We start from the raw sequence: 1,152,196 nt of genomic DNA on the forward strand, positions 1-1,152,196 counted from the left end.
CCCAAAACAAGAAAGAATAGAAGAGATGCCTCATGTAACCGTCAAGTGAAGTCCTAAACTGTGTGTTTCTACACAGATAAATTAAATAAAAAGCAAATCCACAGATTCAGTTTGTCATCACACCGAGCTCATGTAAAATTGCAATGACTTAGAGGTTTCTAGAGGCCACTGTCAGCTCCCAGTGACTGCCTGGAGCCCTAACCACTGCCCCCTCATTCTACAGCAGCCTGCTCCATGTGCCCTCTGACCTTGCTCTCTGCTATATTAGGGGACTCTTGGGAGAGAAGAGATCTCTGGAGTATATATACCACATCCCCGAGCAGTTCAGAGTTAATAATTTCCTTATTAAACCTATGAACCCTTCATGTTTTTGAATTCTGTTTTCCCCCACCCTTTTCCAAGTTAGTTTCTAGGCAACCGATAAGCAGTGAATTACATTAAGCTCTTTATTTCAAGGCTGTGGTTCAGGATTTTGCTTCATACTTTGCTGGTTCATTTATAGAGACTGCAGCATAAAATTCATAATTCTGTTTAATCTTCAGTTGTGGAGCGATTCAGTTGTGGAGCACATTACCTGTCTCTGTGTTTCATGTTTAAATCTCCCCAATGCTGTGACACTGTTTTATATGTAGATGATGCCAAAGGGCTGTGAATTCTAATCTGGAAATACAGCAGCAGAATGTTAATGATTTACAATTTTTAGTGATCATTAAATATTTTGGGGTTAGTCTATCAGGAAATTAAAATTACCAGAAACTCCTTATGTTGGGTAAGTACCATGTCCACAGCTGTTTTTTTTTTATTGAATATATTCCTCATTTACATTTTAAATGCTATACCCTTTCCAAGTTTCCCCCTTCCAGAAAACCCCTACCCTATCCTCCCATCCCGTGCCTCCAAGAATATGCCCCTCCACCTAACCCACTCCAACCTACACTCCCCCCCCCCCCCCCATTCTTAATAAAAGATAGAAGAGCTTAACAGTTTGGGAATAGTCTAAAACATGATAAGCCTGTTTCTGTTTGCTTTAACAAATTAAGATTTTGAGTTGAAAGAGAAGATTCTGGAAATATTTTGTAGGATTTAGATGTTAAGAAATCAGGAACCCAGTATGGAGGGATAAAGAATAATGGACTAGAAGCATTTGAAGAACTCTTCCAAATCCTTAGTCATCAGAGAAATGCAAATAAAAATGACCTTGAGTTTCCACCTCTCACCAATCAGAAGGGCTGAGATAAAAAAAAATATATTGTGACAGCACATACTGATGAGGATGTTACAAAAGAAGTACACTTCTCCAGGCTGGTACTACCACTCTGGAAATCAAACTGGCATTTTCTCAGAAAATTAGAGGTAGATCTACTTGAAGACCCAGCTATAACAGTCTTCGGGATATACCCAAAAGATGCCCCACTATACCTCAAGGACACATGCTCCACTATTCTCATAGTAGCCTTATTTGCAATAGCCAGAAGCTGGAAACAGCCCATATATCCCTGAACTGAAAAATAGACACAGTAAATGTGGTTCATTTACACAATGGAATACTATTCATCTATTAAAAATGAGGATATCATGAATTTTGTAGGCAAATGAATGGAATTAAAAAATATCATCCTGAGTGAGGAAACTCAGACCCCAAAAGACATACATGGTATGTGCTCTCTGATTAGTGTATATTTGCCAAAATACACACTAATAATACCTAGGACACAGCCCACAGACCTTAGGAAGTGGTAACAATCAGAAAGTCCCAAGTGAGGAGGTTTCAGTTACAGTTAGAAGAGGGAAGAAAATCATCAGGGGAGGCAGAAAAAAGGAGGGACCTGAGTGTGAGAGAGGAAGGGGAGGGGAAAGGGGAAACAGGATAAGGTATGGGGGGTGGGGAAAGGAGAGAAGCCCAGAGGGCCAAGAGAATGAATAGTGATAAGCAGCAACACGGGGTAAGGTGGGGGGAGGGCATTCTAGAAGGTACCAGAGACACAAGAGGTGAGAAACTCTAAGGATTCAATGAAGGTAACCTTAGCCAAAATGTCCAACATTTGGGAAAGGGAACTCATAGAGCCCACCTCCAATAGATACACAGGGCCTTAAGTGGAGGGGCAGGGTTATTAACTCAGAGTCAGTATTTCTGACTCAGAACCATTCCTGCCTAAGAGAACTGCATAGACTAAAATGGAGAAGAGACTGAAGGAAGGGTGGTCCAATGAAAGGTCCAACTTAGGACCCATCTCATGGGAGAACGCCAAGGCTATTACTGATGCTAAGATGTGCTAACAGATGGGAGCCTGGCATGGTAGTCTCTTGAGAGGCTGTACATGCAGCTGACTGAGACAGAAGCAGATAATTATACCTGAAGTCTTCTTTGTTTTGTTTTCTGTTTTATGTATTTGTTTGTTTGATTTATTAGATATATTCTTTATTTACATTTCAAATGACTTCTCCTTTTCTGGTTCCCCCCTCCACAAAAGTCCCATAAGCCCTCTTCCCTCCCCCTGATACCCAATCAACCCCCTCCCTCTTCCCTGTGCCAGTATTCCCCTACACTGCTGCATTGAGCCTTCCCAGGACCCAGGAGCAGGGGCCTCTCCTTCCTTCTTCTTGGATATCATGTGAGTTTTATCTTGGGTATTCCAATCTTCTGGACTAATCTTCCAATCTTCTGGACTAACATCCGCTTATCAGTGAGTGTATACCATGAGACTTCTTTAGGATGATATTCTCCAGTTTCATCCATTTGTCTAAGTATTTCATGAATTCATTGTTTTTAATGGCTGAATAGTACTCCATTGTGTATATATACCACATTTTCTGTATCCATTCCTCTGCTGAGGGACATCTGGGTTCTTTCCAGCTTCTGGCTAATATAAATATGGCTGCTATGAACATAGTGGAGCATGTATCCTTATTACATGCTGGAAAATCCTCTGGGTATATGCCCAGGAATGGTATAGCAGGTTCCTCCAGAAGTACCAGTTTCAGTTTTCTGAGGAACCACCAGACTGATTTCCAGAGTGGTTGTACCAGCTTGCAACCCCATCAGAAGTGGAGGAGTATTCCTCTATCTGCACATACTTGCCAGCACCTACTGTCTCCTGAGTTTTTGATCTTAGCCATTCTGACAGGTGTGAGGTGAAATGTCAGGGTTGTTTTGATTTGCATTTCCCTGATGACTATGGATGTTGAACATTTCTTTAGGTGCTTCTCAGCCATTAAATATTTCTCAGGTGAAAATTCTTTGTTTAGCTCTGTACCCCATTTTTAATATTGTTATTTGGATCTCTGGGGTCTAACTTCTTGAGTTCTTAGTATATATTGAATATTAGACCTCTGTCGGATTTAGGGTTGGTAAAGATCTTTTCCCAATTTGTTGGTTTCCATTTTGTCCACAGTGTCCTTTGCCTTACAGAATCTTTGTAACGACATGAAGTCTTAGACCCCTATGGTTGAATTAGGGGAAGGACTAAAGACAATGAAGGGAAGAGTGACCCCATAGAAATACCAGCAGGCTCAACTTTTCTGATGTGAGGAAACTCCCAGAAACTGAGCTATCAACCAGGAGCATACACTGTCTAGCCCAAGGTCACTGGTACAAAAATGGCAGAGGTCTACCTGGTCAGGCCTTAGTAGGAGAAGATGTGCTTAATCCACAAGAGACTTAAGGACACAGGGAGGGGAAAGGTATAGTGAGAGGAGCACTCCTGGAGACAAGGCGGGGGGGAGGAATGGGAAGAGGAACTGTGGGAGGTGGACAGAGAGAGGGAGGCCATGACAAGAATGTAAATGAAATAATGAAAATTGAAATAAAAACATATACAGTCAGCAGAGGTGTTTTTCATTTTGATTGCTGAGTGTTAAATATTTCAAAACATGGTTTCAGGAGTAAGTATCTCTCTCTCCCTTTCTCCTCTCCCTCTTTTCAAACTCTCATCTTTCCGTCTGTCTCTCTCTGTGAGTGTGTGTGTGTGTGTGTGTATATATGTATGTGTGTGTGTGTGTGTGTGTGTGTGTGTGTGTATTTATGTGAGAAATGCAAAGATATAGAAAGAAAGATAAGAAAGAAGGAAGGAAGGAAGGAAGGAAGGAAGGAAGGAAGGAAGGAAGGAAGGAAGGAAGGAAGGAAGGAAGGAAAGAAGGAAAAAGAAAGGAAGAACTAGAGAGAGGTGAATAAAAGATGGAGAGACAGAGGTGGGAACATAAAGCACTCTGCTAAATCAGAGTGCATCATATCTTTACTTCATTATTCCTGAGAAAAATCATGAGGAAAAAAACTAAGTGTTTATCTCTTGTCCATTTATTCAAAGCACAAAAGAATATCTAATAGAAAAACCAAATAAAATCCAGTCAAATTAAAGCCTGATGTAACCTTATCTCCTTTATCTGCTTATTTCTGTGTAAGGAGCCAGCATCTATGGTTGTGTTTAAGCCCACTAATCACATAGGGACCTAGCAGGGAATGGCAGTGTCCACCATATCATAGAGGACAAGCTGCCACTGCATCAAGTGCTTATATATTGCTCTTTGTATCAGAAAAGTACTTCACTGCCCATCCTGTTGGCACTTATGACGTTGTCACTGGATTTGTTTCAGCAGAATGTGGGCAGAAGAATGAAGATTGCCATTCCTAGGTCTGCCCTATGTGAAACCCATATGTTCTCACATCTCTCTCATCCGTCTCTCTGCCAATGGAATGTCAGGAGCTACTTCACTACCATGGGCACTCAGATGTCTTGGGAGAATTAAGCATCACTGGCTACACACCCTGACAACCTCTGAGAATTTGGGCATATGAGCCCCAGAAACTACCATTACCTTAACTGATAAACCTGTCATTCATAAACCATTAGCATAAACTGACGTCAGTCTGAAGAACTATATCACCCTTGACTGACTATTGTGTGCTACCCTTTGTAGATCCCAAAGATTCAATAGTAAACAAACTATGAATAGACGTTTTAGTCTCAGGAGAAACGGAGATCTAGCACACATTATTTTAATCCACTAACTATGCAAAATATGTCAAAAAGTTATTCAGTTCTTGTTGAGTATGCAATATCATAAATTGTAAATTATACTGGGATAGAAAAAGTGATTGTATGTGTTGTTTCCAAATGTTATTATAGACTAAAATCCATCTTGATTTCATAATTACACACACGGAACTGAGAATAGAGCAGGCAAGCTGACTTTGTGCTTAAATATTTTTTTAAGGCAGTAGCATCTTTCTTTCATTTTCTTTTTTTCTTTATGTTATAATGACACTTGGAAACATTTCATTTGACCTTCCCTTTTACTGATGAGAAAAAATGTCTTTACCAAAATTCTAGACCATTTTTTAAAATAGACAAAAAATTTAGTTGTGGTAATATCTATTTTTAACAACTGTTAATTGTGAAATCCAAGATCTAACAAATCCACCACAGCTTTTTAAATGAATCCACCATAGCCACAAACAATATCTAGGTTAATTTTCTATTTCAGGGGGGCAGGAATATGCTTACAATAATTAATTCCCATATCTCATCAACCTATCCTCTGAAGATTATAAGTACATCCATTTTCTTTATAATTTTAATACATTAGCCACCTCCGAAATTACTGCACGTTGGTGGGAAGCTGGAGAGACAGCTTATTTGTGTTCTGGTAGAGGACCAGAGATTGATTCGTAGCACACATAACAAGCAGCTCAAAATTGGCTACAATCCCATGCACATGCACGTGCATATTCATAAATAAAATCAAATTGTTTAAAATTACTCTTCAGTCTCTCTTTCTATATTCAAATACATTGATTAATAATAAAATATATTTTCTATGTAATTTACTCAACTAACTCTAAAGTGTGCACTTCCTTCCTCCTTTGTAAGATGATTTGAGTCTTCCTAATATACTGCATAAATATAACAGAGCTTAATAAACTGATTAAAATTTACTTTATCCATCTCACTGTACGTGCCATTTGGTCAGACTGCTGTCAAAATCTCAGTTCTTAAAAATCTTATACCTATTTCTTGTCCCAAACGTGTGAAGATATCCATCTTTCAGTTTATGCATTTATTTATTTATTTATTTATTATTTATTTATTTTTGCCTTTGTGAATTTCACATCATGTCTTCACCAATAGGGTGAACCAACTCAAAGGCCTGGATCAGGACTTGAGAGGTATGTGAGCTAGTCAGCTCACCAACTCTCCTGCAGCTCATCCACACCATGGCTCCCCAGCCCTGCCTCCAGCTAGGTCGTCCAGTGTTGCAGTCAGCAAGGGGCAGCACCAACTCTTCCACTCTCATGCATTCAAGGCTAGCTGATCCAGGTCCACACCATCAGGGACGACTCTACTGTTCTACCCAGGGGAGGTGCAAGGCCTGCTCTCCCAAGTGCTACACTAAGTGAAGGGCAAGTCCAGCTCTTGGCATGGGATGAGGGAGGCATCCCTCCTTCTCCCACATCACCATGAGACAAACAAGTCAGCCATCCAATCTCACCCATCACCTCAGCCTCCCACAAAAGTCTCACAATTATTTGTCAGAATATAACAGAATTCTCATTTCCATCTGAAGCCTCAATTGCATTTCCTTACTGTGCCCATCCCTATCCACAGTCTGGTCTCCTAAGAGGCCCGAATTGCCCAGTTTCTCTACTTACCACAGGATAGGGTTATTTTTTTTGGGGGGGGGGTATATCAAGAATCTACACATAGTATCCAATATCTTTAGGACAGATTGCAACTGACCCATGTAAACAGCTTGAGTCATCTGATTACATTCTGACTGATTATTATTTTATATTTTGTGGCCTAAGCTGATGCTAAATGGAAACAGTGAATAGGGAAAGCAGAAGTTTGCCATCTTCTCTGGAGAATGAGTACTCATTTCAACTCATTTAGTTGTTAGTAACATGGGTGAGATGGTGGGTTGACTTCTTTGCATTGGTTTTATTGTTTCTATTTAATTACATCTGAAACCTGAAACAACTTATTTTAAGCTCTAAGTAGCTTGCTATCATTTTATTATAGACTCAGTTTTGAATCTGTCATTGAGAGTCCTGAATACTACTTTTATTTGCCTTTTTCTATTTGCTATGAGATAATTTTGTTCCTATTGGTAGTTACCTTCTTTGTATTTTACTCTTTTTCTCAATATCATTCCTTCTTTGGCCTCCCAAAATGTAGGCCAGCAGACATGGCATCTCTTCTTTTCTGCAAGTTGTGCATAGTGTTTGTGACAATTACTGTCCCGAATAAAGGCTCCATAAGTGATTATGAATGTGAAAGTAAGGAATAAGAAATAAAGTGGGCTTCAGGGGTGGAAGAAAGAAGAAAAGAAAGGTATTTGCTTAGACTAAAGTGTAAAATACACATCCACTTGAAAGAAACCATTGAAAATTGTATATGGCAGCTATAAATGAGAGGCCATACATGTGACTATATAAGAAGTCTACAAGCAATCCAAAATATACCCTATCTTTAAAGGTTAGCAACAAACAGTACTTGCACACAGTGACACATACTGGAAGCAACCAGGGAAACCTGAGAGCTGGCAATTGGGGGGTGGTGTGACCAACATTTTAATTTTCTGTACCTCTGTGTCAAGTTGTATGTTTATGATTTCCCCCAACTGATGACTCTTGTGCATCTCACACAAAGACTCTAAGTGAAAAGTGACCCTGGGTGATAGTAGGCATGGGAACAGGAGTGAGCCTGAGTTATTAGCTCCTCTTGTCAAAAAACAAATAGACCAAGAGAGAGAGAGAGAGAGAGAGAGAGAGAGATCACCATTCAATACTCTCACATTTATTAAGAGGAAATTAGATAACATCTGCAGTTTAATGGGGACAGAGTACTTGGAGTAACCATGAGAGGATATTTAATCTCAGCATGTTCTTCAAACTTATCGATATTGCATGGAAAGTACAAAATGTCCATTCTGGCAAGGACCCACAAGAATGTGTAGTGAGACAAGATTAAAAATGCTCTCTATGAAATATAGACTGGAGCATATGGCTAATCCCAGGCTTAGGAACATAGGTGAATTGCAAGAAATGATCTGTGCTTTATCAGTAAAATTTGTATGTGCTTAAAAAGCAGCATGAGTAGCAAGATTCAATAGAAATGCCATGTGACACTTTGGGGTTATAAAGAAGGAAAATTTTAAACATTTGAAATGTCAAAGCTATATATTATTCTTTCTGGTAGTAACAATTTCTAATCATTACAACTAAGGGCAGACCCTTTTCCTTGAAAAAGGTGACATCCGTTTTACCATGTTAGCTGATATGGAAAATTACTCCTCTTATAGACACTCTAGTAAGAATATAAAGTGAGGAAAGGAGGGCAGTTACTGTGTCCTACCAATACCAAATTCCTTTTCTAGAGTCATTGCAAAGGAAATAGTGAAATAGAGCAACCCAGGAAGTCCAGGAAAATTATACAGGAGAGTAGCCAGTAGATTGCAAAGGGAGAAAATATGAGTATATCTGAGTAAACACACAAAAATGACTTTGATGTGATGACGATGACACCTAAATGGAGCAGAGAAAGTGGGGCAGAGAGCTGCCTCTCATCTGTGAGAGCAAATAGAGGGAAGAGCTGCACAGGGTAATTTTGCTTGGTGGTGAACTTAATAACTCCCTTCCTTTTCTTCCATTTTAAAAAAAAAATGCAAAATTACCCATAGTAGAAGAGCTATATCCTCTTCTTCCTCTTAGCTGAGTCAGCACTCCTCAGCATTTATGGATCAAATTCCAAGGACTACAATATCACAAGCAGATTCATTGTGTTACCTTAGAAAATGCATTGAGCTTTCTATTTCTCTGACCTTACCATCATCATGATGTAGAGGTCATAAATAGATTGTGTCTGAGCAACAAATAGATTTAAAAACCTAATGGCATCAAGAGGCTGATCTACGACTGTGCTCAGCAATCCATTGCTCTGTGACCTTTAGCACACTCAATTTCCCCACTGGAATATGGAAGAAAACTCCCCTGACCCAACTGGAGTCTTCCCAAATATTTAGAGCAATGAAATAATTAACTATAGTCATCCAGGGTGTGGGGAGAGGCTAAAGGAAAAGCCAGTCGAGAAAAAGCCCTGCAAAATTCTTGTTATTCACTAGGCTAAGAATGTAGCAATCCTGAGGTAAATAGCTCAAGCCAAGATATTCAGAACAAACAGAGAAATCCCTTGTCATCATCATCGTACAGTGGTCATAAGTTGAAGTTGTGTCCTTAGCCTATCAGAGTTCCAACACAATATGCTTTATTGCTTTAGAGATTTAAATTACCCCTATTGTAATTTTTATTTTTTTACATTAGCTTTACCTTATAGAATCTTTCAATACTCTTTTTAGATTATATTTAAATTTTTATTCATTTTATTATGGGCATATGAGGGCAGAGTATATATGGGTATCCACAAAATCATTAGATCTGGAAGTGCTGGACTTATTGGTGATTGTGAGTTGTTCAACATCGCTACAGAAAACCATACTGAGGTCCTATTTAAGAGAAAAATGCACTTAATCAATGACCCATCTCTTCAACCACCGTATATATACATATATATGTATATATATGTGTGTGTGTATACATATATATGTGAATGTATGTATGTATGTATGTATACATGCATGTATGTATGTATGTGTTTGTCTGTGTCTCTATCATTTGTGTAGGGGCCTATGGAGGTTAAAAGATGGAATCAGAACCTATGGAACTTTAATTACAGCAGGCTATTATGTGTTTCATGTAGATACTGATAACTCACATCCTCTTGAAGTACAGAAAGTGCTTTATACTACTGAGACATCTTCCCAGCCCTTTATGTATTATCAAATAAAAAAAAGCATACAAGAACATTGTAATGTGTTTAGGAATTAGTAACCCATTGATTGATATACTGCTTCATTATCATTATTAATATCTTTGTCCTTATTATTTTCATTGAAACCTATATAAGGAGATTGTAAAAACTTTCCAACACTGTAACAAATATTAAAATTCAAAGTTATGCCTATAATATATTATAAAGTTCTAGTACTTTCTTCCTAGTCTCTGTGGGCTTCCCATATTTTGTGGGCTTTTTACATATCTCTAACATTCCAAGGTTTAAATTGCCTATGTTCCCAGGAGTGTGTTGCAGTGAAGTTTTGGGGAGAGACTTTCCTCATGATTTATATAATAGTCTTTTAATGGCACTTCCTATGATATGCCTTTCTTTCTACTAACAAAAACATAGGAGACTATATGAAACATTGTATGTACTGTAATATGTAATTTATGCATCAATCCTTAATGAGGTTCTATCTTTACCTATGGACTGTATGTGATGTGAGTCACAGGCTAAATGAATTGCATTAATAAATTTTTACTGAGTACAAAACTCTAAGGGCTGCAGATATGGCTCAGCCATTAAGAACACCCCCCATTTTTGCACAGACCTCAGTTCTGTCCCTAATACCCACACACTGACTCATGGCCATCTGTAACTTCAGTTCTCAGAAATACAGTGCCCACTGCCCTCTTTGAGATTTCACAGGCACAATATGCATGGCATGAGATACAAATACATACATTCAGGCAAAAATACTCAAACATGTAAAATAAAGCTACATAAATCTTGAAAGAAAGAAAGAAAGAAAGAAAGAAAGAAAGAAAGAAAGAAAGAAAGAAAGAAAGAAAGAAAGAAAGAAAGAAAGAAAGAAAGAAAGAAAGATAGGAAGGAGGGAAAAAAGAAAGAAAAAAAGAAGAGAGAGAGAGAGGGGGGAGAGAGAGAGAGAGAAAGGAGAGAGCAGGTAAGAAGAGAGAAAGAAGCTATTTTTAAATTTAAGTGGATGAGCATGTGTCTACATCATACGTCAGCCAGAGGCAGAGCTGCTGCAGAGCCCCTTTTGAGATAGTACACTGGCTAGGTGGCAGGTCTGTGGGCTGCTGGTAACAGAGTCAGTCAAAATAGGACCGTTCATCATTTCAGCTGATTATTTATCCTTCCTTGCATCGTGGTGGCCTCATATAAATCAGACTTCTTTTTTTAAGACTCCTTATAGAGACCCAAAATAACCAGGCAGAAACTGTGACCTGAACTACCTATCTTCAAGGCACACATAACATCATCTCTCTCATGATCTTTAGTCAGGTCAGATTCAGGAAAAACAGCAAAGACCGTCTGTCACTAGAGAGTTAAGATGGACTTCATAGTAAAAGTACAGCATGTGACTCACTTTTAAACAGGTGTTCTCATAAAAATATAATTCTTACCTTACCTACTATAATATCTCTACTAAGTAAATACTTGTCCATTGAGTGAATCAATTCAATGAGTGAAAACAAATGAGTAAATCAATATCATTATCTTAATCTCTGTCTTTTCTAACATTGATTTGTGGTATCCAGATCGGTTCCTGTCTTGATTGTTTTTCTTTTATTTTTTAATCTGGGCATTTACTTTTGTGTGCTTACAGTGAATATCAGTTTTAAACTCCTCTAGGGACTAAGAAAATGATTACAAAGGAAGATTTGCCATGCTTTTGAGAGCAGTAATTTAAATAAATGAGGGGGAATTTGATTGTAGAGACTTATCAAGTCATCAAAGAATATTATAAGAGAGGAAAATAGTTCTAAAAGAAGGAAATAATTGAAGATGAACCAGTGTAGTTGGGATAAAGGATGTAATAGAATGACAAGTGATCATGAAGCTTCTAGGGGAACAGCAGCCAAAAGGAACATCGGCACAAGGATGTTTAATTAATGAATACTAGCCGAAGAGGGTGCTCTGAAAAGATTAGAGATAGCAATTGAGGCTGTACCTCCTGGGAGATACTGGATGACTGAAGTGCTTCTGTGTGTGATGTGATTAAAATAATCAGCAAGAATGTTGAACATCAAGTCATGAATTTAAAAGATTTGATGTGCCCATGTAATGCAGTAGAGAACATCCAACTATCAGTTCTGATTCATCTCAGAGTGGTCAGGGAAGAGACCCCAGGAGAATGGCTCTTTTCTTCAGTTATTCTTAGCAATGTAGATATCCAGGCCCAGTTGTGACTTTAGCTGTGTCTTTATTATTATGAAATGTATCATAACCACTATTAGAGCTTGAACAATTATGACAAGTCAGGGGTTATTTTGTAACCCTTTAAATACGTTTTAAAATATATTTATTAGATGTATTCATTGGGGAAGTATGGAGATCAGAGGACAGTTTGCTTAAGTCTGTTCTTTACTTCTACCACCTGTGTCCCAGATATAGAACTCAGGTTATAAGGTTTGAGAGGAAGTAAATTTACCTGTTAAATTATCTTCCCAGCAAGTTTGTTTATCCATTTATTTATATCCTTAATTGTTTGCTGACTTTTGAGACAGGCATTCACTATATAGATGTGGGTAGCCTAGAACTCACTATGCAGAGCAGGATAGTCTAGAACTAACAGAGATCTACTTACCTTGGCTGCCCCAGTCCTAGGCTGGAAGACCTGTGCCAGCACAACCAGCTCCCTAATATTTTCAAATTTAAAAAAAACAAATAAAATGATTTTTTCTACCATAATAAGTGGAAGCATGCCCATGAAACTCCAGAAAAGGAAAAAGGCAACTAAAACTGAAGAAATTACTCGTGGTTATTGTACCCAGAGCAAGTATTTTCTTAGAATCTTCTGGAATTATTAATATTTGTCAGACCATGAAGTTAAAAGTAAAGATTTGGCTTTCTATCCTTTTTGATCATCCTTTTATACTGTTTTTTTTTTTGTATGAAGTATCAATGTGCCACATTTAGCTGTTAGTTCTGAGATCCACAGTGAACTCCAGCACAGCCAGTCATCACTGTACAATTTGACTGATCCCTTGTGCAGCTGTCACTGGGAATGACCGATAACTGCATCTTGGTCTTTTTCTTAGTTCACTGGACCACAATAAACTAATGATATAAAAGGTTGGATATGAGGGAAATTTTGCTTACTGAGATGGAATTATCCTCCTTTGTACATTATAGTATAGAGTTCTGGAAATGATAATATTGTTGCTGTCTGTAAGAAAAGACTGACAACAGTCGTGCTTTAACTTTAGATTTTCTATAAAGAATTTAAACAGAATATGCTTCATATACAATGGCTCGGTAGTCAATAATCTTGTATCTTCTAAATCATGTTTGAATTGATGCTGCCTACTTAGTAAAAAGCTGGCTTATGCTGTGGACATAACATAAGCATTTTAATTGTGAGGGAAATATGTGAATTGCTTAGTGTCCTTTGGATTTTCAGACTGAAACATCTAAAGTCAGATGAGTGTGGCTTGGCTAGATGATAATACTCAGTGGGTGGATGGTGGTTTCTAATACAACCTATGCTTGTTGCAGATGAGTGTGCAGAGCAATACTCTAGTCAGCTCTTCAATATGACTCATTAGTAGTCTAAAATATCACAGGAATGTATGACACAGCACTTTCATAACACATCAACTCATTAGCAGTGTATATCCATATCACATCTCAAACCAAAACAGAAATGAACAAGAATGAAATGAAGGAATGGAGGAATGAAGGAAGGAAGGAAACAAGGAAGCAAGGAAGGGTGGAAGGAAAAAAGAAAGAAGAAAGAAAGAAAGAGAAAAAGAAGGAAGGAAAGAAGGAAGGAAGGAGAATGGAAAGAAAAGGAAATAAAAAAGAAAAGACTTCTCTCAGAGTGAGAACAACTAATAATTGTACTGTTGCTTTGTGAAAGTACAACATACAAGGAAAACATGCTTGGCATACCCACTGGTTACAAGTGCAAATGACACTGTCAATAAGACAAAAGGGAAACACACAGATTGAGCAATGAGCTTTACTAATCCTACATTGTATAGAGGGCTAATAACCAATATATACAAAGAACTTAAGAAGATAGACTTTAGAAATCCAAACAGTCCTATCTATAATGGGGTACAGAGTTAAACTAACAATTCTCAACTGAGGAATGCTGAGAAGCATTCAAGGAACTCTTTAATAAAAGAACCGTGTGTGATTTGCTGCCCCTTTTCCTGGCCCTAAATCCCTGGGACCATATCAAGAGCTATGCATAGAGTAAAACCTTCATTTATTTTCCGTAAAGGGATAAGAGATTTCATTGGGTGAGAGCAACATTGGGTCATCCTCAATCCTGAGATGCAGGTCATTGATTTACTGACAAGTCAGAAGCATCAGTACCCCCAAACCTGCCATCTCTCTCTCTCTCTCTCTCTCTCTCTCTCTCTCTCTCTCTCTCTCTCTCTCTCTCTCTCTCTCTCTCTCTCTCTCTCCATGTGTGTGTGTGTGTGTGTGTGTGTGCATGCACACATGTGCACGCTGGAAAGTTCTTTTCTGTGCATTTTTGCATGTGTTTGTGGAAGCTAAGACAAAGAAAAAAAACTCTCAGGTGCCAAACCCTAGAATCTACCTTGAATATTTTGAGATATGATGTCTTCTCTGCCCAACATTTCATAGAACAGGCTTGAGAATCCTGCCAATGAAATCCAGAAGTCTTCCTGTCTCCATCTCTCCATCTTTGAGAATATAACCTATATTTTACATTTTTAACAAATTCATGTCCTCATGCTTACGCAGCAAGATTTTTACCTACGGAGTCATGGCTTCAGTGTTTGAGGATCCTCAACTTTTTGAGGTGTCTTACATGCTGCAGAGAGTCCTGTGGTACAAAGGAATTCCTATATAATATAGCAAGAAATAATGATGAATAAAATCATAAAATCTATGGAACCCTCTTATCTTTTAGTGTATAGGTGAAATACACAAAATATTGAAGAAAATGTTAGAACAATTCAGGTTGTCAGTAAAACAGAAGAAAAAGATTATATATTGATGCCTTTCTTCCCACCCTCTTAGGTATCACCTACAATCCCTGCCATACATAGCACTTTAGCCAGAGAAGGCCATCAAAAATGAAAAACCAAAACAAAAAAGATATTGTTCACTCTGTCATATTTGGTGTTTGGAGGCACAGGATGGGTCACATGGGAAGTGATGGATTTAGAACTTTCTAGCCTTTTGGATTTGGCTTCATCCTGGCAATAATATTTATAGTGTGGCCACTTCCTTTAACTGGTATATTGGTTTCTACCCTTATAAAGTATTTTTATTATATTTGTTAAAATAATGGTATTCTTATAGTCTATGAACATATCTGTTGAACTTCCTGCAAGGAAAATCTTTACAAGCAAATATAAAGTTAAATTTAATCTTCCCAATACTTGCATACCATCCCAGAACTCCATAAACATAAGTGTTGTATTGTAATTCTTTAAATTCTTCTATGGCTTTAACAAAATTCTCAATGAGACCCCATTTTAATGAAAGCCCAACAAACTAGAAAATATAATCCTGAGTGAGGTAACCCAATCCCAAATTAACACACATGGTATGCACTCATTAACCTAAAAGCTCAGAATACCAAAGATGCAATTCATAGACCATGTGAAGCTCAAGAAGAAGGAAGATCAAAGTATGGATGTTTCAGTCCTTCTTAGAAGAGGGAACAAAATACTCACAGGAGGAAATACAGAGACAAAGTGTAGAACAGAGACTGAAGGAAACTTCAGTCCAGAGACTGCCCCACCTGGGGTCCATCCCATATACAGTCACTAAACCCAGACATTAATGTGGATGCTAAAAAGTTCTTGCAGACAGGAGCCTGGTATAACTGTTTCCTGAGAGGCAATGCAAGAACCTGACAAATACAGAGGAGCACGCTTACAGACAACCAGTGGACTGAGCACTGGGTGCCCAATGGAAGAGTTAGAGAAAGGACTGAAGGAGCTGAAGGGGTTTGTAACCCCATAGGAAGAATAACAATATCAACCAACCAGAGCCCTCAGAGCTGCCAGAGACTAAACCACCAACTAAAGAGTACACATGGAGGGACCCATGGCTCCAGCCACATATGAAGCAGAGGATGGATTTTTTGGGCATCAATGGGAGGAGAGGTCCTTGGTCCTGTGAAGGCTCGATGCCCCAGTATAGGGGAATGCCAGGGCAGTGAGGTGGTAGTGGGTATGTGGGTGGGGGAACTCCCTCATAGAAGCAAGGGGAGGTGGTAGGGGATTTCCTGGAGAGAGGGAAACCATGATAGGAGATAACATTTGAAAGAAAAATAAAGAGAATATACAAGATCTTTCATAGTATTTGTGGCTTTTGTGAAGGGAGTTGTTTTGTAATTTCTTTCTCAGACTGTTTATTATTCATATAAAGGAAGGCTACTGATTTATTTGAATTAATTTTATATCTGAACACTTTGCTGAAGTTGTTTATCAGCTGGAGAAGTTCCTGGGTAGAATTTTTGTCTCTGATTTTAGTGGAATTGCTTCAGGTATGTCTCCATTTACTTTGACATTGGAGGTTGGTTTACTGTATATTGCTTTTATTATGTTTAGGTATGGGTCTTGAATTCCTGATCTTTCTAATACTTTTAACATAAAGAGATTGTATTTTGTCAAATTCTTATTCTGCATCTAAAGAGATGACCATGTGATTTATTTATTTGAGTCTGTTTATATAGTTAATGAATTTTGGTATATTGAACCAACCTTGCATCCCTGGGATGAAGCCTTCTTGATTGTGATGAATGATGGTTTGATGTGTTCTTGGGTTAGGTTTGCAGGAATTTTATTGAGTATTTTTGCATCGACATTCAGACCAAGCAAGATTGGTCTGAAGTTCTTTTTTTTTTTTTTTTTTTTGGTTGGGTCCTAGTGTGGTTTAGGTATCACAGTAATTTAGGCTTCATAGAATGTGTTAGTTAGTGTTCCCTCTGTTTCTAAGTGGATGGAATGAGAAAATATCATCCTGAGTATGGTAAATCAGACCCAAAGACATGCATGGTATGTATGCACCAAAAGAGAATATTAGGGGGAAAAAGTACAAAATATGCAAGATACACTCCACAGAACTTAAAAAGTTCAACAAGTTGAAGGGCCCAGGTGAGGACACCTCAGTTCCACTTGGGAGGGAGGAGAAAGTACCCAGAAGTGGGGAGAAGGGAGATACCTGGGAGGAAAAGGGGACAGGGAGGAGAAGAGGGGAACCTGATCAGGTACTGGGTGAGGGAAAAGGACAGAAGGGCCAGCAGGAAAAAAAAAATGGAAACAGGCAACCTTAGGAGGTAGAAGGGTGGGTGACCTCGAGAATGCACCAGAAACAGGGAGGTGAGAGATTCTCAGGACTCAAAGGGAGGGACCCTAAATGAAATGTTGGACAATAGGGAGAAAGAACTTATAGAGCCCACCTCCAACAGGAAGACAGGGCATCAAATGAGAGAGGGCTTGTCATCCCACAGTCAAAACTCTGTGGGATACCAGAACCCATACAGAACCCAAAACAAAACCCATAATTGTTTCTGTCTAAAAGAACTGCAGGGAGGGAAATTGAGAGGATCCTGAAGAAAAACAATGCTCAAGGAACAGGTCCAAAGTGGGATTCAGCTCAAGGGGAGGTCCCAAGGCCTGACACTACTACAGAGGCCAAGGAGCACTCACAAAATGGGGCCTTGCATGATCACACTCCGAAAGACCCAACAACCAGCTGAAAGAGTCAGATGCAAATATTTGCACCCAGCCAATGGTGACAGAAGTGGCTGACCCCTGATCTCTAAAACACTGGACCAACAACAGCAAATACCAGCTGATATGAGGCCCCCAACATACATACAGCTGAGGACTGCCGGGTCTGTACTCAATCAGAAGTAATGTACCTAACCCTCAAGAGACTGGAGACCCCAGGGAGTTTAGAGGTCAGGTTGGGTGGGAGGTAGGAGTGTGGACATGAAGACAGGGGAGTGGTGGGGGAAAATGTTATGTGTAACAGTCAGAGGTGGACAGGGTGGAAATAAAATCTGGAGTATAAAATAAAAATAAATTAATTAATAAAAAATGGAAATATCCAATAAAAAATAAATGGAGCTCCACCATAGCATCCAAAGCACAGGTTCTTGTTTCCCATGATGTGATCTTACTTGTTCTAAGCAGCATTTTATGGAAATGCACCACTGTATTTGGTACCTCTTCGGACTTCCTAAAAGAGCACTTTAAAAATATCTCTTTTCTCAATCTCCATAACACCAGAAAAGGTGAGGCTCTCACAAGCTTAACGGGAGAAATAGATCAGAAGCTTTTTTTTCTTTTTTTGTCTAAATAAAGAACTTATTTTCATGGTGCCTGGTCTGTCTGACCTAAATTGCAGTAATTCAGTATGTGTGAAATTACCTTTTCTAGGACAAGAAGATCATAGCAAAAAGAGAGAGGGAGAGAAATGGCAAGAGGCAAAAGAAAAGAATACACAATGCAGGCAAGGGTTCTGACAGCCAGAAAGAGCCTGAGACTAGCAAGACACTAACTGGTTATGACAGAGCAAAGCTAGGAGTGGAAACCAATAGCAAGGGCTAGCAATTATCTCCAGTAGGCTTTCACATTGAACGGGGTCAGAGGGCTTCCGAGAGCTAAAAAAAAAAAAAAAAAAAAAAAAAAAAAAATGGGAACTAATTGAGTTCTCTATTTCTAGGACTTCTTTTTATTAATCTTTTTTTTTTATCACTTTTCACCTCATGATGCTGGTCTAGCAGATTTATTTTTGTAATTAAATGGAATGTTATTTACTAGCTGACATAAAGGTATCAGGAAAAGATACACATTAAGATAGTTTAGACTTTATGAATTATTAGTAAGAACTGATGAATGGGACCATTGCTTCTTTTTCTACTGGTTCACATTCTTGGCTCTAAATACTAGCATCAGATAAGAAAAAGTCAGTTACCAGCAATTCATGGCCATCATTTCTGCTGCTTCTGCATTTGTTTCTGCTTCTGCTCTGCTTTTATTCGTCCACGTTCTCTACCCTCTTCCTTCCTCTACTCCACTTCTATGTCCTTCCCCTTCCCCCTGGCTTCCTTAGCCTTCTTTTGCTCCTTCATTCTTCCTCCTCCTCCCCCTCCCCCTCTTCCTCCCCTTTCCCCTCCCCCTCTTCCTCCATTTTTCCTTTCCCCTACCCCTTCCCCTCCCCTTCCTCCCCCCCTCTCTCTCTCTTTTTTTTTTTTTAAATCAGACATTTTAAAAAATGACTAAATGACTAGTCACATGGCTTAACAGACAAAGGCACTTGATGACGATCTGAATTCAGTCCCCAGGACTGATAAGACAAAACCAGAACAGAGAAGTGGGAAGGGATGGGTGGGAGAACAGAGGGAGGAAAGGGGGCTTATGTGACTTTTGGGGAGTGGGGAACCAGAAAAGGGAAAATCATTTGAAATGTAAATAAAAAATATATCGAATAAAATTTAAAAATAAAGAGAGAGGGAGAAAATGTAAGCTGCCCTCTGATGCTCATATGTGTGGTTTGGTACATCTCTCTCTCTCTCTCTCTCTCTCTCTCTCTCTCTCTCTCTCTCTCTCACACACACACACACACACACACACACACAGACACACACACACACACACACACACACACACAAACTCACACACTAAAAAAGTATAATTGCATTTAGAAAGTTTCTCTCACTAAAGATAAGTGTTTCCCTAATGATGTGGTCTGGATTTGAGCAAGGGAGTTACAGTCATAATATTATCACTCTTCAGTATGATACTGTGGGTTGAATTTGTAAACTGGAGTTTTCTGTGTGGGAGCAGCCAGTGGGTTATCAGAGTTCCACATGTGAGCGGTGGGTGGTGTATGTACAAGCAGGTTCTACATGAGTCAGTCTGATACAGAGTTGGCAATTTTTGCCTAGTGAGGCAAGTTTGAAATGATAATCATGATGATTCTATACACAGCACCCAGAAGGATCTCTACACAGTATGAAAAATCCTCCATGTTATGTCTTTATCACCTTGTTCTATGACATATATTTTTGGTTAATTTGTTCAAATGACATAACTTATTAAATCTACTGCTGTTGACCAAATTTAGTATAATGACAAAAAATAAAGAACATATTTTTCAGTTTGAGGCTTTAGTTAAAGACATCACAAACTGTTCGAGTTTATAAAATAAGATATTTTTAATTATTCTATTTTTCTTTTTTATAATAACTGTAAAGTAGTTAGAGTTAACAGGTTAAGTTTTGTATAGAATGAAATGTGAAGAAAGGAATAGAAAAGTTAGGCAATCAATTTGTTTATACACTCTCTGTAACAGAATAAGATGATTCTGAGGTTCTAACAAACATCTGCAACTATCAATAGCTCAGAGTATTAATACCTTTCCCTTACTATGTGTCTGGCTTCTGTCAACCATAATATGTCCTTTCTATTTTCTTTAGAGGCATAGGTTATCAATTCCTTTTCCTTTGGAATATCACTGTTACCTTGGAGGATGTAAGATATTGTGAAGATATGTATATTAGCCACTCATCAGTGTTCTATAATGCCTAGCTCAACAGTAGTCGTACACACCTTAAATACCAGCATTCAGAAGGCAGAGGCAGGATCTCTGTGTTTTTGAGGCCAGCCTGGACTATGGCATAAGTTCCAGAAAGTCAGGGCTAAATAGAGAAACCTCCTCTCCAAAATAAAAGAAAGCAAAACAAAAGCAATTAAACAAAACAAGGATTCCATATTGTATGTTATATCTGAGCAAGTTATATGGGATCCCAGGATGTGGTCCAGCCACAAAGAATCACGGGTACATTCTATCCCACATACAGAATGAACAGGGCTGGGACTGAGAAGCTTGTAAATAACTAACTACCTCAGCCACAACCTATCTTTTCTGAGTTGACCATTTTACTCAAAAATGTGCATGGCACTAACCTTTTTAAATCCTCCACTATTTTTTTTTTATTAACAAACACTTCTGAATCACAAGAAGTAGTTTCAGAAACTAACACTATTGCATGAAAATTTTACAGAATCATTTACCCATCCTTTTGTTTGATAGAATAGAGGAGGAAAATGTGACCTAGTTATATACAGTTATTTTACTGTATAAATGGAGTTAATGGCCAAGGTGATTCCCAGTCAGCATCTTTTTGGTTATAATCACATGGTGTGCATCAGTTTCCTATAGCAATGACTGTACTTCTGTGAGGACATCTAAAGGAATTTCTACATTAACAAAACAGAATTTTGAGCATTAATTCTCCATAATGTACTATGCTCATACTCAAATACAAACTCCATAATAAAGGTAAATTAAAGAGATATATTTCATTACCACCAATTCTGCCAGCACCAAGAATAGTATCTTGCACATTGAAGGTATATCCCAATAGTATTAGTATGTTAGAAAGATTGGATAGTAGTAGTTCAGAGTGACTAGTAGTTGAATTTCTTAGAAATAAACATTCAGAATCGAAGTATAAAAGTTCAAAAGTTGAGTTGACTCAAACATAAAAGATTATGAGAGGAGTGAAACTCTAAGGTAAAGAATCTATTGATGTCTCTTCTAGTAAATTCTCTCAGCATTTCTTTGACATTCTTGCAGTCAACATGGACATGGTCCCAAGTATCCACACTGTTTGGCTCCCAACTGCCTTAATTGGCAGCTCCAGTAGGATCTGCCACTTCCTTCAGACCTCCATGAGTTCCTGCATCCATGTGTGCACACTCACATACAAATACACTTACATAAAAGCAAACTGAATCATCTTCTAACACTTGTTAGGTTCCTTTATTTCTGTTTGGCTTTTGCCTGCCTATTCATTTATCCTGCTATATAATGGGCTCAAGAGAGTTCTATTTGATTCATTCATGTAGAATGTGATCCCTAGTAAAAGGCCTGGAAAGTGGCACACACTTAAATTTTGTGATGAATGAAAAAAAATTAAAAGAATTATAAGGCACCATTAATTTGTGCTAAATATGAGGACCACAAGGGAAATCTGAGTTATATGAAAGTCTAATTTATAATGCAATTTTCAAATGAATCTGAAGTTATTTTAGTTTCTATCAATTATAACAAAGCTAAGTATGACACTCAAAACATTCATTTTCCTGAATTAGATAGGTTATATGTAAAAACTTACCAGCCCATTTGAAATGGGGTGAAGTACTCAATGATCATACACCATATCTGCTTATCAAGTTCTCATAGGCCTGCTTTAGGTACTATTTTATATGCCTGGAAACCATTTAGAAGACTTGACCAATTTATGTGTAAAGTATGAAGGTGGACTTGAGTTTAATTTATTAAAATCATTGTATTAACATTTTCCTTCGAACAGCTTCATTCATGCTTAAGTTTAGCATTCTTCAGCATGGACTGCAATTGTCTTTACAATGTTAAGTTTTATCTTTAAATTATATAAACTGCCTATTCAATTTCTTGGAAGTAAACACTCAGAATCAAAGTGTAAAAGTTCAAGAATTGAGTTGACTCAAACATAAAAGATTATGAGAGATGTGAAACTCTAATATAAACAATCCATTGATGTCTCTTCTCCTAGTAAATTCTCTCAGCACTTCTTTGACATTCAGCAGACTCGATTTGAACCTTCTGGCTTTCTTGATCATCATCCTCCTCCTCTTTGGAGATGTGTTAGCTTAGTGTAATGGAGTGCTGTGCTTTATGTATTGAAATGCTAAAGAGGGGAAGATTGTTTAATACTTTTATTTCCAGGTTGAAGAATGTAGCTGGAGAGATGACTCAGAAGGTAAGAGAGCTTGCTGAACTTCTAGAGAACCTAGTTCAGTTCCCAGAACCCACACTAGGCTGCTTATAACCTGCTGTAACTCTGGTGCCAAGGAATCTGACGCTCTTTCTGGGCCTGACCACAGGTGTACAAACTCATATATATATGCACACATATACATAATTGATGTTTGAACAAAAGAAATCATTCAAAGAATCCAAAAAAGAACTGGTGGTATAGCTCAGTGACAAAGCATTTGTCTAATGTGAGGGAAGTTGTGGGTTTTCAGTAGTGAGTGAGTGAGTGAGTGAGTGAGTGATGATGATGATGATGATGATTACTAATAAATTGTAATAATAAATAATTTATGGAGCCTCAAGAGATGGCTTAACAGTTAAAAGCACTTTCTGCCTTTGCAGAAGATGGAGTTAAGATTTTAGCACTCACTCCAGATGGCTCACAACTCCTTGTAACTTCAACTGCAAGGGATCAAATGTCCTCTCTGGCATCCATGGGCACTTAAACTCACTTACATGCCCATACCAACAGACAAACTCATGTTTATACATATAATTTTAAAAAAAGAAAAATAAATCTTATAAATAATAAAAATTATTATCCACTGACTTTATCATGCTTGTAACAGTCATTGTTAACATACATGAGCAAAATATGACAAACACTTCTTCAAATTACTAAGAAGTAGACCCTAATGGCCTTACATCGTAGATAAGCAAACTCTGGAGTCTAGTAATGAGTAACGGGGATTATCCTGCCTTGTCATGAAGACTTTATAATGCAATCTAAGACAATGCAGGAGTGAGCATTGTAAAGGTATCTACATTTTCATTTAATTCCTTTCTTATGTTACCTCTCAACAGTCCTCTGCAATCTTTATAATTAGTTACACCAGTTTTAGCTTTCTTTACCCTTTGGTCTCTTACCTCCCCACCACATCCCCAAGATGTGACAACAACATACCCACACATACCTGCATGTGCACACATTCATGTACTATTGGTATTATCTTTTATAATGTATTTTTTCATTATTCCAGTAAGGATTCTCATCAAAACATTGGGTGACATAACAGACACCTCATTTTATAAAGAAAGAGAGACTGTTTCTCACAAGTATTTTCTTTCCGTTTTAATTTATTTAGAAATCCAAACTCTGATTCATGTCAAAATTTGTCGCACACTTGAATTAATTCATCCAGTCCACAAATGCTTAATGAGTGACAAAATGTGTCAGATATTTTCCAAGAGATTAACTTCAAAGTCAATAATGACTTTCAAATTTATTGGGGTTTTTTTTGTTTTGTTTTTGTGTTTACTAAAAAAAAATAAAAAACACATTTTTAAAAAGCTGTTCTCAATCAGCATTTACTCTGCTTACTGCCTGGTGTGGGAATGACAATGTATAGTAATGGTGCTAAAAAAAGACAGACAGTTTTCTTGGACCTATGTAGACACACATTAGGAAAATAAAAACGATGCTCATGCTGGCATGTGGACTATATTCATAATCACTACTTTGAAGTAGTAATCAGATAATCGGAACTTTTCCTTTATAATAAATCTAAATGAGCTAAATATTGTGTAAGCGTGCCCTTTAGACAACTCACTTCTATTATGACTTGTGGATCTATTTCTGATATCTCACAGAGTAACTGTGTGTACAACATAAAACCAAAAGTCATATTTGGAAATATCTGAGGACAAAAGTTGATATATTTACTATCTTAGCATTATTTTTCCTACTTTTACCTATTTATATAGATTAATTGAAATAAAATTGACAAGTAAAATTCACATATAGGAGCTAGAGAGGACTCAGTAGTTAAGAGCACTAGCTGTTCTTACAAGAGACCCATCTTCAGTTCATAAACACCCTAAAGATGAATAACAATGATCTAAACTCCAGCTCCAGATAATCCAATATCCTCTTTGGCTTTTGTATGTCCCACATACATGGTGTCCGTATACATATGCAAGCAAAATAAAAATAAATATTAAAACTGACATATGTTCAAGGCATCTAGAATGATTTGGTATGCATCTACACCAAGAAATTATTACTAGGATTAAAAGGACTAATAGCATTTTTTCCCTCATGGCTACTGAATGAAACAGGCAAGGATGCTTATGAACCACTCCGCCAATCTCAAGTAAAGAGCACAGTACTGTTAACTACAGTTACTGGTGTTACTTTTGTACAGCCCTTTGCCCGTTTCACCATGAGATATATTTTCCTTGTAAGGGAATAACTTCTTCCTGCAGTATTCAAAGAAACATGCACTTGTCTTGGAAACAGTTATTTTAACTCTGTTTGGGTACACATGACTGCTAATAAACTATTTTCTTTTTTCCCGTTTTTATTAGATATTTTCTTCATTGACATTTCCAATGTTATCCCCTTTCCTGGTTTCTCCTCCAAAAACCTCCTACCCCATACCCCCTACCCCATACCCCCTACCACTGCTCACCAACCCACCCACCTATTCCTGCTTCCCTGTCCTGGCATTCCCTTATACTGTGGCATCAAGCCTTCTCAGGACCAAGGGCATCTCCTCCTTTTGATGGCCAACAAGGCAATCCTTTGCTACATATGCAACTGGAACCATGAGCCCCTCCATGTATTCTTAGGATGGTAGTTTAGTCACTGGGAGCTCTGGAGGTACTGGTTGGTTCATAATGTTGTTCCTCCTATGGGGCTACAAGCTCTTTCGGTCCGTTCTCTAGCTCCTCTATTGGGGACCTTATACTCAGTGCAATGGTTGGCTGAGAGCATCCACCTTTGTATTTATCAGGTACTGGCAGAGCCTCTTAGAAGGCAGTTTTCTTTGGGAAAATATTTATCAGGTAAAGTAAATTGGCCTTTTTAAAAATTACATAGACCGGGCCAAGGAATTGGTTCAGCAGTAAGAGCACTGACAGCTCTTCCAGAAGACTCAAGTTCAGTTCTGAGCACCTACATGAAGGATCATAACCACCTGTAACTCTAGTTATATGGGATCTGACAGCCTGGTCTAGCATCCATGAGCACTGCATTCCCTTGATGCACACACATACATTCAGGCAAAACACTCAAACAAGCAAAACCTAAAATGCATGGCTTAGAAATTCGGTCTTTCAAAAAAATGTACATAAAATCATTTAAGCTCTTCTCTTGCTGTGGGAGAGTAATTTTAAGGGTTATCACTAACCATAAGGTCCTTAACAAAAAATACAAATGCAAATGGCTTTAGAGATGACTCAGCAGTTGAGAACAGATACTGCCCCTCTAGAAGATTGTAGGATAGCCCTAGCAACCATGTTCAGTTGGCTCACAGTCACTTGTAATTCCAGTTCCAAGAGTATAAAACTCTACTGGCTTATACAGAGGTTTGCACCTGTGGGTGCAAAACTATATACAAACATACATATACATAACTAAAAGTAGTGAAAATATTTTCAATATACTTACATTTATGTTAATATTTTTGACTCAGTATTGCCATTTCCCTTGGCTACCCCTTACTCAAGCTCCAATGTTATCATTTAAGATGGGCTGGAGAGATGGTTCAGAGATTAAGAGCAGTGACTGCGCCTCTTAGAGTTCCTGAGTTCAATTCCCAGCAACCACGTTGTGGCTCACAACCCTCTGCAATGGGTTCTCAGCCCTCTTCTGGTGTGTCTGAAGACAGCTACAGAGTACTCACATACATAAAATAAATAAATAATTCAAAAATAAGATAATAGCTGAGTTTTGGTAAATAATTGATTTTCCCATTTCTAATAAGAAATCATATACAGGTAATTTTCTTTGTCTTTGGACCAAATAGAAGCAAGCACATTAATTTCTTTCCAAATCACAACTGGACTGTGGGTGAAAAATGAGAATTTTGTTTTTGTCAATCACTCCATTTCATTCTATTCTCAGGGTCATCTAGCGTAATGCCTGGATTTCTCCCATTTCATCTCCAGCCAAGAGATAATTGCTCAAACTCAAGCCTAGACTTGCAGTACATATTGCCTTCCTTTCGGGAATGACACTCAGAGAACAAGTTAATTCCTGGGTTTTGATATAACTGCTTTATTAAGCTCTTCGCTTGACACTGATGATTTCTTACTCTCTGCAATTTGGGGCATCAAGATGCATGACAGAGCGTATTAGAATCCCTCTATAGCGACAGCTTCAGACTGTGGGGCATATGAAGCAGTTCATGCAAAGGACAGATGTACTTTATGTGTCTCAATTGAGTTTCTGCTAAAGAATATTTTTCTAGTGTATGGCCAACAGCAAATTCAAGAGTGTGCCATTCACCACACACCTGAAATAGCATGAGATTATATGTACCAATTTTAACAAAAGTTTTGGAATTTTTTCTCTTAATTGGAAAATAGGTTAATGGGGCACTGAAAAAAGATGGGGGACTTTGGTTGGGAGATGGTGATGCAATTAGGAGTACTTACTGCTCTTGCAAAAGTTGCCAGTTCAGTTCCAAGCATCCATGTGTGGTGATACACAATGGTCAGTAACATCATCTCAATCTTCAGGGCAACTAACACCCTCTTCTGGCCATCATGGCTGCACACATACACACAATGAAGAAGAAGGAGAAGAAGGAGAAGAAGAAGAAGAAGAAGAAGAAGAAGAAGAAGAAGAAGAAGAAGAAGAAGAAGAAGAAGAAGAAGAAGAAGAAGAAGAGGAAGAAGAAGAGGAAGAAGAAGAGGAAGAAGAAGAAGAAGAAGAGGAAGAGGAAGAGGAAGAGGAAGAAAATAAATCTTTTTTTCCTAATTGACAGAGAATATCTTGGAGAAATGTCTTTATCATTAGTAGTTATGGCCACTTCACTTGTATTTTAGCATTCTCTAACCTAACAAAACACAATAAAAGTAGTCCACTGAGTGGTTACTAAGCTCCGCCTGTTATATATAAGTGCAGTTAATGAATAAATAGGATTTTCAAAGCACATTTTGTTGCACAGTCACTTATAATTATAATAAGGTAAATAATATGTGAATGCTTGAAATTTTGTTGCTTTCTTTATAAACACTTTGAAGTCAGCAATTCACTTCAGTGGATGCCACATTTTAAATGAACATCTATGAACACATAGCAGCCCTCTTCCTCCTATGAGGGCCCATCTGTTTCTCAGAGATGAAAGCTACTCACTGCTTTTGGACTCATAAGACATCTGTGAAACATCTCTTTCTATGAGACTTAAATTTAATCTGCCCCCAAATGGAATGATGATAACAGATGAAAAAATAGCTCACTTAATCCCATCTGATGAGCAAAATGAGTTCATGGGGGCTTGTCTACAGAGAAAATCATAACTATGGACAACTGCATTTTGAAGCTCATTACCTGTCTACTTTCAGGGCTCTCACCTTACCTGAAAATCTCTTACATAAGGAGAACTGAAGGGTATTCATCAAGCAAACAAGATGATTTTAAAAGCTCTAATATGAAGGAATGCACACACATTTCCAGACAGCTTTGTTACAGGAATATAAGTATTTATAGATTATCTGTCAGTAGGTCTGAAATGACTAATAAAAAATATCTGGTACAGAAGTCATGGGTAATGTTGTTAATCCCATAGGAAGAACAATATCAACCAACTGGACCATGCAGAGCTCCCAGGGACTAAACCACCAACCAAAAGGTATGCATAGAAGGAGCCGAAGCTCCAGATACATATGCAGCAGAGGATGGCCTCCCTGACATCAGTGGCAGGGAGGTCCTTTGTCCTGTGGAAGCTGGATGTCCCAGCATAGGGGCATACTAGAGCAGTGAGGCAGGAGTCGACGAATGGGTAGAGGAGCACCCTCATAGAAGTAAAGGGGATGGGGGAGAACAGGGATGGGATGGCATAACAGGGAAGAAGGATGTGGAGGGGTAACCAGGAAGAGGATATCATCATTTGAAATGTAAATGAATAAAATGATTAGTAATAAAATGATTTTAATGTCTTGCTTATGAAATATTTCTACATATGTATTATATCTATTATCTATATATCTAATCTATATTTACCTTAATATATGTGCATATATGCAAACACATATAAATATACATATATATATAAAGTATTATCAACTTATACTTTTTAAAAATGTTTTTAATTAAAATTTATTTTACTTGTGTCAAAATCCTTTGTGGTAGTAACTAGGAAAATGTTGCAAAACTACTACAAATTATGCTGTTCATATCAACTCATAAGTAATATTTACCCTAAATGAAAACTCCACCTTGTTTAATTCACTGAATTCACACATTAAAATCTAAAGAGAATCCAAGGAAACCATCACAGCTCCTCTAATTCCTTCTCTCCACCTGTCCTACTTCCCTGTGTAAAGGCCCAATGAAATCCCCTATGTGGGAATGTAGGAATGGGCAGTTATTGGTCTGTACCTTGTATAAATACAGCTTCAAAGCAATGAATGTATATTCTGAGGGTGTTAGAGGAAACTTGAATCTTTTGAATGTTTCTTACTACTGTCAGAGTGAGAAACTCTTAACCATCCAACACAAACTCAAAGGACAACAAAACACCAACAAGCTTCTTTCTCCAAGGAAGAATTAGAACTGGTTGGGAGTGTCCTCAGTGTTCATAGCTGCAATTAGACTTTCTTTTAAGTTATTTAAAATAGATTATTTTCTCATTCAATATATCCTTATATATTTCTTCTCCCTCCATTTCTCCCATTTTCTCCTTAATTCTCCTCCCCTCCAGATAACTCCTTTTCTGTCATCTCATTAGCAAGAATAAACTTCTAAGAAATAACAACCAAACATGTCAAAATAAAATGCAATAAAATGAAGCAAAAACTTTCATATTGAAGTTGGACACAGCAACACAACAGGAGGAAAAGAATCCCAAAAGCAGGCTAAAGAGTCAGAGACCTACTTGCTCTCGTAGTCAGGAGTCTCATTTAAATCCTAAACTAATAGGTATAATATATGCACAGGTTGTGGTGTTGTCCTATGTATGTCCTGTGCTTGCTGCTTTAGACACTGTGAGCTCATATTCACCCTACTTAGGTAATTTAGATAGTCATGTTCTCCTGGTGTTCTCCATCCCTTCTGACTCTTATAGTCTTTCTGCCTCTTCTTCTAAGGGATTTCCTCAGCTCTTAGGAAGGACTTTTATGAAAACCTCCAGTTTAGATTCTCTCTCCATACAATGTCTGTCTGTGGACTCTGTATCTGTTCCTTTACGTCTATATCTCTTTCTCTACTGCTGCAAGAGGAAGCATATCTGGTGATGACTGGCCAAGGCACTGAACCATAAGGATAGAAAAATAACATTAGAAATTTCTTTTGTCCAGTGGTATTTGTTTTTACCCTAGGTCTTTGGGTCATCTAGTCTCTGCATCTTGGTTACCCATGCAGTGTTAGTTATGTGTTTCTGCTTGTGGAGTGGACCTTAAATCAACTAAGTCTTTGGTTGACTGTTAGCAGAAATTCTGTGCCATCATTGCCCTAGCATATTTTTCAGTAAGGGCAGATTGTAGGTCAAAAGTTTTGTAGGTAGTTTATTGTTCATGTTCTCTCTTTCAGAAGCTTACAGAATACAAACACACACACACACACACACACACACATACACACACACACATTAGCTTTTATGTTACTCGAGGGAAGACCACATGGCATCATGAGTATGAAGACAAACAGGAACTGAGTTATTCTGAGTTCAAATAATTGAACGTTATTGGATCATACATTTCCAATGGATAATACATTTCCACCAAGGTATATTGATAAGGCAGTCATTTTTTTCTAGAAAATGTTAGAGAGAGAGAGAGAGAGAGAGAGAGAGAGAGAGAGAAAGCAAAGGAGGAATGAATGAATTAAAGAAGAAGGAAAAAAGGAGAAACTTACCAGAAATCAATGGTCTCTGGGACCATTTCCAAGTCTCTGGGAAATGTTTTATGGTATTATGTGTTAGATCAAAGTCTCTTTCCACTTATTTGATAAATTCAGGGGAAAATCTATTTAAGAAGAAGAATTATTTCAAATTATTTGGCTTTACTGTTTTTGCAGTTGTAATAGGACTACATTTTCTTTCTGATTTATTTTGGTTTTGCTTTACATATTTGCTGTTTAAAGAATTACTTTTTTTCTGTAAGTAAGTCAACAACTTATTATTTGTCTTTTAATTTCATGTTGCTTTTCTTTAAGTGAAGTTTGGAATAACATAGATTTTTTTTAAGCAATTAAAGATTAGAATCTTTATAGATTTTTGAATTTTTCTCACCATCTTTTAAATCTTTTTTATCTATATAGTTCAAAGTTTTTCCCCCAGATTCCTTTATTAGTATTTTGAAACCATAAATAGTTTTCACAGAAACTCCTTCTTTTGCAGGTTTATAGTCTTTTAGATTTTATAAATAATGAAAGAAGTTACAAAATGTATACCTATAAAAAAAAAAAGCAAATTCAGGAAGACGCATTGATGATTCTTGTTGAACAAACAGCTTGTTTAGTGCGGGAGAAAATTAAGAATACTGGATCCTAATCCTTAGGCTGTCCTTAGGCAATGAATATAATTTCCAGGGTTTGTGCTAGAAATTGAGTTTCTGAGTTAATTTGAAAGGTTGGTTAGATGCATGCCAAGAAAAATAAAAGCCAAACAGACACTGAACTATATTTAAATATTTTTCTATGATACTATCTGTCACACATATACATGTTCTTCTCCCATTGTCTTTTGCCTTAGCAAAATCCTTTTTCAGTTTCTAGACCAAATAGTTTGTTACTCATTAGCAAGTCAAAGTTTAGGAGGGACTCATTCTTTGAGTACAAGAAGGACCTAAAGAGCACATAATAAATACTCATCTATACTTCTACATATCAAATATCATTAGGAAAAAGTAAAAGTAATATGAATTCAACTACTAGAACTAACCCTCTTCTCACATATATTCATGTCAACTTTCTTTTCAACTTTTTATTACATAATTTAAATTGAAAATGTGAGAACACTGGGTGCCTTTATCACTGATTATTGATCTATGAGAGTTTTAGAGTTATATATTTCTTTTCTTATATTCTTTAATCCTACTTAAGAAGATATTTGTAGAACTACCTGGGCCTCATAAAAGACTCTTTATAAATTTGTCTCTAAGAAAGCCTGGTGATCACAGCAGGAAGCAGCCTGGTGCTTTTCAAGTTGTTTTTACACATGTCATATGACTGGCTCTTAACCTCTCAGTCAGTGCTAACAACAAGTACAATTTTACTTCAGATCCCACAATTTCAGACCAGGATTCTGCCCGCATTACATCCTCTCTAACTTTACTTCCTATTTTCAATATTTACCTCTAGGCATAAAATGATAGGCTTAGTTGGTAAGAGCATGTAGTCCTCCTGCAGAGATCATGAGTTTGGTTCCCTAGGACCCATTCCAAATGAGGTGATGCCCTATTCTGATCTCTGTAGGAATACATACACACCACACCACACACACACACACACACACACACACACACACACAACCTCACACTAATTCTTTTTATGAATTCATATGTATATCATAGAGAAGCAATTAGGATGAAGAATTAAAAGCAACACATTGGAAGCAGACCTTGGGTGCTAGCTCCCAAGCTTATAACACCCAGATGAAGCTTGACTATCAGGCCCTCTAACAAGTTCAGGATCATAGTTGAGGTGGCCACAATATCTATCCTTACACCTGGAGTAACTGGGACCAGAAGGGACCCAGGGATTCCCCTGAATGGCCAGTGGCCTGGGTTCCTTCTGGTCTGAGCCTCTGCCCTAAGCAGACCTTGGATGTTAGCTCCACATTCAGTCCCACAGCACCCAAAAGAAGCTCGACTCTCAGGTGCTCTAATACACCCAGACTCACAGGAACTCAGGAGTTTGGTCACACCAGGATTTGAGCATCCCAGAGGCAGCTTTATTCCCAGGAGGTCTGAAACAAGGATCTCAGGATCACAGGATCCCAGAATCACAGGATCACAGAGACAGCAGGATTCCTAGGAGTTCTGATAAAACCAGGATCATAGTAGGGACAGGCTCCAGTCAGAGACAATGAGGGCAGGAAGCACTAGAGATAACCAGATGACAAGAGGCAAGCTTAAGAATAAAAGCAACAGAAACCAAGGTTATTTGCCATCATAAGGACCTAGTTCTCCCACCATAGCAATCCTGGATATACCGTCACGCTGGAAGAGCAAGATTTGAATCTAAAATCACTTCTCATGATGATGATAGAGGACTTTAAGAAGGACATAAATAACTCCCTTAAAAAATACAGAACACAGGTAAACAGGTAGAAGTCCTTAAAAAGGAAACACAAAAATCCCTTTAAGAATTACAGGAAAACACAACCAAAAAGGTAAAGGATTTGAACACCACTAACCAGGACCTAAAACAAGAAGAAAAAGAATAAAGAAATCACAAAGGTAGACAATCTGGAGATAGAAAACCTTGGAAAGAGATCAGGAGTCATAGATGAAAGTATCACCAAGAGAATACAAGAGATAGAAGAGAGAATCTCAGATGTAAAAAACACCATAGAAAACACTGACTCAACAATCAAAGTAAATGGAAAAAGCAAAAAGCTCCTAACACAAAACATCCAGGAAATCCAGGACTCAATGAGAAGACAAAGCCTAAGGATAATAGGTATAGAAGAGAGGGAAGATTTCCAGGTGAAAGGGCTAGTAACTATCTTCAACAAAATTAGTGAAAAAAACACCCCTAACCTAAAAAAAGGAGATGCCCATGAATATACAAAGAGCCTACAGAACTCCAAATAGACTAGACCAGAAAAAAAAAATCCTCACATCACATAATAATCAAAAACACCAAATGCAAAAAACAAAGAAAGACTATTAAAAGAAGTAAGGGTAACATAGAAAGGCAGACCTATTACATCAGACTTTTCACCAGAGACTATAAAAGCTAGAAGATCCTGGGAAGATGTCATAAAGACCCTAAGAGACCACAAATGCCAGTCCAGGCTACTATACCTAGTACCACTCTCAATTACCATAAATGAAGAAACCAAGGTTTTCTAAAACAAACACAAATTTACACTATATCTTTTCACAAATTCAGCCCTTCAAAGGATAATAAATGGAAAACTCCAACAAAAGGAAGGAAACTGCACCCTAGAAAAAGCAAGAAAACTGAAAAGATAGCCACATAATCATAATTCTCTCTAACAACAAAAATAACAGGAAGTAACAATCATTTTTCCTTAATACCTCTTAACATAAATGGACTCAATTCCCCAATAAAGGGACATAGACGAAAAGACTGGGTTCATAAACAGGACCCAGTATTTTGCTGCGTACAGGAAATGCACCTTAGTGACAAAGACAGACACTACCTCAGAGGTAAAAAGGCTGAAAATTTTTTTCCAAGGAAATGGTCCCAAGAAACAAGCTGGAGTAGCCATTCTAAAATCAAATAAAATCGACTTTCAACCTAAAGCTATCAAAAAAGATAAGGAAGGACACTTCCGTACTCATCAAAGGTAAAATCTACCCAGAAGAACTCTCAAATCTGAACATCTATGCTCCAAATGCAAGGGTACCCACATTCATAAAAGAAACTTGACTAAAGTACAAAGCACATATTGCACCTCACACAATAATAGTGGGAGACTTCAATACCCCTCTCTTAGTAATGGACAGATCATGGAAACAGAAACTAAATAGAGACACAGTGAAACTAACAGAAGTTATGAAACAAATGGATTTAACACATATTTATAGAATATTTCATCCTAAAACAAAAGAATATACTTTCTTCTCAGAACCTCTTGCAAACCAAGCCAAGAAGATATCAAAATGATCATTCACCATAATCAAGTAGGCTTCATCCCAGGGATGCAGGGATGGTTCAATATAAGGAATCCATCAATGTAATCCACCACATAAACAAACTCAAAGAAAAAAAAACCCATGATCATTTCATTTGATGCTAAAAGGGGTTTGACAAAATTCAACATTCCTTTATGTTAAAAGTCTGGGAGAAATCAGGAATTCAAGGCCAATACATAAACATAATAAAAGCATTGTGCACCAAATCAGTAGCCAGCACCAAACTAAATGGAGAGAAACTTGAAGCAATCCAACTAAAATCAGGAAGAAAACAAGTTTGCCCACTCTGTCCTTATCTATACAATATAATACTTTAAGTTCTCACTAGAGCAATTAGATGACAAAAGAGGTCAAAGGGATACAAATTGGAAAGGAAGAAATCAAAATGTCACTATTTGCAGATAGTATACTTATGTAACCACAAAAATTTCACCAGAGAACTCCTACAGCTGATAAACAACTTCACCAAAGTCGCTGGATATAAAATTAACTCAACCAAATCAGTAGCCTTCCTCTACTCAAAGGATAAACAATGTGAGGAAGAAATTAGGGAAATGACACCCTTCACAATAGTCACAAATAATATAAAGTACCTTGGAGTAACTCTAACTAAGCAAATAAAAGATATGTATAACAAGAACTTCAAGTCTATGAAGAAAGAAATCTAAAAGATCTCAGGAGATGTAAAGGTCTCCCATGTTCATGGATTGGCAGAATTAATATAGTACAAATGGCCATCTTGACAAAAGCAATCTACTGATTCGATGCAATACCCATCAAAATTCCAACTAGATTCTTCATAGAGTTAGAAAGAGCAAGTCTAAAATTCATTTAAAATAACAGAAAACCCAGGATATTAAAAACTATTCTCAATAATAGAAGAATGAAGGGAATCACCATCCTTGACCTTAAGCTCTATTACAGAGAAATAGTGATAAAAACTGCATGGTATTGGTACAGAGGCAGGCAGGTAGATCAATGGAATATAATTGAAGACCCTGAGATGAACCCTCACACCTATGGTCACTTGATCTTTAACAATGGAGCTAAAACCATCCAGTGGATAAAAAGACAGCATTTACAACAAATGGTGCTGGAGGTCAGCATGTAGAAGAATACAAATCAATTCATTCTTATCTCCTTGTACAAAGCTCAATTCCAAGTGGATCTAAGACCGCCACATAAAACCAGATACACTGAATCTAACAGAAGAGAGAGTGGGGTAAACCTTCAAACATATAGGCACAGGGGAAACATTCCTGAACAGAACACAAATAGCTTATGTATTAAGATCAAGAACTGACAAGTGGGCCCTCATAAAATTGCAAAGCTTGTGTAAAGCAAAGGACACTGTTAATAGGACAAAACAGCACCCAAAAGAGGGAGAAAATATCTTTACCAATCCTACATCCAATTGAGGACTAATATCTAATATATACAAAGAACTTAAGAAGTTAGACTCCAGAAAACCAAATAACCCTATTAAAAATAAGGTACAGAGCTAAACAAAAAGTTCTCAACTGAGGAATCTCACATGGCTGAGAAGCACCTAAAGAAATGTTCAACATCCTTAGTCATCAGGGAAACACAAATCAAAACAATCCTGATATTCCAGCTCATACCAGTAAGAATGGGTAACATCAAAAACTCAGGTGACAGTAGCTGCTGGCATGGATGTGGAGAAAGAGCAACACTCTTCCATTGCTGGTGGGACTACAATATGGTACAACTACACTGGAAATCAGTCTGGTGGTTCCTCACAAAATTTGACAAAGTACTACCTGAGGATTCAGCTATTTAACTCCTGCATATATACCCAAAAGATGTTCCAATACATAACAAGGACACATGTGACACTATGTTAATATTATTAATGATAACCAGAAGATGGAAAGAACCCAGATGTCCTTCAACAGAGGAATGGATACAGAAAATGTTGTACATTTAAATGATGGAGTAGTACTCAGCCATTAAAAACAATGACTTCATGAAATTCCTAGGCAAATGGATGGAACTACAAAGTATCATCCTGAGTGAGGTAACCTAGTCACAAAATAACACACATGGTAAGAGCTCACTGATAAGTGGATATTAGCCAAAGAGCTCAGAGTACACAAGATACAATTCACAGAACACAAGAAGTTCAAGAAGAAGAAAGACCAAAATGTGGGCACTTCAGTCCTCCTAAAAAAAAAAGGAACAAAATACTCATGGGAGCAAATAAGGAGATAAAGTGTGGAGCTGAGACTGAAGACAAGACCATCCAGAGACTGCCCTACCTGGGGTTCCATCCCATATACAGTCAGCAAGCCCAGGCACTATTGTGGATGCCAAGAATTGCATAATGGCAGGAGCCTAAAATAACTGTCTCCTGAGAGGCTCTGTCAGAGCCTGGCAAAGAGAGAGGGGGATGCTCACAGCCAACCATTGGATTGAGCATGAGATCCCCAATGAAGTGGTTAGAGAATGGACTAAAGGAGCTGAAGGGGTTTGCAACCCCATAGGAAGAACAACAAGATCAACCAACCAGACACCCCCAAAGCTCCCAAGGACTAAATCAGCAACCACGGTGTACACCTGAAGAGTCCCATGGCTCCAGCTGCATATGTAGCAGAGGATGGCCTTGTTGGGCACCAATGGGAGGAGAGGTCTTTGGACCTGTGAAGGCTTGATGCTCCAGGGCAGTGGAATGTTAGGGCAAGGGAGAGGGAGTGGGTGGATGGTTGGGGGAACCGCCTACTAGAAGCAAGGGGAAAGTGGATTGTATAGGGTGTTTCCGGGTGGGGGTGGGCAGAACTGGGAAAGCAGATAATTTTTGAAATGTAAATAAAGAAAATACCCAATTTAAAAAAAAAAAAAAACAGGGAAAAAAAAAGAAAGCAGCAGGAGAGTCCCAAAACAAAAAAGCACCACACTTAGCACCAGGGACTATTTACAATGCATCGACCAATATTCAAGGTCTCAGTGCACAGCATAAAAGTGGTGAAAAACAGACCAGAGACATGAACAAATAAAAGCAAAGGACTGTCTTTGGGCACAGTGTCCCCCCCCCCCCCCTGCCCGCAACTAAGCTGGCTGGCAAGTCACCCAACTCTTCTGATAGCTACCTTCGGCCTTTGTTCTGTGAACAATAGGCTCCGCACCTGGCTATTGACACCGCCCCCAAGCCGGTGTTTACCTGAGTCGCCAGCCCGAAGGCAGACGACCCGCTGAGACCTGGAGCCAGAGAATTCACAGGACCGCCTCTGAAGCCACAGACTTGTGGGGGGTTGGTCGATCCCCCAAAAGGCTATTTAACCTGTCTTAAAATTATTAAAACCAGTCTTGACTGGAATCCCCGCCTTGACTCAAATCTCTTGTCGTCTCCCCTGTCCCTGTAACCTCAAAATTCTCTCAACAGGTAACCCGGTTTACATGTGGCTGCTGGCAGCTACATAATTGGCGCCTGAACGTGGGAAGACCAGGTACGGGAGAATTTCCTGAGGTAACCCTATCCAGCGAAGCTTCGCAAGAAAGGTGAAAAGGAATGGTATCCGCACGGTAAGCAACATAGAGGTCAAAACTAGCGCTAGTGAAAAATTGTGTCTATCGTTGTGAGTGCAGAAGGGATACGGTTTTTCAAGCAAACTGTGTTGGCCCGGCACAGTGGCTGCTTGGGTTGAAAAGATAGGGAAAATGGGACAAGAAAGTTCGCGCGAAAATTGCGCACGCAACATTCAAGAGTTGCTTCAGGCGAAAGGGATAGGGTTTGAAGAAGGAAGATTGGAGGATTTCTTGGACCAGATATATTCCTGTTGTCCTTGGTTCCAAGAAAAACGAACGTTAAATGAGAGAACTTGGCTGAGAATTGGTAACTAGCTAAAGGCAGCCAAGGCAGACAATATCAGCACAGTTTCATCAGACTGAGAGTATTCATAACCACTGCTTCAAAAGTGTAAAAGAGAAGGTCAGGGCAGAATCCTAGAGTAAAGCCATGAGACAAAATCATTAAGGACTTATTTTTACTACAAAGAGTGTTAGAAAATTTCTTTGGCAAATGACAATAAAAAGTATCCATAAAAGTACATATTCAGTCATTTGTTTCATGAAACAGAAAAATAAACAAATAAATGTTCTTCAAGATTAATATTTTACAGCAGTCACTTGGGAAGTTTTGATTTTGAATATAAAGAAAAAGTCAAGATATTCCATACTACCCTCTGAGGGAACATGTAGGACTCTAATAGCTCAAAGGAAATTTTTATTGATTTGATGAGTGAATCCCTTCTTCCTCCAGAGAGTTTGGATAAAATTTGAAGCACAACAATTTCAATAGTTTTATAGGAAATAAAACACACACACACACACCACATAAGACATCATCATCACATATAAATAAACAAAGCAATTAAATATTTTCACATATCTTTTGAGACATGTGAACATTCTGAAGACCTGAAGAAATAGCTAAACCTAACATAAGCTTTGATGGAGAAAGCAAAGTCCTGATAATATAAGGAACATGAAGGAAGAGTGATGAACTGGAGGAACCTAGAAAGACCTCTTCTTTCAGGGACCCTTTAACGTTGCAGATAAAGATGATTCAGTCCCCTGGGTATAGGAAAGATGAGTATAACAGACATGTATTCTGATCTTAATTTGGAAGGTATTCCAGAATTATCCCTGCATCTGCAATTTATAAAAGTCTCATATTTGTTTTATACTGAAGCACTAGATTTTGATTTATTACATTCTAGACTCTGACAGCCTCCATTTGAAACAATTCCCAGGAGATATCCTGGTGAGAATATGAAATGGAAGATTGTCCCATGTCCCAATGGACCATTCTCAGTCTGGGGAATAGGTCAAATCCACTTATAGAGTTAGGTCTTGCATTGATAGAGTGTGTGTCTTCTGTAGGCAGGACTGTATTCAGCTGGAAGAATGATGCAAATAAGAGGCAATGCCAAGGAGACAAAAAAGAAGCCGTAAGAAAAGTGTTAGAGCAAGCTGTTAACTTTGCTTTTGGGTCCTCAGTGCAATCATAAAGGTCTACAGGTGTTGAGCTTGAAGGATGCTCAGATGAGGATGTGAGAACAGTGGAAACTGCACAGCATCTTTCCAGCTTTGAGTTTAAATGCTCTAGTCATGGCTCTGTGGCAGACATTTCTCATAACATGCGTGCCAATGCCCGGCTGCAATTTTAAAATTTTATCTCATCATATTTTGTCTTGTTATTATTTTCTTTCAACTTTATTTTCTTTCTTTTTCCCTTTTCCATTTTTATTAGGTTTTCACAGGGTTATCCAAGATGTCCATAAACTTAGAATCTCCTCCTTGTCTCAGTGTCTCAGTCTGAGATCACAGACCCACCATATGCCTTTGGATATTTTCATTAGAGATCTGAGCAGTTAGTTTTTACCTCCCAATGGTAACAAATTAGATTGGTGAAATAATCATGTAAAATAGTCACAGTTTTTGGCAGGTATTGAGGCATATGAAAGAACTGAACAGACTCCTATACAGTTTATACAGGTAGCTTATGGAGATTTCTGTTGTGACCAAATCAAATAACCCATAGAACATGTTAGATGTATCCTGAAGAACATACTTTTCTCCCTGAAATCATCTTGTTTCTACTAAATATAGATAAAATACATTTTTTCTGTAAGGTGAATCTACTATTATCTCATTTGGACCCTACTTTTTTTTTTACCCATGTGTATTAAGAAGAATAATTGACCATAGCCTTATTCTTAGTTTGCTTCCTTACTAGAACTTGTATTTATTGGTTGCGATTTTCACACAAGCATATGTGTAAAAACCTACCCCTACTCCCTCAATACCAACTCCATCGAGGCTTCCTATCAGTATGCCTCGCCATTCCATGTAGCCTTTTATTATGTGGGATGGGAAAGGAGAGCCATTTTCCTTTTGAATGTTCCTGCTCCAGCAGATGGCCCTATACCTATACACATATTGGCATCAGTAAGCAGACTCAGTGGAATTATAAATGATTTCACTGGATGTTTTTCATAAGAAACTTCATTCTTGACTTGTAAGAGATTTTCAAGGTTGTGAAGCAAACCTAGGAACTTGACAGTAGAGTATTTTTCAGCCCCACCAGTAAGTTTGGGCAATTTTCTTTCTTTTCTTCATTTCTTTTTTTTTTTATTTCATTCGATATATTTTTATTTACATTTCAAATGATTTCCCCTTTTCTGGTCCCCCACTCCCCAAAAGTCACATAAGACCCCTTCCCTCCCCCTATTCTCCCACCCACCCCTTCCCACATCCATGTTCTGGTTTTGCCTTACACTGACTGCTACACTGAGTCTTTCAAGAACCAGGGGCCTCTCCTCCGTTCTTGTTCTTGTACCTCATTTGATGTGTGGATTATGTTTTGGGTATTCCAGGCTAATATCCACTTATTAGTGAGTGCATACCATGATTGATCTTTTGAGACTGGGTTACCTCACTTAGTAAACAACAGTTCCTGATTGGCTGGCATTGTTTGCACTATCAATCCTTGTTTTCCCAAGCAGTCCTCAATTAAGTCCTTCTGCAGGAGATGCTGGTTTCTCAGGCAGTCCTCAATTAAGTCCTCCTGCAGGGGATGCTTTTGCAGCATCACCACCTCCAGCATTTACATAGAAGCAGCCCCACTGTTCCTGCAACAAGTTAGCTATAAGGATAGCAAACTTGTAGATTAGTTAACAGGCTAATTTTCTAGGATAGTTCATAGGTACTGGGGTGGTCAAATCAATCTCAGTTCCATAAATGTAACTGCCAGTATCTGATTCTATTAACTTAATTATTAATTATTAAGATAACCAACATTTCTAACTCTGACTTTTACATGGAAAGCATAATCTTGCTGAATTTCCCCCAAAATATTAAATTGCTATGAAAATAACAGTTCTAGAAATGTATAAGAATCAGGTAGTAAGAAATGATAAATGTTTCATTTCTGTTTACAAAGATTTAATTTACAAAATAGCTGTAAGATACAAAAACCTCCAGAAAAAAAATTCAAGGGCTCCTAAAGTTTATGAACCAAACTTTGAAGAACAAGGAACATTTTTGTTCTGTTCTGTTCTGTTTTGTTTTGTTTTGTTTTGTTTTACTGGAGACTGTACTAATTTCACAATCCTGTGAACAAAATAGAACTTTAAAAGTTTATTTTGTTTTAAATTATGTACATGTATGTACATGTACATCAGTGCAAGTGTCCATGGAGACCAGGAGATAGCATCAGACTTCTCTGGATCTGGAGTAATGGGCAGCCCTGAGCTGCTGGGAGTCAAATTCTGGTTCTCTGTAAGGGCAAACCAAAAACTCTTGGATCTTTAACTCTGGACCAGGGATGGTTTAAACCAAAGGTCTCTAATTAGAAGTGGTGGTCTAGAAATTTTCACAAATAATTGTCAATATATGCAAAAAAAGAAACAGCATGAAATGTTGTCCAAAAGACAAGGGTTTAACATGAACCTAGTGGAAGATTTTATGAAAATTCCAGCAGGTACGCATTTTAGTAGTACATGTTTTACTTGCTAGGATTCCTGGGCCTGAGAAGGATTCTACAGACAATAGGCACAATGGCCAATTTGTAGGAACTTAAACTAGTTTCTGAAATGCATATAACTAACATATATCCTTAAATAGTCATGTGAAAGCTAATTATAATTGTTTAATTGCTGTGGCTTCCTATGCAGCTGAGTGTATGAATTCAGCTAATTGGTTTGTTGACTCCTTCCTCAAAGTGAGAACAAATTCTTTTGAGCTTTTCTAAGGGCTCTCTAGTCCCCCTCAATAAGAGTCAGAAAGACTTTATTTAGAAGTGACTTTGGGAAGCTTCTAAAAGCATTAAAATATTTGAATACTTGGTTAGATAGAATGACAGATTAGTCATCATTTAACCAAAATGATAGTGAATTATGTTGACTGAAAGTAGCAAAATCACATAAGTACAAAAGCAAAACAAAAACCTTTAGTTCTTTTACTATTCAGAAGATTGACAACTTTCTTAGTTATTAGTAAGTTGATAAAGACAACCTAAAAGGCAAGTTTAAAATTTCAGACAAAATTCAGGTTCATAGCTAAAGTGAATTATTTACAAGTAAATAAAAATCCTTTAAAACAATACAATAAATTTTGAATCTCTTAAAGGAGAGAGAAAATTAAGATCTAGTTTTGCGTGGGTACACTATTGATCTTGGAGCTCATTTCAAACTTTAAATAAATTCATTTCAATCCTGTCTCCCTAATAATAACTTTTTCAGAAACATCAAGATTTGTTCTCATTGGAACACCAACATATTACTTTAGAGTAAAAGAGCTCTCTCTCTCTCTCTCTCTCTCTCTCTCTCTCTCTCTCTCTCTCTCTCTCTCTCTCTCTCCCTCTCTCTCTCTCCCTTTTCCTCCTCTTCTTCCTCCTCTCCTCCTTGTCTTCCTCCTCTTACTTCTCCTCTGCCTCCTCTTTCTCTTCCCCTTCCTCCTCCTTATCTCCTCATCCTCTTCCTTGTCCTCTTTCTCTTCTTTCTCTTCCTGCTCTTCCTCCTCCTCTTCATCTTCTTCCTCCCCCTTTTCCTCCTCTATTTCCTAATCTTTCTCTTTGCCTCTCTTCCCCTCCTTCCTTTATTCTTTTTCTTATTTTTGTCTTGATCAAAATAAGTAAATAAACACAAACACTAAAAACCAAACCACTAGAAAGCAACCATCCTTCACATCCTCTTTTATAAGCCATTTAGAGACAGGAGGATCAGGAGTTCAAGGTTAGCATCTGCTACATCGCCCATGTTGGATGAGTTTGAGGCCTAACCTAAGTTTTAATAAACAACAAGAGCAAAACAAATAAACAAAATACAAGGAAACACCATAAAAATAACTCAACCAAACAACAAGCAAAACACATGAGCTTGGATCTTTGCATACTTCATATTTATTACTTATGTCTTAGTGGCTTTATCTCAAATAGTGATTATGATTTTTTAACCATTAATCATGCTTCTTTTCTAGAGAAAAATAGAAAGCAGACAAGTGTGAATTGTCTGTCACTGGCATTCTGTTGCAGATGAGCAAGTTTTGTGCATATGTAAATCTCATGTTTTCCTACAGGCATATGCTTCCTCATAATTCAATTTCTCACATTATTAACAAGCTATATAATTAGGTTCTTTATATTGTACAAAAGGAAGAAGCTAAACCAAATAAACTTAAGCATAGTGATGAATATTTTGGTAGAAATAACGCAGAAATTCAATAAACACCTAGTACTTAATTTAATTAATTAGAACTTAATTTTTAATTTTTTTACTTAATATGTATATATACATTACCCTTGGAAGCCAGAGAGGGAGTTATATTCCTTGGAATTAGAGTTATAAATTATTGTAGTCTCCCAAGTGAATGCTGGAGTCAAATCAGGGTCCTTTAGGAAAGTAGCTATTGTGCTCCAACCAAGGAGTATGCATGGGATGGACCTAGGCCCTCCATACATAAGGAACAGTTATGTAGCTTGATCTTCATGGGGACTCCTAACTGTGAGAGGCAGGCTCTGCCTCTATTGCCTGCCTTTGGGACCCTCTTCTACAGGGCTGCCTCTTCCAGCCTCAGAACGCCTAGTCTTACTGCAACTTAATATCCCAAGGATGGTTCCTATCTATTGAAATTCTCCCCTTCTCTGAAAAGAAAGGAAGAGTTTGTGGAGGTGGTAGAGGGAAGATGAGGATAAGGACTTAGAGGAGAAAATAGAGGGGAAAATTGTCATCTATATGTAAAGTTAGATTATTGATTAATTAAAAAAGAAAAGAAAAGCAGCCATTACTCTTAATCACAGAGCCCTCTTTCCAGCCCCAGTGTAAGGTGAAAAGTCCAACCTAATGGCTAAGCTCAGAAGCTGCATTGATGGTGGTTTATAACACCACCAAGTTAAGCTATTATTTCCCTATGCTTCTCTTTCTGATATTTCGACCTTTATTAATAAACTCAAGAAAATTGAACTATATACGTTCATATACTCAATACGGATGAAACAGAACATACTATCTTTAAATTAGTCTGAATTATTCAATGAATCTTATCACAGAACATAGTCACAAAAATTTAAAATGAATGTACTGTGCATCCTATATTTCTGAGATATTTCGGAATATTTCAGTTATACATGTTCATCTATTTAAATTTGGATCATGCCATCCAGATATAGGAAATGCTATGCATACATAATACATATAATCATAATATACAGAGAGATGAATAGACCCTATATAGTCTTTATTATAAAGCTTAGCTATAAGATATATATATATATATATATATATATATATATATATATATATATATATATATGAGAACCTCAGGAGTAACTAATATACTGATCGTCATTTTGTTTTATATTTTGGCACACTGAACAAATTAAAACTATCTTCTCAACTGTGGCCACAACTTTTGTTTTAGACATTTAAATTGTATTCATTTGTATAGGTTTGTGTGTATAATTTGCATGTAAAATTTAAGTTAAAAACTTATGTGTGCATGTATGCAGTGCCCACATACCCTAAAGTTACAGAAGGTTGTGAGCACTTGAATGTCAGTCAGTACTGGATACCAAACTCAGGTCCTCAAGAACAGCAAAAGCTCTTAATGGCTGAAAGCTCCCTAAATACAACTGTTGTTGTTGTTGTTGTTGTTAATTTGTTAATGTGAAAAAATATCCCTGAGTGTTTTTCCAAGTCAGCGCCCGTGAAAACATCAGGTGTTCCCAAGGAGGCTCTTTCATCTTCCCTTTGTATTAACACAATTGTCTCTCTGTACGTTTATATTTCAGAGGAGAGGTATGATTTATATTTTAAACCGGAAGATTATTTTTCTTTAAGTAGGGACTCAATGATATATCGACATGGTATGGGAAATCTGAGATGGATTATTCTTTTTCTTTCCTTTTCTTTAAGGAAAGAATAGTGTATTAAATTGTTTTATTTGAAGTTCAAAATGTATTCATAATATATATTGTATGGGAGGGCCATAAATTAGTGAGTATGGATTATAGGATTACTGTTTTAAGATATAAGTGGATTTACCTGCTCTCTGTGCCCTGCAAAGATGGAGAAAGAAAGATGTTGAGTTTGAAGGCTGCCTGGGAAATAAAAAGAAAATCTCAACAAAGTCGTAAACTTTGTGAGGGATTTTCAAAATGCTGACCCAGGGTTCCCTGTACTTTGTCGATGTTATGTTCTGACTGTCTGTGTTTACATGAATCCCCGGGAGGTCTTTCCTTGGTGTTTTTTCTAAATTCTATCTTTACTTGCAACATATCAGGTTAATTGTTTTCCTCATCCTAGCTCAAAATCCTATCCCTTCTCCTCCTTCCTTCTTTGAATATGATCTCGCCACAGTTACTAACAAGAATTTATTTTTAAATGAAATCTCAAAACAACATTGACCTTTTAAGTATAAAAGCTCAAATTTTCATAAGCACACATATTGTACTTGTGACCCAAATATAGAAATAATGAACTTTTAGCATTTTTCTAGAGATACAAATATCCCCAAAAAGGTGACAAGAAAAAAGCAGCACCTTGCCAAAAGGAGAATGTGTTCTACAGCAAAAGGACTTTCACACAAAATCATGAACAGCAATGAGCAGTCTGGTTTTAAATGAGAAACAGCTCACACTTCAAAGCAACCCTTTGCATATCTTGAGTTTTTAGCCCATCATGGGGATACCCAGATGTGCACTGACAACCTGAATTCTCCAGGTGACAGAAAGCAAATTTTTATAAAGGCAATATCACAGTATATGCACTCAGACAAATAGGAAAGTAATTGTTGTCACTGTGGGAGACAGGATCAATAACTCATGAGTATTCAGAACCAAATCCAAGATAGACACAGTCCAAAGAGCTAATTCATACAAGGATTATTTTCCTTCCTGAATATCTAAATTTGGAAAAGATAGACTCTTTCACCAACCACTTGACTCTTTATCTATAGAGAGATGCAGGTTACTGAGTTCAGTGGAGGAGCTGCCTCTTTGCCTGGTTTTCTCACATGTTCCATTCTGCATCTGAAACTTCAGGGTGGAATAACCTATGTTTCCTCCTAGCAGATGGATACTGCCCTATCCACCACAACCTGCAGGGGCAGGAAGAACCACCTCCTTTCTACCCTAGTAGATTTTAGACTGGAGCCTGTAGCAAAGAACAAAGAAGAGAATACTACAAAAGTTTAAGTAAAGTATGTGGTCTGAGAGCCTTTAAAAGGAAACAAAGACCCAAAGAATTAGCCAAATCTCAGTGCTTTGTGTTTGTTGGTTCATTGTTGGTGGTGGTTTTTAATGTTCCTCAGAAAATTGAACATAGTACTACCGAAGGTCCCAGCTATACAACTCCTGGGCATATAACCAAAAGATGATCCAACATATAACAAGGACACATACTCCATTATGTTCATAGCAGCCTTATTTATAATAGCCAGAAGCTGGAAAGAACCCAAATGTCCTTCAACAGAGGCATGGATACAGAAAATGAGGTACATTTACATAATGAAGTACTACTCAGCTATTAAAAACAATGATTTCATGAAATTCTTAAGTCAATTTTTTACATAAGAGAAATGATTAAGACACTTCATGTTTCAAAGCAATCACCTTTAGGAAATATCAAATCTACCAATTTTTCACATAATTTAACAGTAGAAAAAAATGTATTATCATCACCTAAAATGCCACCAGCGCTAAGTAGGCTTTTCATTTAAGGTAACAGGATGTAACATAATGAGTATTCCTCTGTGGTTATCTAAAAAATATTCCTATATTGATGGTATCTAAGATCATTTGATGATTTTATAAAGTTGAACTTAGTGGGGGTTTTTTGTTGTCAAAAGCCTGAGTGAATGTAGAAAGTTTTATTTGAGTTTAGACCTTCAGAGTCTCTAGGCCAAGTTTTTTAGATGCGACTATTTCTGAAACCTTGGTCAGCCAGCATTATAGTGGAAAAGCACTGGCAAAATGAACTTGGTTGCTTCCCACAGCCTGAAGGAGGGAAAGCCAAGTAGAATCTAGGGATCCAGTAAGTGATTCAGAACCATGTGCCTGTGACGTAATTCCTGAACCTTGCTTCTGCCTCCATTCTCTAATACCTTATAGTATTTATCATCAAATATTAAACGTATCAATGAGTTAGATGAGAGATGAAATAGTGTACTCAAATTCATTCAGTTCCTCAAATTTAAACATTCTTGCTTTAAAAACCAAGATTTCAACATATTGACCTTTGGGTGGGGCACTGTATATGGAATGCAGAACAACTTCAATCTTTATTAAAGAAGAGAATTTTGTGAAACTGGACCTTGTCAAGGTAGAGTGCGCATTACTCATCAAATATTAAAGAGAGAAAGAAAACTCAGGTTGCTGAATTCAACAAAATGCAAAATGAATTGAAAAGAATGGTGCTACTCAAGAGTAAGGTAGCAAAGTCATCAGTGGAATGTCTGCTTGCCTAATTTTCTTCCATCCAGTTGTTTGTTCATATTTCTTTACTTTTTAATCTTCTTTAATATATTAAAAGAATGTTTTAAAAATGATGTAGGTAAGTACATTGTATGTAACATAAACTATGTTTCTGAGGGATTCTACAATAAAAATATAATTGGAAGAAGAACCAGGGTGTCTTCAGTTTCAGTATGTTGTGCTTCTAACTTCATATTTCAATGCTTCCAAGCCCCCCAAAACCCAGATCTTAAGTAATAGCAAGTCATAGATCCTTGATAATATAGCATCAGGAAGAGGACCTAAAGCATTATTGACACTTCTCAGTATTGCATGTGTTCAATCCTTTCTCTCCCTTTTTGAGTCTATTGTGAGTAGTAAAGAAAGAAATAAGTGCAGTGTGGGAGTTTTGCTCATTTTTACTGCTATTAATTTACATAGTCTGCAACATAATTATGCAAACTTGGGGGCTGAATGTGTTTTGATGTTATAGTCCTATGGTCTGGAAGAATTTAAGAGTCTTTTGCTTCAACTTATTAGGTAGATCAAAAGAGATCTCCCAATATACATAGTAACAAATACTCCACAGAATACCAAATATCCACTGCAGGGCAATATTGGCCATAGTGATGAATAGCAGATTTACACAAAGTAGATTCAAACCTGAAGTCAGAGATCTCATCATGATATATTGGCTCTTGTGTCTAGTTATTTTCCTTATGTTTTAAGCAATACAAGATACTGTAGAGAGTCTGAGGAAAATAATAGGAGCTTTAAGAAGTCTTATATTGCTGGATCAATTGGAGGTCAGCATGCAGAAGAATGTGAATTGATCCATTCTTATGTACTAAGCTCAACTCCAAGTGGATCAAAGACCTCCACATAAAGCCAGACACACTGAAACTAACAGAAAAGAAACTGGGGAAAACCCTTGAGGACATGGGCACAGGGGAAAAGTTCCTGAACAGAACACCAATAGCTTTTGCTCTAAGATCAAGAATTGACAAATGGGACCTCATAAAATTACAAAGTTTCTGTAAGGCAAAGAACACCATCAAAAGGACAAATCTGCAACCAACAAATTGGGAAAAGATCTTCACCAACTCTACATCTTACAGAGGGCTAATATTAAATATCTACAAAGAACTCAAGAAGTTAGACACCAGAAATCAAAATAACCCTATTAAAAATGCCGTACAGAACTAAACAAAATTTTCACCTGAAGAAATTTGGATGGCTGAGACGCATCTTAAGATTCTTATGTTGAACATCATTAGTCATTAGGGAAATGCAAATCAAACAACCCTGAGATCTCACCTCATACCAGTCAGAATGGCTAAGATTAAAAACTCAGGAGACAGCAGTTGTTGGCAAGGATGTGAAGAAAGAGGAATACTTCTCCACTGCTGGTGGGATTGCAAGCTGGTATAACCACTCTAGAAATAAGTCTGGTGGTTCCTCAGAAAACTGGTCATGACATTTCCAGAGGATCCTGCTCTACCACTCCTGGGCATATACCCAGAGGATTCCCCAGCATGTAATAGGGATATGCCCCACTATGTTCATAGCAGCCATATTTATAATAGCCAGAAGCTGGAACGAACCCAGGTATCCCTCAACGGAAGAATGGATGCAAAAAATGTGGTATATCTACACAATGGAGTACTATTCAAGCATTAGAAATAAGGAATTCATGAAATTTTTAGACAAATGGATGGAGCTGGAGAACATCATCCTAAGTGAGGTAGCCCAGTCTCAAAAGAACACTCATGGTATGCACTTATTGATAAGCGGATATTAGCCTAGAAGCTTGAAATACCCAAGACACAATCCACATATCAAATGATGTCCAAGAAGAAGGAAGGAGTGGCCCCTGGTTCTGGAAAGGCTCAGTGCAGCAGTGTAGGAGAATACCAGACCAGGGAAGTGGGAAGGGATGGATGGGGGAACAGGGGGAGGGAAGAGGGCTTATGTGACTTGTGGGGAGGGGGGACCAAGGAAGGGGAAAATCATTTGAAATGTAAATAAAGAATATATCAAATAAAAATAAAGAAGTCTTATATTTGGAAGAGTTAAGCTTTACTATAAAGGGTAATAGATGCCCTTACCATCACCATGGTGTACTCTAGAAATTGGTGGTTCTATCTAGACACAATAGACAAATATGTAAGTATTTTCTGCCATGCATTAAGGCCACACACAGAACTTATGAAGGAAGTATGTTATACTAAACTAAAATATAAACATTTCTCTTGACTCTCCACACCACCAGGAATATTTCCAAATCATGAGTAACTGATTTCATCTCTTTGTAGTAAGTCTTGGCTCTTATACTTTTATCTCAAACTGTTTTCTGCACAAGAAGGTGAAACTGCCATGGATAACAGGATATTTGTCAGAGTCAGTTACAGCATTCTGTAGCTTTTGTCTTGAACCTGTCACTTTACTACACAGATTCTACAAGATCTGTAAATGAGTGTTTCATACTTCAGAAGATATTTGTTGGTTAATGTGTATGTGGAGTACGTACCTGCTGTTTATAAGAGAATAGCTCCTCCATTCTGACATGATTCTAGCTAGTGCATCAAGCCCTGTGGCAGTTGATGTCCAAAAACATGACTTGATTTACTCAATTCAATTATTTTTTATAGTTCCTTTTGAAAATATTTTTCTGTGGACATTAGCAAAGAAAATTCTATTATGTTTGGATATTTTTCTTTTAAAGATGCTTCAAAGCAGGGCTTACTGTGTGTATATCTGTATATCTCTTATTTAGCAATAGGAGAGAAGAGTCGTGACAGATGAAAAAGAAAAAGATTGCGAAAGACGTGTTTTTAGTTTCTTTTTTGTTTTCTTGTTTTGTTTTTTTTTTGTTTATTTTTGGGTTTTTTTTTGTTTTTTTGCTTTTGCTTACACTATTTTATTACAGTGACAGAAAGGTCATTAACAGTACACATTAATCATTTAGTCCTAGTTTTTCTTGTACCATTGCTATTGTAGCACACTATCTTTTCTTTTTTCTTGACTATTTTAATTATTTACATTTCAAAAATTATCTCCTTTCCCATTTATACCTCCAGAAAACCCCTAGCACATGCCCCTTCCCCATGCTTCTCAGAGGGTGCTCCCCCAACTAACCACTCCTGCCTCCCTGCCCTGGAATTCCCCTACACTGGAGCATGGAGCCTTCACAGGAACAAGGGCCTCTCTTCCCATTGATGTCCATCAATATCATTCTCTGCTACATAGGTGACTGGAGCCATGGATCCCTCAATGTGTACTCTTTGGATGGTGGTTTACTGCCTGGGAACCCTGGGGACAGTTGATATTGTTCTTCCTATGGGCTGCAAACCCCTTCAGCTCCTACAGTCCTTTCTTGAGATCCTCCATTGTGGACTCTATGCTCAGTCCAGTGATTGGCTGCAAGCATCTGCCTCTGTATTTTTCATGCTCTCACAGAGCCTCTCAGGAGACAGCTATATCAGGCCCCTGTCAGCAAGAACTTCTTGGCATCCACAATAGTGTCTAAGTTTGATGACTGTATATGGGATGGATTCCCAGTTGGAGAAATCTCTGGATGGCCTTTATTTCAGTCTCTGCTCCACACTTTGTCCCTATATTTCTTCCATTGAGTATTATGTTCCCCTTCTAAGAAGGACTAAAGCATCCATACTTTGGTTTTCTTCTTCTTGAGCTTCATGTGGTATGTGAATTGTATATTGGGTATTCCAAGCTTTTGGGCTAATATCTACTTATCAGTGAGTGCATACTATGTGTATTCTTTTGTTATTGGGTTACCTCACTCCAGATGATATTTTCTAGTTCCATCCATTTGCCTAAGAATTTCATGAAATCATTGTTTTTTAACAGCTGAGTAGTACTCCATTGTATAAATGTACCACATATTCTGTATTCATGTCTCTGTTGAAGAACATCTTGGTTCTTTCCAGCTTCTGGCTATTATAAATAAGGCTGCTATGAACATAGTGGAGTATGTGTCCTTGTTATATGTTGGAGCATGTTTTGGGTGTATGTCCAATTTTTTGAGGAACTGCCAACTGATTTCCTGAGTGTTTGTACTTGCATGCAATCCCACCAACAGTGGAGGAGTGTTCTTCCTCCACACCCTCCCCAGCATCTGTTATCACCTAAATTTTTAATATTAGCCATTCTGATTGATATGAAGTGGAATCTCAGGATTGGTTCAATTTGCATGTACCTGATGACTAAGGATGTCCAACATTTCTTTATGTGCTTTTTAGTCATTCAGTAGTCCTCAGGTGAGAATTCTTTGTTTAGCTCTGTGCCTCATCTTTCAATAGAATTGTTTGGTTCTTTGGAGTCTAACTTCTTGAGTTCTTTGTATATATTAGACCTATATTGGATATATGGTTGGTAAAGATCTTTTCCCAATCACTTGGTTGCTGATAGACATGTTCATATGGTATGAAACTCAGGTTATCAAGTGTGTGGGTAAACTCTTTTACCCTTGAAGCCATCCTAAATGGCCCTTACAATGTTCTTATGCACAGCCCTTATGTGGCTTGACTAGCAGAAGTAACAGATCACCAGAGGCAGGCCTTTGAAGGCTATTAGCTATGGCCCACTTCCTGCTACCTTTTGTATCCAGTCCCCTCTAGGTGAACAAGTTGGCAAAAGGAATTCCTGACTGCCACCACAGACTGGAGATGGTCTGATGCCAAGCTTTGTACCACAATTCACCAAAATCCTGTGAAATTTCCAGCCCTCATAAGTCTGTCTTCTCATAAGATTTTTCTCTCAGATAGTTTTGTTAAAGCAACAATAGAAACTATGTTTTAGTGAAATTTACTAAGGTCAATATTTGCATAAGATGTATTCACATTTTGTAGAGTATTCATTATATACAGGTGACTCATTAAGCAAATATTAATTTTATTACATTATTTGTTGCTTTATCTTAACATTGCAGGGTTAATATGAGTATCCTTCCTAGACTGCAGATATCATTTTGAGAATAAATAACCTATCCAGCTATATTTTATAGATTGTACTGATATAGTGGAAGAATAAAACCATAACTTAAAGTTTAACATATTTAGTTCTTATGTCCATCATATGATATGTCTTATCACATATCAAGCCTCTTATTTTCACTGGTCTTATGATAAAGTCCTATCTGTCTGTCCTGGAACTCACTACTGAGACTAACTTGATGCTTTCACTGCCTCAGCCTCTGAATCTACCTGTGAAGGACTGAGATTCAAGGCATGTACAACCTTGTCTATCTCTTGACAAAATGATTAAGAGCGTTCCCTTTTATTGCAAAAATAGTCTGATTTACACAGTGAGTTATATGATTGCCCTAATATTGCCTTCACAACACACACATACACACACACACATATACATATACACATCAAAATATATATTAAAAATTGCAAGCCTATAAATTAAAATTATATATATATGTGTGCATATATATGAGACACTTTTAATTCACATATGTTAATTGGGATTCTGTGTGATAATTTTAAAGTATGTATTGATTTTATGAGTACTTATGTGTGCCTTAGTATATAGATGTGCACCACATGTATGTAGACTCAATGATCAGAAGAGGGCATTGGTTGTCTTAGAACTAGAGTAACAGGTAACTGTGAGCTATCTTGTGGGTATGAAAAACTGAACACAGGTTCTGTGCAAGAGCAGTAAGTACTCGTAACCACTGAGCCATTTATTCAGCAACAAGTGTGAAATTTTACACGTGCCTATACATCACATTCATCATATTTAGCCATCCTCTTTATACCCACATCTCCAGTAATGGACAGAGAGGACTACTTCTCTCCTACAGTTTTACATAGGATTGTGAATACACTTTGTCATTTTTTACATGGCATATCTTGCTTGATGTAACATCTTCCATGTTAATCATTTTTCTGCATCTTGTATTACTCCATGCTTCTTTGTACCTAAATGACACTTCCTTGGGGCATTTACCACATTTTCTCCATACACTGATATGCTGATAGACACCTAGGCTGGTTCTTAGCTTCTGTGAGTAGCACGATAATAAACACAGCTTTGATTTATACACTATCTCCATTTCCTTTGGGAATACTGCCAAGAATCAGACAGCTGGATCATGTTGTAATTCTATTTTTAGTTTTTAGGAGAAGCTTTGCACAGTTGTCCACAGCAGCCAGAATTATATTCCCACCAATTGCTGCAAAAGGAGAGTTTGCTGCTATTGTTTGTTTCTATGTGCTACACTGGGGATTTGTGTTTGATTCTTCTCTTTGGATAATAAGTACTCTAACTAGAGTAAGATATCCATCATTTTAGTTTTTATTCAATTTCTCTCATGAGCAATGGTGTTGAAGAGAATGATTCATGCATTGACTTGTCATAGGTACCAGTTCTTTTGAGGAGTCTTTTGAGATGAGGATCTATGGGCTCACTTTTAAAAAGATTACATTTTTTTTTCTTGTATGGATGTATTTTGAGTTCTTTATGTAGTTTGGAAATTAATCCTGTCTCAGATAAAATCTTTGATATGCTGAAGTTCTTGACTTAAAGATGATGTCATTTGTTAAATTTTGTTTGTGTAGCTTAGATTTTGGGTAGCCCATACAGAAAAATGATATACCAATATGTTGACAATTTTCTCCTATTCTAGTGGTCTCTGAGTGTCAAATATTAAAATGACTGGTCCATTTCAAGTTGATGTCAAGACTAAGATCCAGCTGTAGTTCTGTTCTTCACGCGACTATCCAACGTCCCTTGCATCATTTCTAGAAGCAGCTGGCTTTTCTGCACTGTGTATCTGTTGCTTCTTCACTGAGAATCAATTAGTTGTAGAAGTCTGGGTTTACTTCAGATACTCTATTCTGTTTAATTCAATAGTGTACCTACATTTTCTGCTAAATACCATAAGAGTTTTATTACTATATTTCTGTTATATGTCTTGACATCCAGCATCAAGGTGTCTCAAGCTTTGCTTTATTGTGTTTCCAGATAAATTAATGGGATTCTGTTTTCTATTAACTATTAATAGAAATATTAATAGTTATAGTTATAGAAATATTCTGTTTTCTGTTAACTATTTGGAAACAATAATTAATCTCTTGATGGCAACTGTGCTGTATAGACTCTTTCATGTAACATAAATATTTTAATTAGTACTTTTTCATATCCATGAACATGGAATATCTCTCCCCATTGTAGAGGTCTGTTTCAAAATCTCTAATAATAGTATTGTAATTCATACCTGCAAGGGTTTTTTTCCACTTGTGTAGTTCAGTTCATCCATACATTTAAATGTACATATTTGTTTTGTTATTGTGAATGCAAATGCTTTCATCATTTCTTTCTCAGCAATTTTATTAATATATAGAAAAACTGTTTTTTGTACATACTGTTTCTTTGGTCTCCTTCAGTGAACTTACTAGTTCTAACAGGCAGTTAGGTGGTTTTAGGTTTTCATGTGGACAGAAACATGGCACCTACAGACAGATAATTCAACTCCACTTCTTATTTGTGTAGCATTTAATTCCTCTTGTCCAATTAAACTGAATAAAACTTCTAGTTCTTTACTGAATAATTTTGGAGATAATAAACAACTTACTGTATAGAGGCGAAGCTTCCAGCAGCACCCACCCTCATTCAGCAGTATACTTATATTTCACTCAAAGTAATTTAAAAAACACTTTTAATTTGGAAGAAAGAGCTTAGGAGAAAGAGCTTGCACTGGATAAGAAAGACAGAATACTATAGAGTTCTGATATTACTCATGTTCAGTTTTCTCCATCATTGCCATCATATATTAGCTTGTCAGATCAATAAGGCCAATGCACTTACATAAATTGTAGATATTATTTTAATCAAAAATATTTAAACTAATGTCCTTCTAATGAATTATTCCATCTAGACTATACACTATATTTAGTTTTCTTCATTCTCTATGTTTACTTGAACTAATATTTGTTTAAACTTTCTTGATTTTAGAGAAATTGACAATATTGAAATGTGAGTGACCTGAAATTTTGTAGAATATTATTTAATTGCATTTGTATTAGATAAAATAAGTTTATTAGTCTTTGCTAGTATCCTCACTTAATAAAACTCTAGTTTTTGATAGAAGTTACATCGAATAGCATTGGAGAACTTGTGCAAGTGTTCAAATTTCACAAATCATTTCTCACATATGTAGGTTCTGGAAAACAAACTCAGGTTATCAGGAATGGCAGTAAGTACCTGTTGAACCATCTTCACAGACTGAAGCAATAAAATCAAGTGGCATTTTATATTCAAAATTTTATAATGGCCATTTTCATATGTGTATCAGAGTGTGTATGTGTGTACACATGCCCACATGTGTGCAGGCACATGTGCCTATACATGTCTATGTAGATTCTATGTGGCAGCTGGAGTCTCTCTTGGAACCCCGTGCTCACTAATTCAAGTATGTTCACAAGACAGACACAAATATTTTTCAGTGTTCACATGATCAGTATTGTAGTTACAAGTGCACACACCATACTTGGATTTTTACAAGGTTTTTGGGAATCTAAACAGGTTCCTGTGCCTGAACAAGAAGTACATTACTGAATGATCCTGGGTCTCAACCCTGCCAGATCTTCTCATTTTGTCAGATCCTCTGAAATTTAGAACATGTTGTTATAAAATAAACCTCCTGAGATGTTTTCTGTATTGAAAGAACTTTGTAAATCAGTTTTAATCAATGCTTTCTTAAAAGTTTCAGTTATAACATTAGTCACATTTTAATTTATGGAAAAACTGTATTTTACAAGATGCAAAATAAACCTAATATCAAAGTTCTTATGGCACAATAAAACTTTAGACCTTGTCAGTGATAATAAGTGTCATGACATGCAATTAGGACTCAGAAAGAGATGACAAAACTCAAAGGGAAATATTCTTTAAATTTACAGATGTATTTTCTTTTTAATTTGAGGGGATGTACAGATTGTTTAGCTAACACTTGCTGTTCTTGTAGAGGAGCTGATTCAGTTCCCACTAACCACCTCCATGTGCAGCTCTGTCTAATGGAGATTCATTTCCTATCTATGTCACCTCCATGCACCTGAAGATGCACATTCTCAGAGACACACATCAATCAAAATAAAATTTATCTTAAAAAAGAGAGTTGACTCATTTACTAAAATTTAATGATTATTTAAATATTTGTATTAGGTTTTACCACTTGGGGTATAATTTAAATGTATTAAAATAAATTTAGGCTAAGTACATAGGTTGATGAGTTTATAAAGGTATAAAATGTATGTAAAAATTTAAATAGTAATAATTACAATAGTCAAGATGCTTTACATTTACATCACCATGAAAATATATCACGAACCACTGTTTCCTCAGACCATTTTTATACCCAGCTGCAGTTTGAGCATCTTTGCCTATATGTTAACTTACTGGAATGCTAAGTAAGCAGTATGTGTGGTACATGCCTATGTCTCTATCTTTCATTTATATTCATGTGTTGGGGATTTATCTCTGTTGTGACAGCATCTTGAGTAGCTGATCTCTCTCTCTTTTTATTGGATATCTTATTTATTTACATTTCAACTGTTATCCCCTTTCCCAGTTTCCCCTCCAGAAACCCACTATCCCATCCCCCCTCACCCTGCTTCTATAAGCGTGCTCTCTCCCACTCACCCACCCACCCACCCATGCCTTCCTCCCTACCCTGCCATTCTCATTCACTGGGGCAATGAGAATTCTCAGAACCAAGGGCCTCTCCTCCCACTGATGCTCAACAAGTCCATCCTCTGCAACATATGCAGCTGGAGTCATGGGTTGCTCCATGTGTACTCTTTGGTTGGTAGTTTAGTCCCTGGTAGCTCTGTGGGCAGGGGACAGTCTGGTTGGTTGATATTGTTGTTCTTCCTATGGGGTTGCAAATTGCTTCAGCTCCTTTAGTCCTTTCTCTAACTCCTCGGGGACCCCATGCTCTGCCCAATGGTTGGCTGCAAGCATCTTCTTCTGTATTTGTCAGGCTCTAGAAGAGCCTCTCGGGAGACAGCTATATTAGGCTCCTATTAGCAAGCACTTCTTGATATCCACAATAGTGTGTGCATTTGGTGTCTGTATATGGGATGGATACCCAAGTTGGGCAGGCTCTGAATGGACTTTCCTCCAGTCTCTGCTCTATACTTTGTCTCCATATTTCCTTAGGCAGGAGTACTTCTGGGTTAAAAATTTGGAGGTGAGTGGGTTGCCCCATACCCCAACTGGGGGCCTTGCCTAACCTCTACATATGGTCTCTACAGGTTTTTCCTCCAATTTTGTTGGGCATTTCAGCTAATCTCATCCATGTTGTGTCTTGGAAGCCTCTTGCTTTCCTGGCATCTGGGTGGCTACTCCCAGTTCCCCATCCTCATTGCTACACACCTCTGTTCAAATTCCTGACCCTCTGTATATCATCCCTGTCTCCTCAAATACCCGATCCTGCACCCTTTTTTCCCCTGTCCCTCCTTTTTCTCCCAAGTCCCTGACACTCTCTACCACCCACATTTCTCCCCCTTCTTAGAAGTATCCACACTTAAGTATCCACTTACTTAAATATCCACATTTTGGTCATCCTGCTTTTCAGCTTCATATGGTCTGTGAATTATATCTTGGGTATTTTGATACAAACATTACCTTTCAGAAGAGAAAAGCTTTCTGGGTACATGAAACTCATAAAACTCAGGAACTCACAAAATTTATAAGAATCCTGGGGCCCCCTCTCCAGGTTTATGAATTTTTTATTAAATATATTCATTTACATTTTATATGCAAAAACCTTTCCCAATTTCTCCCTCCCCAACAACCCTAACAATACCACTTCCCACCCCCTGCCTCCAAGTATATGCACCTCCACCAGAACCATTCTCCCCTCCCCCACCTGGATTATGAACAATTATTAAGGAGATTGTGCTCCTCTGTGTTGTAACTGACTGACAGTTGTTCAAAGGGCTACAATGACACTGTTTTGCGAGTAGTCTCTCATGCCAGTAGAGCCTTTTGTAGGGTACAGCCACCTCTAAATCACTTAGGCTTCCACAGGTAACCTCAGGAAAAAAATAGGCTTGTCAAGCTGGATGTAGATGGAATTGTTTCTTTGTCTTTTGTTTTGTTTTGTTTTGTTTTGTTTTGTTTTGTTTTGTTTTGTTGTTGGCCCCTTAGTTTGGAATGAATAAAATCTCATTCTACAAGGCTAGAGATGTGGACAATTAATTAGAACACCAGAAACTCTAGTGGAGGAAATTCCCAGAACCCACATGGTGGTTTACAACTGCTTATAACTTTAATGATAGGAGTACTCAGTGCCCCCCCCTCAGGTGTCCAAGGGCACATATGTACATTTATGCATTCATACATATGAACATGCATATATACACAAATAAAAATAATAAGTGATTATTTTAAAAGAGAAGTGATTCCCCATAGAAGGTTAACAGTACAGTCACTTCTTTGTTTTCTTTTTTATTCAAACCTTCCCCAATTCCTCCCAGATCCACATTTTCTTCCCCACTTTTAGAACTGTGTGTTTCTATGAAGTCCAATTTGTTTCTCCCTTCCATTCTTGGGTATATGATCTTTTCCACTGGAGTGTGATGGCTGACTTAGCAAGGGCTACATTCTTGCTTTGTTTTGTTTTGTTTTGTTTTGTTTTGTTTTGTTTTGTTTTGATTTCATTTCATTTGATTTGATTTGGTTTGCTTTGGTTTTTCAAGACAGGGTTTCTCTGTGTAACCCTGGCTGTCCTGGAACTCATTCTGTAGACCAGGCTGGCCTCAAACTTAGAAATCCCCCTGCCTCTGCCTCAGAAGTGCTGAGATTTTAAGGCATGTGCCATCACTGCCCTGCATGGGCTACACTCTTAAAGAAAACTTATTCTAACTATTCCAGCAACAGCAATTGCCAATAACTCCTCAATTGGCAGTGGGCCTTTATTCGACTCCCCCGCTCCATGTTAGGTTTGTTCTGACTTGAGTTTGTTGTGTAGGTCTTGGGCATGTTGTCTCAACTTCTGTGAACTTAGACCTGCAGCTGTTGCCGTGTATCTAGAAGGTCCTATTTCTTTGTAGTCACCTCCCACGTCTGGTTCTCACATCCTTTTCAAACCCTCTGCTCTAATGCTTCCTGAGCCTTGGGAGGAGTGAGTATGGTATATATACCATTTTTATGGCTGATCATTCTGTCATTTCTCATTTTCTGCACATTGACCAGTTGTTTATATCTGCATTTGATTAATTGATTGTATGTCTAGCTTAACCTCTTTATGCTGTTGACAGATGTTAAGTTTCATTGTATTTTGTCAATACAATAAAACAGTGCAATGTGTACATACGAATATCTGTAAAAATCAAATTTTATGTCTTAAATGGATACAAAAAGGTTGAATTGCATGACAGAAAAGAATATATTTTTAAAAGAAATGGATAGAAATGTGTACAGGGCTTATACCATTTCATATTCAGTTGAGAAGTGTATAAAAGCCCTGATTCATGAACACCCTAGCCAACACTGAACAGTTTTAATGTTAGTTATTCTACATGTGTTGGTATTTCATATTAGCTTGACTTAACTTAACCAAAGGAAATAATAATAATAATAATAATGATAAACATATTTTTCATATACATGTGAAACACGTATATCTTTGGTAGACATAATATGTATATATGTATATATGTATATATGTATATATGTATATATGTATATATGTATATATATGTTCCTTATTCTCAATGTATATACATGTGTGAATTACAACCTGATTTATTTATATACAAGATCATCAGATTACATATATTTTTGATTTCTTTACATTGCTTCTCTTGTCTGTTTCATGTTTTGAAACGACTTGAGAAAAATTGATACTTCCACCTTAAATGTTTTATTATATTCATCTGGACCTGGAATTCTTCCTCAGGGAAGTATTTTTAAAATTTATTATTTCATATATCTTATTTTAAACATCTTTATTGAGATACATTTTAGTTATGAAAACCATCGATTGCAAGCGTACAATTTAATAATTTCTACTAACTTTACCAAGTTGTGGAGCCATTATCATAAATCAGTTTTAGAATGTTTTCATACCTTTAATAAGATCTCTTGTGCCCTTTTTCAGTTAATTTCTACTCCAACCACCTGCCAGAGGCAACACTTTCTGAAAACTTATGGTCATAAAGTAAACGTGAGAGACATAATTTTTCTTTTCGTTTTGAGTCACTTTTGATAGCATGGAACCTTCAAAGAATTTGCTCATTTCCATTTGTTACTCATCTTGGAACATAGAATCATTCACATTGTTCTTAAGTTCAAGCCATAGTCTCTGCCTCTACATTGGGAATGTCTGCCCACTCCCCCTTCCACTGTCTCTGTTGTCCTTCATTTGTATAGCCATAGACCAGATTTTGTTATTTCTAATTTTCTATATTTTCTCTCATATTATGCTTCATTGTGCTCTCTGTTCCATATTCCTGTCGTCATAAATTTTTATTTTTCTGTTTTAATTACAGCTTAGATGATTGGATTGATTTTCTTGTTCTCATAAGGATTTAGTGGTCAGTGTCTCTGTGGGATCTGTTGGTTACATTACACATATAAGTGGATATTAACCTAGAAAACTGGAATACCCAAAACATAATCCACACATCAAATGAGGTACAAGAAGAAAAGAGGAGTGGCCCCTTGTTCTGAAAGACTCAGTGAAGCAGTATTCGGCAAAACCAGAACGGGGAAGTGGGAAGGGGTGGGTGGAAGGACAGGGGGAGAGAAGGGGGCTTACAGGACTTTTGGGGAGTCAAGGGCCAGAAAAGGGGAAATCATTTCAAATGTAAATAAAAAGTTATATCGAATAATAATAAAAAAGTAAAAAAAAATATTAAAAATATTTTCATCATTGTATTTCTTTTGTATGGCTCTTGGATTTGGGAAAATTGTGCTGATTGTATTTACATAATTTTAGGTAACATTTTTCATTTATTTTGCTTTAGTTCTATGACTGTTAGAATGTTCCATAATTTAAAATGTATTAAGTATTTTAGAAAGTACTATGGGAGGAAGGGCTCTTCTATATTGATTAGTGTTTCATCAACCACTTCAGGATCATTTCTCTCACAAAGTATAGCTGATGCTACATGGAGACTTCAGATTATGAATACTGTATTTTCTGTTGTACTTTTCATCTGTAGACATTCATTCATTCTCTTAAAAAGTATTTTCAACTATCTCACCATACTTGTGTCTTTTTCAAATTGTTAAACTTTTGAAGAAATTGTTTATTGTATTATTTATGATAGAATCATGTGTGTGGAGAACAGAGGACAACTTGGAGGAGTTAATTGTTTCCTTCCATGGTGTGGGTCATTGGAGTGGACTTCAGGTCTTGGAGGAAGAATGTTTAGCATCTGGCTAACCTTATTAGCCCATAAAATGTTCAATGTTTTAAGACACATTTTGTAGTAGTTCCTTATTGCTATGTTTTAAAAACAAAATATTAATGGCTTAAACCTACAACATTTAATCCCATTGTTCTGTACATCAAACAGATGTAATTACAGAGTGTAATGATGTTCATAGATTCCCTCCTTAGTATCTCAAGGCTGCAGGTATCAGCTAGCAACATATTATTCTAAAGCTTTGAGGGAAGAGGCCACTTTCAGTCATCTCTAGATTGTTAGTAGATCTTGGTTCCTTGCAAAGATGGGATTAATGTTCCTGCCTTTTCTCTGGCCACCTTCCAAGAAATATATAGAGCCTGCACCCACTCTCAGATCCTTGTATATGTTTAGCCCTCTCAAAAGGAAAGTGTCTTGTTTGGGTAAAATCCCTCTCATGCCTGAAACCTCTGCCTTCTTTTGAAATCAAAAGGTCTTTTCTTTTGAGGTACTTATGTGACTTCAGTTAACTCATTGAATATTCTATCTTCAGGTCAATTAATTAATATTCTTTTTAATTGTATCTGCAAAAGACTTTTCCCCATATAATTTTAAAGATTGGAGAAAAATTAGCATTATATCTAACTTGCAATTGTATTGTACTTGTGGGCTGGTTCCAAGTTGATCATTCCAAAGTCTGTTTTATTAAGTAGATTTTTTTTTTACCTATTTTATAAATGACCCCACAATATTTATCAAATCCTTATAATCAAAGCACATATCTTTCATAGTGGAGCAATTGCATCTTATTTCCATTCATTAAAGGTCATTGTCCTTGGGGTTAGTGATGTCAGCTGGTTGGTAGAATGCTTTCCCAGATTCAAAACAATGGGATTTCCAGCACTGAATAAAACCAGTTAAGTTAGGATATTGTAATACCTGGGAAAAGGAAAATGGTCATCTTCATCCATGAAGAGATTTGAGGGACACATTGAGCCACATAAGTTAAAAGTCAAAAGCAAGAGAAAGAAAAAATTCTTGATGATTTTCTCTTAGCAATAGTGAAACTACATCAACTTAGTCCTTTCCTAATGGTTACAAAGATTTTGAGCATGTTTAGCATTACCATTAAATAATATTTTGAGTATTATTCAAGATTTATTATTTCTGGATAGTCAGAATTTGAATGTCTCCAAGAACTGTCTGTGTTCTCCAGCCATTCCCTAAAGTTTGTCTCCCATCACCCTGGGTTTCTAGCTCTTCAAGCTGTTTTCATATACAATGCTTAGCAAAAAGTCAGAGAAGTTCGATGCAAATTTTGGAAGAGGGAAGAGAGACAGAAAGATCTGGAGAGAGAAAGATAGAGGGAGAATGAGAGTGAGAAAGAAAGGGAGAGTGGGAGTCAGAAAGTAAAGGGGAACAAGAGATTGGTTGTGTGTATGGTTTCTAGATGTCCTGGAAGGCTGGTCTCTCTCCTGTCAAATTAATTCATGTACCATGCTCAGCATATCTCTAAAATGTTGCACCAGGCAGGAAAGCAATGCCGTTCACTGGACTCACCTCATATGTTCCTCTTCTTGGAGTATCACAGTCCTGAGAAGCTCCATATCAAATATCTCTGTAGCTTCTTTTATTCTGATTTCCTGCTTGACAGCAAGTGACAGGATAAATCTATGACCAATTAAGCTATCGTGGCTAGAGCAGATGTATTAAGTAAATTGTGATTGGGTGAATTAAGGTCCACAAAAAATTCTTGCTGTTCTCTCTCCCAGAAATTAGCCTAGATAGATGATATTCCACATGTCCTCAAACATAGATAAATAGTGACAGGTGATCAATGGCCACTGAGTGAAGGAGAATCAATTTTCTATAAAAATTACTTCCTGAACAGGTTGTCCTATACCAAATCATCAGTCCTAGGCACAAGTACATACAAACTCATGTATATACATTTAACAATGCTAAATAAATTACAGATGATGAATTTTGGAGGAAGTCATGGAAGGCATTTGAGGAGGGATGGATTCATGCAACAATATCAAAGAAAAAATCCTAAATTTTAGAGGGGAAGGTATGAGATGAGTTGGAATGAAGAGAGATAAGGTAGGGTAGGTACTATAAATGAAGAACTAGTGTGTGAAATTCTAAAAATTATATAAAATTCTTTAAAAATGAAAAAGAATAAAATTGATTGGAACTCAATTTTCTTGGTTTACATATACCTTTTGCGAGGCAAAGTTATAAGGTGTGATCTGAGTGACTTCAGATTGAAATTGTAGAATATATAATGAAGACTAAGTTCACTACAAAATTGGCATCATATTTGCCTATCCAATTTAAATGTGGATAGGAATTTGAAGATTAGAGATATAAAGCAGAGAGGTAAGCTTCTAAAAAATCATACAAGATGAAGTTAAAATTATAATTTGAATTTTCAATAAATCATGAATATTAACCAATGTTGCAGACATTCTCCTTTGATTTACTAAAAAAGACGACACAGAGAAAGGCCTAATGTTTTGATCATGCAAAAAATAGACATATAAAACCATGAGTAGCTATATTAAAAGGCACAAAGTTAATTCAGAATGACAAGTTTGGAAATTGCAAAGAAAGGGCTATTATTTTGAATTCCATTTTTTTTATTGCCATCATTATTTCAAATGTGACCACAATATTTGTATCATTTTCATCCACTTCACTCACTCCCAACATTTTCCTTGTTCCCTGACTCTCAATAAAGTTAATGACCTCTTCTTCTATAACTATTGTTACACGTACGTATATGTGTTACCTCTCTTTCTGTTTTTTTAAGGATTTATTTTTTTTTATTTATTATATGTAAGTCCATTGATGCTGTCTTCAGACACTCCAGAAGAGGGGTCACGTCTCATTATTGTGGGGTCATGTTGAGCCATCCTGTGGTTGCTGGGATTTGAACTCAGGACCTTCTGAAGAGCAGTCAGTACTCTTAACCGCTGAGCCATCTGTTTCTGTCAGTCTCTCTATCAATGTCTCTGTCTCTGTTTCTGTCTCTCTGTCTCTGTCTCTCTGTCTCTGTCTCTCTGTCTCTTTCTCTCTCTCTGTGTGTGTGTGTGTGTGTGTGTGTGTGTGTGTGTGTGTGTGAGAGAGAGAGAGAGAGAGAGAGAGAGAGAGAGAGAGAGAGAGAAAGAGAGAGAGAGACCAATAAGCCCATTTTATATTGCCTGTGTTTAGAACTGACCGCCTGGGTTAGATAATATGTAAAGAGACTCATAAACCAAGGCTTTTATTCAAAAGTAATGCTAACTAAATCGATTCATAATCATAAAGGAAACTATCCCTTAGTACGTGGTAGGTAAAGTATTAGATTTGAGCTTCATATAAACAAAGTTTGAACTTTGTACTTTTGATGCTTTAACAGTGGTTGACTGAGGCACATTAGTAAATCACAACAGGATCTGGTGCACAGGAACAGGCCTGAACACGACAAGCAGTTTGTTCCAGGCCTTATGTCACAAGTGCATGCACCACCAAAGGAAAACTGAGAGGGAGGAGACATACAACTTTTTTGTTGTTGTTGTTGTTTTGTTTTTTTTTTAAATGCAGCCCTGGCTAGTCTAGAACTCACGACAGTACAGACCGCTTTTAATTCATCTTCCTGTTTCTGTTTCCAAAATGTTGAGATTACTGCTGATGGTCACCATACCCAGATGCATACATAGAACTTTAGATAACTGGGACTTATGATTTACTAAGTATGTCATTTTTCTGGTTCTTAAAGGAGTAAAAGTACTATAAATATCCATTCCTATGGATCTGCATTTTGCTGCTGGTGATGGAGATGTTTTGTTGTTTGTTGTGAAACAAAGCTCCTCTAAACATCTCTTACTAATTTGGAGCATTCTATATAGGAAAAAGCTAGCATTAAATACAGTGTTTCTCCTGACTGTGTGTCCACTGCCCAGGGCATTGTTTCTGCTTTTACATAAAAAAGCAATGGAAGGATAAAAGGATCCTTAAGAGCTTGCTGACAAGTTAGCAGAAGTAAATTGAAGTTCTCTGGATTCAATGAGAGACACCTTTCTCTAAACGAATGAATGAATGGATGGATGGATGGATGAATAAGTAAATACATAAATAAATACATAAATAAATAAATACATAAATAAGGTAGATGATGATTGACTAAGGTGCCTGAACCTCTCTCTATATACATGTGTATATAACCTTGCATGTTTGTTAAGATCATGCATGCGCATGCACACATGCACACACACACACACACACACACACACACACACACACACTCATGATTTTGATAAAACCATGGCTGCAGGTACATGTGGGTATAAACTTTGTCTTTCTAACCTGGACGAAGCAAGTCATTTCAAGCACTGACTTTGAAGGTATGCATTCAGGGTTCATGCGAAGGTCCATCACTTGATTCGAGGAACATAAAGGCTTTAGGGAGAATGTTCAAATGGCTCCATTACCCTTAAGCCAGCAGATCTCAAAAATTTAAGGCTCATATAATCTAATTCTTTCATTGCCTTCCCTATTCTTACCCCTACCACACCTCTCCTCTACTTCCTTTCTCTTCCTTCCTTTCCCTTTCTCTTTTGTCCCTTTTTCTCCCCTCTTCTCTTCTTCTCTCCCTGTTTTTCCTTTCTTCTCCTTTCTATAAGCTCTGCATTTACCACAACTTTCTCCTTCTTTGTCAGATGTGGGATTTCTGTTTCACTCAGGCTGAACTGAGTGAGATTAGATGAGCCTTAATAGAACAGAAACCCTCCTACCTGCGTGTCCTGAGTACTTGGGATCACAGTTATAGACCACCATGCTTGGCTTCTGGAGTGGTTGTGACTATACGACTTATTACCTATACTTAGCCTTTACTATGTTTTATTTTATTTTCCAATGAAATGATCATTTTGTGTTTGCTCTTGTCATCTCAATGTCTGTAGTGATCTGTAGAGCTGACATGAAGGCCACTTTATTCTATTATCACCAAGTTTAAGACTTTCAATAATTCCTTCTCACAGAAGTCTAATAGTCAGTGGTGATTGACTAAGGTGCCCACTGATGAAAAACCTGTACCTCCATATACATGTGCAAATAATCTTGCATGTTTGCTAAAATCATGCACACACACACACACACACACACACACACACAAACCTCTTATAGATTTAATTCCCTGCTTATCTTCAAACCATAACTGTCTAAATAAACACTGCTGATTATGCAAGAACAAACTCAAAATAGCTTTCCAAAAGATGGGGCTGCCAAACGAGGTAGAATATATGTATAACTTCTTCAATTGGTAGGTAGAGACAGGAGGATTAGGAACTAAAGATTATCATTCTTAACACAGCAAATTCAAGGCCAGTCTGAGATATATGAAAACCTACATCAAATAAAACAAACAAACAAACAAACAAATGAAACAACTTACCCTCAAAAAATGATAGAAGTTAGTGCCCAAGAAGATGAATTATTCAATGGTGAGTGGAGCTTGACACTTGGCTGAACTCAACTTTTCAAGTGGCCTTGCTGCTCCTCTAATCTTTGTTCTACATCTAAATCTGCTTTCTTCTGTGGTCTCATTGAATTCTCTGACATTTTTTCATATTGTGAAAATGAAGCTTTTGGAAAGTGATTATCCCATGCACTACCAACTTAAGAAGTCATTGAAGAGATTTGGGAAATAGGGTGGGATATAAATGCTTCCAGGCTGGTTTGACTGGAAACTAAAAGAGAGAAAAAAAATGTTTACTTGACAAGTAAAAAGTCAGTCATGTTGCTCTCTTATTTGTGGGACATAAAACCATTCCAGGAAGCTTGGTAAGGTAGAGTAGGAGAAGACCAGGAGACTCAGTAGGCACACACCTGAGGCAAAGGAATCTCCCAGCTCCCTGCCAGACTCCTGACTTGGAACACTTGCCAATCTTTTCACATTAAAAAAAAAAATGAGTCCTAGGTCACATAGGCCCAGAACAGAGTTCTCTATGCTAATGAGGTACCTAGAGGCCAGAAAGGCTTAGCTAATGAGCTTCCCCTTCCAGACATTTCTCCCCACCAAAAGTAATCTCATACCCACCCTGTGATGTGGGGTTTGGTTTTATGCATCCACTTTCAGCCATGAGAATAAACTGTTTAGAAGCATGGGCTGTCTCTTTTCACCAAGATCCACTGTGGGGAGTCATGGAGAAGGACTTCCCCAACAGAGCTGCAAACTGATCTCCTGTTGAAGGCCTCTCTGAGCTCCCAGCCACAAGGACCACCAAGCCTGGTGCTTCCAAGCTAAGGAGAATCATCTCAACTGGGACAAGTGAGGAAGTCTCCCTTTCTGCCCCTAGCCCCAGGCTAGATGCTGTTTCCAGGCCTGAGACCCTCCAACCAGCTCAAGCTTTCCCACATCTCAAACTGTACTTTCCTATCCCCAGAGTGGTATCTCAGCTCTTCTCTACAGCCGAGCACCCACACAGGTGGCAGGTGGCGTAGGGTAAGCTCCGTCAAACTCCCAACATGCAGACTCTGACCAACATCCCTACACTTATTCATATCTATGGAATGGATACATGCTTAAGGTCAACAAAGTATGATAGGGAAGAAAGGCCTGGCATTGCCCAATGAATCATCTTCATTCCTGTGATTTTTCTCTTAATTAATCTCATGCTCTTATTCAAAGGGCAGGTGAAGAATGTTTTTCATCTCCAGGAAAAGGAGAAATGAGTCGCATCACTGAGATTAGGAAGAAAAAATAAAACCGTGGACAGTATTCAACCCTAAAACAAATATACTCATACAATTAGTTTGTTAAGGCTGACATAATTTTTAAATATGTTTTTATTTATTTTCATTTTATGTATATGAGAATTTTGCCTGTGTGTATGTATGTGCATTATGTGCTTGGCTCTAAGAATGTTCATAAAAGATCATCAGATCCATGGAACTAAAGTTGCAGATGGTTGTGAGCCATCAGATGACCAGATAGGTGCTAGAAGCCTAACACAGACCCCCTCAGAGAGCAGGGACTGTTTTTTTGCTACTGAGCTATTCCTTCTGTCCTCAGACCAAGTTTTTATTTTTAATTAGTTTTTTCATTATTTTCAATTTATATATATATATATATATATATTCATATATATACATATACATACACACAGACGTGCATATACACACATGCATATACACACACATCTGTGTGCATGTACAAAGCAAAGTGAGTACAGGTGTCCAGAGTTCATAACAGGAAGCTACAGTTGGTTATGAAACACTGGAAATGAGTGCTGGAAACTAAACTTGAGTCCTCTACAGGAGAAGGACTACATGCACTTAAACATTAAGCCACCTCCTCAGCCTTAATAATGTCATAATTTTAGGTATATCATGTATTTGGTTTCAAGTAGGAGAAATTTCAAATAAATACATCTAAACAATGAGATTTTATAGTGTATGTAATGACACAGAAAAATATGGAACACTGGGTTTCTTTTGCCCTATATCTTCAGGTAGCTAGTGAAGAGGCTCCAGTGATCCTGGATGGCATATATACAAACAAACACATCAAAGCACAGAACCCAAGAAATTCTTCTAAAATGTTTCCTGTGTGTCACTTACTTGAATTCCTGAAGCAAAATAGGCCCTAAAAAGGAAGATAAGACTATCAAGTAATTTTTGACCTAGGCTGCAGAGGCTTTTATTATGTATATTTGTGCAATACCAGATATTTTAGGAATAAAAAAGAAATATTAGGAATAGATGATAGTTAAGTGACATATCTACCAAAAAGAAAAAATCTCAGAACAGTAGAACACAAAATATAATAATGTCTTTTTCTCCAGGGAAAAGTGACCCTGTTGAATAATATAGTTAGTGTCACTGTCCATTTTAAAAACACTGGGTTTTTGATAGAATTCACTAGGTGAATTTTTATTTATTTTCATTTTATGTATATGAGAATTTTGCATCTGTGTATATGCGCATCACGTGTCTGGTTCTAAGAAAGTTCAGCATAGCTCATCAGAATCCATGGAACTAAAATTTCAGATGGTTGTGAGCATAGAAGTATGACGTTCAATCCCACCACTGTATATAAGCATGGTGAGTTTATCTTCATACTCACCATGCTTAGGAGGTAAAAGGGCAAGAAGGTCAATGTTAGCTTTGGAAAAATTAACATTTATGAGATACTATCTCAAAAAAATCCCAAACATGTGGCTGCATATATGTATGAAGAAAGGAATGATATTTAGAATGTTTTAGCTTAAGAAATGCTATTTAGGGATGGAGAGATGCATCAACAGCTAAAAGGACTTGCTGCTCTTGAAGGTGACTCAAGTTCAGATTCCAGCAGTTACATTAGGAACCTTATGGTCCAGTTCCAGTTCCAGATCCAGTGAATCCAGTTCCAGAACTGACAACTTCGTCTAGGCCCTACCTATACATAAATATGTACACATATAAAAAAAGAAGAAGTAGTAATCAATATTAGCATGCTGTCTTACAAATTAGATTTAAATATATACAGAAGAGATATTGGGGTTTTGGCTCAACAGCTAAGAGTTTTTGCTGATCCTGAGGAGGTGTGGGTCCTAGTACCCATGTTGGGTGACTCCCAATTGTCTGCACTGGCAGCTACCAAAGAAAACAATGCCCTCTTCTGGCCTGCATACACACACACATGTGCAAACAGACAAAAGTTAAAAGTAGAAAGAGATTTCCCACATAGTATGATAGAAAGTGGTATCCTAGAAAAAAACAGATGAAATTGAGGCAGGAGAGATGGCTCAGTGCTTAGAGCACTGTATGCCCTTGCAGAAAACTAGAGAGTTTTTGCTCTTGTTTGTTTGTTTTCTCATCACCAATGTGGTGGCTCACTGCCACTCATAACTCCAGTTCCAAGATATCCAGTGTTCTTCCCTGGCTTCTTGGTACTGCATACATATGGGCAAAACTCAAATATATAAAATAAAAACTTAAAATCTAAAAAAAAAAAAATACTGGAGCTAAACCTTTTAGTAAAATTGAACAAAAATAGAAAGGAACTCTTACGTTCCGTTAGCTATTTTTTATGAGGCCATGAGTAGAGAGGGAGGATTGAACAGAAAGAAGCCTGCAGATATGTTTCATAATGCATCATCTTTGTGGCTAAAGCTAGATTCTTCTTCAGTTACACCTGTCCTTAGAATAATTGTTATCCCAGTTCTACCTGAACAATTCCTACAGGGAGATTTTAATTTATAATCCAATGAAAAAAACAGAATGCCTACTATAAAGAGCTAGGTTCTCCACTGTGGCTTCACATATAAAAACAAATGTGATGCTGTGGGTTCTAAATGCATAGTGATTCTAAAATCTTAGTATCACGTGTAGTTTCTCTGGTGATATAATTTACTTTCTACATAGTTCAGAGATGCTTTTGTACTTTCTACAAAAAGGAGCTCAGTGTCTCTTACCTTGTGCAGGCAGCCTATGGCCACAGGCTCGGTCCAAAAGCGAGGTCTTAACTCCAGAAGAATCAATCTATACTTTCACGAAGTTGAACAAGTGCGTAAGGTAAGGCTCTTTCAGACTCCCATTTTTTCTAAACAAAAAATATTTTGAAGAACCTTTATTATCCATTATATTCCATAAGCCGTGCATAATGACTAAGAGCTGAGCAATTTATGTGCTCTGTCCATTTGATAAAGACAACTCAGAGTGAACCAGTTCTGATTCACTTCAGTATATGAGTGAAGCCTAGACACAGACATCATTGGAAACATTGTCCTGGGTGAAGAGAAAAACAACACTCCAGCTCTTACCCTTAAGGATCTTACAACTTGGCAGAGAAATCAGACATATACACAAATGGCTTACTACAAAGGATATAATACTGGCTGCCAGATGTTTAGGAAGAATGCACAGAGAGAACAGGGCTCTTAGCCAGGGTTACTGTTACTGTGATGAAACACCATGACTGAAAGCAACTTGGGGAAGAAAATGTTTTTTTGGCTTATACTTCTCCATTGTAGTTCATCACTGAAGAAAGTTAACACAAGAACTTAAAACCATGCAGAAAGTTAGAGGTCAGAGCTGATGAAGAGGCCATGGAGGAGTGCTAATTACTTCCTTGCTTCTCATAGCTTGCTCAGCCTACCTTCTTATAAAACTGAGGACCACATACTGAAGGATAACTCCACCCACTATGGGCTTGGCACTCCCACACCAATCACTTTATTAAGAACATGTTTTTATAGCAATGCTTGTCTCCTCCCCAATCTTATGGAGCCAGTTTCTCAATTGACACTCTCTCCTGTGCAGTGACTCTAGCTTGTGCCACATTGGCATAAAACTAGCCAGTACAAGAGAGCACCCACTGAAGGGGGCAGCATTTCACAGATGGCTTGAAGATATTCATGGGACTATCATGGGATGGGAAAAGGGAATGCGAGAGAATGGATGAACACATGTGCAGGTGAAAACTAGTGATTACTTCTACCTCATCTCTGGGTACTATTTGGTAGCAACTTTCTAAAGCATAGCATGAAATTCAAAATAAAAGAAGGATTCCATATTCACTAAAGACAGCCCAAGCTGCTGGTATTTAAAATCAGGGGTCCTTGTTCTCATGCCCTGCTATATTTCTTTCACTTTCAATTTTTCATTTTTTCTTTTTTTTTCATTTGTGACAATTCTATATTGACAGAATTCCTATCTTATCTATTTCATTCAGCATTCTGATGTAGTGCTTTACAATAGAAGAGTGACAAGACTGCTTTTGACTTCACACAATAGGAAAAAAAAAACACCATATAAGTGGTAAATCCTAGAAGCATTCCTTCAGGTATGCCTGAACATGGGGGAGGGGGTAAGTCTCAAGTAATTTATGGAGATGGCTTTCTATCTGTCCCCCTCTATGAGTTTTTCTAGTCTACTCATTTGCCTGACTATCTCTCTGTCTCTTTCTTTTCCTCCTTTCTCTTCCCCATCCATATCATCTCAGTCTATATCCACTCTATCACAGCCCTCTCCATCCCTGTCTTCATTTCTCTCTGCCTCAATCTGGAGTTCAAACACAGAGCACATCCTCAATTCACAGACTGGCTGCAAACTAGAGGGGCCACCATGGCACAGAATCATGCTGGGTGTACATTGGAGTAGTAAAGGCATCAAGACTGTGGGTGACTGATAAGCATATTGTATATAATTTGCATATGAATCACAGTACAGTTTCCTGGAAGATGACAGTAAAATATCTTGTACTTAGAAAATCAGAAGAGCATAACAGTTTTCCAAAAGAGAGACATGAAGGGATTGAGCAGAGGGTGTATTTATTTCCCCAACTCTACAGAGACGTGACCAGGTTCAGGGATAACCCCACCTCCAGCCCCAGTCTCTGGCCTCTGGCCTCACTTCCCCACCAAAGACAAGCATGAGTTCTCCCAGACTCTGGTGGACCTTTATTCTCTCTTTTGACTATGACTAGAAGGATCACATGAACTAATAAGCCACACCTACATTATAGGAAGGGGGCTCAGTTCTCAAACCATAAGCACTGAAGTAGAGCAGAACATATCCCAAATGAAAGTGCTGGGCTATTCATATGCGGAAGAAGAGCAGACTTTAGAGGGCATACCTGACCTAACACATAAAGTCCTCAGTGCCAGTGAAGGCTGGAGATGGGTTCTGAAGATTTTTGTCCTGGTTCCCTATGCATAAAACAACAAAGAATATTGGCCTAAAAAGAGCACCGTAGCCAAAGGGACATGGCCTATTTTAACAAAGGAGTTTAGTTAAAAGACAACTTGGAGGACATCCAACTCAATCTCATCATTTTCCAAATGGGAAACTAAAACTCAGACAGAGGCTCTGAAATGCCAAGGACACACAGGTAGTTGGTGGCAGAGGCCATACGAGAGAGCTATATATTATGTCCAATAATAGTTTCTCCATCAACACCAGAAATTGCATTCTTGTTTTTGGCTTTCTCTCTACCACCCTCAAATCTGTCCAGTACAGCTTTAAGACACTCCAGCAGAAAACATCACCAAGAGTTGAGTTAAGGTCCCAGAGAAAAGTTAAATTCCCCTATAACAGGGCTAAGGACACTTGTTGCATTAATGGGCTGAGTTTCAGTGGGAGTGCTTTCCCATCGCAGTGAACTTGCAGGAGCATTCAGGCTTTGATGCCCAAATCCCATGGCAGTAAAGGGGAAAAAAATACAATCCTCATTTTTGAAGAGCCTTCTCCAGCTCCCTTTTCTTCCTTTACCCTTGCTGCTTTCCTGCTGTTTGTTAGGTAAAGGAAGACTGTCAACCCAGGAGTATCTCTGATAATAGGTGGGAGGGAGCAGCACACCTGTCAAAGCCACACAGGAAAGTGCTGGAGGAGTTCTTTTCTTCTGTTGCTGCAAAGGAAAGAAAAGGCACTGACTGCCCTGACTGAATCTGTGGTTTCTTCTGCAGATCTGCTGAAGAATCTGGTTAGTTTGGCCAGCCTTGTCCCTTAGGAAGATCAAGGGTGGGGCGCCACCTTAGATTTCCTCTTGGCTTCAGCTTCCTTCCAAGATAGAGTGCCTACTACAGAAGAAGCCTCTGGTTAAGGACTTTAGTCAAGAATCGGGTTCCAGAATGTACTGTATTTTTTCTGAGCATAGCTAGCACACGAGGGCTAGCTTTAGAAACTGGAATCTCCTCTCCTCCCGCCCCCTTTTACCGGCTGCTCCACTTCTGGACTTCCTAGCTTTCTGCTAGAGCTGACAGTCAAAGATCAGACTCAGGGGCTCCCCATCTGTCAGCACCAATATCGCGGCTCATCCCAAGTGGATATCCGCAGTTCCTAGAACATGGGCGTGGGTGTTGGTGGACCTGGGCTTTCCATCCCAGAGTTGGGGACAAGAGCTTAGCCCTTACTAGTATCCTGAAATCCACAGATTCCCTGGGGACGTCCTGAAGAGGCAACCTCTAGGCTCCCGGGCCACCCACCCATTCTTCCACCCGCCCCCCCTTACCTCAGCACGCAGCCCCTCCCTGCGTGATGATGCAAACCGGTGGGGAGGGCGGGCGCTGGGAAGGGTGGGGAGAGATGGATAGCAAGCAAGGGAGGGAGAGAGGGAGTGGGAGGAGGAGGAGGAGGAGGAGAGGGAGCCCAACGACCATTTAAAGCGATAGCAATCCCTGCCCTCTCCCCAGTGCTTGGCTGTTGGAGAGCGCGAGCGGCAAGCTAGGGAGCGGGGAGCGCAAGCTGGTGCGCGGGCCAGCGGAGCCACAGTGCCAGGTGCCAAAGACTGGCTGACGCCCTGGGACCCCCTCACCCTCTCCCGCTGCACCTCCTCGGTCTCCTCCACCCTCTGTGCCTACAGAAGTCCCCGGGCTTCCCCGAAAGGAGCTCACCTCGAGAAGCCCGGACCTGGGAGAGCCCACGAGCATCCCCTCCAGCGCCGCCGCCGCTACCGCAGCAGCATCCGGAGCGGCATGGTCCAGCTGGGGAAGCTGCTCCGCGTCCTGACTTTGATGAAGTTCCCCTGCTGCGTGCTGGAGGTGCTCCTGTGCGTGCTGGCGGCGGCGGCGCGCGGCCAGGAGATGTACGCCCCGCACTCGATCCGGATCGAGGGGGACGTCACCCTTGGGGGGCTGTTCCCAGTGCACGCCAAGGGTCCCAGCGGAGTGCCCTGCGGCGACATCAAGAGGGAGAATGGGATCCACAGGCTGGAAGCTATGCTTTATGCCCTGGACCAGATCAACAGCGATCCCAACCTGCTGCCCAATGTAACGTTAGGCGCGCGGATCCTGGACACTTGTTCCAGGGACACTTATGCGCTCGAACAGTCGCTCACTTTCGTCCAGGCGCTTATCCAGAAGGACACCTCCGACGTGCGCTGCACCAACGGAGAGCCCCCGGTTTTCGTCAAGCCAGAGAAAGTAGTTGGAGTGATTGGGGCTTCGGGGAGCTCCGTCTCCATCATGGTAGCCAACATCTTGAGGCTTTTCCAGGTAGGGGGGCGCTCCCTTTGGGGAGGAGCATTCTGTGGCTCCCTGCGCTCTAGCCTTAAAAGCTGGTTTGGACTTCATGGGTTGCAGGGGTCAGGCCAGCACTCCGACATTTCTACCCTGGAGATCCTGCCGAGTCCCTCCCACCCCACCCAAGGAGGTATCTTCCTTGCTTAGTTTACTCCTCTTTTATGTCTTTCCCTGTCCACGCTCCACTCCATACGGCATGACTCCCCGGATTTATGGTCCCATTTACAAGAAGCAATCTTCGGAAAAACAAGGCGATGATTTAAATGGTTTGCATTAGAGTGAAATATGGTTCGGAAACAGGCTTGTAAAAGTGCCTGGGCTCCTAGGGGAGCAGGTTAGGCACAAGGAATATGAAAAATTAGAAGATGCTTTGAAAATGGCATTTCTCAACTCCCCAGCTTCCCATGCCCAGGCACTTAGGAAATCTCGACTCCATGGAAATATTCTGGAAGACCTCAAGAAGCCCCTTCTTCAAATGAGGGTCGGGGTTTACCGGCATGTGGATGAAAATTGCCCATCTCTTTTGGGTTGAATTTATGACCTGTAGCCTGTCTCCATCAGAGGCCTGGGGGTCCCCGCCCCACTGGGGAGACCCCGCCTGCTGACGTGATGCCCCTGAGTTGTGCACTGCCTAAATTGCATTTGCAGTCCGGCCAGTGGCAGGAGCTGGGCGATCAGCTAGCTTTCTGCTGCCACTTCAGACCTCAGCTGGGGATGAGCTCATGCTAACTGCGAAATAAAATCGCTTTCACTGACTGCTCCCTGCGCTCCTAGTCCCCCTCCCTCACTAATGCAGTCCCACACCCAGAATCCCAGGCTCTGAGCTGGGAAATTTAGCCTGCTCTACCCAGGAACAGTGGGTGTGCTAAAGCAGGATATGCAGGTCTCATGCCCTGGGTTCAAAAACAGAAGGAAGGCAGATCTAGGGCTCATGAGCAGTGGGTACAACTACAGTGCTCTGCCTTTGGTCTCTGGGTCTCTGTCACCTCCTTGTCTGCACTAGGTAGAAATGGATAGCTTTGAGGGTTAGAAATTGAGTTGGGGGAAGGCATAAGAGAGTCCTTATGCTTCTCTTTCTGTATCCTTGGTTGGTTTCCCCTTCTCATAGGCATTTCTCAACCTCTGTTTCCTTCCTCATACTCAAGTTCTTGCCTCAAGTCAGTTTGGGTACGGGTACAACTTTCTTTACCCAGGGCTTGCTCCCTGTTTGGTGGTACCCACATCCAGCCAACCTTAGCTGTGCATGATGGTCTCTGCAGGATTGCGCTGCCCAAGTCTAAGAAGGGACTCTTGCTCACATGCTTTCCCTGAGGATAGGAGTTTTATGAAGGATCTGCTGGTGATGGCCAGGCCAGTTGAGGACCTGCATCATCTCCAGGAGAGGGAACTTTGTGCTCAAACAGCAGAGGTGCTCACTTGAAGCTAGTGAGTCCCTTCTGGTCAAGGGAGCACACCAATGGCTCCAGACTGTGTCTGCCTGGAGACTTCTTGCAGCTTGCACTCTCCTAAAGTGATTTGAGAGCAGACTTCACTCTAGTTTGCTTGAATTCTCAACCAGCCTGGGCTTTTGCCATCAAAATTAAAAAGATTTTTGTTCCCCACTGAGCTTGAAGTTTGGGAACTTGGGGTGGGGGAGCTGAAGCTGCAGAAAGAATAAAGGGATGAGTTGATACAATACCTGAGGAGTGTGTGTGTGTGTGTGTGTGTGTGTGTGTGTGTGTGTTGCATGCGTTGGTGGTTTTCTCTCAAGCCTTGAGGGGTGAACTGCTCATTCTACATTGAGCATTTTAATATTATTTCTGTGCCTGGGTTTCTCCTGAATGGGAGCATGGACATTACCCCAGATAAGCCTATGTCTGTGAAAAAGAGTGAAATATCCGAGTTAAAAAAAGTCATTGCAAATGAAGCTATGGGCAGCATGCAAAGGGCTGCAGGGGAGCAGATTCCTCCTCCAGTAGCATTTAAAACTGAGGCAACTTCCAAAGAAACAACTGTCTGGTCCTCTACTTCCTTGCCCTCCTTCCCTGGGCTGAGGGATGGAAGCTAGTGCCAGCATGAGCAATGTGGGTTGGGACTAAAACCATTCAGAGAAAACACTGTCATTTTGCTCTAATTTGCAAATTGCAGCTATTCATGTTGGATTGTACAGCAGAGGCAAAAGAGGCCATGATTCTCACCTGCAGTCACTGAGAAGAGGCTGGGAGTGGGTGAGATGCTCTAACTTGTGGCTTGGGCAGAACAGTATGCATCCTAGCTTAGCCATCACCCATGTTGAAATGTGTGTGTGTGTGTCTGTGTGTGTGTGTCTGTGTGTGTGTGTGTGTGTGTGTGTGTGTGTGTGAGAGAGAGAGAGAGAGAGAGAGAGAGAGAGAGAGAGAGAGAGAGAGAGACTAGATATGTACTTCTCTTTCTCTGTATGTCACATAGATATCCTTTTGTGGCTTTTTTTTTTTTTTGCATGTAATTTTAGAAGCCCTTAGCCTCCAAAGTTCCAGGAGTTTTCCAGGTTCTGTCATCCTGCAAAACGATTAAAACGAATGGATGTAGAATAACATAGGCACCTTCAAACAGAGGAAGAGGAGAGGGAGAGTCGGTGAATCTCCTCTGGGACCCTAGGTTTCTGTTCAATTAAAATTGTTCTATATAAAATAAAATCCTCCCAATAAGCTCACTGAATTCTGAGCTCTGCAGTGATTTGGGTTTTTCTTCTTTGCTTTGGTTCTCGTGGGTGGCTGTGCGGACCATGCCAAACTGATAACTTGAGATATACATTTATAGCGAGATGAGCCTGTAGCCTGGGGGAGGAGATACTTAGAGACTAAATGAGGGGATGCTGAGTGCTGGGGGCCAGGAGGCAGTAATGAGATACAACAAATGCTGCTTCTGCCAGAGCCAGGGTGGAAACACTGTAACAGGAAGAGCTGGACAAGGATGGCTACTCAGATATAAATGCCGCATTTCACTTGGAATTCTCCTTTGCTCACTGGTGTGCAAGGCCAGAGATAGGATAGAAAAGTCAGATCAGACTCTCTGTCTCTCTGTCTCTCTGTCTCTCTCTCTTTCACTATCTGCTTCCCTCCCTCCCTACCTCCTTACCTTCCTCCATCCTTCCCCCTAGTTTCTTTCTTTTCAGTATCTTCCCTGAATTTGTTAGCAAATGTCTTGTCTGAGAACAAGAATCAGATCTAGTGATTCTTTCAAATCCAGGAATTTGAGGCTAATGAAATTAGCTCGTGGCCAGGGCTCTGCCAAGTAGAATTAAATCACAGCAACTGCCCTGCAATGCATTTTCAGCCTCAAAGAAGCATTGGGGAGGAATTTCTGCAGATTTGCTTCTGAGCCTGGGCTGAATAATACTCTTTTAATGCTCAGAAAGATTAAACGTAAATTATTACTGATGAGGAGTAACATATTTTTTAAAACTAATCACAGGATGGGGATGGCTTAAAGTGGGGAGGTTACATAATGTGGTGACCAACAGACAAGTCTCCCCTAAACAGTATTTTATAGCCAACAGTGGGAAACATTACACTGTTGAGAAAGCAGATAGCTGCTGATCGAGGCTCTCCTGTTACTGACTTAGAGCAAACACTCAGAGAGTAGAAATTACTTTGGCTCCATCCTGACTGCATTGGAATACTATTTTGCATGCAGTGACATGATCTAGGCTGTGGGCTCAGAATTGCTTGGCATATTCTCTCTCTCTCTCTCTCTCTCTCTCTCTCTCTCTCTCTCTCTCTGTGTGTGTGTGTGTGTGTGTGTGTGTGTGTGTGTGTCATGAATATCTGCTCACGGGGTGATGTGATATTACTATGGGGGGGCTTCTTTTTTAAGCAACTCTAACCTATTCTTTTTAAAACTGCATAAATATAGGTATCACTGCCATTTGGAATAATCTCTAAAACAATCTCTGCCTCCACATTTACTGTGTTTTAGGAAATGTACCTAACAGATGGTGAGTGGGAAAATTTTAAAGGGGCATTTTTAAAAGAGCAGAAAGGAAAGGGGTGAAGCCATGCAATGCTATAATTGAGGATACCTTCATGCATATTTTATGTATGTACAATTCATTTAATTAGGATGTCTCTGAGCATTTTTCTCTTACAAATAATTGAAACAAATATGACCTTAATGTTAATATCACAAATATTTGGAGTTTAAGAACTTAAAAGTGACCCGTTTTAACATATATACAGTATATATATGATCTAAAAAGACCTTAGGTGAATTACACCAGGCTTTCTACTGCTGTGAATGTCATTGCCTGCTACCCTAAATAAGTCATTTTCTTTGTATAGACCCCATTTTCTTCATCTGGATTTTATTTTTAAATCATAGTTTCTGAAGGCTTGAGTCTGGATCCACTAAACACAAGCTAGTGCTAATGGTGTGTCTCAGTGAATTCCAATTTCAATGGGAGACCCTGATTCAAAAAATTAGATGGAGAAATCACTGAGGAAGACCTGTAACATTACCTCTGATCTCTACACATATATAATGTATGCATACATACTTATATAGGAACATATCCACATGCACAGACAACAAACATACATATATAGATACACTGTACTCTTTTTTTCAGCTTGCATTTATAAAAGAGCCATGACATATATATATCCACTTTGAACTTTCAAGGCCTTTGGGAAACTTTTTGGTGATATTTTTTCACAGCTCCTCTGTCATTATTTGTCAAGTTCATTTATTAACATGGAGAACTTTCCTTACTTCTATTTGATTTTCTGTAGATCATTTCACTATAGAATTGTATATATCAAAGCTCTTGCTAGGGGGAAAAGAACTTTTAGGTAAGCTTAGCAAAATTGGTAAGACATAGGGCACTAGAAACACTGGGTATTATAATGACAGTTAAATCTTTGTCCACTGTCCTGTCCGATCTTGCCTTACAGTAACTCTAGGATTCTTTGTTTAGGAAGATGTCAAATGTCTCTTATTTCAAGGTTAGGTCACATGGCTTAGGTAAAGTAAAGTAAATGAATAGTTTGGTAGTGGACATCTGGGTTTACACATACCAGAATCCACCCCCTCCCCATGATCTTTCTGTCAGAAAGAACGGGAGCATCATTTTTCCTCCTTGGAAGTTCAGTTCTGGCATGTTGTGAGTTGTAGTGTTAACAGTAACACACGGAGAGACTTGATAACTAATCAGACAGAAGAAAGTGGAGGTGAGGAGAAGACACAGGCAGACTGAGCTCTGCTAACCTGGAGCCCTGAATTTCTATAAAGCATCTTTATAAAAACAGGCTGGTAAAGCACTTTTCTTGTAAGTCTGGTGACCTGAGTTTCATCCATAAATACATATAAAAATGGAAGGTAAGAAAAACATCCATAAAGTAATTCTCTGACTTCCATGCAGGCACTGTGGTACATATACGATTATCACATGCGCATGCACACATGCGTGTGCGCGCGCACGCGCGCGCGCGCGCGAGCACACACACACACACACACACACTAATGCATTTTAAAGGTATTAAAAAAATATCATCCTCAGATTGAGTTTGATTTTTTTTTTTTTTTTTTTTTTTTTTTTTTTTGCTAACTGTAGTAGAAGACAGCTGATTTCATACTGTAGTGGCTGGCATTCATTAAGCTAAAAATAATACGTAGTGTTTCTTTACACCCATGTTTTCGTTGTTCAAAACCATTACATCTTCTTCCCGCTTTCCAGCATGAATGGGGATTGCAGTTGCTTTTAGCATTTCCAATTTCTTCTTTCCTGTCTGTGTGCAGTTGAGAGAGAAGGCAGGTACTTTGGATGCAAACTGTAGCCTGTAGGCCTCCTATCTGGGAGCTGTGGAGCCACACTCAGTTTCTTTCATTAAAGCAAATCTTTTGTTGATATCCCCAGGGCACAGAAGCATTTTCATCCAGTAATGGAGTACACAGTATATTAAACTCCTGGGTCCCTGTATAGTAAGCAAGGAGCCCAACTCCACTCCTCATCCCCTTTGACTTCAAATAGGTAATTAAGAATAGTTGCAAACTCATGGTCCCAGCAACTAAAATGCATGATCAGTATTAGCATAAAAACAATTATGCAATGTAATGTCAGACTAATAATTAATAGACGTCTTGTGAATTGACATTAACTTCATAGATGTTGATGTGTTGCACACACACACACACACACACACAGAAAGACAGAGAGACAGAGAGACAGAGAAAGAGACAGAGAGAGACAGACATAGAGAGACCCTTTTAAAAGAAAATATTTATCTGAGAGAAGTATCATGATATGACTCTTTATAGTGTGAGATTTACATGTTTAACAATTAACTTCTTTCCCACTACATTTAATTATTAAATGTTTCTTTGGCCAAGTTAATAGACCTTCAAAAATAATTTATGTGACTTTATAGTGATATGGGTTACATATTACATTTTATAAGAGTTTCTTATATACATGCAACATTGATAGTGATGATAGTAATTGTTTGAATTTTAAGTGTAACTGTGCTATTTACTTCCAAGAATGTAATCTCACTATGTTCCCACAGTAGTTCGGTGAGCCCATTTTGTTATACTATGTATTGAAAAAAGATCTTCTTGAGGCCTAAAGTTACCTACCTGGTTGGCAGGCAAAGTGTGTTCAGACAATATTTTTTTTCCGATAACATCTCTGTAATTAAACACTTTTCATAGTGTTTAACTGTTATGCAAATGCAACAATGCTTAAAAATAATTATGCATTCCCTTACCCTGAAATCATGATGACTTAAAGATATCAAAGTTGTCAATTGCTTACCCTTATTTATTTTAGGAAATACTGATTCCAAATGTGGAGCATGATTAATTGTGTAAACCACAAAGAAATTTGACACACAAAGTCTTATCACCCAGTGAAAAATGTCTGTTCTCCATTATCCAGCCAGGAGCTAGGCATGTGAACATAAATACACAGTAAACATCTCCTATTAAATAAATGAGAAAAGATGTTTCCTCTTGTTCCAATTCAGTGCCTGTCATTATAGATTGTGACAGCTCGTCCTAAACTTTATTTCATTCACTCTACTTTCTCAAGAACCCAAGTAAAGAAATCCATCATTCGGATATATGCACAGAATGAGGGAACAATATTAATACAATTGCAGAAAGTCAGGTTGATGGAGCGCATGAAGTACATCCTAATAAATGCAACACTAATGTTTGTGTGGGCCTTTGAAGGAAGGAGAGGAATTTCCACTTTAATGGATTATTTTACCTCTTGCTCAGAAAGTGCGGCAGCTTAATAGTTTTATAATTGGTCATTTGCAGAAGTCTCCATCTCTTGAGTGTTGTGCTTCCTCCGTGGCCCAGCTGCTGCTGCTTGCTTTGGGTGCTGATGGAAGGGAGATCAGCTAAGCCCCAAAGAAAGGCTCAGTCTGGCACCATAATTGTTTACAGGATGGTATTTCTATTTGCAAAAATTGTGACGCATGTTTATTGTGATTTAAGCTGGACTTATGCAAGGGCAGCAGTTCAGGCAAACATCACAGAGAAAGTTCTCATTAGAAAGCCCTTCCTGCCTCCCAGTTTTCATGCAGGAGTGGACAGCAAAGTTCAAGAATTGCATCTAAGTTTAAATTTATTATGTGTCTCTTACTGACTTGCTCGAACAGGAATTACTCTTATCCTCAATGACTGTATCTTTTAGATTAGCATAATAAAAACATTCCTGGGCCCACAAGATGACTTAACAGGTATAGGAACTAATCATCAATTCCGGTGACCTGAGAGAACCATGGAACCCACTGTTGACCTGCAGAGCCAAGCCCAACAAGTTTTCTCTGACTTCTGTATAGGTATCATAGCATGGACACACCCCCACACATACATGTGTGCACACAGTATACATATAATAATAAATAGATAATTTTAAAATTGTACCTACTTGCTAGAATAATTTTGAGGATTACATGTAAAAGGTTTAATGCTGACTTTAACATGCCCTGAGTGTTCAGTGAATTTCATTATTCCTCTTCTGCTATTAGGTTTTACTACGGAAAAAAATCATAAGTAGTAAATTTTCTGGAGAATAGCTATAATAATTAGAATGTGTTGCACCCTTCTCTCTTATATTTCCTGATGTCTCTCTATAAGATCATTATATTATATTATGTATAGACACATATGTATGGATGTATGAGTAGATAGATATATATCCAAACATATGGACACACTTAAATATGTATCTATATATACAAATAGATATAGATAGATGAGGAGAGAGATTGAGATTTTAGTAATTCAAATCAATTTGGTGTATTGATTAAAATGAATTCTATGAAATTTAAATTTTCTTTTCTCTTCTTTATTTCATTTAATTTTATTCTGAAGGCAGGATTTCAATATACTGTACTAGATGACTGGAAGCTCATTATGTACACGAGGCTGCCCTCAAAGTTTTAGCTGTCCTGGTGCCCCTGCCTCCAAAGTCCTGAAATCGCAGTCATGTATACAGCTTTCCCCAAATAATTGTGCTGCTTCAAGATTACAAAACAGTTAATACTGGACAGCATTTACCTTTCACTTTAAAGTCCATCATAATACTATTCTAGCTGCAGAACCTTGACCATCTTAGTTAAAAGCTTTTAGGATTACTTCTTCTTTCATTACCTGCAGTTTTACTCAGAAATATTTACTCAACCTCTTCTATGTGTGTGTCCTTAACAACTTGTACAGTCTATTTAAAAACTCTTTTCCTCTCTCCCTCTGATACATTGGTATTCAAAGAAACAAGTGATATAAATTAATGCTATAACATATAATGAACTCTGCAGTGTGCAAAAATGATGTGGAGCAAGCTAAATACTCTTTATTCAGTAATGGGGACAAGATATAAAGCCAAGCTTTAATTGTATATAAGATATTGTGATACTCAGGGTAGAACTGAAAGGTGATATTTGAGTAAGGACTTGAAGTCATACTTGAGCATGCAGATAACTTTCAGGGGATCACTCCAGATTTTATTCCCCTTCTGATCCACCTCTGACTGTTCCACATCCCATACTTCCTCCCCATACCCCTGTTTCCAGATGCATGTCCCCACCCCACCAGACCTCTAAACACCCTGGGGCCTCCAGTCTTGAGGGTTAGCTGCATCTTCTCTGACTAAACCCAGACCCAGCAGTCCTCTGCTGTATGTATATTGGTGGTCTCCTATAAGCTAGTGTATGCTGTCTGTCTGGTTGGTGATCCAGCGTCTGAGAAATCTCAGAGGTCCAGATTCATTGAGCAGCTGGTCCTCCTACAGGGTCACACTCCTCCTCAGCTTCTTCCAGTTTTTCCCTAATTCAGTCACCGGGGTCAGCAGCTTCTGTTCATTGGTTGGGTGTAAATATCTACATCTGACTCTTTCAGCTGCTTTTTATGTCTTTCAGTCATGATAGGTCCTTTTTTTGTGAGTGCTCCATAGCCTCAGTAATAGTGTTAAGCATTGGGGTTTCCCCTTGAGCTGGATCCCACTTTGGGCCAGTGGTTGGACCTTCTTTTCCTCAGGCTCCTCTACATTTCCATTTCTGCAGTTCTTTCAGACAGGAGCAATTATGGGTCAGAGGTTTGATTGTGGGATAGCAGCCCCACCCCTTACTTGATGCCCTGTCTTTCTGCTGCATCTGGGCTCTAAAAGTTCCCTCTCCTCACTGCAGGGCATTTCATTTAGGGTGTTTCCCTTTGAGTTCTGAGAGTCTTTCATCTCCCAGGTCACTGGTACATTCTGGAGGGTTCCCCCCCCCACTTCCTTCCTCCTGAGGTTGCCTGTTTCCATTCTTTCTGCTGGTCCTCAGGACTTCAGTCCCTTTCCCCCACCTAATACCAAATCATGTTCCCCTCTCCCCTACACCCTCCCCTTTCGCTCTCAGGTTTCTCCCTCCTTTCCCACTTGTGGTTCTTTCCTTTCCTTTCCTTTCCTTTCCTTTCCTTTCCTTTCCTTTCCTTTCCTTTCCTTTCCTTTCCTTTCCTTTCCTTTCCTTTCCTTTCCTTTCCTTTCCTTTCCTTTCCCCTTCCCGCCCCACCCCTTCTCTTCCCCTCCCTTCCCCTTCCCCTTCCCCTCCCCTCCCCTTCCCTCCCCTTCCCCTCCCTTCCCCTTCCCTTCCTCTCCCCTCCCCTTCCCTCCCCTCCCCTCCCCTTTCCTCCCCTCCCTTCCCTTCCCTTCCCTTCCATTTCCTCTCCTCCCTTCCCCTTCCCTCCCCTCCCCTTCTCTCCCCTCCCCTCTCCTTCCCTTCCCTTCCCTTCCCTTCTTCCTTTCCCTACCTTCCCATTCCCTTCCAAACCCTTTCCTTTTCTTTTCTATTATATATATATATATATATATATATATATATATATAGAACACATATATACATGTTTCAAAGTGTTTATGGAAAAAATGATACAGGTTTAACAATTTCTAAAATGCTATTGTGTCAACTTCACACTATAGAACCTACATGATGATACAGAAAATAATATCAAAAAAATTGTTAATAAGGGGCAAGAGAGTCAGAATGACATACCATGTAATCCCTGGGGTGAAATTTTTTCGTATACCTCAGAGACCCCAAAGATTAAAATTCAGGAGGTTGTGAAATGCTAGATTCATAAGCCCCTACCATGTAACACCAGGTTGGTTTCTGATACACATGTGAAAATAAACACAATTCTCAAAAAATACTGAGGAGCCCTTCCTTAAATCTTTGTAGGACATGAGGGCTGCTCAGGTTTTCTCATTTTTACTTGAACAAAAAATATTTAATTTTTTTGCACATAGAGAATAAGACATAATCATTAGCATGAAAACAGAGAAAAGGATTTTAAACATTATGCATAAAGAAATCAAAATTACAAATCCCAGTCTACTCACATGAAAATCCTTAATGTTTATGCTTCAGAGTGCTTCTCTGTGTGGAGTAAAAAAGAAAACCAAACTGCAGTTTAGGAATTCTCCAGTCTTTCTAAGAAGCACTTTTTAAAATGTATATACAAAGAACCTTTAATCATACTGTAAAGTAAAAGCAGCACTCTAGGATAAGGAGGACTAGCAGACATGGAGTAGGGATGGCCCCACCCCGGGACCATCTTTAACTAGCTGAGCTTCTCTTCTTGGCCCTATTCTTCCACTTGCAGCTCTGTCCCATATGCTTACATCTCAGGCTGTTCCGCAGACGCCTGCCATTCTGGAGATTCTAAATGCTGGTAAAAGTTCATTCTCTGTGTTCTCAGTTTCTCTGGTGCTTTTCTCCTGCTGCTTGAAGTACCTTTGGTCCTCCTCACCAAGAAGCAAGAGGTTCAAAAAGTACCTTACTGAAAACTTCTTGTTCACATCTCTCATTGTGGGGGTTGGGTCCTACCCAGCTAAGAACAATCTTATGGGGATAGATTCTCCTTTTACTGGTTCCCCATCCATTATTTCTCATTAGCGATTGTTTCTGTCTCTGTTGTGGTGATGGGTCCAGTTCCTGTGATCTCCTTCTTGATCAGCTGTAACTGCAGGCATTGTATTTTTTTATTCGATATATATTTTATTTACATTTCAAATGATTTCTCCTTTTCAGGCCCCCCCCACTCCCCGAAAGTAACATAAGCCCCCTTCCCTCCCTCTGTTCTCCCATCCACCCCTTCCCACTTCCCTGTTCTGGTTTTGCTCTATACTGCTACAAGAAGCAAATTTTTCCAACAATTACATCCTTTAAATGATACTTGTTATATTCAACCTCATTATATTCAAACTCTACGTGCAGACAGTCTTCAATTCACACTTCCATTTTAATAGAGTTGTTGACATCAGGATAGTGGCAAGCTGGTGAACCACACTCTTTCACTAAGTCTGTCAATCTTCTCACAACTGTCACCCTAAAAAAATACCCCAGATGGACATTGGTACCATCTATGACTCATATGGCTTTTCAACTTGCAAAAATTCAAAGTCATAGCTGCTGCCCTGAGTCAGTTCTCCAGGCATGGCTAGTTCTTTCACTAGGTTTACAAATTCATGAATATTACTCTTGTCATTGCACAGCTCTTTCCTGAGACAGATTTGACATCATAGAAGAGACAGTGGTTTTCTATTTTGACATTCTCAGTTTTCATTTCTGCCATTTTCCTGGTTTCCTCATCATTAAAGGACAACATTGATCTCACCGATGGGACCAAAAGAGCCTCCAAGAAAACTCATTGTCACCACCGCCGTGTCCCCCACTTCACTTGCCTTACCCTCAGAAGTTCTAGCCTGGGTGCCTGCACCTCACTGCCCAACACAGCTTGTGTTGGTTTTCTACTCCCTCCCAAGATAGAATGAAGCATCCACACTTGGGCCCTTTACCTTGTTGACATTTTTTAAGTTCTGTGGAATGTATCTTGGGTATTCTGTACTTTTTTTGGGGGGGGGATATCCATTTATTAGTGAGTACATACTGTACATGTCCTTTTGCATCTGAGTTACCTTACTCAGAATGATATTTTCTAGTTTGAACCATTTGCTTGCAAAACCCAGGATGTCCTCATTCTTAATAGCTGAGTAGTATTCCGTTGTGGAAATGAACCACATTTTCTGTATTCATTCTTCCGCTGTGGGAAAACTGAGTTGTTTCCAGCTTCTGGCTGTCACAAATAAGGTCACTATGAACATAGTGGAACATGTGCCCCTGTGGCATGGTGGGGTATCTTTTGGGTATATTCTCAAGAGTGGTATTGCTGGGGCTTCAGGTAGATCTATTTCCAATTTTCTGAGAAAATTCCAGATTGATTTGATTGTACAAAGTATTGGAGGACTGTCCCTATTTCTCCACATCCTCACTAACATGTGTTATCATCTGAGGTTTTGATGTTAGGTTCTGATTGGTGTAAGGTAGAATCGCAGGGTTGTTTTGTTTTGTATTTCTCTGATAACTAAGGACTTTGAAAATTTCTTTAGGTGCTTCTCAGCCACTCGAGATTACTCTGTTGTGGACCCTCAGTTTAGTTCTACTCCATTTTTTGATTGGGTTGTTTGGTTTTTTGGTGGTAAGCTCCTTGAATTCTTTATATATTTTAGATATTAGCCCTCCATCTAATGTGAGGTTAGTGAAGATTTTTCCAATCTGTCAGTTGTTGAATTGTATTATTGACTCTGTCCTTTGCCTTACAGAAGTTTTCCACTTTCATGAGGTCCCATTTATTAATTCTTGATCTTAGAGCATGAATCATTGGAATTCTCATTAGGAAATTTCCCCCTGTGCCAAAAATGGGCCACCTTTCCAATCCTCAAATTACCTTTTATAATGAAAACAAAATTGTGAGAATTTTTTTAGCTCACTGGTTTTAAGCTGCTTTGGATATTAGATACTTTAAAACTACTAACACCCTCTATGGATAATTCAAAATCATGTTTGTTCATTCATTCAACTACCAGATTTTGGTTTAAACATGAATTGCACTCAAAATGCATGAACATGTTGTCTCTATACATCTATAATCTTATTTTTACATTATCATTATGTAAGCTATATTTCAAATGTAATTATAACATATTTTGAATCAAAACACATCAATTTCTAGTGTTCAGGGAGATATCAGAATGTAGTGAATTTTATCAAAATACAACATCTGAAGAACAGAACAGAGGGTAATTGTGTAATTCTCTCTTCATTATAATTAAGTTGGATGGAGTTGGCATAATAGAATTAAGATGGAAAAAATATCAACAACCAGACATCAAGACAGCATGGTTCCCTCTCACTCAATGCTTTTACATTTGATTTAACATATTTTTATGTATAAACAGTGAAGCAGGACAGTAGATGAATGACAGAATTCAAAGAAGTTGAACTACAGAAATGAAATGCTACTTTTGGATTTGTGTGTTGAATATTTTCTAGCTTAAATAACAACTGGAAATAACTGTTTCTAGAAGAGATAAGTTTCAGTGCCAAATGTCCTGTTTCTCTGGCCTCATGGGGCATACTAGTACTGCCCACCTTTTGCTTGCTGCTTCTTAGCAACTGGTTGAGAAGTGCAAAAAAGACTGTGTCTCGTCATACAAATGCTTTGTAATTGTTAGCACTCCCTCACCTGGCACTACCCTAGCCATCTCCCAATTCTTCCTTGTACTTGCTTGACATTAGAATTATAATTAAGTTGGATGTAGTTGGCATAATAGAATTAAAATGGAAAAAGTATCAACAACCAGACATCAAGACAGCATGGTTCCCTCTCACTCAATGCTTTTACATTTGATTTAACATATTTTTATATATAAACAGTGAAACAGGACAGTCGATGGGAAGAATGATTTCTTATAATTGTTATTTAATTTCCATGAGAAGCACTAGAGACTGGAGTTAACAGTAGAGGTGTTAGCTTGACCTAGTGGAATACATTTATAAGCCCAAGACTTGGGGGCCTGAGGAAGGAAGATGGTAAGATTAAGGACAACCTGGACTCCACAGTGTGACCCTATTTTAAAATAGTGTAGGTGTTAAACATAGCTCACCTCCCTCTTTAGCTAACTATGTAAGCTTGTTACTCAGACAAATATCTAGGAATCACTATTCATACCATCAAATAATAATGCTAGTTCTATTCTTAGAAGAATTAAGGCTTACATATAATCATTCATGTCAGTCACTTAGTTCTATGCCTATGACACATAATGTGTTATGGGAAGTGTTAGTCTTACTTTCACCATAGTGAGTGTTGTGATTTTGGAGCCTTATTGCATTATCCTATAACTAAGCCGTGCCATGTTGTGAACAGGAGTCCATTGTCAGTTTCCCTGGAACATGATTTTAAGTATCACCCTGAAATACCATGGTTTCATAGATAGTGCTTTTCGTTGAAATAATTCCTTGTGTAAAAGGAGACTATAGGTATAGAAGCAAAGCAGAATGAAGGAGAAACAAATGTCATTTCTCATGACCTAACAATGATGTACAAGCTCCCAGGCCTCAGAATGAGAATACAGACAAGGGCAAAATTCTTTAACATTATTCTTTTATAATTGAGCTGCAGCAAATGAGATAGTTTGAAATTATTTGTATTATATTGACAATAGAATCTTAGCTGTTGTGACCTCCTTAAACTTGAGTTTATATGTAAAAGGCAGTAATGATATTAGGAAATGATGCATGCTATTGCTATTAAGTATGAAGAGCCAATAGATTGGGTGATAGTAAACACTCAGTAAGCATTTATAATTTGACTGCATCCACCACAGTATTTTCACTATATAGGTGAATACATCTAAAACATTTTCTTCTGGAGTTGTGTATAATCATTGGACAGATAGTCTACATTTCTACGCTACAAGAACTGATGCATCTTTTAACTATTGCCCAATAAGAGCCAGGATGGGAGCAGTGCCACTCCCACCATCACTATTACCCTCACCATCCTCATCCTCCTTTCATCATTCTCCAACCATCCCAAGAGCTTCCTTTCTGCCAGCTGACCATATTATCTATTTATCATTCTGTTCTGTGACTTGTGTTACAGAAGCCATCATTTGATTTAGATAAAGACACGGAGGTATTAAGATAAACAACGTGACTCCCTGTAAGAGAGATGCAACCAGGGTGTTTCAACTCATGCTTCTATGATCTCGGGGCTGTCACTGTTGTGACACTTTACCATGTTAAAAGTGTAAAAGCAAGAGAAGATACTGGTCCCTCTGTCTTTCTATTCCTCATGTGACCTTAGCTTCAAGACCAAAAGTTAAAGGAAACCTAATACTGAAATACATCTATTCCTTTCATGATATCCTCTATTAAGTAACTATTATTCCACCTCCTTCTTTAAAATCCCTACAAGTTCGTGTAGTACTTAACCTTGATCTTTTAGAATTTTTACATTCCAGGCACTGACTCATCCACTCTATTTAAAGTTAATTTATCTGAGGTCAAGTGTGGGGTCTTACTCATCCTAAGTACAATTATCTCCTGTGGCATCTGACTCCTTACTTTCCATCTTGCAGGACTTCTGCAAACATTTATTTGGGTTTTGTTGAATTATGCTTGCTCATCAAGAGCACATGAAATGTTTGACAAAAAAAAAAGCAAAAAAAAAAAAAAAAAAAAAAGAACACCTTCACGGAAAGGAAGCATTCTAAATGCATAAGTTTATAAAACAGAGCTATTACAGAATTCCTGATTCTCAGGCCATTATTCTGTTTTTTTTTTAGATTGCGTATAAGTCAAACATATTTACTTCAAAAATTCAAAAGCTGAAAATGTTCCAAATTATAAAACTTTTTAGTTTTGTATGTGTGCTTCTCCATGTCCATTGCTCATGTGTGTAAGCTTGTGAATTAATGTATGACTGTGGGCTTGCGAACTCTCTGTGCATGTGGGTAAGTCAGAGAGCAAATTTGAGTGCAGCTGTTTACCTTCTCTCTTCTTTGATGCAAGATAATTTCTCTTAGTTGTTTCCAACTATACCAGACTAGCTGGTCATCAAGTTTATAGGGATGCACCTGGCTCACCTCCCATCACAACAGAAACAGTAGGATTAGAGCTGTGTGCAGCAGTGTATGGCTTTTACCTAGGTTGTGAAGATTTGAATTTAGGTTCTCATGCGTGTACTGCAAGTGCTTTACTCACTGAGGTATCTCCCCAGCCCCAAAGCTGAACATACTGGAGCACTGATACAGTACTAGACACAGACAATTCTATCTGACCTCATATGAGATGTTATAGTCCAAGTGTTAGCACATCCAGAATAGTTTGTAAAATTACAATCAATAACGAATACATGATACATAAGTATCATGCTTCGACATGTGTCCCTTCAGCCAAGTAACTAATTATTTGTATGCAAACATTCCAAAATCTAAAAAGAAAAAGAAAAAAGAAATACTTTAAAAATGTTTTGGATACAGGATTTTTACCCTGAACTTCTTTGGCCTAAAGTGAGTCATCTACTGTTAAACCTGGGTACACTCTATCAATTCTATGATCAATCACATTTTGTAACTCAGTTTATTGAATAAATTAGTGACTAGACAATTTACAGTGATATCACCTGATCATGACAGAGTTAGAATGGGTTTTAAAGGTATATATTAAACCTGAAATTTATTTTCCTGAAAAATAGCCCAATGAAATACAGTTATTTCAAGTTTGTTCACCTTCCCTCTTTCTTTCTTTCTTTCTTTCTTTCTTTCTTTCTTTCTTTCTTTCTTTCTTTCTTTCTTTCTTTCTTTCTTTCTTCCCCCCTCTCTCTTTCTTTCTAATAAAGACTTTATGTGTGTTTATTTATTTTAAGTACATATCTGTGTGTGGTGCATGATATCCATGTATATGCATTGGCACTCATGCAATAGTGTGCATGTGAAAGTCAAAGTACAACTTTAAGGAATCTTTTCTTCCGCCATATTGGTCCTGGGACTGAAACTCAGATTGTCAGAGGGGGTGAAAAGTGTCTTTATCCATTGAAGCCATTGAACTGTCTTACAGGGGATAACACACACACACACACACACACACAGATACGTAGGTAATTATTATTTATTCTAATGTATGCATACCATATGAATGCAGAGCCTATTGAGATCAGAAGGTATTGACCCACCTGGAAATGAAGTAATAACAGTTTGTCAGTAATGTGTATACTATGATGTGAAATGGGCACCTATGGAAGAGCACCAAGCATGGTCAAAATATGAGACATGCCTCTAGTCCTAAATTTATTTATTTTTGATACAGATTCTCACTGTATATAACCCAGGCTCTGCTGGAACTTTCAGCAATTCTTCTTCTCTGCTTCCGAAGTGCTAGGGCAGGTGTTAATTACCACAGCAAGCTCTCCCATTTTTTTAATGTGGGAGAGAGGGATTGGGGGAGAAGTAAAGACAGAGGAAGAGAGAGTGTGTGTAGACTCAATGCATGGAGGAAAGAAATCATCCTGTGATGCAAGGACTTCTTGCCTGGAGTCAATGCCCTAGGGATTTCTGATTAACATGTTTGTTCCATATTAATATTACCTGCTTCCATGAGTATTTGCTAGGTACAATGTCATTAACTGATCCTATGACTATATTTGTGACTTAATAATCTGACATATAATGAAAATGGTGAGAGTATGATATCTCAGTATGTATATGTGGAATTTTCCCTCACTGGTGGTTATTTTAACATGTTATTGTATAGTGCACGTAGACTTTGAACATAGGTCTCTGTGACCAATAAATCAGTTTTTCTTGAGTGGATTAAGTACATTCTACATGTTCTTCAACTATTTTAATAATTTAGTCTGATTACAGTTTGTAGATGGCTAAAAGAATTCCAATCGTAATGAATTTTACAATCTTTAGATATGCAGAAGGTCTGTTTTAGAAGAGCACTTTATCCCTCTAAAATGTCCAAATGCATTGAAGTACACTCAACAGGGTGGCAAACTGCCCACCACACTCTGATTCTCCCTTTGTAGTCAGGAAGATCTTAGGCTGATTTTCCTAAGCCTTGGCTGTGAGAGTATAGCCCAGCTCCTACCAATGAGACCAAGACACTCCTAAGCACTGGATGCCTGATTTCACAAGGCATTTGTGTCCTGTGACTTTTGCATTGGATTAATGATCAAATGAACATAGTTTGAGCCTGAGAAGTAGGTGTATTAATGGGTTCACTTGTCCTGTGTACAAAGAAGCATCTAGTATCCTCAGCCTGTATCCATGTGCCATTTCCCATTATTTTTTATAACAGTTCTAACAAGGACCTCATATCACCACAGTGTTTAAACACTTGTCAATGTCCTGGTGGCCTGGGAGTCTATAGAAACTTTCTTATTGGGAAAAAAAAGGAATGATTTTTAAGATATGTCCCTTGAAATCTTTGCAAGATATATTTGATACTTCATTTCAAGCTGGAAAATGGTACTCTCTTATAATTCACAAGGGAAACAGTAGGCCACAGCACAATTTCTAAGGTTGAAAACAAATATGTTTTCATAACTAGATCTCATCATAAATATTCACTTGTCTTCTCTGAAGAGGTAGAACATGAAACTGAGTAGCTACACACACACACACACACACACACACACACACACAAACACACACACACACACATACATACATACACCCTGGAATTTGAATTTTTTAAAAGTTTGTGGTAATATTTGAAGAAATATTTCTTCTAATTTCTACAACAGAATTACATTTATTTAAGACTAATATTGACTGTCCCAAGTGCCTTGGTGCAGTTTAATCTTTAATAGTCTCAGAAGGATACAATTACAAACATACACCATGAACTCACTTGAAATTTTAATTATTTAAAATTATCTCACATTTATTTACATTTGCCAATTTTGGAAAGTAAATATTTAATTGTATCTTTTTCTTTCTTTCTGACTGAAGATAGCAAATGCTGACTGAGAGACAAGCAATTAGAGATTAAATATGCATTATTTCAAATGACCAGAACTGGGTAAATGCCAAAAATACTCAAATCATTAAGCTTCTGAAGCTGCTTTTTTATGAATGTAGTGTTCCCCTCCCTGAAGGAATTCATCATGGAAATCTGCTGAGACTTTGCAGGGAAGGTGGTTTAATAAGGCATTGTTCTTCTGTGTCTGGAATTGCACTCTGTAATATATATATGAATCCCAGTGACAAATTCTCTTAGTCAAGAAAGAAAGAAGACCAGGCCATCATACATTAGGATTGTCAGAAATGGGGCTGTGTATATAAAATGCCACACATGCATGGGGGGGGGGGTGTTCAGATCCCTACTTCCTCAATCCCCTCATTAATAGCCTTGTACAGTGGTATCCATTTGTACTTCTGACTGGCAAACAGAGAGTATAGATCCAAGAAGCTCTTTGCCTATCCAGGCTAGTAATTGGAGAGCTCTCACATTCAGTGAGAGTTACTAGCTCAAAACTGAGAATTAGAGCAGCTATGGGACACACGGAACTCTGACCTCCATGCAAATGTATGCACATGGATACACTCATGAACACACTACACACAAAGGCTCTTACACTCAGAAATTCTCAGATATCAATAGACTAGAAAAATGGCTTGGCGAGTATGTGTCTCCATCTGATTCCACTACCTCTTCTCCAACTGGACAGGTGTACACAGTATGATTTTTAATCATGTTGAGGAGATTTTCACATTGGTGTCTTGGTTTGTAATTGTCTTCCAGTTTTAGGCTGTGTCTAATGCATATAAACCTCTTCTTAAAACAGAACCTTGGGCTCCATCCCCAGAAGCTTGGGATCAGTAAGCTTTAACTTGTCACCAGAACATAGGTGGTTTTGAACAATTGACCACACATTGAGAAATAAGAGTTCACAGAAACCATCTTTAGTGTAAGACTGGGAAGAGGGTGATTATGAATAATTGTTCACACAGAACTCAAGATGATAAAATACATCTACCCCAAGCATCTAAAAGTCACAATACAGTTACAAATTATTCATGAATTAATATTATAATACTGTTGCCTGCAATAACCCATTTAAAGTTATCAATACATTAGGTAATTGTTCTTTACTGGCCCTACTCAATGGGATGTCCAAAGTTGTTCACAAATTTGCCTAAGATATATAACTAGGCATCAAAGAGATTGGAGAGTCCACATTTGGCATCACTTTTAATTGATGAATCATAATTGCATTGCATTTACAGAGGATAATGCAGGTCTATCTTGTGTGTGATCAAAGCAAGCAAATGAGTGGATCTATGACCTCACTTACTTAACCTTTTTTGGAGACACATTTGAAATTCAGTCTCTCGGTTATTCTGCTTTGGAATCTTTCATTATACTTTTGCTTTACTTATGCTTAATGATTTTCTGAATAGACCTAAGTCAAATATTCTCCATTTGTGTTCGAACAGACACATAAGTATAGTAAAAAAAAAAAAAAAAGGATAAATGACCATAAAGATACTAGTATTACAAGACAGTCACAAGTTTTAGAAGAACTGGCCTCATACTCAACCTAAACATTTCTCACCAAAGAGTTAAAAGAGGAATAGAAACACGGACTTTTCTGGGTGTGGAGGAACAGTGTTGCCATTTAGTGTCCATTTGTAGAGACTTTGACTTAAATAGTGAGAAGCTAAATGCAAGTGGCCTCCTTATAATAAGCTTAGCAACAGTCTCTGCTGTTATAGTTTAGATGCGGAAGGAATTGGATCCTTCTTTCCTCTAACCCTGAATCGTTGTTTATTTGCCACTGTAATATCCCATAGCAGGAAGACAATTTAGAATCTCTGAACAACCATGTTCATGCTTGTTTCAGAAAGAAAAGTGGAAAAACAATGGAATAAAAAGCAAGCTATCAGTTAGGGAGCCAATTATCTGCCCCAAATGATCAAAAGGACGACAGCTTTGATCCTCACTAGTCATAGGAAGAGACTGACTCTGTTCCCTTGGAGGGATGTCTGGGGACTGTTAAACCCAGGGCTCGGAGCAAGGACTACAGCAATTGTATAATACAGCTTGCTCATACTTTCTCTGCAGGTTTGCTCCCAAAGAAACACCACTGAACTCTTTTAATTCACATATTTAACTCTAAAGGATGGTGGGAAAATCCTTATCTGTAAATAGCCGCTTAGGAAGGGTACAATCATATAATTACACAACTCCCTAGGGAACCTCTTTCTTCTAAAATCTCTTAGAAAAAACGTTCAAGGTTAAGGACAGTTTGATCTTAATTTAGCAACTTGCAGTTGATTATCCTGGAATGACATCCTTTCTCTGCAGATGTTCTGACAAGATTAAGAAAGTTCTACGTGAAGTTAACAAAGGGTTTTTAATGTTCACAAATACACAGGATGAATCTTTTGGAAATAAGATTTATTTAGAGTTCAAAAATGTACATAAGATTGTTGTCATATTTTCTATTTTTCATTTTCACATGTTTATCTTTCTAAAATACCTTCTTCAACAAGTCTATTTGCTACCACCTGTCTCCGTTTGATTTCTTTATTCGTAAGCGTCCTTCAGGATTCCATCTCTCCTTCCTTCCTTCCTCTTCCAGAAGATCTCTCTGGTTGTAAAATCCTCCTTCTTAACTCCACTTTGGACTCATATCTCAAACTGGTGGACACCATTGGGCTTATATGCCTGTAACCTCAACACTCACCGGAATCGGAATTCTAGTACTTAGGAGGCAGACAAGTTCAAAACCTGAGTGGTTTAAATGGTGAAATTCTTCCCAAATAAATGATAAACAAATCACATTTAAAGACTAATGTACCTGGAAGGAGAAGGGAAGTGGGATATGAGAGGGTCTCAGTGAGAAGAGGAATAGGAGGGACAGTATTTGGGCTGTTAATTAATTAATTAAAGATTAATGGGCCACAGTTTCTCCAGAATCAAAAGAGCTTTCATCTGTGGTGGAAAATAGGGACACTAAACACCTTAAAATACAAAGTATCCCATGAAATGTTTTATAGAGTTAAATATTAAGATATTATTAGTGAATAATGATTGAATGTGTTTCATCCAGACACTTTTTCAAATAAACAGTGTAAATTCTAAAGACGGAAATGAATAAGAAACACTAAGGTGACGGCCCTTATGTGTCAGGGCTGTGACATATTACGAGTTTATTGCTTGTTTACCAGTGTTTCCAGTTTCATTTGTCTGCAGACTGGCTAAGGAGTCTGGTGTTCTCATTGTATGAATCTAAATTCGTCTGAGAAGGAGAAATAGAAAGAATTTCAGGCAAATCAATAGCTCCTGTCCTCGGGGAGGGGGTAATTTAATTTAGAGATGTTCTAGAACTATCTCTATCATGTTTAGGGGCTTCTAATGTATTGTAAACAGTTAGTCAATCTTGTTATAAGGTGATGTTAGCCACAGAAGGTGGAATGATTGTGTATGTGTGTGTGTGTGTGTGTGCTCATAATAATCAGTATAATTTTATTCTTGCATCCTTTATTTTATCAAAAGACTGGAAATCAAACTGCTTTTTATTCTTGTCTATCTTAAGTCAAGGTGATTACTATTTTCCTTCACTGACCACATACCTACCTTGGGGCCACTGTGATTAAAGTTTTAAACAGATTATTCAAATTTCTATCCATGCTGGGAAGTGTTCACCATATTTACACAATAACTTTTGTTGTGTGCAGTGTTTACCATTTTTAAATGATGGATTTCTTAGAAATAAAGTTTTCAGTATGCCAAGAAAAGTACTAAACTTTCCTTTGCTCTAATACACTGAGCCAAATTTCTCAATAATTTCTGATAATTTCCCCAACACCCTGAAATCACAGTACACAAAATGAGAGGATTAGAGAAATATCATTATTCAAAATAATTATTTTTAAAGTTATAAAATTAACAAACTCACTGTTAAAAGTCTAAAAGTGATGAAGTCATAAAGAGACCAAGTAAAAATAACATAAAACCCACTTTCTAACAACGACCTAAGTTTTCAGACATTTAGTAGGACATACAGGATATCACAAATTATAATAGAAACATATGGTATCATTAATTGTTATATCAAATGAGTAAACTATTAGGTACCTGTTATTACTTAGTAATATAGAAATTTATGTCAAATGATGTTTGCTGGAGCACACAGGTGAAAAGATTTATTGCTAAAGCAAATACAGGAGAGATGTTTTCCTGAAGCAGACACAGGTGAAAGATTGTTTTGCTGGAACAGACACAGAAAAGACTGTTTTCCTCAAGCTGGCACAGGTGAAAGGATGTTTTGATATAGCAAACACATGAAAGAACTATAAATATGACCCCACAGACAGTGGTAGAGGAGCACTGAACATTGCTTTGATTTGTTCCCTCTCATTATTCTTCACTAAAGACAAGCATGTATTGGTTCACCTTGCACAGTGTTAATGAGCTCAACTTATGGTAACCCCCACCATTGAGAGAAACTAGCCCAAGAACTGCTCATGAGGTTCCTGCAGCAGTTTGTCGCTTCCATGGCCTCACCTCAGGCTGGTTGGCGAGCCTGTCAGTTTATCTAGGATTTAACAACAGCTGCCTGATCTTTGCTGCAACTGCTGGTTCATGCCTGATGTCTGCCTAGGACTGGTCTGCAGCTGATAAATTATGTTTGGTGTTTACTAAGGGACTAAACTGCCAAAGAAGATCAAGCTCGGCCCCAAAGAACAATTGCTGAACAGGTCTGTTTCCTCCATTTCCTAATAACATTTCTCTTCCAATATCATTGTTGGGCTAGAGGAGAGTTTGAACTCTTAACAAAGTAGGTTGCCAAACCTTTATGCTGACAATGTAGTATGAGTGGGTCTCAATGTCACTTACCAAAAAACCTCTCATAATCACTTAATATCTTAGTGTTGTTCTATTTTTATATGTGTGTGACCACCCAATACCCCCACTATTCTTTCCTCTTCATTTGCTAGCACAAAGATACAAACTTTCTTCTCCCTATGTCCTTGTCAACCATTATTTTATTCCTTTACAATGGATTTGTAGTAATATAGTGACAGTTTTCATGATTATTATGTATCGATTCTGTACTCCTGAAAAGTGACTCAGACTTCTCTTGTCCAACATCACACATGGTAAATCACACTCTGGCCAAGACTATCATTTTCTACTCATTCATCTATGTCATTCTGATATGTATAGCATGAAACCCAAATCTTGATTATGTTTATTTGGCTAATAAATGTGAAAGCAAAATGAGTACGATACCACAAGGCTGCAATCCCAGCATGAGGAAGAGGGAGAATGAAGAGTTAAAAGTCATCTTCCTTAGCTATATTGCAATTCTCAGGCCTTGTCTGAAGATTTGTGTGTGTGTGTATTTGAGTGTATTTCCTATTATGTTCATATTTCTTTTTATGATTTAATTACCCTTATCTATGTTCTGAATTGGCTTATAATATTTTTCTATTAATATATTTATATTGTATCACAATGTTAATGGTAGTTGTTTATGTTCTTTCAATTTATCAATTATAATCTTACACTGTAGAGTTGTTTTTACATTTTGCAGCTTATTCAAAATCATTAATGAACACAGATATGTTGAAAATTATCAATAATTCCCTTTATAATCAATTTATTTCCTTGTAGAGAGCATATGAATACAATTTTCTTATTTTGTGATAGTATAAAAAGAATATCTTCTTTTAAAGATACTGTAGGTTCCATTAAAGAGTAAACTAAGCTTTTAAAAGGAAGATGTAATAATCAAATTAGAAAATTGATCCTAGAGACATAACTCAGTTATAATTAATGGAGTGTGCTCTCGGATTGAATCCTAATGATGATCAACACACACACACCCCCACACACACACACATACATACACACACATACATACACACACATACATACACACATATGCAAATACATGCACACATACACACATCCATAGTGCATGTGATTGTCATGGTTCTGAAGGTGACAGTGTATATTAAATATGAGGTTTTATATAAGGATAAGTCAATATGAATATTAAGAAGAACAGAGTGAGCTTAACAGCATGAAGAAAGTAGGAGGAACAAGGATTATCTACTCTCTTTTTTGAGGTCTGTATGTAATCATGACTTGTCAGGCAGGGTGAAATGTTTGGTAAGTCCATGAAGTTGGTTGTGGTCTTCTTGAGAGGAAAGCTAAAACCACTGTGTGCTGCAAAGGTGCTTAGCCCACAGATGTGCTAACTGGAGCTCTTCGGTGACCTTCAAAGTCAGCGTGTGACAGAATGCCAATATACATTGTATTGACAACAATATCTACAATGTGACGTTTAGTCCTTTAAATGTCCCAATATGTTTCTGAGGTGGCCCATCCATTGGTAAATGGGCAAGGTCACTTGACAGATCTCTTTGGCACAATGGATGAATCTGACACTCACATTTTGAAAAATTGAAATTGTATCCATTTGTCAAGAACAGTGGCTTCTTGTTCTGTTTTATCCCTCCAGGCAGAAATAGATGCAATTGAAGGCAGCAAGGTGTTATCCTTTTTGTGTTATAAAGTGCATGATCAGGTACCCAGATTAAAGCTTGTTTGTATGGTCAGTAAATTAAAGGACCTATCTTTTCGTTTTTTGTACCATTGTGTTCATATAGGCATTCAGATTACTATAAAAATTCTAGTAATATATTAACTAATTTATTTATTATATAGTATACAATATATTCATAAATTAAATTAAACCAGTATTATATACAGTTAAAGCATGTAGAAAATACATAAGGTTGTTTTTTGATTCCAACAATACTCTGTGTACATTCACTGTTACTTCCAACAAAAGGTAGAAAAGTAATAAATGAGGTTACCTTATATAAGTCCACATGAATGAGAACCAATATGAAGATTCAATATTCCCAGGAGGAGGACAGTTTTGTTTGCCGCATGCAAAGGAAGGACATTATTATTCTCATAGTATAAAGGAAGTGAGGAGGATAACCAACTCAATGAGACTTTACTTTGGGAACTAAGAGTCTTCACCAGCTGGTCTGTTGATATCATAGGTTCCCATGGGGGAATGGCATCTCAATACAAGAACCTCTCTACCTCACACTTTCATAAAAGTAAATCCATCACACATACATGCACACACACACACACACACACACACACACACCAAATTATAAAGTGATGAATTTGAAATGATTGCAGAGAGCTCAAGGGCTTCATAGAAAATACATACACTTGTTTTTTCTTAATGGTGTTTGGAAAACAGGGTTCCCTGGTCAAATCCAGTTGTGAAAATACTGTCCTAATGCTAAATTTATATATATATATATATATACATATTGTATTATAAAATTAAAGTGAGTAATATTTATAATGAATACCACTGATTTAATGTTCAAAACATAAAATATTTTGTAATAATAAGAACATATAGACACATAATCAATCATATCATACTTGAATGAAAGGAATTATCAATTTTTAATTAAACACAATTGATAACTATGAATTGCATGTACTTATAGTATGCCAACATGTGTTAAATATATTATTAAATTATTAGCATGAATAAATTAGCAGATCTGTCAACACACATGGATAACATTGTATGTGTGTTCATATATGTGTATGTATTTCTGTAGTGAGGATTCTTATGTTATACTTTCTTTTTTATTCCTCAGTGAAAAGCAAATTAAGATTCATTAACTGTGTCCATATTGAGAAGATGATAAAGGGGTCCATTGAACCTCTAAGTCTATTTTAAAGACCTTGGCATGAAATTTAGGTTTAATAGGGTTCAAGAAGTCTACATACTTTAACTAGACATTACTGTACAAGATATGTTCCCAGCCATCCCTGGTCTAATGTTGCCTTTGCTTTAGTCTGTCCTTCAAGGTGGTCTGCCTTTTTGTCAGATTCTTTCTGCAAGATGAACTACTCATCTTTCTTTCTTTTTTTTCTTTTCTTTTTTTTTATTCGATATAATTTATTTACATTTCAAATGATTACCCTTTTCTAGCCCCCCACTCTCCGAAAGTCCCGTAAGCCCCCTTCTTTTCCCCTGTCCTCCCACCCACCCCTTCCCACTTCCCCGTTCTGGTTTTGCCAAATATTGCTTCACTGAGTCTTTCCAAAACCAGGGGCCACTCCTCCTTTCTTCTTGTACCTCATTTGATGTGTGGATTATGTTTTGGGTATTCCAGATTTCTAGGTTAATATCCACTTATTAGTGAGTGCATACCATGATTAACCTTTTGAGTCTGGGTTACCTCACTTAGTATGATGTTCTCTAGCTCCATCCATTTGCCTAAGAATTTCATGAATTCATTGTTTCTAATGGCTGAATAGTACTCCATTGTGTAGATATACCACATTTTTTGCATCCACTCTTCTGTTGAGGGATACCTTGGTTCTTTCCAGCATCTGGCAATTATAAATAGGGCTGCTATGAACATAGTAGAGCATGTATCCTTATTACATGGTGGGGAATCCTCTGGGTATATGCCCAGGAGTGGTATAGCAGGATCTTCTGGAAGTGAGGTGCCCAGTTTTCGGAGGAACCGCCAGACTGATTTCCAGAGTGGTTGTACCAATTTGCAACCCCACCAGCAGTGGAGGAGTGTTCCTCTTTCTCCACACCCTCTCCAACACCTGCTGTCTCCTGAATTTTTAATCTTAGCCATTCTGACAGGTGTAAGATGAAATCTCAGGGTTGTTTTGATTTGCATTTCCCTAATGACTAATGAAGTTGAGCATTTTTTAAGATGCTTCTCTGCCATCCGAAGTTCTTCAGGTGAGAATTCTTTGTTTAACTCTGTACCCCATTTTTAATAGGGTTGTTTGGTTTTCTGGAGTCTAACTTCGTGAGTTCTTTATATATATTGGATATTAGCCCTCTATCTGATGTAGGATTGGTGAAGATCTTTTCCCAATTTGTTGGTTGCCGATTTGTCCTCTTGATGGTGTCCTTTGCCTTACAGAAACTTTGTAATTTTATGAGGTCCCATTTGTCAATTCTTGCTCTTAGAGCATACACTATTGGTGTTCTGTTTAGAAACTTTCTCCCTGTACCGATGTCCTCAAGGGTCTTCCCCAGTTTCTTTTCTATTAGCTTCAGAGTGTCTGGCTTTATGTGGAGGTCCTTGATCCATTTGGATTTGAGCTTAGTACAAGGAGACAAGGATGGATCAATTCGCATTCTTCTGCATGCTGACTTCCAGTTGAACCAGCACCATTTGTTGAAAAGGCTATCCTTTTTTCCATTGGATGTTTTCAGCCCCTTTGTCGAGGATCAAGTGTCCATAGGTGTGTGGGTTCATTTCTGGATCTTCAGTCCTGTTCCATTGATCCTCCTGCCTGTCACTGTACCAATACCATGCAGTTTTTAACACTATTGCTCTATAGTATTGCTTGAGGTCAGGGATACTGATTCCCCCAGATTTTCTTTTGTTGCTGAGAATAGTTTTAGCTATCCTGGGTTTTTTGTTGTTCCAGATGAATTTGATAATTGCTCTTTCTAACACTGTGAAGAATTGAGTTGGGATTTTGATGGGTATTGCATTGAATCTGTATATTGCTTTTGGCAAAATGGCCATTTTAACTATATTGATTCTACCGATCCATGAGCATGGGAGGTTTTCCCATTTTTTTGAGGTCTTCTTCCATTTCCTTCTTCAGAATCTTGAAGGTCTTGTCATACAGATCTTTCACATGTTTGGTAAGATTCACCCCAAGATACTTTATACTGTTTGTGACTATTGTGAAGGGGGTCATTTCCCTAATTTCTTTCTCAGCCTGCTTATCCTTTGAGTATAGGAAGGCCACTGATTTGCTTGACTACTCATCTTTCTAGTGCCAGGTCTCATCCTGTTGCAACTTGTACATGAAATTTCCAAGTAAATTCCACTTTATCAACCATTATGTCAATAGTTTTATACCTAAAGAAAGGACAGATGTGTCTCCTTTTAAAAAATAATAAATGTATTTGTTTACATTTCAAATGTTATCCCCTTTCAAGTCTTCCCTCCACAAACTCCTCACCCCATACACTCTGCTTATCTCCCCCTCTAAGAGCATGCTCACCCTCCCACCCACTCCCACTTCACCCCTCTAGTATCCCCCCTGTCTGGGACATCAAGCCTCCATAAGACCAAGCCCCTCTCCTCCCACTGATGCAAGATAAGGCAGTCCTCTGCTATATACAAAGTGGGAGCCATGGACTGGCTCATGTATACTATTTGGTTGATGGTTTAGTCCCTGGTTTTGACATTACACTCTTAACGTTAAGAGTTTAGTTTTAGTAGTAAAATAATTCTACATTGGAGTCTCATTTTCTCTACCTCAAAACTGAAGTGAGTCTTTATTATTTATGCTTTATATTTCTTAGTGATTTTTTATTAAAGTCATGAGTACTGTGTTCTGATATGTAAAATGTATGTTGAAGCAACATATGCTGAGCTGAGATTATGAATATAGCAGCACTGTATTAACAGTCATCATCATTTTTCCTATGGATCACTGTAATCCTTTTAGTATTCAGTGACAACAATAATAATACTGATAAATATGTTCACAAACTCCTTGGAGTGTGCCAAGTGCTTTACACAAACTATCTTATTTAATCAGCACAATGAGGTTAGTATGTTGATGTTATCATCCCTGCGATTTTCATTTGGAGAAAATGAAATCGATTTCACAAGATGCATATTCACTTGGGAATCCCTGAAAACATATGTTTTAAACTATACAAGGTATATAATCTGACTTCTGAGCTTGCTTGTTGTTTTTAGCATCTGAACATCTGATTTGAAATTACTTGCTTGGGAAATTTTTAACTTTGTGAGTCTTCCTCTCATTACAAAAGTTGAGGAAGTCACATATATTAAGTTAGTCATTGATACCATTGGCCTGTTTCATTTGTGCTTCTTCTAGTCTTTGAATTAGAAACACATGAAATGAAGTGACATAGTTACTGGGGGCTCCTTTTCTGTGTGGACAATATTAACAATTCTCTGTGTATGTATCAGTACTGAAGTGGCATGTGGATGAACAATTATGTCCTTTTCCTATAGGTCAGTGGGACAAATGGGCAAATTACTCTTTATTTTGGTATAACTATGAGTGAAGTATGGACTTCAGGTTCTTCAGTTTTTGCCTAGTTAACTGAGTCATATACTATAGCCTTGATTTTCTTCATTTTCTACTCTTCATAGTCATATCAGTTTCCTATGTCTCTAAAGTGGTATTTTTCTTTATGTACTCAGTAACCCCTCTAAGCACCCAGGTCTATTTAGAGGCAAAAAGAAAGAATATTCCTGGAAATTATAAATGTAGGAAGAAGAACAAAAAACCGAAGTCAGTTATGTTTGTATTATATCGTGACTTTCCAGAAAGTACATTCTGTTTCAGAGACAACATTCTAAGCATCTCTTATACTTTACAACAGTCGAAGTAACCACCATAGGCAACTCGAAAGTCCACTGAACTATGCAAAAGTTATTCCTGGAGTATGAAAGCCTTCCCTCAACGCCTTTCTATTTGACACTTTGTCACCTTACTCCTCAGGGAGTAGCTCTTTCTGTATATATCAATATTATACTAAACCAAAATGTAAATAGGCAAAAGTGAAAGGAACTAGAATTAGGTAGAAAAAAAGCAAAATAACTTGTATTTTTTGTTACCTGACAGCATTCAGGACAGGCATGTTGCATGATTCTTGAAGATAATTGTGTGTATGGCTCAAGGAATATATTCATGCGTCTTTCATCTGCAATGATTGTAAATATGATCGTAATGTTGGTTATAATGATCAGTAAAACTTAGGGATTTTTTTCTGCATGAAAATGACATAATTTTAGTAACTATCACTTCTACAATCCTATGAAATGTCATTACTATTATTCCAATGTTATTATTTTTAAAATACACTGAGAAATTAACCATAGGTCACAAATGGTTGGTATACAACAAAAACAGGACCCCAGGATGTATATATTTTATTGCATGATGCAGAATCATTTAATTGTAGACAAAGCATCAGAACATAAACCAAATCCTGACTAATTTTAACATATGGATAGTGGTTATTGTAAAATATTTTAGTAAGACAGAACTAAAATATCTTTCTACAAAATGAAAATTCTGAGAGTGAGACAGAACTAAACTAATTTTCTAGACAATGAGAGAAATTGCTCCAAAATATATTGTCCTCTTGCATTCCACACTTGTGTCTTAGGTTGGAACTAAGGATGGCTACTACATAACTCACCAACTCAAATCTAATCAGATCTCTATTTTTTTTCCTTGTGTAATGTTTAGTCTCACTGAGGAAGTTGCCTTTTTTCTTTTCAACAAATATAAACTGAATATGCAAATATATCTAACATATTATATATGTGTGACCCTAGTTTTATAGGGGTTGGAAAAGCATGATAGTTAAAAAAAAAACACAAATAACTGCACTTATGAACTAAGACATTATCTTTCCCGATTTTGTATTTATTCACTCTCATTTAAGAACTTGATATCCTATACATTTGAAACACAGTATTTTTAGTTGACAAAGAATCATATGCAAGTGTGTTTCTAGTGTGTTATTTAAATAATAATAATAATAATAATAATAATAGTAATTTCTGACTACTGAAATCCTCATTAGACTTTTTTATTCCCAAATTCTGAAAAACATCATGTTTTCTAGGAAAGGAAGAGTGGATAGATAGCTTCTGTCCCTTACCAAGATAGTATATTTAGACATGTCTTTCTGAGTAGAAAAGGAGGGACCCATGACTCTAGCCACTTGTAGCAGAGAATGAGCTTGTTGCATCAAATGGGAGGAGAGGCCCTTTTTCCTGTGAATGCTCAATGCCCCAGTGTAGGGAATAGCCAGGGCCAGGGCGGGGAGGTGGGAATGGGTGGGTCAGGGAACCTTCTCATAGAAGCAAGGAGATGGGGTATGGGATAGGGGGTTTCTGGGATGAAACCAGTAAAGGGGATAATATTTGAAATGTAAATAAACTATCCAAAAATAAAAAAAAACAAGATAAAAACCATGAAAAAATCCATATTAAATGATGGAAGTACAAATGATCAAGAAATGTATGAAAGCAATTTTCAACAAGAACAACAACAACAAAAAGACATGTCTTTGTCTTCAGGCATATGAATAATTTCCATGAAGCTCAACAGTCTTAAGGGAATGCCTAATGATTGAAAGATAGGAAAATATTTATATAAGGCTAAAATAACACACACATACACACATACACATACACACACACATACACAACTGTCCATATATATGTATGATTACCTGATACCTGTCTATGTGAGACCCATTCTCCTTTCAAGCTGGCCTAAAACTTAATAGATAGTTGAGGATATGCTTGAACTTCTGATTCTTTTGTTTCCACCTCCAGAGTGCTATAATAACAGGCATGCACCACTACATCCAGTTGTTCATATGGTGCTGGTATCAGATCCAGGACATTGTTGATGAAATGAAATCACTTTACTGCCTGAGCTATATCTCATCTCTCAAAGTACACATATTTTTGACAATAGCAATATCTTACAAAGCTCATTCACTGTAAGGTCTATGGTAAATTGTTTTAAGTACAGATTCAACCCCTCCATATCTCCTAAATTTAGGAAAATTTTATTAGTAGAAAGTAATACTGGCCACAATTATTTCATTTCTGTTTTCATTTTTCTTCTCTTGGCACACTGAGATTAAAGTCTAAAGTGGTGTCATATATTAAGCAGTCTAGGAAATGGATCCGACATTAGATCTGAATCTTGCAAGTAAATTTTGTATGCAATGAAATTCACATCAGAAAAAAATTGTCCAATATTCTTATTTCATAAAATATACTTTAATAGCAAAAGCCAATCTTATTTCTAGCTAATAAAAAAATAATTCCTTAGGTGATGTTATATTATGGTACCAAACAAGTTTTGGTCATCTGCTCTGTGTAGCCTGGAAATACTGAAGAGCAAGAATGAATGAACTAAACTTATCAATTGGGATCGAAGTGGTAATTTTTAGGGGCCCTCTCTTTAGCAAATTCTCTAAAATAAATGGGTCTTGCATTCTTGCTATCAAATACACAATAGTTGCTTTAATGTATTTTTCTTTTATTTTAAATTAATTTATTTACATCCCAAATGTTGTCCTCCCTCCTAGTCTCTCTTCCCAGAGTTCTTCACCCCACCCTCCTCCACTTTATTTCTGAGAGGGTGCTCCACTATCTCCACCCCCTGTCCCATGGCATCCCCTTCCCTGGGGCATCAAGTCTAGATACGATTAGGTACATTCTCTCTCACTGAGGTCAGACAAGATACCTCCTCTGCTACATCTGTGTCTGGGGCCTCTGACCAGTCCATGTGTTCTCTTTGGTTGGTGGCTTAGTCTCTGGGACTTTCAGGGTTCCAGGTTAGTGGAGACTGTTGGACTCATATAGGGTTACCATCCCCTTCAATTCTTTCTCTAATTCTTTCATATATCATTAAAACTTAGTATCCATATTTTCTATGAAATGCAAATAAATGAATATGGATAATTAATATTCATAGAGAAGATATATTGTAGATTATGTTTTTCCGTGTGTGTTAAAATATTATACATTCAGACTTTATGCTTATCTTGAGATTCTCACTATTGTGTGAGGCAATAGAAGTATTGCATTAAATATAGAAAAGTTCACTGCCTCTAGAAGCTGATTTGTGTATATGTATAAAACACTAGGTTAAGTAAAATTAAACTTTCTATGAAGCCTTTAATATAGTCATTGTGAATACAATCATGAATCTCTAAGTTGACATTGTAAGGAACAAATCCCCAATTGGTTGGAATTTAAATCCTCTTATCTGTGGGCTGCCTCCTAGGACCCATTTTTACAGGTAACACTCATTGAGAAACAATAATATTCTACCACAACCAATAAATAGTTTTCTGTTAGTCAGCTATATAATGTTTTAACTTGCTATTTATTTTTATTTTGTTTATTTACAATGCAGCTGTTGCCCACTCCTTGTGTCCCCCCTCACAGTTCCTCACCCCATTCATCCTCCCCTGTCTCTGAGAGGATGCTCCCAACCAGGCTTCCACCCTCCTGAGGCCTCATGTCTCTATAAGATTATGTCCTTCTTCTTCCACTGAGGCCAAACCAGGCAGTCCTCTGCTGCATATGTGTCAGGGGCCTCGGATCCGCTGCTGTATGCTACCTGGTTGGTGGCTCAGTATCTGGAAACTCCTTAGGAGTCTGGGTTAGTTGAGTCTGCTGATCTTCTTATGGAGTCATTCTCCACTTCTGTTTCTTCCATATTTCACCTAATTCAATCCTTGGGATTCTGTACTTCAGTCCTATGATTGGGTGTAAGTGTCTATTGTGTCTGTCTCAGTTGGTTGGGCCTTTCAGAGGACAGTCATGCTAGGCTCCTGTCTGTAAGCACATCATAGCATCAATAATAGTGTCAGGTCTGGTGTCTCCCTATAAGGTAGATGCCCAGTTGGTTCATTCCCTGGACTGCCTTTCCCCCAGTCTCTTCTCCATTTTCATCCATGCAGCTCATTTAGACATGAAACAGTTATGTATCAGAAAATTTGAGGCCCTGTCTATTCTCTTGAGGGCCTGTCTATTCTCTTGAGGCCCTGTCTGTTTACTATAGGCTGACTCCTTGAGTTCCCTCTCCCCACTATTGGACATTCCATCTTAGATCACGCCCTTTGAGTCCTGAAAGTCTCTCACCTCCCAGGTCTCTGATGCTTTCTAGAGAATCTCCCCATCTTCCTCCTGTATCTGCATATTTCCATTTATTTATTTATTTATTTTTATTATTATATATTTTTATTTTCTATATTCTTTATTTTTCCAAATGATTTCCCCTTTCCCAGTTCCCCCCTCCCCATATGTCCCATATAAACCTTCTCTCCACCCATTCTCCAATCACCTCTCTCCTTTCTCTCTGTCCTGATACTCCCCTCCAATGCTAGATCAAGGCTCCTTAGTTCTTCATAGGAGTCATTTGTTATGCTAATTGTGACTTGGGTATTCAGAGCTTCTGGGCTTATTAATATCCATTTATCAGAGATTGCATTCCATGCGTATTCTTTTATGATTGGGTTACCTCACTTAGGATGATATTTTCCAGATCCAACCATTTGCCTAAAAATTTCATGAATTCATTGTTTTTAATTGCTGAGTAGTATTCCATTGTGTAAATATGCCACATTTTCTATATCCATTCCTCCATTGAGGGACATCTGGGTTCTTTCCAGCTTCTGGCTATTATAAATAAGGCTGCTATGAACATAATGGAGCATGTGTCTTTATTGCATGCCGGGGAATCCTTTGGGTATATGCCCAGGAGAGGTATAGAAGGGTTCTCTGGAAGTGTCATGTCCAGTTTTCTGAGGATCTGCCAGACTGATTTCCAAAGTGGTTGTACCGTCTTGCAATCCCACCAGCAGTGGAGGAGTGTTCCTCTTTCTCCACATTCTTGCCAACACCTGCTGTCTCCTGAGTTTTTAACCTTAGCCATCTGACTAGAGTGAGGTGAAATCTCAGGGTTGTTTTGATTTGCATTTCCCTAATGACTAATGATGTTGAGCATTTCTTAAGGTGCTTCTCAGCCATCCGAATTTCTTCAGGTGAAAATCCTTTGTTTACATCTGCACCCTTATTTTGCTGGCCTTCTGGGCTTTCCTCATGTCCCCCACCCACTATACCTGTCCCTGTTCCCCTTTTCTCTCCTCTTCCCCTCACCCACCAAAACTCCATCTTCCCTCCACCTCCCGTGATTAGCCTGCTACTAAGCAGGATTGAAGCATCCTTACTTTGCATTTCTGCTTGTAAAACTTAAATTCTGTGGGTTGTATCCTAGGTATTCTGAACTTTTGGGCTAATACACGCTTATTAGTTAATACATACCATGTATGTCCTTTGGCGTCTGGTTTACCTCACTCAGCAGAGTATTTTCTAGTTCCATCAATTTTCTAGTTGCAAAACTCATGGAATCCTTGTTTTTAATAGCTGAATTGTATTCCATTGGGTAAATGAGCCACGTTTTTTTTTTTTGTATTCATTCATTGTTTGAGGCACATCTCAGTTGTTTTCAGATTCTGGCTATTACAATAATGCTGCTATGAACATCCTGGAGCACATGTCCCTGTGATAGGGTGGGGCATCTTTTGGGTATATGCCCAAGAGATACCTGAGTCTTCAGGTAGTTCTATTTCCAATTTTCTGAGGAACCTCCAGATTGATTTCCAAGCGGTTATACCACTTTTTAATCCCACAAGCAATGAAGGACTATTCCACTTTACCCACATTTTTCCAGCATCTTTTATCACCCGAGTTTTTTTTTATCTTAACCAATCTGATTTGTGTAAGGTGGAATCTCAGAGTCATGTTGATTTGTATTTCTCTGATGACTAAGGACTTTAAACATTTCTTTAAATGCATCCAGGCCATTCAAGATTCCTCTATTTTGAATTCTTTGTTTAGCTCTTTACCCCATTTTTAATTGGGTTATTTGGTTTTGTGGAAGTTAGTATCTTGAATTCTTTATATATTTTTGATATTCGCCCTCTATTGGATGTGGAGTTAGTGAAGATTTTTTCCCTATTCTGTAGGTTGCTGATTTGTCCTATTGATTGTGTCATTTGCCTTACAGAAGCTTTATACCCTGGAACATATAGTGACATATATGAATTGTGACATTTAGAGGAATCAATTTAGTTAGAAAGCAAAGGTATAAATGTGTGTGTGTGTGTGTGTGTGTGTGTGTGTGTGTGTGTGTGTGTGTGCATCCCTATGCCTATATATGCATATGCCTATGCCTTATGGAGAAATATATCTATACAAGTGAAGTTGTTTTCAAAGCATGAACTCAGCAGAATAGAGAGAAGTAGGAGCCCAGGTGTGTGGAATTTCAATTTCTTAGTTGATTCTGACTTTCATCCCAACTAAGCATTTTAAGGAATTAGCTGACCTGATCTTGAGAGAACAGCATTCTCTCAATGGAAATGTATAAATGATGGGGAATATGCTACTAGCCTGCAACTGACAAGCATTGCGGTTGTAGGAACTGAGCCTATTTCTACTTACAGGTTAGTGTAATGAAACTCTGAGATATTATGTCATTTGGCTGATAAAGGACAAGTCTATATAGCTTTCATTGGGTTTCAAAGACCACAGCACAGGCCCTTGAAAAAGAAGTAATCCTTCATAGTAAACCAGAGTAGGTACATTAGCATATGGTATTCATTAGTGTGGGAACGCCAATCAAAAGAGTTGGATTGTTAAAAAATTGAGTTGCATGCAGTTAACTATGTTTATCTAGTACCAATATGGTTACAGTTACTGAATGAAACTTGGCATATTTCACTGTTTTAAATAAGTGTATTCATTAAAGTATACATCTTCTTGCCAAAAATAAATCTGAAGGGAGATCCTGGTGACATTGCAGTGCCACCATCTAATACTGTCCCTCTGTTTTAGATAATGTCATCCAAACCAATAACTTAAAACATTCCAAAGCCTATAATATATGCAGCCATGAATCATATTTCAAACCCATGCAAATAATTTCATATGCTCAAACCAGAATGAGAATGGGCAGCCTAAGATTAATGGACCATTTTTTTCTTCTGCAGTTTCTTAAGTGACTGATTTTGGAAATCATTCAGAATGAAGTGGATTAGAGCTTTGCTGAGCATCTGGAATGAGAGCACATTTCTTATGGCAGTATTCTCAACCCTGCTCCCTACATTTACTTTCATATAAAAAAGAAATTTTCTTGGGAAAAAAATCACGTTTATCAGTTGGCTCATTTTCTGCGTGTAATAGAATCAAATGTCTTCTAAGCACTATCTTTAGAGAGAAAATAGATGTTAGTTTTCTCTATTGCTTCTGGAAATAAATAACGATTCTAAGGTGAGGTTTTGTCCTGCTAGATTTCAAGATCAATTTTTAAAAAATTATTTGTGTTTTATTTTTTTTTTTTGCTTGAAAGTAAGTTGGTATTGAAGACCACTTTTACTCCACAGTGATCTGATAGGAGGCATGGGATTAGTTCGATCTTCTTATATTTGTTGAGGTCTGTCTTGTGACCAATTATATGGTCGATTTTGGAGAAGGTACCATGAGATGCTGAGAAAAAGGTATATTCTTTTGCTTTAGGATAGAATGTTCTATATATATATATATATATCTGTTAAATCTAATTGGTCCAAAGCTTCAATTAGTTTCATTGTGTCCCTGTTTAGTTTCTGTTTTCCTGATCGGTCCATTGAGGAAAGTGCAGTGTTGAAGTCACCCACAATTATTGTGTTAGGTGCAATGTGTGCTTTGAGCTTTAATAAAGTTTCTTTTACGAAAGAGGGTGCCCTTGCATTTGGAGCATAGATGTTCAGGATTGAGAGTTCTTCTTGTTGTATTTTTCCTTTGACCAGCAAGAAGTGTCCCTCAGAGTCTCTTTTGATGACTTTGGGTTGAAAGTCAATTTTATCTGATATTAAAATGGCTACTCCAGCTTGTTTCCTGAGACCATTTGCTTGTAAAATTGTCTTCCAGCCTTTTACTCTTAGGTAGTGTTTGTCTTTGACCCTGAGGTGTGTTTCCTGTAAGCAGCAAAATGTAGGGTCCTGTTTACATATGCAGTCGGTTAGTCCATGTCTTTTTATTGGGGCATTGAGTCCATTGATGTTAAGAGATATTAAGGAATAGTGATTCTTACTTCCTGCACTGTCTCCCAACTTCTTGATCTATTCTTTCTTTAACATTATCATTACATACATATAAATACATACACATTGCATATGCAGATACATTCTATTGAAACAGTTTAGCTTTGTTTGCATATTCATATGTCCATGGCTGACTTCTTAGAACTAGAAAACCCATGTCAATGCTCATCCTTACAGGAGACTGGTTTTACCTCTTTCAGCGGTCATTGATTACCTTTCATATTATCTAGGTATAGGACAATATCTAATTTTCCCTATACATGTTGGCACTTTAACACGTGTTATTATTATTTTGGTCTGGCTTAGATTACCTCTGTCGGTATGTTTTATGTGAAACTAAATTTTCACTAGTGTATTTACAAAATGCACTACATTCAATTCTAACTAGTGAACATAATCCAAGATACACAGTCTCCAGGACCAGTACTATGTCAAAATCCTTGGGTCTGTCCTGTTCAACATTTAGTTCTTAAGGAGTACTTAATATTTCTGCTCAACTATGTGCAATGCAAAGATTCAACTTCCCATGTTTTCAGACAGCCAACATATCTATCCACACTGTATTTCTTGCCAGACTATTGGATGCCAGACAGTTGCTGTATTGTTCACTATTTTCCCTTTTAGCTTAAGGAAATGAGATATTCTCAAAGTATGGTATCCAGAAAATTATATCAAATTTCCTGGAAATTTGAAAGAAAAACAAATTATTGATCTAGCAAGATGGCTCCGTGCATAGTGGCTTTTGCTGCCAAGCTTCACAACCTGATGTCAATCTCTGGAATCCAAGGAAGGGAAGTGAGAACTGACTAGTGCTACTTTGACCTCCATAAATACACCCACACAGACACACCCAGACACCCAGACTGAATAAATGTAAACACATTTTTAAAATACAAGTTCTTGGTCTTTTAATCTTACACCTAAAAAATTATATACTCTGAGACTGAGGACCAGTGTCTAGTGTTTTTGTTGTTGTTGTTGTTGTTGTTGTTATTGTTGTTTGTTTTGCCATTAAATTCAGGAACTCATGATGTGGACCTTAGGTTTTGCACAGACAAACTTAACTTTTAAGCTCTATTTAGCTAGCATGGTGAGTGAGGACATCTAATTCCTTACAATTTTCTTATGCTCATCAAAAAATGCATTGCTTACAATCATGTGAGAAATCTTTGCATGCATTCAGTTCATGCTAGCCATCACCATTATCATCATTCTGAACTCACTGACTCATTCCAAAGACAAACTTGTAATAACTGTGTAATATGTATTGTTAAGCAAGAAATCTATGGAAACCTTAGTAGGTTCACCAGATGGAGTCTCAGCAGGAAGTCAGTACCACACTGAAATACATTGGAATATGATGAAGAAAACCAGAATCTAATGTCTTATTGGTCTTGGGGAGAAAGAAGAAAGGTATCATATTTGGAAAGGTGAGCCTTCACACATGAATCAAAATTTTTAGTAGACAAAGGTAGATATCAGGAGTCAATATATATAGGAAAGAGGCAAAGTAATGAAGCCCTGGTTAAACGCTAATCTCCAGTGGGTGCTATCTGTTGGTGAATTCAAGCCAGGAAGCAAGGACAGCCTTTAAAAGAAGACTGCAAAACACTACAGCACAGAGCTGCCTGGAGATAGGTCATCAAATTTCAAAGATGACAGAAATACAGAGTTAATATCTGAGTAGCATTAAAGTCTCTCCTTTAAGTCCACTTTCGACATTTCACCCTCTTTGCCAAAATGACGATATACAATAAATTGATTTGAAGATCAGAGAGTAGACAAAATAAAGAGTAGATAGCTTAATCATGTCTGGTGACACTGAATAGATTATAAGATACTGTTACCTTAGCAAAGCATAGTTTTTGACAAATGGCTTGATGAATCATTTGACTTCAGTTGGTTTACTAGACCTTTCTAGATGTCATTCCCCCAACCTCCAAAATGTTGCAAAAAGAAAGTTTCTTCAAAAGTGTTAGTGAATAGTCATGAACATGGAGGTAAAATCTAAGTCCAGTGACAAGGCTTAAAGGGATGACTGATGAAAAGGACGGCATCCCCAGCTTTTGAACAACTGACCTGAGCGTCGTGTGCTGTTATTGCTTCCTGTACCGTCCCTTACTTAACTCTATCTTCTCCTAGGAGCAGCACAAATAGATGACCTAGTTCAGAAGGAATAACCAAAGTGAAAATATTACAAAGTCACTTTTGTACAGAATCTGTCACCATTTGTACAGGATCTGTGCTGTATTTGGTGCACAGTTGTTCATGGAATTCTCAATTGTACAAGTTGGCAATAAAATAATCAGAAGGAAGATGTGGGTTGGGGAATTTGGGTATTACATCAGCTCATATTATGATTACTGTGGTATTTTTTGACAGTTTGACAATCTCCAGAGGTCAAAAGAAGTACCAGAAAAGTAAAAAGAGTTTCTGTGAAACTTCTGTGGGAAGCTACATAACTATGATTTATAAGGGATAGATCTGTTATAAGCCACAGTACTCAAAAGCATTGATTATGAGTTCATGGCACTGTGGTTAAATTCCAGCAAATAGAACCACTGACTTCAGAAATGGTAATGTAATGGTCTAGATAGATGACTTGATAGTAGTTGAGTGCATACTGCATTTGCAGACTCCAGTACCCCTGTTAGGCTCCTCACAATTGTCTCTAACTCCAGTTCCAGTAGGTCCTAAAATGTCTGTTCTCTGCTTGCTCAATAATCACACCTATGCACATAATTAAAAATAAAATAAATTTTTATGTAAGGTAGTAATTGATTTTAGATAAAGACAGTTCAGGTACTTTGGAGCTTCAGTCACAAAAATAATATTAAAAATATAATTAACAATTTTGTATAACACTTGCATAGCAGTGTGTGTGTGTGTGCATTTGTGTGTCTGTGTGTGTGTGTTCATTTTTGTGAGTGCAGATATGTGGGTACCTCATACATATATGAAGGTCTGTAGATAACATGATGTGTTGATTCTCCATTTTCACTTTATCTTAACAGGTTTGTTGATATTCAGCAATGTATATGACAGGCACTTGACACAGGAGGCTTCAGGGATTCTCCTCTTTGCCTCCCATTTCTCTGTAAGAGCACTGGGATTACAAATACATGGAACTAGTTGAACATGTGTTCTGGGAATCTCAATTCATGTTCTCACTCTGTGCACCAAGCATGTCACACCTTGAGCCATCTCTACAGATGGTTAATATTTTTAAAAATAATTTCTTTGGATATTAATAGAATATCTGAATTGGAAAGGTAATTTTATGTTTGGCCAGACAGTAAAGGAAGAATTAGTATGACACAAGCCTATTTTAAAATCCTCAGGTCAGTATGATCTCAAACAGCAAGTTTTTGCCTGTCAAAACTAGAATGGACCTAATTTGTCAGAATAAATGCCTAACAAATTTAACTGATCAATAAAGGATACTGATCTAACAACCAGTTTAAGAATAAAAAACAAGATATAAAAGTGAAAATATTATTTTTTCCTTTTTTATTGAATATCATCTTCATTTACATTGCCAATGGTAAAACCTTTCCAGAGTTCCCCCCTCTCCGAAGACCCCCCCAACTCCTCCTTTCTCCCCCAGCCTCCACATATGTGCCTCTCCATCAGACACATTTCCACCTCCCCCCCTCGGTTATTATTTTGTAAGAGAGCATGTTAATGAAACATATGGATGTCAGATATAGCAATTTGGAAAAGGATGTTCCCCTGGGAGTAAATATTCAAATGAAAACAACCTGGGGATCTTAGGAGAGAGTTTATCTTTTGAACTGCAGTTGACAGATAAGATACCCGGCTGCTATAGCACTCTTGAAAACAGTGTTCCAGAAAAGTTGTACCAATTTAAACTGATCTTTCTGGGTGTTTGAACTGATTGCAAGCATGAAGGAAGCTACTTTAAAAAAATCACAGATATTAATTCAATCGATTGGTAACAGATAGTTTTACATTAATTCATGCACATAGATACCACACAAAACCATAAGTGATCAAAACCATGTAATTCAGTGCTAATTTTTAAGAACAAAGAGAAATCCTGTGCTCTCACAGTTTAATATTGAGGGCAGAATACTTTAGGAAGAGAGCATCATTGAAAAACTCATGCTGACATTTTTCTTTAGCTACTACTGTTTTAATATGTGATGATATAAAAAAAGAAATAAGCTATTGATTGTTTTCATAGGTAATGTGTTGGCTAAAAGAGAAGAGAACACTAGGGAGACCTGAAGTGTTCTTTTACGGATATATTTGAATGTCATTTCAAAAAATAAACACATTTCCCATAACAATGCAAGGAGGTTAATGGAATAATGCAGGTGAAAGCTTTTTGGCTCAGAGGAGTTCCATCAGGCTAAGGTATTATTGTTTAACACAACACGACCCAGACCTGTGCTTGCCAGGGTGGCAGCTATTTTTGCACAAGGCAAAGATGTATTCACAGTGCTTCTGCTACAGAACCAAGCTATCAGAATTGTCTTTGTGCCTTCATGATGTCTGCACTACTAAAAGTGACTAATTTTTGGTCTCTGGAACTAGAAAATTTTTCTTCTTTTGATAAACTACAGTTTATGCTCCATCTGAAACTTCCCTCTTAGATCTCTGAAATTAATAATTACAAAGCAAAGTGTATCTACATATGTTTTTACCTAGCTATTAGGTAAAGATGGATGATGTAATTAAGTATGAGCTAGTAACAAATACCAAGAATGGATTTATAAGCATGTTTGCTTTTAAAGTCATAGAGATTAAATCTGTGAAGATAGTCAATTGGGAAACTGTTTGCTACACAAGCATGCAGACCTCAGTTTGATTCCCTAGAACAAACCTAGAAAAACCCCTATGATGTGTGGGTGATATTATAATCCCAGCACTGAAACTATAGACATTGGTGGAGTTCTGGGCTCACTGCCTAGCTAACCTAGCCTAACTGGGATCTTCATGCCAATATCTAGAGAGATATCCTTCAAAAGAATATTGTGTATCACTCCTGGGGAAAGCATTTTGTAGCTAACCTCCAGGCCTCACAGTTAGGGACATTTCCATTCCCTAATTTATGAGTATCCAAATACACATATTAGACACACACATACACACCAAATCAAGTGCATTTGACCAATCCATTTCAGAATCAAGTCATTAATATGTTTTATTATAACTATCAGTTTTATGAAAATCAGATTCAAATTATAAATGAGGGGTTGTGTTTTCTTTATTTTGACTTGTATAATATTTGATGGAATATTATTGGGGTCTTTGGTAATAGGCAAAAATAAATGAGTTTTAAGTTTTTATTGATGAGTATTATTGTTCTCTTAATTTCTTCTGCTAGGATTTAATCTTCAATGCCCCATTTGTCTTTTCATTTAAAAATAATTTGTTTTTCTCAGAATTGCAGTCCCAGTGCAGTCTATTATATTTTGATTTGTGGACTCTCTTAGATTACTTATGTTTTTTCTAATGTTCTTAATTTTCTATTTGTTTGATAAGGACTTTTGAACATTTTGTATTCATTAATAAAATAAATATACTTGAATGAAATAATAAATAATTTTATGTTAAAAACCAAAGACTTCATTAAAATCAATATCCTACATATTTCATATATTTAATATATATTTGAAATAATTTATACCTTACAATTAGATGATATTTTCTTTACCTTCAGATTAATGCCAATCAAAAAACACATTTCTAGTTCACAGCAGTGCCTGGATTCTTGCATTCCAAAGACACAATTTGGTTTTGATAAAAAATATACTGGCATTTAAAAATGTTTTTTTAATTTTTTGAAATATTCATGTTACCTGTTTTTTTAAACCATTTTCACCTTCTATTCTAATTCTTCAGTTCTCCACCATTCATCTCCAACTGCTTATCATTTCTCAAGTTCACATAATTTATTTTTATATAACTCACCAAGTTCAAGTTGTTCTGCCATGTGCTCTCAGGTACAGGGACATCTGCTGAAAGACCAAGTACATCTACCAAGAGCCACATCCTTAACAAAGTTTGAGCTTCTTTCAGAAATCACAACAGTCAATAGTTCTTCAGTTAGAACTTTGTGCTTTCTAGCTCCTCCTGTACCCATACTAGAATGTTGACTGGTTTTATACTGTACAGCTCTTATTCAGGAAACCACAGTTTCTCAAGTTTATAAATAAATTTGATGGTCTTGACCTGTGCGAGAGACTACTCTTCCCTAACTTCTGTCTCTTAATCTTCTCTGCCTCCTCTTCAAAAATGATTGCTACAAGTTCCAGAGTTGAGACATTGATGCAGGTGACCCAATTATGATGGAGTATACGATATTGACTTTAGATATTTTTAGTTATATTTTTACTTATTTGTGTGTATTTTTATGTGAACATGCATGGCCCATGTGACACATGGGTAGAGGTCAGATGACAACCTGAGGATATTGATTTTTCTAATTTCACCTTCTGGGTCTTATGAAACAAACTCAGGTAGTCAGGTTTGTTAACAACTACCTGTTGTGGAACCATCTTGCTAGCCCAGAAAGAGCACAATTTTTTGATAGGAGCTATCCAGTGAGGATGTAGAAATATTTGTACATGAGTACAAAGAAAGGAAAAATCAGGGAGAGCTGAATATCTCTGTTAAACCATTTAGAAAGTAATTTTAAACTCTGAAACCCAAATCTACAGGTTTTCTACAGGAGATTAGTGTCTTAATTTCATGGGTTTCTTTTGGATTGAGAATTATTTGAGGTGTGGAAAATATAACTTGCTTTATTTCAAAGTTTAAAAGTAAACCAGCCAAAAATGTGGCAGAGGAATGCCTTGTTGGGCATCAGTGGGAGGAGTGGTCTTTGGTCAGGTAAAGGCTCAATAGAGGCCCCAACAAAGTGAAACAGATGGGGCGGATTGGGGGGAGGTGGGACTGTGTCAGGTAGAAGGACATATACATGGAGACAGGGGGTAGAAGGAGGGGTAGGGAATCTTTGGGGAAGGGGGCTTTTGGGAGTGGGGAAATTGAGAAAGGTTTTTACCATTGGTAATGTATATGAAGAAGATACTCAATAAAAAAAAAGTTAAATATCAATTGCCAAGTTATTCTGCTAACTTTGATACTGTGGTCTCTATCCTTTTGGTTACAGAATTCTGAGACAAAATACAAACTTTATTCCCCCAATAAAAAGGATATAGATATATTATATTTAAAAGAATGCATGGTTATCTACACTGATCTAGAGATTATCTACTTAATTGGAGTATCATCCATGTGGCTTCCATTTGTTTGTTTGTACAGACTTTCAGATGGATTTACTCAAGAATGGCCAGAAAAGAGTAAGATATGCAGTATATACTCAAATTTATGGTACACACACACACACACACACACACACACACATACACACACACCTACTCTGAAATCCAAAATGTTGAGAGTTAGAATTTTTGTGAGCTTTTGGATTAAAATGAAAAATTACTTTACTTGGACTCACAACTAATATTTCTAAAAGAAATACAAGCAACGTAAAATTAAGTATTAAAAAGATGTGATACTATACTGAAGAACGTTTACTGAGAGTTACAGCTTGACTTTTTTTTTCCTGTGCAGGTATAAAGTGTTGGAGGTTTCTTTGTTGAATCAGTTGTTCTAAACTTTTCTGTATTGAAAGCTGATTTCAATTTGCCTCCATTGCAAGTATGGCAACAAACAAGAAAATAAATGAAGTAGTTCTCCCCATTGTTTCCTTTATGGAATTTTAGAATGGATATCAGCTAGAGGTGAGCTGAAGACTGGCAAACATGGTGCCTGCGGATGTAGAATAGTTACTCAAATGCTTAACTAGCATATAGGAAGCCCTGAGTATCATCGTCTGAACTGTATAACAACTTCTTATGGACATTTGTTTGTAATACTAATATTTGGGTGGTAGAAGCAGGAATATCAGAATTTCAGTATCACCCTTGGCTACAAAAAGGGTTCAAGTTTAAGGACAGCCTAAACAAGAGGCTCTATCAAAATAAAACAAATAACAAACATATTTTACAAGGTTCTGGAGGGTTTTTTTTTTTAATAATCTAACAATATTCATGAAAAAAGTCAAAAGGCAAAGAGAAAATTCCTTATCATCTCTGTCCTATATAGAAGCTATTATGCCAGTCTTCCATCAGTTTCAGCATATTAATGAGATGTTAGGTGGCTTAGAGGTAATGTATGTGCAAGGCTTTGAGTACCATCCATGCATCATAGAAATATAGGTCATTAGATGAAACTGTTTCTTTAAAGAACCTCTGTAGTCCATTATAACACTGAAGGGTTATGTTAAAGAAAATGAGGAACAACATGATCTCCACTATAAAAATGGTAATTTGCAGCAAAGAACAGTCCTGTAACAACATGGTCACAAGTCAAAGATCTGTAGATAGAAGTTTAAAAAAGAAAAGAAACCACAGGGCCCAATCTCTTATTGTTCATATGAGAAACTTGAAAATTATGAATGGTTGAATGGTCTGTAATTACTTTTACATAATTCCAGAATGCTATTTCGGCTGAGTTTGACTATGATAAAGAGTGACATTACAGAGAGGATTAAGATTGAATAAGGACATTTTAGATTTAAGGAAATTTGTATGGAAAAAGATAACTCACTTTATCATTTTCTGGTAGAAAATAGCTTCATAAGATCACATATGTTATTTTAAATACTAACTTTTTATCAATTATTTCAAAATATCATGTATGTGTACTTTGTGTTTTAACCATATTCATCATTCTTTCCTTCTACCTAAATCTACTCTGCCTTTACTCCCACCCTCGCAACCTTTGTTTATGGATATCTCACAGATCCGAGTTTATGGTGCTTTTATAGTCATGGGGCGTGGCATGCACTGGAGAATGGTTAAGCTAGCAGGGACCACATTCCTAAAGAAAACTAATTCTTTTTCTCAAGGCAGTATTAATGGCCAATACCATACCATCTCAGCATGGGGTGGAGACTCTTGAGACCCCTTTCTTGTTAGAATGCAATGTTGACTGGCATGATTCTGTTTAGATGACTGTAGCGGCTGTGAGTTCATGAGTTCAGTAGTCTTGGTATAACCAGAAGATACTTTGTTCTGATTCTTCCTGGCCTCTAGCTCTTACAATATTTCTGTATACTTTTCTGTAATATTCACAGAGGGGTGTGTGTGTGTGTGTGTCTCTGTGTGTGTGTGTGTGTGTATGATCCAGATGTCCTATTTAGAGCTGAACACTATACAGAAAATTATTTTTGGCCCTCTGAATATTTATGAGTCTCAGTATTAACTTTCATTCACTGAGCAAAAAAGCTTCTATGATGAGGATTGTGAACTGCATTAATCCATCTGTATTGAAGAGATACATATTTGTATTTAGAGACCAGGTTAGTACCCTGTTTAATAAAATAATAGTAATATGTTCACCTCTAAGTTCTGTGAGCTCCCAAACCATGGGTTCTGGCCAGATTTGTATTACCAGATAAGCATCCTCTTATAAAGCATGACTCAAATACTCCCCTAAAGCAGTTGTTCACCCCCATAATGTTTATGCCACTGTAATACCCATGGACACATCTTTCTAGGTCAGTTGTTATTGTGGCTAGAAAGCTTGCTAATATTATTCATGAATATTCTCTCCCAGTATCCAAGTAGTATCTTCCAGTACTTTTTAAAGTTAGCCAGTCAGCAGTGAGAAGAACTATCTCTTAAAAATAAATAAAATATAGAATATTATTCAGAAAACCACAATATTGCCCTCAGATTTAATTCTCCTTAGGACAAACATTTTAAGTCTCTTTGTTCTATATGGGACATTTTAAATTTTATCTAGGTTAGTAGTTTTTACTGTGGTTTTCCATATATAAAGAAAACTTTAGAATATGGATTACCTGTGTCAAACTGCATGTTGACTACCCCTTACTGCTTTTGAATGATTTCCAGCTCTTGTAATACTTTCTGCTTTTGCATTGGTTTACTTATTTTTATCTTCTCATTTCTATATGTAAGAAAGAGCCTTGTGGTTTTTATCTTCCCATGCTCTTTCTTGGTGGATTTTTCTTATGTTCATTCATTTTACTGCAAAGAAAAGGATTTTATGCTTATAGTCGAATAATGCTGATAGTTATTACATACTACTTGAGTGTAATTTTTGTGTCCACTCGACTATGTATGGTTACCTAGGCTAACTCCATACCTTGCCTATCACTATAAATGCTATATGCAACTAAACAATGTTATCATTTATGTATTGACTTCATTACTTCTTGATTTTACTGAAAAATGTTAAAACTAGTTCAGAAACAAGGTCTCTCTCTCTCTCTCTCTCTCTCTCTCTCTCTCTCTCTCTCTTTGTTTGTCTTTCTCTCTTTCTCTCTCTAACCTTTGTTTCATTCTTTTTTGAATTCCCATAATGTTTAAATACTTGATATTCTGATCAAATGTGTGACATGAGTAACAGACATTCATTTTTCCTTTACTTTATTACTAGCATATTTCATATAAAATATACATATATTAAATACATACACTATATAAATATATAGTGTAGTTCTCTGACTGTAGTATATAAAGTATATACATATATGTATATATATACATATATATGGAAAGAGGAGAAAGATGGATGGAATAAGAGAGGGAGAAGGGGGGATGAGTAGAATGTTCAGTTGGTTAAGTGCTTGCAAACCTGAAGACCTGAATTTGTTCATCAGAATATGTCTTTAAAAATATCTGGGTGTGGTGATTAATGTGTAATTCTAGTTCCTTGGAGGAATGTTTTGGGGGCATCCCTGAGATTCACTGGCCCATCAGTTTATTACTATGTGAGCCACAGGCTAAGGAGTGATCCTGTCTTGGATAACAAAAGGTGATGAAAGAGAAGCACTAATCTTTTCATCTGGCCTCAATGTGTACACGCACACATGCTAGCATGCCCAAACACACAAATACACACACACAAAATTGGAACTGTGGTTGGGACTTCTGGTTCCTCGCTGTCCTAGCACTGATTCCTAGGGCAGTTTCCAAGGTGATGGCTCCCTTTTGAATTCAGTGAAACTAAATGAGGCTTTGTTCCCAGAAGAGCACTCAGCTTATATGGTTCTTTCACAAGGTTGTCTTCACCTTTGGTAGTGAAGAGCATTAAGGAGAACACAGTGTAGTTAGATGACATCCCTTTCTTTTTCCTACTCTTGATGCATTGCAGCCCACAGCTTCCACTCATTTAATTCTCCAACAGTCCTGAGAGGGAGCAAAGGCACAGATGTCCTTTCTTTCATATCACCAATGAGAAAACAGAGGTTCAAAGAGGTTAAATGGCTTAGCCAAGGTAATCCTTTGAGTTGATGCCAGCACCAGGAATAGCACATCTGTCTGCTCACCCTCTCTCATGTGATTCTCTGTCCACTCTCATACCCTGATTGATAAAATGCATTGTCCTTCTCCCTGCCGCAGGGTCCTTTATTAGAACACAAAGACACTGTCAAGTCTTTTCAGATACAAAGAATGCTGTCTAAAGGGATGAGCTTTTCTATTGACTGTCTCACATGAGATTTCACAACCACAGTCTAATGAGAAACTCGAGATACCTATTAAGATCATATTTCCATTAGCTCTAGCTAGAACTATATTTTGCAGAAATTAGAGATACATCTTGTGGTCTAACTTCTCCAATGAGTGCCCCAGGAGTCAGAGATACATTGCCTCATGGGTGAGTCAAAATGCCTTTTGCCAGTTGTTTCTACTCCAGTTCCTAGGCACTTAGAATTCAGGATCAGCACTATATATTATAATGCGGTACCATTCATCATCTGTCTTGAACATATTTGCAGGAAAGAAAGTGGCCCAACTCATTAAATCTTCTCATGATTCAAGTCTTATGACCTTACATAGCAGCCCAGCAGGTAGCTTACTAAGTATATTAAATCATCCTTCTTATGGACAGAGGAGAACTTGACCTCCATCTTACTAAGTTGCCTTTCATGAAATGGCAAAGGAATTCAGAGACTAAGGAGAATTTTAGAAGCATCAAACTCATACAGTTATCCAATGAAGTATATATTTCTAGCTGCTGAGTCTGCTGCCTCCTGAGGCTGTTATTCTAAAAATAATCCTAATAACTGGACTCTAACTTCATCAATACTATTATCTTTGCTTTTTATTTCTCAAGCACACCATAAATCAAACCAGGCATTTTGACCCTCTAATGTCAATTACTCTTCATGAATAACTTCAATGTTCCTCTTTGAGTTTCTTTTTTTAAAATTAGATATATTCTTTGTTTACATTTCAAATGATTTTCCCTTTCCTGGATCCCCCCTCTGTCTTATGAAAGTCCCATAAGCCCTCTTCCTTCCCCGCTGTTCCCCAATCAAACCCCTCTTTCTTCCCTGTCCTGGTTTCCTCTACACTGCTGCACTGAGCCTTTCCAGGACCAGAGGCCTTTCCTTCCTTCTTGGGCATAATTTAATATGTGAATTGTTACTTGGGTATTCTGAGCTTCTGGGCTAATACCCACTTATCAGTGAATGCATACTATGTGTATTTTTTGTGATTGGGGCACCTCACTCAAGATGACATTCTCCAGTTCCACCTACTTGCCTAAGAATTTCATGAATTCATTGTTTTTAATACCTGAGTAGTATTCCATAGTGTTAATATACTACATTTTCTGTATCCATTCCTCTGGTGAGGGACATCTGGGTTCTTTTCAGCTTCTGGCTATTATAAATAGGGCTGCTATAAGCATAGTAGAGCATGTATCCTTATTACATGCTAGGGAATCTTCTGGGTATATGCCCAGGAGTGGTATAATGGGGTCATCTGGTAATATCATGCCTAGTTTTCTGAGGAACCACCAGACTGATTTCCAGAGTAATTGTACCAGCTTGCAACCCTCAGGATAGGTCTGAGATCTTTTTTTTTCCTTTGCCTTTATAGCCAATAGGTTATGACTGGTCCAAATTAAAGACTCGGTGATGTTAGTCCAGTTTGTTGTAGAGATAAATTGTAATCATGTCGACTCTTTGCAGGGATTGAGCAAGATGGTAAGTGTTGGCAACCTGAGAAAAAAACACACCTGGTCAGGAGTCTTGTTGAAGCAGATACTCACTTTAATGAGGCAGCAATTTGTTTACATAGACAAGGCAAGAAGGTGGGGATAGAAGTATGGGGTGAGATGACATATGGGGTGGAGTGAGATGATGAGAGATATGGGGTGAATTCACAGGGCTTATGAAAAACTTTGACATCACAGATAGCCATGCAGAAGCTATTTCATCTAGGCTGTGTTGATTTATTCTCAAGTAGAGGTAAATGACTGTTCTTGAGAATCGAGCCAGGCTCAGGTTTGTCTTCAAGGCCCAAACCATGGCCAAGAAGGGCCCAACATCAACATCTTTCAGTGTATACGTAACTGACATTTGAGATTTTCATTCTGTGTAATGAAGAATGGCCTTAGGTCAGAGAAGCAAATGACTGATACATATGCAATCAGTCTTCCTTCCCTTGTTCATTAAGGTAGTTGCTAATATATTATGGCATTATCTCCTCTGGGGATAAGCATGATATCAAAAGACTTCTTTACAGCAGAAAGCATCCATCTATTACTTTTGGCTTGAATGAGAATATAAGAGATAGTATATCATTTAGCATAATATACTAGGAATGAAATATAAATGTGTTGGGAATGGAACCTTGCAACAATTGTGTCACTGAGGTACAAACTCAGCAAAGAAATATATATATATATATATATATATATATATATATATATGTACAGTAGATAGATAAAGGAGGTTTTAAGAATTACATTAACACACACTTCAGGAAGGGAATTTGCATGTCATTAATTATGGACATTTGTTCAATCAATGACTATTCTGCAAAAGTCACACTGGTTTTGATTTTATTTCCACAAGTGAACCTATACATGTTTTGAGGGCTACTGATCATAAGCCTTCTACTATCAAACTTGGACTTCATGGACTGCTCTTCCAGATATTTGTCTACTCAGATGAATAATACCAACTTCCTTATTGAACAGTTGTACTGGGGAAAGAAAACAAAGATTTTAGGTTGTTCTATTCTCAAGAAACAACATATGAAGCTGGGAGAGATAGTTCATTCAATAAAATGCTTGCAAAGCAACCATGAAGACCTGAGTTCAATCCTTAGAATATAGATGAAGAAGTCAGGTATGGTTTTGCACATTGCAATCCTAGCACTGGGATGCAGATATAGGTGGGTCAGTGGGTAGCCAGTCTCACCTGCATGGCAAATTTTAGGCTAGGTCATAGCCTTGTCTCCAAACAGGTGTAATGACCCTTGTGAGGAATGGTGCCTGAGGTACACACACACACACACACACACACACACACACACAATTTGTAAACAGGTCTGGTAAGTTGAAAAGATTATTATTGAATAGACTCATAAGCAGTCTATCACTATCACTATGTAATTTAATAATGAATTCCTAATGATGATCAATAGACATAATAAATGATTTTTAAACTAAAGTGATATAAATCAACAGATATTTATTGCCCATGTCAGAAGTCACTAGGTATCAGTAGCTTCTTAGCAGATTATCATCAATTAGTAGCTAAGGAGTCCATGTCTGTTCTTACTTGGAACTTTTTTGTTTTAGATACATGACCTACAAAATAATTACCCAACAGAATATAGTCAAAATGCATATCACCCTGACTAGACAAAAGAAGTAGGCTTACATCCTTTTGGCTTCCCTGCAGAAACATGTCTATTATCTCTATGCAAAAGAGCTGGTAGATTTTTCTATAAGGCACTCCTACTCTTGGCTTATCTGTAGCAGGGAAATACAATGTTTGAAGGATGGGGTTGAAGGAAGATTGGGGCATATTGATTACTCAGCCATTGAAGATCACATCCTACTTTACTGAGTTCTGCACTTTAATGAATTAAATCATCTACTGAAAACCACCAATATATTTTGAGTGAGGTGGTAAGATGTATAAGCTTAGCATTTATATATCATTTCAATGACTGTTTACATCTGCCAAGTGCTGAGGTTGCAAACACAATTTATTACTTTGGTCCACTACCATTTCTAGTGCTTTTTATCAAATGGTAAGGAAGGTATTTGATATAGATACCAGCTACTTCATGGGACCATCTTACTATGAAAGAAAAGGGGATATACTTGCTGTTCTCTCCTCTTCATAAATTCCCTCTTAAAATCTAACATTGTTATTGTCACTTTTGAGTACTTTTTCGGTCTATTCGAAATTAAAAAAATACTTTTCATTCTCTCATTCAAAGCATACAACCAGAACAAATATGGTAGCTTGCATCTGTGATACCACTACTTGGGAGGCGGAGGCAGGGGAATTCTTATGAGTTCAAGACCAGCCTTGGATACATGACAGGTTCTTGGATAATCAAGACTAATGAAGAAGACTCTCTGTCTTACTAAAGCAATCTGAACCCATATAGAACAAACAAAACTAAATCTATAGTCAGTTAGTCTTTAGTACAGAATAATCCATGTGTTCATTCATATTTGGGAATAATTGATATAGTCCTGTGTTCAGTTATTACACGATTTAAAAAAAAACTCATAGGGAGTTCTGGTGGAGATTCTGTTCTCTCACCCAACTGGCTTCAAGAGTCTTCACAGTTTTGATAATTGTGGTCATGATTTCTCTCATGTCCATCATGGGCTTGATAGACATTTGCTTATGCATATATGTATTTCAAAGGTTATTATGGCATGGAACCTCAACTCAGAGCCTGACACAAATCTTCTATTTCAGTGTTTGTGTTTCACAAGTAATGCAGTACTCTGCAGACACATACCCTGATAACCCATCTGAGTTATTTATTTTCAAAATCAGATGCAGGAAGGTATATTTTTATTCCAATGGAAATTTATACTTGAACTCTTGCTTTTTCCTACTGGTTTATTTTTAAGTTTTGCATTTTAAGAATTAAAAACTGATTACTGGTTCTATTTAGGGTAGGACTAAACTTTTAAAGGTGGGGAAAATTGACACTCTTAAAAGGAACTGTATTTTATGCTTAAAGAAATGGGTATAAAGATAGAATTATGACAGACATATGCATAAAACTTTTAAATGGGCTCTTTCATGTGGGCTATATTCTTGCCCATCAAATATAAGCAAAGAATTCAGATGAAGTTTGCATATTGATAGCACTGTGTTATTAAGTAAAATTTTATTTTTTATCAGATTTTAAATTTTATTTTAAATTAAATCAGATTTTTTATCAGATTTAAACGTTAGAAAACTGATTTTCTCCTTCCAAATATATTTTACAGAACATATTAGCTTCTTTGTCAGTCTAATTTGTCATCTGTCTAATTGTATAGTGTCTTTCCCCTAATTAACATGGGTTAATTCATAATTTACGTTACCACGGGACATTAGTTGATAGTTAGTGAGAGAAAAAATGAAATAGCATTTCATACTAAAACATTTTCAAACAGTTATAGATAGAATAGAATTAATTGGTTTTTCTTTTAATCTAAGGCTTTAGACATGTGGAAAGATGTATCCTGTACCTTGTTGATTTTCTTCATTAAGTAGACTATAGATTGGCTATATTATCCTTCGTTTGTAGAGTATTTTGGCAGACTCATATTTCTGACCTCTTCATAAAATTCTGTCCTTCTTTTCAGTTGTGCTAATGATGTCTGAGTAGTTTGAGGGAGGCCCACAGTTAAACTCATCCAATTCTGAAAACTGAAGTCTACCCTATGGTACTATTATATCTTTTGTTTGTGAATTCATACTTTATAACTAGAATATTAAACAAAAGCACACGGGCCATGATATAACTTAGATGGTATAGTGCTTGCCTAGCATATATAAGGTACTTTATTTACTTCCTATACCATGGACATTTACTGTAATAGTAAATGTCTGTAATTCCAGCACATAGGAGAGGGAGTTAGGCTGTTCACAAATTTAATGCCAAATTGAACATGAAATATTATATTTTTGAAATGTTCTTCTGTTGGTAATTTGAAATCCACATTTAAAAAGCTCTAATTGTTAAAATTTGCCTCTTAGATATAAAAATGATCAGTGAACTCAAAAAAACCCTACTACAGTAAAAGAATATTTTATTCAAGGACAGTTTGTTCCCAGAAAAAAAGTTTCTAAAATTAGCCATACAAGGATTAATTTTAAGTGAATTTAAATAATAATATAAATGTACGTTGAAATCAGTCATTATCAAATAATTGAAACCAACAATTTTTCTAATAGGTAATAGAATATGAGTTAAACTGCAATTTTGTACAGGTTTTACAAAGAGAAAATAATTACATAATCCTCAGTAATAACTATAAGAAAACTGGAAATGTGATAGAGCCCTGTTCTTTCCTAATACTAAATAATATGACTACAACAAGACAGTCTATCTATTGTCAACTTCTGTAACTTCTTTCAAACATTTAATACTCAAATACTATTGTTTGACTCTAAATGTCCTTCACAGGCTTATGATTTGACCACTCGTGTCTAATTATATTTTGAAGTATTCAGTGTCTTTAGAAAGTAGGCCATACGTAATGAAAATGATCTCTTAAAGTGAGCTTTTTGCAAGTCGAACCTGCCTCCAGTACCATCAATTCATACCTTTTGCTTCTAGCCTCTCCACAGTACCCTCCCTGAAGTGATGAGCAGCATCCTCAGAAACCAGGAATCCAGGCTTTCTTCAGAGATGTTATTCCTGTCATACATTTTATTTGCAGCATATGGTGTATCTTTTATATATTCTCATTTATCAATACTATTGGGGTTTCATACACCATGTTTCTTACATGAATTACATTGGATGCATGTGTTTTTATCCGTATAGTTGAAAACTTTATTCTGCAGCTATTTGGCCTTTCATTACTTGTATGTACAGTGGTATTTAAATCATACGTCAATTGATGAGAGCTCAGCTTACAGAATGACTGTTACTTTATGAATTCTTAGGGATGGTCTTTTGGACAAAGATTTTGTTATGTGACAGATAGTGAATATGTGGATGACAAAAATCCTGTTAAGTGAAACTCTGTGTCAATGAACCCCACAAATTCTATGTAACAATTCTTTGTTTACCTTCTATTACTTAGTTATGTATTCCTATCTGTTTCATCTATATATTATATGGCTATGCATGTTCACATGTATGTTCTAGTTAGTCTCTACTGTTATCACAAACACCATGACCCAAAGAAAATTGGAGAGATTTTTGCAGGTTTCATCCCTACCTCTCTATTTCTGGCACTACATAAAGTAACATGAAGCCCTCTCTCACCAATTACTAATCAGTAAAAAGCCTGCAGATATCTTTTGAGTATATACCCAGGAGTCTTATAGCTGGGTCTTCATGTAGACGTTTCAGCAATTTTCTAAGGAAAGTCCAGATTGATTTCCAGAGTCGTTGTACCAGTTTGCATTCTTACCAGCAATGGATAAATGTCCCTTTCTCCACAACCTCACCAGCATGTGCTGTCACTTGACTTTTTGATCTTAGACATTCTGATTGATATATGGTGGAATTTCAGCATCATTTTGATTTGTATTTCCCTGATGACTAAGGATAGTCTTTCTTTAATGTCTTCTTGGCCTTTCGAGATTCTTCTGTTGAGACTTCTCTATTTAGCCTTGTAGCCAATTTTAAAATTAAACAACCCAGATAACCCTCAACCAAAGAATGAATACAGAAAATGTGGTTCATTTGCCCAGTGGAATACTATTAAGCTATTTAAAAAAAAAGAATATCATGAAATTTGCAGGTAAATGGGTGGAACTATACCATATCATCCTGAGCAAGGAAACCCAGACCCAAAAGGACATGCATGTTATGTACTCACAGATAAATGGATATCAGCCAAAAGATACAGAATACCCATGATACAACCCATAGACTGTATGAAATTTAACAAGAAGGACGGTCCAAGTGAGGATGCGTCAATCCCACTTAGAAAGGGGAACAAAATAATTGCAGGAGGCAGAGGAAGGGAGAGACATGGATGGAAGACATAAGGGGAGAGGGGGGAAAAGGGGCAGGATCTAGTATAGGGGAAGACAGGAGAGAAACCTAGAGGTCCAGGAGAATGAATAGAAATATGCAGCAGCGGGGGAGAGGGGGCAGGGGTAACTTATAGAAAGTCCCAGAAATCTGGGATGTGAAAGGCTCCCAACAGCTGGAACATAAAACCTGAACACACCATCTCCAGGAGATAGAGAGTGTTCCCAATATAGGGATGGGGCCACCCATCTACCATAAAAATTTTTTACCCAGAAATGTTCCTGTCTAAAGGAAATGCACTGTCAAAAATGAAACAGAGACCAAAGAAAAGGTCATCCAGTGACCAGCCCAACTTGGGATCCATTCTGTGGGCATGAACCAAACCCTGACATTATTACTGATGCCATGATGTATTTGAAGACAGTATCCTAGTATGACTGTCCTCTGAGAGACTCTACCAGCAGCTGACTAAGACAGATGCAGATTGTACTGCAGGTCTGAGACCACTGGACTGAGGTCTGGGACCACTGTGGAAGAGTTAGAAGAAGGATTGAAGGAGATAAAGGGGCTGGCAGCCCAATAGGAAGAACAGTATTAACTAACCGAGATCCATTACAGCTTGCAGAGACTAAGCCACTAACCAAAGAGCATACATGGGCTGTTCCATAGCCCCTGACACATGTAGCAGAGGACTGCCTTGTCTGGCCTCAGTAGGAGATGATGTGCCTAATTGTATAGAGACTTGATGTCCCAGAGAAGGGGGACTCAGGGAGGGTGACAGAGGTGGGTGGGTGAATGGGTGTGGAAGCACTCTTTCAGAGGTAAAGCAGAGGGTAAAGAATTTTGGGAGGGGATAGTGGGAATGTGGCAACAATTAGAATGTAATTAAATAAAATAATTTAATTAAAAGGGGAACTGCAGACATACTGATATGATGGAGGAAATTCCTCAGCTGAGGTTTCCTCTAGGTATGTCAAGTTGACAACCATCATTACTATCACACGAAAGGGTGAAGGGTACATGTATATGTATGTATGATGAGGTCAAGAGTCAATACTTGGTATCTTCCTTTACCATTTTCAACCTTAGATGCTAAAGAAGGGTCTCAGTTGAATCCAAACATCTCCTAGTCCAAACAAGTCAACATGGCCTGGTGTACCATGTTTTCTATGTCCCAAATGTGGAGGTTGCACATGGTCCACTATGTCATCCTGTCATTTACATAGGTACTGGGGATTTGATGCTCCTCTTTGGATGGTAAATACCTCATCCATTAAGCCATCTCCTGAGTTATGATGTTGATATTTATTTCAGTTAGATTCCTGTCTATTTGCAGGCTTCCCCATTTAACAGTCCAGCTTTGATAAACGTATCATTAATTCTTGGCTAGTGAAACAGAGCTTCTACTCTAAAGAGCAAGTCATTTATCTGGGGCTCTGAAGTTTCAGTAGTCTTTTTGGAAAAGTCTAGTCAAAAACTCCATCATTCATGGTCTCTACCTAACCCCATTTCTGGTCAACTTTATTATGGAGAAGGTTAAACAACAAGACAGTATTATAAAGTTCATGAGTTCTTGGCATGTACTTTGTTTTCTGCTTTGGCCTCCTAAGCTTTCTGTTCTGGAAAACAGCTTGCAAGATAAGTCTTCAATTGATAAGACACTAAGTAATCGTCTCTCCATATATTCACTTTTAACTGTCTTCTCCACTCATTTCCTTTATATATTCCAGCACTGGGGACCTTGTCAGTTATCTGTGCATATAGTTCTTTTCCTTCTCTTGTGTTCAAGAATATCTGCATTTCCTCCCCAGAGTCCCTTCAAATAATATATAGACATAAATCCTATTTGGCTCACAAGGACATCAAACATTTCTCTCTCTAGATTCACCAGGCTACTCAATCAATAAACCATTAATAGCCCTGTCTATTACTGCAAGAAAGCTTTTGCATTGCTCCACATACAGTTGCTGATCGTTAACAATGATGGTTGTAATTTTCTCGATAACACATTTTTTCCTCTCTTTTTGACTGAGTATTAAGATAGTGTCAAAACACTTTCTCACATTTTAATTACTCGAATGTTTTGGTATTTCTAAAACAATATCAGTTTGAATAGTCATAAATTATAAATGTTCACTGTTTTACTGTTGTGCTGTTTTATGACTAATTGCTCAGTAAATTTGAATTTTACTTCTTAGAGAAGATAGACTTCAGATCCACCCTTTTTCTAGTCAGAATTGTTAAGATCCTTTCTCTCCTGATTTTAGCAGCTGTGCAGATGTATTTGACAGGAATGCAGGAGGAAAGAACACTTTCTATGTATTTCTATGCTGAAGTTAGTGTACACAGTTGTGTACTTTTCTTCTTACTCAGAATCATGAGTATAAACTCTTATGTGTGTATGTGTACATGTGTGTGTGTGTGTGTGTGTGTGTGTTTGCCTGCATGTGTTGATTCTATGCCATATTATGACTTGGAAATCATTTGATGCCCTTTCTTCAGCTTCTATTCCTTTTGTACTGAAAATACTTTCAAAATATTATGTAAAATATTAATTTTATAGAAGCATGAGTTTTATTGTAACAGTGGTTGTTTATTTGTTTCAGTCTTACCAAATAACCATAGTGCCTGTTAGTACTGAGTTAGTACTCATAAATTCTGAGTTAGTACTCATAAATTCTCTTCAAATCTGTGAAATTTCTTTTTCTCAGTAGATATTTCACCAGGTATCAAAGTAATATAAATGAGTGAATGAATTGAATTTCAGGATATTCAAATTAAAATACATGTAACTTACTAATGATATGAATTAAATGAATTATCTCAAATAACAGGCTTGATATTTCTACTTCATCCTTTACACAAGTAGATGTAGATAATCTTACCCAGGCTTTGTTCTGTTTGAAGTCAATAAACTGATTAGTCTAATTTCATTTATTTCAATCTAGTCCATTAGTTTCAACTTGTATATAAAAGGATATGAAAGCAGATTCATAATAGAGTGTTGGTACAACACTATTGTTTACACACCTTCAACCAAAATCATTGCTTCAGCCACACAATTATTTGGTCTGACCAAGTCCTTCCTAGAACACTTCCTAGAGTTTCTCTATGTGTAGACATTAAACACACAACTAGAAGCAAAATACACACAGTTTATGTTCTTTTTGATAATCTTTGATTTTTGGCCAGTCTGGGGATTGAACTCATAGTTGCGTGCATACTTAGATAAATGTTTTACCTTCATATTAAATATCCCTCCCCATAGCCGTGACTCTCATATTTTGGAAAGTACAGAGAATAAATAGATCAGATCAGTGCCACAAATGGATGAAAAAAGTGAAAAATATAATTCTTATGCGACATTGTGGGAGACTCTATTAATTTTCTATAAAAAGATTTTCCTAAATGCCATTTGAAATAAATTTGGGTAATTGTGTTAGCCAAGCAGTGGTAGTAATAGAGGGAATCATGCATATAAGCAATTTAAAAAGATTATTTTGCCTTTTATAGGTAATAAACAAAGCACTTGAGAATGAATCTTTTAGCATTTTATTTAATGTTTATATATGTATATAATGTACTGGGTATGAATGTTCCCTTTCATTTGTCCATTATTCATTTACCATCTTTGTTTCCCTTCCTCATATGATTCCATTTCTCTCCCCCTCACTTTCTTCATTTCTCTTTTTCTTTCTTTTTTTTATATCCATTGAGTACATTTAGTGTTACCTGTTTATAGGTAGGCTATCACTCTCTGGGCTGCTGAAATATGGGTAGCCTCTCAGAGGCCAAATACCTGAGGAAAAAACTTACTCTGTCCCTACCACACAAAGCCATCATTTGCCAATAGCCCTTCATATAAAATAGATTTCATGAACACATCCCTATTGATACTGGGATCCTGACTGACTTATTCTGTGAAAATTACATATGTAAAACATGGCCATTATGAATTCGTGCATACAACAATGGTATCATTCATGGCAAATACTCATTGGCTACAGTCATCTAGTCACTCTACATCTTTTTTTTTCCATTTAAATTTTTTATTGATATATTTTTTATTTACATTGCAAATGATTTCCCCTTTTCTGGGTCCCCACTCCCCGCAAGTCCCATAAGCCCTCTTCCATCCCCCTGTTCTTCCATCCACCCCTTCCCACTTCCCTGTTCTGGAATTCCCCTATACTCTTTCACTGAGTCTTTCCCGAACCAGGGGTCACTCCTCCATTCTTTTTGTACATCATTTAGTTTGTGGATTATGTCCTGGGTATTCAAAGTTTCTAGGCTAATGTCCATTTATCAGTGAGTGCATACCATGATTGATCTTTTGAGACTGGGTTACCTCACTTAGTAAGATGTTCTCCAGCTCCATCCATTTGTCTAAGAATTTCATGAATTAATTGTTTCTAATGGCTGAATAGTACTCCATTGTGTAAATATACCACAATTTTTGTATCCATTCCTCCGTTGAAGGACACCTAGGTCCTTTCCAGCCTCTGGCTACTACAAATAGGGCTGCAATGAACATAGTGGAGCATGTGTCCTTATTGCATGCTGAAGAATCCTCTGGATATATGCCCAGGAGTGGTATAACAGGGTCCTCAGGAAGTGTCATGCCCAGTTCTCTGAGGAACCTCCAGACTGATTTCCAAAGTGGTTGCACCATCTTGCAATCCCACCAGCAGTGGAGGAGTATTCCTCTTTCTCTACATCTTCGCCAACACCTGCTGTCTCCTGAGTTTTTGACCTTAGCCATTCTGACTGGTGTGAGGTGAAATCTCAGGGTTGTTTTGATTTGCATTTCCCTAATGATTAATGATGTTGAACATTTCTTAAGGTGTTTCTCAGCTCTCCAAAGTTCTTCATGTGAAAAGTCTTTGTTTAGCTCCGTACCCCACTTTTTAATGGGGTTATTTGGTTCTCTGGGTTCTACTTTCTTGAGTTCTTTGCATATATTAGATATTAGCCCTCTGTCAGATTTAGGGTGAAGATCCTTTCCCAGTCTGTTGGTTGACGTTTTGTCCTTTGGATGGTGTCCTTTGCCTTACAGAAACTTTGTAGTTTTATGAGGTCCCATTTGTCAATTCTTGATCTTAGAGCATAAGCTATTAGTGTTCTATTCAGAAACTTTTCCCCTGTGCCCATGTCCTCCAGAGTCTTCCCCAGTTTCTTTTCGATTAGTTTCAGTGTGTCAGGTTTTATGTGGAGGTCCTTGATCCATTTGGAGTTGAGCTTGGTACAAGGAGATAAGAATGGATCGATGCGCATTCTTCTGCATGCTGACCTCCAATTGAACCAGCACCATTTGTTGAAGACTATCTTTTTTACACTGGATGCTTTCAGCTCCTTTGTCGAAGACCAAGTGACCATAGGTGTGTTGGTTCATTTCTGGGTCTTCAATCCTATTCCATTGATCCTCTTGCCTGATATTGTACCAATACCATGCAGTTTTTATCACTATTGCTCTGTAGTAGAGTTTAAAGTCTGGGATACTGAATCCCCCTGAAGTTCTTTTACTGTTGAGAATAGTTTTAGCTATCCTGGGTTTTTTGTTATTCCAGATGAATTTGAGAATTGCTCTTTCTAGCTCTATGAAGAACTGGGTTGGGATTTTTATGGGAATAGCATTGAATCTGTAGATTGCCTTTGGCAAGATGGCCATTTTAACTATATTAATCCTGCCAATCCACGAGCATGGAAGGTTTTTCTATTTTCTGAGATCTTCTTCGATTTCCTTCTTCAGAGATCTGAAGTTCTTGTCATATAGGTCTTTCACTTGTTTGATTAGAATCACCCCAAGATACTTTATGCTGTTTGTAGCTATTGTGAAGGGGATCATTTCCCTAATTTCTTTCTCAGTCTGCTTATCCTTTGAATATATAAAGGATACTAATTTGTTTGCGTTCATTTTGTAGCCAGCCACTTTGCTGAAGTTGTTTATCAGCTGTAGGAGTTCTCTAGTAGAGTTTTTAGGGTCACTTAAGTATACGATCATATCATCTGCAAATAGTGATAGTTTGACTTCTTCCTTTCCAATTTGTATCCCTTTGACTTCCTTATGTTGTCTAACTGCTCTAGCTAGGACTTCAAGATCTATATTGAAAAGATATGGAGAGAGGAAGCAGCCTTGTCTAGTCCCTGATTTTAGTGAGATTGCTTCAAGTTTCTCTCCATTTAGTTTGATGTTAGCTACTGGTTTGCTGTATATTGCTTTTACTATATTTAGATATGGGCCTTGAATTCCTGTCCTTTCCAAGACTTTTAGCATGAAAGGATGCTGAATTTTGTCAAATGCTTTTTCAGCATCTAATGAAATGATCATGTGGTTTTTTTCTTTGAGTTTGTTTATGTAGTGGATAACATTTATGGATTTCCTTATATTGAACCATCCCTGCATCACTGGGATGAAGCCTACTTGATCATGGTGGATGATCGTTTTTATGTGTTCTTGGATTCGGTGGGCACGAATTTTATTTAGTATTTTTGCATCGATATTCATAAGGGAAATTGGCCTGAAATTCTCTTTCTTAGTTGGATCTTTGTGTGGTTTTGGAATCAGCATAATAGTAGCTTCGAAGATGGAGTTGGGTAGTGTTCCTTCTGTTTCTATTTGGTGGAAAGTTTGAAGAGTATTGGTGTTAAGTCTTCTTTGAAGGTCTGATAGAATTCTGCACTGAAACCATCTGGTCCTGTGCTTATTTTGGTCGGAAGCCTATCTATGACCCTTTCTATTTCTTTAGGGTTCATGGATCTGTTTAGGTGGTCTATTTGATCCTGGTTTAATTTTGGTAATTGGTATCTGTCTAAGAAAATGTCCATTTCCTCCAGATTCTCCAGTTGTGTTGAGGACAGGTTTTTGTAGTAGTATCTGAAGATTTTTTGAATTTCCTCGGTTTCTGTTGTAATATCTCCGTTTTCATTTCTAATTTTGTTAATTTGGATACTTTCTCTGTGCCCTTTGGTTAGTCTGGCTAAGGGTTTATCTATCTTGTTGATTTTTTCAAAGAACTAGCTTTTGGTCTTGTTGATTCTTTGTATGGTTCTCTTGGTTTCTACTTGATTGATTTCAGCCCTGAGTTTTATGATTTCCTGTCTTCATCTCCTCCTAGGTGAATTAGCTTCTTCTTGTTCCAGGGTTTTCAGTTGTTCTGTTAATCTTCTAGTGTATGCTCTCTCAAATTTCTTTTTGGAGGCACTCAAAGCTATGAGTTTTCCTCTTAGCACTGCTTTCATTGTGTCCCATAGATTTGTGTATGTTGTGCCTTCATTTTCATTAAAATCTAAGAAATCTTTGATTTTTCTCTTTATTTCTTCCTTGACCAAGGAAGGTATCATTGAGTATTGTTCATTTCACATGTGTATGTGGACTTTCCGCCCAGGATCTTTTTTTTTTTTCATTATCAGTGGTATATTTCCGTGACTTGGTTTCTTTTTTTTTTTTAATTTATAATTTATTTACATTTCAAATGATTTCCCCTTTTCTAGCCCCCCCACTCCCCGAAAGTCCTGTAAGCCCCCTTCTCTTCCCCTGTCCTCCCTCCCACCCCTTCCCACTTCCCCGTTCTGGTTTTGCCGAATACTGTTTCACTGAGTCTTTCCAGAACCAGGGGCCACTCCTCCTTTCTTCTTGTATCTCATTTGATGTGTGGATTATGTTTTGGGTATTCCAGTTTTCTAGGTTAATAACCACTTTTTAGTGAATGCATACCATGATTCACCTTTTGAGTCTGGGTTACCTCACTTAGTATGATGTTCTCTAGCTCTATCCATTTGCCTAAGAATTTCATGAATTCATTGTTTCTAATGGCTGAATAGTACTCCATTGTGTAGATATACCACATTTTTTGCATCCACTCTTCTGTTGAGGGATACCTGGGTTCTTTCCAGCATCTGGCAATTATAAATAGGGCTGCTATGAACATAGTAGAGCATGTATCCTTATTACATGGTGGGGAATCCTCTGGATATATGCCCAGGAGTGGTATAGCAGGATCTTCTGGAAGTGAGGTGCCCAGTTTTCGGAGGAACCGCCAGACTGATTTCCAGAGTGGTTGTACCAATTTGCAACCCCACCAGCAGTGGAGGAGTGTTCCTCTTTCTCCACACCCTCTCCAACACCTGCTGTCTCCTGAATTTTTAATCTTAGCCATTCTGACTGGTGTAAGATGAAATCTCAGGGTTGTTTTGATTTGCATTTCCCTAATGACTAATGAAGTTGAGCATTTTTTAAGATGCTTCTCCGCCATCCGAAGTTCTTCAGGTGAGAATTCTTTGTTTAACTCTGTACCCCATTTTTTAATAGGGTTGTTCGGTTTTCTGGAGTCTAACTTCTTGAGTTCTTTATATATATTGGATATTAGCCCTCTATCTGATGTAGGATTGGTGAAGATCTTTTCCCAATTAGTTGGTTGCCGATCTGTCCTCTTGATGGTGTCCTTTGCCTTACAAAAACTCTGTAACCTTATGAGGTCCCATTTGTCAATTCTTGCTCTTAGAGCATACGCTATTTGTGTTCTGTTCAGAAACTTTCTCCCTGTACCAATGTCCTCAAGGGTCTTCCCCAGTTTCTTTTCTATTAGCTTCAGAGTGTCTGGCTTTATGTGGAGGTCCTTGATCCATTTGGATTTGAGCTTAGTACAAGGAGACAAGGATGGATCAATTCGCATTCTTCTGCATCAGGAGGATCAATGGAACAGGATTGAAGATCCAGAAATGAACCCACACACCTATGGCCACTTGATCCTCGACAAAGAGGCTGAAAACATCCAATTGAAAAAAGATAGCCTTTTCAACAAATGGTGCTGGTTCAACTGGAGGTCAGCATGCAGAAGAATGCGAATTGATCCATCCTTGTCGCCCAGGATCTTCTAGCTTTCATGGTCTCTGGTGAGAAGTCTGATATGATTCTGATAGGTCTTCCTTTATATGTTACTTGCCCTTTTTCTCTTACTGCCCTAGGTATTCTTTCTTTGTTTAGTACATTTGGGGTTTTGATTATTATGTGACGGGAGGTATTTCTGTTTTGGTCCAGTGTGTTTGGAGTTCTGTAGGCTTCTTGTATATTCATGGGTATCTCTTTCTTTAGGTTAGGGACGTTTTCTTCCATAATTTTGTTGAAGATATTTGCTGGCCCTTAAAGTTGTAAATCTTCACTCTCATCAATGCCTATAATCCTTAGATTTCGCTTTCTCATTGTGTGCTGGATTTCCTGGATATTTTGGGTTACAAGCTTTTTGCATTTTGCCTTTTCTTTAACTGTTGAGTCCATGGTTTGTATGGTATCTTCGGCATCTGAAATTCTTTCTTCTATCTCTTGTATTCTGTTGTTGATATTTGCGTCTATGGTCCCTGATTTCTTCCCAAGATTTTCTATCTCCAAAGTTGTCTCCCTTTGTGCTTTCTTAGTTGTTTCTACTTCTGTTTTTAGATCCTGGAAGTTTTTGCTCAGTTCTGTCATTTTCTTGTTTGTGTTTTCCTCTAATTTTTTAAGAGATTTTTGTGTTTCCTCTTTCATGACTTCTGCCTGTTGATCAAAGTTTTCCTGTATTTCTTTAAGTGATTTTTGCATTTCCTCCTTATTGGCTTTTGTATTCTCCTGAATTTCTTTCAATGATTTTTGTATTTCCCTTGTAAGGGCTTCTAATTTTTGATCCATTTTTCTCCTGAATTTCTTTAAGTATGTCATTCTTGTGTACCAGCATCATGACCAGTGATTTTAAATCCAAATCTTGTTTTTCTGGTGTGTTGGCGTATCCAAGACTTGCTAATGTTGGAGAATTGGGTTCAGATGCTGCCATAATGCCTTGGTTTCTGTTAGTAACGTTCCTATGTTTGCCTTTAGCCATCTAGCTCTCCCAGGTGTTAGATGATCTTATTGTCACTGGCTGGTGCTTCAACCTACTGTGGATCTTTAAGGTTATCTCTGCAACACTGGATGACTGGGTTTCTTCTGGCACAGATTACTGATATGCTGCCTTCCTCTTTTGTGCCTTTGGAGCCCTGCTCAGTCTTGCCTCAAGCAATGTTACACTTAGGTTGTCAAGGTCAACCAGGTGTTCTCTGTCTGCTCTATTATGGAACAAAGATGTTTTGGTGGGGGTCACTCCCTCTGTTGATTCTCACATAGGACACAGGTCCTGTGATGGACTGGCTTGCAGATGAACTGCCTATGTGCTCAGTTTCTGAGTACACACAGACACCTGGTGGTTTGCACCACCAGAAATCTAAAGCTCAGGGTGATACAGTACCTAGTGATCCTTTACTGTCCCAGCAGGCAGCAAATATGGCTGCGGGGCTTCTCTCCTTCCATAGCTCCCTGGGCAGGACCAGGCCCGAGCCTGGCAGCCTGGCAGACAAACTCACCTATGTGCTCAGTTCCTGAGTGCAGGCAGACCCCTGGCAGTTTGCACCACCAGAAATCTAAAGCTCAGGGTGATACAGTGCCTTTTCTGTCCCGACAGGCAGCAAATATGGCCGCGGGGCTTCTCTCCTTCTGCAGCTCCCTGGGCAGGACATGAGCCCCGAGCCCTGCGGGCTGGCAGACCATCACTCTACATCTTATAGCCTTTCTCTTCTCTCTTCTGGAATGATTCTTGAGCCTTATTCGGAAGGGTTGTGATTTAGATGTTACATTTAGAGATGAGTACTATACAACCTGTTATCTGCTGTGAGCTGATCAGTTTTGGATCTCTGTATAAATTGTCATCTACTATAAAACAATGCTTTTCTGAAAAGGGTTGTGCTTTGCTTTAATCTATTTTGTATAAAGAAGGAAGTTTATTTCTACATCCATTTAGCAGAATATCCATTAAAGATTAACATAGTGCCACTACTCAGGCTAGGAAACTTGTAAATAATGGAAATTTAGTTCTTATGCTTTTGAAGGCTTTAACGTCTATGATAAAAGTACTAAAATGTTTTCTATTTAGTGAGGGGTTGTACTTGACATGTATGAAAACCTTGAAGGCCACAGTCCCTACTTGAGCAGTGCTAATAAGCTAAACCTTGTAAGCCATCCTAATACTGAGCTAAGCAGTGGGAATTTTTCTAAAAAAAAGATATCTAGTCAACATTTGGGAGAGGAACAAAACAAGTGTGTCCAGTGTTAGTCCCACCCATGTATTTTTACTGTATTGGCACAATCTTTACTGGTAAGTAATAGAAGAGTTAGGAATGTAGAGGAAAGGCATGCAGAATTAAGCAGACCCTATCAAGTGTGTTCCTGCCCTTCAATGTCTCACTTTTACTCCTACAACGGGATCTGAGATACGGATAGCCTGCTAATCCCTGTCATCAACTTAGACAACTAATTAATATGGTTTCTTCAAAATTATGTGCCCTATAGTATCACCACTTCTTGAAGATTATTGTTTCTATCTTGGGAGTATTCTATTCATTACTTCATAATTACTAGGACAAAGAATTCTGTTCTTACTCACAAACCTACTTATTGATAAGTCTTCTGTTCCTAAAGTCTAAGGTGACTCAAATGGAAATCATGAGGCAACAACTAGTATATCTGCCTTCAGCCTTGAATGGGCAAGAGGAAGATTATGAGGCTCTTTGAGTGATCAGCATATCTATGCAGTCAATCAAGAGGCTTAGATGGAGTGAACCACCAGACCAAAAAGATGGCAGATGCCAGATTTTCCTTTTGTTTTTACTCTCCTTGTGGTCCCAAGTGAGGAGGCAATGTTCTCCAGCAAGCAAGGCTGCCAAGTGTCTGTTACAAGTGATACCCCCTCTTAAAGGTACCTCTTAATGCTTTTGTGTGTGGCATTAGATTTTAACTTACAAATACAGGACATAGTTGAGATAGTATTCAGTTAATTCATTTATTTTTAAATCTCTGGTCTACCTTGTATCTATTTTTTTCTCATAGAAATATTATTTAAAATGAGATTATTTCTTAAATTCCAAGTGGTCCCTGGACACTGGATAGGATGAGATATTCCAAGGTACAACTAGTAGAAAACAGTCCCTGTGAATAAGGCCTTGGATGGCTTCCAGTTCCTATGAATGTATCTTCTTGGTATTGATTAGTAGGAAGAATTAAAGACCCTCTTAGTGATTTGGGGGAATAAATTCAAACCAGTCACTAGTTTTATGACCTAGACAAGTTTCTAGCCTCTATTTGCTAGTGTCTCTCAAATGTCAGGAACAATTCCTATAGTAACTACTTTATAAAGTTTGGTTAAGATTTCCTAGTAGTGAAGGATGTTTACCAGAACATTGCTGGTAAAAAAAAAAAAAGCGTGTTGTAAGGGAATGTTTATTTTGATGCATAGGTTTAGTGGATACAGTTCATTGCCACAGAAAAGTGGTTGACTACAGGAGTGTGAGGCAGCTGATCACATTTTGCCCACAAAGAAACAGGTGACAGAAAATGGGGGCAAAACACTGTTCCTTCAGGAACTCTCTTACTGTAGCAGTGTGTCACCTCCCAAAGATTCAAAAAACTTCCAATTTAGCCCCACTTGCTGAAGACAAAATTTTCAAACACACAGATTTTAGGAGGATTTTTCATATTCATATCACAAGATCGACATTTAAACTCAGCACTGAGACTCCATATAGATATCAGTTATTTTATTTAAGTGGGATCTTTGTTCATAGCTACTAAATTAGACGTAAGGTGATAAAAATAAAGGTAATTGAATAATGGTGAGTACGAACAGCAGATTTGTGTTCAAAGTAAATTGCAAATGATAAAACATTTTTATAGAAAAAAATCAGGAAAGGCTACAAAATACATTGCAGGACCTGTAAATGATGCTGTAAAATTGATTAAAAATATGCCTAAAAAATGACACCTAGGAAATGTGGAAATCAATGAACTTTGGTTAATTACTAAATTTTAGAAGGGAAAGATGGATGTTTGTAATAAACTTAAGTAAAAGATTTTTAAAAATAGTTCCTTTGGAACAAGGAGACACACCAACAAATCCTCATAATGTTGTGCCTTGGGTTGAAGTATTTCTCAAATGTCCTTCAAAGTTCCCAAGGACATCTTTCCTTAGAAAAGCATTTCTCCTGTGAGTATATAATGTTCTTGCCTAGAAATGAAATGCAGTAATGTATTGCAAGGAAGATGATAGCAACGCTAGAAGTTGTTCAGGGAAAATGTCACATTGTAATCTTGGACTGAAGTCTCTGTCTCTAAATTCCCATAACTTCTTAGAAATGGCTTTCATATTCAATCAAAATAACCCAGAAATAAGTTTTGATTACTCTTCACGTATCCATTACTGAGATGTATTTAAAAATTATTATTGTACCAAGAATATCCTGCCTTAAATTTTGTACAGCTTAGCTGCTCAATTGATAAGCTAAGGCTATCTTTACCAGAAAATGTTCCCTTCTCAGGAGTTTTGGAGTAATGACACTTAAGATATTTACTGGCTTGGGAAGAGACCTAGACACATTCTAACATTCTTTATATGCATTCCCACAAAACAGCTTCAGTAAGTCCCATCACTTTTGTTATATAGAGGAAGAGAAGGAATCCAAAAGATAGGCTAATGCAAAAAAATGACCATGATTTTGAGGCTAGCCTGAACATAGTGTGTGTTCAAGGTCAACCAGGGATATGTAAAGAGGACATGCCAAAAGAAAACCAAACACAATAACCAATTACAACAACAACAATAGACATAGAAATGGAAGCTGTAACGAAAAGCTGTTTGATCTAAGTCATGCCGCTGGTGAGACAACATTTTATTACTAAACTGACTCTATGTTTAGCAAGAAGGTTAACTGAGAAAACTTGGGCTTTTCTACTTTTGGTTCATTTGTTCCTAAGAATTGTTGTATTCCACTTTGAATCTGCAATAGAAGACTAAGCCATTGGTTATTTTTAGTACCCCCTTCATGTGCTTTGGAGACTAAAGAGAGAATTTTTAGACTGTATATATTCAATTTTGATAAAAACAAACAAGCAAACAAAAACCAACTCATTTTAATGATGCTTTGCCATATAAAATTTAGAATTTCAAATCCAACTCCATCACTTGCTGCTTGTATAGCCTTACAGAAAGCTATCTTTCAGAGTATGTGCATGTGTATGTATGTGTGTGTATATGTGTGTGTGTGTGTGTGTGTGTGTATACTTCTATTAACTGTCACATTTAATATTGTCTAAAATATTTATGGATGATAGATTTATCTACTTTAATGTAGTGTTTCAACCCAGTCCTTAATATTGTGCAAGAAATGATCAAAAGAAGGGTAGAAAATATTTCAACTGTATAAGGAGTCACCCAGATAAAGCTTCAGCTGATCTCAGAAGTTGTGAGTGTGCATCAAGCCATGTCTGTGTCTGTCAGAGAATTATTTGCACAAGTTCTTATTGTATATTATTTTTTCTACTCTGTGGGTTCAGGAATCAAATTCAGGTTGTCAAGCTTAAAGACAAATGCCTTGAGCCACCGAGCCATCTGCTGACCTGACTTCAGTTGTGTTTCTTGCTGAACAATCTTGCCAAATCTGTGAGGATTTTCTAAATATAATAAATAATATAATTAATCTCAAGGACCACTATTCATGCCCATGGAGTCTCCCACTCTTTAGTTTTCTGTATATAGACACAGAACCAAAGTTTCAGGCAGTCATATGAGCCAGTCCTTACCCTTTAAATTTCTGTAAAATTCTTACCTTCTTTATTTCATAAAACTGAATGTTGGTTCCATTTTTATTTTATGATTCAAGCCATAGAAGAATAGTATTGTGCTATTTATCATTCTACCTGTGTGGGCTCTAAGTAACTATTTTAGCATTCGGATTTAAAAGAAAGAAAATGAACAAATCACTAACATTTTCATTGCATATGTACTATAATGAAGATTACTTCCCATTTGATTTATGTTTATGCTATTCACAAATTTTATGGCAGTTAGTATAGATAAAGACAATTTCAGGTGACTTAGAATTACTACATTCTACATTTTATATTGAGATCTGGCCCAAAAATATTATGAGAGGGAGGGAAAAAATAGTATTTCTTTCATGGGGAATTCCTAAACAGATGAGCCATTAAATTAAGAAAACCTGTTTCTGCTGTCTTTGTCTTCCAAATAAGATTCTGTTTATTTAGTAAATATGTGTAGCATATTCTTTTTAAATAATTGAGTATATGCCAGGTATGGTGGCACGTGCCTATAATCCCAACACTAGAAGACATGGGCAGGGGGATCAAGATATCAAGGTCATCTTCAGCCACAGAGAAATTCCTAGACCTGCCTTGAAACATGAGACTTTTGTTTCAGGAAAAATTAAGCAAGAATGAAGTGTACCACAGTACTTAAAAGTCAACTAGGGCCCAGAGAAATGGTGAAGTAATTAAGAGCTCTTCTTGCGTTTCCAGGGGACCTAAGTTAGTTTCCCATCACCCATGTGAGACATCTCACAATCTCCTATAACCCTTGCTCCAAAGAATCTAACCCCTCTTCTGTCCTCTATTGGTCTTGGGTATCCAACAGATGCTCCCTCTCCTTCACCTATTCCCTCTCCCTTGGCATCTCCCTCTGCGTCTGCATCTCCCTCTGCCCCCCTTCTCTCTGAATAAAACATTTTAAAGTCATACCAGGATGTATTTTATCCCATCTTTAAAATAATAACAATTCTATCATTATTAAAGGGTAAAACCATAAAATAAATAGGAGATTTTCCCCCACTGATAGATTTTGAGAACTAAGCTATAATATATAAATATTATTTTGTTTTGCAGGCAGAAACAAAAGCACATTTTAATCAAGACAGAAATTAATACACATGAACTTTTTTTTTCAAAAATTCCATAGGTTTCCTCTTAATCACTAACTGAATCTCTTTCCTTCAGTGTCTTGTGAATTATCCACCTTACTTTCATTCATTCTTAACACTCATAGTTCCCAAGCCCTGGCACTGGATCTGTATCTTTGTCATTTTTTTTAACCTGGTTGATGGATTTCATGTGCTTTAATTATAAGAAGTTTCTAAGAAGTAATTTCTGTAACATGACACATATTTTGTCTTTCCTGAGTAAACTGAAACATGTTTTCAGAATCATGCATGACCAAATATTTCATCTTCATAACTTGAGGTAAATAGAAGATCATGATCTAAAGATATTTTGTTGCTGGAAACTTTAGAAAAGTTCAAAGAGGCAGGAGATTTAAAAGTAATTAAAATGAGTTCTTTTGCATTGGCTTAGAAAAATATGTGCCTTCCCAGCATTCAGCCTATGCTGAGGTCATTCTTTGGCTTATCTCTGTAATTTGGTTCTATCCTCCATGGGAACAAAAGCTGTGGATAGTTGCAACTTGTTTGGCTTGGGACCATGCCCAGTGTGAAAAGTTTGCAGGCAGAATCAGAGAGAACAGCTGCAAGAGGAGAGCTGGGAGGAGATGAGAGCTAATGATTCAGAAAGCAATTTGCATTCAAACCTTCTGCTGAAACAGGAGGCAGCCATGCCTGGTTGATGGTTCTCCATCCACTGCCAGACTGGTTACAATACCCTGAGTTCTTCTATCAGTACCTGTGCCTCAAAAGGATGCCTAGGTAATAACCCCCCACCCCCACTTACCTGAAATAGCATAACTATCTCTTTAGAATTGCAGAGACTTTTATTCATACAAACTATGAATCTATTCCATCACAAGGCTGAGGATGCCTCATTTTATATAAACTGATGTAATAACAAAGTACAAATGGAAGCTCAATCTATCTCCTGTTCCTTTACAGCTGATGGTACACTAGACAGCAGATCCTGTGCTTTACATGCAGTGCTTTATATAACAGAAGACATGGAAGTAGCTATTGAAATGTCCTGCTCATGGCTCTGAGTATAAAGAACGGAGGTAGAAACCACCAAAGTATCATTTATTCATAGCAGCATGACCCCTGTTTTATCATTTTAGAATTCTACATAAGGTCCACTGTATCTCTTCTCCCTCCCTTTCCCAAAGAGCACATGACTATTTTTTTCAGTATAATCCTGAGATCACATGAGTTAGTTTCAGGTTCAAAGGCCGAGACTCTGAAATAAACCATGTGACACATTTACTGATTTCTAGGGCATTACATTTATAGATATTAAAAAGGAAAGTTTCACATATCCCAGCCATGTAATCTAAACTTTTATCCTCTGTATTAATGCTATTTCCTTCTTGGCTTCCTTTTTGCTTTCTATCATTATGTCTTTAAAATGCGACTGTAGTTTGGGATAGAAATAAGTGATCACAAATAAACCTGAAACATATTTACATCTTCATTGCCTAAGAAGGTCACTATGACTTCTAAGAAAACCTTCTATATTTAGTGGATATGACAAACTGGTGACAAGATGTATTTGATTAATACCACTGGAAATTCTATAAGTAACATATCCAACTGATGCAATCTATGTTTCTTTACATCCTATCTGAGCTTGCAGAATTTGATTATAAATCAAATAGGCTTATGGTTTTCATAAAGGAAACAAATAGAAGCCTTTAGTTTGAACACATATGAACTCTTATTTTATTTCTATAAGTAGTAGCTACTGTTAGATATAGGAAACGCAAACATATTCTTTAGCAAATGACACCTTTTAGAAATTCAAACCTGCAGGTCACATTGAGCTTCATGAAAAGATTAGGTAAAGTATACCCACCTAGAAAATATATTTTAAATGAATCTTGAGGTACATACTTTAATGTACAATAATTCATTAGGGAAGAAACTTTGATTATAAGTATCAGTAAATTTTCTCTCCAACAGCAATGAAATCACAGTTGGAGGAAAACATGCTTATGGTGTGGTAATGTTCTGAGTCCAAACACCAAGTTTTGCTTAAATGGATGAAGAATATGGAATAATTAATAGGAGGCCTGCACTATAAAGTCTACTAGAAGATATGATTATGGTGCTTAGACCATTGTACAAACATTTATTAATCTTATTTCTTGCCACTAAGAGAATTTTCATCCTTGTAAAATAAGAAAGGAAAGGTTTGTTTTGGTTCTTAGTTTGAAGAGATAGCATCCAACATGTCAGGGAAGGCATACCAACAGGTTCATAAGGCAGATGATGTTAATGTGTCCATAGTCAGAAAGCAGAGATAAATGAGTTTTATACTACAGCCCCTTTCATCTTATATAAATATTATTTAGCCCTTGGGATGGCATCACCCATTTTCAGGGTGAGCATTTCCTCCTGTGTTGAACCTTACTGGAAATGCCTTCATGCACAAATCCAGAGGCTTACCTCCTAGGTGATTCTAACTCCAGTCAAGTTGATAGTGAAGATAAATGATCACAAACAAGCAAGCAAGCAAGCAAGCAAACAGGCAAACAAACAACAAAAAAGTAGTTGTTTAATAATCCAAGTTGTTGGTCTTAAAAACGCTACTCTATAAAGAAAAAAATGTTCTTTTATGTTGAAATTGACCTTGAAATTTGATATACAGTGAACAAAAGGTTTCTATTCTTTTCTGTTTTGAGAGTTCTTCAAAGAATCACCAATTTTAGAATTCATCTTTATTGCTGGTTGTGTCATTTAACTTTTACAACATCTATTATAGTTTTCTATTTATCCTCTGCACCTGGACTTGCAGTGGCAGGATGGTTGGAGAAACACAAGTGTCACTTATTTTAGAACCTTTGTTATTGGAGCCAGCTTGGTGACCTTTGCTCTGTCTATGAATTATTTATTTCACTGCATGTGTTTCTCCCAGAATTCATAGCATTTCCTTTTGTCATAATGTTTCTTCCCATTTGTGGAACTGTAAATACAGCTGACTGAACCTTGCCAGTAGCCAAACCCATTGTGGGTTTTGTGTGAAGTTCTTCATTTCAGTTCATAGACATAGTCATTTCTGTTTGTATTTTTTCTTTACCCCAAATGAAATGTCAGTGGTACTAGATGAATATAACCAGAAATGTATTTAAATTAGATTAAGAAGACAAGAGACCTTTTCTTTATTTTAATTTGACTACTTTGCAACAGAGTACATTTCTTTTATTTCTTTCTTTATTTAATTTGAATAGCAGTTCATCTTTCATGCAATGGCAACCCTGGTGTGCAATTAGAATGGAAACATAATATATGTTTTCATGTCTGTTACCATATTTGGAAAAAATTATTAAATTGACTTTCATTAGTTAAGAGATGTGTTTTATATGGTCTGTTTGAAAGTGTTGAGCACATGGAGTACTATGTGAGTTTTATGGAGGTGTCTCAAAGACACGAATGCATATATTCAAGCATGTTAGTCATGAAGATGAAATGAGAAGCCCTCTGATGCTTCCCAAAGAGATCACCTATGCTGTTGGTGCTGTTAACATTGGCTAATCATTGGAATCTCTTGGGGAATTTTGTAAAGTCTTGAAGCTTAAATTACAAATTACTCTCATTCAATACAAATTTCTGAGGAAATGGACCAAGATCTTGGAAAATTTTAAGGGATTTTAATGTGGAAGGGATACTGAGAACTATAGAAGTTAAGGTGCTCTAACTGAACAACCATAGAGGGGGATCCTCCTGCAAAGTAACTCTGCTTCTTCCATGTAAACTTGGGAGAATGGATAGAATATACATTTTCTGTTTTTAATTTTTGTTTTTATTTTTTATATTCTTTTTTTCCTGCCCAGCTGTGCATTCCACACAGCTTTCTGATGTGTGCCTTTATTTGTTTTTATTAGATATTTTCTTTATTTACATTTCAAATGTTATCCCCTTTCCTGGTTTCCCTTCTGAAAACCCCTATCCCATCCCCCCCCCATGCTCACCAAAACACCCACTCCATATTCAATGTCCTGGCATTGCCCTATATTGGGGCATTGAGCCTTCCCAGGACCAAGGGCCTCTCCTCCCTTTGATGTTCAACAAGGGCCAGTGCAGACAGGCCAGTGAGCACAGGTAGGACCAACCCTTCTACTCAAAGGATCCCAAACAGAATACATTTTTGGATATTCTTAAGTGATCACCAATTGTTACATAGTAAAATAATTTGATAAGATCAAAATACACTAATGTGAAGAACTCATAGCAAGTTAAAGCTACATCTCCAACATGGTATTTAGTACAAGAGATTGTAGTGGAGTGAGTTGCTCTACAACAGAATCATTAAGATAAATAAAGCAGAGCCACACACTACTAAAAATTTCATATATTCCTTGAAAGGTTTGCAGGGGGGGGGTTGTTATTCTTAGATTCATTTTCTCTTCTTCCGATCAAATATCAAGGAACCCATAGTTAGATAGGACTCCAATGTCTGTCCCTTCTTTTGTCTTAGAATATGACAAGCAGCAATCTTTGATAAAGGAAACAAGTCATACATAGAAAAGATGAAGTAAAGCACAAAAAGGAAATACACTCCATATAACTTGGTGTGGTGGCCTAGGCCTATAATCCTACCCCATGGAGATGTTGGAATGAGAATGATCAGTTCAAGGCCGCTAAGCTAAGTAAGAGACCCTGCCATAAAACAACCAAATCAATCATGTTGCTTTGGGATAAGTCACAGAGATATAATCATCTTTGTATTTCCTTTTTCAGAATATATTCCATACATTACACTGGGCATGTACTGGCTCATCTTTCACAAATTTATAATTAATTAAATAATTTCATTTCTTCTGGGATTCTGTCTACTAGACACCAGAAACTTTGGACTGTCTCTCAGCAAGCATTTATTGACTGAATAACTTAAGGAAACAATCAATCATAGCTCTAAATCCATACCCTTTTTCAAGAGGTAGTCGCTTTATAACATAATCAGGCAGTTGGACTGGCAAGTTATGTCTCGAAAGGAAACATGCTCTTTATTTTAGATAAGAATTTTTTTCTATCACCTCACTAAATACAAAAACTTACTATAGAAAACTAGGTCATTTCTAATGTTTAACAACTTCTAGTGACCTAGATGTTCTACTTGATATATGACTAGCTCTATCTGCAACGAAGCACATGCCTACAGATGCCTCCCACAAGAGTCTAACTCACTGGCTTTGATGTGCAATACTACAGTAACATGCATATTGACACCTATTGACACTTGTTTAGAGCATTGTCACAAATTGATGCTTTCTTTTCAATGATTGTTTGAAGCATTACTGATGACTCCATTCTTGAGTCAGATTTTTAATCCTTTTGCCCTTACTTTTGTGTTATAAAGTTGTTTCTAAAAGGGGCACATATTTGTATCTAATGTTCTACTATAATCCATCCAAGATAAAAATATCACAGTGAATACTCCTATATCCACATATAAAAACAGATTTCTCTTAAATATAATCTTGTAAAATCTATGAGTGTTAACTGAAAACTAAGAACACAATAACACATCATAAAGAACATAAAACTCTCAAAATCATCTATTCCCCATAAGAAATGTATTCCCTTTCATTTTAGGCCCATTTATTTTTATTACTTTCTTCTCTATGTATATATTCACTTGTGTGAATATCACAAAATTATGCATATACTTTGACCTAAATAAATATGTAGTATTTTAACATTATTTTAAAACCTTATTAAAACTCATAGACATTATTACCTGGCTATAATTTAAATTCTGCTTCAAATTTATGGTTATGGGTAAAATACAGCATGCAGATATTTAATTTTCTCAATAATTGAAGAGCATCAAGGAAACAGAATATTTTGCAAGCTTCTCTTAAAAAATGGGCAACATCATGACCCTGGCTCAGCACTTGAATACACATAACTGATTTACACACGTCTGTCTCTACTAAGCAAGAATCCTCTCTCCTGATTATCTGATTCTTTTTTCCTACTTTTTATAGACATCCTGCAAGGGTTACCCTATGGTTTATGTTCCATGCACCCATCATTTTAATAATTATAGATTTATATGCAGTGAAATTTTCAGACTCTTTTTCTTTCTTCATTTTTCAAAATAATTTTTAATAATCATTTTATACACTCCATATTTTATTCCCCACCCTGTCAACCCCTGTCCACCCTCTGACTGTTTCTCATCTATACCTCCTCCCCTTTCCCTGTCTTCATGTGGATGTCCCTACCCCTCACCCCACCTAACCTCTAAACTTCTTGGGTCCTCCAGTTTCTTGAGAGTTCGGTGCATCATCTCTGAATGAACACAGACCCAGAAGTCCTCAATTGTATGTGTGCTAGAGGCCTCATATCAGCTGGTGTATGCTGCCTGTTGCCCAGTCCATTGTAATCCTAGGGGTCCAGATTAATTGAGACTGCTGGTCCTCCTATAAGGTCACCCTCAGCTTCATTCAGTCTTCCCTAATTCAACAGCAGGGGTCAGCTGCTTCCGTCCATTGGTTGGGTGAAAATATGTGCATCTGACCCTTTCACCAACTTGTTGGGTCGTCCAGAATGCTATCATGCTAGGTCCCTTTATGTGAGCACTCCATAGCCTCCATAATAGTATCAGGCCTTGGGACTTCCACTTAAGCTGGATCCCACTTTACGTCTGTCACTAGACCTTCTATTCCTCAGAATCCTCTCCATTTCCATCCCTGCAGACTCTTTTTATAGTTGTATATTTATGTATATCTTAAGGTTTGTTCCATTTTCTATTTTCATTGTTTATTCATGATTTTTTTAAAAACATTTATTTATTTATTTATTTACACTCCAGACCCCATTCCCCTCCTGAGAGAATGTAAGTATATTTATTAGTAACTATAATTAGAGATTGCTGATACATCTTTTATCTGCAAGTTGGAGTGCCATGTACCTTTCAAAATGATTGCTTGTAATTAATAATATTTAGATTGGGGAAAGTCATTTCTCAACGTTTTCATCATAGCACATATAGTGCCAGGCAAATGACTTGCTATAATTAATGTAGGCTTAGTTTAACACGTGATAATCTTCTCTTGCCCTCTAATTTATCACTAAATGCCTTTTCCATGGATTGTAGGCATTTAAAGGTTATAATTGTAACCCTGTGCTTTATTTACTCTTACAAAAATTCATTTTAAATAGAGCATGCTGTGCTAATAGGTAGTGGGTCTGTGAGCATTTGTTTGTCATTCACAGTGATTAGGTCTTCCCATATTCGAACTGGCTCATAGAATGCCAGTTCTAGTATTTTAAGGTTGATATTTCCCCTCTGTCTGCCTTTCTAGTTAGATGTGCTCAGTTGGCACTCACTTCATGATTTGAGCTTGGCCTCCCTTAAAAAATGACAGAGCTGTTTGTGTCACCCACAACTTGTTCTGAAATCTGAAGAAGAAAAGTGGAAAAAGACAGTGATACCTGCAAGACCATCAATCTGGTTCGTCCAGCATAGTATTATTCTTGCGTGTGTTGAGTTGTCAATAAAAATCAGAATGAAGACAGTGTGTGATTCAGGGAGAGGCATGAGAAAGAGGTCATTTCAGTTTGATAAAGATAGTATTTCTTGCTAGTGTGATAACCTATATTCACCTCTCATCATGCACAGAACACGGATTTCCTTATTTAGATGACTCAGTGTTTAAGAGCTGTAGCTGATCTTCCAGAGGACATGGAATTAATTTCCACCATCCACATGGTGGCTCACAGAAACTTACAAATACAGTGTCAGAGAATATGATAAGCTATTTTGGCCACTGAGGGTACTTCACACAGTCATATATACATATATGTGAGAAGAGCATTCATACACATATAATGAACTAAATAACCCTTAAAATTAAATAACAAATGAATTAATCTTTTATGAGTTACAAAATGTAAGACAGGATGCAGAAAATAAATGATTGAGGAATAAGCTAAATTTGAATATTTACTCAGTGGCACTGTGTTTAAAAAAATTGAACACCAGATTATGACCCACTGCATGTGGTTCTTTTCTTTCTTTTTAAGAAAAATGGAATGATTTTTATTTTACTTCTGCCTAAGGAAACATGGAGCACTTGGCTATCTATAGACCGATGGGAAGTTTTGCTTTATGGTGTTCACGAATAGAGGCCATCTATTATAAAATTGAACTTTATTAGAATCAATGACACAAAGGTGTATAGGGAAAGTAGAGGCACTAATCATATGTGTTCAGGATAGCTGAATATATTTGGGAGAGCTCATAGCCATATAAGAGCAACATCTCCTGTCTTTTCAATACCAGATGAGAACAGCTCCATATTTTGCATGTAACACCCCATCCCAGAACTTATAAGTCATTCACACAGAAAATGTCTGATTTATCCTACTGACGTGTTGTTGTGGAAAGTGATTCAGGCAAAGAAACAACAATGAGCGTGATCAGAGATCTACAGTAATTAGAATCCTGCCTATTTTTGGATTAATTATATGAACCGGACAAGTTCTTAATGTTTTTTTTTTTTCTTGAAGTGTGAAATGGGATCAGTCATTGCTGAGATATTGTACACTTTAGAAATAATATGTGTAAAGTTCCCAGTGATGAACTAATGGGGGAAAAAAAAGACATCGTAGCAGTAGCTATTACCATTACCCATGAGGGAAAAATATGCAATGTAGACAGAATACTCTAAAAGGAACATATACAAGAAGGAACATATCTTATAGAAGAAATTAGAGTTAGCAAAGGTTCAATTGACTCTGTAGCCCATGGTGAGGTCTTAATATATCAACTTACATCAAGAAAGAGTCTCAGTGGGAAGTGCAGGCGACATGTTTCCAATATATGTCATTATAAGAACTAGGGCTTTGTAATTCTTTGATTCCTTACTGTTTGATTTTTCAACCTTAATAATGCATTAGAGTACTTCTGAGCTTAGCTCTCACTAAATTATAAATGCCACCATTTTCTACCTAAGTATCAAATAATATTTGGCCAGTGCTGGTGGAGGAAAAATAAACAATTTGATCTTGTTAACCATGGCTTTCTGGGTTTCTGGGGTCAGTCAATCTGCTACAGGGTGTACTTACCAGAGCCAGTACCTGTTTATTTTACAGCATGCATGTTTCATATGTAGGTACTAATTTCTAGTCACTGTGTACACTTAAGATGTTATTTCTAGTCACTGTGTACACTTAAGATGTTATTTTACCCTATATTTTCTACTGTTTTAGCTGCTAAAACACATTTACGCCATGTGGTTATTTTTCTAAACTTCAGGATTAGCAGAGAGTGCCAACTGCTATTGTTTGCTGGGATACTGCATCCTTTCCATTATCAATACCCTAATTTCCAAGACAGTTGTAATTTCTACTTCTAACTAAGCATCACTAATGACCATCACACCTATCTATGCCATACTATTTTATCAACACTAATTTTGTTCATGTACCTCCTGTCACTTTCCACACATACTTAATCCAACAGTTATGTGATATAGTGGATCTTTCTATCAAGAACAGCAAGGCAATAGCAGGCAGAGGGACTTTTTTAGTTCACTGGTAATGTCTGCCAGAACCAGTTCTATAGCAGAAGGCATAAGAAAAAAAATGAGGCACTGTTTAACTTTCATGGGGATTAATATTGTAACTGACTAGCTATGTATGCCTCAGTGAAAGAAGAAAATAGAAAGATAGGATGAATAGCACAGGGTGCAGAAAGGCCTATACCTCTCAGATTCCCTTAATGTCCTCAATCTGTGTAACCTCCCTAAAGACTGGGGTCTTGCCTCTACCTTTTCTCAATGCTGCTAGAAAGTTCATTTCCAGGACACCAAATCAATGAGGCATACAGTTTCCATTCTGTGAACTCTTTTGAAGTTTGAAGCTCTGCTCTACCTAGACACTCTGCTAAACGACCCATGTTTCATAGTAGCATCTGCAAGAAAGTTTTACCTTCCTTACATGATGAAACTCTCTGAGAATTCTTTAACATGAAAATATCCTCTCCTTTATGTTAGAGGCATGATATGGAATATATGTATACATATACATATACGTATATGTATGCACATCCATATATTTTGTGTATATGTATATGTATATTTTGTGTGTGCGCACATGCAGAGAGAGAATACTCAATATATGTATTGAGTATATACATATATACTCAAAATATATATTGAGTATATAAATGTATACTCAAAATATGTATAGATATCTCTAAATCTGTCTGTCTCTGTCTTTGTCTGTAAGTAAGTTCAGAATGAAAAGTTAAATTAATATTGTAGAATTGTCACTTGTGCCTATATTTCATGAATTAAAATGACCTATAAAATAAAATATACCAAACTAATATTAGTACATTGCCTACTGATCCTTTTTATATACAAAATAAATCATAGTTTTTTCATCTTACATTGTGGAAATATGGGGAAGATCAACAATTAATGTATGAAATTAATCTGTGAATCACATCTAGAAATATCCATGATTACCATTTTACTCTATACTTTTGGGCCCATTTTCCCCCTTGGCTCTATGTTCATACACACTTTTCACTTGCTCTGTGAAATCTGATCTGCGTCATGGGTCCTTTGTCAGATGGTCTTAAAGCAAGCTTGATTAATATGTGGCGAGGGAGACAAGTCACAAAGGGACCAGAAACGTGGGTTGTCCTCTCTTCTGGTATGCTTGTTGTGACATGTCCTAGTGGACAGCCTGATACAGTGACTGGACCTTCCTCAGTACTCAGCTCTCCAATGTAGTTAACTTTCAATCTTCTTCTTCATTTTCTGCCCTACAGTGCTCATCACACCTCTAAGCAGGTTCACTGTCTGTAAAGATGTTGTGTAGTTCAGTGTCTTCCCTTGTAGCTCAGAAAAATAAATATAAAAACTTCTATTAGCACAATAAAAAGGGTTCTTTCATCTAGCAAGCCACAATCATGTTGCCTCTAACCAGGGATGAAGTATTCCTAACTAGGTCCGGATCTACTGGCTGGGTTTAAAATTAGTAACTGTGTCTTGTATATTTTAGAGTCATAGTTACTTATCACTCTTTACTTCATCATTGTAGTTAGCAGTTATAATTAATAGTCTCTATAATTATACTTCCATGCTCAAAATGTCTGACACAGAACGGTAATTTCTAATCCTAAAGGTTAATACTCAGGGCCATACTATTGCCTTAGATTTTAAAATAATAAGAAACACCTCTCTTTTAACAGTATTCCTTTAGCTTATACCCTGTTTAAATGGTTGCAATGTAGTAATAGTCTTAAATACTGATTTATTTAAATTCTTCTTTCCCTCATTTTTAGATATTCTTTCTCTTTTTTCATCAAACATACATACTCTTTTCAGACTGGTAGATGTCCTTGAGCATATGCTTTTACTTACATCCACAGTGAGTTATCAACAGTGAACATGTGCATATTTAGACATTTTTTGTCATAGACAAATGAAACTCAACAACATATAAAGTGCTTGCATAATTTCAGGGTCATTTTGGGCACATTATGGAAAGGTGTGATGAAATGTCAGAAAAAGAAAAGCCAAAGAGTGGAGAGAACCTCACATTTCTCGTCTTCTGTGAATGTGTTCTAGCAAGAATGTGAAAACTCTCCCAAACACCACAAAAACTGACACCAGGTTTTAGACTGGGCCATTAAGTATCATTATCCTAAACCACTTCTGACTGCTTCTCTGATTAAATGTTTTTCTTGTGTTTTACCTTTGGGGAATCTACCTCATCAGAAGAATGGAGAAAGAAAAAGATTAAACGATTCATTTGGATGTTTTTGCAAAGGAGTACTTTGGGAAAGAAAGCAAATTGTTAACCTGAGCGTCATCTTACAAATTGAGTTTGTCTAATTTCCTGTGCTAAGCCACAAGATCCCCTGTAAATTCAGCTTGAAGCCCTCACCTACTCCCCCAGTAGTAAACTTTTAAATTATTTATTATTTTCGTGTGTGTGTGTGTGTGTGTGTGTGTGTGTGTGTGTTGGTGTTAGTGTTGGGTGGCATGTGTTGGCAAGTGGGTGCAAAGTGCATTGCATATGCTAATGTCAGAGAACAACTTTTTCCAGGCTGACCTGGATTTGAGGAATCAGATCTGAATCTTCAGGATTATATCACATAAGCTTTTATCAACTGTGCCATTTCATGCCACAATCCCACTCCTCACTGGTATTTCCCTGACATAATCACATCCCACATATTAGAAACCTTAGATTTGGATGTAAATAGGGCTGATGTCTTAGTTTCATTTGAGCACTAGGTTGTGATTTTGACAACAAATGACAATTCGCTGTCACCAGCATGTGCAGGAAGTTATCTTGTCCATGCTCTGGAGCCTCATCTTCTTCGAACATTTGATTCCACTTTACTTGCAGATGCTTTCTGAATGCACTAGGGAAACATCACAATTAAGTTAGGCCTTTGGAGGCTTATCAGTCCTCCAATGTTCATCTCAGAATAAGGAGATAGGCCATGTTTTATGCATTGTCCGCCACAAGATATCATAAAGTTAGGCAGGCATGTGGTATCCTTGTTGCTGATGTCATGATAATTAACATCACAAAAATGTTACTGCTATTGAGTGCCTACTGTGCAGATAGTATGTCTCTTGTTTGTTAACCTTCACAACTACTTAGGAATAAAGTACCCTGGGAAAGTGATATTGAATATAACTTTTTATAATTATAAAAATAAATGATTATAGCTTGCTTAGGTAGATATGTAAGTGAACTTTCCGATTTATTTATGGCATACATATAGTGCTATGTAGTGTTGAGGATATATTACACTTTCTACCTGGAGAGGTGATTTTCACACATATGATATCGTATGTGGCTATCCAAGTCATGAGTAATGAAAGTGGTGTGGCTTTTCACACCATTTCTTTATAGTTGAATCTTTTATTTCCCAGTAATCCTACTGTCTGCTGTTGCGAGCAAGAGTCAAGTAAAATGAGAGTGATGTGATAGTTTGACAAATATCTATTGAGGACCCATGACAAGCAAAGGGCTTAATCACCAAGATGGGCTTGGAGGGGATTTAAAAATAATCAGACAAATGAAGAGAGACAGGCATTGTCACCATTGACAAAATCACTTCAATCACAAGTCATGAAAGAAAGGAAGGCGGTGAGGAGAGGGACATGCCAGCAGCATGCAGAAGATGGCCCCTGCATTAGATGTCTTCATTGGACCTTCTGCTCTTTGAAGATGAGCTGCTCCTGACTATTTATTCTTTATTTTATTTTTTTACATTTATTTATTTAATGGGGGAGGGGACTGAAGGAGACACATGCCATTTGGTGTGTGTTTAACTCAGAGGACAATATTTAGGGGTCTCTCCTCGCCTTACCATATGGATTCCAAGGATCAAACTTAGAGCATCAGCCTTAAGAGTAAGGACCCTCACCACACTGAGCCATGTAGCCAGCTTCCTGAAGCATTCTTTACTAAAAGTGTTTTTGCTCAGCCACTGCAAAATATCAAGAGAGAGAGAGAGAGAGAGAGAGAGAGAGAGAGAGAGAGAGAGAGAGAGAGAGAGAGAGAGAGAGAAGAGGAGCAGGAGAAGAAGGAGGAGGAGGAGAACAGCAACAACAACAACGTACAAAGCAGAGTCTGGAACCATGTGAGTTAGGTTAGGAGCAGGGATCACATCACTAAGCATTGCTTTACAATAAAGGAAATGCCAAGTCTCTCTCTTCCAAACTAAGGAGATTTGTTGATGTCTGGTCTTAATATAGATTTTCTATTATGGTCCAATGGGGATTATTCATTAGTAAGCAATGTAGCATAAAACCACCATAACTCAAAGTATAAAACCTCTCCAGTCTTCTTTTTGGCATATAGCTTGAATACTGCTAGGGCTCTAGACATTTTGGTGTTACTTTTGTACAAGTTATGTGGGTTCATAAAATCCTAAGGCATCTAACAGGAATAAATATATATTTCATACAAACTTTTTTTGTAGAAATGATGAAATTCTAGTTCAGGTTAAAAAAAATATATTTAACCTATACATAGTCCACACAAGAAAACTTTAAAGAGAAGCAGTCAGAATAAAACACAGTTCATCCATACTATGAATCCATTCTACTATCAATGAATAAGTGATTTTTCCAGTTAAGAATATATTAATTTGGCTTTATAGGATGACAGGTGTGTGTGCACACATGTGTGCATGCACACACACACACACACACACACACACATGTACATACACACATAAAAGAAGAAGAGGAAGTAAAAGAGGATGAGGAGGAGAAGAAGGAAGAGGAAGAACAATGCCAAAAATGAATGCACAGTAACAACACACAGTAAATATTTGCTCAGAGTTACTCTTACTACTTAGGCTCCAAGAAATAGTTTCATACAACAGTTAAATTGAAAATATATCTCCTTCACCTTATCAACCTTTAGCTATTGTGTGCCACATGAGAATAAAAGTTTTAGAACAGCAATATGTCTGAGATTAATTTCTACTCCACATTAGAAAGCCTCATTTTAGGTAATTAATGCATAACGCACCAAAGATCACTGCCCTTAGTGCTGCATCACCAGATGAAATTGCACATCTCATGTTCCATCCGTAACCTGATATTTACCCTAAGTTTGTATGGTCTAGGGAGAAGATAGTTTCAAACTGAATATTTTCCTCATCAGCAGGCTGAGAGTGTCCTCTAGTCTATACCCTCTTCTAATCTCGTACAGAGAGTATGGTTAGCTGTAAATATTAATATGTGGCTCTTGTAAGAGGCTACTACTATTGCTCAGTGATTTTTAGCTCACAACATGGACAGGAAATGGTATTTTTGATGTCTTCCTGGGGTAAACTGGAGGAGACTTGGGGGAAACTTGGTAACAACTGCATTAGATGCCTTTAGATTGAACCAGTGAAACAAAGCAACTCATAAATTACCTGCAGACATTGAATACATTGCCCCTATAATATATCCAATACTACTTTGAGTTTTTTGAAATGTGTTCCTGTTTCTGTTCACTTAAATTTGCCCATCAGATCCTGTGCTTGGCCAGGGAGCTACATTCTGATCAATATGCATGACAAATGCCTCTTTCCATGTTTTGGATAATCATATTCAGTAAGAAATTTAAGTCATTTTCATGAACATTTAGAGATTTGTCAAGTTAATTTTTTCCTAAGGAATCACATTTCCTCCTTTCACACCCAAATAGAGGCATCTTCTGATTGCCATCCAGATTACTATGTTCACAGTCAAATGGCATAAATGATGGAGCTTTGTTTCTAAGAAGACATGAGCTATACTATCTAGTTTGGACATGGGCTACATAGCCATGATGTTTTTCAATAAGGACAGAGGATTGAGGCAGTCCCCTAGTTTCTACATGGACCACTGTTCGTGTACCTTATAAGAATATCTCCTTCAGAGTTTTCATTGTACACCAGCATTTTCTGTAGCTGTCAGTTGCAAGGGGTGATGTCGCTGTGCTTGGATGATGGCCAAATGTCCTACAATTGTGGGTGTGGCTGTTTCTCATTGTGCTGGCTATCTATGACTCTCCATTGCTCTCTCCATATCCTGGGTCATGTTGAGTAGTGCTGAAGAGGCAGCTTATAGCTGGATGTAAATGGCCCTAGGAATCTGATTAAGCTAACCTTGTCTATAATCCCAGAAGATTGATGGAATCACTATTTCTGGGCCATTTTACACAGTCCCCAAATGGGTCTCTCATTTGTCTTTTTTGAACATTTTTCTTTGGGCTTGGACTTCCATAAGTTCTGTGTCTGTGGATTCATAAAAAGCTCTACATTGGAATATTTCCTAAAATTTGGCAAATTTGCATTATTCCCTAAACAACAGTTTTTTTTAAATTTTACCCTGTTATTGTCTAACTGAATTTGCAATATCAAAGAAAAGAGTGTATCTGAAAGCAAATTTTATGTTTATTATATTTATTTATTATTTATTTATTCTTTCATTCATTCTTGGTGTGTCTGTGTGTGTGTGTGTGTGTGTGTGTGTTTGTGGTTATATGCTTTTGGGTGTGTTTCTCTGTGTGTGTATTTCCATATGAGTATCCACTGAGCTATATCACAATCTCTAGAAACAAACTTATTTTGTGTCTTTCATTCATTATCTTTTACAGAAAGTAAATATGTTAGTGATAAAAACTACAATCCAGTTTCATCTCGTTCCCCCTATATCTGAGCGGTTCACAAAAGATAAAGCACATGTCAGCATAGTATTTTTGCTTCATTTTGTTTTTTTGTTTGTTAGTTTTACTACATATACACTATAATTATTTGAATCTTTGGATTTTTATGAACTGATCTAGATATACCCACAAGAATGAAGAGTTCATGAAAGACATTTTGAAGAAAAATGGAAATGATTTTAGTCCTCAAGAGAAAACAATACTTTTTGTTCTTTGCATAGCCAAGCCTGAATAGTTATTATTTATGCTTCAATCTACACGTTCCTCCAATTGCTCCTAGGGGCTGAGTTTCTCTGGCTTGGGACCTTACAGTCCCAAAAGAAAAGATCAGTGACTATGTCATTTTTTTTTATTTTTGAATCTCATTCATATCCTTATATATGTTCACATGTAATAATCATAGGATTGCACATGCCTCATTCCACATGGATAGAATCAGGAGACACCATCGTCACAAGACTAGTTACAAATTTAGCTCTTGACTTTTTTTCAACATGCAAAACCTAGTGAAGTTCTGGATTTGAAGATGTACAATATATGTTTATTCACTTTTCTTTAACTTGCTTTGCATGATGGGAAGCTTAGACCAAAAGTAATTATAGTTTTGCATATACTTTTGCATGTTTCTCATTTACTTTCTTTGTTCTCACCTTTCCAAGACTGGGTTTTGCTTTTGCAAAATAGAAATATGATCACAACCATTTACAGTAAGATAAGAGAGAGTGAGGAAGAGCCTCAAACACAAGGGAACATTTCCTGAACAGAATAGCAATGGCTTATGCTCTAAGATCAAGAATTAACAAATGGGACCTCATAAAATTGCAAAGTTTCTGTAAGGTGAAGGACACTGTCAATAGGAAAAAACAGCAACCAACAGACTGGGAAAAGATCTTTACCAACCACACATTTGATAGAGGGCTAATATCCAATATATATATAGAGAGAGAACTTAAGAAGTTAGACTCCAGAAAACCAAATAACCCTATTAAAAATAGGGTACAGAGCCAAACAGAGAATTCTCAACTGATGAATGTCAAATGGCTGAGAAGCATCTTAAGAAATGTTCAACATCCTTAGTAATCAGGGAAATGCAAATCAAAATAACTCTGAGATTCAACCTCACACCAGTCAGAATGACTAAGATCAAAAACCTCAAGTGACAGAGCTTGTGAGGATATATATATAGAGAGGAACACTTGTCCATTGGTGGGATTGCAAACTGGTACAACCACTCTGGAAATCAGTCTGGCAGTTCCTTAGAAAATTGGACATAGTATTATCTGAAGACCCAGATATACTGCTTCTTGGCATATACTGAAAAGATGCCCCAACATATAACAAGGACACATTTGCCACTGTATTCATATCAGCCTTATTTGTAATTGCAGAAGTTGGAAAGAATCCAGATGTCCTTCAACAGACGAATGGATACAGAAAATATGGTGCATTTACATAATGGAGTACTACTCAGCTATTAAAGACTTCTTGAAATTCTTAGGCAAATGGATACAACTAGGAAATACCCTTAGTGTGTATGTGTATGTGTTTTTGTGCATGTATGCTGGGTCCAAGCAATTCTGTGCTTGTAGAGATCAGGAAACTGTTTGTGAGTATCAGTTCCTCTCCTTCCATCACATAGTATACACACAGTTCAAATTCAGATTGTTAGGCAGCAAGTTCCTTTTTCTGCTGAGCCATCCAGATGGCACTAGTTCCTAATTTCTACACTGTTAGAAAGAAGACATTATGAAAATCACTATTGAGTATCTTTCTCCAAACACAATAGTTTCCATATTTATTTGTGTATTTATTCACATTTAAACTACTATTATTAAATTCCCTTATATGGATATGCCTTAATTAATATATTCATTCTCTTACTGTTGGAAATATGGGTGACTTTTAGTTATTTTAGCTATTACACGGAGCTCTTATAAATGGTGAACTACAAGCCTTTTACTCCTTCATTCTCCAGATGTAAGTTGGCTGTGTGACTTATGACACTCTCCACCAGTCTCTCTTCTCTGGGATCCCCTACTTTGGAGACCTTGAAAAGTCTGAAAGCAAATATTTCCAGAAGCTAGAGTAAGCCAGTCTCCCTCAGAACCCCCCAAGGTTTGAGGGAATCAATCATGTTAAATCCACATTACACTTTTCAGCTTCCTAATCCTGTACTTCATAAGACTACATATGTTCTTGTCTTTGGCAGTCAGTCATATGTTAATGGAACACGTAGCCTATTAAGAAAATGGCAAACTGGTTCCCACAGGGCCACTTACCACATTGTCCAAATTCTCCACTTTCTCTGCATCTGCATCACACTGCATTGCCAGTCCTTTGGGTTTGTATTCATTCTGAATGTGTGTTGCATAATAGCTCAATGTGGTTTGTATCTGAATTTCCCTGGTGATGAATTATTTTGATTATCTACTTAGAAATCCTATTATTTTGTGAATCATAGAATTAATCAATATCTTATGATTCTGTTCATGCCTTTGTCCACTTTGTCTTGTTTTCTTACTGCCCAGTTTGAGAATAATACGTATATTTTAAAAACAAAACCTTCATCAGATATATGCTTTTTGATTTTCTTTTAGGCTATACTGTATCTTTTAGCACATTTCTTTTGAAAAGAATTTTCAGTGTATATATACACACATCAATATTCATATCAGTATCTATTTCTATCATTTTTCTATCTATCATCTATCAATCAATCAATCTATCTATCTATCTATCTATCTATCTATCATCTATCTATCTTCATCATCATCACCATTCTGGATAATACTAATTTTCAATTTGAGATAGCGAACAGTCATTTGTCTGTAATGGATTGTCTGGTTAGTTGCAATAAGAAAAGCCTAATTTGCTATGAACTATGCCATTTTACTTAGGAAAGTAATCCTGTGGAGTTTAAAACCCACACACCTATGGTCACTTGATCTTTGACAAAGGAGCTAAAACCATCCAGTGGAAAAAAGGACATCATTTTCAAGAAATGGTGCTGGTTCAACTGGAGATAATCACGTAGAAGGATGCAAATCTATCCATTCTTATCTCCTTATCCAAGCTCAAGTCTAGGTGGATCGAAGACTTCCACATAAAACCAGGTACACTGAAACTAATAGAAGACGAAGTGGGGAAGAGTCTCAAACACATGGGGACAGAGGTATTTCCTGAATAGAACTCCAATGTCTTATGCTCTAAGATCAAGAATCTACAAATGGGACCTCATATATCAAGATTTCACTTTATAGCACTATTTTGAAAGCCTTTCATTCTCCATTGATAAAAATCTACAGGCAATGTATGTGTGCACCAGTTTCAATTTTTGCTTTGTTTGTTCCTTATTGTACTTCCATGCCAATACTACATTCTGTCTGCTACTATAGATTTGTAATGAATATATATGACAGGTAATATAAATCATTTAACTTTTTTCTTTAAGTTTTTTCCCAATTTCAACTCTTTTGAATATGCATACAAATTTTAGAATCAGTTAATCATTTTCCCCTACATTACTTTGTAATGTATGTTTGGAATTGCATGACTTTATTAATCAGTATGTGCAAACTTGATTTCTATATAGTATTTACATTATTGGGTCATGAAAAGGACATTTTTTTCTATTTAGGCATTTTTAAATTTCTTCAGTGTTGTGTACAGCATTTATTGTACAGGTTCTGTATTTCTTTTGCTTCTTCTACTCCCAAATAATTTCTATATTATTCTATAAGAGATAGTTTTGAATATATATTAATTTTCATTGTTTCTGATATTTAAAATGTTGATTTTGAATATTTGTTTTGTATTTCTTAATCTTTGTAAACATGCTTTCTTTGTGTTAAACATTTTCAGAGGTGCAACTGAGTTCTTTCTTTCCATATAGATATGCCTATATCTGTTTTGTTTTTTATTTGAATGAGTGTTTGCTGCAGATGTATATGTATACCACGCTCACACAGTGCCTTTAGAGGGTAAAAGAAGGTGGCAGGTGGCTTGTACTGAGAGTTGGGAATGGTTATGGAATTCTGTGATGGTGCTAGGAACTCAACCTGCACACTCTGCAAGAAGAGCTGTTGAGTATCTCTCTAGTCCCTCAACTTCTCCTTGTTAGGTAGTCATGAGTCACCTGGTTTTCATTGTTGATTTTTTTTTATTAGATTCAGGAAATTCCCTTCCACTCTTGGTTTCCTTTGAATGGTTGTCAGGAATGGATACTGGTTTTCTTAACTGATGTTTTCCTGCATCACTGGAGATGAGTATATGCTTTTTTATTTGTTCTTTAGATTGCTAATATGTTAAATTGCATTGATTGCTTTTTGAATGGTAAATCAGCCTCACATTCTTAAGAAAATTCAACTTGGTTTTGACATAGGATCCTTTTCATGCATCTTTGAATTTAACTTCTAAATTGTATTTCGTGTTTATCCATCTGCACTCACCAGAAATGTAGGATTATCATTTTATTTTCTTAGACTGCTTTTTAAAAGAAATTTTTATTAACAGAATAAAATTAACCAATTAGGAAAAAAACATTCAAACTGACACTAGGGTAATGTTAGCCTCACAGAATGAGTGGTAAGTACTCTCTCCTTCTAACTATAAACCTTATTTAAAGCTTAGCTTTCAGCCTTTGGGAGTAGGTAGATTCTGCCAGGGAACATACCTATATTTAAATATTTTGTTGCTCAAGGTTTTCCCTCATAAATCTGATTTATTTTGTAGATACCAATCTTTCCTGTTTTTTTTTAATCTTATATGTGCTCTGGTAACTTATGTCTTTAATATCTGCTCCCAGTACTTTATTATTTTAGAAATACCTGTCCATTTAGTTATATCATTTGTTATTTCTGACATTGTCAGTGGTATCTTCTTCCCTTTCTGATCAATGTTTCTAGAAGGCTATTGATTTTATTGAGTTTTCAAAATATTATGGTTTTCTTGGTAGATATTTTAGTTTGATTGATTTTAAAAACATCTCTGTTTTCAATCTATTGATTTGCACAGAACATTTTTGCACATCGTTTTTTCTTCTTATTTTACTTTCAGTATAAGTTTTAAGGACATTGAACTTTTAAGAATCAGTTTATGTACACATTTTAGTATGAACATCCTAGCTCAGTATTTTATTCATGGTAGCCAACAAACACTAATTGTATTTTTCAGTAATATTTATAATAAAATATAATTTATTGTTTCCCAGATTAGTATTGTTCATTCCATTTGGTTTATAAATATTAAGGTTTTTCTAGAGATTTTTTTCTTTTATTGATATTTAATTTTCAGAACCTTCATCTTGTCTTTGGGAATATATCAAAGCTCACTTTATGCTCCACTTGTGACTTGTCATTTTAAATATTGCAGACATCCTTTTAGACAAGAAATAAGCATATGCATTTTGTATTACAAGTGGAGGAACCTATGAAGCTCAAGCTAGTGAATAGTTTATAGAAGTCCACTTTTATACACAGAAGTACTTCCTCACACTTTTTGTATTCTTTTCCTACCAGTTGTTAAGCTATGTAAATTTCAGCTGTGATTTTTCACATAGACATTTACAATTCTTATATATGTCTGTTAAACTGTTCCCCTTACCATAAATTCATCTTTCTTATCCCTGGTGATATTTTACATTCTAAAACTCATTTTTATTTGTCTATAGTAGAGCTACTGAGGTTTTTTCGTTTGTTTTGTTTCTTAATCCGTAATGGTTGACACTATTCGCTTTTTCCAATCATGCTGGTGGTTTTCTATTTACTCAGACTGAGTAGTATTGCCCCTGATACTTTATGCTCTTAAGGGAAATGATGATGGTACCCTGAAAGAGTTCCACTTTTCTCTTCTTGTTGAAAGAGTTGTTAGGAAGGACCAGAGTCATAAATGAGGGAGATTTTTCCCCATCAGTGAGGCAAGACCCTTCAACGTTTTCTGCTTAATATTTGAAGAGTGAGGAGCTGTTTTGTAGTTCCATAGGAGTCGGTGCTGTGCCAGGCCTATATATATTGTTTTGGTTACACTGGAACATTTTTAACTCATTGCTTTCTGCCTGTTAAGCTTCTTTTTTTTTAATTAGGTACATTCTTTATCTACACTTCAAATATTGTTTTCTTTCCTGGTCCCCCCCTCCTGAAAATCCTGTGAGCCATGGATATAAGCCTAGAAGCTTGGAATACCCAAGACACAATTCACATATCAAATAATGCCCAAGAGGAATGAAGAACAAAGTATGGATACTCTAGTCCTTCTTAGAAGGAGGAATAAAATACCCGCAGAAGGAGATAGACAAAGTGTTGAGCAGAGTCTGAAGGAAAGACCATCCAGATACTACCCCACCTAGGAATCCATCCCATATATAATTACAAAACCCAGACACTATTATGGATGCCCACAAGTGCTTGCTGACAGAGCCAGATATAGCTGTCACCTGGGAGGATCTGATAGTATGTGACAAATTTAGAGGGGGAAGCTCTCAGCCAGCCATTGAACTGAGCACAGGATCCCCAATGGATGAGATAGAGAAAGGACCAAAAGAGCTGAAGGGGTTTGAAGTGCCGTAACAGGTAGAATAATATGAGTCACCAAGTACTCCCAGAGCTCCCAGGCACAAAACCATCAACCAAAGAGTACACTTGGATTTACCCATAGCCCCAGACATATTGGCACAGAGGATGACACCAAATGGGGGAGAGGCCTTTGGTCCTGGAAAGACTTGATACCTTAGTGTAGAGGAATACCAGGACAGGGAAGCAGGGGTGGGTTGATTGGGGAAGGGGAGATGCCTTTTGAGTTTCTTTGCACATAGACATCATTGGGTTTTTATAAATTCTCCAGGGAATTCCTTGCCTGATGTCTGGAACCTGTCAATAAGAAGCTTTCTCTTTCCTATGAATTTGATCTGTCATGGTCTTTCATGACACTTGGTGGCATCTTCTCAACTCAAGGAGTGAACTGGGCTCTTCCTTATTTTCTGTATAGCCAAAAAATTCCTACCCATACTATAAGATGAAGTAATCTGTTGTTCCCCATATCTCAAGAAAAAATTCACTTTCATTCAGAAAATTTGCTCCATATATCTTTCCTTCCTTTAAACTTCCCTTTCTCCCCTCCCCCCCTCCCCACCTCAACTTAAAGAATGAATTTATCTCCTTCATTTATTGTAGCTAGACAGCTAGATTAGGGAGTGTGTGAACATGTAAAAATTGAGTGAATAGGACCATGTGACTTTCCCTTTCTTCTTGTTTTGTTATCATCATCCTCCTGGTTAAAGCAGTTTTACTTATCCCCAGTGGAATCCTCTAATCTAGATGTGATGCAAAACTCCAACAACAACGGATAACTGAGTGAAAGAAAGAATGGTCACAGTTCCATGTGATAGCTATGAGGGTGACAGACACCAGTGTAACAGCAGTTTAAAAATAATAGTTTACTGGGAGCCAGTCAAGGTTCATTTCCCTTTCAGTTAACATTGGGGCACGGTGCTGCAGATTTGGTCTGGGCTTCAAATCCTTCAGAGACATAGCTTTTTTTCCCTAGTCCTCCTCTTACTTTATAAGCATCTGAGTAGAGTCTCTCTCTCTCTCTCTCTCTCTCTCTCTCTGAAATACAGTGCAGCTAAATTACAGAAGGTGCAGAATTCTTGGTTACCTTAACCTGGAAAGGAAATTCATTATATTAGATCAGCTTCCATAGGTTAGCTCTAAATTCAGGGCATTCTGAAAAATGCAAGTCACTCTCTAGCAGGGCTTTATGCAAATTCCTTCCTTGATTGCTCATATGAATTTTTGGTATTTATTATGCTTCATTTTCCTCCTTCTTTCTAATCTGGCCATGAGCATTCATTTAAATGTTTCTTCTACAGTCGCCCAACTCCCATTTCCTCCCTTCCTTTTCAGTATTATAATTATTCATAATTTTTATGCATGTACATATGTATGCATGTACATATGTATGTATATGTATGTATGTATATACACATGTGTCCAAATGCCTGAAGAGCCAAAGAGAACATCCCATCTCTTTTTTATTTTAAAACATACAACTCAGTACTCACATTTTTTAAGTCATCAAAATAATTTATAATAGTTAAATGACTCTTACATATACATGATATCTTCTGAAGCTAAGAGTAATATTCACTCAACCAGTTTTAAAAATCTATTTGGAAAATTCAACATGATAGAAGTTTAAAAAAAATCTCTCTCATGAAGTCTTCTATGAAAGGAAATTGTGGCAGGTTCCTGATTAGACAGAAACCATTCCATCTCCAAGGGAGAATATGCATTGTAACTGTGGCTTCATGTAATGAATTGGGTAGTGTTTCTTGTGTTTCTATTTTGTGTAATCGTTTGAAGAATATTGATATTAGATTGGTATTAGGTCTTCTTTGAAGGTCTGAAAGAATTCTGCACTAAACCCATATTTTCTTTTTTTGGCTTGGGGGACTTTTAATGACTGCTTCTATTTCTTTCTGGGTTATGGGACTCTTTAGATGGTTTATCTGATCCTGATTATAATTTTGGCACCTGGTATCTGTCTTGAAAACTGTCCATTTCATCCAGATTTTCCAATCAGGTTGAGTCTAGGCTATTCCTCAGTTCCTGTGTCCTGAGGGCTCTGGGCAGGTCCCTTGGAGCAGAAGTGGTGGTCTTAGCTATGCTCCCAAGCCTATTAGCACTCCTGGGAGACCCACTCTCTCCTGGCAGTGGTATTTGAGTAGAGAGTATTGTGGCATAGGATCATCTCCAAGTGATGATGGAAGCAGGAAGATTCTGTCCCAGGCTCCAGACCTCTTGAAGGAATTACTGGAAGTTATACGCCACCAATGTGGGTATGGCCAAACATACTCCAAGGCTTGGCAAGAGTAGCTAATGTTTGTTTTTACTGTTTGAGAATTTCACACGTGCACATATGTGTTTTGATCAAACCTGATTCCCAACTCTTTTCCTACTGCATTTCTCCCTAAAATCCCCATTCAATTTGGAGCCATCTCTCCAGCCCCTTCTCCTCTTTTCTGTCCTCCTCTTAGTCCCTTAAGCATAACAAAAGCAGATTAGATTTCTTATTACAGCATGTCCCCTACATTTTTATCAAAATCATGTTATACACCCCTGTGTGTTTTCTGAGTAACAATAAAAGGTTGGCATCCATAGAAAAATGAAAAGAGAAGGAAACATTCCATTCGTTTATAGGGCAGAGATGTTCATCTCCTCTTTCACCAGGGAAATGAGAACTGCTGGGTCATTGGGATTTTCTTACTGGTCTTCTAATTGACACCAACTAGTAATGCAAGAGGGTGGCTATGGAGATTAAATGAGATGATATACACAAGGTGCCAGGTATGGTTCTGAGTACATCTTTAAGGCAAAGAAACTACTCATGGAGTCTTTGTAGCTTTACCTTCAAGGTTGGACAGTTTAATCTTCCTTTTGAGAGATGGTAATATACTGAAATATTTTAAACTTGGGTTGTTTTCTACAACCAAATTGTGTGGGGTTTTTGTTAGCTCTTTTGAGATTATAATAATGTTATTGCTTTTTCCTTTTCCTTTCATTCTTTTAAATTCACAGCTTCTTTTTATTTAATTTTTAAAATGTATATTACATATGTATATATTATATGTATATCTATTCATGGCTGATCATTTTAGTGTTGGATAATCAATTTGGTGTGATCTTCCCTGAAGGAGTCTTATTTCTCTCACTCTCAGCATTCTTTCATTGCTTAACTCTGTCTATGGTTGTTGCCTGGTGAGCTTTGCCATGTCCCTGTTAGTATGACAAATTGGTATAGTTCTTACTCAGATTTTGTTCAGATCTATGTTCATGAGGCTTCGTGATTATAGCTTTTTTGATATGTGTAGCCGCCCGCGGCCACATGTGAACTGGAGACCTGGAAGAGAATTCTGGGGATAAACGGGAAGGTGACGAAAGAGAATTGAGTCAAGACGACATTTTGCCGATCTTGACTTTACTATTATTTAGCCAATATATATAGTCTTTAGAAAACAACCCTGCCCCCCCCCCCCCCGCCCCATGGCCTCGAATTCCTTGGTTCTTCTTCTCAGCGGGTTGCCTGCTTCCAGTCAGGCAGGTCTCTGCTGCCTTGGTTGTCAAGGTGAAAGCGGCTGTATTGTTCTCAATGGAACAAGGGCTGGAGATAACACAAGCGGAAGGGTGGAGGCTGCCAGCCAGGAATGTCTCAGCTTGAATAGGCTGGGTAACACCAGTGGAAGGGTGGGGGCTGAGAAGTCCAGCTCAATGCTGTGGGGGAAGGGACAGATATGTTTAGGAGACACAATCTCAAAACAAGCTTCCTGTTCCTCTAGATCTTACAATCTTTCTGCCTCCTTCTCCTCTAAAATGATGCCTAAGCCTTAGGTGCAGGAGCTGTGTTACAATCAGACTGGGTTCCTCAACTATGTATTTTTATTGCCCAAACAACTTTTAATAAGCCTTTACTGTGTGCAAGATGTCCAGCTCCTTAAGGGAGTGGGCTTCTTCCTCACCAAACCCCTCAGCTATCACCTGAGTCTATTTTGATGATTCCCTCATGCAGTGAGAAACAGTAAAACTTGTCAGAGGCTTTGATTCTGAGCCCACATTCAAATCCTGGTTGCTTACTTCCCATCAGTGTGGACTGAGTAGTCTGTACTACATATCTATGGAACATTTTTGTATACTATTTCTTAATATGGACATGGTGGTGGGGACCCACCAATATGTTTAAGAAAACACTTTCAAAAGACAACAAATTCTTATAATTGATAATATAATATAATAGGTAAAATACCAGAAGCTACCCACTTAAATGTATGTATTTTATAATTTCATTTTTAAGTCTTAATCTCTCATTCTTACAAAGGATACCATATGTCCTTCAATGTTTAACATAGAGAGCCTATTATGAAATACATAAAAGTCATAGAATTTGACTTAAACCTTTGTTTAAAGTACTTGTGGCATTAGACTATTTTAACTTTCTTTGACTTAAAGTACAATTTCTACTTTGCCTGCAGTTGTTACTATTAAAACAAAACATAATAAAATAAAACATTAAGCAAATGTATAGTATGGCATATAGCACCATTATATAAGAGAAAAATAACATTCCCTGATTGAATGAAGCATGCATGGAAAATACAATAAAAGACCATTCACAAATTCGTGGTATAAGGTTTAGCATGACATGTATATTTTTAATCAAAACAATAAAAAAACACAACACACACACACATCCCAAAGAATATGTTAATATTTATGAATTTGTATTCTTTTTTTTTTTTTTTTTTTTTTTTTTGGTTTTTTGAGACAGGGTTTCTCTGTGTAGCCCTGGCTGTCCTGGAACTCGCTCTGTAGACCAGGCTAGCCTTGAACTCAGAAATCTGCCTGCCTCTGCCTCCCAAGTGCTGGGATTACAGGCATGCACCACCACCGCCCGGCATGAATTTGTATTCTTAACCCCAAGTCAACTTCAAGATCATCAACAAAGACAAATTCCAAAAGGAATTTAGCAGCCCACTAAAAATATCTCACTTAAAACAATTTAAAAGTTCATAAACGTAAACTCAGAAACAGATGAAAGACAAGTAATACCACATTCTCATTGACTCAAAGTGGGAAAGAAATCTAGAAGCAGAGTTAGGAAGTAGGTCTCACCTAAAGCACTAATTTGCAAACACTGTGCTATGCTAAGAAAGATTCAGAGGTCAAATCTTAGATGAGCACATGCTGTTCTTACATAGGACCAGAATCTAGTTCAAAGCACAGTAACAGATACAGGTAAATCACAAGTGTCAGTGATATTGCTATGGATAAAATGCCCTCTTTTGGTTTCTTCAGACATCTGCACCCACATCCATGTACCCACACACAGAGACATACACATCATTTAAAAATAAAATATCTTTAAAGAAGGAAATTAATCTAAATAACATATCTGTAATAGATATTTTTGGAACTGATAGATTATTGGTAGTCCTGGTCACAATCCCATACTTTCCAATGGTTTCTCATTCCGTTTTGAGTACTATCAAATATGTGAGAACTGAGTACTATCAGTCTCACATATTCCCCTCTGAGACTTGGGACTCATTCAGTTAGATGATCTTTTTTCTTAACTTTTTGTGTTTCTTGTGGAAAGAGGAATCCTGAGAGTTTTCTATAGCATCTCTCTCACATACTTTCTTGTTTCCTTTATATGTGGACCTTTCTCTTTCTTCCCTCACTGCCTTAGCCTTCTATATCTTTCAAGTACAACCTCTAAGCCAACTCTTCTGTGAGCTCTATCCTGCTTGCCTGAATCTTCCCTCTGTGTATACCAGGAAATACATTCATTCTTCCACTCTAATGTTCAGTTGTATAAATTCTCTTCATGGTCTTTTAGCATGCTCTGTCCCAGTAGCGCAGGGAATGCAGTTTGAAAGTAAAAACTGGTTGTTGAGGGGGTGGGTGCATTTTATGTCCTAAATTTTGTTCTTAGTGAACAAAAATTCAATTAGAATAACATGCAGTGAGGGCTTGCAAGGATTCTTCTGGGAATAACATCAAATTCATAACACACTGCTTATCTAAAAATAGTCAGACAACTGTGATCTTGACCATTAGAATTTTATTTTTCACAGCATCACTCTTCGGTGTCGTAATAGAACTCTACTCTAAGCTATCCTTGGCCCCTTGTGTTACATTTTTCAATAAACGGTAAACATGATTCTAAATATTTCAATAACTGTTGGTCCTTGCATTTATTTCCTGAGCATTTTCAATTTAGTTAAAATTAATCACTGTGTTCAGCCATTTCTCCCAGGAATCAGAAATGTAACTTCTCAGTTAAGGTTTCTGACCTGACAGCTTTCTGAGGGCAGTGAGCTCAGAGTCCACCTCAGTAAATGGCAGTGGAAGCCCAGGATGATTTGTAACATCACTTTATTGCAAGAGGAACACTCCCTAAGGCTACCTGTGTAAAAGTCTTTCTCTGTTCTTGAGCTTCCAACAATGTTGCAGAAGTGAAATTCTTATTCTTTTTTGTCTCCAAGGCATGAAATAGATACAGGATAATTTTTAAATAATATAATAACTTCATGAAGACTCTTTTTATCCCTTCCTCCTCCTATATTGTGTGGATGTGAGTGTGGATGTGTGAGAGAGAAAGAGAGAGAGAGAGAGAGAGAGAGAGAGAGAGAGAGAGAGAGAGAGAGAGAGAAGAGGGACACAGGGAGGGAGGGAAAGAGGGAGAGGTGGAGAGAGAGAGAGAGAGAGAGAGAGAGAGAAGGGGGCAGAGAGAGGGAGGAGGAAGGGAGATAGAAGTGGAGAGAGAGAAACAGAGAGTGCTTTCTTTTGCATGTGTATGAAATTAAAGTATCACCAGAGACCTAGACATTTCCTAGCGCCCTGATCCTAGAAAGGCTTGATGCAGCATTGCAGGGGATTACCAGGACAGAGAAGTGGGAGGGGGTTGATTGCGGAATTGGCAGAGCAAAGAGGGCTTATGGGACTTATGGGGAGGGGTGAACCTGGAAAAGAAAAATCATTTGAAATGTAAACAAAGAATATAGAAAATAAATAAATAAATGCCTGGAGAAAAGAAACAGAAAGGGGAAAAAGAAAAGAAAAAAGAAACATGTCCTAACTTTGCAACTGGCCAGTTCCAAGCCAAGTCTTTCTCTATCTTCAAGGGAACTAACAACAGTATGACATATTTTCAGTTATTTACTGGATTAAGGGAGATTCTCCCTATTCATACATCCATTCATCACACTTAATGAGAAAACAAAAACAAAATGAAAAGAAAAACAAGTGAAGAATATTCCCTATACCTTTAGGCCTGACAGTTAAGAGACAAAAAAGGATTTTGTAACACACATTTTTGTTCACTGTCTGAAAATAAAGCCTGGACTTTAATTAAATGACACTAAAAGGGAACAAGAACTCAACTGGTTTGGAAGGTCCAACCAGGGGGAATGGAAGGACACATAGTATAACTTTACATAAACATTACATACAACACAGTATGTATAGATGGACATTAAATGATTTCCTTTGAGATACTCAAAGTTGGATTTGACTTGCTCTGTAATCAGACTGTCAGGGAACTAATTATCTAGTCTAGTATGACCTTAAACCTGAATTTACATTCCTGCCTCAATCAATGACAAAAACTAGAAGAAAAGGAGGAGGAGAAGGAGGAGGAGGGGGGGAGGAGAAGGAGGAGGAGGAGAAGGAGGAGGATGAGGAGGAGGAGGAGGAGGGGGAGAAGGAAGCATCTTTATTATTATTTTGGGTCACAATTCCAGAGAGTAGAGAATCCATTGTGATGGAGAAGGTAAGCAATAAGCAGACATGGAGGCAGTGACAGAATGGTTGCTGATCTCATTTCATGTGCACAATGGAAGCAGACAAGTAGAACAGGAAATTGGGCAATGCTATCAACCCCCAAAGCCCTTGCAATGATCTACTTGCCCCAGTAAGGCTCTGCCTGCCAAAGATTCCATAACCTCTGTAAACAGTACCACCACCAAGAACTAAATATTCAAATATCAGAATGATAGGAACATTTCTCATCAAACTACAATGTTGGGGAAGTGCTTGCTATGGAAGTATGAAGACCTGAGTTGGATTTGCTTCTTCATGTCCAAAAGAAAGTCTGACAGCACAGCTTATGTCTGCAATCTCTGAGATGAGATATCAGAGGTAGGAAGATCCCTGAGGCTCACTGGCCAGTGACTCCAACAAAACTGGAGACTTAGAGGTTCCTTGAGAGACCTGGCTTAAGAAATAAGGTAGAGGGTTGGTTTGGAGAGATAGCTCTGTGGTCAAGAGAATGTTCTGTGCTTACAGCGGACTGGAATTTAGTCATCTATTTCACACCTTCATATATTTCTAGTTCTAGAGAATCTGAAACATCTCTCTGGCATTTATGAGGCTTCTGTATTCACAGGTACATACACATGGATGTGCATGTGCATGCTCTCTCTGTCTCTGTCTCTGTCTCTGTCTCCCTTTCTCTCTCTCTCACTCTGTTTGCACACACACATGCGCGCACGCACACACACACACACACACACACACACACACATACACAAAGAGGTTTTAATTGACTATTTTGTATATGTATGTGTATTTTGACTGCATTCATATGTATGTACCATTTGTGTGCATGGTCCCCTGGCTAGCTACAAGAGTGTGTTAGATCCCTTAGAACTTAAGTTACCCATGGTTGTAAGCTACCAAGTGGGTGACAGAAATTGAACCCCAATACTTTGGAAGAACGCAGTGCTGCTAACCCCTGGGTTATCCCCATCATCCCCATATTAAAGAAAAATACAAACAAAGCAACAGCAAATTCTGTAAAGAAATAGGATGTAGTGACATTGCGACCAACAGCCAGCATGCCCTCTGCCTTTCACAAACACATGTATTCATGTGTCCAGAAATAAAAATGAAAACAAAACCAAAAAACAAAATCTACTGTTGCAATCTAAACAATGTGTCATCACTTCTAATGTTTACCCGTGCCACTGTGTCATCCACAATACTTCCTCTACCTCACATGCCATGTATTAAGTTGCATTTCATTGAGTTTAACAGAACTGTAAAATCACAGTACTGTTAGCAAGAAGATCTGACCTTATTACTTAGCATGGTGACTTGGAGGTTAGTCTTGCATTGTGTATCAATAGTTTTCTTATCTTATTTATATATATTTTATTTATTTCTAAATACTATTATATGCTGAGGATTTTCTGTCAGTTCACCTACTCGTGGGTATTTGACGGTTTTCCAACTTACCTACTGTAAATAAAGTACGATAAATAAAGACTGTCTACAAGTCTGTGTGGTTCTTTAACTTTCATTTCCCGTGAGCAAATACATGAGACTGGAATTTTAAGGCCATGATTTCTTCACAGAAGACATTTGGTCATTGAAAAAGTAGCAAAGAAAGTAATCTGAGACTCATACAACAGATACCTGACACATACTTGGGACGTGCTACTGAATGTAACCGAATCGATGAAAGGTTTCCCAATACCCAATATGGATGTTGTCAATTTCATACTTAAAACTTCATGATTTTGCTAATAATAGAGTCCCCCTGGCTTCATTCAAAATCTATTTTATATTCTTTAGAGTTCTAGTAAATTCAGGTCCCTGGTTTCTTATATCAGAAAATATGAGAGGCATAAAATCCAAGGGTTGAAGAGAATTAATTCAGTTGGGCAAAAGCATATATCACAATAAAAAAAAATGACTGTAGTGAGAAGTTTGGTTTCTTTAAACACAGAAATGTTATGTATGTTTTTGTTTTAATCCCAGGTGTGGGATATGGGGCTGCTTCCGATTGGCTATAACAGATGTGATATATGAGGCTGTTTCAGATTGGCTGTAACAGATAACTGATTTGCCTCATGCTCTGGCAAGGATGTGATTTTGCTAGCTAAAGATAGTTTATGGTTGGAATTCTGGGGGCTCTTGAAAGGGTGTAAAAATGCTGGAGATCAGAGAAAGGTGGTGATTATTGCTGTCCCTGCTACTGCAGTTTCTGGTTGCTGGTTGCTGCTTGCTGGTTGCTGCTTGCTCCTTGATGGCTGCTTGCTGCTTGCTGCTTGCTGCTTGCTGGCTGCTGGCTCCAGATAATCTGACAATAAATAAGGGACTTGTTCCAAGAAACTGCATATCCCTGATCAGCATGGGGTTGTCTCATGAGATCAATGCTCCCATAATCCTTAATACTTATTTCGCTCCTACCTAGTGTTATGAAGTTGGGAAGAATAAGGGTGGTAGTTAAAAGAACCCAATAAAGTAGCCAAAAACTATGGTTAAAAGTGTCCACAATAAAATATTGTAGCGTCCAGCTCATACATTCTAACAGCGGGCTCTCTGGAAGGAGAGACGGGTAAGGAACGGGTTGCAAGAGAAAACACATGGAGAGACACAAAAACATATGGCTTCTGGTTCAAGTCTTCATCTTTAATCCCCTCTTTCTCCAGCAACAAAGGCAGGCCAAGCCTCTTCCCTGAAGGCTGGAAACTGGTTCTTCTTGTTCTTCAGGAGGTGGGCTGATAAGGTTGCTGGCTGCTATTCTTGAGAACAGTGGGCAGGAGGAGGTCACAAAATAAATAGAATTAAAAAATATATAGAATTAAACCTTGGGCTGTTAGTAGTGTAAGGCCACTGGGCACATATGACTCTGAAAGCATCATATTACTAAAGTTGAGAAAAATTGTTTTATAAATTAATTTTTTACTGTGTATGTGTGTATTTGTGTGGGGGTACATGTGCATGTGCAAGTGTGCGTGTGTGTGTGTGTGTGTGTGTGTGTGTGTGTGTACCTCAATGCACATGTAAAGATCAGCTGACAATTTGAATGAGTCAGTTCTCTCCTACCACAACTTGGGCTCAGGTGGTGAACTCACTCTGACAATCTTGGCAGCAACTATTTCTCCCCTCTGGGCTACTTCAACATCTACATGTTGAAGAAATGTTCAAATGCACTAATTATAATGCTGACAAGGTGAAACTGAAGATAAAAGACAGCAATTTTTGACTGTGTACTGTGCTCTTGATTCCATTCTAAACATTGTCTAGGCATCATTTCTAGACACTATCTAATTTAATTAACATAAAGAACCTACAGAGTACCTATTGGGATGCTTTCCAGAGGAAGAAAGGAAAGCATGGAGAAATGAAATGCCTTGGTCTTGTTTATGTAGCCCCTGCAAAAGCACCAAGCCTACCTTGTCTAAGGAGCCAAGACAACATTAAAGCATCTTATTTTCATTTATGTAAAGAAAACCCCCTGGCTGGGTGGTGGTGGCACACGCCTGTAATCCCAGCACTTGGGAGGCAGAGGTAGGCGGATTTCTGAGTTCAAGGCCAGCCTGGTCTACAGAGTGAGTTCCAGACCAGCCAGTGCTACACAGAGAAACTCTGTCTTGAAAAAATAAAACAAAACAAAAAAACAAACATACAAAAAAACAAAAAAAGAAAACCCACTGTTTGAAAGAATTCTATTAAAAGCTGTTTTCCTTCAAATTTGGCAATTTTTAGGAAGATAAAATACAGAGAATTGGGGGGAAAAAAAAGAGAAAACATTTCCCTGATTTTGCCAAGTAAATATTTTTTCTTTCCAATAACTATGCTACTCTCTTCAATGAAATGAAAGGGTTATGGAAAGAGTCTAGCAAACTGCTTCCTGAGAAATTTAAAGAGTGCAATGCTAGTGCAGACAATGTATAGCACCCTACAGGCTCATTAGGGGGCCTGGTTACCATCATTAATTAGAAAGAACATATATTGCTCAAATAAGTCTACAGACTTCTAAAAGAGGAGATGTCAGAAGGGTAAACAGTACATCACCAGATCCATTTAAAATCCATTTATCTTTATAACCACATGTAGTATATCATCAGCCCATGATCACAGATCCTATCATCACTCATGGTCCCTACATAAAATCGGAAATATGATGTCTCTACTGGGAGGATAGTTTCCTTTTATGCTGTGAGGGGTAGTTTTGATGAAGTCTCAAGCATATCCTTCTAGAAGCATGTAATATAGTGTCATGTTGGGTAAACATCATTTCTTAATATCTCTTAAGGATTGTTATATGTCCAAAATATGCTCAATATATGTTGAAATTAGCTATCAAATTCATTTTCGCTATTCTCTAAGCCTCTTCATCTTTACTCGCTCACAGTATCCTTTAATATATTTTATACCTGGATGTGAGGACTCATGGGGTTCTCTGAGGTGGTGATGATGATTGTTTCAATCCTTTTGATGCCGTGACCCTTTGGAAGCTGTAAGCTTGTATATAACCAATGCTTTCCAAAAGTCTGAATCTATATTTCTCTATACCCTACCCCCATACACACACACACAGTTTTATTTCTAATCCATTTGTCAAATGACCCAAAATCTTAAAACAAACAAAGAGGCAAAAAAGAAAAAAAAAACCCTCCATGGCTTATAAATACAGAATGTTCATGCATACTAAGGCCTTTCAATGCAGAGTTCATCTTTAGGAAAATAGAACATGTAGAATGCTTTGATTGATAGATTTTTACACATCTTTCTGATATTTTATTATCAAGGAAACCATAATGAATCTACTAGAATACATCCTGTCATTATTCAGATGTATAGTACGTAATAATTCCCTTTCCTCCTTTTCATTCATAATGACTGAAGGAGTTTCTCCTGATGATTCATCTTCTTCAGTGTCTTCTGAAAGCAGACAGGAAAATGCCAGCCTTCCCCCCCTACACATCAGAGTACAGAGATTAGATTGCAATGTGCCTTGTACTAATCACTACTTTGACCATAGTTCTCCTAATTCAAAGCTCAGTCTGCTGAAACAGATGCTGACAAACTGTAAGGCTCAGGGTGCTGTAGTTGTCCACAGTGCTGAAGATGCTGTTACTCCTTACCTTTTCTTTCTTCCCCTCCCAAACATTCATCCTGTCCTTCTTTTTCCCATCTCAGCAAGCTTACAGCCAAACCATTCATATCTGTACTTCAGTCCCCCAACTTCCCTCATGAAAACTGTACTAAGGCCATCTCCCCTCTCCTGTGTGTGTAATATATGAGTCTTCTCTGTATTAACAGTACTGTAAGCGTACCATACTATGTCATCTCATCTAAGTGGCAACTAAACACCAAGTTTTTGCTGTCAAGATCCTGTCTCTCTTTCCCTTTGTAACAGAATTACTTGAAAATGTGTGATTCAATTGCTTTAATCATCAGACCTTCCTCACTGTGGTGCCATAGAGTTTCTGTCTCTGTTTTCTATTTTGGCAAATTTGAGGGCTAATTTGCAGTTGTCACTTTACACAGACACATAATTCTATCTGAACTAAACCTCTCTCAGTACATATTTCACTATATCATAACTTTTTGTCTAGTCCTACTTAAATGTTTTGGAGCATAAAGTCTACATAGTCATTTTCTTGCATCTGCGTAGCCCTACACAACCCTGGTATATAGTATAAGCTAAATGCATTTTCATTGAATACATTTATAAAAAAATGAAGTGGAGTCTCCTAATGGGTAAGGATTACATACATTGCTTTCTGGTCTTTGGGTCAAGTGTGAAGGTCTGTTACTTTTAGTTTAATTTCTGGTGTGTCCTCTAATAAACTGTCTGGGGTATAAAAGGAGCTCACAGGAGGAGATGAGATGGAAAAGGTACAGTCAAGGTGCTGGAGGAAGAATATGCCCAACATATAATATATGCACAAAAGGACTTTTTCAAACTTTATACTTTACCACTAAACTTTATATCTACAAATATTTAATCTGAGAGATTAAGACACAGAGAACTCAGAAAAATTAAATCATTGGGAAATGGTACATTAGAATCAGGTAAAATGGTGACAAAAATTTGATTCATGAAAAATAAAAGGGAGAGATAGTTAAAACTTCAAGGATAAAACTAGAGGAGTTTGGAGGTAGTAAGACAGTCTGTGACAGTTCACATGTGCAATGCAATGTCAAAAATGACAAGCCTTTCAGTGTCATGACAACATCCCTTCTTTAAAAGTTCATGTCCATAAGGGGCTAAACATGGCTTAGCACCAACAATTTTGTGAATGTACCACATGCGCGCGCGCACACACACACACACACACACACACACACACACACACACACACAGAGTAACAAAAGTGGCTTGCAAACCCAGTCATGAAGGTCCATATCTACAATCTCCACAGTGGGGAGGCTGAGGAAGAGGACCATTGAAAGTCTAAAATGAACCTAGACTACACAGTAAAGTCCTGGCTGACAAAATTAAAAAATGGAGGGACTCCAGAGCTAAGAATGCTGCTTCTTTTAAACACAGCACTTTTTCAGGAGGACCTACATTCCTAAAGCAAGGGGGCTGGTTGTGGGGGGAGGTATGACTCAGTGTTTCTGCCAGAAGAATAATCATCCAACAGGAAAAAAATCAGAGAGTATTTCTTCCTTAAAAGTAAAATAAAAACCCCTAAAAACCCAGGATTGAATGCTGTAATCATTATACACTTTAAGTTTGAGCAGTGTACTTGTCTCCAGCTATTATCAATCACGACTGAATTGTGAGGAAGTGTACTTCAAGGTTAAACACAAGGGACACTGCCTTCCTCTCTGGAAATCTGCCAAAGGACCCGTGTGTGCTTCGTTCCTCTGCAGGCATAATTGCTGCTTTTATAAATAAAATTAAAAAGAGCCCATATCTTCTATGGGAGCACTTCTTTTCTGTGGTGCTGTTTTTCAGGTGGCTAGTGTTCTGCAAAGTGGGCATAGCTGCTGCTTCAGCACAAATGCAAACCCCTGCAATTTTGCCAGGAGAGAAGTAAATTATTTGCCAAAATAGAACGACATAGGGAACTCAGAAGTTGAAGGTGCCTCAAAACTTTTATTGGCTCATAGTGATGCTTTCAGGAGATCACGAATTCCAAGAACCTACTCTGCAATTAAAAACAACATCTGTGTGACAAACCTCCCCAAATCCAGATGTTTGTGGAGCTGTTTCCTGTGTGGGTGTGTGGTGATACATGGGTGTAGAAGGCCCAGAGGAGTGTGTGTTTGCTAATGATTTAAGCCAACTGCAGAACAAAACCTGTAATCCCAATACTAAATACCATCCATTCCCCAAAGCATGTATGCCCACTAGTATGATTTGTTGTGATCCACAAAGGCTTATATTGAATTTAATGTGAATTCTGGGGTATTTAAAAAGTGATGCCTTAATCAGACTGTTGTTTTGTATTTGGAATAAAAATTCTTTTGAAGTTAAGGTTAAATGGTGCCTAGAGGAAGTCATCTTGATCATGTGAAACTGTAGCCTAGTAAGATTTGTGTGAACCATGTAAGAAACATCTCAATGAACAATAGAAATGATTCTGTTTCTCTCCCCATGTGATTCTTTGAGCTGCCCTGGGACAGGGAATCCCCTCTGGCAAAGAACCTCAATCAGTGTAATGGCTAGACTTGTTGAGTTTAAAATCATCTAGGAAACATGCCTCTTTCAGTATTATATCTGTAATGGCACTTCCAGGGAGGTAGAACTGGGGAAGAATAACCGCTTTGAGCGACAGTGGGACCATCCCATGTGTTGAAAGTTCAGACTGAATACATAGGGAAACACCAGCTAAGCAATAGCATTCATCACTCTGTTTCCTGCTTGTGGATGCAACATGTCATCACCTCCCTGTCATGATCAAATGGCACACCATCAAACCTTCCTTACATTGCTCTTCCAGGTATGTGAACAGTAACTGGTGCATTTGATATATCTTCTCATCACTGCCTCTAGAACTAGGACCCAGAAACTTTTCTTCTTTATAAGTGATTCTGCCCATGATCTTTAAAAACAGTAACAGAAAATGAACTAACATATATGCACACATATTTTTAAATTGCCAGGCACCTACCAAATGAGTTGAGTTGCAACTTAATTGGTACAGATTTCTACTTTCTTATTTATAGTAATGGTAGGATATAATGGCTACCATTATAGATGTGATTAAATGACCAGTAATATTATGGCAACACTCTGTGTGGATAAGTAAGCAATGAGCTACTTTTTAGGTTCCAAGTTTTTGTTTAAAAAGAAGATATGATACATTACAGAGTTTTCTGCTTTGAAAGTGGTTTTAACAGTACATGTCATTATACTGCCTTCATCTCACAAATAAAAACATATAGATCCCTTCATGTCACACTTCCAAATAGGCTCCATTGAGTCTTACATTCTAGCTCTATATTCTATATGCAATACTTAGCTCTAACAGCCTTTAACATGTAGTGGACAGAGCCCTGTGAATCTCTCTGCATCTATGTATGACTTGGTATTGTCAGATTCAATCCTGTATAGGCTGTATGATAGCAGTCTTAGCAGCTATGAGTTCAGGAGTGCCATGACTACATCATGGACCTAAGACAATGCTGCAAGATCCTGTACTCATTTTCAGATCTCTCACTCTTTCTGCTCACTCTTCTGGGATTTGTAAGGAACATTATACGTAGCCTTTTTACTGATAAGTACACAGAAGTGACTTGACTCCAACACACTGATGATAAAATATCAATCTCTGCTTTAACTGACATTTGCACAAAAAAACCCTGTTGGATCAAGGCACAGCATTAGACAATGGAGAAAAATACACATATTAAGGAAGCGGTGTGACTGTATGTCCATCCAACAAAATAGGAGACATTGCTTTATTTCTAGTGCTTACAGGTTCCCTGGTCTTTAGCCAGGTTTGTTAAACAAGGAATGGAACCCCTCCTACATGAACCTTGGATCATTCAGAATTCAGTTAGCCACATAACTATCATCCAAGCATTGTCCCAGTAAGGAACTACCATTTGAAAAGTCAGGATGTTTTAGCCTGCAAGTTTCAAATCTGGAGAAGACCATTGCTGACTTTCCCCAGCTGCTTACCAAGCAACTCCCTGTGCTGTTAAGATGGGTCAGCAATGTGGAAGATTCTAACATGGTGTCAGCATGATATTTTTTTACTTTTTGTATTACCTAACTAAGGCATGTGGTATCTTCAGAAATAGGGTGTTACCATAGAGTTCTAATAAGCAATAAAGGTCAGTAGCCATAACTTATGTAGTTTTGGAGACCACAAGAACTTTCCTGGACAACACCTTCCAGGGAAGAGGTCTACACCTAGAACTGGAATATTTCACCTCATAATCCATGACTTCTGAGATCAGCATCATATACTCATGCATTATACTTCTATTCAAAATCATTTTACAATTATGCTTTTTTTTAAAATAATGGAGTTTCATGTGACTTCAACCCCATCTTTTCACCCAACAAACACCCCAGTTCCTATTTAATACTTGACTCTATTTTGTGTTATATGCATTTTACCATCCTTAGTCCTAGTAAGCACTTCACTGTACATTATAATGTCCATTTTTTTGCTCCCAAATCTAAAACTTCAAAGTTATGATACCAAACAAATTTTGGGATTCATCTTTAATTTGTACATAATAATTATACAAATTTATGGGGTAGCATATAATTTGATACATAAATGTTATATGTAATGAACAAGTCAAATCAAGGTAACTAATATTCTCAGCAATTTCAACACATTCCTTTATGCTGGAGACTTTCAAAATCTGTTATTTTGTTTCCAAATAAATTTCATGATTAATCGTTCTGCACTATCATTCCAATAGCATGATATATACCAATAGAACTTGTACCTCCTATTTAATCCTATACAGGTAGCAGTTATTCAGCATCTTTCTAACTTCCCTCACTGCCCCTCTTCCTAATCTCTCCTGAATGACCAATATGAAAGTCAAGATTTTTCAATTAAATGTAGTACAGTATACTGTGAGGCACATATACACCTGAGAAAAGTGAGATTTTGTAATCCATTACAAGAAGATATAGGTTCTACCTATTCTTCCATAGTGCATTAATCCAGCCAGACACTCAGCTCATATTTACTAAGCATTTCCTGTATTATGGGTTCTGTGCTAGCAAGAAGAAGAAAATAATGACCCTGATATAATTATAAACCTTTATAATCACAATGTCCAAAGAGATACCAGAAAAGTGTAGGGGGTAGGGGGCTTCCATAATAGCTCTGATTTATAGTGTTTGTTTTATGTTTAAGAAAGAGGGTTTTTTTGACAACTTGTCAGTTTAGTGAGGAGAATTTGACTGATAGAATGCAGAAAAAAGAATGTTCTCAGCTATGACAATATCTCAAGTAAGTTGTTTAATGGTTGGTTGTGTCCATGTGTCCGTGCTTCTTGCCGTTTGAGAGAAACATATTAAAAGCAAGTTCTTAATAGCACAATATAGCACAGAACTTTCAAAGTAGTCCTCATCATGATGACTCAGTTTATGGTTCTCTCTCTCTCTCTCCCTCCCTCTCTCCCCCTCCCTCCCTCCCTCCCTCCCTCCCTCCCTCCCTCCCTCCCTCCTTCCCTCCCTCTCCTTAGAAATTTCAATTTCATTTTCTATTTGCACCTGACATACAAGGTAAATAAGCTGTTCCTTCTCAAATTAAAATCTTTGATTACTCATAATTTCATTCCAATCAATTTCACCCTGCAAAATAAAAAAAAAATCTATTATTTCCACTGTGTGCTCTGTGACAAGCTATATTCTGGACTTATCAGCTGTAATGTTCCCCTACCTATAGATGAATAGGTACATATGAAAGAGAGATAAGCAACCTGTCTATATCTTCATAAACAGCATTCATGTTTAGAAGCATAGCCACACTGATGAAATGTAGTCTTTAGTCACAGGGCCTACCCTACCATTTCACGGTGAATTGGACATTTTTCTGATCAGTGAGTACAAACTGACTTTATAGTAAAGAATATAAATGTCATCATTGGCTATATTGAGGACTATTTTAGATTCTTTCCGAACTCTGTTTAGTAACTTGTGGTGACTCCACCAGAACTAGATAAATGTAAATTTTTTTTTGCACTTGCGAAATAAATTTTCCATGTTTTGATGGCATGGTTTTAATCTCCTCCTCTGATAGACCACATAATTAGAGTAGGCAGGAGGTGAAGGCATTGTGACAATATAATCTTCCCTCACATTTGATTGTTCACTTTTGCATATCAAAATCAAATAATTTTAAATAGGAACACAGAGGTGTACAGATGCATCTCTGAGGTAGTCTAGCTGGTGACTTTCAGGTGTGACAGCTAGTAAAGAGGACTATAATTCTACATTTTATTTTCTTTCAGAGTCAACAAAGGCAGATTTACCAACTGGTAAACTGTCCAAAAATTCTTTATTGGTTCAGATTCTCTCAAGAATTTACTTTTCCATTTCCCTGCTTTTCACCCATTCCCCTGCAATGGCACTTTTAAAAATCCAAACCTGGATGGCAGAGTTGGTTCCATGGTTAAAAGCACTTGTTGCAAAGAATCAGGGTTTAATTCCCAGAATTGACTTGGAGGTTCACTACCTTCTCAAGGACCAGGACCTGCAGTACACAGATACACATAAAGGCAAAACTCTTACACATAGAAAAAAAAATCTAAAGCTTTCTTTAAAAACATCCATAACTTCAGGTGAGCAGTGAGGCTTGAGTTTACAGTTCCAGCACTGGTGAGTCTAATGGAGGATGACCAGCCACAAGTTGGAAGCCAAACTGGACTTTTCTATTTGCACCTGACATATAATGTAAATAAGCCAAACTGTTTTATAAATAAACATATAAAAATTATCAAACACATATATACATTAATATAACTGGTGAATTCAATGCAAGTACTGGAAAATATTGTATTTTGCCATAACAAAAATAGGTCAAGGACAAGGAAGCATGTCAACCACTGACCAGCAATACCAAAAGGTTTCTGTTTCTGTATTTGTCAACAAATGAAATCAGTGGGAGTCAATATGTGATGATGTTATTGTAGAGCCCTGCATTATGTACATTTTGGCTTTGTCATTAAGAGTTTATGCTCAAGAGGTTCAGACCATTTCATCATTAATTATAATGCCCCTAAAGAGTGATAACATCAGTACTTTACAAAGCCAGTGAAGGGGTTTAAATTAATTAAATGAAAGCAAGTATGTGAATGCATGTTGCTCAGTAACTGGCTTACATTGATGGCCCTCATCCCATGTTAGTAACCGCTGTAGACACTGCTTTGTATTCCTAGTGTAAATGCCCCTGAGAAGCCATCCTCGATTTCTTCTAATGAACAAATCCTTTCCTAATACAGCTATCTTATCATTCATGGAAATCAAAGAAAGGATAAAGTATTTTTATTTGTTTTTAAACGAATTGGCAATATATATTAAGGGAATTAAAAGTCCCATAGCAGGTATGTTTACAGTGTAAAGCTTCAGTACATATTTTTGTAAAGGTCTAGGTTCAAGCAGACATAGTTGACATCTCTATTCTGCTACCCTGACTGCATATTGATACCTATATAAGCGTTCCATTCCAGATATTTAGGATGGTAAATGGAAGAAGACTATGGGATAGAGGTAATGGTGTTAGTTATAAGCAAATGAAAAGGTCTAAGCCTGCAGAGATGAGAATTCAATAAAGATATGAAATCCAGCCATTAATTTAATCTCTCTGGGACTCACTGAATTCATTTCCTAGGAAGGCTATTACAGATCCATGACTTAAAACAATAGTAAATGAATCCGCTTACATGAAGATATTATAAGACTACTTGATCTTTGACAGCTCTGGGGAATATATCTATCTCATACCTCTCTTAGCTGCTTTTCAGTCTCTGAAATTCCTTTACTTTTAGATGGCTACCTTTTCTCCTCATGTTATCTATCCTCTTGGCATACATTGACTGAAATTCTCTTCTTTATAAGAATGCCAGTCATATTGGTTTATGATATATTCTATTGAGCACTTGTATTTTGATTGTTTCAAAGACTTATGTAGGCTTGTATGTTTCAAAACTATTAATAAGGGTTCTTAAATACTTGAATTGCCCTTCTAGCCTGCCACCCACCAAAATTAGTGGAAATGAAAGATGAATAGGGCAAAAGAGAGTGTGTACCTGTTTACAGCTAGTTCCTAGGGATAATTTTCATCTTCATTGTTAGGATGGCAGCAGTCCAGTTCACAGAAATCAACAGGAGTAACTTGATCTGCTGGTAAACACTATTCATTAATCAGCATTGGCAGTTTGATCCAGAAGAAACTATGAGGCTCTGCCAACCAGTACAAGTTTAAGGAAGCAGCAAGAACCAACATATCACCAGTACTTATTTGGTGCATTTCTCTCTATGAAGTCATGACAAATGGTGATCAGTGAAAAAGGTGAGGCGAACCAATGCCAGAGCATAGTCAATGAAGACCAGTATTAGCAAGGCCCAATGGAGACTACACAGTGTTGTCCACTGCCTGTAGGGTTGTATTTATACCCTTTCCAAGCATCATCTGAAGTATCTACTCTAGCAAAGCATTTATGCTCTTTTTCCAGGAAGCATCCAGAAAAACAGTTCTCAATAAAACATCCTCCCATGTGTCTGCTTCAGCAAAATCATCCTTTCATTAGAGAGTTTTCAGAAAAGCATCACATGTCACAACTGAGTCTCCATGATATCCAGAAATTTCTACTTTAAACTTATTTCTAAGTTCACTTCTTTACTTCTTAACCCTCATAACTTCATGTTTTTTTCTTTCACTCTCTCAAAAGGAAGAAAAATAAGACCAGTGAGTGGAAATCAAAACAAATAAACTTTTTAAAAATACCAAAACAAAGCAAATATCATACACACACACAGACACAGACACACACACCACACACACAGAGACACACACACATACACACACACACACACCAAAAAAAACAAACAAAAAACTCAAACCAGAACCCTGCCCTAAAAAAGAAAACCAAGAAACAAAACAAACAAAACAAAAGCCATAAAGTCAGTTTTATACTGGCCAGCTACTCTAAGGCATAGGGTTCTCTCTGGAGTGTGATTAATGTTAATTGTTTTAGGGACACAGTTCAACCCGTAACAAAGTATATGAATGCAAAAAAAAAATGAAAATTGTTTGAACATGCTGTTGAGGGAACGAAGGTATTGACCTTGGAGTGTTGTGATAGCCCAAGATTACTCTTTCCATATAAGTTGTATGTCTGGGTCACTTGTTATGGAACTTTGTACTTGTCATAATATATTTTGTTTTATTTTATTTTAGGCTCCTAAAAATCTTGAAAAGAGTTCATTCTACTACTTTATAGAATCCAGCTGAAGATAGTTTCCCCTTCTATAAGTGATAAGAAAATTATGAAAATTACTCTAAAGCAAGAAGCCTGTTTGAGGTGACTCATTCTACACATCTGCTCAAAGGCATGTGCTCTTATGTAGGACAACACAGGGTTGTCAAGTTCTGTATTTCTTTTAAAAATACCAGAAATTCAATTCCTATGTGCAATTTATTCTAGAATATGTGTCCAAATAAACTCCTACCTGCTAATATCTAGGATGGATGATGTCTCTTTGTAGCATAAAATTAACTCTTTGAAATTGTATATCAATATATGTAGAATATATAATATATAATACTACATATAAAATACATTTAGTGTTATAGTAATATATGTTATTTAGTGATATATAATATATATATACATTACAGTATAGTATAATATATAATTTATATCCACAAGTTCAATTATATGTCACTATAATATATTGAATAATTATATATTGTACATATGTAAGACATATGTACACACATATGGATATGTTACTTTTATTAGCACTCTCTATGAATAACTTTTGGGTGTGTAAGAGTGTGTGTGCATGTATATGTGTGTGTGTTAGGTGACTTCATGATAGGAAAAGATAAATAGCATGTATTAATAATGTTATAATTATATTCTACATCTGCCTGGGTAAAGTAGGTCATACATATGTATTGCAGTTCTCAGAGATATATTTAACTGCATTATCTATTTTCATTTTCACAGAGCATTAGGATGTAGTTATCATTATATCTATTAGATAAATGAAGAGACTAATGAAAGGGTCAACTTTACTTTCTAATGTCCTATCTTAGTGAGTAATTGGTAAGCATATAGACTTGAACTCATACTTCCTTGATTTGAAGTCCCATGTTCTGCCAAGTATGGCTCCTTTGATTCTTAGAACATGTAAAAGAGCTTGGTACTATTAGAAACTATTATATGTGTGTTTAGCATAAATAGATATATAGAATAGCAGTTCTTAACCTGTGGGATGCTACCCCTTTGGAAGTTGAATGGCCCTTTGACAGGGGTTGTCTAAGACCATTGGAAAGCACATTTACATCATGGTTCATAATAGTAGCAAAATTACTATAAATTAATAATGAAAATAATTTTATGGTTGGAGGTCACCTTAACATGAGGAACTGTATTAAAGGGTTGCAGCACTAGGAAGTCTGAGAACTACTAATAAGAATGAATAGACCAAGAGAAAATGAATGGACAAGTTCTTAAGGTATGCACAGGATTCATCCTACCTACATGTTATGTCCTGGGGAAGTTGGGAGTTCCACTCAGGTCAGCTTGAGACATTTGATGATGATAATGAATCACATTTGCTTGTTTGAGGGGCCCAGTTGATATAGAGCCTCAAATTAGATTTTTTTTTGTGTGTGTGTGTGTGTTTTACTGGAACACAAGGGAACTACCCAGGAGACTGGAGCACTACGTGTGAGTGCTGTCGTCACCTTTCATTTCCTTCCTACCACCTTTATAATGTGTAAAGCAGACACCCATGTTTCCTGGTATAGGATTGGAAGCAATTTTCTCCTGCTTTAGACGTGAAGGAAAATAAGCATTTCCTTCATATGTACCCTGACACCTGGCCCTTGTACTAAAGAGAACTAGTCCCAATGGTATATATTTTTTTGAAATATTTCTAGATACCTTGAGAGGGAGAGAGGGGAGGATGGGGGAAAGAAAGAGAAGGGGAGGGAAAGAGAGAGATAGACAAGAAATATATTTAGGTTCACCTGGCTCCTAAACTCCTGTGACTCAGGACATCTACCAGCTCTGAAAGTCAGCCCCATTGCTAAAGCTCAAGGCTTTCCCCTCTTTTCTACAGGCTGGAACTCATGTTTAAGGTCTAAGATACTGTGGTATAATTAGGGGCTGTTAAACCATCAAACCAGACCTTCCTAGGCCCTCTAGCTAAATCATTATGTACAAACTTGCTATTTTATCTTCAAAGCTAATTACAGTGTTTACAACAACAACCAAAAAATACTACAACCAAAATATCAATTAAAACCATTGCTAACAGATCCTAATAGATCCTAATAAGTTGCATACTTAAAAACAAACTGCCTTCCCAGCTTCAGGAAACAGGACATAAAATGTCAATGCTTGGGTCACTTTTCCTATCATTGTAATTTTTTTCTTATTAGTTTGAAAGAGATATCTGCTACCTTGCAGAAAAGTTGCAAGCAGGGTCATGTACCTCATAATGATGGGAGTCAGGTCCATGCACTCAATGCATAAAAATCATAGTGCACTTATGTAAATAAAGATGGTTTATCATTTTATGGAATGCCCATTGTACCTACAGTAAGTAATTGGTCAAGCTGTCATTATAGCTGCATGCAACAAAATTTTCTTTGAAAGTGAGTTCCCTACCTCATACTAGTTGCATACTGTGGATATTTTAGAGTGTAAGTTTCATAAATGAGGTCATGCCTCCTTAAAACCTAAGTATAGTCATCAGACCCAGAGTGACATTGGAGTTTCTTGCTAGCTGAACATCGTGCCCAATTCAAGCTTCAAAAAAAATTTATGGTATTTCTTACACTGAAGAAATCCAGTTTAGGGCTCTCCATTGCTATTTGAGTAGAGTATAATAGTGTGATAGCTAATGTTGGCTGTCATCTCCACCTGAGAAAGAGAATCAGAGGCATTGCCTCAATCACATTTGTATGTGGGCATGTCTGTGGAGACATCTTGATTGCTAATGGTATAGGATCTCGCCCACTATGAGACTGCCATCTCTAGTCCTCTGCAAATCTGCAAGTATTCTTCACTGCTGAGCCATATCTCCAGTGTCATATCTCCTTTTTTGAAACAGAGTGTTTACTGAACCTGGAGCTCACTGATTAGGCAGACGGGTTGGCCAGCAAGCTATAGAAATTCTCCAGTTATCACCTCCTGGGCACCTGGGCTGTGGGCACAAGCGAATATGCCTGGCTTTTTATATGGGTGCTGAGAATCCAAATCCAAGTTGTCCTTTTTTATACAGCAATCACTTTACCAACTAAGCTGTCTCAGTTCCATCCAGAGCTTTGTGTAATGTGTTATCTCATTTAATTCTCACACAAACCAACAGGGAGGCATTGCTGATGCTATTTCTGGTTTACAGTTATGATCGCTGCATGTCTATCAGCAATCTTTACACATCGGCATATGATACAGTGCTCTAAGGCATTGGTGAAAATTTCTGAGAGATATATTCATTGTATTAAGTGGTGTTTCTCACAACAATGATGTCAGAACATGAAATACTATTCATTACCTTTTAATGTGCATGTGTCTGGCATCACCAGGCAGGAAGGCTTTCAATTTTATATGGCAGACCCCTGTGGTTTTTCTCTGAATTCAATTTTGAGCACATGGGTCCTATTTTCAAACCTCTGCAACCCTGGGGTTTCCCATATTGAGAGAGTTCTGATTTTCCACCACTCTGAGTCTTTTGTTAGAAAGAAAAGATAAAAGTATGGAAATAAGTAAATCCATATTGCTGGGCTTCTCTGACTTGTACGTGAAGGTTGTCCATCCCTTCCCTTGCTTTTCTTCAGTGTCATCTGATTCTGAAATTTTGGTTTCATTTGATACTGGTTTAGATTTTCTGGGAAGTAAAATCTGAAATGAAGCTTATTATATAAAACATCGTGGAAAATCTACAAAAACAAAAGGAAAATGCAGGGTTAAACAGGGACTGTAGTATCACTTAGATATAACTGTCTTTGTCAGCACAACATAAAGATCTGATGCAAAGGAATCTACTTGTAAGAGAAAAATGACTTGTCTTTCTAACCAGATACCCAAGGCAGCATAATGTCAGCTCAAGAGCAGATGGGATTCCTGCTATAGATAATGGGTGGCCTCACAACTAGGCCACAAGTCACTTCTTAAAGGGGAATTTCAAGGTACAGTAGTGTATCTGACAAAGACATATGTATATAAAATATTCCAATAAATCCAGAATTTAAAACAAAGAGTATAAACAAAGAATAAGTTTATGTTTCAGTTTCTTCATTTACTAGTTGAGCCTCAGTTTTCTCTTCCCTGAATTGGGAATATAGTGGGCATCAACTATAAGGAATAAAGAGAGCAAAAAGCAAACCTATACAGATGCCACTGGAGAAGATGTCACAGATAATTTGAGCTTGTATTATTTTATCTTCATCTTCATCACCATCATCAAATCATCATTATCAAATAATACTCATTCATTTAAATAAAGCAGATCCTATTGACCCAGTGAAACTTGAGCTATATAGGAAAGCATTTACATAATTCTTGATGCTTATTAGACAGGAAATGAGGGGAAGAAAGGAACACCATATATAAAGGCTATGAATAGGAATGATAGGAATGGCCTAAAATGTTGCAGGTTCAGCAAGTGAACAAAAGATATGTGAAAGAAGACAGACACAAGAACTGCAAGGGTGCAACTATGTACAGTTTCAGTAAATATGCTAAATGCATGTGTTTTATTGATGGGTGTTCCAGCCATTGTAGGAATATGTTCATGCATGATCTTTTTTTTTTAACGTATGATCTTTTATTGTTAGGTGTATTATGAACAGATTGTATGAGGTTGTAGAGTTGAAAGAGAACCCAGTTGACACAGATGTAGAGTGATTCAGGAGTGACATTCTAGTGGTTCAGAGCAGGGCACATACTTTATATTTGAAATGAAATGATTGTATTATATATTAGAAGTGCTTTCCATGGCAGAGTTTGAGCATTATGTGCTAAGAAAAGGAAAAAGATGACATGGCTTCTTCAGCTTCAACAACTAAAATGAGAGTTGTTCGCAGGGGCAAGAGGACAGTGTGCATAGAATCATGCTTGGGGGCAAGGATGTTCAAGGTAGAGGACAGGAAAACTATCAGGATATCAATTAGAAAACAGTACAGTCATTGGTTCATCATTCTAGTACATATATTGAGCAGACAACTATGGAAGATATGCAGTAGAGGTTCACTCACTTTAGGAGCTGTAGCCTGAAGAAGACATGACATAGCTAGAACACTCATTCTTGAGATTACATATGGAATGTGTTTGCAGTGCAAACAGTTAAGTGTGGACAGAGTGCAGGAATTCATCATCAAACTGCCCACACAGCATGGGGGAATCTTCTGAGAAATGGTTTCTTGTGCAGGAAGAACAAAAGATACCAAGAAAATGTGATGTCCTAGAATCAAGGGGAAATATTATGCTTTGAGGAAGCTGGGAAGATTTCTGAACTGACAAGGCAAGGTCTGAGTTGGATTCCCAGAACCCACACAAAAACTCACCATGAACACATAGCACTGTGTGCCTGTAATCTAAGCAAGGGTTAGATAACTTAGAGACAGAAAGACATCTACAATCTCATGGGATAGCAATTTGGTCTTCTTGGTAATGTTTCAGGAAAGGAAAATTTTTGTTTCAAACAAAATATAGAAAGCTAGATGGCATCTGAGAATTTTACATTTGTACCATGTACTTGTATACCCATACCTACACATGTGTGCATGCTTAATACACAGGGTAGGGGAAACAGAAAGAGAGGGAATACCTCTCCCTATTATTAAGATGAGGGGGAGCATTTTCTTAGTGAATAGATCATATTTCATGAGCTATTGAAGGAGATCTGGGTGGAGACAGAATAAGGCAATGGTAGTGAAAGGTGTTAACTTGATAGACTGTGCTTTGGGGACACATTGGAAAATCTGTATTAGTATACACTGATGTATTTGATCTGGTGGAGACAGATGCCACAGTGTAAGAGAGGCACAGATTTGTAAAAGAATTATTGAACAAGCCCAATCATTGGACTGCAAGCACAAATAAATTATGGAATTAGGGGCAAAAGATGCATGGCTTGATGAAATATCCTTGCAATGTGTAAATTAGTTTATGTCTTCTGCTGTTCTCAGTAGAGCATCAAGAGCAGAGAATTGGGTGGAAGGAGAAATTGATGACTGAGAATCACAGCTAAATGATCAGATTAGAATCTATGAGAACCTCCTCAGTTATTGCCTGAAACATAACAAAGAATGTTGGTCAGTTTCCTGTTACTGTATCACATACTTTCTGGATGAATTCGGTCATTAGAGAAGGTTCATTTTGCATGATAGATTCAGAGATTATGGTTTATTTTATATTGGCACTGCTGCTTTTGTGCCTATCATGACCAACAGCACTTGATAAAGAAAAAAGAGCTCACTTCATGGTATATGGGGATCATGGGGTAGGATGAGAGTGGTGTTCCATAATCCCCTCTGAAGGGACAATTTGGGGGTCTTAGATACCTCCACCCCACTACACTACACTGATTTAAAAGTTCCAAATACTGAGGACCAACCTTTCAACAAGTGGATCTTTGACTGACTTTCTAGATGCAAAGTTTAAGGTAAGTTAACTCTTTAGCTCCTTTCCAAAAGAAGGTTGCTTATGGTATTTTATTTTACAACCCTCCAAACATGCAAATATACACATATATATTAGCAAAACTGAAATTTAAACAATACTTTTTGTTATATATCGAAATAAATGGAGAGATAATAGAGATATATGTATAAATATTAATAGCAGTAAGAGTATAGACATACATGTGTGTATGTGTGGGTGTGTGTGTATGTGTGCATGTGCTCATGCATGCAAGGACAAGCACAAGTGCTCTCTGGCATTTATTTTTATATTCATCCATTTATTGTAGTAAATTTTATTTTCATTTTCCTAGTTCTATGTATTTTATCTGTTTATTATTTGAGAGAGAGAGGGAGGGAGAGAGAGGGGGGTCTAGAACTCACAGCAATCCTCCCACTCCTTCCTGGAGTATGGGAACTATAAGCCTGTCCCACCACACCAACACATCTTTTTATAACTTATTTTAAGGCTGGCTTATGTGGACATGAATTAAATACACAAGATGCTCACATTTAGAAAGGACACTTTCATAAGTACTTTTCAATCTCTAATTAACAAGCCTCTAAGAACTTTTCAAGAACAGAAAGGGTAAAGTAACCTCATCACAGCAGACACATGGGAAGCACATAATCAGCAGACACATAATGACCATGTGACATGAAAGCATAATAGAATCAGTAGTGCACTTTACTTTAAAAAATGAGCAGCTTGAGGGTATTATAATATGTGGAGCATGTCTGCACATATTATGATATGGGTTTCTATGCCTGTCAAAATGAGAATTGTTGAGTATGGCCTGGTGCCTTCTTGAGATGTCTATTTTCTGTTACTGTCCTTAGTCCCATTCATTCCATTCATCATTGGTTCTGTCACTCTGTGGTATCCTGAGCACAATAATGACAGAAGTATCACTCTGAACATCTTTTAGTCTGTCTGTTTATTGACTTGGGAAGGAGTACCACATTGCACTATAATTCATAATGAAGAGAGGATTTTTAAAATAAATTCCTTCAGAGAATTTAAAATCTACTCCAAAATTTTCGCTCAAAGCATCAACTTCTCATTAATAAACAAGAACTTTGTCACCCAACTGAAAGTCATACTTCAGCAAACCTTCCAAAGTGGGAGATCATTCATCTCAAGCTTCTTAAGACAATCCTCTGTTCATACTGTTCCATTAAATTCATTAATATTCACACTTTTATTCTTCCTCATAAGTTTAACATATATGTTATCCCCATGTATACATTAAACCTTTTAGGGTTTTTTGTTTGTTGATATCCCAGTTGTGATGTCAATGCTAATAGTATTGGTTTCTCCACTGGGAAGTGGATTACAGGAAATTGTCATGTTCTCAATACTAATTCTCCATTTATAATTTCCTTTCACTTTCCAACATTCTAGTCTTCATACTCTGTAACTCTTTGAAAACAAAAATCTTATTTCTTCTACAACCACATCCTCAAGTAAGATGAGTTTTAGCAATATGTAAAAGCATAGTAGTATTTTGGTTGTGAACCTAGCCATTAATGGTTCAGCCATCTCTCCTCCCAGGAGTCTGTGGGGGTTATTCTAGCTGAGATTCATAGCAGTAAGGATATAGAACCTGTAGAGGCAACCTCCTCTAGCCAGGAGGTTAGTGAAGGAAGAATAACACAAAATTTTCCACCAAAATTTGTCCTGTCTACAAGAAATCAGAGACAAAGATAGAACACAGACTGAAGGAAAGGACAACCAATAACCAACTCAACTTGAGACACATTCCATGGCCAAGCACCAGTCCCTGACACCATTGATGATACTTTGTTATGCTTGCAGACAGGAACCTGGCATAACTCTCCTCTGAGACACTTCAGCCAACAGCTGACTGAAACAGACTCTAAGACTCACAGCCAAACTCTGGACAGAGCTTCGAGTCCCATATGGAGAGGTTGAGGGATAGATTGAGAACCCTGAAGGGGATAAGAACTATACAGGAAGACCAGCAGAGTCAACTAACCTGTGCCCTTGAGGGGAGGGGGATCTCAAAGATTGAAGCATCAATGAAAGAGCATATATTGGCTGGCCTAGGCTATGTGAAAATGTGTAACAGATGTGCAGCTTTGTCTTTGTGTGGATCTCCTAACAACTGGAAATGGAGCTGTCCTTAAGAGTGTTACCTGTCTGTGAAATCTGTTCCCCTACCTGTACTGCCTTGCCTGGCCTCAGTGGGAGGCGATGCACCTAGTCCTGCTGAGGCTTTAAGTACTAGGGCAGAGGGATAACCTATGGTGACCTCCACTCTCTCAGATGAGACAGGGAGAGGGTATGGGCAAGGAACTGTGTGAGAGGTAACAAAGAAGCCTGGCATTTATTGTAGTGAAGAGTGAATACATTAATAAACAGGGGGAAAAGCATATTAGTAGAAGCAAGAGAAGATTTCGGCCTTAATCTATTAAGGTCTTCTCATTTTTCTCTCTTGGTTGTTTTCAACGGTCTCTTTTAAAACCTTCTGAATATAGTTAAGAAGGGCTCAACAGATCCTGATGCCATGACCTGAAATAAGTAGAATTGAGCGTCTGAAATTACACAATTGCTTTTATGAAAATTTACATCAGTATACTAAGAAAATATGATGCCTATCTTCCTTCAGTTGTTGACCATCCAACAAGGAGTGGTGGTGCAGTTGTTGGCTAATTAGGAAGACACAAAGAATTGAGGGAGAGTAGCTACTACCCTCTTTAGTGTCTCAGGTTTGCAAGCAAGGCTGGAAATGACATTACTAGAAATAATAGTTTAGCTGTAGCTTATCCCCACTCTCCTTTTTGTACTGAGAGAGTATACCTGTATGTGTAAAGGTTGATGCTATACAACCATGTAAATTTGCTATCAAGTGAGTGAAGAAGTTCCTGAAATAACTTTATTCCATAATGCATTATTGTGCTTTACCCATAAGTTTGTTCTGTGTACAAAAGTATAAAATAACTCAAAGATTTGACAGTGAGAAACCAGTTACTGGAGGCAAGCTATGGTGTTCACCAAAAATGTCATGGACAAGTAAGCCAAAGAAACAACATTGAATAAAGATTTTTTTCAAACAATCCAAGATTTTTTTATTCCTCCAATTCAAGGGAATGTGCAGTATATAGTTAGTACATTTTTAAAGAATGGGTCAAAGGGTAAACAGTCAGAAGGAGGTGCTAATAGAAGTAAATATGCAGATGTGACCAAGTACAAGCCTTATACTCACCTTTAGTGAATGAAGAGAATAAACTCTTTTTTAAAAAGCCTTTTAATGGTTTGCTTTTAGTGTGTGTGTGTGTGTATGTGTGTGTGTGTGTGTGTGCATACACACACACATGTATGAGTGTGTTTAATGCTTGTGTAGGCCAGAAGAAGGCATCATAGCCTCTGGAATTTGGGTTACATTTTCCATGTGGATGCTGAGAATAGAACCTGGGCTTTCTGTAAGTGAAGCAATTGCTCTTAACTACTAAACCATCTTTCCAGCCTCCAAGATGCTGGTACACTTTCTTTTGGTTTGGTAGTCCCAGTAGTCCTATTGAGTTTTTTGGTCACTGGTAGAATCATTCTAAGATAAAACACATTTTTTAAAAAAGATAATAAATGGAAATTAAATTCTATTCTTAATATTTAAAAAAATCAGAATTTCTTTAACAGGTTCCTGGTAAGCAATCACAATATATTAAATGCCTGATCCCCAAAGAAGTGTCCATTTCCTAACATTTACACTATGTGATAATGCACTTATTTTTCACAACAGTGAAAGGGGTCCTTCCAGACATAATTAAGGATCATCATAAGTTATCTGAGTAGACATTAAAACCAATGATGACTCTTCATTCTAGATAGACAGTTATAGAGATGCACAGAGAATAGGTCATGAGAGGACTGAGACATAGATGGAATTACACAAAGCCAAGGAACTCTGTGAGCCAGATAACAAAGTGAAACTTTGGGAAGCCTATTTCAGAACCTTTGGAGAGTGTAGAACACTGCTATTAATTCATTTTAGGCCTGTAGTCCTCAGGACAATGGGATAATGAATTCCTGGAGTGTGTGTGTATGTGTGTGTGTGTGTGTGCATGTGTGTGTGTGTGTGTGTGTGTGTATAAGAGAGAGAGAGAGAGAGAGAGAGAGAGAGAGAGAGAGAGAGAGAGAGAGAGAGGAGGGAGAGAGAGACAGAGAGAGACAGAGAGAGACAGAGAGAGAGAACTTAATACAGTAGAGCCATGGTGAATTACTGTTGTAATCCTTCTTGCTTATTTGATTTCAGAATTGCTTTGGCCACTGATTGGGCACAGATCTTTATTCCTTTCTGGAATGATTTTCTATCAACATAGAAATTATGTAGTCAAATATCAAAACAGTTCTGGGTTAGACAAAATTACACAGCAAAATGAGAACCCCTCCCCCCTTCCTCTGTGTGGGAAGATTCACTTATCTACATTGTTTCCATTGCAGAAGTACATAGAAGCATGACAGGAAATTAAAACACCTCTTAGAACATTTTTTCCGTTATGAAAAATTACTTACTAGCAAGGCATTGTTAATAAGTGGACATGTGAACCCAGAGTTCATGTGTCTCTCATACATTCCTCCGGCATCATTCTTCCAAGTTGCTGAGCCCAGCTTCCAAAGGCTTCCAGAAAGTTTCCTTCATCCTTTAGAGTAACAGAAGATGAAATAAGGTCCCAGAGAAAAGCGACATGGATATCACATCATTCCTTTATAACCCTTCTTACTTTAGTAAGAAATTGTTAGAAAAGAATCTCCATTTCATGCATAACCACCTAGGCAAAGAACATCTGGTGAGTAAGAATCAGATCAAGTGTTTACCATATCCGTACTGCATTATTGAAAATCGTGTTCCATAGATTAGAAAAAGTCTATACTGTAATATATCTAAGTAAAATATTCAAAATAGGCTACCATTTAATTTAAGCTTTTGGTGGTGGTGTTGTTTGGTGTTTTGTTTTTGTTTTTGTTTTTGTTCTGAATTCACTAGATTTCACTTTTAAGGAGTCAGGGAATGAATTTAAACACTAGGAGAAGAAACATTTCTAGAACTTCCTAAAAATTTTATTAGTTACTATCTTCTTCTTAATCAATCCAATATGAACTGGTAAAACTATTAAAATTACAACATATTACGTTAGGAGGGTATTTTTTTTTTATGCTCAATGGAAAGTTTTTGAGACACTAAACCTAAAATTGCTCTGTCATTGAACCAACCTAGAAGAATTGTATGGAGAAGTGAAAATAGAATTCCTACCAAACAGTGCATGAGAATCATGTAAGCCATAGAACAGAATGCCTGTAAAATTTAAAGAATACCAAGGTGAGTGGTGGAACCCTGGTCACTTCTGAATGGTACGGTTTTGATATTTAAATTATAAATGTTTGCCTCATATATAATTCATACATGTTCTTTTAAAGAAAATATGTTGGTTTCAAAATTCTAATATAGTTATATGCAGTCTAAATTTAGGTATGTTTTATAATTCACAACTTCTGGGCTCTTTGCTATGGCTGTTTTTCTGTAGTAATTGAAGTTGAATAGTGAACTTCAAAGAAGACATTAGAATCCCTCTATCTCTGCTCAAAATTTGAAATGATGAACCTGATGTGCATTTGATTCTATATAAAAAGGCTACTAATGCTTTCCCTGCTTCCCTTTGGAGAAGTTAGACTGCATAATAATTATCTGGCATCACACCACCCCATTCTTGGGTAAGATTGAGTCCTCTTACTACCTGGTAATTCCCTAACTGCAAGACTACTATAAATGTGTTTTACTGAAGCTTCGTTTTCTGTCTTAAGGAGCAGAGCTCTTTATTGTACATTGAATTTGTACATTAATCTGTGCATATACAACTTCATCTTTCTATTTTACAACAAATACTAAGAAACAGGCTTGCTTACCTTAGCTATTAAAGGAAACAGAATAGAAGCATCCTGTCAGCTTACTTGATGCTAGAAACAGCCTGCTTCCCTAGCTATCTTTAAATTGCAATGAAAATTGAAGATGGAGGGTCGTATATCTGGAAGCTCTTTCCTCAGATCTCTTCAAATCATAGATTATTTAGCTATGTTGTCTCCCGTGTTGTTTCCCTAGTTCCACGACGAAAAAAACAATCTTTAAAGGCAAGCAAAGAAAAAATTCCAATCTAAAAGTATGACTTCATGGACATTTGGAAGCATGATGGAACAAAGGTTCTGTTTGCATTGGCATTTGCTTACTTAATTGTTTTTGTATTTAAATACATACATGTATATGTACCAGTATATACATGACTATGTGCAGGCCTGTGTGTGTCTGTGCACATGTATCAGTACCTGCAGTGACCAGAATGGCATGATATCCCTTGGACTAGAGTTTTACGTAGTTGTGTGCTCTGCGCATGAATTCTAGAAAGCAAACTGGGATATTTCTTTTATTTAAAGCCAAGTATTATTAAATACTGAACCATCTCTCTAGTCTGCTGTTTATTTTTCTTCTCAAGGCCCTCTAATCTTGGATTATATGACTGCTATTGGGAATTACATAAAAACAAAGCATGAAAGAAACTTTTGTTTATTTTTTTCCTCTCATGAAATTCCAGACATACTGGTGTTTAAAGTTACAAACATTATCCCTGTTTTTCTAGAACTATTAATAAACACTCACTCATCATAATGTCCTTATTTTAAGTGATACTTGAGAGGGGATAACAATGAGAAAACAGGAAGGTAAAGCAGAGGTTTGATTTGCACAACTGAGAGATGGAAACAAGGTAAAAAGAGAGTAGATGCAGCCACTACCTAGGGGTGAGCTTCTTTCAATGGTGAGCTTTTGTCCAGAAAATTAAGCTTAGCATTCTGTTATTGTATTCTGGGCTCTTTGACATGATTCACTGCTGTGTAGTACACTGAAACTCACAAGTATTTATTGAGCCAGTACATAATCCAAGTTATATATTGACTTTCTGGAATCTCCAAAAATCAACATTCCACAAGAACTTACTCCTAGCCAAATAGAAGAGAATACACACATACAAAACCTGAAATGTAATGCACAGTAGGACACAGTCACAAAGGCAAGAACAAATTGCCTTTAGGACATGCTAAGTGGATCACCACATCACCCCCTCGTTTCATCAGGGTTGTCAGCAGGCCACAGGATCCAATTCAGATAGTTCCAAGATCCTTAATAAAGGAACTACTCACTGAGAAGAGAAGGTTTCAGGGCAACTCACTAGGGGCTGTGAAGATACAGAGAATTGCAACCATAGGAAACGGCTAATCCCTTATGGTGTTGCAGAAGCTCATGGGGAGCATGCTGCAGCAGCTTTATCTAGGAAGAAGCAAGACAAGTCAGAATGGGGAGAGTCTACAGCAAGGAGTGAGAAACCAATCTCACTCAGCCCATCTCTTTCCTCACCTCCTGATAATCTGCTACTGTTCCACATTGGCCATGCCAAACTTGAAAGTTCACAGCAGCAGGAAGGCTAGACCATGTAGTCACTGCACCTATGCAACAATCCTCCCTGAGACTCAGATCTTAAAAGGCAAGGACGGAAGAGAGTCTGAGAATGAGACAACAAATAGTGACTATTTATTTATTTTGACATAAAGGGAGCAGGCCACATACCAATATTAGCCGTGGAGCTCAATATCAATGTTACTATCAGGATAGCATTCCCAGGCATGTGAAGAGTTTGAGGGAAAAGGGCACAAAAGGAAAATGTAAGACAGCCATTCAAATAAGCTTGATGATATTGCATATGCCAAAAATGTGATCTCAAGATGAATTGGGAGAACTAAATATGTTCCTGCTGGGTGCCTTGAACTGTGGTTCGTAGTCAAATGACATTGACTTTGAAGGAAGAACATGTGGGAACACTCACCCTACTATCAGAAGGCATAGGCTGAAGACTTTCAGAGAGAGTTAGTAGGGTAGTGTTTTCAATGACGTAAGTCGTCCTGCTGCTGAGAAAGCAGAAAAGAGAGAAAGGATGTGATCTTCTAAAGCTAGCAGAGCATAGCAGAGTATAGCAGCAGATGAGATGGGAGCGGAAATAGAAGAACAAAGGCTCTTAGAGTTTACAGTCTGTGTTCTGTGTGTGAGTGCTGGCATGTATGTACTGCATCGTGATAGAAATTGGAGGGCGGCAGCCTCTAGTGTTTTTCTATACCTTCTGTCCTGTTTGAGAAAATGTTTCTTGCTCAGTGCTAAGCACACTAGACTATCTGGCCAGTGAGCTCCTGTGTGTCAACCTCCAGTCTCACTGTGATGAGATTAAAGGCATGTGCCCCTGCAAGTAGCGTTTTACATGTGTTCTGGGAATTGGAACTCAGATCCTCACAGGTGCACAGTCAGTGCTTTACCCACTGAGCTATCCCCTCAGCCCCAAATAGAGGCTTTTTGTCTGCAGTGTTACCCATCGTGGAAAAGCAAGTGGGCCAATGGGGAAATGAAGGAAGAACGATTGGGCTCATATCAATTACTTGTTCTGGCTAGTGGAGGACACAGCACTGGACTACAATTCTAAACCTGATGTTGTGACTCCTCTGGAGAATGGGCTCACATTCACAGTGGTAGATGTCTTAGAGCAAATCATGTTACCGGGAATAGAAATAATAATGGATTTATTATTAATAATAATGGCAATTTGGCAAATCACATCTTAGTAATGTGATTACATAAAGAGATCAATACAAGATGCAGGAAAGGTATATTTTGGGGTAGGAGAAGAAAGGGAGAAAACACTGCTCCATTAGAGGCCAAGCAAAAAAGCATTTTCAAGGTAAAATATGTCTAACAAGAAGCAGGGCTGAGAAAGACTATTGGGAGTGTTCATTTACACAAATTATCTTCCTGGGCTCAAACAGAGAAGGCGCTGTGTGAGAAGAGCATGTGAAGCCCATGCCTGACCAACAAAGCTCCTTGTTGCCCAGGAGAGGAGCCTTGACTCTGTTAATGGCTTGAGAGGAAGCAAGCCTCTTGTTTGCTGGTGTTCTGTTTCTGCTTTAATCAAACCTGGCATGAGTTGCCTTTAATAAAATTTAATGACAATATGCCAAGAGTCCACAGGAGGGAGACACCAGTTTCTAAAAGTGACACAATAAATAATTAAATTGCCATAATTCCTGATGCTTAAAGTACAAAGTTTTAGCTCTGATTTTCTTTTAATGATTCTTTTTCCTGGTGGACATTTAAAAGGCATATTTTTAAGAATACTAAGAGAAAATTTATCCCAAGCATGAAGATTGCTTAGTTATTGTTGTTAAACAAAGTCTATATATGAATTTTATTTTTGAATACCTTGACTACTGAAAACATAAACTTTGTTTCATTGTCTTTTAATAATTATGGTATTTAAAATTTTGTAGTTTTTTTTCTTTTCTTTTTCTTTTTCTTTTTACACTGAGTGGATATTTTTTAATTTATTTTATTTATTTTCTATATTCTTTGTTCATATTCTAAAAGCCGTCCCCTTTCCCAGTCCCCCTTCCATATGTCCCATAAGTCCTCTTCTCTCCATCCATTCTCCTTTCTTTCCCACTCCCTTTTCTCTGTCCTGGTACTCCCCTACAATGCTGGATCAAGCCTTTCCAGGATTAAGGCCCTCTTCTTCCTTCTTCATGGGAATCATTTGATATGCTAATTGTATCTTCAGCGTTCAGAGCTTCAGGGCTAATTAATATCCACTTATCAATGATTGCATTCCATGTGTATTCTTTTGTGATTGCGTTACCTCGCTTAGGATGATATTTTCCAGTTCCATCCATTTGCCTAAAAAATTCATGAAATCATTGTTTTTAATTGCTGAATAGTACTCCATTGTGTATATATACTACATTTTTCTGTATCCATTCATCCATTGAGTAATATCTGGGTTCTTTCCAGCTTGTGGCTATTATAAATAAGGCTGCTATGAACATAGTGGAGCATGTGTCCTTACTGCATGCTGGGGAATCCTCTGGGTATATGCCCAGAAGAGGTATAGCAGGGTCCTCTGGAAGTGTCATGCCCAGTTTTCTTAGGCACCGCCAGACTGATTTCCAGAGTGGTTGTACCATCTTACAATCCCACCAGCAGTGAAGGAGTGTTCCTTTTTCTCCATATCCTCACCAACACCTGCTGTCTCCTGAGTTTTTAACCTTAGCCATTCTGACCGGTGTGAGATGAAATCTCAGGGTTGGTTTGATCTGTATTTCCCTAATGGCTAATGACGTTGAGCATCTCTTAAGGTACTTCTTGGCCATCCAAATTTCTTCAGGAAAAAATTCTTTGTTTAGGTTATCAGGAATAACAAAAAACACAGGATAGCTAAAGCTATTCGCAACAGTAAAAGAACTTCTGGGGGTAATAATATCCCAGACCTCAAGCAATACTACAGAGCAATAGTGTTAAAAACTGCATGCTATTGGCACAGGGACAGGCAAGTGGACCAATGGAATAGAATTGAAGACCCAGAAATGAATCCACACACCTATGGTCACTTGATCTTCGACAAAGGAACTGAAAACATCCAGTGGAAAAAAGATAGCCTTTTAAGCAAATGGTGCTGGCTCAACTGGAGGTCAGCATGCAGGAAAATGCAAATTGATCCATTCTAATATCCTTGTAGTTTTTTTTTCCTATGAAGCTCTCTACAGTGTCTTTATTCTCTCTGTGTCATTCTTTCTCAGTTTATTTATCTTTACTTCCATGAGTATGAGTGTTCTACATGCATATATGCATGTATATCATGTATTTTTCTGGTACCTAAAAATTCTAGAAGAGGCCATTAGGAACCCCTGGAAATGGAGGTACAAATGATTATGAGCCACAATATAAATGTACCGAACAGAGGTCCTCTGCAAATAAAAGTACTCTGATTGGAAATGATTTGAGCCTCTCTTTCTCTTTGTATGCATATGTAGGGCTTGGGTGCATGCCCCCTCCCATGTGTGTGTGTGTGTGTGTGTGTGTGTGTGCGCGCGCGCGCGCGCACACACACACACACACACACACACACGGATGACTATGCATTCATAGGCTAGATGACACCCTCGATTTTGCTACATAGCTGCTACCCACCTTGGTTTTTGAGATCTTACCTTGGCCTAACATTTGCTGGGTAAGCTGGGCTGATTGAGGTTTGAGCCCCAATGATCTGCTTATATCTGTTTCAGTGGTGCTAGGGTTATAAAGAAATGCTATCCATGTCCAACATCCCTTACACAGGCCATAGAGATCCTATTCAGGTACTCATGCTTGCAAGGAAAGCAGTTGACAGACGGAAACTGAGTAACCTCACTAGTCCATTTTGTTTGTTTTTATGAGAAAACATTTTGTACAGCAGCTCAGGCTGGCTTGAAATTCATTTGAAGCCTATATTGGTTACTCACAAAATTCTCCTGTCTCAGTTTCCCAATTGATGGGCTAACAGGAATTAGTCATCATACCTGACTGATTCTCAGAACTCTTTCATGGTAAACTTGTAGGTTTATATGGCTGAGTCAAGATGTGCTTTGCATTTCAATGCTAAAAACTAGATTTTGCTTCTGACACCTTGCTGTTTCATGTTCAGTATAGATTAAGCATTTCTACCATCCTGCATTTAAACAGACACATGATTTGCTTTCCTAATGAAATCTAAGTGGAAGGATGTATTTAAAAAATGGTGTGCATCTCTCCTGGCTATTTTCTTCCCTGTTGGCAAATCTTCCGTGTCAATCTGAGAAAGTGAAGGGTCATTCATCTCAGAGCATTGAATGTCACCAGAAACATCATATCAGCCAGGAAATGTCATAAGAGATGACTAATTAATAAACATTGAAGGAATACACAGGGTTTTTTAGGCTTCATAGGCTCTATACCATATGTCTTCAACTCCTCTAGGATTAGCTATTTTAATACAAAAATCAGTCATAGATCGAAAGACAGAAAATATAGATGACTATGTTCCAATAAAACTTTATTTTTAAAAGAGGATGACAGATCATGGTATGCACTCACTAATAAGTGGATATTAGCTTGGAAAACTGGAATATGCAAAACATAATCCACACTTCAAATGAGGTACAAGAAGAACGGAGGAGTGGCCCCTAGTTCTGGAAAGACCCAGTATAGCAGTATAAGACAAAACCAGAACAGGGAAGTGGGAAGAGATGGGTGGGAGAACAGAGGGAGGGAAGGAGGCTTATGTGACTTTTGGGGAGTGGGGAACCAGAAAAAGGGAAATCATTTGAAATGTAAATAAAAAATATATTGAATAAAATTTAAAAAGAAAATCAGCATTAATTTGAAAAAAAACAGATGACAGACATATTCAACCATAAACTATAGTTTATTGATACCTTCTGTAAACTCCTGACTTGCAAAAGATGTTAGAGCAGGATAGCATGGATTGTATTATATAATATTTTATTTTACAAAAGAGCAGTATTTTAAAACTGAAAAAACAAAGTTGATTGTGTATTTTACTATTAGATACTGTGTTAAATTAGCACAACATAAACATTAGTTTGGGTTCCAAAATTTAATCTAACTTAATCATGCCAAGAGTCAACAAAATGGGGGTAACAAAAGCTACTTGGTAGAATGGGGAGATGGCTCAGTTGGTAAACTATTTTCTGAACAAGCTTAAGGACCAATTTTGAAACTCAGGCTCAAATGTGTTAGATGGGTATTGTAGCATATGTTAGTAACTCCGGCACTGAGGGAAGGAAGAAGATTCCTGGAACATACTGATCACCAGCTTTGCAGAACTCTAGGACAATGAAGACCTGTTCACAAAACAGGCTGTGTGGCACCAGAGATTACATGTGCAGGCATGCACATGTAAGAACATGCTCCTGCCAACAGGTTTATGTGCCCCCCTCCACACACAAACACATGCATGCTCATACCAAAAACCTGCTTAGAACATTATTTGATGAAAAGTTAATCAAATAGAAATTTTCCTCAGCATCAAAAACTCAGGGGGAAAAAGGCAATCTGAGTTCTCTGAAAATGGAAAAGAAGTTATGTCTAAGCAAAGGACTAGGGAAAGACCTTTCTTGACAATTTTTTGAGTTATTTGAATATTAACACCATATTTATTTATGTAATTGTTCTTATAGAGGTTTAAAAAGAGGCAAAATTTATGACAGAGATACTGTGAATTTTCTGTTCCTGGTGTGTTCTCCTGGCTGTGTAGATTTTTTAGTTCTCTGGCATGCATCTGGCTATATGCTCATTTTAATTTCTGCATGGATATGTCAGCTCACATAAATAGATTTTAAAATCACAATTATTTAGAGGCTTATGGAGAAATACTTTGTGGAATATTACATAATAAATGCACAATGTGGGCTTCACACTGTCTTGTGAAGTGTGATTGTCCCAGAAGTCAAAGGCTACTTTCTATAGAGCAGTCTGTAGCTCCCTTGCTGATGTATTAGATCTTTGTTCCCAAACTTCTTTGTTTTTTTAAAATTTGCATATTTTAATATAAAACTTCATAATGTGTGTAAATGATGAGAAAAATGTGAGAAAATGTCCTTATTTCAGCTCTGCTTAGCAACATTTAATATCTAGAAATTATTACATTCCTAGGATCTCTCTCTCTCTTTCTCTCTCTCTGTCTCTCTCTCTTTGTTTTATCTACCTCTTTCATTCATGTTGCTTATTTCCTGCTTCATGCAAATGAATACCTGAGCCAAGCATTTCTTGTGGGAAGTGAAGGGGTCTTAAACAAGGGCATCAAAATCCCTAGCATACAAATCTAGCAGCTCTCAGAAGAGCCAGAGAATTGGTGAGCACATACCACTTGTCTTGTAGGAAAAAAAGCCAACCAATTCACTGATCTACAAACAGGCAGAAAGCAGATGAAAGTTGAAGGATGGAAAGTCATTCAACCTTCAATATGAAAAAGATGTGATTAAAAATCAAAGCATGATATATTAATCAATTTTAAATCCTGGTTTGTCTTTTTTCCCATAACATGTAAGAAAATTAATATTGAATATGGATCTACTTAATTTATTGTTCCAAAATTCTTTTGTCTTATTTCATTTGACCTTTTCAAAGTTAATTTTAAACTAATTATATTAACTGTCTTGGACAACTGTTTTTTTCTTGGTTTGCTAATTTCACTGAAACTATCACTCTAATGGTGATAGTTTATTTAACTACTATTTAATAGAAATCCCAACTTGATGTTCTAAAAGAATATTTTAATATGACATTGATAATTAAAGGCCATATTGTTTACAAATTAAACTTCAGACCATAATATATACTTCCAATACTGAACTTATATTCTTTACATATTGACTAACAATGTTAAGGAATTGTACATATTTTAAAATCATACTCCTTCATAAAAGTGTTTACTTAGAAATTTTAAACCCACAAATGAAATGCTAATATTAATGGCACAGAGTTATTTTAAAAAGAGTCTTCTGTAAGTAGGACCATCAGAGCTAAGTAGGAATTTTATTTCTGCATTCGCTTTGTGATGTGGGTGATTTAATAATCACAAGCCTCAATTTCCTCATTTGTATAAGGAGGAGGCCAAAATCGTACCTCATATAATCATCGTTTCTTTTAAATAGGACAATGGGCAATTAATATACAGAACTTGCTCTTCTCTTTACAACGTGTTATCTCATTTAAATTTAACAAGTAGCTTCTATCCCAGTTCTTGATAGAGTCCTTGTTCTCTACTGAAACATCTGAATTTGGCCTTTATTATCTATCATTCTCTTGATATTCTGTTCTTCAAAATTAACACCAGAGAAGTTTATTGTATTCTACGTAAGCATTCCAAAGCTTCTATAGTTTAAATTTAACAACCATAAACTAGTTCCAAAGGATTATGGGACATGCTCAGGTTTTTCATAGCATCATATCTCAATTTTCTGCATTAGTTATCTTTCCCACCTTTGTGGAAAACACCTGATACAATTAACTTAAGGAAGACAGTGTTGACTTAGGCTCATAGTTTGAAGATACAGTCCATCATGATGGGAAAGTCATGTTGGTAAAAGCATGAGGTAACTGATCATATGTCTGCAGCTAAGAAACAGACATGAATTCAGGGGCTCTGCTCACCTTCTCCTTTTTTATTCAGTGTGGGTACCTAGCACGTGAAAGGGTGACACCCACATTTAGGGTTGGCCTTCTTAACCTCAGTTAAACATATGTGGAAATGCTGACATAGACATGCCCAGGAGTGTGTGTCCTACATCATTTAGAATTCTATCAGGTTCACAATCAAACTTGAACCTCTCAATCTGTGACCTGTGACATCTGCTAGGACAGCTTAGATGTTGTGATTGCCAGTGCTGGTTGTCAACTTGACACAACCTGAGAAGTAGGGGCCTCAACTGGAGAATGCTATTGGCCTGTGGGCATGTTTTAGGGACATTTTCTTGATAGCTAATTGGTTTAGGAGGGTCTGTCAGAGAAGTACTGTCCATTGGTGGGCATGATGTATATTCAAACAAACAAACAAACAAACAAACAAACAAACAAACAAAATGTATCCTGACATGAGGCTGGGAGCAATCCAATAAGCAGAATTCCTCTGGGGTTTCTTCCTCAATCTCTTTGGTCTTGGCTTTTCTCTATAACAGATTTAACTTGTAAGTTGAAGTAAAGCCTTTTCTCCTTAAATTGCTCTTGATCATGGTGTTTATCACAGCAACCAGGATCAAACTAGAGCCGGTTGGGTTGCTTACATTAGTAGAGAGAAGGACAGCATATGACTAACAAAAACTATCTGCTTCAGTGACATTGTCACCCATGAGGTAGGTCTTGAGTGGGTTCATGATCTTCTTCTGAAAATTATCATTATAAAACCAATCCTCCAATCATCCAACATGACTCAAATAGTTAAAAAAAGAAGATAAAGGAAGTTCAAATTCAGGGTAAACCTTTTTAAAGGCTGTAGTTGTGTTAGGAGGGGCAGCATCCAGGTTACCCTCACTTGTATAGAATTTATAGATGACCCATGTAGTTGTGAATTTGTCTATAGATCTTTTAAAACCAACTGGGAACATGCACCTATTTATAAACTGGCAAATAGATGCTCCCCATCTATTAAAAACAGCCTGCTTCAGAGTTTTAAATATAATGTGATTAAGTTTTAAATTGAATTGAAAAAAAGAGTAAGTTACACATAAATTGAGTTACTGGAGTGGTTTCACTTTTAAAAACTGAATTAAGGGCTTTGAAATTAATTTAGTTTTGAACAGAATGTGTTCAGTGTAAGTTTTGTGTATTAATTTGCTTTTGCGCTAACTCTTTGGAACAAAAAGAACAAAGCAATTTCAACAGTTTATTTTCCATATTTACAACCTGCATCAAACTTTTCTCTGCAATAAACATGAATTATATACCTCTTGCAGGTGGGAGTCCCATCTGTGCATTTCTTTCCTGCAGACAACGCATGCGCCCATGGACTCTTCCTGCATCCATATTAAGTCCCCTCATTTCAGCTAATTATGCAGTAGAGATATTTAATTCATTTTCATCTTTAATTACATACTTATAATTAATGGTTGAAACACATCTATGTTATAGCTTCAAAATTCCATTTTAATTAGTAAGAAACAATCTAGACAATTTTGAAGAATCTTTATAGATATATTGTTTTATTTTAAAAATATTCAAAAGTACTAAAAAGTCAATTTTCTTTGAAGTCTGAATCATTAATATTTTGGGATGGAGGCAAGTACCTTAAAGCTGAAGTGCTTAGAGAATTCAAGCTTTGAAACTTACAGTTCTGCCTCAGGTCTAATATTATTCTGTACATTTCAGAGTTGTGCCTGGATAAATGGGCAATGACTCTATTATGTTCAGATCCTTAATCCAAAGAACTAGGTTAACCATAAATTTGCTCTGATAATTAAATTAGAAATGGTTGCCTAGCAGAGAGCACTGCTTGTTATAGCATGGTTTTTAGAGTATGCTCCATTTAACAGATTATATGGATTCAAAATTATGTGTTACAGACAGAGAATCACTAATATGCACTAATATGTACATACATAATGTATGTAGTTGAAATGTTTTAAGTTCAGGCCTGGAGATGTGGTATGCTTCTTAAGAGCACCAACTGCCCTTCTAGAGGAGAAGAGTACTGTTCCCACCAAACACCCTGGGTGGCTCAAAATTGCCTGTAACTCCAGCTCCCGAAGATCCGATGCCTTCTTCTGATCTACGGAAATATCTTCATACATGCACATATATACCCCCCTACACACAGAAAGAGAGACATACACACATACAACAGAGAGAGAAAAAGAGATAGAAATAAAATAAAAATGATTAAATAATTAAATGAAAGTATAGAATTGAAAACCTGTTATATCTTGGGAACTTTGCTACTAACCATTGAGGATATTGAAATGGCAAAAGCCAAAGAGAATACGATATAAGAGGATAAGGTATTAAGTTATAATTATTTGTAATGAACACAAGCAACACATGATTGAGGTGGAGTGATTTAAAATTTGAGGTGATGGTGTTAAGATCATACTGAATAAGACCTTTAGATGTTCATGATGTACAGCTGAGACTTCTGCTCACTCTAATACCAGTGAGGAAAACTGAATTTCTGGGCGTGCCCATGTTTGCCTGTATGCCTTGTCTTAGTGTTTCTACTTTCCTGTTGCTTTAATACAGACTTTGATAGAAATAACTCCCACAAGGAAGGATTCACTGTTCATGGTGTGGCCCTTCGTGGTAGGAAAGTCAACACAAGAGCTTGAAGTGGCTGCTCATATTACTCCTTAGTCAGAAGAGTGATGAACGCATGCTAATAGGAACACGTATTCAGGATCTCTCACTCTCTCTTGATTTTATAGTCCTGGGTCCTTTGCCCAGAGAATATATGCCCTCACAAAATAAAAAATTAGATAGAGCTTAATGTATTAATTAAAGTCTTCAAAATAATCTCTGACAGGCATGTGCAGAAGCATGTCTCCTTGGTAATTCTAGGTTTGGTCTAGTTAATAATTACCACTGATCATCACATCGCTTAATCTAAAATTCGTAATTTGAGCTGTGTGTTGAGTTATTGCTACTATAGCAATAGCCAAGGCACTGTAGGGCTATAATAGTGACACAATCCATTGATGCCACTACATGTTTCTATATAAAAAGTCCTCCTCATTCTTTAGATGTAGTAGATCGAAGCCATAATAAACATGATGTTCTATGCAGTTTCTGTGTCAGGAATAATTGGATGGATTGAAATCACTCAAAATATCTAATGAGGTTTGAATCTAGATGCCAGCTCTGCCTAAAGCCATCTGAACTGCTAATGGGAACAGAAATCCCGCTTCCTGAATTGTAATCTTATATATCTTGTAAAGCAGCAAGGATTTTAGGGATAGTTCCTCTTTTTTTCCTTAAGGCTCCTATTAGAGGCTACATGGTTTTTTTTTTTGTTTGTTTGTTTGTTTGTTTTGTTTTGTTTTGTTTTTGTTGTTGTTTTTTTTGAGCCAATCTCAATTTCTGTTGTTGTTAGGGTTACTGATGCTATGATGAACACCATGACCATGATATGAGGCAACTTGTGTAGAAAATGGCTTACTTTTTTACACTTCCACATTGTAGTTCATCACTGAAGGAAGTAAGGACAAGAAGTCAAGCAGGGCTGAAAACCCTAGAGGCAGAGATAATATAGAGGCTGTGAAAAGGCGCTGCTTACTGACCCGCTCCTCATAGGTTGTTCAGGGTGCTTTTTCATAGCACTCAGGACCACCCTGAGTACCTAGGGAATGGCACCACCTACACTGAGATGGCTTTTACCACATCAGTTAACAGAATCCTGTCCAGACAGGCTCATGGGAATAAATAAAATATAAATAACGCATCATTAGGATTCACAAAGTGATATTAGTTTGTGTCACATTGAGAATTAAAGCTAACCATTACAATACATATGAAATTCAAGAATTATGAGTTATTTACCCATTTGAGAGCATTGGAACCATAGAAAATATATACTTACACACACATATATTATTAAAGTTAACTGAAATTATTTAGAAACATACAATTAACACTTAGTGAAATGTCACTTTTATATTTTTTGTCTTTTCATAACTGTTTTAGAATTACAGGTTCTATGTAACATTTCAGGACATATGTAAAATATAAATGAGTAAATATTTAACATATTTTAATACATTGCTAGTAATAAACCTGAACTCTTTTGAAACAAAACCACACACTTTTACATAAATTTTTTTCTTGAAAGTTATGTTAAATTCTTGATCAAGACTTATTTTGATTTTTGCTTCAAATTCTTGATAAACATTTTTAACAAAAACTTCATTCATATAACTAGATATTAAACTAATGAAAACAATTTTATAACTATTTACAATTTATATTCAATTATATTTAAAATTCTAATAGCTTTTTTCTTTTCAGTGTATTGTGAAAATATGAACAGATTTAAAATCCAATCCATTTTTCTTCATCAAGTGTTTCAAAATAATGATTAAACTCTAATTTAGAAGATGAACTCTATTGTTGGATTAGAGTCCCCAATTTTGCTACAAAATACCACATCAGAGAAATGCCTCTAAAACTCATATCAGACAGACAATGGACAGATAGATCAATGTAGAAAGTAGTTAAGGTATTAGAATCCTGGCTGGAATCAGTCTTTCACAAGCCTCTGATTGCTATCACCCTGCCCAAGACCCTTTACATGTGTCACTTTAGATCTGAAACAAACTTTGTGAGAAGCTGCATAGTACCCCATATGTAGGCACCAGGGAAAGGCCAGCATTCTTCAAGTTCCCTTTGAGATACAGAGGAAGTCGTTATTTCTGCCACAGTCATAATCCCAGTTGAGGAACAGACACAGGATATTTGCTGTCATTTTTACTTCTTGGAAGACTCTCTTGTTACTTGATAGTTTCTTGAAAGAGTCCCTTGTGCGGAAACCTGAAACCTCTCACTGTCCACATCTGGAAGTCACCATAATCAAAGAGGAGTTTTGCCCTCTACCTTCCACCCCTTCTTTGGAACCTGAGCTCTCACAAACCTATAGCTCATGTATGACCTGTACAACAGAAAAATTCCTGTTATTGTGTGATAGTCATGTTGACTCAAAACACAATGATGACTTTGGAGGTTCTCCTCTTGGTCCACACACACCCCCTTTGATGTCATATGTATGAAAGTATAACTATCCGAATATGTGTGGTATTTCATATCTAATGATTCTAAAATAATTAGGTGGTTAGTTATTTACTGTGGTGTGCATTTTATTATTGTTTAGAGTAGACTCATATTTGAATGAAAATCATAACATAAATCCATAGTTGTGATATTCTTTTTTTTTTATTCGATATAATTTATTTACATTTCAAATGATTTCCCCTTTTCTAGCCCCCCCCCACTCGCCGAAAGTCCCGTGTGATATTCTTATAACAGTCTCATGCACCTCATTTATTAAGTCTCTTGATTATACAAAAGACCAAGATGGCCATGAGCCTGTAGCATCTAGGTTCTTGTAAGTTCATCCTGTGATTTTTCTTTTTTTTCTTTTTCTTTTTTTACTTGTTTTTTGTTGTTGTTGTTAATTTTGTTTATTTGTGTTTTACCAAAAAGCAAAGTAAACATTTCACCAGGAAATCAACCACAGAAATGAATCACTTATTTGATAATGATATAAGAACATTCTATATTTCTAATATAGATTTTAAGTTAAATTTTATTGCCTTTGTCTCTACGTATTAGAAATTTTACATATTGAATGATTTAAAGCAACTAAATCTTTATCTAAGTGTTAGACTACTTCTTGTTACCAAATAAGTATATTGTGACCCAATTAATTGTAAAGAACTTTGACCTGTTGCCCTGTCCATCCCACAACATTAGGAAGGATTTCTTAGGCAATTAGTCAAAGAAGGAAAAAAATTGCCTAGTGAGGCTATACAAAAACAAATGCTCATCCTTAGCTGAAGAATGACTGTATTTTGACTTTGAAACAAAAATTTCAGGCTGATACTGTTGTTCTTGTAAGAATATGTCTAGCTTTTCAGTAATACCTGCCTGCCCTATGCGTGAACTTTTATTCAGTTGTGATGCATGCCATTTGGTAGGGGACAGAGGCAGGCTTCTGCAATATCTTAAAGCCCATTTCTAGAGAACATTTCATCATTTTTTATGATCTAACTGATTATAAAATGTGATTGTGAAGTTTGCTTTGACTGATTTAAAGATATTACTTAACTGTTTTGTTCAGAGTCTTGCAATAGGCCATGTTAACATTCTAATTTAGGTTAAAAAGCTCAAGATTTCTTCAGATATAAAAGAATTCAGAAACACTAAAGCTGCTACCAGCGTATCCACAGGCAGTAGGTATTTCTCTTTGCTTCTCTATTTATAGACAGGCCTGAGGCTAAATTGCTGTCTTCACAGTACATTTACTGTAGTGGGGTAGTACTTTCCTTTAACTCCAACACAGGGTTCTGTGTTCAGCCTCACTGTGGCAGAGCCAGGAAACATGGTAGGTGGAGAGGAACTGCATCGTGTAACTACTCTACTCATGCAATGAAGAAAAAAGTCAATCCTATTCAGGCAACAAGATCAAGTTCTGAAAGATTTGGGGTTCCTCTAAAGAGAAAAAAATTGCCGATGTCAGACCATATGCATATGTATGTGCAGATGTTTATGTATACACATACATATGCTAATCTCACATATATGCTAATATATTAACACACACACACACACACACAACAAGTAAATATGCACACACACATCACTCATCATCATATCCAAATCCATTATGTGCACTAATCCAAATTTCAAAGCACCAGGATTTAGGATTTATATTATATTTGAAAGAGTTTTCAAAAAAGTAAGGAATTACTTTTCTAGGTGCCTCATGTCTTTCTTATTCCATTTAAAAATATTTATTTTGTTTTACATCTGTGTGTGTGAATGCATGCATGTATGTATGTATGTATATATGTACATATGTGTATATCATGTGTGCAGGAGCCTGTGAAGAAGAAATAATCTGATCATCTGTGACTATAGTTACAGACAGTTGTAGTCTATGTGATGTGTGTGCTAGGAGCTGATTCTCTCCAAGCAGCAAGTGATGTTAATTAATCAAAACATCTAAACTATCTTTCCATTTGCACTTGTATCATTTATAAACACGACGACATTGGTAGGAAACTCTTTGCTCATTAATGTCTGTTTAATCAGTTGAGTACGTGAGCTTACCTGTCACAGTTATGGCACAGAAAACATTTGTAAAGAATATATCTCTCTATGAACAATTTTATCAGAATTACTGAGTGTTTCTCAGTGGGAATGCCCATAGGATCAATTACAACTAACATTTCTTGATGCATTAATATGTTTCCTTGTGTTCGATCACGAAGATTGTTTATATAATTGTGTTTCTCTTTTGTTCCCCCTGGCTCAAGCAAACATAAAACAAAAGTTATTATTTCATCATAGAAATTTTAATCGTTGCAGCTCTTAGATCCTTTCTCCCATTTCTGTGATTTTATTATACAAGGTGTACTTTTATAATAGTAGCATAAATCACACTAAATAATATTGGGAGAAATCAGAAAATGTTCATTAACTCTCATATTAGTAAAATAATTCCTGTAAATATAATTAGTACCAGTGTGCTAACCATATGTATAGATGCATTATAGACTTGCAGAATATGTAAATATGACTCACTTATGGCATGAATATATGTTTATATACCCATGAATATATTATAAAATAGACTTTCCATTTAAAAACACGAAGTATTTATAATTAATTCAGTTCAATTTCTTTCTAAGTACTTACTATGGTTAGGATCTGAAGCATATGTGAGAATAAATAATAAATGACTTTTCTTTGGAAGAGTTAAATTTTAACAATGAAAAAATATATTCTAGCAACTTTAGACAGGAGACATTAGGAAGCATAGAGAAAAGTGTCTGAAGGACAATTTCAAAGAGTTAATTTAACACTTATTCCTGCATGACAAGTACAGGTCCACAGTCCATAATTATTCTTTTATCTGCATCTTGAGCTTGATGTTTCAAATGATCAGTGAAGGCACAGCTAACAAAGACCTGAGATAGTTAATCGGCTCTTCACTTTTGACTCTGTAGTCTAAGTTTTGTTGTATGTCCTTCAGCAATTTCCTCTGGTCCTACAATATTCATGTTCATCTAAAGGCTTGTTCTTGAAGAAGAAAACACCAACGTGTATTATACAGCAGTTACAAATAGCTTCAGAGCAGAACCAAAAGAAATGATAATGAAGGATTCATTGACTTTAGTACAGGGAGGCCAGCACCAATGGCTGTTTGGCTCGCGTGTCCCAGAATGATGAACATAGGCATATTTGTAACACTCATTATAAGTTTTTCTGTTCATCCTAAATTTATGGAGAACCAAGGCTTTTACTAAGACACAAGACCTAGCTTCTAATGAAGAGATTCAAGATGGTACATAGATATCCTCATCTGTTCTTTGAATTCTGACAGAGTTGCTTATGATGGCTGTACTCCTTCATTTTGACAAGGTGGCCATTCTGACCCAGAAGTTGTTAACAGATTTCATTGGCTTTTCAGCATCCATATCATGGCCAAGCACATCAGTAGAATACATCTCAATTTTCTGATAGCTGTGTGAGAGTACCCTTCTTACATCCTTGTGGAAGATTCAATTTTCATCCTTTGTATGGGGCTCTGTCCTTAAGGAAATCACTTGGTATTCAAAGCAAACACTCCTGACTGATGGGAAACTATGATGACAGCTCCCCTGCCCCCACTTTGAGAGGTGCTAGGTCCTCACTGAACCACTTTGCTAAATGTGTTTACATTTAATTAAGACAATGCTCCTGGACCAGGACAAAGTTGCTGTGAAACTCAGTTGTGTGGAGGGTTGCAGTCCTCCAGGAAGTACTCAAAAGGAAAACAAATTAAAATATCATCTTGTGGAAGTAAAATGGTCTTCAAAAAGACAAAGAACCCTCGCCTAATCCATGATGGTTTCCTATCTCCTTTGAATATCAACTTCCTGGTTCCAATTTTCTGTAAGTGTCTGTTCTCATCTCATTTTGGGGCCAGACAGGGCTTCAGCACTGCTTCCTCTGCCATTTTAAAAATCCTCTCCCTATTCTCCTCTAATTCTTCTCTTAGTTTTCATCCTTCTTCCTTGGAATCAGAGCTATATGACTGGATTCAAGTTCCATCTGTTACGATTTAATGATTACGAATTAATCATGCAATTTTATTCCACATACCTCATTGTGCTCAGACTCCCCTCGCTCTGTGACTTATTCAGGTCAGGAGAGAGGGGAGCACAGGGATAATACTATCTCCTAAACCTGTAAGAGTGGCCTGGATGAAATAAAGAATGTGGAGGCATCAACTACATAACCCTGTACCTTTACCACAAGGATCTTCTGTCTACTGGAATGAAAAATTCAAAACTATTAAGTCTTGATGCCAAGGAGACATTTGGTTTTTAGGAAGAACATTAATTCTGTTTTATACTTGTAAGCCAATTTCCTGACATTTTGTCCTCAGATCTAAATCTGGTGCCCAATCTCCTCCTATACTAATAATATCTATACAACCACATCTTTGTCATTTTCCTCAACATATACTGGATATTCCTGTATGCTGCAGATTGAGCTCTTTAGTAGAATCAGCTATGAAGCAATAATTACAAATACGAAATGAGGACAATGGGTTCCTTAGAAGTTATCCTATGTCTCCTTGTTGTCAGAGGCAGATCTCAGGTCTATGCTGAGTTCCTTACCTCTGTTTTTAGGCATGTTATTAGCTTCAGTTGTCAGAAAGGGTAGCCACTTTTAGGATAAAATATGTATGGTGAAATATAGAAAGAGTCCTTAAATGAAAGGTCTGTAGAAGTGTTTTAGATTGGGTTTGGCAACTTGGGGCATCTCCCTATAATTACACAACTTGAGTTGGAGTAGTAGAGTCACTTTATAATCTCACACTGGAAATGTTAAGACTCCATAAACTACTTAAAAAACATCCAGATACTTTGGTCTTTATCAAGAACAGCCCTTTGCCCAGATGCAGCATTGACATTTACAATCTAGACCTGTGCTGTAAAGAATTTTGTTTTGTGGTTCTTGCTAAAGAACAGTAAGAAAGACTTTATGAATGACTGTAGTGATAGATGTGGGGGCCATTGCAATGAGATTTGGGATTTTAGTAGGAGAAAATATGTAGTCAATTCCTATAACAAGAAGTAGGAATGCAGTTACCAAGGATCGGGTAAGGTTCAACTTGCAGATACTTACTAAAAGGAATCACCCGGGTGAGAGGAAAAGGTCTAGTTTCATAGGCCTGCTGAAGGCTGGCCTAGGGTGATCAGTCCTGAATAGGACTGACCAGATACTGAGGGTGATCATGTTTTGGCTAGGGGAGTTCTTACTACATGACTTAGCAAGTTTAGTGCTGATGCTTCACAATGGAGTGAAAAGGATAGCAGCCCCAAACGCAGGGTCTATTTGTAAGAAAGTTCACAGAAGTCCTGGTAGAGTCTGGCAAAGGATGCTTGACTCTGGCAGCATTGGAAAAGAGTGGGAACAGCACCATTTTTGAAAATTCAGCTCTCTTTGCAAAGAACTTCCTGAGCAAACATGGATAATTTGAGATGATGTCACTGTCAGAAAAATGAACCCAGACAAATATATGCACACACACACACACACACAAACACCCCCCCAAACAAATAAATGTAAAATAACAAAAGCCACACATAATAGTTTACATAATCACACACGTAATCTAATCTGCTGGATATGGAAAGTAGAGGAAAAACTTAACTTTCAGCCAGTCCAGCCTATCAGGTGAGTTGTAGGCCAGTGCCAAGGCAGGTTTGGAGGGGCTGGGAGATGAAGAATGATACTCTAGATGTTTTTTCCTGTCTTCCACTTGTGCATGCACACATAGATGTGCACCCTTTTACATATTCATGAATATGCACTTTAATAAAAGAAGTAACCTTAATTAGCATTAGTTAATACATACATTTGATGTTTTAGTACTATGCATTATTTTTAAGCCATTTATCAAATTGATCTGCTTACACCACACTAAATAGCTGAACTTTTAAGTGAGCATTTTGTGCCTTTGATGAAACTGAACCATCAAGGGGCGATTTTCTCCTGCATCCCCATCGTGTGACTTTACTCTTTGTATGCATTTTAAAACTGAAGTTTAAAGCAAAGAATAGCCATGGCAATTATCTTCTATTTTTTCATTTACATAGCTATCACTCAATGCCAGTGGCTTTAGCAGTACCGGATCTGCTTTATCTAAAATAGAATCCATTTAATAACACCAAGAACTTATTCCTATAATTGATTAACAATTGAAAGCAAAGCTAGTAACAGAGAAAGAGTTACCTATAGGGAGAGCCATGTGTGTGATAACAGAGTAGGGGGGATTTCTGTTCTTGAGTCTTGAGGGATTAAAAAGACGTTTTTAAGATGTTAAGTGAATTTGTAATGGAAACAGTAGAGAAAGTATCATTTTATAGTTGAGCTTCCACAAAAGCCTTAGGAAATGGCAAATCATCCATTTGGGCGCAAGGGCTCATTTTTATTCTGTCCTTTCTCTTGCAAATGAAGGCTCTTAGAAAAGAGCTTTTCTCTAAAATAAAGCAGTGAATTAACCCAGGGAAGAGGTTAAATTGCAGAATCAGATTCCCTTGTCTCTCTGGCTTCTGTTTCTTGGGCTTCCTTTTATTTCTTGTTGCTAGAGTCCCGAGAAGCTTAGTTTCTGGAGGTGCTGCAGAAGATTCTTTCCCCCAGAAATCACATGTACTGGGTTCTCAGGAGGTAATTTCATCAAGGAAATCCATCATGTTAAAAAAAAAAATGGAAGTGAGAAACATGGTCTTCTGAAAACAAGTTGGGTTTTGGATAGGGAGACAGTAAAGTTCTGCCCTTGAAAGCCTGATCTTGAACCCTACAACCCATGTAAAATAGTCTGGTGTGGAGGACTGTACTTGCAATCCCAGTGCTAAGGAGGTAGACACAGGCAGGTACTTGGGGCTGGCTGGCCACCCAAAGGATGAGGCCCAGGTCAACCAGAGACTCTGTAAGGAAACACAAAGTAGATGGCACTAAGAAATAACACTTGAGGATGATCTCATATCTATACACACACACACACACACACACACACACACACACACACACACACACTGAAGTATACCTGCATCCACACATACACTGTTTTAATATAAAGAAGCAGTCTCAGTTGTGGCTTCTTGGCATTCAATGATTAGATTACTTTTAATATCTATGTTATTATTCACTTATGATTAGTTCTTTTTATACAAGAAAATTTGAGAACTTAGAAATGTTTCCATATGAGGATGTTTGAGTGAGAGACTGAATCTCTGTCAAATCATCTAGTTAAAACAAATAAGGGATGGGAACTGGAAAGATGAAGGAAGTTAGAATGCTTACTGCTCTTCCAATGTTGAAGAAAGTTAGAATCTTTACTGCTCTTCCAGAGTACTAGGTTCAAGTCCTGGAACCCATATCAAGCATCTCACAAGTACTGGATGGAATTCTAGTTTCAGGGCATCTGGTACTCTCTGGCCTTTTCAGACACCTAAACACATAGTACACGTAAACTCACACAAGCACGTGTGCACACACATGCATGTGCACTCATACACCCCATATATATTCATTAGAATCCCAAAATGCATATAAAATGAAAACTAGTGAAATTCTACATCCCCACTGTTCATGACACATTATCCCAAAATACGTCACTTTGCATGTTAAACATTTGAAGGAATTTGAGAAGATGGAGATGGAAACATATAGACAATCTGATATTTTCCTTCCCTTTCCCATTTAAATAGGCCCTAGAGCCTAAGGAGTATTTCAGCGTGCCCTCTGAAGTAAGCCACATAAGATCATTTGAAAGGTGGACACTTATACCCTGCCTTCAGGAGCCTCATCCTTTCTTCTGAAGTAACAGAGTCAACTTGAGTAAACTAAATATGCCATGTCCCTTGGTGATTTAGCCTTCTATCACACAATTTAGCATTATAGTTCTGTCTCATCAATAGTATCCATTCAATCTATTGCTACAAAAAAAAAAGGTAGTTGTGGTAAAGGCAGCCTGAAGTCTGAAGTGATCTCTCAGGGATCTGCTCATACTCTTCTTCTAGATAATATTAGTATCCATGATCATGTTCGGGGAAACTCCAGACAGCTTGTTACTCCAGCACCAGAAGGATGTCTGTCCTACAACAGTACCTGTTATCACACACATACACAGATATGCACACACAGAGGTGTGCACAAACATGCGCGCGTGCACACACACACACACACACACACACACACACATGCGCGCGCGCACAAACACATGTTGCTGATGCTGGCAAGCTTCTGGGAATTCAGGCAGAGTTGTGGGCCAGAAAATGGAGCACATGGTCTTTAGTATCTCCTTTTCATTATGAAGGCCCTATGCAGTGTTCAATTTACCTGTAATAGTCACCATGCTTGCTTGCTTCCTGTGACTCAGTCTTCTATTATGAGACTCTCAGCCTACAACATAGATGGGGGAATTCCTTTTAGTCTTCCTCCATTGCAACAGGGTCAATTCATGCTCTCTCTCTCTCTTTCTCTCTCTCTCTCCTTTTCTCTACATTTATTATCATGAAGCAGGTTCCAGACATTATATTATTTTATTAAAACACATCATTTTAATAGATTCTTATACATTTTAAAGGTTTTAAAAAATTCAAAATATCCATGGTGTTTTAAAATTAAAATGTATCATCAATGTTCACATTTTCATATTTTCATTGTTTTAGAGAGATATTTATTTTTCCCATTTTGACCACTTCTTTTATGAATTTATTTCAATTGAGCTTCAAATATAAGTAATGTATAGGAGTGACTTCTGTATTATATTTGAGCCCTTTTCTGCATTTTTTTTTTCGAGGCAGGGTTTCTCTGTGTATCTCTGTCTGTCCTGGAACTCACTCTGTAGACCAGGCTGGCCTCGATCTCAGAAATCCACCTGCCTCTGCCTCCCAAGTGCTGAGATTAAAGGCACGCGTCACCACCACCTGGTTTCTGAGCCCTTTTTGTAATCTATTAGGATAGCCTTTCTTGCTCACTGATTTCGTTTTCTTTTAATTACTCTGTTAAACTCCACTATTTTATTTGTATGTTTCTTTTCCCCAAAATTTGGATATGTTTTCTGTGTGGTGCTATCAGAGATATTTGCCACTCCCTTGAAATTTCAGTATATTAGAATTAAATAGAAAAAGCTTCATCTATATTGGTAGGGCAACTTTGTGTTTTCTCTTTTATTTCCAATGGATAGTTGCTGAAAAACAACAGGTATAATCACCTGTGATTATGTTTCCCTGTAATCATGTAAATATATGGATGCTTTTTTGCTTCTGTTGTTATATCAATCAATATCAATGTGTAAAACTATTATTTTACTGCAGAATTAAAAAAAATCTCTGAAAAGTACCTTTATATGTTGGTTCAATCCTGTCCTGAACTTTCTTGCTTGCAGCCAACTCGAAACATGTGTAAGCAATATTTAGGCCATTATGATTAGATTAGCGACATTATCAAATATTTAAAGCATTCAATAATAACTATAGCTTCCCTTTATTTCCTGTGTTATGTTTTCAGTCATTTCATGGTTGCTTGCTAAATATTTCTTTCTCTATTTGCCTAAATATTGAGTTCTTTAAGGATAGGGTGTGCCATGTTTAATCACTATATTTACAACATCTGAAAACAGCACTTCAGAGCTTCCAGATTCTCAGTAGATCCTGGATGGATATGAGGGTGGATGGGTAATTTGATGCACAAATGGACTAATGCATGCTTTGCCAGGTACTAGACTTTCACTCTATTAGAGCACATGGATAAGTAAATGATACATTAATTATATTTTTGCATAGCCAATGACTTGCTTAAAACAAGGGACATTTGTTATCTGTTTCACTGCATGAGGGATTTAGATTAAGCTAAACAGGGTAACTCCAGTGCAGAACACAGGAGATTATACTATAGATCCACTGTATGGCTGTACTGCTTTGCATGCGTGGCTGAAACAAGAAATCCATCCAGTGTGACTTTCTTGAATGACTGTTGACAGAAATTCGCATTTCCATGAAATTTTGGGGGGGAGGGGCCCTTTTCCTGATGATACCTGTGACCCCCAGGAGGCTGCTTTCTAAGACAGTGCCTCAGTTCTATGAAGAGTGGTTCAAGCGACAGCAAGGAGAGCCAAGAGCCTTCTGTGAACTGCCGCAGGACTCCTCCATTTTTCTTCTGTCCTGTGTACTAAAAAGAAGCCAGTTTGGTAACTACAGTCCCGAATCCATGGGAGGGCAACTGTACCCTACTTTCATAAAGGGTGCTAAGAGACTTGGTATTATTTTAAAACACTATAAGTAATTGTTACCACAGAGTTCAACCAAAGGCATGGTGGAGAGAAGGTCAAACTGATGTAACACTGAATAGAATCCTGCCACCATAGGAATGGGAAGTTAATGGAAGGTTTGGAAAATATGGATTAAAATCCCAGCTAGATGAATTGCAAGCCTTAGGTAAGCTAGTGTCCTTGTCATTTGTACTTTATTAAAAATTAGAAGGGATTACCTGTCATCAAAGTGGTAATAATAATAATAATAAATGAAATGACCTGTATAACACACCTACTATGACATCCATAGTCTAAGTGCAGCCCATGGAACCCTTCTTTCAGTCCCCATGGCAGGCTGTTGGTTTTAGTTTAGAGCCACAAGTCCCACAAAAACAGAGGTGGGGAGACTGAGTAACTTTTCCTAGGTCTACCACAACTGAAAGAACTCACTTAGGCAATTTCCATTTCTATGTGTGTTGTTGCAAGTGACCTTAGCCTCAGAGTCATCTCTGTGCCCTTGAGGGGATACTTTTTATTGGACTGGAACTAATTATTATGATATATAGCAAAGCTAGGGCAAAAAGACAGGAAAGTTGCTTTACACCTAGGCAGAGATAAGGTCTGTGATTAAGGCACACATTGTATCAACAAGCCATGAGCAGAGCAAAGATGGCAATTTTGGGAATCTATATTAATTGATCATGCAGGAGCTGGAGAAATATTACAACTATTTCATAGACATACATCCTATGTGTAGCCTTGAACTTTATTCATGATTTTCTGCCTCTGAATTACAATCACCTACTGTGTTTCTAAATAGTACTTGGTCTTAATACCCTGACAACCTGATTCCTTTTGCTATGGGATCCAATAATTAAATGTTTTTAAAAGCCCTTATATAATTTCATTCTGAAGCCATACTTGAGAATCACTGACTAGGAGAATTACTGTGAGCAATTATTTGACTTTATATTTCTACATTTCTCAGTTAATGTATTGTGCATAATAGATACTTAATAAAAGATAAACTATCACACTTATATATTATCCTAATGGACTTATTGCTTAACATATTGATTCCAGTAACATTAAACATTTGTAAAAAAGAATGTCTACTTTTAGCAATGAATAAGACCTAGTAGTTTTGTAGATGACAAGGTCATACTATAATGTCTCAAGTTTGGAGAGTTCATTTTATACTCTTTGTTCTCATATATAGACGTCATCCTTCACTCTTAATAGTTCACCTCATAATGGTTGTTATGTTCCAAACAAGACATGAACCGCATTAATATACCATTATCAAAATGTTTACAGTTCACATAAGGTTTCAGTGATGGTACACCCTATGGAAATGAATAAATGTATAATCTATACCTAACATTATAACATCCTACAGAGTAGTTTAATTATCCTGAAAATCATCTGTGCCCGCCTACTCATATGTTCCTGCCTGCCAAGCCCTGGCAAGCATTGCTTCTTTGATTATCTCTATACTTTGCCTTTCTCAGAATGTTTCAGGCTTAGCATTACACTATACAGCCTTTCAAATTACTTTGTTTCTCTTAGGTTTTGGTGATGACTTCTAATATATGATAGTTTAGTGAGGTGGTGAGGAGCAACATGCGGTGTGAAGGTTTATAGGACTAAGAGGCACTTTTAATGAAACAGATGCATTGAGACTACTGTTATGTCACAATTTGAAAAGAGATGCAGGGCATCATTCTTGTGGAATGCTTTGTCCCCTGGAATCACCAGCCTCAGGCTAGAGTCCCAGACCCACCTTAGCTGCACAGTGTAAGAGGTAGCATTTATCAGGATCTCCAGTGATTTGTATGCATTTTAAAGTGTCAGAAGCACAGCACTATTTGATTTATTGCATTAAATAATTTATTTAGGATTCTCTGGTGATGATTATAAAATGATCAAGTAAGCATCTAAAAATAAAATCTATGCATTTTAAATAAAATGAATAAAGTGAAATGTAGAATTTATTTAAAATAAATATATATCTAAATATTAAAGTGTAAGCTGTATCAGAGGAGAATATATTGTTATAATATTGAACTTTATTACTCAGCTATAGATTACTCCAGTCTACCTCTTGCCTACTGACACCATAAGTGCATGGAATCATGAATCTGAATTTATAAAAGGCACAAATACAATTAATATACCCTATAATTCTTTAAGAACTGCAATTTAAAAAATTGTCAAAAGCTTTTAGTAAAGATTTTCTCTCCTTCCTCTTCCTCTCCTCCTCTTTTTTTCTCCTTCTCTTCTTTTGCTTTGAGGTAGGGTCTGACTATGTAGCATAGTCCAATGGAATAGAATGAATTAACCAAGTAAGCCTGGCTAGAAAAATCTAAGAGCAAACCTTGGGTATATTTCAACCACTTGTCTTTCCATATCAATTTTTCCATTTAGATGATGGGCAAATGTCTTAGTTAGGTATTTAATGCTGTGAAGAGATAGCATGACCAAGGCTACTTATATATGGGACAACATTTAATTGGGGCTGCCTTACAGGTTCAGGAGATCAGTCCATTATCATGCAGGAGGCATGGCAGCATCCAGGGAGGCATGGTGCTAGAGGAGCTAAGAGTTCTACATCTTGACTAAATTGCTGCCAGGAGATAGACTGGCATCTTCAGACAGCTAGAGGAAGCTCTCTCAAAGTCTACTCCCAAAGTGACACACTTCCTCCAACAAGGCCACACCTCCTAATAGTATACCACTCCCTGGATCAAGCATATTGAAATACTCAGAGTGGTTTATTTACTTTTCTTACTTACTTTTTTGTTATTGGGATAAAACTCCTTGACACAAACAACTTAAAGGAGGAAGGAAGGAGCTATTTGATGCGCAGCTTGAAGGTAGAGTCTATACATGTGACATCAAGAGCCCGAAACAGTCACACTGTGAGTAAGATGGAAAGATAAATGTTCAGGCTCAGCTGGTTTCCTTTTTTATATTCAGTCCAGGAACCTGGCCATGGAATGATGTAATCTACTATCAAGGCAGATCTTTTATATCAATTAACTTGATCTAGATAATCCCTCATGGGCATGACCCAAAGGCTTGGCTGCTAGGTGATTCTAAATCCGATCAAGTTGGCAAGATTCATGACCACAGTAAATATTCCTTGAATGTCTACTATAGGGTTTTTTTCTATAGTTTTTGCCTTGCTGGTCATTCAACATGTCAGTGTTGCTCAAGGAATTGCTACTCTAAGGAGGTTTTTTCATGCAGAAATAAATGCCAGGCTATATTACCTACATAGGCTGTCATATATGACTTATCAAAGAAAATTAGAAATATGTACTACATCCTGATATTGATCACTCATCCCAGCTCAGGGAACACCAGTTTCCCTACACTTATCCTAGTACCAGCAGTGAGCAACTGACTAGTGACACATGGAACCTCGAAAATCTAGGAGCTTAGGAATAATACTTCAGCTTCCTTTAAAATGAGATTCAGGTAGAGGTGCTTGAACACAGACAATTATTATATTGATCTTTTATCTATGCAGTTATGAATGTGAAATGCATGTACTTGGAGAACATAACCGTTTACTATTTTATAGTCTCTTGGGATCAACCCAGAGCCCTGTGCATAGGAGTCAAGTGCTCTTCACAAAGCCATAAGACTTTCACAGATTCTAAGATGGCTGATAGTAGAAGTTGACCATGAAATCAAAAGTGCCTGGAACCCGTGGATGTTACCATATAGTCATGGCAGCCGAAATGCCTCTTCCCATTCTTCCCTGGGTAGGTGTCCTGGGTTTCTCTTTCCTGGCCAATAGGATTTCATTGATGGCTGGATATTAGTTGCTTAAGACTGTAATTAACCAAGTATTGTGAAGTGCTTTGCATACAACATTACCCTGATAATCATAGAGGATGGAAGTTCAAATTTGAGAAAATCCCAATGATGATTAGTTTTGAAAAATACTCAGCATCTTGTGAATTCTGGGGGTTCTTGGAGTCCTATGACTAAAACCATATGTCTTCTGTCTCTATAATTGCAAACAGAGTCCTTATCTCTATTTTTCTTCTAGTTTCCTTCTTCTAAGGGCCAGTCATATTGGATTAGGGCCTTATCCTAAAAACTGTATCTCAGTTTAGTTTATTCAGCAAAGACCCTATTTGCAAATAAAGTCACATTCATAATCCAGAGACGTAGTAACTAAACTTGTCCTTTGGAAAGCACCCATACAATTCACACAGAGTGTTTGTATCTAGTATGGAGAAAGTGACCAACTCTAGGTGGTGGCATGGACAACAGTAACTAAATGAAGCCAAGAAAGTTCTCCATATCAGTTCGTGGTGATGAAGGACCAGTTTTTATATCCTCTAGTTAGTTGTATGAGACATCCTAACCATGATGACACAAAGCAGGGAGAAATGCCACTCCGTTGTGGAGCAGCATTTCAGGTAACTATGATAGTTACTATCCAGCATGTTTCCAATTGTGACAAAATGTTTCTTCCTCTTTATTTCTAACAGGGGTGGCCTCTCCTCAAATCATTATTTTTCTTCTTATTTACAGCAGATTTATTTAAGTCAAAGCCTGATCTTTAGTAATGAAAGAAAAAAATGAGTTTCCTCTCATCTAGGTCAGGGAAGGCTTAATGATTAAATCTTTCTTAGGGAGGAGGGATAATAATACATCTACTCCCTATTCTGTGTTATGTAGCCAAGAAAGGAAAACCCAACAGGCAACCCAAATTAAATATATAGTCTCTGTGTTTCTATGGCAAATAAAACTGTTCATGTCTATCATGAGACTATATTCATGTCACATAGAAAGGTTAATTCTTGATAAGGTAAATGTCATAATGTTGAGCATATAGGCCACTAGTTCTCAACCTTCCTAATGCTGCGGTCCTTCAATATAGTTCCTTATGTTCCTTATAGACCCCCAACCATAAATTATTTACTTCATAAATTTAATTTTGTTACTGTTATGAATAATAATGTAAGTATCTGATGAGTAGGATGTTTAATATGTGACTCCAGTGAAATGGTCATTTGAACTGAACTGCTGCTATAGACTGCAATAGAGCCCCAACACTAACAGATTGCTGGGTACAATATTTAACTTCTGGGATACAACATTCTAAGTGAAACCCTCAGTACAGAGGGTTATATAACCATGGCATTGACCACAAATAGCCGTCTGTTATAGCCATGGAAACTCACTTAGAAGAAACTAGAAACATGTGATAGGGTATTGGCCACTTTATAGTGTTTTACAGAAATCATTCTTTAACACTAGCTCTATCAACCCACTGTTTAATTTACATTCTAGTACAGAAACTTTGGAAGAGAAAGATTGTAGTGTATTCATTTATGACTAATGTAATGAAAATGCCATCTCACCTTTCTAGAGATCAGAATTAGAAATGCATGTCATGTGATAAATCAAAATATGATCTTTTATGTTTTCTAGGGGTGACTAATATCTGCTGTTTTCAAAGTTTGGAGGCTCTTCTCATCCATGTTCAAAGTCAGAAATGGCTGGTTTATTCCTTCTTACATTATGTTTGTCCTGCTGTCTCTATTTTACTTTTCTATTTAAGGGTGTCTTTATGATCGATCACACTGATACAACATAGATAACGTCTCTATCATTAGTGACCTTTGTAGTAATCATAATTCCTCCTATGACCTTGATATACTATACTTTTTTGCCAAATGAGTGACAAGTTCATACCTCCACGAATTAGGGTGTGAACATATTTTACATGCCCTATGAAGATAACTAAAAGAGAATTAAGGTCAATAACCCTCTACTATAAGACAAATTTAGGATATTTTATTTTAGGACTTTACAAGGAGCCCGAGTAGATGTTTGAAGACATACTTGATTTACATAGAGCTAAAGGCATATCTTTAAAAATTGTAACATCTAATATTCTTATGAATCTTCTTCATCAGATCTGTGAAGAAAGACTGGGCCATCAGGGCCATAAATCATACTTGGGACCATGTGCAGATGTTTCCTGAACAGACTGTTATAATCCAAAAGTCCATATTTTTCTCTCACTCTCTCCCTTAGCATTTTCTGTTGGTGCTCTTCCTAAATTCATGCTTTACTCTAGCTGCATTTTATTCTAACATTAACTTCCTACAGTCTGAGAAACAGTTAATTATCTAAAGCTCAAATTAGAGGGGCTTAGTGAATGTTCATAACTCAGTGAATGGCATCTTCAATAGCTTCGTTTGAAAAGCAAACTCTTCTGTGTCAACCATCTAGTTACAGGTAGTAGGAGTCTCAAGTACCAGGGTGTAATACATTGGTGTATTTATATCCCTCCTGGCTCATGACACCTACCTTGTGTAGCCATACATGGTCAAAATAATGCAGCTAGATGACTACCTGTGAATATTTATCATCTCTGCTACACCCCCTGAATATGACTAAATAACAGCTTCGCAAGGTTGATCACCTACTTTATACACTCAGCATGAGGGGATGGTGGGAGAAAGCATGGATTATGGCAGCATCTTGTCAGTCATATATTAAAGAACATGATGGTACTTGACAAAACCCAGAAATCTGAAGACTATGACTCATTCAGCTTTGTCTATGACAAACTGAATAGCATTGCAGGTGGTAGCTGAAGTTATTAACATATAGTACCACCTATAAATTGCCTGCCACCCTATGAACAGTGGGTAATGTAGCAATACTCCCGACCGTCAGGATCTCATCCTGCTGTATGCATGTCTATAGCCTTGATATTTAATGAAACATGGCCATATCCTGACTATCATGCCCCTTTTGATTGGCTGTCACTTATTCCTTCTTGTAAATATATATGGGACAAAAAGAGATTGCAGTAGTCAAGATTCAAGAACTCTTCTCCTTCTAAGAAATTGTGAAAAGGGGATTAAGTTTGAATTTCATGAAGAACTTTGTAATATTTATCAGATTTGCATTGACATGAAATAGAATCTTCTTTCATCTATACATGAAAAAAGAATATGGACATTTGTTTAATTTCATACCCAGAAGTTGTACCTGTCTAAGAATAAAATCTAATGATATCAACTGTGTTTCTCTCTAGAGAGCTAGTTTGTCCTCATCAGCAAAACACCTAATATATGATAATTATTCATAATTATTGAACTACATATCCCCAAATATATCACACTGGAAAATATGGGATTTCTTTGGGATTAATTACCAAACAAACCACATGAATGTAGTTGACTCTTTGATACCTGTATACACTTTGATATCTGTCTATACTTTGATAACCTGTATAGCTGTTGATTTGCTTCTCTTCCATTACTCAGTATCTGATGCTGGCCAGTCCATTCATCTTCAACCACCATCGTTTTAGAATTTAAAATTCATTATCAAGGTTCTTCTCTTTCTTTCTTCCTAAAATGTCTACTCAAATAGTTTTTGGTTTTGCTTGTCACATAACCATTAAGAACCAGCCAGAATCCTATCTCTTACTTGAAGTTATTCCTGGTCCTCTGTTTTGAACAGGTCATCATACTTTAACATACTTTTTACACACCACAGATCCAGCATTCAACCTCTTCTGTTCTGGCTCAGACTAAGGGGTGGTACAAGTGTGGACTCCTACCAGCAATGGAGGTGTAGTCTCCTTGCTCCACAACTTGCTCCACACCCTTGCCAGCTCATACTGACACTTGAGCTTTTGATCTTACCTACAATGGACATAAGACGGAATCTCAGAGTCATATTGATTTATACTTCCCTGCTTTTCTCATCTGATTGTTTTTCAACTAGATCCCTACATGTCTGGTTCCTTCCATTGCTTTGGTCTTAAAATTCATTGAACAAGCCCAGGATATTCCCTCCATTTTTATCACCCAAATTATAATTTATTTTTCTGCTTTTTAAATAGCATCTCATTTAAGCATTTGAATCTCTCTCTCTCTCTCTCTCTCTCTCTCTCTCTCTCTCTCTCTCTCTCTCTCTGTCTCTCTCCTCCTCCTCCTCCTCCTCCTCCTCCTCCTCCTCCTTCTCCTCCTCCTCTTCTCTCATCCCTATGTAAATTCAGGAGAATGAAAGGCATGTCTGTGATTTTCTGATGTTTTTCCTGAGCCCAGTGAAGTGGAGAACATATATGAGGAATGTGCATTCTTCTTTCAGTTCAGTGACTATTTGCCTTCACCAGACTCCTGTCTTGGAATATATTGGAATATAAACCTGCAACTGCTGTCTCAGTAAGTGTGAAAGTGTGTTGTAAGTGCACACTTCACCTTATACTAAACAGAATAAAGCACCAACAATACGTAGCACTGGGCCCTTCATAGACATTTAGTAGAAAGTAAATTGTTGGATTTCTGTAATTATTCCATTCACTCTGAAATAAAAGCTTCTTTACAGAGAGAGGATGACTATCCTATAAGGATAAGCAACAATGCAATTAGTAATTATGTTGGTCTGGAAAATGACAGGAGAACTTCTCGTACAAGTCCCATGCTCTAACAAGCCACAATACCAGGCAAAAATGTCCCACTTTGTAAGCAGTCCTTAAGTCCAATTAAAGAGCTGTTGTTGTCAGGAGTCAAAATGTAAGTTCCACTACTGCACCTTTGGGGATATCTTGACATTTTGGTCATTGTTGTGGTTATTTGTTGCTATATATAAGTAGGACCATTAATCCCTTTTCTTCCTAGGTAGCTTGCATGTAACCTTCCAGTACTATGAAAGCTAATCTTCAGGAAAGAGGCTTCCAGGTGAGATGCTGTTTGAGTCCTCCAAATCCTGTGTCCAAAGTATATGGTTTCATTAGCAATAAGACTACTCCTTAATACTTTAGGAGAAAACCAATGCCAACAGAAGCAGCCTATATTGTTTTGGAGGTCTTCTGGGTTTCCCAGAACAGCTCAAAAGGAGATATTATATGCCTGGTATTGGGATTTTTGCTACAATTAAATATCATCCTATTAAATTAATTTATATATTATCTAAATGATATTGGTGCAGATATATGATGGACAGAGATAAAATCTAGACAAATAGATTATATAGAGAGATATACTCTCTCTCTCTCTCTCTCTCTCTCTCTCTCTCTCTCTCTCTCTCTCTCTCTCTCTCTCTCTCTCCCTCTCTCTTTACCTCTCTCTACCACTAACTCCCATCCCCTACTCTGAATAAACTCTATTCTATACAAAAAAAAGATAGAGATATAGAGAGATAGATATATATGTGTGTTTAAAAACATATAAAGGCACACATATTTTTAAATGAAGTTATGACACACTCACTGAGGTGTGAATAAATTTATTTTATAATGTATGTGTATGTAATGTGTATATGTGTATATTCACATTTACATGGGATCCAGGTATCTCAGTCAGGATGTCAGGTTTATCTTTGAGGTGCTTTACCCATAGTGCCATCTCTTCATAAACTCATGAACATTTGAAGCTTTTGAATTTCATTGTGTCACAGTTATAACTCAATAAAAATTTTAAAATAGCATGTGCAGTACAATAATAACTAAACAATCTCTATATGTACAGATTAATCTTCTGATCCAAAAGCCACTGCTATTTATAAAGGAAAGAAGCCAGAACTTGGCTCATGTTTACAATAATCTGATCAAATGAATCCTGGAAATCACCAGCTTTAGGAGAGGGAATGTATTTGGTGTCCATGTTTCTTAATGAAAATTAATGATAATGATTTGTGAATTAATGGATTCTTTATAGTCTTTTTGAAACTTAATAGAAAATGATATAATGTAATTTGAAATCAATTTAAATTATACAAGTCAATAATTAATATGTCTGGCATAAAATTGTCTAGCATCTATTATTTAGAAGCAAATGGTTCAAAGTCAGGTGTTCCCAAAGCTCTGGCTCTGGGAGAATGATGTTAAAGTAAACACATCTTTACGCATCTGTGAACTTGAAACAAGGACCAAAGAATAACTTCTGTGCTGCTTTAACTGAAAAAAATATCTCCTAGAAAATAATTATTTTTAAAATTAAAATCCAAGATATATTCGTGAATAAATCCTCATTATTTAGTATACAAAAAGTATGAGACTTGTGGCAGCCAGGGCTAATGAATACATGTATAAAGCAGCCCCTGCACCTAAGGCTCAAATAACATTTGGAAGAAGGAAGGAGAGGGCAAAAAATCGTAAGTATCAGAAGATCAAGGAGTTTGTTAATGAGAGTATACCTCTGAGAAATATCAGACAAATATGCCCATAAAGTTTCACCAACACAACTGTCTAAACATGTGCAGAATGAGAATGCAATACTAGAATGAAGTTTATAATCATTAAAATTGCATCTGAAAATGCACAGTAAATATCAATGAAGATATCCTTGCTAGTGCTTGAAAACTTAGAACATGACAGCCATGTCTCACCTACAGGATCTGAAACATCAGATTCAAGACTGAAAATTAGCATTTGCTGCTGCAGGATTGTCTTTTAGATCTTACAATTTTTTTTTGAAATTTTCTTATTATTAGTCCAGTGATAATTTCTACAAGGACTCACTTTTTTTTTTTTTTTATATGTAACTGTAATATACCTAAGAACATCTACAATTATTTACTTCTTAGAATATACGGTTATTTATTTGCAGATACGTGGATTTGTTGTGAGTCAAGTAAACAGAACCACTATAGGCATGGTTATCTGAGGATATCTGTTGTCTACAGTAGCTGCTTGTAGGCTAACTTTTCCCACTGCAGTTGTGGTCTCTGTCTTTTCATCCTCTGTTGTAAGCATGTAGATCCCTGGATTTTCATCTTCTCGGAGAGTATGATAGAGTCTGGTGTTACTCTTTCTGATACATTTTTTTCAGAATTGTTTGTTGACAGTTTAGTAAATATACTCATATTTGTCATATTAACAGTGCTTATATACCAAGTTAAAAAATGCTACAAAATGGTCCCTCTTTCTTTCATAAAGTTGGCTTGTCACAATGTCAAAAGGAAGGAAGGAAGAAAGAAAGACATAAAGAAAGAAAGAAAAGAAAATAGAAATGCTAAAGTCTGAGAAAAGTCTAAGAGGTTTCAGAGCTACCTGTAGAACTACAAGCAACCAAAGAATGCCGAGAGTGCGAGAAATAGTCACCCTCCTGGAAGACACAGCAACTGGCTATTCAATACCAAATGGTCAATCCTGGCAACATACACATAAGTGACATTCTACAGACTGGGCAGCTTGTACTTACCTATTTGGGAATATAGATATATGTACATATGCATATATATGTAGCAATTAATGAAAAGAAAAGGCCCAATATTTGAAAGTAAGCAAGGAATTATGTATGGAAGGGTTTGGAGGAAGGAAATGGAAGGGCAAAGTGATGTAATTATAATATGAAAAATAAAGAAAACTGTCAGAAATAATGTATATGGATGCTCGGTTTACCTGCATTTATGCTTATACACCGCGTGTATGAAGTGCCTGTGGGAGTGCGAAGAAGGTTCCATGTCCCATGGAACTGGGGCTTAAAATTGATGTCACCTGTCATGTAGGTTCTGAAAATCAAATTGGGGGTTTCTGAATAAATATGCCAATGCTCTTAACTGCTGAATCATCTCCCCAGACCTATGTGTGTGTTTGTGTGTGTGTGTGTGTGTGTGTGTGTGTGTGTGTATCATTTCCAATATGCTTATACCTTTGATTTATTTTTAAGAATTAATACAATAAATTTGATCATATAATTTTTCTTCCTACAACTTCTTCCAGATCTTCCCCTACCTCCCTGCCAAATCATATTTCTGTTCTTTAATATCTTAATTAAGAAAACAAAATACAAAATAGTACAAAAACCAAGCAATAAACATACATAAGCATAATTAAGACAAAACGTGGAATCCAGTTTGTGTTGGCCAGATACTACTGGGCATGAGGTCTGCTCTAGAGCATGGTTGATATACCCAGTATGTTTCTGTCAGAAATGAGAAAGAAGGAAAGGAAGAAAGAAGGAAGGAAGGAAGGAGGAAGGAAGGGAGGGAGGAAGGAAGGAAAGAAGGAAGGAAGGAAGGAAGGAAGGAAGGAAGGAAGGAAGGAAGGAAGGAAGGAAGGAAGGAGGGGAGGAGAGAGAGGGAGGGAGGGAGGGTGGAAGGAAAGAGTAGAGGGAAGAAGGAAGGAGTAGAAGGAAGAAGGAAGGAAGATAAAAAGAATGATTGAAAGAAAGATGGGAGGAAGGGAAGAAGGAAGATAGAAAGATTGAAAGAAAGATGGAAGGAAGGAAAGATGGAAAGAAAGCAAAAAAAAAAAAAAAAGACTGATCCACCCTATTCCAGCAGCTATTAACTGCAAATAGCTTGTTGGCTGGGACTGAGACTGTGTATTTCCTTCCTCGATGCTGAGACTTTGACTTGAACTGTGTATATCTACTGTGCATTGCCATAGTCTCTATGAGTTCATAAGTAAGATAGCCTTTTTCTGCGTGGAAAGTATTGGTTCCCTGAAGTCATCCACTGGCCCTGGTTCTTATTGGTTTTCTACCTCTGGCTCACCATCCCTGACATAGAAAAGAAATGTTTAATAAATATACAATTGTCTTGTTCCCACAAATGTGAAAACTTCAGGATCTGATGGTTAGACATGATTCAATTAATTCTCGTTTTGGTATAGCTCTCCCCTCTTTCGTTGTGTACTTTTATTTTTTTTTTTTTTTGTGCCTTTTTTTACCTGTCATCAACAGGTCAAGTTCTCTCACACCTAATATTATTTATTTTCTACCTAGAATGCATTTTCCCCTTAACTTCATTTGGATCTTCCTTTCCTATCCTCACAATGATCATCTTATTTAAATACTGTAACAATCTTCACTCCAAATAGTTTTTGAATAATATTTCTCTAAAGACTTTGGCTTTATGGCTCTTTGCCTTTATTGGATTTACATTTGCTAATACTTGCTGTTAATTAAATTTTAATGTTCTAACAGTAGGTTGTTATAATTTATAACTAACAAAAATAAGTGATTGTATATGACTCATTTTTTAGTCCCTCATATTTCCTTATGTCCTAGGTAAATTTTGCTTACTAATTAACCCTTTTGCATCCTTTAAATATATTATGAGGATAATCAAATCAATCAGATAGAGGCAGGATTTAGTCATCTGTCCAAAGAAACTCAACTAAGAATTAACTGCATTCTGACCTGTGTCCTACCCATTAACCTACCATTGATCTCAGGAGTTCAGGGAAGTGGTAATCAATACTTCTGTGTCTTGGGAAAAGATCTGCAGATGAATTTTACATGGGAAGTGCCTGATCTCCTAAAATATGTAAAGGACATCTCACATAGATGTCAGGAGCAATGGGAGTTAATTCAGCAAGGCAGCTTGTGAGACAATATGCTCTTACGCTTTGAATGATGATTTGGCTATAGAAAATATATGTAGGCCTTTTGCTTGAGAATATGCAATTTATACTTCACAAGCCAATGAATGACTAATTAAGTAGCCTCAGGATAGAAGTCTTTCAATGCAAAATGCCCTAATTTTCTATGGAATGTATGCTGTGAGTTATTTAGCTAGACTTGAGTAGAAGTACAGACTCTATATGTTGAAGTTTTGAGAGGCTATGTGAAGATTAAAGGAGACAATAAATTACAAGCCTAAAGAGACATAGAATGTATTTAGTAGTGTTAATTTTAATTTTTTCTCTTGAAAGAAGAAAGGAAAATTCCCTTCTCTTCACTGACGTTTTGCTTCATTAAAGAGATCAAGATCAGTCAAGGGGGTGGGAGATACAGTCAGAGAAAATAAGAAAGATTTCAGCATTAGGTAAATCCCAAAACTCTGATTGCCCAGTAGCACCTATTGTTAGGATTTACACAAAAACAGGTTGTGATGGCACAGACCTGTAATCCCAAAACTCAGAGGCAGATGTGCAGGCAGGAGAATTAGAAGTGTAATATGTTCAAGTTCCAGGCCAGCCTGAGCTCCATAATATTCTCTCTTAAAACAAAAACTAGTATTAATTTCCCTATGTCTTTTTTTAAAAAAAAGTAATATATGGATTTAGTTTTAGATTACTTGTTCAGAACGCTTATTGCATGAACTTCTTGGGTGAACTGATTAGTAGAATTATTTCTATGATAATATAAAAGTTATCTGAAAAAGTCTGTAATACCCAAATTCTACAATACTAGGGTTATCTCAAACATTTTCCCATTCTTTCTCTTAAGATTAAGCACATTCAGAAGTTAGTACCCAGAGAGTAGCATGAACAGGCAACTGAAATGAGTAAATGTTAGAACTGGGATTATTTCAATGATGTTCAAGTCGCAGTATCAGAAAATTACTTTGACTTTGACGTGTTAAAATGCAACATGAAGAGTTTGAAGACCAACTTTTTCATGTCTTGAGTTATTTATGGCTAAATATCAAAAGCAGTGTGTGTGTGTGTGTGTGTGTGTGTGTGTGTGTGTGTGTGTATGTGTGTGTGTGTGTGCGTGTGTGATAGCTTTGGAGAGAGTTTCAGTCTGTTGGTAAAGTGAAGTGCTTTCTCTGAACTTCAATACCCACATACCCCTACATCATTCAACCTTCCAGAGTAGCTGGGACTCTCTGGATGTACTACTGTGCCTGATTTGAAAATAACAACACTTGTGAAAATACTGTCAAAATCTAGACATGAACCTGCAGTTCTTTCTTAATAAACACCAGTTTTTTTGTATCTATATTCTTTTCCAGAGTAGCCTTCTGTGAAATATCTCAGAACTTATTCATAAATCTGCAGGTGTTCTTCTCATGTCACCCATCCCTTTGTATTTTGTCCTTGGTATTTTAAATTTCTTCCTATATGCCCAAGAGTCTAGCCATCATACTTTTCACAGTGTTTCCAGTTCAGCATATCATACCTGATATCCTGGGAAAACCCTCAATTTCAGGCAAAGTGGACTAGCAGAGACTCTCAGAGCTAAGAGATTCTAGAAGATGAAATGATTACATGAACCAAATAGTATCCATCTCTGACTTTATTATGTTTCTGGGGTTTCAACCATCTAGAAATTGCCTTACATTATAGGTACAAAGGAATATTGATTGAAATAGCAATGAGCAATTGTCCAAATTTTCCACAGGTACATGCACACACCATTTGCAGGGTTAGATCTTTCACCTAGTGTTCATCATGGGATTGATCATTCAAGCCTTGCACTCTCCTGTGTGCCCGACATTCATATATTGGAGGACATAAACTTGCCAAGGGTAGATGAAGGGAAAGGCTGTCCTCTGGGTGAAATTATACCAAGTTCCTCTAGTGATCTCATTCTGTAGTTGAGCACTTGTTTCTAAATTGGTCTCATTATTCAAATCATTTGGGAACCATTTTAAGAGGGGCGGGGTGAAGAAAAGATTTTTCTGACCTCATCACCAGAAGTTTAATAGGTTTCTAGTGGAGAGCAGAAATTTGTGTTTATCAGAAACTGCCATGGTGATTCTGAAAATTAACCAACTTTGTAAGGGCTAGTTTTAAACTACTGAAGTATTTGATCTTTACTTGAATTACCACAACAGAAAGGACCACCATAAAAGCATTGTCTAGGATCCTCTAAGTGAAAAATTTCCTTTTAGCTGTGGAAGTATCAAATGACAGCAGTCACTTATGTCCTTATGACATTATAGACATGTAAAATTAGCTCATGCCAAGGATTGGGGCAAACGCAGAAAAGTCTGAAAACCACCTTTTTAGTATCTAGAACAATAGACCCAATCATTTGACACTCAGTAGACACAAGATGCAGCTAAAGGTTGAGTCATATTTCCTGTCATAACATGACAGCTGCTACAGTATGAGATATGAAAGAACAGTTGGAGGCTAGGAGGTCTAGATCGAGGTCCTATGCCAATGTGTGTTGAGAACCTCGATTGCATATTAATAATATACTATGAGGTTCTCAATGTAAAAGGTAGAAAGTCAATAATCACCTGGATTCTATAGGTGCATATTAATAATATACCAAACCTTGTTGCTAAAGTTATGGCAAATACCAGTTATTCATTTAGTTCTTCCCATAAATTTTGGTAACTGTATTTACAAGTGAGAAAATGATCTGACAGAAATGATTTAACTTGTATAAGATCAGAGTGCACAGGCAAGAAGAGATCTCGAACCTCCATCTAGACCTCCTAGCCTCCAACTGTTCTTTCATAACCTGTACTGTAGCGGCTGTCACTTTATGACTTATAAATGCTGTGATAAATATTCCTGAAAGGGGGCGATAAGAAAAAGCTGATTGTGGAATCCTGGCCAGTGTTTTGGAGTAGTGTTAAAAAGAAGGTGAAATAACAAGAGAAAATAGAGCTATGTTGTGATGGAATTAATATATAGTTTCTGCAGCTATGTATATTGAGAGTAGTGGAGTGATGTTGTTTTGGGGGTGTGGAATGTTTCTTGTGTGCCATGAAATCTTGGAACCTAATCTCCAGGAGATGATTATAGAATCCAGGTGATTATTGACTTTCTACCTTTTACATTGAGAACCTCATGAATATCAGCCGAGAGAGGGAAAGTGGCAGAGTACCATTCAATTATAACTAAGTGAAGAGCTAATTGAACTATAAAGTGGACATTTTATAACCAAGATCTATACACTTTAATTTTGCCAAATGAATGGAGAGGGTTTCCAATTTAATAAGGAAATAGTGTGACTTCATTTTCTGTCTTAGTGCTCCACAATTTTGTAATGTTAATCACTACTCTGAAGAGTTAGGAAAATGAGCATCTCTTATTATTACCCCAAATAACATTTACAAACTCAATACCAAAGTGTGAATAACTTTCCGGCAAGGCATGAGCTTTTCTGTGTTTCAAATGGATATGACCACAGTCATTCCTGACATTTATATAATGAACTGAAATTCTTAGAGATGGTAAGCTCATATACTGAAAAGAAATTCGAATGGGGACCACAGCCTGGTGCTTGCCCATGCTTAGTTGGCATTATCTAATGTTATACACATGATGTCTGGATGAGAGAATGAACTCACACTCATAACAATGAGTTGATTAAATGCTCAATACCGTGAGAATAGGGAAAGTGCATTTGCTACAAATACTTTTTTTTAATTTTTCCAGAAGTAGAACCTGTTCCTGGAGCTACTACCACACATCAGAAACAACACATTCTAAAGTGAAGGGGAGAGTCGTCATAGAAACCACAATGGGGAGATTTTACTTAGAGCAGGGAGCTGATTTCCAAGCTTCCAGTTATTAAATAATAAACCAAGACCTCATAAGCATGGAAATGCATTCTAAGTGTCAAGTACTCTAGTTCAGCTATACTAATTTAGAAGCAGTCTAATTGCTTTCCATATTAAGGAGGTAGCCACTTTGCCTTCTGCTGGTGAATGATAACAAATAACATCACTTCTGTCACTAAATTGGGATATAGAGTAATAAAGGTTTTCTCTACACTTAAAGAAGCCCCCTGGTGGCCAGTGGTTGATTATCCATAGCAACTGTAGCATCTTTGCTTTATTCTCAGGGGATGCTGGGACCTAAGATAGTGGAGACAAATTCATTCCATTATTACTATTATTATTATTATTATTATCATCATCATCATTATTGTTATTATTATTATTATTATTAACTCTCCTGATTACATGAGGATGCTCTCCCACCAAGCCCCTCCTGCATCATCATCCTAGCATTCCCCTATGCTGGGTCATTAAGCATCTACAGGACCAAAGGGCTCCCCTCCATTGATGACAGATAAGGCAATCCTTTGCTACATGTGCAGTTGGAGCGATGGGTTGGTCACTCCATATGTACTCTTTGGTTGGCGGTTTAGTCCCTGGGAACTCTGGGGGTGGGGTCTGCTTGGTTGATATTGTTGTTCTTCTGGGGGTGGTTGCTAACACCTTTCAGCTCCTTCAGTCCTTCCGCTAAGTCACCCATTGGGGTTCCAGTGCTTAATCCAATGGTTGGTTGCGTGCATCCTCATCTGTATTGGTCAGACTCTGGCATAGCCTCTCAGGGGAGACGCTATACCAGGTTCCTGTCAGTAAGCTCTGCTTGGATCAACAATAGCAACTGGATTTGTTGTCTGCAGATGGGATGGGGCATGGATACTTAGGTGGAGCAGTCTCTGCATGGCTTTTCCTTCAGTCTGTGTTCCACTCTTTCTTCCTGTATTTCCTTTTGACAAGAGTAAATATGGTTTAATATTTTTGAGATGGGTTGTTGGCCCCATCCCTCAACTGGGAACACTGCCTATCCATTGGATATGGTCTCTACAGGTTATCTCTCCCCTTTGTTGGGTATTTCAGCTAATGTGATCCCTGTTAGGTCCTGAGAAACTCTGGGGTCCCTGACATCTGAGACTTTCTAGTGGCTACCCCCAGTTCCCATCCCCCACTGCCACACACCTCTGTTCAATTTCATGACCCTCTGTACTTGTCCCCCTGACTCCTCCCACACGTGATCCTGCCCCCCCCCACTCCCGTTTTATCCTTCCCCCTCCTCTGTCCCTCCTAGATTCCTTCTTCTCTCTACCTTCCAGGATTATTTTCTTCCCCTTTATGAGTAAGACTGAAGCATCCACACTTTGGTCTTCCTTCGTCTTGGGATTTATATGGTATATGAGTTGTATCACGAGTATTCTGAGCTTTTTTGGTTTTAGCTAATGTCCAATTATCAGTGAGTACATACCCTGTGTGTTCTTTTGTGACTGGGTTACCTCACTCAGGATGAGGGATAACATTTGAAATTTAAATAAATAAAATAACCAATAAAATAAAAAAAAGAAAGAGAAAGGAAGAGAAAATTTCTCTTTCACACACACGTATACACACACACAAACACACATGCGATGAATGAAACAAAGGGGTTCCAACAAGCACATTTCATCAATTTCACAACTATACATGCATAATACATACATACATATATATACATAAATATGTATATATGTATATATATATATACATATATATATAAAATTAGTGGATGGAGCAAACTCCCACAATCTTATACAAATACATATATACTCAAGTTTGGTGTATGGAAAGGAGTTCCAACCAGGTGATTCCAAAAATTTTCATTTTTCTCCTTAGAGTTTTTTACAAAACTCTCTAGGTAAGAGAAGAATCAAATTACAGATACAATGTTAGACAAGAGGGAATTACAGAAGGATTGTTGATTAAAAGTTCAAAGCAATCATTTAATCCATCTTCCATTCTAGAAGCTCATTAATATTTCTACATGTTCATGGCCTTGGTATATCATGGTTCACATCTATGTCTTCATCCTTGGACCATATCTAGAATAAATGATTTTTCCTGATTAAAACAAAAACAAAAGCAAAAACAAAAAACAAAACTTCTCTTGGATCATACTTGGTTCACTTGGCTTCCACTCAATAGCCAGCTGAGAAAGAAAGCTCAGAGGGATCTATTAACACACAGCCTTACCAATCACCCTTCTTAAGAATTTAGATGTTGCCTTTCTGTCCCTAAATCCTTGCTTACTTGTGAATCAGCATCAGGTTTTCCTACTTCCCTCTTTCTTTCTATTGGTGAAAATCACCAACAAATTTTCACTATCAGATGAGAGCCAGCAAAAACAGAACTCTATTACTGAGCTGATGCTGGGGGCAGGGGGAACCTACTATGTCAGAGTACATGAATGGTGTGGGGAGGAGCTATATACATTAAGAGGCTTCCAAACTGTGCATATGATCTTAGGATTCATCTATGTTTTCAGTAGGTAGCAACCTAGATCACCTAAATGATTCTATAAACCGTAAGTACCTCTTATAGGAGTAAATTGGCTAGTATTCTCTTATCGTGTTATTGTTGTTCAAGCACTTTCTAATTCTATCAATAGTAATATACATATATATGTGTATATATATATATATATATACTATCTATGTGCATAAATATGTACTATAGACAATAGCAATATATATATATCATATTGTCTCTTTTTATAGACATAATATGTATTATGCATATAATGTATATATGATATATATGTATTGTACATCCTGTAAATGTACTATACATATTGTTAAACATTCATTGCTATTGTGAGGATTAGAAAATAGATATGAGTGTTTAACCTTAGCCATTCTGACTGGTGTGAGGTGAAATCTCAAGGTTATTTTGATTTGCATTTCCCTAATAATTAATGATGTTGAACATTTCTTAAGATGCTTCTCAGTCATCTGAAGTTCTTCAGGTAAAAATTCTTTGTTTAGCTCTGTACCCCATTTTTAATAGGGTTATTTGGTTCTCTGGGGTCTAACTTCTTGAGTTCTTTGTATATATTGGATATTAGCCCCTTGTCGAATTTAGGGTTGGCGAAGATCCTTTCCCAATCTGTTGGTTGCCATTTTGTTCTTTTGACAGTGTCCTTTGACTTACAGAAACTTTGTAATTTTATGAGGTCCCATTTGTCAATTATTGAACTAAGAGCATAAGCTATGTGTGTTCTGTAGAGACAGTAGGCATTGGCGAGGATGTGAAGACATAGGAACACTCCTCCACTGCTGGTGGGATTGCAAGATGGTACAACCACTTTGGAAATCAGTCTGGTGGTTCCTCAGAAAACTGGACATCACACTTCCAGAAGACCCTGCTATACCTCTCCTGGGTATATACCCAGAGGTTTCCCCAGCATGCAATAAGGACACATGCCCCACTATGTTCATAGCAGCCTTATTTATAATAGCCAGAAGCTGGAAAGAACCCAGATGCCCCTCAATGGAGGAATGGATACAGAAAATGTGGTATATTTACCCAATGGAATACTACTCAGCAATTAAAAACAATGAATTCATGAAATTCTTAGGCAAATGGTTGGATCTGGAAAATATCATCCTAAGTGAGGTAACCCAATCACAAAAGAATACATATGGAATGCAATCACTGATAAGTAGGTATTAATTAGCCCAGAAGTTCTGAATTCTCAAGACATAGTTAGCATATCAAATGATACCCAAGAAGAGGGAAAGAGAGGGCCCTGGTTCTAAAAAGAGTTGATCCAGCATTGTAGGGGAGTGCCAGGACAGGGAAATGGGAGGAGGGTAGTTGGGAAATGGGCTGAGGGAAGAGGGCTTATGAGACCAATGGGAATGGGGGAACAGGGAAAGGGGAAAGCATTCGGAATATAAACAAAGAATATAGAAAAAAAAGAAAGGAAAAGAAAAGAAAGAAAAGATAAATGTATACATATATAGTTGTCAAACTGTTTTACCAATTAAAATGACCTAAACCTTACAAAATTTTAAGTCTACTCAAAAAAAAAAATTATACATGACTCACAAAACAGGTTTACGTTGGCTCCTGGTGTGGAGGCTAAAACTTTAGGCTCAGACAGGTTCTGCTCTGCTGCTTGGAGTCTGGAAAAGATCTTTTCACAGTACCAAACCACAGTGAATGAAATAGGGTGAACATTAGCCATGCAAGCAGAAAAGATTGAATATACACTGTATCCAGAAGAGGGTAATGTATCCTTCATGAAACTTGTATTACAGCTGTTTCTGAGACTCCTGTCATGGGGGATGAGAACCGAAACAGGATCTTCCACAAGAGGAGCAAATGGTTTTGGTTTCTGAGCATATCTCCAGCCCTTTAATCTGGATTTGTAACACTGTGCTCTAGTATTTGCTTAAACACTTTAGACATTAATCTGTTCCCTATAGACATAAGGAGTAGTCATTTCATTATCTGAGTAATGACTGCCTTCTCTGCTCCACTCATTCAAAGTTCAGCCAACTCAGTGACCTCACACTGGAAAGCAAGCCTCCAGCACATGAACTTTTGTAAGACATATCACACCCAAACTCTCTTATTGTTACAGTTCCCAATACCTGTACTAACTTAGGACAGAAGAGTTTACAACATAAATGTCAGTAGAAGCCAATAATCTATCTCATCATCTCCTGTGAATGAGGAGATGTAAGTTCTCAGGCTCAGGCTGGAGCTGCAGATAAGTGAGAGAACACAAGCATACAGGAGCTCCTCAGCTACATCTCCGAAGCATCAGGTCATAATGAGAAGTAAATCAAATGAAATAGCTGACACTGCATTCTAGAGCCACTGAGTTAGAAAAAGCCGTGGTACTGCCCAGTGACTTGTATCTTACTGAATTCTTCAGCTCTCTTATAGATCTGGAGTTAAACATCTTTCCCTCTTCTTTCCATGCCTCAGATTTAAAAGCCTCTCTCCTCTGAAAGTATTGGAAAATGGGTCTACAAACACAGTTTTACTTTGTGGGTTTCATTAAGAAACTGTGACAGAGAACTTCACACACACACACACACACACACACACAGAGAGAGAGAGAGAGAGATGAGAGAGATGAGAGAGAGAGAGAGAGAGAGAGAGAGAGAGAGAGACTAATCCTGGAAGAAAACCCAAGACTTCTTTATTTCTGTCACATTGTAGCAGAAGGCTCACAGTCCTCACCATATAGGAAGGCAGATGACATAGAGGAAATTGGCTGAATGTTAAATGAAATTTGAAGGATTTTCTTTTTATGACCTGTGACAGGTATTATATGGATTAAGAAATTCTATTTATGTCTTTATTTCTCTAATGAAGTGCACTGAGGTACAAGGCAGCCTTCTCATCCTGAGCATTTGTGACAGCCTATTCCCTTAGGAGGGAGCACAGCAGTGCACTCGCTAATAAGTCTGTAGTAGAAGCATTCTGCTTGTGACAATGACAACATAGAAAGTCCAGCTTGTATGAGTAACATTGGATGAGCTCTCATCAGGGGAGATGGAAGACGTGGGATTCCCAACAAGGAAGTGTCCCTCACACTAAAATTGAGATTTAGCCTAGACTGAAATTCATCACTGCAAATGTCTGGCATGAATCCCAGGACAATGCAGATTCTAGTCTCTTCTGCTAGCTCTGAGCTTTGCTTTTGTAGTTGTGACTCCAGTGAAGGTACAAATTTGTTACTTGACATTTCATCTAATGCCTCAGAATGTTTATGAATAGGAGAGTGAATCTTTGAATCCATGGAGAATCCTACAATACTGATATGTGTGTTGGGCATATGTGTGTGTTGTTGTCATGTGTTACATATGAGTGTGTACAAATGAGTGTGAAGATTCTTGTAGAGCATTTTGCTCTATTACCTATCAGCTCATGTTTTGAGATAAGGTTTCTCATTGACCTGGGGCTTTGACTCATGGCTGGACTGGCTGAACGGTAAGCCTCCAGGATCCTCTCCTTTCTGCTTATCTCTCGCCAGCACTGAGGGGGCAGATAGACACTGCCATGTGATGCTTTCACCTGGGCTCTGGGAGTTTGAACTCAGGGTCTCATGCTTGTGTGGCAGGTTATCCACTTACTCATCTCTTCATCCTCAAGGATAGCCATTTACAGAGATGGTTTTCAATTTATCACCTAAGCCATTCATACAACAAATGTGCCATAAATATTTCTGGATGGATTGCTGGTGTTTCTTTCATTGGTTAGGTGACTTTCCCCACTGCCCCATGCTGTTCTCACTAGTCCAGTAGATCTCTTTCAGTGCCACCACTTAAATATGTCATTTGGAATTGTTAAATCATCAATTCTTTTGTCATCGAAGGAACCTTAAAAAAATGTCCTACCCATTATCCTTCTCCCACACGCCTTGATGACTTTTGAGTGACTAATGACTTTTTCAATATTCCTTGCAAATGAAAATGTGATCTCTCACAGTGTTTTTGATTCTTGATTTATGTCTCTCTACAATCTTTACATTATTGCCTATTTCTCTTCCCTAGGGTCCCAAGAACGAATCTTGTTCATTGCTACTTAAAAGGATTTTCTTGCTAGCTGCCTAGGTCTCATTGGGAAATGGGCTAGAAATGCAGAAACTAAATACTAAACAATAGAAATGCAGAAAACAAATACTAAAACACCACTTGAAATCTGATCTTCAGAAGGAAACTTTTTTGTCCATCAAAAAGTCAAACAACTTTAGCCAGTGTGCATAGGAGCAAGCACACTTATTTAAAGCATGCATATATGTGCACCTCAGTGATGATAATGAGAATCACATTACTCCCCAAAGTTTGTCTTATTTAATCATTGTTTCTCTCTGCTCCTATTCTTTCCAAAACTGCATGTAGTTCTTGGCTTCAGGTTTTATTTCACACTCAGGAGCCAAAAGGTAAAGAGCTGTACACTCTCTAGTTGGGACACATTGTGAAATGGCTTTATTTATTCTTAATTTTCAGAGCTTTATTGCTTCTTGTGCAGATTTTCAAAGGATATTCTACATAATGTTTTTCCACTTTGAAATAATTTTACGTGGAAAAAGAAGCTATATCTTAGCACTTCTTGTCAAAGAACAGAGATCACATACAGAAGAAATAGCATGCCTCTGCCCTCTATTCTGGCCTTCCTGAACATTGTTAGATTGAACATCTACAACTATGGCTACTGATATTCTCCTATCATGATCATGATCCTCATGCTATTTCACATCCTTTCTTTTAGTTTTCTTCTTTCCCTCTATTCCTTTCCTATAGTATGTGTGTGTGTGTGTGTGTGTGTGTGTGTGTGTGTGTGTGTGTGTATTAAAACCTTACCATGTGACCTCATACTTAGGTCCTCAAATGATCATTTCACCTCAGCTATAGTATTTTCTGGAACTGGAGTCACAAATCTGTAGCTGTCCATCTCCTTCAGTGTTCAGTTCCATCATTCAGGCATCTCATTGTTGTCTTATTTACTTTAGTCCATGATTCCAAGTTCTTAATACATTTTGGGAAAATGTGCTGTCATAATATTGCCAGAATGACTGACATCAATATCATCCCAAAACATGGGCTGCCAAGTTATAGCATCAGCAAGTCACAGATAAAAATATTGACTAGAATGTTTCATGGAACATTCTGCTGAGACCATAGTGCAGACTGGCATTGATTCAGAAATCAATATTTTGCATCTACTCAGTTAACCAATCACAGACTGCTAATAGATGGTCATTCAATTTATATTTACAGATATCTTAATCACTTGATACCTGCCTTTATCAGAAGCCTGAAATATAATCAGAAATGCTCTGTGTTTTTAAGTGATACACTCACACACACTCACACACACACACACACACACACACACACATATATATATCTGAATGGAATAAAATGTAAATGAATATTTTGGGGGGGCAGGAAAATAGAGGTGCTCATTATTATGTTAATATTTCTGTCATTGGGATATTCCTTATGACAGAATATCTATTTTGACTAGAAAACAAATTAAAAGTTATTTCTGTTTTTGTACTGAACCATTCATCAGAAGTATAATTCTATGAAATTAATGCAGGAGAAAGAGCACAGTGACTTTTTATTAGAAAATCCTGACTAATTCCCAATGATCATATTTTCAGTTTAAAGGGCTTATAAACTATCCCCTTTAATCATCAATTTTATAATCTTTGCTTCAGTGCACCTGTTTTCCTTTTGCAAATGTGGGAGGGTATTGAACTCATCTTCCAATTCAATGTAATTCCTTAGTTTTTCCCTAGACAGAGAAGAATCATTTTTCAAGTTCTCAGGGCAAATTTAATATGTGCACGTTCTTATAGGTCCCAAGCTTCTCCTATCTCTTCATTCAACTCACTTGTTGACAGATACTTTTTTTAACACACAGCAGTTTACAAATTATTTTAGAAAGTACTACTTGTTGACAGACTCTCCAGGTGCAATCAAGTTAGGAATTCTCTTCTTTATTTCATTGGATATTTTATTTATTTACAATTAAAATGGTATCCACTTTCCTGGTTTCCCCTCAGGAAACCCCTACCCCATCTCCCCTTCACCTGCTTCTATCAGGGTGCTTTTCCACCCACTCACCGATTCCCACCTCACCACCTTGGCATTCCCCTATACTGGGGAGTTGAGTCTTCGAAGGACCAATGGTCTCTCCTCCCATTGATACCAGATAAAGCCATCCTTTACTACATATGTGGCTGGAGCCATGGGTCCTTCCATGTGTATTCTTTGGTTGGTGGTTTAGTCCCTGGGATCTCTTGGGGATCTAGGTGGTTGCAAGTGGATGAAGGACCTCCACATAAAACCAGATACACTAAAACTAATAGAAAAGAAAGTGGAGAAGAGCCTCAAACACATGGGCACAGAACAAAATTTCCTGAAAAGAACACCAGTGGCTTATGCTCTAGGGACAACAATCTACAAATAGGATCTCATAGAATTCCAAAACCTTTGCAAATTAAGGGACACTGTCAATAGGACAAAATAGCAACCAACAGATTGGGAAAAGACCTTTACCAACCCTACATATGATAAAGGGTTAATAACCAATATATACAAAGAACTCCAGAAGTCAGACTCCAGAGAACCAAATAACCCTATTTAAAATGGGGGTACACAGCTAAACAAAGAGTTCTCAACTGAGGAATATTGAATGGCTGAGAAACACCTAAAGAAATGTTCAACATCCTTAGTCATTAGGGAAATGCAAACCAAATGGATCCTGAGATTCTACCTCACACCAGTCAGAGTGGCTAAGATCAAAACTCAGGTGACAGTAGATGCTGGTGAAGATGTAGAGAAAGAGGAACACTCCTCCATTGTTGGTGGGATTGCAAGCTGATACAACAACTCTGTAAAACAGACTGGCAGTTCCTCAGAAAATTGGACATTGTATTTCCTGAGGACTCAGCTATACCACTCCTGAGCATATACCCTAAAGATGCTCTAACATATAACAAGACCCATGCTCTACTATGTTCATAGCAGTCTTCTTTATAATAACCAGAAGAAGATGGAAGCAATCCAGATGTTCCTCAACAGAGGAATGGATGCAGAAAATGTGGATACACATTTATACATGTACACATGTATACAATTTATACAATGGGGAACTACACAGCTATTAAAAACAATGACTTCTGGATATTCAAAGGTAAATGGATGAAACTAGAAAATATCCTGAGTGAGGTAGCCCAGTCATAAAAGAACAGGCATGGTATATATTCACTGATAAGTGGATATTAGCCCAAAAGCTCTAAATACCCAAGATACAACTCATAGACCATATGAAGGTCAACAAGAAGGAAGAGAAAAGTGTGGATGCTTTAGTCCTTAGAAGTGTTAATAAAGTACTCACAGGTGTTAGAGGGTGAGAGAGATTTGGTAGGAAGAGAGGAGGGGGAGGGAAATGGGGGCCAGGATCAGGTATGGGAGGCAACAGAGATGATATATAGGATGGTCAGGAAATTGAACAGAGGTGTGTAGCAATGGGTAATGGGGAACTGGGGAAGCCACAGAATGTCTCAGATGCCAGGAATCAAGAGGCTGCCAGGACCCAATGCAGATGGGTTTAGCTGAAATGCCCAACAAAGTGGAGGAAGAACCATATCCAGAAATTAGGCAAAGGCCCTGATTGGGGGATGGGGCCACCCACTCATCTCCAGATATTTAACCCAGAATTGCTCCTATCTAAAGAAAATACAGGACAAAGTGTGGAGAAGAAACTGAAGGAGAGGCCATCCAAAGACTGCTGATGTCAAACCCAGACACTATTGAGGATGCCAAGAAGTACTTGCTGACAGCAGCCTGATATAGCTGATTCGTGAGAGGTCCTGCCAGAGCCTGATCAATAGATATGTGGATTCTTGCAGCCAACCATTGGAATGAGCACAGAGACTCTGTTGGAGGAGTTAGGGAAAGATCTGAAGGAGCTGAAGAGGTTTGCAAACCCTAGGAGCAATTCTCTTCTTATCTTGCTAATGTTGCCTATCTAATAATGAGCACAAAGGCCTATTTGTCTTTTTCTTGACTTTTGTATAGAAGTTCATCTGTATATTTGATATCTCCAGAGATCTGTGATCACTAAATTTGTGTGTTGAAATGGGAAGAAGCACTGTGCTTTGATCTGTAGTTGGAGTGTTCCTGAGATATTTAAAGTATGATTTTAAAAGTTGATATATATCAATGTTGTTGATATTTTTCTGGTAAAGCACATTATAGCAAATTACCAAAATTTAAATAAGCTAATCTGATACCTCAGAGAAAGCTGCCCATGTACTTGATAATCTATCATTCTATCTCTCAGGAGTTAAGGCAGCAGGATTGCCATGATTTTAAATGCATCCTGAGTTATATAATAAATTGGACTACAGAGTGACACTCTGTCTCAGGAAACATCATCATCATCATCATTAATATCATCAACATCAACAATAAAATGCATACCCACACACCCACCCACCCCTACACACACACACACACACACACAAAGGAAAGAAAAAGAAAGAAAAAGGCCTAAAGTCTCCCTCCTGGAATGAAAGGAAATATGACCTTCCTTTCAAAGACAGAGAGAGAGAGAGAGAGAGAGAGAGAGAGAGAGAGAGAGAGAGAGAGAGAGAGAGAGAGAGAGAGAGAGAGAGAGAGAGAGAGAGAGACTCATGGGCAACTTGCCATAGTTACTCAAGGAAAGTTAGGGAGTGTTTTAAAATGGATTTTAATGCTTTATACTTATTCTTGCACACTGCTCTGGATTTCTAACAGCATGTAATGTTATTTTTCTCACTACTCTGAGAAATTCTTGACAGAAGCAGCTTAAAGGAAAAAAAGATTTATTCCAGCTTACAGTTTCAGCAGCTAGGAAGGCATGGCAGAGTTCCCAACTTCTTGTAACGGAGTGAATCAAATAACAGAAGATATGGGTCCAAAGGAGAGCTGGCTGTAAGTTTCCAGGCCAACTCCCAGCCACCTGCTTTTGGTAGTGAGGCCACCTGGCACAAAGGTTCTATGATCACACAAAGCAGCAGCAGCAAATAATAATTCCAAGGAACTTTTCCACTAGTGGTGGCCCTCCATGCCTCAGGCCCCTTGTCACGGTGGGAGTTAGTTCAACTTGGGCCTGCAGAGGTTCTGTACATGCTGTAACTACCACTGTGAACTCATTTGTGCAAATATGATATGGTCACAAGACACTTTTTCTTGTTCTCATTCACTACCTCTGAGTTTTACACTCTCCTGCCTCCTGCCCCCTTCCCCACCTTCCTCAATGATTCCTGAGTCTTGGGAGGAGTGTAGTACATACATTCCCTTTAGGTTAGCATTCCATCGTCTCTTATATTCTGTAACTTAGTCAATATGGGACTCTTGTGTTAATTACCATCTTCTACAACAAATAGATGCATCTTATGATGAGGATTGACAGGTGCTTTAATCAATGATTACAATTATAATTCATTAGAAGTAGTTGATTTAATCCTTTTCCATTTAGTAAAACTAAAGTCTTTGATATTTCCCAGTAAGTTCTTAGCTGTGATAATGGTGCCAGATCTGACAATGGAGAAGAGTAGAAGATTCACTAAACAGAGTGAAGTAGCTTTGTTACTAAGGCTCTATCATGAAGGATTAGGACCAGAGCTAATGAAAAGAAATGATAAATTATGACCATAGCTCATTAAATGAAGATAGTGTCACCCAAAGTAAGACTGCATGATCCTGAATAATTCTGACTTTTCTTGAATATGTAAAAGATAGTCATTTAAAATTTTTTCATACCAACTGTATTTGACATTTGAAAACACTGCTTCTTGAGCTAGTGAATGGATACAGAAATAAGAATGGGAGAATGTCACATATATCTGATACAGATGTGATGAAATTGTTCCATAGTTGAAGATCCTCCATGAGTCTTCTTGACTGACCTTTTGTGACCTAGAAACCATCTATTTTTAGAAAAGAATGAAAAAATAGCTAATATAGGATATACTATATATTTAATTATAAGGCAATCCTATTCACATCTGATGTAGTCCAGCTTGAATCTCACAGTCATAAATCTGGCTAGGATGGAAAGACAAGTTGTCCAGCAGAATCATTAAGTGATAAGGATCTCTATATCTATAACATTTCTATCTCTCTATCTCTACCTTTCATCTATCTGTCTATCTATCTATCTATCTATCTATCTATCTATCTATCTATCTATCTATCTATCATATCTATCATCTATCTGTATGTCTATTATCTACTATATTTCTATTTCTATCCTATCTATCTGTCTGTCTGTCTATCTATCTATCTATCTATCTATCTATCTATCTATCTAGATATCTAGATATCACTCTCTCTATCTTTCTAACTCTATCTTCATCTTCATCACCTATAGTCATGTATCTCTATATTTATCTATCTCTATCATCTCTATCATTTATCTATCTCTATTCTATCATCTAATATTCTATCATCTAACAATCTATCATCTATATAATTTATCTATCTTATCGATTTGGTATGGTTTGGTTTGGTAAGATAATTACCTCCTATATAGGCAAGGGTTGCCTAGAAAACAATTGATTTTATTTATGTGTCTGGGCATGTTGGACATTTCACAGTGAGTGTGTGGCAGTCTGAGGACAATAGGCTGCAGTCAGTTGTCTTCTTTCATCTTGTGAGAGCTGGAACTGAACTCAGGTTCTCACATCCACAACCTGTACTTTTACATTTTCCGCCATCTTTTCAGCCCTACAGTCTTTTTCCAGTGTAAACGAGGAGACCAAAAACTCTAAAGCACCACTTGTCTTCGTTACTTACTTTGTCACTGGGACACAATGTCTGTCAGGAAAAATGTAAGGGAGAAATTATCTTAATTCAGTTTAGAGACTATATTTTCATTGGCGTGGAAATGTAACTTTACTGTGAGTTCCTTATTGTGGCAGCAGGAATATAGTTTGGCTACACACATCATTTGGGATAGTCAGGATTCAGAGCTAGCTAGGCTGGGACCAGAAATAACCCATAAAGTGGAAGAACTGACCCTTAGCAGTCTTTGTCCACCATCTGGTCCCTGCATCCTGATGTTCTATAGCTCTACAACTGTACTTCCAACTCAGGGTCATGAGACTCTTGAGGACACTAAACATTGCCTATATTGTTAGACAAATCAATTCATGACTTACCATGATTAGTGCTGAAAATGTAAGAGGCATGTTAAACCAGACCTGTGTACACACAGAGAGGCTAGCAACAAGAGGACATTTACACAGACCATTCCAGTGCAGTGTGCTCCTTAAACAACACTTGGAGATGCATGTCCCAGGGGCATCACCACAATCTCACTTCAGTAGGACGACTGTCCTTATAAATGCTTTTTCCTGGTGTTTGATCAATACCAATTAGATTCCAGAGGGAAGGTTTCAGTTGTCTTGAAATCAGATCTCAATTTGTTTTCTAGATGGTTGAATCTGTTCACATTGTATAAAATCAAATGCATATAGGTAAAATGAGCAAAACATAATTTGGTCTCATTATTTTAATGCATTAAATAGGTATTCCAGTGTGTTTAATACATACATACATGTTTGTGCACATCTGCTTATAGATTGCAGATCCTCACTCTAAATCAGGGAAAAGAATCACAGGTTTTAGCAGTTGAGTAATTACAAAATCAAGGTCTCCATCTTTCTATTTCTTATGAAGAAGCTTTATGAAAATTCCCTATTTGTCCCTCATTAGGGAAAGGTTATCACCATAACCTTCTGATATTGACAGATAAGTGAAAATAGTGCTGGACCTGGATTATGTCCAAGCGGTCAGGTGGTATTTCCCCCCAAATTGAAATATGTTCACTCTTTGAAGAGGAAGATTCAGTAAGGTCAGGAAGCTAACCAGTGTTCAAGAAACCCATAAAATTGCAGCCTTCAGAAATCCCTTCCTCAAGCTTACAAAAGTATTAAGTAATTCTTGGGGACGGGAGAAACTTTGGTGCCATTGGTTGAAAATTGCTCAGAGAATGACAGGGACGAAGAGTCATGAGTTGCTTACAGAGTTCGAGGGAAGGAGTTGAGTGATACAAGCAGCCTTGAGCTAACTATGCTCCTACAAGTAACCATTCACTCACCTCTTGTCAATCTTACAGTTAAAACATTGGCTCACAAATCTGGATGTGGGTGGAATAAATGATTTATTTGGTCTGCCCTTGGTACACTATCTGGAGTAAAAATATGTGTTCAAATCTCCATGGGGAAAGGTACACAAAGTCAGAGAAAAAAAGAATAAAAATCTCTTGGCAGTCTGCTTGCCAGTTTGTTTCTCTTTCTCCTTCTTGTATAGCACTTATTTAGTGTGAAGAGACTCTAGGTGGAAGACATGTCAGTTACCATATCATAACAACATTTTCTATTTAGTGGAAATTGTGGATGAAGAACCTTTAATACAAGTTGATCTGATATCATGTAACCATCTACTGTCTGCAGAACCTACATAATCAAAATACTTTCTTTTCCCTACTTCCAAGTCTGTACAACTAAAATATTGGTCTCAAAGTTTATAGATCTAAAGAAGTAAGCAGTTTAATTTCATTGCATTGCAAATTCATGTATTCTGTGGTACTTCTTAATGATTGCAACCAGAGCAATAATTTTAGAAGGTTCCCATATAGACAACAAAAAAAGTGAAAGTGTTTGACTTTGGGCCTGGAGAGAGATGACTCAACATTTAAGAGCACTGACTGCTATTGCAGAGGACTTGAGTTTGGTTCCCAGCATCCACATGCTTCATTACCATCAGTAACCCTAGTTCCATGGAAACTAATACCTTCTTTATCTTCATGGACACTACACACATGTGGAACACACACACACATGTGGGCACACACCCGTTCAAAACATTTTAAATATTTAAAATCCAAGAAAACTATGACACTAATGGATATGCCAAATTAGATGAGGAAGAAGCCTATCAGACCTTTCCCCTACACAAAGAACTAAGGGTCACTGAATAAGACCCTGATAGATGGTGTTCCTAAAGGAAAAAAAAATAACCAACAGCCAGTCATCAAGTGCCAGAGTCAATTCTGAGAACATACATACAGCTATCATTAGATGGACTAACAAGTTTATATTTAGGAAAATATATAAATATATGCATGTAATAACAATGAAGATAGAGGGTATCTATCTTCAATTTGAAAGAGAGCAGAAAGGGTTATGTCCAATTGTTTGGATGGAGAAAAAGAAAAAGAGAAATGTTATAATTAAGTTATAACATCAAAAATTAAATGAAAACTAAAAAGGAGAGTTTGACCTGCTGGAATAACCTATATAGTATACAGCAATGGGTAATTTTATTTAATAATTTACAAACAACATAAAAGCAATTTAATTAACTAATTTAGCTGGGAAATGCATTTATATGAATCTTTCTATGAGAGTGTAGTCATCTCCAGTTTTACAGAGCTAGTATTCTCTTTTGTAAATTTTACTGCAACAAAGAACTGTAGTCCTAACATAAAAACCAATAAATGATATTAGGGAAAAGTCACCTTATGGCTAAAGGATTTTCCCTTGTATTTTGCTCTAGGTGTTAATTTTTGAATCTTTCTGAACATAGAGAAGTAATGCTTGATACTTGAGCCACATGTGTTATATATGAGTGGTTATTTTTCTGTGAACATGATATACACATTGATCTAAGCACTTTAGAAAATTCCTTAATGGTTTCACACAAGGGTAAATATACCAACCCTAAACCCAGTAATAAGTTGAGTTTTTTGCCCAAGGGTATCATTCTTATTAGAAGCCATTTCTGATGAGAAAAATTTATCTGTCCTGATCTGTGCTTTGCTTCATGCAAGTATTAAAATATGCCACATGGTTTTTTCTTTGTTTTGTCCTTTAAGAATGTTCTAGATACAAGTATTTCTTGTATATGTTTGTGTGAGGGAGTGCACATATGTCAATTCTTGCTTGTGGAGGTCAGAGTTCAGCCTTCTGTCATGTTCCTTGGATTCTGTCCACAGTGATCATTGAGAAACCTGGGACTCACTGAGTACTTTAGATTGCCCAGGCAGTGAGCCTTAAAGATCTACTGGACTCCCTGGAGAGGGCAATGTGTTTACCATGCCACACTTTGATATATGGTTCCTAGCAATTAGCTCATATCTTCATGCTTGCACTTTACTGACCAAGCCCAAAATGTGAGCACGTAAGAATTACTGTATTTTTAATAATTAAAAAATCTCTCTCTCTCTCTCTCTCTCTCTCTCTCTCTCTCTCTCTCTCTCTCTCTCTCTCTCTCTCTCTCTCTGTGTGTGTGTGTGTGTGTGTGTGTGTGTGTGTGTACTCTTTTCAGTTTTGCAGCAAGTCTTTACCTACTGAGTCATCTCACTGGATCAAGAGCTAAAGAACAATTAACCTTAAAGTATTGAATTTTCTCATTTAATTTTTTAGTTGGGCTGCAATTTTCATAAAAATATAATCTGGTAAGCATACAGCCATTATCACTCCAATCAAAAGGTAAAACTTTTGCATCACCCCCAAATTTCATCGTCTTGTGCCCCTTTCTTCTGTCACTCATCCAAACACTAGTCAGCTTGCAGAAAATGTTGTCTTTTCCTCTTTTTACAAAGACTACTTTTCAGCCCATTTTCCTGGTTTTGATATCCATCCAGGATTCAAGGTTCAGAACAATTTTTTTTTATTGATATATTGTTGCACAATGTTGCTGTGTTTGAATCCATCCTAGTTTTTATGTTTTTCTAAATGCTGTGCATTTGGATTTCTTCCAGTTTAGGGAGATTAAGAGCAAAACTGCTAAAAAACTTTTGTGAGCATTGCTTCAATGAACATATGCCTTACATCCTATTGGGTAAAGACACAGCAACATATTACTGGGTTTAGGGTTGGTATATTTACCCTTGTGTGAAACCATTAAGGAATTTTCTAAAGTGCTTAGATCAATGTGTATATCAAACAGAGAAAGGACTAAATATCAAAGGTGACACAAGTATTATAATAAAGGACCTTTTCATATATGATGAATATGTTAAAGTTTTGAGGTATGCTTACTGATTCATCTCTCTATATGGAATCTTCAACAACAATTTCTGTTGATTGCCAGTGTTAGATTTATCAATTATCCATCCAAATTTATTGCAATTCTTACTTACAATTTTATGCAGTGGCACAATGAAGACTGGAAACTGCCAAGTAATTTCCTTTTGCAGAGAGTGCAGTGCTTGCTCACATCAGTAGCATGAACTGAACTCCTATATCACATTACTAACATGAAGTGAACCCCTATATTACATTACTAATTTAACTGAGTGCTCAGGTAGACCATAGGCTCATACATGTCCATATTAGCTAAAATGCATTAGGAATGCTGTTTCTTTCTCCCAATTTAATTTTGTAAATCATTCCTCAGTACAATTAAACAGCCTAATTTGGACATTCTAGGGGACTTCTATTGAGGTAGTGAGAATTAATGAAATCAGAAAGAGGAATTCAATTATATACTTGTCAAGACTATTTTGCATGGAAAACTGGGGTAGCTCAGCATCGTCCTGATTCAGCCTTAGGAATGAGGAATCAATAGATTAGAATGATTAGATTAGAACTTATTGGATCAGTAGGTTAGAATGACTTTCAATTAACACATGAGTATTAATTCAAATAGTTCTTAAGGGTTTAAGGTATTATATGAAAAGGTCCTTTAATTACAATACTTGTGTCACCTTTGATATTTAGTCTTTTCTCTGTTTGTGCATATGGTTTGTTTTGTAAAAGAGTCCCCAATTCTCATTGAGTTCATGACTTGTTCTCAGGACTAGGAATATAGGTTTATATTACGATGTCTTGCCTTTTATGTGAGTGCACAAAATCTGAACTCAGGACTTCATAGTAAAAGGCTATGTTTTATTATTTGAGAAAATTTTGCAACATCTGATACCTGGCTTTTATTTCTCTGACATTCAATTAGTCATTAATCTGTTTTCCTGATTTGACCTAAGTAAATATGTTACAGATATTTTGATGGCTTAATCTGAATTGGAGGGAGCTAACATTTGTATGTATGGTCCATGTTATTTTTGTTAACCTACCTCTTTTATAGAAGTGCAGAAATGGACATTTTGAGCCTTGCTGAAATGCCTCATCATACTTGATTTTTATTTTTTGTTATGGCTTGACTTAGAGAACCAGCTCTCCAAGTTTCATAAACCAAATTTGGAAAAAAGTGAAACTGTGTGCCTGCAGATTTTTCTTATAAGCATTTCAAATTTAGGATTACTTGAAAGAAGAATTATGCAATAGTTTCCCTTTCTGTGTTAACTAGTTACTTTGGACTGACAGACAGTAAATATCAGAGAGGAGCCACTGATGGTGTGCTAAGGAGATAATCTTAAGGCCATAATTAAAGATTCAATGGCTTGTTTGGTTTTTTTTTTTGCATATTTAGGAAAGTTGTCATTTATTTAGTTGGAGTTTGTCTTTATATTTTGTCTCATTCTATACATATAAATTTTCAGTGGCTAGAGAGTTGACTCAGTAGTTAAGAGTTCTGGCATTTCTTCTAAAGGATCACATTTCCCAGTACTCACATGATATATCACCACTGTCAATATCTACATTCTCAGGTGAACTAACACCTTCTTCTGGCCACTATAGGCACCAGGTATGCATGCATGTGATGTACAGATAAATGCAGCCAAAATACAAATACATATAAAGCATAAGTAAATCATTTAAAATGTTTTCCAGTAGAACATAGCAAATCCACAGAAGGACAAAAGTTAAAATTTACATTTTTGAAAGATTTATTTTCATTTAATGTGTATGAGTATTTTGCCCACATATACGTGTGTGTAACAAGTGTTCTCAGCTACAGAATTATCTATCCAACACCTAGATTTATGTTTTCACACGTTGAAAAACACAAGCTTTTATCTGTAACAGTATACCATATTTAAAGCCATCTCTTTTGAGTGCTGTCTTTCCTAACTCACGCTCTCCTTTAGTCTCATTGTACAAGTCATAGGCTTTTACTAATTGAAAAAGTGTCTACAAAACTCCACTCAGCACCTTCACTGTAAAGTAAGAAAAGTGACATCTTAGATTGATAGATTTACTCACTCTTATCTGCTTTGCTGATTGTAGCAAGTACTAGTACCTCCACAGAAGATGCTACATATTTTAAGTAGTAACTAAAATTTTCCCCATCCATCTTTTTTTCTCCATTTTACTATGCTTATGGTCCCTCCCAAATTTCATATGTTAAAATCCTAAGCCAAGCCCTCAGGTAGTGATAATATTGGGAAGGGAACCCTTATGGAAGTACTGTTGACATAAGAGCATTACCCTTAAGAACAAGGTTTATGTTCTTTTGAAACAGACCAAAAATTCATGTGTGCTGCTTTTTTTCCCTTTCTTTATGTGGAACTGTGTGTCAAAGCTCACCTCTCTTGAATACAAGGTGAGTGCATCAGTGATGAGCTACACTTCCAGCAGCAAATTACCCCCTCTTTCTTTGTGAGGACTCAGCACATAGGTACTCTGCTGTGAACCTTGGAATTTGCTATTGCCAGGTACCAAATATGATGGTAAGGTAATATCCCCATTTCTAGAGCTAGGGCAGTCACATTTCTGTTGTTTATAATATATGCAGTCTTTGGTAATTTATTACTGATAACTGAATGGATTAAGACACCATAATTTAAAAAATAATGTGCTCATACTCTACTTGAAGTCTAATACCTCCACCCCAATATATTCTGCAATGATTTAGAACTGGTGGGATATTGGGAAAGAAATAGTACTTCAAAGCAGACTTTCCTCATAGGCCTTATCTTAGGGTTTTTTTGGGGGTCTTTGTATGATTTTATATAATGATCAACACTTTCGTTTCAATTTCCAAGTTCCTTTTCATTGTACCCATAAATTTGAAAAAAAAAAAAAAAAGAATCCAACATCTACCAGACTTTAAGCAACTTTTACTGTGGCTTGGTGAAAAAAAAAAACCATTGGAAACAAACTTTCAGGGCTCTTTGACTGCATTGTTCTGTGGTAGGGTGATTTGGCTAGCATTTGCTGATTGGTTATAAGCAGAAATGCTGTCACTGCAGGGTTAAGATGGTAAAAAAAGGTGTTTTTGTTTTCTGTCCATGTCCTCATTTCTCCCTTCATTAATTATGAGTCTGTGTCCTCAGATGTAACCAATCTACATATTAGAAGGGATTGTCTGGAGAACTATTTATGAAGAAGTAACACCTGTAATAAAGTTATACAAAAAATGATAAAAACCAATCTACTTTGCATGTTTATTTGACATAAATCTATTTTGGATTAATAATATCTAGTAAAAATTATAGGCTTACTTCTTTTACCACTGAGATGTGTTCCTAGACATATAAATGAATAATAGACTTAAGTTAAATTATCAAGGAACATTTTAAATCTAAGGAAAGATAAAGGCAGTGATTGGCAAGCATGTACCAATATTCATGTGTTATATCACAGCTCATCTCTCAGGCAATTTTCTCACCTCATATGAGATCCCTCGGTCCTTTTGATAGTGCCTATTGCCTTACTGGGTGACTGATTTATGTGATATATCAGCCTTGAATCCCAAAGTGCATACAATTTAATGCCACTTTAGTTTTATTTAGAACCCACTGTCCTGTTAGTACAAGTGCTTTATGATCTCTAACAAATGTGTTAAGAATGAGGTGGTGAGATTCCTGAAGAATATCCCACATGATAGAAATTTTTTATGGAAGATATCTATCAGCAAGGTGCTGGATGAAAGTTTGTCATAATATGTGGATATTCTTATCACAAGAAATTTCTAGTTCTTAGAAAATTGCAGATTTACTGATAGTTATAAATGTGTCCGTTGAAACATGACTAAGAGTAATAAAAATGGTACATAGGATTGTTTGACACTTCCCTGTGTCACAAGATATGCAGCATTTGCGAATACCTTAGATATTAAAGGTGCCACCATATAGTTTCACAAACATGATTGAATAAAGGTAATCTGAGAAGGAAAGCACTCCAAACTGGAAGGAGAAAAGCCCATAAGACCTCAATCCTACATAAACAACTGTATTTAACTGAAGAAATCAGGGAATGGAAGAGATGGTGTCCTGCCCTGGAGAAGAGCACAGCAATTGTTTGTTTGTTGCAAAATAGTCCACCCAGAAAACATGCATTCAGATACCATTATACAGAATAGACAGATTATATTTAGGAATTTATATGCATACATATATATGTAATTTCCACCACATATATCATATATACATACTCATATACATATACAAATGCAGTACTAATTAGTGAAAAAAGAGGACATAAAGTTGAGGAAACTCAAGAGTTAGGAGGGAGAATAGGAAATAGGAAGTGGAATTTTTAATTGTTTTTATTTTTAATCATTTTAAATTTTGAATAAATTCTTCTTTTTCCTAAATTTTTTATTTATTGAAAAGAGAAGTAAAGGGAAATAAAATCACTTTATGATAAAATTAAAGATTTAAATGGAAAATATTTCAGATAAACATGTTAAAAATGACAATTTCATGGAAAATTAAAGAGTAAAGTTATAGACATGTAAGACATTGCTAAATTAATTGAAATTTGGGATAGAAACATTCTATGATAGAATTAAAGATTTATGTGGAAATATTTTTGATAAAATTGTAGAAAAATATAGAAAAATTTGTTAGAATTGAAAATTATCATGGAAAATTTTATATCAATATAAGAAAGGTAGATATAAAAGTATTCCTAAAATTCGTAATCATTTTTCTGACCATGTCCTTTCTTCCTACCAGATATTTTATTATAATGTGTATCACAACACAATGAAAATAGGTTGTAGTCTGATAATGACCAGTAACATGCCTTACAGTGGAAATATACATTTAACTTAAAGCTCATTGTGAAAAATGAGAGCTAAGTGATAAAGTAAAAGATAGTTACACAAAAACTATTTTTCAGTTTCAGCTAGAGCAATGCCTGAAGTTAAGGAAACCCTTGGGCCTTCCAGGTATATGATTTAATATATTTTCATTTTCTCTGAGGTGGTTTAGATTGGGTTTTTGACACTTGAAACTAGAAAGAGAGGTCTAGCAGCTGTAATGAAATATATGCAGTGCTGAGAACTATGAATTCTGCAACATCAATAAAAATAATAAGGTTTATGAGAAAAATAGGATTGAGGGCAAAAAATCTCAAATCTGTACAAGTGCTAGGCTTTGTTTCCCTCACTAGAGAAAGCAATCCTAATATTATTTTGGCTTAACAGAAAAGATGTATTTCCAACATAAATAAGCCACAGATCACAGAGCATGGCCAGAACAATGCTTATGATCAAAACTGGTTCTTGGAGAAAGTGCTAGACAATACAAGTGGATATCTGGGACAGGAGGAAAAACAAAAAACTGCTATCGCTAGCTGGGAATGAATTAAGTTTGTGTTTAACTAATACTTGATGTCATAGAACCATAATTGGATAAGAAAAAAGCATGAATGAATGTGACACCCACATTATGGTGACACATTTGCTCATTTACAAGGAATTCTCACAAAGCATGTGTTTTCCCAGGGTAGACTGTAATCCTGTACGGCTATCTTCTTTTTTTCTTTCTTAAACCTCTATTCATCTGGTCTTCAGGGAATGAAAAGGTAGCCCATGCTACATGTATTAATTATTTATTTTAGCCATTAGCTACCTCTAAATGTTTTTCTAAAGATGTCTAAGTGTGTATTCAAAATGTGCAAATGCCTTGTCTGAGAATATTAGTCATAGAGATGCCTCGCTTCAGCATCACAAATGTGGAGACCTTGTATACCATGAGTAATATGAAAAGAATGACTATTTCTTGTAGTAACTGCATCTTATGACAGCAATTGTGCTGAATAGTTGACTAGGGTGTGAGTTGAATAGGTTTTTATTAGAAGATAATATATACAGAATGTATTTATCTGCTCAATATTGTATTTCAACTTAACAGAGAGGATACATTGAGGTAATCCAGTACTACAATTTTAGAGATAGTATGATATGTATGGGTCTCTTATTCTCTAAGTGACTATTGCCTTATACCAGACACAAATATTTCTTGTTTTCCATGATATTTTTCTAGTTCCAGGCATGATTCTTCTCCTATTTAATAGATCTTATATCCAACTAGAAACCATTCACTACCAAGATACAAGAGTCACAATTGCCCTCTAATGATATCTTGAAAACTTGTCATTGTTATGGCTTATAGGCATCAAGCTGGATAGAGATATTGATCACTTTTCTCTATTGGCTGCTTTCATAGTATTTCCTAGTATTATGGAAGTGATACCATCAGAGGAGGCTTTATGGTTATATCAAACTTGAAGCTTATGATGTCTGTGTCTGAAGCGTCTGAATGCATGTCAGCATTAAGAACTTAACATTCACCCCTGGAGAGGCAACTAGGGGCAATGGCAGCATTCTATATTATTTTGGCTCCCTTGTTTAACAACTTGAATGAAGATTACTCCTGCCTGGTACTGAGGATCAGTTAGATGCTTCTGATGCAGGTAATCTCTAATACATAGGTGTGGGTCACGAGACCAAGCCAAAAGCAATTGGTCTAAAGGAGAACTCATAACTAATTTTAAGGTACTAGACACAATTAGTAATTGGTGTTTTAGGATCCACTGTTGGATTCATGGCCACATTGGAACATTGCCTGAAGAGCAGATGAAGTTGGTATGAGGGCATAGTTGAAGCAGGAAAATATCTTGTCATTCAAAATATCCTAGATTTCTCTGCTGCTGACAGGTCCTAATTTCTTTGTACAGGATCATGATCTTTCTGAATTCAATAAAATCCTATTTACCTTATAATCCTCTTTTTATGTGAAATAATTTGGTGGGTTTATTTTTCTGGAAACAAGAAGGGTCTTGCTCAGAAATGAAGGTAGTTGTCATATAGGGGCAATTCCTTTTATGGTAGATGGGTCAGATATTGCTTCCTGTTCCATTTGACTACTGAATAACCTAAAGGTAGTGGGGTAAGGATAAATGTAAATGGTCGCTTGTAGTTTTTCAGTCTATGCTGAAGCTTCCATGTAAGTTAAGGCAGCGTAAGCTTCCACAATAGATAATTCTGGAAATCTCTGTCTTACAACAGAGGACACTTATTTTCTAATTCACATAGAAAAACACATTGTGGGCATACAGAATTGCAAACATAGTTATTCAGGAAATCATCTGTAATGTATGACCCTGAATGCTACCTGGCAGTCACTGGAAAGAGAAGCAAGACCACAGGGATTACAATGGAGAAGATAATTTTTTACCAATATCTGAAGTCCACTGGCCAACTAGAGTTACAAGGCTATACATGACAGTAAATATCATGGTAAAAAAAGAAGAAAAATAAGAAAAGAGTATTTAGGGAATCATATTGTTTTAGTAAAGTGGTAGTTGCAGATTCTCCTCCAAGATCTATGACTTTACTACTAGATAGTCGACCCATGTGTATCCTGTATTTCTTAATCTCAAATACATGTCTACCCAAAACAGCTTGAGTGAAATTTTAAATTTGCTTCTATTGTTACCATGGCAACTGCAAAGAAGGAAAGAAATCTATATTTTCATAGATGGATTCACATTATGTCTTAGTACTGGTCCTGTTGGCGGGTCCTGGGTCACTCTAGGTGGCAGTATTAGTCTCAGTTCTATTGAGATGAGTATTTGACAGCTGAGAACATTTGAGCACAGGGTGATGGGCTTGGGATATTAATCCTCCCTCTTTTGCTCTGCCCTCATCCCAAGTTTCACAGCAGAGTAGAAAAGGCTATTTGTCACAGAGGAGAGTTCTGTGATCCTCTTAAGTCTTCCAAGAATGGATAAATTATGACCTTGTGATACTTGCTTTGGCACTTTATCATCAAGTTGTTCAATGAACTGCCTAACTAAAGTCCTCACATCAAATAACTAAAGTTATATAATGGCTCTCAACTCTTTATTTCTGTAAAAAGATACTGAGGAAAAACCTATCCATGCTTAGCTGGAGTAGGGTCATGTATTGTGGGGTGGCCACTGTTGCCTTGAGCCATCCTGTCCTGAGTGCAAGATGTATACAGTAAGGCCACTCTTGTGGAGGATCTAAGAACATAACAGACATGAAACAGATGCTAGCAGAAGCAATCCCAAGAAACTTTTAAAGGAAATTTACTTTAATTTTATGTGTATACATGTTTGCTTGCATGTATATGTGTATACCACATAAATAACTGAGGGGGCAAAAAGAGGGTTTCAGAGCCCCTGACACTGAAAATGCTTAGGCTTGTGAAGTACCAGATGAGTGCTGAGAACTGATCCTCAGTCCTATGCAAAGACAGCCAGTGTTCTTAACCACTGAGCCATCTCTCTAGTCCTCAAATAATCCCTTTTATGGCATTTGACTTAATAAGAATAAGACAGTTTTAATGTTATCAGTTGTTAGTGAAAAGTTGGTTTGTATTATCTTTATTACATTCCTATAACAAGCATTTACATCATAATCTATTATTTATTTATTTATTTATTTATTTATTTATTTTACACCACAGATTTTATCCCCCTCCAGGTGCACCCTCTGACTATTCCACTTCCTATACCTCCTCCCAAGCCCTGTCTGCATGAGAATGCCCCCACTCCACCCCACCCCACATTCTCTAAATTCTCTAAACTTCCTGGTACCTCCAGTCTCTTGAGGGTTAGGTGCATCTTCTCTCTCTGATTGAACCCAGGCCTGGCAGTCTTTTGCTATATGTTTTGAGGTCCTCATATCAGCTGGTGTATGCTGCCTGATTGGTGAACCAGTGTCTGAGAAATCTCAGGGATCCAGGTTAATTTAGACTGCTGGTCCTCCTACAAAGTTGCCTTCTTCCTCAGCTTCTTCCAGCTTTTTCCTAATTCAGTCACAGGGGTCAATAGCTTCTGTCCATTGCTTGGGTGCAAATATCTGCATCTGACACTTTCAGCTGCTTTGTGAGTCTTGGGGGCCTCCCCTTGAACTGGATCCCACTCTGGACCTGTCATTTTAGCTTCTTTTGCTCACACTCCTCTCCATTTCCATCCCTGCAGCTCGTTCAGACAGAAACAATTAGTTTTGACTATGGGATTGCAACCTCCTCCCTTCATGCCTGTTTGAGATGGATTCTATAAGTTCCTTTTCCCTACTTTCAAGCATTTCATCTAAGGCCCTTTGAGTCCTGAAAGTCTCTACTCTCCCAGGTCTTTGATGCATTCTGGAGGGTCCACTCCCAACCTCCTACCTCCTGAGGTTGCCTAGTTTGATTCTGTCTACTAGCCCTCAGGGCTTCAGTCCTTTTCCCTCACCCAATACCAGATCTGGTTTCCCTCCTCCTTGCCCCTGTCCACTTTCCCTCCCAGGTCCCTCCCTCCTTCCCCCTCATGATTGCTTTCTTCTCCCTCCCAAGTGGGACTGATACACCCTCACTTGAACCCTTCAGCCTGTTAACCTTTTGAGTTCTATGGACTGTATCTTGGGTGTTCTGTACTTTTACTTGTTGACTAATATTCACTTATTAGTGAATACATACCGTGCTTGTCCTTTTTGGTGTGAGTTAGCTCACTCAGGCTGATATTGTCTCCATCAGATTATATTTTAATACTAAGGATATTATGGGATAACCAGTGTGGTAGATTTTTTTTCTTTGAATGTCATAGTGACAAAATGTTTAAATTCATTAAAATAAGAAGAAAACACTTTGAATTTCTTATTTCTTACTAAGCCTGAAAATAGTTCAATTTTGTGTCAGATCTGTTATCTTGCCAAAATATGTGTATCATTGAGTGTTAATATAACGTTTGAGTAGTGGCTCACAAAATCCATGTGATCCTTGAAACTAGAAAGATCTCTAATTAATCCCCTTTCTTCAGAAGTGTAGTTTAGGTACTTTGCATTACAGGCAGGTGGACAGATTTCTTTTGATTTAAAGATAAACAGCCATAATAGTTCCCTAATCACTGATTGTCAAAGTAATTTGACAAATCAAAATAATTTGATATCCATTTTTAAAAAATTACCATAAAACTAAAGCAACTGCTTGCCAATTCAAAATGCTTGAGTAATAAGTTAGATTCTGCCATCACCATGACAACAGATATGGATAGATATTGTTATAATATTATGATAGTGAATTGAAGATGGTCTAAATGTCCAGTTTGGGTTAAAATGAACAGTTTGCAATGTATTGCTAAGTTCTTTTACTAAGTATGATTTGAACTCTTTATTTTGAATATACATAATGTTTCTAGTTAAGGTGAATATGAATCTAATGTGGTTTTCTTAATCATATGGATGAAACTGGATAAATAGATATTGCAGATTATTTTAGACCAGAAATATTCAAGGGCTCTGTGGCGGATAGAAATAAAATATCATGAAGCATAATAAAGTGAAAGCTTGTTGGATTTTAAAGAAATGAAATGGTTGCAAAGGAAAATATCAATGGATATTGTTCAGCAATCAAATAGAAATCTTTTAGCATATTTGTAGATACCATATAAAGTATATGTATGTATGCTAATATGAAAAAAGATATGGATGTTTTTATTTTGCTAGCAATTTTAAGACCAACAAATGCCAGAAAGTTTTTTTATATGTTGAGACATGTACATGCATTTTGTATGCATTGTCTTATTCAGTTCACAAAATAGTTCTCTTGAATTGGTTCTGCTGTAATTCTCACAATTTAGTCAAGGAAAGTAAGGCTTAGACATGTAAGCACTAGTGCTGTTCTGTAAAGACCAGACTCTGATTCAATTATCTCTCTGAACCTGGTACTGAGCTGACTACATTTCAGGGTGTATACAGTATAGCAGAGAGGGTGTGCTCATAAGGGATCACAATATAATTTTAAAAAATTATTTAGTTTTATGTGTATTGGGGTTTTGCCTGTATGTGAACACATGTGTACCATTTGCCTGGTTCATTCAGAGGCCAGAAAGAGGGCATTGAATCCCCAGTAACTAGAGTTAATAAATGTTAATAGAGCTGATATTTGAGGGCTAGGACTAAAACCTAGATCTCCTGGGAAGAGAACACAGGCCTTTCTATAGAGCTATTAAATGTTCTTAAGCATCTATCTCTGAAGCCTCCAAAGAGAAGGATTTTTCTGTTTAAGGGCTGTGCTGTGTTAAATACTGCTCTCAAAGATCTTTGCTAGTCTTGCAGCATTTTCTCATAATATGTTTCATAGAATTTCTGAAAGTGTGCAATTTTTTGTTGGAATATATGTCCAAGAGTTGAACACACACCACAAAACATCTCTTAGAATATCTGTTCAAAGGAAGAGTTACTTCTGTTCAAGCTAATTACTGACAGTGATATTTTGAGTGGTTTTGTTGGCTACTTGTAGCGCATTTTTATTTCATGTCATTCTACTTTAGTGATCATGGATAGGTTTAAATTTTAAAACAAAGCTCCAAATCTTGTGGGTTTTTTTTCTTTCCTTCTACAAATTTCTCAAAACATACTGATGTAAATCCCACCTTGGTTCTATTAGCTTCTACTACTTTTACAATGGATTGAATATATTACCCAGGAGTTTGGTTCCCACTTTTGAAAGCAAGAACATAATAGCTAGCATCTCCTACTGTGTTTTCAGGGCATGGTAGATTTTCAATCAAAAGCTAACTGAGTATGTTACTGTAAGAATGAGAGCTTGAGTATTGCAAAACCACCATGTAACCTCCTGTCATTCCACTAAACATTTAAATCCTCTGAAAAAGTGGAAATTTCTCTTTCTTTTTCTCTTTATTTTTATTAGGACCATTATTTTTTGTACTTTACTTCCAGAAAAAAAAAGAGGCAAATTCAATAGAAATGTCCCATGTTACCAGATTTATGCAAAAAAAAATTGCAGAGAAGTTCTTTGTCTCTCCAGAAAGTTTGAAATTTTCTGTATTAAGTCACAGTGGGCATGAAGGTTTGGATTGATGGTTGCAGTTATAAAGAAGAAGGAGGAGGGAAGAAGAAGGTGGAGGAGGAGAGGGAAGAGGAGACAGAGAGGGAAAGGGAGAGAGAGAAGGATAAGGAAAGGAAGAGGCAGGGGAAGAGGAAGGAGAAGGGGAAGGAGAAAGAGAGTGAAAGGGAGGCAGAGAGGGAGAGGGAGAAGGAGAAGGAAAAGTAGGAGAAGGAGTAGGAGGAGAGGGGAGAGGAGACAGAGGGAGAGGGAGAGAGAGAGGAAGAGGGAGAGGGAAAGGGAGAAGGAGGAGGAGAAGGAAGAGAAGGAGGAGAAGGAGGAGAAGGAGAAGGGCTTTGGGGATTGACCTTCAGGAATCCCTGCCAAGCAGAACCTAGAGTAACTCAGAAGCAACAATAACAGCTGCCTTCATATAGAGCAACTTGCTTTGTTTACAAAGATTCTCCTTGGAGATGTATGTACTTCCTCTTGTTATTGGCCTTGAGCTCAACAGGATCAGCATAATTCTTTTCTTTGTGGTTCAGGAGAGAAAGCCTCACTATGCGAACTGAGCAGACCTTATACTTGTGGTGATCCTCTTGCCCAAGCACAAACCTGTTTCTAAGGGAGGGGCTTCCATAAGGTTTTCATGGAAAATTCCAAAAGAAATCCTTAATAGAGTATTATGGTCTAAATGGCAACCTTTTGTGAAACTCTCTGTACTACATGCTTACACAGAAGATGGTAATTCTCTATGTCGCTTCCAAATTTTTTTTTAATTTGAAATCTTAGTGAAAACTTATCATTTCTAAGTTTTTAAGAAAAAAATAGAAGGAAATAATTTAGTAAATTATTATTTTGTAAAGATTTACTTCAGGCATAAAAGGTAATTTACTTATCTTGGAAATAACTCAGTGGTTAATGGGAACTTCATTGTCCAACATGTTGACATTCTAAAGTATTTGAATGTCAAATGTATTTAGCATATGTATTTAGAGGCCAGAGACAACACTGGTATTATGCCTCAAGAAGGCAGTTTATGAATGTCAGTTTATACAGCACAATCTAATAGCAAATGCACAGAGAAGTCTCCTTCTTTTCTATAACCAATTAAACATACTTGAATATACCACAGAGATGTGAACCCTACTGTCAAGAAAATTGTTAAGAGGAAAGTAGGTAAATATAACATCTTGAAGTGAAAGAGAGCTATTGCTTTGGCCCTAGTAGGATTTAAGTAGTCGTTTCTCAGTACCTTGCATGGTCCTTAGACTTAGGAGGACTGGCCTGATCTAGCAAATTAGCTAAGGGCAGAAAACAGTTAACATTTTGATAAGGACAAGACATTAAGCATTTTATGTAGGCCACACTGAATGAATGCAGCAGAGAGAGCAGATGAAGTGTGAAGATGTTTTGCTCACTGAAGACAGAAAACACAGAGGAGCATTGTGTCAAAACAACTGAACCTACAATCTAGCATTGTTTGGCAATTAATTCAAATGATACCTATATAGAATTAAAGCACTTCCTCATTTGCTCCTATTTTAAAGTATATTTATATGCATATTATGTGTTTCTTAAATATTTGTGTGGCAGTTCATATATCTGTGCATGTGCATGGATGCACACATGTGTTTAGAGACCACAGGACAATAAGTTATACCTCATCTCAGAATACTGTTTTCCTTATATTGGGACAGCTGTGTGGCATGTGTGTTTGGATGCTGAAGGTTAACCCTGGGTATCCTCCTTTATCAATCCCTTAGAGATTGAGGCAAGGACTCTCTTGAGGTAGGGTTTGTGGTTCTGTTAGTCAGACTACTAAACTTTCCCAAGAATCCCATCACTGCCCACAGAGTTCTGGGATTACAGGCAGGCTGTCATAGTGAATGTCATTTGTATGAACGATGGGGACCCAAACCCAGGTCTTAATACTTATAGAGCAAGCAGTTTTCTCCCTTTCTGTCCTGCCCAGCTACCATCTACCTGATTTTGAGACAAGGTAGCCTGGAGCATCTAAATTATGCTATGCTGCCAAGCCAGTATGTCCTGGCAATCTACCCATTGTTGCCACCGCAGCTCAGGAATGTTCCCCTAAAAGTATTTTCTTAATTTATATTTAAGATTTATTTATTTATTGCTTTATATGTATGCATGTCTACTCAAGTTTATGTATGATGTGCCATGAATGTGGATAATCCTGGAGGCTGAAGAGGGTATCTAATTCTGGAGTTACAGGATGTCCGTGTGCCTCCTCATGTGGATGATAAGAACAGAAAACGGATACTCAAGAAGATCAAAAAACACTCATACTCTCAACCAATGAATCATCTTTCAGACCCCATGAAATTGCACACAAAAAAGTCCCATCACCACATCTACTTTTTTATTTTTTAGTATTATTTAAACTAGTGTTCTGGGATAAAAGTTCAGGTCTTTTTACTTGTCCAGTATGCAAGCTAACACATTTAACTACCTTTATAGCTTCCTGGCTTTTACCTTTCAGTGTGAGTTTTGTGAGACTTAGCCCAATACCTCATGCTTGCAAGGGAAACACTGAACTAACAGAGCAATCCCTACCTCCCAGCCATTTTTCTGTCTGTCTGTCTGTCTGTCTGTCTGTTTTTCCCACTCAAGTTCAGAACTGAGTGGAAGTTAGGAAGATGCTAAATAAAACTGGCCTATAGTGTGAATAAGATGTCCTTCTGGGGATTAGGGATGATAACACCCTGGAGTAGCTACAAATCATTTAGTATATATAAGTCTTTGGCATATTGTAATTAATGAATTAATGTGTGAGTTTTAGGATATCAAGTAGAAGAGAAATATGGCTCACTTCCTATTGCTATTATCTTCATCTTGGAATCTGACAATAGCATCTATTGATTTGCTATGACAAATAGAATGAATAAATTTCTTTACAAAAATGTTATTTCTTTTGTTTGAAGTAAAAAAAGGTTTAGAGATAGAGAATCCCTTTTAACAACATTCTAAAATCACAGAACAAATCTCAGTGTTTTTTGGTACTTTGATGAGTATCAGATCTTCAAAAGCTTACATACAGATAAGTACTACATTCTTTTCATATATTGGATAATATATAATAGAACCAATGATGTTGTTGGTAATTTGCTTGATTGTACTAAAATAAAATAATTTGCTTGATTTTAGCCTAAACACTTCTGTTAGGGTAGCTAATCATGATTTGAGCATGTCTTTTTCTTAAAAAGCACTTGTGCCTTGAAGACTTCCACAGAGTAAGGTCACTGCTAACAATAATGTAAAGAAACATCATCTGAGAGAGTTATTTCACCTTCTGTGACTGTTTTGTCAGCTGTTAAGTGAGAATAATGTCTGCTCTTCTGCAGGTGCTATGAGGACAGATGATAAAGGTCACTGTGATCTTTGAAAACATAATTCTGTATAAACCCAGCTACCTTATTTCAACCTTTTAAGCAGGCAATAGCTACGAATTTAGAAGCAAAAATATATATACAGTTGGTAAGAGCAGTAAACCTATACACATTCCTATACAAGTGATTGTGAAATTCAGACAGTTCATAGCAATTATATTTTCTCTTGTAAACAGAGAAAAATTAGAGAGCATTTTCCAACAATGACTGGACAGTCCTTCATTATGCCTGCATTTGCTTTGAACAAGGAAGTATGGAAACACATTGGAAAAGACTAGAAGTGTGCAGGGCTAGGACTTATCTGGTGCAGAGATAGTTCATAACACTAAACTGTGCCTTTATAATCCATTCTTTCAAATTACTCACCACATCCACCCATACTTCCTATGAATATTGTGACACACAGCTAGTTTAGTATTTTTAAGGTAACTATACATTTTATATGGGTAACAATCTCATGAGTTACTCTAAACTTCTAAGGATTTGTCAATCCATAACATTTTTTTGATATTGTAATTTTGCAAAGCCATTTTCTCACTATTTTGTCTGTTGTTTCAATGTTCAAATCACTAGGTTTGGATCTAGAGAGATGATTCTGCAGTTAAAAGTACCTACTGCCATTGGAGAGGTCCCAAGATTAGTGCCTAGTATCTGTGTCAGAGAGCTTACACTTCTTACAACTGCAACTCAAAGGAGACTCATTCGCTCTGCCTGTCTCCACAGGCACCTAGACTAATGTGCACACATACTTTCACATAATTATAAATAAAAATACACCATTAAAAATCATGAAGTAACTGATTATCTCTCATGTTATCAGCACAAAAATTAGAACTCAGACTTTTCAATTTGAGCTTCAGATGGATGAGAACAGGTCTTACTTGTAGTTTGCTCTTTGATGTTCTGTAGGGAACAATATGTAGAATAGGTCTAAAGTAAATTAGTTTGTCTAGAACACAGTCCAATTCTCCTAGGACAGTAACTTCCCACCTCAGTATCACCTTGTTAATGTGCATGTGCATATGTGTATATATTTAATGTATATTAACATCTGTGTCTAAATCACTGTGATAATTTACTAATAACATGTGAGTGTATACAACAACGTATTCTTTTATCAGATTGCTCGTGGAGAAGTCATTTTTGTTAGGTGCCCTTCTATCCCCTATACTTAAACAAGAGTTTGCATGTAACATGTAAAATATTTCTGAAAGGAATCTATGAAGTATAACCCAATCATTGCTCAATATTTGAAAGGAAACTAGTCTTAAATAGCAAGGACAAATAGTCATCTTGGTCTTGGAAGCATGTACTTGGTTTCATAGTATTTAAGATGGTTGTGTGACTTCTCTCCCTTTTGTCTTAATACATTTGTAAAATTGGCAACAGTTCTGAGTTTCTATAAGGGTGTAACTAATGTCCTATTATGTGTTCATTTTAATGTGTAGATGCCCTGGACAATTTTTTATGCTATGGTACAGATATTCACTCGTTTAGGGTTATATTCACTCGCTTCCCAACTGACTGACCTAATAGTATCAATACAAATACTATGTAAGTTACAGTTCCATGTCTTGGAATCCAGTAAGTAACAACCTGGGCCAATTCTAGGCTCTTGGAGTTACTTTAATTTTCATACAGGGAACCAGGTAAGAAGCAAGCAAAGAAACAAATTAGAAATAGATTCTTTACAAGCATAACAGGTAATAAAATCCTGTGTTTTAATGTAGCTCTTGAGCATGGAGAGAGAACATATCATGGCAAAGTTAATACAAGTGAAATTTCTAGCAACTTGAGTCACACAGAGCAGGGAATAAATATGGATGGTAATGACTGATTTTTCTAGGTTATTTGGAGGAAACAGATCTAATTATAGATAAGTTACAGGTGAAATTGATGTTGTACTACTTTAGACCATTGGAGAGGCATAGGTTGCTCTCAGAGCAAGATGGCAAAATTGGCTTGGGACAACTTATGTGGAGGAATGATATCATTTGACTTGAGATTTAAACAAATAATTTTGTTGTGCTCTGGAGAACAATGCAGAGAGAAGTCTACAGCCAGCCTATGAAATAAGTCATGGTGAGTTACCAGATGTAAGTGGCTCATGAAGTTGTTCCCTAGTGTAGTCATGCCAACAAGTCCTAGGTATTCCGTTAGCGCTCTGTAATGGATATTGGAGTGAGAGACATGGCAGAAATTTCTAAGTTAAAACTAACTTTCTTGGAAATACTAGCATTCCCCAAAACTTGGAATCTATGAAGAGAATTGCACAGGTGAGAAAGTCCAAGATCTTCTCAAGTTTCAGCATAGTAGGAAATGGACAACTTATTCCTATGCACTGAAGTCAGAGCTGAGTTTAAAGTCAGAGCTATAGTAGTTATAAGAGCCAAATATAAACAAATCCTTTGTGTGAAGCATCTTTGGTTGTTGTTTTTTTGTCTACAATAAACTAACAAATTTTATCCAATTGCTTACTGCTGAAATTAATGAGAGGAACAATTAGGATTGGATCATTTGAATTCCAGGTGTGTGCATAGATGTGTGTTTTAAATAAAGTGGTCAGTTCCAGTGGATACCGAAGCCTCCTATCTTCCTGTAATACATCTCTTTAAATTCTTGTATCTACACTGATATATTGCTCTATTGGATTTCTGTAGTCACAAAATGAAATTAAAAGAAGATTGTAGAGACTAGGGAACCAACTACCCAGGGCAGCATTTTTTAAATTAGCCCAAGAAGAAAAGTGAATCCCTCACATTTTCCCAAGTCAAATTTCTCCAGTCTGTCATATGCTGTGGATCACCTAATAGAATATCCTAAATGACTAAGTATATTTTAATGAGCCCAGAAATTAAAATCATCCCCCTTATTACTTGGGAAGACAAAGATGTCACAAGCATATCATGTCCTTAGGTAATACTCTGTGTCTGATTTAATAGCTCACTGAGGGCCTGCATTGCTTTAGAACAGCAGAAATGGCTTTTGAATGGAGAAAGTACCAAGAATATGAAGAGTGTGTCTCACATCAACCCTGTCAAAATTTCCTCAGCCTACTTTGCACCAATTAATTTAATTTTGATATCCCAAGGCTCAAAATAATATCGTCCTCTTATATGCCACCAACTTTTATATAATTGATGTGGTTGTATTATACTTCATGTTATCTACTTTCTCTTTTGTTTAAAATACAGATGGTCTTCATATTTAAAATATCAAAATTCACTTGCTTCTCAACCAAAATCATGCCAACCTGTATGTAAAGGGAATGATTTAACTTTATTTAAGATTGGTACTTAAGTGTACATATTTAGTTTGGTACTCACTTTTCATTTTGGAATGTTTAAAAGATATGGCTAGAGTGTCCAAATTTTTAACATTGTCACACAATGTCAACAATATCAAATGATGTTTATGCTAGAGAATTGCACAGGTGAGTACTCCAAAATCCCCTTATAATATTTTAAGTAAACTAGAGTTTTCTATAGGATTTTATTCAAAATTGTCATATAATTAATGTGTTTCACATGGTGAAGACTAGAGTCTTATAAGAGCTTCAAATATGGCAAATGTAGACTAGTTGGAAAGCAGAGTATGTTATAAGTTAATTATTCTAAATCTCTTAGAAATTGATCAAAACTCTGAGGACTAAAATAACCTAAGGAGTTAAATGGCTGACTCACTATGGGCTAAATTGATTATTTTTGGACCATGAGACAAAATACCTACCAATAACTTAAAGGAGGGAGTTCATTGCTTTGTTTTCTGGTTTGACAGGGCTTGGTTCATGTCTATTTTCCTGTGTGTTTCTGAGCCCACTGTGGCACACAGCACCCTATATAAGGAGAAGATATCTCTTTATACCATTGTGAATAACAAGCAGAGCAGAGCAGATAGAATACAGGAAGGGAGGCAGGGCAAGTTATAGCCAACATTCTCTTAATAGCCCACCTCCTTTAATACACCTCTTTTATCTTACTTTAGTTCCTACTTTTTATCCTGTGCTATTATTTTATTATAAGATTAACTGGTCTATCAGGCATGCTCTCAGAATCTAATTGTTTATCAAAAACCTTATAGTGACATCCAGATCTGTAGTTTACTAGCCCATAAAGCACTTAATAGTCCAGTTATATTGGCAAAGAATATTGACCATCACAGAGACTAGCCGTATTTTAAGATATGAATCAAGACGCATCATTTGAACATGGAATGTCTGCAGTCCTTGGAATATGTACTTTAGTTGTTTAAAGTCATAAGCCCCATTTTAACCCACTAAAATGTCCTCATACTTTAAATATAAAAGTGTATGTGTCAGATATGAGCAAGAATATATGGTTGTGTAAGTAATAAAGCATATGCTTAAAAAACAAAGTTATGGCCAACATTGAGATTTCCTGATGTAACTTTGAGTTTGAGAAGAAGGACAGCTGTCCCCTGAGTTAAAACTTTCTAAACCCGTGTCTCTGAAGAAAGACATAGGAATAGTCATGTTGTTCACATATGCTCCATATGTGTACAAAGGGAGCAGCTGGGTATTTGTATCCTCAGTCACTTGTACCTGTGTATGACAGGGTCCTGTGAATTTTGTCCACATTAAGATTCATTCTGTGTTGCATTAACTTGGTATTCTCTTCATAAAGAAAAGCTGCTTTTAGAGTGTGATGTTTCAGAGTTGCTACCTTTCTCTTGATGTTCCTTACTTAGAATGATGGACAAGACCAGTCACTTCTTTTGTACCAAGATTCAGGAGTGATGGGGTTTGCCATGGAACAGATGACAGATGCGCTTTGCGATTTCATATCTGGCATTTTCTACCTCTTAAATAAGAATAAGTGTGGTTTCAAGTTTAAATAGAAATATTCCCAAGTGTGATGATGTCAATATTCTTTTTCCAAGATTGATCTGGTAACCCGTGCTATAGAACTATAAATAAGGAAGAGTCAATTGGTCATGAAAGAAGCTTTGGGTGTTTGATGTATTACACATAGCCTAACACTAAAATAAGAGACAGTTTTTTATAAAACCATTAAGAGTTATGGTAAGTCAAAGAGAGCAGCATTTTAGGTAGTGTTCTGTATGACCTGTCTTAATTTATTTGCCAGAAAAAAAAATAGTTTACTATAGTATATATCTGTGACCTAAAGCTACCTGAGTCTGTGCTCTGTCTGCATATTTTGGAGATAATATTTTAAATAGAAATATGAGGAAGAAAACTAAGCTGTATTTGATAGGTATTTGCTTATAAATTTATGAAATTATAACTATAAAATCAAATTATTATATCAGTGTATCTTTAAGTTTATTTTTCTTAAGGACTAAAGCAAATAGCAGCCATCTTGTGTACTTAGGAGGTTCAAAACTGAGGCATTCTAATATTAAGAAGTTCTTTGATTTGGACTCAGGAATAATTTTCTGAGATAATTTACTCATATTGAATCAGTATCGTGACACTGTATGAGCTAAGGTGGCTTCAGAAAACATTTTTAGCTTAAGTATTGCAATGGGGATTGGAAGGTTGGTGTTGAAGAGATGAGTAAGCCTTTAAAATCTGACATACTGAGTATTGGACATAGAAGTTATACATCAAGTACCTTCTCTTCAATGATGGAAATTTTGACTAAAGTAATATCCAATGAGTCCTCAGAGTCTCTCACCTCCCGGGTCTCTGGTACTTTCTAGAGAGTCCCCAGTTGTTGGGATTGTTTCAACAGTATTATGAGGTATGGTCTTCTTGGAGGATATTTGTCACTAAAGATGGCTTTGATATCTGCAGCCTGATAAAATCCACTGTAGCAATAGAAAGCCACAGTTTTATCATTACTCCCTCATAATTTTGTTCACAGAATGTAACATTGCAAACATTGTCATATGACCATACTCTGTTCTAGATGCTTTAGTATGGAGATGAAAGGGGAGAGGGTTTTCATTTTTCATTCATCATAAAAATTTCTAGAGCAGATAGTCTTTTATCTGAACTATAAGGCTCTGCAGTGCTAGTTTTACTAAAGTAAGTTTTTTTTGAGTAATATACAAATGACAACTTGCTTACATGTTTGCAAATAGCGACAGTAAAGTGATTATGTCAGTGTGAAATGGTGATGTGTATAAATCAAGCATTGCTCAATCAGAAAAACAATTGAATAACTAAAGTAGATTTATAGTTCACTGGTTTGAACTTTCCGCTATTTAGAACTATATCCTTGAGTGAAAGAATTTTATTTCTGAACTTTTCTTTCTCTACAGAGAAATGTAACCTAGTAACCAGCAACAGCAGGACTTTGAATGTGAAGTATTTAGTGCTGAGCCTGTGGATAAGCCCTAAGAATTAAATTTTTTGTTAGTGGCACAGGTATAAGCACACTTTCTCCATTTTGGGGACACAGTTTGAGCTACCCCATTGAGAGGGGTGTTTGCTGAAAGGGAAGCTTGTTGAATGTTTGGGAAAATATATATAACAGATTGGCAGGTGAAATTGGCTCAAGTATATCATGAATTGGAAGCTAGGAGACTCTTCAAGTCATTGCATCTTCCAGAAGATATCTAATATATACTATGGCTATAAAAATTTGACAACTAAATGGAATTATATGGCAGCAATGTCACATTATGGATGATTGATATGGTTCAGCTGCTAAGAGACATACTGCCAACCCTGATGACTTCAGCTTGAAAAACTTGGTCTACATGGTAGAAACAGAAAATTAACTTCCTCAATTTTTTTCTCTGACCTCTATACACATGCCCTGGTATACACCTCTGCATCTGTGCATAAACATATTTTCACACTCATACAAACACACACACACACATAAAAAATAAATTTAATTAAAGAAGAAATGGCACACTAAACCATTTACAATAAATTAAGAACTACCTAAATCAACCTCACTCTCACTGATGGCTACCTCTGTTAAGACAAGGTCATAGGGGCTGCCAATGAGTCACTTCAGAAAACTCTTAGCTAGAATTTCTCACTGAATGGTAATTCAATTACTGTTGTGGTATTTTTTAATGTCCATTCTTTGTACCTATAAACGTTGCCCAAAGCTACAGGGTAGTCCATACAGAAACTGACTACATAGCTTCACCAGTAGATAGGGTAGGAACCATCAGAACTTTTGGCTCATGTGACAGTACTCTCCAGTGCACCCATCTTTAGGACCTATCATGTTAGGCTTTAGAAATTGTTTCTTATAGTGACACAGAACATAAGATTCAGTTTTGCAGAAATAATTTACTTTATAATTTACTTGCTATTAAGATGGTTCATATTCACTAATTTGTTAAAAGTGACATCTCAGAAAGTTATATGTTAGAGAAAGCACACAGTTATCATTTTAGAAGTCAAGCCCCAATAGTTATGTATTCCCCTAGCTCAGGAGACAAAGGCTAATTTTTTTATGACCAGAGGCAAGTTCCAGTTACAAAAATTGTTTGTGCACTTTCCCACACTTTTGGTTTATGTTCTCAGCTTTCTAATACTTTTGGTAAAAAACCAATCTTTGGGGAAATTCCAGTTTCATTTGGTGAAGTGATTTTATTTTGAACAGTATGCAAGCAGTCCTTCACAGAATCCAATTGTACCACGGATAGCATAAAGTCTATGGAAGAGAAAATAGGATAAATAAATATTATAAATAAAACATCAAGTCATAAAATCAATAAAAAAGGAATAAAAGTATAGACTTACAGTATTATGTGGTTTTCATACATTGGCTGCAGGGTGTCTGTAATTGATTGTTTTCTATCTCTAGTTTCTTTGCCTTAATTTTCCAAACACACACTGAATAGATATTCTCTCTCATCTTATTGTGGTCATTCAACTAGAATGCTGACTGGACTCAGTGATATATCGCACACACACACACACACACACACACACACATGTATGTATGTGTAAATATGTATATATCTTTATATTTGTATATATGTACATATGTGTATATATGTGCATATGCATACATATATAAAATCTGTGCATTATATATAGTAAATCACTTTAAGGAGTAATTTAAACAGAATATTAAAGATGAAGGTAGTGGTCATTGCTATAAACATTGAATGATATGCCCCCAAAGGAGAGGATCATTATTTTTGAAAAGGATCTTCTTGAAATGGTTATTGCTAGATCTTGCATTTATATTGGAAAGATAGAAGTACCAAATGAGCTGGCATTTAAGAAGTCAGTTCTTTTCAGGGAGTTCTGTGAGTTCACTCTGGTTACAGTAATGACAGTACCAAATCTAACCCCTCAAATGATGAAGTAAGACTGGATTGTAAGGACTGTGCACTCTCTCCAAAATAGATGAGAGAAACGTGAGTGCAGTGTGGTGAGGTAAGCATGTGATTTTGCTTGATGTGGTGGTCTGTTTTCTCTGATCATCCACCTAGGAGGATGAGCTGAAGACTGTGACTCAAGGATAGAGTTGCCTGGAACTACTCACCTTACAGGAAGCTATGAATGGACTATGGTCATGCAGGAATGGATATGAAAATCAGACACTGGGCTGCATGTGTAAATAAAGATAAATTTCTAGAACCTGATATTCATTCAAAATGCAATAGTATCCCCAATAACATGGCTATCAGAGACCTCACACACTAAAGATTTTGACCAATTCACACAACAGTGCTGGTAACTGCCCAATTCCTTATTACTGCCTACAGTCGCACATTGTTCAAATACAAAATATTTTTACATTAGTGTGATGTGGATATATGGCATTTTCTTTTCCCAAGCCTAGGAAAAAGGACTCGATTTCATCGGCCTATAGGGAGAAAACTCTTATTTCTCCCATTTTGATTTTCTCCAAGAAACTCAGGCTAGACTAGGAGCCAATGATAAGTAGTCAAATTAAAGAGAGCGAGCAGAAACTCTGGGAATTAGAAATGATCCTCAGTCTCTGTGGGCTATTAAGGAAGGCAGTCTCAGCAATGAGACTTTGATGTACTGAAGAAGATGAGCTTCGCTTCTTAGAACAATGACTTAAGCTATTAGGGGATCCGATCCTATGGCACAGCCTTGTCAAATAATTGCTTACGAAAATTGTATGAAGGCTCAAAAACATAGTCAGACTGAACATTAAACCTTTGACTGTAATTGAACAGCATGGTGAGAGTTTTCTGTGGTGGCCTTTTGCCCCAATGCATTTAACACAGTGTATCTGTAGAGGGCTGCTGGCCTCAAGGAATTCATGGGACACATTTCCTAAATTAGAACATTCCCTGTTATTTGAACTGAAATTTTAATATCCATCAAAATATTTGAAGTAGAGATAGAACAATTTTATACATTAATAGTCAAGAAAAGACTTTTGATTCCAGCAATGATGTATATTAGAACCTTAGGGTAGAGTGAGTTAAACTCTTTAGCTGTTAATACGAAGACCTACTCTTGAGATTTAAAAATTCTCTGTTTCTCAGGTGATGTGAATCATCACAGAAGATACCAGAAGCATAAAACAACATTTCCATTATTTGATATAAGGTATTTGTGATTTTAGTCCAACAAATCACATAAAATGCCTGGTTACTGCCTGCAAATGCCATTATACAGTGTCTCCTGGTGTGTTTATGCTAGTCCATTTTGAGCACTCCTCTTTGCTGCAGGCATCATGAAATGACCTTTTTGGCAGCATCTGCTCCCTTTTGAATTTGTGTGCCTTTCCTGAGTGCCATTATCTCATTAAATCATTTATGTACAGGAAGAGAGATGCTGCAGCGAATAGTAAAACCTCACAATTTGTTTTTGATATCCTCCACATTTTTTAACAAATGCATTTGGAGTAAGACCTATAGAAGTAACTTAATTAAAGTCAGAAATGTAATGTTAAGGATGAGTGTTTTTGAAATGATGGCATAGATGGAGTTTAAAACTTAGAATGATTTTAAAGCCCTGAATTACAAAAGCTGATTTCTGCTACTTTGTGCTTACTAGGAAGTTGTTTTCCCATAATTGTAGTAAAGCCTTTTCTCATTTGTTGTTATTGTCTTATATATTCTCTTAGGTTACATGACATTACTTTGCTCATGACTTTTCACCTCAATATTTTATGTGTAGAATGGAGGGTGATTTGATTGCTTATCCAGTAGACTTTCTTTAAGCCATAAGGTTAAGGGATTGGATGGATTGTGGAATCAGAATCAAGTCATCAAGCCTAGGAATTAACTTCACTGATGACTCATTAACTACCTTGAGGACAAAACTTCCCAAAAGACATTGTGGCTTATTTGATCCTTTGTGTGACCCAGTTGATGTTCCTCCTATTAAGTACATAGGAGAAGTTTTAGTTGTAACATCTCAGTTAAATCCTTGAACTGTTACTTATTATTTTTGTGATGTCGGGCAATTAATCTTCTATATTTGCTTGTCTGTAAAATGATTTTTTGGAGAGTTTGATTAGACAATCTATGTTAAATGGCCGAATGTTGGTTGTCAGTGTGCTTTTCCAATTAGAGATTCTTGTTTGTTTTTTGATGCTGCTTTCAGGTTTAGTAATAATTGAATCCAGGTCTTCAATGAGATGATGAGAAACTTGGGATCCTAACTTAGTCTACAGGGCTCAGAAAACTGTTTACCCATTACAACTCTTAATGTTTGTAATACATGACAGAAGCTATGGGTATACAATTCTTCAGAAATATTTGTTGTTAACCACAAGACAGGACCTTTCCCTCCTGCCTTCTAACAGGATGAGTGCAATAAATGAGTGTCTCATTCATATCTGATTTGAAAGTCATACGTGGACAGTCATTTTATTCCACTTAGAGACATCATGTATTCAGATATATTAAATATTCCATTAGTCATTTGAGGATCAGTTTGGTAATGCATTGACTTTCCAAAGTCAAACTCATAGGCATCAGTTAAGAAGGTATTTATTGTAGGTTAGATGCTGTGGGGGTATGTGTATACAGATGTGTGTACTGTTATTTAAATAACTTATCAAACAGAGTCTTAGAAGGTAACTGCCAAAAAAATTATGAGATTTTTTTTTTTTACTTCTCCAAGGAGGCTTTGTCAACACAGTAAGTTCTTAGTAAATAGGAGGCATTCATTAACATCTGATGAGTGTTACAAAGTGGAAATTCTTCTGGATAGCAGGAGAGTTTATTCTTTTTAAATTCATAAGTCTAGCAATCTACACCCATTATTTTAGTTTATCATGCCATGTCAACTATATATTTTTGGTCTCCAGGTTAGCTATGTGTTAGTAGAGAGGAACCCAATCAAAGCCTTTCATACCCTCCCTACTTAGGCTCAGCCAAGTAGAACACTGTATGTATATGAAAACAATGAAAACTCTAAAAAGAGCTAATACTCTATTTCCAAAGCAGTGACTATCAAGAGAGGGTCAGTGTATGAACCAAGACAGTGCTGTGTTGTATTTCTCAGGTCCATTGCTTTTATATTCATAGTCTCAGCAGACCCCAAAGCAATATCTTTTGCATTTTCTATCCCTGTGGAATATACCCGCCTGTCTTCGAAACACTTGGAGATAATACAAAACTCATCAACTAACAACTAATGAGTCCTAGTGTGGGCAGAATTCTAAAATAGAAAAGAGTTGGGACTGCTGAGGTTATCACTGTAATAAGAAACCTCTCATTAACTTTATGAAGTGTTATACATGACAACATATTCATTTCCACATATCCATGCCCACTTGGCCTTTATATACTTGGTAATACTGAAGTCTTCTGTGATGTTATTACAACTTCCTAGTTGGAAGATTCTATGCCCACATATCACAATCCATCCATTTAGGCTTTATTTCTACTGTGTCTCATTACCATTATAATGTTCATCATCAATGTATAACAGCTGAGATGACACAGTACACTGGTGCTCCACCACCCATCCCTTCAAGGAGATTCAGTTGCTCCCAGTTGCTTTCTACAAGATTAAATACATTGGGGTGATAGCTAAAGAGAACAAGTGCATGAGAGAATGCTAGCTCACCTGTAACCCTAGCAAGTTCCAGGAAACAAATCCAGAAGGATGCACTTTAGAGGACCATCTGGATTACAGAATGAGACTGGCTATCTCAAATAAACAAACACAAAATGCTCATATTTAAACCTAGATTTATTAACATGGGACTAAGAGCTTAGTTAGCTTTAAATCTGATTTATTTACTTGCAGTGACAAAACATTCTCATAAATCCTCTAGTTGTTTCTAGGGTCACTTTATTATGAACCAAAGAATGATGTTGCCACTTTAGAAAGACCCATTTTGACTGTTACTGCTGTTCATCAACTTGACACAATCTAGCATCACTTGGAGACAAAACACCAGAGAGTGATGCATGTGAGAATTATTTTGATTTCATTAAGTGATGTATGAAGATCTATCTTTTCCATCAGCAGGACTCTTCCCTAGACAGTGGATTCTGATATAAAATAGAAGGAGCCAGATGAAAGCTTCTTGACTACAGGGTAAGATGACCTAATGCGTTAACTTTCTGTTGTACTTCTGCCCTGATTTCCCCACCACAATGGACTGTGCCTTGAAATATGAACAGAATAAACTTTTCTTTCCCTTAAGTTGCTTGTGTGATATTGTTTTATCACCACAACAGGAAAAAGAACCTAAGACACCCATCAGTCCTAAAACTTAAAAATCAGCTTTGATTTTTTTCTTACCTGTGGGTTAATTGCATAAAGGGCCTACCACGTTTATACAGCCTACCAAACAGAAAGACATGCTGCTGAAAGGTGAAAGTATCTACCCTTAATTTTTGATATAATCTCTGGTAAAACGACATTTAAGATGGGCAATAAACATGAAGGCACATTTATTTGTAGAACAAGGGGAAGTCACTATCTGTTGTGGTTTCTTGGAGTATTGGGTTATACAAAAGACACATTTCCTACTGCAGAAAAAAAGGAGACCTGATATGAATACAGATTAGCTAAACAACGGTTTATTTTGCCCACTGAGAAATAGCATATATGCAAAGGTATGTTTACATAAGCGACACACATGTTGCCTGGTGGACATGCATCCGACTTTTGTCTAGAACTTGCCATTAACTTTTAGCATTACATTTGATGCAATCTTTAATCATTTTAAGCTAAGGTGCTTTCCTTAATACCAAGACATTAATTCATTTGTACCAGGAATTCCTTAATGATTAATACCACCTTATAGTGGTAAATCAGGGATATGGATTAAATATGTGATGTCTCCAACAGGGTTATATATCATTCATCTGAAGATACTGGAAATTTTAGGAGGGAGGACTTGGTCGAATGTAATATGTCAGTGAGCACAAATGCCCTTGACAGAGTATGTTGCCATTAGCCTCTTCATATCTTTTTCTATTTCTTGGCTACCATAATATGAACAGTTATGCCTTGGCCCCATGCCCTTCTGGCTTGATGTTCTGCTTTATCACAGCCAAAACAATCATGCTAAATCCCTATTGACTGAAACATGAACCAAGATAAATATTCTCTTGTGTAATTTATTACTGTCAAATATGTTATCACGAGGAAAATCGCTAAAATGCTTAGTAATTCAATGATTGCGCTGAGTACACGTAACACATTAGTCTGATAGACATGAAATTACTTCTTTGTAGACATATATGCAATTGTATATGTATATATCTATATATGCATGACCATTCAAACATTTACATATGTCTCTCTGTGTAAGAAATCAATTGACGCGGTCTGGTGCTCTGTCTTTAGTATGAAGTGTGCTTAGAGGTCAGTATAGTGAATGATAAGCGAAGGTTCGAGTAGTTCCTCTGGCTGCATCTGGCCCTACTTTCTTGGAGCCCTGAGGGGTGGAATATTATTGATAGTCTGCTTAGTGAATGAGAGCATAATCAAGAAGTATCAAGCCCCAAATTATTCATTATGCAAGTATCAGGGACCTAAAACAACCAACTGAATAATTTGGGGAAGGAACAAGTCCTAGCCTATAGAAGAAGAAGGCAGGAACTTACAGAGATCAAGGAACTTTAAAACTGTTCCCTTGAGTCAAATAACACTCTGGCCATTTGTGCCTTTTCTCAGTGCTGGCATCTGATCCCAGTTTGTGTCTTACAACCCACTTTGGTGCATTAGTCTCTTAAACTTGTTGTTACTTTCAGCATCTGTATATATGTATTCTTGAGACACATCTATTTACTCTCTTTCTGAACCACAGAAGGTGATATTCACATATTCAATTCTTAAATATTTAATACAGAGATAAAAATGGTAGTGGCACAGGGTCAGAATTGGAATTCTTTGTGATTCTCATTTCTTTGAGATGAGTGTTGAAGTAAGAGCATGGTGAAATAACATGTGCTTTATGGGTAGCATGCAGGCTTTGATGGGATAACTCTGTGAGCTTGAGCTCAGTATTTCCTGAAACTGTGTTAAGTGACACCCCTGTAGGTTTTAAACAGCTTGATGCAGATTTCTAAGGAGTTTATTGGCTTTTTCTCATAGAAGGCAAATATGTACAAAGAGAAGATGTTGTACCGAGACAACAAAAAATATGTAGTTTTTCAAGGTCAGAAATGTAAAGTGATAGTGCAAAGCCCATGTTAGAGATTAATCTTGAGGAATGTTGGTATGGAGTGACAAAAAGGTAATAAGACTTGAAATAAACGGGATTTAAAATTCTCGAATTCTTGAATGTGATTTCTCTAAAGAAAAAAACAATATGAGTTGCCCAGTACTCCCAGAGCTCCCAGTAACAAAACCACCAACCAAAGTGTACACATGGAGTTGCCCATAGCTCTAGACTCAGAGGCAGCACAAGATGGCATTGTTAGACATCAAAGGGAGGAGAGGCCTTTGGTCCTAGAAAGGCTCAGTCCTGCAGTATAGAGGAGTACCAGGACAGGGAAGCAGGAGATGATTGGTTCGGGAGCAGGGGGAGGAAAGATTGCTTATGAGATTTTCAGTGGGGGAGGGAAAACCAGGAAAGGGGACAACATTTAAAACGTAAATAAAGACTATATCTAATTAAAAAAAAAAAAACAGTGTCATTGAAGAGCTTAGGTCTTAAATGAACAACTGTATGAGTTTTGGTCACAGCTGACCTTTATAAACTAGTGTATTCTTCAATAAGTGAAAAAATTCTATTAACATGAAATCTCTTCCTGTTTTCTCTATCATTTCTCTCTTGTAATAAGGACAATCATGCTCTGATTTTTACCACAATAGATTTAACTTGACTTGTTTTTGAAATTTTAATAAATAGGATATTAGGCACCTTTTTAATTGATGTAACAAAATAGTTTACAAAGACAGCTTATTGACTGAAGGTAGGATTTATTTTGGGTTACAGTTCCAGTAGACACTATCAGCATGTTATGGGGTCATGGTGCAGAGAGGAGACAGACTACACTGCCTTTACACTCAGTGAGCAGAGAGTGGTGAATGCTTGTACTGGGCCTGATTTCTTCATTTTTATTAACTTCAGAACAATATAACCCATGGTTATATTGTGTCCTTACACTTCAATTAATCAAATTAAGAAAATCCCTCTTAGACATACCTGCAAGGTTGCTTCTAAATCTTGTGGTGATTCTAAATCTTGTCAAGTTGGCAATCGAGGTCAGCTCTCATAGGGAGTAACACATTCTATCCTTTTGTGTTCATGTTATTTCTGTTGACCTTATGTTTTTAAGATTATCTCTATAGTTGAGATTATTAGCAATTTGTTCTTTCCTATTGCTGAGTGGCATTATGTCCTATAATACATCCTGATTTGTTTATGGTATTCCTCAACTGATGGACAGATATGAAATTTTCATGTTTTGTTCATTTCAACATTTCCAATGTACCTTTACAAATCATTTGGTAAACGTGATCATTACTCTCCTCCTCCTCCTCCTCCTCCTCCTCCTCCTCCTCCTCCTCCTCCTTATCTCTCTTCCACTTTTTCTTTATCATCATCCTTCTCTTCTCTTTCCTTTAGCCTGTGATGCACATATGTGAGTGCATATACCCATGTGCCTCCTCTCAGGGCCAGAGAAAGATGTCAAGTGACTTTTCTACCATTCTCTATCTTACTTATTCCTTTGAGGAACCATCTTCCCATTAAACTTGAAGCTGACCAGTAAGATCCTAGGACTTTTCCTGTCTTTGCCATCAGTGCTAGATACTAGGGTTATAAGAGCCACAAGATCATGCTTAAATTTTATATCTAGGTACATAGAATTCAAAACTAGATCCTTATACTTACACAGAAAACAGTATAAAAAAGTGATCCATCTCTTCAAGCTAATATATGTTCTGTTTTTCCTTGACAATCATTTATTCATAGAATTGCTGAAACTTAGGGTAGCTTTATGCTTAACTATATTAAACCTTCTACACTATTACTAAAATTAGTCATATTGTCCACCTGGAAGAATTTCAGTGTTTTTTTCCATACCTGCTTTAGCTCTTGATGTTGCCAGCCTTTTTAATTTTTACCTTTTACATGGGTGTACATTTATATTTCATTTTTAATTTAACTTGACACTTTGAAGACATCATATAAGTATATTGCTTTCTTATTTATTTGACATTCTATTTGCATGGAGGATATTTTTGCATTTTCTCCATGTGTTGTCACATTTTAAGAACACATTTTTGTAGATGAGAAGAAATTGTGACTTTGTTTTGTTCTTGGTTGATCTGAGGTTATAGTAGGTTTGTGTGTGTAAAACTTTTATGAGAAAGCCTGCAATTTTTTTACATAGTCCTTCAGAGCTTTTAACCCTTCACTGGCTTCTGTTAGTCAATTAAGTATTTATAAGATTGATGTCAAGATTCTTGGCTAAATCATTTCAAGACTTTTGTTTTATCATCCAATGCAAATGCATTGATCTTCCTAGGGGAAGCCATCTGTATTTTGATTCACTACAGTACATTCAGAGATAATTATGTGTTAAATCATAGAAAAATTGTAAATAATAAATCTAATTAAGTCAGCTCTGTGCTATAAAATATTGCATCTAATTTTTATTATACATCTAATAATATGTTCAGATTTATCTACCCAGCATTGTTATATTTTTCTATAATTAATAAAAAAATGATTTTTAAAACTCTCTTGTTTATGATTTTACTTTATGTGCCTTTGAGCCTGAAAGAAACTTACCTTGATGTTTCATACAGGTAACTCTACTGCCAGAAGATTTCCTGGCCTTAATTTGTCTGAGAATAATTAAATGATTTTACATTTTTTGAGTATTGATGTATTGATTTTCTCAAATACTCTACATCTAGAACTCAGGGAATCAATTTGACCTCTAAGAATTGGAACATTGTGTCCCAATCACGTGATCATGGTCATTTGTTGCTGATGATAAGTCTGTACTGCTGTGAAGTATTTACTGTTTTATAAAGTACTTGCTTTCTTTGACTTTTTCCAAAATTTTCTCCTTCTTTTGTCAAGGTTTGTTAAACTTGTGATATACTGATATATACCTACTTATGTATTTTTTTATACATTCCTCTTAGTGTTTTTTGAGCTTCCTAGATCTGTAGGTATAGCTATTTTCCATGAAGTATCATTTATCTAGTGTTTCTTCATGTCTTGTGTGTCCAGGGTGAGGGAGGGAGATAGTGGAGGGATTTTGTTTTGTTACTCTGGAGATTCCAGTTACAGACATCCTTGATTTATTGTCATAATGATCACTAAAGCTTTACCTATTGCCCACATCATATTTGTGATCTGATGTGATTCAAATTCTGAATTCTTATTCCTGACAATATGTAAAAACTGAAACTTTTCTTAGCTCTCATAAGATTTCCAGATTTTGTCTGCTGGACCAGTGATTTTTTTTTTTACCTATCAAAATTATGTAGAGTCAGCATGGGTTTCGATTGCCAAAAGAAAAATATTGGTGCCTGTGATTCCAGGAACTAGACATTACATCTCTCTGGTGTGATTGTTCCAAACTTTTGAGTCCATGCATTGACTCTGTATAGATTTTACTTGTTTTTGTAATTTATTCTATAATATAATATATATTAATATTTAATTGCAATGTTGTCTTATAATGATCTTTGGATGTTTTTCTGTTTTTTGTATTTTTCAATGATAATAGACTGTAGGTATAATTAGATCTTAAGATCCAGAAACTACCAAAACATAAGAGTATTGCTTTCAGTGACATTGGGCTCTATAGTCAGTATGGTATTAACATTTGTTATTATAAGATTTTTAACATCAGCATTGGCAATTTACCTTTGCATTAATTCTCAAGTCCTTTCATCTCCTCCCTATGGACTATTGTGCATGTCTTCTGTGTATTCTGTCATAATCATATGTTGTAATCCTAACTCCCAGGGTGAAAGTGTTTGAAAAGGGAATCTTTGGGGAACAATTAGCATACAAAGGACTCAAACAATTCAATTCAAAATAGTAAATAATCAAAGGACAAACCAAAGCCAGTATTGTTGTTAAAAGGGGCAATAAATCTAAATAGAAGAGGCCATAGACATGGCTATCAGATATGCACAAAGATGTTGAACATATTTAGTCATCAGAGAAATAAATGTATGCTATTCACTAAAAACATTGATGTAAGTAATTTGCATTGTTTTTCAAATATTTCAATTTGAAATTAGGTCGGCATTTACAGTTACTTTCCTTTATTATTCAGATTGTAAAATAGTTTCACATTAAGAGTTATGGAAATTATTAAAGATGTTGAACAATGTAAAAAAAGAGTTATGGAGTTCTCAAAAGCTCTGTTTGAAAAATATATGCTGGCTTTATAGTGCCCATCCAATAATTCCTATAGGATCTTTAATTTACCCATTTGTTTAACTAATGTTTACAGAAGGACAAGCTTTTAAGTGGCTAAAATGTATCATTTAATATCTCTAATGCAAATATACATAAAATTGCTTTAAAAGTTAAATTAGAGGTCTAACTACTATTAAAAGACTTTTTTTATTTTAGATATCTAATGGTATAATTCTGCTTCTCTATTGATCCTAATTATATTCCAATTCTTCTTCTTCTTTGTTTCATCGAATGCCTGGTTTGTTAAACTTCTTGGACATCATTATGCTAGGCAGCTACCAATAATTGTGAATGACAATTTTCCAAAAAACAAAGCTGTGAATGAATGGGGTGCACTAGGGAAAATGGGGCAGCAATCAACACATGAATAAGGACCACAGCTGAGCTGGACCAAATGTGGAAGGTCCAGCTGAAGTATAGCTAAAATAGGCCTGATTTGGCTTTAGGTCCAGTTTTGTGATGGCATTTGGACCACATTCCGTTTCTTCTAGTAACCTGCTTCCACCTGCATTTGTCATCCCTGTTGCAGACTCCTGATGAACTCTCTGCAGGCCAAAGTTGTCATAGTGATCTGAGTGAAAGCAAGATGATTGTATATCTTTTATTCACAGTAGCTACAGGAGAAAAACGGTCTGTGTAACAACAGGAAGGAAACATCCTGCCTGTTTTACACAGCAAATATAACACCTAGAAAATGAGAAAAGACAATCAAGCTCAAGCCATTCTAGGATCAAATGGCTTTGAGTCTAACTCACAATCAGTTACTTTATGGCAAAGTGAGCAAAGCAAGCCCTTGGGAAGGTACTAAGGTAAAGAGTTAAACACACTGTAGCTTCTTGAGTCTGTTATGCAAAAACGGAAACAAGATTGCCAGTTTTGAATCTGGAAAAAATGGTAGACATACTATAGGGCTTATTTTCTTATTTTCTTTCTTTTTATTGGTTTTTTTCTTTACTTATATTTCAAATGTTATCCCCTGTTATCCCCTCTGCCAGTTTCCTCTCAGGAAATTACCTACCCATCCCCCATAACCCCTCCTCTGATGAGGCAGCTCCACCACCCACCTACTCACTCCTGCCTCTCTTCCCTGGCATACCCCTACACTGTGGCATCGATCCTTCACTGAACCAAGGTCCAACAAGACCATCCTCTGCTAAATATGCAGCTGAAGCCATTCTCTACAGCAAATTATTACCGAGAACACATGAGTACAGTGGTGTTCTCAGGCAGTGATCAAACATGAGAAAATAAAACAGACCAAAATATTTCCAGTTTAGTCCTGGAGAACACAGTGTAAGTGTTCCCATTTAATTATATTTGATAAATGTGTCATAGATACTATACAAATGGCTAGGCAACTTTTCTGAGAAAGTTCTGTCCTATAAATCCATCTTCTAAGGGGTTCTGGCCAAGACAACCAACTCAAAATTTACCTTGTACTTTGTCATGAATAATATTCTAAAATTGTGCTCCAAGTAGGACATTAACCCCAGTAGAATCTAACCTAGGAAAACCCAGCAATGGTCACAAACTAATACTGTGTAATATGCTAAAATCAATGTTCCAAAAGAGCCTTCAGCTTAAGACCAGATGCCCAAATATAATTGTTTGGGGAGTTTCATTCATGAAGTACTTTTAAGAAGGATAGTAAGATGGTTCAGTGGGAAAAGGCATTTGCTTCCAAGCTTGAGGACCTGAATTCTGTCCCTAGTACCCTCATGTAGGAGAGAACTGACTCTTACCAGTTGTCCTCTGACATCACACACACACACACACACACACACACACACACACACACACACACACACACACACACACTTGAATGTACAGAAAGAAAATACAGTAATTATGAATTGCTAAGAAGTAAGTTAGCATTCATCTAATAAATCTCAGTAAAGAGAGAGCTAACATGTCTACTATTCCATATAAACCTCTGACAAATGAAAAGTGAAGAGATAATATCCTTTTTGATTTGTCACTCAGAAGCAAATTATGTTTTCTTTGCTCATTCAAGTGTTGAGATATTCTCTTAAATGTTTGATAACTGGAGTAAAGGATGAGGAAGGGACAATATCCATGTTAATGTTTCTATGAAATATTAGTGAGTGACAGGAAGGTGGGGAGAGAGCACAGCAAATTGAGTATGTGGAGAAAATGAAGCAAGAGGCTGTATGGGTCAGCTACTCTCCAGTTAGCATCCATGTTGTTAAGTTGTACTCCTACTTGACTGATTCTTTTGGAAGTAGAAATGGCACTTGTGCTATGATTGGAACCAAGTAAACATTGTGAGTAACTGTTGGTCAGTGTGCTCTTCATGCCCTGGAGTCTTTCATTTCCTATATTTTAGAGTCAAAACTTCATACGTGGGAACTCTATTAGAAACTGGCTGACTCTCAAATTGTTGTGTTTGGATGGCTGCAGACATTATTGGAGTCTCAGAAGATGTACAGAAAGGACTTTTGTAAGTTATAAAACTTAGCCATTTTGCATTTGACTCTCATTGAAGTGCACCCTGAATCATTTTTGTTGCTATAACAAGATTCCTGAGACTAAATAATGTGTAGAAAAGGGGGCTTGTTTATCTGTGTAACATGTATTACACAGAGTGGTTGTGGCACAGTAAGAGAGTACAAGTGAGCCAGGGGAATTTACGTTTTGTAAGAAGGTACTTCCACGGTAATTACTCACTAATTCATGGACCCAGTAATCTGGCCGCAGATTAACTCTTCTAAGCCATTCAAACCCTTACAACTTACATGCCACTTAAACATCCTTTTTGACTACACCTCTCAATAACTCACTATGGAGATAAAATTTTAAACTGAATTTTGGTGAGTGCATTCAAAATCTAATAAGATTGTTTGCTGCAGTTAAGATGTACAGCAACCTGGATTAAACCATTTTTAATATTTTTTCTCTTTGTTCCTTGTACCCTTAAAATATCTGTTTGCTTACCATTCTGTATTATTTTCCTGTGACTCCTCATGACCCAAAATGTAAATATATTACAAAAACAAGAACAAAAAAGATAGGCACAGTCATTCCTCATCCACTGTCCCAGCTCTTCTGATTTCTTCCATGATACCAGAACAGAGGCTGCTGGGCTCTGATAGATTCTCTAGGCAGCAGAGTAACATTCTGACTCAGTTTTGGTGACTGCTATAATAAGGCCTATAAAACATACACAAAAGCCTCATCTATGGGAAGCAGAACTGAGGTCAGTTCCATAGTACGAGGCTGCAGTCACCTTAGGCATCTGTTTTCAGTACAGGCAAAGTTTCCCAAGGTAATTCAGCCTATTAAGATTCCATTGGACTGAGCACAGAGTCTCCAAAGGAGGAACTAGAGTAAGGAACCAAGGAGCTGAAGGTGTTTGCAGCCCCACAGGAGGAACAACAATATGAACCAAGCTGTAACCCCAGAGTTCCAAGGGACTAAACTACCAAGCAAAGAGTACACATGGAGGGACCCATGGCTCTAGCAGCATATGTAGCAGAGGCCTTATCAGACATTGTGGCCTTATCAGATAACAATGAGAGGAGAGGCCCTTAGTCCTGAGAAGGCTAGTTGTCCCAGTGTAGGGGAAATGCCAGGACAGGGAATCAGGAGTGGGTGAGTTAGTGAACAGGGATGGGGAGGATGGGAGAGGGAGTTTTCAGAGGGGAAACAAGGAAAGAGGATAGCATTTGGAATGTAAATAAAGAAATATCTAATAAAAAGATTAATAGATTAATAGCATTATACAATGTAGCAAAGCTAATAAAGAACAAAAGTACAACCTTAAGAAAAGATTATGTACATTGGGGGATTCTTACCTAGATTTTCATCAGAGACCTCATGTACTTAGAAACTCATCCTGCATTTTGTTCTAGAATAATATCAAGGGTTTCTTGTTTTTATTTAGATAACTCTCTTGGGGACCAGTAAATAACAAAAGTCCTGAGCAGATTTCAAACTTAGAATGGGTCTATCAAAGTATCTGAGTAGCAGATGCTGTGATGGAGTGAGGCACTATAATGTTCTTCTTGGTGTTGTTTTGTGCTGGGTTGGAGTTTTCTGAAATTAGAGTCAACTAAAATGTCTAATTAAATAAGAACTCAACACAAAGTTTGTGTCCAAAAAAAGGGGAACAGTGATATTTGACTAGTGAGAAAATCTCTAAAACACAGGCAAAAATTTTTTTTGTTTTAGTGCTGTATAGCTTATGTTTCTTTAATGTTGCCACAAAGTCATTTATATGTTTCTTTGCCAAGTTTAAAGACAAGCCTAAGAAAGACATTGCCCCCTCCTTCTATAGTGCAGAGCTATTGTCTCTAATATAGGATTACCTTCTTTCTCCGTCCTTTGTATGTCTATCTCAGTTGCTAGTTGTGTTCTGAGTAATGGAAGAGCTTCAGGGGAAACTCTCAAACAATAATACACTGTCTAAGAAGCAGCCAAAGATGGTCCTGTGTACATTGGCTGGAAAGGGAGTTTTCCTGCCTTTCCTTCCACAATGAACAAATGGAACTCCTGAAATTTCATATACTAATGGAGTTACATTGCTAAATATGAATGATAGGATGTGAACAACCAAGCCCTTCTCTAGTTAAAAAACCCAGATCTATAGTTTTATTTTTTGCTGTAGCTTTAAATTGCAGGTAGTTGGTGTCAACATAGAGACAGGCAGTATCGTGACAAGCAATTATTACAATTTTCCCAATCGAGTTCACTGCTGTGCAGAGCTTATCTATGATTCCATTAGAAACACAATGTCTTGTCTAGAATTGATTTTTCTTTTTAAATATTGTTTCATCTGCACTTTTAAATTAAATCTGTTTATCTCTCCTTGAAATACATGATCAGAAATCAAAGCTAAACATTTCTACCTGCAGATGTATTTTTATGTCTCTTTAACTATAAATAGAAATATTTTCAAAGGCTATTATGTAGGATATGAAGATTTTCCCCTTCAAAAAGGCTAAATCTCATTATTTTAAAAACTGAATCTGTAAAACATATTTGTATTGACTAGAATACCATTTAGTAGGCAACTAATATAAAACAGTGCCTAAATCTTCTACAGGTTTGATTACTGTAAAAAGTTTTAAAATTCTTAAAATACAGTATACACACACACACACACACACACATACACACACACACACACACACACATATATATATGCCATATATGAACTATGTCAAAAGTCCCACATATGCATAAAATGTACAGATTAATATTATCTTACTAGGTTAAATAATGCAATTAAACTATTTCTGGAGAGGCAGTTACTTTCAGAATAACACTTCGATGTTAATTTCCATTCATAAAAATATTGATAGATCCCTCTACTAAGTGCCATATACTTAGCTGGAATGTGAAAATAAATAAAACATATAGATATATTTGATTAATAATTTGGAAGAGAAAAAGAATCCATTAACAGCTAAATCTACATAGCAGTATATGCAGGTCAGCACACGTAAGGGGATCCATCCAAGGAGGTATAACAGGAGGGAGTCCTGAAATGTTTTGTTTCCTTGAAAAGATGGCTGAGATTCCATTTGCAATGCAAACAGAGAGAAACCTGGAAAAATAAAGAATGATTGGTTAGGTCCAGGGAACTAGTTTTAAGTCAATATGGAAATGTGATATGAAGAAATTGCCTAGTGTAGGGAAAGCCATGGGTGTCAGACTTTACTTGGAGAGTCAGGAAGTGCATTTTAGGAGTATAGTGATTAGGTGCTGAAATATCTATGATCAAATGTTGGACTATGCCAAGGGAAAGCTACAATGGCAGAGTCTGGGGCAGAGTGTTCAAATGGACTGAAAAGCTTTTGGATGGGTTACTTTGAGATATTTGCTTATAAACCTTTTTGAAAAATAGGTAAGACTGTGAGTCAGAGTAGGTGTGCATGCAGTATATTTTGAGAACTAGACAAGTAGGTCTATGAGGGACCACAAGGAGAAGCATTTGGGGAGAAAAATCAGTACTGTATAATTCATATTGAGACACAGAGCGGGATGGGGAAAGGGGCTAAGAATGCACTTCTAATATGAGTGGCTAAGACATGACTCAATTTTTAATAGACAGATTGGGAAGAACAGAGATTCAGTAACTAGCTCTATCCATGATGGACACAGCAAGAATGGATGAATTATTGTTGATTGGATTTCATTTATTTTCCACATTTCAATAATTGCCTTCAGATTAATTCAAGGCCTTTTGATGTCTTTTTAACAAAATTATACAACATTTGTGGTGACATGCAGCTTTGCCATTGCTTCATAATTATCTGCAAATATTCAGCAGTAAATTTATTTGCATATAGATCCAATTATTTCATCCAAAGCAAGCATAACTATGTCACCAGTTCTTGACTCAAGAAGTAGAATGTATTACTTTACCCCATCCTATGAAAACAGTCCAATCCTAGCACTCCTTAAAGCTAAGTCAAAGAACAATTTTCTGTAAAAATGACATTCCTCAGGCTGCACAGCATTTTTTGGCAAGGACTAAAAATTGATGAAATTGAAATGTAAGGTGGCAGCAGCACAAAGGCCAGAGATTTATTGACAGTGTTAATAAAGCTTGTGGCAAAGATCATATCTCAAAGAAAGGAAGGGTTATATAGTTAGCGTGTGAGTAGACCTGAGTTAACATTTTTATGAAAAACAGTTTGTTTTTCATTAATGATTTGTTAACAGAGATTATGGCTTTTACCACTTAAAAAATGTATCTTTATTTTCCCACCTTTTGTATAGAGGCTCCCACTGAGATGGTACTGACTTACATCCACTCTCACCCTGTGATTGACAGCCTTGCTCTCTTGCATTTGCTTCCACAGTTTTCACTTTTGCACTTGGTCTTCATCATGATGAATGTCACTTCAGTTTTATGTGTTGTTAATGTGCCATCAAAGGCAGGAAGCATTGTCTTCTCTATCAGAGGGGAGAAAAAAATTCAAAGTTATGCTTGTTAGATCTGCCTAGTTCTAAGGACTGTAGAATTATTGGTAGCATGAAAACCAATAGGAATACCTACTTTTGCTGATAACCAATAGTGATACCTACTTTTGCTGACTTGTTGATTGGATGTGAGCAGAAGTACCTTTTCTCCTAGTGGCTTTTGATTCTATCAAGCAAGAAAGAACACTCTCTTTATTCAGATGATAGCTATATCAATGGAAATATTTGAAAATGAGCTTGAATGAAAATTCTACGGACAATACTGAAGTACAGATACCCACATTTTTTGAGAGAAGGAATGATGAGAAAAAATTTAATGGAAATTTTGATTTAACTGTAGGAATTACATATCTTATTTCCAGTTATTGTTTATATCATACTTTCTTAGAATGTCATTGAATTATTTCTTTAAATAAATATGAGAATGGACCCATGCCAAAATGATAAGAACAGATTTTTATAGCTTCATTAGATTGGCTTTTGTTTCTAATCACAGAGTTTAAATTTTCAGTAGTTTTACAGCAATATTGAACAGAAGAGATTGTCTCTATACTTTCTGTCCCCACAAACACACTTTCCTTTATCACAGTTTCTCAGACCAAAGTGATACATTTCTAAGTTGGTAACCCTACATTGTCATATTACTCAGTATCTGTTTTAACATTCACTTTCAGTATGGAAAAGCCGTTGAATTTGGGCAACATTTTTTTGTGATACATTTATGTTTTTGTTGTTTTTTATTGTATGGGGATAGTGGTACATATTATAGTGTGTGGTGTAAGAAATAATTAAAGCAAATATTCCTTGGTCTCTTTTGCAACTAATGATGTGTCACTGGAAAAGAAAATCTTGAAATATTTTTCTAGAAAAATCAGAAGTTCATTGACATCCTGTTTGGATTTTATGAAAAGACATACCATAAGTTGAGCTGACTCTCTGCAGGTTGACACTTTAATATCTTAATCACCAATACAGTTATCAATGTAATGGTATTCAGTTTGAAAAATAAAATATTCTTCACAGATCTTACTTCAAAGCTGATTTTGTTTGTGGAGATAAATATACATACAATGCATGACTGGAACCTGTTCTTTAATTCTGGTTTGCATGTTTATATTGAGTGATACCTGATAAATTAAGTAGCTGCAAGTTACAATCCCAAACAAAAACAAAAAACCAAAATTTACAAAAAGACCAAGCAGTAGTGGCACATGCCCTTAATCCCAGCACTTGGGAGGAAGAGGCAGGCAGATTTCTGAGTTCAAGACCAGTCTGGTCTACAGAGTGAGTTCCAGGACATCCAGGGCTACACAGAGAAATCCTGTCTCAACAAAACAAAAAAACAAACAAAAACAAAAAAAACCCAAAAATTACAAAGCAAGTTACAATCCACAGGAATAAAGTCTATAAACGCATTTGCTAAGTATTTAGTGTTCACATTTAAAAAACACAGTCTTTCAGGGCTGAATGGGTTGAGTCTTGGCAGAATATATATGGGGCTCATGAGAAGCTTCAGGTTTCATGCCACAAAGAAAGAGAGGAAAAGAAAAGACAGAGAACAGAGAAATGTGGAATACAGGATCCTTCCACAAAGACAAGATTTCTCCTTGTTGACCCCAATTTTCCAGGCTGATCAAACTAATTAATGCAATGCCTGGATATAAATGCAAAGGATCTGCTGTTAAAGACCCCACACACCCCATTTCAGCTGTCTCAGTAGGAATCAACACAGGTCATACATTTTTTGGCAGTATTTAAACCATGCATTTTGGGAGACACTAATTAGTGTCAGTTGTGATTGCAAAATGGTGAGTCTGGTGGCAAAGTAATGATCATGCCTAGATGAAATTTTGCATCTCACGGTCATTTTTATTAATTGCTGTCCTATTAAAGTATAATCTTCATCATCCTGTGCCCTGTTTTAGTCCTTTTCTGTGGATAGCATGCTGCCATCTTTAGTTTATACATGTAACTGTTGAGGATGGTGAATCTGGTGGTGAAAGTCTCCTACTTGGTGTTTGATTAACCCTTGTTATTATGTTACTAGTTCTCATTACTTCTACTTCCAGACATAACATTCACAGAAGCTATAACACTTATGAAAGATCTCACTACCCACCCTTTTACTCCACCCCATATCTTGAATCTTACCTTTCAGGCTACAGAGCACAGACTTCAGCCACTATACTCTATTTTTGAATAGCTATTTTAGATTATGCAAATCATGGATTATGGTCAACTTCTACCTCTTAGTAGACTTTGGTGTGCAATGTGGTTGGCTGCTACATGCTATGATCTCCACATGTTTGTACATAATTTTATTACTATGAATAGCAGATTTACCAAAGTTATACAATGAAGATATAAAACAGCAGATGCCTAACAACCACATGGGCATCTTAAAAACCCTTAGTGCTGAAGACCTGATCCTTTCATACATTTTCCTCTACTATGGGGTAACCACTCAGACTAAGAACTTCTGCCCTTGAACCTACTGTGAACTAACTCTTGAATGCTGGAGATTTTGCAAGAGCATTTTTTTCCATGTTAACATCTGCATAAGGCCATTTTTTATTGCTTATTTTATTTGTTCACATTTCAAATATTGCCAATCTTCCTGGTTCCCCTCCACAACTGTCCTATTCCATGCCCCCTACCATTTGTCTCTATGAAGGTGTTCCTTCACCCACCAACCAAGTCCTACCTCACTGCTCATGCATCCCCTTACACTGGGGCATCAAGTCTCCATAGGACCAAGGGCCTTCTCTCCCATCAATGCCGGATAAGGCCATCCTCTGCTACATTTGTAGTGGGAACCATGGATCAATCATTATATACTCTTTGGTTGGTAATTTAGTCCCTGAGAGCTCAGGGTAGTCTGGTAGGAAGATACTGCTGTTCTTCCTATGGGATTGCAATCCTCTTCAGCTCCATATGTTCTTCCCCTAACTCTTCCAGTGGATTTTTTGGGCTGATGGTTAGCTGTGAGTATCTGCATCTGTATTGGCCAAATGTTGGCAGAGCCTTTCAGGTGACAAATATACCAGGCTCCTGTCAGCAAGAACTTCTTGCATCAGCAATAGTGTTGGGTTTTGGTGTCTCCAAATGGGTTGGATTCCTAGGTGAGGCAGTCTCTGTATGGCCTTTCTTCAGTCTCTGCTCCACTTTTTTTGTTCCCATGGTTCCTTTAGACAGGAAATTCTGCATTAAAATTTTTGAGGTGTATGGGTAACCCCATCCTTCAACTGGGGCCATACCTGTCTAATGAAGATGGTCTCTACAGGTTTTATCTCACCTTTGTTGTATATTCAGCTAATGTCATTCCTGTTGGGCCTGGGAAACTCTCACTTTGCTCTTAACCATAAATGTAATGATAAGAGAATGTTAGTCCCCTGTAAGTGATACTGACCCAGAAAATTACATTGACACACATATGACCAATAATTGAAAGAGTATTTCTTGGGCCATCTGATGAAATGATGTCATCTTTGATGACTCATGGAGAGGACTCAAATAAAAAGTGTGAAACATTTTCTTTTAGATTAATTTCTGATAATTCTAAAATGAAAGACTTGCTAAAAGTTATCAGTGATAATCTGTGCACAAGAGAAGATTGTGAATGAATTTTCTTTAAATTCAGTGTTTCAAAGTTAACATTGTGGATCCCTGAGTACATAGATTTTCCCAGGAGAGTTTTATGTAAGGCGTTTGGTAATAAATCTACAAAGTTGTTCTACAGGATTCATGACCAAGGAGTTCCAAGGGTAAATGCCTCTTCCATTTAGTGAAGGGACTTCAAGACAATTCCAGATAAGTTTAGTGACATTGTCAAAAGTAGCTTTAAAGCCAGGAGTTGTTTCCATCGTGATTACAAGGGCAGTTATAGGATTGGCTACTTTTCATTGTGCTTTGCCAGCGTTAATAAAAGCTGAGAACCAGGCATAACAAAAGCACCCAAGATACACCTACTATGGATGAAAACTGTGACTGAGGGATTGTTATAGGTACCTGATTTGTATGTGACAACTGAGTGTATCACAATCTGCCTTTCTGTCTTGTACAACTGAGGAAGCCAAGGCTCAGTATGAGTGAGGTTGAAAATGGAAAAGCCTGTGGAAGTGGTCCTTGAGAAAAAAATTATAGTCTATATCCTTTACCTTCTAACTTTATTTATGCCCTTATTTTTTTTTAAAAAAATATTATTTTATTTACTCACACCCCAAATGCTGCCCCTCTCACAGTTCCCCTCCCATAATTCTTCACCCCATCCCTCTACCCTTTGCCTCTGAGAGGGTTCACCTCCAGCATCCCCCTTCTCTGGATTATGTAGGGATATAGGATATCCCTGCCTATTTTGAAGGCACATTATCATTGTATTCTTAAAGAATCAGTATTGATATATACATTCCTATTGCAAAAAAGGCGGTTTGGGAGGTAAATTAAAAAGAAATTACTTGTCCCAGTGCCAAGGAAAAATAATCCTCTCAGTTATTGTACATGCTAAATTTTCATCATTAGAAAACAACTAAGACTTTTTAATTCAGAAAATTCTCTATTTTGTTTTTGGGGGGGAGTCTATTTAGCCATAAAACAACTTCATCAACGAAATATAATATCCCACATCAGTAGCTTTTGATAATAGATTCAGTCAAAACCAAAGTTCTTGCTTATTGTCAAATTTTTGGTTCTTGTGATAATACATCATGTACTCTGTCCATCTGTATTTGATTAATTAATGAACAGAATTAGAGTTTTGAAGCCCAATTGCATTTAAAAGAAAATCAAAAATAAAAAGAAAGAAACTACTACTTGTACTCAGGCAATTCAAGTGTTTGCCACTGTGGTGAGCCTCATGGTGGATCCAAAAGAGATTGAAAAACATGAGGACTGACCACTGATATAACCACCACCAGTGGATCCTGCCTAGCTGGGGAGCACCAGAGAACAAGCCCTGTCTTTGCAGGCTTGAGGAGAAATAATATGGCATCAGTGCAGAGAAAACGTAAATCGTGAGCATGTTGCTAAGTTAGATATGGCCACTGGAGGTTTTACCTCCAAGATACTCAAAGAACAAATGCAGGATAGAACACTTTTCTTAGCTTCCTTTCCCTTTGATTTTGCAGAAGTACCAGCAAACAGGAAACAAGGGTGGAGGTCTTGCCTCTAGGAGCCCTTGGGCTCTATAAAGCTCTCAACCAAGACTTTCACCTTGTGTTCTTTTCTCTGCAACTGTGTAATAACCCACAAATAACTTGGTGCTGTGGGGGAACTTAAGAAAACATCCTTTCTTTTCAACAATTGCTTCACCTAGAAAGGGACTTTTGACACCCTTATTTGATGGGTTAAGCTATCCCCTAACCCATCATGCTCTGAGGTATCAGAAGACTTAAAATTGAGTCTACCAGTTAGCACCAAATATCCACAGGGGCAATTACTCCATCAGTTCTTCAATCACACCCATGACAAAGACAAAACAACACTATCTTTTAGCCAAAACTAGTTTAGAAGTGAGATTTTAACCCTAAATTGTGTGCGAAGCTGAGTTTATGCTTAGTTACTGCAGGCTTTAGTGATGCCATCTTTCAGGGCATCTTTGGGTAACGACTAGTGTGATTATTAAATTGTAAATCGATATTTCTCAAGTTACCAGGTCCATATTTTTTAATATAAACCTTTTCCTTTATTTTCATACACCAAAAGAAATATTCAGGTTTTCATCTTCTTTTGTTTTATTGCTTGTATTTAAGAGCACGAAAGACAATTTAAAAAATTATCTTCAGTCCTGTCTTTTTTTTTATTCGATATAATTTATTTACATTTCAAATGATTTCCTCTTTTCTAGCCCCCCCACTCCCCGAAAGTCCCGCAAGCCCCCTTCTCTTCCCCTGTCCTCCCACCCACCCCTTCCCACTTCCCCGTTCTGGTTTTGCTGAATACTGTTTCACTGAGTCTTTCCAGAACCAGGGGCCACTCCTCCTTTCTTCTTGTACCTCATTTGATGTGTGGATTATGTTTTGGGTATTCCAGTTTTCTAGGTTAATATCCACTTATTAGTGAGTGCATACCATGATTCACCTTTTGAGTCTGGGTTACCTCACTTAGTATGATATTCTCTAGCTCCATCCATTTGCCTAAGAATTTCATGAATTCATTGTTTCTAATGGCTGAATAGTACTCCATTGTGTAGATATACCACATTTTTCGCATCCACTCTTCTGTTGAGGGATACCTGGGTTCTTTCTAGCATCTGGCAATTATAAATAGGGCTGCTATGAACATAGTAGAACATGTATCCTTATTTTCAGTCCTGTCTTAAAGTGCAGGAGGTTGTAAAAGTCATTTATGAGCCTAATAGACAAATCTTCATCATTATTACTAAAGATTATAAAATTTGAAAGGAAAATATTAGGAAGGGATGCTTAGGGGTAATATAGCACAGCTCTCAGGTGTATGATTGCATGAGCCCGTGGGACTGTGTTTGACCACGATAACACATATAAAAGGCCAGGTGTGGTGATATGCACTTGTAAGTGCACTGCTGGGGAGGCAGACAAAAATGAGCAGTCATCATGGCTACTCTAGGGTCTCTGGGACAGTGGGAAATCTTGTATCATTAAACAAGACAGATGGTTACTGAGAGCAGTACTGAGGATTTCCCCTGGCTTCAACACACACACATGGCTATGTACAAGTAACATCCATGTGTGTGTGGAAAACTAAATCAGAATATGAGAGAAAAATTATTTTCTCTAAATAAAGCCACCCAGAAAAATGTATAAATGATGCTGTTATAATAGTCAAACTTTTGAGACTAGTTATGATATGTAATCTGATATATCCATTTGTTTCCTCTCCACAAATTATTATAACAAGCAAAAGTTTGTTTTTGATAAAAAATGGCATTTTAGCCCACCAATTTGTGTAGTAGACTAATTCCTCATACTTCTAATCTCTGAACTACTGGAGGTATTTATTTTTAAAGTAAATGTTTCTAATAGGTGCTAAAATAGACCAGCTTTATAAACTTTTCACAGATCGATTTTTCATTTCATACCTCAAAACATGAAGAATAAAAATCTAAAAATCTAAATGAGTTTCTTTTCTTAAAGTCAAGAGCCCACGATCATCACTGTCCCCTAAATTCTCTTATTAACATATCTTTCTATTACACTTTCCTTATAAACCATATTTAGAAATTTTAGGACAAGTTCTATGTGGGTTTGATTCACAGTTAATTATATTGTCCAAGAACTTTTCAAAGCAGATCCTCTTCAAATGACAATTACTTGCTGATTTTGCTGATGCTTTATTGAACCTGTATGTTTTCTGGGTATTTTAAACAGCCTTTTTTCTGGTGGCTATGGTCCACATCTTGAGATTTATTATCTTTTTGTTGTTGATGTTATTATTATTATTATTATTATATTACACTCGAGATTTTATTCCCCTCCCAGCCAGTCCACCCTCCCATTGATCAACATCCCATACCTCTCCCCTAACCCCTTTGTCCTCAAGGCTGTCTCTACCCCCATCCTACCTAATCTCTAAACTCCCTGGGGCCTCCAGTCTCTTGAGGGTTAGGTGCATCATCTCTGTTTGAACACAGACCCAGCAGTCTTCTGATGTGTATTTGTTGGGGTCCTCATATCAGCTGGTATATGCAGCCTGTTTGGTGGTCCAGTTTTATATAAAGGAGTAGACCTCCAGTCCCATTTGCCTTGGAAAATCCCAAAATAATAGTGATTGCTGAATGTAAAGCAAGGAAGTTATCAAATGTGTGTGCTACAGACAATATAGTCAGTAGATAGTTCAGATATCACATGAACATTCAAATGTGTTACTTAAATGTATTCAATAGCTGAATAGTATTCAAATGTGTAGCTGTACCACATTTTCTGTATCCATTCCTCTGTTGAGGAACATCTGGGATCTTTCCAGCTTCTGGATATTATAAATACGGCTGCTATGAACATATATAGAGCATGTGTCCTTATTAGATGTTGGAGCATCTTCTGGGCATATGTCCAGGAGTAGTATAGCTCATTTTCTCAGGTAGTACTGTGTTCAGTTTTCTGAAGAACCACCAAACTGATTTCCAGAGTTGTTTTATCAGCTTGCAATCCCACCAGCAATGGAGAAGTGTTCCTCTTTCTCTACATCCTTTCCAGAATAAGTTGTCCCATGAGTTTTTGATCTTAGCCATCCCGACTTGTGTGAGGTGGAATCTCAGGGTTATTTTGATTTGCATTTTACTGATGATTAAGGATGTTAAACATTTCTTTAGGTGTTTCTCAGCCATCTGGTATTCCTTAGTTGAGAATTCTTTGTTTAGCTCTGTAAACATTTTTTAATTTCTCTGGAGTCTAACTTCATGGAGTACTAGTCAGCTATTAAAACAATGAATTCATGAAATTCTTAGGCGAATGGATGGAACTAGAAAATATTATCCTGAGTGAGGTAGCTTAATTACAAAAGAACATACATGGCATGTACTAGCTGATAAGTGGATATTAGCCCAAAAACTCAGAATACCCAAGATACAATTCACAGACCACATAGAGCTCAAGAAGAAGGAAGACCAAAGTGTGCATACTTTGGTTCTTCTTAGGGGGAATGAAAATACCCATAGCCTGAATACCATACCCATAATACCAACCAATAGACTGAGCATAGGGTCCCCAATGGAGGAGCTAGAGAAAGGACCTAAGGGCTGAAAAGGTTTGCAGTCCCATAGAAGGGACAATAATATGTACCAACCAGTACCTCCAGAGCTCCCAGGACTAAAGCACTAACCAATGAGTACACATGGAAGGACACATGGATCCAGCCACATGGGTAGCAGAGGATGGCCTGGTTGGACATCAATGAAAGGAGAGGCCCTTGAACCTGTGAAGACTCATTGCTCCAGTGTAGGGGAATATCAGCTCAGTTAAGTGGGAGGGGGTTGGTAAACAGGGCAAGAGGGGATGGGATGGGGATTTTGGAGGGGTAATGCGGAAAGGGGATTACTTTTGAAAAGTAAATAAAGCAAATACCTAATAAAAGAAAATATATAATAAATATATTCAAAATCTGTAATCTGAGGCTGGGTAATTGTCATAGATGTTACATATACCACAATAATTCCTGTGTATTAAAGGGCTAATTTATTTGTTTCTGTGAGATTTTTCTCTGTCCTGGTAAGAATCTGGTGTGGGGGTCTCATGGATCTAAACTTTCTTACTTTCTAAACATTTACTTATATTTATGTGTTTGGTGGGTTTGCCTACATACCTATTTATATGTATTCTATATATGTTGTACTCTCTGGGGGCAGAAGAGGGCATTGGATTACTCCTGGAACTTGAGATAAAGATAATTGTGAGCCCCTGTATGGGTGTTTAGCATAGAACCAGGTGTTCTGTAAGAACAGCAAGTGCTAACTACTGAGTCATCTCCTCAGCCCCACTTTTCTTATTTTGTAGAAGAACTTACATTAGAGTTATTTAAAATCTAGCAAGATCAGGTTGGTGCTTTAGGAGATGACTGAAGAGCACATCTCAAGTAGAAGATTAGTTCAGAATTCCATAGCTGATCCCCGTCCATAGTTAATGCCCATTTACATGCCATTGTCTTGCTTTGAATTAATACGGATTTTCTTTATAAATATTTCTAGAGATGATAATCTCATTAAGTTCACATGAGGACCTTTCTTCTCTATCTTTCCACAAACAAATTTCAAGAGACCAATAAACAAAAGGTCCCTGATAATATTAAAAAACAACCAACCTGAATACCTAGTAGAATCTGAGGCTTAGATAGAAAATTAGAAAAAGAGGTTACCATTAGTGATATTTCAATTACATGAGAATTGAAATTTGTGTTTTTTTGAAAACCCAAAACAAAATGTAAGTCCTATGCATAAAATATGGAAAATTTGAGAATTTATATAGGACCAAAATTCTTCATATGCAATATCTCAAGCCTCTGAATCCATGCTAGAACTAGTTATAGTTGTGGAAGTTTGTAATTTTCTTAGTATTTTAGAAAGTTAGAAGACTGAAAGATATGTGGTTGCCATTTTCTTTGGAAATTATAACAATATTAATTTCAGTGTTTCCACAAAACTTAAACAGTGCAATATTCTTGCAGAGGTAGTGAATAGCCTTAGGTAATACTTTGCATCTGACAGTTAATAGTCTTGTGAACATGATTACATTTATGGTACAATTAAATCATTGACTAAATTTAAAAAAAAATTGTTATGCCAAGATTCTGTGCACACATTTGCATATATTCTAAAAATATATGTTCCACATTAAATATGCAATGGTTTTGAACATGTGTGGACAAAAGGCTATTTTGCATTTTTAAAATGTAACCAAAATCCTAAATCAGAACCTCCTTGTCAAAGGTATTTTATATACAACTAAAGAATGTTGTTACTGTTCTGCATATGTGTGGGTAGTTTTAATGAATGTCACAATACGGTCGTATGTACAATCTTCCTGGGAGTAATATTTATTTACTGGAGCAGTTCAAATTGTAAAAAACAAACAAAGGGAAATCTTAAATTCTCACCAAGCCCTGCCACACTTTATATACCAACCAGCCCCCCTGCTGCCATTAGCATTCTTAGTTCAAATGACAACAGACTCATTGCTTATCATTAGTATGACTTTGCCCCACTTCTCTTCCAAACCATAGACTAAACCCTTTATCCCTTACAGTGCTTTCAACCCTGCCAGAATTAGCCATATATGACTGTAAATAAAGATGGAGCTGAACTCTGGGTGAAAATATTCTATTACTGTTAATAACAGTTGCAAGTACTTGGTTCAAGAACTCAGTGCCCTCCTAAGACTGATTATATTTAAAGTAAGCGACTAGCTGATCATGAGAGTCAGTGGCCTGTTAGAAACAGGACAATTTACCTTGCTGAAATTTTAGAGTCTACTTTTGCTTTTTCATCTGCCTGTTCATTTTAAGGAGTTGCATTTACGACGCTATTTTCTCTGCCACATGGCATAGCTAATGAATTATGTACAAAGCATCTGTGGACTCTCTTGGAATTACCTCTGCTGCAACTCAAACCCAGGCCAATGTATCTATCTAATTACCAAAGTCAAATCTGAATTGAGGTACCGAGAGACTCTTAAAGTTAAGACTCAAACAGGATCTCTGCTTAGGTCTCTCATGGATTCATTCCCATTTCCCAACCAAAATTCAAATTGCTGAATGAACTCCTAGTCAAAGAATGTATATTACTAATCTGTGCACTTGAAGACTGTAATGCAAAGTGTAAAAATGATATTAATGGTCAACATGATCGAATTTAACCATGTTTTATGTGTGTGAGTATTTGCCTTCATGATTATGAGCTGCATGTGCATGCAGTGAGCGTAGAGGTCTGAAGAGGGCGTCAGATCTGCTGTAACTGGAATTACAGAGAACTGTGAGCTACAATTTCAGTGCTGGGAACCAATAGTTCATCTACAAAAGTAGTGTGTACCTTTAACCACTGAGCCATCCCTCCAGCCTCAACTTGATTGGGAGCATGCTTCAGGGTATGTCCAGGAAGGTTTTTCCAGAAAATTTAACTGAGGGAAGAACAACCCTTATGTGAATGGCACTGAACCATGATTTGGGGTCCAGGGCTGAATACAAATGAGAATGGGAGCTGAGCACCATTTTTTTTAAGCAGGTGAGCAGATTTTTTTTTATTCGATAAAATTTTTTATTTACATTTCAAATGATTTCCCCTTTTCTAGCCCCCCACTCCCCGAAAGTCCCGTAAGCCCCCTTCTCTCCCCCTGTCCTCCCACCCACCCCTTCCCACTTCCCCGTTCTGGTTTTGCCGAATACTGCTTCACTGAGTCTTTCCAGAACAAGGGGCCACTCCTCCTTTCTTCTTGTACCTCATTTGATGTGTGGATTATGTATTGGGTATTCCAGTTTTCTAGGTTAATATCCACTTACTGAGCACCATATTTAATCTCTACTTCCTGACAGTAGCTACAACTTAAACAGTGGCCTCGTACTCTTGTCTTTATTCCTCCCCTACCATGATGGACAGTACCCTTGAACTGTGAGATGGCAAAGATTCGGTTTTCCTTAAGCTGTTTTTGTTATCTATTCTGTGACAGGCCCTAGAAAATTAGTTAATACAATCAGAGAGGATCTTATGAGTAAATGTGGATGTATCACCACTGCCTGGATACCAAACTTAAGATTACAAGAAACTGGTTCACAAGTGGCATTAGGCACTCTGAGCTGAAAAAGCAGTGTGTAGTGTCCCAATTTTAGACATCTCTGTATCTTTTTAGTTCTTATATGTTCACTTTGAATTTCCTAAATCGTAGCCCTTTGTCCTGAAAAAAAAGAGAAAAATAATAAAGAATATAGAACCTAAAATTTAAAGATTAATAAGTTAAAATGTGACAAAAGGTATATATAATAAATATGAATATTTACATAGCACAGATTAAAAGCAAAGCCTTTTAATTCTGAGAGATGAAATGATTAAAATGTATGCAAATGTCTCATTATTCACGAGTGGTGCTGGAATACACATGGGCTTACAGCGGAATGCTCCTATTAGCTCCATTCATAAGAGAAGTAAGTGGAAGCAATCCAGTTTTTTATCAACAAACAAAAAGATAAGCAATTCACATATATTCATATAATAGAATAATATACAATGATGTAAAGAAAGAACACAGATGAATCTTACTAATGTGATATTTATTGGGTAAAGGAAAACATGGAGGGTGTATATTGTAAATTTAGTTTACACAAATATGTAAGAAAGGCAACTTTAATCTAGAATAAACCAGACAGGTGGTGGCAAGGCATGAATGCTAGGAGAAAAGGTGAACTGAATGAGAAGCACAAGGAAAAGTCAGTGCATAACAAACCCTATGTTTTCACTAGAGTGGCTCATGTGAGTACAAACACATCTGTCAAAATGCACTGAACACTATACCCATAAAGGGCTTGCTAGACTGTCATGAATTACAGTTCAATTAACTTATTTCTTTAAAGATGTATTTTAGCTTTATTTAACATGAAGGGGTGTCTTGCCTGCATGTGTGTGTGTACAACATATGCAGGCAGGGCTCCAGAAAGCTGGAATGTATCAGACATCAGAAATTAGAGTTACAGGTGGTTGTGGGGTGCTATTTTGGTGCTGGAAATCAAATGCAACTTTCCGGGAAGAACAGCTAGTACTCTTAGCTAACAAACCATCTCTTTTTTTTCAGTCCTCCTAAATTTGTTTGTCTTCTTATCAGTAGCAAGAGAAACAACTCAGTGGTGGCTTAGCTCTCTAGAAAGCTTTCGGCCCGAGGATCAATCCTTGGCAGCTCAAAAGAAATAAATATTTTATATTGGTGTATTATCTACTTTTAATTTTAAAATTATACCATCATCATCATCATCATTATCTAATGTGTGTACATGTGTGTGTGTTTAACAATAGCAACTAAAGAAAAGGAGGCCATAAATTTGAGAGGGAGCAGGGGTAGGGGTATAGGAAGGACTGGGAAGAGGAAAGTGAAGGAGAAGCAATGTCATTATATTTTCAGCTCAAAATAAATCAAATTTTAAAAAGCAAGATGGAGAGCGATTGAAGAAGACATTTAAGGTTGACCTTTTCTCTCCACATGCATGTGGACACATGGGTGGCCCCAACACGCAAATAGCACATACACTAAGCATTTTAAGTTACCTACCAAATATTGTAAACAGAAAGCATATTCTGCAGAAAATGTTGATACAATACACTAGCAAATATGGTTGGTTTAGCTTTGCAGTAATTAACTTTTATTCTTCTGTGAAGTCATTATTAGCAAAAGATTTTGGTGCTAAGCTCATTCTAATTTGTGGAAAACAGAAAGAGAACAATTTCTGCATCTCGCACATAGTAGGTAGCAAACAGCTATCAAAGCAGGTAACATCCATTAGATACAAATTGTTTTCTAAAGGCGATATTTAGCGCGTCAGTCCAGGATAAATCAGACAAGGGAGCTAACAAGCCCACTGCAAATGCTCCTGTCAGGGGGCGGGATATTTATGAGCTTGAATGGAAGCATGAGAGCAGCCAGAGAAGCCTGGACATTTTTACTTCTTAGGAATTTTGGAAAACCCTTTTTTACTTTATTTTGTTTTGTTGATTTGGTTTTTTTTGGTTTTTGGTTTTGGGATTTTTGGGGGGGAGGGAGTGTGCAGTTGGAAATTCTGAACCTCAGCTCAATGAAAATGATCAGTTAGAGTGACTGTGAGTAGAAACACTTGTGAACTTGGTAAGTGTATAATTCATAAATAGTCAGAAATTAGTTCTCTTTTTCTTCTCCCCTTTCCTCCCTGTGCTCCTATTTAAATTAACTTCCATGTATCATCCCCCGAGACTGCATCTTCTGCTGTTTTTGTTAGCCAATGTGTTTGACAATGAAAGGGGGATGAATAGTGTGACAGCTGACAAACTGTTGGCTATTGTATATTCCCTCTAAGGACCTGAGGTATACACTGAAACATACTGGCAGAGATCGGTTTTATTACGCTCTGATGGTACTCGGTGACCCAGTTATACATACACTGGAGATCCCACTTCTTTGTGCGCACACCTTCCCAGCAGCCCTCAGTCACCATCCTTTGTGTTCTCTGCTACGTAGTCCAACTGGGGCTTCGTGGCAGCTTCGTTTTTATTAATTAATTAATTAATTAATTAATTAATTAATTAATTAATTAATTTTACACTCCATATTTTATTCCCCAGCCTGCCAACCCTTGTCCACCCTTAGACTGTTCCATATCACATACCTCCACCCCTTCCCCTGTCTCCAATGTGGATGTCCCCATCCCCCAACCTACCTGACCTCTAAACTCCCTGGGGACACCAGTCTCTTGAGGGTTAGGTGCATCATCTCTGAATGAACCCAGACCTGGCAGTCCTCCAATGTAGGTGTGTTGGAGGCCTCATATCAGGTGGTGTATGCTCCCTGTTTGGTGGTCCAGTGTTTGAGAGATCTCAGGAGTCCTGGTTTATTGAGACTGCTGGTCTTCCTTCAAGGTCAGTCTCCTCCTCAGCTTCTTTCAGCCTTCTCTAATTCAACAACAGGGGTCCTTCTGCCCATTGGTTGGGTGCAAGTATCTGCATCTGACTCTTTCATCTGCTTGTTGGGTCTTCCAGAGCATGGTCATGCTAGGTCCCTTTTTGTGAGCACTCATTGCAGCTTCTAATATTAAACCTGTTAAATCTAAAATAACAGTATATTTTGTGTTGATATTCTAGCCTACTGAAAACATCCATCTTGACACTTTTCTGTTTGTATTGTACACAAAATCTGATCTGTTCTTAATGTATTTCATCCTGAGATTTTTATTTTCTTAAAAAATGAATGTTATATCTGTTTCTACATGCAGATATACAAATATGCAAATATACATGTGTGTGTGTGTGTGTATGTGTGTGTGGATGTGTGGATGTGTGTGTACAAGTGTGTTTACACCTGTGAAAACCAGAAGAAGGGGTCCAATACCTTGGAGTTAGAGTAACAATATAGGTTGCGGTAAACAACCTGATATGATTGTTTGGGGATCTGGAACTGAATTAAGGCCCCTGGAAGAGAAGAAACTCTCTAAGCCACTGAGCTATCTCTCCAGCCCTGCATACAAAACTTAAACTCATCATCTTCTTCTTCCACATGTGGCTTGACCTGTTCCATTAACCAATTTCTTGTTTGTATCCCTCACCCTGCTAGTAGCCTGGAAATAGAGCTTTTAACTCAGATGGAACAGTCATAGATACAATTATTTGTGTGGTGGTTCAACGTACCATAATTCTAATGCTAGTTTTGTTGAAGAAGCATCGCAGTTTGAAGGACAATAAAACTGAATACAAGAAAACTTGAATGAATGCTCAGAACCAAAATTTTGAGTCAAGAAAGACATATGAATTTACATAGTTCCTTCTGTGCATGAAGAATAAGTTCAGGTCCTCATGACACAAATAGAAAAACACTGCCTGTATCTGTTCACATCCACAACCCTAGTGGATAGGGGTAGAAGAATGTCTGGGGGGGTCTAAATAGCTCCCTGTATAATTTTTTGAATTTTTGGTCACGCTAGGTCCCTTTTTGATTGATGAGAGACCCTGTCATAGTCTTTATTTTTGTGTCATTGTGGTCTCCCATGATTTGGGGAATGTATCACTCCTTCAGACTTCTGTAAAGTTCCTTGAAATGTTTATTCCTTTCCAATATTTGGCATAGTTCTCAAATAAAACAGTATGGAAATAAATAAAATTATTAAGGTGGAGAATGTTAGTGGAAGTCACCAAATATATTGATATGTACCAGATGACCTTTGATTTCAAACACAGGTGCACATACCTGTATAAACACGCGCAGTGCATGCACCACACATGTTCACACTTAGATTTCAAACCTGACTATTTAATAACAACTTGGATTAAGGTATTCTAAAAGTTGATTAATAGAAAATATCTGTATTTTGGTCATGAAAGACACAGGAAAATTTAGCCTTTTTATTTTTTTCATATTAGAACAAATACACATATCTTTAATAATGGGAAAGGGCTCAGCTACTTATTAATAGATCCACTTACATGTAAGCTCTTTCCTCTAAACCTGAACATTTTGTGAAATGAAAGACAATGGATGGAAGAGAGAAATTTTGATATTTTCAAACAATAACGACCATAATGAAATATATATGTATATATAATTATATATTTGTATATATATTTAATTATATATAATTTGATATGTGTGTGACTGTATGTTTGTGTGTGTGTGTGTGCACGCGTGTGTGTGTGTGTGTGTGTGTGTGTGTGTGTGTGTGTGCATGCAATATAAGCCATATGGACACAGTTAATATTGCTTTTTTATCTGGAACTCAAACAAGCTAGTCTAAGGTTAATACATTTTAGCATTACTATTTTCATTTTTTTTTGCATCTTTCCAATTCTCTTCTATACATGCTGCAGAGCATACATAGAATAAAGATTGCCTCTGGTGAGAAAAATTAATCTGAGATTAAAATATATCCTCTTGGGTAAAAGATTTTTAGAGCTTTCCTCCAAATGACTATAGATAAGGTTATAACATGTTTTTGATCCCCACTGAGCTGAACTCTCAAGCCAGGTTAGGTTTTATAAATATCCCTATCACAGGCCGCCTATTTGCTTATTTTCTAGCTTTTGAACACTAATTCTCATTTAGGAACGAGAACCCTGTTGGGCTGTATTCGATTTGCTGACATTGCTGCTTTAGTTGGCCTTTGGAGTGATATTCTGTAAAATAGCTGTTTATGTATCATTCCATACCTGTATTAGAGTCTTGTTGGCCATGACAATATATACAGGGCTCACATTTTCTGCTATTGCAGTTGCTGCCATCTTTGCAATTGTATTCTTCTCAGGGCAGTGAACCAGCTAACTACATATCTTCTAGGTATCTATTTTGAGAGTAAATCACTTGTGATGGTAGAAATGGGATTTATCTATTAAAAAAGAAATGGACATCTGAATTGTCACCTTCCCCTCAGGTGTTTTCCTAGTAATAATTTGTTCTGTGTATTGTTAGGAAATGAAAGCATAAAAAAATCAGACTCTCGTGTACCCCTGTGAAGTAAACAGGATTATCACATCCTGCGAACATAGGAAAATTGTCGAATAGCTCAAACATGCCAACCAGCCCCTTGGGAAGATGTGCCATTTGGACCCATGTGGCAGAGACTGCCTCTAGCCTTAACTAAACTTTGACTATTGACAAGCCCAGTGATTTCTATCCCAGAAATAAGCTGGTGTTCTGGTACTGTCAGATTTGAAAAGAACTTTCTAAAGATATTTTCTGTTACTTAACCACATTAAACTTTACCTTCTGTGTGAGCAATAAAGTGAAATAGAGGATACTGAGACAGAGTCAAATGAAAATCAGGGTACCACTTATCATAGAAAACACTGTCTGTGCTTTGAGCAAAAGAGGGACATGTGACTGTATGAATGCTGACCCTTGTGACATGCCTAGATTTTGCCATACCCGCTTGTTGGTCAATATTTTGATTTTTACATAACTTTTTACCTAAACTTTAGGAAGACATATTGGCTGATGTTGTTAGCATTAACAGCAAGAGGGAATTTACATTATCCTTGATTGACACAGAACTGGATATGTCAGAAAACTATTTGTGATATCTTTGTTTCTGATCTCTCTCTCTGTCTATTTCCATCTGACCTTCTTTTTCTTTCTCCACTGTTAATATCTTCATTTTCTACTGAAGTCTATTATTCTATCTTTGCCACTACTCTTCCATCTGTGCACACACACACACACACACACACACACACACTTTTATTATGGCAAGTAAATTAAGTTTGTTAAGTAATGTTTGAGTAAGGGCTAAACTTATCTGTGGGCATAAGGACAACTATTCAGAGTATCATTAGGCATTGTGCTATTTTAGTAAAGTGGTATTTGTAGGTTCTCTTCCACGGTCCATGACTTACTAGCCCTGAAGCATTGGTTAGGCTCCTGATACCAGGCATTAGTTCTCTTTTCTTGATTGACTCTTACACCCAATGAAAGGACAGTTTATTACTACCAAGGTATGAACATTACTATTGCATTGTTAGTAAATATTATGGCTATCATGTCATGAAGGTGATTATTGTAGTTCATGGGCATCATAGTTGAATGAACTGCTGTTCATTCCCTCCTTTGAAAGCATACATGGAAACTTCTAGTAGTTATTAACACCCTACCCTCCTGGTAAGTCTAAGCATGAGGACGCCTCAGCATTTGCCAGCAGCCAGTGTTGCAGCTCCTGATCACAGAAGCTTTGCAGATCTTGGGAAATCTCCTAGCAATGAGAGCTTGCAGTTTTTCCTTTCTGTTCTCTTACTGTCTTCTAGCCCTCCTGAGTGCAGGATTTTCTATTTAATTCCCATCTTCTGCAAGCCCCCATGATCCTGCCCTGGTTACTCTCCTGGTTCTCTGCCTGTTGTTGCTATGGCTGCTGCTGCTGCTCCATCACTAGTGCTGCCCACCAGTCTAGCAGCCTCTTCTGTGGCACACTGTCTGCCCGTTTCACAGCAGTGATTTTGTTATTCATCTTGCTTCACTGTCTCTGCTGCCTCTGTTCGTTCACCATCTTTGTTGTTTCTTCATGGTACCAGATCAGCAGTGAACAAGAGAAGCCTATTATTTAGACTAATGTTGCCACAGCTGAAGAAGCAGCACAGGAGACTGTCAGCCAATTCAGAGACTGAGCTGAACAGGCTGTTGTGTATAGCTATATAAAGAATGTTTGCACCAATCACAGCAAACCTTTTATGCATGTAAAGGTTTGCATTTGTACCTATAGAGCTGTTTCTATCAGCATGGATCAATTGATGTGTACAGGCGACAGACTGCACCAAGATAGGATCAAGCTAAGTCCTGTGGGTCCACTCACCAATATAACAGAGAATAGCAAATGACAGTATGCATCTAACCCTATGTTGTTTGCATGAGGCTGTCAAGTATATGCTGACCTAATAATAACAACAATAAATCAATAATTTAGCACATTGTTTTCCTTACTTGTGCTATACATTAACTATCAGGTGACTGGTTTCTGTAGCAGGATTATTTTCCCTGACTCATGTGTATACATGTGTGTGTACTCTTTGAAATGTGTGTACCTCAATTTTTGTGTATGGACATAGACACATGTATTTGTCTATTCAGAGACCCAAGGGTGCTGGATCCATGGAATTGGACTTACTGGCCCTTGTAAGCTGCCAGTTGGGTTTTGGGAACTGAGCCTGGTCCTCTGGAAGGATAGCAAATGATATTAATGAATAAATTGTTTCTATAAATATTGAATATGACTTTTTAATTCCTCAAATGATGTAGACTATCTTTTCAACATACAGAAGACTATTATGGTAGGAAAAAAACTTATCATAACATTTTCTTTACACAAAAGTTGGAAGTAAATGATCTTTGCATTCATTATTTATTTCCTTATTTGACAGGGTCTTGCAACATAGATTTAAATGGACTTCTATTCACTATCCCCATAGTTCTGCCTCCTGTGTGGTGGGTTTTTAGGTGTAGGTTAAAATGGCCAGCTCCATGGATGCATCGTAAACCTGCATGGTACTAACTCATTTTAAAAGAATCTTTAGCATAAGGCTGAATTCCTCTGGTGAGCCCTTGTAGATGCTGACATGAAGAGCCTGGCACAATCAGGTTATGGCGTTTTGCTCACAGCTTTCCCAGAATGTGTTCATGGAAGTAGCAGCATGGTTCAGAGTCATTACAAGGTATTCACTCTCCCTTGTAATTAGCAGAGAGTTGTCAATAACGGAGGATATTCTGTTAGCTTTGACATCTTTGCCTTCTGTGAACTCATTTTGAAGATCCATTTAGCCACTCCTTTGCCTTCTTTGCCTATTTGGACGTTCTTCGTCTGGGGCTATATTCACCCAATTCTTACCTGTCTTCTGTGACTGTGTCAAAAGTTGGATGCTTATTGATTTTAAATATTTTTGTAAATATTTTTCTTTCTTTACTTTTTGCATTATTTAAATTTTCATACATGTATATGATGAAAAATGGTCCAATCCTCCCAAAACTTCTACCCCACAACTCCCCCAAAATGTCCCTCCCCAACATGTCCCACTCTAAAATTCACAATCTCTTTTTTTATCATTGTTATTGCGATCACCTACTAAACCCAATTAATGCTGCCCAAACGTGCACATTAGTGAGTTATCTCCTATCTTCAATGCTTGAGAGATTAGTAAGATGCAGGAAAAAAGTTAGATTTTTCAAAAGTCTCTCTTTGAGACTAGGTTTGAATCAAGAGATAACACTAGAGATTGAGGCTTAGGTGCCCCCATTGTGTGGGAGAGGAGACAGGTGCCCTAGAATTACAATTCTGCAGGGGGAACACTTGACCCTTTCCTACATCTGCAGGCTCACTTCATGGAAGATGGTTCTAGTCATTGTTGCCTGAGCAGGAGTGTGGGATTCAGGATGACACTAATAGTAAAATGGATGCACTAAGAAGGCAGTGCAGAAACACAAAGCATGGGTTCTTTTTTTTTTTTTTTTTTTGGTTTTTGTTTTTTTTTTTTTCTACCGGCTTTTTTTCTTTTTTTTTCTTTTCTTTTTTTTTTATTCGATATAATTTTTTATTTACATTTCAAATGATTTCTCCTTTTCTAGCCCCCCACTCCCCGAAAGTCCCTTAAGCCCCCTTCTCTCCCCCTGTCCTCCCACCTACCCCTTCCCACTTCCCCGTTCTGGTTTTGCCGAATACTGCTTCACTGAGTCTTTCCAGAACAAGGGGCCACTCCTCCTTTCTTCTTGTACCTCATTTGATGTGTGGATTGAGAGTCAGGGATGTTATCTGAGCTATAGAATGCTAGTCTATCTTATAGGTAAACAAAAGACAGTGGATCTTTTTATTTCTACAACTAAACTAGTTCATAACACTAAGTATTCAGAAAAGTCAATAAAATGGAAGAGAACTAATATACTGAGGGACTAAAGCTTAACATATAAAGTGTACGTGGCTTTGGAAGTTGAGTGTAGATGATATAAACAAGAGAAGTTAACTATTTCTTGCTATCTCTATGACATTGTAAGTTTATGTCATTGTAAGTTTGTATAAATTGTTTTTACCCTCTAAGCATCATTAAATTCTAAGAACGTAAAGATCTGAGTCCATTAGCAGGAATACCTCATCCTTGACCCTATGAGATGCCTTAATCTATTAGCATGTCCCTTTTAACCTCAGGTCTAAAAGACAAGGTCAGAAAGAGGGCAGAGTGCCCAGGTCCAAGCTACACTTCCCTTTAGAAATAAACAGCATCACATAGATTTGTGGCTGTTTTCCAAACTCTTCCCTGAAGCAAACGTGTTACAAACACACCAGTCAAGCTGCCACAGAGAACATTCCCTGTCTCCCTCACTCTCAAAGGGGAGCAGTCAAGGAGAAAAGCAATTACATTTTTAAAAAGTTGCAATCATAGTAATTGGAAGATGATAAGGTGTCAGGAGATAGGATAGCAAAAGTTTAGACTGCAGGATCTAGGGAAGGAGATGGAAAAAATGAAAGATTCTAGAACAAATCAACATTTCTGAAAAGGAGAACCCACTGAGCTACATTTGTTTGAAATTTTACAACAGAGCATTAGGCTCTCCTACCCCTTCATGTCTCTCTTCTCGCCCTCCCTGTGTGTTCGTTCTCTCTCTCTCTCTCCCTCTCTCTCTCTCTCTCTCTCTCTCTCTCTCCCTCTCTCTCTCTCTCTCTCTCTTTCTCTCTCTCTCTCTCTCTCTCCCACTCTCTGTCTCTCTGTCTCCCTCTCCCCCTCCCTCTCTTTCTTCCTTTTCCTCCCCCTCTCTCTCCCCTTTCTCCCTTTCGGTCTCTCTCTCCCTGTTGCTCTATATCTGTTTCTCCATCTCTCTGTATATTTCTTCTTTTGCTGTCTCTAGGTCTCTGTCTGTCTCTCAGGCTCTCTGTGTCCAAGTCTCTGTCTGGATGCCCCTCTTTGTTTCTCCCTCTCTCCACCTCTCTCTCTTTCATACACACACACACACTTACATAACACACACAAATATGAGCTGAATCTGTTGGCCCTAGATGTCTCAGATATATTTCTATGGCTAAGAATTTCTCTGCCAAAAATTTTACAATTTGTATTTTATTCCCTTTATTCCTTCTCTATGCTTATCTTCTCACCCAGTAGCTAAGCAGAAAGGTAAAGAGAGGAATAGCTAGATACGCTAAACTTTGTTTCATTCACCAGTACTTGTGATTTGCAGGTGGCAAAGTTCTTTCCATCAAAATGAGAAAATTCTTTATTGCCAACCACAGCAGGGAGTGGCCTACTTCAGGCCTGCAAGGAAATGGAGAGCACCCTTTGCTGCAGACCAAGTGGAACAATCAGTGATTCTTTCTCTAATTGAATCCTTGCTGAGAGATCCCTGTAGCTAATGGAGACGCTTCTTAGGGAGTTATTACATCAGATGTATTTGGGATTTAGTAGCTCTTGAGCTCGATGTTCTTTGAGGAGTGTAGCAATATATGGTTGATAGATTGTGTTAATTTATTAGCAAGAGTAGTTATCATAAGAATCTAAATGAAATTAGATGAGACTTTTTTTGATTATGTTGACACATAATCTGCTCTGGATGTTAATCAAGTGGAATCATAGATTCTACTCTCAAGCTAGACACCTTTTTTTAATTTCTTCAAACAAATCCCAGGTCTGCATTGCTCTATCTATTCATTTTTGCCTTTTATCTTTAGTGGGAATCATATGTCATTTCTTCTGTAACTAATGGAAATCTACCTTTTTTTCTCAAGATCAGCTTGGTAATATGTATCTCCTGAATATCTTTTGAAAACTCCCACCTTTCAATACATATCTGAGTCTCAGTGACCTTATTCTATTTAAGAAAATGCTTCCTATTGAGTTGTTTCTGAAGAAAAGCAACCAGTAAATGAACATAAGAATTCTGTGAGAAGAGTTTGAGTTAACTACTACTACAAATGATGTGTTTTCTGTTCACCATCCAACATAGGACAACTCTTGTGGTATTACTGATATATTCTTTATGTCCTAGGAGTCCACAGATATGCCTGGATCTCACAGTTATTGTGCTGTGATATTTGCAGGTTAAACCAAAATTTGCCACCACAGTGATGCAATATCATATTATGGAAAATAAGTAACAAAGGATTATTTCCCACAGAATCTTTTGACTATCATTCTTTTTTTTTATTTTTTTTTATTCGATATAATTTATTTACATTTCAAATGATTTCCCCTTTTCTAGCCCCCCCACTCCCCGAAAGTCCCATAAGCCCCCTTCTCTTCCCCTGTCCTCCCATCCACCCCTTCCCACTTCCCCGTTCTGGTTTTGCTGAATACTGTTTCACTGAGTCTTTCCAGAACCAGGGGCCACTCCTCCTTTCTTCTTGTACCTCATTTGATGTGTGGATTATGTTTTGGGTATTCCAGTTTTCTAGGTTAATATCCACTTATTAGTGAGTGCATACCATGATTCACCTTTTGAGTCTGGGTTACCTCACTTAGTATGATGTTCTCTAGCTCCATCCATTTGCCTAAGAATTTCATGAATTCATTGTTTCTAATGGCTGAATAGTACTCCATTGTGTAGATATACCACATTTTTTGCATCCACTCTTCTTATATTAACAGACAAGAGATTTTGTTTGCCTATGAGTATCTCATAGTGAAAAAATGGAACAATAAGAATGCAATTCATAAGGAAGGAATTAGTGAATAAGTAATGCTAACATGTAAGCCATCTTTAAAAAATGATAATATAACAGTTAATGAATATGTGCCTTTCTCTTCTGAAATGTAAATATCTCTTATTTGAAATAAATCAACATGACCATGGTTCTTCCTAACCCCAAAGCTCCATGGTATTTGATAACACTTTTGTGAAACACTCTTTGTTACCTATTTATTTTTTTGATAATTGGAATTTACACACATCATTCCACAAAGTATGCTGGAAGCTTCAATTAGGTATCTAACTATCTTTTTTCAAAAATAATGGATCAAGACGTTTTCTTTAAACCATATAAAACTTAGAAAGCTGCTGTCAGTCCTCAGAAAATCATTTGGGTTTGATTACATTCTCTTTTGAAATATCATCTCTTCCTTTTAAAACATCCCAAGATGTACTCTAATGATGTTCTATAGTCATTCCTCTGAGTGACCAGATGACAAAGGGGAGCTAAGAAACACAGCTGAGAGTTAGGAAGTAATCACAGATGAAACTAAAATGTAAGACATCAAAACAGTTTCTTTTTCATTTATAGTTTGTGACTTTGGTACCATGATTGAAATTGTGTAATTGTTTGGTTTGTACGCTTCAGCCAGGTGATTTTGAAATGAGATCATGTGGCTCGCTCATATCCTCTCATACTCTACCCACAAGGGAGTATTTTGCATTTTCCTGTGATTGCCTTCCCAACTCCTTAGGGTATGTGCCTCAAACCAGGGTATGGTATACATGATCTCTACTACTGATCTGCCTCCTCAGGCCTGAGACACAGTTCACTCATGATAGTTGGTGGACATGCTACTAACATCTTGAAGGTACAGGCTAGGGAATGCCCTACTGTGGAACTGAGATTTAAAAAAAAACTGATTATTTGACATTGACCTTACTAGTGACGGTCTCAATATTCAACATTCAGTGTCTAGTTCACAAAATTTCTTTTCAGGTCTTGAAAGCTGAAAGGGATCAAGGGTGTAGTCATGGCTAATATAAAAAGCATAAAAATAAGTTATTTCTTTGAATTGGTTTTGTTTTTTGTATTATGGTTGTCTAAGGACAGATAGGTATTCTGTTTTCAATATATAATTTCTTCCTTGTCTTGCCTATTCTCCAGAATTCCCATGATCTTGGTAACACAATACTGGGAAGAAAAGGACCTCTAGATGCTTATACTGAGTCCTGTGTGAGTTGTAGACATGCTATAATTTGCAGAAGTCCTTAGAGAGCCCATTTCACACTACAGAGAGCCCCTACAGAGAGTCAGCCATAGAGCCTATCTCAGCAAGTAACACAGTGGGATGTGTGAGTAGGGTGTATAATTTTCACTTTGTAGCACTTTGTCCTGCGATGAAATTTCGGTTCATTTAGTTTACTTCTTTTGTAGATATGAAATGGTCTTGGGTAATGTGTTTAGCTTGACAGAACCACAGCTATTGTTGCTGATATTCACATCTCATTCATATACCTATGGACTTAGAAAATCATAAAAGGAACAATTATCATATTTAAAATGTGGTTTGCAGCCCCTACCTCCACAAAACTTCTTGGGCCTCAAGAGAATAAATATCAGTTAAGAAAATACTGAAGCTCATTGATGGTTTAAAATTGAAAATAAGTGGAAAAGCAGTTGGAAAATCTTGTAATGATATCTATCATGAGTGAAGTTGTATAAAATTACAGAGTTAGAACTAAATGAAAAGTTTTAGCCATCTTTCAGTGATTGGGTAAAAATACTGCTAAAACTCAGGATGGTTGCCTGGCTATCCTAATATGAGAAGAGATGATATCTATGAGGGATATAATTATAAAATGAAAGGAGTGATGCTTCAAGGAATAAGCCTGAAAAGATTATTCAACCATTTTCTCTTTTGGGGGGATCCATATCAATAAAGCTTAATAAGAAGGAAGAGCAAAATTACTGCTGACTGTGAACTTAATAATGCCCCACTGGGAGTTCATTAATATCTCTACAGGTACACTGGAGCATTATCTTAATTGCACATGATACTTCCAAAAATTGCCTTTTACAACATTTATGAAAATTGCCCTCTGGAACAAGTATTCTTATATTCTGTATTGCTTACCCTGGCTATGAGTCGCCAGGAACAAAGGATCTTTATTCAAATATTCAGAAATAAGATGTTCCCCAGATTGACTGACCTTGTCAAAGGTACTGCCCTTATTATGTTAAGAGAAAGGATATACTGTCAGAGAAGAAAGGTCAATGTTCAGGAATCAAAATTCAAAACTGCCTCTCTAACTTCTTGAATTCTTTGTATATATTGGAAATTAGCCCTCTATCAGATGTAAGAGTGTTAAAGATCTTCTTCCCATCTGTTGGTTGCCATTTTGTCTATTGACAGTGTCCTTTGCCTTATAGGAGCTTTCCAATTTTATGAGGTCTCATTTGTTGATTCTTGATCTTATATAAGCCATTGTTATTCTGTTCAGGAAATTTTCCCATGTGCCCATGTGTTTGAGGCTCTTCTCCACTTTCTCCTTTATTAGTTTCAATGTATCTGGTTTTATGTGTAGGTCCCTGATCTACTTGGACATGAGATTTGTATAAGGAAATTAGAATTGGTTGATTTACATTCTTCTACATGCTGACTTCCAGTTGAACCGGCACCATTTTTTTTTTTTGAAAATACTGGCTTTTATTCACTGGATGATTTTAGCTCTTTATCAAATATCAAGTGACGATAGGTATATGAGTTCATGTCTGGGTCTTCAATTCTATTTCATTGATATTCCTGCCTATCGCTATATCAATACCATACAGTTTTTATCACTATTTCTCTGTAATAACAGCTTAACAACCATGAGATTCCACCTCACACTAGTCAGAATGTCTAAGATCAAAAACTCAGGTGATAGCAGATGCTGGCAAGGATGTGGAGAAAGAGGAAAACTCCTACATTGCTGGTGGGGTTGTAAGCTGGTACAACCACTCTGGAAATCAGTCTGTTGGCTCCTCAGAAAATTGGACATAGTATTACCTGAGGACCCGGCTATACCACTTTTGGGCATATACCCAAAAGATGCTCCAACATATAACAGTGATACATACTCAACGTATAACAATGATACATACTCCACTATGTTTATAGCAGCCTTATTTATAATAGCCAGAAGCTGGAAAGAACCCAGATGTCCTTCAACAGAAGAATGGATACAGAAAATGTGGAACATTTACACAATGGAGTACTACTCCGCTATTAAAAACGATGACTTTATGAAATTCTTAGGCAAATAGATGGAACCAGAAAATATTATTCTGAGTGAGGTAGCCCAATCACAAAAAGAGCACATGGTATGCACTCACTGATAAGTGAATATTCACCCAAAAGCTTGGCATACCCAAGATACAATTCACAGACCACATGAAGCTCAAGAAGAAGGAAGACCAAAGTGTGGGTGCTTTGGTGCTTCTTAGTAGGGGAAACTAAATGTTCATAGGAGCAAATACAGAGACACAGTGTGGAGCAGAGACTGAAGGAAAGGGGACTGTCTCACCTGGGAATACATTCCATATAGGGTCTCCAAACCCAGACACTATTGTGGATGCCAAGAAGTTCATGCAAACAGGAGCCTGATATAGTTGTCTCTTCAGAGGCTCTGCCAGAACCTGACAATAACAGAAGCAGATTTCACAGTCACCATTTAGACTGCTCTTGAGGGCTACAATAGAGAGGTTAGATAAAGGACAGAAGGAGCTGAAGGGGTTTGATACCCCATAGGAAGAACAACATCAACCAACCAGACTCCCCAGAGTTACAAGGGACTAAACCACCAACCAAGTAGTATACATGGAAGGCCCATGGCTCCAGCCACATATGTAGCAGAAAATGGCCTTGTAGGTCACCAATGGGAGAAGAAGTGCTGGTCTTGTGAAGGTTCAATGCCCCAATGTAGGGGAATGAGAGAGCAAAGAGGCAGGAGTAGGTGGGTGGCTGGGTGGGGAATACCCTCATAGAAACAGGGGGATGGGGGATGGGATAGGGGGGTTGGTGGGGGGACTGGGAAAGGGGATAACATTTGAAATATAAATAAAGAAAATATCCCATTAAAAAATAGAAGGGGCATCAAATAATGTAAAAAAAAAAAAAGGAAGAAGGAAAAAGAAAAGAGAATAGAGAATACTTATGGCTCAGCAATTAGGAGCACATACATTTCTTTCAAACAATCTGAGCTCTATTTTTCAAGCACCCATATAAGGTAGCTCATAGATTTTCCAAAAAAGGATTAAGAAAATAAAAGCAATAGATTCTAATGTAACTTACTTTCATGGGACTCCGAGGGAAAACAAGCAGAAAACTATTCAAATTAATAATAGCTTTAACAAAGATACAAGTAAATAAGCAAAATTAATATATTCAAGCAGGATAGATAAGAAAATTAAATTTACCTCATACTTGCTGCAATGAAAATAAAACTTATTTTGAAAGAAAGTTAATAAGCAATGTGCAAAGCTTACGTGGAGACAATTATATGATTTTACTAAGAGTAAATAATGAAAGTGAATGAACATTTTACAATATATTTTTATTAATTCCTTGAAAATTCAAATGGAGGTATAACTTTTTTTTTTTATTTTTGGTTTTTTTTATTTGGTCTTTCTTCGAGACAGGGTTTCTCTGCATAGCCCTGGCTGTCGTGGAACTCACTCTGTAAACCAGGCTGGCCTCAAACTTAGAAATCCGCCTGCCTCTGCCTCCCAGAGTGCTGGGATTACAGGAGTGCACCACCACCGCCCAGCACATTTTTTTTTATTCGATATAATTTTTTATTTACATTTCAAATGATTTCCCCTTTTCTAGCCCCCCACTCCCTGAAAGTCCCGTAAGCCCCCTTCTCTTCCCCTGTCCTCCCACCCACCCCTTCCCAATTCCCCGTTCTGGTTTTGCCGAATACTGCTTCACTGAGTCTTTCCAGAACAAGGGGCCACTCCTCCTTTCTTCTTGTACCTCATTTGATGTGTGGATTATGTTTTGGGTATTCCAGTTTTCTAGGTTAATATCCACTTATTAGTGAGTGCATACCATGATTCACCTTTTGAGCCTGGGTTACCTCACTTAGTATGATGTTCTCTAGCTCCATCCATTTGCCTAAGAATTTCATGAATTCATTGTTTCTAATGGCTGAATAGTACTCCATTGTGTATATATACCACATTTTTTGCATCCATTCTTCTGTTGAGGGATACCTGGGTTCTTTCCAGCATTGTTGAGGGCTGTTATGAACATCAGCACTCACTATCTGCAATTTGATCATCTGTGAGTTTATGCAAAAATATCTTCTCTGATGAGTTGTGAGAACTATAAGAATCTGTTAATAGAAAGACATGAATTTAGATGACACCCTGATACTATGCTTCCCTAATAATATATTAATATTCCTAGAATAAAGGTAGTAAGTCCTGCCCTGGAGCCTGTGGGCTCATGAATAATGTCCCTGTGTCCAGATGTACAAAGCACACCTTTCCACAGAAAGTAAATGCCTACCTCTTTAAAAATCCTTGACTCTATTGTATCCATGGACACATCTTGCTACATCAGTCCTTGTTGTAACTCACAGTAGCTTCATCAGACTCTTGATGACTTTTTTTCATTAGCAGCCTGACTAGTGCCTTCTTACATTCTGAAACTTAGGCATCAGCTAATAATTTGAGTCGGGACCAGCTTGATTTGTCCATGTGCAATGAACAAATAGTGTAATGTTCATTTCAAGGGTCTTAGCATTAGGTTTGTGTGGGCCACTAAAAGCATTTACAATAGGCTACTTTGTTTAGGAGATTTCAGGGCATATCTGACTAACATCTCAAGTGTAGTGTCTTAGTTACTTTTCTATTGCCATGACCAAAATAAGTGAAAACTCTGAAAACCAAAAAAGCAAGAATAGTAACAACAACAACAACAACAAAAACAACAACAACTTAGAGAAGAAAGTGTTTTAAATGGGGGGTATACGGTTTCAGAGAAGGAGTCCATGACCAGCATTACAAGCAGGTGAGCAAATTTTCTCCAACAGTAGCAGAAAGCTCACATCTGATCAACATGCATATAGCAGAGAAAGAGTTGAGAATGACATATGGTTCTAAAACCTTAAGGCCAACCCTTCCCTAGTGACATATTTCCTCAAATAAGATCATTTAATCCTCTCCAAAAAGTTCCATCAACTCGAGACCAAGTATTCAAATATATGACTGTATGGGGGCCATTCTCATTCAAACAACCACATGGAAGTATTCCATATCTGGCACTTAGATCTCTATTTGTCAACTAACGGCTTCTGAGAGGAACATTATAACTTGTTTAGGGTAACTCCAATTCAACTATTTTATACAAAAATTATATTTAGTGAACTTGATTAAAATAGTAATATTTATCATTCCACAATTGAAGACACAGTATTGTAAAATGCAAGCCTAACCGTAATACATTGCTATAATACATTTCTCATTAAATCTTAATGAATACTTTTGGGAAGTTTTTAAAAAGTTCTTTTAAAGTTCATATCCAGAACTAAACAGATATGATTACTCAGGGTATTTTCTAAATCAGTTTAAAGAAGGAATACACAAGAATAAGTACATTTTTAACACATGCCAAGCTCATAAAATCTAACATATTTGGATTATGATTATTTAGATATGATTAACATATTTAGATTTAGATTATTAGTGTTGACCCAAGACTTGAAAGCTAAAAATATGATGTAAAAGTCATATTCAAATATCAAATTATTACTTCAGAGTTTAATATATATGGATCGGTATAATGGCCCACAGGAATGGGACTTGACACTCAGGCCTGCTGATTTGAATTTGATCCCCAGAGCCCATGTAAAGGTGAAAGCACACTACCCATTTCACACACTTGACTTCTGATCTCCACATATGTGCTCTGGTATGTGTGTCCACCCCTCCTCCCCAATAGCAATAAATTAAAAATAAGAATGTAGTGTTTGAGAAGAAATAGTCTTCCCTGCAAGTAAACCATGATTAATTGTTTAATGAGAGGTTTTGGGGTAACAAGTGAACCATTTGAGAGCTTGTTCTACCTCGTTGATCAACCTGAAATAATGTAAAGGGATTTCATCAAAAGCCAGGAGTATTCTGTCACTTTGAAGGCACTTCGTTGAACATTTCTAGTGAACCCTGATAGATGCGCACAATGATCTATTCAGCTCTGGGGACTTGATTTTGGGTTTGAATGATAGTGAAGATTTAAGTATTTAGCAATATGAGTGGAGGGCTAAATGTACAGAGAATTATGAGAAGTGACACACACAAACAGAGGCATAAAAAGGGAAAGGAAGAGGGAGGAGAGGAAAATGCAAGGTAAGGGAGAATACAATTAAATTCATATTTTTATTATACATCTGTATATTCAAATGCAAAGACAAGCATACTAAAGAGATTTAAGCACACATTAGTAGAGCTGTGGATTAAATGTATCTGATGGTTTTAGATGTAATTCTTTGCATTTTTATCAATAATATATCATTAATCTACTAAGACAAAACAAAAACTCATCCAAAATTAAATTCCATGCAAAGTAGGTGGTGGTAGTTTCTTATTCTATTTTATGCTTATTATTAACTAAATTATTCATCAGTGATAGGCACATTTTTTATCAGGAGAAAAGAATAAATAATACGGTAAGATGCAGTTTTAGTTCTATGATTAAACATTAGAAGTATTCTCAAAACAATGACTTATAAACCTTAAAATCTTCTGTAAAGCAAGAAGCTGAGCACAAGGCCTCATCACTGTGTAAATATGCAGGACCACGTATCACGGGTTACAGAAATTCCTCTGTCCTTTCATCTCTATTACCAGGAGGGTTATCTCTATGCTATGCATTTTGATCTCAGATGTGAAATCCATTTGATCTTTAATTCCCTATCCCAGGATCATTATATGCCTGGTGTTGACATAAGTAAAATTGTGAAAAGTCAGTGTTCATGGCTGGAATTGAAACTTGGGTCTTAATCCAGAGGCCATTTCCTATGTACCTGAAATTGATGGACCTGAGAAAGCAATGGTTTTCAAAGGATAGGTGATAATAAGGAAAAGAGATATTTCATAACTATGATTGGTGCATAATTTAGAGAATGCTTTTTCATTGTGGTATTTTATAATTGTGATGTTTCTCAGCATTTATGTAAATGAAAATTTGATAGTAGACTGGGTCTATCTTTACTAGCACTCGTTCAGAAATAGGGAGGGATGTGGGCAGCAAGCAAAAACATATGTGCATCATCATAAGACTTATACATTTTATCAAATCAAAGTTAATAGAAATGCCTTAACCTTCTTGCCTTGTATTTTTTTTCATTTCTTGTTAGGAAAATCTTGTCAAGTCCAACTTCCTCCACTCCTTGTTTCTCCCTGAAGTTCTACAAATGAATAATTTCCTTTCCTCAATAGTCAAAGTTTCCAAACTATAAGCACATACACAGTCCAGATTGTTAAGATGTTTGCATGAGCACCACCAATGTGTTTAAACAATTTGTTTGACCAGTTATTTCAGAATGAGCTGCAAAATGACTTTTAATGATGTCATAGTCATTGCTAGGAGCAAAAATCCACTTATACCCTCATCATCTACTGGTCTTGTTTTGTATGCTTGTTACTAAATATTTTAGTAAAATTTCATCGATTATCATAATTAAGAGTTCAGTTGTTTTCACAGCATATTTTCAGACTTGAGTAGGAATATTAACTTTATAGTCATGTATTCTGAGGTCATGGTTGAATTCTGAAGCTCAGTGTCTATTTGTATAAAATAAGCTAATAAAAATATAGTACCACATAGTATAATCTAGTATATTATAGTGTAGAACACCTCACAGTGCATGGATGAGGAATTGCCTGTGAAACTATTAGAACATTTTGTAGTTGTGTATCTATTATAATGCGTTTAACATATAAAAGATGTTGCTTCTAAGACTGTCATCATTGGAAAACATGCAAAACTGTCAACTTGGACACAGGAAAAAGATAGTCTATGCTGTAGAAGTTTCAGGAAATTATATTCATCTTCTTACTTTAGTAGTATGTTCTGATACAAATCTACTTTGGAGAGTAAAGTTTTATTTGGGACTAGATCTCTGGAGAAGATTAGAATCTATTATGATGGAAAGTCCAAGAGGCCAGCTAGGCAGTCAGGAGAGAAAAAAGCACGTAGATCCAGGTTATAAAACTACAAAAGACACCTCTACTGATGCAGTTCCATTTGCAAGGATCAATGCCCTAAACATTCCAGAACCTTCCCAAACTGTGGCACTTACTGGAGACTAAATACTAAAAATGCATGAGCCTGTTTAAAATATTTCACACTCAGACCAACACAAAAAATAAAATGTGGAGAACAGATCACCGTAGTTAGGGAGATACATTATTCTGTATTTTCATAATTATTCCCAAGGGCATGAAATGCTCACTCTGTCCTGGTATCATGTTCACAAGTGCACATTCCTGCTTTGTAAAAGCAGTTGATGCAACTAAATCATTGAGGTTCAAGTACTAGTTAACAAATGACTCAAGCTCTGATGTCAGCACTTGATACTCCAATTTTATTACACTTTACTCCCAGTGTCTTTTGAAAGTCCTGTTATTCAATTACTCAAGTGAAGACCTCAGCAAAAGACTCCAAGGTTTCCTAACACTGGCTTGTGCTTTGAATTGGACCAGAGATCTTTCTTGCCAATGGCTAAGGTGCAGACCTGCAGCATGTGTAGGGAAGCAGAGAACATCTGACTTCTTTCTGGTTGTGTGAGGCTAATGTAATTTGAAAGGTTGGTGGAATACTGATCTTTATAATAGTAATAGCTATGCTTCAACAGAAGAAAATAACATGGAAAATCAGCAACAATCATATCAAATAGAATTTTCTGGATTCTGAAAGTCAAAGTGAATTTGGCCTTCCCATGTTTGTGCCAAAATATATGGACTATTGGTTCAATTTACACAAAGATCAAAAATTATATCTGAGAAAATAACATGATAAAGGAATTTTCAAACACAATCTTATCACTACCTTATTATTACACATAACTACTTATACTACAAATCATAGGTTATTTCTAGAAATTACTATCTTCCAGAAATCAGAGAGAGAACAAGTTGGGTGGAGTATATGGTAGAGATTAACTAGCACAAGGATTTGGGTGCCAGGTCCCAAGACATACTTCATACTTGTAATGGCTGTGTAGCTTTCTTCAGGGTGTGTGTGTGTGTGTGTGTGTGTGAGAGAGAGAGAGAGAGAGAGAGAGAGAGAGAGAGAGAGAGAGAGAGAGAGAGAGAGATCAGTGCTTCAAAATCACTGAAGTAACTACATTTCAAATAATCCCAAAATATTCATTTCACACCAGAAAAGAGAAGAGGAATAATTTGCTATTTAACTTCCTCTGTTGTCCCCTAGTTTGGACTTCATAGGTATAAGTTCTAGAGCTCCTTAAAACAACTAAATAGATTAATCTCATCTAAGAGGAGCAGATATCATGCTAATGGGAAAATAAGGGAATCTTCAGTACTTCTGCACTGCTCAGAACAGGACTGAAAGCTGTCTCCCAGCACCTCTAAAGAATGTGTGAAGCTTTGGAGAAGATCTTCCAAAGTATAAGAACCCCTGAAGCAGTGCTCTCTAGCTTCCTAATTCTGTGGCCCTTTTTTACAGTTTCTCCCAGAAAAAGGTCGCAAGCCACAGGTTGAGAAGACTTGTAGTGGAAGCACCCTTATCTGGGCTAAGTGTGCTACTGAACACCTTATATTATGGTGTTCTTTGGCAAATGAATTACTACACAAAACTCACTTTGATGTGTCCTTGCAAGTCCTCAGGTCTCTTTGCTAACAACTCATGATATCCATGAGGAACCATAAGCTTTGTTGATTACTCTGGTTTCTAGATGCAAGGCAGTGAGCTGCATTGGTTTCAAATCAGTTATAATATTTGATGGATTGGTTATGAAGTTACCATAACTCTGATATTTAACTAACCCTGATATTTACCTTAGTCTTTCCCTGTTATACCTATTTCCATTTCTTAAGGAGAGAAAATAGTATAAGAAGACACAAAATAAAATGACTCTTTCTATGTGTATCTAAGTCGTGTGTACTTGTAAGATGGAAGCTGGGTAGAAAATCGATCCTGTGTGCTGCTCTAGCTCTGTCTTCTGAGTGGCTAGTCCTACATGGGACTCTATCCCACCTTTCTGGTATGCTCTCATATGGTGTTTTCTTGTCATTTCAGATCCCTCAGATTAGTTATGCATCAACAGCTCCTGAACTCAGTGATGACCGGCGCTATGACTTCTTCTCTCGAGTGGTCCCACCTGATTCCTTCCAAGCCCAGGCCATGGTAGACATTGTAAAGGCCTTGGGCTGGAATTATGTATCTACTCTTGCATCTGAAGGAAGCTATGGAGAGAAGGGTGTGGAGTCTTTCACACAGATTTCCAAAGAAGCAGGTAGGGAATAATTGTATTTTCAACTTTAAGCTCTAAAAAATATCTGCGCCTTGAAGGAATTTCTTGAGATAATATTAAGTGAATAGTAAAAATAATCAAGATTATGCTGTTGATGTCACATTCCCTATGTCCTGTGATGGAATTTTTAGGTTTTTATCTACATGTTATTTTGGGAGAGAACATTAAAGGTCTGAAATCAGCGTTGGTACCAACAGGTAAATAGAATGAACTCTACAAGGGGTGCCTAGTTTCTGCCTAAGAGATGTGTAGAAAAATGTTAATTGGATAACAGAGAGAAAAAATATGACTTCCCTTTCTTCATCCCTAATGTATTTCCTCTTGGTACCTCCCCTATGTGCAAAGAACTGTTTAGAATTATATGGACATGACCACAGGTCCTTTCTGATTTTGTTTGTTTTGTTTTCCCTTAGTTAATTGATTTATTCACTTTACATCCTGATCACAAACACCTCTCTCCTTTCTGCCACTGAGGCAAATCAATGGGGTCCAGCTAGGGGAAAGGGATCCAAAGGAAAGCAACAGAGTCATAGTCAGCCCCTAAGTCAACTTTTTAGGGAACCCACATGGAGACCATACTGCATACCTGCTACATATGTGTAGGGGGCCTAGGTCCAGGTCTTACATGTTATTTGGTGATGGTTCAGTCTCTATGAGACCCCATGAGTACAGATGAGTTGACTCTGTAGATCTTCTTGTAGTGTCCTTGAACCATCTGACTCCCCCAATCCTACCTCCCACTCTTCCATAAGACTCACTGAGCTCAGCCTAATGTTTGGTTGTGGATATTTGCATCTATTTCCATGAACTGCTAGATGAAGACCATCAGAAGATGCTTATGTTAAGTTCCTGTCTGCAAGGATAACAGAAAATTATTTATAGTGTCAGGGGTTGGCTCTCTCCTGTGGGATGGGTCTCAAGTTGGGCCAGTAATTGGCTGTCCATCCTCCCATCCTCTGCTTCATCTTTATCCCTGCCCATCTTGTAGGTCAGACAAATTTGGAGTTTTGTGGATTGATTGGTGTCTCCCTTCCTTGACTAGAAATCCTGCCGGCCTATAAGAGGTAGACACTTCAGTTTTAGGCCACAGCTGTTAAGTGTTTTAGATAGGGTCACTACTATAAATAGCCCATATCCTTCCCCATTCCACATCTCCAGCTTGTATCAGAGATGGTCACCCCACTAATTATTTTTCTCTCCCCCAACCCTCTTTCACAGCCTACCTGATCCCTACTCCAGTGTCTTAGTCAGGGTTTCTATTCCTGCACAAACATTATGACCAAGAAGCAAGTTGGGGAGGAAAGAGTTTATTCAGCTCACACCTTCCACAATGCTGTTGATTATCAAAGAAAGTTAGGACTGGAACTCAAGCAGGTCAGGAAGCAGGAGCTGATGCAGAGACCATTGAGGGATGTTTCTTACTGGCTTTCTTCCCCTGGTTTACTTACTCAGTCTGCTCTCTTATAGAACTCAAGACTACCAGCCCAGGGATGGTACCACCCACAAGGCCTCCCATCACTAATTGAGAAAATGCCCCACAGCTGGATCTCATGGGGGCACTTCCCAATAGAAGCTCCTTTCTCTGTAATAACTCCAGACTATGTCAAGTTGACTCACAAAACCAGGCAGTACACCCAGTTTCCCTTCTCAACCCCTTACCTACCCAGTTCCCATCCTCCATTTACCTCCGATGTTTATTTTATCTCTCTTTCTGAGTAAAATTCAAGCATCTTCCCTTGGTCCCCCCTTATTATTTAGTGTCCTTGGGTTTGTGAATTGTAGCAAGAATAGCTCTACCTCAAGACCCAGCTATACAACTTCTGGGCATATACTGAAAATATGATCCACTATATCAAAAGAGCACTTGTTCAACTCTGTTCATAGATGATGTATTCATAATTGCAAGAAATTTGGCACAACCTAGGTGTCACTCAACCAACAATTAGATGTGGTGCATGTATGCAATGGACTACTACTTAGCTATTAAAAACAAAGACAACATGCAATTTGAAGACAAACAGGTAGAACTTGAAAATATCATCCTGAGTGAGGTTACCCAGACCCTGAAAGACACACATGGCATCTACTCAGTTATAAGTGGACACTAGAATGTAAAGCACAGGATATATGCTACAATCCCCAACCACCCTACCATCCTGCTTTTATAAGAGTATCTTGATGCTTCTGAATTACTTGGCCCAAACAAATAAAACTGCCTAGGTAGAATGTATTTCGACACATAGAGCTATAACCCGTGATCCCTTCAGAGAGTTGATTCTATTTAGCAACACTTACTTAGAACAGATTTAAGTTTATTTATTTAGCTAAAATTTGAAGGAAAAGGCTTTGGTAGTTGGCTAACTGTCTTGTCTTATATACACATATAATGATTTGGGAATTCTTTTGTGGTTATTTTATGTTGGTTTTTTTCTTCCTTCCCACCCCACCTCCTACCCTCGACAGGGTCTTATATAGCCCAGGTTGTCATTGACCTCAGTAATTAGCTGAGGATGAACTTCTGATCTCCCTATCTTTGTCTTTTAAATGCTAGAATTCTACTGGTCCACATCCTGAGTGGTCCTATAAAGTTATTAGGCTAAGGCAAACAGTCCATTTTATTATAATAATTTTATTCAACTAAAATGGCTGCTGACTGGTGCTGTGAATCAGCAATAAACCCAAAGAGGAGAAGGTCCATTTCATAAATAAAAGTGCCATTTATCTTGATGACAGAGCCTTGAACGTCACCCTTTACTATAGACATACCCAAGGGATATGGCTGATAGACCTATCCATGACTGTGGAGAGAAGCTTCTTTAATAATCTCATTTTTTAAATTTAATTTTATCATGTTATCATTATATGCTTTATATTTTTGCCATCCCACCCAGAGTCCTTCACCCCATTCTCCCCCACTTTACCTCTGAGAGGATGCTCCCCTACCACCTCCCCATAGTACACCCCTCATCCTTAAGGCATCAAGTTTCTACAGAATTAGGTACATCCTCTCCCACTGAAGCCAGATAAGGCAGTACTCAGCTACACATGTGCCTGGGAGGGCCTCAGACCAGTCCATGTATTCTATTTTGTTGGTGGCTTAGTCTATGGGACAAAAATGGAGCAGTCTAAGGCAAAGGCCATCCAGTGACTGGCCCAACTTGGGATCCCTCCCATTGGTAGTCATTAAACTGATTAGCATAAGTAACAGGAGCCTAATAAGACTACCCTCTGAGAGGCTCTACTAGCAGCTGACTGAAACAGATGATACTTACAGCTAACTATTAGACTGAGGTCAGAAATTTCTATGGAAGAGTTAGGTGAATCTACCATCTTTTTTTAACTCACAGCATTAGCACATGGAGTGATTTTAAGTGTCACTGGCTGTCTGGGTCCTTCTTACCTTTTGTCATCTGACTGAGATAGATACTTCTGTTTATAAGTATCCCTGGCTGATACTTATAAATCACTATCAGGTGTCATCTTAAATATCATTTTCATGTTCAAGTAGAAATGTGAACTTCCCTTTGTTGTGTTGGCTTTGCCTGGTGTTTCTAGCTGTGATGATATTTCCAAGACTCTTACTACAGAGCATGTGTGTCTCATTCCCTACTGTAGCTCTAACTGCTGTGGCCCTCAGAAGGAAAATGCCCAGTGTCATTGAGTTAGAAACCTTCTGATCTGTTGGGAAATTTTAACTCTTTCCTTATGGAAGACTGTAATATGTAGAATTCATTAGCAGCAGGTTTCATGACTATGCAAAGAAATACCTAGTCATTGTAATGATTATTCCTTTCTCTGTCTCTTACAATAGTGCTTTGATCAAACTTTAGTTGACATAAAGAAATATCTGAAACTATCTGGCTGAAAGTAAGTAAATTAGGCAAGATAAAGAGAATTTACATGTAAATTAGTAGCTCTAAAATAATGCCTGGTCACCATCTTGAAATATTTAATCACTACAAAATAGTCTTGAATTTAACAGTGAAAATGCTTATCAATCTCCGATAAAATCTCAGCACTTTTATGATAACCATCACATTGAATATTTAGAAAAAGTAAGCTTTTCTTGCTTTGGAATCAAGATAAATGTTCTGTAGACAGGTTTCAGTGAGAAAATTATATGGTTGCTATTCCTGGTGTCTTTGGTTGAATCCCCAAGATATGACATTAGAATTTGTTATGTAAAGCAAAAAGAAATGACCTTTGTAATATTGTATGCATTTTAAAGATTATGCATTTAGATAACCACATGTTGAGATGCTCAACTCAGAAACAAGATTTTGTCAGCGACAGTCATTTAAAATGAAATCTTTTAACCTGAGACCATGCTTCCTGGGGATGAGAATTATGCTGCAGACATAGGAGAAGATATGGGATATTCAAGTGACATGTCACTGATTAGTTCTACCTATTAAAACATTCAGATAATGGATACAAGTCACTTGTGCTTTGTCACATGTATAGTTAATAACCATAACTATGATTATGTGCTTCATAGGTACCCTCTCATAAGCAAGGAGAAAAATAGCAGAGACAGAGGGAGAGTTTACTGTTTATAAAGTCTGAAGAAAGTGCATGCACTATGATTTATGGAAAATGATGTTAAATATCATTTCTTTCCTATGAGGACATTTTATTTATTTGTGTGTATATGTATTCACCTGTATGTGATATGCATGCATACACATATGTGCATTTGCATATGTAAGCACATATTTGGGAGTTAGCTATCATCCTGTCTCTGTCTCTCTATCTCTGTCTCTGCCTCTCTGTCTCTTTGTCTGTCTCTTTGTCTCTCTGTCACTCTCTTTCTGTCCTTGTGTCTCTCTGTCTCTGTCTCTGTCTCTGTCTCTCGAAGAATGTGTGCATATGTGTGTCCTCAGAGTTTACAATGGATCTCTTTCTTGATTATACCTCACTTTATTTATTAAGGAAAAGCCTCTTGCTTAACCTAGAACTTGGCAATCCCTGACAGTCTAGTGTCTAGTTATCTGCATATCATCAGATTTCTTTCTGTGTTAGCATTGGGATTACAGGAAACTACCACATATTCTCTTTTTGCAGAGTAATTTTGTAGAGCATACTTGTTAGAGAATTTGAACAAATTTTCTAGACTAGCATCAAATATTCTTTCTATTTTCAACTCCTGACTTTAGGACATGATTTGTAAACAGGACCTAAGACACATATGTGTACAAATGATGTGTTATGTCAAAGAAATGAGCAAGCCACTCATATGGTGTCAAAAGACCTGGAATTGAGTGATGAACAGTCCTACTTTGGTACTGTAAACATTTGATACATGATTCACCATTTTACTCCTCAATTTTAACATAAAGAGAATGAGATTTATAAAGCCTGCTTCACTGGGGTTGTATAATGAATGAGATGCTGTATTGGAAAGCAGATAATACCTAGAAACACCTAATTATTAGTGTGCCACTTTGATTCCCCATAAATATTTATTATTTGAATTTAAAGATTTGAACTGACTGGAATAGTCTGATTTCAGTCATAATTGCAAATAATGTTAACCATGGAGTTGTTTCTCTTACTACATTTTTACTATATAAGGAAGAGAAAAATAAATTAGCTAGAGTCACACACACACACAAAGACACACGTGTGCAATGTGTGAATGAGTGTGATGAATTGATTACGTTTCAAATATACTGGCTCCAATCTGGAAGAAGTAACTTCCATTACTTTTAACCAGTTTGGTTCTGAGGATTGCCATGCTTCTTTATAAATACATATACCATTTTAGAATCCTTTTACCTTGAAACTTAAGGTATCCTTAATCCTAAATCAGAGGGTACTCTAGCCGAGAAGTATATTCTGATGTGTTAACAGTGGCAAAACAAGGTTGAGCTCCCCAACATCAGTCCTTGGTAAAACAGATGAAGATATTTCTTTGAGACAAAAGCCACATTTAAGCCAGTACCTTTAAATTACTATTTACTATTTGTTTGTTTATGAATTTAATTTATATGTTTATATTGATTTTGCCAGCATGTATATATGCAAAACATGTGTCTAGTGCCCTAGGAGGCTAGAAGAGCATATGAGATCTCTGGAGACTGGAGTTACACACTGTTGTGAGCTTTCATATGGGGAATTTGAATCAAAGGCTGGCCCTTTGGAAGAGCTGCCAGTTCTCTCTCTCTCTCTCTCTCTCTCTCTCTCTCTCTCTCTCTTTTGGTTTTATGAGACAGGGTTTCTCTGTGTAGCCCTGGATGTCCTGGAACTCACTCTGTAGACCAGGCTGGTCTCGAACACAGAAATCCGCCTGCCTCTGCCTCCCAAGTGCTAGGATTACAGGTGTGCGCCACCACGCCTGGCTCTCTTAACCATAGCCATTTCAGGAGCATCAATAGGGGCCTTTTCATATGGGAGATTAGGTATCTTTATTTTTATAGTGCCAAAATAAATACCAACAACTTTTCTCTCATGTGTGGTTCTGGAAGACTTGTATAAGTATAGATACTAAACAATGCTGAGATTTAAGGACTTTAGCATGATTATCTCATTTAAATGATTTTTTTAATAGTCGCATTTGTGTAAATGGCCCTGTAGTGGTTACTCGTGTGGTGTCAACCAGTGTTTTTTTTTTTTTTCTTATTTTGCCTAATATTTAAAAAAGAAGATAAAATTCATTCCCATTATGTTAAAAAATAAAAATCCAGGCCAATGTGATAACCTAAAGAGCTGAGGTTACATTTAAAGACTCAGTGAAAACCAGTTACTGTTTATGATAGCATGGAGGGTGAGCACAAGGGAATGGTTGGAAATAGAACAGATAAAACAAGAAATGATCTAAGCATAGTTAGCAACATTAAAAATGTAAATACAAAGTATTCTTAATTAGGTAAATTCTAAATTCTTTGAATCTTGTTACATTCTGAATATTTGTTCTCTGTAATGTTCTTCTTGAGTTCATAAGTGCAGAGCTAGACATTATATTTATCTGTTACTTAGTCTTCAGGAATTTTGACCTTGGGAATGTGAAATATCTACTCATGCATTTTTATATTCTTATTTATATCTCTGTATTGGGTAGCTCATCTAAGTGTGTGTGTGTGTGTGTGTGTGTGTGTGTGTGTGTGTGTGTGTGTGTTTTCTTGTGGAGCAACCCACTTTCTTTTTTGACAGTTTTTTTTTTCACTAGGAATTGAAGCTTTCCCTGATCAGAGAGGCAGACTAGGCAGTGAGCCCTGGCTGCCTCCTGTGGCCACCTCCTCCCTTGCCACCATGTTCCCTTTTTACTTAGATTCTGAGAATACAACTCAGGTCTTAGACCTTGTCCAGAAGGTGCTTTCCAAAAGGAGCCCCCTCCCTCTTATGGCAATTTATAGCACGGCCCTCCTATTCCTTCCTAGATGAAGCACTTTGATCATTGGCTGTGTTTCTGATCATCAGGGCAAAGTCAAACCAGTGTCCCTGCCATCTAGCTTAAGTCCTAGTGTGTAGAAGGCATGCAGTCAGAATTTATGAAGATTTACTAAGAAAAGAAGGAACAGTTATACTTCTTTATCTTGCTTTTCAGAAAAAAATAAATGAATCCCTTCCAAACCTATAATTTTTGGCTAACTCCTTGCAAATTTATACCTAGATCTGCTTTGTCACAGGTTCCCTCTTGACATTCCCATTGGAAGCCTATCATTACAGTGGAAGAATGTGACAAAAGTCATGATTGTGTCTTTACATCTTTAAAAATATAATATCCATATTTTCTGCTTTGTTTAGACAGAATCTTACTATGTAGCTCTGACTGGCCTGGAACCCTTTCTGTAGATAATACTTGTCTCAAACTCACATATGTTTATTGGGTGCTGAGACTGAATGTCTACACCATAATGACTGTCCTAATATCTACATTTAACTTAGAACTATTAAATACCTCACAAGAGAAATAATCTTTGTAAATATTGAAAGTATTGTAAACATTTTATAAACACCATTGTAGAAAAGAAACAATAAGAACAAACTAATTGTAAATTGATATATAAGCATCCATGGTCTGTAGACATGGCTCAGCTGATAAAGTCTAAGCTCACAACTAAAAATTAAGAGATATAAGTATCCTTTGCTTTTTACATGGATGTAGGGAATTTGAACTTATATATTTTCAGGTTTGAACAGCATGCACTCTTAACTGAAAAGCCATCTGTTCAGCCTAAGGATCATGTTGTAGATAGTGATATATATTAACAATACAACCTTTTTAAATCTACATGGATATGATAATGATAAATGATTGCTTGCCAATGTTTTCAGAAGGGAACTTCCTGCATATTATGTTAAAGCTAACAATGCCCAATATTCATGTGCCTAGCCTTATGTTACCTTATGCTCTGTGAACCATGGATAGCCACTCTGAGAATTAATCTTCAAGGATACAGCTACCAAGAAGTGTGGAAAGGCCATTTTATTGGCACCAGCATTGGCTAGCGCAGCCATGTCCGTTTGTACCAGTAGATGCTGAACCCAGCATAAATTGGCTTCATTCACTCAATCTCTGGCTTCCTATTTCAACAGAACCTACAACAGCACTAAGGCAGACTGCTGATGTGGCTTTGTTTTATTTATTTGAGTCTTTGATTCTGGCAGCCTAGCTTCTCTCCGAGTCTACTAATATTCTGATTTTGGTTCTCTAACCTCCCTAGTGGCTCAATGAATTGTCTAACATCATTTAAATAATTTCTCTGCTTAATTTAGGCATGTTCATATTTTGTTTGTCTTCAACCTTCATTAACACAGGTAATGAAGGACTGTCTCTCTTCTGGGTTTCTTAACATCCCGTGTGTACCTCTGTCACAGAATTTTATACCTTTCTTCATTTCCATTTCCCTAGCTTTCCTTTCTCATTAGAAATGAAGTTTGTAAAAGATAGCGTATTGTAGCTGACTTAACAATATTGTTTATACAGAATTGTGCCCAACAGAGAATATGATTCTTAAATATTTTATTTTATTATTGTGTATGTTGTTGTTTATTTTTGTTTGCTGGATGTATGTGTGCACGTGCATGCACGCACATGTGCATAGAGGGCAAAGGTAATTGTTAGTAGTCAGTTCTCTTCTTCCAGCACACTAAGGACCCATCCAACTCAGGTAGCCAGGCACCATCCAAAGAACATTTACAGAGAAATCCATTGGGACCCATCAATTTATTTTTTTTAACATGTTAACAATACTAGTATAGTCACGAGGTTCTAATTGGTGCGATGTAACTGTTTCTAATTCTGATTTGCTAAAGTGACCATCATTCTCTTCTCACACATTGACTTTCTAAGATGATCACACTGGACCAGGAAGCTAAACCCCATGTCTTATGATCACACACTATACGTCAGAATGCCTTTATTTATAAGTACTGTTTGAAAATTATATTCATGACACCAAAAAAAAAAATCTTGACTTTTAAAAAACAAATTTGAAGAAGGAAAGCAAAGAAAATAAACTGAGAGATTTCCAAACAAGGCTTCTGGGAGAAGGTTTAACTATCCCCAAAATGACAATAGAAACTGAACAGACAGTGTTGTCCAAAGGGAAGCAGTGCAGGGCATTCTAGGAAGAAAAAAGTATGACTGAAGTCCAAACACCATTGGCAATGTTTGAAATGCTCAGCTCTTAAGAGAAAAATCATTGTTTTTAAAACTCTAGCCTGGTAGTGGTGCCACATGTCTTTAATCCCAGAACTTGGGAGGCAGAGGCAGGCGGATTTCTGAGTTTTAGGCCAACCTGATCTACAGAGTTAGTTCCAGGACAGCCAGGGCTACACAGAGAAACCCTGTCTTGAAAAACAAAAAACAAAAGTTTAAGACCCGTAATGAATGTAGTTTCATGTCTTAACCGTTTCTAAAAAGAAACAGATATTTGAGCCTTAAGTTTCAGTTTCTGGCTCTAACTCCTTATGTAATTAATTGGGAACCAACAAATAGGGCCTGAATTGGGAAGGCATCAGTATTTCCTGAGAAAAATGGTGTCTTTGGTTTCAGATACAAATCATTCTATTTGACAAGGATGAGCTTCTCAAAGCAGTTAGATTGCCCCTGTTGGCACAGGGTCTTGAAATAGTTGATGGCAGACTGCTGCTCTGACACATAAGAAAAAAGCATTGACCACATATATCTAGCAATCACCCTCCTTTCCATCTCTGTCATAGCACCTGAAAGTCTTGGGCCAGGGGTAGAAGACTGAAAAGACCCAATGGTGGTGGGAAGTCTTCCTTTGCTATGTACTTGCCTCTAATGACCTCCTGATGTATGAACTAAGAAAAAGAAGAATATGAGAGTTTTATATGAAGAGAAAAAGTATAACAGGGAAAGCATCCTTCATTTTAAATAGTGGAGTAGATTCAAATATGAAGAATTCTGTTGAACAGTCTTGGTCAGATAAGGAGGGAGGGGAAGCCCTATGGTAACTTTCTGAGAAAAAAGACTGTCCTGTTGTAACTTTGAAACCAATAAATTTACAATAAGGTGTTTATTCTTCTCTCTCTAATAAATTCGAGTATAACCCTCAAGATCGGGAAGTCTTTTTTCTCTATATTTACAAAAATCAATTGTGAGGGAGTCCCAGTCTTTAATTTCAGAAGGTTTGACGGAATAGATGCATTCAGCAAGAGATGCATTTCAGCAAGAAAAAGAGTATATTAGAATAGCAGTTTCTTTAGAAACCTCAGAGAAGCATGTAGAACAAGTTGTACTGATAACCAGATTGTGCAACTAAAAGCTTCAGAGTTCTAAGAATTACTTAAATGTCTAGTGCCATTTGAGAAGTGCAGGGCAAGCCAAATGTCCTCCACTTTGCTCAGATTTAAGTGTCTTATCCAGAAAGTGAATTAGCTACAATTGCACTTACCATCATTGTGTTTGAGGGAGAGCAGAGCTTACTCAGGAAAACTGATTTTCAAGCAACGTCCTTGCTATGATCAAGGCTTGGCGGTCAGAAGCTATGGCAGATTGCTATTTTGGTTACTGCTGCCAGAAGCTTAGTGAGTGATAGTCAACTGCAACAGATAAGTGTGATGAGGGATTCCGAACTGTCCCTCACAGCAACTGCAGTTGCCATTCAAACAGACGCAAGAAACAGGCAGTGGAATTAGCCAATTGACCAGTTTTATGGTATTGGCAGCCTAGGCAAAGAGGTGTTAACAATGGTTGATTGCTTACAACATACCTGTTTACTGGCTTCATTGACTTAATTTATTTTGTATTTCAACAACTTAATGCATGTAAGTCAGTTTGTTTGGTTTTTTTGTTTGTTTGTTTGTTTTTGAGATTTACACAAAGGGATCTATTTTCCTATTCGGCCAGTGGAACCCTGCTGTGAAATCTTTGGAATAGTGTGGAAAATTCTACAAGGCCCCATGTGGGGTGTATTAGCACTCAAGAATGGTAAGTGCAGTCAAGACTCCAACAGTTACAGTAGCTTTCCTGGACACACAGCACTGTGGCTTACTTAGATTTTTATCTCCATTCTATGTCTCCTTACCACCATTGTTCAATTTTCTTTTAGTTGAGTGAATTAAATATCTTAAGTTCAATCACTATTGGATAGTACTTTCCATTACAATAGTAATTTAGAGTTAGCATTAATTGAAACATGATTTCCATAGACCCTCTGAGATAGCATTATAGCTTTGTTCTGGTATTATGATTGCCCCATGACCCTGAAAAGCTTGAGTATGCATTATAGGATAGCCATTTACATGTAAGAGAAAAATACTGATGTCCCTGTCATCATCATAACACTCTTATCTTGCAGTAAAAGAGATATGTATTAGGCACAAGTGCAAGAGAAGAATTATTACAATGTTCTTTCTATAAAGTGTTGGTGGCCTTTCTAGATGTAAAGAAGATTTTAAAATCAAAGCCAGGGTGGAATTCAGCACTTAAACTTATTTAGAATGTGTGAAGCTCTAGATATGATTCTAGCATTGCAAAATAGCAACTTTGGATGTATGTACCAATGCCCAGTTCCATATGAGAAACCTGGATGCTACTTCTTGAAGTCCTGTGTTCAGCATTTGTCAATGAGTAGTTCAAATAGCAACTAGAATGGTGATCAGTTATAGACAGTATAGTCAAGTTATATATGGAACACTGCTCTAGTATCTCAATGCATGTTTTTAAATTTTAATACAATTATTAAAATTAAAAATTTATTGAAAATATTTTCATTCAATATATTCTAGTTATAGTTACTTCTCTTATCTCCTCCCAAATCATCACCACTTCCCCACTCATGCAACTCCGTGTCCTTTTTTCTTTAATCTCTCTCTTTAGCAAAGAGGAAAATTAGAAAATGAATAAAAAAAGAAAAGAAAAAGGACAATTTTCTATTTTTGAAAATTATTGTGCATCATTTTAATGTTTCTTGTTCAGATTTATCTACAATTATCTTTATCCACCATCCCCCAATACACCAATCCCATCCATCCTATATCCCTTCCAACCAAATGTCCTCTTTTCTCTTCTAACAGTAACTGACTAATAGAGCTGTCAGTATTCACATGTGTGTGTGGTCATCCACATAATACAATCAATCCAACAGCCTCCCAGATCAGTTATTAACTGTAATAACTCCTCTGGTGGGTGTGGAGTCATAAGGTCCTCACCCATATATATTCTGCAAAATATTTTATCTTAATAAGTTCTTTTAATTTCAAAAGCAAATAAAAGAACATCAGTAGATCACATATATGGAAATATCCACAACTTGATAGCTGAGAAATGGGAAAAATCACACCCCAATTTACAGGTAACTCACTGAAGAAGAATGTTCCAGCAAAGACTATCTCCACGGCCAAACAATTAAATTCAAGGTTTTGCCTAAAATGTCTGAAATGTTTAAGAACTTAGGAGAAAGTGTAGGATCCAGAAACAGAAGGAAAAATGAAGAAATAATGAAACAGGGTTGTCTGCATTTATTAAAGATTGGAGAGTGCGGGGATGACAGGCAGGAGAAATTCTCACCATGTGCAATGAAATTCCATGATCCTTGGTCCCCTCAAAGAAGCTTTCCTCTTCCTACATCCAAGGTCTCTTCTGCCATGTGGAATTTTGACTAGTTTGATCTGCAAGTAATCGTAGTTACATTGTTTTAGTCACCATTATTCTGTCCTGAAGTCTGCATGTCACAAATCTCCTTCTCCATTCTTTTTTTTTATTCGATATATTTTTTATTTACATTTCAAATGTTTTCCCCTTTTCTGGCCCCCCACTCCCTGAAAGTCCCATAAGCGCCCTTCCTTCCCCCTGTTCTCCCACCCACCCCTTCCTACTTCCCTGTTCTGGTTTTGCCCTATACTGCTACACTGAGTCTTTCCAGAACACGAGCCCACTCCTCCGTTCTTCTTGTACCTCATTTGATGTGTGGATTATGTTTTGGGTATTCCAGTTTTCTAGGTTACTATCCACTAATTAGTGAGTGCATACCATGATTGATCTTTGAGACTGGGTTACTTCACTTAGTATGATGTTCTCCAGCTCCATCCATTTGCCTAAGAATTTCATGAATTCATTGTTTCTAATGGCTGAATAGTACTCCATTGTGTAGATATACCACATTTTTTGCATCCATTCTTCTGTTGAGGGATACCTAGGTTCTTTCCAGCTTCTGGCTATTATAAATAGGGCTGCTATGAACATAGTGGAGCATGTATCCTTATTATATGTTGGGGAATCCTCTGGGTATATGCCCAGGAGTGGTATAGCAGGATCTTCTGGAAGTGAGGTGCCCAGTTTTCAGAGGACGCGCCAGACTGATTTCCAGAGTGGTTGTACCAATTTGCAACCCCACCAGCAGTGGAGGAGTGTTCCTCGTTCTCCACATCCTTGCCAACACCTGCTGTTGTCTGAATTTTTTATCTTAGTCATTCTGACTGGTGTAAGGTGAAATCTCAGGGTTGTTTTGATTTGCATTTCCCTAATGACTAATGAAATTGAGCATTTTTTAAGATGCTTCTCCGCCATCCGAAGTTCTTCAGGTGAAAATTCTTTGTTTAACTCTGTACCCCACTTTTTAAATAGGGTTAATTGGTTTTCTGGGGACTAACTTCTTGAGTTCTTTGTGTATATTGGATATTAGCCCTCTATCTGATGTAGGGTTGGTGAAGATCTTTTCCCAATTTGTTGGTTGCCGATTTGTCCTTTTGATGGTGTCCTTTGCCTTACAGAAACTTTGTAATTTTATGAGGTCCCATTTGTCAATTCTTGATCTTAGAGCATAAACTATTGGTGTTCCGTCTTTGGAACTTTCGCCCTGTACTGATGTCCTCAAGGGTCTTCCCAAGTTTCTTTTCTATTAGCTTCAGAGTGTCTGGCTTTATGTGGAGGTCCTTGATCCATTTGGAGTTGAGCTTAGTACAAGGAGACAAGAATGGATCAATTAGCATTGTTCTGCATGCTGACCTCCAGTTGAACCAGCACCATTTGTTGAAAAGGCTATCTTTTTGCCATTGGATGTTTTCAGCCCCTTTGTCGAGGATCAAGTGGCCATAGGTGTGTGGGTTCACTTCTGGATCTTCAATCCTGTTCCATTGATCTGCCTGCCTGTCACTGTACCAATACCATGCAGGTTTTAACACTATTGCTCTGTAGTATTGCTTGAGGTCAGGGATACTGATTCCCCCAGAATTTCTTTTGTCGTTGAGAATAGTTTTAGCTATCCTGGGTTTTTGTTATTCCAGATGAATTTGAGAATTGCTCTTTCTAACTCTTATGAAGAATTGAGTTGGGATTTTGATGGGTATTGCGTTGAATGTGTATATTGCTTTTGGCAAAATGGCCATTTAACATATATATATATATATAGTTTTTTTATTTTTTTTGAGACAGAGTTTCTCTGTGTAGCTCTGGCTGTTAGACCAGGCTGGCCTCGAACTCAGAAATCTGCCTGCCTCTGTGCCTCTGCCTCCCAAGTGCTGGGATTACAGGTGTGTACCACTACCACCTGGCATCTCCTTCTCCATTCTTATATTCATTCTATTCTGTCTTCTTTGGGATAATCCTTGGATGGTAAAGAATTGATGTACAACTGAGCACATAATGCTATTTATACTCATTGTATTTTGAATAAATTCAGCATAACTAAATCTAAACAAAAGAGGAAAACTAGAGGTCAAGTATATTAGTTAATAAAATTTGTGTTCATGTTGTTGTATTTTAAAGAATTATATCAAATTAGGATCAAGAATCCATTATTAGATATGTTTAAAATTTTTGTGTAACTGTGCTAAATATTAAGATTCTAATCCCAAAATTTTTATCCTCCCTCTCTCTCTCTCTCTCTCTCTCTCTCTCTCTCTCTCTGTGTGTGTGTGTGTGTGTGTGTGTGTGTGTGTGTATGTGTGTGTGAGGAGGGGTGGAGTTTGAACCCAGATCCTTGTACACGCTAGGGAGTTATTGTACCTCTAAACTCTACACTTAACACTGAATATTTGCTTCTAGGTAAAATCTGTTGATGAGAAGGTGAATAGAAGTTGCTGATGGGAGGCTATTATTGGTGGTAAAACATGAAAGTTCACTATATTTAAATTATATTATAAGATATGAAATAAATGGAAGGACCATTGTCAAAGGTTAACTAAGAGATGAGGCCCTGGTAATAAACATCTTTGCCAATTTTCTTTAGATTAAAATATTTTTCATGCAATTTACATGTTTAAAAAATAATGTCCATCTCCATATACAGTGTAGGTAAGTTTTTATTGAGCTTATTTCCTCTGTATAAATTCACTCAACCCTAGGTTACTGTATTCACATTAGATATATTGCTGTGGGTAGTAACCGGATCAATAGCCAGGATGCTTCTACTGAGCCATCTGAGGCTGAATTTGACTAGCTCTGGACTGGTGATTATTATTTGCTACTTGGCTTGTGTCCACTCTCTTTAAATAGAAAACTCATTCCCATATCTATTATAGGAAAACATAAAAACTTCGTTACAGCTCAGTGTGTGCAAAGAAACAGCCTCAACCTTGAAGCCAACCACCCAAGTGTAACATTCACAAGTTAGTTCTCAGGAAAATAGTGACACACCTTTCTGTCATAAGTTTATCAGGCACTAGAAGGGCAGAACAGGTGCCATGAAACATGGCACTACACTATTATTCTAACTTACTTCTATCTGTATTGCCTCTTAATTTAATTTCTTATATTTTACATGTATACATAAATCTGTGCACATTCATATATGTGACTGCAGAGGCATGTGTGTGGAAAATATAGGGCAATTTCCAATGTCAGTGCCATCACTTTGTTGTTCACAGCTGTGTACGCCAGTATAGCTGACCTGTAGGCTGCTAGGATGTCTTCTGGTTTGTCTTCCATATCCCTATAAGGAGTGACTGTTATTTTTACAATGTATACTTCTATGTTTGGCTTAACATTGGTCTTGGAAGTTAAAATTCACATCTTCATGCTTAAATATCAAGTACTTTATCCACTGGGCAATTTCAGTCCTCAAGATAGCTTTCTTCTATTTTTTATTTTTATTAAGGCTTCATTGACTATTTCAATGGTTCAAAAATGTTTTAGCTTCATAAATAATGCAGACAATATATACAGATTTTACAATCTTCAATTAAAAAGTTAAAATGTATAAAAGAAAGGAATTCTCAGTAACAATAGGAAGCACTCAAGAAATCACTGGAAAGTTTTAAGGTCCAATTTTACTGAAGTGGCAAGAGTCTGCTTTTATAAATCCAGGCAGCAACCCAGAAAGGGCTGCATTAGGAACAAGCTCCATCCAGCTCCATGCAGTCCTTCAATTTTGTACTGTAAACTCAGCTTCTTTTGAGAAAGCAGGTTAATGATGCTTGTGTGCTTGTACCATGGCCAATGGAGTTTGAGATGATTGTCTGTTCTCTAAATTCATTCTTTTGAACTAATGAACAATCCAAGATTAGTATTGGATCTTGATTGGTAAAAACAAATGATAGAAAGGAAATTATAAATGTGTGGAACAAAACATGATAGATCTTTCTTTGACATTCCAATGCATACCTGGAGAAGACGTCTTATAATTACATAAAATGCTGTAGGTAATGAGAAATTTTAAGAATAGAAGTTGTTTTTCCCTTTCTTTTTCTTTATCTCCTGTTCAAAAGAAATCATTTTATCTTAAATGTTTATAAATGATTGCTCAAACCACCAACTTTCTAAGTAGATGAGAAACATGATTTTCGCAGCTTTACATCCATGACTATATTAATGAAGACTGTTATTTCAATCAAATGATCTCATTACCTCTACCACATCACATGACTTCAGGTGTACAGAAATATGAAGGTGAGTTGTTATCAGTACTGAAAAGTTCCACAATAAACTAATACTTAAAAATGAGAATCAAAAGGCAGTTTTATGTGTAGGACTGGTTTTAATTCAATTAACATTTTGGAAAAAAAGGTTATGCTATTTTTTATACTCTTGCATTCTTATACTGGAATTTACCCCAGTAGTCCTCCATCTACAAATTCTTTATCATGAACATAAACAAATTTTCTGTGAAATATGGAAATGAAGAAATGAATTATTCCTAATTTTCCATGTTGTCACAAAGACAAACTTTCTTTGTGATACACGGAGAAGTAAGACTAGTTGAGAAATAAAATTGACAGAGAGATGCATGCTGGCATAAGAATGAAAGTTTCCACATTTTGGTATTTCTGAATGAAGACCATGAAAGGAAGGGAGTTTGAAGCAGAACTAGGCTTGTAGAGCTTGTCATTAATAGTTCTGTTTGTAGAATGGTGGAAAAGAGGAGAGTCTAACACAATACTTGCTTGTCCATAATTTGAATCACCATGAAGACTGGAAATACAGAACTAAAGTTCTTTGATAAGCAGAGGGTTTTTTTAAATAGAGTCTTCTCTCATACAATACATCCTGCCCAGTTTCACCTCCTTTCACTCCTCCTAACTCCCTTCCACCTTCTCTCTCTTACAATCCATTCCCCCTCTTTCACTTCCAGACCTCAGTCCAAACAGGACAAAACAAGGTCCAATAAGGCAAAGCAAAATCTGCTATCTCAAGGCTAGGCATTGGCACAATAGAAGTGAAAGAGCAGACAAAAGAGTCAGGGATACACCAGATTCCACTGTTTGCAGTCCCACAGAACCACCAAGCTAACACCCTTATCATGTACCCATGAACATTGCAGTCTCTGTGAGCCCATGTGAGCCCATGTGAGCCCATGTGAGCCCATGTGAGCCCTGCTTAGTTGATTCAATGGGCCTTGTTTTCCTGGTGCTTCACATTCCATCTAAGTCCTAAGATCTTCACTCTAGCTCTTCCATGGAGTTCTCTGATCTCCAAGGGGAAAGACCAGATGAGGACCTCCAAAATAAAATATTCTCTCTCTGTCTCTCTCTCTCTCTCTCTCTCTCTCTCTCTCTCTCTCTCTCTCTCTCTCTCTCTGTGTGTGTGTGTGTGTGTGTGTGTGTGTGTGTGTGTGTGTCTTTCTCTCTTCCTTTCTCTCTGTGTCTTCCTCCTTCCCTCCATTAATCCTTCCCTTACTCCCTCCTCAAAATAATATCTTGCTGTGTCTGGCTTTGGGTCTCTTCACCCAGAGTACTTAATCATGTAGACAAGTGTAGGAAGGTCTGAAAGTCCAGCACTGCTTTAGCCATCTTACTTTCTTTCTTCCCATTCTTTTGATCATTTAGCTACTTGCTTTTGCACCAGATGTTCCCAGAAGAAGTCAGTTTCCTCACACCATATGTTGCTTAACCCTGGGCTTTTACCCAAGCAGTATCTTCTGAATGGAACAACCCCTTCCCAAAACCTCTTTCATTAGTAATATTTTTCTAATGTTTCCTCCCTCCAGCTCTGTGTCACGTTCCTGTCACTGATTCATACATGTGAGGCAGAATATGTAATCTAGTCATTGTTTTGATATCAAAAAATGTGTGTCCTGCAGTGTAGTCAGTCAGATATTAAATCAGTGATGGTGGTAAAGCAGATATCACTTTGTGTCTGTTCAGATTGGGTGCTGTCAAGAGCTTGTAAGAGCCAATAGAAATATTAGTTACTAACTATGCATTTGTTCATGGAGTAAAATGTTAATCTTCCAAATCTATGAATTTCTGGGTATGGTAGATCAAGTCTGTAATCCCAGCTAGTAGAAGGCTGAAATGTGAGGATATTTAATCTGAGATTAGCCTAAACTAATTACTTCAAAGCTATGTGAAGCAGCTTAATGAAATACTGTTTCAGACTAAGATAAAAAAAAATCTGGGTAAGTAGAGAGGTAGAGTGTTTGTTTAGCCCAGAAGGTCTTGGGTTCCTCGTTTTGTTTCAGAAAGAAAGAAAGAAAGAAAGAAAGAAAGAAAGAAAGAAAGAAAGAAAGAAAGAAAGAAAGAAAGAAAGAAAGAAAGAAGCCATGAAACTAAATGGCTTTTCTTTCAAACCCTTCCATGGATCTCCTTTACTGGGCTTTTGAATTGCCGCAAGTTGTATTAGGTGCTTTCTGGATAGGAAAGTGCCTATTACCTCTGTCATCAGGTTATTTTAGCTGTAAATTTATAATAGATAAGAAAATTTATAATTTTAACTCTAGATTTAAAATTGTGGTGATAGTGATTTTCTTCTTGTCAGTGCTTGTTAAAGCAAGACCTAGTGTAATTATGTTTCTAAATTGAATCTTAAACTAATTCTGCTCATAGATTGAAGAGCTTGTTTATATTTCAATACACAAAGCAGACTTTCATAGATTCTTTTTAAATGTGAGTGTGAGAAAGATGAAGAATAAAATAGAAAGGTAATGGGTACAGGCTTTGAACCATAAAATTAGGAAGAAGTTGGTTCTGTTGCACTGGGAGATCAAAAGTGAATATTTTCTCCTTGATTATAAAAATTATATATTAACATAAGAAACAAGAAAACACTGTACTGCTGATGAAATATATTTTCCAGGCATTGTCATATGGTTTAAGATTGCTTTTAGATTTTGTGTTGGTTAAGGCCAAAAATGTAATGTTGAGAAGGCAGGAAAGATGACTCTAAATTCATTATTGTTATTCTCCCCATGCTCAAATTAATAGGATTAGATATAAAGAAAAATTTATCAAGCTTCATTTTAGTTTTCTAGAAGTCGGGAATTACTACCCAGGAAGTGAGTAAATATTTAATGCTCATTAATCAGTTTTTCTACCATCTTCTTCATTGTTCTTGCTTCTAACACCAACCATCAGCAGACAGCATATTCATTACTCTTTACTAAGGGTTAAGAGGGTAATTGAGGACCAGATGTAGCTAAGTTGAAATCTAAGCTCTATGCATATTAAAAATATGTAAATCTTGGCATGTTTGAATTATATCCAGATGCCATTACTGTACAGGCAGTTGGGCATAAAATTATAGTAGCATCATATCTCTGCAATGGAGATCAGAATTTGAGATCTGTCAGTATGTCAGTGCTATATAATTTTGGGAAATGGCATGTGATCACTTCAGCCTAGAGGATGCTCAGAGACACAGCCAACTAAAATATTTCAAACTCTAGAATGGGTGACAGCTCCAGCAATATGAACTAAACAGAATCCAAAGAAATAGTGTTCTTAGGAATTAGGAATTATTAGCTGAAGGTCAAACTTTTGCAAGTACAAGAATGGATCATAATATTTTGTGGCCAGGAGATCATCAGTGACTTTGAAAATGACACTTGAGTGAAAGAATGTGAAGATTGGGTAGGGTAAGCTTATAGAGAATGGAATATGGGAAATTTAACAGAGTTCATAATAGACTCAAAGAAGTTCCTCCTAAACATGAGAAAACTAATGATTTCAGAATGCTTTGTGATGGCTATGATGACTAATTTGAAGATGTTTGCTTAAATCCAATTCTCATATTATTTCTATTTTCTCATGCTATAAGTTATTTTCTTCCTTTCTTTTTTAATTTTAAGCTATGTGTATATATGTGTACTTGTACAGATGAGTGAGACCAATGCCCACAGAGTCCAGAAGCATATATCAGATTCCTGTAGCTGGAGTTACTAGCTATTGTGAGCCTACTGTTATGAGGTGAATTGTGGGAAATGAGCCTGCAAAAACAGTATTTGTACTTACCTACTGAGCCATCTAGCCAGCCTCCCTTCCCTCCTATACTTTTTTTTATCTTTTCTCGTCATCATTTTTGTTCTTCCACAAATTGATTGCTACTCTGGAACGTATTGAACTAAAAAGAGAAATATGAAATATTTAACTATTTGAAGAGAGAGGTGAAGGATGTGAGAGTATGCAACACTTGAAGATATGAGAGGGTTGTTGTGTCTAGAAGAAGTTGTATTTAAAGAGCTTTAGATAAGGGTGTCTTCAGGTTCTCCAAGAAATAATTCCATTGTGTAAGAAAATTTTGCTCAAATCTCTTTGTCTTGAACAAATGTTTTAAGATGCTTTTCTAACCAAAGGGATAAAATTTCTAAGGCTCTAGTCTAACTTTGGTTCTGTGCTCACGTCATCTTGGACTCTACCTTATGACATGGCTTCCTTATAAGTCCTCATAGAAAGTGTGTCAGTGATATTCTCAGAATAGCTCATTCCTTACAGAGTGCTGGTCAAAATTAACTTACCACTGAAAGTAACTTCCTGAAGCTCAGGAGATCTGTAGTAATAAAGGGATAGTCAAAATCAAGATTTCTCATAGATTTTATTTTGACAAATCATTATTTACATCCTAAGCCATCCATTCCCCTTAACATCTCTACATTCTGTCCAGAACCATCATTTAGTCTTTTTCTGGTTTCCATCTTTATAGTCCAATTATTTTGCCAGGCCATCTCCTTCCTTTTCCATTCTACTAGTCTTGCCATTGCAGTCAGGAAATGTTACTGACTACAAGCAACTAAAACTACATAAATATGGAGAAATATACCACAATTAACAGGAGTAACATACCTGAGAAAAAATCATGTCCCAAAATATATTTTATTAAGAGTCATCCACTTATTGCTAGACTTACACAGAAGGTGTTAATTCAAGAATGCCTTTATTCCTTGTAAACCTTACAAAGGTTCAGCATAAGAAACATAATCCAAAATATGGTTTATAAATACAATGGAACATTTTTCATCTATGAAGAATAAAGTTACATCTTTTGAAGAAGAATAGGGCTGGCTGCTGATCGTCATGCCAATTGAGTTAAGTCAATCTGAGAAAGATCAAGAGAAAATGCTTTCTCTACCTTGTGAGTAAACAAATTTACATGCACATAAAATTGTATGTGTAATAACTGAAAGGAAAGGTTGAAAGTAAAGTGTGAATGGGCATAAGAATGTTTATATCCACTTGCAAATTTGCTTACAGAAGGCATACATCTGGCATGCATACAGAAGGCAACAAGGTAGGGTGATAAAAATTGAACTATCAGTACAAAGTATAATGAAACATTTTCCAGTGACATCAAAATGAATGCATATAATAAATAACCAAGGTGCAGTGTAAGTAGGAAGCTTGTGTTCTATACAGCGTTTTAAAACACCAGGACTTCCTTATATAGATATCATGACACTAGAGGAAAAATACAAGTTTTAATAAGTATCATTAGGAACGTTTACTTAGACATTTACCAATTTATTGGTACATATTATCTATTATAATAACTACTATATGCCTCTATTATCAATTATTTGAATATCACTATGTAAACAATCAAAATTTTAGTTTTACCATCTGGCTTTGAAATTTATATTATTGTATGAATAATTGTATTATTTAATTTTTAATGTCAATTAATTTTCATTATTATTGGATTTTTCCTTACTAACTGCAAATCAGATTTTGCTTAAAAAGTAATTTCAAGTTCTCTAGTATTTTGAAATATTTCTTTACATTACTACTTAGTGTCGAAGATCAAAACTAAATCCACTAGCACAAATGATTTTATTTAATTTTTCAAAACATGGAATATTGACAGTTCACTGATCTTGTTGTGCTATCATTATCAATTACATAATGAGAAAATGGTTCAAGTGAAGAGGTTTATATAACTTTATAATCAATGGGTCTTCTTACTCAAGGCAAAGAACTTGAGTATTCCAGAACACTTGAATTTTGTTAATGGAGAGCTGCCACATCTGAACTTTAATGGTGTTAGGAGTTTCTGGAATGTGTACAGTTGACACATGAACACTTTGCCCTATTCTTATGCTTATGACACTCTCATAATTCTTGCATATAAAAATAACAACATCCATTTTGGGGAGCATTTTGGATAATAGATCATGATGTAGTTCATAAACCACAGAATTCATTCTCTACAATTAGTGGATAAGCAAATAATTCAAGAGAAAGCAATGGTTGATCTTTGTGATATGCCAAACTGGTTGAACTTTTCTTCTCCCCTTTTGCAACCATCTTCATCCTCAGTGCAAGATTGTTTGGCTCTCATATCAACTCCATTCCATGGCAGCTTGACGTTTTAGTGAAAAACTTGGGACTCAAGCCCAGAAATGTGGACACGCAGTCTATTTCTAACCCCTGGACCATGTTCTCCAAATTCCTGCATTATCTAAGCTAATTCCAAGGCAGATGCTTATTAACAAACAGATGTTACTTGATGGCAGTGACATCCATCAGAGAAAATAATTCTGCTTGAATCAGTCCCTGGGCAGTACAGAAGTCATCACTATTAAATATTGTCAGAGGATTTCTGTTTGCTGATTTATTAATAATAAAATTATGTGTTGACCTGACACTTATCTGATTTTAGGGAATGAATAAAATTTGAACTATTTGTTTTGGACTAAAATAACTTGTGAATCAGGACACCTTTGTACATTTGGTTATTATGAAATGAGGTAAACTTTGCCTATCTGAATGGGATATAACCTCATATCTTGAATGAAAGGATAAGAGATAGAATGCTGTTTTAATATCACAGACAAAATGAAGACTTGTAAGTTAATACTCAATGTTCATTTATACTGGGATCAGAAAAAACTGATTTTGTTTCCGGTCAATCAACTATGTTTGCATTGATTCTATAAGCAAAACAACTGTGGCAGCCCTTCATTTTTATTATTGCTGCACAAGAAGCACAATTTCTGGTAAATGTAATTTGCTTTGGCCATACTAGCTAAACATGTAATTTTGAAATTGATCCATTTCTCTGTGCTCTATGACAGGCTATCCTAATCATCAGCAAGTTGTAAAGGTGCCTGAACTTTGCCTAGTCCTATGGTCCACATTAGTTTTTCACACATCCTTACTTATGCCTTTTCACAGTGACATTGTGGTTGGTTAAGAATCATTGTGTGAGATATTTGTATTGCTATATGCCTTAGTCACTTCTATTGCTGCAAAGACACATAACTATGACAACATATACACAAAGAGATTATTTGGGTTTGCTTATAAATCCAAAGGATGAGTCCATGACTGTTATGGCAGGGAACATGGTAGTAGACAAGCAGTCAGAGTGCTGTGGCAGTAGGTAAGTACTTACATTTGATTCACAAGCATGAACCAAGAAAGATAATTGAACATGTTACTGGGTTTTGAAACCTCAAAGCCCACCACTAGTGATACATTTGTCCAACAAGGACACACCTCCTGATCCTTCCAAATAGCTCATGCAGTAAGTGCATAGTCACACTCAGAGTAGAGAATCAATTTAAAGAAGAGGCTATGGAGTACTCTCCCTATTTATATCTTTCTTAGGTTGTGGCCAAACTTTTCAAGATGGAATTACCATACTGTGGGCACATCTTAATTTGATCTACATTTACACTGCTCATAGGAAGCAAAGTTGTTAAGGAATAAAAACAGAATTGTAATAGTATCCCCTTTCATATATATGCATTTTGCAAATGTATATATATATATATATATATATATATATATATATATATATATATATATATACCTCAAAGTTTACCTCATATACATATACACATACATATACATATATATATATATATATATATATATATATATATATATATATATATACATACACGTACTCATATACATAGCCTTTATAAATTCACCACAAAGCCACAGTGACTAACTTGTACACATCATCTTTAGTCTACACTTAGGATACATTATACACATCAACTGTGGTTATCCATTTGACTGGTTTCTTTTCCTGTTTCTGTGACAAAACATACAACAGCAGCAGCATAAGGGGGTTATTCCAGACCATTATTTGAAAGACAAGGCCATGTGAGTTGAAGAGACATGGCAGTATGGTTTCAGGTAGCTGGTAACAATGCATCTTATAGTAAGGAAGTAAAAGTGCAGGTATGCTGGTCCCCAACCTAGCGCTCCTTTTATTCAGTCTGGAAGCCCATAAAATGGTGCCATCATCATTTGCAGTGAATATACTCATCTCAACAGATCCATTCTATGAAATTACTTATTGATAGACCCTATCTGGCTTATATACATTCTAGGGATATATTCTAGATCTTCTCATGCTGTCTACATTAACCATCACAATATATTTACCTGAGGTTTGATTCAAACAAATCTCTTTTTCCTACCTACAAGAGTCTTTGCTGTACAAGAGGAGTATCTAAAAGGACTCCTTACTTCATTCTGAAAGTAAGCATGAAAGTAAAGCAGGATCAGAAGTTTCCCCTGGCTTCCTTCCTCTAATGCAGAGGATCCTGTATCTTGTTATTAATGATGACTACTTATAGATTCTCTCAGAACAATGGCTCCTACTGTTTGCCTTTCTAATCACCCATGATGTGAGGAGCTATATAGCCAATTGATTCTCCCTAGCATTCTTTCAGTGGTTCAGTCATAGTGTTTCCTTGTAAAACTGTTACTCACATGAATCCTTCCATTCAATGAATTCCATTCAATTAGTACTTTCTAATACATCAGAGTTAGCTCTTTATAAGCACAGAGTTCAATGAACACTAAACATGAAACCTGTGTAGCAGTCTGAGAGTTTGGTATGTGAGAAACCATGGTATGATTTGATAACAATTTTGATTCATAAATTAGGGACAGCATCTCTTCAGTAGAGACCAGACAGGAGGCAATGCCAAGTGCATCATATGTAGTTAGACCAGAGTTATATGCAGTCAAGCAAGGGTCACAGTTTAAATTACTCGTTTCATAGTTTCCCTTAGGAAAATAATGCATCAGCAATGGTATAAAAACAGATTGCTGATTTCTGGTATACTGACCCCCTGTGTGAAAGTCAGATTAGATTACATTTTAGCCAGAATCTTGTGTCTTTCAGAACTTAGGTGAGGAAAAGTCTTGCTATCATGTTGGTATTTGAAATGGTCAGTGTGTCCAGTTTCTGCATACATTCTTTCAGGAATAGGACTTCCAAAATAACAGGTCAGTAACACAAGTTTTTAAATACTCAGTGGACTTGTTAAAGAAACATAGGTTTCCAGCCTTTCCCTAATTCAACCGCAGGGGTCAGCAGTTTCTGTCCATTGTTTGGGTGCAAATATCTGCATCTGACTCTTTCAGCTGCACGATGGGTCTTCTGGAGTGCAATCATAAGTCCCTTTTTGTGAGTACTCCATAGCCTCAGTAATAGTTTCAGGAAGTGGACTTCTCCTTCAGCTGGATCCCACTTTGGGCCTGTTGCTGGACCTTCTTTTCCTCAGGTTCCTCTCCATTTCCATACCTGCAGTTCTTTCAGACAGGAAAATTTATGGGTCAGAGTTTTGACTGCGGTATGGCAACTCCTCCCTCACTTGATACCATTTATTCCTGCTGGAGGTGGGCTCTATAAGTTCCCTCTCCCTAATGTCAGGCATTTTATCTAAGGTCCCTTCCTTTGAGTTCTAAGATTCTATCACAACCCAGGTCTCTGGTGAATACTGGAGAGTTACCCTAATCTCCTTTCTCTCAAGGAGGAGGGCGACCTCCCACAGGAAGAACAAGCAGTCCTAATTAACCTGGACCCCCAAGATCTCTCAAAAACTGGCCCACCCACAAGGCCAGATACACCAGCTGACATGAGGCCTTTAATGTATTTACAACAGAAGATTGCTGGATCTGGGTTCAGTCAGAGAAGATGCACCTAACCCTCAAGAGACTGGAGGCCCCAGAGAGTTTAGAGGTTCACTGGGTGGGAGGTAGGTGGTGGGTGATAGGAACATCCTTGTGGAGACAGGGGTGTGGGGAGGAGGTATGGGATATGGAACAATTGGAGGGTAGACGGGGGGGGGGGACAATAAAATCTGGAATATAAATAAATAAATAAATAAATAAATAAATAAATAAATAAATAAATAAATGGAAAAATTTCAAAAAGAAGCATAGGTTTTTAAATGGTAGGTCTCTGTTACTACATTTTTTCTTATAACAAAATAAGAGCTAAATTGGGAGGAGGTTATTTAACATAATGATGTGGTAGCTATTTCAAATTCTCATGTAAAATAAATCCTCATTTCTCTCAGCTATTAAAGGTTAGCTATAGTCCTCCTAAAGGAAACTTGATGAACAATATGATTTTCAAAGCTCTTTATCTGCATCCTGACCTTATCATCTTACCTTGTTTTTTGAGCAGTGAACTACTGCATTCTCATGACGTGCTTTCAAGCAATGATCACATCTTCTGTAGTTCACAGTCTCCATAACTTGCATGAGAGGCAATGGGCAGTCTGCACATATTTTATAGTAGAATAGTACATGTTTGTTCAAAATGGTATTGCTGAGCACTATGCCAATAGGTAAAAATTTTATTTTTAAGAGTTTTGTATTGAGTCAGAGTTTCAAGTAGCCTGTACTAGCTTTGAACTTGCTATGTTATCAGAATGACTGTTAACTTGTGCTCGTCCTTCCTCTACTCCTGAGTGGCAGGGTTATTATGTATGGTTTATGTGGTACTGTAAATGGAAACCTAGGCTTTATTCATATTAGGCAAGCATTCTACCAAATGAGCCATTTTCCTCACACTTTAAAACAAATTTCTGGTTTTGTACAGAACTAGAACACGTTTTGTTTGGATGTATGTTAACAGCACAGTGATTGGGGTTCTATATAAAACTGACATTTTCTTTCAAAGATGTCATAGAATAAAATCATTCTTAATGATGAAGAAATAAAGAATAAAAGATCTCTGCTGTAAGAATAGTAATAAATATGTAACATATATATGTATGTGTATAATAAATATGTGTTATATTATTGTCTTCAGAACAGTCTCATGAAATTAGATACATAATAATTTTCATTCATTTACCAGTGGACACTGGGGCTCAGGATATTTTCTCAGGTTGTAGATCTAGGGCATGTTGAACTGGAACTGAATTTTTCCTTAATGTTTTACTCACCATTATGTCCTTTCAGTCTATGACTATGTCCTCTAAAAGATCCCATACAAGTCAGAAAAATTGCATAAATCTTCTTGGAAGAGTAAAATAGAATTGATTCTATGGATGGAAAGTGAATTAGGGAAAGAGACAACTGGAACTAGGGGAAATTTGAGGGTTGATATGGAAACCTATTACACTGTATGCCTCCTAAATTATATTAAGGTGATCCTACTAAGGTCTTCTAAAAATTGGAATCAATCTCAGTTGTCCGTCTCTTTTTACCAAATGAGACTTCTAACACCAATGTTTGGTTGCATTGAATTAAGTTGTTGGCCAATGTGGCCAATGGTGTCTCATGAAAATTCTTAAACAACCTAGGCTGTTTCTTGAAGTCCTATTTATTAATTGTTGACCTTAGTAACTGTGTGTACCAGGTGATATACAGAAATCCACTAAGTGTGTATAGATGTTCAAAACTATTCCTTACTTTCCTTTCTATAAGGTTCAGTGTGTATGGGTTTATGTTGCGATCTTTGATCCATTTGGAGCTGAGTTTTGTACAGGGTGATATACGTGGGTCTATTTGCTTCCTTCTACATGCAGAAATCCAGTTTGTTGTTTGTGTTCTTGGGCAAATTCTATCTTGTTTGCCCTTAATCCTCTCATAACCATCCTTTATAACTTTACTTAGATTCTCAATTAAAACTACAGTCAGATAACCCAACCATTTTTCTATCCTTTATGATCAATTCCCAAATAAATGTTATTTATGTTACTTAAATTCATTTGATTTACAGCCTCTACAGAAGAGAAACTTGCCTTCATGAAAAGGGATGTTGCTAAAGAATACTCTCTAGAGCATATATTTTTAGGTTCTTGTCATCTTGCTCAAAAATGAAAATTACAAACTGACCAGGAACTGCCTTCTGTGGCAAAGTAGTAATATAGATGACAGAGGCTGAAAATCACAAAATCAAGCAATCAAGCAAACAAACAAAACAGTGGACTCTTTGAATAAGACATGTTAAAGACAGTGGTTATTGTTTTTGTCCAGGGCTTCCATTTATGAATTCCAGAAAGAAGACAAATTGGTTACTAAGAGTCATATCATCATTTTTTTCAGTTTTGATTTATAAACTTGAGATATGTTGTATCACAGGATATGTCTAATTTTACTCATACACATTTTTAATTATGAATATTCTTAAGATAGTAAATAAGCTTTCCCTCCTTAATTTTCACTCACAGAAACAGTTTGACTTACTGTGCATGAACTAAAAACCAATTCAGGATAGAATGTCCCTCTGAATTTAGTTCACAGATATATTCTAGAACATGTTTGGATAAAATGAACAATAAACAATGAATTACAAAGATGTTAATTACTTACTAAAGGGAAACCATTTACTGAACTCTTTGAAGTAAGTTTTGTGAAATCCATGATACAAATGAGGGTTCCCAGGTTCTAACGGTCATTCTCAAGAAAGTGACCAAGCCAAGCAGAGTCTCAAATAACTAAGCTATTCTTATACAAGTCTCCCTCAGAAGAACTGGAATTGTAAGACTCTGTGATCAAGACCCCACATTATACCTTTCAAATGATGCTCTCTGTAAAATATAAGTCCTAATATTCACAAGTAACTCTTTAAACTTGGACTCCCAAATTCCCTAAATATTTCTCTTGGCTTGTCCTGTTTCCTTTCTCTTTCACTTCTCAATATTGACAAGTCAGAGTCCTACCAATTCTTCAACTATCGGGGGATTAGCATAGGAAAAATATGAACCTGTAAATGAAACTCCATAAATCCTTATCACAATTTTATTTGCTTTTATATTTCAGCAAAATATTGAGCACTTTATTTTAATATTTGTATAGTTCATATTTGTTATTGCTAAAACACCCCTAAAAGTGCATGGACTTTGGAATTACTGAAAGTTGAAAAAGTAAAAGTAACATGATTTGTGTGTGTGTGCAGAAACATTGTATTTCTGTTTTTCTGTAATTGCAGAAAACATTTTCTTTCTTTCTTTCTTTCTTTCTTTCTTTCTTTCTTTCTTTCTTTCTTTCTTTCTTTCTTTCTTTCTTTCTTTCCTTTCTTCTTCCTTCCTTCCTTCCTTCCCTTCCTTCCTTCCTTCCTTCCTTCCTTCCTTCCTTCCTTCCTTCCTTCCTTCCTTCCTTCCTTCCTTTCTTTCTTCTTTTAAATTGATTTAATACTTTCCCTCTCAACTGCAATTTCCCCTCCTCCTTTCAGTGTTTTCCCCATCTCCACTCATCCCCAACCATTCCTCTTCCCTTTGTCTTCAAGAAAGGAAGGCCCTCCCATGGATATGATTCAGCTTCACCTTACCAACTTTTAGTTAGGTTAGGTGTAATCATCTCCTATTGTGGCTAGACAAGGCAGCTCAGTTAGAGAAATGAATCCCAGTGGCAGGCAACAGAGATAGCTCTAGATGCTGCTGTTAGGAGTTCCACATGAAGACCTAGCTACAGAACTCTTACATATGTGCAACGGGCCTCCATAAGTTTCACACATTTTCTCTTGTTGTCATTTCAAACTTTGTGAGCCCTTATTGGGCCAGGTTAGTTGATTTCATAGGTTTTCTTGTAATATATGTCTCCTGTCTGGCTACTACAACACTTCCTCCCACTCTTCATCAAGCTTTGCCTAATGGTTGGCTGTGGATCTCTGCAACTGTTTCTATCAGTCATAGACAACATTTTTACTTAGGCTATATGCAGGTATTATTTCTACTGAGCATTAGCTATTTTTAACCCCACATTGCTGATGTGTTATTCATTCTTGCTTAAACAAACAAATTCAGAAAGAGTTAATGGAAAGAGGAATGGAAAAATGAAAGAAGGTGAGAAGAAAAAAGGAAACAATGTTTTTGTTTTTCAATCTTGAAAAATCATCACATAATTTGTTTTTAATACTTGTACTTATTAAACTACTTATCTTAATGTAGGCTCTTAAGACTTATGAATGACACTTTCTTATCATCTATAATTGGCTCTTGCTTAATGAAGAGCTCAAGTTTGATTAAATCCCATTGAGGATGAATATACTTTAAGCAGACGTTTTTACTTCAGGGGTGATGTTCTTGGTCTACTAAAAAATTACTCATCTTAGATCTTGTTCAAAGTACCTGAGTTCTGTTAGGTGTGAAAACAGCTTCATAATTTGCTCATTTGGTTCTTGATTTTGCTCTTTTCTTGTTATTAATTGTCTTTCTCATTAGCAAATGATTCTTTAATGGATTTAATATTTTCACTAAGTGTGTCTGTCAATGAAAGTGAATGCAACACTTCTTAAATTATTTTTCTCTCTGCTTTGTCAACGCCAAAGTCCTATCATAGCAACAGAAAGTCTAGAACAAAACATTTTTCTATATTTCCTACAACTGTTCTGAAGGCAGATAACAATCAACTGAGACATTTTTCTCGTCTTCAGTGGCAGTTTTTCCCCGTATTTCTTCCTGACTCATTAAACTTTCATTTTGTTTTACATTACCATGCATTATTAAATATCACCTCCACATTAACCTTTTCATTTGAGTTGACCCAATGTCATAGGTCAAAAGACCAATATATTCAATATAATTCAGGTCATAAAACCTGGCTTTGATGTTTCGTTACACACATGGCATCACACATCTCATTATCAAAGTTTTTTAATTAGCACAGTGAACTACTGAGCCTTTTCATACAGATCTAAAGCTAAGGGGAAAGTTCATGAGTTCTCACAACTCCAACAAACAATATGGAGTCATCCCTGTCTGAATGTATTTTTTCTGCCTTAATATTTTACTTAAGGTGTAGAGTAATTTTACAAAGTAAAGGGAATAAACAATATTCCTACAATGAAAAGTGTAAGATATAGGGATCTAGTAACGTATATTGGATATTGGTGTGAGTCCTAGCTATAAATAGAGAAATAAATGAACTAAGGAGCAACTTCTCAATATAAAACATAATTCTCAATTCAAGAAGATAAGAATATAGTTTATTATGAGTCCAAATATTAGTGACCATGAACCCATGAGCATGGGTGGAGATTACCCCAAAATATGTGTTCCAAGTTAGAATAAGTTTCATGAACATGTTTTATAATTATATCACAAATAATAGGCATAAATCAAAGCTTTTATAAAAATACATTGGTGGCAACGTATGAGTAGGTTGAGGTGGCAACTCAGGCAATGCTGAGTAGGTGGGTTACAAGAAAGAAGGGAAAGCTTAGCTATTGGTGTTGAATGTTATTTTATTATACTTATAGTTTGAAGATTTGTAGAAGCTAGTGGTCTATTACATTAATATATTTCTAAAGGATTCACATGATAGTCAAAATGATGTCATGGCAAACACAGGGATGGGCAATTAATTGATATTAATTTTCTATACCCACAACATCCCAACTCTTTACAATCATAAAAGTCTAACTTATAATATAATTATTCTAAATTTTGAATACAAGTGTGACTGGTTTTGTGCAAATTTCAACTTACAGTTCCTCTTCATGTTTATGCATGGAGGAGAGTGGTAGAATTTTATCTCATCCTAGGAAGATTCATTCCTAGAATCTGATAAATACAAGACTGAGTATTCAGGAGAGAAATCTTCAACAGAACTAAAAGTCTAGTAAAGCCTTCAAGGAATAAATTTTTCAGTTGTATCACATTTATTAATCATTGTAATCTGAGAATCATTTTATTCCTCTCTGTATCTGATAAAACATGTATATGTGACAAACAGAAAAAGTATTAAATCAAAAGCTAAAACAAGCAAACAACAAGAACAACAAATGTTGTCTAACGAAATGAATTCCCCACCAACCAAAACTACAGTATTAACCAGATTGAAACAAAATTGTCTGTGTTCACAGTTATTTCCATGAAAGAACTGCTTGATGTATGGGCTGTCTGAAATAATTCATCTACTTCTACTAGTCCATAATCTTTTTATTTTACTATTAATCCAACATTGCATCAGATTTCAACTTAATGAACTAAATGGATAGTCACATCATTGAACAGACCATATAATGATACAGTACCACTCTGACTTTCTGAAAATTCCAACAAAAGAGTCATTTTTGCATATGACAAATACCTTACATGGGAGCAATAGAAGCAAATGCCCAGAGTTTGAGGAGGCATACCAAATCTCACTTTGTATTTCAGACACACAAAGTAAGTGTGACTTCAGTATGAGGCTCTTTTATTTTATTCTCATTGGCAAAATATAAATATCATTTTATGCATTATTCCCTGCTGATAAAACTATAGCATATTTTGAATTCTGCTCTAATTATGAAATATAAATTCAGAAGGTATAAATTACTATAAATGTTGGCTTCCTATAGAACAGAATGCTTTGTACACCTTAGATAAGAAAGTCAACAAGTCAAAATTACTCTGTGGTAGGAAGAAGCCAATATACCCTAGGGTTTCCCGGAGCCTAGATTATTAGTTGTATTGGAACATTTTGATATTTGTCACAATATATTAATATAGTTGGTTGATACAGATAAATTCTTCCCTTCAAAAAATAGTAAAAGTCTATCATTTTGGTCATTGAAGATTGTATTTAGAACAGAATTACAGGTTTTAAATAGATGTCTGAGAGGTAAAAACGTATGAGTCACTCTAAAAGAGGACCCAAGTTACTTCCAACCACATCTTCTGGATCTCTGCTGCCTTTAAACTCCAACTTCAGGGGATATAATTCACCATTTTCATCTCTTCAGACAATTTCATTCACAGAAACTTACCTGTACAACTAATAAAAAATAAAAGTAAATTAACCAAAATAAATTAAAAATAAAATAGTGACTTTAATGTAGAGCTATTTTTTGAGTAATTTAAAATAAATGCTTGCCAATTTATTATCTCAATTTATGATATGAATCATATTGAATAGTAAGAGAATTATGAAGATAGTGAAATGTTTTAATCTATAAAATATGAAGTGTTAAGGTAGGATTCCTGGGAGCAAAAAGTCTTCCAAGAAATATAATTAGTAAGAAGATATAATGTTATCCACATTTTGTTGTCATCAAAACTGTTATCATTATTTTTTACATGTAGAAAAATTAATCAATGAGTCCAAATACCTTAGAGAGTTAAAATATGCCTAAAAATGAAATAATTTAATAAATATAGAAGAGAAAAGCAATGTTATCAAAGATACTTTGTTACTTTGGGAAATTATTTGACAATAAGGTAGAAAATGAGCATCACTCAGCTTTTCTGAAGTCCTGGTCTTGGATATATCCTTCAATTAATAGGAAGTTGGTTGAATTTTGTAATCTACATATATCTTATAACTTGCTCTCAGTTTTGCTTTTGAATATTCATCATTTTGTATTATATGAATGAGTGTATTCTATATGCAGTATGTTAGTGCAGGTGTCTCAGAGACCAGAAGATGACATTAGATGCTCTGCCATTGGAGGAACAAGAAAACTATAGCAGCCTTATTTGGGTGCTGGGACTCAACTCTGGTCCTCTGCAAGAGCAAAAATTTCCCTTAGAGTGTAGCCATCTCTCCAGCCCTGTAACTTGATTTCTACATAGAGCAGCTTAGTAACTTGGGAACTGTAGCATACCTATTTCTGAGAAATAAATGCAATAGCTGGGTGTAATAGTTATGGCATAATTAGGAGGGCAGAATGCAAAAGAGTAGGCATGGATTATAGGAATTACTAATAAGACAGCATATTGAACTTAGTTCTACTTGGGAATTTTTATATAAAAGTAAAAAAATTAGAAAACTTGGAGACTGAATTTTCTTAACAGATTGTATCTGTCCATTAAAACATTAACTGTTTTAAGAAGTTCTGAGTAAAACCTGCTTAAATATATTAACAGAGAATTAATCAGCCTGGAAAATTATACCCATCTTATCTTTCTCTGCTTTAATTATTGTCTGATAAATGCTAGGATAGATTTTGAAAACTAATAGTTGAGAAACACTTGAGAAATTTGAATTTTTTAAGAATAAATAACCTTTCAACTTATTTCATTCAAACAGAAATAAGCCATTCTGTAGTCTAATAAGCACCAAATTCCTTTCCAAATATAAACGATCATTCTTCATTAGTCCAAGTTAGAACCAAATTCTAACAAAATTGATGTTGAATGGTGGTTTCTTCAGCATCTGCAAAGACAGTGATAGAATCTTATGGCCAGCATCTTATATATGTGGATCTAATAGCAATAGAATACATTGTATATAATCATTGGGGATCTTATAATTAATTGGCTGCAAAGGATTATAAGTTACCTTGTCCCTCAATAGAAACTGTAATAATAACTTGGGGGAATTTTTCTTTTCCTCACTTTGTTCCCAAAAATAGAAGGACATTTCTACATGCATTCTAGCACAGGAGAAAATGACAGCTAGACCTGGTATTTTTTTAAAGGCAGCTGGCACTATGCTTAGAAGATTCTGAGCTTCTCTAATCTTCTAAGGCTGTCTATCTCCCAGCCACATACCTCAGTCTTACCCTGGCTCTCTCTAGTCCATGTGTGTGTCCCTTGGCAACCTGCTCATTGTTTCTCCATGCCTTCTTATCTTCCTCTTTCCTCTCTTTCCTCTCTCTTTCTCCCCTCTCTCTCTTTCTTCTCTCTCTTTCTCCCCTCTCTTTCTCTCTCTCTCTCTCTCTCTCTCTCTCTCTCTCTCTCTCTCTCTCTCTCTCTCTCTCTCTCTCTCTCTCTCTCTCTCTCTCTCCTCTCATCCCTTTGGGACACCCACAATGAGCTCAGATGTCCTGCCTCCTCTGTCTTCTCCTGCCCAGCCACCATAGTCTGATCAGCTCTTTATTACCCAACCAGAGATGATGGAAAGCAATTTTTACATAACACTGAGACTAGATGCTCACCATGCCAACATATGGACTGGATCCAGATGTCTGGGCATAGAAATCAGCATGTGAATACACAATGTACGAACCATCCCCCAACAGGAATGCATGTCATAATATCTGCCAGAAATTACAATCTGCTTCATTCTACAGGGTACAATCTGCTCTGCAGGTAGAATTTGTACCAATTTTGTCTGAAGGTTGAAGAGCTGAGTTCAAGTCCACACTGCTCTGATTCTAGAGTTGAAAGTAGTTTTAAGACACACCCCAAATTAAGCCAAGTATGTACCAAGCTCATGTGTTAAACAACAATATAATTTGCAGAAAATTGATAGCTATTTCTCTTTAGACTATAAATCATTATGACACTTAGAAAGACTTCTTGTCTGAAAATCCAGCAAATATGTTTTCCATTGGGCACATACATTTAGACATCATTTTAACACTGCTGGGTCATTGTTCAGTTTTATATTTGCAATACATTTAAAAAAATCTTTTCTAGAAGTCTTCCACTAACCATAGTTTCATCTGTCTTAACTGTTTCCTAGTAAATATTTGATAGTAAAATTCTTTAATCATATTTTACTATCTTTGGTTTTGATGTATTTAAGTACTTTTTTCATCCCAATGCTCTTACATCGTTCCATTTCTCTCTAATAAATTTGCTTTTGCTACAGTAAAAAATATTCTGAGATGCCAAGGTCTCTCATTTTATTAATATTTATTCACTTTACATCCCCATCTCAGCTTCCCCATCCCCACTCCCTTTCTCTTCATAGAAGAAAAGATTCCCATGGAATTAAACCAGCCTCGCCATATCTTATTGCATGAGGAATAGTTTTATTGAACCTAGACAAGGCAGTCAAATAGGGTAAAAGATCCAAAGGCAGGCAAGGTAGTTTGAAACAGCCCCTGCTAACTTTGTTAAGGTGCCAAATGAAGACCAAGCTGCATCTCTGGAGAGGCTCTCTTTTTGTTTCTCAGGATCCATTCAAATTGCCATCATCCTTCTCCATTCTTTTCAAGCTCTTGAGGATACTTAAGATTTTAAATTTGAGTAGAAAACCACCCTGTGATCATTTTGAAAAATAATGTTTCCCATTCAGTTGAGTTTAGCGATTAGCTGAGACTGTAGGATTTCTGATGTGATTTCTCACTTTGTTGCTATTGTAGTGTCTACTTCTATTCTATGTTTTGATTATTAACACTCAGTCAGAGAATTCTTACTTTGTATTTCTAATACTTTTCAGGATAGACTGCATGAAGGTTATACTGAATCCCTCCTCTTCTTGCCGTGACTGCTGGATTTTTACATCACAGGACATATGGAGTCATCAATAATAATGCTGTGTTTTCACATTTACTTTCCAAGTTTATTTTAGTCTTCCAGTTATACTACGCTCCAATTCCTGAAAACTCCTTCATTTTCAATCTTAAATGATCACTTTGCCTTTCTAGGAATCTGCTACTCCAAAATTATTTCCTGGGGTTTACATACCTGGATGCCATTTTCTCTCCTTAGCTGCCTGGTTGTCTCTTAGTTTTACAGATCCTCACATTACTAAAAAATAAATCTTGGCTAAGAGAATTACATAGATTGATTCTCTGTGGATCAGTTCAAACACCACACCCAAAATGAATCTGGAGAAGGAAGAGTTTATTTGGCTCTTAGGGGATGGGTCATCATGCAGGGAAGCCAAGGCAAAAATTGTAGGTAGTAAATAAAGCAGACATCTCAAAGGAGCACTGCTTGCTATCTTGATTCCTCTAACTTACTTTTAAGTCTTCCATATGTAGCCCAGGCCAGCCTGCTCAGGGAGGGTAACACCTACAATGTACTATGCCCTCTTGCATAAGTTTGTACTCAAGAAAATGCTAAAGTGACATTGCTGTGGGCAAAGCTGGTGGAGGCAATTCCTGAATTGAGGGTCTATCTTCCCAGGCATGTCAATTTGACCACAAAGATTAACCAATCCTGCAAGTAAAACTAATTTAAAGCTCTACTTGTCGTTCCTAAGACAATAAATACTGTTTTTATAACTGTGTATGGGATGAATCACTAGGTGGGGTAGTCTCTGCATAGTCTTTCCATCAGACTCTGTTCCACGCTTTTTCTCTTTATCTCCTTCTGTGGGTATTTTGTTCTCCCTTCTAAGAAGGACCAGAGTATCCATACTTTGTTCTTCCTTCTTCATGGGCCTCATTTGATATGCGAATTGTGTATTCCAAGCTTCTGGGCTAATATCCATTTATCAGTGACTGCATACCATATGTGTTCTTTTGTGATTGGGTTACCTTACATAGGATGATGTTTTCCAGTTGCTAAAAAAAAATTCATGAATTCATTGTTTTTAATAGCTGAGTAGTATTCTGTTGTGTAAATAAACCACATGTTCTGGATCCATTACTCCGTTGAGGGACTTCTGGGTTCTTTCTAGTTTCTGGCTATTATAAATAGGGCTGCTATGAACATAGTGGAGCTTGTGTCCTTATTACATGCTGGGGAATCCTCTGGCTATATGCCCAGGTGTGGTATAACAGGGTCCTCTGGTAGTATCATGCCCTGTTTTCTGAGGATCTCCCATCTGATTTCCAGAGTGGTTGTACCTGCTTGCAATCCCACAAGCAGTGGAGGACTGTTTCTCTTTTTCCACAACCTCTACAGCACCTGCTGTGTCCTGAGTTTTTATCTTAGTCATTCTGACTGGTGTGAGATGAAATCTCAGACTTGTTTTGATTTGCATTTTCCTGATTACTAAGGATGTTGAACATTTCTTTAGGTGCTTCTTAACCAGTCAATATTCCTCAGGTGGAAATTCTTTGTTTAGCTCTGCATCCCATTTTTAATAGGGTTATTTGCCATCCCATATACACTTACTAAACACAGACATTATTATCAATGCCCACAAGTACTTGCTGACTGATACAGCTGTTACCTGGGAAGCTCTGTTAGTGCATGACAAATACATAGGGTGACACTCTCAGCCAGCCATTGAACTGAGCATAGGGTCCCTAATGGGGGATCTAGAGAAAAGACCCAAGGAGCTAAAGGAGTTTGTACCACCATAGGAGGAACAAATATATGAGCCACCCAGTAATCCTAGAGCTCCCAGGGACAAAAACTTCAACCACATAATACAAATGGTGTTACCCATGGCTCCAGAGGCCTAGGCAGCAGAGGATGGCCTTGTTGGACATCAAAGAGAGTAGCGGACCCTGGTCCTGGAAAGGCTTGATGCAACAGTATAGGGGAATACCAGGGCAGGGAAGCTGGAGGAGGTTGATTGAGGAACAGGGGGAGGGGAGATGGCTTATGGGACTTTCAGGGGTAATAATCAGAAAAAGGGGACATCATTTGAAATGTAAATAAAGAATATATCTAATAAAAAAGGGAAAAAATAAATAAATAAACACTGTTTTCCTGACTCTTAAAATATTTTAAAACATCATTGAAATAATATTAAATCATACAAAACATGATGCACCATTTTATCATAGTGCAAATAAGTGTATAAAATCCAATTATGAGTAATATTGAATATTTGTTGTTTTTGAAGTCAGAGGTAAAGACTACTAAAAGACAAAAGTATTAAGGTATTGTCCTTTCATGTCCATGTTCTCTATTGGATTATGTTTTCATATTCATTTGTCTTTGTTCTTATACAATTTAGTCATTGAGATTTTGTGAATTATATAAGTAATAAAAATTGTTCCTCAGAATTTCCTGATTATGAAAGTATAATTATTTAAATGAAATCACATGGTAATTTTTTTTAACTTTGAGTTAGCCTCAAGTCCTTTGTTTTAGTACCCTAGCAATTTGTAATATCTTTTGCCCTGTTATTAGCTATTTTGAAGGCTGCACATTTTTCCCCTTCATGTTTTGAACATTTTAAAATATTTATTGTTTAAACACAAATGCTTTCTTTCTCTCTGTTTGGCATTTGTTTATTTTCATCTTTTGTTCTCTGTTTTTAAATGAAGAAAGAGCTACGGAAATTACAGTTAGCATTACATTGCTTCTGGGAGGTCGCATCTATTTTCTTTATGTTCTACACTGAAAAGTTCTGAAATGATATTGGGTTCTTCAAATCAGTTTTGAACAATCACTATTTTTCTAGCCAATTCTTAAGCAGGAATGATTAATTAGTATTTAAAAATCTCTTCTGAACAATAATGACATTTCCCAAGCTCTCTATTAATGAATGAGAGACTAAGCGTAATGTTTTTTGAAGTCCATTCAGTACCAATTTCTACAAAATGTAAGCTCCACAGGAAAGATAGACCAGTTTAAGAATCTAGGGACATTTTGTTGTAGAAGATTTTGTTGTGACCCTATTGTGAATTATATCTAAAAGTAAGGTAAGAGAACATATTAGAAACATGAACACAATGGTTCAGATCTTTCAGGGCATTTTGGCAGAGTGTAACATGCATACTGCTACAGCATTTTGAGAAAAGGCAGAAGAGCACATATAGATGACTAACATACTCTGACCACTAAAATTAATTACTAACCTCTGAAGGTTTGCTAACATCTTCTTTGCAGGTAGCTGAGGGCTTCTATATCTGGCCATCAGGCTACAGATAAAATGGTAAACATTTAGAAGGAAATGTCTTATAGATAAAAACACTATGTGATTATTAGTGAACCTGTAAAGGGCATTGTGGTTTTAAGTGGAGGTCCTTGAACCACATGGACTTGAGCTTTGTACTGGTTGATAAGAATGGACCAATTTGCATTCTTCTACAAATTTTCAGCACCATTTGTTGAAAAGACTATCTTTTTTTCCACTGGATGATTTTAGCTCCTTTGTCAAAGATCAAGTGACCATAGGTGTGCAGGTTCATTTCTGGGTCTATTGATCTACTTGCTTGGCACTGTACCAATACCTTGCAGATTTTATCACTATTGTTCTCTAGTACTGCTTGAGGTCCAGGATCCTGATTCCCGCAGAAGTTTTTTATTGTTGACAATACTTTTTTGCTATCTTCTTATTTATTTATTTATTTATTTATTATTCAAGATGAATTTGAGAATTGCTCTTTGTAGTAACACTGAAGAATTGAGGTGGAATTTTGACGGGGATTGCATTGAATCTGTAGATTGCTTTTGGCAAGATGGCCATTTTTACTATATTAAACCTGCCAATCCATGAGCAGGGGCAATATTTCTATCCTCTGAGATCTTCTTCGATTTCTTTCTTCAGAGACTTGAAGTTCTTGTCATACAGATCTTTCACACCAAGATACTTTATATTGTTTGAAACTATTGTGAAGAGTGTCATTTCCCTAATTTCTTTCTCATCGTGTTTATCCTTTGATTAATGGAAGGCTACTGATTTGCTTGAGTTAATTTTATATCCAGCCACTTTGCTGAAGTTGTTTATCAGCTGTAGGACTTCTCTGGTGGAGTTTTGGGTGGTCACTTAAATATACTATCATATCATCTGCAAATAGTAATAGTTTGACTTCTTCCTTTCCAATTTATATCCCTTTGACTTCCTTTTGTTGTCTAATTTCTCTAGCTAGAACTTTAAGTACTATATTGAATATATATATATATATATATATATATATATATATATATATATAGAGAGAGAGAGAGAGAGAGAGAGAGAGAGAGAGGCAGCCTTGTCTATTCCCTGATTTTAGTGGAATTGCTTCAAGTTTCTCTCCATTTAGTTTGATGTTGGCTACTGATTTGATGTATACTGCTTTTCATATGTTCAGTTATGGTTCTTGAATTCCTGTTCTTTCCAGGACCTTTAACATGAAGTTAAAATGCTTTTCAGAATCTAATGAAATGACAATGCAATTTTTCTTTCTTTGAGTTTGTTTGTGTAGTGAATTACATTGATGGATTTCTGTATATTGAACCATCCCTGCATCCCTGGGATAAAGCCTACTGGATTGTGGTGATTGAATACAAGAGGATTTGGTTGGCAAGAATTTTATTAAGTATTTTTCATTGGTATTCATAAGGGAAATGACTGAGGACAAAGTGTCCAATGGAGGAGCTAGAGAAAGGACCCAAGGAGCTGAAGGGTTTTGCAACCCCATAGAAGGAACAACAATATGAACCAACCAGTAACCCCAGAGCTCCCAGGGACCAAACTACCAACCAAAAATACATATGGAGGGACCCATGACTCCAGCTGCATATGTAGCAGAAGATGGCATTGTTGAATATCAAAGGGAGGAGACACCTTGGTCCTGAGAAGGCTTGATGCCTTCTCAGTATAGGGGAATGCCAGGACAGGGAATCAGGAGTGCGTAGGTTGGTGAGTGGGCAGAGGGTAGCCTAAGGGTTTTCAGAGAGGAAAGCAGAAAAGGGGATAAACATTTGAAATGTAAATAAAAAATGCAAATGAAAAGATAAGTAAAGGGCATTGTGGACCACAGTACCTCATTTTTCTCGCTTTTTATATTCTGGCTTTCATGCAGTGAGTAGGAACCTCCATTCTGTTCTCCTGCCATGATGTACTTCATAATCATACGTCCTAAAGTAGTAATGCCGAACTCTTTTTATATTGTTTTATCTTAAGTATTTTGTAAAGCATCTGAACTCTGGCCAATATAAACCACATGAAACATACATAATCTTGTCCCTTGCCTGTTCCAAGAGTTCTGGTTTCTCTCATTCTAGGTTATGTTTTATCAGACATGAATGCTTCCCATACAAACCTAATATATATCTGCACATACACATAAACCACATAGTTATTGACTTCAAAGACTCCAAGTTGGAAAAAATCATAACTAAGATATAGGTATTTTTTACTCTCCTTGTACTAGAAGATCAACATCATTTGTGACATAATAGCTAGGGCCTTATATTTAACAGTGATAAGAAAACAGATAGTACATAGGAGACTCTTCTCATGATTCACAGGTCTGGCAAAAAGTAACTTCTCAGTAAATATTAATGTCTTCTTGGCATTAATAAATAGGGACTTTAGAGAAAATGCCACTAAAAATGTAACATCAAATATGGGGTTTTTAAATAATTAGCCTTGTGACATGGGAGGGCAATCAAAGAGAAAAGCAGAATCTTGGCTGTGAGAGAACACAAGAAAAATAGAGAGTAAAGATAGTATAGTGTTGAATGTACCATACCTACATTTAAGAGAAACAAAAGAAAATGGGACTATGTGGGAAAAAAATGACAACTCTGAAAAAGACCAACTTATCTGTGTCTGTTATCTGTCTATCCTTAATTAGCCACTTGGTCTTTGCCTGGACCCCTGTTTTGTAAAAGAACTTCCTGTGTAGTATATCTTAATGAAATTTGTTTAATATTTGCTTACATTGTATTATGTTCTCCATGTATGGTAGCATATGCCTTTAATTGCCAGCTCTCTCGAACCAGAGGCAGCCAGACCTTTGTGAGTTCCAGGACAGCCATGGTTGCATGGTGAGGCCTTGTCTCAAAATCCCTGAATTAGTATATATATGTATATTTGTGTGTGGGGGGGTGTATATGTGTGTTTGCTTATATGCATATATGTAACACACACACTCATACACACATTTACCACTCTACTGTACAATGATAAATACTATTAGCATTATGCTATATAGGAACCATTAATTATATAATTGTTTCCTATTCTCTCTACTCCTTTATTTGTTCTCTTTCCCTTAATTTTTGAACACTTTTCTTTTATCCCCAGAATTCTTAAAAATATATTCACATGTAAATAATTTATAATTATATCATCATTTCACTGACTGTAGAGACCACTGAACTCTAGTAGAATTATCTATATAAAATTATTTTTATTCTATCTTTAAGAGTGTTGTACCTACATGTATATATATCTCTGCCATATGTGTACCTGGTACTGAGGGAGATGGGAAAAGGGCCATGGATAAACCATGTGGGTGTTAAACTATCTCCCAGGTCCATTAACAAGTACTTATATAGTCAAGTACTCTTGATTTCAGGTACTTTACCATGGCATTTTTCTCTTATATTTCATATGTGATAGTCTGATTCTGCCTTGATATCTCTCTTCCTCATCCCTTCCAATCCTGGTCTTTTATTTCTAAGTATCATGCCTTACTGCATACTGATGTGTATGACCATACTGATAATAATCAGTAAAGATGTTAAAATGTAACTTTTATTGGAACTTTTGGTTTATCAATCACACATTGATTATTGTTATATATTGTCATGTATTCTTAAAAGGTATTTTTATTTATTCTTTGGGAACTCCATACTTGTATGCAATACATTATGGTTATATACATCTGTCACTTTCCCCTCTAGTTCTCTGGAAAATGTGCTAACCATTCTGCCTTCCAACTTTGTGTCTCTTCTTGGGGTACATCTCACTTTGTTATATTAGTCATAACCATATGTGCATTCATTGAAGGATGGGCAACCTAGTAGGGGGTCACAGACTCCAACGGTGGTCCTGCCACCACCATTAAGTGCCACATGCTCTCCAGGGTAGATGGGTACATGGGTAGAGCCCCATGAACCCCACCTGAGTATGTGCATTCACATTTCATTTTAGCTTCTTGGCAGGCGTTCCAACAGTTTATAGGTAATGAAGCAGAAACATGAAGTCAGGGTGACCTGGCAAGCATAAGAGTTCATTGAGATCTGAGTTTAAACTCCATTTCCTCCTCATACACACACCACAGGCTCAATTGCTATGTAGTGTCACACAAGGAATGAGATGAAAGTTTATCTTTAAGGGCAGAATCTTCACCTCTTCTGCAATAGATCTTGTTGCCTTTAGAGTGGGTTTGAAGGAGCTGGAGCTGTTCTCTGATGTCACTGCCAAGAGGAGTTCAGAAAGGACACCAGTCTCAAGCTTTGGTTATTCCACTCATTCTGACCAAAACAGTCATGACCATAATCTGTTTAAAGAGCCCAAAGTACAGCCTACGATAATCTATATCCAAGCCAACAGAACCCTTATTGGCCTGGTTATCTAAATTTTCAATTAGATTCTACTGTAAAGCCATTTAGGCATTTTAATTAGATTTCTAAGTCTATTCAGCCGCTAATCAGTGATGGTGAGCCTATTTAAAAGCTTCTTTTAAATATACAAGCTTAGTGTTCTATTATTGAAGTAATTTTCAAGATGTTGATCTTAGAACATCAGGATATTTTGAGATCCTCTGAGAGATGCCAGTCTTCTGTCTTCATGATTCACCTGCCAAGTCAGAATCTCTGTGACTGGGCTCAGAAAACTGTCTGACCACACCACGAAGCCTGCCACCAGAGATCCTCATACATCTGAGCACAGAAAACTGGGTATTGAGATTTCTTAGCCAGCCAGGAATGGTTAGAGTTCATAGTTGTCAGATCATGCCCATGTTTGTGTATTGAGAGACAAATTTTAATTCCTTAGAGAAAATTGTGAAAATTGTAGTTTTAAGCTTATGTTGGTTCAGTTTTCTCTAACCCATCTTTAGTTTGAGAATTTAGGCTTTTCTGTTTAACCAAAAATAATTTCTTGTGAACCAAAACGCTAAAGGTCTCTAATTGTTCACAACAGCATATGAGTGCTATCAGAAAATAAGTCTACAGTAAGGGGGTTGTTTACTTAAGCCCCTTTTAAAAACAATTCTGTAACATGTGTGTGTATGTGTGTGTGTAGTAGTAGTAGTAGTAGTACATATATATACAGGTGAGGAAGCTTCTTAATGCTTATATTCACCTACCACCTTCTTTGAGATATTATCCCCTACTGATCACTACTTTGTATGTCAAATTATCTGAAGAATAAGATTCCAAGGATCATACTGTCTCCCCCTCCACTCTTCTTGTAGAAGCCCTAACATGACAAGGCACTTGTCATCCTGTGCAGTTTTATGTCTTTAGGTACTTATGTTGACGTAGCAAGCACTTTCTTCACTAAGCCATCTCTTAGTGGCATTATAAATCATTTTTTTAAAAAAAAATCAATTTTATTTTTATTATTTTTTAAATGTTTATATGTATTTCTATATGACAGGATGTGCATGCGAATGTAGTATCTCCAGAGATCAGAAGAGGCATTGAATCCCCTAAGGCAGCAGTTACAAGCTGTTGTTAGCTACAAGATGTTGGTACTGGTAATCAAACTTGGGATCCTTTAGAGGAGGAGCAGGTATTGTTCACATTGAGCCATCTCTCCAGACACCCTGGGCTGAATCTTTAACTATTCGGTATCTCTTCAAACTTTCCTATAGCCAAGGACGCTTTGGAGACTCTTGGCAGTAGACTCCATATTAACCCAGTTTTCGAGTTGTATTTTGCTTTTGAATCTTTCACTACTCTGAGCCAATAAAAACTATCAATTCTGAATCCTTGACAGATGCAAACAGTTATTTTCTTTCTCTTTTTCCCTTTAAACCATTCAAGGACAGGCCACACTTTGAAGACTTGCTTTTTCTAGGGTTGATTTAAAAATTGCCACACATGAATATTTCATTTTCCCTTGTGTAATAATTCAGGTAGTGCATCCTGTTTAAAGTCTAATGCCAGGAAAAAAATTGCCTGTACTGATTACCTTGGTGTCAATCTTGTTTGTTTTCTAAAACCAGGAAGGCCAGGCGGTTACAGATAAAAATAAACATCTCCTCAGAGACTCAAATTTTGCTGGTTAACTAATAAGTCTTAATGCATCCAATGATGATTTCAGTCTATCTCTTTTTTATTTTTAATCATCTTATTTATTTACATTTAAACTAATATCTCCCTTTCTGGATATAACTCTACCAAGCATCCCATTCCCTCCCACCCCCTCCCCTTTGTAAGCCAAACATTCCTTTTATTCAGTATCCATGCTGGTTACTGTGTACCTCAGAGACCTTTCTTTGGACTACTTTCCTTAGCTTATTTGGTACAAGATCCCTTCTTTTGTAATACTTTATTACTCTATTTCTACTTTGCCTTTTGCTGTGAATTCTAAATTTCAGGCTAAAAACTGATATTATATAAATATAAATTTTCTATAGCCATCAAGTGAATGATTTATGAAATATGTCTATAAACATCTCCTCAGGGACTCAAATTTTGCTGGTTAACTAATGCCTCTTAATGCATCCAATGATGATATCTGTCTATCTCTTTTTCATTTTTAATCATCTTATTGATTAAGAGAACACATTAATGTATGTGTTCACACATATAAACACCCAAACACTCACACTTAGCATCTCCAGTTACTAATAAACTGTGCCTTCGAACCAAAGCAAAAATGTCATACACATACAGAGTAGTTTCCTTATGACAGAGTATTTTCAAAAATCCCCAGTCAGTACCCCAAAGCATGGATGGTACCAAACCCTTGTACCTTCTATGTTTCTAATGTGCCTATGATAATGTGCCTATGAACGTCAGTAGCAGAAACATAAAAATAAATTAGCATTAAGGAGAGCAATGCACTGTAGTAAAATTGCCATTGTCACTAGGCTTGTCTCTGGTATCAGTTGTAAGTTAAGTGCTTTCATATGTGAGTGTCATAGTGGCACGGTGGCCAGTGTGACAGTCAAGATGAATATTTAAATGTCTGAGTGCACATGGCCATAAGTCAGTTGATTTTCCAGTTGTTGTGACAATAACAACCTCAGAAGGAAGGGGATCATTTTGCCAAGCTGAGGGAACCATCAGCTAGTCATAGATGAGAAGGCATGATGGCAAGAGCTAGATGCTCATGATCACATTCCATTCATGCTCATGAAGCAGGGAGGAATGAATGAGAGTTCCGAGGTCTCTACCCGTGTTTGTTTGCCTGTGTGTATTTGGACCACCCATGTGTGTGCACATCCATGTGTGAGTGAGCTTACCCAGGTTTGTGTATGTGGATGCCAGAGGTTACTGTAAGCTGACTTCATCCATCACTACCTACTGTGTTTCAAGACAGGTTCCCTCCCTGGCCTGGAGCTCACTAGTTTTGCTTGTTGGATCAACTGTTTTCTTTTTTTTTTTTTTTCATTATTCTTTTTTTTTCTAAACAAAACTTTCTGTCTAGACATTTCTCCAGAATGTGACTGAGCCCTACATCTCCACCACAGAGCCGGGGTTGCAGATACTCTGGCACCACTGGCCTTTAGAGGGGGTGCTGACGATCCAAATTCTGTCTTCAAGCTTGAGCAACCATGTTTTTACCCACTAAGCTATTTCTTCAAATTCCTCCATTTTAGGCAGAGCCACACCACAAATAGAGGCACCAGCTATACTTACGGTGGGTCTTCACACTGCAGTTGATCTACTTCAGGAACTTCCTCACGAACGTGCTCAGTTTTTTCTCATGAGGATTCTAAACCCCACCAATTTTACCAATCATTATCAAACATTGCATTTGGCATATACAGTAACAGAAACCAAAGGCAGATAAGTGATATCCTAGATGTGATGAATGTGACAATAGGGGACTTCATTAGACTCCATTAGAATAAAATGTGACCTTGGGCATGTGGACTATTTGTTGGAGTAATTTTCCACTTTAGGCTATCATGTTCAAAAATGGAAAACTAAATTTTGTATAAAGGATGACTAATGTATAGACAAATAGGCTTTTTATCCCTGCACCCTGAGCATTGACATTGGCTGTTTGTCTTCCTGGAATTCATAAGCTTATTGAGAGCAGGTGTTAGAATATATGCATTGTTAGATTCTTAATATATTGCAATTAGTGAGGCCAGATACCCAAGGATATCAGTAGGTAATGAGAATCAAATTAAAAAGTTTGTCTAGATCACAGACCAAAAATGAACCTAGAGTCCAATCCATACTCTACATATGAAGAAATGTGAGTCAACTTCTGAAAGTCCTCTTCTGTCCTTTACACGTGTGCTATAACAAGAACCCACTCACTCAAGTCACAACAACAAATACATGCATATGTATATACACGTATGCATGCACACCTAAATGAAGTAGAGATAGAGAAAGATAAACAACACACACTTCTGGGCTATACTTGTGCATTCAGGAACAAGCATATGCACACATCCACACACAAAGACACATACAAATGAAATAAATTCCTCCATACATATCTGCATATCTGTTATAAATAATGTCAAAGTATGGTCTTCAGACTAAATCCAACTCAGAACATACTTCTTTATGACACTTAAGCAAACACTATTTTTTTTTATAAATTTGTAGGCTTATTCAAATGAAGTGGAATGCATAATAAAGAGATCTCTGGCCTTCAAAGTCAAAAAGAATTCACTCACTAGCTGTCCATTTACAGAGACAAGTCAATGGACAATCAATTCATGAGGAAGAGAAAGGACGTGATGGATAAAGAACCGATTTGGGACCTGCTTGAGTGTGGAGAGGGGCAGTGGGAGACAATATGATCTCTTTGAGCAGCAAGCACTCATTTGATTTTGCACTAGTGTGGATCTGCCTGTTTTGCTGGGGCAATGTTCTCCCACCTTGGGATGCAGGGACTGAGCCTCCTTTCCTCATGTGGTCCCAACACTCAGCAGGAGTAGCTCATCATCAATGCACCCAGCAGTGACCCACCTGCTGCTTAACAGCCTTGGCTTTGATGTGCTCCCTATCTGTCACTCCACTGCTTGCTGTTTGTACTTGATGGCCTTTTGATTTTATCTGGAAGCAAGAGGATTGAGAAGCCCTACCACTTGGCTGAGTGCTCTGGATCGTGGGAAGTAACATCCAAGTCCAAGCCAGCCATTTCTGCTCCAGAGAATCCTGCCTGTAGCTCCTGATTCAATTGGGATTGCTTGATGATCCTCTCCCACTGCAACAGAATAAAAGCCATAAAGTATCTTCAGGAGATGTATATGTTAAATACTTATATCTCAGTATATAATAGATATGCATAGTACACAAATTTATTTTACAAAGGAAGTTGTTGGATAATGAATGAATTCTTTTATTTACATTGGCTGTGTCTCTTCTGCCTTCATATCTACTCTTTTTTTTTCTTTTTTCTTTTTTTGTAGTCTTTTTTGGTAGTCTTTTTTTAATTGAATATAATCTTCATTACATTTTACATGCTAAAACTTTTCTCGATTTCCCCCCTCCCCAGAGACTCCTCCAAGTATATGCCCCTACACCTGACCCACTCCCACCTTCTCCCCCGCCTCGGTTTCCCTTTCTTGGGGCATCTATTGAGCCTTCACCTGACCAAGGACCACTCCTCCCACAAGACATTCCTCTGCCACATTTTTGACTGGAGCCATATGTACCCCTTGGTTGATGGTTTAGTCCCTGGGAGTCCTGGGACATCTGGGTGGCCTACATCGTTGTTATTCATACAGGTCTGTAGACCCCTTCAGCTCCTTTTGACCACCCTCCAGCTCCTCCATTGTGGACCCCATGCCCAGACCAATGGTTGGTTGCTAGCATCTGCCTCTGTATATGTAAGTCTCTGTCAGGGCCCCTTTGGAGACAACCATGGAATGTTCCTTTTGGAATGCACTTCCTGTCATCCATAATAGTGTCAGGGGTTTGGTGACTATTTATAGGATGAATCAACAGATGCTGGAGAGGATGTAGGGAAAGAGGAACATTTCTCCATTGCTGGTGGGATTGCAAACTGGTAAAACTACTCTGGAAATCAGTTTGGCAATTCCTCAGAAAATTAGACATAGTACTACCTGAGGACCCAGCTATATCACTTCTGGGCATAAACCCAGAAGATGCTCCTACATGTAATAAGGACACATGCTCCACTATGTTCATAGCTGCCTTATTTATAATAACCAGAAGCTGGAAAGAACCCAGATGTCCTTCAATAGAGGAATGGATACAGAAATGGTCCTATATATACACAATGGAGTACTATTCAGCTATTAAAAACAATGAATTCATGAAATTCTTAGGCAAATGGATGGAACTAGAAAGTGTTATCCTGAGCAAGGTAACCCAATCACAAAATAACGCACATGGTATGCACTCAGTGCTAAGTGGATGTTAGCCCGAAAGCTCGACACAAACTAGTTACAATTCACAGACAACAGGAAGCTCAAGAAGAAGGAGGACTGAAATGAGGGTGCTTTGGTTCCTCTGAGAAAGGGAACAAAATACTCACAGGAGCAATAAAAGGGACAAAGTGTGGAGCAGAGACTGAAGAAAAGGCCACCCATATCTTCTCTTTTATTCTTCCTTATCTTTTCTTCCTTTCTTCCTCCTTTCTTGTCTTGAGACAGCCTTTGTACCTCACAATGGCTTGCAACTTATTATATAGCCCAACCTGGCCTCAAACTCATAGCATTCTTCATGCCTCTGCCTCTCAACTACTGGGATTATAGGTAAGAGCTGTTTCTGTGACTTTGGTGTGTGTGTGTGTGTATGTGTGTGTGTGTGTGTGTGTGTGTGTGTGTGTGTGTGTGTGTGTTTATACATGTGTCCACATGCATTTGGAAGCAAGTGTTTATATTCATTTGCTCTGTAATCACTCTGCATCTTTGTGAGATAGGGACACTCACTGAAACTAGAACTAACTGATTGCATGGGTATCTGGGCAAAAGTTCCAGGGATCTGTCTGTTTCCATCCCCCTTCCTTCTCAGCTCAGGAGATATACACACCCCTCTCTGCCTGACTTCTATATGAATGATGTCGATCTGAACTTAGATCCTTACTCAAGTGAGGAAGATACTTTACCAGCTGAGCTATCTTCCCTAGCCCTGTTCTCTATTCTTTCTCAATGATTTGGTTTCGTTTGTCCAGTTTTGGAATCAATCCTGAGCAGAATGAAGAAGTAATTTGCCATTCATTTCATATTAGTAAGGCCACTTACTTCTTGACAAACTCAAAATTCAACAGTTATTTTCAGCATGGCTTGTTTCTTCTGGTGCTTGGCCAAAAGGATATTGTCTTAGGCAAAAATAAAGATTCTGAAACAGATTTTAGAACAGATGTGCTTGATTTTACATACATCGACTTCCTGGGTTTGTTTCCTATTTTTAAAGTCAGGGAAGACTTTGGGGTCTCTTGTTTGACCCAGTTTGGAAATGAGTTCAGGCAGTTATCCATGCCTTCCCCAGCACTTCCAGAAGAATTTATTCTGTGGTCTGTGGACAATTCAATTCAACTAACAAGGTGCTTTGATTGTGCAAGTCTTGCTTCCTGGTGTGGGACATGGCTCTAGGGACCATCATTTTCAAGCTTGTTACCATTTTCTAGCTGCCCTTACTGCTAGCAACTTATTGCTGTTTTTGTTTGTTTGGGGTTTTCTCCGTGCTGAAGTCCCTAGTCAGACAGTAAGCCATATGGATGGAACCTCAGTTAGCAAATTAATATTCAGTTGATAGATTCCCATGGGGACATGTGTTCCTACCAATTCCTCCTGCCAGGGACAAGAAAGCATCCCTCAAATGCCTTCTGGGGGAGAAATTGGTTTCTTGTTGTTCACAAACCATAAATTCACTAGTCAAAACTGGCTTGAAACTGATTTCATTTCTGTAGAACAGCATCTTAGTCTAGTTCCTTCTATCCTTTATTCCATCATACATATGTATTCATGTATCTACCAATAAAAACAGACTATATTTGCACAGTGTGTTTATTAGCTAAATAGTGCATATCTATCTTTTGAAGCAGTACTGAAAAAAATTATCAGTATGCTTTTGGCTTTTTTTTAAATTTGATTGGCCTTTTCTTTGTCATCAGTAGGGTTCATTTTATACTCAGCAAGTCAAATATGAGATACAATTGCCTTTACTCACTAAGACATCTCACTAGCCAGAGTCTACAACTTTCCACAGTGTTGGTCATGATCGAAGAAAAGCCATCAGGGCTGAAGTTTGCTTTAGCTCACAAAACTCTTTTCTTTGGTGATGGGACTATTTGCTGATGATGCTATGTAATGGGCAGTCAGTATTTCCTGAGTGGGTCCCTTCTCTCTTTTAGATCCATCACTCTACTCTGCTAACAGGAATTGAGCCCATTTCTTCTGCATTCTGAAGTCTAGTCTATGTTCTGTGATTATCTCTTATTACTAGAAAGTCAAAGTCCCATGCAACATGCTGTAATAACTCTGTAATTATTGGTCAATTAATAAACTATCTTTGGTAAAAATTACTCCAGGCATTGTTCTTGTTCTCCAATAACCCCATTCACCCTAAAATCACATTCACTTGCAAATGCATATATGAATGTGATCACATTTTATGAGGTTCTGTCATGTCTGTATTTCAGGTTCATATTTTATATAATATTTGTCTTCACAAAGTTGTGGGATTTTCATATTTTCATATTTTATTTCCAAATATATTACCCTATTTTGTACCCCAGACTAATTGTGAGGGTTTATTTTTCACTATATAGTTATCTTGGTCTTAAATTTGTGATTCTCCTGCCTCAGTCCCTCTGAAATTGCAGTCAGGAGTCTCCATGTGCCTTAGATTCCTGAAGGTCTTGAATGACAATGCTAATTTCATTAACTCAATAGATCAAGGTGAAGCTAGACATTTGTTTAAGAGCCTGGATGATTCTGAAATTGAAGAAGTAAGATACATCCTTATAGGGCAAGAGTTCTCCAGCATCTTCATGCAACATTCTGTTAAAAAGTTTGGGTAAGGTGAAGACTGGGATCCTAAAACTGGCTTTACCAGCAGGTCACCATTAATATCACAATTAAAAAATTCAAGAACGAACATGGAAAATCCTTGGAAAATCCTAGATCCATACTATTTGATAAACTTCAGGCCTTTTACATTTGTACTTTTCCTTCCAGTAAATAATGAAAAAAAATGGCTTAATTTGCCTCTTCCTCCATGCAGTAATGGCACCTGCTTCCTTAACTCTGTAAACATTTTCCAGGATTTAGTAGACACAGTGGTTAGATGTTACCTATTTTTGTGTATGGTCTCCTGAATCTCCCTCCTCTAATTGCAGATATATTAATATAAATATTTATATAACATAATACATACCATTGCACTGCCATCCTCCTTCCTCAGGGGAAGTGGCAGAGGTGCCTCTTGGCTTTCAAGAATAATCTCTGCTTCTATCCTCTTCATCTGAGTGGGAGGTGACCCTGATTTCTTTATCCTGCAATTCCAGTTTCTCTCTTGACAGGGGCTTCGTCCACAGTCCATACATTTAGTTGATCAACACTTGTTATTAATTCTCTTTAATGTGGACCATTCATCCCTTTAATAATTACAGTTTCTGACCTCACAGCACACCTAACCTTAAAAATCTCAGATGAGATATTTCCCCCCCTCACTCTTTAGCTCGTGGAAATGAGCCTTGCTTGCTTTCAGTCCTGCTCTAATTGACATGCCAGCAGTGAAATAGTTTTTACAGGGTTTCTCTGTATAGCCCTAGCTGTCCTGGAACTCTGTAGACCAGGCTGGACTAGAAATCAGAAGCCTCTGCCTCCCAAGTACTGGGATTAAAGTCATGTGCCACCACAGCCCAGCTCTTTGTATCTTCTCTAGCTACATATCTAATCATAATAAAATGACATGACCAAGGCAACTTATAGAAGGGTATACTTAGGTTTACATTTCCAGACAGATGTGAGTCTACCACTACCAAGGCAAAGAAGAATGGTTGCTGAGAGAGCTGAGAACTCACATATAGAACCACCAGCAGGAAACAGAGTGGACAAACTTGGAATGGTGTAAGCCTATTGAACCTCAAACCCACCTTCTTACAGATCCATCCACTCTTGTTTCCTCTTTGTCTAATACAATTTTTGGAAGCTTTCTCTCCTGTCTTGTATTTCTAATGCTTTAATATTCCATTCCCCTGGATTTAGTCCAGATGTAGGACAAAACCTCCCTGGTTATTATCTCAAGCATCTAAGCTGTTGAGGAGTATGTTCTTCAATAAATATTAACTGTGATTGTTTTATTCTAGAACAGTGGCCTTCAATGGGAAATCAGAGGTGTCACCCTCCCAGGGGACATTTGCAAACTGTTCTTAAAGTCATGCATATTGATCCTGCATGATGATATTGTCACAAGGGGATCACATTATACATTTAATTTGTAAGATCATCTCAGACCCTCTTCATAAATTTGCAGAGAGCTTGCCAGGAGGTTATATCTTTGTTTTCATGGAAATTTTGGAAAATGCCATCATATCCCAGGATTTCTCAGATTATAATGTACAAAGTAATATGAACAACTTCTTAAAATATGAAATCTTTCATTTGGAGTAGAATGATTTTTATACAGGTTCCCAGGTAAGGCTTGTACTGTTTCTTTACCTACACTTGACATAACAAGGCCTTCCAGGAATGGTAATAGTGCTCCACCTTGAGCACAAGCTGTAGTCTCCTACAAGGGAGAGCCAACCTTCTCACCCAAAGATTTTGATTTTTCTGGTCTAAAATGAGGGCTAGGAATTTATTGTCTACAGATTCCCAGATAACACAAATGGTACCTAGTAGTCTAAGATCATAGTGTATGAACCACCAGCTTGGATGCCTACTTCTTACATTCCAGTGTCTAAAAACTGAGCTCAGAGCTCTGCAAAGCTCTGATGAAACTTCACCACATTCCATTCTTTTCTTCAAATTGAGTGGGAAGATGAGTAGTCTGTATTTGAATGAAAAATCCCCCCCCACATACCCCGGGATGATGCATGTGTTAATGGTCTCACATGACGTTCATAAAATGCTATCTTAGGGAGGGTGTTATAAGAACTATATAGGAAAGAGGAATGTATTTAGTTTGGAAATCTGCAATAAATTATATGGTTGATTATATCATTATTATATGCTGCTAGGTACTACCTTTGAGTTATTTTGAGTTTTCACATAACATGCACATAGTGGAGGATAATTTTTATGTTGTTCAAAGAAAAATAATACGTTAAAACTAGAACCGGAAATATTGCTGTGAAAGATAGTATTGTTTCCCCTTGATCGGTCACCCAATTCTTTCTGAATCTGAGTAATTGCATTCTCTGTAGGAGATACCAGTTGAATGTTATTGCTGACTTAGACATAAAACATTATAGTAATGGCCACCACTTCAGATTCTTGAATTGCTGGGATACAATAAGCATTGCATATATTGCCAATGCAATTTGATCTAATATAGCAGACCACATGTTCTTTGGGAAACAGTATTTATTCTCCTCAATGTGTCATGGGAACATTATGCTGATGAGCTCAATATATTTCCTCAAGCTCATGTAAGTAGTTAACATGGCAGAAAAATTTTTATATCATCTGATATAATGCACAACTGATTTCTTAGAGACAGGAAGCAGGCATTTAAATATGCTTTGGTGCATGGGGGGTAGAGAGATGGCTTAGAGGAAAGAGTTCAAGATGTTCTTGAAGATGATCCAGGAACAGTTCCCAGCACTCATTTTAGGCAGCTAGCAACTGCCTGGAACCTCAGGCTCCTATACCTTCATTTCATCACCAAGGGCACTTTTATGTAGGTGATTCTCACAAACTCATGCAGTCACACATATATGAATAATATTTGAAATAAATTACAATATACTTGGAGACTTTTTAGATAAAGCTATAGGTCAAATGTAAAGTTCTGTATATTTGAGACTAAAGAAAATGTTTTAGAATATATTTTATTTTGTTGATATGAGGGGGCTATCAGAGACAGCTTTTAATCACCTTTATTATCAGTTAATTCCAGCCTTGTAGAATTTTAGAATGTTATTTGTACCCTTCTTAGAGGATGTGGGTTTCTTGGTACTTTATATTCTCCAGTGATGTTTTCTGACTAGCTAGGAAAGTCTGCAGTCATCTTATCTGAAATTTAGGCAATTTTCAGGGTTTCTTATTCTATCCTGTACTAAGAGTCCCCCAGCCCCCGTCGTCTCTCATCTTCTCTCACTAAATGCTGCATTTAGGGGGAAATTCCCACAGCTTTTGTTATTGCTACCTTCAGTTTCCAGCACTACAGTCAAAGCACAGGATATTGTAAAGCAGCACATGACAGGGAAAGTTTCTTTTGTGCTGAGAAATAACATTCCTTATTTTTGCTTTATCAAAGGTATAATTGCCTATCTTGAATGCAGCCCCTAAGCCTTCTGAAGAGGTATGGGAAACGGCCCGCCACCTGTGTGGGAAGTTGAGCCTTGGAATTAATTGTCATTTTCATAACCTGGCCTTGGCCCATGGATGCTTAGAGGCCCACTGGCAGCTTCAAAGTAATTCACACTGACATCTTTCACAACATATTTGATTTTGTGTCTAAGTCATCCCTTTCACCCTCCCTCACTCTTTTCTCTTTACTGTCTTTTTTCTTCTCTCTTTCTTCCTTTCGTTCTTGTTTTGTTTCTTCTATTTGTTGGGACATAATATCACTGTATTACTCAACATTGTTGTGTTACTCCCATGCTCAGTTTGAATCTAAATTTAAAAATTACTAATATCCTTAATATATTGGATATATTCTACTATGGACAGTTCTTACTTTGAAGTATAGCAATGTATATTTCCTTATATTCATACTCTTACTATCAATATGCATTTACATTCTAGTTGTTACATCCATCCAAATCAGTCATGGAGAACCTGCTAGATCAGGCAACATGATCCTGTGTTAAAGGCAAACCTCATGTGAGAGAAAAGAGTTTTTACAACTAGAGTGAAAATATGTGATAATATTTTTAAGAGGAGATTATTGCAAAGTCTTCTGAGTGTAAATAAAAGAAAAGCAAATTTGAACTCCATTAAGCAACAAAGAAAAACATGGTCTCAACTTTTAATGCAAGATCAGATATGGATAGATATCAGCCTAGTAACCAGACAGCAAGCTCTGGGCCATTTGGCCCCACACTGCCATGGGACATCTTGATCTTTGGACAGGAAGACAATGATTGCAACAAGTCTAGGCCTGATCAAAGTTCATGGCAGAAGTAATTCTATTCTCCAATGTCTAATTCATGTCACAGCTAAGAGTCTGATAGATTTAGATAGCAATCTACTACAATTTAATACTAACAATTCACTATAATTGTTAGGATTTATGCCAATTGTTTAACTAATCCTTTGGATCACAAAATTTTTTTGGAACTAGTATGATAAACCCAGCATGGTCCAGGCCATCTTTGGTAAGGAGGAAAAGGGTGATCTTTTCCAATCAGATCTGGTTGCAGGTTAAGTCAGTACTTCCTGGAACATTAAGTCTATTTCATTGTGAAGGATAGAGGCCATTGAGTGAACAGAGCAGAAATGAGTTCTGGGGCTAAATCACAACAACAGAGACTAGAAAAGAGATTTGGCAGAGCATTAGAAATATTCTCTATTGGAGAAGATTTATAACCTCAGGATTGCCAGACACAGCACTGTTTCTTAACAGAATAAAAAATACTAGAACAAGAACTGCATTCACTATTGAAAGAACTTTGTAATGCATTAGTGATCACTAAAATTAAAAATAGCTTCGCAAGAGGAAAAATGTAAAATTCATGTTCTTGGTTAATGTGTTGTGGGTTTCTGAGCTGTTTTTCACTTGTAAATAAGTAATTAAATGAAAACCCAAATGGCTTGACCTCAGATAAGTAAATAATTAATAGCCATCTTGTTTTATGGACAATTTACTTAAGTATCATGTCTAAAAATAACTACAGAAGAGGAGAGTAATGCAGAAGGCTAACTGTTAACAAATACTTAAGATGAAGACAGGAGTATGAGAGGTTTAGATGTTAGTTTCTCTCTCATCTTGGTAGTTTACAATTACTGCTCCCAAACTTCAAATGGGCCTTTTTGAAGGTGACATCACATTGTTAAGAATTGTATGATTCAATCTTTGTTTTGAGAAGCTTACTAAATGTAACAATCCCAAATAACCATTAAGGTCTTGAGTATCTTCAGTTATGATTGGAGCCTTGGATGTAGTGTTGCACTGCCTTGTGCATTTCATGTCTTGAATTTATTACCTGGAGAGGAACTTAAGGTAGGACTGCACTTCAACACCTTTGTTTAGTCAATCAAGTAACATGAATTCCTGGTGGCAGCAGTTATCAGAAAGTCAGTCATCAACAGTAATCTTGATTCAATGATTATCTGATTCATTCAAAACCATTCTCAGAATGTGGTGATTAGATTTTGTCATATGTGTTTAATGTGCTTACAACATGTTTTCTTTGGAAATTGTTCTTGTGCATTGAAACTGGTTGATTTATATCTTTCTCTGAGATGTCATATCTTTAAGAATTGTTCACCATTGAAAAGTGTACCAGTTTTCCAGCATTATTTTTGGTTCATTATGAACATGATAACACAGCGTTTGGAAAAATGAAAGGTAAATTCAAGACAAAAATCAACACAATGCAGCAAAGTTAATTTTCATAAGATTTCAGAAGAGAAGTGTATATTGATACTGCTTAGTTTTAATGACATTGAGGGTAAACTAGCAAAGTTGTTCATTTTTATTTCTTAAACACTGTCATCAAAGCAAGTATGAATGAAAATTCAATATGTGTCATTGAGTTATTTCAAATAGTGTCCCCAGATTCTTCAGTATATTCTATACTATTATATTTCTTTATGACCTTATATGAGTTTCTTGGTTACAACTCCATCTTCAGTAAAGTCATCAAGAGAGAGAACAATTCCTGGCACAACCCTTATTGGCATGCTTGGTGACAAGAAATGAAGTACTATGATTCATCTTCCCTCATGTATCCTTTCTCTGCACACTGCCTTGTATGTTGGGTATTTGATTCGTAGTTTGATTGGGAAAATAACCCAAAAGGTAATAAAACTTAAATCTGCTAATTTGGTAGCCTGTAATTAATGTATATAAGTTTCATTACCTTTTGGTTTCTCTATCTGATTTCTACTGAAGTATCTGACATACATGGATGTGGACAAGGAAAGAAAGTGGTAATCTTTAGAAGGGGGGGTTATAAGAATGACTTAGTGTTTAAGAGTGCTTGCTGATTTTAGGACTGGAATTCTATTCTCAATACTCACATTCAACAACTCACAGCCAGCTGAAGTTCCAGCTCCAAAGCATCTGATGCCATCTAGTAACCTCCATGGGCATCCATACATAGGCACATATACAAACAGATACACACATACATTATGTAAATTCTTTACCTATTTAGAGAGGTGAAAATCCTCCTCTCAGAATAAGTTAAAGTGAGCCCTACCATGAAGTTTATCAGTTCCCAATTTATTAGTAACTAATCATGCCAGTATGTTACACAGGCAGATTATGTCAGAATTATCATTAGTTTGCTGATGATTGAAAACTGTTGCTAAAGTGAAAGACTTGTATGTTAAAATTTCAAATCTTGAAGATGGAAATATATATCAGAAAATGGAAAGGTTTCCCATGTGTATCGGTTGGATTAACAGTGAAAATGGCCAGTGTAACAAGAGCAATCTACTGATTCAATGCAATCCCCATCAAAATTCTGAGATAATTGTTTACAAACCTTGAAAAAATTGTCAGCATTGTATATAGAAACAAAATACCCAAGATGACTAAAACAATCCTGACTAATGAAAGAACTGCTGGAAATATTATCACCTCTGATATCAACTTGCACTACAGAGCTATAACAATAAAAACTATGGTATTGTCATAAAAACATACCTGTTGATCAATGAAATTGAATTGAAGACGCATGCCTAAAGACAGATGCATATAGACACCAGGTTTTTGATAGACAAGCCAAAAATACACAGTTGAAAAAAACACAGCATCTTCAACATGCTGTTCTGGTCAAAATACTTATCCGAATGTAGATAAATGCAAATAGATCCATATCTATTGCTCTGAACAAAACTCTAGTTCTGGATCAAAGACTTTAACCTAATGCCAGACACATTGATTCAGATAGAAAAGAAAGTGGGAAAAAGCCTTAAATGCATTGACACAGGAGAGGACTTTCTGAACAGAACATTGATAATGAAGGAACTAAGATCAATATTTAATAAATGAGATGTCATAAAACAGACAAACTTCTGTAAGGAAAACAACACCATCAATAAGACAAATCAACAGCCTTAGGGTAGGAAAACGTTTTTACCAACTGCGCATCTTATAGGGAACTAATATCCAAAATATATTAAGAACTCAAGAAAATAGATAACAAAAAGCAAACAAAAATCAAATAATACAATAAAATTAGGGTACAGATATAAATAGAGAATTCTCAATAGAAGAATCTTAAATGGCAGAGAAACACTTGAAGAAATGTTCATTGTCCATAGCCATTAGGGAAGTGCAAACAAAAACTACTTTGAGATTCCATCTTACACATGTCAGAACATTATGTAAATTCTTTACCTGTTTAGAGAGGTGAAAATCCTCCTCTCAGAATAAGTTAAATTGAGCCCTACTATGAGGTTTATCAGTTCCCAATAAATTAATTATTTATTATGAATTAAATCAGTGTGTTACACAGGCAGTTACACAGAACACAAATGATGCCTCATGTTGCTAAGGATATGGAACAAGGGCAACACTCCTCCATTGTTGGTGAGAGTAAAAATTTGTACAGCCACTATGGAAATCAATATGGTGGTTTTCAGAGAGTTGGGAATCAATCTGTCTTAAGACCCAGCTATACCACTCTTGGGCATATACTCAAAAGATGCTCCATTCTACCACAGGGACAGTTGCTCACCCCTGTGCATTGAGGTTTTAGTCATAATTACCAGGAACTGGAAAGAAAAAAAAAACTAGATGTCCCTTAACAGACGACTGGATAAAGATAATGTGATGCATTTACACAGTGAAGTGTTACTCTGCTGCATTGTTAAATTTGCAGAAAAAAAATGGAGTGAATTAGAAAAATATCATTCTAAGTGAGTTAACCTAGATCCATAAAGACAAATATGGTAAATACTTATACATGCATATTAGTTGTTAAGTAAATGATAACAAAGCTACAATCCATAGACTAGAAGAGGTTAGGTGAGGAGAAGGGGGTCTAATGGAATTCATAGTTTCCTCAGGAAGGGGAAATAGAATGGAGTTTTCAGGTAGGGTAGGAATGGATGAAGATAGACTATGAGGAATCAGGTTTGAAAAGATGGGATGGAAGGAGAGAATATAGGGAAAATTGCTGGAGTTGGTGGATATTTGGAGGATGGTATGAAAACCTAGTACAGTGGAAACTGCCTGGAATTTATGAGGGTGATCAGAATGAGAATCCTAGTAATGGGGGATATGACACCTCACCTGACCATCTCTTAAGAGTCAGGCAAGACTTCCAGTGGAGAGACTGAGTTGCATTCTGTTGAGTTGTTGTTTAAAAAGATCACATGGAAATCTCCAAACATCCCAGGCTTATGCTAAAAAAAGGATTAATCTCTGCAAATAGATTAGTCCTCATAGATAAGTGCTTTGTCCAGTTATCAACAGAGAGGCTTCCACTAGCAGCTGATGGGAAGAGATGCAAAGACCCACAGCCAGACACTCTACAGAGAGAGAAGCTACATTGGAGATCTCCACCAAATAAATACCTACCATCAGAGCTCAGTAAATCATATGGAAGAGGAGGCCGAAAATTATAATAGTCAGAGTAGATGGAGATCATCAGGAGAACACGGCTCTCTAGACCAACTAAACAAGATCCATATAAGCTCTCAGACTGAATCAGCAAGCCTGGGGTTTGCAGCGGTCTACACAAGGTCCTGTGATATATATTATAGCTATTAGCTTAGTTATTTTTATGGGACTACTGACTATGAAAACAAGTGAGTCTCTGGTTTTTGCCTGCTCTTGGGCCTCTTTCCCTCCTGTAGAGTGGCGATATCAAACTTTAATATGAAGGAATTTGCTTCAGTTTATTATACTTTATTTTATTTTATTTTATTTATTTTTTTGGATTTTTCAAAAATTCTTGTTATTTATCTTTTCCTTTTTAAAAATATTTTTATTTTCTATATTCTTTGTTTACATTCCAAATGATTTCCCCTTTCCCGGATCCCCCCTCCCCATATGTCCCATAAACCTTCTTCTCTCCATCCCTTCTCCAATCACCTCCCTCCTTTTTCTCTGTCCTTATATTCCTTTATTTTAAAGGGAGTGGATCCAGAGAGAAGGGGAGAAAGAGAAAATGGGAGGAGTAAAGGAAGGAAAAACTATAATCAGGTTATATCTTATGAGAAAAGAATCTATTTACAGTAAAAGAAAAAATAAAAGAAAAACTTTTGCTAGAAAGGAGCTCAATTCTATGTCATAATTCCAAAATTTAATACTGTAAAAGTCCCTGGCCTCACAGCAGTGACCTCCTTTGTTCTCCCAGACACATGATAGTGCCAACAATGGTAACATGAAAAAATAACTCTGCTGTTCCTGGGGTGAAAGACAGAGAGACTATCTTTATATGTGCCAAGCCCTTGTGAGGACAGCAATAGGAAAGAAAGCATCTGAGAAATGTCAGAGGTGTTGGTAGCTCTCAGCCCCACCTTGCAGCAGATCAAGTATAATGGTTTTAAAGCAGGAGCTGATAAAAGGGAAGGGGAGGGCAACCCTCTGGTCCGCCATGTGTTCTGGTGTGTCCCTGTTTCTCATTAAATAGCTTTAACCTAAGGATGTTTCAGTGAAAGAGATGTTAGAAAGATCTGTATTTAAATATAGGGGCATGATATGTATGTGTAATGAATCAGGTATTTTAGGTTTTAGGTCATAATTATCCACAAAATCTTTACATAGAAAATAAGAAAGCTACCATGTGAAATTAAGGGAAACCAAAAGATAAGAAAATGGTGGGAATATGTTTTTTCTAGGCATATATTAGTATTATCATCATTTACTATTACTATTACTATTACTATTACTATTATTATTATTATTATTATTATTATTATTATTTATATGGGATGAAAGTTGTAAGCATTTTGAAAGTCCATTTTTAAGAGCTGTAAATATCAGAGAAGTGGTATTTTATTTTATCTGAATGTTGGAAACACAGGGGACATTGTAAAATGTTCCTGTGTCTGAGACTCAGATTTCTAGAATTTATGAATTGACTGATCTAAGGGCAAGTTCTCATGCATTTGTGCTTTTTCACATTTCCGGTGTATTTTCCATATAGCCAACCAATCCTATGGAGCACAAGCATTTCTATGGTGCCTTTTCTCTCATCCCACGTTCCTTTCCTGTCTGTGTGCACACCCGATTTTCATTTGCTCTTACCCAGTTTCTTCTGATAGTCCTTGCTTCTGCTGCAACAGAAACCTGAATAAGCTAATATCTCAAGACCTGATATTCATTTTGGGTTGGTATTTTGCTACAGGGATATGTAGAAGCATAGACATCAATGATCAAATTCCATACACCACTGACTTCCAAAATCAGTATGACTGGATCAAATGGAAGAATTTTTCTCTCACTCATTCAGCCTTTGACAAAAGATAATATGTAAGAAGTTAAGCTCCATAATAGGTATACCATAGTTGGTCTTCACGGTCAACTTGACAGTGTTTATAACAAGCACAGAAGCAACATCAGGATCATCTACATAGCAGTTTCTAGGAGGTTGTCAGAGGAAGAAATGCCTACAATAAACGTGGTTACATTACCCTATGGGCCAGAGTCCTAGGCTGAATAAAATGTGGAAAGTACGTGAGTGCTAGTGTTCCTTATTCCAATTCCGGATTCATATCTTGTAACCAAGCACCAAGCTCCTGCCGCCAGCTTTCCTATCATCACAGGCTACATTTTCAAACTGTGAGAGAGAGAAAACTATCACCCTCAAACTGCTTTTTTTCAGATTTTTTGACAAAGCAACACAGGAAGTAACTGCATATAAAGAATAGCGATACAGGGGATATTTAAATGTTTGGAAATAAATAGAGCAAAAGGACTGAATGTGTTGCTGTCTTTCTAAATTATGTGTGTTTTTCTGCATCTACTCAAAAATGTATCTAAAATTATGTGTCTGGATTTAGGGTCATGAATGAAGGCCTTAGTTATTCAAACTGGTTGCTTTATAAAAGAAATGTTGGAAGCACAAAGAGGAAATGTTATTAAGTAGGTCATTGAGATTTGCTGGGCCTTCTATATTTAGTACAACTTCCTTAAAAGCAAGTATGGCAAAGTAAAATAAGAAGGCACTTTATGCCTTCTCGATAGCTTATTCATCTATGAACAGTCCTTTTTTCCCCCTTTTTTTATTAGATATTTTCTTTATTTACCTTTCAAATGTTATTCCCTTTTCTGATTTATCCTTCAGAAACCCCCATCCCATCTCCCCTTCCCCTGCTCACCAATCCACCCACTCCCGCTTCCCTATCCTGGCATTCCCCTATACTGGGTGATCTAGCCTTCTCAGGACCAAGGGCCTCTCCTCCCTTTGATGTCCTACAAGGCCATCCTCTGCTACATATGCAGCTGGAGCCATGGGTCCCTCCCCGTGTAGTGTGTGTGTGTGTGTGTGTGTGTGATTCTCAAACCCTATCTGATATATCTTCAGAGGGCTCATTCATGCATTCATACATGTTTTCAAGCTATTCCTTTGAATGGAGCTAATTCTGAAAGAGGGAAAACTACATTCAGCTCTAGAATTTGCTGAGCTCAGCATAGCCCTTGGTAATGGCTAGTGATGAGAACACACACACACTGTGACCTCAGTACATTGAGACTGAGGCAGAATGGAATAGATTGGTATCTGTTTTAGTTTGATATGTGTTGAAGGTTTGGTTCACCTCTGCTGACACTTTGAAAGGTAGTGGGAATTATCAAGGTGCTTGCAAACTTCCAAAAAAAAAAATGGGTCAGTAGTAGAAGGTTTGTTAGGAAACAGGGTCTTGTTTGAAAAAACAGGTCTTTGAGAATGCCCCTTAATAGGTGAGTCTACTTTCTGCAATTCAGGAAAGCCAATCTTGATCTGCATGTATTCTATTCCGTGTGTTCTGATACACATGTCTCTAAGCAATACAGTTACCTATCCATTGTTTCGTTTTTGAAAATGTGACCCAAAGTTGCTTATCTAAATAGGAAGATGTTTGAACCAGTATTGCTCGTCTTCTCAGCTATCACCTGACCTCAGTCAAACTGTTTGCCTTTCTCTATCTTCATTTTTCTCATCTGTTAGAGAAAAATAACTGAAGCCTCTTCTCTGTATCCAGTACTGGGACAGACGGTACAGGTAGAAAGGGAAAACAAGAAGAAGCTCACTCGTGAGCCATCTTTTATCATTCTGAAAACAAGAAACAGTAGCAGATATGTCTGATTCTTTAAAAAAATTAGTTCGTTATGAAAGTATGGTGTCACTAGGCACTGCCATGCTGTCTTTTATAAGCCTTAGGTGTATGGGGATTAGAGCGAAGGTGGGAGACATTCGGCTGGAATCTGGATGGAGTTTCTTCAGGAGGGTATGATAGATAGGAGATCAAATGATTTACGTGTTAGAAAAGAAAGTATTTGGTTCCATTCAGGATCTTTGTTCGGTTACTTGAGGTATTGTGAGGAATGAGTAGGGAAAAACATTAGAAAATCCAGCTGCATTTGAATGTGCAGTGGATAAGAGAAGACATCAACAGAGGAAGACCAAGCAGGGATACAGTGTGCTCTGGCAGAGCAGAGGAGCTAATTTCCAGAAGGTCAGACAATGAAGGAGAGCTATGAATAAGTGTCACAGCTCAGAAATCCAAAACCAACTTAAAGTTGAGGTTGTACTTTAGCAGTTGTTACTAATGGGAAAGGAAAAAGGAAGAAGTCACTAAGGATTAATGCACTGACCAGGTAGCTCCAAAGCATAAGGAAACTATGCAGATTAACGGTTTAGGATTAGGAGGAGGGACAGCTTAGATGGCTCAGTGGTTACAAGCATCTAATACTCCTGTAGAAGGCAAGTGTTTGGTTTCTAGCCCCCACATCAGGCAGCTCATAACTGCCTGTAACTATAAATTCCAGGAATTGTAATCTGGCATCCCTGGACACTGCATTCACGTACACAAATCAACATAAATGCATAATTAAAAATAAAAGCAAACATCTGATTTAAAGATAAAAGAGGAGACCATGGAACTTGTCAGTGCATGCAGATATTCAGGATCTCAGGAAGGAGGATTAATTGAATCCACAAATTTTGGACTTAACTAGACATCACAGTCAGATTCTATCTCAAAACAAACAAACAAACAAACATGTCAAGAAATATATGAATAAGACAAGAGAAGAAGTACATGAAGCACAGATAAGTCTATATAGTGCATATGAGTTTCAAATTTGCAGTTATTACATGAGTATGGAGGGTCACTGGTTTGAGCTTTGAAGGAGAAATAAGAATTTACAATTTCAAGAATAAAAGGGGAACAAAGAGGAAAAATAGAATAGGCAGACAAGATAGACAAGTCTAAGTAATGACTAAGTCATTACTACTCTGAAAATTTGAAATTGTGAGTGTGTGAGTTTGTGTATATGTGTATTTGTGTGTGTGTGTGTGTGTGTGTGTGTGTGTGTGTGTGTGTGCGTGTAAAGGCCAGAGAACAACCTTGTGTCATTTTCAGAAAGTCTCTACAGCTCTTTGATGCAGTCTCTCCTTAGGTTAAACTCACTAATTAGGCCTGACTACTCTGCCAGCAAACCCAATAGATTCTCATACCTTATTCTCCCCTGAGCTAAAAGTATCAATGTGCTCTAGAGTTTTAGCTGGGTACCAGGATTGATGTTAGTTCCTTGTGCTTACAGGTATGTTACAATCTAAGCTCTCTTCTTAGCCCCAGAATGAATATTTTAGACATCTTTAGAAATTCTCAAGAACATTATTTTTCTGTCTATCTAGAAGCCACTCACAGTCAGATCACATACTTTACCTTCAGCTGTTTGTCATGTTCTTTAAGGTAATTAATTCCTGGTAGCTTGGGTGCTAAGTTAAGAAAATCTTAGCTAAAATGCTTCACACAGAGCCTTTACTGACACTATTTGGTGATTTATTATGAGTTTGAAAGGAGGGAGAAATTACTCAGTTCACATATATTAGATGCCATGGCTCCAAAGACATTATAGGTGGACTTTCAAAGGCTTTCCTACTGCCTTCTTAATAAAGCCTTGTGTTACATTTACTATTCAGGAAAGACTTGAGATATCTTTGAGAAATTTATTGTCCTTAATTTAGAGTCTCAATATTATCCTTGAATGTGATAAAACTCTACAGGGTACAGGGATATGGAAGTGTAAGACCAGGTGTTCCTAAAAGAATGTGTTCTAAGGCTCGAGTCAAGAAGAGAAATACCACCAGCAGCACAGATGGGGGTATAATGGAAGTTTTAGTCTAATTTAAGATCTTGCTCACTCCATAAATACAGTGTTCAAGAAATGTTGAATAAAAAGAAATGTCTCGCTATCTCCACCTCCAAACTGAACTTAAGGGCAACAGTCACTATTGGAGCCTTATATATGGTCTCTCCTTAGAAAGCCCAGGTATGTAATTAAACAAACAGAACAATCAATTGATGGAGACAGTTGTCTATGTGTAAATTGGTTGGCTGAGGTCTCGGTCTCTCTCTCTCTCTCTCTCTCTCTCTCTCTCTCCCTTCCCTCTCTCTTCCCTCTCTTTCTTTCTGTTTCATTTGACTAAAATGCCCTCCATTTTGATGTGGTTATGTCTGACTTAACAAAGTCTTCAAAATGCCAATAGAGAAATACAGCTTCTCCATGACCTCTGATAGGGTGCTGCAAGGTAGCCAGTGACAGATAGACATTCAGAAATGCCAAGTAATTTGCAAATTTTATGAGCATTACTATCAGAATTTCAAATCAAATTCTTTCTGATTAAAGCCACCAAATATGTACTTGTAATAAGCATACTGCATGGTTCTGATGCAAACCAGATGAGAACCAGACATCAAGGAAACTGGATTTGATAGTGGCTTCTCCAGGTTTCCCCAGTAAGAATATCATTGTCATGAAGACTCCAAAACAAAAGCTGTGCATCAAACCTTACCAGCTGCAAAGCCAAGGGACTACCTATTAAGTTTCTTTAGATAGAATTCATTTGGGAGACTAAAATTCAAATGCATACTTTAAAAAAGAATTCTTAGTACTCAAAATTAGCTTTCTCTATTCTCAGAAAGAAAGAAAAAAATCAGTACTTCAAAGGAATAATTCTTCCTTGTGGAAGTCAACAAGGAATAGCTATAAAAGTCAAAGAACTGAATTTTTCACTTCAGACATCTCTTTGGATTTAATAGCCATAGATCATTAATGAGGAATGCATGTGAGCCAGCTCCTTCCTGACCCTTCTACTCTATTGAACAATATGAGTGTCTTCTAAAATTAATACTTTTTTTTTTACCTTTTGCATCTCCTACTTCATCTTCATATACTGTGGTCTTTTTAGATCCATGTGCACCCACAAATGAAAGAGAGATGAAAATCTTTTCCAGTTAACTAGAACAAAGCACTTTTAATTTTAATTTTATATATATATATATATACACATATATTTGTATATATACATACATACATATATATATACATACATATATATACATACATACATATAATCATGAGAGATGCTTGTAGAGGACAAAAGAGGGTATCATCCCTTGAAATTGTAGTTATAAGCAATTTGTGAGCTTTAAGAAATGTGGGTGCTGGGAACTTAACTTGGATCCTCTACAAGAACATCAAGTGCTCTTACAACTTCACCACTGAGCCACCTTCCCAGCCCACTAAACTTTTCTAATATTAGATAAAGTGTAACAGGCTTACACTGACCTCCTAGCATTTACCCCCAGCCTGGGCAGAACTCTAAAGTCTTCTGTGCAGCTTTCAGTTTTACTCATTCATGTAGAATTGAGCTACTCCTTCCATTAATAGTTTCCCAAGAATCTTTTCTGCTTCTGTTGTTTCCGTGGGTATTCATCAATGTATTCTTTCTTGGCTAATAAAATTTAGATCCTCCTCAACATTTTTGTTCCTTTTCTCTTTAATGGTAAAGAAAGGAATATATCGGACTGGTGTATCATCTTCATAGTCCCAACTTATCTTCCTTTCACTGTCTCTTCTTCCTTTACCCCTCCAGACCCTTCCCATCCTACTTCCTTCCTTTCCCCTCCCTCTACTCCTGACATATTACTCTGACTTCCTTTCATCCTTTCTCTTCTATCACTTGTGCAATCATTCTCTAATCATTGTTTCCATATTCACCCATCTGTCCACCTACTAAATATTTTAGTGTTATGAGTCAGGCATTTGACAGCTTCGAATGGCTGTGATAAGCAAAACCAAAATAGAAACAGCTCTGCCTCTTCAGAACCTCAAAGATAAACCTTAATGGAGTGATCACACAAATATATAATTGAAAACTTTGGTGAGAAAATAATGTCCAGTGAGCTCTGGAATTCTGGTCTTAAGATCAAAACAAAAGACTCTGGTGTCTAGCAAAAGACCCAGAAACCTAATTTGATAGTGCTAAGAGGAATGAAAGCAAGTCAATCTAAACATTAAGCTTTGGTTTTATTATTCATATGTTCATCTAATAACCACCACCCTGTGAGTGGTTATATAATGTGTCTAGCAGAATACTAAAAACAGTTGCTTCAATGGTGAGCAATACTCCATATATCCCATGTTTACTATATGTCAGATCCCAATAGATGCTATAAGCTGAGTTTCCATTGCTCTAATTATATATGGGTAACCCGCACAACCACACTTGCTTTTCTCTGATACTTACCTGATAGAGAATTCATCTCCCCCTTACATCAACTCTCCTCAAGAGATACTGTCTTCTCTAGCCATTTGATGACCTAATTTGATGACATGAATATAATTAGTTTCTTCAGTGAAGCCGATCAGTCTACACTATATATTATCTCAGCATGTACATTTTGTATAACTAAATCTAGTTCCTTGCCCTGCAGATCTGAGCAATTGACTATATGTAAAGCACAACGGCTGTAGAGGCTGATTTTGTACTTTAATTCTCATTTCTAGACACTGACATTCGAGTGGTAACCAAATCTCTCTGATTACAGTTTTTGTTATATCTGACACAAGAGAACAAATGAAGCTTGCCCAGTAATTGGTAATGTTAACCACTGTTCCTGGAATATAATATGTGGCTAGTGAGTAGAGATTATAGGTAAGAGGGCTGTTGTGTCACTCCAGTCGCTGTCACCTGCTGTTGGAATATGATTTTGATTCAAAACTAATCACTTGAAGGTTTTACAACCCTGTTTTCTCTTTTTTCTCACAAGCTCTCTTAGAGCACCAAGTCAAATACTCAAGGTAGTGTGAACTCCTTCAGATCAATGATCAGCAGGTTAGAAACAACATTTTTAGAAATTTCTATTAAAGACACTACAAAATAGATATTGTTCTAATCATCCAGATAAGAGAATTAGATTTAAACAGTATTGCCCCAAATTCCTGTTAAGGCATTGGCAATATTCATACTTTTCTTATTTGCCAGAATCTTCTTCAGAGGCAATAAGACTGTGGGAAATTATGTACTTCAATTTTTTAATGTTGCAAAGACAGGAACAAATGAAATGAAACCACAGTCATAGACATGATCATTATACAAACATGCTTAGAAGTATTGATAGAGGATGCTGCAGTGGAATTCTCTTGGAACCTGTCTTTGAGAAAAATGAACGATCAGGACATTTTGTGGGGATAACTCTGAGAATATACACAAAGAAAAAGAGTTCCCAAGAGCAAGGAGCAAGAAATCGAGCTTCCATGCATTTACATCAGGAACCATAAATGAGCCCACAGCAGATTCTGGCTTAGATTGACTCTGTAGAGTTGTCCAGACAAGTGGAAGAACATAGCCAAGTTATAGTGTTTAAAGACATATTTCCCTTAAAGACTCCATTCCATATTAATGCTAGTGTTGCATAATTATGAGTTGATTAGACCTAATTTGTAAAGGAAGAGGGAAGGAAGGCTGCCATATTGAAATGCCAGACTCGGAATGCATGGGGACAGGACTTCATAATACCATCTTGGCCTTAGGAAGTTATTCAGAAGGCTAACAAAAGGTGTTCAGGTCACTATATTTATCTAAAGGAAATGAGAATAGAATCACTGTGGTAAGGTTCTGGTAAATGAACAAAAATGCTTTATAGCTCAGACTCATACTTCCACACATGCTTATCAAACTACTTGTTTGTGATCCACTAATACCCCTGGTGTAGAGACTTGGCAATAAAAAAATAAAGCAAATGTTTTTGCTTTTCAGTTCAGACTTCTTTTATTCTTTTGTTTTCCTCTGTGCTTTGACCCTATATTGTGCATCTCTAGAGGATGGAACTTTGAAACAGTTTCCCTGTATCTGCAGGGCCTCACTCAATCTTTGCATCTGAATGTGCATGGAATGGAAAGAGCAGCAGATTGCTACACAAGGAGATAAGTGGTCGCACTTCACTAATCACACCTCTTAGCACTTAATTTTTGGGCAAATGTTTCATCCGTAGCCACATTTCACAGATCTCATAAATCCCCTGAGTTGGAGCATGAAGAAAGACTGCCAGGTCTGACAAAAGCAGGAAGAAGAGAACGTGTTTGGCCGGTCCTTAGAAGAATCAGTGCTGAGTTGGGTTTTTCCTTTATCAATTATGTCGTATAGATATCCCAGGATCATCACAATTTTTTTTTAAGATCATAGAGTTCATATCTACGGCTTCTTTGTTCACTCTAGGATTATTATGAGGTTGGGCTTTAGAAAGACTTAAAGGGCTCACTTTTAAAAAAATTGTCAAACTCTATTTAACCTCCTTTATGGTGACAATAATTTTCAAAATATTTTTAAATAAGAGGCTTATTAGGTAATTTAATAAATCAACTCCAAGACTAATAGTAAATGGCTCAAAACAGAAGGACAGACTTGGTTCCTGTCTTAGGCTATCTATTCCTGCACAAAACATCATGACCAAGAAGCAAGTTGAGGAGGAACTTACACTTACATGCTGCTGTTCATTGCCAAAGGAAGTCAGGGCTGGAACTCAAGCAGGTCAGGAAGCAGGAGCTGATGCAGAGGCCATGGAAGGGTGTTACTTACTGACTTGCTTCCCCTGGCTTGCTCAGCTTGCTTTCTTATAGAATCCAAAACTACCAGCCCAGGGATGGCACCACCCACAATGGGCCCTCCCACACCTGATAACTATTTGAGAAAATGCCTTACAGTTGGATCTTATGGAGATGTCCCTCAAGGAAGGCTCCCTTCTCTGTAATAACTCCAGCTTGTGTCAAGTTGACACCCAAATCAGCCAGTACAGTTGCTTACAAGTAACATATTCCTAAAAATGTAACATATATGTTTAAAATTTCTCCTAAAAAATGACCTTTTGGAGGTCTGATTTAGAAAATTAGGACAACACCCAGTAATACAATATTGTTGATGCTGCAAAGTTGCTTCACACAGTCAGAAGTCTAGATATCAATATATTCTAAGTAAAATTTTTGTCTTGATTCTAGCGTTTATGCTATGAGTTGTGGGAAATCCTAAAGCTTACCTGCAGCTGTGTTCATTCACAAGCCAAAAGTGAAACTGAAAATGATTCCCTTCATTGTCAATTGAGTCACTCAAAAGTATTAAGAAAGAAGTATGCGATGAGATCGGCGGCAGCGGCGGCGGCGGCAGCAGCGGCAGCAGTGGCTGCTCCAGCTGAAGGGCCATCAGCAGAGGAACCAAGGCGTCACAGGGACCAGTTAGGCCCTGCACCCACGACCACTGACCTTCGCTGACCAGCCGGACAGCAAGCAGCTGCAGTTGTGCGGCGCCTTTCCTGCACGGAGGCCACTTCAGAACTCGGCCTCCCACCAGTCAGGAGAGGAGGATCCATCTTGGTTCCGTACTCCAGGAATCGGACAGACTGAGGTACACAAACATAATCCGAGGCCAACACCGCGGTGGTCTGAGCCCGACGGGCGTTGGCCTGCACCCAGGCCCTGGGCGGGTCGGGGGGCCATCGGGGTGCCAACCCAACCAGGAGGTTTTTTGCCCAGGCCTGCGAGCGCGCCGCCGCCATTTTGCCTGCAGGACGACAGAGAGCTCAGGCGGGCAGACCTGTAACAGGCATAGCCTAAGGCTAACAAAGCTGGGGTCCAGGCCCCAAAAGGCACAGGACTGACCCCAAGAACTGGGCGGCTTGGTGGGCCATCTGTGAGTCAACCCGCCCAGGCGATTGTTAGCAAAGCAGACTCTCCCGGCGCTTTCAGGGAGCACGGGCGCACACGCCCGCCATCCTAGTCACCTGGCAAACCCAATTAACAGTCAAAGCCGTAGGGGAACTTTGCTCGGACCTTGGCCTCCCAGGCTTTTGCCTGGACTCAGGGACTGGGCGGCCAGGCTAACCTTGTGTGCGATAGCCCGGTTGGCAGATCGGCTGCCCAGCGGAGTGAGCGGAACTCAGGGGAGGTCACAGTAGCATACACCGTCAGCACTCCCTGGGAGTGCACACGGGCTCCATCTGCTCCACAGACACAATCTGGGGCAAGGCCTCAGGCAGAAGCCCTTAGCTCTACTCTCTCCGCTTCCGGATCCAGATCAGTCTGGGCGGCAGCATTACATCTCCAAGTCCTGCAAGTGGCTAGCTGGGCTTCCGGGCGGCCAGCTGGGAGAAGTCAGTGTGCTCCAGTGAATCCAGCGGGCCCCAGCGGGAGCCTTCGGGTGCCTGCTTTGGGATCTGAACAGCCTGGGCAGCAGCACACTGTCTACAAGCAGTGCAGGAGGTAAGCTGTGCACCAGAGGCCAACTGGGAAGGGGCAGCTTGCACTGGTGAGTCCAGCACTGACAAGATAAACTAACACCAGTGAGATCTAGATGGCAAAAGGCAAACGCAGGAACGTCACTAACAGAAATCAAGGCAATATGGCAACATCTGAACCCAATTCTCCTCTACCAACATGTCCTGGATACCCCATCACACCAGTAAAACAAGATTTGGATTTAAAATCACTGGTCATGATGCTGGTACAGGAACACATGAAGGTCATACATAAAGAAATTCAGGAGACAATGGATCAAAAGGTAGAAGCCCTTGCAAGGGAAACACAAAAATCATTGAAAGAAATCCAGGAGAATACAAAAGCCAACAAGGAGGAAATGCAAAAAACACTTAAAGAAATACAGGAGAACTTTGCTCAACAGGCTGAGGTCATGAAAGACGAAACACAAAAATCTCTTAAAGAAATACAGGAGAACTTTGGTCAACAGGCTGAGCTCATGAAAGAGAAAACACAAAAATCTCTTAAAGAATTACAGGAAAACACAAACATGCAAGTGAAGGAGCTAAGCAAAACCATCCAGGATCTAAAATCAGAAGTAGAAACAACTAAGAAAACTCAAAGGGAGACAACTTTGGAGATAGAAAGCCTTGGGAAGAAATCAGGGGACAGAGATACAAATATCAACAACAGAATACAAGAGATAGAAGAAAGAATCTCAGATGCTGAAGATTCCATAGAAACCATGGACTCAACAGTTAAAGAAAATGCAAAATGCAAAAAGCTTGTAACCCAAAATATCCAGGAAATCCAGGACACAATGAGAAGACCAAACCTAAGGATTATAGGCATAGAGGAGAGTGAAGATTTACAACTTAAAGGGCCAGCAAATATCTTCAATAAAATTATGGAAGAAAACTTCCCTAACCTAAAGAGAGAGATGCCCATGAATATACAAGAAGCCTACAGAACTCCAAACAGACTGGACCAGAACAGAAATACTTCCCGTCACATAATAATCAAAACACCAAATGTTCTAAACAAAGAAAGAATACTAAAGGCAGTAAGAGAAAAAGGCCAAGTAACATATAAAGGAAGACCTATCAGAATCACAGCAGACTTTTCACCTGAGACTATGAAGGCTAGAAGGTCCTGGGCAGATCTCATGCAGACTCTAAGAGAACACAAATGCCAACCAAAACTACTATATCCAGCAAAACTCTCAATCACCATAGATGGAGAAACTAAGATATTTCATGACAAAACCAAGTTTACCCAATATCTATCCACAAACCCGGCCCTAAAAAGGATAATAGGAGGACAACACCAATACAAGGAGGGAAACTTCACCCTGGAAAAAGCAAGATAGTAACCTTTCATCAAACCCAAAAGAAGTTAAGCATTCAAATTTAAAAAATAACGTCAAAAATGATAGGAAGTAACAATCACTATTCCTTAATATCTCTTAACATCAATGGACTTAATGCCCCAATAAAAAGACACAAACTAACTGAATGGATACGTAAACAGGACCCTATATTTTGCTGCTTACAGGAAACACACCTCAGGGTCAAAGACAAACACTACCTTAGAGTAAAAGGCTGGAAGACAATTTTACAAGCAAATGGTCTCAGGAAACAAGCTGGAGTAGCCATTTTAATATCAGATAAAATTGACTTTCAACCCAAAGTCATCAAAAGAGACCCTGAGGGACACTTCTTGCTGGTCAAAGGAAAAATACAAAAAGAAGAACTGACAATCCTGAACATCTATGCCCCAAATGTAAGGGCACCCTCTTTTGTAAAAGAAACTTTATTAAAACTAAAAGCACACATTGCACCTAACACAATAATTGTGGGTGACTTCAACACTGCACTTTCCTCAATGGACCGATCAGGAAAACAGAAACTAAACAGGGACACAATGAAACTAATTGAAGCTTTGGACCAATTAGATTTAACAGATATATATAGAACATTCTATCCTAAAACAAAAGAATATACCTTTTTCTCAGCACCTCATGGTACCTTCTCCAAAATCGACCATATAATTGGTCACAAGACAGACCTCAACAAATATAAGAAGATCGAACTAATCCCATGCCTCCTATCTGATCACTATGGAGTAAAAGTGGTCTTCAATAGCAACAGAAACAACAGAAAGCCCACATACACGTGGAAACTGAACAATACTCTACTCAATGATACCTTGGTCAAGGAAGAAATAAAGAAAGAAATTAAAGACTTTTTAGAACACAATGAAAATGAAAACACAACATACCCAAATCTATGGGACACAATGAAAGCAGTGCTAAGAGGAAAACTCATAGCCCTGAGTGCCTCCAAAAAGAAAATGGAGAGAGCATACATTACCAGCTTAATGACACACCTGAAAGCCCTGGAACAAAAAGAAGCTATTTCGCCCAGGAGGAGTAGAAGGCAGGAAATCATCAAACTCAGGGCCGAAATCAATCAAGTACAAACAAAGAGAACCATACAAAAAATCAACAATACCAGGAGCTGGTTCTTTGAGAAAATCAACAAGATAGATAAACCCTTAGCCAGAATGACCAAAGGGCACAGAGAAAGTATCCAAATTAACAAACTTAGAAATGAAAAGGGAGATATAACAACGGAAACTGAGGAAATCCAAAAAATCATCAGATCCTACTACAAGAGCCTATACTCAACACAACTGGAGAATCTGGAGGAAATGGACAATTTCCTTGACAGATACCAAATACCAAAATTAAATCAGGACCAACTAGACCATCTAAACAGTCCCATAATGCCTAAAGAAATAGAAGGAGTCATAGAAAGTCTTCCAACCAAAAAAAGCACAGGACCAGATGGCTTCAGTGCAGAATTCTACCAGACCTTCAAAGAAGAGTTAACACCAATACTCTTCAAACTATTCCACAAAATAGAAACAGAAGGAACACTACCCAATTCCTTCTACGAAGCCACAATTACGCTGATACCAAAGCCACACAAAGATCCAACAAAGAAAGAGAACTTCAGACCAATTTCCCTTATGAACATCGATGCAAAAATACTCAATAAAATTCTTGCCAACCGAATCCAAGAACACATCAAAACGATCATCCACCATGATCAAGTAGGCTTTATCCCAGGAATGCAGGGTTGGTTCAATATACGGAAATCCATCAATACAATCCACTACATAAACAAACTCAAAGAACAAAACCACATGGTCATTTCATTGGATGCTGAAAAAGCATTTGACAAAATTCAGCATCCCTTCATGCTTAAAGTCTTGGAGAGAACAGGAATTCAAGGCCCATACCTAAACATAGTAAAAGCAATATACAGCAAACCGGTAGCCAGCATCAAACTAAATGGAGAGAAACTTGAAGCAATCCCACTGAAATCAGGGACCAGACAAGGCTGCCCCCTTTCTCCTTATCTTTTCAATATTGTACTTGAGGTACTAGCTCGGGCAATTCGACAACATAAGGAGGTCAAAGGGATACAAATTGGAAAGGAAGAAGTCAAACTATCATTATTTGCAGACGACATGATCGTCTACCTAAGTGACCCAAAGAACTCCACTAGAGAGCTCCTACAGCTGATAAACAACTTCAGCAAAGTGGCAGGTTATAAAGTCAACTCAAGCAAATCAGTGGCCTTCCTATACTCAAAGGATAAGCAGGCTGAGAAAGAAATTAGGGAAATGACCCCCTTCACAATAGCCACAAACAGTATAAAGTATCTTGGGGTGACTCTTACCAAACATGTGAAAGATCTGTATGACAAGAACTTCAAGACTCTGAAGAAGGAAATGGAAGAAGACCTCAAAAAATGGGAAAACCTCCCATGCTCATGGATCGGCAGAATCAATATAGTTAAAATGGCCATTTTGCCTAAAGCACTATACAGATTCAATGCAATACCCATCAAAATCCCAACTCAATTCTTCACAGAGCTAGAAAGAGCAATTATCAAATTCATCTGGAACAACAAAAAACCCAGGATAGCTAAAACTATTCTCAGCAACAAAAGGAAATCTGGGGGAATCAGTATCCCTGACCTCAAGCAATACTACAGAGCAATAGTGTTAAAAACTGCATGGTATTGGTAAAGTGACAGACAGGAGGATCAATGGAACAGGATTGAAGATCCAGAAATGAACCCACACACCTATGGCCACTTGATCCTCGACAAAGAGGCTGAAAACATCCAATGGAAAAAAGATAGCCTTTTCAACAAATGGTTCTGGTTCAACTGGAGGTCAGCATGCAGAAGAATTCGAATTGATCCATCCTTGTCTCCTTGTACTAAGCTCAAATCCAAATGGATCAAGGACCTCCACATAAAGCCAGACACTCTGAAGCTAATAGAAAAAAAACTGGGGAAGACCCTTGAGGACATCGGTACAGGGAGAAAGTTTCTGAACAGAACACCAATAGCGTATGCTCTAAGAGCAAGAATTGACAAATGGGACCTCATAAAATTACAAAGTTTCTGTAAGGCAAAGGACACCATCAAGAGGACAAATCGGCAACCAACAAATTGGGAAAAGATCTTCACCAATCCTACATCAGATAGAGGGCTAATATCCAATATATATAAAGAACTCAAGAAGTTAGACTCCAGAAAACCAAACAACCCTATTAAAAATGGGGTACAGAGTTAAACAAAGAATTCTCACCTGAAGAACTTCGGATGGCGGAGAAGCATCTTAAAAAATGCTCAACTTCATTAGTCATTAGGGAAATGCAAATCAAAACAACCCTAAGATTTCATCTTACACCAGTCAGAATGGCTAAGATTAAAAATTCAGGAGACAGCAGGTGTTGGAGAGGGTGTGGAGAAAGAGGAACTCTCCTCCACTGCTGGTGGGGTTGCAAATTGGTACAACCACTCTGGAAATCAGTCTGGCGGTTCCTCCGAAAACTGGGCACCTTACTTCCAGAAGATCCTGCTATACCACTCCTGGGCATATACCCAGAAGACTCCCCACCATGTAATAAGGATACATGTTCTACTATGTTCATAGCAGCCCTATTTGTAATTGCCAGATGCTGGAAAGAACCCAGGTATCCCTCAACAGAAGAGTGGATGCAAAAAATGTGGTATATCTACACAATGGAGTACTATTCAGCCATTAGAAACAATGAATTCATGAAATTCTTCGGCAAATGGATGGAGCTAGAGAATATCATACTAAGTGAGGTAACCCAGACTCAAAAGGTGAATCATGGTATGCACTCACTAATAAGTGGATATTAACCTAGAAAACTGGAATACCCAAAACATAATCCACACATCAAATGAGGTACAAGAAGAAAGGAGGAGTGGCCCTTGGTTCTGGAAAGACTCAGTGAAACAGTATTCAGCAAAACCAGAACGGGGAAGTGGGAAGGGGTGGGTGGGAGGACAGGGGAAGAGAAGGGGGCTTGCGGGACTTTCGGGGAGTGGGGGGGCTAGAAAAGGGGAAATCATTTGAAATGTAAATAAATTATATCGAATAATAAAAAAAAAAAAAGAAAGAAGTATGCATAAAGTGACATCAGAGACATCATCACTAGAGAGTTTCCAAGTAAGTAATAACTTAAAAACCAGACATTCTATCTTCCTGTTAACAGATTTACTTTTAGAAATTGGATAAAACCTAAGTTTCCAATCAAGGGGATGCTTGATGTCATTTGGGGATTCCCCATCCAGCTGTCGCTCTTTGGAAAAGTCTTGCTGGCAAAGAAAGTTCATGCCAGAAACAGAGTAGGAATTGTCAAATATTCATCATTTAAGCAAGGAGATGTTATTTCCTTGGTCTCTATGGGAAGGCGTTGACATTTTTAGATCCTTTTTAACATAATGAAGTAAATTTATTCCCATCCCTGGTCCTTTTTTTACTTTTGAAAATGCCTTTGGAAGCCATCTCCTTCTGCTACGCCTGCCTCTTCACTAAGAATGTGAGGGACTGAACAGGTGGTTTCATGACTGTGGTCTCTGAATTTAGTGGTAGATAGGAAAGCAAAAGAATGAGAATTTTCCACAGAAAGACATTTTTGCATGATTACCATATGTGGATATGGATATAGATCTGTAAACAATAACTAACTTTCTTGGTAATTGATGAAAAGATAAAAAGATAAAAGGCAGATATATAGATGTGTTTGTGTGTGTATGTGCACCTTTAGAGTATAGATATCTTATTGCATTTTCCAATATTCATATCTTTAAAATAAATCCTTATTCGAGTGCTAATTGAATAGTCATGTATAATTATATTGTTGAGATCTCATGGATGCAGCATCCCTGTCATGTCTGGAAGACAGTACTTGGCAACAGGTGTACTAGTTCTCTGATTGTTATAATTTTTCTGGCCTCTCTTTTGCAATGTTCCATGAACCATAATTATTGGGGTTCTGTTATAAATATACCAGATAATGTTGGGAATCCAATTTACTTCTCTACATTTGACCACTTGTGGGATTTTGTAGGAGAAAAGAATTTTCCCATAAATCCTATAGAACAGATCTCTATTGATGCTATATGACTAGACTCAGGTTATAGAGACACTGATACACTGCTTGGCCAATAGGTTCATAGCTCTGGTTACACCCAGTTGCCATTCTGATTTGTATGGGAGAAGCATCACAAGGCCTGACTACTAAATGAAGAGCTGTACGTAACTCATGGCTGAAAAACCTGAAAATATTGCTCTATGTTTTGGTCTACTGAAGAGTTTTCTTTTTCTTTTTCTTTTTCTTTTTTTTCTTTTTTGTTGTTGTTTGCTTTTTATTTATTAGATATATTCTTTATTTACATTTCAAATGATTTTCCCTTTCCTGGCTCCCCTCCCGAAAGTCCCATAAGCCATCTCCTCTCCCCCCTGTTCCCCAATCAACCCCCTCCCACTTACCTGTTCTGGTATTCTCCTACACTGCTGCATCAAGCCTTTCCAGGACCAGGGGCCTCTCCTTTCTTTGATGACCAATAAGGCCCTTCTCTGCTGCCTAAGAGTTTTCTAATTCTAAGAGATCAATGCTAAATACATGTACATAAGAACAATACTAAATTTCTCAGTAGATTGTTTGTGTGTGTGTGTGCATGCATGCAAATGTGTAAATCAATAATAATAGTAGAGGTTGTGAGCTTAAGAGGGAGTGGAGGAGCATGGGAAGAGATAGAATGGAGAGAGAGCAAGGTGGAAGTGATGTAAATACAATTCATGTATACAATTCTCAAAATATGTAAATAGAATATACTACATAGTACATATTGAGACTGGTAATGGGATTGTTTATTATTCTTTTACCATAAAGCAAAGGATTGAGATGATCATAGAGGACTTGAAATTGCCTCACTCATTTTCTAATCATATTCTTAAACACTATTACTAATACATCATTTTCCATTGAGGGACATGTGGGTTCTTTCCAGCTTCTGGCTATTATAAATAAGGCTGCTATAAACATAGTGGAGCATGTGACCTTGAATGGAAACAGAAAATGTGGTATATTTCCACAATGGAATACTACTCAGCAATTAAAAACAACTAATTCATGAAATTCTTAGGCAAATGGTTGGAACTGGAAAATATCATCCTAAGTGAGGTAACCCAATCTCAAAAGAATACACATGGAATGCAATCACTGATAAGTGGATATTAATTAGCCCAGAAGCTCTGAATTCTCAAGACACAATTAGCATATCAAATGATACCCAAGAAGAGGGAAAGAGAGGCCCTGGTTCTGAAAAGAATTGATCCAGCATTGTAGGGGAGTACCAGGACAGGGAAATGGGAGGGGGTGGTTGGGAAATGTGCAGAGGGAAGAGGGCTTATGAGACCAGTGGGGAGGGCGGAACCGGGAAAGGGGAAAACATCCAGAATGTAAACAAAGAATATAGAAAAATAAAATAAAATATCAGTCACCTGGCTCTACTATAATAGGTTGAAATAATTAGCATCTTCAGTTGATAGTTTATAAGTTTATATCATTTACTATACACACATGTACAATTTTATTTAGATAAAAAACAACAAAGATATTAAAAGTTAATCTGCAGCAGATAAAAAAAGAAAACCTAATACATCATTTTCTAGAAATGCCTCAAATAAGTTGGTGTCTCTTATTACTTCTCTACTATTATCCGCACTCCTAGTGCACAGTTTTCCAGGATGCCTTATAAGAATTTCTGTGCCATCTTTTTGTTGTTGGTGGTGTTGCTTTCATTAGAAAATCATGAATAGACGTGTCATCTCTTGTTGGTAATGAATATAGCTATATGAAATCAATCTGTAAACCATAAATGTTTAAATATTTGTATAACCGCAGTCTTCGATTGTGGATTAAAGTGATCAGGCTTTTTTATACATGGCATGCTGCATGGTTCTCTTGTAGTTTGTTTAATCAGATCAGATAGATTTTGCATCAGGAGGAAACTGTTCTCTTTCCTGAGGTTTGCCAGCTTACCAACAAGGATTATTCCTCTGCTTAACTATGGAAGAAATTGAAAGAGAAATAAAAGAACAAACAAAAAGACAAAATTGTATTTCTTGAGGAAAGGTAGATAATCTAAACTTGGGATGTGAGCTTGAGATATCCATATTGAGAGAGAAGGAATATGCTGATGAAGAATTAGAAATATCCATAGGGGAATCTTCTGATATTATTCAGACAAGTTATAATTTCATGCGTAGTGATGTTCTTAGTGGAGTGTGCCCAGTTTGACCTAATTCCCAGTCATCTGGCAGGACACAATGTTTTTTCTCCCTCCCAGTGATTTCCTGCCTGGCTTCTCCAACGTTATTAATGAAAATCCATTTTCCATTCTGGTTTCAATTGTAACTACAGACTTTCAAAAAATTATTACTCAAACTTCAAGTCTACAGAAAATAAACCAGCTAAGTCACTGTGCTTATTTTTTAATTTCACTAAAATTGTATTGCAAAAAGAAAATGCCAAAGAAGGGAATCCCCTATATTCTTTACTTCACATTTTACTGTTTTCTATAAAAACATACGCTCATTACAAAGTAACATGCATATTATGGTCATGGAATCTTTCAGATTTCATGGGAAAAATCCATATAGGTTGAAAATATTTTATAATAAAATGTTTCATAACTATTATAATATTAGTTATATCTTAAATATATTAAAATACCAAACTCATAGAAAAGTGAAAAAAAAACGATAACAGATTATTACTTAGGGTCACTCAGACCTGTGTATATGCATATACATAAGGTATTTAAAATAAAAAAAAATTATGTATTTTATGATCTTCACCATTTTCTTTATGACTTGGAATAATAGAGTTATTTTCTGTATCCTTGTTATTCAATAGTTTTTATTTCTTTTGTTGCTTTTACATCATTATGTTTAGTCTAGTTTGCGTAAATAACAGTTTCACCCTATTGTGTATTTACAGTAACTGGAATACGACTAATAGTGTTTGATATTTCTAAAGCAAAATCTCCAGACTACCAAATTATTTCCTTAGCTCAACTTCCTAGAAGTGTCACTGTTATTAAAAAATATGCACATTTAAAGTTATTTATCACATAATTTTAAGTTTCCATATACAACTTTTACTGAGTTAATCTTAAATAGCATGGATTATACCTACTTGCTGAGTGTATTTCATATCTACACACTGTGAATTTATTTTAATTTGCATCTTATGAAAGTGTGTGCCCATAGTTTATTAAATTCTATTTAAAATACAATGTTGCTTATATCATTTAACACACATATAACACATATGCCTTGTAAATTAGGATCAAACAATAGATAAAAATTAAAGGAAAAAGTAAATTCTCTGGTAAAAATTATATTATTTGCATTTACTTTGCAGTGTAGCAATATATCAATTTTAGGATATTTTCCAGAACATTGGAAATGCTGACCATATTTTGGGTGTTTATTGGGCATCTCAAATTGTTCCTTTCCTAATTGGTGACTTGTATACCTTATTTTTTTTATTCGATGTATTCTTTATTTACATATCAAATGATTTCCCCTTTTCTGGGTCCCCACTCCCAGCAAGTCCTATAAGCCCTCATCCCTACCCCTGTTCCTCCATCTACTCCTTCCCACTTCCCTGTTCTGGTATTCCCCTATACAGTTGCATTGAGTATTTCCAGAACCAGGGGCCACTCCTCTATTCTTTTTGGACAACATTTAATATGTGGATTATTGCTTGGGTATTCCAAGTTTCTAGGTTAATATCCACTTATCAGTGAGTGCATACCATGATTGATCTTTTGAGACTGGGTTACCTCACTTAGTATGATGTTCTCCAGCTCCATCCATTTGTCTACGAATTTCATGAATTTATTGTTTCTAATGGCTGAATAGTACTCCATTGTATAAATATACCACATTTTTTTGTATCCATTCCTCCGCTGAGGGACACCTGGGTTGTTTCAAGCTTCTGCAAATAGGGCTGGTATGAACATAGTGGAGCATGTGTCCTTATTACATACTGGGGAATCCTCTGGGTAAATGCCCAGGAGTGGTATAGCAGGGTCCTCTGGAAGTGCCATGCCCAGGTTTCTGAGGAAGCGCCATATTTATTTCCAAAGTGATTGCACCATCTTACAATCCCACCAGCAGTGGAGGAGTGTTCCTCTTTCTCCACATCCTCACCAGCACCTGCTGTCTCCTGAGTTTTTGACCTTAGCTATTCTGACTGGTGTGAGGTGAAATCTCGAAGTTGTTTTGATGTGCATTTGCCTAATGATTAATGACGTTGAACATTTCTTAAGGTGTTTCTCAGCCCTCCGAAGTTCTTCATGTGAAAAATCTTTGGTTAGCTCCATACCCCACTTTTTAATGGGGTTATTTGGTTCTCTAGGTACTACCTTCTTGAGTTCTCTGTATATATTAGATATTAGACCTCTGTCAGATTTAGGGTTGGTGAAAATCCTTTCCCAATCTGTTGGTTGACGTTTTGTCCTTTTGACAGTGTCCTTTGCCTTACAGAAACTTTGTAGTTTTATGAAGTCCCATTTGCCAATTCTTGATCTTAGAGCATAAGCTATTGGTGTTCTATTCAGGAACTTTTCCCCTGTGCCCATGTCCTCAAGGGTCTTCCCCAGTTTCTTTTCTATTAGTTTCAGTGTGTCTGGTTTTATGTGGAGGTCCTTGATCCATTTGGAGTTGAGCTTAGTACAAGGAGATAAGAATGGATTGATCCACATTCTTCTGCATGCTGACCTCCAATTGAACCAGCACCATTTGTTGAAAAGACTATCTGTTTTCCACTGGATGCTTTCAGCTCCTTTGTCGAAGATCAAGTGACCATAGGTGTGTGGTTTCATTTCTGGGTCTTCAGTCCTATTCCATTGATCCGCTTGCCTGACATTGTACCACAACCATGCAGTTTTTATCACTATTTCTCTGTAGTAAATTTTGAGGTCTGGGATACTGAATCCCCCTGAAGTTCTTTTACTGTTGAGAATAGTTTTAGCTATCCGGGTTTTTTGTTATTCCAGATGAATTTGAGCATTGCTCTTTCTAGTTCTATGAAGAACTGGGTTGGGATTTTGATGGAGATTGCATTGAATCTGTAGATTGCCTTTGGCAATATGGCCATTTTAACTATATTAATCCTGCCAATCCATTAGCATGGAAGATTTTTCCACTTTCTGAGATCTTCTTCGATTTCCTTCTTCAGAGATCTGAAGTTCTTGTCATATAGGTCTTTTACTTGGTTGGTTAGAGGCACCTCAAGATACTTTATGCTGTTTGTGGCTATTATGAAGGAGGTCATTTCCCTAATTTCTTTCTTAGTCTGCTTATCCTTTGAGTATATAAAGGCTACTGATTTGCTTAAGTTGATTTTGTAGCCAGCCACTTTGCTGAAGTTGTTTATCAGCTGTAGGATTTCTCTAGTAGAGTTTTTTTTTGGATCACTTAAGTATACTATTATATCATCTGCAAATAGTGATAGTTTGATTTCTTCCTTTCCAATTTGTCTCCCTTTGACCTCCTTATGTTGTCTAATTGCTCTAGCTAGGACTTCAAGAACTTTATTGAAAAGATATGGAGAGAGGGGGCAGTCTAGTCTAGTCCCTGATTTTAGTGGGATTGCATCGTGTTTCTCTCCATTTAGTTTGATGTTGGCTACCGTTTTGCTGTATATTGCTTTTACTATGTTTAGATATGGGCCTTGAATTCCTGTCCTTTCCAAGACTTTTAGCATGAAAGGATGCTGAATTTTGTCAAATGCCTTTTCAGAATCTAATGAAATGATCATGTGGGTTTTTTCTTTGAGTTTGTTTATGTAGTGGATTGCATTGATGGATTTCCTTATAATGAACCATCCCTGCATCCCTGGGATGAAGTCTACTTGATCCTGGTGAATGATTGTTTTAATGTGTTCTTGGATTCAGTGAGCAAGAATTTTATTGAGTATTTTTGCATCGATATTCATAAGGGAAATTGGCCTGAAATTCTCTTTCTTAGTTGGATCTTTGTGTGGTTTTGGTATCAGCGTAATTGTGGCTTCGTAGAATGAGTTGGGTAGTATTCCTTCTGTTTCTATTTGGTGGAATAGTTTGAAGAGTATTGGTGTTAACTCTTCTTTGAAGATCTGATAGAATTCTGCACTGAAACCATCTGGTCCTGTGCTTTTTTTTTTTTTTTTTTTTTTTTTTTTTTTTTTTTTTTTTTGTCAGAAGGCTATCTATGACCCCTTCTATTTCTTTAGGGGTTATGGGTCTGTTTAGATGATCTATTTGATCCTGATTTAATTTTGGTATTTGGTATCTATCTAGGAAATTGTCCATTTCCTCCAGATTCTCCAGTTGTGTTGAGTACAGGCTTTTGTAGTAGGATCTGATGATTGTTTGAATTTCCTCAGTTTCTGTTGTAATATCTCCCTTTTCATTTCTAATTTAGTTAATTTGGATACTTTCTCTGTACCCTTTGGTTAGTCTGGCTAAGGGTTTATCTGTCTTCTTGATGTTTTCAAAGAACTAGCTCCTGGTTTTGTTGATTCTTTGTATGGTTCTCTTGGTTTCTACGTGATTGATTTCAGCTCTGAGTTTGAAGCTTTCCTGTCTTCTCCTCCTCCTAGGTGAATTAGATTTTTTTTGTTCTAGGGCTTTCAGTTGTTCCGTTAATCTTCTAGTGTATGCTCTCTCGAATTTCTTTTTGGAGGCACTCAAAGCTATGAATTTTCCTCTTAGCACTGCTTTCATTGCGTCCCATAGATTTGTGTATGTTGTGCCTTCAATTTTGATAAATTCTAAAAAATCTTTGATTTCTTTCTTTATTTCTTCCTTTACCAAGGTATCATTGAGTAGAGTATTGTTCAGTTTCCATGTATATGTGGGCTTTCTGTTGGTTTTATTGTTATTAAATACCACTTTTACTCCATAGTGATCTGATAGGAGACATGGGATTATTTCAATCTTCTTATATTTGTTGAGGTCTGTCTTGTGAACAACTATATGATCGATTTTGGAGAAGGTACCGTGAGGTGCTAAGAAAAAGGTATATATATTCTTTTGCTTTGGGATGAAAAGTTATATATATATATATGTTAAATCCAATTAGACCAAAGCTTCAATTAGTTTCACTGTCTCCCTGTTTAGTTTCTGTTTTCCTGATCGGTCCATTGATGAGAGTGGAGTGTTGAAGTCACCCACAATTATTGTGTTAGGTGCAATGTGTGCTTTGAGCTTTATTAAAGTTTCTTTTATGAATGAGGGTGCCCTTGTATTTGGAGCATAGATGTTCAGGATTGAGAGTTCTTCTTGTTGGATTTTTCCTTTGACCAGCAGAAGTGACCTTCCATGTCTCTTTTGATGATATTATGTTGAAAGTCAATTTTATCTGATATTAGAATGGCAACTCCGGCTTGTTTCCTGAGACCATTTGCTTGTAGAATTGTCTTCCAGCCTTTTACTCTAAGGTAGTTTTTGTCTTTGACACTGAGGTGCTCACAGGGAGACAGTGAGGAGCAAAAGTAAGGTCCTGTTTATGTAGCCAGTGTTAGTCTATGTCTTTTTATTGAGTCCATTGATGTTAAGAGATATTAAGGAATAGTGATTATTATTTCCTGTCATTTTTGATGTTATCTTTTATATTTGATTGGTTATCTTCTTTTGTGTTTGATGAAAGAAGCTTAATATCCTGCTTTTTCCAGGGTAGACTTTCCCTCGTTGTAATGGTGTTTTCCCCCTTTTATCCTTTGTAGGGCTGGGTTTGTGGAAAGATATTGTGTAAATTTGGTTTTGTCATGGAATATCATGGTTTCTCCATCTATAGTGATTGAAAGTTTCACTTGGTATAGTAGTCTTGGCTGGCATTTGTGTTCTTAGAGTCTGCATGAGCTCTGCCCAGGATCTTCCAGCTTTCATGGTCTCTTGTGAGAAGTCTGGTGTAATTCTGATAGGTTTTCCCTTATATGTTACTTGCCCTTTTTCTCTTACTGCCCTAAGTATTCTCTCTTTGTTTAGTATTATTGGGGTTTTGTTTATTATGTGACGAGAGGCATTTATGTTCTGTTCCAGTCTGTTTGGAGTTCTGTAGGCTTGTTGTATAATCATGGGCATCTCTCTCTTTAGGTTAGGGAAGTTTTCTTCCATAATTTTGTTGAAGATATTTGCTGGCCCTTTAAGTTGTAAATCTTCACTCTCATCAATGCCTATAATCCTTAGATTTGACTTTCTCATTGTGTCCTGGATTTCCTGGATGTTTTTGGTTACAAGCTTTTTGCATTTTGCATTTTCTTTGACTGTTGAGTCCATGGTTTCTACGGTATCTTCTATCTCTTGAATTCTGTTGTTGATATTTGCATCTATGGTCCCTGATTTCTTCCCAAGGTTTTCTATCTCCAAAGTTGTCTCCCTTTGTGCTTTCTTAGTTGTTTCTACTTCTGTTTTCAGATCCTGGAAGTTTTTGCTCAGTCCTGTCATTTGCTTGTTTGTGTTTTCCTCTAATTCTTTGAGAGATTTTTGTGTTTCCTCTTTCATGACTTCTGCCTGTTGATCAAAGTTCTCCTGTATTTTTTTTAAGTGATTTTTGCATTTCCTCCTTATTGGCTACAAACTTCTGACCCATATTGTCCTGAATTTCTTTAAATGATTTTTATGTTTCCCTTGTAAGGGCTTCTAGCTTTTGATCATTTTTCTCCTGAATTTCTTTAAGAGATTTAGTTATGTCCTTCATGTGTTCCTCTAACAGCATCGTTACCAGTGCTTTTAAATCCAACTCTTGTTTTTCTGGTGTGTTGGGGTATCCAGGACTTGCTATTGTTGGAGAATTGGGTTCAGATGCTGCCATAATACCTTGGTTTCTGATAGTAACGTTCCTATGCTTCTCTTTTGCCATCTGGTTCTCACCGGTGTTAGATGGTCTTATTGTCACTGGCTGGTGCCACAACCTATTGTGGACCTTTAGGGCTATTTCTGCGACACTGGATGACTGGGTTTCCTCTGGCACAGATTACTGATATGCTGCCTTCCTCTTTTGTGCCTTTGGAGCCCTGCTTAGTCTTACCTCAAGAAATGTTATAGTTGGGTTGTCAAGGTGAACGAGGTGTTCTCAGACTGCTCTGTTATGGAACAAAGATGGTGAGTGTGGGGTCACTTCCTCTGTTGATTCTCAGGTAGGATACAGGTACCATGACTGACCGGCTTGCAGATAAACCACCTATTTTCTCAGGTCCTGAGTGCAGGCAGACCCCTGGAGATTTGCACCCCCAGAGATCTTAAGCTCAGGATAATACAGTATCTAGTGACATTTTTTCTGCCCTGGCGGGCCACAGAGATGGCCACAGGAGTTGCTCCCTCTGCTGTTCTCTGCAAAGGATACAGGCCCCACGACCTACCAGCTGGGAGATGAACCACCTATTTGCTCAGGTCCTGGGTGCAGGCAGACCTCTGGCATTTTGCACCCCCTAAATCTCGGGGTGATATAGTACCTAGTGCTACTCTTCTGGTCTGGCAGGCAGCGAATATGGCTGCAGGGATTCTTTCCCTCTGCTGGTCTCCAGGCAGGACACAGGCCCCACACCCGGTGGACTGGCAGATGAACCACCTATGTGCTCAGTTCCTTAGTGCAAGCAGACCCCTGGCAGTTTGCACCCCCAGGGATCTAAAGCTCTCGGGTGCTAGAGTACTTAGTGATGCTCTTCTGCTCCAGCAAGCTGCAAATATGGCTGCAGGGATTCTCTGCCTCTGCTGGTCTCCAGGCAGGACACAGGCCCCACACCCGGCGGACTGGCAGACAAACTGCCTATGTGCTCAGTTCTTGGGTGCAGGCAGACCCCTGGCGGTTTGCACCCCCCAGAGATCTAAAGCTCGGGGTAATACAGTACCTAGTGAAGCTCTTCTGCCCTGGCTGGCAGCAAATATGGCCGCGAGGATATGCCTTAATTTTTAATAAAAATTTTAATAAAAATTTTTATCTCAGTATACCTTAATTTTTAATAAAAAATTAATATTTTTCTTAATTTTGTAATAATATAAATATGCATGTTAGTTCTATGAAAATCTTCTTCTTCCTTTTAATTAATTAGTTAATTTACTTTTTACATTCCTTTTTTTACTCCCCTCACCCCTGTCTACCCTTCAGCTGTTTCAATCCCATACCACCTCCCCATCCCCTTTCTTCATGTGGATATCCCCATCCCCTACCCTGCCTGACCTATAAACTCCCTGGGGCCTCCAGTCTATTGAGGGTTAGTTGCATCATTTCTGAATGAACATAGACTCGGCAGTCCTCTACTCTGTATCTGTTGCAGGCCTCATATCAGCTAGTATATGCTGTCGGTTTGATGGCTTAATGTTCGAGAGATCCTGGGGAGTCCAGTTTAATTGAAATTGCTAGTCCTCCTACAGGATCACCATTCTCCTCATCCTCTTCCAGCCTACTCTAACTCAACAACAGGGCTCAGTGACTTCAGTCCATTGGTTGGGCACAAACATCTGCATCTCACTTTCAGCTGCCTGATGTTCCAGAGTGCAGCCATGCTAGGTCCCTTTTTTGTGAGCACTCCATAGCCTCAGTAGTAGTGCCAGGCCTTGGGAATTCCCCTTGAGCTGGATTCAACTTTGGGCCTGTTGCTGGACCTTGTTTTCCTCAGGCTCCTTTCCATTTCTATTCCTCTAATTCTTTCAGAAGGGAACAATTATGGGTCAGAGTTGTGACATGGGAAGTACCTCCTCTCATTTAATGCCCTGTCTTTCTGCCAATGGTAGGTTCTACAAGTTCCCTCTCCCTACTGTCAGGCATTTCATCTAATGTCTCTCCCTTTAAGTTCTGAGAGTCTCTCACTTCCTAGGTCTCTGCACCACATTCTGGAGGGCCCCCCCCCAACCTCCTCTATCTCCCAAGGTTGCTTGTTTCTTTTCTTTCTGCTGGTCCTCAGGGCTTCAGTCCTTTTCCCTCACCCAGTGCCAGATCGGGTTCCCCTCTCCCCTACATTCCCTTACTCAGCATCTCTTGATCTATGGATACTGCACTTGTTACTTTGAATACTAAATGAAATTAATGATATTTATACTATTGATTAAGTTGTATTGGATCATTAGTGGCATGTCTTATGTCTTGTTTTAATCATTAGGCATTTGTATAAAGTCACATTACTTTTTCTTATTCCTTTTAACATCTTTAATCTTTTTAGGTTAATTATTGCATACAACATGAATAGAATTCTTTATCTGGCTACTGAACTACTTACATTGGTTATCAGATTTTTCTACATCCATATCAGCAGTTTTCAACCTGTTGAGAGAGTTGCAACTTCTCTGGGGATTGAATGTCCCTATCACAGGATCTTATATAAGCTATTCTGTGTATAAGATATTTATATTACAATTCATAGAGTAGCAAAATTACACTATGCAGTAGAAATTAAAATAATGTTATGGTAAGGGGTTACAACAGGAGGACTCATACTAAAGGTTCACAACATTAGAAAGGCTGAAAAACACTGATGTTAATTATTCATCTAGTATTCTATATTTTCATTTTGATTTCTGTTTCCATTATTCATCTATATATCTATGAAGTTATTTATCTGTTAAACACGGTAACTTTGAGACCTTTTCCAATAATAATATGTAGAACCAATAAAATGAAAATGTTGAATAAATTATACATCTTTTCATGTATTTATGGTTGCTAAGGTCTTTTATTGTCAAGCTTATTAGTATTTATTCAATATATAGAAGAGTTACTACATATATGAATTGATATACACATAGGTCTAAGAAAACTATTATGTATAGGTATTATTTTAAATACTCCACAATTCTGTATGGTGGTGAATCCCTTTGAAAACAACAATCAAAAGACAGAGGAAGGAGTATTATTAGCTTGAACCTACCTGTGATACACAAGGAGGCTCTATCAAAAGCAAAACAAAATAGAAATTTGACCTCCTGTTGGAACTATTAAAAAAGAAAGCTGTACAGAGGCTGTAAAGGCAGGCTATTTGATCTCTATTGTAATAAATTAGAAGGGCATATTACTATGCTCATATTTGGTTTATTATAAATACAAATGGTTATGCAAGAATAATTATAGATGCCTGTATATGCAGCACTCACATGCTTGGATTTTTGCTGTTAGTATCATCTATGGGTTTAGATATCACATCCAAGAGTAATTAAAGGAAAATATATCTGTAGTTACAAAATCAAAATTTGGACAAATGTTGGAGCATTAAAATGATATTAGGCATCTAAGAAAAAATATCAATACTATGCATATTTCATCGATAAAATACAAATATCAACTTTGCCACTTATTAGATGTCGATAATGTAGAAAGACAGTTGTAAGGGCCTTTCAAGTGACTTTGCAGTTATTCTGTAAGGTAGCTCTAAAAATTCACATTCATTGGTTATCCAATACAAAATGATCAATTCTGAAAACATATATAAAAGTAATATTAAATAGATGAAATATGTCATATTTAGGAATATATTATAAAATGTTACACTATTAAATATATTCAAATACTAGTTCATGAGCTGAACAAAGACAACAGATGTGTAAAAGTAGATTTAAAAAAATGCTACAAGGCTGCAGTCATATAAAATGTACAACAGACAGCTAGCTAAGGAATGCCTTTCCCAGAGAAGAACTCACCAATTAGTTATCAAATACTAATGCTCAACTCTGAAAACAGACATACAGATAGCATTATATAGACTGAACAGACTATATTTATATAAGTAGTATATATTTACATAAGTAAGTAATGACCATGAATGTAAAAGTGAGGAAGGGGGGGAACATGGGTTTGGAAGGAGGAATGGAAAGGGGAGAAATGAAATAGCCATATTACACTCTTAAAATAAAAGAAATACATTTTTATGAGACCCGGCATTTTCAGAGCACCCCTCCAGTGAGGATTCCAAGCAGTCTTATAAGAAATATTTGTAGAGTGTGGGAGTCCCTAATGGAGGAGTTGTAGAAAGGACTGAAGGAGCTGAGGGGGTTAGCAACCCCATGGAGAGAGCAACAGTGTCAACAGGCCAGACTCCCCGGAGCTCCTGGGGACTGAACCACCAACCAAGGAATGCACATGGAGGGATCCATGACACCGGCCGCATATGTAGGCGAGGATGTCCTTGTTGGACATCAGTGGGAGCAGAGCCCTTGGGCCTGAGGGTGTTCAATGCCCCAGTGTAGGGAAATATAAGGGCAAGGAAGACTGGAGTGGGTGGAAGGGGGAACACTCTGATAGATCCAGGAGGAGGGGGGTGGGATAGTGCTTTCCTGAAGGGGAGACCTGAAAAGGCAAAATGTAAATAAAGAAAATATTTACAGGGAAATAATAAAGAGAAAATATAAAAAAACAAATTGTTTATTATATATTTTAAAAACATCCTCTTTTCTGATAGGCTAATGAATTAAAGAGCAAAATTACATCCCAAAGAGCAAAATTAGATATGGTATGTTTTATATCTTAAGTTAATTGATTATCAGTTTCCACTTAAGAGTGAGAAAGGTAATAATTTTTATGAGATATTATACTTTTTTCTATTTAATAAGTGGATTCAAGATTATTTTCAAGAAGTACCTTTTTGCCTGTTTCACATAATTACACCTTCTTAATCCCCTATCAAATGATTCCAAGGGAGATTTAGAATCTTTGACAATCAAACCCTGGTCTGCAAATGTGTACCTGAGTCAAGCTCATATGCTGAGCCCCTTATAATCACTGTTTCCTGGCCTACCCATGAGATTAACCAGATCTACTGTGAGCAGTTTAGAAATTTATATAGTGGTGTAGCTGGTCCAACTGAAGGGGCATTAGCAGTGGAACCAAGGCGACACAGGGTCCAGTTAGGCCCTGCGCCCACGACCACTGCCCTTCACTGACCAGCCGGGCTGCAAGCAGCTGCGGATTTACGGTGCCCTTCACCACACAGAAGCCACTTCAGAACTCTGCCTCCCGCCAGTCAGGAGAGACTCGACTCCATCTTGGTTTCAGACTCCAGAGAGATCTGACAGACTGAGGTACACAAACATAACCCGAGGCCAACATCGCAGGGGTCTAAGCCTGCCGGGCTTTGGCCTGCACCCAGGCCCTGGGCTGTTCGGGGGGCCATCGGGATGCCAACCCAGCCAGGAGGATTTTTTTTGCCCTGGCCTGGTGTGCGCGCCACCATTTTGCCTACGGGACGCCAGAGAGCTCTAGCAGGCAAAGCCGGCTAACAGGCACAGCCTGAGGCTAACAAAGCAGGGGTCTAGGCCCCAACAAGCCCTGGACTGACCCCAAGAACTGGGCGGCTTGGTGGGCCATCTGTGTGTCAACCCACCCAGGAGGTTGTTAGCCCAGCAGACTCTCCCGGCACTTTTCAGGGAGTGCAAGCACACACACCCGCCATCCTGGCCACCTGACAGACCCAATTAACAGTCATAGCCCAAGGGGAACTTTGCTCTGACCTTGGCTTCCCAGGCTTTTACCTGGACCCAGGGCCTGAGCAGCCAGGCTAGCCTTGTGTGCACCAACCCGGTTGAGAGATCGGCTGCCCAGCAGAGTGATCAGCATGCGGAAAAGGTCCCGGCAGCATACACCCCTCAGCACTCCCTGAAGGTGCAAACGGGCTACATCTGGTTCACAGACTCAATCTGGGGCAAAGCACACTAGAGCTGGAAAGGCACCCAAGAGGAGGACAGCACATCAGCAATCTGCTACAGGGGAAACCCAGCCAAATAGTGTTGCAGTAATAGCCCCAGAGCCCCTCAGGAGGCCCAAACACCAGCCAGGGACAAGACCAACTAACTCCAGAGAACAAGATGGCAAAGGGCAAATGCAGGAACGCTACTAACAGAAATCTAGGCAATATGGCAGCATCTGAACCAAACTCTCCAACATCAGCAAGTCCTGATTATGCCAACACACTAGAGAAACAAGATTTGGATTTAAAATCACTGATCATGATGCTGCTAGAACACAAAAAGGACATAATGAATCTCTTAAAGAAATACAGGGGAACATGAATAAGCTAGAAACCCATATAATGGAAACAGAAAAATCACTTAAAGAAATGCAGGAGAATAAGGCTCAAGAGATAGAAGCCAATAAAGAAGAAACACACACACACATACACACACACACACACACAAAAAAAAAAAAAAAAAACTTAAAGAAATGCAGGAGAACTTGAGTCAAGAGGCAGAAGTCATGAAAGAGGAAACACAAAAATCTCTTAAAGAATTACAGGAAAACACAAACAAACAAATGATGGAACTGACCAAAACCATCCTGGATCTAAAAACAGAAGTAGAAACAACAAAGAAATCACAAAGGGAGACAACTTGGGAGATAGAAATCCTTGAGAAGAAATCAGGGGCCATAGATGCAAATATAAACAACAGAATACAAGAGATGGAAGAAAGAATTTCAGATGCTGAAGATACCAAAGAAACCATTGACTCAACAGTCAAAGAAAATGCAAAATGCAAAAAGCTTGTATCCCAGAACATCCAGGAAATCCAGGATACAATGAGAAGACCAAACCTAAGGATTATAGGTATAGATGAGAGTGAAGATTTACAACTGAAAGGGCCAGAAAATATCTTCAACAAAATTATGGAAGAAAACTTTCCCAACTTAAAGAGAGAGATACCTATGAATATACAAGAAGCCTACAGAACTCCAAACAGACTGGACCTGAGCAGAAATACCTCTCACCACATAATAATTAAAACCCCAAATGCACTAAGCAAAGAAAGAAAATTAAAGGCAGTAAGAAAAAAAGGCCAAGTAACATATAAAGGAAGACCTATCAGAATCACACCAGACTTCTCACCAGAGACCATGAAAGCTAGAAGATCCTGGGCAGATCTCATGCAGACTCTAAGAGAACACAAATGTCAGCCAAGACTACTATACCCAGCAAAACTCTCAATCACAATAGATGGAGAAACCAAGACATTCCATGACAAAACCAACTTTACACAATATCTTTCCATAAACCCAGCTCTACAAAGAAAAATAGGAGGAAAACTCCATTACAAGGAGGGAAACTACACCCTGGAAAAAGTAAGATAGTAACATTCCTTCATCAAACCCAAAAGTAGATAATCACTCAAATATAAAAATAACATCAAAAATGACAGGAAGTAATAATCTCTATTCCTTAATATCTCTTAACATCAATGGATTCAATTCCCCAATAAAAAGACATAGACTAACAGACTGGATAAGGAAACAGGACCCTACATTTTGCTGCATACAGGAAACACACCTAAATGTCAAAGACAAAAACTACCTTAGAGTAAAAGGCTGGAAGACAATTTTACAAGCCAATGGTCTCGGGAAACGAGCCAGAGTAGCCATTCTAATATCAGGTAAAATTGACTTTCAACCTAAAGTCATCAAAAGAGACACTGAGGGACACTTCTTGCTGGTCAAAGAAAAAATCCACCAAGAAGAACTTTCAATTCTGAACATCTATGGTCCAAATGCAAGGGCACCCTCATTCGTAAGAGAAACTTTACTAAAGCTCAAAGCACACATTGCACCTAACACAATGATTGTGGGGGACTTCAACACTCTACTCTCCTCAATGGACCGATCAGGAAAACAGAAACTAAACAGGGACACAGTAAAACTAATTGAAGCTTTGGACCAATTGGATTTGACTGATATTTATAGAGCATTTCACCCTAAAGCAAAAGAATATACCTTTTTCTCAGCACCTCATGGTACCTTCTCCAAAATCGACCATATAACTGGTCACAAGACAGACCTCAACAAATACAAGAAAATCAAACTAATCCCATGCCTCCTCTCAGATCACTATGGCGTAAGAGTGGTTTTCAATAGCAACAAAAACAACAGAAAGCCCACATACACATGGAGGCTGGACAATACTCTACTCAATGACACCTTGGCCAAAGAAGAAATAAAGAGAGAAATCAGAGACTTTTTAGAATTTAATGAAAATGAAGGCACAACATACCCAAATCTTTGGGACACAGTGAAAGCAGTACTAAGAGGAAAACTCATAGCCCTGAGTGCCTCCAAAAAGAAAATGGAGAGAGCATATACTAGCAGCTTAATGACTCACCTGAAAGCCCTGGAAGAAAAAGAAGCTATTTCACCCAGGAGGAGTAGAAGACAGGAAATCATCAAACCCAGGGCAGAAATCAATCAAATGGAAACAAAGAGAACCATACAAAGAATCGAGTCCAGGAACTGGTTCTTTGAGAAAATCAACAAGATAGATAAACCCTTAGCCAGACTGACCAAAGGGCACAGAGAAAGTATCCAAATAAAATTAGAAATGAAAAGGGAGATATTACAACAGAAACTGAGGAAACCCAAAAAATCATCAGGTCCTACTACAAAAGCCTATACTCAACACAACTTGAGAATCTGGAGGAAATGGACAATTTCCTAGACAGATTCCAAATACCAAAATTAAATCAGGACCAAATAGATCATCTAAACAGTCCCATAACACCTAAAGAAATAGAAGGGGTCATAGAAAGTCTTCCAGCCAAAAAAAGCATGGGACCAAATGGTTTCAGTGCAGAATTTGATCAGACCTTCAAAGAAGACCTAACACCAATACTCTTCAAACTATTCCACAAAATAGAAACAGAAGGAACCCTACCCAATTCCTTCTATGAAGCCACAATTACGCTGATACCAAAACCACACAAAGATCCAACAAAGAAAGAAAACTTCAGACCAATCTCCCTTATGAACATCGATGCAAAAATACTCAATAAAATTTTTGCCAACCAAATCTAAGGACACATCAAAACCATCATCCACCAGGATCAAGTAGGCTTTATTCCAGGGATGCACGGTTGGTTCAATATACGGAAATCCATCAATGCAATCCACTACATAAACAAACTCAAAGAACAAAACCACATGGTCATTTCATTGGATGCTGAAAAAGCATTTGACAAAATTCAGCATCCTTTCATGCTTAAAGTCTTGGAAAGAACAGGAATTCAAGGCCCATACCTAAACATCGTTAAAGCAATATACAGCAAACCGGTAGCCAGCATCAAACTAAATGGAGAGAAACTTGAAGCAATCCTTCTAAAATCAGGGACTAGACAGGGCTGCCCCCTTTCTCCTTATCTTTTGAATATTGTACTTGAGGTACTAGCTCGGGCAATTCGACAACATAAGGAGGTCAAAGGGATACAAATTGGAAAGGAAGAAGTCAAACTATCATTATTTGCAGATGACATGATAGTCTACCTCAGTGACCCAAAAAACTCCACTAGAGAACTCCTACAGCTGATAAACAACTTCAGCAAAGTGGCAGGTTATAAAATCAACTCAAGCAAATCAGTGGCCTTCCTATACTCAAAGGATAAGCAGGCTGAGAAAGAAATTAGGGAAATGACCCCCTTCACAATAGCCACAAACAGTATAAACTATCTTGGGGTGACTCTTACCAAACATGTGAAAGATCTGTATGACAAGAACTTCAAGACTCTGAAGAAGGAAATGGAAGAAGACCTCAAAAAATGGGAAAACCTCCCATGCTCATGGATCAGCAGGATCAATATAGTTAAAATGGCCATTTTGCCAAAAGCAATATACAGATTCAATGCAATACCCATCAAAATCCCAACTCAATTCTTCACAGAGTTAGAAAGAGAAATTATCAAATTCATCTGGAATAACAAAAAAACCCAGGATAGCTAAAACTATTCTCAGCAACAAAAGAAAGTCTGGGGGAATCAGTATTCCTGACCTCAAGCAATACTACAGAGCAATAGTGTTAAAAACTGCATGGTATTGGTACAGTGACAGGCAGGCAGATCAATGGAACAGGATTGAAGATCCAGAAATGAACCCACACACCTATGGCCACTTGATCCTCAACAAAGGGGCTGAAAACATCCAATGGAAAAAAGATAGCCTTTTCAACAAATAGTGCTGGTTCAACTGGAGGTCAGCATGCAGAAGAATGCGAATTGATCCATCCTTGTCTCCTTGTATTAAGCTCAAATCCAAATGGATCAAGGACCTCCACATAAAGCCAGATACTCTGAAGCTAATAGAAAAGAAACTGGGGAAGACCGTTGAAGACATCGGTACAGGGAGAAAGTTTTTGAACAGAACACCAATAGCATATGCTCTAAGATCAAGAATTGACAAATGGGACCTCATAAAATTACAAAGTTTCTGTAAGGCAAAGGACACCATCAAGAGGACAGATCGGCAACCAACAAATTGGGAAAAGATCTTCACCAGTTCTACATCAGATAGAAGGCTAATATCCAATATATATATAAAGAACTCAAGAAGTTAGACTCCAGAAAACCAAACAACCATATTAAAAATGGGGTACAGAGTTAAACAAAGAATTCTCACCTTAAGTATTTCAGATGGCGGAGAAACATCTTAAAAAATGCTCAACTTCATTAGTCATTAGGGAAATGCAAATCAATACAACCCTGAGATTTCACCTTACACCAGTCAGAATGGCTAAGATTAAAAATTCAGGTGACAGTAGGTGTTGGCGAGGATGTGGAGAAAGAGGAACACTCCTCCACTGCTGGTGGGGTTGCAAATTGGTACAACCACTCTGGAAATCAGTCTGGCGGTTCCTCTGAAAACTGTGCACCTCACTTCCAGAAGATCCTGCTATACCACTCCTGGGCATATACCCAGAAGACTCCCCACCATGTAATAAGGATACATGTTCTACTATGTTCATAGCAGCCCTATTTCTAATTGCCAGAAGTTGGAAAGAATCCAGGTATCCCTCAACAGAAGAGTGGATGCAAAAAATGTGGTATATATACACAATGGAGTACTATTCAGCCATTAGAAACAATGAATTCATGAAATTCTTAGGCAAATGGATGGAGCTGGAGAACATCATACTAAGTGAAGTAACCCAGACTCAAAAGATGAATCATGGTATGCACTCACTATTAAGTGGATATTAACCTAGAAAACTGGAATACCCAAAACATAATCCACACATCAAATGAAGTACAAGAAGAATGGAGGTGTGGCCCCTTGTTCTGGAAAGACTCAGTGAAGCAGTATAGAGCAAAATCAGAACAGGGAAGTAGGATGGGTTGGGTGGCAAAACAGGGGGAGGGAAGGGGACTGATGGGACTTTCGGGTAGTGGGGGGTCCAGAAAAGGGGAAATCATTTGAAATGTAAATAAATATATCAATAAATTAAAAAAAAGAAATTTATATAGTGCCTTGTGGACTTCATTCCAAATTCTGATTTAAAAAAGTATCTTCTTTGATTGAGTTGACCTTTTCTTTATGTCTACAGTATAGTGTGTCCTAAGGTCCTAAGATACTAAACAATTCAAGTTTCAGTGGAAAATTTGTTACCTTTTTAATTAATTTGCATTTTCTCATTTTTTGAAATAGATTTTTTTTCTTATACAATATTTGCTTTTTTTTTTTTTTTTGGATTTGTTTTTTTCGAGACAGGGTTTCTCTGTGTAGCCCTGGCTGTCCTGGAACTCACTCTGTAGACCAGGCTGGCCTCAAACTCAGAAATCTGCCTGCCTCTGCCTCCCAGAGTGCTGGGATTACAGGCGTGTGCCACCACCGCCCAGCTCAATATTTTCTTTATTAAGGTTTCTCCCTTCCCCCACTTCTCCTAGTTCCTCACCACTTCCAGTCCCATCCAGATCCACTCTAAAACTAACAGACTAGGATAAAACAAACAGAAGAAAAAGAGCCCAAAATGTGCTCATATGCACACATGTGCATGCAAGTGCGAGAGAACACACACACACACACACACACACACACATATTGATTGTGAGATCCATTTATTTGCACACTTTGGAATCCCTTACTGTTTTCTTTTTGAATTTTGTCTTTTAGTTTTAAATTTTGTTATGACAAAATATGTGTTTGATGTATGTGTATGTATGTACAGACACACTCACCTATGTTTATCAATGTGCAGCCAGAGGTCTTTTGAGACAGGATTTCTCACTGAACCTAGAATGAACCTTTTCAGCCAGATTAGCTGGTCAGCAATCCTTTGGGATTTACCTTTCTCTGTCCTCTTTCCCCTGAATGGCTCATGCCACTGTGTCTCACTTTTACATGGGTGCCATTGACCTGAATTCAGATCAAATAATTTACTGACTGAATAATTCCCCAAGTGCCCTGAATGTGTGTGTGTGTGTGTGTTTATTTGCTCTGTAATGAGTCTTCTCCATTCATTCAGCAGCTGACAACTACAGGTATTTATCATCTCATTATAAGAGATCAGAATTTCACATCAAGACACAGTCAAGCCTCCTCCAATAAGTAATCTCATACCACATTCACTTTACAGTTGGAGTCTTACTTAATGTCCTATTAATTGTATTTCATACTATGTGTAATTTGGGTGGGGGGTTGTCTCATTTAGGTATATATAGTTTTATTGTGTAGGTTCTGACTGGGAAACACTCAAACTTCGTATACTTTCAAATTGCTTGCATGTACTCTTTCCCATTTCTAGGAGGCTGTGGTTTCTTATTGCCTGCTGATGAGAAGAACCATGTTCCCTAGAAGTACCCATGATTCTCCATCATTATTGGTCACTATTGATTCTTCAAGGTTAAACAGAAGTCTCCCTTGTTTCAGTCTAGTAAAATTAAGTTTTCTACATTAAAACATAAATGTAAACATGATATTTAATGGACCTTGCTGTATTCATTTGACTGGAAGTAATTCAATTCTATCTGTCTGCATAGGAAGTGAAGGGGATTATGCACTATTGGAACTCACCAAATCGCCCTCCAGTGTATCTACCAGCAATAGGCATTTGTATAAATGGATATATTATATAAAACCAAAAAAACTTTTTCCTCTGTTCTTCATTATGTTCAATTGCTTCACCCATTTGTCTACTTTCCTATTCTGAAAGTTATCACGCTGTGCCATACTCCATCTTCTGCTCTTAGGGGATTTGCATGACAATAAAATTCTATTTTGAGGATTTTTATTATTTTATTGAAAACATTTGCTTCAAGATCAAGTTTTACAAAGCCTAGAAGCGGCATTACTTTAATTTCTCCCATAAATAAGCTTCACTTACCATTAAGTATATTTGAAGGTCGTTCTGAAGAACATTTTGATTTCGTTGACTTACTTGAGGTTAAAGAACTAAAGCTTAGAAGAAAACAGCTTTCAACTGCAGTATCTGGCTATGAATTTATTTAAATTATTCAAATACTAATTAAAGTACTTCTGGCAATATTCACTTTCCTTAACTGTATAAGACTTACTTTAATGCCATATTAATTATGCTTTCCACTAGATATTATTCCTTTTGTGTCACCTTTGGCATATGTAATTTTATTGTGTATAAGAATCCATGGGAAATTGCAAGGGATCTGTGGCTCCAGCAGTGAGAAAATGAAGACCAATTCATTTATTCTACAATACTTTAAATTCTCTATTATTGTTGGTAGAATGATAGCAGACAGTAATGTTCCCTCCTGGAATAGACTTTACTCTGACATCAAGACTTTATTCAAGTTCATTTACCATGTTATTACATAAATAGACAGGTTCAATTTATACAAAACTAGAATTTCAACATATACTCATTTCTTTCAATACACTATTCAATAAAATACCCTCCCTCTCCTTTATGATTTTACCTGAAAAATAAAAATAAGAATGCTATCCCATGTGGTAGTTGTTAATTTTCTTAGATAAAATAAATATAAACACTTGTGTAGAAAAGATGCACAAAAACTCAAAACATGAGAGTCATTTTTTTTTTGCAGTCAGTTTAAAGACTGAAACAGAGCAATATTAGGGCCATGCACTGGGTATCACTACAAGCAAATTATGGGTGGGGTCACTACTGCTGGTAATGAGGCATACGGCCCTGTGATTGCAAGAACAGTTATCTAACTAAGACAAATGGAGAGAGGGGAGAGACAGGGTTGAGAGAGATGGGCTTCACAATGACTTTGATGATTCCAAAGTCTAAGAGTGATGGGAAGCCTGAAATGCCGTGATATTCTGAATGGTCTTCTTCAAGAATAATTAGTCAGTGGATTTTGAGGGCAGATATTCTTAGGACACATACAGACACACACACACACACACACACACACACACACACACGAGAGAGAGAGAGAGAGAGAGAGAGAGAGAGAGAGAGAGAGAGAGAGAGAGAGAGAGAGAGAGAGAGAGAGGCGGGATGGATAGAAAAGTGGCTGTTTTTCCACAGCTCTGCCTACACAACCCATAGTTACTAGGTTTGGATAAGCATTCATTTATAGCATTCTATGTTTACAGATCTCATGGATCAGTAATCTCTCATCTTCTTTGAACTCTGTGTTCTGAAGAAATTAACTGCACAAATTAACTGCAGCAGTGAGAAAATGAAGAACAATACATTTATTCTAGAATACTTTAAATTCTCTAATATTGTTGTCAGAATGATAGCAGACAGTAATGCTCCCTCCTGGAACAGACTCTTCTCTGACATCAAGACTTTATTCAAGTCTTGCACAATTAATTTAATTAATTGCAAGATAAATAACATTTAATATCATGCTAGAAGAGAAACAAATAAAATGTTATAGACAAGACTTGGAAGCGTCTATAAACTACAAAAGAATGGTATGGAGATGGTTACTGTTGAGCGGTACCTGTCTCAAAAAGGAGCAAGGCCATAGACTGCTAGACTTCCAGTAACCTGTCCTGTGTTACTTGATGCTTTGTTCCACTGCCAAAAATCTCCAGAGACAATCAACTCAAAAGATAAAAAGTTTTTTTGACTCACTGATTTGGTCCATGGCAGGATACACTGCTGTTTGGACTGATGGCCTGGTAGAATATCATGGGAGAAGAACATCACAATAGAAAACATGGTAGGTAGGTAAGAGAGTGAGGGCACACATCAGTCTTGGGACAAGACTGACCTCCAAAAGCAGGCCATGAGAGACCTACTTCTTCTACACCGGCCCCACCTATTCAAGGTTGCTTAATTTTTAATTCTGTGTCTATATGCACATTAGATACATTGTTCCTTGAATTCTCATGACCTAGATATTTGGGTCTTTTCATTGGTGCTCAACTCTGAGTGAGGTATCAGATAGAAATTCCATTCTTTGCTTGCAAATGGCTAATATTTCTCTGAAGCCAGTGAAAGCCTTCAGGAAACTTGGACATAGATTAGAAGTTGGATATGGGCCACCGGCTTAAAGAAGCTTTGAAACGAGTTTATTTGTATAAGAATGACCCCCCCCCCCCCCCCGCATAGAATTTGTGAAGTGACAATGATCTGGAAAGGCTTAAAATCTGATGTGTTAAGGCTTTTTTTTCCCCAGACAGCATTAAGCATGCCTCAGGGAAGAAATAATGGAGTGAACCACAGTTGCAAATGTGGGTGTAATTTTGAGAAGCAGCTATTGCATTAAAAGCCTCTCAGTATATTTATGATTCTGGAGGAGGGAGTGAACAGTGACATAGGCTGTTCCCATCTCAATTGGACTGAAGCAAACAGCAGTCACACCCACCCATCCATGCCCTTACACAAAGAAGCAATGAAGCTACCCATACAATAAGCTTTGAGTTGAATCTATGGTGTGTGTGTGTGTGTGTGTGTGTGTGTGATATAGAAATAAGAAACTCCTATACAAGGAGAGAATTTTTTGGCATAAGTATCAAAATAGTTCCTGTAACGTACCCCATTCAGAAGTTCCTATTCATAATCCCTGGACACTGAAGTAGGCCTTTGCTGAAAATGAGAAATAAAAATGAAGAATCCTTAACTGTGGAGGTTTATTGTTGCCCAATAAAAAACACACAAAAATTATTTGGATAAACAATGCCCAATCAAACAATGCATTTGCCATGAGAAGTGAGCATGCGTCTTAACTTGTTTTCTGTTTCTATAAAGAGAATAATTTTACGAGTAGTCATGTATAAGGAAGAGACGTTTCTGAGGGTTTGGCACTATAGGCTATGAATTCTAAGCCTGAGAAACCATGTTCCATGCAGGCCTTCTGGAAAGGACAAGTAGATTGTACAGAAGAGCAGATACACAGGATCTCTACGCTTTAAAACCACTCTACGCTCATAGTAAGGTGTCCTGTCCCTCCAGAATGAAAAAAATCAACCCAGCTACATAATAAAAATATTATCTATCCAAAGAAATGCTCACATTGAAAGGACCCATCTCCTGACATCATCCCAATGACAAATAAATTTCAGCTTAGGTTTTCAAAGGAGCAAATCATATTCAAACAATACAGTATTTTAAATAAAATTTTCATATAATTTTGGCAATGTGATCTCAACACCTCTGACTTATGAACCAATGGCATTTTCAAATGTTTTCATCTAAAATCATCTATACAATTGTAATATATACATATATGTGTGTGTGTGCTTTATGTACATACTTTTATGTTCACACATATATATGTATATATGTATGAATACATGTTTATATGTATATGTGTGTGCATCTATCATCAAATAGAAATGTTGTCTTATGGATCACCTTTAAATCTAAATAAATTGGCTGGTATGAAGCTCGCCATTATAGTACGTTTAAAATTTGCAAATCCATGAAATCCATAATTAGCATTGTAGGGAAACAAAACTGAGGGACTCTGTTGAGTTTTGGTTTGTGTAAATGTAAATTATGACAGCACCCATACGGAACATGATAATAGATCACATATTTACTAATGTGAGGAAAACCTAGATCAAATGGTAACACATGATATACCAGAGAATAAGAGGAGACATTTTACAATTTTACCAATGGGGAAATATTTCTTCATGTCAGCTGTTGTCATCAGTGTTTAAGTCAATCAGCATCTTTTGAACTTCTAGTCACCTCTGGGAGGCAGAGGAGGAAGTGCCCTTATGGTTTGCAGTGGATGGTTTTTCAACGTTTAGGACGTGGAAACATTCAAAGCAATGTGTGGTGCTTCATGAGATTGCTTTAAATAATCTACTCACGTGTTGTAACAGCTGTATTTATTGGCAGATGGCAGTTACATGCCTGATAAGGCACAATGGAAGTTGATACAGGGTTCTTATTCTAACTTAGGGTGTGTGGAGAGAGACACAGTGCTTTTTAAGATATCATTTTCACATTTATTCCATGTATTTCATTCTGTGAATCCTAAGATGCTTGAAAAGAGGGTTACTTACTGACTGTAGACAAGAATACCTAGCTGATCTTGGAGTACAGATACTTTCTTATTTTCAAAATCACATGAAGAGTGATTAAAAGAGTTGTAGTGTTGAATAAATGTGAAGCTTTTACCAAATTTGGTTTTGGAATATTCCCTGAAAGGGATTTTTCTTTTAACTTTAAAATGTGATTATATATTCTTAAAATAGAAAGCAGAATACATATGTGTCCTAGTTTAGAATTCTGAGAAACTTTATAATTGAACTTACAACATTATATTTTTAAAAGAGAAGGCCAAATTTATTTAATCTGCTTATTTCAGCTTTCCAAGATAAGGTTGTGAGAAGGCAAAAAAGTCTCCTTGATCAGTAGCAGGTTCTGCTTAATGGGCATTTGGGTTAATTATGATATTTTCAGTGATTAAATATTACTAGTAAATACTCTGCTAGGATGATAGGGAGAAATAATGGTTCAGTTGTACAGAAGTTTAAGGAGATGGCTATAGAAAAATCTTTGAGTCATAAAAGTTATGGTTATATACAGAGAGTATCAGATTGTATCAGCTATCCTAACTAACATCAAAGTTTCTTTAGCTCAATATTTTGTTTGGTCTGAGCAGGGAGAACAAAAACAATAAAAATCTGTTATGTTGAAAGACCACATGTCTATTTTGGAATTCTAATCACTATGAGTAATATCACAATGAACAATTACCCACTACAAGTAACATAACTATGGTCATTGCATTTAAAAGTTTATCTACATAAAATAAGGCAGTGCCCAATAAGAGACAGCTTGCTGAACCCTGCTCTTGATTTGAAGACCTTCCTCAGATTAGCATATTCATCTCTAGGATTTTCTTTCTTTTGCTTGCAGATCCCACAGGCCTCTCCCAACTATCCTCAAGTTACCTCAGCTGTGTCTCTGGAGGACAAATTCAGGAACATATTTTAGATTGAGGAAGATTCCCGTTTAGTCTCAAAACACATTGCTTGTTTAGCTGCTTTTCTACAAACTGATCCATATGAGGATAAAAAAGCATGAGTGCAAAGGTTTCCTGCTGCCCTCAGCTTCCTGGGTCCTCTCTGGAAACTTCAATGCACACATTAGCTCTGCACTTCTTGCAGATTACTTTTGACCATGTCTTCAGTGTTGTTCAGTTGCAGTCATCCTACTGGACTTTTTAAAAGTAAGAATGAAAGCACACTATCATTTTATCACTCAATTCACTATGTCCTACTAGAGATAATGTCCAATGGAAGCCGATATCCCCAGTGGATTCCCATGCAAGGTGCATTAACAAGGGGCAGCAACCTTTTAACCTTTCTCTCCATTCTCTCTCTCTCTCTCTCTCTCTCTCTCTCTCTCTCTCTCTCTCCCTTTCTCTCTTCTGTGTGTTCCCTATCTCTGTGTCTGTCTTTCTCTCTCTATTTTCTCTCTCTGTTTCTCTCTGTGTGTTTCTCTCTCTCTCTCTCTCTCTCTCTCTCTCTCCTTTCTCTCTTCTGTGTGTCCCCTATCTCTGTGTCTGTCTTTCTCTCTCTGTTTCTCTCTGTGTGTCTCTCTCTCCCTCTCTCTCTCTCTCTCTCTCTCTCTCTCTCTCTCTCTCTCTCTCTCTCTCGTGTGTGTGTGTGTGTGTGTGTGTGTGTGTAGCCATTGCTGGTTTGATTTTATTTTGTTTTAGCAAATCTCTGTGTAGAGGCATCAAAATGCCTGGTTGGCGCTCAGGGTCTGAGATATGCTAGGGTTCCAGGTAAATTGAGATTGCTGCTCTTCCTACAGGCTTGTCCACCTCCTCAGCTTCTGTTAGGGGGACCCTCTAGAATGTACGAGAGACCTGGGAGGTGAGAGATGCTCAGGACTCAAAAGGAGGGACCTTAGATGAAATGGCCTTCAGTGGAGAGAGGGGACTTGTAGAGTCCACATCCAACAGAAAGACAGGGCATCAAGTGAGGGATGAGGTTGCCTTCCCGCAGTTAAAACTCTAACCCAGAATTGATCCTGTCTGAAAGAACTGCAGAAAATGGAGACGAGGTTGTGGAAAAGAGATCCAGTGACAGGCCCAAACTGAGACCCAGCTCAGGGGGAGGCCCCAAGGCCTGGCACTATAACTGATGCTATAGTGTGCTTACAAACAGGAGCCTAGCGTGACTGCTCTCCGAAAAGCCCAACAAGCAGCTGAAAGAGTCAGATGCAGAGATTTACACCAAAGGACTGGACAAAGATGGTAACTCCTGTGGGTGATAGATGGATCTTTACACCCTTTTTTTTAATTAAATCCATCTTGTTTCAAAATATACCAAATAAACATTTCTGTTGAGAGTAATTCGATCTATTAATTTATTTGTCTCTAAAATAGATTTTTTAAAGATGGCTACAGTTATTCAAACATATACAAACAGGAAGAAATTATATAATTAGTAAGATGTGGTTACATTGGTTTATCTAGACAATCCAGCTGGTTGGAACTTTATGCCTCACTCATACCTCAAACCTGAAATAATTGTCAGGAATCTAAATCAATCAATCTCTCTCTGTCTCTTTCTCTTCTCTCTCTCTCTCTCTCTCTCTCTCTCTCTCTCTCTCTCTCTCTCTCTCTGTGTGTGTGTGTGTGTGTGTGTGTGTGTGTGTGTGTGTGTGTGATACCTAGGGAGGTCACCTAACCGTTTGTGAGAATCTTCTTCCAAAATGTGTATTCTTGGGAGCTAACTCACCATTCCCCTTATTTTTCCCCATTATTTAAAAAGCAAAATTCCAGTTGTTCTCCTGATTATTCAATTTTTCATTCTCTTCCATGAAGGCCATCAGTTCTAAGTTCAGAGCCTGGGTTATAATAAGCAACCAGTATGGTATTGAATAAATTAAATAAAGCTTCTTTTGTTCAAAGCTTGCTATAAAATTAATACCTTCTTGTTAAAGGTTAACTTTAAAATTGCTTAATATACAATATATTCTATGACTTCATTTTGTATTTGTTTACAGTGTGTGATTTTCATCATTATGTAGGTTTCAAATAATGGGATCTATAGGGCTCAAACAAAAGGATCATTAATCTCCATCATTATTATCACCATCACCATCATCAGCATCAGCATCATCAGTGATCGTCTTGCTCATCTTCATCACAACTAATGCTCATAGTAGCTCATCCACTGCTTGACCATTTTGTCCATCAAAATTTAATATTTAACATTGTCATTTCTCATTATTCATAGAGGAACTTATATTTAAATATCACACTGAGAATTATTTCATAGTATGGTATAACAAAGAAGACAGCGTCAGGTGGAGGTGTATCTTAGCTGGTGAAGTGCTTGCCGAGCATGCACTAGCCCTGAGTTTCATTCTCAGCACCACATGGACCTGAAATAGTAGTGCTTCTCTGCATTCATGTGGAGAATGAAAAACTGAAGTCATCTTCAGCTCTATAATGAGCAGAGGCTCAACTGGAATACCTGATACTGTGTCTGACAACAAACAAAAAGTTTCATAAACTTGTCCTTAGTTTAACTAGGCAAAATCCAACTTAAACAAAGAGTATTTTTTGTGCATTAAGTAAATTCATTCAAAGTTTCTCAGTTCCCAACCACATGGTGACATCCTTTCTAACCAGCAGCCTGTACACCTTGTGTGAGCTAGTGAATTGTGAAATAAGGAAGAGAGATTGACCGTAAATTTCTAAAATAGTTCCAATCTTCCATCAGCATGAAAAATGGGAACCAATATCTAGCGGGTTCTCTAGGCTTGCCAAGCAAGGCATGTGGGTTTTCTACACAGCTTTCCAGGGCACTATTCCAAGTTTCTGTTTATGCACAGGTGTACATGTTGGTTGGCTTAATACTGCATGTTCTGCCAACCTTTAGCAAGATTCACAGCAATCCTGGCATGCAGAGTCCATATCTACACCAGACTTTCACATATCTAATGCTGAAATCGATGCATTTTATTCATTGGGTATGCTGGTTTGAATAACAATGGCCCCAAAGTTAAATATATATACATATATATAATATGAATATATATGCTACATATGAATATATATATGAATACTTGGTGGGCAGTTGGTGGGACAATGTGGGAATGATTAGGGGGTGTGTTCTTCTTGATTAAAGGATGTCACTGGGCATGTGATTTTAAGTTTCAAGATCATACACTATTCTCATTTAGCTCTCTCTGCCTTGTGCCTGTGGATCAAGATTTACAGTCTCAGCTAAAGTTCAGTGCCATGCCTGCCTGCTGCCTGCTGCCATGCTCCCCTCCATAATGCTCATAGACTAATCCTTGTAATTGTGAGCCTTGAATCAAATGCTTTTGAAAAAAATACATTTCCTTGGTTATTGTGTCTTACCACAGCAATGGAAAAGTAACTAAGGCATCAAGACTTTAATACTTTTGATAGAACAAGATGGAAACATTTATTTTCTCAGAGAAATGAGCTATCATTGGTTCCTACAACCAATTCATTATTGTACAGACCACCTCCCCACTTCTGCAAAATCTTCTTGTCTGAATCCTTGTAGGATGTATCCTAGTGCTTGAGCAAGGGTCAACAAAAATATCAACTTATATGATGGCTGCCTTACTGGCTAGAACTAAATGGGCTAGAGAAATTGTACGTGTCATTTATTTTCCATGGTACAAAGGGCTCATAATGTGGAGTCTGTGATGGTCAGTTTTAATTGTCAACTTTATACAACCTAGAATCATGTGAAAGGAGTGTTGTCATGAGAGATTGTCTAGACCTGGTTGGCCTGTGATTATGGGGACTCTCTTGATAAGTTTTTCCCATTAATTAATTTATTCACTTTACATCCCAAATACTGCCCACCTTCCCATTGTCCCTCCCCTTCCCCTCTGAGAGTGGCCCCCTGGCTATTCCCTCTCTACCCTGGCACATCAAATCTCTGCAGGGCTAGGTTGATCCTCTCTCACTGAGGGCAGTTGAGTTAGGGAAGCAGATTGCATAGACAGGCCACAGCTTTAGGGTAGCCCCTGCTCCGGGTGTTGGGGACCCACATGAAGACCAAGCTGCACATCAAGCACTCTGCTTCCTAAACTACATCCCCAGCCACTCCCTGGTGGGTTCAAGTAGGTTCTCTTCAGATCAGTCACAGCCTCAGCTGAAAGCATTTTTGTTTTTGTTTTTTTTAAAGATGTATTTGTTTATTATATGTAAATACATTGTAGCTGTCTTCAGACACCCCAGCAGAAGATATCAGATCTCTTTACTGATGTTTGTGAGCCACCATATTGTTGCTGGGATTTGAACTCAGGACCTTCAGAAGAACAGTCCATGCTCTTAACCTCTGAGCCATCTCTTCAGCTCTTGTATTTTGTTAAATTAATTTATTTTTAATACTCCGTATTTTATCCCCCTCTCCCCTGTCTACCCTCTGACTGTTCTACATCCTGTAACTCCTCTCCACATGGATGTCTCCATTCCCCCCTACCCCACCCCCAGCCTCTAAACTCCCTGGGACCTCCAGTCTCTTGAGGGTTAGGTGCAGTATCTCTGAATGAACACAGACCTGGCAATCTTCTACTGTATGTGTGCTGGGGACCTCCTATCAGCTGACATACGGTGCTGCCTGTTTGGTGGTCCAGTGTTTGAGAGATTTTGGGGAACCTGATTAAATGAGACTGACTGCGGGTCCTCCCCTACAGGATTGCCCTTCTCCTCAGCTTCTTTCAGCCTTCCCTAATTCAACAACAAGGGTCAGCTGCTTCTGTCCATTGGTTGAGTGCAAATATCTGCATCTGAGTCATTCAGCTGCTTTTGGGGTCTTCTGGAGTACAGTCATACTTGGTCCCTTTATGTTTTTTAATGGATAAATCTATCTTTTTAAAAAAGGATTTTTTAACTTATTTATTTTATTTATTTTTGCATATGAGTGTACTGTCTCTGTCTTCAGACATACCAGAAGAGGAAGATCCTGTTATAGATGGTTATGGATCATGTGGTTGCTGGAAATTGAACTCAAGACCTTTGGAAGAGTGGTCAGTGCTCTTCATTGTTGAGCCATCTCTCCAGACCTTAAAAAGGATTTTTTTTTATTTTATGTGTAGGAGTATTTTAACTGCATGTCTGTGTGTGAACCACATGTATGCAGGATGCCCATATAAAGTCAGAAGAAGTTGTAAGCCAATGTGTGGGTATTGGAAACCAAACCTGGCTTCTCTGCAAGAGAGGCCAGTGTTCTTAACTCTAAACTGTCTCTTCAGTCATAATCAACTTTTTTATATTGCTGTTTTGTTTGTTTACTAATTCATTTCATAGTTCAAGGATGATTAATTACAACTTAAAAGTAGGAACAATTGGTCAGACAAACAGAAAAATCAAAGCAGCTGCTCCTAGGAGGAAGTTAGAGGAGAGAATAGGAAAGACAGGGCTTGCTTTTCCCAAGATCCTTAGTTCAATTCCCAGTACCCACATGGTAGCTCATGACCCCAGACCAGAATTCAGTGCTTTCCCTGTTTGTTAACAATCCAGGCATGACGAACCTCTATTGTGCAAGTGCCGCAGAACTTGGACTGAGCACCAATAATGCAGACTTGAATTCTAACTTCTCACAGAGTACACTAGACACACACTAGGGACACCTTGCAGTATTTTGGAAGCAAAAAGTTTAGGATCCAATTCCCCTTTCTGGGGTGCATGAAGACAGAGCACTCATAAACATAAAATAAAAAATACACTTTTTTAAAAAAGAGAAAGCCAGGTTACCTCTAAGCAGATAAGCAGTTACTTAATAAGTGTGTGTGTGTGTGTATGTGTGTGTGTTTGTTTGTATATGTGTGTTTGTGTGTGCATGTGTGCATGTGCACCTCTTTTAGAGAAAGGAAATCTAAAATGCCTGAGCTTTGTCTGATATCCAAAAGACAGAGAAAGATTTCTGCTGACTGTCTTTGGCCTTCACATGCATGCACTTGCATTTACACAGAATAAATAATTTATGTGAAAAGACATTTCCATTACTGGTGGCACCTTTTCCTTGGTTTGGGTCATTGACTGTGTAAGTGTCTAGGAGGCTGATGAGCATAAGAATCCACGAATGCTTTCATCCTTGTTCTGCTCTTGCTTGTGAATGTGCTCCACTGCCTCAGGTTTTTGCTTTGACTTCCTTGCAGCAATAAAGTGTAACTTAGAATTGTTATCTAAAAAAACCTTCATGCCCCAAGTTGCTTTTGGTGAATATATTTCTTCACAGCCACAGACATTAAACTAGAACAGACTTTCTTACAGAGTATTCACTAAAACTAGAGGACTTGGTTAAGTCTGGTTTGGTGGTGGTAGTGGGGAACATGCTTCATCGGAATAAAATTATATCGTTCATAGTTATTTTCATCATTAAAATAAAGAGATTTGCTAGGGATCACATAAGATCTATTATAGTGTGATGAGTCCATAATGGGATCTTGTCTCATTTCACCTCAGCTGTCATTAATGATTACAGATAGGACCTGGAGAGCTATTAGATCTATGAACTGCTTCAGTTGAATGAGAACACCTGAACTGCACCCTGTTGACAAGTTTGTACTGACCTAATTTATTTATCTTAATTCCCTCTGAGGACTTAAGATGGTTTGGGGTATTGCCTATTTGTGCCTGTGGGTATGAATGAAATATGAATACATCTAACAAAGTTCCTGGTAGACCTTGCTATGCAAACAATACCAAAATTGATCTGTAGACTTAATGTAGTTCTTAAACTCCCAACAGGATTTTATTGGGTAAATGTTGCAAAGCTGATTGTAAAGTATGTGTAGAAACATGAATGACTTAAAACAGCCATTAACCCAGTCTTTTAAAAGACCAGAAATATAAGATTTGCAATGGGCAATTTTAAGATATATGAAACTAGAATAATCTAGAGTATCGCATTGAGATAGAAATAGAAACATTTTTCAGTTAAAGAGAATACAGAAACCAGAAATCTACCCATACACATGAATACATTTTTATAAAGGCATCACGGTAATATAAGATTAAAAGACTTTTATCGTGTTACATTGCTTAAGCAATTGCATATCTATGTTTTATAAAATGGAATTTTACCTTTGTATTCCAAAACATGTGATCAGAATCAAACAGGTAAATTTTAAAAGAATTTTGCTTTGGGGAATGTAGATGAGACTGTCTTTTCAAATCTGTGATGTGAGTGAAGTTCTCTAAGGACACAACCAGCCCACTGAGCTCTGTGTACTATTTTATAGGATCAGAGATCTCATGTACAAAATGGTAACTTCATGTTCCCTAGAGCAGTAGCACATTTTATAGCCGAGGCTTTTTGTAGGATTACTCCCTGGTATTCAGACACTTAGGATATTGCTCAACAGCATATTTCTCAGAAGGTGCCAAGGTCCTTTAGCAATACATGTCTACAGTAATATAATCAGAGACAAGTACATCACAAGCACATCATAAGTACATCACAAGTAGAGTAAGCCTGTACACAGAAGTGGGGGGAGAGCAGGTTTATTCCCTCTCCTTATGAGAATGCCATTTTTCAGTCCCATTTTGGACAGTAAATGCCAATAAACTTGAACAATGTCTGCATGGGTTGAGTTAAGGACAGAATGGAGTCTTAGCTTTATGGACATGTTTCCAAGCTTAAATTGGAAGTTAACACTTGTGAAAAAGTTACTGAACCTCATTAGAAAACTGCTTAGTGATATGCAAATTATTCCTCAAATTAATAAAAGAGAATAAGAAAAGATAATTACCTACATGAGGCTTTTAATTTTAATTTTTTATTATATTTTTTAGATGTGTGTGTGTGTTTGTATGTCTGTGTGTGTGTTTGTGTGTGTGTGTGTGTGTGTATGTGGACTGCAAGTGTGGACTGCAAGTATAAATATCAAATGCTAGCTTGCAGAAATAAGTTATCTGCTATCACCACATGGGTCCTGAAAATTGAACTCAGCTATGATTTTTATGTTTTTGTTTTTTTCTAAAGTATAACTTATTTATTTATTTATTTATTTTTATTGATATTTTCTTTATTTAAATTTCAAATGTTATCCCCTATCCCTGTTTCTGGTTTTCCTTCTGGAAAATCATCACCCTCATCCTGCTTCTATGAGGGTGCCCCCCTACCCAACCACCCACTCCTGCCTACCTTCCCCCCTCCCCACCTTTCCTCCCCAGCATTTCCCTACAGTGGGACATTGAGCCTTCACAGAACCAAGGGCCTCTCCTCCCCTTCATGCCCAACAAAGCTATCTTCTGCTACATATATGACTAGAGCCATACTCTTTGGTTGGTGGTACATTCCCTGGGAGCTCTGGGGGAGTCTGGTTGGTTGATATTGTTGTTCTTCCTATGTGGTTGCAAACCCCTTCAGCTACTTCAGTCCTTTCTCTAACTCCTCTATTGGGGACCCCATGCTCAGTCCAATAGTTGGCTGCAAAAATCCATTTGTCAGACGCTGGCAGAGCCTTTCAGGAGACAGCTATATCAGACTCCTGTCAGCAAGCACTTCTTTGCATCTGCAATAGTGTCTGGCTTTGGTGACTGTATATGGCATGGATCCCCAGGTGGGACAGTCTTTTCCTTCAGTTTCTGCTCCACACTTGGTCTCCATATTTTCTCCCATGAGTATTATATTCCCCTTTCTAAGAAGAACTGAAGAATTCACACTTTGGTCTTTCTTCTTCTTGAGCTTCATGTGGTCTGTGAATTGTATCTTGGGTAGTCCAAACTTTTGGGCTAATATCCACTTATCAGTGAGTGCATACCATTTGTGATATGTCTAGCAGTGATATAGCTGGATCCTCATGTAGTCCTATGTCCAATTTTTTGAGGAATCAGGAGAATTATTTCCAGACTGGTTGTACCAGCTTGCAATCCCACCAGCAACTGATGAGTGCTCCTCTTTCTCCACATACTTGCCAGCATCTGCTGTGACCTGAGTTTTAAGAGGAAATTTTCCTGAACAGAATAACAATGGCTTATGCTCTAAGATCAAAAGTAGACAAATGGGACCTCAAATAATTGCAAAGCTTCTGTAAGGCAAAGGACACTGTCAATAAGCCAAAACAGAAACCAACAGATTGGGAAAAGATCTTTACCAATCCTACATCAGATAGACATCTAATATCCAGTATATACAAAGAACCCAAGAAGTAAGACTCCAGAGAACCAAATAATCCTATTAAAATGTGGTACAGAGCTAAACAAAGAATTCTCAACTGAGGAATATCAAATGGCCAAGAAGCACCTAAAGAAATGTTCAACATCTTTAGTTATCAGGAAAATGCACATCAAAACAACCCTGAGATTCCACCTCACACCAATGAGAATGGCCAAGATGAACTCAGCTATGGTTGCTGACAAGTTCCTTTACCAGCTGAATCATCTTTCCAGCTCAAATGATATATGGTATAATTAAGTCATTTTTAATTCTGGCCCCATATTAAAAATATTAGCTGTAAATTATCATGAATCTGGCCCTTTCTATGAAGGCCTTTGTCCAGTGGCAAACCCATCTCTTTCAGACATGCATCTGTAAGTCACTCTGCAAGATACTCTATAAATAGCCACTGTTGTTTCTGTTTCTACCTTTACCTGTGCTAGCAGTTGTTAAATGAAGATTGGATAGTTTATTAAACCAAGTGTACTGAGAGTCCAGCAGAAGAAAAGTAAATTATACTGTCAGAGGCTTGGATATAGGTATTTATAGTTTTATCAAGTCTAATGCTTCTTTTTCAGTTACAAAATTTAGAAAAGCCCATTCAATCTGAGCTGTTCTAGAGAAGAATGTCTCTTGATCTGTGCTAAATGTGCTCTCACCTTAGGCTTTGCCTGTTTCTACCTTGACTTGTTTCTTTCATATGTAATTCTGTTCGCTGTTCTCCTCCTGTACCCAAAGTTGGTGACTTATGGCAATTGACTCTGTTGGACACTCTGGGGAATGGGTCACTGGAATAACAGACCTTACACATGTAAGAACCTCGTGTGACAGCTCAGTCCTGTCTCTGACTTTCATACCAGAAGTCCATCTGCAAGACTAGATTTTTACTCTTGAGTTCACACATGGTATATGAAAGTGATCTAATTGAACCAAATGCCGATTGTCAGTGGGTCTACATGCACAAGGATATGTTCATGTACATGGTTATTTGTAGATTTTTTGGAACAAGAAGGCTTCTGTACTTTCTTGTGACTGCAAAGAGATTCCAGGATTCCATTAAAATGATTAACCAATTCATCATGTGTCATGATAGACTTCTTCCAAATAGTTCCCCATCTTTGAAAAACTAAACCTGAAAGACTCCACGTCATATATATGATGCGCTCGCAAATGTGTGTGAGCCAGTTATGAATCTCTTTGCCATTTTTTACAGTGCTTTACTTACTTTTATAATTTTTTTCATATTGGTAGGTGTGTCAGGAGAAAAAAAAATGGATGATGTTTAATTATTATCCAGGGCAGGATAATTCTATGTTTTGGCATTTACCTTGTGACAGGAATATGAGTAGAGAACATTTTGAAAAGCATGTCTTCGATGCTCTAATGTATCAGTCAAACATAGTGAATATGATTTTGTAACATAGAAACTAATTCTTATCAGGAAAATGAAGTTGGGTGTAGAATTATAAAGGGCTTGACTGAAGGACAGATTTAATCACCACATGAAAAATGTTGACATAGATAAATCACCACATTACAATGGGGTTTCTTCCTGAGTTTGCTCCTTGGAAAAAATATGGAAAGTAATAGGAAATTAGCCATCTGTAGTGTGACAATATAGATATAGGCACATGAGATGGAAAGACCAAAAATAGTTTATAGTTTTGAGAGCATTTACTGTCCTAATAATGTCTGAATGGCTGTGCCTGCAAATCCCCAAGGACTCGTGCTGACTTCACAACCTCAAGGGCATTGCTCTTGCCAACAAAGGCAATTAGATGGATAAACTGGAAGGGAATAGGAGGAATCCTCATTTTTAGCACACAGCAGGGCTAGAAATCATCAGTGTACTTTGCTCAGATCTCTTATCATCACATGGTTCCACATGTAAGGCTAGAAAGCACAGTCTTTGTGACCAAATGCTTAGTTAGATAAGTCTGCAAAGGAAGGAATGAACAAATGTTGGTGGAATAGCATATTTAAAGCAAGATATTGAGTAAGGAGACCTGTAATGGGAGCATAAAAGAAAAACTACCATGAACTAAAGATATGTATCTACCAAGAAACTAGAAAAAAGTCAGAAGATTCTGCCCTTCTTAGAATTTATTTCTGAAAGATTACAGCATTTCCAGTAACCAACAATGACCACTACGGGCCATTATGGGGAATCAGATTTCTTTTTTATGTAGGTAGGAAGTATATAGAAATTAATTAAAAACTGAATGTCATGACTGTTGGCTTGATGAATTTTTGTAGCAATAGCAGTAGAAGCAGGTGTATCTCTTTTGTCTGATTTGGGGACTCCTTTCCTCCTATTAGGATGCCTAATCCAACCAGGATTTTAGGGCTTTCACCTAGTCTTACTGCATCTTGTTTAGTCCAATTTGTCCACTGTCTCATCAAGGCCTAGTCTTTTCTGAATAGAAAACAGAATGGAAGTAGGTCTGATGGAAAGTGGATATGGGGAGAGGGGCTAAGAAGAGTAGAGAGAGGGAAAATCAGGGTTGGTATATATTGCATAAAAGAAGAATGTATATTTTCAATTTTAAAAACTATAAAGTTCTTATAAGTTTACAAAACAGAAAGAAAATTGTATTGAATAGGCTTTTATATAAAATATAAACATTTATACAAGTTTATTTTAAAAGACAGACCACTAAGCATTTTTAACACTGTTATTTGAATACACTTAATGTTGGGAAGAATTCTAGTTCATTTATGAATGCTTTGTGTAAGGTACTTAGTGAGAAGTAAGAGAGTAGCATGAAAAGGGGAAACATGGAGTGATAAGGATGCCTAGCCTGGAAAAACTGAGTCAAAGGCAGAGGTTGCTTCGCTTAATGTGTGGCATGCTTTCTAAAATTGACATGGAAGATCAATCCTATTCAACAGGCAATTGGCAGATAGACATAGGGAAACTATCATGTTACCAGAGTTTCCCAGAGAATAGTCAGAGAGGCCCCAGGGAAGCATACTACGGTCATCAAGGGGTAATTGAGAGTATGAATGAACAGCAGGATATTGGTTCCTTCTAATGAAACAAAAAACAAAGGCAAAGAAAGAAAAATGTAATACAAAGAACAGCAACAAGTGAAAATACAAGTGTTTTATTGACTTAGAGAAGTGCACTAGGCTGCAAGTCCAGATAATTATTCTCTCAAATGAATGAACTTAATTACTTATTACTTATTTTCAGAGTTTCAGAATCACTATGGCGTTATCATTTTATAGAGATAGCATGAGGAAACAATAAAAATCCACATTAAAAGGATGGAAAAAGATACTAAACGCCACTCAAATCCCATATGTCAGTCATTTGAATCAGGGTTTCTATAATTATAATAAAGTAGATAGTAGATAATTGCACTTGGTCCTGTATTGGATGATTATCGTCATTGAATTTTTATTGTGCACTTGTTAGAAAACCATTTTAGACTACTGAGGTCTGGGTCACATGATGGTCTTGAAAAAGAATGTCAAAGCATATTAGCCACTATCTGATTCACTTTTAAAAATATTTCAATGCATTTAATAAAGTCAGTTCTATAGCCTAACCCTGTGACATTTCATATAGACACAGTGGCTTCCACAAACATCCCCTGCTCACCAGAATTTAATGTGCTTACATGTGCTGCAGCCTTTGAAATCTGTGTGTAATCTAGTGCAGAGAGCACATTATCTGTTATTACTATTCTATGTGTGTTTCTGGAAGCACAACATGCAAGTAATGAATCAACTCCATTTACCAGAGAACAAGCCCTTTTGTTTGAATTATTGGACTGAGTGTGGGATCCCCAATGGAGGAGTTAGAGAAAGGACTACAGGAGCTGAAGGGGTTTGCAGCCTCATAGGAAGAACAATAATATCAACCAACCAGATACCCCAGAGCTCCCAGGGACTAAGCCACCAACCAAGGAGTACACATGACTCTAGCTGCATATGTAGAAGATGATTGCCTTGTTAGGAAACAATGTGAGGAGAGGACCTTGGTCCTTGGAAAGCTAGATTAAATGCCCCAATGTAGGGGAGGTAGCAGTGGGATGGTTGGAGGAACACCCTCATAGAAGTAGGGGGAGGGGAATTGGATAGGGGCTATCTGGGAATGGGTATAACATTTGAAATGTAAATAAAGAATATATCCAATAAAAAAATTAAAAGATTTTTTAAAAAAGAAAAAATAAACAAACCAAGAAAAAAGTGATATTTAGATAGAGAATATAGATATAGGAAATCTACTCTCTACTTTTTCTTCTAACAAAGAAATCAATGAGTAAATAAATAAATAAATAAATACCTTTTGTCTACCAGACTAGACCAAAGAGTGAAAAGCACAGGTTGCTGGACCTTCCATGGACCTATTGTTCAAGGTCTCTTAAGAACTGTTTTCAAATTTCTTGCTTCATTTTCATTCTTATAGTAAATATTCATGGAATCAAAACAGGTATTTCATTACCCTTTTTGGAATGGCTGACTGAAACAGAATTGAAAAACTGGCTTTGGTCAGCATTTACATCTAACCACTGATGACTCATAAGCATGAACTGAAAACTATGCAAACAAGCACTGAGAGAAGGCTCTGCAGGTAAGAGCAACTAGCACTCTTGCAGAGGACCTTAGTTCAGTTCCTAGCACTCACATCTGTGGCTCATAGACACACATAACTGAAACAAACAAAAACCCTACAGATGATACAAAGAGAATTAGTGTAGCTGAGGGTGAAGAACAGGGCTCTAAATGTTGTGAACCTTTTTAACTGGAAGGGCTGACTAGTATGCTGCCAACTGTCAACATTTTATAAGTACAGTAGCCTACACTCCATCTCTGGCCTCTAGACTTGTGATATTCACTTGAATCTCAGAAGGGCTGCAGTCTTTTTGTAGAATCAACTCACTGCCTTAATAAGGCAATGTGACCATGACAGAAAGATGACAGCTTGCAAAGGTTTGCCCAGATATGTTCCCTGTTTGATAACAAAATTTAGGAAAGCAATTACCCAGAAACTATACACTTTGTACAATCCTGTTTATTTAAGTTGTGTAAGTCACACACAGGCATACTAGACAAGTAACTGGGAGCAGCTAGCAGAGAGATGTTTCTAGTAGTAATAGAATAATTCTTCCGTCGAAGGCAATATTCATGAGAAGTATTAGATTCCCTACTATTATCCGTGAGGGTTGTCTGGATTCTACAATGTATTCCAGCTAATAATAAAAGGCGCTAGTTTACTATAGTTGCTCCCTGTGGTGTTCCAGTCGATACAGTGCATGAATACTCATACAATATGGTTGTACTTGGACAAAACTGCACAAGTCATCACATAAATCTGCATATCACACCAAGCTACTCCTGTTCATCAAGTGCTGTTTCAACACACAGAAAAAACACGCACCTCCAACTGAGCACTAACTGTGTATGTACACTGCTTTCTCACCAATGACCCCTTATCTCTTTGCCCATCCTTTCATGATGATGATGCAACAGCATCCTCCTTGTATACCACTACCCCATAATACACATTTCTCTGTCTCACAGCCCAGAATGACTTTTCTTTCCTTGGGTTAGTTTTTGCCTAGAACCTCAGATGCTTGTTGCCTACCAATCCCTCGGCTCTTAGACCACCTTTCTCATAACACTTATAATTCCAGAAAATTCTCTATTTTGTTCATGACTTATAGTCTCTTTGCTAGAAGGAAAGGGGGGTATTTCCTTACCACAGTTTCTAGATTGTGTCCCCCATGTGTGAAGTGGCAAGTGAATGAGTCAGGAAGAGTTCATTTTGTAGCACATCAAAATAAACATTTAAGAAAGAAACATAGCATGCATATCTTATAACTGAAGAAGAGAAAAAAGCTGGGTACTGATCAGAATTTTGTGTGGTTTTGTGGTAATACGCTTGGGGCAGTAACTCCTGGATGTTATCTGATAAAGGTACCAAAGCAAGTTGAGATAATAACTGTTTTATCTGTGAAACTGTAGACACACCAGCAATGCATAATATCTGCATGTACATCCACACCAAGCAAACTTCAGGAGGGATCATAAAAGAATGTGGAAAAGGACCAATATTTGCCAGTAAATGTAGTAAATGTAGATGTGAAGGTGACATGGTAGTGCTTGCTGGGGATTTGAACAGGGAGAAGAAATCATTCTGTAAGGAAAAAGCAATAAGGTAAATTTTCTGATTAGTAACTTCAAGGACTATGTCAGAGGATATATAGGGATAATTGAGAAGTCTTTTGTCAATAGCTGGCTTGCAAAGGGTGAACTTGACAGGATGAGGGTTCCCTCAGATAGAGAAAATCTGCTTCAGCAGAGACTCATGAGTGTGAACATGTGTTTTGTGGGAATTTCGTTACTCTATCAATTTCCAGGTTCATAGTACAGAATAAATAAGTCAAAGAAAGCCATCCTCCCTTCAAACTATCCTTCAAGGTTAGTCAGCAAGGTTAAGTCGGGTGAGAGACTCTCTAGCAAATGTATTTTCCAGGGAAGGTATTTGCTAAATGTCAGGTACTTTAGTACTCTTTTGACAGCATGAATCAATTATATCATCCTACAGCATCCATAAAGATATTCTATGGGGGATATTTTCACCACTCATTTTGATAAAAAGCACAGAAATATTTCATACATAGAGTTGATCTTTCTGAATAGTCATTAAAAATGGCCTACCACACACCAAATAAGTTCAGAAGCTAGTTCCTCACAGGAATGACAGATTTCAGATACACATTTTCCTTCAACTTAGCTTCCATTTTCTATCTCCTCTAAACATAAAATTGAACAATGGGTAAAAAGGGTCACTCTAGTACCCACAGTGATATGTTTCAATATAGCCAATTCTGAATGGAAACCTAGCCTGAGTAAGCACATTTTATCTATAACTTACAAGCAATGAAAATAATTGCTGCAGTGTGATGGTGAATATGGAACAGATATTCACAGCTCTGTTACTAGGATATACTCATGATGAGCACAAGCTCTTTGAAAGACTATCATTCTAAATGATAAAGATTTGTAAACACTTTCCTTTTTGTCCTGTTTTTTTCTAATTGAGTGACTGATCTTAAGAAACTTCAAAGGGCTTAATTTTATATACACATACTTTGCTGAAGTTTTTGTCAGGTTTAGGAGTTCTCTGGTGTAATTTTTGGGGTCACTTGAGTATACAATCATATCATGTGCAAATAGTGATATTTTGACTTCTTCTTTTCCAATTTGTATCCATTTGACCTACTTTTGATGTCTAATTGCTCTGGATAGGACTTCGAGTACTATATTGAATAGGTAGGGAAAGAGTGGGCAACCTTGTCTAGTCCTTAATTTTAGTGGGATTGCTGCAAGTTTCTCTCCATTTAGTTAGATGCTGGCTACTGGTTTGCTGTATATTGCTTTTACTATGTTTAGGTATGGCCCTAGAATTTCTGACTTTTCCAAGACTTTCATCATGAAGTGATGTTGGATTTTGTCAAATGCTTTCTCAGCATCTAATGAAATGATCATGTGTTTTTTTTTTCTTTGAGTTTATTTATATAGTGGATTGCATTGATGAATTTCTATTTATTGAACAATCCCTGCATTCCTGGGATGAAGCCTACTTGATCATGATGGATCATCATTTTGATGTGTTCTTAGATTTGGTTTGAAAGAATTTTATTTGAGTATTTTTGCACCAATAGTCATAAAGCAAATTGGTCTGAAGTTCTTTTTCTTTTTGGGTCTTTGTGTGGTTTAGGTATCAGAGTAATTGTGGCTTCATAGAACTGGGTAGTGTTCATTATGTTTCTACTTTAAAGAATAGTTTGAAGAGTATTAGGATTACTGCTGCTTTGATGGTCTGATAGAACTCTGAACTAAACCCATCTGATTTAACTTTGGTACCAGGTATCTGTCTAGATAATGGTCCATTTCATCCAGATTTTCCATTTTTGTTGAGAAATAGGCTTTTGTAGTAGGATCTGTTGATTTTTTTGGATTTCCTCATTTTTGTTGTTATGCCTTCCTTTTCATTTCTGATTTTGTTGATTTGTATCTGTCCGTATGCCCTCTGGTTACTCTGGCTAAGGGTTTATCTATCTTGTTCATTCTCAGAGAAACAGCTCCTGATTTGGTGGATTCTTTCTATAGTTCTTTTTGTTTCTACTTGATTGATTTCAGCCCTCAAAGGATAAACAGACTGAGAAAGAAATTAGTGAAAGAATACCCTTCACAATAATATAAAATACTGTGGTGTGACACTTAGCAGAAAGATCTGTATGACAAGAACTTCAAATCTCTGAAGAAAGAAATAGAAGATCTCAGAAAACAGAAAGGCCTCCAATTCTCATGGATTGGCAGAGTTAATATAGTAAAAATGGCCACCTTGCCAAAAGCAATGTATGGATTCAATGAAATCCCCATTGAAATACCAGCACATAGAGTTAGAAAAAGCAGCCTGTAAATTCATCTGGAATAACAAAAAACCCAGGAGAGGAAAAACTGTTCTCAACAATAAAAGAACTTCTAGGGGAATCACCATTCCTGAACTAAAGCTGTACTACAGAGAAATCATGATAAAACCTGCATAGTATAGGTACAGTGACAGGCAAGTAGGTCAATGGAATAGAATTGAAGACTCAGAGATAACCTTTGACAAAGGAGCTAAAACCATCCATTTGAAAAAAGACAGCATTTTCAACAAATAAAAGTCAGCATTTTAAACAAATGGTGCTGGTTCAGCTGGAAGTTAGCATGTAGAAGAATGCAAATTGATCCATTTCTATCATCTTGTACAAAGCTCAAGTCCAAGTGGATCAAGGATCTTCACATAAATCCAGATACACTGAAACTAATAGAAAAGAAGTTGAGGAAGAAACTCAAGCACATGGGCACGGGAAATTTTTCTGAACTGAACACCAATAGCTTATGCTCTAAAATCAAGAATAGACAAATGGGACTTCATAAAATTGCAAAGCCTCTGTAAGGCAAAGGACACTGTCAATAGAACCAAATGGCAACCAAGAAATTGGGAAAAGATATTTACCAATCCTTCATCTGATAGAGGGATAATATCCAATATATACAAAGAAATCATAAAGTTAGACTCCATAGAACCAAATAATCCTTTTTAAAAAGGGGTACAGAGCTAAACAAAGAATTCTCAACTGAGGAATACCAGATGGCTGAGAAACACATAAATAAATGTTCAACATCCTTAGTCATCAGGGAAATGCAAATCAAAACAACCCTGAGATTCTACCTCACATCAGTCAGAATGGCAAGGATGAAAAACTCAGGTGACAGCAGATGCTTAAGAGGATATGGAGAAATAGGAACACTCCTCCATTGCTGGTGGGATTGAAAGGTGGTGCAACCATTCTGGAAATCAGTTTTGTGTTTCCTCAGAAAATTGGATGTAGTGCCTGAAGACCGAGATATACCACTCCTGGGCATATACCCAGAAGATATTCCAATGTGTAATAAGAACACATGCTCCACTATGTTCATAGCAGCCTAATTTATAATAGCCAGAAGTTCAAAAGAATCCAGATGTCCTTCAACAGAGGAATGGACACAGAAAATGTGGTATATTTACACAATTGAGTAATACTACCCAGCTATTAAAAACAATGAATTCTTGAAATTCTTAGGCAAATGGATGAAACTAGAAAATACCATCCTGAGGTAGGTAATCCAGTCACAAAAGAACACACAGGGTATGCACTCACTGATAAGTGGATATTAGTCCAGAAGCTTGGAATATCCAAAAATACAATCCATAGCCCACATGAAGCTCAAGAAGAAGAAAGACCACAATGCGGATACTTCTGTCCTTCTCAGAATGGGAACAAAATACCCATGGAAGGAGATACAGAGACAAAGTGTGGAGCAGAGACTGAAGGAAAGGCCATAAGGAAACTACCCCACCTGGGGATCCATCCCATATACAGTTGCCAAACCCAGACACTATTGCTGATGAAAGAAGTGCTTACTGACAGGAGCCTGATATAGCTGTCTCCTGAGAGGCTCTGCCACTGCAAGACAAATCCAGAGGTGGATGCTCTCAGTCAACCACTGGACTGAGCACAGGGTTCCCAATGGAGGAGCTAGAGAAAGGACCCAAGGAGCTGAAAGGTTTTCAGCCCCATAGTAGGAACAACAAAAGGGACCAACCAGTACCCCCAGAGCTCCTATGGACTAAACCACCAACCAAAGAGTACACGTAGAGGGACTCATTTATCTAGCCATATACAGACAAAGAATGGCCCTGTTGGGGTGAAGGCTCAATGTTCCATTGTAGGAGAATGCCATGATTGGAAAGCAGGAGCGTGTGGCTTGGTGAGCAGGGGTAGAGGCAATGGGATAGTGGGTTTTCAGAGGGGAAATGAGGGAAGCTGATAACAGTTTAAATGTAAATGAAGAAAATATGTAGTAAAAAAGAAACTTTAAGGGAGTATTTTTTCATCTCCACTCTTGACTTTTTATTCAGAAGTCAGAGTAATAGAACTGTCTTCACTGAACATTGTCCCAGGCATCTCTATTGTGTCTTTATCCCCAGCCTTTGAAGTGAGCAACTGGGGATGGAAAGATGGCTGAGCTATGAAAAGCACTTGCTCCCCTTGGAGGGGACTGAAGCTTTGCTCCCAGTACACATACATACGTACACAAGAAGGCTTACAATGCTCTATAACAAAAGCTCCAGAGGATCTTATTCTGGAGCTTTGGCACTGGAACACACACACACACACACACACACACACATACACACATACACACACACACACACCTACACATAAAGATTATTAAATGAATTACTATTTATATCACACATTTTTTCAATTGAAGCTGCCCAGTTACAGAATAACTATTAGTCATTCATACCAAGGGCATGACATACTTTAACTCAAAAGCCCGCAGCTTAACCCCTGTACAACAGTGTTTCATTAGATGTTTTGTTGAAGCTTAAAATTAATTTAAATAATACCTCTATTTTTTTGAGAATTCCATAAATTCATAAGTTACACCCTCCTCTTTCATTTCCTCCAAGATCCTCATCAAACATCCCTTTCCCTTCCTCTTCTTGTTTTTTTCTAAGTAGTAATCCTCTTGGGGCTTCCCACATATGAATAGGGGTAGGGTTAAAAAATAACTTATTAAGTTACACGGAATCATGGCATGTTGATTAGGTAAAGAAATTAAGCTTTATACTAAAATGGAAAACCATCACCCTACAAGCTAAGAGCCTGGAAATAAACAGCAGCAAGTAATTAAGCAAAGGTGGGATGGGTACATGCAGAGAGATGCTAAAGAGCACACAAGGAAGGAAATACAATGTGGCCATCCAAGTAAAGAGCGGGAAACTCTGGGTGCATAAGACCTTGCTACAACAGGAGCTGAAGCAGTGTGTGTATCCCATAGCTTGTTCAAAGTAAACACACTGGCCTAGGCCTTATGGTAGTCTGGAGCCAGATGGGACCATCACAGAACAAATGAGCTGCTTGTGGTCACAGTCTCACAGGTACTCATTTTAAACGAGTGCAAAGTAGATCTTAAAACCTACTATCTGTTAGAGCATCTGGCCCGTAATCCACAAAGTAGATTATTGGCATTCTAAATCCTGCTTTGGCTCTGGGGTGGATTTTTCTATTTTTGAAGAATGTTAAGTTTTTTATGTAGAAGCTTTAAAGACTCATTATAGGGAAGAGCTACAGGTGTTGTCTCATGGTTAGAAAGACATTAGTGGAAGTATCATAGCACCATACCAGCACATCTGTCAATAGCACTGGTTTGTAAAAGTCACAGAACATAGGCCCCACAAATGTGAAATAACAGATTCTAAAGACCTGAGACTGTGAAGCTAGGGAGATGACCCAGTCAGTGAAGTGCTTGTCATGAGAGCAAGAGGCCCTTAGTTTAAATCCCAGAACCTACATTTAGAATTCTAAACAGAATGGTATCTAATTGCAATGCCAGTGCCTACAAGACTGAGACAGGTTGCTGTCTAGAAGCCCTAGTTTTCTAGCCCAGGTAAATTGTCAAGCCTGGAGTCAGGAGGAGATCATTTCTCAGGAAGACACAATGTACAGTTTATGAGGAAGAACATCTGAGATTGACCCTCTGGTCACCTCAAGACACATGTACCCATGCACTAAGATATGTACCTATACCCACATAGACACGTGTATACATGTGTGCAGACACACATACATACACACAAACAAGTGAAGAACTGATACTAGAAATGAATCCTAATTTACTGTGTGAAGTCTGTCAGAGCAAGGGCCCTGGATGTTCTGTTCTCGTGGGTCTGCAGTTAAGTGTCTACTCTCTCCAAATGTATCAGAAGCATCTGTGTCTTAGAAGCTCAAGCGCTGACCCTATCAGACACTAAATAAGTGAGCTATTGGTGTCAGATCAGAGTGCTATGTGTAGCAGGGATTGGCACAAAGACCAAATATATGTGAAAAGCACTTAATAGCAGACTGTGAAGATGTACTTTCTCTCATCTCTGCCTTGGTTTCCCTTGATGTATAAAGGAGGCCATTAAATATGTAAAAAACACCTGAGTCATCTTGCTTCCTATCTACCTGCCCCCATGCTGAGTATGCATGTGATAAGTCTGATGTCCATTAAAAGTATTACGCTATTTTTGTTGGTTTCATTGGAACTACAGGCATCAGTTCCATCCTGAGCCACTGCTTGGAAACCAAAAAGGGAAATGCTCACATTTGTATTTTGAATCAGTGGTGCTTACTTAAGTGATTTGTCAGGTGGATATTTGTGATGTTTTTCTCAGAAATTAGATTCACATACAGATTCACCTCATGCGGGTGTAAGAGGTGATGCAGCCTGGTAACTCTCTATTTGATTCCAACAGTCTAGCTCTCTAAGGATACTATCCAAAGGGAAAGGCTGCCATTCCAGACTCATGATTAGACTCAATTTTGTGTGAAATAAGGGTCTATATATACAATTCACTAACCCAAAACAGGAAAGAGGAGTTTATCACTTATCAGGATCTTTCCTCAGTTTCCATAATTTTAGCTCAGGAGGAACCATCTATTAAATACTTACAGCACATATACCTTGTTGGAATGTGTCAGTGGCAAACAGGGCATGAATACATTTGTTTCCTTGCAATAGAGACACACACACCTAACTATCAGTTTTAGAGAAAGCTATGGATAAAGGTACCCTTTCTCATTTCTAGAGGTTTTCTAATCCAAGAAAGAAACTTGATACTGACTTAAAAGTTGTATTTAAAATGCAAGTAGAAGCATTCAAACATTACATACTAAGGTAAAGTTTCTGTGGTCAGTGCTGTGCTTGGTGCTCTCTGGCTGAGACGTGAGTAGCAAGAGCTTAAGCAGGTCATGGGGACCTGATCTGTGGTTTGTTTTGTCCTGTCATTGCTGTCCTTTACTGTCCAGTTTCAGTAGAATGCATGACAGGTGACCTTGCTATCTTCTATGCGGGGCTATGTCATCACCTTGCTTTTTATGTCTTCCAGAGATGGCCCTGCTGAGAAAGAGCAAGTCCTTTGAAAGTATTATATTCCTAATCCTTCTACATGCCCAGAAAATACAGAAAGAGTTACAAGAAGGGGATCCATGCATCAGATGCCCCCTAGGGAGCCCTCCAGAGAATGGAAAAAGCTGGGCTTGGGGTCATGTGTTAATCCTGACTCCAGGAGAGCTTAGGAGTCTGAGTGTGTTTCTATAGCAAGCAGTCAGAAAAATTGTTAATAAAAAAAAGAGAGAGAGAGAGAGAGACAGGGCTGGAAGGTGACACAATGGGCAAATTGCTCTGTGAATAAGCCTGAGGACTTAAACTTATCCCTAATACCCACTTAAAATCAAGATTTGGGGACTAGTGAGGTAGCTCAGGGGTTAGGAGCACTGGATGCTCCTCTAGAGGTCCTGAGTTCAATTCCCAGCAAACACATGGTAGCTCACAACCATCTGCAATGGGATCCAAAGCCTTCTTCTGGTGTGCATCAAGACAATGTAATCCTTTAAATTAAATAAAAAAGTTTGTTAAAATATATGTTAAAAGCCCAGATTGGCAGCTTGTCTTTGTAACTCTAGTGCTAAGAGGTGCACACAGGAAAATCAAGAGGCCTTGCCAGCCACCTAGTGTAGCAGAAATTTTGGGATTCAAGTTCAATGAGAGATTGTATTTCAGAAAAAAAAAAAGTGAGATAGAGAGTTGCTTGGGGAATGGATGATGTTAATGTTATACATGTCAATACAAACATGTGCAAACCTATATATAACACACAAAAGCCTACTCCTCTGATATGCCCTCCTCATGATCAAATTACCAAATGAATGTATAATAGATGCAATACTAAAATATGATAAAACCAACAGAGAAACCAACAAAAAGGAGTCCATAGGTGAAAGGAAGCCACACCTACAATAGAAACTGAAGTCAACGCTACTAAAATTCCCCTTTCCTGGCTAGAAATTAAAGGTTACAGAAGAGCAAAATGTGAGAGTGCAGAAGAAAGCCTTCTATTTGAACACAACACACTGGGCAATCACCTAAACGACTGCATACAATTACAAGAGCTGGCCCTCAGGAATAAAGCCAGATCAGGGAACGGTATATTTGCCCATGTGGGCAGAGGCTAATGGGAACTGCTTTCTGCAATGGAGCCTGAGTGATATGAGAGAGGATTGTTTGTGTATGACCAGAGTGGTACCAACAAATTATATGCAGGAGGAAAATATCTGTGAGCTATCAAAGCTTAAACACTGTTATTGCTCACCCTGCAGAGCCTTACCTAGGGAGAGCTAAGCGACTGCTCTGTTTATGTTAACTGAGTAAAATGGATGCCATTTTATTTTCAACTCAGCAGAAGCTTTCAACTCACAATTTGGGAAATACATTAAATATAACCTCCCTAAACAGATTTATTGTAGTGATAATTTACACCAAAACTGGGCAAGGAATAACTTACAAATTCAGATCATATTTTTAAAGATTCGGGCAGTTCCTATTTTTAAATAAGCTGCTGGCTTTCTCCCAAGTATTATAAAACAAGGTTGATTCTAAATTTAACGATGGCTTAACTTGTTTTACATCCACTATCCTTTTTTTTTTTTTTTTTTTTTTTTTTTTACATCCACTGGAACTTTTACCTCTGTTTGAAGGGAGACACTCCATCATGTTGCTCAATGTGACTTTCTTTCTTTCTTTCTTTCTTTCTTTCTTTCTTTCTTTCTTTCTTTCTTTCTTTCTTTCTTTCTTTCTTTCTCTCTTTCTTTTCTCTCCTTATTCTTGTATTTACTTTGGTTTTTCAAGACAGGGTTCCTCTGTGTAGCCTGGAGCTCTCTATAGCTGGCCTCAAACTCAGAGATCTGCCTGCCTCAGACCACAGAGTGCAGGGATTAAAGGTAAGCACCTCCACTGACCAGCATTTCTTTAATTTTAAAGACAGTTGGTGACTCCTCACACAGGACAGTGCTGCTTTCTGAGACAGCTCTCTAGTGACATTGTTTGTTGTGTCAGAGAATTGGATCCTAACTAATTATGTGCATTTGAGATTTGTAATTAGCTGTCTTTTAAAAATAATTTCAGTGGCAAAGAGGTCCCTTTTCTTGCAGAGAACCAGAGTTCAATACCCAACATCCATGCATGGCCTCTAAAAAGCACTTGTAGCTCCAACTCTGAGGGATCTGCTGCCGTTGACCTCTATGTACCCTACACTCAAGTTCATGTATTTACAAATGCATACCCATAATTAAACTTGAAAATAAAACTTTTAGCCAGGCAACGTGGTGCACACTTTTAATCCCCAGTACAAGGGATGTAGAGGCAGACAGATTTCTATGTGTTTGATGCCAGCCTGGCTCACAAATCAAATTCCAGAACAGCCAATGCTGTTCCACACAGAAACCTCTATCTTGAGAACAGAGTAAGAATAAGAATAAGAATAAGAATTAGAATAAGAATAAGAATAAGAATAAAGGTAAGGGTAAGGGTAAGGGTAAGAATAAAGAATAAGAATAAATGATGATATACATAAAGAATAAGAAGAGGGGCAAAAGGTAGAGCTCATAGTAGACTTTTTTGTTCATTTTTTGGTTACTGATTATCAACTTTGCAAGAACTAGAATATCTGAAGAGACAACTTTTTGGTGTATCTGTGATTTATATCAGGTTAATTAAAAGAAGGGTTACCCTAATGAGGGTAGCATCCTGAGATACTAGATTAAATGCAATGAAGAATGTTACCTGAGGTCCGGCTCATGATCCCTTACTGTGGTTGCAGTATGACCAGTTGTCTTAAGCTCCTCAGGTATAACTTCTTTTCAGGAAAGACTATTTCCCCTCATACTGCAAGTGTAGTCAAACTTTCACCCCTGCAGCTGCTTCTTGTCCATTATTTTATTATACCAAGGGATGTAATTAAAAGACCTAAGAGGTAAAGAATAAAAACACAAAGAGGTAGAAGCGTGAGATTATAGGAACACTCGTGCTCCTGTCACTCTATGTGATGATGGCTTGTGCTACCTAGGAATTCCACCAGGAACAATACCATCACAAAATCCCTCATCTTGGATTTCCTGAATCTATGAAGCAACATGAACTTTTTCTTTATCACTTACAAAATTTTGGTTTATGCTATTTCTCAATAGAAAATGTGGAAGTCCCATACAGAAGTATTATAGGCTTGGACAGCTGCTGGCTAGACCTTGGTTGGCAAGAAACATGGATGTACATAGAATCTCATTACATAGAATCCATTCTCATAACAACTCTGGGGAGAAAATTTCTAAACTCCACTAATGAAACCCCACTGTGGCTAGCACAAGTCTTCCTTAAAACTTATTGTTGTTTGTTTATTTTTTGTTTTGTTTTGTTTTTCCTCAGAGTGACTTTGAAAATGATCTGGGAGTTAGGGGTTTAGAGTTGTGTTTATGTGGTAGCTTCTCTGTGTAGACCCAGGCAAAGAGAAGAAAATGCTTCTAAATGCTTGTTATACTGACAGTAGAGATTTTGTATGACATTCTATCATTTCACAATGATCCTTGGAACTAATTTCGAGTGAAAGTGAAGTTAAAATATTATGTTTCAGAAAATAAAATTATAACTCCCAAGCAGTTATGAAATCAGCATATCACAATTTTAATTTAATTATCAGTGAAGAACTGGGATGATATCTTCAGTGAAAACTCCAAAGAGTCTCCTTTTAATAGGTTAAAGTTAAATAGGTTAAAGTTAATAGAAATTAACTTTCTGTAAACATGATTTTGGTTTTGGGAGCATGTCACAACAACCTTCCACAGGACAATATTGACTTACATGTCTTTAGACTAGAATCATTTTCCTTCCCATTTCCCTTGCTAATTCAGAACTTAAGGACTTTTTCAAATACTCCAACACTGATGGAAAGGAATATTCAGAAAACCTGTTTCTTCTCAAACTTGTGAATCTTTCAAAGGAAATGAAGTTTGCAACTATTGTTGCATGTTGGACTTTTAAGTCATTCCATACCTAAATGAATATAAAATGCAACATAAAAACCTTTTACTCTGGACTGGTTTAAATAAGGAAGCTGGTTGTTCCCCTCCCTCACCACTATCAGATGCTTACCACACCATAACTCACTCTTTCTGATTTTATTTTAAAGCAAACAGGATTAGACTAATCCTTCTTAGAATCACCAAGCACAGTTTAGCAGAATCTGCCTGGGCCCCACACACCAGAGATCCACTTAATTGTTCTGGGTTTACTTCCTGCATCTTATTTTCATACAGTTCCCAGATGATTCTAAAACACAGCCCTGGCTGACTGCTATTGCTCTAAAGGGCTGTACACTCCTTGCCAGCCTTTAATCTGATTCTGCAAGGATTGCAAAAGCAGAAAACTTTCAGGTGCCAGGCTAGTGATGTAAATGCATGAAGAGACTGCTCCTTCCACTCACACAGATTGAAGCTGACTTTTCTGCTTGCTCAGGCAGACAGGTTGGTTGAGGAGCAAATCTGGTCTCTGGGCTGCCATTCGCCTACTCTTAATTTTGAAGACTGTGGAAGATTCTTTCCTCCTGCCTTTAGCTACATCACTCTCTCTAACTCTCAGGCTTCTGCAGTTCGATCTACCTTTTCTATAGGATTTTAACCTTCACTGTTTTTAGTCAGAAAACCTTCCCACCACTCCATCTTGGCCCTTTGTTATCTTCTTTTATATGATTAGTTCTCAAACTATATGCTACATTAGCATCAAAAAACCCTTCAGAATGCATTCCCAAGTACCTCAAAATTTCTGATGCTGGATGTAGGATGAGGCTACAGAAATGACTTTTATTCAAAAAAAATAAAAAGAGCTTTCTAAGTATTCTAGGATACATTCAAATTTAGGATCTGCCTCTGTCTCGAAGGCATGGCATTCTATCTGGTAATACAATTGGTATCTGTAGGCAATCCCTGTGTGATACTTCTGTTGCTGTCCCTGGGGAACCACACTTTGAGAACTACTGCTTTGCGAAAAGGTCTCCTTAGCCATCTTAAGGACTTTTACAGTACTTGGGCAGTCTGCTTTGGGCATGTTTCAAAATCATTACTTTCCCATTTAAGCTGTGGTTGGTGTGAGCAACTGAAGAGCTAGTCTAATGCATTGAAACTTTACTGTGAACAAAATGTGTGTAGATGGCTCATGACGGTATCATTCACAGCAATATCAGTGATAGACAAGTTTGGATTTCTAGTTGAGCTTTCTTATTAAACATTGTATTAAAATTCATTCTCATCACCTTCATATTTTCTTTGAAAAATTATGCCCACTATTCAATTGGTACTTAGCCATCCTGGCATCTCCCTGTTGGTACCTCAACTTAGACTAAGAGGGATGTGCTCAGACTAGTGAAATGGCTTAGTTTATATATATAGTCTGCTGTCAAGGATGGCACCTTGAGCTTAATCCCAGGATTCACTTGTTAGAATAGGAGAAAGAACACCTGCAGATTTTCCTCTGACCACATCCACACCCACACATAAATAGGGAAGAGTTTGATGAAAGATTGGTGTTCTGTTCTTTTTCCCATTGCATGTTCTTTAACCTCAAAATGCAATTAGTGACATCAGCATCAGGGTGGTTCTAGAGTTACATTGACCAAGGAAAACAAATATGTTTTACTCCACAATCTAGAATTTGTAGATTGCTTTTTTTTCTTTTCTTTTTTTTTATTCAATATATTTTTATTTACATTTCAAATGATTTCCCCTTTTCTAGCCCCCCTCCCCGAAAGTCCCATAAGCCCCCTTCTCTCCCCCTGTCCTCCCACCCACCCTTTCCCACTTCCCCGTTCTGGTTTTGCCGAATACTGCTTCACTGAGACTTTCCAGAACAGGGGGCCACTCCTCATTTCTTCTGTACCTCATTTGATGTGTGGATTATATTTTGGGTATCCCAGTTTTCTAGGTTAATATCCACTTATTAGTGAGCGCATACCATGATTCACCTTTTGAGTCTGGGTTACCTCACTTAGTATGATGTTCTCTAGCTACATCCATTTGCCTAAGAATTTCATGAATTCATTGTTTCTAATGGCTGTATAGTACTCCATTGTGTAGATATACCACATTTTTTGCATCCACTCTTCTGTTGAGGGATACCTGCGTTCTTTCCAGCATCTGGCAATTATAAATAGGGCTGCTATGAACATAGTAGAGCATGTATCCTTATTACATGGTGGGGAATCCTCGGGGTATATGCCCAGGAGTGGTATAGCAGGATCTTCTGGAAGTGAGGTGCCCAGTTTTCAGAGGAACCGCCAGAATGATTTCTAGAGTGGTTGTACCAATTTGCAACCCCACCAGCAGTGGAGGAGTGTTCCTCTTTCTCCACACCCTCTCCAACACCTGCTGTCTCCTGAATTTTTAATCTTAGCCATACTGACTGATGTAAGGTGAAATCTCAGGGTTGTTTTGGTTTGCATTTCCCTAATGACTAATGAAGTTGAGCATTTTTTAAGATGCTTCTCCGCCAACCGAAGTTCTTCAGGTGAGAATTCTTTGTTTAACTCTGTACCCCATTTTTAATAGGGTTGTTTGGTTTTTTGGAGTCTAACTTCTTGAGTTCTTTATATATACTGGATATAAGCTCTCTATCTGATGTAGGATTGGTGAAGATCTTTTCCCAATTTGTTGGTTGCCAATTTGTCCTCTTGATGGTGTCCTTTGCCTTACAGAAACTTTGTAATTTTATGAGGTCCCATTTGTCAATTCTTGCTCTTAGAGCATATGCTATTGGTGTTCTGTTCAGAAAATTTCTCCCTGTACCGATGTCCTCAAGGGTCTTCCCCAGTTTCTTTTCTATTAGCTTCAGAGTGTCTGGCTTTATGTGGAGGTCCTTGATCCATTTGGATTTGAGCTTAGTACAAGGAGACAAGGATGGATCAATTCGCATTCTTCTGCATGCTGACCTCCAGTTGAATCAGCACCATTTGTTGAAAAGGCTATCTTTTTTCCATTGGATGTTTTCAGCCTCTTTGTCGAGGATCAAGTGGCCATAGGTGTGTGGGTTCATTTCTGGATCTTCAATCCTGTTCCATTGATCCTCCTGCCTGTCACTGTACCAATACCATGCAGTTTTTAATACTATTGCTCTGTAGTATTGCTTGAGGTCAGGGATACTGATTCCCCCAGACTTTCTTTTGTTGCTGAGAATAGTTTTAGCTATCCTGGGTTTTATTTTATTCCAGATGAATTTGATAATTGCTCTTTCTAACTCTTGAAGAATTGAGTTGGGATTTTGATGGGTATTGCATTGAATCTGATTATTGCTTTTGGCAAAATGGCCATTTTAACTATATTGATTCTACCGATCCATGAGCATGGGAGGTTTTCCCATTTTTTGAGATCTTCTTCCATTTCCTTCTTCAGAGTCTTGAAGTTCTTGTCATACAGATCTTTCACATGTTTGGTAAGAGTCACCCCAAGATACTTTATACTGTTTGTGGCTATTGTGAAGGGGGTCATTTCCCTAATTTCTTTCTCAGCCTGCTTATCCTTTGAGTATAGGAAGGCCACTGATTTGCTTGAGTTGATTTTATAACCTGCCATTTTGCTGAAGTTGTTTATCAGCTGTAGGAGTTCTCTAGTGGACTTTTTTGGGTCACTTAGGTAGACTATCATGTCATCTGCAAATAATGATAGTTTGACTTCTTCCTTTCCAATTTGTATCCCTTTGACTTCCTTATGTTGTTGAATTGCCCAAGCTAGTACCTCAAGTACAATATTGAAAAGATAAGGAGAAAGGGGGCAGCTCTGTCTAGTCCCTGATTTTAGTGGGATTGCTTCAAGTTTCTCTCCATTTAGTTTGATGCTGGCTACCGGTTTGCTGTATATTGCTTTTACTATGTTTAGGTATGGGCCTTGAATTCCTGTTCTTTCCAAGACTAAGCATGAAAGGATGCTGAATTTTGTCAAATGCTTTTTCAGCATCCAATGAAATGACCATGTGTTTTTTTTTTCTTTGAGTTTGTTTATGTAGTGGATTGCATTGATGGATTTCTGTATATTGAACCAACCCTGCATCCCCGGGATAAAGCCCACTTGATCCTGGTGGATGATCGTTTTGATGTGTTCTTGGATTCGGTTGGCAAGAATTTTATTGAGTATTTTTGCATCGATGTTCATAAGGGAAATTGGTCTGAAGTTCTCTTTCTTTGTTGGATCTTTGTGTGGTTTTGGTATCAGCGTAATTATGGCTTCGTAGAAGGAATTGGGTAGTGTTCCTTCTGTTTCTATTTTGTGAAATAGTTTGAAGAGTATTGGTGTTAGGTCTTCTTTGAAGGTCTGATAGAATTCTGCACTGAAACCATCTGGTCCTGTGCTTTTTTTGGTTGGAAGACTTTCTATGACTCCTTCTATTTCTTTAGGCGTTATGGGACTGTTTAGATGATCTATTTGGTCCTGATTTAATTTTGGTATTTGATATCTGTCAAGGAAATTGTCCATTTCCTCCAGATTCTCCAGTTGTGTTGAGTACAGGCTCTTGTAGTAGGATCTGATGATTTTTTGGATTTCCTCAGTTTCCGTTGTTATATCTCCCTTTTCATTTCTAAGTTTGTTAATTTGGATACTTTCTCTGTGCCCTTTGGTCATTCTGGCTAAGGGTTTATCTGTCTTGTTGATTTTCTCAAAGAACCAGCTCCTGGTTTTGTTGATTCTTTGTATGGTTCTCTTTGTTTCTACTTGATTGATTTCGGCCCTGTGTTTGATGATTTCCTGCCTTCTACTCCTCCTGGGTGAAATAGCTTCTTTTTGTTCCAGGGCTTTCAGGCGTGTCATTAAGCTGGTAATGTATGCTCTCTCTCCATTTTCTTTTTGGAGGCACTCAGGGCTATGAGTTTTCCTCTTAGCACTGCTTTCATTGTGTCCCATAGATTTGGGTATGTTGTGTCTTCATTTTCATTGTGTTCTAAAGAGGCTTTAATTTCTTTCTTTATTTCTTCCTTGACCAAGGTATCATTGAGTAGAATATTGTTCAGTTTCCATGTGTATGTGGGCTTTCTGTTGTTTTTATTGCTATTGAAGACCACTTTTACTCCATAGTGATCTTATAGGAGGCATGGGATTAGTTCGATCTTCTTATATTTGTTGAGGTCTGTCTTGCGACCAACTACTATATGGTCGATTTTGGAGAAGGTACCATGAGGTGCTGAGAAAAAGGTATATTCTTTTGCTTTAGGATAGAAGGTTCTATATATATCTGTTAAATCTAATTGGTCCAAAGCTTTAATTAGTTTCATTGTGTCCCTGTTTAGTTTCTGTTTTCCTGATCGGTCCATTGAGGAAAATGCAGTGTTAAAGTCACTCTCAATTATTATGTTAGTTGCAATGTGTGCTTTGAGCTTTAATAAAGTTTCTTTTACGAAAGAGGGTGCCCTTGCATTTGGAGCATAGATGTTCAGGATTGAGAGTTCTTCCTGTTGTATTTTTTCTTTGACCAGCAAGAAGTGTCCCTCAGAGTCTCTTTTGGTGACTTTGGGTTGAAAGTCAATATTATCTGATATTAAAATGGCTACTCCAGCTTGTTTCCTGAGACCATTTGCTTATAAAATTGTCTTCCAACCTTTTACTCTAAGGTAGTGTTTGTCTTTGACCCTGAGGTGTGTTTCCTGTAAGCAGCAAGATGTAGGGTCCTGTTTACATATCCAATCAGTTAGTCTATGTCTTTTTATTGGGGCATTGAGTCCATTGATGTTAAGAGATATTAAGGAATAGTGATTGTTACTTCCTGTCATTTTTGATATTATTTTTTAAATTTGATTGGTTAACTTCTTTTGGGTTTGATGAAAGGTTACTATATTGCTTTTTCCAGGGTGAAGCTTCCCTCCTTGTATTGGTGTTTTCCTCCTAGTATCCTTTGTAGGGCTGGGTTTGTGGATAGATATTGGGTAAACTTGGTTTTGTCATGGAATATCTTAGTTTCTCCATCTACGGTGATGGAGAGTTTTGCTGGATATAGTAGTTTTGGCTGGCATTTGTGTTCTCTTAGAGTCTGCATGAGATCTGCCCAGGATCTTCTAGCCTTCATAGTCTCTGGTGAAAAGTCTGCTTTGATTCTGATAGGTCTTCCTTTATATGTTACTTGGCCTTTTTCTCTTACTGCCTTTAATATTCTTTCTTTGTTTAGTACATTTGGTGTTTTGATTATTATGTGACGGGAAGTATTTCTGTTCTGGTCCAGTCTGTTTGGAGTTCTCTAGGCTTCTTGTATATTCATGGGCATCTCTCTCTTTAGGTTAGGGAAGTTTTCTTCCATAATTTTATTGAAGATATTTGCTGGCCCTTAAAGTTGTTAATCTTCACTCTCATCTCTGCCTATAATCCTTAGGTTTGGTCTTCTAATTGTGTCCTGGATTTCCTGGATATTTTGGGTTACAAGCTTTTTGCATTTTCTTTAACTGTTGAGTCCATGGTTTCTATGGAATCTTCAGCATCTGAGATTCTTTCTTCTATCTCTTGTATTCTGTTGTTGATATTTGCATCTATGTCCACTGATTTCTTCCCAAGGCTTTTTATCTCCAAAGTTGTCTCCCTTTGTGTTTTCTTAGTTGTTTCTACTTCTGATTTTAGATCCTGGATAGTTTTGCTTAGCTCCTTCACTTGCTTGTTTGTGCCTTCCTGTAATTCTTTAAGAGATTTTTGTGTTTCCTCTTTCATGACCTCAGCCTGTTGACCAAAGTTCTCCTGTATTTCTTTAAGTGTTTTTTGTGTTTCCTCATTATTGGCTTTTGTATTCTCCTGGATTTATTTCAGTGATTTTTGTGTTTCCCTTGCAAGGGCTTCTAACTTTTGATCCATTTTCTCCTGAATTTCTTTAAGTATGTCCTTCATGTGTTCCTGTACCAGCATCATGACCAGTGATTTTAAATCCAAATCTTGTTTTACTGGTGTGATGTGGTATCCAGGACATGCTGGTAAAGGAGAATTGGGTTCAGATGTTGCCATATTGCCTTGATTTCTGTTAGTGACGTTCCTGCGTTTGCCTTTTGCCATCTAGTTCTCACTGGTGTTAGTTGGTCTTGTCAATGCTGGACTCACCAGTGCAAGCTGCCCCTTCTCAGGTGGCCTCTGGTGCACAGCTTACCTCCTGCACTGCCTGGAGACAGGGTGCTGTTGCCCAGGCTGTTCAGATCCTGATGCAGACGACTGAAAGGCTCCCACTGGGGCCTGCTGGATTCACCTGAGCACACCGACTTCTCCCCGCTGGCCGCCTGGAAGCCCCTCTTGCCTCTTGTAGGACCTGGAGATGTGGTGTTGCCACCCAGGCTGATCTGGATCCGGAAGCAGAGAGATCTGAGGGCTCCCGCCAGAGGCCTCAGGACTGGAACCTAAGCTCCGTGCCACAGGAGCAAGCTGTTGTAGCTTGCTTTTTAAGAAAGCTCTTCTCTAATTTCTATGCAAATTAAAGTGGAAGTGCAGCTATTTCTCTATTCTCTATGGTACCAAGTGTGTCAGCTCCCTATCCCATTTCCCAGCAAAATAAATAAATAAATAAATAAAATAAAACATAAGATAAAACAAAACAAAAGCCCCTCCGGGAGAGGAAGAGATGCTTCTGCTCCGCTTTCTCCAGGTGTTCTCAGGTGAATGACTCAGAAATCATGTTCAAATACATGAATTCTCCTCTTGACAGCTGCTAATTGCTGAGAGTGTTCTCCTGAGACCTATGTCTCTGTGTTAAGCCAGTCTCACTCATTCCCATCCAAAAGAGTTAAGGAAAGTCTCACCTTAAACATTGAATACATGCATGTAGAAGAGGATCTACCTACCCAGTCACACTGATGCACACTCATTTTTTCTTAAAGAATTCCATTTCTGTGCAGTTAAGATTCAATCATCAATTCTGACATGTGCCAACATTGCACACATACTATCTCGATCACACAGAGGGTTGAGGGACTAAAAAGAAAGCCCCAAATAGTTTTTCAGAGTTTGTAGCCCAGTCCAGGGTAAGTTAGTCCCATGATGCAGCTGTTTGAGAATCCTCCATGTTCCTTCTAAGCCCAGTAAACTCAATTGTTGACACTATGCTAGACTAGGGTGAAGTTGTCTGAAGTTTGTGCCCTGTCTGAAGTGAGTAGATATTTACTTGATCATGTCTCCCAGAACAAGTTAGCACATCCTTCTACATCCCTACTGCTACATTTCCTCCATGTAATTATAGTGTCAGCTTAACTTTTTCTGCGTTACCTCATAAAATATAACACAGTAAACTCTTATCTGCTGTATGATTCAGGCCACAAATATCCACTCTCATGTCTCTAAAGAGACAGAACCAAGGGCAAAACACTTGTGACACCCTGTTCACTATTACTGTTTTGGTTGTTGTCTTTGGTTGTTTAGTTTTTCTTTGTGCTCTCAAAGAAATACTTGGTCAATGTTTCCTATGGGCCCATACTGAGCAGGAGGCACAAGTTAGGACTGATCAACAGCAAAATGTGTTAAATGATGGTTTGCAAATTACCACCTCTCTGAGTTAGAGAGATCCTTCTCATTTAACTAATAATCATTTCAATAAATTGCTATCACAGCAGATTTTGATTCATAGCAATACGGAGCACCAGCATGATAAATTTCCCAAATTTCTCCCTCCTTCTCATATATGTACTCACTATCTAGTTAGAAATATACCCAACCAGAGTGGCCCATTTGTGGCAAGGGATGAGTTTACATTCCCACATCACATGCACCTAGAGTCTAGTATTTGTGATAAGTTTTGGTAGAAGTATATATTCTATAGTTTAAGACCAACATGTAATGATAATCACCCACCATTATAAAAATCAATCATTTTATTGCTCTTAAAAAAAAAAAAAACTAGCCACCTGTTTAACCCTTCCTTCTTGCCCAAATGTAGCACCCACTGGTATTTTGGTCGTGACTATAGATTTTCATCCTCCAAACATCATATCCCTAGTAACTGTTTGAGACAGACTTCTTCCATTGCATAGCATGCAATAGAGGTTCCTTTTCTGTATGTTCTGTTTCATCATTTAGATTTACTATGGTTTATTTTTCTATTTCTCAAATGGTAGAGTTTTCAGTTGCTTTCAAGTTTGGGTCAGTTATGTATAAAACTACTATAAATATCCATACACAGGCTTTTATGCAGAAATTAGTTTTTATTAATTTGAGCAAATAAAATGAGTGCACACGGCAGATTTTATGATAAAAGACTATTTACTTTTATGAGAAAGTGATGATTACATGCCTCTGTCCTATTGGAAGCAAATGAGGAGGTTTTTGTTTGCTTGCATGTCTCATTTTTTATATAAAGAGTGTTAAACGTGGAGCCTCAAGCATGGGAGACAAGTGCTCTGATATTTAACTATATCCACAGCCCTTTGATTTTTATTTTGCAACTAAGTCTCACTAAGTTGCCCAGAAAAGGCTTGAACTTGTGATCATTCTAATCCAGTCTCCTAAGAAGTTGGAACTACTGGCTGGCACCACCACCACGACTAAGCCTGGAGGAGGCTTATTGATACTCCACATTTTGGGCAATATTTGAGATTATCATTCTTCTAGAATATAACCATTTTATCAGATCCAGAAAGCTCCCCCCTCCAACTTTCCCCTCATTTTTGGGTGACCCACTGAGTTTAATGAGAGGTGCTTCTATCAAGTTGGGTAGGAGGTTATTGAAAGGAACATGTGCTACTTTTATGTGGCTACCCCACCTCCTCTCTGAGCAACAATTAGCTGTTAATAGTCACTCAATGTGGCCCCTTGTGAGTACCTCCTCCAAGTCTGATGAAATGTTGACTAGCCCAGTTTTGGTACAGCTTTGTGCTGTGTGAGTAATCATTGCCCACAGGGAATTAATAATATGTATTCATTGTATATACTGGTAAGTTTCATAAATACAGATTCATCTAAGTTTTATGGACATACCCCTTATTACTTCTACCTCCTTCTCCTCCTGTTAATCCTATTTATCCATTCCCTAGACAGTTGCATTTATACTTTAATGTATACACACATACACACACACCACACATACACATATGTATGTGTGTATGTGTTCTATATATCCACTAATATATAAACCTAGCAGCCACAGATGATAAAGAACATGAGATATTTTCCCCAAATCAGTATTTGTTATTATTTATTTAATGAAGCCATTATTACTGGGCTGAATCAGTAGCCTTATTATGACTTTGAAATGTGGTTTTGCTTTGCTGTTCAGTAGGATCTTAATCTGTTATTAAGTGATCTGCCTTGTCCTCTTGAATCCAGGGATTCCAGGCACCTAACGTTGTGCCATGCTAGAAAATTAAATTATTTATTTGAGTTCTTTAAAATACCTATTAAAGTTATTTATTTCTGGTAGATTTTTCATACCTGGTACATTGAAATGAATTGATCTATTTTGTAGGCCAAGGGTTGGTTGTTTATGATATTTCTTTATTGTGATGTCCCTAAGATCTGTAGTTGTGTCTCTTTGCATTTCTGATATGTTTTGTATCCCATATTGTTTACATTTTTACTAGTTAATCCTACATAGAAATGACACTTCTTGTTCCATTTAGACCATTATTTTCATGATGTATTTGGGCATAGAAACATGCTGGTTTGCCATAATCATACATTAGCTACAGTTATTGTTATTATACTGAATAACAGGTGTGTGTGTGAGAGAGAGACAGAGACAGAGAAAGAGTTCAATTTAAGTCAGTAGCCTTTAAAATAGTAGGCTGCTTTGAACTTGAACGACTTAAAGATAATATTAAATTTAGACAGTAATAAGTCTAGACAGAGAAGGCCTGCTGCAAATTATCTAACCTAACAATTGTACATAATATTTAAATGTTTCTGCATGAAAGAATGTGAAGACATGTGAAAATTCATAACTAGTGCTTTATTACACATTATCCTGGAGTTCAGCTTCAGCCACAAGTTGTACCTTTTAAACATTAGGTCCTGATTCCTATAGGCTTAGATTTTTTTTTCAAAACCTACTTTATTTAGGATTATTAACTCCTTCAACCTCCCTTCTAACTCACTGACTAGAAGTAGGAGAAAATTGCTAATAGGAAAAGAATGGTGTAGACCTGTTTAAACGTAGTTCCATGGGGTGAAACCAAACATGAATCAGTACTGGTAGCACAATCCAGCAGAAACAGCAAGGCTCCGCTGAATCCAACCAAGTTAGTGGAAGCAACCAGAATAGGCCAGAATACCACTGGAAGTTCTTAGACACATTTCTCTCTATGAAGTGAGGACCAGTGAAGACCAGCAAAGATCAGCAAAGAAGCTAAGTGTTGCATGGTATAACAAGGCAAGAGAGTACTCTTCAATTTGTGGGGTTCTATTTATAGTCTTTCTATCCATCAAGTATCCTCTCAAATGTCTACTTTCAGCAGACCATCACCTGCCCTCTCATAAGACAGCTTCCAGGAAAACCTCACAACACAGTTGAGGTGTTTAAAAAAACTAGAAATTTCTACTTCAGACTCTATTTTCTAAACTGTTGCAGTACATAGACCCATAATTCATTTAAGAAAACAGGGAATGTGTGAGCTAAAGAAAGGTTGACATGCTTTAATTTTTCCAAGTGACACTCATTTTTAAGTTTTATTTTCATGCAATATCCTTATGATTTCAAAAAAAAAGACTTCATTTTTTATTAATTTTGACCAAAATTCTCATTTTAAACCAAGGAATAAAGGTTTAGATTCTAGTGTTCAGGGTCTCAGGCCAATTCTGGGCATAAAAAGAAATGGTTCTTCCTCTATATTTTAAATGTTTTAATTGGATTATTTGTGTTCCAACAGTATATTTACTAAAATATGAAAACTGGTGAATAATCTGAACAAAACAGAAAGTAAACATCCCAGTACAGTATAGGAAAGTGTTAAATTTTTCATACCAACTAGCTAAGAGACAAGGTGGTAGGTCATATTTTGAGTATCTTGAGTCACTTTTTTTCCTTAGGCTACTAGAAATATGAGTAATAATTGATGAATTTTCCTAAGATGTGAAGGAATTTATTATTGCTAAGAATACTATTTGTCCATGACTATATGAGCTAATATTAAATACCATTTTCTTATATTAAGTCAATGCTGGTATAATTACTTTATTGGAGGTTTGTTTACATACCATAATAAGAATATCTTGAGCTGTGATAAAATGCTATAAAACTATAATTAAGATATATTCAAAATGTAAAAATGTGGTTAATGAAAGGCACATTAAAGCAACTTCGAAAGTCAAAACTTTAATTTATTAAACATAAGTAATAGGTTTGAGCTTTTATATCTTCCAGTTTAATTCTATTATTGTTGAATTAAATAGGAAATAAAAATGAATATATATGTATGTATATATCCTGAAATTTATGACTTATCTACTTTTTAATTTATTATTCTTTAATCTACTTTTACAGTCCAGTAGTTATCTTCCTCCCTGTCTGCCCTCCAATTGTTCCTCATTCCATTTCTCCTTCCTCTTCTCCAAGAAGAGGTCCCCATACCTCTACCACCACACCACCATACCTCCCCACTCCCTGGGGCCTCAAGTCTCTCCAGGGTTAGATGCATCTTTATTCACTGAGGACATATCAGACAGTTCTCTGCTGTATGTGTTGGGGACTTCAGACATATTGGTTAGTATATGCTGCCTGGGTGGCTCAGTGTCTGAGAGATCTCTGGGATCTAGGTTACTTGAAACTGCTGATCTTCCTATGGTATCACACTCCTCCTCAACTTCTTCCTACATTTCCATAATTCAACAACAGGGTTTCCTGGCTTATAATCATTGATTTGGTGTAAATATCTGCATCTGACTCTTTCAACTGCTTGTTGGGCCTCCCAGAGGGCAGTCATGCTAGGTTCCTGTCTGTAAGCACACCATATCAGTCATGTTGCCTCCCCTTGAGCTGGATCTCAATTTGGACAGTCACTGGCCTTTCTTTCCCTCAGGCACCTCGCTATTTTTGTCCCTGGAATTCTTTTAAGCAGGAACAATTCTAGATCAGAGTTTTTGACTACGGGATGGCAATCCTAACTCTCCACTTGGCCTCCTGTCTTTCTACTGGAGATGGACTCTACAAGTTCCCTCTTCCCACTGTAGGGAATTTCCTCTAAGGTCCCTCCCTAAGTATAACTCACCCTCCAGGTCTCTGATACATTCTAGAGGGTCCCCCCATCTCCTGCCTTCCGAGTTTGTCTGTTTCCATTCTTTCTGCTGGCCCTATGGGTTTTACTCCCCCTCCCCATACACACATACACACACAATGCCTGATGTTGTTCCCTTGTTCCCCTGTTCCCTTATCTGTCCCCTTCTTCCTGCCTTTCCCTCTTTCCCTCTGTTCCCCTCTCCCCCCACCGTGATTAGTTTCCTCTCCCTAACAAGGGGGATTGAAGCATTCTCCCTTGGACCCTTTGGCTTGTAAAATATGGAACACTTCTTGAATTTGCATGTCAGCCTTGTGCAGGGGCCATGCTAATCTTCTCTGTATTGTTTCAATTTTTGTATATGTGCTGCCAAAGAGAGCACATTATGTATCTACTTTAAACAAGTAAATTTGTACATAAATGAAAATACATTTAATATGTTTTAATATTAAAAATAATTCATGGTTTTATCATTTCAATAAGAAAATTCTCACATAAATGATAAAATGTATTATATTAAGCAACTAGTTGTGTTGCATCCTACATTTTAAGAAGTGATATCATGAATCACTGTTCGTTTTACCTTACTAAGCTTTTCGAGACCATCTGCCTTTCTTTCTTTCTTTTATTTACTACTAAAAAATAATATTATCATCTGCAAACTTCACACATCAGAAATATGCAATCAAGCTACAAAACAAGTTGCAAAATTAAATATCATCATGTTTTAATTGACTTAAAATGATTATGTTTGGGTTGCATTTATAACTATCCTTGGCCATATGCAGCCCAGAGGCTACAGGTTGGACACCGTTTTGCTTGATTCATATGTTTATCCGACAAATGTTTACTGAGTGTCTATTTGCACTTGTTCTTAGGGAGTGTTTGGGATATAATCATTCATATGATGACATTATCATTACTCTCATTACCCTACTACGAAAAACAAAAGCACAACCCAGTTCATGAATTAGGAATTTTTGTGAACTAGGAAATTACAGGGATGAATCTAAAACCACATTGGGAGATAAGATCTGAAAACCAGCACTGCCTTTGGGATTCAGGGAATTCTAAGCTCATCAAATCCTTTGTGGGTTTGACACAAACATAATAAGTACCACTCAAAAATGGAATCACTGATAGGAAGCATTTGCCCATTTAGTAGCCCTGTGATTATAAGTTTCAGTTAACTCTTCTTACTGCTTTGGTCTCAAGAGAAAGGCTGTTGCAGATCCAGTAGAGGTGATTTCTTTAGTTTCTCTTTGACCATGAGAACATCTAGTTCCACTCAATAAGAATATTAAATAGACCCCAGAGAATGCTTTAATTTGCCAAGGGAAATAAAAATTTATGTCACAGATTTCCTCCCAACTGAAATTAATATGAAAGTGTAGATACTTAACAAAGATTGTAACGATTTGTCAAACAACAACAACAACAACAACAACAACAAACTCTATTCCCTAAAGACCTAAAATTGAAGAAAAGAGACTTTAAGTAATAAAGATACAAACACACCTGAATATAATTCCCTTGGGTTGACATGAGATAATGTTAATTTCACTGCATAGCCAATAATTCCTCTGACTTAACTCTTAGTCCAACTAGAGAAAGCACAGTAACCATCTCTATAGGACCAAGGCACCTTCTCCTTTCTTTCTGCATACTTCTTTATATATGACTGGAACACATAACTGGTCAGTCTGCAACAAGTCTGAAAAACTGAGCCAGCCAAGCCTGGTGTTAGGAGTGTCTCTCTACTTCTGATAGAGTTGAGAAAATGGGAGGGCTGAGGTAGGAGTCAGCCAAAGTAAGGAAGCAACCCTTCAATTAAAGATACGCCCCAGCAGGGCCCTTCATGGCTTCACAAATACAAATCTGTTAACTCAGGTGCTCTTTTCCATACTGTTAACACTTCATAAAAAGTTCATGACATCCGAGGGTGCAGAGCATACATGGGGTGGCAGGGAGGGGTAGGAGAATCAAGGTGGGGAAAACAAGACAATTTACAGTCACCAGGACAAAATGAACTGGTATTCTAAACTACTGGTCCAGTTGTGGTTAAGATCTTTCCTATGTTGAGTACAGGCTTTTGTAGTAGGATCTGATGATTTTTTGAATTTCCTCAGTTTCTGTTGTAATATCTCCCTTTTCATTTCTAATTTTGTTAATTTGGGTACTTTCTCTGTACCCTTTGGTTAGTATGGCTAAGGGTTTATCTATCTTGTTGATTTTTATAAAACAAAAACCAGCTCCTGGTTTTGTTGACTCTTTGTATGGTTCTCTTGGTTTCTACTTGATTGATTTCAGCCCTGAGTTTGATGATTTTCTGTCTTCTCCTCCTCCTGGGTGAATTAGCTTCTTTTTGTTCCAGGGTTTTCAGTTATTCCCTTAATCTTCTAGTGTATGGTCTCTCGAATTTCTTTTTGGAGGCACTCAAAGCTATGAGTTTTCCTCTTAGCACTGCTTTCATTGTGTCCCATAGATTTGTATATATTGTGCCTTCATTTTCGTTAAATTCTAAAAAATCTTTGATTTCTTTCTTTATTTCTTCCTTGACCAAGGTATCATTGATAGAGTATTGTTCAGTTTCCATGTGCATGTGGGTTTCTGTTGTTTTAATTGTTATTAAATACCACCTTTACTCCATAGTGATCTGATAGGAGACATGGGATTATTTCAATCTTCTATTTGTTGAGGTCTGTCTTGTGACCAACTATATGATCAATTTTGGAGAAGATACCATGAGGATGTGGAGAAAGAGGAACACTCCTCCACTGCTGGTGGGATTGTAAGATGGTACAACCAATTTGGAAATCAGTCTGGCGGTTCCTCAGAAAACTAGGCATGACACTTCCAGAGGACCCTGCCATACCACTCCTGGGCATATACCCAGAGGATTCCCCGGTATGCAATAAGGACATATGCTCCACTATGTTCATAGCAGCCCTATTTGTAGTAGCCAGAAGCTGGAAAGAACCCAGGTGTTCCTCAACAGAGGAATGGATATAAAAAATGTGGTATATTTACATACTGGAGTACTATTCAGCCATTAGAAACAATGAATTTATGAAATTTTTAGACAAATGGATGGAGCTGGAGAACATCATACTAAGTGAGGCAACCCAGTTTCAAAAGATCAATCATGGTATGCACTCACTGATAAGTGGATATTAACCTAGAAACTTGGAATACCCAAGACATAAACCACATATTAAATGATGTCCAAAAAGAATGGAGGAGTGACCCCTGGTTTTGGAAAGACTCAGTGCAACAGTATAGGGGAATTCCAGAACAGGGAAGTGGCAAGGAGTAGATGGAGGAAAAGGAGAGGGAAGAGGGCTTATGGGACTTGCAGGGAGTGGGGACCCAGAAAAGGGGAAATTATTTGAAATGTAAATAAAGAATAAATCAAATAAAAAAAATGATCTTTCCTATGGGATCCATCTATACCAAGCAAGGAATCTTGTTGGGTTGTCTGTTGGTACTAAGAGCAAGAGCTGATGCCATTCTCTGTAACAACTGGCAGTGTATTCTGTGTGTGAATACAGGCAACAAGTACCCACAAAGGATCTGTGGTTTTGCATCAACTTTGAATCCACACTGTGGTCAGAAAATACAGGTTTACTTTGTCACAGTACAAGTTAAAATAGGAAATCTATTAAAATTCAACATTTGAATTTTTCATTAAATTTACAAGAAATGGCTTCCCTTCTATGCTTGTGGGCTAAATTCAGTTCATTTACATTAGAAGAGCTCAGCTATATCATGTGGAGGCAGTATCCCAGGAGGAGAAGTCCTTAATCTCAGAAAACAGGGTAGCTAAATTCCAATGAGTGTCTACTGCCATGGTTTCTGTGGACAGTTGCACTACCCTGCTCCTGGAATGTGAGTTTCTTCATTTTTCAAATGTAGTTTTCTTCTGTTGGGAACTGTCATGAGACGTTGCCATATGAGTACTGAAGGAAACCCTCTCACCACATACTGGCACTCCTGCTGATAAGCTAGGTATATGATGAGAGAAAAACACACAGTAACTGTGAGCATTCTGGACATGCACATCTGCAAGACTAATACCTAATAATCTGTCCAGAGCCATCAATATGTCTAATCATATAAAGCACTTGATAAACACCCCAGAAGTTCCATGCATGTAATTCAAGCTAGGGAAATTATAGCATAAATGTTTATAAATGTAAAATGAAGTATAGTTTTCATGGCATTGTGTACAAATAATCATGCTTGAAGAAACTTTTCTTGAGGCATCAAATGTTCTGTCTATTGAAGTCAGTACTTAAGATGTCAGCAACTAATGACATGCTGACAATCTCACACATAATTTGTATCTATTTCTAACCTAGGTAGGTTTATCTGTTGCTGCCATAAATCACTGACCAACACCAAATTTCAGAAGAAATTATTTATTTGGTAAGGTCACACTCCATCACAGAACAGGAACTCAAGCAAGAAACAGTAACCAAAAGCTGAATCAAAGACGATGGAGGGACTCTAGTTACAAGTTTCCTCTCTGTGACTTTGCTTATACAATCCAGGAGAACCTGCCCAGGGGTGGCAGGAATCACAGTGGGCTCAATGCTCCCACGTGAATCACTAATCAAGAAAGTCTAGCTTTGGTCACATTGAAATTAAACATAATCTAACATGCACCAAATTTTTGTAAAGGCTAAGAGGTTAAGAATGGTTTAGGACCATAGTGTCCTGTGGGACTGTGCAGGCTTGTGGGGAAGCTTTTATCTCCATGGCCAGAACTTCAAGACAGGAGCTTTGTTATTGATTTTAATTTGGCAATTTGTGGATACTAAAATTACTTTGAACAGAAAAATAAGTATGTATATTTTGTTTTATATTTTTTTCTCACAAAGACATTTGCCCCTTTCTTGCTACCTATCTTAGTCCCTTTCTCCCTCCTCGCTCTTCCCCCTTCCCCCTCCCTCCCTCCCTCCCTCCTTTCTTTCTTTCTTTCTTTCTTTCTTTCTTTCTTTCTTTCTTTCTTTCTTTCTTTCTTTCTTTCTTTCTTTCTTTCTTTCTTTCTTTCTTTTCCTAGCAAAGGTAGTAAGGGATGGTTCCCTTTGCTACACTCAAATGAACATGAACACTTTCCCCTTTCCAGGCAGGTAAGAGGTAAGATAATTGATGAGGCTTTCTGTTTCCCTGCACTTGGGTGTTCTTCAAAGAAGTCTGAAATGCTGGAAATAACATCGCCTTTAAAATAGTCTCTGAAAAGGAGAACACAACAGAACTCTCCAGATTCTGCTCTTTAAATTTAGCATTGTCATCTATGTAAATTGAACTCTTTTACCAGTGATTAAAATAGGTGTTTTATGGGACATTGTGAGGAATATTTCATAAGTGCCTTTTGTGATTCTGTCCTTCCTGTCTCACTAGCTAGATGATTTTGCTCACATTGATGAGTGAGGGTCACAATGCACTGAGCATTGTGACCTTTGTTCTTATACTTTCTTTGAAAATTTGCTTCTTTTAATCCTTTTTTATGTGTATGTATAGTTTTATTTTTTAATGAACTTTCATATAGTCCAAACTAGCTTCATTTGAACTTAGTGTGCATTGGAAGATAACATTGAACTCCTGATCCTCCTCTCTCGAGCTCCCCTGTGCTGGTATTACAGGAGGTATTACCAAGACCTCTTGATGCAGGGCTAAACACAAGCCCTGATCTTCATGGCTTCTCGACAAATGTTCTATCAGATGTACTGTGTCTACAGCCCTCCTTTGAATAATTTCTGTGTCACAAATACCATTCATAGTACTTTCTAAATCTGTAGATTTATTTCTACAGATATTTATTTTTAGTCAAACATTTTCATCACTTTATGAGATTTTCTTTGTCTCTTTGTCTTTATTAAAGTTTTTCCAATAAAACAGGGATTTTTTTCTATATATTTTTTAAAAATTCATTTGCTTAAAAATAACCATCAGTAATGCTGATGATTACATGAGACCCTGTTAGACACAACATGTCAAGTCATACCCCAGACATACTGTTTCATAATTTCTACTTTGAGCATTGCATACATTACAAAATGTTAGAGCATTGATTTCATTTTTCCAGCATTCAAGAGTCATCCCTGCATGCCAATAAAGTAATGAGTTCAGTATTTCTTAAATGGAGGTAGGTGGTACTCAAAGATCACATGTGATTTTCTTATTTGCAGCTGTAGTATTAAAATACTTTAAGCTTAGGTGCCTACAACAATAAACACATCACCTTACAGTTCAAACTATGTCAAGGTGTGGCTAGAGGTGAGGCTAACATGACTTATCTTGTGTCTTATACATCTTTAAACACAGCATAGTAAGCTAGTACATCTTCTCTGATTTCTTTCATTGATTTATGTCTCGCCATGACTATGAACTCATGAGATCATCTGGCACAGTTGCCTCAAGTCAAGGTTTTTGATTGGCATCCTCTATCTCCCATTGCTGTGGAAGGTATTTTGAGGTTCTAAGGTCTAACACAAATAAGACTTCGTGTTTTTATATATTAGGAAGTATTCATTGCACATAATTGAGAATGAAGCCAGCATCATGGCTTATGTCCATAATGTGAGTACTTGAGAGGCTTAGACAAGGAGATCTGTTAAAATTTGAGGCATATATGGACAGAGACCCCGACTTTAAAACACAAAACAACAACAACTGTAATGTCTCTCCACTAGAGTTTGTAAACTCTTATTAAAGTCACATTGTGAAACATGAAGACTGAGGGTCACTGATGTATTTGAACTAATGTTCAGTGTAATCTGTATTACACAGTCCTTCAGTAACATCACTAAGAAGTATGGACTGGTGACATTTGTATCTGTCCTATTCTACCAGAAGCCGATTTGTCATGGTGTGAGCCTCCCATGTTCAGTACTAAGATTTTTACCATTTATCCTTAGTTAGTTGCAAGATTAGTTTGCATTCCAAATCTGATTAATTGCTTGAGAGAACTCCATATCTTACTATTAGTGGATCCTAATTATATGCCCTTGTTTTGCATCTCTCTAAATATTACTTTACAAATTGTAAGTTGTGTGTGATGGTTGAGAAAACATATCCTAGGGACAGACAGCCTGGTTTAGGTTGCCAAAACCAATATTTTTACAAACATGTGGCTAAGGGGAAGATGTCTATTCTCTTTAAACTTACAGTTACTGTTCCATGAAATGAAGGCCAGAGTAGTTTAAATATTTTTAAAGTGTGTTTTAAAACAAATTAGATATTTAAATATTATTTCAAATAAATCGTGTATAATTAGATTGGCACAAAACTGTGATAAACTAATGACTAACATTTTCATTGGTGTCAGAAGCCATAATGGGACAAGCTAATATACTAGCAGGTGATCATCCTGAAATGGCCAGCTTCTGATTGTGATATAATCTGCAACAGGTGAGCCCTCATTAAACAAGGCTGTGAGGGACTAATTTTAAGAAAGATTCCTGCTATTAATATGCATTTCCTGTTATTATTAAGCATATACAATAATAAGTAATAGTACACCCCATTGGAACAAATCTCTGCAGACCCATGAAGATGTACTGTCTTACAGTGATGCTATGTAGACAAATAGATGACTTAAGTTTTAATGATGATCCTGTAAGAATTCCTAAAATTATATCTGTGATTATTAAGCTCTTTTATAATGAGACTACTACTGGGTCCTTTTCTGATAGTCAAAACTGCAATGAGAACTCTGCCAATCTCCCAAGTGTCACAAGTTAATTGCTCTCAGATGGCAACCAGACTTTCTCCTACTCAGAGCACATTCCAAGAGGTTGTAAAACAATTAACCAAAGGTCATAAAAAGGGAGCTAATGATTTATTATAAGTGCTAGGACAGGAGTTAAATATTGACTGGGTTTATCTATAGAAAACTTAATTTAGAACTTAGTTATGGTTTTAAACTTTCTATGAACCTGTAGTGAAGACAAGTGATAGAGGTTTAGCTAGATAATTACTCCTAATGGATATGCATTTAGCATTCTCCGTTGTAAACTTCTATTTCAATTTTTATGACTTGGTATTTTGTGTGAACTTGCAATGAACTTTGTAACATGTGACCATGTATTCTGAAAGATGTTTAAGGGCTGAGGACAAAGAGTCAGACCAGAAGAATTTAGGTGAGAGAAATAGAGGTGAGAAGAACAGAGCTGAGAGAAGAAATGAACTGAGGAGGAGAAGTCTTTAGTCAGAAGAGAACAAGATTAGAAGGAGAATGCAGAATGAATAAGTTAGAAACTATAGCTTACATAAAAAAAAAAAAAAAACTAAGAGAGCTAATGTGCAGAATGCAGAGAGAAACAGGAAAAAGAAAGATGTTGCAGAGAGCTGAAGGAGCAGGCAATCTTCTTACCATGTGACAGAACAGGTTCCATGGTAAGGACAAGGCAGGCTCAGTCTTATTAAAAGAAACAAAGCTTTTTTCTTATAAACATGGATTTAATTCATTTGGCATTAAAAAGGTAGAAGCTTTTTCTTTCTTGATACAATAAATTTTGGAGGTCCATTTTTCATCCAGAAATGAGTAAGTTCTTTCTGCACCAGTGCTTGATCTCTTGCTCCATATGCACATGTAAGTATGGATGTGTTATGTATGTATGTAATTGTGAGAACATATGTATGTGTGTGTGTAAGTATGTAATTGTGAGAATGCATGCAAGCTGGGACCAACATAATTTGTACGAAAATGTATAAATGAAATGTTTGAAGCTGTGTATGAATTTATGTAAGATTATGCATATTTGCTTATGTAAAAGTTTTCTTTATGGGAGTGTTATTCTCTTCTCCTGGTTCAGTAGAAGTTTATTGGTCTAATGTTCCCCCTAGCCTGACAAGCAAGAGGCATCTGGACAATAGGGAAAAGTCTCTAGCAACTAATACTTTAATCTCCTGCTGTTTTGGGATAAGGTGCTAAGTGCCTGAGACTGCAGTCTCTGGCCTTCCTAGGAAAACAGAAGGCAGGTCAGCTACATTAGCATAGTAACTTAGACTTAGATAAGTAAACTTTTTATTATACAGTAACGCTAAGTTTTTCTGTAAGACAAAGTCTTACCCCCACTGACGCTCTTCCCCGCCCCCCCCACCCCCCCCAACCCCCAACCCCCAGCCCCCCCAACCCCCAACCCCCCATTCCCCCACTCCCTCACCCCCACCCCCACCCCCCCACCCCCCAACCCCTGCCCTCAAAAAGAACCAAAAACAAGAAACACTGCGCACCCTCCGGGGCTGGCTCCCAGCAGATTGGTTTACTGTTGCTGCCAATATTTGCAAATAATTGTAGGGCCAGGCACCCACAAGTTGAGGCAAAACTGTTGTGAGTATGAGGCTAGCCTGAGCTCTATAGTAAGTTAGAAGCTAACCTAAGTTAAAAAGTGAGAGGCCCTGTTTCAAAAACAATCAACAATAATAATAAATAAATAAATAAATAAATAAATAAATAGTGGAAAAATCACCCAATAAGTACAAAAGAAATGACTAAGAAATTAGGAGCACTTCCTGCTCTTACAAATTCAGTTTCTAGCACCCATATTAGATGATTTATACACATCTGTTACCCCAGTTTCAGGGCATGCAATGCTACTTTTAGGTGCATGTGCCTGTGTGCACGCGCGGTGCGCATACACACACACACACACACACACGGGCACGCACACGGGCATGCACATGCACACGCACACACACATGAGAGAGAGAAAGAGAGAGACAGAGACAGACAGATAGACAGAGACAGAAGAGACACAGAGAGACAGAGACACAGAGACTGCAGAGGTGATACTGTGTGACAGAAATACATTTATCAAGAGTGTCATTTTAGATAAACAGCTATACAAATAGAGCCTGAGCAAAAGCACCAACGGGTTCTTTTAAATCTCTGCAGGTGGATTCTGCTGTCATTAAAAGTTCCAGAAAGAATTATTAATGCATGTAAAATGCTTCAGCAAATTATTTTACAGAAAATAAATTGGGGATACTGACCCAGCACTTTAATTTAAAATTCTAAGATATCCAGTGTTACACAAAATCTGATTGAACAACATTTTAATCAAAGCACTTTGGAAGATTATTGTCTTAATTACAAGTGCTGTCTATACATTTGTAAAGTGATAGTGAACAGCAGTGTCTCTATCTTTCCAGAGATGGGAAAACATCATTGGGAGCCTTAATGCATCCCCAGTGAAGCCTACTAACTCAATTACCTTGTGATAGAAAAATGAGCATTGAGGGAAAATGAGAAAACACACTGATTTCCACAGGTTCAATTAGCTAGGTTGAAATAACAATACTCCTAATCACAGATACATGTAGTTAGGAGATGCTGATTACAAAACTACTTGAGTGCTGAGCTTCAAATATGAGGTAGATGTGTGGAATATGTGGGGGGCATAGAAGTGTGTGCAGATGGACAGGTAAGTTCTTTCATAGAGCTGTTTCTCAAGACAGAGAGCTGAGCTACCAGTCAAATGGATAAATCAATTTTAATAAAATAATATCATCATCTGCCTTCAACGAAGAGGTTTGGTTTGAGTTATTGTATGCCAGGTGGTTTTATTTTATTTATGTGGCCATAAGTACATGAGTGCAGTACCTCGGGACACCGAAGAGAGCATCAGATCTACAGGACAATGATGGTTGCAAACTACCTGATGTTAGTGCTGGGATCTGAACTCAGGTCACCTATAAGTACAGTTAAGCGTTCTTAGCTGCTAAGGCATTTCTTCAGCCAACACTTTCATCTTACTGCTGTCTATATTTTATTATTTTTCAGTAGAGCATTGACAATGTAATAAAGCCTGTCTTTTCCATTTCTGACCCTCCCAGGTCTGAGCCTTAGAACATTCTGTTTCTTTTGATGGACTGATAAAGTTTGTTGTTTAACACTCACCTTGAAATCAGGCCTGTCATGGTTCCCTTAAGTCACGTCTTACCCTCCTTATGCTCTGTGTTCTTGGTGTTTCTTGATTTGTACGGATGTTTTACCTGCATGTACATATACCGCTTGTATGAGTGGTACCTGAGAAACTCAGCAGCAGCTGTTAGATTCCTTGGCACCAGAATTACAGATTGTTGATTATCATCCACTGTCTGGGTGCTGGGGAGTGAAACTGTGTCCCCTGCAAAAGCAATAAAATAAAATAAAATAAAATAAAATAAAATAAAATAAAATAAAATGTTGAGTCATCTCTGTAGCTCCTCCCGCTGCTCATTTCTAAAGCAAAACTCACAATTTAACTCATGGTTTCATTTTTAACTCAAAGCACAGTTAATCAGTTTTGACACTGATCGTGACATCAAGCACATGATAATGGTGGGCAGAAAGCAAGTCTAACTGATGAAAATTGTCATCCTACTCAAACTAAGTGTGCTAATAAGAAGTATTAATAAACATACAATTAAACAATTGCCTGATAGACGAGCAGAGCAGTAAGAGAGGACTTGTTTTAAGTGTGTGATGGTTTTGACATGGAAGGGAAATGTGAACTTGCAGCTGTGGGTTGGCCTGTTGCCATAGGAAACAGGATTGTAGCTTCTCACCTACTACTCCCATTTCAGCCCAGTTATCAGTTATTTGTAAAGGAAAACTTCAGCTTTGTGCCTGTATGTTGAGCCATTGCTCATTCCAAGTTCCCTACGAGTACAGCTTATTTTTAAAATATATTATTTTCATTAAAAGCAATCGTGAAAATAATTTGAATGACCAAAAAAGAATACAACTTTGACCCAAATTTAGGAAGCTTCCATTTCACAATATTTTATGAATTGTTATACTGCGTGTTCTTGTTTCTTCGGAACTGATCTTTTCAAATTTGTCCACACAATCAAACTCAAAAATTTCAAGCAAAATAGCATTGTCTGCCTAGGGCCATACAGGAGGCCCTGAAGGCTATGTGTCCTGAGGAGTTTATGCTATCATTGAGTTCTGCTCTGCTTGCTGCCCTCACATCCCTCTTAACCTAAGAATTATATGAAAACTTTAGAGGGGCTTCCAGCCCCTCACTGGACAGTATCTCTGGCATTCACAGTACTAATGCTTGATCTCTTTCAGCCATTGCTGCTGGTGCAGATTAAGGATTCTCTCACCACCCTAGAGAAGAAACCTAGAGATAGAGATTGTCAATGACGACCACACTTAGAAAGCATTTGGAAAAATAAAGTTGTTAGCGAAGCTAGGTTGTGATGATTTTACTAATGGTTATGATGGAAAAAATTTAGGGAACAATATTATATTGTTCAGAAAAGCACACTTTTTTTTTGGTTAGGCTAGGGACCCTTTACGGCCAGGGAACAAGAACAGTGGCAGCGCTGGCTGATGTCACTCTCACTAAGGCTGGAAGTTGTGATGATTGATTTCTTATATCTATTTCGCCCTCAGCTTCCTGCTATGATTTATTAAGAATTGCTGATGAGTAGACACACATTTTGAGAATTTAAAGTAGATATCACTGATTTTTATATAAAAGTTTGAATTTGTGATTCTTTTAAGATTCTTACAAGATTACTTCTCAAGATAAATAATAAAATAATTCTTTCTTTGTAATCACAAACTGCTGCTTGCCACTAAGAGAAACAGGTTGAGAAAACTACCTTGCCTGCTTATACGTCTTTAATTTATAACAAGTTGCTTGTGGCTTCTTGAGAATAGTTTATTTTCTTTACCTACTATGTAATGTTGTTTCTTGTAGAGGTATAAGAAAACACACATTGTTCTATTACAGTCATTCACTAGGAGAAAACTAAAATATAACCACACTGTGATTGTATGCTGTTTGAAAGATTCTGTTGTGATACGTAAGTGATGGAAGAAAGAATAAAGTATGGCATGGGGTGGGGTGGGGTGGCTGGAACTTTGTCTCTTCCATCCAGGTGTGTGTATGCATAAACTTTGTGCGAATGGGGGTTAGAACATTGTTCCTTCATTCCACCAGTTTTGTATATTTATGTGTGTATGCGTAGAGTAAGTGGAGTCTGCTTGCAGGAGCTTTGCTCTAACCATTTTATGTGTGAATATGTCTGTGTCGTCTGTAGGTTTGTTCACATGTATGTATGTGTGTATGCATGCATGCATGTACATTTGTATATATAAAAATATTGGACACTGCCTTTTGTTTCATGCATTCAATGTACATGTGTGTGTGGGTGTGTGTGTGTCTGTCTGTCTGTCTGTCTGTGACTTTTCTCTCTTTCCTTCTCTTTCTCTCTGGTCCCAAGGAGTTAAAAGAGTGCATAGATTTTCTGCTGGACCCAGAGAGTGCCAGCCCCAGTAAATTAAGATTTGTTCCACCAGAAATAAAGTCTGCTGACCAGCTTCTCTAATCTCTGGCTACCTTTGGCAGCAGCCCCTGTACTTATCTGAATCCACTTTGGTCAGTGGCTCTAAGCACTGAACCCCAGTGGCTGCCTGCCTCTGTTTACCCGCCACATGGGTGCCAAAGCCAACATCATTGGCATTTGTCAAAAAGTCAGCATGAATGTAACACTATGCATGTGATTTTTTTCTGTTGCTGAAATAAAATTGTATGCCCAAAACCAACTTAAGGAAGAAGGGCTTATTTTGGCTTCTGTTTCCAGAAGGATAGATTCCATCAGGTTTGGGAAGCATGCCAGCGGCTGCAGCAGGAAGATAGTTGGTCACAGTTTTGTCTACACAGAGAAAGCACAGAACTTGGGGAAACCCTCAAAACCTGCCCCATGTCATGTGCTTTCTCCAGCACAGTTATGCCTTCTAAAGGGACCAAAAGTTTCAAAATAGTGCCACCAACTATAGACTAAATGATCATGTGTCTCAGTTTCTAGGAGACATTCCTCATTCAAACTACACAAACATTTTCTTACATGTTCTTTTTGTGAAAGACTAGATAGTATGGTGATTGGTAGAAATACTAACATTAATATATTGATTTGAAATGATTGATTGGACTCAATTATATTCTGCCATTTTATGAACACTAACAGATGCCTTCAAGCAGAGTATGAATGCTAAAGCATAATGTCATAGGCTGCAAGAATAATGGCTGATTTGAGCTTAAAACCTCACTATTTTGAACATACTCATTCCTGTACTTGAACCCACATCAATTCAAAAGCCAACCATCACCATTCAGTCTTCTGTTCAATTCCATTCTGTTTATATCCATCCAACAGATGAAGGGACAAAGAAAGTATGGCATTTATGTGCACTGTATAGTTGTAGTTTGCCTTAAAGAAAAATAAAAATATGTCATTTTCAGGAACCTAGATGTCATTGATATCACCCTATTAAATAAAAGAGACAGATATAGACAGACAAATGCTGAATGTTTTTCCATATGGTTAAGTGTGTGTGTGTGTGTGTGTGAGAGAGAGAGAGAGAGAGAGAGAGAGAGAGAGAGAGGGGAAAGGGAGGGAGGGATGGAAGGAGGGAAGGAGGGAGAGAGAGAGAATACGTAAAAACACAGAGAGATGTGCATGGCATGAAAGTTGAGCTAGTTTGAGTGAAGAAGGAAGTTAGGAAGTTTCTAGTGTGAGTGAGGAAGAAAGACAAAAAGGCCGTCTTGGGAGATGAGTATGTCCCCTGAAGGCCACTACTGTATGCAATAAATACCTTAGTTAAAAAGTAACCACCTCAATTTAAGTGAGAAAAGCCCCCAAAACTAAAAGAATATACAAATAATACAAATTTTAAATTTTGCAAGCCTCTTCCTAAAATGCATCAATGATTTGTTTTGAACTTGGCTATCGCCTAGTAAGTCATAGGATTTTTGCATAGTGGATCTTCCAAATTGTCTGTCTCAGTACATTTGCTGTTTGGAAATAACCATTTGCTTGTGTGTTGTCAAGAGTGTTCATGTATGCTGGTACAGGAACACATGAAGGACATTGAGGAGAAAATGGATCAAAAGTTAGAAGCCCTTGCAAGGGAAACACAAAAATCATTGAAAGAAATCCAGGAGAATACAAAAGCCAACAAGGAGGAAATGCAAAAAACACTTAAAGAAATACAGGAGAACTTTGCTCAACAGGCTGAGGTCATGAAAGACGAAACACAAAAATCTCTTAAAGAAATACAGGAGAACTTTGGTCAACAGGCTGAGCTCATGAAAGAGGAAACACAAAAATCTCTTAAAGAATTACAGGAAAACACAAACATGCAAGGGAAGGAGCTAAGCAAAACCATCCAGGATCTAAAATCAGAAGTAGAAACAACTAAGAAAACTCAAAGGGAGACAACTTTGGAGATAGAAAGCCTTGGGAAGAAATCAGGGGACAGAGATGCAAATATCAACAACAGAATACAAGAGATAGAAGAAAGAATCTCAGATGCTGAAGATTCCATAGAAACCATGGACTCAACAGTTAAAGAAAATGCAAAGTGCAAAAAGCTTGTAACCCAAAATATCCAGGAAATCCAGGACACAATGAGAAGACCAAACCTAAGGATTATAGGCATAGATGAGAGTGAAGATTTACAACTTAAAGGGCCAGCAAATATCTTCAATAAAATTATGGAAGAAAACTTCCCTAACCTAAAGAGAGAGATGCCCATGAATATACAAGAAGCCTACAGAACTCCAAACAGACTGGACCAGAACAGAAATACTTCCCGTCACATAATAATCAAAACACCAAATGTTCTAAACAAAGAAAGAATACTAAAGGCAGTAAGAGAAAAAGGCCAAGTAACATATAAAGGAAGACCTATCAGAATCACAGCAGACTTTTCACCTGAGACTATGAAGGCTAGAAGGTCCTGGGCAGATCTCATGCAGACTCTAAGAGAACACAAATGCCAACCAAAACTACTATATCCAGCAAAACTCTCAATCACCATAGATGGAGAAACTAAGATATTTCACGACAAAACCAAGTTCACCCAATATCTATCCACAAACCCGGCCCTAAAAAGGATAATAGGAGGACAACACCAATACAAGGAGGGAAACTCCACCCTGAAAAAAGCAAGATAGTAACCTTTCATCAAACCCAAAAGAAGTTAAGCAATCAAATTTAAAAAATAACGTCAAAAATGATAGGAAGTAACAATCACTATTCCTTAATATCTCTTAACATCAATGGACTCAATGCCCCAATAAAAAGACACAGACTAACTGACTGGATACGTAAACAGGACCCTACATTTTGCTGCTTACAGGAAACACACCTCAGGGTCAAAGACAAACACTACCTTAGAGTAAAAGGCTGGAAGACAATTTTACAAGCAAATGGTCTCAGGAAACAAGCTGGAGTAGCCATTTTAATATCAGATAAAATTGACTTTCAACCCAAAGTCATCAAAAGAGACTCTGAGGGACACTTCTTGCTGGTCAAAGGAAAAATACAACAAGAAGAACTCTCAATCCTGAACATCTATGCTCCAAATGCAAGGGCACCCTCTTTCATAAAAGAAACTTTATTAAAACTCAAAGCACACATTACACCTAACACAATAATTGTGGGTGACTTCAACACTGCACTTTCCTCAATGGACCGATCAGGAAAACAGAAACTAAACAAGGACACAATGAAACTAATTGAAGCTTTGGACCAATTAGACTTAACTGATATATATAGAACATTCTATCCTAAAACAAAAGAATATACCTTTTTTTCAGCACCTCATGGTACCTTCTCCAAAATCGACCATATAATTGGTCACAAGACAGACCTCAACAAATATAAAAAGATAGAACTAATCCCATGCCTCCTATCTGATCACTATGGAATAAAAGTGGTCTTCAATAGCAACAGAAACAACAGAAAACCCACATACACGTGGAAATTGAACAATACTCTACTCAATGACACCTTGGTCAAGGAAGAAATAAAGAAAGAAATTAAAGACTTTTTAGAACACAATGAAAATGAAAACACAACATACCCAAATCTATGGGACACAATGAAAGCAGTGCTAAGAGGAAAACTCATAGCCCTGAGTGCCTCCAAAAAGAAAATGGAGAGAGCATACATTACCAACTTAATGACACACCTGAAAGCCCTAGAACAAAAAGAAGCTATTTCACCCAGGAGGAGTAGAAGGCAGGAAATCATCAAACTCAGGGCCGAAATCAATCAAGTAGAAACAAAGAGAACCATACAAAAAATCAACAAAACGAGGAGCTGGTTCTTTGAGAAAATCAACAAGATAGATAAACCCTTAGCCAGACTGACCAAAGGGCACAGAGAAAGTATCCAAATTAACAAACTTAGAAATGAAAAGGGAGACATAACAACGGAAACTGAGGAAATCCAAAAAATCATCAGATCCTACTACAAGAGCCTGTACTCAACACAACTGGAGAATCTGGAGGAAATGGACAATTTCCTTGACAGATACCAAATACCAAAATTAAATCAGGACCAACTAGACCATCTAAACAGTCCCATAAAGCCTAAAGAAATAGAAGGAGTCATAGAAAGTCTTCCAACCAAAAAAAGCACAGGACCAGATGGTTTCAGTGCAGAATTCTACCAGACCTTCAAAGAAGAGTTAACACCAATACTCTTCAAACTATTCCACAAAATAGAAACAGAAGGAACACTACCCAATTCCTTCTACGAAGCCACAATTACGCTGATACCAAAGCCACACAAAGATCCAACAAAGAAAGAGAACTTCAGACCAATTTCCCTTATGAACATCGATGCAAAAATACTCAACAAAATTCTTGCCAACCGAATCCAAGAACACATCAAAACGATCATCCACCATGATCAAGTAGGCTTTATCCCGGGAATGCAGGGTTGGTTCAATATACGGAAATCCATCAATACAATCCACTACATAAACAAACTCAAAGAACAAAACCACATGGTCATTTCATTGGATGCTGAAAAAGCATTTGACAAAATTCAGCATCCTTTCATGCTTAAAGTCTTGGAGAGAACAGGAATTCAAGGCCCATACCTAAACATAGTAAAAGCAATATACAGCAAACCGGTAGCCAGCATCAAACTAAACGGAGAGAAACTTGAAGCAATCCCACTGAAATCAGGGACCAGACAAGGCTGCCCCCTTTCTCCTTATCTTTTCAATATTGTACTTGAGGTACTAGCTCGGGCAATTCGACAACATAAGGAGGTCAAAGGGATACAAATTGGAAAGGAGGAAGTCAAACTATCATTATTTGCAGACGACATGATCGTCTACCTAAGTGACCCAAAGAACTCCACTAGAGAGCTCCTACAGCTGATAAACAACTTCAGCAAAGTGGCAGGTTACAAAATCAACTCAAGCAAATCAGTGGCCTTCCTATACTCAAAGGATAAGCAGGCTGAGAAAGAAATTAGGGAAATGACCCCCTTCACAATAGCCACAAACAGTATAAAGTATCTTGGGGTGACTCTTACCAAACATGCGAAAGATCTGTATGGCAAGAACTTCAAGACTCTGAAGAAGGAAATGGAAGAAGACCTCAAAAAATGGGAAAACCTCCCATGCTCATGGATCGGTAGAATCAATATAGTTAAAATGGCCATTTTGCCTAAAGCACTATACAGATTCAATGCAATACCCATCAAAATCCCAACTCAATTCTTCACAGAGTTAGAAAGAGCAATTATCAAATTCATCTGGAACAACAAAAAACCCAGGATAGCTAAAACTATTCTCAGCAACAAAAGAAATTCTGGGGGAATCAGTATCCCTGACCTCAAGCAATACTACAGAGCAATAGTGTTAAAAACTGCATGGTATTGGTACAGTGACAGGCAGGAGGATCAATGGAACAGGATTGAAGATCCAGAAATGAACCCACACACCTATGGCCACTTGATCCTCGACAAAGAGGCTGAAAACATCCAATGGAAAAAAGATAGCCTTTTCAACAAATGGTGCTGGTTCAACTGGAGGTCAGCATGCAGAAGAATGCGAATTGATCCATCCTTGTCTCCTTGTACTAAGCTCAAATCCAAATGGATCAAGGACCTCCACATAAAGCCAGACACTCTGAAGCTAATAGAAAAGAAACTGGGGAAGACCCTTGAGGACATCGGTACAGGGAGAAAGTTTCTGAACAGAACACCAATAGCGTATGCTCTAAGAGCAAGAATTGACAAATGGGACCTCATAAGGTTACAGAGTTTCTGTAAGGCAAAGGACACCATCAAGAGGACAGATCGGCAACCAACAAATTGGGAAAAGATCTTCACCAATCTTACATCAGATAGAGGGCTAATATCCAATATATATAAAGAACTCAAGAAGTTAGACTCCAGAAAACCGAACAACCCTATTAAAAAATGGGGTACAGAGTTAAACAAAGAATTCTCACCTGAAGAACTTCGGATGGCGGAGAAGCATCTTAAAAAATGCTCCACTTCATTAGTCATTAGGGAAATGCAAATCAAAACAACCCTAAGATTTCATCTTACACCAGTCAGAATGGCTAAGATTAAAAATTCAGGAGACAGCAGGTGTTGGAGAGGGTGCGGAGAAAGAGGAACACTCCTCCACTGCTGGTGGGGTTGCAAATTGGTACAACCACTCTGGAAAGCAGTCTGGCGGTTCCTCCGAAAACTGGGCACCTCACTTCCAGAAGATCCTGCTATACCACTCCTGGGCATATACCCAGAGGATTCCCCACCATGTAATAAGGATATATGCTCTACTATGTTCATAGCAGCCCTATTTATAATTGCCAGATGCTGGAAAGAACCCAGGTTTCCCTCAACAGAAGAGTGGATACAAAAAATGTGGTATATCTACACAATGGAGTACTATTCAGCCATTAGAAACAATGAATTCATGAAATTCTTAGGCAAATGGATGGAGCTAGAGAACATCATACTAAGTGAGGTAACCCAGACTCAAAAGGTGAATCATGGTATGCACTCACTAATAAGTGGTTATTAACCTAGAAAACTGGAATACCCAAAGCATAATCCACACATCAAATGAGATACAAGAAGAAAGCAGGAGTGGTCCCTGGTTCTGGAAAGACTCAGTGAAACAGTATTTGGCAAAACCAGAACGGGGAACTGGGAAGGGGTGGGAGGGAGGACAGGGGAAGAGAAGGGGGCTTACGGGACTTTCGGGGAGTGGGGGGGGCTAGAAAAGGGGAAATCATTTGAAATGTAAATAAATTATATCAAATAAAAAAAAAAAAAAAAAAAAAAAAAAAAAAAAAAAGAGTGTTCATGTATAGGCAATTCTACTGGCCTGACTCAGGGACCCAGCAGCTACTCATATTATGACCTGCCACTGCCTCAAGGGGTTTGCAAGGCAGATAACAGGATACTCCCTACCACCCCAGCTCTTTTGAGCTGTGAATGTGTGTCTCTCTCTGTGTCTCTCCTGTGTGCCTCTGTCTCTCTCTCTGTGTCTCTGTCTCTCTCTGTGTGTCTCTGTCTCTCTGTGTGTCTCTGTTTCTGTCTTTCTCTGTTTATGTCTTTCTCTGTTTCTGTCTCTCTCTCTCTCTCTCTCTCTCTCTCTCTCTCTCTCTTCTCCATGTTCATTCTCTCTCTCTCCCTCTCTGCCTCCTCTCTCTGTCCTCATGGCTCTGTTCCTTGTCTCTATTCTTTCCCCCAAGTACTCCTTCCTCTCTTATTACCTGACTAGTCTCACTATCCCTGCCTCTTAATGCCCCTAAATAACCTACAGTGTTGATGTCTGGTTTTACTAAATAAAGATCCTATATGAAGTTGGGATGGGACCTAGTACACTGTTGCTAACACAAGAGGAAGTATTATAAACCTATATAGGCAATGGGGCAAACACTCTAGGGTACCATCTTTATGGAATTACAGCTAGGGTCCATTTAAAATCCAGTGTCTAGGGGTGTATATACTAGGCCTTGCTCAAGGTGCATATGCCTCTACTTTCCAAATACTACACTTACTTTTTGATATCCTTGGATGGCCATGTCCCATAGTACAGCAGCTTGGACCTTGGCCCTACTTCTTGGTTCTTCATGTTTCTCCATCCTCCTATTCACCATGTTGTCTATAGAATTTCTCTGTTTCCTATTTTCTTTCTTGTAATCACAACCAAGGCCCATGTGATTTTAGTTTTGCTGTAGGTTTTGGTACTGAAGCTATGGGATGCAAGGGAATGTAGCAAATGAATTTAGATGTAGATGATCATGTAGATTTCTTATCTGTAAGATACAATACTGCCAAATGTACCAACATGGATACTTGCAGATTTTGGGTAAAAAGTAAAATATAACTTTTTGTTTTAGGAGGAAAATTTTCAGGACTAGTCAGAATGTTCATAACTGGTAATGTCCCTCTTTGGTTTAGCCCAAACTAAAATCCATATTCATTGGTCCAAGGCTATGTAGTCTTTGTTTAGTTTTGTTTTGTTTGTTTTTTTTCTTAGTACTTTGCAGTTACAATTCCAATAAATAAGACATGTTTTTCCTCTTTGCCGGCCAATTGGTTCCTGTAGTTTTAACTTCTAACATTCACTGGGTAGCAATTGTGTGATATCTAGCCACCTTCCTTTTCTCTCACACTTTCACTCCACTGATACCAACCAGGAACTCTGTTTCTTAGGAGAAATTGATGTCCAAGTTTAGTGCCTTCAAAAGTATTAACTTTTTTTAATGCCTGAACCATGATCCCCTCTTCTTTACTAGGCTTAAAGAACCTTCTAATATTCAATAGCAGATGTGGACAGAATTTCCTGATGTTACTTGTTCTAAAACAACAACCACAACTACAACCACTACCACCACTACCACAAGAACAACAACAATAAACTATGTAATTTAAAATTATATTTCCGTAAAAATGTCCCATGCTTCCTTTTAGTCATTTAAATCTCTTCCTGGGATTTGAGGATATGTGTATATCTCTCCCCACTTCCTTTTCAGACTGCTCTAAGCAGTTCATAAAGTTTATATTGAGGTCATCAAAGACAGTGTTAGTCCCCCTTAGAATATACCCATGTGTTTCATTTCTGTTATAAAAACCTGAGAAACATCAACACATCACAAAAATAAGTATCTGTAAATTCTATGTGGCAATTCTTAATTTAATGGAATTCAATACTAACAACACGTTCATTTGTTTTTGTTTTGCCTACTTTAATTTTTGAGACCCGATCTTTTTATATAACAAAGGCTGATTGTTCAAGTTGCCCTTGAACTTACAGTCCTAAGTCTATTTCTGCATTTGTGAGAGTTGAGACTTGTATTTTCATGGCCAGCCTGAGTTATCATGGTTTTTGAATGGGAGACTTTTGAGGCTAAATCTATTTCCTGATTCCTGAATACAGGTTGCTTTGGCATTGTACAAATATTGTCAGTCCAACTGTAGTTCGTCAATAGTCCCAATCGTGGTTTGTTTTTTGGGGGGGTGTTTTGTTTGTTTGTAATTCTTTTTTGCTTAAAGTAGAACCTTATTTGATAATTAGTAGATTATTGCAGGAAATCCAGCAAACTCTCCAGTGTAACCCAAGCACCTAAATGTTGATCCCTAAACTGGATGATGCTTCTATGGAAATTCTCCAAAGAAAATCAGAACAAAAATGAGATCTCTCTAAGTGCAGGTCAGTGAGTCAGAGATGAGGAAGCCTGCCTGAAATGGTTTTCTGTATCATGAAAACCTCAATGAACTCAGCCTTATAGTGTCAGTGGTTGAGTGCATCCCCTGAAACTCTCTGTGTTCATTACCTCTCTCCTGGCCTTGACAAAATTTACAGCGAGGCAACTTAAAAGAGGGGTGTGCTTACTTTGGTGGAGTTATGGCAGTAGGACCATGAGATCCCAGTTCACACTGCCTCATCAGTTGGGACTCAGGGAGAGACAAGTGTCTGAGCTCAGGTGGCTTTCTTCATTTTATTCAAGCCTTGATCCCTAGCCAGCAGAATGGTACCCCACAGTTAGGGTGGTGCCATTCCCAACTCAATTAACCAAATTAGAAACTCCCTCACTGATGTGTCAAAAGTTTTGTTTTTTTTCCCCTCAAGGTGATTCTAATTCTCTTCAAGGTGACAATTAAAATTACCCATCACACTCAGGAAGATTTATGGAAAATCATGGGTATTGGTTCAAAGAGGGAGTATATGATGCTACCTGGCCTCCTTTGTGCTTATTGAAGTGTTGGCTGGCATAGGCTTTAAATATTTCATGCTTTCCCAGGAAGAGAAGCAAGCTCTCTAAGCTCTGTGACAAATGGGGAAGATGATACATTTCTAAAGCCATTGGAGGCAGGATTCATTTGTTTCTACTTCTTTGGTTTGTGACATTCACACTGATACAGAGTGATATTTCTTTAACAATGACAAATGTTCAAATCCTCTAAAGATGGCTCTTTTTGATATGTGTAGTCTGTTGAGTCTTAACTGTAGCAAGAGTTTGCTGTAGCATGTATAGATCATAGCAGAAACAATAAGTAGTAGAAAAGTGAGTTGCACTAAAGGGCATCAAAGAGATAGAATGTTTAAAGATCAATTTAATTTATTGACACACACGCAGTGCTGACTAGTACAATCACAGCTATTTGCATTGTCTTTCTAATTTTTATATTGAAACAAACATAGCCTCACTGCTAGTATAACTGCATTGAGTAATACTCTGCATATTTTTGTATAGAATTAAATCCAGATGATCAGACAGTTCAACCGCATACAACAAACCTAGAGCTCTATGTATAGATTGTTTCTCATTGGCTACTGAAAAGATGATGATCCTTTTACTTTCCTTCTATGAAGACATGCATAGGAAAACAGTAGAGGGGTTGAAGTAACAAAGCCTGTATCTGAATCACTATAGAAAACTGATTGTTATGAAAGAGTTATCAAAAACGCTCACAGTTCAAAAGAGTTTGCCAGCCTAGAAGACCATACAGGAACTGACAATATTGCACTCATTCTGCTATGTTGATGAGTACCAGGATGGGGACAGGACAGGATAAAGCAAAGCCTGAGGGGCAGCAGATGAGGGGAAACCCTCATCATAGCTGGGATGGCAGAAAGTTCTGGACTGAAGATGAAAATCTCTCAGGTTTGCCTTAGGGTTGCCCTTAGCTATGGAGGACTGACCAAATCTGCTTGATTTCTAAGTCACCTCATCTGCAAGAAAGATGAGCATCTGCATGTCAACCAACTGTTTATTGAACATTGTGCTCTTTGAATAAGAATACAGACAGGGCTAGACAGTAAGCTCCGTAGTGGAAGGTGAGTATAAGGTATGCTTCCTGCCCTGGTTTCAATGCCCATCCCCCAAAAATAATCAATAGAAATTAAAATATATGTGTCAAAACTCTTTGCAATCAATGAAAAGTTGTTATGGGAGAGAGTGAACATAGTGAAAGGATCAATGATGCATGGGCAAAGCACTGAGTTCATACATTTCCCTACCATTGAGGGATGGTAGTCAGCATGATATAGCATCATATCTATAGCTGAGCACAGTAACCTCTAAAGTATATCTGAACCCCTTTAGATTGATCCCACCCTGACATAATACCATATAATCCCTATGTTTCTAGGATATGTATGAATGTTTTGCCTGTATGTGGGTCTGTATGTCACATATTTGTGTGTGCTGCCCATGGAGAACAGAAGAGAGCATCAGATCCCCTAGATCTGGAGTTATACATGGCTGTAAGCTACCATGTGTGTTCTAGAATTCAACTCAGGCTGTCTGTAAGACCAGCCAGTGCTCTTAACGTCTGAGCCATTTTTCCAGCTTCCAGCCTCTAGTTTTTAAGGCTAAAAATGATCACAGAACATGCCTTATTTCTGCATTTGAACATGCACACACATGGACATAAGGAGAGATAGATAGATAGATAGATAGATAGATAGATAGATAGATAGATAGATAGATAGATAACCAACTGAAAGAAAACAGTATTTCAGAAATGCCAGCGACGTCCAAGCTTCATAAATTGACCCCCTTCATATTGTCCTGGGCTACATAGAGATCTTTCCAGAGGAGCTACCTGAAGACAAATGACAATTGGTTTTGACTGGTGAGAATAATCCAGCCACAGGAACAACCAGTGACTGTGAAAAATCAGCCAATTTCTTATTTCTTGTTCAAGGACAGGAACAGCTTGCTTTCGCAAGGCATCCTGAATGGGAGCACATTCTTCATTAACCCACTCACGACCTGCCAGGATACCAGCTGTTCAGGAGAACGTGATGTTCTGCTCTGGGATTGCAGTTGCAAACTAGGCTCATAGCAATTGTATAGGACATCACTATCTTGAAAAAGAATTTTAAAAGGGTAGTTGCCCTGACAGTACAAGTGAGTGGGATGTCTGTCTTTCATGTTGATTGCTACATAACCAGCAAGATAGCATGCCCAAAAACTTAGCAGTTGTTTAGTAAATATGTGCTGGATGAATGAATGAATCAGTAGGTACAATGTGGATATAAAAACATCAAGAGAAGTGACTCACCGCACAGCACCACAGGCCACAGAAGAAGCTATGCAGCTTCCTCTGAGATGAATGACTACAAGGCAGCTGTCTGATTGAAGACTCTACTCCAGCATGGGTGGCAACTCAGGAAAGGTGCCTCTCTGCTGGCACTCTCTACATGACCTGCAGGCACCTCTGTTACTCAGTCTCCTCCGGACAATGGTCCCCTTACTTTTCTTTTCTTTTCTTTTCTTTTCTTTTCTTTTCTTTTCTTTTCTTTTCTTTTCTCTTTTCCTTTCCTTTCCTTTCCTTTCCTTTCTTTTCTTTTCTTTTCTTTTCTTTTCTTTTCTTTTCTTTTCTTTTCTCTTCTCTTCTCTTCTCTTCTCTTCTCTTCTCTTCTCTTCTCTTCTCTTCTCCTCTCCTCTCCTCTCCTCTCCTCTCCTCTCCTCTCCTCTCCTCTCTTTTCTTTTCTTTTCTTTTCTTTTCTTTTCTATATTCTTTGTTTACATTCCAAATGATTTCCCCTTTCCCAGTTCCCCCCTCCCCATATGTCCCATAAACCTTCTTCTCTCCACCCATTATCCAATCACCTCCCTCCTTTTTTTCTGTCCTGGTACTCCCCTACAATGCTGGGTCAAGCCTTTTCCAGATCAGGGCCTTCTCCTTACTTCTTCATGGGAGTCATTTGTTATGCTAATTGTGCCTTGGGTATTCAGAGCTTCTGGGCTAATTAATATCCACTTATCAGTGACTGCATTCCATGTGCATTCTTTTGTGATTGGGTTACCTCACTTAGGATACATCCCAAAGATTGCAGCAGATGCTTATCCAGCCAAATGGTGGCACTGCACATCCTTAGCATGTTTGATGAGGGCATGCTTTCCACTGGTTCTTGGCTAAACAATGTGGTATGCTCACTCGTTACTAACATGTAAAAATAGTCCTTGGAATGTGAAGTGTGGTCTCCCTGGCAGGGTTCCAGTTGGAAGATTCTCATAAGTTTGCCACATAAAGCCTTATGCAGTTCAGCCCCGACTGTACAAGTTTAGCAGCACTAGCCTTCATGTGGGTCCATTGCCATTAGACCTTCCATGTTCTATGAAATGTTCTCTATGCCCTGGTGTTGAGAATATTCTTGGGGAATTCAGCTGTTACTGTTTTATTCTTTCCTTCCCTTCTTCAAGCTGGAATGAAAAGCAGTTATCTTAAAGATGATTCAGTGTTGGCCTCTAAGAACTATCAGTAACCCAGTCAGGTCTCCCCCGAAATGTGTTCTGTTGCCAAATTCGTTATCTAAAATTTTCTTCTCTATTTCTTACACGTCCTGTCCTCCTGTGCCCTTCTGCTGCCTAATGATCTTGTTCTCAAATCCATGAAGGTGACTCTGATTTCATTTCTTCTGGTCTTCCTTACAAAACACAGCTCTCTCTGTGTCTTTTTTCTTTGTCCTCTTTGACATCTTTCACATTCAAGGCTTTTTCACTCCTTTTATATTCAGATAAGAATTCACTGAAGTCAAAGATCACTGCTGAAGGTCTTCATTTCTTAGCATGGAGGACTGACTAAGGACAGCATTCACAGGAAGGTGTCCCATCAATTCCCATATCAGAAAGTGGGTAGCCCCTGAGCCTGTCTCTTTATCTAAGTAATGACGTCTCAAGGCCTCTGGTTCTTGATTTTTTTTTTCTGGCTTTTTTTTTTCAGTCTAATGGATTGGTATTTATGATTTTATTTACATTTTGATGCTGCCAAGAATATAGTAATTGCTCCATGGATCAAAATTTACCCATTGAAGTTCTTTCTCTCCTCTTCTTTCATTTCAAAACAAAGCAAAGCAAAGCAAAACAACAAAAAACAAACAAACAAAATCAACAAAATAACCCAACTTCTTTCCCCTGAAGTAATCCCTGAAATTTCACTTGTTAAGAAGTCATTCCTACCAGAAGGAGGCTGGAAGAAAAGCACAGCTGATATCTTTGCTGTGACTGGGGGTAGGTAAGCTATTGCTTAGAAATGCAACCTCACCACTCTAAGCAAAAACACAGATCTATCGGCAAAGTTTTCAGAGAAATGACAACTGGGTAGTCTTATTCACAATGACCTTGGCCTTTAGCTCCCAAATTTGTCCTCTCCATAGATATAAAATATAAATCTCAGGTAACCTTTTCCATACAGTCTCTGGTTCCTCAAAATACTGTGTCCATTTTAACCTCTTGTTGCATGACTTTTCTGAGGAAACATTAAGAAATTATTATTTATCCAGATGGGACACTGATGCCAAACCACGAAAATGACTCTGCTCAGGTTTAACTAGTGAACCAGAGACTTTTACCAGTTACCTATAGAAGCATGGATGCCTAAACAAACAAGAAAGCAAACCCCCCAAACAAAAGCAACAACAACACAAACAAAAACCTCTACCCTATCTAGGTGACAGCTCAGGAAAGATGTATCTCTGGACTTCTTTCCACAACTTGCAAGCAGATCAGTTGATCTGAGATCATCCCTCTCCTAAAAACTGTTACTGTTCATGTAACCTCAGAGAGGGCTCCAGTTAATCCTGTAAGCTTTGTGATATTCTAAGTTTTAAATGTTTTCTTTGCTTTGAGAGTGGCATAAGCCCAACCTAATTTCTGAGTCTCAAGGATTGTTCTTCCAAGGACTGAATATTTAAATTCCGACAAAACTGATCCACCAGGCTCCCATATTCAATTATCATAGTGACATATCATCTATGAGGGCAAGACAATATTTAGTGATTTAGCATAAGCTATTGAAAGATAAAAATCTTAGTGCCAGCCTGCAATCTAAGGAGCACTTAACTGAAAACACCTCTGTCTCACAGAAGGACAGGGTGGCTGTTGAATATGTTAATCAATAAAGGCCATATAGAATGACATCTGATTTTGAAAATTACCTTATAACCCAGTCTTCTAACTCAGAACAATGTTTATCTTCATCATCCTTGACCTGAGTCCCCTTTTATTCAGATGATACTTTTACTAACATGTTTTGTTTCTGGTGAAAACTCCGACAGAATCTTGCACTGCATCCGCTCAGTATTTGCTAAATTGAATTGGCTTAGCTAAGTAACAGGCCTCATCTCAAGTAGAGGCTCTTCCTGGACTGAGTTGCTGACTGTAAATTGTTTCCTCTTCAGCTTTAGATGGGAGTGAATCTATAATCAGTCAGGAGAGCCACAGAGTTTATTGGAAGAAGCCTGTGCCCTGGCTCCTGATGTGTCTTCCTTTTACAGATTGCATCCTATCAGACAAAGACCGACCTGCTAGCTTTCAGCTCCAAATGAAGCAAAGATTGATTTCGAAGACTGAGATTCTCCTTATTATCTCAGTAGCTTGTCTCCATAAGCCACTGAAAATTATCCTCTCAGTCAAGGCTGAGAAGCTGAGGTGCTAAGAATGAAGTTGTCCTGTCAGTGACATGGCTATTTTTAATTATTTTCTTTTAGACTTTACTTATTTTCATTTCATGTAAATGAGTGTTTTGCTTGAATGTATGTCTTTGTATCACATGAATGCAGTGCCTGTGACAACCAGAAGAGGGCAGAGGCTAGCCTAAGACTGGATTTACAGACCATTGTGAGTTATCACAAGGACACTGGGAATTGAATCTGGGTCCTCAGGAAGAGCAGCCACAGCTCTTAATCACTGAAGCATCTCTCCAGCCCCAATGATATAACTTTTCATTTGTAAGTTTTATAATGGACCTGCATTATTCTATTGTTTGTGAATGCCTCTCCCACAGCAGTGGGAACTCACTAGGATGCTGCAGCAATCTTTGATTAAAAACTTGATTAAAATCTTAGCCAGAAAAAAGAAATACTTTTAAAACTTAGATTGCTGGAGCTAAAGATATAGGTAATCAGTTGACAGAACTTGATGCTCTATTTATACTTTTTTTTATTGTCCTTGTTCTTTTTCCATTTTTAAAATATTTTTATTAGATATTTGCTTTATTTACATTTCAAGTGGTATCCCCTTTCTGAGTAATGCTTCTGAAAATCCCCTCTCCCATCTCCTCTCTCCATGCCTCCCCCAATTTCCTGACTTGCATTCCCCTGTTCTGGGAATGTAGCCTTCACAGCACCCATGGTCTCTCCTCTCATTGATGTCTGAAATGGTCATCTTCTGCTACATATGTAGCTGGAGCCATGGGTCCCTCCTTGTGGACTCTTTGGTTTGGTGGTTTAGTCCCTGGGAAAGCTGGGAATACTGGTTGGTACACATTATTGTTTTGCCTGCAGGGCTGCAAACCTCTTCATCTCCTTGGGTCCTTTCTCTTACTGCCACATTGGGGAACCTATGCTCATTCTACTGGTTGGCTGTGAGTCATGGGTATTTTGATCCACTTTTGAAAAAAGATCAAAGTATTCACACTTTGGTCTTCCTTCTTGAGCTTCATGTGGACTGTGAGTTTTATCTTAGGCATTCAGAGCTTTTGGGCTAATATTCACTTATCAGGGAGGGCATACCACTTTCTGTGTTCTTTTGTGATTGGTTTACCTCACTCAGGATGATATTTTCTAGCTCCATCCATTTGCCTAAGTTCATTAATTCATGTTTTTAATAGCTGAGTAATACACCATTGTGTAAATGTACTACATTTTTCTGAATCCATTCTTCTGTTGAGGGACATGTGGGTTCTTTCCAGCTTCTGGCTATTATAAATAATGCTGCTATGAACATAGTGGAGCATGTGTCCTTATTACATGCTGAAGCATCTTCTGGGAATATGCCAAGGATTCAAATTGTAAAGGAAGAAGTCAAAGTATCATTATTTGCAGGTGATATGATAGTATACTTAATTGACCCCAAAAATTCCACCAGAGAACTCCTAAACCTGATAAACAACTTCAGCAAAGTGGCTAGATATAAAATTAAATCAAACAAATAAGTAGCATTCCTATACTCAAAGGATTTCTTTTCTGAGAAAGAAATTAGGGAAATTACACCCTTTACAATAGTCACAGATAATATAAATACCTTGGTGTGACTCTAACCAAGCAAGTGAAAGATCTATATGACAAAAACTTCAAGTCTCTGAAGAAAGAAATTGAAGAAAATTTCAGAAGATGAAATCTCCCATGCTCGTAGACTGGCAGGGTTAATATAGTAAAAATGGCCATCTGGCCTAAAGCAATCTACAGATTCAATGTAATCCTCATCAAAATTCCAACTCAATTCTTCATAGAGTTAGAAAGTGCAATTTCCAAATTTATCTGGAATAACAAAAAACCCAGCATAGTGAAAACTATTCTCAACAATAAAAGAACTTCTGACAGAATCACCATCCCTGATCTCAAGCTCTACTACAGAGCAATAGTGATAAAAACTGTATGGTCTTGGTATAGAGACAAGCAGAAAGATCAATGGAAAAGAATTGAAGACCTAGAAATGAACCCACACACCTGTGGTCACTTGATCTTTGACAAAGGAACTAAAACCATCCAGTGGAAAAAAGACAGCATTTTCAACAAATGGTGCTGTGTCAACTGGCAGTCAGCATGTAGAAGGATGCAAATTGATCCATTCTTATCTCCCTGTACAAAGCTCAAGTCCAAGTGGGTAAAGGATTTCTGCATAAAACCAGATACACTTAATCCAATAGAAGAGAAAGTGGGAAGAACCTGTAGCACATGGGTACAGGGGAAAATTTCCTGAATAGAACACATATGCTCTAAGATCAAGAGTTGACAAATGGGACCTCATAAAATTGCAAAGCTTCTGTAAGACGAAGGGCACTGTCAATAGGACAAAACGGCAAACAACAGATTGGAAAAGACCCATCAATCCTATATCTAATAGAGGACTAATATCCAATATATACAAAAAACTCAAGAAATTAGAATCCAGAGAACCAAATAACCCCATTTAAAAAAAGGGAGTACAGAGGTAAACAAAGTATTCTTAACTGAGGAATACTGGATGGTTGAGAAACACCTAAAGAAATGTTCAACATCTTTAATCATCAGGGAAATGCAAATCAAAACAACACTAAGATTCCACCTCACACCACTCAGAATGGCCAAGATCAAAAACTCAAGGGACAGCAAATGCTGGAGAGGATGTGGAAAAAGAGGAGCACTCCTCCACTGCTGGTGGGATTGCAAGCTGGTAAAACCATTCTGGAAATCAGTTTGGAGGTTCCTCAGAAAATTGGACCTGAAGAGCCAGCTATATCACTCCTATTTAATTTTTTTATGGTTGATGTTTTATAGTATGGATTAGGAGTGTTTTACCTATATGCCTGTCTGTATAACATATGCAAGCAGTGTTCATGAAGGCCAGAAGAGGGTGTCAAGTCCTCTGGGTCTAGAGGTATAGACAACTGTGAAGTGCAGTATGAGTGTTGGGAATTTAAATCAGATCCTCTGAAAGTGCAACAAGTGCTTTTAATGGCTAAACCATTTCTGCCGCCCAAGTATTTTTCTTGTAGTAAATCCACATTAAGTTTTCAGAGCCTCTGTTACAACTACCTGTAACTCCAGATCAAGGGGATCTTCTGCTTTCTTGCTTTCATGGCACCTGCATGACATACGCATACATTCAATATGTTCACAGCATCTTTATAAAATTAAAACATAATCATAAGAGTTTTAAAAGCTACTTTCTTAGGCTGCTTAACAATCATCTCTTCAACTATAGCTTGTATCTGTCCAGCAGTGACATCACACACAGTGGTCAAGCAGAGACCCTTGGGGGAGACCTAGCTAGAATAAAATCCAAAAAGACAGAGAACATTTGCATTCAGTGGGACACCATATTGGGGTGAAAGTTTAACTAAATTGCTGAGTCATCATTATGGAGGAAGGAGGAAGAGTCCTGCTGATGCCTGAATATCAAGAGGGTATAGGAGGGATATTATGGATCCCTTTGTTAATAGACCACCAGGCACAGATTTCTACCCTGAAGGTGGCATATCTCGGACATAACGCACTGCGTCGGCATGCTTGAGTTGAGGTCATCTCCCCACTGCCTAAGTGAGTTAAGCCTTCTCCTATGGATCTGATACAAATGAGGTGATTTTCCTTCATCAGCAGGCACAACTGATGCTTTCCAAGAGCAGATGAAAACAGCATGCTCACCTCTCTTCCTTCCTGTTCCCATCTTCTTCCTTTGTTCACATTTTTTAACTTTAAGAATTTGTTCATCCCCATTACCAGGATAATAGCCCATTTCTCTCTTCTGTTAAGGTATTTGCTTTGGCTCACCTGTGGGCAGTTCTCAGTTTAAAAGGGGTGAGATTATTCATGCTGCAGTCATGAAACCCCACTTATCAATTGCTGCAGTGTGCACAGGATGAGGAGCAATTGAGAGAGCGGACCGCCCCCTCTGCTAATCACATAGCCAAATGGAGTTTGCTCTCATTTGCTTAATCATTCAGCTGTAATTGAATCCTGATGGGAAGCTGGCTTTCCATCCCAGTGCTTCCCCTTCTCCTGCAGAGAAGGTGGTAAAGTAGCCATGTCTTCTCCCCAGCAGCCCCAGGACACTTTACAGACCATTTCATTCCCCGCCTCTGCATAATGCCTGCCAGACATGGAGGAATTACAGCACAGAGATAGTGTTGACCACTGCCCACAGACAACTTCCCCATTGTTTTCTTGCTGCATCATTGTGCACTCTATAACAAAACATAATGACCCATTCCTTTCCTTCTCTGAGGCCACCATCCTCAGAGCTACCTTTGGCTGGAATATCAGTACATAACAAAACGACCACCTCCAGCTAGCTACAATTCAAGTGGAGGCACACAAATGAGTATTTCTCAGCATCTATGTTGCCTGCAGCAGATTCATACAGGGTTGTTTTCAGAAGACCAGAATCAGCAGCACCTTGGAACTGAACTGAATGCTGTGGGTCTGGGCATGAGGTGTCAGCAAAAGATATTTGAAGGGGTAGATAGATTCAGTTCGTAGCATCTGTGTTCAAAGGCTGAATAGTTTATTTCCACCTCATCAAAGGAATGTTATCAAAAATGTTGAAGGAATGTGTTAAGTCACCAGGTAGTTAATATGCATTTTATGCATTCTGGGGTAGATGTTTGTAGGTAACATAAATGTTCTATCTATCATAATCATAATTTATCATAAAAGTGTAGAGTTCCTACAGACTCTACCACTTATCTTTTGTTGTGACCAAAATGCAACAGTCACTATTGCAGTGTTGATGGAATTCTCTCCCCCTTGTTTCATCTGTGCTTTCTATTTGAAATTATTCTACAAAGACGTTCCATTCATTTGCATATACTCACTTGCTCCTGCTGGCACTGGTAGCCACACGAAATTGGTTCAATGAAAAATAGCTCAATGATACCATTATTTATTTTGTTCTTGCCAGTGACTTTACTTGACTTTACTCAGGGGAAGCTCATTTATGTTGATGCCCATATCCATTTGATATCCACCTAGCACTTTTATTCATTCATTATTTTAATATGTAAATATTTAATATTTACTTATTTCTTCACACTGAATGGTGACCCAGGCTAAGTCATATGGATTACAGTCTATAGCCATAGAGTTACCCATTTTTCCAAGGGAGACATTATTTATGTTGTTGAAAGATTTCTCCAAACCAACAGCTGGATGCTAGCTCAATCTATCACTGCATTTAGACCTTTCATAGAGCACTAACATACGTGTGTATGCACTAATATGCATGCAGCTCACTCCTCTCTCCTTGTCTAAAGTGTATATTTATTTTAAGGACCCAAACTATATTATTATGTGGCAGAGCTCATGGCTTCTGTTATTCTAGCAACTATGATCCCAACTTCCATTACTGAATTTATCTTACTTATCTCAACCGAGTATAGAAAGAAGCTTCAGACTGATTGTGAAATTGTATCCCCACAAAGAGGAAGTTTACAAATAAAGAATACCATTTTCCATGCAATTCTTTGCCAGAGCATTTCTCATTAAACACTGTTATTCAGAGTTGATGCAGATCATCCCTTTCCGCATATCTTTAGGTTCTTCACACATTATTAATTCAGTAAGGCTCATTACCACCATTGGCAGGGATCCTTCTACATAGTGGATATAAGGTTGTAGGCTGTAAAGGTTAGTTCCCATGGTATATTCTTCGGAGAAGCACATGACTCCTCTAGCTTATACTCACCTCGCTATTTTCCAAACAACACAAACTATGCCTGACACCACGTAGTTCTTTTGTACTGTGGTATTTTGATGAATCTTACTCTGAGAAGCCCTGTTTCCCACTTGTCTTCATCTTCAGTTTTACATTTTACACAGTGTTCTATCCATAGAAGGACTCTGGTTAGAGCCTTTTGAGTTAATTGTCTTACATCTAGCGCAGTGTACTTCAGTTCCATTCCTTCTGCATAAAGCTCCTGTTAGCAGCTAAGAAGTGTTCTGACTTATTATTAGCCAATGTTTGTTATCCATTTACCTGTTAAAACTGGCATATTTTCATTGGTGATAATTACAAATAAAGTCACATATGAATATCCACACTTTTATTAAGATAAAGTTGCAATTCATTTCTGTAAAAGTCTAGGGTAAGACTTGCTTCTCTAAAAGGTAACTGTGCTAACATCTGCAGAATGTCAAACCACTTTCTGAAGGGATTGAGCCATTGCACAATGTCACTAGAAATGAACACATCTTTCTGCATGCTGAAAAATCTACAGAATTTGATGTCCACAGGAGGTTGTTATTAAACAACATTGATGATTATGTGATAGTATGTGATAAAAATTTAACACTTCTCTTATGTCTCCTGTTATCTATTTCTTCAGGTGCAATTTCTAAACAATTCTAAGTCTGAATTTGATCCTTTTGCCCCATTTACTTTTGTGTATGTTAGTAGTTGGCTTACTTTAAGCATTATTCTAGAAAAAAAAACGCAATTATCAGATACTGCATCCTGTTCTATAAGATGTGTTATCTTCTCAACTGTTTTCATAGGAAAATGTTCTAAATTTTTATAAAATCCAGTCCTTCAGATCTTCTTCCTTTGTAGTTTCTTGATTTGATTTTAGTTTATCTTTCTTTTCTTTTTCTACATCTAAAGTCTGATCACTAAACATACAGTACTCATTTGTTTTTCTTTAAGTTTTGTGACACAGGTTATATAATCTTGTCCAACTTGTATGCAAAGTGATTTTTTAGGAAGGATAATAGATACTTGTTGACATTTATTCCATATATAGCTGATTTTTGCATTAACTGTTTAAAGACTGACTTTTCTTCTTTGATGCCTATATAAATCTTTCTTTGCAGGTAAACTTTTGATTATATTTTATTATATAGGATATATATAGAGAGAGAGAGACTACCTTAATCTCTGAAACTTTCATACATGTCCACAATGAATTTTTGTCATATTCACTCCCCAGTTTATGCCTTCTTCCAACTTCTTCTTTATTTTCCCCTTTCCACTTCCAGGTTTGTTAATGTTCTAATTCTTTATATAAATAACTTTCAAGAGTGTGTCCCTTTAATTTTTTGCTTATTTATTTATTTATTTGTTTATTTGCACATGATTACACTTTCATCCTCTTCATACACACCAGAAGAGGGCATTGTATCCCATTACAAATGGCTATGAACTACCACATGTGTGCTGGGAATTGTTCTCAGGACCTCTAGTAGAGCAGTCAGTACTCTTAACCACCGAGCCATCTCTTCAGCCCTCATTCCTTATTTTTTTAATTTATTTTAAACAGTAGCCTTTTTAACATTTTATGTCCACATTTCCTTTTAGACTTGAGTCCACAGACAAGTTTATGTAAATGTAAGCAAAACCAGTCTGAACTATAGAATCTGCTGATCCACTTTTTCAAAACTTGAATTCTGTGACTCTTTCCAATTTCACTCTTTTGATAAGTTGAGGACCTCAACAAATTTCTAATATTAACCAACAGATAACATCTGTCATGCCATTTAGTTATCTAACTAAGAGGATCAATTACTTTGAAATTTGGACACATCCTTTTAAGAATTTTTCTGATACTTAAACTTAAGAAAAATCAGAGTCCTCATTTAGCACAATTCATACACATTCGCCTAACAAGACTGATCAATCACTTAGACAATTTACACCCAATTATAGCTCTATAATTATGGAAGATATCATATGTTGAACTCTATACCCCTTAGGCTGACCCCAAAATGGATACAGCATTTTTCTTCTGGTTATAGAGATCATGAGGCAAATCAACTATTTGAATGTAGTTCTTCCCCTGCTCACACCAAATAAAGTCAAGCTCAGACTCAGATCTTTACTTCAAAGAACAAAGTCTGATCTAGCCTCTTAATTAATCTTGCTTCACTTTCTTTGTTTAATTTTGATATTTGCCGTCAGATTTTGACTTAAACTTATTGAGACTCCAGCAAACAGTTGACCTTTGAAACAATTCAAAACCATCTAAGTGGTGATGGGGAAAGAACAAAAGAAGGTCAATGAGTAGCTGTATTTTGTTTGAAATCTTGTGGTTCCTCCTACTATAATAGTGGAAAGCTGGTTTTATACATTCATACAGGCCGGGGATTTAGAGGCAGAATAGCGATGTCCTAGACAGTGAAAAAAGCTTGAATTTTCTGCTCTCCTACTGTATCTTTTTTGACTGGGACAAGTGCTAATTCCCCCCCCCCCTTCATGCCACTCATAGGGATCAAATTCATCATGCTATACATCCAGACTTATAGCTAGTTATATCTTCTTAAAATTATGATAGCATGTGAACATACTGCTTTTCACTATATCATTTCATGATGCTTTCTGAGGTGGTTATTGAAGTATAATGATACTTAAAACAGTGTCAGTAGCTCAGACTGACTGCCCATACCATCTAAGATTCACATAAGTCTACAACTCATCTACATGAATTTTTTCTTGTGCTTTAAAATGTTGGCATAGGTTTCAACTGATTCTGGCAGTATTTTATGACTCTGACCTCATATAATGAGTTAAATATTAGCCTCCTGGTTATTGAAGTATCTTGTGCAGATAGATTCATATTATCGTACATGATTTTTGGATTAATCACTGAAACCATTTGAGCTTGTATCTTTTTTTTTGAGGGTATTGGTAACTTTCCAAATTGGTATTTATAACTTATATGGGATCATGCAGATGACCTAGGATTATTCAGATGATAATTTTACATTCAACATTCACAACATTAATTCACAACATTAATAATATTAATAATTAATAATTCACACAATAATAATAAGATCCTTGGTATATATCAAAGAAGTCTTCTATTTCTTAAATGTTTCAGAAATCATGAACAAAAATGACCATCACATCCATGAATAGGATGCCCAATTATATTTCTATTTTATCCCCCATACATTCTTTGAGATTTCTTTCTTAACTTAAAAGTTATCAGTTTTATTGCACCTTTCAATACAGATATTTATTCATGCATTATTTTTTCTCTAATGTTCTCTATGTCAAAATTTATTGATTTTTGTATTTAATTTTTATCACATTTCTGCTTTCTATTTGTTATTCATGCTCTCTCTTTGGGATTTACCATTTCAGCCATTACCCATTAATTTCAATGCAGTTTTAAGTTTTTTTTCAAAATGTATTATTGTTTGGAAACTTACTATTTGACCCCTGTGTAAACTGACAAGTCTGTTGATGAATTTTAAAATATTTGACTCTTCCAATGACTTTTGTTAATGATTTCCTCTTCATTAATGTCTGAGAATACATTTTGCACGATTTCTGTGTGCTTTCATTTCCTTTTTCTTTAAGGTCCAGATATGGTTTGTCTTAATGAATCTTAGAGTTGTACTTGAAATGAGTGTCTACTCTTATTATACATATGGTTCTAGAAATGTCAGCCAGGTTGGTTGGCTGTGTTGTTATAGGACATCTGAACATTGAAATGTATCAGAGTTCTCTTGAAGACTAAAGTTGGAAAATTGTATAACATAACTAATATAACCAACTGGGATGAAAGTTCAGTGCAGTCTTAATTTAGGATCAGAGATTATTGTTTTCTGTGTTTGCAGAATGCTATTAATAATTCGCCCGAACACACACACACACATCCATGTTCTATGTTAAACAAAGTCCACTTCTGATGTGTTCCCAAAGCATGACAGGAAGAGGAAAGTATTTTTTTCTTGTTCCTACTTAAGTCTTCTAAGGGACTGGCTTTGTAATTTTTACTATAAACATACTAACTATTTTATCCTCCCTTGCCTGTCTGAAAGTGTTGCAAGTGTATATTGTAAAATATTATATTCAGGAGTGATCATTTAACAAGATTTGGAATAAGATGAAGACTATCAATTGTTCAGGAAACTGTCCCCTATGTCTTGCCTTGACATTCATAAAAATTGACTGAGATTATAAGTACTCTGAGAAGCTTGGGGTAAAATAATCTATCTAGTCTTCCAATTACAAAAAGTAGGGAACGCTAGCTACTATAATCCATTGTATGGTATATAGGACAATAGTATGAAAGATATCAAATAATGGTTGAACCAATTGTATGTGATCCACAAAGTTTGTTTGTAATCGCTGATGTTCTTATTGCTTTCTTTACTTTCATTTGATTTCTTTGGAAATGGTCTTTAAAATTTAAGAGTCATATGTTAGGAAAAAGAACTGAGAATACAAAGCTCAGAAAAATCTCAGGCATAAAGTTGAAACCTAGCTGCTTCAGTGTCTATAACTTTAATATATTACTTTAACACACATTGTAAAGACCTCCATTCACACACTTTGTCTGCCACCCTTTGCCTGCTTCCTCAAAGTTAATACCACTGGCTTTCCTGAAAGTTTTAGGATTCAAAATGCATGAGGTGGTGTTTTACTGAGTGATTTGCACAAATATTAAAAAAAAAATAAGCATGATGTCTGAAGCACAGGCATCCCGAAGATAGTGCAGCATACTAAGATACTAAGTATCACTACACACACACACACACACACACACACACACACACACACACACACAAGCACACACTTACCTGTTCTATGGCAACTTTATTGACGCTCTGCTTTCTTTTCTTGAACAGGTGGGCTCTGCATTGCCCAGTCCGTGAGAATTCCCCAAGAGCGCAAAGACAGGACCATTGACTTTGATAGAATTATCAAACAGCTCTTGGACACCCCCAACTCCAGGGCCGTCGTGATTTTTGCCAACGATGAGGATATAAAGTAAGGATGATTGGTGAACCTTGTTCCTATGCATGCCACAGCTTTAGGAGACAGAGGATGAGGATGCTGGTGAGGAGAGGGGAAGTAGAGTCAGAACAGAGCTCTAATAACAATGTGGTCAATTGTTTCATGTCTGCTTTCCCCCAAACAGTTTGACAGCTACAGAAGTATTAGCACCTTTCATTTCAATTAAAAACAAATGTATTCAATTATTGGAAGAAAGAAAAACACACTACACTTTTGAAAGACTGTATTTTTAAAAGCATATTGAAGTATCACAGATTTTTATTCCAAGAATGGTGTTTGTAGTATAAAAGTATAAAATGTATTCTGCCTTCTTCATTGCTCAGAATTTAAATGCAGGATACCAACTGTTGGACCTCCAAATTCTGCAACACATGCTATTTATTTCTTTGTGCATTCATTTCCCTGCATTCCAATCTTGTCATTTTCAACTTCATTTTTGGCCTATCCTCTTGCATTTGCAGCCTTACCATACAGAACCATCCCTTTGATCTCTTTCAGAATGCAAATGGCCCCTGCTTCCTTTTCTGAACACTACAGCTCCAGTATAGAATCTATTTTTGTCTTTTTAAAAGTTAACAGTAATTTAACCTGGCAGAAAAGGCTACTATTTTTCTTACAGTGTTGAATCCCCCAAATAAAATGTCTTATACCCTGTGCCCTGGCTAACAAGCTCTCCTTTATGGGTGGCAGGACTCCTAGCTTGTCAGTCTCTTGTATGTCATTCTAGAGACATTCTGTACCTTGTTCCTGATCCATTTTTAAATAGCCTGTATATATACTGTATATATATGTGTGTGTGTGTGTGTGTGTGTGTGTGTGTGTGTGTGTGTGTGTACTGTAATATAATGCATGTGTCTGCTCTTTACCTAGCTTGCCTTAGCATTTCACATCAGAGGCCCTGACTCTCAGTATCTGTAGCTCTCTGCAGTTATTAAATCTATATGCATAATTTCATTTTATCTATGTACTAGAGTTTACCCAGCTTTTCCCTTGTGGATTGACCATTGCAATTTTCATCACAGAATTTCACTATAAATAATAATGCCATAGTAAACTTCCTGCAAAGAACTATCCATGCTGAACTATAAATATAAAAATATGTAATAATAATACATAATATACTAAGCAATATGTAAATATATCAGACTAATATAATATATTCACAGTGACAGGGCATTTTAAATGTCCTCTTTTGCAATTTAATCCTAGATTCATCATTTTGCATGCTCTAAGTGTATTTAGACATAATATTTTGTAAGCTAGATTCTAGAAAGTACTAGGATAAAGATCTGCTTTTCCTTATAAAAGCCATCAATACAACCATGTGAAGATTTATTCTCCCCTTGTATGTAAGAATTGTGTTTTAAAACTTTATCTTCAATCTTAAAATTCCATGTCATTGAATTTAAAGGTGAATTGTATTATATTGGGTAAAATTGAAGAATTCAGTTCATGATAACTTCTTCCTTAGGATTTTCAGAAGGCTATTCCATTCCATAAGTCCTACCCAATAGTCCTGAATCTTTCCAGCATCCCACTAGCAAGGTCTTGGTCACAGCTGAGGTGTCCCAACCATTACATGGGAATGTACTGCATATGAACTTGAGACTATTTCTTGCATCGATCAATACCTCTTTCTCTTGAAACTGTTTCTTCCCCTAGATCTCATTCTCTTTAAATCTCAGTTCTCCCATGAACAAAATGGAAAGTTTTTCAAGATGTCCTATGAAAGGGTTCCCTAGTCTAATTTCTCTCTGAACACTTTATGACCTACATATGCTAGCCTGGATCTGCTTCTGCTCTCTCCTTCCTAGGTCTTTCAACCATCTCTGTTGTATTTTGAAAGATCATTTCTCTCATCCGATTATTTCTGGAAATTTTTTCGCATAACACTTTAAATTTTTGGGTCATGCTAGTGAAACTCATGTTTTGTTCTTATGGATTCATGTTTTGTTCTTGTTGTTGTTGTTCAATGGCTCAGATAAGTCTGTACTGTCCATTATCTCTGGTCATCAGTAGATCATACAACTTCTGGATGGTGGTTTTATCCTCACTATCTGTCCTGATGCTATGAAAATAGTTGATGCTCAATCAATACCATTGAATGAATGAGTGGAATGCCAAGCTCAGTGCTCAGTACCTAATGATACATGTGAAAGCTATTTTGCTCCCTAGACATTAGGATTAATTTTTTTATATTTGCTTATTCTCTCTTCTTTTCCCCCTCTCTTTCCTTGTCCATCTCCTTCTCCCCCTCCCTCTCCTTCTCTTTCTCCCTTGCCCTTGCCCTCTTCCTTTCTGCCAAACTCCATGGCTTTTCTTTAAAACCCAAGTTGACCACTTATGATCCTCCTGTCTCATCTTTTGATTGCTCTTATTGCAAGTATGGGGCTAATTTGGCTAAAATAGTGTGATAACTCAATTCAGTTTTTATCATTTTGACCCCACTTATACTACGTATTCAGTTGTCCACATAAAAGTTTGATCCAGATCTACCACCATGTTCTGGGTGCTTCTTGCACATGTCTATTTCTAATGGAACTGCTTTACTGACTACTGTGTTTGTTTTATCTGAAGTTCTCTTTCATATATGCCCTTTCTGGGAACAATTTGGATTCCCATTAAATATATCATTTCCCTCCTAACACTATGCTATTTGCATCAGCCTTAGGTTGTCTTACTCCTTTTTGTTTTTTAAATAATTTTGAGGTTTTGTTTTCATTATAATGCTCTTTGGGTTCTAGTTTTCCCTGATGATTAATATTCTTGTCAACCATTTTATATATCTTTGTTTTGCTTACTTTAAATATATATTTACTACTATGTAATACATTGACAAAGTATATCTATGTTGATTTTTAAGATCATTTTGTGATTAAGATTATAATACTTTTGCCCTATAGTATATGGCTTATTTTTAGGTAGAATATGTACATAATCACATTATAAAGTATGCACTTTTTTTATAATAGAGGTAATTTCTATTTTGAATACTATTGTATATTGAGATTTATATGCTAATACCTTGGTTTCTGAGCACAGTGATTAAAAGTCCAGTGCATATGTTTCTTCCAAAATTAGCTCTTAAAGGCAGAACTATCTGAAGATTGCAGAATCCTCACAATGTTGATTCTTTTTTTCAAACTGTAGAGATGGAAAAATTTGACATTTCTTGCAACATTAACTTCAAATACTTTGAGAATAGCAATAAGATGGCACTAATATCTCAATTTTGAAGGGAAGCTAAATGCTAAATCAGTCATGGGTATTGATAATTTGGATTTTAAAGAATAACAAAATCTGTCTTCAAAATTTGACTCTCCATATAAAACTAACATATATCTACTGTAAATTCCTTAGAAAATAAGAAAGAGTTGCTTTTATTTTTTTTTTGAAATAAAACGATCCCATAAATTTTACCTGCTCCAATTCTGTGGAAAAAATAAAACTCAAAGCAAATGATTACAAGTAGTAATTAAAACCATGTCTTATAAAACCCAGAGCCTTGGCATTCAACGAGAACCTCTAATTAAATACTGTCTTAGTCAGGGTTTCTATTTCTGCACAAACATGATGACCAAGAAGCAAGTTGGGGAGGAAACGGTTTATTCAGCTTACATTTCCACATTTCTGTTTATCACTAAAGGAAGTCAGGACTAGAATTCAAGCAGGACAGGAAGTAAGAGCTGATGCCATGGAGGAATATTTCTTACTGGTTTGCTTCCCCTGGCTTGCTCAGGTTGCTTTCTTATAGAACACAAGATTAGCAGCCCAGGGATGGAATCAACCAGCAATGAACCCTCCACTTGATCACTAATTGAGAAAATGCCTTACAGCTGCATGGAGACATTTCCTCAACTGAAGCTCCTTTGTGGTAACTCCAGCTTGTGTCAAGTTGACACACAAAACCAGCCAGTATAAATAGAGTTTTAAGATTTTCAAGAAAGTTGCAAATGCACTCAAGCTTTCTCTTGCAGAATGGAGATTGTCCAGGTTCTACACGCAGATTTGGAATTCACATTAAAATTTAGCCACTATCTATAAATTGAGTAAGTGCTCATTTTTTCACATGTATCTGGTCCCAACAGGTTGTCTTGGCTTCTTCTAACTTTTCCATCACTTCTCCAAACTCTTTAGCAACAAATTATCATCTCCTCCTTCCTGTGACTTAATAAAACTGTTCATTTCACACACACATAAAATACATGCACATATCTGTATTTGCCAGTTTCATTATAGAAAATCAATAAATTATTCATCTTTTAAAAAATTAATTTCTGTTCCCTGCCTGCCGGGGCAGAAAAGGAGCACCAGGTACTGAGATATCCTGAGTTGAAGAGTTCTGGGGAGACAAACTGCCAGGGGTCTGCCTGTGCCCAGGACCTGAGCACATAGGTGGTTCATCTGCCAGCCAGCCTGTTGTGGGGCCTGTGTCCTACATGGGGATCAACAGAGGGAGTGACTCTGCTGCTATCCTCACTCCATGACAGAGCAGTGGGGTAGCACCTGGTTTACTGAGACAACCCAAGTATAACATTGCTTGGGTCAAGATTCAGCAGGGTTCCAATGGAACAAAAGAGGAAGGCAGCACATCACCAATCTGGGCCAGAGGAAACCCAGGCATCCAGTGTCCGGGAAATAGCCTTAAAGGTGGACAGGAAGTTGAAGCACCAGACAGTGACAATAAGACCATCAAACACCAGTGAGAACTAGATGGCTAAAAGCAAGCATAGGAACATTGCTAACAGAAACAGCATCTGAACCCAATTCTCTAACAACAGCAAGTCCTGGATACCCCAACACACCAGAAAAACAAGAGTTGGATTTAAATTCACTGGTCATGATGCTGTTAGAGGAACACATGAAGGACGTAAATAAATCCCTTAAAGAAATTCAGGAGAAAAATTATCAAAAGTTAGAAGCCCTTACAAGGGAAACACAAAAATCACTTAAAGAAATTCAGGAGAATATGAGTCAAAAGATAGTAACCAATAAGGAGGAAATGCAAAAATCACTTAAAGAAATACAGGAGAACTTTGATCAACAGGCAGAAGTCATGAAAGGAAACACAAAAATCTCTCAAAGAATTACAGGAAAAAACAAACAAACAAGTGAAAGAACTAAAGCAAAACCATCCAGGATCTAAAAACAGAAGTAGAAACAACTAAGAAATCCCAAAGGGAGACAACTTTGGAGATAGAAAACCTTGGGAAGAAATCAGGGGCCTTAGATGCAAATATCAACAACAGAATACAAGAGATAGAAGAAAGAATCTCAGATGCCGAAGATAGCATAGAAACCATGGACTCAGCAGTCAAAGAAAATGCAAAATGCAAAAAGCTTGTAACCCAAAACATCCAGGAAATCCAGGATACAATGAGAAAGCCAAACCTAAGGATTATAGGCATTGATGAGAGTGAAGATTTGCAACTTAAAGGGCCAGCAAATATCTTCAACAAAATTATTGAAGAAAACTTCCCTAGCCAAAAGAAAGAGATGCCCATGAATATAGAAGAAGACTACAGAACTCCAAACAGACTGGACCAGAATATAAATACCTCCCGTCACATAATAATCAAAATCCCAAATGTACTGAACAAAAGAAAGAATACTAAAGGCAGTAAGAGAAAGGGGCAAGTAACATATAAAGGAAGACCTATCAGAATTATACCAGATTTCTCACCAGAGACCATGAAAACTAGAAGGTCCTGGGCAGACCTCATGCAGACTCTAAGAGAACACAAATGCCAGCCAAGACTACTATACCCAGTTATTCTCAATTCTCAATTACTATTGAAGGAGAAACCAAGATATTCCATGACAAAACCAAATTTACACAATATTTTCCACAAACCCAGCCCTACAAAGGATAATAGGGGGAAATCACCAATACAAGGAGGAAACCTATACCCTGGAAAAAGCAGGATAATAACCTTCTTTCATCAAACACAAAAGAAGATAGCCACACAAGTATAAAATTAACATCAAAAATGATAGGAAGCAATAACCACTACTCCTTAATATCTCTTAACATCAATGGACTCAATTCCCCAATAAAAAGACATAGACTAACAGACTGGATACATAAACAGGACCCTACATTTTGCTGCATACAGGAAACATACCTCAGTGTCAAAGACAAAAACTACCTTAGAGTAAAAGGCTGGAAGACAATTCTACAAGCAAATGGTATCAAAAAACAAGCCGGAGTTGCCATTTTAATATCAGATAAAATTGACTTTCAACCCAAAGCCATCAAAAGAGACACTGAGGGACACTTCTTGCTGGTGAAAGGAAAAATCCACCAAGAAGAACTCTCAACCCTGAACATCTATGCTCTAAATGCAAGGGCACCCTCTTTCATAAAAGAAACTTTACTAAAGATCAAAGCACACACTGCCCCTAACACAATAATTGTTGATGACTTCAACACACCACTCTCCTCAATGGACCGATCAGGAAAACAGAAACTAAACATATATATACATACATATATATATATATATATATATATATATATATATATATATATATATAAAACTTTTCATCCCAAAGCAAAAGAATATACCTTTTTCTCAGCACCTCACGGTACCTTCTCCAAAATCGATCATATAGTTGGTCACAAGACAGACCTCAACAAATATAAGAAGATTGCAATAATCCCATGCCTCCTATCAGATCCCTATCGAGTAAAAGTGGTCTTTAATAAACACAAAAACAACAGAAAGCTCACATACACATGGAAACTAAACAATATTCTACTCAATGATATCTTGGTAAAGGAAGAAATAAAGAAAGAAATCAAAGACATTTTAGAATTTAACGAAAATGAAGGCACAACATTCCCAAATTTATGGGACACAATGAAAGCAGTGCTAAAAGGAAAACTCATAGCTTTAAGTGCCTCCAAAAAGAAATTGGAGAGAGCATACACTACAAACTTAATGGCACAACTGAATGTCCTGGAACAAAAAGAAGCTAATTCACCCAGGTGGAGAAGAAGACAGAAAATCATCAAACTCAGGGCAGAAATCAATCAAGTAGAAACGAAGAGAACCATACAAAGAATCAACAAAACCAGGAGCTGGTTCTTTGAAAAAATCAACAAGATAGATAAACCCTTAGCCAGACTAACCAAAGGACACAGAGACAGTATCCAAATGAACAAAATTAGAAATGAAAAGGGAGATATAATGACAGAAACTGAGGAAATTCAAAAAATTATCGGATCCTACTACAGAAGCCTGAACTCAACACAATTGGAGAATCTGTAGGAAATGGACAATTTCTTAGACAGATACCAAATACCAAAATTAAATCAGGATCAAATAGATCATCTAAACAGACCCATAACCCCTAAAGAAATAGAAGGAGTCATAGAAAGCCTTCCAACCAAAAAAAAAATTACAGGACCAGATGGTTTTAGTGCAGAATTCTATCAGACCTAAGAAGACTTAACACCAATACTCTTCAAACTATTCCACCAAATAGAAACAGAAGGAACACTACCCAACTCCTTCTACGAAGCCACAATTATGCTGATACCAAAACCAAACAAAAATCCAACAAAGAAAGAGAATTTCAGGCCAATATCCCTTATGAATATCGATGCAAAAATACTCAATAAAATTTTTGCCCACCGAATCCAAGAACACATCAAAACAATCATCCACCATGACCAAGTAGGCTTCATCCCAGGGATGCAGGGATGGTTCAATATACAGAAATCTATCAATGCTATCCACTACATAAACAAAGTCAAAAAAAGAAACCACATAATTATTTCATTAGATGCTGAAAAGGCATTTGACAAAATTCACCATCCTTTCATGCTAAAACTCTTGGAAAGAACAGGAATTCAAGGCCCTTATCTAAACATCATAAAAGCAATATACAGCAAACCGGTAGCCAACATCAAACTAAATGGAGAGAAAGTTGAAGCAATCCCACTAATCAGGGACTAGACAAGGCTGCCCCCTCTTTCCATATCTTTTGAATATAGGTCTTGAAGTCCTAGCTAGAGCAATTAGACAACATAAGGAGGTCAAAGGGATCCAAAGGAAGAAGTCAAACTATCACTATTTGCAGATTATATGATAGTATACTTAAGTGACGCAAAAAACTCTACTAGAGAACTCCTACTGCTAATAAACAACTTCAGCAAATTGGCTGGTTACAAAATCAACTCAAGCAAATCAGTAGCCTTTATATACTCAAAGGATAAGCAGACTGAGAAAGAAATTAAGGAAATGACACCCTTTACAGTAGCCACAAACAGCATAAAGTATCTTAGGCTGACTCTAACCAAACAAGTGAAAGAACTATAAGACAAGAACTTCAGATCTCCGAAGAAGGAAATCGAAGAAGACCTCAGAAAATGGAAAAATCTTTGATGCTCGTGGATTGGCAGGATTAATATAGTTAAAATGGCCATCTTGCCAAAAGCAATCTACTGATTCAATGCAATCCCCATCAAAAACCCAACTCAGTTCTTCATAGAGTTAGAAAGAGCAATTCTCAAATTCATCTGGAATAACAAAAAACCCAGGATAGCTAAAACTATTCTCAATAGTAAAAGAACTTCTGGGGGAATCAGTATCCAGGACCTCAAACATTACAGGAGAGCAATAGTGATAAAAACTGCATGGTATTGGTACAATGTCAGGCAAGTGGATCAATGGAATAGGATTGAAGACCCAGAAATGAACCCACACACCTATGGTCACTTGATCTTCGACAAAGGAGCTGAAAACATCCAGTGGAAAAAAGATAGCCTTTTCAATAAATGGTGCTGGTTCAACTGGATGTCAGCATGTAGGAGAATGTGAATTGATCCATTCTTATCTCCTTGTACTAAGCTCAATTCCAAGTTGATCAAGGACCTCCACATAAAACCTGACACACTGAAACTAATAGAAAAGAAACTGGGGAAGAACCTTGAGAACATGGGTACAGGGGAAAATTTCCTGAACAGAACACTAATTGCTTATGCTTTAAGAACAAGAATTGACAAATGGGACCTCATAAAATTACAAAGTTTCTGTAAGGCAAAGGACACTGTAAAAGGGACAAAACGTCAACCAATAGATTGGGAAATGATCTTCTCCAACCCTATATCTGACAGAGGGCTAATATCTAGTACATACAAACAACTCAAGAAGGTAGACCCCAGAGAACCAAATAACCCTATTAAAATTGGAGTACAGAGCTAAACAAAGAATTTTCACCTGAAGAACTTCAGATGACTGAGAAGCACCTTACGAAATGTTCAACATAATTTGTCATTAGGGAAATGCAAATCAAAACAACCTTGAGATTTCACTTCACACCAGTCAGAATGGCTAAGTTTAAAAACTCAGGAGACTGCAGGCATTGGTGAGGATGTGGAGAAAGAGGAACACTCCTCTACTGCTGGTGGTTTTGCAAGATGGTACACCCACTTTGGAAATCAGTCTGGCGATTCCTCAGAAATCTGGGCATGACACTTCCAGAGGACCCTGCTATACCACTCCTGGGCATATACCCAGAGGATTCCCCGGCATGCAATAAGGACACATGCTCCATTATGTTCATAGCAGCCCTTTTTGTAAAAGGACCCAGGTATTCCTCAACGGAAGAATGGATGGAGCTAGAGAACATCATACTAAGTGAGGTAACCCAGACTCAAAAGGTGAATCATGGTATGCACTCACTAATAAGTGGTTATTAACCTAGAAAACTGGAATACCCAAAACATAATCCACACATCAAATGAGGTACAAGGAGAAAGGAGGAGTGGCCCCTGGTTCTGGAAAGACTCAGTGAAACAGTATTTGGCAAAACCAGAACGGGGAAGTGGGAAGGGGTGGGTGGGAGGACAGGGGAAGAGAAGGGGACTTACGGGACTTTCGGGGAGTGGGGGGCTAGAAACGGGGAAATCACTTGAAATGTAAATAAATTATATCGAATAAAAAAATATTTACTCAATGGAGTACTATTTAGCCACTAGAAACAATGAATTCGTGAAATTCTTAGACAAATGGATGGAGCTAGAGAACATCATACTAAGTGAGGCAACCCAGTCTCAAAAGATCAATCATGGTATACAATCACTGATAAGTGAATATTAGCCTAGAAATGTGGAATACTCAAGACATAATCCACATATTAAATGATGCCCAACAGGAATGGAGCCCCTGTTTCTGGAAAGATTCAGTGCAGCAGTATAGGGCAATACCAGAACAGGGAAGTAGGAAGGGGTGGATGGGGGAATAGGGGGAGGGAAGAGGGCTTATGGGACTTTCGGTGAGTGGGGAGCCAGAAAAGGGGAAATCATTTGAAATGTAAATAAAAATATATCGAATAAAAAAAATTATTTTCCTGTTTTACTATAGCTTTTGACATGCAAACTAAGTGTATTTTATTGAGAGTCCCATTATTTTATTTTGGGAAAACATTTACATATATATAATTAGTTTTATCATTATTATGTTTGTATGCCCATACTCACATACATGTATGAGCATGTGGAGAATACTCACATGTAATATGTACATGTATATATATGAATTACATTCATTCTCCACATGTAATACATTTAAAAGAGTAAGCTAAAGAAAATATTTCAGGGCTGGAGAGATGGCTCATTGTTTCAGAGCACTGATTGCTCTTGCAGAGAACCCTGCACACACATTCCATAGCTCACAACTGCCTGTAACTCCATCTTCAGGAAATCTGACACTCTCTTCTGGCCTCTGAGGATATTTGCATGTATGTAGTGGTTTTAAACTCTTCAAGGTATACATACCAAAAAATATATCATTTTCTGAAAAAAACAACATCATGTGTTTGATGCCTATAACTTTTCTTATTCTGAATTGACAGTTAGTATTTGGCAGGTTGAGATTGTGTCTCATGTTTACTAAAACAGTGTTTGTCCCAGAAATGATTCAGTAAAAAATGTCAAGTACTTATGTTTTAGAGAATTCTTTATTTTTATGACATATTACAGTGTAACTTTCCAGTGGAAAGGAAATCACAAGTATACTGAGTATCTGTGAAAATTCTCTGATTAACACCTGATAATCTGGTTTTCTGTTTTCTTTTTTTCTGAGTTCTCTAATTTATAGGATATATTTACTATTTCCAAAGTTATTACTTTTGTAATATATTTTGTTCTCTATTTTTACAGCAGTTTAGCTTTTCAATTCACAGATTCATCCTCTCAGATTCTCAGTTAATTGTTAATAATAAACTATAGAAATGATTCCTGGAAATGTCTTATTAACAAAAGTTAAGAAGCACAGTTTAAAGTGGTTTAGTTTCCTGCATATTGGTTCAGGAAATGTTGAATTATGTAATCTTATACACGTTTTAACTTTGCTTATTTTTAAGATTTCACTTTGTTTTCATAACCTTTCTTTATCAAAAGGAACTTCAATTTTTCACTTTTAAAAGATACATTCCCTTTTCTGTTCTTCATTCTTTCCCTTATCTTGCTGTTGGTTATCCTTTTTCATGTTAAGTAAATAAATTTGTTATTTGGCACTTTCTCCTATAACTTTTCTTCCTCACCTCTACACTGGTGACCATTGCCCCTGAGGTCTTCTTTTACCTGTGGAGACTTGGGGTAGGCTCTAGATAGCTGTAGACATGGACTTATTAACTGATGGGTAAAATCACCACTAGAAAGTACCAGGAAATCAAGAGGCTCCAAGGGCACACCAAGTATGACATCAGCTGAAAACACAACAAAGGGGAGAAGGAACATGTAGAGACCATATCCAGAGGTTAGGCACAGCCCCCAGTTGAAGGATGGTGCCACCTACCCATCTCAAAATTTATTAACGCAGAATTGCTCCTGTCTGAAGGAAATGCAGGGACAAAGAGTAGAGCAGAGACTAAAGGAAAGGTCATCCAGAGACTGCCTCACCTAGGAATCTATACTATCTTTAGATACTGAATCCAGACTCTATTGCGGATGTCAAGAAGCGCTTGCTGACAGGAGCCTGGTATAGCTGTCCACTGAGAGGATGTACCAGAGCCTGACCAACACAGATGTGGATGCTCACAACCAACGATTGGACTGAGCACAGGGACCCCAATGGAGGAGTTAGGGCAAAGACTGAAAGAGCTGAAGGGGTTTGTAACCCTATAGGAAGATGAATAATATCAACCAACCAGACCCCTCAGAGCTTCCAAGGACCCACCAACCAAAGAGTACACATGGAGAAACCCATGGCTCCAGCTGCATATGTAGCAAAGAATTGCCTTATCTGGCATCAAAGGGAGGGGAATGCTAGGGTGGTGAGAGGGAACACCCTCATAGAGGCAGGGGGACAGGGAAGGTGATGGGGGTTTTCAGAGGGAAAACTGGGAGCTGGAATAACATTTGAAATTCAAATAAATAAAATAAGCAATAAAAAAACTGATGGGTGTTAATGTAGGTACAGAATTAGCTATTTGATTAAATGATTCCTCCCTATCAAATTTGTAGATCTTTTGGCAGCAGTTAATAATGAAACAATTCAGAACACTGTTTTCCTTCTGGTACAACTCGAGTTTTAAGGAAAATTTTAATTCCTTAAAATACCCTCACTATTCAGTACTTAATACACTAGTACTCTGCCTATTCCTTCCCATGCCTTTCCTCCTACTTCAGAGCACAACCTTTTCTCTACCTGTTATCAGATGTTTCACACTATTAGGGAACAATTTCTTAAAATTTTGTTAAAAATTTAGCAGTCCATTTTTTTTGTCTGGGTGAACAAAATGTGTGGTGAGTTTTTCCTGTCTCATATTTTGTCTTTAAACACATCTTACTTTTTTACTTCTGAATCTCTGTCTGATAATTTGAAGTCCTGAGTGCTTCGAATTTGTGTGTGTGTGTGTGTGTGTGTATAAGAGAGAGAAAGAGAGAGAGAGAGAGAGAGAGAGAGAGAGAGAGAGAGAGAGAGAGAGAAGGAGAGGGGGAGAGAGCAATGAGGGAGAGAGGGAGGAAGTGTGTACCTGGGTTTGTAGGTGTATGTGGTTTCTATATGTGGGTGAAGTTGTATGAGTACTTTAGTATGAATGTGTATATATGTATAAAAGTGTGTATATGCTTGTGTGTGGATACATTCATAGTATGTGTGCATGTACACAAGTCTCTAATTTTTCACCTCTTTCCCACTGATACTTTTTGTCTTTTCATTTTTTTTCTCTTGTTGCCTTTGATATTTGCAGGCCATATTCCTCTGTAATCACAAAAAATGAACTTTCATAGTAAAAGTAGAATCCTGTTTATTTTAATAAATGACTGGAGAACTGTGGTTTATATTGACATAGGACTTTCTACAAATGAAATTTACTGCTATCTCACCTTTCCACCTGAAACACACAGGTGCAAAATGAAGCAAAATAAAACTTTTTTGGCCAACATTGGAAAAGCATCTAGAATCCTTTTCTAGTTTTGGTTTTGCAAGTTATCTTTTTAAATCTTTATCAATTTTTTATTTATTTACATTCCAAAAATTGCCCCTCTACTAGTCCCCCCTTCTGAGTTCTTCACCCCATCTTCCTCCCCCCACTTCTGAGAGGGTGCTCCTTCACCCAACCTGCTATCACCACCCCATCCCCACCAGCATCCCTCTTCCCTGAGGCATCAAGTTTCCACATGTTTAAATACATCCTCTCCCACTGAGGCCATACAATTTCTAATACATGTGAATATGCATCTTCAGCTATTGCATGTTTATCTCTCCTTTTATCTTTTGACTCTTAACACCTTTAATTTGTTTTACTCAAAGGGCTTTGACATTTTTGCTATTGGCGTGCACCTCTCTTTACATATACAAGATAAACATCCTCATTATTTTCTTCTGCTATTGATTGCTTATGTTTTGAAATGGCAGAGCTTTTTCGGCTCTACTTGATTTTTGGAAAAGCTTGGGTTCCGCTTCTATACCGGTGTCCTCTTTTGTGTTTCTTTCCATAGGCAGATCCTCGCAGCAGCCAAAAGAGCTGACCAGGTAGGACATTTCCTCTGGGTGGGGTCGGACAGCTGGGGTTCCAAAGTCAACCCACTGCATCAGCATGAAGACATTGCAGAAGGAGCCATCACCATCCAGCCTAAGAGAGCGACCGTGGAAGGTATGTGCTTTGCCAGCCATGGAAGGTGTGAAGAGGGGGCAACATGCTGTTGGGTGACCACCCTGAAGTCTTTGGGGTGTTCTATGTTTGGACAGGATTTATAAAGTGTATTTTCCAGAGAGTGATGGAAGGGCAATGAGGTGCAAATGGAGCTGCACACCTGGTCTGTTCTTTTTGTTGACAATCCTTTGTTGTAGAGATTACATTATTTCATGGTAATTTTGCAATTAGCATGGATTCTTTTCTCGCTCTGAAGAGCTTTCTGAGGAGAGATCATCACCATTACTAAGAACTGAAACAATAACACATCCAAGTGTGTGTGCGCAGCAACAAACCTGCATTTTCAGAAGGAACATTTCCCCTTTGTAATTTACACTTTGCTTCTAACATGACAACTGGAAGGATCACACGGCAGTTATCTCAGTGATACCTTCCAGAGGAAACCTATTTTAGGGACTTGACCCTCAGCAGGGACCAGCATCACTTTCCTTTCCCAGAACCTTTTCTTTCTCACTATTGCCTTGCTTTCCTACATTTCTACAACCTCCCCCTTTTTATTTTTCTTCTTTTTTTGAATATATTATTTAAAAGACCCTTTGAAGGACCATTGATAGGAAATGATATATCATGGTGGTCTCATAATCTAACTAAATATATTGATTGCAATTAATCTTTTATTTAATATGCAAAGAAATGTTATGTTTAAATGGTACATTATGTGAAAAAGAAAAAAAACAACTCCTCTGCTGATAGCCTGCTTTCTGTTTCCTTTTTGGTGAATCTTGCCTCCAAAGATTTGCTCAAATATGCTTTGCACATCACACTGAACCTGATCCTCTTACTCAAAGGGACCAAATATTTGCACTTCTTTCTATTTTCTCTCTGTTCCAGCCTAATTAATTGTTCTCCCCAGAAGGTTACAGAGTCTGTGTAGATTCTTTTTTGAAACGAATCAGGTTGTGCCTCTATCTGTCACTGATGTTTTTCTATGTTATCTTGAAGAGATAACGATCCCCTGAGTCACTCCGGTGTTTTCCTTGGGAGTCTTTGAATTAATTTATTCCCCTAATACTTGCCCAGAGCTGAATGCCTATCTTACAAAACAGGCCACTGCATTTACAGATGTGCTGCAAAAATAACCAATATGATTTTAACTGTCTTTGATCCCTCTCATTTAAAAATGTGTGCATTTTGTTCTAGGCTACAAGTGTTCTGTGCTAACAAATAAATAGGATGTCGGGATTCCATATTCCTGACTCTTAAAGCACACAGATTGGGTGAAGCATTCAGGAAGAAGCTAATGAGAGCAGAATATGGAAACTCTCTGTACTATGGGGCAGTAGGTAAAGCAGACTGAGTGGATTTTATCCTATGGTTATGATACTGTGCTTGAAAGAACTTTGGATAGGAGGTTAAGCAGTACATGATGCATGAGATCTAACTGGGTAGGCAGAGAAGTATGAAATGCAGACTGAAGAACAAAGGGGCAGACACAGTGAGGCAATTGCCTAATGACTCTTGAAACAATTCTACACTCATACCTTATTGAACTCATCACAATTTGCTCAGCATTTTCCTGTTTTCAAGGCACTGGGAAGACTCTATGCTCCCCTGGCATCTGATCATGATCATACTCTTCAGCTGAAAGACTCCTATTGACCCTTAGGTATTTTCCTGAATAATAATTTGGTATAGAAGCTCTGTGTTCATTGCTTTTCTTCACTGTAAGAAATACCTGCGGTAACTTAAAGTTTGATTTTTTTCATTACTTAATATATTTATTTACTTCATATCCACATCTCACCCCCCTCCCTCCTCTCTTCCCTCGCAACCATGTTCCTCAACCCCTGGGTATCAACCTGTGCTGGCACATCAAGTCTCATTAGGACTAAGTGCATCCTCTCCTACCAAGGCTAGACAAGGCAGCCTATCTTGGGAAAAGGGATCCAAAAGGCAGGCAGCAGAGTCTGAGCCAGAGTCAGCACCCACTCCAGTTGCTGAGGGACTTAGATGTTTGCTACATATGTGCCGGCAACCGAGGTGTAGTCCATGCAAACTCCTTGATTGATAGTACTGTCTCTAAGTAACAAAGAAGACCCAAGGGAGGATGCTGCAATTTTCTTTACAGGTACACTTACAGTGACCTTCAAGCCTCCTATTTATTAAAGTTTTTTGGCTTTAGCTTTTTGTTTTTGTCAATGTTCAAGGGCATCACTGCTGGGGACCAAAGCTTTATTATCTGTACCTTTTTCTGGGGTAGGGAGTCGATTGGTTGGTTTAATAAAAATGCCCTCTCTAGGGTCTATATATTTGAATACCTGCCCTCCAATTGGTAAAAATATCTGGAAGTGATTAGGAAGTATGGCTTTGTTGGAGTAAGTGTGTGACTAGAGTTAAGTTTTGAAGTTTCAAAAGCCCAGGCCTTTCCCAGTTAACTTTCAGCCTCCTACTCATGGATTGAGTAATCTCTCAGCTACTGTTCAAGCATCATGCCTGCCTACCTGCTGTCATGCTTCCCAACACAGTAGACCTACTGTAATCCTCTGAAACTGTAAGCTTCCAATAAACCCTTTATTTCTATAGTTGCCTTAGTCAAGGAGCCTTAAGATGTCAATAGAAGGGAGGTAAAACAGGGAGAATAGAGATGCAAACTCTACCACTGTCTTCTGTTGTTATCACACCGGATATTGCCTGCATATTCCCAGTTGTCTTACTGTGATGGTTGAAAGGAAAGCTGGATTTGCCTCACAGAGTGTGCTATTTAGAAAGGAGATTGTACTAGATGTTAAAAGTGACACTGGTATCAGGGGAAAAAGGCAGCTGTGAACAGGGTGGGTAGAATGCTCACCCAGGTGACTGTGGAATAGTGAATAAGTTGTGCAGTCTGAAGTGAGAAGTAAGAGATTCTAGAGTCCAAATTGAGTCCTCTCTTCCTGAACCCTATTCATCCCATAGATATGATTGTCCATGTTTCAGATTAGTAACCCTATGGGTATTGTATTTTAGAAAATTACTAATTTTGTGGGGATTTAGAAATACTTGAAATAATAATTATTTTTTGTGTATATATAGGGATATTCATATTTATGATATCAGACCCAAAACATTAATATGAGAGTATTAAAGATAAAAGGGAAATATCCAATAGGGACTGGAGAGATGGTTCAATGGATAAAGCAGTTGCCACAAAAGTGTGATGAGTAGAGCCTTAATACATAAACATTCATAAAGGCTAGATACTCATGGTTGCAATCTGAGGACTTGGGTGGCAGCAGGACAGGGTTCTGCCTCCTATTTATTAAAGTTCAGGGCAAGATTCTGCCTCAATAATATAAACAGAGAGCAGTCTGAAAAGGTGTCTGATATCAACTTCAGGACTCCACATCCACACACACATGCATATGTACCCATACACCATCCTGAGCCTATAATCATGCACATAGACAATAAGCACATGCAAAAATTATATCTCAAGACAATAAAATGGAGAAGAAATGTTGCTAAATGTGAAATCCCAACATGATAGAACAGTGGCAGTTCCTATAAAAAATCCCCATGCCTCCCTCCAAAGAAATGTGAAGATTTTTACAGTGCAATGAAGAAAATGCCATAGCTTCTATCTAGGAATAATGTCATTGTGCTTTATCACAAAAACAGAATGAAGCTGCTTCACTTTCACAGCAGATGGAACAATAAAATTGAGGCTGTGCATTCGAAGTGCTGTTCCTAAAAAAGAGTGAGGAAAAAATAGAAGAGTTCAGCCACACTGCTAAACCTAACCAAAAATACAAAGGGTTTAAACTCAACATATTTTATAAGGACAAATACAATTTCTATTCTCTGGCATCTTACATATTTTTGTCTATTTCACCAGCCCCATCCTTGGTAAGTTCTCCATATCAGATTTATTGACCTAGACTATCTTGCAAACATTCATAATCTACCCCAGGATTTGTTATTGGGATATATGCTAAGTTGCAAAGAAGAGAAGAGTGAATTAATCATTCACATGTTTAACATTTAGTATGTCTTGCCAACATATGTACGTTTGGTTGACATTGGTGTGTATGTATGTATGTGAGAATGTGTGTGTGTGTGTGTGTGTGTGTGTGTGTGTGTGCGTGCGCATGTGTGCATGTGCATGTGCATGTGTGTGTGTGTGTATGTGTGTATGTGTAGGGTATTTTTCTGTGTATCAATGGCCTCTTGCTCATTGCTTCTCTACCTTATTTCTTAAGACAGGGTCCCTTGCTGAAGCTGGAGCTCTTGGCTTCAGCTAGGATGTATAACAAGATACCTCTAGAGATCAACTTACCTTCTCCAGAAAGTGCTGGGATTAGAGGTACATGCCTACATCACTTCTAGCTCTCACTAGGATATTGGAGATCTAAACTTTGGTTCTTTTGCTTGTACAGAAAGCATTTTACCCACCTCATAGAACTATCACCCCAGCTATGCCTATCATATATATAAACATAAAAACCCATTTTTTATGAACATGTCTGTGTCTATGACATCAGACCTTGATGAACTTTTATATTCCCTCTGTATTTATTCTCCATTGCAGAGAAAGAGGCATTGTTTTGTTTGTTTTTGTTTGTTTATTTGTTTGTTTCCTGAGGATGCTATTTCCCTTCCTTTCAATTTATTGGTGATAGGATCTAAGCCATGGAAGGATTAGCTATGGTTAGGTTGACTTCCTGCCAAATCTAAAGTATTTCATCAGGATTAGGCAATATTCCTCTGGAATTTCAGCCATGTTAGTTCTATAAAAAAAAAACCCAGGCATACCTTCATTTTGCTTATGTGTACATGACTCCATTAACTAGGATGCTCAGTCATCCTCTCTGGCCCTAAGAAGTCTTCCAAGGAAAGCATATTTATATGGCCTTTAGCTTGTCACCTCCAAAATACCCTGCTGTTCTGAAGTTAACTGGTCTGGATACCCTCCTATGACAGCCAGCATAGGTCCTGGATCAGTGTACATTTTGCTTCCACCATAGGTAATAGCTCTGAGAATAGAGTACAGGGAGTGCTTGTTTCACGTGTTTGGGCATTTCATATTTAAGTTACAATTATTTCCATATGTGTGTCTAGATGTTCAAGGGGGTTGCTTCTCTCCTTTCTATGGGTCATAGATTTGAACTCAAGTCATCAGACTTTCCACTTCCCTAGCAAACATCTTTTTTTTAAGATTTATTTATTTATTTATTTATTTATTTATTTATTTATTTATTTATTCATTCATTCATTTATTTATTCCAAATACACTGTAGCTGTCTTCAGACACACCAGAAGAGGGCATCAGATCCTAGTACAGATGGCTGTGAGCCACCACGTAGTTGCTGTGAATTAAACTCAGGTCCCTTAGAAGAGCAGTCAGTGCTCTTAACCACTGAGACATCTCTCCACCCCCTGGCAAGCACCTTTACCTACTGAGATGAAAGGGCTTATTTCAAAGCACCTCTGAATGACTCTTAAAAATGGGGACATATATTTCTAGTGCGATTTAAATCTGAGATATGTGAAGGAACAGACAATCAATCAACTAACTAATCAATTAATCATACCCAAACCTACCCACCTTCTGGGCCCAACATAGAAACATTTTCATTTGAATAAAAAGAGCTCATTATTTTTAATCAAGATTGGATGGGTCTTTGCTTTTCATAGAAGCAGAAAGTTTAAAGCTATTAGCATCTAAACAAAGTTGTCTTGAATCTTGACTCCAGTTATCAGCATGAGGGCTTTATCCATCTTTAACTGCCTGGACCTTTGCTCAGTGAGAGAAGGTAGAACAAATATCAGCAACAACAGATTGACAGTCCACAGGGGCTTGGGTTTGTCTGTTTGTTTGTTTGTTTTGATGTGTGTTTTAAATTTTCTTTGAGAATTTCATACAATATATTTTGAGCATATTTGCCTACCTTCTCCTTACTTTTAGATCTACTTCACTTCTCTACTCACTCAACTTTCTGCCCACAGTAGAACCCATCTGTGATGTCCATATTCACTTGGGTACGTGGCCTTCCACTGGAGTGCTGTCAGCAGGGGCTACAGGCTTGAGGAAAACTGCTTCTGCCTCTCTCAGCTGTTATCAATTTCCAAGTCTTTGACAACTGGTGGGCCTTTGTGCCTGTCTCTCTTCCTTGTTATTGTTTGGTCTGGCCGGAGACCTTGGGCATGCTGTCACAACTATGAGTTCCTGTGTGCAGCTGCTCTTTTGTATGCAGCAGACACTGTTTGTAATCATCCACCACCTCTGGATATTACACACTTTTGTCTTCTGTTCTGCAGTGATCCCTGCTGTTTTGAAGTTTGGTTTTGTTTTTATCTTTTGGGGCGGGGGGTGTTTTGAGACAGGGTTTCTCTGTATAGCCCTGGCTGTCCTGTAACTCACTCTGTAGACCAGACCGGCCTCGAACCCAGAAATCCTCCTGCCTCTACCTCTCAAATGCTGGGATTAAAGGCATGTGCCACCACTGTCCGACTGATCCCTGCTGTCTTAAGCAGTGTATTTGGTTATTGACCTATTACTTCAATTAATAGGAAAGCAGTGAATGTCTGCAATTTCTTTAAAATGGCCACATCTTTCATCAAATTCTTCTGTAAATGTTGATGTTATCAGCTCTAACAGTATATAAATCAGGAATATAAATATTAGGATATAGCATGAAATAAGCCAGACACAGTCACATATATAAAGTAACAATCATGGATGAGATAGAAGAATATAAATGTGAAACATTCTTATCAGGAAAACTACTCCAACTTCATTCCTTAAAGATGAATATGTTTAGTCAGGACTCTCTATAGAAAGAGCACCTAGAGGATGGATATGTATCTTAAAGGTTTATTAATTTGTCATATGAGATAATTTCTAATTGGTTCAGCAATGATCTTATGCACACTAAAGAGCCTGAGAACTCATAGCTCAATCTTAGAGGCTGAATGCCTTAATAGTCTCAGTATTATACAGAAGGCCTAGAAGATTCCTAGAGAGTCATTAATTTTCAGTTTGCCTTGGAAGATCTAAGAAGTTGAACTCCAGTGATAGAATATAGTGCCAATAGCAGCAAGAGCAACAGAACAAGGTAGATGCAGTCATCAGCAAGGGAAAAAGGTAGACCAAAATCAACAACTTTCCCCTTGGCCATCCTGTTATCTGGGTGGTAGTGGATGACTACAACCTTTTCTCATGGAGAGTCTTTCAACTCAGTTAATCCTTCCAGGAAATGCTCCTACAGATTTCACCATCTCAGATGACTCTAGATCCAGTCAAATTGACAATCAAGCTCAATCATCACTAACAATCAAATAGGTATGCACAAAAGGTAATAATGCTATCCTCCATAATATTAAGCTGATTTTATAGCTGAAAGTCATATAAGTGTGTACAGATGTTACATAAGCCCAATGGAAGCTATAGATCACAGACATTTGACTTATTCATATTTTGAAATATGCACTATATGTTCATGCGCATTTCTTTTTTGAGTGAGAGAGCCAGATTTAATCACCATAAGTTGTGTTGCTAAATGGGGAGAAGGGAAAGGGCAAGGAAAAGAAAGAGAACCCATATTGTCTATTCATGGATAATGAAGTTCAAAGAATACAGGTAATATATTGAACAGAGTTTTAAAATGTTGAAAAATTTCCTCTTCGTTTTGTTCAAATAGAGGCTGGTTAGAAAAGGTGACAAAATTATATTAGCTTGAGAAGAAAAGTAAGAAATTGTATAGAGGGCAGTGAAATTGAAAATCTGAAACTATTTCTAGTGCTGGGTAGGCTGAGGCAGGAAGACAACTGATTCAAATCCAGACAGAGTTACATAGTAATACACAATCTCAATAAGAGCAGCAAAAATAACAAAAACAAAGGCTGAAAGGTAGAAGGGTTCAAACTTAACAAGGGTGCCCTGGAAACATATGTGTGTGTGTGTGTGTGTGTGTGTGTGTGTGTGTGTGTGTGTATGTATGTATTGCAATTCCCTGGCTTCACAGTCATCCACATGCAATACAGATATAACTGAAATGACACCACACTCTCCTGCTCAAGACATCAGTCATATAATCCTCTAAAGGATAAAGCAACGACTTTTAAGTCAATATTTTATTAATTCCTTATGAATTCTGCACAATGTATTTTTAAAGTACTCATTCCCAACTCTTCCTCTTAAATCTTTCCTGAGCTGCTTCATGTCTCTAATCCCCCAACTCTTTTCAAACAAATAACTTTAATAATTCATTTCCTCAAATTGGTTCTGACAATAGACTCATGGGTGTGGAGCCATCCACTGGGATATGGTAGAACTATCAGGACACATACTCCTAAGGAAAACTGACTGTTCCTCTCACCGATCTCTCTAAAACTCCTTATATATTTCTAGGTGCCTGTTGAATCTTGAATGGCTTGTTTTCATACAAGCAAACACAGATATTGTCTTGTTGTGAGTGTGGTGTTATTGATATGTCAGGAATACACTGTTTCACTCTGGACCTCCCTGGCCTCTTTTTCTTGTCATTGTGCTCCTTTTCTGAGTTGGTCCCTGAGCCTTGGAGTGTGATATAGATGTCCCTTTTGTAGTTGCTCATTCTAACACTCACAGTCTGTGCTTTGACTGTTGTGTCTGTCTTCTTCACTTCACCACTATCTAGTGCACTAAGAAACATCTTTGATGATATCTGATGCTTTTACTAGTCTATCCATATACAGATTAGAGGATAGTTTGTAACTATGCTCAATTAGCAAAATAACAGTAGAATTATAGAGAGTATGAGTATGTGCTCATTGATAGTTGGATATTAGCCCAAAAGCTCCCAATACGCAATATACAATTCACAGACCACATGAAGCTCAAGAAGAAAGAAGACCAAAGTGTGGGTGCTTTGATATGGCTGATATGGCTGTCTCCTGAGAGGCCCTGCCAGAGCTTTACAAATACAGAGATGCTCACAGCCAATCATTGGACTAAGTGCGGGTTCAATGGAGGAGTTAGAGAAAAGACTGAAGGAGCTGAAGGGATTTGCAGCCTCATAGGAAGAACAACGATATCAACCAACCAGAATTCCCAGAGCTCCTAGGGACTAAATCATCAACCAAGGAGTACACATGGCTCTAGTTGCATATGTAGCAGAGGATTGCCTTGTCAATGGGAGGAGAGGTCCTTAGTCCTATGAAAGCTCAATAAATGTCCCAGTGTAGGGGAATTTAGGGCAGGGAGGTGGGAGTAGACTGGGTAGTAATACACTCATAGAATCGGGGGGAGGGAGAATGGGATAGGGGGTTTCCAGGAAGGGGGGAAACCAGGAAAGAGGATAACAATTAAAATGTAAATAAAGAAAATATCCAATAATAAAACCATTAAAGAAGAATTATTTAGGAGAGTAAATAAATACTGAAAGCAGGGACTAAATCCCCCACTTTAATAGCACTGGGCCTGTCCAAGAGCTGACAAACTTCCCCATCAGCAGCCAAGAGGTTTGGAAATGGCACTTGGTGAGTAGATTGTTTTCCTACCTATCATGATGAACCAGGCATGGTGACTCTTATCTGAAATCCCAGTGTATAAGAAGTAGATACAATGGAGATTTATTTAGAGTTATCTATGGCTACACAGAGTCCAAAGCTAGCTTGAGCTATATGAGACCACACCACTCTTTTTGAAAAATAAGTAAAAGGAGAACTATTATGTTTGGTTGAGAATGCACAATAAAATATAAGCACTAAAGTCTAGTAAAGTCAAATCCAAATAGAAAAGCAAAGCAAATACAAAAATAAATACAAAAGAGCATTTAGTAAGTGAAGTGGATGTCATGGAGAAAAACCATTTAAAAACTTTGGGAGGCTGAAAGGGTCTCTGTAATGTTTTAACAAGATTTGGCTGCTTCTTAATCTCTCCTCATTTGGATGAGGGAGGAAAATCTCTCCTTAAATTAAGAAATGGATGTTTTTCAAACTCACTATGTTTGTGATATTAGGTGTTTTCTGGAGGTTAACTGGAATGTTAAAGTTAATGTGACCCTTCCTGTAACTCTGTCTCATGGCTTTTCCCAGTTAGCTGTAAAAGAGACTGTTCAGGGCTTCCATGGCCTGACTGTACTGTGCTATTTAGTACTTGATATAGAAAACTATTGTGCCTTGAGTCACTGCCCTAACTTTACTTTCCCAAGTTCTAGGATGATAGGAAAGCACTATCCTATTCTGGCTTCCTTCTGAGCCTTTGTAAGCTATGACATCAATCTATAGCAGAGATAGGACATTCTGAAGTAGCTAATGAACTATGCACTTTCTCCTAACAGGGGTCGGTGTGTCTGTGGTACAGAAGAAAGACTCTAGGACTGACAATCAACTTAAAATGATTATAGTTAGCTTCCACTTGCCTAGAGATACTACTATCTTTTCATAAAAGAGAGTCGATTTCTTAATTTATAATGGCTAAAGCTAACATTTGAATCAATGTTGTTCAGATACATACTTGGATTAAAACCCCCTATAAATATGTGCATGTAGTCATATACATATACATGTAGTCAAATGCTCAGGCAGATAAAAATTAAATGGTAACACCATAATCTTTATAACTAGATGAGGTCCCTGCTTATAACTCTACCTATGAATTTAACTGTCTCTTTTCTTCTGTATACTCATAGCAACATATGTTCAGTCATTTGATGAGTTTGACAGCTATATACTTTTAAAATCTCCAGTGACCAATCCTTCCAAATAATTAATCATATAATTTTCTTCCTTAGAAAACAGATAATCCCTTAATTATTTATAATCTTTGTCGTTTTTCTCAGTTCTTATACAACAAATTAGAACCAAACAGAATTTTCATTCTCTATTCCAGGAACTGATTTAGCACTCCGGGGCTTCTAACACATGCTTAAGTAAAACACAAACTTGCCCAACTCCCATGATATTGACACTGACATTGCGAGAAATAATCTATTCAAAATTTAGGAAACTTACTTTTAGTGGTAAAATAGCAAATTTCTGTCTCATTTATAAACCTAAAACAGATGAGATTGGGTGCGTACAGCATGGTATGGCCTAGGACACATGCTCCATTATGTTCATAGCAGTCCTATTTATAATAGCCAGAAGCTAGAAAGAATCCAGATGTTCCTCAATGGAGAAATCGATACAGAAAATGTGGTATGTTTACACTATGTAATACTACTCAGCTATTAAAAACAATGCATTCATGAAATTCTTAGGCAAGTGGGTGGAACTGGAGAATGTCTGAGTGAGGCGACCCAATCACAAAAATATCTGCTGATAAGTGGATATTAGCCCAGAAGCTCGGAATGCCCAAGAAACAATTCACATATCAAATGATGCCCAAAAAAGAAGGAAGGGGTGGCACCTGGTCCTGGAAAGACGCAATGCAGCACTGTAGGGAATACCAGAAGGGAGTGATGGAGGAACAGGGGGAGGGAAGAGGGCTTATGGGACTTTCAGGGAAGGGGGAATCCAGGAAAGGGGATATCATTTGAAATGTAAATAAAGAATATATTGAATAAAAAATTAATAAAAATTTTAATTAAAAAAGAAATGTAAATAAATAAAACAATTTAATCAAAAAGATAAAAAGCTAAAAAATTAAACTTAAAACAGATAGATAAACCAAACAGAAACATAAGCTTTGTGACGCACAGCACATTGGCACCCACTTTGGGTTACACTTCTCTCAGTGCTCTTGTTCTTAACTGATTAATTCAAGTACCAGTATTATCCCTATAAATGCTGGTGTCTAGTCCTGCAGCTGGGTTATATCAAGACCCCATATGATAATGTTATTGTGAATGACTTCAAGCAAATTATTATATACCAATTATATATACCTATATAATTGAATTATTATATTAAAAAAAACCAAAGCATATTCTGAAATAGGCAATATGAGAAGGACAGGATTCTGTAGAACAGCCGTATTAATATTTCCTACAGAACTGTGTGCAATGTGTTCTTTCTTCACCAGCAAAGGGATTAGATAATTGCTGCTTCCAGTGATATAGTTAGACATGAGCTCCTATTAGACATATGACAGAAACTGTGAAGTATATCTCAGAAGAAGAAACTATTTTCATCCAGTTTATAGATTAAAAGCGTAAATTTTGGTTTAGATTCCTTGATGAAATTTTCATAAGATGATATCTGTTGAAACCAGGATTTATCACAGAATCTACCTGATTCCTATCACTGTTTTCATTGCTACTGCTTACAGTCTATTTAAGGGAGAGGAGATTTAGTATATAAAATGTATTTATATTTTTTAAAAAGCTTTGGGAGCTGACTAGAGGTCTGGAAGGCATCCTTTTCAGTGCTTTCCTTTTCTCAATGTTCTGTAGAAGCGGAAGCTAAGTAAGAGAATTCTGTGCATGTTTTATGAAGGGAAAGCTCGTGGGAACAAGAGGAAGGAACAGGGAAGAACTCTGTAGATGGTCCACGGGTGATGACCCTGTTGGAGTCCAGCTTCTGTCTGTACTCATAGAAATGAGTGGGTCAGGAATCATTTCAGAGACTCTGTACCTACTAAATCAGGAGCCATGACTTTCAGACAGTCTTTTGCAGACTATGTATAAAGATGGGCTGTAAATAATGTGAGAGACTGGTAAAGGTCAGGGAGAGAAAAAAGAGACCCTTTCCTGGTTTGCCCTCTGAAAACTCTCTATCCCATTCCCCCTTCCCCTGCTTGCCAACCCACCCACTCCTGCTTCCCTGTCCTGGCATTCCCCTATACTGGGGCATCAAGTTTTCTCAGGACCAAGGGCCTCTCCTCCCTTTGATGTCCAACAAGGCCATCCACTGCTACATATATGGCTGGAGCTATGGGTCCCTCCATGTGTACTCTTTGGTTCGTGGTTTAGTCTCTGGGAACTCTGGGGGGAACTGGTTGGTTCATATTTTTGTTCCTCCTATCTGAGTCATAAGTAGGTATGCATCTGACTTTAGGGAAAAGTGGAAGGACACGGTGACTACATTTTTGTATATTGAGGGCTTTGTCTTTACAGATTCCAGGCTATTGAACTTTCAAGAATATTGATAATTCAAGATATAAATTCTTTGTGCTTTTCCTACTGTATGTATACGATGCCATGCAAAGACATCGTTGGAATGTGCTACTAATTGGCAAATATGCCTCATTATCATGACATCAGGGGTCTAACAGACTGTTCATACAGGTAAAGAAACATGTAGTGCAAGACTGGTAACTTCAGTTTGAGCCCCAGAACACATGGCAAAAGTGAAAGGAGAGGCCTGACTATGCAAAGTTGCTTTTTGACCTTGACGAACAGTATAGTTCTTAATATGAAAAAGTGAACTTCTTTTATATTTATATTTTTTCCTTATTTTTTTAGGGGATGAGCTTATTTTGCCAGATTAACTTGGCTACATACCACGTGAAGCAGCCCACTACAATCTGCACCATAGAAGGTGTCCAATTAAGGACATGAGATAGAAATTAATTTGATTTAATTTAAAGTTGCCTGATATTATATGCTATGAATAAGCTGAATCACACAAACAAGGCAAAAATGTGTTTATGATGATATATGTTGCTTCAGTCTTCAAAGGTAACTGTGGCATGCCTGAGCTATTTCTCTCAGTTCTTAGTTTCCAGGAATTGAGGGGTGGTGTGTTTATTTCTGCATGTGTCTTGATAATATAGAAGTGCTCAAGTGTTGAATAAGAAACACCAGTAATAACCATACCTGAGTGTGCAGTTCATCATGACTTCATGCAATATTGATTGCAAAATGAAAGCCGACTTCGCTGAGAAAATGGGGCACCTTCCCAAAGTAAGAACACTCAATAGTTCTTGGATCAATGAAAATCAACCTCTGAACTTAGTTCTGTGACTTCTCCAGTAACTAAAGATGAAAAACAGTAAGAGACAGGAAAAAAAGAACAATTTTGAGGGGGAAAACCACAGCCTCATCAAACAATGTAATAGGAGGGAGCTTCCTTGAAAGTTCAGTGGTGGTACTATAAGGGGGTCTCATTTCTGTCACCATTGAGCTAATTTCACGTTGAGAGTTTACCTGATATGTCTACAGTAGTTAATATAAAGTTCTTTTAAACAACATATGGTACCACATAACCACAAGGAATTGTAGTGTTTTCCCTGTAATGGGCTCAAATTTAAAGAAAATTCCATGCAATCTGTTTGTGGCTAAAGGCCATAATGTTAGGTATGTTCTCAAGAGAGAAAAGAACATTGAGGAGTAAAGAACATGGGCTGTAGTCATAGCTGGGAGAAAGAGACCTTGCTTTAATGCACGGCATGCTGTGTTCATCCCTAGGATCAAATATCAAGGAAGCTATAACTAACAATTGGCAATATTATATCTGAATTTTTCAAAGTAGGGTGACCTGTGGTTTAAGAGAAACAAGAGAAGATGAGTAGGAAGTTGGCAATGGGATCATAGGGGTAGTTACTAGGGGGAAAGTTAGAGAAAGAAATGTATCCCTTTGACCTCATTATGTTGTCTAATAGCCCTAGCTAGTACTCCAAGTACTATATTGAAAAGATATGGAGAGAGCAGGCAGCCTTGTCTAGTCCCAGATTTTAGTGGGATTGCTTCAAGTTTCTCTCCATTTAGTTTGATGTTGGCTACGAGTTTGCTGTATATTGCTTTTACTATGTTTAGGTATGGGTCTTGAATTCCTGTTCTTTACAAGACTTTTAATATGAAAGGATGCTGAATTTTGTCAAATTCTTTTTCAGCATCCAATGAAATGACCATGTGTTTTTTGTTTTTTGTTTTTTTTTTTTTTTGAGTTTGTGTATGTAGTGGATTGCATTGATGGATTTCTGTTTAATGAACCATTCCTTCATCCTGGGGATGAAGCCTACTTGATCATGATGAATGATCATTTTGATGTGTTCTTGGATTCAGTTGGCAAGCCTTTTATTATTTTTGCATTGATATTCATAAGGGAAATTGGCCCGACGTTCTCTTTTTTTATTGGATCTTTGTGTGGTTTTGGTATCAGTGTAATTGTGGCTGCGTAGAACGAGTTGGGTAGTATTCCTTCTCTTTCTATTTTGTGGAATAGTTTGAAGAGTATTGGTGTTAGGTCTTCTTTGAAGGTCTGATAGAATTCTGCCCTAAAACCATCTGGTCCTGTGCTTATTTTGGTTGGAAGACTTTCAATGACCCCTTCTATTTCTTTAGGGGATATCGGACTGTTTAGATGATCTATTTGATCCTGATTTAATTTTGATATTTGGTATCTGTCTAGGAAATTGTCCATTTCCTATAATTGCATTTCTTTTCATATGTCAATTTCAGCCTATCTTTGTTCACAGGAAACTTGTGTATGGCCCAAGGTCCTATGGAACTCCTTTTTTTGGGGGGGGGAGGGTGATATTCCTTTATTACTTTCTAGAACACTTGAGAGACAATAGCATTTTGTTTTGTGTACTTACAGTGTGGGAGATGTAACCCAAGGATACTGTGCATGCTGGGCAACTGCTATTTTGAAGCTGAACCCTCAGTGCTTGGGAGCACATTCAGTTTTTTCCTGCTGGTTTCTAGTATTCTTCAAAGAGTATACTGCTTACTAGTATAGTAGGATTCTTGGTTCCTGGTACACAATGAGGTTTCTTTATACAAGAAGTTTTGCAGAAGTCATACTGCCAACAGCTACGCCTGGAAGATGGGACTTAGAAAATATTGTTCCTGACTTTTTGTTCATGCTAAAAACAATGTCCTACTGTGTGCACTTTCCAGTTTGCTAAAAAAGAAATTCAATTACCCCAAGCATATACAGTGTTTAGGAACATGCATAGCATATTTGAGAACTCAGTTTTCAATTTAGTTGCTAGAGTCCATCGTTATCAAGTTACCAATTAACCTTTGTTAACTGGTAATTTGACCACCTACCTACAGACCAAGGCATATGCAGTCCTGTTTTCCATACAGCTTCCCTCTCCCTGCATGATTGCAAATCCTTTCAAGTACCATTTCTGCTGCTGTTCTAACCTGGTTGCCTTTTATAACATTTGCACATGCAACCCAGTAACCTGCAGCATTTGAAATATGTTTTGGACACTTAGAATTGAAAATATTAGATTATTATAAAGAACAACCACTCTTTTTTCCATTGTGGATGTGTCATTAGATACATAGTCAAGGAGTCACTTCAAGGTGTCAGAATTTGTAACAGTAACCATGGGCTTCTTAAGAGGTCTGCATGACATGACTGTCTTCCCCTTTCTATCCCCATCTCCTATCTCTGTTTCTATTCCTCCTTCTCATCTTGTCTTCCCATATCTACTTTCCAACTTTGCCTTCCTTTTTTCTCCTTCCCACTTTCATCTCCCTCTCTTTCCCTCTTTGTTCCTTCCTTTCCTTTCTTTCCATTGCATCCTCCCGCTTTCCCTCCCTCCCTCCCTCCCTCTCCCTCTCTTCCTTTCAATTACTCCATTCTGCTCTCTGTCTCTTCCTCTCTTTTCATCTTTTCATTTTTTGTACCCTTCTGTCACATTTTCCAAAAATAACTTATTCCTATTAGATTTCTATTCCTATTCCTATTTAGATTTACTTTTTGGGTTTTTTCCAGAGTGTTCCTTTGGGCTGAAATGCTTTGCTGAACTATTTTGTCTATGAATTCCTGACCACTATAGTTTCTCAAAAGCATCTGTATCTTTTCTTACCACAATGACTAGTTCTGTGGCAGTTCCTCTCTATACAAATATATATTTGCTCCTTGCCTATACCCACAGAATTTGAGTTTCATGACTTTACAGATACATTTTTTTTTTTGCTAGTCACTAACATGGGACATAGTTCTTAGTTCAAGAAATAGGTAGAAGTAGAGAAAATATTTTGTTAATTCATTACAGGTGCATATTTGACCTCAAGTAGAAAATGAAAAATGATCATGAACTCACTGTTTCTTTCTCAAACTACCTTATTAAATAAGAATAAAGTCACTAAAGCAAGATATTCCTACATTGGGTAATGATGAACTCTGATAATATCCAAAAGCATATTTGGGTATGTTTTTTTCCCTACAATGCTTACACATGCTATATTACTTTGTTCCAAAGTTTTTCTCCTCTGGACTGTCTATTGGACCTCTTGATTTCTCCTATGAACTTTAAATGAGTGAGACTCATTGAAAATCAAGGATTCTTCTACCCTGACTATTGATGATGATTGTTCATATTAAACAGAAATGGCATAGTGCTTAAGGATTTACTTTAGCTTACAGGTCTTACTTATAAAATTCATCCTAGCAAGGAACTCACAGTGACACCTTAGAGAATTGTATTTGTACACAGGAACAGAGAAATTAAATACATGGCTACTAGCGCTCACCTTGCTTTCTCCGCTCTCACACCATTTGGATTCTTCTGCCTGAGGAAAGATACCATGCAGTGAGCAGGTCCTCCAACCACATGTAAGGGAAATCAAGTCAATCTTCCATAAATATATCACAGAAAACCTAAAGTATTCCTCATTGAGATTTCCTTACCAAGTGATTCTAGACCATGTCAAGTTGACATGAAACATGAAACTCTCTTACATCAAAGAGAGTAAGTCAGAAAGTCTCCTAGTATAGGACACATATTTACCCTGTTTATAATGCATTCCAAAACAGTCAAACTATGAGTTTTTATTATACCTATCAACAACCCAGCTCTCAATTAATTCTTAAACTTACCTGATTGAAAACCAGCACTTTACTAAGTATCTTTATTGAACAGGGTACATTTCTAAATAGAATATGAGCCCAAATATAAAATCTATGTGAATATAATTGATATTTATATTTCTTTCTAGCATATATGACAACTGCCTAGTAAAGCTCACTGATAGCATGTTATTTAAACTCAAAAATAACCTTTTAATTTGTTTTGTGAATTTCACATCATGAACCTCAATCAAAATCATCTTCTCATCTCTTTATATATATCCTCTACCCATTCAAATGTCCTCTCTCCCAAGAAAAGAAAGTAAGATAGGTATCATTAGCATCATCTTGTTTTGGAAGCTGTAGTGTGTCACACACTATATCCCTCTCTCCACACATTCTTACTTGCAAGTGTTCATGAATATGACTCATTGGTCTGTTTCAAAGACTCTGTATTCTGCTACACTATCCTGGATCTTCATGGGGACTTTTCTTAGATACCCTCTTGTTGCCCTGTGTCATAGACATCATGAATCTGCCCTTTCATGTACTCTAGTAGCTCACATTTGGGGGTCAATGTCAGGGAAGGTCAACTCAAACCCCTGGATTTGGGGCTGGGGGAAAGCAGAGTTGATCAGCCTGCCAGCTTACCTATGTCAACATGACCAGGGCAAGCTCTCTAGCACTGCTCAAGTAGCTCACTCAGTTCTGCAGTTGGAGTGGCTTGAATGATTGTTTGTGTATTTTTCTTCTGGCCACCCTAGGCCAGCCCACCCTGGACTTTATCTATACTCTTAAAGTCATCAAATATCTGCCTATAAAATGGCATATTCTGCATTGCTGGCCTACAAAGGAGGAGGCATTGCATTAGGGGAGGATTTTCTAACTCATTGTCATAGCGTCTGTGTATTGTATAAATGGATAAGTAAATTTTGATACTGTAAATTCTGATAACATGTCCTAGCTCCAGTATATTTGAAAAATGATGTTTTGTTAAAGAAACTTAAAATGTCCAACCTCCAAACTATACCCTCAGAATTCTCAATTATTTTTAAGTGTCTATGCTACTTATAGGTAGCCAGATGACTGACATTTGGCCCCCATGAAGGAAAAAAGAGAAGGAAATTTCAATAGCTTGGCATAGTACATGTCTTATGGATAGGTGCAATACCTAATGTGACCTTTGTCTGAGTCTAGAAGCCACCTGGATAGAAAGCAGAGTATCAATGAAGGATGCTCTGGAAACCATGATAATTGATGAGCCTGTAAACCTGCTTTAGGCTATGTTTTCAGAGTATTCATAATGAAAGAAAAAAATCATCCTTCTCACTTTGATAGTCCATGAGTAAGTCATTAAACTTTACACTACATGAGTGTAGAGCTAAAGAAGAGGCTGAGTAAGCTACCTGTCCCCAACACACATTTACATTGATCTGTATTATTTACAATCCCAGGAATGGACTTTGTGGTCAAAGATGCAGGTGAGTGAACTTACAGTGGGTTACATGTGCCTTTGGTGCCTTATGGGGCCCCTTAGTCTTTCTGCGTGTATTCTTCCTTCCCGATATAAGTTAGAGCTCTCTGAGTCGAGTCTGCCACTTGAAAGCAAACATAAAATAAAAGCAGAACACAAGCCCCCTCATATTTATCACCTGCCCTGCATTAAGGATGTTACTATGTGACTGGTATTAATCATAGTCTGCTTTCTGCCATGAAAGGCATCATCAAAGTATTTGAACCAAGGCTACAGAGTCACTGGAGGAACATTCCAGTGATAAATTCTCCTCTCAACTTTGTTAGTGTGCTGCCACTTCCAGTAGGAGAGAGACGGGTTCCCAAGGTGCCCATTGAGAGTAAGACAGCAGGATCAGAAAATGGTTAATTCTTCACTGGGCAAGCAGAGTCCCTTCACCCTCCACTCAGAAGAGGCTTCCGATGGCCACCACTCAACTTGGACCTTGGAGAAGCTGCTTACCCTCTCTCTGTAAGGAATACTGCTCTGCTACTCATTAAGAAGCTGTGATCAGATTTATTCTTTCCAGATTGCTACATACCCTCAAGTGTGTGTGTGTGTGTGTGTGTATACCTGTGTACCCAAAACCAACAATGGAAACTGTTCTCCTTGAATTACTTTGATGAACTGAAATGCTAGGAACTTTCTGAATAAAGCAAAGTGATTAGACCATGTTTTCTGAAAAGCTGATAGGAATATTGTCAATGAAGCAATCTTTATGGGCACACTAAAAATTTAAAAATATAAGGCATGATCTTGTGCATTTAAACACATCTGCTTTGAGTTAGTAATGCAATATGTAGGTAGTGACCAGAAGACATTTCACAGCACATTAAAGGAGGAAGCTACCCTCCTGTAAAACATGCTTACTTTTGGGAGAGAGATATATTTTGATGGGACATAGAGAAAATTAAAGAAGTGAGATGGAAATTAGATATAATATTTTATTGTATACTTGTGTAAAATTATCAAGAATGCAGAAAATCAAATAAGTATCAGATTTTATATTTATAAAATATTAGCATATTTAGTACATTTTACTTATTATTTCATAGATATTCAGAAGTATATATGCTTAAATATTTTATTTTAATATATGCTTTTATTTCTGTAAAATATATATGTATGGATGTTCTGACATTCAGATATATATTATCCCTTGAAATAAACCTACCTGAATAGTGTTTAACTAGAGAGAATTATGCTAATTCTTTAGTTGTATAGAAAATAAATGTATTTATAAAAAGTTTGAAGGTTACCATAAATGATCATTGTTGGGGACAACCTCAACAGTACCATTTAATGACCCCTAAGAATTTCGCATAAATGGAAAATGGCAAATACTGAGTTGTATTCCTCCAGCCTAACCCCAGAGTGTGAGATGTCCAGTATCCATTGAGATAGAACACATCTTCTGAATTTCAATGTTTTCATTACTGTTCTTTTCATTACTGTCTTTTACCAAATGCATATCCAGGTCCTGGCATTTGTAAAACACCAATCTTATCCTTGTGAGAGGGACACATATCTATGGTAATGGATACATTCAATGACTAATGAATGATCTTAGAAAGACCTTCCCTTAAAATCCTCTAGTCTCTATTCTGGTGAGTTCTTGTCCCCACCTGAAAGAAAGCCCATATTTTTATCCCAGTGAACTTGAATTTCAAGCTGGCCTCTGTTCTCATATCCTTGCCATTTGCTGTCAGACTCTGGTAACAGCCAGCTGGGCATATTTTCCCATGCTCTAGGACTCAGTGCTCATTCTGAGATGTAGACCTGGAGGCCAGATGGTCCTCCTACCTGGAATTTTTTATCCTCTTTCTTTGTGTGATAGTTCATCATTTCTGGCTTAATGAAAGAAATTTCCATGGCACATCTGAAGAAGCTCTCTTCCCCAGCCCTTAGAAAGGATCATTATGTATTATTTTCATCTTGCTGATTTTGTTTTCAGAATTTTTCTTCTCTGAAAATGACCTTGCCTATTTTCTTGCAGAGTCTACAAACTCAAGTATCTGGAAGCACATATTTTATAGTATATTGTTTTACTAAGCTTTTAAAATATTACCTTGCCTTGTATTAGATATTCCATAAGAATTGTATAATGAATAAAAACAAAGCCAGCATGATGTTTCATGGTCAAGCTACAGGAGCCTTGTGAAATGAAATGAGTATGTTTATAACTCAATCAGAAGAACTTTGTGATGAAAAGAGACTTGGATGAATATTTGCAGGTAGAGTTAGAAAGGGAGAAATTTCTTTCATGGAAGAACAGAATCAAATGCTCCAGATTTCAGTTACAATTCCAAATAAATTAGAGGATATTTACAAAGGGTAATCAGAGCAGAGCACCTAACTGATATGTCATTCTTTATGTTGGTGTGTTAATGGATAAAATACCCAACTCTGAAAGTGGTGTCTGTTTGTCTTCACATGTTAGTGTCTATAGAACAGTAGCACAAGTCTAGCAGCAGAGCATAGTAATTCTGCAGCTTTACTTATCAGGAAGTTTGAGGCTTTGGAGATGATATTGTAGTACTTGATCCCTCACATATATGCCTATTTATTATCTCACAGTTGCAATATATTATAGCAATCTTATCTTACTTGCACCCATTTCCTTTGTATGTGAAGAGTGTAGTGGGACACTCAAGGCACTCTAGCCTAAATCCTTTAGTTAGAGAAAAGTCAAGGAAATCAATATCAAAAATATTATTAAAATTGGATGTTTTTAGCACTAATTAAAATAATAATGGTGCCTCTTTTGAAAATATTTAGTGATTATATTAACCTTGTAAGGTGATCCAGGGTCCCATCCCATGAGTTAACTGCTTTTCTGTATTTCTATCAATGTTCGAAAGTTACCTAATACTTTCAAATCATTGACCAATATGCTTGTCATTTTTGCATGGAGAAAGGAATTGGTGATATTATTTAGCTTATCTAGTTTATAATGAAATAAATAGAACCAAGACTATTTATCATATTAACAATGGTGGCTATAAGCTGACACTTTCTATTCTGGTATTGCCTCTTGGGTCAAATGGACACGTTATTGTCTTAGACAATCTATTTCTGATAGACAATAAAATATTTTTCTTTGTCCATATAGCACAAGTCAGTTGTGAAATTAAGAATTGATGGCTTTATTTTCTCTTGGTGATAGAGTGATTGAAAACAGTATCACCAAGAGCCCCATCTTAAAAGGTTTTTTACTTCCTTTGTAGAAACATTTGTCTCAGTGTGTCCACACATGATAAGAAGCTATGGCAGATGGTCAGGGAGTCTAAACATCTTTTCATGGCTACGTGGACAACACTTTGTCTTTAATGGTCATTTTCCTAGATGCTTTGAGGGAATATTATTATTGCCTGGAATCACTGTAAGAGTTGAAAATGGAAAATTCTCTGCAGTTGGTTTTGTGATTCTAGAAGTCAAGAAAGGTGATTGTTTTCTGGAAAAAAATAAAAAAAACAGGAACTCACTGATGTTAAAACACACACTTAATTTTATTATTCTAGAAATAATTTTTACTGAAATATTGGGCCTGTGCCACTTGGATGCTGCATTTTCTGTAACGCCATACAAACTTCTCTATGGGCAAGAAAAGTATTCTGCTTGGCCTCAGCACATTTCAGTTTATCATTTAGCCTATATCTCTCGAGGTTAGGTAATCCTGCTCTGAATTTGCAATATAATGTTTTTAAAAAAACAAAACAAAACAAAAAAAAAAAAAAACCAAGAAATCCTCAAGCCACAGTGAATCTGCACTGAGCAATAATCTAATACTGCAAATTGGATTTTAAGTGTCCTATCCCAAATGTGTGCTAGGCAGGGACTTGGATTGTATATTTGGACTCTTTCTGAAGAAATCCTTTTACTCCTTTATGAATTGGCAAGGTGGCATTGGCTTTTGACAGCCTGTTTGGCTGGCATTGTACACTGGTAAGAGATTGGAAAGCAGACAAAAAGACAAAAGCACAAAATCCTAGGCAGTGGCAGGTGCCAATTCCTTGGTTGCATTTCCAGCTGGCTAGCTTCCCTCTTCTTAAGCAGACCCACACCTCTGAGTCTATGTGAAAATGCATCTGTTTGATCAGTTTAACAGTTGGCCACAGGGTTTGCACATTCAGCTGAAATGAGCATGGTTTTGGAATGTAGTTTCTTGTATAGTTTTCCTGATCTTCATCACTCTTCTTCATAAGAATATGTTCAAGAGTCTGTAGTCTCTTCTTCCTTTGGGCTCTTAGCATAGAATTGGAGCATATTAAGCTAAGACGGCATGTTTAGAGTTTGGGGCATGATCTGTTTTGAGGAAAATGACCCCAGGGCAAATAATCTTCTTTATAAATTGAAATGACAATCACTTCAGTAAGAATGAGAGGAGTAGAAAAAAATTGATTACTTTCTGAGTGTGTGGAGGACATAGCTATGGAACTGTTTATTTCTATAGAAAAATAAAGTAATATTTGTTTACAGCCCTCAGCGACTATGTCATACAAAATATAAAAGGGCTCCAGGAGCTGCTGCCTGTTCATAGTAGAGAGAAACCACAGACAGAAAGATTTTCTTTGCCCTAGAACAATCTGACCTAGAAGTCTGGATGCTTGCAAAGTTTAAAAGTAAGTATTTCTAATGCCAAATTAAAATATTCAAGGTTAGATCACATGATCATTTTGCATAGATCACTGAAAAGTTTAGGCAGTCTAAATATGTAGTTTTATGCTATGTTCACTAGGAAATTCTTTTTTTGTTGTTGTTGTTGTTTTGTTTTTTTAGTTTTTTTTAGTTTTTCGAGACAGGGTTTCTCTGTGTGGCCCTGGCTGTCCTGGAACTCACTTAGTAGACTAGGCTGGCCTTCATCTCAGAAATCTGCCTGCCTCTGCCTCCAGAGTGCTGGGATTAAAGGTGTGTGCCATCACTGCCTGGCTTAGGAAATTCTTTAAATTTATATAAAAATAAAGTCTTTCTGAAAAAAAGTAGTGTCATATTAATTTGGGTGGCATGTTATAGTGTCCAAAGCCAGTCATGCCAGTCATTATTTTCTGTAGAAAGAAATCATCATTTTGTTCACATAACATTTATTCCTGATTAGCAGAGCATACTCATAGGTAAGGGCACTGACTTCCTTTCTGATACTTCTTATCTCAAGTGCAGAGCAATCATGGCTGCAGATTGTTCCCCAGAGAAGTCAAATTTGTAAATATCATTGTCTGACTAAGAGACTAAGAGACATCACAATCAAAGTGATGTCAGAAAGACAAACCAGAATTTTCTCAGCAAGTTTCTTAGATATCTGCAATATAGGGATGGGATAGCTACTTCAACTGAGGATCAGAATTATTGCCTTCCTTGCCACATTGTACCAGAAAATGGGTAACCCATAGTTCCCACAGCTTCCTATAACTTAAAAGTGACAAGATCAAAAACACCTAGTGGCTGGAAATGGATGCATCCCATGATCCCTTTTGCTCATCAGTCTTGTCAATGTAGACAGAATTGCATACTCAAGGAAGCAAGTATCTCAGGAAGATCATTTACGAATTTGACAATACTTATTCAGGTTGGTCTTTGAGACAGTTTGATTCAATTTAAAGCTCTCCATCTTACTAGAAGTTACTGATTTTCTTGCTCACTATGAATATTTTTTTCCATTTTTAAGAATGAAATTCCCAATGGTTGTCTGTGAGCATCCACCTCTGTATTTGTCAGGTTCTGGCAGAGCCTCTCAGGAGACAGTATATCAGGCTCCTCTCAGCATGCACTTCTTGGCATCCACAATAGTGTCAGAAATTGGTGACAGTATTTGGCATAAGTCCTTAGGTAGGACAATCTCTGCTCTCGGTTTTGTCTCCATATTTGCTCCCATGAGTATTTTGTTCCATATCTAAGAAGGACCAAAGCACCCACACTTTGGTCTTCTTCTTGAGCTTCTTGTGGTCTATGAATTGTATCTTGGGTTTTGGGCTAATATCCACTTATCAGTGAATGCATACTATGTATGTTGTTTTGTGATTGGGTTACATCAGTTGGGATGATATTTTCTAGTTCCATCTATTTGCCTGAGAATTTCATGAATTCATCATTTTTAATAGAGTATTCTATTGTGTAAATGTACCGTATTTTCTATATCCATTCTTCTGTTGAAGGACATCTGGGTTCTTTCCAGCCACAATGGAGGAGTTAGAGAAAAGACTGAAGGAGCTGAGGGGGTGCAGTTTATAACCCCTTGTGAAGAACAACAATACTAACCAACAAGACCCCCCCCCAGAGCTGCCAGGGACTAAACCACCAACCAAGGAAGACACATAGCTCTGGCTGCTTATATAGCAGAGGAGAGCCTTGTCAGGCATAAATGGGAGGAGAGGTCCTTGGTCCTATGTAGGTTTGATAGATTTCCCATTGTAGTGGGGAATCGAGGGAGATGGGAGTGGATGAGTGGAGGAACAAACACCCTCATAGAAGCAGGGGGAGAGGGAATAAGAGAGAGGATTTCTTTTATTTTTAATTCGATATATTTTTATTAACATTTCAAATGATTTCCCCTTTTCTGGCTCCCCTACTCCCCAAAAGTCATATAAGCCCCCTTCCCTCCCCCTGTTCTCCCACCCACCCCTTCCCACTTCCCTGTTCTAGTTTTGCCCTATACTGCTACACTGAGTCTTTCCAGAACCAAGGGCCACTCCTTTGTTCTTCTTGTACCTCATTTGATGTGTGGATTATGTTTTGGGTATTCCAGTTTTCCAGGCTAATATCTACTTATTAGTGAGTGCATACCATGATTGATCTTTTGAGACTGGGTTACCTCACTTAGTATGATGTTCTCCAACTCCATCCATTTGCCTAAGAATTTCATGAATTCATTGTTTCTAATGGCTGAATAGTACTCCATTGTGTATATATACAACATTTTTTGCATCCATTCTTTTGTTGAGGGATACATGGGTTCTTTCCAGCTTCTGGCTATTATAAATAGGGCTGCTATGAACATAGTGGAGCATATATCCTTATTACATGCTGGGGAATCCTCTGGGTATATGCCCAGAAGTGGTATAGCAGGATCTTTCGGAAGTGAGGTGCTCAGTTTTCTGAGGAACTGCCAGACTGATTTCCAGAGTGGTTGTACCTACTTGCAACCCCACCAGCAGTGGAGGAGTGTTCCTCTTTCTCCACATCCTCCCTAACCCCTGCTGTCTTCTGAGTTTTTAATCTTAGCCATTCTGACTGGTGTAAGGGGAAATCTCAGTCTTGTTTTGATTTGCATTTCCCTAATGACTAATGAAGTTGAGCATTTTTTAAGATGTTTCTCTGCCATCCGAAGTTCTTCAGGTGAGAATTCTTTGTTTAACTCTGTACCCCATTTTTAATAGGGTTGTTTGGTTTTCTGGGGTCTAACTTCTTGAGATAAAAGAGAGGATTTCTGAGAGAGGGAGAAATCAGATGAGGGGACAACCACTTGAAATGCAAATAAATTAAAATAAATAAATGAACATAAAAGAAACAGAAGAATATAAAAGAAACATAAAATTTCCTATGTGTTTGGTGTAAAGTGATCATATACACCAGCAGGGTGAGGATCCTGCACACATCACTCCATATATAACAGAATGTGGCATTTGCAAACCCTGGGTGTGCATGCAGGCCAGTGCTTGTTCCGCCATGGGGAGTCTATTTCTGTAGTTATGTAACATTTACACAACACTGTGAGTAAAGATAAGTGGTAGTATAGGAAAGGTTCACAAAATATTGGTGTGTTCCTACAAGAGCTTGTAATCTGAGAAGGACAGTATGATTTTATAAGTAGTACATTGTAACATTTATCAGATCAGTATAAAGTTCTGTACACCAAAAATCATTTGTTGTTTTCAAACACAACACAACACACACACACACACACACACACACAGAGAGAGAGAGAGAGAGAGAGAGAGAGAGAGAGAGAGAGAGAGAGAGAGAGAGAGAGAGGTACTTGTGTTTGAATGGGCATTTATAGAAAAAAATCAATAAAATTTATTCAAGAGTTTATGGCAGGTGTATAACTCTTCCAGATATAAGCTTTATGTCTATTCTAGTGGTCTAATATTTATTAACACCTACCTCATATTTTACACATTTACATTTTACCAAAATGTTTAGGTAGGACATTTTAGATGTGAGAATAGAAAAACATAGGAGTTTAATGATGTGCTTGGAATGTACAGTACTTTCAAATAAGAGCTGGGATGTGAGAACCTGTGAGATTGCTCATCAGGTAAAAGTCCCCTGTCCTGCAATCTTGGTGGCCTGAGATTGTCTCCTAGAATGTATGTTGAGGTAGAAGAAGAGAATTGATTCCAGAAAGTGTCCTCTGGATTCTGCATGTGTTTTCTTGTACATGTATACCCCCACAAGCACACTATACATACATCATAACACATGCACATAGCATTTACAGACAATAATAATAAATAAAATGTATTGTCTACCAAGAAAAATAAATTAAAAGCACATATATTTGAACTCATCCAGTCTAGAACTATGCTCTTACTCTTCCTGTCACTGAGAACATAAGAACAGAGCCATATCACAGGATAATATAATGACTAAGCTATGAACATTTTTCAGAGGTGGACAGGAGTCCTGCAACCATGTTATGAGACACAATTAATATTTATATAAGGGTGATATATATGTATACATACATATATATCATCTATATGACACACACACACACACACACACACACACACACATACACACATGCTATTCATTCTGTTGATTTGTGGTCTGTAAGTAATTCACTGTTGTGACCACATACTTATTCTCTAACAAAATCACATTCTTTGCAGGACCTTTCAATGACCGAAGGATTCAGAGATGTTTGCTCAAGTCTCTTGCATTTTGAAGACCAAAGCTAAATTTTATTTGGTATAATTTCAATGGCCTGCTATTATATTAGCTTTGGCCTCATTCCAGACTTTAAATATCAGCATTGCCTAGATCTCAAGTTAACTAACCTCTGTCTTTACACATTAAATAGCATACAGTTTGTGCATTATCTGGCTGTTCTAGGCATTAGCAATGGATCTAGACTCAAAGTATCTTCCAAAGGTTTAATTTTTCCAATGGCATGAAATATGGATTTTTATAAGATTTGTTTTTGTTTTTTGTGTTTAGTGTTTTGCCTTCATGAATATATGTGGACCACATGCATACAATGACTGTGGAGGCTAGAAAAGGGCACTGATTCCTCTGGATTGTGATTGCAGAATGTTGAGAGCCACCATGATGTTGGCAACTCAACCCTTGTCTTCTGAAAAAGCAACAAGTGCTATTAGCTGCTAAGGCCCTTTTCAATCTTAATATATGTGTACATGTATATGTATTTGTATGTGTATGTATAGGTGTATGTGTGTGTGTGTGTGTGTGTGTGTGTGTAGGCATAGGCCTAGGCGTAGGCGTAGGCGTAGGCGTAGGCGTAGGCGTAGGTGTAGGTATAGGTATAGGTATAGGTATAGGTATAGGTATAGGTATATTAATTTTATGAACTTGATGAAAGTAGAGACCTTCCTACAAATGTTTGCCCACCCTAAACTAAAACTGTGTTTGCTAAAACAGCTTCAAATTTACCCATTAACCATTCTTAAACTTCACCTCCAGAATGCCCAGCAGGATATATCTAAGCTGGGGATCAAGGTAGGAGTCAGAGTGGTTGTGTTTTTAAATGTTCTTTTCTGGGCCATGCCTTTCTGTTTGAAAACCACTACTAATAAAATTAGCAGTACTGTAGCAGAGATCATGGACACCTGAAACAGCAACTGCTTAAATGCCAGCTCTGTCATTTGTGACATCTATAGCTTTCAACAAGACATTGCTCGTCCTCTCTGGTGCACGAAACCTTTTATCATTAAGATAAGGATTAATAAATATCTTTCCTTGGCCCTTTGCAGTATTTAAGTAAATTTATATTTGTCAGGAATTTTTAAAAAGAGATGGAACTTAGAAAGATCATCAGAAAGATATTATTGGATATTATTGATTCAGTTTGGCTGCAAATCCAGTTCAGAATTCTGTAAATGGAAGTTGCCTAAAAATTCAACCTATTAGATTTCAGTGCTCAGATACAGTAATGTGTCTGTTGCGTGGTCCTACTCTGCAGCAGAGGTATCTAAACAGAGGAGGCTACAGCAGTTTGTACCTTTTCTAGGAGACTTTTGCTGCTATTAAAGTATTTATTCACATACTACCATAAGAATCATGCCAGGGGGCTAGAGAGATGACACAGCAGTTAAGAACACTGGCTGATCTTCTGAATGACCCAGGTTCAACTCCCAGCATACATATAAAAGCCCACAACTGTCTGTATTTTCATTTCTAGAAGCTTTGACACTCTTGCATAGATATTTTTGCAGGCAAAAACTAATGCACATGAAATAAAAATGAAAATTAAAAAATTAAAAGAGAATGTCAGATATTTTTATTATAAAATCGATGCATAAAAGAGGCTATTGCTTAATTACTGATGGTTGGTGGGAAAATCAATCTCATCATGAAGAAGAAAGGCAGACTGTTGAACTGCCTACAGCCGTACCTCTAAGAAGTGATTATTCTTAAAAGTACTGAAATGTTCAGGAAGTCCTTGTACAGTAACAAAACTCTCACTATGTCTTCTGACTGCTGTTTTTCCAAACAATGATTGAAACCTGTCATCTAAATTATTTTTATCTTTTCATTGCTCTTTAGCAGTTCCTTATTATTGCACTGAGTGGGCTGTTCCTTCTGAGCCCTTCATCAGGTAGACAGAGAATTATATGCTGCAATTTTGATTCTCAGAGAATTATATGCTGGAATTTTGATTCTCAGTGTAGCTAAAGGCTTGTTCTTTGATCCAACTCAAAAGTCAGAATTTCTGATGTCACTAAGGAGTCTTGACAACTGGTGAAGTTTTATGTATAAACAGATCAGTTACTTTGATTACATTTGCTACCTGTAACCATAACAAAGTCCTTGGCACAAACATCTTATTTAAACAAAAAGATGTGTTTTGACTCATAATCTTGAATGTTTGTGTTCAAAACTATTTATTCCTACTTTTTTGATTCTCTGTTAAGCTAAGAGCATGATTCAAAGAGAATGGTCATGTCTTAAACAGGGAAACAGAAAGAATTCTGGTTTGTCACAACCCCTTCAAACTCATGCCATCAAAGATTTTGGACCTATAACTTGGTCCAAGTTCTACCAGCTCCTAATCTTGTCAAACTTGGAACAAAGTTTGCATGTGTTCCTTCAAGACTGTCTTACCTAAACCAGAGCCCATGTACATTTGCTAATTCATGTTATCGAAAACAGAACAGTACATTTGCAAAGTCATAAAAATCTATAATACATGGAAGGTCACCAATGTGCATAGAGAGATATATTTGATTTTTGATATGATGGTAATGCTGGGCATTGAACTCAGGACCTTGGATGTGCTAGATGAGACAGGAAGTACTCCACCACTGAGCTACATCCCTGTTCTTTGAATATTCTATTACATAAAGATTTGTGTGTTGTGGTTGGAGAGGTGATTCTGATGTTTTAAGTGCTAACTGCTGTTCTAGAAAACCTGAGTTTAGTTAGTTTACAGTTCGCATGTACAGTGTTTCATAACTGCCTGGACCTCCAGCTTCAAGGAGTCCAATGCCCACGATTGACTTCTGCCAGTGTCTTTACACATGTGCCAAACACACAAAGTCACACACACACATACTTATGAACAAAAATTAAACTAAATTAAAAAAAATCTTAGTGTTAACTTGACCTCAATTCATATCAGACAGAATCACCTACAAGTTAATGATAATAAACTCTGGGCTGGAAAGATGGCGCAGTGGTTAAGAGTACTGGCTGCTCCTCCAGAGAACCATGATTCAATTCCCAGCACATACATGGCAGCTCACAACTATTTGTAACTCTCGTTCTAGGGAAACTGATACCCTCATACAGACATTCATACAGGCAAAACACTGTTATACACAGGATAAACAAAAATAAATACATAAATCAATAAAATAATATCAAAATGGAATTTGTCCCATGTTTTAACATTATGTTTCCTAGGATAATTGTAGAATATTTTAGACATGGTGTCTAGTATGATGAGTACTTGAGTGAATATCAACTACCTGAGGATAATGATGATAGCTAGTAATGTTATTATTGGTGAAGATAAAGCATGCTTATGTGGTCTTTCTGTTTTCCATTACTTTAGTACTTGAATAATGCAGGCAGCTGTGAGAAAATGTAATTATACAAAGCCCCCAAATGAAAAATATTCTTTTCTTTTTTCCTTCAGTGTCTTCCTTCATTTCTATATATGAAGAATCACACAGAATTTGTCTTGACTGACAGTTTTGCAGCACGCCTCCTGTATACTTGTAGGTTGTAGGTGGCAGACTTTTCCTCTTATAAGGCCAAATAATGGAACCACTGGGTGTATGTTTTTTACCTTCTTTATCAGTTTCTGGATTTTTACAGTTATGTTGCTATATTGGTTGTGAATTTGTATATTTTATGTTTATGCAGTTTTTACGGAATATTTTATTTATTTACATTTCAAATGTTATACCATTTCTCCATTTCCCATCTGGAAATCCCCTATCGCATCCTTCCTCCCCTTTCTTCTTTGAAAATCCTCACCCAGCCACCCACTCACTCTTGCCTCCACACTTGGCATTCTACTACACTGGGCCATTAAGCCTTCCCAGGACCAAGGGCCTCTCCTTCTATTGACGTCCAACAAGGCCATCCTCTGCTACATATATGGTTGGAGCCGTGGGTCCCTCCATGTGTACTTGGTTGGTGGTTTAGTTCCTGTGAGCTCTGTGGGGTCTGGTTGGTTGATATTGTCATTCTTCCTATGGGTTGCAAACCTCTTCAGCTCCTCCAGTCCCCTCTCTTACTCCTCCATTGGGGACTCCATGCTCAGTCCAATGGTAGGCTGTGAATTTTTGCCTCTGTATTTGTCTGAAAAATATTCTTAAGCATAAAAATTAGAAAATTTAACATTAAACCAAGATATAATACCACTTAATATGCACTGAGGAACTCAAAGACAATATGCCACTGAGATACTTGTGGAGAACATGACAGTTCACAATAGCTAAGGTTCAGGTACTAAGAGTTTAACCATAAAATTTCGTATGTGTTTGTATATGTGTGTGTGAGCATGTGTGCATGTGTGTGCATTTGAATATAGTGGCAGTATATAATGAATACAATATAATTCCACAAGGAAGAAAGACATTTTGCCATTTGATGATAATGTATACAACTAGATTATCATACTAGACAACTTCAGTCAGACTAAGAAAGAAAAGTATCACAGTCCTCTCATCTAGGGATCCAAAATTTTATAAGGATATAAATCAGGCATGCACAGCTGCTTAGGCTAGACTAGGAGAACAATGGGGAAATAGAAGAACAGAAGGAGGCAGAAAAAGTTCACTAGAGAAGACACAGGAAAGACATGTCCAAACACAAATACTTACAGGAAAATATCCTTATGTCATACACTGCAATGATTATATGCAAGTAATTAAAACATATTTTCATTTTGCTATAAGGTATGGTTTTTGCTTTTAAGGAAAGAAGACACATAAAAAGAAATATTATTATAAAGAATAAATTATATATTAACAGTCCCTATTCTTCTCTCTTCCAAAAATCTGAGAACAAATTTGTAAAGCTGTAAGTGGATATAGCTGAACACTACAGAGCCATTGATGTACCAGTCAGATAGAAGGTGAAGACTCACATTGCACTTCATTTAATTAGTCATTTGTGACTACAGTTTCAAGAAACAGTGCTTAAGAAGTGGACTTATAAAGCTGCCTGTGTGGTCAGGTGATTTCAGCATTGGATGGACATCGGTTTCACATTCTGGCCACATGATTATGTTTAGCATAGTATATATGGTGAACACTCAGTGAACAATCAGAAATTCTTTACCTCAGTTTGGTTTGCTCAGTGCTAGATTTTGTTAATGTTAGAAGCTATCTGAGGATAACTGAAGGTATATGAATTCTGTCACAGAATGTAAACTACAGGGTATGGTTCTTATTTGATCCCCCACCTCTACCTCTTAAGCTAAGGACTGGAGACCTGAAACCGGTGCTTTCAACCAGCATCACTCCTTAGATTTCTCCAGCTATAAATTTTCTTGTGCAAAGAGTCACAATAGACAGAGATGCTAAAGGAACAGTTATTCCCTGAGTTGTTTGGGTACAAAGGCAGGTTGTGAAAAGAAAGAGAAGCATGTTTTCATTTATTTATTCTGTGAGGTACGTTATCATGACTCATGTGTCATTCAATATTCCTATATCAAGGTTGATTTTTAATTATTAGTTTAATTTTTTGATGTGTTGCCTGCATGCTGACAGATTGGCAATGGAGGAAAAAAAGGCATTATTAAAAATCACAATGCATCCACTCTCCTAGAGAAAATCTCCTTGAGCAACTGTGAGTGTTCTAAATGTTCCCACATGTTCAGTCAAAGCTTCTTAGATATCTGCATGCCTGATATATATGGAGGCCAGCAAGGAATAGTGGATCCCCTAAAACTGTGTTACATGTGATTGTGAGCTAACAGATGGATGCTGAAAATCAAACCGATGTCCTCTAGAAAGACATTATTCGTGACCCCTGAACTTTTTCTCCACTCCTGTATATTATTAAGTGGCAGTAATAAAATTTATTACAAACTATGTTGTTAGGAAGCTCAGAGCACAGACTACATTTCCTTTCTATAAACATCTGTATCAGTTTCTTGTGATTCCTTACCTTAATGTGCATGCAATATGATGCTGTTTAGTAAGCTGAGAATATCTGTGATATCTGAGAACCATAAAGAACCTAAACCTAAGATGAGATCTTGGATATTGAAGGGAGTCCTTGGATTTACTGAGTATTTTTGACATAAGTTTAGAACTGGTGAGACCTTTTACTGAACCTGCACTATTTGATAAGAAACCTGAAAATGACAGGATCTGGAAATTTGACTATAGAGGAAAATTGCTATTAAAAATCAACAGAATGCCCACCTGGAAGATATGCCCTTGAGCAACACTGACTGTTTTAAGTGTACCCAAGTTTTCAATCAATTCAACTCACTTAGTGAAATCAAGAAAATGTCACTGTAGTCCAAAATAGACCTTCAAGTATGTTTAGAGAGAAGGATGCTCTCTGATTTAAATGGAGTGTGGTGGCTGCTGAACTATCCTAATACATTTGAAAATGTTTCAAGGATGTTTCTTAAGACCCCTTACAGTTCAATACTCCAGGTCTAGACCTCCTTTACACTCTATTTTCTTGTTCACGTGGATACTTGGCAAGTACGGTATAACCATAGCTGAATCCAACATGATTTATTTAATAAACTCTTTCTGGGTCTCTTTGGGAATTTGCAGATGTTGTAACATTGTTGTGCAGTCAGTGTGAATATTTCACACAAATTAAACTTGGATGAACTGTATCTATCCCATGGCTTGTCTTGGACTGTAGGTCAACCATATTGTTTTATTTCTTTAATTGTCTTTGCCATAATTAGAATTCTGTAGATTTCAAATGTCCCAGCCGTCCAATTTTCTACAATTTTCTTATGTCTATCTTAGACATAACATAACAAAACATAAACATTAAAAGCAAGAAAACAATTTGTGCTTTTCTTCATTCATACCATATTCAGTTGTTCTGTCTCCTGCATCATCAACAATGCCTTAGAAATACTGTGGTGGGTTCCGTATGTATCATCTCTAACACAAAGAGTAGGTAGCATAGCTCTCAGAGTGTCTTAGACATTGTCCTCAGGACTTCTTTTGCTCCTTCTCCTATTAAGTTCTTGTTATAAAGCTGAGGGGTTTTGGTGGTTCACAGCAATGATCAAGTAGCTTATTTCCCATGAAAGCTTGCTCCTTACCCTTATAATACCAGAAAGTGTTATTCTTGTACAGAGAAGATGGTAAAAAAAAAAAAAAAACCTCTAGTGAATCATAAAACATCTCCCATGGTCACCCCAGTGGGTGTTTCATAATTAAGTCTTATGATATTGTTTAAGGACTTTCTTTTCAGACAGTGAGATATTGATTAAGTACAGAAACTTACTACTGAGCCTGATGCCTGGAGCTTAATTTTGAAACACACAATGAAGGAGAATTAACTCCCACAAGTTTTCTTCCTATCTATGGCATGAATTCTATGGCAGGTGTGAATACACACACACACACACACACACACACACACACACACACACACACACACGCATGTTCACATGCACACACACTAAATAATTCAATGTTATGTGGTTACAATCCTACATCTTAGTATATCCTAATATAAATCTTTTCTCAATAACTGTCTCTGGACCCATCCCCCAAATCCTGGGACCCTCATCCCTGCCTCAAGACCACATTTGTTCACTTTAATTCCTTTCTCATTATTCAAAAAGACCTCTTTTATTTTTCCATCAAATCCACATTCAATTTTTATCCCATGCCAGAACACTAAGCATTTAGGGTGATCCTAAATGCTGTGACAAATATACTCCAGAATATATAAATTTATACACATAGTACACACACACATTTATAATCAGGGAGATTTATTTGTCTACACCAGAATTCAGGGACCTAGACTCTGACCTGATCACTGACTCATCACTCAAATCATAGTCTTCAGGCCAACAGCATCATTATCACCTGGGAATTTGATGTGTTAAAGGAGCTTCATCCCAGGTGTACTGATGATAGCTAATGCCAGTGCGGAAGTCTGTGTGCTCCTGACTGATTCTCATGCCCACTAAATTTAAGAATCACTTCCCTCACCTATCATAGCCTGCTACATCCAGCCTGTGGAAATTTAAAGGGAATATGGGCAAGATTATGCTTTTTAAAGACTGTCAGAAAAAAAAAAACATGTCTACCACTTCCATCCGTATTTCATAGCTACATTAATGAAGTGGACTTATCCTCATGTAAGAGCATGTTTCATATGATCTCAGCGGTCCATTCAAAGTTTAAAAGACAATTTGAATCCTTTTCCTTTAAGAAAGTGTCTGCCCCTGGAGACCGGTATTCCTCAGGTTCAGAATGTAGTCTGACAACCTCATACAGGTTATGTCTATACTTCTGTCACTTGGTTGCTTGGACTGAACTTTTTTTTTTGTCTTTTTTTTATTCGCTATATTTTTTATTTACATTTCAAATGATTTCCCCTTTTCTAGCCCCCCACTCCCTGAAAGTCCCATAAGCCCCCTTCTCTCCCCCTGTCCTCCCACCCACCCCTTCCCACTTCCCCGTTCTGGTTTTGCCCTATACTTCTTCACTGAGTCTTTCTAGAACAAGGGGCCACTCCTTTCTTCTTGTACCTCATTTGATGTATGGATTATGTTTGGGGTATTCCAGTTTTCTAGGTTAATATCCACTTATTAGTGAGTGCATACCATGAGTCACCTTTTGAGTCTGGGTTACCTCACTTAGTATGATGTTTTCTAGCTCCATCCATTTGCCTAAGAATTTCATGAATTCATTGTTTCTAATGGCTGAATAGTACTCCATTGTGTAGATATACCACATTTTTTGCATCCACTCTTCTGTTGAGGGATACCTGGGTTCTTTCCAGCATCTGGCTATTATAAATAGGGCTGCTATGAACATAGTAGAGCATGTATCCTTATTACATGGTGGGGAATCCTCTGGGTATATGCCCAGGAGTGGTATAGCAGGATCTTCTGGAAGTGAGGTGCCCAGTTTTCGGAGGAACCGCCAGACTGATTTCCAGAGTGGTTGTACCAATTTGCAACCCCACCAGCAGTGGAGGAGTGTTCCTCTTTCTCCACATCCTCTCCAACACCTGCTGTCTCCTGAATTTTTAATCTTAGCCATTCTGACTGGTGTAAGGTGAAATCTCAGGGTTGTTTTGATTTGCATTTCCCTAATGACTAATGAAGTTGAGCATTTTTTAAGATGCTTCTCCACCATCCGAAGTTCTTCAGGTGAGAATTCCCTGTTTAACTCTGTACCCCATTTTTTAATAGGGTTGTTTGGTTTTCTGGAGTCTAACTTCTTAAGTTCTTTATATATATTGGATATTAGCCCTCTATCTGATGTAGGATTGGTGAAGATCTTTTGCCAATTTGTTGGTTGCCGATTTGTCCTTTTGATGGTGTCCTTTGCCGTACAGAAACTTTGTAATTTTATGAGTGTACTGAACATTTTTATTGCTTTCTCTTTCTTACTGTAGTTTGATTTTTTTTATGTTACTTGGTTGTAGCTCGACATAAATTTCTTTCTCTACTCAGTAAGGGACCAGCCATTGCAAACATCGAGTTTCAGGTTGCTATAACATGTCAACTTATTTTACATCAACATAGCAAGTTGTCCAGAGGGCGGATATATCATGTGGAATTCCAAAGCAAAAGGGGAGCCATTTTTCAAGCCCAGTGGAGAGAGAACTGCTCTCCTCCACATGTGTTCTGCACTGATATTTGTGATTGCTCAAGGTCTAAAGGTCTCCATGGAGGGGAACTTTGCTCGGACCTTGGCCTCCCAGGCTTTTGCCTGGACTCAGGGCCTGGGCGACAAGGCTAACCTAGTGTGCGCCAGCCCGGTTGGGGAAATCGGCTGCCCAGCGGAGTGAGCGGAGCACAGGGGAGGTCACAGCAACATTCACCTTCGGAGCTCCCTGGGGGTGCACACGGGTTCCACCTGGTCCACAGACACAATCTGGGGCAAGGCCTCAGGCAGAAGCCCCCAGCTCAAATCTCTCCGCTTCAGATCAGCCTGGGTGGCCGCCACATCTCCAGGTCCCTCAAGAGGCTAGTGGGGGCTTCCGGGCGGCCAGCTGGGAAAAGTCGGTGTGCTCCGATAAATCCTGCGGGCCCCAGCGGGAGCCTTCAGGTGCCTGCTTTGGGATCTGAACAGCCTGGAAAACAGCACCCTGTCTACAGGCAGTGCAGAGTGTAAGCTGTGCACCAGAGGCCAACAGGGAAGGGGCAGCTTGCACTGGTGAGTCCAGCACTGACAAGACCAAGTAACACCAGTGAGAGCTAGATGGCAAAAGGCAAACGCAGAAACGTCACTAACAGAAATCAAGGCAATATGGCAACATCTGAACCAAATTCTCCTCTACCAGCAAGTCCTGGATACCCCATCACACCAGTAAAACAAGATTTGGATTTAAAATCACTGGTCATGATGCTGGTACAGGAACACATGAAGGTCATTGAGGAGAAAATGGATCAAAAGTTAGAAGCCCTTGCAAGGGAAACACAAAAATCATTGAAAGAAATCCAGGAGAATACAAAAGCCAACAAGGAGGAAATGCAAAAAACACTTAAAGAAATACAGGAGAACTTTGCTCAACAGGCTGAGGTCATGAAAGACGAAACACAAAAATCTCTTAAAGAAATACAGGAGAACTTTGGTCAACAGGCTGAGCTCATGAAAGAGGAAACACAAAAATCTCTTAAAGAATTACAGGAAAACACAAACATGCAAGGGAAGGAGCTAAGCAAAACCATCCAGGATCTAAAATCAGAAGTAGAAACAACTAAGAAAACTCAAAGGGAGACAACTTTGGAGATAGAAAGCCTTGGGAAGAAATCAGGGGACAGAGATGCAAATATCAACAACAGAATACAAGAGATAGAAGAAAGAATCTCAGATGCTGAAGATTCCATAGAAACCATGGACTCAACAGTTAAAGAAAATGCAAAGTGCAAAAAGCTTGTAACCCAAAATATCCAGGAAATCCAGGACACAATGAGAAGACCAAACCTAAGGATTATAGGCATAGATGAGAGTGAAGATTTACAACTTAAAGGGCCAGCAAATATCTTCAATAAAATTATGGAAGAAAACTTCCCTAACCTAAAGAGAGAGATGCCCATGAATATACAAGAAGCCTACAGAACTCCAAACAGACTGGACCAGAACAGAAATACTTCCCGTCACATAATAATCAAAACACCAAATGTTCTAAACAAAGAAAGAATACTAAAGGCAGTAAGAGAAAAAGGCCAAGTAACATATAAAGGAAGACCTATCAGAATCACAGCAGACTTTTCACCTGAGACTATGAAGGCTAGAAGGTCCTGGGCAGATCTCATGCAGACTCTAAGAGAACACAAATGCCAACCAAAACTACTATATCCAGCAAAACTCTCAATCACCATAGATGGAGAAACTAAGATATTTCACGACAAAACCAAGTTCACCCAATATCTATCCACAAACCCAGCCCTAAAAAGGATAATAGGAGGACAACACCAATACAAGGAGGGAAACTCCACCCTGAAAAAAGCAAGATAGTAACCTTTCATCAAACCCAAATAAGTTAAGCAATCAAATTTAAAAAATAACGTCAAAAATGATAGGAAGTAACAATCACTATTCCTTAATATCTCTTAACATCAATGGACTCAATGCCCCAATAAAAAGACACAGACTAACTGACTGGATACGTAAACAGGACCCTACATTTTGCTGCTTACAGGAAACACACCTAAGGGTCAAAGACAAACACTACCTTAGAGTAAAAGGCTGGAAGACAATTTTACAAGCAAATGGTCTCAGGAAACAAGCTGGAGTAGCCATTTTAATATCAGATAAAATTGACTTTCAACCCAAAGTCATCAAAAGAGACTCTGAGGGACACTTCTTGCTGGTCAAAGGAAAAATACAACAAGAAGAACTCTCAATCCTGAACATCTATGCTCCAAATGCAAGGGCACCCTCTTTCATAAAAGAAACTTTATTAAAACTCAAAGCACACATTGCACCTAACACAATAATTGTTGGTGACTTCAACACTGCACTTTCCTCAATGGACCGATCAGGAAAACAGAAACTAAACAAGGACACAATGAAACTAATTGAAGCTTTGGACCAATTAGATTTAACTGATATATATAGAACATTCTATCCTAAAACAAAAGAATATACCTTTTTTTCAGCACCTCATGGTACCTTCTCCAAAATCGACCATATAATTGGTCACAAGACAGACCTCAACAAATATAAAAAGATAGAACTAATCCCATGCCTCCTATCTGATCACTATGGAATAAAAGTGGTCTTCAATAGCAACAGAAACAACAGAAAACCCACAAACACGTGGAGATTGAACAATACTCTACTCAATGACACCTTGGTCAAGGAAGAAATAAAGAAAGAAATTAAAGACTTTTTAGAACACAATGAAAATGAAAACACAACATACCCAAATCTATGGGACACAATGAAAGCAGTGCTAAGAGGAAAACTCATAGCCCTGAGTGCCTCCAAAAAGAAAATGGAGAGAGCATACATTACCAACTTAATGACACACCTGAAAGCCCTAGAACAAAAAGAAGCTATTTCACCCAGGAGGAGTAGAAGGCAGGAAATCATCAAACTCAGGGCCGAAATCAATCAAGTAGAAACAAAGAGAACCATACAAAAAATCAACAAAACTAGGAGCTGGTTCTTTGAGAAAATCAACAAGATAGATAAACCCTTAGCCAGACTGACCAAAGGGCACAGAGAAAGTATCCAAATTAACAAACTTAGAAATGAAAAGGGAGACATAACAACGGAAACTGAGGAAATCCAAAAAATCATCAGATCCTACTACAAGAGCCTGTACTCAACACAACTGGAGAATCTGGAGGAAATGGACAATTTCCTTGACAGATACCAAATACCAAAATTAAATCAGGACCAACTAGACCATCTAAACAGTCCCATAAAGCCTAAAGAAATAGAAGGAGTCATAGAAAGTCTTCCAACCAAAAAAAGCACAGGACCAGATGGTTTCAGTGCAGAATTCTACCAGACCTTCAAAGAAGAGTTAACACCAATACTCTTCAAACTATTCCACAAAATAGAAACAGAAGGAACACTACCCAATTCCTTCTACGAAGCCACAATTACGCTGATACCAAAGCCACACAAAGATCCAACAAAGAAAGAGAACTTCAGACCAATTTCCCTTATGAACATCGATGCAAAAATACTCAACAAAATTCTTGCCAACCGAATCCAAGAACACATCAAAACGATCATCCACCATGATCAAGTAGGCTTTATCCCGGGAATGCAGGGTTGGTTCAATATACGGAAATCCATCAATACAATCCACTACATAAACAAACTCAAAGAACAAAATCATATGGTCATTTCATTAGATGCTGAAAAAGCATTTGACAAAATTCAGCATCCTTTCATGCTTAAAGTCTTGGAGAGAACAGGAATTCAAGGCCCATACCTAAACATAGTAAAAGCAATATACAGCAAACCGGTAGCCAGCATCAAACTAAACGGAGAGAAACTTGAAGCAATCCCACTGAAATCAGGGACCAGACAAGGCTGCCCCCTTTCTCCTTATCTTTTCAATATTGTACTTGAGGTACTAGCTCGGGCAATTCGACAACATAAGGAGGTCAAAGGGATACAAATTGGAAAGGAGGAAGTCAAACTATCATTATTTGCAGACGACATGATCGTCTACCTAAGTGACCCAAAGAACTCCACTAGAGAGCTCCTACAGCTGATAAACAACTTCAGCAAAGTGGCAGGTTACAAAATCAACTCAAGCAAATCAGTGGCCTTCCTATACTCAAAGGATAAGCAGGCTGAGAAAGAAATTAGGGAAATGACCCCCTTCACAATAGCCACAAACAGTATAAAGTATCTTGGGGTGACTCTTACCAAACATGCGAAAGATCTGTATGGCAAGAACTTCAAGACTCTGAAGAAGGAAATGGAAGAAGACCTCAAAAAATGGGAAAACCTCCCATGCTCATGGATCGGTAGAATCAATATAGTTAAAATGGCCATTTTGCCTAAAGCACTATACAGATTCAATGCAATACCCATCAAAATCCCAACTCAATTCTTCACAGAGTTAGAAAGAGCAATTATCAAATTCATCTGGAACAACAAAAAACCCAGGATAGCTAAAACTATTCTCAGCAACAAAAGAAAATCTGGGGGAATCAGTATCCCTGACCTCAAGCAATACTACAGAGCAATAGTGTTAAAAACTGCATGGTATTGGTACAGTGACAGGCAGGAGGATCAATGGAACAGGATTGAAGATCCAGAAATGAACCCACACACCTATGGCCACTTGATCCTCGACAAAGAGGCTGAAAACATCCAATGGAAAAAAGATAGCCTTTTCAACAAATGGTGCTGGTTCAACTGGAGGTCAGCATGCAGAAGAATGCGAATTGATCCATCCTTGTCTCCTTGTACTAAGCTCAAATCCAAATGGATCAAGGACCTCCACATAAAGCCAGACACTCTGAAGCTAATAGAAAAGAAACTGGGGAAGACCCTTGAGGACATCGGTACAGGGAGAAAGTTTCTGAACAGAACACCAATGGCGTATGCTCTAAGAGCAAGAATTGACAAATGGGACCTCATAAGGTTACAGAGTTTCTGTAAGGCAAAGGACACCGTCAAGAGGACAGATCGGCAACCAACAAATTGGGAAAAGATCTTCACCAATCCTACATCAGATAGAGGGCTAATATCCAATATATATAAAGAACTCAAGAAGTTAGACTCCAGAAAACCGAACAACCCTATTAAAAAATGGGGTACAGAGTTAAACAAAGAATTCTCACCTGAAGAACTTCGGATGGCGGAGAAGCATCTTAAAAAATGCTCCACTTCATTAGTCATTAGGGAAATGCAAATCAAAACAACCCTAAGATTTCATCTTACACCAGTCAGAATGGCTAAGATTAAAAATTCAGGAGACAGCAGGTGTTGGAGAGGGTGCGGAGAAAGAGGAACACTCCTCCACTGCTGGTGGGGTTGCAAATTGGTACAACCACTCTGGAAAGCAGTCTGGCGGTTCCTCCGAAAACTGGGCACCTCACTTCCAGAAGATCCTGCTATACCACTCCTGGGCATATACCCAGAGGATTCCCCACCATGTAATAAGGATACATGCTCTACTATGTTCATAGCAGCCCTATTTATAATTGCCAGATGCTGGAAAGAACCCAGGTATCCCTCAACAGAAGAGTGGATACAAAAAATGTGGTATATCTACACAATGGAGTACTATTCAGCCATTAGAAACAATGAATTCATGAAATTCTTAGGCAAATGGATGGAGCTAGAGAACATCATACTAAGTGAGGTAACCCAGACTCAAAAGGTGAATCATGGTATGCACTCACTAATAAGTGGTTATTAACCTAGAAAACTGGAATACCCAAAACATAATCCACACATCAAATGAGATACAAGAAGAAAGCAGGAGTGGTCCCTGGTTCTGGAAAGACTCAGTGAAACAGTATTTGGCAAAACCAGAACGGGGAACTGGGAAGGGGTGGGAGGGAGGACAGGGGAAGAGAAGGGGGCTTACGGGACTTTCGGGGAGTGGGGGGGGCTAGAAAAGGGGAAATCATTTGAAATGTAAATAAATTATATCAAATAAAAAAAAAAGACAAAAAAAAAAAAAAAAAAAAAAGAGGGTTCCATATGCGTTGGGACTGAAGATATGGATGGCTGTAAGTTATCATAAGGCCTATGAAAGCCAAACCCAGGTCCTCTGCAAAATAAAAGAGAGCTCATTTCAACTCCAGCATATGTGCTTATAATGTATTTCAATCATATCCATTACCATTACCTTTTCTTGTTTCCTGCCCACTTTTGCCTTTTCATTACCCAATAAGTTTCCCTTCTTCCTTTAGGCTTTCTTTGTTGTCATGGTAGTTGACCCAGTGAGTGCAGTTAGGGTTGCTCAGGTAAGCACAAGTGGAAAATTATTCAGAGGATCATATACAATTTACAAGTGAATATACCACTGAAGAAGTTTCTCTCCTTCTTCCAACATCTCTTCACGATTCCAGTATATCTTTGTGTTTGATCACAAAAATGACCAATCTATGAAAAAAAAAGAAGCTAAAATAGCCTGGGTTACTGACAGTCCAGAGCTCCTAAGATTTCTTTCTTCTTTATAGTCTTATTGCGTCATTAGAGAGACAGTGTTTCTTCCTTCCAGTTGTCACTGGCTATCTCAGAGGAAGCTTAAGGCAGTCACACAATTATCATACTATAACCATGTCCCTATGCACAAGCTTTGTGCTCTCAGAAATTTACTGAGTATCTTATTCTTCAAGGAAAATAAAAAGAAAGGAAGGAAGGAAGAAAGGAAGAAACAAACAAACAAACAAACAAAGCAAAGAAACAAAGAAAGAACTGAGTTAACTCACTTAACCTGTGCATCATCACAAAACATCATATCCATGGTCTTAGGACCCTATTTTTGAATTAAATCAGTTCAAGCAAATGTCCATATGCCAGGGATACCCTCTGTTTTTCTATACATCTTTACATTGTATGATATGTGATCCTGTACCCCCACTTCCCCTCCACATCCACCCTCCCACACAGGACCCTCCATTGCTCTGCCTCCCATTATTTTGTTTCCCTTGTTTAGCTTTGTATCACATTTTTAATTGGGTTATTTTGGTTTTTTTTAGTCTAAGTTCTTGAGTTCTTTACATATTTTGAATATTTGCCCTCTATCAGATGTAGGGCTAGTGAAGATCTTTGCCTAATCAATAGGTTGCCATTTTCTCCTATTGACAGTGTCCTTTGACTTACAAAAGGTTTTCAGTTTCATGAAGTCCCATTTGTCAATTGTTGATCTTAGAGCCTGAGCCATTGGTGTTTTGTTCAGGAAATTTTCCCCTGTGCCTATGTGTTGGAGGCTATTTCCCACTTTTACTTCTATTAGTTTCAGTGTATCTGGTTTTATTTTTAGGGCCTTGATCCATTTGGTCTTGAGCTTTGAACAAGGAGATAAGAAGGGATCAATTTGCATTCTTATATAAGCAGACTGCCTCTTAGACCAGGGCTATCTGTTGAAGATGCTTTTTCCCCCCACTGTATGATTTTGACTTCTTTGCCAAATACCAAGTGTGCATAGATGTGTGGGTTTACAAGGATTGCTCCATGACCCCTGACACATACATAACAGAGGATTACCTGTTCTGGACTCTTTGAGAGATGATGTGAATAATCCTGTAGAGACTTGATGCTGCAGGGGTGAGTGTGGGAGTGGGGAAGTAGAACACCCTCTCAGAGGCAAAGGGAAGGAGGGTGGGGTAAAGAATCTCTTGGAGGGGCAATCTGGAATGGGAGCAACATTTGGAATGTAAATAAATAAAATAATTTTAAAAAAGATATTGGAGTCAGACAACATTCTTTTTAAAAATTTAATTGTATTATTTCCTTACTTAATCATATCACATTTTCTCACTGCTCTCCTCCTGGTCACCCCCTCCCACAATCCTTTCCCCATTCCTCCCTCACATTCTCCCAGGAGGGGGTGGGGTCTCTGAGGTTATTCTGGTACCCTAGCACTTAGGTCTAGCCTCTTACTTTTCTTTCCTTTACTCTTCTCCCAATCTTTCCCTTCTTTTTCCCCTCTCATGGGAACTTCCATTTTAAAGATCACATTTTGTTTTCATTCATTTTGAGCAGCCATGCTCATTTAATGTTTACTTCATTTTCCAGTTGTCATGACTTTGTGTTTATCTTGTTTATCTTGTGATCAACCTCAGGGTCTGTTCCTAGAACTCCCTTTGGATCATTTCAGTCATCAGTTAGAACTCACAAGGACTGAGGTAAAACAAACAAACACAACAACAACAACAAAAAACTCCCAGTATTTAAACACATTATTTTGGTCTGCAGACTTGTAGTACTTCATTATCTGTCTTATGACTTAAGCTTATTTGATATTTTAAATAGAAAACTCAAATTTAAAAGGAATAAATTCATGCTTTTGGTATTCATCTTTAATTTTGGAATTTCTGTTACAGATTCTGAGAATTCAACACTCATTTGCTCCTGATTCATTCCTTATGCCCCTTATTAGTTTCTCATATTTTGGATTTTTTTTAAACCCATTGAGTGCAGTTAGGACTATTAGTATATTCTTGAATATAGGACCATCTAATGGACCAGAGGTAGCCACTCAAGAGCCAAATGCTTAAATAAAACTGACTCCAGTATCCAAGAACTGTGAACTTTTAATTATCTAGATGTGGGACCTTCATACTGCCTCCCCTGTCCATGCTGAGATTTTTATTGACTTACTCTTATACAGCACTTGCACACTAAGGTTCTTAAACATATTAAGCAAATAATTCACCCCAAATCTACCATCCCTAACTTTGCATAAATTTTAAAAATGGCTGAATGGGCCAGTGAGAAGGCTCAATGGGCAAAAATATTTGCTGTATAATCTCTGTGAACTGACTTTGATCCTAAGAATCCAGGTAAGGTAAACGGAGATAACTGATTCCACAAAAATGGAAGCAGTGTTATTTCTTTGCATGGAAATATGGTTGAGTAAATGATGAAACTGTGAGGCAAAGAATGAAGCTGCGAGGATCAGTTTACAGATTTTAAAGCACAGCACAGCAGGTTTTCATCCTAAAGATATATTCTCATTGTGGTGGCTATTCTAGTTTGTCAGCTTGACTACATCTGATGCTAACCGTAACCCAAGTGATTCGATACAGCTGTGATGGGACCTTTTCTTTACTAAATAATTCAAAATGGAAAGACCTACTTTCAATATGCATCTTTTGAAGTGGAAAGCTGCACATTTAATCCGGGTCATAGACCCTACTGACTGCCTATAGGACAGGAGAGGCAGACGCTTGCACTCTTTGCCTGCTTGCTTTCTCATTCAATAAAAGGTCCACGTTCCACCAGAGTTAGAGCCCCCCTTTTTTGGGATTCTATTACATACTAAAGACCAGCTGAAACATCCAGACTCCTGGACTAAATGACTACTAGGCTCTTGGAACTTCCATTGATAGACAGCCATTGTTGGACTAGCTGGACAACAGCCTGTAAGACATTTAAATATCCTTCTTTCTATAATTGCAATTTCTGAAGAGAACCATGACTAACAAACTAGTATTTAATAGTTTATTGCCAGTCAATAATGTATGCCAAAAATTCAAAATGAGGTCAAATAATCATGCTTGAAAATAATTACTCTTCATTTATCCATTCAACATAATTTGAAAAGAATATTGATATAGGTAAATATTTTAGAAGACATTTATTTTTCTGTTGCAGGCAACTCTTTTATTTTTTAATTTTTTTAAAATTTTATTCGATATATTTATTTACATTTCAAATGATTTCCCCTTTTCTGGTCCCCCACTCCCTGAAAGTCACATAAGTCCCCTTCTCTCCCTCTGTTCTCCCACCTTTCCCTTCCCACTTCCCTGTTCTAGTTTTGTCTTATACTGCTACACTGAGTCTTTCCAGAACCAGGGGCCACTCCTCTGTTCTTCTTGTACCTCATTTGATGTGTGGATTATGTTTTGGGTATTCCAGTTTTCCAGGCTAATGTCCTCTTATTAGTAGGTGCATTCCATGATTGATCTTTTGAGACTGGGTTACCTCACTTAGTATGATGTTCTCCATCTCCACCCATTTGCCTAAGAATTTCTAATGCCTTAAGAAGCTCAATGCTATACTATTCCTTGGCATATATTCAGAGGATTCCCGATCATGTAATAAGGACACATGCTCCACTATGTTCATAGCAGCCTTATTTATAATAGCCAGAAGCTGGAAAGAACCCAGATGTCCCTCAACAGAGGAATGGATACAGAAAATGTGATATATTTACACAATGGAATACTACTCAGCTATTAAAAATAATGAACTCATGAAATTCTTAGGCAAATGGGTGGAACTGGAAAATATGATCCTAAGTGAGGTAACTCAATTACAAAAGAACACACATGGTATGTACACACTGATAAGTGGATATTAGCCCAGAAGCTCAGAATGTCCAAGACACAATTCACATATCAAATGATGCCCAAGAAGAAGGAAAAACAAAGTATGGATACTCTGGTCCTTCTTAGAAGGGGGAACAAAATATCCACAGAAGGAGATACAGAGACAAAGTGTAGAGCAAAGTGAAAGACCATCCAGAGACCCTATCCAACCTAGTGATCCATCCCATATACAGTTACAAAACCCAGACACTATTGTCTATGCCCAAAAGTACTTGTTGACTGGAGTCTGATATAGCTTTCATCTGGGAGGCTCTGCTAGTGCAAGACAAGTACAGAGGGAACACTCTCAGCCAGCCATTGAACTGAGTATAGGGTCCCCAATGCGGAGCTAGAGAAAGGACCCAAGGAGCTGAAGGGGTTTGTAGCACCATAGAAGGAAGAAAGATATGAGTACTCCCAGAGCTCCCATGGACAAAAACATCAACCAGATAGTACACATGGTGTTACGCATGGCTCCAGATGCATAGGCAGCAGAGGATGGCCTTGCTGGACATCAAAGGGAGGAGAGGCCCCTGGTCCTGGAAAGGCTAGATGCAGCAGTGTAGGGGAATACCAGGACAGGGAAGCAGGAGGGGGTTGATAAAGGAGCAGGGGGAGGGAGATGGCTTATAGGACTTTTGGTGATGGGAGAGGGGACAAGGAAAGGGGAAATCATTTGAAATGTAAATAAAGAATATATTTAATTAAAGAAAAAAAGAAGAAGCTCAATGGCTGGCCACTTCCTAACTTCCACATGGCTAATGTATTTTCTGATAATCCCAACTCATTACTTACTAAAGCCTATATTTTAACTTGGCTGCTCTGGATCCAGACTTTCAGCTCTCCTGGGCCATGATGCCTGGCTCTTACCTCTCAGGCATGGGAACTACTCATTTTCCAACATGGTAGCTTTCTCCTTCCTCCTCTCCCAGTCCCTTGACCAGCAATTCTAAGAACCCTGCCTCTGTCTCACTGCTCAGCTATTGGCAACTGGAAACTTTATTTACCAATCAAAACCAACTGGGTGCAGGGACACTCAGTATCTTAGTGCAGATTCTTGTGCAATTTTGGGAACCCAATTAACATAATACAAGTTTTAGACCAAATCACAACAGGCCCATTAGTACCATTTTCTGGTCCTGCTTACTACTCAAAAAGTCCTTGTTTTAGCATATTTACTGAATGGCCATAGCATCAAACTGTCCTCTAAATATGTGTCTCACTATCCATAAGTTAGTATAGTGCTTAGAAACCCACTAGACATAGGCAGGGAAAAAGAATTTGTGCATTTCTTAGGCTCTGATGGAGTATCTACATCATATCATCTCCCTTAAGACCAACGAAAAAGAGGAGCAGAAATTTTGTAAGATCTATAGATCAAGAAAGACCAAAGTGAAACAATATTATTTTGATAGGAACAGTGACTTATAATTTCATAGAAGCTGCCACTGTCTGTACCAAACTTGCTGGTGAGCAAGCCAATCAATATCCCTGCATAGAGAGGATAAAGACTCAAAAGCTCCCAATTACAGCTGAAGCACTATTGACTGTTGATGGTTCTGGGGAATAGAAATTCAGTCTTCATTAAAGGTATGGATTACAAATGGACTTAATCTATTAAAAATTTGGGAGGGTATGCTGGCTGGTTTAGCAATTTGACATAAGCTAGAGTCATCAGAGAGGAGGGGACTTCAGATGTGGAAATGCCTCCATGAGATCCAGCTGTAAGGTATTGACTCAATTAAGGGTTAATGAGGGAAGACACAGCCCACTGAGGGTTGTGCCTTCCCTAGATTGGTGGTTTGGGGTTCTGACATGACACTTCTGGAGGACCCTGCTATACATCTCCTGGGCATATACCCAAAGGATTCCCCGGCATGCAATAAAGACACATGCTCCATTATGTTGATAGCAGCCTTATTTATAATAGCCAGAAGCTGGAAAGAACCCAGATGTCCCTCAATGGAGGAATGGGTACAGAAAATGTGGTATATTTGCACAATGAAATACTACTCAGCAATTAAAAACAATGAATTCATGACATTTTTAGGCAAATGGGTGGATCTGGAAAATATCATCCTAAGTGAGCTAACCCAATCACAAAAGAATACACATGGAATGCAATCTCTGATAAGTGGATATTAATTAGTTCAGAAGCTCTGAATACCCAAGGCACAATTAGCATAACAAATGACTCCCATGAAGAAGTAAGGAGAGGGTCCTGATCCTGGAAAGACTTGATCTAGCATTGGAGAGGAATACCAGGACAGAGAAAAAGGACAGTGGTGATTGGAGAATGGGTGGAGAGAAGAAGGTTTATGGAACATATGGGGAGGGGGGAACTGGGAAAGGGGGAATCATTTGGAATGTAAACAAAGAATATAGAAAATAAAAATATATAATAATAAAAAAAGAAATCAGGATGAGTAAATCAGGGGAACAAGCTATTTAGCAGCACTCCTCCATGGCTTCTGCATCAGCTCCTGCTATGTCCTGGCTTCCTTTGATGATAAACAGCAATGTGGAAGTATAAGCTAAGTAAACCCTTTCCTCCCCCACTTGTATTTTTGGTCATGGTGTTTCCTTGCATCAATAGAAACTCTATGAATGGGGAGTAGAAAAGTTCAGTTTAAATCTAAAAACTGTTGGGGAGTAGTTAATGTGATCACAACATATTTTATACATGTATAAGATTTGCAAAGAATTAACTAAAGTATTATATTAAGACAGTAAAAAATAATGTTCCTAAAACCACCCCAAATTTCATCAGTCATCAAGACATTGCTTTCTATGTAGATCCTATATCATGTAATATATTATTGGTGCTATTTAAAATATAAAACTGTCTGATACTAGTTTAGGTATTTTTCTTTTTCTTTTTTTTTAGTGAGGAGTGAAGTTATCCTATTTGTTGTAATAGAAGGAACTTACATTTAAGTTATTCTCTGTTTCCACTGGACACAGAGACCCCACTATCGCCCTTAAGAAGATTTTAACAGCTAACTGCTGTATATCTAAGCAGCTCATACGGAGAGAGTATTACCATCACTGTTTCTGCTTTAGGCTGTGTTGAAGTCTGCCATGAGCTTTCATGTTTATTTTTGAGACTCAGACTATTTCCACTGGCAGGAATTCCTTGACGATACAGCAGGGTTGGTTGCAGTCTATTACCCTAAAACCTATTGCTTTTTTAAAAACTCTCTGCTCATAAAGATGTTGTGATTACATAGCAGTGGCATCTATTCAATGTATACAGTATGTCTGAAAAAAAATCTACTCCTTAATTTCAACTCTCTTACTCATAGAAAGGCTAATGATTATCTGAGCCTTCAGTCATTTGAGGTTTCTTTGCTGGTGGACACACTTACCTGAATGTTAGTGACTGATAATTGATTAAGATGGTGATTAATGAAGATATGAGACCCCCACCTCCTTTGTTCTTAAATAAACAGTATTCACAAGTCTTCACCCTGAGTAGATTCCATCTCAAAAAGTAATATTGTTTATGTATGTGAAGAAACTACTCATCTGTTAATATTTTCCCATTAGATTTCAGGAATGTAGATACTTCTCCAAGCATCACATTTTATCCTGGTTATCATAGTATTTCCACACACTCAATTGCTTTCTCCAATGAGATAATGAATCCCTCAAGTCAACCATGATTGGTGGAGTCAGCTGCTTCTAGACTAAGTATAAATGTAGTGTGTTCTATATGACATGTATGATGCTAGTTTTCTATACACTCTCTTGACTATTGGTATAGACACCAAGCCAGAATGGACTTCAGTTTTTAAATGCATCAGCTCTATGTTAACTATTGACAAGAGAATTAGTATTATGTTCTTTTTTTAAATTATAAGCCAGGTATTGACATTCCTTAATAGCCTTGAACACTCTCAATACAATTAACTTCCAGAATAGCATATCTTATATATGTTTGAATTTTGCTGTATGTTTTAGGGATATTTATTCCTTATCTTACAAACTGTTTTAGAACAGCCCATATCTGCTTGTATCTCAGTAACTGTTATTTCAACCTGAATATCTGTATTGTTTATTGGAATCTAAGAATTCAAAAGCTATTCCCAGGTTCCTTCATACATTTTTTTCCTGCAGCTTCCTCATCTCTCAAAGCTCAAAATAAAACTTAGTTGCTCTGGTTTGGGCTGCCAGATTGTTTGGGGTAAAAACTGTCCATGCCATAAGAGTTTCTTCCCATGATCTGAAAGGGGATTTAACTATTTCAAGTCATCACGTGCCCTTTAGTGCTCTTTTAGTGCTTTTTGGTATCATTTTTTTAAAATGAAAATTTTAATTAAACATATAAGGTCCCCTGCACCTTCCTTCTCCCATAGACCTACTCCCATTCTCTTTCTTTTCAGAAAAGATCCAGCCTTGAAGAAGTGACAGCCATACAGTACAAAACAAGATACAATGAGACAAGGTGAAAGCAAGGCAACACAACAGGAGAAAATGAATCCATAAAGCAGGCAAAATTTAGATAAATACCCACTCCTACTGTTATAGGTCTCACAAATCAACAAGATGGCAGCCATAACATATAGCATCTGAGTTGGTGCAGGGCCTGTGCTTTCTGTTTCAGTATCTCTGAGCTCTGAATAGTTGATATGGTCAGGCATGTGCTCCTGGTATCCTCAATCCCCTCTGACTCCTATAATCTTTCATCCCCCCTCTTCTGTAGGGAATCCCTGATCTCATAGGGAAGGAACCCTACCAAGACCTCCAATTTAGACTCTCTCTCTCTCTCTCTCTCTCTCTCTCTCTCTCTCTCTCTCTCTCTCTCTCTCTCTCTCTCTCTCTCTCTGTCTTTTGGCCTATCTAGGAGTTCCTTGATGATGTTTAATCATTTATATCTCTTAAAATGAGAGATGTCTAGCTTATCTACAAAACATTGTGGTCTCATGAGAATAATAATTATCTTAATCCTAATGTAGTATCTCAGTGGCTAGAAAGACATGAGGAAATGTGTAGAGACAAGAGAATGTTTGGCCTGTGGACCTACACACCATTCATTGAATAAAGTGACTCTTACATGAGTGAAATTTGTACTACCTCAGTTACAATAGGAACATAAAGATTTCAGAGCACAGATGATCTCTAAGATGTTATATTAGCCAAGAGTTTGAAATTCCTGAAAACAAATAAGTAAATTCGACATAGGGTAACAGAGAGCAGATGTGAGAATAGAAAATTGTAGTAATAGGTGATCTCAGTGTAGGATAGCCATGAACCTTCAATTTGTAAATTATAAACTATATGCCAAACATCATATATTTCCAATAACTAAGTTGTGTTTATTCCTTCAAGCTTAGGAATGTACCTAAGTAACCATATTTATCATACTTAAAGTGTCAAAATCTCTTTATTTAAATGAATCACTTGAAATTTTTTTATGTATATCTCTATTCTTCATGTTGCTGGAATAAAAAACAATGGTACTAGTCAATGATTTTTTCAACATCTTTATAATTTTTGCTAAAGAATACCATTAATTAGTATATAAAGAATTTGAAAAAGGTGTTTTCTCATTGATTTCTAAAGTTAAGTCTATGTAGAAGTTATTGAAAAATTAATTCTTTAATATAACCATAGTCACAAATTATCTATCCAATAGCCCCAAATCTTTCTCTGGTATGGAATGTTCTTATAATATTTCAGGTTAAGCATTTAAAGCATTAGTTTCTTTTGTACAGTGAAGGAACAGAATTTGGAGAGAGATATAAATCTGCATCTTACCAACTACAATATGTGTGTAACACATGGAATGATCCTACTCACATCATAGGAAATTTTCACTTAAAAGTATTATATTAGCAAAAGAGAGGAGTAACAGATTTGCATGCAATCAAAATAAATTTAGTTAGGACTTTACCAGATATATTGCAATGTCTGATTCTATTATACCATTAAATAATGAGGCAGGAGAATATTGTAAAGAAATACTAGAAACTTCCATATAACAGTGTATTGTGATAAAATTTACCATTGTGAAAGGATAGTAGAAAATTATAATTGGACATTTGTACACCACTATGTGCAGAATAGGGAATGTGGATCATTTTGTTGGGATAGTAGAACATTATTATTGGAGAGTAGACCATTGTAATGGGACAGTGGACCACTGAGGTAGGGGGAAGAATATTGGTTCATAATTATGGTACAGGTGAATAAGTTATGAAAGGTCAGTGAATCATTGTCTGGGAAAGCAGTCACTGTAATGGGAAGGGGGCAATGTGATTAGTTGTGTTAGATGTGGGAAGAAGCATTAGTTTCTTCTGCACAGTGAAGGAACAGAATTTTGAGGGAGCTAGAAATCACAGTTAATAATGATTGAACTGTGGTTCATTCTGATAAGACAATGGACCGTTTTGATGGGACAGGAGATTACTATGATAATGAATAGGACAGTGGCCTCTAGAGATGGGATGTAAAAATATTGTATTGCAATAATGAAAAATTTGGTTGGGATAGTGAAACACTATGATTTGGGATATAGTAGTGGAAGACTGAGATAGAAGAGTGGATCTTTGTAGTGCAGCAGTGTATAATTATGACAGAATAGTAAACAATTCTGATTTAATAATGGATTATTGTGATGTGACAGAGGATTGCTGTGATAGGTCAGTAGATCATTGTATGGGAAAACAGATAATTCTGATAGGAGAGTAGACTATTTTGATGACATAGTGAATCGTTGTGATGTTACACTGAACCACTGTGATGGAATAATGAAAGATTGTTATGTGACAGTGGACCATTACAGTGGAATGTTGAACATTTTAAAGGAATAGTAGATCATTGTGTTGGGACAATGAATCATTGCTATTTAACAGGCTCTTTGTGAAGGGAAAGTAAACACCATTAGAGGAAATATGAGAATGTACCAATGTGAGGTGACTATGGAATATTTTTATGGGACAGAGGACCACTGTGATAAGAATATTGTCGTGTAATAGTGGGTTGTTGGGACAGGGAATAGGAAAGTGGAACACTAGTAAGGGAAAGTGGAGCTTTGTCATGGGACAGAGAACCATTGTATGAGACAGTGAGACATTGTTATCACATAGATGATCATTTTGACAGAAACAGAGAACACTGACCAATAGTGGTAGAGTGTATCAATGTCTTAAGACAGTTGAACCGTCTGAGAGGGAATAGGAAAATGAGCCACTGGAATGTATCAGTCAATCACTTTGATGATATTGTAAAACATTATAATAGGATCTTTCACCACTGTTATAGGACCATGAAGGGCTGTAGGGGAGAATGTATCATGGTGATTTGACGGTCTGCAATTGTGTTGAGACAATGTACCACTTTAGTGGTACAGTGGAGTATTGTGATGGAAGAGTAGACAATTTGATACATCAGTTAGTGGGTCACCACGGAATGGAATAGGACAATTGACCATTTTGATATGGCAGTAGAACATTATCATAGAACAATGAATCTTTGTCTTGGGTCCCGAGAACATTTTGATGGGACAGTTAATTAATTTTAGAGGGGATAAAACTTTTTGATCATAAGAGAATAGAATTTGAAATGAAACATGGAATCATTTTTATGGGAAAGTTAATCATTACAATGGGACAGTGGATCAAGAAATAAAAAAGAAGACCCCAGTGATTGGCCTGAAGACATTAAATCATTTTAATGTTACAATAAACTATTGTTAATGTGGATAGGGCAGTAGAGCATAGTTGTGAGGCAGAAGATCATTATAATTGTACAGTGGATCATTGAACTGTTATGGAGCAGTGAATATTTTGATATGTCAGTGGGTCATACTGAAGGGACAGTATACCAGTCTGAAAGTACAGTGGGCCATTATATGAAAGAATAGAAGAATGGACAACTATAATGTTTGAGTGGACAATTGTGGTTAGATATTGGAATATTTTAATGGGATGCTAGATTATTATGACAAGTGATAGTGAATCATCATTATGTGGTAGTTGACTATTATGATGTTACAGTGGAATAATGTGATGTTACAGTAAAGCACAGTGATATGGTAGTGAATCAGTAGAGAAGAACAGGGAGCACTGTGGTAGAAGATAGGACATTGGTCAGATATATAGGAGAGTAGGACATTGTCATGAAACCATGGTCCATTGTGATAAAAAACAAATCATTGTTATAAAATGATGGATCATTGAGATGGGACATTTGATTTCTTATAATAAGCAATAGGAAAGTGGAACATTGTGATAAATCTGTGGATTTTTTTCTTTTTTATTCTTTTTGTTTATTCGATATATTTTTTATTTATATTTCAAATGATTTGCCCTTTTCTAGACCCCCACTCCCTGAAAGTTCCATAAGCCCCCTTCTCTCCCCCTGTCCTCCCACCCACCCCTTCCCACTTCCCCATTCTGGTTGTGCCGAATACTGCTTCACTGAGTCTTTCCAGAACCAGGGGCCACTCCTCCTTTCTTCTTGTACCTCATTTGATGTGTGGACTATGTTTTGGGTATTCCAATTTTCTAGGTTAATATTCACTTATTAGTGAGTGCATACCATGATTCACCTTTTGAGTCAGGGTTACCTCACTTAGTATGATGTTCTCTAGCTCCATCCATTTGCCTAAGAATTTCATAAATTCATTGTTTCTAATGGCTGAATAGTACTCCATTGTGTAGATATACCACATTTTTTGCATCCACTCTTCTGTTGAGGGATACCTGGGTTCTTTCCAGCATCTGGCAATTATAAATAGGGCTGCTATGAACATAGTAGAGCATGTATCCTTATTACATGGTGGGGAATCCTCTGGGTATATGCCCAGGAGTGGTATAGCAGGATCTTCTGGAAGTGAGGTGCCCAGTTTTTGGAGGAACCGCCAGACTGATTTCCAGAGTGGTTGTACCAATTTGCAACCCCACCAGCAGTGGAGGGGTGTTCCTCTTTCTTCACATCCTCACCAACACCTGCTGTCTCCTGAATTTTTAATCTTAGCCATTCTGACTGGTGTAAGGTGAAATCTCAGGGTTGTTTTGATTTGCATTTCCCTAATGACTAATGAAGTTGAGCATTTTTTAAGATGCTTCTCCACCATCCGAGGTTCTTCAGGTGAGAATTCTTTGTTTAACTCTGTACCCCATTTTTTAGTAGGGTTGTTTGGTTTTCTAGAGTCTAACTTCTTGAGTTCTTTATATATATTGGATATTAGCCCTCTATCTGATGTAGGATTGGTGAAGATCTTTTCCCAATTTGTTGGTTGCCGATTTGTCCTTTTGATGGTGTCCTTTGCCTTACAGAAACTTTGTAATTTTATGAGGTCCCATTTGTCAATTCTTGATCTTAGAGCATAAGCTATTTGTGTTCTGTTCAGAAACTTTCTCCCTGTACCGATGTCCTCAAGGGTCTTCCCCAGTTTCTTTTCTATTAGCTTCAGAGTATCTGGCTTTATGTGGAGGTCCTTGATCCATTTGGATTTGAGCTTATTACAAGGAGACAAGGATGGATCAATTCACCTTTTTCTGAATGCTGACCTCCAGTTGAACCAGCACCATTTGTTGAAAAGGCTATCTTTTTTTCCATTGGATGTTTTCAGCCACTTTGTCGAGGATCAAGTGGCCATAGGTGTGTGAGTTCATTTCTGGATCTTCAATCCTGTTCCGTTGATCTGCTTGCCTGTCACTGTACCAATATCATGCAGTTTTTAACACTATTGCTCTGTAGTATTTCTTGAGGTCAGGGATACTGATTTCCCCAGAATTTCTTTTATTGAGAATATTTTTAGCTATCCTGGGATTTTTGTTATTCCAGATGAATTTGAGAATTGCTCTTTCTAACTCTGTGAAGAATTGAGTTGGGATTTAGATGGCTATTGCATGTAATCTGTATATTGCTTTTGGCAAAATGGCCATTTTAACTGTATTGATTCTACCGATCCATGAGCATGGGAGGTTTTCCCATTTTTTGAGGTCTTCTTCTATTTCCTTCTTCAGAGTCTCGAAGTTCTTGTCTTTCACATGTTTGTTAGGAGTCACCCCAAGATACTTTATACTGTTTGTGGCTATTGTGAAGGGAGTCATTTCCCTAATTTCTTTCTCAGCCTGCTTATCCTTTGAGTATAGGAAGGCCACTGATTTGCTTGAGTTGAATTTTTAAGCTGCCATTGTGCTGAAGTTGTTTATCAGCTGTAGGAGTTCTCTAGTGGAGTTCTTTGGGTCACTTAGGTAGACTATCATGTCATCTGCAAATAATGATAGTTTGACTTCTTCCTTTCCAATTTGTATCCCTTTGACCTCCTTATGTTGTCGAATTGCCCGAGCTAGTACCTCAAGTACAATATTGAAAAGATAAGGAGAAAGGGAGCAGCTCTGTCTAGTCCCTGACTTTAGTGGGATTGCTTCAAGTTTCTCTCCATTTAGTTTGATGCTGGATACCGGTTTGCTGTATAGTGCTTTTACTATGTATAGGTATGGGCCTTGAATTCCTGTTCTTTACAAGACTTTAAGCATGAAAGGATGCTGAATTTTGTCAAATGCTTTTTCAGCATCCAATGAAATGACCATATAGTTTTTTTTGAGTTTGTTTATGCAATGGATTGCATTGATGGATTTCCGTATATTGATTAAACCCTGAATTCCTGGGATAAAGCCTACTTGATCATGGTGGATGATCGTTTTGATGTGTTCTTGGATTCGGTTGGCAAGAATTTTATTGAGTATTTTTGCATCGATATTCATAAGGGAAATTGGTCTGAAGTTCTCTTTCTTTGTTGGATCTTTGTGTGGTTTTGGTATCAGCGTAATTGTGGCTTCACAGAAGGAATTGGGTAGTGTTCCTTCTGTTTCTATTTTGTGGAATAGTTTGAAGAGTATTGGTGTTAGGTCTTCCTTGAAGGTCTGATAGAATTCTGCACTGAAACCATCTAGTCCTGTGCTTTTTTTGGTTGGAAGACTTTCTATGACCCCTTCTATTTCTTTAGGGGTTATGGGACTGTTTAGATGATCTATTTGGTCCTGATTTAATTTTGGTATTTGGTATCTGTCAAGGAAATTGTCCATTTCCTCCAGATTCTCCAGTTGTATTGAGTATAGGCTCTTGTAGTAGGATTTGATGATTTTTTGGATTTCCTCAGTTTCATTTGTTATATCCCCCTTTTCATTTCTAAGGTTATTAATTTCAATACTTTCTCTGTGCCCTTTGGTCAGTCCGGCTAAGGATTTATTTATCTTGTTGATTTTCTCAAAGAACCAGCTCCTGGATTCGTTGATTCTTTGTACAGTTCTCTTTGTTTCCAATTGATTGATTTCAGCCCTGAGTTTGATGATTTCCTGTCTTCTACTCCTCCTGGGTGAATTGGCTTCTTTTTGTTCCAGGACTTTCAGGTGTGTCGTTAAGCTGCTAGTGTATGCTCTCTCCATTTTCTTTTTGGAGGCACTCAGGGCTATGAGTTTTCCTCTTAGCACTGCTTTCATTGTGTCCCAAAGATTTGGGTGTGTTGTGCCTTCATTTTCATTAAATTCTAAAAAGTCTCTGATTTCTTTCCTTATTTCTTCTTTGGCCAAGGTGTCATTGAGTAGAGTATTGTTCAGCCTCCATGTGTATGTGGGCTTTCTGTTGTATTTGTTGCTATTGAAAACCACTCTTACTCCATAGTGATCTGATAAGAGGCATGGGATTAGTTCGATCGTCTTATATTTGTTGAGGTCTGTCTTGTGACCAATTATATGGTTGATTTTGGAGAAGGAACCATGAGGTGCTGAGAAAAAGGTATATTCTTTTGCTTTAGGGTGAAATGTTCTATAAATATCAGTCAAATCCAATTGGTTCAAAGCTTCAATTAGTTTTACTGTGTCCCTGTTTAGTTTCTGTTTTCCAGATCGGTCCATTGAGGAGAATGGAGTGTTGAAGTCCCGCACAATTATTGTGTTAGGTGCAATGTGTGCTTTGAGCTTTAGTAAAGTTTCTTTTATGAATGAGGGTGCCCTTGCATTTGGCGCATAGATGTTCAGAATTGAAAGTACTTCTTGGTGGATTTTTTGTGGATATTTTTTATTGAATTTGAACCATTATAATGTGACAGTAGGTCATTGTGAAGAGATAGTGTACTATTATGAGTATATAGTAAACATTATGATGGGAAAATGGGTTATTTCAATGGGATTTGATCAGTTTAATAATTAATATGAGATTAAACAACCAATATGATAAGAATGAACTGTTTTGATGGAACATTGTTATTGGACAATAGACCATCATGAAAAGACACATTACATTTTACCACTGCAATAAGACAAGTGAACATAGTTATGAAACATGAAGTTATTGTTATGGGACAGTGGATTATTGTGCTAGAAATATAGGGAGTAGTCTTTAGAAAGTGGACCAGTGCAATAGGACAGTTGAACACTGTAAGAGGAAAAGAAATGGACAACTCTGACATGACAATGAAATATTATGAAGGGACAATGAACAATTGTGATGGATTAGTGGAACATTGTTATGTGACATTGGACTACTATGATGGGGGATAGGACAGTGGAACATTATTTTTGAAAAAATACCATACTGTTATGGGGTAACCACATACTCTGAGAAAAAAAAAGTGAGGAACATTGGGATGGAATAGAGGATCATGAATCGTTGTGCTGGGAAAGTGCATTATTATAAAGTGGTAGTGAAGCAGTATTCAGGGATAGTGAACTATAGTGATAGAGGATAAGAGTGGTACATAATTAAAGGAATGTGGACCTTTGGCATGCAAAAGCAAAGCTATGAGGCAGTGGATTATTGTGATATATAATGGACCATTTTGATAAGACAGAGAATCATTCCAATGGGATAGTAGATAATTTAAATGGGACAGTCCACATCATGATAGAACTGTGGGTCACACTGATGGCAAAGTAGACCATTGTGATGGGGCTGTGGGCCATTTGTGATGGAACAGTGGAATTTTGTGATAGGAAAGTGACCTATTGTGAAAGAGAACAGGACAATGGCATGCTGTTATCTTACAATGAAACTTTATTATGTGACAGTAAAAAATTGTGATGTGAGAGTGAAACACATTTACAGGATGGTAGACCATTGTGAAAGGTAATGTCTTTATGATATTATTAGGCAATAGTGGTACAATGAGATGTTACAGTGAATCACTCTTAAATGACTGCGGATGATTAAGGTGGGGTCATTGAACATTGTTATATGTGATAGGCAGTTAGGAGATAGTAGATCTTGGAGAGGAAACAAAACAATTGTGATAGGGTAATAAATCATTTTAATGTACCATAGATGCCCATGATAGGGATAGGATATTGTACTACTGTGATGGAGTAGTGGATCATTGCAATGGCACTGTGTTGTGATAGAACAGTGAATCATTTCGATGGAATGGTAGAATATTATAATGGGATTATGGATTATCATGAGAGGACAGTGAATCATTGCATTTGAATAGTGAATAGTTGTTATGATTGTAAAGTGGACAATTGTGATGTTTTGATAAGGAATAAGGACAGTGGACTATTGTGATAAGGCAGATAACATTGTGATTCATTTGTGGTATATTTATACAATGGAATACTACTCAGCAATTAGAAACAATGAATTCACAAAATTTTTAGGCAAATGGTTTGATCTGGAAAATATCATCCTAACTGAGGTAACCCAGTCACAAAATAATACACATGGAATGCAATCTCTGATAAGTAGATATTAATTAGCCCAGAAGCCCTGAATACCCAAGGCATTGCATAACAAATGACTCCCATGAAGAAGTATGGAGAAGGTCATGATCCTGAAAAGGATTGATCTAGCACTGGAGGGAAATATAAAGACAGAGAAAAAAAAGAGGGAGGTGATTGGAGAATGGATGGAGAGAAGGTTTATGGGACATATGGGGGGGGGGGAGATCCGGGAAATGGGAAATCATTTGGAATGTAAACAAAGAATATAGAAAATAACGATATTTAAAAAAAAGAGAAATAATTGTGATAGTAGATAAGACAGTTGAGCATTTTGATAAGACAGTGATTCATTGAGATTGTACTGTGTATCATTGAGAAGGAACAGTTAATTGTTGTTAGTTGGACTAGGAGAATCAGAACATTTTTATGGGATGGTGGAATAGTATTATGCAAGAATTAGACCACTGTGATAAGGAATAGGGCTATGAAGCATTATTATATTATAGTAGATAAGTATGTCACTACACTGAATCACTGTTAAGGGATAATGAATAATTTTGATGGAACAGTAGATCATTGTGGTACTGGATTTTTAATTTTTTTCCATTATTTTCGAAGACTGGATCATTGTGAAAGGATAGTGGATGATTGTGATAGGACAATAAATCACTGTTTGAGACAGTGGACTATTGTGATAGACAATTGACCATTGTAACATGGGATAACACAATGGACCGTTATGATGAGAGAGTAGATTTTTGTGTTGGGATTTTGAACCATTGTGATAGTACAGTAGAACATTTCATGTTGATAGTTCTGTGGACCATTGATGGGACAATGGAGGATTGTGATAGGTGTAGGAAATTAGCCCATTATCATGTGACAATGGGGTTTTTGATTGGACAGTGAAATTTTGTAATGTAATAGTAGATAATTTTGTGAGATAGAAGATAATTACGGAATAGAATAGCACAGTAGACCAATGAGAAAAAAGAAACATAGTCATGTCAGAATGAATCAAAATCAACGATGAGTGGATAATAAAGAAAAAGCAGTAAACCACTTTAATAGGATAGTGGAATATTGTGATATGAGAGCTGACCATTGTGAAAGTGGATAGGAAAGAGGAGCATTAGTAAAGGAATGCAGAACATTGTGGTGATGCAAAAAGACTTTGTGATGGCATGATAGACAACTTTGTGAAAGGTAAAGAATTGTATATGGTCAGATACTGTGCCAGTTGGATAGTACAGTGTATCACAGAGAATAAAAGATTGGACCTTGGTGATGTAAGATTGTGTTTAGATAGTGCACCATTGTGATGGGATAGTAGTCCACTGTAATTGGAACCTCAATCGCTATGAAGAAAGAAAGCACCATTGTTACAGAATGAACAGTGGTTCACTTTGACTAGAATATACATCATTTGATGCAATATTTGTACATTGTTACTGGATCAAGAAATGTTATGATGTTAAAATAAACCATTGTGGTGAGAAAGTGGTTGAATATTAAGAGACAGATGGTCATTTTGATATTACAATGGAACATTCTGATGGAACAGTAGACCATTTTGCAAGGGAATTAAATTGTTGACCATTGTCATGTAAAAGTGAAACCATGAGGACACTGAATCTTGTTATGTGACCATGAACAATTTTGTTAAGACAGAGAAGCATTGTGATTTGACAGTGAATATTTTTCATGTGGCAGTGGACCACTGTAATAAAGTTTAGGACAGTATAACATTCTAATGGAACATTTTAATATTGCAATAGAATAGTTGAAAAGTTTGAGTGGACAATAGACAACTGTGATAAGGGGTAGGATAGAATATTAGACCACCATCATGTCACAGTGGAGTGTTGCAATTCACAGTAGGACATCTGTAAGAGATAATTAATCATTGTGAAGGAAAAGAAGATCATTATGATAGGATATAAAACATTGGTCCACTATTACAGTCGAATGTAACATTGTGATCCTTTTACCACTGTGATGGAACAGCCAGTCACTATTATAGGACAGTGAATCACTGCAAGAGGAGAGTTGACCACTGTAACAAGGATAGACCATTTTGGTGGGGCACTGGAAGAATCTGTTGAGGCAGTAAATCATTGTAATAAAAATATATTATTGTTATGGTCAGAAAAGATTATAAAAAGTAATAGAGCATTGTTATATGAATATGAATTACAGTGATAGATTAATGAACCATTGGGATGGAAGAGTATACCATTGTTATTGAACAGTTATTGAATATTGCAATAAAAAATAAGGAAATCAGAGTAAGGAACAATGAACTATTATGATGAAACAGTGAGATATTATGATGGGACAGTGCACCATTCATTGTGATGAGATAGGAAACCATTGTGACTTGAAAGTAAATCTCTGTGAATGAACAGTAAACCATAAAGATGGGCCAGTGAGTCATTGTGATTGGAAAGTGGACAATTTGGATGGGAGAGCAGACCATTCTTATTGGACATTGAATTATTTTGATGTGTCCATGGTATATTTTGATTGGAGAATGGACCAATATGATTGTACAATGAAAATCTGTGAGGGCAGTAAATGGTGGTGGGTCAGGGTATTTTGTGATAGGATAATTATTATGTGATAGTGAACCATTGTAAAGAAATAGTAATCCATTGTTATTGGGAATAAGCTATTATCCAATAGGGAAGTGACAGTGGAACATTGTTATGGCACAGTGAATCATGCAGAGACTGTGGACCATTTTGATGAGGAACTTAAATATCATGATGGGTTAGTTATAGGTGATAGAATAACTGACCATTATTATGGAACAGTAGAGCATTGGGGTAAGAGAGGAGATCATTATGATAGGACAAAAGGGATCATTGTTATGGAATAGTAGAAATTTCTGGGAGGAAAGTGTACAATGGAGTACTGCCACTATACAGAAAACAGAGATGAATCTTCAGTCTTTGTTATGGAACTTTGGGTCACTGTGATGCAACAATGGTGACTGTGACCATAAAATAGTTTTGTGCTGGAATAGTAAACAAGTATTATTGGATAATGAGGATTATGATGGAGCAATTGACTATTGTAATAGGGAAGAGGATCATTTTGATGGAGATTGAACCATTGTGACAAGGGATACTACTAGATGGGTATTATGTAACTTTGGAACAAAGTTAGACCAATTAAGACAATTGACCCTTATGAAAGGACAGGGGAACATACTGATGAGCCAGAGAATTGATGTGATGGGACAGTAGATAATTGTAAAGGAAAGGTGGACTTAAGTGATGGAACAGTGTACCAGTTTGATGGTATAGTGGACCACTGTTAGAAACAAGAAGAGATTGGACCTCTCTGATGAAAGTGTTCCTTTGCAAGAGAGAATGAGACAATCATTAATTATTATGGAAAAATATATAATATTGATGGGGCAATGTATTATTGTTATGGGAAAGTGAGATATTTTGACAGGGCAGAGAATGTGTGTGTGTGTGTGTGTGTGTGTGTGTATGTATGTGTGTGTATGTGTGTGTGTGTGTGTGTGTATGTGTATATGTATATTAGATAATTTCTTTACATACATTTCAAATGTTATCCCCTTTCCTGTGTTTCCCTCAAAAACCCCTCTATCTTATACCCCTTTCCCCTGTTCACCAACCCACCCATTTCTGCTTCCCTGTCCTGGCCTTCCCCTATACTGGGGCATCAAGCATTCTCAGGACTAATGGCCTTTCCTCCCTTTGATGTACAACAAGGCCATCCTCTGCTACATATACAGCTGGAGCCATGGGTCCCTCCATGTGTACTCTTTGGTTGGTAGTTTAGTCCCTGGGCTCTGGGGTTACTGGTTGGTTCATATTGTTGTTCCTCATGGAGCTGCAAGTTCCTTCATCTCCTTCAGTCCTTTCTCTAGATCCTCCATTGGGGAACTTGTGCTGAGTACAATGGTTGACTTAGAGCATCTACTTCAGTATTTGTCAGGTCCTGGCAAAGCCTCTCAGGAGACAGTTATATCAGACTCCCGTCAGCAAGTGCTTGTTGGAATCCACAATAGGGTCTGTTTTTGGTGACTGTATATGGGGTGTATCCCCAGGTGGGGCAGTCTTTGGATGATTTTTCCTTCAGTCTCTCCTCCACACTTTGTCTCTATGTCTCCTCCCATGGGTATTTTGTTCTCCCTTCTAAGAAGGACCAAATTATCCATACTTTGGTCTTTCTTCTTCTTGAGTTCCATGTGGCCTGTGAATTGTATCTTGGGTATTCTGTGCTTCTTGGGTAATATTGACTTATCAGTGAGGAATACCATGAGTGTTCTTTTGTTATTGGGTTACCGCACTCAGGATGAGATTTTCTAGTTCCATCCATTTGCCTAAGAATTTCATGAATTCGTTGCTTTTAATAGCTGAGTAGTACATTGTTGTGTAAATGTACCACATTTTCTGTATCCATTCCTCTGTTGAGGGACATCTGGGTTCTTTCCAGCTTCTGGCTATTATAAATAAGACTGCTATGAACATAGTGAAACATATGTCCTTATTGCATGTTAGAGCATTTTCTGGGTATATGCCCCAGAGTGGTATAGCTGGGTCCTCAGATATTACTATGTCCAATTTTCTGAGGAAATGCCAAACTGATTTTCATAGTGGTTGTACCAGCTTATTGTAGGAGGATAGTAGACAACTGTATTGAGAAAGTGAATCACTATGGCAGGACAATGGAACATTGTGATGGAAAAATATATCATTGTGATGGGAGAGTGGATCATTATGGTAGAACTATAAATCATTGTGATAGGATAGTGGACCATTTTGATGAGAGAACAGATTATTATGTTAAGTACAGTGGATGAATTTGAGAGGTACTATCACAGTATACTATTGAATTGTAACAGTGGAAAATTGTGATGGAAGCACAAATCTTTTAATATGATCATGGAAGATTGTGATGGCATGTTTGACCATTATTATAGAGGATAGGTCTTTGTATGATCGTGATGGATTTTTTTAATGGAAGAGTACCATATTGTCATGGGAAAGTTATTCATTCTGATTGGACAGTAGATTACAATGATAGGGAATAGGAGAGTGGACCACTGTAATTGGACAGTGTATAACTGTGATAGGCCAATAAATCATTGTCTTGGGACTGTGGGATATTGAAAACAGACAGTGGACAATTGTAATATAACAGAGGGGCCTTATAAAGGGAATGTTCACCGTGGACATGGGAATTGAGGCAGCGAATCATTGTTATAGGGCTGTGGATCACTGTGATGGGATAGTGAATCATTATGATAGGACATTTGACTATTGTAATTGGGCAGTAGAACATTGTAGTTTGATTGTAGGCCAATATGATGGAACACAGTATCATTGTAATGGAATTGTAGACCATTGTGATGGTACAGTATGACATTATAATGGGATTTAAGTTCAATGTGATAGAATAGTAGACCATTGCCATTAGAAAGTGAATCATTGTGATAGTAGAATGGAAAATTTATGGAATAATTAATCATTGTGATTGAATACTGGCCTTAGTGATGGAACAGCGGATCATTTGATCAGGCAGAGGTACATTGTGATTATAAAATGGATCATTATAGTGATATAGGACTTCATTGTAATGGGATAGTGGACCATTCTAATGGGAAATTACACCACCATGAAGCTACTGTTACCCATTCTTATGTGAATCATTTTGATAGGACAATGGGACATTATATTGAGAGAATGGACCATTGTGATGTGGGAGTGTATCACAGAGTAGGACAATGGATCATTTTGATGAGGCGGTATAATATTTTGATAGATTAGTTAGAGCAATTTGTGAGGGAATAGGACAGAGAACCAATATGATAGAACAGTGGAAAATCACGATGAAAGGGAGGATCTTTATTATGTTACCTTATACCATTGTGATGAGAAAATTGACCATTGTTATAGAGGATAGGACTTTGGACAATTGTGATCAAACTGGATATTTGAGATGGAACAGTAAACCATTTTGCACTTAAAGAGAATCATTCTGGGGGAGGGGAGATGGCTCATGGGATTTTCAGTGGGGGACAGGAAAGGGCACAACTTTTGAAATATAAATAAAGAATATATCTAATAAAAAAAGAAAAAAGAGAGAATCATTCTGATGGGACAATGGACCACTGTGATAGAGAAAGGGAGAATAAATTTGATAGCATAGGGGATGATTGTAATTGGAAAATCTATTACTGTAATGGGCCAGAGGAGCATTTTGATGGGCTTGTAGTGATGGTTATTGGGGTAAGATCAGGGGTCTCTTGAATGGGATAGTAGATCACTGCAATTAGACAGTATGTAATTGTAATTGGACAGTTGACAATAGTGATCAAAAAGTGGACCATTGTGGTGGGACAACAGTCCATTTTGAAGAGATTATGGACTATTGAGATTAGACCACACAAAAGATCTACCATCAGTATGAATTTGATGATGTACCTTCAATTGGGATATTTTCCTGAATGATTCTCCACAGTCAAAGAATTTGTAAGGTCCTTCACTGGTATGAGTTCAATGGTGTGCAAGCAAGTTAGATTTAATACTGAAAGATTTCTGATAGAAAAGGCATTCATAAGGCTTTTCCCCTGTGTGAAATTGACAATGCTTAGATCTGATGCACAAACAAACATTTTCCCATGAGCCACTGTTAATTGAGAATGGTCTATTTTGATATAATATTTGATCATCATGTTTGTATACTGAATAGTTTGGAATTGGACAACAAATCCTTGTTCTAGGAAAGTAGAGCATTATAATGGGAGAATGAGCCATTTTTCTGGAACAATGAATCACTGTAATATCACAGCTGAACATTGTCATGGGAAAGTTTATCTTTAGGTAGGGATAGTTGATCATTGTATTCTGATGGTAGACCATTGTTATGGAAATAACACCATCATGGTGGGACTATGGGCCATACTAAAGAGATAATGGATCATTGTGATGGAACAATGGGACATTTTAATGTGACAATAGATCACTGTGATGGATGTAATAGAACAGTGCGTTATGATGTGATAATGGATCATGTTAAGAGGAAAAGGGACAGAAGACCATTTTTTTTAAATTAGATATATTTTTAATTTACATTTCAAATATTGTCTGCTTTCCTGGTCTCCCCCTGACACCGAAAATCCCCTAACCCATCCCCCCAAATTCTTAGGCAAATAGATGGAACTAGAAAATATCATCCTGAGTGAGGTAACCTAATCCAAAAGAACACATATGGTATGTACTCACTGATAAGTGGATATTAGCCCAGAAGCTTGGGATACACAAGATACAATTCACAGATAAAAAACCAATGAGATGTGACAAATGACCACAGTTATAAGGGACTTTTAATCTTAGTGATGAGGCAGTGCATTTTTTATATGTAACATTGACACATTATGGTTGGAAAATGAATCATTGTGCCTGGGTATTGCAGCATTGTGGCATAAAGGAAGATTGTTCTGGTAGGATAGTGAACTATTCTATTAGGACACAGAATATTAGACCATTATTGTTATCAAACATTCAAACATTATGTTAGGACATTGTGATGATTTTGTGTATTATTGTGATAAATCATTGCATAATTGTGATGAGATGAAAGACCTTTGTGATGGGACTCTTGGAAATGTGATGGGACAGTCGATTATTTTGATGTGACAGTGGTCCTTTGTGATTGTACAGTGAATCATAGTTTTGGGGCAGCAGATTATGGTCGTGAGTGATAGGAAGTGAGTCACTGTAATGTGACATAAAACCACGTGATGTAATTTTTATGGGACAGAATTTTATGGAACATTATTATATAACCAGTTTACATGAGAAAGCTGACTAGTAATACATAGTATATAATATATCTTTCAAGGAATATATTGAATCTTTGAGAAAGCACCACAGTGAAATATGTTAATGGGAAAGCAAATTATTGTGATGGAACACTTAAACATACTGATATGTATTGGACAGTAGACAATTGTGATGCGATAGTAGTTCAATGATATGGATCAGTGGGCCAATTTTCTATAACATTGGATCATTGTAATAAGATAATCACTATAGTGACAAAAATAACACTATTGTCATGGGACTGTTGGCTATTATTAATAGACAGTGAATTAATGTTATGGTACATTAGGCCATTTTGATTGGAGAGTGAACCATTTTAATAGAGTATATCTTTGCAATAGAAGAGAGTAACAGTGTAGTAGACAGTGGGGCATTTTGACCACTGTGATATGACATTGGAACACCAACAAGGAACAGTTAACCTTTGTCAAATTATAACAGATAATTGTAATAAAACAGTTAATAATTTTTGTATTTATAGAACTTTTGACCATTGTAATGAGACAATGCATCTTAGACATGTAACAGTAAGTGAGGAGATATTGTGATTGGGAAGTAAACTATTATGATGTAAAAACAGTCCATTGACATAAGACAACGGACTATTTTTCAAAAGGGTATAGGGTATTGTACCATTATTACTGGATAATGGAGCATTATCCAATGGAAAATGGTTATTGGACAGAAAACCACTGTGATGGAACATCAAATCATCATAATCATACAGAGGACCATCATTATGGAACAGTTAGAAATTGATGAAACTGGATTATTTTCATTGGGCCATTGGGGTTTTTTTTTTTTTTTTTTTTTTTTTTTTGCAATTATTGGAGAGTGATGAGAGATAAATCATTGTGAAAAGACAATGGGTCAGTCTTTGTGATGAGACAATAGAAGCTTTAGATGAGACAGTAATTATAGGCCAGTAGATGGGATAATTACACTGGACATGGTACTGGACCATTGTGAGAACATATTCATTGAGAAAGACTGTGAAACACTGTGATAAGAAAGTGAATCTTTATTATGTAAAAAATGACCATGGCCATATTGATGAAACAATGAATAGCCATTTGTGCTGTAACAGTAGTTCAATGTAATGGGACAGTGGAGCACTGTGATATGACAGTAGACCATAATGATGAGACTATAAATTAGCGTAGGATAATGAATTATTTTGATGGGAGAGTGGATCATTGTTATGTAAAGTAAATAATTTTGATGGGAGTGTGTGCCACTGTGATAAAAAAAAAAGTGGAAAACTATGAATATTGCATCATTGTGAATAAATAGAGTATTTTGGTGCAACAGCAGAACCATTGTGTTTGCACAATGGATCCTTGTTTAAGACAGTGGAACCTATGAGTGAAGTAGTTAACCATTGTTATTGAACAAGGAGCATTAAAAATGTGATGAAAGTATGACTCATTTTTACTGGGAATAAAATATAGAAACATTGTGAAGGGATATTAGAGTTATTATGATAGTACTATGGCCTATTGTGATTAAATAGTGGAAAGTTATGTGGGAATGGTAGAATATTAAAATAGGTGATAGCACATTGAAACTTAGTTAGTACACCATAGATTACCAATGGTGCTCTATGGAGCTTTGTGATTTGGGAGTTAATCATTATGAGAGAAATTAGCCATTGTAATAGGGGATAGTATATGGAACCATTATTATGATACAGGAGAACATTGTTAAGCTGTGATGGAACAACACATCATGATTATTGTTGTTGTTAATGATTAATTATTAATGATGTGTTGATCATTGTGGTCGAAGAGTGGACCATTGTGAGAGGGGAAAGGATAATGTCCAATTATTGTGGAATGGTGGAAAATTTTAATGGGGCACTCAATCATTGTGATGGAAAAGTGAATCATTGTGATAGAGCAGTGATCCATGTAATAAGCAGTAGAACAGTGGGCCATAGTTAAAAGACAATGGACAATTGTGATAAGGATAGAACAGTGAACAATTGTGATAGGTGTGTGGCCCATTATGATAGGACAGAGCTCCACTGAGATTGGACAGTGAAACAGTTCGAAAGGACAGTGAATCATTGTGATTGAATAGTGGACCAATGTAATAGATTAGATCATTTTATCTGAGCAGTGGATCACTCTGAACAATGAATCATTGTGAAGGAACATTGGCCCATTGTGATGGGAGAATGGTTCAAAGTTATTCTACTATGGACCACTTTGGTGTGACAGTAAATTAATGTGAGAAAGAATGAGAGAATTGGAGTGCAGCAGTGGCTGGTCCAACTGAAGGGCCATCAGCAGTGGAACCAAGGTGACACAGGGTCCAGTTAGGCCCTGTGCCCACGACAACTGACCTTCGCTGACCAGCCGGGCGGCAAGCAGCTGCGGTTGTGCAGCGCCTTTCTCTGCACTGAAGCCACTTCAGAACTCGGCCTCAGGCCAGGAGAGGCTCATCTCCATCTTGGTTTCAGAGTCCAGAGACATCGGACAGACTGAGGTACATAAACATAATCCGAGGCCAACACCGCGGGGGTCTGAGCCTGACAGGCATTGGCCTGCACCCAGGCCCTGGGATATTCGGGGGGCCATCGGGGTGCCAACCCAGCCAGGAGGTTTTTTGCCCAGGCCTGCGCACGTGCCGCCATTTTGCCTGCAGGACGACAGAGAGCTCGGGTGAGCAGAGCCATAACAGGCATAGCCTGAGGCTAACAAAGCAGGGGTCTAGGCCCCAAAAGGCACAGGACTGACCCCAAGAACTGGGCAGCTTGGTGGGCCATCTGTGTGTCAACCCGCCCAGGAGGTTGTTAGCACAGCAGACTCTCCCAGCGCTTTCGGGGAGCGTGAGCACACACGCCCGCCATCCAGGTCACCTGGCAGACCCAATTAACAGTCATAGCCCTAGGGGAACTTTCCTCAGACCTTGGCCTCCCAGCCTTTTGCCTGGAAACAGGGCCTGGGCGGCCAGGCTAACCTTGTGTGCGCCCGCCCGGTTGGGGGATCGGCTGCCCAGCAGAGTGACGGGACACAGGGGAGGTCACATGAGCATACACCGTCGGCGCTCCCTGGGGGTGCACACGGGCTCCATCTGGTCCACAGACACAATCTGGGGCAAGGCCTCAGGCAGAAGCCCTCAGCTCAACTCTCTCCGCTTCCGGATCCAGATCAGCCTGGGCGGCCACACCACATCTTCAGGTCCTGCAAGAGGCTAGCAGTGCTTCTGGGCAGCCAGCTGGGAGAAGTCGGTGTGCCCCAGTGAATCCAGCGGGCCCCAGCGGGAGCCTTTGGGTGCCTGCTTCGGGATCTGAACAGCCTGAGCAGCAGCACCCTGTCTACAGGTAGTGCAGGGGGTAAGCTGTGCACCAGAGGCCACCTGGGAAGGGGCAGATTGCACTGGTGAGTCCAGCACTGACAAGACCAAGTAACACCAGTGAGAACTAGATGGCAAAAGGCAAACGCAGGAACGTCACTAACAGAAATCAAGGCAATATGGCAACATCTGAACCCAATTCTCCCCTACCAGCATGTCCTGGATACCCCATCACACCAGTAAAACAAGATTTGGATTTAAAATCACTGGTCATGATGCTGGTACAGGAACACATGAAGGACATACTTAAAGAAATTCAGGAGAAAATGGATCAAAAGTTAGAAGCCCTAGCAAGGGAAACACAAAAATCATTGAAAGAAATCCAAGAGAATACAAAAGCCAACAAGGAGAAAACGCAAAAAACACTTAAAGAAATACAGGAGAACTTTGGTCAACAGGCTGAGGTCATGAAAGAGGAAACACAAAAATCTCTTAAAGAATTACAGGAAAGCACAAACAAGCAAGTGAAGGAGCTAAGCAAAACCATCCAGGATCTAAAATCAGAAGTAGAAACAACTAAGAAAACTCAAAGGGAGACAACTTTGGAGATAGAAAGCCTTGGGAAGAAATCAGGGGACAGAGATGCAAATATCAACAACAGAATACAAGAGATAGAAGAATCTCAGATGCTGAAGATTCCATAGAAACCATGGACTCAACAGTTAAAGAAAATGCAAAATGCAAAAAGCTTGTAACCCAAAATATCCAGGAAATCCAGGACACAATGAGAAGACCAAACCTAAGGATTATAGGCATAGATGAGAGTGAAGATTTACAACTTAAAGGGCCAGCAAATATCTTCAATAAAATTATGGAAGAAAACTTCCCTAACCTAAAGAGAGAGATACCCATGAATATACAAGAAGCCTACAGAACTCCAAACAGACTGGACCAGAACAGAAATACTTCCTGTCACATAATAATCAAAATGCCAAATGTTCTAAACAAAGAAAGAATATTAAAGGCAGTAAGAGAAAAAGGCCAAGTAACATATAAAGGAATACCTATCAGAATCACAGCAGACTTTTCACCTGAGACTATGAAGGCTACAAGGTCCTGGGCAGATCTCATGCAGACTCTAAGAGAACACAAATGCCAACCAAAACTACTATATCCAGCAAAACTCTCAATCACCATAGATGGAGAAACTAAGATATTTCATGACAAAACCAAGTTTACCCAATATCTATCCACAAACCCAGCCCTACAAAGGATAATAGGAGGACAACACCAATACAAGGAGGGAAACTTCACCCTGGAAAAAGCAAGATAGTAACCTTTCATCAAACCCAAAAGAAGTTAAGCAATCAAATTTAAAAAATAACGTCAAAAATGATAGGAAGTAACAATCACTATTCCTTAATATCTCTTAACATCAATGGACTTAATGCCCCAATAAAAAGACACAGACAAACTGACTGGATACATAAACAGGACCCTACATTTTGCTGCTTACAGGAAACACACCTCAGGGTCAAAGACAAACAATACCTTAGAGTAAAAGGCTGGAAGACAATTTAACAAGCAAATGGTCTCAGGAAACAAGCTGGAGTAGCCATTTTAATATCAGATAAAATTGACTTTCAACCAAAAGTCATCAAAAGAGACTCTGAGGGACACTTCTTGCTGGTCAAAGAAAAAATACAACAAGAAGAACTCTCAATCCTGAACATCTATGCTCCAAATGCAAGGGCACCCTCTTTCGTAAAAGAAACCTTATTAAAACTCAAAGCACACATTGCACCTAACACAATAATTGTGGGTGACTTGAACACTGCACTTTCCTCAATGGACCGATCAGGAAAACAGAAACTAAACAGGGACACAATGAAACTAATTGAAGCTTTGGACCAATTAGATTTAACAGATATATATAGAACATTCTATCCTAAAACAAAAGAATATACCTTTTTCTCAGCACCTCATGGTACCTTCTCCAAAATCGAAATTAAAGACTTTTTAGAACACAATGAAAATGAAAACACAACATACCCAAATCTATGGGACACAATGAAAGCAGTGCTAAGAGGAAAACTCATAGCCCTGAGTGCCTCCAAAAAGAAAATGGAGAGAGCATACATTACCAGCTTAATGACACACCTGAAAGCCCTGGAACAAAAAGAAGCTATTTAACCCAGGAGGAGTAGAAGGCAGGAAATCATCAAACTCAGGGCCGAAATCAATCAAGTAGAAACAAAGAGAACCATACAAAAAAATCAACAAAACCAGGAGCTGGTTCTTTGAGAAAATCAACAAGATAGATAAACCCTTAGCCAGACTGACCAAAGGGCACAGAGAAAGTATCCAAATTAACAAACTTAGAAATGAAAAGGGAGATATAACAACAGAAACTGAGGAAATCCAAAAAATCATCAGATCCTACTACAAGAGCCTGTACTCAACACAACTGGAGAATCTGGAGGAAATGGACAATTTCCTTGAGAGATACCAAATACCAAAATTAAATCAGGACCAACTAGACCATCTAAACAGTCCCATAATGCCTAAAGAAATAAAAGGAGTCATAGAAATTCTGCCAACCAAAAAAGCACAAGACCAGATGGTTTCAGTGCAGAATTCTATCAGACCTTCAAAGAAGAGTTAACACCAATACTCTTCAAACTATTCCACAAAATAGAAACAGAAGGAACACTACCCAATTCCTTCTACCAAGCCACAATTACGCTGATACCAAAGCCACACAAAGATCCAACAAAGAAAGAGAACTTCAGACCAATTTCCCTTATGAACATCGATGCAAACAAAAATACTCAATAAAATTCTTGCCAACCGAATCCAAGAACACATCAAAACGATCATCCACCATGATCAAGTAGGCTTTATCCCGGGAATGCAGGGTTTAATCAATATACGGAAATCCATCAATACTATCCACTACATAAACAAACTCAAAGAACAAAACCACATGGTCATTTCATTGGATGCTGAAAAAGCATTTGACAAAATTCAGCATCCTTTCATGCTTAAAGTCTTGGAGAGAACAGGAATTCAAGGCCCATACCTAAACCTAGTAAAAGCAATATACAGCAAACCGGTAGCCAGCATCAAACTAAATGGAGAGAAACTTGAAGCAATCCCACTGAAATCAGGGACCAGACAAGGCTGCCCCCTTTCTCCTTATCTTTTCAATATTGTACTTGAGGTACTAGCTCGGGCAATTCGACAACATAAGGAGGTCAAAGGGATACAAATTGGAAAGGAAGAAGTCAATCTATCATTATTTGCAGACGACATGATAGTCTACCTAAGTGACCTAAAAAACTCCACTAGAGAGCTCCTACAGCTGATAAACAACTTCAGCAAAGCGGCATGTTATAAAATCAACTCAAGCAAATCAGTGGACTTCCTATACTCAAAGGATAAGCAGGCTGAGAAAGAAATTAGGGAAATGACCCCCTTCACAATAGCCACAAACAGTATAAAGTATCTTGGGGTGACTCTTACCAAACATGTGAAAGATCTGTATGACAAGAACTTCAAGACTCTGAAGAAGGAAATGGCAGAAGACCTCAAAAAATGGGAAAACCTCCCATGCTCATGGATCGGTAGAATCAATGTAGTTAAAATGGCCATTTTGCCAAAAGCAATATACAGATTCAATGCAATACCCATCAAAATCCCAACTCAATTCTTCACAGAGTTAGAAAGAGCAATTATCAAATTCATCTGGAACAACAAAAAACCCAGGATAGCTAAAACTATTCTCAGCAACAAAAGAAAATCTGGGGGAATCAGTATCCCTGACCTCAAGCAATACTACAGAGCAATAGTGTTAAAAACTGCATGGTATTGGTACAGTGACAGGCAGGAAGATCATTGGAACAGGATTGAAGATCCAGAAATGAACCCACACACCTATGGCCACTTGATCCTCGACAAAGAGGTTGAAAACATCCAATGGAAAAAAGATAGCCTTTTCAACAAATGGTGCTGGTTCAACTGGAGGTCAGCATGCAGAAAAATGCGAATTGATCCATCCTTGTCTCCTTGTACTAAGCTCAAATCCAAATGGATCAAGGACCTCCACATAAAGCCAGACACTCTGAAGCTAATAGAAAAGAAACTGGGGAAGACCCCTGAGCACATCGGTACAGGGAGAAAGTTTCTGAACAGAACACCAATAGCGTATGCTCTAAGAGCAAGAATTGACAAATGGGACCTCATAAAATTACAAAGTTTCTGTAAGGCAAAGGACACCATCAAGAGGACAGATCGGCAACCAACAAATTGGGAAAAGATCTTCACCAATCCTACATCAGATAGAGGGCTAATATCCAATATATATAAAGAACTCAAGAAGTTAGACTCCAGAAAACCGAACAACCCTATTAAAAAATGGGGTACAGAGTTAAACAAAGAATTCTCACCTGAAGAACTTCGGATGGCAGAGAAGCATCTTAAAAAATGCTCAACTTCATTAGTCATTAGGGAAATGCAAATCAAAACAACCCTAAGATTTCATCTTACACCAGTCAGAATGGCTAAGATTAAAAATTTAGGAGACAGCAGGTGTTGGAGAGGGTGTGGAGAAAGAGGAACACTCCTCCACTGCTGGTGGGGTTGCAAATTGGTACAACCACTCTGGAAATCAGTCTGGCGGTTCCTCCGAAAACTGGGCACCTCACTTCCAGAAGATCCTGCTATACCACTCCTGGGCATATACCCAGAGGATTCCCCACCATGTAATAAGGATACATGCTCTACTATGTTCATAGCAGCCCTATTTATAATTGCCAGATGCTGGAAAGAACCCAGGTATCCCTCAACAGAAGAGTGGATGCAAAAAATGTGGTATATCTACACAATGGAGTACTATTCAGCCATTAGAAACAATGAATTCATGAAATTCTTAGGCAAATGGATGGAGCTAGAGAACATCATACTAAGTGAGGTAACCCAGACTCAAAAGGTATGCACTCAAATGGTATGCACTCACTAATAAGTGGTTATTAACCTAGAAAACTGGAATACCCAAAACATAATCCACACATCAAATGAGGTACAAGAAGAATGGAGGAGTGGCCCCTGGTTCTGGAAAGACTCAGTGAAACAGTATTCGGCAAAACCAGAATGGGGAAGTGGGAAAGGGTGGGTGGGAGGGCAGGGGAAGAGAAGGGGGCTTACGGGACTTTCGGGGAGTGGGGGGGCTAGAAAAGGGGAAATCATTTGAAATGTAAATAAATTATATCGAATAAAAAAAAAAGAATGAGAGAATTGCCCACTGCAATGTGGAAGATTGTTATGGGGACATGAATCTTTCTTATGTGAAAACTATTGAGATAGGACAGTTGGCCATTGTTAGGGATAGTATAATATCAAATTATAATAAAATAGCGGATCTTTGCGATAGAACAGTAAAATATTGATGATGGGAAATTTAATCATTCTGATAGGACAATGGTCTATTTTAGAATAAGGAATAGGAAAGTGGTCAATTGTGATGTTAAAATGGTCTGTTGTAGTTGGAAACTATACCCTTATGATAGGTCATTAAATTATTGTGATGAGATGGAGGGATGGAGTGATCAGAGAGTGAATCATTGTTATAGGAGAGTAAAATGTTTAGATGGTGCACTCAAGCATTGTTATTGGACAGTGAACCTTGTGATGGGATTGTGATCCATTGTTTCAGAACAGTGTATCATTGTGATCATAAATTGTACACATGGATGGTATAGCACTTAGATAGAGGGAATAAGTATAGTGGATCATTATGAGGGGATATTGAATTATTATGATAGGGCAGAAGTGTATTGTGAGAGGATAGTGGGAAGTTTTGTTGAAACAGAAGATCATCGTTATAGGGATAGGACATTGGGCCATTATTACTGGATTTTGGTGCATTGTGATGGGGTAGTGAATTATTGTGATGGAACAATGGACTACTGTGATAACGGATAAGATATAGGGCTGTTATTATGAAATGTTGGATCATAATGTTGAGTGAATCATTTTTGTGGGAGAGTGGATAATTGTATTTGCACAGTGAGCTATTATTATGGGACTGAAACATTTTGATGAAAACATTAATCATTTTGATGAAAGGAGGGGATCATTGTGATAGGACAATGGATCTTTGAGGGAAATGTGTGTCATTGTGTTAGGAGAGTGAACCACTGTCATGTCACAGTGGACTATTGTGATGTGACTATGAACCATTTTGGAAGGTATATGACAATTACCACTGTGATATAACAGTGGAATATTGTAATGAGCCAGTCAATCACTGTTATTGGACCCATTTTTATAGGAAAGTAGTCACCCATTTTTATAGGAAAGTAGTCCACTATTATTGGATAGTATATCTTTTTCATAAGTGATGTGATATTGGAATATCATAAATAGACAAGTGACCATAGTATTAGGAGTGGGCCATTGGGATGAGAGAATGAATAAACATATGGACTCCTGTGATATGACATTAATCGTGGTTATGGGACAATTGATATTTGTGGTGAGAGAGTTGACTATTTTATGGAGCAGCGAATCATTGTGATGTAAAAAGAATAATACATTATGATGACTCAGTGATGGAATCTTTGATGGAATCATGCTGTATTCTAAGAGTATAGTCAAGTACTCTAAGAATAGATATTATTTTGTGATGGTACAGAGCATCATTTTAATGTGATATTTGTTGTGATAGGAAAGACAATTGTAATATTATTGTGGAAGGCTATGTTTAGACAGAAGGAATCATCCAGAGAGAGTGGAACATTTTATTGGGATAATAAATTCTCATAATGTGAGAATAGATCACTGTAATTAGGTACAGTGGAACATTCAGGGAGTAGTTTGACATTGCAATGGGACTGTGACTACTTATGATGGAACAAGAGAATATTTGATTATATTTTGGCTCCTCACAATGGGACAGAGTATCATTGTGGTGAGACAGTGAACCACTGTGATTGGAGGATGGGTCATTTTTATATGAGATATAACCACTGTGATTGTGTAGTTGTCCATTAAAATGTGAAATAGTGTGATACTGTCATAAAATACTATAACAGGACCATTTTGATGGGAGATAAAACATTGTGATGCTATAGTAGAACATTGTGATGGTATTGTAAAGTATTGAAATGTGAGAGACAATCACTGTACTGGCACAGTGGATTATTGTTATATAATAGAGGACCATTACAATATGGAATGGGGCTACTGCGACAGTTCATCAGGGAACTATAAGTGGATATTGGATCATTGTGATGGCCCAGTGGGATATTGTAATGAGACAGTGAACTATTATAATGGAACAGAAAAACAATATATTAGAGCAACATTACATAGTGATGCCCTAATAGGGCACTGATAAATATGAGTAGGGCATTGTGACATGTTAGTATACCATTTTAATGAATATATTGTTTTTTATAATATGAATATTAGAAGTCTTCCTCATTTCAGAGTCTTTAATTTCTCTTGGGATTGTGTTAGTTTTCATTACAGAAATATTTCATATTTTGCAAGGTTCAAGTTACTTTTCAGCAACTGTGATAGAGACTGATTCCTGGATTGGTTTTTATTGATATATAATTACTTGTGGCTTTTTAATTTTGATTTGGTATTCTGACACTATGCTGACAGCATTCATTTGTTCCAAAAGTTTTCTGGTAAAGTCTTCAGATTCTTTCATGTAGAGTTTTATAATATCCATAAATTCTTATACCTTGACATCTTCCCTTACTATATGAATTATTTTATTCATTTCTTCTGTCTCATTACACTATAACTAAAAGTACATAGTTGAACAAGAGTAGTAAATGTTGTCACCATTTTTGTTTCTGATTTCTGTAGAAATATTTGAGCGTTAAGATATATGGAAGAACAGGGGGACAGAAGAGGGCTTATGGGACTTGCAGGGAGTGGGGACCCAGAAAAGGGGAAATCATTTGAAATGTAAATAAAAAATATATCAATAAAAAAGTGACGATAAAAAACAAAAAAAAAGATATTTGCTATAATGTTGACTACAGAAATGTTACATATAGTCTTTTTGTGTTCAGCTATATTCCTTTGTTTCTCAATTTCTTCAGGACTTTTATCATCAAAGAATGGTACACTGAATCAAAATGCTATTTCAGCATCTATGGAAATCTTGTGATCTCTGTTCTTATGTCCACTTACATAATGCATTACACTTATCAATTTGTGTATGATGAACTACCCCAGCATCTGTGGAAAGAAGCCAAATTGATTCATTTTTTATATGTTTCTTTGTTTATAAGAGTTTTACTGAGAATTTTTGCATCTATCATTATCAGAAAGGTTGCCCTATGGTTTCTTATCTTTACTCACATTTTATCTGGTTTTGGCATCATCTAGTGCTGAACTTTTAACATGAATTTGGTAGTGTTCCTTCATTTCCTATTGTTTGGAACAGTTTGGAACAGCATTGGTGTTAGCCCTTCAGAGTTCTGATAAAATTTACAGTCCATGTACACTTTCACCTAGGAGATCCTTATAAAATTATTATTTCAAGCTTAGGGATTAATACAGAATACCATAACCTATTTTTTTTTCTTGCTTTACTTTTGGTAGGTTAGAAATTTTCAAGAAATTCCTCATTTTTCTCTTCTTTTTAAAATATATTTTATTGGTTATTTAATTTATTTACATTTCTTTTTTCATATTTTATTGAATATATTCTTCATTTATATTTCAAATATTATACCCTTTCCTGGTTTCCCCCTCCAAGAAAATCCCAACCCATCCTCCCACCCCCTGCCTCCAAGAATATGCCCCTCCACCCAACCCCTCCCACCTACCCTCCACTCAATTTCCCCATGTTGGAGCATCTGTCGAGCCTTCATAGGACAAAGGACCTCTCCTCCCACTGATGCCCAACAAGGAATTCCTCTGCCACACTTTTCTCTGGGATTATGTATGCCCCTTGGTTGATGGCTTAGTCCCTGGGAGCCCTGAGCATATTGTTGGCCAACATCTTCATTCTTCCCATGATGCTGCAAACCCCTTCAGCTCCTCCAGTCCTCCCTCCAACTCTTCCATTGGGGAGCCCATGCTCAGTCCAATGGTTGGATGCTAGCATCTGCCTCTATATCTTTAAGGCTCTGGCAGGGCTCCTCCAGAGACAATTATAACAGGCTCCTTTCAGCATGCACTTCTTATAATCCATATAGTGTCCTGGTTTGGTGACTGTTTATAGGATGAATCATATAAGTAGGAACAGTCTCTGGGTATCCTTTCCTTCAGTTTCTACTTGATAGTTTGTGACCAGAATTGCTCCTGTGAGTATTTTGTTCCCTTTCTCAGAAAAGCGAAAGCACCCCCTTTGGTCTTCTTCCTTCTTGAACTTCCTGTGATCTCTGAATTGTAACTTGCTTATTTTGATCTTTTGGGCTAATATCTACTTATCAGCGAGTTCATTCCATGTATGTAATTTTGTGATTGGGTTATTTAACTCAGGATATTTTCTAGTTCCACCCATTTGCTTAGGAATTTCATGAATTCATTGTTTTTAATAGCTGAATAATATTCCATTGTGTACATATACCACATTTTCTGTATCTGTTCCTGTATTGAAGGACATCTGTGTTCTTTCCAGCTTCTGGCTATTATAAATAAGGCTGCTATGAACATAGTGGGGCATGTGTCCTCATTACATGTTGGAGAGTCTTCTTGGTAAATGCCCAGGAGTGGTATAGCTGGGTCCTTAGGTAGTAATATGTTTAATTTTCTGAGGAACCACCAAACTGATTTCCAGAATGGATTTACCAGCTTGCAGTCCCACCAGCAATGGAGAAGTGTGACTCTTTCTGAACATCCTTTCCAGCATCTGCAGTGCCATGAGATTTTAATCTTAGCCATTCTGACTGGCATGAGGCAGAATTTCACGGTTGTTTTGATTTGCATTTCCCTGATAACTAAAGATGCTGAACATTTCGTTAAGTGCTTCACAGCCTTTACAGTTTCCACAGTTCAGAATTTTCTGTTTAGCTCTGTACCCCATTTTTAATAGGGTTATTGAACTCTCTAGAGTCTTAACTTCTTGAGTTCATTGTATATACTGGATATGAGCCCTCTATTGGATATAGGATTGGTAAAGTTCTTTTCCCAACCTGTTGGTTGCTGTTTTGTCCTATTGACAGCGTCCTTTGCCTTACAGAAGCTTTGCAATTTTATGAAGTCCCATTTGTTGATTCTTGTTCTCAGAGCATAAGCCATTGCTGTTCTATTCAAGAAATTTTCCCCTGTGCCCATGTGTTCAAGACTCTTCCCCACTTTCTCCTCTATCAGCTTCAGAGTATCTGGTTTTATGTGAAGGTCCTTGATCCACTTGGACTTGGGCTTTGTACAAGGAGATAAGAATGGGTTGATTTGCATTTTTCTACATGTTGATCTCTAGTTGATCCATCACCATTTGTTAAAATGCTGTCTTTTTTCTACTGGATGTTTTTAGCTCCTTTTTCAAATATCAAGTGACTATATGTGTGTGGGTTCATTTTTGGGTCTTCAATTCTATTCCATTGATCTTCCTGCGTGTCTCTGTACTAATACGATACAGTTTTTATTACTATCACTCTGTAGTAGAGCTTGAGGTCAGGTATGATGATTCCCCCAAAAGATCTTTTGTTGTGGAGAATAGTTTTCAATATCCTGGGTTTTTTGTTATTCTAAATGAATTTATAGATTTCTCTTTCTAGCTCTATGAAGAATTGATTTGGAATTTTGATGGGGATTGCATTGAATCTATAGATTGCTTTTGGCAAGATGGTCATTTTTACTATATTAATCCTGCCAGTCAATGAACATGGGAGATCTTTCCATCTTCTGATTCTTTCTTCAGAGGCTTGAAGATCTTGTCACACTGGTCAGTTCACTTGCTTGCTTAGAGTTACACTAAGCTATGTAATATTATTTGTGACTATTGTAAAGGGTGTCATTTCCCTAATTTCTTTCTCATCTTGTTTATCCTTTGAGTAGAGGAGGCTACTGATTTGTTTGTACTAATTTTATATCCAGCAACTTTGCGGAAATTTTTTATTAGCTTTCAGAGGTCTCTGGTGGAATTTTTGGGGTCACTTAAGTATACAATCACAACATCTGCAAATAGTGATATTTTGAATTCTTCCTTTCCAATTTGTATAACTGATCTCTTTTTGTTGTATAATTACTCTGTGTAGGAATTCAAATACTATATGAATAGATTGTGAGAGAGTAGGCAGCCTGTCTGGTCCCTGATTTTAGTGGGATTGCTTCAAGTTTCTGTCAATTTAGTGTGATGTTGGCTACTGGTTTGCTGTATATTGCTTTCACTATGTTTAGGTATGGGCCTTGAATTCCTGATCTCTCCAAGACTTTTACCATGAAGGGATGCTAAATTTTGTTAAATAATTTTCAGCATCCAATGAAATGACCATGCATTTTTTCTTTGAGTTTGTTTATGTAGTGAATTACATTGATGCATTTCTGTATATTAAACCATTGTTGCATCCCTGGAGTAAGCCTCCTTGATCGTGTTGAATTATCATATTGATGCATTCTTGGATTTGGCTGGCCACAATTTTGTTGAGTATTTTTGCATCAGTGTTCATAAGGGAAACTGAATTGAAGTTCTCTTTCCTTGTTTGGTCTTTGGTTTAGGTATAAATGTTATTGTGGCTTCATTGGGTAGTGTCCCTTGTGTTTCTATTTTGTGGAATAGTTTGAAGAGTATAGGTATTAGGACTTTTTTGAAGATCTGGTAGAATTCCTCAATAACCCATCTGGTCCTTGGCTTTTTTTGGTTGGGAGACTATTAACAACTGCTTCTATTTCCTCAGGACTTATGGAACTATTTAGATGGTTTATCTGATCCAGTTTTAATGTTGGCGCCAGGTATGTGTCTAGAAAATTGTGCATTTCATCCAGATATTCCAATTTTGTTGAGTATAAGCTCTTGTAGTAGGATCAGATGATTTTTTGAATTTCCACAGTTTCTGTTGTTATGTCTCCCTTTTCATTTCTGATTTTATTAATCTGGGTAGTACCTCTGTGCCCTCTGGTTACATTGGTTAAGGGTTTATCTATCTTGTTGATTTTCTCAAAGAACCAGATCCTGGTTTTAATTCTTTGTATAGTTCTTTTCATTTCTATTTGGTTGATTTTGACCCTGAGTTTGATTATTTCCTGCCATCTGCTTTTTTTTTTTTTTAAGTGCATTTACTTCTTTTTGTTTTCGAGCTTTCAAGTGTCAAGCTGAAAGGTCAAGCTGCTAATGTAAGCTCTTTCCATTTTCTTTTTTGGAGGCCCTTAGAGCTATGACTTTTCCTCTTAGCACTGCTTTCATTTTGTCCCATAAGTTTTGGTATGATCTGTCCTCATTTTCATTAAATTCTAAAAAGTATTTAATTCCTTTCTTTATGTCTTCCTTGACCAAGCTATCATTGAGTAGAGCATTGTTCAGTGTTCATGTGTATGTGTGTTTTCTGTTGCTTTGTTTGAACTTAAGACCAGCCTTAGGCCATGGTGATCTGATAGGGTTCATGGAATTATTTCAATATTCCTATATCTGTTGAGGCCTATTTTATGACCAATTATATGGTCAATTTTGGAGAAGGTACCATGACGTGCTGAGAAGAAGGAATATTCTATAAATATCTGTTAGATTCATTTGGTCCAAAACTTCAGTTATTTTCACTGTGTCTCTGTTTAGTTTCTGTTTCCATGATTTGTCTATTGCTCAGAGTGGGGTGTTGAAGTCTCCCACTATTATTGTGTGGGGTACAATGTGTGCTTTGAGCTTTAGTAAAGTTTCTTTTATGGTTGTGGGTGCCCTAGCATTGGAGCATAGATGTTTAGAATTGAGAGTTCATTTTGGTAGATTTTTATTTGACCAGTATGAAATGTTCTTCCTTATTTTTTTTGACAACATCTGGTTGAAAGTCGATTTATTATTGTTAGGGTATCCAGGATTTGCTGTTGTGGGAGAACTGGATTCAGATGGTGCCATGTTGTCTTGGTTTCTGTTGGTAATGTTCTTGCATTTGCCTTCTGCTATCTGGTTATCTCTGGTGTTAGCTGGTCTTGCTGTCTCTGATTGTGGCTTATCTGTCCTGCAAGCATGTGTATCTATTCTACTATGATTCCTGTTCTCTCTGTGCACACAGGGTTGTAGGCACTCCTGGGAGAGCAGCTCTCCTGTGGTTATGTTTGAGTATGTAGCTCTGTGGCCAAGAATCAGCTCTGTGCTCTCAGGTCTCTCCACAGACCTGGGAGGTTATCCATCTCCCTCCTCCACTGGGATATGGTGCACTGTGGCAGAAGATTGTCCCCAGACAAGACAGAATCCACAAGGCTCCTGCCTGAGAGTTGTACACAGGTTCCTCTGAGCCTTAGATGTATTCTTACCTTTGCTCCCAGGTCTCTCCATACTCCTACAGAGGGACCAAATGCCCTGAATGCAGCAGGTTCTTTAGGATGTATCAGGATATGGTGTCTTCACTGTGACAGACCCAGTAAGAATCTGTCCCAGCAGAGAGGATAGACTGAGGAAGGGGTGGAAGGAACAGAAGGGGAGTGGTATTTGGGAGGGCAGAGGTTTGGTGGTTGCTGTGTAGGAAGTCCCACAGGATACCCAGCAGCAGTTCTGGGACTCCAGAGGTAGGAGAGTGTTCTTACCAAATGCCCTGAGTGAAGCTGGTTCTCTAGGAAGTATCAGGAGATGGTGTTTTCACTGTGGAAGACCTGGCAAGTGTCTACCCCAGCAGAAAGGACAGGTGGTGGCAGAAGGGGCAGAAGGAATGGATTATTTACATTTCAAATGTAGTCTCCCTTTCCAGTCTCCCCTTCTCAAAACCCAATCACCTCCCCCTCCCCTTTGCCTCTAAGAGGGTGCTCTCACCCATACACCCACTCAGACCTTACCACTCTAATATTCCCCTACGCTGGAGCATCAAGCCTCCATCGGAAAAAGGGCCTCTTCTCATATTGATGCCAGATAGACTGATGTTCAGTCTTCTGATACATATGGAGCTAGAGCCATTATTTTACTTAAGATTTTGTGATATATGTTTTTAATCTTTATTGTTAAAATTTTCTGAATTACTTAAGTATCTGGTTATATGGTACCCATTTCATTTCTACTTTTATTAATTTTGTTAATTTCTTCATTTTATTAATCTTATTTACCCTTTCAAGTAGCAAATACTTTGTTTCATTGTTTCTTCATATTTTTTCAGTTCTATTTTGCAAATTATTGCCATGACCATATTTTTTCAATATATTGTTGTAGTTTTGGCTTGGTTTTCTATGCTCTAAGGTGTATTATTAAGCTTTTTATTTGAGATTTCTTCATGCAGGAACTTAAATCTATGATATTCCATTCTAGGATCTTTTTCATTATATCTTATAGGCTTTGGTATATTGTTTTCATTATTATTCAATTCTAGGATTTTTAAAAGAATTATTTATTTATGTGTGCTATTACACTGTGGTTGTCTTCAGACACACCAGAAATGTGCATTAGATCCCATTATTGATGGTTGTGATTCACCATGTGGTTGCTGGGAATTGAACTTTGCACCTCTGGGAGAGAAGTCAGTGCTCTTAACTGCTGAGCCATCTCTCCAGGCTAATTCTAGGAATTTTTAAGTATTCTTTTTAATGTCATCCATGATCCTCTTTTTACTTAGTAAAGTGTGTTACAGTCTCAAAGAGTTTGTATTTATTTCATTGTAACCCTTACTGTTGTGTTTTTTTATTCCACTGTTCCTAAATATATTCCAAAGAATTGTTTCAGATTTCCTATATTTGCACAAAAATTTGTATTCTAATGTACAATCTATTTTAGAGCAAACAGACTGCTGTGAAGATTAATATGCATGCAGAATGTTTGACACACAGTTTTGGGCTGAAGTATCCTATAAAGACCTTTAAAATCCATTTGATAAACATTGTTATTTATTCAAGATATTTCTCTCTTGATATTTTAACTGGTATGAACTGCTTTTGTCACAGTAAGATAGTCAAGTAATGGCCTGTCCCAACTAGGGTTTGTATTGCTGTGATAAAACAACGTGACCAAAAGCAACTTATGGAGATATATGTCTCAAGGAAAAAAAAAGAGTAGGAACACAAGGTAGGAACCTGGAGACAGGACATTTAACAGAGACTGTGGGGGAAATCTTGCTTACTGACTTGCTCCTCCTCGCTTGCTCAGTTTGATTTCTTAAAGTATCTGAGACCAGACCTATCCAGGGGTGGTATCACTCACAATGAGTTCTGCATGCCTGCATGATTCACTAACCAACAAAATGAACCATAGACTTGTATACAGGCCAGTCTTGCAGATATATTTAGTAACTTAATAATTTTTTAATTATTTATTATACATTTTGCCTCCATGAACACAGTACACACAGTACACACAACACACACACACACACATATACATAAATAAAACTAAAGTAAAATATATTTTTAAGTTATTAAATATATAAATAATACAAAATCCATTAAATTACTTTAAGGTTTATTATAAACTAATATTTTCCTTTTGGAAAAATATAACTGTGCTCTGTTCTTGGTTTTATTTTTTTCTGTAGTCTTTTAATTTCTGAGTTTAAAAATAAATATTTTCAATTAATTAGGAAATTAAAAATATCTTAATGTTTTAGATGAATTTATTTTCTTTTAGTATGTATGAGAGTTTTGTCTTCATGTATGTATGTGTATTATGTATGCTCCAAATGCCCATGGGAGTCCTAAACATAGGTTGGATACCCTGGAACTAGAAGTACTAATGGGGTAAACTGATCTGAATCCTCTGCAAGAGCAGAACGTGTTCTTAACCACTGAGCCATCTCACCATCCCCCAAATTAAGAAAACCTTAATTATTTTGCACACTGATCATCAATAACATGTGTTGATATGATATGTCCCTAGACTGATTTCTTTTATTCACATGCCCCAGAGGCCTGAGTGCTATGTTTATATCCCAAGAAATTTTAAAAATTGAAAATACCTTCAGAAAGATCCAGATCCTGAAAGGGAAGCAAAAACGGTGTATTATGCACAGGCAGGCATGATGCCTCTCCATCTTTGCCTTCATGAACCCCTCCCTACATAGAATAAGCCATGTATATCAACATTAGTATTAGCACCTCTTTTTATTTTAGTGTTGCAGAAACTAAAACCAGAGCTCTTCTCCCCTCTTCTATCCTTCAGCTGAGTGATTGCAGACCTGAACAAAAAACATAGAAACTATTATAAAATTAATTTATTCAGAGTATATGAAATTTAACAGTAGATGAATTACAGTGAAACTTTCCAAGTCTTTACTTTCAGAAACCCGGTATAATGAGTTGTACAAGTTGTATAAGTTGTACAAGCAACTCTGGGTATCACTCTATCAACCCTATCTTCACCCAAAACAGGCATTTAGAGAACATCTACTTTAGTTTGTTTGCTGAGCTATACATTCTAAATCCACAAAGGTAGATGTCAGCAATGAATGAATATTTAAAAATTATGCTGATGGAGTGCAGTAAACAGTGAAATTATGAGAGGGCAGCAACATCCCTCCCCACCCCCACCCCCATTTCTCCCTACTCTTGTGTATCAAGTCTCTGGTGTATTCGGCACATCCTCTTCCACTGAGGCTATATTTGCCAGCCCTGTGCTACATATGTGTCAGAGGCCTCAAACAAAACTGTGTATGATCTTTGGTTGGTGGGTCAGTCTCTGGGAACTCCCATGGGTTTAAGTTAGTTGACATTGTTGGTTTTCTTGCTGGCTTGCTATTTCCTTGAGGGTCTTCAATCCTTAACTCTTCCAATTTCTGACTTTGTGGAGATCTTCATTTGTCTCAGTTAGCCACTGGGTAGAATTTCTCAAAGGGCTGCTAAGCTAGGCTCCTGTCTGCCAGCACAAATAAGGATTGGTGCCTGCACATGGGATGTGTCTCACACTGTCACATGGAACAGTCACTGTGTGTCCATTCCTTCAGTCTCTGTTCCATCCTTATCCCTGCATTTCTTTTAGGCAGGATCAATTCTGATTGTCATGAAATGGACATCTGTAGCATGCTATTCCTAGACTAAGCATGTTTATAGCATCTGCTCTAGACGAGTCAAGAGAGAGAGAGAGAGAGAGAGAGAGAGAGAGAGAGAGAGAGAGAGATATGGGAGGGAGGGGTGGGAGGAAGGAAGGAGGGAAGGAACAAAGATAAAAACAAAGAGATGCAGAGAAAGGAAAAGAATAAGGGAGGAAAGAAGAGAGGGAAAGGAAGAATTTGTCCTTCTATGTAATTCCAAATTTGGTGACAGATTTGGACACATGAATTCATAACTATAGTGGTAATAAAATGTTTACAGCGCAGGATGAAATGGAAGTAATAATAAGGTATGTGTGATAAATAGTAATAGTTACCAAATTTTCTTTTAGAGCTTGGTATATGCAGTCATTATAGTAAGTACTTTTAATCTCTACAAAAATGCTTAATTTTCATTATGATGTAGTGAAAATAGTTCATGTACTCAGTGTTACAGAGAGAACAGAAAATCTGATGTGCTATCCTAGTCATTATTTTGTTGCAATGAACAAACTCACAAAGAACAAATAATTAAGAGAAAAAATATTTATGTTGCTTCATGTTTTGCTGTATCATGATGGTGCAGGCATAGTAGAGCATTTCAGTGCATGGCTTCAGGACTCTATGTTGGAAACTGTTCACATCCCAATGGAACGAGGACCCAAGTACATTCTTCAAAGTCCTACACATATGGCCTAATTCTACCAGTTAGTTCTTATCTCTTTATGTCTGCATAATGTCCCCAAACAAACCTGCAAGTTGGGAACAAGCTTTCTAACTTGAACCTGTGGTAGACTTTTATAAGTCAAACTCTATCAAACCCCGTGTACATGGAATTCTTTCTCTTTCTTTCTGAATCTCTTTGCCTCTACTTCCTTTCCATAAGCACAGCAGCAAATACCAGAGCTGGGATCTGAACTTAGGTTTGTTGGAATCAACTCATGGACTTGACCTCTTCCTAAGATACAGTGCTTTGAAATTATATTCATAATAAGCAAACTTAGAGCAGAGTGGGGAATATAGAAAGGACCCTTGGCATCATGGAAGGAAACTGCTTGCGAGTCAAGGTCACTAGATAAGGAAGCATGATTCTAGGCAAAGGACAGTATTCTCATTGGAATTTGCTTACTCCATTTGTTAGCTGTCCCATTAAGAGATGTTGCATAAGCTCGATACTGATAACCCATGCTAGTTCTTTCTTTTTTCAATTTTCAATTTTTTTATTGGTTTTCTTTCAAACTCACATTTGTCTAGTATTGTTTTTCTTTTTTCTTTTTTCTTTTTTAAATTTTATTCGATATATTTTTTATTTACATTTCAAATGATTTCCCCTTTTCTGGTTCCCCACTCCCCGAAAGTCACATAAGCCCCCTTCCCTCCCCCTGTTCTCCCACCCATCCCTTCCCACTTCCCTGTTCTGGTTTTGTCTTATACTGCTACACTGAGTCTTTCCAGAACTAGGGGCCACTCCTCCGTTCTTCTTGTACCTCATTTGAAGTGTGGATTATGTTTTGCATATTCCAGTTTTCCAAGCTAATATCCACTTATTAGTGAGTGCATACCATGATTGATCTTTTGAGACTGGGTTACCTCACTTAGTATGATGTTCTCCAGCTCCATCCATTTGTCTACGAATTTCATGAATTCATTGTTTCTAATGGCTGAATAGTACTCCATTGTGTAGATATACCACATTTTTTGCATCCATTCTTCTGTTGAGGGACACCTAGGTTCTTTCCAGCTTCTGGCTATTATAAACAGGGCTGCCATGAACATAGTGGAACATATATCCTTATTACATGCTGGGGAATCCTCTGGGTATATGCCCAGGAGTGTTATAGCAGGATCTTTTGGAAGTGACATGCCCAGTTTTCTGAGGGACTGCCAGACTGATTTCCAGAGTGGTTGTACTAATTTGCAACCCCACCAGCAGTGGAGGAGTGTTCCTCTTTCTCCACATCCTCGCCAACATCTGCTGTCTCCTGAGTTTTTAATCTTAGCCATTCTGACTAGTGTAAGGTGAAATCTCAGGGTTGTTTTGATTTGCATTTCCCTGATGACTAGTGAAGTTGAGCATTTTTTAAGCTGTTTCTCCGCCATCTGAAGTTCTTCAGGTGAGAATTCTTTGTTTAACTCTGTACCCCATTTTTAATAGGGTTATTTGGTTTTCTGGGATCTAACTTCTTGAGTTCTTTGTATATATTGGATATTAGCCCTCTATCTGATGTAGGGTTGGTGAAGATCTTTTCCCAATTTGTTGGTTGCCAATTTGTCCTTTTGATGGTGTCCTTTGCTTTACAGAAACTTTGTAATTTTATGAAATCCCATTTGTCAATTCTTGATCTTAGAGCATAAGCTATTGGTGTTCTGTTCAGAAACTTTCCCCCTGTACCGATGTCCTCAAGGGTCTTCCCCAGTTTCTTTTCTATTAGCTTCAGAGTGTCTGGCTTTATATGGAGGTCTTTGATCCATTTGGAGTTGAGCTTAGTACGAGGAGACAAGGATGGATCAACTCGCATTCTTCTGCATGCTGACCTCCAGCATCACACACAGTCTAATAAAGCCAAACCAGAAACACTTTGAAACTGAAGGTTCCAGTTATGAGTAAACTGCTATCAATGAGACAAATTAGTCTTTAGAACTAGTACTATGGACATTGACCTGCATCTAAAAAAACATTGTTCCAATTAGCCTGATGGCCATGAATACTCAGAACACTTTGTAGCCTTTACTTATAGTGTCTTTGGTCATGGTGTAGTCTCTTTGGTTCTTCATTGTCAAATTACCAGATATGTACAGAGGGAGGATTTGTCATATTTCCTAATGGCCATGAGATTATTTTTATAATTTAAATATTAAAAAATATAATTTAAATATTTTAATGATAAATAACTTTATCATTTTAATTAAAGTTGCATTATACCTTAATAATTTGGATCTTCACTGACTGTGTTAAAAGAATGGATTGCTAAATGATGAAAAAGCAAAAAGAAGACACCAGAGGTCAGAGTACTTCTCGGTACAAGTAAACTAATCTTCAGGCTAGAGAAATAATTCAGTGGAGTGGGGGGCTAGAAAAGGAGAAATCATTTGAAATGTAAATAAAAAATATATCGAATAAAAAAAAAAAGAACACCTAAATGGTCTTTCAGAGGAAATAGTGCTCATTACCAGAACTTTGTGGTAGCTTAAAATTGCCTGTTACCCAGTTTTAGAGAAACAAATGATTCTTAGGACCATAGTAGGCTTTTTTATGCATGTTGTTCACATACATACACTCAATACATACATATATGATATAAAATTATATTTAAAATCTTATGGCAGTTAGGGAATACTTCATCTTTGTATTTAATACATATTAATCAAAGAACAATTAGGGAATACTTCATCTTTGCATTAATATATTTTTTCTTGGGGAAAATAAAGTCTTACCTAATTGAGTACTAAGCTAACATAATTCAAATTGGCATGTGAGATGAAGTGCATTAGAATAATAACATATTTGAAATCTATCTGAAATTTGGAATTGTGACCCAGCTTTTGTAGAACTCCACAGGCACACAAGGAATCTATTGCTCTTTTAGGGACACTCTGCATAATATTCACAGCAGTTCAAAGGAAAGCTGTTACTATCTGCTTAATACCTTAATTATTTGTGCCAGTTTACCTTAGTAGTCACTGAAACCGAGTTTCTTTTTTTTTTAATATTTTTATTTTCTATATTCGTTGTTTACATTCCAAATGATTTCCCCTTTCCCGGATCCCCCCTCCCCATATGTCCCATAAACCTTCTTCTCTCCATCCATTCTCCAATCACTTCCCTCCTTTATTTCCTCTGTCCTTATATTCCCCTCCAATGCTAGATCAATCCTTTCCAGGATCAGGACCTTCTTTATACTTCTTCATGGGAGTAATTCTAAATCCTGTTTGTCTTGATTCTCTATCAGAAGCATAAGTGGTCATTGACTTTTCAAAGCTGTCTACCTCAGCCTAAATTTACTGATGATAATATCCCAAATGATTTCGGTTGTAGCCAGTTTCCTGTTTTACTTCTGCATACATGGGTGTGTAAAGAAAAAAGATAATATATATATATATATATATATATATATATATATATATATATATATATATATATAGTGCCTGTTCCATAGAGCTTCCCTGTCAGGCTTCAGGGATAATCCCCAACTTCCATTAAATAACATTAATAAACACAACACCAAAGATTCAGAACTCTGCAAGGAAATCCACAGTATTTTTGTTCATGCTTTTCTCTATCGCACAAGTTTTGTCCTTAATTTAAGATGAAAGCTAAATACTTAAGTTTTTAGAGTCTGATGTGTATCTGTAAATGGGTTTATTACAAGTGATAAATGATAAAGATAAAGAAAATGAAAGGACAGTTGATCTTTGTTTTTCCTGGGTCATTATTTGTAGAATAAGGCAAATGTCTTTGAGATACAAAATACTGATGTAGTTGGGAGTGGTGGTACACATTTCTAATCCCAACATTCAAAACATGGAGGTAGGAGGACAGACACAATTTTGAGGCCAACCTGGAATACAAACAGTTCTAGGTTAGCCACAACTACATGGGACAATATCAAACATAACAAGTTAGTTAGTATGTAAATATAAAATATTTAATATTGTTGAACATCCTTTGAAATGACAATCAGTGACTCACTTCTGTGGAGTAAGATAACAGGTAGGCATGTATAATGACAGGACCCTTGGTATGGGAGAAACTGCATATTTTTATATGTGGTTTTATATTGCTTGATGTAAATTGAAGTCACCAGAAGTGACTAAAGGTTCTTATTTAGAAGTAGCACAGTGAGTGAGGAAGAACATTCATCTCAGTATCATGTTGTCTGAGAGAAGCAGCATGGCATGCTAAGAATTCAGCCTCGTACATGGTTAGCTCTTTAACCTAAGGCCTTTTACATTGTACTTTGTCTTTTTCTTCGTTTTGTTATTGTTTGTCTGTTTGTTTGTTTTCCTTTTTTCCCTTTCTTTTACATGGGGTGTTCTGAACCTCAGAACAGTCCAGGTGAACTTAGCTCCTTTTGTATGGCATTAATAACATGGGTAGAATGGTTTTCTTGATGTTCAACATATTTGAGTGGTCAGAGTGTATTTTTATATGTTATATAAGCATACAAGTATATATGCATATATATATACACACATATACCTATGCATATATAATAATGTACAGTACTTAAACTAAATGTAAAAGTTCAATACTTTAGGTAGGGAACAAAAATAATGGATGTCCTCTGGCCCTGCCCGTTTGGGACAAATTCTAAGCTCAGACATTATTACCTATGGATGTCTCTTCAGGTTGTTTCCTTGTCTTCTATACTGAGTGTCTCCATACCATATATATGTGTGTGTGTGTGTGTGTGTGTGTGTGTGTGTGTGTATACATTATATACATACACAGGTAAAACAGCTTCATAACAGACCTTGTCAGTTCTACTCTTCTTTTTAAAGGTGGATTTGGTATCATGACTTGAGTACCTATTCTTCAGAATAGTGATAGAGACACTGCTGGATATTCCCGGGGAGAATGCTTTGTAAAGAATCACTATTTAAGACCTGAGTATAAGCAAACTAAAGTACATTTTAGGAATGTACTATAGAGGGGGGAGTTTCTCTTGAAAAAGTAAAGTTTATTTTAATCTCTTTTTTTCTTTCTTTTTAAAATTATTTTCTATATTCCTTGTTTACATTCCAAATGATTTTCCCTTTCCATGTTCCCCCCTCCCTATAAGTCCCATAAGCCCTCTTCCCTCTGCCCATTCCCCAGTCAACCTCCTCTCACTTCAGTCTCCTATGCTGGCAATCCCCTATGCTGCATCCAGCCTTTCTAGGACCGGGGCTGTCTCCTTACTTCTTCTTGGGAATGATTTGATACATGAGTTGTGCCTAAGGTATACAGAGCTTCTGGGCTAATATCCACTTATCAGTGACTGAATTCCATGTGTGGTCTTTTGTGAATGAGTTACCTCACTTAGAATGATATTTTCCAGTTCCAACCATTTGCCTAAGAATTCCATGAATTCATTGTTTTTAATTGCTCAGAAGTATTCCATTGTGTAAATATACCGCATTTTCAGTATCTATTCTTCCATTGAGTACCATTTTGATTCTTTCCAGCTTCTAACTCTTATAAACAGGGCTGCTATGAACATAGTGGAGCATGTGTCCTTATTACATGCTGAGGAATCCTCTGGTTATATGCCCAGGAGTGAGTGGTATAGCAGGGTCCTCCAGAAGTGTCATGCCCAGTTTTCTGAGGAACCACCATATTGATGAATTTCCATATGTTGAATCATCATCCCTGCATCCCTGGGATGAAGCCTGATTGATCATGGAGAATGATCGTTTTTGATGTGTTCTTGTATTCAGTTGGCAAGAATTTTATTATTTTTGCATTGATGTTCACAAGGGATAAATGGCCTGAAGTTCTCTTTCTTTGTTGGATCTTTGTGTGGTTTTGGTATCAGCATAACTGTGGATTCATAGAACAAGTTGGATAGTGTTCCTTCTGTTTCTATTTTGTGTAATAGTTTGAAGAATATTGGTGTTAAGTCTTCTTTGAAGGTCTGATAGAATTCTGCACTAAAACCATCTTGTCCTATGCTTTTTTTGTTTGGAAGCCTTTGTATGACCCCTTCTATTTCTTTAGAGGTTATGGGACTGTTTAGATAATCTATTTGATCCTGATTTAATTTTGGTATTTGGTATCTGTATAGAAAATTGTCCATTTCCTCCAAATTTTCCAGTTGTGTTGCATATAGACTTTTGTAGTAGGATCTGGTGATTTTTTGAATTTCCTCCATTTCTGTTGTTATATCTCCCCTTTCATTTCTAATTTTGTTAATTTGGATACTGTCTCTGTGCATTTTGGTTAGTCTGGCTAAGGGTTTATCTATCTTGTTGATTTTCTCAAGGAAACAACTCTTGGTTTTGTTGATTCTTTGTATGGTTCTCTTTGTTTCTACTTGATTGATTTCATCCCTGAGTTTGTTGATTTCCTGTCTTCTACTCCTCAGTGAATTAGCTTCTTTTTGTTCCAGGGCTTTCAGGTGTGCTGTTAAGCTGCTAGTGTATGCTCTCTCTAGTGTCTTTTTAGAGGCACTCAGGGTGATGCATTTTCCTCTTAGCACTGCTTTCATTGTGTCCCATAAATTTGGGAATGTTGTGCCATCATTTTCATAAAAGTCTAAAATGTCTTTGATTTCTTTCTTTATTTCTTCCTTGACCAAGATATCATTGAGTAGAGTATTGTTCAGTTTCTATGTGTATGCGGGCTTTCTGTTGTTTTTCTTGCTATTGAAGACCACTCTTACTCCATAGTGATCTGATAGGAGGCATGGGATTAGTTCCATCTTCTTATATTTGTTGAGGTCTGTTTTGTGACCAATTATATGGATGATTTTGGAGAAGGTACCATGAGGTGCTGAAAAAAAGGGATATTCTTTTGCTTTAGGATGAAAAGTTTTTTTTAATTTTTTATTGATATATTTTTTATTTACATTTCAAATGATTTCCCCTTTTCTGGGTCCCCACTCCCCGCAAGTCCCATAAGCCCTCTTCCCTCCTCCTGTTCTTCTATCTTCCCTTCCCACTTCCCTGTTCTGGAATTCTCCTATACTCTTACACTGAGTCTTTCCAGAACCAGGAGCCTGTATATGTTAAATCCAATTCGTCCAAAGCTTCAATTAGTTTCACTGTGTCCCTGTTTAGTTTCTGTTTTCCTGATTGTTCCATTGAGGAGAGTGGAGTGTTGAAGTCACCCACATTTATTGTGTTAGGTACAATGTGCGCTTTGAGCTTTAGTATAGCTTCTTTTACGAATGAGGATGCCCTTGCATTTGGAGCATAGATGTTCATAATGGAGAGTTCTTCTTGGTGGATTTGTCCTTTGACCACCAAGAAGTGTCTCTTTTGGTGAATTTAGGTTGAAAGTCAATTTTATCTGATATTAGAATGGCTACTCCGGCTCATTTCCTGAGACTATTGGCTTGAAAAATTGTCTTCCAGCTTTTTACTCTGATGTAGTGTTTGTCTTTGACACTGAGGTGTGTTTCCTGTATGCAGTAAAATTTAGGGTCCTATTTCCTTATCCAGTCTGTTAGTCTATGTCTTTTTATTGGGGAATTGAGTCCACTGATGTAAAGAGATATTAAGGAATAGTGATTATTACTTCCTGTTATTTTAGATGTTTTCTTTATGCTTGAGTGGGTTTCTTCTTCTGGGTTTGAAGGAAGAAGGTTACGATGTTGCTTTTTCCAGGGTGTAGTTTCCCTCCTTGTATTTGTGTTTTCCACCTATTATCCTTTGCAGGGCTGGGGTTGTGGAAAGATATTGTATAAATTTGGTCTTATCATGAAATATCTTGATTTTTCCATCTATTATGATTGATAGTTTTGCTGTGTATTGTAGTCTTGTATGGCATTTGTGTTCCCTTAGAGTCTGTATGAGATCTTCCCAGTATCTTCTAGCTTTCATGGTCTTTGGCGAGAACTCTGGTGTAATTATGATAGATCTTCCTTTATATGTTATTTGGCCTTTTTCTCTTACTACTTTTAATATTTTTTCTTTGTTTAGTACATTTGGGGTTTTGATTATTATGTGATGGGTGGTATTTCTGTTCTGGTCCAGTCTGTTGGGAGTTCTGTAGGCTTCTTGTATACTCATGGACATCTCTCTTTTTAGGTTAGGGAAGTTTTCTTCTATAATTTTATTGAAAATATTTGCTGTCCCTTTAAGTTGTAAATATTCACTCTCATCTTTTCATTGTGTCCTTGATTTCCTGGATGTTTTGGGCTACAAGCTATTTGCATTTTGCATTTTCTTTGACTATTGAGTCAATGGTTTCTATGGTATCTTAGGCATCTGAGATTCTTTCTTCTATCTCTTGTATTCTTTTTTTTTAATTTTTTTATTCGATATAATTTATTTACATTTCAAATGATTTCCCTTTTCTAGCCCCCCCACTCCCCGAAAGTCCCGTAAGCCCCCTTCTCTTCCCCTGTCCTCCCACCCACCCCTTCCCAGTTCCCCGTTCTGGTTTTGCTGAATACTGTTTCACTGAGTCTTTCCAGAACCAGGGGCCACTCCTCCTTTCTTCTTGTACCTCATTTGATGTGTGGATTATGTTTAGGGTATTCCAGGTTTCTAGGTTAATATCCACTTATTAGTGAGTGCATACCATGATTCACCTTTTGAGTCTGGGTAACCTCACTTAGTATGATATTCTCTAGCTCCATCCATTTGCCTAAGAATTTCATGAATTCATTGTTTCTAATGTCTGAATAGTACTCCGTTGTGTAGATATACCACATTTTTTGCATCCACTCTTCTGTTGAGGGATACCTGGGTTCTTTCCAGCATCTGGCAATTATAAATAGGGCTGCTATGAACATAGTAGAACATGTATCCTTATTACATGGTGGGGAGTCTTCTGGGTATATGCCCAGGAGTGGTATAGCAGGATCTTCTGGAAGTGAGGTGCCCAGTTTTCGGAGGAACCGCCAGACTGCTTTCCAGAGTGGTTGTACCAATTTGCAACCACACCAGCAGTGGAGGAGTGTTCCTCTTTCTCCACACCCTCTCCAACACCTGCTGTCTCCTGAATTTTTAATCTTAGCCATTCTGACTGGTGTAAGATGAAATCTTAGGGTTGTTTTGATTTGCATTTCCCTAATGACTAATGAAGTTGAGCATTTTTTAAGATGCTTCTCCACCATCCGAAGTTCTTCAGGTGAGAATTCTTTGTTCAACACTGTACCCCATTTTTTAATAGGGTTGTTCAGTTTTCTGGAGTCTAACTTCTTGAGTTCTTTATATATATTGGATATTAGCCCTCTATCTGATGTAGGATTGGTGAAGATCTTTTCCCAATTTGTTGGTTGCCGATTTGTCCTCTTGATGGTGTCCTTTGCCTTACAGAAACTTTGTAATTTTATGAGGTCCCATTTGTCAATTCTTGTTCTTAGAGCCTACGCTATTGGTGTTCTGTTCAGAAACTTTCTCCCTGTACCAATGTCCTCAAGGGTCTTCCCCAGTTTCTTTTCTATTAGCTTCAGAGTGTCTGGCTTTATGTGGAGGCCCTTGATCCATTTGGATTTGAGCTTAGTACAAGGAGACAAGGATGGATCAATTCGCATTCTTCTGCATGCTGACCTCCAGTTGAACCAGCACCATTTGTTGAAAAGGCTATCTTTTTTCCATTGGATGTTTTCAGCCTCTTTGTCGAGGATCAAGTGGCCATAGGTGTGTGGGTTCATTTCTGGATCTTCAATCCTGTTCCATTGATCCTCCTGCTTGTCACTGTACCAATACCATGCAGTTTTTAACACTATTGCTCTGTAGTATTGCTTGAGGTCAGGGATACTGATTCCCCCAGATTTTCTTTTGTTACTGAGAATAGTTTTAGCTATCCTGGGTTTTTTGTTGTTCCAGATGAATTTGATAATTGCTCTTTCTAACTCTGTGAAGAATTGAGTTGGGATTTTGATGGGTATTGCATTGAATCTGTATAGTGCTTTAGGCAAAATGGCCATTTTAACTATATTGATTCTACCGATCCATGAGCATGGAAGCTTTTCCCATTTTTTGAGGTCTTCTTCCATTTCCTTCTTCAGAGTCTTGAAGTTCTTGTCATACAGATCTTTCACATGTTTGGTAAGAGTCACCCCAAGATACTTTATACTGTTTGTGGCTATTGTGAAGGGGGTCATTTCCCTAATTTCTTTCTCAGCCTGCTTATCCTTTGAGTATAGGAAGGCCACTGATTTGCTTGAGTTGATTTTATAACCTGCCACTTTGCTGAAGTTGTTTATCAGCTGTAGGAGCTCTCTAGTGGAGTTCTTTGGGTCACTTAGGTAGACTATCATGTTGTCTGCAAATAATGATAGTTTGACTTCTTCCTTTCCAATTTGTATCCCTTTGACCTCCTTATGTTGTCGAATTGCCCGAGCTAGTACCTCAAGTACCATATTGAAAAGATAAGGAGAAAGAGGGCAGCCTTGTCTGGTCCCTGATTTCAGTGGGATTGCTTCAAGTTTCTCTCCATTTAGTTTGATGCTGGCTACCGGTTTGCTGTATATTGCTTTTACTATGTTTAGGTATGGGCCTTGAATTCCTGTTCTCTCCAAGACTTTAAGCATGAAAGGATGCTGAATTTTGTCAAATGCTTTTTCAGCATCCAATGAAATGACCATGTGGTTTTGTTCTTTGAGTTTGTTTATGTAGTGGATTGTATTGATGGATTTCCGTATATTGAACCAACCCTGCATTCCCGGGATAAAGCCTACTTGATCATTGTGGATGATCGTTTTGATGTGTTCTTGGATTCGGTTGGCAAGAATTTTATTGAGTATTTTTGCATCGATGTTCATAAGGGAAATTGGTCTGAAGTTCTCTTTCTGTGTTGGATCTTTTTGTGGCTTTGTTATCAGCCAGCGTAATTGTGGCTTCGTAGAAGGAATTGGGTAGTGTTCCTTCTGTTTCTATTTTGTGGAATAGTTTGAAGAGTATTGGTGTTAACTCTTCTTTGAAGGTCTGGTAGAATTCTGCACTGAAGCTATCTGGTCCTGTGCTTTTTTTGGTTGGAAGACTTTCTATGACTCCTTCTATTTCTTTAGGCATTATGGGACTGTTTAGATGGTCTAGTTGGTCCTGATTTAATTTTGGTATTTGGTATCTGTCAAGGAAATTGTCCATTTCCTCCAGATTCTCCAGTTGTGTTGAGTACAGGCTCTTGTAGTAGGATCTGATGATTTTTTGGATTTCCTCAGTTTCCGTTGTTATATCTCCCTTTTCAATTCTAAGTTTGTTAATTTGGATACTTTCTCTGTGCCCTTTGGTCAGTCTGGCTAAGGGTTTATCTATCTTGTTGATTTTCTCAAAGAACCAGCTCCTGGTTTTGTTGATTTTTTGTATGGTTCTCTTTGTTTCTACTTGATTGATTTCGGCCCTCAGTTTGATCATTTCCTGCCTTCTACTCCTCCTGGGTGAAATAGCTTCTTTTTGTTCCAGGGCTTTCAGGTGTGTCATTAAGCTGGTAATGTATGCTCTATCCATTTTCTTTTTGGAGGCACTCAGGGCTATGAGTTTTCCTCTTAGCACTGCTTTCATTGTGTCCCATAGATTTGGGTATGTTGTGTTTTCATTTTCATTGTGTTCTAAAAAGTCTTTAATTTCTTTCTTTATTTCTTCCTTGACCAAGTTATCATTGAGTGGAGTATTATTCAGTTTCCATGTGTATGTGGGTTTTCTGTTGTTTCTGTTGCTATTGAAGACCACTTTTACTCCATAGTGATCAGATAGGAGGCATGGGATTAGTTCTATCTTCTTATATTTGTTGAGGTCTGTCTTGTGACCAATTATATGGTCGATTTTGGAGAAGGTACCATGAGGTGCTGAGAAAAAGGTATATTCTTTTGTTTTAGGATAGAATGTTCTATATATATCTGTTAAATCTAATTGGTCCAAAGCTTCAATTAGTTTCATTGTGTCCCTGTTTAGTTTCTGTTTTCCTGATCGGTCCATTGAGGAAAGTGCAGTGTTGAAGTCACCCACAATTATTGTGTTAGGTGCAATGTGTGCTTTTAGTTTTAATAAAGTTTCTTTTACGAAAGAGGGTGCCCTTGCATTTGGGGCATAGATGTTCAGGATTGACAGTTCTTCTTTTTGTATTTTTCCTTTGACCAGCAAGAAGTGTCCCTCAGGGTCTCTTTTGATGACTTTGGGTTGAAAGTCAATTTTATCTGATATTAAAATGGCTACTCCAGCTTGTTTCCTGAGACCATTTGCTTGTAAAATTGTCTTCCAGCCTTTTACTCTAAGGTAGTGTTTGTCTTTGACCCTGAGGTGTGTTTCCTGTAAGCAGCAAAATGTAGGGTCCTGTTTACGTATCCAGTCAGTTAGTCTGTGTCTTTTTATTGGGGCATTAAGTCCATTGATGTTAAGAGATATTAAGGAATAGTGATTGTTACTTCCTATCATTTTTGACGTTATTTTTAAAATTTGAATGCTTAACTTCTTTTGGGTTTGATGAAAGGTTACTATCTTGCTTTTTCCAGGGTGAAGTTTCCCTCCTTGTATTGGTGTTGTCCTCCTATTATCCTTTGTAGGGCTGGGTTTGTGGATAGATATTGGGTAAACTTGGTTTTGTCATGAAATATCTTAGTTTCTCCATCTATGGTGATTGAGAGTTTTGCTGGATATAGTAGTTTTGGTTGGCATTTGTGTTCTCTTAGAGTCTGCATGAGATCTGCCCAGGACCTTGTAGCCTTCATAGTCTCAGGTGAAAAGTCTGCTGTGATTCTGATAGGTCTTCCTTTATATGTTACTTGGCCTTTTTCTCTTACTGCCTTTAGTATTCTTTCTTTGTTTAGAACATTTGGTGTTTTGATTATTATGTGACAGGAAGTATTTCTGTTCTGGTCCAGTCTGTTTGGAGTTCTGTAGGCTTCTTGTATATTCATGGGCATCTCTCTCTTTAGGTTAGGGAAGTTTTCTTCCATAATTTTATTGAAGATATTTGCTGGCCCTTTAAGTTGTAAATCTTCACTCTCATCTATGCCTATAATCCTTAGGTTTGGTCTTCTCATTGTGTCCTGGATTTCCTGGATATTTTGGGTTACAAGCTTTTTGCATTTTGCATTTTCTTTAACTGTTGAGTCCATGCTTTCTATGGAATCTTCAGCATCTGAGATTCTTTCTTCTATCTCTTGTATTCTGTTGTTGATATTTGCATCTCTGTCCCCTGATTTCTTCCCAAGGCTTTCTATCTCCAATGTTGTCTCCCTTTGAGTTTTCTTAGTTGTTTCTACTTCTGATTTTATATCCTGGATGGTTTTGCTTAGCTCCTTCACTTGCTTGTTTGTGCTTTCCTGTAATTCTTTAAGAGATTTTTGTGTTTCCTCTTTCATGACCTCAGCCTGTTGACCAAAGTTCTCCTGTATTTCTTTAAGAGATTTTTGTGTTTCCTCTTTCATGACCTCAGCCTGTTGACCAAAGTTCTCCTGTATTTCTTTAAGTGTTTTTTTGCATTTCCTCCTTGTTGGCTTTTGAATTCTCCTGGATTTCTTTCAATGATTTTTGTGTTTCCCTTGCTAGGGCTTCTAACTTTTGATCCATTTTCTCCTGAATTTCTTTAAGTATGTCCTTCATGTGTTCCTGTACCAGCATCATGACCAGTGATTTTAAATCCAAATCTTGTTTTACTGGTGTGATGTGGTATCCAGGACATGTTGGTAGAGGAGAATTGGGTTCAGATGTTGCCATATTGCCTTGATTTCTGTTAGTGATGTTCCTGCGTTTGCCTTTTGCCATCTAGTTCTCACTGGTGTTAGTTTGTCTTGTCAGTGCTGGGCTCACCAGTGCAAGCTGCCCCTTCCCAGTTGACCTCTGGTGCACAGCTTACCTCCTGCACTGCTTGTAGACAGGGTGCTGCTGCTCAGGCTGTTCAGATCCCAAAGCAGGCACCCGAAGGCTCCCGCTGGGGCCCGCTGGATTCACTGGAGCACACTGACTTCTCCCAGCTGGCCGCCCGGAAGCCCAGCTAGCCTCTTGCAGGACCCGGAGATGTGGTGCAGCCGCCCAGGCTCTATCTCTTGTATTCTGTTGTTGATATTTGCATCTATGGCCCCTGATTTCTTCCCAAGGTTTTCTACCTCCAAAGTTGTCTCTCTTTAGGATTTTTTAATTGTTTCTACTTCTGTTTTTAGATCCTGGATGGTTTTGCTCAGTTCCTTCACTTGTTTGGTTATGTTTTCCTGTAACTCTTTAAGAGATTTTTGTGCCTCCTCTTTCATGACTTCTGCCTGTTGTCCCAAGTTCTCCTGTATTTCTTTAAGTGATTTTTGCATTTCTTCTTTATTGGCTTCTATCTGTTGACCCATATTCTCCTGAATTTCTTTAAATGATTTTTGTGTTTACCTTGTAAAGGCTTCTACCTTTTGTTCCATTTTCTCCTGTATTTCTTTAAGAGATTTATTTATGTCCTAAATCATCATGTTCTTGAGATTGTGTTCACCTCACATAAATTACTATTCCACCTGTATCCTCATATGAAGTACTATCACATCTATACAGTTTCAGGGAACACTGGGATATTCTGGTATGGTTATTCATTCCCTATCAACTAGAAGTCTAAGCTGTGTGGCATATGTGGAATGGGGACAGTGAACAGTGGTGCTGACCACATCCAATGGCATCTGGCATAGTTGAGTTTCCATCTGAGCTTTGTCTCAGGATGTAAAAACAGACATCTTCATTTCCTCAAACTTGCCTTGTCTCTTCTTTTAAAGTGCCACTGAACTCAAGTGGCAGTATGCCCATACACAGTGCTGGACCCAATGTCTGCTGTCCAGAGAGTGCTTGTGGGGTAGTGGTGAAGAGAATTCTAGGGTCAGTGTAGTTATGGGGAATAAGCAAGAGAGAATGTTGGTGTAGTAGGAGACAAAAGCTGATACTTGAAAAACAGCCTGTGGAGTAACAGAATAATTAAAACCATTTTGCGTCCTTGTTGAGAATCCATAAAAGTGGCCTCGGATATAGGAATGCCGACCATGCTTGTGTGGCTCAACACCCTGACATTCTCTGAAAGAATGGAAGGACTTTTTTTTTTGATGAAAGACTCAATTCAGGTCTTCAAACTAAAAACTAACGATTCCAAATATAAATACTTACATAACACAAAATTATATAAGAAGATTTAAAGACTCTCAGTTCCAGTTGTACTAATAGAATTTAATGTGTCCCTCTGAAACTGTCAAAGTCATGAATGCTGCCACACTGATAACTAAGCAGTGCTCATATGTCTTTACAGCATATTTCACTAATATGTCTGTTTGTCTATGTAGACTGCACTCTTCACTCTCAGTGAATAGCCATCAGGTTCAATTGCTAAAATCTTGTCACCTCCATCTGTCTCATTTCCTCATCTCCACTTCTGTTCATGTGGTTGGAACCTCAATTTGAGGCGAAAGCTGAGGATTTAAAGGTGCAGCCTCATGGAGACTGGGTCAGGGAGTACTCCACAGTCAAGTAGAGCCACTGGACTCTTAAACATTTAGAGAAAGTTTACAATTTAGAGAAAGTATAGAGAAAGAATTCTGTTTTTTTCCAAAACCACAAGCAATTGTAGAGTTAGAGTTGACCATCAAGTAGCTTCTATGAAGTTGGAACAGGCAGAAAAAAAAACACAGGCACTAATCTTTTATTGTATTTTGTGCCTGGAACCCTCTAACACTGAAGTTGGATAAATTTATATGTGAGTTTACACAAACTAATAAAAAAAATTCCATTTGCTTAAGTCAAACTGAGCTGCATTTACATTCCATAAGATAAAGTTCTAAAGTGCTTTAGTTATATTAATCTTTAATGGTTCATAGGTTGCTCTGTACAAAAATTTATCAACTGTCAAGATGAAACTTGTGTTCCTGCACTTCCAGATAGAAAATTCTGTATGAGTTTTTACACCATGCTAAAATCAGATTTATAACAAAGGGAACATTACATATGAATTCTGAATGAATTCTATGAAAAATATTTGGTTAATATTTCATTAACCAATATTAACTAAACATTAACAAAACATACTCACTAATATTGCTAGTAATCATTCATATGGGATCCTTTGCCCCACCCAGATATAAATTGTTGAATAGCAGAGGAGATAGCCTCTCAGTGCTATCATTCCTGGGCTTTTGATCAGTGCTTAAGTGGTAGACTGGGAGATTCAGTCTCAATCACTGAGAGCTTTTTTTATGTTGCACCATCATTTAGATGCCTGAGAATGCCATCATGTTGTGTTCAGGTTGAAGGCACACTTCTTACTCACTATTGCCTTATATTGTCTTTCATAGCTTTCATAGCACTGACTAGAAGCCTCAGGCAGTCCCTACTTGTGTTAGGGTTCTGAACAGACCTAGAGTCCCGTGACCTTCTGCTCCATAGTGACAAGCACTGTAACTCTCATACATCTAAGAACAACACCCAGTTTCTCTACTCTACATCTTTAATGCCTTCTAATTTTCTTCAGTCCTACCTCCCTTTCCTACATTACTTTTCTTTACTCTTGCTCTCATCCTTTCTGTATCTTCTGTAGTCCCTGGTCTCATATATGACCCACCTACTTGCTGAATGAAACTCTTTAGCTCTTTAGTGATCCTCTGGCTGCAATTGCCAATGTCACCACTGACATTGATCTACCTTACACTAGAGATTAAATGTAGGTAAGAAATGACCATTTCACTGAGAATAGTGCTGTAACACCAGGAGGCAGCAAAGGAGAAAGTCTCCTAGCTAATTTGAAAAATATTTGGCAAACCTGTTTCTATAGACAAATGGGTCCTAGACAGTTACATGCACTAATCATAGTGACACAGAATATGACAGGCTTCCATGCAAACAAATGACTGTGTTTGTACCATTCATTATACAGTCCATGCAAATGGGATCCATGCTTTCACTAATCAGAACCACTCTAGCCTAGGTAAAAATGGGTGCAAGATCATATTGAGTTCACCAAGGACTATCTTGCTTATGTGGCTGCAGTCTGGAGTGACCAAAATAAAAGCATGTCTTTCAGTGTTATAACAGTGGTCCTGTTCCAGGACACTAGAGTGTCTTCAGAGTGAATGTTAAGTGTCCTCAGCATCCAAGCTGTCATTATGACAATATATGAAAAGGGTGCTTGCTTGACAGTTTCTCAGTCAAGGCTACACGTTATATTACGCAGTGTCTGTCAAATGGCCACTTGTAGGCAATTTTAATAATTCTAAGCATCATTGCTAGGGTGTTTATGATGAAGACTTAGTGGCAGCTCAATATAAAACTGGCAATCCTAATCACACTTGTATGAGATTAATAAAATTTAGAGACACTTAATATATGTTCCTATGATGATATACCAGAAAGCATTTGAATACCTAAGATATGTTAAATATCTGCAATTTTTTTACTTACACAATCATAGAGGTAATAGTCAGTTCCTATATAGACAATATATATTGTCAACAATTGTCAGTGTTTTGCCACATATAACTGACATTTTTATCTTAAAGCTTGGATACTTTGATAATGGCTCACGTATCACAGTCTCTACCCCAGTGTGGCTGAGTGAATGTACCTCTAAGTTTAAGAAGAATCTTATCATTGTTTGTCAAGCTGTTACAATATCTGACAAAGATACTATCTGGTCCATTATCAAACTTCTCTAGTTGCCAAAAATCAAATAAAATCAAAATGAACAAAATATTAAAATGTTAGATTCAATGAACTATATTGAACTGATATTGATATCACAGGCTGATTTCTTCTGGGCATTTTAAAGGCACTTTTAACACTGGAGCTAGAGAGATTTCTCAGCAGTTAAAACAATGCACTGGGCCTGCAAAAGGCTAGATTTGGTTCCCAGAATCCATATTTAACATCTCACAAGTGCTTGTTAATTCTGGCTCCAGAGGATCCTACAACCCTTTCTAGGTACCTGCTCTCATGTGTACAGAAGGGTGCTTATGTGAGTTTCGGGGAGTGGGGGGCCAGAAAAGGGGAAATCATTTGAAATGTAAATAAAAAATATGTTGAATGAAATAAAAAAAAGAAAGAAATTAAAATATTTAATTTTAAAATTTTTGTATGGATATATGTATATGAGTGCCCAAGAAGGGAAGAAGGACAGCTGTCAGATTCTGGAGCTGGATGTAACGGCAGCTGTGTGCTGTAAGTGGGAGCTTGCAACCCAACTCTAATCCTTTGCAAAATCAGGAAGTATTCTTAACTGCTGCACCATCTCGCCAGCCTTCAAAACAATTCTTTGAAATTTTCTTATAGCTTAGGAATACAACTTACATAGGGCATAAAATAGTCTTCATAAAACACAATTCAATATTTAAGGCACCTTTCTAGAAAATCTAAAACTGAATAACTTAAGCCTGAAATACTGATAAGAACACCTCTTTCCTCTTCCTCAACGTTCTTTGGTAAAACTATCCTGTAGTTTCTTATACATCACAAAACACTGTGAGTATATTTATACATCTTTAGATATATTTTCAGTATGAATTTGACCAATTTTAATACATCTCTGAATCATGAAAATATGTTAATTTATAATCAGTAGTGGGATACTGTTAGTGGAGATGTTTTTTTTTTTTTCAGCAAACAGACTTAGGGGACATTTTCTAACTGTTCATTTTGTATCTACAACTATGAAGTTGTCCTGAATTCTTATTGGCCATTACCAATTCAAGTGCCATTTTCTTGGTTGTGTTTTCTTTAGTTGAATTGGGATCGTGATATAAGGAGAATAAGGTGCCCTTTCTTCCTTTGCTTGCCTCTTATGTGAATTCTCAGATCCTGCTGCCTTCTTTCCTATGTTCCAGGGCTTCTTAATCTCCAAACTTCCCTGTCCTTTTTATTTTCCATTAACAAATTATGCTGCACAAAAGCCAATTGTTCCTATTAGTTTTTATTTTCCCTCTAGCTCTAATTGATAAGCAAGTCCAACGGCGTCCACTTCACAAGAATCACCTTGTGGAGAAGTTTGGAATGGTTTAAAATAGAGGGAGTGTCCATTCACTTGTGGGGTGGTAAATGATTCTAAATGTTCTCAGAAGTAAATATTATGCAGAGAATTCTAGAATGTTCCTCTCATGAATACAAGAAATAACTTGAATGACCTAGTTTATACACAGTCTTCAGCAATTGGAATATACTATTGGAATAGTTTTATTATTAAGTCTAGGAGTTTCATGTGGAAGAGAGAACAGGAATTTGTACTCTGCATGTATGATTTTGTTCAGAAAGTTCTATATTCTAGGAGGGGGTACTTTTTAACAGACAGGCATCAACCAATTTTGACATACTTCTATTTCATACACAGTATGAAGGACAACCTCAAAGATGTCCTGTGCATTATTGCCTTCTGGACTTTTTTGTCTGGCTTCATAAAATGTGCCTATTGCTAAAATAAGCACTGCTTTGTAAATTGATGATCATTTAGCTTCAGACTATTATATCAAGATGAGTTAAATAATGAATGGCCCAAGCCCAGAAAGCCCATCAAGTAGAGGAATGTAATATTGTTCTATCCATGTAGTTTTAGGTATATTAATTTCTTCATGGTACCAAAGTTGAATAGACCCACAGGAATATGTTTGCTACAATGTTATACTCAGAAAGATTCAGTAAAGAGGTACATAATCTCCTGCGTCTCATTGTACCTGCTCAATCAGATGAAATTTTGTGTGCATTCTTCTTTCCAAGTATATAACACTAAGGGAAGTTGGTGTTTTTCAACCATAATCTGCATCTCAATGAAAAAAATTCTACAAAGAAAGACTGTGTACAAAGTCACAAGGCAAGGTGAAGAAATGGAAATTATAGTCAAAGAGGCATCATGTGATAGAGGAAGTCACGTGTAAAAGCTAAACTCATTTATCAGTTTTCCCCTCTTAGTTTGGTCCAGGGCAAGACTGAGGGCCAATTTTATGTTCACTCACCTAGATTTCTATGCCTCATCTATCCACTTCTCTAGCTTCATTCTTTTATTTATGAGACTCCTTTTTAATATTTTAATCTTAAAGATATTATTTTTCAATTTTGGTTTGGTAATTTGTTTCTTATAGAATTTTGATCTCTGTGATCAGTTAGTAAATCTGGGCATTTCTTTTCAAAATCTATGTTATTTTTCTATTGTTTATCCATTACACATTCATTCTTGTACTTGTTATAATTTACTCTGTCAGATTTCACTGAGAGATGCCAAAGTTCTACATCATGATAAGGAATGGGGCAGCATTGCTGAATGGGCCTCATCAAAGTCTGTTTTCAAAGTTTATGACTTATTGAGAAAGGCAATGCTTAATAACATGGTCATCCTAACATGTATATAAATATAGAAATAACCTGCGTGAGGAAGAAAACAATGATAAATCCGCTGATTCTCAAGTGAAGTTAATCACATTGATGGATGGGGTCACATGACTTCTTTGAGCTTTCAATGCGTCATCATTAAAATAAATGTAGCCACAGTTAGACTGTACAGTGACTCAGTGAATAAAGGCATGTGCCACCAAGCTTGATGACCTGAGTTTAGTATCTGTAACCTGCATAGTAGGGGGTAAAAGCACCTCCACAAAGGCATCTTTGACTTTCATCCACATGGACACTGGCATGCATGCACATAAAGACTCACAGTAAATAAATAAATGTAAGTTTTAAAATGAAGTGATAGAAGCTATACTGTTACCCTATCATAAGGATTAAAGGCAATGCTCTAGAGAAAGTATTTAGGGAACTGACTTGAAAATAGTGGAATTGCAATACTTAAAATATTACTGTTGTAAAAAAGATACTACTGTTGTGATTTTGAATGTCTTATTCATATTGAGACAATAAGAGCTAAATCATATTAGAGAGAGTGATTATATGTGAGGTCATTTATTTCAGGACACAGTGGCTTCCTGAATTGGGATAACTAAACCCCCAAGTATTTTATTTGTGTTATATGTGTTCATTTTATTCCAGGATATTGATATATCAATCTTGTAAAAATCTTCTGATTTCAGAATTTGTGAGCTGAGAACTACTGCTAGATCCTCTGTGAAGAAAAACCAAAAGACATTGCTAAGCACCATTTTAGGAATGTCTCCATAATTATCATCTTTGCACTGCACTATTCTTACTCTTTAATGACTTACTCTTTACTCTCTCCTTTACGACCTATTTATTGCTTGCCATAGTTTGGTTCAGCTAGGACATTCCATAGTACTTAGGCTTAATCTGATAGAAGTTGGCAATTTCTGTGCCAAGTGGATGTTTTTACCAAGTAGCATTAGGCAGTCTCACTATGTTTTCTTTTTCTATAGGTCTGTCCTAAACATAGAAACAACATGAGCTTGTTTCTTCCTTTCTAACCGCTTTGCTTCTTGATGCTTTTCCTTCTCCTTTGCTATGGAAGCGTCCACTGTGGTGAACCAGGCTGTGGTGCTATGGATATTTGCCCTGTTTTGTTAAATTATTCTGGGAATTCTCCAATAATCAGAATCATATTACAAGTGAGAAAGCCCACCTATGATGTATTAAGAAGACTATAAACTCCAAAAGGCAATTTTTTCTAGTTTGTTCATCAAAATTTATGTTCCCTCCAACAATGACTAGAACATGGGAAATACTCAAAGGAATCTTGGGAAATAAACACATTAAAAAGAAAACAAACTTCGGATGACAGAGAAGCATCTTAAAAAATGCTCAACTTCATTAGTCATTAGGGAAATGCAAATCAAAACAGCTCTAAGATTTCATCTTACACCAGTCAGAATGGCTAAGATTAAAAATTCAGGAGACAGCAGGTGTTGGAGAGGGTGCGGAGAAAGAGGAACACTCCTCCACTGCTGGTGGGGTTGCAAATTGGTACAACCACTCTGGAAAGCAGTCTGGCGGTTCCTCCGAAAACTGGGCACCTCACTTCCAGAAGATCCTGCTATACCACTCCTGGGTATATACCCAGAGGATTCCCCACCATGTAATAAGGATACATGCTCTACTATGTTCATAGCAGCCCTCTTTATAATTGCCAGATGCTGGAAAGAACCCAGGTATCCCTCAACAGAAGAGTGGATGCAAAAAATGTGGTATATCTACACAATGGAGTACTATTCAGCCATTAGAAACAATGAATTCATGAAATTCTTAGGCAAATGGATGGAGCTAGAGAACATCATACTAAGTGAGGTAACCCAGACTCAAAAGGTGAATCATGGTATGCACTCACTAATAAGTGGTTATTAACCTAGAAAACTGGAATACCCAAAACATAATCCACACATCAAATGAGATACAAGAGGAAAGCAGGAGTGGTCCCTGGTTCTGGAAAGACTCAGTGAAACAGTATTTGGCAAAACCAGAACGGGGAACTGGGAAGGGGTGGGAGGGAGGACAGGGGAAGAGAAGGGGGCTTACGGGACTTTCGGGGAGTGGGGGGGCTAGAAAAGGGGAAATCATTTGAAATGTAAATAAATTATATCAAATAAAAAAATAACAATAAAAAAAAGAAAACAAAAATAAAAGTGGAGAGATGAGAAGGTAGCTCACTCGAAAAGTCTGTGCAGGTACACTTAGGTTATATCCACTGGAATGTATGTATGCCCCCCCCCTCTCTTTCTCAAAAATCCATGCACAATGTATATACATAGCCACACATATAGAAATTGAAAACTAAAATTATGTATGTTATGAGGAGGGGAGTGAGAACCCGAAAGTAACATTGCCTGATATTTGGCTGGGCTTATCTTGGTAGTTTTCTTGAAGAAACAGTTTTGGGGCCTGTGAATTTCAGATACCAAGCTACATAAAACAGCCTCATATTCCTAAGAGATTTTTCAGTGGGTGATTTCAATTTTGCATCACGGATAGTCTGCCTCACCCTCAGTGTCCATATTCTTACTCCCCACAAGCTCTGATTTAAAGGAAATAAACTTGAGTGGGTATTTTAGCTACCCCACATGGCTATTTTATTGATTTTTTTCCTGTCATTTACATGTATTCCTGGATATGTTGTCTCTTCAAACTTCAGAATGATGCTGTTTCTTATGGAAGCATAGACTATGAAAGAAATTTTGTATTTCTCTCTTCATGGATTTGCATGCAAAATGGTTTAAAATTTTTCACCATAGTATACTTTAAAAGCTAGATGCTGAAAGTTGCATCTTGTAAGGTCTCCTCCTCCTCCTCCTCCTCCTCCTCCTCCTTCTTCTTCAACATCTTCATCATCATCAACATCTTCTTCTTCTTCTTCTTCTTCTTCTTCTTCTTCTTCTTCTTCTTCTTCTTCTTCTTCTTCTTCTTCTTCTTCTTCTTCTTCTTCACCTGCTTCTTCATTCTCCTCCTCCTAATCCTCCTCCTTCTTCTTCTCCTTCTTCTTCCTTCTTCCTTCTTCGTATTGAATAAGAGGCATAGTAGGTAATATGATGTGTGTCTGATGAATGTGCACTTCATAATTCTTGAAATTGCTCTCACATTTTAAATACAGTAAAATAAAAATTTTAGTTGGCATTTTTGTCACAAATTAAAGGATGTCAAAAATATACATGGTTATAGAGTTCTGATTCTTGAAGAAACCTTTCTGACAGTCCTCCTGCTTTCCTAACAAACATCAAATCACCTACAGTGATGTCATTTTGACATCAGACCAGCAAGTAGGATGCTTGATGTAGAAAGGGCACTCAGCATGGTTAATCAGATAAACATGGTTACCTTTTACCTGCCCCTGGCATTCACTTTTCAAAACAAAGTGTCTGGGAGGGTAGAATGAAGTAGACATGAAGATAGAGATGTTTTATAGATAAGTGGAAAATGAGAATTTTTCTATCTAAATAGATTAAAGAATATGATGTATTGTGATGTAAATAGATTGAAGACTAGAGGCATTAAAGACCAGAGGGGTAAATGTTTGCCATATAATCGTGAGGAGCACATTTGGAACCCCATTACCTCTATAAATATTAGGAATCCATGGAAAGAGTCTCTGCCATCACAGATTGCAAACCTTTGAAACCAAAAGTCAAATTAACTCTTTCATTCCATAAGTTGTTTCTGCCAGACATTGCATCACAAAGTAAAAGTAACCAATGCCACATACCATCAATTTTTTAATTGCACTTATTTGACATCATATTGTACTGCTGAACTATACCTTATCAAAATCAAATCATTTAAAGCAATTCCAGTTTCTTGAAATATATAAAGTATACACTTATTTTTGTATATGAAATGGCTCCAGAAAAGATGATACACATTGAATCTTGTTTTTTACCTGGTGATTGATACTTTTTGCAAGTTATGGGATTGTGAGAATCCTAACCTCATCAGTGGGTTAATTCTTTGGTAGATTCATAATCTGAATAGAACCTAGGATCAGAATGGGTTAATACGTCAGTGGAGAATAGTGTAGGGGAGATCCCCAATTTTGCTAACATTGTTCCTCCTCCTCCTCCTTTCCTTTTTCTTCCTCAGTATTTCCTTTCCCTTCCTCCTTGTCCTCCCTTCTTCCCTTCTCCCAATTCTTTTCCTCTTCTGCTTACCTCCTCATTCTCACCTCCGCCTCTTTTCCTCCCTCTCTCCCTCCCTGTGTGTCTTATATCCACTATGCAGCAAGTTGCTCTACTCACTACAGGCTACAACACCCATGATGTTGTACTTCACCTCATAGCCTTCCAGAGAAACACCCAAAACTAGACCCAAAATTTACCATCCCCTTCAGGCTGAACATGCTCACATACTTTTTTAACCACATGTACAGAAACACCACAGTGTTCATGCATCCAATGTGTATAATTTTTCTGTTTATGTATATCACTTAAAATTATGGGAGACTTTATAGGGAGGAAAGAGGAGGTAAAAGTGATATAATTTTATTATAATCTTAAAAGAAAAAAATCTTAAAAGATTAAAAAATAAAATAAATTTGTCTTACTATTTTCAAATGAAAAATATCTTTAAAAAAAACCACCACCACCACCACCAACAACAACAACAACAAAAACCCAAAAGGTACTGATAGCAAACCACATATGTGGCTTATAGGCCATAGTTTGGTGACCTCTGCTTTCAATGTTTGTAAATTTTGTCTCTTATTGAAGACATAAATAATAATAGAAATCTACTGAAAGTCAGAAAATGTTTATTGAAGTCTATCTCTACATACATTTTCAAGTGAAGTGTCAAAAGAAGAAATTTAAGTTGTAGGAATGAAATTCTTTGTTGCTATAACAGTGGCAAGTGGGAAAAATTTAAATAATCACATTGTGAATACTATTCAGTTTACATATACATACACTGAAAGACATATGCAAGATTCACAACATCCATGTTGTCCAAATCAAACATAGACAGCAATCTATTGATTAATATCAGAATGGATAATGACAATAGTATATTCTTATCTTTTAAACTGTCAGTATGAAAATAAATCACATAGTATGGGATGTAATCATAATTACTCTTCATTATAAGACATAATAGTGAACTAAATACATAACTCACAAAGTACATTTAGCTTTATTCTATTTGCATTATTAAAAAATGTTGTACTTGCTTATTGGTTAATTCCATGTCCTTAAATGACAAAGACAGTCACAGAACAGGTTATTATGAAATCCTAGATAATGAGCAAGGCTTGAAGGCGAAAGAGTAGAAAGTGCTCCAAGCTATCAATCTGTTTCTCGGACTGGGTGTTGGTTGCATACATGCTTGTTTTATCATCATTCATTACCCACATAAGTAAAGTATTTGTCACGTTCTCCGCATTAGGCATCAGATCAGAATGATTTCATGTGGATGCACATTTAATTTATTCTCTTCTCCATCATCTCATACTGTTATGTGCCTCCTATCGGACTGTTTAGATCTCTTCCAAATTTTGATTCATGGAGTTATTTGATAAATTTATTAATTAGGTATTCTTTCAGCAAGACCTGAATTAAAATAATGATAATTCCTGAAGCAGTTAGGTCTTAGTTGGAAACTGCTAGAGATTGATCTATTTAGTAAAGACTTCTGAATTATTGTGAGTGTAATGGTGATATCACTAGTAGCTACAGTAAAAATGAGACCCTTCTTATTTTGGGTACTGTGTATATTCATTTTGCATTATTGGTTTGTATAATATTTGTTATGGCATTGCTATGTTGTAACATTGTGTTATAATGGCATTGAAGAGTATTAATATCATACTTATTTTCAAAATAAACTTGGTTGTAGAAATTTTAACTAATATGCCCAAGACATTTGAACTATGAAAAAATTAGAACATAAATGTGAATTTAGCTATATCTAATTTCAAAACTGGAGCTCTTCTTCGCTGACCAGCCGGGCGGCAAGCAGCTGCGGTTCTGTGGAGCCTTTCGCTGCACGGAAGTCACTTCAGAACTCGGCTTCCCGCCAGTCAGGAGAGACTCACCTCCATCTTGATTCCGGGCTCCAGAGATTGGACAGACTGAGGTACACAAACATAATCCTAGGCCCAACACCACAGGGGTCTGAGCCTGACGGGCGTTGGCCTGCACCCAGGCCCTGGGCTGTTCGAGTGGCCATCAGGGCGCCAACCCAGCCAGGAGTTTTTTTTTGCCCTGGCCGGCGCACGCGCCGCCATTTTGCCTACAGGACCCAGAGTGCTCGGGAGGGCAGAGAGGGCTAACAAGCGTAGCCTGAGGCTAACAAAACAGGGGTCTAGGCCCCAAAAGGCACAGGACGGACCCCAAGAACTGGGCGGCTTGGTGGGCCATCTGTGTGTCAACCCGCCCAGGAGGTTATTAGCACAACAGACTCTCCCGTGCTTTCGGGAGCGCGGACGCGCACGCCCGCCATCCGGGTCACCTGGTGGACCCAATTAACAGTCATAGCCCTAGGGGAACTTTGCTCGGACCTTGGCCTCCCAGGCTTTTGCCTGGACTCAGGGCCTGGGCGACAAGGCTAACCTAGTGTGCGCCAGCACGGTTGGGGAAATCGGCTGCCCAGCGGAGTGAGCGGAACACAGGGGAGGTCACAGCAGCATACACCTTTGGAGCTCCCTGGGGGTACACATGGGTTCCATCTGGTCCACTGACACAATCTGGGGCAAGGCCTCAGGCAGAAGCCCTCAGGTCAACTCTCTCCGCTTCAGATCAGCCTGGGTGGCCGCACCACATCTCCAGGTCCCTCAAGAGGCTAGTGGGGACTTCCGGGCGGCCAGCTGGGAGAAGTCGGTGTGCTCCAATAAATCCTGCGGGCCCCAGCGGGAGCCTTCAGGTGCCTGCTTCGGGATCTGAACAGCCTGGACAGCAGCACCCTGTCTACAGGTAGTGCAGGGTGTAAGCTGTGCACCAGAGGCCAACAGGGAAGGGGCAGCTTGCACTGGTGAGTCCAGCACTGACAAGACCAAGTAACACCAGTGAGAGCTAGATGGCAAAAGGCAAATGCAGGAACGTCACTAACAGAAATCAAGGCAATATGGCAACATCTGAACCCAATTCTCCTCTACCAGCATGTCCTGGATAGCCCATCACACCAGTAAAACAAGATTTGGATTTAAAATCACTGATCATGATGCTGGTACAGGAACACATGAAGGACATACTTAAAGAAATTCAGGAGAAAATGGATCAAAAGTTAGAAGCCCTTGCAAGGGAAACACAAAAATCATTGAAAGAAATCCAGGAGAATACAAAAGCCAACAAGGAGGAAATGCAAAAAACACTTAAAGAAATACAGGAGAACGTTGGTCAACAGGCTGAGGTCATGAAAGACGAAACACAAAAATCTCTTAAAGAAATACAGGAGAACTTTGGTCAACAGGCTGAGATCATGAAAGAAAAAACACAAAAATCTCTTAAAGAATTACAGGAAAGCACAAACAAGCAAGTGAAGGAGCTAAGCAAAACCATCCAGGATCTAAAATCAGAAGCAGAAACAACTAAGAAAATTCAAAAGGAGACAACTTTGGAGATAGAAAGCCTTGGGAAGAAATCAGGGGACAGAGATGCAAATATCAACAACAGAATACAAGAAATAGAAGAAAGAATCTCAGATGCTGAAGATTCCATAGAAACCATGGACTCAACAGTTAAAAAAAATGCAAAATGCAAAAAGCTTGTAACCCAAAATATCCAGGAAATCCAGGACACAATGAGAAGACCAAACCTAAGGATTATAGGCATAGATGAGAGTGAAGATTTACAACTTAAAGGGCCAGCAAATATCTTCAATAAAATTATGGAAGAAAACTTCCCTAACCTAAAGAGAGAGATGCCCATGAATATACAAGAAGCCTACAGAACTCCAAACAGACTGGACCAGAACAGAAATACTTCCTGTCACATAATAATCAAAACACCAAATGTTCTAAACAAAGAAAGAATATTAAAGGCAGTAAGAGAAAAAGGCCAAGTAACATATAAAGGAAGACCTATCAGAATCACAGCAGACTTTTCACCTGAGACTATGAAGGCTAGAAGGTCCTGGGCAGATCTCATGCAGACTCTAAGAGAACACAAATGCCAACCAAAACTACTATATCCAGCAAAACTCTCAATCACCATAGATGGAGAAACTAAGATATTTCACGACAAAACCAAGTTTACCCAATATCTATCCACAAACCCAGCCCTAAAAAGGATAATAGGAGGACAACACCACTACAAGGAGGGAAACTTCACCCTGAAAAAAGCAAGATAGTAACCTTTCATCAAACCCAAAAGAAGTTAAGCAATCAAATTTTAAAAATAACGTCAAAAATGATAGGAAGTAACAATCACTATTCCTTAATATCTCTTAACATCAATGGACTCAATGCCCCAATAAAAAGACACAGACTAACTGACTGGATACGTAAACAGGACCCTACATTTTGCTGCTTACAGGAAACACACCTCAGGGTCAAAGACAAACACTACCTTAGAGTAAAAGGCTGGAAGACAATTTTACAAGCAAATGGTCTCAGGAAACAAGCTGGAGTAGCCATTTTAATATCAGATAAAATTGACTTTCAACCCAAAGTCATCAAAAGAGACTCTGAGGGACACTTCTTGCTGGTCAAAGGAAAAATACAACAAGAAGAACTCTCAATCCTGAACATCTATGCTCCAAATGCAAGGGCACCCTCTTTCATACAAGAAACTTTATTAAAACTCAAAGCACACATTGCACCTAACACAATAATTGTGGGTGACTTCAACACTGCACTTTCCTCAATGGACCGATCAGGAAAACAGAAACTAAACAAGGACACAATGAAACTAATTGAAGCTTTGGACCAATTAGATTTAACTGATATATATAGAACATTCTATCCTAAAACAAAAGAATATACCTTTTTTTCAGCACCTCATGGTACCTTCTCCAAAATCGACCATATAATTGGTCACAAGACAGACCTCAACAAATATAAGAAGATAGAACTAATCCCATGCCTCCTATCTGATCACTATGGAATAAAAGTGGTCTTCAATAGCAACAGAAACAACAGAAAACCCACATACACGTGGAAATTGAACAATACTCTACTCAATGATACCTTGGTCAAGGAAGAAATAAAGAAAGAAATTAAAGACTTTTTAGAACACAATGAAAATGAAAACACAACATACCCAAATCTATGGGACACAATGAAAGCAGTGCTAAGAGGAAAACTCATAGCCCTGAGTGCCTCCAAAAAGAAAATGGAGAGAGCATACATTACCAACTTAATGACACACCTGAAAGCCCTAGAACAAAAAGAAGCTATTTCACCCAGGAGGAGTAGAAGGCAGGAAATCATCAAACTCAGGGCCGAAATCAATCAAGTAGAAACAAAGAGAACCATACAAAAAATCAACAAAACCAGGAGCTGGTTCTTTGAGAAAATCAACAAGATAGATAAACCCTTAGCCAGACTGACCAAAGGGCACAGAGAAAGTATCCAAATTAACAAACTTAGAAATGAAAAGGGAGACATAACAACGGAAACTGAGGAAATCCAAAAAATCATCAGATCCTACTACAAGAGCCTGTACTCAACACAACTGGAGAATCTGGAGGAAATGGACAATTTCCTTGACAGATACCAAATACCAAAATTAAATCAGGACCAACTAGACCATCTGAACAGTCCCATAAAGCCTAAAGCAATAGAAGGAGTCATAGAAAGTCTTCCAACCAAAAAAAGCACAGGACCAGATGGTTTCAGTGCAGAATTCTACCAGACCTTCAAAGAAGAGTTAACACCAATACTCTTCAAACTATTCCACAAAATAGAAACAGAAGGAACACTACCCAATTCCTTCTACGAAGCCACAATTATGCTGATACCAAAGCCACACAAAGATCCAACAAAGAAAGAGAACTTCAGACCAATTTCCCTTATGAACATTGATGCAAAAATACTCAATAAAATTCTTGCCAACCGAATCCAAGAACACATCAAAACGATCATCCACCATGATCAAGTAGGCTTTATCCCGGGAATGCAGGGTTGGTTCAATATACGGAAATCCATCAATACAATCCACTACATAAACAAACTCAAAGAACAAAACCACATGGTCATTTCATTGGATGCTGAAAAAGCATTTGACAAAATTCAGCATCCTTTCATGCTTAAAGTCTTGGAGAGAACAGGAATTCAAGGCCCATACCTAAACATAGTAAAAGCAATATACAGCAAACCGGTAGCCAGCATCAAACTAAATGGAGAGAAACTTGAAGCAATCCCACTGAAATCAGGGACCAGACAAGGCTGCCCCCTTTCTCCTTATCTTTTCAATATTGTACTTGAGGTACTAGCTCGGGCAATTCGACAACATAAGGAGGTCAAAGGGATACAAATTGGAAAGGAGGAAGTCAAACTATCATTATTTGCAGATGACATGATAGTCTACCTAAGTGACCCAAAAAACTCCACTAGAGAGCTCCTACAGCTGATAAACAACTTCAGCAAAGTGGCAGGTTATAAAATCAACTCAAGCAAATCAGTGGTCTCCTATACTCAAAGGATAAGCAGGCTGAGAAAGAAATTAGGGAAATGACCCCCTTCACAATACCCACAAACAGTATAAAGTATCTTGGGGTGACTCTTACCAAACATGTGAAAGATCTGTATGACAAGAACTTCAAGACTCTGAAGAAGGAAATGGAAGAAGACCTCAAAAAATGGGAAAACCTCCCATGCTCATGGATCGGTAGAATCAATATAGTTAAAATGGCCATTTTGCCTAAAGCACTATACAGATTCAATGCAATAGCCATCGAAATCCCAACTCAATTCTTCACAGAGTTAGAAAGAGCAATTATCAAATTCATCTGGAACAACAAAAAACCCAGGATAGCTAAAACTATTCTCAGCAACAAAAGAAAATCTGGGGCAATCAGTATCCCTGACCTCAAGCAATACTACAGAGCAATAGTGTTAAAAACTGCATGGTATTGGTACAGTGACAGGCAGGAGGATCAATGGAACAGGGTTGAAGATCCAGAAATGAACCCACACACCTATGGCCACTTGATCCTCGACAAAGGGGCTGAAAACATCCAATGGAAAAAAGATAGCCTTTTCAACAAATGGTGCTGGTTCAACTGGAGGTCAGCATGCAGAAGAATGCGAATTGATCCATCCTTGTCTCCTTGTACTAAGCTCAAGGAGACTTAAAGGACCTCCACATAAAGCCAGACACTCTGAAGCTAATAGAAAAGAAACTGGGGAAGACCCTTGAGGACATCGGTACAGGGAGAAAGTTTCTGAACAGAACACCAATAGCGTATGCTCTAAGAGCAAGAATTGACAAATGGGACCTCATAAGGTTACAGAGTTTCTGTAAAGCAAAGGACACCATCAAGAGGACAGATCGGCAACCAACAAATTGGGAAAAGATCTTCACCAATCCTACATCAGATAGAGGGCTAATATCCAATATATATAAAGAACTCAAGAAGTTAGACTCCAGAAAACCGAACAACCCTATTAAAAATGGGGTACAGAGTTAAACAAAGAATTCTCACCTGAAGAACTTCGGATGGCGGAGAAGCATCTTAAAAAATGCTCAACTTCATTAGTCATTAGGGAAATGCAAATCAAAACAACCCTAAGATTTCATCTTACACCAGTCAGAATGGCTAAGATTAAAAATTCAGGAGACAGCAGGTGTTGGAGAGGGTGCGGAGAAAGAGGAACACTCCTCCACTGCTGGTGGGGTTGCAAATTGGTACAACCACTCTGGAAAGCAGTCTGGCGGTTCCTCCGAAAACTGGGCACCTCACTTCCAGAAGATCCTGCTATACCACTCCTGGGCATATACCCAGAGGATTCCCCACCATGTAATAAGGATACATGCTCTACTATGTTCATAGCAGCCCTATTTATAATTGCCAGATGCTGGAAAGAACCCAGGTATCCCTCAACAGAAGAGTGGATGCAAAAAATGTGGTATATCTACACAATGGAGTACTATTCAGCCATTAGAAACAATGAATTCATGAAATTCTTAGGCAAATGGATGGAGCTAGAGAACATCATACTAAGTGAGGTAACCCAGACTCAAAAGGTGAATCATGGTATGCACTCACTAATAAGTGGTTATTAACCTAGAAAACTGGAATACCCAAAACATAATCCACACATCAAATGAGATACAAGAAGAAAGCAGGAGTGGTCCCTGGTTCTGGAAAGACTCAGTGAAACAGTATTTGGCAAAACCAGAACGGGGAACTGGGAAGGGGTGGAGGGAGGACAGGGGAAGAGAAGGGGGCTTACGGGACTTTCGGGGAGTTGGGGGGGGGCTAGAAAAGGGGAAATCTTTTGAAATGTAAATAAATTATATCGAATAAAAAAATAACAATAAAAAAAAACTGGAGCTCTTATCTGTAACCCCATCATTTTCTTGCTCTGCATTGACCAAATCTCATGAATATTCAATTTGAGCAACTGTGAATCTACAGAATAGCTTCTATGCTAGGGGTAGATTCATGCAACACTTTCTGGCTACTTTAAAAAGGTTTCTAACAAACCATCTAATGAATATACTCCCAGGAAAACAAGAAAACATTGTAGCTGTTGGATCATTGTCCCCACCACTGAAAGAAAATATTCATGTCACCTTGCTTTTCAAAAGCCATCAACTCTCTTAGCTTCTATAACCACCATTTCCATGATCCTCATAGATGTGTTCATAACCCAACCTACTAAGCAATACTGCACATTTGAACTTTAAGTAAATATAAAAAAACTAGATTTTGTGTGGTTTTGGTTACTACTTAGTTCTGTGAATTGTCAATTTAAGGGATATATTCCATATTAATTTATTCAATTTAATTGTTGGCAGATGCAAGGCTATGTATATTCTACAGTGTATCCATCTACAGCATGCAGAGTGTGCCTGTGAATATTGTTCATGGAGGACAGTATTGCTGTCACTGTTATAACTCTGACACAAAGAGCTTGTGAATGTCTTGATTGTGCCTTGCTGTTCATTGGTGTATACACAGAACAGTATTTGAGGAAAATATTAACCACTGCCACCTATATAATTATAGAATACATAGAAATTTACTGAAGAATAGCATCATGATTTTTTCTATATATTATTGTTCCTTGTGATTCTTTCTTTAAGAAAAAAAGACATTCTTCTGTCTGAGATTTTATAGCATCATATTGATTCTTCTGATTTTAGTGATTTCTGACTATTTTCATTCTAATAAGTATGCTTATAGAGTGAATGGTCTGGATATAAATTTGAAGTCATTCAAAATTATCCTCAGTTTTACTCTATCCTTCCTTAGCCGCAATTCACTTCCCATTTAGGCTATTTTATTCTTCTTCAGCTGGAAGTATATGACTTTTCAAAGAAACATGGAGTCAATATAGGTTTCTAACTGCTGCATTTATTTTGTCTCCTGTCTGAGTTCCATGTAGCAAATATGATGAAGGTTTGTTCCAATATTAAATTTACAATTTAAAACCAATTTGAACTTATACTTAAATTTGTGTGTGTGTAATATTGCAGTCTGTGCCAATGAGCAAGGCTTCTCCCTGTTTCTAGCTATTAAATACAAGTAATGAGACTCAAGATTCTATGGATTCATTTGAACCATGACTCTCATCTCTTGGAAAAAACTTTTGAGTCAAAAGTTTGTCACATTTTCTTATGAGACTTTAGTAAGCATAGATTTTGGTATAAAATGAATAATTTATATTTTATTATTATTTTGAAATTTTTATTATTACATATTTGGTTTAATATATGCTCTATTTATAAGTTGAAATGAAATAGAGCTATAACCACACAAGCTAAAATGTCAACCTAAAGAAAAGGAAATTCCCCTTAACATTCTTGGTAAGTTTAGTAATTATTACTTAATTATTTTTTGGCACACAGCTTTGCTATGTATCTCAGGCTGTCCTTGAACTCTCTAATCCTGCATCAGATGCCTGAGGGCTAGAATTCCATGTGTACAGTATCTTAGGGGCCTTTTATTTCACTTTCTTTTCAAAAAGTATTAACTAGCTATGAAAAGAGAGTTATTAAATCATACCTGATTGCCTAGTCACAAATAGGCAAATTGATTTTTGCATTTTTAATTAAAATGTATTGGAGACCTCTTTTTTCTGTTATATATTCTTTATTATAATATTTTCAATAATTACATGTATAAGTATTTTGTTTGCATCTATTTCCACTCTTTCTTCTTCTACAACTCATCCTTGGTCTATATTCCCTTGCAATTCATAACCTCTTATTCTTCAGTTACTTTTATTATATATGTATACATGTTCACATGTAAATACATAAATACAACCTGCTGAATACACTTAGTGTTGCCTGTTTTTATGTCTTTAGTACTGATGACTTGTGCTTCTATAACCAAGTAGGGGGCTCATGACTGTGGAAAACTGACTCTTCTGCTCTCAGTAGCTAGTATTTGACTCTAGCTCTTCACCTAGGTTAAGAGTTTGGTGAGATATCCCATCTGCATTGCCATCTCAACTGATGTTGCCATTGTGTAGGTCTTGTCTAAGTAGCCATATTACTGAGGTTTCCTGTGTATAGCTTCTCTACCATGCCTAGAAAGATGCTACCTTACAGCATACTTCTAGGTCCTCTTGCACTTACTGTCTTTCCATCCCATCTTCTGTGATGCTTCCTGATCTTTAGTTGTGGAGATTGCACTGTAGTTGTATGCACTGGGGCTGGGTACCTCACTCACATCCATTTTATTTTTCACCAGTTGTGGCTTTGAGCAGTGGTCTCTGTCTACCGAGGAAAAAAATCTTTGATAAGAGGTGAGCACTACAATTATTTGTGGGATTAAAGACAAGTATTTAGATTGTTATTAGAACTTATACTGCTGCTTAAAAATGGTATTAAAATGAGTATATGAAGGAAGATTTAGAACACATATACTAGTAAACCAAGAATATGAGCACATATATTGTGCATGTGTGCTATGTGCATTGTGTAGGATATATGTGTGAAATGTGCTCAGGTAAGTAATCTCATTCAGGAAAGGTGTAGCAGCCTTATGGGAAATATTTTCTATCACTCATAGCCCCACTCTTCTTCCTTAGGACCTACTATGCTATGTTATGGTTCCTTAATTCTAACCCTAATTCTAACACACTACTTCTTGCTTATTGGACCTGATTATGTTCCTTTGTGGCCATAAATAACCTTCATATCTTAAAGTACAAAATATACCATTTAGTGTAACAGTCTCCCCATTTCTCATGAGCATGGGTGACGGCTCCTACAGAAATGAAGGAAAGAAGAACCAGAGTGTCTCAGGAGCTGCTCTGAGGTATCTTCATAGAACATGCCTGTAGGCTTAGTTCCCTTACCTCCCAGATGTTCATTCTTTGTTTTCACAATGAAAATACCATTTGTCTAGGATTACCGAAGTATTTATTTCTCTTATAAACAATAGAGAGAAAATAAGAAGTTCTACAAGTAACTAAACTAATGAAAAGTGTAAAGAGAAAGCTCAGCCCCATTCCCTAGGGAAGCTGATAGTAATGAAACTTTTGTGACTCTTGTCTCTTAATATTCATAAATGGCTTCAAGAACCCAACCCCATGTCTCACAATGAAAATATTTCACATTCATTATTCACTACTACTAAAAGAAAACTGTATAATTCTATGAGGCAAATACTATTCATCTATCTAATGACATCCTAATGAGTTGCTTTACTTTAAACAGTGGTTCTCAGTTGATACAATTAATTGTGCCTCTCACAAGACGATTAGAAATATTTGCAAATTTTCTTATTGTCACATTTTGAGGTGGTACTACTGGCATATCATAGGAAGATATGATGGATGCCACCAATTCAATATTTTAGTCACTGGATGAAAGGGCTGGGGTTGAGTGATAATTTAAAGAGACTGAAAGAAGTCTGATATAACATTACATTCACTCAAATTATGGTAAGTTTCTTCACCTTATATTTTAAGATAAATTAGGAGAAGTGAAAAAATTGAGTACACAAATATGTATCCACTATCTTTTAAAATTTTCAAGGTTGCCTTTGGTACTAACTACATACTTAGAATTGTTAAACTGTTAGGTGTGACTCATAAATATTATTTTTAGATGTATATGATCTACATTTTTGTGGCTATGACAGAATACCTGATAGGATCAGTTTTATAGATAAGAGTCTTATTTTCAGGTGATCATTTCAGAAGGATTTCAGTTTATCATAATGGGGTAGATAGGGAATAACATCTGGATACCTGGCTATTGGGGTGTGTTTTTCACATGGCAATAGATAGGATTAAGAAAGAACAGACTAAAAGCAGAATCAATTATTATCTTCAAAGATTTTCCCTAGTGATCTACTTTTGCAGTGAGACCACAAAGTATCTACAACATCATCCACCCTGTGAAGACCAAACTCATCTGCCTATGGAAGTCATTTCAGAGTCAAATCATAACAAATAGCTCTGAAGAAATTTATAAACCACTTAGGGCACACAGCTTATTAGTATTTACTGAGTGCCTGCTATGCACTAGACACATTCTTAGAAGTTGTGAGTGAACAGCTCAGTCTGCTGAAATGGAATTTTTAAACAAATGATGGACATTGCATTTTTCATGGAAGGATATTGGGCTTTTTTGTCAAGTGTGTAACTAGGAGGGATGCCCAAAAATCCCAGAGAAGCAGATTTTAGCTCATCATATCCTTGTGCTTCCATATACCAGGAACTATCCCTAATAAATGGTAAATATCTCTGCTGTAATACCAAATGTGATTCCCTGAAGTTAGACAATTTTCTAAAGGAGTAATCTCAATGGATTGGGGAATTGAAAATGCAGGGCTTGGGATCAACACCAAACTGGCTCTATCGTTTAGGATTATTGCTTAGGAAAGTGCTGTGAGCATTAAACTAAATGTTAGGTTCTTTGAACCTGGGAACCTGTCATTTGCCTTTTAGGCCAGGCTAAGTCATAGCAATCTGTAACTTAGTTTCTTATGTACTGTTTTTTTTCCTCCTGTCTTAACTTTGTTTTCCATCACTATGACAAAAAAACATTTAGGGCCAAAAGGGTTTATTTTATCTCACATATTGATATATATTCTACCATATTGATAAGTTCACTGCAATAAAGCTTTGAGAGAACTAGTCACATTTCATCCTCTGTATTCAGAAGAGAGCAACAGATGCATGAATGCAGTGCTCAGCTCTATTCATTTCATTAGGGAGGGCACAGTCAATGAAATAGTGCCACCCACATTCACCTACATTCACATATATAAGATAATGCCCCACAGTGATGACCATAGGCCCACCCAATCTCCATTCTCATCAAGACTCTCTTTGAAGATGAGTTGATTCTGTGTCAAGTAGACAATTAAAACTATCTTTTCCACCACCCTGACTTTTAGTTCTCTGCTTCCACTTGTAGACCCTACATTGGCATACTCAGATATGAATGTTCACCCTAGACCCTTCCATCAACTGACTGTACCCCCTTTGTATATATTTCCCCCTGAAGGTTTCATGGTTTCCCTTAGTGTCAAACCCCATAGACAGTTTCATGAACTCTGAAACTATAGCTTCGTACTTGGAGGATACCCAAAGGTATTAGTACTTTTTAATGTGTTATGACAGATGAATGGCTTAACAAAGAAATAACACGATTCAACAGATATTAAATTGTTATTGTTATTATATATTTCTTTTTTGAGAATTTTATTTAATCTTTTGTTTTACACTCCAAATTTTATTCCCTTCCCAATCCACCCTTGGACTGTTCCCCACACCATACCTCCTCCCAAACTCCCTGTCTCCAGGAGGACGTCCCTACTCCCAAACACCCACCCCACTAAACCTATAAACTCTGTGAGGCCTCCAGTCTCCAGAGGGGCAGGTGCATCTTCTCGGACTAAACCTAGACTTGGTAGCACTCTGCTGTATATGTTGGCGAGTTCACATCAGTTGCTGTGTGCTGCCTGGTTGGTAGCCCAGTGTCTCCGAGATTCTGAGGGTTCAGGTTAATTGAGACTCCTGGTCCTCCTACAGTGACACCCTCCGCCTCAGCTTCTTCGAACTTCTTCCTAATTCAACCAAAGGGGTCAGCAGCTTCTGTCCACTGGTTGGGTGCAAATATCTGCATCTGACTCAGCTGCTTGTTGAGTCTTTCTGAGGGCAATCGTGATAGGTCCCATTTTGTGACTGTTCCATAGCCTTAGTAATAGTGTCAGGCCTTGACGCCTCCACTTGAGCTGGATCACACTTTGGGCCTGTTGCTGGATTTCTTTTTCCTCAGGCTCCTCTTCATTTCCATCCCTGCAGTTCTTTCAGACAGGAAAAATTATGGGTCAGAGTTTTGACTGTGGGATGGCAATGCCACCCTCACTTGATTCTCTGTCTTTCTGCTGGAGGTGAACTCTACAAATTCGCTCTCCCCATTGTAGGGCATTTCATCTAAGGTCCCTCCCTTTGAGTCCTAAGAGTCCAACCTACCACCCTCCTGCATGACTTCCCAGGTCTCTGGTAAATTCTGGAGGGTCCCCCACCTCCTCCCTCCCTAGGTTGCCTGTTTCCATTCTTTCTGTTGGTCCTCAGTCCGTTTTCCAACCCAAATACAAGATCATGTTTCCTTCTACACCCTCCCTGCCCTGTCCCCTTTCCCACCTTCCTATCTTGTGATTGGTTTTTTTCTCCCTCCAAAGTGGGATTTAGGGGTCCTCACTTGGGCCCTTCAGCTTGTTGAACTTTCTGAGTTCTGTGGACAGCATCTTGGGTATTCTGCCCCCCCACCCCTTTTTTCTAATATCCACTTATTAGTGAGTACATACCATACATGTCCATTTGGGGTCTGAGTTACCTTATCAGGATGATGTTTTCTATTTTCCATTCATTTGCCTACATAACTCATGATGTCCTTGTTCTTAATAGCTGAGTAGTATTCTATTTGTAAATGAACCACAGTTTTCTATATCTGTTCTTCTGAAATGGGACATCTGGGTTGTTTCGGGTTACTAGCTATCACCAAAAAAGCTGCCAGCTTTTCAATAACTATTTACCTATTTAGTATTTTATGAATCACTATTATTGTAGGCTTTACAGTAAATAGATTAGAATTAAAACATTATGTCTATCATTCCATTTTTAAAGATGTTTTATTTTTAATTGTGTGTGTCTATGTGTGTTATGTGTATATGTGAGTGTAGATGTTCTTCAGTGTCCAGAAGAGGGTATGAAATCTCTCAGAGATGAAGTTTCAGGGGCTTGAGAACCATCTGATATAGATGAAATCTGCTATTTTGAAAGCTTAGTATGTTCTTTTAACTTTGGAGCCATCCTTGCAGACTTAGTGGGTAATGTCTATGTGGGTAAACTTGGGGGTGAGAGAAATAAGCTTCCTAATAGAACTCTAATTTATTTATCTTAGAATAGGCGTGGTAGTTACATAGTACTGAAAACAATGTAATTGTATGAAACAATGAAAAATATTTTAGTTTAACCATATCAGTTCAACAAATGTGAAATCACCACCTAGTGCTACAAATATGTTCTTCTCTAGTAATACGATGCTCATTCTTATATAAGTTGGCATGTACTCATTTCCCAAATAACAATAACAATCATAACTAGCTCATAGGTAGTTGGTAAAAATTATAATAATGCCTTTCATACTTTAGGTCCAGTGTAATCATTTAAAACATTTTCAGTAAAAAGGAGTCAGAATGGCCATTATTGCCATTATTTGTATATTCCTACCTAATAACAAACACTGAAAATTTCTCTGGGACAGGAAATATAGCTTCTTGATTTAATTAATTTCTGTTTTAATTAATTACCCTATAATGCTATTTTCTGATTATATCCAAGATATATTTGAAATTTCTGTGATAGCCACCTGTGTCAATTCAAATGGAAATGTATTTCCTTTGGATAATATCACTGACCCGGGGAGTAATTAGACATGGATACAGCCTGTACCTGTACCTTTGCCTGTCCACAAACACTTGCCTGGTTCTCTGCATGCTCCACAGAAGAAAGGAAAGTTGTCAATAGGACTAAAATTCAAACACTACTCTCCATATTTTGTTGTGGGAAATATTACATCCAAAGCAAGACCTTATTGCTAAATGTTACCATATGGTTTGGACACCAAAGCCATTGTATGGCTCAACGAAGCACAGATTATTCCTATCAACTTCTTTCTGTTGAAAGAAAAGCTAAGATATCTTTCTCTGAACCAAGGGGCTATACACTGAGTTTGATCACTCTCAATACAAAATACTGAGTGGAATTTTTCCTATATCCACACCATATCTTATACATTTGAAGGTCATTGCTTTCCAACAGGAATTGATCTACTATGATGAAATTAAGAAACGTTTGTTTCTTCCTATGAATACATGTACCAGTGCTTCTATAGAACTTAGGAACTTCTCTCCTAGCCACAAAAATTGCCTTTGTCTTGCTTCCTGGCAGTCTCCTTGAGAACAAGATCTGTAGCTGAGCCTCTGTCAGTGTTAAACTGAGCCAGGCAAGTGTTTGTTGCAGCTCTGTAGATTTAAATACAAACATAGAGTGAATGTTCTAAGACAAATTGGAATGGTGGATTTATTCTAAGAAGAAAGGGATATCTTCTAGATCCAAGAGTAAGGAACCCGTCAGGGTCTTGGAAATTCCCTAAATTCCCAAAATGTAAGATTCTTTGCACCATCCATCTCTTTTGTTCTTTGTTATCTATTTGATCAATTCCTCTCACCTGAAGCAAATGTCTTATTTCAAGGCCGTGAGATTGCGATTTGGACTTAAGTTTAGAATACCACTGTAAAAATCACAGAATGTTGGTTGACCTGAACTTTTTATTTCTAAATTCAACTTACCAGGCAATGGGATTTGGTTAGGATCAGGTGTCCACCTCAACAGCAGTCATTCGACTGCATATATTCAAAATTACACAACAAAGGAGAAAAATGACAATGAAATATAATTCAGATAAAAGTGGCAAAGCCATGAGTTCAGAAGAATTCACCTTTTACAAAACCCCTAGCAATATCCACTTCTCAAAAATATGTGAATAACTCATATTGAAGAAAATGAAATGATAAAAATTTTCTTCCCGAAACTAGGATCTTTTAAGTGAAGATATTTTTATTTACAAGGATATTCACTTGCTGAGTGAATTTATGTTTCAAAAATATATATGTATCTTTGTCAACAGGACAAACATATGCTGAGAAATAATAACATTCAAACTAGAGAGCTTTAGGACCTGCCACTGCATCAAGATTTTAAAACTAGAGAAAGGTGCTGAATTCTTGTCAAACCTGAGAATGTTCCTAGCTGGGTATGAAGTTTGATACTTTAAAGAATGATAATTAAAGTATCATTCCTGCATGTCCAGAAACCTGTTTTTCCTTTATTTTAAAATGTGTTTAACCTTTGAAAATTTCATACATTTATATGATGTGTTTTGATGATATATCTCATCCCCATTTCAGCTAGAAGACTCTCCCTTCTAATTTCATGTCCTTTCTTTTAAAAAAATCCAATTAGTCAGTTAATCTCATATGGCAATAAATGTTATATCATCCATAAGGTATGATCAATCTAATGGTAGTCACACCCCCAAAGGAAATTAACTCTCCACCTTCCAACAACTATCAACTGTTAGGTGCTCCTCCACCAGGTAAAAAAAGCCTGGGAATCCCTTTTGCTTCTCTGATGGAAATTTTAATTGGTTTAACTAGAGAACTATTTTTTTTATTGTTATTTTTTTTATTCGATATAATTTATTTACATTTCAAATGATTTCCCCTTTTCTAGCCCCCCCCCCACTCCCCGAAAGTCCTGTAAGCCCCCTTCTCTTCCCCTGTCCTCCCTCCCACCCCTTCCCAGTTCCCCGTTCTGGTTTTGCCAAATACTGTTTCACTGAGTCTTTCCAGAACCAGGGACCACTCCTGCTTTCTTCTTGTATCTCATTTGATGTGTGGATTATGTTTTGGGTATTGCAGTTTTCTAGGTTAATAACCACTTATTAGTGAGTGCATACCATGATTCACCTTTTGAGTCTGGGTTACCTCACTTAGTATGATGTTCTCTGGCTCTATTTTGCAGGAAAGCTGTGTATCACTTTCTTAGCCATAGGCTTTGAACACACAATATCAGGTTGGAATTCTCTTCCAGGGAACAGGCAATTTCAAATAAAATAGAAAAGTTTGTTATTCCCGTAAACACTCTAACAGGTATTTCACCAGTGAGCACACCTGTCTTGTGAGTCAATATTGTATCATGCAGGATCCAGTAATGGGTAAGACTCTTAGTGTCTTTTTTCTCCAGCATTAACAATGTTATCTATCAGGGAGAGGGGTTCCTGGTTAGTTCACGAATGAATTTTTTATATTCTGAAACCAGTGTTTAGTCTTCAGCAATAAAGTCTTACATCTAGTTATAATGGGCCAATAAAAGCAAAGATAATAGCTTATATACTTATACCAAAAATTATTTCAATAAATGATCATGTATTTGTGACTAGCATTACTATGTTTTCTTTTTCCATAAAGTTCCTTATTTCTTTTTATATGTTCTTGTGACATGTCCTTCTTTCAAATTGTTCTGATTTCCTCCCTCAACTTTTAGGCAGTGAAAGCATCTTTGATCAGAAAGAAAATGAAATATAATTTTGGATAACTCCCCTTGGGTTGTTATAGATGTTTGATTATATAAGTTTAGATATTCAGCTTAGCAAAAACTTCTAGCTGCTGAGACATTTTTAGAGCAGAGTACAAAATGAAGATGGTAACCAGGCAACGTGAGTCTTGTACGGTTATTAAAAATAAAATGTGTAGCTTCCACCATGTAGAATTATTCTCTGGCTTTTGATATGTTGTTTTTTCTTTCTCTTGGAAGAATAAGCAAATCCTACATGCTCAAATGATCAATAATTTTCTATTTAAAATTTATTATCCTGTTAGTTTATTTTTGCTAGAGAATTTTACACAGATAAATTAGTCATGATAATTTGATATGATTATTAAAAAGTGTATTCAAAGATTTTGCATAAAAATCATTTAAGTATTCACACAATCTGTCACAAAAAAGTCAATGCTTGGTCATTAAGATGACATCTGGCTTGAACAAACATGTATTTTTTTCCAAATACAAAGTATTACTGATTAAAATTTTGGCCAACTTTCATATCATGAATAACATTTTTTAAAATGTTAAAACACTACATCAAAATGCATTTAATCATGGCAAACATTCTTTATCCATGTCTATTAATTGATAATTTTAATCCTGATTTATAAACATATATGTGTATAAAGGATCATATGTTAAGATTAGAAGACTTTGTCTTCTGCATTTTTGGTAGACTTTGTTTAGATCTCCTAGGACTATGTATAAAATATGCTTGAGTATCTTACATTGTGTAATCTTCTAGAGGTCTATGTATCAAGTCCACCTACATACCTGTAGCATCTGGGAAGTGAAAGGCTGGTACCTCCAATTTAGTTGATGTGTCTTATAGTCAAAGCATAGCTGAATAGTTTTCTACACAGGCCACATATTGCTTTAGAATATGTCCAGGCACATGAACCACTGTTTTAGACAGATGTTCTGCATGTAGATCATGGGCTCAAGCCCTCAAAAGAAGGACTCTAGACAAGTTATGGTTTGTAGGTTGTTGAAAGGTTGTCTTAATAAAGGTATACAGAGTCTTTGGCATATTGGGTCTTAATAAACATTCCTCTACATATCTAAATACCATTCTTATTAGAAGGCAGATCTTATTTCAGAGATACCCTGTGAGACTCCTGGTAGTTGCCATTGATAATAAATATCATCTAACTCATTTACTGTGAAAATTTCCAGTCTGGAAACTTACTGTCAGATTTTTTCTTCTTTCTGAATATTGGGAATGTAATAGCAGTTAAAATGAGAGGTTCAAATTCCAAACATAGAAAAATAGAAGTAGTGGCAGATACCTCATTCTTTATTATTATTATTTTAATTATGCATGTGTGATAGGAGTCTCTGTATAGGTTTGTGTACACAAGGGCAGGAATCCATTGAAGAAAGAATCTTAAGATATCTATGGAGTTGGGGCTTTGAGGCAGTTCTGTACCACCCATTGCATGTGTTGAGATTTTAGCATCAAGAGCAATATGTGCTCTCAACCACTGAACTGTCTCTGCAGCCCCAAATTCTGGGGATAGTTAAGACTGACTGTTCATTACTTTCTATGAAAAGGGTTTTACTTTAGTCCTCTTAGGTCAATCAGGTTGTTGTCAAAAATGTTGAGACATGACATCCACTCTTACAAATTTGCATAAGCAAGTGTAGCCTTGAGTTGCAGATGTACCAGTAGAAATCTCCATCCTATTCCCCCCAAAATTCTCCTTTGCCCAACAGTCACAATCATAAATTATCCTGAGCTTCTTTGAGTCCTGTAGGACATATAATGTCTTTGTAATATAAATAAGAACAATCCAAAGCCACTAAAACAATTTTTTTTGCAGCATGCACTATGTTCATAGGTCTCTGAAAGATAGTAATAACCAAGAATCATATTTATATCATGTAGAATGTAAACAGACTATACTATACAAAAAAAACCCATATACTTCACCTTATGATTTTTAAGAGTTGTTAGTAGACTAAAGTTCATGAATTTAGAAAATAAATGTCATTATACCAAAATACACCCAAGAAAAACATTTAAAATGATGCTTTGGGCATGGTAAATTACCTTAAGTGTATTATTATTAATTTAAATTTCATATTTGACTATAACATTTGTAAATAGTAAGTTTGTAACACCAGTTTATTGGAAGCATAAATTCTTACTAAGAATGGCTCATTGGTTTTTATATTAAGTTTAGCTTCCTAAAGACTTAAACTGCAAAGGAGCTAGAGACCTCAGTATAAACACTGATTTTCAGGATTAATTATTCATGTCTGCTATGCTAATGGAAGGCAGTGGCATGAATATATTCGGTATGCTCACTTCATATACAGTCATGAATTATTAATAGATTATACCTGTGAAATATTTGCATAGAATTCAAAATGACATTGTCTTAGAGAATAACCTACAATGTTTTAATACTTAAAAAAGCCTGAACATAGAATATACCGGTAATGATGTAAAAGATATACCCATACATAGCCATCCTTCCCTGTCTCTCCTGTGTGTTTGCCTCATGTAAAGAATCAACAAACACATAAACAAAGAGTAAAGAAACGAAATCTATCATTTATGACAATGAATCAGAGGTCATTCTACTAGTAGAAGTAAGCCAAACAGTAATTTCATCATGCATGTATTATTAAAATTTTACTATTTTGCTAAATGAAATGAGAATAGTGATCACCTCACTAGAGGCAAGGAGTGAAGGTATTTTCTAGAATAATGTTGCACATCTCACTTTCTCTGCCTCATTCATAAACATTTCCTGTAGGATTCTTTGTTTCATTGTAGAGTAATTTCCATCACAATAACTTACTTATTTGCTCAAAAATAATGGCAGTTTGCCATCAATCTCATTAATAGCCATGGTCATAGAATTTTGAGGTGCATCTCTGTCTAGCTTTATTCCATGGGGTCAGCCAAAATGATTAGTATTTGCTTAATTTAATTTGCGTTAGTAACATTTTGCAGAAATGCAAATGAGAAAGGCAGCGTATGAGTCGGGTAAAGACGATGGCCTCTAGGCCTGAAAGTCAAGACAGGAATATGCAGACATTGGTGGAAGAAAGAAGAAAGACATGACAGTAAAACTCAAAGCACTGGAGTCATAGATGAAATAGACCCCTATTCCCACACAGTTTTACAACTGTGTGACTAGCAGTCCTCTTCTTTATTTTCTTTTCATTTTATTGGTTATTTTATTTGTTGACATTTGAAATGTTGCCCCCCTCAGAGTTTTACCTCCACAAACTCCCTATCCACTCCCCCTTCCTCCTGCCACTCCCCCACCCAAAAACACACCCTCTCCTGTCTCAGTGCCTTAGACCCTACCCTGGGTCATTGAGCCTCCACAGGACCAAGGTTCTCCTCTCCCAGTGATGCCCGATAAGGCAAACCTCTGCTGCATATACAGCTGGAACCATGGGTGCCCCCTCCCAAATGTACCCTTTGGATGGTGGTTTAGTTCCTGGGGGTTTTGGTGGTCTGGTTGGTTGATATTGCTGTTCTTCCTATGGGGTTGCAAAGACCTTCAGCTCCTTCAGTCCTTCCCCTAACCCCTCCATTTGCATCTGTATTGGTCAGACTCTGGCAGAGCCACTCAAAGTACAGCTATACCAGGCTTCTCTGTCAGCAAACTCCTCATGGAATCAGCAATAGTGTCTGGGTTTGGTGTCTGCAGATAGGATCATCTCTAGGTGGGGCAGTCTCTAGATGGCCTTTCCTCCAGTCTTTGCCCCACTCTTTGTCCCTGAACTTCCTTTTGACAGGAGGAATTTTGGATTAATATTTCTGAGGTGGAAGGGTGGTCCCATCCCTCAACTGGGGACAATGTCTATCTACTGGATATGGTCTCTACAGGTACTATCTCCCCTTTATTGGGTATTTCAGCTAATGTCCTCCCTTTTGGGTCCTGGGAACCTCTTGGGTCCCTGACATCTGGCATTTTCTAGTGCCTACGCCTAGTTCCTCCTCCCCACTACTACACACCTCTTTTCAAATTCTTGACCCTCTATACTTCTCCCTCATCTCCTTCAGTATCTGAATTGGACCCCATTCTCCCCCTCCCTTCCAGATCCCTCTCGCCTCTACTTCCTGAGATTATTTTATTCCCTCTTCTGAGTGGAACTGTATCATCCAACCAAATCATAAACTTTCATTCATAATTATCTATCTTAGGTTTGCCAATAAAATGGTAGGTTAGATAATATTTAATTCCTGAGATAGTATGAGGTGACATCACTAACCTCCAACCAGTTGATGACTGTTAGATGATTGTAAGAAGTATTCTGTTTTCTTACAGATGTGAAGTACTACATTTATTTTTAAGGACAGTTTACCTCCTATGCCTACCTGTTATTCTTTCAACGTGCTTTGGTGGTTCTGTTTCTTCTGTTCCAGATCCTCTCTTCTTTTCTCCTAGGGAATTTAGAATTGCCTTATCATGGGATTTTTGACATGATTATCGCTCCTCTTCCACCCCCAAGTAATCATACTTCCTCTTTTTTCTCAGAACATCATGGCTCTTAGATATTTTTCCATATAAACCATAAAGCAACTTCTCTAGCTATGAGACCACTTTTTGTTCTAGCTAGAGAAATTGTTTTTGTTTTTGTTTTTTCGAGAGAGGGTTTCTCTGTGTAGCCCTGGCTGTCCTGGTACTCACTCTGTAGACCAGGCTGGCCTTGAACTCAGAAATCTGCCTGCCTCTGCCTCCCAAGTGCTGGGATTACAGGCATGCACCGCGACGCCTGGCCAGAGAAATTGTTAACATTGTTACTCATGTAATATATCTTGGAGGGATTTGTCACAGAGAAGATCTGAACCCTCACCAAATACTGATATTGGCCAGATTAAATGAAAAGATACCATGAGAATTTAGATGCAATACTTTGAGTTTGTTTGCTTGCATATTTCAACTCTGGGTTTATATTCTGTCTTGTAATGAGTTGTTATTTGAGTATATAAATATAGATTACTTTTCTTGGTTATACCTTGCTGCTTTCCTAAGTTCCTTATTTTTTCATTGGTTTAATCAAATATGTTATTGAAGATATTCAACTAGGTCTTTTTCATTCCAGTGAAGCTTAGATGGAGCTCAGAACTCAACGTAAGTGCATTGAAAGAAGAGAAATGTAACTTTTAATGGTAGAATGCTCTATATCTGTCTTATAAGATGCCAGATTAGTTTTCTGATTTTCCAGAGGATCTTAGTGTCACTGGCAAACTCATGTGGAAGCTTACAATGTCTGTAATTCAGCTCCCAAAATTTTACATCCCTTTTTGGTCTCATGCATGCATTGCACAACTATACATGTAGGCCAAGCACCATACACATAAAATAAAACAATCAAATCTTTAAAAATAATAATTATTATATAGTCATTTCCTGCCCATTGAGATATTAGCAGCAAGTCTGGTGTCACAATAGCCATGTACCTATTCTCTATTATGTGTGTCTTTTTCCTTTTAATTCAAGCAGTAGTATATTTCTGCAAACACTCTTTCTGTCACATCACTTTCTTTGCTTTCCTCCCAATTCATATTTTCCTGTGCTGTGGGTCAGTCTCACCTTACTACTGAGCCACAATCCCACTCCTCTTTTGTATTTTCCTTTCATTTGTTTATTGGAGATTTCACGCACTGTTCCCCAGATCTTGTGTACTGTGATGAAGAAGAACACATTCTTTAACCACTAGCATGGGTTGTTTGAGCGGGAAGCAGCGTGGGTAGCATTGTAGAGAGCTCTTGTCCTTGAGCTGTAAAGTCATAAGCGCTGATGCTGCTTGCCACTGGGGCTGACGAGGATATTCCTCTGACCTGCAACACACTCCGTGGAGTTGAGAACCATGCAGTCTTGGCTGCTGCAGATTTCAGAAATTTCAGATGGCAGGTAAAGCCTCCTTCTGCCCTGTGGCCTGCTAATGACATCCTGATAGCACTTCTTGTAGAACCTTTTAGGGAGATGTTCCTTCCCATTGCAGCTAGAAGGACCTTGCTAATCATGAGTCCCAGGAAGAATCATGCCTCTTTTGAGTACACTCCATAATCTCAGGAGGTACAGGAGGCCATCACCTCATGTCAAAGAGGAGAGAACCTGGCAAGAACAGTTTGTAATGCCTGTTGAAATCCTACTCTTTCTCCCTCTTGTTTAGAGTTAACTTCCCAAATGATGGCACTTGCGCTTCTCATATGCCAGTGGGACACTGCTTTAGACTAGCCCAGAAAGGAATTTAGGAAATTAAATTTATCAGTTCAACCAAAGGGGCAAGTTCACACCAAGAATTCCATCTGCTCCATATAAAAGAATAATAGTTTTTCTTTAATAAATCTTTGATTCTGTTTCCTTTGAATCAAAACTGTGAGACTTGGTGCCTTGGGTTATATTTCAACACTCTGGTAATGGTCATAATTGTACTGAGATATATGTTCAGATAATGTTTCTTTTGAAATTTAATAGAGATGTGGAAAAGTCTCATTCTACAAACACACAAGAGAGAAAGAGATAGGTTGGCAAAGAATGGTTATTAGTTATTCTAATATGTGATATTATCCCTACCTCTCTGCCCCCACCTGGGTCACTAAACCTCTTTTATCATGAGACCTGTTTCTAATGGTGCATAGGTAGAATCTTCAAGCTGCTGAAATTATAATGATAGACTCTGGGTAGGGACTTGAACAGTTAAGCAGACAGACAGCCTTGCCCTTCATCTATGTCAGAAGCACATTATCTGCCAGAAAGGAGCTACAAAGTAGACCTTACTGAACAGGCTTCTAAGAGTAGTGTCAGGCACTCTAAACATCTGGCTGTAACAGGATTCTTTGAAGCCATGAAGTCCTTATAAGTGGTTAGTTTTCTTCTCTCTGACTGGAAGTGAGTATAGGGAGCTAACAAAAATTCATTTATCTTTTTCTGATAAATGATAATGCTGATAAAGGTAGAAATAAGTTGCTGGGTCTGACTTGCACAAGCAAAAGCAAGGCAGCAAGGACGGCCTACATGGATGATAGCATTTTATCTCTGCCTCTGCCTCTTAAGTTGTGTGACCTCAGAAACATATACCAGGTTGATTTAGTTCCTCATTCTATAACCAGAGCACATAATGATTTCTCTTCTCATCGTTGAACTACCAGTTTTCCTCGTAGTACAAATTGTTTCATATTGGTGCATCTTCTAGGAAAAGAGAGAAATTAATAATGCTTTGTGATTCAGAGCAAACTCCATAGGACTTTTCTAGAACTTTTGTGAGTATGAAAATCACCTAAAATAGAGAAAGAAAATAAAAACCCAGCTTTCCTCTCCCTCCCTCATTTAATCTTGACTCCATTTTCCTGGTCAGCTGACCAAATGATTATGACAATTACCAAAATATAAGCCTACTTTATAGCATATGTAACAGTTATCTATGTTTGAAACTGGGCATCCTGCTATCAAATTTTTCTGGATCTTCATTTCTGACTTAAAGGTATGGTTCTGAATTGTACCTGCTGCCTAGAATTACTATGACACTTAAAGAGAAAATTTATCTAAAATGCTTTCTGTTTTTGTCATTGTAACCACTGACACATCTTTTATGGCATATGGAAAATCTGAATATGTTAAGTATGTGGTAGTAGGTCCATTTTTGCCTATGATTCTCAGCTTTAAACACTCTAAGTTTCTGGATTCTTTCTGCTACCACTAATGGCACTGCGCAGACCGACAAAGGCGGATGGCGCCATCTTCATTTCTACAATTAGACAAAAGGAGGATCAGTACTGCTAAGGGTGGACTTCCCTGGGTTTCTGTGATGTAGTGACATTAAAGGAACTGGTATTCAAGCCTAGTCCTTGTGATATCCTGAGTCTGAGTCTGATCTTTTCTGGTGTTTGTTTGTTTGCACTTTGATTCTTCTGAGACCTCATAGCTCCATTGCAATATTTGAAGTAGCCAGTACAGTAGGAGCAGCCAGAGAATTGTATGGCACTTGGGCTCTAATGTCTTTTTTAATATAAATGCTCTAAGAGTAACATCAAAGTGACATGCTTATTTATCTGTGGCCTCTTTAAAATCAATTTATTTCCATTTTGACTAAGAAACAATTCTATGATGGGACAAAAACAAAAGAAAAGGCCTTGAAATGTTCTTCACTAACCAGTAGCTGAAATAGCCAAGTATGAAGACTAGACCATAATGGTTGACTTTTGGCATGTTATAATTTTCTAAGCTTATGCTTTATTTTTTACCAAGTGAGAATTGAAACACCTGTTACTATGGAAAAATGAAAAAAATAAGTATATTGATAAATTCGCTTGATGCTACAATGAAATACTTGACCAAAGTAAGTTAAAGAAGAAAATGTTCATGGGAGCGCACAGTTGAGAACAGCCCATTATGGATTTAAGGAAGGATTTAGAGAGGCATCTGGTCACAGTATAGCCACAGAGGCAGAGATCAATGAATGCTAGCATTCGGCTTGCTTTATTGGGTTTCTCTTACCTAGAACCTCAGTCTAAGGAATGGTCCTGCCCACAGTCAAGGTGGGTCCTCTGACCTCAACTAATCTAATAAGACAATTCCCATTGCAATGCCCAGAGATTTGCTGCCTACATGAGTCAACACTCTCAGGTTAATAATACTAATCATCACAACTGAAGACATTTATCCCTAGTTTAGCTCACTATAAATGCAAAACATTTTTTTTTGCTTATATCATTCTTTGGGTCTTCAGTGAAAATAGTGTTCATACATCTCCTTGCTTATTGAATTGGAGGTCTTCCTAGTTTAGCAAATACATGTGCATATATGTGTTCATATATACAAATGTGTTTACATATATAAAACATGTGTATGTGTATATATATGTGTATGTTTATAATGTGTGCATTTGTGTGTGTGTGTGTGTGTGTGTACAATAAATCTTCTACCCTTCAACCTATGTTACTTTTTTTCCCCTAATCCATATGACAGTAGTGGTCTCCATGGTTTCTGACCTTCTCATTTAACTCTGTTTAGGATTTGATGCTTATTTCACATCCCGGACACTTGAAAACAACAGGAGAAATGTATGGTTTGCCGAATACTGGGAAGAAAACTTCAACTGCAAGTTGACAATTAGTGGGTCCAAAAAAGAAGACACAGATCGCAAATGCACAGGTAATTTCATTCCCGTTGTCCTCCTCCTGCGACTTTACATGGACATCATTGAGACATTTGCATGACTGACAGAAGTAAGCCTGGCTGAAGAAAAATTGTAAAAATAAATTGAATTTTACTAGATTGTTCAGAAAAAAGAATGGGAGCTTAACTCTTGCAGGTCAAAGGAAGTGAAGATAAGAATTTATTCTTTTCAGCATGCCCATCTCATTATAATTGGAATTTCTACTGATTCTTGATATCTCATTGCTTCAAACACTCCTGTTGATAAATGTTGGTTCATTTTCTATCCAGAAGAATGAAGTCATTTTCACATAAACAAAATCCCCTAAGAAAATTCCATACTGGAACCAATGGTTACTGTTAACAGAAGTGAACGTTTACAATAATGAATATTCTTAATTATTTTCATATTATATAAGTAAGGAGTCATTTTCTATTTATAATATGCTTAAAATGGTTCTCTGCTTACAAAAGTCTCTTGTAAACCTCCTCACAATGAAAGTATATTCTTGGTAAATAAAGGGGTAAGCAGACATTAGTTCATTTAATTTCAAATATTTATTAAGTAATCTCCTTTCTGCTAAGAACTATCCTAGGCACTGGTGGTCTCAGGGTGAATCAGACAGTCAGGGTCTCTGCTTTCATGGGGCTTAGAATATAGCATGGTATTAGGAAGTAGGTCATTGAATTTGTCAGCTAAAGTAGAAAGTGAGAGCTGAGGGTGATAGGGGCATATACAAGAGGAATTTCAATTGTGTCAAAGGCACGAGCATTCGCCAAAGACTTCCTTGGGAGAATAATATTTGAATCAACACCTGGAAATAGGATTAGACAATTGCCAACTGATGAAAGAGAAAATGGGTGAAGAGTCACTGATAAAGATAACCATGATAAAGATCTGTAGAAGAGGATTAGTGTGACTCCAAGGAGATAATCAACAACAACAACAAAATGGGGAATGATGTACATTCATCTTTGAGGAAAGTATGGGGAATCTAGGGATAATGATTGAGGTAAGTCTGTAACTGCCAAAAGAAGTGGAAATACTACCTTATATTTGATCAAATTTGATCTTTATTTGCAATTAATCTTATATTTGATATGTGATTATTGAATAATCATGGAAGACTAAATAGTTTAATTCTGCCCTCTAGTAGCCTTCACTATTTGTGACTGTCATTAAGGCATCTCAACACCCTAGAGAGAACTCAATATGATAAATCATACTAAGGGCAAGGGCAGGGGGAAAGCTAAGGCAGCAAAGTCCTTACCATGCATGCATGAGGACCAGTGTTCAATTCCCAGAATTCATACTAAAGAAAATGAAAAGTTATGGTAACAAGCAAGGATTTTCCAGCACTGGAGAGGGAAAGACAGCCCAATTCCCAAGGTTCATGGACTAGCCATCCCAACCAAATTGTTGAGTCCAGGTGGGCATGAGGCTCTGTCTTAATATGTAATATGGGCAGGTTCTAAGAAAGAATGAAACCCAAGGTTGTCCTCTGGACTTTACACACACACACACACACACACACACACACACTCACACACTCACAATGTTAACACCTTAGATACTAGTTTATTTTCTTTATCTTATTTAGTTTTTCTTTACAATATATTTCTTAAATTTTAATCACCTGAATGTTGTCAATTAATCTCTTCATTAAGTAACTGTTAATTAGGTAAAGATATATGGTACATAGTACTTGAGATTTCATGAAGAATTAGAGAATACTTAAGAGCCTATGTTATCTCAAAGAGATTTCTGTTAAAGAGAAGTTATATGACAGAGAGAAAGAAATAAGAACACTGTTGTAAAATCAATAGAACACATATATTGGAAGCATTATGGTTTAACTAGAATGTCAGAGTAACCACATGCTCTGTCCAGAGCTCAATATATAACAGCACAATGTTCTCAGAAACACAGTCTTTCTATTGTTGGAGAGAAAAGGAAGAAAATTGATTCAATGTTGACTAGACCTAGGTGACACAAAGCTTTCAAGTGGAAACTGAAAAAATTAGTTTGACATCTGGATAATTTGTCTGTAAGACAGGGAACACTGAAGTGTACGACAGTATGCAGATGATGGATGACAGTTTCCAGACTGTTTCTGACATCTGATGTTCAATAAGAATGGCTGGAGTTGGAAAGGATTGTCAGATGGAACTTAGGCTTGTTTCAATCTAAGGCCAACACTTGTCTTCATGCATACACTAGTCCAATATGTTCTTTGGACACCCATATCTTAGTGATTAGCACAGAGAATTTAAGTTTATAATAATCATGTATGGCCAAACTACCATTAGAAATGGAAATGTGTTTTGTGTCTTTCTGTCATACTCATTCCATGGTCTCAGTTACTACATTACTGGTGATCCAAAGCTGTCCTTGTTGTCTCTTTGTGTATCCTTTTTCATCAGTCAATGATTTCACTAGGGAAAGGTACAATTATGTAATATTTAGAAAATCGTGGTTTCTAGAATCGATTACTCAGTAGGCAGTCTAACAGTGGCCATCTGCACACTGCAGGGACTCAGACCTGATGTCTGCTCAGCCATCATAGCAAGGTTCCTCAGAAGTCCCAATGTAAGGATGTACAAGGCCTGAAAAGGTCTTGTAGAAATGCTGATCTTCAGAGTATGTAGAAGTTCAAACACACTGGAATCTGATTTCCCACAGTGATGGCAGCTGCAGCAGTAGTAGCAATAACCATCATCACCATCACCATCACCATCATCACCACCATCATCATCATCATTAGCAGCAGCAGCAGCAGCAGCACCAGTAGTAGTAGCAGCAGCAGCAGCAGCAGCAGCAGCAGCAGCAGCAGCAACATAGATGTTTTCTTGCAGAAAGAAACAAAGGCAGAAAGCACTGATTTTTTTTTCTTTAACCTCTTTCTATCTATCTGGACAACTCCTTAAAAGATGCCAAATATTAATGGTGGATCTTCCTCATTAGTGATTTTCTAGAAATCACCTTCTCAGACACACCGAGAAGCATATCTCTTAGTTAATCCCACCATCTACGTGTTAGTTACAAGCAAAGTTAATCAACATATCTTTCTTGAAAGTATTCCAGTTAGTAAGACCTGGTCTCTTAAGCGGTAGCAAATGCAATTACTATTGCTGTTAGTCTTTACACCTTTAGATCTTAATAGATGAGAGATGGAGGATAGCATGAGCAGTTTTTTCTTCCATTCTCTTTCCTTTTCCGAGCCTAGCTGGACTCTCTTATGTTGCTTTGGTAGTATTTTGAAAACACTCTTTAACATATCCTGTCATTTAGACACTCCTCCATCTTGGAAGTGGAAAATAATGCTGATTGACAGTTTAGAGGCAAAGCATAATGATGGCATTAGATGAGTGGCATGTCCTTAAAGCTACAGTAATTGAGTTGAATCAAGGACATGGACAGAAGAAGGAAGAATTGGTGGCCATTAGCATAAGGAAGATGTGAAGCAAAGCTCCTTTGTGACCTCATTTTTGAAAGAGTAAATAGAATGAATGTGTCAGAAAACATGAAATTATCAATTTGATATTGTTAACTTACTGACAGCACTGAGATGGTGTGTGTTTTGGAATGAGGACTGCAAAAACAGTGTCCTTCGTTCCTTCCTGTAATTGAAGATGAAGAAAAATTGAGTCTTCTAAAAATTATGAAGGTGAAAATGCTGAGGATACTATTTTTTCTCATGTACTATGTGGTCTCTTAAACCATAAGAAGTTGTGAACCTATATTAGCTCTCAGCAAAACAAAATGGAATCTGTCTTATCACAAACGTTGGTAATGAACGGTGAAATCCATAGCATTTGAAGAGAGCAGATTGATTTTGTAATGTTGTAATTAAAGCTTATAGATCCTATATGAGTAATAAGATTCTAAAAGGAAAAAATAATTTTTGGAGAAATGAAAATAATATTTGCTTTTGTAGAATATTGTTTGATTCTGGGTTATAGAAATTCTTTTTTTTTGTCAGTTTTATCAGAAAATGTTTCCACATCATTTTTAATTGTCTCCTAAATGTATTTATATGCTTATTATTTTATCTGAGTTTATTCCCACCAAATCTTCAATATTATCAATTATCCTATGTAGTCTTCAGTTTTTTCACACTCAGGATAGATGAAAATCTTCAATTATTATCACAAAATGTCTACACTTACTTTTTCTTTTTTTGATGTATTTTTATTTTATTTTATTTGATATATTTTTATTTACATTTCAAACGATTTCCCCTTTTTTGGTCCCCCACTCCCCAAAGTCATATAAGCCCCCTTCCCTCCCCCTGTTTTCCCACCCACCCCTTCTCACTTCCCTGTTCTGGTTTTGCCTTATACTGCTACATTGAGTCTTTCCAGAACCAGGGGCCACTCCTCCGTTCTTCTTGTACCTCATTTGATGTGTGGATTATGTTTTCGGTATTCCAATTTTTTAGGCTAATATCCACTTATTAGTGAGTGCGTACCATGATTGATCTTTTGAGACTGGTTTATCTCACTTAGTATGATGTTCAGCAGCTCCATCCATTTGCCTAAGAATTTCATGAATCCATTGTTTCTAATAGCTGAATAGTACTACACTGTGTATATATACCACATTTTTTTGCATTCATTCTTCTGTTGAGGGATACCTGGATTCTTTCCAGCTTCTGGCTATTATAAATAGGGCTGCTATGAACATAGTGGAGCATATATCCTTATTACATGGTGGGGAATCCTCTGGGTATAAGGCCAGGAGTGGTATAGCAGGATATTTTGAAAGTAACATGCCCAGTTTTCTGAGGAACCACCAGACTGATTTCCAGGGTAACCACTTTGCATCCCCACCAGCAGTGGAGGAGTGTTCCTCTTTCTCCATATTCTCACCAACCCCTGCTGTCTCCAGAGATTTTAATCTTAGCCATTGGGCCTGGTGTAAGGTGAAATCTCAGAGTTGTTTTGATTTGCATTTCCCTGATGACTAATGAAGTTGAACATTTTTTAAGATGTTTCTCTGCCATCCGAAGTTCTTCAGGTGAGAATTCTTTGTTTAGCTCTGTACCCTATTTTTTAATAGGGTTATTTGGTGTTCTGGGATCTAACTTCTTAAGTTCTTTGTATATATTGGATATTACTCCTCTATCTGATATAGGGTTGGTGAAGAACTTTCCCCAATTTGTTGGTTGCCGATTTGTACTTTTTTTTTAATTTTTTTTATTCGATATAATTTATTTACATTTCAAATGATTTCCCCTTTTCTAGCCCCCCCACTCCCCGAAAGTCCCGTAAGCCCACCTCTCTTCCCCTGTCCTCCCACCGACCCCTTCCTACTTTCCCGTTCTGGTTTTGCCGAATACTGTTTCACTGAGTCTTTCCAGAACCAGGGGCCACTCCTCCTTTCTTCTTGTACCTCATTTGATGTGTGGATTATGTTTTGGGTATTCCAGTTTTCTAGGTTAATATCCACTTATTAGTGAGTGGTGTCCTTTGCTTTACAGAAACTTTGTAATTTTATAAGGTCCCATTTGTCAATTCTTGATCTTAGAGCATGCGCTATTGGTGTTTTGTTCAGGAAATTTCCCCCTGTACCGATGTCCTCAAGAGTCTTCCCCAGTTTCTTTTCTATTAGCTTCAGAGTGTCTGGCTTTATGTGGAGGTCCTTGATCCATTTGGAGTTGAGCTTAGTACAAGGAAACAAGGATGGATCAATTCACATTCTTCTGCATGCTGACCTCCAGTTGAACTAGCACCATTTGTTGAAAAGGCTATCTTTTTTCCATTGGATGTTTTCAGCCCCTTTGTCGAGGATAAAGTGGCCATAGGTATGTGGGTTCATTTCTGTATCTTAAATCCTGTTACACTGATTTGCCTGTCTGTCACTGTACCAATACCATGCAGTTTTTAACACTATTGCTCTGTAGTATTGCTTGAGGTCAGGAATACTGATTCCTCCAGAATTTCTTTTGTTGTTGAGAATAGTTTTCGCTATCCTGGGATTTTTGTTATTCCAGATGAATTTGAGAATTGCTCTTTCTAACTCTATGAAGAAATGAGTTGGGATTTTGATGGGTATTGTGTTGAATTTGTATATTGCTTTTGGCAAAATGACCATTTTAACTATATTAATCCTGCTGCTCCATGAGCATAGGAGGTTTTTCATTTTTTGAGGTCTTCTTCCATTTCCTTCTTCAGAGTCTTGAAGTTCTTGTCATACAGATCTTTAACATGTTTGGTAAGAGTCACCTCAAGGTACTTTATACTGTTTGTGGCTATTGTGAAGGGTGTCATTTCCCTAATTTCTTTCTCATCCTGCTTATCCTTTGAGTATAGGAAGGCTACTGATTTTCTTGAGTTGATTTTATAACCAACCACTTTGCTGAAGTTGTTTATCAGCTGTAGGAGTTCTCTAGTGCAGTTTTTTTTGTCACTTAGGTAGACTATCATATCATCTGCAAATAATGATAGTTTGACTTCTTCCTTTCCAATTTGTATCCCTTTGACCTCCTTATGTTATCTAATGGCCCAAGCTAGTACCTCAAGTACAATATTGAAAAGATAAGGAGGAAGGGGGCAGCCCTGTCTATTCCCTAATTTTAGTGAGATTGCTTCAAGTTTCTCTCCATTTAGTTTGATGCTGGCTACCGGTCTGCTGTATATTGCTTTTACTATGTTTAGGTATGGGCCTTGAATTCCTGTTCTTTCCAAGACTTTAAGGATGAAAGGATGCTGAATTTTGTCAAATGCTTTTTCAGCATCCAATGAAATGACCATGTAGTTTTTTTTTTCTTTGAGTTTGTTTATGTAGGGGATTGCATTGATGGATTTCTGTATATTGAACCAACCCTACATCCCTGGAATAAAGCCTACTTGATCATGGTGGATGATCATTTTTATGTGTTCTTGGATTCGGTTGGCAAGAATTTTATTGAGTATTTTTGCATCCATGTTCATAAGGGAAATTGGTCTGAAGTTCTCTTTCTTTGTTGGATCTTTGTGTTGTTTTGGTATCAGCATAATTGTGGCTTCATAGAAGGAATTGGGTAGTGTTCCTTCTGTTTCTATTTTGTGGAATAATTTGAAGAGGATTGGTGTTAGGTCTTCTTTGAAGGTCTGATAGAATTCTGCACTGAAGCCATCTGGTCCTGTGCTTTTTTTGGTTGGAAGGCTTTCTATGACCCCTTCTATTTCTTTAGGGGTTATGGGACTGTTTAGATGATGTATTTGGTGATCTGATTTAATTTTGGTATTTGGTATCTGTCTAGGAAATTGTCTATTTCCTCCAGATTCTCTAGTTGTGTTGAGTATAGACTTTTGTAGTAGGATCTGATGATTTTTTGAATTTCCTCAGTTTGGATTGTTATATCCCTCTTTTCTAAGTTTGTTAATTTGGAAACTTTCTCTCTGCCCTTTGTACAGTCTGGCTAAGAGTTTATCTATCTTGTTGATTTTCTCAAAAAAACAGCTCCTGGATTCGTTGATTCTTTGTATGGTTCTCTTTGTTTCCACTTGACTGATTTCAGCCCTGAGTTTGATGATTTCCTGTCTTCTACTCCTCCTGGGTGAATTGGCTTCTTTTTGTTCCAGGGCTTTCAGGTGTGTCGTTAAGCTGTTAGTCTATGCACTCTCCATTTTCTTTTTGGAGGCACTCAGGGCTATGAGTTTTCCTCTTAGCACTGCTTCCATTGTGTCCCAAAGATTTGGGCATGTTGTGCCTTCATTTTCATTAAATTCTAAAAAGTCTGTGATTTCTTTCTTCATTTCTTCTTTTACCAAGGTGTCGTTGAGTAGAGTATTGTTCAGCCTCCATGTGTATGTGGGCTTTCTGGTGTTTTTGTTGCCATTGAAGACCACTCTTACTCCATAGTGATCCTGTAGGAGGCATGGGATTAGTTCAATCTTTTTATATTTGTTGAGGTCTGTCTTGTGACCAATTCTATTATATTATTTTGGAGAAGGTACCATGAGGTGCTGAGAAAAAGGTATATTCTTTCATTTTAGGGTGAAATGTTTTATAAATATCAGTCAAGTCCAATTGGTCCAAAGCTTCAATTAGTTTTATTGTTTCCCTGTTTAGTTTATGTTTTCCTGATCGGTCCATTGAGGAGAGTGGAGTGTTGAAGTCACCCATAATTATTGTGTTAGGTGCAATGTGTGCTTTGAGCTTTAGTAAAGTTTCTTTTACGAATGAGGGTGCCTTTGCATTTGGCGCATAGATGTTCAGAATTGAAAGTTCTTTTTGGTGGATTTTTCCTTTGACCAGCAAGAAGTGTCCTTCTGTATCTCTTTTGATGACTTTAGGTTGAAAGTCAATTTTATCTGATATTAGAATGGCTACTCCGGCTGGTTTCCTGAGACCATTGGCTTGTAAAATTGTCTTCCAGCCTTTTTCTCTGAGGTAATTTTTGTCTTTGACATTGAGGTGTGTTTCCTGTATGCAGCAAAATGTAGGGTCCTGTTTCCTTATCCAGTCTGTTAGTCTATGTCTTTTTATTGGGGAGTTGAGTCCATTGATGTTAAGAAATATTAAGGAATAGTGATTATAACTTCCTGTCATTTTTTATGTTATTTTTATATTTGAGTGGTTTTCTTCTTTTGGGTTTGATGAAAGAAACTATCTTGCGTTTTCCAGGGTGTCATTTCCCTCCTTGTATTGGAGTTTCCCCCCTATTATTCTTTGTAGAGCTGGGTTTGTAGAAAGATTTTGTGTAAATTTGGTTTTGTCATGGAATATCTTGGTTTCTCCATCTATTGTGATTGAGAGTTTTGCTGGGTATAGTAGTCTTGGCTGACATTTGTGTTCTCTTAGAGTCTGCATGAGATCTGCCCAGGATCTTCTAGCTTTCATGGTCTCTGGTGAGAAGTCTGTTATGATTCTGATAGGTCTTCCTTTATATGTTACTTGGCCTTTTTCTCTTGCTGCCTTTAATATTCTTTCTTTGTTTAGTACATTTGGGGTTTTGATTATTATGTGAAGGGAGGTATTTCTGCTCAGGTCCAGTCTGTTTGGAGTTCTGTAGGCTTCTTGTGTATTCATGGGCATCTCTTTAAGTTGGGAAAGTTTTCTTCCATAATTTTGTTGAAGATATTTGCTGGCCCTTACAGTTGTAAATCTTCACTTTCATCTATACCTATAATCCTTAGGTTTGGTCTTCTCATTGTGTCCTGGATTTCCTGGATGTTCTGGGATACAAGCTTTTTGCCTTTTGCATTTTCTTTGACTGTCAAATCAATGGTTTCTATGGTATCTTCGGCATCTGAGATTCTTTCTTCCATCTCTTGTATTCTGTTGTTGATATTTGGATCTATGGCCCCTGATTTCTTCTCAAGGTTTTCTATCTCCAAAGTTGCCTCCCTTTGTGATTTCTTAGTGGTTTCTACTTCTGATTTTAGATCCTGGATCATTTTGCTTAGCTCCTTCACTTGCTTGTTTGGGTTTTTCTGTAATTCTTTAAGAGATTTTTGTGTTTCCTCTTTCATGACTTCTGCTGCTTGACTCACTTTCTCCTGCATTTCTTTAAGTTTGTGTGTGTGTGTGTGTGTGTGTGTGTGTGTGTGTGTGTGTTTCTTCTTTATTGGCTTCTATCTCTTGAGCCTTATTCTCCTGAATTTCTTTAAGTGATTTTTATGTTTCCATTATACGGGTTTCTAGCTTATTCATGTTCCCCTGTATTTCTTTAAGAGATTCATTTATGTCCTTTTTGTGTTCTTCTAGCAGCATCATGAACAGTGATTTTAAATCCAAATCTTGTTTTTCTGGTTTGTGTAACCAGGACTTGCTGATGTTGGAGTGTTTGGTTCAGATGCTGCCATATTGCCTAGATTTCTGTTAGTAGCATTCCTACATTTGCCCTTTGCCATCTTGTTATTTCTGGCGTTAGTTGGTCTTGTCTCTGGCTGGTATTTCTGCCTCCAGTGAGGCTTTAGGGCTATTTCTGCAACACTGGATGGCTGGGTTTCCCCTGTTACAGATTGATGATGTGCTGTCATCCTCTTGGGTGCACTTAGAGCCCTAGTGTGCCTTGCCCCAGGTTGTCTGTGTGAACCAGGCAGTGCCCGTTTGCTCCTTCAGTGAGTGCTGATGGTCTATGCTGCAGGACCTTTTCTGAGTGCTGGTCACTCTGCTGGGCAGTCAATCTCCCAACTGGGTTGGTGCACACAAGGCTAGCCTAGCTGCTGAGGCCCTGAGTCTAGGCCAAAGCCTGGCAGGCTAAGGCCCAAGCAAAGTTCCCCTCAGGCTATGACTGTTAATTGGTTCTGTCAGGTGGCCAGGATGGCAGAGTGTGCTCTTGCTCCCTGAAAGTGCTGGGAGAGTCTGCTAGGCTAACAACCTCCTGGCTGGGTTGGCACACAGATGGCCCACCGAGCAGCCCAGGGCCTAGGGGCAGTCCAATGCCTGTCCAGCTTAGACCCCTGCTATTTTAGCCTCGGGCTATGACTCTAAGCTGACTTTGCCTGCTAGAACTCTTTGGCGTCCCTTAGTCAAAATGGGGGTGTGCACACCAGGCCAGGCAAACAACTTCTTGGCTGGGTTTGCACACTGATGGCCACCTGAACAGCCCAGGGCCTGGGTGCAGGCCAACGCCCATCAGGCTTAGACCCCTGCAATGTTGGCCTTGGGTTATATTTGCATACCTCAGTCTGTCTGATTTTTCTGGTGCCCGAGATCCAAGATGGTGGAGAGACTCTCCTAACTGACTGGCGAGAGGCAGAGTCCTGATGTAGCTTCTGTGGGGTAAAAGGAACTGTAAATCTGCCACTGCTTGCAGCCCGGCTGGCCAGCGAAAGTCAGTGGTAGCAGGCACAAGGCCTGCCTAGACCCTGTCACCTTGGTTCCACTGCTGATAGCCCTTCCGCTGGACCAGCTGCTGCTGCTGCTGCTGCTGCTGCTGCTGTCACTGCTGCCGCTGCAGCTGGTTATAGATATTCTTATAGCATATATCCTGAGAAACCATCTAACCACTTGTCCCATAAATTATCCACATTCATTTGGTATGTCTGTAAGGCATTAATCTTAATTGCTCCATATGTTTTTAAATATTCCAAAGCTCCAGTATAACCAATTCTGATTTCTCTGACTCCAAAAGCTATCTGTTTTTCTCCTACTGTCATTTGAAGTTGTTTTCTCTACAATAACCAAACATTGGGTAGCAAGCGATCTTGCACAGCCATGGCTCCATCTAGATGATATCCTAGAAGGGAATGTGTATAAGATGATCCAGTCTTTTTCAGAAGGTAGAGTCCCCAAATGATAGGTATTAATATCATTTATGAGCTGGGCGGTGGTGGTGCACGCCTGTAATCCCAGCACTCTGGGAGGCAGAGGCAGGCAGATTTCTGAGTTCAAGGCCAGCCTGGTCTACAGAGTGAGTTCCAGGACAGCCAGGGCTATAGAGAGAAACCCTGTCTCGAAAAAAAATTCAAAAAAACCCCCAAAAATAATAATAAAAAATATCATCTATGCCATTTCATAGTAGGGATACATCATCCATGGAAACTGTTAGAGCCACACATAAAAACTACAACACATATTGACAAAGAACACTTGTCTTCCTGAGGCAGAAAGAGCATATAGATTGTGTTTAATCATTGTACATATGACTCCTGACTCTAAGCCCACCAATTAAGTATATTCTTCCTTGAGACTTAAGTATGTTCCTCCTTGAGACTACCATTAACATGGAGGTATGGCCCATGTCTTATCAGGCTGAGGATGATGGTTCTGTGGAGATGCTAAGAAGAGAAGAAAAATAAAATGGCATCTCACGAAACAAATAAAGGTAATTTCTAATCAAGAAAATACCTGTATACATATCATTATTAGTTTTACAATCAATGCGGGCCGAGTCTGCCATCAAGGCCTATGAATGAGTTTCACTATGAAATCTTGGACAATATTGCTTAACTTTTCAAAGATGCTCTTTATGCTTGAAGTGAAGAAGGGAATAAAAAACTTCTGAAGCTGCTGTGGGGATTAAATTATACAATTCAAGTGTAAAATCTGAAGTGACATTAGCACATTGTCCCAATTCAGCATTGCTAACATTCACCAATCTGGCTGAATGCAATTGCTTGTGAGGGATTCATGATTATCCTATTGTTTAAGTGAGTTCTGAGGAAGAGAAAGTCATATATATATATATATATATATATATATATATATATATATATATATATATATATATATATAAGCTCAACAGAAAAAGAAAACCAGAAATTTAACTAAATGCAAAGGTTGAGATGGGAGCATTTCAGGGGGGCAAATTCAAAGATGCCCTACTGAGGTGCTAAAATATCCACAGACAGGCATGAGGCCATCCTAAACTGTGAGCGGAAAACTCATTGTCAAAGAAAGTAAAGCACTGTGACAGAGTTTGTATCCACGCATTTTCCAGCACTGAACTAGCCCGACTCCCCATTTCCCTTATTTTTCCCTGTTTTCAAAGAAAAATAGTATATGTTCAAGGGCTCGGCTCTCAAATGTATCCTTTTCATTTAGTACAAGTTTCCAGGAATCTGAATGTGTTTGCCTATGCCAGCCATAATGAAATATCTGTCTCTTGTGTCTTGTGTCTCACACAGAACATTTGTCTGACTAACATTACTGCTCTGCCAGGTACCACTGTGTGGGCACCGATTCATCAGTTAGCTCTTCACAGGAAGGAAGGAACTCAGCATTTAGGAATCCATCATCTTGTGAAGGGACAATTTGCCTGTTAGAGATTTATTTTCCTTCAAATATGACAAAGGATAAATAAATGAATAGAGACATGTTTTCCCATAGCAACTCATTGTATTCGTTACCTCTTTTCTTTCTCCTATTATTCTCTCTTAAGCTCCAACCCGACTGCCTTTTCCTTTCCCCCTTCTGCCCCCAGTCTCTCCATCCAACACCTCTCCCCAAGATCTACTTCTCTGTTTCCTATCAGAAAAGAACAGGCCTCCCAGATATATTAAATAAACATAGTATAACAAGTTATAATAAGATTAGCCACACAATAAAAAACGTTCCGTTTGACTCGTGTCCCAATATCCTGAACCAATATCAACCATGAAAATATTCAAAAATCTGAAGAGCAGACACTAATAAATGCCTACTGTTGTTAATTTGGTTTGCTTTTAAAAATCATTTAACTGTGTAACTCTGCTTGGCTTGGTGCAGGATGTACGAAGTCTGCTTCTGCCTCCTGAGTTCTCAGAACACAGATGTGAGCCATCCCATGTGGACTTTAATGTCTTCAGTGTATAGTCAGAATTCTTAAGTTTTTTTCCATCTCAAAAGCAGTTGTGTGTGGTGGTGCACACCTCAGCACTATGGAGACCAAGGCATCAGGAACATCACCATTAGTTTGAGGTCAGCTTGAGCTAAAAGAAAGATCCTGTCTCATGGTGCTAGAGAGATGACTAAACTATTAAGAGCACTTGCTGTTCTTGCAGAGGTCCTGAGATTGATTCCCAGCAACCACATTTGACCCATAACATCCTAACTCTAGTTTCAAGGAATCTGGATGCCCTCTTCTGACTAACACATGATGCAAATATGTACAAGCAGGGAAAACATCCATACACATAAAATAAATCTTTTTTTTGACTTAATAGGATTTTTTTATTAGATATAATTTATTTACATTTCAAATAATTTCCCCTTTTCTAGCCCCCCACTCCCCGAAAGTCCCATAAGCCCCCTTCTTTTCCCCTGTCCTCCCACCCACCCCTTCCCACTTCCCCGTTCTGGTTTTGCCGGATACTGCTTCACTGAGTCTTTCCAGAACCAGGGGCCACTCCTCTTTCTTCTTGTACCTCATTTGATGTGTGGATTATGTTTTGGGTATTCCAGTTTTCTAGGTTAATATCCACTTATTAGTGAGTGCATACCATGATTCACCTTTTGAGTCTGGGTTACCTCACTTAATATGATGTTCTCTAGCTCCATCCATTTGCCTAAGAATTTCATGAATTCATGGTTTCTAATGGCTGAATAGTACTCCATGGTGTAGATATACCACATTTTTTGCATCCACTCTTCTGTTGAGGGATACCTGGGTTCTTTCCAGCATCTGGCAATTATAAATAGGACTGCTATGAACATAGTAGAGCATATATCCTTATTACATTGTGGGGAATCCTCTGGGTATATGCCCAGGAGTGGTATAGCAGGATCTTCTGGAAGTGAGGCGCCCAGTTTTCGGAGGAACCGCCAGACTGATTTCCAGAGTGGTTGTACCAATTTGCAACCCCACCAGCAGTGGAGGAGTGTTCCTCTTTCTCCACACCCTCTCCAACACCTGCTGTCTCCTGAATTTTTAATCTTAGCCATTCTGACTGGTGTAAGATGAAATCTCAGGGTTGTTTTGAATTGCATTTCCCTAATGACTAATGAAGTTGAGCATTTTTAAAGATGATTCTCCGCCATCTGAAGTTCTTCAGGTGAGAATTCTGTACCCCATTTTTAATAGGGTTGTTCGGTTTTCTGGAGTCTAACTTCTTGAGTTCTTTATATATATTGGATATTAGCCCTCTATCTGATATAGGGTTGGTGAAGATCTTTTCCCAATTTGTTGGTTGCTGATTTGTCCTCTTGATGGTGTCCTTTGCCTTACAGAAACTTTGTAATTTTATGAGGTCCCATTTGTCAATTCTTGATCTTAGAGCATGTGCTATTGGTGTTCTGTTCAGAAACTTTCTCCTTGTACTGATGTCCTCAAGGGTCTTCCCCAGTTTCTTTTCTATTAGCTTCAGAGTGTCTGGCTTTATGTGGAGGTCCTTGATCCATTTGGACTGGAGCTTAGTACAAGGAGACAAGGATGGATCAATTCACATTCTTCTGCATGCTGACCCCCAGTTGAACCAGCACCATTTGTTGTAAAGGCTATCTTTTTTCCATTGGATGTTTTCAGCCTCTTTGTCGAGGATCAAGTGGCCATAGGTGTGTGGGTTCATTTCTGGATCTTCAATCCTGTTCCATTGATCCTCCTGCCTGTCACTGTACCAATACCATGCAGTTTTTAACACTATTGCTCTGTAGTATTGCTTGAGGTCAGGGATTAAAGAAAAGATTATGCCTCAGAGGGAAGGGAGGGAGGGAGGGAGGAAGGAAGGAAGGAAGGAAGGAAGGAAGGAAGGAAGGAAGGAAGGAAGGAAGGAAAGAAGGAAAGAAGGAAGGAAGAAAAGAAAAGAACATCTTTATAGGGGGCTAGTAAGATGGCTTAGTGTTTAAGAGCATTTGTTGCTTTTGCAGAGAACCTGAATTGGCTTCCCAGTACATAATGGCAGCTCACAGATATCTGTAACTCCTCTAGCACTCTCTTATGTTCCATAGGTACCAGCAATGCACATGGTATACATGATTACTGTAGGTAAAACATTCATAAAATAAAAATGAATTTATTTTTAAAAAGAGCACATCACATCACATATTGTCATACTGAAAATAAGACAAGAAATCATAAAATTCCTAACCAAAAAAAAAAAAAAAACCGAAACAAATGTTTTAAGTAAAGTCTCCTTTGTTTAAAGGGTTTTAAAAAATTATTAATTAATGTATTTACTTTATATCCCAATCATCAAATCATTGCTTCCACTCTCTCTCCTCCCAGCTTCTCCCTCTCATCTCCATTCCTCACCAACCTTCTTTTCTCCCTTTCTCCTCATAAAAAGGGAAGGTCCCATTGATACCAAGCTACCTTGGTATATCAAGTTGCTATAGGACTGGGTTCATCTCCTATTATGGTTAGGCAAGGCAGCCTAGTTAGGAAAAGGGGATCCAAAGGCAAACAGCAGAGTCAGATAGGGCACCTGCTCCTGCTGTTAGGAGTCCCACATGAACTGCACAGACAATTATGTATCTGCTGAAGGCTGAGGGCAGTCCCATGTAGGCTCTCTGGTGGTTTTAAACAGGATTTTAGTAAAAATACATTGAAGAAAAGCCTTGTAAACCATATTATCCATTAAGATCTCATTTGTGCTATAACCCAAACACTACTTGTGGACTTTGATCACAAGATTATGAAGACAGCTATGAAGATAAAGGAATTACATTTAAGAAATTGAAGTGCTCTGAGGACACATATGCAGAAAGGATTTGTGACTGAATTAACACGTTTTTCCATCATTTTCTGGTTCCTTTCTGGTTGAGCTTGTTATGCAGATGTTGCATGGTGGCACTTAATTTATATAGCATGATTTTAAAAGTTCACACCATAATGTACACAGGTGAATAGCACATAACTCTTTAATGTTTCAAGAAGACTTTTTGGAAGTGTTTTGATGAAATAAAATGGGAACACATTTTTACACCTTCCTGATTTTTCAGTAGAGACTTTATGTTGTCCTTTGAATCATTTACCTACCTACTTCTGTGAAAAGAGGAGACATGTCAGATTGCTTTGAATTTTTCATTTGTTTCTTTATTTAATAGTAAGGTAACTATTAAGAAGTAAATATATTTGAACCATCGCATAAATATTAAGGCATATAGCTTTCGACTTGATGTATCATTTTACAGCAATTGCATGGATGACTTTGCCTGTGTGGTTTTGACAAATGAGGTAGCAGTTATCTTAGGATTCCATTACTGTCTCTTGAAATGAGATGAATAACACATGGGAAATCCTCACAGAAAACCTGTAAATCCTTTTGAAATCATGGGGATATTGATTAAAACTTATGTGTATACATAAAAGCAAAGTATGTTTCTAGACTTCGGGTTCCCATTTGCAATAAATACTCAGAATGAGAATTCAGTTGGACATTGAGAAATATCACCTGCTGTACCAATTCTCTGTGTTAGGGTGTGCACGAGCACATGTGCATGCACATGTGTCGGATGCTTGGAAAATCCAGAGGTAAATGCCACCTGTCTTCTCCCATCACTCTCCTCCTGATCTTTTGAGACAGGGTCACTTAGCCAATCTAACTCACTAATTGGCTTCACTGACAGCTGTCAACTGTGAGGATTTGTCTGTCTCTAATACCCAAGTGCTAGTGTAGCAGACCTCTGTTTGACTCGACCCAGGTATTTTTTTTTTTCAACTAAATGTTGAGGATCTGAACTCAGGTCTTCACAATTGCAGCACACACATGCATGCTGCCTGCTGAACTCTCTGCATCCTCCATCACACTAACTCCACAGCTTTTATTTTCATTTATATGTATATAAAGGTATATTCCCTTGTATTATTTTAGTGACAATAATGTTTTTAAGTTTAAGAACTAAAAGTTGATTAAGTTCTTCCAGTGGTAGCATAGTACCAGCTGTACCCATTGGATCCAGCCCTATTCCTTGGATTGATCTGAGAGAAATATAGCTGGCATGTTAGCAGGCACTCATGGATTATTTCCCATCACCACCAATCAACAGTGATGAACCTATAAACAGGATCATCAGTTCAAGAAACACAACTTTAGATTCCTTTCCATACATTGCTTTTGTTTCTTACACCCGCTACACTGTAGTTTTTCCTTTTCATTTTATTAAATTTTATCTTGTTTTTACAGTCCAGATTTTATCCCCCTCTGGGTCTTCTCCCTCCCAAGTGGGATTGAGGCATCCTCATTTAGGCTCTTTGGCTCGTTAACCTTTTTGAGTTCTATGAATTTTATCCTGGGTGTTCTGTACACTTTTTTGGTTAATATACATGTATTAATGAGTATAAACCATGTGTGTTTCTTATATCTTAATTTCAGTGCTCCAAAGGGGAAAAATGAGCCTTTCTGTCCATTTCATCTTTTCTCTGATGAATAAAACTTACCATTGACTTCTCTCTATCCATAAAGATGCCTCTAGACCTGCCTTATTTGTTTCTGTCCTTGGTAATGGAGCTATGACAGCTGAATGACTACTGGATCCTGTGTCTTCCATGGCCTCACTCTAGTTTTGAACACTTTAAGAACTGTCACATGACTATTTGGGGAAGCGTTTCTCAACCTGGGGGTCTCTACCACTTTGGCAAACCTCTATATCCAAAGATACATACATCTTGATTCTGAACAGCAGCGAATTAAAGTTATGAAGTAAAAACAAGAATAATTTTATGGATGGAGTCACAACACTATGAGAAATTTCATTAAATGGTTCCAGCATTAGGAAGGTTAAGAACAATAGGTTTCGGGGAAGTTAAACAGCTTGGAACTTTTAGTTGCATATGCCAAAAGTTAAGTTCATGCATCTCCTCAGCCATTCATAGCTCATTGTCTATTACTGAACAGCTTTGTAGAGGATTGGAAAAGACACAACCCAGATAGTACTTGAGTCTGCACAAATCTTTGGTATATAATTTGCTTCCTTAAGCCTTAAAAGATTCAGCTTTGAAGAACAGAGCCTAAACTGTATCATACTGACTTTTTAAATGCCAAAAATTATTTACTTATTTGTTTACATATTTTTATTTCTCTTCTTCATGTGTTCTGTTGTAACTACCCTTCCCAAAAGGGCTGGTTTGAGACTCTAGCATAAAAAATGATAAATTTAAGAATTTAGGAAAAAGAATAAAAAGCTCACATATGAATAAAACACAAAGCAAGACATTAGCTTCATTAAATAATGCCATCACTATTCTAAACCTAAAAGATCATTTTCTCAGATGGTGAGGGTGGAGCAAACTGTCTCTAGCCTTACGTAGTAGAAGATTATGAATGTATTCTTACAGAGTAAATGAACTCTGCCTTCTTTAACCAGAACCATATAACCCCCAAAAGGGTCATAGTTATATGCCATTTTGAGTCATGTTGTTCAGAGTATCTAGACATACTTTATTTTAATGCTGCATAGAACCCAGGCAGCGTTAAAACTGTGCAAGTATGTAAGGACTAAGCAAAACTACTTCTCTTGGTGCTAGGAACCATACTTAAGTGAGGTGTGTCATGTTTCCTCATGAAATTTAGCATGCATTGGCTTTAAATGTGGGAATTATGGCTCTTCAGTATTTGAAAATTCTGTCAGGCTAAAGGTGTTAATGAAAGGAAATGTTTTATCTAGGGGAATTAGCCACAGTCTGTAAACAAAGTGCCTCTTATGGGCTCCATAAGTGGTATAAATTGGATACTTTGTATCATTTTAGTAAGCATAAGATAGGGCTTCTGAATGACTTACCAAGTGTCATTAAGCAAGTTGGAATGGAATATAACTTTTCTTAGGAAGAGCTTCTGGTAATAGAGGTTGTCATCTACCTCCTTTCTGTCCCTGGGGAGAAATATGGACTCTAAAAGCATTTTTGGATTTTACAGTGTATACAGCACCATATTCATTTTATAGAGAATAAAACAGTGCTCACAAGATAAATATCAACCACATATAAAAGCCCAGATACAAACTCTTTAGAGCTACTTTTAATATCTCCAGCCTCTTTGAAGGAAGGTAGAGGAGAGCTGCAGACATAGGCATGTTCTTGGAGGACTTTGCATCTCCTGGTCCTCAGAGGCTCCACCTCCCATCCACAGCTGATGTGAGATGACTTTACCCAAGCTTGGCCAAGTCGCAATAGAGGCTCCAAGCTCTAGGAGGATGGAGTCTCACTAACGTATTCATGATACCCATGACAACAGAGTGGGACTTAGTGCCAACTCATCTTATGTCTGTGTAAACCTCCCTCTGCCCTCTCATCTGTAGGGTCAAGAAAGCAATAGTCCTCACTACCTGAAATCATTCACAGAATAGACAGCAGGTGTGTGGAGAGCTCCTCAGCGATGTTAGGTGCTGTCTTGCTTGGTGGTGACTGAAGTAAAATTTGGCTTTGTGGAAAATCATAACTCAATGCCTGTTCTTTCTTTGTGTTCAGTCATATTTTTATATTTCCCTGGACATACTTTACTTCCTAAGTCATGTTGTGTACATGGCAAGGCCCTTCTATACTTTGAAAGCATTCTCATTGCGTTCCAATCAAATCAACTCAGGGAGCTACATAAGGAAGAAACCATCTGCTTTTTGTAGATGAAAGCAGGACAAAATTCAACCCAATTTTATGACTTGCCTGAGAACATGACCACTAGTAGGGAAACAAAAACAACAACAACAAAAGAGTATAAATGCCCCTAGGTGCACGGTGGCCTTCTCCTATCTTCAGTTTTCATTCATTTACCCAGCCCATGAGTATTGATCCTGGCATTTTTTGCACAAGTCATATGCTGGACCTGTGGTTAGAGGTATCTTTGGTATTCTGGCAGTACATTTCTTGACAGAAAAAAATAGATATGTTAAAGTACTATAAATTGAATTTGTGTTTTGAGGGAAAGAGAGGAGGTCTTAGGTGTGAGATAACAGTGAGCAGTTGAACTTCATAAATGCCTGTGAACTTCACAGCTGGCTGTGTTTACTGATGAGAGGTGGTTCCTACTACACAGCTTCTCAGATACTCTCAGATTCTGATGTATCAAGTGAGTGGAAAAGAAATCTTACTTCTTGCGAAGCCTTTTTCCCTTCTGCTGTCTTGTGCTTTTCACATCACTAAGGAAAGTGAATGAGTTTGTTTTCTTAGCACCTATTTTATATCGTGGCCCCTAAGTGTCCTTAAGAGGCCATCTTTGATAATGGGCCTCAAATGACCCTTTTCCATCTTCATTACCAAACAGCTTATTACAGATATAAGCTGACTCCATTTCTTTTTCCATGAACTTAAAGTAAGGCTATATTTTCAGTTTATAGTCAGATGTTATTACATTGATGAAAAGCTAAAAATTAGCTATTTTCCAAAGAGAAAATAAGAGTCATGATTACACAACAAGGAATTATAACCATAGGTAGAATATTTTCAGAGTCTTCCCTCCTTTTCTTGGGTCATTTTCTGAGAGATCAAGGCAGTCTATAATAACACACCTGAGAAACCTCATATTAATTTTAAAGAAGCCATGACCTTCAAACATGGTCTGAGTCTCCAGCAGGGTTGCATAATTTACTATGAAAGGAAAATGTTGAATTTTGAGATATAATCACTTTTCCTTTGAGGGGAAAAAAGCAGTCATGTATAAATCTCAGAGAAGTTTGTTACAAAAGATTGCATATTGATTTCTTAAAATTTAAAGCAAAAAAGAAAAGAATATGATTTCACTAGGCAAGCAAAACATTTTTTCTTCTATGTATAGAAATTCACAAATCTGAGTCCTTTGTGTTTTATAGTCACCTGTAGTAAAGTATACATACATACACACACACACACACACACACACACACACAGAGAGAGAGAGAGAGAGAGAGAGAGAGAGAGAGAGAGAGAGAGAGAGAGACAGAGACAGAGACAGAGACAGAGAGAAACAGAGAAACAGAGAAACAGAAAGAGTGAATGTAAAAGGTTGGCGGTCTTCTTGCCTTTGTCCTCTTTCTCCTTTGAAAGACTCTTGTCTAAACTTTTGGTGATACATAGTCATCACTCTAATATGCAATAATTATCTCCTTCCTGTGAGTAAATGTTGTGTGCCAACTTTCCTGGGAAGATATGAATGATTCTGCACTCAATCAAAATTTGGAATCAATGACAGACAAATGTAATGATACCACCATATTTCAACTTGGTATGCCCATGATTTTCAGGGTCAGTAACAGGAGTATTGATGAAGTAGTCCATGAAGAAGCATGGGCAACTCAAATGTAACTGCGTCATTGAAAGCCTCCCTCAGCAGGGGTTAGGAATCATGAAAGCTGGAACACAGGACAAAAGGTGGTAAAGTTTGTCCTCATTGTTTATCTAACCTTAGAGAGGAAGGAGCCTTCTGAATCTGGTCAACTTTAGAGACTTCCTGAGAGTTATGTTATTTAAGTCTTAAGTCCTAAGAAGCCCTTCTTCAGAACTTTCTCCTCCTTGGATGTAAGAGCTCAATCCAGAAGAAATTGCTAAATAACACTAAGCTCCAAGCATCAAGAAATCAGGCACTTATCTTTCTTGATTGTCCCCAGTTTCTTTCATATCATCAGTCCTAGGTCATTATATGGTTTATAGGAGGAATTAGTAAATCATTATAAAGGAACTGATTTTCCATGCTGAAAAGTCAATCAGTCTGGAAAGAACTATTTCAATGCAGCAGATGAGATGGGAAGAGGAAAACAGAAAGTAATGGAGCTGTCCTGTTACTTTGAATATTTTCATTTAACTCCAGCTTCTGAGAGAAGTCCAATGCTAAAGACTTACTTACAGTGTCTGTTGTCACTCAGTGACTAGAAAAGGAGAAAATGTGACCAAACATGGGAGAAATGGCTGTCTTTGAAACACATCAGTTACCTGTCTCAGGGAAATAGATTACAAGTGTCATCAGTCTCAGCAAGGTGCTGAACAACTGCCCTCCTCTTAGCACAGACCACAGCGCAGTATGCTGTGGGACCTTCACAGCCAAGGACTATGGAGGAAGGCTTAGGGAGAGCGTCAAGCCTGCCTGGATACCTCAATATAGTCAGCAGGAGTTGGCTGACTTCCCCCTCCTAAGCTGGCCCCATGAAATTGGCTGCCCCACCATCAGTCCTAGGAAGAATTTCCTACTCTGAGAGTTCTCAGGCTTCACTCCTTGCTGGACCTTCTAAGGCCCACACTCCACACACACACTCCTCCAACCCCATATTACAGCCCAAGTATGCAAACTAAGCATCTTCCCACAACTTTATCCTCAGCAGTTGTACACTGCCTCACACACCTTGCCCCACAGACCCTCGAAACCTTCCCAGAGGCATAAATATCCCCTCCCCCATTAAATTGATTCAGTTCTCTGAAGTTCTTCCTGGATTTGTATTATTTGCCCAAACCCTCACTGTTGATCAAGATCCTGCCTTTATCTACCCATCCAGCTAAGTTACTCTCCTTCTAGTCCAGAGCAGTGTGCAATGGCCCTGGCTATATTGAGGGGGAGAAGCAGACACGGGGCACCAGTTTGCCTTTTTAATTTGTTCTTCTTTTCATGCCAAAGTGTGTATTCTTCTATTGAGACATTGAGCTGAACATAGCTTTCTCATGGTGTCACTGAGGCTTTTGATGCTGGCTTGTCATTCCTAGGTACATTCATGCTTATAGTCCTATGGAAAAGTTATTGTTGGCACTGGCACAGGCCAATGTTCATGGAATCATAGTAGCCTAATACAGTTAAAATAAAAATTTATATACTTTCAAAAAACATGATAGCATGAATACTCCCAGTGGACTTTGAATTTACAAAGTTACCCAGGCCAACCTCAAGCTGCAATCATCTACTCTCACAAGTATGGCTTTATATTACATTGACATACCATTACAGATGTGAGTCCTACATGCATGCATGAATGCATGCATACATGCATACATACATACATACATACATACATACATACATACATACATACATACATAGTTTCTCATGCAACATGCATATTATAAGCACTCTTCCCATTGTTAGTTTACTTGGGTATGGCATAAAGGCCTGTGCATAGATTACTCACAATTTGCCAGCTCTAACCTTTGCTTCTAAATGGTGAGTTTATATAAAACAGGAAGGGAATTTAAGACCTCCTTCCTCTTCTTTCCAGGGGACGGTTCCATTGCACACAGTTTCAGAAGCTCTGAGATAAAGTACAGAATGAGGACTGGGATGCGCAGTCACTTCCGATTCTGTTTGGTTCCTGCCTCATACCAGCCATGAAGCATGGGCCAAGTGCCCTTGCATCTCCATTACTGTCTATTCCTGCGTAGACTGCTCTGATAATGCTAATTGTCTGACAGGGTTTCATTTTGATTTGTACTATGAGGAGAAACTCGAGACAGATTGTGTAAGAAGCTTCTTGCAATGCCAGAGACACAGGAAGCTTTAAATGTTAGCAAAATGTGCATTATCCATTTCCATCATTACCAATTCAAGGAGGATAAACAATTTTTGGACAATTGAAATATATCACCATGTTTGCTTTCAGAAGCAAATACTAATCTATTTTGCCACTGGCAAAGCAACTGAAATGTTACCTCTGTTTTGATTTGTGTTTCCTGGAAAACTTGCAAGATTGAATATATTTTTTTTTTGCCTTATGTTTGGGTACTGATTTATTTTTTATGAGATTCACTTTAGAGTCTTTAAATTGTTTTAATATCCCTTGTGTCACTTGATCATCCCTACAACTCAGCAGAGTTAGCAGGACTGGCAATATTTACAGTCTACTAAAGAGAGATAAAAGGAAAGTTCTTACAGTTTCATTAAGTGGCTTTCCCAAAAGTGGTAGGCATCTGGCAGATCCAGGACTTGAACCAAAACAGTTTGCTTTTCTCTTCTAAACAACAATTCAGGTAGCTGGCATCTCCCTGACCAGAAAGGATCCATGTCATTCTCTAAAAAACAAGACAAAAATAGTGCCTACCACTTTTTACTCTCAGAAATTAAGCCCTTGGGAGTATATAAGTCAAATATCTTGCAAGTTGCTTCCTCTCACTCACTTCAAACCCACAAAGTAAGCTATATAGTTTAACTATCTCCTTAAAGAATTTATTAAGTGATAAAAATTGGTCAGACTTAGAGGTAGTTTGAAATATTATTTAATGATTACAAAAATGTAATTATAAAGGCAGTAACCTATCTCATCTCAGACAATAGCACTCCACCTGGAAGAAAAAAGGCTGAGAAGTTTTATCTGGGAGATGTGTACAAGGCAAAAACTATTCTATCCAATAGAGTTGGCTCATGGGAACCGGGGGAGGGGGGATGTCCAATAGCATCATTTAGCAAAAGTACCAAATAAAATCAATGAAATTTTACTACATGTAGATGATCGATAATGTCAAGTGCTAGAGAAGACAGAGGAAGCCAGCACTCTTGTTCATGGATATTAGAATGGAAAAAATGAAGCATTATGAATTGTTGAACCTGTGACTGGCTCTGTTCCTGCCTATCCATCAGGGACATATGAAATCTCCAGGCCATAGTCTTTGTTCATGATGGAGAACATCCTGTGGGACATTTCAGAAAGGGGATGCCAAGGTCTACTTTTTGTTAAGAAGACCACCACAATCTAAGACATGGATATTTCTGATTCTCTTTGTCCTACTAATAAAGACATTTAGTATGTTAGTAAAGAAAGTTGTGGGTGTAGAGAATGTACCAGTGACTGAATTCACACACACACACACACACACACACACTCATGCGCGCGCGCGCGCGCGCGCGCACACACACACACACACATATTTTATTGTGACACTCCTTCAGCAGAACAATAGGAAAAAGGTTCAGAGGCTTTAGAACCTTTTTTTTAGAGTTGTGAAGGACTCATTGATACATATGTGAGAGCTAAGTGGGAAAGAAATCTGTTTTGAATAATGGTGGCATACCTAAGTTTTTAAGTTGTCAGATATCTCATGGTATGCTTCTATGTGTGTGTGTGTGTGTGTGTGTGTGTGTGTGTGTTATATATTCTTGACTTCAAAAGTATCTAGGTAAATTAGTTATCATTTGTATTTGAAAAACAGTTAAAGTAGAGATAAATATAACTTCTGAATTTGAATGTATCTGAAGGGAGTTTACCAACATGATTTTTTCATGTCATAGGTAGATACCCTGCTACATTCTGTCCTCCCACCCTTCTGTCCATCTTAAATCATCTAGCTACCTGATGTGTCCAATTTATTTTCAGATGTATTGGCCATACTTGAATTACTAACCTGTGGTGAACAGAAACCAGGCTTTTACACCAATTTTGTTAAATACTTAGTAGTTTGTCTTTAAGATGGATATTCCCTTTAAATGCACATTATACATGACTAGAGAGATAGTCAATAGCTAAAAACATTTTTAACTCCTAAACCACAAGGACTGGAGTTCATATTCCATCGTTAATATAAGGAACCATGGAGTGTACCTTGAAAATGCCTGTAACAACATCTCCAAGGGAATACAAAACAGAAGGACTTCTGTAGCTTCTGGACTTCCAGCCCAAGATGTGAGCCCTGAGCTCAGAAAAAAAATGCCACCTCAGCAGAACAAGGAGAAAGTAATAGAAGTAAATCCACTCTGTACATATCTTTCTACAAAGGTGCTTCCACAGATACATGTAACCACACACAAAGGTCCAGAAAGCAACTCTCTTGGTTCCCTACTCCCACTTTCTTTCCCTCTTCCTAATCTTTGTTCCGACCCCCATTTGCTCCTTTCTTTCTATTTCTTCTTCATGTGTCTTGTGTGTCTATCCCTCCTTACTTTCCTTCACTCTGAAGCCTCCCTCATCCTCTTCTGTCCTTTATTATTCTTTCTTAGATCGTTCACTTGATTATATGTTGGATTTACTATTATATCATGCAAGAAAAGGGACTAAACTGGAATTTCAATTTTGTGTGTTAAGATCAGTACAGAGAGTAATTGTGATCCTATTTGGGCAGAAGATTATTCTAGATTTAAAAAGAAAAAAAGAAAAGAAAGTAGCATTTTTCTTTCTGTTCTAAAAAGTTAGTTCAAACAAGTTTTACATGCATAAATACGTGTATATACAATATTATTTTCTAAGTTAAAAAAGAATGCTTCCTATGTGGTCTCAGTACATAAGCCAGGCTGATCTGCAACTCAGTATCCCCTGAACTCACCTTTCCAGTGCTGGATTATAAGCATGCACTACTATTCCATGTTTCTTTACTTTACTCTGAATTTAGTATCTTATCAGTGATTCCAGATTTGTGTGAAAAATAAGACTCAAAAAGCATATAAATAAAAACTGGGATTAATAAGATGGAAGATGCATTTCGATGAGGCCTTGAAACTGAACCTATTCCGGAATAAATTACACATTAAAATAAAAATTAAAAACAAAAAGAGAACTAAACAATAAAAAATATCCCAGAAATTTGGAATAGTCCAATAACAAAGTGTAAGTGTGTTTTTATATTGGTTTTAGAAGCAAACAGTGAGGTTGTCTTTTCCAAGTCTGTTACCATTACCTTTGATAGATTGCTCTTGGTCATGAAATCTTGCGTTTATTCTCTCATATGACCTTTGACATGTTGAGGTCTATAAAACTTGGTCTTGAAGGAAATGTCTTTTTTAAAATTTCTATCCCCAAGTACAACCTACCTAAGCCATGCCCAACAACTCTGCTAGCCATGGGCTTATTCAATGTATGGATCTTTAGATGGACACCCCTAGAAATTGAAAATGAAAACAGTTGTAAGAAAGTAAAAATCTTTCCTGGACCATTCTAGGTCTCAAAGGGTCAGAAAGTGAGTTGGATTGATTCTACAGTTTGGTCTGTTTGCTGGGATTCTATGCTCCAATGAAATAACCTGGTGACTGCTAATACTTTAGAATGTTGTGGCCATCCTTCTTTAGTTGACATCAGCTTGTACACACCTGGGTGGAGGATGAGTTCATAAGACTTCTTTCCTCTTTTCTCCTTTCCTGATTTGTCTCTTCTACAAGGAACTTACTGTTGACTTGCTACACACAAGATCAGGGAAAAACACAATGGCAGATTTCAAAACTACTCATTTCCTCCTACAGAAAGCCCTAATGAACCATTCACAAAGGATAAGAGAGTGTAATAATAATAATAATAACAACAACAACAATAATAATAATAATAATAGCGGCTAGTGACTGGAGATAATAGCTCAGACTGAAGAACGGTTCTTGAGCACTCAGACAGCCCTAAGTTTAATCCAGAGCATCACACAAACTGTGTGTTGTACTGTGATCTAAGTATGAAATAGGAGAACACAAAAGGTTCAGAAATTTAAGGTCAACCTTTGACTGCAGAGACCATTCTAGTCTATCCTGTGTTAGAGACTATGTTTCAAATCCATACATATTTACCATGGTAGTGTGAAATTTGGAGATGAAGTGTGACGCAGAACTGAATCAGACTATGAAAATAATGTGGGAGTAAAACCCCAAGGTGTTTCCTTTCCTATGTATTAGAGACATTCTTTCACTGTCTATGAAGCTTAGTGAAATAACAGTAAAACAGGAAAGTGAGATCAGACAGAGAACATGTCCTTCTTACTTGAGGATCTTTCAAGGGTTAAATGTCAAGCCAGGAATAGTGATCTTCAAAGATCCTGGCTCATCGAACGTCACCAAGAAATAGAGTGCGTGTGGCTTAGTAACCCACTGTGAGCACATCAGGATTTCCCCACCTCACTCATGTTGGTCAATTCTCACTCATCTTCACCTACAAATAGGGATATAGCAATGTCATCTACCTTCTAGGCTCAACACAGACCTCCTCAAGTTCCTTATTTTATATGTGCATACTCAGAAGGAAGTTCGTGTGGTTTTATGCTACAGTTATATAAGTATGGTCATTATAAATGTTTGAAATGAAGTGTATGCCTGTAACTTTGAATCTGTCATTAATATTTCTCTTTGAAAGAGAACTGAATTTATGAGGAGATCAGCCCAAGTCATTGGCTATTTACTCATTTAATTTTACTACTTAATCTTAATTTTTAATTTGTGGAAAGGATTGTGGCAGGCTCTTCATGAGTCTTGCTGGGTTACCACAAGATTTTCTCCAATGTCTCTCAACTCTCCAGCATTCATCTTCCTCTATTATGGCCCAGCATCCTATTTAGCTAGAATCTATCATTTTTGATAGGAGAAGTATTTACACTAAATTATGTTTTTTATTCTTTTCTTAATGAAAGTATTTGTTGTTTTCAGTAGATCCAAGCCTCAATATTTGAAGTAATTAATGACCAATACTGCAAGAGACTTTAATCTCACTACATATATAAGCCTTTAGGTTCAATATTTCTTTATACTCAAAATGTACATAACACTAGGTTTAAAAGTGCTTCCAGGGTACCAGGGAGCCAGGAGACTCCACAGTCTTCTGTGCATAGCCTGCCAGGAGAGCATGATCTCCCAGCAGTGCTTTCACTTCTGAGAGCAGAGGTGAGATCTCCACCTTCTCTCTGGAGTGGACCTGCTAGGAGCACAGAGGGCCTAAGATCAGTGGAGCAGCTGGGACAGCAGAAGTCTTCCTGCCGCCTCCATTGGCACCAGGGAGCCAGGAAACTCCACAGCCTTCTATGTATAGCCTGCCAGGAGAGAGAGATCTACAAGCAGTGCTTTCACTTTTGAACTCAGAGGAGTAAGGACACAGGCTTATGGGCCCACAGAAGGAAGAAACTCCAGCCAGACACAACAATACCAATTAGCACCAGAGATAACCAGACGGTGAAAGGCAAGCACAAGAACACAACCAACAGAAACCAAGGCCACATGGCAACATCAGAACCCAGCTCTCCCACCACAGCAAGTCCCAGATAACCAACACAGCAGAAAATCAAGAGTTGGATTTAAAATTGTATCTCATGATGCTGATAGAGGGCTTCAAGAAAGACTTAAATAACTCCCTTAAAGAATTCCAGGAGGACATCAGTCAACAGGTAAAAGCCCTTAAAGAGGAAACACAAAAATCCCGTAAAGAAATACGGCGATCATGGGTCAACAGGCAGAAGCCCTTAAAGAAGAAACACAAAAATTCCTTAAAGAATTACAGGAAAACACAAACAATCAAGTGAAGGAACTGAAAAAAAACCATCCAGGATCTAAAAGTGGAAGTAGAAACAATAAAGAAATCACAAAGTGAGACATATCTGGAGATAGAAAACCTTGGAGAGAATTCAGGAGTCATAAATGCAAGCATCAACAACAGAATACAAGAGATAGAAGAAAGAACCTCAGATACTGAAGATACCATAGAAAACATTGACTCGACAGTCAAAAGAAAATGCAAAATGCATAAAGCTGGTAACCCAAAACATCTAGGAACTCAAGGACACAATGAGAAGACCAAACCTAAGGATTGTAGGTATAGACAAGAGTGAGGATTTACATCTTAAAGGTCCAGTAAATATATTCAACAAAATTGCAGAAGAAAACTTCCCTAACCTAGAGAAAGAAATGCCCATTAACATGCAAGAAACCTTCAGAACTCCAAGCAGACTGGACCAGAACAGAAAGTCCTCCTAGCACATAAATTCACTGAACAAAGAAAGAATATTAAAAGCAGTAAGGGAAAAGGGGCAAGTAACTTATAATGGCAGACCTATCAGAATCACACCAGACTTCACAGATGACGAAAGCTAGAATATCCTGGGCAGACCTCATACAAACCCGAAGAAAACACAAATGCCAGCCCAGGCTACTATACCCAGAAAAACTCTCAATCATCATAGATGGAGAAACCAAGATATTCCATGATAAACCAAATTTACACAATATCTGTCCACAAATCCAGTTCTACAAAGGATAATTGATGGAAAATGCCAACACAAGGAAGGAAACTACACCTTAGATAAAGCAATAAAGTAATCTTCTTCCAACAAACCCAAAAGAAGATACCCACACAAACATAAAAATAACAGGAAACAACAATCACTATGCCCTAATATCTCTTAACAATAATGGACTCAACTCCCCAATAAAAAGACATAGACTCATTTCTTATGTAAACCTTCAATTTTATCAGAAAATGTTTATAATTCTCCTTTTAATTAATTTAGTAGTGTTTTATGTATACCATTTTATATACATTATTTTTCATGATAATCTTCAATTTTAATGTCTTTCATATACTTCCTCTATTTTATCAGACATATTTTCAATGTAAATCTTTGATTTTATCACAAATGTTTCTAATTCCACCTTCAATTAATTTAGAGTTTTTATATCTACCATTTTATATGTAAACTTTTCCAATAAATAGTCAATTTTACCGTGTTTGTCTATTTATTTCTTGAATTTTACCAGAAATATTTTCTAAATCTTCAATGTTATCTGAAAATGTTTATAATTATACCATCAATCAACTTAGAATTATCTTTATGACTATAATTTTATCTATATAATTTCCAAGATAATCTTTAATTTTAGCATGCTTTTTCTATATATTTCTTCAATTTTATCAGAAATATTTTCCATGTAAATCTTCAAGTTTAGTAGATGTCTATAATTCCACTTTCAATCAACTTAGAAATACTCTTATACCTAACATTATTTATATATAAAATTTTCCATTATATTCTTCAATTCTAACATGTTTTTCTACATTTTTCTACAATTTTATCAGAAATATTTTCCACATAAATCTTCAATTCTATCATAAAATTTTCTAATTATTTCAATTAATTTAGCAATGTTTTGCATGTCTATCACTTTACTCTTTAATTTTCCATGAAAATTGTCAATTTTAACATTTTTATTTGAAATATTTTCCATGTAAATCTTTAATTTTATAAAGTGTTTTTATTTCCCTTTACTTCCCTTTTCTTTTTTTCTTTTTTTATTCAATACATTTTTTATTTACATTTCAAATGATTTCCCCTTTTCTGGCCCCCCACTCCCCGAAAGTCTCATAAGCCCCCTTCCCGCCCCCCTGTTCTCCCACCCACCCCTTCCCACTTCCCCCTTCTGATTTTGTCCTATACTGCTACACTGAGTCTTTCCAGAACAAGGGGCCACTCCTCCGTTCTTCTTGTACCTCATTTGATGTGTGGATTATGTTTTGGGTATTCCAGTTTTCTAGATTACTATCCACTTATTAGTGAGTACATAGCATGATTGATCTTTTGAGACTGGGTTACCTCACTTAGTATGATGTTCTCCAGCTCCATCCATTTGCCTAAGAATTTCATGAATTCATGGTTTCTAATGGCTGAATAGTACTCCATTGTATATATATACCACATTTTTTGCATCCATTCTTCTGTTGAGGGATACCTGGGTTCTTTCTAGCTTCTGGCTATTATAAATAGGGCTGCTATGAACATAGTGGAGCATGTGTCCTTTTTACATGCTGGGAATCCTCTGGGTATATGCCCAGGGTGGTATAGCAGGATCTTCCGGAAGTGACGTGCCCAGTTTTCTGAGGAACCGCCAGACTGATTTCCAGAGTGGTTGTACCAATTTGCAACCCCACCAGCAGTGGAGGAGTGTTCCTCTTTCTCCACATTCTTGCCAACATCTGCTGTCTCCTGAATTTTTAATCTTAGCCATTCTGACTGGTATAAGGTGAAATCTCAGGATTGTTTTGATTTGCATTTCCCTAATGACTAATGAAGTTGAGCCTTTTTTAAGATGCTTCTCTGCCATCCAAAGTTGGTGAAAATTCTTTTTTTTAACTCTGTACACCATTTTTAGTAGGGTTATTTGGCTTTCTGGGGTATAACTTCTTGAGTTCTTTGTATATATTGGATATTAGCCCTCTATCTGATATAGGGTTGGTGAAGATCTTTTCCCAATTTGTTGGTTGTCAATTTGTCCTCTTGATGGTGTCCTTTGCCTTACAGAAACTTTGTAATTTTATGAGGTCCTATTTGTCAATACTTGATCTTAGAGCATATGCTATTGGTGATCTGTTCAGAAACTTTCCCCCTGTACCAATGTCCTCAAGGGTCTTCCCCAGTTTCTTTTCTATTAACTTCAGAGTGTCTGGCTTTATGTGTAGGTCCTTGATCCAAAAGTGCTTCCAGTATTGGGAAGATGAGATAGTGAGTAAAGGACTTGCCATGCAACCAAGAGAAACTGAGTTTGGATCTGCAGAACTCACATAAAACCAGACTGATATATCTGTTTATATCAACTCTAACACCCACTGTACACAGATGCATACTGTACTCATAAGGTACTCCTAAGGCAGACTGCAGGCAAAGCTGGGAGAATCCCTGGAAGCCTTTTGGCTAGAGATCTTGGCCTTTGCAGTAATTAACAAGGATACACGTTTTCTCCAAATCTATGAAGGATAGGACATAGAACATCTCTTTTATGAAGTGAGGTTAAAAAGAAAGAGATGTTATGTGAGAACTAATTGCAAAGTATCTTTATTCTGCTGCAAGCTCTGCAATTGAAGGTATTTAACACTGCCTTTAAGTATGAGGTTTTTGTACTTAGTGCTAGTCCTTTGGTGTGTTGTAATTTGATGTGTGAATAAAAGCAGCAGTTGAAGAAACCTAGAAATACTGGATATCAAGCTTTATTAGGTGATTAAACCATTAGTACATTGCAGGGAAAAACTGTAGTCTTGGTTAATTCACAGTACTGATACTTTCCCTGTATTCAGTTACCATGGCTATAAAATATTATATCTTCAGGACTCTAAAAGAACGACAGTAATTGCCAGGGTACTGTGGAGTCAGGGCAGCTGTCGTAGAACTGACTAATTTCTTCACTAAAGCAAATCAATGCTTCCAGAATTTTGTAAGCATACTCTTTGATCTCAGTAGTTGCACGTATGGCACATGTCTCTTTCTATATTGGTTTATATGAAAATGTTATGTGACTTTTGCTTGAGATAAAGGAGAGATATGTGAACGAGCTTCTATTTTCCTTTTGATATAATACCTATGAAAGACCAAACAGACAATAGATAGATGATAGACAGACAGACAAGAGAGGCAGGCAGAGAGACAGACATACAGACAGAAAGACGGGCAGAAAAATAGACAGACAGACAGACAGACAGATAGATAGATAGATAGATAGATAGATAGATAGATAGATAGATAGATAGATAGATAGATAGATAGATGTAGAGATAGAGAGATAGGGATAGGGATATCATCAAAATCAGGCTTAGTGTATTGATTTACAGCAGACTGAGCAAAGGCTTACCTACCTAAGTATTGATGAAGGGTTACTTCCAGGTGTGTTAGTGACAAAGCAGGAGTGAGCACTTACAAAAGCTCCATCCCTGGAGTTCCCTGCAGCCCCCTGCATGATTCTTTGACTGCTAAGCTTGTCCCCTGGTCAGCTGGTAGTAGAGTCCTTATTTATAATGTTGGGGATGGACCTTGTAACTCTTAAACATTTTGCTATCATCCCTAAACTTGTTAGTTTGGTTTACTTTTGTACTTTTGCCAAATCTTAATGAGCCTTCCTCTGAGGGGAGATGCAAATCATTACATGACAGAAAGAAGGTCATAGGTTTTAACTGATTAGGCCCATCCCTGAATATACCAGAAGGATTCAGTATTCCTCACTACAAGTGGTTGCTATCAATATTGGAACCCGATCAAATATTCAGTAGGCAAAGAGCCAGGAGTTAAAGTAATAGTTCACAAGTAACCAGGACTTCAAAGTGACTAAATATTTGTAGTTGCCTGTTGTAATTTAAATTTGAAATGCTCTCCATAGGTTTCCGTTTCAGATTTGTAGTGCACAGCTTGTGGAGATAATTTGGTATATACTGAAAACTGTACCAGAGGGGCCTACTCAAAGGATATAGGCTACCATGTACATGTTCTTGGAAGTGTATTATCCATGGTCATTCAGTGTCACTATCTTCTTCCTCGGAGCTGGCTGTCCTCTGCCACAGGCATCTTCTACAGTGATGTACTGTTCAAGTAGACAGGGTCATACAAACTGAAGCCTCAAAACTCTCTACCAACATATCTCTTTCCTCCCTTAAACTGTTTTTTTTTTCAAGCTTTTTCATCATAGTGACATAAACAATAGCCACAGTCAGAAATTACAATTGAGCTGATAACTGTGGTTGTTGGTAAATAAACTCCCTCTTCTGGTTCTCCATAACAAGGCTGCAGTTTTCAAGTCCTGTTAGTTTGACAAATTTAATCCTGTAGTCTTCCCAGAGCCTTTAGTATGTTAATGTACCTGGTGACTCTCCAAGAAAGGCATAAAGTCTGAAGTATTTTTCCAACAATAAAATATTTCATTACCGCAAACAGTTCTATTATATTTCAAAGTGTTCTTTCTGGGATGAATGTCCATATTAAAACATGCTAGAAACTGTTCTTCTATATTATTGGACTGAAGTCATTTCATAGTGTGAGTTTATTGTGGTCATAATACTTCCAATATTGCCTTTTGTGAGTACTATAAAAACAGGAAAAATTTGCAAAGTATCATGTTAGAAAATTAATATTAAAGAACGAATAGGCTTATAAAAGAAATGAGATGGCCCTGTTAACTCAGTAAACATGATCTTACAGCATCTGCATGTAGCAGAGATCTAATTGGTGGACTTGCTCTAAAGTTCTCTTAACACTGATTTCTGTTTTAAAATTTTGTGATTAAAATGTTGGAATAAGGTGACATGTATAAAGTATTATATCACATGCAAAGATAAAAGCCAGTGAGAAATGAATGGAAAATAAAAACAGTGTAAGAAGCAGCAAAACTGACTGGCTTCCCTGAGACAGAACCTAAAACACACTTAACAGTTCCTAGAGAGGGGCTAGAGAGATAGCTCAGTAGTTAATGCTCCTTCAGCTCTTCTGAAAGATCCAAGTTCTATTCCTAGCACCCATAAGGAAGCTCAGAAAAGCCAATGGCTTCAGTCCCAGGGATTTCGGTGCTCTCTTTTTGGCCTCCTCAAACACCAAATATGAGACATGCATGTAGTGCACAGATTCACACACAAACAAAGCACTCACATAAAATAATTGAATATTCATGAGATAAACATGTAAATACAATTGAACAAACCAAAAAAAAAATATCTCAAATTAACTAAATGATACCTTACCTATCTCACTTTAAGTAAGGGTTCTGTCCAAAATAAATAAATTTTTGTTGTTTTTAAAAATTAGTTATCTTATTAATTTACATCCTAAATGCTGTGCTCCCTCCTCATCCCCCCACCCAAAGGGTTCTTTCCCCACCTATCACCCCTCCTCTTCACCTCTGAAAAGGTGGCCCCTTCCTGAGTATCTCCCCACACTGAGGCTTCAAGTCTTTGTAGGACTAAAGGCACATCTTCTCCCACTGAGGCCATACAAGACAGCCTTGTGCTTTTTATGTGCCAGGGGCCTATAGGGTCAGACTGTGTATGCTCTTTCGTTGAGGCTCACCCTATGGGAGCTCCCAGGGTTCCAGGTTATTTGACACTGTCTCTCTTCCTGTGTGGTTGCCATGTTCTTCAGTTCCTTCTATCCTTCCCCTAACTCTTCCATAAGCTTCCCCTACCTCAGTCCAATGTTTGCCTATGGCTATCTGCATCTGTCTCAATCAGCGGCTGGGTAGAACCTCTCAGAAGCTGCAACGCTAGTCATTTTTCTGCAAGCACAGTATATCATCATTAATAGTGTGAGGGACGGGTGCCTGCCCATGGGATACATCCTCTGGAACTGGAGTTACAGATGTTTTCAAGCTGCAATATACTGAACCTTAGTCTCATGCAACAAGATCAAATGTTCCTAGCCAATGAGGGATATTTCCATTCCAGAATATCTTCTCAAGCATGATTTAACAGACAAAATTAATAAGGAAAATATTATTATGAAAAAAAAATGAATAACTTTTTTATCTGGAAAAAGATGAATCAAAACAAAAACAAAAACTAGAGGAAATGTTTGCAATTTATTAATAAATCTTTTTAAAAATAGAGGAGGAAATGAGAATTAATTTTTGATGCCAATTGTCTATATTGTGAACGATTGGCACTCTTTTCATATAGAGATGTTAGAATTTCCATATGAGGAAAAGGCAAGTAATGGACTGCAGCAAAAACTCTGGGTAAAATGTTCACTATGTAAATTTAAGGATGTGAGATCTAATCCTCGGCATTTACATAAAAATTTAAGCATGGCCATGTGCATATCTGTAACCTGAGTGCTATATGGAGCAGAGACTAAAGATTCTCTATGGCCTGCAGGGTTCCAGCATACCTTCCAGTTAAGTGAGAGACCCTCTTCCAAAGGAGTAAAGCAAGGGTGTGAGAATAAATTCTCAGATGCCATCTTCTGGTCTCTGTTGTATAGCTATCTGTTTATATGGCACAAACACACACAAACATACACACACACACACACAAATCACAAATAAAAGAAGTAGTTGGAAGTTGTCCTTCTATATCTAATGAATACATATTGAAATTTTGCAGTGTCTTCTGCTGGTGAGGGAGGGAGAAAACAAAATATTTCTAGTTTTATAGTAGCAAAGTGGTACAGCTCCCTAGAGGGGAATTTTCAAGTATAGATCAGCAATAGAGATGAATTTACTCTTGCTAAGACAGTCCCATGTTTCAGAATCTATGTGCTTATCAAAAAATTGGTCAAAAATAGTGCATGCATACACAATAGACACACACACACATGCATACACACATACAAACTGGCTCTTCATTATAACATAAATCTTTTGCTGGATATGTTCTTAGGGCATTCTTGAACACATTAATAGTTATTATGAAGTGGCATAAATTAATAATCATTGCATTATCATTAGGAACTAGAAATGTACTTGAAAGGGAAATTAGAGAAACGAGTCAAGATTAAGCAAAACTCTTTAATTCACCTTGAAAATAGAACACAGTGTGTGATAATTTTATCTTAAACTGAAAAAACAGCCTATTCTATTCTCCGTGGCAAACAGTGAGCAAGTTTTATCTACATGTGAATGCAAGTTTATAATGTAATAAACTCTCTACCATATGAAATATCAATGTGTCCCCTTCAAAGGAAAAATACAAATTTAGATAAACATGCTAAATTTTGGATATCTTTTTTAAAGATTATACTTTACATCATAATATCAAATATTTTCTCTGGGCATAATCGATCACACCTGTAATCCTAGCATTTTAGGAAGTCAAGGCAGTAAGATCAGCATGAGTTCTAGACTACTCTGGCCTACATAATACTAGATAGATTATTCTAGGATAATTGGAGCAACAGATTGAGAATCTAGATTTAAAACTCTGGCATATGGAGAAAACAATTAAATATTCAAGAAAATGTCTCAGTTAAGAGACCTAAAACTTATTTTAACACAGCACATATTATGAGTCCTCTGTGCATTTTCAGAAAGAATGTTTGAGGTGATGGAATTTATACTGCTTCATTATAGCACAAATGTGCCCCAAGAAACAATAAGAAATGTTCATGTCAAGGAAAACTGGATACCTATTTTTCATAGAAGAACAAGAGTCACGATATCATGTACTTAGAGAATTTATAATTGTGGGCCAGTAAAATGTCCCAGTAAGCAAAGGTGCATGCTTCACAGCCTAATGAGTTTGTACTCTAGGTCCCATGTCATGGAAGGATAGAATCAACTCTTGCAAGTTGTAGTAACCTATGCTTATAGGAGTATATACACACACACACACACACACATACACACATTCAAGTATATATACATATACACATGAATATAATTAAAAATAAAGTCATCTGTTTTATGATGTCTTCACTCATTCCCTTTTTAAGAATGGGTCTCATTTGTGCAAGGTTGGCCTTAAAATCTTGAACTTCCTTCCTTTGCACCATACATTCCATCTCTGTGTGTGACAGTGGGGAGTGAAAGAAAAATAATGAGCCAGAGTTTCTGTTCTGACTACCCGAGGTTTTAGTAATGACCATAGTGGGCACAGGAATACACCAGGAATGCAAGTTTGGGAAGGATAATGAGGCCAAGCTAGGAAATCTGTGTGTTCCTGTCTGTCCTGTCCACTTTGTCCCCTACAAAGCAAGCAACCATTAAAGATTTTAATACAGACCCCTCACCTCTCATCAGAGTAAGATAGAAGATATGAACCCCTTGGTTCTGTGGAACATGCTACTCCAGGTACCATGTTGGCTCATGACAAAAGCCATCATGGCAAAGGCTCCTTTGAATCCCTGCTTCTGAGGCACAACTAATAAAACAGTCAGTGTGACAGCATCCAAAGGAAAATTCCATAAATTAGAAAAATAGGATATGATGGCCGCGGGTGGCTATATGAGTTGCGTTTTTGACTTCTGGAAGTTTGTTATCTTCATGCATGATCAAAAGGAAATGAAAATATACTTCTCCCTCAACACCAGTCTGTGTGTGTTTCTTGTTTTAATGTGCAGGACAGGAGCGAATTGGAAAAGACTCTAATTATGAGCAGGAGGGTAAAGTACAGTTTGTGATCGATGCTGTCTATGCCATGGCGCACGCCCTTCATCACATGAATAAGGACCTGTGTGCTGACTACCGGGGAGTGTGCCCAGAGATGGAGCAAGCAGGGGGCAAGAAGCTGTTGAAGTATATCCGCAATGTCAACTTCAATGGTAAGACTCCAGTGCCCATAATGTTGTCAGTGCAAAGCAATTATCTCCTATTTCATAAGTTATAGAAATGATATGATGGCTTTGCTGTTGACTCAAGTAAGATCAAAACTTGGTTAATTATGTACATTCAAGTGATTGAACCAGTGTGGGAATGGTGAAAAATGGAACTTAAAAAAGGGAACAAAGGACTATATACTACAGGTCTGTGGTATTGTGTTAGTTAGGCTTTCTCTTGCTGCAACAAAACACCATGATCAAAAAGCAAGTTGGAGAGAAGAGAGATTATTTGGCTTACACTTCCATATTGTTTATCATTATTGAAAGAAGTCAGAAGAGGAATTCAAGCAGGGCATCTTGTGGAGGCAGGAGCTGATGAAGCAGCCATGGAGGGGTGCAGCATACTGGCTTGCTTCCCCTGGTTTTTCAACCTGCTTCCTTATAGCACCCAGGATCATTGATACAAAGATGGTACCAGGAACAGTGGGATGAGCCTTCCCCCATAGATCACTAAATGAAACCAAAAGCTACCTTACAGCTGGAGCTCAGGGGGCTCAGGGGGCTCAGGGGGGTCAGGGGGCTTAGGGGGGTCAGGGGAGGCTCAGGGAGCAGCTTTCGGAACTGAGGCTCCTTCCTCTCTGTTGATTACAGCTTGTGCCAAGTTGACAAAAAACAGCTGGTACAGTTCTGTTCTGTTCTTGGAATCTAGGTCTTTTCCATGAAGCCATTTTATTTCTTTTTATAAGTGTAGGAGACGGAGAAGAGAAAGAAAGAGAGAGAGAGAGAGAAAGAGAGAGAGACAGAGATAAAGTGAAAAAGACAGGAGCTGGATGGTTCCAAGATAAAAAAAAAAAAGGATAGTTGAAATTTGCAATACAAACATCTCAGGTTAGAATTTTCCCCTCAAACTACAAAACCCAGCAGTGATACATTACCTAAAGGAGACTATTAAATGTAAATAGAGAAAATGAATAAATTGTAAATAGTGTAAGACACACGGAGAGGGGTCTCCAATAATACTTTTCCTATAGTATGAGTCTTTTGATGTCTTTATGCTTTGCATACAAAATTATAAGGTATTAAATTAAAGCTTAATGTGTGTAATGTAAAATTCAATAGTTTGTAAAAATTCTACCTGTATCACAAATGACTAACATAACAACAATATAAGCAATTAAGAATAAAAAATGTACAAGTAATTTGGAGAAATAATATTACTATGAAACAGTAGAGACAAAAATTACCATATTCAGGCATTGCACATATCTTAGTTATGGCTTCTTGTGCTGTGCTACACCACCAAAACCAAAATCAACTGGGAGGAAAAGGGTTTATTTAGATTGTATTTCATAGAACAGTCCACTATACAAGAAAGTGATTGCAAGAACTCAAGGCAGGAATTTGGAGGGAAAGACCTTCCAGCTGCTTCCTGACTTGGCCCTGCCCCCATGCTTGCTTAGCCTGCTTTCTTATAAAATACAGGAACACCTCCAAAAGGTTGCATTACTTTCAGTGTGCTAGGTCCTCCTATATCAATCATTAGTCAAGAAAATATGATTGCCTGCAGGTAATAAGATGGAGGAAAGTTCTTAACTGAAGCTCCTTTCCCCAACTAACTCTAGTTTGTGTCAAGTTGACAAAAATAAATAAATAAATAAATAAGTAAGTAAAAAATCAATCAAACAAATGACAATAAAGTAAATCAGAGCAGCTAGTAAATACACATTTGGTGGAAGTTCATAATTCTGATGATAGCTTTCACATAAAATAGAACCGAGAAAATATTAATTATATTATTTATAATGAAATGTGTGTTGGTTAGGAAAATAAATTAAGAGAAATTGTGTATGATTAAAATTGCAGAATCAACATGAATTCATGTACATATGCAGATAGTTATTAAATAGATGTGCAAGCAGATATGTATATGTATATATGCCTCATGTTATCTATAGCTGTCTATCTAGAGGTGAAAGAGTGATTGATGGCATCTCAAAATGAATAAGAATACTTAGTACTAAGGTCTTACTGGAAATATGATTTTCAGTCCAAAGAACCAGAATGCTGTTCAGAAATATTTTTATTTATGTTCCTCATTTTAAGTAAATAAATCAATGTCTAAAGAGGTGAAAACATCTGGCTTACACTTTAAAACTACCATATGGCAAGGACCATTCTATAACTCACATCTCTTTCCAATCTGCTCTGAAGACTTCAGCCTTCTCTTTGCATTGTAACAAAGATTTTGTCTGTACTTTTGATTAGGTATGGTTGTACTTTTCCATAGCTTTGGTAGGAAATTCCATTTACCCCTAGGAGCTTTTCTGTGGACCAGTAGAGTATACTTCATAATTCTGACCTTTACATTCATAGAAGCATTGTTTTATTTAATGGTAATAGTATCTGGAAAGTTTCACCACTACTTCTCCAAGTAGGTAACCTCTTGCAGTGAGTGGGAGTCAGGTGGGAGCTAATTTAGAGATTTTTTTTTCACTCCTAGTTACCTTTTCCTGCCTATATATATACATGCAGAAATCTGAGTACAATCACATTCTAGTTGTCTCTATGTGAATCAATAGGCCTAAATGGGAATATTTCCTAATGTAACTTTAAAGAGTTTGGGCTATAAAACTATGAATGACTGTATAATTATTTAATCTACTCAATACTGCACCTGTATCTAGACTTACTGATTCCTAGCAGAGATGTCAGGTATGTATTGTGAAAACACAATGCCTCAGACATTTTTGCTTTCCTCTCTAGAAAGGAGAGACCCATGTTTAATTTATCTAAATATGTCTGTGACTAGTTTGTAAGGATGTTGTGGAATTCCTAAAGTTTAAATGAAATTGATTACTGAGTGGTCTTTTTTTTGATACATTTGCATTATGAACAAAAAACTTTAGTTTATTGTTTATAGTACGTGCCCTGCTAGAAACAAAGCAAGATCCTACACTCATAGATCACCTACTTTTAAGTATTCTGATCATATACAAAGCTGAGGTTTCCATGACAGCCAGCTATTTATACAAATAATTCCAAGTTACCTTTGCTGATGCAATGGACCTTGAAACAACTATCTACAATGGTCTGAGCAAAGTGTTGAATCAATATTCTCATTGGCTCTAAGAGAATGGATTAGGGTAGCCTGTTGCACAGAAAAATTAACAGAATATGAATGTACTAGCTGGTTTTGTGTGTCAACTTGACATAGGCTAGAGTTATCACAGAGAAAGGAAATTCAGTTGAGGAAATGCCTCCATGAGATCTGACTGTGGGGCATTTTCTCAATTAGTGATCAAGAGGGGAGGGCCCATTGTGGGTGGTGCCATCCCTAGGCTGGTAGTCTTGGGTTCTATAAGAAAGCAAGCTGAGCAAGCCAGGGGAAGCAACCCAGTAAGAAACATCCTTCCATGGCCTCTGCATCAGCTCCTATATCCTTATCTGCTTGAGTTCTAGTCCTCACCTCCTTTGGTAATGAACAGCAATTTGGAAGTCTAAGCTTAATAAACCCTTTCCTCCCCAACTTGCTTCTTGGTCATGATATTTGTGCAGGAATAGAAACCCTGACTAAAACAATGAACAAGTTCAGAAACTTGGATGCTACATGACATAGAAAAAGAAGAGAAAATCTTTTGAGTAAATGCTTTGATGCAAAAAATAGTTTTGTCACTTGAGCATCAGAATCCTCAAAGCTTCTTTGTTCTTGAAGAAAAGGTTTCTGTCACACATTGAGGTCCCGTACAGATTTCAGACTCCCCTCTGAACTGTCCTCTGTTTCCCTGCACCCTGTTAGATCATAGACCCTCTAGTGCACCTTTTATCTCTTCTTCTTCTTCTTCTTCTTCTTCTTCTTCTTCTTCTTCTTCTTCTTCTTCTTCTTCTTCTTCTTCTTCTTCTTCTCTCTCTCTCTCTCTCTCTCTCTCTCTCTCTCTCTCTCTCTATCTATCTGTCTCTGTGTGTGTGTCTCTCTCTCCTCCCTCCCTTTCCTGCAGTTCTCTCAGTTCACTGTATACAGAGTTAATTAGAAACTGTGCTGTGCTGTGCTGTGCACACATACACCAATACCTTGTACCTGTCTGTAGGCAAGTTCAACAGAACCTTAAATCTTTACTATTACATTTGCCTTTTTGCTTTCTAACTGCTGACAGATAAAGTAAGTCAAGCTATATCACCTGGTTTAGAGCTACACAAAAATGAAAATTCTATAAGAATTGGAAACTCCTTTTTGCCCTATTGGAATGGAAAACTTTCCATTCCATTTCTCTTTAAGACCTCTCTCATGCTCATTGTTATGATAATCTTTCTCTTGCTTTTAGTATCCTAGAATAAGACTTTCTCATGTTTGTCTATGGCTATAAGTCTGTAACTTTGCTAGTAGAATTCTTGTGGGAGCTGGAGACATGCCTCAGGAGTTAAGAGTCCATATTGTTCTTTCAGAGGTCCCCAGTTCAATTCCGAACACAAGTGTTGGGTTGCTCACAAGTGCCTATAACTCCAGCTCCAGAGCAGCGATGCTTTCTATTGGCCTCCCAGGAACCTGCACTCAGATGCACAAATACACCTCCCATCTCTCTCCCTGTCTTTTACATACATACACAATTTAAAGGAATAAAATATAATAAAATTTATGATCCCAAATATCTTGTGAAGGCAATTCACCCACCTGTCTGTGATCTCTGATCCATCCTGACTGGTAGCCATATTTCTTTTACCTTAGTGTTCCTGCATTAGGGTCCTGACACCTGGTAGAATCTCTTCTGGTAATACCTCCTTTTTGATATCTTCCTTTCTCTTCTCAGAACTTTTTGCTTTATTGCTTTCTGTTCTCAGAGTCCATTAAAAAGAGTCCTATTTTCCTTTATAATAAGTTCTGGGATAGGTACTGTCAAAAGAAGTATAAGAGGGAGAAAAAACATCCTGGAAATAATAAGCCCATTTCATTAAAGAATACTTCCAGAAGGCCAAAGCTACACAATACACTATTAGAAATCATCATTTAGATAAAGTATCCATGCACTCTGCTATAATTTTTAATGTGGATTTTAATAGGAATAGAAAAGGTATGACAAGAGTCATTTTCCCTCACAATGATTTTGAGAAGGAAGAATGATAAGGCCATGTATCCTGTTCTGATGAAGATTGAGCTGATGAACATGAGATTAGTTGAGCTCCAGGCCTCGGGTATGCTGCCTCTCCCTCCTTCTGAAGGTGCAAAAGCCTTCAGCCACTTAAAGAATAAAAGATGCAATAGTCAGAGTAAAGCACAATAGGAATCAGAGCACCCAGTGTGAGAGAAAATACTGGGCAGCTAAATAGCAATGTCTTGCTGCACAGTAATAGTGTTCTCAGTTCTCGCTAATGACATGCAACATCAAATGTCATCTCTTGTCCTTATATATCTGAATTATTTGCTAAAAGCAGGACATCCATGTTGAAAATTCTCTGTCTCATCATTTGTCATTTGTTGCTGCTATTTGGTAAAGCTATGTGACAGCAGTGAAAGGGGATGGGGCTATGAATTTTAGAGAGAGAAACTTGGGGGTGCACGGGAGGAGCTGAACAGAGAGAAGGAAAGGGGAGGGAATGGAAGGGGGGATTTTATGGTTGTATTATAGCCTCAAAGAATTTGTTTAAAAAGAGTTGTATTGAAGTGGTTTATAGTCTCTTGCGATTATGTCTTGATATGTATAGAAGCAGTGGAATGAAATGGTTTCCTTAGCCACAACACATTGACTCAAATTTGTGGGACCAAAGCAGTATTCACAAGTTTCTAGTGCCTAATGCTTTGTACTGTTGTATGGGAAATACAACAACATCCTAGAAATAGAAAATTTCTAAATGGATCTCAGGAGGGCAACAGGAGTACACTGGAAAAAAAAAGCTTCAATCTGGATAATAGAAGCTACATGTTATTTCTGGTCTTGAAATATAGGGAAATAAACACTGACAAAATAAAAACTATTCAAAAATTTTCTGGGGAGATAGTTCAGGAGTTAATAGTGCTTTCCGCTCTTGCAGGGAGGCCAAGTTCAGTTTCGAGCACCCACACAGAGTAGCTCTCAACTGCCTGTCACTCCAGCTCCAGGGGACCCAACCCCACCTTCTGGTTTCCACATACACCTGTACAAAGGCTGCATATAAGCACACAAGCACACTCATGTGCAAAACTAATTTTAAAAAGCATTACTTTTTGGGTGACTGTTATCTAATATTTGCACATGAAGAAGTGCAAATATTGTTGTGTTGTTGCATTCAGTACACACTGTAACCCTATGGAAAGTTATCCTTAGTGATAGACAGTTGGCTGAAATTAAATAATTTGCTAACTTCCTAAAGATACTTAGAGACCAACCGATAATTTGAATTTATCCTCAGAGATTAAAAATACAGTTGCTAAAGATGATTTTGGTTTAATTATCTGAATCACTGACAAGTGATTTTTTTTCCTCACTGAACTTAAATATCTTAACCGTAATAAGAAAATTAAGTGTTCTGTGTCTGCCAACTGTATTTTGGATTCCTACCTGACACCCATCCACATATATAAGTGCAAGCTAATATGTTAAACAGTACACACATGCCTTACTTTGGCTTTCGGTTGCTGTGATAATGACCATGTCCAAAAGCAGCTTAGAGGAAGAAAATATTTAGTTTAGCTTACAGACCACAGAACATCACTGAAGGACTCCAGGGCAAGGGATCAAGACAGGAATCTAAAAGCAGGAACAGGGCAGAGGCTACCACTTAGGAGTATGGCTTACTGGCCTGCTCTGTGGCTCACATTAAACTTCTTTTCTTATGCAGCCTAGGCACACCTGCGTAGTGATTGTACTACCTACATTAATTAGCCATGAAGAAAACACCCCAGAGCATGCTCACAGGACAATCCCATTGAGAAAATTCTCAACTAAGGTTCCCTATTCCCAGATGTTTCAACATTACCACCAGGTTAGCCATTGCAGCAGACCTTATAGATCTGCAATATGAAAGAGCATCGCAGCCCTCTCTGGTTATCAGTAATAGTGAATGCAAGTATGGGTCCTTCTCCAGACTTAATGAAAATCCTTTCTCTTTAATTTCCCAGATTTTGGACCTCATGTCATTTGTAATGCATGTTTCCACCTACTCCTCCTGTTTTCATAACACACACACACACACACACACACACACTCACGCACATACCCTTTTGCTCCCCTTGTCTTTCATGTAGACTGATATAAGGACAATGGGCCAACTCTCCTTATACAAAAATTTCTCTCCATGTATTGTCTTAAACTCCGCCATATCATAAAGACCACAATAGAAAAGAAGTGTTGGGACCATTATTCTTCCCATGACAAGCTCTGATTCCCCTTTCTGACATCTGGCTCTGCCATAGAATCTTGCAATTGATAACCATAGGAAGAGCTATGCTTTGGATGTTCCTTTATCCTAGCTATGATGTTATATCGTTCAGCGTGGTGCCACACTAACCCAAACATTTGCCCGGTCTCTCTGGATCCTTATTGTGGGTTTGTCCTTAGTATTTGTGTTTCTTTGTCTAATCATGTGTCTTCTACATCTTTATTTCCTTGAGAAATTGTTTCACTTCAGATCGGCTTTCTATAAATTAGAAATAATAAATACAAGAAATATTATAAATTCATTCAGTGCAGAAATGTACATTAAGTGAATTATTTTGCTTACTTATTATGATGTATAATTTTTAAAATTGCTATTTTTATGTAATTCTTTATTGACTTAAATGTAATCTTAAGTGGAAACCAAAATAACTATTGCCATCATGAGTATTGCAATCACAGTTAGCAGCATAGTGATATTAAAAAAGGTTGCCTCTAAAATTAATCAATAGATTCTTTGTTACTTAGGAGGAGAAGGGCTTAGAATGAAAGGCTTCTAAAAGACCAGAAATAAAGCCATTCAAAGGAAGAGACAGGTCATCTTTCTAGATTCTGTAATCATGGTGCACACTCTGTAGAAATAACCTACCATGAGCTGAAGAAAACATTACAGAACATCTTACTTCTGCTTAATTCTGGTATTTTATTGTTTCCTTCAGGTAGTGCTGGAACGCCAGTGATGTTTAACAAAAATGGGGATGCTCCAGGCCGTTATGACATCTTCCAATACCAGACAACAAACACCACCAATCCTGGTTATCGTCTCATTGGGCAGTGGACAGATGAACTGCAGCTCAATGTAAGTCCTGATTGACCTTTTTCCTTCCTTGGTATGATAAGCATTTGGGTATTAATTGTCTCAATTAGATGAGTCTTTTCTGTTAATGTGCTTTTCTACATATAGAACTGAGTGTGCAATTTCATCCAGGCTTTATGAAGAGCTAACAACCATCTATCCAAAAATACTTTAATAATGATGATAATGACAGAATTGTGTGCACTGGGTTTTACATTTTTTACCATATATTTATTAAGGTGGTTGGGGAGATACATGCACAGGTAGGTCAAATGACAATTTTTAAGGAGTCAGCTCTCTTCAAGTCTTTTTTTATTTATTCGATTTATTTTTTATTTACATTTCAAATGATTTCCCCTTTTCTGGCTCCCCACTCCCCGCAAGTCCCATAATCCCTCTTCCTTCCCCCTATTCCCTCATCCACCCCTTCCCACTACCCTGTTCTGGTATTCCCCTATACTGCTGCACTGAGTCCTTCCAGAACCAGGGGCCACTCCTCTGTTCCTCTTGGACATCATTTAATATGTGGATTATGTCTTGGGTATTTTACATTTCTAGGCTAATGCCTATTTATCAGTAAGTGCATACGATGATTGATCTTTTGAGACTGGGTTGCCTCACTTAGAATGATGTTCTCCAGCTCCATCCATTTGACTAAGAATTTCATAAATTCATTGTTTCTGATGGCTGAAGAGTACTCCATTGTGTAAATATACCATATTTTTTTTTATCCATTCCTCCGTTGAGGGACACCTGGGTTCTTTCCAGCTTCTGGCTATTACAAACAGGGCTGGTATGAACATAGTGGAACATGTGTCCTATTGCATGCCATGAAATCCTCTGGGTATATGCCCAGGAGTGGTATAGCAGGGTCCTCCAGAAGTGTCATGCCCAGTTTTCTGAGGAACCGCCAGACTGATTTCCAAAGTGGTTGTACCATCTTGCAATCCCACCAGCAGTGGAGTGTTCCTCTTTCTCCACATCCTTGCCAACACCTGCTGTCTCCTGAGTTTTTAAGCTTAGCCATTCTGACTGGTGTGAGGTGAAATCTCAGGGTTGTTTTGATTTGCATTTCCCTAATGACTAATGATGTCGAGCATTTCTTAAGGTGCTTCTCAGCCATCCGAAGTTCTTCATGTGAAAATTCTTTGTTTAGCTTCGTACCCCACTTTTTAATAGGGTTATTTGGTTCTCTGGGGTCTAACTTCTTGAGTTCTTTGTATATATTAAATATTTGCCCTCGATCAGATTTAGGGTTGGTGAAGTAACTGCCAAGTGCCTTTATAGGCTGAGCCATCTTGAAGGGTTGACATTGAATTTGTAACCTAGTCTTCAATTCTGTGAAATCCTTCATTTAATCTGACTCAAATTCCTAATGAGTTACCTGATAACAACTTTAAAGATTCTTTGTGAATGGAATTGTTACCTCTTCTTTTCTAATTTGATAGTAATAAGTTTTTTTAAAAAAAAAAATTATTTCAATGCCAAACTATTTCACAAATCATTACCTCATCCTAGCATTTTGTGTGATCTCTTCATCTTTTTTATAAAATGTGACATTGAATGAGCAGCTACTTCCTTGTACAGGATCATTTCAATGTCCCAATTAAAGGCAGGAGCATTCACTCTTATCCCATCATTATGTCCACTTTGGTGCTTGAATGGGTTGGCTGAAACACTTGCAAACTTGAGTTAAGGTGGTCCATATGCAGGACCATCTGCTTTATTCAGTCTCTAACTTAGATATTGAATTTATCTAGAAATAGCTTTGCAGGTATCTGCAGAACTATATTTTACTGAACATCTGGGTGTCCAGTAGTCTAGTCATGTTGACACATAAAGTTTATCATCATACTCAGTGTCTCATTCAGTCCTCTCTGTATCCTATCAAAAGGGGGAAAATTATGCCTATAGCCTACCTGAGTCTGTATTTCAAGGAGGTACCAGAGGAATGAAGGAAATGACACACTCAAGGTAGACTTCTTTTGGGGTCATGAGAACCACAGTGAGATCATGATACAGTCAAGACTGAAGTATGTAGGAAACTCACAGGCAGAGACAGAGATAAGAATTAAATTGAAGTAACTATAGAGTGAGTGTGTTTTACATTTTCTAAAAAATAAAAAAAGAGGGTTGTGAATAGAGGAATTGATGAAAGCACCACTGGCTGGTTACTGGTTGGTTATCTAACTCACATGTTGACCTTTGTTGAATTCACTTGCATTTGGATCCTCTCCCTCTTTAAGGACTGCTCTCCAAATGCCTACAATCTGGCGTATAAGAGTAATGGATCCAGTTAGCACATGCCAAGTATGACTAAGGACAAAATCCAAACACACACACACACACACACAGAGAGAGAGAGGGGGGGGAGGAGACCGTTCATTGTGGGACAGAATTATTTAAATTGGAAAGAGGAAAATAGGAATGAAAATCAGATATGAATCTTTTGCTGTTCTCAGAACAGAATAGGGGAGGGTGAGCTAAACCACTTTCAAAGCACTCTCAGACTTCACTGTTCATCAAAACCATCTGGAGGCTCATAAAATCTAGGAAGTGGGGCCCATCCCCTGAGTTTGATTCATTAGATCTAAAGCTTATGCAGAACCAAATGTTTCCCTTTCCAAGATGTCCCCAGGGAGTGCTGATGATCTTTTGAGAATCCCTGCCTACGAGTTCTATCTGACCATGAAAATGAAGCTAAGTGAGTGGTGCATATGTATTCCTTAAAGGGGTATATGACTCTTGGCAATCTTTAGATGACAAAGGATGCCAAGAGAGGGAGGGGTGAAATCAAGAATGACAATTATTTGGAATTTTTAAATATGTGGGGCTTCCTAAATATGTAAGAATCAGATAAATATGGGGAAGGATATGGAGGTACAGCCAAATAAAAAGTGTCCATTTCCAATCTATAAATGGCTTTAAAATATGTTTGGAAAGAAATGAGGAAAAGAAGGACTCCCCCAGGCCTTGAATATCTTCTTGAAAATAATACCATTATTTTCTCCATACAGAACCAAGTTTAAACCAGTCTATACAGTATGCCTGGAGAGTGGAACCAAACATATGCTTGGGACTTTTGTGTGGTTCTGGGAGAAGGATTGAAGATCTCTGACCTGGCATTAAATAAGCATTTTTCATTACACTTTATGACACTAAGGGTAGTAGTGTATTATTCAGGGTTCTCTAGAGTCACAGAACGTATGGGCAGTTCTCTATGTAGTGAGGGAATTTGTCGATGACTTTCAGTCTGTAGTCCAACTTCCCAACAATAGTCAGCAGCAGCTGTGGATGAAAGTCCAAGGATCTAGCAGTTACTCAGTCCCACAAGGCAAGCAGGCAAGGAAAAGTGAGTCTTTTTCCAATGTCCTTATATAGGTCTCCAGCAGAGGGTGTGGCACAGATTAAAGGCATGTGCCACCTAGCCTTTAATCTCAGATGACCTCAGAGATCTCCTTGTCTTAATCTTCTGGAATTCATAGCCACTATGCTTCAAGATATCCATGCCAAGATCCAGATCAGAAACTTTTATTTCTGAGCCTCCAGATTAAACTCACCTATGGGTGAGCTTTCCAATTCTTGATTGTAGTTCATTCCAGATATAGTCAAGTTGACAACCAGGAATAGCCACTACAGGTAGTGTGTTAGAATGAGAGGGTTGGTCACCCAAATCTTACAAGGATGTCTCAGTTTGTTCTTGGGATGCATGAGAAGTATAAAAGTGGGTAACTAAGGGACACATGGGGCCATTTTGATAAGAATGATAGATGGTAAATTCAAATGACATGGCCATCTAATGAAATCAGTCTGGCAGTTCCTAAGAAAACTGGCCATGACACTTATGGTGGACCCTGCTATACCACTCCTGGGAATATACCCAGAGGATTCCCTGGCATGAAATAAGGACACATGCTCTACTGTGTTCATAGCAGCCTCATTTATAATAGCCAGAAGCTGGAAAGAATCCAGATGTCCCTCAATGGAGAAATGGATACAGAAAATGTGGTATATTTACACAATGGAATACTACTCAGCAATTAAAAACAATGAATTCATGAAATTCTTAGGCAAATGGTTCAAACTGGAAAATATCATCCTAAGTGAGGTAACTCACAAAAGAACACACATGGAATGCAGTCACTGATAAGTGGATATAAGCCCCGAAGCTCTGAATACCCAAGACACAACTCACATATCAAATCATTCCCAAGAAGAAGGAAGGAGAGGGTGCTGGTCCTGAAAAGGCTTGATGCACCATTGTAGGGGAGTACCAGGACAGAGAAGTGGGAGGGCGGTGATTGGGGAATGGGCAGAGGGAGGAGGGATTATGGGACTTATGGGGAGGGGGGAACTGGGAAAGGGAAAATCATATGGGATGTAAAAAAAGAATATAGAAAATTTTTTAAAAAGGAAAAAATGGCATGGCCATTAAGCTATGTTGTCTGGATAGGAGGCCACTGTGTGGAAATTTTTCATTGTTAGTGTGACTTTAGTCATTTGAGGGAGGTGATAAAAATAAAGAGGAATTCTAGTTCACTCACAGAACAGTACCCTTCACATCTGGAGGTTCAGAGCCACAGTCCAGGTATCCCATCCTGCCTACCATAATTTGTCCTTATTATCCTTTTTGTAATGACTATTGTGATTCAGTTTTTTTTCTTTTAAATTGCTAGTGTAGAATTTGAGCAAGCACTGCTATGTGTTCACTTTCTTCTTTTCAGTGAAACAAAACAAAGCATTTGAAGTAACAGTTCTACTTCTCACTTACAAAGACTCAGGGGTGCTCTTTCAATCCCCAGCTACATCTTTTCTAGCAAATGCAATTTTTAGGAGTGCTTCCTCTGAGGTCAGTAATTGCAAATTAGTTTCTGAGCCAATGAAGTTTTCAGTTTTCCACATCCCAGTGCTGCAGACCAGGCTACCCAGCTTTTCAGGATATGGGTTTTCCTGAATGTGGGTGCCTAATGGTGTGCCATCTATTACAGAGCATCTCACGTGCCCTTCCCACCAGCATTGTCTCTCTGAGACTTTATTCTCCTGTAGCTTAATAAGAGATGACTGCATGCTATGAAGATGGAGTATTTCTGCATAAACAAGAATAACTACAAAATTCCACAGAAGGGAATTAGGGACAAAGAAATTGTTTAGTGGGCTATGGGAAAGTCCTATAGGAATAAACTTGACTCAATTGCTGGTGTTTCTATTCCACTGTCAAGAGAGTCCATAAAATAACTGCAGGGAAAGAAAGAGAAAAAGACTGGTTTGGGCAATGATGGCCCGTGAGAATGTTGGAAAAAAAAAAAAAACAGGGCTGCATCCCTGTGTTTTGAGAGCAAGAGTGCAATGAGTAGTTTATAATATACATAGCATATTTTACGATGACACATAGTTGTTGGTTTAAGAAAACCTATTAAAATGGTTTCCTTTATCGATATCTTAAAGGGTCAGATATATTTTCCTTTAAAGAGATGGAATAAAACACGCTTGACAGTGAATAATAAAGGACTGTTTCAGAACTGTAATAGATATCAAGAAAAAATGGAATGGGTATACTTAAACCTTTTCTATAGTGTGGTTAAAGCAATGTCGGACTATTTGTTATAGAAACATAAGTGACTGCCATTTGCTTCAATGCAGTCATTGTAATAGGTATATATATTCTGTATTGTTAGTAGTAGGGAGGGTTGCCAATCCCACCCTGGAATCCCCTGTTCTTCCCTTTCTTAAAGATAGTTTTCTTTTTAACAGCATCATCTTTAACTGGTCAGGAATTAGTAGAAAATTCGGACATTTCCAATGTTAATGTTAATCATGTAAATAGATGAAATTGAAATAACAAAACATTAAAGTTTTGTTATTTTTCTTTTGTGAAATTCTTTATTATTTTTTTTTATACACAAGTGTGAGTATGTACACCACAGAGGGAAGAAAAGAGGGTCAGCTCCCCTGGAACTGGAGACAGAAATTATACTGTGGAATCAAGCTGGGGTCTTTGTGAAGAGCTATAGACTCTCTTAACCAGCAGTGGGCTAGTTTTAGTGCTAGGTGCCTTTAGTGCTAGTCTTAATGGGCTATTACCAAAAAAGATTTGATGAGTTAGAGAGGAGGCCAAAGGGATCTTGCTGAGCCTTGTATAAATAGTTCAAGTTATCATAAGGCACCCTCTTCTTTCTTACAGCAGAATAACTAGGGGAGATCCTACAGATTATTGGGATTTTCAGCTCTATTACTTTCTTTCTATTGAACTTACAATATTTAAATATTCAAAACTTCAGAAATTGATTCTAGGTTGAGGTCATATTTTATGTGTGATAATATGCCAAGTATGGTGATTTTGTTAATTGGTATGTAAATCTATTGAGAGTAAAGAAAGAATTATTTTTTAGCACCCATTTCTCCTGCTTTAGCCTCAATTTCTTTATAAATGGCTTGCCAATTCAGGGATAGCATCAGAGTCAGTGTAAGTTAAACAGTGTAGCTATAGTGATAATAAAGGACATTCAGACAAGAAAAACCACTGCATGTCTACTGCACTGTCTGGGTAGTTGTGATTGTTTGCATATATTGGGCCAGGGAGTGGCACTATAAAGAAGTGCGGCCTTACTGGAGTAGCTGTGGCCCTAGTAAATGCTTCACTGTGGGCATGGACTTTAAGAATATTCTCCTAGCTGCCTGGAAACCAGTTTTCTCTTACCAGCCTTCATATGAAAATGTAGAACTCTCAGCAGGAGATATAGAACTCCTGCACCATGCCAGCCTGGATGTTGCCATGGTTCCACCTTGATAATAATAGACTGAACCTATAAGCCAGCCCCAATTAAATATGGACCTAATAAGAGTTGCCTTGATTGTGGTATTTGTTCACAGCAATGGGGATCCTAACTAAGACAGAAGTCAACATGGTATTTCTGTGAATAGCAAGTAAATGCACTCCCAGGAGTTCAGGGACCTTGAGTGTGAGTCCATGGTGTATATTTACCAGGGAAGAGATGTCAAACTTAGGACGAGAAGCTAGATCTATGTCATTCTGTTTGAGCCTTAGCAAGCCCTTCATTGGAAGCTGCTTTCTTCTGTTATCATTTGAAGAATTTCAATAAAAAGGGTTCCTTTACAACCATGACTACCATTGTAATCAACAATGAAACAGTAATCAAAGTGCGAGAAATACCTGTATCCTCAGTACTAATGGTCAATGATTAGGAATGCAAGACCATAATGAGCTACAATGGCAGGGGTTAGGGATGGAAGGATTCTCTAAGTCTCAAAGACTCAGAATGAGGGAGGCTCTGAGGAGTCAATGCAGTTGACCTTAGCAGAAATCCCTAACAGTTGGGATATAGAACCTGAAGAAACCACTGGTAGCCAGAACACGACCATCAATGAAGACTTGGGGACCAACCACCTATCACACTCTTGATCCGAAATTGGTCCTGTCTAAATAAAATGCAGAGACAAAGATGGAACAGAGACTGAAGAAAGGGACCACCAGTGACCAGCCCATTTTGAGATGCATCCCACAGGAAGGCACCAAACCCTCACACTATTAATGGACTATTAATGGTGCTATGTTGTTCTTGCAAACAGAGGCCTAGCATAGCAGCCCTCTGTGAGGCTCTACCTAGTATCTCACTGAGATAGATGCAGGTATCACAGACAATCATTGGTCAGAAGTTGGGAACCCTTGTGGAAGAACTAGGGGAAGGATTGAAGGCCCTCAAGGAGATGGTAACCCCACAAGAAGGCCAACAATGTCAACTAACCTTGATCCTTGAGAGCTCAAAAAGATTGAGCCACTAACCAAAGAGCACACATAGGGTGGTTTGAAGACCTGGCACATATGTAGCAGAGGGCTGCCTAGTCTGGCCTCAGTGGAAAAGGATATGCCTAATGTTGCAGAGGCTCTTGTAGCAGGGTGGGGAAAACAGGAAGCAGGGGGCTGCCTCTTAGAGGTGAGGGGTAAAGGGATGGGGAGAGGGGCATGAACTCTGCAAGAGGAGACTGGGAGGGGTACAGCATCTGGAATGTAGAAGGGAAACTTGAGGCAATCCCACTAAAATCGGGGACCAGACAAGGCTGCCCACTTTCTCCTTATCTATTCAATATAGTACTAGAAGTCCTAGCCAGAGCAATCAGGCAGCAAAAAGAGGTAAAAGGAATACAAATTGGAAAGGAAGAAATCAAACTATCACTATTTGCAGATGATATGATACTATACTTAAGCAACCCCAAGACTTCCACCAAGAAACTCCTAAAGCTGATAAACAACTTCAGCAAAGTGGCTGGATATAAAATTAACTCAAGCAAATCATTAGCCTTCCTCTACTCAAAGGATAAACAAAATGAGAAAGAAATTAGGGAAATGACACCCTTTACAATAGTCCCAAATAATATATCATACCTAGGCATGACCCTGACAAAGGAAGTGAAAGGTCTATATGACATAAACTTTAAGCCTCTGAAGAAAGAAATCAGAGAAAGTCTCAGAAGATGGAAAGATCTCCCATGTTCATGGATTGGCAGGATCAATATAGTAAAAATGGCCATCTTGCTCAAAGCAATCTATAGCTTCAATGCAATCCCCATCAAAATCCCAAATCAATTCTTCATAGATCTAGAAAGAACAATTCTCAAATTCATCTGGAATAACAAAAAACCCAGGATAGCAAAAACTATTCTTCACAACAAAAGATATTCTGGAGGAATCACCATCTCTGACCTAAAGCTCCACTACAGAGTGATAGTGATAAAAACTGTTTGGTGTTGGTATGCAGACAGGCAGGAAGATCAATGGAATAGAATTGAAGACCCAGAAAGAAACCCACACATGTACAGTCACTTGATATTTGACAAAGGAGCTAAAAAAAAAAAAATCCAGTGGGAAAAAAGACAGCATTTTTAACAAATGGTACTGGATCAACTAGAGGTCTGCATGCAGAAAAATGCAAATCAAGCCATTCTTATCTCCTTGTACAAAGCTCAAGTCCAAGTGGATCAAAGATTTACACATAAAATCAGACACTCTGAAGCTTACAGAGGAGAAAGTGGGAACAAACCTTGAACACATAGGCACAGGGGAAAAGTTTCTGAATAGAACACCAATGGCTTATGCTCTAAGAGCAAGAATCAACAAATGGGACCTCATAAAACTGCAAAGCTTCTGTAAGGCAAAGGATATAGTCAATAGAACAAACCAACAAATTGGGAAAAATCTTTACTAACTCTACATCCGATAGAGAGCTAATATCCAACGTATACAAAGAACTCAAGAAGCTGGTCTCCAGAGAATTAAATAACCCTATTAAAAATGGGGTACAGAGCTAAACAGGGAATTCTCAACTGAGGAAACTCAAATGGCTCTAAAGCACCTAAAGAAATGTTCAGCATCCTTAGTTATCAGGGAAATGCAAATCAAAACAACACTGAGATTCCACTTTACACCAGTCAGAATGGCTAAGTTGAAAAACTCAGGGGACAACAGATGCTGGAGAGGATGTGGGGAAAGAGGAACACTTCTCCATTGTTGGTGGGATTGCAAGCTTGTAAAACCACTCTGAAAATCAGTTTGGTGATTCCTCAGAAAATTAGACCTGTGGACCCAGCTATATCACTCCTGGGCATATACCCAGAAAGTGCTTCTACATGTAATAAGGACACATGCTCCACTATGTTCATATCTGCCTTATTTATAATAGCCAGAAGCTGGAAAGATCCCAGATGTCCCTCAGCAGAAGAATGGATACAGAAACTGTGGTATATATACACAATGGAGTACTATTCAGCTATTAAAAACAATGAATTCATGAAATTCTTAGGCAAATGGATGGAACTAGAAAGTGTCATCCTGAGCAAGGTATCCCAGTCACAAAAGAAAGCACAGGGTATGGACTCACTAATAAGTGGATGCTAGTTCAAACGCTCAAAATAAACAAGTTGCAATTCACCCAGCACAGGAAGCTCCAGAAGAATGACTTAAGTGAGGGAGCTATGGTTCCTCTGAGAAATGGAACAAAATGCTCACAGGAGCAACAAGGGAGGCAATGTGTGGAGCAGAGTCTGAAGTAAAGGCCACCTAGCGAGTGCCCTACCTGGGGATTCATCCTATAAATAGTCAGCAAACCCCAACACTATGATGAGAAGCATATACCAAAAGGAGCATGCCATGGCTGTCACCAGAGGGGCCCTGCCAGAGTCTTACTAATTCAGAAGCAGAAACTAGCAACCAAGCTTGGACTGAGCTTGGGGTCCCCAACAGAGGATCTGGAGGGTTGTCCGGAGGAGCTGAAGGGGTATATAGCCCCATGGGAAAAACAATGACTTTGGACACCCAGACACCCCAAGACACCCAGGGACTGAATCATCAACCAAGGGTTGATGGTTCAAGACAAAAATGTGGCAGAGGAATGCCTTTGGGGGCATCAGTGGGAGGAGTGGTATTTGGTCAGGTAAAGGCTCAATAGAGGCCACAACAAAGGGAAACAGATGGGGGCGGGGAGTTGAGGGGGAAGATGGGACTGTGTTGGGTAGAGGGGCATATACATGGAGGCAGGGGGAGGGAAGAGGGATAGAGAATCATTGGGGAGGGGGGCTTTTGGGAGGGAGAAATTGGGAAAGGTTTTACCATTGGCATTGTAAATGAAGAAGATACTCAATAAAAAAAAAATGAAAAAAGAAAAAATGAAGGGGTACCTTGTAAAGGTACCTGCTGTCACTAGGGGGCAGTAGTGAGGTGGGTGGGAGAGCTGATGATGTGAGTTCAATTACTGGACCCCACAAAATGGTAGGAGAGAATCGACTCCTAAGAGTTGTCCTAGGAAACTCCTCATGCATTTTCTTTGACATAGTTCACACACAAGCATTAGATTAATTAATTAGCTAATGAAGTAAATTTTAAATTAATGAGCTGCATGTAGCTTAATGGTAGAATGCTTATGTATATGCTTTAGGCCCTGGGGTCCATCATCAGCAGTAAAGAAAAATGAAAAATTGGTCTGGGTATTGTTATGCTGAGTGGAAAAGAAAAAGAAAAATCAATCTCTTTTTATCTAGCAGAAATTTTCATGGCATCAATTAAAAATTAATCCCTAAAATTTTAATTTTGTTAAATACTGAATCTTTCACTCTAGTTAGAATTTCAACTGTCCAAGACATTTAAAGACCTAAGAACATTTGATTTCTAAAACTACCATTGAATAATACTTCTATGCACCTGAAAGTCTACTAATCAGCCTATTATTTGATAATTGCAATATGCTTATTAAAAAGTCTAATCACCCATCATTTATAATATAACTGAATAACAGAGCAATAGACGTACTTATATCTATATAGGCAGAAAGAAACATATGTGAGCTGTAAAACTACTGTACTTCAGGACAGAAAGACAGTTGAGCAGTTCAGAGACTCTACAGTCTTGCAGAAGACCAAAGTTCAGTTACCAGCACTCAGGTCACTTGATTAACATCTCCAGCTCCAGAGGTTTCATCACCTTCTCAGGACCTCCATAGCCACTGCACTGAGACAGACATAGACATACATTAATAAAATAAAATACATTCTAGGAATTCTTCCTGTTCAGACTGAAGACTTAGGGAACTCAGCTTGTTGGTGGTCATCATTAATAACTCTTTTCTCTTAACCTGCAGTTAAAGCTACAGCCTTTGGAGGAGTTGTGTAACAGGCTTTTCTGGGGCAGGCATAACAGCCATATCTACACAACCCAAAAGGAGAGTCTAGGGAAGACCAACTTAAGGACTTAATGTTCAATTTTTCCAGAATCTTCCACATGTTATCCTCCTGCACATGTGATGTTTTGGTGACCTTATGTTTACCACCTGAGGTTCTTGAGCCTCCTCTCCCCTATTGCAGGTAATATTTCAATTTGGAGCGAACTCTGCCCTTCAGAGGAGCATTCCAAACAACAGAAAGTGAACTGCTGGTTGGATACAAGTCTCAGTTCTACTGTCAGTAGCTTTAAATCAGAATTGTAGACATAGCTGTTGAACAGAGTCACTGAATTAAATACATGTAACATACTTGAAATATAGTAAATATTCAGCACTCCTCAACCAATGTAGCAGCAGAGACAATGATTATGAAGTAGTAATAATTCTGCACATGATCTGTAGTTCTTTAAAAGATTAATGTCTGGTATTAACTAATGAATGTCCCTTGTAACTTAGTGCATTTAGCCAAATTCTTAGCATATAGAAATATCTAATTAAACATTAAATGAATGAGCAGGAATAAACAATTTTAGGTTGTCATCTCAATGACAACCTAAATGCAGAAGGAATTCAGCATCAGTCAATTAGATGATTTAAGAACTTGATCTACAGCTAAGCAGGTTGTGTCCACCTTTAATCTCAGCAGATCAGGGACAGGAGCAGACAAATCTGTGCTGAATTAGAGGCCAGCATGGTCTACATAGAGAATTCCCTATCAGATATGGCTACATAGTTGACATGTCTCAAAAGAAAAAGGGCTTGATTTACCACTTTGGTCCCAAAGTTTCCTTTAAGAAAGCTGTATGCTTCTTCAGGTCACACAGAGAGAGTCTTTTGGTCTTTAAATGATACAGCAGAAAGAAAAGAAGCAAATGGAAAAATAATTGGTTGGGGTTTTGCTCCCATTGATTTGTACTCTGGAAATGTGCTAGTGGCTGTTTGAGAATGTGAAGTGGGATAACTGCTCTTGAGGCATCAGGTCAAGTACAGGAGACACTGGATACTTCTGCTTTCCGTATGGTCGACTAAATAAGGAAAGGAAGGGACACTATCACATACATCTCTTGCTTTGCCATCTCCTTTTTCATGCTGTTTAGAAGACAAATGAAGTTAGAAAGATTTGGGACTACAGGTATCTGGTCTATAATTATGTCTCTGTCCAGTTGTAAGCTCTTTGAACTTCACAAAGAGGCATGCTCTGAAAGGATGTCTTTTAGCTCACCACCAGTGTGCCATAGAATACTTCCATTTGCCAGCATGTCTGCTCTGAATTGTACAAAAGACACACCCCAGTGTCAACAGCTCTGCATTTGTCAGCTAACCACATCTGAGAAATCCCAAGCTGAATATAGCAGGAATGTTTAGACATTTTTTTTTGTCTTCTCTAAAAGGTCACCTCTAGCAATAATATGACTTATTTCTGACCAGCAAGAACTGGCTAGGTTAAAATCATAGCTTCTCACTTTACACAGGTTTGGGTTCTCTTTTTACCTTGGACCAGATCATGCCCTCTGACCTTTTACCCAGCTGGTTCTTATTCTGTCCAGGATCCCCATTATTCTCACAAGCATGCTGTTTTATTCACACAAACTAGACTGTAAGTACATGCTGACTTATGTCTACTAACTTGGTTTGAGCATGTGTTTCACTTTATATTTATAGTCTCTGGAAATTGGTTTCCAGAAAAATCAACAATAATATATCAATAGAGTTAATGAGCTAAAACCCCTGTAAGTGGGTAATAGTACTTTTTATAGAGGGTCAATAACTGCAGTCCATAAGAGAAAGATACCTTCACAGAGACAGTAGCTTTGCTTGGAAACATCTTTGTGCCTGATAGAAGTATGTTGAAAATGAAAAAGACAGCTTTTTCCTTGGTTTGTCAGCATCTCTTCTTGAAATCAATGGTATATGCTTGGGCTCTTTCTGTGTGTGTCTGGAAGATTAATAGTATTTATAATTATAAATATGGCTCCACAAATATGTACATTACAGAAACGTGAACCCCCATAAATTCTTGTTTGCATGGTAGGCATTCAAGCAAATCACTTCATATTTATTAATATACTCTGGGATCTGCAGGGAAATTGTTACGTTTCATTACTATTTACATCTTAGGCTCAGGCAAGGTATATATAGAAAAAAGGAAATAAAATGAATGAGTTCAGAGAGCTCAGCTATTCTATCAAGAACTTGTCCTACTTATTGCCAATCCAGAACTGTGAAATGTAATAATGGGAATTTATATGTCCTCTAAATCCTTTACCCCTAGAAAGCCAAAACTTCTAGAATGATCTTATTAATTTTATATTAAAATATAGGAGATACATCTGAAGGGTTGCCAATGATTAGGAGATGATTATAAAATGGGATACCAACAAAAGTCTCATTTGAGTCTCAGCCTTTAACACTAGTGCTTAAGGAAAACAATATGTAACCTAATTTAGTAGTAAGATGTCCAACACTGTAGCAAATAGGTGAGCTAACCCGTTTATGAAACTAAAGGTTTACATGGCATGTAGTTAGGGGTTTTTGAACCTATGCTTATCCTTTGGGAGTCTTGATGAAGTAGATGTTAGAACTTTGTAATTTTATGAGGTCCCATTTGTCAATTCTTGATCTTAGAGCATAAGCTATTGGTGATCTGTTCAGGAAGTTTTCCCCTGTGCCCATGTCCTCAAGGGTCTTCCCCAGTGTCTTTTCTACTAGTTTCAGTATATCTGGTTTTACATGGAGGTCCTTGATCCACTTGGAGTGAAGTTTAGTACATGGAGATAAGAATGGATCAATTTGCATTCTTCTGCATGCTGACCTCCAATTGAACCAGCACCATTTGTTGAAAAGGCTATCTTTTTTCCACTGAATGTTTTCGGGTTCTTTATCGAAGATCAAGTGAGCATAGGTGTGTGGATTCATTTCTGGATCTTCAATTCTATTCCATTGGTCCACTTGTCTGTCACTGTGCCAATACCATGCAGCTTTTAACACTATTGCTCTGTAGTATTGCTTGAAGTCAGGGATACTGATTCCCCCAGAATTTCTTTTGTTGTTGAGAATAGTTTAAGGTATCCTGGGTTTTTTGTTATTCCAGATGAATTTGAGAATTGCTTTTTCTAACTCTGTGAAGAACTAAGTTGGAATTTTGATGGGGATTGCTTTGAATCTGTAGATCACTTTTGGCAAGATGGCCATTTTAACTATAGTAATCCTGCTGATCCACAAGCATGGCAGATTTTTCCATTTTCTGAGGTCTTCTTCAATTTCCTTCTTCAGAGACCTGTAGTTCTTGTCTTATAGATCTTTCACTTGTTTGGTTAGAGTCACACCAAGATACTTTATATTGTTTGTGGCTATTGTGAAGGGTGTCATTTCCCTAACTTCTTTCTCAGCCTGTTTATCCTTTGACTATAGGAAGGCAACTGATTTGCTTGAGTTGATTTTATAACCAGCCACTTTGCTGAAGTTGTTTATCAGCTGTAGGAGTTCTCTGGTGGAGGTTTTGGGGTCACTTAAGTAGACTGTCATGTCATCTGCAAATAGTGATAATTTGACTTCTTCCTTTCTAATTTGTATCCCCTTGACCTTCTTATGTTGTCTAATTGCTCTAGCGAGAACTTCAAGTACTATATTGAAAAGATATGGAGAGAGAGGGCAGCCTTGTCTAGTCCCTTATTTTAGTGGGATTGCTTCAAGTTTCTCTCCATTTAGTTTGAGGTTGGCTACAGGTTTGCTGTATATTGCTTTAAGGATGTTAAGTATTGGCCTTGAATTCCTGTTCTTTCTAAGACTTTTAGCATGAAGGGATGCTGAATTTTGTCAAATGATTTTTCTGCATCTAATGAGATGATCATATGATTTTTTTCTTTGAGTTTGTTTATGTAGTGGATAGCATTGATGGATTTCCTTATATTGAACCATCCATGCATCCCTGGGATGAAGCCTACTTGATCATGGGGGATGATCATTTTGATGTGTTCTTGGATTCGGTTGGCAAGAATTTTATTAAGTATTTTTGCATCAATATTCATAAAGAAAATTGGCCTGAAGTTCTCTTTCTTTGTTGGATCTTTGTGTAGTTTTGGTATCAGTGTAATTGTGGCTTCATAGAATGAGTTGTGTAGAGTTCCTTCTGTTTCTATTTTGTGGAATAGTTTGAAGAGTATTGGTGTTAGGTCTTCTATGAAGGTCTGATAGAATTCTGCACTGAAGCCAACTGGTCCCATGCTTTTTTTGGTTGGGAGACTTTCTCTGACCCTTTTTATTTCTTCAGGTGTTATGGGACTGTTTAGATGATCTGTTTGATCCTGATTTAGTTTTGGTGTCGGATATCTGTCTAGGAAACTGTCCATTTCCTCCAGATTCTCCAGTTGTGTTGAGTATAGGCTTTTGTAGTAGGATCTAATGATTTTTTGAATTTCTTCAGTTTCTGTTGTTATATCTCCCTTTTCATTTCTAAGTTTGTTAGTTGTATACTGTCTCTATGCCCTTTGGTTAGTCTGGCTAAGGGTTTATCTATCTTGTTGATTTTCTCAAAAAATGAGCTCCTGGTTTTGTTGATTATTTGTATGGTTCTCTTTGTTTCTACTTGATTGATTTTGGCCCTGAGTTTAATGATTTCCTGACTTCTACTCCTGGGTGAATTAGCTTCTTTTTTTTCCAGGGCTTTCAGGTGTGTCATTAAGCTGTTAGTGTCTGCTCTCTCCATTTTCTTTTTGGAGGCACTCATGGCTATGAGTTTTCCCCTTAGCACTGCTTTCATTGTGTCCCATAGATTTGGGTATGTTGTGTCTTCATTATCATTAAGTTCTAAAAAGTCTTTAATTTCTTTCATTATTTCTTCTTTGACCAAGGTATCATTGAGTAGAATATTGTTCACTTTCCACGTGTATGTGCGTTTTCTGTTGTTTTTGTTGCTATTGAAGACCACTTTTACTCCATAGTGATCTGATAGGAGGCATGGGATTAGTTCGATCTTATATTTGTTGAGGTCTGTCTTGTGACCAATTATATGGTTGATTTTGGAGAAGGTACCATGAGGTGCTGAGAAAAAGGTATATTCTTTTGCTTTAGGATAGAATGTTCTATAGATATCTGTTAAATCTAATTGGTCCAAAGCTTCAATTAGTTTCCCTGTGTCCCTGTTCAGTTTTGGTTTTCCTGATCAGTCCATTGAGGAAAATGCAGTGTTGAAGTCACCCACAATTATTACGTTAGGTGCAATGTGTGCTTTGAGCTTTAGTAAAGTTTCTTTTATGAATGAGGGTGCCCTTGCATTTGGAGCATAGATGTTCAGGATTGAGAGTTCTTCTTGTATTTTTCCTTTGACCAGCAAGAAGTGTCCCTCAGAGTCTCTTTTGATGACTTTGGGTTGAAGTCAATTTTATCTGATATTAGAATGGCTACTCCAGCTTGTTTCCTGAGACCATTTGCTTGTAAAATTGTCTTCCAGCCTTTTACTCTAAGGTAGTGTTTGTCTTTGACACTGAGGTGTTTCCTGTATGCAGCAAAATGTAGGGTCCTGTTTACATATCTGGTCGGTTAGTCTGTCTTTTTTATTGGGGCATTGAGTCCATTGATGTTAAAAGATATTAAGGAATAGTGATTATTACTTCCTGTCATTTTTGATGCTATTTTTTAAATTTGATTGGTTAACTTCTTTTGGGTTTGATGAAAGAAGGTTACTATCTTGCTTTTTCCAGGGTGAGGTTTCCCTTCTTGTATTGCTGTTTTCCTCCTATTATCCTTTGTAGGGCTGGGTTTGTGGATAGATATTGGGTAAACTTGGTTTTGTCATGGAATATCTTAGTTTCTCCATCTATGATGATTGAGAGTTTTGCTGGGTATAGTAGTTTTGGCTGGCATTTTTGTTCTCTTAGAGTCTGCATGAGATCTGCCCAGGATCTTCTTGCTTTCATAGTCTCAGGTGAGAAGTCTGGTGTGATTCTGATAGGTCTTCCTTTATATGTTACTTGGCCTTTTTCTCTTACTGCCTTTAATAGTCTTTCGTTGTTTATTACATTTGGGGTTTTGATTATTATATGACGGGAGGTATTTCTGTTCTGGTCCAGTCTGTTTGGAGTTCTATAGGCTTCTTATATATTCATGGGGATCTCTCTCTTTAGGTTAGGGAAGTTTTCTTCCATAATTTTATTGAAGATTTTTGCTGGCCCTTTAAGTTGTAAATCTTCACTCTCATCTATGCCTATAATCCTTAAGTTTGGTCTTCTCATTGTGTCCTGGATTTCCTTGATGTTTTGGGTTACAAGCTTTTTGCATTTTGCATTTTCTTTAACTGTTGAGTCCATGGTTTCTATGGAATCTTCAGCATCTGAGATTCTTTCTTCTATCTCTTGTATTCTGTTGTTGATATTTGCAGCTATGTCCCCCGATTTCTTCCCAAGGATTTCTATCTCCAAAGTTGTCTCCTTTGAGTTTTCTTAGTTGTTTCTACTTCTGATTTTGGATCCTGGATGGTTTTGCTTAGCTCCTTCACTTCCTTGTTTGTGCTTTCCTGTAATTCTTTAAGAGATTTTTGTGTTTCCTCTTTCATGACCTCAGCCTGTTGACCAAAGTTCTCCTGTACTTTTTTAAGTGATTTTTGCGTTTCCTCCTTATTGGCTTTTGTATTCTCCTGAATTTCTTTCAATGATTTTTGTGTTTCCCTTGTAAGGGCTTCTAACTTTTGATCCATTTTCTCCTGAATTTATTTAAGTATGTCCTTCATGTATTCCTGTACCAGCATCATGACCAGTGATTTTAAATCCAAATCTTGTTTTTCTGGTGTGATGGGGTATCCAGGACATGCTGTTAAAGGAGAATTGGGTTCAGATGTTACCATATTGCCTTGATTTCTGTTAGTGATGTTCCTGCGTTTGCCTTTTGCCATCTAGTTCTCACTGGTGTTATTGGTCTTGTCAATGCTGGACTCACCAGTGAAAGCTGCCTCTTCCCAGGTGGCCTCTGGTGCACAGTTGACCTCCTGCACTGCCTGGAGACAGGGTGCTGTTGCCCAGACTGTTCAGATCCAGAAGCAGACACATGAAGGCTCCCGCTGGGGCCTACTGGACTCACCAGAGCACACTGACTCCTCCCAGCCAGCCTCCCGGGTGCCCCTCTGGCCTCTTGCAGGACATGGAGATGTTGTGTTGTAACCCAGGCTATTCTGCATCCTGAAGCGAAGATCTGAAGGCTCCCGCCAGAGGCCTCAGGACTGGAACCTAAGCTCTGTGGTGCTGACCCACCAGAGCAAGCTGTGTGCTCCCAGTCTTCCTCCGCGTGCACACCAGGCCTCTTGCACTTCCTGGAGACTGAGTGCTGTGGCCCAGGCTGTTCAGATCCTGAAGCAGACACCTGAAGGCTCCCACCAGGGCCTGCTAGACTCACCAGAGCACATTGACTCCTCCCAGCTGACCTCCGGGTGCTCCTCTGGCCTCCTGCAGGACCTGGAGATGTGGTGTTGTAGCCCAGGCTGTACTGGATCCCAAAGTGGAGATCTGAAGACTCCCGCCAGAGGCCTCAGGACTGGAACCTAAGCTCTGTGGTGCTGACCCACCGGAGCAAGGTGTGTCCCATCATTATTCTTACTTTAGAGTTGGTATTGTTGTGAATTCATATTAAAATGATTATGAAATTTTGTGTGAACAGACATGGGGTTGAGTTGAGATGATCAGTATTCTCTATTGCTGGATAGTCTATACAAGAAAAGACCAAGTAAAATCAAGAAAATGGATTCCCTTGACTTAAGAGCTCATGCCCAGGTGTATAGATTAACAGGACCAGAAATTAATGAGAGAAGTCACCACAGGAGACTTAGCTGAGCCTCAGGAGATCTGTTCATCTCCATCATTTTCTCATGCTCCCAAGGATATCACTCCATATCCCAACTGAGTAGAATTCCCAAAGAAGTGAGTTATGAAACATAAAGTTTGATCAAAATATAGAAGGTACAGTAATCTATGGGTATAAAGACAAGAACTGATATCACAGTTCATTATCATGAACATTTACCATGATAGTATTAGGTTTTTCATTAGGGCCTATGATTTCAGGGATATGGCCCCTGAGAGGCTACCCATGCTCCAATAGAGGGTCCCACAGCCACTCACATACAGTTAACTTTTTGTTTTGTTTTGTTTTGTTTTGTTTTGTTTTGTTTTGTTTTGTTTTGTTTCAAGACATGGTTTCTCTGTATAGCCCCGGCTGTCCTGGAACTCACTCTGTAGACCAGGCTGGCCTCGAACTAAGAAATCTACCTGCCTCTGCCTACCAAGTGCTGGGATTAAAGGCATGTACCACCACCACCTGGCTTACAGTTAATTTTTAATGTAGTCATTGGAATTTTTAAAAAGACATAATATACATAAAGTTGGGAGGGAAAGAAGTTGTCATAGAGATAAAACAGGAATGTAGAGAAAGAATACATTTGACAAAAATCTCTTGTATGCAATTGTGAAATTCCCAAATAATAAAAGAAATAATGAAAGAAAGTGATACTTTTTCATCTTCTCTCATGCCACAGTCTCTGATCCCATGATCTCTTCCTGTGTTTAGTGTGATAATCCTTGTGGTTAAATACTGTTATATTTCCCAATTGACCTCACCCCAGTTGTGTTTCTGATTGCTATTTTAGACCCCAGATTCCTGAGTGATTTTTTCATTGCATTCCAATGAAAAAAATAATTAAGAAAAAATGACCAATTCCTTAAAATACCGATCATAGCTACTATGGGAACCCCAACTCCGTGTACCTCAGGTAAGACCTATGAAGATACTGAATATTGAAGGCCTATGAAGAATACTGAAGCTATAGAACATGCTTGGGATTTTGAATGCTAATTATTTTCTTCTTTGAATATCTCCCCGTTCCCATACCCTAACAGCCATGGTGATAAAGCAGAGTCATTTTCATTGCTCAGTGCAGTAAGACAAAATACCATTTTGGCAGAGTCTTGACAGCATCTCAGGAGAGAAAACAGAGTCACTTGTTTTTCTGACTTGGGGTATATATTCAGGACTATGTTTCAGTGCAGGTGTCTTGACCACATGTAGAGAAAGTATGTTATATTTCAGCTTTAGTTTGAGTTCATGATCATAACAATAACACTTTTGAACATGTCATCACAGAAAAAATTTTCTGAGTATAGGGCTTTGTCCAATTCAATAATTGGTTGTCCTTAAATGATATTTATTCTTTAAAAGGTACTTTTTTTCCTGAGAATAGGGTAACTTAATTTTTATGTTGGTGGATAGTCAAAAGAATTACTAAAACAAATGATCAAATCATTTCTAGTTTCATTTTTCTAGCAAAAAATACCTTAGAATAGTTAAATCCCAGTATTGACAGTTCGAACATTTTCGTTTTTTTTGTTTGTTTTTTTGTTTGTTTGTTTTTGTTTTTTTTTTCAAGACAGGGTTTCTCTGTATAGCCCTGGTAGTCCAGGAACTCACTCTATAGACCAAACTGGCCTTGAACTCAGAAATCTGCCTGCTTCTACCTCCCAAGTGCTGGGATTACAGGCATGTGTCACCACTGCCTGATCAGTTTGAACTTTTTTGACCCTTATAAATAGGTTAGTTGTTCTGGGGATGATGACTATATATGAATCTTCTAGCCTAGTCTAGAAATATCTGTTGCTAGAGTCAACATTAATAGAAATCTATGGAACTAAATGAGTGTATATTAGTTATTTCTTGTGCTGCTTGACTAAAGACCTCACAAAAGCAACTTAAGAAAAGAAGGGTTTAATTTGCATCATGGCACAAAGAGGTATATTCTATCTTAATGGCAAAGATTTGGCAGAAGGGATAGGTCCACAGTGGCTGAATCCTTTGGCAGATGCTACCTATAGAGAACTAACCTAGAAGCAGAAAAGCCTTGACCAGAACCCAAGTGGGACTATAGTTCCCAAGGCCACAGCTTGCCATCTACATTATTCAGCAAGACCTCAATTCCAAAAGATTTCCTATATAAGCACAATAGTGCATCTATCTGAGAATAAACTGTTCAAATGCATGAGCCTGTGGGGAGACATTCTACAATAGAACCATGATAAATTGTTGGCTACCACTGCCTCTAGCCATATATACATGTAATTTTTATTTAAATGCTACGTGGCTTAATAATATTCCACTAGCCTTGCACGTCTAAAGCCAAATGGACCAACTCTAAGCTAGTGGCCATCCCAATCTGTTCTTTTTGTTCAGGTATTACCAGATCTTTTCTCTGTTTAAGTCACTGGGTCCATTTCCCAAATGTGAACTGTAGTCTGAGTTTATTTTCCAGACATTCTCATTGGAAGCCCTACCCCTACTCCATCTCCTCAGATAGGGACTTAAGTCTAGCACTGAATGTTTACATGTAGCTTCTCAAATGAAATATGAGATATAACCCCTCCTCTGCTGATTGATATACAGGACTGTTCTTGGAGCAAAATTGCAGAATATTCAGTTCAGCTGTGCTCTGTGTAAAAAAAGTATCACAACTGGTCATGTAGACTGCTGCCATTGCCTCATAGAAGGAGAGGCTAAGCGGGACATAGAACCTACACCTAAGCGTAGAGTCTTCCTCCCAACCAATTGCATGCAATTCTGCACTAATTATATGTCTAGCCAGTGAGGAGTTAAAACTAGCCAGGCTGAAAAGGAAGAAGAAAATGGGATTCATCCATGTGGCTATGGGGAATTCATGATTTATGTTGTGTCCAGTAGACCCTCCAGTATGGCTGATATAAGGTCAGTTACACTGTACTATAGGTAAGCCAAACAAGCCTATTTATTCCCTCAGAGAGAACTCTGTCATAGTTGTTCTTCAGTTTATTCTTGGGACCTTATAGGAGGGGGACTTGTTGTCTATATCTTCCTCAAGAAAGGGACTTTGGCAACACTTACCCACTCCCAATCCAAATATCTGAATGTAAATCTCTCAGTTGTGCACATTCATAAATTTATTTTTCATTCATGGAAATGAATGTTGGCCCATGATAATTTTACAGCTGGATAGTAAATTTCCTATTGTTAACTGTGGAACTAGGCTGAATAATCCTTTCATGGTAAAGCTTACATGTTCTCATTAGGCTGATTGTGAAGACCAAAGAGAAATCTCTGTCTTGTCTATTCTGGCAAATCAGAAAGAGTCAGGTCTGAGGAGGGCATTGGGTACATCTTCTAGGGACATGCATTGAATTATAAAGGTACTTGCTTGCACAGCTGACTGGCCAACCACATGTGCATTCTTTTGGCTTGTTCAATTAGCACTCTTTTATTTAGACAAGGCAGGTACTTGCAGTCACTCTAGATAGCTTTCCCAGAGATGACAGCAAGTAAGCAGTAACCAGATCAGAACAAGGAAGCAAAAAGAATGTGCTGGAGAACACAGAAAGTTTAAGGATCTCATTAATAGCAAATGTGTTCCTGATTGATTGTGTGGTGATTCTGTGATGGAACCTTTGAGGTGACTGAATGAGACAGGACAACCTCTATCTTAGCTGGCAGTCTTTCACTGGAAATCGTGTTCTCCACATAACCCTTAATACATTGATATCTATACATTAGAACACTGAGTGACTTCTTGAAATGTCCCAAATCCTTTCTGCTCCTGTAAGGAGCTAACATCAAAGTTAGTAAATAGTCAGTTATGTGATTTTTGTGTGCATTTCTAAGTAGGTAATTTTTCCATTAATGATATGTATCTTTTTGGTTGTAGACACTAGGTGTCTGGGATTTAATCAACACTGCCAGATGTGGGTGACAGAATGGCTGGACACACAGTTCCCTCTCTTCCTCTCCCTCTCTCTCTCCCTCACCCTTTCCCATTCTATGATCACTGTCATTGTTACACAAAGGAATATCACTGCCACTTGAGGGGACAGTGATAACAGGATAATTGAGCAGGAGACTAAACTGACTTGCTTTGTAGTCAGGTGACAGCTCTGTAGCTAAACATTTGGCTATGTTACAGTTACCTCACAACTTTCAATGTCTAGCATCTTATTGGATTCTAGAGTATCTGGGACCACTTTGATAATGGAGCTGTCAAGATTCCAGGACTAGCATTGAAATGCTGTCTTTTACCAATCTCTGCTTTGTATTTAAATTTGTTTTTTTTAAAATATCAGAATCTACTGTCCTAAGTGGCATCATTTTGCAAAATAATATTACCAATGATCATTCCAGTCAAGTCTGCTTCCCCCAGCTTACATATCCTTTCTGAAAGATAGAGAGAAACTTAGTAAATCCATGTTAAAAGGTATATACTAGCATTCATATGCAGTGGCCACAGGGCAACTGTTCAAATGGTTTGCTATTATGTAAGAAAAATTGGTTCATTAAAGCTGAAATTTGCTGCTCACTGAATCTATCTCTTGCATGGGACCAATAATGCTTCCATCCCTATCATTATCTAAATTGTATTCAGGACATTAGCAGGTTTGATTGACAGACCTGGCTATTGTTGCTCTTTTTCTTTTTATATATTTGTATGTGCATGTGCAACCTTGCATGTTTGTACCTATAGCTCTCTCTCTCTCTCTCTCTCTCTCTCTCTCTCTCTCTCTCTCTGTGTGTGTGTGTGTGTGTGTGTGTGTGTGTGTGTGTGTACATGTATATACATAGAGGCAAGAAGTCAACCTCCTGGGTCTTCACTATTCACCTTGTTTTCTGAGACTGAGTTTCTCACTAAACCTGTTCTGGAATTCTGCTAGGTCAGCTGCCCAAAGATCCGGATCTACTTTTCTCTATCTACCTGGTGCTAGGATTATAAGCATGTCTGGATTATTTTTACATTGATTCTGAGGACTGAACTCAGGTCTTCACATTTACCCAACAAGTGTGTTACTGACTGCATCATCTCGTGAGAGTTGCTGCTACATTTTTTTCAGAAACATAAGGGAACTGCATCATTCCCTCTACCAGCCCTGCCAAATTTTCACACAAGTACACACTCCCTGCCTTCTCTTCCTTCCCCACTACCTTGTTTCACTTTCCACACCTGTGTTGTTTTCTCCTCACAGGCCTGTTCAAGTGCTCTATCTGTGACTTTCTCTCTGATCCTTATTGTATACATTTTTATGTGCACATCCCTTTCTATACTGCTGTATAAACTTATTTCTAGAACACGTCCTTCCTGAACCTCCCGGATGGAACATTCCATTTTGCCATATAGACATAGATTCTTTAACTCCTACCAGGAAATTCTTCACAGCACAGTACCTGTAAAGACCTATCATAGAGATAAGTACCATGTGGATATTTGGCAATGAAGTTGTGTGTCTATAAAATCTCAGATCTCGCCTCTGGAACCAGTTTTGCTTTCACAGAGAACACTACAGATAGGATTGGAGCAGCCTATACTTAAAGTAGGCACTCAACAGAACAAGATGCCTGGCTCTCTTTAGCAAGTCAGCGATATATATATATATATATCTATATATATATATATATATATATATATATATATAGATATATATATATATATAGATATAGATATAGATATAGATATAGATATATAGATAGATATAGATATAGATAGATAGATAGATAGATAGATAGATAGATAGATAGATAGATGAGATAGATAGATAGATAGATAGATAGATAGATAGATAGATAGATAGATAGACAGACAGAAAGATAGAGATATGAGAGATAGGTAGATATAGATGATATAGACATGTATCCACATAAAAATAGATATAATGTTCAATGACTTTTTAAAATCATTATTTTTAACAGGTATGTGGCTTAAGGGAGCAGATTTCATTACCTGTGTTAGGTGACTTCTTCTGGAAGGACCTCTCTGCCAGCTGTATCACTTTAGAATTCTCCCACATCTCATTTTTATTATATCTTTCTGAAATACATGTCTTGTGTTCTTTGGGTTATTTTGTTTGTTTCCCTCTCATTGTGATTCACATAAAGAGAAATCATCTACACTTTTCTAGGATTTAAGCCTTTTGTAGCTTTATTTGAATATTCTATATCCCTTCCTTCAGCCATTTTGCATGAGATTGCAAAAATTCCTTCCTCATTCACAGCAAAGCCTGAATTTTCTTAAAAATTAAAAATAATATGGACATGCCTTAGCACACATCAACTTCTATGGTCGTTTATAAAAGGAGATGTTGTTAACGAGTGGTAAATAGCACAAATTTTTAACTTGGCTCCATGCACCTTCCCCTTCTCACATGTCAGAGAAGATAATGTCATTAATATGAAAAAAAACTACTCTCCATGCTGAAGCAAATGGGAAGGTGGCCTTCCTTGCTTATCTGTTGGGCATTCATGTCCCTCATGGACACACTCCTTTCTTCTGCTCACCAAACTTCATACTAATATCATGTGGAATAAACATGAAATTGGAGCCTTAATCTTTTCCATGCCAGCTTGAGAGAAAGTTGCAGAACCACTGGCCTGCAGAAGGACCATATGTTTCTGTCCTCTTTAGTGGATGGTTTCTCTGCTGAGCAGTGGGAAAGATACTGACTGGGTAATTGCTCATAGCATTAAAGTTTTATGTTGGCCAATGTATCAAGGAGACAAGTATTGTTTAGCTGAGAGATGGATGGGAGGTTTTGAAAAGGAGAGGGGAGAGAAAAAATATGGGGATTTGACAGGAACTATCTTTACTGGTGATCTTGCTTTTGACAAGAAGACTTGGTTCTAACCCTTTAATAATTAGTAAGTTCAATAATAAACAGTGAAGTGCAATAGTCATCACCTCTAGCTAAAAGAGGGTCCTAAAATTCACCCATTGAATGTAACCCATAGACCCTGGAACAGCTGGAAACATTCTAGGGCATTTTAAGGGAAATTGCTGGAAATACACTTCAGAGCCACCATAATCATGACCTAACAGGAAAGATTTTGCTATCTTAATATCTACAATATTACTAGTAGAAAGCATAGGTTGACTCAACTCAACCTGACTTCCTGAGGCATTTAGGAACCTTTAAATGGAAAGTATTGTTTGGTCCCATTGGCTGTTTGGGTACCTTTTTTCCCCCCACCTTGGGAAACCTTCTTCAATGCCCTTAAAAAATGATATTCATACATTATGGTAGATATCAGAAATCAACACACAGCCCGTGAAGTCCAGCAAGGTACTTGGAAATTGATGCATCTGTGTTTGAGGAAATGATATCGATACCACCCTTACCCATATTCTGCCTCCCCCAAAGCAGAATTTAGGATCTGTATCTGAGAGGTGGTGTTAACAATCATATAAAGATGGAGACCAATGAGGCCAGAAAAAGAAAGAGGCCCCTATAGAGTGTAGTGCAACATTTGTCAGGATGGGCACCTAGAAGCGTGTCCTTCAAGAGAATAAGAGTATCTAATTCAGCCTATATATTGTAGGAAATAAGCTAGTGGAACTTCCTTACAGACCCAGGCGTAGATGGATTAAGACATAAGCCCTTCAGACAATCTCCACAGAATTCATACCAATATTGCCATGTTAATGGTTGTTGTTGAGTATCTCAACAAGTACTAAGTATGTATACCAGGAAATAGCTAAAGTGGGCTGAAGAGACATGAGTGTGCTACATATAATGCCTTCTAATCCTACAAATGGTTCCATCCCAGAGAGTCTTTGTTGCTTATATAGAAGAGTATGGTTCATTACTAACCTACAGGGATATCTGCAGCAATAATAAGTAATATTACATAAAGTTTTCAACCACAAACTTTAAGTCTGTCACCATAGAACCTACTAGTTTGTTTAATGCTCATCACTCACTTACTAGATAGGTAATATCATTCATTTTTGAGTTTCAGAAGGCACAGTTCTCAATGGGTTGGTGACGTATTTCAGATAATAAGTTGGAGGGAGGAATGAGTCCAAGAGTCTGGCTCCAGATTCTGCATTCAAAACAACTCTGAATAGTCCCTGGAAATATCCCTTTGAGCAAAAGAGGAAAATATTGGCCAAAAGGATATTTATGCCCCCATAAAAGTTAACTAAGTCTAACCTTTATTTTTACTTTAACACTCAGGTAAATTATGCGATGCCAGGAAGAGTCCTAAGGAACAAACGACTTGACATTTTTCTTCATTGAGACCCTGCCCATTCATTTGCAGTGCACAATGGAACCCATACTTGTCAGCCACAGTTGCAATCATCAGTCAAGTGAGGTGACTGAAGGTCTCCTGTGTGCAAGAGCTTTGTTCTCAGAGCTGTTGGGAGTCTCAGAGAGAGTGAGAGAGACAGCCGCATCCATCACGGTGTCTAACCAGGCAGTACAGATGCCCAGAATTATCCACCTAAGTGGCAGAAATGAAAACGAAGCATGTGCATGTCAGAGAGGCCCTTCGAGCTATCAGAGCTGGGTTCTTCCCCCCTCAGCTTCACATTTTCTTGGTACTAACTGATGCAAGTGAAGATTTAGCCCAACCTCTTAGGAAAAGAAAGTCACAAGGAGGGCAAAAGTGAGAATCAATGTGAGTCTTGTACCAACCTTCCACAGCTAGAATAAAGCTGTTACCCTTTTGGTTTTAGTTGCTATGAAAAGTTACCTTGACAAAGGCAGCTTAAGGGAAAAAGGGCTTGTTTAGTTAATAGCTCCAAGTTTACCCTGATGGGGAAGTCACAGGGGCAGGAACTGGAGAGAATTAGACATATTACACCTCCGAGAGCAGAGGTCAATGAATTAACCCATGCATTGCATTGCTCAGCCTGCTCTCTACTTGATCTACACCAGGAACCTAAGTCCAGAAAATAATGTTTTCCATCCTGAGCTGTTCTTCCTATGTCAATTACCATAATACAAAGAATTCCTCACAGATATTCTTAGAGGTCTGACTTCCCCACAGACTTATCCAGAAGCCAACTGATAACATGTTTTTTTTTTCAATAGATGCTTCCTTTCTCAAAATGACTATAATTTGTATCAAGTTGACAAAAATCCAAGAAGCACAGACAGGGAAGGCAAGAATGTTGAAAAATTAGTTAACTCAGTTCTGCTAACCAAATTATTCTAGTTTGGGGATATATCACAGATTAACTAAAATGGAGGAACTTTACAAAATGCTGTGACTCTGGCAAGGGTGAGGGTAAAGATGAAGAGATCTGGAAAGGTTCTTCTGTTTGTTTTCATGGACTAATCACAATAAATATTTGGGTGCTATAGTTCAGATACTGCACTCCACTTTCTACAGGTGTTCTATATTCTGAAATCCATTTCTTTAGAAGGCTTTTATATTTCTTTCCAGATAAAAGAACTGCATAATACCCAGCAAAGTTGATCAGGGTAGGTATCAAATAATGCTTCTTCAGATACAGATGTCAAAGTAAGATATACTAACTCTAATATATCCAATACATGGTAATTACTCTCTCTCTCTCTCTCTCTCTCTCTCTCTCTCTCTCTCTCTCTCTCTCTCTCTCTCTCTCTCTGTCACACACACACACACACACACACATACTTATTTGAATGAAATCTCTAATAACAAATACATTTTATAGCACAGCTGACAGAAAACACACATACACATGGGAAAGGATCTATTTCCTGTTTTTCATTTGTTTGAGTAGTGTGAGTTTTGAATGTCAGCCATGTTCACCCTTTCTCTCAGGTCTCCCTCTACTACTGCCACCATCTGTCAAACAGCTAGTGTAATTAGCTTCGAATAACCTCACAGTATCCACGACAACTTGCTCTGCACATGTTGCTTTTCTTCCATCTTACAACTGTGCCTCAGAAAAATGTAAAGCATAGATTAGTCCTTGCTGGTTCATAGGACTCAGAGTCAGGACTTGGATCTCTACTCTGACATGCAAGGCTGTTGCAATCACAGCCTCTGTCCATAAGTCTGATGATGTTGGCAGCTCTGTACCTTGCTGTGTTGTTCTAATCAGTTAGCCAGGTGCTTTAGGAAGAAAGTATACATGCTTGGGAGTATGATTCATATATATACACAAAATATTGTCTGAGTAGTACATTATAATTTAATTAGTGCTCTAGTATGTGTTATGAATTTGTGTTCTTCATACAATTATTTACTGGGATTACATAGGCTCAATGAACTTAAACTTAACTTGAAGATTATTTCAGGGTGTTGGAATGACAACTCAATGGTTAAGAATTCTCAAAAGGAGTAACCAGTTCCCAGCACCACACCACAACTCATAACTGTCTGTACCTCCAGTTCCTGGGCACAGTTCCAGTTTTCAGCACATCATGTTGGCTAATTAGAAAATGGCTTGCTGCATAAACAGTTGGATCCTTCTAATCCTGAAACTCTAAAACTGAATTTATTACCTAGCATAGGATATTTGTATTTATTGTCTGGGACTAAAATCCACAGTTTCCTGTAAAATGATCTAGTTTGTATGTCACTTTTCTGCAGCATGTGATAAAAGAGCATGAGCAAGACCACTTAAGGAAGCGTTTATGGATGCTTATGGTTCCGGGGAGAACAATCTATCCATTATTGTGAGGAAACATGCCAATAAGCACAGGAATAATGGAGAGAGCAAGAAACAGAGCTCATGTCTTCAAACACAAGCACAAAGCAGGAAGAGTGAACTAGAAATGGTTAGAGTTTTAAACTCCAACTTGATATCTAATAACATTCTTCCTGCAGCAAGGCTGCACCTATTGCACAGTGTCACCAACTAAAGACAATGTCTTAAAATACCTCAACCTGTGGCAGGCATTTCTTACTCTCTCACAATTCAGTTTTAAAGACATAGTATAAGAGTGCTAGTAATAACTGTTAACGTTTTATGCATACATGTTTTAGGCATATGTTTTATATATAAACATGTACTAAACATTTATTACTTACCATTGAAAAAAAGACCAACTTTCAAAGGGTTTCAAAAGTCATACTATACATAGTTGCTACATGAGTAATAAGATTCTGTCATCTTCCTGTAAGCAGTTTGAGGTACAGACAGGAGTTTCAGAAATGATACTGTAGGTGTGGTCTGATGCTACAAATACTGTATATACAAAGTTTATTATAAGGTTCTCAACCCACAGCTCTGTTTTTTCCCAGGAGGGGTGTACTGGCTGGTTTTGTGTGTCAACTTGACACAGGCTGGAGTTATCACAGAGAAAGGAGCTTCAGTTGGGGAAGTACCTCCATGAGTCCCAGCTATGGGAAATTTTCTCAATTAGTGATCAAAGGGGGAGAGCCCCTGGTGGGTGGTGCCATCCCTGGGCTGGTATTCTTTGGTTCTGTAAGAGAGCAGGCTGAGCAAGTCAGGGGAAGCAAGCCAGTAAGAAACATCCCTCCTTGACCTCTGCATCAACTCCTACTTCCTTACCTGCTTGAGTTCCAGTCCTGACCTCCTTTGGTGATGAACAGCAATTTGGAACTGTAATCTGAATAAACCCTTTCCTTCCCAACTTGCTTCTTGGTCATGATGGTTGTTCAGGAATATAAACCCTGACTAAGACAGAGGAGGATTTAAGAAAAGGAAAAAAATCCTAAAACAAAAGAAAAATTTTAAATAAAAATTTGCAAGCAACTAAAGCATATATGTTGAATTATATACCAAACTTTTATGGTGTTAGAATTGACTTCAGCCTTGGAATTTGCTGGGTTCCACCAATGATACATATTCCCATGCTTTAAATGGTATATGGTCTTATTTTATTACTTTATTGTATTAGTGTCTATGCATACACAGTGTGCATGACTCTGTGTGACAACACATAAAAACTCATATAGAAGTTAGAGGACAAATTTAAGGAGTTCATTCTCTTGTTCTACATTTGCATGGAGTGTGGGGATCAAACTGAGGTCACTGGACTTAAGCAACAAGCCTCTTTACCTGCTGACCCACATCATATAGACATACTGTACACTTAATGTTTTTGATAGCTTCAAATCTACTTATTTCAGAAAGCAACAAATCTTTGATAATCTAATAATAATTTTAGACTCATGATTACCTATATATAATTAGTAACAAAGCCTGTCTTATATTCTATTTGATACATTCAAAAACCTTAGAAATTTCTTAGTTTATACTGTTATCACTTTAAGTATATCATATGATCATGCTAGTAATATTAAAAATAACTTACATGGGTAAAGAAACACACACAAAAAATAAAAGCTCACTGGCATGTTCTTTGTAATTTTGGACAGGTGAATTATTTTGTGTGCTTTTTAGTTCTTTCTGTTTTCCATTTACTTTTGGAAAATGTCAAAGAAAATGACTTGATAGGCTATCTAAGAAAGGGATGAACTTTTCACTTTAACATTTAGAATCCCTTGCCTTTTCTGAGAGACATTTGCTGGTTCTCTGTAACATTGGTGGAGGATCTCAGGAAGGATGGCACAGGAATTCCCAGCCTGTGACTGATGGGTGGGTGTGCTGATCTTATTTAACTCTCCATTTTGTGAACAGGATCTATGAAGCCTCGTCACTAGGACAAGAGATGAACCTTAGAGATGGGGTTAGGATGGGGTGAGACACATCCTAGTGATATGTAGTCATCTTTTCTCAATTGGTTTCTTTATTTTAAAAATAAAGATGATAGTGAAGAGAAAATTGTATTCATCATAGAAACACTATGTAGTATTTAGAACATGCTAAGATGGTTGCAAATTCCTGAATGGCAAGTCCATTTTCACTGAGATTTCTAAAAATATCTTCTAAGGTTTCTTAGGAAAGGTATGGGTGGGTATCAAAACAATGGAAGTAGGGCTATAAGACAGTTTGAAGTATGTTGGATTACATTGGTTGATTTTTAATGCTGAACCATCCTTGACTATCTGATATACAATTATTTGTTTATGGTTGAATTTTATTTCTATTCCTTTTTTAAAAAAATGACTTATTTGTTTATCATATGTAAGTACATTGTAGCTGTCTTCAAACACACCAGAAGAGGGTGTCAGATCTCATTACAGATAGTTGTAAGCCACCATGTGGTTGCTGGGATTTGAACTCAGGACCTTTGGAAGAGTAGTTAGTGCTCTTAACCGCTAAGCCATCTCTCCAGCCCCTCTATTTCTATTCTTTAAGGAAAGTTTTGCATATAAATTAATGATGAATATGTGCTCTCTGGATTTCATCACAGAGCAACACTGGCTTCCTAAAATGATTTTGTGTTTCTTTCTGTTCTGTTTTCTAACCAAGATTAAATAAAAATGATAATAATCCTTACATGGTTGATGGAAGTCTCCCATGGAGACTCCAGCACTTACAATGTGTTTTAAATTACAGATTAACTTTATAGTTATCAGACCATTCTGGTTGTTTCTTTTAACTTGATGGGGTTCAGGTAGATTATGGTTTGTTTGTTTTTTAAGTGGATGAATTTATGGTTATTAAGTGGTTGGCTATACGTGATTGCCTTTTTAATAATTGGGTGTTTGTTATTTGTGCTTTCTCTATCATCAGTTTTAATAGAAGTTCATCATTATTACTTAAACAATCTTTTTTCATTAAGTTCTACACATGATATTTTTTATATCCTTCTTGCTTTTGGTTAATTATTGTGTTCTTTTTTTTTTTTTTTTTTCTGGTTTCTTTGAGTACGAAACTGGGTAGTTCTCTGGAAATCTTTCTTCATATTTTTAAAAGATGTATGTACTTTATTTTATTTATTAGGATGTGTTGCCTTGATGTATGCATGTATGACACATGAGTAAGGTGCATACAGAGATCAGAAGATGGGATCATATATCCTAGGACTGGAGAGTGCTGGGGATCCAACCTAGGTCTTCCTAGGGTAAGAGGAGCAGCCAGGACTCTTACCCACTGAAACTTCTCTCAAGTCTCATCCCTTGTATTTAATGGAGATATTCACCTCTACATTTCCTTGTGGCTCCTAATTTAGTTGCATCCTACAGTTGAAATATATTTCTTTGCACTCATGTCTTTTTGTGGGGGGGGATATATGTGTAGTGAATAGGTTTACATGTCCTGGGGCAGGACAGACTATATGCACTCCTCATTCACTATCTACCTTATTGACTAAAGATGGAGACTCTTTGTGAATTGAAAGCTATTTTGGCTAAGCTCACTTGCCAATGAACTCTCCAGATCTGCCTGGCTCTGACTTCCCAATGCTGGGGTTATAGGGATATGCAGTTAAACCAAACCTAGCATTTTACATGGATGCTGGGAATTGGAGCCCAAGTTGTCAAGTGAACAGAATAAGTCTTCTTGCCCACTCTCCAGATTCATTTGTATTCACTTTCATGGTATTCTACAATGCTCTTAGATATTCTCTTTATCTTTAGATTATTTGGAAATGTCTTGATTTCCTCATATAGATTTTCTGTTGCCTTTCTGTCATTGATTTCCTGTTAACAGTGTTGTTCTTTGGTAGTATTTATTATTTCAAGTAAATTACATTTGTGCAGTTTTGCTTATAGAGGCCTATGTTCTATCTTAGCCAATATTCTTCGGTTATTTAGAAATGATTGTATTTCTGATATGTTAGAGTAATCCACACATGCATATGTCATACTTGCATGTGTGCACATACAAACAATGCACATATATGCACATACTCACATGCTTTTTTTTAAATAAGATTTTAGTAATAGTTTTGATTCAGAAATCCACTTCATTATATATTAAAATCTAGTACCTTAAAAAAAAAAATCTTTGCAAGGTGTCTCTTTCCTCATCCCTTTTACTTTGATCCTACTTATGAAGTACAATTTAAAGTAAATTGCTCATTCAAAGTGCATACTTGGGCAATATTGATTGTCCTCCAGTCTGGAAATTGCTCTTTTGATTCATGGTTTAAATACCTACATTCAGGATAATTGAAAGTAAGTGCTACAGCTTCTTGTTTTCTTATTGTTTCTCTGATATTTACACTTCTATTTCTTTTGATGCTACCTCTTTGGCTATGTAAACTGATTATAGAGTTCTGTTTTGACCTATTTATGGTATGTTTAAAGTATGTATTTTGGTAATGTCATTTATAGGTATTTTAGTACATATACTGAAGCTACCAAGTCAGGTCAATGTTTTTCTCCTTGATGAAACAGAAGCTTCAGTTCTGTTAGGAACCTCTTACCTCAACTTCTGTTATTGTTCTTCATTATCTTAGGTAACAAACAGTACAACAATGTTATTGTCAATTCCAGCATGTGATTTATGAAACATCCAAGGAAAATATTAGATGGAGTGTTTTATTCCAGTGAGGGAGTTTTATAGGAACTTTCATTCTTCAAAATTGGCAATTATCATCTGTAAGCATTTGGATGCTATTATTGTCCTGGATTTCTTTCTTTCAAACAGGAATGTCCCATAGGAAACATATCATTTCTAACAAGGAGTTTTGGAAAATATATTTCTTTGGTTTTTCTTTGGTTTTGTTTTGTTTTGTTTAATTTTAGTTTTTAAATATTGAACTAAGATGTTCATTTGTTTGGGTTAGCCCTGTTAGAAATTAGTTAATATTCTTAAGTGTATAGTTTATGTCTTTCTTCAAGTCTGGGGAGATTTCAGCCATTATTTCATGAAATACTGTTCAGTTTCATTCTTATCCTCATTTCCTCAGTGAATATATTATACATACTGCTTATCTCTTGTTCTCACCACACAGGTAAATCTATTCATTTTATCCAGACAACTTCCTATCTTTTGTTCCATCCTATTCATGATTTCTCTGGTTTATTCATCATATCCTTTGTTCTATCTAGTCTCCTCTTGATCTCATTCAGATTGCTTAAGTTTTTTTTTTTAAAAAAAATATCAGTTGTATCATATCCTTTTGATTCTTTTTTATAACTTACTGTTTTCTTTATAAGATTTTTAAGACATTTTACATGTTTTGAGAGCCTCTGTAATTGATGGCTGAATCATTTTAATGATAACTTTTAAGCAGTTAATGATGCTTTAAACGTTTGTCAGATGAATCCCACAGTTGATTCAGAATTGACATCATCAGCTGTCTTTTGTAACTTCTGGTTTGTTTGTTTTTAGTCTCTTTTATTGGCTTGTTTGTTTGTTTGTCTGAGAAAATATCTAATTATGTAACATAAGTTGGTCTAGAACTCACTCTGCAGACTCAAAGAGATTTGCCTCTCTCTTCCTCTTGGGTGCTGGGAAGTGTTGCATTGTTTCTTAGTGTCATGTATGAATGAATATTCACTTATACTCTAGAAATGCTCAACTATATTACAGGCTTACCTTTCATTAGCACATGCTCGCTCTATTGAATTATATCAATTGTGGTGGTTTTAAAGAAAAATATAAGCAATGGCTAATGTGCCTGAACACAGTCCCTGGCTCTTACTCATATTTGGGAAAGCTATGGATTCTTTTAGGATGAAGAGCTTTGCTGTAAGACATAATCTCACTGAGAACAATGTTTACTCACACCACCTCTAGTTCATAATCTGTCTTCCTTTCTTTTTCTCTGATTCTTATGTGATACAATGTGATCAACCTGCTTCCTTCTGCCTCTGTCGTCTGCTATGCCTTCGTTGCCATTATGGACTCCAACTCTGGAACCAGTAGCCCAAATGAACTTGTATCTCCATATGTTGCTTTGGGTCATGGTATTTTACCAAAGCAACAGAAATGTAAATAGCACAGTATTGGTACTTACATTCATCTTGCTGGATGCTATTTTAATAGCAATTCAACATTAAGAGTGTTTGGAGACTTTTTGATGGTTTTGTTGATCAATCTTGAGTGATCACTGGCCACAGATGGTGATACAGAAGGTTTCCTCTACAAAGATCCTGTGTACCTTGGTGGAGAATTGATGTGTGGATTCCTCCTATTTGTCAATCAACTTCCTTTTTCTAAATGAAGAAGAAAGAAAATGGGAACGTCATAGGGCTGCAGACACGGAAAGGCTCTTGAGCTTACATTCTTGCTGTGGCTGAGCCTCTTGTTTACTTGTTCAGTGTCTCTCTGATAAAGTAAAGGGATTCACCTGTAGGAACAGTGATGCTTCCAGAGTGAATGAAGACCAGTACAGATGGATCTCTCATGGGAAATTGGACTTCCATCCTCTTACAGAGTCTACATGTTAAAGGAATGCCTCTCACATACAGAAGACTATGCAGCAGCAACATCTGGTTTACAAAATATTTCTGAATCTTCCATCTCTTACAATTTTCTAACAAGCCCTTTTGTAAAGAAAAAAGGTGACTTGGGTATTTCCTGTGTCCATGGGTATGAGCTACTTTTCTAGTCTCCTAATTAGGTATGTTATAGCAGGCAAATTAAGGGTGGAATTGCATATTTTGGCTCATGGTTTGAAGGCATAACCTTGGTGAAGTAGGCATGGTAGCAGTAGTAGCTTGAGGCTGAGGAGTTAAGAACCTATGCTGCTTGCTCATTTCTTGTTTATATTCCAAACGCTTTCCCCTTTCCCAGTTTCCCCCTCCCCATATGTCCCATAAGCCTTCTCTACACCTATACTCCACTCACCTCCCTCCTTTTTCTCTGTCCTGTTACTGCCCTACCATACTGGATCAGGCCTTTCCCGGATCAGGGCACTCTTCTTACTTCTTCATGGGAGTCATTTGATATGCTATTTGTATCTTGGGTATTCAGAACTTCTGGGCTAGTTAATATCCACTTATCAGTGATTGCATTTCAAGTATATTCTTTTGTGATTGGGTTACCTCACTTAGGATGATATTTTCCAGTTCCAACCATTTGCCTAAGAATTTCATGAATTCATTGTTTTTAATTGCTGAATAGTATTTAATTATGTAAATATACTACATTTTCTGTATCCATTCCTCCATTGAGGGACAGCTGGGCTGTTTCCAGCTTCTGGCTGTTATAAATAAGGCTGCTATGAACATAGTGGAGCATGTGTCCTTATTGCATGCAGGGGAATCCTCTACGTATATGCCCAGCAGTGGTATAGTAGGGTCCTCCAGTAGTGTCACATTCAGTTTTCTGAGGAACGGCCAGAAGGATTTCCAGAGTGGTTGTACCATCTTACAATTCCACCAGCAGTGGAGAAGTGTTTCTCTTTCTCCACATCCTCACCAACACCTGCTGTCTCCTGAGTTTTTAACCTTAGCCATTCTGATTGGTGAAAGGTGAAATCTCAGGGTTGTTTTGATTTGTATTTCTCTAATGACTAATGATGTTGAGCACTTCTTAAGGTGTTTCTAAGACATCCAAATTTCTTCAGGTGAAAATTCATTGTTTAGATCTGCACCCCATTTTTTAAATAGGATTATTTGGTTCCCTGGGGTCTAACTTCATAAGTTCCTTGTATATATATTGGATATTAGCCCTCTATCGGGTATAGGGTTGGTGAAGATCTTTTCCCAGTTTGTTGGTTGCCGTTTTGTCCTTTTCACAGTGTCCTTTGCCTTACAGAAACTTTGTAATTTTATGAGGTCCCATTTGTCAATTCTTGATCTTAGAGTATAAGCTATTGGTGTTCTGTTCAGGAACTTTTCCCCTGTGCCCATGTCCTCAAGAGTCTTCCCCAGTTTCTTCTCTATTTGTTTCAGTGTGTCTGGTTTTACGTGGAGGTCCTTGATCTACTTGGGTTGAGCTTAGTACAAAGAGATAATTATGGATCAATTCACATTCTTCTGCATGCTGACCTCAAGTAGAACAAGCACCAGTTGTTGAAAAGGCTATCTTTTTCCCACTGGGTGTTTTTGGCTTCTTTGTCAAAGATCACGTGACCATAGGTGTGTAGATTCATTTCTGGGTCTTCAGTTCTATTCCATTGGTCCACTTGTCTGTTGCTGTGCCAATACCATACAGTTTTTAGCACTATTGCTCTGTAGTATTGCTTAAGGTCTGGAATATTGATACCCCCAGAAGCTCTTTTACTGTTGAGAATAGATTTAGCTATCCTGGGTTTTTTGTTATTCCAGATGAATTTGAGAATTGCTTTTTCTAACTCTAAGAAGAACTGAGTTGGGATTTTGATGGGGATTGTGTTGAATCTGTATATTGCTTTTGGCAAGATGGCCATTTTAACTATATTAATTCTGCCAATCCAAGAGCATGGCAGATTTTTCCATTTTCTGAGGTCTTCTTCAATTTCCTTCTTCAGAGACCTGTAGTTCTTCTCATACAGACCTTTTATATGTTTGGTTAAAGTCACACCAAGATACTTTATATTGTTTGTGGCTATTGTGAAGGGTGTTATTTCCCTAATTTCTTTCTCAGCCTGTTTATCCTTTGAGTATAGGAAGGCTACTGATTTGCTTGAGGTGATTTTATAACCAGCCACTTTGCTGAAGTTGTTTATCAGCTGTAGAAGTTCTCTGGTGTTGTTTTTTTGGGTCATTTAAGCCTATACTCAACACAACTGAGGAATCTGGAGGAAATGGATAGTTTCCTGAATAGATATCAAACACCAAAATTAAATTGGGATCAAATAGATCATCTAAACAGTCCCATAACCCCTAAAGAAATAAAAAGGGTCATAGAAAGTCTCGCAACCAAAAAAAGCATGGGACCAGATGGTTTTAGTGCAGAATTCTATCAGACCTTCAAAGAAGACCTAACACCAATACTCTTCAAACTATTCCACAAAATAGAAACAGAAGGAACTCTACCCAACTCCTTCTACAAAGCCACAATTATGCTGATACCAAAACCACACAAAGATCCAACAAAAAAGAACTTCAGGTCAATTTCCCTTATGAATATCAATGCAAAAATATTCAATAAAATTCTTGCCAACCGAATCCAAGAACACATCAAAATGATCATCCACCATGATCAAGTAGGCTTCATCCCATGGATGCAGGGATGGTTCAATATAAGGAAATCCATCAATGCAATCCACTACATAAACAAACTCAATGAAAAAGAACCACAACATTTCATTAGAGGCTAAAACAGCATTTGACAAAATTCCGCATCCTTTCATGCTGAAAGTCTTGGAAAGAACAGGAATTCAAGGCTCATACCTAAACATAGTTAAAGCAATATACAGCAAACTGGTAGCCAACATCAAACTAAATGGAGAGAAACTTGAAGCAATCCCACTAAAATAAGGGACTAGACAATGCTGCCCTCTCTTTCCATATCTTTTCAATATAGTACTTGAAGTTCTAGCTAGAGCAATTAGACAACATAAGGAGGTCAAAGGTATACAAATTGGAAATGAAGAAATCAAATTATCACTATTTGCAAATGATATGATAGCACATTTCTTTAGATTCATAAGCAGAGCAAGAGAAATGTGCGTACTCGGCTAGCTTTTTTATTTTGTATTCATTCTGAGACCTCATGTGATAGCCCTGCTCATGTTCACACCATGTCTACTCTTTTTAATTTGTTATTTCTAGAAACACCCTCAAAGATTGGGTATACCTCACTAACACAGTAGATGAATTTTTTAATGCAAGGAGCTAACAGTGAAAATTTCCATCCTAAAACTTATCATTCACTGTTTCATTGAATTAAATACAACCTCATACATAGTCTAGTCATACATAGATTTGAACCAGTCTTTGAGTCCTGTGTTTTAATCATGTCTCTACAACTGGTTAGCTATGGGTTAAGCTAGTAGTAGATTTCTGTCAGCCTCAGTTCCTCATATTCATATTATAAATGCAAATGCTGAGAATATATGATAATGTTAAAAATTCTAAGAGAACATATACTTTTTATAAAATATGATATGGTTTCAAAGGTGATACTAATAGAAAATGTTTTTTTTTAGCATTTTTTTCTTTCTGAAAGACCAGTTACACTGACATGAAGACTCAATAAGGACATATCTCTCACTGAAGGATCTCGCCTAACTGTTGGCACTGAGCTTTTGATGTAGTTAATCATTTAGATTCTTTTACCTATTGTCTTCTCATTCACATTTTATACATTACTAAAACACACACACACACACACAAACACACACACACACAGAGAAAGAGAGATAAAGAGAGAGAGAAAGAGAAACAGCAACAGAAAGAGAAAAAGAAAGTGAGAGAGAATGAGATTTCCCTTAACTCTTCTATCAGTAAACATTCTGCCTTTTTTTAACCTATAGGTAATTACCTATTCATTAAAAAAAAGAATGTATAAAATTGTTTTAATTAATTAAGTCTCTCATCACAACAGCCTGTGATACCTTCTTTACCTTAGAGAATTTTTTGAGTTGTGCAATATTTTAAAAGCAAGATGTGCCAGAAGGTTGTTACCCAACTTATAAATCAACATTATCCTTATTCACAGCTGTCCTTCCAAAGCTGTACCATATTATGGTCTATAGCTCTGTTTACTTCTCTTTTTTTCATCATGGGAGTATGGATTCTGAGGTTAGGCTGCCTTGGTTCAAAGCCTGACTGCCATTTCAAAGGTAGTTGATGTTAAGCTGACATCATGAGAACTTAATGATTCAGTAAATGAAATAAGTTCTTTCACAGTGTGTAGGCCTTTTACTATGCACTGGAGTTCTGTATTTACCAAGGTGTGAATTTGGAAGCTATTTGTGATTAGATCAATTTCAGAGGCTTTCTCATTTTTCTAGCTAGCAGTTGAAACCATTTTTCTTCCAGGAAATTTGCAAGAGCATTAATAGATGAAATAAGTATCAGGGTTTGGCACAGACTCACACATAAAATGGCAGAAACTCACAATGAACTTCATTTGCTTAGCAGTTGTTGCCCAGACTCTGCCATGCCATTGGAGACTATAGTTAGGACTCAAGAGTTCATTGTTCCGTGTCTAGTCCATCAATGGAAGAGTCTGGAGTGTCCAAGCCATCTGTCACCTACCATGGAGTATGTGTGAATAACTTCTCTACATTGTGACCTCAGAAACTCTGAACTTGTGACCTTTCTCAATGACAATATCCTCTCTTTAAAGAGTAGAAACCTTAGGGCTTTTCTGTCACAGACACTTCAAAAGTCTATAGCATTTTCTCCCTCCAAAGCTACACCCAGTTCAAAGGGAAACAATTTACACCCTGCCTTGTGATACTTAATAAATTTGTAGTCCTTTAGGAAACCACCAAACTCTAGTGGAACCAATCTACTTATAATGTACAAGGATGGCAGTTCTGCTAGTCTCACTAGAAGCTGATGAGTTAAGAGACTATTCTCCAGTGAATGCTGTTTTTAATAATGTTACATATTAATTCTCATTAAATCCCTAGGAGTAGGTTTGTATTTTCATTTGAGGAGATAGAGTCATGGAGCCTGAGTGTAAGTGATGATAGAGAAGATAATGATCAATTATGTATTAAAGCTCACATGTTGTTCAGTTCTAAGCTTATGATTCTGCGTTGAGATAACTATTATTCAGGCACAGGCCATAATGCTATTTATAAAGCTAATGGTAGACTCCATTCTTTCTAGCTTCTCTGTTTCATGACCCATCTCATATTCACACATCCACTTTTCCTTATGAGCTTTCTGCAAACCTGTTTTGACAAACTAGGTTAAGGTGTCACCTGCAATTCACTGTGAAGTTCTTATGAGTTCTAGCCCCATTTGATCACGATTTCTCTTTTCAAATGGCTATGTCTAAAACTCCATCTATTCCTTCACAACCCAACATTCATATATCATCCATCATTGGATTGAGAAGGAGCTCATTTCTTCTTGGAAATATATTGAAGGTGTCATCTTCCTTAAGAGTAATAAGAGAACGGAGTTGATGTTTGCTTCTGTCTGCTAAGCTTCAGAATCTCTTGCTGCCTTTATTTGAGGTCTCATATGCAGCTATACAGTTTTCTTCCCGTAGGTCTGCAAACACAGCATCTTGAGGGAGAATTGGAGGGGGCTTAATTGATCTCATTCACTAAAATACCCAAAAGTGCACCTATCCAGAAGCCTGAAGTGGCTGCCTTACAATAATGAATGATATTGATTAGATTTTTATCAACATTATTAAAAATTTGGATCCAAACAGTGTGTGTGTGTGTGTGTGTGTGTGTGTGTGTGTGTGTGTCAGACTCACATTCCCATTCCTCATCTCCTTGAGCAAACACACTCCCTTTCTTTGCGGACTTGTGTTGGTCCACAGGATTAACTTAGTCAATGGGTTTCTTCATCAGTAGACAGCTAGTCAGGAACAGAAATGTAGACTGGCTGAGACTTAAATGCTTTTTATTCACAATGATAAAGGCAAGGAAGGCAAGGAATATGAAACTGATTGGTGGTTTAGAGTTCTTCTCTAGCTGTTCACCAAAGTCATAAATGCCTAATGTTGCTTGTTCTGTAGGGTTTCTCTGTCCTTATCATTGTGCTAAGAGTCATTTCTCATAGGCTTGTTATTAGAAAAAAACTGTATTTCAAACAATTAGTGAGAATATCTTAGTCCTGCTTTGGTACTTTGCTCAACAAATGGTTTTTGATGAATTGTTCTAATTACTCTTGCTAGGGCTGTCTAGGAAACATGACTGCAAGGAATCCCAAGAAACTTTTTAGAAGTTAAACTCAAACACCCTGATTAATCCTAAATTCATTAATGATAAAGTTCTCCAAAACAGACAAAGGCCAGACAGAATTCATCCTTCATATCCTTCCAAGATGCCTCTCATCCAGATACTCCATGCCATGAGGACCAGTCTTTCATTGTTCTTTCTTAGATGATAAAAACCTCCTGTTCAAGGATGAGGAAGAATAACCGTTTCCAAGGGCTTGCCTAATATATTATATAATATCTGAGTATTCTTTGGTTTCTAAGAAAAATCCAAACAATTTATATTTCTGCTATTTTTCACATCCCTATTATTCCTCTTTCTGTGTTTGCTTGTGTGTACATGTGTGTGCTAGTGTTTGTATATGTTTAATCATCCATAAGATCATTTTTAATGGCCCACTGCAGAATGGATCCCACTTCACTGCATGTTGCATGCATTCTCCCAATAGGGTGCTAGTGTGTTCTACTAAAGATTAGCCTTTGTTAGAAGGGGTTGAATGTGCTGGCATGCTTGTCATTGTTTGCTAAAATCTCCAAAGTCAATTGCTAATTATAAGAGCTTGTAACTTTAGGGACTTAGCTGATGAATTCAATTGAACTGTCAGCTTTTGAGACTAGTCTGGAAATACAAAGAATCTCCAACCTAATTGCTTTAATTAATGAATGCGGAGATAAGGCAACCCACAGAGAGAAACACTACAATTTCTCCAGCTTTAGGGCTGCCTCTAGTATCCGGCTAATGGCGATTAGTTCTCTATGGATGAACAGTTGGTGTATCAGATGATGCTTTGTGGGTCATGGGCCATAATTCTGATGTGAGAAAATGTGGACAGTGACTGGCATATTCTCTAGCTCTGCAAGGCTTTTACATTTTTGGGGGAAACAGGATTCAAACACATAAAGTATTTTGAGAATTAATCTTTTTTAAAAAGTATGTCAAAAATAATTCCGTGATTTATTTTTTTGTAGATTTATATATTTATGTCAGTACACTGTAGTTGTGTTCAGACACTCTGGAAGAGGGAGTCACATCTCACAGTTGTGAGCCACCATGTGGTTACTGGGATTTGAACTCAGGACCTTTGGAAGACCAATCAATGCTCTTAACTGCTGAGCCATCTCTCCAGCCCCCATCACTTATTTTTAATTGTATGATATTTTGAGGGTAGAATTGGATCATGAAGATTTTACACTGATAGGTGGCTGAGTAGGCAGATTAAGAGCTGATCTAATAGGGGAGGTGGCTTAACTGCATCTCCTAAAGTTATCAAATTATTTCATACTACTTCTCTATTTATTCTTTTCTCTGGAATAGAATATTTATTTATAAATGGATGAATGCACCCATGGAAGGATGAATAGATAGATAAAAGGAAGAGTTGTACAACTGGCGAAAACTGCTTAGCCTGCTCTGTAGCTTTATAACCACTGAGATCCTTTTGTGTAGTCTTGTTCTATCTCTTATAACAGGCACCTCCTTCTTTTCAGTTAAATTTAAGCTATGGGATTATAATTACTTCCCAGTTTCATCTGTAGGTCACATTATTTAAAAGGACACACCTGTCTTGTAGCAACTATTATCTTCCAATAAATTCTTATTTTATTTTTGCATATTTTGCCTGCATTTATTATGAATGTATACCACGTGCGTTCCTAGTGCCTGTGGAGGCCACAAGAGCGTATCTGATTTTGGGGAACTGGAGTCATGAATGGTTGAAAGTCTCCATATGAGTCCTGGGAAGCCAACTAATATCTTCAAGAGGTATATGTGCTGGTAACTACTGGGCTATCTCTCTAGAACTATACCATATAGTTATCGCTTACAAGATGTGATATCCTATGATGAGAAACTCTATTTTGGTCATCCCATCAGATGGTGGATATCTTTGGTTGTGTTTCAGTTTGCCTCAAACTCAAGAGATTCTTTTGCCTCTGCTTCCTGGATGCTTGAAGTAAAAGTATGTACCCCCAGGCTGATGGTAGATATCATTACACTTCAGTTTGAATATAAAATTTCTCAGGTACAAAGTGTTATAAATAAATGTGAGTCTAGTTAACTTCAGTAAAGGGAAAATGAATGGAGTTTTCTCATATGAAAACCCTTGGGATAAAGGCAAGAAATGTGCATCTAAGGAGTTTGACAATAAACATTGCATTAATGGGTCCCAAGTTGCTCGTGTCTGGTCAAGATGCTGCTACAGAGACAACCAAAGGCTAGACATTTGTCTTTGGACGTGGGCAAAACTATTTCTATAGAGAGAAGAGTCAAATTCTGTTCTGAGGGAGAAAACACACAACATTCTTTGTCTTTATGGGAAACTACTATGTCTAGGAAATCACTTGCTCTGAACCAAAGATTGACCAGATTAAAGAGACTCACTTGTCTCTGATAAGGTGTGAGAGCTAATTGCATCCAATTAACTTAGCAGCTGATAAAGACTGAAAGTAAATCCAAACTTGATGCACAGCCCATTTGAGAACTGGCTGGGTTGCAATGGCTTTAGACATTCAAGACCTAGTGAAAAGCTCTGAGCTAATTAATTCACAGTGAATTACTGAGAAAACATGGATAGTGACTGGGTCATCTGCACTACAGATGATTTCACATCTCAAATATTGGTTTTGTTTTTATAATCTAGCATCTATTCTCTTTGTAAAAATTCATACTGTCTGCTGTAGTGGTGTTCAATTATATCTCAAACACAATTGAATTCTTACCATCTCATAATCTAGGTGAAAAAAGATATACTATTTCCCAGCAGCCTTTACTCCTAACATTCATTTTCATTTTCTGATACCTATACCCTGGCTGCTTTTCTCATGCAGATGATTCAAATAAAAGCAATATTTTTGTAAGGTGAGTTGTTAAAACTCTCTAATCAGGCTATTTGTCATTTTCAGTTTGGGTAGATTCCATAAACAGAGCCAGTGAGGGCTGTCATGACAGTGATTCTATCAACTAAAGGATGCTTGGGTGATAAAATAACCCAAGAAATAGAAATCAGGGCCAGTGAGATGGCACCTGTCACCTAGCCTGATGCTTAATTACCTATATGGTGGCAGAACTGAACTGACTTACAAAAGTTGTCCACTGACTTCCACAGGTACACTGAGGCACATGTATACACACATAAATACCCATGCAAACTAAATACATATATGTAGTGAATGAAAACTTTTTCAAGGAAATAGAAAGTGTGTGTGTGTGTGTGTGTGTGTGTGTGTGTATCTGTGTGTGTGTGTGTGTGTGTTTGTGTTTGTAGTCATATTTTTTTTAACTACCACATGGACATGGAACCAACTCCTGTAAGAAATTTTAGATTTCCACAAACATGGTTATGAAAAAATTGGAAACAGAGAAAGAAATTTAGAATATGTAAATATTCTGGGGAAGATATGGGTACTAGTGTACCCATATCATTTCAAAGTATTTTTTCCTGTTTTCCTGTGAATTTTGACTTGTTACTGTATATCCCACACCCCTGCCAGAGGTGGATATGTTAGGGAAGTCTATCTATATAGGTATGCCAGGATTCAATGAAGCAGAGCTCCAGGGCTCTATTCTCCATTCATGTAAGATCCAATCTATGCTCTAGTAAGTCCTCTCCTAATGGATTTTGGCCATAATTCCCCAGGGAAGAGAAGTGTTCACCCAAGTTAATTAAGCCAGAAGATAACAGTCTTAAGGTCAACCTAGGTGCAATCTTTCTTTAGTAGCACTTGAGAAAGGCATGGTGGAGAATGCAGTCCCAATCCATTTCCTCTGAGGATGTGATAAGTGAGGCCAAGCCGATGGTCTCAGTTGGGAAGGTTTCCTAGAGTATTAAGAAAGAGCTTTGAAGAAGTGTAGTGGATTAAAGTAAAAGAACATCGGGAAAGATGACAGGAAACCACCAGTGAGGACATTTCGTAGTTAATACACTGATTTTTCTTGTTTAATTATGTTTCTTGAAAAAAATCGCTAAAATAGACACTTCATTATATGAGATTCTATTCACTCTTGACATAAACAAGTTGGATAATTTGTGATATTTAGTGTTTCCATTTAGCTAACAAGAAAAGTACATTTAAAGGCTCTGAACTAAAGCTTTTTTCCTTATAGTGGTGCTGGGAGTTGAATGTACGTCCTTGCCTGATGCCAGGCAAGCATTTTGCTGCTAAGTTACATATGAACCCATTTGCTTACTCAATTTTGAGATGGGGATTCATTCAGTTGCCCAGGCTGATCTTAGGTCACTCCTTCACAGACATGTCCTCCTGCTCGAGGAAGATTGGATGGAAGAATCATCAAGTGAACAACACTAGTGTTAGAGAACCTGGTGACAAATCTTTAGATATGAGTAATACTACTGCCTTTTAAAGTCTGTTCTTTCCTGTCACATAACAGACCTGGATGCAAATTCTCTGAAGCAAAAGAAAGGAAGTGATAGGAAGGGAATGGTTAGGTGAAGTATATAAAGCCCAGAGACTGGGTCATACATGTCTTATCTGGAGAAGTCCATACATGTAGAGAATATCTTTCACAGTCTCAACAGCTAAAGAAAAAAATGGATGAAAGTATGTTATGGTGTGTAAATATTACACATACATATATACATACATACACCTAACACACATAGACATACACATGAATACACACATAAATACACACACACACACACACAGAGAGAGAGAGAGAGAGAGAGAGAGAGAGAGAGAGAGAGAGAGAGCGAGAGTTAAATTCCTCTATCTTAATATAAGGCCTTATTGGAGGTCAGCCATGTTCATATACTTGTAAAGTTTCTGTGCTATGTTTGAACTGCCACCACATAGAAAGATAACCTTGAGACTGTAACACCCAAAAATCCTCAGTCCTTTAGAGTCAAAGTTCACCTAGCCTTAAGTTCTCTCACAGAAATAGGATAGCACCAAGATTTCAGAGATTTGTAAACGAAAGTAATATGAGAAATCTAGGTAGAGTTACTGTAGTTTAGCACGCTTCCTTCTTGAAGAATCTCTGACTCTCATTCAGCTATTTTATTTTATTTGTTCAGTGTGTGTGTGTGTGTGTGTGTGTGTGTGTGTGTGTGTACCGTGAGCATGCAGTTAGAGAACTGCTAGAGGGAGTCAGTTCTCTTCAGCGTAACTGATCAGTGGAACTGAACTCAGTTTTCAGCATTGTCAAGCCAACACACTTATGCAATAAGCCATCTTACCATCCCCGGTTTATTATGTAAATCTCACAAAAGGAAAACTGGAGTAGCCTAGCTTAGGTTTCATTCCTGAGCCTGGCTGTGAGATTCTGGGTAGAAGGAAAACTTGATTAATGTCCTTATCATGTAGAAAGTTAGCAAAAGGAACAGATGTCCACCAGCTTGATCAGGGAGGCCAAAATACCATCAAAGTGAAGAACTGCCTCCTTCCAAAATCAACAAAATCTGTTTGCCACCTGGTCACATTCAGAGGCTGGCTGAGGGATAGTGGATCCACACCTGATATGGTGACCTTGTGTCATTAAGATTGAATGGACTCACCTTGATAGACTGTGTTCATATTCATCAACAATGACACCTGTGTTGTCATTGTGTCCCCCCCCACTGTGTAGATTACTGTTTGTGTGTGTGTGTGTGTGTGTGTGTGTGTGTGTGTGTGTGTGTGTGTGTGTAAAACCACGAAGGAATATTATAGAGTCCATTATTGTTTTGTAAGGATCTGTTAAGGAAACTGAGCTGGAGAGTCTTGGATGAGCTTGAAAATATGTCTCTGACTCTCTGAAAAGGTTAAAGGACATAGAATAGGAAACAAGGGACTCATTCCATTATATTTGCAAGCTATGTCTAACTTTTACTCCCAGGTAATATTGCCTGAAAGTAAATAAATCAGTATGGGGGTGAGGTGACTGTTTACTGACAATGGTAGGACCTCAAAAACTTATGTAACAATAAGATAACATCTAATGATTATGTAAAATAAATGAGTCAAATAAGAGGTTTTTATATCACTTACTAGTATGAAGGATCTTGTTTCTCTGCAATAAAAATGGTTTATGCAAAGCCTATGTACAATGGGTCATGAATGTGTGTGTGTGTGTGTGTGTGTAGTAATGATTTTGATGATGTTATCAAAATGATAGCATCAAAATGATGTTATGTTATTAATGATGATGGACATGATGATGATAGCATAATAACTGTTTTATACTCTTCAGTCTTTTGAGGAAAAAGAATACATTGACTCATTTGGTGGACTGGAGAGAGAGATCAGTGATTAAAAGTTCTTGGTGCTCTTGCAGAGAACCCAGGATTACTTCCTATCATAAACAATGTCTTATTTGCTATTCTCTCTAATTCCAGCTCCAAAAGACAGAGGTTCTGACACCCTCTTCTGGCTGCACACATCCATATACTTAACATGCACATTTACACACACATTTGCACACACATACACACACACACACACACACCAGAATACCCACAGAGAGAAAATAGAAATATGAGGAACAAAAGTCATTTGGGTAGAGTTGTGGATATGTGGGGATCTCACTTATCCTTTGTTTTCTGGTTTTGTTTTCTTTTTTCTATGTTCATGAGGAACTTTGGGGAGTTTTAGATTCATGGATACTATTTATGAATGACTTTTCTCCAAGTCCAGCATATGATATCAACTTATTTGTGAAAAATTCTTAAATTCATATTTAGAATAACCTTTTAGTCAGTCTGGAGGCAATTGGGAGAGGACCAAAAAGCAGCTGGTTTGAAAAGGAGTAATTAGATGAGTCACACAGTGCTGGGTGAGGTAGAAGAGAGATGAGAAGCAAGGCACGTGATGCGTGTCATGGCCAGTCTGGATTCTGACAATTCCCTTCTCCTTCAGAGATATTCAATGCCATCTTTAAAACATCCATCAATGTGGTGAAGACAGGAATGCTAATTGAGTGTTTTTAGCATAATAGAAAATCAATTTTAATTGTCCCAAATGGAACTATTGTTTACAGTTACAGATGGCTGCCGGGCTGGACCTGGAAAAAAAATAAATGAGTCTGGAGAGTAGGGAATTGCTTTCAATTCCTGGGAGTATTGCAAGGAAGGCTTTGGAGAATTCAGTCTAAGAAGGTTGTAAGGCAGAAAACTGATTGCCTATAAAGGTTTTAAAATGGTGTTTTCCTCTAGGACTGTGCTGTAACTGGTATCATCAATTTCCACCTTGTCAACCCCAATCCTAGTGTTTCCATAGGATAGTGGGTTCCCACAATAGCCATTGCCAGCTGGGTTTAAAATCACCAGTGACTCCCTCTCACCGCTTTTACCTGCTTCCTTGCTGCATATTCTTTTTCTTCCTTGGACTTTTCATGCAAAGAAAGCTTTCCTGTTATTATTTCACTTTTCCTACGTGTAGATATTTGGGTATTGATTGGGTTTATGTTCAATTGGTCTAAAATGGTCTGCTGGGCAATATTGCACTTTAGAAGAGTCAAGCCAAGCCCTTCACTACTGACTGTATGCCTGGAATGAGTGACTTAATTCAGTTCTCTAGCTGTAAGAGCAGTATATCGACAGTTGTTAGTAGACAACTCTTATATTAATGAGTTCATTGAAACCAAGCTTCTAACAGCAGCCCTGCTGTGGAGTTCACCTCAAAGATGTCATGTAGTAACACTCTATTTTATTCCCTTCTTTCCTCCTTTAATGAGCAGTTGAAACACATCATATACAAAAGTATGTAGTTCTTCAAGTGAAACACATGCAGGGAAGGGGAGAAAAAAACTAAGAAGTAGGAAGTAAGGCTCACTCTAGGTAACTGTTGGTATGTATTGCCTTTAGATCATATCATGATAAGGACTCCTTAGGATCATTAGATCCCGTGGGAACAAGAATCCCAGTGTCTGCATCTTTGTTCTGCTTCCAAGTTCATTCTGATATAAATTCCATTTTAAGAAGTTCACTGTGTTCAATTGATGTCCCTTGGGGCCTGCTCTTTTCTGAAGGAAAAGAGAAAATGGGTGGATCTGGGGAAAAGGGGAGATTGGGGAGGGAACTGGGAGGAGTAGAGAGAAAGGAAACTGAGGTTTGGAAGTAATATATGAGAGAAGAAGAAATTTAAAGTAAATAAATAAGAGACATTAAGTCTAAGGAAAATATTCAGTCCCCAAATTTTTAGTAGGTCATAAATGGACATGGGTCCTGATATTCCTATGTGCTGATGCACTCCCATTGTGGTCAAAGTACACAGTGTTGGGTGGCCATTAGCCAGGTTCAGCGGTACTCTTGATTATGTATGATAGAGAAATAATCACTTTCTGACAATCTTTGATGCTCTCAGTTTGGTGTTCAGGATTACTCTCTAAAAATTTTACATTAAAGCTTTAGAAGAATTGATCATAAATCTCATCATATTCATAATCAACTGACCATCACACGTAAGTACAGTATTAAAGGAAGAAGAAAACATTTCAAAATATACTGTTATCTCTTAAAGTGGGCTTTTAAACTATAGGCAACTTGGCATTTTGAACTATTTAATTCTTGATGTATATGTTTGCAGAGCAAAGGGATTATCACCACATTGTAAAGGGTTTAGTTTTTCATCATTCTTGGTGTTTCTCCATTAGATATCAGTAGCACTTCTCTGTTGTAATAATCAAGACTGTTACTAGCCATTGTTACTTATGCCTTGGAGTACAGAACTTATCCCACTAAGTGCCAATTTTCTTTTTCTTTCCTGTAATTTGAAAGTATTAAATAGAAAATAAAACTAGTGCCAGTTTTCCATGGCAGGGATAAAATACTTGAAATGATTGAAAAAGAGAAAAATGTTTGTTTGGGATTATTGTCTCATAGCCAAAGAGTCCATGGTCACTTGGCTCTGTCATCTGGGGCCTGTATTTCACAGTTCCCCATAGTGGAGCATGGAATGTTCAGAAACCAAAGATGGAGGAAGGGACTATTGTCTCAATATCCACTTGAAGAACCTATCCCCAGTAACCTTTCTTCCGTGACATCATTCTACCTACTAGGAGTTGTCCTGTGTTCCTAGAAGTATCATAGGTAGTACATAAGTAAGAGTTTTATGGCTCTTACTGCATCAGCTAGAGACTAATGCCTTTCATCCAGTTGATGTAGAACTCAGATGGCGAGTTCACTAGCTACCAACAAGAAATGGATCTATTAAAAGTACCCTCATTCAAGTTGATCTGTATGGGACTTTTGATTCCTGGATCATTTGTGAGAGGAAGAAGATTAGAACATCACTGCAAGCATGTAGTGAGAACCAGGAATTTATACCCTGAACTGTTTGCCAGGGCCTCTGCTCCACTGCTGGCCACTGTCTCTTGGGGAGGCAGAACACAGAGAGTTTATGCTTATCCCCGCCCCCTGTAGGTGCAAAGCTGTAGAGAAGCACCAAGGCACCACTCTAGGGTGGGAAGTGCAGTCTGAGATGTATCAAAGCCAGAGTTTGTTTCAGGATCCCCAGACCTTCAAAGAGGTCAGGACCATGGGGTTTTCAGGCTCTTGAACACCCAATCATCACTGGGAATCACAGAAGAGCCATGAATGGAGTCTGGGTCTTCAGACTTAGGACAGCATCTAGCCTGGCTGAGAGAAAGGGGATCTCTGGCTTGTCACAGCGATGATCTTCCTTAGCTTGGCTGAAGCAGGTTTGGTGGCAGTGGTGGCTAGGATCACAGAGAAGTCTTCAATGGTAGAATTAAACTGCCTTTTCTATGGCTCCCAGTGGCAGATCCTGATGAAAGAGACAGTCCATGTTTCTAAACAGTTTATTGGTTATTCCAGTATAGACCTGAGATTAAATAGTGTTTGCAGGGAGGAATGTCTAAGAAGCAGAACATAGCAGCTGAGCGCTCTATGCTTCTAGCAACCCCATGAGCAAGGGGAACTCTGCTTTGGGCCTATGTAACCATAGGACATCTTTTTTTAAGTGAGGAGCATGGCACCTGTTCCAGGCCAGGAGTCTGGCAGGGTGCTGGGAGTCACCTAAGTCTCAGGTGTGTGCCCACCAAGTCTCAGGTCTCAACTGGCTCTACCTTACCAAACTTCCTGGCAGGGTTTTACATCCCACAATAATATACTCATGACAAGTTAAAACATGAAGCCCCTGTCAGTCCTCTACCCTCCAGAATGGAATCCCTCCTGCTCCCAGCCTCCCTTCAGCACACTTCTTCCTCTTACATATTCATTCCACATAGTGTAAGTATGGCTGGCTTTCACACTTTCTACCTTGGTGTTCTGGGCAGTGGGACACTTACACAGGGCATAGTCAGTTCACCAGGACTATGTGAGTACCAAGCATTCATTCTTTTATCATCAATGCAACTGAAGCAGAATGAGTCTGTCATTTTGACATTTTTCATTCTTCTGTTCATTTTACATATTAGAGAAATTGGCTGGTCTTTGATTTACATATGGTCTCTAATTATAAAACCCTGACCAAGATGGACAAAATATGAATGCTATTTGTATTAATAGATAGTTGAACTTACTGTAAGAACAGCTATTGTTTATCAAACAAACTTGTTTGTGTTTTAGAGCTTCTATGAGCTGGGTTTTGGGCGTTTTCAGAGACTATCCTAGCTATTTATAAATTTGGGCTAAAGTCAAACATTGTTCTGTGCACAGGTTGTAGATGAAGTGGTTGCCTCAAGGACAAAAACATTGACTTGCTAGAAATGGGGTTCAAAGTTTTGGGTAAAGTTCTAATAGATGACCATGATATTCTATACTGAACCCAAAAACAGTACAGCTCAAGTGCGATCTGCTCTTCAGCAAGAAACCTGCTGTAGGTCACTATACATAAAAGTCTTGGTGGGGCTTGTAAGAAAACTCTGGCAATTATAGCCAGGATAAGGGAAGTGCTAGGAAGGCTGGAATGTAAAGCCTTTTGAGGGATCCCAAAGAAAGTCCATCAGCAGGTGTCACAGAATAAGGGGGATGTAATTACCTTGTTAGAGTTCTTGTATAATGTGCACAAAGCCCTGGTTGGATCCCCAGTACCCTACTGTCTCCAGGTATAATGCTATGAGCCTCTAAGGCTAGCACTTGAAAGATAGAGAGGCCAGAGAATCATGCATTCAGTATAGTTCTCAGCTATGCAGTGAATTTGAGGACAGCCTTGCTACATAAGATCCTGCCTCAAGGGAAGAACTGTATCAGAGAAGCAGCTCTTTTGTCTTCTGTATGGCATGGCTAAAGTGCTTTCGTCACCTCATTTCATTCAGAATGACAGGCTTTGAATGGAGGATAATAAGGTGTCCTTTCCTCTCTTCCAGGGAAAAGATCAAAGTTTTTTCCTCATGACTTCCCACTATACTGTCAATCAACCGTTTACTCATGCATATTAAAATGCTGAGAAAAATAACTTCCCCACTGGCTGGCTTTCTTAAATTGTCAAAATTATACAGCTACAGCTGCCAACCTTGGTTTCCTGCAGCTTCTGTTTTGGCTAAAAGCTGATCAAACTCTAAGAAGCCAGGTGAATTTAAATCATGACTGCCCAAAGAGAAATTTGCAAAATTATCAGGAAATGGGATATCAATTCATACCACGCCTCTAAATATAGGTTAATGAAGTAAGTACTTGCTTTTCCTTCATAAAAAAAATTACTGATTAATGTTAAGGTTTATTTGACTATTTTTAACATTAGTCTTTTATGGGAAAATTGTCTTAAAAGCATTCATTCATAATTCTCACACACAAAATAATTTTGAGCACTATTCTATCCATTAGCCGATTTAATTAAATCCTCACAAGAACTATACTCAGGGACATATTTAACCTACTTTTGCATTCAAGAAAAATTGAGTTGGAATGACTGAGTTGGAATGACTGACACAGATATGAAACACAAATGTAGAACTAACAGCCAACACAATGATCTTTTTGTATAACCAAGACACTTCTAGATAAAAAGAGGTATCCCAGCAAAGAACGGAACAGACTCAACCATAGGCATGTACTTCTCTGTTATTCTCTATGGTTTCTTTGCTTTGGGCATATATAGGGTTTAGAAGGAGTTCAACTGTACCCTAAAAGGTGGTTAAGAACACTCCCATTCCCTTTTAATATTGCTTAAAAATTGTAACTTACAAAGGGGTTGGATAATTTTCTCCTGAGAATAAAAGGGTTCTTAAACAAATGAGTACAATAGAAGCTTACCACATTTTTCTTGGCTCTCTGCATTCCCTTTGGGGTCATAAAAAGCAAAGATAACCAAATTACCCAAGTACCACTGAAATAGAGATATTCCTAAGTGGAGCTCAAAGACTTCTGATTGTCTGTGTCTTCATCCCAACATATTCAGAACATTTTTTTGTCACTTGGGACATCCTTACCTTTTATGTTCAATTCAGAAACTGGATCTTCTGATTTGCAATGAACTGGGGGGGGGGAGAAAAAAGTGGAGATCAAGTAGTTTATAGGTAAATAAACTACATAGGGAAATGGCTCAGTGGATTTAGCAAGCATAATGATCAGAGTTCAAATCCCAGGGTGAGCCAATATGCATTGGTATGGACAGTTAGTAAAAGACAAGTTTAGCGTGATCTTAAGTACTAACTGTCCATCTCCACTGGATATTGGCCCACCCTGGAATTCTTTCTGCATGGAAACCACAAAACCCCAGATTTAGATGAAATGTGGTCCCTAAATGGAAAGAACTTTCCACAGTACCACAGGAGTGGAGGGGCACATGTGCTCCACCTCAGTGGCATATTGATAATTTGATTGTCCATGCTTTTTAGAACCCTACTGGAAAGGCATCAAGCAAAGAAAGATGTGAGAAGCTTCTGTTGGACTCATGTGTTTAAGAATCACATGTGGTTAGTTGGGGATGCAAGTGTGGTGGCATAGATATACTAAAGCTCCATTTTGCCTGCATGTTGTTCTTAACTTCTTTTTTGTCTTAACTGCTCTACAAAAATTCCTTCTTCTTCTTCTTCTTCTTCTTCTTCTTCTTCTTCTTCTTCTTCTTCTTCTTCTTCTTCTTCTTCTTCTTCTTCCTCTTCCTCTTCCTCTTCCTCTTCCTCTTCCTCTTCCTCTTCCTCTTCCTCTTCCTCTTCCTCTTCCTCTTCCTCTTCCTCTTCCTCTTCCTCTTCTTCTTCTTCTTCTTCTTCTTCTTCTTCTTCTTCTTCTTCTTCTTCTTCTTCTTCTCTCTCTCTCTCTCTCTCTCTCTCTCTCTCTCTCTCTCTCTCTTTCAATTTATTTTTAAGTTTTCTGAAGCTGAAGTGTAAATATCTTGCCTGCATGTATGTAAGTGGGCAGCATGTATGCCCGGTACCTGAGAAGAATAGATGACTTATATACTGCTGCCATCTTGGTGCTTAGACCTTAAGCTAAATCTTCTAGAAGAACAGCAACTGCTCTTAACCTCTGAGCCACATCACAAGGCCAGTTCTCTCTGCACAATGTGCTACACTCCAGAGACTATCTCCATATAAAAAAGCTATGACTAGCTCTCTTTATCATTGCCTATCCACAAAAAGATGTGTGAAACTGCAATCTACTGGGAAGTAAATACCAGTTCATACCCCTTCTATTCTCTTACTTTTATTTATCAAGTGGGATAAGAGGATGGAAGATGTATTTCATGGAAGCCAGTTTGCTTTTTATCCTGGCCTATGTCTTGAGGTGCTGTTACATAGACAAGTGAACTTTAACTGTTGTGCTCAGAATTACTTTAAACATAGATTAGCTTTCCCTATGACAAGTTGTCCAATAGCCTACTTCCATTAAAGGGGCATCAGCATCAGTACTTCTAAGGCATTACACTTCCTGGGAAAGGTGACATTTTACTACTTAATATATCTTCTTATAGTCTCTTAAATCTTGAGGATTATCACTCCAAGCATATCTCACTGCCTATTTTCTTTTGAAGGAACATAGGTATTTTAGTTTGAGTTCTATTGCTATAAGAAGACACCATGACCAAGACAACTCTTATAAAGGAAAACATTTAATTGGGGATGGCTTGTAGTTTTAAAGGTTCAGTCCATTATCAGCATGGCTGGAAGCGTGGCAATGTGTAGGCAGATATGGTACTGGAGGAGCCAAGAATTCAACATCTTGATGCAAAAGCAGCTAAGAAGAAGCTGTCTTCTAAAGGCAACTAGGAAGATAGTCTCATTACATACTGGGTAGAACCTCAGCATAGGAAAGCTGGAAGCCTATCCAAGAGTGACACACTTCCTCCATCAAGGCCACACCTACTCCAACAAGGCCACATCTCCTAGTAGCGCCAGTCCCCATGGACCAAGCATATTCAAACTACCACAATAGAAAATAGTTAATTCTTAAATAAGTTGAAAAGTGAGGAGATAGTTCTTAGATCAGGCTGACCTCTGAATCCTTCCACTCCAGATCTGAAATGCTTTGCTCCCCTCTACCTCCTACCTCCCACCCCAGGCTCTTGTTCATAGTAAACCCACGCACGCATTGTGATCGACTAGGCTTTCTTTCTCTGACTGGCAGGTTACTGGGAAAACTCCATGCCAGTGAGGCCACTCTTTCTTCCTCCTAGCTTTAAATAACCCACTGGGTAGGCTTTGCTGGCTTTTTCCTTAATTGTCTACCCTTGTCTGTGCAGTCAGGTCCTTTCTATCATTTAGAATGACCCAACCAGCCAAATGCATCTTGAATGCCTGATTCCAAGAAGAGAAAATGAACTCAGCTACATTCCACTTCCTATATAAACTAAACAAATAAAGAAGAATAAATACTCCCCTGGGGCAAACAGTGTGTCCTCTCTCCTGGTATTAAATACTGAAGGCTTTGGCTTTATATGCTTGCTGTATATTCTGTATTGCTTTTTCTGCAATAAACTTTGTGTGCTGTGAACTGCAATTTTCTCATCCTATAATTATTTATATGACTCAAGAAAGGAGAACTAGTGAGTAAAAGTTTAACATTTTTAATTTTTTAAGAATTCAATATGGAATTACTATATTTACATGATATCCACTTTTCCTCCTTCCAAGTGCTTTTGTGTCATCCCACTCCTTATCAAATACATGGCCTCTTAACCCTTAATTATGCATTTATTTACATATATATACATGAATAAATATACACACACACACATTTATAAATGTAACTTGCTGAGCTCATTTAGTGTTGCTCCTAAGTATGTGTTGAGGGCTAACCACTTGGGATTGACTCACATATCATGGGACTCACACGTGGAGAATATTGATTCTCCCTCTTTCAGAAGCCATTAGATTCCTGTAGCTCTTCATCTGGGGGTAGGACATCAAGACATTTCTCCCATCCTAATTGGCATATAAATTGATGGTATCAATTTTGAAGTCTTGTTTAGCAATCATATTGTTGAAGATTCTGAGGTATAGCTAGCTTCTCTGTCCTCATTAGATGAATCATTCCAGGACGTCAAGAAGTTTGCAGTGAAATTCTTTACTCATCTGCTGGTATAGAATGATCTAGAAAAGATAGACCAATATGTTAAAATGATTGCTGCTCTTCCAGAAGACACAAATTTGTATCCTAGAATCCACATGAAGTGGTGTACTGCTCATATCTCTAGATCGAAGTAATGTAATACTGGCCTTTCTGAGAATTCACATACCTATGGCACTTGTGTATCACACACACACACACACACACACACACACACACACACACACACACACACACACGCACACACACACTTGAATAACATACTGCACTTGATAGTAGAATCTGATTTGTGAGTGGGCAGAGATTTTGGCTTCTTATTTTCTAACTTAACAGTGTTTCATGTGTAGGTCTCCAGCATAGGTAAATGAATTGCACTATCATCAGAATTTGTATTCATAGTTTATGACCTGAATAGTCTAAAATAAATCTATTGAAATTCTCATGGTATAGTGATAGCATCAGCAGGCATAACCTTTGAAAGATGAGTAGATTAGAGCAGTAGAATCGCATAACCAGGATCAATGCCTGTTCAAAATGGTCTTGAACAAGTTACCCCAGGGAAGAATAGAGAAACAGGATGGTAACATTATATATGCACTGAGCAGTGTGTTCTTACTGGACAACAATTCTGCCCTTAGACTTCACTACCCAAAGAATTGTGAAAAATAAATCATTATTTTTTTATCATTATTATCATTAACACAAATATAAATGTGTTATATTTACACAATTTACCAATGTAGCTCTATACCCCATTTTTAATAGGATTATTTGGCTCTCTGGAGTGTAATTTCTTGAGTTCTTTATATATATTGGATATTTGCCCTTTTTCAGATGTAAGGTTGGTGAAGATCATTTCCCAATTTGTTGGTTGTCATTTTGTTCAATTGGCAGTGTCCTTTGCCTTACAGAAGTTTTGTAATTTTATGAGGTCACATTTGTCAATTCTTAATCACAAGAAGTTAGACTCCAGAGAGCCAAATAACCCTATTAAAATGGGGTACAGAACTAAACAAAGAATTTTCACCTGAAGAATTTTGAATGGCTGAGAAGCACCTTAAGAAATGTACAACATCATTAACCATTAGAGAAATGCAAATCAAAACAACCCTGAGAATTCACCTCACACCTTTCAGAATGGCTAAGATTAAAAATTCAGGGGACAGCAGGTGTTGGCTAGGATGTGGAGAACGAGGAACACTCCTCCACTGCTGGTGGGATTGCAAGCTGGTACAACCACTCTGGAAATCTTCAGAAAACTGGGCATGACACTTCCGGAAGACCCTGTTATATCACTCCTGGGCATATACCCAGAGGATTCCCCAGCATGCAATAAGGACACATGTTCCACTATGTTCATAGCAGCCTTATTTATAATAGCCAGAAACTGGAAAGAACCCAGATGTTCCTCAATGGAAGAATGGATTCAGAAAATGTGTTATATTTACACAATGGAATACAGCTCAGTAATTAAAAACAATGAATTCATGAAATTCTTAGGCAAATGGTTGGAACTGGAAAACATCATCCTAAGTGAGGTAACCCAATCACAAAAGAATACACATGGACTGCAGTCACTGGTAAGTAGATAGTAACCCAGAAGCTCTGAATTCCCAAGACATAATTAACATATCAAATGATTCCCAAGAAGAAGGAAGGAAAGGGCCCTGGTCCTGGAAAGGCTTGATGCAGCATTGTAGGGGATTACCAGGAGGGGGGTGACTGGGGAATGGACAGAGGGAAGAGGGCTTATGGGACTTATGGGGAGGGGGGAACTCGGAAAAGGGAAATCATTTGGAATGTAAAAAAAGAATATAGAAATATAGAATAAAATATAGAATATAGAATAAAAAAATCAATGTAGCGTTTGATGTTTTCTTAAAACAGTTCAAATGAACTAAGAAATTTACTGGGTCCTAAGGATGGCTAACACTCTTTCATACCTGTGGGTTCATGTCTCATATGTTATCACTGAGGATTATTTTCAAGTCTGGCCTCTGAGATATTTCCATGCCCTTTTCAAGCCAAATGAATATTGAGTTCCATTTAGCCACTCTGTGTATAGAGTAACATAAACAAGGCAGATCCTTCACCTTTTTGGTGCAAGTCTACACAAGAATTTATGGCTTCCTAGTTCCCAGTCGATTAAACCTGAGGGACACAGCCCTCTGAGTTATATTCCACATACATGTCATGTGAGCATTTCTACTCTTTTGCTTCTATTTTTTTTTCAGTCAAACTATTTACCCTGGTGCAATGGCCATTTCTTCCCAGCTCAATTTGAATGTTCACATACCTTTTTGGTGCCCCATGGACAACTGCTTCTTGAATATTCACCTAGCAGGATGAACAGTGGAAGAGGGTGGGCCTGTAGGTTCTTTTTGATAATAGTAAAACAACTGTACCTTAGTTTTGGAAACTAGGATTTCAAATAGAAACCCAACTGGTGCTTGAGATGATGGTGATAGTGACAGCAAGCCTTAGAAACCTAGAACATGGCCACAGTGGCAATCACATGTCTTTATTCTTCTGTTCCATTTTTTCCGGCTCTCCCAGTGATCTCAGCTCTCTCTGAATTGCATTCCCATGTGTACAACTTGGCAGTCTCTGAGTTCATCTAGCTTTTTTCTAGGACCACTACCTTTTTATTGTGCCCCTTTCCATAGCCATGTGTAGCCAAGATCTAGACTTGTCTATGACACTATACCATTTCTTGTTAGACTTCAAATCTCATTCTAAACATCAAAAGTTCTATTTATATCTGAAACTACTTCTCAAGACCTACAAAGTCTTCTACTTCCCTAATTTTATTGGCAATGGCTTAAGAGTTCAATTGAGAGATCACGAACAAATGGCATAATGCTTTTAAAACCCATGGACATCTTTTTTGTTGTTGTTGTTGTTGTTGTTGTTGTTTTGTTGTTTTTTTGTTGTTGTTTGTTTTTTTAAGTGTAAGTGGAAATCCCATACCTAGATGTAATGATATTTAATACTTAGTACATTTGTGAAGAATGTAGGATCAGATGAGGTCATGGGGTAGAGGCATTGTGATGGAATTTAGGCCCTTAGAAGAGGCACTAGAAACTTCTCTATTTCAAGACTTATTTACTTCCCTTTCTTCCATGTGTGGTTTGAATGAGAAAGACCCCATAGACTCAAATTCTCGAATACTTGTTTTTCACTTGGAGAATCTGTTTTGGAGGGATTAGGAAGTATGGTCTTGTTGAAAAAGTTATATCTTTGGAAGTGGGCTTTGAGGTTTCAAAATCTCAAACCATTACTAGTTTTCTCTCCATTTTTCTCTTTGCTGGGTGGTTATGGATAACATATAAGCACACAGTTACTTCTTTAGTGACATACCTGCCTGCCTGCTGAAAAGCTCACAGGCATAATGACCATGCCTTCATCCTATTAAGATGTAAGGAATCTCCAAATTAGATGCTTTTAAAAGATAAATTTCCTTGGTGATAGTGTGTCTCCACATCAATAGAACAGTAACTCCTTTTCCTCTCTGTCATGTGAGAATATAGAGTAAGAAGGTACGTTACATATTTACAAACAAGAAAGAAGGACCTTAACAGAAACTAAAATGGTCAACATCTTAATCATTGACCTACTAGACTACTTATAATTAGGGAGAATAAATGCTTACTGTTAGAGTTACTCAATGTGTAGACTTTCATATGGCCTCTTGACTGACTATTACACCCATTTCCCAAGTTTTATCTCCTTTTCCTTTTCTTTTCTCATTTATCATGCTTTCTTTCCATGTTTCCCATAATTTCGGAGAAAATTATTTGCTATCAGCTTAGTCCTTTGCGACCTTTATCAGAGGGGTTAATGAGAGAGAAAGAAAAAGGCAAACAATACATTCAGAAAGGTTTCTTGAAGGTTTCTTCCAAAGTGAAATCATTCAAAGTGTATCCCCCTCTATATTCCTAATTAACCTTAAAACCCAGGTTTGTGATTGCCTGAGAGATGTTTGTATGGGTGGGGAAGTGTCTTGTGGGTAATAAATACTTAAGCTGCTCTGCTGTGCTGGACTCTGCAGTGAACCTGTAGGGTGGGTTCCTGATCCTTTTCATTGTGAAAGGGCAGAAGCTAATAGCACTTAAATAATGAATTTGCCACTTTATAGTGTGTATCATTAAACTAGGAGAGAAATGAGCAAATATGGAACTATAAAAGGCATGTTTCCAAGGCATTAAAGGAGAGGCTACCCTGAGATCTCAGTGAGGAAGTATAGTATTGTATCCTCAAATCCTGCACATGTGACTCATGCAATTGCTATCAAAGTGATAGATGATAAATGGGAGATATTTGGATTAAAGTCCTTAGGGGAAATACAGTCTTAGAGAGAGAGAAAGAATTCCACAAAATAGAACCTTGAGACAAATAATTTAATTTATGAAGTTATATTTAGTCTTAGCAAAAATCCCCCATCTTCCTTCTCATTCTCAGAGGACATGCAGACTTGGAAGGGATAGACCAAGGTCTAAGAGGCCTTAAATGAGAGATATTCCAAGTCACTACTTATTGACCCTCAGAGGAACTCTAGGAGCCATATTCAATGTGGTTGGAATGTTATGGTACTGATAATGAACAAAGGCATTTTCCACTGGAGCATGAGGATTATAGTTCATATCCCTAGCACTTATTCAAATGGGTATGACTTTCTGCCTGGAATTCACTATGAGTCCCAGCATGTGAGAGGTTGTTCCAAGAAATTCCTGGAACAAGCTCTCTAGCTATACTAGTTAAATCAGTGACTTCTACGTTCAAGTAAGAGACTCTGCCTCAATATATAAGGAACAGTCTATTGAGAAAGCACCTGATACCATCCTCTTGCTTCTATGGTATACATACAACACCTCCCAGGGAAAATACACATGTACAAGTACACACATCCACACATATCATATGAACACAAAAGAAATCTCAAATTTAGGATTAGGTTGTCTGAAGTTGAACTTTTAGGAAATTCCTTGAAAGACTGTTCTATACCAGAATTTGCCCTCTTATTCTTCGTATCCCAGGTAATGTAGACATTTCAGTAGACATACTCCAATATGTGTCTACTGGCTATCACAAAAAAAAAATTATCAAAACAACAAATAGAACTCCAGTGGTAAGGCTAGTTACTAAACTGAAGGACATTTTCATTTGACATTTGCAAATAGGTTTCTAACACAGCATGTGTGGCTCTGGTCTCCACCACTCTCTTTTCTTTAATTTCAGATCATGATCTTCTGTATTGTTTTTATACTGATTTACTGACAAATGTATGAAAAAGAGGACACAATCTTTCCCTGCACAGCTTCATTGATCACTGGCTTTGGGGGAGTCATATGACTACTCTATGTCCATTTGCTATGGCCATTTGTTATTACAGCTGGTTTGACATAGGCTTGCATATCCATCACCTGATAGAGTAGAGAAAGACTATAATTGACAGCTCATTTCAGGAATAGTGGGCCACAACCTATCCACATGATTGATTTCTTAGGACAGAATGTATTAGGTCTTAAACATGGAAGGATCACTTTGCAAACATATTGCCAATTTTCCTTTCTTAACAGCTTATTTGTGCATTTCCCCTCAGTGTTCTATAACTTTATTTCCACCCAACTGTCCAGGACTTGATGGGATGCTTTAAAGATCTTTGCTTATTGCTCAGAATTGACCCAGAATATTCCTGACTTTCCATCTTCACTGTCTGGCCATATTTCACCATGTCTCTGCTGCTTATCCTAGTTCTGAGGATGTTTTGGTCTGGTGCAGTGAGAAAAATTATAGTTATTTTCAATGTCCTGAGGTAGGGAACAGCTCAACTGCTGTCTTCAATTCAGGGGGCCATTGCATGCTGGGTCCTTGAATACCACTCTGTCATTGAATCGTCTCCTATCTATAGCACTGGAGTAGCACGCTAGGTTTTCCAGCAAGCCTTACAATAGAACTGGCAGTCTGGAATATTCTCCAGTCCTGAGGGAAGAGCAAACTTTCCTCATCATTGCTGAGTGTTTGCTTAGTGATCAACTGTCATATTCCACTCTGCCGTCTTGAAATCAATACCAAACCTAATGAAGTGAAAATGAAATCAATAGTTAATTCCCACAGGTAAGAGAGCCTGACATGGTGCATGCTCATCTGCCAGCCCTCCCCACCCCCCACATTCACAGAGTAATGAGAGCTAAACAAGTCTGCCCTCTCAGTCAAGACGTACACCTGCAGTAGCTCCCTTAGGTATTTACCATGTTCCTACTCTGTGTGAGGTTGCCTGTTTTTAACATACCAAAAAAAAGCAATTCTACCACAAGTTATAGAGTACTAGATGTGATAAAGTGTTAAGTTTACATTTCACAGCTGAATTTTAAGATATAGGTCTGCCGGGCGGTGGTGGTGCATGCCTTTAATCCCAGCACTTGGGAGGCAGAGGCAGGCAGATTTCTGAGTTCAAGACCAGCCTGGTCTACAAAGTGAGTTCTAGGACAGCCAGGGCTGCACAGAGAAACCCTGTCTCGACAAAAATATATATATGTCTGAAACTGCAGGTTAGGCACAGAGAATTAAAAATAATTAGATTTTTGCCCTAGACTCCAGATGTGAACACCAGTCATCAGTCTTAACACTGAGTACCTTTACACACCAATCCTTCCTGCCAACTCCACAGCTTGGATTTCTTAGTATTTTAGCACCTCCCATTTCACAGGTTGGAAGATGACACTTAGCAAGAACATTCCTAAGGCCGCATACAGACAAAAAGAGAATTCAAGTGCTGCATTTCACCTTTCAGAGTTCTAAAACTGGGTTAGGTTTATATTTTTATCATTAGTCTCATTTATTAAGGATCTACAGTGCACCATGAGTGGTATCCAGTTCTATAGAGATCACACAACTGAAGCCACAACCCTTGCTGACTAGTTTATAGCTTTATTTTAGCAGCATAGTGAGTGGAAACAAGGCACAGCAGTGAAGATGATGACATCTTTCAGACATGCTGGCTGCAAGCAACATTGCCTACTGCTTACTTGAGTCATGAGAATGTGTACCATCTTAAGAAAGGAAGAAAATAAATGGCATGATTTGAAAGCTGCTATGAAATGAACCTCTCAGTTAATAAACCACTAAATACTTGTAGGGGCTTCAGTCCTTGTATTGTTATTGTCCCCAAACTTATCATTCTTGCTATTATAGGTTACCTGTGAAAATATAAGCATCATACCTATAAACGTCCTTGTCATAAAGGACAGATCTAGTCCATTGGATCATTGCATCTTGAACATGGAGTTTCAGTTTCCTTGCCAGCACAGTGGTATTCGGATACAGAAAATTCAGATCCTTCCCTCCCGTGCCCAAGAAGACCAACAGTATATACTTTTTATTTTTTTAACCATCCAAGAGCATAGAAAATATATACTGGATTTTTTTCTCAATAAAGATACTACATAAAGATGGTCAAGCACCAGGGACCAAGGATTTACACACAACCAATGTTTTGCTGGCTGTGGCTAAGCCTCCTGCTATGACCATCTGTTATAATAATATGCTTGTGTCTTCTTCTTCAAGGATGTAATTTTTCCACAAGAATGTGATCAAGCCACTGTAGGCAGGGGTGTCTTGCCTTAGCACAGGGTCTATGTTCCTTTAATAGTCTATACAGTGCCCTGTGGGTTGGAAGGAGCCCTGTCTCTTGAGTTGTTTGGGATAAGCAACTGATACTTTACTGATAGACATTTTACAAGGTGGTATACAAGAAAGGAAAAAGAGGGTCTCTAATTCTGGTCTACAGCCTAGTACCAGAAGACTATTGTAGCTTAGAGCACATGTTTAAGAACGGAACACTACGGCTGGACAGTGGTGGTGCACACCTTTAATCCCAGCACTTGGGAGGCAGAGGCAGGCAGATTTCTGAGTTCGAGGCCAGCCTGGTCTACAAAGTGAGTTCCAGGGCAGCCAGGGGCTACACAGAGAAACCCTGTCTCGAAAAAGCCAAAAAAAAAAAAAAAAAAAAAAAAGAATGGAAGACAACGAATTGTTTCTCAAGTCCGATGGCTCTGTTGAGTGTGTCTGTCTGTCTGTGTGTATGTGTGTGTGTGTGTGTGTGTGTGTGTGTGTATACATCCATTTGGTTCTGTGAACACCTGTATTTGGAGGTACACATGCAACACATGCATACATCCATGTTGAGGCCACAGGGCAGCTTTAGGAGTTATTCTTCAGTAGCCACTTACATGTTTTCTTTCTCCTTTCCTCTTTCCCTCCTTCCCTTGCTCTCCTTCCCTCTCTTCATTTTTATCTTTTTCTCTTTGTTCTTTTTGAGATCTTACTGGGAATTGGGGCTTATGAGTAAACTATAGTAAGTGACCAGCAAACCCCAGGCATCTTCATGTCTGTTTACCCAGTGATGAGACCACAATCACATGCTGCAATGCCTAGCTTTTATGTGGGTACTGAAGATCAAATCTGTAGCATCATGCTTGTGCAATAAGTATAGTATCCATGGATCCATGTTCCCAACACCAAAGTCTCATCTTCTTTAGGTTTCTTAGTCTGAATTTCTGAATCAAGGATTTATGATCCATATCTATGGAGAGGAAAGCAGTAGCAGTTACTATTGTTGGCAGTAGAGCTTCCTTCTACTATGGTCTAGCCTATGGGCTTTGTGGGACAGTTTTGTATTTGTTTTGTCTGATAGCAAAATCAGATATCCTACCAGTGATGCTTATCTTTAAACAAGCCCCTGATGACATATGGTAGCCAGACAAGGACATAATCCCTGTGATGCAGGCCTTCTGGTAACTGACACTGGAGTCCATGAACAGTCTATTCTACCTGGATATGAAAGATGGCCTTTGAGATAATAGAATGAGTCAAAGTTATACATTGATACGGTTAGAAAACTATAATAGGCAATGTAGCCTCAGCTTTGACTATCCAATCTCTCGTTTGATCCAGAATACCATATGGGTCATATTGGCCCTGTGATCACATTGATCACAGGGCCTGTGATCACATTGCTATTGAAATGGATCTACCGTGCCCACTCTGGATTTCAGACCACTGTGCACACCAAGATCCTGATGTTGTCTCCTAAGAGAATCTAATAGAAAACTGTGTTAGCATTTTGATGGATATTGCATTGAATCTGTATATTGCTTTTGGCAAAATGGCCATTTTAACTATATTGATTCTGCCAATCCATGAGCATGGGAGGTTTTCCCATTTTTTGAGGTCTTCTTCCATTTCCTTCTTCAGAGTCTTGAAGTTCTTGTCATACAGATCTTTCACATGTTTGGTAAGAGTCACCCCAAGATACTTTATACTGTTTGTGGCTATTGTGAAGGGGGTCATTTCCCTAATTTCTTTCTCAGCCTGCTTATCCTTTGAGTATAGGAAGGCCACTGATTTGCTTGTGTTGATTTTATAACCTGCCACTTTGCTGAAGTTGTTTATCAGCAGTAGGAGCTCTCTAGTGGAGTTTTTTGGGTCACTTAGGTAGACTATCATGTCGTCTGCAAATAATGATAGTTTGACTTGCTCCTTTCCAATTTGTATCCCTTTGACCTCCTTATGTTGTCGAATTGCCTGAGCTAGTACCTCAAGTACAATATTGAAAAGATAAGGAGAAAGGGGGCAGCCTTGTCTAGTTCCTGATTTCAGTGGGATTGCTTCAAGTTTCTCTCCATTTAGTTTGATGCTGGATACCGGTTTGCTGTATATTGCTTTTACTATGTTTAGGTATGGGCCTTGAATTCCTGTTCTCTCTAAGACTTTAAGCATGAAAGGATGCTGAATTTTGTCAAATGCTTTTTCAGCATCCAATGAAATGACCATGTGGTTTTGTTCTTTGAGTTTGTTTATGTAGTGGATTGCATTGATGGATTTCCATATATTGAACCAACCCTGCATTCCCGGGATAAAGCCTACTTGATCATGGTGGATGATCGTTTTGATGTGTTCTTGGATTCAGTTGGCAAGAATTTTATTGAGTATTTTTGCATCGATGTTCATAAGGGAAATTGGTCTGAAGTTCTCTTTCTTTGTTGGATCTTTGTGTGGCTTTGGTATCAGCGTAATTGTGGCTTCGTAGAAGGAATTGGGTAATGTTCCTTCTGTTTCTATTTTGTGGAATAGTTTGAAGAGTATTGGTGTTAACTCTTCTTTGAAGGTCTGATAGAATTCTGCACTGAAACCATCTGGTCCTGTGCTTTTTATGGTTGGAAGACTTTCTATGACTCCTTCTATTTCTTTAGGCATTATGGGACTGTTTAGATGGTCTAGTTGGTCCTGATTTAATTTTGGTATTTGGTATCTGTCAAGGAAATTGTCCATTTCCTCCAGATTCTCCAGTTGTGTTGAATACAGTCCCTTGTAGTAGGATCTGATGATTTTTTGGATTTCCCAGTTTCCGTTGTTATATCTCCCTTTTCATTTCTAAGTTTGTTAATTTGGATACTTTCTCTGAGTTAGAAAGAGCAATTATCAAATTCATCTGGAACAACAAAAAACCCAGGATAGCTAAAACTATTCTCAGCAACAAAAGAAAATCTGGGGGAATCAGTATCCCTAACCTCAAGCAATACTACAGAGCAATAGTGTTAAAAACTGCATGGTATTGGTACAGTGACAGGCAGGAGGATCAATGGAACAGGATTGAAGATCCAGAAATGAACCCACACACCTATGGCCACTTGATCCTCGACAAAGAGGCTAAAAACATCCAATGGAAAAAAAAGATAGCCTTTTCAACAAATGGTGCTGGTTCAACTGGAGGGCAGCATGCAGAAGAATGCGAATTGATCCATTCTTGTCTCCTGTACTAAGCTCAAATCCAAATGGATCAAGGACCTCCACATAAAGCCAGACACTCTGAAGCTAATAGAAAAGAAACTGGGGAAGACCCTTGAGGACATCGGTACAGGGAGAAAGTTTCTGAACAGAACACCAATAACGTATGCTCTAAGAGCAAGAATTGACAAATGGGACCTCATAAAATTACAAAGTTTCTGTAAGGCAAAGGACACCATCAAGAGGACAAATCCGCAACCAACACATTGGGAAAAGATCTTCACCAATCCTACATCAGATAGAGGGCTAATATCCAATATATATAAAGAACTCAAGAAGATAGACTCCAGAAAACCAAACAACCCTACTAAAAATGGGGTACAGAGTTAAACAAAGAATTCTCACCTGAAGAACTTCGGATGGTGGAGAAGCATCTTAAAAAATGCTCAACTTCATTAGTCATTAGGGAAATGCAAATCAAAACAACCCTGAGATTTCATCTTACACCAGTCAGAATGGCTAAGATTAAAAATTCAGGAGACAGCAGGTGTTGGAGAGGGTGTGGAGAAAGAGGAACACTCCTCCACTGCTGGTGGGGTTGCAAATTGGTACAACCACTCTGGCGGTTCCTCCGAAAACTGGGCACCTCACTTCCAGAAGATCCTGCTATACCACTCCTGGGTATATACCCAGAGGATTCCCCACCATGTAATAAGGATACATGCTCTACTATGTTCATAGCAGCCCTATTTATAATTGCCAGATGCTGGAAAGAACCCAGGTATCCCTCAACAGAAGAGTGGATGCAAAAAATGTGGTATATCTACACAATGGAGTACTATTCAGCCATTAGAAACAATGAATTCATGAAATTCTTAGGCAAATGAATGGAGCTAGAGAACATCATACTAAGTGAGGTAACCCAGACTCAAAAGGTGAATCATGGTATGCACTCACTAATAAGTGGATATTAACCTAGAAAACTGGAATACCCAAAACATAATCCACACATCAAATGAGATACAAGAAGAAAGGAGGAGTGGCCCCTGGTTCTGGAAAGACTCAGTGAAGCAGTATTCGACAAAACCAGAACGGGGAAGTGGGAAGGGGTGAGTGGGAGGACAGGGGAAGAGAAGGGGGCTTACGGGACTTTCGGGGAGTGGGGGGCTAGAAAAGGGGAAATCATTTGAAATGTAAATAAATTATATCGAATAAAAAAAATTAAAAAAAAAAAAAAGAAAACTGTGTTAGCTATAGGGCTCAGTCAGAAGACCTGATTCCTCAGGATTCATTTTGTTGTTGTTCTCTTATTTTGAAGCAAGATGTAGTGCCACGCTCTGGTAACCCAGTGGTGGGGAGGCTGAGAGAGATGGATTCCTGAGGCATACTAGAAAGCCATACTGATTTACTGAGGAGTTACAAGCAAGCAAGTCTTGATAATAATTAATAATAATAATAATAATAATAATGGTTGGCAGCAACTCAACAGAAACTGCAACCTTTTTATCTGTCTGGCCTCCACATAAATAAGTACACAACTACACACACAAAGGAACAAGTACATCATACACACAGACACACACATACACACACACACACACACACACACACACACACATACATACACACATTTAAAAAAAGAACTGAGTTAACCTAGCATTTTTTTTTCTGTAATAAATACCTGATAATAAATGAGCTTATAAGGAGTAAATAGTTATTTGGTCTCATGGCTTGAGAGGCTCTAATCTCTGATAGACTGGTCAGCTACTTGAGGAGAAGACGAACATATTTCTAACAAGAAACTAAGGAATAGAGCTTTTTTGTTTTGTTTTTTGTTTTGTTTTGTTTTGTGTTGTTTTTTGTTTTTTTTCGAGACAGGGATTCTTTGTGTAGCCCTGGCTGTCCTGGAACTCACTTTGTGGACCAGGCTGGCTTTGAACTCAGAAATCTGCCTCCTTTGGCCTCCCAAGTGCTGGGATTAAAGTTGTGTGCCACCACCACCCGGCTTTGGTTTTGTTTTTATGTATTTGTTAGTTTATTTTTGTTGTTGTTATTTTACATGTAGGTTGAAGCAAACAGCAGGATCTCACAAGTCTCAGAACAGGAGGCCACAGACCCATTCTCAATGCTCTCTTTAGCAAACATGACTGAGTTGTCTCCATTCCAGGGACTCATTGGTTTTGTGGGAGCTCTGAGTGGAATGAATGACGCACTTGCTGCCTCTGGAGTTTTCTTTTTTTTAATGTTCTTTTTTATTATTAAATAATTTATTTATTTTTATACTCCACAGCTATCATTTTCATGTAAAGATTTTATACAATTAAATCTATTTTTACATATTAAAAATACATATTAAATCTATTGGTTTAGGCAGAATTTTAGAAAACAAAGAAAAAATCAGATCGGTGTTCTAGTTCAAGGAGGAATACAACTTGGATTGAGTTAATGTTTTTCTCAAGAATAGCCTTAGTTTATTTGGTTTCAGGGGTATGGCCCATGGTGCCATCCCATCCTACACACACACACACACACACACAAACACACACACACACGCACACACACACACACACACACACACACACACGCACACATATAAACATGCACAGGCACATATCCAGGCACACACACACACAAAATACAACTTTTAAATCTTTAAAATAAAATAGTCTTAATTTACTGACTAAGTTCATTCAATGAATAATGGCTTAACACACATTTATAATAAACACACACACACACACTTGGCAGTTTTTAAAGTGTTGATGAGATCGTATTCCAATCAGTAAATATCATATAATGTCTACTTTTCAGATTCAGGGTTGGTACAACAATACAATGTTCTACAGTAACCAGGCAGTCCTTGTTAGGAAGAGCCCATGAGTGAATGCAGTTTCCAGGTACCTTAGTTATTTTTCTAGTGCTGTAGCTAACAACCAGGACCTAAACCTAATTAGGTAAAGGGTTTACATAGTTTGGTTACCCATCCCTGTTCTTTAGTGATGGACTTTAGGACAGGAGCTAACACAGGCAGGAGCCTGGAAGCAGGAGCTGATGCAGTAGCCATGAGGAATGCTGCTCACTGGCTTGCTCTTCATGGTTTGCATAGCCTGTTTCTTATAGAACCCAGGACCACCAGGAAAGAGGTGGCATCACCCACCATGAGCTGGGCCTTGCCTTAGCAATCAGTAATTATGAGAATTCCCTCTCTGCCTGACTGCAGCCTGATTTATGGAGGCGTTCTCACACCTGAGATGCCATTTTATCAACTGACTATAGCTTTGGTCCAGTTGATATAAAGCTAGCAAGCACACCTGTTGTTTTGGTGAGTCAGAGGGCACACTGTAAAGGCTATTTCTGGATTATAATGTATCATGGATATTTTTGGCTTTTTTTTCTTTTTGTAACAAAATCAAATGAATAAATGCCAGATAAAGCTGGGTACTAAGCTGGTTATCAGCACAGGGACTTGGCAGGAGGATGTGATTTTCTGCTTGGCTGCAGCTAGTGAAAAAGAATGTGCATTTTTTACTGCACTGTGTATTTCTGATTGTGAGGAAAGCTCTCTGAAGCCTCCACCCTCAAATTAACCACCCCCTTTGTTAAAGGATGCAAACCACCATTCCTTTTCATGAAGCTCTAAAATTAACTTTCAAATGATTGATCTTACAGATGAGATATAGGACTCTAATCACCCAGAGGCCATGATTGCCTGTGAAGGTGAACTATTGTATGGTTATCAGAAGAGAACTGAGAGGCACAATTCCTGGGCAAGTCCTACAGGTTTCCATCAAGATCTTACCTCTGTATTCCCTCAATCCCGAGGTAGGGCTGTTTGTTAGGTTCTACCAGATTGGGTGTAGAATTCTCTGAAGACCTAAAATCTATAATTCACCTTAGCATCCAGAAGTTCTTGCTGATGCCTCTCAAATATTTTTCCCCATTCCCTTTAAGACTAGCTTATCATCAACCAAATTGTCATATTCCGGCAGGCTCACTAGAATGAGGAAGGTGGAGCTAAAACAGTTTAGACACCAAGGGTTTTTTTAGCTTTAAAATGTTCATTGGAATTGTAAATGACACTGGCGCAGAATTGAATTTCAAAGCTGGACTGTCTCAGAGGCATGAAAAAAAAAATCTGTGTATCTGAAAAACAAAATCTGTGTATCTTTTGGACATACTGTTTTCTCCTGCTTTTTTCAGCAAAGCCCTGATAACCAACAATTCAGAAATCACATTTATTTCTGTTTTATTTGATCCTCTTAAAAATTCCACTCAACAGGTCTTCTGATTGGAACCCCATTTTAAAGTAGGAGAAAGGTCGATGATAAAGATAAGAGAAGTGTTGACAAGGATGTTGAGGAATTAGAATGACATGCCATGGAGGTAAAGAACGTCACTAAGAGAAGATGCATTAGAACACAGTTTAAGGCCAGAGAGATGAATCAGAGGTAAATGCTTGATGACAAGACTAATAACCTGAGTTTAGTCCCTATAACATGCAGAGTAGAAGGAGTGAATTAACCCCTCTACGTGGTGCTCTGACTTTCATATTAACATCATGGAACATGCACAGTAAATACATAAATAAATAAGTAAACAAACAAACAACCACATAATGAATACATAAATGTAACTTTAAAACATATCATAAAAATGGATTATCTCATTTGAAGACAGCCTCAGCAATCCTATTCATACTTAGATATCTCCCAGAGAGCACAAAAAATATTCCTGTAAAATTTGTCTATGAATGTTATCAGCATTGTTTATAATTTACAAAACTAGAACTAGCTTAATGATCCATCAACTTTCAAGAGAGAAGATGAATAAATTGTGGTATATCTATGTGGTATATTTTTGACAATAACAAAGGGATGAATTAATGCTTCAAGCAAATGAAGGAGTGAAACCAGGAGACATAAATCTGAATGGAAGTGGCTATAGAACTTGGACTATAAAATGGTATTCATACAAAGTATTCAGAATGAGTAAAAACACAGAAGCAGAAGGAAGTGTAATTGTTGTCTGGAATAATTTCAAGGAAAAAATGAGGAGTGACACTGTTACTAGACATGAAATTATCTTTGAGATGATGGAAAGTTCTAGAAATAAGAGTGGAGAGGCCACCCTCCTACAGACACACACACACACACACACACACACACACACACTATTCTGTTACATTTCAAGATGGAAATTTGATAGTATGTGGACTATACCAGATGAAACTATATAAGAAAAATAAAATTACCCGTCAAAAAATGGTATAGTGTTTCCAACAATTGTGTTAAGCAACAGAGGAGTAGGATCTCAAAATTGGGATGATGTTCATACAAAATAGTTTCACTCAGCACCAATGATGGAAACATCTATAGTAAAAGACATAGATAAATCTTAGGAAAAATATGTAAGGAAAAGCAAGATGAAGAACTACACACAGAAGAGTGTCTGTGTGTGTGCTAAATTATTTGAACAGAAGTTTTTGGAAAACAAAACAGAAAGGTACATCTATATAAAGATTCTTCAAGGCTGATTAACAGATGAAAACTTCATGGTTGTGGAGAGTTGGAATGTTGCAAATTGATAGATGTGCTATCTCAATCTATCTTTAGTTTTTGTATAGTCATACATTGTCCATGTCTATTTCTAACCAAACTTTCTTATGACAGATACTATTTTAGACTATATTAACATAGCCAACCACTAGTGTCCACAAATCCTAAAGCTAATAGTATTGCCTATAGCATATAACAACCACAGCAAACATTTTTCTGCTTCACGGTGAAAACCACCTTGCCTGAAGTTGCCACCAGGGTGTCTGAGGCTGCCTTGACATATTGCTTCCTCCTATCCTGTATCTGTACACAAGTCAAGAAACAGTGGCATTTGAGCTATAATGTATCCATGTTCTTGGGCCATTGTCATTTATTTTCAGCTCAAAAATAAGTCATGCTTAACTCTCTGAGATAAGAGATATTGTGTCAGTGTTTGTGAAAGTAATGTGCATAGACATTTGTTGGTTAAAAAACAAAACAAAATTAAACAAATGTATTTAAAGAAAGCCAAAAGTTTATTAGAGTGTTATAGGGTCAGGAACTCACCAAACCCAGACACTATAATCTCATATAACTATATTATATATAACAACTTATAACAAGTATCTCAAACTGAGTTACAGGAACAATCGAAGGCTACCTTTTTAATGAGTGAAATGCAATGTTTCACAGTCTACTAACTCTGTATGAAACAACTACTTTATAGTACTAAGTTAAAAGATGCAATATTGCTTCTGTTGTTTCCCCTCAGCTCAATACCAGCAATGTTATTATGTTCTATTTAAGTAAGAAGAATGGTGCTTTGGGCCCAAATTTCTTGATTCTCTCTTCAACTGATGAAAGGTTGCTTGAGTCACACTTTCTAGAATGCCTGTGTTGGGTCCTGTAGGGTTGGGTTGTAGGAGAAACCATAACAGTGATACTAATGACAAATCAGCAAGAGCATCCAGTTTGCATGAGGGTTTTCTGAGGGCTCAGGTGTGTGTTCATCTTCCCCCAAACTCAATTATTTGTATTTTACGAAGGAAAGAAATATGAGATTTACTTTCCTTTTATTAAGAGAGGGAGTCTTGTAGCCCAGACTGCCCATGAATTTTCTATGTAGCAGAAGATGACCTTGACCTTCTGATCCTTCTGCCTCTACCACACATGGTGAATGTGCCTTTTAAGTGAGAATTGTCCTCCATAGTCACAGGTATTTGAATGACTAGTCCCCAGTTGGTGACACTGTTTGGAGAGGCTTAGGAGGTGTTGCCTTGTTAGAGAAAGTATGTCCCTTGAAGTGGGTTTTAAGAGTTGAAAGTCACACACCATTTCTTGGTTGTTCTTTCTGCTTTGTGTGTGTAATTTAGGATATGAGTCCACAGCTTCCTGATTCTACTCCCAAGCCTCCATTATACCACAGTGAACCCTATCCCTCTACACCAAAAGCCCAAATGAACTCTTGCTTCTCTGAATCACCTGGGCCATGTTGTTTTGTTACTGCAATAAGAAACTAGCTAATACTCTGGGGTAATAGGATGTTACCTGCCTGATTTCTGCAGTGCTGGAGTGGAATCCCATACTCCACACATGCTGGATAAGTGTGTAACAACTAATTGAGCTTACATCATGAACCCTGAAGCTTAGCTTTAAGAACATAACAAGGCTGTAGAGTCATGGTACTTTTTGTGCTTTCCTCCATTGCATATAGACAAAGCTACCCTGCTATAAAGCTTCCCCCAGCTTTGCTGCTAGATCCCTAGAGCTACAACCTTCACCTACATTTGGATCATTTGTTTTTGCTGCCCCCCTATTTTGCCAGCCTGCATGTACTCAGAATGAAATATGAGCTTGTTTTTGACATCTATGAAACTGCGGTAGGTTTCAGAGATGTCTATAAAAATTTCTAACACATCAGAGGACTTAGCGTAATCGGAACACGTTCCCTCATCACATTGGAGGCTTTGAGGTCAGAATCAAATGGTTGATGGAGTCCCTTGTGATGACCTTGTTACTAGCAGTTGCTCATCTTTGGCCTTCATCATCATTCAGTTTCATCATGTCGGCCTGCCTGTCTCTGTTATTTTTTCTCCAGTTGTATTGGATCACAACCTACCCCAATCAAATATGCCCTTATTCTAACGTCATTATTTTTGCAATGACTCCTTCTACCTAAATGAGGAGCTGTGGGCTTCAGTGTCAGCATATCTTCATGGAAGATACAGAGCATGACCTTTCTAGCTATCTGACATCCAGCTCTTAAGATCTCCTACCATAAAAAGTGGAACTCTCAGTTACAGAGCATGAAAGTTAGTTATGACCCCATGTTCCTTGTATGTCCTCTATCATTAAATGCTCTCTCAGACTCCTACAACTTAGTTCTCAAAGAAAAGTATGCTTCTTGTGATTTTTTTATTTTCTATTTTTATTTTTTCTTAGACATAGTCTTAATTTACATCTCAGATTTTATCCCCTTTCCCAGTTCCCCCCACCCTTGGTAGCCCCTATCTCATCCTCCTTCCCCCTACTTCTATGAGGGTGTTCCTTCCCCACCCCCTCCCACCATCCTGGCCATAATTCCCCTACACTTGGGCATCTATCGAGCCTTCATAGGACCAAGGATCTCTCTTCCTATTGAGGCCTGACAAGGCATTCCTCTGCTGCTACACATACAACAACCCTTAGATTCTACTTCACACCAATCAAAATAACTAAAATAAAAAACTCAGGTGACAGCAGATGCTGGCAAGGATGTGGAAAAAGAGGAACTTTCTGCCATTGCTAATAGGATTGCAAGCTGGTACAACCACTCTGGAAATCAGTTTGGCAGCTCCTCAGAAAAACTGGACATAGTGTAACCTGAGGACCCAGCTATACCATTCCTGGGCATATACCCAGAAGATGCTCCAACATGTAATAAGGACACATGCTCCACTATGTTCATAGCAGCTTTATTTACAATAGCCAGAAACTGAAAAGGACCCAGATGTTCTTCAACAGAGGAATGGATACAGAAAATGTGGTATATTTACACAATGAAATACTTTTCAGCTATTAAGAATGACAAATTTGTGAAATTCTTTGGTAAATGGATGGAAATAGAAAATATCATCCTGAGTGAGGTAACCTAATCACAAAAGAGCACACATGGTATGCCCACACTGATAAGTAGATATTAGCCCAAAAGTTCTGACTACCTAAGATACAGTTCAGACCATGTGAAGCTCAAGAAGAAGGAAGACCAAAGTGTGGGTGTTTCGGTTGTTATGAGAAGGGGAACAAAATATTCAAAGAAGCACATATGTAGATTAAGTGTAGAACAGAGACTGAAGGAAAGGCCATCCAGAGACTGTCCCACCTGGGGATTTATCACATATACAATCACCAAACCCTGACACTATTGTGGATGCCAAGAAATGCTTGCTGAAAGGAGCCTGATATAGCTGTCTCCTGAGAGGACCTGCCAGAGCCTTACAAATACAAATGTTCATAGCCAACCATTGTACTGAGTGTGGGGTTCCCTATGGAGGACTTAGAGAAAGGACTGAAGGAGCTGAAGGGATTTGCAACCTCATAGGAAGAACAACAATATCAAGCAAACAGACCACCCAGAGCTCCCAAGGACTAAGCTTTTTGCATTATAATTGTTTTTTTTTAATTTTATTTGGGTTTTAATATTTTGTTTTGTTTTATATTATTTCTTAAAAAATTTCAAAGTTGTTTTGATTAAATTGGATCCCTTACCTCAATTCTTCCTAGATCTATCCCAACTTCCTTACCCACCTATGTTTGTGTCCTTTTAACTTTTTTAAAATCTTCAGGACCAATTTGTGCTTACCAAATATTCTCAATTGTGTGGACTTATACTGGGTCATGGGCTAGAGAAAACTGTCTCTTCTTCTTTAAGTAGATACATCTGCCAATAGTTCCATAGCTAGAAATAGCATTAAGTTATTAGGTTACAAACCTATAGATAGGCAGATAATAGGCCCTAGATGAGAACTTCTACTATTATACTGTTAAATGTACAGTATTTTATGGAGTTCTAAGGACTTATCATAACACTCATAGACTAAGTCATCTGCTGACCTTCATCAGAAATGCTTCTGTTTGCACTAGGTGGAGACTAACCCAGAGATCCACAACTGACCAAGCTACAAGGTATACTTCTGCTCAGCAAGTGCTTGTAGTTTTCTGTTCTTTCTCTCTTTATTCTCTGTATTTCCTTCATAAATGTATATAGTGGTCCAAGTAAACTCTTAGCTGTGGGTAAATCATTTTGCAAAGCTCCTCAATTTTCACAGTAACCCCCAAACTACAGCAGTTTGGTCTTTAGAAATAAAGTAATATGTTTTGCTTGATTTGTCCCCATCTTCATAGCTAATCAGAAATAGCCTGACTGCCAGAGAATACAACTGGTTACTCATTAAACACCTGGCAAGGAGGAACACTTACTTCCTCTAAAGCATCTAAGAAGAAAGCCCCACTCTCCCACATGGGCCTGAGTTCTCCTTAGAGTCCCTCCCATGCTGATATTCTCTGTAATGCTAATAACACTTCTAATAACTCTATATCCAAATGGACAATCTGACTCAGTGTTCCCCTTGAGTCAAACCTAATATCTTTCATAAATAATGAATGAAAAAGCTGAACTATTTATTTCCTTTCAACTGCCCCCTCTAAGTTCTTATTGCCTTATCATTCCTCAGTGTACAAATGCTCTGTTGGACTTCAGTCCTGACTCTGACTTAACCATTGCTGCTCAGTGCTCACCACAAGACAGGTGTCCTACATATCTGTTAGAATGGATAAATAACAGAAAGTATAAAATGAAAACATGCATGTGGCTTAAGTTGACATACACATATTGGTCATAGAATCAGTTTTGCATAGTGTCTTGGAACATAGCCATTAGCAGGAAGGGACTTGGTAATTCTAACTCTTCCTATTTGGCCTTTACCAAGGAGCTTGACTCAAAAATTCTATTATAATGTGCATCAAGCAGAGTTGACCACAGTGCCTACCAATGAGTAAATAAATAAATAAATAAATAAATAAATAAATAAATAAATGGTGATGGAATAGCAAGAGTGTGGAAGGTGACAAAGCCATCAGTTTAGAGAGAATTTGAAAATAAGACAGAAGGCAAAGGTGTAAATTAGAACTGGCAAGCAAGTTCATGCAGGACTCAACTTGCCTCTCTCCATGCTCACACGTGAAAGATAGCAATGTTTTAGGTTTCCTGTGTGTGTGTGTGTGTGTGTGTGTGTGTGTGTGTGTGTGTGTGCATTTTGGGGATTTCCTATACACTCACCTAATTGCCTTGGCAGCAAGCATACTACAAGTCTACAGACCTTGGCACCTGTTCAGCATAGATAATAGTTCAAACCCTTGACAAAGAAGATAGCAGTCTGAGAATTAGGAAAGATTCCCCCTTCTGACTTAGTAATGGAAATTCTAGCAAGGAACTCTGAGGCAATAAGTGGCAGAGCTTAAGAGTAAAATTCTATGGGCACACCTTTAGAAAGCAGTAAATCAATTCAAATCCCTGTAGCCAATGGTGAGCACTTGCCACAAGGGACAGAAGAAAAATGTAGGTTTGGGGACACTCTTGAGTTAGCTTTAAATGAAAGGCATGGATTCATCCCCAGGCTTATACTGACCCAGTAAAGACAGCTTTTGCAGATACTGCTTGCACATAGAAAAGTTAGATTTCCCCATCGCAGCAGAGCTTTACACTATTAAAAGCTACCTTGTGAATTGCACAACTGTATCAACAGCAGAAGCTCTGATGGATTTACAGCCAGAGGGAATAAGTAATTGCTGGCTATGCAGAAGGGACAGATGTGAGCTAGCACTCCAGTTCTAAACAGCATGCCTACTTTGGGGCTGACATCATGGAACAATGCCATTTGCTCGGCAGCTCTGTCCTGACCCCCTGACCTAGAAGATGAGTGCTCATGGGGTGTAACAATCTAATCACCTTCCATGTCCCTTCAAATGTTCCAGTGGGCAGGCAATCCCTTAAGATGACATTCATACCTGTGCATGCAAAGGACACACACCCACCTGTTCCCACAGCTCCCTGTCTTTCTTGTTCTAATGGTTATAATTTAACATCTTTCTACATTAGACCTTTCTTTCTCAACACTTTATTATTTTAATGATTGCCCCTTAAGGAGATTTTTTTTTTGGCATTTTCCTCTTAACTGTTCCCCTATGTCCCTATGATTTTAATATCACAGAAATTTTTATATTGATTTTTTTAAAACAATTTGGTCCTTTGGAGGAACATAAAGCATTGTAGGTGCTATGTTTTTTCCTTTAAAACCACTTCTTGCCCCCTCAAGGATAATACCACTTCTGTTGTAAATGCATGCTTCAATCAGGAAACTGATAGACTAGAAGTGAATACATTCTTGTTCAGTATAGATTCTTCAGGACAGCACATAAGCAATACAAAGTGATGTTTAATGAGTTAGTCAAGGGACGGGTGAGGATGGCAGAAACATGGAAAGCTGGCTAATTATATGCTTAATTATGTAAAAATTATGGCATATATGTATATGTATATATGTATATATATATATATATATGAAAGCTTTGACTATATGAGTTTTCCATACTAACCCTCAAAAGGCCCTTGATGTTAGATGTCTCCTTGTATTCTCCCTCATGTTCCCATTTTCCCTCCTCCTCTCTGTTTCGTCCTCCAACTCCAACCCCCTACTTCCATCCATAACCACCTATTTTATTTCCTATTACTAAGGAGATCTCTCAGCCCCTTGAAGACCTCATTCTATTTAGTTTTATGGATTGTAGCTTTGTTTTATCTACATAACAGGATATCACCAAAAATTTATCCTGAGTGGGGTATCACAAAGAAAGACAAATATGGTATGTATTTGTCTATATGTGGATATTAGCCGTTAAGTCAATTATAAGCAAATCCAATCCACAATCTGAAGTTTATGTTTTAAGAGAAAAGATTGGGCAGGATGACAAGGAGTATATATAATCACATAGTTCTCGTTCATGTGGTCCTGTCTATCATTGTCTCAGCTCTGGTTCTGCAAGGTGGTACAAAGAAGTCTTCAATCCTCTCAGTATGTTATCAAGGTATGATCTCACCATGACAGAAAATTGTCCTTAGCTGGGTCTCAGGGGGAAGCCAGTCCTGTGAGATTCTGCTGGTTTTGGAATTCACAGTACCTAAAGACATAAGACAGTAACTATTTCTTTGCCTGAAGCCTGATGAGATTAGTTAGACACACAGTCCTCAAGTTATAAGCATATCTGTTTGCAGAAGTCGAAGGTAAACAGGTAAGGATGTGTAACATGATAGCCAGAAGCCAAGCTTTTCTCATGTTTCCATCACTCTCCATGCTTGCCAGAAAAAGTGTCTTCTAAATGCCTGTTTTATTAATCACTTAGTACAAGCCTAGGCAAATTATTATTGTTAACTAGTTTTCTATAAAACTATTCAGAAATACTCTGAAATAATATCAGAACTTTCTCTACCCTTCCACATTGTATCATGAGGTTTTCTTAACACAAAGGAATGGAGAAAGAATGGAACCATCCTACCTCTCCTGGACCTTCCTGCCTATATTTTTGACTTAATGTTTTACTGGATTTGCTTTATGAGCATCCATATTTGAGACCACAGTTTAAGACTTTAGTTATAGCAGACTTGACCATGACATGAGGGTAGGGACAACGGAAGGAACTTGGGAAGCAAAGTAATAATTTTGGCATCAGGAACTGTCCCACGCCAGTGTTCCTAAATAGAGACACTTCATGTTGGACAATCCAGGTTTCCAAAGCCATTCTTCTCAGATATGAACAAAGGAGTCTATGTAGGAGGTTATATCCTTTCAAGAGTGCTGTGACCCACAAGGAAGTAGGCAAAATACAAATTCTTCCTGCAGGAGAAGATTTATGTGCAGGTCTAAATGTTTCTCAAGGATTTCTGAACTTGTGGATTAACCCTGACCTCAAATTAGTCATATTTTCTACTAAATGGATACAGAGGAAGAGAATGCAGTTATTTTTCTTTTCTTGCAGACAGGCTGAGCTTGTACTGTATAATTTTCCTTTGAGGACTATGTATCCTTGATACAACAAGATCATTTGTTTTGGTTCCTGCTTTAATAAATTGTAGTTCTGCTTTAATGAACAAAACCAAATAATTTGTAATTGGCCCATTAATTATTTGCATGTAAATGCCTGTGTTCTAGTAACGTAATAAGCCATTGAAAAACATTCTCCTTTTGCCATGTGGATTATACTCTACTTAGTATAAAATTTTTCTTAGGAATGAAGTGGGGGGGGGCACATTTTGTTTGAAGCAAGGCAGCTCTCTCTGAAATATGACTTAGGTTCTTCATATCATATGTAAGACAAGAAAGGAGGACATAAGGAAATTTTTCTCTGAAGCAATAATGAATGGCCCTGTCTTAGTATAGCTTCCCTAAGAGGCCCTCATGAAGATGGAAGTCCTCAGCAAAGCTGTGGTGCTTTTAATGGCTAAGAATCTATTTGTTACCTTTCTCTGTACTTGCGAGTGATCTTGGCCACATAAGAAGGTCAAAGTGCCCAGGTCCTGTATCCTCTCACTGAACTAAAAGAGGCACAGGCACCAGGTATTCCTTCATATTTTTCAAAGAACAGCAGACATTCTGATTCTAGTATGCACGAAAGTTGTTTCAAAGATGAAATACTGGCCTAAGAAATCATCCTATCTATTACATTCCTCTTGAATCCAAAATAAAAGCAAACAGGCATAATAGAAAAATAGATACTGGTATAAATACTGTATGAATTTATGGGATATCATTTTGATGACCATATCATATTATGATGTTTTAGTTAATATGTATGTTCCAATAGGGTAGGTGAGATAGAGAAGATGGCTCAATGGTAGGTTGCCCACATAGCATGTACCAGGCTGTAGATTTCATTCTAAGGACCAGAAAGCAAAGGCAGTAAACAAAAACAAGAGACTATAAAGCAAAAGGAACAAATAGGGTAAACTTATCTACCTCTGTATATTGGTAACTTTACTGTTGCTGTGATAAGAAATACCATGACTAAAGATAACTTAGAGAAGGAAGTGTTTGTTTGGGCTTCCAATTTCAGGAAGAAAGTCCAAATGTAGGTTAGGTATGGCTAGAACAGCAAAGAGATCGCATTGTCCATATACATGCCAGAAGCAAAGTAAACTCAGAGTCTAGAAACTCTCAAACTCCACAGATGTACTTTCCCCTAACCCCCCCAAACATCACAACCAACAGGAGACCAGGTGTTCAAACGCTTAACAGTCAGAGACATTTTTCAATGAAGCCACCATCTAGTTTAACTTTTGGTCTTCCTGAAACATTCTAGACCCTTTCTTCTAAGAGTGACAATTAGGACAAAGGGGAAATGAGAGGGGAAGTGAGGGTGTCAGGTGAGAAGATGGGAAAGCTGCTCTTCTGTACAATGAATATGCATTATTATAAACATTTCCTCTACTCTAAAGAAGATAGCACATGTTCCATCTCTAATCACCTCATGGGCTGAACACTCATATAATATTGGCTCCTATCCAACTGTGACATGATATTCAGTGGTTGACAATTTTTTCTTTTTATTGTCCTTTTTTAATTGGACATTTTATTAATTTACATTTTGCCTTTCCAGATTCTCCCCCCCCCCAAGAAAAGTCCTATCCAACCCCCTTCCTCCTGCTTCTATGAGGGTGTACCCCCACCCACCCACCCACTCCCACCTCCCTGCCCTCACATTCCCCTACATTGAGACATCAAGCTGTGACAGGGCCAAGGGCCTCTTCTCCCACTGATGCACAACATGGCCATCCTCTGCTATATATAGGGTTGAAGCCATGGGTTCCTCCATGCGTACTTCTTGGTTGGTGGTTTAGACTCTGGAAGCTCTATCCTTCTCCCTTCAGTTCTCTCACCAGCCTCTAGAAACTAATCCTTTACATTCTGCTAGACCTACTCATTCAGGTTCCAATCTGTAATATGAAGGTATGCCATTTGTATTTTCCTTTTAACATGTGGAAAGAATGAGGAGGGAAACTAGCCAGAAACAATGTTCTATTTTCTAATAGCAAAACTCAATTCTGTTTTCACAAGTGGCAAAGATATCAGAAGATTTAAAATTGCCTAATGACATTCAAGACAATGGAACTCAATTCTTAAAATTGATCTTCTGGGCAAAAATCATGATTGATTATGAACCTTTCATGTTTCATATCCTTAAAGTTGACTTTTAGCTGGAAGGTATAATGGTATTCTGAATAGTAAAAAGGTACAAATAATTATTGAATGACTGTTGTTATGCCAATAATATAAACTACACTATAAAAATACAGTTTGTAGGAGATGGCTTGGTGGGTGCTTGCTGCAAAAGCCTAGTTATCTATCTTCAAGCCTCACAACCAACATTAAGAGAAAGAACCAACTCCACAAATTTATTCTCTGACCTTCATATGTCTGCTGTAGCCCCACACGCCCTGCTCCCACACATATATCAAATATACAACAATGATGAAAAATTAAATTTATATTTTCCACAGCAGTTCCTGTTTATATATTCAAATAAATGTAATTATGGTATTTTAGGGCCTTCTTTTATAAAGAACAGTTCTTTTATGTAAAAATATAACTGGGGGCTGGAGAGATGGGCTATGATTTAAGAGTGTGTATTGTTCTTCCAAAAGACCCGAATTTAGTTCCGAAAACACTCCTCAGGAAGTGCCAGCTGCCTATAACTCAGCTCCAGAGTAATCCAATGTTTCTGGTCATCCTGGAACCCCACACTCATATGTACACATCCACACATTTGTACACATAAATTAAAAGTAAAGTTATGTGTTTGTATGTGTGTGTGTGTGTGTTTGTGTGTTTTAAAGTATAATTGAATTTATACCCTGCTATATATTACCTTTTACTCCTGTCCTAATAGGAGATCTTTTTCTTTCACTATGAGCATATGATTTTGAAAAAATCAAGGTAATTTTATGACTTATGTCTCATTTGTATGAAGATCACTTAGTTGTTATATCTAGGGTCTATCCCTTTGCTGCTACACAGTGCAAAGATTAATAATTTTTATTAATGTAACAAGGAAAGAAAAATTTACCCTATCATGTTCCAACAATCTCATTGTGCTTTCTGATCTTATGGCCATGATAGGTTCTAAGGAACATCTCTTGCATGCCTAGTGGCATCAATCATGATCATAGGTTAGTGCTCATTTCCAGTTTTTCTGTCGTTTGTTGTTGGTTGTTTCATTTCAATCTTCTTTTCTTTCTACATGTATGTGTGCTGCATATGTGTTTATATAGAAGGTCTCTTTGCTTGATGACAGGTACGCATGTATAAGTGTACATGCACTTGGTTACAAGTCCATAAGGAAAGCAAAGGTTGATTCGAAAATACTCCTCAATTGCTAATCTCCATCAATAACAGAGGCAGGCTCAGTCAGTCAAACTCAGAGTCTCACGAGCCAGCTTGCTCCGGGGATCCATTCTCTCTACCTTCCCAGACTGGAATTACCTGCAGGCCATTCCTACTCAGAATTTCTTTGGTTTTCTGTGGTTCCATCCTTATGTGGCAATCACTGTGTCCACTGCTTATTTTGGCAAAGAATATTCTACTCTGGTCATTTGTATGTTGTCTCAAGTAAGACCTTCTTAAGTCCTTTATCACTGAAAACACTATACAACCTATGTTCTGTTATAGGCTCACAGTGCTAGGTGTTTAAATGTCTAACATAATGTGGCTTGTGGTTCAAACAGGTGTGAAAGAAACATTCATAAAATACGTGTTAGGCAAACATAAGACTGCAGACCACCCTTGGAATAAGACAGGGGGATCACTGAGGTTTGCTGCCTATCTTATTTTCATGCTCCGTGGGAGACCCTGTCTCAAGGAAGTAAAGTGGAGACTGATAGAGTGGGACATCAGATATCCTCCCGTGTACATGCACTCATAGTTGAATGTATTCATTTATGTATGTATATACAGCACACACACATACACATATACCTTATATGCAAAACAAAGATCTATTGTAACAGCTAATTATAATAAGATACACGTGACAATGACTACATCTGAGCATTGTGATTTCACATTTACTTAGAGCTAGAGTTGTCAGGTGTCTTTACTGGTGTCTCGTTACCTTTGTGGGGTTTACTAAGGATATAAACCAGAATAGTGATGATATTGACTAGGATCTGGGACTGGTACGTCTTCCTAGACATTCTAGGTTCCTCTATCACTGACAAAAAAAAAAAGTACCATAGCTATGTGGGCCCATGGTTTACCCTGCTGCAGGGCATAGCCACTTGGGAGGTAAAATGTGGGTTTGACTGTACTTATTCCACGCTGCCGTTGGGCAGGTGCTGGGCTTCAGGGAATCTCCAAGATGCCACTCTGGGGGTGGGACAACATAGTCTGAGATGTGAGAAAGCTGAAGTTGGGGTTCGCAGACCCCTGATCACCCAGTTGTCCATGGGTGGAGCACAGAGGAGTTGGGAATGAAGTGTAGCAACCAGCTTGGGACTAGGGGAAGAAGAGTTCTAGTTTTGCTCATCATCCTTAGCTTGGCTGCTGTGGCTGGGAGCACAGAGAGGTCTTCTATGGGAGAATTAGGCAGTAGCTCTGTAGGCAAAGACCTGTTCATGCTCCCATAGTAGTTCTCGATGGCAGTCCTTGGTTCCAAACTGTTTATTGGCTGTTCATCATGGAAAATGGATGCAAATTGTACCAACTTCTCAAGGTGGACCCAAGATAAAATGCCTTTTGAACAGAGGATGTCTAGGAAGGGAAGCTTATTGGCTAAGCCCTCAAGGCCACTAGGTACCTAGATAGCATGGAGAACACTGTTCTGGGCCTATGTGACCACAGTTCATGTTACTTTATGTGGGAAGAATGGCATATGTTCCAGGCCAGGAATCTGGCAGGAAGCAGGGGGCTGCCTATCCTCTCAGGTGTGTACCCACAGGCTTTCCTGGGGCCTCAGACATGCTCTACCCACAAAACTTCCTGGCATGGTACATCCCACCTGGCTGCTTGAATAGTATAGGAACAGAGATAATGTGTCAAGGAAATAAAAGACACGATACATCAGTTCTGTGGAGGGAAGCACACAAATGCCTCAGAAGCAGAGGCTTCATAATAAGATGGCACACTCTTATTATTAACTGTGGAGATATAGATTATAGATTAGATTATAGCAGGGACCGCATATAAAAGTTCGATGGCCTTTTGCAAATGAAATAGAACTTCTTCGTTATTTTTATAACCACTTCTTGAGTGAAATAAAGCCAATACATCTATCAATATATTTGCATGTATGTTAGGGGCTGCATGTGAAAATCAGAAGACAAATTTTGAGAGTCAGCTCTCTTTCCACCTTGTGGGCCACAGGGTCAAACTCAGATCACTGGGTTTGGTAGGAGGCTCTTTACCTTTATAGAGGATATGTTGACCCACTTGTGTATTTTAGACTTCTCTTCACATGCTCTGTCTATTAAATATAGTTCTATACCTAGGGATAGATCAGAGTCAGAGGAGCGCCTGCTGAGATTTTAGTTCTCATGTTCCAGAACAAAGAATTGGACCAAGGATACTTTGATTGTGTTAGAAATAGCAACAGTTCATTAAAGAATCTGAAGACATTCTCAATAATATAAGTGAACTGGTGAGCCAGGACAGGTACAACAATCAAAAGCCTTGTGTCTGCAGAGTTCTGATCCTTCATATGTCATTAACAAGCAGCTGTCTACTCTAGGAAATGGCTCATACTTTGCTGAGGCATGCTCTGATTGTTAAGGTGGGGAAAGGTTTCAAGTCATTCTGGCAAAAGGCTTCTTTCTTAAACAAATATTGATTTCTAATTTTCTACCTCTATTGTCTTACCATAGATCTTTTATTACTATTATTATTAATTTATTATTATTAGTGTTATTGTTATTATTTTGTTATTATTTTCTTGTAACCTCATACATGAATAAAATGTACTTTTTTATTCCAACGCCTCATGGACTCCCAGCATAACCTCTTCCCATATACATATCTTTTTCCATTTTATAAATATCCCCCCTGAAACTGTAGTGCTGTCAATATGCACGTGTGTATGGCCATTCACTGCTGGATCATGAACAACCTACCTGGGTAACTTCCCTGCAAAAAAAGAAAAAGAAAATAACTCCCATTCCCCTAGTAATCCTCAGGTAAGGGTTATATAATTTCAGGTTTGCATGACTCATTACCATCTTAAATCTCTCTCTCTCTCTCTCTCTCTCTCTCTCTATATATATATATATATATATATATATATATATATTCATGTATTTTAGTATGGTAATGAGCCATAGATCACCCCTTTGGACTCTCTAAGAAAATCTGTGTACCTATCACAGTGGCTGCTTGACACAGCCTTCCCTAGAGATTTCCAGCACTCTTCTTTGCCAACTTTTTTTTGTCATGTGCTTATTTTACAACATTTTGTGCAAAGGCTTCTGAGTCCTCACTTTTCACCCAACTATCCAACCTCACTGCTAATATGGTGCTTGGCAAATACTAGATTCTCTGTCTTCTTTCATATTCATTTCTTGAGTCTTCTAGGGGAACCAATGCAACTTCTGAGAACATAGACAGAGATGAGAGATCACGGGATGCCTTCAGGAACTCAGCTAGGGAAGAACAGACTCCCAGGGAAAAACTTGGTTCTCATGTCTTAATGTGACTCTTTAGAAGCACTCACCTCCAGCCCTACCCAAAGCCATAATGATTGCATGCAAGGTGACATGTTTCTAAATTGTGTGGACTGTCATAGAACATGTTTGTGATCCCACATACTGGGAGACTGGTAGTAAAGCCATCTCTTCCTGATGTTATGGGAAGTTTGGGAGAATCCTGGAAGAATCACCATGCTACTGGGAAAATTGAGGTCTCTACTTAGGGTTCTTAATCACATTAATTAAAGAAGTTAGAAACACACTCAACAGGAAACACAGGACAATTGCATTTGAGTTGAAACCCCAAAAGAAAACCCCAAAGCAGGCAAACCACAAATCTTTGCAGGTGTCTGCAGGAGGAAGATAGAAAAGAAAAATGGATAACACCATTCTTTTGAGTTAGTCTTGTAGATCACGGGACAGATGAGCAGCCACATTATGGGAAGGGGAGTTTTAGAGAAAGAGCAAAAATGCCTTAGAATAAAATAGAAAGAAGAATAGGGAAAGCTAAGTTTTTCTGAGTAATTCAGAAAATTAAGCAATCTTACAAAGGTACAAGTAAGGTACTGAGCTAAGATGCCTAGGAATACAATTTGTAATGGGAGAAACAAAAGCTGCAGAATTAATGAGCATAACTAGATTCTGGAATTTTAATCTTGAAAGCTTCGAAAGGCCTCTGTGTAAAAGACATGTCCCCAGAGTGCTGCTTTTGGGAGATGACAGAAAGTTCAGATTGTGGGATGTAATGGAGGAGAGGTACATCTTTAAGCCACTGAGAGGATGACTTTTAGACTGAGAGATTTGGTGCCTCTCTTTCATTGTTGTTGCCTAACTTATGATATAAGCTTCTTTCTTCCACCTAGCCTCTGTCACTGCACTCTCATCAAAATCTTAATAGGTCTGCTTGGTTATACACCAAAGCATCAAAATCCATGAGATCAAATAAACCTTTTTGTTTCTTTTAAGTAATTCTTTCCCAGTATTTTACTATACTTTTAGAAACTGGTTAGTGTAATAATGTGCCCATAAATCTTCATAGCTTTTTTTTTCTTGATCATTCAACAGTCAATGGTCAAAAAAGTTGGCTTTCTTTTGCTCTGGTGGGGTTTAACAGATAAAATAAAGGACAGCAATGGGTGGGGGTGGGGAGGGGAGGTCACGGGGATCAGGAAAGGCACCTCTCAGGAAATGACTTACAAGAGGAGCATACAGTCCTAAAGCCTGGTTCCTCGCTTGGTACTGTTCCTTGACAGATTGGTGCCCTAAATTCTGTTCCCATCCTCACCGTGCTTCAGTATGTTCTAAAATGTGGGTGAGGACAACAGTGTCTGGGAGGAGTCATATGAGAGCTACCCAGGAGCTTCCATCACCAGTCCTCAGTGTGGGACCTGCTGGCTTCATCTCCAGTGCACCATTACTGTGGAACCTTCACTGTGGTCCTCATTTATAAGGGAGACATAGAAGAAATCTAGACATCTAAGCCAGCAGAAGAGAAAACACTTTGTCCAGCTCTGCTTCTCACATGCCCTGCCTATCTCACCGTGTACTTGCCTCTGGACTTTTGCTAGTCACATCCAGGTAGCTTATACTTCCCCTTTTTTTCTTCCTTTTCCTCATAAGAGGCCTCCCATGCTGATGTTTGGCTAAGATTCTGATTGGAGAAGAAGCATGGATTTCATTCTACCTCAAATTTTGCAAGTAGCTGTCATTAATTCTCTCTTTTGAGAAAAGGTATGCTCAACTAACTTTTCTTTAATGGCTCCTTTCCATCCTAGCCAACTATCTCTCACTTTAACCAAAAATTAAAAAAAAGGTATTATGGCTTCTTAGAGTTGGAGGTCTGTGTTTGACAGTAGGCATCTTGACTTGGCAAATATTTTCCCTCACAGGTATTTGTACTCAGGACAGAAGAGTACAATTAAGGAGAAAAATCCCTACCTACAACAATGGAGCATCACTGCCTACAACAATGGAGCAGTGAGCAGTGAGTCAAGACTCTGCTTCTTTGCTCTAGGGTATGCAGCAGCTCTGGCTTTGATTATGTCCCTATGCACCCCCACACACACACACACATGCACATCTACATTCTACAAAGACACCCATTTTGAAGGCTAAAGGCTTTGGTTATTTTTTAAATGTTTTTAGTGGATATTTTATTTATTTACATTTCAAATGTTATATCCTTTCCAGGTTTCCCCTCCAGAAACCTTCATCCCACCCCAACTCCCCCTGCTTCTGTGAGGGTACTCCCCTACCCATTCACTCCTGCCTCCCTGCCTAACATTCCCCTACACTGGGACATGAATCTTTCCCAGGACCAAGAAGGGCCTCTGTCCCATTGATGTCCAACAAGGTTGTCCACTGCTACATATGCGGGTGGGTTCCTCCATATGTACTCTTTGCTTGGTGATTTAGTCCCTGGGAGCTCTGGGGGTATGGTTGGTTGATATTGTTGTTCTTCCTATGGGGTTACAAACTCCTTCAGCTCCTTCAGTTCTTTATCTAACTCCTCCATTGGGGACCCCATGCTTAGTCCAATGGTTGGCTGCAGGCATCAGCCTCTGTATTTATTAGGCTCTGGCAGAGCCTCTCAGGAGACAGCTATATCAGGCTCCTGTCAGCAAGCACTTCTTGGTATCCTCAATAGTGTTCAGGTTTGGTATCTGTAAGTGGGATGGATCCCCAAGTGGGGCAGTCTCTGGATGGTCTTTCCTTCAGTCTCTGCTCCACACTTTGTCTTCATATTTCCTTTAGTAATGAATAATTCTGGGATATTGCTAATGTTAACAAAATATATTGTCTGTTAAAGCAGTTAAACTAGAACCAATAGTAGAGAGGACTAACATAGACTAGCTATTGTCTTAGAGCCTTTAGCTCCTATTACCAAATGTTATCAGTGGGTAGGGGACAAGATGTAATGGGAATAGATATCTCACAGGGAGGAAGGATGGAGAGCTCATGATTGAGATGCTAGGAGGCTCACTGTGCGGTGCAGGCATGTTTCCTGAGTCACCATGATGCCTATTGGCTGCAACCTCACCTGCAGATGAAGATGAAGCAGTTATATGGGAACTCTCATCAGGCCTATTCATTCCATTTAATTACAGGTCCCAACTTCCCAACATCAGCACACTGGTGACAATGGGAACTGCTGCAAAGATCCAATTTTCACCCCAACAGGAGAGATAGTTGATTCTGAAGCCAAGCATAAGTGGCCATTTTCAGGGGGTGCAACTTGGGTATCCTCAGATTCCCTGATCCAAGCTGGTACAGTTTGCTGAAATGAAAGAAATTCATAAATTGAGGCACTTTTCAGATACCTTGGTAGGAATGATAAGAAGGCAGGTTAAGGTAATGCTGTACAATCTCTGCTATAAACTTCAGATGCTATCTGTTAGGGTTCTTAGGCTTTTGGATAAGAAGCTAGATGTTTGAGCATTACAAAGGATTAACCTAATGGTCACTAAAGTGTTATGTCAGGCACAGCAGATGTGAAATAAATGGCCATTAAAAGGACAAAAGATAGCCAAAGATAATTGAGGTCTGGACTCGCCATATACCAAAATCTCCACACATCAAAGTATAAGTTTTTCAGTCTCACAAAAGGTAGAATGGAAGGTGTATCTCCTGGAAACTTTTATTGGCATGGAAGATATAAACATTCAAACCATTTATTTTATTTAAGTTTTCTCTGTGAAACACACAAGAGTCATCTACCACTCTGAGATTCATTGTCTTACTGCTGCAGGAAACCTGCATGGTATAGTGTCTGGTCTATGACAAGCTCTGAGTCTCTGCTAACTCAAATTACAAGTAGGCAACATATTGTAATCTACCTGATGCATACCCACAGGTCATCTGACTTATGCTGGGCGTCTTTATGTAATGTGAAGACTCAACCAGTGAAAACCATCATCTCTATCCTCATTGAATTTAGCACTTAGCATTAGAAAGAGATGCATATGATACTCTAATGCTCTATTACATGCAGCATGCTGTTACACTCATGATAATTCATAACCTGCACATGCTTATCTAAGGGATTGCACCTAAATAAGAAATGAAGACTACTTCCTTGGAAAAGTGTCCCTAAAAATGATGGATACAGAAATTTGGGTAAAGAGAGGGAATGAGGGTAGTATCTGATCCACCATAGGGTTCAGAATAGGATGAAAGGGCTTTGATACACCCAGTCTTTGAAGGAAACAGAGATGTACTTGGTTGAATAGCATGAAGTCCTAAGTTTAAAACACAGAATATATTTAACAAAATTAACTATGGTGGTAAATCCTTATAAACCCAGTGCTTGGTGAGGCGGGATGAAAAAAACTCTCTATCTCACTAACCAGCAAGTCTACTTACTTGGTGAGGTCATGGTTCAGGAAGAGAGCCTGTCCCCAAAACAAAACAAAATTAGATGAAGAATGAGAAAAGAGCATGCAAGATGTCACCCTCTGGTGTCCATGTGCACATCTATTCATATGTACAAATGCACATAAGAATATACACCAAACTACACATGCATCACACACACACACACACACATGAGCATGCACACCACACCTCCACACAAACATACACAAACAATTAAAAATATTCTAATAAAGGGCATGATAGACTGACCCCCAGAACTATCGTAGAGCTGCTATGCTATAGGACAACTCTGCAAGCCTAGGAGAGAGTAGAACAAAATAAAGATGCCAGTTAAAATAGTGAAGATCAATGAATTTATGAGACCATAGTGACAATGAAAATGAGAACCATTATGTTAGTCAATGCTCTGTTGTGGAAAAATATCACAACCAAAGGTTCGTCGTAAGTGGAAAGATTTATTTTTACTCATGATTCCAACAGGAGTGTCTGTCAAGGCAGAAAGGAGTGGCATGGTGACAGGAGTGGAAAACTGGCTTGTCACAGTTAGTCCATACAGGGAGAAAAGAAAAAGAGGAATACAAAGTAAGCAGTGCCAGGATATATACCCTCAAAACCCACTCCAAACCATGATGTACTTTCTTCCACAAAGATGCACTGCTTAAAGATTCCATAGCATCTCAGAGTCACCCACTGTAGACCATGAATGCAAATGCAAGAATCTATGGTAACATTTACCACCACAGTGAAGACCGAGATCAAAGAGTGTGATGGTAATATCTTGATTAGAAAAGTAATGCTCCATTATGAAATCTAGAAACATTACTTATTTGTCCCAGGACCACAGTAATTTCACCCTGTTTTCATGTACACAATAATAGAATTAGTAGACCCAATTTTTGAATGGATCATAATGGTTAAACATTATTGACATAGCCGAGGCATTAAACTATTATCACTTCCAAGCTCTGGATTAAGAAACTAATTACAAGGCTTTAATAGTTAATTCCTACCTGCCAAGTCTTATGAATATCATAGAGCTATCTCTAAGGCTGAGTAATTTTTGCACTGTTGACATGGTAACTGTTTTGTAAAAGCAATCTCTAATGTTGCTGTCAATCTTAAAAGCAGTTCTCAAGAATCATGCTCAAATATGGCCATTGATACTGGAAAAATTCACTATTAAAAACATGCCCAGCAAAGGGGTTGATTTTCTTGAGAAAAGATGTCAATTTATCCCAATAGAATTTCTGCAATGCTGATTTTGTTTAATCAAATATAACAAAATAATTGAGCTCTGAACAAATGGCTTATTATAGAAATGTGCAGGTTGGCAAGAAAGATTGGAGCATGCCTTTCAGTAATGCATATGTATTAGCAGTTACTTTTTTCATTTAAATGGGCAATTACCAAGGGCCTGGTACTAAGGGCATCCGTGGGATGTGTTATTCCCTGCACAGCTGCTTGACTTCTTGTGAAAGATAAAAGCAGGTATTTGTAAGTGTGCACATTCTGAATATTGAAGGGAAGGAAAACCATATTCTTATTGATTATATACCATGTCTAGAAAGGGATATAAACCAAGATGTATTTTCTGCATTTATTTATACATACATTATCTACTGTAGCTGTGTATAATGCTTCTGGAAGGCTTGTTAAAAAATAAACAGTCTGGGGAGGTCACTTAGTAGATTGTCTGCTGTGTAATCAGGAGGACCTGAACAGGTATGGAAAACCCAGGCAGGATGGCATACAGCTGTAATCCCACACTGGTGGAAGGAGGAGACAGGTGGATCCCCAAGAGCTTTCTGCCCATCTAGTCCAACATAAACATTGAATTCTAGGTTCATTAAAAGTGCATGCCTCATAAGAAAAATATAAGGTATCTAGATACAGAAGAAGACTCCCAACTACTTATGGTCACTATGATTATCCATACACATATGTAGGTACCCACTCTGCACATTATATACATCACTCATCCTGTGTATAACACATATGTTCACATTTTAAAAAAAGACATAATTGTCTTAGTGAGTTTTCCATTTCTGTGAAGAGGAACTATGATCAAGGGAACTTTCATAAAGGAAACATTTCATTGGAGCAGGCTTACACATTCAGGAATTTAGTCGATTACAATGATAGGAAGTATGGGAGCATGCATGTAGACATGGTGCTGGAGAAAGATCTTAGAGTTCTCCATCTTATCGGAAGGCATCCAGAAGAAGACAATATTCTATAGGTAGTCAGGAGGAGACTGAATTCCATACTGCATGTAGCTTGAGCTTATAGCCCACCTCTCTAGCAACATACATGTTCCAACAAGGCCACACCTTCTTCAACAGGCCATATCTCTTAATATTTCCAGTCCCTAGGGGCCAAGCATTCAGACACATGAATCTATGGAATATGGTGCAAATTCTCATCCACAGGCAAGCCTCATCAATTCAAATCACTCAAAATGAATCAGAAGCCCCCTAAACAGTCCTATCTATGGATATGTTTTAGCATCTTCCATCGTGTTCGTTATGTTGTTAACAGAGATGACTACTGTAAGCCATCACTCTTTATCCCACTCCTCTGACAAGTTGAACAATCATGAAAGAATCAATTGTTAAACAAGGTCTGTATAGCTCCGTATCTATATCTTCAAGAATGGCCATAGCAGCCTGCCACAGACTGGGTAATTCAAAGAGGTGTACTGATTCCATTGGTGCTCTAGAAAAATAAACATTCAAGATGCAGAGGCCTTTGGGGACAATAATGATGTTCACTTGGTAGCATGCAAGTGGTCACCTCCTAGCTGTGTCCTCCTGTGGCCTTCCTGCTCACCAACTGCATTGTATTTTCTAGTCCTCATCTTATAGACATTTGTCTTGTAGAACTACAGCCTCACATGTGTAGCCTCATTTAACATCACATAGTATGTATGTGTGTGTGTATGTGTGTGTGACACATATGAATCCACATATGCACTTATACATACATGCTTCCCACATAAGTCACCATGCAGAAGTCAATGCCAGTTGCCTTTCCAACCTGATGTCCACTCACTTTTTGAGATGAAGTCTTTCACTGAAACTTGAGTTCACCAATGAGCCCTCTGATTTTGCCTCCCTCCCCACTGTCTGTTGGGCCCTTGATTCCAGAGTTATGATTCATGAGTCATTATGAAAGAGATACCATATGAGATGCTATATAACAGCACCAATCACCCAAAGAATCCCTATGCACACTAGGGTCTGAGAAGCACCATTCTAATATGATAAGCCTTGCTAGCCTTGGGGCCTTTTCATGGGCCTTGTTACTTCACATGTGTAGGGTAGTAACTTTCGTGTCACAGATCATCAACCATGCTTTCTGCCTCTCCTGTGTTCGTCATGAAGCATTTGCCTTCAAGTTATTTTGTTTTCATTTCTTTCCTAATTAACAATTGTTACAATTCATACTTTATTAATAAGCTATATGACAATATCCATACTTTATTAATAAGCTATATTGCTATGTCACTGGAGAGAATAAAGTGCCACAGGATGTTGAGATAATCTGTGTGACAAGTGGGAAAATAACAGTTTGTTCTCTTCAAAATGAGTAATTAAAACACTAGAGGAAATCAAGGAGAAACAATCTTTCTTTTATCTTAACTGTCTCTAAGATTTTTAATAGACTAACATGCGTCCAGATTGCCTTGCTATGTCTATATGAGGTGGGGTGGTGCTGGTGGTGCTGGTGGTGCTGGTGATTATGATGATGGTGATGGTGGTAGTATATGAATTTGTGTGTGTGTGTGTGTGTGTGTGTGTGTGTGAGAGAGAGAGAGAGAGAGAGAGAGAGAGAGAGAGAGAGAGAGAGAGAGAGAGAGTGTTTACTTGCACATGTGCATGCAGGTACACATGCATACAGAGATCAGTACCAGATGTCCTTTTATATTACTTTCACATTACTTTTTGAAACAGGAATACTTGCTTGGCTAAGAGTTTACTGAGAGTGATCTCGTAGCTCACTAATTCGGCTAGGCTAACTTGACAGCAAGCTCTAGGGACCTGCTTTTCTATGCCACCCCAGTGCCGAAAATACAGATGTGCTTTTGTATGTGAGCATTAGGCACTGAATAGATGTTCTTGTGCTTTCAAGCGCTTAAGTGACTGAGCTATCTCTTCAGCCTCCTGGAATGTTTTTTTTTTTTTCCTAAAATTCTGCTGAGAAATCTTCTTCACTGCACTAACATAAGGGAATCATTTTTAATATTCCATATTATATACTGCCTATTCTGCACTGCTTATACCACACCGTCTATCCTCTACTGGCTTATCCTGTACTGCCAAACCTATACTGTTTGTCCTACACTGTCTGTCCTACATGGTCTGTCCAACACTGCCTACCCTACATTGTCTATCCTACAGTGTGTATCCCACACTGTCTGTCCTATAAGGTCTGTTCTACACTATTGTCTACTTCAAAAGAAAAACTGGAAGTTCAGAAACCTAGAAACCCAGGAAGGAGAAGAAAAGAATAAATGTAAGGCCTTATTGTCTCTGATAGGAGACCTACTGTTCAGCATTCTTCTCCCATAACCTGGCAGAGGATGTGCCTCACCCCAGGTGAGTGTGTGAAAAGCAATTTGTAAGTTGTCTTCAGCACGAAAACATAAAACAAATGCTCGGGCTGCTTAGAAAAAATTTAGTGTTGGAGATATGAACACCGACTTCTATAGTTCTTGCTTGCATAGTTTGTCATATTTAAAGCAGGTCAGATTCAGAAGGCTCAACACAAGGAAGAATGTTCAAGGGCATAAAAGAAGGTAATTTTTTTTCTCCTCAGGATTTATGCCTTTATGTATTAATCCTGAAAGTTCTTTCCTGTGATAGAATCTGCCCCAGGTTTCATATCACATTTTAGCCTGTGTAGAGGATTAGAAAGAAATAGATCTTGGCAGTAGTTTTTAAGGTATAAGTAGAAGAAGAAAAAGAATAGTGCTATAGATAAAATGCTTGGAGATTTCAAATAGGGAAGAAGCCATTTATGATTTGGCAGCAAAAAAGGAAATCTGGGACCTTTGATCTAGTTGCAGAGGAATTAGCAAAAACATCTCCTGTTGTTAAAAGAAATCCCTAGCACCCTCAGCCATGGGGTGGAGGATGGCATGGAGGGCCAGCAGTTGGCCCTCCATGGATAGGAGGGGTACTTGAACACTGTGTACATAGTGAAAGCTAATCCCTCAGTGTCTCTGGTGGACCTCTTGAAACCCTTATGAAATTTTAATAGGAGGAACTAGAGTCCACACTTTTTTTTCTGCTGTTGCTCTTGGACACATCCTACAGTGTAGGATGAACACTACATTGTAAACCCAATCTTAGCCTTCACTGGTTTACATTCCAATAGGAGAGAGATAGACTAGGAAGTAAATATCTGGGTAACTGATATTAGATATCCATTGTTGTGGCGATAAATAGTAAAGAATAAAGAACCAAACAGGAAGTCTTAATGTCAGAGACTGAAGCTTTAAGGAAATGAAACAATGGTAACTTTCAGAGACCAGCAACAGAAATGCAAGGAGAAAGAGGTTGATGGAAGACGGTAGGAACTAATGTTTCAACAGCTACTATTAGCAGGTAGGAAAGTTCAAAGGGGAGTCTTGGTGACATTCATTATCTCTAATGAGTTTAAACACTAGAACTCATTCACTGGGTGTCAGGTGATATGCTCTCTTCATATGTTTTCTCAGTAAGCCTAGGAGGTAACCTTGTAGTCTCCATTCCATAATTTTAAATTACAAGGATCAGAGAGCATGAGGCTTTTACCTCAGGTGACTTTGCTAGTATTTGAGCACATCCTTCTCAATGCAACCTTTGTGTTATAAGTTCCTCTAGGTACATTATGAAATCAGTTTGGAAGGCATCTAGAAAAAGGAAGATAGCCAATAGGTGCTTAGATATAGATGCATCTGAACTGCTTTGACATACAGTGCTGGTGTCATTTCACTGAAAGAAGCAGACGTAAAGATACTGGGATTAGAAAAATTAATTACATTTAATGAGCTAATCACCACAAGAAGTTTTTAAATAAATTTAGAATTATGAATGTAGTTACAGTGTCTTAAATACCATGCTACTTCCATAGACATATCATTTGATTAGTCTCCAAAACAGTTAAGCTCAGCAAACAAACCCAGACTCTATGTAATCTTCTTTGCCTTTGGCCAGACTGTGTGGATGTAGCGTGTGGATGTGGAGTGTCCAGTGTTTGGAGCTAGAGAGTGATTTCCCAGCTCACACTCTTTCTATTTTGAGCTGCAGCTAAATTTACCAGTGGAGAAAGGACAGTCAATTCTCCCTGAAAGTGAGTTCTGTCCTTGGTTGTGGCTTCTGCAAATCTCTTGTTCCACCTTCTCTGCACTCTGCTAATTGTGCTCACTTCTCCTCTACCTAGCAATTAATTCCCTTCCTTTCTGTAAGAAAATGTCAAGGGCATTTCACACACAAATGTTCATTCTATACATAGACATGCCTTGTATGCAGAGAAAACAGATGGGCCACTCAAAACGATCATGGATCTTTCATTATCTTATATTTTCACTTAAATGTCTTTCCTTAGTACTGCATGAAACTGTGGGAAAGAAATGTTTGTATGTATGTATGTATGTATGTATGTATGTATGTATGTATGCATGTGAATGCATATAACAAAATATTGTTTCTTCAATATATTGTATAAGGTTTAAATCAATTTATATATACATATATATTAATATTTACCATTTGAATGACATAAGGTTTCATTAAAATACAAGCTTCAGAGAGAGTAAGTAATGTGTTGAGAGTAGTCATGCTAGGACATGAATACTTGTCCTTCTGATATTAACATTTACTCTCTAAGTGGACTGAATATCTGGATATAACAGATCAAGTGAAAATATATGTGGAATATCTCAGAGAAACATAAAGATGATAGGTAATACATTTTGAGAGTGTAACCTGAAATATTCTGACAATTAGTTCTGGTTATATTTAGAAAGAAGATATTATTTTCTTCTAGCTTTTGCTATATGTTTTATTTTAACATATCATCACCATACTGTCCACAAGAGCCCATCAGAACTCCATATTCATTGACTAACAGGGACACGTCTCTCCATCCCTGACTCGCCTCGCCTCTAGTTACCACTGCTCTATTCCAGATATCTAATTTTGGCTACAGAAAACCTTCTCATGAGGAACTGTTCCTTTCCTCATTCATCTTGATGTCACCAATCTCTCTATGATACTGTGCTTCCAAAGTGAAGGGAGGTAATGTCTTCTTGAAACATACAGCTTAGTCCAAGAGATAATGTTTAACCAAATGATAAGTTTTAATAAAAAGAAAATATTTTTAATGCTTTAAGGATATTTAAAGCTTTATAAAGGGAAGCCCCAATACAGTAGGACTAATGACTACTCAAATAGTGACCTGGTGATCTCAAGAGCTGTAGGTCATTGTGTGTTTGTATCTAAGACACTATGGGCAGGGAATTTGGTGGATCTGAGAAAATACCAAGAGTATGAAGCTACCTCATGAGTGCCCTGACAAATCATGCATGGCTATCCAGGATGCTTTAAAACCATGAAAGGGTACTGAAGGAATTAAAATCAGAATAGGCTTATCTGGAAATAATCTTCCTGCTATGCAAGTTAAGGGTTTAAAAAGTGGAAGTCAGAATCAGCATGAAGGGAGAGTAAGACAGTTTTGCCAGAGATATTGTAATAGCAAAGATTAAAAAAAAAAAAAGTCAATTCTATTCATTCTCCAAGGCTTGGGCAGCTTCTGCTTTGATTTTTCTTTCTTACTTTTTTCTCTTTGAGACAGGGTTTCTCTGTGTAGCCCTGGCTGTCCTGGAACTCACTCTGTAGACCAGACTGGCCTCGAACTCAGAAATCCCCTGCCTCTGCCTCCCGAGTGCTGGGATTGAAGGCATGTGCCACCACCACCTGGCTTGATTTTTCTTTACTTTTGTTTTGTTTGGTTTTAGTTTTTAATGTAGAAAATCTTCAATATATATGTTAAATATAATAGTAATGAAGAGATGAACTAGTCTGTTTAAGAAAGGAAGCAGATGTATAACACAGAGCACCCTTTGGGCATAAGTCATATTAGGGAGAAGAGCCTAGAGACCAAGATCAGGCCTTGAGAAGGTAGGGAGAACATTAGACAAAACATGGTACAATGGAAGTAAGAGCTAGACGTGTCTTAACGTCTTTTAGCATTCAGGCAGAAGCATAATCGAGAGTAAGAATAAACAAAGGATACATAGAGAGAGATAGGTAGATAGCCACTGTATCAGTCATGGTTCTCTAAAGAAACAGACTGATATAAACTTATTAGAGTGGCTTACAGGCTATGGTTCTAACAGCCCAACATTGACTGAGTCATGGCAGATAGGTCGGGAATCCAGTGATCATTTGCTACATGAGGCTGGATGTCTCAGCAGTCCTAATGTGATGATATAGTTCCAGGTAATTCTAGGACCAGGCAACTCTGGTCTTCAGTATATGTTGGAATCACAAAGTAGTGGGTTCTACTACCAGAGAAAGAATACTTCAGCAGGAGCTTTATAGTTAATTATAGTTATCTGGCCAGCAAAAGCAAGGGTAAGTAGGAACAAAATGGTGTGGCTCAGATTTAGGATGGGTTTTTGCACCTCAAGTGATCCAAACACTAAAATCCCTGACAGGCATGACTAGCTGCTTGGGTTTTAGCTGATCCTAGATATAGTCAAGTTGACAAACAAAATTAGCCATCACAGCTACCATGAAAGGGATGGCAAGAAGGGGCTAGGAAAAAGATGGAGGAGCCTTTTCATAGAAAATCCTCAAAACAATCCCCCAGAGAAAGAAAACATGGAGCTTAAGTGCTGACATTTTCCCAACTATAGAAGTTTATAACTCCAATATGTAACCAATCACTTTTGAATGGCTAGGAAAGCATTTCAGGTGACTAAGAGATACTATTTAACAAGGCCAAAATATAGACTAGATGATTTAGTGTCACTATTTTCTAACTCACTATTTGTATTATTTTTGCTGTTGCCATTGCATGTGTATAAGCATACATGCATGAATGCCATGGTGAATATGTGACTTTCAAGAAGTGGTTATCTCCTTCTACCATGTTGGTCCAGGAGATCAAACTCAGATCGTCAGGCTTGGAAGAAAGCACATTTCCTGCTGAGTTACCTCACTGGCCCAAGATCTAGTGCTAAGTGCCTTAAACAGCATAGATTTCTTCCTAGTGGCTACATGATCAGTTTGCTGCCTGCAAACTGAAATATACCCAAACCATAGCTCAACCTCCTGGGAGATTGGGAAGAGACTGTGAAGGTTGATTGTAGTCTTCAGGAGGATTTGAGTCCACAGGATAATTCCAGTAAATACAATCTACAAGCAGGGTTGCAACACAGAGTGGACTTAGTGTTTGTATTTCAAGGGCTGTACATTGGCGTGAAACTCTGAGTCCTCTTTTGTACAGTCTATTGCATGTGAAATGGAAAGAGAAAAATCCTGATGATACCATGTACAAGACTTGCTTCTTAGAGTACATTAAGAAAAGATGATTGCCGTAATTACAGGTTGTGAAGAAGTTGAATCTGCATTAATGAGTGTTTTTATTATAATGTAAAAGCTTTGAAATTCTCTCCTAGTCTTGTTAAACTGCCAAATGTTTAAAAATAGGGCCTGGGTTTTAAAACATACTGAGATACTTCAGAATCTGTGGAGGCTTGAATGAGAAATGTCACTCATAGTCTCTAGCATCTGAGAACACTTGGTCCCTAGTTTCCTGCACTGTCAATGGAGGTCTGGGTAGTATCGCCCAATTAGAGAAAGGATGTCACTGAGGGAGGATTTGAGATTCAAATCCTTCTGCCATTTCCTGTTTGTTTGCTCTGCTTTGTGCTTGGAGTAGAGGCTGTGCCTTGTCATCTTCCTACAGCCACCATGCCAGCTACTTCCTGCCAATCACCCATGTCATTATGGACTCACTCTTCTGAGAGTGTAAGCCTGAACAAACTAGTCCTTCTGTAAGGTGCCTTGATCATGACACACTGTCATTACAAGAGCAAAGTAACTAGTACAGAAGCCTTGTGAACTTCTGAGAAGATCCCACATTCCCTGTCCTCACTAGAAGTCACACTGGCTCTCTCCTTTTGCAGACAGCTCTGCTTGCCTGTACATTTATTTCTAAACAGGTTTGTCCCTCCTCATAAAACAGACTAAATGTATTTTAATGAACAAATGGCATTTCAATTAGAAAGCTTTTTGTTAATTAGCTCATTCTATGAAAGTTCTAATAAGTCAGAATAATATTGCCAGCAATTTTACACTTAGAGCAGCAGCCAGGTTGATTGATAGAGCAGGTTCCAGAAATATAGAAATGAAATTTCACCGAGAAAGGTATTCTAACATGATGAGCCATCCTTTGGATAGAAAGTATGTGTGTGAGAGAAGGAACAAATGCCTCATAGATGAAAATGAACACATCAAGGAACCAAAACAAACAAACAAACAAAACCAAAACAAAAAAACTTTCTTTATTTAACATTCCAGCATGGCAGTGTCCCAGTTAGCTTTTAAGATTCTAGTCTTTCTAACATCTACACAGAGCTTGTGGAGTAACTCTTTTCAATGTTTAGAACATAGTTTTCCAAGTAGAAACTAAGAGAACCATACAAAGAATCAACAAAACCAGGAGCTGCTTCTTTGAGAAAATCAACAAAATAGATAAACCCTTAGCCAGACTAACCAAAGGGCACAGAGACAGTATCCAGATTAACAAAATTAGAGATGAAAAGGGAGATATAACAACAGAAACTGAGGAAATTCAAAAAATCATCAGATCTTACTACCAAAGCCTATACTCAACACAACTGGAGAATCTGGGGGAAATGGACAATTTCCTAGACAGATACCAAACACCAAAATTAAATCAGGATCAAATAAATCATCTAAACAGTCCCATAACCCCTAAAGAAATAAAAGGGGGTCATAGAAAGTCTCCCAACCAAAAAAAAAAAAAATAAGCACAGGACCAGATGGCTTCAGTGCAAAATTCTATCAGACCTTCAAAGAAGACCTAACACCAATACTCTTCAAACTGTTCCACAAAATAGAAACAGAAGGAACACTACCCAACTTGTTCTACAAAACCATAATTACACTGATAACAAAAACACACAAAGATTCTCAGGCCAAGTTTCCTTATGAATATCGATGCAAAAATACTCAATAAAATTTTTGCCAACCAAACCCAAGAACACATCAAAACAATCATCCACCATGATCAAGTGGCTTCATCCCAGGGATACAGGGATGGTTCAATATACGGAAATCCATCAATGCAATCCACTACATAAACAAACTCAAAGAAAAAAAAACATATGATCATTTCATTAGATGCTGAAAAAGCATTTGACAAAATTTCAGCATTCTTTTATGCTAAAAGTCTTGGAAAGAACAGGAATTCAAGGCCCATACCTAAACATTATTAAAGCAATATACAGCAAACCAATAGCCAACATCAAACAAAATGGAGAGAAACCTGAAGCAATCCCACTAGAATCAGGGACTAAACAAGGTTGCCCTCTCTCTCCATATCTTTTCAATATAGTATTGAACTTCTAGCTAGAGCAATTAGACAACATAAGGAGGACAAAGGGATACAAATTGAAAAGGAAGAAGTAAAATTATCACTACTTGCAGATGACATGATAGTCTACTTAAATGACCCAAAAAACTCCACCAGAGAACTCCTACAGCTGATAAACAACTTCAGCAAAGTGGCAGGTTATAAAATCAACTCAAGCAAATCAGTTGCCTTCCTATACTCAAAGGATAAGCAGACTGAGAAAGAAGTTAGGGAAATGACACCCTTCACAATAGCCATAAACAATATAAAGTATCTTGGTGTGACTCTAACCAAACAAGTGAAAGATTTTTACAACAAGAACTTCAGGTCTCTGAAGAAGGAAATTGAAGAAGACCTCAGAAAATGGAAAAATCTTCCATGCTCGTGGATTGACAGAATTAATATAGTTAAAATGGCCATCTTGCCAAAAGCAATCTACAGATTCAATGCAATCCCCATCAAAATCCCAACTCAGTTCTTCACAGAGTTAGAAAAAGCAATTCTCAAATTTATCTGGAATAACAAAAACCCAGGATAGCTAAAACTATTCTCAACAGTAAAAGAACTTCTGGGGGAATTAGTATCCCAGACCTCAAGCAATACTACAGAGCAATAGTGTTAAAAACTGCATGGTATTGGCACAGGGAGAGGCAAGTGGACCAATGGAATAGAATTGAAGACCCAGAAATGAATCGACACACCTATGGTCACTTGATCTTTGACAAAGGAGTGGAAAACATCCAGTGGAAAAAAGATAGCCTTTTCAACAAATGGGACTGGTTCAACTGGAGGTCAGCATGCAGGAGAATGCAAATTGATCCATTCTTATCTCCTCGTACTAAGCTCAACTCCAAGTGGATCAAGGACCTCCACATAAAACCAGACACACTGAAACTAATAGAAAAGAAAGTGTGGAAAACCCTTGAGACATAGGCATAGGGGAAAAATTCCTGAACAGAACACCAATAGCTTATGCTCTAAGATCAAGAATTGACAAATGGGATCTCATAAAATTACAAAGTTTCTGTAAGGCAAAGGACACCATCAAAAGGACAAAACGGCAACCAACAAATTGGGAAACGATCTTTACCAACCCTACATCTGATAAAGGGCTAATATCCAATATATACAAAGAACTCAAGAAGTTAGACCCCAGGGAACCAAATAACCCTATTACAAAATGGGGTACAGACCTAAACAAAGAATTTTCGCCTGAAGAAATTCGGATGGCCGAGAAGCACCTTAAGAAATGCTCAACATCATTAGCCATTAGGGAAATGCAAATCCAAACAACCCTGAGATTTCACCTCACACCAGTCAGAATGTCTAAGGTTAAAAACTCAGGAGACAGCAGGTGTTGACAAGGATGTGGAGAAAGAGGAACACTCCTTCACTGCTGGTGGGATTGTAAGATGGTACAACCACTATGGAAATCAGTCTGGCGGTTCCTTAGAAAACTGGACATGACACTTCCGGAGGACCCTGCTATACCTCTCCTGGGCATATACCCAGAGGATTCCCTAGCATGCAATAAGGACACATGCTCCACTATGTTCGTAGTAGCCTTATTTATAATAGCCAGAAGCTGGAAAGAACCCAGATATCCCTCAATGGAGAAATGGATACAGAAAATGTTGTATATATACACAATGGAGTACTATTCAGCAATTAAAAACAATGAATTCAAGAATTTTTTTAGGCAAATGGATAGAACTGGAAAATATCATCTTCAGCAAGGTAATGCAATCACAAAAGAGTACACATGGAATGCAATCACTGATAAGTGGATATTAACTAGCCCTGAAGCTCTGAATACTGAAGATACAATTAGCATATCAAATGATTCCCATGAAGAAGGAAGAAGAGGGCCCTAATCCTGGAAAGGCTTGATCTAGCATTGTAGGGGAGTACCAGGACAGAGAAAAGCGAGGGGGGAAGATAGGAGAATGGATGGAGAGAAGAGGACTTATGGGACATATCGGGGGGGGGGGGAGGACTGGGAAAGGGGAAAGCTTTTAGAATGTAAACAAAGAACATAGAAAATAAATTTTAAAAAATGCAAAAAAAAAAAAAAAAAAGAACATAGTTTTCCACCAAGTACCTCAGGATCAGGATGTGGGGCCAATGAGCATCACGATAGTGTTCTATTGCTTAAGAGTAATTCAGAAGTAATCTTCAGGCCTGCCTGTCTAAATCTTTATTTTGACATCCACTTCACTAAAAATGATAAGGAGGTCAACAAGTGTTTCTCATCATGTAAGTTTCTACTTATCTTTTCTTCTGGAGTTTCCAACTATCTGAGTTGGTATCTTTGTTAACTTATTGTTGACTTACTGTCCATGTTGACATGTTGGAGGGTCAGTATATACCAAACCAAAAGTCAGAAAACAGTAACTCCTTAGAATTTTGGTCTGTATTTAGTAAACTGTCCTTGAAATGTTAGTTGTCATTGAGGAAAATTTGTCATTTCATTTTCAAAGTTTCACAAAAGAATATAGGCTGATTTTTGTCACATAATTATGCCATCCATGACATAGGGGTTTTTTTTTTTGTTGTTTTTTACATCTGCATGGTTAGGAGAAGACTCACCATCCTGTTGCCTTGAAAGTTTTCAGGTTTGGAATTCAAGAGGGTGAGCTCAGCTATCCTTTGGATAAGATATTGATCACAAGAAGTATTTAACGCCATAAACAGGTAGACAGTAATATGGTTGGCAGGGGCACTGGGGAGAAGAGCAGCCCTCATGGCAGAGTATAGACTGCTCAGAAGAAACAAGAAGAATCTGGACTAAATGACAGCTGAGGGGCTCATAGTACTTATTGTCACTGAATCAAGTGTGAAAGAGAAAAGGATGAAATACAAGTAGAAGAGCAATGTTCTTTAATTTTTGAATGCAAATTTCTATAACTTTGGGGATGTTAAAATAGATGCATTCTATAAAATTGCATGTCCATGATTAACATTCTTGTGCACTGTATCTTGGCTCCTCAGTAAATGAACTTCTTTCTTTGGGATCATCTTTTACTCTGGTTACAAAGTTACCGTAGTATTTCAAATCATCATGTGGGCACAAAGTTTGTTAACTGTAGCCTTGTTCTTACTTACAGATCCACATTATGACTCTTTTCCTTAGCAATCAATCCTAACAGCCTACCATCTGTGCACCATGACTTGTGTTTATTACTGGTACTAGATGCAAAAGTCCTCTTTCTTGCCTAGAATGAGGATCTCAGCAGCTCTTTCCTGGGAGTCAGATCCTGGGGTCAGCTAACAAATACTATAACTTTGAATGGCTCTGAGAGGGAAGGAGGGCTATATCTCTTTGTTTCAGTCCTTATGCCTATTGAGTTGTAAAGATTGGAATTTTGATTGGTTCATAGAGAATATAAAGGCTGTTTTTGAGTGTTAAGATAGAGCAGTACTTTTAGGTGGATGTTGAAGTTTCATGTGGGATGGAGGAAATGATTCTCTTAGCTAATGGTTCTCTTAGGTCAGGATCAAGAGCCTAGGGCATCCTCTGATCTGATCTTCAATAACCCTAAGAAAACCTCTGGCAGGGAGGAATTGTATAACTCAAGCTCCCTCATCAAGAGGGAGACAATAGTCTGAGGAGAAATTGAAGACCTTTCAGACATGATTCTCCAAGGGCTAGGAAGGGGCTCTGGATTCTGGCAGTGTGCCCACTAAAAGTGAAATGAAAACTTCCAACCAAAGGAAACTGAACAGAATGTGCCTACTGGCTGCCCAAGGGAGTCTACCATAACCAATAATGGTCATAGGTGGTACAGGCTCCCCAATCCCACACGACAGAGCTGGGATATGGGATACTCCATGGCTGATAACATGGGGACTATTTAGGGCAGCAGTGGTGATGGTGGGCTGCTTCCCAATCAGCCATTGTTGGATGAGTAGAAAGGTAATCAGGATGTCTGAAACTGTGAGAATCAGGTTAGAGAGTGGAGTCCTGCAGACCAAATCTGAGTCAAAATTTTGTAGGGAACCTCAACATTTTTTTCATCATCATTGAGCATCATTTTGAAGGGAACCTCAGAGTTGGCTCAAGACACCCCAAGACCAAGTTCAATATGGAAGGAATGGTACTGGCTCAGGATTTCCAAGACCATGTTCTCAGCACAAAGGGGATTTATTTGCCACAGAGGGGCAAAGGTAGGGAATAAGAGACAGATGCAGGGCTGGAGAGAGGGCTCAGTGATTAAGAACACTGACTGCTCTTCTCGAGGTCCTGAGTTCAAATTCCAGCAACCACATGGTGGCTCACAATCATTTGTAATGAGATCAGAGGACCTTTTCTGGTGTGTCTGAAGACAGCTACAGTGTACTCACATATAATAAGTAAATAAATCTTTTTAAAAAGAGAGAGACAGAAAGGAAGGAAATAGGGGGAGAAAGGGAAGGAATAAGGGAGAGCAGAAAAGAATATTTGTCTTGGACAAAGAACTGCCTCTAGATAGAGAGAAACAAATGCGGCCCATAGGCAAATGGCAGGTTATAAAGAACAAAAGGAAAAACCCCTATTAGCATGAGGTGTTTAATTTTAATTGGGCATATTAATTAGGTGAGCCAAAGGGGGATTTTAATTGCTGAACTTCAATACTTTGACAGCAGGACTTTCATAGTCAGCCTCAGAAAGGGGATGGACAAATAAGGGAATAGACCTTGGGGGCTAGCTTTAGGAATGTAATCTAATGGATTTTATCAAGGCAGAGAGAACAAGGGAGCCATGCGAGGCCTGTCAGAGCCATATTTGCCAGCTCCAGGTGGCCAGAGTTCCTTTAGTTTTCCTGGAGAAAAACACACAGCTCTCTGGTAATTTAAGCACATTTCTTCTAAGTAAGATGTCATATATCCCTGTCTTTAACCCAAACATTTTATATTTAAAATTTTGCTTTCCATTTAACTGAAACGCTGTCTTGTTACAGACAAGACAGAGAGATCAGAGGAAACTGAAACTCATCATTCTATGGCCACTTTTCAAGCAACATTGGTGTCATCTTGATTTTTTTTCATACCTATAAATGACTTGCATTTTTCAGTAATTACCTGTGAGCATTTGTAGCTGTGATGTCTTCTTAGAAAGTAAAGTGTTATATCTGTATAGACGGCAGTAGTGATTGCCAAATCATGTGCATCTCATTTCCTACAAGGCTATGGCACCAGTGTTACCTTCATAGGACAGGAATAATATTTTCAATCTTGATATTTAGTAGCCCAGGGAGTAAATTTGAATTTCTGTTCATTTGGAGCAAGAGGTGATACTTTTAATATATAAAAGTAAACAGAGTTGAAATAGACTTTAAATGAAAATTGAAAACTAATTAAGCAGTCACTCGCTGTAATGCTTGTGGTTAGAGCCTTTGTGTATATTTAGATACACTGAGAAGAATAGAAAACAAATTCCTGCATTCCCAGGCATTTTGTTTTATTCCAAGAGGAAAACGCAGTGTGCTGGCAATATTTGGAGTCATTGTAATGCCTAATGTTAGACTCAGACAGCCACAAATTCAGCAGCTCATGGAATTCACTTATTGGCTTTATTCATTAGTCTTGTAGGGACGATGACTCAGTTCCTTTAATTTGACATCGGACAGTCTTTGTGTTAATAATAGCAAAGTTTTTAAATGTGCCTACTTCTTAGAATCTGACACTTGAAAACTTATCGCCTATCATTTTCTGTCTTATTACAAGTTTTATTTCCTTAATTTTATGTTTTTGGGATGACTGCCAATGACTTACTGCCTCAAAAAGAAATTGTTGCGAATGAACTTATTATTATGGCTTATATTTAGTTTGATTTATTCGTGCTGACTTGGATTTTATGCTCAGGCAAATGAGTTCACACCAGAGTCCTCAGAACATTCTTAGGGCTCGGGTTCAAGTTTAAATCCAACTGTTAGGAAATTATGATGTTTTATCCCTCAATCCATGCAGTGCTGTTTGTTGAATTAGGTCTTTTGGTTCAGACATTAAATGTTGCTCATGTGCAAAAATTGATGGGAGCAAGCTTCCTGCTTTCCACTGTGTTCCACATTAAGGGCACCAAAGTTCTAATGACTGATAAAGGTTCATTTCCTTCTTCCCTTATCTCTAAAAAAAAAATATTGATTTAAAAATGTTTTGAAGTTTCCGGTATCTTTCTAATCTGTTTTTTGGCTCAATTATATTAAAATTCCAATTAGGTCAATATTAAAAATTCAATTAGAGAAAACCAGCCATAGCTCTTTGATGAGATTTATTTTGTAAAATAATTAACTGGAAGTTTATCTTTCTAAGGCTTCTTCTCCTGAAACTATGTAGTTAGTGTTACTTTTTCTCAGGCTCCTAGTTACAGGCAATAGAAGTACAGATCCTACTGATGTACCTCGGATGATGTCTCAGGCAGGGGTGAATATATTATCTCATACAATGACATAGTCTAAGGCAATGCCTACTGCAGGCACTACTATATCCAAGACCTCAGATAGACCCCTGCATTCTGTTTCTCTGCCTGACTCTTTATGTATAGCATTTATTCCTGTAGCCAGAAGCACAGTCCAACTAGCACAATAATTTTTATTTCCTATAATATCAGGAAATAAAGTGAAACTAAGTTATCTGTCAGGAACATAGGGATCTCATGGCTCAGAGTTTCAAATGTGACACTAGTGATCCCTGAATAGGTCTGAGCACCATCACCTGGGATTGTGCTAGGGATGTTCATTCTCAGGCTCTGTTCCAAACTCAACAGATAATCTGGGTGTGGATCTCAGCAAGCCTCATAAAATTCCCTCCAAGAGACCCCTATCTTGCTCAAACTGGAGAACAACTATAGTATGCTTTCTAGTCACATCTGAATCATGTACACACACAGCTCAGCTTTGTGTGCAATTTATATTCCCACGGGTAAAAAAGGTATCTGATGAACCCTTCACAAGAAAGGAAGGCAGATGCAGTGCTGCCCACAAGCGACAAGGGCATTCAGCTCTACAACAAAGTTCTTCCTAGTGTGGAATGTTGTTTCCCAGAACACTGCGGATTGTAATGACTTTCCCAGAAAGCCAATATTCCAACAGAGCCAATATACTTTCTCCTATCTGCTGTGCCACAGAGCTTCAGTTTCAATTTTGTCATTAGAGAGATGGTTGGCAAACCTTTAAATGTTTTCAGACCACACAATTCCTTAAATTTCCTTATCCAATACTTCTTGCAGGCTGCAAAGAGGTCTAGTTCAGTTGCAACCTAGAATAATGAACACAATTGCTGTTCTCTGATAAGGAACCAGGTGGATCTAGCTGTTCCTACAGTTCCCAATGACCATGACCATTGTATGAGGAAAGTTTACAGGGTCTGTAAAATCTGGGATGGGGTGGGGACAGGTGGCACGTACTACATTATTAAGTAAAATATTAAGCCTCTGTGTGTGTGTGTGTGTGTGGGTGGGTGGGTGGGTGGGTGTGTATGAAAACACCTAATTTGAGAGATGAGTGGTTTTCCATATTTACTGTCTGCTTTCTGTGCCTAGCCATCACCCACTTAATTTGAATATATGTTCACCTTGTCAGGGGATGTAGTTGAATATATTTTTTATATCTATCTTGAGCTGATCTAGGGAGTTTCCCAGATTAGTTTTTTCAGCTGCATCAATATTGGTATTATTTTTCCTTGTTGTTCTTTCTGATTTTCTTCTTTTTAATGGTCTGACTGCTTTGTCTCATTTCTTGTGCTACATACAGATAGAGGACATGCAGTGGGGCAAAGGAGTCCGGGAGATCCCATCCTCTGTGTGCACATTGCCATGTAAGCCTGGGCAGAGGAAGAAGACACAGAAGGGAACGCCTTGCTGCTGGACCTGTGAGCCCTGTGATGGATACCAGTATCAATTTGATGAGATGACATGTCAGCATTGTCCCTATGACCAGAGGCCCAATGAGAACCGAACTGGCTGTCAGAACATCCCAATCATCAAACTGGAGTGGCACTCCCCCTGGGCTGTCATCCCTGTCTTCCTGGCAATGTTGGGAATCATTGCCACCATCTTTGTCATGGCAACTTTCATCCGCTACAATGACACACCCATTGTCAGGGCATCTGGGCGGGAACTCAGCTATGTTTTATTGACAGGCATCTTTCTCTGCTATATCATCACCTTCCTAATGATTGCCAAACCAGATGTGGCAGTATGTTCTTTCCGACGTGTCTTCTTGGGCTTGGGCATGTGTATTAGTTATGCAGCCCTTTTAACAAAAACCAATCGGATTTATCGCATATTCGAGCAGGGCAAGAAATCCGTGACAGCTCCCAGACTCATAAGCCCAACATCACAACTGGCAATTACTTCCAGTTTAATATCGGTGCAACTTCTAGGTGTCTTCATTTGGTTTGGGGTTGACCCACCCAACATCATCATAGACTACGATGAGCATAAGACAATGAACCCAGAACAAGCCAGGGGAGTTCTCAAATGTGACATCACAGACCTTCAAATCATTTGTTCTCTGGGATATAGCATTCTTCTCATGGTCACATGTACTGTGTATGCCATCAAGACTCGGGGTGTACCAGAGAATTTTAACGAGGCCAAGCCCATTGGATTCACTATGTACACTACTTGCATCGTGTGGCTTGCCTTCATCCCAATATTTTTTGGCACAGCGCAATCAGCAGAAAAGGTAAGTGAACATGTACATCTCAGGGTGCATTCCAGAAAGGTCTAGTTAGGCATGTATAAAAACAAAATTGATTGTGTCCTCCAAAGGGATTTATATAGAGAGAAGGTGAAAAAATAGAAAAGAACAAAAAACAACTTGTATTGATAGGTTAATGGGCAGTCTAAAATTTTCAGTAGGCTGTTTCGATTTGAATTTACTGATAACCAATGACATGTGACCTTTTCAAGTGAATATGTTTATTATAAAATTAGCATTATCTAAGACAAGATGATCTAATCTAAATAAAACATTCCCCCCCCTTACCACCTCTGTGTTTATATGTATGCTTCTTTAGGATAGAATTTGACCTTGATACCTATTGGGTTTTTAAATATGTTTTTATTAGATATATTCTTTATTTACATTTCAAATGATTTCCCCTTTCCTGGATCCCGCCCAAAAGTCCCATAAGCCATCTCCCCTCCCCCTGTTCCCCAATCAACTCCCCTTCCCTCCCTCCCCCTCCCCCCACTTCCCTGTCCTGGTATTCCCCTACACTGCTGCATTGAGCCTTTCCAGGACCAGGGGGCACTCCTCCCTTTGACATCCAACAAGGCCAACCTCTGCTGCCTATGCATCTGGAGCCATGGGTAATACCATCTGTACTATCTGGCTGATGTTTTTGTCCCTGGGAGCTCTGGGAATACTGGGTGGATCATATAGTTGTTGTATGTGTAACTAAGGACTCAGTTTCTATTCCAGCATCAGCCATAACACCCTGTGCTCAGTTCAGTGGCTGGCTGAGAGTGTCCCCCTCTATATTTGTCATGCCCTAGCAGAGCCTCCCAAGTGATAGTTATATCCAACTCCAATCAGCAAGCATTTGTAGGCATCAAAAATAGTGTCTGGCTTTGTAATTGTATATGGGATGTTACCTATGTTTAGGTGGTTATAAATGTAAGGTGCTCATAATTACCACCACTACAGATTAGGGGTTCTCAACCTGTAGGTCATATCCTCTTTGGGAATTGAACAACCTTTCACAGGGATTGCCCAATACCATGAGAAGACAATTATTTACATTACAACAAGGTAGTACAAACATTGCAGTTTTGAAGTAGTAATGTAAATAATTTTCGTTGAGGGTTACCACAACATGAGCAACTATATTAAAGGGTCACAGCATTAATGTTCTGTCTTCTTAGTAGCTCATCTAGACTGTTACTGAAGATGGGCTGATGGATAGGAACATTAGTTATACTGTATCAGGTTCCTGATAATTTAGTACACCTTAATTCCAGTAGACAATCATAATGAGATCTAGGGTGTTTTTGAAGAGAAGCAGAAAAGAGGGAGGTGAGACAGATGATTGGTAGATAGACAGATAGATAGATAGATAGATAGATAGATAATTGAGAGAGAGAGAGAGAGAGAGAGAGAGAGAGAGAGAGAGAGAGAGAGAGAGAGAGATTAGGCTTTCATAGTTTGAGGTTGTTGCAAGATAAAGTTGGTATACATGTCCCTAGATATCCTGCTAAATTAATGAATCTATAATTTATATGACCCTCATATTTTTTAAATATAGTTAATGTATATCTAGTTGTACTTTTCATTTGTATGGCAAATAGGTAACCATGCAGTATTGATCCTACACATAATGTATACACATTTGAGTTTTATACTTCTCCATCTGGCTATAGTTTTAAACAGTAGCAAATTATGAATGCTTAATATCAGTGTGGAAATTCCTCAACTGATGTGAGCAGCTCTGACAGGGTGTTATGGCTGATGCTGGAATAGAAACTGAGTCCTTAGTTACACATACAGGAGAAAGCCTTTTTATAGTATATTGAGCATACATTAGAACATCAGGGGTCATCTTGTTACAATTTAATTTGAATAAACATGTTAATTATGTTATTATTTCTTACATTGGTGTGTGTATACACATGAACATGTATCCGTGCCAAAACATGCATGTAGATATCAGAGAATAATGTGCAGAGGCTAGTTCTCTCCTTCTACCTCATGAGTCTCAAGGACTAGCCTAGGTCAGACAGCAAGTGCCTTTATGTGATGGCTCACAGTTCTGGCCCTTGGACAAAGCATTTTGATGTGCTGAGTCTTAGATGGAGAAAATGGGATTGAGTTAAATACATAAAAACACATAAAATTGATACTGCCAGAAACATGTTTAGTAATTTATTAATACTTCTGTTTCCTGTGTATTGATTGTAAAAGATTAGTATCATGTAGCTGATTTTCCTGCTGAGATGACGTCAGTAACCTAAATTGTATGATTCCAGAACTGTAAGATTGTCTTTTTAAAGTAGATATTTCACAAAATGAAGCAGAATTCTCAGATTAAGACAATGAAGAGCACTGAATGGTTGGATACTATGGCTTTCCTCATAAAATATCTTAGAGAAAATTCTTATAAAATATATAGTCATTGAAAATTGGCTGCTTCCAACAGTATTTTTCAGATTCATAATGCATGTTTATTGTCTGTGAAACCAACTTGAATTTCATTTTATTTCCTCTGTCTATTCCTGAGCCAAGGGGATTGTAAAATATGAGTTAGGGTACGGGAATGCAATAGAAATAAAAGAAATTGCAAATGTGTGCTCGGAGGTTGGTAACTAATATAATTTATTTTTGGAGGGAACAATGCCTGTCATCAAAACTCATGAAGATAATTCTCTTGCTGTTAAAATGATGTCATGTCTAGCATGTTAAAGGCATTCATTATATCCTAGGTACTAATCCTTGGTGATCTAAAGAGTAGCAATTATTTCAATAACATTGAAAGTATGCCTTCTTATATATTTTACTTCTCAGTGTAGGTATAACTACAGTAGCTTTAGAAGTTCTTTGTTGTAATAATGCTTTGAGAGTTATATTTCGGTGTTGTTTGTGTTATTTCCTTCCTTTTGGGGGGCCATATCTACTTGTGACTGTATAGTCTTCTCAAGTAAACCATATATGCGATCCTTTACAAACCTGAAAATGGTAAGAGATTTGGGGAAATCTAATCATTTTTTCAAGTTTCTGCTTATGAAATTGGGCTGGTAAAATCAGAGCATGGAAGAGATTCAGCTGACTTCAGACAGTATGATTTCTAATCCCTCAGTTTTTACAAAACATATTCTCTTTGTATACTCTTCGTGGTTTCTGATTAATTTACATGGTTCACTGGCACAATTAAAAGTCCTAAACTACCAACCAGGAACAGTGAGTTTCTACATGAAAATGCACATGTTGTAATGACAGACATATGGCTAGGAAAACAGGAATAATCAATTAAGAAAATCACTCTGTGTATATGCAACCATAGCATTTAAATTATGCAAAGAGGCAAGTTGCCCAACAAAACAAAGACGTCACAGTAAAATGCATTTTTTTGACAACTTGGCAGCCTTACAGAATTACAAACATTCCATTTTGTTCTGATTTAATAGTTTAAGTACGCAAAGTAGAAGAATTCCATTGTCTCGGGGGAAAAAAAGCAAGCAGTAAATTCCATAATAACTATTTACTGTGTTGTAGAATTGAAATCCATTTTGATTCTGCTAGAGATAGCTCTGTGAAATTTCTCACTGGTTGATTTTATTAGTGTTACACAAAGGCCAAACGAGATTCTTATTTGAAATGTAAAATGTCATCGCCAATGAAATTTATTTTTTTGATTTAAGGATAATATAAGAGATCACTGTCATCCTGATTGATGATTGCTACCCTATGACTTGCTAGAATGGAAGTCTTGCAGTATGACTAGAGATGGTGGTGGCAATCTATGGTTATATAAATGGATTCCAAGGTTTGGGAATTATGTATAGGTATGACCATAAAGAGTCCGCAAAATAGTATAAGTAGTGAAATAACACCATGTTAGAGGCTAACTAATATTTTGTACTGTGGTATTGTTATATTATTATATTTTGGCACTGTCTACTCAAGGATCAGATCATTCTCTATGCAAAGCAATGATTTGTCAGTGGCTGCATTCTTAGAGGGAGTTGTCCATACAAAAAGTCTCTGTTGTCAATATTTTAGGAACCCTATAGCTAACCCATACATTTCAAGCTTTGTAATTACTTGTTATCAGAAGAAATTTCTAGGTAAGTTTGTAGGATAGGGTCTCACAAGGTCATGTTCACTGGTAACATTATAACTATAGTTTGAGAAAGTGAGCTGTGGTATTTGAACAGAGAAACATTTGTGTCGTTGATTCAAGCATCAGGCTGAATCCATGGCATCATGAGTTGCTTGTCTGTAAATTGTATATTTCATGTGGGCATGGCATAAGCTTTATCAAACTTGACTACACATAGGAAAATGGGACTCAGCAGACAGGCAGGGATCAGAGGTCCCAATGTCTGTGTATGTCATGGTGTTGTTTGGGTAGGGATATGGTGAGAATAAGAGGAAGGGTGGGTTACAGCAAATGAAGGCTGGAGAGCATCATTGCAAGAGGTTTCAAGGATGGAAAAGTGTGATCTAGCATCTTGTCCTCGGGCCATGCTTGCCCAGAAATCAGAATATCGGGGTACATAGCAAAACTTCAAAAAGAGAAACACTATTCTTTAATGATTATTGTTCCCTTATATCTAGGGCAATTGATAACAAACATCTGAACCAACATTGGGCCCAGATGGAGCTGTTGGATAGGGAGATAGGAATATTTCCAAGAAAATGAGATTTTTGTCTTGCACATATAAGAGATTGCTTCCAAAATATGACCACCAAGTGTACCCAGCACCAGTGGGATTAGAAATATGTGAGATATGATAGTCCTATCCTCAAATCCCAGAGTTTGTCTAGAAAAGTGACACATAGCTGCTGCCACCATATCAAACTGACAAACTAGAACTGGAGGTTTTGCTTTGTTATGGTTCTGTTTTTTCTTGTGAATTTCCTAGTTTGCTGTTTCTGTAGTAATCACCATGGCCAAAAGCAACTGGGATCTGGAAAAGGGTTGATGCGACTTACACCTCTGTCACTACCCGTCATAGAGACAAGCCAACCTGGAAGCAGAAACCGTGGAGGAAAGCTGTTTACTAGACTGCTTCTCATGGTTAAATTTATAATAAATCACCAACAACATGGGCGTACTTTATTTGTTGTCGTTTTCAATTTGTTTTGTTTGTTTGTCATTTGTTTTTCTTGAGAGAAAGGAGATTTCTTTTTTTTTTTTTCTCATTGAGGAATTTTGGGTTCTTTGTTTTGTTTGTTTTGTTTTTGTTTTTTATTCGATATAATTTATTTACATTTCAAATGATTTCCCTTTTCTAGCCCCCCCACTCCCCGAAAGTCCCCTAAGCCCCCTTCTCTTCCCCTGTCCTCCCACCCACCCCTTTCCACTTCTCCGTTCTGGTTTTGCCGAATACTATTTCACTGAGTCTTTCCAGAACCAGGGGCCACTCCTCCGAGAAAGGAGATTTCATTCTCCAGTCCTGGCTGTTCTGGAATTCACTGTGTAGGCCAAGTTGGCCTTGACCTATCTATCCACCATGCTCTGCACCCACCTCGAGAGTGCCAGGGATAATAGACAGGAGCCAATACATTCAGCTGGAAGGAATTGTACAGTTCTAAACTCATGCTCTCTCTCTCTCTCTCTCTCTCTCTCTCTCTCTCTCTCTTTCTGTTTCCATCTTTGTGTCTCTCTGTCTTTCTGTGTGTCTGTCTCTTGCTCCCCCACCATGTATGTGTGTGTGTGTGTGTATCTCTGTTTCTATCTTTGTGTCTCTCTGTCTCTCTGTGTGTCTGTCTATTGCCCCCCCCACCATGTGTGTGTGTGTGTGTGTGTGTGTGTGTGTGTGTGAAGGGATAGGAGATACTATCAAAGTCAAATACACTGTCATTGCTTAAAATACTTTCTTCCATCTTATTGATGCTTTCCTTCTGTGCTTCTTGTACTTAGAACCATGATAGAGAGTGAAGGAGATACTGTTCCTGTATGCAACCCAAAGCTGGTAATTAATAGAGGCTTTGAATGACTTCTCAATCATGTAGAACATGCTACATGATCAAGCCCCACAAACTGCAAAGCAGTCATTCACAGAGGGACATGCCTCTTGCTCACCATGGCAAGTGGGACAAATGAAGTGGATACACAGGCAGAGGGCAGGACACAACAGCGGGTGTGAAATGGTGTCCCAATGTGAAAAGTTGTAGACAGTGTTGGAGCAGGTGGCACAAAGACACAGAAGTTTTAAAAGACAGGAGGAGAGAATAGAGAAGTAAAGGCCGGCCATGACCATGTGGAGGGAGGGGGGAAGGGAGGGGGGAAAGGGAAAAGCCCAAGAAGGCAAGAAAGAACAGGAGGATATGAGAATGTAATAGTGAAAAGTTAATTCACCTCATTTTGTATGCAGAATTGGAAATAGTGTGAACTCTGACATGTCACTTCCACTCCAACATAAACTTTTGGAGAAAAAAAAAATCATCTTTATTTCAATGTAGTAGATCTTAGAAGGTGGGCTCTCCATGAACACTTCTTAGGATAAATGATTCCCCAGTGGGCATGCTACGGCATGAGCAGCCACCCTCATGGTCATGCAGCACCTGCCCTCCAGTTCTGTGGTAACAGAGAGAAGGCAGTGATGCAGGGAAAACCATAGTGGCATTGTAAGGTGCTTAGTGACTCCTCCTGAAGCTATGAAGCCTTCCCAAAAGTGTGCGAGCAAGGAAACATGGGTCTTTGGGAGTGTTATGCCTTCTCTATGAAGATGACCAGTGTTGAAACGTGCCCAGTAGCAGTGGTATGAATACTATGAACTAGTTACTATAATAAAGGCATGGATGATGGTGAGAATCTGAAGAGAGTCTGAAGGGTCAGAAAAGATGGAAGGGGCCTGGAAGCTATTTTGAACTTTTTAATATAGAAGGAAAATATGGCTAGATTGTGACTTGTTTTATGCTGTATTTTGTTAAATAGCCACTTATGTTTGCTTTTCCAGATAAAAATTTTAGCTCATATCCTCCTGTTCTTTCTTGCCTTCTTGGGCTTTTCCCTTTCCCCCCTCCCTTCCCCCCTCCCTCCACATGGTCATGGCCGGCCTTTACTTCTCTATTCTCTCCTCCTGTCTTTCTCTGCCTCTACTACCCTCTTAACTCCCCTTCCCATGCCCTAAATAAACTCTATTCTATACTAAAAAAATTTAAACATTCTCCATCATTCAATCTTTATTAAAATAAGAACTAGATAGAGAAAGAGAAAGAACTTCAGTCAGCCTCTTCTTTCTGCTTTCTACACACATGTATTCAGGCACATACACAAATGCATTAATTCTTTATTCTCTCTATAGAATGTTCAGAAAGAGCCTACACCTGAATCAAAAGTCAGTGGAGGGTGCGTTAAAATGTGTGCATTTGTTGAGGCTGTGTGTGTTTCCTGCTTTGGCAACGTCCATACAGCACATTGAGGTTCAGCTTCTGCCTCTGGGTTTTGTCTGTTCATAATTATGTCTGAAGCCTATGATACTGTTACTGTGTTGTCTGCTGTGATTGTCTGGTGACAAGCACTGAGCTTCTCCCTAAGCAGCCCTCTGAAGCTTCCTCTTCCCAGAACCAAGAACAAGTGGTTAGAAGTGGTGCTGTCCTATCTGCCCTGCTAGCAAGGATCAGCTTCTTGAGTCTCTTAAGATAAATGAAGTCTTCACCATCTTGGTCCCTTGGTTACTCAGGCAGGAAAATGGGGAGGTGTATCCCAGCAGAGCAGAACTGATGTGGTGCTAATCATTTCATTCAAAGGAAGACCAAACAATAAACCTTCATCCTTCCCACTGTCCAATCCATTTTGCTGCACTTCTTGGATACCACCCCCAGGCTCCCCAAATCCTCTGAGGTTTTTCTCCTTAAGAGGTCAGCCATCAGGAGAACCAGGCACCAGGGTTCAGGACCCACATTATGAACAGAATCTGAATAATCAGAAAGGACTCTGCTTTGGATTTTTCTTTTTTTTAGATCATCAGAATCCACTTTTCATTTTTAAAAAAGAGAGCACAGGAAATCACCAGAGCTCAGAATCTGCTGAGAGACAGAGGACTGGACAAACTAGATTTGGTGTCCTGAGATCCAAAACAAGGAGTAATCATTTAGCTGAATGAGGAATTTATTTGACTCCCAGTTGCTCTGATTTTCTGTTCTCATGGAAGCTGGTTTGTTGTGTACTTCCTTCTACCCAGCATTCAGTGATACTCTGAACCAAATCAGAAGTGTCACTTAACCCCTGTGACCATCAATTCTTTCATTTTCACAGACGAACTACCTATCTTTCCAAAAAAAAAAAATTAATTATCTTTAAGCAGTTTAAGCAGCTAGCTTATACATGGACATTTTACTTGTAATGGATCCATATCAGAAAAACACCCAAATGCATATCTGTGGATGGGCAGACAAGCAATCAGAGCCCAGCCATAAAGAACAACTCAGAACAGTTATAGGGAAATCCCCTGTGTGTGTTTGTGCATATGTCTAAGTATGTCAAGGTACAGAGTTTAAATATTTTTAAATATATACAATTAATTTAATACCAGTTTGGCTCATTCAGGATATGTGCAAAATTGTATTATACAAACAATCTCCTTCATTCTTCTCCTCCTTTCTCTTGGAACCTAATTATTAACTATCCTTTTACTCATTTGTCTAGTGGCATAATACTAAGACAAGAAATTGTTCCTTTAATAAAGCTGGAATTATCCCCATGAGAAGGTATACAGTCCCATAGAGCACATGGCCACTACTGAATAAGAGAGAACTTGACACTTCTACAGTTGGTTTCCCCTTGGTGAAAAAAAAAAAAAAGTCTGCTTAGGTGATGACAAATCAGAAGACAAAAGAGGCAAGGAGCTGGAGAAAAATAACCAGAGGCTGTGGCCTGGATGGGGACATGGAGAGTTCAGCGTGCAGTAGGACAGGGGTTGGAATCCAAGGGAACAGACAGGCTTGGTTCAGGATCTTGACCTTTGTTTTTAAGCAAAATGGAAGGTGCTTCAGTGTGCAGTATGACATTAGAGCTATTTTGCCTTAGATAAATTACTCATTACTTTCTAAGTATGAACTCCATAGTGGTTACTATGTGAAGGTTGAGCATGGGGAGCCACGGCTCTCAGCCCTGAGATCAGTGTCTGTCGCTATGCTCCCTTTTGAAGACTCATATCAGAGTATAACCTGACGGATAAGAAAGACTGAGAAGCATCTGTTCCATAACAGGAAAACTGGACCAGATCTGTTAGCAGCTGCAGCTCCTGATCTCTTTCTCTAAAGAGATGACAAAATGTTGGAAGAAACCACCTGTCTTCATTGTCTTAAGTGCCCTGCCATACAGAAGGGCAGATCTTCTGCAAGTAAACTGAAAAGGCATTGGATAGAGCTTGCCACACCACTGTAGTATTGAAGATCAGAAATACTGTCAAGTCACAGTCTCACATATTTTGAGTACTTTCAAGAACTTTACACTTTCTTCCAAGCATGAAGAATTTATGGCTTTTGCCTAATATAAATCCAGTGGTCACAAAATGGTTGCCATTTTCATTGTGAACCACAAAACACATTCTCCTGTTCTTGAACCACATATCTCTAAGTGGTCCACCGTGCTAGCTAGTGCCTTTAGTAAACTTACTCCAGCTCTGCCTCACGGTTGACAATCTGGAGTAACCATAAACGTTTGGTCATAAAGCATCAGTAAGTGAATGGCCTCAAATTTTTATTCTATGTTAGTACACATGAGGATGTTAGGAAGCAAGGGACACAGAAATAGTCCCCAGAAAAGGGGCAGAGCAACATAAAGGGCCACATTATAATTCTTCATGAGTGCCTCCTGCTTTGAAGATCTCAAATGGCTCTATAGCTAGTGTGGCATTAGTGACAATACATTGATTGACAGTTCCATGATTCAAACAGTGATTCTCACATGCTATCTTACATTGCAGATCGCCAGTTCCCATTTTCGATTCTGCTTTGTGATCCTTTAGTGATTTATCACAGGCAAGAGGCTGATGTGGCTTCTAGAGGGGCCTGATTTATATATGAGTCCCTTGATCACACCTGGGAGATCCTGGCTGACAGAGCCAAAGCCACAGCTCAGTTTGTAATGATTGGGTTTTAGCATCCAGGGCCAGATATTAAGCTGGCTTAACCTGCCTCAGATTCTGCCAATGACATTGTGTTTCTCTGGTCTCCTGTCCAGCAACCTGTTAAGGTGACTAGGTTAGGACACCAGACACAAATGGTCTTGCTGCAGAGACCAGGGCAGCTGCCAGGTACTAGACCTACATTATATGAATGAGCTGCTTGGATTTAAAACCTGTTGTTATATCATCTTTTTTTTTTTTATCTGATGCCTTCCCCTCCCCTGCTTGAGACATAGAAATAACTCCTGCAATATTTTACAGATATTTTAACTGAAAAACAAGGAGCCAAGTGAAGGGTAGGAGTGTTGTTTGCTTTGTTTTGATTTGATTTTTTACTCTGGTGGTGAAATCCAAGTTAATTTTTAACTTTACAATGCTACTTGAGAGACAGAGTAAGAGATAGATGATTTAAAAGCACTTTCTACCTTTGTTTTTCTCTATAAATTGAACCCTTACCTAAGTACAGCAGAGTAAGGAACAAAGGCAGAGTTTTCAGATACTCTAGTGATGTAAGCACAGTACAAAGATCCAATACACAGCAGGCAGGTGGGGTCTAGGAGCAGGGACATTGAACCAAAAAGTTAACAATGTACCGAGACAAAATGAGTTTCTCTTGTTTTTCCGAAGTTAGGGTGTGTTTCAAAGGCCAGGCCCTGTGAAGTGGGAGTGGCTTCTATTAGCATTGCCTTTCCTTGGCATTTGGCTTCTCACTGCAGCTGAAAGAGAAAACTTAAAAAGGAAGAGTGGATATACCACATTTTTTGCATCCACTCTTCTGTTGAGGGATACCTGGGTTCTTTCCAGCATCTGGCAATTATAAATAGGGCTGCTATGAACATAGTAGAGCATGTATCCTTATTACATGGTGGGGAATCTTCTGGGTATATGCCCAGGAGTGGTATAGCAGGATCTTCTGGAAGTGAGGTGCCCAGTTTTCGGAGGAACCGCCAGATTGCTTTCCAGAGTGGTTGTACCAATTTGCAACCCCACCAGCAGTGGAGGAGTGTTCCTCTTTCTCCACACCCTCTCCAACACCTGCTGTCTCCTGAATTTTTAATCTTAGCCATTCTGACTGGTGTAAGATGAAATCTCAGGGTTGTTTTGATTTGCATTTCCCTAATGACTAATGAAGTTGAGCATTTTTTAAGATGCTTCTCCGCCATCCGAAGTTCTTCAGGTGAGAATTCTTTGTTTAACTCTGTACCCCATTTTTTAATAGGGTTGTTTGGTTTTCTGGAGTCTAACTTCTTGAGTTCTTTATATATATTGGATATTAGCCCTCTATCTGATGTAGGATTGGTGAAGATCTTTTCCCAATGTGTTGGTTGCCGATTTGTCCTCTTGATGGTGTCCTTTGCCTTACAGAAACTTTGTAATTTTATGAGGTCCCATGGAGTACTATTCAGCCATTAGAAACAATGAATTCATGAAATTCTTAGGCAAATGGATGGAGCTAGAGAACATCATACTAAGTGAGGTAACCCAGACTCAAAAGGTGAATCATGGTATGCACTCACTAATAAGTGGATATTAACCTAGAAAACTGGAATACCCAAAACATAATCCACACATCAAATGAGATACAAGAAGAAAGGAGGAGTGGCCCCTGGTTCTGGAAAGACTCAGTGAAGCAGTATTTGACAAAACCAGAACGGGGAAGTGGGAAGGGGTGAGTGGGAGGACAGGGGAAGAGAAGGGGGCTTACGGGACTTTCGGGGGAGTGGGGGGCTAGAAAAGGGGAAATCATTTGAAATGTAAATAAATTATATCGAATAAAAAAAAAAAAAAAAAAGGAAGAGTGGAGACTGGCATCTGATGCCCCGGGAGGAGTGGAGACTCTAATATTTAATGCCCCAGTATGGAAGCAGTGATATCTGTCAGGGGTGGTCCCAGGCCTGAAATTGAAAAGTGCCCCTTTCAAGGCATCTGAGGGCTGTCATTCAGCTCTCTGTCCTGGTTGTTTGTTTGGCTGCTAACCAACAGTGAATGTTTTCATTCAAGACCTCCCATCCCCCACATCTGAAAAGAACCTGCTTAGTAAATGCCCCCAAACAGCCTCTATGAACAGTCTTTGTTCCCTACAACAACACTGTTTTTTTTCCCCACCAGTTCCTGCCACTTGCAGCTACGTTTTCTATGAGAGCATTTTTCTAAATAGCCACCTTCCGTTCAGAGTGCTTGCTCTTACTTAACCACCTCAGTTTAAGTGTTTGCTCTCTTCCTCAAGACCCCAGCAGCAGGTGATCACATCAGGCCCACTGGTGAAAGCATTCCAGTAGGTTCCATTGATGGTACTATAGCCTCTGAGCTACCGCCATAGTCAACTATGTGACAACTGACAACTTTGCCTTGGAGTTCATGAGGCTCCTGTCCAGAGTCACAAACTGCAACCAGTGGGTCTGTTCCTGTGGCTGCTGGTTTATGTGCATGAGCTGTATTGGAACTTAGCCACATACATATATGTTGATATGGTGTATTGTGTGTCGTTCTCTGAGACTGAATTCCTGGTACAGGTCAAATCATGGCAGAGAGAGAGAGAGAGAGCGAGAGCACATGGCCTGAAAAGCTGTAAGTCATGATAAAACAGTTTTATGACAAAAATAGTTTGCTGCTCTTGCCTTCAATGGTCTGGTGTTGTCCATCTTCTGAGCCTTTATTTCCTACGCTGCTTTTTCTTGCTGAATTCCTTACAGTCTGGTTAGGTTTGGAGATGGGAGCAGTAAGCAGCAGAGAGACAGATGGAGATACTCTGATGTATGGTCTTCTAGACAAGAAGTTAGTGCCTTGGCAAGCAGTATGGGAGGATACTAAGGTAGAAGCCTTAGTCTCATCATACAGAACAAGGTACCAATTAGAGGCGTCTAAGATGAGGAGAGTTACTACACTATAAGGGAGTGAGCTTAGTTAATATGTACTCTATGCCATGTGACTATGGTTAGACAGCAATGCATACCTGACTTCATGACAGGTCTTGCTCTTTATGTAAGGGAGTGGACTTGGTTCATATTGTCCCATACAACAGGACAAGAAGTCTGGATACTTCTCTGGATTATCTGGGGATGAGGATGAGTTTGTTCCCCCATGGTCACAGTCCTTTTTGATTATTGCTTATTATTTAGAGGACATGGATTTCCCCCCATATTCTCTGTTATTTCTGCCTCTAAGTATACTAGGGTCTTGTCTTAGTAAGGGTTTCTATTCCTGCACAACATCATGACCAAGAAACAAGTTGGGGAGGAAAGGGTTTATTGAGCTTACACTTCCATGTTGCAGTTCATCACTAAATGAAGTCAGGACTGGAACTCAAGCAGGGTTGGAAGCAGGAGCTGATGCAGAGGCTATGGAGGGATGTTTCTTACTGGCTTGCTTCCCCTGGCTTGCTCAGCCTGCTCTCTTATAGAACCCAAGAACACCAGCCCAAAGATGGTACCACCCACAAGGGGCCCTCCCCACTTGATTACCAATTGAGAAAATGCTCCACAGCTGGATCTCATGGAGGCACTTCCCCAACTGAAGCTCCTTTCTCTGTGATAACTCCAGCCTGTGTCAAGTTGACACACAAAACCAGCCAGTACAGATCTTTTCCTTCCTTCTCCCTTCAGTCAAGAATGCTGTCCCTCCTGGGCATATACCCAGAGGATTCCCCAGCACGCAATAAGGACACACGCTCCGCTATGTTCATAGCAGCCTTATTTATAGTAGCCAGAAGCTGGAAAGAACCCAGATGTCCCTCAATGGAGGAATGGATACAGAAAATGTGGTATAGTTACACAATGGAATACTACTCAGCAATTAAAAACAATTAATTCATGAGATTCTTAGGTAAATGGTTGGAACTGGAAAATATCATCCTAAGTGAGGTAACCCAATCACAAGAGAATACACATGGAACGCAGTCACTGATAAGTGGATATTAATTAACCCAGAAGCTCTGAATATTCAAGACACAATTAACATATCAAATGATTCCCAAGAAGGAAGGAAGGAGAGGTCCCTGGTGCTAGAAAGGCTTGATCCAGCATTTTAGGGGAGTACCAGGACAGAGAAATGAGAGGTGGGTGATTGGAGAATGGGCAGAGGGAAGAAGGCTTATGGGACTTATGGGGGGTGAACCAGGAAAGAGGAAAGCATTTAGAATGTAAACAAAGAATATAAAAAATTTAAAAAAGAAAGAAAGAAGAAAGAAAGAAAGGAAGGAAGAAAAAAAGAAAGAAAGAAAGAAAGAAAGAAAGAAAGAAAGAAAGAAAGAAAGAAAGAAAGAAAGAAAGAAAGAAAGAAAGCTGCCCCTCATGCCTTCCACTATTGTGTCCTGCTAACCATCGGGATTTATCTGTAGGCGTCTATCTAGGAGGCCTTTGAGATCTATACCACCCCAAGCTACAGTGATCCTGCCCCAATTGTACTTGGTTTTGCCCCAGCTATTCATCTGTGCCTGATGTCACTTACTGCTTTGTTGAATTCTTCTTTAAAGCTTTCACATGCTCAGGGCCCTGTATGTGTTATGGAGGTTATAGCCTGTACCCCCAAGCAAGGCTCTGCCAGCAACCCTCAATAAGTAAGCCAAGTAAACGAGCCAAATTAATAGCAGAAATCATAAAAATGAGATTCATTCAGTGTGGCTAAGTCTAGAAAAAACAAAGAGATATAGCAAACAGCCCCCTTACCAAAGACATGTTGGGGGTCTTAGGTGAGATTAAAGTATAAATCAAGAGATAAGAATAGATATGTGTCCCAGTCAAACTATGGTCCGACCTACCGTTGATCCATTATTGTCTGGGCTTCAGGTTCATCCTTTAAGGTCATCTGAGAAGTTTCTAGAGCTGTGTGAAATCTCTTTCTGTGTGGAGCCTTGTCTTTCTTCTAGCATGAGATTCCTGGAGAAATTCTTATTACTTTGGGGTCCATTGTCTCAATAGTGTTCTAGTCAGAATGACAGACACAGTGTCTCTTTAGAACAGCTTCACTTCTTCTGGACTTGTTGCATGAGCAAAGGACTTGGTCTGCTTTCTTCTCTGATTTCCTAAATATCCACACAGTAACTACTATAGAAGCCAGGCTTGACATACCCCTGTGGCTTCCCTAAATCTATTTTGGAGCAGGACTCATTTATGCCATCAATAGGTAGTTTAAAAGAAGGCAGACATTAGAAATTAGTCTCTGTAAAAAGTGATGCCTCAAAGCCATAGGCAACTATGAGCAGGGAATGAGTGGGTACGGGGATTTGAAAGGATTTGACATGTGGTCATCTCCCTTGTGAAGCGATACTTCATCCAGTAAGTCATGTCTCCATCCCCAATTTCCTATATAGACAGTTTCCAATTTCCTTTGATCTGTCATGAATCTCATACTGAGTCAACTACACACAAGGTAGTTTTCTGGATGCAGGAGGCAGCACAGGGAATTAAAGCCCTACATTTCATGGACTCTGCATTCTGTTAAGAAGGGAGACAGCATGCCAAAGAACACAGCACATTCACAGAAAAAATAGACAAAGTAAAAGAGCACCTGGTGTAGATTATATACAGGTTTCTAGTGGAGCCGAGTGTAGTCAGGGAGGGCTTCTGGAGGAGGTGGCCTTGGAAAAAAGAGCTGCATGAAATGAATCTGCAAAAGTGATTGAGAAAGACAAAAAGGGGTGCAAAAGAGCACAGACTTCAGCTTGGAAGGTGAAAAGGGAAATTATAGAGCATTGAGCCAGGGTTGCTCCTAAAGAGAATTGGGTGGTTCCTAAAGAAAATGGGGGTGGGGGGCTTACTCCTGCAGAAAATGGGTGCTGTTGCTAAATAGTGGGGTCTGCAGACCTGTTTCTGCAGAGAATGAGAAGCATTTCCTTCAGAATATGGGGTCTGCTCCTGCAGAGAATGGGGTCTGCTCCTGGAGAGAATGGTGAGCTACTCCTGCAGATAATGGGGGCTGTTTCTGCAGAGGATTGGGGGCTGGTCCTGCAGAGGATGGAAGGATGCTCCCTCTGGCAGAGAATGGGGGATGTTTCTGCAGAGAATGAGGGGATGACCCTGATAGGGAACAGCTTCCGCAAAACTTCAGACTCCATACTCAGAAAGATGGGCAAGGAGAGAGGAGGCCACAGGGTCTGATTTATGTTAGAGAATGACTCCCTTCAACTGCTTCTAAGAAGCAGACCCCACAGGGCAAGGGAGGGGGTCAGAGAGGTCAGACAGAAGTTCTCTAGCCACTGGAGCATTAGCTAGGACTTCTGAAAATTCCTTAACACATCCCCAGAAGGAACAAGTGAACAGGTGAAAGTGATTTATCCACAGATTGAGGCAGCCAGCCTTCCTGACTTTCATAGCTTTGGAAAAGTTATTTTATCAAATCAATTATGTAGGCAAGCCTCTCTCCCATGCAGAAAGGAGGCCAATTTTATGAGCCATGTCCCAGGGCTACCAACTCCAATTCTCTGTTCCTTTCTTCTGAGAAGGAGAGGTGGCTATTTTCAGCCTTCTGTCAGCAGGACAGGAGCCCAGTGGCCTTCTGAGATGTCTCCCAGTATGCCAACAAGCCTTCTGGGCTGCTTCTTTCTCCCTTCCTTCAACAGATTTTAGAGCGTTCCTTGATGTGCCCCGCTGATATGAATCAGAACCAAAATGCAGGGCCATGCTAGCTGTGCTTCCTGTAATTTCAAGGGCCGCCGCTCACACTGAGTGTGAGAAAGCTATTCAATAAAGTTGTGCAATCTGCACAACGGTACCCTGCAGATGTGCCGCTGTACTAGGCACTGGGAAAAGAGGTGATCAGCATGTGATATTTTCAACTTAACAGGCAGACAGGTTGTCTGATTACCCTTGCCCTGACTTTCTAATGCACTCATTTGTTTATCAACATCCTTTATGTAAATACAAAAGTAGCCAAGTGACAGCAGTGTGTCTTGCCAAAAATGGAAAAAAAAAAAAAGTCTCCACCTGTTTCATGGAGCAGCCTGTAGCAGTCTGAGTTCTGGAAATCTATTAGATGTGTTTGAGATCAAAGCAGGTAACAGAGAAGCAGTAGCCAGGCCTGATTTGAGATTCTAGATGCATCCCAGAGCACCATCTGGGCCTCCTCAGAAGCATCTGCTGCCCTTCTCCATGCTCACTGCTCTCTCAGTGAGGGCGAGGCCAGATCGATGGTACAGAAGGAACCAGCAGATGGCCAGGTGCCTGGCACTGGCAGGGTTAAAAGTGTCATATCACCATCCTTGTGCAAGGAAGGATAGAGGCGCCCTTGCTCTGCTCTTACCTTCCTCTCTCTCTCTCTCTCTCTCTCTCTCTCTCTCTCTCTCTCTCTCTCTCTCTCTCTGTGTGTGTGTGTGTGTGTGTGTGTGTGTGTGTGTGTGTGTGTGTGTAATGTGGTCCACATTTTCTCATCCCGTACCCTCCAAGTTGGGGAGGAAAGGGTTTATTCAGCTTACACTTCCACATTGCTGTTTATCACCAAAGGAAGTCAGGACTGGAACTCAAGCAGGTCAGGAAGCAGGAGCTGACACAGAGGCCATGAAGGGATGTTTCTTACTGGCTTCCTTCACCTGGCTTGCTCAGCCTGCTCTCTTATAGAACCTAAGACTACCAGCCCAGAGATGGTACCACCCACAACAGGCCCTCCTCACTTGATCACTAATTGAGAAAATGCCTTACAGCTGGATCTCATGGAGGCACTTCCCCAAATGAAGCTCCTCTGTGATAACTCCAGTCTGTGTCAAGTTGGCACACAAAACCAGCCAATACAGCAACAAAAGCTTATTTTTATCAAGAAATTAATTCATTGTTTTTAATAGCTGAGTAGTACTCAATCGTGTAAATATGCCACATTTTCTGTATCTATTCCTCTGTTGAGGGATATCTGGGTACTTTCCAGCTTCTGGTTATTATAAATAAGGCTGCTATCAACATAGTGGAGCATGTATCGTTATTACATGTTGGAGCATCCTCTGGGCATATGCCCAGGAGTGGTATATCTGGGTCCTCCAGTAATACTATGTCCAGTTTTCTGATGTACCAGCAAATTGATTTCCAGAGTGGTTTTACCAGCTTGCAATCCCACCAGCAATGGAGGAGTGTTCCTCTTTCTCCACATTCTCACCAGCACCTGCTGTCATCTGAGTTTTTGATCTTAGCCATTCTGACTGGTGTGAGGTGGAATCTCAAGGGTTGTTTTGTTTTGCATTCTCCTGATGACTAAGGATGTTGAACATTTCTTTAGGTGCTTGTCAGCCATTCGGTATTCCTCAGTTGAGAATTCTTTGTTTAGCTCTGTACCCCATTTTTAATACATTTATTTGGTTCTCTGGAGTCTAACTTCTTGAGTTCTTTGTATATTCATGAAATTCTTAGGCAAATGGATGGAACTAGAAAATATCATCCTGAGTGAGGTAACCCAATCACAAAAGAACACACACGGTATAAATTCCCTGATAAGTGGATATTAGCCCAAAATCTTGGAATACCCAAGATATAATTCACAGACTACATGAAGATCAAGAAGAAAGATCAAAATGCTGACACTTTGGTCCTTCTTAGATGGGGTATAAAATACCCATGGGAGGAAAGACAGAGGCAAAGTGTGTAGCAGAGACTGAATGAGAGACCATCCAGAAACTGCCCTACGTGGAGATCCATCCCATATACAGTTACCAAACCCAGATACTATTATGGATGCCAACAAGTGCTTGCTGACAGGAGCCTGATATAGCTGTTTTCTGAGAGGCCCTGCCAGTACCTGACAAATACAGAGGGGGATGCTCTCAGCCAGCCATTGAACTGAACAGAGGGTCCCCAATGGAGGCACTAGAGAAAGGACCCAAGGAGCTGAAAAGGTTTGCAGCCCCATAGGAGAAGCAACACTATGAAACAACTAGCACCCCCAGAGCTCCTCAGGGACTTAACCACCAACCAAAGAGTACACATGGAGGGACCCATGGCTCCAGTCACACGGGTAGCAGAGGATGCCATGGTTGGACATCAGTGAGAGGAGAGACCCTTGGCCCTTGAAGGCTCATTGCCCTAGGGTAGGGGAATTCCAGATCAGGGAAGCTGGGTTGGGTAGGTTAGTGAGCAGGGGGGTGGGGGATGGCATAGGGGGTTTTCAGAGGGGAAACCAGGAAAGGGGATAACATTAAAAATGTGAATAAATAAAATATCTAAGAAAAAAAAGAAGAATAAAAGAAAAGGAAATGAAAATACACCCTCTAGAGCTAGAGTAGAACAAGGCAAATGGCCAATGCAAAGCCTGCTTCTAAAATCTAATTACTTCTCTGTACATGGTGGCCAAAGTTGCCCTGTATCTTTTTCTTTTAGTTCTCTATCTTTCTCTGTCCCTGTCTCTTGTCTCTCTCTTATTTCTACCTTCTTTCCTTTATTTTCTTTTCCTCTTTGCTTCATTTCCTCTCTCTCTCTGTGTCTCTCTCCCCCTTCCTTCTTTTCCTCCCTTTCTTCTCTCAATCACACACTTGTCTTTGCACATCTAAACATTTAGGTATCTATCATTCTACACATCGATTCATATTTGAAGCTCAAAATGTGATCTCATTGGAGACATGTGAAGAACGATGTAGCAGAATTGGGTGAATGATTCTGTATAGTATAGGAACAAAAGAACAATAAGCAAATTACTCCAAAGCTCTTGGGGTGTGTGGCTGAGTAAGTATACTAAATGTGTCAGAGGCTTCATGTACAGAGAATACAGTAAATTTAAATATCTGTGAGTGACGTTAAAGCTGTTGCTGTCAACTAGAAATAGGTTACATAGTGCTGGATTTCTGGAGAGAAGCTGGGAGTTGTCAGATTGTACATGATGTGTTAAACCTTGAGGTTAAATGAGAATCCTTTAGGTGTGATAGTAGATAGAAAAGTCAGAGAAATAAATACTTCAGTATTTATAATATTGAGGGAAGGAGAGGAGGTCAAAGAGGAGTCCATAAAAATATTAAAATAGAAAGAAGAAAAAGAAGAGAACAGCTAGCAAGTCTCCCTGGGAAGTAAGAGGACAAGAGGAGGATAGGATATCATGATTCTCAAATGCTGCAGAGAGGCAGAAATAGCCTAATAATGCACCATCAGATTGGACTGTGTGGAATCCACTGAACACCTGTGGAAGGGTTTGATGGATCTGTGGATAAAATTCGCATTAGAGCAGATGCAGGAGGGAATACGAGATAGAAGAATAGCACCAATAAGCAGAGGAAATGCTTGTAACACATTTTTCTGATTGTGTAAACTCTGGGAAGGCTTTAAGTTTAGAGAGTATGATTGGCTCAAAGGAAGAGGTCCATGTTTGCAAGAGTAAGTTGCTGATCTTACAAAAAGAGGGCATAGATTCTGGGAGATGGGTTTGTTACTAGAGTAGTATCCATACTGCCTCGATTTCTTGCTTTTGTTTTTTGTTTGCTTGTTTGTTTTATAGCCATATGGTTTGGATATGAAATGTTACTATAGACTGTATATATTTAAGGCTTGCTCTCCACAGCAGAGTTCAGACATAGGGCTATGGGCAAGTGAGAGAGTCAAGACAGCATTGAAGTTTTTATTGGATTAATCTGATGATGCATTTATAATGTGTTAAAGGGGCAGAAATTATACCGAAGGACTAACTGGAGGAACTATGTCCCTAAGAGCCTAACTTTGATTGTTCTATCTTCTCTCAATTCTGTGTGTCTGTCTGTGCCCCACCCCCCACCCCCCACCCCCAGTGTTTCTAGGCTAGTGTAAAACAAACACCTTCTCTGTCACCTGCTCCTGTTGTCTTAAAGTTCCTTCCTCACGTAGACTAATTGCAGTGGATCCAACCTACTGTAAACTGAAACCTCTGGAATTATGAGCCAAAATAAATCTTTCCTCTTTTCTGTTCATTTATTTGGATATTTCATCATGGTAACAGAAAGCTACCCAATACAAACCACTTTAAATTACAAACATCATTCTTAGTTTTCAGGCCTTAGGAAGACACAACACAGAGCAACTTTGTCTTGGAGCCCATAGACTGCTGACTTCTATAGGCCAATGGTTTCCTTCTCATCCTCACCTTCAATAACAGAGGCAGTTCCTGCTTGCAGATCCCGGCAGTGACTAGCAGTGATCCAACAATCCTCCCCTGCAAGAAAACATACATTGCCCCCGATTCCTAAAAACATAAAAGATGTAACAGTACTTTAAGTCATTTTAGCATCTATGTAATAGACATATTGGTCATAGCTTTAGTGCCCAGAAACTTGAAGCTGTCCTTATAAGACATTAAATGAAAAAAAAAATTCCAACCAAACAAAAAACAAACCAAAGAATACGAATACAAAACAAAACAAAAACAAAAACAAACAAAAAAAAACACATTCCTGTGATACTATTTTAAGATTTATGCTTAAGGAACATTTAAATTTTTCCTCTAGTTTCTGAAAATCCCATTCACAATTTTGCATTTGATGAGGGCTAGACTTCAAAGTGAGAACGAAACAGACACTGTTCCTTAGGGCATCATGTTTCTCTGTTCTGTGTCAAAAGCTCCCATGTCAATAGTAAAACTATCATGCACTGATATGGATGATTAAAAATGGAACAGGAGAGATGGGGAGACAGCTCAGTGGGTAGAATGTCTGTCGTGCAAGCACGAGACCTGTGTCCTAACCAAATTCGATATTTTGGTATTTTGTTTTCTTTTGTTTTTTAGCTACATGTGTGTGTGTGTGTGTGTGTGTGTGTGTGTGTGTGTGTGTGTGTGTGTGTGTTAAGAAACACTCCTGATAATACTGCTGGGAAGGTAGAGGCAGGTGGTCAGCCAACCTAGCCCATTTGTTACATTCTGTGTTAATGAGAGACCCTGTTTGCATGGGTACAGTCATCTCTAAGTTAGATACAGAGGCTGTTGGGAAGGTTTTAATGTGTTAATTATTATTTTAGTAATACAGTGTATTAATTATTTTTATCATTACTGTGACAAAATGCCTGCTGAAAAAAGTCTTAACCAAGAAAAGCCTTATTTGGCTTATAGTGTGAGGATGCAATCTGTCATGTGGTGAAGTGTGAGGCACTGTTTCCAATGTTGCATCTGCAGTCTGGAAGCAGAGAGCAATCAATGTTAGTTCTCTGCTTGCATTCTCTTTGTACACAGTCTAGGATCTAAGCTTTGAGATGGTACTGCTCACTTTTGGAGTGAGCCTTCCCAACTCAACTGACCTAATCTGGAAAATCCAAAGGCTTGCTCTTCAGTAATTATAGAATCAGTCAAGTTGCCCATTTATATTAAGCATCATATATCATGATGCATCTCATTTCTTCCCTAAGATCTCAGCAACAGTGCAACCTGGCAGGTCATTTAGCCTCATACTGGTATGCATCTGTGGCTAACTCCAGTTGAAATTCCCTATGAGTAGAAAATTATTTTACCAAGAGGCACGTAAGAAAAATACAATACACAAGAACATCTGGGTGATTGAGGTTTTCAGTGATGTTTCAGCACTGCTCAGAGATATTCGATCATAAAGAAAGAACTAATGTCTCCAGGATGGGAATCCATTTCCATAGCTAAACTGCTCAAAAGGCACACAATGGCCCCATGATTGTTGTATGCATCTTATTGTTTTTTTTTTCCAGTGGATACTTAAAAATCAATTTATTTTTATTCTGGTGTGTATCAGGGGTATAGTGTTTGTGAGGATGGAAAAGCAATTTTAATTTAGTGGGAAATGGATTTTCTTTATCACAGAGAAATGTAGAATAAATGAGAGGCACACCAAATAAAATTCTCATTCTCCATCCCAGGGGGTGAGGTGGAAGATGGGATTGGCAGAAGTACAAGTTTAGATGTTGGTAATTCTCTGCGAATGTCTCCATAGAGATCGTCTTTATCAATAAAAACTCTTGGTAAAGTAACAGGAATGACCTAGTTACTCCTGTCCTGTTGAGCTGAACATTCTGAAGGCACGCAGTACAGTAAGGCAGAGTCTAAAGACCAGGGCTCTGGTGCTCTACCACTGTAGCTATGTGCCCCCAAGGTCTCCTCCTTCCTCCCAGAGCATCTGTTTCTCCATTCATAAAGTGGATCCTGACAGTGCATTCAGTGCTTTAGAAGTTAACTGTTTGTGTTGGTTAGATTTTTTGAAGAGGGAACCTCAACTGAGAAAATGCCTCTATAGGATTGGCCTGTCGGACATATCTATGGGGCATTCTCTTGATTAATAATTGCTCTAAAAGGGTCCAGGCCACTGTAGATAGTGCCAGGTGATCTGAGTTACATAACATATATATGTAGCCAAAATACTCATATAAAGAAAAATAAATAAATAAATCTAAATATTTTATGACTTGTTTGGTTGGCTTTGGTTTTGAATTTTTCAGAGTTTATGGTGTAGAATTGGATACGCAGAAGTCACTCTGTAGACAAAGCTGGCCTCAAACTGAGAGCAATGCTTCTCTCTATCTTGAAAGTGTTGGGATTAAAGGAAAGTACCACCACACCTGGCTTTAGAAGAAAAAACTAACTTTAATAATTTTTCCATTGGATAGACCTGACATGAGAACTTATTATCTGACTGAGTTTACCAAGCTTCTTAGGAGACTTCAGATACTCAAAAGTCAGAGAAGGTAACTTTTGATTCTAGTTCTTTGATGTAGCCTATTCAGGTTCATCACTGGGAAAATGAGACAGAAACCCTTGTATAAAATTTTAGACTACAAAGGACATAAGGTTAAGTTGAGGTGACTTCAAAATCATGGCATCTGCCCTGTCATGTGTAAGGACCCCAGAGATGGCCAGCTTTGCAGTCTGTGTTATGGGGTGAGAGCCCTGTGGACCAACCCGAGTCCCAAGTCCTTCCTGAGCATTATATAGGTGGCCATTGTGGCTGGCTCAGAGCATGGCACACATAGTCATATGGGTCATGGTCTTCTTGATCTCCCAAGTAATGGTACACACTTGGCTCCTATGTCCAGAGTAATGACTTTCCTTCATTCCTTAAATCAAAATAGAGTGCAAAGGTGCCTTTTACTGGGATGACAAAGGCTGCAGATCCAGTGCCTTGTGTTAACTGGGTCAACAGTGTTCATCTCTGTAGCTCAGGAAGAGAAATATCAATAGCTATTGATGCTGTAAAGAATAAGTAATTTTAGGCTGGCTGGTAGCAAAATAATAATCCATATCTTTTTTCAGGAAGGTTTATTAGAGGAAGTGGACAACTGCATGTTAAAAATCTACTTTGGAAAGGAAAGATAGCATTGCAAGCAGGCCTGCTTTTGTTGCCTTTAGAAGAACATATTCAAGTGGAAACAGGGATTAGGAGCTTCTGATTCAACCCTGTTACGCCTTCTGGTAAAAATATCAGTAAACAGAATCATGGCTCCTGACCTGACCTGACTCAGCGGACATGACAAATCAGGCTTTGACCACTGCAAAACAAAGCATATGGAATGAACTCTGAAACCGAATAAATGCCATTCCTACCTGTTTTATTCTCATGCTAATTTACTATCTGTTGATCTGTTCATCATAGAGATACAAGAGAAAGCAATTGAGGGTGTGTTTCTCTGTGTAAGCACATATGGTTTAACATGTTACAAATGAAAGGAAAGATGCTGTCTCACTAGGGACCATTTCTCTCCAGCATGGTCTCCTGTGCTCCTGCTTCTGCATCAGGGACCACTCCTGCATAATTAGCCTTCCATTGATTTCCTGAAAAATGTAGGTCTTGGATTAGAAACCCTTATGAAGATACGATTGTAGTTAATTTGCCTGCTACTGTTCATAATAACGAAAGTCATTTCAGAAGAAATTACTTTTTATAAGTTTGAATCCTCCAAGGTAGGCTGGTTTTCACTGTGGAATTCTTTCAAGTGTCAGAGTTCTCTGTTTTGACATTTCATGCATAAAATCAGGAGGCTCTTCTATCACCACATCTTATCCTCACCACTGACATTACTGCAGGAGGCTTGAGGTGGGTTGTAGTTACTCACTTTTAGTGAGCCTTTAAAAGTCAATGTTAAGCAAAACATGTAAAGTTGAAAGATTTCACAAATTCATCATATTGGAGAAACAGGACAAATAATTGTGGCTATCTGATTTCCAACAAATTTTCAAGTAGAATCTACTCACAAAAAGTTAGTTACCAAAAGCAGACACTATTGTGGATGCCAAGAAGTACATGCTAACGGGAGCCTGACATGGCTGTCTCCTGAGAGGCACTGCCAGAGCCTGACAAATACAGAGGTGGATGCCTGCAGTCAACCATTGAACTGATCACAGGGTCCCCAATAGAGGAGTTAGAGAAAGGACTGAAGGAGCTGAAGAGGTTTATAACCCCATAGGAAGAAGAACAATATCAACCAACCAGAGTCCCCAGGGTCTAAACCACCAACAAATGGAAGGACCCATGGCTCCAGCCATATATGCAACAGAGGATGGCGTTGATGGGCATCAATGCGAGAAGAGGCCCTTGGACCCGTGAAGGCTCGATGCCCCAGTTTAGTGGAATGTGAGGGTGGTGAGGCAGGAGTGGGTGGATGGGTAGGGGCACACCCTCATAAAAGCAGGAGGACCAGGGATAGGATGGGGGTTTCTGGGAGAGAAATTGGGAAAGGGAATAACATTTGAAATCAATAAATAAAATTTCCAATTAAAAAATAAGTCTTTTGAAAAAAATAAAACTATGTTAGCTGGAAAGAATGATAACCCCAAGGTTCAGAGATTGGAAGGGGCTGTGATACACAGATTGTTCTCCAGATATGATGCCAAAATTGGCATCCTGAAACTAGAGCACTCATGCTGCCTTGCACAAGATCAGTTCTATTGTGATTGTCTCAGGTGGCTTATGAGTGTTCCCCCTTTCTGAGGATATATAAGGAATTAACTGTTGCTGGGGAAAATGGAGGGGACTACTCTTCTTGGGTGGTGAGGCTGCCTATAAATTGATCTGTAAGTTATCCCTTAGCTATGGTCCTATAAAAAACCCCAATTAAACTCTTTAATTAAAAAAAATTCTGTCCAGCCAGACTCAATTTTCAATATTGCACTGCTGTTCACGCACATACCTTTCAATCAGGTGTACCTATTTTCAACTGATACAATAGAGCTTAGATTTTTTTCCCAAAGAACTGGATACATACATGGCAAAATTTATCTAACAAAACTAAAATCAATATATCTGTCAAATCAACTGTTAATCCACAGGCTGGAGGCTGTCTTTTGTGACCTGGGTAGGATAAAGATTATCACTAGACTGTGTGATGTTACAATTACTGGAACTTGTAGTAATTATTGTATGTCAGTGTCTCCAGTTTCCAGATTTCTATGACTTTTTGATGTATGTCACATAGTTCAGGACCCCTGACAGACTATAATAACCACCAGCTATCCTGACAGATAAGCTTCTAGCTTTTGTTGCCTCCCAGATACTAGAACCTACATCAACAATTTAAATTTCCAGAATAGTAAGCATGAGTTGATATTTTCTATGTATCTCCACAGTAGTATCTCATTGAAATGTACCTTGACCTCTCTGTTATTTAAATATTTCTCCACAACTTTTATACTACAAGGTCTAAAGTGGTAGGTTTCTCTCAGACTGTTGTATTTCACAGGCTTCATTCAACCAAGAAGTGAGGTAGAATTTAGATTATTTTATATTACAAAAAATAAGTCTCTTTTGCAAGTTGTTTTAAAAATATCAATAAACACACCTTCAAGATAGCATTGCATAACTCAAAACAGCAGGAAGCTGTCTCAATAAGGAAAAAAATCTTTAAAGAAAAAAATCCAAAGCATGTATTTACTAAATATAGGACACAGAAAAGGTACAATGAATACACACAGAATGTGTTTTGGGCATAGCTGGGGGGCAGAAAAAAATGAACTGATTTCAAGGAAGTTCTTGGAAATTTTTATCTGTCTCTAGATGAGAATTATTTGACATTACTAGGAGTAAGATATAAATTACAGAACTACACACAACAGCTCAAGGCATTAAAAAGTCAGGCTAGATAACTTAGGGGGAACTGCCTCAGTCAGTGTGTGATTTCCCCCAGGACATAACAGAAATAATTGTTACTTCCAATTTTGCTTACTTTCCAAGCATCCTTCCATCCTTCTCTCTCTCTCTCTCTCTCTCTCTCTCTCTCTCTCTCTCTCTCTCTCTCTCTCTCTCTCTCCCCTTCCCTCCCTCCCTCCCTCCTTCCTTCCCTTTTTCCTTCCTTCCTTTCTTTCTTTCTTATAAACTTAAAATCTCAGGGAAAGATTAGTTGTAATCATAAACTGAGAGTGGTCTCCTCAGCCTCAGCCATGTTATTTACATACACACACACAGCAGGTGCTCATTTAACTTGCTTGAGTCTGCTTTGCTGAAGTTTTTCCAAGAAACCTCAGACTAGTTTGAAAGGTTCTGTGATTTCCTATGCTGATGCCACATTCTAGAGAATGTATCAGATTTCCTGTATTATCTGTAAAATTGGACAGATTTCCTTCTCAGTATTCCTAAATGACTCCTATATTCTTGGAATAAGAGGTGACATTGCTCAACTGCAAGGCAGGGGCCTTGCACAGCAAGTAAGGGAGTCAGGTGTTTAATTTGATTTTTAATATTTCAAAGCCCCACTGAGTTTAACCTTCCCCCTTGAAATGTGGCTTGTTACATCTGATTAAATCAACATTATCCTAAAACATGATAGGCCACACAAGAAAAAAAAATATTTTTCTATTGTATTTCAGCAAACAGAACAACAGACTGCCCATATTAATAATTGTATTAATTAATATAATGATACTGTTCTACAAAACAGAGGAGTCAAACAGACTTTCTGAATTTGGTGCTAGAGGGTAGGCAAAAAAGGTAAAGTCAGATATCAATGGAATTTTTATTTAGATTATATGTGAGATACTGCCAAATATTTATGAGCCCCCAAGAGGTTAGGAGGAAGGAAAATGATTTTCACATCACTTACACAGTTAGGAAACAAGACTGATGCTTGCAATATTACAAACATGTGATGCAAAAATATCCTTCAATGCCTCATGTAGTCCCAAGTAATAATATTTATTTGTTTTTTTTTGTTTGTTTATTTGTTTATGTTATAATTTCAGGAAGGAGCCTGGTTGGTGCTTGGTGGTGTTTCTGTTTGGAGTTGTAGAAACCAGTGGTACTCTCTGAAATCTATCTAACCCTCCTACCTAAGCCTTACTCCTTTGCCTCTGGCATCTGTGGGAAGAGGAAGCTGATGGGAGGCTCTTCATGGGAGAATCAGTATCAAAGAAAAGCTGTCTGTAGGCGACAGAGATGGAAAAGAGTTGTAGTCATTTTCTTGCTGGCAATGTAAAAGTGTCAAAGGTCTAATGGGTCTCACATCAAGAATCATATAATTGACAAGGACATTCAGCCATGCTTGGGGCACATAAAACAAGGTAATGAAGCTAATCAGACATGTCTTAGCATGGCTCAACAGTTAGATACATGCATAACATGTCTAGAGGATCCCAGTTCAGTTCCATACATCTCTCAATTGCCACAACTCCAGAGAATCCAAACCTTCTTCTGGCATACACACATACTCCATTGATGTGCAAAACCTCACACTTAGACATACACATATAAAGATAAGGAAACATATACCAAAATTAAATTTTTAATATTTGTTTTAGGAAATGTATCCCTAAGAAAAGTGATTAAAGCTATTTTTCAAAGGAGAGAAGAAATGTCATATATAATTTATAAAAATGAGCATAATTAAATTTTATACAAAGAGATGTATTAGATTTATAACATCCCCTGGTGTACTATATATAGCTTACCAAATACCATGTAAAAATCTTAAAATGGTTTAATAACTCTGAAATAAGCTGCCATTAATTCCATTTTATAAAATTCCAGTGATAACTTTTGTCTTATATCCCTGTATATTCCCCATTGAAATCTGCTAGCCAGAAAAGCACTGTATTTAAATCAAAGTGTAGTATGTACTTTAGACAGTAAGAAATTATGACTGGTAATAGTGTACCAAATTTGTCCTAATTAGCAAGGATTTTGGCTTTATGTGTTCCAAGTCTGTCACAACTATGAACTCAAGTCTTGCAGTACAAAAGCAGTCATAGACAATATGTAGACAAAATGGCCTGCTTGTGCCCCAATAAAACTTTATTTATAAATACATCCAATGAGTCATTTATATCTGAAGTATACTTTTAATACTGTTATCAAAGCATAAAGGGACAAATGCACAATGACAAACTGTGTGGAACTTCCCATAGAGAGTACAGGGTCTCTGTGCCTGTTATTTACATTTCTTCTATATGAATTTAACCTGGAGGAGATTGGGTAACTCATACTTTACTGTATGATGCAAGAACTGTTCTATAGAAAAATGACCTCAATTTTCTTCAGCTTTTCTTTTTTTTATAAAGTAACAAAACAAAAATCTACATGATTTTTGTCATAGTCTTTAGGAAATCTCAAAGATTGTTTTAAGTATATAAAAGATCCAGAATTTTTTATGATTTCATTTCTCAATTAAGGATTAGACAAAAGCAACTATTTCTGTAGTCCTATTTAGACTCTGCATAAAGCTCTGACAGTGGGGCTTTGGATGTAGTTCGGTGATAGCACACTTGCCTAACACCCATGTGACCCTGAGATTGATCTCCTCCACCACAAAATAAACCTGTGACAAAGGGGGAAAAGCCATCCACTGCATCTCTAGGCTAGGTTAACTGTTGAAGACAAATAAAACCGTCACCTAGAAATGAGAAGCACACACAACTAGAAATGCAAGACCATTGTCAGGAACCCGACTGCCCAGGTACCTGGAACAACAGTGAGCTTGAAGTGGCACGACCTGTTTTGAGAACCACTCCTATGAATACAGAAAAATAATCAGGTCATAATAAAGAAAACAAAAGTCAAGCTGCAAATATCTATCTGTTACTCATTTCTGGATATTTATACCTGATTGGTCCCCAGTCTTTTAACACTGATTCTGGCTTAACCTTGCCTTATGCCAATAAAACATTCTTCACTGAACTTCATTTTAACTTTGTTTTTTTCTTTTTTCCTTTTGAGGAAGAAGGGTGTTTATTTAGCAGTCCTGATTGAGCCAGTGAGTGGTACAAAGCATTTTGTACTTGGGGAAAAATAATCTTCAGAAACTGCCTTGGACTTAAAGTTGCATGGATTTGGCGTTTAAAAGAGTGAGGGTTTAGAGTCCTTTATGGTGGCCGTTATCCTGGAAATCATTTGTTTAACAATGTGCAAAGCCATTCAGGAAATACACTTGAATAAAGAATAGGCATAATGAAAATGCTTTGTGAAGTAATTTGGACCTGCAGCAAGAGCCACCATGGCAGACTGTTTCCAAGCATTTGCACATAATGCTGACAGGCTAGTCCATTCTGGCTACTATAGCAGCATTATTACCTTCCAGATGAAGCAACCAGATATGAAGGTTTATCTCTGACTGTCATAAGGTCCTGCTGTATTCATTCCCATATCTATGAAAAAAATGCAGTGATGGCCATGAAATCACTATTTAGAATCAAATGACCTTTATGTGTGAAGAGAATTTCCAGTTCTCACAGGATAACTGGCTTAATAAAAGAAGATGTAACCAAAAAAATATCAAAGTGAACAGTCAAAAAGATGGTACAGTGGGGTAGGCACATAAATATCTATGGAAAGTGGGTCGAGGTGTTGTTTTTCCTATTCATGCATGATTCATGCCACTACACATGCTCTGTTTCATTGATTCTGTTAAACCTCCAATTTAGATTTCCAGAGCCTCGAAATAATCTCCCAGGCCACACTGTCACTGTGGTAAAAGATTTCTATTTCCCTTATTTCACTGTATGCTGATGTGGATGACAATCCACAGGTTAGAGTTCCTGAAAACAGTGTCCTAGTTAGTTGTCAACTTAACACAAGATAGAGTCATCTTAGAAGAAAAAAAAATCAACTAAGAAAATGCTTCCATTAGATTACCCTGTAGACAAATGTGTGGGTCATTTTCTTGATTAATGATTCATATGACTGGGCCCCACCCACTTTAGATGGTGTTGCCCTTCGTAAGGTAGTTCCAGGTTATACAAGACTAACCTGGCTGGCTGCCAGCTCCAGGAATCTGCATATCCTCATGCATTGTTTCTGTTACTGGGACAAAGATACACTAGGGACAAGGGTTTATTTTAGTTCAGAATTTCAGCCTTTAATTCATTATCTTGAGGAAGTCAAAACTTAAAGGCTGGAAGGAGCTATTCACTTTCACAATCAACAGCAAAGAGAAATAAATGGATGCATGCCTCTAAGTCTAAGCTCAAATTTTGTACTCATTTTTAATATTTTTTAATTATATGTATGCATATGAAGGGATACATGCATGTGAATACAGGTGCCTTCACAGACCAGAGGCTTAGAATCCTTCTGAAGCTGCAGCTGCAAGCAGTTGTTAACTACCCAACGTGATTACTAGGAACCAATCTTGGTCCTCTGCAAGAGCAGTTGTCTTGGAGTTCTACTGTGTGAAGAGACTAGACACCTTGGCCACAGCAAGTCTTATTTAAAAACAAACAAACAAACAAACAAACAAACATTTAATTGGGGCTTTCTTGTATCTGGATCTATTAAGCAGGAGAAAGAAGGATATTCTGGGCTTGAAATGAGCTTTTGGACACTTAAAGCCCATCCCTAGTGAAAAGCACTTCCTCCAACAAAGGCCATATCTCATAATGCTTTCAAATGATTCTACTCCCTGATGACAAAGTATTTAAATCTATGCATCTATTTGGGTCATTCTCATTCTTTCAAACCATAGCAATGCATGCTTTTAACAAGTGAGAAGTTCTGGCCCTGCTTTCCTAAAGCTTGTATTATCTAACACCAAGGAATGAAGCTATCCACAGGGGAATGAGTCTTCCCCATACAATTTATTGTAATCAAGACAATTCTCACAAACATTCCCACAGGCCAATATGACCTAAGCAATTCTTCACTGAGATCTCTTCCATGGTGACTCAAAATTATGTTGCATTGACCATGAAAACTAAGAATTGCATTTCACTTTCCCTGTTCTGAAAAGACAGGCATGAGATAACATGGCTGGCATTTTTGTGTGGGTTTTAAAGATCAAACTCATATCCTTAAGCATTATATGGACTGTGCAATCTCCCCTGACCGAATTTTTTTAAGCCTTATCCACATGTAAGTACAGTGAACTCCTGTCTCCCTGTTTTAAGTAAAGACTCTCAGAGTTCTTGGATTCCTGGTTTGTTCTGATGGATTAAATGATACCATCTACCTTATTTCATTAATAAGCATAGTAGATCATAATAAGTACTTATACATGTTTGCCTTGGCAGGAAAATCATGGACTTCTATCAAGTCCATCCTTCCAAATTCCCATCATCTCTCTGTTCTTCCTATCTCCACTGATAGCACCAAACTCAGATCTCCTCCTTCCTCCTTGTAATGGCCACCTTTGATCTGGCGGCTCCATCTATGTTATTATGATTATCATTTTCTCTCCTTAAGAGGGAATGTACTACTTTTTAAAAAATATATAAATGTACTTTTTTTGTTTTTTAGGACATGATTTTAATGGTTGAGGACTGTGGATTCTTATTCGATATAATTTATTTACATTTCAAATGATTTCCCCTTTTCTAGCCCCCCCACTCCCCGAAAGTCCCGCAAACCCCCTTCTCTTCCCCTGTCCTCCCACCCACCCCTTCCCACTTCCCGGTTCTGGTTTTGCTGAATACTGTTTCACTGAGTCTTTCCAGAACCAGGGGCCACTCCTCCTTTCTTCTTGTACCTCATTTGATGTGTGGATTATGTTTTGGGTATTCCAGTTTTCTAGGTTAATATGCACTTATTAGTGAGTGCATACCATGATTCACCTTTTGAGTCTGAGTTACCTCACTTAGTATGATATTCTCTAGCTCCATCCATTTGCCTAAGAATTTCATGAATTCATTGTTTCTAATGGCTGAATAGTACTCCATTGTGTAGATATACCACATTTTTTGCATCCACTCTTCTGTTGAGGGATACCTGGGTTCTTTCCAGCATCTGGCAATTACAAATAGGGCTGCTATGAACATAGTAGAACATGTATCCTTATTACATGGTGGGGAGTCTTCTGGGTATATGCCCAGGAGTGGTATAGCAGGATCTTCTGGAAGTAAGGTGCCCAGTTTTCGGAGGAACCACCAGACTGATTTCCAGAGTGGTTGTACCAATTTGCAACCCCACCAGCAGTGGAGGAGTGTTCCTCTTTCTCCACACCCTCTCCAACACCTGCTGTCTCCTGAATTTTTAATCTTAGCCATTCTGACTGGTGTAAGATGAAATCTTAGGGTTGTTTTGATTTGCATTTCCCTAATGACTAATGAAGTTGAGCATTTTTTAAGATGCTTCTCCGCCATCCGAAGTTCTTCAGGCGAGAATTCTTTGTTTAACTCTGTACCCCATTTTTTAATAGGGTTGTTTGGTTTTCTGGAGTCTAACTTCTTGAGTTCTTTATATATATTGGATATTAGCCCTCTATCTGATGTAGGATTGGTGAAGATCTTTTCCCAATTTGTTGGTTGCCGATTTGTCCTCTTGATGGTGTCCTTTGCCTTACAGAAACTTTGTAATTTTATGAGGTCCCATTTGTCAATTCTTGCTCTTAGAGCATACGCTATTGGTGTTCTGTTCAGAAACTTTCTCCCTGTACCGATGTCCTCAAGGGTCTTCCCCAGTTTCTTCTCTATTAGCTTCAGAGTGTCTGGCTTTATGTGGAGGTCCTTGATCCATTTGGATTTGAGCTTAGTACAAGGAGACAAGGATGGATCAATTCGCATTCTTCTGCATGCTGACCTCCAGTTGAACCAGCACCATTTGTTGAAAAGGCTATCTTTTTTCCATTGGATGTTTTCAGCCTCTTTGTCGAGGATCAAGTGGCCATAGGTGTGTGGGTTCATTTCTGGATCTTCAATCCTGTTCCATTGATCCTCCTGCCTGTCACTGGACCAATACCATGCAGTTTTTAACACTATTGCTCTGTAGTATTGCTTGAGGTCAGGGATACTGATTCCCCCAGATTTCCTTTTGTTGCTGAGAATAGTTTTAGCTATCCTGGGTTTTTTGTTGTTCCAGATGAATTTGATAATTGCTCTTTCTAACTCTGTGAAGAATTGAGTTGGTATTTTGATGGGTATTGCATTGAATCTGTATAGTGCTTTAGGCAAAATGGCCATTTTAACTATATTGATTCTACCGATCCATGAGCATGGGAGGTTTTCCCATTTTTTGAGGTCTTCTTCCATTTCCTTCTTCAGAGTCTTGAAGTTCTTGTCATACAGATCTTTCACATGTTTGGTAAGAGTCACCCCAAGATACTTTATACTGTTTGTGGCTATTGTGAAGGGGGTCATTTCCCTAATTTCTTTCTCAGCCTGCTTATCCTTTGAGTATAGGAAGGCCACTGATTTGCTTGAGTTGATTTTATAACCTGCCACTTTGCTGAAGTTGTTTATCAGCTGTAGGAGCTCTCTAGTGGAGTTCTTTGGGTCACTTAGGTAGACGATCATGTCGTCTGCAAATAATGATAGTTTGACTTCTTCCTTTCCAATTTGTATCCCTTTGACCTCCTTATGTTGTCGAATTGCCCGAGCTAGTACCTCAAGTACAATATTGAAAAGATAAGGAGAAAGGGGGCAGCCTTGTCTGGTCCCTGATTTCAGTGGGATTGCTTCAAGTTTCTCTCCATTTAATTTGATGCTGGCTACCGGTTTGCTGTATATTGCTTTTACTATGTTTAGGTATGGACCTTGAATTCCTGTTCTCTCCAAGACTTTAAGCATGAAGGGATGCTGAATTTTGTCAAATGCTTTTTCAGCATCCAATGAAATGACCATGTTGTTTTGTTCTTTGAGTCTGTTTATGTAGTGGATTGTATTGATGGATTTCCGTATATTGAACCAACCCTGCATTCCCGGGATAAAACCTACTTGATCATGGTGGATGATCGTTTTGATGTGTTCTTGGATTCGGTTGGCAAGAATTTTATTGAGTATTTTTGCATCGATGTTCATAAGGGAAATTGGTCTGAAGTTCTCTTTCTTTGTTGGATCTTTGTGTGGCTTTGGTATCAGCGTAATTGTGGCTTCGTAGAAGGAATTGGGTAGTGTTCCTTCTGTTTCTATTTTGTGGAATAGTTTGAAGAGTATTGGTGTTAACTCTTCTTTCAAGGTCTGGTAGAATTCTGCACTGAAGCCATCTGGTCCTGTGCTTTTTTTGGTTGGAAGACTTTCTATGACTGCTTCTATTTCTTTAGGCATTATGGGACTGTTTAGATGGTCTAGTTGGTCCTGAGTTAATTTTGGTATTTGGTATCTGTCAAGGAAATTGTCCATTTCCTCCAGATTCTCCAGTTGTGTTGAGTATAGGCTCTTGTAGTAGGATCTGATGATTTTTTGGATTTCCTCAGTTTCCGTTGTTATATCTCCCTTTTCATTTCTAAGTTTGTTAATTTGGATACTTTCTCTGTGCCCTTTGCTCAGTTTGGCTAAGGGTTTATCTATCTTGTTGATTTTCTCAAAGAACCAGCTCCTGGTATTGTTGATTTTTTGTATGGTTCTCTTTGTTTCTACTTGATTGATTTCGGCCCTGAGTTTGATGATTTCCTGCCTTCTACTCCTCCTGGGCGAAATAGCTTCTTTTTGTTCTAGGGCTTTCAGGTGTGTCATTAAGCTGGTAATGTATGCTCTCTCCATTTTCTTTTTGGAGGCACTCAGGGCTATGAGTTTTCCTCTTAGCACTGCTTTCATTGTGTCCCATAGATTTGGGTATGTTGTGTTTTCATTTTCATTGTGTTCTAAAAAGTCTTTAATTTCTTTCTTTATTTCTTCCTTGACCAAGGTATCATTGAGTAGAGTATTGTTCAGTTTCCACGTGTATGTGGGCTTTCTGTTGTTTCTGTTGCTATTGAAGACCACTTTTACTCCATAGTGATCAGATAGGAGGCATGGGATTAGTTCAATCTTCTTATATTTGTTGAGGTCTGTCTTGTGACCAATTATATGGTCGATTTTGGAGAAGGTACCATGAGGTGCTGAGAAAAAGGTATATTCTTTTGTATTAGGATAGAATGTTCTATATATATCTGTTAAATCTAATTGGTCCAAAGCTTCAATTAGTTTCATTGTGTCCCTGTTTAGTTTCTGTTTTCCTGATCGGTCCATTGAGGAAAGTGCAGTGTTGAAGTCACCCACAATTATTGTGTTAGGTGCAATGTGTGCTTTTAGTTTTAATAAAGTTTCTTTTACGAAAGAGGGTGCCCTTGCATTTGGGGCATAGATGTTCAGGATTGACAGTTCTTCTTTTTGTATTTTTCCTTTGACCAGCAAGAAGTGTCCCTCAGGGTCTCTTTTGATGACTTTGGGTTGAAAGTCAATTTTATCTGATATTAAAATGGCTACTCCAGCTTGTTTCCTGAGACCATTTGCTTGTAAAATTGTCTTCCAGCCTTTTACTCTAAGGTAGTGTTTGTCTTTGACCCTGAAGTGTGTTTCCTGTAAGCAGCAAAATGTAGGGTCCTGTTTACGTATCCATTCAGTTAGTCTGTGTCTTTTTATTGGGGCATTAAGTCCATTGATGTTAAGAGATATTAAGGAATAGTGATTGTTACTTCCTATCATTTTTGACGTTATTTTTTAAATTTGAATGCTTAACTTCTTTTGGGTTTGATGAAGGGTTACTATCTTGTTTTTTCCAGGGTGAAGTTTCCCTCCTTGTATTGGTGTTGTCCTCCTATTATCCTTTTTAGGGCCGGGTTTGTGGATAGATATTGGGTAAACTTGGTTTTGTCATGAAATATCTTAGTTTCTCCATCTATGGTGATTGAGAGTTTTGCTGGATATAGTAGTTTTGGTTGGCATTTGTGTTCTCTTAGAGTCTGCATGAGATCTGCCCAGGACCTTCTAGCCTTCATAGTCTCAGGTGAAAAGTCTGCTGTGATTCTGATAGGTCTTCCTTTATATGTTACTTGGCCTTTTTCTCTTACTGCCTTTAGTATTCTTTCTTTGTTTAGAACATTTGGTGTTTTGATTATTATGTGACGGGAAGTATTTCTGTTCTGGTCCAGTCTGTTTGGAGTTCTGTAGGCTTCTTGTATATTCATGGGCATCTCTCTCTTTAGGTTAGGGAAGTTTTCTTCCATAATTTTATTGAAGATGTTTGCTGGCCCTTTAAGTTGTAAATCTTCACTCTCATCTATGCCTATAATCCTTAGGTTTGGTCTTCTCATTGTGTCCTGGATTTCCTGGATATTTTGGGTTACAAGCTTTTTGCATTTTGCATTTTCTTTAACTGTTGAGTCCATGGTTTCTATGGAATCTTCAGCATCTGAGATTCTTTCTTCTATCTCTTGTATTCTGTTGTTGATATTTGCATCTCTGTCCCCTGATTTCTTCCCAAGGCTTTCTATCTCCAAAGTTGTCTCCCTTTGAGTTTTCTTAGTTGTTTCTACTTCTGATTTTAGATCCTGGATGGTTTTACTTAGCTCCTTCACTTGCATGTTTGTGTTTTCCTGTAATTCTTTAAGAGATTTTTGTGTTTCGTCTTTCATGACCTCAGCCTGTTGACCAAAGTTCTCCTGTATTTCTTTAAGAGATTTTTGTATTTCATCTTTCATGACCTCAGCCTGTTGACCAAAGTTCTCCTGTATTTCTTTAAGTGTTTTTTGCATTTCCTCCTTGTTGGCTTTTGTATTCTCCTGGATTTCTTTCAATGATTTTTGTGTTTCCCTTGCAAGGGCTTCTAACTTTTGATCCATTTTCTCCTGAATTTCTTTATGTATGTCCTTCATGTGTTCCTGTACCAGCATCATGACCAGTGATTTTAAATCCAAATCTTGTTTTACTGGTGTGATGGGGTATCCAGGACATGTTGGTAGAGGAGAATTGGGTTCAGATGTTGCCATATTGCCTTGATTTCTGTTAATGACGTTCCTGCGTTTGCCTTTTGCCATCTAGTTCTCACTGGTGTTAGTTTATCTTGTCAGTGCTGGACTCACCAGTGCAAGCTGCCCCTTCCCAGTTGGCCTCTGGTGCACAGCTTACCTCCTGCACTGCTTGTAGACAGTGTGCTGCTGCCCAGGCTGTTCCGATCCCAAGGCAGGCACCCGAAGGCTCCCGCTGGGGCCCGCTGGATTCACTGGAGCACACTGACTTCTCCCAGCTGGCCGCCCGGAAGCCCAGCTAGCCACTTGCAGGACTTGGAGATGTAATGCTGCCGCCCAGACTGATCTGGATCCGGAAGCGGAGAGAGTAGAGCTAAGGGCTTCTGCCTGAGGCCTTGCCCCAGATTGTATCTGTGGACCAGATGGAGCCTGTGTGCACCCCCAGGGAGTGCCGACGGTGTATTCTACTGTGACCTCCCCTGTGTTCCGCTCACTCCGCTGGGCAGCCGATCCGCCAACCGGGCTGTCGCACACAAGGTTAGCCTGGCCGCCCAGTCCCTGAGTCCAGGCAAAAGCCTGGGAGGCCAAGGTCCGAGCAAAGTTCCCCTAGGGCTATGACTGTTAATTGGGTCTGCCAGGTGACTAGGATGGCGGGCAGGCGTGTGCGCCCGCGCTCCCTGAAAGCGCCGGGAGAGTCTGCTTTGCTAACAATCACCTGGGCGTGTTGACTCACAGATGGCCCACCAAGCCGCCGAGTTCTTGGGGTCAGTCCTGTGCCTTTTGGGGCCTGGACCCCCGCTTTGTTAGCCTTAGGCTATGCCTGTTACAGGTCTGCCCGCCTGAGCTCTCTGTCGTCCTGCAGACAAAATGGCGGCGGCGCGCTCGCAGGCCTGGGCAAAAAACCTCCTGGCTGGGTTGGCACCCCGATGGCCCCCCGACCCGCCCAGGGCCTGGGTGCAGGCCAACGCCCGTCGGGCTCAGACCACCGAGGTGTTGGCCTCGGATTATGTTTGTGTACCTCAGTCTGTCCGTTCCCCGGAGTCCGGAACCAAGATAGATGCACCTCTCCTGACTGGTGGGAGGCCGAGTTCTGAAGTGGCCTCCGTGCAGGAAAGGTGCCGCACAACTGCAGCTGCTTGCTGCCCGGCTGGTCAGCGAAGGTCAGTGGTCGTGGGCGCAGGGCCTAACTGGTCCCTGTGATGCCTTGGTTCCACTGCTGATGGCCCTTCAGCTGGAGCAGCCACTGCTGCCGCTGCTGCCGCCGCCGCCGCCGCCGCCCATAAATGTACTTTTATCCAGTTAAAATTTGTCAATTCTTTCCAGTGCACCACTTTCTCTGCCTCAAAGCTCTTATGCTCAAAGGCTTTAAGATACCATGCTATATATTTCCTTACCTCTATTTCAGCTGAGTTCATCCTGTGCTTTATCAGTTTTCTACTCCTCATCCCCCCAATTTGTCCTTTTATTCTTTGAGCACTTGCTCATCTCCTGTTAATATTAGCTCCCTCTATCAGATTAACATGATGCAGAACTGTTTCTTCTACAATTTCATTGCTTATGTATAGAACATAAAGGCCACCTCCACAGAGAAACTCTCAATGGTTGTGCTATGGTAGGCTGAACTTTGTCCCACATGACCTCCAGAGTCATTGGAGATACGACTGTCTTGTTTCTTCATCTCCGTATGGCTCATGCACAGAAGAAATTGTAGCTGTTCTTGAAAACCCAGTGACCCAATTCAACTACCACCTTCCTGATGAAACACTCTCACATGAGTCAATCTCATGAGACCATTTTTTCAGAACCTAGAGTGGTTTAGCATTCACATCTAGTATGATCTGATAAATTCTCGGGAAGGAGCATATCTATTTCAGAGTCACTACTCTGTTCTGTTTCCTATGTTCTGGCAAATAACAGTCATGACTTTGGTGCATAAATGTTTGCAGTCTGCTGGTGAGGCAATCTGGAAACACTCATTCTAAAACCAGGAAGCTCTTCCTGGAGTAATGGTTTTTATCAGCTCCTATATTCTCAATAAGTAGGACTTTTTCTGAGTTTCCATAAAAAAAACAGGCACTTTCCAGTATATAAAGGGAGCCATTGGATGTTTTTCTTGGCTGTCATTTTTAGGCATGTTCTACTCTTGCTTCAGGTTGGATTGCATATCATGAATACTTATTGTTGATTTAAAAATTAAGGAGAAATGTCTGATTTTGAAGTTTTGGGGTTATAATAGTGAAAAAGAACTCTATTCTTCTAATAACCAAGATTGGTAGAATAGGCTATTTATAATATTTAAAATTCTAGGCAGTTCTTGAGAAGGGGAATGCAATGTTATTGAATCTGTAACTGCTTTGACATGATGGGCAGAGAGACAGAAATGAGTATCTACTGAATATATAGGTTAGACTGAAGGGTAGACAGTATTTTAAAACATCCTTTGAGTAACCTGGTAGGATAAAGATATTATTTGTGTTTTGAAAGAATAGAAGCTCCAGGCCAGGTTAGGATGCATAATGAGTAAAGTCACAAAGCAATTAAGATAGTCAAAGACTTAAAGATTTTGAAAGAGATCTTTGTGATTTTTGAGGCCCAAACCTCTATATAAGAGGTTTATCTTAGTCAATGTTTTTATTGCTGTGAAGAAACATCATGGCCATGGCAACTCTTATTTAAAATACAAACCAAACCAAACAACAACATCAAAACATTCAATCGGGGCTTGCTTATAGTTTCAGAGGTTTAGTCCTTCATTAGAATGCTGGGAAGCATGGTGGCATACAATCAGACATGGTGCTGGAGAAAGAACAAAGAGTTCTACATCCAGGTCAGCCAGCATCAGAAAGAAAGAGAGAGAAAGAGACTTAAGCAGTTGAAACCCTAAAACCCATCATAAGTGACACATTTTCTCCAACCAGACCACAACTGATTCTTGTCAAGTAGCACCACTACCTTATGACCAAGAATTCAACTCAATGAGCCCATGGGGGCCATTCTTATTCACACACCCCCAAAGTTTTGGAGTAGTTATATAGGCCAAAAGCATTACAACAATTTAGGAGCAGCACAGAGTATAAGCTCTTAGGTTCTATTCAAAACCATAGAGGCAGATGTTTATGAGCATGATCTCTTGGTGTTCCATACATCCTTATCAATGCACAGGTCTGTCATGCAAAAGAATTTAGAGACGTCATATGCTTAAGTCAACTTAAAGTATAACAGTACAAAATCACAACTACAAGAAGAAGCCATACCAAAAACTAAAACCAAAAACAAAGAAAAACAAAAACTACCAGTGACTACATTAGTGATCATCTAAAACTCTTCTGAAGAAAATGACAGGAAGTCCTTTTTCTCTGAAAGCCAAGAGTCCAGAATTTTAGTCCTTAGTCTTCTTACTTTCATGTCTTTAATGAATCTCTTAGAGTCTTTGACTTGTCTTCAGGGCTCTATTAAGGATTTTGTTTCAACACTTCTAAAAGCCTTAGGCAGTAATTCTTTATTCAGGGTATTAATAGTTCAGTATGGTTGGATGGTTTGAGAACACTCTAGCAATTAAGAGGGCCAGAGGTAAATATACAAAACTGGCTCATAACTTTGGGCTACTATGCCCCTCATCACATTTACTTAACCTCTCCATACTTATTTTTAATATGTGTAAGATAGGTGTGACAACCATAGTTACTATCTCATGAACTTTGCTGTTGGAATTTCATTGAAATAGGGTCATGAAACTCATAACTGAAAAGTAAGCACTACATATGCCATCCCCTGGGCTGTGATGTGAAGAAGTCAATGATCAGTCTGTACCTTTGAGGAGGGAGCCAAAGAAATCAGAATGCCTCTGCATATAGTCACAGCCAAGTTCAAGAGGATGATGAAAATGCTAAGCTCTAACTCAGAGAGGAAATGGGATATATTTAACTGAGAGATGATAAGACTGCTGAAGAGACATAATAGGTGTCTTAAAATATACAATAGACTGCTGTGGAGTAGCAGCTCAGAAGGAATTCTCCACATGGCATCAAAGGGAAGACTTAGGATAAAAAGGAAAGGGGATTTTAGATAGGCAACTAATGCAGACTTGGTAAATGGCCAGTTAGATCTAGTAATGTGCAAAAGACAGGCTTGGAGGAAAGAAGGTAATTTATTTGGGTGCTGAGGCAGAATTCTTAAGAAAATTTTGTGAAAGTACAGTAGTCTGAATTCTCTTCAGAAGTCCAGTTAGAATCCAGGAGAAATTTATTACTTATCTTTAAGGAAGCAGGAATTCATTCCTTTCAAATATGTAAAGTAACTCGAACCAATTTCTCTTTCAGAGTAAATTAATGAGCTTCTTTAATGAACAGATAATATGAATATATAATTATCAACCACATGGAGGCTTAATTATTGCTTCTTAGTCTTTTAAAAAGCATCCTTATGTGATGTTAAAACTTTAAAAGCAATCTCCTTGTGTAACTATCCATCACATCTGACTAGGAAGCACAGTCATAGTCCAAGTTAAATTCCAGTGCTCATTTTACTTAGAATAAACATAAACTTGGAGTCAGTAGCTACAGCATCTGAGGTTTTACCTAAAGAGTAAATATGGATAAAAGTAGGAATTCCCTATTTATTTTATCAATAGAAAACTGGCTTCCATTGTTGTCCTGAAAATGCTAGATAAGATTTGTCTGTATATTCAAAATTCCAACCACAATGTACAGATGTCGTGCATATTTCAACAAGATTCAATTATTGCTGACAAAACATTTGTAAAGGCAGCTAGAATTCTCTCCAGATGGTGGCTAGCCTTGAAATGAAACACTCTATAGGTATGGCATCATTCATCCCTGACACCCAGGGAATAAACATAAGGGACCACTTCTCCCAGGGCAGTGAAGTAGAGGCAGAAATGTCTGTACCACCCCAGGGCACAAGCAGGCTGCTTCTCCTCTAGACATTGTAGAATGCTTACATTTTGCTTCACAGATTTTAGCACTTTAAAAAACACATGACCCATAACTAAGCAAGTCACATATCCTGAATCTCTGTGTCTTCTTTGGGAGGGACTCTTTCATGTTGAGTATCAACTGATAGCAATTTTCAAAATTATTTTGGAAGATGATATCATTGAATCTCTGACATGGAGATCTCATGTTTAGTATTTTAATTGATTGACATACTGTACCATCTAAGCCTTAGTATAGGAAAATTCTGGAAAATCATTTTTTATTTGAAGCTTTTCTAATGTTATTTTAAAAATCCTTAGTTGAAAAATTAGCTAATTGTAGGGGTTGTCAATGTAGTTCAGCAGGCAGAGTGCTTACTGTGCATGAACTAAGGTGTGGGTTTGATTCTCAGCACCTCCTCAAACTCAGGCATACTTACAATCCCAGCAATTGGGGGGTAGGGACAGGAGGATCAGAAGTTCAAGGTCATCTTTGTCTACACAAAACTTCAAGACTAACTTAAGATTCATGAAAACATGCTACAAAAAGAAAAATATTATAAGAGGTTGAAGAAATGTAATGGGACATGCTTATTATAATTACGGCATTTACATGGCTTAGCAAGATGATTGTTACAAGTAGAGGCCAGCCTCAGCTACTTACTTTGAGATAGTGAGAAACTATCTCAAAACAAACAAAACAAATTAATTAGCTACTTAAATAGACAAATGGATTGATAGATGATAGGTATGAATAGTTGTATGTGATAGATGATAGATAGATAGATAGATAGATAGATAGATAGATAGATAGATAGATAGGTCTTTAATGGATTTTTTTTTAAGTTGAAAAAACTGTGTCATGAGTAATGACTTCAGGGGTCAGCAACAGCTCAGATAGTAGGAGTGCTGAGTGAAAGCACCTATGTAAAGTGTTTGCTCAAGGCCATGTATCCTTGTAACATCTGCTATGTGAGACAAGACAAATAGGGTCTCAGGAGCTCAGGAGGCAGCTATTCATACTAGAAAAAATAGTGATCCTCTGCTTCAGAGAATAACCCTGTCTCAAAAAATAAGGTGGAGAGCAGTGGAGTGAGAAATGCAGCCTGACTTTTGCAAACCTCTACACAGGTTTATTCCACCATATGTGCTCACATAGGCTATTAAAAACTACTTCAGTGAGAAAGAATACAGGATTCTATATTGAATTGACAAGAGTTGCATTAGGCATGCAAAACCAACCATTATTTCTAAAGGAATTTATACGTTCATTGCTATACAAAGAAGAGTCATAGTGAGGTTAAATAATCATACACTAATACTAATCTGGAAGATGTAAAGGACTATGAAAATGATGTTCTATGGGGAGTCAGTGGCTTTCCAGATCATAGGACAATCCACAGCAGAGCCAGTGGGATTGAAATGTGTGGGTAGTGTACTAAAGAAAGGCAAGAAGCTCAACAGAAAAGGATCAAGGCTATGGAAACAGACTCCTGGATACAGAGTGTACTGGCTGGTTTGGGTCAACTGGACACAAGCTGGAGCTATCATAGAGAAAGGAGCTTAAGGTGAGGAAATGCCTCCATGAGATACAGCTGTAAGGCATTTTCTGAGTTAGTGATCAAGGGGAGAGGACCCCTTGTGGGTGGTACCATCCCTGGGCTGGTGCTCTTGGGTTCTATAAGACAGCAAGATGAGCAAGCCAGGGGAAGCAAGCCAGTAAGGAACATCCCTCCATGGCCTCTGCATCAGCTCCTGCTTCCTGACCTGCTTGAGTTCCAGTCCTGACTTCCTTTGGTGATCAACAGCAATGTGTAAAGTATAAGCTGAATAAACCCTTTCCTCCCCAACTTGTTTCTTGGTCATGATGTTTGTCCAGGAGTAGAAACACTGACTAAGACACAGAGAGTTCAGTTAATGATACAAATGTCACATCAAATTATACACTGAAGATATTTTGTTCATTGTTTCATGTGAGGGTGGAGTGGGAAAGAAGCATCCAACCCCCATTTTATACCTTGCATGAAAAGAAAAATGTACATAGGTGAAAAAAATCCCTGCAATTGAAGAGATTAAAATCTACACCTAGATTATAAATTTGAAATATATTGAACCATGATGAACTTTGTAGGAAAGACAGTAACCTGAATCCATAAAACAGGATTGTCAGAGTAGGTACAAATAGTTAGCGAACAGAAAAAAAATGGCACAATGAATTCTTTCAAGTCAAGAAAACAAATTGAAGGGAAGTGGGTGGGGGCAGGATGGGATTGAATCAAGCTCCTAGAAGAAACAGGCAGGGCTGCAAAAATCTGGTGAACAAAACGACAGCGTACATAACAAGGATTTAATTTCATGTCAGAGACAGGGAAGGCTTTGAAGGGGATTTGGAGGACTCTCTGAAAAATCATTTCAAATGTCGACTTTTATTAAAGAAGGATATGTACTTCAGCAAATCACAATCATTTCAACGGAGCCTTAATTACTCCTGGGTAGTACAGGATACGGCCCCAGATGTTACAATTAAACCGAGGCCCCAGACAAATCTATTAGACCCATCTTTTGCCTTATGATTCTGGGGGAATGAGTGACAAGAAACATCCATAGCAGTGAATTACTGAAGAGAGGAATGGATGACATTCAACTCCATGGCAAACATACCACACATGCTTAATATATCGTGACCAATATAATTATTGCTTTTGTTTCTTTCATCTTCCTTGAAGCCAAGTTCCAAATTCCAGAATAAGAAGCCCATGGGTAATTTTGAACAAATCTCTCTGTGTTTCTGGGCTTAATTTTTAATGCAAAAATTAATGGAAGCCAGGGATGACATGATTATTCAGTGGGGTCTAACTTGGAGAGTATTTTATCTTTGGACATTGGTGGGGTGCATAGTAAGTGCTGGTAAATGTGTTCACTAAGAGGAAAATACTGGGCTTAGTCAGTCAAATCTGTCAAGTGAGCATGACTGTGAATTTAAACAAACAAAAAGAACATTTATGAAAGTGATCACTCTTGACATGTCCAGAGAAGTGATGGGAAAGTGTGATTGTGGCTTTTCCGTCAAGTTAATGGTAGATTATTTCAGGAGTTACTTCAGATGAACATATACAAGCATCCTGGATAGATGAGGAGAAGGTTAAACTAAGTCCTGACTAACATGTTCTTAAAGGTCTAATTGTAATTGGTGGGTTTGGTGGTGGTGGTTGTTGAGGTGGTGGTGGTGAGACAAGATGGAGCTTTATAACTGAAGCTGGCCTATTCATGCAGACTTGCTAAACAAAAAGCTCAGGGATATGTGTGCCCTGACCTCCCTTATTTTAGCCTTAGAGTTGCTACATTCTCATTTTCTTTAATGGGCATGTTAGGGATTTGAACCCAGGGCCTCATACATGTTTAGCAGCTATGTATGAACTATACTGTCTCTCCAGCTGCCTAATTTAATTTCTGAGACAGAGTTTTACCTAATAACTCTGATTGAATTGATATGTTGATCAAACTAGCCTCAAACTTTCTGGGATTATTCTCTTTCTGTCTGTTAGCTGCTGGGATTACAGATATACAATCCCATGCTCATCCTTAAATGTCTATTCTGTGAGTTAGAATCCCTTACATGTTGAACCACCTCTTTTTTAAGAGCTGTCAGCTAACCACTCATAGTCAAGAAAATACTATGTGAAGGGTGTCAATTACAGTGGCTTTACCATGCTATCAGCTCCTCCAGGTGCTAATGATATGAGGCTACTGGCTGTCTATCTTTCTTCATAAACTGTTAGGAGAAAACGCCTACTTTCACCCACTGGGAGAATACAAAGCCCCAGAGAGTAGTGTTCTCTGGGACTTTATCAGAAGGCCAAAGATCTAAAACCAGATTTATTTTCAGATAATGTACATAGTTCTCACAGGATTGTGTGTGGGTGGTGTTTCCTCAACCATAGTGCTAGAGAGGACAATGACACACTGAGCAAGGACAGGACCAAAGGAAGGCAGGATGTTCAGGAAATGAGATGTGCCTGGCTTATTTTAGTCGGCCCACTTTGCAAATATGTGTCACAGAATGCTCTAGTACTTAATGAAGGCAATTAAATGTAATTTGAAGACAAGCTTTTTCTCTCTAGTGGTGACATGGCCTCTGTTAACAATTTAGGTTATCAACATAATGTGAAGACTAAATTGGCCCCAACTGATGGAATTGAGAAATTGCAATATTACTCAAATATCAGATGTCAATCAAAACCTAAATGGGGCAGTGTGAGAGTGCTCTAGGACAGTCAATGTGGCTTCATAAGGTAGGGAGAAAGGTGTAGATTGCAGAAATATGTTAACCTTTGCATGAGAATATCTGTTGGGTGTCAGGAGGTTGAGCCACAGTAAATAGTCAAGACCTCCTTAGAAATCTAATGACTTCCTAGAGTTGAATCATCGGTGAACAGAGTATAATATTTAGAAATGTTTTCAACTAGAAAGGGCTTTTTGTTTTATTTTAATTTTCCTGCAAAGGACATTGTTAACTACAATTGTTTTTAATCCCTTGGCCTCTAAGTAAGAACAGTGAACATGAAGGGATCTGAAGATATGTTTCCAAGGAAGCAAATCCTGTCAAAGAAACATGAACCTAAAAATGTTTGCATTCATCATGGAGAGCTTGCTCAAGATAGATGAAAAGAAACAAGGTTGTTAGGAGATAACCAGCCTCAGGGAGGAAAGAGTCACATGGTCCATGAACACATGCTTGTCAAAGTTTCAAGAAAAAACATGCCACACTTGGAGCCTGACACTGTGATCATTTACATAGGTGGTCACTGTTTCTAGTCTTAGTGGTTCATGATGAATGAAGTAGCTACTGGTAACATGTTTCAGTGCCCCAAAGCTGTCATTACTAAATTTCCTTTGCCTTGTTCTAGAATGTTTGTTACTGAAGGATAGACTATAATGTTCTGACCATTCTTTAGTATTTCCTTTGCTAGGTCTTTACCCTTCCTTGACTGACCTCTGAGTAAAGCAGAGACTTCACCATTGGCATCATGATAATTAAGTAGAAATGGAGGAATATCACTGGTAATATACCAGGACTAAAAGAGTAAACAGATCTCCTTTTTTTTTGTTTCCAAGACTGACAGGTCTGAAAACAAACAACCCATAGAGTGCCTGGTTACATTTTAATTTGTGCAAACTACAAGTAAATTTAACACCTGCACAGTTTAGGGTAAATGTATGCCAAACAGTGGAATGGAAATTTATCCACTTTCTTAACTAGTCAATATAATGAAATACTATATTTGAAATAGGCAATACAATTCAGTTTGAAGAAAGAGAAACATGTGTTAGCATCTTATATGGGTGTTGTAACTCACTGATAGCATGCTAGCCTAGCATGTGCGAGGTTGTGAATTTGTTTCCCAGAAAAATAGTCGAGTGTCTCAAGCAATCATTATGACTTAGATTCATGATTTACTTCACAAACAGAGCTTCAGGAACCCAGAGCTATGGCAGGATTTTCAATGTCTTTAGTGTACTCTGCTTAGTGTCCCGGAACTGCCTAGTACCAGTGTTGTATATGTGGTACATGACTATACATATGTGGCTTTATTTTCAAAATGACTTTTATATGCTGGTAGAAAAATGTTGTATGCTACTTTTTTCTTCATTTTTATATCCAGTTATGGAGAAGAAAATTGCTTTAAAATGACCCAAATTGTAAACTCCCATTTAGCACCTCTCTGTTTGGGAGTACTGGACTCCATCTTCTTGCTTGTTTTGTGACAGCGGATTTGTGCAGAATTTCAATGGCACATCTCTAGTTTCCTTTCTGATGGTGGAGCAGACTCTGGTGGCCAAGTTACTGAAACTAACATTCTCAGCCACTTAGGAATTAGGGTGAAAAAGTCTTTCTTTGAGAAAGGGGAGATAAGTTAAAACTATAACAACCTTGAATGGATCAAATCACACAGATTTATTTTAATTTTCTCCATTTTAAAAGCTGTAGAGGAAAAGGATACTTTTGCCAATTCACAGTGAAACCATATCTGTTTTTATAGGCAGTAATATCTCCATAATTGAACATAAATATGAGGGATATGGAAATGATTGGAACATGGCAAGTGTCAGTGCAGCAGTAGACACTTCATAATCATGTGCATCTAAAATAAGGGGACACACATGACATCCCAAACTGACCAAATCTCAGTATAGCAAGAACAATAATTGTATGCTATGGAAAGATGATAATTGGATGAGTTGAAAAAGAAGACATCCTTATTTCTGGAATTATGATGGAACCAATGGTTTCCATGGCTACCACTTTCTCTAATTGTGATACATTAGTAGCAATAAGAATTGGATGGCTCAAGTCATTTAGTTAATTAAACATAAACTTGGACTTGGCCAACAGAATTATGGGTGAAATTAGCATCTGCTGGAATGCACCTGTAAAATGAATTTCATGAGTCCTGTCAGCTGGTAGAGTGGGTGTGGGGCAGAGCCAGGGCTTGTCTGCTGTAGTTTACATCTTTCTTACAGAAATCTTGTTACTGAACAGTTTTATGGTCACTTTTGCAATCAGTTCTCAAGTGAAAAACAATTGATAAATGAAATGTGGTTTTGTTTGGCTGTTTAGACCGGGAAAGAAAAACCATGTGAAATTTTATATGAAGGAGAGTAGTGGCATACAGGAAGAACAGACAATGACAAAAGCACATTCTCCCCTCACATGCTAAGTTTTTGATGCTAGGCTAGGAAGAAGCAATACAGGCCTAACTGTGGCAGCCCAACCAGGTTTTGATAACACTAAACTATCAGTGGGGAAAGACATGAGAGACTAGACTAAAGTTAGTGGCACAAGGTGATTAAATTCTACACATGAGTTGACAGAACAACCATTTTTATATTAGACTTCCTGGGTATATCTCAACATACATGATCTACATGTCAATATACCATACAAGTTTGGGCAGATCAAATGATCCAGGAATCTGATGAATTTTCCAAGAAGATTTCATTTAGAATTTTTGACAAATCACCCACCCAGGGTCACTTCTGTCTGAAGGACTGTAGACAAGAGCTTTCTTGATAGCTGAGTTTTTATAGGCATTCTATAAATACTTAATGGCAATTCTTTAGGAAGCATGGGGGGAAGGAGTTGAGCATAATGCTAGCCATGAATTCATTTTACAAATAATGCCCCCTCTTCCCTTTCAAAATGCCCAGCTTGCCTTGCTTTGAAGAAATTAGTTTTAATACTCAAACATCACTGATTATCCTCTAGTTATGTAGTGTGGGAAAGAGACGACAATGAGTGAAAAGAATTTTCTCTCCTTTTCAGAGTGAAAAGAATTTTCTCTCCTTTTCAGGGTGCTGTTGCTAGGTCAGTGAAGCCATCCTTTTTTATATAGCACCAGAAAACTGTGATACTTGGAAGGGCCATGAGGACACAGATATGATGCCCTGGGGCATGGAATAGGGCCTAATTGACCTAGTTTTAAGCAGAGATAGAGCTGCAGAAAGACTTAGCCAGCATCAAGTGAAAGAGGCACAGTGATAATGTGGTTATGGGAGCTGGCTAAGCACTGCCTGTAATGCTACAATCTACTGTGGCAAATGATACTGGGACTTCAAGAAGAGGAGATGGCCAGTGAGATGCTGAAAAAAAAAGCTATCCAGTGCATGAGTAAGGAAACTGGAGTTGAGCAGAAATATAGCCATGAAACCCTTTTACAAACGCAGTCCCTTTTGGCACACTAAAACAAGTGTCAATGCTTGCAGTCTTTCACTTCGATATTGTGTCAAAGGACTAACCATACCAACATCTGCCTGTGAATCAGAGAAGTGAAGGAGGGTCCTGGGAATGTGAATTACTGGTGGCTCTGAAGATAAGATAATAGTTGTGTATCCCATATAGAAGCTTTTCATGTGGCCCAAGTTAACTGAAATGTCCAGGGAAGGCTGATGTGAGAGCACCCTATTAATTTTTATTTCCACAGATACAGCATGCAAATTAAAGGAGAGAATTTGTATGTGTGTCAGCATGGATCATGAGTGTGTGTGACTAAAGGGGCCAGGAATAAAGAGCTAAGGAGAAAAAGAGGACTGTATGTTCTCAGAAGTTATTTCTCCAGTCACCCTCTTGATATTTGAATTGATGAAGTGGAGGAGGTGTGGTGGATGTTTCCCCTAATAAATAAAGATTACAAGGGATCAATCATGGGAGAGAAAGTAGGACTTCTGGGTTGAGCAGAGGAAGAGGGAACACGGTAGAATTATATAGTCCTTTTGGATGGTGGGAGCAAGGCAGGCAGACACAATATAGGAGAGGGGGAGCTGTTAGGTCAGGTGGCAGATCTACTGAAAGATTTCTAACTTAGAATCGTTGGAGAAATTTGCATGCTGATTCCTGCACCCAGTGATTCTAAACTTAGATTGTGTGGTGATTTTCTTCACAAATCGATTCGACTGAGTTCAAGAGAAGGTAACTTCAGCAGAGCATGGGTTTGCAAGAGTGTACACCTCAGTTAGTGGCTGGAATTTGGAAGTCCAGGAGGGGCTTGACAAAAGCCAGCCGTGGGGAGGAGAGAGCAATTTTAGATCTCTGAGTCAGAGTCTACAGGGCTGAGGACAGGTCAGCCTGTCTGCGGGGCTGGGATGAGGCCAGCCTGTCTGCTGGTGCCTAGCCACTGATAGCATGGATCTGGTTTATTATTTCACACTACAAGGAAGAACAAAGCCCCTCATGCACCCAGCTCTGTCCTATAAAACAAGCAAACAAGCAAGCAAGGAAACAAACAACTACCACAACAAAACCAAACGATTGTATTTGATTAAGATGCTTTCTTGTAATGCATTCAGCAGTTATAAACAGTACCAAAGCTCAGTGAAAATGAATAGCCCAGAGTTTCCAATTTTCAAATCCATACACTAAAACAATAAGGCCAGACTCTATTACCCATGACTTTGGTTCATGAGCTCAAATTGTTCCCTTGGATTCTAAGATATCAAGGCACAGTTGTGTCCTGATACATCCCTTCAAGTGCCAGTGCTTGTCTTAGAAGAGTCTCTAGATAGAAGAATTAAATGATAAGAGTTTGTCTGAGTGTGGCACATAATCCAAAAGTTCAACAAGATGACAAGGATTTGACAGTACAAAGGGGAGTTCAAATCACCTGCAAGGACAATGCTTAAAATCTTCAAATGGGCCACGGGCGGTAAAAGACAAACCAGACTTGGCAACTGCTCCAGATAACATACCATTATGACACTGTTAAAGTCATATGTGGTATAGTACAGGAACATCCTGGTTATAGTTTATTGGTTTCTGGTAAGTATTTTGATGTGAGTTGCTAAAGTCCTTTGAACATCAGCTCTTGAAGATAGAGATAATTTCTACCTAACAGGAAATCCATATCCTTAGAGGTGTTGTTCATATGAGTAGAAAGTACACTGATCATGATTGCTGCAATGAGAAAGGAAGGAGCTGAGAGGAAGAGAGTGGGGCTGTTGATATTAGGGTGGGTGGAAGAGGCATCTCAGAGAAGAAGGCATGCTACCATGGGTGAAGCCACGTGGGAATACTGAGAATGGAATCATTAATATACCAAGAAACTTTCAAAGTACTGATCATTTACATTTGGCCTCTGAGGAACTGTGTCATTGCACATTGCACTGCAAATATCCAAGTGTCTAAAACATAGGCGCTTCTGAAGCTTTCTTTAAATCCCCTCTATTATATATGGAATGAATAATTGAAATGTCCTAGAAGAGTCCATGGGCACAATTGATTTAGCTGTTAAATTAGGCTTCATAACTGATAAACCTGTGATTTCTAGTTTGATATGGAGGTTTAATAATGTAATACATACAATGTACATAACTCAGAATGTGAGAGATTTGTGGGACTTAGAGTATATAAATCTTGGAAATATTATTGCATATGAGTTCAGTTTTGATCTTTTGAGAGTTACATTTGATCTTTTTAAAGTTAGCACTTGGGCAGATAGTTTTCAGTGAATTTGAGCAAGAAATAATACTCCATTGTTGTCAGAAGTGGGCAAGAAGAGTAAGTTTCTTCCTAGGAAGTTCTAGACATTGTTTGGGGGATGAAATCAGCTGTGAGATGGTAGATTAGGGATGGATATTGTCCAATACATACAAGCTGCCCTCTGAAGAACTATACAGCACCTACTTACTATAGGAGCAGGAATAGGAAGAGAGAAGGAACAATGAAATTCTAGAACAAAGAAACGAAGCAACTGTTAAATGGGTTTGCACTGGTCATTCTGCATACACACATACATGCTGTGGTTTTTTTTTACCTTGGGGTTTCTGTTGGACTACTAACAATGGGATTGGAGAAATCTCTGACTCTTTTGCCTGCTCGTGGGATCTTTTTCCTCCTACTGTATTATCTTGTTCAGCCTTGATATAAGGGTTTATGGCCTGCCTTATTGCATCTTGTCACTTCATGTTCTGTTGATATCACTGGAAGGAGGCCTGCTCTTTTCTGGAGGGAAAGGGAGGAGGAATGGATCTGGGGGAGGGGAAAGGGAAGCATGGGGGATGGGGAAGGAAAGCTTCCAGGATGTTTGAGTCTGAAGGAAGGGGAGGGGATGTTGCAGTAGGGCTGTATTATATGGGAGAAGAATAAATTTAAAACACAATCAATATCTAGGAAAGTTGAAACTTAGAAGATATTTACCAAGGATAGCTCAGTTTGCTGAGATTAAGAATCAGGGATAGTAAAACATATAGAAGCTCAGAGAGGACTTATAAAAGTCTCCAGGATATTTTACAACTTGACAGGACAACTGCATTAATAACTCTGGGAGGAAGGGGATAGAGAGAAGGAAGCATCAATCAGGATGTAAAGTGAGTGAATGGATGAATGGATGAATGAATGAATAAATAAATAGATAGATAAATAGATAAATAGATAAATAAATAAATAAATAAGGGGAAAAAAGAAAAGAAAAAAAACTAACCATTCTTTCATCATCTTTGTACTCTTAACACCTGACACTTTGCAGTGACAGAAAACTGGAACATAACTGTACTACAGTAAAGGAGGTGTAGGAGGCTAGCAAAACTGGTCCTATACAGCATCACCAATAACCTTGTTTGCCTTAGCTTCTTCAGTTGTAAAACCTGTTTTGGTGGGCCAGATGTCAACTACAGTCATCTTCAATTCAGTTATCCTACATTTCAATGAGAGGAGGTGGGGAAGAAAGAATGAAAATCCCCAGCAACCCTAGCTAGTTCCTGGGACCTGGGCCAGGCACTGTGATCATACTGTATCATGGTCTGTTCAGCTCCAGTAATCTGACACAATGCCATCTCAGTATGTAGCAGCCACTTAGTGGTCTATCAGCATGTCTTTCTCTGATCACTAGCCCCGACTAAACGTTGTCGCTCATTCTTATTCACAATTTATTGTTATCCTGTTGAGAAAAATGTGAGAATATATACTTTATATTTCCACCAACCCTACCTCTAAACTCTGTAATAATCTACAAAAGGCAAGATGATTCCATTCTTCTACAAAATATTATTTATCTAGACCCTGATAACAAAAAGGTCACATGACATATGGAGCTTATAATGCATGGTGCTTGAGCCAGCTGCTGTCATCATTTAAAATTTTAGCATCTTTTACAGAACTATATGACCAAAGCAGGTGTGTATTAATTGACCCAGGCTGAACATAATAATAAAATACCTCTGGCTTGAACAGTCGGCATTTTTCTCACAATTTTTTCCAGGGCTGGGTTCTGTAGATGGCTTATGGGGAGCAGCCTCTTCGCTGTGTCTTCATGTGGTCCTTTCTAACAGAGAGAGAAAGGAACAGAGAGACAATAAGACAGAGACTGAGAGTCAGAGGCAGAGACAGGCAGAGGCAGAGATTAGATCGGAAACCTATCCTATGATTTCCTACCATCTTAATTATTTTCTATAAGGTCTGATTGTCGAGTGCATTTAGAGTTTCCATAGATGTATATAGGGGTACAGACAGAGCTCAATCCATTACAAGCTGGTAAAGAACTTGAGGTATCTCCTTCATCTCAGTATTATATGGACTAGAGCTTGTTTTATAGACTCTAAGGATGCCACAGAAAGCAACAACTGCTGAAAAATCCACGTAACTTTCCTGACTCTGTCTCCAAGACACAGCGGTTACTTTACATTTCACTCTCCCTACTTCTCCAAGGTTTTCCTAGCACATTTACAAGATATTTGAAACTCAGGAAATGAACGCCTTCAATTTATTCCCATAACAGAGAGTTAATAAGTACAGAAAATTAAAAACTTTCAGCTGCCTCACTTTTGTGTTTTGTAACACATACCACTTTGGCTTTGGAGGAGTTTAATTTGAATTAATCATTAGACTCACTTCAGAGTCAGAGATGAGGTGGTGTTTAAAGAAAGTTCCATTGTTAGAATAATCTGGCACATAAAATTTGGCCTGAGGCATATAGCCATATAGATAAAAGCTTCATATATTTTTTTGACAAGGATTATTTTCAAATTCAGGTTTAAACAATTTGAGTTAGGGAAGTGACTCAAGAAGGATTTTGTAGGAACAAAAATGACAGGGTAAGAAAATGTGGTATGGTTTTTTTTTTTTCATCTGTTTTCAGAGCTTTCCTCAAATACAATATTCTGTTTTCTGTAGTTTGTACAAATTCATAGCTGAGTGTGATTGTACAGTCAGGTGTTAGTGGCAACATGCATCTTTTCTTAGCTTGCCTACCAGACTGCCTAGTCTTTACCAGACAAATAAATGGGATATAACTTTCCCCGCAAGCATTTTCTCTGGTTATTTGCCAACCGGAAATAGCTTAGACCTGAGAAGAAAGGTTTGCTTGTTTGAGATGGCTCATTACCAGGTGGTCCATCCTAACTGAAAAAGTCATGTGATCAGTAAAGACACTCCATCTCATCACAGGGGAACAAATGACAATTTCACAAGTCCATAGGTATATGGGGATTTGGACAGAATCTGGACTCTCGGGCTGTGCCCAACATTCAATGTTATATGATATTCAGTGTTATGTTGCAAAGTTTCTAATGTCTGTTTGTATACCTGCCACAACAGATAGTCAGTCCAATAGGTTAAAAGGCAATTTTCTATTTCAGAATGCCAAATAGAATCATTCTTGTTAACTTCTTGGATAACACGAAAAGAGGACATACAATGAGTCCATCATTTCAGGCTTCTTTGAACCTCTGCTGTTTCAGAGTAGACAGCTTTCCAAATGTGAAAGCTGATAGAAACTATTTGTCTCATTAGCCATGGGGACCAGAAAGCATGGGAGCCAAAGCCCCATCCAAGGCCACAAGATACCAATTGGTAAGCTGCCAGTTAAGAGCCTTTGTACTTTGTTCTTTATATCTTTTAGGGAACTCACTTATATTCTGCGGGAAGCATCTGCCTTCTGTAAATCTTCAGCTTTACACAATGCAAAGTTTTTGATAACAAAGCATTTAATGACACCGGTGGAAGTAACTAGCAATGGGGTCCATTAGGGGGCTCAAACCAAAGATAGTTTCATAACGACCATCCGGGTGGAATAAGCCTTGTAGAGAAATCTGAGCCATATGGGCAACCTGGACATGTTAGGGACTTAATTGTTAGGTTTTAAATGCTTCATTTATTAGGGTCTTTGGTAGGCTCTAAGACCACAGTATTGAAGAAGTAAGAATGGGATAACTCTTGACCAAACTTCTAATGTTTCCTCAACCTTGGTACTTCTGACATTTCATATCTGGTGATTACTGCTTAGATGAAGGCAGGTAAAGAGAAGTGTCCTGTCACTTGTAGGCTTTTTAATTGCACCCCTGGCTTTCATCCATCAGAAGTTATCTGTAAGCTCTCTTTCTCACTTGTGACACCTCAAAAAGTCTTTGAATTTTATCAAGTGTCCTGCAGAGTGGAGATATAGAAAAGCTAGGCTAAAACTAGAAGAGAAATGGCAGCTAGGTCAGAGAGAGGTGGGGGGGATCATAAAGGACTGTGGCATTGATAGTATCAATTTACTTTAGTCCCTAACAGGCTATAACTGAATGCGGAAGTGCTGTAGAGACAATGAAGTACAGTGTACTGGCCCTGCAGCTAGACAGGATCATATTTATTCCACATAATAAAGTGGCCCTGTGCAAGGAAGAGTGAGAGCCAAAAGCTTTATCAAACAGGGATGTAGACACTGTGAAGAGTATGAATTATATTGTATGGCCAGAAGACTTTGTATAATGTTAAGCAACAGATAGATTATAACTCAACTTCAATTTTAAGAACAAAATCAGTTTGACTCCATAATGTAGAGAATCCATTTGGAAGACTTAGAATGCTATCAGGGTGGGAAGACATACTTATTTTTGGTCTAGAGTATGAAGGCATTTTGTATATTTGACTCATTGAATGAAGCTGTAGAGGGTACAAATCAAATAATTCCAGGAAATGATAGTTTTCAAGAATCTCATAATAATGGGGAATTGATAATGGGCAATTAATCCAAGAATGTATATAATTATGATATTTCTGCTATAATTATAAAAACCTGAGTACAACAGCTTTGTCCCTATTGAGAGTTTCTTTAGGGGACTCACAGTATGGGAGGCTTACAAGCCAGAGGGATTCATAGGTTGGGGCCTTTCATTTATAGCCACTTGTCCTTGTGAGAACTAACCAAGATTCTGAAATTCATTAATTCTTTCTTAAAGTGGGTCTTTTGATGATCCAAACTCCAGTCTTTAAATACACAAACATATTAGGGACATCCAAATCACTCACCAATAAAATCAAATGATTATTGCTTTTGGATTTTTGGCCTCACATGTAATTCAGAGAGCTAATGGAAGCTCTCTACTAATGAAGATAATTAAGTGAGCAAAATAGTAGGCATGAACTTTTCAAAGGCCAAGTTGTATATGCAAGCACACAAGTTTCTTATACATGCATACATATCAAATTTTCCTTTTTAATTACTTCTCCAAACCTCCTACATTTTACTTTTCAGTTATTTTAACTTGTTTAATTGATTCAAGATACAGAGCTAGCAAACATTGTTGAAAGGTATCACAGCAGAGAGAAAAGCAACTGAGCCTTAGGAAGACCCTTGAGGTTAGTGAACATAGTGGATTGTGTGTCAACAAACAGAGACCTCAAGATACAGGGAGAATGACACTAGAATCACTGAAGCTCTGAACATGGAAGTCCTTTGGATTCTCCACTGTTCTGTGAAGCTTGTGAAAACCAGATCAAACAAACTCACTTTTCTCTAGGTGCTGTCCATTCTAACCCATACAATACTAATACAATTCGTCTAATGGATGTCTGATGGTTCCTTAGAAAGCATGCCAACAGTTTCCTTTGTCTATATTCACCCAGTGATTTAGCAACAGGATCCTGGTATAATAACCTCTTCTCCATCACCATCACCATCATTATCATCATTATCATCATAACTTCATAATCACCATCTCTCCCTCTTTTTTTGTAGAAAACACACTTTCTTCAGCTCAATTAAATTACAAATCAATGAATCTGTCTTTATTTTCAGCCTTCCATTCTTTGACCTGGGGTTATCTATTTAGCAATAGACATTGCCATTAGTTTGAGACAAAATGCCCCAATTCAGCTTGTGTGTTATGCTTTCTTTTCATCCGGGAAAGTACTGTTATTAATGTAGTATGCTGAGAGCATTCTACACCTCATTTTCATGGAGTGGAAATCACACCTCTAGAAACACTGACACTATTCTATTAGCTAACTAGTATGTGGACTTGTAACTCCAGTGTATACTCCCTGCTTCTCTTCTTTCATATGGAGTTACAAAACATTACATGAAGCAGTTGTTTTCAGAGCCTTGTAATTGCAGTTATCCCATTCTAGGTAACTCTGTGTGTTCTCCACTTCCAACTGGCCATTGCTCAGCTAAATTGTCACTTATCATCTCATTCTTGCTTGGGTCAAGAAGGAGCCTGTTTCTTAAAGGCCAGCAAAGTCATTGGTAGGTTGCACACTGAACGGCTATGTCATCTTTAAATACCATCCATATGCAGTAGGTTTTGGAATAGTTGGGATTCATTCTATTCACAAAGATAAATAGATGGTAGGAATTACAGAAACATTCAAAGAAGAGCACTGGCAAACAATCCCAAGGAAAACTATTGTGACAACATGGTAGGTAGGTGAGTGATCAAGGTGTATGCAGATTACCCACTACATAGCATGACAGCCAAAGTCATATGCAGGTTGTAAATCTCACAACAGGTTCTAATAGGAGAACTGAGATCCCTGTGAATTGTTTAAGTCGTCACATGCCACTACCATTTGAGACAACATAGCTACAGAGGATTTCTTGGAGAGGTCAAGAAACAGACTATTATGTAAGCAACTGACCATGAGTAGACATCCTTGGAAAATCCCAAAGAGTGGATTACAGGGATGAAACTACACAAAATCTATCTCAAAAATAAAGAAAGCAGGAACTAACAGCCAGAAAACTCGAGTAAAGTTAATGACTATGACCATTTCATCAAGAACTGTGAGGCCCAGAGCTGTCACACAGACCTAAGTCTTTAATAAAATGGCATTTTAAATTAACTTCTTGAGATGATACTGTCACTAGTGTTTAAGATGAAATTCATTATTTCTTCAGTGAAGACTGCACAGAATTCCAATGTCTTTTAATGTGGCATCTTCAGATGATAAACATCACTCCTTGTTGGAATGGTTCTCACTGATCTGAGGCACAAGAACCTCTGATTCATGCCATCTTGAGCCAACTCCATACTTACTGCAAGCCTTTATAAGTTAATTTATATTGCCGTAAAATTCCATCTAAGTTACAACCTTGAAAGAGCCCAACATTATCAAAACTAGCACCTTTAAAACAAGAATTTCTTTAAAATAGTTTTATGGCAAACCATACCCATATGTTCTCTAAATCTGAAATGAACACTGAAATTTTACATGTCTCATACCTACCAGGCTAACTTACTATTTATCCTTTAAGATCTAATTTGAACTTCAATATCTTTTTAGCATCTTTAGCTTTTCCTCCACATGGCAAGATAATGGAAACATACAAATAACTATTCTGTGTTTCTTCCTTACTGGTCTTCAACTATCCCATTTCTTTCCTTAACTTATAATAATGCCTAAGCACACAATCATTTTTTTCATTCTAAAATCTATGAGTACAATTGTTTGTTAATAAGATATATAAATTCCAGAGCTCAAGTAATAAGTGTAGTTGTGCTTCTTTACATAAGGACAACTGTAAATATAATGGCACTGATTTTCAAACATTCTCATTAAGAGTTTCAACTTTATAAAAAAAAATCTGACATACATTGATGACTAATGTCCATATGCCTTATAGAATCCCCTAAAAACAGGTGCCCCTGAACTATAAAATTCTCTCCATACAGCATGTGCCTGGAGTTGGAAAAATAACCCAGATTATTTGGATGACAATAGACCTCGGTAGTCAGCAAAGAGTCTAAGTCAGCTCACATACTTCCTGACTTAGAGCCCCTGACACCATGACAAGCCAATCTCATTGCCATACCTTTCACACTGTCTCACATAATATGTGAACATATTAAACAGTTTGTCTACTAAAATGAATGGATTTTGCAGAAGGGAATCATGTCTTTAAAGAGGATACTTTTTGAAAGATCCATGGATATGGCCATATGGCTCCTAACTTTATGGTCATGGCATGTCTGTAGTCTAGATAACCTGAGATACTCCAAGCCCTGAATCTCTTTTTTATTCCCAAAGCCATAAAGATGATTTAGTAAAAGTGTGTGAGAGTACGGTGGCAGTGAAGATGAATCTTTCTCTAAGTATGAAGATTACAAATCCTACAAGAAATGTGTTAGAAAAAGCATGATAATATCCATTTTTTTTTTTTTTGCAAAAGAATCAATCATAAGGGGTCAGCTATTCCTTCAAGGAGACCATGTATGTTTTCTGTTGAGTACCTTTAACTGTGAGACCATCAATTCTGAGGTTCTGGATACTACCCGCTGTTAAGAAACCAGGAAAGGGGACAACATTTGAAATGTAAATATAGAATATATCTAATAAAAAAGTCAGTCATACACAGAAGCCTTGTGAAATCCCAAAGGAAATAGATGGAAAATGATGTTCCCTGACATGGTTTCCCAGGAGCCTCTCACTATGTAGGCAAAGGGGAGCATACCTGTATAAAACATGATGTGACATCTTTTGACACTGACACATCTAACTGGGGTCACTGTCCAAGCAGACTACCCACTGTAAAGACAGAGTTCATCAGCCTCAGCAACTATGTTTCTCTGTCAGCAAAGCATGTGAGTCTGATACAGCAGTGACAGCTGTGGCCCCTGAAGGATCAGCAGTGAAAAACTGACAGCATAGAGAAACAGACCATTTCTTAGCAGCCTCTCCCAGGGGCACCTCTTGGGAGCATACCTCAGTCATGGGCAGCAGTCACAGAACCGGATTTGACAATTCTAACGTAGACCTCATCAGATAAAGAAAGCTGTGTCTGTACTCTGCAGGGACCACAGTGTTCAGGTAGTGAGTTTCCCCTTGAGCCAAGCTTGATAACCCTTCTCTGCCATACATTCAATATAACTGACAATGAATATAAAAATTAAGAAAAATAAGGATTGTTCTCAAAGATGATTCTCTCAGGAATCCAACAACTGATCCATCCTTTCACAATAACCTCCACACAGTCTCAGTCTACTGGGGGAAGCGATGAGAAAGCACCAGAATGGCATATTGATCCTCACAAAGATTAATATGCTTCTGAAATGACCTGCAAACACATTTCTTGATGAAAGAAGTAAGGACTCTACAGAATACAGGGACTGTACCATTAGGAAATGGAGTAAGAGGTTCTAAATTGTACATAACCATATGGAGTTTTTAATGCAATCTGATAGCAACTGATTTAACCCACATTTAAAAGAGGTTTCTAAGCTAGATCTATATCATTTGGTTAAAACAAGGAAAAACTTATGCTGTCAGAGATTATCCAAGACCAAGCTTGAAGATTATAAAAGTGGCATGCTATTGTGGGCCACAATACTCCTGTGGGCTCCCAGCATCTATCCTAATGGTAGTGATGCCTGTTGCTAAGTCCTGTTCTTACTGGAACAACACTTGACCTAGTGTTATATATCTCAAGTTTTCTCAAACTCTCATTACTCTAGTCTTTAGAATGTCTTAGGAATCAAGATACAAGAGTATTCCAAGGTCAATTTCTTCTCTTTTTTTATTCGATATATTCTTTATTTACTTCTGATGAAAGATTTCATGCCCTGGTTAAGTCTGAAAGTTGAGTCATTTCCGTGTCATGACATGCAGAAGGCCATGTAGGTAGAGCTATCATATACTTCAGGGTATGTTTGAGCTACTGGTTCAAAGGTTGGACATTAAACTAAATTAAGAAGGAAAGAGAGCCCAGAAGTTGGCAGGCTCTCTCCATGGGACTCTCCTTTCATCCAATTAGCTATGCTGAAGTTGACAGTGTATCAGAGATGTGCTGATTTCTCCTATTTCAGTTATCTAACACTCTCCACATGAAACTCTTTCTCTGCGTTTCCTAACTCTTTACCATTTTCCCAACCATACTTAAAACGTTTGTCTGTCACTGAAGGCAACTGAAAGGCAGTTTTGTTGACCTCACTGCTTCACTCCCTGCTTTCGCGCTCACTCAGTATGTAGAGCAACAAATTTGCTGGCTGAGAAACTCCAACTGACTCCTCATTCATTTATGTCAAGTTCCCTTTCTTCTAAGCTCATCTTGGTAACACAAGTGAGCAAAAAATCAATCTCATTCTTGAACCAGACGTATCTTTCGTAAAAATGGTCACAACATACCCTATGTTATCAGGGAAGATATAATGGCCCACCACTAGTATGAAGATTTAAACGTAAGCCCATAAATTACCTTAAATCTCTCCTATTGTTAGACTTCATTTATCTCTTTCCACTTTGCTGTAAACTACATGCTCCCTAACCCTTCAGGAACAGCTCCTATAATTCAAAGTGATGACACTGAGAAGTCTGAAGACCATGTAGGGTGAATTTTGATTATGTAACTTTCAAGTACCTGAAGAAGATATACATTTTTATCACTCGGAAAGTTTCCCTGCCTGTCTGTTACCCATGCCCCTTTTAGACAGCTCTGAATATTATCTAATCATCATGGATTCAGCCTACCTGCTCTCAAACACCAGCTAAATGAACACAAACTAAAGAGTCTTCGGTAACTAAGTATTGTTGTGACTTGGGTTTAGATCCCATCATGCCATTGCTTATATATGCCTAAGGTATATAATTGCATTCCTTACAAGGAACTGTTGCCTCCTTTCATAATTTTTGCATTCTGTCATCAAGAAATGTCCTTTTATACGCAGAGTCTGCAACCCATTTATTGTACTGATTTCTATAATGTGCCACAACGGGGTTGATTTCTATTTTATTCCCAAAGCATCTTGTTTGGCTTATGTGAGAAAGTGGCCCCAGTTCTACTCTTGACCCCCACCATAACCCAATGATTTCAGCTGAAAGAACTGATATATTCTGGGTTGCATGGATAGTTGAAACCATGCCTCCAGGACTGATATTTTATGAGATGAATACTTGGAGAGCATAGTGAAAAGAAAGGCAGGGTACTGTCTTCAATACTTCATTACACTCTGGGAAGATTGACAACAAAGCCTTAGTGCCTAATGCAGTGAAATTCTGCCTTCTGACTTGACCATGTGTCTCGGATAGACTGCCATGCCCTCCATTCTGTGGATTTTATGGTCACAAATTTCAAACTAAAATGTCAAGATTGCTACTTGTTCTTGAATAATAATGAACTGTGATGAAAGTGGAAGAATTCAAAGTCTGAAGGCCACTCAAGCATATACTCAGAAATATAATGTATTCAATTTGCCCTTTGAGTTTGTCTATAAAGAAACTCTAACAAGAGATTCTAACTGGTATTTATAGCAATGGATAGAATCTGGTATTTTAAGTTTACTGAGTCTTAGGAATATAAGCTGATATAATGTGGTTGGAAACTTGGAAAATTAAAAAAAAATAGTTCTATGAAACTGTACATAGTAATGTCATGTGTTTTCCTGGGAGATGGCATACTACTTTGTCTCTAAGGTAAAGTTATGGCATGTCTATGAGTACAGTGTCAAGACCCATAAGTCCAGGCATGGATGACAAGGATGACAAGAAGTCTCTTTCTGACAGTTCATTTGCTCATTCACCAGGCATTCAGTAGAGCAGCCGATTACCCACCAACAACTCAAGAGTAAAGTTTTGGCACTAATAAAGACAGGAGAGTTCTACTCATTATCTGTTGATGATTGTCAACAGTGTGGTCCAAACTGAATAGATTACTCTTTTTATCATTAACCAACTTACTCAGAAAAAGGCTAGGTTCCTAATAGTAGCAGCAAATGAAGGAAGGTGTGTGACTTGTCCCCTTCCATTCTAAATACTCCTTGAGACCAGAATTAATTTTTTTCTTTGGTCTGAACTTTTTATCCCTGAAGTATTACACTAATGCATTCTGGGATTAGGGTATGAGATTAATTATCCATTGGAAATAAAAGAGGAACTATAGGAAAACTGAGAGTATTTTACTAAAATTTTAAGCCTGTTCTAGATTGAGCCCAAATAACATGATACAGAAAGAAAGAAGTCAAGGATAATGTCATGGGATCATTGTACGCAAAGTGAATATTATCTGATTTTGCAGCATGGAAGGACTTTCTTTTTTTTTTTTTATTCGATATAATTTATTTACATTTCAAATGATTTCCCCTTTTCTAGCCCCCCCCTCCCCGAAAGTCCCGTAAGCCCCCTTCTCTTCCCCTGTCCTCCCTCCCACCCCTTCCCAGTTCCCCGTTCTGGTTTTGCCAAATACTGTTTCACTGAGTCTTTCCAGAACCAGGGACCACTCCTGCTTTCTTCTTGTATCTCATTTGATGTTTGGATTATGTTTTGGGTATTCCAGTTTTCTAGGTTAATAACCACTTATTAGTGAGTGCATACCATGATTCACCTTTTGAGTCTGGGTTACCTCACTTAGTATGATGTTCTCTAGCTCCATCCATTTGCCTAAGAATTTCATGAATTCATTGTTTCTAATGGCTGAATAGTACTCCATTGTGTAGATATACCACATTTTTTTGTATCCACTCTTCTGTTGAGGGATACCTGGGTTCTTTCCAGCATCTGGCAATTATAAATAGGGCTGCTATGAACATAGTAGAGCATGTATCCTTATTACATGGTGGGGAATCCTCTGGGTATATGCCCAGGAGTGGTATAGCAGGATCTTCTGGAAATGAGGTGCCCAGTTTTCGGAGGAACCGCCAGACTGCTTTCCAGAGTGGTTGTACCAATTTGCAACCCCACCAGCAGTGGAGGAGTGTTCCTCTTTCTCCACACCCTCTCCAACACCTGCTGTCTCCTGAATTTTTAATCTTAGCCATTCTGACTGGTGTTTTTGTATGTTCATAAACATGGATAAATATTTCAGCTTTTCTCAATTTCAAATAAAACATATAGCTGGAAAATCTAATATTTTAGTAATTTTCAACTTTCATAATATGTTGCCTAGAAAATTAATTTTTTAACAGGCAGTTGTATATCACAGTGTGTCACACTGTATGCCCTTTTCTCCCAAACTGCTTTACTTGCAAATGTTCATTCCAATGTGTCATTCATTGGTTTGTTTCAAGGCCTCTGGAGTCGGCTACACTATCAGTACTGGATTCTCACTGGGACTCCTCTCTGATATCCTGCTGTTGTCCTGTGTCATGGAGATCCAGAAGCTTTGGATCTCAGCAGCTAGCCCCTTGACATGTTCCAGCAGATCACAGATAATGTAGCTGTTGGTGTGTCAATTCATACTCTTGGACCTGGGCCTGGGTGGTAGCTGAGTTGGTCAGCCCACCAGCTCTCCTGCACTGACACCACCAGGGTGAGCCCTCCAGCACTGTTACAGCTAGTTTCAGCAACCCAATGTTGCAATCAGAATACTAGCTCCCTAATAAGTTTTTGGAAAATAAGAGGTTAAACAGAGCAAATCTTAATTCTTTCTTTTTTAAGATTTATTTATTTATTTATTATATGTAAGTACACTGTAGCTGTCTTCAGATGCACCAGAAGAGTGTGTCATATCCCTTTACAGATGGTTGTGAGCCACCATGTAGGTGCTGGGATTAGAACTCAGGACCTTCGGAAGAGCAGTCGGTGCTCTTACCTGCTGAGCCATCTCTCCAGCAACCAAAAAAAAAAAAAAAAAAAAAAAAAAAAAAAAAAATCTTAATTCTTTATAGTCACATTGAATGACACAAGATCAAAAGACTCTATTAACTGGGTAGATTGCATCTAAACTCTGAGTAAGACCATGTTTAAGATCATAAACTACATTCTGGATGGGAAGCTCAGCAGTTAAAAACACATATTGGGCAGACTACAAACCCACGTTTAGATCCCGGCACCCAAGGCAGATGGCCCCAATTCTTTGTATCTCCAGTTCTGGGAGATGCAGCATCTTCTTCTGGTCTCTGTGAGCACTGTGCAAATTCATGTACACAAAGGCAAACAAACAAACACACATTTACACATAAGAACTATAGAAACAAAAACATAAAAACAGAACATAAATAATGACAAGTTTGTCCTATCACTTTCAACCATTATTTGAAAGTTTGAACTGACTGCTACCTAATTGTCCAGTAGATTCCCATGGCCAAACATAATGCATATTGCAAGGTGGGTATTAAGTGAATATTTGAAGAATAAAGGCACCTCAAGAAATACAAAGAAAGCAAATAGTAGCAAACTATTTTATACATTACAAATGAATCTAAATATCGATAATATTACATCCTGTGGGGACAGAGAACCCCAAAGTCTGTAAATTATCCAAGTATTCAGTGATTCAACTTATTAACATAATAATTGTCAGCTATCAAGAAAATGCCTAAGAACTCCTTGCATGCTATCAAAAACTAAGGTTTTAATGCAATGGTATCCTGAGTATTTAAAATGGCTATCCTTCAGATTCCAGAACTCACATCAGATCATGCTATTAAACACTGCCTAGAGACAGAGGAGGAAAGAGCCTTAGTTCCAGTGCTCTGGTCTCAGCATCTATGTGCTCTGTTTGTTTGTTACTTCATCTTAAGCACTTTTTAAGTGTTTTTGTGTCTACTGTTCTTATGTGTATATGTGTGTTTGTTTGCCTTTGTGTACATGAACGAGCCCAGTACTCATAGAGACCAGAAGAAGATGCTGCATCTCCCAAAGCAGGAGATACAGAGCATTGTGATCCGCCTGCCTTGCGTGCTGGGATCTGAACAAGGCTTCTTTTTCTGGCCAATATGTGCTTTAAAAGTGGTTTCTTTGTTTGGCCAATAAGCATTTTTTTAAGCATTCCTGAGAACTGGTTATAAATTTTAGTATGGACAGAGATGAGACAAGGAGTATAAGAAGTAGTCACAGGCAATAGGGCACTGGGAGAACTCTTAGTTTTCAAACTCTGATTTAAAATGGCCTACCTGATGTAGCTCTAACAATCAAGTGACCAGGCCCTACCAATATTTTTAAGTAGTTGGGAATTTAGTCTTACCTAAAAAAATAAAGACTTTTTAATTATAATAATTCATTTTTTCATTTTAAAAACATGACATACATGTTACTCCATAGTTCAGAAGCTGTCTAATGGCTACCAGGCTGTGGGCTCTTCTCTTAATGCCTTACTATTTTTTTCCTATTTAACTGTCAAAAGAGTCTAATCACAGGCAGAATTTTATGCCAAGGGTCAGAAATAATGTAATGAAAAGCACTTTACAAATCACAGTGCATCAAAGTAAGAGGTCATTAGTATCACCGTCATCATTATAATCACTGTACCACAGTGCCAAAGTGTGTTCCCAAGTGAGCAAGAATGAAGGAAAGATCTTTTCCTTTTAGAATCCCTGTACTTGCTGACAGGCGAGGCCATGTGCACTTTCCCATCATTCTTCCAGATGAGAAGTGGGTGAATGATGAGCCAAGGGGCCAGAACATTCCGGATTACATGTGAATCAGTGATGCTCCTTCTCAGAGTAGTTTCAAGTACAGTGAGGTATGTGTGAGGTTCAAAATACAAACGGAATGCAAAAAAATAAATGAAAAAAAAATGGAGATGAAGCTGGAGACATGAAGCACTTGTTTCTATGACTACAGCCAGATTTTGCTGTGATGTTCTTCATGGGGATAACTTTAATAGCATACATACAACCCTTCGGATGCCTCCTGGTCACCATTTGATTATGTAATGTGCCAGAGAGTAACATGAATTTTCTTTATTCATTCTGTCAAGTAATCTGAATAATTCAACTCCCTTCCAGACAAGTTCCTTGAATGGTAAAAGATACAGAAACTGAGGTAAGATTCCTTATTCTGACATCTTCATTTCTTATCATACCCCACTGAGGTTAATATTCATTGCCACCTCAGCAGGAACAAAAATCACCTAGGAGTCAAACCTTAATACATGTCTTTGAGGAACTATTTAGAAAGGTTTGAGGTATGTCTTCAACTACCCATGATACATCTCACAAACCATATGAAGCTCAATAGAAAGGAAGACTGCAACCATTGGAGGAGAAAAAGGGGGTAAGAATCAGGTATGGGAAGAGAATGGAGGAGATGTCAGGAAATTGAACAGAGGTGTGTAGCAACGGGGGATGGGAAACTTGAGGTAGCAACCAAAAAGTTTCAGATGCCAGGAAAGCAAGAACCTCCCAGGATGCCAAGGGGATGACATTAGCTGAAATTCTACACAAAGAGGAGGAAGAACCTGTTGAGACCATATCCAGAGGTTAGGCAAGGACCCCTTGCAGAGAGATGGAGCCACTCACCCATCTCTAAAATTTTAACCCAGAATTTCTTCTGTCTAAAGGAAATATAGGGACAAAATGTGGAATAGAGACTGAATGAAGTCATCCAGAGACTGCTTCACCTGTGGATCCATCCCACATGCAGACACCAAACCCAGACACTATTACAGACACCCAACCCAGACATTATTACAGACACCAAACCCAGACACTATTGTGGATGCCAAGAAGTGCTTGCTGACAGGATCCTGATACTACTGTCTCCTGAGAGGCTCTGCCAGATCCTGAACAATGCGGATGCAGATGCAGATGCTCACAGCCAACATCAGATAGCACAGGTACCCCAATGGAGGAGTTAAGGAAGGAACTGAAGGAGCTGAAGGGGCCTTATCTGGCATCAGCAGGAGGAGAGACCCTTGGTCCTCTGAAGGAAAGCTTGATGCCCCAGTGTAGAGGAATGCTAGGGCAATGAGGTAGGAGTGGGTAGGTGGGTGGGGGAGCATCCTCATAGAAGCAGGGTAAGGGGGGATGGGATGGGAGTTTGCAGAGGGGAAACTGGAAAAGGAGATAACATTTGAAATGTAAATAAATAAAATATCCAATTATTAAAATAAAAACAAAAAATCCACTGCAACCATTGGACTGAGATCAGGAAGAGTTAGCATAAGGATTGAAGGAGCTGAAGGGGATGGCAACCCCAACTAACCTGGGCCCCTGGGAGTTCCCAGAGACTAAGCCAGCAACCAAAGAGAATATATAGGTTGGTTTGAGGTTCCTGGCACACTTGTAGCAGAAGACTGCCTTGTCTGGTCTCATATGGTGAGGATGCACCTAATACTGTAGAGACTTGATGCCCTAGGAAAGGGGGATGCCTGGGGGTTGAGTGAGTAATGAGCAGCACCCTCTCAGAGGCAAAGAGAAGGGGGGATAGAGTGAAGAACTCTTTGAGGGGAACTGGGATGGGCAACCTTTGGAAAGTTAACTAATTACTTTAAAATAATTAATGCTGTCTGAGGATCAGCATTCATCTTTCAGTGCTTCCTGAGTGTGAGTGGATTGTGATTGGCTGCCTCACATTCCTGGCACCATATCTTCCCAATCGTGATGGACATCCCTCTAACCATGAACCAAAACGAACTCTTCTTTCCTTTAATTGCTTTGTCAGGCATTTTAACATAACAACTAGAAAAATAACAAAACCATGTGTCATCTCATATTATAATATATGAAAGGGTAGCATAGTGAATACCAGATAGCAAGCAAGGGATGTATGGATCACAACCTTGATAATAAACAATGATTAATATCTAGGGACTTGATTACCAGTATTTAATTTTTATTTAATTTTAATTAATTTTTATATTTGTAATTAATTTTATTTAATTTTGCATATATGAGTGTTCTGCCTAAATTTATATATGTATACCATATGTGTACCTGGATACCCAGCAAAGTAAAAAATAAAAATAAAAAGGGCACTATGTCTCTTAAAACTGGAATTTCAGATGGTTGTGAACCACGATGTGGTTGCTGGGAATCAAACTTGGGTCTTGAAATTAAGACCATCAAGTGTTCTTAATTTCAGACCCATCTCTCCAGTCTAGTTATCTGGACTGTTACAACTAGTTTCTATAGGCTATGGGTATCAGTTACTTTTTTATAGGTATAATAAAACACCTGAACACTATGATGAATGGCAGCAGGCAGGCACAGCAGCTGGAATAGCAGAAGATCACATTGCGAACCACAAGCAGGAAGTGAGGAGTGAAGTAAGAATGGTGTATTGCTTTTGAAACGTCAAAGCTCACACCAATGACATAATTTCTTCAGCCAGACCATACTTCCTAAACTTGCCCAAGCATCAACACTAAGTAGGAACCATAAGTGAAACTGCAAACATGACTACTCCATGATATGGCTAAGCTGTTTACTGTAGATAATCAGATGAGAGAGAGCAGAGATAAAAAAGAAGCAGACCAAACAAGGCCAACAGACTTGAAATGGCCAGGACTAGGGGAGCAAGAGACAACAGGAGAGATAGCAAGAGATGGAGAATAGAGCATAGCAAGGGCGTTTAAGAGAGTGTGGGAGAGTAAGTGGGAGTAAAAGCTTTCTTTCTTTCTTGGGTATTTTTGTTATTTACATTTCAAATGTTGTCCCCTTTCCAGGTCTCCCTTTTGGATACCTCCTATTCCCCTCCCTCCTCCCCCTGCCTCTATGAGGGTACTTTCCCACCCACCCACCCACCCACCCACTTTCATCTTCCCTCCCTGGCATTTCCCTACACTGGGGCATCAAACACCCTCTCTTCCCACTGATGTCCAACAAGGCCATCCTCTGCCACATATGTGGCTGGAGCCATGGGTCCCTCCATGTGTACTCTTTGGTTGGTGGTCCAGTCCCTGGGAGATCCAGGAGTTCTGGCCAGTTAACACTGTTACTCCCCTCAGTGGGGCTGTAAACCTCCTCAGCTCCTTCGGTCCCTTTTCCAACTCCTAAATCTGGGACCAGACACTCAGCTCAATGGTTGGCTTCAAGCATCCACCTCTGTGTTTTTCAGACTCTAGCAGAGCCTCTTAGGAGACAGCCATATCAGGCTTCTGTCAGCATGCACTTCCCGGCATCCACAATAGAGTCCAGGTTTGGTGGTTGTATATCAGATGGATCCCCAGTAAAAGCTTTCTAATACAGATGTACAGATAGTGATAAAGGGGTAAATAATATGAGCTTTGATATGCTAATAGGCTCCATAGCTGACCATATATCCCATCTGCTAGAGGTAAGGAAAATGATGACCCCTTTTGGCAGATGGAAGCCAATTTCATAAGTGCCTGAGGATTACTGGCTCCTCTCTCTTTTTCAGATAGATGAATAGATGATAGAAAGATAGATAGAAAGATAGATAGATATATAGATAGATAGATAGATAGATGATTGATAGATAGTAGATAAATAGATAGATAATTGATAGATAGATAGATGATAGATAGATAGATAGATAGATAGATAGATAGATAGATAGATAGATAGATAGATATTAATAATAGCTGAATTATAAAAATGGAAAATACTGGGTAAGTCTGGAGCTATAGGGCATTAGGACTGAGGAGGAGGTGACAAGGGCCAGGATTCATAGACATTGAAATGTATTAACAGATACTTGTGACACTGAGGGAGCCTGAAGGCTCTTTGATATAGTGATAGACTCCAAAGGTGACTTATGTCTTTTCTGCTAGAGGCAAGGGAAATGACTCTTTTTGGCAGATGGGAAGCAGTCTTGCAAGTTCATGAAAAATGCTGGCTTCTTATAGTCCACAGTGAGCTCCTTCCCAGATATATGAACTGCCTTTTGGAGTTTAGGTTGTGAGTGTTCCTTTTGGACCCAATGGGAACCAAGAATTTAAACATCTGAATCTATTGTGCACATTCCCCTTCAAACCACTACATTGGAAAACTGTCTCAATGGCTTTGTACTCCATAGTCTACATTACTTTCTTTTATTTTTCTTTTTTAAAATGGAACTTAATTAACTTCAGTACCCCTTTCTTCTAAGATCTAGAGTATGGTATCCTATTTATTCATTGCTGAACTGTGAGACAACTAACTGTTGGTCTGTATCCATACTTAGATACAGGAGCCAACATACAACTTCCGTTAGGAATGCCTGTATGTAGACTTTCTGTTCTGGTTCCAGACTTAGCCTGGAGCTGGTGGTTTAAGACAGAATTAATATCATAATTCTAATTTCATCTATGACTCTCTCTAACCATTTCCTTCAAAGTGTATCATGTATACCATTCAACAAGAATATATATATATATATTACACACACACACAAACACACACATATATATTCAGACCCTGCCTCAAAATACATGGATGTCATTATCATATCCTATGCCTTCTCAAACCAAGAACAACTGACAAGAGATTGTGGAGAGCAGACTCTAAGAGAAATAAATTCTCCACAGCTAATTCCTGAAATAAATTAAATTAAAATCCCAAACCTGAGTCCTCTATCATTCTGGATCCATGAAACCCAAATTGCAGTCATGTCTCCACAAAGAGGATAACCAGGAGACTTGTCATCTTAGCTAGGCTCCCAGAAGATAGTGGTGAGGGAAGGAGGCAGCATGGAGTGGTGATGTGCTGGGACAGAGAATTGAAAATAAACCCTCCTGGACTTGTCCATAACTGAGTAATCAGCCTCTGTGTTTAGCAGGTGGTAATCTTCCTCAGTCTGACCCCAATTTTCCTTTATGTGCCCAAAGCCTCATGCTATTTAGGAGAGAAACATAGACACAGAATTTACCACACCTAGTCCTTGCATCCCTAAGTTATTTGCTATGGCATAGCCTCTGGAACAATGTGAGGGTTATTTAAATATCAGTTATTTCTTTCAAACCCTCATAAACATGTTTAAGGACCTATCAGAATATTCCAGCTCTCTGTTCCTCTTCCGTTGCTGATTTTGAAATTTAACCTTAATGCAAAATGTCTTGTGCCAAGTCCATATATCACCCATCATTGGCCGCTTTCTTGCTTTTTCAGTTGATCTTGCTTGGGTGAAACACAGTCAATCTTTAAGCCATCACAATGCAGTTAGGGCTGTCAGATCCAATATCTAAACTCTTGATGGACTTCATTAATACCATACAATACACATGACTCTGAAGACAAGCTTCTAATGTCTTGTCCCCAGCCTTTGCCAAATTTGCCATCCTCAATAAAGCACGTGGTATATATCCAGTCACAATGTTTGCAGGATGAGGAAAGGCATGTATAAATGCGAGCATCTAGCAGAACTCGCAGAAAAGACTTAGAATCTTTGCTCATATTGACAGATACGGGCTGCAACCCTGTTTTGATCATAAAAAAAGACCTCTTTTCATCTAAAGAAGTAATTATCAGCTGGGCTACTTAGTAAATCAAAATGAAAGACATTTGATGTATAAAGCCTTAAGGTAATTTTAAAAGTCTGAGGCAAGAAAAATGGTCTGGATTCCAGGTGGTGTATTCTGGAGGTGACCACAGTCAAAGACTGAAAACATTGTTTGTATCCTTCATGTGTGTTAATATCTCTTTAGCATTTGTCCTGCTGACTTATAGTTAATACATGATGGAAGTTTGCTGCATGGATGTTTGGTGGCATTCTTGACAAGAGAAAGGTAGTAAGTGGACACAAGGAAGCAGGTATGGACATATATCCTCCTAAAATTAGCTTGGAACTCCTTCATCTTTTCCCTCTGATAACCATGTTAAGCTTTACAGCCTCACTATGGCTTGATTCTCAGTGAGCTTTACACTGGCCCATCCCAGGTCTTTGAATGGATGGGTGAGCCTCATTTTCTATCTGTTTCTCAGAATGCAGCCTTCTTCTGCACATTCACTAACCTTGTCCATTGACACAGTGCAGTCAACAGAGCTTCCTCTCCAAACTAACTCAACTGAGAGAGCATGAATTACTGGAGAAACACTGAGACATGGTGTATTACAACAGAGAATGCAAGGATCCCAGGACTCCCCTGTACAGAAGAGTATAAACAGAGGAATGAATTTGGAACTCAGTACAAAAGTACTAGAAATATGATCCAGGCTTTTCATAGAGGGGTCCAACATTTCATTTAAAACCAAAACATAATCAACACCCTTTCTCCAGATTATAGAGATGAACAAGAAAGAAAATGGAGATCTGCTAGAAATCACATAATAAACAATAGCAGTTGACTTGTGCTAAAATAAGGAAATAGACCTGAGAGATGGGAAATAGAGTGAACAAGTTTGCTACAGAGTAGGTTTGGAGAAAAGAAAAAAGTCCAAGGCTTGAGGAAATAAACTTATTTCTTTTCTTTTTTTATTTTCTAATTTTTCAGTGTCTTGTGTAACCCAGGCTGGATTGAAATTTACTATGTAGCGAGGAAGACCTTGAACTTCTGATCCTCTAGACTCTATCTCCAGAGTGCTGGGATTATATATATGTACAACAATGCTTGGTTTACATAGACCTACGGATTGAGCCTAAGGCTTTGTACATGACCAGACAGTACTACACCAATTGAATCACACTCCCCATCCCACACCCCTGCAGCCTGTGCTTTTGCTTTTAACATGATTGGACTTGAAGATAGTAGAAAGCAGACAGGGTAAAAGTATCCAACACCACTTGAAATCTCAACTGCTTTCCTTACTAATATTACAAATATTACTTATTATTTATTAAGTGCCATGAAAGAGATATTTCAACAATAGCAGAATTATTAGCCCACTAGTCTTCACAGTCAGTTCATAATAATGGCTTCACAACCAAGCTAGAAATAAACTGGAACATTACATAGTCCTGAAAACTTCTGGAGTCAATGTGTTGTGCTCTCTCCACTGAGTATGTTTCAGGCACTCACAAAGGATAAAAGAAAAGAAGGCCTGTACTTCCTTCCCTTCTTGTGGCTCTGTCTTTATGTCATTAGCAACATTTAGACAGAAAGCATAGAAACATTTAGGTGGGAAATGGAAGAAAGCTCCTTAATAGTCATGACAAAGACAGGGGGGCACTGGATTTAAAGGAGAAGTCAGTTCCCTCAGAGCCTTGGGCAGAAAAGTCTTTTGTGCAGGTATCAAAAGGTCTTTAGATTCAGCTAGAATCTCTGAGCTTTTTCAGAGGCTGTACTGGCTCTTAACCAAGGGAAGGCTTCTGTCTTCCAAGGTGCCAGTAAAAAATAGATTTGTAAGAATTTGACAAAACCTAGAGTTCAAGATATAGTTTGTGTTGTTCCCTTGGACAAGTGGATTCAGTCAGGGAATATCTCTTTTTCTTCAGTTCAGTGTGACTATAATTCAGGCAGTAGGAACAACCAAGTCTGCTAATGGATTAAATCAAAGCAAGAATTTATGCTTTTAATCCCTAGGCTACTGCATTTGGCTCTATACTTGCAAGTTCACTTATAAGGAAAATATTAAGACTTTCCTGCCTGGGATGATATTAAGAGCTCTTGCAATTAACTCTGTGTTACAATAGACCAAGATAGCAAAATAAAGCATCCTTGCTGAAGTATTTTAAATATATGTCTTTAGCCTTCCTATTGCTTGTGCATATAAGAATCAAGTATGCATGTACACATGCATATCACAAACACACTCATTGTTTTCAGGAATGAAGGGGTGTGTTTTATACCAGTACTTATGTTTAGACACAGTTTGTCTTTGGAGAAGATTGACATTTAGGTGGGAAAGTACATTGACAAAATCAGACCACTTATCATCTGTCTCAGTAATGATCTCAATATAGTATGACTTACATCATTTTTCATCCAAATCTATATTAAATACTGGCTTTATAAACAGGGGGAGAGTAAAGTGTGTATATATGTGCATGGTGAGGGTGCTGCTGTAGCCAGGAGAGATGTTTGCAGCTAAAGTGAATTCTTTAATAATTGCTAATTTCATAGTTGTGATCATAGATTGATATTTTTATAATTACAGCATAGCATTATCAAGTCTTCAAGTGGGAAATTTGAGGACTTAATTATAGGGTGAGTTATTTGTTTTTATATCCTTTCCTACATTATTTGGAGATGAAGGTTTCCACCTAGATATCCAGCTTGGAGAAAAAAAAAAAAGATTGGATGCTATTTGGAGACCGGCAATATTAACTGGCACGCACATTTTTCAAGGCATCGGTGAAGATAAACTCCCAGGATGATTTCCAGCTGCAGCTCTGTAGTTTGGAATAAAACTGTGACTTTTCTGAAGCCCACCTTTTCAACCTTCTCCTGATTTGGTGATGGTAACAGTGCCAGGTATACCTCTGACCTGTCGTTGAAACGTTAAGTAGGATGCAGTGTGTAGCACAACCATCCTGGAGACAGCTACCTCTGCCTAGTGAACATACTACCCTAGCCCAGGTCAAATGGCAATTTCTAAGGAATTCCTGCTGGCAAAGACATTTTACCTTGGAGAAGGAAGTGTACTATTATTTGGTGAGGCTATGGTCCTAATTCAGTTTCTGATACGTAAATCAATAATTACAGCCATCATCCATGAAGTCTTGTATGCATTTCTATGGGTAAGCAGAAATTGCTTGCTAGGAGCACAATAAGAACATTCAAAGCCCTTAATAATAATGTACTAAAAATCTGAAACTAAACAATGTCAGAGGACTCTTAAAACATAATAGAAAAGGCACTCATGGAAATCCATGCTGATCCTACCCCTAGGCACTAGTAGTTTATCATTTCTTTTCTTTAAAGGGAAGAGGGGTTCAGGGTACAAGTGGGTAAAAAGTCAGCTTGGTGACCATTCAACATCGAAGCTCAAATGGAATACCATATTCACAAAGGTCAGCTACTCCTAAGAAATGACAACATACCTCTCAGTTCAGGTACCAAAAATATTTCCTTTTCCTTTCTGGAGTATCACTTAACATCATAAGAACAGAGATCTAGCCATGCCCTCCTACCCAGAAAAAATAAAATAAAATAAAAACTCAGCTTAAATCACGTGGGAGGGAAGGGAGGCTGACTTTGGATCTGGATTGGTTCTAAATAAAATAAAAGTCTTTGCTGCATCCATTTTCAAATACATCATGCAGGCCTCACCCTTCAATAACTCTCTGAGCTGTCTATGAACTTCCAATTTGTTTGTCTGAGGCAGCAGCCTCTCTGTTACTGCAGAGATGTGAGGATTGGTAGTTATTTATAGGCTCCTTAATACCTATTTGGCAGGACCTGAAGAGTGTTTCTAGAACTCAGGGAAACTGGCCAGACTCCGGATCTGTAAACAAGGAGGCTGGTGGCAGAGGGAAAAGGGCTGAGAGTGATTTACATCTCATTAGAGCTCTATAGGAAGGAATCATCTGGAGCTGACTCTGTGAGGATTGCTGTGCTCTGTTGTTTGCTTCCTGGAAGAACATTTCAACTCAATTCCAACACAGGGGCCAAAGACAGGCTCACCTCCAAACTGCTGAGATAATGAATACCTGGGACCTTGGAGATTTGAGACAATACAGTCCCATCCATCATTCCGCAGAAGAAAAAGCAATGCAGGGACAGGAGTGTGTACACAGGGCAAGAAGGATGAAAGGGATGTGATGGGGGGGGGTGTTCAAGAAGACTCAGTATTCCCGCAGGAAGAATTTGGAGGAAGGGCAGAGTAGAATCTCTCCCTTGCTTCAGTCAAGCATTTCTGCAGTGTGCACAGGTCAACAACCCCCACCCCAGGCCCCACAGGGTTGGTCGTGTATTGAGTCTTATGTCTACCTTTTCACCTGCCACCTTCCCTTTTAATTGTACATGGTCTAAAGTGGTCATTCTGATGAGCCTTTGGGGGATGAAAAACTGGAAGCATAATTTACTTCAGAGGCATACAGTTAACTGATTGATTGAAGGGCTAGGTCAGGAGCTCCAGTCGGTCATAACAAATGACTTTTTCTGACTATCAGGGGAGCAGTTTTACCTCACATGCTCACAAGGCCCAGCACACTGAGACATTTGAAAGGGAAGGGAAAACAGTAGTAAATAAATACAGGACAAGATGAAACTTAAGAGAGCCATTATCTCACATGCTGCCTTGAGAAGATGTAGTCCATCATATCAGGGAAGGCTCTGTGGCACTGGGAGTACTTGCTGCTTAATGAATCACAGCAACAATCAAGAGAGAGTGAATACCCAAGGCACAAATTGCATAACAAATGACTCCCATGAAGAAGTATGGAGAGGGTCCTGATCCTGGAAAGGATTGATCTAGCATTGGAAGGGAATATAAGGACAGAGAAAAAGGAGGGAAGTGATTGGAGAAGGGATGGAGAGAAGAAGGTTTATGGGACATATGGGGAGGGGGATCCAGGAAAGGGGAAATCATTTGGAATGTAAACAAAGAATATAGAAAATAAAAATATTAAAAAAAAGAGAGAGAGAGGGAGACTAGACCCACAGTGAAGCTAGATTGTAAGCCTCAAGGGCAAGTTCTCAGATACCTAGTTCTTCCATCTAGGTCTCAGTTCCTAAAAGGTCCACAATTTCCTCCAAACAGCTCTTCTGCCTGGCTACCGAGTTTTTAAACATGTGATCCAGGGTTGGACATCTCACTTTCAAGCAGTAATTTGTGTCCAGAATTATAGCTTGCCTTTTAAGTCTCATTGGCAGGGAAATGATTCTGTGAAGAATGGAGCTGATGGGAGTCCTATAGTTCATTAATGAAATGTTTCAAGTCTATTCAAATTAACAGTCAACTGAAAGATTATGGGAAAAACCAAGTCTCATGCAATTTGGAATCAGAGAGTGTCCTTTGAAATCAGCTGTACTAATATGTTGACATTTACTCTCAGTGAGCCCTTTCCATTAAACAGCCTGGGGAAAGTATGTATGGTCATGTATGGTTCCATTCTATCCTTACAACGGGATGAGGGGACTCTTCACATATTAGACAAGCTCTTGATTTGGGGGTTTTGGTGCACTATATGGTTACCCACTGGGATAGTACTCCATACTTACACTAGTGCCAAGATTTCCCCTCTTCAATAAGGAGCTGACCTCTACTCAAAAAAGAAAAGTGTGCCAGTTTGCCCCAGAGACTCCTTATCACTCTATGAATTCCACAGAATTTGATACTGTATCACATTATATATTTACAGTATATAGACCTTAAATGTGTGTGTGTGTATGTTATATGTTTATGTTAATATTAAGTGGATGCAGATACATGTACCCTTGCATAGGTATGAGGGTAAAACGACAATCATGAGCGCTTGCCTTTGCCACCCATGTTATTTGAGAAAGGGTTCTTTATTCACTCCATCAAGCTTCCTGGTCCACAAGCTTCTGAGGCATTTACTGTCGATGCTTTGTTATCTCACTAGAGGAAAACAGAGATTCTGTTGTGGGTTCTGGGTATTTGAACACAAGTCCTCAGGCATGAGCAGCAAATACTTCACCTACTGATTATCTTTTTGGCTTCACATAGACTTTGGATTTCCACTTGTCTTTATACCATATGTTATCTAGTCTTAAATTCTCCCTGATAAGCTCTTAATAATAAATAAAGACAAGCCTGATTACTATATTTATTTTTAACTAAAGTTCTTTGCTTTCCCTCAAAATAGGTAATTCTGACTTAGAGATTCAGGTAAAAATATCTTATTTATAAAATGGTACAGAGAAAAAAAAAGAGTAACAACAGATCTTAGGGTACTGTGGCTTCCTCAGTGCCAGTTTTGACAGCCATGGCTACCCTTACTTCACCCTGTCCCGAAGTCCTTTTCCCAGAGCCAGTGTAGCCAAGTTGCCCCATGGCCAAAAGATGGAAAGTTAAACGTACTCATTTTACATGGTTGACTAATCTCATCAAACTGAAGGTTTTAACTCCAGCAGCTAAAACTCCTGAGGCAGCAGGATGCCCAGTATGATCAGTGCAGAATGTTAAGTGCATGGTACAAAATCACAACTAGATTTAAAGGATGATGGGACTAAATCATGCATCTAAGATACCAGGTCTTTCACAGACTCTGGTCCCAGGAATGCTGTGTTGACAGGGGCCTTACTCATTACACAAAACAGGATAACTGAGTCCCATAAAAGATGAAGCTACAGAGCCTGGGGAGATGACTAAGATGGTAAAGTATAAAATGAGGGCTGGAATTCAGCCCATCAGTACCCACATGTAAAGACAGAAAAACAGACTGGTGTGTACCTGTATTCCCTGTACTAGAAGGGAACATGCAGGAAGTTCCATCAGACTTGCCAACCGGACAGCAGTCTGGTCTTATCAGTGAGCAAGAAGTTAACTAGAGAGAGCCCATCTCAATAAATAAATAAATAAATAAATAAATAAATAAATAAATAAATAAAGTAGAAACATAATTTTTGAAGATACCGTGTTGACCTTTGTCATCTACATACATGTTCACACATGCAGGCACACACACACACACACACACATACACACACACACAAAAGAAATACATACATCCTGAAAAAAAAACACAACAAGGTTAATGCCCAAGGATCAGGGCTCTGCTGCCTTTTTCCCACCATTAAAGCATTGTGACATAGGTGGCTTCTGTCTTCTCTCATCATCTTCCAGAAAATTCAGAATCCCATGCCTCCCAAGACTCAGTTTATAGCCATGACCCCTTAGCTTCCTCTTGGAAGCATGTTCAGCTTCCCCCAGATCCCTTTCTTCTGTCCTTTTTCTCTTAGTTCATATAGTTTAGTGGTAATTTTCTTAAAACATGTTCCGAAAAGACCTTTGTGTAAGGAGGGAGATACATAATCAAGCTAAAGGTAATTGAGACTGTGAAAATGTCATAGAATGTGACCTTCCCCATGTCCCTCCACACAACTTGCCTACTTGTCATAGTGACAACAGGGACAGTGTACACAGCCTCATCTATCACTCCCACATCTGTCAGGTGACACTTTCAGCCCTCTGTTACTCATGTAATTAAAGCATCAGGGACTCCAGTCTCTGTTTCTACCTTACTGTGTCTTTTCCATGTGAATGAATGGCCCCAGGAACTTCTTTAAAATTAATAAGGAATCCAAAGGAGGGAGGCAGAAGCTGTCACTCTTCAATGAGTAACTAATGCTGTGTTGTTTCTGAAAGAGCAATTCTGTTTTCTTGTCTGGATTTGTTTCCAGTTCAGTAAAGAGGCTAAGATACAGGTTTAGAATTGAGAAGTCCTGAGCTTCAATCTCAGCTCCTCTACTATGAATAGGAATTTTGTTTACCTTCTACCTGCTCCTCCAATTCTGTGAGTGAGTGAGTGAGTGTGTGTGTGTGTGTGTGTGTTCCTTGTTGGGGGCTGCGTGTATGTACACATGTGTGTGGAAATCAGAGGAGAACCTTAGATAGCTTCCTCAGTTATTCCCTGTCTTTCTGTGGCAACTCTTACCTAGTGCTCAGTGATTCTCCTAGGCTCCCTGGCCAGCAAATCCAGGGAACCTTCTGGCTCCCATTGCTAAGAGGACATGTGCACACTGCCATCCCTGGCTTTGTTTCTCTTTTGTAGTTAAGAGGTGGACATAGAGACACAGAGATAAAAGCAAAAAGAATACACTTAAATGTCCATACAAATGTACATGTGCCCAGTTGTGCAGAGGCTACCATTTCCCAGAAGCCATTTGCTCAGGTATAAAGACAGGAATAGACTCTCCCACTGGGATCTGGAGCTTATTGCTTAACCTGGACCAAGCTCCAGCGCTGACTGCAAACCCAGCCTTTGCCATAAGGATGGTGGTACTCCAGCTTCTCAACAGTCACTATACTAACAGGCTCCCTAGCTCCAGTGGGCTTTATCTCTTTAAATGGTAGATAAATACCTTGTTAATGGAAGGCAAAAGTAAGATTGGTGCCCTTAAATATATTTTGTGCTACTAGGGCCTCTCAGAGGACAGCAATGCTAGGCACCTGTCTGTAAGCACATTATAGCATCAGTAATAGTATCGGGTCTTGGTGACCCCCTATCCCCCATTAGATGGATCAAAAATCAAACCAAACCAAAACAAACAAACAAACAAAATATACAAAAAAAAAAACCCACTACAAATGATAAAGCAATATCCCAATACATTACATGGAAAATTTCAGAAGTAAGTATTACATAGGTTTTAAATTGTGTTCTGGTCAATATAATGATTTTTTGTAGCATCTGACGTAGTCTTCCTTATATGTGCATTATTCCTTTGACCAGTTTTCACACTCACATGCTAACAGTATATCATTCAATTCAGAGGTGTCTCATTGATCAGACTAACTGTGTTCTCACAGTAACCTTTATGCTACTGAATAAGAGCTCCAAAGCACACCTGAAGGATATTGAACATTTTCTTACAATGCATAGATGGGGCTATTGTGCTCTATTATTAAGTAGTGCCATTGTACTCTTATTATATCTTGGTTATAGAATGAATGTGAACATGGATGTATAAATACCATGAAAAAGAATAATGCTTATGCAGAGGATTTAGTTCTGTGTTTTTAGGCATGTGTCAGGATGAAGGTGCAGGGGATGTCTTACAATATAGGGTATAATTAATTTACCAAGCAAAATGCCAGTCTATAATGTTAATGTTAATACAAATCACTTTGTACTTTCATAAAATGCTACCTGTAACAGAAAAATAACCACATACAGTATCCCACATATGCTTTGCAGTTTGGTTAGCCAGGAGACTGCCACATAGTAATGGAAACTTAGCTGCTCATCTGGCCCTTCTCTCTTGCATTTCCTCTTATTACCAAGTACCTGGAAATCAGCAAAAATACAAATCATCACTCCTAACCACTGTCTTACTTTTTCCTATAGTTCTGTGAATTGATCCATTTGAACAAAAGAGAATGGCTGTACTTATACAGCTAAGTCCAGGTTAAGTCTCATTGCAACCTTCTAACCAGACAATCAGAGAAAATATTTGAAAAACAAATAATAAATGAGCAAAACCAACCAAATAACAAAACAACAGCAACAAAAAACCCTACCAAAGTGATACACTAGTGCTAAAATTTCACACACACACACACACACACACACACACACACACACATACACCAAAAAGAAAGAAAGAATGAAAGAAAGAAAGAGGAGACAAAGGAAGAAAGGAAAGAAGGAAGGGAGGAAGGAAGAAAGGAAGAAAGGAAGAAAGGAAAGAAAGAAAGAAAGAAAGAAAGAAAGAAAGAAAGAAAGAAAGAAAGAAAGAAAGAAAGAAAGAAAGAAAGAAAGAAAGAAAGAAAGAAAGAAAGGAAAGAAAGAAAGGAAGGAAGAAAGAAGAAAGAGGAGACAACGGAAGGAAGGAAGGAAGGAAGGAAGGAAGGAAGAAAGAAAGAAAGAAAGAAAGAAAGAAAGAAAGAAAGAAAGAAAGAAAGAAAGAAAGAAAGAAAGAAAGAAAGAAAGGAAGGAAGGAAGGAAGGAAGAAAGGAAGAAAGGAAGGAAGAAAAAAGAATGGAAAGAGAGAGAAAGAATGGAGAGAAAGAGAGAGAAAAAAGAGAAAGGAAGGAAGGAAGCAAGGAAGGAAGGAAGGAAGGAAGGAAGGAAGGAAGGAAGGAAGGAAGGAAGGAAGGAAAGAAGGAAGGGAGATCTCTCTCACCTTCTTCGCAGGGGCCTAAACGAGATTTTTAATTAAATGGGAGACAGAACTGGGACTTTTAAAAGAATACCACCTATCTCTCCAATTTCTCTAAGGAGTCACCCCCGTTCTTTGCTAAATGTTGCTTTCCCATCACTACAAATGAATTTCTCAGACCCAAGTCTACATCCTCATGCTGAAAACTTGGCCATTTTAAAGCATGACTCTCTTATGACTGAGGGCCTGCACCCCAACAGACTGAACTGGCTGCTCTCTTTTTTGATTCAAACCTGTTCGTTCGTTCGTTCGTTCGTTTATTCGTTCGTTCGTTCGTTCAAAGCAGCAGGAACCAATGCAGAAGAGCAGGCTGAAACAGCTAAGTGAAAGAAGAGGATACACCTAAAACAGGACATCCACCAGCTTTTGTCCTTAGAGTCTTTCTCCATCCTCTTCCTCTTCAATCCTCTGAGCCTTGAGGGGAGGAGTAAGATGAAGGCTTCCTACTCAGGACTGAGCACTCCAAAGCAGAGCTCTCAGTCTCTGCATGTTGCTTTATTCTGTGTCTCTGTGTTAATTCCCATCTACTGTATGAAGAACCTTCTCTAGTGAGGGTTGACTGATGCACTGATCTATGGGTCTAGGAATATATATATATATTTAGTAGGCATGTTACTGATATATTCCTTTAGCAGGATAATAGTGTTAGGCTTTCTCCTAGGCCCTTGACCTTACTAGTTTTAGGTTCTTGGTCACTTGAACAATGTTAGGTATAGGTTATATCTCATGGAGTAATCCTTAAATCCAATCAAAATGATTGGATACTCCCACAGAATTTTCCCTACTATTGCTCCAGTGTACATGCTTTGTAAGCAGGATTTTATTATTGCTTGCAGGGAGCATAGTTTAGTGAGATGGGTGATCGCTTTTCTCTTTAAGTAGTGTGTTTAATACCTTCCAACCCTATAGATGTAAGTCCATAGAAGTGACACTTCTAGCTGAGTGCCAGCTCAATTTCTCCATGTTTAATGATTTAAGTGTGTGATGTCTTCAGCAATAGGTTCTTACTGTCAGGTTGTGAAGAGTAATAAGCAGCACTGCAAATGGCGGGTAATGGAGGAAAGTATCTGGAGAACCCATTGCTGGTACTGAAGGTTTTATTTGGGGACATATAACACATGGAGCCTAATTGGGCTATTGTTTCTCTCCTGCACTGTGTGGTAACTCCATTTAAACTCACAAATGTTTCAGGAAGCTTCAATAGTATCAGGTTTCCATGAGACTTTTGTGTTAGATATGCCTCTCCATATTCCCTCTGCTACTCTGCTCTCACCACCTAATCTTCCTCTTCTGCTTTTCCCTTTATCCATTTACAACAGCATATTCCATTTCTGCTTCCTTAGAAAAATCCTCTCTTCTTCCCCGCAACATTGATTTCATTTTTTAAATGAAATTGTGCAGATTACTAAAAATACAAAGTTCCTGTCTCACTTCAGATTATCAAAATAAAAATGAGGATAGATATAAATTTTCATTTTTATGAGACTTGATTAACTTTTATGCATGCCAGACATACCTGCATTGGTGGGCCAGTGTTTTGTGTTACTGATAGGGAAAGACACACACATCATCCAACATCCTATATCCCTGATAGTCAAAAGCGCTGTTCCAGACTAAACTTAAGTGTGATTAAACTGTTCTTGGGATCACTCTGTAGCACGAATACCAATTGTACAACACAATGTCATTTTGTGTAATGATGGACCTCCCATTGAGCATACATACCATAGTGACATCTGGGTAGCCATGTCTAGCTTAAGATTCAGCTCTGAACCCAAGTTAAAAAGAATTATAACTCCCTGTTCTTCCAGATGAATGAGCAGGGAATTTATGCATATTTACAGTTATGAGATAAAGTCCAAGAATACCAATTAAAAAGAGAGTTTAATTGCACTGGGAATATCTTTATTCTAATATTTAAATATTCAATATATCTACATTTTGATGAAGGCAGTATTTGATCCCTTGTACTGACTGACCCTGAAATGGCTTCTCAGTTTGAAAAAGCACTTTTAAATTTTAGGGACACCACTGGGAAAGGCAATTACTCAGTAGAAGGGATCTAGGAGTAAATAGACTTCTCTCTTAATATAAATTCAGTGTAGTTTTGTTAATAACCATGTTTGTTAGATACCAAAGACTTTGTCACAAGAATGAGCTCACAAATAGACTTCCATTTTCCCAAAGCATCACATGGCTTCTAACAATAGAAACAACTTGTAACTCTGAAAAACAACTTCACCCTGGCTATTCTGAACATGCAGACACATTCAAAGATAAATGCATTTACTTTTATAATTTCTTACTTTGTGTGTGTATGTATGTGTATGTGGAAGTCAGAAGTCAGAGGGCAGAGGCCAGAGGCCAGAGGTCATCACCAGGTATCTTCCTTTATCCTCCACTTTTTCTTTTTCTTGAATCAGAAAAAGAAGTCTATTGTCTCTCACTACAATAGAAATTCTTAGAATCAGTTGACTGGTCAACCAGCAAGCAGCAGGGATTCTTCTGTCTTAGCCTCATTAATGATTAGATTGCAAGCATGTCCTATCATATCTGGGTGCTTACATAGGTTTTTATGGTTTGTAGTCAGGGACTTGTGATTGTACAACAAACACTTCATCTAATCAACTCCCAGTCCAGCCTCATTTACATGATTTATTTATTAGTTAACTATGCACAAGACAGGTCTAGGACCTACCATTAACATGCTATATGATTATGTAATGATGTTTATATTAAATAACGAACCAGGGCTTGCCAGCCACCACAATCTTATTTTAATGCACTAAAAGATGTGATATATTTAAACTTTTTCACCTTAAGATTGATATGATATGCTATCATGCTATCATATGACAGCAAAAGACAAGCTTTTTACTGAGACCTCAGTACATGGATAGATATCTTTACTTTAGGTACTCTTTTGATCTTGTCAAAAATTAGAAACATTGTTTTAGAATATCTTCTGAGTTAATAGGTACATGCAATTAAGCATGTATTTTGTAGAACATTTGGTAGAAAAGTATAGTGACAGACACAGAAAAGCAAGCTATGTTTTATGAACCTGTTGGCAGGGAGGTTAAGCACCAGCTCTGTGAACACTGACATTTATTTATGTCTGACCCAAAGTACTTAATGGCTCAATATAAATGTATAAATTACCACCTACTTCAGGAGTATCACTTGAAACATGAAGTGTTAAGGGGTCTGAGTGTGTGTGTGTGTGTGTGTGTGTGTTTGTGTGTATGTGTGTGTGTATGTGTGTGTGTATGTGTTTGTGTATAGAGTGGTTCTAGAATAACAAATGAAATAATTAGATCCTTTTCATGATGCATTAAAATATATACACTATCACTACTCATCAAAAGATGACATTGCCAGAAATGTCCCTAATTTCTTATATACTCAGCTATGATGTGCGGGTCACATTGACTCTTGCCACTTGGGTGCTCAGAAATAATATTTACTTCAAGGGAAATGCAAAGACATTTGAAAATTTTTCTATATTTTGTTATACAAACTAATATTAATGTGTTTAGGAGTGCCAGAGAAATGGCTAGCGTTGTTTAGGGAAGTGAGAACTGGTGGTACACAGTTCAAAACACTCCTGTACTGTAGGGACATTCACGCATTCCCACCTGCTGGTGTACCCTACTATCAAATGAAAACAAGAGAGACAGAGCAATCACTGCTATGAAGAAATAAGACAATCTTCAAGAGATGCTCATTCTTTGGATCCTCTTATCATGACGCTAGGTCCTCTGTGAAACCAGAGGAAATAACATCACCCTATAGAAATCCAATGATACATGTGAACAGAATTCATCTGTGATGAGTCTGTGTTACTGCTTACTCAGACCAACCCAAAGAAAGATGAAAGCATTAGAGAAGCCAGGGCATACTCTTGGAAGAGGAGGAAGAAGAGGCTTGTGTGATCTTAGTGACCAATGAGGTAGAGAAAGACTCTAATTAAAGAGGCTTTAAGGAGAGGAATGACAGAGTAAGAAACACAAGTGATACAAAAATTAAAGGAGGAAGACTCAGGAGGGAATGGAAGGAGCAGCAAGGAGAGGCAAAGAGATAAGAAGGAGGGAAGGGTGGGGAGCAAAGGTTAACCCAAACTATGCATTAAAATGTCATAAGAAAAACTACAATTTATTCCTAACTAAAATTTGTTTAAGAAAAATCAAGACAGAAAGAAAATATAACAATCTCTTTGTGTTTTAAATAAAGTCACCCTCTTTTTATTGCCAACCAACTAAAAACACAGTAAATGCCCACTGCTTTTCTACTGAACTGAATGTAAGGAGCTTATGTCCCCTTTGAAGAAGCTCCCCTTGCGGTGTGATTGTGGCTGGGAGGGAAGATCAGTCATAAGCTCGTCAATTTTTATAATGATAGCAGAGGGAATAAAGAGAGAGTAACTTTTCTGTCTGTAAAGTCAAGTGCTATTGGCATTTAGTCTCTGTGGGATAGTCCAGACTTAACAGAGTAGGAGCCTGGTCCCAGTCCAAGTACCAGACTGGCCGATGGAGGGAACAGTCTTATGGACCATCTCTTCAACTAAGTGAAGCTGGAGTAAGAGTTCTAGGTTACGCCTACATGCATGCTGGTCCAGAAACCATAGAACAGTGACCTAGCCCATGTGAATTGGGAGGATGAGCACAATCTATATAACTCCCAAAGTCATCAGCATCCCAAGGCATTTCTCCCAATTGAAAGATGAGTGGTTTAAATGAGTGTATAGCTACATAAACACATTGTAAAATCTAGGTGAGGGCTAGGAAGATGAATCATTAGTTGAGACTACTCACTGGTTTGGCAGGAGATCCAGGATTGGTTCCTAGCACCCATATTGTAGCCAACAACCTCCTATAGCTCCAGGTCCTGGGCATTTGGCATACGTTTGTACTGTTTTAGGCACAATCATGACACACAGATATACATGGAGTCACACACTAATACACATAAAAAATAAATAATACCAAGATGTTAGATGTGTGTGTGTGAAGTATTAAGTCTTGGTGGATGTCCACAGAAATCCTCTGAACTAAGTTCCATCCTTTCTAATGGAAATAGAGTGCCTAAGTGGGTTATATAACCTTCATGTAAGAAGAGGCTATCTCTAAGAATACTTGCCTAGCATATGTGAGGCCCTGGGCTTTATCCCCAGCACTAAAATAAAATAAAATAATCATAACTCAAAACAATAGACCCTAACAACAAAAAAAGGAAAGAAAAGAAATTTCCCAGTTAATTCTCACATTATAGTTTTTGAGTGAAGAATATTCTAAAAATTCAAGGAAGGACAGAGTTGTGTGAAAATTAACCAATAGTGTTTTGATAAAAAAAAAAAGAAGATTAATTCCATAACCCTTCCTTTTTGCCTATGCTGAAGTTATGAAATCTTTCTGTTCCGTTGAGCTCATCTTGCCAACTTGGTCAATGTGTGACATTTAATGAAAGCTAGCTCCAGCAAGAGTTCTTACAGCAGGGAGTGGGACACTGACTCACAGTCAATTTTCAGGGAGACTGAGATGAGATACGGCATGTAAGTCACGCCATTCATAGAGAATGCTACACAGCTGCTTCCACAGGAAGGCTTTTTGTCAAGAAAGTCCATAAATAGCCATAAACAACAGTATTGTCTGTAGTGTGGCCCACAAAGTAGAAAATGCCAAATGAAATCATTGTGCAGTCCCTAGATTGTATTTCTCCTGTATTCAATTTTAAGTCTGACCTCTTCCAACACTGCCTTTTCCTTCTGGGTTTACATGAATCTTTGCTTTCATAAGAATGGTACACAGTAGGAAAGGCATGAACATTTTTACAAGGTTAACACTTACATGCGCAGGAGCACAGTGCTGAAGACATTTGCTAGCACTGTTTTAAGGATAATGTCCAGGATGGCCTCAAATTCCAAATGCTCCAACATCTCACAAGCTAATTTACAGATGTGCCTCACTATTTCCAGCTTCTCTTTACATGTTTATGAAATAAATTTTAAGTTTTATGAAAACCTACTCTTTAAATGGTAAAAACAATTATGATCTCTTTAACCCAATAGTTGAATATATTCATTTCTGGGCTGCTTGAATTTTTGTCTTCCTGTCTTCAACACCTGCTCTCATTTAAGCTGCAATGTGCTAATTTCTGGAAGCTCTCTGCATGGTCAAAAATGAATATTTATGCTTCCTTATTACTTAAAATACATCATTTTTTAATATATGATTTACTGTAGTGAGAGGTTAAGAATAGAGGAAGAGATGGCCACTGGATTAACGCAAGTAGCACAATGGACACTGAAGGATACAATTTGATTATAGTGATAAATTATTTTAAAGTAATCACACAGACCTTCACACACTACACGGTACACACACACACACACACACACACACAGAGTGCAGGTGGAATCTCATACCCTATCTGGAAGGAAAACAATTTCCTATCAGAAACCCTGTCTGCTCCAGAGAAGTGCGTACCATTATGTAAGTAACTCACCTACTTTTGTTTAATGCTGATTGAAGGCCCGTCAGGCACGTTGTATCATGGTTTATAAGCCAATAAAATAGATTAATGTTTAGTGGTACCATGGAAATCCGACTCCACAGAGGCAAGAACAGAGTGTGCAGTGATAATACCATAAGAAGGACTGACAAAGAGTAAGGAAATACAAGTCTCTTCCCACCTCGATCTCCTAGGAGCCTGTCTTAGTCAGGGTTTCTATTCCTGCACAAACATCATAACTAAGAAGCAAGTTGGGGAGGAAAGGGTTTATTGAGGTTACACTTCGGCATTGCTGTTCATCACTAAAGGAAATCAGGACTGGAACTCAAGCAGGTCAGGACCGGAACTCAAGCAGGTCAGGAAGCAGGAGCTGATGCAGAGGCCTTGGAGAGATGTTCCTTACTGGCTTGCTTCCCCTGGCTTGCTCAGCCTGCTCTCTTATAGAACCCAAGACTACCAGCCCAGGGATGGTACCACCCACAAGGGGCCCTCCCCCTTGATCACTAATTGAGAAAATGCCTCACAGTTGGATCTCATGGAGGCACTTCCCCAACTGAAACTCCTTTCTCTGTGATAACTCCAGCCTGTGTCAAGTTGACACACAAAACCAGCCAGTACAGAGCCCATCAGAAGTGTCCTCAGAGGAACACATTGCTAACACTTCAGTGATTTTGTGTTAGGCACCAGGGCTAGGTAACACATTTTCTAGTGGGAGTGAGTCATAGGAAAGTAATTATATCTCCTTTCTAAACTACAGGGAAAGTAACAACTCAATATATTAGTAAAGTAAAAGTGTTAAAAGAATATTAACTAAAAGCTTAGGCTTTAAATACATTTTGCTTCAGTGCTTCATCCCTATACTATTTCCATATAATAGATAAACTACAACTTTATTGTCACCTTCTTAAGCAGATGATCAAGTTGGGTATTGCCAAACAGTGCATCAGCCTGCCACTGAGTCCCTCCAGACGTGGTGGGCACTTGTGCCTAAAGGTACCACTCAAAATGCTGCTGACAAATTCATATGACATGAATCTAAATACAAGTCAATAAACAAATACAGAAAGTAATATACTTAACACAGACCTTGGGTCTTACTAAGAGCAGCATCTTATTATAGACATATTCATGAAAAATCACAAAATACCAATGAGAAAAAATAAAAATCACAGTTTTAGAGGGTGAATAAGGTTTGGCAGTCTATAACAGAGTAGCATAAACAGATTCCATGAATGCTTCATATATTTTATTTTTACAAGTTCTAAAAGAAAAGAACATTGACATTCCCAGTACAAAAAAACAAAAAAAAAAACAAAAAACAAAAAACAAAAAACAAAAAAAAAAAAAAACTTGGTGATAGAGATTGAAACATTAAATTCCAGATTAGAAGGCTACAGGTTTTACACAACTATTGAATTCCTGAGTAAGATTGCAGAAACATGTGCAATTACTGTGAGCCAGCTTTTAACTATCATCTTTAAAAGTAGACCCAGTGGGCTGGAAGGATGGCTAAGCAGTTAGAGCACTTGGTATTCTTCTAATAGACCTGGGTTTGTTCTCAGTATCCAGGGATATCACAACCACCTATAACTCTAATTCCAGGTCACTTTGTGTACTATTCTGTCTTCTGTGAGCACATACACAGTGTTAATATGCACACACACACAAATAAATAAAATAATAATTTAAAATTTTATTCTTGATCAGAATAACATTTTCTTGAACATTAATAAAACAGTTTAAAACAAAAGACAGGAAAATCGTTCCCAACAATGAATCTATAGATGTAATCAAATGTGGTGCAAAATCTTGATTGCATTGTGAATGTGGGAAAAATCCTGAGGCATTTTTAGAACAAAGAAAAAAAACGTTGTCTTTAAGTCCTGTAGTAGATGATATTATGAAATTACTGTTGAATTCCTTAGTTGTGCTACTGGTAACCATAGTTACATATGGCAGTATCCATCTCTTTAGGTAATGTTTATAGAATTAAAGTGACTTAATATCCAGGATATGCAGCATTCAAATATTTTATCAAAGAGAAAGTTACAAAGATATACATCATAGCAAGGCATGGTCTCATTGATAAACTGTAGCATAGGAATGTAAGAAGATGTAGACACATCTATGTGTATACACCTGAGTACAAGTTTTTGAAAGGTAAAGTTTGATCTCACAGAGAATTATGGGAAGGAGAAGTAAGTTCTTGTAGGAGGGTGAGTCTTCTCTAAGGTAGACGGCCTGTGCTTAGCACCTGCACTCAAGGAGTGTTGCTTCTGCTTGGTTGCTCTTAAAGATAAATACTGAAAAGGGAGTGATAAACTGCATATCAAAAGATCCTATTATGACCAAATCTTCAATATTCATTAGGATTGCAAGTGATTCCCTCCATTGGGTTGGATTTATTCAGAGCATAAAGAGGGAGGTTGATTGGCAGCAATGCCAGCATCCTTCTAGTGGGCAGAAAGGAAAGAAGCAAGACTACCAAAGTGGACAGGGAGTTGGGCAGCAGTGCAGGCACAGAAGAGCTCTCACTCTGCTCAGGGAAATCTGAAGTCACACTCCAGAGCTCTCCTTCCCTGAGGAAGACCTATGTGTATGCTCTAACATCTTCAGTGCCTGAAACCTGCCTCAGGCTAGAGAACCTTGGGTAATATAAATTTCTTCAATGAAAGCACCTCCCAAAGAGGTGTGTGATGCCAACCTTACTAGTTTCTGCAGGAATCCTCTGCCCTCAGTCCTGAAGGTAACCAGTCCAGACCACAAAACCTATACTATTTTCTCATTTAGTATTAATGATTTTATAGTAGTCATGTAAAATTGTTATAATGACTACCCAACAATTTTCTTTCATTCTTAAATAAAATATAAACATTGTTAGTATATTAATTATTTCAGTTTTGCTTTAAAACATAACTTATCATTGCTTAGTTCACAGCATGGTACAATGAGTACAGAAATGACCAAAATCAGAATATGTTAGCTTGAGAAAACAAACAGGTATTGGAGGCTCAAAAGCTAAGCTAAGGTAGTCCAATGGCATATGAGAATGTTTATGAATAGCCCCCCCTTTTTTTGATTTTTGGATTTTGGCTTTTTTGAGACAGGGTTTCTCTGTATAGCCCTGTCCTGGAACTCACTATGTAGACCAGGCTGGCCTCGAACTCAGAAATTTGCCTGTCTCTGCCTCCCAGAGTGCTGGGATTACAGGTGTGTGCCACCACCACCCTGCTTTCTAAATGCTCACAACTAAGTAACAAAGCAGAAAGAAGAATTCAAGCTATGAAGATCTATAGATAATGGTTTTTTGTCTATAACATGAGTGAAGAACAGGCAGGACCATTATTAAGTCCAAGCAAGAACCTAGGTAACACATTGGTCACCACAAGAACAAGCAAAGTTCATCCCTAGACATCTTTTGTAGGCAAAGTTTGTACTATACTGTAACATTTAAAGACGAGGATAGAATGTTTTTTTTTTTTTCATTAAACACACTGTAGCTAGGTATTCAGAATTCATAACCCCACTCAGATGGTCCAAAAGTCAGTGCTTTGAATTGTGGAGTATTCCATCCTACATAATCTTATACTTCTCCTAGAAGTAAGTGTACTTCTCTCTTCTTCACCTCATCCCTTCAACTCCTTCAATGGAATACCATGTTGTTTGAAGCTAGAGACCACACCAAAGACTGCTTCTCTTGTTGCTATTGCTAAATAAACTAGGCTTCTAATCCCTGTGGCTCATCTTTCTGAAGAGACAATTTTTTTTATCCTCATCCTTTGAGAAAAATACCCATCCTATATGACTGGAAAGAAGCAAATATTGGGCCTCAGTGGATGGCTCAGCTATTAAAAAATTCAGTGTTTTTGCAAAAGACTAGAGTTCAGTTTCAGCATTCACACTGGGCAGCTCATAACCACTTATAACTTCATTTTAGTGCAGCTAGTGTCCTCCTTTGGCTTGCAGTGGGCACCTATGGGCAACTGCCCACAATCACTTATAGTCATACATACATTCACATAGTAATAGTAAAAGTAGTAGTAATAGTGATAGTGATAGTGATAGTGACAGTGACAGTGACAGTGACAGTGACAGTGATAGTGATAGTCATGGTCATGGTAATAGTAATAGAATGATAATAATGAAAAGAACAAGCCTTTCAACATCTCATTTGGCATCAGTAAAGCCAATCAATCTCTACTTCCAAATTGCCTAATATTGCATATAATTGTTGAATTATATATATGAGTTACATAACTGCTCATATTCTTACTAGAAAATACTGAGGTATATGTAACATATATACATTCTACACATTGCAAAGGATAAGACTTTTCTGTAAGCTCCTCAAGATATACTAATGAGTTGTTTGGTTTTTTTTAACTACTGGCAACTATATCATTAAAAAATGAAAATGTAAACAAGTCTATAGCCTACTTTTTACTTAAATAAGGTTTTTAGTTGAAAGTGGACATGGTCGATTTTGGAGAAGGTACCATGAGGTGCTGAGAAAAAGGTATATTCTTTTGCTTTAGGATAGAATGTTCGATATATATATCTGTTAAATCTAATTGGTCCAAAGCTTCAGTTAGTTTCATTGTGTCCCTGTTTAGTTTCTGTTTTCCTGATTGGTCCATTGAGGAAAGTGCAGTGGTAAAGTCACCCACAATTATTGTGTTAGGTGCAATGTGTGCTTTGAGCTTTAATAAATTTTTTTTTACGAAAGAGGGTACCCTTGCATTTGGAGCATAGAAGTTCAGAATTGAGAGTTCTTCTTGTTGTATTTGTCTTTGACCAGCAAGAAGTGTACCTCAGAGTCTCTTTTGATGACTTTGAGTTGAAAGTCAATTTTATCTGATATTAAAATGGCTACTCCAGCCTGTTTCTTGAGACCATTTGCTTGTAAAATTGTCTTCCAGCCTTTTACTCTAAGGTAGTGTTTGTCTTTGACCCTGAGGTGTGTTTCCTGTAAGCACCCAAATGTAGGGTCCTGTTTATGTATCCAGTCAGTTAGTCTATGTCTTTTTATTGGGGCATTGAGAATTGACAAATGGGATCTCATAAAATTACAAAGTTTCTGTAAGGCAAAGGACACTGTTAAAAGGACAAAACAGCAACCATAAAATTGGGGAAGGATATTCACCAACCCCACATCTGAGAGAGGGCTAATATCCAATATATACAAAGAACTCAAGAAGTTAGACCCCAGGGAACCAAATAACCCTATTAAAAAATGGGGTCACATGGTCTTTCATTGGATGCTGAAAAAGCATTTGACAAAATTCAGTATCCTTTCATGCTTAAAGTCTTGGAAAGAACAGGAATTCAAGGCCCACACCTAAACATAGTAAAAGCAATATACAGCAAACCGGTAGCCAGCATCAAACTAAATGGAGAGAAACTTCAAGCAATCCCACTAAAATCAGGGACTAGACAGGGCTACCCCCTTTCTCCTTATCTTTTCAATATTGTACTTGAGGTACTAGCTCAGGGAATTCGACAACTTAAGGAGGTCAAAGGGATACAAATTGGAAAGGAAGAAGTCAAACTATCATTATTTGCAGATGACATGATAGTCTACCTCAGTGACCCAAAAAATTCCACTAGAGAGCTCCTACAGCTGATGAACAACTTCAGCAAAGTGGCAGGTTATAAAATCAACTCAAGCAAATCAGTGGCCTTCCTATACTCAAAGGATAAGCAGGCTGAGAAAGAAATTAGGGAAATGACACCCTTCACAATAGCCACAAACAGTATAAAGTATCTTGGGGTGACTCTTACCAAACATGTGAAAGATCTGTATGACAAGAACTTCAAGACTCTGAAGAAGGAAATGGAAGAAGACCTCAAAAAATGGAAAAACCTCCCATGCTCATGGATCGGTAGAATCAATATAGTTAAAATGGCCATTTTGCCAAAAGTAATCTACAGATTCAATGCAATACCCATCAAAATCCCAACTCAATTCCTCACAGGGTTAGAACGAGCAATTATCAAATTCATCTGGAACAACAAAAAACCCAGGATAGCTAAAACTATTCTCAGCAACAAAAGAAAGTCTGGGGTAATCAGTATCCCTGACCTCAAGCAATACTACAGAGCAATAGTATTAAAAACTGCATGGTATTGGTACAGTGACAGGCAGGAGGATCAGTGGAACAGGATTGAAGATCCAGAAATGAACCCACACACCTACGGCCACTTGATCCTCGACAAAGAGGCTGAAAACATCCAATGGAAAAAAGATAGCCTTTTCAACAAATGGTGCTGGTTCAACTGGAGGTCAGCATGCAGAAGAATGCGAATTGATCCATCCTTGTCTCCTTGTACTAAGCTCAAATCCAAATGGATCAAGGACCTCCACATAAAGCCAGACACTCTGAAGCTAATAGAAAAGAAACCAGGGAAGACCCCTGAGGACATCGGTACAGGGAGAGAGTTTCTGAACAGAACACCAATAGCATATGCTCTAAGAGCAAGAATTGACAAATGGGACCTCATAAAATTACAAAGTTTCTGTAAGGCAAAGGACACCATCAAGAGGACAAATCGGCAACCAACAAATTAGGAAAAGATGTTCACCAATCCTACATCAGATAGAGGGCTAATATCCAATATATATAAAGAACTCAAGAAGTTAGACTCCAGAAAACCAAACAACCCTATTAAAAATGGGGTACAGAGTTAAAAAAGAATTCTCACCTGAAGAACTTCAAATGGCAGAGAAGCATCTTAAAAAAATGCTCAACTTCATTAGTCATTAGGGAAATGCAAATCAAAACAACCCTGAGATTTCACCTTACACCAGTCAGAATGGCTAAGATTAAAAATTCAGGAGATAGCAGGTGTTGGAGAGGGTGTGGAGAAAGAGGAACACTCCTCCACTGCTGGTGGGGTTGCAAATTGGTACAACCACTCTGGAAATCAGTCTGGCGGTTCCTCTGAAAACTGGGCACCTCACTTCCAGAAGATCCTGCTATACCACTCCTGGGCATATACACAGAGGATTTCCCACCATGCAATAAGGATATATGCTCTACTATGTTCATAGCAGCCCTCTTTATAATTGCCAGATGCTGGAAAGGATCCAGGTATCCCTCAACAGAAGAGTGGATGCAAAAAATGTAGTATATCTACACAATGGAGTACTATTCAGCCATTAGAAACAATGAATTCATGAAATTCTTAGGCAAATGGATGGAGCTAGAGAACATCATACTAAGTGAGGTAACCCAGACTCAAAAGGTAAATCATGGTATGCACTCACTAATAAGTGGATATTAACCTAGAAACCTGGAATACCCAAAACATAATGTACACATCAAATGAGGTACAAGAAGAAAGGAAGAGTGGCCCCTTGTTCATGAAAGACTCAGTGAAGCAGTATTTAGCAAAACCAGAAAGGGGACGTGGGAAGGGCTGGGTGGGAGGACAGTGGGAGAGAAGGGGGCTTACGGGACTTTCCGGGAGTGGGGGGGCTAGGAAAGGGGAAATCATTTGAAATGTAAATAAAAATATATTGAATAAAAAAATGGGGTACAGATCTTAACAAAGAATTTTCACCTGAAGAAATTCGGATGGTGGAGAGGCACCTTAAGAAGTGCTCAACATCATTAGTCATTAGGGAAATGCAGATCAAAACAACCCTGAGATTTCACCTTATACCAGTCAGAATGGCTAAGGTCAAAAACTCAGGAGACAGCAGGTGTTGGCAAAAGGTGTTTCTGTGGAGAAAGAGGAAAATTCCTCCACTGCTGGTGGGGCTGTAAGATGTTACAACCACTGTGGAAATCATTCTGCAGGTTCCTTAGAAAACTGGACATGAGACTTCCAGAGGACCCTGCTATACCTCTCCTGGACATATACCCAAAGGATTCCCCAGCATGCAATAAAGACACATGCTCCATAATGTTCATAGCAGCCTTATTTACAATAGCCAGAAACTGGAAAGGACCCAGATGCCCCTCAAAGGAGGAATGGATACAAAAAATGTGGTATATTTACACAATGGAATACTACTCAGCAATTAGAAACAATGAATTCACAAAATTTTTAGGCAAATGGTTTGATCTGGAAAATCAAATCATTTGATCCTAAGTGAGGTAACCCAATCACAAAAGAATACACATGGAATGCAATCTCTGATAAGTGGATATTAATTAGCCCAGAAGCTCTGAATACACAAGGCACAAATTGCATAACAAATGACTCCCATGAAGAAGTATGGAGAGGGTCCTGATCCTGGAAAGGATTGATCTAGCATGGGAAGGGAATATAAGGACAGAGAAAAAGGAGGGAGATGATTGGAGAAGGGATGGAGAGAAGAAGGTTTATGGGACATATGGAGAGGGGGGATCCGGGAAAGGTGAAATCATTTGGAATGTAAACAAAGAATATAGAAAATAAAAATATTAAAAAAAAAAAGAAAAAAGAAAGTGGACATGCTTAGTGGAATGATCTTTGGACAAAAGATGTGAACCTTATCTTAGCTTTGCTTCCAAATACTACCTATAGATCAGAGATCCTCAGAAAAATAAATTTTCAATTACTATGCCCCAAAGATATTCAGTTTAGGAACCAAACATTTGTAAATATATTTCGATCATAGAAAGAATAAATTTCATTCACTGCGGTGGTTACAAGTGTCCCTTCATTACTATTTTTTAATTGGAATCCCTACTTAGTTCTCCCAAAAAATATTTTATAAGGTTTTCTTACTGATAGCTCTACCGGTGGTGTCATGAATCATGGTGGGAAGGTAGGAAAGGTAAATGAATGCATAAACACAATGACAATTTCTAGTTATATTATGTCCTTTGAGTAAAGAAATATGTTTCTAGAGGAAACAACCACCAGAAGAGAAAGTCGTAATGAGGTTATGGAGAGTCCATCAGATAAAATGAGTGCACAGAAACTGAACCCAACAAAAGGAATTAGGGTAACTACATAAAAATGACTTTTGCTAAAAACAATTGACTCTTCATTTGAGCTCACAAGGAAACCAAAAGCCAAGAACAACTTATGTAAAGGCCTATAGTAATTGTCCTCAACTTGCAGTCATCTCATCTTCCAGGGACAGTAAGATAAATTTTTGTGGCAAGGGATGCAAAAGGACAAGGGATGAAACTATAACCACAGATGGATGAAGAATGGAATAGTCCTCTAATAGAAGCAAGTATCCCTGACAGTGAGGGTTAACAATGCATGCTAACTTGCCTCCTATGCAATTAAATGTTTTTGGAATGACTTTATTGGACCAGTATTGAGTCAAGGATTAACCAGGCCACACTTTGATCAATATTGCTTCATTATACAAACCTCTTCCCTATCCCTGAGTTTCTTGTTACTCACCCTAAGTTCCTTCTTGGTGCCAATACATGAATCTACTTATACTAACTTCTCACTTTCCCAAAATAATGGACACTCCTCTGTCTGATTTTCACCATTCCTTGATCTTTTAACTAAGACAGTAGAGATAATACATTGAGCTTCGTTTGGTGACATTCTTGAACTGGGCCTTTCTCCTAAAACTTCAGTAACAAATTTATAAGCTAGTGAAAAAATCCATGCAATAAGTACATTTTTTCAAGCAACATAAGTGGATTTGGAAAATTTCAGAAGGCTTCCCCTCTAGATGAAGAACTAGCAGCAACTAGTGGCTACTGAGAGACTTCTCCTGGGATGAGCTAATTGGTAGATTATTCAATTCCAAAGAATCAACCCTAAACATAGGCATAAAGGCAATACTAAAGGAATTGAACAATCATATTTATAAATGTATATCTATATTATGTTTGCTATGTATATATATAAATTTACAAATATATGGTATATATATATATATGTATATATAGTAATAAATAAATAATAAGCCATTAATTCAACAGGGAGTTATGGAGTGGATATAGGAGCAGCTAGACAGAGGAAAGAGAGAGAGGGAAATTATATAAATATAATATCCACATATGAAATTCTCAAAAAAAGGAAAAAGATAACTCTGGGCAAAGGGAATGCCACCTTACTCTAAACATTTTGCTTCAACTGAGCATGGAGGAGCAAGAACTCAAGTCTGGACAAATGTGAGGAAAACTAGCTAGGTGTAGGGATGTAGCCCTGTCAGATGGTGCAGGGCTATGGACAGTCTTTGAAGCAGGATGCAGAGAAGCCCTCTTGGTCTCATTTGTAACTCTCTCAAAGATCACTTTGGTGGTTCTGTAGAACTGTCTGAAGGGATGCAAACCCACATGCAGCAAAGTCAGATGTACCCTAGAGAAAGTGCTAGGTACCCCATGACAGGTGATCAGGAGATGGAATATGAAGACATTAAAATTTTAAAAAATTGTAAATGGTAAGCACCGTTCTATGTTCTTTAATGGTATTGTATTTAGCTCTAAGAGGGTCAGCACGGAGAAGGAAAGAAATAAAAGGAATATTTTGCAAGTAATATTAGCCAATGTCATAGTGAGCACACAGAATTCATAAAATATGGAGGCACTCTGAGAATAAGAATGGAGGGCTCTGGATTGTCAAATAGATAGAGGCAGTTTGTCATAACCAAAGGAAAATTAATGAGTGAGCACGTTTCAAAGGAAGCCCTTCATCTTGACCCCGTTGAAGATGCCAGTTTGCTTGTCTCAGCATCCTGATGGGGATGGGGAATATGAAGGTCCTATGAAAGAATCTATTTACATGGATGTGAAGGTATCTTTCTCAGAATTTTCTACAGGCTCTAATGTATTCATTTGGCATCACACAGATACCACTTAAAACATTGTAGAGGAGAGTTTCCAATTCTGTCTTCTCCATAATGCAAATGTGTGGTGCTTCTATAAGCCAAAGCCATGTAGGAAATTTACCGCCAAAATTATGTGTCCAGATAACTTCTTCCATCTTTTTTTGAATTATATTTAAGTTTGACTTGTTTTAATTTCAATACTCAGATAAAACAATGCACCACTGTTTCAGAACTTTCTTCTTTAAGTTGTAAGCAATGTGTCAAAGGGCCAAAATGTTTTCTTGTATAAATTATTAGAGGATCCGCATGTGTGTTAACCAGTTTCTTTTCTTTGCCCTCCATTTTTGTAGCTTCAAAAGGGGTTGACATTTTAAAATATTCATTGTTAGTTCCAAAACATTTTAAAGGTGATTAAAACTGCCAAAATTATGTGTAGGGTTTCTATTAAGTTAAACTCTCTCTCTCTCTCTCTCTCTCTCTCTCTCTCCCTTTTCTTCCCTCTCCCTCTCTCTCTCTCTCTCTCCCTCTCTCTCTCCCTTCCTCTCCTTCCCTTTCCCTCCCTCCCTCTCTCTCTCTCTCTCTCTCTCTCTCTCTCTCTCTCTCTCTCTCTCTCTCTCTCTCTCTCTCTCTCTCTCCCCCTCCCCCTGCGCGCACATGTGTGTGTGTGTGTGTGTGTGTGTGTGTTACCCAACAATGATCCTGGGAATCATTTGATTGTGATCAAACTTGAATGCCTCAATGAGTTGTCTTGGCAATGGCTCCTATTTTCCCATTGAGAAAAGACAATAAGATGCTACTGAAAATAAGGCATGCATCCCGCCAAAGTAGGCTAAATGTTTTGTGGCTTCTAAATGCTGGAAGGTGTCACCACTGCTAATTGTTCTTCACGGCTTCATAGTACACACTAGGATTAGATGTAAAATGGATTATTCTCAGAGCAACATAATCCACTTCATCCTTCTACCAGATTAGGAAACACATTTATTTAAGGGATGTGAACTTGAGAGGAACTCCATGTTGTTTTGCCTTTTGCAGAGTACTTTCCAACATGTCTGTTTTCTTAGATAATAAGGAACTAAAGACTGAAAGTGGAATCTCTCTCCAGGTGAGGACTGCTCAAGAGGCCATTCTCTCTCAATATCAACTTGTATCTCCATCCAAGTAGTGGACACAGTCAGGGAGGAGCGGACAATGGCAAACTCAATAAACATATAATCATTGAAGAATTGTGTATTATACTCTAGTCTCTGTCTCCTCTGTCTCGGTCTCTGTATCTTTCTATGTCTCTGATTTTCTGTCTGTCTGTCTGTCTGTCTGTCTGTCTCTCTCTCTCTCTCTCTCTCTCTCTCTCACACACACACACACACACACACATATACGAATACACACTTCCACCTAAGTACACATGCATTCTTGGATGTGAATGGTAACGCTTACTGAAAGCTTAAAGCTTAGAATAGTATTTTCTAGACTTGTTTGGAATTTTTTTCAGTAGACCATGGGACTTAAATGAAAGATAAGGTGAAGATGCGAGAATATTCTAGGACAGTCACAGATTATAAGCAAAGGACTTATGGCCAAAGAGAGCAGAGCCCAAGGCTCTGGAGATCTGATGGAAACTAGTACAGCTTATCATAGGTAGACTGGTAACCTCTAAAACTGATGTGAACAAATAACTTAATTTTGTATGGATTTGCAATACAAGGGAACATCCTCTCATTAAAAAGATAAACAATGAAGGAGACATACACTGATTGGCAGGTACCAGGATGCAGGATAAATTAACATCAGACCTTGTCTGATAGTCTCATTCTGTCCCTCCATGATTCTCACAGAACACTGTGATTTCTTCCCTATTACATATTATTATTTGCTTCATTTTATAAGGACTAAACACCAGCTCAGGAAGGTGACATAAAAATGGTCGAGGTAAAAGCAACTTCAAACCCTTCATCCAAACCCACCCGTGCAGTTATAATCCTATTTTTATGGCTCTTAACTGAACAGGTTTTCTAGAATGCATTCACTCATTTTTTTTAGCTGTTATTAACTGAGCCCTTACTGTGATCCAATGAGTTGGAAAAGATGGTTTGTATTTACAGAGACTAATAAGAAAATGCTTAATAAAAGTATTCATAATGAATAATCACAAGAATGATAGATGAAATAAAAATTGGCATGATTTAGAACTGAGAGTCAGTAATGACTGCCAAAAGATGTGAATGGGAAACACAAGTGACCAGTAAAAGGCCATGGGAAGAACAAGCAAAGAGCAGGTAGGTACTCAGAGGCAAGAACCCAAGACAGACAGGACACAGTTCACTCAAGGAACTTGAAAAAGCAGAAATAGGTCTCTGGACCTGGTAAGATATTTTATCTTCATCTGAAATGCGACAGAAGTTGAGCAATCGTATTTGAAAAAGCATCATGACTGCCAGCTCCAAGATGTCTAAGATGACCAAGATGTGGGAAAGACCCTGACTCTAAGGTCTTTCAAGGAGTCTAGGAGGGACCTGCAAATATGCTCAATGGGTAAAAGTTCTTGCTGCATAATCCTTAGGAATGCAATGTATATCAGAGTATCCATTTGGTGAGTAGGGCATCCTGTTCATACTTATAACCCCAGCTCCAAGTGAAACAAAGATTAGGCTGTTTGCCCACCTGACTTATTGAGAAAGTAAAAACACCAGCTTTGTGGAGAATAACTGTTTCAAAAGAAAAATACCAAGAGCAAGACAGAAGAACACTAGACAATCTCTTCTGCCTTTGCACACACAGTATTCACATGTGCACATAACAATATGCATACATATACACAAATAGATAAATGTCTTAGTTTGGGTTCCTATTGTTGTGATAAAATAACACAACCAAATGCATCTTGGGGAGAAAAACGTTTGCTTTATCTCACAGTTTGGAGTCCATTGTGAAGGAGAGTTGGGGTAGGAACTCAAGGCACAAATCTAGAGGCAAGAACTGAAGCAGGGAACACAGAAGAACACTACTTCCTGGCTTATGCCTTATGGCTTGCTCAATTTACATTCTTTTTTTTAATTCAATATATTTTTATTTACATTTCAAATGATATCCCCCTTTCTGCCCCCCCTCCCCAAAAGTCCCATAAGCCCCTTTCCCTTCCCCTGTTCTCCCACCCACCCCTTCCTGTTCTGGTTTTGCCCTATACTGCTAGAACCAGGGGCCACTCCTTCGTTCTTCTTGTACCTCATTTGATGTGTGAATTATGTTTTGGGTATTCCAGTTTTCCAGGCTAATATTCACTTATTAGTGAGTGCATACCATGATTGATCTTTTGAGACTGGGTTACCTCACTTAGTATGATGTTCTCCACCTCCACCCATTTGCCAAGGAATTTCATGAATTCATTGTTTCTAATGGCTGAATAGTACTCCATTGTGTATATATACCAAATTTTGCATCCATTCTTCTGTTGAGGGACACCTGGGTTCTTTCCAGCTTCTAGGTATTATAAATAGGGCTGCTATGAACATAGTAAAGCGTGTATTATTATTACATGCTGGGGAATGCTCTGGGTATATGCCCAGGAGTGGTATAGCAGGATCTTCCGGAAGTGACAAGCCCAGGTTTCTGAGGAACCGCCAGACTGATTTCCAGAGTAGTTGAACCAATTTGCAACCGCACCAGCAGTGGAGGAGTGCTCCTCTTTCTCCACATCTTCACCAACACCTGCTGTCTCCTGAATTTTTAATCTTAGCCACTCTGACTGGTGTAAGGTGAAATCTCAGGGTTGTTTTGATTTGTATTTCCCTAATGACTAATGAAGTTGAGCATTTTTTAAGATGCTTCTCCACCATCCAAAGTTGTTCAGGTGAAAATTCTTTGTTTAACTCTGTACCTCAATTTTTAATAGGGTTATTTGGTTTTCTGGGTTCTAACTGCTTGAGTTCTTTGTATATATTGGATATTAGCCCTCTATCTGATATAGGGTTGGTGAAGATCTTTTCCCAATTTGTTGGCTGCTGATTTGTCCTTTTGATGGTGTCCTTTGCCTTACAGAAACGTTGTAATTTTATGAGGTCTCATTTGTCAATTCTTGATCTTAGAGCATACGCTATCTGTTCAGAAACTTTCCCCCTGTACCAATGTCCTCAAGGGTCTTCCCCAGTTTCTTTTCTATTAACTTCAGAGTGTCTGGCTTTATGTGGAGGTCCTTGATCCATTTGAGTTGAGCTTAGTACAAAGAGAAAAGAATGGATCAATTTGCATTCTTCTGCATACTGACCTCCAGTTAAACCAGCACCTTTTGTCAAAAAGGCTATCTTTTTTCCAATGGATGTTTTCAGCCCCTTTGTTGAGAATCAAGTGGCCATAGGTGTGTGGATTCATTTCTGGATCTTCAATCCTGTTCCATTGATCCTCCTGCCTGTCACTGTACCAATACCATGCAGTTTTTAACACTATTGCTCTGGAGTATTGCTTGAGGTCAGGGATACTGATTCCCCCAGACTTTCTTTTGTTGCTGAGAATAGTTTTAGCTATCCTGGGTTTTTTGTTATTCCAGATGAATTTGAGAATTGCTCTTTCTAACTCTATGAAGAATTGAGTTTAGATTTTGATGGGTATTGCGTTGAATCTGTATATTGCTTATGGCAAAATGGCCATTTCAACTATATTAATCCTGCTGTTCCATGAGCATGGGAGGTTTTTCCATTTGTTGAGGTCTTCTTCCATTTCCTTATTCAGAGTCTTGAAGTTCTTGTCATACAGATCTTTCAAATGTTTGGTAAGAGTCACCCCAACGTACATTATACTGTTTGTGGCTATTGTGAAGGGTGTCATTTCCCTAATTTCTTTCTCAGCCTGCTTATCCTTTGAGTATAGGAAGGCTACTGATTGGCTTGCATTGATTTTATAACCTGCCACTTTGCTGAAGTTGTTTATCAGTTGTAGGAGTTCTCTAGTGGAGTTTTTTGGGTCACTTAGGTAGACTATCATATCATCTGCAAATAATGATAGTTTTACTTCTTCCTTTCCAATTTGTATCCCATTGACCTCCTTATGTTGTCTAATTGCCTGACCTAGTACCTCAAGTAAAATATTGAAAAGATAAGGAGAAAGGGGGCAACCCTGTCTAGTCCCTGATTTTAGTGCGATCGCTTCAAGTTTGTCTCCATTTAGTTTGATGCTGGCTACCAGTTTGCTGTATTCTGCTTTTACTATATTTAGGTATGGGCCTTGAATTCCTGTTCTTTCCAAGACTTTTAGCATGAAAGGATGCTGAATTTTGTCAAATGCTTTTTCAGCATCCAATGAAATGACCATGTGGTGTTTTTTCTTTGAGTTTGTTTATGTAGGGGATTGCATTGATGGATTTCTGTATATTGAACCAACCCTGCATCCCTGGGATAAAGCCTACTTGATCATGGTGGATGATCATTTTTATGTGTTCTTGGATTCAGTTGGCAAGAATTTTATTGAGTATTTTTGCATCGATGTTCATAAGGGAAATTGGTCTGAAGTTCTCTTTCTTTGTTGGATCTTTGTGTGGTTTTGCTATCAGAGTAATTGTGGCTTCGTAGAAGGAATTGGGTAGTGTTCCTTCTGTTTCTATTTTGTGGAATAGTTTGAAGAGTATTGGTGTTAGGTCTTCTTTGAAGGTCTGATAGAATTCTGCACTGAAACCATCTGGTCCTGTGCTTTTTTTGGTTGAAAGACTTTCTATGACCCCTTCTACTTCTTTAGGGGTTATGAGACTGTTTAGATGATCTATTTGGTTCTGATTTAATTTTGGTATTTGGTATCTGTCTAGGAAATTGTCCATTTCCTCCAGATTCTCCAGTTGTGTTGAGTATAGGCTCTTGCAGTAGGATCTGATGATTCTTTGGATTTCCTCAGTTTCTGATGTTATATCTCCCTTTTCATTTCTAATTTTGTTAATTTGGATACTTTCTCTGTTCCCTTTAGTCAGTCTGGCTAAGGGTTTATCTATCTTGTTGATTTTCTCAATGAACCAGCTCCTGGATTCCTTGATTCTTTGTATGGTTCTCTTTGTTTCCACTTGATTGATTTCAGCCCTGAGTGCCTCCAAAAAGAAAATGAAGAGAGCATACACTAGCAGCTTAACAACACACCTGAAAGCCCTGGAACAAAAAGAAGCCAATTCACCCAGGAGGAGTAGAAGACAGGAAATCATGAAACTCAGGGCCACAGACAAAAACCACCTTAGAGTAAAAGGCTGGAAGACAATTTTACAAGCCAATGGTCTCAGGAAATGAGCCTGAGTAGTCATTATAATATCAGATAAAATTGACTTTCAACCTAAAGTCATCAAAAAAGACACAGAAGGACACTTCTTGCTGGTCAAAGGAAAAATCCACCAAGAAGAACTTTCAACCCTGAGTATCTATGCACCAAATGCAAAGGCACCCTCATTCATAAAAGAAACTTTACTAAAGCTCAAAGCACACATTGCACCTACCACAATAATTGTGGGGGACTTCAACACTCCACTCTCCTCAATGGGCCGATCAGGAAAACAGAAACTAAACAGGGACACAGTAAAACTAACTGAAGCTTTGGACCAATTGGATTTGACTGATATTTATAGAACATTTCACCCTAAAGCAAAAGAATATATCTTTTTCTCAGCACCTCATGGTACCTTCTCCAAAATCAACCATATAAGGTCACAAGACAGACCTCAACAAATATAAGAAAATCGAACTGATTTAATTTTGGTATTTGGTATCTCTCAAGGAAATTGTCCATTTCCTCCAGATTCTCCAATTGTGTTGAGTACAGGCTCTTGTAGTAGGATCTGATGATTTTTTGGATTTCCTCAGTTTCCGTTGTTATATCTCCCTTTTCTCCAAATTCAAGGGCACCCTCTTTTGTAAAAGAAACTTTATTAAAACTCAAAGCACACATTGCACCTAACACAATAATTGTGGGTGACTTCAACACTGCACTTTCCTCAATGGACCGATCAGGAAAACAGAAACTAAACAGGGACACAATGAAACTAATTGAAGCTTTGGACCAATTAGATTTAACAGATATATATATATATAGAACATTCTATCCTAAAGCAAAAGAATATACCTTTTTCTCAGCACCTCATGGTACCTTCTCCAAAATTGACCATATAATTGGTCACAAGACAGACCTCAACAAATATAAGAAGATCGAACTAATCCCATGCCTCCTATCAGATCACTATGGAGTAAAAGTGGTCTTCAATAGCAACAAAAACAACAGAAAACCCACATACACGTGGAAACTGAACAATATTCTACTCAATGATACCTTGGTCAAGGAAGAAATAAGGAAAGAAATTAAAGACTTTTTAGAACACAATGAAAATGAAAACACAACATACCCAAATCTATGGGACACAATGAAAGCAGTGCTAAGAGGAAAACTCATAGCCCTGAGTGCCTCCAAAAAGAAAATGGAGAGAGCATACATTACCAGCTTAATGACACACCTGAAAGTCCTGGAACAAAAAGAAGCTATTTCATCCAGGAGGAGTAGAAGGCAGGAAATCATCAAACTCAGGGCCGAAATCAATCAAGTAGAAACAAAGAGAACCATACAAAGAATCAACAAAACCAGCAGCTGGTTCTTTGAGAAAATCAACATGATAGATAAACCCTTAGCCAGACTGACCAAAGGGCACAAAGAAAGTATCCAAATTAACAAACTTAGAAATGAAAAGGGAGATATAACAACGGAAATTGAGGAAATCCAAATTTCATTTACTTCTAGTTGTGATTTATGTTCCTTAGAACTCTAATGAGGACTTGGAAACTCATTCAACCTCGGCAGCTATGCACTTAGAAATATGGAGGAGCTCCCTATGTCTTTAAAGAGAGAGAATGCACTAATCTTAGGTCTTATGTTTTCAAAACCCACTGGTTGACTTGCATGGTAACAGAACATCTTTGTATCATCCCCAAGATATTTCCCAGAGTTTTTGCATCATAACGCAGAATGGGATGAATGTAGCCTCCTGTAGAAAAGGCTTTTAGGTTCTGTCTGCATGAATGTGGCTGGAGATTGAAAGAAAGCTGATGAAATCTGACAGAAGCGTGTCTCTCGAGGCTGATGGTAGGGGAAATGCTTTGCCCTTTGTATGTTAAATCACTGCCAGGCAGAGACCTAACATTTTTTGTGCTCTCAAACCAGCAGGAGGGGTAAATAACCTTTTTGGTAGCACAACACAGCACACAGTGACAGTATTAGATACATGAAAGAATGACACTCCTGGTTCACATTAGAAGTTGAACATGTTTTAAAATCAAAATTGAGAGTAAGGACTCAGATAAGGGAGAGAAATTCTGAGGGCATGAGTAGATATCTGGGTGTATGCTTAAGTGTTTGTGTCTTTACTTGTGTATGTTTAACCAGCTTGCATACATGTGAGTATACATGTATGTACATGTGTGTATGTACACACACACACACACACACAAACACACGTGTGTGTGTTTTCTTATATGCATACATATGCATATGTTTCTATGTATTAATGTGTGTTTATGTGTGTATGTGTGGGTGAATATGTATACTTGTGTTTAAGTTTGTCTGTGTGCATATGTAAGTATATGTATATGATGTGTGCATGTGTGTTTGGATATTTGTAAATGTGACTTTGCATGTATCCATGTATTTGTATGTCTGTGTTATATATGTTTGTGCTTTTGAATATATGAATATGTGCCTATGTACATATTTTTATGTACATGAAACTAGTACTTCATGTGTGCTTCTATGCACGTGGATGAAAGCATGTGAATATGTGCATGAATATGTGTTCAGTACTGTGATTTCCTATTCATGTGTTCATGTACTTATATATATGCATATATGAGTAAAGGCATGTACATATAAATGAGTGTGTGCATAGAAATGTACACATTTCTTTGGATATATATGTACCTCTCTGTGTTAAAATGAATGCATGCTCTTGGATATGTTTGGGGATAGGTGTATGGGTACATGTGTGTTCAAACTTGAACCTGCCTGTGTGTATTCATCTATGCACACACACACACACACACACACACACATATATATATATATATATATGTATATATATGTATATATATATATACATATACACACACAGTGTGGTGTATTATGTGCATGTCTGTGCATGTACATCAGTGTATACACATTTGGTGCCTGCATGCACAAACATGTGTGAATGTATGTGTGTGTTCATGTTGTTAGGTAACTGTGTATAAGGGTATATGGACATGCATGTGCACATGTATGTATGCCTTTCTATATGTGTGTATGTAGGCTTTGTTTGTCCATATATAGCACAGTCAGAAGTGTCTTTTCTAGAGGAGTTGGCCTTGAGTCAATCTTGGTGAGTAAGAATGGCCTGGTAAGGGCCATAGGAAACTTTCTCTAGAATTCAGACAACTAGTCAAAATACAGTTATGATTTTGCTTTCTGGGAGCAGAGCTAACATCACACTTCCAGTAATGTGAGAAAAGCATATGAACATACGTGATTCCTGCATGAGCAGAGCCATGGGTCTCATGCTTCAGCATCTGATTTGCATTTACCTGTAACTTCTGCCAAATAGGTAAAGGAATTATGTGTGTACTAAGCATCATGTCTGCAGTGAGAAAGTAAATGGGAAAAGAAGGACACATGTGAAGCTAGGACTGGCCCAGGATCAATTCAATGATGCCTGTCCTAGACTCCCTGCAGTATCTTTAACTACACAGCAATCAAGGTAGAGAGTTAGCAATATTTAAAGGAAAAAACCTCTACATGGAAGACTATGAAGAGAATGTGTAGGCTATGAGGCTGTCTCTTTTATGAGTGCCACTCACATTTCCCAGGCAACTGCCCCATGCCAGCCACTGTGTGAACCCTTTTCTCGTGGTGATTTGCTTTATTTCTCTCAACTGTTTAGAACAGCTTCCATAAGCTAGCAGGAGACATGTCTTACATCAGACCTTCTAGTAGCACACAGGGATTGAAGTCTTCACTTTCTTACTTACTAGAGCAGAGACAGTTTGCCCACAGTTACCATTAACAACTGAATAGCAAGTGCTAAGGTCAGTTCTAACAACAAAACACTTCTTTCCTTTAAATAAACATACTAAAATTTGAAATCCCTTACCCACTTAAAAAAAAAAGGGTGGGTCTTTCCCTCATTTCATTCTAGAACTTCTGTTCCCTTACCAGGCATGTGGTATTGTTGGTTTATTGATTGTATGGTCACTTTAACTCTGCCATCAGTGGTACAAGTGTTAAAGATTGAAAAAAATCTATATTGACTGCTAAGAATTCATTTCAGCTTTGTCCCATGAATACTTCAAATATCTGCCAGGTAATGCTGTTCCGTCTTCATGGGGATAGAATCAAGGAGCATTTTCATTTCTATGATACAAACTCTGGCTGGAAAGAAGCATTTGAAGGTTCTCCGGCCACCTGAAGACTCCCGTGAAGCTCTTTCATCCCTTGTCTCAGCCAACACCTGCGAACACACAAAATTGACTGTTTCTTCGCAAACTAGTCAATGACAGATGAGATAGGGATTTGAGTAGACTCCCAAACAAACTAGAAGCCAATTTAATACAATCCTCTCAAAACAAGCTGTTATTCATTGGATTCTACATAAAACACAGTCATGTCAAGATGTATTAAGAATGTAAGGAAAAAAGAACTGGAAAGAAAGTAGGCTGTTTGCTGTATTAACCAATAAATCAGACTGACACCGCCATTATTACTGAGTGCTCATTACCTGCTTGGCATTCACCAGTATCGTTCCCATGGCCATATCATCTGAGCCTAACAACAGTCTTATGACACAACAACCACAATCCTCACACCAATAATGAGAGAACTAGTATACACTCATCATGGAAAACATGATGAATCGCATGGACTAGGAAAGACAACAACGATGATGGATACTAAAGAAATTCAACACATGAAATCTCTGGTTCAAAGGCAGAAGATTTCCATTAAACAGAATTTAATGAGTTCACACTCAATGATAGGCATTTTGTGTCTTATCTAGTTAGTCCTACCTAAAAATGGTATTTGTCTTTAAAGAATCAACATTGGTGGGAATACTGTGCCTTGCAAACCACAAGATAAAGAGAAAGATCCTATGATGGATATAGTAACCACTGACATAATCAGTCTCTCTCTCTCTCTCTCTCTCTCTCTCTCTCTCTCTCTCTCTCTCATCTCCCCTCTCTACCCTGCACCCCCCAAAAAACACACACACAGAGGGAAAATTAAAATGATTTATTAATATATAGATATTGAACTTAGTTTAGGAAAATGACTTGACTGATAATTATATAGAGAGTACAATCAATGTGATGATCTATCTCATATATGCTAAAGTTTTCTCATGGAAACGACTGTAAGGAAGTGGACACTGGTAATTGATATTGAGGCTGTGGAAGACAGTAGCTGCAGATGTCTGAAGAAGTTACATGTGTGCAGCTTTTACGTATTTCCCTTCAGCTTGGCTCAGCGAGGTGGGCCTTACTTGTGCCCCAAGTGTTTCCTGTGATACAGACCCTTATGTGCAAAATGATGTAGTACTCAAGGTGTTTCTAACGTAATTCATTCTGTAATACATTTGCATTTTCTTTTCTCCTCTACTTTATAATGTTTTGAGCATTAAAATACCTGCAAATTTTCTTTCATTTGTATTAAGAATTTCTTATGCTTATATAAAATATTTTGCTCAAATTTGCATAATGTGTAATGCTCATTTCCTCCCATCCAATTTCTCCCTTTTGTCCATAAAACAATATTTCTGTGAGTTATTTTTTAAGCTCATGGAGTCTATTTAGTATTGATGTAGTTATAGAATCATCTTCTGGAGCATAGGTAGGCTCTCAATGCTGCATCCTTGAAGAAAACTGACTCTCCCAGCAGTCATCCAGTGACAATCAGTTAGGATGAAATTTCACAACCATCTCCCTCATCCATACTGGCGTTTCATTTGGCTTGTGCTACTCATATGCATGAAGTCACAATGCCTGGGCGTTCTCATATGTAATGGCCTTGAATTTGCATGTTCAAAGCAAGCATTTGGGGCAAACTGACTGCACTAAATAAACAAGAGAGCACAACCTGAACAGTATATGAGCAAAGGCAACTCACCTGACTGATGGGGAAAGTTGTGTAGAAGGGACAACACTGAACATCTATCTGATCAGATGTAAGCAAGGCCTCAAGGGCAGGGCAGGAAGGCAGAGGCCATTTCAAGAGGAAGGGTTAAGCAGATACCAACACAGAGTGGGAAAAGGGTTATAATGAAGCCCTATGTTATCTTGTCATTGAATATTTATTTATACACTCTGTGATTAATTGACAAATAAAATTACACATGTTTGTTATCCACAGCATGTTTTGACAGGTCTGCTTTTTGGAATGGCTAAATCAAGCTAATTAAATTATATTACCTCACACATATCTTTTTTTGTGATGAGAAGCAAAACTGAGGATTTTCTGTCAACAATTTTTAAGTACAGAATACACGGCTATTAACTTCAGTCACCAAATCATAAAGAAAATGTGATTTCTTTGCTTCTGCTGTTATAATTCAGCTCCGGGTGGCAGAGCATGTGTCCGTCATGCTAGAAACCCAGCACCTGAGCCAGAGCAGGCACACAGTAGTATTTCAGTGAAATGGTATTCTTGAGATGGTCTTGCAAAATATGCCTCGCATACAGTAGATCTAAATATATATAACTGAATTTCTGGCATATGCTATCATGTGTCTCCTATGTCAGTAGTTTGACACCAGTAAATTGCTTCAAACTCTTTTTCTAATAAAGTACTATTAATGAAGACTCACATGTATAAATACATTGCTGTTTATTTTGCAATTGTCACTGAAGGTAATAACAGCAATCATGATACCATTTTGATGAATCACCAAATCTGAAAATTGTGTTTTCTCAATGGCTATGATCTGTGTTCCTCGCCAAAGCCCTGTATTTCCTCTACTATCTTTACATTTTTGAAGCATATTAAGACTGTCATAATTCCCAGAGCTGCAAGTCTGTTGTTAGCCTTGCAGCTATTCACAGCTTGCTTCAAAACATCCCAAGCTTGTCTTCAAATAAACTGGCTGTAAAACTTTGACAAAGCAACTGGCAACTTTATCATGTTGTAGAGATGTTTCTTCCAAATTCTCTGCTGGAGGTGGGAAGGGAGCTTTAGCACTCAAGAAGCTACAGGTTTTGAAGATGCCCAAGAGACTCAGATAATTAGGCGATCCATACAGCCATTCCCAAAATTACATAGGGAGCAAACAATTGTTGGGGAAAGAGATGTTCCCTTAGGTGGATCTGTAAGCAGTACAGGAAGCTGGACAGGATATGTGAGCCACCGTGCATGCTAGAGTGGGCTTTCCAAAAATGTTGCTATAGGTACTCCAAGAAATTGTCTGACTTACAAAGGCAGACCTGGGTGGAATCTTTTATTTGAACTGTCCTTGGTATCCTATTGAATAAATTGTGAATAAATGTTAGGTCACATCCCCCCCTCAGGGTGTATAGAAAACAGCATATCAATTCTATGACAATTTTTCCTTTCCTGGAGAAACACAAAGCTTTGATTAAAATGACATTTCCATGTGATCAGTGGGAGATTACTGAGCTTCCGTTAAAGACAGATTGAACACTGTAAGTTTTCCAAATTCTAAACATATCAAAAACAAGAAGGCAACTAATAGTGCTATGCTAATTTCTGGAGTAGTGAAGACATCTCATGGTATGTCCCCATATCTTTCTGTAACTATTAAAACTAGGAAAGAAGAAATGCAGAGTATATCCCACTGAGCTTTTCCTGGTATTGAGCTATCACTAAACCTGTGCATTGCAGTCACACATACTCTTAGGTATATTTCTGTCTGCTTAGGCAGGAAAACCATGGATTCTTATAGATATACAATCCTAAATACCACATATGTCTTTAAGTACAAAATATCTGAAAGTGTCTACAGAAGAAACATTTTCCCAAGATCCCTTCCATGACAAGCTAACATGGCGTAAGGTAAGTACTGTCAGCAGAGACTCTACTGGCTCATTAATTTCTAGGGTCCTGAGAGTTCTCCTCTTCTCATTACTAGTTTTATCCCCATCTTATGAGATAGGAGCTGCTATTATCTTTATTTTAGAGTAGAAAAACTGAAAGATGGAGAAATCCCATATAGCAATAGGTGCCAAAGCTGAGTTTTCAAAGTTTATTTAGATTGGTGCTACATATAATAAGGTGGATATTCTAAGGTTGTTTGTGTTCATCCCCAAGAGTTAAACCACTTTGGACAACATGAAGGAAATCTTTTTCTTTACTAGACAGAAGATCAGATAGCTAAGGTTAGATTAAGCTGCAGAGAGAACAGTTTCTGGGAAGGGACTTTAGCTCTGTGTACATGGACATTTACTCTCTAAGGAAAGGGGCTAACCATAGTTTCTAACTCATTTCTTTGACTAAGTTAATTAGGTAGTTATGAGAAACTGGTATAAACTATCCAAAGGTAAAAAGAGTAGTGCATTATATGATAAGAATCATGTGAACTAAAGACCAACATGACATTAAAAGTGTTGCAAATTATGTTGCTAAAGCATGTGCTAAATAACATCAAAATGAAATGCTAGCAACTCCTTTATGCTAGGGTGTCCACACCTTGTTTTGTTTACTGAAATTTCATGGGTTTGATCTCTTTAGATCTGCATATGTGGAATGAGTATAGCCTGAAAATTCTTATAGATAAGCCTTCTTACTGTTTATATAACATTTTTTTCAGGACTATAGATGGAACCCAGAACCTTGAGCTAGGTGCAAAGGTCTCATGGTTTTTTTTTAACAGAAATACCCAAATGTTGGTTATATCTGATGAAAAAAATATATATCTGTGGAATAGCTCTGTGACCATGGCATATAATAGAGAAAAGTGGTATGAAGTAACTGAGTATTATCTGTTATATATTTATGTAGTAGTATCTTATACTTTTTTCTTTTTCTTTTGTTTTTTTGAGACAGTGTTTCTCTGTGTAGCCTTGACTGTCCTGGAACTCATCCTGTAGATCAGGCTGGCCTCAAACTCAGAAATCCACCTGCCTCTGCCTCCCAAGTGCTGAGATAAAAGCAGTATACCACCACTACCCAGCTTCTTTACTTTCCGATTAGGTAGAGAATGTTGCCACCAGAAAGGATCTAACTTCATGGAACCTATAATAGAGATAGAGACAGTATAAAGTCAAAGGAGTAAAATTATAATTTTAAGCAGAGACTGATTCTATACAGGAAAATGACTTTGGAGAAGGTATAAGTAAGAATACAATGGGTAAGAACATTCTGGGAAGAACATCTAAAGAGGAAATGGAGAAAAAGGCTGGGCAGAAACAAACAAACTTTTATGCAAAGAACTTGAACAAAGATTCCATAGTTGAATGAACAAGGTCTATGTGAGCTGTGAAAGACATTCCACAATGGCAGATAGTTAGGAAATTGAAACTCACAGAAGAATTGGGAAATAGAAATGAAATTCATCTGAAAAAGCAGTCAAGTACAATTCATGTAGAATCATGTAGACACCTAATGGAGTCTAACATGAAAGTAGAGGTCGTGGTCCACCATGATCCAATTCATTGCCGAGAACCTAGAGGTTGCACTGATGCAAAAGGCAAAGCTCACCAGCTTCTCGGTCTAACCTAGCCTTTAGAACCCATGCATAAGTCAAACATATCTAATTTCTAAAGAGCTCTAGGTTATAGGAAGATACATCATAGTCATAAAAGCACTGGAACACAGAAATATGGTTGTGGCTCTACTCTTCCAGACTACATGGCTTTATATGCCCTTTGACAATCACCCTTTCACTCAGACAATGAATCAAACATTAGACAGTAAATGATTGCTTATTCTAGTCGAATACCCCAGAAAGCACAAAGCTATAGTAATGGGGTATGGGTACCATCCAAAGTATAAGTAGCATGAGGTAGGATAAGGTATTAGAATCCAATTATCAATTTATCAATAAGAGAGCAGTAGAAAAGCCATATCTAGATGCGTGTGTCTTGACTTTTATATTTTGAAAGCATATATAAGCCAAAAATGTCTTACTTTCTAGGAAAACTGAATCAGGGCTCTGTAAGTTTGGCAAGGGTGCACACTGTTACAAAAGTTATACAAAAGAATGATTCATGAACAGAAATAATTTTAAAATAAAGGTCTCAATCTCTGCACAGCAAATCATATACTAAACTTTTTGTTTTGAGGTTTAAAATAATAGGCAACTTTTACTCAAGATTACAAGATTCTTGTGATAATCTATAATTCATGTTTTTCTATCATTGTTACTAGAAGTAATTTAACTCTGATTAAAAGTCTACCATGAACATTATTCTGTAAGATCTCCCTACGCATAAGGACCTGCCCAATGTTAACTAACATAAACTTAAGCTCTGAAATAGACATGCAGCCAAGTTGTTTCCCTTTTTAGCAGAACGTCACTGGGTTGGCTATTTTTCTCCTAGCCTTATTATCTATGACACAGCTTTAAGTATTCACACACTGTCTGTGGTCATTGAATTTGTAATAGTGCCTTGTATGTTGTGTCTCCTAGCTCTACATACAAACTACCACGCTTACAATCTCCATGAACCTAAGTGCATCAGTGGCGCTGGGAATGCTATACATGCCGAAAGTGTACATCATCATTTTCCACCCTGAACTCAATGTCCAGAAACGGAAGCGAAGCTTCAAGGCCGTAGTCACAGCAGCCACCATGTCATCAAGGCTGTCACACAAACCCAGTGACAGGCCCAACGGTGAGGCAAAGACAGAACTCTGTGAAAATGTAGACCCAAACAGTAAGTAAGCCTCCTTTCATTTTTCTATCCTGCATCAGAAAACTGTAGAAAGTGGGATGTGTGTGTTGCTGCTCTTTGGAGTAAACTTGCCTTGCAAATGATTTGCCCTGATGAATGCTAATTTTTACTCTTTTGACTTTGATAAATATGCTACCATTTTCTTGGTAGACAGCTTTTCAGAGTTCTGCCTCTTCATTCTCCTGTCTCTTTGTCCTTTACTCCAGAAATATCCAGTGGGAATAAGCATGTCTATCTGGGCTTCGTTATCAGACCCTTCCCACTTGGGAAATGATTTCCTCTTAGGAGGACTGCTTCCTGCCAGAAAAACAACTTCCTCTTAGAGGAAAGCCATACCCAGTGAAGTAGAGCATTAGAAGTAACATTAAAAATTTTGGAGAACTTTAGATGCATTCCTTTCACTGAGATGTGAATGTTGAGAAAATTATTTCCAAAGCAAGTCTTTTAGAAATAGAAGCATAAAGTATTAGATAAAACTGTTAAACTTTCATTATGTATGTAGGCCCAAAGACTGTCATGCTAAATGAGCACACACTTGAGGAAAGTATCACCTAAGCCACTGAAGAAGAAAGCCACTTTGTGAAGGACAAAAACTGACAGCTATGATTCAGAACTGTTAGACTCAATTCAAAAGAGCCAGGTAATCTCCTGTGTTACCTGCAAAAGATGTTAAATCAAATGCGCACAGGACATCACATACATAACGCTACACTGACTTCGATGTTAGCTGCAAAAGATTCTTGATTATTAATTTTAGTAACAATGTGAGTATAGATTTTAGATGAAAATTACCAGTACTAGCATTTGCATTTCAGGAATATATTTGCCTATTCTTTATGTAATAAAAGATACATGCATTCATGGTGGTAATTTCTGTTTTTAAAGTAAAACAGATTTCACGTTTTCTACCAAGTCATACAAAACACTGATTTTTAAATTATGAACTGTTCTCAATATAGCTATACTTGCAAACAAACAGAGAAAAATTCAGTAGGCTGGAGGGCTTAGTTTTAATGACTACTATACAAGGATCTTGGCACATCCTCATTTATGAATGGATATACAAATATTAGGAAAGATTTTCAAAGTGTGGTTTCCACTCAGAATCTCAATAGGGGAGATTATATGGTGAGACTGGAGGAGGAAAAGGATTGTTCCAGCAAGAAAGGACAAGTAGAATAAAGTTGGAAGCTCTGCCGTATCTCTAGAGCAACTGGTTAATGTGAGATGGGAAGAGCACAGGAAGGCTCTGTGACCATCACAGTGATGGATCAAGTAGGTTTGAGTGGAGACATATCTGACATCAAATCCAAGCCTCTCCACTTAGCACCATGCGACTCTGAGAGCCATGAAGTTTTTCTAAAGCTCAGTATCTCTATGCGTACTTTAAAAGTAATATTACCTATACTGTAGATGTGTTATTAAATATTTGTCTAGCAAATTGCACATCTGCTGAATGCAAATGATGCCTATTCCTGAAGAGGCAAAGCATTCTTAGAAGCTCCCTTTGAAGTGATTTGGTAGATGTGATAGTAGAGTTAAAGGCAGACTAACTGCCCAGAGGTAGATGAGACTGATTCTCCAAAAGTAACACTCCCATGACCATATGTATGCCTATAGTTAGAACTGCATTCATACTGTTAACTTTTCCTTTATAGCACAGTTTCAGTAGCTGTTTACAATAGATATTTATCAAATTCCCATTTTCTGTAAACTTTATTCATTTTTGATTCCAATAATACTTTTAAATCATATATCTGCATCTATATTTATACAAGAATACAATTTTAACAAGATATTGACACAAAACAGTAAGCAAAACAGACAGAAGCCTCTCTATTGTATTTTTTAAATGAACAAATATGGACTCATAAATTCAGACAACTAATCATACAGTACCTAACAATTAATAACTTTTTACTGTAGCTAATTTTTAATGTTCATTTAAATCCTTATTGAGTCGTTGAGTAATTTTTAAAATGCAAATAGTAACATTAATACTAACATTGCTTCACCTACTTTTAAAATCCCTAATGCAAGTAATAACATTTTTGGTTCTGTTACTTGGTAATATAGATGATGATGATAATAATAATAATAATAATAATAAATAATAATAATAATAATGTTATGATGGTGGTGGTGGTTGTGGTGGTGTTTTGAGGGGAGCTGTCTTTGTGGAAATGTGCTATACTGTGAAATGTGTGGTTGCTTATTATATTGTAAGCAGTAATAACTAACCCTACATTTAGAGAAGGCTGCCCAGGTAGAGGCCTTGTCATACCAACTCCAAAATTCAATTATTCTAGTATCAAATGGAATCATTGTAATAAATCTACTAAATGCAGATCTAGTTACTAAATGCAGATCTGTTTTGCTTACTGTTTTGTGTCAATATCTTGTTAAAATTGTATTCTTGTATAAATATAGATGCAGATATATGATTTAAAAGTATTATTGGAATAAAAATGAATAAAGTTTACAGAAAATGGGAATTTGACAAATATCTATTGTAAACAGCTACTGAAACTGTGCTATACAGGAAAAGTTAACAGTATGAATGCAGTTCTAACTAGATCTGCATTTAGTAAATTGATAAATCTAAATAAAACTCATCGGACATCTGTCTTTTAGAAAAAATTGTTGATGATATGGTTGTTCTAGTATCTACAAAGAGTCATAACATATACTACAGAAGAAAAAAAAGAAAAAGAGGAAAGAAAAGAAAAAAGGGAAATGAGGAGAAAAGTACAATTAAATACAGTCTTTCTCGTACCTAGTATAAAAAATGTTTGAAATTCTTCAAGTGTTTAACACCACAAAGGATAACTAGATATTGGTGGAACCACAGGAGGAGATTCATGTACCTCCAAACATTGGGGTTTCTGATGACCCAGCCTTTGCAGAGCATTGAGAGAACCCATTCCTCCCAAGCCGTCTGACAGCACGTGTGTTCCTAACCTCCGTTGTCTACTATAGTCAGCATAAACGCTGGCATCTCGCAAGCCCACAATAGTACTGCTTTCCAAATGAGAGAAGAGATCTAGTTGCTATTTGACTTTAAGTAAATAACCAGCCATGACTATAGGTATATCACTGGACATCACAGGTCTGGAATTTTGGGCATATTAAAGGCAAATGCTTAATCCTGGTATGCCCAGTCTGAGTCATAGTGGAGACTGACTTCTGTCATATTAGCATTGGTACTTATCTGGAATAAATACAGCTTAAAGGAATGAAATAATTTGAGACAAAAAATTATAATATTGAAATGTTTCCCAAACTTCTAATGTAGAAAATGTGGCATTATAGACAGCAACTGCATTTGAACCTGTGGCCTGAAAGTCACAGAAATGCATATATATGCATGGGTATATATATATATATATATATATATATATATATATATATATTTGCATTAGGATTAGTAGTGCAAATTTAAGTCAATGAAAATATATAAGAATGATCTGATGCTATGAAATGTCATAATATAATTTAATGTTGAAAACCATGAATAGCTAAAATCATCTCCAGAATATAAATTTTGGCAATGGAGACACTGAAAATATGCATCTCTCCAGTGGGGAAATTTTTTTTAAGGTGGTAGAAGATATCTGAGAAGGTGGGCAAGTTCATAGAATGTATACTTCAATATAATTAATAGACCAGAAATGCTCTCCAATTCATCTTTGCTTGGAACACTTAGCGTGAATCTTTTCTCAGTCCGCGGTGTTTTCATCTTGAACGGCTCTGCTCCATCACTGCAGCTTGCCCTCTGGTGCATGACCGCTTCTACTCATCCACCTCCACACTGTACACGTCTACATGAAAATGAGCTTGCTTCTTGGCTTACAATGTGCAGACATTAAAACTGCCCTCTTCACTTCATGACTGTTTATGGATTGAAATTTTCCTCTCAAGTTGCTCCTTCATTTATAATTCTGATGGCTTGAAAGAAAAGCATCCTTTTGTTGGTATAAAGAGTCAACCTTGTCAAAAATTAATGTTATCTGTACACTGTACATATATTCCATATTCAATCTCAGGTCAGGTTTTGCCAGTGTCTATGTTCAGATTGAAAACATGCTCATTGTACATTAGGATGAGGCTCCAAGATCTTTACTTATACATAGGTAATTTCTGTCACAGGGATTCAGAAAAGCAAACATCATTTGTACACTCTAGCTATGTCCAAGATGCTGCTCCTCAGAATTTCTTCAAATTCTGCTTCTCTCACCTTCCTCCTGAATCTGGCCTCTCTCCCTCTACTTCCAAACGTGAACCTGTGTGTATACACATGGAAAACTGGAAGATGCCAAATAAATAGGAGGTCATGCTAGGGCTGTGGCCTATGACTATTATTATGGTCCTTTTCAGGCTGAATGGGTGATATTAATAGGTGGGCTACTTGACTTAATTGCCATGTGTGAATAAGATCTTGTGTATTCCTCATCTGGAATAATCACTCATCAGGTTCTATGTGAATTATGTTCTTATCTCATGCTTATATTGGGACAAGATTAAATTGCATAATGATGAGAGGTTATACCCTGGTTCTAAGATAACATCCATTTTCTAAGTTGATGTCCCTTGGGCTGAGAAATAGTGAAAAGTCTTGCAGGAATGCAGTGTATATGCTAGAAGTTCAATAGAAGCTAGTAATGCTAGGCATGTGGACAGCTAAGACTTCACCCCACTTATTAGATAAATGAGAGTTTATTGCTGATAAATGACCCTGAAAGAGAGAAGCTAGATATGTGATATACAACAGGTAAGATTTTGCCCATGAATATAGACTGTGAGGAAGACCATATTAGAATAAAAACATATAGCTCAGATATAAAATATAAAATAGGATACTTTCAACATAAATGTATTTTGATGTTGCTTTTCTTTCTTTAAATTTTTATTACTATTTGGCATCAACTATAAGGAAAACAAGAAAAATCATATGCTGGTCTCAAAGAAAGAAATTACATAAAATAAAAATGTCAATAGAAGGAAGTATTTGATTGACAAAAGAAACTGTAGGCTGCTGGAAAATGGATGCCAGCAACAAATTCTACATAAGGAATAATGCTTAGAGAGTCTGGAACACATTCCTGTGCTATGCTGATTTGTTAATGTTTCTTGTTTTGTTTTGCTTCTTCATCTGTTTGGATCTCTAACATCCTCAACATGGCGCTCTTTGTATTCATCCTTCTGAACTAACCAGGCAAGGCTGGTCAGCAAGAACGAATTAGGCTAAGGTAAAAGGGATGGCAGAAACCTAGGAGAAAGTGAGATAGATGAGTTATTTGTCGGCTGGTTCTGTCAACTGTACAAGCTGTGAAAGTATAACCCAGCTACCTTCAGTTCTCTAGAGGCACCAGAATTCCCATGTTCAGAGGTACCTGAATTGTGGTGAACGGGTCTACACCAGCCTATCATATCCACTGAAATAGTGGACAAAATGTCTGCGGGTCTTTAGCGCGGCCTCTTCTTCAACAACAACAACCAAAGCTGATATTAATAAAGAGAAATATTTGTCTGCACATTTATTTTATATATTCCTATATATTTACTTTTCCTGTAGACTGTATACCACCAGTAAGAAAGAGTGTACAAAAGTCCGTAACTTGGTACACTATCCCACCAACAGTATAGCTTTTGACTGCTTTCCAAAAGGTAAGAAAACAATCTCCTTTTCATTTGTTTGTGTGTTATTGTCTACACTAAGAATAGAAATGTTTTTTCCTGAACTCCAATCATGACAACATGAAATTTTATCTGTATAAAAAAAATAAGGTTTGAAAAATGATCTTTTTCATGAGCTGCATGACAGTTGCAGTTACCTGCCTGGTATCTGTGCTGGAGAACATGGTTATGGGTGTGGCAACTGGCCAGTCACCTTAGAGGATTGATGCTATTTAATCTGAATCAGAGTCTACTTTAAAATAATTGATGTTAAAAAGTATCTTAAAATGTGTTTTTATATTCTGACAGTGTGGATCACTAACAGGGAAACAGGGGGCATGTTTTACAAGTCAAGTACAAATCTCTACTTCAGTTACCATTACTTTGTACATCAAAATAAATGTAAACATTTCTAGAAATGTTCAAAAATAAGAGTGACTTGTCCTAACATTGTGAAACTAACTCTTTCTTTTTATTTTTCTTTTCTTCATCTTTCATTCATTCTTTCTTTCTTTTTTCAACAAATAACTACAGCAAAGTTTTATGGTTGGGGTTAATGATCTGTCAATCATAGACCTTTGAGAAATCATACCAACTTTAGTGCTCTCTGAAACTAGAGAAGGGGTCAAAGAAAGATGACAAAGGTCTAAGGAAAGTTCCAAAATTAGCCAGAGAGTTTATGAATTAATATCATGGTTTTGAAGACAATGGATGGCGTGACTGTATCAAATGGTCTTATGAATGAACTTTCTCGAAAGCATCAACTGACTGACCATTCATGCTCAGATACTACCTTGTTACCCCATTAGTCAATACATTCTTGAAAAAACTACTCTTAGTGGTGCTACTAGCTTTATCATTTCTGAATATCAGCTAAGCAAATGGAATCATGGGGAAAAACAATTCTTGCTTTCAAGCAATTTGGATGGATGTCCCAAAGGCTGAGAAACAGTGAAAAGTCTTGCAGGAATGCAGTATATATGCTAGAAGTTCAATAGAAGCTCATCATGCTAGGCATGTGGACAGCTAAGACTTCACCCCACTTATTAGATAAATGAGAGTTTATTGCTGATAAATGGCCCTGAAAGAGAGAAGCTAGATATGTGATATACAACATATGGAATTTTGACTGTTAATATAGACTGTGAGGAAGACCATATTAGAATAACAACAATGTATAGCTCAGATATAAAATATAAAATAGGATACTTTCAGCCTAAATGTATTTTGATACATTTCACAGGGCCTTCCACATAGTAGAAAAATAAAGAGCTAAGTCCATGGAGAGGAATGTAAAAAGACAGGGGAGATACCTACCTCCACAGCTAAGAACGTGCAGTGCTCTTATACAAGACGTGAGTTCAATTCCCAGAACTCAGATTGGAAGGCTCGCAGCTATGGCCAACTTCACTCCAGGAGTCTGATGCCCTCCTCTGGCCTCCATGAATATCAGAACTTGCACGTACATAAATTCACACACACACACACACACACACACAAACTTCATACAGAGTTAAATATAAAATAAAAGTTTTAAAATATATAGTAGATTTGAATAAAAGATTTCCTTCTGATTATCTCTAAACACAACAGCTGGAAGGCCTATCTTTAGAGCTCTAGGAAAGTGAGGCCCTGTCATGGAAACTAACATTTTGTTTAGCAATGTTTAGCTACTAGCCTTTCTCTTGGTGTGTTTCTGTCATGGGACTTCTGTAAGATCACTGCCTGACTCCAACAATATTTTTTTTAATGATATTCTGTATGCAAATAGTATCTTGGCCTTAAAAATTCTACTTAGTACTCAAAGACAGGATACAATTACTTTCAGAGAGTAATTACATTTCTTGTTGATTTTAGATGGATGTAACATCTCAGTCTTCAATTTCAGATGTATTGTTTCCATAGTTATTTCCTTTCCCTCTATCAACATGATCTGTCCTAGATTTTAAATAGGGCATCCTTCCCTACAGTGAATATGTAACTGTATCCCAGTGAGATTTTAAGTCTCTGCAGTACAAGTGCTTGTCAAAACACTGCAGTGCAGCTCCTCATTTAACAGTTCTTTTACAGGAGACTTCCTGAAAATAAATGAGAGAGAATTATCCCCTGGAAAAAAAGATAGATTAAATATCCATCTATTAAAAATTCTCTTAGCTCCATTCTCAGTTGGTGTCTTTTGGTTTAAAAGAAGTAATAGGAAACTGTGACGTTTACCTTTCAGTTAAAAAGTATTGCTAGGGTTCTGCATGTTGGCTCAGCAGGTAAGGGAGCTTGCTGCCAAGCCTAATGACCTCCTTTATACCCTGAGATCTACATGGTAGGAGAGCAGAGTCCCTGAGGTTGTCCTGTGACCTGCACACACACACACACACACACACACACACACACACACACACACACACACAAAACATAACACAAATTTCGAAATAAATACTGCTAGGCAGTAATGCTTAGCAACAAAATCAACCTTTGTTCTTGGCTAATTTTTCTTCACCGATTCTGATTAGTGAGCTTCTGAGAGATGTCCAGAGAGGTCACATCACAGGATGAGGAACGTGACTGGACTTTCTTTTTTCTACGCCACATTCAGGGCACATTTGCTCACTCATTACTGTGTTCCCCCCCCCATGTTTTTCTTTGATGGTCCTACAGACACTAGAAATATTTGCACTTGATTTTCTTCTCTGATCAGTTTAAAGACAGGTTCTCAAAGAAAGGATGTATATATACATACATATATATTTTTTCTTCTTTAAAAATAATTGGGAATTGACAATGGTCCAAGTTGCATGTTTTAAAAGAGTAGGCACCAACTGTTCACAATGAAAACTAGCTGCATCTGGAGGCCAACTTGGGAAATGGTTCAGAACTCCATGTTTGAATCCATTTCTGTGGGGTGATATTCAGGGAGATGAAATGGTAAAGAGAAACCACAGGTGTAAGGGTGAATCTTGTGCTAATTTGCCTTTAAAACCTCACTTCAGCCACTTTCTCCCAACAAAGACATACCATGTGCAGCAAGGTCTGTCCTTTGCTTGTAAGAAATGGAAGGAAACAAATTCAAAGTGAGACAGTAAAAAAAAAAAAAAAAAAAAAAAAAAAAAAAAAAAAAAAAAAACAAAAACAAAGGCTAGAAAATGTGTCTTATATAAGGGTTCTGTTTTAAAAGTACTCTCTCTGGCAGATACCCAGCCTTGACATCAGCCACTCAACACTGCTTCCACTTTTCATTTATGTGTTTATAAATGTTATAACTGTACAAAGTGCTATCAGTCTAACAACAGTTATTTTAAAGTCTAATTAAAGAAGGAAGAAAGGAAAAAAAATGACTGATCCTATACTATACCCAGGCCAGGAAATAGGTTGTTTCTGTATTGTAATTTCACACTAAAATGTTGGTATGATTGCAAAACCTCAGGCTCAACCCTGCCTTACATATATGGGCATACAATAACCTTGAGTTACATATTTTCATAATTGTGTCCTTCAGAGCACACATTCAAGTTTTAATCGTATTAGATGTCAATTTATGGAACTGTATTTTTTAAGTTAATAAGGGTTGGGGAGATGGCTCAGTAGGTAAAGTGTTTGCTGTCCAGGAATAAACTTTGGATCACTAGTACTTGAGCAAATTTCTGATGATGTGACAGCCCACCTGCATTCTTAGCTGTTAGGAGGGGAAATATGGGATCCTCAAAGCAAGCTGGCTAACAAGCATTGGGTACAGCCAAAGACCCTGCCTCAGTGTAGAAACAGAAAAAATGATCAAGAAAGACAATGGATATCAACCTCTGGCTGCCACATGTGTGCACAAACATCCACACTCACACATGTATGTGCACATCTGTAAATTCATGGGTATGACACATACATACACATGTACCAAATAAATATACCTTAATAATCATTTGGTTCTTATCATTAATATATTAGAGTTATTTAGTACCTGAAGCTTTTAAGAACTTTGCCATACAAAGCTTTATATACTGTTGAGATTCTTTCTCTTTAATACTCAATGTGGTACCCTTGTTTAAAGAGGAGACCACTTCAATTTTAAATCCACTTTGAACACTTGCTAAGTACAACACAGGAAAGAATATAAGGCTATCCCACTGTTGACACAGAATCACCGCAGAAATAAATGCAGCTATGAATCTTGTCAGGACCAATCTCTGAGTGCATGCTCAGAAACCAGTTAATACCTGCCACCTCAGCTCTGCAGCTCACATCCCATGCAAACAATGAGATGGAAGCACACATAGTCAGTAGTTTTACTAGCACAGTAGAGATAAACACAACATGCCTTTACTTCATGGAAACTGCACCACAGAGTACATTTAGCGACTGCCCTGCTTTATCTCATTTAAGATTTATGAACCCAGGGGACTCCTGTTAAGGGGAGAGGGCAATCAAATGAATGTCTCGTCTCAGAAGTTTTAGTCTGAGCCAGCACTGAGGTGACACGAATGGGAGACAGAAATGGACAAGACTTTCAGGAAGTTCATACATGATGGAGAATGCTAAGGTAAGCAACTTCAATTCCAGCTGATGGGGACTTTTAACACAGGAACACCAGTTGTCTACCTAAGGGTGGAGAGCACCATGTTCCATCCTGTATGCAGGTAGTCTGGGTAGCCATACAAACCCACATCTTAAAATAGGGAGGACTGTGCACAAATAATCTGAAGCATAAAAATAATGGCGCATGCTTAGAGACTAGAAATAGTTCTGCAAAGCTGCTGTATCAGAGTTGTGGACACATGGTCTTAGAGCATGACGTCCATGATACAGCCCGACTATGTGGGGGCTGACGTTCCCTTTATTTCTGTGCTTGTGAACAGTAAACTGGTGAATTCCAGGGTTTCAGCCTTACCTAGAACCTTGTAAGTACACAGCTAAGGGTAGACAGCAATAAGAATGAATCAGAAAATATTCAGCCTGTAACTCAGCAAGTGGGATTGTATCCTTCAAGACTAAATAAAAACAAACAAACAAACAAACAAACCCCTCAAGGTTATATAGAATGAAGAGACAACTTTTATGTTGTGGTCAGGTTTTCAAATGTTTGTTCTAGTTTCATGTGAAAATCCTGAAATTGATATCAGTACTGTAGCTGCATTTATGAAGTTAATCTTTCTTTTGATGCACTAAGCCAACACACAAAATCAACAAAGTTTGTACCTATCTTTCTCCTCTGTGACTAAAAATTTCTACACCATTTATCATTCCAATCACATATGAACTTGACAGTGTCCATTAGAAATACTTTTGAGATGGAGAGATGGCTCAGTGGTTAACAGCAATCAATTCTCTGGCAGAGAACATGGGTTTACTTCCTAAAGTCCACAGGTAATTTACAGCCACTAGTAACATCTGTTCCAGTGGACCCAATACCCATTTCTAGTTACTATGGACTGTCACATGCATATTATATACACAAACTTACTCAGGCTCACACACATGCACCAAGTTTAAAATGTAACTCTTTTTGGGTTTGCTTTGGTAGATAACTTGTAGCTTTCTAAACACCTGAATGGGTTTTCTCAGAGCCAGTCATTTAAGACAAGCTTTGTCTTTTAGAACCAAATGCCATTTTAATTTCAAAAGAAAAATGTGTGTTCTTAACCAAGGTCAGTTCATTTCTGAAAATTCTCTCCCATCCAAGTGCTATGAGGAAAGCTCATCTCAGTATTCAACTGATGATTCTTTTCTGATTTCTAACTACTAAAGATGTATCTCAACTTTGCAGATTTCTCTCTCTCTCTCTCTCTCTCTCTCTCTCTCTCTCTCTCTCTCTCTCTCTCTCTCTCTCTCTTTCTCTCTCTCTCTCTCTGCATTGAAGCTTGGACACATTTTAAATTAACTTTCTCTTGGAATCAAAGGTAATCATCTTTTCCTTTGTGATATACATGAATATTCACATAATTTATTTTGCCTTTTCAAGTTGAAGATTGGATTTGAATCCCTTTTTCTCTATCTGTCCTTTCTCAGAGAATCTTCAAGGTCTCAACTTTTACAAGAAGGGTGCTAAAGCAATCTCCCACCCACTGGTGTTCTTGCTTAGCTGACCCAAACCCTTAGATGATTTTAATGTGAATAGCTACTTCACATCGGTAAGTGTTGGACATCACCTTGACTGTGTTGTCATTTTCTCCAGCCAAGAATAAGTAAAATTAAACTTGGAATATAATCTTTGTGGTGATAGTTGGAGTATCACATATGTGGCTTGCCTTGTACATCTCTGTGACCATGGATTAGCCCCATTTTATGTAATTCCCACGTTCCCATAGAAACAAGCTTCATTAAAGGGATACCATGGTGACAGTTTAGGATCCTTTATAGGAGAGTCCTCCTCCTCCTCTGCCATGGCAGGTCATATGTGAAGGCATGCTACTGACATCCTTAGTTACCTCTGAGATCCGTCCCATCCCTCCTCCTTCTTTCCTTCCCACCCTTCCTTTCCCTTCCTTTTTATTCTTCCATCTGCTTTCCTTCGCTCCCTTCTTTTTCTTTTTTCCTTTATTTCCCTTTTCTCTTTCTTTTATCCCTTTCTCTAATTTCTAAGTTTGTTTAGATTTGATTATGTATTTTGTTTAATTATGTGTATATGTTCCTCTGTGCGCGCACACACAACACACACACACAGGGAAGACAGAGTTAGTCAATGCATATTCTTCTCACTTAGTTTTTACCTTACTCTCTGAGACAAAGTATCATAGAAAACCTGGAGCTCAACACTTTAGCTAGTCACATTTTGACTCCGAGGGATCCAATAGTTTCCATTCCTCCAACCCTGGAGTTAGAAGCAACTGCTTTCAGGGAAAGAATTTAGGTCTTCAAGTTAACACAGCAGGCACTTTATAAGTGAGCCATCTCCCTGTCCCCTAGTTTTGTACTTTGTCTATCATAAACCATCAGAATTGGAGGAATGACATGTAGATTACCAGTGAAGTTAACCAACCTTGTCTCTACATAGAAGAAAGTGTTTTCAAGGTAGATAGGTCATTGTGGTCTTCTGATGGATCATTAAGAGTCCCCTATGTTGGTAAAATCTACAGAGAAAAGGTTACCAGTGCATAGCTGTTGCAGGATACATAGACTCACACTGCCTGATATCTATCTATCTGTTTTTCTGTCTGTTGGTCGGTCTGTCTATCTATTATCTATCTACCTTTCTATCTATCTATCTATCTATCTATCTATCTATCTATCTATCTATCTATCTATCTATATGCTACATTATGTGATTAACTTTAACAGGCAATTCCAGGTCTGCTGGCAAGCCAGAGGCCATTTTAAGTAGGAATCATAGTTCTGGTATACATCCTGAGTGACAGAATAATAACAGAGCAGAACTGGAACCCTTTCATCTTTGCTAGTAAAAACACATTTGGTCTCCTTGTATGCCAATATATAACAAAATTAGTTAACAAAACCAGAAATTTTCACTGCTACTTTAAAATTGAATACATTTCAACCTTACATCCAGTAAGGAGCAGCAGGATCATTCATGTTCACCTAAAAAGTCCTAATGTGATTAAATAATAGGAGCTGTAATGTTGGTTATGGTTATGAAAGTAATCCTGGAACATTATTCATACTGCTGGAATTCGAAAAAAAAATAAAACCCAAACCTAATCAGTCTCTTAGTCAGGTCTTCCTGTCACTATTTCCATTCAAGAAACTAAAGCTGAGAATTGAGTGACACCGAATGAATACTCATTGGCCACCTCTGTCCTAAGCAAGACACACCAGTTACTGAATGGTAGCACAGACCTTGGGACTTGTGGACAGACTTTTTTTTTTTTAGTGAATTTTTCTATATCTAAAATGAGTTTGTTGATTTTATTCTTTCTTTTTTTATTATATATTTTTATTTTCTATATTCTTTGTTTAGATTCCAAATGATTTCCTCTTTCCCCGTTCCCCCCTCCCCATATGTCCCATAAACCTTCTTCTCTCCACCCATTCTCCAATTACCTCCCTCCTTTTTCTGTGTCCTGGTATTCCCCTCCAATTGTCATCTTTCATTTCCTGTTCTTATTAGCTGAGTGTAGAGTGCTTGGTCTTGCCTTTCAAGGACCTCAAGACCCATCATCCAACAATGATGAATAAGACAACTTGCTTCTTTGTTCCCTCACTCTTCCCTTCCTTTGTTCTCTCTCTCTCTCTCTCTCTCTCTCTCTCTCTCTCTCTCTCTCTCTCTCTCTCTCTCTCTCTCTCTCTCTCTCATTCCTTACTTTCCCTTTCTTTATCATTAGTACTTCTGGTGACCCAAATAATTAAGTCCAGTAACTCCAGTTCAGAAGAAGGTCATGCTCCAGATCCAGGAGCATTTCACCATGATAAGTCATTATCATCCATCCATGAGCATGGTCAGGTCTGCTGGTCCTCTGGAACTTATTACAGCCTGCTTTAAGTTAAAAGACCAGTCTTCACATACTTACAGTTAAAGTCAACTCCACCTACACGTCAAATGGTCATATCTGCCATGGGAGCACAAGCACAGGTGATTAACCCAGAAATGGATCTTGTTGGCATTGGTGACTGGCACTAGGACTTCCTTTGAATACAGCGGTGCACTTCCTACCACAGATTCAGCACCTCTTCCATGTGCTTTGTATAATAGCAAAACCCCACACTCATGCACATGCACACAAAAATGCACACACACCACTGGCTTCCAGGATCACTATCGCTATCATCATTGCAGCTGAAAGCTATATCCGTCCTAGGGATAGATTGCAAACCACTACTGCCTTTCAAGGAATATAATTCCTCTTGTCATCTTCTATTCTTTTATGTTCTTCTCTTTTCTTTATTTCTTGTTATTCCTTTTTTAATTTTTTTGCCATTTTTGCAAATTTGTTTTATACTTTAATTTTCAGTGGTTTGCTAAAGTTTAGAAATGCCCTGAGTTGTTGTTTCTCCTCAGGTAACACACAGCTACATACACATGGCCATCTGCACTGGTACACAGACAAGCCTATGGCTAAGACAAATGTCTGTCTGAATTTTTGTTTTTCGAGACAGGGTTTCTCTGTGTAGCCTTGGATGTCCTGGAACTTACTCTGTAGACCAGGCTGGCCTTGAACTCAGAAATCCACCTGCCTCTGCCTCCCAAGTGCTGGGATTTCAGGAATGTGCCACCACCGCCTGGCTGTCTGCCTGCATTTTAAGTGTTCCCAGAAAGTCTTTCTTCCCAAGCCACTAATGGATTTCTTGAATGAAAGAGTACCAGCACAGTTTAAATAACCTCAGGCATGAGTGACTATGCAATTTGCTCTCAAAAATCTCAAAAGAATTATAGAAATTACAGGACAAAGTCATCTTGAAGCTTTACTCAAGAATAAATAACATGGATGCCCCCAGATGGGGATGGGTTCCATTGTTAGCCATTGAGATACATTGCAAAGACTGCCAGTCTCTTGCAGTGTACTTAGGTCTCCTCTCCGTACATTATAGGTCATCAAGGACATCAGCTTCAGTGTGGATTCTTACCCTTCTGAAAGACAGAAACAAAACAAAACAAACTAAAATAAAATAAAATAATAGACCACTGTGTCCATCATTATCCTGTATGCCAGGGAGACAATGAGACTTCTTAGAATGACTGCCTCAGTGTAGTTCTGCTCACTGGCACATTATTTTATATGGTAGTGTTAAGGGCTAAGTAATAATGAAGCACTTTAGACTGAACGGGCAGCTAGGTAGCTGCACAAATGTTTACTATTAGTTTTAGTCTATCACCTTAAATTAACTAGGCTTTTCTGTTTCTGTTCTAGGAAAGAATGTAGGGGACTGCAACTTTCTCACTCCCCTATTGGCTATTTTGTCTGCATCTTCTTTCTGTAACACTCCCAATAAGTTTGAGTCAAACAATCCTCCTGCATCTGATTTTTGTCTGGAAAAACCTGTGAGATTTTCAGATGGAAATATCAATAAATCACGTGACCTGCCTTCAACCTATTTAGTATTGATTCATTCTGCAGCAATGGTTCCTTTAATCCAAATCTTCAATGAGCTAGTGAATGAGCTATCTGGGAAACTGCATTTAAAAAAGATCAGTTTTCATTACATTTCACAATTCAGCCCATGTTTTCTGACTTTAGGCACAAATTTATTCAGACTGAGACAATGGTAGTGATGTTTCTATTAAATTAGTGATACCTGCTTGTAACTTAGCTGTTTAAGGACATAGCAAAGATCTATTTATACAAACCCTATTTAGGGTAGAAGACTGACCATAAAGAAATCTAAAATAACTCCAAAGTCCCCTCATCTTTACTCACTGGAACGTTGAAGAGATTGGCAAAGCTGGTTTGTTGATTTTTATTTCTGTCCAGTGTAGATGAAAACTTGCCACCTCTGAATTCCTGTAACCAGCACGTGCCATTCAACAGTGATGTGATGCCATTAACATCTACACCTGAGGGTTTTCCAAGATATTAAAAGGATACAGTTTGGAACAGTTTGGGGTTACACAAGCGGCAACTACCATATCCCCAGGAAGTCACCCTAGATTCCCACTGGCACCATGAGAAACTGTGTCAAGGCCTTCTCATGAGGCTCTTCAGACAGTTGCTGCTTCAGACAAAATAAAAATGAAGCTGCTTGCTGGGTCTATGACTGGGGAAGAAAAGCACCATTGTTTAAGTCCTTGTCTCCATGACAACACCCAGCAAGGGACTTTATCAGTGTGTCTTTCTTTTTTCATTCACCTAAGTAGGCCAGAGTGACATCAGCAAGCAAAGTGAACTGGCAGGTCTTCAAGAGATCATTTTAAGAGACTCAAGAGAGAATCTCATACATTGAAAACCTGGCATCCTCAAAGAGATTCCATATTTTAAATTTTTCACAGGGCTTTATACTCTGCCTCACGCAGGCATTGAAAATGATCAGGGCAATCTTCAGTGACCAGACCTGTTACTGTATGAGCTTTCATCCTGAGGAGAACAGATTGACTATTCAGTGTCATTCCTCATTGTTTCTGAATCCAGAACTCCCACACATTCTGAGATAGCTGGGAATGTGGCTCAACATATGTGTAGACAACAACACACCATGGTGCCAAGAGGTTGCACACCTCTCCTCTAGATAGTGATATGAGCACATTACTTACTTTGTATGAGTTTTCTCATCTTCCAAGTGGACAGGATCTAACTAGGAAACCTAGGAGTTGAGGAGATTAACTGAGTCCATGATATTAAGTGCTGAACTTAGTATAAAATAATGTCAAATAATTTACTATAAAATCCTTTTCCTTTTATTAGATATTTTTATTGAAAATATATTCTTCTATCCTACAATATATCTTGACCACAGTTTATTCCCCTCCCTCCCTTTCTCTCATCATTCCCTCTACTACTCCCCCTACAAGATCCACTCCCCCCTCAGTCTCCCTTCAGAAAAGAGCACAGCTCTAAGAGACAATAACCAAAGAGGACAAAACAAAATGCAATAAGACAAGGGAAATGTCCTCACACTAAGGCTGTACAAGGCAATTCAAAAAGAGGAAAGGAGTCCTAAGAGCAGGCAAATAAGTCAAAGACAGACCCACTCCTGTAGGTAGGAGTACCACAAAACAAACACACAAACAAAAATGAAAACAAGCTACCAGCCATAATATATATGCAAAATATATATGCAGACAACTGTGGGTCGAGTTTGGCAGCTTCAGCTTCTATGAGCCTACATGCACCCTGTTTGGTTGAATCAGTAGGCTATGTTCCTCATGTCCTTCATCGCGATTGTCACCTATAACCTTTCTGCACCCTCTCCTGAGGGACTCCCTAAGCCCTGAGTGGAGGGACACAATTGAGAACTCCAACTTAGATTTCTCTCTGTATAAGGTCTGGAAGTGGGTCTCTGTATCCATTCCCATCGGCTGGTGGAGGAAGCTTCTTTGATGATAGCTGAATGTGACATCACACGAGTATAGCAAAGTCATGATACATTTTTTTCTCAGTTGTGTTTGGTTCTTCTTGGCCATTAAAGCAATGTTGGGCATGGGCTTCCTCTCATTGTGTGGGCTTCAAATTAAATCAGACATGGGTTTGCCATTCCCACATATTCAGCACCAAAATCACCCCAGCATATCTTGTAGGCAGGATAGATTGCAGGTCAAAGGTCCATGTTTTTCTTTGCAGAGTACCTTTCTTCACCAAAGAGACTAGAAAGTTGGCTCCAGCCAGGCACAATCTTGATTTCTCCATTTGCAATAAGCAGTGTAGTTGTTCTTGGCAATAGAGCCTTGCTGTCTGTCAGTTTGTAAAGAGCAGCCATTGTCCTAGCACCACCTTTGATGTTAGGCTATCTTCAAATACCCCCTTGGCCAATAATTCAGAAGAATATAACCCAGTCCTGCCCCTGGGAGCCTTACCTGACTATAAGACACAGCCAATTCAGATTTTATATACCCCATTACTAGAAGTCCTCCTAGGATAACCCTCATAGATTCCAGGAATTTCCACTGCACTAGCTTTCCACACCATCCCCCAAATGACACCAATTCCATCCATCTCTTATCACATTCTTTCTCACCATCCTTCTTCCCCCAACACCAGATCCCTCCTACTCCCATTTCTGCCCACTCTCAGACCACCTGACAAATCTACTCTATTTCTTTTCCCCCAGAAGATTCGTGTGTCCTCCCCAGAGCCCTCCTCTTTACCTAGCCTGAGTCTACAGACTGTATCTTAGCTATCATTTATTTAATGGATAAGATCCACTTATAAGTGAGTACATACCATATTTATACCATATTTGTCTTTCTGGGTCTGGCTTAACTCAGGGCCAGGTTTTTTGTTGTTGTTGTTCTATCCATTTGCCTGCAAAATGAAATCCCTCTTGTATGACTATCATCAATTGAGTTTTAATAGTCAGTTTACATAGTAGCCATGAGCTAAACATGCCTGTTGAAATTTAAATTGTTTAGCATGAAATGAAATTAAGTATTTGATTATTTACTTCAACTAGTTATATTCAAGTGCTCATTAGGCACTCTGAGCAAAGCTATGACATAAAACATTCCATTAGCACATGGAATCCATGGATTAGACAGCATGGATCCATGCATTAGACCATGAAAACTATTGGGTGAGAAATTTCCTTTACAAGAGAGATACAGGAATATATTGTGACTTTTTATATATATCCTAGACGTTTAATTAACACCCTCCATGGACTTTCTCTGAAAGTGCATGGATAGATTTCTTGTAAAGCCTCTAGTAATATGGATTATAATGTATGGTGTATTATAAGCTAACAGCAATAAAATATGCTGGTCAGAAGTGGCTCTCTCTCAGCTGGAAAGATTTCCTCAACTCTGTCTCTAAGTTGTTCACAATGCTCTGTAGTTGATTTTCTGTAGTTATAGATCTTGTACTAGGAAGGCTGGGCTTTGGCCAGTGCCACAACCGCAGCCATATATAATTTAATGTTGATTTCCACTGCTCATCATTAACACAATCAACATAGATACTCAATGTTGAGAACAGACTTTTGCCAAGTGTGTGAAGTTTTGCTAAACCTACTTGCCCTGTTGTTGGCTATCTTGAGGATTCTGATACTGGCTGGAGGATGTTTTGAATTTTCTTTCCAAAATTAATGAGGATGTATTAGTTATCCTGTGATTGGTTAAGCTTGGGCATCGCAGTCCGGCAGGTGCTTTGCTTTGTTACTTGTTTCTATGAACATTCAGAAAAATAATCACAATCACGAATGCATGCATGCATGCACACAGGCACATGCACGCTTACACACACACACACACACACACACACACACACACAGCAAGAGAGAGATATGGAGACATAGAGACAGAGAGAGACAGAGAAATCTTGTCCGCACAGTATCAATTAGATACTTGGCTCAGTGCCTAAAAAGCATTTTCTGAGAAAACTTGCAGTTCTTGGATTTTAACCTAAAAGTTTGAAGTATCCATAATCCCAGAGCTCCTAGAGAGAGATAGGAGGTGGAGATAAGGGAATCCTTAGAAGCTTGAGGGTGTTCATCATAGAAAAGAACAGAGACCCTACCCCCAAACAGGTAGAAGTCAAGAACCAAAACCCAAGCTGTCCACTGACCTCTGTATATATGTCATGCTTCATTAACAACCATATTTCTACACATGAAGGTATGTGCATGCACACATACATACACACACATGCACATGCATGCATATACATACATACATCTCCACACAAAAATGTAAAAAAAAAACCCATATATATATACATTCTGGGAGAAGATTAAAAGCAAAGCCCAATATATTTTTGTTATAGACACTTGTCCTCATGTTTCATTCCATGCCTTTTTTCTTATTTATATAGCATCATTTATATAGCATCATTTCATAAGAGCATCAGACTTGAGGAGCTGGTATTATCTGCACTTACAAAAGTACAACTTAAGTTCATGGAGGTTAAGCAACAAGCCAGGAATTAGAGACACAGCAAGTTTCAAACTTGTTCTCACCTCATTATACCTCAGCATATCCTCATTAAAGAACTGCAAGATCTTTGAACTGACAAGTTAATTCTAAGCCAAGGAGAGAATAGCAACAACAAATCCTTCGTTATCGAGGACTCAGTTTCAGAGTATAGTCTGGAAACAGTCATTTCTTCTACACACAGAAGAACACTAACAGTAGGTAGCCATTTGTGCCAACTTATCTAGGGTAATGGAGGCAGATTAAGCCAGGATGGAGGCTGGAGATAGAAGACTATACAAAGAGAAGTGAATTATTAGTCATAAGTAACATTCCGTGCATTATCTTGTTTCAAGACTACAAAGCTGTAGCCAAACAAGCTCATGTGCAGAGGTAACACCTAACTTATCCAGCATCCTCTATGCCAAGCATTTAGTTTAAGTTGACTCAGTTATTTGTATATCCTTAAGAGATGACTTTGGCTCAGAAGGCAGGTCTGGAACTCAAGATACAGATGCTAATTAACATTCCAAAATCACATGACTGTTAAGCAGGAGATTATAGAGATAAGCCTCACACTATGGGCCCACAGACCTCTAACCAACAGACTGCCTTCCAATGGAAGGTAAATGTCTGGCTTGAGGAATGCTCATGGTTCAGTATAGCTGCTGGACAGAGCTTCTCAACCACAGAGTGCTGCTGCCAGTTCAGGCTTGACCATACTTGGCCATGGGCCATCCTGTGAATTGCAGAATATTCAACAGTATCATTGGCCTCTCTCTCCTGGAGGCCTATAGCTTCCTCATCATGCAGTTGTGGCCATTTAACACACACACACACACACACACACACACACACACACACACATCTCTAAAAATTGTAAATGTTTTCTGGTCATTCTTCAATGTTCTTTCCAGATAGGAGCCACATGATTAACATATATTAAGACTAGAAAGAACCAGAAAAAGTATACCAAAACTCAACTGCAAATATACTGCAATTCTATTCTAAAGCTTGGTGGGTTCATCCAGAAGGGAAAAGGTGCTATTCAGAGTTTAACAAATAGAAAGCAATGAAAATGATAAATTGCAAAAGCAAGCATAGTTTTCTGGGAGCAGCTATACACACAGATGAGTTCCTACCTTAGGAAATAAGGGAATCTTAAACTTTATTATTCCTGGAGCCGAGGGTGGCAAATGACACTTCTAGGAAGGAAAATTCCAGGGGCTGGAGAGATGGCTTAAAAAACTTGAATTCAGTCCCCAGCATCTACATCCTGCAGTTTATAGCTGCCTGTAATTATAGCACCAGGGAATTCAGTATCTTCCTCAGGCCCTGCCAGAGCCAGCATACATCTCTCTCTCTCTCTCTCTCTCTCTCTCACACACACACACACACACACACACACACACACACACACAAGCACAGACAAATACAAAAATAAAATAAATCTTCATTAAGAACAATAAAAATAAATCTTCATTAAGAACAACAAAAGCAAAATAAAACATAAAATGGCACCTGTTTTTCACTCAGTGCCCCTGCCCCACCCCCAGGAAGAAGCCCCACATGCCAAACATAGCTTGATTTCATTTAGCAAACTTTCTGGAGCTGGAAACAAGTAAAATGTCCATCCCTGCTATGCCTTTACTCAGAAAACAAAATCAAAATCAAACCAAACCAAGAGCAATCAAAGGGAGGGTATATGTTTTTAGGGTGTCTTTCTTATCAACAGGCGAAAATTCCTCCTAAGTGTTCTTCAGTAGACATTGCTTTTATAAATATAAAATGTAGTTCTGAATTTTTAACCTATAAAAATTTTACAGTTAAAATTTATCATCCTAAAAAATGTACTTTAGGTGGTGGTTTGACCATGAACAAATCATTCAACTCAATCTGTTCTTCAAAACCCAGCTGTTTCTTCATTGAATGCCCATCTTACTCAGCAGTGGTTTCTTTAAAGTGTCACTAAAAGGATTAGGAAGATTTTAAAAGCCACTTTACAAACAACCTGGAACATTTAGAATCAGGTACAATTGTAAGGTTCTAGTCAGCTTTATCACCTCAAAAATGGATTTCTTTTCAAATAGAAACCTAATTGTCTACAGAAAACTACCTGAGTCCAGAAGTTATAACATATGCCTCTTTGTCCAGGTAGTCAACCAAAGGCCAGATGCAAGGCTGTGGATTGAGACACAGTATTGCTTTGGGATAAGCATCTTCCCATTTTATCTGTATCTTCTGCCAACAAAGGGATGCAAATACACTCTGTCAATGGATTCTTTTAAGTCTAGATAATCTGAGACCAGATAAGGTTTCTGGATTGGTTAGATACACTGGCCATTGTCCCTACTGTTAATGACCCCTTTCTATTGTCATTTAAGAGAAGTTCAGATAAGGAAATATCATTTTGGCAAAGCTACACCTTTACATCCCTTGCTATTTCATGAATATCCCTCAATTTGAGAAACAAAAATCTGTCCAAAAAAATCTCCAAAGCAATCTTAGTATAGCTTTTTTGACATCTGGATTATTGAAGACTAGAGTTGAAAGAACTAGCGTCTAAACAAAAGGAGTCTTCCTGAGAGCATCATCATGCCCCCAGTGTGCTCTGCAATGTGAGACACCTATAGAAAATGTCTTCTATTTAAAAAGCAGATCTTCAAACAGAAAGATTCTACATTAAGCTTTAAGCTAAGGAACTGGAATCTTAAGCAGCTAGGGTTTTTTTTTTTCAAGCTTTATAGTTGTTCTTTGAAGAATACAAAGCTTTTACATTGTTCATAAATAGTAAATAGATTTAGTCATAAATTTTCTGTAATGTCTGCTTTGTTTCTTTCATTTGGAGCCAAGTTGCAATTTCTGATTAAACATGATAAATCATTATACATCAACCATTGTACAACGATGACAGCCACCAAGAAATGCCATTTCTGCGCTGATGAAAAGCATTTCTAAGACATCAAATCCCACACATCTGCCATGTACTGTCAGCAAGGGAAGACACTGAGTAGTCTTGTGGCATTCTAAGGACAGCTGGCATGGATGTGAATAGTAAGAAAAAAAAATCCAGATAATGGAATGAGATACCGGTCCTCATCTCAAAATGACTCCTGTTTAAAAAACTGGAAAAAAAACCACACTTTATTTTCCAGTTGGTTCTGAATTAGAGACAGATCAAGTCAATTATGGAAAATAAAAGTCTAGAAAGACAGTATAATGAAGCCACCCCTTACTTCAGTGGTCATGAAATTATGACAGGTATGATGGCATATACCTTTGATCCCAGGACTTTGGAAGTAAAGGCAGAGAGGAAGAGGGATCTCTACAGGTTTGTGGCATGCTGATCTACATAGTGAGTTCCAGGCCAACCAGAGCTACATAGACCCTGTCTCTGTATTTCTCTGTATAGCGCTGGCTGTACTGGAACTCACTCTGTAGACCAGGCTCACCTCGAACTCAGAAATCCACCTGCCTCTGCCTCCCTGAGTGCTGGGATTATAGGTGTGTGCCACCACCAGCCAGCACAAACAAAAAATATTATTAAATTATTAATATCTTGGACCTGGTGATACCTGATCCAGAAGTACAACTTAGAGTATCATGTGTTTGGGAATGAACAGTGATTGTAGATTTTGATACAACCATGGAAAAGATATGCTTTCTTGCCTTTTTTTCAAAAGGTATTTGTCACAGTAGCTTCTCCTTGGCTATAGGAAGACCACTTGTGGAAGCTCATACAGCAGACACGTGTTTTCCTTTAGCTCACACCATCTTCTGGCCTCAACCAAAGTTAAAAGAGTAATTAACTGGAAATAGGATTCATTTCAGCTAAAGAGTTAAATGGTCAGCTCACAGAGATTTCAATCGGAATATGCTGAACATTAAAATTATCTGGAAACTGAACAGTTAAGTAGAATTCTGTACAGTCCATATATGGAAAGTCTGCCAGTCATTTACAATCTTAATAAGATTTTTGTAGGCCATATGAGAACTGTTATACATTCCCCAATCATCTGTTATAGCTTCACTATCTAACACATTCCTCAGTACAAATGGGCCACACATTTTTAAAAACAGTATATAGAATACAGGGGAGTTACCATTAACATATTTTTCCCACTATCATAAATTGGCCCACATGGTTTCTGCAGAAGAAAAGATGAGTAGAAAGGAAGGAAGGAAAGAAAGAAGGAGGGAGGAAGGAAGGAAAGAAGGAAAGAAGGAAGGAGGGAAGGAGGGAAGGAGGGAGGGAGGAAGGAAGGGAGGAGGGAAGGAAGGAGGAAAGGAAGGATGGAAGGAAGGAAGGAGGCGGGAGGGAGGGAGGGGAGGAGGGAGGAAGGAAGGAACAAAGGAAGGAAGGAAGAAAAGTTTTCCTTTTCCTTTGTTCAACTTAAAGCCACAGTCTCTCCACAAAATGAGAAAGCCTCAGCAAAAGCACAAAGAGACTCCAACTCAGTAAGCTCTACACTTTTCCTCTATTGAAGTTCCAGGCCTCAGCAATCAATGAATAATTTAAGGCATTGCTCCTCAAATTTTAATGTTCACACCAGCATTCAAAGATCTTGTTAAAATGCATGCATAGATTCAATAGATTGCTGTGTCTCTCTGTATGTCTAGCCAAATACTGGGTGGTACCCATAATACAAGTCCTTTGAAGAAAAATTTGGACTCTACCCAAAATTTACATGTATACTTGACAGTAAAGCCTAATCCGCACAGAAGATCTGAGCCTGTTAGTTATAAGCTCCTTAACCTTACAAAGTCATAGTAAAATCATGTTAAACACTGACTATGAGAAACTTTTTAATTCAATTGGATTTGTTATCTGGAGGTGTCTCTGTCACTCAGCAGGGAACCTAACTACATCGCAAGACATAACCCTACTTACGCTATTTTAGCTTATTCTCATAAGTGCAGTAGCTTAAATCACCTATGGTAACAAAAGTATAAATAAAATATGCAAGTACCATGTACACTGTCTTTTTCACAGATCTTAATTACTGACTATAGAAGTTTATCTAATTGCTAACTGCAAGATGAATCTTAATAATTAGGAGGAGGAGGGGATGCAAATTACTATCACTGGAATAGACCAGGAGTACAACAAAAGCACTCTTGGTTTTCAAATGTCATGATGATATTGTTATAAAAATGTACAAAAATTATTAATAAATATTCCCTATGAAATTAGCCTGACAGAAGTCTAGTGGCAAGTTAATCTTTCTCCTGAAAGATGCTTTGTCTGTGGTTCTCAGCGCCTACCACTGTAAATGTACAACACTTACAACACATCAGTGTCTGCCACTCATCCTTCTGGAGCTTAGAAATTAGCTAGGATGAGATACTAATAGACTGAACATATATACTGACAACTGACCATAAGACCAATACAGATTCTGTTTGGAAATTTATTAGAATCATTGATTCTTGGGCCCTACTCTCAGCCTCTTTCAGCAGATAGATACTCCTCAATCTGTGTTTTAACACGTTTTACAGGGGTGCCTGAGGCATACTTCTAGAAGTGTGGTTTCCTAAGAATGAGGCAGATCATACTCATGGCTTTGTTTTGGACTTTGCTAAAGCCACATGATACAACCTCTTATTGAATTTATGACAAGTTCTGTGTCATGAAGATACCTAGAAAATTCACTGTCTGGGTTTTATAACTGTATATAGGATAGATCCACAGGTGGGGCAGTCTCTTGATGGCCTTTCCTTCAGTCATGCTCTACACTTTGTCTCTGTATCTCCTTCCATGGGTATTTTTGTTCCCCCTTCTAAGAAGGACCAGGGCACCCACACTTTGGTCTTCCTTCTTGAGCTTCATGACACTATTGTGGATGCCAAGAAGTGTTTGCTGACAGGAGCCTGACATAGCCTGAGAGGCTCTGCCAGAGCCTGACAAATACAGAGGTGGGTACTCTCAGCCAACCATTGGACTGAGCACAGGGTCCCCAATGGAAGAGTTAGAGAAAGGACTGAAAGAGCTGAAGGGGTTTGCAGCCCCGTGGGAAGAACAACAATATCAACCAGATAGACCTCCCCAGAGCTCCCAGGGACTAAACCACCAACCAAAGAGTACACATGGAGGGGCCCATAACTCCAGCTGCATATGTAACAGAAGGTGGCCTTGTTAGGCATCAATGGGAGGAGAGGCACTTGGTCCTATGAAGGCTGGATGCCCCAGTGTAGGGGGATGCCAGGACAGGGAAGCAGGAGTGGGTGGGTAGGTGGGGGAACACCCTCATAGAAGCAGGAGAGTGCATGGGATAGGGAGTTTTTGGAGGGGAAACCAGGAAAGAGGGTAACATTTGAAATGTAAATAAAGAAAACACCTGATTAAAAATAATAAGAAAAAAAGGAAAATTCATTGTTAGCAATGATGACATTGGTTATATCTATGTTTACCTTCCAGAAAAATTTTAAAAATGAGAAACTTATAACATCTCAAGTCAAAACCTGCATGCAAGAGAATGAATATTTGTATCCAAATTCATTACTATATATTATTTTCTAAAAGTTTAATGAAACTTGCTTCTGTGAACAGATAATACCAACTCATATACATGAAGTATATATAAACAATCTTTGATTAAGACTTATGTGGTATTATTTCTTCAAATTCTTGGTAAATGAAAAACTTGGCATGTTTAAATGATAGGTTGAAGTAATGTTTTGTTGAAATAAAGTAGAAATGTGTAATAGTTTAACTTGAATTTGAAGTATACTGTAAACTTTATTTCATCAGAAAATACAATATAAGCTCATCTAGTGATAATATGCATGGATTTTTGATACACCACAAATTTTGGTTCTCTCTCTTGTGAATTAAATGACGATGCTTTAATTTTCTGAGTGCATATGTATAATTAAAGCAATTACTATACATGCAGCCATATTTCCACAAAACGGATTTATTGGACACAAAGAAAAAAAAAGGACTTCATCTATATGAGAATACATTTACAGAATAACAGTTATTCAATATAGACCTGCCAAAAGTCGCATTGAGCCATCTTGCTCCATCCAAGCAATCTTCACTTATATCCAAAACCACCTGGTTCTATAAGTGAATGCGGGCAGGGATGGAGTACCAGAACCTTTCCTCTGTAATGTTCCACAAGAGTGGCAGAACCTGGATATATTCCTTTTTCCCTTCACCTACAGAAATCCTGAGACATGAACTCTGATTACATAAATATTACAGGAGCAATAGTTATCTGCCCCTTGACTCCAGACAATTAACCTAGGGGCTACACAAGACTAAAAGGATATATCAAACTCCAAATAACCGAGAAAAAGTTAAAAGAGGTGAATATCTTGCAATGTTTGTATAATTATACATCAAAATTGCAACACTGTGGCCAACATGGATACTGAAGATTCTTTTTTAATAGACAGTTCCACCAAGGAAACACCTAAATGCCTGTGATAGTGCTGGTAGCTAGGTTTATCTTCAAGTTGCTCTTTCTAGCTGGTCATGAGTTCCAAAGAGTCATATTGTAGCATCTTACACCATAATAATTATCTAAACAAAGTCTATTCTGATGCCTACTCAACTCAAAATGACTTGATGGTCCCATGCAAAGCACAGACGCCCAGATCTACCCACAGACAAAGATCTCACACTAGTAGCTAATGTGGATTGCCAACTGTCCAGTGTGAAAGGGAGAAAATGAGAGAAACATCTGTGAATAAGAATCATAGAGAAACTTGAAGCCTAGATATGGAGGCCAAAGCAGCTTTGGAGAGAAAGATTAGGATGAATCCTGGATAACAACCAGCATGAAGAGAGGAAAAGACAAAGAAAGAGAAAGCTTGGCTCAAGATCTAGTGATGTCAGTAGTATGACTGACAGTACACAAGTGAGTTAATCAGATGTATGTGTTTTTAAATTAATATTTGTTTCTACATTTTATCTAAGAGTAACAGGATATAAGGTGAGTGGTTGAAGCAGAAGTAGTAAAAAGATGAAAATCACTGTGACATGGCTTATATTTCAAAATGCCATCCTGTTTCACAGAGCTCTTTTATGTATGGTGGGAAGGGCATGTGTGTATTTGACTGCAGTATTCATGGACTCATGGAGGCCAGAAGAAGGCAGTACTAGATCATCTGAAGCTGGAGTTATGGGCAGATGTTTAGATGTGTGAGTGGGCTGATGTCCTTGCTGAGAATTGATTTTGAACAGTACTTGCTCTGCATAGCACTGAGACATCTGTACAGCACTAACACATATTTTAAAAATAATTGCAACAACTCTAGGAAGCATAAGCTGTGTGTGTCCGGAAGGTAGTCTGGAGATAGTTTACTAGTTGAAATGATAATACTGACTTTGATCAGATGTTTTGGGAGAGAGAGGGGGGAGGGAGAGAGGGAGAGAAGGAGAGAGGGAGAAAGGGAGAAAGGGAGAGAGAGAGAGCAGGAGAGAGGGAGAGAAATGAAAGGCAGAAAAGACTGCTGCAGAAGTAAAAGAAACTACCTGGTGATGAATATCCAACTCTGGAGAAACCCCAAAAGAAATACACATCTTTATCTACCTACCTGGATTGATTTCTGTAGCTCCAGAGAGGAAAAGCCAAATAGGTTCCTGTAATACTTACAGAACTGTGTAAATTGAATTCTGTTGATTGTTTTCCTTGTTTATCAGTACTATAGAATAGTGGAAAGTTTCTCTAATACACAAGACATAAATATTAGGAGATACTTAAAAATATCTGCACATATTATATAAATTAGCCCATGCAAAAATTCAAAAGGAATGTGTGAGAAGAGCATTGGTCATTCCCAATGCTTAGAAGCAACATTACCTAAGTTCTGATGTCTATTGCAATCAGGAGAAGGGTTCCAAAACCACCCTCCATTGTTCACAATCTATTTACCTGTTCCACCAAACCCACTGACACATTGATCTCAGCTCATTTCTATGCAAAGATATAGATTAAAACTACTCAAGAGAAGAAGGACATTGTCCAGTATAAGCACATACACATACCTCACAGCATGAAATATTTTCCTTATGCTATGTGACAACATGCACATTGACTGTGACAAAGGAGGTTCACTGAGTCTTGGTATTCAGAGCTTTCATTGATACCTGATGCAACTGCTTGGCTGACTGTCTGGGTAACCATGGGTTTATGCTAAGTGTTCTGCTAACATAATATTGAGGAGTCCACTTCTTGCATGTGAAAAAAGACATAAGTAGATTCAGAGCCAAGATGGGCTCATTGGATGTGCCTGCTCAATATGTATGGGCATTAAGTGAAATTGAGTGTTTTCTAATAAGACCTAAGCTTGGCATAATGTTTTATCTTATCACAATAATCAAGACCACCACAGGGAATTTGCTTAATCACTGAGATGGTATGGCATGTATGTGTGTGTGTGTGTTATGTGTGTGTATACATCTGTGCATTTGTGCATGTGTGTCTGTAATAGTTAAAATGAATCATTTTAAAAAGAAATGAAAATATTTCCAAAGCAGCCTCTATCTGTGATCTAATTTCTAAGATCACTTCAGCCAGATGCTTCCAGGGCATTCCTAGGAACTTTTTAAATATTTAAGTTATGGAAGTCTAGGTTTCCTTGTGTATATGTGTCTGCCTGTGTGTGTATGTGTGAATGTGCATGTGAGCATACACATATATGCATTAATGTATGTGTGTGGGGGTGTGTGCATGGCCAGATAATCCTCTCTGTAGGTATGTAGGTCAGAGAGCAACTTCGTGTGTTGTTTCTCAGAAGCAATTAATTTTCTCATAGGTTTGGTGTCTGTGTGTGTGTGTGTGTGTGTATGTGTGTGTGTGTGTGTGTGTGTTTTGGTTTGGAGATGGAATCTATCAGTGAATCTGGAACTTAGCAACTAGGCTAGGCTGGACGGCTAGATAGAAAGGCTCCACAGATCCACATGTCTCTACCTTCCCAGAACTGGGATTATGAACCTACACCACAAAACCAGGCTTTTTACATGACATCTAGAAACTGAACTAAATTCTTCAGGCTAGCCCACTAGCACTTTACAAGTGACTCACCTGTCTTTCTTTCTTTCTTTCTTTCTTTCTTTCTTTCTTTCTTTCTTTCTTTCTTTCTTTCTTTCTTCCTTCCTTCCTTCCTTCCTTCCTTCCTTCCTTCCTTCCTTCCTTCCTTCCTTCCTTCCTTCCTTTCTTTCTTTCTTTCTTTCTTTCTTTCTTTCTTTCTTTCTTTCTTTCTTTCTTTCTTTCTTTCTTTCTTTCTTTCTTTCTTTTTTACCAACAGCTGTGTCTGCTCGACTGCCTTTTATATAAGGGAGAAATACCCCTGGCTGGGTTCACCTTGTGCCACAGCTGGTGCTCCCTTAGCTACTTGAGCTCCAAAACAGCATGTACTAGTTTATTTAGAGTTCTGAGGCAGGCAAGGCCTCAGGACACCTTGGGCCATACATGTTGTTGGCATGGGGCTGACCTTGGGCCTTGTTTGTTCTGGGAAGATGAATCTATAACCTGGACCCTCTTTTAGGCCTAAACCATAAGCTTTTAAACAGTAAGATATGACTTTAAGCAGTTCTTCTTCTTTTTTTTCTTTTCTTTTTTTTATTCGATATATTTTTTTATTTACATTTCAAATGATTTCCCCTTTTCTAGATGACAACTCCCTGAAACAATGAATTCATGAAATTCTTAGGCAAATGGATAGAGCTGGAGAACATCATACTAAGTGAGGTAACCCAGACTCAAAAGATGAATCATGGTATGCACTCACTAATAAGTGGGTGTTAACCTAGAAAACTGGAATACCCAAAACATAATCCACACATCAAATGATGTACAACAAGAATGGAGGAGTGGCCCCTTGTTCTGGAAAGACTCAGTGAAGCAGTATAGGGCAAAACCAGAACAGGGAAGTGGGAAGGGTTGGTTGGGAAAACAGGGGGAGGGAAGGGGGCTGATGGGACTTTCGGGGAGTGGGGGTCTAGAAAAGGGGAAATCATTTGAAATGTAAATAAAAAATATGTCACCTGTCTTTCTAGGCCCAAGTCCCCTTCATTTTTCCTAAACAGATGCCTTTGTTCTAATCCAGACAGAACTCTGGCCATGAGCTCCTTTGGTATTTGTTTTTAATTTTGTTTTTCTCTGGCCAAGTTGGTCCCTATAGCTCCACAACAGAACAGATCATTGGGAAGGTTTCAGTTTTCATTATTGGCCATCTCTATACAACTTTAATGACTTCCAGCTCAGATAATTGAATCTTAAGGTATGTATACAACTACAGATCTTATGGACCACTCATCCTGCCTAATTTTATGGGAGGAACAAGTCCATCTACTGTCAATTCACTTACCTAGTCATAGCACTAAATTTGTTTTGAACTCTTTCCTTTCAAGCCTGAGAATATTTACTTATGTTTTGGTTTTGGGGGGGTTTGTTTGTTACATTTTATTTCATATTCAAATGCATACTCATAAGAATATACAAGCAAGCTGCTTTAGTACTGTTTAATACTAACAGAGAATCTAGTGAACGGTAGTCATGTAGAAAGTTAGCAAATGTGGAAATAGTAAAGCCAGCAGTGTCCTTTTTCTGAGAAGCATAGTTCCCTATGAGGCAGCAAAGAAAAAGGACTTGTTTCTTCTTGATGAAGTAAGGAAAACTTTCCTGGGATGGGTGACATTAGATCAGGGCATCTGTGGTGAAGAGAAACTAGCAAGGAAGGACATGCTATAATGGAGGGAACAAGGGGAATGAAGTCAGCACATACATTTGCCTTCTCAAGTCTACAGGAGCAAGACAGGAAGAGTTTGGAAGAGCTCACTCTAGCATTTGCTTAGGGAGACAAGCCAACTGGAAAGACAACTGGAAAAAATTGGAAAGGAGATTTGAAGAAGGGCGTGGGGATTATTTAGAATGACTTCAAGATAATCCAGTGTCCTGTGGTCATATGCATACCTTCACACCTCACTCACCAATCTCATGTAGCACACACACACACACACACACACATACACACACATACACACACACACACACACAAAACAAACAAAAAAACAAAAAACCCACAATGAGGTGTAGGTTGACTTAGCAGAGGTTCTTTCTCAGAAAAACACATATTAGATATTCTTTATATAAAATATAAAACATATACAATATACTTTTAGTTACAAGTGCATTTGTGCAGATGATATATGCACATATATGACATAAAATGGCATAAAAATGACAGAGGTATCTTGAAGTGACCAAGCAAGTAAGGATTTGGCTACCCCTCTTTCCTAAACACAACAGTTCTGTTTTGTCTTTGAGGTTTAGACTAGGATTCATTGAGTTAAGACTACAGAACAATTGAGTAAACCATTGCTCTTAAAATGTAATACTAACTCAAGAAAAAATAAGACAGTGGCTCATAGTTTTTTGCACCGCTTTAGAGGAGCTTGTATGGGGAAGGAATTCTCTTCCTACCTTCTGATACTCACTGAGGATATTAAATATGCCTACTAACACAGCTGATCACAGTTTCAAGGTCTTCCCTTGACTTTTAACACATTCAACTCATGTTCCTTCATTCCTCATGACCACTATGGGTATCTGGAAAACAGACTGTCAAAAGATGCTTTCCAGGATTTTGGTGATAACACAGTGCTTAACAATATTAGCTTATACTTATACACAAGCATGTATTTTTATATACTATATAGGAAGTCTGTGAAGTGATTCTATTACCGTAAGAAATATACTATTACTTTCTTTGTAACTTGGGTTTACATGTTTTAAGATATTTAGCAAGTCTCAGAAAGTCCATTAAATTTCTACAATGTAAGGATGAAAGAATGAATGGTACTTCAGATATAAAGCAAGTCTCATTTATATTAAAAAGCACCTCTCATACTTGAAGACCCCACAGGTCCCATTTTTGCTCTAGCAAAAGATTTTGCACAAAGTGCAAAGCTGTCAGTCACAAAGCCCGTCATCGCTGGAGATTACCAGTCATTTTCATTACAGTAATTTCAGTTCGCCTCCTTCTGCCATGTCACTCACAGTTTTGGGCTCTTGCCAGACACTAAAACCAGGACACCAAGGAATAAATCAGGACAGCAAGCAGAGCTCCAGGACCATAGGATAGGACTGAGGCCCAAGTGAGTTAGTCAGGCCAGGGAGCTCCTACTTAAATGGTGCCAAGATTGTTGAAAGGCAGGGTCTGCAGCCTATACAGGTGAGATAAACAGACTGAAAGAGCTGGATCCTCCTCCTCACTTGGCTCTGGCTTCTCTTCCACTGTGTGAATATGTTTGTTCAGACTCAACAGCACAAACGATAAAATTTCCAAAGGTCTTCCTCCTCTCTCCTCTCTGACCACTTCTCAGTAATATACCAACATCCCATTTCTGAGCAACTGTTTTTCTCTTCCCCAGTATAGCATGTATGACTTCTGCCAGGAAACATCACACTCCCTTGCCTGTCTCATCCATCTCCTTGGAGCCATCATTTCAGAACATTTCACTTAACTGCCTGCAACTGGAATGTCCCTTCAGTAGCCTGTAATTTGGTGCAACATAAATGACCCTAGCATCTGCTCCCTGTAGAAACTCAGGAAGTATTAGGGCTCCAGAAGTCCAGGGAAGTAGATGTGATTTCTAGTTCTGCCTGTATATCCTGCTGTATAGTTCTGATCCATTTCTCTGATCACAAATGTCAGCCCTCTCATTTGCAATCAATCTGAGCTCTGCATTTGTTTTCATTAGTTTGAATCCCATTTCAGTGAGTATCCTTTGCCAAAGTTTCCTTTTGAAAAAGGCAGGGTGGCAAACAAAACCCTGTATAGATAGGTGTCCTCCTGAAACGTGGGAATTATTCTTTTTTTTCATTTTTTTGCTGAATATATTCTTCATTTACATTTCAAATGTTAGACCCTTTCACAGTTCCACACACACAGAAAACTCCCAACCCGCCTTCCCTCCCCCTACCTCCATGAAGATGCCCCTCCACCAGACCCACTCCCACCTACCCCCACCCTCATTTTTTCCCACACTGGGGCATCTATCCAGCCTTCATAGGACCAAGCACCTCTCCTCCCACTGATGTTCAACAAGGCATTCCTCCACCATGGGTACCCTTGGTTGATGGCTTAGTCCCCAGGAGCCCTACCGGGTCTGCTTGGTCAGCATCTTTCTTCCCATGAGGCTGCAAATCCCTTCAGCTCCTCCAGTCCTCCCTCAACCTCCTCCATTGGGGACCCCATGTTCAATCCAATGGTTGGCTTCAAGCATCAGCCTCTTTATCTGTAAGGCTCTGATGGGCTCTCAGAAGACAGCTATATCAGGCTCCTTTCAGCAAGGACTCCTTGGTATCCACAATAGTGTCGGGGTTTGCTGACTGTGTATAGAATGAATCCTCAGGTAGGACAGTCTCTGGTTAGCCTTTGCTTCATTCTCTGTCCCACACTTTGTCTCCATAGTTATTGCTGTGAGTATTTTGTTCCCTTTCTCATAAAAACTGAAGCACCCACACTTTGGTCTTCCTTCTTCTTGAGCTTCATGTGATCTGTGTATCTTGCTTATTCTGAGCTTTTGAGCTAAAATCCACTTATCAGTGAGTGCATACAATGTGTGTTCTTTTGCGATTGGGCTACCTCACTCAGGATAACACTTTCTAGTTCTATCCATTTGCCTAAGAATTTCATGAATTCATTGTTTTTAATAGCTGAGTAGTACTCAGCTATTTTTTGGCTGGGTATAGTAGCCTGGGCTGACATTTATGTTATCTTGGGGGCTGTATGACATCGGCCCATGATATTCTAGCTTTCACAGTTTCTGTTGACATGTCTGGTGTAATTCTGATAGGTCTGCTTTTATATGTTACTTGACCTTTTTCCCTTCCTGCTTTTGATATTTTCTTTGTTTAGTACGTTTGGTGTTTTGATTATTATGTGACAGAAGGAATTTCTGTTCTGGTCCAGTCTGTTTGGTATTCTGTAGGCTTCTTGTATGTTCATGGGTATCTCTTTCTTTAGGTTAGAGAAGTTTTCTTCTATAATTTTGCTGAAGATATTTACTGTTCCTTTAAGTTGGAAATCTTCGCTCTCTTGTATACCTATAATCCTTAGGTTGGTCTTCTCTTTCTGTCCTGGATTTCCTGGATGTCTTGGGTTACAAGCTTTTTGCATTTTACATTTTCTTTGATTGTTGAGTCAATGTTTTCTATGGTAACTTTAGCACCTGAGATTCTTTATTCTATCTCTTGTATACTATTGTTGATTTTGTATCTATGATTCCTAAATTCTTTCCAAGGTTTTCTATCTCCAGAAATGTCTCCCTTTAGGATTTCTTTATTGTTTCTACTTCCACTTTTAGATCCTGGGTGGTTTTGTTCAGTTCCTTTGCTTGTTTGTGTTTTCCTGTAATTCTTTAAGGGATTTTTGTGTTTCCCCTTTAAGAGTTTCTACCTGTTGACCCATGTTCTCCTGTATTTCTTTAAGGGATTTTTGTGTTTCTTCTTTAAGGGCTTCTACCTATTGATCCATGTTCTCCTGTATTTCTTTAAGGGAGAGTTATTTATGTCCTTCTTGAAGTCCTCTATCAGCATCATGAGATGTGTTTTTAAATCCAGCTCTTGCTTTTCTGGTGTGTTGGGGTATCCAAGAATTGATGTTGTGGGAGAACTGGGTTCAGATGGTGCCATGTTGCCTTGGTTTCTGTTGGAATGTTCTTGCATTTGCCTTTTGCCACCTGGGTATCTCAGTGTAAGCTGGTATTGTTGTCTCTGACTGTGGTTTATCTTCTCTGCAAGCCTGTGTATCTGTACTCCTGGGAGACCCATTCTCTCTGTGCACACAGGTATGTAGGCACTCCTGGGAGACCACCTCTCTTGAGGTGGTATTTGTGAATGTAGCTCTATGGCCCAGGTCTTCTCTGTGCTCTTAAGCCTCTCTGCACTCCTGAGTGGTTAGCTATCTTCCCTGTGCCACCTGGATATGGAGCACTATGACAGAGGATATTCCCCAGCCAGAGACAGAAACTGGAAGGCTCTTACCTGAGTGTTCTAGAAGAGTTCCTCTGAGCAGCAGGGGTGGTCCTACCTGTGCTCTTATGCCTCTCTGCACTTCTGTGGAGGGGCTGGCATCTAAAGGGGCAGAAGTAGTGGAAGGGGAGTGGTATTTGGTAGGGCAGAGATTTTGGTGGTTGATGGTTCCCAAGTCTTGGAGGTGCCCCCAGCAACTCTAGGACTCCAGAGGTGGGAGGGGTTCTTACCAACTGCTCTGTGTGCAGCGGGTGGATGGATCAGGAGATGGTATCTTCATTGGAGCAGACCAGCCATGAGTTTCAGAATTATTCTTAATGATTAAACAAAATTAGGCTGTAACTTTGTTTACATATGTGCCCAGCCTTCCCTGGCATATATGCAGTGAAGAAAAAATTTAAAACTCCCTTTTCTGTGTCTCCAGCCAATGAATAAAACCCAACCTGGGTTTATTTCATACATTTATACTCTGTGAATATAAATATTTCACATATCTATAACTTCCAGAAGAAAATATTCTACATTGTATCAATAAAACTGAGTGCTCCACAGAACTTGATGGTAATGCAAACATCTAGAGATGTCCCTAACACATTGTTGTTTTTGATTTCTGGTCTGAGGATTGATAACATGAGTGTTGTCAGGGCTGGATAGAAATGTGTGAGCTTGGGATCCCTCTCAGATCAGCTGAGTGAGAACTTTAACCTAGCAAATTCCCCAGGAGATGTACATGCACTGTCTGTGGAGCTCATTCTTTAGTAACAGTCTGCTAACCTCATCTGTTACATGTTGACTGTATGATCAGCTACCAACCAGTAGCCCACCAATACTTAACATCTTTGAAGATACTAGTCTAATCAAAAAGTGTTTGTGACATCATAGGCTGTAAGTAAACCCATTAAGTCTGAAGAGACACCACTGAAGCCTCCTGGACCATTGGTGCCAATGAGGTTGAGGATGTTGAGGAGCTTCTGAACTGGAGTGGAGCTCAGTTCCCACCTGTGAGGGCATACAGGCAGAGAACAGCTAATCACTCTTTTACTCAATGCAGTTGTAAAGAGTAGCCCCAAGGCTAGTAGCTTTGCTTTCCAGCCAAATCCATGGCTGATCCTAATGTTCTTTTTGCCAAAAGCATGGTCTTTGAAGCTCTCCTAGGACCACATGTGACTTTCATGTGGACAGAGACTGAACCAGTCCTTTCACCTTCTCTTTTGTTTAAAAGAATGTTTTTATTGTTTAACAGAATGAGTCTGTCATTTAATAGGGACCTTTATGTTTTCAACTATTATGCCAATATGTGAGCCAATTTTATCTTGTCATTGCTTCCCCCCCACCCCGTTGTTCTAGTGTTAAGTTCCTTCACATGCATTGTTTTCTGTTAATCAAGTTAAAAACTAAAGGTTTTCTCATCTACAACATGATAGAGCCCATGTTTCACTTGGTTAGAAAATATGTTGATCAAATTTTATTTAAGATAATGATGCAGATGTTCCTGAATATTTCTTATCTAATGATTCTCTTCCAAGAAGCCACATTACTCTTTCTTTAAGACTGTCCATAGATCATATGAATTGATATTTAAATCTTTATACCCAGGGTTATCTTGTTCTGATCATAGATTATGGGTCCTTAATGGTTCTGAGACCTTCCTGGCTCATAGTCTTTATGCATATACTAAACTTGCTTTCTTGTTGGTCAGCCTAGAGATTCTATTTTGTACTTTTTCTTTTATTAAATTATACAGTGCTTTTTGTGAAAATGAGGAAATTTGGATCCTTAAGAAATGTTTCTTGCAAACAAAAAAAAATACATTTGGTAGGGTAGTAAGTCATGCATTAAAGGAAATAATAAAATATATGACATTTATTTTATCTTTTTATTTTTTATTTATTTATTTATTTTTAATTTATTTACATTTCAAGTGTTATCTCCTTACCAGGTCCCCCCCACTCCCGGAAACCCCCTATCCCACCCCCAAACCCTCTGCTTCTATGAGGGTATTCCTCCACTCTCCCACCCACTCCTACCTCTCTGCCCTCAATTCCTCCACACTGGGGCATCTATTGAACCTTCATAGGACCAAGGACCTTTCCTCCCATTGGTGCCTGACAAGGCTGTCCTCTGCTACATATGTAGTCAGAGCCATGTGTCCTCCTTGGTTGGTGGCTTAGTTCCTGGGAGGTCTGAGGGCTCTGTTTGCTTTATATTGTTGTTCTTCCTATGAGGTTGCAAACCCTTTCAGCTCTTTCAGTCCTTTCTCTAACTCCTCCATTGGGGACCCTGCACTCAGCGCAATGGTTGCCTATGAGCATCTGACTCTGTGTTTGTAAGGCTCTGGCAAGGCTTCTCAGGAGACAGATATATCAGGCTCCTTTCAGCAAGCCTTTCTTAGCATCCACAATAGTGTCAAAGTTTGCTGACTGTATTTGGGTTGAACCACTTTTTAAGAAAGCAAGTGGGTGTGTTATGTACAATACAATTTCTCAAGCCTTAAGCAGATCAGTTCTTCAATGTTGTTTTGATCTGGGCAGGAAGAACATCCTTACTGGAGTTTAGGCATTTCAGAACAGAGGTCTATCTTCCATTGTCTTGATATCTTCTAGTAGAGCACCTTTGTCTAAATGGTGCACGTGACTATAACTACATGACTGAAACTGAGAGGAGGCACCCAGACTTCGGGCTGGGCCAGAAGTCCTGACCAACTTATTTTCTTCCCTTCCCTCTCTGCTCTTTCCTTCTGCTTCCTAAGCTCTCATCTATGGACCCAGAATGAACTTTGCTCTAAAACATACCTTCTGTGGTCTTTGCATATCACTCTTCAAACCCTTGAGACAAGACCCTGAGCACCTCTGGCTTAGGGCTTTGGTGCCAATCAAGTTTCCAGGACCTCAACTCCCCCCACTAAAGGCTCTAATCCTTTTCAAGATACCCCAGTATTTCTGGATAATTTCTGTCTTGATGTTTATTCAGTTACTTTTTTACTCCCTGGGAGAGATGCTGATCAAGCTTATCTTATTTTTATTATTAGATATTTACTTTATTTACATTTAAAATGTTAACCCCTTTCCATGTTACCCCACTGAAAACCCCCATCCCATTCCCCCTCCCTCTGTTCACCCCTAATTTCCTGACTTGCATATCCCTATTCTGGGGAATTAAGCCTTCGCAAGACCAATGACCTCTCCACTCATTGATGTCTGAAATGGTCATCTTCTGCTACATATGTAGCTAGAGCCACCATGAGACCCTCCATGTGTACTCCTTGATTGAAGGTTTAATCCCTGGGAGCTCTGGGATAATAATGAGTAATGGTCCCCATCATACTCTATACTCTTTTAGATTAATGGAGGATATATCCTATGTACCTTAATTAAAATAAGGTATGGTTCTTAGTGACTTGAATACAATATTAACATTAGCCCACAAGGTACCCAAAGAAAACAAATATTTATGACTTATCAAAGCAGTCTTTCTCTCCAACTGACAAATGTAAACTGACATTGACCCATAAAATGATTTATCCTACCAAAGCTTGCGCTGCAGACATCACTGAGCATTCTCTCTGAGGCAGTAGCAGTCTGAAGACTGAGTGGCACAATTCTATTTTAGACAGAAACTCCTGTATCAGTTTGTCTGGTGCACACAATGGAAGAACAAAAAGGCTTTGAGGAGAATCCATAAAGCAAAATGGTATCCTTATTACATGGTGGGGAATCCTCTGGGTATATGCCCAGGAGTGGTATAGCAGGATCTTCTGGAAGTGAGGTGCCCAGTTTTCTGAGGAACCGCTAGACTGATTTCCAGAGTGGTTGTACCAATTTGCAACCCCACCAGCAGTGGAGGAGTGTTCCTCTTTCTCCACATCCTTGCCAACACCTGCTGTCTCCTGAATTTTTAATCTTAGCCATTCTGACTGGTGTAAGGTGAAATCTCAGGGTTGTTTTGATTTGCATTTCCCTAATGACTAATGAAGTTGAGCATTTTTTAAGATGCTTCTCCGCCATCCAAAGTTCTTCAGGTGAGAATTCTTTGTTTAACTCTGTACCCCCATTTTTTAATAGGGTTGTTTGGTTTTCTGGAGTCTAACTTCTTGAGTTCTTTATATATATTGGATATTAGCCCTCTATCTGATGTAGGGTTGGTGAAGATCTTTCCCCAATTTGTTGGTTGCCGATTTGTCCTTTTGATGGTGTCCTTTGCCTTACAGAAACTTTGTAATTTTATGAGGTCCCATTTGTCAATTCTTGATCTTAGAGCATAAGCTATTGGTGTTCTGTTCAGAAACTTTCTCCCTGTACCGATGCCCTTAAGGGTCTTCCCAGTTTCTTTTCTATTAGCTTCACAGTGTCTGGCTTTATGTGGAGGTCCTTGATCCATTTGAATTTGAGCTTAGTACAAGGAGACAAGGATGGATCAATTCGCATTCTTCTGCATGCTGACCTCCAAAGACTCAGTGAAGCAGTATTCGGCAAAACCAGAACGGGGAAGTGGGAAGGGGTGGGTGGGAGGACAAGGGGAGAGAAGGGGGCTTATGGGACTTTCGGGGAGTGGGGGGCTAGAAAAGGGGAAATCATTTGAAATGTAAATAAAAAATATATCAAATAAAAAAAACCAAAAAAAAAAAAACCAAAAACAAAAAACAAAAAACAAAAAAAAAAAAAAAGAAAGAAAGAAAAAAAAAGCAAAATGGTGCAGGTCTGTGGTTCCAGAAATATAGCAAATCTAAATCAATCTAATTAAGATTTGGTAGAACTAAGATAGGACCCTCAAGGAGGTTATTCCCAACTGCTGAATTCTCAGCAATTATCACCTGTTCAATATGAATAATTATCCAAGCAATGCCAAAGGCTGACAACCCTTGGAGGATCTATTTTCATAGTGAAGATTATCAAAATCGTGGTCTTTGGATGACCCCAGACCCAGCCCTGTTGTCTTATAATGAAATGCAGCACATTGAAGAACAGGAACAGGGCACAGTGAGATACTGATCCTTTTAAAGACCATACTGATTATAGATCGCTATGGCTCCAAAACTCAAGCATATTTGACAAGTATTCTGTGATAAAATTCATGTTACATGGGTAGTGCCTCTCTTGCAATTAACATAATTAATTTCTAGATTGTATTTCCTACTGTGTTTCTGACAGAATGAATGCAATAGAGGAAAAAGAAGGCAACACCTGAATGCTTATCAGGGTCTAGCATAATAGTATCAGGAGCTTAGTGTATGTTTAGTCATTTCAAGTTTTTACTGAGTATTTTACCTAACCATGAGATATACTCAATAGGTATGTTTTACTATTATTAGTTAAAGCTTGCATTAACTAAAGTATAATTAAGCAGCCTGAGTAAGGTCACAAAGTGGCAGAGCAGAGCCTCTCCACACATGTAGTCCATGCAGCAAGACAGGCATGAGCGGTGACTTGTGGATTGCAACTTCAAGAATCATTTACCTCCCATTTCTTCTCTCCTACTATGCTTTCCCTCCTTCCCTCCTGTGGTCATCTTATTTCCTCCTACAAAGCAGCTGCAGGGTTTCAGCAACCCTTTTCTGAGCTGGGATGCTAGGCCCAGTGTCATCCCAATCTTTCCTCCTCTCATTCCTGACTAGCATTCTTCCTTCCAAGGTGATTATCATTTGTCTCCAATGCAAGAGTGTATTAGGTAACTAAGATCTAGCTCAGAGGTCTGTAGAGAACAATTGGATCATGACTGTTTTAAGTTTAGAGACAGATGGCGTGAGTGTTTCCATGTGCAATCCTACCCTGCTCATGCTACATAAGCTGTCTCTTTCTTACCATCCATTTGAAAACATTAATTCATTTCCCTGGCATTTATCCACACTCATTTCATAACTACCAAAGGACTGAGATGCAGTGGCTACACTCATTTCCATTTCTCTTTTCCTACAGAGAAAATAAGACATTTCAGCATATAGATTCAAGTCCAAATTGAACATCATCTTATACCATTTCTAGCAAAGTGATATCAGTTTTTAGTACTCTACATGTCAATATCTTAAAGTCCAGCGAATTTACTAAGAAATAGGGAAGCATTTCCAAACATTTTTGAAACAGGATATATGGGGTGAACAGAGCATTTAATGCCCAAGTTTGCTTATAAGATGTCACAGGTTATGTTGACCAAAACTGAACTACCCAGTTCCACTCAGACCTGAATATTTAATACAGTTCTTTTGGACATCATAATCCCATGGGCCAAATAATCTGATGCTTGATTTCATTTTCACGGTTGGCTCTGTTACAGAAATTGACATTTGGACTGTATTTACAGGATATCAAAACAACCATTAGAAAAGTAAGACAATTGCTTCAAACTGACTCCAGTTATCACTGTGATTATGTGATGAGCTAGGCAAGTTTAGAGCTCAGTGTTTACTGAATTTTCTCATTGATTTGAAGAGTCCTGCTAACCAATATTTGTTTTATTCTTTGTGCTTCAATTCCATAGTTTAACGATTATATGATTTAATTATATGTTGATTCACCTGAGGATTCTGAAATGAGCACGTTCACTTTTTGAGCCATCATTACTGATGACCCAAAGACTATAACCACAGGAGGAGCTCTTACTAGGAATCATCTTTTTATTCTTTTCTTTTTTAAGAAAGGGATTTGCCCTTTCCTTCACCCTTTTTCAAAATAAGTGGTTTTCACCCATTTTCTCCGTATATAAAATGTCATGAATTATTGACAGATCAATTTAAATTTTCATTTAGAAAACATCAAAATATGGATGGAAAATATTTCCAAAAAGTTAACCTTTTAACAATAATATTGAGACAATTTATCTTGGCTAGTGAACAGATCCACAAGCGTGCAGCTTCAGGACGATGAAAGTGAAGATGACTGGAGAGTTCTGTGAATGGTGTTAAAAAAAAATAGATCTGGGAATTGCGAGCAAGGTCCACTGTAAGCTTCATGCTTTGTAAATTCTGCAATACTTTATTCTTTTATTTCAAAGTTGGTCTTAAGAAAAGTGATGGATATAGTGTTAATAGAAAGAAATGAAAATGGAATGGAAACATGCATTCAAACAAAAGATGATTAAAGAAAATGAAGGCTCTATTCCATTAACAACACCCATGTGTATATTTCTGTAGGAAACCTGCAGCTAGCCAGAGGCAGGTTGGAGTAGAAGTATGTAGTTCATTCTGCGTCCACATCCACTGTGACATCCTATAAGCAAACTTGAACAATAACTGCTCTGTCCATCTCATAGATTGTGTTTCGAAAAAGCTCACAGATGCTTTGCTTCTTCTCAGTAAACACCCTTGGCTTAAAGATATGCCCACCAGTCATAGTAAGGAGAAAACCAGTATTGGAAAAAATTAAAGCTATCAAAATAGATGACAGAAATCTCTACCTAGACTGCTTACTATAAACATTCGAGTAACTATAGGCATTCTATTCTGATCTCCATAATTCAAAATCATGACTACAAATTACCTGTTACCTCTCTGGTTCCAGAGGCTTCCTGAAGTTTATCAGCACAAAGTTCCGTATACAGTATCAATCCTCACTCACATGCTCCTTTCTCTTTCAACTACTTCCTGGAATAAAGCTTAGAAGCACAACCAACACTTCTATGAAAATAAAAATAAAAAGAGCTGGGTAGTGACTTAGGCTTGGGTGCTGGTGTTAAATTGCCTGATAAGACCTTCATAACCTTGAGAGATCTATTTAACATCTGAGGACCTGTATTTCCCCACATAAAATAGGACAAGAAAGTCATCTTCTCAGAGAGCTAGGAGGCTGATCTGTCTATAATACTTAATAACACTTGGTAATTTTTTCTTTTTTTTTCTTTTTTTGTATAATTTTTTATTAATTATTTTTATACACTCCATAATTTATTCCTCAACCTGCCAAACCCTGTCCACTGTCCAACTGTTCCACATCACATACCTGATCCTCTTCCCCTGTCTCCACGTGGATGTCTCTACCCTCACCCTGCCTGACTTCTAAACTCCCTGGGGCCTCCAGTCTCTTGAGGGGTAGGTGCATCATCTCTGAATGAACATAGACCTAGTAGTGGGGCCTCATATCAGCTGATATATGCTGCCTGTTTGGAGGTCCAGTGTTTGAGAGATCCTGGGGGTCCAAATTAATTGAGACTGCTGGTCCTCCTACAGGGTCACCCTCAGCTTCATTTAGCCTTTCCTAATTCAACAGCTGGGGTTAGCTGCTTCTGTCCATTGATTGGGTGCAAATATCTGCATCTGACTCTTTCAGCTGCTTGTTGGGTCTTCTAGAGTGCTGTTATGTTAGTTCCCTTTTTGTGAGCACTCCATACCCTCAGTACTAGTGTCAAGCCTTGGGACAGCCCTTTGAACTGGATCCCACTTTGAGCCTGTCGCTGGACCTTCTTTTCCTCAGGCTCCTCTCCATTTCCATCCCTGTAATTCTTTCAAACAGGAACAATTAAGGGTCTGAGTTATGACTGTGGGATGCACCCCCTTTTCCTCATTTGACGTCCTGCCTTCCTGCTAGAGGTAGGCTTCAGTCCTTTTCCCTCCCCTAATGTCAGATCAGGTTCCCTTCTACCCCCTCTCTCACCTCTCCCCCTTCTTCTATACCCATCTACTTTCTCTCCCAGGTCCCTCCCTCCATCCCCAATTGTGAATGCTTTTTTCTCCATCCGAAGTGGGACTGAAGTGTCCTCATATGGGCACTTCAACTTGTTGACATTTTAAGTTCTGTGGACTGTATCTCGGGTATTCTGTACTTATTTTTTTTTTTTGGCTAATATTCACTTATTAGTGAGTGTGTTACATGCATGTCATTTTGGATCTGAGTTACCTTACTCAGGATGATATTTCCTAGTTCCATCCATTTGCCTGCAAAACTCAGGATGTACTCATTCTTAATAGCTGAGTAGTATTCCATTGTGTAAATGAACACATTTTCTGTAGCCATTCTTCTGTCATGGAACATCTAGATTGTTTCCAACTTCTGGCTGTCACAAATAAGGCTGCTATGAACATAGTTGAATATGTGCCCCTGTGGCATGGTGGGGCATCTTTTGGATAAATTCCTGAGAGTGGTATAGCTGGGTCTTCAGGAAGATCTATTTCCAATTTTCGGAGGAACCTCCAAATTGATTTCCAGAGTGGTTGTACCAGCTTACAATGCCATCAGCAATGGAGGAGTGTTCCTCTTTTTCCACATCCTCTCCAACATGTGTTATCACCTGAGGTTTTGATTTTAGCCATTCTGATTGGTGTAAGATGGAATCTCAGGATCTTTTTTATTTGCAATTCTTTGATCATTAAGGACTTTGAACATTTTTAGGTGTTTCTCAGCCATTCGAGATTCCTCAGTTGTGAAATCTCAGTTTAGTTCTATACCGCATTTTTTTTTGATTGGGTTGTTTGGTTTTTTTAGTGATTAGCTTCTTGTGTTCTTTACAAATTTTGAATATTAGCCCTCTATCAGATGTGGGGTTAGTGAAGATTTTTTTCTCATTCTATAGGTTGCTGATTTGTCTTATTGACTATGTCCTTTGCCTTACAGAAGCTTTCCAGTTTCTTAAGATCTCATTTATTAATTCTTGATCGTAGACCATGAATCACTGGAGTTCTGTTTAGGATGTTTCCCCCTGTATCGATGAGTTCAAGGCTTTTTCCCACTTTCTCTTTCATTAGATTCATTGTATCTGTTTTTATATTGAGTACCTTGATCCACTTGGACTTGATCTTTGTACAAGGTGACAAATATGGATTTTCATTTTTCTACATACAGACAGCCAGTTAGACCAGCACCATTATTGAAGATTCTTTCTTTTTTCCATTGTATATTTTTGACTTCTTTGTCAAAGATCAAGTGTCTGTAAGTGTGTGGTTTTATTTCTGGGTCTTCAATTTGGGGCCCATCACCTACTAAAACCTCTACCCTCTGAATACCACTCCCCTTGCACCTCTTCTGCTGGGTCCTTCCTGCTGGGGCAGACTCCTAGCTTGCCTACTCCCTTGATAATTTTTTCTTTAAAAAATTACTAATATCAACTAAACTCTCTTTAATCAACTGTTACAATTATCTCACTCTTTTTTATTTCCAAAAATCCTATAATAATTCACTGATAACTCTATATCTCAATCCTCTATGAATTTTTCTCTCAATCAAATAATCTTATGACTAGCTAGCTGATTGATTATACATGATGTGGGTGGGCATAATACAGGGGAATTTAACAAAAAGACACTGAAAAGAATAGATACTAACTATATGGGCCATGAGCAAGACCACACTGAAAACATGGCTGCAGACATCATGTAGAGAACACTGTTAATTAGACACCAGGGATTTAGAAGCTGATACAATTTCACTGAAAGCAAAGCAAAACTATGGTGGAAACAATGGAAAAACAAGAGCCTGAAGGTTTGCAGGATATCAAAAGTCTGTCCAGAAAAGAAGGTTGACCAAGCTTGACTTCGGGTCAAGGCCCCTGTCTAGACTACCCAGATGGAATACAAATTGCAGGCTGGTGTCTACATCTGATCCAGGGCACATCTTCATGTATGGAAGATCAAGAAGGACTAGCTTATCCTTAGTTATCTTAACTTATTCAAGATTACTGTCTTTATAGCAGCAGGATATTCTGTGATGCTCTTGACCAGTGGTTTTCAACATGTAGGTGGTGACCCCTTTGGGGGTACAATGAACTTTTCACAAGGGTCACCAAACACAATCAGAAAATACAGATATTTGCATTGTTATGTATAACAGTAACAAATTTTCAGTTGTGATGTAGAAACAAACAGAATTTTATGGTAGGAGGTCACCACAACATGAGGAACTATATTAAAGGGTCACAGCATTAGGAAGATTGAGAACCACTATTATGGATGGTTCTATGACATCAGGTCCATCTCTGCGCTTTAGGTATTTCTCAGAGTGTGAACATCTGTGAGCACCGCAGCATCATTCACGGACCTAAAGCTCAGAGCATTAAATAAGGTGTGATAGAGACATGTAACTACATAGAAGCTAAGTGTTGCATAGTTGCTGGAATGAAAATGGAGTGAATTTTGTGATTGCTTGGGCAGAATAAGGATAATATTCTCAGTCTGTCTCTGTCTCTGTCTCTGTCTCCCTCTGAATGTGTGTGTGTGTGGGGGGGGGAATAAAGATCAATGTTGACGACGTTCCTTCTTCACTATTTATTTATTTATTTATTTATTTATTTATTTATTTATTTATTTGAGACAAGTTCTCACATTGAACCTAATGATCCTGAATTTGACTAAACCAGCCATCTCCAGGGAATATTTTGTCTCTGCCTTCCCTAAACTAGGCTTATAGATGTGCTCTACAGCAGCCAGAGTTTTTATATGTAGACACCCTAAATCAGATCTTTGTACTTGCAGAGGAAGTACTTTGCTAACAAGTCCATTTTTTAAGGTCCCAAAAAACTGTTATCTTCAGCAATACAGAATGTTTAGGCCAATCATCACTAATGAGAATTTTTTTGTTGCAGTCTTTAAAATAGAAATTTTCCTCAGAGTAAAAATTTTATCCAAACACAATCATCTAGAGTGAGTGACTACTCCTATTCTCTGAAGTGATATGAAAAATTTGTCTAAGTGTATATCTGTGTTTTCTTTCTAAGAGTAGAATTATTAACTACTACAGTTCAGTTCTGAAAATCTCCTAGCCAGAAGACCTTCTGGATTCACTAATGACAAAATTCAAAGTCTAGATTATTTTGGAACAGAATACAAAACTGGCAATTTTATGTTGCATTGATGTCCTCTAATGGAAGGCCATTGATACAAAGCAGGGGACAATAGCTGAGATTAGGTTTATCTTGAAATTCTTTATTTCATTGACTATAAACTGATTTGACTTGAATGGTGATAATGATGTAGTAGGAGCATGAAGGAAATGAAGGTGGCAGGGATAGCAACAGTGTTAATAATGCCAATGCATCAAGTGTTTACCCCTATGCTAATGAGTTCACATAAACCCTCACTTTGAATCCTCCCAATATCACTTGGATGAATATACTGTTTTGGTAGACAACTGAAATACAAGAAAACTCAGGCTTTAAAGATCTTTCCACTGACAGAGATTGTAGGAAAATGTGGGTTCTTTAATACAGGCATTTTGAGAGGAATAGCCTCAACTCAACCATACCTTCATATTTTCAGTTGCATCAATCAGTGACTAAGTAGCACTCTTCTTCTGTAGTACAAATAAAAATATAGACAACATTTAACCTGTATTTTCATTTGTAGTCTTTTCTTTGAAAGTTAAGAAGAGCTTGTGCTTATTCATTTCCCATCTCAGCCCAAATATATACCATGTGGCTCATTCAATAGTCTCTGTTCCCTTGGAGAGAAGGAAGAAGACACTCAGCAGTGTGTGTGTGTGTGTGTGTGTGTGTGTTGGGGGGTTGTCAGGCTTTGCTATCTATAGTATCACAGTCTATAGGGTGTTACTTAGGGGATTTAAAATACCCATGCTTGATGTTTCTGAGCACATCCTGAGATTCACTGCTTCTTGCAATCAGTTGAACATTCAAAGGAGTCGGAGAGATAGAATTTCTAGCAGGAAGCAAAGGGAAGAAAGCTGATCAAGAAAAAACACAGAGATCTCATGGCCTACCAGAAAATACTGCCAGTTCCTGGTTGGCACACAGTGACAAGATGGAAAATGATAACTAGATGAACATTTTCTTAGCCCCATAGGTATGCTTCCATTTTATAACTCACTCTTTCTGTCTTGCTTTAGCAGAACCACAATCTGGAAAAGGTAATGATATCTGAAACAGCACTAGATATGTTCCTTTCACTTTTCTAAACCTCAGACCTTTGTGTTTAAAAAACAGGGAAGTAGATATATAGAGAGATATCTCAAAAGTTAAGTACACTTGTGGCTTGTACAGAGGACCTATGTTTGGTTTCCAGCACCCTTATGGTGACTTCCAACTGTCCGTGACTCCAGTTCCCTGGAGATTCAGCAAGCTATTCTGGATTTTGTAAGCACAAAGGAATGCACACAGTGAACTTACAGACATTCAGGCAAAGGACTTATACACATAAAAATAAATACATGTTATCTTTACAAAAGAGAGTAGGGCAATGTTGGTGTCTAGCTCAGAAGATGAAACAGACTGCACACGGGCTTTGCACAATATCTAGAACATTTTAAATACCTAGCAAACACTAAACTGAGAACACAAGTGCCTGGTTGGTGTGCCATCCAGCATCCATGCTAAACTTCTTAACAGGATCCATACCTTTTCTTTGCAAATTCCCTAAAATATGAGCCAGAAAGGTATGTTTTACTAGCATTACACCATTAATTACTTTCATAAAGATTCACTCAGCACAAATTTTGGGTAACTTGTGTAAATCACACTCCCACTTTGGGATGCAACAGTTTGTTTGGAGTGTTGGGCTGCTAAGTCTATTTGATGACCAGTCTGAGTACCAGGGATTGAATGCTTTTAATAAAACCAAACTAGTAGTTGTGACAGTCCTTACTTTGCTTTCTGAATCTGGACACAGATCAATTCTTAATTGCAAAATTGAATAATAGATAAACAGTGGATTACTCAATTCAGCTAATTCAACAGATATTATTCTGGCATCAATCAGGAGATCATCAATTTATCAAATAAAAAATAGATAAAATAAGTAAATAACCTCATATTATATATATGCATATATGTAATCTCCAGTAGTTGAATGTGTAAATATCAGAACCCTTAAACAGTGATGTTTCTTAGAATCAGTGATTGCCATTTCCACCACTGGACACATGTGACATGGAATGCATGTAAGAGAAGTGATTATGTGGATGTGCCATCCTCTGTCATACAAAACTGTCATTTTGCCAGAACAGTAACTGTCAAGGTCCTACTTATCTCTCTGGATCCAGGTGATGAGTGAAATCTTTCCAATCACAAGAATTTAGTTTCACACTTCCACAATGATGGGGTGGGGTTAATGACAGCTAAGGTGCCAAGGAAAGGAAACATAGGGAAACTGATGGTGCCTTCTTTGGAGAATGGCAAGCATGCTCCCATGCCTCTTTAAATCTCTTTAAGGATAGTTGTGGCCTATTTGTCTTTGTTAAAAAGTCAAGTAAGGTATTTATTTCTTTTTTTTAAATTTTATTCGATATATTTTTTATTTACATTTCAAATGATTTCCCCTTTTCTGGTCCCCCACTCCCCGAAAGTCACATAAGCCCCCTTCCCTCCCTCTGTTCTCCCACCCATCCCTTCCCACTTACCTGTTCTGGTTTTGACTTATACTGCTACACTGAGTCTTTCCAGAACTAGGGGCCACTCCTCCATTCTTCTTGTACCTCATTTGATGTGTGGATTATGTTTTGGGTATTTCAGTTTTCCAGGTTAATATCCACTTATTAGTGAGTGCATACCATGATTGACATTTTGAGTCTGGGTTACCTCACTTAGTATGATGTTCTCCATCAGGGAAATGCAAATCAAAACAACCCTGAGATTTCACCTTACACCAGTCAGAATGGCTAAGATTAAAAATTCAGGAGACAGCAGGTGTTGGCAAGGATGTGGAGAAAGAGGAACACTCCTCCACTGCTGGTGGGGTTGCAAATTAGTACAACTACTCTGGAAATCAGTCTGGCAGTTCCTCAGAAAACTGGGCATGTCACTTCCGAAAGATCCTGCTATACCACTCCTGGACATGTACCCAGAAGATTCCCCAGCATGTAATAAGGATATATGCTCCACTATGTTCATAGCAGCCCTATTTATAATAGCCAGAAGCTGGAAAGAACCCAGGTATCCCTCAACAGAAGAATGGATGCAAAAAATGTGGTATATATACACAATGGAGTACTAGTCAGCCATTAGAAACAATGGATGGAGCTGGAGAAGGTATTTATTTCTATGTCTAGTTAGTCTGACAAGCTTTAGAAGGAGTTCTTCTATATAGGAAAATATATATGCAAATGCCATATGTCTATATCCTTGTGTCCAATGTCTATGTGTTTCTCTTTCTCTCTGTGTATGTATGTATGTGTTTGTGTGTGTGTGTATGTGTGTGTGTGTATGTGTGTGTGTATGTGTGTGTGTGTGTGTGTGTGTGAGAGAGAGAGAGAGAGAGAGAGAGAGAGAGAGAGAGAGAAGAGTACAAATTCATTCAGTGAAAATATAAAACATTACATAAACTGTGTACTATCATTTTATCAAGCCCTATTCTAATCACCTTACCTATATTTACTACTGTCATTTTTTTTAGCAACTTTACAGTTTAGTGCTATAACCACATTTTTTAATCAGTCAAGAAAACTGAAGCATAAAGGAATCTATTGAGAGGCTCAAGGGTCATTTGGCTGAGCTATTCTTACTGTTTCAATCACTCCCAGATTTCTGTTCCCCACAGTGGTGATTAATGACTTCTCTGGAGTGTCAACTACCCCAGCTCTTCTGTAAGAACTATTCAAATTTATGACTATCCTCCTGAGTTACAGAGAGAAGGCTGACTTGAGATGACAACTTCCTTTTTTATTTTAAATTAGCATATATACCAATGGGTTTCATTAGGACATTTTCACATACAGTTTACACTTATCCATCCTCTGCTGCCTCCCTATCGCTGATCACCCTTTTCCTGCCCAATAATATCCTCTCTTCTTTCAAGGTAGACATTGCTTGTGATAAAATATCATGACTAAAGGCACCTTCGAGATTAAGGTATTTTTTTGTATGGTTCCAGAGGGAGCATCCATAGGGATGCTAGAGGCATGGCCACAGGTAGCTGCAGCTAAAAGCTAGCTGATCACATCTTAAACCACATAGGGAAGCCAGAGATAGCAAGGTTGACATGAGGCACAGCCATAAACTCTCAAAGCCCTCACCTCCAAAAAGGTTACACTTCCTAAGGATTCTGTGTCCACAAACAGCACCAACAACCAATGAGCAAGTGGTCAAATATCTGAGCCTGAGGAAGGGAATTTCTCATACAACATATTACAAATATGTTCACTACCTTTTTTTCTTTTGCTCCTCTCTTACACACACATACGTACATACACACATAAACACACGCACACACACACACACACACACACACACACACACACACAATTTAAATCTAGGTTATGTTATGAGGGAAAACATGGAACACTTGTATTTCTGAGCATAGATTATATTGCTTAACAATCACATCTTGTTCAGTACATTATCCTGCAAATGTCATGATTTTATTTTTCTTTTTTTTAAATTAATATTTTTATTTTCTATATTCTTTGTTTACATTCCAAATGATTTCCCTTTTCCCGGATCCCCCCTCCCCATATGTCCCATAAACCTTCTTCTCTCCATCCCTTCTCCAATCACCTCCCTCCTTTTTCTCTTTTCTTAAAAATTAAAATTCTATTCTGTATTCTGTCCACACTTTTTATGTCTTCACATGACGGTCATCTCAGATGGCTGAATTTTCTGGATATGGTGATCAGTATGGCAATTAATATGGCTATGCAAGAATCTCTTTGATGTGTTGACTTAGAGACTTCTCAATATATGCCCAAGAGTAAAATAGGTGGATCATATCAGACTTCCATATTTAAGTTTTTGAGAAATCTCTTGGTGCCAGGTATTGTAAGACAAATCTGGCATAAGTTCCCAGAAAACTTGTAATGGATAGATTTTACTGTGGATATGACATTCTCAAATATTTTATTTTTAACAACAATGTATTTCAACATTAAAAAGCTAAAAAGAATAGCTTATACCTCAGAACAAAGATTTAACACTTGTTAATATTTTATTGTATTTATTTCACCCATTCTTAAGAGGTTTTGTCTGGAACTATTTGAAAGCTAACTTGGAGGTTAAAGGCATGGTGCCAGTCTGTGGTATTATTGGATGAGATAAGTCATTTATAATATAACCCTACAGGGGCCTATTGGAATCCCTGCAGTTTTCTTTCTTTGTCTCCTTCCTGCCAATAATGAGTAGTTTCATCCCACCCCATCTTTTAGCCATGTTTTCTCTTGCCAGAGCCTCAGAGCCAACAGAGATTACTGACAGATCTTTGATCCAACAGAGATGGAGAGCCAAAATAAATGGTTCCTTCTTGTGAGTAGTGCTTCTTGACTAATTTGTTACAGAAATTAGAAAACTTACTAACATCTCACAGGAATTGTGCATAAGCAAGTCTCAGCCATGCCCATTTACACCTCTGTCCCTTAATACTTCTGCATGCACTTCAACTCTGTCTTACAAAAGTTTAGTACTATTTCATACTCAAAACACTTAGCGTAGCCACATGGAACTACTTAATATGGAATCATAATATCTTCCATGATAGATTCAATGATCTTGCATTTCAGTTAGTGTTTCTTTTTTTTTTATTTACATTTTTTATTCGATATAATTTATTTACATTTCAAATGATTTCCCCTTTTCTAGCCCCCCCCCACTCCCCGAAAGTCCCGTAAGCCCCCTTCTCTTCCCCTGTCCTCCCTCCCACCCCTTCTCAGTTCCCCGTTCTAGTTTTGCCAAATACTGTTTCACTGAGACTTTCCAGAACCAGGGACCACTCCTGCTTTCTTCTTGTATCTCATTTGATGTGTGGATTATGTTTTGGGTATTCCAGTTTTCTAGGTTAATAACCACTTATTAGTGAGTGCATACCATGATTCACCTTTTGAGTCTGGGTTACCTCATTTAGTATGATGTTCTCTAGCTCCATCCATTTGCCTAAGAATTTCATGAATTCATTGTTTCTAATGGCTGAATAGTACTCCATTGTGTAGATATACCACATTTTTTGTATCCACTCTTCTGTTGAGGGATACCTGGGTTCTTTCCAGCATCTGGCAATTATAAATAGGGCTGCTATGAACATAGTAGAGCATGTATCCTTATTACATGGTGGGGAATCCTCTGGGTATATGCCCAGGAGTGGTATAGCAGGATCTTCTGGAAGTGAGGTGCCCAGTTTTCGGAGGAACCGCCAGACTGCTTTCCAGAGTGGTTGTACCAATTTGCAACCCCACCAGCAGTGGAGGAGTGTTCCTCTTTCTCCACATCCTTGCCAACACCTGCTGTCTCCTGAATTTTTAATCTTAGCCATTCTGACTGGTGTAAGATGAAATCTTAGGGTTGTTTTGATTTGCATTTCCCTAATGACTAATGAAGTTGAGCATTTTTTAAGATGCTTCTCCGCCATCCGAAGTTCTTCAGGTGAGAATTCTTTGTTTAACTCTGTACCCCATTTTTTAATCGGGTTGTTCGGTTTTCTGGAGTCTAACTTCTTGAGTTCTTTATATATATTGGATATTAGCCCTCTATCTGATGTAGGATTGGTGAAGATCTTTTCCCAATTTGTTGGTTGCCGATCTGTCCTCTTGATGGTGTCCTTTGCCTTACAGAAACTCTGTAACCTTATGAGGTCCCATTTGTCAATTCTTGCTCTTAGAGCATACGCTATTGGTGTTCTGTTCAGAAACTTTCTCTCTGTAGTGTTTCTATCTCTGTAGTTGAGTTAAATCTTTAATCTTATGAGGTTTGGTTGTTTTATAAAGTCAATATATTTGAAAACCAGACTACTGGATTTCCTGTAGCTCATGTACTATATTTCCTTTCAGACTTTTCCAGGCAATTGTAGATATAAAGAACTTAAAATTCTATAATTTGTATTTTTCTTTTTATTTATTCATTTGTGTGTGTGTGTGTGTGTGTGTGTGTGTGTGTGTGTGTGTGTGTGTATGCACCTCCATGAATATCTGACTACCATGTATGTTCTCAAGCCCATGGATGTCAAAAGAGATGGCTTGAAGTCCTGGAACTAGAGTAATAAACATTTGTGTGCTGCAATATTTGTACTAGGATGTGAGCCCCGGTTCCCTGAAAGAGCAGTAATGTCTTTAATCACTGAACCATCTCCCAGCACCCTACATTTTTCTCATGTATGCATTGAAATTCTGTTATTCATGTTGTCCTACAGACAACCATTTTTGTTGAAATTTAGCCATTTCTCATTAAAAGAACATATAAGAATTGATTTAATAGCCCTCAAAGGTTAAAGATTTAGGTTTAAAATTATTGCTCATGTATCTTCAAGAGTGTCTTCTTAAGCATCTTTCTATCTTCTTCTTTTACTGGATATTTTATTTATTTACATTTTAAGTCTTATCCCCATTCCTGTTTTCCCCTCTAGAATTCCCCTATCCCAGACCTCATTCCCCTGCTTCTATGAAGGTGCTCTCCCACCCACCCACCTACTCCTGCCTCCCTGCCCTGGCATTCCCCTACACTGGGGGAACTGAACCTTCACAGGACCAAGGGCCTCTCCATCCATTGATGCCTGACATTCTTAATATATGCAAGTTTTCCAAATGTATTGTGATTTTCTACTTCTTAATCACAGATTTGCTATTTTAGTTGAGACATGTCTGCCTCTTTCTGGATTTTTCTACATTTACTAAGTGTTCTCTTGGCATCCTGTCCTTCTAGTTTAGGGGTTTTGTGTCTGTGTTCAACCTGTGAGCTGAGCATCCCTATAGTGTCTTTCTCAACATCTGTCCCTAAACCTCTGCTTCTCTCTGAACCTTAATGCCCACCCACCTACCTTTGGAGGGAACTCAGGTTAAGTAGTGCCTTCTATCACAGTGTTTTTGATTACGTGACATCACATTCCATATTCTCATTGTCTGAAGTTTCCAACTTTCCAGTTCACCTACCCAGGAAAATAGGTTTGGAGTGCTGAAACCAGTACCTGAGGACATGGGAGGCCTTTCAGTCAGTAGTTGGCTCTAGGTTCAATGTTACAGAGGCAACAGCATATAGGCACATACATACACATATGTAGATTCTCACAATATAGCACTGGCTGACCTGGAATACACCATGGAGAATGGAGAACAAACTAATCTCTACTTAAAGAGATCCTTCTGTCTCTGCCCCCTCTCTACCAGCCATGTGCTAGAGTTAAAGCCATGTGCCTCTATCCTTGGTTTAGATTTATTTATTTATTTATTTATTTATTTATTTGTTGTTTGTTTGTTTATTTATTTATCTATAATCATGTTTGTATGTGTGTATATATGTGTTTGTGTGTGTGTGTGTATATATATGTGTATGTGTGTGTGTTTGTGTGTTCATATGTGCATGGGTAAGAATGACATTGAATCGTATGTAACTGTACTTAAAGTTGTGAAGTGCCATATAAAGGTATTGGGATTCCTGGTGAATGTAGATGTACACCTAACTGTGGAGCTGTGTCTCCAACTCAATATTAAAATGTTTTTGAGCACAAATACAGAATGAACTTGGACACTTATAGTTACTTAACCTAATTTTTTCTCTAAGATTAATGGATTAATGTATTCTAAGTAACAGTGCCAACTTTACACAATATAGCTATTATAGAAGGGAATTTTTTCACCAACTATCTGTTTTGTTTTGTTCGTTTAGTTTTTGAATGATGTTTCTTCCTCTGTAGAGTGTATAAGCAGCATCTGTGCATGCACTGCACCATAACTAGAACCTTCTGCCTAGAACTGATTCTGACACAGAATAAGCACTCAGTAAATAGCCGGTGAATTGTCTTGAGTCAGAAGCTGGTCCTGGTTGAGATGATTTTTCATCTACTTTTGGATTGCTGCTTCATACAAAGCTCTGGGTAAAACCAGGATAATTTTATAGAGGACTGAATGGAGGAAACACGAAACTCTTAGCTGAAGTGCGAAGAACCAGTGTTGAGCTATGGCTATCACGTGACAGTGCCAAGTACTCTTCTGCTTCCATCTTATAAGAATTCTTTGATTTGTATCATCAGCCTCGAGACAGGCTTTGGAGCACAGCCTGTCTTTGATGTATTATCTCATTACATCCACAACACATTCCCAAACATTCTCATCTATAATATATTGAAATCACAAAAAGCACAAAAGCTTTTCAATACCCAGGCAAAGTGCATAATAAGAAGCATTTCTTTGATGTAGTAATTTAGTGAATCATGTATGTATGTATGTGCATGTATGTATGATATATGTGTGTATATATTTATTTATATAACTATATAAACACACACCTATATATGTATATATACATACACACACACACACATATATATATACATATATATACATATAAATCCTAAGTACCCAGTGTCTAACTTAGCCAAGCTCTGTGGTTATTTCAAGACAGAAACTGTCTACTGGATTCAGATACATCTTCTAAGAACACTGAAAACTTCTGCTTGATGCTTTACATCTTCTAGTACAAATTGGGTTTCTTTAAAGAAGCACTAAAATGTCTGTTTACCCTTTTCATGGTGGGATTGAAAATTGATTTCTCAATCATAGCCAGGTTGTTGTGACCTTGCTTAAATGCTCAGAGTAACAAAGAGTGTTATGGTTTCAAAGTTACAAATTAGGGGCTGGAGACATGGCTCAGCAGTTAAGGGCACTTGCTGCTCTAGGCACGGGGCCAAGCACGGTTCCCAGCACCCACGTGGACAACTTACAAGCATCTATGGCTTCAGTACTAAGGGATGTGACACAATCTTCTGCCTAGAATGTATGGGATACGCATACACATATGCAGGCAAACATCTACACACATAAAATAAAATAAATAAAATAAAATAAATTTGTTTAAAGTTACAAATGAAATCTAAACAGCACTATTTGAAGTTTTCTTTGAATACCATGTATAGACGAAAGGCAAAAGAAATACAAGGCCACCCCCTCCAAGATTCTTCTAGAGCTCACAGAAAACAGAGAATCACAGAGATGCACTGCATAATCTGTAGCATGAAAAAAAAATTACACAGTTGTTTGGAGGCACATGTGAGAAATTGGGGTTTAACTTTAGTTGTGTTAACTATGTGGAAGAATTGGGAGGAAGATTCTGAGAGCATCCAGGAACTCTAACATGGTTGACCAAACAACAGCCAACTCCAGCTGGTCAGTCAACTTGAAACTAGACCAGAATCAACGTAACATTGCAGATGATCTATTAAAGAGAAAAATAAGAGAGGAACCTTGCAAGGAGGAAAGTTACTCATGGGAGACTATGTGGACATTGTGCCAGGCCCCCTAGGGGCCGCTGAGTGAAACTTCCCATTGAAGGCTTTTGAGCCATCTTTCCATAAAGAAAAATGAAGAAATGTACAACAGCAAAAGCAGAATAATTCTGATATATTTTTACTCCTAATTTCTGAAATTTAGTAGAGCAACCAATACAGTTATGTAAGTTATTTATCTGACCCCACCCTCCCTTTCAGGCTCAAATTCACCACTCTTTGACTACCCTCCACACACACTTTCTCTCACTTCTGGGATCAGATTATCTCTTTCACCAGGAAGCTCTCCTGGGTTCAAAGTAGTTCTTCCTCATCAAAGAAATAGACTAGCATTCATGTGTTGTCCTCAACTAGATTTTTCGAGGATTTTCAGTACTGTTATTCAAGTCCAATAGAACTCGGTCTGTCTCTGATCCATGCGCTTCACAAAGATGAAAGAAGCATTGTTTGGTGCATTTTCCCTAATGGTTTCTATGTTGCTGATTCATTACCTTGTTTCCCTATTACTCATTCTATTGCTGTCTGAAAACACAGCGAACTGATGCCAGAAGTTGCTTCTCCATCATCCACTGACCTGCTGTCTAACACGAGGTTGGTCTGAGAGTAGTGCAATTTTCCTATCTCATCAGACAGAAAATCAAAACTGCTTCCTGGTGACAAAGGTCAACCCTTACCTGAATACACAACAAATAAAAAGTAAACCCATAGCTTGTGGGTCCATAGACTGTTTCGTATAGTCAGCATCTATGAAGACTGGCACTCAATACTTATCAAATCCTATTTTCTTGGATAATTGGATAGGGTAGACAGACACCCAGATTTTGGAGTTTTTGAAACTGGATTAGAATTAATGGTGATTTTAACTAGAGTGTTCTTTTCCTGATTGATTTTATTCTTACCCTCCCTAGCTCCTTGTCTCAAGAAGGCAGCTAGGGCTAGCAAGATGACTCGGTAAGTAAATGCCCTTGCTGCCGAGACTGAAGACCTGAGTTTGCGTCTTGGTCAAGGAGAAAACTCTTCCAACTTACTTTTCTCTAACATCCACAAATATTCTCTGGCATCTACATACACATGCACAGAGACATATAGACACACACAAATACATGTGCACATGTGCACATACACATACACACAAGGGCAATACACAAAATACAATATTTAAAAGAGAGAGGTCCAGGTAACCAAACTAAAAACATGTATTTTATAGTTTTTCAGAGCGATTATTGCAAAGAGCCTCAGTGGGAGCTGGGGAGATGTATGGTGTCTCAAGTTTTTCCTTCATAACTGGGTTGCCAAAACTATGAATGGCTCATCTTTCATCCATCATGTTCTGCATCCTTATTAAGATTTGCAACTTTTGCTATGAATACTGTGCTGATTTAATTAATTAGGAAGAATTCAGGGGAAATTATTATACAATGGATTCCTTACTGATTGACACACAGGAAGGTGATTGGCTTCCCATAAGATCTGGAATGAGAATTCCCAATGGAAGGTGGCATTGCCATATGTCTGTGCCATTGAATGTTTTATTATGATTTTCAACCTATACTGAAAAGTGATAGATACACTGATAAACTGGAGCCTAACACATGACATGCTTGGGACATATTTTTGTTGGGTGGCTAAACAAAAACTAAACTTTTACATAAAAATGCAGAATTTGGGCTTCTCTTCTAAAAATGGGGAAATCTGCCTGTTAAGATAACTAGCTAAGCCTCCTAAGGCTGATACCTTACATCTTACACTCTGTCCACTTTGCTGTGTTATGGTATTTGGGGGATTTATTATCATGTTAAAGCACTAAAACTTTCTATACAGACCTTTGTATGCACATGGGAAACTTCTGTCTAGAAGGGAAATCTGAGTCACTGGCATACACACTCAGATTGTTACAGCATTTCCCATGTGTTAGATTTCTAAAGCAACTAAAAGAGAAGGGAGGCAGAAAAGAGATCAGTCTGGCCTCAGCAGGCAGGACTGTTTATGTCAAACTGCAATGGGCATACACAACAGGAAAGGGGTCTCTGCCAAGAGAAGGGGACCTTGGGGCTTATATAGGAGGTTTGGAAAAGTAAGTACAATGGATGGGGAAATGTGCAGGTCTGCAGTTTCTCCCTTCTGGGACTGTTTGTACAGATGTAGCAGCTTTGTCTTTGGAACCTGCTGTCTCACAGATGAGGATGCAGGCCATAGTGGGTAATTGAGTCTGGCAAGGGCAGTGATGGGGAAGGCGTTGGAGTTTCAAAATAGGGTCTTGGTCAGGGTCTGGCAGAGTTTGTTCATCCAAGCACCATGGCTCTCCCTAAAGGTTCTACTAATTTACAGCCCTACCACTGTGCAAAGAAATTCATCTTTATTTACTCCCCCATCAGAATTTGATATTCTATAGCCATTCTATAAAAACAAAATGCTAATTTTTGAGCGTATATTTCTGTAACATCACAGGTATTTTGCTGTGTGTATTTTTGTCTACAAATCATCTTATTGTCTTTTAATCTGTTTCTAAAAATTAGATTGTCTTTGAGTCATTTGTTTTTTTAAAATCAGCAAATAAGATTCCATGGATAGAAAAAATTTTGCAAAAATTTTGCTATCTAGCTTCTACAGTGGTAATATCAATTCAAATAAATCTCAAAAACAACCCATGATGTATGAAAAACAGGTTGTGAGGGCTGGAGAGGTGACTCAGTGGTTAAGAGTATGCACAGCTCTTGCAAAGGATCTGAATTTAGTTCCCAGCATCACAAGGGCAATGTACCATCTGTAGCTCTAAGGAAATCTGGCACCCTCTTCTGGCCTCCATGGGCACTTCGCTCATATGTGCACATAGCCACCACACATGTACATAATTAAAATGAATTAAAGTTGCAATTAAATATGCATGGAGTAATGCCATTCTGTCTCTTTAAAACACATGCAGTAGGTGGACTTGTTATCCCATCCTTCTACTGGGGAACCTGGCCAAGAACTGTTCTTGTCTAAAAGAAATGCAAAGACAAAAATGGAGCAGAAACTGAAGGAAAGGCCCCAGTGACCGGCCCAACTTGGGAACCATCCCATGGGCAGGCACTTAACCCTGACACTATTAATGATGTGTTGAACTTACAGATAGGAGCCTAGCATGGCTGTCCTCTGAGAAGGTCTACCAGCAGCTGACTGAGACAAATGCAGATACGTATAGCCAAGTATTGGACTGAGGTTGGGGATGCCTATGGAAGAGTTAGACAAAGGATTGAAGGAGCAGAAGGGAATGCTAAGTTCATAGGAAAAACAACAGTAAAAACTAACCTGGACCCCTGGGAGCTCCCAGAGCCTAAGCCACCAACCAAAGAGCATACATAGGCTGGTCCAAGGCCCCTGGCACATATGTAGCAGAAAAGTGCCTTGTCTGGCCTCAGGGGGAGAAGATCATGCTCCTAATCCTGTAGAGACTTGATACACAAGGGAAAGGGGATGGGGAGGTTAGATGAGTGGGTGAGTGGGTGAGGGGGATGGGTGGGTAGGATTAGCACCCTCTCAGAGGCAAAGAGGTAGGAGCTGGGGTGAAGAACTCTGGAAGGAGGGACTGGGATGAGGGCAACATTTGGGAAGTAAATAAGTAAAATAATTAAAAATAGAATATATAAAAATTACATGATGTAATGCTGACTATAGTTTATTGGTAACTATGTATGTAAGAGTAGAATGATCCATGCCAGCTTTAGGACAATAGCTATGGCAGGTGATGTTCATTAAATGTTCATAATTAGATGTTCATCTCCCATCTGAGGATGGGATGCTATGGCCTTCATGCGTGTTATATTTAGGTATGCAATGCAATTCTTGTTTACAATGTTTGCTATATATATATGTATATGTATATGTATATGTATATACACTTCTATGTATATCTCTTTACAAATATGTATTTTTTAAAACTGAAAACACACTTGGTATTTATCGAATAAAACATCAACTTTGGTACTTACTCAATTAGGAAACTTAAAAAATGTGCTAAAGGGAAGAGTCAAGCTCTGTTTTCATTTCTTCAGTTTTCCCAAGATGTCTTTTTAATAATAATTTTTTCTTCTCTGCGTTTGTTTGTTTTGCAATTTTTAATAGTTTCTTCAGTCTAGTTTGCAATAAGCAAACATTTTGTGAGGCAAAAATTCTCAGAGTTGGGAGTAAAATAGCTCAGGGGTAAAGGTGCTTGCTGCCAGCCTGAGCATCTGAGTTCTATCCATGAGGTGCAACAAGTGGCCAAGTCCCCCTACCTGTCCTCTGACCTGGACAAGTATGCCATGCCTCAGGCTGCCCCTCCTCACACAAGTTAGTGTAGTTAAAAAGCAAGTCCTGGAGAAAGTTATATTAAAATTAAATTAATATTAAAATTTGCCCTCTAAGTTAATGCTAAATTGACAGTACATTTTGACAAGATGAGAATGAATTGAATGTCTACTCTTTATTATTAAGAATGTGTATTAATAATGCATTTTAGAAATAAATGTCCTTAAGACTTTTCCATTGAAAATTTCAGGTCTTTGAAACATCTGAGGCTGAGAACACCTGATATAAGTAGCACTAGAAATGTAATTGGAACAATACAATCTACTTGTGTTCTCTTCAGATGTAAACAGATTATTCAGTGGTTAAAAGCACTCACTGATCTTGGGGAGGACTCAGGGTCAGCTCCCAGCACCTACATCATGTCACACAATGATTCCTAACTCCTGTTCCAGGGGATCTGACACCCTCTTCTGACTTCTGTAAGCAATGGGAACCCATATGGTACATATACATACATGCAGGTCAAGCACTCATACACATAAAATAAATACTGTTTTTAATTTCACTTGACTCACAATCTTAAAATAAGAATAAAATAAAATAAAATAAAATAATAAAATAAAATAAAATAAAAAACTCCAGCTTCTAAGGGAAAGAAATTCCCGGTCTTTCAAAAGAAAAAACATATTTCTTTAACAACCATCTTTTTCTGCACAACTATTTTGAGCTAGGCAATTCTCTTCTCTGGACCATAAACTACATTGCTATTCAAATAAATAGAATTATCAGCCCTGTAGGCACTTCTTTTATTTACTCATAAGGCTGAGATGGTTTAAAAATAAACACTATAATACACTGGACTTTACTGTGATAAAGGACAGAAATTGCCATTCAAGGGGCTGCATAAACTTCATTACAACCTTGCTGCAATGCTCCAAAGCAATTCTGCAAAGAAAGCATATATGGAGACTTATCCTTTGTAGGGAAGTGTGTAACCTAAAAATACATTTATATGTCTTATTCCCCAGCGAGAGACTGGGATAATTCTGACATCTGTGCTCTCAACAGTCTTCTGGGGCTGAATTACTGCCCTCAGTTTAAAGCCTCTACAAAGCTCAGCCTTGTGGCCGAGGGCTGGGCTGATGAATCTATCATGTAAGGGATGGAGCACAATCAGAACCCAGGTGGGTAAGCCCCAGGCAGCAGCTTCCTCCCACTTGAAAAAGAAGAGAGAGACTCCTGTCATCTAGAGTGGTTCTGGAATGCTGGTCCCTCTGAGTTCCGTGTCCCTCCCAACTATAATGGGGATTAAAAAAAAATGTGTCTAATTTTCTGAAAGTACAAGAATATAATGCCCATTAAGCTTCAGTGAGCCCTTACCATGTTCTCCAAAATATAATTTTCTAATTTTCATTTGTTCCATTGTTTTCTTGTTGCTAACACGGGGTTTCACCTAGACTAGGCTGGCCTCAGACTTGCTGAGAAACGGAGAATGATCTCACTCCCAGTGCTTTTGTCTTCACCTACTGTGTGCTGGGATGTGAGGCATGGAGCACTATGCCTTACCCACGAAGTGCTTGGGGTGGAGCTCACGGTGGAGCTCACGGTAGAGCTCACGGAGCTTTGCACACCAAGCAAGAACTCAGTCATCTGAGTCATAGACCTATCTCTGCTTTCCATTTTTTATTCTATTTGTTTGTGTGTACGTTTACATGTGGGCCTGAGTCACATGTGAGGAGGTCACAGGACAACCTGTGGGAATCAGTTTGCTCCTTCCACCATGTCTTTACCTGCTGAATGACCTCAATGCCCCAAATATCTAATTTTTAGAAAAGCATAGCTAGATTTTGATTTTAACTTAATCCAAACCAGTCTTCACTACTGTACAGGAACAGTATTTTTCCGAGCTACAATTATTTCAGTAAACTTCTCTATTGGCTGGTGTTATATAGTAACCTATTTGAGGAAATTTAATTATTCTTTTTCCACTAGATGCTTTCTTACACAGAATTCAGTCTTAATTAGCCACACAATAGAGGTGTCTAGGATTTTTAGGTCAGCTCAGGCTTCTGGGGGGTTTGTTTGTTTTCTTTCCCTTTGGTCTGGAGGATAATTAGCTCCTCAGCATTTGGCAATGACTTGTCTGTGTCAGCTGAGGATGACTGGCTGTGACACTGTAAATAAGGTTTGGCGTCAGGAAGCATCTTTAGAAAGTTTACCCCATGAAGAATGTAGCTGAACTGACAGAGTACTTGCTTAGCATGCTCCAAGTTCTGGGTTCAGTTCTCAACCTTGGGTTAAAGGATGTGATGATATGTACCTGTAATCTCAGCACTCTGGACAAGACAAGAGGATCAGAAATTCTAAGTCATGCTTCAACACATAGAAGGTTTAGGAGCAGCCTGGAATAAGAAAGTTTATGAAGATCCTATAAGAGCCATAGGAATGTTCTTGGGGTTCTTTGGAGACTTGGAATCCTCTGGGGCTAAGTCCATGTGTTCATTAAAGGGCAATGGATCATGATTAAAGTTTCAGGAGACTCTCACTTTCATGTAATTCTAATTTATTTTCCTTTTAATCTATCGAACACAATGTTCTATAACAGAGACATGATGCTTCCAATCAGAAATGCTCAGAGGGTATATCTGAATTCCTCCATAAAATGAGATTCAACATTTAGGCTGTGAGAAATGGTTTGGAAAAGAAAAGGATGTTTGTGTTTGCACTTCAAGTGTAGCAGATAGACTATCCAGAGGCTAGTTATAAGCACTTAGCACACTAATGCAGTGTCTTGGGCCTCCAAACTCACACTAGTCCCTGCTTAAGAGTTCTAGAACAATTCTTTTTCCTTTGCTGTGCTCTGTGAACTGCTCTATTTGGAATCTAAAAAGAATAAAAAAATAAGACATTGTCAAGTATACAATGACAGAGAGAGAGAGAGCCTATGCCTAATAGAAATTGATGCAACATGACTAAGAGTGAATTAGCCCAGAACCTATTACCTCACAGGCACAGTGCCATACATGACTGAGAACCAGAGCCTAGGGATATTATAATACCTTGAAGTGTGTTTCCATCTTAAGCACAGAGAAAGAACTGCCTTTTGGCTCAGTGTGTAGCCCTGTGCCTGCCATAGGAGAATCAGTAGATGTGTATTTACTAGAAACACGAGTAAAGGGAAGAGTCCCAGGACTCTGAATGAAACAAGCTGTTCTACATCTGAGGAAAACAAATGTTAAATTTAACTGTTCAGACACCGGAAAGTTTCCAGGTGTGCTTTTAAGCTAAATGGAAGTTACCATGAAGATTGCAACGTCCACATTGCTGATGAGATTGGAAAAGAGATGTATAGTCATTTGATATTATGAATGCTAATCTGTAGGTACATTCAGCTAGACAAAATAAATGAGTTCCAGTGGCACAGGACACCCCACTCTAAGCAGAAGAAATTCATTTTGAAAACATTTAGGAGATGGTCACAGGATGATGGATCTTGAAGCTCAGGGCTGGCTAATAAGAAAGCATGTCGACCAATAATAAATCTGATGATCTTATTGGCCCCCAAAAGGGGGAGGTTGGGGCTGTGTCAAAGAAGTGAATCAAGGTAAGTGTGTATCACTGGCATATCAATCTTAGTTTGGAATAAGCCTATAAATAAATGCAAAATGCCAAAGCATATGTGTATTCCTCAAAGATGTCTCATTGTGTCTTGACTTGGTATTGTAAGTCATCCAAGATCTAACTTTGAAAACACGGTGATTGCCACAATTGACTTGTCCTTCTCTTTCTCTTCAGGCCCTGCTGCAAAAAAGAAGTATGTCAGTTATAATAACCTGGTTATCTAACCTGTTCGATCCCATGGAACCATGGAGGAGGAAGACCTTCAGTTATTCTGTCACCCAGCCTGGCATAGGACTCTTTTGGTCCTGCCCGCTTCCTATCTCTGGAGGAGCTTCTCTACCCGGGAGAGCAATGTTAGAGGATCCACACATCCTGAACAGCTGCTTTATGAGACACCTTTACTTTATCTTGGCTTAAGAGGTCATTGGCATCAGCACTGCCATCTTGGCTGCAATTTTGGACTCCCTAAGCAAAGGGAGAGTTGAGACTAAAGTCCCACCGGGCTCTTTTGGATGAACCGCTGAGAGCCTCAGGACTGTTTTTTGGGGCTGACTTGTCTTTCTACGTATGTACTTACAGGCTGCAAGGTTTTGAAATTTTCTGTACAGTTTGTGAGGACATTTGCACTTTGCCACTCAATGTTGTACCTCGGTTCACTGTTTGTTTTTGAATGCCCTGTTTTCATAGAATCCTATCCTCTCAGATTGTGGAATCTTTGGGGAAACTTTAAAATAACTAATTTTTATTTAAAAAAGAAATCTCGGCAGACATAAGAGAACACAAGCCCCCATGCACATCTGTAAATGACTGTATGGTTATGATTATAGTACCACGAAAAATCATGTTTGTTTTTTTTTTTTAAGACACACACACAAAAAGATACTTAAAGACCAAAAACTGTGCTGAGAAGATATGCCCCACCTATCTTTGGTACATGGTAGGTGTTGTGACCAGAAAGGAAATCATTGGTTAAACAGAATAGAGGTCTTGATCTTTGGAATGCATGCCGGTAATGTATTTTACAGTACATGTTAATGATTTATGTTTAATATTTGTATTTGTGTTCGCTTTTGTTATTTTACTTAGGGTATGTGAATATTTTGCAATAATTTTAATGATTCTTAAGCTATTTGAAGGAAAGACTATGGATTTCTCATGTCTTGAGGTTTTGTTCATGCCCCCTATGACTGACTAATGTGATAAGGACTTTAAAAAAGAAGCATGTATGTTTTTTACTGTTTGTAAGAAGTACTTTCGTTAATCTTGCTGCTTATGTGTCAATTTAGTGGAAAAAAAAATCCCTTGCTAAAGAAATTCCCTTTCCATTCTCTTCCAGTTCTGTGGTATTGTCCAAGAATGTATCAATAAAATACTTTGGTTAACTTTTTTATTTTCTGTAGTAAGTGCTTTTGTTGTTCTCCCCAGCCCACCCTACAGCTTATTTGAAACCCTGGACTACAGAACACTAGGGACAGCTCAAGTCCCTAGCTTTCAATTATAGTATGTATGAAATGCACAGGAAATCCTAGAGGCACTAGTGTGTTCTCCTAGAAAATGGACAATCACAAAACCCAAACATTCTTTCCCACTATAACTGAAGTTCAATCCTTAAGAATTCTCAGATGCTAATTCAGCAAGTTGTCTATCAAAAACAAGTAACAAGAAAGATAAGACAAAGAAATATTTCCTTACAGAAACAGTACTCGCAAAAACAATCATTAAAAAGATAAACATTTCTAGAAAACTGAACTGAAAGGATGTAGGGCTCAGGAACAGACAATGGAGACAATGGATTTGGTTTTGCATACACATGTGGTGATGAGGTTTGTAGAAGCAAGATTAAAACACAGGACTCCATGGTCTCTAGAAAACAAAACAAAACAAAGAAATAAGCAAAAAACTAGGGAACTACTCATAGTAATATACACTCCAGGAACATACCATAATCTCCATATACAGGGTTGCATTGGTCTTTGCACTCCAAGTGGGCCCCCAAATCCAATATGTATTAAAATATCCCCTGACTGAACAAGGGGGTGGGTAGCTCAGATGAAAATGCAATTGGCACACAAGTAAGAAGACCCAAGTTTAATCTCCAAAATCTATGTTAATAAAAAGCCAGACTCAGTGTTGTGGATTTATAATCCCTGAAGTGGAGAGGTGAAGACTGGCAGATCTCTGGAACATTCTAGAAAGTGACAGCCTATTAGGTGACTCCCAGACCAGAAGGAGACCCTATCTCAGGAAAACAGGAAAAATGCTTATGTTGACGTCTCCCTTCCCCGAGAGAGAGAGAGAGAGAGAGAGAGAGAGAGAGAGAGATGCACACATATATACATAAAATAGATTTGGTCAACAGATAGATTGGATGATAGATGAGAGAGAGAGAGAGAGAGAGAGAGAGAGAGAGAGATAGAGAGATGATAGATAGATAGATAGATAGATAGATAGATAGATAGATATAGATGATAGATTAATAGATGATAAATAATTGATAGGTGATAGATATTTGGTAAAGAGATGGATACATAGATACATAGACACATAGACACATAGATACATAGGTAGAAAGATAGAGATATGTTGGACATAGACAAATGATAGATAATAGATAGACAGACAGACAGACAGTATGCAAATACATAGATGTTCAATAAATATTCCTCGGTCAATTTTTCTACTGTTCAAAGTAAAACCCTCATGTTTTTTCTACTTCTGGTCTCTGTTGAGTTTTTACTATAGTCCCTGGTGAGCAATGCTTTCACAGAGATTCCAAAACTCATTTTAGTATCAGACTGAAAAAAATAAATTGACTTTCCCAATTTCTCCTATCCTTTCAACACCCTCAAACTAATAGACCATGGAGAAATTCCAAATCAAAGAAGAAACACATTTTAAATCATCCACATTTTTCTCAAGTTGTAGAGTCAAAGCTTACATAGAAAGAAACTCTCTGCTCTTCCTGCTTACTTGTAATCAGGTAGGCTATATAAACATTCTCCAAGGCATTAAGCTAGAAAATGACTTGGGTAAAACCTACCTCATTGTATAGAAAGGATGAAGAGAAAAATTCCTCCCAGGGATCTCAAAGCTGCTTAGCAAATGACTACTCAACATGGTCGCTCTCAGGACCATGGCTTTTGTGACATGCTCCAACATTGGGGCGTTATACACTTTTTTTCTTTTCTTTTCATTTTTTACTAATCATTCCATTCATTTACATCTAAAATATTCCACTTTCCAGTTTCCCTTCCAAAATCCCCACACCCCACATTTTCCCTCTCTTCCCCCATTTGCCTCTATGACAATTCTCCCCTACCCACGCAGACTCCCATACCAACCCAGACTTTCCTACCCACCTACCCTCTCCCACCCCACCCTTCCAGTACCTCCCTATGCTAGAGCATTAAACCTTCACAGGACCAAGGGCCTCCCCTCCCACTGATGTCAGACAAGGCCATCCTCTACTGCTTATGTATCTGGAGCCATTGGGTCCCTCACTGTACACTCCTTGTTTGGTGGTCTACTCCATGGGAGCACTGGATGGTCCGGCCAGCCAATATTGCTCTTCCTATGGGGTTGAAATCCCCCTCTGATCCTCCAGACCTTCCGCCAGCTCCCCTACTGAGCCCTCAGCTCAGTCTCATGGTTGGCTCCAAGCATCCACATTTGCATTGGTCAGTTGCTGGCAGGACCTCCCAAGGAACCCCCACACCAGGTTCCTCTCAGCAAGTGCCTCTTGACAACAGCAACAGTGTCAGGGTTTGGTGTCTGCAGACAGGACGGATCCCAATGTGGGGCAGTCCCCTTCAGTCTCTGCTCCATTTTCCCCCCTGTTTTTAAAGCAAATTTAATCTTGCAGTGCCATCACTTTCCAGATGGGGAAACAATCTATAATATACCATGTGAACAGATCACGCTGTGTGGAGTCACTTTCATTAAAAATTTATGCAAAAGCTTTTCTTTTTCATTTCTTCAGATGTTCAACCAAGAATGCTGAGCAGCTAGTAAATGCATATGGTACTTCGCTAGGACAGGGACCCCTCTGAAAACACCTGTTCTTTACATCCATCTTCACAGTATAACTCAGCTAATAGTGATCAGTAATGATGATGAAGGGCATGGTATATAACTATAAGAAGTTATTAAATATACTATGTACTTTGTATAGACTATGCATGTTATATACATTAGAATGTACACCTATATATTTGTTCACCCCTCAAATCCACTTCTAACACCTTATACCACTTGCACCTCCCACTAAGTATTTGGGATTAAAGATCATCTGTAGCCATAGAGCAAATGCATCAGAAAATATTATCAACATCCGATCTCTAACTTGTATCTGGCATGTCCCCCTCAAAGATCCTTTGTATGCTGAATTCATGGTTTCAGACTAACATTTTTGGAAAGTGATAGAAACTATGAGCAGTGAGACCTAGGAAGAAGTGTTCAGATCATTGGGGGCGGGGGATGTTGCCTAGCATGGTTCCCTTAATAGTCCTCATTTCTCTCCAGCATTTTGCTGATCATTATCACATCTGGTCATTGCTGATACTGTTTGCAAGGACAGTCTTTGAACAGTATTCCAGGGAAGCAATTTACTTGTTTTATTTTTCTTTATGTAAGGTATGATGATATCTGACTTTATAGATTTGTTTGACTACTTTCATCTACCCCCTCTTTATTATTCTGTTTCAGAAGGTCAGATACTTCTTGTTTTGCTCCTAATAACTCCCTAACAGACTAATGCTTGACAGCAGATTATCCTATAGATATTTGCACATGAGTCAGGAAGAAGGGATGGATAAATGAAGTGCAAAACTAAGGAACATGGCAAGAGATCTAGAAAAGACAGTGCTGTTAGGGTGGTCATATTCTTGTGGCACCAGGGCTGGGACTCCAAAGCTGAACAAGACTCTAATAAGGATGAGGAAAGGCAGAGGAATTTATGAATATTCTATTCCCAGACTCTATACTAGGGTGGAAGGATGGATCTCTTTTGATCTGAAGATGAACATGCCTTTTGGGTAAGTAAATTGGAAACTTGATACAGATATCCTAAATCAGAATGCCTTCATTAATAAAAAGGACTCACACATGCAATCCTACCCAGTAGTTGGCACTAATGAGGCCGAGGCAGAACTATCATGAGTTCAAGACCAGGCTCTGCTACAGAGTAACACTGTGACTCAGACAAACAGAATGGATAAGATACAAAGAAATCAGGGAGGAGTTGGAGTAGGAAGGCACTAGACTCCTTATTAGAATTCTGTTGAGTTAGAGCTCTGAGCTCTGCTTCTTCCCAGTGTCAAAGGACAGAATTACAATTTCAAATCTTAATTGGCTCTCTGTTTGAGTCTCAAATTGGGCAACTCTTCAGTCCATAAGATGGATTATGTCTTCCAGTGAGCCAAGCAAATGAGGTTGGCTTCCTAGACAGAAAAAGGCAACGGGAAGCAGATGGGTCATCTCAAAGTTACTTTCCTCATAAGGAACATTGAGACTGAGCAGCCACCAAATAACTAATTAGTCAGTTTCAGTTGTCTTTTCCTGAGTCTGACTGAGGTCAGGGGTACTTGGCTACCAGGCTAGTAGAAAGGGACCCGTTGGGCACAGTTGTGTTTTACCTCTCTGATCCTGATAAACAGCTTAGTCTTGGCTCAGGGGCCTGGAACTTCAGCAGGAGTGGTTCCAGTTTGATTTCCAGTCTGGTGGGCTGAGGCACAGTGCAGGAGCTCAATCCAAAACAGTAGAGTCCTGTAATTTTTATTTAACACCGGCAATGAAATCTCAGGCAATCCATGTATCCTGGGACCCTCTGCCTCTTTATCTTTGTAATGAAGATGGGATATGCATGCAAATCTCTGTCATTCATCAGGAAGACACTCTTATCAATTTGTTCCAGAACATTAGTTCATTCTCAGAGTGTGCCAACCAAGAATGAACGCCATCAACAGAAGCAGCGTTGGATGTGGTAAGCAGGGTCCAGCATGGAGAAGAATAATCACTCCACTGCTGTCACCACAGCAGATACAGCCTGAGGTATCCAGCAACAATTTTGGCAGCCTCTTCATACAAACAAAGGCAATTAGGCTCCAGTGAGTATCCCAGAGCCCCTAAGCCAACTGCATCTGCTATTATTTCCCATTTCATATTTCCTCTAAAATTTATCCTCCTGAAATTTTTGCTTTATAATGCTTTCTTCAGTGTCTTCAAAGTCCCAATACATAGAAATATTCTCCTCCCTTCCAACATCAGTTCTGGTGGTGAATATGCCTTGTCAATCCTCAGCTAAGACACTGATAACATTCTGACTGAAGTTGAATATGGCTCTGGAGAATTCTATAGAGATGTGGGGTTTTGGTACTTCATCATTATCAGATGGGAAATCAAGGTCTGGCCATTTCATCATTTAGAATCAACAAATCACTACAGGAACAATTAGTCTGAGTTATTCTCTCTCATATATAACAATAATAAACATGTCAAAACAAGAACATTTATAATGCTTTGTGACAATTTTGACACATGGCTTTTACCTTTGGTGGCCATGAACTTTCAGCACAAGTGTCCCATAGCATTGTATTTCTCCTCGTTCAACGCATCTCCCTCTTAAAAGATGTGGATTATCAATGAATAGTGGAAGCAATGGACAAATTCTGACTACTTTCCTCTCATGTATGCTGAACATTAGTGTCCCTAGGGATGTGATCCAGGGTGTGACTAAGCATGTAGACTTGGAGGTATCAGTGAAGACCCTGAAAACCACACTCTGACATAACTACCTGGAGAAGATAATGTTTCCAGGCCTAACCTGGAATTCATTTCTCATGAGCTCTGATTGGACATTAGATTCTCTCTTTTTTTTTAATTCGATATATTTTTATTTATATTTCAATTGATTTTCCCTTTTCAGGCACCCCCACTCCCGAAAGTCACATAAGCCCCCTTCCCTTCCCCTGTTCTCCCATCCACCACTTCCCACTTCCCTGTTGTGGTTTTGCCCTATACTGCTACACTGAGTCTTTCCAGAACCAGGGGCCACTCCTCCGTTCTTCTTGTACCTCATTTGATGTGTGGATTATGTTTTGGGTATTCCAATTTTCTAGGCTAATATCCACTTATTAGTGAATGAATACCATGATTAATATTTTGAGACTGGGTTACCTCACTTAGTATGATGTTCTCCAACTCCAACCATTTGCCTAAGAATTTCATGAATTCATTGTTTCTAATGGCTGAATAGTACTCCATTGTGTATATATACCACATTTTTTATATCCATTCTTCTGTTGAGGGATACCTGGGTTCTTTCCAGCTTCTGGCTATTATAAATAGGGCTGTTATGAATATAGTGGAGTATGTATCCTTATTACATGCTGGGGAATCCTCTGGGTATATGCCCAGGAGTGGTATAGCAGGATGCTCCGGAAGTGACCTGTCCAGTTTTCTGAGGAACCACCAGATTGATTTCCAGTGTGCTTGTACCAGTTTGCAATGCCACCAGCAGTGGAGGACTGTTCCTCTTTCTCCACATCCTCACCAACACCTGCTGTTTCCTGAATTTTAATCTTGGCCATTCTGACTGGTGTGAGGTGAAATCTCAGGTTTGTTTTGATTTGCATTTCCCTAATGACTAATGAAGTCGAGCATTTTTTAAGATGCTTCTCTGCCATCTGAAGTTCTTCAGGTGAAAATTCTTTGTTTAGCTCTGTACCCCATTTTTAATGGGGTTATTTGGTTTTCTGGGGTCTAACTTCTTGAGTTCTTTGTATATATTGGATATTAGCCCTCTATCTGATGTAGGATTGGTGAAGATCTTTTCCCAATTTGTCGGTTGCCAATTTGTCCTTTTGATGGTATCCTTTGCCTTACATAAACTTTGTAATTTTGTGAGGTCCCATTTGTCAATTCTTGATCTTAGAGAATACTCTATTGGTGTTCTGTTCAGGAACTTTTCCCCTGTACCGATGTCCTCAAGGGTCTTCCCCAGTTTCTTTTCTATTAGCTTCAGAGTGTCTGGCTTTATGTGGAGGTCCTTGATCCATTTGGAGTTGAACTTAGTACCAAGGAGATAAGGATGGATCAATTCACATTCTTCTGTATGCTGATCTCCAGTTGAACAAGCACCATTTGTTGAAAAGGCTATCTTTTTTCCCTTGGATGTTTTCAGCTCCTTTTTCGAGGATCAAGTGGCTGTAGGTGTGTGGGTTCATTTCTGGATCTTCAATCTTGTTCCATTAATCTGCCTGCCTATCACTGTACCAATACCATGCAGTTTTTAACACTATTGCTCTGTAATATTCCTTGAGGTCAGGGATACTCATTCCCCCAGAATTTCTTTTGTTGTTGAGAATAGTTTTAGCTTTCCTGGGTTTTTTGTTATTCCAGATGAATTTGAGAATTGCTCTTTCTAACTCTATGAGGAACTGAGTTGGAATTTTGATGGGAATTGCATTGAATCTGTATATTGCTTTTGGCAAAATGACCATTTTATCTATATTAATCCTGTTGATCCATGAGCATGGGAGATTTTTCCATTTTTTAAGGTCTTTTTCCATTTCCTTCTTTAGAGTGTTGAAGTTCTTGTCATATAGATCTTTCACATGTTTGGTAAGACTCACCCCAAGGCACTTTATACTGTTTGTGGCTAATGTGAAGGGGGTCATTTCCCTAATTTCTTCCTCAGCCTGCTTATCCTTTGAGTATAGGAAGGCTACTGATTTGCTTGAGTTGATTTTATAACCTGCCACTTTGCTGAAGGTATTTATCAGCTGTAGGAGTTCTCTAGTGGAGTTTTTTTGGGTCACTTGGGTAGACTATCATATCATCTGCAAATAATGATAGTTTGACTTCTTCCTTTCCAATTTGTATCCCTTTGACCTCCTTATGTTGTCGAATTGCCCGAGCTAGAATCTCAAGTAAAATATTGAAAAGATAAGGAGAAAGGGGGCAGCCCTGACTAGTGCCTGATTTTAGTGGGATTGCTTCAAGTTTCTCTCCATTTAGTTTGATGCTGGCTACCGGTTTGCTATATATTGCTTTTACTATGTTTAGGTATGGGCCTTGAATTTCTGTTCTTTCCAAGACTGTAAGCATGAAAGGATGCTGAATTTTGTCGAATGCTTTTTCAGCATCCAATGAAATGACCATGTGGTTGTTTTCTTTGAGTTTGTTTATGTAGTGGTTTGCATTGATGGATTTCCATATATTGAACCAACCCTGCCTCTCTGGGGTAAAGCCTACTTGATCATGGTGGATGATCATTTTTATGTGTTCTTGGATTCAGTTGGCAAGAATTTTATTGAGTATTTTTGCACTGATGTTCATAAAGGAATTTGGATCTTTGTGTGGTTTTGGTATCAGTGTAATTGTGGCTTCATAGAAGGAATTGGGTAGTGTTCCTTCTTTTTCTATATTGTGGAATAGTTTGAAGAGTATTGGTGTTAGGTCTTCTTTGAAGGTGTGATAGAATTCTGCACTGAAACCATCTGGTCCTGTGCTGTTTTTGGTTGGAAGACTTTCTATGACCCCCTTCTATTTCGTTAGGGGTTATGGGACTGTTTAGATGATCTATTTGGTCCTGATTTAATATTGGTATTTGTATCTGTCTAGGAAATTGTCCATTTTCTCCAGATTATCCAGTTGTGTTGAGTATAGGCTTTTGTAGTAGGATCTGATGATTCTTTGAATTTCCTCAGTTTCTGTTGTTATATCCCCCTTTTCGTTTCTAATTTTGTTAATTTGGGTACTTTCTCTCTGCTCTTTGGTCCGTCTGGCTAAGGTTTTATCTACCTTGTTGATTTTCTCAAAAAACCAGCTCCTGGATTCGTTGATTCTTTGTATGGTTCTCTTTGTTTCCACTTGAGTGATTTCAGCCCTGAGTTTGATGATTTCCTGTCTTCTACTCCTCCTGGGTGAATTGGCTTCTTTTTGTTCCAGGGCCTTCAGGTGTGTCATTAAGCTGCTAGTGTATGCACTCTCCATTTTCTTTTTGGAGGCACTCAGGGTTATGAGTTTTCCTCTTAGCACTGCTTTCATTGTGTCCCAAAGATTTGGGTATGTTGTGCCTTCATTTTCATTAAATTCTAAAAAAATTCTGATTTCTTTCTTTACTCTTACTCCATAGTGATCCAATAGGAGGCATGGGATTAGTTCAATCTTTTTATATTTGTTGAGGTCTGTCTTATGACCAATTATATGGTCGATTTTGGAGAAGGTAACATGAGGTGCTGAGAAAAACGTATATTCTTTTGCTTTAGGGTGAAATGTTCTATAAATATCAGTCAAATCCAATTGGTCCAAAGCGTCAATTATTTTTACTGTGTCCCTGCTTAGTTTCTGTTTTCCTGATCAGTCCATTGAGGATAGTGGAGTATTGAAGTCACCCACAATTATTGTGTTAGGTGTAATGTGTGCTTTGAGATTTAGTAAAGTTTCTTTTACGAATGAGGGTGCCCTTGCATTCAGCGCATAGATGTTCAGAATTGAAAGTTCTTGGTGGATTTTTTGTTTGACCAGTAAGAAGTGTCCTTCCATGTCTCTTTTGATGACTTTAGGTTGAAAGTCAATTTTATCTGATATTAGAATGGCTACTCCAGCTCGTTTTCTGAGACCATTGGCTTGTAAAATTGTCTTCCAGCCTTTTACTCTAAGGTAGTTTTTATCTTTGACACTGAGGTGTGTTTCCTGTATGCAGCAGAATATACGGTCCTGTTTCCTTATCCAGTCTGTTAGTCTATGTCTTTTTATTGGGAAATTTAGTCCATTGATGTTAAGAGATATTAAGGAATAGTGATTATTACCTCCTGTCATTTTTGATGTTATTTTTATATTTGAGTGGTTATCTTCTTTTGGGTTTGATGAAAGAAGGTTACTATCTTGCTTTTCCCTCTTTCTATTGGAGTTTTCCTATTATTCTTTGTAGAGCTGGTTTTTTGGAAAGATATTGTGTAAATTTGGTTTTGTCATGGAATATCTTGTTTTTCCATCTATGGTGATTGAAAGTTTTGCTGGGTATAGTAGTCTTAGCTGACATTTGTGTTCTCTTAGAGTCTGCATGAATTCTGCCCAGGATCTTCTAGCTTTTATGGTCTCTGGTGAGAAGTCTGGTGTGATTCTGATAGGTCTTCCTTTATATGTTACTTGGCCTTTTTCTCTTACTGCCTGTAATATTCTTTCTTTGTTTAGTACATATGGGGTTTTTATTATTATGTGACAGGAGGTATTTCTGCTCAGGTCCAGTTTGTTTGGAGTTCTGTAGGCTTCTTGTATATTCATGGGCATCTCTCTATTTAGGTTAGGGAAGTTTTCTTCTATAATTTTGTTGAAGATATTTGCTGGCCCTTTCAGTTGTAAATCTTCACTCTCATCTATACCTATAATCCTTAGGTTTGGTCTTCTCATTGTGTCCTGGATTTCCTGGATGTTCTGGGATACAAGCTGTTTGCATTTTGCATTTTCTTTGACTGTTGAGTCAATGGTTTTTATGGTATCTGAGATTCTTTCTTCCATCTCTTGTATTCTCTTTTTGATATTTGCATCTATGGCCCCTGATTTCTTCTCAAGGTTTTCTATCTCCAAAGTTGTCTCCCTTTGTGATTTCTTAGTTGTTTCTACTTCTGTTTTTAGATCCAGGATGGTTTTCCTCAGTTCCTTCATTTGTTTGTTTGTTTTTTCATTTAATTCTTTAAGAGATTTTTGTGTTTTCTCTTTCATGACTTCTGCCATTTGGCTCACTTTCTCCTGCATTTCTTTAAGTATTTTTTGTGTTTCTTCATTATTGGCTTCTATCTCTTGAGCCTTATTCTCCTTAATTTCTTAAGTGATTTTTGTGTATCCATTATATGGGTTTCTAGCTTATTCATGTTCCCCTGTATTTCTTTAAGAGATTCATTTATGTCCTTTTTGTGTTCTTCTAGTAGCATCATGACCAGTGATTTTAAATCCACATCTTGTTTTTCTGGATAGGGGGTTTCTAGGGGGGAAACCAAAAAGGGGATAACATTTGAAATGTAATTAAAGAAAATGTCTAGTAAAAAATAAATATTTTTTTTAAAAAATCTAAACATGTTCTGAGTACTTAAAGTATTCCTGGAACTATTCTAAATTTTTGGAGACAGGCAGTTGGCTAAGATGATCAAGTCCCTGTCTCTGAAGATCTGCATCCTACAGGAGAAATTTCCTGTTACAGGTTGCACTTTGTCCAAGAGTTGACTCTTTAAGAAACAGAGTCTGAATCTCTGCAGATTCCAGGCTCACTGCCTTTCTTCTGTTCCACAAATACCCCACTCACTTCTATTTAGAAAATATAGTAGGCATTCCCACACATTGTTCTACCTGTTATTTGACTGCCCTCTGAGCTCTAAGAGCATGGAGATAGATACAGGTGGGCACAGACCCAGCTGTCAACACACCTGGTTTTATTGTTGAGAAATGGCGTTGCCTCCCAGCAGCCAGACAGATTTAATTTAGCTAGTCACTGTATTAAAAAAAATGTTGTCTCAGAAAAAAAAATCATTCTTTGAATCACACAGCTGGCCAGTGGCATCTACTGGTAGAGTAAGTAGCATATTCTTATTAATTTGCCATCTACTTCTAACAAACTAGAGGGTCTGTGGAGAAGGCTGTGTGTGGCTATGAGAAAGACTGTCCCAGAGTCCATATTAGCAATGTTATCCTGCCAGGCAATACTGACTGCTAAGAGAAGCAGTCAGGTCCCTGTGATGAGCAGGCAAGTGGGGATCCTTTTCTGTCTCCTCAGACATGCTGTGAATGGGGGTGACAGAGATCAATTATAGAGGAACAGACTACGCACGTAGCAATGTGTTACCCTAAACATAGGTATCATTTAAACTTAAAACCATACACTCTATATGTGGCAGGTGTGTGTGTGTGTGTATTTGTGTGCACCCCTATTCACATGAATATGGATATAGTGTATGTGAGTTGATGTTATCCAGACTTCAAAGACTAGAGGGGAAGAGAAAAGGCCAGACAATTCCCTAATGTCATTTGCTGATAAATGGCAGGGTAGAAATTGAACTAATACCCTGCTGTCTATGGATCCTCAACATTTGTTGCCTAAGTTATAAAGCCGAGACAATAATTTCTTTTACTCTTTTTTTTTTTTAAACTTCTGCTATGGGTTGAACACAGGACACAAGCATACTATAAACATGTTATAACACTAAGCCCCAGAAGGGTATTCATTTCTTCAAATACTACTATAGCCACCATATAGGAAGTAAATCCCTAACAGGAATACAATACAATTTTTAAAAAGCATATACAGTACTCATTTTTAAAAAGATAGTTCATAATAATTGTACTAAGGTGGACTGTTTATTGAAAGTGACTCAAAAAATGAAGGTGACAGAGAAAGACTCAGGATCATTTCAAAATTACTTCAACTGCATAAATACAAATATACATGCCAAGAAATATCTAGAATGGAATATATAAAATGAGTTATACTATTGTGAATAATCATTTACTCCTTCTTTATTTTTACTCCCCTTGTGATATGTGAATATTAAGTTATATACATGGGAAAGCCATATTAAAAACCATCCTATGGGCAAATGACACAGATAGCTGGCTTCCTGCTGAATAGCATCTTTGAACTCATACTGCAGAACAGTTATTCTCAAACTTGTGGCTATAATAGAAAGGCCTAGTGGATTCTGCACACCATCTAGGCATAGTATCTTTTGCATACCAACTAAAAGAGGAATCCAAAGGAAGATAAAGCCAAAGATATATTTTCTAAATTCTGCAGAGCACAATATTAAAAGTAACAGAGACACCAGTGACTAAGCATTGAGTAAGACAAAAGTTATTAGAATTTACAGTCACATGCATCCAACTCTTCAACAATAATCCCCAAAACATACTGCCAGGCCAAAAAAAAAAAAAAAAAAAAAAAAAAAAAAAAAAAAAAAAAACCATGTCCAATTGGTAGTTTAAAAAGAAAAGTTTCTACACAACTACCCATGCCATCTATTGCACATATGTATTATGTATGTATGTATGTATCTTTCTAATGTATCTATCCATGGCAGATGAATGTAGACTAGTATACATGCTCACTAAATAATTATATTCCTCCAAAATCCATGTTTTAAAAAAACCCTCTCATGGGATAGTGTTGGATGTGGGACCTTTCTGAAGGGATTAATGAGTGATAAGAGTGGAACTTTTGTGAATAGGGAAAATTATGTTCTTAGGAGACATTGGAGTATAATGAGAAGTAACCAGTCAATAATCAGGAGACAGCCCTCATTCATATCTGACTAACATGCACCCAGATCTCAGATTTCCAACCTATGAAAAATACATTGTTTTGTTTATAAACTACCATGCTACTTTTTAATAGCATCCTGAGCTACTTTGTGCGTGTATGTGTGTATTTATGTACTGATATTGATGTGTATGTACATGTGGAAATAAAACATTAGGAACATGATATAGAGAGCGTTATTGGGGTGCCATGCCACCAGGTAGGAACTTGACATTGACTAAGGTGAAGTTCCACTCCCAGTCTTAGAGCAGGAATTCCCTTGTTAGCCATAATCCCCTCCACCCAGGGTGGAGCTCTCAGACCAAGGTGAAGTTCCTAGTTCTTCCAGATCTACAAATTCCTGAATTAAGCAGGTAACCCGATGCTGGTCAGATATTAGTGAGGTTGTCTCCTAGTTATAAACTGGTTACTTCTCCTTGTGTTTCAGTGTCTTTATGATGTGCTCTGTGCCCTGAGCCCAATCACAAGAAGCCACTAAAGGAAAGCTACAGCTTCTCTAAATTTGAGAAAGAAAACTATTGCCTTTAAAAATCCTCAGTCCTTTCCTTTTTAGCTTAATCTTCAGCTATACATCACAGATCCCACGCTTGCACCTAGTGATTCCGAAGAGATGATCACTAGAGAGTTTAGGCATTTTAGCTACTAGAGGGATTTTAGAACCATAGCAGGAACCCATCACAGAGAAATAAATATCTATGAAACATCTATTTAAATGCAGATCTGTCTCCTCAACTGAGCTCCAGAAAGGTGACCAATATCTTATTTTTGCCTGGGACTTTCTTCACTTTAGTATTGAAGAACAACTTCAAAGGAAACTGCCCAATCCTAGACAAAATAAGACTGACAGCCTCACTAAACTTGAGCCACTCATTGATTCTACAGGATTAAGCAGCAAACTATTATAGTTCTAACTGAAGCACAGGGGTTTATATATGGACAAGTTCATACCTAGTTCCAGGGAAAGAACTGAATGGATCAGACAGAACATAAATTTATATCAAATATTCTTTAATACTCTTCTTCTTTTCCACATTCCTCTAAAGATTCTCATGCTGTCTGAAAGTCCTATTTCCATATTAACAAAAATGACACAGAGATACATATATATATTGAAGAAAAAGCTTCTACTCTAAGGCTTCTAACACTTAAAAATTATAATGTAAGTTGAAACATGATTTTAAAAAAGGATGGTAAAGCTGACAACATCTTAGTTTTTGCGTGAGACTTTCCTCAGTTTAGCATTGATCTGCAATGTCTAAGGAAGTTGCCCAAGCTAGACTACCAGATGAAACTGTTTAATTGACAAACCAGTTTCCCTCTATATCTCATGAAGACATCAAGATCAGGTACACTAGGGAAAGAAACTGCAAGAGGAGATGTGTATATGTATAGAGGAATATTTAGACCATAGCATATACACAGGCAAAAAGTCACAACTAACCATATTGCAATATTCATTTTTACAGTATGATATCAAAGGTCTCTCATCATAAGTGTTTACAGCATATGGTAGTTTGTTTGAGAATAATAAATTATTTTAGCATCAAATAATAAAGTGGCAAGTTATCACTGAACACACCTGACATCAACTTTAGGTCACTACCTGTCTGTACCCACCTGTATATATGCAAGTTTATCTGTACCACCCATGCACAAACATGCAAGCATAATACCCACATTCATAAGTAACACACACACACACATACACACACACACACACACACACTATACAAACAAGGAAAAAAACAACCACTTTCTCAGCTGAGAATTACTTTTATGTGATTGAGAGCACAGCTACACTCACTTGTAATACCAGCACAAGGGGGACTGAAGCAGGAGGATTTGAAATTTAAGACTATCTTAGACTATAGAATGAATAGTTATCTAAAACATACAACTTACATAGTACATAACACTAGGCAATGGTGAGGGGTGACTATGATACAGATCTCATTGTGCTATACTCATTTTAGAATACATGCTTACTTAAAAGTCTGCTGTACTTTTCCAGGAGCCTCATGCATTTCACCTTTACCATATTTCTAGAGTGCATCAGTATTGTGTCAAGGTTAAGTGATAGAACCTTGATTAACTTTATGTTTTAACACACATGCACATACACACATATACTTATACATGCAGATACACATATATACATTCCTATATACAAACATTCACACTCATACACACACATACACACATACACACACACACACACACACACTGGATCTCACAGTCCTTCATCCTCCCATTCAGACATCAAACCGATATCCCACATTATAGTAAGGAAAGAGCTGCAGGAATCATCCTGAGGACCATTCAGATGAAAAATTCTTCCCTCAACAGCGCAGTTCTCTTTGCTCCCAAGCATATCAGTGTTCTAAAATGTTGTTTCTTCTAAAAACAAAATCACAGAAGGTGTCATGGATAGTGTTTGTCCAGCTAGGCCCAGGGAAATGTCATATGTTTTCTCTATTTCTAGCAACTTCTTTCATCTAGCAACTATATAATAGTACTTCAAAGAACTGACACTAATAACACATACCTAGGATAATCTCCATCAAATTTTACAAATTTCATTCCAATTATTGAAACTGAGTATAGAAGAGAGAAAGCAGAGAGGGAGTTAGGAAGAGAAAGTAAGCAAGTGAGAGGAGAGAGAGAGAGAGAGAGAGAGAGAGAGAGAGAGAGAGAGAGAGAGAGAGAGAGATACAGAGATACAAACAAAGAGAGCCAGACAGAGACAAAGACAGACAGAGAGAGTCAGAAGGGGTGGAGATTCTGAGGGAAAGGCTACTCCTTACAGACACCTGGCAGATGTGGAGTGCAGGGCTGGCACACTGTGTCCTGAGAAAAATCTATGGAAGCCTGCCTGAGCAGATACGGCCCCAGACTTACGTAACTAACACTTACCACTGAAGGCAGCAAGCTGGTGAGGACCACTTTAGCACATTTTGCACAGATTATTAGGAACTTTCAGAAGTCCATTCACTCTGAGTAGAAGCCACTGCCCCATGTTTGCTTCATTCTGGAGTGTATTTTAAGGCTTCTCCAGGCCCCTACTGCTAATGCTTTAGGAATCACAATGTCACATTGGGTTCCAAGCTGCAAGTTTTCTATCAAATAGTCTTGAAACAGATTTAAAGTTGGTCTCAGTCTATTCCTCCATGTTTCAATCCACTTGTATCTTCCTAACCAAAATTAAAACAGGGTGAACTCCATCCACAGCCAACATGGCAATAATAATATTAATCATCATCATCACCATACAACAAAAAAACACAAAAACAAAATTATATTTGCATTTGCATTCACATCTAAATAAACAAGTTTTTCATATTTCTGCACAGATCAAAGACACATTTTGTTTACTTGTGCTCTCTGTTTATTTGTTAACTGCCTTTGAAAACTTTTGTAGGGTCCTTCAAAATCAGTTTCATCTCTGCAATAATTCCCACTGCTACAGTGTTTTAAACACACAAAGGAATCAAGATGCTTCCATGTATCTCTCACCAAGTACTATGAATAGGTGATATCCACACACTCTCAAATCTCCCTACAGGAAAGCTGTATCACTCTACTCTGAACGCCAGGGTAGCACACAGTGTAACTTAGACTGTGTAATGACTGTGGAAGTTAGAATAAAACACAGCAAGGTTGACACACTATGTGCTGAATACTGCAGAAGGCCTAGTTCACCTACTCCCTAATGGATTTAAAAGTGAGATTTCAGATACAAATTATTCCCCAGAATTTGAAGGGGCACAGAAACACAGGGAATTTCCATGAATAATAAAAGAGTATGGGGGTAATTTGGGGGGATGGCTCAATGGTTAACAGCATGTAGCATCCACAAGGAGCCAAATTCAACTTTCAGGATTCACACTCCTAGCTTAACTAGAACTACAGCACAAGGGAGTCTGAAAGTCTCTACTGGCTTCCACAAGCACACGTGGCCTGTCTATATATACATACAAACACAGCAGTAATGTTTTAAGTATTATACTCTGAAAGCCAGGGTATAAAGATGTATAAAGATGCAGTGATGAGCTGGATGGTGCCCCAAAGGTATTAACCCCAGCCATAAAGTCTCTAAGCATCACACTTGTTTTAAATGAAATCATGTGTAGTTGCATCCTGTAATGGGGAGAACTTCCTGGAATATCTATATGGGTCCTTAACATCTTTAAAAGAGAGTGGACAATAAATATTTGATGGACAAGAATGAATGAAAAGGATGGGTGAGCATGGAAACATAAGACTAATATGAGGCACCTACAATTAAAGGAAGGCTAGTAGCCACAAGGAGCTCAGAGACCAGGACCAGGGATGGACTCTTCTCACATCTGCATCCTAGTTAACACAGGGGAGAGAGACAGGGTTCCAGTTCCAGTGGCATCTGTGGAAATCACAGCTGTGGGATGACTGTCTCCTTACAGGGCAGGTGCTTGAGATTCAGAATGCTCTTAAAGCAAAGGGATAAGAATTGCCAGCATAACATTTGTGGAGTTTACAAAGCTAGTGTGGAGGGAGGGGCTGCTTTCTCCGTAGTTCCTAAGCACAGGAGGAAGCAACCCTTCCCATGCTTGGTCTAGAATTACTCCTCTAACCTAGCATGTAAGTGTTTAAGCATCTCATTTCTAGGATTAAATCTCTTCCTCCTGGAGAGATTTTTTATAACAAAGTCAAATTTATATACCCTTAAAATGATCTGATAAACATGTGGCAAGTTGAACACACTTCAAACTATAAGTGCAGTTAATATGTCTAATCTGCCAAGCAACTAGAACAGCACATAATATTCCTCAGTGTCTCAGTTGTCATAGATCAAGGGTTGATTGGATACTGTTGATTGTTGCCCTGACCAGCATGGTCAGGAGGAATTCTGCCCCATTTTGCTAGCCCAGAAATAAATTTAAATTTAAAAATCACAATACATAGCCCTCTATCAGATGTGGGACTAGTGAAGATTTTTTTTCCCAATCTATAGGTTGCAGATTTGTCTTATTGGCTATCTCCTTTGCCTTACAGAAGCTTTCAAATTTCATGAGGTACCATTAATCAATTCTTGATCTTAGGGCATGAGCCATTGAAGTTCTCTTTAGGAAATTTCCCCTTGTGCCAATGAGTTCAAGGCTCTTTCCCAATTTCTCTTCTATTAGATTCAGTATATCTGGTTTTATGTTGAAGTCCTTGATCCACTTGGATTTGAGCTTTGTGTAAGGTCCCAAATATGGGTCTATTTTTATTTTTCTACAGCCAATTAGACCAACACCATTTATTGAAGATTCTTTCCTTTTTTTATTATATGTGTTTAGATTTTTTTTTGTCAAAGATCAAGTATCCATACATGTGTGGTTTTACTTCTGGTTCTTCAATTCTATTCCATTGATCAACGTATCTATCTCTGTATCAATACCATGCAGTTTTTATAACTATTGCTCTGTAGTAAAGTTTGAGGTTAGGAATGGTGATTCCCCCTGAAGTTCTTTTATTGTTAATAATTGTTTTCACTATTCTGAGTTTTTTGCCATCCCAGATGAATTTGAGAATTGCTCTTTTCATGTCTTTGAAGAACTGTGTTGGGATTTTGATAGGGATTGCATTAAATATATAGATTGTCTTTGGTAGGATGGCCATTTTTACTGTAATAATTCTGCCAATCCATGAGCATTGGAGATCTGTCCATTTTCTGAGATCTTCTTTAATTTCTTTCTCGAGAGATTTGTAATTATTGTCATACAGGTATTTAACTTGCTTGGTTAGAGTTACCCCAAGATATTTTATATTATTTGTGGCTACTGTAAAGAGAGTTGGTACCCTAATTTCTTTTTCAGCCTGTTTATCGTTTGCATAAAAAGGCTACTGATTTATTTGAGTGAATTTATATCTGGCTACTTTGCTGAAGTTGTTTATCACTTGGAGAAGTTCTCTGGTAAAATATTTGGGGTCGGTTATGTATACTATCATATCATCTGTAAATAGTGATACTTATATTTCTTCTTTGCCAATTTGTATCACCTAATCTCTTTTTGTTGTCTTATTGTTCTATCTAGCCCTTCAAGTTTTATATTGAATAGATATGGGGAAAGTAGTCATCCTTGTTTTGTCCCCAGTTTCAGTGGGATTGCTTCAAGTATGCCCCCTTTAATTTGATATTAGCTATTGGTTTGCAGTAAATTTCTTTTATTATGTTTAGGTATGGACCTTGAATTCCTACTCTCTCCAATACTTTTAACATGAAGGGGTATTGTATTTTGTCAAATGCTTTTTCTGCATCTAAGGAGATGATCATGTGACTGTTATCCTTTGAATTTGTTTATATAGTGGATTACATTAATGGATTTTTGTATATTAAACCAACCTTGCATGCCTGCGATGAAGTCTACTTGATCACAGTGAAAAAATAAAAACCAAACAACCCAATCAGAAAATGGGATATAGAACTAAACCGAGAGTTTACAACTAAGGAATCTCAAAGGGCAGAGAAGCACCTAAAGAAATGTTCAAAGTCAGAGAAATGCAAATCAAAGATTCTACCTTACACCAATAAGAATGGCTAACCACAGGTACCAACACATGTTGGAGAGGATGTGGAAAAAGAACACTCCTCCATTGCTAGTGAAATTTCAAACTAGTACAACCATTCTGGAAATCAATCTGAAGTTTCCTCTGGAAACTGGAAATAGATCTACCTGAAGACCCAGCTGTACGATTCTTGGGAATATACCCAAAAGATGCCCCACCATGCCATAGGTCCATTTGTTCCACTATGTTTATAGCAGCCTTATTTGTGATAGCCAGAAGCTGGAAACAGCCCAGATGTTGCAAGACAGAAGAATGGATACAGAAAATGTGGTTCATTTACACAATGGAATACTATTCAACTATTAAGATCGAGGATATCCTGAATTATGCAGGCAAATGGATGGAACTAGAAAATATCATCCTGAGTGAGGTAACTCAGACCCAAAAGGACATGCATGGCATGTACTCACTAATAAGTATTGGATATTAGCCAATAAAAAAATAACATACAGAATACCCAAGATACAGTCCACAAAACTCAAAAAGGTCAAGATGAAGTGCCCAAGTAAGGATACCTCAGTCCCACTTTGCAGGGAGAACAAAGCAATCACAAGGGAGGAGGGAGGGAAAGAGGGAGAGAGGGAGGGGGAGAGAGGATCTGGAAAGGAAAGTGGACGGGGTGGGGGAGGGATGGGGGGAGTGGAATCGTACCTGACATTGGGAGAGGGAAAAGAACTGAAGCCCCGAGGGCCAGCAGAAAGAGTAAAAACAGGCAAAGGGGTGATAAGAGGTTGGGGGAAATCCTCCAGAATGGACCAGAGACCTTGGAGGTGAGAGATTCTCAGGACTCAAAGGGAGGGACCTTAGATGAAATACTGGACAGTAGGGAGAGGGAACTTATAGAGCCCACCTCCCGCAAGAAGGCAGGGCAAATGAGAAACAGGGGGACCATCCCACAATCACAACTCTGACCCATAATTATTCCTGTCTGAAAGAATTACAGGAATGGAAATGGAGAGGAAAATAAGGTCCCAAGGCCTGAAATTATAACTGAGGCTATGGAGTGCTCACTAAAAGGGACCTAGCATTACTTCACTCTGGAAGACCCAACAAGCAGCTGAAAGAGTCAGATGCAGATATTCACACCCAACTAATGGACAGAAGCAGCTGATATCTGTTGTTGAATTAGGAAAGGCTAAAAGAAGCTGAGAAGGGCAATCCTGTATGAGGACCAGCCTCAATCAGGACCCAGAGATCTCTCAAAGAGTGGACCACCAAACAGGCACCAGCTGATATGAGGCACCCAATACACATACAGCAGAGGACTGCTGGGTCTGTGTTTATTCAGAGATGATGCACCTAACCCTCAAGAATCTGGAGGCCCAGGGAATTTAGAGGTCAGGTAGGGTGGGGAGTGGGGATATCCAAATGGAGCCAGGGAAAGGGGAGGAGGTATGGGATGTGGAATACTCAGAGGGTAAAAGGGGTGGGGGATAAAATATGGGGTATAAAAAAATAAATAAATTTTAAAAAATCCCAGTACAGTTTCCATAGAAGGCTTTTTACTTCTGTAACATCTTAAAATGTTAAAAACCATAATCTGAGTCATCTGAATTCATGGCCCATCTGCATCTGGCTGTGCACTGCTTCCTGGGGCCTCCAGGCACCTTTCCATGGCCATGTGTTGAGTCACCTCATTATTCTTTTAATCTAAAATGCTCTGACACCTCCTTAGGGACCTATGTGATAAAGCAGGTGAAACTGTTGCATTTTTAATCTAGTAGGAGGCCTGTTCTCTTACAGATATCCTACTGTTTCTTCTCTTTTACCCAGTTCATCATCCCCACACCAAGAAGCTCTTGCTATAATGATGCCATCTCTAGTAATCTCTGAATGTGGACTTTCTCCTAATGATACCGACCAGGAGTAGTCACTAAAACACCATAGTAAAAACAATATCTTATATCATAAGATACTAGTTGCTGTCAACTTGCTCCCATACTCCACTTCAGAAGAAGGAAAGGAATACAGACACATGTGTACAGGAAAGCATTGCCAAATAACACTGGTTTCTCCCATGGAAAAAAATCAAGTACCATTAATTTACATTGCAGGAAATGTCCAACATATGAAGACATTTGTAGTGTTTTGCTGTGCTATACCCATGACAATGATGATGTGTAAATCTTGTTCTGCTGTATATCATTTCAGGCACATGGAGAAGTTTAACAAACACCTGCTGATTGAGAAATGTAGGCCAGTACAACAGGACTCCTATAACCCTCTTTATGTTCCACACCAGACAACTGTTTGACAGTTGTTTTAGCAATAATTACAGCAAATATCATTCCAGGATTCATGGACATTTTGAAGACTTACTAGTATCCAACTCCTCCAAAAGGACCAGGACATTACCAGATTCGAGGCACGTGGTTATTTAGGCAATGGGCAACAAGCATGGTCCAGCCAGGCTTGGGGACCACTGATGCTTCTGAGGCAATGTGTTTCCTTCTCAAAGATTAAGGGAAGGAAGAAGAAAGAGGGGATGAAGGAGGTTAGAGGGAGGAGAAGCCAAAGATCTGGAGAGAAAGAGAGAGGGGAGTGGGGGAAAAGGAGGGGGAGGGGAGAAGAAGGTGGAGGGGAGAAGGATGGGGAGGGGGAGGGGGAAGAGGAAAGGGGAAGGGGAGAGGGGGGAGAGGGAGAGGGAGGGGGACAGGGACAGGGACAGGGAGAGGGAGAGGGAGAGAGTAATGTATGTCCTGGAGAAATAGTACAGTAGTAGAGTCAACAAGACCTTAAGTTTAATTCATAGCATCCAAAAATAAAAACAAAAACAAAATGAAGAAAGGGGAACATTTACCACATAGATGTAATTTATTTCAAGTTGTGTCTGTTTAATCTGGTTCCCAGGAGGCTCAAGGAACTCACAGTGCACTCAAGCCTTGGCCCTGACTCTGGTGACAGCAGTGTACCAAGTACCTGGCTTTCCTCCATGATTAGTTAGGAAACATGCATGGATCAAATACTCAACAGTAACCAAACAGATGCTGTACAGCTGCCTGGAACTCCATCCAGCCTCTTGGCAAGTCAGCAGGACAGACACAGAGTGAAGTATCTCGTGAGCTCTAGCCAGGAATCCCTTGCCAGTGTGAGGACCCTGTGTAGGCATGGCTCTTTCTGGCCTGGCCTTTTCTCCAGATGCGTGAGGCTTCAGGGGCTTTGCTCCTGGAACTTTTACTCAGGATTTTGAGCTTGGCTAAAAGTCTTCTTTTCTCTAAGACTTTGGGACATAGAGTCTGAAGAATCAATAGAAGGCGGCAGATCAAGTAGGGAAGAGGAAAAGGACAGGAGGAAGCAGGGCTCTGGGTAGGAGACGGGAAGTTAGAAACAAAGGGTATGAAGGAATGTGGTACATGTGTGAAATGAGTAGAAAATAAAAGAAAATTTTAAGAAATAGCAACAGTTATTTAACAGTTGATGTAACTTTTCCTTCATTCCTTCACTATGATTTGGTTCTAATTTTACAGAAGTTTTCATTCTGTCATCTGGGGTGGCATTCCTCCTGCCCTTGCCTCTTTAGAGATTAAATATAAATATAAATAGATATAGATAAACATAAACATAAACATAAATATGCATATTGCATATGATCATTTTGTTTGACTTCATGATAATTTTGAACCATAATTAAAGTATTTAAATTGTTTTGAAATGACCTTTTATTGTCTGGACCTTGTTGCTTTGACTAAATCATTATCTTATGTATGGCCCCAGAGGTCCCTGGAGTTTACAGAATCCTCCCATTTAGGGAGATTATATTTTAGTACAGTAGTAGAGTCAGTAATAACTTACGTTCCATCAGTAGAATACAAAAATAGAAAGGAAACACTTAGTACATGGGTGTAGATTATTTCACCATTAGCCTCTAATTGGGTGTCATAAATGGCTGGTTCTCCAGAAGCTCACTCTGAACTCAAGCCTTGGCCCTGATACAGGTAAATTGTCTCCCGTTTAGAGAGCATTTCTAGTTCAGGTTGTGGTGGAAATGTGGCATTTACATGTTTGTTTGGTTTTTTTTTTTTTTTTTCATTCTGTTTTATTTTGTTATAGAGACAAGCTTGCCTAGAACTTTTGGTGAAACTCAGGCATGTGTGGAACTGAAGATCCTCCTGTGTCTGAATTCTAGAATTTCAGGAGAGCAACATCATGCCCAGCTTTGTTTTTTTTTTTTTTTTTTTTTTTTTTCTGATTTTCTTACAGACAAACTGCAAAGAAGACAGGGTGACAGAACCTACAGTCCAGGAGTCATGAGAAAAAGTCAGTGTCATTTCCTTCCTGCATGCCATTTTAAGGACATTCAGAAGTGTACGTGTCCAAAAATGTTTGTCGACTGACCAACCACCTTGCCTGTTACTCCTACAGGCAAAATTAGAAACACACTTTAGATCAAGATTTCAAATCCTAAAATAATCTTGGAGAACTAAGCATTTCTTAGAATCTTCAATGTGCCAGACAACCTAAGTATATTATTTCATTTCCCCTTCCTCCAAGCTTTTCAGGCATTTGTTTCAGGGGAAAGAACATTATAATATAGTGGGATTTGAACTTTATCTCCAAAGAAAGAGCAAGATGTTGTGGCACTAATGTAGAATAAGACAATACTTGAAAATAAGGTCATTTCAGATTTAGTTAGCTAGGATGAGCTCACTTTGACACATGGAGTTTTATTCAGACATCAAGAAGAATGAAATTTTATTTTTTTTCCTGGAAAAGAGTTTCAACTTGAGATCATTGTACAAAGTAAAATAAGATAATCTTAGAGAGTCATATATGGTATATTTTCTTTGATGTGTGTTTCATGGATTGTATGTAGATAATTCACACACACACACCTTTGCAGTAACTATTCCTTACTCTTTATGAGTTAATGAAGAAATTGATTGGTTAAACATAACCAAGGATGTGGCAGAGTTGCTTGTAAAATGTGTCCTGATTGACTCCAAAGAGATTATAAAATTTTATTATGGAGACAAGATGGAACTTGCTGTAGCATCTGAACGGATTCTGAAAAGCAGTATACAAAGGAAGCATAAGAGAGGAGGAACAACCGTATACATGTGCAGATGAGTGCAGCATGCATCAAGCTATTGAGAATTAGGATCTGCCCGTTTCCTGTGGCACTGCCTCCTGTTTCTCATCCTCTGCAGTCACCCCTGGAGTTGATGTTAACATCCACTGCCTCCTTCAAGAGCCCTTGTTTCATCTTTCTGCTGTATCTATGTTCCCTGCAAGCATCCAAGTGAGCCAAAGCCATCTAGTTCCTGTGGCAGCCCAGCAGGCTGCCTTCTTTCAAAGCCTTTGGCAGTGCCCTAGGCAATATGAAAAATGAAAGCAGTTAGGAACAGAGTCTGTGACACATCCACACTCTACTAACCTGATTTCACCTCACCCACAAACACTGCCCTGGTTCCTGAGCCTCCATACATACAACACTTGGACAATGTTTGAGTTCACTGGGGAAGGGCTCACTTTGGGGATCGACATTACTTTGACTTGGGTTATACTACATTTATTTTAAAGCAAGAATAGACGTAAAATCCAAACATAAGAAAATAAGACTCTGAAAGCACAAATATTCAAGAGGCCTGGTCTGGTCCACGCCTTGCCTTTCACACATTTTCACAGTAGGAAGAGATGGCTCACACACAATCTCAAAAGCAGTGCCATTAACAAGCTTTGAGATGTATGTCTCCAAAACAACCCACTAGTCTAGTCAGTGATAAACAGGGTCTAAGAATAGGCTCTTGTCTCTCCCTCAGGACATCCTCATTCCCCATGTCTGGAGGACTGCAGATAAAAAGGAGCAAATATAACAAAACAGAGAAAAAAAGAAAATGGCACAGAAATGGCTCTGTCCACATTATTGGACTTTCTGGCTATGCATGATGCCAGGATAATCAGTGAAGTTTTGTGTGTACCTAGAGAAGGTTTTATCCCTTCAGGGGCACTCTCTCCAGAGGGATACACACAGAAGCTTTCAAATGGAGTGATTTCATCTCTCCCCTCTGTGGGATAATTGCCAGTTAATGCAAATTCTGGAAGAATGTGTAAGCCTTCCTTCCACTTGATCTGAGGATATCCACAAATTAGAGCAGCTATGCAGTGCTGCGTTAGCACACCCCAAGTAGCGTGAGGTGAAGGCAGGGTGCCCTGCACATTGTGGAATCCCGTGAACATGTAATAAGATGACAGACAAATAATGACTAAATTTGCAAGAATAGATTCAACAAATTTAAAATGATAATTTAAAAAAAGAAACGAAAAGAACTGCTAAAATGAAGTTACTCATGTTAAAACAAACAAACAATAGAAACACAATGTTCTGGTTCCATAGTTGCCTGGCAGGAAAGGCACTATAGAATTTCAGTGTGAATAAATCTTCCCCGACAGACCCCAGCATTTTCTCCTTTCTGATTCAACACGACTTTGCTCACTAATATCTTAAGGCAAAATTTGCTCCCTTGTCTTTTTTGTTTGGTTTTTCCTTTATCCTCCTGAACTCTGGCTTCTTTTTACTTTATGAAGAATGTCCCATGTTGCAAGATATTTCCTATCTATTCACATTGAGGCATTGAGAGGCCAGTGATTGGAGGGGACAGAGGGGGAGGAACTAAGGAGGGAGAGAGAGTTCTGCAAGAGTGGAGCAGGGAAAGAGATGAGGATATCCAGATGGCTTCAGACTTATTTCTGGTATTTTGGAGAGGTTAGAAATATTGGGATAAGACCTTATCATTGTAAATTGGCATTATGTATTTGGGAGTTTTATATACATAAAGATATTTAGTCAACTATTCAAGTTTAAGAGTCATGCTTTACTGGACCCTTGGAAGGAGTGGGTACTGGACAGAAGCATGGGACTCCCATCATTTATAGAGTCTATAAACACAAGACTCTGTAAATGGAAACACAGGTGGAGAGGAAGCACAGCTGGGATGCTGTGAGAGCTAGCTGGGAAAGATTGGCTAGGTGGCAACAGTGAGAGCTGACCTGAGTGAGACCCACCAGGACTTGCTGCAGAGGCCTGACGGGGAAGTACTCTTTAGTAATTATTTACCCCTACAGATCCAGGTCATATATCCATGGAGTTTCCTAAGGAGACCTAGCAGGTCTCAGCTTGCATAATATGACTTCCCACCTCTGCCCAAGTTGGCCAAATTATTCATGATCTGTGGTTCCCCATCCCTTTTACAGAAATAGAGTTGACATACTGACACATGGAGACAACAGGAAATGTGTGTATGAGAGTACTTGCTGGAAGGAGATGGGTCAGTAAATACTGGAGTAATGGAGACCAGCGTGGAAAGAAGGCTGAGGGCATCTCTGAACTTCAAATTTGACTGACACAGGGGAATAAACAAGAGGCACTTCCAGTGGTGCCCCCTGAGGGCAGAGAGAACAATGTGAAAACCACATGAGTTTTGATATTGCTGACAAAAAAATGTCAAAAACCTAGGCACCTAGATCTAACATCCAAAGCACCCACTTTGCTTCTTATACTAATAAGCTCAAATAAATGTCTTGCTTCTGTGTGACTCAGTTTCCCCATCTACAATGGGCAGGACTTCCATGCCCATATGGAAAAGTCAGAGGAATAAATGATATATTGTAAATGCAAGGTCAGACAGCTCACTCCACATTGGCTTGAAGATCCTATCTGTGTCACTTACTCAGGACTCATTCAAGATTGTGTGATACAGCACTAAATTAGTCTCTGATGGAAATCTACCTTCTGTGTGATTGAGGACAAAGACATTTTCATAGTCTTTCAGAATTTGGATTAATAAGAAGGAGAAGAGTAGAGGGAAAAGATAAATTGAAAGATGAAGAGTTAAGAGGTTACTGACAAGGAACATTCTAGAATGTTTGTTTCATGCGCTTAACAGAAGAACTGAGCCAGTCATCCTGAGCAACTGGCAAACTCAAACAAGTCTGGTATCTTTTCTGTCTTCAGAACATGTACAGCCTAGGCATGGAGATAATTGTACCCATAGTGATAACACAATATAACAAGTCAGAAAGCACAGCCAAAAGTCTGGGAGACACAAACAAGAAGCAACTGGTCCTTCCCGAATGTGATAGAGTAGTCAAAGAAGTAGAAACTTTTTTCCTCAAACTTTAAGGATAAGTAAAGGACAGAAGTGGTGGGAAGAGGCTTGCTATAATGGCCTGGACAATTCTCCTCATCCCTGCGTAGCTATGCACAAATTTAATTAAGCCAGAGGGCATCAACTTGATTGTCCTAGACTAGCTGTATAGGCTCAACTCAACTGGCTTAAGAGTAGTTCTCTCTGTTTGACTTCAGGAGATACCAGTAGGGAAAGGAACAGATTCAAGGTATGAGAGAACTTCAGGCTACCACTGCTAGTAAGGCTGCCTGGAAGGCATGAGAGGAAAACCTAGAAACCCTCAAGACTGATAACTAACATGGAATCAGAAGCCACTGTCTTATGGCTGCAAATAATTGGACTTGCAAATATTTAAATGATTTTAAAAGATTACTTTCCAGAAACTTCCAGAAAAGAATGACCACTTCATAGACTTCGGTTTTGGCCTAAACTTAAGACCCATTGTGGATATTGATGTATGTGACTAAAAAAATATGAATTTTTACAATTTAGTGTTGAGCACCAAATATATTGTCATATCAGCAGTATGAAATATATGAATGTTTTCAAAACTCTCCTTTCATTCCAAAACAAGAGAGCAAATTCAGAGACACATGAGAATCTGACAACTCTGTGAACATACCAATTCCTTGTACCTCTTAGTTCCCCAAGCTAAGCCTTCTAAGTGATGTTAATGTACTGAACTCTCTACCCATAAAAATAGATGTGGTATCACCCAAGGCTTACCAAGGCTTTTGCTCTCCTCACACAGATATGCTACACTGCATCCTGAGGTGATTGCCCAGATCATTTAGAAACAATTTCCTCTCTGGCATTCAGAAAGGAATATGCCCAAAGTCACCTCGTGCTTCTGGATCTCTCAGTACACATCAAGTAAAGCATCTTCTAAGCCATAATTCGCAACTACAAGCACACGTGGCTCCTTTTCTTCTAGTAATCTTTGTTCTCACTAGGGATGGTTCCTCAATCTGCAAATCAGAACTGAGACATCGTTCTTGCCATCTCTCTTGGCCCACACAGGAAATTCTATGCTTTCTCTTCTGTCTATAAAGTTCCAGCAAGAACTCCCTTCAAGCCTTCTATGCATATCATCAAAAGAAAATCAAGAATCATATAGCACAGAGATTAATGAATAAATGAGAAGATACAAACTATTTTTATAACGTTCTTCTACTCTATAATGTAGGGGGTGTGTGGAAATGACCCAAAGCTTCTTATGAAGACCTAGGGCAGGAGAACTAAGTCATGCCATCAACCTTCAAGTTCACCTCTTTGGATTCATTCATGTGCCAAAACTTTGAGGAATCTATAATGGTGTCTTGACATTTGGGGAATTCAGTGAGAATCATGAGGAAAGCCAGGGTTGATTTTACTGTCATTCTTGTATATAATACCTTTTTAATTAAAACTAATGAAACTCGTAGTTGAGGGGCATGTGATAGAAAATGCCACTTTTAATCTTTCATCTTCTCTAAGGAGCCAGGCAGAGATAAGGAATAATTCTTGTGCTGCTGAATACAGTCACCAAATTAAAATTAGTTGATTGAATAAAATGTCACCTTAATTTAAAAAAAATAACTACCATTTATACTACTAACTAGACTTAACTTGAAGCATCACCTGGATACTGATAATAATTCAATTCATCCTTTAAAACTCATAATTATCAAAACTTTGTAAGTATGCATATGTTTGGTTCCATCAAAATGTCAAGAGGCACACTTCTTCCAAGATTGTAATAGCTTTCTAAACTTTACCATCATTTCTCACACTTCCTTGCTTGGTATATGCTACTCAATTCTGGAAGCTGTGCTTTGTAAGAAATTAAGTATGGGAAGAAACATTGGTAAAAACAGCTCATGAAGTCACTTCTTAGAAGTAGTTTGTGAATAGATAACGTAAAGAACAGCTGAAGCATACTGGATGTGTTTTTGGGAAACAGTTTAAGGGTGCTTAAAGGAATTGTAAGGAAAGAGTAAGCAGTACCAAGTTCCCTTTCAGTACACTCATATATATCAAAATCTAATTCTAATTAACGGGGAGCCAGAAGTATGAGTGATTAGATAAACATTTTATGGAGATGACAACTTTCTATTGTTTCATCCATCACAGGATTAAAAACACATTAGATGTGCAGTTCATAAAATCTCGTGAGAATAGATGTCCTCATTACCATTTTGTATATTTACTCTTGATGATGTTTTAAATCTGAAGTGTCTCCCACAAGCTCATACATTTGTACACTTGGTCCCCAGGTGGCGACAGTCTTTAGAGGATTTGTGGAAACCTTTGTGCACAATTGAAAATATAGGGCAGTATGGGTGAGATTAGTGTCTCGTTGCAAACCTAACCTCTAAGCTGTCTAGAGGGCCACTGATCTATGAGCAATTATAATTATGTCACCACAGACAGGGCTGCCCCTATCTCTATGAATGGAGCTGCCATGTCCTCCCTACAAAGAAACTTAGCTAAAACAAATTATTCTTAAAATATTAAATAAATAAATAAATAAATAAATAAATAAATAAATAAATAAATAAATAATTCTTGTCCTATATAGCATCTATCAGGTGTTATGCCCTAGTGATAAGAAAAAAGTAACTAATAAACTATTTGAGATGTGTCCAGATATTCCCCCACTTAGGAAAAGGTTACTGTAAAACAGTAGCCCTGTTATCCCTGCAGCAGACTCCTGTATCTTATATTTAACTCATTTCTTGATTGCTTCAAAAGACCACATCTAGTTACTTACAAGATCTAGATTTATAACACCTGATAGCATGTTAGAATTTTGATAGAGGAGAGCATTGTGAAGGGACCTTGTCAAAAGTCCTATGCCCTCACAAATGGGTTTATCCATTCAATGGTTTCATTAATAGTAAGTAAACATCACAGAATTGACCTTGTGTTGAAAGCACTTTGTGGTATGTTCACTCTTTCTCGCTGTGTAATCCCTTGTGTGCCATCTCTGCCACAGCACACAGCTCTCCCTGGAGGTCAATACCATGCCCATGAACTACCTAGCCTCAGATTCATAGACTAAATAAGCTTCTACTCTGAATAAATTATGCAGTCAATATATTAGTTAGTTTTAGCAAGCAAAAAAAAAAGTGTTGAAAGCAGGTAGAAAAATAGTATAGTGTTCCAATTCCTCCAAACTACAGAGAACAGAAAAAAATGTAGATGTATTTATTGCAGGTAGAGAGCCAGGCACTGGATAGAAAACCACCTGCAAAGATACTATTTTGGGTGTTTATGAACTTTCTTTCCTTTTCACAACCGGGGATCATTTGAGCATCTGGGGACCATCAATTCAAGGTTCTAGTTTCCCTTTTAACATTGCTTCCTAGTTACTCCATCTTTTCATGAGATTTCCTCATTTACTCTAGTCCTTCATCTTTTAGGCTTTCTTCTAAGACACACAGCTGGTTCTTAAATCTCTTCTTTCACTAAGCACATCTTGCTCTCCTTGGAGATAGACACCCAAAAAAGCAACACAGCTAGCCGTTTATTTGTAGGGAGAAATGGATGAAATTCCAGCAGTGTATGGACAAGCCAGACAGGGAAGACAGGTGATGGTGCATACATCACTAAATGCTATCTTTGTGCTCTGCCATCACATAATTTTGCAGACAATTCTGAGAATCAGAAATCAGGCTTCTAAGTTATTCCAACAGAGAATCAAGATGGGTCACATCACTTGTCTGTCTGAAGACAGCCCTTGCAGGTGCTGCTTTGCACATATTGACCAAGAATTGGTTCATCTATTAGAGGGACTCCTGATTTGAACAAACAGATGATAGTAGTCAAAGATCAACAGGAACTCCTGTAATGGTGAGCTGTAGAAAGTATTTGCAGCATGCAATGAATTCTTTGCCACCCTCAGAGCAGTCCTTGGCATATCCTTAGCTACTTTACAGAAGTGAAACATGTAATTAAACTAGACCAGCCGTACTACTACAAATAACTTCCAGGTATGTGATACATGTACTAGCAAGCCAATATTGATGAACTGTTGTACCAACAGTATAGAAAATGAAGGTAATATAATTGTGGGTTGTCAAAACGAAGAACAAAGAAAGTGTGAGAAAGGGCTCAAAAGTCTTGCAGCTCTCCTCCAAATCCATCCCAATATCATACACCTTCAATACACTTCCTCAGGGATAGTATACTATTTGATGCTTTGTAGTTAGGCCATATGGACATTGTTGGCTCTATGAGTACAGGATCAGAGATTTTGGATTGATAGAAACAAATAGTATCAAAAAACAAGAATGCATACAGAAACCAGCAGGACTGTTCACTCACAAGTCCCAGGCTCTGCTGGCTGGCACCATCTCAGAGAGCTTGTTGACTGACATATCTCACTTCAAGGAGCCACAGTGTTTCTCAACTACTCTCAGGATGGAGGCCCCTCAAGAAGCAATCTTGCTTTAATGCCTTACCTCCTCATGGTAGGTTGTTTAACTCACACTTTCCTGGGGTTCAGAGTTGCCCTTCCATAGCAACTTCTTAGACATTTGCCTGTTGTCTAAATACTGTGGTTGTATTTGTCCTACAAGTAAAGAAGCAGCAGCAGGGAACAGATTTTACTATTTTTTTTCTCAGTCACATGACACATTCAGTCAAATGTGGGCATAGCCATGCCCCTCTGTGAGCATCGTGAGAGGCCAGACATGCTTTACAAACAACAAGCTTGTCTGCTTGCAAATCCAGCCTGACTCTTGCCGGATGACTCTCATTCATTTTGCAAGGTAGTAGAAAACAGAATGTCAAAAATAAAGTCTCAGCTGAATTGTGAGCAATTGCATTATGGAAAAAAGAAGGTTATAACATGCCAGTATCAATGTGCTGTGGAGGCAACGGCATCTACATGAACCTGCATCTCAGTCAGCCCTTTCAATGTCAACAGGCAGGTGGAAGTGACACACATAAATCAAGATTAAGAGACTTGAGCTTGACCCCCCACAAGCAAAGTGAGTCTTTTCTTTCTCTGTTTCCCTTTGTCATAAGAAGTATTGAGTCACTCTGGGGAACAACTGTCATGGGCCCAGATTTGTCCTTGGCTTAACACCAAAGAACCAGCTCACAGCAGAACAGCCTGCTGCACTGTTAGCAGCAGCAATGAGCCAATGACAAAAAGTGCTGTGGTGTTTTCTACACACTATGTCCCCCAAGCCTTTCATGACTATGCTTTTTCTACTTATTTTCCTCCACAGTTGACTAGGTGTCCCAAACAAAAACCTGTACCTAGAAAGATAAGGAAGACAGAAAAAAATGACAATCAATGTTATTAAATGTTCCTTCCAAGTACAAATCTTCATCAGCCAGTGTGGTTAGGGTGACAATGGGAGTATATTATTAACTCCTGCATTGCCTAGATTGTGACAAAGAGAGCAAAGAAGAGAAAACCATCACTAGAGACACAAAGTGAATACTGACACAGGTGCTCCTACAGCACCTTGTTCTTGTTCTTGTTCTCATGAAGGTCAGCATTTGGAATTCCACGTTGTAGAAGAAAAGGCAAGACATTAAGAAGAGAACTTTCTAGAAGAGAAATATTAATTTGTTCTAGTCTTCATTCCTTTTGCTTCCAATGTAATATTTTTATTGGTTATTTATAGGTTCCAATCACATTTACTTCTCAGTCCTTCCAGGTTTGCCTCCCATCTTTGTGACCTCTCCCCAAATTAAATGATAAACAAGCAAACAAAAAAAAAAACCCAAGCCATAATTCTAATTTGTATTGCCCATATATTCAAACTACCAGTGGTCAACTACATAAAGAAAAGTGAGTCCTTCTCGACCCACACCTTGGCCAGAAGCCATCAATTGAGGAGAGCTATACTTTACCATCTTTATCACCATCCCTAGCAAGCCCAATCTCATCTGGTCTCAGAAGCTAAGCATGGTTAAGCCTGGTTAATACTTGGATGAGAGTAAGAACTCTTAAAAGATGTAACAGAGATTATTTACCCTTGAATGGGTAACACTTTCCTCCAAGGAATTAGAACTTCCTGAAACAGAGGATATGGGATTGGAGACATTTTTGTAGGAAGAGTTGAATTATGAGGAAAACTGGGGGGTTCCCTTTTCATAGAGATGTAGCAACTCTTGTTCACTGTCAGCTTGCCAGCTACATTGTTCATCTAGAAACACATTTATAAACACATCTGTGAATATATCTCTAGATGGTTTAATTGAAGAGGGAAGATCTGAATATGGGTGGCATAATCCCATGGACTGGGATCCTTGACAGAAGAAAATGGGGAGAGGAAAATGTAAGCTGACATCTCTCTCATCTCTTCTGCCTTCTGATTACTGATGCAACTTATTTGCCACATGATTTGGCTGTCATGTTTTTCCAACCATAATGGACTGTGCTCTAAATTGTGAGCCATATAAATCCTTTCTCTTTTATATTGATTTATTAAGGTTTCTCTCCTTCCCAAAGGTTTGTGCCAGTGTGTGTGTACGCTTGTTTCTCTGTATTTGTGTATATGTATTTGTTTGTGCATTTCTGCCTTTGTCTCTGTCTCTCTCTGCCTGTCTGAATACATTGGTGTGTTTCATTCTCTCTCTCTGTGTCTCTGTCTCTAGGTATGCATGTGTGTATGCAGTTGTTCATGACTATACATGCAAATGTTGAGTGTCTTACTCTATCCCTCTTTACCTCACCCCATTGAGACAAGGTGTTCCACTGAACCTTAGGCTAAGCTTGCAGTCATCCACTCCCAGCAACATACTCCCTATGTCTCCATACTCTACAGGGCTGGAGTTATTGGTATGCACCACCATCCCCAAATTATTAGGTGTATGCTCAGGATTTGAACTCAGGTCCTAATGTTAGTGTGGCAAATGCTCTTTCCCACTGAGTCATATTTTCTGCTTCCTTGTCAAGTGCTTTGTTAAAGAAATGAGAGAAGTAATTAATATGAAAGGCATTGTAAGTAGCACATTCCAAAGACAAAGAAAACTTTGATGACATTAAATTGTACTCCGCAGATGGGGAAATAAGCTGGAACTACACTGTGTATGGCATATGTGCATAGCTGGAAAAAAAAAGAGTGAGAGATTTTGCATTCTGTCATGAGAAATTGCCATCAGCACTATGATAAGATAAAGCAGGTCATTAGGGTACACCCTGTTGCTTACACAGGACTAATGCAGCAAAATCATCCAAAAGAGGAAGAAATTATCAACTGTTACTGAATGAAGGAATGGTGGCCTCCTCAACTGGAAATTAACATCCACATGAAGTTATCACTGAGCATCTGTTACGTGCTGGGCTTTGGCATAACGGTAGCAATCTTTCACTCCTGATGTTGTGATATCAGAACCCCCTAAGGAGATCTTAGCACATCTAGATGGCAGAGGTTCAGCATTTTAAAATCCTCTACTCCTAGGAAAAGAACAAGTTCCCAGAAATGATAGGAGATGCAAGATTAAGGAGCTCAGAGAGACTCAGTTTGCTTTCTTAGCTCTGCAGGTGTTATACCTGACAAGGTATCCTGCATAGGATGTCTTCTGATCAAAGGACAATTACTAGGGGGAAATCATACTTACTTGGGCCAATTATGGAATAATCTGCTTAAATTAATGAAATCAGTGAATTGTGAAGATGGTATTACATACTGAGAACTGTAGGCTGGGAAATGATGAGAAACACAAGGCAGGGGCAGGAATAAACATTAGAATGATTGATTGAGGTGATATGCATGGACCCTGTACCCACTAGCTAAAAATAGCAAATATAGGCTGAGTAGTTTATATTTGAAATACTTCTGAGCAGTAATGGTCCAGACTTTGGGATGTCTTCTGATTTTGAAATATTTGCATATTGATAAGATATGCTAAAAATGGGACCCAAGCCTAAACTCAAAATTTATTCTCTTGTAAGATATCTCATCCATGTAGCCTGGAGGTAGTTGGCATAAAACTTTTAATAATGATGTGCAGTAAATAAAAGTTTTGGATTTGGGAGATTTTTAGATATTGAGTTATCAGGTTAGGGATATTCAACTTAGGTTTAAAACTGAATCTTTTCAGACAGGAGACATTAGTTGACAGCTCACTTCACTAACATAGCTGGTGCTGATTGATGAAGATGGTTAGAAACACGAGCTTAGCCAGACTGTGCTCCCTCTCAAAGTTAAGGGATCTCTCCAATGGCTTTTTTATTTTTATTTTTTCCCATGAAGTTTCTGAATTATGATGGCTCAACATGAAAGCTGAGGTTTCTTAATGAGCAAGCCATAAATTACCAAACCATCCCCACCCGAACACATACACAACAAACACTGTTAACCAAAAATGTCACAAGGGAGCCCAGACTAAAAGGGGTGGTAAAAAGGATACATGGTAAACATAAGAAGTGAAGAAGTTGGTACCAGCCATTTTAGAGACATTATTTCATAATGTGGACAATTACAATGAATATTATTCAGGGACAGGGTTGGTGTCACAAATGATTTCAATAAAATACTACACTATAAGTATATTGGGCTCCATATATCATATATTGTAAAGCAACCCATAAAGCCAATAATGTAAAATTATTAGCATTAGCTTAAAGGCTAAACAAAGTCAGACTGGCAGCTTCCTTTGACCAATGAGTTGGAGCTTGCTGTTCTAGAGACGTTTATGGTTGAAAACATTTGAATCTGTTTGTTCTGTAAGATTCATCATGGCTGTTCCCATGCTAAAGGATGAAGATCCTAAGAAAATCTTCCAGAGCACATTTTACAAAGATATGTTGATTAATCCTTTATGTCTGAAACCTATTTAAACCAGTTTTTTAGATTCCATAGATTATAAATTAGACAATGACCAAGTTGACTTAAAACCCAAAGATTCTGTGTAATGAAAAGATTTTGAAAATGATTTCCACAAAATGTTAATTACATGTAAGCAGTGAAATTTTGTCAAGGATCTAGAATTATTTGGCCCAGCTTGGGCTCCATTATAGGATGATATTTTCAGTGCATATGCATTTTTAAATGCCTGTTATTCTGAATTAGAACAGAAAATTCCACTGTAGAAAGTGCTTCAATCTCATAATAAGTTGAACATTTGAGAAACCTAAATTTTAAAACCAGGGTAGAAGATTAGTAAAGCACTGAGAAAGGAGGACGAGGGTGGGGCCTCACTGAGATACTCAGTTTCTCCTCAATCTGTGCACTGTGCTAATGCAAAACAACTCAACCTTGATGATTACGGGTAGGATTTTCTGGATGCTAACTCACTGTGGGAAACCATTCTGGAATTCCAAGTCCTATTCAGAAAGTAAGCTGCTGAAAAGGCTATCTTTTTTCCATTGGATGTTTTCAGCCCCTTTGTCAAGGATCAAGTGGCCATAGGTGTGTGGGTTCATTTCTGGATCTTCAATCCTGTTCCATTGATCCTCCTGCCTGTCACTGTACCAATACCATGCAGTTTTTAACACTATTGCTCTGTAGTATTGCTTGAGGTCAGGGATACTGATTTCCCCAGAATTTCTTTTGTTGTTGAGAATAGTTTTAGCTATCCTGGGTTTTTTGTTATTCCAGATAAATTTGAGAATTGCTCTTTCTAACTCTATGAAGAATTGAGATGGGATTTTGATGGGTATTGCATTGAATTTGGAGGTCAGCATGCAGGAGAATGCGAATTGATCCATCCTTGTCTCCTCGTACTAAGCTCAACTCCAAATAGATCAAGGACCTCCACATAAAGCCAGACACTCTGAAGCTAATAAAAAAGAAACTGGGGAAGACCCTTGAGGACATCGGTACAGGGGGAAAGTTCCTGAACAGAACACCAATAGTGTATGCTCTAAGATCAAGAATTGACAAATGGGACCTCATAAAATTACAAAGTTTCTGTAAAGCAAAGGACACCATCAAAAGGACAAATCGGCAACCACCAAATTGGGAAAAGATCTTCACCAACCCTACATCAGATAGAGGGCTAATATCCAATATATACAAAGAACTCAAGAAGTTAGACCACAGAAAACCAAATAACCCTATTAAAAAATGGGGTACAGAGTTAAACAAAGAATTCTCACCTGAAGAACTTCGGATGGTGGAGAAACATCTTAAAAAATGCTCAACTTCATTAGTCATTAGGGAAATGTAAATCAAAACAACCCTGAGATTTCACCTTATACCAGTCAGAATGGCTAAGATTAAAAACTCAGGAGACAGCAGGTGTTGGCGAGGATGTGGAGAAAAAGGAACACTCCTCCACTGCTGGTGGGGTTGCAAATTGGTACAACCACTCTAGAAATCAGTCTGGCGTTTCCTCAGAAACCTGGGCACCTCACTTCCAAAAGATCCTACTATACCACTCCTGGGCATATACCCAGAGGATTCCCCAGCATGTAATAAGGATATATGCTCCACTGTGTTCATAGCAGCTCTATTTATAATAGCCAGAAGCTGGAAAGAACCCAGGTATCCCTCAACAGAAGAATGGATGCAAAAAATATGGTATATATACACAATGGAGTACTATTCAGCCATTAGAAACAATGAATTCATGAAATTCTTAGGCAAATGGATGGAGCTGGAGAACATCATACTAAGTGAGGTAACCCAGTCTCAAAAGATCAATCATGGTATGCACTCACTAATAAGTGGATATTAGCCTGGAAAACTGGAATACCCCAAACATAATCCACACATCAAATGAGGTACAAGAAGAACGGAGGAGTGGCCCCTGGTTCTGGAAAGACTCACTGTAGCAGTATAAGGCAAAACCAGAACAGGGAAGTGGGAAGGGGTGGGTGGGAGAATAGGGGGAGGGAAGGGGCCTTATGTGACTTTCGGGGAGTGGGGGACCAGAAAAGGGGAAACCATTTGAAATGTAAATAAAAAATATATTGAATGAAATAAAAAAAAAAAGAAAGTAAGCTGCTAATACTCCACAGAAGAGGTATTCCCAACATAAGTGGATTCTCCAGGTATACAGATTCTTTATAGGCAATATTTTCTATGTATATTCTAAGATAGGCCTGGTTAGCCTGTCGGCCTAGACAGCCTAGGTTTGACATCACTTACTGTGCGACCTTGAAAAAAGTTGTTTTCTTGTCTTGGCCTCATTTGTGTTATGTACTGCAACCCTTTTATAATTAAGTCTGCATCATGATGGTTTTGACTGGTTCAGTGGGTAAGAAATATGCAGTAGTTAGAATGAGAACTGTCTACCATAGGCTTGAGCAGTTTTATGTTTCATCCCTAGTTAGTGACCCTGTTTTAGGTGGTTATGGAGTTTTGTGAGGTGTGGCCTAAATGGAAGGAGTATGTCATTAGGGGCAGGCTTTTAAAAATAACTCCACATCCAGTTTGCTTCCTGCTTTTTGTATGGCGTTGGAGGTTTGATCACCTAACTTCCTGCTTTGACGGACATGGCAGCCATGCTGCTAAGGACTCTCCCTCTTGAGTCATAGGCCAAAGTTGCCTCTGGTCATAGTATTTTCTTACAACAACAGAAAAGTAAATGAAATGTGTTTCAGCACTGAGGCACTTTGTTTGTTTGTTTGTTTGTTTGTTTTAATTCTATTTTTTTTATTCGATGTATTCTTTATTTACATTTCAAATGATTTCCCATTTTCTGGGTCCCCACTCTCCGCAAGTCCCATAAGCCCTCTTCCCTCCCCCTGTTCCTCCATCAACTCCTTCCCACTTCCCTGTTCTGGTATTCCCCTATACTGTTGCATTGAGTCTTTCCAGAACCAGGGGCCACTCCTCTGTTCTTTTTGGACATCATTTAATATGTGGATTATTTCTTGGGTATTCCAAATTTCTAGGTTATTATCCACTTATCAGTGAGTGCATACCATGACTGATCTTTTGAGACTGGGTTACCTCACTTAGTATGATGATCTCCAGCTCCATCCATTTGCCTAAGAATTTCATGAATTCATTGTTTCTAATGGCTGAATAGTACTCCATTGTGTAAATATACTACATTTTTTTTGTATCCATTCCTCTGTTGAGGGACACACCGGTTGTTTCCAGCTTCTGGCTACTACAAATAGGGCTGCTATGAACATAGTGGAGCATGTGTCCTTATTACATGCTGGGGAATCCTCTGGGTATATGCCCAGGAGTGGTATAGCAGGCTCCTCCTGAAGTACCATGCCTTGTTGAAGGAAGTGTGTCAGTATGGGCATAGGAAATGAGACCCTCCTCCTAAGCAGTCTTCTCCTAGCAGCCTTCAGGATGAAGATGTAGAACTTTAGCTATTTCTGCACCATGTCAGCTTGTACACTGTCACTGCAATGCTCCCACCTTGATGATTATGACCGAATCTCTATTTAATTGTAAGCCAGCCCCAATTAAATATCATCCTTATAAATGTTGCCTTGTCCCTGACTTTAATGGGATTGCTTCAAGTTTCTCGCCATTTAGTTTGATATTGGCTACTGGTTTTCTGTATATTGATTTTACTATGTTAGGTATGGGCCTTGAATTCCTTATCTTTCCAAGACTTTTACCATGAAGGAATGTTGAATTTGTCAAATACATTCTCAGCACCTAATGAGATGATCATGTGTGTGTGTGTATGTGTGTGTGTGAGTGTGGGTGTTTTTTTCCTTTGAGTTTTTTTTTTTAATATAGTGGATTATTTTGATGGATTCCCATGTATTGAATCATCTCTGCATCCCTGGGATTAGCCCTACTTGGTTACATTGGATATGGTTTTGATGTGTTCTTGGATTTGGTTTGCAAGAATTTTATTCAGTATTTTTTGCATCGATATTCATAAAGGAAATTTGTCTGAGGTTCTCTTTCTTTGTTGGGGCTTTGTGTGGTTTAGGTGTAATTGTGGCTTCAGAGAACGAATTGGGTAGTGTTTCTTCTGTTTCTATTTTGTGGAATAGTTTGAAGAGTATTGGTATTAGTTTGTCTTTGAAGGTCTGATCTATTTCTGTATCAAACCTATCTGGTCCTGGGCTTTTTTGTTTGTTTGTTCGTGTTTTGTTTGGGAGACTTTTAATAACTGCTGCTATTTCTTTAGAGGGTATGGGACTGTTTAGATAGTTTATCTGATCCTGATTTAACATTGGTACCTGATATCTGTATAGAAAATTGTCCATTTCATCTAGATTTTCCACTTTTGTTGAGTATAGTCTTTTGTAGTAGGATCTGATGATTTTTTAGATGTCCATTCTTTCTGTTGTTATATCTCACTTTTCATTCCTGATTTTGTTAATTTGGATACTGTCTCTGTGCCTCCTGATTAGTCTAGCTAAGGTTTTATCTATCTTGTTGATTTTCTCGAAGAACCAGCTCCTGGTTTTGATGATTCTTTGTATAGTACTTTTTCTCTCTACTTGGTTGATTTCTGCCCTGTGTTTGATTATTTCCTGCCATCTACTCATTTTGGGTGTATTTGCTTCTTTCTGTTCTAGAGTTTTCAGGTGTGCTGTCAAGCTGCTAGTGTAAGCTCTGTCCATTTTCTTTTTGGAGACACTTGGTGCTATGAGTTTTCATTTTAGCACTGCTTTCACTGTGTCCCAAGCTTCTGTAAGGCAAAGGACACTGCCAATATGAGAAAAAGAAATCCAATAGATTGGGAAAAGATCTTTACCAATCCTACATCTAATAGAGGGCTAATATCCAATATATACAAAAAACTGAAGAAGCTACACCCAACAGAACAAAATAACCCTATTAAAAATGGGGTTCAGAGCTAAACAAATAATTCTCAATTGAGGAATATTGAATGGCCAAGAAGCTCCTAAAGAAATGTTCAACATCCTTAGTCATCAGGAAAATGCAAATCAAAATAATCCTGATATTCCACCTCACACCAGTCAGAATGGCTAAAATAAAAAAAAAAACTCAGGTGACAGAAGATGCTGCCAAGGATGAGGAGAAAGATGAAGCTACTCCTCCGCTGCTGGTGGGATTGCAAGCTGCTTCAAATACTCTGAAAATCAGTCTGGCAAGTTACTCAGAAAATTGGACATAATATTACCTGAGGACCCAGCTATATATAACAAGGACACACACTCTACTATGTTCATAGCAGCTTATTTATAACAGCCAGAAGCTGGAAAGAACCTAGATGTCCCTCAACAGAGGAATGAATACAGAAAATGTGGTACATTTACAAAATGGAGTACTATCCGGCTATTAAAAACAATGACTTCATGAAATTTTTAGGCAAATGCATGAAACCAGAAAATATCACCCCGAATAAGGTAACCTCTGAGTAAGGTAACTTTTATGATAAAAGAACACACATGGTATGCACTTATATCCACTGATAAGTGGATATTGGCCTAAAAGCTCAGAATTCCCAAAATACAATTCATAGACCACAAATAGGTCAAGAAGAAGGAAGACCAAAGTGTGAATCCTTCACTCCTTCTTAGAAGGAAGAACAAAATACTCATGGGAGGAAAAACGGAGACAAAGTATGGAGTAGAGACTGAAGGAAAGATCACCCAGACATTGCCCCACCTGGGGATCCATCCCATTAGCAGTCAACAAACTCGGACAGTATTGTGAATGCCAAGAAGTGCTTGCTGACAGGAACCTGATATAGCTGTCTCCTGAGAGGTTCTGCCAGAGCCTGTCATGTACAGAGGTGGATGCTCTCAGCCAACCATTGGACTGAGCATGGGGTCCTCATTGGAGGGGTTAGAGAAAGGCTGAAGGGGTTTGCAACCCCATAGAAAGAACAAAAATATCGACCAACCAGACCTCTCAGAGCTCCCAGGGACTAAACCACCAACCAAAGAGTGCACATGTAGGGATCCATGGTTCTAGCCGCTTATGTAGCTGAGGATGGCCTTGTTGGGCATCAATGGGAGGAGCTTATTGCCCAGTGTAGGGGAATGAGAGGGCAAGAAGGTGGTAATGGATGGGTGGGAGGGGGAATATCCTCATAGAAGCAGGGGAAGGAGCATGGATTGTAATAGGGATTTGGGGGGGGGGGGAATGGAACCAGGAAAGAGGATAACATTTGAAATGTAAATAAAGAAATTATCCAATACAAAGAAAAAGGGGGAAAAACTGCCTTGGTCTTGGTGTCCATTCACAGCAGTAAAATCCTATCTAAGACAAGTCCTCATTCTCTTATAGGATAAGCCATTAGCAAAAATAATTATTAGCATTAAAATGTATTATTGTTAGTTACCCTATGATAAAAATATTATTTTACTTTAAGGGTGTGTGACTCTATCTTATTTTTCCAGGAATAAGACTGAAGATGAATACCAATACTGTAAATATAAACAAAATGTTTCCCAGATTCTCTGTCTGGCTCTCAGGTGACTTACTGTACTTTATATTAGATAAGTTCTCATATGATATTTGACATCATTCAGCTGGCTCTGGGAGGGAGGCTTCTCCCCATCAGCTTTAGACCCAAGAATGTTTCTGTCAAATGTCCTTTAACTTCTCCTGCCTGCAACCAGGCTGAGCACCTGACTATGTAATAAGGAAAGGAAAGATAGCTAGCAGCTAAGCGCTAATGACTGAGGAAAATAAAACATGAAGAAATGAGATATTTCCAAAGAGGACACTGTTAGTCAGCCTGTAAGAATTGAATCAGCCCTCAGGGTTCATTGCTCTTAGAGAAACCATACCATGTTCATGCATAGGTATCAAATGGTGAGTGCTTTAGACAGGAATATGTACAAGAGATTTTCTGAAATCCATGATGGTCTGTAGAGAATGAGTTAACCTCTTTTCTATGTGTCCACAAATTCTCAAGAGTAATCGGGAATATACAGTACAAAAATCCTTGAGAATGAAACAAAATCTGCTGTGTTCCAGTTGAAACATAAGACATGTATGCTTTTATTATCTTGGCAGCTTTCAAACATCAAGGGCATCTTACTAAAATTGTCCATGCTGACATTTCCCAGCAACGCAATACACATAGAAGACTAATAAAATCTTCCTATTAGAACATATTATGGATCCTCTGAGAGCACATTTAACGTAAGCCTTAGGAAAAATGGAATTAGGAGCTAAATCAGCAAGGGATGTCTATATGAAATGTATTCATTGATTGAATAAATATTTACTGAGTGTCTGTTATCAGGCAGACACTGCTATTGGCAGTGAAGACTCATCCGTAAACAAGCCAGAGAAAGACTCTATCCTCAATGCATTTGGAATCCCAAGGAGAAAGCCAGGTAAAAACAAACCATCTCAGGCATAAGAAGTAAAGATTGTATACACATGATGAGGTAGTGAGTATGATGTTCTAAGACCTCACATCATAGTATAGAATACAGTATACTCTAACATTGTGGCTTAAATTAAAACTGTCAGATATGGATAGTCAAGGGACAATATATAATCACATTTGTACTTGATCATATGAAATGTGTGTGTGTGTGTGTGTGTGTGTGTGTGTGTGTTATTTAATAAAGGGTCTTCTGTAGTTCAGGATGATCTCAAACTCGCTATGTAGTTGAAGATGACCTTGTGTTCTTTATTCTCCTGTCTCTACCACTTAAGTACCATGGTTGTCAGTCTACCTCACCACCCAGTTCCTACAAATTTAAAATACAGATTTCTTAGCTTCTGAACTAGAAATGATGTTCTAGTACATTTGGTGGAAGTGGGACAGAAATATGAAATTTACTGATAGCTCTTAGTCTAATACGTTATTTTTTAATTTATTTTATTAGATACATTTTTTATTTACATTTCAAATTATTTCCCCTTCCCTGGATCCCTCCTCCTCAAAAGTTCCATAAGCCCTCTTCCCTCCGCCTATTCCCCAATCAACCCCCTCCCACTTCCCTGTCCTGATATTCCCCTACACTGCTGCACTGAGCCTTTCCAGGACCAGGGGCATCTCCTTCCTTTTTTTTGGGGGGGGGGCATCATTTGATATGTGAATTGTTTCTTTGGTATTCTGAGCTTCTAGTCAAATATCCACTTATCAGTGAGTACATACCATGTGTGTTCTTTTGTGATTGGGTTACCTCACTTAGGAAGGCTACTGATTTGCTTGAGTTTATTTTATATCCCACCACATTGCTGAAGTTGCTTATCAGCTGTAGGAGTCCTCTGATGAAGTTTTTTGGGTAGCTTAAGTATACTATCATATCATCTGCAAATAGTGATAATTTGATTTCTTCCTTTCAAATTTGTATCCCCTTGACATCCTTTTGTTGTCTAATTGCTCTAGCTAGAACTTCAAATACTATATTGAATAAATATGGAAAGAGAGGGCAGCCTTGTCACATCCCTGATTTCAATGGGATTGCTTCAAGTTTCTCTCCATTTAGTTTGATGTTGGCTACTTGTTTGCTGTATATTGCTTTTACTATGTTGAGGTATGGGCCTTGAATTTCTATTCTTTCCAAGACCTTCAACATGAAAGGATGCTGAATGTCAAATGCTTTTTCAGCATGACCATGTGTTTTTAGTTCTTTGAGTTTGTTTATGTAGTGGATTACATCGATGGATTTCTGTATATTGAACCATCCCTGCATCCCTGAGATGAAGCCTACTTGATCATGTTAGTCTAATAGATTAATAAGACAATATGTTTTCACTTGTTTTGGCCATAAGATTTTCAACACCTTATGGTGGTAGCCATACCACCCTACCCCCACAAGACAACAGATACCTTTGTTTTATTCATATCCCCAGTTTTCATAGTTAGGGTTTCCATTGCTGGGAAGAGATAGCATTACCAAGGCAACTCTTATGAAAGACAACATTGAATTAGGGCTGTCTTACAGGTTCTGAGGTTTAGTCCATTATCACAAGGGGAGAAGCATGGCACCATCCAGGAAGGCATGGTGCTGGAGAAGGAGATGGGAGTTATACATTTGATCCAACTGTAGCCAGGAGAAGAATATCTCCTAGGCAGCTAGAGGAGGGTCTCAAAGCCCACCCCCACAGTGGCACAATTCCTCCAAAAAGGCCATACACACTCCACAAGGCCACATATACTAATAGTGTTACTCCTTAGACCGAGCATATTCAAACCACCACACCAGGTTAGCCTGCATAGGTCTTTGTGCTAAAGACAATTAAGTGAATTGGAATTGGGTGATGAGAAAAAGAGAAATCAGTGCAGAAGGTGGGAAATGAAAGCCAACAGATAAAAAGGTACAAATCCCTGATTGCCCATTTATATAAGAAATATATCACTCTGCCCGATGTTAGGGGGACAATAACCCAGGGGTGCAGGGCTTCAAAATGGAAGTCAGTGCTAAAAGGATTCTTCACAGGATTTCTTCACACTAGCTCCACACTAGAACCACCTTTGTAATAAAGAGCCACATGAATATGACAGTTCATAAAGACTGAGATCCACAGAGTTGAGGATCAAACTAGAAATCTGAAAAGCAACACTAATCCTCTGCTTGAGTGAATTATCTGGAGTGATTAGCGCCAGAGGAAAGCATCTAGTTACTAAGGAACATCCAGACCTTGGGGCCCAAATTCCTACTTGGCAATTGATGCTTTATTGCTTTCCTACCAGACAAGGCTCAGGTGCTACACACAAAAAAGCCAGCATTACTAAAATCTACTTAGCTGGCCATATAATGATTTCATTAACTTAGCAATTGGCCTAACACATGATTTGCTTTTTAAAGTAAATATGCCGCTGCAGTGTGATTATCCCGTAGGGACCAGTTCTCATTATTCCATTTTAAAATGTCACTTTGCTTAAGAGAAGAAAAAATGTCACCATATTATAATTCAGTACATTATTACAATACGATATGATCCATGCAATTAGCCACATTCATCAGGAACACAGCCAAGTGTACAGGCAACATACATTCCAGTCACGACAGCCTTTCACTGAAATCACAAACCATGGTGTACACGGGAGCGATTTTGGACTAGGTCTCACTTTGAGTCTACTTTGTCACTGGAAAAATAGCAGCATCATGCTAACGTTGCATGACGGTGCCAGCTATAACTTAAGAGGAAGTGAGGTTTTTGCACTAAGAACCATGGTAATGGTGGCTTATTCTGTACGCCAGAAGGTCTCTGATGAAGTAAATCACCCTTGCCATGATACCACAAAATATGCATAGTCAATGCTCAAAAGTGGTGTACAGTCCAGTTACATTTGCCAAAGTGGGACACTAGCCATTGTTTGCTGGATTTTCGCATACAGAATATGTGTTAAGTACTTAATATAATATAGAATTTAGGTCCTAAGTGAACTATACACTCAATAATTATACTTACTCCTGCTGTGTGGCTCATGGGGATGAACATAGGATGGCCATTGCTATCACAATCAAAATCATAGCCAACCATCAGTGGGTATGGAATGATGTTCTACTTCTGATCTTAACCTGCAGTGACGTTTAGTCAATTATTTCTTCCTCTGGACGATGATGGTATGAATAGTATGAGCAAAGTACCTCAGCATTCCTCCTAAACCTCGAGAACTCTGTGTGTGTGTGTGTGTGTGTGTGTGTGTGTGTGTGTGTTTACAAATGAGGCTAAGGTAGAGCTCAAGTGGAAAAAAATGAATGAACACACACTTATATTCTCAGCACTGGGGTAGGGGTCAGGAGGATCTGGCTAGGCAACCTTGATGACAAGTTCCAGACCAATAAGAGACCCTACCTCTCAAAGAGTCAGTGATTAAAATTATTGACTACATTTTTAAATGTTTATTTCTAGACATGGGACATTCCCCACATAGTAGGCCACAACTGTATGTGATTCCAGCTCCAGGGATTCAACAGTCACTTCTGGTATCATCAGGTACCAAACAGGCAAGTGGCACACACACACACACACACACACACACACACACACACACACACACAGAAGCACAAACACTAAGCATATAAAATAAATAAAAATAAATAAATTTTAAAAATATATATGGTTGGAATTTGAGGAACAAAACTCAAGATTGTCCTCTGGCTTTCACATGCAGACACTTTCACATGTAGACACATATATGTGCACACGCACACCCCCCCCCCGCCACATACGCACATACAAGCAGGCACACACAGAGTAAATAAATATGTCAGCATAAGATACATTCAGCGAAATCTGTAGCATTTTAAATTTCTCTGTGTGCTTCCCTTCTTGCTAGAAACAATGGCAAATTATTTGCAGAATGAAGGAGATGCTCTTCAGAGGGAAGAGAAATGTCTTTTTCCTTGGAGAAAAATCCCATGCCAAAATATTTTCAGGAACAAATCAGCCCTCTAACGTTATTTGGTGTTTGACTGCAACTGTCACAGTGGAGAGACTCCAAGAAGCTGTAGGACATGATTTTCATCCTGGATTTTAACATGGATATTAAAAATGGGTAAAGACTAGCATTTTCTCCAGACAACCAAAAAAGGTGTCCTCAAAGACAGTTTAAAAGACACTCCGCCCACAAACTCACAAGCTTACAGACAACTAACATCTCTGGAATTATAATAAAGATGTGTTCAGTTTTATTTCTTTTCAGAACATAAGCATTATAATGTTCTTAACTACAATATAAAAAAATGATGTGTCAGGAGCAGATTACCATGGGAATTTTTGGCAATCCAGAATCTTAGATCCTTCACACATAACTCCAGCATCAGAGCATAGGTGAGAAGTGTGGTGAATTGGGTAGTACCCTGCTCTCCAATGAATCCTGATGCTTACTGAAGTTTGAGAGTCAGTGTCAGACATAGAGCTGCCTATGACCCATGAGCGTTCAAGCAAATCTTTCTGACAAGACCTTTTCAAGTTTCTTCGTGCTTTCTCTCTTTTCTGTGTACCTATAAGCAAGATTTCCTTTTGGATAACCCTCCTCCATTACAAAAGCTTGCAAAGTCTGTCAATTCTTCTGGAAACTCACATGTGGCAAAGCCCTTCATCCTTTAGGAACTTGTATTTTAGTAAAGAGACTCAAGGGCACACAGTGGCTGCAGCAGGTTCATCTCACTACAGATATCTCCATGTTTACTAATTAATTGATATGTGGTGGCGGCTGAAAGCAGTCAGGATCCAAGAGCTCCTGATTCAACATTTTTCTTCCTCATCTGAGTTATGCAGTATCCTTACATAACAAAGCTTGTGTTTTCCATTGCCTAAAGATGTCAGAGTTACCTCTGCTTAAAACTACACAGTGATGGACAGAGGTGCCATAGTATAATAGCATGGGTGGACCTGAGCAATGACTGTTGTCTCTAAGCTTTGCAAGCGGGCCAGGCTCTAAGTGCAACAGCCAAATATGGTCCAAAACAAACTCCAGCACTGCAATGCCAGGGATGGAGGCCAGCCGTGATCTGAGCAGGATGAGGGGATAGAGGCCAGAGCAGACTTAGGATAACTGTGTCCAGAAAATGCATGATGGATCTGGCTCCAGGCAAATAGGCTTGCATAGGCTTCCTGATAGGCTCCAGCAGGGAAACGGAGCTTCACCAACTCTAACCATTTTTTTAAAAAAAGCAACACTGATGAGACTATCTGTTCCAGGCATATTCTTTTTTTTTTTTTTTTTTCTGAGACAGGGTTTCTCTGTATAGCCCTGGCTGTCCTGGAACTCACTCTGTAGACCAGGCTGTCCTTGAACTCAGAAATTCGCCTGCCTCTGCCTCCCAAGTGCTGGGATTAAAGGCAAGAGCCACCACTGCCAGGCAAGACATATTCTTATTATGTTATTTTTGTTGTTGTTGTTCAATACCCACTAGTAATGAGGAAGGTAATTTCAGCCAAGAAAGGAACGTGTTATTCACACAAACAGCACCAGTAAGATGTGAAGCTTGGGGCTTGGGAATCATGGCCTTCAGCAAAGAAAAGGCATAGTAGGAAAAAAAATAGGAAAATCCTAAGCCAGATACTAGGACCATGCACACAGGTTGGGGAACTTAGCCTTCATAGCTCTTATACAATTGTAACAAAGAATACAGCACCAGTAATCAAGAATGAGCAGAAGAATATCAGTTATTTAAGTATCTGATAAAGTTAATGAAGACTATTCAAGCCATGTACTGGTGTAGAAATAGATGAACAAGAGGAATCCCAGCAGGCATTTTCTGCATGGCCAGGGAGAATAGGGGAAGCTCATATAGTCTCTGCACCATCGTTTCACTTCTTGCTGGAGTACATAGGAAGTCATGCACAAGGAATATGACAATGACTATTTACCAAACCACAAAATATGGCAAGTAGATGAATAATGAGAGTTAGAGCAAGCTCCTGACCCTTCTTCATTGCCTATTTGTCCTCATTTTTCCTTTTATTCTTTTTCTTTTTTGCTTTTTGCTAAAGATTTCCAGCACTAGTGATAACCTCTGCTGTATTGGTATCAGCATTTGACACTTGGGAAAAGTCTAAACGCCTAAAGGATTGTGCCAACTGGGGAAGTCTAGCCTACACAGTTTATGATGTCCTAGACTGCAGGTTTCTATTATTATTATTATTATTACTTTATTTATTTGCATTCCAAATGTTGCCCCCACTCACAGAATTGTTCTCCCATACCCCTTCTTCTTTGCTTCTGAGAGGATGTCCCTCCGGGTATCCCCCCACCCTGGGTTATCATGTCACTGCAGGCTTTTTAAACAGTGTGTTAGAATGTCATCTTGTATCATTTTGCTAATTCTGAAGTCAAAGAACTGATGGCAGTGGGGAAAACTCTCAGAACACATAATGATAAAAAATTAATTCAAAATGAAACATGTAATGGGCCTGGGTGTTTCTAGTACTGCTTGGGGATTTCACTGCTGCCCTGGATCTCAACACATGACATGTGTAGTTTGGATTGCACATGCCATCACAACACATGATTGTATATATGTTTTCAATTGTACTGCTGTTGGTATACATACATTTTCTGCTCCCATGAATGTCTAATGGCTTAGTTGTGGAAACACAGACTTTATATTTTCCTACTGCCATTCCTAAGCCTGTGAGATTCAAATGAGACTATATTTGGACTGTTTTCATGAGGGAATACTGGATTAAAATTTTATTCTTTGAGCTGTTGAATTAAATTAAATAAAAAAAATGGTTCAGTGAATTTTGGCTTGAGGTTATGACAGAATTTCCAGTGATTTCTGAAATGGCCGTAAATGCATTTCTGCCATTTTATACTACATATTGAAGCAAAGCAGCAAACTTGGCCCTGACAATTAGAAAATCAAAATATCGACCAATTCTGAAAAATGTTAAAGCTGTTTTACAATCTGCAGTGCCCAGCATTCAGCTGAGATTTAATTATTTTTTTGTAAAAATAAGCATATCTATCTCAATAGATGTGTAGCTGGCAAATTTGCTTTCATCTGCAATAAAAGATGAAATTGGGTGTATAACAAAGAATTGTTTTAAAACAATTTCCCTTACGATTTATTATTGTAAATGTTTCACATATATAATTGGTTTTTATTCCTACATATCCAGAAACATATACAAAACTCTCAGGAAATGAAAGTTATAAGTGAAAACAGATTTCAAAGCCTTAGTTTAAATAATCACTAAACACAATGAGCAAAAACATAGAATCTCCTGAGCTCCCCCTACCCTTAGCTGTACTCTTTAGCTGTTCAAAGACCATATTACCATACACCCAGGCATTATCTGCACTGTACAATGGGTCTTCCATCTGTTTCAATCACTTTACCTCCAATTCAATTCTGTCTTAACAAAGCATTCTATCTGATACCCATATCCACCTACCTTGCTACTCTCCTCTTTTGTTGTGTCCCTATTATTGGGCCTTGTCTGTTTGCTCTTGGGTTTCCTTCTCCATAGTTTTCTACTCCTCGATCTGCTTCTGTTGAATTTTCTCATTTAACTATAATTATAAGGAGCCTCCATCCTTCCAGACTTACTGCCCTGTCTCTAATTCTGACATGTAATTATATCACACCTGGTTATTATAATTAGCCTGCTCTAATTGTCATTGATTTTAGTTTTTCCTTTCCTAATCATTCTCCCTTCATTTCACTGGACACAGCACCTTCAACAATCCTCACCAAGAAAATACTTGAACCATAGTGTCACATTTAAAATTCTCTAAAAATATATGCCTTGGCATTTGACTGAGGAACCAAGGTCTCCCTGGTCTTTCTCATCTGATCTTGGGTTTGCTCATCATGAAGCCCCAAGAATCTTTCTCACTTCAGACACACTTACCTTATAATTACTTATTGTACTGGCTGGTTTTGTGTGTCAACTTGACACAGGCTGGAGTTATCACAGAGAAAGGAGCTTCATTTGGGAAAGTGCCTCCATGAGATCCAGCTGTGGAACATTTTATCAATTAGGGATCAAGAGAGGAGGGCCCCTTTTGGGTGATGCCATCTCTGGGCTGGTAGTCCAGGGTTCTATAAGAGTGAAGGCTGAGCAAGCCAGGGGAGGCAAGCCAGTAAGAACACACACCGCCCCCCCCCCCCCATGGCCTCTGCATTAGCTCCTGCTCCCTGGCCTGCTTGAGTTCCAGTCCTGACTTCCTTTGGTGATGAACAGCAATTTGGAAGTGTAAGCTGAATAAACCTTTTCCTCCCCAACTTGCTTCTTGGTCATGATGTTTGTGCAGGAATAGAAACCCTGACTAAGACACTCATAAATAAATAGCACAATTCAAATGTATTATACAAAGAAAATGTATTTATTGTCTGGAGAAGTGACTCAGTGGTTAAAAGCATTTGGTGCTCTTGACGAGGATCAGAGTTTGGTCTTTAGAACAACACAAGGCTCACAACCATTGGTAACTTTATCTCCAGGGAATCTAACACCCTCTGCTGGCCTTTGCAGGTATTGCATGCCCATGTGCATATACACACTCACATGCACACAAACATAAACACATCCATAAATAAAAATAAAATGTATCTTTGAAAACTACATCTACTATACTTAGCCTGCAGGACATGCTAACTAACCAGCATATCTGAAGGACCTTGTAGTTTGTTGTGTTTGCCCATATTGTGAGCTGCATTTTTCATTATCCCCAGCCTTGGAAAATCCACAATTCAAGTATGCTTCTACTGGATATGGCTCCCTATCCTGCTATATGAGGTCCAAAGAAAGTTCAATTGAAGAATCACCAGTACAAACCCATGTGTATGCCTTTCACCATTCAATGAAGCCAAAGTGTCAAATTCAAGACTCTCTCATAGATTTGTCACTTGTTTTGTGTTTTATTCCCCAGCCTTCAATGGCAATCACACTTGAGCCTATGAGCTAAAGCTTCCAGGAAGGAGGCCTACCTATTCAGAGCATTCTACAAAGGCCTATTTACTGATTGAAATTTAAGTAATTGTGGAAATATGGATCTTTTGTGGGTCCAGAGACTAATTACATACTCTCTTGACTTTGAATAAGCTATTGCTGTGCATCATTAAACAAGACTTAAAATCCTATGTCTATTAGGTAAGTCTTTTCGGGATATACCCAGGCCTCTACTTTCTAAGGATGACATCACAAAGCGCTTGTAGTCCACCCAGAGGTTTCCTCATTTGGCTAATAATATATCTATCTGATGTTGTATCCAACTTATATTTTTCTTTTTGCTTAATGATTTTTCTTTGATCTGCTTCTATAAAAATGTTATGACTAAGTTGAAATGTGAAATTCAGGCTAACCCACCTGTTCTCAGGCCATGGTTGCTCATATTTGAAGCTCTTATCCTCTTTGAGGTGAGGGTTGTGTGTGTTGTTTTGTTGCTTGTGGGTCCAGGGAGACATGGAGTCATAGGGAGCAGGTCTGGTGCAAGAGTGGGGTTGAAGCATGTTGAAACATCAGAAGTCTCCTGAGACTGACAGGAGTAGAATCACTCTTTCCCTACCCCAGTCCTGCATGCCTTGTGCTCCACCTCTGCCCCACCAGAGGAGGTCATGGAGCCAAGTACTCAGGGTAAACTTCCTCTCTCTGTATTAGGTCATGTGCTCAGCACCTGGAATTCCTCCTTATGCAAATGAGGCAACCCAGGACCCTGGCCCCAGCCAATGATGTTCATTCATACCAATAGACCTTCTTGAACCCACAAAGGTTTAAATAGTCTTTGTTTTCCCCACTGGAATGTGTTGTTTCCTGAAGCTGCCAACTGAGAGGCTGTTCTCACCAAGCTCACCATCACCTGAGGCCTCTTAGCTCCAGGATTTCTTGCCTGCTTCCCCATTCAGTATCCACCAGTTGTGGTTTTCCACCAGTTATGGTTTCAGGGTGACTAATATCCTATGAGAAATATATCCAAAATATCTTCTAAACACAGATGTACATATGTGTGCATTGGATGCAATACACTCAAATGCACTCCGAATATATTTCTATAGGTGAGTGTTGTGGCAAGAATGTGGGGTTTCCTGCCTAGCCTCAGGTGTCTGTAAACTTCACTCTCAGCTGGTAGAACTGGTTTGAAAGGTTAGGGAACCTTATGGAAACTTGCTGAGGAAGTGGAGTGGGCATGGAGTTTCTATAGCCCACCCCTGCAGTCTGCGCTCTGCCCTCTAATTGACCACCATGTAATCAAGGGCCATATACACACAGTTCTGGTACCATTCCTTTCCTGTGACAATGGACTGAATCCCCCCAGACTCTAAGCCCCAACCATTCCTCCCTTAAGTTGCTTCTTATTATGGACTTGGTCACAACAAGAAAAGTAATAAATAGTAGTTAAATTGGACATGAAATTCTACTACTATTTCTTAAAAACTAGAGGAATTACTGTGAATAGCCTTCTTTCTTTTTTCTTTATTTCTTTCTTTCTTTTGAAAAACCATTTTTATTGGCTATTTGCTTTATTTACATTTCAAATGTTTTCCTCTTTCCAGGACTTCCCTTCAGAAACTGCCTATCCCCTCCCACCCCCCACCCCCGCCTCTATAAGGGTGTTCTGCCACCCACCCTCCCACTCCAATCTTCCTGCCTTGGCATTGGGGCATCGAACATCCTCAAAATCAAGGGGCTCTCCTCCCACTGATGACCAACAAGGCCATCCTCTGCCACATATGTGACCAGTGCCATAGGTCCCTCCATATGTACTCTTTGGTTGGTGGTCCAGTCCCTGGGAGCTCCTGAATTGCCTCTTCTTAAGTCACTGACTCCCACCACCCCATGAACTTCTAAAGTCACCTTCTTTACTTTGGTTCTCTGATTCTGTTTCTTACCACATTCAGTCTCATTTAAAAGTAAAACTCTGATCAAGTCACAATACTTGTTAAGTCTTGAGGTGCTTTCATGCCACCCTTCCCCAGTGACTGCCAGTTAATTTGTGGTACCACAGCATAGGGGCATTAAAGGTGTGACATGAAGCTCTAACCCATCACAAATGACTCCTGAGCTCCAGCGAGAACACTCAGCCATGGGAACTTCTTTTTAAATATTTATTCAGATGTATCCAATTTCCTATGTTCTAATGTCTCTGTATCCTGTCTGTGTGGTCCTTTGAGTAAGTATGTCACTGTTAATACACAGACCAGTCCCAACCCCACAGTAGTCCTTTCATACTGATGTAGTCAAGGGCTGGGAACTAGAGTTTGGGAACCATAAGAGATCTGCCCTTTGCACTTTGCCAAGTGCTGCAGGAGACTGGGATGTTCCCCACTGGAAGGAGAGATGGGTTTAGCAGTTCCAACACCATTTTCAGAACCAGGTTTTCTAAGGTTTTAGCTACTTCCAAATGCTAAGATTCATTTCTACTGAAACAATCTCATAGCAGTCTCACAAATAGAAAAAAACAAAAAACCAACCAACCAATCAACCAAACAACAACCCCACCGCTACCACCACCACCGAAACCCAACACTTGCCTAGTTTCTATCTGTCCTGAATGAATTATAGAAGATAGTATCCCACATAACTACAAGTCTGTCTGACATATAAGTCATAGTTTGTTTGTTTGTCAGTAAATGCTCACTAAGCCATAGCTTTTATCTTGAAGAATTATGTCCCAAATGCTTTGTACAAGTCTCAGTTCACTACTTTACCCAGCCTCAAACATTCCCAGCAGAAAAGCCATGATGGACAGCAGTGTTTACTGGGCAAGTCTCCCATGCTCTATTTTTTTTTTTTTCAGTTTGTTCGCAATCATCCTATCAAGCCTGAAAACAGTTCTGCTCATAATTCTTACCGTGCATTTCAGGCACACACGTGTTTTACACCTACTATATAGCTACATGAATGCAAGGGTATATACATCTATTTAATTCTACTGTTGAGCTTTATGAAACAGTACTATAGTGTAAGGGACATTTTGTTGTAGTTAGCCTAGCAAGGGCTCACATTTCCTGAACCTTCCCTTCCACACCAATTAGCCAATCATGTCAGCCTGGGAAGCCAAATTTTCACCAGTGGGATGAGATACAGACACCTCTATGATCCATGTCAGAAATAAGAGACAGATATATCTTGGTCAAGTGTGTTTGCTAAGGAGTTTGGTGCTGATACCCAGCCCCCAGCCACCCCCCCCCTTTTTTATTCAGATGAAAATTTCCATGCCATATGCTTTTGCTTCAGTCATGTGTTCCCGTGTTGAACACTGAAATTATTCTTTGTATCTAACAATATCATTTCCTTTTCATAAAAAAGGTATCATCATCGTGTATATATGGGGTGAGGGGGCGGTCAGAGGACACCTCCCTGGTGTCAGTTCTCTGCTCTGGGTTCCTGTTAGGGAACTCAGGTTGCCAGATTTGAGCTCCAAGTACAAACACCAGCTGAGATGTCTCAGCACCCTGGCTCTCCTTTTTAATGGATTATGTCTCAAGCTCAAATTTCCCCACTCTAGCCAAACTCGCACACACCTCCTTTCTTTCTATGGGGCTAAAAGGATAGAGAGCTTCAGGTAGATTTCGCCTTAGGCCTATTTAAGGCCCCTGGAGATGCAAATGAGAAGGAGGGGCCTGCATAAATTAAACTGCCAGCGCAGGAGCCGAGCTGTAAAGCTGGATCTGTCTCCTGCCTGTTTCTCTAAGGTCATGGCTAATGCCTAGTGTTCAAACATGTCACGTAGATGGGAAAGAAGTGAATGATTGGAGGGAGTATGTATGCATGGTCTGTTTGCAACAGCAAAGGTGACTTAGATAGACTTAAGTTTACTTGATTACAAATAAACAGGAGACCCTAGGTTCCGGCCCTAGCACCTGACACCTGGTGCTTGTAATTTATTTTAATGTTGAAAAAATCTCTGTTTGCTATGTGACAGAGGAAAAGTATCTTGAGGGGAAGGGACTTTTAAGCCCCAGAATATGCATTAAATAAGGCTCCAAGATCTTGGATTACAGAATCAATGCTAAGTGTAACTGAACAAAAAGAATGGAGAGTTTAGGGTGGAGCTATACTAGATGGCCTGGGAGACTGTGCCTCTTCCAATACCAGTACTCAGACAACGAGGAACCAGGTCTATGATATGCCTTAGGACTATGAATAGAGTCTTTCTGTGTGCTTCGGCAGTTTACCAGCCTTTTACCTTTGTTATGGATAGTCTTTATTTTCTGCTCTGTAGAAATGAAAATAATTTTCCTCAATTTAAATACTTAGAGGTGCTCAAATTCATCATTATGAGTAAGGGTCTTGTTTCTGACAGTGTTACAACATTGTTGTTCTCAAACTTGAGTGGTCATTAGTTATCCCCTAGGTATCAGGCTAGAACACTGAATCTGAGCAGCACTCCCACAGTGCCTTATTCAGCAGAAGTAGGCCAGGTTCTGAGAATTTACAGCACCATGTTCCCACACAATGCTAATGAGAATGGTCCATGGAATGCACAATGAGAAACCTTGGGCTAACCCCACAGCTCGCAAATGGTGTTGATTTGAAACTGGGTTTCTTGAAGTCTCTGTCTTGTATAATAAAGGTATAGGATGATTTTGTATCGAGTGATTTCTCATTATAAATCAATTTTTCAACTTGTTTCTTTGGGGGGGGGGAATAAGGAAAAGAGCTATTGACACTGGGTTTCCCTTTCTCAAGGCACCAGAGTATAATGAGAGTAGTGTATGCTATTCAGAGCACAGTTGGATGAACATAATGTAGGAGGGCCTTTTATGCGGGTGCCTGATTTCTGTCTGTTTGCTTTTGAGATACAGTCTCACTATGTAGGTCAAGCTGACTGTAAATGTTTGGTCCTCTTGCCTCTGTCTTTGGAGCGCTAGGGTTACAGGAGTAACCACAGCATCTACCTGTGCTCCGCACTCCACTCCCACCTGTTTCCCCTCTTTTCTTAATTCCATGGAGGCTATCGTCTAGTGGGTGAATTTCTGGTCAGTTTTTATTGTCAACTTGACACATTCTAGAAGGAGAAAATTGCCTATCAAATTGGCTTTGTGGGGCATGTCTGTGAGGCATTCGCTTGATTTTCAAATCATATAGGAAGACCCAGTCCATTGTTGTGGTAAATTCATTCCCTCACAGCTGTTCCTCGGTTATATAAGAATGTGAGCTGAATATGAGCAAAATAATAAACCAGTAAACAGAATTATTGAGTTCCCACCCTGTCTTGAGTTCCCATCCTCAAGGTAAGGGTAAATAAACACTTTTCTGCAGGCTTCTTTGGGTCAAGTGCTTTTATCCAAAAGAAAGAACAAAAGAAATTAGAGCAGTTCAAGAATTCTTCCCAGACATTTCTTCTAGGGATCATGGAAATATCTCAAAGAGAAAAAAAAAATCCAAAAAGTTTACCTCTGGGTGGTGATGGAAGAGACATAATCACTTTGAAATCTATAGCAAAGGTTTCCCTTTCAGCAGAGAGGGATAGAGGGACCCTCTTTTGTCTACAGGCATTTTCCTTACTCTAAGCAAGAACTCTCTTGTCTCATCTGAAGTGATAACATGGGTCAGGATGGGAAAGAAAAGATATGCAGTAGAGTTGAAGGGTAAAAACTACAGAATTCTGGATTAGATTAAAATATCCTCCAAAGGTTCATGCATTTAAACAACTGATTCACAGCTGGTGGGAGGTGGGTCACTGTGAGATGGGGCTTTGATGGTCATTGTCCAGCCCTGTGTACAAAACCAAGTTCCTTCAGGATGTAAGCCATCAAGCAGGCAGCTCCCATTATGACAGAGCAAAACACGGTGCCTTACTGTCCCTGCCACAATAGACTATAGTTCCTAAAAGTGCAAGCTTCAAATAAAACCTTCCTTTCAAATGTTTCTGTCAAGCATCATGTCTCAATGATGAAAAAAAAAATTCTAACATATACAGCACTGAATAAAAGTTCTATGAAAGTACAGCTGGAGGTCACTTGCCCACTCCAAGACAGATTAATCAGATCAGAGAGTAGCCCCTTCCCACAAAGACCACAGTGGGCTGCAGTGGAATGATTGTAATGCAGTTCAAAGGGCTACAGAATGCCTACTGTTTCTGGGACAGTAAACTTGGGGGAACAGACCACCAAGGCTAAAAAGTAATACAGAAATGCCTCACCAGGAACCTGGTGGTCATAGGAAAGATTAGACATAGCCTAAAATTCCAGCCAGACTGACAGACACCCTCACACTAATGGCCTGTGCCTGTGTACACATCCATTCCCAGCACTCAATAAAGGCAACAGATCTGACTTTCAGCAGAAAATTGCAAGGTATATCAAAGATATCAAAGGGCAAGAGAGGAACACACTCCTAAGAAAGAAAGAGATCACTAAGATATTTAGGTGCAGCTCAAATACAGGAATTGGGTTACTCTTTTTTTTTTTTCTTTCTATCATTCTGAATAATAGAGGGCATTTAATAAGTGCTTTGTCTACAAGTACCAAAGTGACCAAATTTTTTATCTCATATTCTAACAATGTATCACAATATCTCAACTGATCCTCAAAAGATAAACAAACATCAAATTTATGAAGTACTTTTTCTTGCTCATGTTAACTACTCCCTTTTTTATATATGTATCTGCTAGTTTAATCAGTAATTCTTGTTAGATCTATATCCCCTTGGGACAGGAAGCGATATTTTTGGTTCTTTGCTTGATATTCTGAGGACTGAATCCAGGGTTTTGCACATGCTAGAGAACACTGACCCAATGAGCTATAACCCAAACCTTTCTTTCTTGTCAGGTGATTTAGTATTTCTAATATTTTCATCAGGAATGAGTTGACTGATATCCTCTTGATTCTTTATTTTTCCTGCTGAAAACATTGGAGTTTGATTGTTATTATTTCTTTCATAAATGCTTGATAGGACACACAAAGAAATCATCTGGACCTAGATTTTTTTCCTCATGTAGAGATAAATAGACTTTCTATTTCCCTCCCGAGACCTGTGTGTTCATTTGTGTCATTTTAGGAATTCCCCTACTTTGTCTAAACCAATTTGTCACTGTCTTGATTTAATAGCATTTCCTTGTTCAGAGTAATGCCCATAACTAGTGCTCTGATTTGCATTACCTCTTCATTAAAAAATAAAACAAAGACCAATTGTTTAATTTCATATATATATATAATATTATAGATAATATATTTATATCTATACATTTTATATACATATATATTAATATGAGACACTCAATGTCAAGAGCAGTAGGCAGTGGGGACTCACCTAAGTAGGGTCAGAGATATTTCAAGTTCATTCAGCATTGGTGCTCTGGACTGGATGAAATATCGTTCCATTTGGCTTTGGATATTATAAATGCAAAGCCATTTGGATACTAGATCAGTTTGCTTATCACTCAAAACATAAACAGTGAAAACAGCCTGTCATAAAGAGGTAACAAACAGTTTGACATCTTTCTCTACAGAATGTTTTTTAAAAGGTGTTGAAAACATGACAATTGAGCCTAGAGAGCATCCTGGAGGAAGAGGCAGATCTATGAACTGCATGCAAGTATCTGGCTTTTGGGGGATTCTAGTAGCCTTTCTCTGTTTCCATGACTACTAGTGAAATTGTCTGCATTCTCACTAAGTCTACACTGAATAACTTATTAATGACCTTCCATGAAAGCATGGAGGGTCGCAGGCATAGGACAAGAATTATCTGAAACTAAGTAGTATTTGGGAGGTCACTGGGAAGAATGGTATCGTTTAACCTAGCCTTTATTTCCTGAATGCTTCCATTCCTAGAGTCATGGAGAGTGGCTCCTTCCTGAGAAGCTAAGGAGCCAAAACTATACCTTAAACTGTAGACTTCAGCAACCCAAGGAATTCTTTGCATTCTTTGTAGAGCCCTCTACTATGGGATTCTAGACAAATAAAAAATTTAATACCAGTCAATATGACAAGCAGAGTGGAAATTAGGAAGAGGTTATAGGTGGGTGGGTGTGATTGGGTGAGTGGGTGGAGGGAGGAGGGTGGGGGGTAGTTCTAGTTCTATTAGAGGAACTTTTGGAAGTTGAAGGGTAGTGAAAGAAAGTCATTCTTCTTTGAGATATGGCTGCTGGTAGATAGCTTATGCCTCAGTGGATGGCTATATACTCATGCTTGTATGGGTCATCATTAATTGGATTCAGTAAGTTATTAATAATAATTTCATCAAAAGGATATGAAGTCGCTAGACTGAGGAAAAGAAGAAACTCCTTCATCTAGAGAACACCTACCACCCTGGTGGTCCTGGTCCCCCTGATCTTCATCTGATCCTCTAGTCCCAATTTGTGTGTCAAAAGGCTAAGTGACAGAGGACCCTGTCTCTCTCTGCAGCTTTAGCTCAGACCAGTCACATTATTGACATGGTATACCCAAGCTGGCATCCATCTGACCACCTGGTTTTGTTTAGCTTCTTGTTTGCTTGTTTGCAATTATAGTTCATCTAACTACCCAGCTGGACCTGATCCTTGCCTTGGCTGTGCACTTCCAAGTTCCCACACTTCACACCTGAAGCTCAACTCTGCACCTATAGCCTGACTTTGTAGCAACAGCAGGTGCAGAAGAAGGAGCAGACAAAAATCACCCCCATCAGAAATCCATCCAGGGTTCACTATCTTAGTCCCCAAAAGAACCAGCTTTCTTGCTTCTGATGCCTTAGTGAAACCTAGTCTACTGAGCTCTCTTTAACCCTTTGTGGTGTTTTCATAACTTATATATGCACAAACACACAACATCATATTAGTAATAAAGATCAGAAAATAAACATGTATTTGTCTCAACCAGCAACATCAAAGTTATCAAGGACTATATGGCAAACAGCGGCCAATGAGATCTCTGCACCTTGTGAATTTATTCAACAAAATCTAATGCTATGGAAACCTCAAGCATGTTTCTGGCGTATCAATGTCACAGCATCTACAATAAAAGGCCTCCATCTTCTCTTCTTTGCTTGCACCCCAATTCTGGTGATTCCTAACATGGCATGGTGTGTTCTTCCTGGAAGATGTGAGGGTGACAAACTATCTTTACAATAGCAGTGGTTCCTAAACTTGCTGGTCTTATTAATATAACAAAGACATAGTTTAAAACACTCAATAATCGATGTTTCCTACTCTGAGGGTATCAGATAGATCTACAGTGCCTGAGGCTTGGAGACACATGACTGGGCACATGTTCACAGAAAGACCATTATTTTTGCTGTTGGTAACAGTGCCAGACTGCTTCCTGGAGTTTGATCACTAAGATCCCCTCCACAATAGACAGGAAATGAACTTTAGAAAGTTGCTGAGGACTTAATTATTTCCACCAGTTCAAGAGGCTGATTAGAGAAAAGTCACCTGGTTGCTGCATTTATAAGACCTAGTCTCATCCTCCTTTTGGGATTGAGAATTGATAAGACAAAGAAGCAAGAGATAATTTTCCCATTACTTATCACCTACCTCAATGAAGTATTAGCTGCCATCCCAGTGCATAATACAGGTGCATGTGCAAAGATTTAGGGCTGAGAGGCATCTTAAAATACTATAGCTATTTTTTTATTTACCAATGTCCTCAAGAGAGTTGATCTGCTCTAATATCAGCTACACATCCTCCATGTCTCTGCCAGAATAACTAAGAATATGTGTGAGGATGTGGTGGGGATGTGGATGAAGACTGTCACCTCAGTGATCAACAATGTTGATTTTACTGATGTAGCTCACCAGACATGCCCTTCCTCTCTCACAGACCCATCAGCATTTCTTCTGAAACTATAAGCTCAATCAAGGAAGATGACCTTCCCGACCAGAGGAGAACTAGTCTTTGTTCAAAGGTATATAATTAGCTACACTCCCTTCTGAGAACCTCTAAACAAGATGTAAGGAGTATGTGTAAAATGCTTTTAAAAAACTACACTCCATGTTTATCCCACAGAAGGTCCACTAGCAGTTGATTAAGAAGCAGTGATTAGGGTGATTATTGTTGGAAGAAAGAACTGCTGAGTATATCAATTTGAAGATTAGTTATTATTGGAAAAAATAGTAATCAGAGTAGAGAAACCAAGTGTGGTTCCCAGAACCTGTATAATGGAATTTATGGTCTCCTGTTATTACAATTCTAGGGGTTCTGATACTTCCTGACATGGTAATTCTTCTGTGTCCATGAGCACACACATGCATATACACACACAAACATTTAATTGAAATTAATAAATAAATCTAAAACAATCAAAGGTGATTTTTGACTATCGTGGATATATATATACATATGGATATATATATAAACAACTATAGAAATAAAGTTTTAAGCAAAATCAGACTTTGTTAAGTTTGCCTCTTCCTATGGGTAGGAAATGAGAACAGACAGACTCTCCAGCTACACAGAGACATCCAGGCTTCTAATTGTCTAAGTACATCTACCCATTTTACCCCAGACTTAAAGAGATTAAACGAAATCAAGACTAGAGTCAATGAATAAGCAGCGATACACAAGTGGGGCCATGAAGCAGAAAGTGAATTTCTCTATAAGGCAGGAGGAATAAAGAAATCTCCAAGCTGGGGAAATTTGAATGAAAAGGGGCATATAAAAAATTCTGGCAAGTTCTTCTCTTTGTCCATTCCAACTAAGCATGGAGACCAGAGAAGTGATAGGAAAGATAAGAGCATCAGAGAATCCTGGCAGGTGAAGGCCCTCGCTGTGAAATACTACCTCTTAGTACATCAGAGATACAGTTGAGCATATGTACAAGGAGCCCTGTTCATTGTGAGAGCAGATACATCAAAACACAGCAATAACCCAAATACCCATAAGCACATAAAAGGGTAAATAAAACACGATAGGAAATTACCATGGACATCAAAAACCATTGTTGAGCAAGAAAGGAAATTATTAAATAGTGCACATGGTTATGCAGCATGATACCACTTAGGTGAACAAAAATGAATTTCAGACACCACCACAGGATATAAAGTCTAAAGTCTACACTGGACCCAGATACAAGCATACCAAGAGCACTAGTCAGTTCTGGGAGAGGTGAGAAGCGATTAGGATTGATTGGGCAAATAGAATTTATTTCCCTTTTTAATTTGAGACTATAATCTGATTACATCATTTCCTCCCCCCTCTTGGGAGATATGCTCTTCCCTAGGGAAGATTATCCCTCCCACTCTCTGCTTTTCTTAGTTATCTGTAGTTCTCTGTGTGGGATTGTGGCCTCCTGGGCTTTTTCTTGTTTCTGTCAGTATGACCACTGGTGTTGTCCTTGTTTAGCTCATGCTTAGGCAGTCATAATTATAAAACTTTATGGGGGTAACTTCTGACATTCCAGGGAGACAAAATCTCATGGCAAATTCCCTCTTCTTCTGGACCTTACAATCTTTCTGCCCCATCTTCTGCAATGATCACTGTGGGTTTATACTGTAGATATATCATTATGCCTGGACTCCATAACTCTGCATTTTGACCCATTATAATTTTGGGTTGTGGATGCTTTGTTTTGTTTTGTTTTAATGGTCTATGTCTGTTGTATTGGAAAGTTTCCTTGATGAGGGGTGAGGACTTATCTGTAAGTATAAGAACAAATATTTATAGTATAGTTAGGGATTATACTGATTTAGTAAAAAAAAAATCTGTAATACTTTCCCAATTTTAGACTATATATTTCATGTATTATTTTTGTAATTAAAAATATAAAAAAATTATGAAAATCTATATATGTTTCAAAACTTGGACTATGGGGTCTAAGAGATTAGCAGTTAAGGGCATTAACTGCTCTTTCAGAGGACCCAGGTTTTATTCTCTAATCACCCACATGGTGGCTCATGAATACCCTAAGTACCTCTAGTTCCAGAGGATCTGATATTTCCTTCTGACATCTTCAGCCACTAGGCAAGTCCACAGAACACAGACAAACACTCAAGCAAAACAGTTATATGTTTAAAAGATAAACATAAATTAAAAAGCAGGTAATGATAGTACTAACTATAAGCAACAATGGACTCCCAATCGAACTATGAATGCCAACATCTATTTGGTATGCTTCTGATCTCTTCTCCATCAAGCAAAGCTGTATTCTTTCCTAACTTCGAGAATGTAATTAAATTAAAAATAAAACCCATAAGCCTAGCCAGAGGTACAGAGGAGATGATTTAAATGGCACACCAACGAAGGAGGCTTATAAAATGGGGTCAGGTGGTAAATGGGTACTTGGTTATAAAAGCCTTTAAAATCAAGGTTATGAATTCCAAAATCTCATTGCCTCCCCAACTGAAAGCACTGCTCTTTTTGAGCCAGTGATCAACCGGAATCAAATGGATGTGTCAATGTCCACTCTTCACCCCTGTGCCTGCAAGAATATCTTACCTTTATCAAACGCTGATTTGACAATAGCTCAGAGAGATTTCAGATGCCAGACAGCAACTTAAAAGACACATTTGCTTCTCTCTAGAGGGGGTTACTGTTTAAGGAGCATTTAGACTCTCAAGGCTTTCAGAAACACATTAACAACTGTCCCCCTCATCTCTCTCACCTTCCCTCTCCAGTGTGCATTCACCACAAAGGCACTTGAGGACAATGGTATTTTTCAATGGTAAGTGCAGCACATGTGTCCATCAGAAGTAAGAAGCACTATTGTGTTCCTTTCATCTCTCCAGCCCACTAGGTTCTGCTTCACAAAGCAGAAGGGAATTATAAATCCCAGGAAGACAGAAACAAAACAAATACAAGTAAGATGACAGTAAAAAAGCTTGTGAGCTTCCTTGCTGAAAACCCAGACATTGCTAAGTTACTGAACACCAGGCAGTGGAAAGCTAGGAGGCAGAATCAGTTCGATTTCTAGGATTCAGACTGTGTATATGATTTAGTCCCATAGCTCCTGATAGGTGTCTAAAAGAAGGTGTTGTGTCAGCTCATCAGACTCGGGAAGGAAACCTTACAAGCTCTGGAAAACTGAACCTAACAAGGTTCATAAAGGCCACTTGTCAAGCTGATAAAAAACTGGAGGCAAATGCTGGAGAGAAGAAAGAAGGTTCACCTGCTTAGGGTGGGGCTTTCACAGACAGTGCTGCCTAGAGGAGACTGTGACATGCAGGACTGTCAGGGTGGGGCTGTCAGACCTGTTGAGCTCCAGGCCTGCAACATCTATGAGTCACCCTTTACATGGCAGTGGGCTCTCTCTTGGTGATACTGCCATTAAGTCACTCATGCTCCTACAAGTGACCTCTCACCTGCATTCCTATAGGGAACATCAGTGGAGTCCTATGTTTCCTAATTTGGAATTCAATGGGATCACCTTTGGTCTATCATTGGTGCCCTATTCAGAAGTGACATTTGCATCTCTTCCCAGGAAGGTTCTCACACTGTACACACAAGTTCTTAGTCAGAACTCTTCAGGGCAATGAAGGGGGTTGACAAGAGGTTCAAGAAGAGTATGAGAAACTAGTATGCACTTGTATGAAAGTATCCTTATGAAACTGGTGAAATGTACATAAACAAAAAAAAGTTATTTGCAACTCTTCAGAAGGCTCATCATACATAAGAGCCTGCTACCACACCTGACACAGGAGTTCCACCCAAGTCCCCCCATGGTAAAAGGAGCGAACCAACTCTCTTAGCTATCTTGCACTGTCTGGCAGGTGTTTCTTGCTTTTTATATCCTATTAGATAAGCTTTTTTTAGGTATATTCTTTTTTTAATATTTTTATTTTCTATATTCTTTGTTTACATTCCAAATGATTTCCCCTTTCCTGGATCCCCCTTCCCCATATGTCCCATAAACCTTCTTCTCTCCATCCCTTCTCCAATCACCTCCCTCCTTTTTCTCTGTCCTTATATTCCCTTCCCATGCTAGATCAATCCTTTCTAGGATCAGGACCCTCTCCATACTTCTTCATGGGAGTCATTTGTTATGTAATTTGTGCCTTGGGTATTCAGAGCTTCTGGGCTAATTAATATCCACTTATCAGAGATTGCATTCCATGTGTATTCTTTTGTGATTGGGTTACCTCACTTAGGATGATATTTTCCAGATCAAACCATTTGCCTAAAAATTTTGTGAATTCATTGTTTCTAATTGCTGAGTAGTATTCCATTGTGTAAATATACCACATTTTCTGTATCCATTAGATAAGCTTGATTTTTTTTCTGAGCTCTTTTTTCTTGATGTGTTTTCTTTGGCCATTCTGAGCAAATGTTTATAAAATTCATAGAAAAAGGATGGCATCAAAAAGGGCCACAGAGGAAAGCATCCATTCACTGCCTGCTGATACATTAGAGTTTCTTTCTGCATGTCTGGTAGATATGCATATGTGCCATTTGATGTAGGTACACCTTTGTGCCTATGAATAGGAGTGAGGGTGTGTGTACCTGTGTGTGGGTGTGTGAGTATGGAGACCAGAAATAAATCTTGGGTGCCATTCCTGGGCTGATATTCACCCTGTTTATTGTTAGTTTTTTTTTGTTTCGTTTTGTTTTGTTTTGTTTTGTTTTTGAGGGATGATCTCTCAATGTTCTGGATCTAAGACTGGCTATTTAGCATGCCCTACAGACTCATATCTGCTTCCCTACCAGTGAATTACAAGCCCACACTATAACACTTGACCTAAAATGTAGGTTCTGGGGATCCAACCTGGGCCCTCACACTTGTTTCCACAAGTGCCTTTGTGTCTGAGCTATAGCCCCAGACCTGAGATGTTCATACTAATATTGGTCTTCAGGACTTCATTATTGTGTCACATAATTTTATGGTGACTAGAAGCACTCAGCTGAACAAGGACAAACCAAGCTCCCATGCCCAAGAAAATAGAATATTAATAGAAATTAATCAGAAAGAAATTCATGGCATCCTGATTTACCTGATATAGAAGTTAGGAGACAATAATAATATCAGCCTGCCTTCAGTCCATAGCTACAACTACACAGTGCTAATGCGTCTACAAGTACCTTCAGCCTCACAGCTCAGTCTGCCTGTTGCTCCTGCCCTAGAACTCTAAGCATCTTAGCTGTGCAGAGAAGACCACGGCAGCCCACCCTAGAGACACATCAGAGCAATCAATCTAGTCTGTTCCTTTTGTTGAGTCTTACAACCCATGGTGGGCCTGACTGAAAAAGAACACTACATTCCTGTAGGAGGCAGCAGGCAAATCATTCTCTAAACCTGACTGAAATACACACCATTAGCACTAGAGGGCAAGTTGACATACACATCTATCTGTCTTTCTTTCTTTCTTTCTTTCTTTCTTTCTTTCTTTCTTTCTTTCTTTCTTTCTTTCTTTCTTTCTTTCTTTCTTTCTTTCTTCTTTCTTTCTTTCTTCTTTCTTTCTTTCTTTCTTTCCTCTTTCTTTCTTTCTTTCTTTCTTTCTTTCTTTCTTTCTTTCTTTCTTTCTTTCCTTCCTTCCATTTTCCACTTTTTCCTTTTATAGAAAATACAACAGCACCGCATTTTGGATAGCATAAAGCCTTCGAAAATATCACATCATTGTTATTCTGATTAAATATCTTGCAGAGGAATGGGGCTAACAAGTGAAATTTTAGCACATCTTTTATGAAGTGTAGTGCCAAATTTACAGAGCACATCATAGCATATAGTCCATTGTTACCAGTGCCACAGAAGCATTGCCCCTCATGGGATATTGTTATGGCAGACATGGTTGTACTCAAGGCTTCATGGGATCTCTCTCTCTCTCTCTCTCTCTCTCTCTCTCTCTCTCTCTCTCTCTGTCTCTGTCTCTCCCTCTCTCTCCTCTTCCTCTCCTCTCCCTCTCCTTTCTTCTCTTTTCAAAGTCTGGAAGTGTCCAGTATTTTTCCACATTTCTGCTGACTCTTCCTGGCTTCTCCTATATCACTTTCCTTGGTTCCCACTGCCATGTACAATGTGTGGGATGCTGTCAATCAAGGCATCATCAAGACCTTCCTAGTGTCTCCCAGTGACCTGGCATCTCTCCATTCCATGTACATCTAACTTGATCACTGGCACCACCTTCACTGCCCTTCTCTAAAGCACTTATTATTTCACAGCTTGGACTAAGTAGAAGTCTGGAGTAGTTAAGTGACAGCAGTCAGGTCATGAAGCCCCTGGCAAACGCATTGGTTAGCATGATTACAATAGAATGGTCTCTGAGATGGAAATTTCATCCCTAAGGGGTTCCTTTTGTTTAAACAGAGTACATGTAACTCAAATTATATCACATAAACAGATGTTCCCAGTCAACTCAAATATATTGCTCATAAAATTGTGGGAAGGCTGAAGTTTCACAGCATGTAGGAAGCGCCTAGTTCCGTGATGGTCTCAGACAGATACATAATATGTTCTTATTATTGTTAGAGTTCCATTGATCTGTCAGCTGGGCATCAGCTATGAGCCTAAGCTAGAAATAAATTTCTCACCAAATGCTATAGCATGTAGTGCCACCCAAATTTCCAACACTCCCTGATGTGCCTAAGCCCTACTCCCAGGCTACATTCTCAACCTCCACACTACTTTGGAACCCTGACACATACTGTTTCTTGACTGAGGGCATTGCTTTAGATCATTTTTGGACATCAATTTCCATTCTTTAAATCTTTCTGTTTCTACGAGCAACCTCCTGTGACTACCCTGGAGTGTCACCCTCTCGCTCTTACCTTGTTTTAGCCCGTGTATCCCTTCTTCATCATGTTAAAATTCTTCTATGGCTTCTGCTGCTTACCTGCTTATCTGCTTTGCCTCTGTTTCCTTCAGCTCTAGAAGGCCACCAAGGACCATTTCCCGTCTGTCTGGTGCACAATGGGCACTCATTACATATATTTTATTTAGAAGAGTAGATAGATAAAAGAATATGAAATTAGAACCAGATGCTAAAGTCCGAGACCTGGGAAATGAAAGGGAACCTGGGCAAGGGATAGGTGTAAGTTGCTCTGTTTTTTGATCTGCACAAATGTTTGGAATCAAACACTCATGGGTCTGCTGTTATGAGACAGCTTCTGCTGTTGCCTATATACAATCACATACTCTCCAGGAGAAAGAACTGGCACATATGCTTCTTGTCTCTAAAACTCCAGCTGACTGAATGAACAACAGACTTTTATGAACCAGGAAAAAGACTCTTTCCTTCCACCATGAAGATGACTTCTAGTGACCTTCATCCTTATGGGTGGCTTCTGTGGCAACTCAAGATTTCTCACTCTAATCTTTGCTCTCTCTCTGGTACCAACTCTTTAGCCTGCAACAAACTTATCTACAGCTTTTGGGGCTTCTCTGACAGCTTCTGCTCACAGCAGGCACCCTTGATTCACAGGGAATGGGGTTCAAGAGCTCTAGTTGAACACATGAATAGGTTAGAAATAAAGCCTGCTTTGTCAACACAGCTATCGTTTAACTGTCTGCAGTCAGGCTGGGTATTCTGTGATGTAGGTTCAGTGACCGGTTCCACATCTTGACCTTCCTTGTACAACATCCCCATGAGGAAAAGCCATACAACTCTCTCTCTCTCTCTCTCTCTCTCTCTCTCTCTCTCTCTCTCTCTCTCTCTCTCATAATAAACAAAAGTTTATTATTATTAAGTTTATCATTAAGTTTCATACAAATGGTGAGATAACTTCAATGGAATTCTAAGCACTGTTCAGAGCACATCTTATCCAGGTACCTGTGTTTAGCCTCTTAAATCCCTTTAGCTAGGTTTCAAGTCTAATTTATAGGTAATTGGTAATAATAAAAAGCAAATAAGTAGACATTCAGTAACAATAAAACTGACTTTGATTTTCATCACATAGGAAAAGACAACTTGGTATCTCTTTTTATATTTCCTCCAACCTACTTTTGTGTTCTATCAATTTGTAGTTCTTAGAGCTCTCCTCTGAAGCTCTGCTAATGTTCAGGAGGTATGCTAATTAATAATTAGGTAAGTCTTTAACCAATGCTCACTTTATAGATGGAAGAGAGAAGTGATTTGAAAGTCATACGTTCCTGTTACTTAAAATAAACATGGATTCTTTGGAACTTTTCCTATCCACACAGGAGGCTTCAGCAACTCTGAATTCCCTTTGCACTATGCTCAGTTACCCTTATGTTAGTGAATGCAAACCAACATGGTGACTTTGTGACATAGTGACAGCCACTGTGCAATACCATCCTGTCACTGCATTTTAGGATTAAAGGAAAATGGGTCAACTGCTGAGACTAAGGAATTTCTGTGAGAATGTAGAAACATATCAAGTGCAAACATTCACTGTCCTGCAAATCTGAACAAACAGACCTCAGTGTAACTGTCAAGACCAATGCTGCAAATAGTTTTTCAGAGCTGGCATCTCAGTGAATCTGGCCTGACTGGCTGGAGAGGAAAATAATAAAATGAAGACAACAAAGACCCAGCCCTGCACCCAGGATGGTCAGATGAGACACTGAAAACAAACTCTTTAATAAAGCCTAGCTGGAAACAGAAGAATAAGAGAAGTGAATAGACTGAGCCCCTGCTGTCAAGAGAGAGTTCATGAAACCCAGAAAGAAAAGGGCAAAATTCTCAAAAGATGCTCTACAAAAAAAAATCCACTTGACATTGAAAGGTACGGTGGTAATAACCTAGCTGAGCAAGAAGGAACACATGGCCATGAGAAGACATACTTAGTTTAAAGGAAAATAGAGAAATAACCCAAAGGGACTGTTGTTTCACTTGTGGGGAAGAGTCAGACCCAGTTTAGGAAGACATTCATGGAGGTATCAGGTCAGCTCTTTCATTTCTTTTAAAAATGAGACTCTACAAAGGTACAAAGAGTAAGCATATCATCATATACATATGCACTAATAATGTTTCAGTAAGATAAACTAGCATAAGAATAAGGTAGTTAATTAAAAGGCTAAGAGGAAATGCTTTCATATTCCGATCCTCAGGCTTAGCTCTATATTAAAAGAACTTGGGTATCATAAGAGATACCAATCTCTGAATTTTATACCCAAACATTTTAACCTCATTTGTCTGTACACTTGATGTTGTGTCCTCTTAAAACACTCCTAGGTAATTGTATGCTAATCCTAACATGGAGAGCTATGAAGACAAGAAAGCATTGATTATCAAACTCCAGCAATATCAGTATCGTATAAGGGCTTGTTCAAAAGGAGCTGTGCATAGTATTTGATTGTTCATGATGGGACCCTAAGAAGTAGCACTCTTAGCCTGGTCTCTCATGCCTCTTCTACTGTTGACCCTTTTTGTTTTCAAAAGAGTAGACTGAAGAGACATAGCAGCTGCAATCAATATATGACATTGACAACATATATATGTATATGTATATTAATTCATATAAACACAAATATATCCACATGTACACATACAAACTTTGCCATATACACACAGAAACATCTTCTCATGTGGGCACAATCATCTCTAATTTCAGACAAACAGATATATTCAGAGATGCATATAAACAAACATCTCCATGGACATATATATGTCTGTGTGGTATGTGTGTACATATGTGTATATATATATATGTATATATATACACACATGGGTATTATGTGTGTGTGTGTGTTTGTATACATATGTGTGTTTGTATATGTTCATAAGCTGAGACAGGATCTTAGGGAGCCCAGCTTGATCCTTAATTCCCTATGTAGCTAGGAATATACATTGTGAACATCCTGCTTCCATCTCCCAGATGCTGGGATTATAGACTTAGGCATGCATATCATCACACACATGTATGTTAGCTACTGCTTATTTATCTCATGGCTTCATATATTCTAGGAAAGTACACAACCTACTAGGCTGCCTCCCTAGACCCGCCACATCCTGATTTTTCTAAAAAAAAAAAAAAAATCACATAAGCTTTTTAGACAGATATAAAAAAACGTTAGGAATTAAATATTAAAAGACCTAAAATGTTTTGGGGGGTTGATAACAAATAGTATATAGCCACAGAGAAATCTATCATTTTTATATTATTTGGGTGTTAAAGATGATAATAGGAGTTTCTCATATGTTTTGGAATTTTGTGGTACTCAGCTGGAGCAGCAATACATTGTAATATAATTTAATCTTATTTAATTAGGAATGTGTCCTAATACCTCACAACACAAAATTTCTTAAATTTTACATTGTCAAGTTTACCTTCTTAATCACAAATATCTAACATTTAAAAAAATAAATATCAAGCCTTGTTTTCAAATATCCCCTACCAAAATCCCATGAGCAGAAGAGGAATTTAGTTAATTATATGCATAAAATTATTCACACTGAAACTCAGAATTAATGTACAAAATAGACCTATTCTTATTACTGTAGACAGAAAATTCAATTGAGGTGGTGTGTGAGTGTGTGAAACCTGAAAGTGCATATAACATTTTTAATTTTGTAGCATTAATGGGAGCACAAAGGTGTCTGAGCCTTCATAAATCCTGAAGGATGTCAGTAACCTGAGCTGTCACATCCCGCAAGCAACAGACCAAAAATGAAACCTCCCAAATGTGGCCAAGAAAAGCCATGCTTAGTTTTATTGCTTGAGGCCCCCCAAGCCATCCAAGATTGATGTTGACTCTGCATATTTTGTCTCTCTCTGTCAAGTCCTATCAATTCTTCTCTCAATTCCTATTCTTGTCCCTCCATCCCAGCCTAACCCTTATTAGCTTTCCACCAAATTCTCTCCTCTGCACAGAGCTGTCTCCAATCTCCTTTCTATTCTTTCAATCAATCTATTTCCCACTGCTAGAATGACTCTTCTAAATGAGGGGTTAGCAAACCATGGTTTAAAGGCCAAATCAAGCATTCTGCCTACCTACTGTGTGTGTGTGTGTGTGTGTGTGTTTGTGTGTATGTGTGTATGCATGAATGTTTGAGAGAGCATATAGGCACATATATGGATAGATAGATAGATAGATAGATAGATAGATAGATAGATATGTGTGTGTAAACAAATGGATATGTGTTAGGGGGTATAAATAGATCTATTTGTCTGAACACACACACACACACACACATATATGTGAATATAATTATGGTGTGTATGTTTGTACAAGAGGAGATATTTGTATGTGAGAATGTGGAGATCTTTGTGTGCCCATGGAGATGTGTGTATGTGTGTGTGTGTGCATGTGGATATATCTGTGTGCAATTAGAGATGTTTATGTGTGTGCAAATAGAAATGTATGGGCACATGTGGAGATGCTTGTGTGTGCAAATGTGGAGGGAAAAGGGAAATATCAATTGTCTTCCTCTGCCATTTTCCATCATAGTTTTTGAGGCAATGTCTCTCACTAAACCTATAGCCTACCAGTTGGCTGGATTTGTGGACCAGCAAGCTTTAGGACCTTCTATCTCTGGCTCTCCAGTGCATACTGACAGACCAAAATATTCACTTGAGTTTTAATGATTGAAGTTGAGTTTCATTTCTACAGCAAACTTTTTATTGACTGAACCTCCACCACCACCCTTAATTACTCATTGTTCAGATTGTACTAGAATATAAGCATACTTACTCACTGTACAACTCTGCTTTCACACTAAAAGAGTGGCATTGAATGAGAGCAACAGACACCATGATCAGATGAACATCCAAGATGTTTTCTCTTTAGTTCTTTGAGAAAACTTTTCAAAATTCTTACCTTTCAAAATGTGGCCCATGGACCTTAAACATCAACACCACCTAAAAATTACCCTAGACTGGATAAATCTGATTATGTATATTAAGGAAATCTGCAGTAAAGTCAGAGCATGCTACACTTAAACATCACCAGCAGCTATCAAGTACCCATGTGATCTTACAAATTACCTCCTTAAACCCTTCCTGACAACAGATAGCAGTGCAATATGTAATCTGCATATATGTGTCATCCACTTAAGCCTTCATTTGAGCCACAGCTGATCATTGCCTAATAGTCATACTTCACTGGGAGCTATGGACAAGGATTCAAGCATCTCTGGTTAAACTTGCAACAAAGAATTTGCTCAGAAGCTTAAAGGCTGTTGAGATGGACTTCTCTGGATGATAACACAGATACCAACAACATTTGAAACAGTAGTTCTATGATCAATGAATAAGAGGTAAAGACTAAGTGAATCCAATAACCTAGTCCTATGCAGAAATATCTTAAGTCAGCGTAGACCAATGTGATCCTGTCTCTTCACCAAGAATGCTGAACACCTCAGTAAGACAGAGGGCAACGTGAGGAGCCATGAAGTTACTGGACATCTGTTACAGAAAGAATCTCATTTGTGAAATGCTTGACCCAAGAAACACTTTACATAGTTTTCTAAAATGGTCTTCTTTCTTTTTCTTTTTCTTTAGCAACAATGTCTATAGTAGTGGTACACCTTCTCAGGGACTCAGAGTCACTACCTATGTTCTCTAGTAGCAAAGCTATAGTGAAGGAGAAAATTCATGCATTTATTTATTAGGGTTGATGACATATTTTCCCTAAAGTGAATGACAATGAAGCAGCAGGGGTCAGCTTGCAACACTGTCCTAGAGCCCAGAAGACCTGGCTATATCATACCACCAGGACATAACTACATGCTACCTTTTAAAAAGACAGAATTTTGACTTGACTTTTAAAAACAAATATAAAATGAAGACATGTTCAAGATTTCACTTAATCCATTATTCATGCAGAGATTGGCAAGATATTCTAAGTTCAAAAGAAAAGTTAAAGCAGGATCTATCTACAGGGACCCGCAGAATGTGGAGAGGAATTTAAAAATAGATGCAGGAAGAGAGGAGGCTGGAGCAATGGCTCCACAGTTGAGAGTACTGGCTGCCCTTCCAGACAACCTAGGAGAGATTCCTAGCAACCACGTGGTAGCTCACAACCCTCTGTATCTCCAGTTTCAGAAACTCCAAAACCATTGTCTGGCCTCTGTGAGCACTGCATACACATGCCATACAGACTTACATACAAGCAAAATGCTCATACACATAAAATACGATGACAAAAGAAATAGATGCAGGGTAGGGAGAGAGGACCATCCTCCGTTAGGCTAAACTTATGTATACAGATAATAATTCTTCTCTACCACTTCCATTTATCTACAAAGTATTCAACTACAATTTGTATGGCAGCCGCTACAGGCAAGGAACCAGAACCTGTAAAGCTACACACTTAAGTTTCTGTTATAGTCCAGCACCCTTTCTTGTTGACCCTAAATTTCTTTCACTAGGAAGACATCAGGAAGTCCATCTGAGTCTCACATTGTTCCCTCTATGAGACCTCTACATCCTCACTCTCACTATGGAAATTGTTAGCCTGGTGCTGTGCACTAGGTTGTGTGTAATTTTTTCAAGTACTGACCACAGACAAACTGGAACACATAAGGGGAAATACTGACAGGAATTTAATAGGTGCTATGCTTCAGTAAGTACCATAACCTCTTTTGGTAAGAGAGAGAGAGAGTGAGGGAGAGAGAGAGAGAGAGAGAGAGAGAGAGAGAGAGAGAGAGAGAGAGAGAGAGAGAGAGAGAGAGAGAAATGGGGATGATACAGGGACAGAAAACATGGATTAACACCCCAGTAAACTATCAAACAATGATGTAACATCTCTGGACAAAAAGCAACTAGGAGAAGCTTCTTTCTAGAGTGCACCAAACATTTTTAAGACTAAGCCCCTGGAGTCCCTACTGACAGACATTATCAATAGGGAGAAGGAATAAGGAGGCCTAGGTCAAAAGCAAACATAACACAGCTGTATGCAGTATCCCTGAGGGATTGGCAGCAGGCATCCCTGCCAGGCTCTCTTTGTCTTCCAGAGCTTCCTCATCCAAATCCCAAGAGACCAAAGTTCCTTCAAGGAAACAGCGCAATGTGTGTGTTTAGCCTGCATGGCTCCTCCACATATTTTAAGTCATCTCCATATCACTTTCTGTACTTAACATAGTCTATGTGTAATGGAGATAGCACTTTTACCATATTGTTTATAGAATAGTGCTTTTAAAAGTTTGCACATAGGTAATACAGACACATTTTTTCTCAAAATATATTAAACCCAATATTGGTTAGTTATACAATAACTTATGGACTAAAAGGATAACCCAAAGATAGTCTTTAATTTTTCTCGTATTTACTAAAAATGCAAGTCTTATCTTGATTCCTGGCTCTAGGAATTATTACAGCTTCTCCTTAGCCAGCTGGCCATTATATCCTCCATCTATATTCATCATATGGAACAAATTCTACCAAGAACTACATGTACCAACTACACACTCTTTTCAGTCACTCTTAATGGGATCACAGTACCTTGATTTCCCCATTTACCTCTGTCTCATTCCACCCTTACATTCTGTTGATTGTTGCCTTAAGACAACATTTGCACAATTTTTAGGTCTTTTTGTGAATGTTTAACATTAACCTTTGGGGAGTAGTAGGGAAAGAAAAATATCTTTTCCATTCCAAGTTTATAGCTGGGATTCTATATAACCAATATGGAGTGTATGTTTCAGGTGACTTATGGGTCAGAAGAGTCAAAGAAATAGAAAGTCAGGAAGTTGAAGTATTTTATAATGGGTGTCTTGCTTAGAGTGAGAATAGTGACTGAGATGCCTGTTGGAATAATCCCTAGTCACATCATTTAAATGTACATGAAATAATAGAAAACTTGAAACCAAATGGAGAGAGATGATGTCCATGGGTAAAAGCTACGAGTCATAGTGCCTCTGCATACTATATGTACATTGCGCACACCTGTGTGTGTGTGTGTGTGTGTTTGTGTGTGCACTCGCATACTTAATGTATGCAGTATATGTGGAGAGATTGAAAGATGAATTTAGCGTCGGTACTTAGGTTCCTTTGCTCTTCTTGTTGAGACATGGTAATTCACTTATCTGGAACTTCCCCATGTGGGCTCAGCAAGCTGGCTTGGAAGCCTCTAGAACTCCTCCGAGCTATACATGCCATCTCAAAGTGCTGGGGTTCCAGGCTCATACCTCTATATTTAGTTTTCTAGGTTTTTTTTTTAAGTTTTTAAAATTACATTTTAAAAATTAAAATATTGTTACATTACATTACTTCCTTCCTTATGCTCTTTCCAGCCCTTCCTATGTTTCCCCTTCATTCTCTTTCAAACAATGAGATTATTATATTATTGTTTTACATACATATGTATTGTGTTGTTTGTGTGTATATATCATCTCATATCTCACCACTTGGAATTAGAGAACCAATTACAGGGCTCACTCCTGGTGAGGCTAATTCTCCCACTCTCAGCAATCACTAGTTGACTAAAGTTATATGGGGGTGGAACTTTTTAAGATTTCTCCCTTCCATGATAGCATGCCTATTGATATTGTCATTGTTTGGTCTTGTATAGGTACCTATATTATTGCAGTATCATGACTGAAGCTTCCTAGTTATTTCTAAATGATATATTCTCACAGTAGACTTCCTAGTCCTTTGGCTCTTACAATCTCTCTGCCCCCTCTTCTTAATGTTCCTGAGCCTTAGGAAAAGCACTTATATTGTGTTTATAATCATTGCAAGCTGGCTCTCCACTGTCCCTTAACCTCTGCATTATGACCTGTTGTGGTCTTATGACTTGATCTCTGTTTTCTGTATTGAGATGAATGGTTCATTGATGGGCATGAGAGCTATACTGACAGAGGGTACAAAGATTAGCTTTAAAATGCTGTTCCAGTAGAGTGGTAGTCATAGGTTCTCTTTTAAGATATGTGACCTCACTAGCCCTGGGAAGACTGGCTAGTGTCAGGCATAATTTCCCTTCTATATTGTGGGACTTAAGTTCAATTAGGCAGTTGTTAGTTACTACTAGGATGTACCACTGTTGCGTGTTTAGTAATACCTTGTCCTGCTGGTCACTGTTATAGTTCAAACTCAGGCTTCTGAGTTTGTGAGACATGCATCTTGCTAACTGAAGAATCTCTCTAGCTCTGCATAAGGTTGATGTTACAGTAAGAGAACACTGTGCCATGGCATCTTCAGATAGAAGCCACTCTCCCACTCCACAAATGAGGAAAGCCATGTCAGGAGATTAGTAACTCACCTCACATCATTTAGCTAACAGGTGATATCATCATATTCCTGACTTCAGAGCATGGAAGGATTCACCTTATTTATTTCTTCTTTTCTTCTTCATAACAGATTTGATAAGACACATTAGCAGAGGAAAACTGATCCCAGTTCATAGACCCATCATTCCCATGGCTGTAGTTGCAAATCCACCCTCATTTTCTGCAGATGCCCTCTACTTTCAGTGACATCATGAGAGGGTTCTGAAGCACAGTGGAGCCACAGATTCAATATTATGCCTAGCTTAATCTTACTTAAACTGAAAACTTGGTTTTTCTCCCTCTTACTGCCTCTGCTAAGAGACAAACACAAAACCTCTGCTATGGCAGCCAGTGATTTGAGAAACAAACAAACAAAATGTATATTTTACCTACTTATTTCTTCACAAAGAAATTGCTGTATTTTAGAGAAACAATAAAATCCATTAAAATTATTCTGTAGAAGTTTTCTTGAAATATTAATAGCTGGTGTTTTTTTTCCCTTCCTGACCATGTGTAATAAGCATACTCTGTCAATAATTAATTACAAGAGAAAAAGATCCAAGAGCAGGTTGCAGACATTTTATAAAGGCAATTTCCTTTCATTAACATTGGGCTTGCCCTAGAAGTAGTAATAAGAAATGTACTCAACCTCCACACCTGTAATTAATTCCATTACATGGCTATGTCTCTGTAAAACAGCAAAAAACTAGGAAGTCTGAGTCTCTGGTTAGATGTCATGACAGTGGGTTTTTGTGGCATAGTTCACTGAATTTATATTCTGTCAACATGCTTTTATTAAGCATTGATTCAGTGCATAATATCACTGCAAAGGTGACTCATTTTTAAATGTGAAGAGTGTCCTCTATTGGCCAGGCTGTCCTGGGGCATGGAAAGGTTCCTAAGTAATCTGAGTGTTTGCTACTATGCACTCACACACTCAGAAAGGAAACAATTCCATCCTGGAAAAAGACAAATTACAGCTTAGGAAGTAAACAATTCACAAGTCTCAGGATGTCCCTGAACCAAACAAGATTCTAAAGAACTCTTCCTCTCCTGAGTTCTGTAAGCAGTAAGGTTTGCTACGGAGAGAGGAGACTGACATAGTCAGATGCCTACAAGTTATTGTAAATAAAACTCCAGGAATCCAGGTTTAATTAGCCACCACACCTCATCTACATGTTGGGGTGGGATTTGCAGTGACATAGCTTCCTTTGAGTCCTCCATGCTCCTGTAAATAACCCTCACCCACATTCCTGTAAATCACTCAGATAATCTCAGTGGCTTGCCAAGTTGGACTTTAGTGGAATCATTACTTGGTTCTATTGTTAGTTCCTTATCTGATTGGACATTCCTTTGTATCTCCAAAGGAAAGGTCATATAGTTTGACCTATGTCCCTAGTTCTTAGGAGGTAATTTAAAATGTCTAGAATTTTTCAAGGCATAGTCATATTTTTGTCATTCAAGGCAACCTCCTTACAGCAGGCATCAGTCCATTCTAACAAGGTGACTTGTGGTGTGTCACCAAAGAAATTAAGTTTGTGACTCAGGAAAGAGATGGATACATGATTAGAGATTTAGGCCATGTGGTATCAGCCAACCTCTGAGGAGAAGAAAAGAACTAGAAATGAAGTTCAATTTCATGGCTGATGATTTAATCCATTATGCTTGCATAATGAACTCCCAATAAAAGCTGTGGTTCTGAAAGCATGTTAGAGAGCTTCCATGCTTAGCCTTATACTGCTGAGACCATCAAGGTGACAGGAAGGTGGAGCATCTCTGTGGATACTGAGGACCAAGATGCTGTTGGGTCTCTACCTCCTCTTCTGGCTGCTGTCATTTCCATCACTGTCCTGCAATAAAATAGACAGTAAATTGCTCTGCTCTGTTTTCTCAGTCATAATAATGAAGGAGGAAACCTGAGTGACAGTTGACTCTCTTGAATCTGTAGTCATCTGATCATAAGCAAGAGTGTCCTCGGGAACCCCAATTTGCCCAATACCCATTGGTATGCGATGGAAGTTCCTGAGAACTGGAGGACTTCATCTACAGCATAACTAAGAGTAGCTTCAGAAGTCATTACAAATAAAAAAAGGAGGAGGAAAAGGAGGAGTAGGAAGAGGGAGGAGGAGGGGGAAGAGGAGGAGGAAGAGACGGAGGGGAAAGGAAGAGGAGGAGGAGAGGGAGGAAGAGGAAGAGGAAGAGGAAGAGGAAGAGGAGGACATTGCATGAGGGTTGGAAAGATGGCACACTGGTTAAGAGAACATATTTTTGTTTTTTGCAGAAAAAGCTGAGTATGTGTCTCAAAACAACCCTGTTATTCATCACTGTATGCAACTCCATCTCCAGGGTCTCTAACACCCTCTTATGGACTCCAGGCATTGTTCTACATGCTTACAATGCCCTCAACATACACAAAGGTACACATAATTATGTCTTAAAAATAAAAGAGAAATCATTGAATAAAAGAACATGTAGAGATGGCTCAGTGATTAGGAGCACTGGCCGCTCTGCTAGAGAGTACAAGTTCTATTCCCAGAAACCACCCAGATGCTCACATGGCTATAACTCAGTTCCAGGTGAGGTGATACTCTGTCTTTCTTGCTTAAGTTTCTGTGCCCAAGTAAAGCATAGGCATGCATGCAGGTGAGATACCCAGGCACATAAAATGCAATAAAAATAAGACCATCGTTTTAAGAAATAGGTTATGAGGTCAGCAAGGAAGAAGATAGGAGAGGTGAGTAGGAGGGGCTCTGAATATAGGGCATGGCTTCACAGTCTAGACTCAGAAGAGGAAATTGGTCAGTGAGATGGTTAACTTTTGTCTTAGTTAGGGTTTTACTGCTGTGAACAGACACCATGACCAATACAAGTTTTATAAAAGACAACATTTAATTGGGGCTGGGTTGCAGGCTCAGAGGTTCAGTCCATTGTCATCAAGGCAGAAACATGGCAGCATCCAGGCAGACATATGGTGCAGGAGGGGCTGAGAGTTCTACATCTTCATCTGAAGGCTGCTAGTGGAAGACTGACTTCAAGGCAACTAGGGTGAGGGTCTTAAGCCCACACCCACAGTGACACACCTACTCTAACAATGCCACATCTCCTAATAGGGCCACTCCCTGAACCAATCATATAGGAACCATCACAACTTTGGTTTTCAACTCATCAGGATTATGCATCAGCAGAGAAATGAAGCTCTGTGAGCTTGTGTGAGGGATTTTCCAGATTGGGTTAATGCAGGTAGGAAGATCCTCCTACCACCCCTTTAGCTTTGGGCAGTACAAACCCAAGGTCATAGATCTTGGATCTCATTAAAAGTAAATGAAAAGGAAGCAGAGGAACAGCATCGATCACTCTCTGTTTCTAGACTATAGTTTCAATGTCATCAGCTGCCTCATGTTCCTCCTGCCATAGACAAAACACACCATGGAACTATAAGCCAAAATAAACCGTCCCTTCATTAAGTTGCCTACGCAAGGATGTTGTCGTGGCAATGAGAAATGAAACTAAAACAGTGAGTAAGGAGACATGACTCCACCCTTACTGAATTAACAGCAAGGAGGATAATCATAAAATAAGAACTAGCAAAGCAGTCTATTCCAGAAACACTGATCATCAAATGTTGACTGAAAGGTATGAATTCTTCTCTTCTGCTTGAGTAGCATCTTTTTTCTTCTAGTTAGGACCTGGGAAGAAAGATTGGTGTGTCTAAATCAGGACAAATATGGAGTCATGAATTCCAGATGATCCAGGGGTCTGAAGAACACTCCAGAAGTCATCCTCTCAATCATTCCCTTTGTCTGTTATGCACCCTAGGGCTCTAAGATGTCACGGAGCATATGCGTCAAAATAAGCAAAGGAGAATTTTGCTCAAAATGCAAGATGTTGTGAAGGAGGCTTTAGGCTTTGCATCTGTAAGAAGCATGCACATTGAGGTCCCTGGGGTGGGCATTCCTGTTGCTCACAAATCTCAGTACTGCAGGATGGAAATGTGTGCCCTGGATGGAAAGTGAAGATGCTGTTTCCAATTTAATGGTAGCAACATGATAGAAAAATTAATGAGAATCTATTCATAGTGTTAGCTCAACCTCAACATGACAATATCTGAGAGGAGTTGGGACTGATGGCATTGGACCTAAGCCACAGGGAGCATGAGGCACTGGGTTCATGTTGAAGACTCACTTAGGAAACTTAGTGATACTCTTTCAAAATACACATTAAAAAGAGGAGGGCTGGTAAAATGGATAAGCAGTTAAGAGTACTTGCTGCTCTTGCAGAGAGCCTGGATTTCATTCCCTGCACCCATATGGTAACTCACAACTCCGTATAACTCCCATTCCAATGGATCTTTGCACTCTTATGTCCTCTGCAGGCACTAGGCACATACTTGCTGCATGTACATACATGCAGGTACTCACACATATAAATGAAACATATCTTTAAAAGAAGAACTGAGGGTAGAGCTCAGGTGTGTTGCACTTGCCTAACCTATAAACAACACTCTGTGATCATTTAATAATTAACAACATAATCAGCTTGTTGCTTACACAATTTTTTTTTTATTGAGTTGCTTGTTCTGAGACAATCCATGCTGGTCTTGAGCTCATTGTGTAGCCTAGAATGACTTTAAATTTCAATAGGTCTACCTCCTACATGCTAGATTATAGATATGAGACACCATGACGATCTCATGGTGCTGGGGATCAAACCCATTGCTTCATTCACACCAGGCAGGACTCTACCAACTGAGTCACATCTCTAGCCCTGAAGTTCCCACATAGCAAATGTGTGTTGGTTCTGAGGAAAGGCTGTCACAGTGGTCACTGCAATTGTTAATGTGTCTCTAGCTAGTAGCACCTATAGAGCTAAGGTCTTTTACACTCAGAAAAACCAAAGACATTGGTTACTTTTGCTGGAGCAATTCAATTTGAGAGTTGTTTTCTACCTTATAAGCAGCCTTTATAGCTACGTGACAAGGCTGCTGCTTTTACTGTGTCTTTGGTAAATTGTTGATTAACCCATGTTTCCACTGTCTATCCTAGAATAGTGCCTGTTAGTTAAAGAAATCCTTGGATACCACAGGAATCTGCCTAGAATGCTCCTCTAAGCAAAGCAGCCTGAATATAAGAAATGGACTGAATTTTCTCCCTAAAAATAAATTCTTCAGGTTGTCAGCCTACAAAGTCAGTAGGTGATCATTCAGATGCCTGGCCTCCCAGGTAAGGCTATTACAATCATTTATCCAAGTTCCACAATCAAATTAGGAGCAAATGAATGTTCTGCTATGTTCCAGTTTACAAGCAAACTGATAAGACAGCCGTTAGCTATATGCTTGGGCCAACCCTAAGGTCCACATCTGCAGATCGGTATGGAGAAGCCCTTGCTTTAGGTGCTTTCCACCATCGCTCTGATTTTCTGAGGGCATTGCATTTCCCCCCTCTTAGTGATTTTTCTAAGTCACTCGGAGCAATGCTGCAGTGGAGAATGATCCTGGCAAGGGTAACGAAAACAAACTCTTATAGTCACTAAAATAAGGACTGCACAGATAAAGTTAGAAGTAGACATAGCTGCACAGTAGGGATTATCCATTATGCCAACAAGAGAAAGTAGGACTGTGAACCATACTCGGCAGACTGCATATAAGCGACAGAAAGCAGAGTTTTATTTATTGGTTTGATACTTTATTTAGTGTTAAATATTCTTGGGTGAATAAAATAGGTTTGCAAAAGTATCTGTGCTGGGAGAGAGCTCAATGTCAATCAAATGCTTGCCACATAAGCATGAGAACCTAGGTTCGCTTCCCAGCACCCACATCAAAAAGCCAGGCAAGGTAGTACACACTTGCAATTGCAGAACTGTAGAGGCAGACACAGGAGTATCCCTGGAACCCAGAGGCTAGATAGCCCAGCCAACAAAGTGAGTCCCTGGTTCTACTGAGTAGACAATATCACAAACACACACACACACACACACACAATCCCAAAACAAAATATAGGATGGCAGCCATTGAGGAAGATATCTGATGTTTACTTCCAGCCTCCACTCCTAAAGATTCTACAAAACTGACTGATTCAAACTTTATGATTGCTGAGAAATGGAATGTTGCAAATCCAGAAACATATTACATTGGTCTACCTTTAGTCTCCTTAAATTCGTTGCCTACCTCTCTGATTCATTCAGCATCCTTCAGAATAAAGTCTTTGGAGATATATTAACTTGATAGACCACTCACTACCTTCAATCAATATATAGCAGAAATTTCTCCTGCCTTTGGCTGAGTATTTCACCACTTCAATGATGTAATTGAAATGTACAATACCACCAGTGTATCTTAAAATTGCTAATCATACAAACCACTTACTATTGGGACCACCCGGATTTGTATTGCTGGGTCATGGTGCCACTTATTTGGCAGAAACTCTATGCTTTTTTCCATTTTTATCTTTTTTAAAATTTCTTTTTTATTTCAGTTAATTAGTTTAATTTTAAATTCAGCTCAGAGCCAAGATACATTCCCAGTGGTGATAAGTCAAGACAATGACAAAGAGGGTCACTTTTATCTCTAGAGCACAACACCCTCATCTTTTCCTGTGGGAGTGCAGGGTATTAGTGTTCCTCCTGTCAAGTTTAGGTTTGAGAACAGTGTTGACACATTCCTTTATTTCAGTTCAGTATTCAGAGCCAAAGGCAAGCTGATCTGTGTTAGTTCCTATCTGAGAGAGAGAGAGAGAGAGAGAGAGAGAGAGAGAGAGAGAGAGAGAGAGAGAGAGAGAGAGAGAGAGAGAAGAGGGAGGGAAGGAGGAAGGAGGGAAGGAGGGAAGCAGGGAAGGAGGGAAGGAGGGAAGGAGGAAAGGAGGGAAGGAGGGAAGGGGGAAGGGAAAGGAAGAGGGAGAGGGAGGGGGAGAGGGAGAGGCAAAAGGAGGAGTGTAAGGTTTATATGAAATAGCCAAAGGCAGAGAACTTTTCCAGAACCCCTCTCTCACACATCCTACATATGCCCTAAGGATTAGTCCTCTTGTGTTTGTCATATTTCACTTAGCATGCAGAACTCTTCTTATCATTATCATACAGCCTGAACTTCTTTCCTCTTCCTCCTCCTCCTCCTCTTTTTCCTCCTCCTCCTCCTCATGTTCCCTAGACTCTGTTGAAGAATTTGGGCCTCATATATGTAGTGGAAGGATCTTTCTCTTCCTCGGAAACTTGATGAGGTTAGGCAGTTTCAGGGTGGTATAATCACAGATCCCAGAAAGTGCAATGGTCCCACATCACCATTCCCAGGTTGAGGAGAAGGCATCGTATTTTCTCGATAGCCACCTTTGCAATTGTCTGCTCACTGATCAAAGTGTGCACAGGCAGAGGTTAGCTTTAAATCAGCAGTGTTTATTTGCCTGCAAGTGATAAAGACTTACTCACTGTCCCAAAGAAACCAAGGTGATGTTTGCCAAAGGTGATCTTGTGGTGACAGATGCCCCAGGTGACAGGAGGGTCCCAGCTTCCTGGGTTCTGCTATTCATGAATGTGCCATGGCCATAGATTCAGAGTCTTCCATAGTGTTAACAAACACAGTACAGACTATAGACAAAAGCACAATTTAAAAATAAATCACAAATGTCCTCTGATTTTGAAGACATTTGACTGGCATTAAAACTTTTTTTTTTAAGTTTTATTTTAGACAATTATAAAGGTAGGAACACCCCTCACCCTCCTCCTTCCCATTGGCAATGTAAATGATATTCAATTAAAAAACAAAAAGAAAAAAAAAAGATTGCTCAGATCATTTGTGGGAATCTCTATCTATTATTATTTTTTAAAAAGCATGTATTTGTATGCATGAAACCCCTAGGGAACTATGAATATCAGTCAAAATATTTTCAAATAAATTGTGTGCTCGACTAAATAAAATAAAATAAAATAAATAAAGGTAGGAACACACTACTTGGACTAAGCAGGGGATTTATTTTTCTCCTTAAAGAATGCAGAAATAGTTATACTGTGAAACATCAATCAATTAGGTCAGTCAATGAATGTCCACATTTCCAGCAGATTGCATGCATGACCATAATTGAACCAATGTGGAACCATCCTGTTCCACTCCACTCTCACTCTGACTTGATGCCCTGATCTAAAGCTGAAAGTCAGGAAATTTATAACAAAAGAAGAGACATTGAAGACCCTAGCCACCAATGGTAACTTTACCATGGGCAGTCCTTAACAGAAGCTGAACGCTGAAGTTTATAATTCATGTCAAGCTGCAGGTTGGTTTTTAAACATCGTGTTCTAGCTCTTCAGATGCTCTTTTGCTTCGAATACTCACCCCAGCCAGTCCCCAAATTGTAAGGTCTAATATCTAGTATGACAGTGGACCCAGTAATGCTAAACTAATCATGAGCAAAGACAGTGCATTGTCCACCCCATTATGGGTACGCACGATCTCTACTCCCAACTGTATCTTCTGAGATTCAACATAATTCATGATTCTATCAATCCACCCATCTCAAAGTGATGGAGTAGTCTATGACTAGGGAGCCATGGTCCAAGGAGAGCAGGTCTGGAGCAAAAGCAGGATTGAGTTGTCCTTGAATTTACATATTTCAACAGGGATGATGGCAATTCCCATAGGTTTGTGTGAGGACTGGATAAGTTATGACATTTTTTGTTCAATTTAGTATTCTGATATTATCGACACCAGTAGTAAATGTGGGAAGGCTCCTTAATGACATGCTGGTGTGAGAGGTTAAATGTAGACTGTAAGGCATGCATATTTGAAGTGATATGGAAAACAGAATCGGCTTCCCAACTTTCTAAGACCAATTGCTAAACAGCCAACAGCGAAAACAAGTTTGGAGGAGTCTGGGGTAGGAGTACACTCCTCTGACCCTGCACAAAAGAAGCCTGGCTTACAGAGTGAGTTCAAGTCCAGCCTGGGCTACAAAAGAAAATCTTGGATGCAAGTAAATAAAATGATATAGCCACCACAATAAAAGGATTTACTATCAACATGATATTGGGCAACTATTCTATCATCTAGGCCTCTGTTTCTCACCAGAATGTGTTCAGATTGTGCTCTGTATTAAACATCATAAAACACATAAGGTGTTAACCACAATACACATGTGCTGTGCTCCCCCTTCGCGAACTCACAGTATGTGTTAGGATATGGTAATAGTGGAATGATTAGTCCCTTGCCTCCCGTTCTGTCAGGGTATGTGGTGCTGGAAAGGATCTTTTCTTTAGCACTTCAGTCTATAAAACCAGCAGATTCAACTACTCTAATCCAATAAAGATCCTATCACAGTGCACGGCAAGCAACTGCCTCATAATAAATGAAAGCTGTTTTCCACGGTAATCCCATGATCAGTTGAGCATCTTATATAAAGGTGTGCTCTGCCTCTCCCTATTCTATTTCCAGTGAGCTACATTGATGAGAAACATTATGAAAATCACTATTATATCCTTCAAACAGGAGAACAGCATCCTCCCTTGTATCCCAGTTCTCACCAAAAGCAGTTTGCTTAATCAGCACTGTGGTTTCTGACCTTGCACTCAATTCATACCAGGAGCCAATAGCAATTAAATAAACATGTGGAACAGAGGAAGGTGACACTGACTTTAGAATCTCCAGTAGAGTAATGAACACCAGCTGAGTATTCCTGACTGGAGGGAGTTGTGGTACCCACCCATTTCTCCCAGCACTTACAGGAGAAAATAGTATGTGTTTCCCATTCCTTGTCATCAGATATGAGAACTGAGTCTGTGTCATCAAGAATCACATATAAAATCTGGTATTTGAAGAAACTCTGTCTAATCTGAAGGCCCATGGAATGAACCTCTAGACAGTATACTGTGACATCTGATGGCACACTGACATTTCCAGATGTAACTATTGCCACTTAACTCATTTTGCCTTCTGTGTCTCCTGTTACTTGAACACAGTAAAAGATCAGAGCAGAGTTCCTTAGTTTGACACATCTAGGAAGTGATGGAAAAAAACAGGGATTAAAAAAGATCAAATATTAAAAGTAGACCTTTGGATGTTGATCAAACAATCCACAAAAAAATTAAGGGGAAATGTTCAGAATCTAAACTGTGTGAATGAGAATTTTTGCAAAGAAACTCTGTCTGTAAAGATTGATGGACCATTTATAAGCTATGATACAAAGAGGGTTGAATGTTGCAAGTCCCAACCCCAAGTATATGTTATCTTAGACTAGTTCTGTCTTCTGAATGGCCCTTTCTAGAACCCCCTGTGTCATAACTAGCATGCTGTGATTAATAGATAATATTTTCTATTATTAATTTAAATGTATTAATTTAAAATTCCACCAGTTTCTACCAATCCAAAAGCTAAGAATGTCATCAGATGGTACCTAAAGCCTCTAAGAGAAATTCTCCATCTTGCTGTAACCCAGCCTCAGATAATTAAGTCAATGCATTTTTAAAGACCTTGATCTATAAATCTTTTTGTTCTGTTACTATTAAGCTCCATGAAAATGCTTCTATATTGGGACATTATTTTTAGGGAGACCAAAATATGTGTTCCTGGAGCATAGTCACTCACATTTGCTTTGGAATAAACCATGTTTCTTGATGCTTTGAGGTAAAAGCTGTTTCTTTGGATGACAATTGTAATGTAGAACACATGGGAATCTGTTCTGTGAGACAGGCTGCATGACTATAAATTTTACTTTAGGGACAGCAATAAGGGTGAAGGCTTTGATGGCTGAGGTCTGTAGACTCAGGAGCACTATGATTTTTCTAAGTCCTAGCAAACAGATAGGCTATTCATTCGCAGGGCAGGGGTGGGGAAAGCAAAAAGACTGCTTGGTATCACAAGGAGTCCATAGTTCCTGGTGCTTTCTCAGAAGCTGAGAATCCATCTGAAAGCATCCATCTAAATGTGTTTGATACATTAGGTAACAGCGGGTGCTTTGTGTTAACAACTGTATCAGTTCTCCTTATACTTCATGTTGCTTTACAAAAGAGAAAACTAAGGTTTAGAAAGTCCCAAAACAGAACCAATAGATTAGTGGATCTCAACCTGCAGATCATGACCCTTTCACAGAGTTCATTTAAGAGCATCAGAAACAGATATTTACAGTACAATTCATAAGGATAGCGATAATTACGGTTATGAAGTAGCAATGAAAATAGCTTTGTGGTTGGGCATCACCACAACATGAGGAACTGTATCAAAGGGGTAAAGCACTAGGAAAGTTGACAACCACAGAAATATGTGCATGAATCTAAGGTTAAACCCATTTTTCTGAGGTTAAATCTTATGCTGATACCAACCCCAAAGAGTATTAATCCACACTATGGTTACATCATTAGGTTTTAACTTTTATTATTTCATTATGTGATGTATGTATGTATATGCATGTTCTGTGGCATATGTGTAGGTCAGAGGACAGGCCAGGGGAGTCAACTCTTTCCTTCCACCAGGTGGATCCTGGAAAATAAATCATCAGATGTGGAGGCAAAACTAGGTGTAGTGGCACATGTGTTTAATTCCAACACTGAGAAGACAGAGGCAGGCAGATTTCTGTGAGTTGCAACCTAGGCTGGTTTCCAACATGAGTTCCAGGTCACAGAGAAACCCTATGCAGAGAGAGTAAGTGGGGATGGGGTAGCAAGAGTCTTCAACTACTAAGTAATCTCACTGCTATGGTTTGATATTTACAAAGTCATTCGAGAAGAGGTAGATCAACTAAAATTAATCAGGTGTCATGGTTTGGCTCATTTATAAGAGGATTTGTAATATTTCTTTTCTGAGTCAATTTGCTCTTCTAGGGGATCCTCTCTGGCTAGATATGTGCCCAGAGGAAGCATTTGCTCTGGCTTCACAGAGAAATTAGAGTAGAAGAAAGAAGGCCAGTGTCATTTAGCTATGTGATCAACAAGAAGTGTGGTCTTAGGAGTAGGGTTGGATAAGGGTTAGGTGATTGGGGTTAGGACTAGGGTTAGGGCGGTTTGCTTGTGGTGTCTTTTCTCCAACACTTAGCATTAGGCATATTCACTTGCTTCTTAAACTCCTATTATCTTAAAATTTCTACTTGATGGTCACAGAGCTGTATGTCCTAAAAGCTTCTATTTTGTTTTTCTTTTCTATTTTTCCTTTTTAATGTTTTGATTTTAAAAGAATTATGTCACTTTCTCCCTGCCTTTCCCCACTTTATTCCCTGAGTTAACCTCTCTTGAATATGTATGTATGTATGTATGTATGTGTGTGTGTATGTATGTATATATGTATGTATATCTGCTGGGTTCATATAGACGGTTTCAAAGCTGACTACTCAGGATTGTACAACCAATAAATAACTTAATGCTAGATAGTGCCATGTGTTGGTATGTATATAAAGAAAAGAGAAGTCACTCAGAGTCATGTGAAGACAGCACATAGGTATTTCAGCAAGCAACCAGTCACTAGCTCATGCAACTCTACCAACAGGTAAATAAATAGATTATACAGCTCTTACAACTATGTGCAAAGAAACCTAGGTTTACAAATGTGTCATAATCAATATGCAATGTTGAAAACAGTGAAAAAAAGCCAAAATAATGTAACTGCCAATGATCAGCCAAGAAAAATCCTACAGGTTTATTAATACATTTCATCTTATCTAGCAATCATATACTAAAGTTTCATCAGCATAAACCAGAGATCACAACAGAATGAAAAGAATGTGGACTGGGGGTGGATAAAATATGGAGTGTAAATAAATAAATAAATAAATAAATAAATAAATAAATTTTTAAAAAAGAAATGTACACATGTACCTTTCTTTAATTCTTTTTCATTTTTAGACAGTCTTAAGTAGGTGTGACTGGCCTCAGACTCCCTGGGTATCCAAGGGTGAACTTTACCTTTGGAGCATAACTTCCACCTAATTCCCTGCTTCTGGGATTACAAACATGACCCATTTTGCCTAGTTTATGTAATGCTGGAAATAAAAACCCAAAGCTTCCTGCATGCTAAGGAAGCACTCTTCCTATTGCCCTATTACACTCACCCTTGTATTATATATTTCAGTTATCAAAAATATTACATAGTAAACTCAGAAATCTTTCTCAAGTAAAAATATTGTCTTATTCATTATGAAATATAAAATACCAAAAAATGATGTATTTTCCATACAGTTGAAGGTTACAAGTCTTAAATAGCTTCTATCTAGGGAAGAAAGTGAGAAGGAAAAATGTAAGCAATGAGCTTCACCTCTTTCAATGAAGTAATAAAATAGTTATGCAAAGGCTGGAGAGATGTTCTGAGGATAAGAGCACTGACTGCTCTTACAAAGGATCAGAGTTTGATTCCCACCACCAACGTGGCCATTCACAACTGTCTGTACCTCTAGCTGTAAGGGATCCAACACCCCTTTCTAACCTTTATGTACACTTGCACACACCTGGTGTACAGACATTCAAGCAGACAAAACACCCATAAACATAAAAGTAAATAAACTAAAATAGTTATACAACTGGGTATAGTTAGTAGTGTCTCTGTTATATGCTTTTATAAGTGAAAATGAACATTTTCTCAAGTTAAAACCAACATTTCTGGAAGGAGTTCTACTAAAAGAAAAAACATGCTGTTTTCTTAACAAAATTAAATTAAAATATATAAACAAAAATAAAAATCTCACCACTTACCCGGGCATATCAGTTTACTCTTTGATTTGGCATAGGTTTTATGTCATCACTTTTTCAGTAATTGGAAAAGATATACTGTCTTTGTTCATTTGGGCTGCTGTAACACAGTGACACACACTGGGTGGCTTAGAAATTGTAGAAATGCATTTTTCACTGTTCTGGCGACAGGAGTGTGCAAGATTCAGTTGGTGACAGATTATTGACTTTCTTGTTCATAGACTCACCTGGAAGAAGGGAGACCTATTCCCAGGTCATCATTGATAAGAGGGCTGGCCTAGGTTTAGGTCTACTTGACACAAACTAAAGTCATTTGAGAGGAGGGAGCCTCAGATGAGAAAATATCGAATAAGATCAGGCTGTAAGTAATCCTGTAGGGCATTTCCTTAATTAGTGATTGATGTGGAAGGGCCTACCCCACTGTGAGTGGTACCATTCCTGGGACTGTTGTCCTGGTTCTATAAGAAAGGAGGCTGGGCAAGCATAAAAATCAAGTCATTAGGATCTTCTCCAGGGCCTCTGCATCATGCTCTACTTGAGTTCCTGCCCTCACTGCTTTTTGTTATAGGGAATAATGAATGAAGTAAACCCTTTCCTTCCCCAGGTTGATTTTGGTTACAGTGTTTCATTACAGAATAGTAACTCTTACTAGGACAGGAACTAATTGGAATCTAGAGGATACAGCCCTCACATAAATCAGCTTCCAGAGGCATCCCCCTTACTAGGGTCACACTGGTGACTAGTGTTCAACATATAAATTAAGATCAGGGGCTGTAGAGATGGTTCAATAGTTAAGTAATGGTTACCTCTCTTACAGAGGTTCAGAGTTGAGTTGCCAGCACCCACAATGGGTTGGTCATATATCCCTCTAACACCAGCTTCAGAGAATCCCTACAACCCAATTCTGACCTTTGCAGGTACTACATATACATAGTACACATAAAAACAAGCAAGCACATATCTGTAAATTGAAATTAAAAATAAAAATTTAAAAAGATCACTTAAGACCTCAGCAGATATAGTCATGTTGCACAAGGTAATGTATGTAATTATGTAATTTGGAAGCAAGGACTTGTGATAAATGTGGTGTTTCTAAAGCATTTTAAGTAGCTATTAATTTCAAGGAAATGTTATGAAAATTTCCCAGTCACACATTATATTCATTTCTTAAAGATTTATTCTAGTTTTTGCTCACATATATACTCATGGCTCTGTGTTAGGATGTGCTTGTGCATGTGGTTGTCCAGGAGGTGAGAAGAGGATGTTGACTCCCTTGGGACTGACATTACAAATGCTTGTGAGCTTTCCAGTGTGGGTGCTGGGAACTGATCCTGGTTACTCTGCAAGAGTAGCAAGTGCTGTTAGCAGCTGATCCATCTCTCCAGCCCCAAAATGGAATAACTTTCATTGATATAGTAAATAGTTTAATAACAAAGCCTCACCCAAAAACTGCTAGTGTTATTCTTTTCATGTGTGAAAGTGTGCTTGTGAGTACGGTGACATGTGTGTGTAGTTTATACAGATTTGTACATAGGCATGGGTGGAGGCCAGAGGCACATCAAGTGTTCTGTGTTATCACTTACTGCCTTATCCTTTGAGATACGGCCTCTCATTATACTTAGAATGAATAATGAGAGTTAGAATGTCAACCCAATAACTTCAACAGTTTTTGAGATTACAAGCATGCCATACCCATGCCCAACTTTGTTTTTGTTTTATTAACATGGCTACTGGGATTTGAACTTGGGTCTCTGTGCTCTGTGCTTACACAGCAAGTACTCTTACCTGCCTACTGAGCCATCTATTCAGCTCTTTCCTTTTGATACCTCATAGTTTGTAAACTTTAATATAAATGCCCTGCACCACAAAATTGCATCAATAATTTATTTTTCCAATCAATGCTACAGTTTTGTTTCTAGTCTTGCATAGCTGATCACATTTTTATAACCTGTTGTTGGCTTTGGCTCTTATTCTCACTGCGGCAATTCCTTACTTATTGGCTTTGAATGGAAGTTATAGCCCAAGATACATCACAGCTGGCTTTAAAAACAAAAGATCGATAAAAGCTCAGCTGTCAGCACCATTGTTAAACCTGTCCCTTATCCATCAGCCTGAGCTCTACGGCAGCAGGCTGTGTAATTACAATTCTTCATAGCTCTACAAACTTTCTTTGACATCAACATGATTATTTCCAAGGAAGCTATAACTTTAAGCAATCCCCAGAACTCCAAACTGCAGGAATCAGCACCTTGGATTCAAGATTTGAAGTGTCAGCAAATCATCCTTTTCAAAAACGAATATTTCCAGAGCAGTTGGCTTGCAAGAAAAGAAAAAAGTCAAACAGATCTCCTCCAAAATTTTCTAGACCTGTGTGGGCTGTTTGACTCATTTTAAAAAGCATTTTTAAAAATTTCTTCAATCAACTTTTAGAAATCTCATAGAAAGTAAAGAAAAATAGTAAGTGCATCTTGTGAAAATAATGAAAAAATTGCAAGAGTAAAAGAATAAAGCCAATGTTTAGTTAGTAAGAACGTGGGTTTGAAGAGTGTTAAACTGACTTGTTCTAGTACAGAAACATGTCCGATGAATTAAAATATGATGTATCTTTCTGAAAAGACCTTCTTTTTTTTTCTTTGCTTTTTTTTTAAATTTTTTTTATTCGATATAATTTATTTACATTTCAAATGATTTCCCCTTTTCTAGCCCCCCCACTCCCCGAAAGTCCCGTAAGCCCCCTTCTCTTCCCCTGTCCTCCCACCCACCCCTTCCCACTTCCCCGTTCTGGTTTTGCTGAATACTGTCTGAAAAGACCTTCTAAGCTATCATTTGCTCTATCCAAGTTCAGGCAACAGACCTTTTGATCTAATAATCTGGTAATATCACATAAATCAATGGTTTTAAAACTTTCTCTAGAGACATGGACCAAAGGCTGAGGACAAAGCTCAGTTGATGAAGTGCTGGCCTACAGCAAACAGACTTTGGTCTCATCCTTGTGGTAAATCAGACATGGAAGTCCTTGTCAATACTAGATGTAAAATTAAATCTTACTTTTAAAAGGATAACATAGAAGAAAAACATAATTAATTATTTATAAAACAAAAACTTTGGATACATTTCAGAAAAAAGAACTATCAAGGATTTGATAACTGTCATTCCAGAAGAAGCATAGATATAAGAAGTTCAAGGAAAGAGTTGTCATTTAGAAGACCAAAGCTTAAATAATAGAATTTAAAAAGAATATCCATATCCATGTAATATAACTGAAGAAAAGATGTACAAATTAGAGAACTAGGAATCAGAAATTATTTAGATGAAAATAAGATTTTTAAAGATTAAAAAATTAGAAAATTATGTAAGATTCAACTGAAAGGGATGGAATGTTATTTTTCTAGAGCTAAGAGCATCTATAAAAGTATAGAATGTAATTTAGTAATATTTGGAGGCATATTGAGGAATAATTTTTTCTTAGCAGAGGAAAGATATCAAGACACAAATACAAAATTTCTGTCAGAAGGACAGAAATAACCAATAAAAATGAAAAGAAAAAAGACACATAAATGAAAGAGTCAAGGTTAAATAGGATGGTAAACCACTATCTTCTAGACAAATAGGGAACCTCTACTAATGAAGACTCAGCAATTGAGGATGCCTGTCCAAGACCAGTAAATAATCAATCCAGGCTACATTCTAGCATGGAGTAGGGAGGGGCTTACAAGCCTCTACCCCTACAGAAGGTTGATTATTAGCAATTGATGGTTGCTAGTAGAGAGGGATTGCAAGTCAGCCATGATTCAGGGGTTGGCCCCATTCCCAGGCATATGCAAACAGTTGTTTCTAACAGTTTTCTATAGACTGAAACATTTTATTTCCCAGGAAAACACCTTAAGAGAAAAGGGAGCCAATTCTAAGTAGCTTTGAGAAGGTCCTGAAACTGACTGGTACACTCCGGCCCTCCCTTGAAGAGTAAGCAAAAAAAATGGCTGAAGTTTAGTCTTAGACAAAGCAAGCTGTAAATAAGAGTGCAAGACCAAACCAGATACCTGTAAAAAGCAGAAGTAGCCAAACTGGTCAAAAAGTGGAATAGGCCAAATTATTTGAAAAGGGCATCCTCCAAACTATTGAGCTGTCTCCAAGCTGTATGTTGTATTGTAAGTTTAAAGCTTTTGTGAGCTATCACCATGATGAGGTGGTCTTTGGTGATTCATCAGCCTTTAAGTCATTTCTTTTTCTGTAAGTAACTCCTCACCTATATGCCTGTAAGTAATCCCAATAAACTTATTGATTCACCAAATTGGACTTTGATAATACTTATACTTTGGTCTGCTGTGAACTACCTATCTTGGTTGATTAGACAGGACAGCAGCATACAAGAGACTTAGTGGCTCATTAAAATTTTTAAAGGTGGGTCATGAAGTTTGGAGGGTGATAGGAAGGGTAAATTCAGGAGAGAAAGTGTAAATATGATCAAAGTATATTGTATGTATTATGAAATTATCAAAGAATTAGTAAAACAAAAAGCAATAAAATAAATACCAATTAAAAGGCAAATACATAAACAACAAGCATATAAACTGGAATTAAGATTCCCAGACTCTCACATAATTGCCAGGAAAGTATGAAAGACTGTCATTACATTTCTAAGAAGGCAGAACCAGAACCCCTGAGCAAACAGGCTAGCTATCCTCCCTGTAATGTGAGCTCTTGGTTCAATTAACAGATCTTGAGTCACTATGTAAGGTGAAGCAAACTCAAGGAGATTCCCAATATTAGCCTGTGTGACCAAATATACTCACATTCCATGCACACTTGCACATGTGCAACTATACACATGAAAACTGGCATACAAGCACATGCCACATACATATACACATGAAAATAAGAAAAATGAAAAATGTATTTGCAGAATGGATAGTATAATAAAAAATTAAACTGAAATTTATGTCTTTAACCTCAACACACCATATCCTGAAGAATGTGTCAAACTGAAAAATATAATAAGATGTTAGACAAAGCAACACTGGGCTCCATCCATAAACTCAGCACCCACCTTGCAATTACTTTTGCTTAACTTATGTTCAATAAGTTCCAAATTTTCCAAGTTCCAGACTTCATCAGATTTTCAGATTAGTACTATTCAATAGGTACTATGTAAATACTGCATAATAAAAAACAAAATTAAAAATACACAAGCTGGATATAATATAGTGTATATGCTCTTAATCATAGTACTTGGGAGACAAAGGCAGGTCAATCTCTTGAGTTCCAAGGCCAATCTGGTCTACACAGAAAGTTTCACACAAGCTAGAGCTACACAACAAAAATGTCTTAATATGATAATAGACAATACACAATATACACACTAATCTGAAACCCTTCTGGTCACAAGCACTCCAGAAACAGTATACATAGATCTTACATGAAAGTTATGCATTAGGAGAATAATACATTATTTGAGAAAAGAAATGACAACACATAATATTGAAAGATTGAGTTCAGCAACTATTTCACTCCATTCTTGTTTTAATGCCTTAATAACATCACTTAAATGTTGAATACCTTCCAGATGATTACTTGAGGAAAGATTATGGATTGAAGGAGAATATTACACACTGTAGAAATTCGATTTTTTGGCAGTTGTATTTAATAAATATCAGTAGTAAGACACAGGTAAATGTCAATGATTCCAGAGGTAATACCTAGAGGACAGGATCTTTGCCATATCACCCTGAGACAAGTTATGACAAAAGAGTAGACAGACTCAAAATGAGAAATTCTCCAGTACAAATTTACTTATTAAGTCTTCAGCAGTGTTAGTCATGGGCTGGGAAGTTGGCTCTGTGGGGGAAAGCTCTGGCCCAACAATTGTGAGGATCTGAGTTGGGATTCCCACATGAAAACTGAGCCCCATGGTGTGTCTCTGTAATTCATTCTACCCTACAGTTACATAGAAGGTGGAAAGAAGAGAATCTCCAAAAGCTTGCAAGCCAGCTATACTGTGGTATATGCAAAACTTAGTTTGAGACTCTGTCTCAAGTGTGGTAGTAAGTGAGGATCACTATCTAAAGTCATCCTCTTACCTCCACAAGCACACACTTTCACCCATGCCCATAAATTTGTACCTATACACATATATTCCCCCAATACACTACATACACACACAAACACACACACACACACACACACACACACACACACACACATATACAGAAATGATATGGAAACACTCCACTCTAGAAGAGATGTAGAAAGCAAATAAAGGACTAATTTTAGATTGTATAATGTACGAGGGAGGATGGACCTGATTGGTTCAATCATAAAATTATTACCTTTCATTACACTAAAATATCCTGTCTAACAAACAGTCAATATCAAATTAAATGGAGAGATGCTTGAGGCAATCCCCACTAAAATCAAGGATGTGCACTCTCCCTGTATGTACTCAATATAGTACTGTAAGTTCTAGGTAGAGTAGAACAATAAGACAACAAAAAGAAATGAAGGGATACAAATTTCCAAATAAGAAGTCAAAGTATCACTATTTGCAGATGATGTGATAGTATATATAAGTGAACCCAAAAAATTCTACCAGATAATAAACCACTTCAGTAAATAGCTGGATATAAAATTACCTCAAACAAATCAGTAGCCTTCATTTATACAAATCATAAATAAGGCGAGAAAGAAAATAGGGAAATAACACCCTTCATAGCAATCAAAAGTAATATAAAATATCTTGGGATAACTCTAACCAAACAAGTGAAAGATCTATATGAAAAGAACTTCAAGTCTCAGGAAAGAAATCAAAGAAGACTTCAGGAAATAGAGAAATCTCCCATGCTCATGGATTGGTATGATTAACATAGTAAAAATGGCCATCCTACCAAAAGCAATCTCCAAATTCAATTCAATCCCCAACAAGTTCCAACTCAATTCTTCAAATACATGGAAAGAGGAATTCTCTATTTCATAGGGATAAGCAAATCCTGGGATAGCAAAAACATTTCTTTACAATAAAAGAACTTCTGGGGAAATCACCATCCGTGACCTCAAGTTATACTATAGAGCAATAATAATAAAAACTGTATGGTATTGGTACAGTGACAGATAGGTTAATTAATGGAATAGAATTGAAGAACCAGAAATAAAACTATAAAATAAAATTATAGATCTTTGAAAGGAAGCCAAAGATTTACAATGGAAAAAGAAAGCATCTTAAATAAGTGCTACTGCTTTAACTGGAAATTGGTATGTAGCAAATTGAAAATAGATCCATATTGTCAACTTATATACAGCACAAATCCAAGTGGATCAAAGACCTCAAAATAAAACTAATAGAAAATAATCTAATAGAAGAAAAAGTGGGAAAGAGCTCATGGGCAGGGAGTGAAATTTCCTAAACAGAACTCCAATGGCTCACACTCTAAGATTGAGAATGGATAAATGGGACCTCATAAAATTGAAATGCTTCTGTGAGGCAAAGGACATAGTCAATACGACAAATTGGCAACCTACATATTGGGGAAAAAATCTTCACTAACTCCACATCCAATAAAGGACTAATATCCAAAATATATAAAGAACTCAAGAAGCTCACCTCCAAATCAAACAGTCCAATCAAAAAATAGGGTATAGAACTAAACAGAGAATTCACAACAGAGGAATCTTGAATGGCTGAGAAACACTTAAAAGAAATGTTCAAAGTCCTTAGTCATTAGGGAAATGCAAATCAAAACAACTCTGATATTCAACCTTAGACCAATCAGAATGGCAAGATCAAAAATTCAGGTGACAGAATGTGGAGGAAAAGGAACACTCTTCCATTGCTTATGGGACTGCAAACTGGTATAACCATTCTGGAAATCAATCTGGAGGTTCTTCAGAAAACCGGAAATAGGTCTACCTGAAGACCCAGCTATACCACTCTTGGGCATATACCCAAATGCTCCACCATGCCACAGGAGCATGAGCTCCACTGTGTTCATAGTGGCCTTATCTATGATAGGCAGAAATTGGAAACAATCCAGATGTCCCACAATGGAAGTATGGATACAGAAAATCTGGTTCATTTACACAATAGTATAATACTATCCAGCTATTAAGAAAGAGGACATCACGAGTTTTTCAGACAAATGGATGGGATGAGAAATCCTGAGTGAAGTAACTAAGATCCTAAAGGACATGTATGGCATGTACTCACTATAAGTGGATATTAGCTAAAAAGGTATACAATACCCAGGATACAATTCACAGAACTCAAGAAGGCTGACAAAAGAAAGGGCCCAAGTAAGGATACTTCAATCCCACTTGGGAAGGAGATGAAAGTAATTGTGGGGGTAGGGGGACAAAGGGAAGGAAAGACCCGGGTGTGAGAGGGGAGGGGGACAAGAAAAGGAAAATATGATCATGCACTGTGGAGGGGGGACAGGAGTGAAGCCCTGAGGGCCAGCAGAATGAATGAAATCACGCAACATTGGGAGGTAGTAGGTGGTGGACCCTCTCCTCTAGAATGTACCAGAGACCTGAGAGGTGAGAGACTCTCAGAACTCAAAGGGAGGGACCTTAGATAAAATGCCCAAGAGTGGGGTGAAGGAACTTGTAGAGTCCACCTCCAGTACAAAGACAGGGAATCAAGTAGAGGGATGGAGTTACCATCCCACAGTCAAAAACTCTGACACAGAATTGTTCCTGTCTAAAAGAACTGCAAGGACAAAAATGGAGAAGAGACTGAGGGAAAGAAGGTCTAGTGACAGGGCCAACTTGGGATCCATCTCAAGGGGAGACTTCAAGGCCTGACATTAATACTGATGCTGCAGTGTGCTTACAGACAGAAGCCCAGCATGGCTGTACTCAGAGAAGCCCAACAATCAGTTGACTGAGACAGACTTACACCCAACCAACGGACTGAAGTCAGGGACCTGGGTCGTTGAATTAGCGAGAGGCTGGAAGAAGTTGAGGAGGAGGGCAACCCATAGGAAGACTAGCAGTCTCAACTAACTTGAACCCCCGAGTTCTCTCAGACACTGAGCCACCAACCAGGTAGCATACACTAGCTGGTCCGAGGCCCTGGAGGACTACCTGGTTTGGCCTCAGTGAGGGAAGCGGCACCTAACCCTCAAGAGACTTGAGGTTCCAGAATTGGGTAGGCCTGGTGGGGTGGGGTTGGATGGGATGGGTGGAGATATCTTCTTGGAGATGGGGAAGGAAGAATGGAATGATTAACTGTAAGATGGTGGATTGGAAGGGGAACAATGACTGAATTGCAAAAAAGATTAAAGATAGTATATATATAAAATCGAATCGCTGGAGTTAATAATTAGACATGTATTGCAGAGGATAGCACTCCAATGTTTGAAATGTTCAGTATGTAAGGCCATAGTATATAGGACACACTTGTATTTCATCAGAAGGAGATATCATGTCATCTGTGAAAAGGGTGATGGGAAAGAAGGAGGCAGGAAATAAAGAACTGAGGAGCCGCTGACTGAGTCACTTAGAATAAAGGCTTGAGAACGACTGGATCCAGAGAGAGATTATTACAACAGATGCTCCTCACACTTGGCGAAATTGCTCTTGAAGTTTGAATTTATTTCCATCTAAAGTTAAAAATGGTTATTTCTTTTTAAGATGACAGTCAGTCTTACATATGTCAACATGTTTAAGCTACAAATATAACTTTTGGGAACAACTTCTATTTGCAAGGTTGCTTCAAACAAGGATATAAAAGTGAACTGCAGAAATTTGAAGCACATTTTAAACACCATAAAAGCCCTGCATCAAGTGCATAGAAATAAACTTAAAAACGATGCGACCTTCATATGGAAAATTCATCTAAAACAAAGCAAAAAATTAATAGAAAAAGTTTTATGACTCAATAAATGGGAAGAATATGTCAAACAGTTTTCTTGATAGAAGGTTACATAAAGTTGGTGTGTGTGGGGCGGTGTATGTGTGTGTGGGTGTATGTATATTTTACTGCAGTTACAACCAAATTATCACAAAAAGGTGATTCCATTATAAAAGAGTGCTCAAAAAAATTTCAAGAATATAGTTAGTAAATCTATTTTGATGACCAGACATATATGATTCCAGTCATTAAGAAACTGAAGAATTGATATAAATAGGAGAATCTATAATTGAAGCTATACAATCCATTCATGGCAGAAGCAATATTCTTATAGACATGCAGAAATTACAGAGGATATATAAATATGAAAATGTCAACTATAATTTATAGGTTTTAAATATCTTGATTTTAATACCCTGCCTTTTTGTACACAAAAAGTAAATGCAAATGAACTATAATACATCATTTTCTTTTGTTTGTTTCTTTTTTATCATAGCCTTGTTTCAAATATAGCCCAGGCTGGCATCAAGTTATTTTTTATTTCTACATTTTTAAAATAGATATTCTTTAAATAGAGTTTTACATATAGCCCAGATAGGATCACATGTTGGCAGCAAAATTGCTATGTAACCAAGGCTAGGCTTGTGTTACATTGAATACAGAAGTCACAAAACAAAAGAAAATTTTATTAAACAAAATAGTTTATTAAAACCTCTGTCAAGAAAGTAAAACGTCAAAAAGTAATGAAAGGGAAAATGTTCTTCTAATAAATATGATCAACAAGTATCTCACACACAACGTCTACAAATTTTTTATGGCTGATTAGGGGCAGATAAAATCTAATGTAATAATGGACAAAGCATTTCACAACAGAAGATATCACCTGAAAATTCTCCCAAGATTATCAGGCATCAGGGAAATAAAAAAGAACTGAAGGGGCTACTATAATATACCCAGCTAGAATGGCTGAGACAGATCAAACAATTAGATGGTAGGCAGCAAGTGGAGGCCACAAAATGCTGACTAGGGGAGGAAATGTGAAAAACCACTTGAGAAGAGTTTTATATTCTATACTAATGGTGAACATGGACATATTTGGTACGTACAAAGAAACCCAAACAATGCATTGGATCATCACTAAGCTCCACATTTTAAGAGATGTTGTGGCTAGATGATGGCTCAGTGGGTAAAGTGTTTGCTGAATGGCATCTATGCCAAGCTGTACAGTGGTATGCGTCTATGGCCCCTAATTTTGGCAAGGGAGAGCAGACAGATTCCAGGGCTAGTTCCTCGGCTAGTCTAGCAAGAATAGTAAGATTCAGGCTTTGTCTAGTCTAGTAAAAATAGTAAGATTCAGGCTTTGTGAGAGATCCAGTCTCAAAATGTAAGATAGAGATAAATAAAGGAATATAGCTAATATCAACATATGGCCAATACACCATTCATATACAAAGATAAGGTAAGAGCACATATTAGTTATTTGCATTGCCTTATGATAAAATACCCCAACAAAAGCAATTTAATAGTGAATTTTGGTTCAAAGTTCTTCTCCATCACGGTGGGGGAGGGCATGCTGGCAAGACCATGTGACAGCTGGTCACATTGTATTGATCAGAGATGAATGCTGGTGTTTATATCTCTTTCTCCTTTTTACTGAACCCAGGCCTCCACCCACAGCTTTCAGAAGCGTACCCAGAGTCTTGTCTCCTAGAAGATTCTATGTCCTGTCCGGTGGACAATATTAAACCTTATGCAGCACCATTTGCTCCTATCAAAAACCAAGTGATTCATGAATCACAGTATCATTTATGGTACATTTATTTTGAAATGCATATATCAAAAATGATTGATATATCTTATAGGCAACAGGATTGTTTGTATCTCATATATGATGCCAGTCAAAGAATCCAGATGTGCCAAATTTCATAATGTAGGGTTTAAATTCATTGCAATGCTAGGGCTAATCTATTATATTTGGAAGCAGTATATAGGTTATTCATAAAATACTGAAAGCTGGTAAAAATGAGATGAAAATGTATAATTTGATTGCTGGGTTATTCTCTTTATCAGATGGACATCACATGAATATGCATTGTATATTATAATTCCTTGAGTTCATACTCATGAATATTACATATTTATGTTATAAAACCCTAAATAACCACCAAAAAACAGTGATGTGAGCATAAACACCACAGACCAAGTTTGGTTGTACCAGGAGCCCCTAGATCTCCAGGGCTTATTTTGACAAGCATTTCTTTCATGTTCCTAGATGTGGTGGTATTAATTACCTTCTGAGTTGACAAGTGTACAAAAGAGGTATGGCAGTCTAAGAGAATGGCTTTCCATTCCTACTTATACTTGGCTTACCACACTTCTTGATAAACATGTACTAGCCACAACAGCTCTCGAGGATAAGTCTCCAGTGAGCTCAGGGAGTCAATGATGTAGCCCAATACATCTTCAAAGAAGTAGAATGCACAATAGATTGAGTCCAGAAACTATAGCTCATAAGAATCCCAATCATCTTATCTTGCCATTTGTTAAGTTTCATCTACTGTCTTCAGGGCTTCAGGTTCTTGGAAAACTAAGTGACTCATGGTCCTTTATATTCACCCTACAGATAATACTCAATCTTCACTTCGGTTCCTTTGCTTTAGATAGCCCGTCTAACTCGGGGACACTTTTCTACATGGCTAAATGCTGCTTAGGGCTTCTTTAGATGAAGTTTAAATCATTCAAGTCATCACATTCAAATTTCTTGGACCTCCATGTGTCACTAGCTTATCGATCGCTAGAAACATAATCTACAAACAACAGGTAAACATCACAGAGTACTTCTTCCAATGTGAAACTTGGTTTGAGCACCTCAGTACAAATTAGTGTTCTGCTCCACACCCACACAACCCTACTACTTTACATGTTAGTAGCCATAGTTTCTGTTTATAAGAGATCATGACAACTGTGTGATGACCAATTTAATGTAAGAATGTCATTTTACTACATTGTTTCTCTTGTACATAGTACATGCTCACTAACTAGTCATTTCATTCCTGCAAATTTCAGCTTACAATGACTTAGGGCCAATACTGTCACATATAGAAGGTACAAGTAACTATGCTACCCTAATGTTCTAATTTATACTTCCTACTTTATTAATTTCCTTCATTATTTTAAAGCCAAGGTTTTTTTTTCTTCTACCTAGGTTCTAGGTCTAGCATGCATAGCCATCATAAATAGTGTAGATATTACGCATAAAGGAAGATTTAAAAAATTGAATTACTGATTTATGCATCATGGTTTCTCAGATGATGTGGAAACAGTGATCTGAGGTATCCTTTATTATATGTCCATTACCCTTATTCCCTTTCCTGTCCCAAAGAAAGAAATTTGAAGTTAGTAATATAGAGAGTCTGGCTATACTAACCCATAGAGGATTAAATTGATAACAAGTGACTACTATAAATATTTATCTCCAGACTCCTCTGAGCTCAGGAAGTCATTTATGTAACCCAATACATCTTCCAGTTTCACCACAGATGATGATGGGGAATTTTTCACCATAGCCTTTACTACGCAGTGTGACTTTTTCAAGACATTTTGTAAAGAAGGAATGATGGGTGGTAAAAAAGCAGGGTGGTGATACCTGCTGCTCATTTCTGACAGGGTTACATTTTCTTCATTTTTCTTGCAGCTTCTTCAAGGAATCTGTGAATTCCCTTCCTTCATCCTGCTGATATGAACATTTATTTCCTCTAGCCGCTGCTTATTTGCTTAAAACAAATTTCATGGTATGTAGCTTTGCTTGCTTCTGACTTTCATTCATCTTTCAGAGGTTAAATTTAACTAAATTCTTTATGATCTAAAGACATTTTAAAGCTTTATCAAAGAGAAGGGGGCTTGCGGGACTTTCGGGGAGTGGGGGGGCTAGAAAAGGGGAAATCATTTGAAATGTAAATAAATTATATCGAATAATAAAAAAAATCTTCAATATTAAAAAAAAAGCTTTATCAACAACAAAGGCACCACAACTAACAGCTAACAACACCCCTATCTACATACTACTGTCTACATACATTCTACATACATACAGTACATAGAACATACAGAGTATTTGTCTTGGTTCTTAACACCCTATAGAATGAGGACTACTGGAATTCCAATTTTCAGTTGAAAACATTGGGACACTAAGACTTTGGCTAAGATTCGCCTGGCTTATAAAGAAAACCCAAAAAGCAGAGTTCGATTCTGAGGTCAAATAATACTGCCTCACAACACAAGGATGCCATCTGATATTCTAGTCTCTGAGTACAGGTCTTTTGGGTTTACTTTAATAAATCAGTAGCACAAATATCTAACAGAACTTCTGCACATCAGCTTGAGAACAGAATCCTGAATGGCCAGGGCTGTATGCAGTAGTTACTATAGAACCAGGCACAGAACATTTATCTAGGTCCCTTATGGATGAGAATTTGTTATTTGTCTTATAATTTTTATGGGACCTCATAAGGATATGTAGAAAATAATGACAATTTCTGTCAAGCACATTATTTCTTACCCCCAACAGTCTTTCCAGTTAATATTTTTGTGCTTGTATTTAAGACTTCTCCCTGTAAGCTGAGTTTTATTTCTCTGGGATTTGAACTTATCTCCGAGGATCCTGAAGACCAATGGAGCCTAAAATATGCTCATGTCAAAACAACTAAGTACATGTGGTCCTTTCTAGACAATAGATAATTTTCATATTAGACAGTTTGGCTAAAGCATAAGAAACAAGAACTTCCTTTGAGATGATTTACTACCCCCCCCCCAAAAAATGCTTTTACCATTTGTCTGAAAAATTAGCAAAAGAAGTTCAAGTCTTAGGCTTCCCACACACTTTTCAGATAAGAATAGGACTTGGTAACATCCTTGGCTACACTATCCTCCCCCAACCCCAGCTACTAAGCAAAAAGTATTTCAGTGGATCACTTCAGATAATCCTCAATTCAGCTTTTGAATGGTCTTACAAAGGACAAACTGGGGGCTAGAGAGATGGCTCACTCAGTTTAGAGCACTCACTGCTTTTAATCCAGGCTTCAAAGTACTTTGTTTGCCAGAAGTCACATCAGGTGTCTCACAGATGCCTAGGACTAGGTTCAGAGAATTGCAGCCTTTATCTGGCCATGGTCATCATTAAGCATGAAATAAGTATATATGCAAGCAAATCATTCATACACATAACATAATCAGATCTTTAAAGTCAGAAATTCTAGTGTTCTATATTTTTTCAACAGCATATTTTTCCTACTTATGATTATAAGGTCAAAACAGAGAAAGTAGCTGGACATGGTAGCCTGAATCAGTAATACCAATGCTGGGTGAACCGACAAGGATACTGAAAGTTCTAAGTCTGGCTGAGATACATAGCAGTACCATGTCTGGAGTGGAGAGGATAGAGAAGGTATGGAGTATATAAGAGAGTGCCACGAATAGGATGATAGAGGAAGAGGAGATGATTCTCTACTTTTCTATTTCGATCCTCCCTCCCTCTCTTTGTCCTTCCTCTTCTCCCCACTTCATTTAATAAAACATTATTGTTCTTTTTAAATGAAAAACCTCTCAGCTGTTCTCATTAACATCCCGTGCACATTCCCTCCTTGGTAACACACTAAACACATTGTGCATAAATGCTACTTTATATGAGGTCATTCCAAGATAAGTGGAAAAGAAGAGGAACGTTTGGAAGGACAGAAACATGCAATCTAAGATGCAATGGGAAATTGTGAGGCACATTTATCAGAATGTCAGAGGAGCTGACAGATGTTCTCCCACTTTGCTGCAGCTCACGAGCTGCCCTTAGTTCCCTTTCAGAATCACTACCACTAGGAGTAGCGATGTCAAGGAATCTATCTGTCTATAGCAACCTCATCTTCTCACCCAGGATGGATTAGTCTATGTGGCATGGAAACGTCTGTGCTGTCAAAAAATATGACATTCGGCTAACATTGAAGAAAATTGCTACTTTCTAAAACATAGATTCTCACCTCTCAGTTCATGAATATTTTTTCAAAGGGTCTCTAATCTCAAGATATCAAATATAGAATTCAATGTATAAAAGAATATGCAAATTTTCATTTGGGGAAAGACAGTCTCTATGATTTTTTAGTTGACTCTCCAAGGTATCTGTGATGAAAAAGGATATCATAAACTACCATTGCTAAAGAAAAAGATGTTATAAAGATAGAAAGAAACAGAGTCAGTTAAATTTCTTATAAATAATGCTCAGCGTTTCTATAATGCTCAGCATTATAGAATACACACATACACAAGCACACACAGTGGAAAAGGCAGAAAAAGAGAGAGAGAGAGAGAGAGACAGAGACAGAGACAGAGACAGAGACAGAGAGAGACACAGAGAGAGAAAGAGAGAGAGGGAGGGAGGGTAGGAGGGAGAGAGAGAGAGAGAGTGAGAGAGGAGAAATAATACAGGCAAAGAAATTCAGTGAGCCAGTAAACCCACACTGCATGTACTTTCTCAAGGAAAAAGAAAAGGGGTTAAGGCAATGATTTTTGATAGTGCTGTCTTTCTTGGTTACAAGATACATGTTGATTAAGACAATGAAGAAAAATTATAGGCCAATATATGTCATGTTGTTTATGAATTTGCCAGAAATACTAGTAAATTTATAGTAATGTAGTCAACAAGGTAATATGCAAAAAGTAATATGCTGAAGTCAAGAGTGGCTTGTGAAAGTAATGCAAAGTTAAAGTTAAAGTAACTGTTAAGAAATTTACCTCATTAAAATATAAAAAGAAAAGTTACATAATCATCTTGTTATGAAAAAGTAAAATACTCCACAAAATTCAGTATTAACCCATGATTAAAAGGAAAACCAATATAACATTTATGTTTCAAAACTAAAAAAAAAACCCTCAATTTATTTTATTGACAGCAAACCTTATACTAAATGTAGTGTCACAAATCTAAGCTAGTACCTGTTAGAAGATACACACCACTGAAAGAAAAATATGATACTGAATACCCTATATTAATCACCCCATCCATAACTAAAAATAGAAAATGTATAAAATTGAGACTAAGCACTTAGTAGGATTTCTAGCAGCTCTGTGTTTCTATAACACCCAAGTGAAAGATTTTATAAAATAGATCTTCAATTGATTAGCAACTAAATTCCACCACCAACAAAATGGTTTTTTGCTATTTTCTTAAATATTGGCCCAGAGAACAAGTTTGGAATTTTAGGGCAATTATGAGTAATTACCAAAAAAATATGCTTCCCAGATAGACAAAAAGAGGTGAAACACTGCCAATCAAAATGCGTTAATCTGACTGGTGATCAGCTTTGAATAAATTGGTCATGTTGGAGAAGGGTTCAGAGGTCAGAATGGACTGCAAGTGAGCCTCATACGATGTTTCTTGGCCAGGCCTGGACTTGTGCCACCCAAATCTAATGATACTAAAATCTGAACACGGGGCCACTGACACCTAAAGCCCACTGTGAGAGAGTTGGAGTCCAGGCATTCACCATTCCCTGCATCTGCACCATCTGTCACATCGCTCTGGGGAAATCAGAGCACATCCATAGGCTCATGGAGCATTAACGTTGGGAGGAAAACTCAGCTATGAAGCCTTACCCTGTTATATGTACAGCAGAAAGACCAGCACTGTGAAGTTAAACAACTCACTCCAGAGTCATACAATGGGTCCATGACCTGGTGAAACTAGGACTTTGGGTTCCTGACACCTAGGGGGTCTTTGGCTTGCAGCTTGATGGCATCTGTGGTCAACTTAAGCACAAACTGTAATGGTTTCTGCTCCCACACACTCAGATACTCTCTTCTTATCAGTTAACTCATCTCTATCGTGGCAGTCAAAGCATACATATCCCTCTTTCAAATTGTGGGGACCTGCTATGAGGCCACAGATCACCCTGTAAGGTCATCTTGGAAACCCTCACAGTGTAAAAATGAAAACCACCATGTTATAGTCATTATGAGAGAGCAACAGTATAAGAAAGATGAGGGTGCAGGTTGAAAAGCAAGCTATGAAATAAAAGGATTTCTGAACCTTTGGGTGACTATGATGTGACAATGGATACTCATCCCAGATAGGGAACAGATGACAGAGCAAAGTATAGATGGCACTAAAATCTAACTTAGTAAGCCAATGAATTTTATTGGGGCTGCTTGCAGGAATATGGGTGAGGGTTATTTAAGAAGCAGAGATGACTCAAAGAAAGTTGTATCACCAAAGCCTACCCCAGCCTGAGTGACAGCTCATGAAAGAAACCTGGGATGCACTAAATAGACATCAGTTTACTAGACATATTGGAGAGTCTTTCTCAAGCACTTTGGTTGGTCTCTACCTCTTAGAGGAAACTCACCTGATCTGAGAACCAGGTGTTTCTGTTTCGACCATGTAGACTCTGATGACAGAACTAAGCTATCAAGTTTGGCAACAAGTGCTTTTACCCACTGTGCCATCCTGCAAGCTTGTGGTCTACAAGCCAGGGTGCTTGTTTTAATGATTCTGAGACACAACTTGAAAAGCAACCCTCTCATTAACAAGATGGAAAACAACACAAATTTGTCATTTACAGTGTAAATGGATGTTGGAGTGTTCTAACACATACAGAACTAAGGAAATAAGGCGAGAGCAAATGGCTAAGGATAGAAAGAGCGATATCTTGGACATGGAAATGCCCAAGAAAGTCCAGCCTCAACTGTTAGTACTAGTTGTATAGTACTGAATTCATCTCTACATTACGGTTTCTACATTATTGTTTTTCCTGCTCACAGCTATAGAAAAATCCCTGCATCTTTATTTCGTTATTTATCAAGTTCCTATTCTGTGAGTCCAACATTCTGAATTATCCAATGATTAAAGAACCATTTAAAAATCTGTAAAACTCAGGGTTTAAGATAAGTTAAAAGTAGATGTTCGTAGACTTACAGATCAGCTGTGACATTGTCAAAAACACAATTTCATAACTTAGCCTATCAGTAGTACCATGCAATATTGCATTTCTTTTAAAACTGATCTAAGACTATGCTCTCTGTTTTCTCTCTCTCTCTCTCTCTCTCTCTCTCTCTCTCTCTCTCTCTCTCTCTCTCTCTCTCTCTCTCTCTCTCTCCCTCCCTCCCTCCCTCCTTTCCTCCTTCCCTCCCCCCTCTCTCTCTCACACACACACATATACACACACATCTATCATCACCTGACCACTTGACAGCGAGTTTCAATATTGTGTATCATCTCTGTGTGAGTGTACACGTGTGTATATCTGGTGTCCCAAGAGCCTGAAGTAGGCTGCCAGAGTCCCTGAAGCTGGAGTTGGTCGTGAGCCACATGGCTACTGGAAAATGAGCTTGGGTCTTCTGAAAGAGCAGTGCAAACTCCTTCTTTTTTATTTATTTACATTTCAAACGTTATCCCCTTTTCTGGTTTCCCCTCTGCAAACCCCCTATTTCTCTTAACCATTAAGCCATTCATCAAGCCCACCACTCTCATCTGAGGCAGAACTAGCTGCATAACCTTGTCATATTTGGAATCCATTCTGAATTCTGTGTCCCCAAGCTCAGCTAACAGGATAGTTTACTTCATTGTATGTATTATTTAGACCTAACTAGGTATTGAGTTCAAAGTTTGTGTATGCTACATTGAGGATCGAACACTAAGCTCAACCTACCATCCCTGCCAACACTGAGCCTAAAAGTAAGGTGGGGAGTGACTGGAGAAGGGGATCATTATTTAGTTCTGCTTATGAGAGCTCCTGCAGGAAAGTTCTAGCCCCCTGGGCAGACAAGGCAATTTAGATAAGGAAAGGAGGATTTCTGTCTTCCATTAGTGTGGACACATGCAAACACACATGTGCCTAACGACTTTACAAGCAACAGTGTAGAGGCTGGAAAACATTTTAGATGAGAGATTCTGCGGGTAATTCAATGAGAAGGACTCAATGAGAGAAAATCCTCTGAATGGTCCCTTCATTTCCTAAGTCAGTTTATTAATCTTTATTCATTCATGGACCACATCTATTAAGCAAAACTATTGACTCAGTACATTTCTCTAAATTGCTTTACTACTGTAATTTTCTCAAATGGTCACTTTATAGCATTTTCAAATTGAAAATGAGTCAAGTCTGCCAATTAGGGTTGAATATTTTGTCTCCTCTAGCACTGGGGTTCAAAGCCTGATCTGCTGGATAAGCACTTGATAGTGGTAAGATCCTGAAGATCCAAGGACATCAATGTCAATCTTTCCATGGAAGTGGTTAGGGACACTGTGTTTCAATGTTTGGCACAGCCACTTCCATAGAAAGACTTAGTCATGGGACAGGCTTGGCAATCTGAGTTCAAGCCTTAAAACCTGCTTGATGGAAAGTAGAATGGATTTTCTTCATTGTCCTCTGGCTTCCAGACAGGTACTCTTCCTTCTATGTGCACACATGTGCAAAGGTATTACATGAAGAGGCTAAAGGGGAGAAAATTGTAATTATGTACCTCTGAACTCACATATAAGAAAAATGATGAACAGACTTCATCATGCCTTTAGGTAATATCCTCCCTAATGCCACACCCCATATAAAAATGGAGGGAAAAAAACCACCTCCAATCTTTGACCTTTGGCATCTCTTCTTTAAACTACTTCTTAATTGTGTACCTTTATAGATTCCATGGCATGAGCCTAGAGATAGCTGGATGAGTGAAGTCTGTTATCACCAACACTGACAACTGGAGTCAAGTCCCTAGGACCCACTATAGTGGAAGGAAAGAACTGACTTTTCCAAGTTGTCCTTTGATTTTCTCACTTATAAATAAATAAATATGAATGTGTATATATACATATATATATATAACATTACATATACTATATTCAAAAGAACATGTTTAATGTTAGTAGATTTAAATAGTAGCATTTAATATATGCCATGGTATCTCAAAAAGTAAAAAGAACTCTTATGTTTGTCTGTCTGTATCTGTGTGTGTGTGTGTGTGTGTGTTGGCTAGATATTAAACCATTAAACCATGATTTTCAATATTCTACTACTGATCTACAACTCCAACCCTTAACCCCTCTTTATCAGGTGATGTTATCCACATACTCTTCATGGATTCTTCCTACTGGCTTGTGCCTTATTCAACATCAGCAGAGAGTCAGCAGTCACAGCCTGGTTTCTGTGGGTCTATATGACCATTTCATTTGTCCCTATAAACATCCATACCCAGTTTGCCATATTGCTATTGAATTTTATTTTTGTTTTAAAATATCCATGTACTTTGAAGTTATGTTTATTAGAAAAAATATAAGGAAAATTAAAATAAGGAAAAATTACAATTATTTACAATCTCCAAATATAACAAAAATATAAGAGTTTGCTGGTTTTCTTCTTCTTTTTAAAGGTTGAATTAGTTCTTTAACAATTTTGTGCATATATTCACTGATGCTTATTCTCTTTCCCTCTACTCTTTCATCTCCCTCCCACACCTATCAACCAATGTTTCACCAATTCCCCCTCTCTCTATCTGCCTCTTTCTCAGATTCATGTCTTTTTCTATTCTTGTGTGGCCCGTTGTTTGAATGAGCAGGATCAGTGTGACAGTGAAATGAAACTGTCCATTGGAGCCTGGTGTGTCATTAGTGGGCACATAGCTAAAGATAATGACAGTTCCCTATGCCCAGAATTTAATGATAGGAAATATTAAGGCCCCAAGTTCATCCTCCATTCTTCCCTGTTGACTGACCTATTCTTAAGCAGACACAGTGCAGTTATCCATACTTTCATCCATAAAACTTTTGACCCAAAATTTGTCCTGTCTAAAAGAAATATAGGGACAAAGATGGAGCAGAGACTGGAGGAATAGCCAACCAATAACCAGCCTAACTTGAAATCCATCAAATCAGCAAGCATTTATCCCTGATACTATTAATGATACTCCATTATGCTTGCAGACAGGAGCCTAGCGTAACTATCCTCTGAGAGTCTTTATCCATCAACTGATTGAAACAGACACACACAGGTGCAGATACACACAGTCAAGCACTGGATAGATAGATGTTGGGACTCTTACAGAAGGGTTGGGTAAGGATTGAAAGCCCTGCAAGGGATTGTATCCCCACAGAATGACCAACAAATTCTAGTAACCTAGACCTCTGGAAGCTCTCAGAAATTGAACCACCAACCAAAGAACACACACATGGACCGAAATGAGGACCCTGGCACGTATACACCAGTGTGCAGTTCAAACTTCATGTGGACCCCCAACAACTGGAACAGAGGCTCTCCCTACAGCTGCAGCCTGACTGTGGTGCCAGTTCCCTAACAGAGCTGCCTTGTCTGGCTTCAGTGGGAGAGGATGTGCTTAACCTTGCAGAGACTTGATGCACCAGAGTAGGAGGATACTGGGGTGGGGTTATTACTCTCTCAGAGGAGAAGGGGAGGGGAGGGGAGAGGGTCCCAGTGAGGGTGTAGAAGGAGGCAGCACTTGGTATATATATATATATATATATATATATATATATATATATATATATATATATAAAGAGAGAGAGAGAGAGAGAGAGAGAGAGAGAGAGAGAGAGAGAGAGAGAGAGAGAGAGTTTGCATTTGCAATGGCTGTTTATTGCCCAGAAAAGGGCATTCCACAACCCTTCTTTCTATTCTGATCCTTAGAATATTTCTGTCCACTCTTCCACTGTTTTTCTTCAGAGCCTTGTGGGTGTATTATATAGATGCCTTGTTTGTGACCAAGCACCAAACTAGTCTTATTCCTCACAACTTGTTTAGCCATAAGATTCCATCTTCATCATAGCTCACTGGAAAGAGAGGATTCTCTGGTTAAGGCTGAGGGTTATAATTATTTAAAGTACATGTATACATATGTACAATGTGATTCAACTCCACCTTAATTTTACTAAATAGTGGAATCAAATCATGCCCGCCAGTCTTTTTAAGGCATGCATTAAAGCATAGTTTTAAAAATAATTTTGTTTGTTTTCTATTTGTATTTGCTTGGTATTATTTCTAAAAACTACTTTCTGGTACATGTTTAAGATGTGAGACTTCTTTCATGTTTTGGGAAAATGGTGTTTGTTTGTGTTTCTTTGTTTGTTTTTCTCTTTCTGGGCTCTGAAGTCCTGGACTCTTCAGTCTTCCAAGTGAGGTAAACTCTAGTTTATCTATAGAGTTAAGTTCATAGAATGTGCTTGGGATCTGCAAGAGGAGGCTAGGCCCTCGTACTAGAAGAAACTCATGGTGCCAAGTGGACCCTGCTTCTCTCAGTGAGGAGGTAAACATGACTGCTCCCCTGACACCCTCCCTGCCCTTAATGGTCACTGCTGCTGACTCAGGAATCAGAGTGAACCCTGGGCTGTGATTTTTCTGACACATGAGCGAGCACTAGAAAAAGATCCTGCCTTCCCTGGAAATAGAGGGCTGACAGTACAGTCTGACCTTAGGTCCCACCAGGCTTCTTTTGACAAAGCAGCCCTGGCAGATCTCTGAGTGGAGTCACGCCACCAATTTCAACCAGGAAGGAGCTCCTACCTCCCTCTCTGAGCTATGTGAGCTCATTTGAAGGCTGCCACTGCTGCCCACAAGTCAACATGAATCTCTGTTACAGTATTCAAAAACACCTTATTTCTTGTGGGATTATCCACAGCGTTTTGCCTCCTCCAGGAAAGCTTTTCAGTAACACACATTAAAAGGCTCTGAGCATCTCTCCTGGTCTTGAGTAGGGACACACAGAGGTAAGAGCTATTCATGAAGCTCAATAAGAAGCCCCTCTCCAGTGGGGCTGGCTTAGATGATTATAATGATCTATACAGGATGAGGGGAAATTAAGCTCTATGCTGGTGAAACTCCACTATCAACTAGATTGAGTTAAGTACCTAGGAGGTTCATAAAGCAGGCTTTAGGGAATGTCTGTAAAGCACTTCAAAAGATATTATCTGAGGAAGAAGACTCACCTGCATTGAATCAACATCATCCCACAGCTGGGTACCTTTCTGAATAAAAGGGTAGTAGCAAAGAGGCCATAGGTGCAGTCACAAGTGTTCCTGACTGCCCGAAGGAAAGCCCCTCTGCCCCATCACATACACCCATAGTACTCTACCTCATTAGAGACCCAGGAAGTAGAAATCCAGAAAGTTTGATAGTCTAAAATTGTGACCCGTAAATAAATGTCTCTTCTTTGGGCAATTAATGTCAGACATTCTGTCAGAGCAATGAAAAATTTGACCTGCACAAGCTCTGAATGCAAAGACTTGGAAGGATTGCTCCTATACTAGACAAAGGTTTACTGCAGAAGCTCTGGTTACATCAACATTCTACTGCTGCACACAACCACTGTGCTAAGACACCAGTCATCTGTCACCATTAACCTGCTACCCTTCAAAAATTGTGGAGGAAAGTAACAGTATTAGTCTCTCTCTCTCTCTCTCTCTCTCTCTCTCTCTCTCTCTCTCACACACACACACACACACACACACACACACACACACACACACGCCATTTCTGCCCATACTCTCCCTTATCTCCCTTAGCTGTCAAAATACCTAGATCTGAAAACTATAAGTCTCTCACACAGAGCTTTACAAAGAAAAGCTAATCCAAACTCCAAATACAGCCCAGAGCTTCAGATTGGCAGGGTATATGTATAGGCAGTACTGTGGACACCATCTCAAATGTAGAAGGATGACCACAGCCAATGGAGATTCGCTTGTTCCATACATACTCCCTGCCTTTGGCCAATCTTATGTCCACAAGACAGACATGCAATTTGGTGACACCCACCCCAGTAACCCAGAAACCCACTTCTCCTGTTCTTTTTAATGATGCTCTTTAGAAGCTTTGGCCATCATACCCTTTTCTTACTTAGTTTCATTCACATAAAGCTTAGTACTAAAGCTTCTATATTCTGAGACAATTTTATCCCACTGTTCCGGTTTATTTTCCTCAATTTGTCCCAACCTTAAGTCACTTGGAAGGAGGGAACCTCAAATGAAGAATTCACTCAATCAGATTGTCCTGTGACCGCATCTGTGAAAACCTGTTTAGATGAATGAAGTGGGAGTGCCAAGCCCACTGAGGGCAGCCATGGCTGGAAAACAAAGGTAGCTCAGGATGAACATGGGGTGCAAATTAGTAAGCCCCATTCATTCATCAATCTTGCCTCTGCTTCAGTTCAGTTCCTACCTTTCATTCCCTCAG

General features: G+C 38.1%; 1 protein-coding gene, 1 non-coding gene and 1 pseudogene across 2 annotated transcripts; 1 reads left to right on the forward strand and 2 right to left on the reverse strand.

Moving 5' to 3' along the window:
- Positions 1–75,742: 75,742 nt before the first annotated feature.
- On the forward strand, positions 75,743–972,960 carry Grm7 (glutamate metabotropic receptor 7). Its single transcript, XM_052174477.1, has 10 exons — positions 75,743–76,261; positions 343,330–343,546; positions 530,880–531,021; positions 545,003–545,157; positions 687,810–687,950; positions 726,650–726,850; positions 734,910–735,049; positions 848,313–849,248; positions 967,050–967,296; positions 972,890–972,960. Exons 1-10 carry the CDS (start codon positions 75,743–75,745, stop codon positions 972,958–972,960), a joined length of 2,769 nt encoding a protein of 922 aa, XP_052030437.1.
- LOC127679019 (vacuolar protein sorting-associated protein 26A-like) lies at positions 87,410–88,442 on the reverse strand (annotated as a pseudogene).
- LOC127679451 (U6 spliceosomal RNA) lies at positions 491,809–491,915 on the reverse strand. The gene has a single exon (XR_007976764.1). It is a non-coding gene; the product is annotated as a U6 spliceosomal RNA (small nuclear RNA).
- Positions 972,961–1,152,196: the final 179,236 nt, after the last annotated feature.

Source organism: Apodemus sylvaticus, chromosome 2, assembly GCF_947179515.1.
Source record: "Apodemus sylvaticus chromosome 2, mApoSyl1.1, whole genome shotgun sequence".
NCBI lineage: Eukaryota > Metazoa > Chordata > Mammalia > Rodentia > Muridae > Apodemus > Apodemus sylvaticus.

Bases quoted from the DNA above. Each gene is read 5' to 3' on its own strand.
- Grm7 (XM_052174477.1), top strand. From the start codon at position 75,743: ATGGTCCAGCTGGGGAAGCTGCTCCGCGTCCTGACTTTGATGAAGTTC. The intron at 735,050-848,312 runs GTAAGTCCTGAT...TGCTACATACAG, and splicing joins CAGATGAACTGCAGCTCAAT to ATAGAGGACATGCAGTGGGG. The intron at 967,297-972,889 runs GTAAGTAAGCCT...CTTTTCCTGTAG, and splicing joins TGAAAATGTAGACCCAAACA to ACTGTATACCACCAGTAAGA.